We start from the raw sequence: 1,046,447 nt of genomic DNA, 5'->3' as shown, positions 1-1,046,447 counted from the left end.
AACTATGTAGTTTTTCACTTCTAATGTATGACGGAAATGTTTTTTTACTATATGTTTATTTTATGTTATTTTTGTAGAGAAATTTAGAAGAAAGGGACATTGAAGATTTTGTACTGAGCTTAGCATGTAAATTTAGCCGGACACGACAAATCCTGTCGATACTGCTACGTTCAGTGGTGGCGGGGTGGTCGGCTGTACGTAAGAAGAAGAAGCATGTAAATTTGCATGATAATGGATATTTCCATCATACTGTTTTTTAATTATTTTATATATTTATACTAGGATTTTTTAAACATTTTTTCTTTAATCTAGAGCATAAATTATAAGACCCTGATTTATTTCACAAAAAAAAAAAAAAAAATCAAAGAAGGGTTGATGTTCTTAATTTCCCGAAGGAAAGATTATTAAGCATTAAATTATAGCAGATATAAAAAATGAAATCAAGTTTTAAAATATCAGAGAACAATAAAAAAAAATAACCTATGATTCTCCAGTTTATCTATCTCTGATTTTAGCAGTACTTCATTTTCTTATTCCTCAAACAAACCACAAATTTTATACCGAATTCTTTTTCCTTAGTTTTCAAAAAGAAAGGAGCGATAATGCAATAAAATATTTGATGAAATGATAAAAAGTATTTGCATTTCAGCGCAGCAGTAAAATACATTATTAAAATTTATGCAAAAAATATTTTTAAAAAAATGGCAAATATTCTGGAAAAAATTGTCTGACAATTAAATTGGCATCATTAAAAAAAAAAAAAAAACTTTTTTTTTTTTAATTTCTTGATTACGTAATAGTCAGTTTTACCAATAATATTTTTAGCAGTTATTGTTGGAAAATGTCCAAATTTCGCTTAACTTTTAATTAAATAAAATTAAAATTTCTTAATTTAAATTGACTACCTATGAAAAAATTAAAACAGCAGCTTTAAAATTTTAATTTTTACTTTCTCGTATACGTAGTGTAGAGAAAGTACAGTAAGCGTCAAAAAATTCGAACCCGAAATTTAGATGAATTTGCAAAATTTCAGACCTCCTTCAATTTGAAAAACACTTTTTAGGAAAATGTTCATCCGTCTGTCTGTGACAAATATAACTCAAAAACACTTTCAGCTAGACAGTTGCAATTTGGAATACGGCCTTTTCACCAAATTTGTAGATATCTATCAACTTTTGAGCAAAATCAGTTCTGAGGAAATCTGTCTGTCCGACTGTTCGATTGTAAGTTAACCCGATAACTACGTAACAAAGAAAGTTGGATGAATAAAATTTGGAACATAAATTTAACATCTATAGTGTCGACATCTTGCAAAGTTTGAGCCAAATCGACGACGAGTTGACTGTGTATCGATCTGTACTTTCAGAAAGATGCAAACGCAATGACTTAAAGATATAAAATTTGGCATATAATTTTGTGGCTATAATTGCAGTAAAATTTTGGTTTCAATCGGAAGGGAAAAACTCGTCTAAAAAACAAATTCGATTTTCTGATATTATTAACGGCATGCCCGGGATTAATCGCCAAATAGCTCGCCAAGGATCACATGACAGATATAATTAAAATGTTAATTCATGCCAAAAGTTATTATTAACATAATTATTGTAACTAGCGTTCTCAGGAACAACACCTTTATTAGAAAGTATGCGAGAAAGTTTTAGAAAGACCTCTCCGCCTGATTCCAACATCAGGTTATTCTACTTGAAACAATGGAAATACTTCCAAAGGAAGAGATAAGTTATTTACATTAAGATAAATTAAAGCATAATTTAAAACAAAATCTGATAAAGGAAAATACTTAAAAGTTAAATAAATGAAGTGCTTAAATTGTCCTGTCTGCAACATTCAAACATTTCTGGACGTATTACGGATGCTTGTCGATAATCCTACACTCATGGCGAATTTAGGTACAGCAAACTAATATCTGAATCACTAGATAACCGAACAATCTTTGAAATTCAGAACAATTAAATGGAACTAAATAACAAAAATGATGCTCATGTAATTGAATTTATTTTTCTTAAAATTTTCAATAATCTATAGCAATTCTGGCATCATCACAAGATAACATACCAAATTTCATTTATTTAAGTAGTTGCGTTTTCATTATTTCATGCGTCAACAAATGGCAACTGGACAAATTTGCTTTAAAATTTGATAAGAATACACACATTAGAGATAAAATTTTTATTCAAAATTTGTTTATCTAGTTCTTTACATTTTGTAATTTTAGTATTCGTTTGTACTCGGGTAGCTGGTAGATACTTCCTCTGAATGGATGCCATTCAACATTTGAGAGAAATCTTCAAATTTGGATAAAAATCCATACACTAAATTTCATCTATCTAGGTCATTTTGAGTTATCGCCTTCACGGACAGACAGACAGACAGACAGACATAATTCCAGAAATGTGACTCAAACTCTAGAAAATCTGAAATGTACAAGTTTATCAATACCTCTGTTTTCCCACTAGTGTTGGTGTGGAAGTTCGGAGAGGGTGTGCCAGCTCAGGTGTCGTCCTCGTCATCTGACCGCGGTTCAAAATTACTGGGTCCGTCCCTATAAATAAATACTATCCTTGAATATTTCGAAATGTGTCGCAGTAGATTGCGCATCCTTCTGTGCTCATTTTTGTGTTTGTGTGTGTGTGTTTGCTTTTGTTCCTTTTTGAGAATCTACCTTGCTTTGTGCTTTCTATGAATCTGCCTTGTATTTTATAAATTGGTTGGAATTTCTAAGTTTTCTAATTTCTCATGTCAGAAAAAAAGTAATGAATCATCAAAAAATTTAAACTCCAGATTTTGACGAATCTCCACGTTTCCTTCCTTGAGTCCGAAATGTACAGTTTTTGATTCATATCTGTCTGTCTGTGAACACGATAATTAAAAAAAAAAAAAAAAATTAGCTAAACGGAAAAAATTTGTTATATGATCTTTATACCAAATTCGTATAATTTTATCAAATGCATTCATTTGAAATATGTCTATCTGGCTGTCTTACATGTACACGTGAAGACAATAACCACAAAATATACAGAGAAAGACGAATATAATTTTGAACACAGATTTAATATCTAAAGTGTAGATACTTATTAAATTTTAAATCAAATCCCTCAAAAGATTGAGCGTCCAGTTGGTTAGTACTTTCGCATGCATGTAAATACGACAACTCAAAAACGCAATGAAGATAAAAAATATGAAATTTTATATGAGGTCTTGTTACTAAAAGTGCTGTTATAAATCCAGTTTCGGTTTCAAACGGTCTGAAAAAAGATGCGAGCCCAAAATTTATATTCGTTTTTCTTCATTATAATACAACGCATTAAACGCTCATTTGTGGGGCTCTGCAAATAAAAATCTGAACCTTCATGACTTTCAAGGTCCACAATTATGTGGAGCATACGGGAAAGTTTCGAGGAGACCGCTTCAAGTTTTTAACCCCCCCACCTTTTTTTTTTTTTTTTTTTTCTTCATAGCAGTGATAATATTTTCCCTTCGATTTTCTTATGTATATCTCTGCTGCTAATAAAAACGATTGCGAGCTGGGCATTCTGCTGATCACATCATTTTGCCTAGTGACACCGAAATTGGCACAGATATACTTTGCAAGGTGGAATGCGCATTTCAGAGTCATTTTTTGAAAAAGTAGTTTTATATAATTATAAATCTTAGCGTTTCCTTATAATAACTCCCAAAAATATAAAATGTGAAAAATTTCAAACCATTTTCCAATTTTAAAAATTGTCTTTTTTCAATGTTCTTATTTAGATTTTATGCAGTCGTTTTCTAAAATTTGACAATTTGTAAAACAGTTTTGAATTATTATTTTCAACGACACATCTTATTTTTGCAATGAAATTTAAACCGTTTTCACAGTTACAATTACTACTTAAACACGTGATTTTCTTTCATTGTTGAAAATTAAAAAAGAATTAAATTAATTATTTATGAAATTAATATGAAGAATCAGAAAATGAAGTTACAATATCCCGAGAGACAGCTTTCAAATTGAGCATAGATTAATTGCACTGTTAATTTGTTATGACACTACGTCTTATGAGAGTTGATTATAATCTATACTTATATAAAGCTCAATGTATGTGTGTGTGTGTGTGTGTGTGTGTGTGTGTGTGTGTGTGTGTGTGTGTGTTGGCGGTCTACAGGCCAGACCGTTCGACCTACAGCTACCAAATTTGGCACATGCATACCTTGGAGATCGGGAATGTGCACCTGGGGTCCCTTTTTTGAATTTTTAATTATAATTTTAATTATTAATTAAAAACTAACTTTCCTGCCAAAAAAAATCTTTTCATTTCCCCACCGCCAAATGAGTAAGGCTTTAGTTTTTTTTTCTTCTTTCTCACGCTAAAGATGATAGGCTTAAGAAATTTTCGGCAGATTATTTCAAAGGATTCTGTTTATTTTCTTAATGTTTGATGCATTTAAAATGAAACATTGTTAATGAATCGATCTTTCAGATTCATTCTGAAGTACTTTTGAATAAAAATAAAATAGAATAAAGGAAATTAAAAATTTCTAATCTGCATAGCGTTACCCCAACTGGAGTAGAAAATTCACGCATGCGCATTGTGTTCTGATTATTGACAACTATTTTCAACGGACACGGACTTGGTTTTGAAAGCTTAATATGTTCTCGACAGATTATTTCAAACGATTCTGTTTATTTTTTTAGTGTTTGATGCATTTAAAACTAAACATTGTTAATTAATCGATCTGTTCATGATGAATCTGAGAAAATTTTATTGAAAATTTCTTGAGATATTATATAAATTAAGAAAAATATTCTTTATTGCCCATAAGGTTTAAATACTCAGCGACTCTGTTTTTCAATACTCATATTTAAAAAAATGCTTCGTTTCAGTAAAAAAATATTATTATATTAATTGCAGTTTAATCATTTCCACTTTAATTTAAAGCATAAATTCTACGGGAGCTAACAGAAAATGAGAGAGATACATATTACGCTATGGCAGAAGGCCTTTATAATATTATGAGTAAATTATATGACTATTAAAATTATATGACTATTAAAATTATATATGACTATTAAAATTATATGACTATTAAAATATTTTAATGAAGAAGCAATTAAATTGGGAGTTTCATAAAATATTTAATTATTAAAATTTTAACGCTCATTAAGATTGGCGAACCGGCTGGTCGCCAAAGGCGGCTAGTACCCAATAAAGAGAGCAGGAATAAAGCGATTAAAACAATGCAGCTTTAATGGATTGCAATTTAATGATTAAAAATACTTATTTGATTGAATACGAACATCTAGTTATGCATATTAATTTGATTGAAACTAAACACAATTAATATTCATCGAGAACATTTGTCGTCAAAAATCTCTAGTATAAAATTGCTCACATTGTATTTTAATTCATAGTATATAGATGAGAATATAATATACATGTTTGACCTTTTACTCTTGGCTGAAAAGATTAAAAATTTGACAAATAATCACAATTTTGTTGTGAAAATCATACACTAAAGACTGTCACAATTTCTTTGTATTTGTGAGTTATCACGTTCATATTACTACAAGTTTGTGTAGTTGCTTCCCAGCACGGTTAGTTCTATCACCGGAAAAACCAATTTACAGTCATCTGTATTGGATGCTGCTCGGGAGATGAACCATTATCCCAGAGCTTGCAACAAGCTTGGCGACTTTGACAAAATAGATAATGTTGGAAACTTCTGGCTAGAAAAATCGTTAAACTGACGAGAATTTTAACGATTCATCCAATAGGAACTGAGATACGCCTGATTGGCCCAGATTGGTTCCCGGCCCGCCTCCCGGGAACTATAAAAGGACAGCAGTCTCAAGCTGCAGTGAATTGAATCGTAGTCGGATTCGTTGACAAGTAATGAGTCGTCGAGAGGATAACGAAGCAACGGCAAAATAGTCCAGCGTTGTGTGGAGATCAAGCAAGTGCTGAGCTGCTGTGAACCTAGTCCTGCTGTCTATTGTAGAAGCAGCGTCGTGCCGTGTGTGGAGTAGCCAGTCGTGTGGTAGTGAGTCGGCAGTTGGATACAGCTAAAGCAAGGAATCAATAGAGAATTTCAGCGTCTGGAGAGACCGTAGAGCGAAGTTCCGAGGATCCCCTCTCCTGCTGAATTTTGTCTGGCCGCTTTGTGTGCTGTGGTTGATTACTACTTGTATGCTACTATTTGCTGTAGTGTGTTCGTCTCGGCTGTGTATTTGTCGTTTTGTATTAGTGTCTTGGTGTCAAATAAACGTCGTTGTTTCCCATCATACACCCACTACAGGCGAACCCGTTAACTTATTCGCAAATTTTAAGTTATCATGTGAGGACATTATTATTTGTAAGTCATTATTTGTCTTAATTAATTTAAGTCATTAACGAGAGCTCCAAAACTTTTTTGCCAGCCAAGAAAAAATTGAAAATGAAAATTGCCATTTATGTTTTATTTATTTAGTTTTTTATTTATTTATTTCGAAGATGTGCGATTTTGAGTTTTTTTTTTAAACAATTTTTTTGGAAAAAATTGTTATTTTCTAAAAATTTCTCGAAACTCAGTGAATTATCTCAGAGATACAAAAATGTTTCTTTAGATTGACAATTGTTTGTTCTCTTGAATGATAAGTGAATTTTTTTTTCTCTACAATCATTAGAAACATATCCACCAACATTCTTACCGATATATTACATACATATAACGTAACATTAACAAATTATTTAAGAAAAAATATTTCCAAACTCGAATTTATTAAAACAAATCTTTTCAATCATTATTTAACAGACCTTTATTATTAACTGGATATATAAGTGAAATATCATAAAATAATAAAAATAAATTAATTAATTAATTAAATAAAATAAAAAGCAGATAAATAAATAAATAAAAATGAATAACACGACTTTGTTGATCAAACAAATAACTAGTTAGACATCTGCAATTTTTTTCATTAAATAACAAGTACTGTTTGTTTTTTTTTAAAGTCATCATTGCTCAGTTTGATAATAAAAGCCATATACATTTTTGTAATGAAGAGGGACTTCAGTGTTTTTGTATTCATGCTGAAATAAGATTCCATTTTTTTTCTAACCATGCTAAATTTTTTTTTCACTGCCAGCTTTGTTCAGTGTAGTTTTGGAAAGAAGGCATTTCCGGCGTTTTTGGCAGTTTTCCGAAGTTTTTCACAATACCCACAATTTTTCACTTAACTCCACAGTTTTTACTTCATTTCCGTAAAAACTATGGAAATACAGATGTTGTTGGAGAGTATATAGAAATGACACCACGGACGAATATAAGCGAAAAATCGCCTAAACAATAAAAAATATTAAATAAAAACTTTTCTGTATTGAATCACCATTACGATTACCCCTGTGCCACATTTCATTGTTTAAGTACGATAAATTTGTCTGGACATCGCAGACATGTACAGATAGACACTTCCCTTAATAGGTATAGACAAAAGCAAATTCTTCAGTTTAATTTAGTTATATTAACGTCCCGTTTTAAAGAAACGCTAGGGCTGTTTTGAGACAAACATCGTAATTTTGAACCGCGGTGAGATGACGAGAACGACACCTGAGCGGGCATCCTCTCACCAAACTTCCACACTACACCACCGGAAAGGAAAATTCTTCAGAAAGTCAGACTAATTCTCTAGGCATCAGAATCATTTTACAAATGTAAACTGCGCATACCATCTGACATCAAACTGCACGTTATTTTTCCTCCGACATGAACAGTTGGATTGCAAAATTAAACTGGCACGCCACATTTATGTGAGTAGAAACATGCGTATATTACGAATTCTGTAAATTTAACATATCTTGGCCTATTGGAAAAGTTTCTGACAACGACGTAGTGACATTTCCACTCCTCTTCATAAAATTCGAGCCTACCAGAGTGTATTAAAATCTAGCTGCAATCGACGACCAGTCAATTGCTACTATACTCCTTAATTGAGTAAGTACGGCAAAGGATCATCGGTGTTTCGGCGGAGATGAAACTAAACTTAATCGAATCGATTTGCGACATAGTGTTTTGAATTATTCCCATACTCAATGTGTGACGTAGTTCGAACTAGTCTCTATTGAGGACTAGATTGTTTTTATTTTTATCAACTGTAAATGTAAGCAAATAACAATTGAAAATACAACAGTTGAAACAATCTGTTTCTGACGATTCTGAATTTCTGTTGTCTTAATTCAAGTTAGGGTGGGGCAATTCAATTATATAGGGAAGCGCACCTTACCGTCATGTTAGCATTTTGTATACTTATTGAAAGTATTTATTGCATCTTTCCCAAAAATAGCACCCCCTCCCCTAACATTCCCAAATTTTTGTCACTGTTCAACAACAACATTCTGCCCGTCCACATACATGCATGTCTGGTTTAGTTTAGTTATATTAAAGTCCCGTTGTAAAGCAACACTAGGGCTATTTTAGGACGGACCTCGTCATTTTGAACCGCGGTCAGATGACGAGGACGACACCTGAGCTGGCGCACCCCTCTCCACACCAGCGGGAGGGCGTTTGGCATGACGGATTTAACGTGCAACAGACCCTTTTACACGACGGTTCTTCGGTGGAATAGGGTCTCGAACCTGAAACCCTACGGCTCACAAGCGGAGACCTTACCACCAGGCCACCGCGGCCCATACATGTCTGGAAACACCTCCTTCTTAAACGCCGTTCAACACTTTTTCAAATGATTCATTTGTCCATTAAATTCATCTTATTCCATTGTTTTGATAATATTTTACAACATGGCTGAGATTCATGATTAAGTAAAAAAAGATAAGCAATCCGAATAACGCTTAACGTTCGTTCTTCAAAAGAAATCACATAATCCATTTTATAGGTGTTGCCAAATCTTACAGATAAATAACGCACCTTTTGGAATGCTCATAAAAGGAATTAGCAATAAAATTAAAAAAAAAAAAAGCTCTTGATAAAAACTCAAAAGTTACTTTAAAATGAAAGCACAAAATTCTACAAATATTTTTCAGTTTTTCGAATACGTAGTGTAGAGAATGTACAGTAATCGTCGAAAAAATTTGAACTCCAGATTTTGACGAATCTCCACGTTGCAGATCTACCTGAATTGGAAAATGTCGTCTGCCTATTTGTCTGTGAATGTGATAACACAAAAACGCTTTGAGATACGGCTGAGCCAAATTCAATAAGGGGCAGTCGGCCTGTACTTTTAAAAACATGTAAACCGATGACTTGAATTTGGTATGGGATTTTGTGACTACAAGTGCAGCTCTGCGTCAAATTTTTGTTTCAATCGGTCGAGAAAAATGGGATTAAACAAAAATTCGAATTTTAGATACTATTAACACATGCCAGGGATTAATTGCCATTTAGTTCACCAAAGATGAGAAGCCAGATTTAGTACAAAAGCTGATTCCAGTAAAAAGCTAATATTTTCTAACTATTGTGTGCAAATGCCATGTAAAGCATTCTGTGGGATAACACTTATATTAGAGGGTAAGCGAGAAAGCGTAGGGTGACCACTACCACTTCTTTGAAAATGCAAAAGAGATAACATTCAGATATCTGTAATGAAATATTTTTAATGTTTTGAAAATGAAACAAGCATCGAATAGAATTCAATAATAGAAGATGAATAGGGTAATGAAAACTGTATTTTCGGATTATTTATGTGTAAAAATACAATTCATGAAATGGATGCTTGATATTGTGATGACTACAATTTAAAGTAAATCAAGTTAACAACATTATGTAAAATATTAGTAGAAAACTTTATTAATAATCTAAAAAAATTCTTGCACTCCAGTCAATAGAGAATATTTATGCATCATGAGATTTATGAATTCCATGAAGTGACATCTGAAATAAAATGTTATCTCCTCTCTCAAGTCTTCATTAGCAAATGCAAATATTATTCAAAGCACAGTTTTAATTTTCATCCCATAATTTGAATTACCTATACAAAATGACAAACAGGTTAATGTTTTGTCTCTATGGCACTTCAAACATTTAAATCTTTTTCACCCAAAATTACCACAAATCCTACACAAATTTATTTTACATTATTTCTGCTTACGATAATTGTTCATAAATATACCATACATTTTTCCTTTCTCATACACGTAATATAGAGAAAATATTGTAATCACCAACAAATTTCAAATTCGAGATTTTGACGAATCGCCACATTTCAGACCTCTCCGAGTTCGAAAAACACATTTTTGGGAAATGTTCGCCTGTGACAAAGATACCTCAAAAGTACTCTGAGCTAGACGGACGAAATTTTTCACATATGCTCTTTATATCAAATTCGTAGATTTCCATCAAATTTCGAGTAAAATCAGTTCAGAGCAAGTCTGTCTGTACAGATGTTCGAATATCAGTTAACACGATATTTACAAAACGAGGGAGATAGACAGGTAATATTCGGTACAAAGATTCTATAATGCAAGCACTATCAAATTTTGATCCAAATCAAACAAGGGATTGATCATCTGTTGGTCTGAACTTTCACAAACATCTAGATGTGATAATTCAAAGATGTAATGACTTAAATATATCATATTTGGTATGTGATTACAAAATCAAAACAAAAATTTGATTTCCGGATACTATTAACCACATGCTAGGAATTAATCGTCAAGGATTATAAGACAGAATTCAACAAAAATGTTAAATTCACGTCAAAAGTTATTATTTTGTAATTACTGTACAACAATGCTATACAAGGCGTTCTCTGGAATAATACCTTTATTGGAGACTATGCAAGAAATTTTTGGAAAAAGAAATGCTGCAGATTAAATACATGGAATCATATTAAAGATTATTAGACTAAAGGATGTCTGGATACACCTAAAGATTTCCCCACAGAATCCACTTGATTTGCTGATGTAATAAGTTGGGCATTTTGCAATAATTGTTTCTAATCTTTTTTTAAAGTTTATAAAAAAAAGTCTACCTGTATCATGGTTGATCCAGAAATGTCTGCCAGTCGTTTCCAAATTTATGCCAATTTGAAATTGAAAGAATTTTAACTTGATTTCTCAAATTTCAAACAGATGATGGATATGATTTAGATGATATTATTGGTAATTAATGGTGATCTGTTTGACATTATACAGGGTTTTTCTAGGTGCAGTTGACAAGTAAAAATGCAAATGATTGTGGGTATTTATAGTAAACTATAATAACAATTTACAGGGGATCAAAAGCTGATGAAACATTGTTCATATGATTTTGAGATGATGCAATTTTGCTTGTTTTTAATTTAAACCAAGCACAGCAATATGAAAATTCTTGCGAAAGCATTTAATTTTTGATTACAAAGAATTTATTTTAATAAGCATTTAAAGAGCAGTGAATGCCTTCTTCATATCGCTTGCCGTATTTAACATCATTACATTGAAAGGACCTGCCAGATATGATACAGTAGGTAATGATTTTAGAGCACTGAAAAAAGATTCGATGCAGCTCTTGTTATTTTAAGTATTAGAGAATACCATCAGCAGACAAAAATAATCATAAATATAATAAAATATTCCAACCTTTAATTAACATAGTAGCATGAAAAAGTTTTAAACTTGGTTAATCTATCTTTAATTAATTTTTTTAAGTCACTCTTGATCGAATAGTGATGATTATGCATGCATAAAAAATGTATTAAATATCATCATAGCACACAAATATAAATTCATTAAGTAAAATAATGGAAAGATTTATTTTAAAATACAATTAAGAATATATGTTAAAAATTTATTATATTTAGTGAAATAAAATTGTATGGTTATAAAATTGGTATGATTGAAAGATTTTAGTTATTTTTTAAATTTTAAACTGAGATAAAAACAGATATTGTTCAATAATGTACTCTAAATACTTTAAGAAAAAATATTAAATATTCAAATTATTCTTAATCAGTTAAAAATCTAATTAAATTTTTCAAAAATCCTTAGTCAGTACCAATTATTCAAGAAATAACTATGTGCTAAACTTGATACTTCTAGATTTAATGATCTGTCTTTTGCAACACTTTAGGGCCGCGGTGGCCTGCCGATAAAGTCTCAGCTTCGAGATCCGAGTCCACGGATGTGTAATCGGGTCTGGTGCACGTTAAATCCGCTGGGGTCAAATGTCCTCCTGTTGGTATAGTATGGAAGTTTCGAGGGGGTGCCAACACAGGTGTCGTCCTCGTCATCTGAACGCGGTTCAAAGTTACAAATTATTACCCCAAATAGCCCTAGTGTCGCTTTAAAACAGGACGTTAATATAACTAAACTAAACTTTGCAATATTTTAAGATTTTTTTCAATATACATAGTAGAATTTAAAAATAGCATAGTCAACATAATGAATATCATGTTAAAAGAATAAAGACAAGAGAAGATTTGCAAATAAAAAGGCATAGAAATTACATTTTGAATATAAAAAGTATTTATTACATCTTTAATATTTAAAACTCCACAATGAGAAACAAAATACAAACAATCAGGTTAACACATATGGAATTTTTCTGGACTAACATAGAATTATTTTTTTTTGTTTTATTTTATTGTTGCCTACAATTTTAACAAAAAAAAAATTCTTAATACAATATCTCTATATATGTTCATAATACACCTCTTTGGAATTTGCTTACAACAAAGCTTTAACACAACCACAATGATACATTTAAAATGAGCATACAGAAATAGAGCGTTAAACAACCATACTAGATGAGGATGACTAAAGAGAGCAATACCAGAACAAAGATAAATTGCTAACATTGGAAAAATCTACATAATATCACAGATAAATCATTAGATGTGACAGTGCTCGACAAACTTTATCACCAATAGGTTCTGAAGAATTGTTGCATTTGCAATCAGGAATCTTGCAGTTATACCCATGCTGTTAATATTCAATGAGGCACATGAGCAAATTTATATGACATAGTGGAAATAAAATATTTTTTGATTGCTTTAAATTCAAAAAGAAGTCTAATAATCTATGTAATTATTTAATTGGTGCTGGACGGGCCATTTCTTTTTCAATCAGAAGTTCATGAATATAGATATCTTTATCAGGAGTACTAGTATCTATTAAGATGAGTTCCACTTTCACGGATGAGTCTGATTCATCGATCAAATCTTTGTTTTGGACAATTGCAACAAACATCTTCTCTGTCACCATATTTTTAAACTGAATGCAATGCTCTGCTCTCCAATCCATTTCCTTTGGCAACACACCTAAAGAGAAAGTAAACAAGTGAATGATACAGTAAATGCATTTGCATTTGTCACAAATATAATGAAAGTTTTGAAAGACAGTTTAAAAAAAATCAGAAGATAACAATGAAAGAAAAAATTATTATTATTTTCTATTTTTTATTAACCCTTTCCCCCTCTGACAAGCATAAAGAGTTTTAAAAAAAAAATTTTTTTTTAAAAATCAAAAGATAGCAATGAAAGGGAAATAATTATTATTTTATATTTTTCAATTAATTCTAACATTGTACAGCATACCAATTACTTTATACAGTTTGACAGTGCAGGTATTACAGTATTTTTTTAAAATTTTTATAGTCTATGTATTTTCTGTGGGTGGTTCATGGTCACATTTTCTACTGTGTTACTGGCACCAGACAACCCATAATGAGGTAGAAAATATGACCTTGAACCACAGAAAATACACAGACTATAATAGATGGTTCGCATATTGCAGCAGATCTCTCTCTCTCCCTCTCTCACACACACACACATTTTGCTTTAGTATAATTTCAAAAAAATTTACTCTTAAAATTAATAATTAAAAAAATCTTTCTTCTGACTTTATACATCTGTACATTTTAAAAATATATTACACAGTTTTTCTGCTTTTCATTTGTAGGTATTTAATTATTTTATATTCTAAATATAAATACAAAAGAATTTTAAAAAATCAAGCTAAAAAAAAGACAAGCAAATCATCTATTAAAGAATAAAATTTAATGAGCAGTAAATTTTGAAATTTTATAAGTGAATAATACCTGAAAGAGTTGCTTTTATAGCCTGGCATGGAAGATTTCTGAATTGGTTCCATAACTTCTGTAAATTTTGCAGAGTCACTGTGTTGATATCTCCAAAATCAACATAATAAACAGCGGCCTTTTGATAAAACAAAAAATATTTTTTTTAAATATAAAAATATATATAATACTCAGTATTCAAGATATATTAACTTCAAATGGGATTTTACTGACCAAATAAGGTTCAGAAGGGGAGACCGACAATAACTGAACTCTATACCAAGAATTATCTTGAGAATGTAGAGCAGCATAATACCCATTTTCCTTAAGTAATGTTGGATGCATATCGATTAAGTTTTCCTGGAAAAGAAGAGAAATTTCAAATAAATACATTATTTTAATATTTCCTTAAAGGATAGTTTAAATGGCAAAATAATATATCACAAACATTATAAAAAAAGTTTTTATACTTGAATTTAACTGCTTTAAATCTTATTATAGATTTTTATATCAATCTGCAATATTTTCATTTAAAACAGTATCACAGATAAGTGATGCTATCGAGCTTGTGTATATTTAAAAAAAAATTTCTCATTTAACAAGGCAGCTCAAATATGATTTGGACAAATACACACACATATATATTCAAACATAATAATGTCAAATATTACTTGCATGCATCTGTTTTCAAATTATTTTTATCCTGAATCAACATAGTTTTTACAACATTATGTTATCATCCTAATGTTTGTTTTAATAATGCTTTTGGTTGGCAGTGCATCATTACAAAATAATCTGGATAATGGCATCAATGTCCACAGTTTGAATATCTCTCCATTCTTTCTGAAAAATGACACAACTCAAACTCACAGATCAATTAAAGACAGCAATTGTACCTCATACAATTGCTGTAATGAATTTCAAAAGATGGAACATTTTCTTCAATGCAGAATTTGACCATAAAGCATATAACATGCTCTGCAGTTCCTTCTATTTACTTACCACTTTTGCACCTCTCAGATAGAACCGAATATATTTTAACCCAAGCTGAAAGGGGGGGGGGCGTGCCTTCACATTTTCTAAATTATTTGGCAGCTGCACAGTACAGCAAGCTTAGACATAAAGTCAGAAAAGAATTGACTATAGATAATACTTGAAAATTTGACAGTTCAAATTTGACTGCAGATAATACTTTACTATCTGGTTACATGATTTGATTATTTTTGTACACACTATCATTAATTTGTAGGTGATTCCACAATATACAGTTTTTTTTTTTATTTGGTATGAAATTATTTTATTATTTAGCTCAAACAAGTTTCTTTAGAATATTAATACACCAGAAGAAATTCCATCAAACAAAACTTGCAAGGATTATCGGGGGGGGGGGGGCATCACTATTTATCATCACAAAATCTATTCAATGTCATAACTTATTTGCCGTAACATACAAACAAAAATCTATGGAACTGCTGAAATGATTTGTTATCAACAGATTCTCAAAAATAACTTTCAGATGAATAATCATTTAATGAAAATAGAATACAATAGGGGAAGTGTTCATCAGCTATCAGGATTACATGGTGAAATATTTATCCATATTCTGCAGTAGTTAAGTTTATCAATACAAAGGAAATGGATTTACTGACCAAGATATTTTTTGCAATTGCCATGCTTCAATTACTAAAAGTTGAACTATATTTAGCATTACTTCTACTTCTTCAATGTGACTACGTTCTTCCTTCAGATGTTAAAAAAAACAAAGTCAAAGTTTCTCTTATTTAAAGTCATGATGCAGCTAATCTACATTTTCACATGCAAATTCAACAGCAGAATATTGAGAAAAATTAGCAGATTGTCACAAGTATCTAAAGTTACATGAAAAGAAGATAAGAATGAAATGAAAACATTTTAAATTTTTTTCTCTTCTTAATCTATTTAAATCTAATTCATACATAAGAAAAATGGAATGTTCAATGCAATTGAGTTCCATTAAATTGTAATAAGGAAACAATGAGAAATCTGTTATACAAATTAAAAGCAACAGGAAAATTAGTATAAAAATTTTAGTATCATTCCATTTTCATTATAGATTTTGATATTTTTCTAATGTTACTGAATAATACTAGTTTCAATTGGCATTTTCATATTTTAAACAATTTAAGAGGTTTCAGAATTGTTGAATTATTTTTTTTTATATATGCTGATTTACCTCCAAATAAACATTTTTTTTTTTTTTTTACTCATGGTATATTAAATTGATACATATTTAAAGAAAAGTATGTTATTAAAAAATTAAATTGAAATCAAATGATATTCCAGAAGGTGTGCGTGTGGGGGGTATTATGCAAGACAAATATTATAATAATCTCTACATATTCTCGAATACATTAAGGACTTATTTTGATCTGCAATATAATATTTTTATAAGAATTTTATAGTTTAATAAGAGATGTTTAATTTTTTAGCATACCAAAATTACAATTCTACCAGCCAATATATATTATATGAAAAAAAATTATATTACCTCTATGGAATAAAACTGATTCATTTGTCTCATCAGCTCAGTCATTTGGGGTGCAGATTTTAATGGTTGAACCTAGCCATAATATAGATCTGACATCAGAAAACAATAATAATAAAAAAATTCAGTACATAAAGAGAAATTAGGTTGTTCTAGGTCAAATGGTCTGGCTTGTAGTGAGCCAACAAACACTCATTCATCTTTATTATTATGAGATAATTCCTTATATTTTATATGTACTATCAAACTTAAATATATAATTCCCTGATTCAATATATGAATCAAATTATATAACATACAAACAAGAAGATAATTTTTTATTCCTTTTGAGACAAAATTAATTTTACTAAAATATTTAGAGAAAATTATGAATGAAATGTTACAAGGGCAAAACAGACTAAATTAAATTTGCAACAAAATGAAATATAATCTATCCAAATAATAATAATAATAAAAATTACCACAAAATTTTGAGGTGTAGCAGCCATAGTTACATACACATCAAATATCTCTCCTTTATTTGGAACCACTGGTGGATTAAGAGGAGCAGGAGATTCATCGTCGTAAGCATCGGGGCTTTTTATATTTTCAGGAGTCATTAACCAATCAATACCACTAAATAAAACATTAAGATATTCATTAAAATAATAATAATAATTCTTCATAAAAATCCTCAAAGCTATATTATATTTTAGATTCTTATAAATTGGTAACCGTAAAAAGTTTGGAAATACTCTACCATATAAATGGGCAAGAGGAATCCTTTTTTCAAATTAAAATTGTGGTGTATAAATTTTCAATTTCGATTCAGTTAGGTAATTTTACATTTTATATCAAGTTTAAATAAATTTATTTCAAAAAGAAACGTAAGCAAAACATTCATCAGTTATCAGCATCAGCATGTGAGAAATGTTCCTTAAACAGCTGCCAAAATGTAATTTATCTTCTATGATGTTTAAAAAAAATGTTAAATTAAAATTATTAACACATTCTGCTAACAATATAAGGAGTTCTAAACCTTCTCCTGCCGTTCAATTAATATTATAGAGATTGAAAAATGTATTCAAGCTTGCTGAGCTTACAAGAATGGTCCTCAATTTGTTTAATATTAAAGAGCAATTGTTAGGGAAAAAGGGATGGGGCAATATTTCTCCACAGCAGCAGGTTTTATTGTTCTAAGTTGGGATGAAACTAGCATGACTTATTTGTTTTTATTCTAAGATTTAAGTTGTAGGATTTAGATAAAAATACAATAAATGAAACTTTCAACATTAAATTAAATATAAAGGAATTTAATAGTGAAGCAATAATGAGTGTCAGCAATTAAAAATTACACTAATATGTTAAAAAAGTTCCAGGAATGATTGAATTATGAAAAAATGAATATAGATACAAAATGTTTTTGTACTTCCTTTAAAGTAACTGCTCTGTGAAATTATTAATGTTTGCTATCGCTCATTCAGAGGTATAAATATTCTTCCACCAGTCAGCTCCTTTTTGTCATTTTTTTTCTAATGTCTTTGTTGGTACATTTCTTAAGAATTTGAAAATTGCTTCTTTCAGCAAATTCTCCATTTGAGGGGGGAATAAGCTGATATGAAATAAAATATCAGGAGAATAAGCTGATATGAAATAAAATATCAGGAGAATAAGCTGATATGAAATAAGATATTTTGACAGATAATTTTATACTAGGAGAGAAGTGCGAGCCAGCATTTAATGTAATGGAGTACTTACGACTTCATCTTTCATGTGACATTAAGTTTTGAATACTAGCATTAAAAGTCTAACAGTAAAAGTGTACTGTATGCTCTGTGGCAGCAGGGGCTAGGGTTCAGGATACAATATTTTTTTTTTTTTTATTCCAAATCATCAGTGGCTTTCCAACTGCAAAATGGTGCTTGGGTACCTTTTTTCACCCCCCCCCCCCCGCAATTTTCCTTTAAAAAATCACAAAAGCACACAAATGCTTTATTTCCTTGGTAACTTCTAAGATTGATATTTGAGCTATTTATATCCTCTTGTCCTCCTGGTAGCTCTGTACATATGTAAACTGAATAAAACTTACTCTGAATAGTTGAGTACATTCACTCTGCAGAAAAGAAATACAATGTTAATTAATCATTTCAATTGAACCTACTCATTAGATGGAGTGGATACACTTGTTTTTCTGATGGAATTGATTAGACTTTCTTCAACAGGTGTTGCTACTCTTGGTACAAAATCAGACATGCTCGAACCTTTAGATAAATGAGAACCTACATTGTGATGAAGATTCAATTGTGTGGGAACTTTGGCAGCAGCCACAGGTTCTGTAACAGATGCATCCCTAAAATAAAGAAATTACAATATTTGGATATAGTAGCTTAAACAGCAAATTTAAAATGAATCCAAATTCAGAAATATTAAATTTTTGTAATTAGTTACTTTTTCAGACCTGTTATATCATAAATCCCACATATTCACATAAAATATAAATATAGCAATATAAGTAAAATGCTGAAAAATATAAATTTTAAACTATTTAAGCATATACACTGTCTAAAAACTGCTCCTTAGAAATACATATAATACTTAATTTTTGCTATACATTATGTATGTTAATTTTAGGATAAAATTATTGATTTCCACAAAATAAAAAGAATTCACATATGAAACAGTTTTTAATTATAAAAACTAGATTAATATTTTTTTTAATATCAAACTTTCTTTTAAGAATATCCTCTTTCCTCCTTTTCTCTTCTTCCAAGATATACACAATATTGTTGTGTTTTTCAATCACAGGTTCAATATGCACTTAGTTTTCATAATTTAAAAGGGGTTTTGATTTTTCTTTTACACATACAAACAAACAAAAATATAACAATCAGATAATCTAATTAAAATACTATATAATGATTGTTGTTATTAAAATGAACTGTTATTCAATCAAGCATTTTCTACAATCACAACAGAATGGTAAATTAATAATTTAGCAACATTTAAATAACACAATTCAAATGCCAGTTAAAATACAAAATAAATATTTAATTTTTCAATAAGTACTTACAATCTGCTGGCAAGAGTTTCATTGATGGATATGATAAAGGAATCCTCTTTATTATAAATTCGTTTGTGCAAACTAACTTTAGGAAGAGATTTACTGTCTCCTTCAATGATTACCTAAAATAAATATTATTAATTTTTAACATTATAGATAAACAGTTAAAATTCAACTCTAAGCATTTTATAGTAAATATATTTTACCCTTTAAAAGTTTGAAAGCACATAAAAAAATGTTGCGATGGCATATTAATAATCAAAGATGCAAAATAATTCACAATTTCATAAAATAAAAAATAAAAGTTCAACTATATCATTTAAAGACAAAAGTTTGTTCAAAGTCTTATTTTATATTTTTGTCACTGATTTTAACTATTTTATACCAATCACGTAATTTTTCAGACTTTTTCAAAACTGCATTGAACATGACAATTCATTAAAATAATTATGTGGCATTAATTTTTTTTTCAGTTTAAAAACATTATTTTTATTAGACCTTTCAATTCAAAATAATAATAAATTTTGGGAAACATTCAATTTAGTTTTACCAATTTTAAATAATAAGAAAATCCAAACAAACCAATTATGTAACTATGACTATATTCAATTTCACCACTTTTTGTGACATGTTCAATGTAGTTTTGTGACATCTAGATTTGTCATCAAGGGTCGCCTGCCTTTCCCCATATAACATTTTTAAATTTCCACATGAATCAAGAAATGCTTCTTTTCTGTATATTCTTTGTGCAGAACATCTCAACTTATTTTCCTAGCAACCATTCTAAAGATTTCACTTCTTTCAGAGATATTGCAAAATAAAACTTTGACAATGCTCTTAAGCACAGTGGCAGGACTTTCACCAAATTTCGTCATAAATTTGAAAGATTTGTTACTTTTGAGTATAGATAAATTACCAGAATACCCTTTTCATTAATGTGAAGGTACAATTTAAAATAACTTTTAATTATAATTAAACTATTATTTATTAAAATATGTAATAATTCATAAAAATTGACTGATGTGACTAAATTAATCATATTAATACTAGCCATCTATGATGTCATACGACGATAATAATTATACCATCTACAATGATCATATTAAAGACATTTTATGATATTTGTCATGTCTGCCAATTTTGGTGAAATAAATCTTATCAATACAAAAGTACTATTTTAAAGTATGATTGTATAGTAATGATAGAGTATTCTAATTGATTAGCTATATCAACAAGGTAATGAAATTAATTACAGATCAAAAATTGGTGAAATGTGCATACTATGGAAGTTGGGATTTTGTGCAAGAATTATTTTGTAATATCTCTTCAAAATGGAAGCAGATGGCATGGTTGGCCTTTATGATATACTTGCCCTTGGGTCATTTAGCTTATAGAAGGGGAAAAAAAATTAATGAAATCAGTAGATTCAATATTTTATTAATGTTGTGACTCAGAAACTCTGTCAAGATTTTTCCTCACAGAGAATGCAAAGTGGAGTAAGGTGTTTGCGATTTTCCTAAAAATGTACAGTGATGAGAGTAGTAGGCTGTTTATGATGTATCTAAGTATCATTGTTTCTTATGGAATAAAAATTGCAAGATTCCAGCAGTGTTTATTTTAAATAAACAGATTTTAAATGAACAGTTGATTGTTGAAGGTGGCTAATCTTATTTTATTTTGTTGAAGGTGACTAATATTATTTTATTAAGAAATCGAGACATAAGACTTTATAAGTTGAAGTTTGAATGTAGTGGGACTTGGCTGTTTTATAAATGAGGACCATAATAAAAATTCTATTTATAAAAATATTCAAATTATTAAAGTGAGACTTAAAAAACAACAAAAAGTTTTTATTCCAAAAATGGCAGTAATGATTTCTGATTTCTTTTTATTATTTAACAATTTTAATATATTTTTTATTTAAAAATTTAATAATCTTAAAAATAATTATATAAATAACTAAGAAAGTAATTTTAATTATTTGACAATACACAGAATAATAAAAACAATTGCACAATAAATAATTTCCTGTAAAAAACAGATACTATGGAAACGAGATATGAGTATATTTAATAAACAGGAGAAATCAGAAATGAAAAAAACTATTTACAATTTTTAATTATAGTTACAAATTAAAAATTAAAATACATTTTATAGATATTTTAATAATATTCTCACAGAAAACTGAAGATATCAGAGAAAAAACATTCAAATTACCAATGAGCTCTCATTAAAGCTATTCGAAACATCAAAGTTCTACTTTATAAAAGGGCAATCTACAAGATGTATACCTATTCTGGCTGATATTTGGAACAAAACAAAATTTTCAGTAAACCTCATTTTAATATATTTGTTATTATTTCTATCATGCAGATGAAAAGTAATTAAGTAACCAAACATATAATATTAATACTTTTTCAAAAGAAGTATCTCAAATTATAAAAGCAAATATCTCAGATAAATAGCAGTATGTTAACATTTGCTATTAAATATTAGTTTAGTAATGAGTAGATACAAATTTTGAATTGTTGTCTGACTGTTAAAATAATCCATAAAAAATTTTGCATAACTAGATTATATATGATAAACACACAAGTAGTGGTTGTAATAAATATGCGTAATACAAAAAAGGCCCATCCAATTTGGAATCTTACCAATCATATATTGAACTAACCAATAAAGATTATAACATTTAAATTGTTAATTCATGGCTGAAAAGAATCATAGTAGTTCTTGCCAATGAATGTAATGCATCGCATATTATAAACGATTTCAAATAACAATATACTACATGTTTTACATGTTTAATCCTTTTGATACATTATCTGCACTAGATTCATTGTAACAGAAGGAATCAATCAAAATAAACTTTAATAACCTATTTTCCCATCTAAGATTATAATTTGTAATATTAAAATGATAGGTTTTCCAATTATATGAAAAGTGACAAGAAATCAAAAAGGAAAGGAAAGAATTCAAACATCTAAATCTTATTATACATACTCTCACAATAAGCTCTTCATTGAAAGGAGCAAGTTCTATGAGCTTCACACTAGCAGCCACAGTCCATTTATTGTTCGGCGATGGCAAAGCATTGTGCAACTCACAATTAATAGCCTAAATAAAATATAAGGATAAATAAATGATAAATATTAATCAAATGTGTTTACAATACTTGGAACAACATTGATAACAGCAATATTTAAAATAGCAAGATTATTTTTTTAATAAATACGATGCTTATTATGACTCGCATTAAAATTATTAGGATAAGCTGATCCTTATACAATGATATTAACAGTCCTTTATTCCATGAATCAAAAGCATTACGCAGAGTTGGAGCATAGTAAGTTACAAATACAATTTACACATAAGGCTGTCCATTCTAATCATGGACCAAAAGCCAATTCCAAAAAGTGCAGACAGAAAAATATTCTCAATGATGAAACAAATTAATTTTACAATGTTTGAATCAATAACTATATTACCATAAAAAATTACAAAATCTATATACTATAATCTTTCAATCTTAGATGTGAAATTCAGTAAAACTTCCTTGACGTTTCAAGCAAAAGAGATTCTACTGACCAAGTTATAAGACTTTGAATATAACTATTCTAGACTATTTCAAAGGCTGTCTTGAGAAAGATAAGGTAATCCAATTGCAGTACTTCATGCTACACTGATTAGAATAAAATGATAAAATTTGAAGCTCCATAGCTTTGATAGTTTTTAATCCCAAAAATGCAGATTTTTCTCTTTTTATTTATATATATAAATTACAAAATATTAAGTATGACAATTTTAACTGCATAAAAATTAGATATATTTATTTCAGAAGACATTTATTAATTTAAACAATAAAATATAATTTTTTACATTATTCAGTGTAATTTTCCAATTATTAAATATACGCTAGTCTCTAATGGTATAGAAAATATCTTTAGGTCTACCTTGAAGTAAATACTCTACCTTATATCTATCTAAACAAGCTTTTGCTTTAAGGAAATTCAGAAACAAAAATTATCAAAGTAGCAAATTTAATGTTTTACAAAAGCATATCCATATAACCAAATCCGCTTACAGACTTTTTACAGATCTCTAAAATCAATTGATCTATTAATTGGAAAGAAGGTGCAATTAGTGTAGTTAATTTTGACAGAATATTAAATACAGATTATATGTCCTGAACTGATAAGACATTGCTGTAATCAATTTCAGAACAAGATTATATAATTTAAAAGGAACACAGAGTTCAAGGAATATAAAATCATCACTATAATAAGCAAGACTTGCAAATTATTCCAGGTAAATTAATAGAGAACAAGTTAGTGTAAATGGATTTTGCACTGCATTGCAATACTTTAAATTAAAAGAATAACGATTTAAACATATACACACTTATTCTAGACGCCATTATGTCAAAGTCGAATTTGATCTTTCCACGTTTAATGGCTTAATTTAATTTTAATATTATTATATTTTAAATATCTCAAATATTTTTTAAATAATTTAAATATCTATATACAAAACTAATATAGATCATAGTGTTCATCAATTATACGAAATACTTTAGATGTATTATTAAAAACATTACAATGTATTTAAATTATTTATAATCTAGATCAAGCATATTGCAAATTATTATACTATTGTAGCACTGAAAACATGATCACAAATGAAAGCTTATTAAAGATACTGATGTTCATATATTTTATTCTTTAATTCGAAATTTGCATATATGCTGTAGCAAATTTAAAGCTGTATAGAGAAATGAAAGCAATTAGTTATTAATGTTTGTTCTATTCCACATTGAAAATAATTCAATGCGTTCAAGAAAAATTACTTCCATATAAATTATTATTAAGAACACTGCAATTAACAATAGACAATACTTTATAGGTCGGTAACACCTTGGTTACTTTATAAGTAACCAAAGTGTTACGGACCTATTACTGAAAGAAAAGAAACAGGAAGAAAATTATTGCCAGTAATACCTTCATTTCTTTATAAGTAATTAAAATATTAATGGCAATAATTTTCTTTCAGTAATATCTTAATTTATAATCAAAGGAATAAATGAATACCTGTGGTCCAAGTGATGCCAAAAATTCACTATAGGGTTCTAATTCACATACTTCAGATTTTTTAACAAGACTTGGATGACCATAATCAATGAATATTACTTCAACCTAACATATAAAATCACATTAATGTATCATATGATTTATTTATTCTAATTGAAAATATACAGTACTTATTGAACAAATAATGTAAAGAAAATAAATGGTGAAAAATTTCAAAACATGGTTCTACCAGTTTAGTCGGTTTAAATGTGTATTTCACCATTGGAAGAAAAATACTATTTGATAAAAATCCTGTAAAAATATTTTAGTGAGAATTTTAATTTTGTTAAATAAATGCAGATGTGATCTTCCCCTCTCATTTAAAATAACTATCTTTTGCATTCAGTTACTAATATAACTTGAATTTTGTAACACATAATTCCATAATTAATAAACAAATAAAATTCGATATTTTCAATGAAATTTTTTTTTTCACACAATCAATTAGTGAAAAAACATATAAACAAAAACTTTTGCCCAAATTCACTGACAGTATATAAAATTTACATAGGGACCAAGATAGCCTGGTTGATAGGGCATTGGATTCACATCTCTTGGGTTGTGAGTTCGAACTCTGCCTGCCAAAGACTCCTAGTGTATGTGGTGGCTGGTGAACGTATAAATCTGTCATGGCCACAAAGTCCTCCAGGTTGAGACAATACTACTGGGGGTACTGCTTCAGAGGTGACCGTTTTCTGATTCAGGTCTAAATTACGATCTGTGGACGAGTGAATGAAATGCATGAATGAAGCCCGCCCCGTAAAAAGGGTTGTGACGCATGAGTAGCTAAGTTGCACTCTTGGCTCTAGATAGTATTACTGAAACAAAAGGCGCTCTCTTGGCTTAAAATGGCTGACTTCATCAGCAGGCTATAAGTGCCATTAGAAATAACCACAAGAACAACAATTTACATAAATAGATCATTTACAGAAATTGATTTGAATTAGAATCATAGGGATATTAAAAATGAATATTTTAATTTAAATACATAAAAAATATTTACAATAAACTTATTTCACAATTACTTTTTGAATATGAATTAATAAAATAATTAAATAATGGAAAAAGAAATATATACCATCTGTGGATCTGTAACAATGCTAGTACTATTGGAAACTTGTGCCCTATACCATTTTCCATCTACAGGATATTTAGCAGCATACATTTTTCCAGGCTCCAATCTAATATCTCCCTGACATGATTGCTGTAGATTAAAATATAAAAATATATTCAAATAGCTACAAAGATGAATGTATTCAAAAAAGTATGCAGAGTTTAATGCTAACATATAAATCCAATTAAGATTCAGTGATATTAATAAACCAGAAATTAAAATGGAAATTCAGAGAAATAATTAAAACAGTAACTGCTAGAATAGGAAAATATAGTTTCTTTTCTGTACTGGTTTAAAAAAGAGAAAGGAATCACACATGATTAAAATAGTAAAATGTATAATGTGCAAAAAAAAAAAAAAAAAAAAAAAAAAAAAAAGCACAAATAGTAGATATTGGAAGAAATATTGTAAATAACTAATTTTTTTCATCAATTTTAATGTGAATGATTCATTAAATTTCCTCAAACGTTTCGAACAAACAATCAAGGAAAGTATATGTCTGCCTGTTGGCACTTTACAGGCCAGACCATTTGCCCTAGAGACACCAAGCTTGGCCTACTTAAATTTTGGAGTGAAATTATGCATCTTCGAACAATTTTTTAATTAATTCAGCAAGAAAAAAAAATTGATACAAATTTAGCAAGATTTCAACATTTACAGAGATAACTTCCAAAAAACTGTACAAAAATAACTTTCTCATAATTTTAAAAAAATGTACTTTTAATGTTCCCAAATTTTCCATGCAGTTATTCCTGAATATTGATAAATTTTTTTAAATGCATTGTTTTTAACAATACATTTCAAAGTTGCTATGAAATTCAATCTGTGTTCAATGTTTCATCAAAAATTCAATTATACAAGTTTCATCCATCACTGATAGCTATTCTGTTTATCAATATTACAGTTTACATGAGGAAAAATGAAGTTACAGTTTCATGAAAAACCAACAAGGATTAAAAGATAGGTTAACCACTTTGCCATGTTTTTAATGATACTATAAGGATGAGAACAATGGGATTTTGCTACATAAGAAAAGTTCATTTATACAATAAATAGATTAGGTGCAAAGCTTTTAAAATAATGACCATCAAGTTATGCATAAAATGTTTAACTGATGTCAAACAAAACCTATAATTCTTGTGAACCAGTTGGTCTTCAAAGGCTGCTAGTGTTATTTAAATAATGAAATTATGGATATTCAGAGAAATGCAGAATTCCTTCTTAGTACACATTTATACAAACCTTGAAAATGAATTTCTATTTTTACTCGACAGATTAATTTCTACATTCAGGAATAAAATAATTTGTATACTTCAGTATTTGGTTTTTCAAAGTTCAGCAACAAGCAAATGCAATTTTTTTTTATGAAAGCAATGACCATCAGTTGCATCTAAAACTTCTAAAGGAAGCTTTCTTGGAATCTTGGTGAAACTTAAATTCATATGAAAGGACTTTAAAAATATCCACTGTTCTTTAAAGATAACCCCCTTGTGTTTATATATCAAAGCAGAAAAACTATTTCTAAGCATTAGGATCACAGAACACCATTCCATAGAATATCATTTCCAGTTGAAAAAAACTTTAAAATGATGGAAAGGATTTTATTTTATGCTATTTGAGTCAATAAATATATTTCTAAAGAAAACAATTGGAAACTTTTTACATATTCTCTGTCCCTGTTGATCCTTAGTAAAAAATCCTTGACACCTTAACATTAAAAATACAAGTAGTATTGACAATCACAATTTTATATCATTTCAATAGCTGATATGAGGAAAATAGCCAATCAATATGCAGTGCTTGGCTCAAGACAGCTACCAAATGGCTTAAAATGATGAAATTCAAACTTTTGTAATTCAGCAATTCTTAGTTCATATAAAAGTTTTTTGGGTTTTTTTTCTGTTTAAAATATTAAGTGCCAAAAATATTTTATTAAAAATAACAGACAGACCCTGGAAACTATTTAAAATTTAATCTCTATTAAAAAAATTTTTTTTTTTTTTTTCAGCATTGCATTTAGCACTCAAACAATACAAAATCTATTTCTTTACATCTTTTAAAATATTTTTCCCATTAAAAGTACATGAAAGAAATATTTTTAATAATGATCAAGAATTACAATAAGAGTGAACTACCTGTATGGCAAATATTATGAAATTATTATTTGCAACAAGTACAATTTTATATTTAACATGGCAGGCAAAAAATATATTTTCAATCTTTACTGTTTATTTTCCCTTAAAAAATTAGACACTGACTAGTATAAAAAGAGACTTTTAAAAGAAAGTGTATAACTATATACCATAGCTAAACAATCAAACAAAATAAAAATCAAAGAGTGATTGCATAAAAATTTACTTCAAATTTTTTGGAATGTTTTTGAAGTTCAATTTCGAGCCAACTATTTTCTGGATGTAAGAACCTAAGATAAATTTCTCCAGTTTTGGTAACATGAGTTAAATATCCTCTGGATGATACACCGGGCTAGTAATGAATAAAAATTAAAGAATAGATGTTAGACAAAAATTCCAATTCCTAAAGCATACATGAAAAATATTTCTCAGTATATATTAAATTAATAATAATTAATTAATAATCAGTATATATTAATCAATATTAAAAAAAGAATGTTTATTAATCTTGCAGACCAAAAATATAACATTGAACTATAACAAAATGTGTAAAATTCACCAAAGAATCAAGAAATCTAACAACTGGATAGATTATAGCAGAATTTCATTACACATGGAAAAGTATGCAAACCAATAATTTAGTATTAATTGTATGGTAGAAATTTTATTCTTTTCACACAATTCAAAAGTTAAAGTGTACATTACAAATTCATTTTAATTCTAGTCAGATATCTTGATATTATTTAATTCTAAGTTCTATATTACAGATCATTAATATTTGAAATAAATGATAAAAATAAGACAAAACAATCAGTTTATGTACTGATAAAATAAAAAACTAAAAACTTTTCCTAATTACATATTTTAATTAATTTTTTGTGCTATTTTACAATTGGAATGTAGCTTTTGAAGCACATAATATAATACTGCTTTAAGACATAATAGGCCTACTTAATGCATTATGAAAAAATATACTGGTCTTTTCCAAATTGTTATACAATATTTACTAATGCATTATAGTACAAAGTATCACTGTTTTATAAAAGCTGTTGAATAATATTTATTAAGATCTTGATTTTTTTTTTATAAGTAAGAATTCCATATAATTAAAATATGAAATCCTACCTTTGGAAATTTACATTCAAGAGAATGTATCAGCAATTTTTTTACAAAATCATTAATGCAGATATCATTTTCATTATCACTGGTATCGTACAATAAAACTGAGTACACAATATGATGAACTCCAGGATCATCCGGCAAGAATTCTTCGATTGATGAACATGATCTGTAATGAATTAATTTTTTAATATACATTTTACAGTAGTAAGTAATTAGAAAAAAGTTAAATGATTTCAAAATTAAATACCATACAAGTTAAATTTTTTTTAAAAAATTCCAATGCTCATAACAATGTTTTCAGTATATTTTTTCACGGAGTGGGATGTCATAATGAAGGGGGGGGAAAGGAAATAATGGCAAAGTTTAATTTTTAAAAACAAATAATTGGATTACCCTCCTTCAAAAACAGCAGAATAATATTTAAAACATGGGTGTATCCTTAGAAATGTACAAATTTAATTATAAATAACTAAGCAATTATGCAGCGAATTTGATGAATTTTACTAAAATATTACCTTTTGACCACAGCAATAAATGTTTTGTATAACAAAGATTCTAAATGTTCTGGTTGCATATATGGCTCAAAATCATCAAGGCCTTCCAAGGAAAAGTAAACTGCCTAAAAAAAATCATGCTGAATTATTAAAATGCAAAAGAGAAAAATTCCAAATATTATTCAAATCTAGAAATTCCATATGATGAACGACAATAAAAACTCACCATTATATACTTATAAAGTAGTATTAGCATGAAATGATGTATTTCTTTTAACAGATACTCTCAACAAAAATACGTTGTTGTTTTTTTAATTCATTCATAGTACGCATATTATATATCCAAAATTTTCCATTAAGTGATGCAGTGACTTTTTACTAAGCCATCTTTTATCATAAATAATATTATCTATGAAGTAGTAAAACTGATTTCATATAGACATGTAAAATATCTTTTTGATTAAAGAGAAGATGAGGTTTTTTTTTTTAACAATAATTTTTATTCCTCATACTCTTAAGGGGGGGGTTCAATAATTATCCATAATCAAGATTTCTTTCCAAGAGAAATGACAAAACATTGCCTTAAACCAAACAAAAACAGTTACTGAAAAAATGTACTAAGAACTTATATAAATTCAGAAGGTATTGTCCCTTAAATTTTAACATAAACAACAACCGAAGGTATTTATTTTGTTTATATGCAGAATGAAGAACACGAGAACCAAGAATCAACACAGCTTAGAAATCATAGTAAAGCCTGATTTTAAGTGATTATAAAACAGTTATCTGCAAAATAATTATCTAAGAATGCAGATAATTTGAAATTATTACATAGATATTTATAAATTAGGATATAAATGCTATTCTTTTAAGAAGTGCAAAGTTTTTAACTTCAGAAACTATACATGTCTACTATGAAGAGCTCTGATTAATATTTCAGTTAAGATTTTAGCTGAATCCAGTTCATGACCATTGTGGAACAAGGGCATAAAGTTACAAGCTATATACCATAAATATAAGTTATAAATAATTTTTAAAAAATTAATGATAAAAGTTTTTATAACTTCAAATGGAGATATTGTTATTCTGAAATAAAGCACTTAAGAAATCACTGACACAGTATTTTAAAGGAACTTACAAGCTCATTGGAAACAAGTGGCAAAACTAAGACAATAAAAAATGAACAATACACAGACTTTAATACACAGTGAGTCTTTCAAGAGCAAATGCAAGTTTCTGTTCTCAAAATTTAAGTTTTTGATCACCAAAATAAAGGACAAGTGCTTGTACACTATATTCCAAACTATCAGAACTTTCCTATCACCACCTCATATGTTCAAGATATGGAGAACAAAAGGAGCTTTCTCTAGTAAGATTCATCTATATACTAAGATCTTTACAGTAGCTTAACTTTGAAACATGTTTTTAAAAAGTTATATAAATGGATTAATAAAGACATGTAAAATATCTATTGGGATAATTTATTTTAAATTATGATTCATGAATTAGTACTATAAAAATCAGTAATATTTTAATAAATCAAGAATTAACACATAAATATTTTCCTTTCAAAATAATCATATGCATCTTATTTTCCTTGAAGGAGTAATGGAATACCCATATACATTTTGCTTTTGTACATAAGAATACTGATTTAACTTGAAAACAATAAATTAGAAGAATTAAATAACCTGTATAGTAAACACACAAAAATCCAAAGCAAATAAAAAAAATCATGAAAATTTATTACTTAATTTTTGATTGATGAGTCAAATATCAGTAGAAAGGAAGTAAAAAAAAGTAATAATAATCTAAGTTTCATGGGAATAAGTTCAATATAATAAGAGAAGGAGAGAAAGAAAAACATACTTGGTAAGGTACCATCAAGAAATCTTCATGCAATTCTTGTAAATCAGATTTAGGGATTTCACCAAATGTCCCTTCATCAACAAAGTAGCACTCAACCTTAAAAGGAATAAAACAAAAGAACATTTACAGTTTTTCAAACAAAACAAATTTAAAAAATTTGAATGTCTAGTTCAAAACACTACAGCATGACAATATTCAAATAATAATAATAATAATAAAATCAATCAATAAACAAATTTAAAATTAAAATAATTAGATATGATATATTTACCTTTATCTAGTTTAAAAATTTACATTGATTTAATAATCACATGCACACAAAAAAAAATGTATTTAATGTCATCATAATGTGTGTGAGTATACAGTAACTAACACTATTCAAAGAATTATTGTACAGTATATTTAAAAATATTATCAAACACTTAAAATTAGAACACAAATTACACAGAAATCACTTGTATCAATGAACAATTCTTTTAGTTTTTTATATTGAAAATGATTTTTGTATAATGATATGCTTTAAAATTATTGATGAAAAATTTTTCAATGATATAATAAAAAATTTGAACAATTTTTCCTTATTATATATATAACCCAAGAATAGAAAATTTGGTTCTAAATCCAACATCTACTCTATAGAGCCTTTGAACCATTTTTTCATCATGTATGCCACAATTAATAGATAGCATGTCAACTTATAATGAGCAGAGGCGGTCTTCACCAAAATGTTATTGCATACTTTCTAATAAAGATATCATTCCCCTCACTCCACATAAAATTTCAAATATTCAGCAAGGGCTCCGAATAACAGTTAAAAAATATTGATTTTTGATGTTAATTTAGCATTTTTACTGAATCTATAGTGTAGTCCTTGCTGATGCTTTTGGTACATGGTTAATAGCATTCAAAAATGGAATTTGTGTTTTAGACATGTTTTTTTTTTCTTTCCAAATGATTAAAATTAAAATTTGACAGAGAGCTACAGTTTTAGTCACAAAATCACATATTATATTTGCTATACTTGTCATTGCTATCAATCTCTTTCTACGTAATTATTTTGTATTCAAATAGTTGAACAGACAGACTTCCTCTGAATGAATTTGGTTGAAAATTTGATAGAAATCTACAAAATTGGCATAACGAACATAATTCAATTTCATCCATCTAGCTCGCATCATTTTGAATTATCTTTGTCATGAACACAACTCTGTGTTTTCTAAACTCTTGGAAAAGGTTAAAGGTAAAAACTCATCACAAACTCAAATTCAAATTTTTTGACAATTATATTACTTTCTATAAACTTCGAAAAACTGAAAGTAAAAATTCTTATATTAAAAAAAATACATTTAATGTCAAATTTTTTTATTTAATAGCAAATCTAGATAACTTACAATATCATTATCAAAGACTCTGTTGACAAGAACTCTGTGCATCACTAACTCATCATTAATGCATTCTCCCACAGCTGCATACAAATGTCTTTCATAGACAACTTGAACTGGCAATGTTTGAGAATCATAGAATGCAGACATTGCTTTCGACATATTATAGAAGTCAGCCTAGAAATTTAAATATTTTTTTAGCAAAATAATTGAAAGATTTAAATCAACACTTTACGAATACAAATTCCAAAATAATATATTCTGGTATTTCATTTACATAGATTTTCAAAACTGTTGATTTTAAGAAGAAAAACTTTCCCATAAAATATCTCATAAACAATTAGAGAATTTATATTTCAATTACTCACATAAATGAATAATCAAAATAACAAAATGTTGTAACATAAGCAGGAAATAATGAAATAAAAAGAAATGTTTTTAACAAAAAATGAATTGATAAGATAAAAACCTTAAATATTATGGCTGCATTTGTGCGCAGGCGGAATACTAAATATCAAACTAGTAGAAAATAACAAATTAACAAGCAGTTAATATATAACTTTTAAGTTTGTGCTGAATTTTCATTGATATCAAAATCAAGGTGATGGTCAAAAAGAATTAATTTCAACTAAGCCCTTAGAATAAATAATAATATAGTTATTTTAAAATAAGATTATAGCAATTAAACCTTAAGCCACTAAATTGGTCCGATTATCCTATTATTAATTTATCTGTCTCATATTCTATTTAAAAACAAATAATTTATATATACATATCTTCTAAATAATCTGAAAATAAACTATTCTTAAGATATCAAAAATTTGATTCATCATAAAAGTTGTAGATTTTATTCACTGTAGAAGTTAATTTTTTCAACATTTATTTATTTATTACTTAAGCCTAAAATTATAAGATCAAAAGAATCAGGTGCTTCAAAGTTACAGGCATTTCTGAATAAATAAGGGAACAAAAACTGAAATAAAGTATTGCGTAGAGAATGTTGATTAATGGAAAAATACATAAATAACACATCCATTAACATGTTTTTCATATTACAAATAAAAATTTAGTTTCCAAAAAATAGCATCCCCCCTACCCAAAAATGTTCAAATAAATATTGAATAACTTTTAAGCATTTACATTGAAACATAACACAAAAATTAATATTCAACTTGCTTTTTATAAAAGTAAATCCTGTAATTTACAATCTACAAAATATGATTATTACAGGATTATTAATATTTTATACAATTAAATCAAAGCTTTCACCATTACTATTCCAAATCTTCCAATATTAAATCAAGCATTGTAAATAAATAAATAAAGCAAACAACTAAGAGAATTCAAAGTAAAATTTAAATATACTTACACATACAGAAATGACAATTTAAAACATCATTTAAACTCTAGTTTTAAAATATTTCCTTGATAAAATTGTTAAAAAACTTTTAAATCCTATACTTACATCATGATCAATTAAACGAGCAGCCAAAGCACTTGAAGTGTTTGTAATATACACTGCCCACTCATTTCCATCTGGAATAGTTAATTCAGGAACTTGGGGTTGATAAAAGTCTTCAAAATCATCTTTTGATGAAAAATCACCATTATCAAGGTCTAATAGTTCAGCATTGACTTTGCTCTAAATAATAAAATCATAATAATTTTATAAATAAAATTCCCTACAGTAATTTTAAACAAAGTATCACATTATCATCTATATGATTAAACAAACAAATAAAATTCATTCTTAATTATTGAATTAAGTATAGTAAAATCTATAAATATAGTAGAGTCTCTTCAACAAACTTTCTTTTCGGGAATTTTACCATTTAACCCCATTTTCTGCAGAATCTTGATTGTTAATAACATTTACTTTCCATAAAATGAAATTTTTACTTAACCATCAAAGAAATGCATTCCTTGTACTTAAGCAAAAACATGCATTGGACTTAAGCCTGAAAAACGTTTTTTTAAAAGAAACATAAAAGAATTTGCATTTATGATATAGAAAATATCAGTTGTATGAAAGCGCAATATATAATAAAAAGTAAAACAATTCTTTTCACATAAAGAGTACATTTTATACCCCCACATCATTTAAAAACATAAAGTTTAAGAATTATTGAATTTTAAAATTGAAAAATACAAGACATAAATTGAAATTATTATTTATTGATAAAAATGCAAATCTGTATAACTAAATTTGAAATAATTGCAGACTTTTTTTAAAATAATCCATTACTGAAATATGAGTTGGTGGATTGAACTTTGCAGGTCCAGATATCTGTTTTATGGAATAAAAAAATAAGGAAAATTCCCCCAAAGCAATGGTTAGCTCCTTTGAAAAAAGCAATTGTGAGACTGAGGCTTTTCAACAGAAAATTTAATTTTCTGTGTAATATTTTTAAAGCATTCTGATCTCGGAGAGTCAATAGCGTCTTCCTAAGTTTAAAAAAATAAAACTTTTTTAAACCAAACATATAGAACTTACTTTAATTCTAAATTTACAGAACTGCGTACTTTTCTCTATGTTCACGAAGGCACATTACAATTATTAAATATCATACAAAGCAAGCTATATCACAATGTTATGAAAAGCAATAACAACACTATAGTGAGAATCACAGATGGTTAAAAAAAAATTCGTAAAGAACCAATAAAGAAAGGAGGGGGGGGGGGGGGGAGACATACATCATATTTTTCTTTGCAAGAGTGTAAATATTCTCACATTGCATCTGAAATTCTTGCATCAATATATGCGTTCATATCAATAAGTTTTTTAGTCTTTGTTCCTTTTTCATTTTAATAATTTAATTTATAAATTTCTATTTACTAACTGTTGTAAAGATTTAAATGGAAAAATGAAACTATTAAATAGAGATTCAAGTTCATATTTCTTCTTTGGCAACTGAGCAGAAAAGAAAATATAAAGAAACTTACAGATGCTTCAGAAGGTGTAGTGCTTCCAGATGAATTCTTATTTACTTTTACAATAAAATTTGTTCCATCGGGCACTTTACCAAATTTTCTGAAAATAAAATTAGTAAAAATCTGTCAAAAGAAAAATACATGATTTATTCAGGTAATTTATGAAAATGTTTAAGGATGGGGATTACTTTTTAAACCAACTCTTTTTGAATCCTTTCTTACAACTATTGATTATGAGACAATAGGTTTCTTTCATCTATATTGTGATACATCCAATCTTTTATAGGTTTAACTATGAATAAATTTTGTTTGTAGAAAGGAAGGAAATTGATTTTTCTTTTTTCTAATGTAAACTATAAATTATTTTTAGCTACATATGATTTTCCTTGCTAAAATTGAAAAATAAAAAAATACAGGCACACACAAACATACACAGCACAGGTTTCATTAATAAACACCACCAAGCTCTTAGAATTAAAATCAACCCACTTTCCTTGGTGTAAAAGTATGAAAAGAGGTTTTTTTTTTAATAATTAAAATGAAAGAAGAATATATATATCTCATTTTTTTATAAACAAAATTAATCTTAAATGCAGTTAATCTCTTTTTTTCAAAATATACTAGAAATCATTTTGCAAACTGACTGCAGAGAAATCATTTTGCTGACTGCAGAGAAAATTCTATCGAGCACCAACATATATCCAGACATAAACATAATTATCTTCATAATTAGTAGAGATGAGATAGAGTAAAAATGATGATGAAAGAAAGTATCATACAAATTAACAATACTTACACAGCTACTTCTTCCATAATTACAACAGAGCTCTGCCTTAATATATCCATCCAGCCATTAGGTAAAGACTCATTAAATTTGTTTTCATATTCACGCACAATGCCATTAATGAACATTCCAGTTGGCTTAGAATACACAATCTATGTAAAAAAAAAAAAAAAAAAAAAATTCAAAGACTAATCACACATTTTAAAGAATTAATAAATATATTAATATTAGAGTAATATGTAAAGCATAGATAGAAGAAGTTCTTGTTGAATTTTTATTGCTTTTTATTCTTTTTAATTTCATGGATATAGTCCAATTTTTATCTTTTGTGAAGATTTCTTTGTTCAACTCATGTTGAGCACAATGCTTCAAACTGAATAGAAAGAAGGAAAGAAAGAGTATACAAAGATATTTTGAACTTGTATAGATTTGAAAGGAATTGGCCAAAACAGCATATTCTATCAAAAAAAATTATAGCATGCACAACTCTTAAGTTAAACCTACAGTGAAGAAAGAATTTAAGCAATTAGAAAATTATTTTTAGAACATAGACTAATTAGAAACTGTTTTTTATATACATATATAACTTTGAAAAAAATGTCAATTTATTTTTTTGTAATGTAGCCTGTAAAAGGTTCTGTCACAAAATAAGACTTCATTTTAAAAATGTTTCTGAGTTTATTAAAATCTAAATTGCATCGACCACAGCCATTAACATAGAATCTTAATTTCTTGTAAGAACAAATTTAATTTTTCACTAATGTTATTTCACAATTAATGCATTTATATCAAGCCTATATAATTTTTTTTGTTAGAAATTCTTTCTTACAAAGGAAAACAATCTTTTACAAGTTTTACCAGAATTGTTACCTCAAACTACAAACTTAACCAATGAAACACAAGAAAAATAAAGAGTTTTTAAAGTATTAGTTCTTTATAAGTCATTTCTTATATTAAATTATACAGAAATAAACTATCTGTTATTTATCTGATAATAAATATATCTGCAAACAGTAATTGAGTTCATATAAATGTACTACCTTTAAGCTATACAAATGCTATTTTAGGAAGAACTTCCATTTTTTTTTTTTTTTTTTTTTTTTAACTGAGGTTTAATGCTGAGGACAATACCCGAGATGGAAAATTCTTTCCAGTTTGCACACCATGCCAACAAAGAGATGCTTCTCTTAATGAATTTAAGATGCATCAAACAGTAAATACTCTACATTTTTATCAAAATTAGGTCTCAAACTCAAGGCATTCCAGTCCCACGGCTGAATTCTTTCCATCAATTCATCAAATCTTACACAAGTATAGCAATAACTGACCTATCATTTTTTAGATATATGTCAGACAACACAGCATATATCAAATCAAACAAATCAATAAAAAGTGAGAGGCATGGTTATCACAGAAGCAAGAACTTAATTAGGATTTCAAGGTTACAAGATATGTTGCAAAGAGATATTAATGAGCTGTACAAAACATAATGCAGAGAAATTAAATTATGCTTTGTTTTTTTTAAAAATTTCTTAGGAATGTTTTTAGCTTTAAAAGTAAATTTAAGGAGACAAAACAATAAGAATAATTTCTTATGGTGCAGACATCACAAGATTTTGAGGTAAGACCAGAATAATATTTCAAATATTCTGTTCATTTGAGGAAAAAAATAAAACTTTGACCAGTGACCCAGAAAAAAATCTCAAAAGAATACCCTCAATGACTGAGGAAAAGATCCTTTGATAAGATGTATTTTCTCAACTGATTAACATAATATTAATAACATAAATGGAATAATTGCCATAATTGATGAGTATTACTAAGATTAAATTATCATGCCAATCCACCTAAATCATAAAAAAAATGATACCATAATATTAAAAACTGTACTTGAGTAATAATGATAGAGCATTCCATGTGGTTAGCTATACTTCAAAGTGTGGCACACAACTAATCACCATCAGAATACTTCAAAGTGGTGGAATTAACCTTGAGGGCAAAAATTGGCAATGCTCCAGTAGTTTGGGGATTTCGCTCCATAAATAAAAATGCTTTACACCACTCAATTACACTTACTTTAATGCTTTACGCTTACTCATTCTGATTGGATCTTCTAATGAAGGATTCTTCAATATTTTAATTTACCCAAATTCTCATTTTTTATAATTTTGATTTATAATTTACACATCTCAACTTAAACTCTTTTTCACAAATTATCCAACTAAAAAAAAAAACATGTTCACACAGATTTTTATGAGGCAAGTAAATAAACAAACTGAATGTGCAAACTGTTGTCAGATGATGTTCAATAAAGTCACCCTGATTTTGCATCCACTTAAGCATTTGATACATGTTAATGTAATTTTTAAAATTAGCAGTTACATCCCTTCCTTGCTCTATTCACATATCCACAAGAATTACATTGTGATTCCTGTGAACAGACGAACTGAAAAGTATGATATTAAAGGACTTGAGTTAATTGAATACATATTCAATTTATACATATTGATATTCAATTGAATACATATACTTTATTGAATATATATTTTTATCACTATCATATAATTATTGTTAAATCAATCAAAGAAAAAAGCATTTTATAAAATTACTTCAACTAGTATCATCTAATGTATTATATTATTGTTAGCAGAAATAAATTATGATTATATATAGAAAATGATAAAGTTACTGTATATAAATGAAAATTAATGCATGATTGAAAGTAATTTGTCTATTCAAAATGTTACATATATGCAGGATAATGTACATGAGACTGCTTCACAAAATCAAATAAAAGTGTGAGTATAGAATCCTTTAATGCATCATTTAATTTCTAATTATCTACAGCTTAGATTAATAAAAATTTAAAGAACAGTTTGTATATGTGAGTGTTCAGAAAATCTATTACACTTAGAGCCATGAAATTTAGCACAAAAGTAATCACAATGATACTCAATGCATTTTGAAGTCTTAATTTAATGTAGAAAATTTTTATTAAATATTTTGAGCTGTTTTGGGTGATTTTTTCAAAAGTATTTGTCAATAGAATTGTTTCTAATGATAGGAAGGGAAAAGGAGGGTCATTGTGCAATGGAAGAGGAAAAATAATTGTCATTCTAAAGAAATTGTTCACAGAATTTAGTGAAATGAAATTTTTTAAAGAAAATAGTTACTATCTGCAACAAATTTTTTAAACGGAAACAAAAATTCCTATATTTAAATTATTTGATGATTTCAAATTATTTGATGTCAATGTTCAAACATTTCTCGCTAATTTAAAATTATTTCTTTTATTAATTTTTAATTAATTGATCAAATAAGTTCACAGAATTTCTTCACTGATCTATGAAAGAAAAAAAAAAGTGAAATCATGAAATAAGTTTTACTTCTTTGCTGATCTGACATGGAGCCAAAATTAACACACAGAGTTCCTTACAATATTATTTATATGGTCCCGGCAGTCAAGTTGTTAAGAAATCAGGAATAATAAAAATTATTTTTATATAATATAAATTCTATGAGTATTGTTTATAAAATTGTCTTCTTTTCTATTTTTTAGTATGTGTTAATTTTTATTTATTTGTTTTTATTTTTAATAATTCAATGGTAAATATATTTATAAAGAAAAATAAACCTGCAAAACCAATATTATATATATATATATATATATATGTGTGTGTGTGTGTGTGTGTGTGTGTGTGTGTGTAGTCTGCATAGTATTTAAATTAAAATTTTGATTTAAAAAATTTATTTAAAGCTAATTAAGATGAAATGCAAACTAATTATTTTTAATTATTTATTATTAGTGTCCTTAACTTTTGTTATAAGCAGAATTAGCATTTTATCAGTACCATTCACATTTTTAGACTGCTTTTGGTACACTAAGGAAAATATAAATAAATATTTCTATTGAAATGCTTCTCATAAACCCCTTATTTAGCTCTAGCATTTACAATAACTGATAAATTCATGAATGATATAAAAGTAACTAATGAGAAAGATTTCAATTGGGCCATCTTTATAAGGAGTTAAACATAACTTTCAACTGTGCAGTGAAATAGTATCAAAACAATTAAAAAAAAAAGAATTAAATGTCAAATGAATTGATAAATGATTGTTTTGAAAGGTATTCAAAAAGAAGAAGAATTATTTCTTTGTTGCAAGATTCTCAGCATTTACACAGATGATCAAATTTAGGATTTTTATGTTGCTGTTACTTTTGCATGTGTCATAGACAAGCTCGCTGACAAAGCCAGTGATTTAAGACTAGTTTGTGCAGCAGTTTCTGAGTGTAAAGGCCCCTGAGAATCCGAGGGCAGAAGTCAGACTCCTAGCTTATATGAAGATAACATTCACACACTTGCTCGCACAACCGCTTTTTACAGAGGGGCTCTTTCACACACCTCACAGATAGAACACAGGGTAAAGAGCAACCATGTCCGAACCAGGACTCAAACTCGTGATGCCCGAGATCATGGTGAAGACGCGCTACCCCTAGGCCAGGACGCTGGCTAGGATTTTTATAAATCCATGTAAAGATAATTGTCCTAAGATGTCATAGCACATATTCTTTATTAATAAATTTGAATAATATGTTTTTAAAATTCTCTTTATATTCTTAAAAATCTGTTATTTTTTCTTGACATTTTTGTATAATGGAGCAGCACTAAATGGATGCAAAATTTGAATCTATATGAAAATAATTGCAAGATGTAATGCATGATACTATTTAAGATCCTTTGAACATAAAGAATTAATGATGAAAAAGCTGATATTGTTTCGACTCTGTGATTCCGGTATGGAATTCCAAGAAAAGAAATATTAATTATTTTAAAGAATAAACCATTTTAATGCAATAATAGCTTATATCTTTAAATACCACATGCTAACAGCAAAGTGACAAAGTGCAAAATGTTGCTCTAAGAAAAGTTCCCCAAATACCTGGTAATGTTGTGTCTACAAGAGGTGGATATTTTTACATCATACCTATTTTTGTACCAGGATTCAATACCATTGAATTGTCAATTATTTTAATTAATTTCAAAATTTGTTCGATCACCTTTATATTCGAAACTTTGTTTATTTTCTCCTCCAATTGAATCAAACATTCTTGATCAAGAATGAATTAATCATTCTTCAAGCTTTTCATTTATGATGTATTAATATCAGTAATGATGCATCTACAATTTAACTAAATGCTTCTCCTTCTAAATTAAGATTTAGTATTTCTTAATACATATTTCAAATATTGCCATCATCAATAAAGGCAATATGCACTTAGGCAATATTACTTTAACTGCAAAAAATTATGAACAGATATGAAAAGTTAAAATAGCAAGAACATAGATGAGTTAGAAAACTAATATAAATTATAATAATACTAAAAAGATTTCATTTTGTTATCAAATAACTTGAAACAGAGTGAACCTACAGAATTTATAATACAGACAGATTCAATTATATTATGCTCTGATAAAGGTTAAAAAAAAGTATTTTGATTCACTTTAAAATAGAACCAATTATTTTCAAATTTTGTTAGTGTTCATTCCACATTCATATCCAAATTTAAAATTATCATTTATCAACAATTAATAAATGTGTGAAGCAACCTTTAGGATCTGTTTTTTAAAAATACTTTCGAAAGTATAATGGTTACTTAGTATAAGGACAAGCATAAAGTATAATGTCTATTTTAATTGCCTTTATGATTTTATATTGTAATAGAAGAGTAAGAAATAAATAATCATAGTTATTGGTAATTTATCTTGTGAGTAACTGTTAAACAATTTATTAAGCGCATTATCAAATTATTTTACCTTCTAAACAACACAAAAATTTATTAGTGATCATTTTTCTCATTTATATATTTAGTAAGGTCAGAGCAATTTCCTTTTAGTGAAGAAAAAAACTGCATATAAAAACTTATTATATATAATATCAAATACAATATGATTATAATATAGTATAAGTGCTTTATCACCTGTTTGAATGTTTAATGTCTTTTTTCCCCCCACACTGAAAGAAATATTTGCAGGCAAAGATCCCAAATTATGGATCATGAGTCATTTTTTATTGGATCATAACAAAATTTTATGTCTGCATCACTTCTCAATATTTGCAAAATGTGAAATAGGCTTACAATCAAGTCAGATAGCAGCACACAATAAAAGAAAGTGTGAAATATGCAAATAAGCATAATATAATAAAATTCATGATGAATTACAAAACATGAAGGAACAAAACAAGTAGCTTTTCAGTGTGTAATTGATGCATATAAGAAACTTTTTATACATAATACAGCTATCATTTTATTTATTGCTCCAATCTACAACTTCGCTTAAGGTTGCATTTCCATGCAATATCTCAAATTTTGATTACATCCTCAAAATGCCTTTTTTCAATGAATGCTCAATTCAGTTGAAGAACATATTCAAGTCAAAAAGTCCAATATTATTTGTAAACAAACATATATTTAATAAATGTTTTTTTTTGTTTGTTCATAAAACACCATTTGGAAAGAATGTATGCTGTGTTCATAGCTGAAAAAATTAAATGTGCTAAGAGTGAAGTGGATTGTTATGAATTCACTTTTTAAAAAGTGTGCTGTAATGCTTAAAAGTTTGAGAACCTTAGTTTTAGAGAATCCGTTATATAATTTTTGATATTGGGAATGAGGCACACAAATTTTCCATTTTAAGTCATAAATTCTAAATTTCAGAGAAATATAATACTTAAGGTGTTTCGATTATAACATAAAAATTATAAATTTATGTATTTATTGCAATTACAACTACAACTCATTCTACTTTAAGTAGAAATTGCAAACAAAATTCATATTTAATTCAATTTAAAATAGCTTCAAATGTTTTTTAATGAAGATTATTTGGTGTGTATATATTGGATTTCAGAACTATACAATGCTCTTTGCCATTCTTTAATACGAGAATTGTAAAGAATACATAATATGAAAATTATATGCATTATCATATTCCCCTGATTATACATATAATTTTGGGTGGAATTTTGAACTCAATTTAACAATTAAAAGCAAAGAATATAAATAACTGAACAAATAAAGTCAAAGTGAAATGAAAAGCCATAAGAAGCTTGTTAGAAAGAAAAGGAGTTAATTAACTTCCCCCAATTCATTTAATGTTCAGCAGTTTATTTTTAAATGCAGAAGAATTTTTAAGCAAAACAAATATTATTTTTAAATATCACACTCAATGTGATTCAATGAACTGAGCTCATGCAAGAAAATAAAATAAATTGACAGTACCTCTTCAATTCGACTAAGAAGGATTTGAATTTCTCCTGCATTACTAATTGGTGTTTCAGGTAGAGAGGCCAAAGAGTCTAAAAGGCAATGAAAAATCAGAATTAAATATTAAGGCATGTATTTCATACAATATTTTACTCAAAATCTTAAAATTCATGTTTGATTTTTTTTTTTTTTTTGCACTAATTCACAGCAAAATGCCAAAGATAAAAACAATTGATAATGCTAATATGGAGTGTACTGTTTCTTCTCTAATTTTGAATTTTTAGAGAATAAAAACATTTTTTTTTTTTTAACTCTGTTCAAGTGGAAACATCTTGCATAGAGAAAAATATCTTGCTTATTTAATATGTATTCAAAATGCAGGATATTATGAAGGAATCAAAGTATTTGTTAACATAAGGGAAAAAATTACTAAAAACTCAAACAAGTAAGGGTAGAAAAGTAGTAGCATAACAAATAAGTGTGATAATCGTACAAAAAGAAAAAACAAATCAGAGCATAAATTCAACAACATTTCTTCAAAATTCATTTATTTAAATTTTAAATGTAAAGATTGAACACAAGTATTTGTATTTCAGTAAAGATCAGCCAAAAATTTGTAATGAAATTTTATTAAAAGAACATTGAATATATATCTGACAAAACAATATATATATACATAAAAATTGAGCAATTGAAAAAGACAGATAACAACAGATGAAAAATATTATCATTAAAATCTGCAAAGTCACAATTAAAATTATTTATAAATTCATGCTAAAGCATAACAAAAATATAAGTTGGTTGTTCATAAGCTTATAAATTACACTTTTAGTCATAGTAATATTCTAGATACATAAGGCATAAATTGCATAGACAGGTTTCCTGTGAAAATAAATCAAATTGAAGATATTTTTTTTAACAGTGTGGATTCAAAAGTTAAATATAGACAAAAGCCCTTTAGCAGTCTTAACTTTTTCTTAGAGGCACGACATGTAGCAAAAGTCATTGATACAATTTAAAATTAAATATAAAATCAATTAATACACACAGAAAAATGTAATTAAAAATTCTCTTCATGGCATACATTTTTTTTACCTTGCAAATAAAAATATTAGCAATGAATTTTCATATGAATGACAATGCACCTTAAAAACAGCATAAAATTTCAAGACAAACAGCTAACAATCAAGATACTTTATCACAATCAATTATAAAATATTTATCGTTTAAATGAATATATTTTAATACATGTACTTTTTACATAGCCTGGATCACATCCAAATAGTAACTCAAGTCAATTCATACATCAATTAGCATTGATTATAGAATAGATTTGATTCCAATCAAAACTGTCATTAATTTGAAATTCTGAAAAATCTCATATGTAGGTAAAACTTATATACAGGTAGTCACGCTTATTGCGGTATTAATAATTTGTGAAACAGTCATCTATGGAGAAATTTTAGATTTTATTTCTTTATTTGCAAAAGAATAATTTTATAACCATGAAAAGAATTTTAATGCAGACTTACTCTTCTGTAATATTTTATTGATTTCATATTCTATTTTAAATTGTGACAAGACCTCTTGATATACCCTATATATAATAAAAGAGAATGCTTAAATCTTTCAAGATTCCTAAATAGTGATATACATCAAAATGTTTTTAGTATACTTAAACAAATACATAAAGAAATGTTTCCTTTTCTCTCATTTCAGATTAAAGATACAAGAAAAGGAAGGGGAGAGAAAAAAAAAAAAACAATAGCAAAAGTAAGATTCGTTTTAGAGAATAAATATTCAATGTAACAGTATCTTCTTATTTTTTGCCATTATCATGATTGCCATAATCAAAATATTGTACAAATGGAATGAAATCTAAATGTCACTTTATAAAAGTGCGATACTTCTTTACAATGTTAATAAATTTCCAATATTCTTCAAACTAACCGAAGAATATACATTACAATATGTTATCTGAAATTCACCATGAATCAAAGACATTAAATGCTACAAGAAACATCAACAGTATGCTTCAAGGCACAATTAAGCAAGAAATAATTGGATATAGTTTGTGAGATTTTGAGTCTACAATTTTAGTCTAATTTAGAGATATATTCATTGAGAAAATTGCTAAGAATGGTTGGAATTATATAACCATATCTTAAAGTGTCTATCAATAACAACAGAATGAAAAAAGCATATTCCAGATTTGCTGACATATAAAATTATTTTCTTCAGTAAATCATTATTAAAAAGGCGTTAAAATAAATCATTCCAAGTTTGATCTTGAATAATCATAAAAGAATAGATCTTGAATAATAATTAATATTAGCTAAAAGAAATTGAAAAGACATTTCAAATTTACTAAAAAGTAAGGTTTATCTGTCTTTCATAAAATATCACCAATTAGTTTAAACTGTTAAAAACTAAAGAGCTAGTTGCACAAGGCATTTACAGTCAAAAAACTGGATTCCACAAACAATGCTAAATTACTGAAACAACCTGTAGTTCTGCATAGAAAAGACCTATTTAAAATCTCACACTTTTCACTTTTTTCAAAGATACGGAACAATCAAATTATTAACAGTTTAGCTATCTTAAATACTTCTGGTCAACAAAAAAAAAAAAAAAAAAAAAAAAAAAAAAAAACTAATTGCAATAAAATAGAAACAAAATATATAATAAATTTTATTTCAAGTCATACACTTAAAAAGTTTTTAAAAACAAGGACTAGAAAGCTTATAGAAATAGGTTTGTACATAGAAGTGATGAATTAAGCATATTTTGATTATTATAACAAATAAAACTTCAAGACTAAATTGAAGATTTTCAGTTGCTATTCAGCAGAAAGAGTCAAATCAATGCAAATAGCAACTTTCTTTAACATTTTTAAGTAGTTCAGATCGAAAATGAATAATTGTTTTGTTTCACTAATTTTTTTAAACCTTCAGAGAATTATATACAAGTTTTAACAATCAGCATTTTATTTGTACTCGAAGTGTATTATCTTTCAATACTGTGACCTTTCGTTCATTACCTGTATTACTCTTAATATCTTCAACAGCAGCTTTAGCAGCAATCTCTTCAGCTTCTTCTTCTGTTCTTGCTACCTCAGGATATGACTGATATGTTTTTTTATCAAGTTCCAAGTTTGAAACAAAACCTTTTTTCTTCTGGCCACAAAAAATTGTTTTATATTTAAAATTATAACCATTTGCCTTTGCATAGATTTCCACATATTCTTTATTAGTTCCTGAAGTAGAAAAAAATATTTTCAGAAAAAGAATAAATTGAAAGAAAAATCACTTATACATTAAGTTAAGTAGGTGTCAACATAGATAATATTTCAATACACACACACCCATCTCCATATATTCAAATTTAAAATAAACATCAAATAAAACTTCTTTCATATTTGTGTTTACTGGCTAAACTCTTTTTTTCTGTCATTTACTCCCAAGAAAAACTTTAAATGATAAAAACTAATATTAAAGAATCAAGAAGACATATATATACAACAATAAAAAAAAAAAAGCTAATCCGTTTTGAATATTGTAATTAACTGTCAGCCATTTTTAAACGTGTGATTGAATGCCTCTTGAGAACACACATATTAGGTTAACATTTGTATTAATTAATATTTTTAAAACAATCTATTAATTAATATCTTTGCGATAAAAATAAGTAAAACCACTGAAATTTTAAATGGAATTCTTTTACAGGTAAATTTGAAATATAAGTGGCATCAAATAAATAAATAAAACGAGGTCCTAAGTTTTTGAGAGCATTTTCTGAAAATATAGATTTAAATTCATGAAATTTGAGATTCTTGCTTTTTTTTACATTATAATAAAATATTATATAAAGATCAATGATTCATTTTTGAACAAAATAGCCAGGAATATAAAAATAAAATAAATAAATTTTAAGATAAGTTATAAATATAATACTGAATTTTAATGACAGACTTGCTCTAGTCTAACACATGTACATGCAGGAACACACTAACACATGTCTATGCAGGAAATCATGTTACCTAACTTCAGAAAAAACATGGGAAATCATATAAAAATTTAAGGATTCTGAAGTTTGTTACATGCCAGTAAGCACTGTTCATTCAATTTAAAAGATCTAAAAAGTATTCAACTTAAATAATATGTAAGTAACCCCATTTATAAACTATGATCTTTCCAACTCTTAAATACTTCGATGGAAATACAATTGCTCAACAAAGGTATCTCAATTTGACCAAATATTATAATCATTAGAGTGAGTCCAGTACTGATAGAAAATAGAACAGAACCTCACATATTGATCAAGGATTTCATCTAAATATTATATATCATTCAATCATCTCAATACTATATAATACATTCATAATTGATAAAAGACATTGCCCTTTAAAGAGAATCCAACTCATGCTCTTTAATTCTGTAACTTGCACTACTCTGTACAAATTATGTTTGATTGTTACTAACCGTTTCCTAGAGACTCACAATCCCTTTCTGAAAAAATCTGGATTCAATAAAAATTACAAGCTATCACTTTTTTTTTTCCAACTGACATTTGCTCTCATTTTATTCCTTACTCTCTTTTGTAAAAGCCTTGAACATGGGGATATCCTTGGACCATGAGAGCAAAATTTCTTTAAATTCTTGCAAAATGGTCGGCATAGAGCTTCGGTTTCTTTACACAAAAAGCAGGAAAAAATTCCCACAAGGATTAAATAATTTGGATCAATTTTCAGACATGTACTGATTCTAAAACACCTGGCCCACTTAACAGAATTCCTGTTGAGAGCAGCTCTTTTTAATAGATAATTTCTATCAACAGGTCGTAATTCATCTAAATAAACAAGATAAATCATTTCTATGATGAGTTTATTCATTCTATTTTTGTTTAAAAACTGATGATTAAACTTTACCTTCTTAGAAAACCAATAATAATAATAAAAAAAAAAAAACTCTCCATGAAGAAAACCTATTTTCATGTTTAAGTCAATCTTATAAGCAATGATTTACAGAACTTGAGACAATTTTCAAATATGAATCAATTCTAAAGTAATTAAATCACACAGCTACACAACTTTGTTTTATCCTATTATGAATACTGTTGACTTTCACAAAAAGAAGAGGAGGGGAGTAAAAGCCTCACACTGTTCCCAAATTTTGAAAAAACCTGCACATAGAAAAATCTAACTAAAATGAAATTCTAAGTTTAATAGTAATGATTAATGTAAATAAAATAAAATGTATTTAATTTTTTGGGATAATTTTTTATCAATTAAATTACAAATAAAAAAGAAAGATGTGTATAAAATAACAATGAAACATTAAATTTTTCTTATCTTACTTTAATCATATTCTTTGAATATTCATAAGAATATTTTATCCTAAGAAATAATAATTCATATTTTTTTCAAAACATATTTATAATTTGCACTCTATCATTACAAATTTTTTAAAAAAATAAAATTTGCATGAACTTTTTGGACCAAAAGTGTTGCTTGTAAATAAAGTTTTCATGAATGAAATCCTACAAAACATAGAAAGGGGGAAAAAACATTAATGCATATGTAACTCAGTGAAAACCTTCTTAATTAGATTAAACAAAACTTGCTCTTCTTTTTCTTTCTTTTTTTTAAAAGAATAAATACAGGTACTTTAGACTCAGCCACAAGGCTTTTCTGCACCTCTGCTAATATATGAAGTTATAAAAAAGATATTGTATTTATCAGTTGAGAAAAAAATTGTATTAATTACAAATTTTACAAATTTATATGAATTCTAAAATTAGAATGAATTAATTACATATATATATATAACCACATACTGGCATTCTCTAATTGTTGCTTGAATCTGTCTAGTCTCCCAAAATTATTTCTGGAAAGTAAAGGACGTGGAGTGTTTTGTATTCTGTTCCCATTGTACTGATTATATGATTCATCATCAATTGCTGATGGTCTAGGAGAAATCCATCCTTTAGGAGAAGCACGGGGACTTGGTGAATACCTATCAGGTGGAGTTCTGGGAGGAGAATATTTACGGGTAGCTGCAGCTTCCATTCTTCTTTGATTCAACCTTATGAAACGAGGAGCAATCTCATTTTTCCTAACAGGCCTATCTAGTCTTGAAAAAGCAGAGTTAGCTTTAGGAGATGGAAGAAGAGGACTTTTAGAAGTGGGCACAGAGTTTTTGGAATGATTCTCATATGAAACCTGCAAAGTGGGAGGAAAAAAAAAAAAAAAATCTTGAAATCAATTTTTGAAGTACTTAATAAATTAAAATATTTTAAACCATTCATTTTATACAATGAGATGTATTAAATGAAGAACATTTTAACTAAGCATTAAAAACATTACATCTTTCAGTAAATTATATCATTCATCAGGAAGAAGCAATCAACAGTTCTTCATTTACAGACATAGATATGATTTCAGAAAAATATAAGCTTCTCATTGACATTTTTTAAAACAATATACCTGCATATATATAATATACTAATTACATATAATAGAATATTGGACTTGAAATAAAATTTAAAAAAATCCATCAGATTTACAAATTATTTAAATAACTAAGATTCAATCTTTAGAATGTAAATAGTTCAATGACTCCTATACTTCCAGAACACTTAGTTATATTGGAAAACTCTCAGATTATTTTAATTGGTAAAAGAAAAAAAAAGTTTCAACCAAAATAATGCAGAATTTTTCCATTGTTAACTTTTACATTAAAAAGTAAATATAAATATTCATTGGGAAAATGTATCTTCAAGATTTTCATAATATACAAACTAAATAAACATTGCATAAAAATTCTACAATTATTTAAAAAGTAACATTCAAGAGCAGTCCAAAACGTAAATTCAATGACTATAATTATTCTACTAAATCAAAATAGAAATAATTTCCAGAATATTTTGTCATACTTTAATTACTCTTATTACAAAAAAAAAAAAGATTTTTAATTTAGTGTATAAATATGATTGATTTTTTTTTAAATTAAAAAAAAATAACTGCTTGTTATAAAATTTAAAGATCAATTTATTCAAAACATTTTCCCTCAGAAACAACAACATTAGTACAGCTTCTGGACAACAGATGAATTCTGTTGAGAAAAAGTCAGGTTATTTAAACACATCCAGTTATGAAACCAATTTTTGATATCAGCATATGATGTGAACCTGTCTCTAGAAAGGGTATTTTACATGGAGTACAGAAAATAATACTATAAAAAGGTAACATCTGGTGAATACAATGTAGGAAGGAAGAGTGCTACACATTCCAGCAGAAATATTCTTAAATTTTTTCCCTGGTTATGGGCAAGTATCATCATGCTGAAAAATAACTTCGTCATGTATTTCATGTTCTAGATATTTCTCTTTCAATACTTCGTAGCTTGTTCGAATTAATCAACTTTTGATTGTATTATTCATCACAAACAGCTTCATCAAGTAATGGTTCCAAATCTATATTTTGGATTACTTTTCTTTTGAGGGTTTATAGTGCTCTTTTCTATGTGTATTGAAATCAGCATTTTTTAAATGATGAAATGTTGTATTCGATGGGACATGTTCTCCATAGATGTCCAACAGCAACCAAAGTATTTCTGCTGTATATATAGCATAATTTTAGTAGTTTGCTTGGCTGAACTGAAATCAAGCAAGTTTTTGAATGACTTTATTTTACCATTGGAGGCATAATTTTTACACAAGAACAAAGGTGCAATACATATGTTCACATCAGAAGACAAGAGTAAAGATAACAAAATTATTAACCAAAGCCCTTTGTTGGCTTTATTAATGGCTATTAATAAAGGACATGGAGGTAAGGCCTCGACTTTAGAACCGGAGAATTTTAAGTTCAAGACTCAAACCACTGTGTAAGCAGGTCTGGTGCACGTTAAAAACGTCTTCCCATTGGTGTAGAGGTTTCGACAGGGGGGTGCAGCTCAGGTGCAGTCCTCGTCATTTGACTGCCGTTCAAAATGACGAGGTCTGTCCCAAAATAGTACTAGCATTGCTTTAAAACGGGATGTTAATATAACTAAACTAAATCCCTTCATTGGCTTTATCATAAGATTCTGATTGGGATTTCTTTAACATGTGTCAACTTAGGCAAGAAAATCTTAGGTACCTTTGAAAAAGATGCATAGGTGTAAATTATTTTTATCCTTTCGCTCACAACTTAAGAAACAACAGTCAGAAATTTTTGTATGTGTTAGAAATAATTAAATAAATAAATTGGGATTTGGATCAGTAAATAACTGGACATTTTAGAAGGAAGATAACATAAGTTAATTTAAGATAAAAATTGGAAAACTAATTAGGATTTAAATTAAAAGACCATTATATACACACATCATTATACGCATATATGTATGTTAGTATATATATATATATATATATATATGAAATATTAACAAAAGATCCCAGATAATTTTTTAAAGAATTTGTCTAATCATTCAAATACTACTTTTCTGGTTCATTTCCAAACAAGCAGCACTTCTGATGCTATATGTGTGTGTGTGTGTGTGTGTGTAAAAAAAAAAAAGAAAAAGAAAAAAGAGGATACTTAGACACTTAATAGTAAAACTTTATTCATCTTTACTGAGTATAGCTAAATTTTGATAGCTAAAAATATTAGCTTTCAAAATCTGACAAGTTTGTTTTTATTTTTTTCCATGTCAGGACAAAGTTTTAAAACTTTGACAATCCATACCAGTACGACAACAGTAACCTGCATATACAGTGATTCAAATTTACCAAATATTATCCATATGATTGTAATAAAAATTGCCATATGAATAGCGATAATTAATGACAGTAAAACTGCCAATTATATGGCATAATAATTGTTAAGATAAAAAATAATTCTTTAAAAAAATTTCATAAAAAATATTTTAAAAACATACTTTATCTTGTTTGTAAGCTTTCCCAGATGGCTGTAAAGGTACACTGCTCGAACTCCCATAAGAACTTCTACCACCTCTGGGGCGATATCTTGAAGAAAACCCACCTCTTCCCTTTGAAAAATAAGTTTTACGTGATCCTTTCTAAAAATATAAGTTTCAAAATAAAAATCAGATCAATAATTAATAAATTCAATATTTTGCAGATTTATACACAATATTCAATGCTGTAAGAAAATAAAGAAGTATTAAGCAAAGCCTACAGAACAAAAAAATATCTAATGTCTTACTAATGAGATCTACCACAAGAATCACAAAATTTTTCAATTTTCCTAAATAATTCACACTATCAGAACTTTTCCTGCAACTACTTTTTATATTTTCAGTTTTCTTTTCATTTGAAACCCTAGCATTCATGCCATTTAATATAACTTTGTTTATCATAATAGAGAAGCAATCAATAAAATTCAAATTACTATTTTTAATCAATATTTTCCAGAACATTTAACTGTTATTAACTGATTGAATAAATCCTCCTGTGCGAGAATTTAAACTAGAATACAGAGCTAAACAAACAGAAATCAGCATTAGATATATTTGAAATGTAACTTAAACAACAATATGTTGGATATAAAAAAGACAATTTAAATAATGTATCTATTAAAAAAAATAGGCTTACTTTATTTGACAACAAATTACATTGGAATATGGTAAGTGTACTTCATCCAAATTTGGTATGAATGATCTAATTTATGAGCAAAAATAATTTCTTAATTCTTTCTCTTTTCTAATAACTCTTTTAAATTATTATAAAGAAAAAATAAAATGGAAATTTTAATGCCATGTTATGTTTTAATACTAAAGTTTCTGACATTAGTAAGTCGTCAGGTTAAAATTCTGCAATTAAAAAATTCATTTGAAAACTTAACATGATATAAATTTAATATAATTTCTTTTTTTTAACATGCTTTCTATTCCAATATTAGATATTAACAAGAAATTAAAATCAAACAGGAAATCCAATCTTCTTTTAAATTTAATTTCATGCTGCCAAAGGTTTTTCTCAAGTCTGTACTGGACCAAATTCAGAAAAAACAAAATGTGAAATGAAAAGAGAATCAGTATTATCAATTAGTCATCTACTAGTTAATTTCTGGTAAGCACACACACATAATAAGACTAGATTTCTAGTATCTGAATTTATTAAAACAAAAATACTATGCATATATTAAAAAAAAAAAAATTAAAACCAAGCATCCTTTATAATAGAACATATTTTATATGTATCAGATACTCACCACTGAAGGCTTTGCTTGCTTTTGTCTGGACACTAGACTAGCAATATGAGCTGTGGCTGCATCAGCAACACCTTCTGCCATAAACAGACCCTCCCTATTCCTGCATATTAAAAAAAAAGATACATATATTATAAATATTCCATGAAATAGCACGTTGGTACACATCAAGAAAAAGTATTTAATATGACTTCAAAGAAATTCACTCTCACTATACACATGAATCTTCTACAGAGAAGTTTATGAAAAATCACACATTTTTTTCTTTGTATACGTCATAATATTAGCCAATGTAAATATAAAAAAATTATTTTATTTAATAAATGTTTCAAAATGTATTTTATGTAATAAAATTATTTGATTATTCTAAATATACTTCAACATTGTTAAGCTGAAATTTAATAGGAAATTGAAATAATAAAAAAAACAGAAAATTTGTTTGTCATGTACTTTATGCAATAATTTTTTTAAAATTAAAATGAATGAAATTTTCATCACTTGGAAGAATACAAAAATGAAAATTTAATTGTTAAATTGAATGTTTATGATCAAAAACTAATAAAAATTCATAATCATACAACATTAAAAAGCTATGGAACAATCAATATTTACCAAAAAAGAGAAGACAATAATTTGGTAAGCTATTATTTAAATTTCATGTATATTAAAGAAAAATATAAACGTAAAAATCCCTAACACTTAGTCTAAAACATTTTACACTAAAAATGGAAAAAATTAATTTTTTAAATAACATTTCAATACACAGTTATTTTCTACTCAAACAAATAAATAAAACAAAAACAAAATTTTTGTTTTAATAAAGTATGTTTTACAACAAAGCTTCTCAAAACCTTCCTACTCACAATTGTTTTTCAAAAATAAATAAATAAATAGGGGCAATATTTTATTTCTAAAGAGCTATCACAAATACAAAACTGCTTAACAGGAAAAAATAAAGCATTAATTAGTGATGAATAAAAAAAAAAAGAACAATCCAATTATAAATGGTAATTTAAGAATTTTGTTAAAATTCTTGTAATTCAAATGTGTTTTTTTTTTAATTTGTTCACAAGTATTAAATAATTAAAAAGATGGAAAAATTTTTGCATTCTAAAAATATTTCATGAGATTACACTTAGGGTATGGACTTGCAGCTGAAGAAGCTTCATCTTGTATATAGAAAAGAAGAAAATATTTAACTCACAAGGTCTTTGATAAATTATTTTTCATCATTTATCATTTTCTTGATAAAATGCTATTTTAGTTATTATAAATAAACACCATACCCATTCTTAGCATTTTAAGCAACATTTTAAAAACCACATAAACATTCACCTTTTCAGACTGATTACATCAGGAATATCTTGAATAAATGCTTCAAGAGAATTATAACCTAGTTCTCTAAAAGGAATTGGAGTGCCTAAAAGATCTTTGTAGTCCCCTGAAATTAAAAATCAGTTTACTTTAAAACAACATAAATTGAAAAAAAAAAAAATCTATAGGAATATGACAATTTAAAAAAAAAATACTAACTCTGAAGATTAATTTTAACAAATTATTTTAATATGTTATAACAAAAATGCAGTTATCAATATTTAAATAATATCTGCATAAATTCAGTGCTGTCAACTCGTATGATGTTGCAGTTTACAAAATTGCACTTATCCAATATTCATAACCCTACCATAAACTCTGCTATGGTTAAGGTGACCATTTTTTTTTAACCTGAAACCAGGACAACAGGAATTTTGACCAGCCACGCCCAAATTTTATAAATTTTTATCAAAAATTCACCCAACGGCCAATCTGTATACCTAAGTAAATAAAAAACTTTTAGATATCAAAAAATGTTGCGTTTATTTAAACACAAGAAACGTGAAAACTAAAATATGATTTTACAATATAAAAATAAAACATAATAAACATAACATAACATGATAAGTCATACCTAATATAATAAAACATAAGGAGTTATTTAATTTAGTTTGTTTTTTTATATTTTTCTGAGGGATGAATTGCTTTTAACAAATTTTTGTTTTACTGTATATTTTCATAGAATTCCATACAGGTTGCATTTAAATTATTTTTGACAATCAACAAGGATTTCAAATTTTCCACTTTCAATTGGGTTTTCTCGCTAGTCCAGATGTTGTTTAATAAAGAAAAATCCCGTTCGGTCGGTGCATTAGTTCCTGGCATACAGAGGCAATACTCTACCAATTTGCCAATATTATTGGACACATCATTTTCTTTAAAGGCTTTAAAAATTTCAATCCACCTATCTCGTAGCGGTCCTGCTCATGCGACACCTGATGATATCACATGGAATTATCAGGGTTGCCAGTTCTAATTTTATTATTTTTATTTTATTACTTTTTTTGTTTTAATGTTTTGTAATCTAAAACCAGTACTTTTCGTGTACTGGTTTTGTTTAATGACTAACCAGGACTTATGCCCTGAAAACCAGTACTGTACTGGTAAAATCAGTACGAATGGTCACCTTAGCTATGGTGCTCTATCAACATTTTGCTCAATCTTTCTGAATACAAAATTTATATTAGTGTTCAGTTTCTGTTTATTATCATGAAATAGAGAAAGAAAATGTCACATGATTATTTAACAATGCTGATTTATCAAATGCATTAATTATGAAAATCTGAAATGAAGGGAAATTTTTCAGCTTAAATTATATAGCATTCTTTAAAGCTTGAAGTTTTCTGTAACTCACTAATGTGCATATCAATTGATTGAAAGTAACTTTAAAAACAACTTATGCAACAGAAACAAAATATATTATAAATTTAACAAAATCCATGTTTTATGTGAATTATTCTAATAATTTAATATTTATAATACAAATATGTACTAATAATAAAGATGAATAAGTGTGAGTGTGTACACATTGATGATCTAGAAGCCAAATCCATTTGACCTAGAGCTACTAAATTTTACATATGCATACTTGGTAATCTGCCCCTAGAAATTTTTTTATTATTATTAATTAAATATTAAACACAAATTAAGACATTTTTCTGCAATAACATACAAAAATAACTTTTAAATGGTTTCCGAGCTTAAAAAATCGTCTTTCCAATAAAAGCGATTTAATAATCATGAGAATTTTTGCAATTTTTAATTTTTTTTGTCTGATTTCTAACGCTAGATTGCGTAAGAGAATGCTTAATACTTAGATCCCCTAATACTTAATTGCACTATTTTTTTTTTATATTGTTGAAAGCTAAAGAACGACTTTGCTTAATATCTATGTGGTTCACAAGACAAATAAAGTAAAATTATACTATCACAAAATTTAGAAGATAGATGAATCATATATTTATATTTTTAATAGAACTGTGATGCTATGTGACTGTCTCCATTAGAAATATTCATGCAAACAGTAAACAGAACTTAACTTAAACAATTAAAAAACCAGTTAATTAAATAATAAATGGATTTAATATCAGATAATCTAACAGAATCCTGAGCATAAAGTTGAACAAAATGAATCATCTAAAATCAAATATAACCAATATTCTTGGTAAACCAGATGGCCACCCAAGGCATTAGATTAACCAATATTTATTTTATAAATTGAAATAGGTTTAGATTGAATGAATTAATCATAAATTTAAATAGATTAATTGGATATAACATATTTAGTACAGTTATGATGTCACAGGATTAGTCTCCATTAGATAAGTTCATGTAATCAGTGAGCAAAGTAAAACCAATATAATATTCCTGTGTGAAAAAGCTAGTCGTCAAAGGCATTTAGTAAAGTATGATATTAAAAGAGCTATGCAATGTTTAATGGCCAATGAAATAAAGTATTAAATTTCCAATATAAGAGCTAGAATTATAATATCAAAGAAGTAAAAAAAATTAAGCAGTTATTTTGAACAATAAAAGAATTACATTTAAGAATAACTAAAACTACAAGATGCCTAAAAAATTCTGAATTTGAAATAGCATACATAATCTTTACATTCATTACAAAAGTATTGACTCATTATAGCTTTTTCAAAACCAGGACAATATATATATATATATATATATTTTATAAAGAAATTGTTTCAGGCACTAAAAGATGGACCTATTATATTTGATATTAAAACTAAGAATGGTACATTTCAGAAAAGGAATTAAAAAAATTTCTGAATTCATTTTGTGATTATAAATTGTCACAATATATGTATCTTAGTATATAAAGGAGGCAGAAAGCATATTTTCAATATAAGAATATTAAAATTAAATAAAAATCTGGCTTTTTAAATAAGAAGCATCAGTATGTTATTCTCATGAAATTTACTGACAGCATTTTTATTTAGATATAAATATATGAATAGAAAATTTAATAATAATATCTAAAAAACCAAATTCTTACTTTCTAAACGGTAAAGAGGAACACCTCCTTTACAGCTCTGAGTAACAGATCTCAGATTTAATAGAACACTTTCTTTTAATTCTTGTCTGTCCATTGTTTGGATACTAAGAAAAAAAATAACTTCAAAACACACATAATGTTTGAATACATTTCTATAAATTTTGTAAATAGCTAAATTTGCTATTAATAAATTTTTTAAAATCTTGTTTAATAAAATTAGTTGTTACGGGGTTACAATACAATAGTAAGTTGGTGATTTTAAATTTATTAAAATAAATAGGTTAATATACAGTATAATGTCATATATATATATAGCATAATATAAAATTCCACTTTTACAAAAATTTACTTAAAAGTACCTAAAATTGTTTCGTTAATAATTGTATCATATTAAGTATGAATACATACTGTAGATCAATCTGTATAATTTTACATAAAAAATAATTTTCTATCTAAAATCATGTTTACCACTTAATTTCAGTTAAGGAAAATTCTATTGAATATATAATAAAGTAATAAGCAACATGATAAATATTAAGTGATAAAAAAATAAAGCTAAATTATGAAAATAATTTATTAAAATTTGTGTCACTCTAAATTAAAAACAATCACTAATTTTTTTTTATTTTCTATATAAAAATGCCACAGATATAGAAGAAAAAACATCCAACAATTAAATATCAACATATTACAATCAGTGGAAATGGTTGTAAAAGAAAAAAAATTATGCGGCGGATTCAAGATGTAGCAGCACTAATAAAGACTTCAAAATCAGCACATGTTTGACATGTCCAACATTATAAATCATTGAATGAAAAGAATATCAAAGTACAATATTTATTCATTTTAATTTTCACAAATATTTATCCCATTCCTCCCTTATATTTGTCGCATACCTCTCTCATATGAGGAATGTGTGGAACAAAAATGTTATAATTTTTAACTATGCAAATAAAAGCTATGGTTTGTATTTTGCTGTTCTTGTACTTTTTAAAAATAAATTACAGAACATACTGTTAGATTTTTATAAATTGCACTCTTTAATTACAGAACATACTGTTAGATTTTTATAAATTGCACTCTTTAATTCACTAAACTAGTGAATTAATAAAAATTTGTCCCATTCCTCCCAACTCTCCCCTATTTTAGAAATGGCAAGATTTCTCTAAAAGAATGATTATTTCCAATAAACTATTTAAAATATCATTAAAGATAAATGTGTTACACAGCATAATCAAAAAGAAAATTAATTTCCGGCATAAATGTTCACAATCACGAATCAGAGATTTTATACATTATAAAATTTTTGAAAAACAAATGTCTTACTTTTTTAAAATAAAATAAAATTTTTACTTAACATAAAAATAAAAACTTTTACTAGTCAAAAAACATTATTCATATTTAATCCTTCAACTAATTAAATCAGTCCAATTAAAATCATTTAAACATTCCGTTACAGTCAGTGGGTGAATACGTCAAGGTTGCACGTGGAATTGGATTTTTTTCTTTTATATGCACGCAATAACTAGATATAACAATCAATTCCATGAAGCAGCAATGATAACCAATTACAAAATATTAATCATTGAACTTACTTGTTAAACTTATCAGGTACTGATTACAGACCTGTAATAACAGGTGACAAGTGCAAATGAATACGAAACTAAACTCGTATCATTTAAATGCAAAAATTAATGAAAGCGTATTTCATGCATTTGTGCTAGTATTAATACCAAGCGTTGAAAGAAAGTCACATAAAATCGATGTTTTTCGAAATCGCAATGATTTAACTAAATCTTTAGGTTCGGAAAAACAAAATACCAAAGCACATTGAAAAATAAAAAAGGTGCCATTTGCATTTCATTTCAGTTCTTAGTAATGTGTCAATACATGACTGTTGCCTTTTGTTGCCCTAGAGCTGTGTGATTTTTCATATGTGATTTTTTTTTCCGCCCTCCTTCGAAGAGAACCAAGAAAATCCGACTGAATTTGCAACATATCAGTTGGACAGTACTTTGTCCATAGATTTTATCACGACTTTGTTGAGGAGGCATAGAAAAGCATTAAAACTCACCGAATTTACAATGCTTTGAATAAGAACTATCTTGTCGTTAATAGACTAAATATAGCGCGTGTGATATGTATGAATAAAGAAATATTAACCTATCAAATACTTGGAAAATAGAACAATTAATATGCAACTACGTTAAGATATTTTATAGCTCAAGTAGTAGTGGAGATGCATAATCCACGATTTTTTTTAATAACAAACATTTTTGCAATTATTATTTTTAAATATTTGTTAAAAAATAACTGTTGTTTCAAACACAAATTTAATTTTAAAATTTTTATTAATTTTTATCAATAATTAACATTTAATTTTTTAGTTTCAGTAAAAGGGCAATGATTTAATTTATTTAAGTTGAGTTGAGTTAAGTTTAATTTATTTGAGTTAATTTATTGAGTTTTATTTAAAACACTTCACTTAATTTATTTATTTAAGTAAAGCAGCTCTAAAAAATGAAATAAGAAAGTCGTTTCCTTAAATTTTTTGTCTTAGTTCTATATTTCTTCAATAGATGGCACCAGTAGAATGAATGTCTACAGAAGGTCACATGATAGGCAAACAAAAGTCAAGTCATTGATACTGGACAGCCTTTCCCCAAATACTTATAATTTCAAGAAATCATTGATATCGACTATAACAATGATTTCACATTTGTAAAGAACCGAGATAATCGCGTGATGGTTATGCATCAGCTTCGATATCAGTGGAACATACCATTGACACTATTACAATTGAAGATCTGCCGGTAATGCGTTTGTGATATCTGCCATCTGTGTTCAAACGATCAGTGTCGATTGGAAATTGGAGAATAGGCTGCAAATTCGTTGCCGTCATGAATGGATATTCTATTTATGCTTCAAAAGATTAATTTTTAAAAAGTAACAGCCATTCCAAGTGAAATTTATAGGCAATTCATTAATTTGGCAAAACAATGTATATTGCTCCGAGATTGACATCGTTTTAAAGATTATATATTATCACGAATTGATAATATTGCTTCCTAGCACAGTAAGTGTTCTTGTAAGGAAGACAGTTTTACAGATACTCTGAAAGATGCTGAATGGATGTCGAGTCAGTATCCCCTGGATTTTGCAACAAATTTGGAAACTCCAAACGAATTTTAGTAAAAAAGTCGAAGATTCCCGAAATAGCAAAAAATTTTACGATAGCTCCATTACAACACAAGATAGGAAAATCTTTCTAGAGCCTTCTTTGTCTGTCATGGAAAATTTAAATAATAATAATAAAAAAAAAATGGAAACTGAACAGAAATCCATCAATCTGGAACTGGCTGCCGAAGTTGCATTTTGCAAACATAGATATCTGTTGCTACTCATAATGTATTAATCTTCAAAAATGATCAATTATTTATTAAAAAATTAGTCAGGTGTGGTTTTTAAAAATGGTTTGGGTTAATCTGTAATTTTTTGAGAAGCTACGAGTTTTAAAAATCTTTAGTGCAACAAATTCCCAATTTATCTAAATAAGAATAATTTGGCAGACTGTTCTATGATTTTGTTTTGGGATTCCATTGAGTACTAATATTAAATATGTTTTTGATTTCTCATGCACCAAACTAAAATTACTTTTAACATTTTATTTCATATGAAGTATTCGAAGTATTTTAATAAATATTTGTATACTATAATTGAAAGAAACTTTGCACACATATATCGAAATATAAGAAAGCTTGTTCAGAACAACGCTTAGTATGTTAGTTAATGGTTAAAAAAATTTAAAAAAAAAAAGAAAAAAAAAACAAGAAAATAATATCGATCAAAACAACACGGATTAACAGTAAAAAATACGAAAAAAGGATAAACAATGTAATAATATCGTTCGAAACAACGCTAGTACATATGTTGGTTAATAGTAAAAAAGAAAAAAAAATGAAAAACGAAAAAATAATATAATTCAAAACAGCGCTAAATATATCAGCTAATGGTCAAAAAGAATTAAAAAGTGGAAAACAAGATAATAATATCGTTCAGAACAACGTTAAGTGTGGTGGTTAATAGTAAGAAAATCAAAGGATTTAAAAAGAAATGAACATTTTATTTGGAATTTAACTGATGCCAGCAGAATTTTATATCGTAATTCGTTTAATGAAACTATAGATGTGGAATTTATTTATTTATGCGAAATATTTAAAAGATTTTAGAAATTGTCTGATTTTAGAATGTTTTAGAAATGTTAGATTATCTTCTGCTGTTCAACGAGCTGTAGAGAAGAAACTACATGAAATACTAAAGTCAAATAATAAAAAAAACATCCATTATATTTTATTTTGAATAAAACTTACCTTATTAATTCTATTTCCCAACGGATGAAGAATTTGCTTTAAAACTGTCATGCAAAATGCAATTCCCTGTTTCTTAAGAAATTATACCAACACTTTGCCAAGGTTATTTCTACGTCTTCAAACGGAATAAAGAGTTTTGGATAGCAGCAAACCTTAAATGTTTCACATACAGTAGGCAGAAAACTTTCCCATGTTTGAGCGCCTTGATTGTGGTTTACAAAATTGATGAACAATCTCAAACGATACATTCAGGAGCGTTCAGTTAAAGCTTGAATGGGAAATAAAAAGACATTTGGAGTGAACGATTCACAGCTCCCGAAGGAAACAGGTGTCTTATCTTGCAAAGCAATCCATTACCACTAATGACTATACTGCTATTCATCAAAATAAATGACCGCGGTGGCCTGATGGTAAGGTCTTGACTTGTGAGCCGTAGGGTTTCAGGTTCGAGGCCCGATTCCACCGAAGAACCATCGTGTAATGGGGCCTGTTGCACGGTAAATCCGTCAGGGCCAAACGTCCCCCCGCTGGTGTGGTGCGTTGTGGTGAGGTGTGCTTTAGCTCAGGTGTCATTCTCGTCATCTGATCGCGGTTTAAAATTATGAGGTCCGTCCCAAAATAGCCCTAGTGTTGCTTTACAACGGCACGTTAACATAACTAAACAAAGCAAACTAAACTCAGTGAAAAAAAATCGAATCCTTCACTTTAATCATTGAAGCAAAATTTGCATCCTTAATATTGACTGGGTTTCCTTTTCAAGACTGGAAAAGAGAAATTTTGTCATCTAAAATGCATTCTGAATATAACTTTTACATCTTTAGTATGTGGGTCAGCTGAGCACATTCATTTTAACAGGAAAATACATTGCCATCAAAATGCCTCAAAATTGATAAGCGACCTGGAGTACATTGGCAGCTTATTGGTACACAGACACCCCCCCCCCCCCGATGCTGGAAAAATAATCAGCTGCCGTTTTGCCCAGCATTTTATCCACACAGTTACTGCTTTCATTACCTACGGATGGTCTCGGTACGATATCCGATTGCTGACAATGCAATTTCATGTCACTAATCACTTCAAATATATTTTACTAAGCTAATATATTTTACTAAGCTAATATATTTTACTAAGCTAATATATTTTACTAACTACTACTCAAGCTAATACTTAGCTTGATTAAAATCGAATGTAGAAAAAAAAAAAAAAAAAAAAGGTCCGGATGAAAATAATTTACCACAATGTATGCTTGTGAGTATGTAAAACATCTTTTCACTTCAGAAGAGGAAGACGTGAAGTTCTTTAAATGTTTGCAATGAAACCTTGCTTAGTTTGTTCCGTAATCTTATTCATGACTCGAAATACTCATTAAATGAAACAGTTTTTTTTTTTTTTCCCACAGGATCTGTTTAAATATTTAAAATAAGATAATACGTTCAATTCCGAAAATCATATTCAAACAAATTTATAATATAGCAATTTATTATAAAACGTCTTTTTTTTACCAGAAAGATGTGTAAAGTTATTTGGTTTCGCCGACGCTTCAAAATTTGGCTAAAATGAGACACAGTATTATCGTTAAATAAATTTGTAGCATGAATGCTGTAAATTTATTTAACGTTTTTACGTTTTGCGTACTCGCGAGCATACATCGCGGTGAATTATTTTCACCCATAACATTTTTTTCTTAACTTACAATGCAGCAAGTTCCCATGATTTCAGTTTAGGGATGTCGCTTCTCAGCATGCTCTTTATTACACAGGAAATGCAGCTGCATAAGCTCTCTGGGATTTAGCTCCTGTCTATGCTTGCATGTTATTAAAATACTTCTTCCATATATCGCAGTGTGAAATCATGATGTTTACCAATGTATCTCGCATTTGTTTTGACGTTTCAATTATCTATATATTCTGCAGCTTCTATGTACTTTAAAAAAAGTATCATCAAATGAGCGTTAGAAACAGACTGATATCTGTGATAAAGGCAGTATTTTGTTAAGATATCTCCTCGTCATTAACGGAGTCAGTCTAACATGTTTTTATTAGCTCGCTTTCTGCTCTGTTTCTGTCTATTCGGTACAAGTCATGCCATCGATTTTAAACTAACTTCCTGATGAGCTAGAGATTTGAAGCTTAAAACTTAGTTTGGAACTGGATGACAACGCAATATTAACGCGCTTTCTTGTCTGTCTATTCAGTATAAATTTTACAATAGATTAAAAACTTTTATTACCGACAAATGACACCATGTCAAGTCGTTAATTCACTGGGAAATTAGTTTAAAATTGATTGTAATTTCACACATACAAGACCCCAAAGCATAAGTAATTAGTTAAATAAAAAAAAAATTAATGTATTTAACCTTCTCATTTTTAAGGTGATTTTAATTCTTTCAAAGATAAGAAAAATTCTCTTCCTCCCCCTCCCTCGAAAACCGCAATGACTGCCCGCGTTCTTAAGGGGTTGATATACAAATTAGGCGAGTTCTCTGCTTAGCTCAAAACTATCCTATTAACACACTCACGGGGTCTTTTTGACCTCATCCTTTCTCTCTCTTTTGGTTCAGAAATTCTAGGAATTTATAAATGTTCACACCTGTTATTTCCTATACCTTCAGGGGGAGCTAGAAGATTAGGGCAGCAGAAATCAGTAAAACAATGCATGTCATTTTTTACTATACGGTTGGGGTCAAATTGACCCATGCGTGTGATAGCATTTCAGATTCCTTTAATGTTATAGCTATGCAAGCAAATGAAGGTAAACAGCAGAAGTACAGAAATAGTCCCGCAAATGCTCTTATTGATAGTAAAGATGATGATAGTTCAAATTCACCAATACTGATGAAATTTTATAAAGTGTTCTTAATACAGAATTGTAATAAAACGCAGATTCTGAATACTCTGGAAAATATAATGACAAATCTTTTCCTAGTAAAAAAAAAAAGAAAAAAAAAAAGCAAATACTTTTATAAAATGCATTCCCTTATAATATGAATAAATTGTCTCAAAATTCATGTTAAAATTCATATTATTCTAAATGAGAAATGATAAAAGCGTTTTTTAGTATGTATTAATATAAAGACAAAAACTATGAATTTTCAAAGTTGCACGTTTAAGCTTCTTTTTCCTAAAAATTGCAAATTTAAACTCTACGTAACATATAGATTTTTCTTATTCTTTTAATATTTTTATACCGGGAAAGAAACCCTACTCACTTTAAAAATAATAAGTTTTATTTGTAAGAAAGGGAGAAAAGAAATGAATGCAGAGAAGGTATGGAAAAAAGGGCGATAAGTTCAGTTTTGGTTTTTCTCATTAAAAATCGCTTTTATGTCTTAAATAGAATACATTTGCAAGAAAAAATATTCATATACTCTGAGTATATTTTATTTTTATCCAAATAGCCAAAAAGATCAGGAGTATATGCTTAACAATTTGTGGTTAAAATGATCCTGCGGTGAAAATGATGAGAACCCTATATATAAAAATCAGTATGCAGATGTATCATCTATAGTGTAAGGCACTGTAATGTCCTGATCTAGACTGATCAAATAACAAAGCAGAATTTCCAGACAATTCTTTATTTTACAGCCCTCTATATATAAAGAAAAACTTTTTCTAATCTTGGTTAAATAAATAGTTATTTACACCTGTAGTAGGAGATACAACAGTCAAAGTCGAAGGATTTCTTGAAACTCAGTTGGTTTACGGACTCCGAACTCGTGGGCGTAGTCCAACAGTCTTCTGCAATTCGTTTCTTCTCTTTTCTTAAAAAAAAATCTCCGCACTTTATTTCGGCGACAATCTCCGCCTCTTAATTTATATTGGTCATTTGAGCTCTCTTGCGGCCAATCGGGGTTCAGCAAAATGCTCTGTCAGCGGCGCCAGTGGGTCGTGGGAAGGTCCTTTCAGAATGAGAAACATCTAGCATCCAGATTTTGGACACCCCTTTCTCTTTGAAGGTACTATCAATATCTGTTGGACGAGGAATTCCACATGTGGTCGTTCACTGTAGTCACTAATGAACAGAAGCGAGACCATCCAGGTGAAAAGATCCACCATCTGGCTATCTCGAGGAGTTTAGTAAGTAACAGCGACGACACAACTGGCTGTAAATGTCTTATCAGTACTGGGAAACGGGGAATGTTATAGCACCTATGGAATCATCAAGTCTGATGGTCTGTCGGCCTGTACCTTCAGAAACTTATAAACGTGACAACTCAAAAACGCAGTGACTTAAATGCATGAAATTTGGAATGGGATTTCGTATTTACAAGTGTATTTTGCGTTAAATCTTCGTTTTTTAATCTGTTGGAAAAAACACGTCTAAACCATAAATTAGATATTATGGAACTATTAACAGCATGCTAGGGATAAATAGCCATAAAATTCGCCAAGAATTACACGACAGATTCAATAAAATTGTTAAATTCACGCCGAAGGTTAATATTTTCGAATTATAAAATCTTGAAATATTTTCACACGCTCGATTTTCACTGCTTTCTTACTCGGTTCACAGTGCTATTTGATCATGGTTCTTATAAAAACCAGAATCATCTTTATCATTAGTAGATGACAGATAGAAATATATATTTTCTTTCAGCCCTGGGTCCTGACCAGCATCTAACCTTTAATCCGTGCCTGCGTAGAACAATAGTGACTTAAGAATTTACCCAAAATAATTTGTCATTAACCATTTTATAAAAACATGATCAATACCTTTTTTTTATTTAACTCTTTGTGCTTGAAAAGATGATTGTATACATAACTCATTTTAGGGCTTCCAGATCTTAAAAGTAAGTTTTTTTTTCCAACCGAAAAATTAGTCTGCCGCTTCCTTTAACTCAGCATTTTGTTTTTTTAAAAATCGGGTTAAGTACATCAAAATGAGGCATGATATTATTGGTGAACCAGATGTGTTTCTCCAAGACATGGTATTCTAATGGTAAGGAACTAGCTTCGTACGTTTCCAAATTCTAACCCGATTCGACAACAGACTCTCCGTGTTTGAGGTCCTGGTGCGTGTTAAATCTAACGTGGGAGACAAACATCTTCCTGCTAATGTGGTATAGCAATTATGGAGATGTGGTAATGGATGTTCCAAGTGTGAAACGATCTATGAAGAAAATGAAATAGAAAGCCAGGTTGATTATGGATTACATCTTGTGCTCTATAGAACAAAAGAAGCTGTCGTCAGACGAAATAAAGATTTTTCTGCTTGCTAATGTCAAACTTCCTCATATAGCTAATGAATCAAAATAAATCTGAATTTACAAAGTTGTGTTTAAAACATATTTCTTACATCCTAAATAAAGAAGATTATTTCAAAGAAGCACTGAAATACAATAATAATAAAAGTAAAAGATCAATCTCTAAAAAGTAAAAGTCTATTTGCAGGCTAAAGCTTGGGACTCAATGAACATTGAAAAAAAAATCGATCGTTTCATAAAATTTTATGGTGAAATGTAAAAAAAAAATGAAGCAACTTTAACAGCCACATACTAAATGACAATGAATCTACAGACATGCTTCAAAAACTAAACACGCATGCAAAAGCAACGCCCGATTGTATAGATAGAAAAAAATGCAAACCAATTTCTCAAGCTTTGTGAACGAGGAAATCATTTCCTACAAACATCCGGAGAATAAAAATAAATATAGTGCCAATGATAAGAGTACTCTGAGGAGAAAGACGTAACAGATATGATAATCGACCAAGCTGAACCAAAGCTCTTTTTTTTTTACTTCAATATTTAGAACAACATCCGGATCTTTATTTACATATCATTTGTTGATCAAACTGTAGCTTAGTCATGCAACTACTGAACCGAGTCCCTCTCTCTCTCTCTCACGCGTACACACACACACTTCTTAAAACTAATTAACGAATCAAAAATCTGCGTAAAAAGTTTGATAGCTAATATAAGTATATGTTAAAGTTTTAATACGCGGCGGTGCGTGTGTCCTTATTTTTATAATTTGACAAATAGTTTTAGAAGACCTTAAAGAAGACATGACGAAGCGAGTTTTCTGTTATTGCAGTTTTGCTATCAACTCGCTTGCTTAAACGAGGTTTTGCTATAATTTGTTTTTTTTTAATGTCTCTCTCTCTCTATCTAACTAATAATAAAGATTAATGTATGCTGGTACTGAAAAGGCCAGATTGTTTGACCTAGAGATAACAAACTTGGCACATATATATTTTAAGATTGTGCAAATATGCCCCTCGGAGGGATTAAAAAAAATTAATAATTAATATTTTTTTAAATTATGACGTATTTCTACTACGTAATTTCCGAAAATATAACAACACATTTTTAAAAAAATCTTAAAACACATTTTTAAAAACCACATTTAAAAAATATAGCATAACATTTTTATTTTTAATGAATTAATCTTAATGTCTCTCTCTCTATCTAACTAATAATAAAGATTAATGTATACTGGTACTGAAAAGACCAGATTGTTTGACCTAGAGATAAGAAACTTGGCACATATATATATTTTAGAGTGTGGAAATATGCCCCTCGGAGGGATTAAAAAAATTAATTAATTAAAAAAATTTTAAATTATGACGTATTTCTACTACGTAATTTCCGAAAATATATCAACACAGTTTTTAAAAAAAATACATTTTTAAAAACCACATTTAAAAAATAGAGCTTAACATTTTTATTTTTAATTAATTTTCAAAAAAAACAAAAAACACATTAACTTATTTTTAAACAATAGATTTCATTGTTGAATTGAAACTCAAATGGTTTTCATTATTTCTATTATTATTTCATCTTAGCTTTTTCCCATTTTTGTTATTTATGGTATAAAAATTTGGCTTATTTCTCAATGTTGAAAAAAAATTTCAATATAAAGTATGATTTTAATAAATTTTTCAAAATTATATTGTAATTAAAGATTTGACTTAAAATGCAGTCAAAGGTGAAAAATTTTAGAGTGCCCCCATTTTTCAACATTGCTGCTCTTTTCTGTGATATAATTGAATGTGTAATGATAGAAGAGGTTAAAATGCACAGTACAACGAACAGAATGATAAAATGTTTTTAAAAAGTAAGAGTTATAAGTTTATCAAAAATTTGAAAATATTTGGCTGATGAAGCCATTAAAACTAAACTAAGTTGCACATTTATTGAAATTTTTAGCCACCATTAATCCAGGTGAACCAACTATTCGCTAAAAGCGGCTAGTAATTAATTTTTTTTTTTTTTTTTTGCGCCGTCTTTCAAACTTTTGTTCTTTAAAACTTGACGTTGATATCATTATACAGTGATTAGTTGACACTTTGATGTTGCAAACAAGCAAAGTTCGAGCTCCTCATTTCTATCATTTAAATAAGATAATTATCGCAATATCAATTATGACAGTTTTAAGTACATGTCAAGCAACCGAATGTCAAGTACTGAAAGAGTATTTCGGTTAGAAGGTTAAGCAAATCAAGTGTAGAAGATTAGGATTTTTTTATTTTTTATATTAGTTCAAAACGTTTTTATATTATCCTTGTCAAAGACAGACAAACATTTTTAGAAGTTAGTTTTCCGAGCTCATGAAGGTCTAAAACGTGGAGATTTCTCAAAATCTCGAGATCGAAGTTTTTGACGATTGCGATACTTCCTCTATACTTCATATACGAGAAGTAAAAAAAAATTAAATTAGATATTGCTTATGTCTACCAAAATACTTACGTCACCCGCTCATTTATTTCTTTGAAGTGAGAACACAAATTTTAACCATGAAAAGTCTATAAACAACTTTCTAGGACACGGGCATTTTATTTATATATATATCTTTCTAATTAGACGTTTAATTACAAAATAATTACATTTGCCAAATTCATTTCAATAAATTGCTTTGTAAATTTGCTATGCAATAACATGTTTTCTTCATTAAGTCATAGGAAAAATCTTTCAAATATTATTAAAGGAAAATTTAATTAAAAAATATAGACGGTTAATATATATTGTTACAAAATTTTTTTCTTCTACAACAATAAATACCGCCAATAAATCGTAATAGCGCAGCACATTTAATTGCTAATAGTTCAGCAGCTTTCTTGCTGTCTAATCCTCCAAGACCTCTACGTGTCGGCGACTCCGACTCTCACCACACACCTCCTCTTTTTCCGATCCACACGACTTCTTCGTAGCTTCTGAGTGTCCGTCTTTTATAGTTCCGGGAGGAGGGGCTAGAATCTTCTGACCAATCAGGTCGCATCTGGCTGTACCTCGGGTCTTACTAGATGGATCGTGAAAGTTCTCGAACTTTCCGGTATTATCCATTTAGTCGCCAAACTCGCCAAATTTATCGCCAAGTCGCCAAATGCTCGCCAAGTCTGTCGCCAAGCTCGAAGTTCATTGATCTCAGCACGTACAGGACCGATCGTACAACGGTCTTTCTTACGATGACTCTATTCGTGCCGGGTAGCAATATTATAGGTTTGTAACAATATGTAAGTGACACTGGGCTATATAATACTATAAAAATGTCGAATTCATTTAATTTATGTGATTTAGCTATGAGATGTATCAAAACAAAATTATGTTATGTTATTACCATATACAATTGGTTAGAAAAATACTGATTACAAATGTTATCAAATGAATTATATTTCTATCCAATTCATCACAAAGAGTGATCAATCAATCAGAATTTGACAATTAATAAAACATAAATCACACTAAATTTAAAAAATATAGGGTGATGCAGAATTCAACATACAAACTGATAGAGCTACAGAAAATAATATAAATCAAGAAACTAAGACTGGAAACACCAACCCAATCAGCTATCGCCAATTAGCTAATAGAGTCCTATGATTTCAGTTAATAGTTTAAATTTTAGGCTGTATATGCACAGTAATATACAAATGCTTAAATAGTGAACATGCAAAACCATTTATCCGAGCCCTTTGCAACAGAGAGAAGCTTGAGTCAAGGGGATTCCGTTGCTTGTCTGCTTTTTAACATTGCCTTGGAGAAATGTATCCGAGATAGTGAATTAGACCGAAAGGGCACGTGGAATAGATCCATTCAACTGCCGGCCTGTGCTGTTGATATAGATATTATTGGAAGGTCAGTGAGAGAAACCTTTCAAGCTTTGGAAACTTCTGCCACAAATATGGGCCTTACCATTAATGAATATAAAATCAAATTTATGGAATTCCTGCCCTCAATTATAAATCATAGTGTTACACTGCGTATTAACGGTCATACCTTCGAAAAAGTCGATCATTTCAAATACCTTGGCACATTGATTATTGATAACAATAAACACAGAGCAGAAATCGACAAAATGATAAAAATGGCTAATAAATGTTTTTTTGGAGTGAAAAAAACAAGTGAAATCCAACTTAATTAGTCGAAAAACTAAACTAATAATTTATGACTCTTATTACGCCTGGTCTGCTCTATGTAAGTGAAACTTGGGCACTCAGCGTTCTCTGAACATGTTTGGGAGAAAGATCAGAACTATGTTTGGCCCAGTACTAGAGATAGGATGTTGGCAAACTAAATTCAATTTTGAACTATACAAACTCCATAGGCAACCACAGATAGCACAGATTATCCGGAGCAACAGGTTAAGATGGCTCGACCATATCTGGAGAAGCCTGAAAACAGCGCCCTCAAAATATCCACTTTTAAAATTCCTATGGATCCCAGGTCAAAGGAAGACCTGAGTGTTCCGTGTTCAGAGGATAAAAAACTGGAAGGGAATTGCAGGGGATAGAAAACACTGGAAAGTGTGCGTGGTTGAGGTAGCCAAGGTCTGCAAGGGGCTGTTGTGCTCAAAAAGAAGAAGAGGAAAATAGTGAACAGGCCAAATGCATGGCAAGATCAATTGCCACCACAATTATCAACTATTTTCCAGAAGGGTTCATCAATCCATGTACAGCTGTTATGAAGCATCCATAACAGGGAATGGCAAAATTTTGAGCAGTTGTAAAATCAGATATGAGCATGTTCTGCCCATGCATAAAACCAGCCATTTACGGCCATCATAGGGCAGCTTCACTCCAACTTCTTGATAATACTGCAAGCCAGCCTCCCATCACTCGATTTCACTAAGCACCCATTGACAGGATATCCAATCTTCTGCCTCACAGGTTTTCACACTGACGACAGATTTTGGACAGCCATCACTCCATTAGCATGGCATGAAGTGATCGTGAATGGCTGATTTAAAGCATTGCCAAATAAAGAGTATTATCTATTAATGACTTGTGATTTCTGTATCTTTCTTTCCTCTAGCTCAAAGGAATTATAAGATTCTGTCTGCCTCTTTTTACATTCTATTTCTCTTAATAGATTGTAGAATGAATTCTATATCACCCTGGACAATTATCAAAATATAAGACAATGTTTTGTGGTGCATAAAATAAACAATTTTTTTTTATTTGCACAAAGGGAAGGGAGGAGATAAAAGTTGATTTTAAAGGTAATAAAATAAAAAAAATAAAGTTTTAATGAAAATGCATAAGACAAATCTGCTCTTTTTCTGAGAAAATCTCTAGTAAAATATATATTTGAGATTTCACAAAGTTTATTCATTTATTTTTGTTTCTCACATATGATAGATATGTAGTATTTAAAAGCAAGAATCAAGCACAATATAATCATCTAAAAACTGAAAAAAAAATCTACAGCCATTTCATAAGCTCAGTTATCACTATTGCATGTAACAATATCACAGTTTAACATTCATTTGACATATAATACAGATTTAATATATACCAGCACCATAAGATAAAAGTGTATAAAATACACAATCCATTGAAATAAACTTTTGTTACTATTGCTCTCGAATATATGTGGACATTTGGTATAGAAGAAATGTCAATCAATATATTAAAAAGAATTAGCAAATAAAGTTACAAATCAATAAATAAATACTAATTAATAAATACACAAGTTAACAATACAGAAACACATAAAACATTAATCTAGAAACTAAAAAAACCAAGAGGAAAAAATATTCTAAAAAACTAAAGATACTGAGAAACAATGTTAGATTATTACTTTTGATTAAATGCTCAATTAAATATTAGGAAATACTATATTCAAGGCACTTTCAAAAAGCATAATTTTCAATATTAAAATAATAATAATAATAATAATAATATATATTAAAGCATGCCTTAATAAGGATACTAAAAAGCAGAAATTATTTTTTGCTAAAAATATGGAGGCCAAGATGAAAATCGTAAAAATAAATAAATAAATAAATAAAAATGTGATGTTGTTAAAGATACTCCACGTTAATCGGAATTTCATATATATTAATAAAGTATTTAAGCTTTTAAGTGATATCTAGGATTTTTTTTCTTGTTGATATATATTATTATTTCATTGCCTCACACTTTTGCATTTTCTTTTAACATCCATATTTTTGATAATTTTTTCTACTTTATATTTTTTTTAATGTATTAAACTTCCCAATTATAAATACTATGAAATCAGAAAATCAATTTTTGTTAACATTCATTTTCAGATAGCATTACTCGCATGGAATCAAGATTTAATTAAATTTGATTAATTAGCTGATAATTAAGTAATGGAAACATTAAAAAGCTTTATTCTGAAAAGAATACACAAAACTTCATAATTCTAGAACATAAAGAAGAGACAGATACCAATTTCAAAATTTCATAACTACAAACTTTCAATTAAATAAAAGCATAGCACATATTTTAGTTTTTTTTTATATATATATGAAAGATAATGTTTTAAGTTACTTTTGAATATAATTTCTGCACTATAAGGATACTATCAATAGTTTATATGTAACTTTTTCTCTTCTTTCTAAAAGAAAGAATGGCATCTATAAAGATAACCACTGTTGCACAAGTGTCGATTTTTTGAGCAGTTTTCTGATAAATGAATTCCTCATATCAATACAGAATTTCAGTTTGCAGCATGGAAAACTATGTAAATATCATAAATATACAAGAACATTCCAACAACAACAAAAAAGTCAGCTTTTTGGCTCACTCCTTATAGAATATTGTAACTGTAAATGTTCTCAGTTATTGTAATACTTTCATAAAACAAGCCTTACAAGCTGAAATAAGAGAAAATGTATGTATCTGCAGTCCAAAGGTTTATCTTTTGCATGACAAAACTCAACTGCATGTGCACAGTGGCAGATTTAGTCACTTTGTGTCCTATTTAGTGCATATCATGACATCACTCTTTTAACAAATAATCAATTTAGCTTCACATGTCAACACATTTTTGTTAAACATGAGGTTTATGATTTATTTTAGTAACTTTGTGAAAATATTTGTTTTTATTTATTTTCTTATCATATATATCATGGAAAAAAATGTCTAAAGAAATGGAACACTTAAAAAATTAACCATTGCTATTAATTGATGATTTCTTTACTAACAAATATAAAAATATTATTATGACAGATTATAAAGAAATAATAAATTTTACACAATATAATATTAAAATTATCATTTTATAGGACACGTCAAGTGGAATGTATTATGGTGCAATAATGTATAGCTAAAAATAAAATAATATATAGCTAAAGTGGAATTAATTATAGCTAAATGAATAATTAACATATTTTAAATTGAATTACTAACATTTTTTTAAATATACAATTAATAGTATTTTAATTTATTTAGTAGAGATTTTAACAATTCAATATAAATACATATTCTAGTATTAATATTTTATAATTTCTAAAGTTTTTAAATTTTTTTTTTTTTTTACAAATTTATATATTTGACAACTTAAATAATATTTTTTTGACCAACCTATCTATGTCCCCTCGTTCCAGCACAGCAGCTACCAATTGAAAAAGCTGCTGTAAGTGAAATATGAAGAGCAATAGGAAATTGAATCAGTCCTCTGACAGTTCTGATATGACAATGTGTGACAACCCTTTATCTCCATTGTAAATGATTTTTCTACAATAAACATCCTAGTGAAGACACAGTAAATATTGTGCAACAGAGATTATATTCTCTATTGAGAGTAGAATAAAGGAAGAAGAAGAATGTAAAAAAAAACCCGAAAAAAAGACAAAAGTTGATGAATTATATAGAAAAGTATTACAAATATGTTTTTTGATATAATTTTTTCTTAAGAGTTATGCGTATTTCATAACATTTTTTGAACATTACATACATGCATTACATTAACTTAAATGTTAGAAAGAGTAACTCAAATTAAATTTTCTAGATAATGCTTTTTAAATACTGCCCTTAGAAAATTTCTAGATAATGCTGACTAACAATTCTCAGTATCAATGCTTAAAAGCTTAATGCATATATACTATCTAACTTCTTACCAAAACTAGACAAAACATTGAGACAAAACGAAACAATCAACTTATTTACCAATGAAGAGTTGTAATTTAAAAACATGCATAAGGCATATATTCTTTGGTAAGACAAGGGATATATATGCATATTATTGAACTTCTTTATAAATAAATTATGATAAAATGAAATATTTCTTTCCTCAAAGCATAAAAAATATATATGACATAAGCTTGAATTAAATTATTAAGTCAGAATTAAGTTGATTGCAAGAATTTAACCAAAAACTTCCTTAAAGGATTTTGAAAGAAAGAGCTGCCACTTCTTAAATTGAATTAACAAATGATTTGCTTTATGATAAATCTCATGCCATAACAAAGATTTCATGATTTCAATTGAAGATAATAAATTTATTTTAATAACAAGATTTGTTTAACCTATTGATAAGCAAGTTGAAAAAAAATGACTAGTCTTTAAGTTAGACAAATGAAAAACAAGCATATACATTCTCATAAATGGTAAGACAAATACCATTTTAACTCATTCAAACAACATATCATAATATTGAATTCCTCATAAAAAGCTCCTTTATGAGGAATAAATACTATCCACAATAAATTATTTTTATTATTTAATAAATAAAAATTGTGTCAACACTTTGTGAATTATAAAAATGTAAAACCTTTTAAAATGTCATTAAGTTATCACATATGATTTTAAATCATATCATAATTTAGAAAAAGGAAAAATGTTAAAAGAAGCCATATAACAAAATACCGAGATAAAGTACATTTAAGAACAAGCTCAAATAATTATTTGATGCATTACAACACAAAAATGTAAATTCATTTCTTGATATGTTAAGTATAGTTTAAGTCTTTTTAAGTGTCTGTTTTGATCTCAACTTCAGAAGCAAGCAATGCTTTCTTTTTACGTTTTTCCTTTTTATACTTTATCATCTGCTGAATTTGCCACCATGGCAAATGAACTTTAACTGGTTTCGTTGTAGACGATCCACTGTTTTTTTGAGCATTTTCAATTTTTTTTCTTTTTCTTCTCCTGTTTCTTTTAGCACTTTTAGAACTAACAAGGCTTGAAGTTTCTGTCTTCGAACTCTCTTCAATATCTATTTTCTTTTCAAGTAAGTTCTTATCCAAAAGTTGCTGTTTCTGTAATACTGATGTTATCTTCTCTGAAGTAGATAGTTTTTGAAATTCAGATTTTGTATTTATAGAATGTTTAGTTTCCCTAATTTTTTCACTCTGAATGCCTTCACACATTTCTATACGTAAATTCTCTCTATCATTAAGTTGCTCCACTTGAACAGGTTTCTTTATTCTTTCTGGACAGTAAGAACTATTTTTCAATAAGCTCTGCTTGTATAAAGGTAATTCTATCAAATCAGAATCAGAATCTGAAACATATTTTGTTTTTGGAACAACAATATTTTTGTCACTTAGCACAGCATCACTGGTTTCAGTATCGACATAGGAAGAACATTTTGATAAAATGTCAGAGGTGACACTTGATAATGTCAGAGTGGAAGCAGATAATTCTTTCTGCAAAACAGATTTTGAAATATAAATATATATTTACATATACATATATTAATGGCATGAAGAAATTCTGGGAATTGAGATAATAATTAAGCCTTCAATTTCTTTAAAGGGAATTTAATAGATAGTCTACATATTATTTAAACTTAAAATTATGTCTATATCAAGTCAACACATGCATTTAAAGCATTTATTCTTATGTAATGCCACATAAGCCACAATAATTCTCGTAACAGGAATCTGGTATCTTTACATTTTACAATCAAAAAGAGAATATTAGTATTTTGTAAACTCTAAAGAACTCTAAGATCTTATCTGATGGATATTTTAATCATTAAACAAGATGTGATAAAAGTATTTCTGAATATTAAAATATTATAAATAATGTTCATTCTGTTAAAGATCTTGAGCTATTTTTTGTTATGTATTGAAATGAGCAATACTTTGGAATTTTCTTCAATATAAATTATATAAAATTTATGTTTACACATGAAGAAGGGAGGGATAAAAAACAGATTAGATTAATCAAGCCTGTAAGCATTCATAATAATAAAAACTGAATGAAAGAAAATACGAATTGAGAGCAATTTAGTATCTTAATATCAAATAATAATATTTAACAAAGATTATTTTTGAACAGATGTAATGTATGAACATGGAACATAAGAGTTCCCTAAAATTAAACAACTGAAATATTGCTTCTATTAAAAATTAGATTCCACTCAAATAAATATAATTGTTTGATATTATAAAAGCTTTGATTTTTAAGAACAGAATCAATTTTCATTAAAAAGGTTTGATATTAAGCTTACAAATTATTCTTAGCTTGATAGCAAGAGAAGCTATTGTTTATAAATGCTTAAAGGAAGCAAATGAAATCTGAGAAAAATTACATTTCATTAGGAAACTTTGCCACAGATAAAAGAAAACTGATGAAGAAGAGTAAGGAAGGAATTAATATTTCTAACTTCTTATGGCATTATGCAGGCAATAACACATAAAAGTGAGTAACCCATCTGCAACAGCGGGATAAGAAATTAATACCAGCAAATGTTTTAAGAAAAGATTCAAAATAATGTTATCTCTAACAATAAAACCTCTCTAGGGATTCACCAAATTCAATGACATTTTTTTTTTTTTGACAGGGAAATTTGGGCCTATAGACACAGTGCTAAAACAACCTTTAGGAACAGCCTATCAAAACCCTTCAGGTGTTTGCTGATTAAACTTCAATGAAATCCTTTTTTTTTTTCTTTCTTTGATCTTGAGTCTCTTATTAAGAGACAGGAATGGAAATAAAAGAAAGAAAACAGTAAAAAAACATCGGAAATCTAATAGGAATTAATTCTCCGAAAGTGTAGAGAGAATTGAATTTCATCCTTTATCAGAGTGGGAGAACCAAGCGGTTTGTTATTAAACACAAAGATGGAACATTTTATAAAAGTTTTCTTCCAGCTATGAAATAGAACTTAGAATTCTACAAAATGTTGTGTATGTATTAATAGAAAGCTGATTATTATAATGCAATTTGCACTGAACAAAACTGAAAGTTAAATGTTTACTTTATGCTTGGTAAAGGAAAACAACCTTTAACATGAGTATTGAAAAATAAAATGGCAATAATAATACATTGCATATGGTAGTAAGTATGAATGGAATTAAGCCAGATAAAAATAGGAATATTCATATACTTTTTTCTTGTTGTTGATTTAGTGGAAACATTTAGCATTTTTTTAAATGAATGAATAAATGAATATTTTATCAGTGCAAATTACAGAACTTGCCATTACAATTTAAGCCATTATTACAATCCATTTTATTTTAGTAATCAATTCAAATTAAAAAATAATAAACAATTTAAAAAAATGTATGAAAGTTATGAAAAAAGAAAAAAATACTTTGGGGAGGAAAAAAAAAAAAAAAAAAAAGCAGGAAGGAAAATAAACTTTTGGTGAAGATAAGTGGCAAAAATGGCCTTTCTATTGTTCAAAATGTCTTTTCCTTCTTGCTTAAAAAATAAATTAATATTCAGAGATCTTCAACATAATTCACCCTGCAATTAAAACTATAAAATAAAAAAAAAGTCAAAATTACTTTAAAGCTTAAGAAAAATAATAAGGAATTTATTATTTGATTAAACAAATTTTTAAATACTGAATGTTAAAATAAACATAAATTAAGATAAAAGTAGAGGGCTTACCTCATTATCTCTCTGTACAGTTTCTTGCATATTAGTTCCTACAAATAAAAATATTCAAATAAAAAATAGAGAAAATAATAAGTGCATACAAAAGTCAAGAAATAACAAAGAACTATAAATGGCAGGGTAAAGAAACTTCTCATTTCTATTTTATTTACAGACTTTAAAAATGAAAATTTAATTGAAATTCATGACCAAAATTTGTTACAAATCCACTAATTTCATAATTAAACTTCAAAAATTAAGTTTAAAGGATATTTCAAAACACTTAAAAGCAAAATTACAAATTAAGTGAAATTTTTGCAACACATACAGTTTATGAATAGTATTTCTTTATGACTGAAAAAAGAAATTTGAGAAAATTGGAATTGATAACAATAATCCTCTCAGTTATTCTCAGTTTCAAATTTTGTCCTAAGATCTCTACATAAAGAATAAGTCTATTTTAGAAAAAGTGACTTAAAAAAAAAAGAAAGAATTTGTTAAATACAGGTACTTCAGATAAGATTCTCTTTAAAACTTTTCCTTTCTATAAATAAATTTTTAATAAGATTATATATATATATATAATGATATTTATTTCACATTAGTCTTCTGAATTTAAATTTCAAAATTTTATCTTTTCAATATTAGTTTAAGTTCTGTAAAATATTATTTAATTTTTTTAAAGTATCATGTTCCACTCGTAACTCAGCAAAGGTAAAAAAATTAACAACACTCCTTGTTACAAAATCAAGAAATATTGATCCCTCTTTTATTTAACATTTCCAAACATTTTTAAACACTTTTTATGCAAAAGACGTGCATTTTAGATTGTGGAAAGTAATCAATCTATTGATATTTCATTTCATATATATCCCATGTAATGCCCTGCAAATGTTTTTGTGAAATATTATCAAATTTTTAGCCTTATTTCAAATTATATATGGCAATCAATCAAATCAATTATATATCAATCAAAAACCAATCTTTCTGGAAAGAATTAGAATATTACGAATAAAACAAAACAAGTAGTGAAACATTAAAATAAAATTAAGTAATTTTTTTTACCCATATATAAATGTTTTTGGATTACATATGATTATCTTCCAAATATTATCTAATATTAGCCCAAATAATTACAATTATTGTAGTTGTTTTTGTTTCCAAAAAAAAAAAAAAAAAAATCCTTTTTTTTATGTTTACGACTTTTTTATTTAAAATGCATTCCAAATTATTTCAATAATACTGTAAGTTGAAACTGATATTAGATAAGTGGCAACTAAAAACTATGGGTGCTTAAGAAATGTAATTCATTTACAATTCTGTCAACATTAAATTTGATTTACAAATTGACACACTTTGAAATTTGAATTTATCATGATTTGCTTTTATCTGGATATATCTTCATTTCATTTTTGATTTTGAAATTAACTGTTTCAAAAAATAAAAAAGAAATCAATTTAAAAGATTACTTTTATCAAAATATTTTAATTGGCCCATGATAGTCATTATTTGAATCTAAGTATATCAAAAAATGAATGTTTATAATGTTCAGAAGTTTCATTCAGAAATTACTTTTTCAGATAATTTTAAAATTCCAAATTATTAACATAAAATAAAAAAATTATTATTTCAAGCATTTTTTTAGTTTGTTGATATGACTGGATTATTATAATAAATAATATGGGCTAATCAGCTGATTAGAGAAGACAACTAATATAAAAGTTACGAGCAAATCTTTATGAAGATAGAAACACACGCATAATATTACTAGATATCAGTAATAGTGGCCAGAAAAGAAATTCTTACCTGACTCTTCTGTATAGGCAGCAAGGAAGTCGATTAACTTATGTTGCAAATTTGTTTTAGTATCTTTGGTATCATATTCAATACCTAAGAGATATAAACAATGGTAAAGGGCTTTCTTGGGGAGCCTTAAAAAAAAAAAAATGTAAAGAAATATTACATGAATCTCTTCTCTTCTTTCAAACATGATATGAATATATAGAAATTCATTTTTAATTATAATAAACAATTATTATAACCAACATAATTGTCAATACATCAAAATGTTAATAAACTCATAAAATTTTGTCTTTCTCTGATCATTTTCTTTTCTTTATTTATTTTTTGAATAGTATTCTATAGGTAGAAGAGGTCATCTTTGAATAGGTTTTGGACTTTGGCAAGATGACAATTTTAGGCATCAGGATTAAAATAAATGATGCCAGACAATAAAGATAACCAACATGGCAGCAACCTACTTTCCAAACAGTATAAAATGAAGATGAATGGCTAACAGCAAATTCCCTATGTTTGAAATACATGACAAGGTAGATGTTCCAAATGAATTGTTATCAACTTTGCGATTTTTCCTAAGCCTGATTTAAGACTATTCCCCCCCCCCAAGAATCACAATCCTTTAAAAACTCCCAGAATGAAAATTATTCTCTTCTAAGAAATTAAAAATTAACATTAATATTCATTCTTGGTAATTATGCAAGTTTAGATTATAATCTAAATCTTGATTATATTATTTATAATGTTTCAATGTGCATCAACAATGCACATTCAGAGAGTTCCCAAAAATTTTACTACATTATCACTCCAATTTGATAATGGCACAGATCGAGAGGAAAAGCTACATCCACTATTCAAAATAAAGTTTATATTAAAATATGCAGGACATTAACATAATGTATGTAACCATAGGCTTACTCTGATGGCTTATGTTTCTTGGTGAAAATACTCTTTTTACTTTCATCACTGTCTCTTAGCTCAACTAAATCAGACATTTCCCTCTACTGGCACTTGTAAGTTACTTTCCTCCAGTTTTTCACCATTTGTTTCAATTTTTTTCTCCAGTTTTTCTCCATTCATTATTAAGGGCCAACTTTTACAATTCAAAGGGACCATGTGTCCATCTTCCCAGGTATAATAGACATATCCAATCTGTTTGGTTGTTTAAAAGAATCATTCAATATATACATATGCATAAGTGTGAAGCACAATTCAGGCTGATTTATGACTTCAGAATCTTATTTTACTATCATACACTGTCTTATTATCATTTAATTAATCCCTAATAGTTACTTTCAAAGTTATTAGAGAAAAGCACACATTTCTAAATAAAAAATGTTTTAAATGTTGTAAGGAATTATATACATTTTTTTTATTTGTTTGAGGCAATAAATATACCCATGAAAAATTGCAAAAACTAAATTTTTATACAGTTCTCCAATCTTATTAATCAAATTTAATAAAATATTCCTGATTTTAAATGAAAAAGAGTTCATTTTAGTCTAAAATTAGTCTAGTTATAAAATTTTGAATATTGTGTCTTTATACCATTTTAATAATCATTTTCAGAAAATTTGGAAGATACTCCACTAAACATACAGTACTTAGATGAGATGACCATTGATTGATTTAAATTAATGTTCAAAATTTCATAACTAGATCATATAGGGATCTCATGTGGATTTTTTTTTTTGAAATGTTAGTATACTAGAATATTTTACTAAATATAATGATAGGAAAGGAGATTGACTAAAAATCTAGATCTTCTAATTATTTTAGTGGTATATTTATTGACTATAATTCACTTCAATTAAATTATCTTTTTCAATTGGAACAATATCCCTATATCTAACATTTAGAAATATTGGCATTTGTCAATATTAGATTGGAGATCCTATATAGTCATTTGAATATTGTTGGATGATTTTAAGTTCCCTGACTATTCAATTCATGTATTATGTTCTTGTAGCTTTCTATATTTTCAATAAGTTTCAAACTACATGCTATAATTTTCTTGTGCTTTAAATATATGTGCTATATTAAAATGTTTCCTTTTTCAAATGTTTATATAACCCACATCTAAAAAATACTTAAAATACAACAATTATTTCATAACAGATTTCAGTTTTAAATAGGACAAGAAAAAGAAAGTTCCAATGTACTTACAATGAAAGTAAATTTACTTTTTCTTCCCATTCTTTAGAATCTGAAGAAAATGGGAAACCATAAAATGATGAAACTTTTTTTCTTAAAGTAGCCTGTAAGGAAAATAAATAAAGGAATGGTAAAAAAATCATACATATAACATCACTATATGCCTAAATATAATAAATACATAATACATATGTATATATCTATAAAAGTTGAAGATATTTTTTTTGTTTTTTGTTTTTTTGAAAAAGGACAATATTGTTAGATCTTTGGTCCATTGTTAGCATTTGAGATCATTGCTTTGTCAGGGAAACCACTGAGGGTGCCGTTAGCAAAAAAAGTAATAGAAGTCATTAAATGTATTTTGCTACTCTGCAAATGAGCAGATTACAAATTAAAAAAAAAAAACTTGGCAGGAATATTTTCAAGATATTTAATAACAATAAAAACAAACAAACACCATACAAATCTTCTAGTTTCCCCTTATTATCCCTTTTAAATTGTCATAATCATCTATCATTTCTTTACATCCTAGAAACTTATGGATTCTCCTAAGCCTAACTAAAATTCTTAAGAAAAGAAAGGAAAAAGAAGTAAATACAAGAGCTTATCAATAATCATTTTTATTAAAAAAATATGCATATATTTATACATAACAATAAAAAAAATGCATATCTTTTTTGAAGAAACTGGTGGTAATGATACAGGATATAAAAAAACAAAGAATATAAAAAAAAATTCATACCATTTTTGATGGTCCATAAAGAATGAAGTGCATCCACACTAAAGGACTTAAGCTTGCAATTTGAATTTGATTCTGGACTACAAAATAGTAAAAAAATCATAGAAGCAAACAAAGTAAAAGACAATCAAAGTAACATTTCAATAACAAAAGAAATGAAGAACAAATGTATAGACAAGAGACATTTATGACTGGAAATAGAAAAAGTAAAGAGCACATTAGTAATATTATTTGTCATTTCTATCATCATACAGTGAAACTTTTAAAAGGAAAAATAATTTTTTTTTCAGGATTGTGGCTATTTTTATTATAAATTCCAATTTAAAATATTTAGAATATAGAAGAGGATTTTTTTCCACTATCCTTCTTTACAGCATCATAAATATATGGCATTCATATTTATGGATATCTTTAACAGAAAATGAAGAACAAAGAGCAAGATTAATAGAGAGTCAATATGGAAGTTTTTAAAATAATCTCCCCCCCCAGCACAACAGCCCCCCAGCAAAAACAATGTCAAGAAAAATAGAAAATGAAAGAAATATTTAACATGCAAAAATTAAATTAATTATAAGAATTTAACAGTTATTTTGACATGGATCATGTACTTTTGAGCTGTGATCATGAGACAAAAGTAATATTTGAGCAAGCATCCCTTCTTTAAACTTCTAAATTAGCAAAAGGAGATCTAAACATGAATTTTCAAATACTTGATCCTAATGTACAAGGAGTTTTAGGGGGAAATTGAGTCTTGAATCCAAGATCTATCAACTTGAAGTTGATATTTTAGCATCAAACCACTATGGCCATAATGCAATATTACTCTTTTTTTCTATACCTTTCAAGGGAGCAGAGGAATAACAATGAAACTTGAGGGAAATCATTTTCAAATGCAAAAATGTGATTGAGAAAAAAATATAAAGTTTTCACAAATGCACATAATTAATATAATAATTTTTTTGTTTTTTTTCGTAGTACCAATGCAAATAAATATTCAATGTAAATAAATTATTGATAGTATTCTGCCTTCATTATTTTGTAAATTCACTGTCCAGCAGTAGGGGAATTTAAATACTGTATAATATACTGTTCGTTTCAGTATCCTGAGACAGCCAATTTTTGCCGAAAATATCTCACTAAGGGGTGAGACAGGAAATTCTTCATCATTCTTAGACATTGATTCTCGCCCTATTAGATACTTTTTCATTCAATGAGTATTGTGTCATTTCTGTCTATTTTATTTTAATTTAGTCTGCAAGTAATCCAAGTTTATTTTATTGTTAAAAGTAAACATCTATTCCTTTCATCTTCCCTCTCACCCTTATTTTGATGAATTAAACCCATTCACATGCACAAAAGCACAGAGGGTTTTAGAATCCATTAGCAAACAATATTCTTTAAATTTGCCATCTTTCATAATGCTGCTATGGCATTATCTAAGAAGCAATAAATGCTATTTCTCAGAATGAAACATTTAAATGTGAATAATTATTATGTTTTTAATATTAACAAAATTTTATTTCAATTGCAAAACTCAATTATTACTTCCTACAAAAATATGCCATTTAAAATGGATTTCTGAATGCATCTTTTTTTTTTTTTAAATTTCTTTCAAGTTTATAAAGATTTCTGAAATTTTTACTCCCTCTTCAGTTGACATTACAGTTACTAGAAGTATTTCTGGTTGGTAAAATGCCACTATACATTTTTAAAAATTTTTATTTCAATTGCTTAGCACCATGTTAGTAATAGGAAAAAATAAATTTCCTAAACATATATCTGAAGATTTTAATATATTATTTATATAGGAAATTTGAGGGATTAAATGAGGAGAAATGTTTAGATGAGGAAATAAAAGTAGAGCAGTACCGCATTATAAAATATATGCAAAATTATAAAAGTATACTAAAACCTTTATAAAAAATTTGATTAAATTCAAGCATGCAAAGTTAATACATTCTGGCAAGAAGCCAAAAGATAAACATGATCCAAAATATAAAGCAAGGTATTATATGCATCATTACTTTCTTTAGCTTTTCTTCTTGCTCTTTGCTCAATTCTTTTAGAATTAAAAACAACAGGATTTTTCTTAGAACTTGTTTTTACATCCTTTGAGATTTCAACAGAATTGTAGGAAATTTTTGATGATTTATCTTGATCAGATTTACAAGACATTGTACAGTTAATTTTCTTTTCAGATTGGACTGGGTCATTGGATACTAATTTAATATTAGACTTGGAAGGTAAATTGCAGGAAAGATGTAATGCTCTTTCTTTCATTACTGTATTTTCACTAGCAGGAATACTACTGCATTGTAAAGCAGAAGTACTTGGTAAATTCTTATTACTTTTTTCAAGAATTTTATTTTGGTTCTGGCATGATAAAGGAACCTCAGGTGCAGAATTATCTTTACAGCTGATGACTGGTTTAGCAGCTTCGAGGGGCTGAAATAAATAATCAAAGAAAAGTGAGAATTGCTGTTAATATAATATAAACTATGAGAGAAAATAAACATAGAAAATTTGCAAGGAAACTACACTAATCATAGACAATAATAATTTCTAAACCATTAGATATGCATTCACTTCCAGGATCCTTTAAATTAAATAATGTATACAATTTTATGTTATGATGTTAATAAATGTCATAAAGTCTAAAATTTTATATAGTTTCTCAGTTTAATTAATCATATCTTGTAAATTATTCTTAATGCATATATCTTAAATAAAAATAGTTGAAATCTTCAACAACCAAAATTGACTGAGGAATGAAGATTAAAATTTCATCATTATAAATGAATCAATGGCTGCCTTAAGGAAATGTCTTGAGGATCATCCTCAAGGCAGCATCTGAAAAAGTCCAAAATAGAATTCAAAACTTTATAACCCAGATAATTTTATATACATTAGTGTAAATTTTTTTTTGTTAAAAATGTTAACATGTTTTTTTTTTTTTAATGTTATAACTTTAACTAACAGGACCAGGAAACAATATAAAAATTAGACTTACTTTTTATTTAGTTTATTCAATTCAAACAACATAAAAAGTAATTCTTAATAGTATTTTGAGCATTTTTTTCAATAAAATTTATTTACCTACTTAAAAAAAAATTAGAAATTAATTATTAGGCTACAAATACAGTGGATGCCTGGTATATTTTTAATAAGCAAAATAGGCTGAACTATTGTTTATCTAATTATTTATTTTTATTACAAAATATAGAAATCCTTTTTAAAAAAATCTTAGAAATTAGAGTAACTGACATATCAGCAAAATGCTCTTTATTTAAAAATAATATTTTTTTTATAAAAATGTTTTTCATAAAAGAATTAAACAAAGTGAAATGGCTTTTATTGGGAAAATGTTCATTTAAAGTTACAACACATCAAATTCATAATTCAGAAGGCTATGAGAAATCCTTTCATTTAAAATTTTATTAAGTCATTTAAAAAAAAAAATTGCATCTGGAATAACATTCACGCACACACACATATATACAGGGTGACTGATAAAGTCCTCATAAGTCTTTTCAATTCAAAATGGCATCTTGTATACCCAATAAAATAACCTGTATCTAAAATAAAATGAATTTATTGAGACAAGTTATATCCAAAGCAGGTATAAAATATGGAAGTCACAAAAAATAACTAAAAAAGATATAGGTTGCACTATAACCAGAAACAGGTACTCTAACCCACCTTGAAGGCACACAGAAATATAGCTATACTATAATAATATATATAATAATGTAATATAACATATAAATACTATACTATAATAAAAACAAAGGGCAAAATTTCATTATCTGTAAAATTGGCAGTGATATTTGTGATTAAAATTATGAACTTTCCATACCAAGGGGTCATTGGCAAGGGGATAATCTAAAATTGAAAAATGTACTATCATATAATTTGTTTAAGTTCAGAGACCACAAAGTAAAATTTAATCAACAAAAAAAAGTAAACACAAATAATAAAAGAAACTGAAAAATGCACTTGACAGAGGGAAGGGTAGAGGAATCTGAGTATGCATTTTTCAATTTCAGACAAACCATTTTCCAAGTCAACAAAAGTTCATAAACGTAAATATATACACCAATTTTACAGAAAACTTTATGAAACTTTTTATCTGTACGTGTCTGGGTGTTTTTTATTATGGTACAGAATACATTTCTCTGCTAGAGGTGCTTGGCTCAATAAATTCAGTGTAGTCACTTTACTATACATACATACATATTACTTCTCAGGCTATCTGAGATATCGTATTGAGTTTAAAAGCTTTAAAAGTACTTTAAATATTATCCTGTATATATAAAGAATACATTATATGAATTTGAAAAAAAAAATTCTAAAGAATGAAAAATAAAATTAATGGACGTAAAAGCAATTTTGATTACTCATTTAGTTAAATAATTTTAATTATTCAATTAATCAAACAATCCCTCAATTTGGACAGGAATTCAGTATGAGAAAATTATTATTAAATATGTAAATAATATCAATTGCAGTTAATTGAATACTAAATCCTTTAAAAAGTGAGTAAATAAATGAATTTTTTTAATATATAAGAAGGCATCAAATCAAGCATTATAAGGTCAATTTTTTTTTCTTTCATGCTTTATTAATAACTATAGTATATCCTACATATTTCGATTAAATATAGAATACAAATTTAAATAAAGACTCATTTTAACAATCTCACTACATTATAAATTATTAATTTTTATTTCTATTAAATAAAATAAAATGACCACCCTCCCCCCAAAAAAATTAACCCTTTAATTCATGTGGTTGTAACATGCATTAAATACAACACTTTTTGTTGCTAAGAAAAGCATTTAAAAAAAAAAACTTCCTGAATCAAAGGATTAAATGGAGACAAAAAGAGAATAACATTTCAACCTTTCTGAATTATTCTAATTTATCATCAACTTCAAATACAAAAATATAATAAATTTCACCTCTGTTTTCATTATTTCTTCTTTTGATGCATGCATCTCCTTATTTTTAGAAAGAACCTCAGTAACATAATTCTTTTTTCCTGCTTTCTTTTGAGCTGGTGAATGTTTTAGGATACTATTTAAATCAGATAAGTCCACTTTATCCTGGGGAAGTTTGAAAAAAGAAGGAGATTCAGCCTTTTGTTCAGAAGAATTCTGAAGCATGGTTGAATTATCAACACCAGGTTTAGAAAGTTCATTTGATGGGGTCACAGTTTTCAAAGGTTTGGGTTTCAGTGGATTACCAAAGAGATGAGCTGTTCTTTCATCAACTACTCCTATAGCAATAAATTGATCATTCACATCCCTAAGAATTCAAATGAAATATAAGTAAAACAAAGACTACATGAATTACTATAAACAATTTGGATAAGAAGTTTTTTCTTTTTTGTACTATAATTTTCTAGTCTATTATTTCATTCAAAGAATTTCATTTTTAATAAAGATATACAGTGTTACATTTAGAAAAAGTATATAAAACTTAAAATTAATGTCAATTAATTGAATCTTAAATTTTAAATTAAGGTTAGTTTAATACTGAAGTTCTACATAAAAAATTACTAGTAATTTATAAGTTCTAGAACTATGTATTTTAAGAGTATTTATTTATGTTTTAAATTTATATTATTATCTATGCAATCAAATTATACAGTCTATATCGTATTGTCAAAAGTATAATTCTTTTAAATATATTTATAACTTAATCATTTAATAAATCAATTATTAAATTTATAAAATTGTAGAAGTCAATATTATATAATGTCAGAAATATAAATTTCAAATATATTCTTAAGGAACTGTTGAGTCTAAAGGGATACATTTTTACCAGTACTTTATGAAGAATTTCAAATCTATCATAAAAGGGTAAAAAAAATTTCTTATCTTACCAGACAATTATCAACAACTTTTTGATCACCAAAAAAGATAAGAGCTATATCAAATGGAAATGACTCCTTTGTAAGAAGCAAACATAACTTGGATATAACTTCTATTTAGACTAATTTCTTTCATGTTTATAGAACTAAAATTTACTAGTTGATTTTTTTACACACAATTTTAATATTTACAGAAACTTATTATCAATTAATTGATTAATTAAAAAAAATTTTGATTCCATATGCATGGCACATTTTAATAATAAAATGGAGAATAAAAAATTGGTTTCAATACTCCACAGCATTTATATTAATGAGTGATAAATTAAAATTAATGAGTGATAAATTAACATTAAAAAATAGAAAATAATTTAAAAAAATCCTTTTTAATGCACTAATAAACCTTTTAATTAATTTGCCTTAATAAGATATAAAATTATACTTTACAGTCAATTATACCAATAAAGTTTGATTTTCAAACAGTATTAGTACCTTTAAGCTATGAAATCATAAGCATTTTTTAATGTATAATATCAAAGACTAACAATATAAAAGAATTAATGACATCAGAGACTCTAATCACATTAAGAAATCTCTAGCAAAATTACAGAAAGTAAAAGCAATAAAAAATGCCTTTTAGAAAATATCATTACTTTAAAATTAAATTTCAATAAAGTAAACATTTTGAATCAAATGCATGATACAAAAATATATTTAAATAGAAGAAGCTTTATATCTACAGATTGTTGAATTATGCACACAGTGACTATTGTTAAAATTATTGCATAATTTAGGACCAGATATTGTATGATATCTTCACAAGGATGTTTGATATTCTGAATGCATGATAATATCATGAAGACAGCATAAAACGTTGTTGAACATTTTATGCTAATAGGGATAAATATTTTATTATATCTAGTTCGCTGAATGCTATGAAAGAAAAATGTTTTGAATAATATTCATATGTCCTTGATTGTCCAATTCATAATTTTTATTTCTCATGAAAAAAAATTAATTTAAAATCATAATATGTGGTTACTTGTTTATACTATAGATTGCTTACAATGTCACCCAAAACTTTACTGTACAAAGAAATTTAAATTTAAATTAGTGCTTTTTTAAATTATTGATTATACTTTAGTAACAAAATTACAAAAACAAATGTAATATTAAGATATAAAGCACATCATTAACAAAAGATACATTTTTTTTAATACATGTGGATTTAAAATGTCTTTAAATCTATATGTATTAAAATATTATTAATAATCCAAATGAATTAATGTTTGTGTGGATTTAATTAAATACTATTAATTAAATCCACCTGCATTAATGTTTGTGGATATAAAATGTCTTTAAGAAACTTTTAATGCATTTAAAATAGTACAAGACATTAATATTAATGTTTTGCATAGATTTATTTTAATGCTGAAGGTCTTCAGAGTTTAAACAAACCTACACAATAAAAAAAACATTTATATATATATAATTACAACAATTTTGTTTTTCTATTAAAAATATGCTATTTTTAAAGGAAGTTACATTTTCCTTAATCATTAAAAAAAAAAATAACGTATAAATTAAAAAAAAATCATTTACAACTTTTCTCTAAGCTGACAGCAAAACAGATAATCCAAAATAAATGGCAAGTTTAAACACTATAGAAAGTTTATACTGTTAAACAAGGTTCCTCCCCCCCTTCTGATTAAAGCAGTGGAATTAAGAAAACAGTTTCACTCTTTCACTGCTATGCAGTGATAGTTTTCATATGAAATCTCTGCATTCTCCTTCCCTTCTTCAATGAAGCACTGGCCGCCTCAGCAGTCATACTACACCAAAGAAATTTCTTATCAATAAACAGGTTCTGTAATTATTTTTAAGCACACTTTCACTTTACTGTTTTTATCATTTGTAATTTTGTCATTTTGAAATACATTTTTTTGGGTTCAAACCAGATTTTTATTTTGAATTTCCAAAAGAAAAAAGGCCAATAAAAGTAAAACCACTTTTTCATTCCTTTTTTTAAAGCAGATAAATTGTTCTTTAAAAATAATTTTCTACTTTCATGATATATTTCCTTATCACATTAGGCCTTTTCTTGCATTCTGTTCCTATTGGTATAATTTTGAAAATACAAAATTGTAAATACTCTATAATATTAGAAATTCCTTTAACATCAACCCATTATAAAAGTTAAAATGCTGATTGACATTTTGGAAACTAAAGACAATGCCAAGTTATTTTTCTAATCACAGATTATAAACATGAAGCTTTAAATTACAACAATACATTAAACAAAGTGATTTCTAACCTTGAGCCCAATTGTGCACAGAAATAAGAGATAAAAATCATGCCGAGGTTGCAGTTTATGAATGCTTTCACAGTATTAAATTGCTGCCATAGAATTTTTAGAAAAGTTTAGAATCCTATATTGGATTAAATGAAAATAAATCTTCATACTAATATACAGATTCTAAAAAAATTGCACAAAATAATACCCCTTGCTAGCACATGAAAATAAAAATTAAGACATGATAAGAAAAATTATGATATGAAAATATCCTTACTTCTTAATATTTATAACATCAGGTATACTCTGTACAAACTCATACAATGTACTATAACCCAGATTCTCAAATGGAATATTTGATCCAATGAATTTCCTATAATCTTCTACAAAAAAAAGTATTTACATTTATGAAACTAAATCTTAAATAAATTAAAATGAAATTCATTATAAGATTAATGTACAGATGAGTGAAGGAGAGACTGGAGAACATGATATCTAAACAGGAATAGCAAAGATAAAGTATTTATCACAATTTGAATAGAGGTGTTAATTTATAAATTTATTATAACCATCAGTTCTTGAACTTTAGTTTTTACAACCACAAGTTTTCTCAAATTCAAAAACTGCTACATACAAACAAGCTTATAAATAATATCAATATACTTAATTTTGAGTTAAAACAATAATAACTTTATTAATATTCAAAAATATGGATTGCTATTGCTTCTATTAAAGTGAATGATATGACAAGCAAATAATGTCAATATGCTTTGTAAAATCAGCAAGATTTTAGCAATAATTTTCATTAATATTAACATTTACATAGTGTTCAAGATGAAACCTCAAGCCTCTTCAGGAAATGGGGATTTTGATGAAGGAAAAAGAAAACTCTCAACTCCTGTTAGAGTCAAAGAAAACAGGACTTCTAACTTTTTTTTTTATTTCCATAAAATAAATTATTCTTATCATAAACAATATATGTGATAATATAATGGGATAAGGATATTCAAGTATCTGCAGTGTGTGATTAAAGTTCTCACAGATTTTATGTCAAGATAATGACTTAAGTTTTAGTTATTAGTTACTTTATCATCCTAAATAAAAAGATAAAGTGTCTATTCGCACAGCACATAATCAATGTTTAATAAAAATGGTATACTTCAAATTTGAAAATATTTTTTGTTGCAATATACATATAGGTTAGCCAAAGCTGCACTCAAATTGTTGTATAGATTGTATGATTGTTATAAGTTGTCACAAAATGCTACGTCCATGTGGAATCTGACATATTTTCATATACACATTATCTTTTAAAAAACTTTAAAAAGAAAAGAAATTTGAAATAGGACATTTTACTTTTTCTGTATATAAACAAGAATGCATAGTAAAAACATAGAGCATCCAGTGGATTTCACTAACTGTAAGGTCATCATATATCATCAACTCATAAAGCAGTTATTGTAATCTAATTGTTATTAATATTTACCATTTCAAACAAATAATGACCATAATGATAATAACAATAAATAATAAACAAAAAATAATTTATTTTATAGAAAGGCATTGTTATCATCACTATTTCATAATAATCAGATCTTTTTATAACATATTAGTATGAAAATCTGCCTTTACATTTAAATTATATTTTCATTTAAATTTGCACTAAATTTTCATTAAGATTCAACAGTTCTAAGTAATGGGGTTAATCAAAAGCATAAAACCAATAAATGTATGCAAGAATTATAAAAACTATATTAATGATATGTTATTCATCAACTTACTCTGGAGTCGATTCAGAGGAACACCATCTTTACAACTCTGAACAACACTTCGAAGGTTCACAAGGACAGATTGCTTTAATTGTTGTTGAGCAATCGTAAGGTGCATAAGCTGAAAATGAGGTTTGAAAATAATATGAAATTACAAAACAACTGCCATACAAAATGGAGACTCAGTTATGACAATAGAGGAGGCAATTAATACAGCCATTTCTGGTGCCAATAACTTAAATTGTGCAATATCATTATAAAGTATAACATACAAAAAAATGCTATATTTGTTTATTTAGTGAAACAGTAATATATATCATCGCTGAGTGTAATGAACTAAAAATAAATTACAAAAGTTAAATTTACAGTTAAATTTAAAAAAAAAATAGTAAAAGATTGAGCTATCTGTTTTAGTAGCTCTTGCATAGTTAAACATGAATAAATATTAGACTTTTCAGTTTATTCTTGTTTTATTATTCTTTTGATAATAAAATTTTGCATTATTTTATTCATGTTGTACTTTATTTCCTTTCTTACTGCTTATTTAAATAATAATATTTACCTGTCATTTCAATATAAGATTTTTTAAAAAATCCATCTATTAGAGTTTCAGTTATTAACAATCAATTAATTAATATTTTAATGATTAAATGTATTAATATTTAAGTTAAAATGAGCTAATTTCTAGAATAGAGACTTCAAAATAAAACTGATACTTTAAAAAATGCAATATTTTCTTATGCTCTGAATTATATTTACATATAAAAGAGAACATATTACATTATTTACCTTAGACTCTTGGTCATGTTTTCGAACGAGAGTACTCGGTGGGAAACTATTAAAATCTTTCATAGGAGATTTTAAGTTTTGGTGGGAATTTTTCTTCATAGAACCACCCCATTTTCGTGTTACAACAGCTACCTTTGCCGAACCAGACTAAAATTCAAAAATGAATTAAAAAAAAAAAAAACTCTTAAAATTTCTATAGTAACTTATCATTAGGTGACTAATTTTAGTAACATATCAGCATTTGATTTTGAAAACTAAGAACACTTTTATTCCTTATGGGAAACCAATGCAAGATAATAAGTCCTCCTATCAATTTAAATATAAATTTGAAGAATGTAATCATAATCTTTTCTATAAAAAACTCAAGAAATAATCGATGTGATTTAAAAAATGTTAACATAAAACTTATTTAGTATTTAAAAAACAAAATTAAAATAAAAACAATCAGAAATAAACATTAATTCACTTGAAGATATAAAAATTAACCAGAAAAAGTAAGCAGCTTACATCGGAACAAGAAATTGTGATAAAAATAAAAATATTTACATACTTTTGATTTTTTAGAAGGTTTTTGTTTAGAAATAAGTTTAGCAATATGTGCAGTTGATGTATCAGCTACTCCTTCCACAATGAGGGAACCATCTACATTTCTATTTTGAGTAAGTAAAAAAAAAAAAAGCTGATTTGTTGGAATATGCAAATATTTTCAACTCCTACATAAATACAAAAGGAGCAAGTAAATAAAATAAAACATTCTAATATAAATGGGATGCAAAATTTTATAACAAACTAAATATATTTATAAAATACTTTTAAAAATCTGGAAGAAATTGAATACCATAATTAATTTATACTTTATACAGTTTTTATATATACAAATCACATGCTCTTGTAGTTTCATGTCTGAAGATATGAAATTTAGTGACTCAAAACAAGAGTATTTAGTTTCAGATTATTTAACTGATTCTACATTAGACATTTAATAAAACATATTCACTTCTAGATATAATTCTATATGCCGGAAGTACACAATCATATATAAATATTTTAAAATTTTACAGAACAGCAAAAAAAAAAAAAAAAAAAATCCAAAGTATTACATTAGTTTTATTTTTGAGACAGTTATTATTATTATTTTATTTTTATTTTTTTACTTAACAAGAATGATATTTTAACAAACTGAAAATGCAATTATTGTAAAAATATTAAAACCAACAAAATTGGATTCAAATAGTTTACATCTGAATAGAACCTGAAGTCCCAAAGTCCTTTTGGAAGACTTTTTAATTCAACTAATTAACTGCGCAACAGTTATTTAGCAAGAATTTTTAACTTTGAACTATAGGCAGATGGCAAATGAGCTGCCATTCCATATCTTATCTTTCATACTATATCAGAAGAAGAAAGTTTGAATTAAACAGATTTAATAAGTAGCATATTTGCATATATGGCAGAATGTCTGCTAGAGTTCATCTTAAAGTTTAAAACCATCAAGTTCTGAAGTTCAGATGAAACAGCCAAGCTAATGCACCTGCAAGGAAGGAAGAGAAAAATCCAAAATGGAAATTAAATTAAAAAAAATTTAAATAAAAAAAATTAGAAATTCTTTTACCCCATTTTCCCTAAATTTAAATACACCTATTTCGGATTTAATCTACTTAAAATATAGTGTTGTTAAAAAAAAGTTTAAAAAAATTATTTTTCACAAATCAGGTGTAAATAAAAGTCCCCCCCCCTAAAAAAATTTTATATGAAAAAAAAATGAGAAAAATTGGAAGAAAACAGAAGAATATCTAATTTTTATTAATATGTATATCTAACAAAAGCAATATAAAAATATTCATTCCTTCAACTAATAAATTTGAGAGTGTCCCACACAGAAATTTGATTTTTGGTACAATAATTTTTTTAATTTTTTGAAATTAGATATTTTAAAGAAATTACTTTTTGAGGCAAACAACATCAGGAATATCACAGAGAAAATTTTCCAAAGTATTATATCCCAGATCTTTAAATGGAATTGGTGTCCCTAGAAGTTGTTTGTAGTCATCTAAAAATAAAATGACAAATTAAAATGTTAGGGAAAAATTTGAATAATTAGAAAACAAAAAATTATAATTAATATTAATTAATTAAACTTAATACTTTATATGATATTAAAAATTCAGTTTCAGGTATATGAAATTAAAATGATCAGAAAAATTGGAAATGGCAACAAAAAATTCAATATACTGAAACATTTATAATTAAATTGTACTTGAGTATTAATTGTATACCATTGGTGTACTTTTGGCTTAACTACATTCAGTGTTAAGTGTAACTGTAGTCAGTACAACAGTGTGTAGTTATCAATAGAGTAACATCACATTTTTGGCAATTAATCCCCAGCCTGCAGTTAATACACAAACACTGTTAAATTTATTACAATGCATGTAATTAATGAAAAAAAGGCATATACTTTAATTTAAATGATACAGATGAAACAAATCAATTTACCATATAAATATTACACATACAAATGTAATCAATCTATTTTATCCATGCCTCTTAAAGCATAATTACTTTTCCAGCATAAAAGTTTTTTTTTCTTCTAATCAACTTAGTGAGCCTCTTAAAATAAAGCTAAAACCATGATTTATTATCACTGGTATTCCAAATTACAAGTATTTCTATTTTGAAGCTATAAAGTGAACAGTTACTAATTTTATTTATGATTTAGGATCCTGAAGTTCAGTTTGTGCATAGAATTCCTTTGTATTTGTGTATTAACAACATGCCATTGGCAAATTTTTTACTTAACCGTATGTCAGTGATAGACATAGTTAATAAACTAACTGATATCTTTGACAAAATTTTGGGATTTTTTTAGTGATTAATTATTATCATGAATTAATACACAAGTAACCATTCCTTAAATAATTATGGACTGAAACCATTTAAAATGGCATCTAAAAATATTACTCCAATTGTTTATTTATTTCATCAATTAAAAAAATGTATTTATATTTTTATAATGGCCACAATTTACCTTAAAGAATATCTACACTGTTATGTCAGGGCCATATTTATATATGCATATGTCTGTATGAAAATTCAATGTCTTTTTTTCCTATTTTTTATTTTCTAATGAGTGAATGATTTTCTAATGCAAATGCTACCCTCTCCTAATATAATAAATGAGCAAATTTAAATGAGTGAGGAAACATATAAAAACTTATTTTCTACCTGAAAAGATCAAACAGTAAGATCTCAAATCTTTCATTATTAGAAAATAGAAGAATAAAATAATGGAAGATTTAGAAATAAATATAACATTTAATATTATAAAATTTTAAAAATACCTTTTTGAAAACATTTAAGCTAGAGAATAGATGAACATTTATACAAAGAAAGAAACAAACACACAATTAATTAAAAATGATGTTAAAAAATAACTTACTCTGCAGTTGATTTAAAGGTACACCTCCTTTTGAGCTTTGAGTGACGCATCGAAGATTTATACAGATAGATTTTTTTAAATCTTCTTTATCCATTTTAAATTTTGAAAAATCAACTGCATAAAATATAACAGAAATATTATTCAGATGTTATACAAAAATGAATATTTTTCAGTTAAAAAATGAAGACAGAAAAAATACCAAACTTCAAATTTTACAAGAGAATGAAAAACAAGTTTAGGGTAATTTCAGCACAGTTTGGTTTTTCCAACTCAGTAATTCTAAACAGGTAATAAAATGGTAATAATAGTGATAAATATGGCACTTACAACATTCTGCTCTAAATTTTGATAAAATTTATTTTTAAAGTAATTTTTTTAATTTAAAATATATAACATACCGATATTTTGCATAAATAATTACTTAGAAGAGTTACTGATATGAAAGGGTATTTTGAGAGAAATCTCGTAATTTTGAAATATGGCATCTGAATTGCACTATTTATTTCCCCAAATTTTGAAATTAACAAGAAGAAATTTGATCCTTCATGTAAGATTTACTGCTTATCTGACATATAAGCACAGCATATTTTCAATAAAATTAGGTTTCAAAATTCAAATTCTTTGATGCAAAATTCAAAATATTATTACTAACTTACAATGGCAATTAGGAAAGTATTGACAAGTGGAACAAAATAAAGACAAGAAAAGCATTTGAGATAAGATCTAGTTCACAAAACTTTTGACAAAAAAATGATATTTGACAATTTTTAGATCTGATTAATGTTAAATCTAATACTGAATTAAATGATTCAGTAATTGATAAATTCAATCTGATTGCTGTGTCATGTTTTCAAGTCTAACCAAAATTTAAATTCACTCGCACGATATATTACATTTTAGCACCATATAAAATACAAGGCAGGGATTAACTAGTTTCAGATTACTACTCATATTACTTTATTGTCAATTTTTCAATTAACTATATCTCTTGTGGCTATGTGAATAGTAATGAAATATATGTGATAGTTATTAAAGAAATTGTGACATTTAACTTAGAGATTTTTTTCTAATTAAAACACACTTAATTTTTTAGTTAATGGTTATCATAATACACATATATAAAATGTAAAAATATAAACATAATTTTTTTATCTTATGTAAAATATTATCTAAACCAGAAATCTTTATTTAGAATAAAATATTAATTATAAAAGTCAATTAAAAACCAATAAAATTGTTCAATGAGCAAAATCAAATAAAATGTTTTTGATATTCATTATTTAAATGGGCTAAAAATATATAAAAACTTTCAAATATCAATGATTTTTTAATGAATACCTAATATTAAAAACTTTTTTTCCTAATTAATCAAATCAAATACTGCCTTATAAGTTAAAAACGTTACCAAATGTGTTGATAATGATTCAGTCTGTTATGTTAATAACAGAAAAAGAGAGAATTCTGACATTTCTTTTTATTTAAGCATTTTACATTAAATTAAATATTTTTTATATATTAAAATCATTTGGCAAAAAATAAGGACAGATTATAGAAATTTTTTTGTACAAAATCATTTTAAAATTCTGAAATTTATTTCTTACTCTCATAATTTGGAAAACATGCGAAAGGAACTTAAAAAAGAAAGAAACTAAAAAGAAAGGCAAGACGAAATCGAACACGAGAACAGCGAGTAACCTATACCGAATTTATTGAATAACTGCGCAAGTCTTTCCAAGCCCTCACGGAAATATTCCTCTGTTAATGTTAAATCTTAGAATCAACAAATGTAAGAAATAACATTTAAATGAAAAATTCACACTGATAATATAAAAATAAGCACAGAAAAAGATAAAAACAAGCCGATACTTCTCAGAAAATACTGTTTACTCTTAAAAACAGAGTGACGAATCGTTCAATCCTCAGAGACTCGCAAATCAGGATTCTTAAGCTGAACGATTTATCCAGACTCCAGGTAAATATTAACCCAATATTAAACCACAATAATTAATTAAGCTAGTTATATGTAAATAAATATAATATACTGTCAGAATTAGTGTTCAGATTTCTATCTGTTATAAAAATAATACAGTTCACAGTGGAATATTGAGGTGAGGTTTGACAATATATTTTATTACTCGCTTTCACGATAAAGTTAAAAAAAAATTAAACTATTATTTCTACTTAAATTGATGAGAAATATTAATTCTAATAAAAAAATTGATCATTATATGTGATAACAATCAGAGATGAATTTAATTGATTATTAATTAACATTCATAATTTTTTGATAAAAATTTATAAATGGAAATTATTTTTAATATTAGTATAAGTAATTCATAATTCAATTAAATTAAAGCTTTCAACAGTAGAAATTATTTTGGATAAAAGATTCCAAATGAGATTCCAATTTCGGATAGTAGAACGGGCATGCACACCGAATGTGAAAAATGAACCAGTTCATTTATGATTTTGCGCAGCTAGCCAATGAATACTTTGCTGTTCAGAGCAGAAAACGGGGAAATACCTTAATGCTGAAGTTTTATTGCCAGTTTTAGAAAACTTATTTAATTTTACTTTAATATCAAAACGTGACGTATTAATCACGACGTGCATGGATTTTGGAAAAGATACAAAGATGACAAAGACAGATATTTTATATACTATAATAATATTTTAAAATCGCAATGACCAGTGATAAATACTACTGACATAGTAGTGTCCCCCCCCCAAAAAAAATTAATGGTGACATCGTCGATTACAACTCTTCAATCAAAAATTTAACCGACAAAAAAATACCAGCTCAAGCAAAAAAAAACAAACAAAAATCTCAAAGACAAAAATCTATCAATGTTTAAGGGAGCTTTCCTTTCAATTTGTCCTTGTTAATTCACTTTCAAGGAAAGACACCAAATTGCAATAACAGAAATTTCTCACCTGAAGTGAAGATAATAGATGCTCTCCCGAACATCAACGTTAAGACAGCTTTGCTTTCGAAATCTTTGACGAGGTCGTAGACTTAAAACTTGAGTTGTTAGAAGATATTAATGATATGTTATCAACAGTTGCTTTTCAACAAACCTTCTCGCAGTTTCGGTTCAAATCTTCATTTTTATTACGAACTTTAGTCTGTCTTCAAAGAGCAAGGTAAGTTTTTTATTATTATTATTATTTTTATTTTTTTTATTAACACTTCCATCAAGAGGCATTATTTAAAATTGACTGTTTTTGTTTGTTTGAAAACGACGACAAATATTCGACCAGCAGTTATGGACATCGATTCTTCATCTAAAATTTCTTATCGCCATTATATATACCCTATTGCCCAAATTCGAAATGTCATTTCATTTGGGGATAGAATTTTAATTTTTTTAGCAGGCATCTGTGGGTAATCTATCAATTATTTTCCAAAAGAACTTAGAAATAACATCTTGTTGAGGATCAAAAACACCAAAAGCAATGATTATTTGCAATTAACCCGTGAAAAGAAACCTATTATCATTACTCAAAATCCCAATGCCGCTATATCGATGCCATTCTTGGGATTACTGTCTCCTATCAGTTAAGAATTGAACATATTACAACTTAATTTTTATTCCGCGACATCTCTCTTGAAGTACTCCAAGAAAATTGACTCCCTCCCCCCAAAAATGTAGTCAAAATACTCGAAGTGCCACGCGTTTTACGGACCTTTCTGAAAACATTTTAATTGCAATCTTTGCACAAGAATCCCCGATTTCATCAAAATAGGCTTAATTCGACAGAAAATATTCCTCTTCATCGAAAATACTAAAACTGTTATTCATTCTCCTATCCAACCAAGCAATACAAAAGTTCCACTCCCACTTCTGCTAAATGTAGAGAAAGCCATATATAATGTAAATACGATAAAATGCATCAATTGCAAAAGCAGCCACAAAGCAACTGACTCCGAATGTCCAAAATGGAAAGAAGAGAAAAATTAATCAGATATTAATGCGTCAATAACTTTCCTATTAACAAAAGATACTGTCCAACATCTCTAAGACGTTGCTCAATAATATGAATGTCGGTCAATATCATGAAGATATCTTAGCATTGTTCCGGACATTTTGTGCTAATAGGATTAACCTTTATAGAGGCAAGAAGATTGCACGCGGAAAAGTGAAGTGCATCTTTTTACGCCAGTATCATTGCAACAAATCCAGTAAGTGAAAACGATTTATTCTGATGAATTTATCTCCAAAGATGAAATTTATGTCACACTCGTTCACCAAATGGAAGGTATAGAAAATCTAATAATTTCGGCTCTAATCAAACAAAAACAAGTTTCTCAGACATCAACTGAAGTTCTAATGTATTAGTTCAAATTTCCGCTTTCTAACCTAACAAAGGAAACTGGCGACAGTAAAATCGAATCTAAAAGGCAGAGAAAAATTAAAACAAAAATTGTGATAAATCTACCAAATTCCTCAGTTGTCAAGCACGCTTCTTTCGAAGAACTGAAGAAACCGAGTGATGCTTTCCAAAAAAACATCCTCCTTACAATTCAAGAAAGCTTTCCTAAACCATCGGATAAAGTTCTTTTTTTCAAGTAAGATCATTTTTCGTCAAGACAATCAGATGGCAGAGGATGTCTCCTCATCGCTGTCGATAGAAAACTTTCAGTCAACATATACCATCACATTTACCTTATGCAAATATTAACTCAAACCATGCAAGTCACTTCTAAACATCAGTGACTATCAATCAGTTTCTAGACCCTCCATGATAGACGGTGATTTCAACACCGAACACCCAACTACTAGCGCCTCTCTCTTTCACGGATTTTAGAAAACAACCTCCACTTATTAAACAGTTGCATTCCTACTCTCCACAAAGCCACTTCATCATCCTTATTAAATCTTAGTATCACCAGTTCAGATATTAACAGCTCATCACTTTTGAGCTTCAATTTGATTCTTTTGAGAGCGATCAACTTCAAATTCTATATATATATATATATATATATATATATATATATATAAATTCGAAAAATGATATTTATACTTTTAAGGGGAAAAAATCAATTTGACGAAAGTTCAACGTTTTCTTAAACAGCACCAACTTTCAGCAACTGATCTATCCTCTTACAATTTTTTTTTGAAAATGTTTGGAAATCATCCGTTTGCTTTTAAACTTCAAATTGCAACCCCCCCTTTTTTTTTCAAATTTCCTTTGGAGGAATAATTATTGTAATATACTTTTAAGTGAAAAAAGAAAATACCTAATATTAACCAGAACAAAATTTTCTCGTTATTGGATTCGATAAAAAAATAAATAATAATAAAAACTTTCCATCCAACTACGAAATCACATTTTAACATTGGAATAAGACTTGTGATGGCATAGGTTTTTCAGAAAGAATATATAAAAGCTTCTAAGCCATCTATATTAGAAATTCCTTTCCCGTTTATAACGCCAACATTATTAGTACTTCCTTTGTCTCCCTCCCCCGTCAATAAGTTAACCATCTCACAGATCACTGTACAGTACAAATTACTGATGAGGTTGATCAATCATTCCATATGATCTCTCTAATAATGGATTCAGCGAATACAATTTACCTTCTATTTTTGTAGAACTTCCAAATAGCTGTTCACAAAACTCCTAATACTCTCCCCGGAGCAGGTGAAATTATTGCAAAATTCGTTAAAAATCTCGTTGATAAGTATAGGCACAACTTATTAAAGGTATATTATGAAATTTGGAACACAGGAAACATTGATATTGAATGACAAATGACAAAATTACTTTTATTCCGAAACCTGGGTAGGACAATAATAAAGTTCAAACATATCACTGAGTTTTCTTTCTTCCTATTTTATGCAAAATTTTCGAAAGGTTATTTCTACAAAGAATTATTAGTTCCAATACGTTTGGAAAATTTCATCTTAATCCTGCGGGCTCCTGCATCACAAGAACTGCAACCATCTTCTGTGCAACTTGCATCATAAAACCGTTAAAACAAAACAAAACAAAAATGACGATATTTTGCTATTCTCATCAAACTAGATATATTATCAGCACATGATTTCAGTTTTAAGGGATGGATAAATCTACAAATTTCTCCAATTACATACTAGAGATGCACAATCCACGATTTTTGGAATAACAAATAATTTTGCTATTGTTATTTTTAAATATGTGTTCCAAATATCTGTTATTTCAATCATATTATTAATTATAAATTATTACTTAGTATTAAATATAAAATTTATTAATTATAATTAATATTTACTAATTTTAGTAACGTGTGATTTAATTAATTTATCTATTACTGCTTACTTCTTAAATTTGATTTTTTTTCAAAACTATTTATTTAATTTCTTTATTGGAGTAAACCATTTTCTGAAAAATTTGAATTAAATATATGTCATTTCTTTAAAATGTTTACTTTAGTTCTATATTCTAGTATTAGATGGCGCCAGCAGTAAACGGAATATATGCAAAGTCAAGTCACAAGCAATTAAAAATGATTTGTATGGAATAGGGCATCATCAAATGCGAATATCGGAAAGTCATGGTTACTCTCATGAAGTGGAGCGGCGACTTCACACTTTCCAGTGAAGTCACCGCTCCGATAAATTTAAGTGATATGCAATTCAATGATACGATAATTCCAATAACCGGTCCGTTCACTTTTCAATCCATTCACAGATTTCTCCTTTTCTGTTTTGTTCGAGAGCTTCCATTGGACAGATCGTATCGATTGTTACTTTCCAGTGAAGTCACCGCTCCGGTACATTTCAGTGATATCGTATCGTTTGTTACTTTCTATCATGATCCAAAACCTGTAATCGAAATATCACCAGTAAGATCGTATCAAGGATTTGAATCACATCTCTCTTTGAAAAGTATTTATCACTGGTATTTGTGATTTTATGATATCGGTTACGTAATAATCGCTCGTAAAATATTCGTCATCTTTAAATTCAATGATACGATAATTCCAAGAATAACCGGTCCGTTCACTTTCCTATCCATTCAGAGATTTCTCCTTTTTTGTGTTGTTCGAGAGCTTCCATTGGACAGATCGTATCGATTGTTACTTTCCAGTGAAGTCACCGCTCCGGTACATTTCAGTGATATCGTATCGTTTGTTACTTTCTATCGTGATCCAAAACCTGTAATCGAAATATCACCATTAAGATCGCATCAAAAATTTGAATCACACCCCTCTTTGAAAAGTATGGATCATTGGTATTTGTGACTTTATGATATTGGTTACGTAATAACCGCTCGTAAAATATTCGTCATCCTTATTACATACCAAAGGTACAGCGGCAAAAAAACTGTCTTAGCGTTAGAAAGCTTTTCATTTTTTAGAGAAACTCTAATTCGGATACAAAGCAATCATTTCGTGGTATTCCACAACGCAGCGTACTAAGTGGTTTATTCTTTTCAGTTGATATGAAAGATAATTTTTGAAGTTTTTATTCCCAAACTGAGTGCATCATCGACGCCGATGACATTCTACTGTTTTGCAGTGGTTGAAGTCTCATCTGCTCTAAAGGAATTCCGATTTTCTCTTGACAAAGTAATCCACTATTGAAAACTACAAATCCACTCGAAAAATATGAAGCCATTAATTTCTCTAACATTAAATTATCTTCTAGGAACACCTTAAAATTAATGGCACTGAAATTCAGTTGCTACAAAGCTAGGTATATATTTTTTCTTGCAGTTTGACTTTAAAGCAGTATTTTCTTTATTTGACAAAATTAGTTCTGAAAAGACAGAATGCACTCAAATTCATTGCAGCCAACAATTGGGGTTGTCGATCATTTTATCTAATTATAATAAATTCAACAATTAGAATACAAGTTGAAATCTGGATGCTATGTCTTTATAACTGCAAATAACAGTGATTTTTCGATTTTGGAAACACTGTATCATACTGTTCTCCACTTCGCTACTCGACTATATACATAAATGGATGCCAGTTCCCATTCTCCTAAAAAGTGGCAGGTGAAATATCCTTGTATTTACTGTTCATTTCAGTATCTTGAGATGACCACTTTTCGATGATTCTATCCCACTAAGGGGTGAGATGCGTAAAGATGTGCATATTTCCAGAATTACCTTATTGTTAAGAATAACCATCTCCTCTAATCTTTCATCTCACCCCTATTTTGTCGAATTAAGCCCATTAATAACGCATGCGTGAAAGCTTACAAAATATCCCCGAAGAATGCAAAAATTAAATTTTTGGACTGGCCTTTTCATCCCAAAACTAGAACAACTGCGGAACTTCAAAATGTTTTTTACTTTGATTTACTTCTTTAATCCAAAAGCATTTAGGATGCTGTTATCAAAAAATCAAATTAAGAGTACATGCTTTAGAACTCATCTTAAAGTTAATATATTGTAAACAATCGAAATGGCTAAACAATGGTTTTATTTCGTTTGGCAAAATAACCAATAAGGTGGTAAATCAATAAGATGGTGCCATTTTACCGATAATTTTTGGTCGGATGTCGACGACGTGAAAATTCGTAAATTTTCATACATCTGATTTAAATGTCATTCATTTAGCTTATAATTTCCACTTATTTTACTATAATATAACCGATGAGATGGCTGAGTCGCATCGCATTTGGCTGAATATATAGCATTTTATCGACAATTATTGGTCTTCGGACGAAGAAATCCATGAGCTGGATGTCAACGACGTTAAGTCAGCGGATTTTCAGACATCAGATTCAAATGTCTTTCATCCAGCTTATAATTTCCACTTATTTTACTAATATAACCGATGAGATGGCTGAGTCGCATCGCATTTGGCTGAAGATATAGCATTTTATCGACAATTATTGGTCTTCGGACTAAGAAATGCATGAGCTGGATGTCAACGACGTTAAGTCAGCGGATTTTCAGACATCAGATTCAAATGTCTTTCATCCAGCTTATAATTTCCACTTATTTTACTAATATAACCGATGAGATGGCTGAGTCGCATCGCATTTGGCTGAAGATATAGCATTTTATCGACAATTATTGGTCTTCGGACTAAGAAATGCATGAGCTGGATGTCAACGACGTTAAGTCAGCGGATTTTCAGACATCAGATTCAAATGTCTTTCATCCAGCTTATAATTTCCACTATATCCAGCAGAATAATCAACAAACTTTCAAGTGAACAAACATTTTTTGTTAACTGTTCTTTGTCTTTCGGCTAAGATAATATCATGGTTTAAGAAAAAAAAAAATTGGTTTGCATATATTATTTCGATCACTTGTCAGTGGAATTATTAGGGAAATTGAAGTTTTAATATTTTAATATTATGCACGAATAGGGAGATTTAGAATTCGAAAAAGAATCTTCATTTAATTAATTCAGTTGCTACTGTCTTTGTAATTAATTTGTAAGTTCATTTCATTTATATGAGAATCCTCTAATTAAAATGTGGTTGAAGGTCAAAATAAATTTAATAAAACCTTCTTTTCTCTGGATGCTTTTATGCAATATAAGTGCTTAGAAGAATTGCCTAGATGTAGCCAAATCACATGAATTCTCTATAAATTAGCGGAGTAAGTAAATATTAAGCATATATTAGTAAGTAAATATTAGGTATGTAAATTATGTTTATTTAGCAATAAAATGTCTTTTTTTTTGCAATCTAATTTATTAAACTACATTTATTTCACTAATGAAATATTACCGATTGCAATCGACGACAAAAAAATAAATATGTGGTATTGTAGCGTTTTCGCTACATTAAAAGAGCTTATTAAATATGCATTAAATTTGGTAAATAAGTTATTACCTAAATTTTTCAGATTCTACCATCAGAACATATTTTTTTCTTTCAATTATTCAATTACTTTTCACAGAAAAAACTATATAATTTGAAGTAAATTTTTAATAATCTTCGGATAAATGTATCTTGATTAAACGATAATTAAAATGGTTATTCTTAAAATACTTATTAGCAGCATTAACCCCTCAACATGCAAATTTACTTAACTTCCTAATTAGATGACACTTCCTATTTGTGACAATTATTATTATTTTAATTCCTAGAATAATATAAGGGTATTGGAGATATTGATTTTTGCATTTTAAATTACTTAATACTTTCACTTAATTGCATATTTAAAATTTAGTAATTCGATGCTCGAGTCAGACTAACCATATGCAACCGAGGGAAACACTCTCATTTTTGGAGAAAGGAAAATTAGCTAAAAATAGCTTCGTGGTGAAAAAAGTGCGATAAAACACGTGTCAAAAAGTCAAGATACAGGAGTTCAAATTCAAGATTTGTTTTTGAATAAAATGCATTGGTTTTTTACACACACACACACACACACACACACACACACACACACACACACACACACACACACACACACACACACTCACACACACAACATGGAGAATTTCATATTTGTATATTTTTCGTACTTTTATAATCATTACATAAAAAGAAATAAGCTTGCACATATATTTATAAAATATTTTCTCCAGTCTTAAGAAGCAATAGCGTTATCGCATCTCTTCCATATTTTATATTGTTCGTGTCCAAATTATAGTAAATTTTCGTTCGTTCACGAGAGCTTATTCGCCTTGGACTCTCGAAACATATCTGAATTCCTGCTCTTTATTGCAGCCCTTATTTTTTTAAAAAATATTTTGGGTAGGTGACTGCGCTATATATATATATATATATATATATATATATATATATAAACAATTTTTAGCGAAAACATCGAATTATTTTTTATTAATTATTCTGGATTTCTGAAAAGTTTCTTTTATAAGACCTTTTGAATATAGTTTCATTTAATATAGCCTCCATGATGAGAACATGCATTTATTCATTTAGTATGATATGCCGTTATGGCGCAATCAATACAAAATTGAACAAGTTCAAGAATATTTTGACACTGATTGTGCTAAAAGACACACGAGTTTGGAGTATACCGAATAAGTGCAACAAAGTAGCTCCGGTCATAGAAGTGGGAATGAAGAAAAGAAAGAATCCATGGGAATTTATTTGATCAAGTTCTAACTTGAAAGAGAGGAGTACTAAAATTCTTCCCGGTATCGCTGTCGAACATAAAAGTCCTCATATCCCCTTCTTTCTGAATTGGTAGGGGTTTATAAGAATAAATGTATAATTGATTTTGTTCATGTTTTTTTCTTGCGTCGATAGTATCTTATACATTGCGTCGATAGTATTCCTTTCATATAATTATGCGTACAATATTGTAGAAGCAGTGTTCACTTTCAAGAATATTAACTAACCAAGAAAACTTTTTATGAATTTTTTTGGTTTAGTTATTTCAGTTTATAAAGTATTATTTATATGTTATCATTATCCAATATTAGGCATTTATAAATTATTGAAGTCCTGCTCAATTAATTCATTTTTGCTGCAACTGAAATATTTTATGAATATTAAAAAAAAATCTATAAGATTAAGAACTGTGTTAAATTCGAACCAAATTCAAAGTAATTAAAAATGTATTCCTCGTTGAACTTCGATTTCATATTTCCATCATCACACTACAATAAATTTAGTAATTTTGTTTTGCAACCTGTGTTTCTTTCTGTATTCTACCATTCAGAATAAAATATAACCATATTTTTTTCTAGAATTAGAGCTTAGTGTAATTAAATCTCAAAAGTCTAAAAAAAAATAGGCCCAAACATTTACGATCTTTTAAAGATCAATTAAAAAAAAAACGCAGAACACTTATTTTTCAAATAATTTTGCAAATTTTTAACATGAATCAAAAGAGAAAAGATCAGTGTCTGAAAAAAAAACGCTAAATAATACTTAGTTTTTTTAAATTAAATGTAAAATTAATTATTATGAATTATTCTGGATCCAAATTAAAGTCGTTGTGATTGTCCCCCCTCGTCGGATTTGTCTTGCCCCCTGTTGGCGAATTTCTGCCGTCGTCCGCCTGCATATCAGAGATCTTTAAGGTGGCATATTATTGTAATTTTTATTGCATTTTATTGTCAAATGAAAACAAAGGGGGAGGGCGGTGAGAGGGTTCTTCCCTCTACATTCTCGCATTACATATATATTCCCTATACAGTCTTGCATGAAATTGTAGATTTTAGGTAAGGCCAAGATTGCCGTGCTGCAAGCAAAAGTTACGAATATTGATCTTAGGCATGAATATTCGTAGCGTTTTTACTGAATATGTATCGTGTAATTCTTGGCGATTTTTTTGAAAATTAAACCTTGGCATGCTGATAATAGTACCCGAAAATCAAATTTGTATTTCAAATGCGTCTTTCGACTGCAATCAGAATTTGAACCAATTGCAGTCACAAGCCAAGTTTCAATTACTTAAACCACTGCGTTTTGAAGTTATCGTGGTTTCATGCTTGTGAAAGTATAGACTTGCAGACGGTCAACCTTTGACGGATTTGATTTAAAATTCGATCGAAAATTCATACTTTAGATATTAAATCTGTATCCGAATTTTATCCATTTAGTTATTTATTATTTGGACAATCTGACCTCTGATGTTATAAGGACTAAATTTCATCTCTCTATCTCAAGACATTTTTGAGTTATAGGATTACAGACAGATAGACAGACATTATGCAATATATATATATATATATATATATATGTAACTTAGGGAGGCTCGAAACGTGGAGATGCGTTAAAATCTCGAGATTAATTTTTTTTGACGATTAAAATACTTTATGTTGGATGCAAGACAAAGTAAAAAGTAATATGATCTCTAAAACAGGAAATGTTTAGGAAAGGAACTGAAAAAAAAGTTTTTTGACAGTAAAATATAATTTACTATAAAAAAATAAACAAGATCCCTTTATAAATATTTTAATTTTTTAAATGCTAATGAGAGGAACGAACCGATGGTTGCACTTTAAGAAATTTCTTACAATTAAATGACAATTAGGATATATTAATGAAGTTATTAATTAAAATTACCATACACTATTCTTTTAAAATCTACGGTGCATTGAATAAACCTCATCATCAAGAAACAGATAAAAATTCCATTAGAAAATCTCATATTTTTAAATATGCTAATAAAAGTTGAACAAAGGCATATAAAAAAGTAAAACTGGCCAGTGCAATCGCCAGGGGCGGCGACAGAGATTTGCCGATGGGGGGGGGGGAGGGCAAGACAAATCCAATTGGGGAGCAAGCACAATTTATCTAATTTGGCTTCAAAATAACTCATTACAATTAATTTTTACATTTAATTGAAGGAAATTAAGTATTATTTAGCTTCTTTTTTTATTGAGATACTGGCCCTTTCTTTCATTGTTAAAAATTTACAAAGATACTTGAAAAAATATGTTCGCAGATTCTGTTATTGACCATCAAAAGATTGTCAATATTTGAGTCTATTTTTTTAATGAGACTCTTGAGATTTACTCACCCTAAGATCTAATTTTGGAAATAAATATAATTATATTCCATTCTAGATTGTGGTATATAGATGAAAACTCAGATTGCGCTAGAATGACGTGTTATGTTAAATGGACAAATTTATATTCTTACCATGGAAGTTATATAAGATGAATATAGAAACTAAATTCAAAAAGTTTTATAGAAGAAAGTTTTTAGAAATCCAAAGTAATAAATTTAAAAGAATAGTCGATATTTTTGCCAAAAATTGATTTTTTTAGCGTAGTCCCCCTACCTAAAATAATTTTTATAAGAATTACAACAATGAGCAGGAATTCAGATGTATATCGAGTCAGAAGCGAATAGGCGAGTGTGCACAGCAAAAATTTACTATAGTTCGGACACGAAAAATATAGAATATTGAAAAGATACAAATATGTTGTTTCTTAAGAAGGTCGGAGAATATAATTAATTTGTAAATTAATGACAAACTTACAATTTTATGTAAGATATAAGAAATGGATTACTTTAATATTAGGTTCCCCATGTATTTATTTTCAATGTATATTTAAGTTTAAAAACCAAGGGCAGTGGTGATCCACAACTTTATCGCATACTTTCTAATAAGCATGTAATGCCAGAGAATGCCTTACATGGCATTCGCCTACAATAGTTACGAAATGTTAACCTTTGGCGTGAATTTAGAATTTTAATGAATCTATTATCCTTGGCGAGTTATTTTGCGATTAATCTCTAGAATGCGTCAATAGTATTCAAAAATCGAATTTGTGTTTTAGACACGTCTTTCTCAACCGACTGAAACAAAACTGCACTTGTTGTCACAATATTGCATAGCAAATATGCTATATTTAAGTCATTTGGATTCTCAAGCTTGTATGTTTCTGAAAGTACAGACCGATAGACAATCAATCCGTGGTTCAATTTGGCCCAAAATTTTATAGGAATTTAAACTATAGATGTTAAATTTGTGTGTCGAATTTTCCGATCTAGCTCTCTTCGTTTTGTAATTATCGTGTGACTTATATTTGAACACTGAGTCCGGACTGACGGACTTCCTCTGAACAGATTTTACTCAACATCTGATAGAAATCTGCAAATTTGGTGTACAGACTGTATACCGAATTTCAACTCAAAGTGTTTTTCGGTTATCTTTGTCACAAACAGATAGATGGATTTTTTTCTAAAAAGAAATGTGTTTTTCCAACTCAGGGAGCTCTAAAACGTAAAGATTAGTCAAAATCTCGAGTTCAAAATTTTTGACGATTACTATACTTTCTCTATACTACGTATGCGAGAAAATAAAAATCAGTGCACTTTATTAAAAAAACAATTATATCTTAAATATGATATAAGCTCCCAATTTGTCCCAAATAAAATGTGCCATCTAATTAGAAAGTTAAGTAAATTCGTATGTGAAAGGGTTAATGTGTAATATATGAATATTCTATGAATAACTATTTTAATCATCCTTTTAACGAGATGTCCTAATCCAAAGTCTATTAAAAATTTAGAAGCGCCTGACGTTATATAAATTTTGCATTATATAAATTATATAAAAAAAAATTTAAAAATGCCTTTTTCGATAACATAGTTATAATACTGAATGCAGAATCTGAAGAATTTAAGTAGTAATTTATTTAATAAATTTAGTGCACGCTTGGATAAGCTCTTTTAGTGTAGCTGAAAAGCTACCATACAACATATATTTATTTTTTTGGCATCAATTCAAGTCGGTAATACTTGTAAAGTATAATAATTCCAGCCTGTAAATTAGTTTGAAAAAACTAGATATTTAATGTTAAACAAATTTAATTCATGATTATACAATTTAATTAGTCCAGAAACTTATAATGAATACATATAATTTGGCTACAACAAAGTAACTCTTCTTAACAATCATATTATAGAAGAATGTCCAGAGAACGGAGCGTTTTATTAAATTTAGTTTGACCATTAACTAGATTTTATTCAGAGAATTCTCAGTGAAGTAAATAAAATATATTTATCAATCGTTATCGAGGATGTAACAATTAGACGAAAAAAATGACAATTAATTTTAGAATTACTATGCATTGAATTCTGACATAGGGAAAAGAACTCTATCGCCCTATTCATGTACAATATAAAAGTATATTTCTCTAATAACTCTACTTACTAATAACTCTATTTCTGTAATACTTTAATTGAAATATGAATGAAAATAATGACGTCTTATTCACTTCTCAGCTTATTAAATTATTCTGCTAAATACGGTACAAATTATAAACTGAATGAACGGCATTTAAATCAGATATCTGGAAATCTTTGGACTAACACCGTCGGCATCCATAGAATTAAGTTCTTACTCGACCGATCAAAAATTTTTCACAAAATGCGATATCTTATTCACCTATCACCTTATCGGTTACATTGCAAAACATAGTACAAATTATAAATTGAATTAACGATATTTGAATCAGATGTATGAAAATCTGCGGACTTCCGTCGCATTTAGTTCACAGACGGCCTTCTAGAAATTGTCGGCAGAATGCGATATCTTATTCACCTTGTCGAATATACTCCAAATGAATACACAATACAAGCTTGATAAAAGATATTTCAATCAAAAGCATAAAAATTTGCCGATATAAATTCTTTGGCATATAACACATTGCGTTCATAGTTGTCCGATCAAAAATTGGCCACAAAATGCGGCATTTTTTGACTTGCCATCCTATCGTTTATTTTCCCAAGTATAGTCAAACCGCTTTAAACGTTACTTAAAAATTTGACTGTTTACAACATATTGACTTTAAAGTAATTTTTAAATTATATTCGAGAATGTGCAGCTCTCCACAACCATCCTCAAGTGGTGAAGATTTTTGACGACGAAACTCTCAATCCCTCACCGACGGGGGGGGGGGCAATTGGCCTCCTTGGCCGCCTGCTAACGCCGCCTCTGGCAATCGCAGCGTTAAAATGAGTTGATGAAGGGTTTTCAAGCTTATTTCTTCCTGATGTAGCAATTATATTAACTCTATTACCTTCTCTTTTGATACAAGAGATGGCGTTACCTTATTAACATCAAGGTATATTTCCCATGATCCTTCTTGGGGATCAATCATTATTAGATGTGATTCGACTGAGTATCATGTATTTTTCGTGTTTGCTTTATCGTGTAAAACGTGGAATTTAGAGAAATTTAAAAAACCCTTCGACGCGCAGTGGTATGATAGTGTAACCACCACTTTCTAAAAATTATCTCCAAACGCGTGATGGTTATTGATCGAAACCAAAGGCTCTAAAATAATATTCTAACTTTGACCATTGCCTGTAGATGTCAGCACACTTGTTAATATCCCTCTTACGTACAAAAAAAAGTGCGTCACTTTTTCACAATACTTTCAATTTATTTTTTTTCAGCAAGCAAAAACGAATAAATTCAAAATGCTCAGAAAATTGCTGTATGAAAGCTGTTTACAACATATACATTTTTTTCAAATCAATTCATGAAAGAAATGATCTTCATACTTGACATCTTTTGAGGTGGTTTCAGAGACATATCGCAGCACACCTACCCATTCTCTACCATTTGAAACGCGTTAGTGAAACATCTGTTTTCCTTCCCCTGATTATCTTAGTCAAGTGGCTGATAATTTATTGGGTTTTTTCCATGTGTTTTGTGGGGGAGGAATTTATTTACATTTGAGTAAGGTTTATATGATTCGGATAGTTGAAATTTTTTTCTTTTCAGTTGCTGTCTTCTTATCTTAGTAAGCAGCCATATTCTGGAGATGTTAAATATATTTTCTAATACAGTATAATTTTCTTAATTTTTAAATGGTTAATTTAAATATCATGTTTCTTCATAACTTGAATATAGTGTTAACTATATTTAAAGTCTAAATACCACGTAAAGAACCTGCAACTGCTAGCTTTATTTGATGCTTACTTGTTATTAAAATTGTTTATTTTTCTTTTATATATATATTTTTTCATATTGTAAGATTGTATAAGTAGCTTTTATTGATAACATTGTATGTTTTAGTATTACCAAAAGTAACTAATGAATAATTATGTTACAAAATGAATTAAAAAGTATTAATTATTCATAAGAGGAATATATCGTAGGTGCGCGGTGGTACTCCAGTGACCCCCCCCCCCCTCGATGGTGCAGTCCACTATAAATTTTTAAAAATATATTTTCTCTTCCCTTAGATCCTAAACATGTAAATTAATTGCATAATTTTTATAAAATCAGAAAATTTGTTTGTGCGCTTCAAAGGGTTAACACAATAACTTTTGCATACTTTCTAGAAAACTACCCGTTTTCTTAAGCTTCAAACTATAGCTTGCAGAGCATCTTAAATTCTTCAAACTAAAATAATGCTCCAAGCAATTTAGAATTCCATCGGCTTGTTTATTCTTTCAACATAACAGCGTATCTTACAAACACTGCCAGATTCCAGAAGGTTTACAATTGATCATCAGCTATTATACAAAAAATAAACGAAATAATATTAACAAAATATGTTTATGAAAGAAAAAATCGTTTGCTTTTACGTTTTAATAATATTTTAACAAAATAAAAATAGCAGCAGTTATAAAATGACTGAAAAGGAATCGTCTGCTAAATATCTATTAACAGATTTAGATTATGATATTTACCGAACAATAACTGTTCCTGAAACTCATCCGTTATTTTCATCTACCTCATAACGAAGTCATCAAGAGTTTCGCACCTCTACACTAAGAAATTTTGAAATGGGACTATTTATATGTAGAATCTTCTATCGTCAATCATAAATTTAATTTCAGCAGTGATCAATTTTTTGCAATCAGGGTCGGATTATCAAACAGGCAAAGTAGACGTAGGGTTTCCACAACATTAGAAATTTAACAAGAATGTTTTTTTAAATTTTTTTTGCAGTGCTTTGAGAGGTATTTAATTTTATACTTTCAATGCTGCTTTAATGTTAATTTCAAACATTTTGGAAGAATATGGACATATAATAAATATTCACAGCAAACCAGCTGGTTGCTTGACAAGACTAATTCTATGTATTTTGCAGACATATTTTTCATTAAAAAAATAATATTAACATATAATTTTAAAATTTAGAGTTTAACATTTTTTTTAACGGTAACACACTTAAATTGGAGTATAAATCAACGAACAAACCATTTTATGTGGATATGGAAAAATTCAGCTCACGCTTATGAATAGTTATTACTGTTATTTTAAGTTTTCTGTTTTGCCTTTGAAGCGATGCATGTAGGAACACATTCACAAATATCAAAATGTCAATAGCTTTTTATATGACATTCAAATACTACTGAGAATAAATTTTTTAAAAATTAAATATTATTTTTAACAACGTTATAATGTAATAAAATGCATAAAAAATTTTGAAAACGACAAAAAATATAAAATTAAAGGAAAAAAAAATGTTTTCTAGTGCCATGATATTTTATTAATAATTGTTATTTATGATTCCGATAAGAATTTGCCCTTTTAGTAAGCTAGAATTTTTCTTCGTCGATTCATAAGAATGTTCCTTAGAAAATAGAAAAAAATCAATTCAAAAATCGAATTTTATTTGTGAACCAGCCACCTTTGGCGACCAGCTGGTTTGCTGGGAGTATTATATGTGTGTGCTATTTCCAATTTAATCCCTTTTGCATAATTTAATGTTCAATTTTCACTCCAAACATAACTTTTATGCATCAAATTATTGTAAGAATGAATGTCTTATTTTTTTAATAATCTGACATATGCTCTGTCATTTTTATGAATCTTTCTAATGGAAACAAATCCCATAACATCCTAGTGGTATTAAAATGTACTTGTCTAATCTATTTATCTTTTAACATTCGCAGCATTGTAACTTCACTTTTTTATTTACTGCTAATGACGACCAGCTGGTTTGCCGGAGATATTAGATATATTTAATTTCAATTGAAGTTTTCGCAATGAATTTTTTGTTCTAAAACAGTTATATTTTTGGGTTTTTACATAAAAAAAATTTTAAAAAATACCTACGGAATCCAAATATACCGGTTAAATAGATTACGTTTTATTAAAAAATTAGAAAAAAAAAAGAGTTTTTTTTTTGGGTGGGGGGGTGTTAAAAAGAAAAATATTTCTTCTGATGAGGTCTTGCATTAGGTTAGAATGAGTTACTTAACATTAAATAAGAATCATATTTAAATCTCTCGATTACGTCGGGAATAGAAAAAAAATTATTATTTGTCTTTTTGAAATTACTGACAAATTCCATGTTTACTTTAAATCTCTTCATTCCTCATATCTAATCTGGATTAACATTTATTATTTAGTGCTGCTCTGGTTATTCATTCCGACATCCAGCACTTTTATTAAAAATTATAATCTACTTGTAATCCTAATAATTTGTAATCTCAGTTATTTCCTATTTCAAAGACGTTTCTTTAAAATGATGCATGTATTTTCCTCTGTGTTATCAATAACACAAAAAGAATTTTATTAATAACAAAAAAAAAAAAAATCCCTAATTTGAAGGAAAGAATACTTACAATATCTATATATATAAACAATAGCCCCCACCTTCTTTTTTAAGAATTACAAGGGGTGTTCAAATGAAAAGGTACGAAACGACACTGTGGGTATAAATGAAGACTTCATTCAAAGTATACACCACAGACCTCAGCACAACGATCCTATTGATTAACGAGCCGGAGGATTCCTTGTTCCCAGAATTCCTGTGGCTGTGACGACCCAGTCCTTCACAGGGTCCTTGAATTCGCTGTGCAAGGTCCGCTACTTGTTGAATTCCTCAAGCACAGAAGAACTATTAATTCCGATGTGTACTGCGAGACACTCCGAAGACTACGCAGGTCCATCAAGAACAAAAGACTGCGGTTGCTCACGGAGGATGTGGTTTTGCTCCATGATAACGTGCTTCCACACGTCTCCAGGGTCACACACGCGGAACTGACCAAGTTCAAGTGGGAGCAGCTCTACCATCCGTCCTACAGTCCGGAGATGTCTCCCTGCGATTTTCATGTGTTTGGTCCTCTGAAAAAAAAAAAAAACATCTGAAAGGGAAGCGCTTCAATTCGGACGGCGAACTCAAGGACGCTGTGTAGGACTGGGTCTCGTCACGGCCACATGAATTCTGGGAACAAGAAATCCTTCGGCTCGTTAATCAATGGGATTGTTGTGTACAGGTCTATGGTGTATACTTTGAATAAAATCTTCATTAATACCCACAGTGTCCTTTCGTATCTTTTCATTTGAACAGTCCTTGTATTTCTCTTTACCTTAGAGGCCAAATTTACATTTTACTTGGCTCATCAATAGTGGCATAACTGTTTTTTATGAGTGCAAGGGAAAATTTCAAATTCCTTTTACGACTTATTTATTCCTTACATTTTAAAGTTATTCGAAATCGAAATTGTGTTCTTTCAACAATTCTCTGATATTAACACAGAGACTATGTGCAACATTTTAATATAAGTATTTATAGAGTTAAACCATGGACATGATAGCAATTTGACTACAATGGCTATGATGTCCAGTTATTGTTTTTAATCTAGTTATTAACAATCAATAGAATTTGATTACAACAAAACATTGTCAAAGATTTGTAATAAAACATTAAGTATTCGATAAAATTCTGTTGAATTTGGATAATATTTAATGTATCAGTTTGTGTAACAAGACTGAACTGGTACACGATGCGTATCATGTGAACATGAATCAATTTCACTGAAGATGGATGCTAAAGCATGTGAAAAACCATCTTTCTCAAGGATTAATGTCTTAATATGTCAAAGAGCAGATGTTTATTAATACAAAATCAAAGGGAAGAAAAATCGAAAAAGATGCTTGTTTTATTTCAAAACGTAGGGTACAAAATAGGTTAATAAAATAGACGTCTTTGGGTATTCATATCTAGGATGGAATGCAAATGATTCGATTCAAGCTACCACTGAGATTGGATTCAAGGGCTCCAAGTTCTCTGAAGTAAAAACAGCTTTTGGGGAGATGGAATTAGGTACGGCGAAGTGGGAGGCCAGGGAAAGAAGCGCCGCTTTCTGTCCCGATCGGATGCATTCCTCTTGCTGTAGACCTTTCAAGATGCTCCCAATCATACCAGCGGCAAAACTACAAGAGAAAAATACGATATATTCCAATGTTGTGACGCTCATTAAAAATAGTGAAGACTGATTAATTTGTTTCTCTCATGAATACATAGATTACATTGTAACGCAGCGAATGCGTTCAGTACAATAGGAAATCGCGTTATATGCGATATACATCATCGTAGGAATTTGTGCAAGTTCAAATTCGTCTCTAATTTTGAACTGCAAGTATAGATAAATGAATGTTTTGGTGACCCATTGGTTCGTCTGGATTAATTGTTATTAAAAATTTCTTTTAAATATTTTGTGAAATTATGCATTAATAGCATTCTATGAAAAATATTTTAACTCCAAATTTTCATAGATGTATGATATATCTTATTTTAGAAGCTTTACACGGTTTTGTTTATTGTAGTAAGCATTTACCTAAATTTCTGCCTACATTTCTTTGCATCCATTTGTATCGCTGGAAAGATCAATAGTTTTTAAAAGGGGGCCGCATTTAAAAAATTCCATCCTTTCTTTGTTTTGAAATTAAACTTTAATTGTAAGCACAATAAAATAACAAAAAAACTATTAAAAACGTACTTTATGTCGAAACCTATTCAGTATGGGAAAATAAGTCACTTTTCGTATCGTGACCATCAATAATGATAAAAAAACTTGCGTCAGTCGTCTCCACAAAACATTCTCGCATACTCTCTAATAAACTTATCATGCCAGAGAATGCCTTACATGGCATTGGTGTACAATAGTTAGGAAATATTAACTTCTGTCATGAATTGAACATTTTTATCAAATCTATGGTGTCATCCTTGGCGAGTTATCTGGCGATTGATCCCTGACATATGGTTAATAATATACGAAGTGGAATTTGTGTTTTAAACATGTTTTGACCGGTTTGACACGTTTAGACTACCGGTTAAATCAAAAATTCGACACAAAACTGCACTTGTTGTCACAAAATCCCATGCAATGTTTGATCTATTTAAGCTATTGCATTTTTGAACTATCGTGTTTACATGTTTCTGAAAGAGACCGACAGACAGTAAACTCATAGTTGGTTTTGGCTCAAAATTTGAAAGTGCTTGCACAATAGATGTTAAATATGAGTACCGAATTTTTTCTATCTTGCTCTCGCTAATTTTTAATCGATTTTTTTAGCCGAACAGACGGATTTACTCTTAACAGACTTTACTTAAAATTTTATAAAAATCTGCAAAGTTGGTGTAAAGACCATGTACCAAATTTCAACCGTTCTATCTCAAAACATTTATAAGTTATTTTCGTCATAAATAGATGGGCATTTTCTAAAAATGTGTTTTTCGAATTCGGGATGGTCAAAACCGCGGAGATTCGTCAAAATCCTGGGTTCGAATTTTTTTTTGACGATTACTATTTTATCTATACTATCTATATGAGAAAGTAAAAAAGCCAAGATGAAATATTAGAAGCAACAATGAAAATGATTTGCGTTTCACTTCAACAATAAAATATACTTTTGCCAAATATGTTGAATTTTTTTAAAATTAATTAAAAATAATCTGACAAAAAATTGATAATGAAAACAAAAGCAGCGTAGACGCATTTTTTTAAATTACGCTTGTCTATTGGTCTGTGACAAATACAACCCAAAAACGCTTTGAGCTAGACGGAGGATATTTGGTATACGTTCTTTGCACTCAATTTGTACAAACTTTGAGTGAAATTCATTTACAGGAACAGGCCAGCTGTCTGAATATAAGTTAATATGATAATTACAAAACGGAAGAAGAAAAATGGATAACATTTGGTACACATATTTTATATCTGAAGTGTAGATACCTATAAAATTTGCAATCGAGGAGACTTTTTGCCGGTCTGTGATTTCACAAGCATAAAAACATAACACAAAAACGCTCCGACTTAAATAAATCAAATTTTTTATATAATTTTGTTGTAGTTGTGTTGTTGTTTCTTATAGCACTTGCCATGGACAAGCCCGCTGTTACGAAGACAGCGATTTTAAACCGGTGGGGAAGCGTCTCTTGTTTTTATAGTAGAGCCAATTAGGGCCTAGAGTACGACTTTGCTACTCACGCATCACTCATTCGCTTGCACAACCCCTTTTTACAGGAGGGCACATTCACACATCTCACAGATAGAACAACGGAAGAACAACCATGTCCAAACAGGGATTCGAACCCAGGACGCCCAGATCACGGGAAAGACGCGCTCCCCCTATGCCAGGACACCGGCTATAATTTTGTGGCTACAGTTGTAGTGCTGTGCTAAATTTTTGGTTTTAATTGTCTTTTGTGTTAAATTGAAAAAAAAAAAACGCATTTAAAATACAAATTTGATTTCTGGTTCTATTAACCGCATGAAAGGAATTAATAACCAAAAAGATCGCCAAGGATCATACAAAGGTTAGGCGAAAATGCTAATCATGTTAAAGATCGACGTTTTTTAAAATATTTTTTGCCAATGCGCAAAACATTCACGCCTTATCCTAATTCCAAAATTTTATGCAGGGTGAGGATAAGACCTTTATTAGAGAGTATTCGAGAAAGTTTGAGGGAGTCGGCCTTCTCTGATTTATCTAGTTATCTCACAATTTTATGTTCATAAATTCAACTTACTAAAAATAATATAAAATTTACATCAAAGAAGTTGAAATTTTAAAAATAAATTCAAGCAAAAGAATTAAAATAACTTACCAATCACCTGCTCCTGATACGCTTACTATTTTTTCTGGTTTGGGTGTAGGATAATATATAGCTCTAGGTTTGCCCTAAAAAACGACCAAGTAAATTTTGTTAGAATATATATACTTTATATATACTTTTACTTAATATATACTTTACAGTAACATTTTTAGACAGTTTCGTAGAATTTAAACTTTCAAATAATTCCGCTCATCAGCGAAATATTAAGCTACATTTATATAAGAATATCATTTGCATAGTGTGGTAACAATGTTTGTACCAATGTATTACACAACTAAATGATCTTAAAGGACATCCATAAAAATAATTTTTAATTATTTTTCCCACTGATTTTGGTTTTATAATTCTGATTCATGGTAGTTGCGAAATTTGAGGAACATGTGTTTTATACAGTTCTGAACATTAAAGAAATGATTAAAATATTTCAGCGATAACAGTTTTATTGCTTTCCTCTGTTTCATGGAACTTTATTTTTAAGTAACTCCCTTTGGTTACTAACTGTTACTAGAGGAATGAATAATTGCTAAAAACTCCAAAAAATTGTTACTTGTTAAATTTGAAATTTTCACAAACATGTAATTCCAACTATTTAAAAGATTTTATACCATTCTATTATGCGTTTACGTAATTTTCTGCCGCCTCATTGAATATTTGTACTTTAATTTCAAACGGTAGTAATTAACTTTCAATTAATACAATAATTTTCATGCTGAAATTAAATCTAAGATGTGCATAATAAAAGGATAAAGGAAAGGATAGGATGAAGAATCAATCAACACTAAAGATTTGCATATATAATACAAAACATAATTCATAATTTATGCTCGTATCTCAAAAAAAAAAACTGCTAAAAGATAATCTGATCCAGCTAAAAATTCAGCGTACGGCAGTAACAGTAATTTTCTAGCTATGAGAACCATAACATATTTTTGACATAAATTAATAACAAGATGAGCAGATTTTTTTTATAATTGCTGACATGAGAAATTAAACTTGAACTATAAGTGCTATAAGCTTTTCAGAGTTATAAGTTTATACTAAATAACTAAGTATTAAAAAATGAAAGAATGAATAAATAAATAAAATCTAGTTTAAAAGGAAACCTACATAATATGAAAAAATAATTCGTATCTTCATATCTCCATCATCAACAACGGTAGAAAAATTCAGGGTGAAATATTTGTAACGAAAATGATTTGAGTTTATGATTGTAAAATAACTTAATAATAAATACATTGTTGTAAATTAAATTTTTAAAAATTAATTTAAAATAGAAAGAAAATTGTACTGTTATTAAACTGGTGTCATTGAAAAGATAATGCATTGAATTTTTAAGATGGAGTAAAATTTCTTTTTATTCTGTAATAATTTTGAAAGTTATGTTAAGAGACTTAAGTCACTTAGTTCTTAGTTAAAATTCTAATTAAAATTTCAGAAAAGAAAATCGCTAAAAGGTGCAAATTTTCATTCTCCAAAGTATGTATGTATCGAATTTGGAGCTCCAAATTTAACGTTCTCTCCTGTAGAGTGTCAACAGACAAGCACAAGCACACACATTCATTTTTATTATTAATAAAAAATAAAGGTAAAAATGAGGCCTAAAAAATAGATAGAAAGGTATAAAGACACGCGGTTATCGTTATGTTTTTATAGTTTAACAGGATAAAACAATATCACAAAACTTCAGTTCTAGAAATGTTATTTGAGTTATCAACGATTCAACATTCTCTATACAAGTGGTAAACACTTAGAACCGAATGTTGATGCCTTCATAAAAATTGAAACAATATAGTTTAAATATTTGTAGTCGTTTTTTAAAACGCTTTACATTTCTATAGAGAATATTAGATCTACTCAGTTTTCAAAATTTTGCAACAGCAATTTGTTAATTTCGTTTGATTTTTCAGTTTAATATGAATATCCTATGGCTGCTACATATTACCTTTGGAATAGATTCCTGTCCAATCGGGAAAAGGGATTCTGAGCAAAGCTTCGTAATTAGAAGAGCACCATAGGGTCCAAGAGTTACCACCAATGTGTGCAGAGAATGATCAAGAAGTGGAATGCCCAGTGTCAGACACTCATTTAAAATGCCTTCCAAATCGTCTCCGAGAACTAGAAAACAAATGTTCAGTTATAATAATATCTGATATTTAAAACAAATATCCATTAAAGGTAAAAATAAGCTGCTATATTATTTATATCTCTTTTAAATGCTATACAAATATTCAATTTTAATATAAAACTAGAAATTTAATATTGAGTAAAAAAAGGGAATAATTAAAAGATCTGACGAATATTAAATGAATGCCGTATAAATGATTTTCCCCGGAGGCGGTGACGACAAAAGCTATTGGAAGTTTGTCGATGCATCGATTAAGAGCGTAGTTCCGATACCTTTCTAGAAACTTCTATGCGCTATCACAAAAATTATTAAAATGAAAGAAAAAAAACCCGAGAGACAAAGTTGAGAGTAGTCGACTTATTTGCTCCTTGTGCACTGCTGTTTACTGCAAGAGGTGTTATGTGTGCGCCTCGTCTGTATTTTGTTACCATGAATTCATGCATTTGTGTAGAATAAAGAATCTTCACCCTTTTTATTGAGCCCGCCAGATATTTTTATGGTACAACCAGATTTTTGGAATTTTGCTGTAATAATATACACTATATCGACCCTAATTGTTCCCCATTAGTTAATTTCTAACTGTTTAGAGACTGTTTAAGACACTGGTATAAACTTTTAATTGAATTTACGTTGCTGACTCAGTAATTTATTGTAGAAAAATTATAAAATCTAAATTTTTATAAGTCGCCATTCATATTAGTTGTATTTAAGACAAATATGCTTGACACAACATCATTTTAAATTAAAAAAGCTCACCTCATCTACGATTAAAACTGACCGACTTATGAAGCTCTGAAAATTCTAAAACGGCGTACTATTAGATTCGCGAAGTTCTGGTTATAGCGAATCCACTGTATTTCGTTAAGCATAATCACTACCATTCCCCAGTTAGCATGGTAGGCTTTTAGAGCTTCCAAGATTATAAACCAAAGAAAGGTAATGAAATCAAGCTTTATTAATAGAGATAACATTCACTCACAGAAAATAAATATAGCAAATATCTAGTATACAGAAAATTTAAAGCTTTTTTTTGCTCAAATGACTTAATGGGATGGATTAATTTGATTTTTTTGTAAGTAAACAAACAATAAATGTAATAATAAAACAACTTCTAAAGCAATTTTTTTTATGTACTAAAAAGTAGATATATTTTATTTTAATCATTTTATAATTTTTGGTATTCAAATAATGATTCATTTTTATAAATATAAAATTTTGAATTCATTTTTTTTTCTCGAATTCGCTACCAGATGGCATTACTCATAAAGAATGAAAATTTATTTCAAGCCTTCGATTAACTAATAGTTTATTTTTGAAAATATTAGATTAATGTAATTTTTATCTATAGGACACATAATTGTAAAAAACTTCAAGAACTCTAGCACATCAAGTAAGGAATAAATATTCGATCATAAAATTCTATCTGTACAAAGATGGAAAAAAAAGTTAAACAGAAATATATATATATAATAATTAGCAAGAGAAATGCGTAGCTAATTTTCCTTTCATTCCTATCGTACTACAGAAAAAATTACAAATATTTTCTCAAGTTTGCATTATATTTGAAAGAAAGAATGCGACATAAATTTTCACCGAATCACCTGTTCGGTAGAAAATGTACGTTACTTATACAGCACGTGTATTCCGCTGAGATAGTCTCTTCTAGAAAGACTTTCGAAAATCTGTCATCACTCGCATAGAAAATAGGGTTCTTTATAATATTTTATTTTGAAAAATTTTATCTACATTTTTCCTGGATGTGAAATCTGTCTGATCCGCATATATCAGAGAAAGAACGCACGTATGTTTTATTCAGCACTAAAACAGATAAAAAAAAGCATAGAATTCTGATTGTGTTTTGATTTTTGTACAAATTACATGTAAGCAAACTATGTGATAGTGTATCTAACTCAATGTTCCACTAATATATCCGAAATACCAGGCAGGACCGCCCATCGATGATAATTAGGTAATTACGTTTTTTTTCTGGGTTCTCGTGATACTTCATCAAGCTGTAAGAATAGAAAAGACATAATCAAAAGAACATGTAAGAATGCGACGTTCATCAAGCTGTAAGAACAGAAAGAATCGTATTCTTATCAGCAAAGTTTCAATTTTAGTAACATTTACGTCTCATTTCGAAGCAACCCGAGGAGTATTTTGGAATGGAGCTCGTTATTTTGGTTAGATGACGAGGACGGCAAACCAGTCGCCAGCCCCCCTCCCTCTTTATGGAACAGTTACACAGCACCGGAAAAATAGTTAGCTCGAAGAGATTTAACATGCACTAGATCCTTTTACATTTCTGTTCTTCGGTAAAATCGGGTTTCGAATCTGAAACTTTCCGGTTTTGAGGCCACGGTGGAAGTTTAATATTCAATTAATTTAACCAGACCCCAGCGGCCTTTTCACCTACAAAATAAGTTCTAAATGTGGAATGTGTCACTTCCTAATATCATGAATTATATATTTAAAACTTCCATCACAGCAGATATGCGTTATCCATCAATCCAAAATTCCATCGGCACTAAACACAATTCTATTAACTACATTACTAAACATCAATGTTTTGACTTCCCGATGAAATAGCTCATTTTTTCCTTCCTCTCACAACTATTTCTAAATTCACAAAAACGCCGATTTTGCTGCTGCATTTTATATCATGATAGCTATAAAATTCTCTGAATAACAACAGAAAGATATTGTTAAGAATTTGAAATGCTGCTTCCCAATGCTATACATCTCTTACGAGGAAGATAATTTTACAGATAGTTTTAATGGATGTCGAATCAATAACTCTCGGTCTTGGAGATAAACACGTCATCATTTGATCCTCATTAGATCATTTCGCGATTCGGAGATGAATACGACAACAAAGTCGAAGATTCCAAAAACAGCAAAAATTTTGGCGATAGATCCATTAGAACATAAGTTACAGAATTTCTTTGCCCTGTCATGGTAACTTTAAAAAGTCAGGAGAGAGAACTGCAATCAATCTTTAATCAGTCAATGCTGATAGTCAGTACTGAGTCGGCAGTCGAGTTAGGTGGTTAAGGGTAGCAGCCGATTCAATAGATTTGAATAGTTGAGCGAAGTCTCTCTCTCCTGCAAGTTCTGTCTGAGCACTTTGAGTTATTACTGTTATTTGTTACCGATTTGATGATTGTAAATGATTATTTATTGCAAGTATTGTTTTGTGTGTGCTATAAATGTGTTTTGTTGTTTGTATGTTCATGCTTTCATGTAGAATATAGCATCATTTTTTAAAATTTTGTTAGATTGTTCATCAAACACTCACTGTACCGGACCTTGATTTTTAGATTAAATTTCAGTAATAATATGCAATATCTTTCTTTAGAAATATTTTTAAATTGATTTGTTTTAACTAAAATTAATTCAAATTTTTAGGATATGGAATTGAAATCAATAAATCTGCTTTTTTTTAATAATTTAATATCTGGTTTTTTTAAAATAATTTCATAGCAGGAGGCTTTTAATAATAATTTGTTTAAAACAGGAGGTGAAGTATGAAACTTACCTTCAGAGAGCTGGAAATCTGTACCAAACACGGCATTATGCATCACTCTAAGCTCATTAATATTTGGCGACGCATACGCCAAAGCTGATCGCCACTTGGCTGATGCTTGGAAAGGTCGCATGGCTCGACTGAGATCCGTCGGTTCGAACCAAACTGAAATATCCACAACAAATATTTTATAAATAAAAATAAAGTTAAAAAATGATGAAATGATGCACTTGAAATGATCTAGTGGAGTTTAATTAAATACTGTAGCGAGCTTATACATTTAAGAAAAACAGGTGAAAAAAACAGTTGCAAGTCTACTAATGTAACGCCTTTCAAATGACAGTCTTTGGTTAATGGTTACAATATTTTGTTAAAAGAATCAAGAATATCAAATTATTGATAATAAACTTAAATTAACTTATAATCACCATTCCTGGCGAACAAATCGACCGGCAAAAGCGTTTACTGAAAAAAAGATTTATATTATTTTGCTATTTCGCCATAGCACATACCTTATTACATTCTGACAGAACGCTTTTTTATATCACTGATTTTCAATAATTACTATTACTAATAAAGGACAATGTGTGCATACATTTTGTCGCTGTACAGCACAAACCATTTGATTAAAAGCTATTAAATTTTGGCGCATATATACGTTGTAGGGTGAGAAGAGGCCCGTAGGACAGGGCTGGTTTTTTTGTAATTTTACTTAGGATTTTGACTAATTGAAGTTAGGTGAAATATTTGTGTTTTTCTCAATAACTTTCAAAAATATTATTGTATACAAATAATATTTCCATCATTTTGAAATTAAGAATATTGTCCTTTTAAACGATAGCAGTTTATTTAGCAACCGGATAATTTTTTTCCGAATTTTGGCAATTTTTAAAGATTTTCTTATGGATTATTTTCAAAACTACTTTTTCATTATTTCAAAGAAATTTAAACAGTTTTTGATCTATCAAACTTAGATTCTGATTTTCTTCCACTGTGGAAAGCTAAAAAGGAAAGATGTTTAAAACTTTAAAATGCTGATTTTTTAAAAACTTTCAATTTCCAAGAAAATAGAAAGTAAATTTGAATGTGAAGTTGTGGTACTGCAGAAGGCAGCATGCAATTAGAATACCAGGACAGTTTGGTTTATAAAGGCACTGTCATATCATAGAATTTGATTCCATTAGAAAGTTTAATTCCACAATAAACAGAGCAAGTGTAAATCAATTGGAAAAGCAAGGCTTTAATGTGTATCACATTTTAATGCTGAAAAATGCTTTTTTTTGTGGAAAGCATGAACTTCAGGTAATACATAAAAGATTTAATTGAATTTAAACACTATCAATATTCCATTTGAACCCGCAGGTCATCAAAGGCGGCTTGTAGAAAAAGTAAAGTCATCTGTATTGTTTTAAAAAGAATAATATTCTTAAACATGATTGTTATAATAAATCCTACGAAATACGATAAAGCTCTGTTGTTTCAAGAAATAACATTGTTCAAAACCCAGCATTGCGTTTCTTTCAATAAATAAAAAAATATAGAGAGAGAAATCTCAAAGCAAAAATACATTCTGTTGAAGTACAATTTAACGTTCTCTACATCCGAGCCTAAAAACTCAATAGAAATAATAAAATCGAATTTTAATTGTGTAATTACTTTGTTCACATAGCTTTGATTTGTGATTGGAATACTCATTTTTTCGCATTGGAACATCACTTATCTTTCTCTAACCATAAAAGGTTTCGATAACTTTGGAGAATAACAACAGTAAAGTAAGAATTCATTCTTTATCTCAAGATAGATTCCCTGAAAATTCATCAATTGTCATCCAAACAGGAAATATGGATGAAAACGGGAAACTCGCAGCTGCAACAGATGAAGAATTTCCAACAGCTTACAGCACAATAACTATAGAGGAACTTATGGAAAGAGAAATAATCAAATTTGCAGAATCATTCAAGAAAAATCCTCACTTAAAAAATCGGACACTTACACTGAAATGTAACGGGAACACTTCCACACGAAAATCAACGGAAAAAGAAAATTGATAAAGTGGATGGAAAGTCGCATTAAAATCAAATTTTTACACTCATATCGAAATATCCAAAAATATTTTTAAAATATAGATTAGTAAGATATTTAGAAGACATATTGGAATAAAGTTAAAGTTACAAAAATTTGAATTAAAAGTTATTAGAATTACATAAAAATAAGAATTTTCGCTTTTGAGCAGTGTTCTTTAGAGCAAAAACCACAAAGTTCTTGCTAGAGTTGAACAAAAGTCAGAAAAAAAGGAAAATAATAGATATAAAAGACTAATCTCCAGTTTACGTTTATTTAGTTATCAATTTAAGTCTGCGACTAAAAGATATTTTGTTTTCACTTACTGTTACAACACAAAATTAATATTAAAATTTCGTAAATGTTATATAAAAGAAATAGAAATATAAAATTATGATGTAAATATTTTTAAATGATGTAAGCAGTCTTAAGGCCCGCTAAATCTATTGGGGCAAAACGGCCAACCACTGATGCGGCGTGGAAGTGTGGAGAAAAGGCCGCCAAATTCAAGATTACGAAGCCCTTCTCTAAACAGCCCTAGTTTTGCTTTAAAACAGGACATTGATATAATTAAACCAATCCATAAAACAAAATATGAATTCAAGAAATATTTTTTCATTTTTTAAAATCAAATTACGTTGAGTAAAATTATGACTACTTGGTACTTATTGATATTTACGATCCCGGTTATAAATCGCCAAAAAAATTAAAAAAACACCTACTGAAGTCCTCCGCGATACATCGCCAATAAATGCAAGCATATTGTAAGATATTCTAATAAATAAGTTGTACTGGTTCTCCTCCAAAACGTTCTTGCATACGTTCTGATAAATAGACTTCTGTATTATTAACCGCATGGCGTTGGCGAACACTTATTACAAAAGAGCCAAATAGCGAGTAATCTTTGGCGGCTTATGTACAACTATTAGAAAACCGAACGTGCATTTTAAGCTTTTTTCCCCGGCTAATTGAAATCAACATTTTGCACAGAACTACAAAATTTTATGTCAAAAAAAAAAACACATATTAAATTTTATGTATTTTTTTAAGTTATTGATTTTTTGAGTTACCATATTTGTGAAATTACAGACCGACAGATGGTGAATCCTTTGACGGAGGTAATTCAAAATTTGATAAAAAATCTACATTTAACATCCTAAAACTGTGTATTAAATTGCACTTGCCTAATTTGTTACGTTTTTGATTAATCGTATTTATATGCGTGTAAAAAAAAAAAAAAAGATTGGCAAACGATAACACATTTTAGGATTTGGTTCGAAATTTGATACATATTTATTGTATAGATATATGTGTACCAGCTTTTATTTACCGAGATCTTTATATTTTATAACATTATTTGTTCGTTTGATATAAAACTAATAGATTTGGATCAAATTAAATCAGAAAGGTGAGAATGTATATTTTGGAGCTATTTTTCAGAAATTTTAAATATAATTTTTATTAATTAAAAATCAAGTGAGATTTCGGATTTTTTCCGCTATAACTTACGAAAATGTTTTATTGCATAAATTATAATTAATTTCACATTATTTTCAAATTCAAAAAAATGTCATTACCCTAATACAAATTTAATTGCCATGCAAATTTTGCTGCAATTAGGGGAATTTTTAGAATTATCTTCTCCGATGACAAATTCTATTAATGCAAAGAAATTTAGGTTGTTTTTATTTTTCAGCAATTGAATTCGCATAATTTGTTCCATTTTCGGAAGATTTATTATCCGCGCACTTTATAGAAAGATTAGAAAATGAAATATTAGGGCCGCGAAAGACATCGGGCAATTAAAATAATAGATAATTCGGACGGGTATGTTTTTAATAGTATGATGCTCTGTGACTCATTTCTTTTAGGAATGCTTTTATATACAAAAAACTGTTCAAAAGTAAGGTATTTAAAAACACGATTTTAATTCTTAGCACAGTTTTAATGATAAGAAGAATTTTGTTGAGGAAATCAAGAATATCAAGTTACGCATTAGAGATTTAATTGAAATTGAACACATTCAATATTCCGAATGAATCATCTGGTCGCCAAAGGCGGCTCGTATAAAAACAAAGTAATCTTTTTTATTCCCCTTTTCAAACAGTGATGAGGAGACAGAAATGAATATTAAACTCTTCTAGAATTCACGCTAGTATCAAAGACACAAATTAAAGATAGAGGACGTAATGCTGGTAATATATGAAATAAATCTATAATTAAGAGGTCAACAAATGCACTTTTATTCTGCTGAATCATCTTTGTTTCTCCACCCATACAATGACTAAGAGAAAAAAATATATATATCGTTCTCAATCAAGCGGGCCGTTATCGCGCCATTAAAAGTTCTTTATTCCACCCAGTCGTTTGCAGGGGAATACCATTTACAGGTGGTCATCGAGGCGTGACAAAGGAATTGTAAACAAGTTAAAAAATATTCTGCCTTAATGAATTGACACCATTTTATTCTAAACAACTTGATTTAGTGGTTAAAAAACCAATGTCCTTTTGAAAATTCGGCATTCAAGGTGAATGAATTTTTCATGTACGCAAATCACTTTGTGTATATTTTTGTTCACTAATCGTTCGATATGGAAATGACATAATTCCGTGGAAAAATATCTGTAGGTCATTCCTAATACGCTGTTGATTACATTCTATTCTACGTTCCCCCCCTCCCAAAATGCCTTATGCACACTTTCTCTTCCAGTAAAGAACAATGGGTCAGATCTATGAGTCTTGGTGCCAACCGAAGACAAATACGTGAATGCCATTAAAGGGCCTGACTTCCGGTGGTAAGGTGACTTCGCAGAATGGATTGTCTCCAACGTTTTGCAAATCAGCCGGTTACAGAGGAAACAGTTTTCGCAACTTAATTCTCAGCTTGGACTTTGACGCAACTTATTATCAGGTTGTGGACCCACCCTGGAAACTTTTCATTACCACATCGCACAGAAAGAAGCACTGGCGGTTCCGAACTGCGCTCCGTGGTCATCTGAATTCTGTTGCCATTTTGGGAAGAAGATGTTGCGAAGTTGACCAGTTGGTGACTTGGACTACTACCACCATTGAAGAATATTAGACATCAATAATTTTTGCATAATTTGCAGGAGAGTTTTTAGAAATAGCAGAAGACACATTATCTCGAAGACTTAAAGCCATCTAAGCATAAGTGTATAGTTATAACAATTCTTATAATTTTTTAAAAAAAACTTTGACATCCATATTTTACAGTATGAGTTGCGCAAAAATAGGGGCGCGTATTTGTTTTGTGCTCGCTTTTATACTGATCACCATTGCTTTTTCAACTCCTTATTGGCTTCAATCTGACGGATTGTTACCATACCAGAGATTCCATAAAGTTGGATTATGGGAGATCTGTTATACGACTTACCAAGAATCATCTTACCTTCGTTACAATAATAACTTCCGTAATTGTCGATGGATATTTGACAGAGATTACTACTATTTGATTGACCTCTTTGAAACAGGTAAGATTATTATTATTTTTTCTATCTAAAAATTATTCGTAGAATTAAAAAAAAAATCTAATAATCTATCTATTCCAGTTTTACGTTAAAAAGCAATTTTAAGAATAAATTTAAATAATGTCAGAAAATGCAGCAACAACTTCAAATTAATAAAATATAGCACTTTGAAATCTGTTAAAATCGATTGGAACATATGTTTTTATAGCTTCTGGAAATGTTTCAAAATTCTAAAAATGAAATTAATTTGAATCTTATATTTTTTATTAAAATGATGTAATTATATTAAATTTGTTAAAAAATTTTGGTGGTGCTCAGCTGCTATTCAATTAGATGCTGTTAAAAATAAATACAATTTAATAAAAAATATGAAATTTCAAAAAAAATAAAGAGTATTTAAAATGATCTATTTTCGATGATAAAAAAAGTATCAGCCATTATAATAAAAATACCAACTGCACGGTAATAGAATAATTTTGATGACTTCTTAAATATCTTTGTATTTTCAATTAAAATAATGTAATTAAATTAAATTTGTTAAAATTTGTTCATGATGCTTTGCTGTTATTCAATATGACGCTATTAAATATAAAGACAATATAATAAAAAGTATGCAATTTCAAAGTAAATAAAGAGTATATAAAATAATCCATTTTCGATGATAAATAAAAGTATGTTGTGATGATAAATAAAATTATATATCGTTATAATGAAAGTACACTGTACGTGAATAGAATAATTTTAATAAGATCGAAATATAAAATAAATATTAAAATAGACAAAATCAGTTAGCTTAGCTATCATGCGCTATCATGAATTTTGATTGGTCTTCGATTTAGCTATGATGTTTATAACAGTTTTATGAGCATACATATGATAATTTAAACAAAAAGAATTTTTAAAAACATACATTTTTTAATAAGTCAAGGATTAGAATTATTTTTATATAAATAATTCTAATTATTTACTATATATTATTTACAATAAATTATTAAATATAATATTATTATTAAATATAAAATATATATTAAATAATTACAATAATTATTTAATATATATTATTAAATAATTATTTACAATAAATTATTATTATCTACTATAATTTTTTTTACTATAAATATAAAATTATTTAATATAAATATATTTTTTAATATAAATTATTATTGCTAATATTATTTTCTACTACTTCCTTTTTTATTAAAAATTATTTTCTATTTTTTGCTTTATAACAGATTTATTATGCATTATTATAGATATTATGGAACCTTTAAATAATTTTATTCTTTTGAAATCAAAATTTAACTAAACAAATCACTTAATTGGTTATTAAGTTCCAAATGTATTGAAATAGATATTTTAAATCAAAACACGCAAAAGAATGGCCGAAATAAGCTATATATAGCCAATTGAGTAGTGCAATTTTCAGTGCGCTTTTCCTCTTTCGAACTTCCAAAACCAGATATTTTTTATATAAGAAATAAATATTGCAAAAAATTGAAATAAAAAATTTCTTTGAGTCACTTTGAAGAATACGGTTTCAATATCTCGCGTATAAAAAAATAAAATCCTCTATATATAATTTCAAATAAGATGTATATTGAAAAAAGTAAAAGCAAACATTTTTAACGATTTCTAAATACCCAAATACAAAGCTAATCAACAGTAAAAATTTGGATCATTAATCTGCAAGTCAATTTGGAAACTTGAATAAAAAATAATCCTTCGAATAATGTTTTGAAATTTAAGTGATACTTCATTTTAATTTTAATATGTTTGAGGACAAAGCTGTTTTGTATAAAATGAAAGTCCAAAATTAAATTACCTCTAAAATACAATATAAAAAATCCAGGCCTCAAGGCACGCAGAAGTTTCTCATCCTATAGGCAGTGCTTACTTTACCTATTCCATAGTACAACATTTTATACATTTGTATTCTATACAAATATACAAAATTAAGTCTCTATCAGACGAGAGTTTTTAAAGACAGAGATTTTAAGTCTCTATGAGAAGACAAGTGGAAAGTCGATTACAAAATGTCACCTTTATAATGAAACAAATCAAGTTAAACAAAAGTACAATAAATTATCACTAGTATTTTTAACAAGACAGGTAGAGAGCGTTAAAGGAGAAAAAGGCATTATATATTGTGTAGGCATACTTTTAATGACTTTGCCTCGGTGAAAACAATAGGTTGCAGCTCAGACTTTGAATCCATTTTGTAATATTTATAACATTTAATATATTATCGTTTTAAATTTGTAAAGTTTGCGCAATAAACACGATTTTTGGTATTTCAAAGTTTTTTTTCAATGAATCTCTCTTAATCCAGCCGTTGTCTAGTCTGATATCTACCAGATTGATGATAGTCTACTGTCTATAAGTGGCATCATAAACTGATATCTGTGATTGAAAGGGCGACGTCGAATTGGTTTGAGCTACCAATCAGTATAAAATAGCATCCTTTTTTTAAATCCATTTTCTATTTGAGAGATATATTCGAATACAAATAAATAATTTACTTAAAAGGACTGCTGTCAACTAAAATATAACTATTGCTTTTCAGCATATAGTAGATTAAAATTCCTTAACCCTTTAAAGGGCCATTTTTTTCTAGTCATATAATGTTAAAATATTTTTAGGCTTGAAATTAGAATAAGAAAAGGGATTCATTTAGCTTATTAGATAAATTTAATTCGATTAATTAATTAATTTGGTGAATTAATAATTAAATAACAAATCAAGACACATCATTTTGTGTAAGATAAAGAACTGAAGCCTCTAAGTTTCTTTCTAAAAAAATTTGTCAGAACTGATGCCAACCTACATAAATTCATACAAAGATTGATAAATTTGGTGGGAAGCATACTTCCTACGACCTTAGAAAGGTTAATAAACACAATCGTGTAATAGCGGATCTTCAATTTCATCTATAAGTCCATCTGACAAATATTCCGAGTCGTGGTTTTGCATAATATTTTAAAGTTCTTCATTTGTTGTTCACGCATTTTTGCAAAAGCTAGAAAACAACTACTTCGAATAAAATAATATTTCCAAATAATACTTTTAACAAATCAGGAAAAAATTGGAAATTATTTGGTAAAATGAGCGGAAATAATGCCATATGAACTTGCGATAATGCTCGTATAAGCGATTATAATTTGCACCATAAGATTTTAATATCATTGTAAGATATTTGACACCATTTTAAAAATGTTTACCATAAATGCGTCTGTCTGTTTACCCCAAATCCGTGAACACGATAACTGCAAAAGGCCAACTGCTAGATAAATAAAATTTGCTACACAGTTTTAATGTCTAAATCGGTGATGTGTATCAAATTTTGAATCTAGTTTTCCAAAGGGTTCACCACGCACCTGACAGCCTATACATAGACATTCCATTAAGCGCTATAATTCAAAAGCGTTATGTCTGAAATGAATGAAATTTGGTACATGATCTTGTTATAAAAATTGTACTTTTGTGTCAAATTTTGACTTCAATGGATTTAAAGATATCTGAAATGTCTTAGGTTCTATTACGAAATGTTAAGTTTTATAAGGTTAAGTTTAAATTTTTATTAACTATATAGGTTTTAACTAATATATTTTTTAAGGTTTATTTTAACTACATTATGGTGCACAGTATAAGGTTAATATCTATTAACCTTATAAAGTCAGTATAAGGTTAAGTATTAAATATTAGTTTTTTTAGAACGATATTATGGAGTGCAACGCTCTTATGCGAACTGAAAGGCTAAAAATTGGAGCTCTTGTGGCGTTCATGGCTTTGCTGAAGTTCCTCAATTTTTGTGCGGGAAGGATGGGTAAGAGGGAGTGGGAGATAGCTCCTTTATTAAGGAGTATGCTAGAAAGTTTCGCTGATTTTCATTATCGTTTATCAGGTGTTTGGTTCGGTGTTTAAGAGGTTGCATTATCTATTGAACATTTGATTTAGGGACATTACAAACATGCATCTAAAAATTGGAACCTGAATTGACTAGAGACCAAAATAAATCTTAATATACGTGCCCTATTTGTCCCAGAAATAAAATTTCAACGTGAAAATAATACGGCGAAGATGACTTACAAAAATTTATACTTTCTTAAAAACACAAAAATATTTGTTATGAAAGCATGGTGGCAGTACAGCCAACACCTCCTATGCTTTATATACTCCTATACTTACTAACACCACCTGTACTTTAGAAGGTGTTGCTGCAACAGACTAACTACTATTGTTTGCCAACGGATTCTAAAACCCTCCGCGTTTTTGTGCATGCGTTAGGATGTGTTTAATTCGACAAATTAGTGGCGAGAGGAAAGATGAAGAAAGGGATGTTTACATCTATCTATACTTATAATAAAGCTCAATGTGTGTGTGTGTGTGTGTGTGTGTGTGTGTGTGTGTGTGTGTGTGTGTGTGTGTTGGCGCTCTACAGGCCAGACTGTTTGACATACAGCTACCAAATTTGGTACATGTATACCTTGGAGGTTGGGAATGTGCACCTGGGGTTTCTTTTTTCGAATTTTTAATTAGAATTTTAATTATTAATTAAAAACTAACTTTCCCGCCAAAAAAATCTTCCATTTTCCCCACCGCCAACTTTTCCGCCAAAAAAATCTTCCATTATCCCCAGCGAAAACGAGAAAGGCTTCAGTTTTTTTTTCTCCCAACAGTAATGAGGCTAGGGTTAAAATTTTTCGGCGGATTATTTCAATCGGTTCTGTTTATTTTCTTAATGTTTGATGCATTTAAAATTAAACATTGTTAATCAATCAATCTTTCAGATTCATTCTGAAGTACTTTTGAATTAAAATAAAACAGAATAAAGGAAATTAAAAATTTCTAATCCGCATAGCGTTACCCCAACTGGCGTAGAAAAAAAATCACGTATTTGCGTTACGTAACCGGCGAAGAAAATTCACGCATGCGCACTGTGTTCTGATTGTTGGCATGGCAACCATTATCAGCGGACGATTTAAATTACTTTTAGGTTAGTTGTATGCTTTTGTAAGTAAATTGTATTTATGTTAGTTATATATTTTTTGTATATGCTTATAGTTTTAAGTACATCGTTTTTTAAGTAGTTTTTTTTAACCTGTTTTCAATGATTTAAATTATTTTTAGGTTAGTTGCATGCTTTTGTAATTAAATTGTATTTATGTTAGTTATATATATTTTTTATATATGCTTATAGTTTTAAGTACATCGTTTTTTAAGTAGCTTTTTTAAACCTGTTTTCGACCGATTATTTTAAACGATTCATTTTATTTTCTTAGTGTTTGATGCATTTAAAATAAAACATTGTTAATAAATCGGTCCGTTCATGATGAAACTGAGAAAATTTTGTTGACAAATTCTTGAGATATTACATAAATTAAGAAAGATATTCTTTAGTGCCCATAAAGTTTAAACGCTCAGTGACTCTATTATCAGTAATCATATTATTAAAAAAAAATGCTTTGTTTCAGTAAAAAAATATTATTATATTAATTGCAGATTAATCATTTACACTTTAATTTAAAGCATAAATTCTACGAGGGGTAACACAAAATGAAAGAGATATATATCACGTTATGACTAAAGGCCTTTATAATATTATGAGTGAATTATATGACTATCAAAATTTGAAGTTTTAAAATATTTTGCTGAAGAATCTATTAAAGTTGGAATTGCATAAAATATTTAATTATTAAAATTTTAACGAACATTAAGATTGGCGAACCGGCTGGTCGCCAAAGGCGGCTAGTACTAATAATAAAGCTCAATGTGTGTATGTGTGTGTGTGTGTGTGTGTTGGCGCTCTACAGGTCAGGTCATTTGACATACAGCTATCAAATTTGGTACATGTATACCTTAGAGGTCGGGAATGTGCACCTGGGGTCCCTTTTTCTGAAATTTTAATTATTAGTTAAAAACTAACTTTCCCGCCAAAAAAATCTTCCATTTTCTCCACCGCCAACTTTTCCGCCAAAAAAATCTTGCATTTTCCCCACCGCCAACTTTTAGTTATTTTTTTCTCCCAACAGAATTGAGGCTAGGGTTAACATTTTTCGGCGGATTATTTCAAACGATTCTGTTTATTTTCTTAATGTTTTATGCATTTAAAATTAATCATTGTTAATTAATCCATGTTTCACATTCATTCTGAAGTACTTTTGAATTAAAATAACACAGAATAAAGGAAATTAAAAATGTATAATCTGCATAGCGTTACCCCAACCGGCGTAGAAAAATTCACGCACTTGCGTTAACGTAACTGGCGAAGAAAATTCACGCATGCGCATTGTTTTCTGACTGTTGACATGGCAACCAAATGATGATTTAAATTATTTTTAGGTTAGTTGCATGCTTTTTTAAGTAAATTGTATTTGTGTTAGTTATATATTTTTTGTATATGCTTAAAGTTTTAAGTACATCGTTTTTTAAGTAGTTTTTTTTAACCTATTTTCAATGATTTAAATTATTTTTAGGTTAATTGGATGCTTTTGTAATTAAATTAAATTGAATTTATGTTAGTTATATACTTTTTTGTATATGCTTATAGTTTTAAGTACATCGTTTTTTAAGTATTTTTTGAAACCTGTTTTCGACCGATTATTTTAAACGATTCATTTTATTTTTTTAGTGTTTGATGCATTTAAAATTAAACATTGTTAATGAATCGATCTGTTCATGATGAATCTGAGAAATTTTTGTTGACAAATTCTTGAGATATTATATAAATTAAGAAAGATATTCTTTAGTGCCCATAAAGTCTAAACGCTCAGTGACTCTATTATCAGTAATCATAGTATTAAAAAAATGCTTTGTTTCAGTAAAAAATATTATTATATTAATTGCAGATTAATCATTTACACTTTAATTTAAAGCATAATTTCTATGAGGGGTAACAGAAAATTAGAGAGATACATATCAGGCTATGACTGAAGGCCCTTATAATATTATGAGTGAATTATATGACTATCAAAATTTGAAGTTTTAAAATATTTTGCCGAAGAATCTATTAAAGTTGGAATTGCGTAAAATATTTAATGGTACGACCGGAGTTTAACCTCCTGCTTGGAGCAATTTTTAAAAATCGCCAACAACGACCTTGCGAAATGTTCAATAGCAAAGGAGCAGATGTTCAATTATAGTGCATAATAAAGATTGCCAGCTTTGGAGCGTTATCGCAACTTGGCGAAGAAGGAGGTTAAACTCCGGTTCAACCTATTTAATTATTAAAATTTAAACGAACATTAAGATTGGCGATTTGGCTGGTCGCCAAAGGCGGCTAGTTTAATAATAAAGTAAATACCGGAAATGCGTATATTCTTTCGCGTCGCACCCCTTAGTGGGATAGAATCGTCTAAAAGTGGTCGTCTCAGGAGGCTGAAACGAAGAGAATTATAAAGCAACGGTGGTTCAAAAGAAAGGTTTACAATATTTTCGCCACTAGGTTTCAACTTTTAACAGAAGATAAACTGAAAAATTCCATATTTATAGGCCTTTTACGTCTCTATACATAGCAAGCAAAAAAAAGTAGAAAATATCAATATACAAAGTTTTTATTTTATGAAATTTCATTATTCTATTTCAGTGTGATCAGAATGTTTTAAATGTACCGTATAAAGACGAGAAAAATACTTTTAATAGCATTAGGGCCATCCTGCGGTCGCATGTTTAATCGATTGTTTTTAGTACTATTCTATAAATACATGCATGATATTTAATTTATGACTATCCAGAATTAAAATTTTCTTCAACCTTGTCAAGGCGAGATTGATTTCATGATAACTGGACGCGTCTTACACGATGTTGTATAGCCTTGAATGACAACACGCAAAAATGTGAACTTTGCGGTGCTTTCGTGACGAGTACATTCACGCCTTGCTCGATATCGTGATGCCAATTAAAGATGGTTGTGCATATGCATCCGTGTGTCCTTGAAATAACCGAACAAAATAAAGTTATTTCTTTGAATTGAACACTGTGAGCTCAATATTTCTAGAAATCTACGCAAATGTTATAATTTCTGTCTAGCCTGGTTATGTTCTATAACATTGCAAACTTATATATATATAAAAGAGGGGGTGGGGCGAAGAAGAGATGGAATTAAAAGCGATTCAAATGTTTAGTCCAAAATATTGTAGCATTATAATATGTTAGGATTTTTTTTTAGTTTGTTTTTTACATTATTTTGAAAATTTACTTACTTTTATAGTCGCTATAGCGCAAAGTTAAAGAAATATATTAAATATCAATACAAAATGCGTGAGTATAAATGTAGCAACTAAAACAGTGAGAAATATTGTGATAAAATACACTTTTGAAAAATTAAAAGTTGGGTAGAAATTCTACAGAAATCAATGAAATTATTATTATTTTTTAATTTTCAAGATGTATAAATACTATTTTATGCAGTAATATTTCCCTAAAGTTATTGATGAAACATTGTAAAAATCGATTAATTTCGATTGAAGATATAATTAAAATTTCAAACTAAAAATTAATATAACAAAAAAACGTTTTTTAGAAAAGTGATTATTAACCAAGAAGTTACAACGCGCTCAACATATTCGACAGTTTTATGTCCAAATATTATGTGCAAATGTATATTTTGCACATGATGCAAGTCAAAAGATAAAATATACAAAGAAAATGTCAACCTATAAATATTATCATGTGAAAAAAATAAATCTATCAGTCTGAGAGGAAAAATTTAATTAAAAAAGTTATAAGTATTAAAGATTTATAGAATGAGCTGTCGAAAGTCAAGATAGATTACTTAAATAAAGAGATTTTTTTAGAAGGTAAATTTAAAAGAAATATTTCTTTAATTCTTTTATTTAAAAAAAAAATAAAAGAAATTTTAGCAATTCACAATAGAATGTGTTATATAGGAGAGAATATCTGATAAAAATTTAAAATCAATATAAAGAAAATGGAATTACATTACCTTTTAGAAAATTCAACTTAGTCGAAAAAGACGGTATCATAGATGGAAAATGCCTAATAATATTTTTTAATCTGTTTGAATATTCAGAATAAAAAAATAATCTAATTTTAAAAATATTCTACTATTTAAAACCGTTCATATATAATTATTTTCTGAAAAAAATCTTGAAAATTAAGTTAGAAATTAATATTTTGTTATCATTTCTAATACCTGAACAAATTTAATTCTTCTCTTTCATACTATGCACTTTAACGTAATTACAAAAGTTTCCTTTGAACTAAAAGAAAAAACAAAAATAATTTCCGAAATTTATATAATATTAAAAATTGATTTTTGACATAACTAAGCTGTTTTAACATTTGGGACTTAATTTATTAATTTTTTTTAATACTTTTAACATTTTTATTTAAACTATTTCTCTCAGATTTATAGCTCTTTATTAAAATGTGGAATATATGTATTGATATTTTAAACTCTACTTTAAACTAAATTAATTTCTTAATTTTTTGCTTAATTCGGGCCATATTGACTTCATTCTAAAAGTGTTATCTTATTTCCTGATCCTATTCCACGTTTTCTATTTAATTAATTCAAGAAACGCTTTACAAAATGCTTAAGTCGGCAATTCACACGCTCCCCGTGAAGGGATAGAAAAATGTCGAGTAAGCACATTCTTTTTAAAAGATCCCTGTGTTTCCCTTACTTGTGATTGACATGTGTGAGAAATCCCTATCAGAATCTTAATAATAATATATTAGCACTGTGAAATAATATTTTCTCTATCAAGACGAGGGATAGTTTTTTTTCTCCCCTAATAAGACGAGAGATAATTTATTTCTCGCTTCTTATCCACTTCTGCTTTTGTGCCACACTGTGGCGGACGTGCGTTGTCCGCGCCTTCTTGTAAATGAATTATGCTTCCACGGGATGGATTAAAACGAACTCAAATACGCTAAGTGTCTTCACTGTCTTCGAAATTGCCTTCTGCTTTGAAAAAAATTAAATGTTTACATATATATATTTAAATTTCCTCTCCCTTTTCTTCGTTTATACGATCCTTATGATAGTGGTATTTATATAGCGAAAAGTTTTGAATGGCCAATCTAATAAATTAAAGCTAAAAAAATATTGTTATACATTTTTTCCACATTTTGATATTTTTAAAGACAATTCGGCTAGTTAAAATCCATGTTTTTAAAATTGCATTTATTGTCATTCAAATTATCGTTTCAAAATAAAATATTTTTATTTACTTTACCTTTTTAATACCTTTATAATAATACTTTTATTTTACTTTTTTAACTTTAACTTTTTAACTCTTTTTTTTTTTTTTTGTATTTTATAAAATGCTTTCAAAAGCACATACAGTGTTAAAAATAAAACATATATTTCGCTTCTAGCGTAGTAATTCTATAAAATAACTACATTCCATACAATTTCAATAATAGATTTAATAATACATAATTTATTGAAAATATTATTTTTCTGCAATCTTGAAAAAGATTGCAGAAAATAATAAAAAAAATGACAAATGACCACTGGCGATAGTAGATGACGACATCCCAGTCCCATAAATAAAAGCAATTTCTATTTACTTTAAAAGAAGAACTGTACAAGCCGAGAATTTTCTATGTACTTTCGGTTGATTTGTGTGTGTTTTATTTTCAACTACCTACGCAGCAGTGAATTATGTTCTGAAGAATCATAAAAAACGAACAAAATATTTTGATTCTCAGAGGCATTTTTACCTATTTTACCCTTATTTCTTCTTGATTTAAATAATATTTTCGGAAAGGGAAGGCCATAAATAACTTAAGGAAGGCAGGCTAATTAGCTGCACGGTTTCGTTTGAAAGTGTGAAATAACATCCATCCAATTGTAGCTGAATATTATTTATTGTGATGAAACGAATTTATTAATATAAATGATAGAAAATTCAAACTTTTGTAATATCCGAAATTTCGTTTGTTTTTGACCATGACAACTTCAGCAGGTTGGTAAAATTATCGAAGTCTAATCGTCTTTGGTGACCAGCTGGTTTGTCAATATTATTGTGGGATTAAAATATCAATAGAATCTTTTATATATGTAGCTTAGTTTTAATGGTCTGCTCAAGAAAGTGTTTTTAAATTTCAGATATCGATAGACATACAACTTGTATTTCTTTAGAGGCTTCAAAATTGTTCTTATCATCATATTATTTACTTCACACTTCTTTTTTTATCTGTCATCTCATCTAAAATTTGAGCATTAACCTAGGAATAGTAATGCTTATACTTCAGCTAATCCCATAAATTGCTTAATAAATCAAATTTTTAATTATTGTATCTGTAAAAAAAATCCGTGCAATACAATAAGAAAGTAAAATTTTAAGATTAAAAAAATATTTTTATACATATATAATATACTAATTATATTACAGAAAAGAACAGTAGGGCTCAGAAATGCACAATTGTAGAGAATTTTTATCACTGCTTGCTTTTGGAGTTAAAACCTTATTTATAATTACCACAAAAATCAATTAAAATCATACTTGAAAAAAACCCCACCCAATATGAAAAAAAAAAGAAAAGAAAAGAAAAACTCAAAGTATAATATTTGTAAGAACAATTAAAAGTATTTGAATTTTCTTACAATGAAAAGTATTGTTAAAAAATAAATAATAAATATTTTTTTAAATTTATCAAAATTTAAAAAAAATTGTTCTGAAATTAGATTTATATCACATAAGAGACAATATTTTGAAATTTCAGTTAGTGTAAAAAATTTGCTGTAATATTTTTCGAAATAATCAAGGGGGGAAAAAAACTGAACGAATTTCTCTTCATTTATAATTAATCTAAAAAAAATAGCTCAGAGGTTCAGAATTTGTCTTTCGGAACCATGTTTGCGTCAAATTCCGCAGACATATGTCCGACAATCAGCCCTGCAGAGCACCAATGCACTAATAGCCACACACATGTGTTTGTTAATTTTTAGCAGAAATGGAGAACTGTAATAGTATAGAAAATACATAACTAAAAGAAGATGAAAAACATCGATAATAATTGGAAACCGTTTAAGTGTGAAGATTGTTTTTTTATTCTTACTTTGTTTCATATCTACTAACAATAAAGATGAATGCATGTATGTGTGTGTTTGTGTTAGAGCGCAGTAGGCTAGACTGTTTGACTGACAACTATCAAATAGGGCTTTAATAGCTTGGAGAGTGGGAATATGCACCTCATAACGATTTTTCTAAATACCAATTAGAAAATTAATTAAAAATTAAGCTGAATTTTGATGTTTTTCGCAGTAATTAACAAAAATATTACTGCACAAAAATGATTTTTATGTTTTTTTAAAATTTAAAAATATCTTTGTGCTGATACTAATTTAATAGTTGCACGAAGTTTAACTTAATTTTGACAATTTTTAAAACATTTTCTGCCTAATTTCCACTAATTGTTGCCCTGAAATTCAAACCGTTTTCATTGTTTCATCAAATATCTAATCGCATGATTTTCCTTCATTAGTGAAAGCTAAAAACAGAAGGATTCGTGTAATTAAAAAGACGAATAAAAAAAAATAAATGAAATCGCAATGTCGCGAAGTTTAGACGATAGCTGAATCATATCTGTGTTTTTAAATATTACGCCATCTAATTATATTTAATTAGAAAAATTCTAGAATTTAAGTAAGACAATTAAAGGACAGACAATAACACGGCTTTAATGTCGGACAGTGTAACGGAATCATGTAAATGAAGTTATATCTAAACAATTTATTTGAAATCAAATAAAACCAATAGTTCAGGAAAATCAGCTGATTGCCTGCGTAGTAGTAGTTAAAAAACAAACATTTCTTTCCTCCTATTTTTATTTTTATGAAACACGCTGTATCTACAAAATTATCTTTTGGAAATTCAAAACTGATATTTCGAACTAAAAATTTCAAAAACAAAAAATTGATCTAAACCTTGCTATTATAAAGAACAAAAAACAGTGAAAAAAAGTAGGCAGAAGTACGGTTTTAAACTCTTTATTACTTGAATAAAGATCGTAATACAAGTCTATGTCCACTGTTCAGACATTTATGTAGAACAAATTAGAGGAGCCGTTATTTGGGTGATAAGCATCTGCAGACAGTTGCCGTTACACGCAGGTTGAGCACAGTTTTCTTTTTATTTCAACCTTTGACTTTGAAGGAGGAGCGATTTTGATGAACGTTGAACCCATTGTTCATTGTGTAGAAGTATTTTAATGTCTACTTGCAATATTCAGTACTTTCACTTTTGATAATAACGGTTTGAATAGTCTTTTTTTTTTTTTTTTTTTTTTTTTTTTGCTGAACTTTTATTCGGAATGAACGATTAAACGTAGTTATGCAATCAACATATTATCGTTTAATGGATTTCGTTCTCGCAAATGGCATCAGAGGCGATTTCGACATTTTACGACTCAAGACACTGCATGTTATACGAGGCTTTATAGGAACTTTTAATAACTCATCAACTGAATTTCACATTTCAACTTATTTATTTTTGACTTAACATATTAATAATTTATTTTGATACAAATATAATTTAGTATGATATAAATGATTAATATAATTTCATTTTAATATTTTGTGAAAATATGTTTTTTTACAAATTTTTCAAAAATGATAAAAGCAGTAAAATTTTTGAAAAAATCAACTATAATTATTAACTATAATTTCCTAACTAAAATAAAGCTATTCATTTATTATGGCAGATTATAATTAATTAATAAACTTCAACCAAATGTAACATTAAAAATGCTATTTTATAGAGCCTATAAAATGGAACATAACACAAACAGTTAGATAATTAATATATCAGTAAATAATATATAAATAATTAATATTATTATATTTTATTCTAAAACAAAATGCAAATACATATTGTAGTCCCAACATTTTATAAATTCATGGAATTGGAACTTTTTTATTAATTTATTTATTAGGCAACTAATTCAGTCTTTATATACATGAAACAAACCAAATTAAATAAAATTGTACAATAATATCAAATATTAAAATAACAAAAAAGAAAATTATTAAAAGTAACATATTAAAACCTTTAAATAATGTCTAAATGAGAACAAGTACGTAAATTAGAGTTTCATAAATTTTAAAACTTAGTGATAATAAAAAAAAATTGATTTCATCTCTTGCTACAATGCTTGAAGATGCTTGATACAATAGAGGGGGAAAAAAAAGGCACCTAACAATTAATAAATTGCTCTGGCATCTTTAACAGCAATTTTTTCATTTCAAATATCTGCACATATTTTTTAATGTAATTGAACAGGATATTTAGAAAAATTTAAGAGGAACAAATGAAATGAAAACAATGTAAATATAATAAACTATACATTATTTTAAAAAAAAAAAGTTTATCAAATAGTTAAATTCAATTTCTTGGGTTTTAATTCTGTTTTTGCTTGCAATTTTAGTCAAAAATAAGCATTTGTTTTAAATATTACGAAATAATTAAAACAAAATTAAAAATGCTTTCAGTTAATTTACAAACCCAACAGTTAATTTCCAGAAACAAAAAATCAGTGGAATAAAGCGAATTTATATACTTACGCTATAAAAAAAAGTAAATTTTTAAAATAATTACTTAATGAATGAAAATGTTTTGAAGGTTGAAAAAACTCCTTTTAGAAATTCTTTTTTGGGAAATCATTGATGAAAGACAGAGCGGGACAAATGAAATAAATCATGAATTAAATTGGACTTTTTTTAAAACCTTAAATGCTCAAAAAATATTATCTCAAAAACATAAAAAAAAAACTTTTACTTAATATGATATAAACACACACACAGACAAAAAAAAAAAAAAAAAAACTCTTGTATTGATAGTTAATTTCAAAACATTAATTAATATTTTAGCTAAATATTAATTTTGGGATTTTCAAATAAAAAATTACTTTATCACAATAAATAAAATATTGCTTACGTTTTCAGAATCATTAAAAACATAAAAGTTTTACTGTCGAGATATAAAACAAGCATATGAAAAAAATATCGGAGGAAAGGTATTAGACAAACATATACCTAACAGAGTAATGCGAGTTTTAGATTTTTTTTTTTCTTTTTCAAACAGTTAAATGTGGGAGAATACACCGAATCAGAATAGTTCGAAAAGTTGTTTTAAGTGAAATTAAAATTCTTATTCTTAATATTATTTCTAAAATAATAAATAAGTTTTAACCTTTATAAAATTTAACAATTATTTACCTCTATTAAATTTAGATACAAAAATTTCATTTATAAAAATTTACTGTGACATAATTTGTTACAATTATTAAATTTTCTTTAAATGAAAAAAAACACACGCCCATTTGATGGTTTTTATAAATTAATATACGTCAAGATTATTTTATAAATCAATTAATTTTAACAAGAAATTCGAAATTAAAAATTAAGTCAAAAAATGTAGTTTACTAAAATTTCTTATAAATCTCATTAAATAATTCCTTATAAATGCTATTAATTATTTGCTGAAATGCTTTTATTTCTCATCAATAATTAATTGACCTTTACAGTAATTTTTTAATCTGTGCATATTGAAAATGAAAATTATTACTCAAAATTTCAGACTTCAAATAGTTTCAAGTTTATCAGACTTCAAATATTTATTTATATTTTTATTTAACTTCTATTTTTTATATATTATTTTCATTTTTTATGAAATATTTAATTTTCAATGTTATGACAGGGTATATATTTTCATGGATATTTGGACTTAGTTTCAGTAATACTTTGAAATCATTTATCGTATAGATAGAGAAAAATTTATTTGAAATTTGATTATGAATAATAATAAAAAAAAAACCATCTTGAAAGGAAATCAGAATTTCTTACACAGATTGATTGTACCGGAAGTTATGTCCTTGATAAAGGTTTCAATAAATTAAAAAAGATTCGAAGCCATTCATTGGTTCTTTGTTTTCTAAGAATGAACATGATAAAATTACACATTATAACTGCCAATTGTTATTAATATTGAAGGACAATTTCTCATAATTCAATGAAATCGGAAATTTCAACAACAAATCTATTAAAATTCGATAATGTTTCTAACATTGATTATTAATAATGAATTAAAATATAAGATAAATAATTACAAAAAAGTATAATTAGTGGGAGAAAAACTTAAGTTTCTACGCTGATTCGATAAAACTGAATTTATATTTAATAATAATATTTCATCAACCTGGAGGACGTACTTAAAATTGCATTCGTACAAATAATTTTAATTTTAAAATACTCTACTAACAAAACGTTGCGGGTTTTTTTTTTTTTTTTTTTTTTTGATAAGCGTCCTGATGTGCAGCCAATAATAAGAATGAAGGACTAAAAATAGATAAATATTATTATTTTCGCATTCAGTTTGTTCAGCTGGTGCTTGCAAACGATTTTCGCACTATATTTTTTTGAAAGTAGTAAACATTTGATATTAAATTGTAGAAATTTCTAGAAATCAAACTTCTATGTTTAAAATGAAATTGCTTTTTCCTTCTATAGAATTGCTCTTTATCTAATGTCTCCATATTATTAATGTTCTCTTTTTTTATTTGAATGTTACGTGGGAATTCATTTACTTTTTCAGAATTATTATGTCTAATTTCTTTCATTTTTATTGCAGCACTAATAATAATGTCAGGTAATAATAGTTACACCTCATTACAATAAATAAAATAGTTATTTTTCTTAATTCACTTTTACTAAAATTACAAAAACATTAAAATTAAATCAAATTTTTTACAATAGTTGGATAAATGTTTTAATTGAGAGCTAAGTAGATTTACATAACATTCAAACTGCTCGATTAAGGCTCAACAGGATTGTATAAATACAATAAAACTTTATTTACACAGTATTTAAAATCTGTCGAATATAAACAAAATTTTAAAAGCAGACAAATGAAAAGATAAGAAATCAAAACAAAAGAAAAAGTTATTACTAGACTAAATTAAATAATTTTTTAAATTTATTTTTTATTTTATAATTTTGATTTAGGCATACAAGCTTTTTGAGCTATGTGATATGTGTCATTTCAGTTGTTTTATTTTAATATGATCTTAATATCTACTGTTACTCGAATTCTCTGATATGTGATGCCAATAGGATAAAATCAAATTATAATTAAATTAAGATTTAATTAATTTAGATCTGAAAATAATAGTGTAATCATCATATCAAGAATATACAAATATGTAATATTCCAATCCTATAGCACTTCAAGAAGTGAATGCAATGTCGATAAAATAATTCCTTCTTCATAAACATAAAGCAAGTGAGGTTAAATACCAAATGTTTAATAAGTGTTAAATTATCTTTTATTTTCAAAGATAACCAATTTAATGAAAGGGAAATATTTCGAAATACTTATTAATTTCTCATCCATCGGCAACGTGCTATTTCGAGAATTACATTATCATACTTATCTTCCTAGAAGTAGCTTACATTAATTTAAAATTACATCTGCGAATAAATGCAAATATACTGTAATGTTTAATATGGATGTGTTTAATTTTTTTACGTAGCTGTTTTTTGAAGAATTGCTGATTTTAAAGTGCGATTTCTATTGATATGGCACTTGTCTGAAACGGATTTATTATGTAAATTAATGTGAAGCATGTTCTCAACTGCATCTCTACTAATAGGAAAGAAAAATGTGTGTGTATGTGTCTGTGTCTTTCTATGTTATTTAAACCAGACTGCTTGATTTAAAACTATCAGATTTGGCATAAATATACTTTTTAAAGTAAAAATATGTCCCTGGTAACAATTTTTTTGAAATTTTAATTAGAAATAAATTTATTTAAAAATTGGTCGATTCAGCATTTTCCACGATAACTTTCGAAAATATTATTGCAATATATATACTATTTTAACATTTAAAAAATGATTTTTTAATAATATCAACTTAGTTTAATTATGGTGAAATTTTTTTCAAAACTTTGTCTTTTAAAAAATACTTTTTGACAACTTATCGGCGATATACTTCATTGTTGCATTCAAATTCAAATCGTTTCTATTGCTTCATCAAATATTTAATTACGTGATTTTCTTCCATCGTTTAAAGCTCAGAAAGAACGATCCTGTTTAATATTCCTGCAATTTACATGAGGAATAAATAAATAAAAAATGGAATTACACTATGTGCAATTTTATTAAACTCGACTTTATTAGAATTGTTCATCTGCATGACGAACAGAACAAATGTCTGACTATTAAAATAAATGTCTGTCTCTATTTGATGCTTAAAAATATTTTCATGGAACAATCCTGAACATCATGTTATGCATATGAGTTTTAATTTAAATAAAACTCAACGAATATTTACGATAATGCAATTGGTGTCAAAAAGCAGTTAGTAATGTCATAAATTTTGATATCATTCCATAAAATTATTCGAATGAAAGAAGTTACTTGTTAAACTTCTCTTTTTATTTTAATGCCACATCCCTTTGAAGGCATTTCAAATATAGAGGTAAGAAGCTTTCCGTTTAGTATAATTACTTATTAAAGCTGTAGAGTCGTGTTATGTCTTACTTACGATCCCGGACAACTTACATATGATTATGTTAATTCCCCTTAATTGTGATTATAATTTTAGTAATAAATTTTTATACACGTTTGAAAAGGAATACATAATTTCTTAAACATTTTAAAGGCCCTTAACATCTGTTAACGAAATATTACTTGTTTACTTTTTTCAATGCGAAAGTGTTTATAATTTAGCTGAAGTCAGTTTATATTCAAAAGAAGTAAATTGTAAAGGTTTTTTTTTTTTTTTTTTTTGTCGCAGTGAAATTCTGATATGAAAATACGTATAAGCTTCAGTTAGTTCAACGATCTTCCGTTGTTTGTATTTGATGTTGCTATAGCTAAAAGTAACAGCAGAAGTTTTTTTTTTATATAATTTATAAATATTTCATATAATTTATCTTCCCTAAAAATTATTTTCAGTTTTTCGCATTCAAAAGTATTAGTCCAAATTCCAAAAGATAAATCATTCAAAATACTGTTTTTCTAGTTTTTTTATTATTATTTGATTAACAGAGGGTTTTAGGAATGAAAATAAACGAGATTGTTCCAGCTTACTTACATCCAGTGTAGTGTGGTAGTTTTTTTCACGTCTTCTATTAATATTCCAAATAAGAGAGGCTGGGAAATTTATTTTCATTATGAGTACTTTTTATCTTGATATGTATGTTTTGGTTACATCAATCATGACTATACTTTTTACTATTCATGATTCAATTTCCAGGAACGTGGTTTAATTTGTTTTATAGCCAAGATTTTTGAAAAATGACTCTTTTTTTAAACACATATGATACTTCTATTGAATGATTTTGAAATTTATACAATCTCTAGATGTTTGTCATTTTCGAGAGAATCGAAAAGCATTGCAATTTCTTTTCCCATAAATCAAAAAGATTTAAAATCTCTACTCTACTTTTCATGCAGAAACCAGCGGGAGTGGTCCCGCCAAAACTTTTTAGTATACTTTCTGAAACACTTGTGCCAGAGAACGCCTTACATGGCATTGACATACAATAGCTATGAAATATTAATTTTTTAGTGTGAATTTAGCATTTTCACTGAATCTATGTGTAATCCTTGGCGAGTTACTTGGCGATTAATTTCTGGTATGCATTAATAGTATCCGAAAATCGAATTTGTGTTTTAAAAACATTTTTATCAACCGATTGAAACAAAAATTTGACGCAAAACTGCATTTGTAATCTCAAAATCGCATACCAAATTTGATTTATTTAAATTACAGCGTTTTTGAATGATCGCGTTTACAAGTATCTCAAAGTACAAACCAACAGTCAGACAACCCGTAGTTGGATTTGGTTAAAAATTTGACGGATGTCTACACTATAGATGTTATCTGTGTACCGAATTTTATCTATCTAGCTCTCTTCGTTTTGTAATTGTCGTATTAACTTATATTCGAACAGAAGGAAAGACGTACTTCCTCAGAGCAGATTTTACTCCAAATTTGATAGAAATCTGCAAATTAGATGCAAAGACCGTATACCAAATTTCAACAGTCTAGCTCAAAGTCTTTTTGAGTACCCTTTGTCACAGATAGACAGACGGACGGACATTTTCCAAGAATGCGTTTTTCGAACCCAGGGAGGTCTAAAATGTGGAAATTCTTCAAAATGTCGTGTTCGAATTTTTTGACGGTTATTATATTTTCTTTATACAACTTATATGAGAATGTAAAAAAAAAAAGGGCCATTATCTAATAGCCATCTTTTTCTTATAAGCCCGTATTCCGAGTTAAGGAAGTCTATTGTCTTTGAAAGCTTTTGATTTTCTCTCATTTTGCTGAAATCGTTTTAATTTATAAAAAGAATTTTTACATTTTCGTTTAAAATGCAACGATTTGATTTCTTAATTATGCGCCCTACACCAGAATGTACCCAGGCAACTGCAGCAAGAGTATATGCCCTGAGTTCCACACTCTGGTTACACCATAAGGTATCGTACATAACATAGTATTGATAAGGAATCGTGAACACTGTCCCAAAAATAAGTTCATATGCAAGATCGATACTGGCGCAGACAATATTTCCTCAGTAAGGGAGAAATTCTTAAACATTGTTAGCTATGATTGTTCATAATCAGTGGTGGAATTAGACATTTTGTGGCCACAGATAATGTGCATTGAGGCCCTTCATTTAATAACTAATTAATTTAATTTCACATGTCAGTACATTTTTAGCATGTTAGGTGGTTTTGTAAAAATATTTTCAACATGCTCAAATAATATGTTAATGATTTATTTTAATTTTAGCAAAAATATTTTAATTTAGCAAAAGTAATATATTTTTACAAATTTTTGTAAAGATATATTATTATTTTAATATGCATATCATGGAAAGATTACTAAAGTAATAAAATTCTTGAGAAAGCACCATAATTATTAGTTAATGATTTCTTTTCTTACAAATAGAATATTTTAATTATGATAGATTATAAGGACATAATAATGTTCATACAAATATAACATTAAACATTACATTTTTACTTGACTTATCTAGTGGAATATAACATAATCACTCGATGTAAGCAAAAATTGCAGTCCTAAAATTTTATAATTCATGGAATCAGCATTTTTTTCAATAATTCATTAATTTGGCTTCTAGGCTAATCATATTTTTTAATCTACCTGCCTGAAACCCTCTTCAACTCACCGGCTCTAAGTTGTCCAGCCCGAGATTGAAGTTTGTTGCCACTCTTACTGAATTTTATTACATCTATTAATTTGTCAGTCAAACAGAAATGAGTAAGCGCTTTATTTGTAGCACAGAACTTCACAATGAAAGGAAATGCCATTCATTGAAAGTACATTCTTACGTTCGGATATGCAGTATATAAGAAAAAGCATTGTAAACGTCAAGAAATAGCTAGGTAGTCAAACGTAGCTAGATATTGATGAATTTCCACGTTTTAGATTTCCACGAGACAGGAAATGCCCTTTTTTGAAGTCTATCTGCACATGAACATGATAATTCAACCAGTGGGAGTGGTTCATAAAAATTTCTCGCATATTCTAATACACTTGTCACGCCAGAGAGCGAGCGCCTTACATGGCATTGTCATATAATTGTTACGAAATATTAACCTTTGGCGTGAATTTAATCTTTTTGATGAATCGTTCTTGGCGAGTTATTTGGCGATTAATCCCTGGCGTGCAGTTAATAGTATCCGAAAAATCAAATTTTTTTATTAAACACGTTTTCAGTAATTGATTGAAATGTAAATTTGACACAAAAAAAACAAAAAAAACACTGCATTTACAGTTACCAAAATCGCATACCAAATTAGATATACTTAAGTCATTGCGACTTTGAATTGTCGCGTTTACTTGTTTCTCAAAGTACAGACCGACAGACAGTCAACTCGCAGTTAAATTTGGTTCACAATTTGATAGGCGCTTACATTATATATGTTAACTTTTGTACCGAATTTTTTCTATCTAACTCTTTTTATTTTGTAATTATCGTGTTAACTTATATTTAAACAACCGGACAGACTGACTTCCTCTGAGCAAATTTTACTCAAAATTTGATAGACAAATTTGGTGTAAAGACCGTATGCCAAATTTCAACCTTCTAGGTCAAAACGTTTTGAGTTATCTTTGTCACATACATACATAATGCCAAAAATGTGTTTTTCGAACTCACAGAAGTTTAAACGTGGAGATTTGTCAAAATCTCGAGTTCGAATTGAATTTTGTGACGATTATAATACTTTCTCTATGTTGTTGTGTTGTGACTTATGGCACTTTAGAAGCCTGCTGTCAGTTTATCTGTCAGAGTTAAACTTTCTACGTATAAGAGAAAGTAAATAGTTATGTAAAAAGTTAAAAGTATAAATAAAAAGTTATGCCAATTTAGTTGGCTTGCAAATTTTCCTGAATTTTTGTAATTTTTTTTAAAATACCCTTTGGTCTAATTTTCAAAAAAAAAAAAAAAAAAAAAAAAAAAAATTATGTGAGAAAAAAAGTTAATTTGTAAAATTTAAAATATACGTTTTTTTATTGCACACGTTAGACTTTATTGCAACAAATAAATTTTTTTATACATGATAAATATGTAGAGAGACCGTACAGTTTTTGATGATACTTTTAAATATTCTTTAATTTATTCTTGTATTTTCCTGATAATTTATTTTTCTCAAATCTTTCCGCAGAAAAATTTCTCTTAAAACGACTGTAAAAAAGTTGATACATCGATATATCAACTGCAAATATTTATTCAAATACTATATATTGTTATTTTTCCTTCGTGTAAAGTTTTCCTAACAAATCCCGCTTTTCTTCAATCATGTCTAACGAATACCAATGAAAATCAAACAAACCAAACGATACTATGAATTCCGCAAACGATTATTGGTTCTCTCGAGAAAAATACTCTTTATTCCTTTTATTTATCCAAATACTTTTTCTTGGAGCTTTCTATCGGAATGCCATCAGTCAGCGATTAAAGGATGGAGGTTAAGAAAACATTTCCGCTCCTGGAAATTAAGAAACAATAAAGGAAACACGGGGTGCACGTGGCCTTGGCCCACTGACCTTCTTCGAGGAATGGCGAGTCGCCGGAAATGAAATTCCAATTGTTGCTGCATCGGAAACGAGCAAACGATTTGTTGTAACGATATTTGAATGAGTTCGTTTATGACTTATACTGTCATGTAATAAAGTCTTTGAAAATTGTGGATAAGTAGTTCATTACGTATGGGTTACAGATTATGAAATGAGTTGATGAAACTACTGGGTTTGGAATAAATTTGAATTGTAGGGCTCTTATGAGAATTTTATGAGCCCAAAAATGGTGTTTTACTTTATGGAATTGTTAAAGAAAAATATAGAAGGAAGGAAAGATTTTATGATTGCAAAGAAAATGATAAAGGAAAAAGGAAACCAAATATTTTATTTTAAAAAATTCTAATGCCAGTTATATTTAGCTATAATCGAAATTCGCAAACGAACTGATTGTTAAGAGAAATTTAAACGAATTAATTTGTTAACAGGAAATTTAGTTGGAAATAAAAATTCTATGATTACAAAAAAAAAAAAAATAGAAGACAAATAAATATTCTGTAAAAAAAATTCCAATGATAGATATGTTAAGTTATATTTGAAATTCGTAAACGAACAAATTTACTCTGTGAATAAAAAATAACTGCTAAATAAAAGATTTATACAAATATTTGAATTGGATCAAAACATTCAATCCATTTTTAATCGAGAAAAAATATATTATTAAATTAAAATTATTGCTAACATTTATTTTTGAAATAAAACAAACGATATTTCAATGAAGATTCATAAGAAAGATTTCAGTATTAAAAAAAAATGTACGAATAAGCTTAGGAGTATGTCTGCTATTGTGTTTTTTATTTTTAAAATGAAATATTTTCGAAATCTAATAGCCGATTCCGTTCAGTGGTAACCGCACTCGTGGAAAACACTGCGTTGTTTCTTTTCGGAATAAAAAACAGATGCAAATCATTTTTGAGAAGCGTGTAAGTGAAAAAGTAAAATAGCTTCTTTTTTTCTCAGAAACTATTAGTTTTTTTTTGTTTTTGTTTTTTCAACTTCGATAACACTAGAGCAAATCTCCAACTCAAGATTACGCTATTTATTAGAATATTTTTTTTTCAATAGTATAAATTAACATGGAAAAAAGAATTAAATTAAGTCGAATGTTAAATATGTCTCTCGGTGTAGTACGGAAACTTTGATAGCTTTTAAAATGACAGCTGAGTTTCCTCGAAACTGTCTCCAATAGTTTTCACATTAAAAACAAACAAACACTGGAATCTTAATGAACAAGAAAAGATTAATTAATCAAATTATAAGGGTAAGGAGTTGTATAATAGCTGTTACTTTTTTCTAATTGGACTGTGTATATCTTAGAGCAGTCAAACCTTAAAAAAAAACATGTCAAAATAAACGGGAATCTCGCATAACTTTCAGTTTTACGTTAATTATTATCATTTCCTACTCGACCACATTTTGTTTAGTGGTTATGTTGAGAGAAAATTTGCAGAGAAAGAATAAGAATGACAGAGGAGAAACGATAAATAATTTTATTACATTTTTTTTTTTTTTTTTTGAAATAAGAGCATTTAAAATTAAAAAGTGTGCTACTTATAAAACAAAAAATAACCATCCGGAAATATGAGTCAAATTATTTTTAATCGAACTTCATTTTTAATATCATCAAATCCATTCGCATCAGTTGGAATTTTATAAATGGAAGTGAATTTCAATTGCTTTTCTGATATGACAATGATTGTAATATTTATTTAATAGTTACAATGCACTGTGTCTTATAGTTCTATTGTTATAAATGTATTGGTACAGGGGATTTGCGTACGGGTCATAAACGTCCTATAAATCATCATTAGCTCATAAACAATAGAGAGTTAGGAAGTGATTTTTCTAGAAACTGTCAAAAGTTATAATTGTCGGCAAGAATACGTGGCGAGCATATGAGGAAAGAAAATATGTTCATATTTAAGTTTGAATGCTTAAACATACTGAAAATGTGCTGAAAATTTTGCCTTTATTAAAGATAAAACGGAAAGCTCATAAATGAATATTCTGGAAATTATAATACATAAATTAATAAAATTAACTATTGCAAACCAAAATATAATAAAGTTTTAATTTTTTAACACTTGTTAAATGTATTTAGAAAATGTATGCCACAGTAATCATTCTAATCCTTCATTCACAATCAAAGTACTTCGTATTCCAAAATATGATTCTAAAATGAAATTTATTATTTACTCATAAATACACGCATAAAAAAAAAGCTTCAACATCAATAAACTGAAAAAGGTAAACGCATCTTAACATGATGAAAATTTTGAATAAAATTATAATCTGAATTTTGTTGCTACTGTAACAGAATGATTCTAATAGTTATTACAAAAATTCGTTAATTAGATAATTGGAAAGCGCATATTTCAGCTACTTAATAATCAAATTGGAAAATTTAATGGTTAAAATATTAATTATGAATTAATTATTTAGTATTGAAATTATTGTATTCGTCCTCCTAGGTATTAACTGGTTCGCCGGAAGTATTTAATTTCAGATATAATAATTTAGTTATATCTTAAATTATATCTTAATACATAATTTAGATATAACTTCATGCTCATGATTCTACCAAATTGTTTGACGTTAAAGATGTATTAATTAGATATGTTCTCTTCATTGTGTGCGTTGACCTTTTTAATGGAGACTAATCCCATAACACTATTAAAAACGTAATTGTCGGGTTCATCTAACTTTAGTGGTATTGTAACTGCACTTTTCTATTCGTTTTCAAAACTACACAGATACCAAACAGAATCCACCATACAGATTTTAACAAACAGAAAATCCTGTAAATAAATATTTCAGAAAACAGTGACAACGGTTTGAATTTCAAAGAAAAAATGTAATCTATTGTTGGACTAACTAGGGAAATCTCAGTTTAAAAAAATGTGAAAATGCAGCAAAAATTCGTATAATTATTAGATCGATATCATTAAAAAAAAAAAAAAAAATGAAATGGGGTACAATTTATTTTCGTGTAATAATTTTTTGGAAGTTATTGCGGTAAAAGTCAACATTTGCTTACTTTTTAACTAATTAACATTTCAAATTATTTATTGAGGGCACATATTCTCCTTCAAGTTATATAGTATGTGCCGAGTTTAGTAGAGGTAGTTGACTATCATCAGTGCGCGCACACACACACAACTCATATATTGATATTTTGCTTTAAAAAAAAATCTAATCTGTAAATCATTCCTAGTAGAAATTAAACAAATAAATTAAAAAATTTGTCAAAAATTGATGAAGCCCTTTCTTATTTGTTTCGATATATATATATTATTCACATGAAAAGAAATGTTACTTCTCCGTGATGTTTGATGTTCCTGACATATTTTATTTTTCTTTAACAACAATTTATTTTATAAAACACTATGTGGATATTACCCAAATCGATCCATTTTATAAGAATTGCGCCAACTTCACAATTGTAGATAACGTTTAAAATGTTAATTTTTTTTTATAATTTGTTCTTATCCCTCTCAGAGTCGACTGTCAAAAGATCACCATTGATTGATAATTTCATGGTTTGTCAATGTCATATTTAAATTAGAAAGGAAAGGTATTAAGCTTTATATACCAAAACAACAAGCAGAAATTGCCAACTCCTAGTTTAAACATTAATTCAAATTAAAACAACCTTAAAATAATTCGGTATAAAGAGGAAATGAGAATTAAAAAAAATTCTATGGTAGAACTCTGAAATAAAAATAAGCAATCGTATCTATAAAACGAAACTAACAGCTGCCGCGACTAAAACAAACTTTTACTGAGTTTCTTCCATCCATCACCAGATGACACTACATGTTGCATTGTTTTCAACATCCTGCCTTGATGTGGAAGGCCTCTGGGATATTTGCTGAGCTTGAGGTTGCGCGAAGTGCTTCTGCGCAGTAGTAGTCATAGTGATGGCATATTTTGTTTACGTTGTGATTCGAAGTAACCGTGACACCACGCCCTGGGCAGCATGAATTGACCGCGATCTATGATTATCGATTTTAAGAGTATTAATAATGCTTTTTACAAATAATTTAACAGCATATCAACTTATTATAAATTGTAAGTGATTCTTTTCAAAAAAAATGGCTAGATTTAAGTCTAGTTCAGTTAGAATTGCTGCAAATGGGTTCGCCGCCTTTTGTTTTGCAGCTATTTTCATAGCATTTGTTACTCCTTACTGGTTAAATTCGGATAGAAGGCATTATGGAGCTGTATTTGTAAGATTAGGTCTATGGGAAACTTGTTTTCGAAGTTTTCATGATCCTAGTGATTTAGCGTTACGAAAATATTACGCTGGATGCCGTTGGATCCTTACAGATGAATATCAAAAACTCAGAGGATTCATTGAACAACGTATGTATTGCTCAGTATATCTATTAGAAAAATTAAAAGTCTATAAAGTGCTTCCATATTCCTATTCTAATAGACTGCCGATTATGCAAACTTACTTCAAAAAAATTCCTAATTAATATGCACAATTATTAATGTATGTTTCATGTGTAAAAAAATGGTAGGTGGTGTGAAACAATATAGTTTTAAAGTAATTTATTAGGGTTGGTTTCTAAATTTTTATATGAATATCTTGGGATTTGTACAATAATTTTGCATAACTTTGGTGGGTTGTTATTCTTATTTTATTTCTAATAATACATCATCATTTTCAATTTAATTATCTTAAAATATCTAGTAAAGTAGTATAATACTTTTTATGGTATCAATATTGGTTATTGATTAATTCTTCAGATGTAATAAATAGCTACATGTTAAAAAATATAACAATTTTTTTAAGCAAGTTCATTTTAAAAACTTAAATGCTCCAATTTGTCAAAGATAATTAGTTTATTGTTTGAGTGGAACATTATATAACCAGGGTTAATACTATGATTGACTATTTCACATGCTTATCAATAACCAAAATTCATAGTAAATGTGTCAAATACAACTAATTTCTTTATCATAATATCCATGGAAGAAAATTCCCATTTACCAAAATCATATAAAACTGAAAATTGTAATTAAGTTGAATTTTCTGTTTAATTGGAAGAATGAATGTCCTCTGTGTATCAATGGTAAAAAATTTTTTTAAATTTTATCAGTTTTTGAAAATATTACCTTTGTCCCGCCTGATTAAAAGTTTACAGTTACTTACAAATAATATAAAAATAAGTGCAAATAATATTATATATAACTTAAATTTAAGTAAAAGTAACATCTAAGATGTTCACTTTGAAAGTATCGGTGTACTATCATTTCAGATAGTTAATTACTTCCAGGGGCTCTGCATAAGTGTGCATCATACATTTCCTTATATTTAAATGTTGTTTGTTTAATTTTTTATGTATATACTAAACAAATATGTATTTAATGTCTTTTTTTAGTCTTATTATTTTTTTCTCCTTGTTCTTAGCATTTTTTATAACCGTCCAAGTATTCTTTACATTTGGATTCACAGCCTTGCTGGTCAGTTGCATTTTGATCCTTGCTGCACATTTATGTATAAGTCCAGAAAAAGATGTCATGTTTGTGAGGATAATTGCCGTTCTTACATTGGTTGCAGGTAAATGTCACAATTTTCATCTTTTTCATGACATTAAAAATAGTTATCAAACAATAATTCAATAAATTCTTGCAAAAGATGTGCAAAATTTCCATTATATTTATAAAGGGAATCCATTTTTATATAAAACTGAATAATTTTTTTTTTTTGCTTTTAGCTAAGACTTGTATTTTTAAATGTCATTATGTATCCTACCCTATTTGCTTGCATGTTTTTATCCTCTGTGGCCATTTATCATTGATTGTATTTATTGTGCAATGTATTATTGATTTTCAAAATACCTCTGCATATTGTGTTTATTGAAAGTCATTTTTTATATGATTTTTTTAAAATGTCACATTTTGAGATTGGACTCTAAAACAATTTCTTCTAGTCCCAAACAGATTCTTGAATTTTTAAAATTCACAATTAAAAATTTGTAGAAATAAAAAAAATTTTTTTTTTTTGTCCATCTTAAAAATCTGTTATTTTAAAATTTTTAAAAAAATTAAATAAATATTTTCTGCATTTTAGTTTTATATGTGTAATATTTTGTAGTAAATTTTTAACTAGCTTTCCAATGGCAAAAGGTTGCCCCGAAACAAAAAAAAGAGAGTTACTAAAGCATTGTCATCCAGTTCTGAGCGATGTTTAAAGCTTAAAATCTCTTGCTCATTGAGGAAATTGGTTTAAAGTTGATTGCAAAATTTGTACTGCACAAACTAACAAACTAACAGACGGATAAGCAAGAGGGTTTATAAAAACATGTTGAAAATTAATAAAAAAATACAAACACTACTAGTCATGACGCCAACTGTCGGAAATTAAAATTTTGATTAGTTTAAAATTGATTGAAAAATTTATTCCAAATAGACAGCTGGTGTCATCCAGTTTTGAACTGTGTTTAAAGTTTTTCTAGCTCACTGGGAAATAAGTTTAAAACCAACTGTAAAATTTATACTAAACAGATTGACAAGAAAAAGAATTAATAAAAATATGTTAAAATACATTTATTTTTTACTTTCATCATAAAATAAAATTTTGATTCTTCTACACTCATTGATATTTTTAATGTTATATGATTCATAAAAAAGAAAGAAAATAAATTTAAAAGAAAGGAAAAGATTGTGGAAAGAAATACAGGACTCTGTTAGAAGGTGTGACAATACTCTGTTAGAAAGTGTAAAGAAATATTCCTAGAGAGATAGAAATATTCCAATTTTATGACTTGTTAATAATTTTTTAGTGTAAAAATTAATAAGGAAAGTGAACTGCATGCAAGTCCTAGAAATTTTTAAGCAAAATTAATTTACTTATAAACTATTTATAAAAATAGAACAATTCATTGTGAAGCCCAGTTTCACATTTTCCATTTGCAATAGATTGTTTTATAGGTGAAATTTACATGAATGCACAAGTAAATATCATTTATGATATGTCAGTTTTGCCATGTTGTCTTTAATATATTTTTCAAAATCCCTTTAACTGTGTGAGGAGCAGAATTGTATCATTTTAAAGACTTGTATTTAAAACTATATTTTCTTAAATGGATAAAGGACTCTTAAAATTTTAAAGATATGATTTAATTCAAAAAGTTGTGTTCCTTAAAAGCTAACTTCCCAAACCTGAAAGCTATAAGACAAAAATTATTGGGTAGTTGCTCGATGACTTATTAGATTTTTGATTTTTAATTTTGTAGTAAACATGTAGATACATTTTGTAGTAAATTCTGGCTATTAATTAAAAATAATAATTATCAGATATCTGTCTAAAAGGAATTAAAACGAATTATGTATAATTTCTAAAATAAATGATAAGATCATCCTGTTTTGCCATTTTAAATTATTCTGCAAGTTGTCTTCTAAATTATTATCCCAATATTATAAAGCAAACATGCAGAGTATATAACATCATAAATTCACTACTCTGACCCAGCACATGGGGGAAAAAACTGAGTGATCAGATCGGCCCAACAGCAGTACTGGTGGGAATTATGTTTGAGTCTTAAGGGCCATCACCAGCCACAGTACAAACTTTTCCATAGGAAGTAGCCAGCCACCACAATTTCTGTACCCACTAGGTTGGCGAGAACCATCCACCATACCAGAAACTTCTTATCCTCATATCTAAGGTATCCCCCCCCCCCCGGTAGGAGGCATAGTTTATAACATTATGGCTATCATTATAATTCTCTCTCATGGGAAAGTAAAAATGAAAGTGATAAAACCTAAGCTTAGAAGAGTATTTATTTGGTTGTGCAATGCCACATTTATGAATCTCAAATTGAGAAGAAATTAAACGTCTGATTTCTATTGCATGTTAAATATAATTTTTTGATTAAAAGGCTTTGAAAATTTCTGATCCATTCATGTTCAGAATTTTAGAATTGAATTATATTTTTTTAAAAAGAATTTATCATATACTAACACATAGAGAAAAGAAAATATGTTGTTATGTGCAGATCTAATTATGCAGCTCAGTTATTTTATTATTTGGACTTCAGATTCCCTAGTATGAGTTACACTTAGCATGTACAGGTTATTATGTAGAATTGAACTAATTCCATTTTGTAGCACAACAGACTAAACAAAGCAATAATTAATTTTAAAAATAAAATATTAGAAATAATTTTGATTTGTTCTGTAAGCTAATTATATTTCAGAATAGGCATCAGAATTGTTCTTTTTCTATTTTCCATCTTCAGTTCTAATCAAATGGTTTGTATTTATGCCAAAATCTTCTTAAATATCAATAGATGAAGTATTTTTAAGATTTCAGAAATATGATTAAATGCATAGAGGTTCAGATAATCACTTTAAAAGCTGATTTGCTGATCTGAAAATTATATTATCAAAATAATTGGGTATCGGAAAGTTATTTATTAGTCGAATGATTTTGATAAATTATATAAGTTAAAATGCTATTTTATAATTTTTAAAAATATTCTGTAATTTAATGTCATAGTTCATTGAAATTATTCATTTTCTTTCTATAGCCGTATGCTGCACTTTGGCTATCATAGTATTTGGTGTGCATGGCGATGGTAGAGATTGGATGCCAGATCCAGACCATAATTATTTATCCTGGTCCTTTGCTCTAGGAGTTGTTGGTTCTTTTTTTACTTTCATTAGTTCTATTTTGTTTTTCATTGAAGCCAGTAAGGCTAAAAAAAGAGAAGATGCCTTAAATCACCATGTTGCTTATCACATGGAACAAACTCATACTAAAGTCTAAAACATACAGTTTTTGAAATGAAAATATCATTCTAGCAAATTGTTTATATTGTTAGTACAAAACTTTGTTCTGCACAAGTTTTGTAAATAGAAATCTTATGAAGAGTGGTTGCTATTGTTAAGTATTGAGTAGATATCATTAAGATGATATTTTTATATTTTATGCATATAATTTATAAAAAAAGTATTTTTTGAGAGTTTTAACATTCCAACTATCCCGTCCATATTCCAGATGTCTTATTTGCATTTCATTTGTAAATGTATATTTCTCTTTTGCCTTTTGAAATAATTGTATGAAGATGCATTTTCTCCTGTATATTTCTTGTTAAAAAACTACAGAATAAATTGTAACATTCCATTTATTATCTTTTTGTTACATTTTTGTTTAGTAGAATCTCATTGTTTAATCTATCAAATATATAATTTTTCTGGTATTTGTATATTAACTCTACATGACATGGGTGAACTTTTAACTTAAATGCATGTCCCTGCCAAACAGGCGACAAACTAGCATAACATCTTTTTAGATTTTTTAGCAATTAATTGCTGGCATGTGACATGGGTGAACTTTTAACTTAAATGCATGTCCCTGCCAAACAGGCGACAAACTAGCATAACATCTTTTTAGATTTTTTAGCAATTAATTGCTGGCATGTGGTTAATGCACAGATACCAATTTTTTTATATATATATATAATAAAAAAAAATCCTGTTTCTTAAAGTAAGGATATGGATAATAGCATTCCCTCAGGAATCTCATTTATTTAGTATTTTATATATGATCTGTTTTATGATTCATTACTTTATTATTTTGAAATGTTTTGTTTTTAGTTAAGTCATATTTGTGTAATGTATATTTTTTCTATTCAGAATTATTTAAAATGTGATTGTAAATCAGCTAAGATTTATATTTATATTTGATTGTGAATTTTGCTACTGTTTGGGTGACATATGTTTTTCTATTGGTGTTAGTTGTTTTGAATTATAATAATATGTTTTTCATTTTTAATCATGGGGACTCTCTGATTTTTGTAATTTTTACACTGTAAAATAAATCACTATTTTTGAAACCAGTGTTTTTTGTCATTCCTAAGCTTTATTTATTATTTTAGCTTCAAAGCAATGATAATTTATCTGTAAACTCTGCTTTAAAATATCTCTAATAGCATAGCTTAGAGTATTTAATATCATGGACATTGTAGATTATTAAACATGATTTGATTACATTTGATTGCAGAATATAAGATTTTGTCAAAACTTCACAAGAGGGCATAAAACAAACAAACAAAAAACTTTAAAGGGGAGGGGAAAAAAAAAAAACTTAAAATAACACATTACATTACTGAGCTGTTATAAATACAAACTTTTAATTATTTTCTTTTTGATTATTTAGATTAATTTAATGAAATACTAAGTTTCCATTATATCCTAAATATTAAATTCACTATGCATTTTGGTTAACCATAAGTATTTTAAAGTGTTAATTGTACTAAAGTTATTAGAAATAAAGCAAATTCTCAAAATACTAATTAATTTTCATACTATACTAAGAAAAATAATTTTTAAATTAAGACAAATGCAGTATTTATTCTGGAAAATTTTCATCAATTTAAAATAGAATAGAAAAAATAATATAATCATTATTAGTTATCAATAACAATACTAAATATAATCATTATTAGTTTTCAATAACAATAACATTTTATACAGTTACATGCATGAAGATCATTATTATTTTCTAAGTTTGTAAAAAAGACTAGAACAATCTGATAGCTTATTCACAAAATTATAAAACTATTAATTAATCATAAATATAATTATTATATGTATTTTTTTATTTTAATCATTCATTGTGTGCACATTTACATAAATTTTTTATTTAACTTAATAATTTATTTTTAAATTCCTTATGAGTTTTCCATTGTTTAAATTAAAAATAGATAAAAAGTTAAAATAAAAAGTGCATGCATAAAATTACTTTTCTACTATGATATATTTATGGGAATGGACATTAAATAAGAATTTCATGAAGTAACTTTTGCTGCAGGAATGACATTCTAGTTAAAAAGCACCTGCATCTGATGCTTAATTTTATTGAAGAATGAAATAAAAATAACATTAACTGTACTGTTCTTATAATTTCAAATTATAATTTTCAGAAATTAAAAAAAAAACAAAAAATCTGTCCTATTATTGTGCATCTACGTGATAGTATTTAAAAGCTAACCACTGCACACAGCTGGTGTCTTAATTGTGCGTGCTTTCTTAATCTACTGAAAGCAAAAGAACTATTTTAATTTATAGCTATAAATTTTCATAATGGAAAATTCTGGATTAAATTTCTGTTATTTATATAAACTCTTATAGTGATATTTTATATTAATTATATCTTTAAGACAGGAATATATATGATACAAAATATAAAGAGAATATCTATTTTGTTTCATATACAATGCTGCGTACTTTTTGCAAATCACAGTATAATATCAAAGGGAAATTTAGAATAATTATTCGATTACTTGGGTAAATAGTAATTGAATTCTAATCAAATTCGAAATCTAAAGAATGACTCCAATCATACATAAAATTGCTCGCTTTACTCCACTGCAATATGAACATATTAGTAACTTTTCATTAAATAAAGTTTTAATCTTAACCCTGGAAGTAAATTAAAATAAATAGCCCTGGATATAAATTTAAAAAAAAAAAAAACCGCCTTCGAACTAGTTTCATTTTGAGTAATAAACGGCTGTTTAAATTTTACATAAAGAACATTGAAATCAGCAGCATGAGAAAGAAAAGATAAATAATATGTTATGGGCGCAATGAAAAATATATTTGCATTTTTAAATAGGGTGTGCATGTATAACATAATCAGAAGAAAAAAAAAAAAATGATGAACATCTTATTTTTATGGTATGAAGAACAAAGCAGGCTGAACTGCCACTAAGTAAATTAGTCCAAAAAGAAAATAGAAACATTTTTATAAGCAATAATTTTAATGTTTACCAAGAGAAAATAGTTATTAACATTTTATCACCAAATTCCTATGAACAAGCTTAAAACTGGCATAGTAGCAAGTATAACGCGATATTCATTCCAGGTAATTGTTTCATAAAGCAAAATTTTAGTCTTTTTAGCAATTTTATTTACAAAATAATTATTCTTTTTTAGGATTGGAAAAAAATTCCCTTTATGGACAAATAAATAGTATATATAAAAAAAAAAAAACAGCCAGAAGAAATAACATTTTGAACAATAATGTAGCAAGTAAACTGCGACCGCAATATATTAAATGTAAATAGAAACTAGAAACATAAACAAAAGAAAATTTTGCTAGCTACGCTATTGGTGATGTACTAATACTTTTCACTGAATTAAATTAAAATTAATTTTTAATAATTAGGGGATGAATTTAATAGATGATTCATAAATCGAATTTAACATGAACTTGAAATTTGCATATGATTCATGCAAATCTACACCTTTTAGTATACCTGCTTTAACGTTTGCTGTAATAGGCTGCATAAGTTTGATAGTTGCGTTATCCAGTCCACGCTGGCTAGAATCAGAACCTGAATCAAAGTCTAATTTCGTCCGTCTTGGGTTATGGAGTGTATGTTTCAGAGATTATCAACATCCATCTTTAAAATTCGATGGTGTATTCAATGGATGTTATTCTTTACATGGCCAGAAATCCAAAAGTATTCGTAACTGGTTGCATCCAGGTATTGAATAATATATTTATTTCTGAATACCTTATTTTATCGGTCCAAAGTAATGCATTCTAATATAAAGCTTAATTTTTTTTTCAATGAAATGAATGCTTTTGAAAGAAGTATTCAAATGAATGCTTTTGAAAGAAGTATTCATTTTTGTTTAGCTAACATATTTATGATAGTATTAGGTAATATCTTGTAATGCAGTTTTGCTCCCCTCCCCCACTGGCTATTTACATAGTAAAGAAATGATAAGTAGATCAATCATTTGTATAAATAGAGGATTTTGAATTGAATGCATGTAGATGAGAGGACGTAGCAATCAACATTGTTTTGTATTTTCAAGCTGTTATTTGATTTCTTTTTCAAATATTTTATTGTAAATTTTTTAAAAGACAATTTTTGTTAAAATAGTGTTTTCTAGGAAAAAAAATCTACACATACAGGATATATGTATTTATAATATTTTTTTTTTTAGTTTTTTTAATACCACTTATATTTTATAAATGTATATTCTCCCCACCCCTCAGCATTGTAAAATGTATACATATACAATTTTTGATGTTAAGAATATGTTATTTTTAAATCAGATAAATTATTTAGATAAACTTTTGAAAATGCTATTAAAAATACTATATTATAAAGCTTTATTTTAATTTCAAATAATAAATAGTTTAGCTAATTTCAAAATTGACATTTAATCTAGTTTAGTTGTTTTTGAAAGGACACTTTCAATCAAAAATAAGAACTATATTTTATGAATGAAGAAAATGAATTTTTTCTTCTAAGTTTAGACACTGTATATTGGTGCTTTAACAATTCATTGGGGGTGGATAAAATATTGGTATATATATGAATTCATTAGGAATTTAAAACTGAGACGTGAGCATTGCCAATCATAGACATTTCCAAAAGTTACCCAGAAGCATTGTACATTTCCTTGAAGAAAATGTCAGTTTGACAAATCAGTCGATGTAAGTATGACCAATGTTAAAGATAACAATTGGCCACAACAAATCCTGCTTTGTTCAATGGTGGCAGGGTAGGGTAGTCGGCTGTACACAACAAGAACAAGCATTGTACATTTTGCAGTAATTCAATTCATATTATTTATTATAAAATCAAGCATACTTTTTAAAATTAAGAGTCTGAATGTGTTTTAACCATATATCAAGGTTTACATTAAGCTAACCATACATCAAAGTTATAAAGTTTTGCTTACATTCACAAAATTGTAAATTTTATCTAATTTGTCAAAAATTATATATTTGTGTAAATCATAATTATTGTCATATTGTTGTCGTATAATATTTTATTATGGAAAACTGTCTCATAATTGATTATCATCAATGAACAATTGATAGAATTGGAGAAAATTCTAATATTATTCCATAGACTAAAGAGTGCTTCTTCTTGTGAATATTATAGCTAAAAACAATAATAATAATAATAAATAAACAAATCCAAGATTGGTTTTTAATAGGTTACTGGCCAAAGGTGATATATTCAATTCATATTATTTATTATGAAGTCAAGCATACTTTTTAAAATTAGAATCTGGAAGGAATTTAATTATTTATTGTACTATATTAAATAAAACATATCATATTAGATTATTAAAATAAACTAAATTGTCATTAAGAGAAACAAAACATCATTAGGACAATTTAAATTAAATTAGTTAAGTATATTATCTATTGAATATGGAATATTAAGAAATATAGATTGCAAATTTATAATGAATTTATCACATATAAAGACCATAAAAATTTATAAATTAAAATGAGCATATTCATATCTGTTATATTATTAATGTTTATTGTAATAAAAATGAATATGTGTGTTGGTATTCTGAAAATTAGACCATTTGACCTAGAGCTTCCATATTTGGCCCAGATATACTTTGGTAGGTGAGGATGTGCATCACAGAGTATTTTTTGAAATTTTAATTATTTAAAAAATAAGTTGATTTTAGGCATTTTCTCACAATAACTTTCAAAAATATTAATGTGCAAAAATAAATTATATGTCATTTAAAAATGTAGCAAATTTTTCCTGAATTTTTAGCAGTTTCTTAAATCTATTATTTTTTTTTGTTGCCTAATTTTCAGTAATATATTACATTGTTCTTCTGAAATTCAAAGTGTTTTAATTGTTTTATCAAATATTTATTAGAGTGATTTTAATTTATTGTCGAAAGTTAAAGAAGAAAGATTCTGTTTATATCTTTTAAAAAATTTATAGTGGACTGCACCACAAGGGTATTGATCCATTTACAAGATGAATGAAAGAGAGAGGTTGCAGTGATGCAAAATTTAGAAGATGGAGGAATTGGATATTTATATTTTTAATAGTACTATGATGCCATAGGGCAGATCTCCATTAGAAAAGTTCATGTATGCAATACACAGAACGTATGAAAGATAAAATAATATGGCTTTAATCTCTAATAATTTGACAGAATCATGAACATGAAGTTATATCTAAATCATTTATCTGAAATCAAATATAATCAATATATCTAGTAAACCAGTTGGTTGTCAGAAGCAAATGGTATATAAATATAAAAAAGTATTAAATGAAGTACAGAGTGTATACATATACATTATTATAATAATTTATATATTATATCATTTAAATATATAAAATTGGATTACTGGGATAATACTTTTATCATGCTATAAAATTAATGCCTTTTTGTATTAAGGAAAAAAATTATTTAAAGTAAAAAAAAAATGTATATGCTTATTATATTAATTCCAATATTCAAAACATTATTGAATTTTAAAAATAATGTAATGAAATTTTTTTTGTAATGTGACAGTTAAAATTAATCCTCTATATAATCAGTTAGCCAATATGATTTTGCAAATTTTTATTTTGAAAATTCATTCAGTCTTAAAAATTCTATGGATAAATAAAGGTTTAGATGACTTTTTCTTCTTCTTTTTTTTATGCATCTTAGTTATTCTTTTTGGCATGCATTTTTGTCAGGTCATAGGCATTCAAAATCTTAGCTTTATTTCTGATAGGACACCAAATTACTCTAGCCCAAAGCATTCAAAATTATTAAGATGGTACTGATCAAATCCAAATAACACTGTTTAAGTGTATGGGGAAAAGAAAAAGAAACTAGAAAAATCACAGCTTTTGATTATTCTCTGTAATCAAAGTTGAACAAGGACCACTACTATTTTTAAAAAATGCTATTTTACTCTACTGATTGCAACATTTAGCTATATCAACTAGGTAGCTGAGTACAGATTTAGGTTATTCAATGCGATGTTTGAAGTAACTCATGCATGTAATATCCTTCATGGAATTACATTTTTATAGGATTTAAAAAGACTTTTAGTAGTATTTACATAAGATTATAAAAAGGCAGGAAGAAAAAAAAAGTTTTATTTTGAAATTTGGTTAAACCTTAATTTTTTGTTGGTTAAACCCTTATGAATTCAGCCCTAATATATAAACATCCATTGCTATGAAGTTAAATACATATGATAAAATAATCCCAACAAATAAATACACTCTAATTTGCATTTTATTTTTAGTTTAATTTAGTTATATAAAAGTATCATTTTAAAGCAATACAAGGTCTATTTTGGAATGACTCTCATAATTTTGAATCATACTCAGATGAAGAGGATGAATTCTGACTTGCATACCCTTCTCGAATACCCCTCCCTTCTGCATCACAACATTAGAAGGATATTTGGTTCCAAATGGATTTAATGTTCACTAGACCCATTTACACAGTGGTTTATCCATGCAGTTGAGTTTCAAACTTTGAACCCCCGTTTCTAAAGCTGAGATATTACCATTAGACAAATTTGCATTATGTGAATGTTCGGTAACAAAGAGTATTCATAAGAATATTGTTCATGCATAAAATAAATTTTTTCTTTTCCTTACTAAAATTTTATCAAATTTAATATTTATCTCTCAAAATATTAAGTAAGATTCAGCTAAGATTTTTGTCTATTTTCAGGATGGTTTGTTTTTGTGCAGTGTCTAACAACAAGTTCTACATTGCTATGTACACTTTGTGTTGGAATTTTGGTTTTCATGCATTTTCAAACAGAAATTGAGATAAAAATATTTATATCAACATTCGTTTTTGTTTTTGAAGCCCTATCTGGCAAGTATATTTTCACTTTTTATATTTTAAATAATAAAATGTATTACATTTTTATAATTTTAATGCTTGATTATTTTTTTGACTCCCATGTTTTATCACCACGTAAATGAGATATATTACTAAGGCAGTTGCATTACATATAAAAGGAGTTTTGTCATCTTAATGTTATCTGAAAATTACCAAGTAAACCAGGGGAAAATAAAATAAACAAGTATCACTTTTTTTTCTTCCAATTTACACCTTTAATAAAACGACACTAAGGCTGAAATAAGTACCCACCAAGAATTCATTATTTATATAACATTTAATTATGTTATGATTTATTGGTAATTGAAAGATTATATATATTTTTTGTGTCTTGTATGTAAGATAATATAATATTGATTGGAAGATTTAAAAAAGTATTTCTGCTCATCTTTGCTACACCAGAGTTTTGTATCATTCTTACTTTTCAGAGAAGGAATAATTTTACATACATATTTCAAATATATTTGCTCAATTTTATAAAATTAGAAATTATAATTTTTTTGGAACTTTTTCTCTCTTACTTGTTTTAACCATATGTTTCCAAAATTATATAATATGTAAATTTGATAAAATTTGAATATTATATAATTTTGAATTTATAATATTATTTTCATTTATCCTTAATTTCCTATATCTGAAATTGCAGAATTAACTTTTAAGAACATCAACTAATGGATTTCAATAATTTAAGATTATAAAATGCTTTATTAGACTCAAAACTGTAACTTCAATAACTATTTTAAAATTAATTTTTATATTTATAATTTTTAATTGCAGTAATGACTGATTTAGGATTTATATTTAGATAAAAAGGATGAAATAGAATCTTCAGCTGTCATTTTATATTTTCATAAATATTTAGTTAAAAAATTTAAAATCAACCCCCCCCCCTCCTCACCATTTTGAAAACTTGATTATTTATTAATTTACTATGCGAGTAAATAAATTATTGTAATTATGCATTTATTTTATAATTTTTTTTATTCTGTGAATCATGTATATTTTTAAACTTAATGGTTAAAAAATTTTAATTTATTTTTATAAATAGTATAATAACAGAAAAATTATTCACAACTAAAACTATTCATAATAAGGTTATGTGGGAAGTATTTTATGAAACCAATAAAAGAATCATTAAAGTTAAAGAATTTTCTTATGAAACTGGAAATGAAGAATTGTTAATTAAATCTTCCTTTAGAATTCTTTTAAACAAACTTCTTTCTATATTTACAATGGTGTCCATAATTGTGGACACTTTTGAAAATCATTATGTTTTCTAACTTTGTATGCTTATAGAAAATGTGACATTTCACAAAATGCAAAGTCATATATCATTTTAAAGAGAATTAAATGCTGATTTCAATACAAAAAGCAAAATTCAAACATTTGCAATAAAAAAAAGTTATTCTGACTTTAAACTGAATAACAAACAAAATGACGAAGTGGATTGTTATTTCTAACTTTCCTGTCAAATCACTGTTCTTGTTCTGGGAACCAGTGAAATGTTATTAACTGTTAGCAGAAGTTAACATCATGTTTAATGTTGGAATAAAGTCATTATTGTGCTTTTTCTGTAAAAGTATGACTTTTTTACGTAATTAAATTGCAAGTTAGAAGTTTTGTTAAACTTTTTAATGTACAGTTGGAATTTTTGTAACTATTTCTAATATTTAATCAATGACATCAAATAAAAGAACATATTGGGCTCCTAGAAAGAGAATTAAGATTATTGTGATACATGAATGTGGTCTTTCCTATGCTGAAATTGCAAGACAGGTGGGTAATTCAGTGACTACATCTGGGATTGGAAAATTTTATTTACAATATCAGGAGACAAATTCAATAAAAAAAACAAAGCAGGAAATGGTTGAAAAAGGTGCACCACATCTATTGATGACATAAAAATAAAAAGACTATGTCTCCAAGATAGAATAATATCATCAGCAGTCATCAGAAGTCAATTGAATGATGCTGGCTTTTATATCAACCAGAAGAAAATTATTAGATGTTGGACTAAGAGGTAGAATTGAATGAAAAAAATTCTTATCTCAATTTAAACAGTGTATAAAAAGATTACAATGTGCAAAGGAATGCAGGAAAGGAAAGATTACAGTGTGAAAGGAAAGGAAAAAATTTAAATTCATTTTTATAGTATAATAACAGAAAAATTATTCATAACTAAAACTATTTATAATAAGCTTATGATGTAAGTATTTTATGAAACCAGTAAAAGAATCACAAGTTATTCGGAGTGATGAAACAAACATATTGTTATTCGGTAGTGATGGTGAAAATAGATAAGACGTAGAATAGGTGAAGAACTATATCCTGACTGCATTCAGGCAACTATGAAGAATTCAGTTAGTGTTATGGTCTCCTTCATGTTATTGATTGGGTATTAAATGCAAAAAAATCCATAGGCACTATTCTAGAGTCAAAATTTATACCTCCCATCAGTGATCTATTTCCCAACAATGCATCATTTATTTTTCAGCAGGATTGCAGGATTCAGCTCCTTGCTACACAGCAAAAATATTAAATGAGTGCTTTAATACTAAGAGCATCAAATTGTTATCATGGCCAGGAAAAAGTCCTCAATTCAAAATTATTGAGAATTTATGGCACCATTTGAAAACTCTTGTACATATGAAGTGTTCTTCAAATGAAAGATAATTAATTGAGGCTATAATTGTTTCCTGGCATCCTATAATAATAAAAGAACAGCTTAAAACTCTAGTCAACTCAATGAAACATCAAATGGAAATTGTAATAAAAAAATAAAGGCAACTCTACTAAGTACAGATAACTCATTGCAGTCATCTGCATCTAATGTATGTTGATAATTATTATCATTCAACTTTTTTTTGTTTTGCAAATATTTGAATTTTGCTTTTTGTATTGGAATCAGCATTAAATTCTCTTTAAAATGATATATAAAAATTTGCCTTTTGTGAAACGTTACATTTTCTATAAGCATGCAAAGTTAGAAAACATAAAAATTTCTGAAAGTGTCCACAATTTTGGCCACCACTGTATACATAAGACTTGAATGCAGCAACAAGATTTTTTTAAAAATAAGTGATATGCTATAAAATTAATACTAAATGTTGTTTGATTGGAACAGAAAAATACTGCAGTAATATATGGATGATGAAGTATAAAAATGCTTATAGATTGAATTGATTGATTTCAATAAAAAATTAATGCAGATCTGAAATAATTTTATTAATATGTTAGCTTTATTTTCTTAAAGCCAAAAATACCTTGCAAAGATCAGATACAGACATTAGATAGTGATAAATAAATGCCTAAGTAGTTATAAACAATGAGAAAATATTAAATTGCATTATAAAATAGAATTTCTGATCTGTACATACTTTTGTTGAAAAGAATCAGATTATTTTAAAATTTATTTGATAATGCAAACAAAATTGTTTTAAAATTTTTTAAAATTGATTTGAAATAAATTAATTTAACTATGACTAATAACTAATAAATTAATAGTTATATCTGCTATGATTTCTTTAATAAGAGATACTGTTAGTATTGAAGGAGGAATTGCCTGGAAGCTGTTATGAAAATCGAAGGCCTGATTTTTATGAAAAGTAATGGTTAAAATACACAATGATGTGTGGCAAATCTACTAACACTGTTTCTCTCTGACTGTAGAGTTTCACAAATATGTGGAAAAACAGCTTATGATTACTTATGTGACATATAATACTCGTAATTTTTAAAAATATTTTAATCATAATGGGTAACAAATATTTATTTCCAAAACTAGTCATTTCTCTAAAAATAAGTGTTACTTTTTTTTAAATAATACAAAATAGCAAGGGAGAAAAAAATTACTTTGATCAGTGTTACATAATTATGTTGAAACTTTATGATAACCTCATCAGTTTGTGTGCAACATGTAGGCGACACTAAACTAAACATTTAAAAATATCTACCATTTTAATCGAAGGATTTCTAGCTTTTAAGGCAGGGGGGGGGGAGTCTTTATTATAATGTATGTTGTGATGTCTTCTATAAATGTTAGTATTTAAATTTTTCTTAATTTTTTAAAAATTTGTTTTAATGTATTTAGTACTTACTATTATGGAAAATAATGATATTTATATTTAATCCTTTGTTAGACTTAAGATTATGGTCTGATTACATTGTTAAACTCGCAAAATGGTTGTTAGTCATTAATATGATATCTAAATGACTGCCATCTTGGATTAAATTGAAATTTTGAGGATTAATATATTTGATGAATAATTGTTTGGAGTGCATATCTATTAACATTGCGACTAATTATAGGTTAAAGTTAATTTCAGAACTGTAGAAGAAAAAAATATTTTTTAAGCCTGTTAGATCATTGCTACTGAAAGGAAATAAATACTACAGTCAGTGTTAAAAGTACTATGTGCATGCTTTTTAGCTGAATTCTCATTTAAAAATGCTTTTAAAATTGATATTTTAATTTTTTTTAATTATTTTTTTACACAGCCCTGTCAGCATTTCTTGCAGTCAGCGTTTTTGGAGCAATGTGTTTTGAGCGATCATGGATACAGTATCCTAAATACAACTCACTTTCGCTAGGATATGTATTTGCTGTTATCGGAGCTCTTTCATTGGGTGTTGGTGCTTGCCTTCTTCTAGCCCAGACATTTCGAATGAGGAGATTTCTGTATCGCAACAGTACAGTGATGTATCACATCCCTGTTCCTAACCCATAAATGAAGTTATTTCTATATCGTAAAAGTCGGTTAGAAATATGATAGTTATAAGAAATGAAATGAGTTACAAAAAACATGATTTGTATATCTCTCTAGTGAGTGATGTTTTGCATTCCTATTTCTAACTCATGAATGAGAAGATTTCTATATCGCAAGAATGGGTTAGGAATGTGTTGGTTGTTGGAAATGAAATGGGTTATAAGGAATGTGGTACATCTCTATAGTGAGTGATGTATCACATTTCTGTTTCTAACCCATAAATATAACCTGCTATGCATCTGAGTCACCATTTTCTACTCTTCAAACATTCCATTTGAAAATTGTAATAAACAGAGCATTTATTAGAATTTATATATTAACATGATTGATTTATGATTATGATTGATTATTTTATCAGCCGAATTATTTATTTGTAATTACAATTTATTTTTTAATTTTCTTAAAACTATAATCTAGATTTATTAATTTCTCATTTTATTAGATAATGGTTATTATAAAAGCTATGTAATAACAAATATTTTCAGATCGATTTTTAGAAGTTTAAAAAATCAATAACAATATTTTTAAACATTCTAAGCACAAAAATGAATCTTTACTCCCATAGTTAAATATTTATGCATCTTATTACTTTCTTCAGTGTAAAGGATTAAAGCACAAATATATGAATTTCTTACCATAAGCAGTCTTTTAATGCCCCTTGTCCATAAATCAATGTAATGAAATGTAAATCAATTTTGAAGAAATCTTTGATAATAAACCTTTTATTTTGTTACTGAAATTGTTTGAAATCTTACAGGAAAAAAAAAAGTATAATTAGAAAGATGATTGAAAAAAAAATTGATTTTTTGAAATTTAAGTTGATAAAAATCATTTTTGAACTGTAATACTTTCTGGAATTATAATAAAGAAGCATCAAAATTTCAAACTTTTTTAATTAATTGAAACACTAATTAAAATTTCTTAAAAAATTGCTACTGGTTGCACATGTTTACCTTTCAAATTGTATTTGTGTCAAGTTTGGTAGCTTTAGATCAAACAGTCTAGCTTGTAGAGTGGCAATACACTCATACATTCATCTTTATTATTAGAAGAGATTTTTGGGAATAATTCTAAATAGAAGCCACAAATAGCTTTTGTTAATAGCCATTTTTAATACTTATCATTATTATATTTATTTGTTGTAAGGTTTTTTTGAGTAGAATATTTGGTTATGTCTTTAATTTAGGATATAGAAAGTTCTGGAAAATTAAAACTACATAGTCTTTTGTAAAAATTTTATTACATTCATATCTTATTATTTAAATAAGATATGAATGTAATAAAATTTTTACAAAAGACTATGTGGTTTTAATAAACAAGCAGCAGTAGTAGTAATTTACTAATAGTACTATATAGTTTAAAAAAATAATATGCATTTAGCATATTATTTTTTTACTGTGGTGTAACATTACTTCGCTTTTCCTTCTGTAAGATGCACAATGAATTTCAATTGCAAATTTAAGCATTTTGAACCCAGGCAATAAAATAATATTTATCCTTTGTTTTTTATTAGTCCCTTTTTTATAATTAGCCAGTGTAACTTTACATTTGAACTTATTTTTAAACTAATCAGCATGTTACTGATTTATTTTGATTTTATATTATAGTAACAGTGTGAAAATATATGTTTTTATTTATTTATTTATTTAATATGTATATCATGGAATTAATGTACATATATGTATATTATTTTAATGTGTATATCATTTTATTCCTTTAGTCATTTTTGACTAATGTAATACAATTTTTGAATGCTTGTAATTATTAGGTTATGATTTTCTTATTTGAAAATTAAAAATTAATTATAATGACTGATTATAAGAGAATAATAAACAAATATTATTATTTTACAGGATCTAACTAATTATGGAATATAACATAATCAGTCAAAAGAATAATTAATGTTACAATAGATTATTAATAAGCAAATTAATTAATTTTTAATAATTTATCAAAAATTCAATGGAGATGTACATATAATATTATATGATTCGTATATATAACATATGTAGTATGTATATTCATAAATAGTACATAAATATCTTAATATTATACAATTCATAGAAATTTATTTATTTGAAAACTATGTTAAAAACATCTTTTTAATTGCCTTCTTATAAGTCTAAGTAGCTATTTAGCTCATCTAATATGAAATACATTACTATATAGATTCCAAAATTAAATCAACAGGATATTTGTGATATATGCTATACAGGATGAATTGCCTGCATTCAAGTAGGTGAGATAGCATTAATTGCATTTGTTTAAATGATGATTAGCTTACTTCATATAGAAATTTATTTTTTATACATTTGTAGATAAAGCATATTAAAGTCTGAATTTGAAAAAGCTACAAAGTAGAAAATGGATACTCAGAAGCATTTTAAATAAACTGCTTTTATGTGTGAAATATTTGCAAAAAATGCTTGTGTGTTAAAATCAGGTATCAATTTATGATATTTATTATATACAATATATATTTTTTTGCAAGATTTTGAATAAAGTTGTGATATTGTTAAAATTTATATATTAAAATATTTACAATATTAAATAAGTACTCATCTTTTTAGGGTAGAGATCATTATGTTAGCAGCTTATACAGATAGATTTGGTTGTTATGTAAATACTTTTTTATATACATTTTAATGAATTAATGAAAAAAAAAATCAGATATTATTGAAAGGCAGGTTCTATTTTGTATATTGTTAGTTTTATTGTTTTATTTTTATGTATAACTTCTAAAAGTTCATTTCATTAAAACAAACAAGCACTGTTTTTGTTGTCACTAAAATTTTACATCTGTTTTCTTCACATTGTATTTACAAATGTTGAATAAAGAAATGCTATATGCTGATATTTTTTCTTGCAGATATAAATAAATAAATGTTTCAAGTGTTCCATGAATTTTTTCATTTGATGGTATAGCATACAATACATTAAATTATTGTAAAAATAATGGAAATACATTATTGTAGAAATGCCATAAGAAAACTTAGTTTATTTTTTTCAAATATTATACGTTTCCATATATAAGTGGAGAATTTTTGGAACTTTTTTTAAAGCTAAATTACAGGGATTTTGCAAAATATGTGTGTACATTTTTGTATGGGGAGGGGTGAAGCAAAAGGGGGAAAAAAACTTTTTATTTATATAATTATTTTTGGACATTAAATGTAATGAGTTATTTTATTTTCGAAATTCTTTTTTATTTGTCGGATGGTGGATGTATGGAGAAATGCTGAGTAATCATGCTGCTGTTAAAATTTTCTGCAAACGTGATCACTTGTAGTTTGAAACTTGCTGTAAAAGGATTTCTTTTCCTGCTTATTTTTCCAAAGAAAACTAGACAGAATGGTCTTCCCAAAACTTCCTTGTTCCTTCCTTACTATTCTGTAATAAATATGTTATCCCCTCCCTTTGGATAAAATTGTGGTCCTTGAGTAAGACCACGATTGCATTGCATGGGACTGCCAAACAATACTTGTGAAATATTTGTCTTTTGTGTGAATCTAGCACTTTTATTAAATCTATTATGTGATCTTTGGAGAATAATTTCTAGCATGTGGTTAATACACAAATATCCGAAAATCGAATTTGTATTGCGGATGCTTTTTTTCTGATATATTAAAACCAAATTTGACATAGAACTTTAATTGTAGTTACATGATCAAATACAAAATTTCATTTATTTAAGACTCTAGGTTTACATGCAGGGGGAAGTACAAACCAATAGACGATTAACTCTTTAAGAGGTTTGGTTCAAAATTTGATTTAAATTATTTTAGATATTAAATTTGTGTACGAAATTTTATCTATCTAGCTCTGTATGTTTTTAATAGTTATTGTTTTCACTTTTACTCGGATTGCCAGATCTATAGCCTTCCTCTAATAGAAAAATTCAAAATTTGATAGAAATCTATAAATGTGCTGTAAAGTTTACTAAATTTCATTCGTCTAGTTCAAAATTTTTTTTTTGAGTTAGCGTATTCACAGACAGATAGAATTCCAGAATGTATTAGTTTCTAATGGAATTACCTCAGTTAAAGCCATTATCATTGGTGCACTGCGCTTTATGTCTTCATCTAATTTAAATCCTAATTAATTTCCAAATTTTTATCTTAATTTTACCCATATTAACGTCATTCTAAAATGGTCTCTTTATTTCTTGATTCAATTGAACCTCTTTTTTTATTTAATTATTCCTAAGCGAACTCTGTAAAACAACTGAAATCGGCAAGTTCCCACGCTTCGGGTGGGGGAATAAAAATCTGCCATGCTAAACAAATTCTTTTAATTGATACCTAGATTTCCATTTCCTAAGACTACACGTGTCAAAGAATTCCCTATCAAAATTTCACTATAAAATCACTCGGGAAAAGATTTCTGTCTCTTTTCGCTTTTTTTTTTCCTTGTATCGTAATGTGGACTGACGTATCTCGTCGCTTCGCTTCTTTCTTGTACATAAATAATGCTCCCCGAATGGAATAAATAGAGTTTAAAAATTCAAAAGTGTTCTCTTCACGGTCAAGCAACTGCTTATATATATATGGGTTTTGAATTTAGGATACATTTTTGAGACAAAAAGCACTCTTAGTTTATATAGAAAAGTACTTATATTTGGAAATATGAGATATTTTTTATATTACAGGAAGTCTATGTAAAAGAAAGTTCTACGTTATAAGGATTTTAATCAATACACATCTCGTCCCTTTAGTTGCAATCACGGCATGTTATTGGTCTATCAGTTATCTGTTAAACTCCCCTATTCTTGTCCGATATTCCATTTAATCGATTATTACTTTCCAATAGCACGAGAGCTTAGACTTAATTTGCCTATGCTAAATTTCTGTTACATTAAACGGATCGGAGAACAATCTAAGACTAGATGCACAATTTTAGATAAAATTACAGTCAGGAATCGAAGATAAATATCTTCAATTGTTAGAAATTTGATATTCAAAATATTTTTTAAATCTTATATTGTTGAAGGAATATATAGTTACCGGGAAGCGATAACAATCAGTTATCTGGTACCATATAGGAATATTATGTCTAGTAGTATTTATCGGTAGTATTTTAATATAATTATTAGTATATATCACTATAGTAATTCTTAGAATGGTAAGTTTTGTCTTTCTTCCTTTTTTTACTTTCTCTCATACGTAGTATAGAGAAAGTATAGTATGCGTCCAAAAATTCGAGCGTGAGATTTTGACGAATCCCCGCGTTTTAGTCGCCTTTGAGTTCGATAAACACATTTTTGGAAAATGTCTGTCTGTGACAAAGATAACTCAAAAACGTCTTGAGATTGATGGATGAAATTTGGTACATGGTATTTACGCTGAATTTGTAAATTTCTATCAAATTTTGACCAAACTCCATTCAAAGGAAGTCTGTCCATCTGTTCAAATATAAATTAGGTATGATTACAAAAGAAAGAGAGCTAGATAGACAAGATTCGGTTCATAGCTTTAACAACTATAGTGTTGGTACCTGTCAAATTTTGAGCTAGACACAACAAGGGGTTGACTATCTATTGGTCTGTCATTCAGAAACAGGTAAACGCGATAATAGAACAACGCAATGACTTGAATATATCAAATTAAGCATGAGATTTTGTGACTACAAGTGCAGTTTTGTGTTTGAATCGATTGAGAAGAACGCGCGAGATTAAACAACGAACATTTTACCAAGGATCACATGGCAGATTCTGCAAAAATGTTAAATTCACGCCAAGAATTATTATTTCGTAATTATGTACACCATTGCCAAGCAAGGCGTCTTTTGGCATGACAAGTTTATTAGAGAGTATGCGAGAAAGTTGTAAGAAGACCATTCCCATCTTTTTTAAAAACTTCTACATGGATACTTTTATTACTTTCTCCTTTACGAAATTATTCAAAGAGAAAGTATTGAAAAATCATCACCAAAAGAAATTGAACTTGCAAATTTTATGGATCTATATGTTTTAAACTTTCTATTCAAATAGATGTAAGGGAAAAAAAAAAAAGCATCTTACTTGCCATGCAAAAACTCGATAAGGAGTCGCGGTACACTTCTAGGAACCGCTAGCATTTGGCGATTTTCCGCCAAATTTTTCTCGCCAAGCCCCGCGGACGCTGTAATCTTCAGAATTTTATTTCTCAATATTATGACTATTTTGGCGACTTTATCTTTAAAGTTTGGAGCCAAATTTGGCGGTACCCGTCCCTAGGATTTAGCCATGAGTCGCTTGAAATTATAGCAAAAGCAGCAGGAGTGGTCTCGCTCAAACTTTTCAGCATACTTTTACGAAAGTATTCTCCCTTTGCATAAAATTGGAAGTTCTTTTAATGAGGCCGTGATTGCCACTAGTGCTCAGGTTTTTATTTTCAGAACCCACTGCATGAGAATTGTGTGGTTTGTTGTATTGTAAAGAAAACCGATATCTACATTAATTGCATAGCAATGACGAATAATAATTGCGAAATATCGACGTTTGACCTTTTTTTTTTGGTAATTAATCACTGACATAAGTTAACTCATACGTAAAGAAAAAGAACTCCCTGAGACTGAAAGAACCCTTCTTGAAATTCTGTCTATTTCTGAATATCATAAATCAACTATCGGGAGTGTTTTCTAATAAAAATATTATTTCTCTTTCACCACATAAAATTATGGACCTTGTGCAAGGGCACGAATGTCACGAGTACACGGATTTTTATTTTGAGAGAGACGGACATCAAATTTTTGTTCTTCGTTGTGTTATTTGTGTATCTTTTGCTTAGCATTGGCGAACTATAATTAGGAAATATCGATCTTTGGCGTGAATTTAATATTTCTACTAAACCTAAAGAACGATCTCTGGTGATTTATTTTTGCTATTAATCTCTAGAATGTGGTTAATACACAAGTACTAGAAAGTAGGGCTGTACCGATTTTTGATTTATCAAAAAAAAAAAAAAAAATGGATTTTTCGATACCAGTTTTTGAAAAATATCGATTTAACGGTATCATGATCATGTTTCACTATCAGTCGCAATACAATAAATCGATATTCATAATTAATTTCCGATTTCGGTTAATGTTTATTTTTGTTGCTGCTCATTCTTTTTCAACTTCGTCAATAATTTTTGTTAATATCTTATAAATATTATCATATTCTAATATATAAAAATACTTGCTTTAAGCATATCATTTTGGAGTAAACTATTTTCTCTTCCTTAACTTTATGTATCTTTTATTTTAATATATATTTACCATTCAAGTAAATTTTTTTTAAGCTTGATTCATTCTAATCATGCGAAATATCTACCAGAAATAATGGTAAAGCAGTTCTGTAATAATTTTTAATACCTTTATGAATTAAGCTTAAATATCGTATATTCGTAGATAATCGTATATAATGTTTGAACTCCAAATATATCCATTCAGAAACAGATGCTAAAAATTATTTAATTTAAAACAAAAACGTATAGAATTTATCCAGTTAAGAAATTACGGGCCAGTTAAGACATTAAGACATTATTATTTCGTTAAAAATACATTTAAATTTGAAATTCAGAGCAAATATGTTTAATTTTAAAATTGTCAACGTTTCCCAAACATTTTTTTTTTGTTTAAATTCTTCTTAAAAAGTTTTTATGTCTAAATTTCGTAATACATTTCAAAAATTTATTTACGTATATATAAATTTTATAATATATATAATTTATTATATTTATTTATAATATATATAATTTATTATATTTATTTATAATATATATATATATATATATATATATATATATATATATAAATTTATAATATATAATAATATCATTATAAATAATATATATAATAATAATATATATAAAAATTTATTTACTTTATATATATTAACCCCCGGGAGGAGCACCTCGAAATGAAGATGAGATGCTTCCGGCACGGTGGTTGAATCTCGCCACGCTGGAGGGTACACTAATAAGTGGGGGATCTGACTCCTCCCATCGATGATGGGACTTCCTTCCTTCGGGGAGAGTTGTATCGTGGCCGGTTACGGCCCTTAGAACTCAACCACAGTTCCCGCCAATTTTGCTGTTGCGGCGGTCCGGTCATTCAGTTTTTATGGTTTAAATCCGTGTGCCTTCGTGGCGGGACGGAGAGTTAGATGGCTGACTTACGTATATATATTGCAAAGCAAAAACCTAATTTTTTTCTTATAAATTCGATTTAAACAAAAGTCCTGTTTTTTTTAAAAAAATTTTGATCTAAGGATTTTCTATAATTCCAATTTTAATTTACTATTATAATTAAAAAAAATTTGAAAATATGAAGAGTCATTGTTCCACGAGGGAAAACAAAGCTTTGCACAAAATTAGTCTAGCAAATTCTAAGTTCCAGATATAAATAAATAGAATAGCAGCAGCAGGTGAAAAAAATTGAAAAATTATAAACTTTGATAAAATATTTTTATGAATTTTCGTTCATATAATGTTACAAAAGAGGATTTTAAATACATATATAAGAATTTCAATTGGAAAAAATATTAATTACAAAGTATAATAATAATAAAAAAAACATTTTTTATGTCAAATTTTGCGTTTCATATTTCTGTATACAAAAATCCTTAAAAAGTTGCAAAAAGTGCGTTTTTATGAAAATTTTATGTCCTTACGGCACCGCAAGATGTACTCTAATATTTTTTATAATTTTTATTTATCTTATCTATACCAAAAGGCAACCTTTTTCGCGCTTTTACAAATTAAAAATCAAAAGCTGATTATTTCGTAAAAAAACTCTAAAATGTAGCAAAATCTTCAATTTTATTCAACATTCTTGTGGCACCTCAAGACCTACTCCAATATTTTTAATATTTACAATTTATTTTATCTACACCAAAAATCCATTTTCCCGCGCTATTACAAATTAAAAATCAAAAATTGATTTTTTCTACCCTAATGCACAGTAGGTGTCAAAATGTTTGCTCTCCCCTTTATGGATCGAAAGATTTCGTATACTTTCTGTAGAACGGGATATGAGACTTTTAAAAACTCATATCCCTATATTTTTCACGTTAAAACTCATGAATTCGAAAAGCCATACAGTTACTCGATGGATTGTAGAATAATATATACATATTATTTTTCAAGGAATATTATATATATGTATACGGAGAAAAAAATCTTATGTATGAGAGAAATCTAATGTATTTTCTTCAGATTCTGCTCTCCTCTTCCAGCATGGATTGAAAGGTTTCTAATATTTGTGTCCTTTAACCCTTTCCAGGGCCGTGAAAAGCATGCTTCCCACCAAATTTATCAATCTTTGTATGAAATTATGTAGGTTGGCATAAGTTCTGACACACTTTTTTAGAAAGACAGAAACTTATATGCTTCAGTTCTTTATCTCACACAAAATGATGTGTCTTGGTTTGTCACTTAATAATTAATTAACCAACTTAATTAATTAATTAAATTAAATTTATCTTATAAGCTAAATGAATCCCATTTCTTATTCTAATTTCAAGTCTACAAATATTTTAACATAATATGACTAGAAAAAAAATGGCCCTTTAAAGGGTTAAAAGCTCATACAACTACATTTCTTCTCGATAAAGCTCTCGAATTGGAAAAACTAAGAGGAAAATTTGATTTTTCAAAAATAAGAAGTAATATCTGTTGTATTGAGATGAAATTCATGATAAAATCTATTTTTAGATGTGCAATTACCATTAAGTTGAGTTGCCTTTCGAATTGTCAAAAGACTCTTTATATTACTACATTTAGGAGAGACTAGGATTAGTTGGAACAGGGGCAAGTTATAATACGAACTCTGCGAAGAGGTTTTTTTTTTTTTTTTACTTTCTTGTATACCGTAGTAAGTCAGCCATCTGACTCTCCGACCCGCCACGAAGGCACACGGATAAATAATACTGAATGACCGGACCGCTGCAACAGCAACACTGGCGGGAACTGTGGTTGAGTCCTAAGGGCCATCACCGGTCACGGTACAACCCTCCCCGAAGAAAGTACGTCCCGTCATCGGAGGAGTCAGATTCACCACCTATTAGTGTACCCTCCAGGGTGGCGAGATCCAACCACCATGCCGGAAGCATCTCATCCTTATTTCGAGGTGCTCCCTCCGGGGGTTTGTATACCGTAGTAAAGAGAAAGTATTGTAATCGTCAAAAAATTCGGACACGAGATTTTGACAAATCCCTAAGTTTAAAAAACTCATGTTTGAAAAAATGCCCGCCTGCCTGTGACAAAGATAACTCAAACACGCTTTGAGCTAAATGGATGAAATTTGGTATAAGCCCGTTATAGCAAATTTCTGCGATATGCATGATCTACGTAAGAAATCCGATTCTTTTTAGAGTAGACTATGATTTTTTATAAATTTTTATTTGATACAGTCAGTAATACTTTCTGAACATTGGTGTTTATTATTATTATCTTATTTTCAGATTCCTTTAAAAAACATATCTATTACACTTTTATCAAAGCTAAGTAGATTTATTAAATTTTTATAAGAACATTTTAACTCTGAGCACATGTATATACTACTAATATTTCAAAAAAGAATAAAAAAACAAAACAAAACACGGAAGTTAAAATCAACGCAAAAGATAAAAGCAAGAAATGAAATATATCATCCTGAAAGTCTTTTTCAGATGATTATCATATAGCCACTTTATAAAGATATAGATAAAATTGAATTTTTGTTTACTTATTAATAGGAGCATTTTCGATTCAAAGTAAAAACCCGCAAAAGGAACTAATTTGAAGGAATTATGTATATCTTCTAACTATTTTCAATAGTTTAATATAATACTTTTCTAAAAATAATATATTAAGATGTTTATACTAACAAAAACAGTACCCATGTAAGACCACAAAGGAATATCTCACATAGAATGGGACAATTGATTAACTAAGTTACTTAATATGCAGTTAATTATCTATTAATTTTTTCACATTATAGCTATTTATTTATTTAGTCTTCTAAATGAAACATTTATTCATCGTAAAAATCGAGCAAAATAAAAACTTTTTTTTCGTATAAATTTTTTACGAAATTTTCAAGACACAGGAAGTTTTATGAAATAGCACTTTCAATTTTAAATGAGTTTTTTGTAAACTATATAAAAGAAAAATACCATGATGAAAATAATGATTTTTCATGATATGATTCATTAATTAACTAAGTTAATCGATGCGCTTAATCAATTTGTCGTTTGGAAGGAATTGATACCTTTTGATAATTTATATGTGAAAGATCTAAATCGGAGAATGTCGACTCATATCAAATAGATGGATTTAGAACAGAATATTTAATTGTATTCTTACATTTCAAATCATCGCTCACGTATGTCGATAAACACCAATAAATTCTGGAAAGTAAAATGAAAAGTCGAGAAGACACAGGCAGAGAGCCGAACATAGCAATTTAATACGTTGACTGCTGTATCACTCGTATTCAGATGACAGCGAATGTTCTCATTCTATGCAAAATTTGCTGCGTGTAGAACACTCCTATGTTTAGTTTTTATCTCCGTGTTTTAACATATTGTTTACCGTGTGAATCTCATGTGATACACACTTATTATTTAATTAAATATTATTTTTTCTCCACAACAATTCAGAGATAGCAAAAAGAAATAAGCATGTTTATTTATATTTCCTTATTTAACACTTTCTCACCGTGTGAATCGCATGTGATTCACACTTGTTATCTAATTAGATGTTCTAATCTAATGTTATCTAATTAGATGTTCCACCACAATTAAGTAAGCATATTTAGTTTATATCACCTGGTTTTAACACATTTTTCACCGTGTGAATCGTCGGTGATTCACATCTATTGACTAATTAGATATTCTCTTCACTACAATTACGAGATAACGAAAAATTAATATATATATATGATTTTCGTAAATATATAAATATATAATCTTATATATATAAATGTTCTTATATAAATGATTGTATATCGTTAACGTTTTTTTCTTGCTTATTATGGATATTTTTTTTTCTCATTTAGAATGTTTAAATTCCCGCAACTGTTTAAATTTTCTCTTATTTTGAAATATATTATATTTTTTAATAATAAAATTTGAATTCAAGCAGTTTGTTAGCTTTAATTTTGATTAGTTTTGTCTTAACACACACAGAACAAAACATTTTTATTCAACATTCACCATTAATGCATGCTGAATGTCATTTGTCTGTGTAAGTGAGAAATAATGATATGTAACTAACATTTCAGACACAAACGAAATGGCAATGAGAATGCCGACATTCACCAGGGAATATCGATATTTTCCAGACACCAGCTCTTAACAATATCATAATACTCCACAGATGTATTAAAAAAATAGTTACTTGAGTTAAGAAAATATTTCAATATTTTTTTTGTTGGACATGTTTCAAATATATCCAATAATAAAACAGTAAATAAACTAACTTAACTATGTAGTGATTTGTAGATCTAACCATATTATTTTTCTTCAAAATGAAAGAAACGATGTTACTTTTCTTCAAGAGAAAGAAACGCCCTATTTTAACTAACAATAATTCACTACTCAAAAAATTCCGGAGGAAAAAAATAAATTATAATAATATATCGCCGTCTAGGAATTTAAACGTGTACTTACCAGGAATCCGATTTTCTGAGCACAGATGAAAAATACGGTCCAAACTTTTTAGGGGGATGTTGCCATCAATTACAACCAAAGGTGCTGCAGACATGATGGATCGGTGAGCTTCTACCTGTCGCGCAAAATAAACTGCATATTTATTTGTTCTCACTTTGATGGATCCTCCCTTTCCGGGAGGAAGGGTTAGAGAAAGATGATGCATGCACTAATCGAGTTACTATAATTTTTCAGGGTTGGCCCACATCTGGTATCTTTTTTTTTTTGAAGCATATTTTTTTAGTCTTTCTAATATTCTAGGTAAGATAGGAACAGCACGCTACTATTTTTTCTGTTAGTTTTATTTTAAAAAAATCTTTGGATATTTATACAATTTATGTAATTTTTCTTCCTTCAGAGGTGTATTTGAGTGAATATATTATTATGAATCTGTAATATCGTTTCTTTGCGAGTTAGATAATGTTGATGAGAGATTACAGATAGTCTTCATGAAAGTTGAATTGATGATTCAAAGACCCCCAATCTTGGTGAAAAACTTAGCGATCATTTTGCGACTAATTTGGTAACAAAATTGTTTTGGGAGATGCAAGAATTCCGGTCCTATTAAGAGCCGAGAAAGGTGGATTCTTCTGGAAAGTTACATGTAACGTCATTCCTAGTCGGGAGATTATATAAATTGAGGTAATCACATGAGGTACTGTTTCTTTCTTTGAAACCTTGATCACAAAGTGAGTTCTTTAGTTGCTTTATGTCTTTTATTGTTTTCTTTAATTTATATGCTGCCTGTAACTGTCTGTTTATATCTTCTAACTCTATGTGAATACCTTGGTTGTTTTGTTTTCTGTGCTCTGTCATTTTTCATTACTAAGCATGCAGGACTACTTTCATCGTTCACCTATCGGAAGATTTTCACAACACTATATTCTAATGTGTATATAGTCTTTTTTTATATGATATTGGTCTCATCACTCTAATTAGAAATAAGAATATATTGATAATTCCATCGCTTTCGGGCGATTTTATCTCGCAGAGGGATGATACGCAGTGAGTAAAATGGGCGCTTTTCCAGAGTTTTTTTTGTTAGATATTGACCTTTTGTATTTTCTTTCAGTATTTTCCCATGTTCCTTTCATTTTATTTTAATTTGAAATTCGGGTTTTTATGGTTTATATGGTTAACTCGATAGTGCGAACAATTTGTTATAGTTTCTTCAAGACAATGGCTAAACTTGAAAAGCATGAAATATCTAAAATGAGCTCCGTCATGTTTATTTAAGTTCGATTTAAAAAAAAAATATTTAAAAATATCGAACCACTAAGGATGCTCACATTGAAATTTACTAAAGTGATTTTATTGAAACACTATAAACTTTACATTTATATTGAAACAATCATATGCAAAATGTTAATTTACTTATGTTTAATTTACAATAATTTTTGTTTATTAAGAATGATTTTATGACCCCTCCTCCCAGTATTTTGTCCGTATTTTTTTTCAAAAGGTAAAAAAATCTTTTTCCAAATAGGTCTGTTAGTCGTTTCTGTGAAGGGTTCGAATTGTTCGATACGATTCTGTATCGAGAAAATGCATTAATATTTACCAACCAAGCAATCGATAAAAAGCTTGTGCTATTCTTCTGAAATATCAGAAAATGCAGTACAAATACATTTTATCTGCAGAGTTATCCAAAGCGAATATCAGTTCTATGCCATACTGCGCAATATGATTCACAACAAAAACAAAAAAAGAGAAAAGAAAACAAGATTCTGTCTTTGAGGAGCGAGAGCTATTGGGTTACCTGAAGTTGATATTTTTAGCCACAAAACCCTCTCCAGAATCACCCAGCAAAAATCAATATATATGGTTTGAAGAAATACCTTGCAATTTTCTGAATCTATGTATAGTTAAGAACGCCGAGATCCCTCAGATGAAATGAAATCATATAAAGATTCCTTTTGTGAGATCTAATGCGTGTCTTTTTTTTATTTATTTCGAAAATGTGAGATGAACATGATCCAAAGAGAACTGATAGTTTTGGCCCAAGGAGTACAGATTAGATTTTCGTCTCCGGTATTACCTGCCTTAAATTCATCGATATCAAGTGTCTTTTCACTAGTGAGAAAATTTGGGAAAGGGATGTTGGGTCAAGTGTCATGTTTAAGTTCTGATTATAATTTCAAAATTATAAGATTTGTCTTCGTGAAACTTCAAAAATGAACGTTAATTTAACAGATGAACTAAGGTATGAATTGATTCATTTCATTACACTAGAAATTTAGCACAGATAAAATTCGGATAATTGGATCCGAACAAGGATTTTTTAATCCCAAGTCAGAATTAGGGATTGCAATATCGGACCAAAAGTTCAATACCAGTATTCGGTAATTTTTAGATCTTAATACCGGTTTTAATAGCGGTATTAGAAATTTTAGAAAAAGAAAGAAAACACAGGTGTTTCTTTGTTTTATTTGCCAGTTTTATTAGAGAGTGTAAATATCACAAAAAATAATTTGTAACTTATAAATTATAAAAGTATATAAATAATCACAAAAAGTAAAGGAACAACTTATTTATTTAAATCACAAAAATTGTAAATATCACTATTCAGTCTGTGGTACTAATACAAATTTTTGAAATGTGATCTTAAAAAACATAATGCATCAATTGTGCTGTCATTAAGCCTGAAAAGTAATTTTGTGCAAAAATTACTAGCTGTCGAAAACGCTCTTTCGGCATCTACGATAGTTAGTGGTACTTTTAGCAATGCGCGATATACTTTTTCCAAGTATTTACCTCTAAATCCCTCATCTTCAAGTAAATCGATTTCTCGTCGGATGGTTTTGGATATAGCTGATTTCGGTATTGTATTTTGGTTCGTTGGATATTTTTTATTTATCGCTAATTCTAATTTTTGTTTAAGAGACAATTCCTTCTCACTATCGACATTAGTGTCATCATAATCTTCGATAACTGAACCGAATTATTTTGAATGTGGATAGGTTTGTTTGTAAAAAATGTTAAGAAAATTTACTATAAACTTAATCAGGTTTGAATTGGTTATTTTCTTTTCTTCTTTTTCATTTTCATTTTAAAAATCATTATAATTATGTAAATACCATAAGACATTTTCTATTTCGGTATGCCTTTCTTCTGTGCGATTTTTCAATGTAATATATAATTCTTCAGATAATGATGTGTGCTATTCTTTCAGTGACTGCAACATGAAATTTATTGTTGCATTAGCTGTTAATAAATTAGAATCTCTCCGACATAATGCCTCAATAGTCAGTTTTATTGGAAGTAGAGCTGATATAGTTCTGGATATTAAGTCGAATTCACTATCTGAAAAAATAATTTACAGGTTTAAGTCGATTATTGCTTTTTGGATTGGATTTCTCAGTTTCAAAAATCGTTCCATCATTAGGAATAAACTGTTCCAACGTGTTTTAGAATCTAATATTAACATATATTCTGTTTTATTTTCAGTTAGTATATATTTTAGTAATATATCATTTTTTATAGGGAACGTTTAAATATCTTAACAATTTTTCGAACTTTATATATTATAGGAAGCAATTAGTGATGGGTTAATGTTTCATCCTCATTAGCAATATCTTCTTCAACAATTACATTGTCATTACCTTCATTGTCAATATCACTCTCAATCCTACTCTCTTCAAAGTTGGAATCCAAAGTTTCTATATCCACAGTATTTGGATTCTTCTGTTCTTTATTTTTTTTGGTATAATACATCTATTACTCCTAATTGAATTCCATCACAATTGCTGATTTGCACCAATCAACTTTCCAACTTTTTTTGTAACTGTTGCTTCATCAGTCGCTATAGATACAATATCTTTCAGGAATAATCCATGTTTCGCTAATTTAGATTTAAGCAATTAATTAAGCCATTCATTAGCTAATTAATTTCGCCTGTTAGGGAGACATAAAAACAAAAACGCATATTATTTTGCTATATCCGCGATTCCTGAACATATAGTGGAGACAATTTAAAAAATTTCTAGTAAATACCGAACAAAACGGTATTTAAATTTGTGAATACCAGTATTACAAAATTATACAAATGGCTCAAAATACCGGTATTTGGTTTCCCGGTATTGCAATCCCTAGTCACAATGGAATATTGAACTTAGTCTTTTCTTATTACAGAGACTACAGGATAGTGAATATTAAATATGTTTAGAGAATCTCTTCTTTGTGAAAGAAATATTCGAATTTATTCTTGTGTACAATTAGTCAGAATATTGTTTTTTTTCTAAAATTGGCATCACATTGATCTGGTTTGATATAAAATAGCGCCAAGCTATAGCTAATATTTAAAGAATAATTTTTTTAAGTGAATGGCGTAAAAAAAATGATAGAAACAATTATATCAATACAGAAAAAAATTAACGAGAAAAAATTCAGAAAATATTTCTCTATAAAAATAAAAACAATTTCCTAGCTTTCTACTTCGCATACTATATGCAATTTATACAAAAAGAAAGCAGAATAGTTGTTAAAACATTCAATCTGGATATTTTGATTAATATTCACAGTTTAAATATATTCACAGTTTAAATATATTCGTGCATTCGATTAATATTCACAGTCATTTAAGTCCAAAAATTCATTTTTTCTTTCTCGCATACGAAGTTCACAGAAAGAAAGTATTGCAGTAGTTAGAAAAAAAAAAAAAATCAAACTCGAGGTTTTGGCGAACCTACACATTTCAAACTTCTCGGGGTAAAAAAAAAAGCAAACACATTATTAAATTATATTTGTTTATGAACATGATAATTTAAAAAAGCTTTAAACAAAAAGGATGATATATTGCGAATGAAAAATTAAGGCCAGAATTTGGAGTAGAATTGCAATTTTAATGATTTTATTCACCTACACCATGGTGCTTTTTGAGTTTTCCCTTTTACATGTATGTACAAACTGACTGTACATGTACAACATGTACTTACATCATTGTACAAACTAATAGATGATATCACTCTCCCCCGTCCACTTCGATTTCCTTCAAAATTCTATAATAATTTGCGCTGTCGATATTAAAACTGTGCATTAAATTTTAATTATGTTTTTGAGTTATTACACTTATATGCATATGAAAATTTTGATCAACAAATAATCAACTAATTGATGAATTTGTATTCAAAATTTGATACAAATCTACATCTTATTCTCGTAGTCCTTTTTACGTTTTGAAGTCATCGTGTTCATATTTACTTGGACAGTGATTCAGATAGGTTTATTGTGTATAGATTTCATTCAATATTTGATAGAAATCGATAAAGTTAGAGCAAAAGTCATGTACCAAATTTCATCCGTCAATCTGAAAGCGTCTTTGAGTTAGCATGACAGACAGACATTTATAATTCCAAAACTGTGACTTTTAGACTCAAATAAGTTTTGAAACGTAAAAATTAGGCAAAATCTCGAAGTGGAATATTTTAACAAATGCAATATTTCCGCTTTGTATTTACTTCAAGTATGAGAAAGTAAAAAGAAAAAAAAGCATTGTATGAGTCATATTTGTGTATAGAAAAATATAATATTAAATATTGGAACAATTGAATGTAGTTACTCTATTATAACAGTATCAGTTTTGTGTTTATAGAATACAGTTTGGAGATTGATCTTAGAAATAATTTTAAACGTTACTCAAATATCGAGGGCGACACCATCAACATGTTCATAAAAATTCTTTACCACAACAATTTAAAGGCATTGGATCATTGCGTCAAATTCAATTCAGGCGATTTCTAAATAGTAACAAATTTAATAGAGCGTGACTTCAGTGAAGTCAGATTTAGAAATCTTGGCCCTACTTTTCTAAAACTGAAGAGAAAGAATGAGAGCATCATTCCCTATATTTGTCTGAATGTTTTACAGTTGGATTTATAAAATACCTTTCTAAAACTAAAAAAAGTTCTGGATTCGTTCTCTCAATTCAGTTTTTAATGAAAATATCAATTCTTCCAACTTCTGAACATTTTCTTCCATTTTTTTTTGTTCAAGTACATATTGGAAAAATGTATGATTTATATGTTGAATAACAAAAGTCCTGAAAGACAAAAATAATAAAATGGAATTCAAAATTGAGGAAAAATACATGTTCAATTAAATAAAAGAGTCTTTGAACCATTCATTTCTGAAGTATTATTGAATTGTGAGAAATAAAAGGAAGCTAGACTCGTATATTAAATTACATATGCAAGTTTTGGGCTCAAAAACTAAACACAGATAAAAATTCTTTAATGTTCTTTTATGAAACAGTTTTAATGTTTTTCCAGTCTAATATGTGACAAAGCAGGAAACAAATATGGAACAACAAAAAAAAACAAACAAAAAAAACCGTGATTTTACTTTCAGTTGTCCTGATGATTTTCTTCTGAGTTTTCACCCAAACTCTGTGTCAAGATGTTAAAAATTTTCTTTTATTTATCATAGAAAATGTATAATAGATATTTCAGAATCACTGATAAAAATTATGTTTAAGATTAACATAAAAATATTAAATACAAGTAAAAATTGTTTCTTTACATTATGAAATAATCTTTCCCAGTGCATTCCATCATTAGAAGAACCTTAGCTGGAAAGCACCTTTTACAGAGTAAACATTCCCATTAGGGTATAGAAAAAAATGTACATAATATAAGCATTAAATGCTTGATTTTTCCGTCTTATTTGTACACATTGAGATAAGAGTTTCAAACTTGCAACTGGCAATGAATATTTGCACAATCCAGAAATCTTCCAGTAATCTATCAATTTTAAACCATAGAGAGTTGTCTCTCCAAAATTTTCTCGCATTCTCTCTAGTTAACTTGTCATATCAGAGAACGTCTTGCATAATGTATAATAGTCACGAAATATTAATTTTTGGAGTGAAATTAGCAGTTTTACTGAATTTATCTTTTCATCCTTGGCGAGTTATTTGGCGAACAATCTCTGGCATGTTGATAATAGTATTCGAAAAACGAATTTGTGTTTTTAACGCTTTTTTTTTCTAACCGATTGAAACAAAAATTTGGCACAAAACTGCACTTATAATCACAAAATCCCATATAAATTTGACAATTTTAAGTCAATGCGTTTTTGGATTATCGCTTTTACATGCTTCTGAAAGCAAAGACTGACAAATGGTCAAACCATTGTTGGATTTGTCTCAAAATTTGACAAAAGAGGGGAGTTTCACAAAAGAGGTCCACACTAAAGATATTAATTCTGTGTACTGAATCATATCTATCTAGTTCTCTTCATTTTGTAGTTATCATATAAACGTATATTCGAACAGCCGGATAGACAGACTTCCTCTGAACATATTTTACTCAAAATTTGTTAGAAATCTGAAAATCTTGTGTAAAGACATTTTTTTTTTTTTTTTTTTTTAATAATTGAAGACCAACAGCTGCATTTAATAAGTATCTAGCGGAAGCAAGGAAAAAGGCTGAAACTGAGTAGCCATTGATATGCTTAGAAGCGTTAGGAATTCTATTGACCGGCTTTACCAGTAGTGTCTGCATAATAAGGGCCAAATACTCTCAATAGTTGATAAGATCCTAGCAGTAGCGGTTCTAATTGCATTTGGTTTAGCATATTATAGCCATGTTAATGAGTCAAGGACTTATAATAAAGGGTAGTGTGACCTTATCTGCTGGTCAGAGCGACTTTGGGATTTCTGTAGTGATATTTTATTTTAATATTTTGCTTTTCATTTTGCCGTGCATGAAGAGAAAGTATTTGTAATCGTCAAATAATTCGACACTGAGATTTTAACAAATTTCCAAAGATAAAAAAAAATTATATCCGTCTGTGTCTCAAAATATCTCAAAAATGCAACGATATAAAAAAAACTGCAAAGATAAATTACACGATATCTCAAAAATGCATCGAGAGAATTATATGAATAAAATTTGGAATACATATTTATCATCAGATATGTAGTATATTAAATTTTAGTTTAAGTCTGATAAAGAAGTGACAATTGTTTGGTCTATATATTTATATGTATATGACCACAATAACTCAAAAATGCAACCTTTTAAATAAGTAAAATTTAGCATATAGCATTGTGGCCAAAATTGTAGACGTTAGTCAAATTTTACATCAAACTGGTGGGAAATAGTTCTTCAAAAATTTTACTCAGTTTCTTTTATTATGTTATGAAATATAAAAAGCGCATACTGCATTCCTACATGCATAATTAGAGGGCACTCACTTTTATGAACTGGGTCTAAATAAAATAACTATCAGATCTCAAAGATGTAGGGCCAAAGAATCCAGGTGCTCTGTCCAAAACATTCATTGTCGTCTTTCTCTCTACAGTACAGCAAATTTGAGCCCAAATCAAATGATATCTTAAAATAGGAATTAAGAGAAGAAATAAAGCTGCAACGGTTTGGCAGATGGTATATGTCCAAAAACGGAAGAGTAACTTTCGATTTTATTCCTAATCCAGAAATAAAAATAAGAAGATACCATCCACTGATAATTCAAATTATATCAGGACATGGGAGATTTCCTGCATATTTCCAAAGATTTGGAAGAAAGCAGGAAAATAAATGCATTTGTGGAAGAATCGGTACTGTTTACCACTATTTAAAGGAATGTATTGAAATCTCGAAGTTAAGAAAAAAATCTGAAAATAGTAAATAATGACTTAAGTACAGTACTGATGGTACCAGGGAGTCTTAAAACTCTGAAGGACATGATGTCAAAAATTGTCAGTTTTTTACCAACTATTTGAGAGTTTGAAAGTATTCAGTTTTCTATTGTTGTGTAAAGAGAATTTGAAGAGATATTTTGAATTTCGCGGAGATTTTCTCTTAGTGATGGCCATTTCATTGTTTTATAGGTAGAAGAAAGAAGGATAGTAATTGACCACTTTGTGGCCAATTACCTCGAAGAGAATGTCAGTTTGACAAATCGGTCAATGCAAGGATGGACAATGCTGAGGATAGCAGTTGGCCACAACAAATCCTGTCGATACTGCTACGTTCAGTGGTGGCGGGGTGGTCAGCTATACGCTAGAAGAAGAAGAAGTACAGCGAATTTGCTATATATATAGGAGATGCAGATAATTATAAAGGAGAACAGAAAAGGTGGTATTAGAATGCCTAAGCATACGAAGAAGTCATGGGGATTTGCGTTCGTTTCCCATTCCCTTCACTTTATAATATTTATTACTTGTATTAACTGTTTCCTTAACTATATCACGTTTAATGCATTAGATAACTAATGTGATAAATTCCTATATTCGTATTGATCAGTTTAAATTATGAATCTTTGATGTATCGTTTGGTTTTTATTCAGTAGTTTTTAAAATTGTATAAATATTTATAGGGCATTTTAAGAAGCGGTACAGAAAACAGAAATAAAATTTTTTTTATCGAATATTTATGCAAATATTGTGTGTTGTGTTTTTTTGGAAATATATATAGTTCTAAAGCAAGGAAGTGGTCTCAAAGAAACCTTTTCATAAACTATTTAATAAAAACGTTACTAATTTATCTGAATAAAAATTGTGGATATTGAAAAAGGACGTAAACTTCTCTATTGCTCATATTTTTAGTTCTCAGTACTCCAAGTGCTTTTTATGCTTCGTAATAGAGCGAAAAAAGTTAAGCATGTATTTTAAACGATCATTTCTCACAAAGTAAAATAAAAAATTTTGAAAAGAAATTACAATTTTAATTGTACGATTACATAAAAGCATCATTTATATAAGTTATTGTATTTTTGAGCAATCCCATTTACATGAGCCTGAATGTACAAACTAAGAGATGGGTCAACACGTTGGCGGATTTAGTTCAAAATTTTTTTACGATTTATATTATCCCATCGGAAGCCATTCAGACGTGGAGATAAAAAAATTCCAGTACGGTGTTTGGTTTTCGCCATCCAGGTGGGTACAGAAATAGTGTGCAATGGCTACCACCTACTGATGACGAGACGTGGCTTCTATGGGAAGGGTTGTACCGTGGCCGGTGATGGAACTAAGAACTCAATTTTAGTTCCTGCCAATACTGTTGTGGCGGTCCGGATTTTTCCGTGTACTTTAGGGCGGGTCGGTTTGGTTTGGTTTGATTATATTAACGTCCCGTTTGAAGCAACACTAGGGCTTTTTTGGGACGGACCTCGTCATTTTGAACCGCGGTCAGATGACGATCAGGGCGGGTCGGAGTAATCAATTTGTGTTTAGCAGTTTATATTTTCGATGATAAAAGTGTACACACCATTAAACCATAGTTGCACTTATTGCACCAGTGGTTTAATAAATTAAGTATAGTTAGTATATTGTTTAAATATCATTTTTGGGTCTCTTAATGCTCTGATCAAATTGGGTGAGACGAAAATAGCTGTTGCCTTTCGAAAATTTTTCCATTGTTACTATAATCTTGAGAGTTTTATTATTTTTAAAACAGTGCAATCTTGAATGCATACTTTGAAACAACAATATCTGAAATTTTCTTTCGATAGTAGATCGGACAGGTCACTAGAGGTTCAAAAACAGGCGAGGTTTCTTTACGACCACCCTACATTTCGTATATATCACATACAACAAAATAAAAATAAAAACTCATACACTGCAGCATTGAAAAACCATAAAAATAAAGAGCACAATATTCACAGCCTGTCACATACGCATTCTGAACAAAACTCGTCATTGTTTAGCCGATTTAACATCATATTTCCTCGCCCACCATTACCAAAAATGCGGGACAAAACCAATAGCAGTAAAATATTCACTCAAATGCACTCAAGAAGAGAAAGAAAGACAATAAAAAAAAGTAGAAGAAAGAAGATACTACCAACCTGTTCCGGAACGAGTGAGTCATGGATGTCCATATCTCCGATCACAAAGAGGCACTCTCCACAATGGTCCAGGAGGACGATGCAGGTGGCCGTTCTAGCATCTGCCACTATCTTTATGCCGCTCGTATCCTGCGCGAAAGAAAAGACAAAAGCATTCTTATCGTTTGCGTTGGATGCAGCGGAACTTTCAAAGATTGATGGTACCCCCGGAACGCAGTTACACTATATCTTTTTTCTGTGTGCTAGACAGAATAAATGCCAGACTGTCTTCCGCTAGGATTCTTCGGTTTAAGATTTACTTCGGAGGTTAGGACTCCAGGTCAGTGGCGTAGCTTTTATAGGGATTGGATGCTTTATATTTAACCTTTAGACTACTTTTTATTTTGGAAGCCCTTTTGAATGTGAGCCTTTTTCAATAAAATTTCGTTAAGCTCTGTTGAGGTTAGTTATACTTGATCCTAAGCAATGAATCCTTGATTTTATTATATTATATGAAGGGGAGGGGAGTTTAGAGGGCGGACATATGTATATGTAACATTATTTGTTGTGAAGCATGATGCAGTTTGAAGACAGTGAAGATACTTTTAATTTTTGTGACGTCGTTTTATTTCATTTTTGAAGAAGCAAGCATATGTACAAGCGAGGAGCACACAGAGCGACACAGAGAGGAATGAGGAAAAAGCTCTTGGACATTTTATCCCTGGTCTTATATAACCTATGATTTTGATAGGGAAAATATTTCTTTACAGTGCTAATGTATTATGAGATTTCAATAGGGATTTTCGTTACAGACGCGGAGAAGGTAGGGGAAACACAGGGGGATTTAAAAAAAGAATTTGCCTGATCAGCGGTATTTTATCTCTTCACGCGCAGTGTGGGAAAGTTAGATTTTAGCTGATTCAACAAAGCTTTTCTTGAATTAATTAAGTAGAGAAAGTGGAATTGGATCACGAAATAAGAGAATATTTTAGAATGAAGTTACTATGGGCTAAATTAAGATAAAATCTTGGATATTAATTAAATTGAAATTAAGAGTTTAAAATATCATTACATATATATATATATATCCCATTGGATCATTAGGTGCTATAAGTATTCTAGATAAGAGAAAAACAACAACAAATACCTTATATTTTTTCAGGATTGTTATAAGGAATACCTATAAATTAATATCATGTGTAGTAATGTGCAGAGCATAGCTTGCTAAGCCGAATTTTGCATATGGTACATAAGTTTTGATCCCTTTTTCCATAGATTCTTTTGAGCTCGGAACCAATGGGACAATATTCAATGAGTTTTAGAATTTGTAAAATATTATTGGGGTTTATATTCTATTTCGTGCAACGCATGCAATAGGTTGGTAGTATAAGGACAAGTTACATAAAATAATTTTTATGTACAATATAAATGCCATTAAAATGAATGATTATACTTAATGTAGAATATATTTTACAATAGGATTAATTATACTCGGATACAATTCAAATTGACAGAACAATTTAGTCTTTAAATTACTAATAAAAAAAACTGATTTTAAAATGGTTTTAAATTTTATTTCTTGACTAAATAATGTGAGAAAATACGTCATAAATTCTATTATATGAATTATGGCTGATTCAACTAGTTGCAAATCGGCAACATTAGATTTTACATAGAAAAAAAAAAACTAAGAACCGTGATAAAGATTGATTTAAATAATACTTCTTCTCAAGCAAGAATTTTCAATTCAACGTTGAAGAACATTATCTGCATTTGTCCTTATTGGTAACAGCAGCCATTAGATCTGCAATCTTATTCTTCTAATACTTTGAAAGGCAAAACTGTATATGTTACTCAGTGGAGCACCCAATATTTTAAGGTCAATTAGTACGACTTATTACATAATTCAAAAAATGATCATTATAAGTTAATGTGACGCATTTAGTCCCATTGAAAAATGAATCCAATTTTTTATCCATGCAGTTTTACATTGTATTCATTACTATTATTCTATAATTTGTAAGGAAAGTATTCAATTTGTACGGAAATTACAGTCTAAATGAAAAGCAAATGAACGTATACCACTTTTTCACCATTAACACGTCCGCTGCTATGATTTACGCTTATGATTCGAACTATCTATCTAATTAGATTATATCATTTTTTTATCTCTTAATTATAGTAGAGAAGTAATTATCTGATTAGAGAGAAGGTGTGAACTAATAACATATCAGGTGTGAATCACATGCAAGTCAAAAGGCAATTAATGTATTAAGTATAAAAAAGATAACAAATGCGCTATCGATGTTATAAATGCAAAAACGATTAATCATATCCCAATTCTTGGCGACATTTCCAGTTAACAAGACCACCTATTTTAATGAGAAACATGCTATTGATCAAAATTAGCCCAAGTATAAATCAACTGAAGTGTACCTCATACATAACTACAAACAACTAATTGCATATTAAAGAAATTATATCCCAATTTACCTGTAATTGGACATGGAATTATAATTCTTTTATAGTCGTTTTCAATATACAAATAATACTGAATGTCTTTGTCAAATTGCTTTTAAATATAAGGATAATCAATATAATTGTATAGATTATAGATAGCTATATCTTCCTTGTAAACAAATATTACTTCTTTAATCTGCGATTCAGCTATTTGTAGCTATCTTCGAAGAATAAATTTGAATTTCCATTGTTAAATGTTGAACGAATTATAAAATAAATTCCATTCCTTTGTTGACCAGTTGATTCGCTGAGATTAATGTTCCTAAATATTTTTATTAAATACTTTGAGTAACTAGTTTTTAATGGCATTTTTAGGAAAATATTTTCAAATCTTAAAATATTTTCCTGGAAATAAAAAATTTCTACTAATATATAAACTACTCATAAAATGAACGCACTTTAAAAAAATTTCACTTTTATTTAGTACTAAAATAAAACCTTAACTATGACAAAATTTCCAAAGTTGATTTTAAAACATACCTTTTACTGAAGTCTAATCAACTTGGAAAAATAACTTAGTAATGGAAAAAAAATATCAGAATGAAATGCTTGTAGTAACAACAAAAACGATTTCAAATGCACTTCAAACACTGAAATATATTGAAGTTATTTTAAGATGATGTCAAAATTATGTTTGTGTTGCAACATTTTTGGAAATTATCTCGAAAACCGTCAAAATTTTTCTTAGTTTATGAGCAATTAAAATGTTAAAAAATTGTCCCGAGTTGTCATTTACTAAGTATATATGAGCCAACTTTGGTTGTCAAACAGTCTGGTCTATAGAGAACCAACAGGTTCTTTTATGTATACTTATTATTAGTAGAGAATATAATAGCAAAACTTGTTCATTGTAAATGACACCTAGAACCAGATACGATTAACCGTTTTTGCTGTTTATAGCATTGATAACACATATATAGTTTTTTCATGCTTTAACCCTTTACACTCGGATGGTGCCTCTCACCATTCAAGACGGTACATCATTTTGACATTTTATTTATTAAAAAAATATTTTTTGATTTTTAAAAATATACCTATAGAATAGTAAAAAGACGTAGATTAATTTTTCGGGGGGATTCAATTTAAAACAAATCATATATATATTTATTTTTGAAGCAATAAACAAGCCCTTGTATTAAATGATTAATTATGCATCGAATTCATTTTCCGACTGCAAAGAGTTAATAGTAAAAATAGCTTTATATGTTTATTTTTCATAACATTGTAATTTCCCCCAAAATTCCCAATAAACTGAATATTTCCCCTACAAATTGCAAAGTAAAATCGATAAATCTAATATAAAATTGCATCAGTAAGAAATTGAATTCATTTTTCACTGCGATTAAATATACCATATTCACTTATGATAAAACAAAATTCAATTCACCGCTTGATTATCAGAACTTGGCAACAGAATAAATTGCATATGTAGTGAAAAATTAAAAAAAAAGAAAAGTAATTTGGAAACTTTATATACAATCAAAATGTTTGGTTAGGCTGGTTTGATGGAGTTTATTGGAGCGAAAACCATTTATAATTAAACTCAAACATATGTTGAATATTAGATTTATTTTAAAAGTTTAAAAATTAGGTTATTTTCCAGGACTTGTCAAACTGTAAACTACTAAAAATGAGTGGCAAGTTAAAATTCAAACTTTGAAAATAAATTTAAAAAGTCAGATCAAATAGTAAAAGCCAATCATTTTTTAAGAACGTAATAAGACGGGGAACTTTATAAAGAATATATTTTCTAAAGTAATTATTATTAAGAGAATGAAAGCAGCTGACGCGCTGATAATGAAACTGTGGGCATCCTATTGAAAATGAGGATACGATATTGGCTTAGTTTAATTTAGTTATATTAACGTCCCATTGTAAAGTAACGCTAGGGCTATTTTGGGACGGACCTCGTCATTTTGAACCGCGGTCAGATAACGAGGACGACACCTGAGCTGGTACCCCCTCTCTCCACAACACACCACACCACACCACACCAGCGGGAGGACGTTTGGCATGACGGATTTAACGTGCAACAGACCCCCTGACACGACGGTTCTTCGGTGGAATCGGGTCTCGAATCTGAAACCCTACGGCTCAGAAGCCGAGACCTTACCACCAGGCCACCGCGGCCTACGATATTGGCATACTCTATAATGGGTACGGGTTCCCTCAAAAGCAAATGTTCATATGTGAGCCGTGTGTGGCTTAATTCTTAATCTGGTAAGAGCTGTGTTGAGTTTTCTACTAGGCAAACTACATCAATAATCATTTAGATGTTTAATGGCTTAAAGTTTATTTGCCTTTTTTTAAATTCTCCACTGTTTTTGCCATTTTAATTGAAGGCTGGATTTAACATAGTTTTTCTCGTATAAGTAGTATAGAGAAAACATTAGTTTGTCAAAAGTGAGATTTTGATAAATATTTACGTTTTAGACCTCTAAGAGTTCGAAAAACACATTTTTGGAAAATGTTCATCTGTATCAAAGATAATTCAAAAACGCTATGAGCTTGACTCATGAAATTTTGTATATGGTCTTTACACCAATTTTGTAGATTTCTATTAAATTTTGACCTAAATCCATTCAGAGGAAGTTAGTCTGTCCGGCTGCTCGAATATAAGTTGACACAATAACTACAAAACGAAGATAGCTTGATTTATAAAATTTGGGAAGCAGATTTAACATATATAGTATAGACAGCTATCAAATCTTGATCTAAACGTCAGAAAGGGTTGACTTCCTATTATTCTGTACCCTCAGAAGCATGTAAACCTGACATTTCAAAAACTCAATGACTTAAATATATGAAATCTAGTATGCGATTTTTTTACCTCTGTGTCAAATTTTTGTTCCAATCGGTTGGGTAAAATGTGTTTAAAATACAAATTCGATTTTCGGATACTATTAACTACTATATAATCACGAAATAACTCGCCAAGGATCCCATAAGAGAATTAATAAAAATGCTACATTCACGCCAAAGGTTGACGTTTCGTAACCATTGAACGCCAATGCCATGCAATGCGTCCTCTGTGATAACACTTTTATTAGAGAATATACGAGAAAGTTTTTTGGAGACCATCCCTACTGGTTATATCATTAATGGAACAGGTAAGATTAAAATATTGGTAGCAGATTTCGCTAGATTGTCCATCAGTTCAGTTCCCGATGTACTGACATGAGTGGGGATCTAGCTGTAGATAATGAAATCCACACAAGTAAAACGTCATACAATTCAAGAACGTTTAAAGTAGTGGAGATTGCATTCCTGAGGACAAAACCCGTGCCGTTAGGGTCCGTAGCCGCTTAAAATAACCACTAGACAAAAGTGATCACCCTTATACGGAGGCTGTTAACTGGCTTATGAAGCTAACACCACAAATTCAGTGGACAACTGAAACGATTGAGTTACGTGAATGATTCTAAGACACTTAATGTGTCTGAATTAATGATATAGTTATCAAAAGGACTCTTCAAGAGATAATGCATAAAGGATGGCATGAGTTTTGCGCTTGAAGGGTGAAGTTGAGGTGATTGGGTAGAATTAATAAGAACACAAGAAAATGAAGGACCTAAAGAAATGCCGTTTGAACCATTTGTGAAAATAGGAATGACATTTTTATATGCTACTCGATGTTGAGCAAAAAATTGCTGGTGGACCGCAGGCGTCGAATTAGACTTGTCATGTTATAAATAGGTTAAAGTATTCTATTCCATGTGATTTTCATGGGAAAGTATGATATTTTAGATACAATGAGAGCATAGTCTAAGTTCAAACTGCTGAGAATGTTTGATAAATTGAATTTCCTTGTAATTAATCAGCGAGAGTGGTCTCCAGAAAACTTTCTCTCATATTTTCTAATGCAGATGTTACTCCAGTGAATGACTTGCATGGCATTGGCGTACAATAATTACGCAATATTGACCTTTGGCGTGAATTTAGCATTTTGCTGAATCTATCGTGTGATCCTTGGCGAGTATTTTTGGCGATTAATACCTATCTGGTTTAAAAGTATCCAAAAATCGAATTTGTATTCTAAAAAAACACAAAAACTGATATAAAAATAATTCAAAAATAATATTTTTTACAGTATCATGAGAAAAGAACGAAGAATACATTTTAAGAAACAGCCAATGAGCCGAAGGCAATACTGTGCTTTTTTTTTATTAATGACAAATTTAATAAGTCTACAATGCAAAATTTTAAATGATGATGACGTTTACAAACATTTTCTAACAATTTTAGTTCTTGGCCCATTAAAAAAAAAACGATTTAGAATTTCTTTTCCTATATAAAATTCTGTGTTTTAAGATAATAAAATTTTATTTTCGATATTTTTTAACTTTATTTTTTGTATGATGTTTTACTTGTGTAAACAAAAATCTGAATTTTCATACTTATTTTATATGGCTTTCCATAAGAACTTCTTGTGTAATTTAAATTTTTATTCAAATACGATAAAAAACTATGATGGCCCTCTCTTAAGCGAATCGTCGTACCAATTGTTAAGCTATTAGCTTAAGATGTGTAATAAACGCGAATGCTCATAGCGTAATAGAAAGAGATTGGAAGTCATTCATTTTAAGTGTTGTTTAAATTATACTTCTTGAATATATGCTGCAAATATATTTTATGATTATTAAATGTGTTTAACTTAAATAGATCATCTATTTCCTGAAGAGAACATGCTACCATGATCAACATTTACACTAGGATGGGATTTTATTCTATTCAACGTTAAAGAGTAGTTCTTCCCTTTTTCAAGACGAAAGCGAACAATAAAATTTTAAATGAAAAGCTGAAATATTTATTCTGAAATTAAAATGGAATGTAGTTTGAAATTTTATTGAATATCTGTCTCTTATGAATATTTCATCGGAGAAACTGGTTATATTTAATTTCGATTAAATCGTTTTGATATAAATTAATATATCTGATTCTGCTAAACTGTTAGACATTAAAATCGTGTATGTTCTGTCAGGTGCATTTAAGAACTTTTTTTAAAAATAAAGATTAATCCCATGGCATCACAGCACTGTTGAAAACGTGCGTGGTGGGTGAAAAAGTACACTTGGGAGCGAGTGTTTTGAAATTTTAATTAATTTAATTAAAAATTAAGCTGAATTTTGCCCTTTTTTCTTGATGAATTTCTAAAATATTATTGTTTTTGCAAAATTTCATATATACAATGAACTGAATAGATATAGGATAATTAAAGTAACATGGCTTTAATGCCCGACAGTTTGGCAAAATCCCGGACATGAAACAATATATATAAAATGCTAACATTCACGGCACAGAAGTCTCTCTTATTACTTATTCTGGAATGGCAACAGTCAAATGTAAGCATATCGATATACGAAAGTTTCAGACTATTTTATTCAGTGTTTTTTCAGACGCACTTAATTCAACATTTCGCAAATTAAATACAGTTATTAACGTATAACAATTGTATTAAATACAATTAATATTAACAATTGCAATTATTATTAACTATTGCAATTATATTAAATACAATTGTAAACGCTGCTCGCAATGTGAAATGCTTCACTGAACTTGAAGATGTAAAAGAAATAAAAAAAGATGCGTTAAACAGAAAGTTTAAGCCTAGTTTTGTCCTCGGTTAAATACAACCATTTAATCGAGGACAAAACTAGGCTTAACCATCACTTGATGAATACTCGCTATGACTTATTTACGAAAACAGATTACAATTTCTTCCAAAATTATTAATTTCACAAAAAGATATTTGAAACTCAAAAACCTCTTTAATGATATCGATTTTATTTCTGTACAGTTTTTCCTTCACTTTTAACAAATTCATAAGATTTAATTTACAAGGCTACGATACTTTTAATTTTATGAAATTCAAATTAATCCATCAAAATATTCAATCACTGCTTTTGCCAATGTTGAAATTAAGATAAAAAAAATTTGTTTTTTTGGACATTAGGCCGGGTTTACACTCGGCTAGTTATAAGGCGGCCAGTAGGCAGCGCATGTGTAGAAATTGACTGATTTATGTTTGCCACAATTTTATAAGATAGATTCAGACATTCCGTGCTTGGCTATAAACTGCTGTTTAAGCATCCCTGAATTTTTCTTTTCACAGAAACGATCTATATTAGTTTCTTAAAATGATGGATATTTACACAAAGAAACATGGGAAAATTTAAAAAAAAGTCAATATACTTAAAATTAGAAAATTATAGAAAAAAAGGCAAATAAAATGAAAAAATACACGCACACACAACTTCGTATTAGAAAGAACAAAGAGCGAGAAATGTCGGAATTAATCTGTGATAAGTGATCAATTTTTTCACGCCAAAAAAAACCCTGCCAAATTCTACTAGCGCATGCGCTGTAAGAAAATAAATAAATAAATAATACAATATAGTGGCCTATTGTCATCGCGTCGGGACAATTACTTGCCATCGACCGAACAGCATTTTTCAGTCTTTCTACGCATGCGCTGTCTGCCGCCCGCCTTATAACTGGCCGAGTGTAAACCCGGCATTAATTCTGAAATAAGATTTCTACTTCCACTTTTAATTCATAGTATGTGTTCTTTAAATTTGTGTCCACAATAATTGTTTCAGATTGATTGAGTTAAATTCATATTTTTAAATCGTATCAAATAAACGAAATTTAAAAAAATGCATTACATATTAATTGTTTAATACCATAAAAAGTTAATATTCTCGGCGAGCAAACTGATCGCCAAAGGTGGTTAGTATATATCTAAACGATTTCACTGAAATTAAATACAACCATTAATATTACTAAACCGTTGATCGCCAAAGGCGACCTGTAAGAAATATATGTGATCTACTCATAACAATAAAAGCGAATCTGACATATGAAATATATTCCATGTCTCTTTTGTTATGTATAATTTCCAAAAATGATAGTAATTTGGCGTTGTACATCAGAATAACAGTCAAATACGTAGAAGAAGAGACACATTCACCTCTAGAAAATATCTTCAGCTCTCATTTAAAAAAATATGAAAGAAAGCAGCGAAGGAATGATTGGTAAGAAGTGAGAAATCGAATTGGCGAAGAAAATGGATGTTCGCTCAGGTCAAACAAAAAATCCGGCTGTCAGAGATGCCGGACAGGAAGACGAGGGGGGCAGGTGGATTGGGCAAAGACATGATTGGATTCTGTCGAACAAGACAAAGGGGAGGAAATGAATAGAGAGGTTGTGGAGGAGCAACAGTGATGGATTTGGGATCAATATGATGCAATAGTTGAATAAGTCGGAATGTATATTTGGAACAAATAGAAGGCAATTTATGATTTTGTAGACAAAAATAGATATCGAGACATTGCCATTATTGTGAATAAAGTAAGCAATTTGTATATTGAGAAAGTAGTAATTGTCAAAAAATTAGAACTCGAGATTTTGACGAATCTCCATGTTTTAGACCCCCCCCCCCCCTCAGGTTCAAAAAACACATTTTTTAGAATGTCCGTCTATCTGTCTGTCTATGATAACGATAAATCAAAAATAGTTTGAGCAAGAAAAATGAAATTTTATATAGGATCTTTACACCTTTTACTATTTATTTTATAATTTGTAGATATCTATTTAATTTAGAGCAAAATCTATTCAGAGGAAGTCTGTCTGTCCGGTTGCTCAAATATAAGTTAAGACGATATTTAAAAACGAATAGATGGATGAAATTCAATACGCAGATTTAACATCTATATTGCAGCCATCTGCCAAATTTTGCGCCAAATCTAACTAAGGCTTGACAGTCCGTCGGCCTGTAATTTCAGAAACATATTAACGTGATAATTTAAGAGAGCAGTGACTTTATATATATATATATATATATATATATATATATATATATATATATATATATATATATATATATATATATATATATATATATATATATATATATATAATTAGGTAGATATATATAATATTTTGTGACTTAAATGTAGTTTTGCATCGAATTTTTGTTTCAATCGTTTGAGAAAAATGTGTCTAAAGCACAGATTCCATTTTCTGATACTATTAACGCATGCCAGGGATTTATCGCCAAGTAACTCGCCAAGGGTCTCACGATACATTCAATAAAAATGCTAAATTCAAGCCAAAAAATATTTCGTAACCAATTAACGCCCGTGAAATGTAAGGTGTTCTCTGGCATAAATTTATTAACCAATATGCGAGGAAGTTTTTGAGATACCACACCTGCTGGTATTTAAATATTGTAATCGTCATTTTTTTTTAATAATCTCAGTACAGACCTCTCTGAATCTGAAAATGCCATATTTGAGTTTGGTACAGTTCTAGGGACGGGTACCATTTGGCGATTTTCCGCCAAATTTTTCTCGCCAAGCCCCACGGACGCTGTAATCTTCAGAATTTTATTTCTCAATATTACGAATATTTTCAAGAGACACTGGCGACTTTATCTTTAAAGTTTGGCGCCAAATTTGGCGGCACCCGTCCTTAGGATTTAGCCTTGAGTTTTATTTGTGGATTTTATATGATTATTAAGAACTGCAATGGTAGAGAAGAAGAAAAATTTGGTATATAATTTTTCACAGGTTTGTTTTTTTGGATGTCTGAGCATAGATGAACACAATACTTACAAAATGTAAAAAGGTAAATGGAAACAATGTGGCACGCACATTTAGCCTCTAAAATGTAGATTCGTATGAAGGTTGAAACAGTCAAACTGTTTCAAACTTCGGATGAGATATGTCAGCGAAATGTTTGTCTGATTATGCATCGATTCACAAGAGAACACAATCATTAGAAAATGCAATGAACTTACTGATTGAATTTGACACAAAGTCATTGCATAAAAATTTCCTGTCTGCATTTTGTATAAAATCGTCTAAAGACAAACTTCCCATCCGTCTTAGCCTTGTTTGTAATTTGAAAGCGATAACTGAAGAAATTTGATGTATAAACTTATCATTAATATTGAAGATCTGTAACAAATTTTAAACTCAGTTGTAAACAGTGAAGCGATCAGAAATGAATTATAAGATAGACTCTTTAACATTAAACACAGCCGGCGTCCTGGCATAGGAGTAGCGCGTCTTCCCCGCGTGATCTGGGCGTCCCGGGTTCGAGTCCCGGTTCGGGCATGGTTGTTCTATCAGTCAAGTATGCGAATGTGCCCCTCCCCTGTAAAAAGGGGTTGTGCAAGCGAATATGACGCATGAAGTAGCTAAGTCGTACTCTTAGCCCTAGTTGGCGCTACTGAAAAAACGACGCTCACTCAGCTTAAATCGCTGATAGATAACTGTCAGCGGGCTTGTAAAGTGCCATAAATAACAACAACATTGAACATAAAATGCACCACATAGTGTCAGTGCCTTGGAGAATCAAGACGATAATATTCCTGTTGATGAATATATAAAGAAAATAGTAACTTAAAGGAACGATACATAGAAGAAAGCTGAGGGTTTAATATATTACTGTGTTCTAAGTCAGAAATTTAATAAATTATGTTTTTATATACCTCCAATAGATCTGAGAAAAGAAATATGGAGTACATTTATTTGCAACTCTTGAAGAAAAAATTTCTAGAAGTAGCACATGTCCGTAGCAGTGGAAGATGCAGCCAGAGCGCATGTTTGACCAAACTAATTAATGTACGAACTTTAAAAAAATCAGCGGGAGTGGTCTGCCCAAAACTTTCTTGCATACGTTCTAATAAATTTGCCAGAGAACGCGTTACATGGCACTGGCTACGATAGCTACGGATATTAATCTTTTGGCGGGAATTCAGATTTTTTACTGGTCTATGGTGCCATCCTTGGCGAGTCTTTTGGCGATTAAACCCTGGCATGTGGTTAATAGTATCCGAAAAGCGAATTTGTGTTTTAGACGCGTTTTCCTCAACTGACTGAATAAAAAATTTAATACAAAACTGTACTTATAGTCAAAAAAATACCATACAAAATTTGATATATTTAAATCGGCCTTTTTTTAATTATTAACTTTTTTTAGCTTCTGAAAGTACAGACCGACAGATGGTCAACCCTTTGTTGGATCGGATTCCAAATTTGACAATATAGATGTTAATTCTGTATACTGAATTTTATCCATCTATTCGAACAGCTGAATAGACAGTCGTCCTCAGAGCAGATTTTGCACTACATTTTGACAGATATCTACAAATTCGGTGTAAACATATACCAAATTTCATTCGCCTAGCTCAAAGTGGTTTTGAATTAGCATGATCACAGATAGATACATAGGCAGATGGGCGGGCAGACAGACGGACATTTTACAAAAATATGTTTTTCGAAATCGATGTCTAAAACGTGAAAATTCGTCAAAATCTGGAGTTTGAATTTTTTAACGATTACTATATTTTCTCTGAACTTCTTGCATTAACAATACATAATATTTATATGAAAGATGAATGTGTGTCTGCTGAGCCATTTGATCTAGAGCTACTGAATTTGGCACACACTTTGAAGGTTTGGAATGTGTACATCGAAGTGAGTTTTCTAAAATTATAATTACAATTTAAATAATTAAAAATTCAGCTAAATTTTTCTGTTTTCTATGATAACAACGAATAGTACAAATATGTACAAGATGATTTTTACATCCTCTTAAGATTCAAAAAATTATCTTTTTCAGTACCAATTCCAATATACCACATTTTTTAACATAGAAATTGTATTTCTATTTTTAACTAGAGGGCTTCGTTCCCTACTCCCTTTCGCATGCCAACCCTGATTTCGTCCTCGAATCATGCATGTACTCAGGTTTGTGGGGTTTTCTGAGTTATTGATTCTCTCCTTCCAGACAACAAAAGCAAATGGAAACAATTTAAAAAATGTCACGAACAAAAAAAAAAGCTCCATTGCAAATAAAAAATATTTAGCATTAGTTAAAATTCAGAAGAAATATCATCATAATTTTGACTTTTTTTGGCAGAAATAAAAAAATATATATCATAAAATTAAGGAATTTTTAATAAATAAATTAAAACTGTCTTTAAACCGTTAAAAGATACTAATGTAATATTTCATATTGCTTAATTTTTACTGACTAAGAAAATCTTAAAAAATATCTTTAATGCTGTTTACTTTAGCCTGGGTTTTAATTCTCTGGATTTCTCTGCGGACAATGCTGCATACAATTAGCCATGTGAAAATACTGCACTTTGATCATTAATAATCAAGACCAATTTTGTCAAAACTCTGACCTTGCTATTTATTGAGGATCATAATAAAAGCTAGTCCCACTAGAAATTGTAATTGTTTCAATATCAATGGCCTATTTACATTATTTTTTTGAATGAGTAGTAATTCATGATATATGAACAATTGCACCTTTGTTATGACCTGTCAACACCTCAAAATGCAAATAAATAAATAAATAAATAAATAAATAAAAAAAACGCTCAATGTTTTTGATTATAAATCTAGGACCCTCGCTGGATGCCCTGTTATTATTTAAAATAAACAATGCAGAGTTAATACGTGTATTGCTTAGATATTCAGACGATTACTAACCGAGAGACGAAAACTTTTCATTATTCGAAAAAGGTCAACAAATCGGAAAGCTGTTTATTAGTATTGCCATAAACGATGTGTCTAAAGGTAGAACTAACAAATAATATTTTTAAAAAACTCATTTGTAGTTAATTGAAGTTTTTTTTTTCCTTTTTCGACATCATTTCAGTGTCCAAAGCAATACAAATACTTATTACGACGTAATAATAATTTTCTTTAAATACTACGAATAATATTGGCAAAACAAACCTCAAATGTCATGGGTTCGTAAACTCGATATCTACCAGCCACAAAGCGAACAAAATGTAATGTTTAAATAAAATTTTATATTATAATATATATAAGATATAGATAGATAAATTAACTTACCATGTGATTCATTTTACTTAAAAGGGCTTGAGCATGTTCCTGGGCACCCACACTGGATACAAAAAAGGGATTCAGTTGCAGTCTAGCCAGACAGTCTGCCACATTGCGACCAACGCCACCCGCTGTACTCTCCACTTTTCCAGCCAAAGTGCGACCATCCATCTGAAACAGGAGACTGATGTTTGTATTCATAACATTACAGCTGGTTGTGGAAATGTGAGAGCACCGTTAAAGTGCACAAGAATATAAGCGGAGCAAGATTTCTTCCCAACGACAAGCTTTTATTGACCGATCCTGAATGGTAACATACGAGATGACTTTAGAATTTTTGTTTTAAAATATTTTAGTTACAGTAGATTTGAATATAATATAACTGAGATTTTCCACAGTAAAGTAAAAATAAAAGAAATAAATATTCACTTCATTTTAGTTGGTTTTATTTGTTGATTAAACTGCTACCGAAATCGTCCGGAATGGCGAAAGAATGAAATGAGATTACGCCATCGCAAAAAACAAAAATGCAGTTCGCAATAGATTACGCAGATATTTATATTTGTAATTGCTCTATGATGTCATAGGACTCGAACCCATAAGGAATGTTGACATATGTATTAAATAAAACAGGGCGTAAGTCTATTTAATATAACGTCTTTTTCTCTATCATAATTCGATGTTTAACGTTGTTGTTTCGATTCGATATTTTTAAAGGAATCATAAATATCAACTCCTGTAAAAGATATTTAATTGAAATTAAACACAATCAACATTCCTAGCAAATCAGTTGGTCGCCAAAGGCGGTTGATACCGGATTAACGATTTATCATCTGCTAATCCAGTAGCTCATTGGTTAAGATATCAGCTATCTTATTGAGTCTATTCAGATTTTTATTTTTTCTGGTGGTTATAGAATTTTTGCAAGGTCGAGTTACCTTCATTACAATCACGGGACATACTTTCTGTGGCCGTGGGGTCGAGCTGTTGCAATGATGGTCATTCAATAAGTTACCTCAAATGCTACGGCAGGGCAGAGTTAATTAATTTATTATTTACGAATCTATTGTATATCCCAAAATATTTATTTTGGAGTTATTCTCTTGTAGCATAAAAGATTCCAATTATAAATAAATTTAAAATATTTAATCTTTAATTTTCATATACTTAAAAATTTAGCAAATGAATGGAAAATTAGTAATTTTAATGAAGAAAATTTCAAAAAGAGAATAAAAATTTTTTTATAGAGTATTCGCATCAGGCAACACAATAGATCCCCTAAACAGAGAAATTCCTCAACTAATAAGAAAATTCTTTGTTCTTCCAAAATTTCCACCTCAATGGAAGATTACTAATTCCATCAATAATAATTCCTCTCGCCGAAATGATCCAGCTAATTTGGAGATTCCCATTTTCCCTGAAATGGGTCAGAAACTGGGTTAATGCCACCATCATAAAAAATGATGGAATATTCGCAGGAAACTGAGTTTTCGGAACTTCCGTCGATGTTTAAGAAAATCCTCATTTGGAATTACTTTTGGCAAGGTTCCAAAAGTGGAAATTTGACTTGCTACGAATTTGCAAAGAGGATGATGAGAAAATACTTGATTTTGTTTCATTTGCAAAGGACCCCCCCCCACCACCTCTTTTACTTGATATGATAATTATATTTCTTTATATTTGCATTGGTGATCAGTGTTATTTATGTAGATAATCACAGTAATGAAAGATTTCGTTCTGAAGTTTTACGACATAAAGCTTTTGTCATGAAGTGGGTTCCTTTCATTTACTGTAATTACACAACTTTTGAATTGACATTTAACAACTCTTGTCATTGTTTACGGTCCATTTTATTTCCCCTTTCAAATAATAGTTTGTATTGATAATGGTGGCAAATTGATGGATTTTTGGAATTCCGGACCTTTAAAGTGAGTGCACCTATAATCATTACTGCAACTTATGTGTGATCACTATATATATAATTTACCTCATAATCATTAACACGTTCATGTACAATGCATTTGAATGAAAACAGACTTCAGAAATATAAGGTAACGTAAATAAATAACTCGATTATATATCTTCAGGGAGTTGAAATAATGGCGCAGAGCAGAACAGAATAGACAATAAAAAACAAGTAAAAACTACTTTCGCCTTTCTCGTGTACTTAAATAAACTAACACGATCTATTTTCTATTTATGATGACCTATATTTTATCCCCCTGTACATACCCAGCATATATTATGGGGGACAGTGTAAGGAGGGAGGTAAACACTCTCTTCAAAAGTAATGCGCATGCGCAAATGTCACATCTCCGACTTTAGAATACAGTGGCACAGCACGGAGCGTTTTATGTATTCTCATATAATGGAGAAAACTGGTTATGTACTTTGGAAGCCTTTCCCCTCTTCCCTTCCAGATTGAATTTAAATTTGACCCAGATTTGCAATTTTGACTATAAGACCACATATCAAATTTTATTTATCTAAATAGTTTCGTTTTTGAGTTATCGCATTTAATATGCACAATCGAATAGATAGATCAATAAATGCGGAAAAATGAGATTCTGCTTTTGGAAGCATAATTCGTATGGTAAAAAAATAATTTAAAAAATCTATAGTATGTAAAAAATTTACATTTTATAAAACATTCAAAGCAAAGTTTTGCTTTAATTATTCAAAGAAAATTATTTTCTTGAACCAAATTTTAATTTTGGAGTTTTGGACCTGTAGAATTTTTTTGAGTTTAGAAGCTCAGAAATAATAAATAAAATAACTAAAAAATAGCTTTTTAGTACACTTTTTTAGTGTACTAAAACTAGAACTGTTGTTGTTTCTTATGGCACTTGCCATGGACAGCGACTTCAAGCCAGTGGAGATGCATCTCTTGTTTTTTTTAGTAGTGCCAACTAGGACCAAGAGTACCTGCCATGGACAAGCCTGCTGTTACGAAGACAGCGATTTTAAGCCGGTGGGGATGCGTCTCTTGTTTTTATAGTAGCGCCAATTAGGGCCAAGAGTACGACTTCGCTACTCACGCATCACTCATTAGCTTGCACAACCCCTTTTTACAGGAGGGCGCATTCACATATCTCACAGATAGAAGAACGGAAGAACAACCATGCCCAAATGGGGACTCGAACCCAGGGCGCCCAGATCACGGGGAAGACGCGCTACCCCTATGCCAGGACGCCGGCAAAACTAGAACTATTTTTATTTATTCATTTATTTTACTTTTTAGTCTTTTACAAATATTACGACATCTTTTAAATTAATGATTTTTTAAAACTAATAATTACCCTTATGAAATCTTTTAAACTAAATTTTTTAAACTAATGATTACCCTTATGGAATCATCAAAATTAAACTAAATTAAGTTTTAAAAACATTAAAATAGACTATTGTCATCAATAACACAAATGCATAAAATTTGAAAATTCGAGCATACCAGGAAATGAGTGAAAAACTGTTTATAAAATTTCTTCTTTATCTATACCGAAAGAAATTAAACTAGATCAAGGCAAGTCAAAATTTCTTTTTCAAATTTAAATGAAATATTTTTACTTCTTTTAGCTTTTAGAAATTGGATGCCGTTTCGTAAAAATAACATATTTATTCGAGAAAATATAAAGACTTTTTTCAAAAGACTCAAAATTTTTTTGCAGATATTTTTTGTTTATAATGTCAAGTGCTTTCAACTAAAATATATGAAGTACAGAAATGATAACATGCCTGGGAAGCATAATACTAAAATGTGGAGAAAATATCTTGAAAATTTATTGAAATACGAGTATTTGTAGTAAATATTTTTTGAAGAATTTATTATAATTTTACTTTCAAAATTTGACACCAGACATATAAGACAGTTTTTATGAAAATCTCGGATGAATACAGCTAAAAATTTGAAAGATATCAGCAATGAAGGGGCTCAATTTCAGTTTCTTTGAAATAGGAATTAATTGATGAGATAAATTAAAAAAAAAACGAGCTAGTAATGTTCACGAATCTAAATTACAAAGAGTTTTCGGAACTGTCCACGTTTTGTTTCAAAATAGGACTTTTATCCAAAATAAAAATCCATTTATATATTTAAAATAATTTTTAAAACCATAAAACCAGTACCCCAGCCTCAAACATTGGTCCGATTTCCTCAATATTTATTTCATAACTAGACTCAGAACTCCTAATGTTGTCAATGGTCATCTGTTCCGGATTCTTGTTCTCTACATAAATCTCATTTTGTTTCAATATATTAAGGTGGTCACAAAATCCTTCTTTGTTTTCAAAAAGTTATTGCAAAATAAAACTTTTATAATTTGGCATTTGATTGGTTCATTGTATTATAAGAACGTTTATAAAGTTTTTAATAAATCCACTTACGTCAGTGAATTTCAGTGTGAGCACCCTCGGTAGCTCGAAGAATGTCAAAATGATGTTACAAGTATTGTCCAATGCTTAGGCTATCATATCAGTCACAACATCTGTGATCCTAATTTTGAATATATCATTATTGTCAATTGGCGTCACAACTACTTTATCCTTTATGTAACCACCAAAATTGCGCTGAACAGAAATAGCAGATTTGAATTCATGGACCGAAGAAATACATTGAACTTTTTCCTTCGTTGATTCCATTTTGATAACAGTCGAATGTAAAATCACTATTTCTGAATTAAATGCGTTATCCGTTGCGCGACAAAAATATGAAGAACATCGCTATTCTTAGTAAATGTTTTGCACTATTATATTAAATTTTTTAAATAATTGTTTTTAATCCGTCAATCGATGTACCCTACACATTCCTTACAAAAAGGCATGACAGAGCTTCGGCTCCTATCCAGTCTCACACAGCTGTCCTATTTCATCAATTTGTATTTCAAATGAAAGGTATTGATCCTTAAACAGCCACCAGAGGCCGTCTGTATCCTTTTAATTTACATCTCCCAATGAAATATCAAAACCATTACTTCATGGTATGCTCTCTAAGGGAAAACTCATGATAAAGTCTACTATTTTCATTCATTGTTCTTATTTCAAAAATCTGTATCTCATATGAAACCTTTATTTCATAATCTTTAGATATATTACCAATGGTTGCCGGTTTCTTTCTATCTCAAACTTGAAACAACCCATTCGCAACTTAAATAACCTGGTCAATACGTCAAATTTATTTACCGATTAAACCTTTCTCTCTTGACCTATTCCACTCACAACTTCAATGAATTCGTCAGTTTTATTCCTCCATTAATTTCGGTACTTTGTGAGCATAGATAATTAGCAAAATGTTCTATGGTCACTGCACATAATACTTTCATTTGGTATGATATGTTGTAGTTCATCAAAGCTGGTTGGTATTACTGTTATTATTGTGTTATTACTGATAATACTGTTAATATAACAGGCAAACAACTGTAGCTGAGAACGGCTACTTTTTACAATTAAAAAAAACTTATAAGTTGCTTTTTTGCCATTTTTCTCAGCAAAAAATATAATTTTCTCTTCATCATTTTTTTAATATTAAATAAAAAAAAAACTCCAATAATTTTATTTGCAATTTACAACTTAGCTCATAAAGAATTAGAAAAATAATGAGCACAATTAATTTTTGTACCTTTGACATTACGGAAAATCAGGAACATATAAGAACAAATATCCGTATTTTTAATGATGCCATCATTAAAAGTAATTCCCGATAAATTATCGATTAAAATTAATTACAACAAGGATTATATATAAATATGTTAACATGTTTTAGCAGTTACTTGGCGGAATAGAAGAAAATTTTGAAATCTTAACTTTGATTTATTTTATCTCATGAGTCATATTATGTGCAAGGAAAAGCGACGAGATACGTCAGTCTATATCGCGATACAAGAGCAGGTTTTACAATGAGATTTTGATAGGGATTTCTTTGACACATGTCGATTTAGGCAAGGGAATCTTAGGTATCTTTAAAAGAATGTTGTAAACATTAAGGAATTTTATCCCTTCACTCGGAGAATGAGAAAATGCTGAGTTCAGCCATTTTACAGAGCGTGTGTTGAATTAAATAAATAAAAAAACTGGGATTTGGAAATAAGAGATCATTTTAGAACGAAGTTAATATGAGCTAAATTAAGAGAAAAATTTATAAATTAAATAGGTTTTAAATCAGATTTTAAAATATCATTACATATAAGTGTGAGAGGACTTTAAAAAAAACATTTTAAAAACTTTAGATAAAACAATACCACATCGAACGAAAAAAAAAAAATCGAACTTTACGACGTTTCAAATTCAATTACAGATAAAGTGCCTCCAAGTTCCCATGTTCATCAACTCCTTTCTTGTTTTTTTTGAAACTTTTAATAGCTATCTTTACAGACAATGTCTGAGACCGCAGACAAGACAAGTTAATAACTGTTTAACCATTCTTGTAACCTCCCATAAATCACAATGATGAACAACACCAAGAGACCACTGCTTTTTTTTTTAAATTGAAGGAAGAAGACAGTTTAATGAATCTCTTCAGAATACAAAGGCCTCCCAGGAATATATTAACGCCTCCACGCCGCGTTCGAAAGAAAAATGAAATTATGAAATTGATAGAGTTTAACAACGCGAATAATTTACAGACAAGAATAATGGATTGTTTGGCTGGTATACACATGGATGTTTTTAAGGTTCAGTTGAAATTATTTCGAGGAGTTTTAACTTTCAAAGAGCTCATTGCATATGCATGATTTTGGAAGTAGAGGCGTGGAATAATCGATGCTAAGAATCTACTTTTGAGGAAAAGAGTGGCAACGTGTGTAAATATTTTGTTCAGATTTGCTGCATAGGAATAAAACATAAAAATAAGATCGCTTTCTTCTCGATGGATGGCCCTGAGGGGAGGGACACATGGTACTTATTCATTAACGGTGAAGAAACCGAAACTCGCCAAATCTAGCACCAGAATCAAATTGGCATTGCAACCCTGTGAGCTAGTTTCTAAACCCTATGAGCGAAAAATGAATGTATTCAATAGAAAATAAAGATTTCAGTGCATTCAGTACAATTAATTTTAGTGCGCATATTACAAATTTTGAAAGATTTCATCTTGACTAGAAAACAAATATATTCAGAGAGGAATCTTATTTGACACGACTAAATTAACAATAATGTGTAAAAATTTCATAATATTATAGAAACAATGAAAGAATATTAATCCTTATCCTAAGAAAGAGATTGTTATAGAATCATCACTCACTTCTAAGATGGGGGCCGCGGTGGCCTGGTGGTAAGGTCTCGGCTTCGGAACTGGAGAGCTTCAGGTTCGTGACCCGATTCCACCGAAAAACCGTCGTGTAAGGGGATCTGTTGCACATTAAATCCGTCATGACCAAACGTCCTCCCGTTGGTGTGGCGTGGTGTGGAGAGGGGGGTGCCAGTTCAGGTGTTGTCCTCGTCATCTGACCATGGTTCAAAATTATGAGGTTCGTCCCAAAATAGCCCTAGTGTTGCTTCAAACGGGACGTTAATATAACCAAACCAAACCCCTTCTAAAATGCCATCACTTCAAAAAAATAGAGAATGCTACTTGCATACTTTAGTGAAGTACTGAATATTTCTTTTTACTTTAATTATATTAACGTACCGTTTGGATAATTTCGGAATGGACGACATCGAAGGTGGCACCTCCTTCAGACTTCTATATTATACCAATGGGAAAGCATTTGGCTCACAATGCAGATTCAGTTTATAACAGGTACACCCGCATGATAAATCTTCAATGGAATCGGGTGTCGAATCTAGATCTTTACAGCTTCAAATCTTTAATATTCAGTCATCACAGTCAGCTGGTTATTCAAGGAAACCAGCGGGAGTATCTCTAAAACGTTCTCACATACTCTCTAATAAACTTGTCACATCAGAGAACGCCTTACATGGCATTGGCTTACAATAGTTACGAAATATTAATTTTTGGCGAGAATTTAACATTTTTACTGAATCTATCGTGTGATACTTGGCGTGTTATTTGGTGATTAATCCATGGCATGTATTAATAGAATCCCAAAATCGAATTTGTGCTTTAGATACGTTTTTCTCAACCGACTGAGACAAAAATCTGATACAAAATTGCATTTATAGTCATAAAATCTGATGCCAAATTTAAGTCATTTCATTTTCGAATTATCGCGTTTCCATGTTTCTGAATGTACAGACAATCAAACCGTAATTAGATTTGGTGCAAAATTTGGCAGGCGCCTACACTATAAATGTTAAATCTGTGTACCGAATGTTATCTATCTTTGTTTTATGGTTATCGTGTTAATTTATATTCGATCAATCAGACAGATGGACTTCCTCAGAATAGATTTTACTCAAAATTTGATAGAAATATGCAAATGTGGTGTTAAGACCGTACACCAAATTTCAACTATCTAGTTCAAAGCGTTTTATGAGGTATCTTTGTCAGACAGACGGACATTCTCCAAAAATGTGTTGTTGTTTTTTAATTTATAGAGCTCTAACACGTGGAGATGCATCGAAATCTCGAGTTTAAATTTTTTGAAATTGATTATACTTTATACTACGCATACAAAAAAGTAAAAACTCTAGACTTTCAGTAATACAATGTATACTTCTTGTGAACTGTTTTTTTTTTTCATTCTCAGAGAAATTCATTTCTGTTGCTCTCATAGCCCAATTCTTCAAGTTAAATTAATTCATTATCTCTGCCTATTTTTGACAGATCCATCTGGCAGTGATCTAAAGATCTCGAACTTCAATAATTATAGAGTCTAACTCGAAATTTCAATAATGATACATTGAAAAATGTATAATGGCACAGGAAATTATTTGAATGAACCTTTTCTTCAATGTATCGTGTTGTTAAATGTATCACTATTATGAACTCGGGTATTTATGATCTCATTATTAAATGTTGATGTTAGCTTCTTAAACTCTATTCCCTAATGAGAAATAAACTTGTTTACTAAAATTGCGCTTCCATCGTCTGAACTATAGCAAAATATTTATTTTAATCAACTGCCGGAAAACTAGCGAGTTCGCAAATTGTACAGACTAAGTCTATGGTAAAGGATACCGACGTGCTCTGATTGGTTTAAGCCTTGGCATCTTTTTGGCAATGTTTTGCCAAAAAGATGACAAACCGAAATATATTTTTATAAAAAAAAAAAAAAAAAATTGTGAATTTATCCCCCCCCCCCCCTCCATTTTTTACGGTTTGCATGTAATATTAGTCCGGAACACATATACAGCAGAAAAGATAAAATCCTGGAACCTAAATTCAGAAAATATAAAAATTACAATTTATTAAAAATATTTTTTGTGTGTGTTTCTTCTTAATGTTATTTTGATATAACTAAAATAATTAGCTACAGAATCACATATTCCATTAAATCTTACATATTTATACGTTTTGGGCATTAAGTAATCATCTCCCTATATGTAGTTGATGGGAAAGTAACAAACGTTCAGCAACAAGTTTCAATGGCTGCATAAATTATCTAATAAAGGCACGAAAACCATAGAAAAATAAGAATTATTTAATTGCTGCATCATATGTTGAGTAATTACTTTCATTTAGTTTTTATACTTCTGTGCATAAACAACATTAGTTATTTGTATTACTAGTATTATTAGTAATATTTATTATTATTATTAATAATTAGTATTAGTAGTATTACTAGTAACATTTAGAGAAAACAATTATATTAATAAAAATTAGATCGTGTTGATATTCACTCGTATCTTCCATAAAACTAATGAAAGGTACAAGGTTTGAGCCAAATAATCGAAAACTACATTATTATGAGTGCAAAATATTGCCAAAAAGATGCCAAGGCTTAAACCGATCAGAGCACGTCGGTATCCTTTACCATAGACTTAGTCTGTACAATTTGTAAACTCGCAATATAAGCTGGAGAAAAGGAAACTCTTTGTATTACAGTCATAGTTAAGCTGATGTTTAAATAGAAATACTAATAATGCAGTAAATAATGCTATGTAGTAAAAATAAAAATTATATAGCCACACAGACTGTTGAGTCACGATCAAACTCCGTGAGAGGTAAGTTTCTCTGTTCTTGACTGGCAACAGAAATAAGAGAGAGTTGAAAATATGGCGAAAGAGAAAACAGTTTAATTGTTTTGTTTGTTTTACAGTTTAACAGTTAATTGTTTTTTTTTTGTTTTTGTTTTTTTTCTCCCAACAGTAATGAGGCTAGGGTTAATATTTTTCGGCGGATTATTTCAAACGATTCTGTTTATTTTCTTAATGTTTTATGCATTTAAAATTAAACATTATTAATTAATCCATGTTTCAGATTCATTCTGAAGTACTTTTGAATTAAAATAAAACAGAATAAAGGAAATTAAAAATTTCTAATCTGCATAGCGTTACCCCAACTGACGTAGAAAAACTCACGCATTTGCGTTACCGTAACTGGCGTTGAAAATTCACGCATGCGCATTGCGTTCTGATTGTTGACATGACAACCATTATCAACGGATGATTTAAATTATTTTGAGGTTAGTTGCATGTTTTTGTAATTAAATTGTATTTATGTTAGTTATATATTTTTTGTATACACTTATAGTTTTAAGTACATGGTTTTTTTAGTTTTTTTTAACCTGTTTTCAACCGATTATTTTAAACGATTCGTTTTATTTTCTTAGTGTTTGATGCATTTAAAATTAAACATTGTTAATTAATCGTTCTGGTCATAATGAATCTGAGAATATTTTGTTGACAAATTCTTGAAATATTACATAAATTAGGAAAGATATTCTCTAGTGCCCATAAAGTTTAAACGCTCAGTGACTGTTTTCAGTAATCATATTACAAAAAAAAAAATACTTTGTTTCAGTAAAAAATATTATTATATTAATTGCAGATTAATCCTTTCCACTTTAATTTAAAGCATAAATTCTAAATTAAATTAAAGCATAAATTCTTTTCTGCTAACAGAAAATTAGAGAGATACATATTACGTTATGACTTTATAATATTATGAATGAATTATATGACAATCAAAATTTGAAGTTTTAAAATATTTCGATGAAGAAGCTATTAAAGTAGGAATTGCATAAAATATTTAATTATTAAAATTTTTACGAACATTAAGATTGGCGAACCGGCTGGTCGCCAAAGACGGCTAGTATTTTATATATTTTTTAAAAAAAGATGAACCGTTTATTGAAAAATCCATTATTTTTAATTATTTAAAGGTTTAAAAATTCAATGCATATTCAAAAAATGTCTAAATGCTAGCAAAAGAGCAGCCATGTGTATTAAAATATGTAATGGAACATCAAAGTAAAATGCGCAAGCAAGAAAGAACCTAAAAGTTTATTCTTTAAAGTAATGGAAGTTAAAAGTCAAAGCATACATGTATTCATATGAAAATAAAGAATTCAGGGTAACACATTGAATCTTTGCATACATTAACGCATAAGAACCAAAATCTTGCCTTGCTCAGAAATATTCTATCCAAAGTGTGTTTGTTCTTTAGCTATTCCTCTTAGAAATAATGAAGTTCAGGCACCTCAAAATAAAATTAAGAAACTAAAAATTCTTCTAACAAAAAAATAAAAATTAAGTAGCTTTAAAGGGCTTTTAAGGACCACTAGAACTCCAGATTATAAAGTGAAATAAAAATTCTAAAAATAAAATAAGCTTTCTGAAGAGAGGGTTTAAGAATAAAATTGCCACAATTTTCTGAGTTATAATTCTAAGAATAAAAACGAATATTTGGTATAAGCAGCTCCTTTCATATCCTTTTCTAAAGGTGCTTTTTGAAAAAAAATCATTTGAAATACTTATTCCTTGAAGAGTTTAAATTGCATTTATTGAATTAAAAAAAATCAGCAAATAAAGATTTTTATTATAGAATTGGTTTTATACATTTCTAAGCAAATTGAAAAATGAATTAAGAAGGAAAAAAAAAGTTGAACGGCCGTTGATGTCAAATAATAAATGACTGACGCAGCAAAATTTATTTATAACTTAGGACACACACGCTTTTTCAAAGGCATCATCCAATATTCAAAGGAAAAAAATGCAACATTTCTGAAGGAAATATCCTTCTTTGAAAACGAGCAAAAATTATCATAAGTCTTTTGAAAGTATTGCAAAATTGCTGAGTTGTGACTTGTTATTAATTCAAAACTAAACTCAGATGTATGAAAAGAAAATAACATTCCAAGCATCTACGAAAATATACTAAGTAACATTTGTGATTTTAAATATAAGATTTTCAAAAGTGACTTGAAAATATATAGTAGACTTTACTAATTCGAATTATAATAAAAATTTAACTTGTCTAAAAATTCGAATAAAAACATAAAAAAAATCGGGTATAGTAAGAGAATACGACATTTTTCAAATTTAAAATCACAGAACTACAGTACCCTACTTTTCTTTAAGGGGACAGTGGACTTTGGAATAAGAAATAAAAAAAAATGGATAAAAAAAAGGATTTTTTTTTATTCGCTAAAATATAAATTTATTTTTAATTATTTAAGATATTTTTTCACTAAAATATAAATTTATATTAAACTAAAATAGCATTATAAAATTATTTTTTTTTTAATAAAATGAATGTTTGAAGAACCTAGAGTAAAATAAGAGCATTTTAATGACATTCCCCAAAAAGATATTCTAATTCGATTTTAAACTTCTTTGAAATATTCCAGGCGTCTTAATTTTTGAAAAGAGTAAATAAAACAAGTAAAAAACATTTCGGTTAAATATTAAAAGAATACAAGATATGCATTTTAAGTTTCGAGTTTTTTTTTATATAGTCAAAAGTCAATTTTAGTTCAGAAAAATATAAAATTTTTATAAAAAATCGATGCATAAAATTATTTTTAAAATTTATAAATTCGGCATAAAATTATTTCTAAAAGTTTAACATTTTATTAGAATTATAAAATCATGCACAGTTTTGTTCCAAATAAATTTATGTATCCTAATAAGGAAAGAGTAATAGAAATAATAAAAAATTAAATGACCTCCAATATTACGAAATTTTTAAAAATTATAAATCATTTTATTAAAAAAATATTATATTGTGTTTTAAAGATATTAAACTATTTATATTTTAATACATATACGTAAAAACTTTCATAACCGTACGAGAATTACTCACAATAGTGCCGAATGGAGTCTACTGTTCCCTTAAAATATAATCACATTTATTTAATTTTCCACATGATATCTAAATACAGCAATAATTTAAATGCAATACTTTCAGATTTTTCAATATTTAGTGGAAAAACAATGAAAGAAATCCTATCTCTTTTCGGAGAAAGAAAATTTCCTAATAGTACCAATTTCTATCGCTGCGCATGCGCGATAACAAAAAACTTTGGCTACACTCTGCATTTTTTACAAAAAATTACTGTTAAAAGAACAGCACCAGTTTCTGCTTTTGCACGATTGCAGTAACAAAGCACAATTATTGTTCGTTTAAAGAAAGTACTTTACTGACAACAGCACCAATTTCTGCTTTTGCACGATTGCAGTAACAAAGCACAATTGTTGTTCGTTTAAAGAAAGTACTTTACTGACAACAGCACCAATTTCTGCTTTTGCACGATTGCAGTAACAAAGCACAATTGTTGTTCGTTTAAAGAAAGTACTTTACTGACAACAGCACCAATTTCTGTTTTGCACGATTGCAGTAACAAAGCACAATTGTTGTTCGTTTAAAGAAAGTACTTTACTGACAACAGCACCAATTTCTGCTTTTGCACGATTGCAGTAACAAAGCACAATTGTTGTTCGTTTAAAGAAAGTACTTTACTGACAACAGCACCAATTTCTGTTTTGCACGATTGCAGTAACAAAGCACAATTGTTGTTCGTTTAAAGAAAGTACTTTACTGATAACAGCACCTACTAAATTTCCAAAGACGGTCAAGTAGAGCTTTAATCAATTTTCTGCTTCAAAATTTTTATTCGGAATCCAAAAATTCGTATATAAATGGAAAAAAAAAAGATGGATAGCTATTAAAATGTAAAAATTAATCAAAAATATTGTTCACTTAAATTTTTTCATAAAATAACACGAAAGTAAATATTCCTGTAAGGATATTTATTTTAACCTTAAAGATTCGTAATAATTTTGTTTAAATGCAATTCAGCCTACCAACTTTTATTAAAAAATTTTAAACAAGAAATTTTATATAACTCCATGAAATTTCTAACAAAAGATAAATAATCTAAATTAGTCAATTAAAATATGTAATAATTATTTTTAAATAAATTTCCTTAATTTTGAGCATAATTTGTGCTGTTTTGCGGACTTTTTAATTAATTTGGGACAATTCACGAGCAAATTGTTAGAGAAATTAAACTTAAATTCAATATTATTATTACTTAATCGATATATAACGAAGCTTAGAAAGTTTTAATAATGTTGCAAAATATGAAGATATATTATAGATTAATAAACGAACAATTTCTTTTGAAAAACATTTCTGTCGAATTTTTTGCTATGAACGCTTACATCACAAAAATATAAAAACGTTTACATTTCCCCAATATCTTTGAACAAAATTATATAATCAATAACAGTTTTATGATTCCATACTGATATTTCAATATTTTTCCTGTCATCTATGAAGATATCTAATGGACAATTCTTGTTTTTTGAAACATGCCATTCAACAATTATTGGCACCAGATGACGAAGTTCTCATATTTTCATTTAATACAAGAGCTTATTTTTTTCAGTATAAAGCAAAAACAAGTGTATTTTTAGATCTCGCTGATTTAAATCACCAAGCAAGTTCTTTAGTGTTTCCAAACGTGTAGTTTTTGCAATTTTCCTTTACTTGTAAGATGAAATACGAAAAGAGAAATTATTGTAAATGTCAAGAAATTCGAAATTCAGATTTTGACGAATCACCACAATTCAGACTTTTGAAAAATTCATTTTTATTTTCTCTTATACGAAGTATAGACGAAGCAAAGCAATCATCAAAATATTTGAACTCAAGATTTTGACGAATCTTCATGTTCCGAAAAATATATATTTTTTGACATTATGTTTGTTTATGAACAAAATTAACTCGAAAATGCTGTGAGTTAGACGGCTGTTATTTGGTACATAGAATCATGGCCTAATTTCTAATTTTTATAAAAATTTGAACGAAATGTATTTACAGTAAGTTTATTTGTCTGGGTCTTCGATACATATGCAAAGAGCTAGATAGATGAAATTTAACACACAGGTCTAAGATCTAAAATCTAGACATTTATGAAATTTTGAGACAAATGAGTCGAATGTTTGACTGTTCTAAGGCCTGTACTTTACTATTCATGTAAACCCAATAACTGATAAACGTAACAATTTAAATCAATGAAATTCGGTATTTCAACTTTGTGGTTACAACTATAGTTTTGTGTGAAAGTGGTTTCTATCGAAAAGGAGCAAAAAACATTGAAAATATATATTCTCGCGATAGATTTAATAAAAATGCTAGATTCACGCCACAGATATATATATCGTAACAATTGTTCACTAATGCCACGGAAGGATGAAGTATAGGCGTCTTTACAACTCGCGGCCTTACCACAATTTTATGCGGAGGAAAGGGGCTAAGACCTTTATTGGAAAGTATGCGAGAAAGTTTCGTGGAGACTATTTTCACTCATTAGAATTATATTTGCCTGTGAGCACGATAATTCAAAAACGTTTTGAACTGGGTGGATGAAATTTGGTAAGTTATCTTCACACCAAATTTGCAGATTTCCATCGAAATTTGAATGAATCTGAATGCAAGCGCACAAGAAAACTACAGGTCATAAATAGCTAAATAAAGAAAAATATCAGCACAGTTTTAGCATCTAAAGTGAAAATACTTTCCAAATTCAAGGCCAAATCTGTTCGAGTACCGACCGTTAGCCGGTTCATACATTCGCATACGATGACTCAAAATACTGTTTCCTGCTGTCTCTTCTCGTTTTAGCAATCGACTCACTATCTCTCATAACTAGTCCTACACAACGGGCCGCTGCTTCCACAGTAGAGGCACACAACTATTCAGCAATAGCTGCACACAACGCTGGCAATCCGCCGTTGCTGCGCTATCCTCTCGAAGACTCGTTACTTGTCGGCGACAATCCACGACGGCGACTCTCACGACACACACAGCTTGAGAGTGCCGGCCTTTTATAGTTCCCGGAAGGCGGGGCTTCTAGACCAATCAGGTGTATCTCGGTTCCTAACGGACGGATCGACAAAATTCTCGAAGTTTCGAGCATTATCCATTTTGTTGCCAAAGTCACCAAATTCTTCACAAAGTCGCCAAATGCTCGCCAAGTTTGAAGCCAAGTACTGGGATTACTGGCTTGGTACCCGACGGCACCCAACACAGATGACTGCAAAACGGTCTCTCCTATGATGATACTATCCGTGCTGGGAAGCAAAACCACACGTTTGTAACAATACGTAGCAATTAGACAAATGAGATTTGATGCCCGCTCTTAATACTAAAATTCTATATAGAATTTGCAGGTATCGAATTTTGGTTTCCATCGGTAGATAAAAAGACACCCAAAATGCATTTCAGTTTTCTTCATTATACCGAAAAGCACAAAGTTCACATACTTGAGACTCCAAAAATAGAAATATGAGCATTCGTTGCGTTCATTGTCTTAATAATTGTTCACAATTTTATGCGAAAGAAAGAAGAGATAAAATTATTATTGAGTTTACCAAAAAGTTTCAGAAGGGAGGGGGTTTCAGCTGGTTTTGTCTATTCAATGCAGATAGAAGTAGTGTGAAGATTTTTTGAAATTAAATAATGCTCCCCCACCCACCTATTTTTTCTTATATTAGGAAGCTAAGTGCAAAAACTATTTCGGTGTTCGTTTCGTCTAGTTCTAATTATCCGATTTTTTGATATGATTACAACTGGAGCTCGATGCATAGATAGATAAGATTACATGCATTTAGATACATTATTTTGTGATCCTGGATCAAAATTTATTTAGCGAATTCAATTTTTTAAATGCACATCGGCAGTCAACAATGACTAACACAATTTGAACAAAAATTATATGATCAATCAAAGAGTGATTGAGGTGGCCTGAAAAGTATTAAAAGTACAAAATTAATAACTGATGGCTGATGAGATACGAAATAAAAGTATACTATCAGTCACTGAATCAGTTGTTATTAATCCAAATCGTTGATGTATGAAAAGAAAATAATTGTTCTAACTATCCAGATAAATAAACTAAAATCACATTTGTCCGAATAGGAAGTTAATGTCACCAGTCATTGACTCTATGCTTAAAACAATATCTCTCCTTTTCTCCCTCTTAGCACAGTAAAGAAGACTATATATTTTTTCTTTTCGCAGATTGAATCCAAACTTTAATATAGACAAGACAATACGTCAAATTTCATTTGTTTAATTCCTTGCGTTTTCATGATGTATGTTTGTGAATATGTGAAAGGGATTGTGCTGGATTGAATTGAGCGAGGTTAGAACCTGGGACCTTGTGGTTCGCAGCCCAGTAACATGACCACAATACAAAAGCAATTGTTCGGGTAGCGTAGCTGTTAACTGGCTTATAAGCTTTCACCACAGACTCTTCCTCCAATGAGTCGGAGATGAGCCGAACGATATGGCTGTTGAACGATATGACTGTATTTAGCTGTTGATTTTAATGTGCCTGTACCCATTTGAGTAGCGTCAAGCGTTATGGCGAGCGTGTGTGGGTGAGTGATTGCTGTTGCGTCAAGTGAATCTGACGACTTTGGGTTGCTGTGGGTAGATGGCGCCACAAAATAAATCCACAAACGGTCAATACTGTTGGATTGGATTCAAAATTTAATGTAAATATGTAATTCCAATGATAAATCTATGTGATAAATGTCTTCTATATAGTTATTTGTATTTTTGAGCTACCATGCTTACACGGACATCAATGGGCAAACAGATTTCGAAAAACGTTTGATAGAAATACACACATTTTTGTGTAAAGCTTACATAATAAATCTCATGTTTGTTGCTTACTTAAGTTTCTGAGTTATCTTCGCAGATTACAAAGAGAAATAAGCATGATTTCATGTAGATGAAGCTATCTCCCGAAAGTTTTTTCATACAATGCCTGAAAAAGGCGCCATCTCCTTTCCCCCGTATAAAGGTTGTGGATTTTTGGTAAGGCAGGGAATGCCTCGAGTGCTCCGAAGACAGCACATGGGAGTTTTGAGTTTCGTAGTACGGTGAAGAAAACTGAGTATGTAATTCATACATCTTTTTTTTTGTATCCTGATTGTAACTAAAAATTTGACAAAGAGTAAACGAGTTAGTAATAAGAACACTAACAAAATTTATTATTTTTTAAAAAAATGATGAGTTTTTGAGTTATTACACTTAAGCGCATGGCAATGCACTGACTATGCTTTACAATATTCTACGAGACAGATCTTTGGATCTAAGGCTACAAAATGTGGCATGTAGCTACTTGTTGAGTAGAAATTGTTCGCTAAAAAAAGAGTTTTCAAAATTTTTTTTAGAGTTTTTATTAAAAATGAATGGATATTTGAAAGATTTTTTTATTAATAACTTCAAAGAATATTTTGGCCCAAAAGCAATTCTTATACCCTTTTAAAATTGAAAGAAAAAAAAATTGTTTTTTAGTTATATCAACTTTATTTCCGCACAAATTTTCTCTCTTATTTCAATAAATAATTAAATATACATAATAAAAATATTTTTAGTTGATCTAATTACTGAATTTATACAGAAGTGCGATGCTATTAATTACATTTTTATAATGCGTCATCGTTAATTATCGTTGCCATATAATCAAGAGAAATTTTTAAATGTAAAATAAAGGAAGAAAAACAAATCCTAAAGCATTATCATTCAGAGATATTTCGGATTACTCGTTCCAGTTTCTTTTAAACTTTTGTTGTAAGTTCTAAAGCCCTCATTACAAATTTGTCGCAACATAATCAAAAAAGGTTTTGCACCAGAAAACTACATCTTATCAAATCGAAGGAAATCACAAGCGAAAACAGAAAAAAAGTAATCTACACCATGAGAAAAAGAATAATAATAAAAAACTCCAGGTCTTACACTAAGACTTTTATAATAATTCTGAAACTCAGTTCTTTCGTAACAACCTCTTGTATTGGCAGGCATTCTCTAAAATACGGAGGGACACGAGTTTCATTTCTACGCAGCAACAGGTAATAGGATTACAGGTTGAGGGATAAGCAGTGCAGACTCTTTGTCGTGGGAAGCATCGATGCATGCTTGTACAACAATGCCCAGGTTGCATAATCCTTTATGGAGTATTGAATTGCAGCATATCGGCAAAGAAAGAAGTACATTTCGGTCTACCACGGAGGAGGACGCCTACTTCTATTTTCTTAGCTACGAGACAGAAGTGGGTTGACTTTTATATAGACTGTCTGGGAAATGAAAGGAATGGACGACTCGGAACGTGACTGCAGTATCTCAGTTAAATTTTGAATTATTATTATATTTCTAATAATAATAAAGATAAATGCGTGTCTCTGTGTGTGTCTGTTGGTATTCAAAGGCTCAAGATTTAGAGTTATTATGTGTAGAGAGAATTTAGAGTGTGATTTTGTTTGACTCAGACAGAAATTTGAATTTGATTCATTATATATTAAACAATAATTTGAAGTTAATCAGTGACAATTTTCAAATATTTTATTCGATAATAATGATTTTTACATCTTGCAAAAATTTCGATAAATATCGACTTTGATTTCAGTATAGTTTTACTATAATCTTTACCAATAATAACGATGAATGTCTGTCTTTGCGTGTGTTGTCACTCTGCAAGTCTGATCTCTTGACTTAGAATTTCCAATATTGACACATACATACTTTGGAGAATGAAGACATACAACATGGTTTTTGGGGGTAATAAAAATTTTGGCTTTTTCCCGTGATAACTTCTGAGATATTGCAACACAAAAATGTTTTTGTATTATTTAAAATTTAAAAAATTATCTTTTCAATTATATATTTTTTTATTGCATAATTTTTTTATATTTTATATATATTTTTGAACATAAATGCATTTTAAAACATTTATTCATTGTTGAAGTGAAACTCAAATCATTTCTATATTCGCTGCAAATATTTCGTTTCAGATATTCGTTTTTTTCCTATTCTTGATGGTCAAGAAAAGAACATTCGGCTTTTTTTTTCATGTTGAGTAGGTTTTGGTATAAAGCGTGTTTTTAATAAAATTTTTGAATTTTGTGTAATAATTAAGAATTAATTCAGAATCAAGCTATGAATAATTTTTAAAGTACGCCTATTTTTAAAGTATTGCTGCTATTTCCTGTGATACAATTGGATATATAAAGATTTAAACAGAAAATTAGGGAAATGCATAACACAATGAATAAAAATGTATAAAGTTCTAAAATAGTTCATGTTACCTGTCTATCAAAATTTAAAGTTTGAAAATATTTTGCTGAAGAATATATTAAGACATAATTACACTAAATATTTAATTCACAATCAATAGCAAACCTTAAACCCGACGAAACGAAATTTTTTAAAATTGATTAATTATAATAAATTTTTGAAAGTTTAATTATGACGTAATTTGACATTTATTATCGTAAGGGAATACGAATCGTCAAGATGATCATGAAAATTACTTAATAATATGTACAGAAATTGCCTAATTTGCGCATGTAAGTAATCGGGTATATGCTTTTCCCTCAAATAATATTTTTCGGTACAATTTGATTCCCATGGCGACCGTGATAAACTGACAAAAAATGTAGAAAAATAGTCAAAAGTAGACAAACTAAGAGCAACCATACACACTTTCACTTTGAGTTTCACTTTGGATTCTAGTTTAGCGTTATTCTTGGCGTCGTTTTAATAGCGTTCGCCGTGGAAATAAAGATGTACCTTTTTATCATATCCTAATATGATAGTGCGGTTTTAGTGCTTCATAATAATGAGGAAAAAAACTGAGTATCGATAACTGAGTTCCTTGGTAAAAGTTTACAATTGGGTGCCCCTTGATTTTTTGGCAATTTTTTTGACGCCAAGGGGATTTTCGGTCGGTAACCCATCAGTAACGTCGATGTAAACAAAACATTATGGAAACCAGAAGTAGTGCTTCATTGCTGAAATTTGTCGCCAATCGAAGGGGCACCCAAATCTTCACTAGAAGCATTTCCTTTATTTGAATCCAAAATTTGTTACTGACCTATAATGTTGGTGGAAATCAATATATCAAATTTCATTTTCAATCGATCACTTTCCCATATTTACAAATCGACAGATGTTAAATCTTACGCTGGTTTAGATTCAGAATTTGCTATAGATGTACACTTCAAATGTTAAATATATAAGTCAACTTTCACCATCTAATTAATGCGTTTTATGTTGCTACGATCACACGAATATTGATAGACGAACATAGAAATTTTTCACAAGCTACTATTCTACAATATTTGAAGAAATTTGCAGACATAACGAAAAGATCAGGGGTGAACCGGAGTTTAACCCCCTTCTTCGCCAAGTTGCGATAACGCTCCAAAGCTGGCGACCTTCAGACTGGCAAACCTATTATCTTTCGCCTTTATTATGCGCTATGATTGGACATCTGCTCCCTCGCTTTTGAATATTTCGCAAAACACGGCGCAAGACCGTTGTTGGCGAATTTTGAAAATTGCGCAAGTAGGGGGTTAAACTCCGGTCGTACCAAGATCAGATGATAAATTTTTATATTTGTAGCTCGTGGAGTTTTCCAGTTATCGAGTTTACAAATAAACACTGAGAAAAACAAGGTAGGATTAAAAATTAGTATCAAGTTTCTAACAAAGAATAAAATTCCGTCAACCATCTATAAACTCGCCAAAATTCACCAATATGGATGATTACAAAAATGGTAACAAATGGCTTTACGGTTTGTAATAAAAAATATCTAGATTACTATATATATATATTCGGGGTACTTATCAGTTTTAACGGCGACCAAAAAGCCCCAAGAATTAATCTCGCCTATTTGGCGATTTCAATCATCAAACTATACAGCATGGTATATAATTTGTTACTTGATTATATTTTTATAATTTGGCGAAATTTTTTCTTGGCGCTTTTTGGTCGTCGCTAACATCGAATTGTACCATATTCCGTGAAAAATAATTGCCGAAGAAATTCAAATCTAGCGAATGGATATTATTCTTAAACCAAGCAGACAGAGAGATATAATTTCAAAAACGAGTTTCGAGATTCAAATTATTCTGAAATGTGGAGATTCATCAAAATATGGAAGTCGAATATTTTGACGATTGCAGTATTCCCTCTTTCATTTAGAAGAAAGTAAAAAAAGGTTTTTTCACAAAATGTTCTAAATTTTTAAGTTTAAAGTAAATAATTCCAAACTTAACAATAAATGATATAAATTTTTATGATTTGCCCATCACTAAACATTGCAATTCGTTAATTAATATAACTTGAGGAGTTAAAATTTTTAATCGCTCTTCAGCAAACTGGCATTTTGTGGTAACAGTAAACAAACTCTTCTAAGATGTAAATTAATGCTTGGTTTACACTTAGCCATTATAAGACAGCCAGTAGGCAGCGCATGCGTAGTAAGAGACTGATTTATGTTTGCCATAATTTCATAAGATAGGTTTAGGCATTCCATATTTGGCTATAAATTGCCGTTTTGGCGTCACTGAATTTTTCTTTTTCTCTATGCATCGTATTAAAATGGTGGATATTTACACAAAGAAACATGGTAAAATAAAAGAATAAGGTCAACATACCTAAATTTGGAAAACTATAGAAAAGAAATGGCAAATAAAATGGAAAAAAAAAAACATCGCATCAGAAAGAACAAAGATAAAAAAAAATGTTCGGAATTAATCTATGATAAGTAATCCATTTTTTCGCGCCAAAAAAACCTCACCAAATTCTACAAACGCATGCGCAGTAAGGAAAAAAAAAATATATATATATACAATACAGAGGCAAGTTGTCCTGTCGGGACAATTACTTGCGATCGACGGAACAGCTTTTTTGAGCCTTTCTACGCATGCGCTGCCTACTGGCCGTTTTATAACTGGCCGAGTGTAAACCCGGCATAAGTCTGAAATATATCCGGTTCACATACAACAGTGTTGCCAAGCAATTACATTTAAATTTTAACGAGTACATTCAATTCATCTAACGTTGTATTGGGTTAGTTGAATTTTTAATTTCCGCTTTTGGATTACAGGTCAAATTTTAAATGGGATCACAGACTGGAAATGAAATGCAAAGAGAGAGAGAGAGAGAGAGAGAGAGAGAGAGAGAGAGAGAGAGAGAGAAAATGAGACATGATATTTTTATTAGGGAAGAATACGAGAAGAATTTCCATTTCCTCTAGTATATTGTTTAGTAGTATAATAAGGAAAACTGAATATTAATTTTATACGAGTTCTTTTCAATGGGCTGGACCTAAATTTAAAAAAAAAAAATCTTCAATTTTAGTCACAAAATTACATACCAAATTTCATTTATCTAAATCATTGCATTTTCGAATAATCGCATTCACATACATATGAATAACTAGATGGACAAATTTCTCCCAAAATGTGATGCAGATCTACAATTTCGATGACAAAATTATACTTCAAATTTCATTACTTAGCTTTTTATGTTTTCGTGCTATCGTATTCATATGCACACAGACAAGACGACAAATACTCAACAGATTTCGATTAAAATGTGAACGAAATCCACAGATTTGGTATTAGGACTACATACAAATTTTATCTCACTAGGTAAGTACGTTTATCCGTGACAATCAGACATAATTCCAATACTGTATTTTTAAATGTCGGAGAAGTATAAAAAGAGAAGGTTCATATAGAACTATCACAATATTTTCTCATTGAATTTTTGAACGATTACAATATTTTCTCACTGAATTTTTGAACGATTACAATATTTTTCTCATTGAATTTTTGAACGATTACAATATTTTCCTCATTGAATTTTTGAACGATTACAATATTTTTCTCATTGAATTTTTAACGATTGCAATATTTTCTCTTTGAAATTTTGAACGATTATACTATTTTTTCATTGAATTTTTGAACGATTACAATATTTTTTCATTGAATTTTTGAATAATTATAATATTTTCTCATTGAAGTTTTAAACGATTCTAATATTTCTTCATTGAATATTTGAACGATTACAACATTTTATCATTGTGATCGTTCAAAAATTCATCTTATTTCTTTCTTATAAGAGAAAAATTAATAAAAAGATACTGAGAATAACAAGCATTATAAAAATAAAATATAGATAAAATTAATGTTAAATATTTACATTCATGCCATTAAATCTGAAAGCAGAAGTTTATTTACAATAGATTAAGCAAAAAAATCCATTTAATGTTTTATTCAGCGTTTTAAATGCTTAGTGTTGCAGAAGGTAAATAAAAAATATGCCGAACTGTTGGGGCAAACAGAATAATTTATTCTAAATGTTAAAAAAAGAGAAGTCATTTGGTCGTTGAGACGTGTCTCATTATAATTAAGCTCTTTCAACAATAAACAGTTGGCGAGAAAATTAAATCGCCATTTCAGCAAATATAAACAGCACGAGGAGCATCTCGTTTATGAAGGAAATTGAGTTCTCCATTTTATTAACGCGATAATTCTAGGATTCAGCATTTGCTTTTGGTAGTTATTTTCCTAATTTCTCTCAGATGATGTAGAAGGAACTAAAATAAAAAGTAAAAGAAGTAAACGAAAAAGAGCACTTAGCGTAAACACATTTTAAAGGCTTCATATACCTTCACGGGATTGCAAAAGCTCTGAGCCGTTAAAGAAAGTAAAAGACTAGGGCCCAAAAAGAAACGTTTGATTGACATAGAAGCAATCTGGGACTTTTCGCTCCATTAAGTTTTAACAAACCATTGACATGTTACTTAAACCAGGCGAATTCGTATTTAGATGTCTAATTGCGTTTTCGCTTTTCTGAAAATGCTCTGTAGAAAAAAAGATTCCAGGCTTGTTGTAAACAGTGATAAAGGAAGAGAGAGACGTATAAATAGGAATACAAGGGTTATTTTTACTTTTTCGTAAGAGAAGAATACAAAGAAACAGTTTTATAATCAGCTAAAATTCGACTTAGAAATTTTTATTAATCTTCGTCTTTTACATATTTTTTTGTCTCCATTTCTAAAAAAAAAACAAAAAAAAATGTTTTTAGAAATTTCTGTAAAGATAATAATATCAAAATGGAGAAAGTTAAATTAAAATAAATGTCGAAAACTCAAATCTGTCATCGCAAATTTCAAATTATCACGTGAGAACATTATTTTTTTAAAGTCACGTGGTAACAATTCGACAGATAAACATGATGTTCTCACATGATTCATATTTCGCAATCACCAACATTTAGAAAAGAAATGGCTTCCTCGAGGCCAGTATTTTTTTTCTTGAAAAAAAAACAAACAAACAAACTTTCGATACCTAGTTTTGCTGTTTCGCGTTCATTCCCATTTTCTTCTCTGTGCTTCTTTGGACGATAACTTTTTAGGAACCAACTCTTTGTTGGCCAGACAAGAGAATCGGATACATGGTGGAAATTTGCATCAAGTTGTAACTTTTTGTCAACGATAAGTCTCGAAATGTGACAACCTTCTTTATCATTTCTTAATAACCCTGAAAGCGAAAAATTGATGTCTCAAATGCAATAAATTGCCAGTTTTTTGCCCGTTTATTTTGTGGCTTTAAAATCTCAAACCAAAACAAAATCATGTTCTCATATGAGAATGAAATTTTGTATGCTTTCTTATCGACAAAATGATCGATTTTTATAAATATTCAGGGCGAAATTTTTTAAAAGAAAGTTTGCCCTGTCTATCCGTTCGTATACATACCAGTATGATAGCTCAAAATTGCATCTGTTTAGATGAATAACAATTAGCTTATGGATATTCCTTTAGAATTTATATATATTTCAACCAGTTTGCTGTCACTTTGTCTATTTTGAGTATGTGTAGTACAATCAAAATGACAAAGTGGTAAATAAATGAAATTAAACTTACGGTTTTCTAAGCAGAATTGTGAATTTTTATAACGATTTGGATAGATTCTTTAAAAAATTTGATACTTTGTACTCTATAACAAAAAGAATGCGCTAGATTAGTATATTTTAGTATTTGATATTAACATGGATATTGTAAGTCAGTGTCTAGATTCGGACATTATGAGTAGAATCTCTATTTATCTGCAATTTTGCAGATTTCAACTATAACTAAAGTACAGAGAAAGCGAGAAATAATGAAATTAAATTTGTTATACAATCTTGACAATAAATTTACAGATCTGTGTGAAATTTCGAAGCCAATTGCTAAGTGAAAAAGCATCCAAACACTTTTGTAGAATAGATATTTTCTCTATTCTGTTTTTTTTTTTTTTTTGAATTTCAATTAATTAAACATTGAGCGAAGTGTTGGCGCTTTCCTACGTTATTTCTGAAAGTATAACGCAAGAAAGCATATAAGCAAGTCTGTGTTCTCCTGATTATAGAATAAAAAAGTTTTACACTATCTTAAAATTAAACTCCTATCTAATTTAAAATTTCAATTTACAAATTTTTTAAATTGAAAGAAATATTAAGATTAACTTTGAAAATTTACAATGTTGGAAGCATATTTAAAAAAAAGTTAAGTTAGTAGTTAACGTTTCTTGAACTGTTTATGCATTTTGGAGCAATTTAGATTAATTCTGCATTAGCAAAATGCTTTAACACTTAATAGATGTATTAAAATTAGTTTCTCAGACATTTTTAATATTGATTTTAGGGACCTTAATTTCTTATAAATCTTTTTAACTTTCCAACTAAATTAATTATTTTTATCATGTGGGAACATGATGTTGTTTTGGTTAGGGGGTTTTCAAGCTCGAAATCACTTAGGCAATGCATACTGAAGCTCGAAATCGCGTAGGCTCGAAATTGAAAAGCGTAAATGGCAATTTTCCTCATCATCTTTTAATCGCATTTATTTTTTACCTGCTTTTACCAGTATTGTAATATTATTATGTATGCTTCTTTGAAAGCAGATGAAGAGAGAGAGAGAGAGATAGATAAATAGAGAAGTCTCGTGATAGTTTCAAACCGATTTAAATTAGTTATATGACTTAAATTAATTAAGATAAATAATGACTTAAAAATAATAATGTTTGTTATGACTCAATGCAAACTCCCCTTTCGTTTTAAATATATTTATTTTCACAACACGACACAGAGATAATGAGGCTATTTACAGTACAGAAAGTTATTCTGCATAGAATACGTACATAATATTGATGAAAACTTATATAAATACTATTAAAAAGCGCAAGTTAACGTAATCACATCAAAAACCAATTTTTATTTTTATTTTTTCCGTAACCTAAACTAAAAAGAATTTGCCAGATTCCAAGTTGGAATAAGCTAAGAGTAGAATTAAAGAAACAGGAAATACAAAACTTAATGGTGAATGGCAACAATGTTATCACATGGTAACTTGAAATTTGGGATCGTAGATTTCATTTTAATTTTTTAAATAATTTTTTCAAGTTTCTAAAAATAGTTTGCAGTGAAGGAAGTTCGTACTTACATTGAGTTTATTCATTTTTGTTCTTTAATTTCAGAATATGCAACTAACATATTACTTACACCCATTAAAAGCCTAAGAACCCTGGGAAAAGGAATCGGAATAAATTAATGTTAATTCCTCGCCAAAAGGAAGCCGAATAAATTATTGCTAATGCGCCTCCCTAATTGAGCGAACCACTCACGATTATTTCCTCCTCAGCCAAAACCCCATTCTTCAATCGGCTTGAACGTTACCCTTTAGCGATAAAAAGAGAAAACACGCCAAATGAGCACTGGCAGGTGATTTACTCCGCCTAAATAAAGGAAATAAACAATCTTTCCTTTCCATTTTTCTGCTGCAGCGTCCAATGACGGCAGAAGGTGGAAAGTCAAAGCACAAATAATCTCCTCAGAGTAGGTGCGCGTTTTAGTGCTTAAAATGAATACTGTAACATAAAATAAACAGGAAAGAATCATTTGGAGGCGAGGAAATTATGGATATTTTTTATTATATTTTTATTTCCTACAGTCTGATTTCCTTCCTTTTTTTTCATCTCTTTCTCTGTTATTGCTTCACGTTGTTTTTTTAAGATTATTTTGGAAAAGCAAAATTTCATTTATTTTTATGGCTTTAAATGCTAAAGTACGACAGACTGAAAAGATGATTGACTACCACGTGAGGATGTGATGAGTTTGCTGTGTTTTTGTAAATCATGTCAAAGATTACGTAGCATTTAAGGCGAAATAACATTTTTTTTATCGTCTTACTTTTTTTTTTCCCCTCTAAGAGATATTTGGATGCTGTTCAAGTTTTATACGATGTTAAAAGTCATGTGCTTTATTTTGATGTCAAGTGTTTTGCATCAAATAAAATTTTGCATTCTGGTTTTGTTTAGCTTTTTTTATGAAGCAAAAAAATATTTACTAGGCTTAAAATAAAAAAAAGAATTTAAGTTTATTTTATTTGCACATTAGAATCTCAGTTTTGTTCAATGCTTCGATATTGGAAATATTTTCAGCTGTTGGTTCAGTTTCTCAGAAACTGGAAATATTTTCAGCTGTTGGTTCAGTTTCTCAGAAACTGGAAATATTTTCAGCATTAATTTAATTTTTAAACTGATTTCTAGATTGAATACAACGAATCACAAAGATATATTTATTCTGGAGTCACATCTTGAAAGATTTAGAAGGTATTCTTTGATGTTTAATTAGAAATTACGTCACTATAAGCGATGACAATTGTATATACGAAAATGAGGGTGAAATTATTCTGTAGAAAATATTGTAAATATTTTTTGAAATTCATATTAAAATCACAATAGCATCTCTATGCTTCGAAATTTAGCTAAATGATGATTAGAATAGAATCTCAGAAAATCAAAATATGAAATAACACAGGAAATTTAAAATACATATATATTAACGTTAAAGCATTAAATCTGTTTATTTTACTAAATATGATCGTTATTTCATTAAATAATTATACCATGAAATAACTGATAAATGATGATCCGTTATTTTATTAACAAGATATACTATAAAAGAAATAAATCATGATTAATTAATAAGTAGATGATAAATAATTCATCATTTTCATAGAAATTCTACGAAATAACCGAATTATACTCTTTAAAGATAAGATATACATTCTTTGAATAATTATATAGAAAATTATTAACATACATTGAAAATTCATAGTTAAAATATATACAAAAAAGCAGATTCTTTTTTACTAATCTGAATCGTTATTATTTGTATTATTATCGAATTATTTTACTATCAAATTATTTGTAATTACATGAATTTTGAAAAAAATTATTAATTCAATATATACAAAGTGAATTATAATTAATTGAATATACATTGAAAGAAATGTAATTAGGAATGAATTATTTAGATTTTCCCCAGTCAATGCTGATAAAACCAACCGATGGGAATGCAAACGATATTAGGTTTTCAATGGATAATTATCATTTTCTGTTTTTATGTGTGTGTTTTTTTCAATCTGTAATGTAGCTGGTTTTGTGTTTTTTAGCGTTTCATATATTTTAGTAACCAATAATAGAAGGAAATCCACAGAAGAACTGATGCATGTTGGGTGAGTTGAATGCAGCATTATCTTTCTCACCAACAATACAATATCAGAATTGCCCCAAGATGGCGCTTCACATCGCGATAGCAATGTAAAGGTGCATCATTCTGCTGAAATGTATCACATCCCCCTCAAACATATGTTGAATGCGTGATCTAATGCATTGCTGTTATCAAGATTGTATAACATCTCTATCGCCGTATTCTCAAACACGAATGTTTCGATTCATCAACAGGCAGACAATTCATCCATACATTTAATGCATTATTAATTCATATTGCATTCCATTCTCAAACGAGAATTATGAATTGTCAATAGGAATTTTACAATGATTGATTGAACCATTTTTTTTGTAAAAAAGTATTGCTTCAATTGTTTAAACGTATTGTATTAATTAAAATGCTTATACTTTTATAATTTAAAAGAGTATATTTCTATTTATGATTTTAAGCTTTGATATATACATATAAGTAATTGCGTTAATTTGTTAATTTAATAGTTATATGAAATGTGTGTACATTTTTGGGGAGCTTTGGTATCGCATATTAGAAATGTATGTACTGAGAATTAACGAGTATAACAAATTGCATTTTTGAGCATCAGAGTTTGAGCAGTTTAAACCGTGTAACTCTTTAAGAAAGAGCATTAATCATGATGCATCATTTCCAAAATATGTTAATTAATGTCCTCCATCCATTTTAAGTGCTGTTTTAGCTCATTTTGGTAAAAGGCCATATATTTAAGAAACGAAATAATTAAAGCAGGCACAACATAAATAAGGAAGATACGACAAACTTTCTTCAAAGATGCTAGCTATTGTTCAATCTCGCAAAAGGATGAAAGTTCTCAAAAATCTCAACAAAGCCGCAGTTAACGATATTTAAGTTCTGAAAGATTAGTTAAGAAATCTAGAGTAGCTTAATTTTTTTTATAATTTATAAATGAATGAAAATAGAAAGACGCATTTACACAGAAAGCAAATGGAACAAGCAATTTTTATCACGAAATCAGAAATTATAAGTTGCATGATTTACAATTCTAAGCCACCAAATATTTCTGGAATTCGTGGAGTTTTGCGTTACATTAAGTGAGATTACAAATTGAATAAGGATTTGTAAATTAATAATGTGCCATTATCTATTCAAAAACACAGCTATCGACTATGACATACGTGCATTACTACTTCTAATATATATATATATATATATATATATATATATATATATATATATATATATATATGATATTTTAAACTCTTCATTTAATCCAAATTAATTTCCAAAGTTTTATCTTAATTTAACCCATAGTAATTTCATTCTCTTATTTCCTGATCCGATTCCACCATTTCTACTTGATTAATTCAAGAGAAGCTTTATAAAATTGCTGAATCGTCTAAACGTCGACACATTCACACGCTCCGCGTGAAGGGCTAGAAAAATGTCGAATAAGCACATTCTTTTTTAAAAGATCCCTGTGTTTCCCTTACTTGTGATTGACATGCGTCAGAAATCCCTATCAGAATAATATATTAGAACTATGAAAAATATCTTCCCTATCAATATCTCATGTTACATAAGACGAGGGATAATTTGTTTTTCACTCTTCCTGACTTCCGCTTTTGTGCCGCACTGTGGCGGACGTGCCTTGTCCGCGCATTCTTGCAAACAAATTATACCTGTCTCCCGGGAGAGAATAAATCGAATTTTAAAAATACAAAGTCTCTTCACTATCTTCGAACCTGCGTTCTGCTTCATTTAAAATAATGCTTACATATTATTTATATATATATAAAATGAAAACACATACATTTTTTTTAAGTAGTCGAAGAGAGAGGCACTTTTGTAATTTTAAACTTCGCTTTATTCTATCCAGGAAGGCATAATTTATGTACAAGCAAGAAGCGACGAGGTACGTCAATCTACAGCACAAGAGCAAAAGAGTAAAGAGAGACACAAATATTTTTCAAGACGATTGTACACCATGAGATTCTGATAGGGATTTTTTACGTGTTAGGTAAGGGGAAATAGGTATATTTTAAAAGAATTTGTTTAGACTGACTTATTTTTATCCCTTGGAGTATGGGAACTTGTCGATTTAAGTAATTTTAGAGCCCGTGTAGCATTTATTAAATAAGAAAAGGTGGAATTGGATCAGGAAATAAGAGAACATTTTAGAATGAAGTTCATATGGGTTGAATTAAGATAAACATTTGGAAATTAATTAGCGTTTAATTTAGATTTAGAGATATCATCACACACAATATCTAATTAAAACATTACCAGTGAGAAATAGAAAAATCAGTTTAATAGTAAGAATACAAAATTAAGAGCAATTAAAACAGTACGATCCGAACTAAACCAGAACAAATACAATCCCATTAACCCACATTCCCAGAAATTTCCATAATACATCAAAACCCACCATTTCAAAACCCTCCATTACAGCTTTCATATATGGGCGAAAGTCATAAAACTTTTCTCAAATTTCAGCCAAAACGAATGTTTTAAATATGACTTCTGTCTAATAACGCAGGAAGTACACAACGCCTTGAAGTGTTGACTTTAGTTTCCACAGCGAAGGATAAGAAACCATTGTTGACAGAGGAAAAGAGACGTTATTGATCTTGGCGGGATTAACGGAATTTTCGGCTACTCCCTTTAAGCATGTCTCCCTGCTTAACGTGCTGGCGGGCCATCCATCATAAAAATTGTTTTTACACTGTTCAAAACGAGTATTTGCTATGTGGAACAACACCGTTTTAAACTGTAGCTATATATAATCCAGAATTGGCAATCCCGTATCTGAGTAATGGCTGATATTAGATAATTAATATCCCTACAGCGATGACAGATACTTAGAAGATGAGTGATGGCTAAGGTAGGATATTAATTGCCAAAATAGACAGGCATTATCGTATTCTATATGTGCACTATTGTATTTTATGCATCCTTATAAAAGGGGTTAATGCATAGAAGATAATGACTTTTGACGAGACATCTATAGTAGTGTTCTCTTTAGACTCTAATGTACTTATATATAAGAAGGCGGGTTTTATTTTTCACTTTGTTGAATTTTAAGAATGAGCAATCCTAAATTTCTTTCCGCGGATTGATCGCATCTAAAATTTAACATCGATCTAAAGTAATAAAATGATAAGGTATCTAACATAATAAGACAAATTTCATTTATCTAACATGATGTGCTTTTGAGTTACTGGTTGACATACAGTGGAATACAAAGAATTAACAGATAATCAACCAGTCGGCGAAGTCAGTTAGAGCTTTATACAAATTTACAATTATGCTGATAAAATTATTATAATAATTTACAATTATGCTGATAAAATTATTATTCAAATTCAAATTTTCTACTTTTTTTATTTTCTTGAATTATCGAATTATTTTGTTCATAAGCATATGAACAGACAGGCTTCCCTTTGACGAATGTCGTACAAAATTTTAAAGAGATCTATAATTTTTTTGTATAACTGTCACATACTGAACTTCGTTCGTCAAAAAGTTATGAGAAACATTTTGTGTAACCACATTCACAAATAGATATAATTTGAACAAAAACGTTTTTTGAACTCTGAGTGATCAGAAACGCGAAAATTCATCAAAATTTCGTGGTTGTGAGTTTCAAAGATTGTAATGCTTGCATACTTCATATGCAAGACAATGAAAATAATATCAAAAACTGCATTAAAAACAAACTTGATATTATAGATAACTTTCAAAAGAAAAATATAAAATTATTTTCAAATGATTACTAATGTAATCTTTTAACCCGCATGCTCACAGGTTAGAGTCTCTGCTTCAGGATCAAGAGTGCCGGATTCTAAAGTAGATCCTTACTGATTGTCGATCTGATACATGTCAAACCAACGGTCTTAGATCAACATCTCGAGAGCTGAGTGCAAGGCGTATAAATAATTCGTTATTATATATCGAATCAGAGTTACAAGATTTTTCAAAAGCTCATGTAGCTCCAAAAATAGAACATTAACTTAACAAATTTCTGTCTTCTTGATATGTCCCCTTAGGATAGCCACGTTGGAATTATTTCTGTCTTTCCAAACCATCCGGAAGAGATAATGATATCTCGTAGGCTGGAACTGGCATCACTGGTTACAATACAATCCCTATCGTAAGAAGTACGTTCCATCATTGTAGAAGAGGTAACTTGATTTCTTTATATTACTATACCCACTATATAATCGGGCGTAACCACTTTAGAGTGATGGACATGGAACTAACTAGCACGAACAAATTATAAACACAATATCCAAAATTCAAAAACACACTGCAATTAAAATATGAAAATATAAAAAATAAAATGTCATCAGTAAAAATGATCAAATGCAGTATCGTTCCTCTATATATTCTCGTTTATATTCAGATAATATTGTAGAATGTATTATTGCAAGATATAATTTTTAATTTAGCTAATTATAAAATATAAAAGAGTATTTTTAGAATTATTGCAATTATTGACAGAATTTTGTCTCGACTGAGGGAGTTTATCAAACTGACAAGTGAATTAAGCAATAACATTTAATTCAATTTCAAATAATTTTTGTTATTGATGAAAAATTTCATTTTCTTATATTTTTCATTAAAGATTTTACAATGGTTTTAATAATAATTCTGTTAAAATTGATTATTCTGCAACATAAACTATATCTTCTTCTACTGTTTTGAAATCCCAATACGTCAATTTAATCTTAAATTTTTATAGCAATCATATTTGAGGAATGCATTTGAACGGGTTTATCAAATCTTCCCTGTTTGCTTTTGTCAGTGTTCTATTTGTAAAATACAATATAATCTGGTCTTCATTTTTCAAACCTAGTGGTCTACCTACTACAGAATTTCTAATATTGATGACATTAAAATTTGAATCTCAGTTAAAATTTGGTTTCAAGTGTATGCGAATGATTTCGAGCTTTTTTTTTATATCCAGCTTATTTTAAGTCAATAATATTGCTACTGTTACTTTTCTTTTTACAATAGTTTTTTTCTGGATGCGTATTTCAATGTGCATTGATGGATTTATATAAGAGTATGGAATTGAGTAAATTATCTTTTCTGAAATAAATAATATTGTTTTGATTGCTAATAAAATATTTTCGTCAACTTTTCGAAACTTTATTATTTTATTGTTAAAATAAAATTCAAATCGTCTTTATTATTGTTACATTCTGGCTTAGTTTACTGTTGTTGATGATGAAATATGAATATACAGCTTAAATTTTCTTGCTGTGTAAATTCCTGCTTAAAATACGCCTTTAATAAAAGTTGAAATTTTGTTGTCTTTATAAATGAAACTTAATTAAACAAATGAGCAACAATAACATATTTTTAAAGTTACACCATTATTTAAGAGATATTAGTCTATCTTTTACAGAATAAATGACGCGAGTTCGCAAATTGTACAGACTAAGTCTATGGCAAAGGATACTGACGTGCTCTGATTGGTTTAAGCTTTGGCATTTTTTTTGGCAATGTTTTGCACTCATAATAGTGTAGTTTTCGATTATTTGGCTCAAACCTTGTACCTTTCATTATTTTTATGTAAGATACGTGTGAATATCAACACGATCTAATTTTTATTAATATAATTGTTTTCTCTAAATATTACTAGTAATACGACTAACACTAATTAATAATGATATAATAAATATTACTAATAATACTAGTAATAAAATTAACTAATATTGTTTATGCACAGAATTATAAAAACTAAATGGAAGTAATTACTCAACATATGATGCAGCAATTAAATAATTCTTATTTTTCTATGGTTTTCGTGCCTTTATTCGATAATTTATGCAGTCATTGAAACTTGTTGATGAATGTTGGTTACTTTCCCATCAACTATATATGGGGAGATGATTACTTAATGCCCAACACGTATAATTATGTAAGCTTTAACGGAATATGTGATTTCGTAGTTAATTTTTTTAGTTATATAAAAATAATATTAAGAAGAAACACACACAAAAAATATTTTTAATAAATTGTAATTTTTATATTTCCTGAATTTAGGTTTCAAGATTTGATCTTTTCTGCTGTATACGTGTTCCAGATTAATATTACATGTGAACCGTAAAAAATAGGGAGGGGGGGGGGATAAATTCACAAATTTTATTTATTTTTATAAAAATATATTTCGGTATGTCATCTTTTAGGCAAAACATTGCCAAGAAGATGCCAAGGCTTAAACCAATGAGAGCACGTCGGTATCCTTTGCCATAGACTTAGTCTGCACAATTTGCGAACTCGCATAAATGACCATCATAACATTTAACAATTCCTAAAATAAAAATGATTAAATTTAATAGTTACTAGAATTAAACTATATAACAAAAACGCTCATGTGAAAGCAAAACCAGACCAAATTTGTTGATCATCATTAGCAAGAGCTCGCACGTCTTGGTTTGAATACTTATTTGCCTGGACTGAAAAATGTGAAACAAGCTATTTGTTTAAAAAAAGATAATACGAAAAAAATCAGTGTCATTTGAGCAATTTTGATTAGTACCTCGGAGATCGAGCTTCGCTAGGTAGTTTTTTTTTTGTTTGTTTGCAAAATCGTTTTTTTAAAGAACATATTTATATACGAATCACAGATAACATATGAATATTTTCAATCTTACATCATCACAACTATCAGCGTCATCTCACAAACTTTTGAGGTACCAGATATTTATCATGCTATGGCGGCAATGCAAGTACCAGAAAAATTTACAAGATGGTACTTTATGACATTGTTAGCTCGAAAACAGATAGAAAAAGGCTGTAGGAGTTAATTATAAAAAATGTTTGTGCGTGTGTGTTTGTGTGTAAAATCACATTTTTTCAGAAAAAACACCTACATAGATAAGCTTAAAAAGCAAAATCTTATCTAATTATACAATTTGATTCAAACCGTTTGAGTCGTTTCCGAGATACACGAAATATTTTTTTATATACAAGAATTGTCTGTTAAAAGCTATAAGATAAATCGAAATCGTTTAAAGTGAAAAGTAAGGCCAAATGAAAATGTTAAAGAATCTTTCATAGAAGATCCAGTCGGAAGGAATGAAATACATTCATTCCGAATGGTGTACAGTTAGGTTAGAGAAACAATTTCCGAACTAGAGGAGCACGTCAATTTTCGTCGTCAAATAATTCCGCACGGTAAATTTCTCAGAATATTTCAACACTATCTCTGAAATGTTATTTAAAAGATACCATAAATTTGAAAAGATTCCATAATCAAATGTTATGGTATCTTTTTATGATGACCAATTTTGATGCATTAATCAAAATTGGTGTTAGTCTTATTAATACTCAAAACCTTTGGCGATTATTTTTTATTTCGATTCATTTTGATGAAATATATCGTATCAAAAACAAAGGGAAAAGAAAATTCAATTTTAATTTTTAAGTGTTTCATATTTTTGCTTTCTCTCTCCGTCTCTCTCTCTCTATATATATATGTTAACAAAAAATTTTAATTTAGGAATTGCTGATTAAATTTATTAATTGATATAAAATTATTAATAGTTCATGCACTTTGAAATAATTTAAATATACTTTTAGGAATGAATGGTGATATAATTTCTTATTACTAACAGAAATGTATAATTGTATTTCAGATTACGTGGTGATCCTAAAAAAAAATCACAACTTGATTTTTGGGGGTTGATGAGTGGAACGAGCAGGTAGTGTAATACCCTAAATTATTCACACAGATATTTTTCAGCAATTCCTGCAATAAATAAAGGGAAAGCTTTCTTTCACACACTTCAAAATATACCGCATTTTTGAATTGACTCTATGCAACTCTAAATTTATTCAAATTATTTTTAATAAAAAATAAATTATAAATCATAAAAGAAGCCCATTACTTCACAGTCGAAAGAAGTTTATTTCAAATAAATGCCTTAGTATTTGTTCGGATTTATTAAAAAAAAATAAGCAGGACACATTTCCGCAGAGCGCGCAAGATAAACCCATTTTTCCATATACTAGATATCAAAAATCCTATCTCATCTTTTCTCGAATTCATATCAATGATGGAGACTATTTATCCTCTCCGCGTGTTGAATAAGGTGCTTACTGGTTGGTATACGCAACGCAGAAAATTGGCTGATTTTATTTTTGCTTCCATTTCCTGCATCTTTCCACATTGGAATGTTATTGATTTTTTTTATTTTAATCTTTGAAATGATTTGGTTTTTCCGCTCCATTACTATCCTTCCAAAGCATAAACAGTTTTTACCATTTTGGTTTTTCATTTTTCAATCAAATAGTTTTAGTTCCGTACAGATGAATTTCAATTTCCCATGTAAAGGTATACTTTAGGTACATTTTGGGTTAATATGAAATGGGTTAAATATAGTTGATACTATGCAATAAGCAAATTTAAAAATGTTGCAAATATCCGTATAACTTTCCCCATCGACATATGCAAATAATTAGATGTATAGCATTGTTAAAAAAGAAACAGCAGATTTAAATTAGAATGAATAACAATAATAGAGTTAGAATCTGTAATATTGCTTCCCCGCAAATAAGATAAATTTACAGATAGCTCTAACGGATGCCAAACAAATAGGGGATCAATAATCTATGGCTTTGCCATCTTTTTACAACAACAACAAAAAAAAAAAAAAAAAAAAAAAAGGAACCAGAAAATTTGAGAATTTTGGCGTTAGGTCAATTAAGGCCGGAGTTCCGACATTTGTTCTAGAACATTCGATGCCTTTCACAGAGCCAATAAAAATCCAAGCGATGGAAATGTGAGTAATTGGTAAACGAATCGAGAAAAGTGACCAGTTGAATGAAGTCTTTTTTTGGAATATTGATCTTCTGCGAGTTCTTTCTAAGTGTGTTATGCAGTTACAGTTAAGGATTTGTTGCTTGTGTACTGCTGTTTTCTGCATGTTTAGTTTGTTTTTGTTATTCGTGTTTCAAGATTTTTTGTAAAATAAAGGGTTGTTATCTCTTATTGAGCCAATTGATTTTTTCACCGTCAAATCTAATGACGGTTTTCAATTTTTTTTTCTGTAACAAACATATACGATACATCACTGGCCAGAGGAAAGTTAAATTGTTTTAGTACTCAGATAATTCCAGTTACAAACGGTGCTATGATTTGATCACGAGAAAATGGCAACACCTCCGGAAAAATCGCTTTGGGTGTTTCAGTATGCAAAGATTGAATCCATTGTTACATAGCAGCCTGTATTTCATTGTAAGTTCAACAAACACAGACATCTTTATAAACAGATTTGCATTTGATGCATTAAATTCGTAGAAGATAGCTGTATATGCAAAGGAAAAAGTATTAATCGGCCCGTACATAATATAAAAATTCTAAGTGCACCCGAGTTGCTTTAGAACATAATCATAAGGAAAAGACCAATAGAGAAAGCAGAGAGCTTAGAATTTCGCAAGCATTGATATAGCTTATGAAATTCAAACTTATGCCTGAGACTTATCATGATCCGCTTGACCAATTTTGCTACATATCAAACAGTTCAATAATTAGAAATCAATTACTTAATGTGTACCAAGAAATGAATTGCCGATTCGACATTTGCATCATAATAGCCGGAACTCATGTTAAATGCATATAATAAAATTTTGAACCGTTCTTTATCCGGTATTGTATCGTATGCATCTCTATTTATTGTCGTTAATTAGAAATAAATATTTTAAATCTGTTTCTTCATTTTGAATAATCCTATACTTCACTCGTATGTCAGATTCAGTTTTCCTTTTCCTCTTTATTTCATCTCTTTTGATGAGTTTTATTAATATCTTTATCTCCTTATGCTTCATCTCTTCATAATAATTTAATATAGAGTATTTGACTGAATTAATGATAATTCCCCATCTTAAATATGGACAGTAGAAGAGAGGAGGTCCACAAATGCTCTAGCTAGAAGAGAGAGAGATGCACACCTATTGTTCCCGTTTAGTCTGAGAGAAATAATAAGAATGTAATTTAATGCACAGAATCCTTCCGAAAACATCATAGAATGTATAGAATTTTTCATCATAGAATGTATCTGTAACATTCCCTTAATTATCCTACATTTAATGAAATGCCTAATCAAATTTAGCGCGATTTGCATAATTTACAGCATATAAGCAGCAATTTAAGCTTCACATAAATAGGTTTCATTTATCAGTTGAAAAATTTATACCCTTAATTATATAAACTAAATTATACTATACTTAATTATATATACTAAGCAAAAAATGGAAAAAAATTAATATCTAATATTTTATTTTTTTATAATTTTTAAACAGACTTCTAAAAATTTTCATTTGCTTTTTCTAATCAATAAAATTCTAACCTACTTTCCAAAACGAATGCATATTCAAACCGTTTATCTTACACATAGCATATAAGAATATATATATATATATATATATTATACAGGGTGTCTCAAAAACTTTGATCGCGGCTTTTATTCCTTAAATATTGATCACAGACATATACTGTAAATTACAAAGTTGCGTACAAAAAGAGTAAAATGTTATGAAATCGATTAAAATTTTCAGGGGATTAAACTTTTAAAAATACAAAATTTTAATTTTTATACGGACCCCGTACAAAACAATTCCCAATGAGTAAAATGTGCCCCATCATCTAATCAGATCATGTACACAATTTCAGAATTTTATTATGAAAACTCTCAAAGATATGTTAAAACAAAGTTGGTGAAGGGTCAATCACAAATTAAAATGCAGATGTTTAGAGCTTCAGTGCAGATGACGCGACGCAGGAATGCATCATAAGAGAATTAAATATGCTTCATATCTTTGGTTTTAAATAGAAATTTTAAAATCTATGCTTCCTGAAAAATACTTTAAAAGTACTTAATACTTTTACAGAATATAACTTAAAAATAAAAATAGCACAGTCAATGAATTTGTAAAATATTATGTAATCTTTCCTTTAAGTTATTATTTCTACAAATTTTTAATACCTTTGAACCAATAAACAGAAAAATTATTATTTATTTATTCAATCATTACTTTCTTCCTTAATTTGTGTACAACCCCTAAAACACAAACATCCCACATGATTTTTCTTTTTTGCGAACTTATATCCAAGCATCGAAAAGTGGTTTAAGTCAGCCTTTATGTAGTTTCAGATCTTTGAGACTTTTTGTAATTAACTGCAGAAATTTTGTACATGACCTTCTTATTGGAGAATGGGACACATTTTACTCACTGGAAATTTTTCTGTACGGGGTCCGTATAAAAATTTAAATTTTGTATTTTTTGAAGATTAATCCCTTGAAAATTTTAATCGATTTCATAACATTTTACACCTTTTTTTTACGCAACTATGTAATTTACAGTATATGTCTATGATCAATATTTAAGGAATAAAAGCTGCGGTCAAGGTTTTTGAGATACCTTGTATATATTGGATGGTAAGAATGTAAATCTCAGAAATTTGTTTTTTGAAATAATGATTAGAATAATATTAATTAAAAATTAAGCGAACTTTTGAAGTTTTCTAATCAGAATTTTCGAAACTATTGCAGGAGAATAATAAATTGAACATCATAACAAATTTTTTTAAAAAAATTCAATGATATAAATTCAATCGCTAATATTTTTTTAAATAATTACATTTTTTTCCAAATTCTGACAATTTTTAGAAATATTTTTGACTAATTTTCAAAATTAGATAGCATTGTCGGTATTTTCCATTGTTTACAAATCATTTCCATTGTTTCATCAAATATTTAATCGCTTGTCTTTTTTGCCATTATTTAAAGCTAAAGAAGAAAGATCAAATTTGTAATCCATGCAGTTAATATGATAAATAAGAAAGGAAGTTACAGTCCCGAGAAGGACAACGTGCAATTAGATTACTGAATAGTCCCTTCTTAATCATCTATGATGTCATAGGACATCATTGACTCCATTAGGAATTCGCACAATAAACATATCAATCAAATTTAAAACTATTAAAATAGAATGGTAACCAAAAGAAAATTTTGTTCGCGGTGAACCAGTTAGTCACCGAAGGAGGCTAGTAGAAATAATAAAAGAAATCAAGCCAAATCTTCAATCATTAATTATCATTTTCCGTGACTTAATGAAGTGAAGCGTCTACATCATCCACAAACTTTTTTCATCAAAACACTCATTATCTGAAGGCATCTTCCACGAGTGAAATTGCTTCGTTGTATCAATATGATCGATGCGTGACGTCATCGAATCGGAAGATTATTATCTAGTTTTAAAAAAATGAAGTATACGGCGACTAATCCTGCAAACAACTGCGCCTTCTCTGTTAGTTTTTATTAAGAACTTCCTAAGCTCCTTTCTCAGCTTTCGCTTTTTTAGCTCCGGCAAGTACGGCATCAACTTTAATGACGAATTATTTTTAACTGCAGCTCATTGATCAAGTTGCGAATCAACGTTGTCACTTGTAATCCATTCGACAAGGCAAAGTAATCCGGCACCCATAGATAACTCTTCAAAGACAATTTTTATTTAGTGAAGTTTTCCTCTTAAGATTCTTATTTTTACATAGCCTGTCAAAGATTGCTTTGTTTAGAAATGATTTTTTTTCTTTTTTGCGTGAATAAGGGCGAAAAAATTAAGAACACTCTTTTCCCCATAGTTGCTTTAATTACACAAATAAACTATAGTGTTTAAAAAAATTCTTTTTATAAAATAAACTCTTTTTACTTTCTTGTATAGGTAGTGCAGAGAAAATATAGAAATCGTCAAAAAATTTAGACTCGAGATTTTGACGAATCTCCATGTTTTGGACCTTCATAAGTTCGAAATATATTATATATATATATATTATATATATATATATATATTGTTACGAACCTGTGATGCTGCTTCCCAGCATACTTGGTTCCATAGGAGGTCCCAGAGCTTGGCGACAAACTTGGCGACGAATTTGACGACTTTGGTGCCAAAATAGATTATACCCGAAACATCGAGAATTTTCCCGATCCGTCCAGTAGGAACCGAGCCTCGAACATTCCTGATTGGTTGAGAGGCTCCTAGCCCCACCTCCTGAGACCTATAAACGGAGCTGCAGCTGCCGGGGAGTGGTCGTGAACCAGTGGAGCGCGAGAATAGTCGGAAGCGACGGTGAAGAACTGGTCTTCCAGGGATAAGCGACGGAATCAAGCTAATTCTGAACTAAGCTGTGCGCTACTGTCTGCAGTAGAGAGTCTTGTTGTATGCTGTACGTCTCGGCTGAAGATAATCGTCTTCTGTGCTGTATATAGTTGTCGTCTTTGTGCTGTCCTGTGTGTCTTCGTGTAAATAAACGTCGTTGTTTTATTTTCTACTGCCGCCTGCTGATTGAGCGTTCTCCACACCATATAACTCCCACTATCCAAACGAACCCCGGGAAATTTCGTAACTATATATATATATTTGGAAAATGTTGATCTACCTGTCTGACAAAAATAACTAAAAATTGATTTAAACCTAAATGGATGAAATTTGGTATACTGTATTTATACCAAATTTTGAGTAAAATCTGTTCAGAGAGAGTCTGGCTGTCCGTAAGTTCAAAAATAAGTTTACATGATAACTACAAATGAATGAAGCTAGATGACTAAAATTAGATATACAGAATTAATAACTATCAAATCGAACTACCTAAACACATATAAAATTTTGAGCCAAATCCAACAATGGATTGATCGTTTGTCGGTCTTTACTTTTAGATACATATAAATCCCATAATTCAAAAATACAATGGCGTAAATATATCAACTATGGTTTTATTGCTTATCAACTATGGTTTACAAATGTAGTTTTTTTGTCGAATTTTTATTTCAATCCTTTGGGAAAAAAAGCATCTAAGACATGAATTTGATTTTTGGATACTATTAACCGCACGCCAGGGATTCATCGCCAAATAACTTGCCAAGGATGACGCGATAGATTCAGTAAAAATGCAAAATTAACGTCAATGGTTAATATTTAGTAAATATTGAATAGCAATGCCATGAAAGGCATTATCATTATCATGAAAGGAATTATTAACGCTATTATTAGAGTTTTCTGGAGATCATTCCCACTGGTTATAGAAACGCATTTAACTGAATTCAAGCTGAAAATTCATAAGATGTTTCTATATTTATTAATATTTTTTAGAAATGGTAGTGCCGGCGTTCTGGCATAGGGGTAGCGCGTCTTCCCTGTGATCTAAGCGTCCTAGTTTCGAGTCCCGGTTCGGGCATGGTTGTTCTTCATCTGTTCTATCTGTGAGATGTGTGAATGTGCCCCCCCCCCCGAACCTGTAAATAGGGACTGTGCAAGCGAATGTGACGCGTGAGTAGCTAAGACATACTCTTGACCCTAGTTAGCGTTACTAAAAAACAAGAGACGCAACCTCGGTTTAAAATCACTGATTTCGTCAGCGAGCTTGTCCATGGCAAGTGCCATTAGAAACAACAACAGCAGAAAAGGTAGTGTATTAGATAATTTTATGTAAGAGCCAACATGAAAATTATTCATGCATAGGAAACAATATGACCGAAGATGATCCATGTAGAATTTCATGGAGGAAGGAATGTAAAAATTAACAGCATACATGACATCTCTTGAAAAGTTGGCAGATAGAAGTGTGCTAATAGTGAAATAAAAGAAAATCTTACAAATTTAAAATCTAAAATTCTAATGTTATAAGTAGAAGCTGTTTCACTGTTTGTTTTCATCTTCCACTGCTAGTTGAATCGTTTCGAATCGTGATTGTCTTAATTCTCAAAGCAAAGACAATATGCGAAGACTAACCAATAATATCATTAAGTATTGATGAGATTTCAAAAGAGATTTTTTCCAAAGAGATACCAAGAAGAGATACCAAAGAGATACCCATCTGATCAACAACTTGAATAACTCATAACCTCAAGTTTATGCCAAGAAATATTCATCTCTGAGATTAAACTCAATACGCATACTGCCATTCCTGTTCGAGTATTATAGCTACATTGGCAGAAGTTCTAATACAAATTCATAAAATATTCAATCAGATTTCTGTAATAAATTTTTCAAAAACTTTGTTGAACATTACCAATAAAGAACTTATAAAAATAACTTTTTTTATATGCTCTTTTTTTGTAAAATTAAATGTTTACAAATTTCTAATGTGTTCTTTTAAAGTTTTAAGATTTAATGCATTCAGCTTCCAAATTCATAATGTTTTTAATATTATATATAATTCAGCTTTCAGATCTCTTAAGCATTTATATTATTTTTAAGGTTCAAAATTTTAATATTTTTAATTGTCAATTTGGGCATATTAAATTACTAATACGTTTATTTAATATTTTTGTGTTTTATTGCTTATCATTTATTTTTTGTACAATTGCTGTAGCTTTGATTTTCTTTTAAAATAAATAAATTGTTAAGAATATATGGATGTATGTGGCACTTTAACGAAAAAGCATAGAAGTAGGTTACCATTTTAGAAGTTTACGATTTCGAGATGATGCAAGCAATTACTTGAATACTACTTTTGAGTACGATGAATAGTTTAAGATAGAATAACTGTCTATTGGTCAGATTTATTGGCATCGAAAAGCATTCGAAGATACGACCAATGTTGAGTCCAAATTTAAACAATTTGCAAGCAAACAATTGCTTATCAGTTTTTTAAAAATTAAAGATTTAGAATAATAAAAAATATAATCATTGCTTTTGAGCATTTTTAAAGTGTGTTTTAGTAGCATGTAAAGCTTTGTCGGTTGCTAAAATTTTAGGCAAAAGATGGAACATGGAAAATACCCGTTATAAAATCTAAATTTTGTCACACCAATTGTCATCATAAACTTAATGATTCCAGCATGGCAGTCATAAATAATTCTATCTTATGAAAATCTATAGTAAAGGCCAAAGCATTCGGATATTGAATCAAAAGTTTGAACGACAGACAGGAACTGAGTCAAGATCAGGTAAGAGCTGTATGGTCAAATGATGTAAATGACTAGGAAATGGTTCGATTAATAGACCACTTATATCGATCTCCTACCATTTATAGGTTACTCTCAGAGGTGAACGAAAACATCTGAAGGTACAGGATATCGAAATCAACTGACTAATTCGACGAGGAACAAGCATTGGCATTCAGATTTGCCAATTCTTACAGAGAAGGAAGGAAAATGGCCCATTTTCAATCGAATAATTGGTTGCGATGAGAAGTGGACCTACTATGGGCAGTCTTCTCAACAATCCAGCTAATATTCGCCGAGCAAATGGAGTAAAAGATCGTTAGATGCATAGTGATCTACCAGTCATCCTTATAATCTATTTTGATGGTACATAATGGAAAAATTTGGATAGCCAATCAATGTCAAAATTTATTCAGGTCATATTTATGAAATTTTGAAAGAAGGAAATATAACGTAAGAACACTTGTAAATGTTAAGAACATTCTTTGTGTTCAAACATCACAAAACTGATTAGACAATACATCATAAAAGCTATGAAGGCAAAGATTCAAGAATTGGGTTGGAAAATTTGGAATCACTCTTCATATTATCTTAATTTTGCTTTCACTAACTTTAATCTATTTCTGTCTCTACCAATTCACTTTATCAAGAGTAAAGTGGACACTTCTGAAAAAACTAAAATTGAGGTAAAAATCGGTTTACTCTACTCATAAATCTCCAAATTTTCTTGAAGGGGTCTTACAAAAGACTGAAACAGAGATGGTTGAATGTTATAGATATCGATGAAAAATATATATGAGAAGATATTTATTGATTTTTTTCCTTCATTATTTTTTCCAAACAACAATAAATTTCTAACAAAAGCTTTATTCCTTACCTTATATTATGTACATACCTTTTATATCAATATTACAAAAAAATATAGAATTTGCAATATATGTGAATATATTGCAAATCATTTCTCGACCGTATTTATTCTCATAAAAAGTCAAATAAATTCACCTAAGTGCAAACATATGAGTTTCTGATATGTATTTCCCAAAAGTGCATCCTTTACTCTTTATTTTTATTTTGACCAGCTATCTTGCAACGTCTGCATTTTTTTTTTTTTTTTTATGTATGATACTCTGTGTTGTTCCTGAAAGACATAGGCCTTATTCCCATGATTTTCTGCCAAAAGTTTCTGCTCACTTTTTTTCTGTAAGCCTCTTGAAAGCTATTCGCTTTAACGTTTACTATTTATTGTTCTTCTTCAGCTTGAGGAATTCTTTACGCTGAAATATTTTATACAATGACTGACATTGCAGAAATTTTCTTAAAAACGGTTCAAGCGTGGGGAATAAAAATTTTTAATATTTTTCTTTCGATCTGAGCTAGCTGCTTTAAGGATATTGTAATAATCACTATCTTTTGTGATATAAAAGTTATATATTTCATAAAATAATGCAAGCCTTTTTTTTAAATAGTCAAAAACAAAAATTAATTTTTCATTTATGATATTTATGGTTTTTGCAGCATCTATTTGTTCAGTATTGATGAATACAAGGGGCGTTCAAATGAAAAGGTACGTCGTAACAACGTAACCGTTAACATGTTTGCATAACATAACATAAAATATGGGAGGACGTAGCGGGATATCTAGGGATGCGATTGGTTTTGGTTTGGTTTGGTTATATTAACGTCCCATTTCAAGCAACACTAGGGCTATTTTGGGACGGACCTCGTAATTTTGAACTACGATCAGATGACGAGGACGACACCTGAGCTGGTACCCCCCTCTCCACATCACACCACACCAGCGGGAGGACGTTTGGTCATGACGGATTTAACGTGCAACAGATCCCTTTACACGACGGTTCTTCGGTGGAATCGGGTCACGAACCTGAAACCCTCCGGTTCCGAAGCCGTGACCTTACCACCAGAGCACCGCGGCTCCAGGGATGCGATTGGAGTCATCGGAGAAGATCGGAGCATGTGCGGGCGTCCGCAGGCGCAGGAGAGAGCAGAGGCTCTTATAAAGATCCCCGTCCAATTGAGGTGGCAGGTCTGCTACTTGTTGAATTCCTCGAGCACAGAAGAACCCTTAACTCCAATGTGTACTGTGAGACATTCCGAGGACTACGCAGGTCCATCAAGAACAAATGATCGCTGCTACTCACGAAGGGCGTGGTTCTGCTTCATGACAACGCGCGACCACACGACTTCAGGGTTACACATGCGGAACTGGCCAAGTTCAAGTGGAAGCAGCTCAACCATCTGACCTACAGCCCGGACATGTCGCCCTGCGATTTTCGTGTATTTGGTCCCCTGAAAAAACATTTGAAAGGGAAGCACTTCAATTCGGAGGGCGAATTCAAGGATGTTGAATGACTGGGTCTCGTCATGGCTAGGGTTTATACAAAAACCGGTTTTCGAATTCCATATTTCCAAAAAACCAGTTTTAACCGTTTTTCAAATTTTTATAAAAAAAATAGAATAGGGAAAAATATTTTCTCTAATTTATATAAAATAACAAAAAAGCGAAATGATTATCAACACACACACACACACACACACACACAAACACACACACACACACACACACACACACACACACACACACACACACACACACACACACACACACACACACACACACACACACACACACACACACGCAAATTAAGGATTACATATATGTATTACTTACACAAAATAACGAAAACTGAAACAAAAATTTTGAATCATATTTATATTGTTTTCACTAATTTTAATTTCTCTCAAGAAAATGGAATTTTAAAAACGTAATATATCGACAGAGCGGTGACTATGTCTTGCTCTTATTTTGGACACAATATTGCCTGAAATTGAAAATACTAGTTCACTAGCTACTGAGCGTGGTTTCATGGCATCAAATAACAAATCTTTTTTTGTTTTTTTATTTGTTGCCTCAAATAATGAAAATTCAGCTTTCAGTGCCTTTGGATTTGTAAGTTTTTCTTCAGGGTCTTCAAGAAACTTATGAATAGATTTTTCCATGGCTCCTTTTTAAAAAGCATTACTCTGATGTTTCGAGTTTCTTCGAGTTGCTCTTCATCAGAATCGGTTTCCACATAAGAATTTGGAAATGTTCTAGACAATATATTTCCAGATAATTTAATAATTTCGGTTTCTGAAGCTAAAGAAAGTACACTAGATTTCTTCGCTGAACTAGAACTGTTTTGTGGATTTTGCAAATACAGCAAAAGAGTTGCTAATTCTACTTGTCTTTTTCGAATTCGCTCTTCTAAAGCATATAATAATTTCAAACTTATTTCAGTGTTCAAATATTTTAGTTCATTTAACAGAAATTCAAATATACCTTCACTTGCTAATAAATTCGGATCTCCTCGCCCTAAGCTCTCAGCTACTAGACAAATCGCTCCCAACCGACATTTTTATTTTTGAAGAATTGGAATATCCAGGCATTCCGGAAAACCGGTTTTCTTACTTTAAAAACCGGTTTTCGAATGTGACAAATTTACTTAAAAAACCGGTTTTTTAAAACCGGGTTTGAGAAACCGTCAAACCCTAGTCATGGCCATAGGAATTCTGGGAACAAGAAATCATTTGGCTCGTTAACCAATGGGATCGTTGTGCTCAGGCCTGTGGTGTATACTTTGAATAAAGTCTTCATTTATACCCACAGTGTCGTTTCGTACCTTTCATATGAACACCCCTTGAAACAACCATGAAATAAAAAGAGCCATGAAGTGATTGCTTACATGTGCGTAACCAACTCAACTTTATCAACATATTTATACATCTTTCATTTATTTAATTCCTGTAAACCACTGAAGGCTAGATGAAACGTTATAGATTTATTTGGATGTTGTGGATATTTAAATGTGTTTAGGGATTCGCGTCCAAGTAAAATAAGAAAATTATTTATGTTTTTTTCAAGTTAGCATAGCTAGAATTCAAGGACAAAAATGCAGAAATACCTTTAAAATAATGAGGCCTTCACATTATGATTGTTAGAAGAATAATTTTTAAAATTATTATGTTGTAAAAAAGAAAAAATAAATCCTCGTTTATTGCTGATAACTGCATATAAAGGAAAAATAAGTCGCGTTATGAAAATATACCAAAGCTGACTTCAGTTTACACTTGAAAATATCAAATACACAAGGGAAAGAAAGGAAAAAGAAGTATTAGAAAGAAGCCAATTTGAAGTTTTACGACTTAAAATTTTTTTTCTAATACATTTCCATATTCTTAAAACATTTTTAGCTATTCCAGCATAGAAAAACGAAGTTCATAAATTATCAAAAATAATTAAGTTACACTAGCATGAAACAGCCATATTTTCATTAAATTGAAAAAGTGAAATGACTTCAGTCTAAATGAACCATTTTAGGCAGATAGCCAAACCTGCAGCTGAATTTTTGCACAGTAATTAAATTTTGTAGAATTAATTACTAAATTGAACGAAAACTTTAATTCAGACGGAAGATAATGAAAAAATTTTTTTATGAAAAGAAAAAAGAAACGCATCATGCAAAAGCTAAGAATATGAATTCGAAACAAAAATCATTAGTTAGAAACATGAGCCTCTTCAATTACCATTATTTTAAGTATCCAACAATGCGAAAAACTAATATTAATTCGATAAGGAAGTACTTCATTTTTGAAGGGATTTTTCTTGTTTCGAGTGCCTAATCATTAATTTTTCCCTTTTCCAGATGTTTCCAAGTGTGAAATTGTGAATTTTTTTCGTATCTCGAAGAACATCTAATTACTAGCTCTAGAATACAATTAGCTTTTCGATTTATTTTAACAATCTTTTTGTTTCTTTTACAAAACACATCTACGAAGCTTTCTGTTTTTGCGCCAGAGGATTAGGAGTATAACAAGAATATCAAATGAATTTTTTTCGTTTTTGAGAGAATTGAAGATTATTTGTTCCGGCATTTATTAACAGTTTTTTATATACTTCTGCAGTCTTAATACCAAAACAACATTTATGTTTACAGCGCAGAAATAAGGGAATATATAATAAAACTTTGTTTAATTGAATGATATTAAATTGAAATATGAACCGCAGTTTCTTTTTTTCCCTTTTTCTGATAAACGTTTATTAAAAATTAATTTAATTTAATTAAAGCTACTTTTGTTTAATGACAAGACAAATAAAATGTCATACTAAAGTTAAGTAAAATATTTATTTTGTGAATTCGAATTAATAGTGTTCAGAATTTGGGACTAGAAGGATTTTTTTTTTTACCTTTACCGTTGGCATACCATGCCATTTTCTTAGGCAGCAGCTTTCCAAAATATTGCCTCTTTGCTCAAAAAAAGTCTCTTAGATTTTTATAGCATCTCAAATTAAAATATACCTATCAATGATACTAGATTTATGAATTTTTTTTTCTGATTTCCAAAATTAAAATGCGCAAGGTTGTTTCCCCTCAACTTTCTAGAAGATAATCAATCCTTCGGTAATACATATAATATATATCTCTTATTCTAAATTAAATTCTAATTAATCTCCTGATTTTTATTTTAATTTAGCCTATATTAACTTATTTCTTAAATGTTCTCTTATTTCCTGATTCGATTCTCGCTTTTTATTTAGTTATTTTTAACACGCACTTTAGAAAACTGATGACTTCAGCATTTTCTCATGCTTCGAGTGAAGGGACAAAAATCCTAATGCTTACAATATTCTTTTAAAGATACCCAAGACTCCTTTCACAAATGTAGTTTCACATGTCAAAGAAATCCTTATCAAAATTTCATAATAAAATAACTGAAGGGAAAAATTTCGGTTCCTTTCGTTGTTGTATAGTACTGTGGATTGACGCATTTTTTTTACCACTTTTTGTTTGTACAAATTATGCTCCCCGGAATGAAAGAAATCGAAGCAAAAATTTAAAAGTTTCTTCTTTTTCGGCTATGCATCTGCAACATTATGTTATGCACACATACGTACACTTTCGCACACACACACACACATGCAGACGGACATACTCACACACACATACACATGCACCGCAAATAGAAGCCGAATGTTTTAAACTGTAATTCCTTAAATATTATTTTATGTAAAGAGAATTATATGGAATAAAACAAGTGTGACAGTTTTACTCCCTAAGAAATTTTTTTCGCATACTCCTTAATAAAGTTTTTGCCTTCAAAATAAAAAATTGCGAAAGAACAATGCCAGAAACAACACATGTGCTTAGACTTTTATTTTTAGAATCTAAAACATGAGTGTTTTGATTTTGAGCGAGTGCTTCGTAATAATGAAGAAAACTGAATGTGCAATTTGGACAATATTTTTGTCGACGGATAGATATCAAAATTTCCTACAAATTTGTAAAGAAAAACGCATACCAACTTTCATTTATCTAAGTCAATGTATTTCTGAGTCATATCATTTATACACATGCAAATGGAGAGCCCAACAGAAAGTCAATCCTATATCGGACTGCGTTCAGAATTTTATACTTATCTCTTGTTTAGCCCCCTCTAGTACCTCAAAAATGGAGATGGTAATAGGTTGCTACCACCTTGGTAGGCATAGAAATAGTGCAGGGTCGGCTACTCTCTATCGATGGCGGGACCTGCCTAATAAGGGTGGGGGTGTACCTTGGCCGGTGACAGTCCTTAAGATTCAACCGCAGTTTCTTCCAATTCTGTCATGGCGTTTTGGACATTCAGATTTATCCGAATGTCTTAAGACGGGGGGAGGGAGTAGACTTTAATGGTTATATATCTCTCGTCTAATGTATAGACTGGTACATACGACAGATGCTAAAACTGTGTCCCAAATTTTATCCATTTAGCTCTTAACGCTATTTAGTTATCGCGTTCATTTATTTTGAAATAGGCATATTTTCTGTGAATAGATTTTGTTCAATATTTTATAGACATCTACAGGCAGACGTAAATCCAAAAATATAATATAGGACGGAGGGAAGAATGTAGAGAAATTAGTTTTTTAATGATGATTACAATACTTTTGCTTTGTATACTTCATATACCAGAAAATAAAAATAAATAAATAAAATATTGCTACACAAATTATGAAATCAACTCGCTCCTGGCGAGTGCATTATTTGAATTATGATTAATAAAAACAAACAAGTACTTATTATATTTAAATAAATGAAGAAAGGTTGTGGATATGTAATTGGAAATAATCAAAATGATACATTAAGACAAGAGCTCAAGTTTTGTCTCTGGCTTTCAACTATAAAGCGCGTTTCAATTTTAGTATCTTTGCTGAATGGAAATTGTTAAACACGCCTTCCGAATCTCTCCTGCGGTGTCATAAGCCGATTAGCTGTCGAATTTGACATAAAGACCATATATTGATTCGTCCGTCCAGCAAAAATGGCATTCCTGAATTTTCGCCTTCATTTGTATGCTGTATATAAACAGATAGTCAACTTCTGAACGGTTATGGCACAAAATTTGATATTGAGTTACAGTTCGACTGATAAAATCATTTACGATATTTTATCCACCGTTATTCTGTCCTCGAATTTCTTTTTTATTGTTGAGTTCAAATACGCACAGTTTCAAATTGCATACATCCCTTTCACAATGGATGTGTTATAGCTCACCAGATTTTACCTTAGAATACGATACAGTTCTACAATTTTGATGTCAAGATAATTCAGCAAATCTTATTTATGTTTCATATTATTGCGTTCGCAGATGAACAATACTTCAGTTCTATTTCGAATTCAGAAAGGTCCAAAACCTGGAGATTGCTGAAATTCTCGAAATCGAATTTTTAATCGATATTTTATCTGAATACTTCGTATATGGTAAAGCAAATGAATAACTGGTACTTTTTCGTTAGCCGTGGGCAAGCGAAAAATCGCCAAATAATGTAGAATTTAGCCAAATATCTCACGCCAAATTCGTGTTTGGTTCACAATTGGAGACATTTGCGCCCGGCTAACGGAAAAGTACCGAATAAATAAATAAACCAAATAAAACTAAAGAAATAATTATTCACTAGAAACGCAGAGTAAAAATAAGTATTTTCTAATTGCAAAAAAAAAAAAAATCTAAATTGATTTGAGCACATTTCAGATTATATTGAATCCAAAACGAATTCATATATATAAATACTTTAAAAATAAAGATGCATACCACATCAAAGAAAATCCCTAATATTTTAAATGAGCTGTATTTCGCGACCAGCCGATTTGTCGGGAATGTTTGTTGTGCTTACTTTCAGTTAAATCTTCCGTGCAAAATTAAATGTTCCCGATTTCCTCAAGAAAATATTTTTCAGCGTCAAGTCGTGACAAATACAAAAACCGTATTATTTTACTAACCTTACACTTATTTCTTCATCAAGTTTATGAACCGTCTTAATAGAGCTTTTGTCATCATAGAACTAAGAAAAATGTTGTTGTTCTGATAAGTTACCTTCTAAATTTATTGGTACCGAAACTTCACTTTCTTATTCCTTATGTGAACTACACAAGTATACAGCAGAATTCTACGTCTATTTCTACATCTATCTACAGCTTTTAACAATGGCAGAGAATCCCGCGATTAAATGCTGAACGGACCAATAAAAATGATTTTAATTTCATTTCAACAGTGAAATCTATTTTTAAAAATTATAGATAAAACTTATTTTATAATTTGCTGTAGTTCAGCAAAATCTGTATGACATTAAGAATGATATTAAAAAGGCAATTTTGAAAAATTTTAAAATAGAGTAATAATTAGTTTTGGGCAATAATATATATTTTCAAGACATCAAGGCTAATCTCTAAAATCTTGATTGGTTTTTAATTAATCAAACTTTTACTTAACAGGAAAAAAAATCGCCTTTAAATGTACATTTCATCTTTTCAAAGTATTTTATTTGGAAATTCTCAGTGAAATGGTCTCTTCTGTTGAGCATGACGTATTTTTCTTTATTGCTAGTCGCCTTTGGTGAGTTTCTGGTTCACTGGGAATTTTGGCTTTGTATATTTCAATAAAATATCTTATGCATAATTTAATATTCATGAATTTCTACTACAGTAAAATATTTTCAATCACCAAATTGTAATCATAATTAAAGTCGTGATAGTTTAATAATCTAATACCTGTGCTACCCTTGTGGTTCCGATCCATCTTAATAGAGTCACGTTCCATGACATCATGTCATTTAAAAATGCAGTTGTCTGCTTCATTTATTTTCTTATATTTGCGATAATGTAACTTCAATTTTTTATTCATTATATAAACTACTCAAATTTACAGAATTTTCCACAGCTTTTAATAAAGAAAGAAAATCATATGATTAAATATTTTAAGAAACCATGAAAACGGTTCTCATTTCTGAGCAAGAATACATTTTATTGTTGAAAATCAGGCAAAAATATTTAAATTTTTTTTTTAATTCATACAAAATCATCACTAGTATTAAACTGATATCATTATAAAGACAAAAAAATTTCTTGAATATTAAGATTGTGTAAAAATAATTTTTGAGCTGCAATACTTTCAGAAGTCGTTGCTAAAATACCCAAAAATCTCGTCAAATTTGTAATTGATTAAAAGTTATAAAAAAAGATATATATATTCGAGCTGCACACGCTGAAGAATATGTATGCTATATTTGGATCAAAAAATGAGTTTGTGACATTTTACGAAATAACTTCCATAAATAAAGCCAGCATAAAAATTAATTTTATATCAACTTGAAATTCCAAACATTATACTTTTAAGGATATTAATGTAATAATCTTTCCATATTTCCCTAAATTTTGGCAATTTTTTAAATGTATTTTTTGCTTCATTCTCAACAATTGATTAAATTTTACAGAGAAATTCAAAACGGTTTGAATTTATGTGTAAAATGATACTTTGTTTCATTCGTATCAAATATACTTTGTTTCATCAAATATTTAACTGTATGAATTTTTCCATTGTGGTTTGAAGTGCACTAACATTCAAACATTTCCCTTTATTATTAGTAAAGATCTATAGAAATTTAGGAAATGCACCAATAAATAACTTTTTATCGCGATTTAACGACGTAAAAATGAATAAATAAATAACAAATTTAATAAAGGTGACAGTTAATCTAACCTGGCAGAGTGAAATAACTATCATGAAAAATCCATTACCTGAAAACAACTGTATGATACATTTAAGCAAATTAAGAGATACAACAACCCCCAAATCTATCTCGCCGCCCAAAGAACAAAAACCCGATCGAAAGCAGAAGCTACACTAAAATTCCCCAGAAACCAAAATTTTCGCTCCCATTACAAAACACAGCAGGAAATTAAACTGTAAAATGAACCGGAATTCATTCATTATGTTTAAAAGGCATGTTTCCTCATAATTAGATCACTCATTAACTAAATGAAGGGGCCCTTGGAAGAGTTTTCAATGTAATTAACTTCGTAATTATGGCGGGTTTCTTTTGTCGTTCGCCTCCGCATCCTATTATCGCAGGCGATTGAAGTTCCGAGACAAGCAAAAATCTATGTAATGAAGCGTGCGAAGCTCTTTTAAACAATGGAGCCGAGCTCTCTCTCTCTCTAAAAAAGAGCTTTTAGAGATCAGACAGGGGAGACCGCTGTGCAGTGATTAATGTCATGTAGGTAAATGACTTAATGCTGCACAAAAATGATTCAGTTGGAGTATTGTTGGATGGGATGATAACGTTAAACGATAATTGAAGGATTTTTTTAAAGCTATAGGTTACTGTATTGTTGAATGTCCAAAATGATAAAAACCAAAATAAGTTAATTAGTTTGGAATTTCAAACTACATAATAATTTTTATAAACTTATTATTAAAAAAATCTTAGTAGTGTTAAGAAATCTTGTTAGTGTTAAGGAGGCGAGAATGACTGAACTGGGGCCCTAAGTTAAAAAGAAAGAAATAATAAAGAACTGTACATACTGTATAATAAAGAACGAACATACTGTATAATAAAGAACGCCTTCATGGCATTGGCGTACAAAAGTTACGAAATATTTACGTGAATACAGCATTTTTACCGCATCCATCGTGTCACCCTTGGCGAGTTAGTAGGCAATTAATCCCTGGGATGCGGTTAATGGCATCGAAAATCCAATCTGTGTTTTAGACGTGTTTTTCCAAACCGATTGAAACAAAAATTGGACACAAAATGATACTTGTAGTTATAAAATCACATACCAAATTTCATAAACTTAGCTCACTGCTCTTCGAACGATCGCGTTTACATGTTTTTGAAGGTACAAATGGTCAAATGGTTAATCCTTTGATGGATTTGACTCAAAATTTGAAAGGTTTCTAGACTATAGATATTTTTTTTCTAGACTATAGATATTTTTTCTGTGTGTGGGATTTTATTCATCTAACTCTTTTCGTTTTGTAGTTTTCGTGTTAAATTATATTCCAACATAGACAGACCTCTTCTCAGTGAATTTTGCTCAAACTTGGATAAAAGCCTACAAATTTGGTAAAAATACCGTATACCAAATTTCATTCATCTAGATCAAGACGCTTTTGAGTTATTTTTGTGGCAGATAAATAGATGGATATTTTATAAAAATGTGTTTCCGAAATCAGAGAGGTCTAAAAACGCGGAGATTTCTCAAAATTTCGAATTCGAATTTTTTGACGGTTACTATGCTTTCTCTACACTACGAATGTGAGAAGGTAAAAAAAAAGAGAAAGTATTATAATCGTGATTTCGTGCAAAGGTTCGGAATTGTGTCGTTCTCTGAGCATGATAATTCAAAACCCGATTAAGCTAAACTGCTGAAATTTGGTATGTGATCGTCATATCAAATTCGTAGATTTCTAATCAAATTTTGAAAGAAATCTATGCTGTTCTTAGAGTACAAATGAACACGCTAATTACATAATGTAGAAAATTAGATGAATAAAATTAAGTACACAAATTTAGAAACTGTAGAATTATTTCAAATTTCGATCAAAATACATCATTGTCGATCTGTACCTTTTCATACTCGTAAATGCGATACCTCTAAAAATGATTTAATTAAATAAAATTTGGTACACAGTTTTATAACTTTAAGGGTTAACTGTTCATTATCGGATTCGAAAACTCTTTGCGCTTTTGCGCATGTGTCAGAATACGTTTATTTAGTCAAAATAGGGAAAAGAAGGAAAAAAAAAAAAGATTTTTTTTTTTTTTTTTTTGTCGTGTCACTATTTTTCAAGTCAAATTTTTGCGCAGTAGCTTCTGAGAGTAAAGACCCCTGAGCACCCGAGGGCAGACGCCCGACTTCTAGCTCAAATGAAGATAGCACACACACTCGCTTGCACAACCCCTTTTTACAGGTTCATTGACGCCCCTCACAGAGAGAACATAAGGAAGAGAACAACCGTGCCCGAACCGGGACTCGAACCCAGGACGCCCAGATCACGGGGAAGACGCCCTACTCCTATGCCAGGAAACCGGCGAAGAGATGTTTATATTTAGGAATAAAGCAAACTCAGATTATCATGGAATCAAAGGTGTAATAACCGCTCATCTTTTTGCTTACCATCTCTTATCGAAGTACAATCCTCGAAAAGTGATAGTTTCACGATCTTAAAATGAACACCAGATCTTTATCAGATTTCGAATTAAATTGAAATCGACAGTTCGTATGAATATATTCTCATGCACGTAAACGCAATAATTCAAAAACACAAAGATTTTGATAAAGGAAATTTTCTATTTAATCTTGTTGCTACAACTGCAATTGTGTATCGAACTTTGGATTTATTCGATCGAAAAAAAAAATGAATACTCGTTTTTCTTTATGACAATGCGAAGTACAAAACACTTTTGAGTGAAATTCTAAAATTAAGAATTTGAGCATACGTGGCGTTCGTGACTTTGCCCAAGGTCAAAATTTTATGAAGATGAGATGGCACCTTTTTATGGGAGAATTCGACAAAGTTTCCCGGAGAACACTCCCACTGATTTTCAGAAATAAGTGAAACCTGTGTATAGCGACAAAATTACCTATAACGATAATTTTCTTTGGTTGAGATGGAATTCGTATTTATTCAATATTGTTCGACCTTACTTACGGCTAGAATCACTTCAACCTATCCATAACGATAATTTTAATTCTTTGGAAAGTTGGAAGCATTATACTCCCACAGAGAAGAAACATAATAATCAGGGTCTGAAATAAATTAGTGGGGGAATCAGTGAGTTAGCTATATTAACGTCCCGTTTTAAAGCAATACTAGGGCTATTTTGGGACGGATCTCGTAATTTTGAACCTCGGTCAGATGACGAGGACGACACCTGAGCTGGCACCCCCTCTCCACATCACACCACACCACACCAAAGGGAGGATGTTTGGCCCTGACGGATTTATCGTGCAACAGTGGAGTCTCGAACCTGAAAACTTACAGCTCACAAGCCGATACCTTATCACCAGGCCACCACGGCCTTGGGGGAACAGAGGAAGAGGCCAGAAAACAAAGTCTGCTACAGCGAAGATATCTGGGAAAGGGAGTGGAATCAGTAATTAGAATCTTCTCAGATGCCTCTGTTGGTCACTATTGAATACTTGATTCGGATTGAATACTTGTTTCTTGAAGTTTATTTATGGTGTATTACAGTCTTGAATTTACGATGACGAGGCATAAAAATTCACAACAGAAGGAATTAAATTCGGGAATTTATCAAGGGCCAAATCAAGCTGTTACTGTTAAAACGAATGAGATTGCTTGATCGATGAAAGTAACTTTTTTGAAGAAAAAGAATGACACGATAAAAGAAAGTTGACAGGAAATGAAAATGATTTAAAGGTGTCACAGATGACGATGTTGCGAAGAGATAAGATAGAGATTGCCGCGGAGATAACTATCTCCATTAGATAAAAGAGCGAAACTTGCCCATTAATGGATCAACGGCTTCTGGAAAAACAAGACCGATTGAAAAAGCAAGATCACTTCATTGCCAAGAAATAAAGATTTCAATTTTGCAGTGAATGGCTTTTCTATCCCATATATATCTATTTTATTGTTTGTAGAAAGTTGAATTAAAATGTCCACATCGAAATTTTCAAAAAAGTTTAAATAATAATAACAAATTCATAAAATACAATTTTATATCAAAGAATATGTGAAAGATGAATCAATAAGCTAAATATAATTACTTGGTACAATAATAAATAAACACATAGATACTACTATTCGTTGCAATATTCCGAGATTACTACTTTTCGACGATTCTACCCCGCTAAGTGGTGAAACGCAGAAACATGAGCAATTTCCCGTTTCTCGTTAGATATTTTTTTGCTCAGTTTTTTTCTATGTGCATGTGAGTGTCGTGTCGTTTCTAACCGTGCCATTTTATTTTAGCTCAAAATTGTGTATTGATTGCTTATATGGTTAATTTAAGTGGCACAATAGCTTTCAAGTGTGGCACGAACAATAATTTTTATAATATCAGTAAATGGGATCGAGATTATCTAAATTTGTTAATCTCGAATTGTTATAAAAATTCAATAACAAATAAAAAAGAAGTGTTTTAACATTAAGTTTATTACTCTTTTGAAAAAATAAATAAAAATAAACAACCAAATATCAATTTATTCATCATTATTTTATATTTAGCACCTCACAGTAAATAAAAATTGCTCTAAAGTATTTTATTGTGAATTAGTATTTTTTTCCAACAATATTACACTAGTTATCCGTAGTTTTTGCGTCTTTTAACTCCTCGAATAATCCGAGTTTCACCTTACTGTTAAATGAACACATCTCCTCCTTTCATACCTTCTCTTACCCCTATTTTGATGAAATAAACTCATCCTGAGGCATGCGTAAACATACGGAGGGTTTTCGAATCCGAAACCAGTAGTAAACATTTGATGTACAAACCTTAAATTGTCTACCATGACAAACCTTCTATCACAATATTTTTCTGGGTTGTTACAATTTCGTTATTAATAGAGTTTATTGCAAATAAGTTTAGCTCAATTTTTAAATTCTTTAATTCAGGTTAATTTTGATTAATTATACTTTCCCATTTTGAAGTAATGGCAGCCATTTTTGGTCAGAGTCGTAAATTTGAATTAAGAATAGGTGACGAGGTTCATACCTGAAAGGTAACCCTCTCTCCAAACATCCGCTCTAGACATTAGAAGGACAATTTATTGTATTTTAGAAATGTTTCATGTTCCCATCTTCAGACACGATGAACGCGGAAGATTAAAAGAAATTACAATAAATTATTTTGATTTTTTGGTTGATTTTATTTTCTTTATTTGTTTAGCAACGGCGTTTTTCTTGTTATTAATACTGTTTAAATTTATTATTTTTAGTTTTTGAATGAGAACACATAATAATAAAAGGCATTGAAATTTGATATCTCCATAATTTTGCTACTGCAACTGAAAATGGGAAAAGTGAAATGTAATTTTTCACATTACTCTTTAGGCATATCTCAAAATATTCCAATCCAAAGCCTAATTCTATTTCCTTGAATGGTATGATCGCAATGGAACTCGCATATACGCAAAGACTTTTTTTCATAAATATTCCGCAATTGTAAATGAATAGCCATATTTGGCGATTGGTGTTACTATTTTTAACTTTTATGCTTTTTAAATTACTGTATCAAGAACCAAGCAATATGTCAAGATAAATCAACCACGATATGTGACGTCATTATCATTTAGTTTGGTTATATTAACGTAACGTTTTAAGGCAACACTAGGGCTATTTCGGGACGGACCTCGTAAGTTTGAACCGTAGTCAGATGACGAAGACGATACTTGAGCTAGGATCCTCCTGTCCAAACTTCCACACTACATCAGCGGGAGGACGTTTGACTCCGTCGGATTTAACCAGACCAGCTTATACGACGTTTCTTCAGGTGGAATCAGGTCTCGAACTTGAAACCTCCAGTTCCGAAGCCCAGACCTTACCACAAGGCCACCGCGGCCCCGACTTTATTATCATATTAGATTTACAAAGGTTCATGCTAAGAAATGCCTATATAATAGATGACAGAAAGTATGAATTAAACTAATAATGATAATAGTTGATTTAAAAAAACCAAAATATCAAGAAGTATATCTGCAAAATCATATATATTTTATTTAGTCTTCAGGTATGTCTTTATATATATATAACAGTCAGAACAATTTATGCAAGTTTTTCAGAACGTTCCAATCCATAACAAATTGCATTACCACAAACGTCAACAACTTTTCCCCTTAAGACCGCAGATTTAAAAGTTTAAGTCTTTTGCTTCAACTTCTATTTCCTTAAAAAAAAATTCTACATTTTTTCGATAAAACCCTAACCAGGTTTTTATTAAACCTCCACTTTCCAGCGACGTTATGTATGTGGCTGAAGGAACATCACCCCCCCCCTTCAAAAAAATCCCCATTCCCTTCAACCCCACCATACGTCTCCCACGAACGAAGCAGCCATTTCCGAGAAGAGTTGAGTTGCATCTTAATCTGATACAGGTGGACGTAAAATAACGTCGTAAAAGCCAGATCCCCCAGTTAATCCGCTTACACTTCCATTTGGGTTATGCAGGAAGCCGGGGCTGAAAGATCGTTACGCCACTGATTGAAATTCATGGTCAACAGAGGAGGTTAGAGTCGCCCCATCGAATTCTGCCGCATTTGTAGAATTGCTGGCCCCGGAGATAATGCGATGTCCCTCCCCTCCATTCAAAACTTTAAGTTCCAGCCACAAATTATTTTGAAAGTGTAAGCCATATGATCTCAATATTCATTTAAATTTATTGGTACAAAAGCGATGGATAGCAATATGCTTGTTTAAAGACTCCTTGATGGAGTTATGAAGGCATAATGGATGTTTTTGCAATTAAATTATTCAAATTTGTTACATAAACGGTGGATTAAAAAGTTATGAGTGGGGGATGGCTTAACACACAAAAAACTTTTAAAAACAATGAACTTTAATCGGTTATTAGATTATTATACATACTTATGAGTATTTGATTAATGCGCGTCTTTTATTCGAAAAAAAAGATAAATAATTCATACTTTTTTCTAGAAAATTTTCATTAAATGTAATATATATTTTTCTTACACGTTATTTTACAAGTCATTTTGTATATTAGAGAACAAAATGTTCAAACAAAGAAATAGATTTTCCTTCATAAACAAAAAAAATCTATATGTATTTTAGGAAGCTACAACAGATTTAATAACACAATTATTTCTGTCTCTCCTAGTATTGTATTAAAGGTGAATATAAGAATTTGTGTATGTATGTGTTTGCGCTCTATAGGCAAGCAGTTTAACCTAGAGTAGCTAAACTTGCTACTTATGTACTTTAGAAAATGAAAATGTACGCTTAGAAGTGATATTACATATTGTCTATTCCTACCTGTCCTAAAGCACACGGATAAAATCTTAAAGGCCTGACTACAGTGACAATGTTGGTGAGAAATAATGCTGATTCATTAAGGGCCATCACCAACTACAGTGCAACCCTTCCTGTATGAAGCACGTCCCATCATCGATAGGGGGTAGTCGACCCCATACCATTTCTGTACCCACTCATATAGATAGAACCGGAAGCTTCACATCCTCAAATCTGAGGTGACCTCGGTGGAATATCTTGAAGTGATATAAAAAAATTAGTATTAATATAATTCATAAAAAATTAATCGAAATTTTGAATTTGCTTCACAACAGATTGCGTAAATATTGAAGCAATTATTTTTACACAAGCTTAAATAAAAAAAAATATATTTCAATTATAAATTTTTTTGCCATATTATATATATATATTATGCTTTTAATAAATTTAAAAAAAGCATATTTTACGCATATTTCATTGACGATGTGAAGCTCAAATCATTTTCATTATTAATGGCAATATTTCACTCAGTTATTTTGATTATTGATGAAAATATGAAAATTTGGTTTATTCTTCCAGGTTGAATAGATTTCAGAATAAGGCAGGCTTTCAATAAAATTTTTGCTGTGCTTGAATTTCTTTTATACAAAATACGTCTATTTTTATACGATGCTGCTCTTTTCTTTGATGATTGGATTTATAAAAATATAGACAGAAAATTAAGGAAATGCATAACACTATAAAGAGAACAGTGAAAGCAAAAATAGTATAAGTCTTATATCTATAAAAAAATTGGAGTTTAAAAACATTTTCATGAGGAAGTAATCGAAACAAAGTTCCACAAAATATTATAAATTTTTTTTAGAAACCTTTAATACTACAATTTTTTAAACAATCGTTATTCATCAATCCTGCGGAGAAACAATTGGTCTTCAGAGATGGCTATAAATAATAATTTAATAACCGAGAATTAACAGAATGACTTGACAAATTTTCAGAATACCATTTGATAAAAATTTTTTTAAACGGAACAAATTCATAGATTTACATAGAATTAATTTGAAATAAATTACCCAATCCCTTAATGTTATTTTCTAGCACGAATTAAACAATTGTTCTCACTTATTTAAGCAACAAATTATATTTCATAAAAAATAAATAACATTGGATTTTAATTATTCAAAATAAAACCGTTTTTTTTTTTCTCCAGAATATTGCTTTTAAGTAAAACATTTAGGCACAGAAAGTTTCAGAAAAAATGTCGTTAAAATCATTATGTTTAGTTATAGTTAAAAATGTTATTTTTTGGCGTAAATTCCCATCCAAGAATCGAAGCACTGAATTGTTTTACCAACACATCAGAGTTTTCAGAAGATACTAGTTAACTATAACTGTCACTGTTGGTCAGAGCAAGATGGATGACGTCTACTTCACAAAAATGCGGCTAGAGGCAGATGATCAATACTCGTCTCTTTATGTTTGGAATTCTTTTTTTTTTCTATTATGGGAAAAGTATGTAGTGAAACTTGTGATATGCTGAAGATAGTAATTAAACTAAGCAATTAAGAACACATTTAAATTAACTACGAAGAAATGGAAATCAGTAACTATAATTGAAAATGCTCTATGCATGTTTTTAATACTAAAATTTAAAACTATTTTAAATTTGATTAAAAATAACTTCTTTCGACTTTTTCGTATACTTAAACAGTACATTACATTTTGCGTTTAGTTTCGTATTTTAATCAAAAAGGTTGAGAATACATTTTGTTTTTTCTTCCTTTGACAAACCAGTTGCACAGTATAATCTTTGATAAAGATTTATAACCAGTATATATAATCGTCCACTGCCGTCTGTAACGCTGAGGATAGTAAAAAAATATCCTCTCCTTTTTGCTTGTGTCATTATCGGATAGAAATTACAACTTTGTTTTGCCGTCTTGCAACTGAGACAGATTTCTTAATGATTTATGTTGGTTGGTTTAGCACTGTGCGAATACAATTAAGGAAGAATTAAATTTATTTTTAGGATCTTAAGCTTTACATTTTTATTTACATTTTTGATGCTGGATGATAGCAAAGATTAAAAAACGATTTTAAATGTGATTTTTTTTATTTGGGTGTTTGTGACCTTTATAGATAGAGAAGATTCCATTGCAAGGAAAAAAAACTTTTAAATGCTATTATATATTTACATCTAATGAATAATTATAAATAAAAATGCTTTTTATTTCTTAAAGAACTCTACAAATATGCATGAATTTTTCTTCTACAACATTCTTTAGTTAAAATGTAACAATCACATCTGAGGTTTTGTTAATAGGATAATAGACAGTTTAGATGGGCGTATTTTTTAGTATTTTAACATTTTTCAGCGTTTTCGAATTTTGTGAAATTAAAATCTTCTTGTAAATTACTTTTAAATGTCTAATGTCGTACTTTTTATAATATAGAATTAATAATGATTTCAAAGAAATAAATTGCATTTTCAATTCAAAACTATTAAATATTATGTATACTTCTGGCTCGCGTGATACACATATAAAATACATTAAATTCACTCCAATTTGATTTTGACATTCACAATTTATCTTTTAAAAATAAAACGGAAGCGACGTCAAAACATAGAATAAAATAATGCGCAAGATATCAAGAATGCGAAATTATGTTTGTCATGCGATTATGACAATACATGAACTCACTTCCTTCGCCTAAAAGATTTTAGAATTCGCTTATTTCGATTACAAATAACATCTAGTTTGTTTCGATTTTGCAAAATTTGCAATTCAAAGTTCAAGAACTATGTTCCCTATCATTTAATAAATGGAATTCAAAATAATGTCACTTGAATTTATATTCTGTATTAAATGAATAAAAATAATGTAAACTAAATAAGAATACAATGGCAGACAGGACTTTGCAAATGTTGACTTCGACGTATCATAACCGTGTCTTAACCCGTGCTTAAAACTTCGTTATTCCTTGTCAGGAACGAAGGTGAAAAATGCTATGATTACCTACATTTTACTTTTATATATAAAGTATCCTCTCTAATTACGGCCCAATAGATTAAATTTCTCAACAGCTAGAATAGGCATAAAGAGGAAAAATTAAAAGTGATCTCCAAAAATTTTTTGTTTTAATTAATAAAGTGTTATTTCAATTCCCTACTTAAAATCGTAGACTTGGTGTAAAATCGAGAATGCCTTGCATGGAACTGGTGAGAAATAGACAAGAAATATTGATATCCGGCGTGAATAAAATTTTTTTATAGAAGAATATATCATGTGATCTTTAGTAATTAATCTCTAGCAAGAGGCTAATAAACAAGTACCCAAAAATAGAATTTGTATTTTGGACTCCCTTTTTTCAGATCAGTTGAAATCAAAATTTGACATACATCTAAAATTGCAATCACAACATTATATACGTTCTTCGATTTATTGTGTTTATATGCGTGCAAAAATACTGACCGACAGACGATCAACCTTTTGTACGACTTGGTTCAAAATTTAGATTTTATTTGATAGATCTGTGCACCAAATTTTATTTATCAATTTATTATTATTTATCTAGCCTCATTTTTATTCGGAGAGTAGACAGAAGATTTCCTCTGAATTGTTTACATTCAAAATTTATTAGAAATATACAAACGTAGTGTAATATAATAAACCAAATTTCATGCGTCTATCTCAAAGTGCCGCGTTCCCAGACAGACAGACATAATTCTAAAAATGTAAGATTAAGAGAGGTCTGAAACGCAGAGAACCCTCAAAATCTCGAGTTCAAATTTTTGATGATTATAATACTATCTCTTCATATGCAGGAAAAAAAATTGTCTCTATATGACGTAAAAAACGCTATGCTGTAATGCTTGAGTTAATAAATGGACTGCTGAAAGGAATACGGTTTCTAGATATTTATACAGAGCCACCAACCTTGTAATGTTATTTGTTAAAACATCTTTCATACATTAAACATTTAAAAAAAATATTTACTTTTCTGCAACCAAAATTAATCGTGTTATGAAGCTTTGACTAGTAATATTTTAGACAAATTTAGACGATTGCAATGACCCTCTAGAGGGAAATCCGCCAATGCATCTGCTCGAGGCGGCCACCTTTTGATTTAAAATAATGAAACTCCAAGATTTATAGCTTTAAATGCAGAAATTGGTACTTCGTTTGTTTAAAATAAAATATTTTATTAAATATAATAATAGCATCGAAAAATTGTTTAAAAATTAAGGTTTCGCAAATTTTTCAGCACAACAAATGTTGACTGAAACAAAATAAAATGTAAATCTTTATACCAATTAGAGCAATTTTTTAGCTAGGAGTATACGCCCGTCTCTAACCGTTTCAAAATTATTTACAGGCTACGATTAGAAGGGATTATTCTGCTTATGATTGACAACTGTAAAACAAACATTTTAAAATTTCATTTGTCACCATATTTTCCTACACTTATGCAGGAAAGAATGGTCTCCATGATGCAAAACTCAGCATTAACTTTATCTGACTTTTCTTAACTAGAAAATGCAAAACGATAAATAAGAAAAAAAAATTCTCCAAATTTCCAAGTATTCATTTTCTCTCTTTTTAATTATTTCTCAGAAGAGTATTCAAGATTTTCATTTTATCAGCAATATTTAAGAAGAAAGAGTGCGAAATGAAAGAAAGGTTAATGATCTTTTCCCAGAAGATCGATTAATAGAAAGGTAAGAGTTATATATATATAAACAACGCAATTTTCTTTTATTTTTCACTTTTCTTCAAATTACCGTCAGATAAATTATCTTTCTTCTACAGCAAAGATCCGCCCCAACCGGAAGGGTAAGCCCATTTATATTTAAAAAGAAGAGGAGCTAAACAAGTTAAAAATGATAACAATTCCTTCCCATTGCTTCTATTTACCAAACGACTTCAGGAAAACACCCCCTTCCCTCAAAGTATAGGATAGATCTCATTCAATTACTTCCATCGCCAAACGGAAAAAAATTACAAGGAAACGCCTTGCACCTGTTCCATTCCTCAGAGAACATAAAATCAACCCTTCCGCAGCAGACGATACTGCTGTGCTTCCCAAATCGTCTGCCCGTTACCGCCCCCCCCTTTTCTTTCTCGCAAATGCAGTTTTAAAGCGATGCCCTCCCGAATTTCGCCAGCTGGCTACCGTCATCCATCCTGCTACAGAACCTCTTCTTTCACACTCTACATAAAAGTGGAAATATTCGTTTTGGTTTTCATATCTCCCCTGTCGCAGTGGAGTTTGTTTTCTTTATGGATATTTCTGTGCATATAAAGTTGTCATATTCTGACATACTTTTTTTTCCACCCATCATTCCGAATGGGGAATGAATGTGGCGGGAATAGATGCAATGTTGGCTTTCAGGTTATTCTTGAAGTGTCAGGTTAAATAGATGGGAAAAATTTAGAAACATGAATGCATTTGGCGTCATTTTGGCGCAGTTTTGAGGTGTGGCCATTTTATTAAAGTAATAGCCGCATTTGCTGACTAGCTGGTTCATCGATAATATTGATTTTATTTAAATATCATATTCATGATTCCCGTCTAGCATCTGATTAGGACATAATTAAAGTCGTGTTATTTTTACAGCCATACAATTCATATGTACATGAGCTTTCCAAATGGCGTCAATTTTAATGGCATTGTAATGCGGTTAAATATTTAAGTATTTGGATGATCTTTTCATATCACTGTCTTCTTTTTTGATTTCACTTACTGATTTCTTATGTAAACTGTGCGGATTACAGGCCATTTTTTTTCTTACTCTTTCTTTCCACTTTTTTTTCAGGTTTTAACAATGATTGAAAATCTTGGGATTAAATATTTCACAAAACAACGAAAATGGTTTGAATTAAATTTCAACAATAAAATGTATTGCCTGGAAAAATTTTAAAAAATAAAAAAATAGTTTAAAAAATTGTCGAAATTTAAATTAAAAAAATCACCCGGCTGTTAACTTAGTTCTATTACAAAGACAATTTTTTTTAAAAAAATTTAAAAATGGTGCGAAAATAAATTTGTGTGCAATGTCATTTTCGAATTCAGCCTATATTTCACTTAATTTTCGATTAATTAAAATTTTAGTTAAAATTTCAAACATTTCCTAAAATGTTTCAGAGTATATACGTGCCAAATTTGGTGGCTCTGGATCAAAAGGACTATTCTGTAGAGGGTCAACACCCACACAGAAAGAGAAACATTCTCTTATATTATAGTAGATACAGAGATGCATGTTTGCCATGGATATTTTGATGGATATTGCTGATATTGAAATATTACTACTTCATAATATTTATAGGTAGACATACTATCTCTAAATTTCGTAATACGACGTATATGATGAAAAAAACCAGCTTTAAACACTCAATAGTTAGAACTATTTTATAGAAGTAGGAACTCACTAACAAAAAGTTATCAATATTTTTAAAAAAAATTAAGGATTCGTCGAAATATTACATCTTTTAGGGAGTATGTTCGGGTTATATTAATGCAGAGAAATTACTATTTAACTTCCTAAAAAATCTTATCTGTCTACAATTTTTCTCTATTTTTAATACATTCTTAAAAATTATTCTTGGTATATTTTACAGAATACTTCTTTTTTTTGTTAATTATGAGATATTAACTCAAGTAATTTTATTCTAATAACAGATTTTAAGATTAATATAACGACAGTTGAGTCAGCCATAAAACATTAACACACACACACACAAATCGAATCGCTTTTAAAATTTTCCGAAATTGTTTAGTACTTTCTTATAAAACTATTTTTAATCCTTTATATGTTTCATGAAACAAATAAAAAAATATATAATGAAACATATACACATTTTTTTTAAAAGTACAGATAATAAAATACAATTGGTAATCGTTTACCACTTTCTGAAGCCTTAAAAATCATACGCACGATTAGATCAATCCATTTTTAGATATCCGTGATAAATTATTTCAACTTGACTTCATTATGACTAGAGCTGCTATTTCCCTAATAATATCATACTTCACATGAATTTTACTCTATTTTTACTTTTATTTCACAATGCGATTTTAACAATCAAAGTCATTATGAGTTAATTAATGCTATTAATAATACTATGACTACATCTAAATCTGAAAAGTAGATTTATGAAAGTTTCGACTATATATTTTGGCGAAAAAAACCTAAAAAAACGTAATATGTTTTTGTTTTTATCCCAAATTATAATGAATTATTTTGATCTTTTTATTAATTAATTAAGCTATTTACTGAATCAAATTCATTTTATTCAATAACCAAAATAAGCTATTTTTAAAATGAGTATCAATCCCAAACATATTTCAATATACTGCCCTTCAAAAAGCTAAAGTATGCCTGGACGCCACGGAAACTTCGACTGCAGATAGTGAAGGTTTCTTTTCCGAGAAACGATTGAATAGAAAATTAAATAATAAAATATGCAGAGCAAATTTGAAAAAGTTTAGTAAATAAGATAAAATAGGTGATAGATTAAAAGACATAATTCCTCCGAAGAATTTTAATTGTTCGTTAATATTCATTTATCACAGATTTCGAATTTTAGAGAGGTTGAATTTATTAACTATAAAGGGATGAATGTTTAGAGTAGTGATTCCCAACCATTTTGGCTGAGTGGATCACTTGTGAAAAAAATATTTTCTTGTTTATCAACTAAATATACAAGCAAAAAAACAAACAAACATGTAATCTATATTGATCCTCTAGGGGGCATTTAACACGTCATAATTTACAGATAGTACGCCAATCAATAAAAATTATACTACTGAAAATTAATATCTGGGAAACCAAGTTTTGCTTGGCAGTTTTTTGTTTGTTTGTAAAATCGTATTTTTTTGGAGAAAATGTTTAGATATGAATCACATACTGATTACATATGAATATTTTTCAATCTTACTTCATGTCATATCCAATAGCGCCACCTCACAAAATTTTGTGGTACCAGTAAGTTATCATCCTACGACAACAATGCAAGTACCACAAATATTTACGAGATGGGGAAATATGACATTGTCAGCATGAGAGCAGATAGAAAAAGACTCTAATAGTTAGTTACAAATATTGTTTTCTTTTTTGTGAGTGTGTAAAATCGCGTTTTTTCAGGAAAGTCACTTATATAGATAAACATAAAAAGCAAAATCTTATCTAAATATAAAATTGGATCCAAATCGTTAGAGCCGTTCCCTAGATACACGAAATAAATTTATATATATATAGAAGAATTGCTGGTTCAAAGTTATTAGATTGAATTATTCTGAAGTGTACCTAGAGGCAATCTTATTAAAAAAATCTTTAAGATTTTACTGACAGATCGAAACGCATCAATTCATGGTTATTCTAAATAAACACAAGAACCATTAAAAACATTTTGACACATAAAGGGGAAAAAAAGTCACTAAAAATCATCCAGCATACCTGATAACAATAAACCTTCGGCAATATCATCACGTTAAGTGTACTTGAAAGATAGTCCAATCGAAATATCCCATAGTACCCATCTATTGCGTACCACAGATGGGCCATTAAGAACTCACATCGCAAATCAAAAGTCCCAGCATGAAAAAGCGAGCCAATCAAAAACAGTGGGCAGATCTCTTTCTTCCTTCAGTCGGCTCGTTTGCTAATCGAATTTACCCCCTCATATAAACCTATTTACCCGAGTTTTCACGTCCACCTCAGGCAAGATCACCACCAATTTAGACGTTCCACTGATCGAAACGAGTCACGATTTCTCCAATCAGCAACTGTCGGCTACTTAAGCCGATTAAGACCAGAGGGCGTCAAACTTCGGGAGTAACCCTATCCCTTCACATGCGACAAGATTGTGGAGTCTTTTAAGAGCCTTTCTAGTAAATGAGATTTCCTCCTGATCTGGAAGGCGATGAGCGGAAATTAATTTTATTTTTATGCAGTCTGTGAGATAAGTTTTTCGGGGTAATTGAATGAAAATGTATGCACCGGGTAATTTTTAGGCCGCAAGATAAACAAGGAAGATTTTATCAGAAGAAATTTGGTGGGTTGTAGACGCGGTATAAAAAGATCGTTCCCAGGCAACAGGTAATTGGGCGTCAGAAATAAAATCAAACACTTGTGTAGCTTGTTCAATAAAGCATTTTGTGGGTTCACTGACTTTTGTAAGTCAAGAAAACTCAAGCTTATTGTACGCAGGAGCCGCTACGGTCACTGATAATTCAATTTGAAAACACAGAGCAAAATATTTGGTGCAATATTATAATGGCTATTTAGTTAGACAGCCATTAGAATGTTATAGTAAGGTAGTGGTAAGTATTTATTGGGTTCAGTAACTTTTATAGGTCCCAAACTAACTGATATGAAAAAAATATACATATTTCTTCAAATGGTTCACGTCTGATATTAATAATATGCTTACGTATTATTATTACACATTCTGTGGGTTTAGTAGAATTTTGTTGAAAACTCTGTATTTTCAAAAGATAAAGAAAGAAACGGAAAAAATATTTAAAAAAAATATTTTTTCCCAAATATATTCGCCATTTATACAAAAAAGCATGCAGGTATTACTGAAAGCAAATAAAATTGTTTTTGAAAATTACAAATCGTTTTGCTTTTTCTACAAAACAGAGTGACTTTGGAAGAGGTGTAATAGAGCATCGTCTTGCCAACCATACAAATAGGAGGAAGATTGAGAAAGTGAGACATTATTAACACATATCATACATTAATGTGAGCTATATATAATGCTTATGATAGTGTATCGTGGAAATCTTAACGGAGGTGATATGTCAATGTGTGAGCAGGAATTCTCAATTTGGTCGAAAAGCTATTCTTCTGGAGCCATACTTGCTATCTGAAGGCCTGCGTGGTGAAACAACGTATCTTTTTTTTTCTGCATTACGTCCTCCAAGAAACGTTATGAAGTGTGCCGGCCACAGTGCAACAAACCATGGGGATCATGCATGACTCTGCATACTTTCCCCTGGAGATACGTAATTATTTCGATGTTATATACCTAAGGAGATGGATTAGATACGTGGGACTTACTACTTGATTTCCACATTGGAAATTTTAATCCATGTTATTTTCTTTTATGGGGCCACCTTAACTCACTTGTTTATGCGACAACGCGGACAAGTGGATCTAATAACGTGGATTGTCATCACTATAGTAGATATCAAATGAATACTTGATATCCTTGAAAGTGTTTGCAAATGCAGTTTAGGGAAAGTGTTTTTCCGTCCTTATAGACTGTGGCTACATCAGCGATCATCACTTCCAACAATACTTGTAATTAATAATAAATAGTTGTAGTTATTATTGTATTCTTTGCCGTTCCAAAAAAGCTGTCGAACCTAAGCATGCGACTTTCAACTTCTCAATGTGGGTTGTGAATGTTCCATTTCAATTTTTGTTTCTCTTGATGACTACTAAGAGTTCTTTAGGTTTGTCTGTCCAATTACAGAGTATGTTGTATAATTGAGTCTATTTAAATTGTTAGTTTAACGAGAGCCTTATCCTCTGAAAGGTATAACTTCATCACTTCCTAAAAATAATGTCATGTTTATTAAGCTAATTTTTTGTCTTAAGCCTAATTTAAAACCTCAATGTACAAATGCACAATGTACAATGTTAATCTCAATGTACAAAATATCGATACTATTTCTTTGAGATATTACAAAAAGCTTTTCCCAATATGCTTCATTATAGAAAACGATACTGTTACGGAAAATCCAGAATCCATCCGTAGGTTGTCATGCGAAAATTTCAACAGTTTCAATAACGAACGAAGACACTTTATTATGAATGAAAACATGAATAAACAGTAGCCGAACACAGCCGAAGCATACACAAGAGAAGTACTGAAGTATTTGGCAATGTACAAATAGAAAATCGACATTAAACAATTGCAACAGTATAAAGCATTAAGAGAAAGTTTGCTGGAGATTTTGCTTAACTATTTGCTAGAGCTCTAAGCCGTCGACTACTCAATACTGACTGACCCCTGTCTGTGAATTTCGCTTTTTTATCGCTCTCGTGGCAAAGTATAAATGTTCTGGAAGGTTATCTTATTTCTGTTCCTAATCGATACAGAGTCAAAATTTAAGCACTTTCCTAAGCATTCGTTTTCGTCTCTAAATTCTTAGTTAAATCGCCAACTGGCTGCCAAAAGCGAAAGTCATTATCCTAGCCTCCATTCAGTAACCATAACTATATACATAAAATTGTCTTTTGCACTAGAAAGCTTATTGCGCAAGGCAGCAATATTGCAAATTCATAACAATATATCATTTTCTATTACCAAATTTAATAAGAAATTGCGAACCCTCGCCAAACTGGACGCTAACGCTTCGTATTTGGCGCGATTAAATATTACAATATGTTAATAAGTTTATGAACGAAGCGATATACTTTGTGATCAAATATCAATTTAAAATTTAATCCAATAAAATATTGAAACAAAACCATATTTCCTTAAACAATTCTGTTTCAATAATATTTATATCGAATAAATGCCATTTTCTTTCAGTATTTGCAACAAAGCGCCATAAAACTGATACCACAATAAATCAGTTTTTATGGGGTTATCAAGTTTTGAGATTCGACGTCTCGAATGTGAAACCATACTGAGTCTAAGTAATTTCACGATGCACACTTTCAAAGAAAATTGCAACGAATGGAGTATGAAACCTGAGAGATATGATAGTCATAAAATTTCATTTATTGTTTTAAATATACTGACTTTGTCTGGGCAATGGACATTCATTTTTAAGCTCATTACGAACACAAAATATTATTTTAATATTTTTAAAACTGATTAATTAAAAAAAGTTATTAATCTTAGATTTAATTAAATCTTAATCGATTAATTTTGTAAAATTTTGAGCTCATACCTTTGGCGCCACCGGTAGCAAATTTGAGAAAAAAAAAATATTGCTACAACACGCCAAAATATTTATAATTCTAAAATAAAGCTATTAAACTAAAAGTAGGTCAAAATAAAACAATCATACCTTTTAGAACACTAATAAAAGTGCGCTTTTAAAAACTTTTCCCTTTATATTATAATTAGATTAGTTGGTGGTGACGTTTAGTGATGTCAATTGCGCCAAACGAATTGTTTTTGAAGATAGTAAAAAGTCCATTCATACCGATGTCCTGTGGAATAAATAGTTTTTACGTAGGGATCGGAGAGGATGTTGATTCGAAATCCATTTCTAACAAAATTTAGTGTCCATTTTGACAGATTTTGTGCAGTAAGTCCGTGTCTCAAAGGCTTCTATTGGTGGAACAAAAGTGTATTGTCGTCGTCATAAGTCTATGGTTAGAAATTGTGTATTCAAATATATATCCAGTGGAACTTAAAAGCAAGTTCTTATCTAATTAAACTAAAACTTAAGTAAATTCATTCTATAAGCTCTTTGGGTTGAAAATATTTTTACCACTATAATGAGCTTAAATTCAATAGCAAAGTAATTGACTTTAAAAGACATTAAGTAGTGCAACCATAAGACTCTACTCACGAATATCCTTATGGTTTAGAATTATCTGAATGACTGAACCATAAAGATTGGAATGGGAATTAAAGTGAATGCATTATACCCCATTATGATGGGGCTCAAGCTGTACATCCCTCACACAGGGACGGCCATCTTTGGATTGGTGTACATCAGATTCTTAGCAATACTTTCGTTTCTAGAGCTCACGTGGTTTTTATCCCGTTTGGTATAGATACAAAATAGACTTTATTAAAAAATGAAAGAAAAAACATGACCGTAATGTAGTGATAAAAGAGAAATTTCGACGATGTCTAGAATATAACAATAATAAAGGAATGAACATACTAAAGAAAGAATGAATGAAAATTATTGCATTGTGATCAATAATAAAAAGAAAATTTTTAGAGTTTAGAATACAAAAAGCTAAATGAAGAAATATGGTAATCTATATACTTATAATAAAGCTCAATGTGTGTGTGTGTGTTGGCGCTCTACAGGCCAAGTCATTTGACTTAGAGCTATCAATTTTGGTACATGTATACATTAGAGGTCGGGAATGTGCACCTGGGGTCCCTTTTTTTGAAATTTTAATTAGATTTTTAATTATTAATTAAAAACTAACTTTCCCGCCAAAAAAATCTTCCGTTTTCCCCACCGCCAAATGATTCTTTATTTTTGCTCCCAACAGTAATAAGGCTAGGGTTAACATTTTACGGCGGATTATTTCAAACGATTCTGTTTATTTTCTTAATGTTTTATGCATTTAAAATTAAACATTGTTAATTAATCCATGTTTCAGATTCATTCTAAAGTACTTTTGAATTAAAATAACACAGAATAAAGGAAATTAAAAATGTATAATCTGCATAGCGTTACCCCAACTGGCGTAGAAAAATTCACGCATGCGCACTGTGTTCTGATTGTTGGCATGGCAACCATTATCAATGGACGATTTAAATTACTTTTAGGTTAGTTGAATGCTTTTGTAAGTAAATTGTATTTATGTTAGTTATATATTTTTTGTATATGCTTATAATTTTAAGTACATCGTTTTTTAAGTAGTTTCTTTTAACCTGTTTTCAATGATTTAAATTATTTTTAGGTTAGTTGCATGCTTTTGTAATTAAATTGTATTTATGTTAGTTATATATTTTTTTTATATATGCTTATAGTTTTAAGTACATCGTTTTTTAAGTAGTTTTTTTAAACCTGTTTTCGACCGATTATTTTAAACGATTCATTTTATTTTCTTAGTGTTTGATGCATTTAAAATGAAACATTGTTAATGAATCGATCTGTTCATGATGAATCTGAGAAAATTTTGTTGACAAATTCTTGAGATATTACATAAATTAAGAAAGATATTCTTTAGTGCCCATAAAGTTTAAACGCTCAGGGACTCTATTATCAGTAATCATATTATTAAAAAAAATGCTTTGCTTCAGTAAAAAAATATTATTATATTAATTGCAGATTCATCCTTTACACTTTAATTTAAAGCCTATATTCTACGAGGGGTAACAGAAAATTAGAGAGATACATATCACGTTATGACTGAAGGCCTTTATAATATTATGAGTGAATTATATGACTATCAAAATTTGAAGTTTTAAAATATTTTGCTGAAGAATCTATTAAAGTTGGAATTGCATAAAATATTTAATTATTAAAATTTTAACGAACATTAAGATTGGCGAACCGGCTGGTCGCCAAAGGCGGCTAGTATATAATATGAACAAAAACGTTGAGCGTACAAAAATCAGTTTAACAAAATAAAAATTAAACACTTTGTGTTATGTAACATATTCAACGATTTGAAAAAGGGGTGCACTATGAATAAATGATTTAAGGATGAATTAAAAATAAAATGTGTAGAATATTTAAAATATTGCACGAAGAAAACTAGTATAATTACTCTAATGGGATTATTTTCTCATATCTAATCTGAACTTAATTATTAATAAATGGGAGTGCCGAGTCCTATATAATGATCATATTCCTCGGGGAAACAAGAATCAACCATAATACTGGAAGCATCTATACATCCACTATATAGAGTGAGTAATCGATAAAGTGCTTTTAAGCCCTTTTAAATTCAAAATGACGTTTCATTTAGCCAGGGAAGTAACATGTACGTATAGCAAAATGACTATGCTAAATTTATCGAGACAGTGACAGGGTTACAGAGATTCCTAGTGGCGAATAAGGTAATTACAAAATTAAATCACAAATTAAGGAAATCAGTAAAAAATTATAGTTAAAAAAACGTATGTTATACCAAAATAAAAACAAAGGAAAATATTTTACGGAGTTATCAGTAAAACTGGTTGAGATATTTGCGATTAAAATTATGATCTTTTCAGGACTCTCTCAATAACCTCATATTCCTCTTCCCCTCCCAAGTGCATTTTTCAGACTTTTATTTCATCATTATATTTTTGTATATTTCTTCTTTGTTTAAATTTCCCTTCGCCATTTCTGAACTCGTAAAAACTGTATGATCAAACCGCAGAATACATTTTCCAGTTTTAGGCTTTAAATGCTTACCAGTTTCTGGCGAAGAATAGCCATTGACAGTTCTTGGAACATTTTGAGGTCATAAAAGGTGCATTTTACCGTAGAAATAACAAAGAACAGTCCGACACGGGGAACCGCATGTATAGCCCAACGTTGTGTATGAACAACCTTTGCATTTTGATTACTATACTGTATGCTGTGGTTTTAGTGCTAATTTCATTGTTGACCCTTCCGTTTTTTTAGAACACTCTTCAAGGGCTCAAAAGATGTTTACTTCACGGTGGTCCATTACAGAAAAGTTCAACGGTAGAAAGTTATTCCTTCCTTATTCCTCCTTACCCAAATTGGTGACCTCGGACAATGAACCTTGAACCTTCTTATAGCTGCTGTGGCGCCATCTATCCGAACTTAAATTGGTCAGACTCGCTTGACACAGCAACCACACGCTTGCCATAACGCTTGGCGCTACTCAACTGGGTACAGGCCCATTAGACAACAGCTCAATACATCACCACTCAACAGTCATATCGTTCGTCTCACCTCCGACTCACTGGAGTGAGAGTCTGTGGTAAATAGCTTATAATCCAGTTAACAGCTATGCTGCACGAGCAATTGCTTTTATATCATAGTCATGTTACTGGGCTGCGAACCACAAGGTCCCAGGTTCTATCCTCGCACATCCCAATCCGCGACACATACAAGAACTTGGGGCTATTATCTTGATGCAAATAGTGCAACATTCCATATAGCCCGAAATGTGAAGGAATTGTTTTGTAGGAACCTTGGAGATGCTTGTGTAAATTCGAAATATTTTTTACCTTTTTTACCTTATATACTCCTTCTCTAAATTTTAATTTATATGACTTCTGATTATGGAGTTTCCTGAAACATATTGTCTATGGAGAAACTGCCTGAACTGAAAGCAAGAATAGCACGCCATGTTACTTCAATTCCTGAAGAAAAGCTTTATGCTGTTGTTGAACACGTTATAATACGCTTTGAGCACATGAGAGACATGAATGAAATGGATATTGAACAAATGATGAGATTAAATAATGTTTTGTGTTTCTTGTTCTTTATGTGCAACTTTTCCACCTGATGGTTGAAATTCAGATTCTTAATTTTATTGCAGATTTCTTTTACCCATGGTCTAAATAATCTACAATCAAGTTTCTACAAAATATATCAACCGGAACAGTCTGTATATAAGTTTGAGGAGGCACACTTATATTATAAATTTTTTAGAGCCAAGTAATTTTAAACTTAAAAAATATTTTGAAAAATTTATTAAAATTATAGAGAAAATTTACGGAAATATCATTTATATTACAGTAATAAATTTTTAAAGCCATGTGAGAATGAATTTTATGCAATGATATTCTCAAAAGTTATTGAAGAAAATTTTGAATATTTATAATTAAAAATCTGATTAAAATTTTAAAATGCATTTTATTAATGAGCTTCTCTTACAAAGTGATAAGCCAAAGTGCAAAATTTATGGCTGTAGGTACAGCGGTCTGCTCTTTAGAGAGTATTTTGGAAAATCTAACCATCATATTTATTTTATTACTTAGACTTAATATAACACTTTGTAGTTCATAACTCCAGGGCATCTCCAAATAAAATTTATTTTGGGCTATAGATATGATAAAATATGTTTTTGTAGTAGAAAAACAGAATTGATTTCCAATTAATTATTGAAATGAGGGATCGTAAATATATTTAACTGAGATCCTTCAGGAAAAATTAAAATAATTTGCTCGAAATTTTTTTATTATAAAGCTATGTAATTATTTTGAATTGAAATTAAGTATTTAAATAAACTGAATTTTGAAGATTATTTTGCATCTGATAAGACGTTAGACGGAAAAGTAATTTCATTAAGCAGAAAATTAAAACTTAACCTAATGTAATTTTAACCACTTTCTATGTTGAGAAATAAACAACAACAAAAAAAAAAAAAAAAAAAATACGAACTACAGCTTTAAATTTTCAACACAGAAAAATAAAGTTAAAATATGAGTAAGATCATAAATGGAGACTCGAATTTGAAGGAAAACAAAATATTTACTGCACTTGCAGTCCTTATAAAGTTCAAAAAATTAAATTGAATTTAAATTAAATAATCCAATTGCAAATATTATAGTTAAAATAAGAATATTTTATAAATAACATGAACTTATTTTTCTTCGTGAATAGAAATTTAATGACAAACGCTTAAGATTCGATGTTGCCATTAAAACTTTCACGATGTAAATGGGCAACGATTAGAACAATTACCCCTTTTAAATCTGATTGTGATTAAACTAAATAATTAATATTTTCTAGATTATTATTGCAACTCAATCGAATGCTAAGCATTCATTTATTTTATTTATCATATTACAAAACTTTTGCTCCGATATCGGAAGAAATATTTCATAGATGATAAACATATATATACCAGATATATATAAAAAGTTTAATCCAATTCTCAAACTATCATAAAACGTTTGTATAATAATGAAAATTGTAATTCAGAATCAGCTATAATTACTTTCAAAATAAATAAACACACTAAAAATCAATGCGATTCTACGAATGGTATTACTTCTACTTTGGTCGATAATGATATGAAAACATTCTGTAATCGTCCCACTTAAGATAATTAAATGCACCCATAACAAATTAGTTTATGTACTCTAATTTTTTATCGCAATTCAAAGTCAGCAACCTCTTTTTTTAAAAAGAATTTTCAACTACGAATAATTAATTTCCTATAAGGCATCAGCTATAATTAAATAAATGAAAGTTTCACCGGTTTATACTAAAGCACAATTATTAAATTACATTATTTTTTTAATGAAAATTTCGAACAGAATACCAAGTTGTGACAATAAATTTAGTTTAGGGGCGCCACCATTTCCTTCAATCTAATTTACATTTTTCGAGAAAGATTAAATCTCCTCTAATTAAATGAAAATCTGCTGTTTCCCGAGGAAAAGAAATAAAATAACGGTAACTGTGACGCCTCGATACACTCTAGGAATTTGAATATAATCAGTACAAAAAGCCTGGACTCTAGATTTTGCATGATGATGAGTTCCTCTACATCTTCTCCTCTGCTTCATGATTACGAATACAGTGTGTCCTTAAAGATCATTTACAAACTTCATAGGACAGTTGGTAACACAAAGAGAAGGTATGTGTGCTAAAGAGGTTCTTTACGTGTAAATTAAGTAAAAGAAAAGAATACAAGAAATAAAATATACAAAGATTTATATCAAGGACACAAATTTAAAGTGGCAAAACAATTTTAGTAGCATGAATTACAAGGATTCGCATTAAATTATAAGGAGTATGCGATATAACAGAAAGAATGGCAAGTAAGATACAAAATCAACAATCAGATTATTGAGTTTATTGTTGATAAAAGTAAATTCGTTGAAAAAGTAAAAATCAAAGAAGCTATTGTCTAAAGTGGTACACGCTTTTCATATTGTTATTCATGTAATATAATTGTCATGCTCTGGTAAATTTAGATTTTATTAATTATCTGTTGTATATTTTATCTTTCGCATCCTCTTTATCTATTTATTGAAAAAAAAACGTTTTTAATAGTATTTTCAGCTTTATACGTCTTTCTGAGCTTATGTCTCGTGCGAAAATGACTTTCTGCATTCCTAACTCATATTTAAAACTTTTTAAACAATTTCTCGGGATACCCTGTAATCATACATCAAATGCGTGATTTACAACAGTTGAGATAATGCAAATGTATATGACAAAACTTTCCTCAAAAATTTCATACATAAAGCACTTTTTTTTTAAACTATTCATAAACATAATTATAAATTCTTACTTAATCTAGTTGAAATGAAAATTTCGGCTTCAAAATTTCAGGTAGATTTCGAAATATTTTTTCAAAATAAATTAACAGAAACATTAATGAATATAAATAATAATAATAATAAACTTAATTAGTAATAGAATAATTGCAAAACTTGATATTGTTTCCATTGTCAGTCAGTGTGAAAGGTAAAAGAGATTATGTCCCGGAAAATAAGCATATGATAAGCTTAAACATACGTTCTCGAAAAGAATGATTTTACTAATAGAAATATATGCGCATGAATAAAGAATGGCAAAGGTTTCTTTTATATAATGTTGAATTATTGAAGAGGTTTCACTAACATCTTCAGATTTACTCAAAAAGTAATCAAAATTATAGCATTAAATTAAGAAAAATATGCTTAAAAATGTTTGATATTATAGAAGTCAAATGCAGCAAATGAAAATAACCTTTTTCCTCTAAAACCTTTCTTTTCGAAGAGGTCCTTTCATTTTCGTACCAGAAACTTCAATGATGTTGTTACGAATGTGTAATATTTCTTCCCCGTGCAATCAATAGTGTTTTCCAGATAGCTCTAACGGGTGCCGAGTCAATGACTTTAGAAATACTGACAAAAATGAAGAACCCAGATCATTCAAGAATCTTGAAGATATCACAAGATATAATTTTTGTATTTTCGAAAACTTTAATTTTAGTTTACAAAGTTGACAACTTTTTAGTCATGTCGCAAAGGCCAGGTGTCATTGATCTGAAACTATTCAGCATCAATTAACCCTTTCTAGGGCCGTGGGAAGTATGCGTCCCACCAAATTTATCAATCTTTGTATGAATTTATGTAGATTGGCATAAGTTCTGACAAATTTTTTTAGAAAGACAGAAAAAAGATGCTCCAGTTCTTTATTTCCCACAAAATGATGTGTCTTGATTTGTTACTTAATTATTAATTAAACAAATTAATTAATGAATCAAATTAAATTTATCTAATAAGCTAAATGAATCCCTTTTTTTATTCTAATTTTAAGCCTAAAAATATTTTAACATAATATGATTAGAAAAAAAATGGCTCTTTAAAGGTTTAAAGTAATTGTGAAACACTTTTCCTTAGTGTGAGATTAATTGAGTAAGGAACCAATATTACAGATTATCGACATCATATTGGGCCTATTTTAGACATATCTAGATGTTCCAAGGTTACCTTGGCCAATTAGAGATATCACATTTAAAATGAAGAGTCCTTGATTCATAGATTTGATTTATGGGAAAAGAGTCTCCTCGACAGATGACGCTTTCATTCTGAAAAGTCAAATAGACCTGTCGTTTTAAAATCCATTTTTTTTTGTTCAAAAAATTAAGTTAATCGCGATGAAAACAGTAAAATGTTATTTATTTTTTTTTTATTTTGTTCCTTTTTAGTTAACGAAATCTTCGCAAATCAAAAGATATCGATAAAAGCTTGATTTTTTTTTTATATTTTCTACCAGACACAATAATACAACGTATACCAAACAGAGCATTGCCATTTTAAACCTTGACTATCCAACAGACTTCCACGGTAACTAAAAACACAATCCTTTCATTCCCATTTCCCAGAGACAGCATCTAAGAACTACGAACCCTGACATAACTCATCCCCTGTTGTGACACATTTTAGAATCAGGGAATGTGTTCTCTTCTTGACTTTCTATCTGCCTCCATCAGACATGAAAGATGAGCCTAGCTGCCTCCCCTTTCTTGGAGGTCATCAATTTGAGATCGGTTGACAAATGTGACACACAATGGGTTTGCCTTTCAATGCTTCAGATAGATGAAGGCGGTGATTTCTTTCTGTCACACACTTTTTTATCCCGAGCGCGAATGGGAAGGGAGGTTTTTCATTACGATTTGTCAGTTTTATTTGAAGTCTGTTTGTTGAAATTTCTGGAATGTTTGGGTGGACAGTGCTTCGATTGCTTTATGACCTATTCTTTAAATTCGTACATTATTCCCAGGGATATATAAGCAGAAAATATCGCTACGGAATTTCGTATAATAATAAATATTCTTATAATTTATAAATATTGTTAAAGAATTATTATGTAATCAGAACTGGAGCATCTTAATTCACAGAAATTTCATGAGTAAGTAAAGCGCTATCTGGAAATCAATAGAAGTGATATGCATTTTAGAAGACGGTAAAAAAAAGTGCAAAATATTTATAAAAATAAGGGGGGAGTGGTCATTTCGAAACTACGTATCTTATCTAATAAATTTATTTGTGTATTATTCCCCATATATTAGGGTTTCCCACAAGTTTCTTTCCTATTTCTAATATGAAATGAATACACAATATTTACTGTTTAAGATATTATTTATTATATTATATTATATTATATTATATTATATAAGAACCCTTTTGCTCTATCACCTTCTTCCATCTCTCAAGAAGCCTCATTATGCCTTCTTCCCAAAATTGTTGCGTTTTGCACAAGAAATAATCCTCGAGGTGCGGTTTTATTTCGCTAATGAATTTAAAGCACTTATCACGAAAATAATTTTTTAAGGACAGAAAGTAGTGATAATCAGATGGAGCGAGATCTGGAGAGCATGCAGGATGTGGTAAAACATCCCAATCAAACTGTATGAGTCTTTCTCTTAAGATTAACGCAATATGTGGTCTCGCGTTGTCATGATGAAAAACAACACCTCTTCGTTTCATTAATTCCTGCAGTTTTTTGTTATGGCAGCTTTCAGTTGATCCGGTTGATGTATTTCGTAGAATTTATTGTTTCACTTGAGCAAAGAGCTCGTAGAAAATTACGCCTTTCCAATACCACCAATAGACAAAAGAACTTTTTTCGGGTATAGTCGCGGTTTTGCGACAATTGAAGGCCTATTGTCCTTCCACCAAATGCGTTTTCTATGCATATTTTCATATGAAATCCAAGTTTCGTCTCCATGCTGTAAATGTCTGCTTTTACTACCCATGTTTAGTGCCGTGGATAGACTGTTAGACAGTGCCGTGGTTAGACTGTGGCACAAACACAACGTACTGTAAAAGAGCTCTGGTACGACAGAAACAGGTGACATAGACGGCTAATTGATAATCCTGCATGTTTGCACAAGCAGAGCCAAATGAGACCATTCATAGAGCGAAGTGAAATAAACTTTTGGGACACCCTAATACAATATTCATCTATTTACATAATATAACCTTTTTTTTCAGTTCTTCTTATAAAAGTCTGATTACCTGAATGAAAGTTAGGGAAAATGGCAGAAAATCTCCCAAGGTCAAGGTAAGTGCGGAAAATTAGTTTTCCCCCCATTTGCTGTGACTCAATAAATAGCGATTAGTATTTCATAATATAGTAAAAAATAACACCGAGTATGATTTTTAATAGATTGATTAGGTTGAAATTTTAATGCATATTTACAATTTTAGGGTCAAAATGGCCCACCAAATTTCATTTACATAAGTCAGTGCATTTTTCAGTTATTCCTTTCACATTACCAATAAATAATCAGACAGATAATACATCTCTTCGGAGGATTTGATTTAAAGTCTAATACATATATGTATTTCTGATGATAGAAATATATACCGAATTTTCTCCCTCTAACTCACTGCGATTTTGAATTATGTTGACATGCATATGGGTACACCGATAGACAAACTTCCTTCCAACAGATATTGACTAAAATTTAATAAAAACCAACAACTCATTAGTAGGACTGTATGCAAAAAATTTCCCTCCAGTTTAATGCGTTTTTGTCATTGTATTCATGGACAGACAGACAGATATAATAGCAAAAAATGTGTTTTTTACATTTTAAGAGCACAAAATTGTAGAAATTCGTAAAAATAGTTTAAAGTTTTTGAGAATTGAAATACATTTTTTTTTTCTTTGTAAGCTTCGTATACGAATAAGTAAAAATTACCTGTTGTTATATAACATGATATACCCTTAAAGATTAACCTATGAGCTTTAAAAAGAAATATGCTGTTGTCCATTGCAATTATTTACTCTTAGCAATACATTAAATTACATAGCATTTTAAGCAACATCTTACTTAACTAATGTACTCTTAGAAGGCAAGCAATTTCCTCACTCTGCAATCACTCTATATCCCTTTGAAGACATACATAGAAAGTTACTTAAATAAATTAATCACAGCACCCGCTAAGGTGAATTAGTTTGACTATCCATTTTTGGCCCTTTACAAGGAGTTTCAGATAATTTTAGAAAGCTGGGAGACATCTAAAATTAGCAACAAATATCCGAGAATTAAATTGCATAAGAGACTTTCAGGGAAATGAAATTCAGAGGAATTTCAAATACTCGGTCCTATACTATAGGCGAACTTATAAATATGAATGAATTAATTATTAATGTGAATAAATATTATTAATATGACTAAATATGAATAAATTATTTAGCAAAACTGATTCAGAATGTCCATTCAAATAGTGAATTAATAGGGTATTTTTAAATAATTAAAAAGGGATATGTACTTTTAATTGGAAAAGGGTTATGTGTGTAGTAAATGTTTGTATTCTAAATTGTTTGATACAATAAATGTATTATTGATGAATTCTAATTTTTTTTTATATAGTTCACCGGTTCCATCGCCATATCAAATAAAAGATTTCTGACATACATATAATAAAAACTGATAGACTTATGGAACTTTGAATACCAATATTTTAAACTACAATCATGTCCATAAAATAACGATAGTTCAAAGTCACGCGGAAATCGAACTCTAAAATACATATATCACCCGTAAAATGACTACACACATCTTCAAAAATCATATGCAAATTACAGGAAGCCAACAGATGACACCGATAGTACGTCACAATGACGAAAGTGTAAGAGAGTGATGTATAAAGAATACAGGCAAAGAAGTAAAATTGTTCGCAAGCGCTTTATAAGCATTTTAGAATATTTATGACACAATACACAATACTTATGACACATATTTATGACACAATACTTATGACACAAAGGACGCATTTGTATTATTTTTTACGTGGTATAATCATTTGCCGTCTGGAATGTGGGCGTAGCCAGCTGGAAGTATCAGAGGAACGTAGAATCGGCCAGTGTCATCTCCAGGCTTTGGTAAAGATTCCAAGATGATGGTAATGTGAGTAGACATTACCATCATCTTGCACAGGTCGCCCCCCCCCAGAGTTAAGCGGCGGTTCCACGACCGGAGAAATCTTCAGACGGACACGTGTTCCCCTTTCGATTCCTCTTGCGGTTTTCTGGGGTGCTTTGATGTTTGTCCAGTTTACCGACAAATTGTCGGTAAACTAGACAGGCATCCAAAAATTTGGTGTGGAAGATGGCAGTTCAGGTATCGCTCTCATCTTCTTTCCATGATTCAAAATAACGAATTCAGTCCCCAAAAGCCTTTGTGTAGATTTAAAAGGGGACATTCGCATATTTAAACTAAATTAATCTCGCCTTTTCCAAATTATTTATAAAATACGACATGTTTTGAGTTAAGTTTCGAAACCTAGCGAACAGAATCGTTTGTGCATTTTGTTTGTCATTTTGAATGTTTGGATCAAAAATTTGATAAAGATATACAATTTTGGTGTAAAGACCATATAATACTATTAGCCCATCTAATTTGTTGTGTTTTTTGAATCATCGTGTTCATAAAAATACACATATCCGTAAATAGCTGTTTTGAATTCATAGATGTCTAAAATGAGATTTCGAAGTTAACATTTTCGATGATTTATAACTCTTCCGCTTTGTTTTCTTCATGTACGAGAAAGTAAAAATAATTTAAACAGAAATTACTCACTTGTTGGAGGTTACTTTATTCATTAGAAAAACAAATTTCAAATGCTGATCAGCACTTAAAGTAATGATCGTAACAATTTAATCATAACAAAGAATAAAAAAAAGTCAAAGAGATAAATTCGTCATAATTATGCTGTAAATTCTATCGCCTGTACCTATTTAACTTCACAATGTATTGGCATCGCAGTTTAAATAGAACTATACAGATTTTTAAAGTCGATTTGATAGGCACTGTGAATATCACTGGGTTATCATAAGCGAACTTTATATTGGTTCTTTTTACATTTTTAAAGATATTAAAATTCATTAGAAGCAAATATTTCAACACCTTAATGATTATAGACTAGTATACTACTATTGCGGAAAATATTTGTTAGGTGGGTGTATATCAGAAAGTCCTATAGGCTCAATGGTGGAAAAGGATGTTTTTTATTACACGAAGACACGAAACATAAGAAACAAAACATCTACAAAGCGTTCACAAAGCAACGCTTATAGAAATTTACAACGTACAAGCACAAATTGTCGTTAAATAATTGCAAAAGCTCAAAGTGCGCAGTGAGAATTGGCTGGAGATCAACACTTCAAATAGAATGTTCACTTGACTTTTCTTCTCTAAACTCATATGAGCGCCTTCGTTGTTATAGTTAGCATGGCATGGCATCGAATGTTCAAGAATAAACGGAGGAGAGAAAGTCCTAGTACAACTATCATCAAGATTATACTATTCTTCTTCAATGTCACCAAATTCCACGCCAAGTTCAGGAGATTATTAACCTGGCTACATTCAGTAGCCATTGAAATATCTGTACAATTCTTTTTCTAAACATGAAACTAAAAGAACAGAGAAGCAATATAGCTAATACGTAATACTATCCATCATTGAGTCATGTGTGATGGAAAAGCAAAATGTTTAAACCTAGAGCTGGCAAATTTGGCATCTAATTTTTTTGTGCAATCGATGCTTTCTAAGAAGATTAATTGTTAATTTAAAATTAATAATAGATTTAATTTTCTCCTCAATAATTTGGGAACATACTATCACAAATTATATATATATTCACAAATATTATATTTACATCTTTAATATAGAAAAAAAAGTTTCATTGATATCAATTTTACCTCCATAGAGCATTTTTTAAAATTTTAAAAATATTTTTAAGTATGGTTTTTAAAGCAATATTTGTTTACTCTTTTAGTATAAATAGGTGCATACACAAGAATGCTGCAGCGATATTAAATTCAATTTTTTTCCACTGCTTCACCGCTGTTATATAAATATTAATGAAATTGTAGTTAATAATTATATTATTTATATAATGTAATTAAAATTTAATTTATATTATAATAAAAATTTAATTATTATAAATATTAAATTTTAATTAATATGATATAATTACGTTTAAAAAATAAAATAAAAATAGAATAACAACTCAAGTAAGAACATTACTATGCTATGGTGTTTTATCCTAGAAGTTCTATTCTTCTTTGATTAAAAAGTATATATATTTAAAACTAAAATTACATATCTTGAAGAATAAGAAATTTTTTTGGTTTTGAATAGAAACTTACTGCAAATTACAGAATTGAAAAAAAAATCCAAAAATAATTTTATACCATTAAATTCCATTATGGTAGTCTGAGTCCACTAAAATAAAATATTTGAAATAAATTATTATTGGGTTAGAATTGGATTTTTGCTGGAATTAATAAAATTCCCAAGATTAAAAATAATACTTCAAACAGAATTTAATATGAAAATATCAAATAAAATTAATCGAACTGTTTAAAGCAAAATAATCTTTATCATTTTTTTGACGTACTCCACTCTTTCAAATCCAAACTCCCAAGATTATTTCTCGAGAAAAAAAAAGCAATAACATGAAAGAGTTTAATTGCTTCGATGTTTGCTTCATAATGACATAAAAAGAAAAAGATCGTCTGCAATTATTTTATCTCTTCGAAGAATTTGAACTTGCTCAGAACAAAGAATAATCGTCTGTCTCAATGGTCGAAAATAATAATGACATGACAACCTCTCATAAATTTATGTTTCAAACGGATATATTTCAATCCACAGAATTAAAGGAAATAAAACTTTTATAATTTATGGAAGAGACTGAAGGTCAAAAATGCTTCCAATAGAATGTACATTGTTTTTAGAACACAATTCATCATCGTTTTGAGTCAGATCGGCGTGAAAAATATATTTACTGAATTCTTTGATTTTGAAAAGCACGAACCGAGTTTGTTTTTTGAATGGATATTTTGAGAACAATCGTTCGACTGTTTAAAGATCAAAGGAAACAGTTTTTCTCTAAGAAGTTATTTGTTATTTCAAGCGTTATTATTATTCTTGGAAGAACTACTAAGCCAGCTTGGTGAAGAATATTCTTTCCCAATTTTAAATGTTTGAGAGTTATGCAGATGTTGGCCGATGATATGAAAAATGATTTATGTCAGTTTGAATGGCCCAAGATTTTTTTGAAGTCTCATAACAATCATCGTTGGTTCAAAAGTTGGCAGTGTTGTTTAAAAATATCTTTTAAGAGTTTGAATATATAAACATAACATTAAAACTGCACTTCATCATTTACTCGCTTAAAATTATTAAATTTAATGCCAAATGTTAAATAGTTAACCAATAGTTGTTGTTGTTTTGTTTCTTGTGAATAATTTATTTTATTAATATTAAATAAGTGTGTTGGTACTTTGCAGGACACACCTTTGATTTAAAATTCCGATTATGAAAAGATATTATTTAGAAAAGGGAAATAAGCATCTCGATGTGATTCTTTGAAATTTTTTTACAATTAATTGAAAATTGAACGAAATTTTAGCATTTTTTTGAAACGCCTAAAAATATTATTGCCCATAAATTCATTTTTTCATTTGTTTAAAATTGAAAAAAATTATTATTTTAATGTTATAAATATAATAATTAAATTTTAAAAATACTTTTAGTATATAACATCAACAATAATTTTACTTATTGCAGTGAAATTAATTTCTTCCACTGTTTCACTTAATATTTAGGCGCTTGATTTTTTTCCATTTTTCGGAAATCAAGAAAAAAAAATTTATGTACTATTTTTACAGTTCATAACTGAAATCAAGAAGTGAAAGTTTAAGATTTTTTAAAAGTCAAGTAATATCTCTACATTTTACTGCGATAATATTATAGCAAAACACTGACTTTTACAATATCTTAAAATTTTAAAAGTTGTCATTCTACTGATGATGTAATTTACATTTATATTTTCCTTGAATTTCGACATTAAAAAAAATCTTTTGCAGAATTTTAAAGAATACATTTTATTGTTGTAATGAATTAAATGTTATATTTATTATTTCCGCAGTTTGCACGATAAACCATAAATTGAAAATACATAACCGCAAAAGACAACAAGAAATTTGTAATAGATTACTTTGATTTAACTTTTAAAAATGACGCTTTGATATCATGGGACACGACTTCACTAGGAAAGCTCGTGCATACAGTAAACAGTGTAGATGTCAAGTTGCTAAGTTTGTTAGAGGTTGATACTTAAAATTATTGTGTTGAGTGAATTATTAGCATCAAATTATCTATAAACCATTTATGGTGTACGTACACACTAGAAGATTTTTTTTAAAAATTTTAACTTAAAAATCCAATTTTTTCGCAGTAGGTCATTAATATATGTTTAAACTCATTTCAGAGTGAAAAAACCATATTACACTAATTATTAATTAATTAAATAATATTTAATGAGCTAATTTGTTTTTAATAATTATTTTTTGAAACATGATATCTGAAATTCTAATTTGTACAGATACACAATTCTATTTTGAAAATATACCTAATATTAGTCTTCATGCTGTCTGCCTCCATCAAGTTATAAAAATATATAATCTTTTTTAACAATTTTTTTCATCTACAATGAATAGAAAAAGCGAGATTTTTTCTGAAATTTTAACTTATAAATAGCTATTAAAAATTTATTTCTATAAATATAATTTTGATTAAGACACAAAACATCCATTGTTTCATACAGATTATTTTGATATATAAATATTTGTATTTGGTTCATTTCTTGTTGAGTTATGATTGTTTGAATGAAGCAACATAGTGGAAAAGTATCATTCTTCATAAAACGAGTTTTAAAAAAAACCGAAACTAGAGTTTTTTGTGAAAGTATCTCAAGAAAAATAATTATAACTCGATAAATATTCCGAATATTGACTACATCTTGGTATCGTTTGAAAGCTAAAGGATCAGAGAACATTTTGAAGCAATAAAAAAAATATTCGATATTTTGAACGATTTTCGAAGTTTCAAGTGTGTACGTACACCTTAATTGGATTATTCAACTACTATTCCTGTCGAACCAACCGGTTATCAAAGGTAGTGAGTTTATAACCCTCCCCCCTCTCACCTACTCACACAAAGAATTTAAAAAATTGCTTCGAGCAAGAAATTCTCTTATATTATATATTATACTAGAATGAAATCTTTAATCTCTGAATAGAACACAGTAGAGACATTTTTACTTTTTCAAAGTATAAATGTCAGTATACAAAGAAAAAGTGTTGTACACGTCTTGAAATTCGTATTCGAGATTTTGACGAATCTACACGTTTCAAATCTCCGAGTCCGAAATATACATTTATGTCCGTCTGTGAAAAGGATAATTCAAAAAGTATTTGAACTAGACTGGTGAAATTTAGCACATAAATCTTACATTAGATTCGTAGATTTCTAACAAATTTTGAAAGAAATCCATTGAGAAAAAGTCTGTCTGTCCGGCTATCCAAGTACACGTGAATTCAATAACCACAAGATCTAGAGAAATAAAATTGGACACACTAGTTTAGCTTTAAAAATGTAGGAACTCATCAAATTTTGAATTAAATCAGTCTAAGGTTTGATTGTCTGTCGGACTATACTTTCAAATGCTTGTAAATGCAATACGTTTCAAACTTAACGATTTAAATAAATGAAATTTGGCACCCGATTTTGTGATTACAATCTTAATTTTACATCCATTTTGGTTTCAATCGGGCTGAAAAGATATGTCCAAAATACAATTCTATATCTGATACTTGTATATTAACAGAATGCCAGGGATTAATCGTCGCAGATTATAAGATAGATTCAGTAAAAATACCAGATGTATGCCACAGATAAATATTTCGCAACTATAGTTCGTCAGTGTAAAACAAGACACTCGCGGACTTATCCAAGGTCCCCAATTTTACGCCAGGGGCACAGGATAACACCTTTATTAGGGAGTATGCGCAAAAGTTTTGGGAGATAAGAGAATATAGATGGCACTCCGGTATCGAAGAACGAAGACCCCATCAAACAGAGCTTAAGGAGTTAAGACACGATTTATTTACTAAAGGAAATAAATGGTCTGGTGGCAGTCTGGTTTGGGTCTATTTGTTCCTTTTTTAAAAATAAAGTACAGACACTTTGGGAATTTGCTGTCAGGATGTATCAGGCAGTTACATGTAGATTTTTTAAAATTTATTAATCGGATTTAGAATGTTAGTTGTAAATATATGTAAATATTTGAGATTATAAATTGTTTTGAATTTATTGAGATGTATTTAGACAAGAATAAGCGTAACTAGGATAACAGTACATTGCGATCAACAGTTTTAGGCATATTCGATTTATTTTAGAGAGTTTGACAATTAATGAGAGAACCCAGTCCAAACGAGTGACCCGATTACGAATCTTTTTATTCATGTATGATCTTTGACCTGTTCATTGATTATATGTCACTTCCTAACAATGACAAGTTCCCTGACGTCATAGTGGTATCAAAACCGTAACGTGCTGGAAAATCCCTCATCTAAATGGGCTCAAGTTTTCGTTATCTTATACTTCATGTATTCTGTACTAGTCATAAATAGAACTGGACGATGCGCGTTAATGGAATATTTTCTCATTATACAAATATTAGCAAAGAAAGTCACATTATTAAAAAACAAACACGAAACACATTTTCCTATATTTATACAAAATTACACGCATTTTAGGTACTAACTAGCCGCCTTTGGCGACCAGCCGGTTCACCAATCTTAATGTTCGTTAAAATTTTAATAATTAAATATTTTATGCAATTCCTACTTTAATAGCTTCTTCATCAAAATATTTTAAAACTTCAAATTTTGATAGTCATATAATTCACTCATAATATTATAAACGCCTTCAGTCATAACGTAATATGCATCTCTCTCATTTTCTGTTGGCTCCCGTAGAATTTATACTTTAAAGTGGAAAGGATTAATCTGCAATTAATATAATAATATTTTTTACTGAAACAAAGTATTTTTTTATAATATGATTATTGAAAACAGGCACTGAGCGTTTAAACTTTATGGGCACTAAAGAATATCTTTCTTAATTTATGTAATATTTCAAAAATTTGTCAACAAAATTTTCTCAAATTCATCATTACCAGATGACATAAAAGGTAATTTGTGATCCACCAATTCTAGAAAATAATGAATGTTTAAATTTCAAATAATTTTATTTATGCATAATTTGATATTTATGATGCTCTAAATAATTTTTAAGTTTCAAATTGTAACAGACATTAAAAACATTTGATTTCAATAGAATTACACATGCTTTGTTTATTTATGCATATGAACCCTGTTAATTGAGACGAGGCTCATGACATAATGTTGCCATTAAAAACTAAAATGTTTCGATCATTTGTCTTCCAACTGTGTCTGGCTGTTTCGGGTAACGTAATTTCATTTCAGAAAATTTTGTAAAAAATATTTTTTAAAAATTGCAAAACAACTTAATTGGTATTATTGAAAAGATAATCTTTTTTTGAATTTTAAGATGATAAAAATCAACTTCTAAATTATATTTTGGATAGCTACATCGAAAAAAAAGTCGAAATGATCCTTAATTTTTAATTAATTAATAATTTAATTAAAATTAAAAAAATCTTAAGATATATATTTTTATGCTTCAAGTATATCTATAGCAATTTGGAAGCCCTAAGTCTAACCTTCTGTTCTATATACATAGTGACACTTCAATGACACACATATTTTCTTATTTATTAGAGGGGATTAACTACATAAACGATTATCCCATATTTTCAGGGCTATTAAAATAAAACAAAATAAAACGGAAATCTTGTTGTTCATAGGGGATAAAAAATAACACTTGAAAGTTGAAATTCAACACTAAGTGCTGAATGTGAACCCCTCCAGAAATATGAAAGATACCAACCAGATAAAACAACTCTTTTCACAGTTTTTTCTGCATTCCTAGTGAGAATCTTTGAAAGTTTCTGATATGTGTAAATGGCGATAATTGGCGTCACAAATGACCGTTAGACTGAATGCTGCGAGTTTCACATACATGATTCATTTCTCGTTGCTCTGAATTTGTAACATTGCTTTCCTGAGTATTTAGTTTCTTCGTAAAGGAGAGAACTTTACAGATATTTTAATGGATGTCAAGTCAATGATCTCCCCATTTGGCAGCAAATTTGGCGACTGCTTGGCATAGTATAATTTTGTTGAATTTAAATTTTTTAACTGAATTTTTATTTTCAGTGAACAGCAAGGTTGCATTTTTTAAAAAATGGCTATGTAAAGTAGAGATATTCATTTATCTAAGTAAAGGTTTCATAACAGAAATAAAGAAATTTACTCAAATTAAGGAATATTTCTAACTGAGGAAAATATTCAAAATACAGGACTGCAGAAAGTAGCACTGTGAAAAACAACGAACAAAAGAAGGAAATAGAGGGAAAGAATATATATGATCTAAATTCAAGTCGTTCCAATAATTTATATAACATTTAATCACTTTTTAAAGTCAAATTCTATGAGATATCTGTTGCAACAGAATTTAGTATTAACAAAATCCTATAAACAAAACTGCCTTAATTATAAAAATGCCGGAACAACAGATCCTTTTGATCCGTAAAATTGATATGGAGCTAAAACATTTGTTTTTGTGACAAAATAAGGTTCACAGTTATAAGAAAAGAATTTCAATAAAACTAATATTTACAAAAATAAAAAAAATATTTATATTATTATTTGCATTTTTTTCAAAAAATTGTTAAATTGAGAGGTTTAAATGAAATTTTCTGCACGACAATATCGAAAAAATATCACATGCTGAGCAAAATTTATGTTTGCTGATGCATTAATAACCATGATAGGAGAGCACAAAAGTCAAATTATACGTCAGGCGCCACTTACTCTTGGTTCACCACTGAATCTGGATCGTTTGTTCATTCTGTTCTTGCGCAATATTTTAAAGCTGTTGCCAAATAGATTCTAACATTTTTCTGTTTCTCTCTCAAATGTATTTTCAACGCAAGAAAACTGATTAAATTACTTACTTTATCTTTTACATAAAGCGTAATTTATGAACAGGAAAATGTTTGAGAGGTTGTTCTATATTTATGTAAAAAATCAAATAAATAAAAAACTGAATGAGATATCTCAACCATTTATTCGGAGAAATGTCTTCTGTAAAAGCCAACGAACATTTTTTGTATTCCGAATAGCATTTTGAAGTTCATTTGTATGATAGGGCAGAAACATCTCTGGTAAAATGCGTTCCATTCTTCTGAAGGCACTTTTAACGTAATGCAGTTGAAACTGCGCATTTTACTCGGAAAACTCAATTTTATGAGAGAAAACAATTTGCTACGAGCGCTTCGGTTTCAGCTGAAATAAACAAGATATGAAAGTGCTTTGTAAAGAGAGACACTGTTTCAATGAGTCAGTGCATCAGATAAAGTTACGTTTGGGATCCAGCTAGTGGAAGCAATACTGCAGGAAATAAAAAAATGTTGAAAGAAAATGTTATATATCCCTTTTGAATGGTACTTTAGTTTTTGAAACTGAGGAATTTCCTTCTTCCTTTCTTTTTTTATTTTCTCATATACAAAGTATACAAGAAGCAAATCTGCTTTGGTAATCATTGAATAATTCGAATACGAGATTTAGACACTCGAGATTTGTTTTAGATATCTCTGAATAAATAGAAACACTCTTTTTAGAATTAATTATATCTGTAATTACAATAACTCAAAAATACTTTGAATTATATAAATGAAACTTGGTGTATGACCTGGAGAACAAATTTACAAATTTCTATCAAATTTTTATGATATCGATTCCCTAGCTTCCTCTTGTAATATCTTGCTCTAGACTGATCAAATAACGAAGCAGAATTTCCAGACAATTCTTTATTTTACAGCCCTATATATACAAAGGAACAACTTGTTCTAATCTTGATTAAATAAATAGTTATGTACACCTGTAGTAGGAGACACAACAGTCGAAATCGAAGGGCTTTCTTGAAACTCAGTTGGTTCTCGGACTCCGAACTCGTGCCGTAGTTCAACAATCTGCCTGCAATTCGTTTCTTCTTTTCCTAAAATAAATCTCCGCACTTTATTTCGGCGACAATCTCCGCCTCTTAATTTACATTGGTCATTTGAGCTCTCTTTCGGCCAATCGTGGTTCAGCAATAAGCGCTCTCAGTGGCGCCAGTCGGTCGTGGGAAGGTCCTTTTTGTGATGCACCTTTCATAACTGACTATTCTGGAACACAGAGTTATCGTAGTTCTTTCACAATAAGAAACCTTTAGCATCCAGATGTTTGGACACCCCTTTTTCTTTGAAGGTACTCTCAATATCTCTTGGACGAGGAATTCCTACATGTGGTCTTTCACTGTAGTTGCTATTGAACAGATGCAGACCACCCAGGTGAAAAGATCCACCATCTGGCTATCTCGAGGAATTTAGTAAGTAACAGCGACGACACAGCTGGCTGTAAATGTTTTATCAGTATTCGGAAACGGGGAATGTTACACTCTGCCAGGCTCATCTAATACAAATGAATACAATAACTATAAAATGTGAAGAGCTCGAAGTATAGTATGTAGATCTGACCTCTAAAGCATATATCTGAAACAAATTTTGACAGGTGATTGACCATCTGTCTGTCTGTCTTTTTGCATGCATGTAAACGAGATAATTCAAAAATGCATCGACTTAGATAAATAAAATTTAATGCGTTATCTTGATATTAAAATTGTAATTGTATGTCAAATTTTGGTTTCAACCGGTTGACAAAAGACATCTAAAATAAATTCTCATTTTTCTTTATTATGCCTTTTTAATTCTTTATAAGTATCAACTGTCCAGGTGTGAGACTAAAAATAAAATTCTGGTGTCTTCATGACATTCACCACCTTGGCCAAGGTCCAAAAATTTTAAACGGAGGAAGTGAAAATACTTTATAAGATAATAGGCGAAAAACTTCGGGGAGATCTATACCATTGGTTATTAAAACTGAAACAGATTACAATCAGTAAAATGGATTATAACATAGATACTTTATATTTTATTCGATAGATAATAAAGTTATTTATCAAATATTTACAAAAGCTTTTACATCTAAGTACATGTTGTACATAAGGATGTTTTCAAAGCAGTGACGGTAAAATAGAATAAAATGTCATCAGTGCTGAAATGGTAGTAGTTATTCCTATTGTTGGGACATTCTGTAGTGAATAATTAATTCTTCGACGAATTTTAATCTGCTTTGTAACTTCGGAAAATTTTGATCTAAAAAAACGTACACATACCTGCCAACGCTACAGAAGAGATTAAAACAAAATTGACAAAGAAGTAATGCCGTGCCATGGATTACTTTAAACAGACTTAGTGAACAGTAATCCACTTTTTTGTCGGCAGGGGATATGCAGAACTGGCATATCTAATCAAATAAACATTATGTATCTGATAGAATGCAAGCCAAATCATGCAATTTTTTTGATAGTGCAGTGATTTTCATCATGGGCATATGATCACAGCAAGCATAGGAAAAAAAAATATTCGTGGTGTACATTCCGTCTACATATTCTGTTGGGAATGCGAGTTCCATTTTTTTTTTTACCCCGTAGAATAAATCCGCTAAACCTAGTCTTCATTTGCATTTTAGCACTACATATTTAAACTACAGTGACTATCTTAGGTATGGGTATGAAAACAGAACAGTGAATTTAAAAAAGAAAGCAAGTTGCCGTAATAAATAAGCAGGTTCTTCCTTTCCCAACAGTTATAAAAATGGTGTGGGATTAAGTTGCCTCCATACCGACGTCGAGTCTTCGGTATGAAGCCCATTGAACCCATACGCCCACCACCTTCTTCATGTGGGCTGTACCAAAATTGCGGTCACATCAGCGCTCGATTATTCCGATCTTCATATTGCCCCTGATGCTCAAGAACGGCGGGATGTCTTGTTTGGCACTTTGCGCTTATACTATAGCGAATGTCGTTCTCAGTTTTTGTTATCAATCGATTAAGATTATCAAAATTTTTAAGTCATTTCAGGACATAAAAATTTTGGTAGTATAAATTACTTATTAACCGTAACAAATTGGGTGATATGAACTATATTTTTTATCACAAGGGAAAAGAATAAAATACAGGGTTAGCAAAAAATAAGTTATTGTTAGGCAAAAGTATTGTGATATTTATATATAGTCGTAATAAATAGAAACCAGAGAATTGAATATTCTCCAATAAATATCAATACATACTAAATAGATACATGAAAATTCAGATATTTGGCTATGCACAAGGTTAGCAAGAAATAAGTTATCCACTTCAGAGGGCTCTAAAATGCATTCTATTGATCCAAATGAGATAAAATTTGAACTACAGATTATCCATATGATGCGCTTTACATTTATTAATTAAAAAATTAGTGCACAAATTCACCAATAGATGGTGCTATAACACAAATGGCATTAATGACGGTTATTATATATACGTAACTGTGAAAGACATATCTGCCAAATGCTGTTTTTTTCTGGTGAATATCAGTACTCTTATATTGTACAAAATACTTGCTGAATATCATTATTTCTCACTTATACCGGCAAATATCGACATTCGTCATGCACTAATGGTGAATATTGAATAAAATTACCTTTGTTATATTACGATAAGACTAATTCTTTACTCATGATTAAAGTTCATAATAATATGCATCGAAATAGAAGTAAGCTTAAATAAATCCTAAATATGAAAATAAACTGTAGAATTTAAAACAAACAGTATATTCTAACTGATAAAGGAAATAATACAGTTAACAAAGTTTATACAAAAAATATAATGTTATATAATCTTATTTACAGCAAATACTTAAGCTATTTTGTTTGTCTTTTTGACTGTATCTTCTCTGCTTTTCCTTTTACCTCTCGACGGAACATATTTGTGCTTGCCGATGTACACGGCGATTGTCCGAATGTACAAGTACAGGGTTAGCAAGAAATAAGTTATTCACTTCAGTGGGCTCTAAAATGCGTTCTATTCATCCAAATGAGATAAAATTTGAACTACAGATTATTCATTATTATTGCTGCGCTTTACATTTATTAAATAAAAAAGATAGACACTTACAGTTAGGTGGCGTTGTAATACACATAAAACCATTTAACAGGGTTTATAATTGTTAAATAAAGTAAAATTAAAATTGCTCAATATTTCCTCCTTCATTTTCAACAATATGCTCTAATCGGAGAACCATATTTTCTATGGATGACCGGAGTGAGTCTGCCGGAATATTAAGAATATGGCACCGAATGTTGTCCTTCAGATCTGGCAGAGATGATGGCCTTTGACGGTAGATATTCTCCTTCAAATAACCCCACAACCAAAAGTTGCAAAAGGTATAGTCCGGCGAGCGAGGTGGCCATGCTATTGGGAAATGACGACTGATGACTCGTGCTTCTATGAAATGCTGCATTTACAATCGCTTTACACTACGATCAATATGAAGTGGTGCACCATCCTGCATGAAAAGGATGTCTTGAAGGCATCCACGCTGTAAAAGAGTTGAGACTACAAATTCCTCAGCATATCATGTCAGCATATCAGCATACCATTTCTTGTGACGGAACAGGCTTGGATTCCATTTGAAGTTATCTCTTCAAAGAAATACGGTAAAATTATAAGAGTAGTTTCAAAATCACACCATACTGTCACTTTTTCAGGATGCAAGGGTTGTTCCTGGATAATGTGAGATATTTCCTCTGCACAAATTTGCCAGCTGTGGATGTTTACTTGGCCATTCAGGCAAAAGTCATCACTCCACAGAATGTTCCATGGCCAACTTGTGTCAACCACCATTCAACCAAAGAACTGAAGTGCAAAAGTTTTACGGACCTCTAAGTCCCCGACCTGCAACAGGTGCATAGACTTGATTTTGTATGGATAAAAATGCAAAATCTGCCGTACGATTTTTCGCACAGTTGAATAAGGCATATTCAGAACACGGGAAACAATTGGCAAGCTCAAGCTATTATGCGGCGACTGACTGCTGGCTTGAACGAACGTGGTCGCAACATTTTCGACGCTAGAAGGCGGGATTTTTTTTCGTCCTCTACCTGGTAGAATGCCAAGTTGCCCAATTTTTTCAAATTTCTGTATCATCTTGCGTAGGGCACCTGGAGAAATTGGACCTCTTCGAATTTGGTTCATACTACAAAATTCTTTTACAGCTGCAACGGAGTTTTGTTGATTCTGGTAGAGCAATTTCACCAGTAGTGTTTTTTCTTGCAACGTAGGCATGACGAACAGAGAAGAAACTAATGTTCGTGCAGAATCCGTCTTCTTTTTATCCAAAGAAAAATGGTAATAGATATGCGCTGTAACGCAAATTATGTTTCACATTTTCAATATATGCAAATAAATATCATTTGTGTTACAACGCCGTCTATTGGTGAAATTTTGTACTAAATATTTTTAATTCATAAATGTAAAGCGCATCATTTGAATAATCTGTAGCTGAAATTTTATCTTATTTGGACCAATAGAACATATTTTAGAGGCCTCTGAAGTGGGTAACTTATTTCTTGCTAAGCTTGTGCATAGCTAAATTTGTGAATTTTCATATATGTATGTTTAGTATGTATTGGCATTTATTGTAGAATATTCAGTTCCCTAATTTCTATTTATTATGACTACATATAAGTATCATAAAACTTCTACCTAACAGTGAGACTGTATCCGATTAAAATATTGCTATAAAGAAATCAAAAAATGAAACTTGAGTATTTGAATCACATTTGAAAATATAAAACTTGACCAAATACTATATTTATCCTCTTTTCTTTTTTCAACACGTTTTCTCGGAAAATTCCACATCAAAAACCAAAACTTTTAAACTCCTATATATTGTCGTTTGACCTGAAAGTCGTTCAAAACTTTATTAACATGCTCTAAAAACTAACGTTTTAAATATGCCATCTATCTAATGATGCAGGTAACATACAATGCACTTATTAAGTTTGGCGATTAATTAAAAGTAAAAAAATATTCCATTAGCTATTTTATTGCATAATTTTAATTCTAAAAATGCGTTGTTTTTAAATAACAGCAGAAATTGAAAATAAAAAATCAGCAAACTTATATTGAAATGATAACTGATAATTAAACACCATTTACAATAATAACTAAAAGCCCGAAATCCATTAAAATCGGTAAAAATGGAATAGAATCCTGAAACATAAAGCAAATTGTAAAAGGTACGTACCCCTTCCCCTTCCCCGACAAATTACTTGATGAAATTCCACATTTTTGATCCAAAAAATTGCTTGGTTTCTGTACAATGTACCAGAATAAAAGCGACAGGGAAATGAAAATAAAGAGAAATGGGAACAGTCTAGGAGAGAAACGAGCCGTGAAAGGTCTCTTTATCAAAAATATATCGAAGAAAGGAATCTGTTCTGCCTTACGGCTACGAGAGGGCTTGATGAAATAAAGAATTGGTCACTGAACTGGAAATTACTTCTGTGTGATTTGATGTCGCACATTTTTCATCAACATTTAACGAGCAATGTCTTTCATCGGGAGCAAATGTCATGTCGCATTAGTTCTTTCATTTGACTAAATCGACTGAGACGTACTTTCAGAAAGGAAATGGAATCAGTAAGAAAAAATCAAGAAAGAATTACAAGTTCATATATTGAGAAAGTAGCCGCCTTTGGCTATAAGTCTGTTGTGGAAAACATTGGTTATATTATATTTCAATCATATCAATTATACGTTACTTGGAATTAATGATCCTTAAATTTTTTTAAAAATCATATAATTATAGACAAAGCTGTGTTATTTTAATAACCTTACACCTGTTCTGCTTTCTGCTTACTTGAACTTTACGAATAGAATTTAGTCCCAATGGCCCTTAATATTATTAAAAATGTAACTGTCTGGATAATCTATTAGGTAGATTCCTATAGTTTAGTTATATTAACGTCCCGTTTTAAAGCAATACTAGGACTATTTTGGGACAGACCTCGTAATTTTGAACCGCGGTAAGATAATGAGGGCGACGAGTGAACTGGCGCCCCTCCCCCTCTCCAAACTTCCTCACTACATCAGCTGTAGGACATTTGGCCCTGACTGATATGACGTGCACCAGACCCGCTTACACGACGGCTCTTCGGTGGGATCGAGTCTCGGACCTGAAGCCCTTCGGTTCCGAAGCCGAAACCTTACCAACAGGCCACTGCAGCCCCAGATTCTTGACTACCTATTGCAATGGTTCTTCGGGGAAATTTTTTCAGTTCTTCTTTGACCATGGTCTCTAGAACTCAAAATCATACTTGGTTCAAAAGTATATATATATGAGTATAACGCTTTGCCCATGTCATCTTGCAAACAGGATAGTTAGAGTAATTTTGTTTGAATTTTAACTGGCTTGAAATATATTGTAGGAATACAAAAATCACGAAAGAGTTCATAAATGCCCATCTAGTTCAAAGGGAGTGGAAATGGTAGGAGGGATTGAAATGCTCATTTCGATATAACATTCTTAAAATTGAAAATAGATAAATAAATTCAATTAGCCAAATTAGCGTCCCATTAAAGTGAACAACTTTTGTATTTGAAATATTTTGATAACTGCATTATCTGCATCTGCTGAAAAGTGATTTTCAAGCCTTAATTTCGATTGTTTCTAACATTATGTTGCCAGATTGTAACTTAGGTGTAAAGGAATCATCTTTTGCCTTCCAGCTTGCCGAGAGAAATTTTTAAATTTTTGTTCTTTTTAATATTTACGTTATCTTTCTCTGTAATATAATCCCGATTTCTTCTTATTCAGGTAAACTGCGCAAATAATCAAACAGAATATTCTTACTAAGTTTCTTATTTCTATCCTTTCTTTCTTACTTAGAGAATCACGCAGTTAAATATGATTATATATATTAAAAATAAGAAAGCAATGACATTGGTTTGAATTTCAGGACAACACTGAAACGAATTGCTGTAAATTATATTTTATATAAACAATTCTGTTACATATTTGAAGATTCCTCCACTCCTGTACATAATCACCTTCTACAATTAAACATTTATTGTATCTAATCACGAGCTTCAGAGTTTCCATATTATACTTTTCAGCCATAATTAATTATATGATTAATTTGACTACAAAATTCTAATATGTGTTATTAGTTAATTATGTAACTATTATTTAAATACTTATTTAATAATGTGATAATTGTTGCTAAGAGCCTCTTTCTATATTATTCATTCCGAAGAAATTGTGAAAAATATTTCATTTTAAAAATGGCACAGTTTTTACGTACTGTTATTTAATTCGAATTATTAATTTTCATGCTTGTAACTATGGGAGTTTGAAACTTAATTTACACTCATTTCTAGATTTGCTATAACTTCGTACATTTAAGAATTCTAGAAGATAAGCGAATATATTTACAGAATTTAACTATCAATTAATCTCTTCTTCGTTTAATCCATATTAACATTTTATTCTATACTAAGGGCTGCACTTGGTAATAAATTTAAAAAAATCAGTCTTAGGATTTCTAAATATTTATAACATATTGAAGATTAAGAAATAGAAAATAATCAAAATTAAAGAAATTAAATGTTTTCCACAGTAATAAAAGTGTGTTTGTTTTTGTACTTTGATAGAATATCTGTACTTTTAATTTTCAGTAAAATAAACAAAGTAGGAATGAAACCAAAAGCTGTAATGTTTTATCTGTTGAAAATATACCATAATACAGGATAGATATAAAGCAACTCTTCTGGTATATAGAAATAAAACTAATGAACGGAATGAAACCAAATTTCATTTGTGGAAGTCATGAGAAGATAAATCACACACACACACACACACACACACACACACACACACACACACACACACACACACACACACACACACACACACACACACACACACACACACACACACACACACACACACACAATAAGTCACAGATGAAATATTTGTACACAGGGAAGAATATTACATTAAAAGTGTTCCAAAGCCCCAGAAGATATTGATGCTGACTAATATGAAATTATTTTTTATTAAATTCATGCATAAAAATATGCTCACGCATTAATAAATTCTCCTTCATTTCCATTATGTGCATTTTTGTCATTCAAACATGATTATCATTCTTTTTTTAAGCCTTCATTGTAGTTATCAGTTCGTTTTCTTTTCTTACACTGCCAAAATTTCACCTATTGCCGATTTATGTTATTATTATTTTTTTTTTTGGAATTTACCTTACAAATATCTTTTATATAAAAAAAATGAAATTTTGTATCATTCTGTTAATTAGTTTCAAATGCAGACAACTCTAAACAATTTATTTTATGACCATCCTGTGTATCTACGAAGATAAAATAAAAATAACTCAACCCTTTCTAAGGCCGTGGGAAGTATGTTTCCCACCAAATTTATCAATCTTTGTATGAAATTATGTAGGTTGGCATAAGTTCTGACAAATTTTTTTAGTAAGTGAGAAACTTAGATGCTTTAGTTCTTTATCTCAGACAAAATGATGTGTCTTGATTTGTTACTTAATTATTAATTAACCGAATTAATTAATTAATCAATTAAATTTTTCTAATAAGCTAAATGAATCCCTTTTATTACTCTAATTTCATGCCTAAAAATATTTTAACATAATATGACTAAAAAAATGGCCCTTTAAAGAGTTAATATAATTTAAACTAAATGAAAAAAAGAATAAAAATATGTCCGAAAAATATTTAGCAAGCGGAAATTTGAAAATAATAAATTCGTTTGAAAAGATTTTCAATAAAAATGAAGCGAAAATATTAGAAAGAAACATTCTCACAAATGTAGCAACAATAAAAAATTTTTTTTTAAAAAAACAACATTAAACTGGAAATGAATTTACTTTTTTGAAATTGAAGCAATATTTTATTTTCTCAAACAAAGGAAAATAAAAGATTATAAAACAAATATTTTTTGTTATTTATATATCTGCCATAAATTTATATGAAAGCGAAAAATATCTTTTTTTTGGGACGAAATGAATAAAAGATATAATTTACGACAAAACAATAAAATAATAAGAAAAACCAAATTACTCTCTTGAAAAAGCTAATTTTATATCTCTTAGGCTACAAAAAACAAAATAGATATTAGACTTCATTTAATGAGTTACTTGTCTAATTGTATGTGATATTCTATGTTTTGAGAAGTTCGAATAACCATCATAAAATGTATTTCGCCATTAAAAAGATTTCCTTTCCTTTTTGAATAATACATCATTAAGAAGTTTACTGAAAAAAGAAAATCGTAATTTGAAGGAATCAAAGCATTCTAATTGCTCAGATTCGAATATATATCCAAAGAGTGTCTTTAAATCTTTTAATTTAAAAAAATCGAATTAGTTTCACGAGAATAAGTCAAAAATAAATGAACAAAACAAATTTTTCCAGATACTTAAAAAAGTTGTTAATTAATATTCAGAAAATCCGCCCCACGAATTAATTTAAAATGGTAATTCGAAAAGAACTGAAATTAAATCTCAGAATTTTAACGGCTAAAACCAAAAAATTTTTCATTGAGATTTTGATTTTTATCTGTAACACACGAAAAATGAGCTAGTTTGCGTGAAATAATTTAAACGAAAAATTATTAGTAAAGTATTAAAACAATTCCATTAATTAAAGAATTTTATTATTAAAATAAATTAGTATTAAGCACTGAGAATATTAATTAGATTCTTTTTCGATCTTTATAGGATCTTAAAAGATTATTGTACAATGCGACATTTGATAGTGGAATAACTAATATCTGTAAAAAAAGCATTGAAGACAAACTTTAAAAGACAATTTTATAAACATCTTAAAAAGAAGATTTTTTTAATTTTAAATACTTTTAGTCTTAAATTTATAAAACATTATTATTAATAGTACTTACTATGAGGTATAAAAAATAGAAAGACTTTTTTTACAAGCATAAAATACAAATTTTCTGATACCATATAAAAGTAATACCGAAATAAACGATTGAAATAATGTTCACACACACACACACACACACACACACACGCACGCACGCACGCACGCACGCACGCACGCACGCACGCACGCACACACACACACACACACACACACACAAAACACACAAGCAAAACAATTTACTATCGTGATTAATCCAAGGAAAAAAAAATGTAACAGCAACTGATAATTTAAAAAAAAATGATTTTTTTCTTTTACATTAAATTTAGTAAAGAAGGAAAAAATCTTATTTATGCAAATATTCAAGGGAATAATAATAAAAAAATAACAACGGTTGATCATTTTAAAAAGCTAAATCAAATTTAAAATCACTTGTATAAATTATGAAATTGTTCCGACAGCATTTAAATTAGGCATCTGACTCTTTATATCCAAAGAAGTCTAACAGGGACAAAAGACGAGAATTAATATTCATCTAATGAATAATCACTGAGCATTTTATTTGGTGGAGCAGCCAAGCGTCCGGAGCTAATCTGAAATCAAGACTTTAATTAAGAAATTACTTATTCTGAGCGCACGGATTGCGACGGCGGAAAAATCATATCGAGTTGTACACAATAGGGGGGGGGCTCCTTAATAAATGTCTTCCCCTTATGACGAGAAGTCGTTTCGCCTAATTTGAAGCAGTCGTTATTTAAATTTATGACGCAATCAGCGGTTATTGGGTCTGGATGGATATTTCCCGTTTGCTTCTTAGAGGACGTGAGGGATCCGTAGTTTAATTTAGAGAAGTTTGTTGGAACAAAGAGCAAATATTAGAAGGCTTAATGTTGTTTGATGTTATTGGTTGAGTGAGATATGTGTTACTAATTAAGACTGGATCGAATTGCAAGGTTCATCAAGTCTTTTATTGCATTTTGTTATTTAGGTAATTTTGATAGAAAATGGTGCATTGAGCCAAGGCCATAAGTCCAAGTGTAATGCCGCGTCAAATGAGACCATTTTATGATCATATGTCTATCTATTCTCAAGTTAACAATGGCAATTTTACTTTGGATTACATTTTTGAAAGTGTAGGAGAATCAAAATGAGAATTATATATTCAATTTTTTTTGTGTGCTTCCATAATATGGCATGTTTTTGTGATTTGCTTTGTCGTATAATGTCCAACATGGGATATCCATTTAAACCGTACATCTTTCATTGAATCTGTTAAGTTCAAAATTCGACATAGGCCTACAATTTAGGAAGAATGACAAAATACTTAATTTCGATCAATTGGTTTGTTATACTTTTCAGGTATTGTTGTAGAGACTTGCCAAAAAGAGGATGCCGTATTAATGATAGTCGTGCAATTTTTTTTTAAAATTTGGTAAGTTAAAAAAAATTCTTTTGCTAATTTCCAACAATCGTTATATGTCATATATCAACATCACTTTTTAAACATCAATTTCATCTTCAATCAACAACAACAATTATTGTACATCGTTAATCAATTACATCATTGCTGTGAAATTCATTTTGTTTCCCTAATTGCATCAACTATTTTTTGATTGATTATCTTCCGATGTTGAAAGTTAAAGAAAAGGGATTTTGTTTAATATTTGTGTAATTTACGAGACGTATAAAAAAGCAAAGTTACAATACTGTAAATTTTCTAAGATAGATGAATTTTTCATTTAAATTTTTAACGGCTCTATGATATCATAGGACTCCATTAGAAAGCTTCATGCACAATGTTAAGTAAAACAATTAAAATGACATGTCTTCAATGTCTCAAAATTTCACGTTATCTTAGTAGGAAGTTATATCTAAAAGGTTTAAATATGATAATAAAAGTATAAAATAATTGCAAAAATCTAAATAACTCAATTCTGAACTTGATTAAATTTTAAAGTTGATTAAAATAATAAACAGTCATATATATTGTTAATATATAAATATTCATTGCATATATTTTTATATGCAGGGTGTTTATAATTGAAGTGCAAGTGTTTGAAGGACTGTAAAAGAAACACTACTTGCAGTATGTTGAAGAAATTTGGTATTTGTTATAGTTACAACATGGGGAAATGAATTACACACACACACACACACACACACACACACACACACACACACACACACACACACACATTCAACTTTTTATCATAGGTGGAGGTTTTTAATGACAATATTTTATACATTGTAGTTATAACATTTTTCTTTGTTAAAATATGAAATGCGTAATGTATTATAATATTTGTTCAATACGGGATCCTTCAAGTCCTTTCAAATGCCGTAGGCTCAAGACAGCGGGATCCACATTAGCACCTAATGTTTCCTGATGAATTTCTAGGACATGTCTAGTAACGCTGCTTATTAGAGCAACAACTGAATTAGGTTTACTCTTGTAGACGCGATCTTTTAAATATCCTCACAGCCAGAAATCGCAAGGATTCAAATCAGGTGAAAGAGGTAGCCACGCATTTTGGAAACATCTGCTAACTATACGATCCTCACTAAAAGTTCGGTGAAGCAGTTGTGTAACACAATGAGCAATGTGAGGTGGTGCTCCATCTTGCATGAATATTGTTGAATCGAGACGGTTTATGTCTTGCAAAGCAGGGATCACATTAGTTTCTAAAATTTGAGTGTAACTAGTGCATGTTACGGTGCAGCAAACTAGCCCTGTTGGTGTAAGATTTTCGAAAAAAAAAAAAATAAAGTCAGCAGTCATACTGCACTAAAGGTTGACACCAAACGTAACAAACGTTGAATGCAAGGGTTTCCCAAAAATAGTACGCGGATTGGATGAGCCCCATATCCTACAGTTATGGGTGTTGACTTGTTCTGATAAAGTAAAAGGCGCTTCATCAATCCTCAAAATCCTTCGAATTCATGATTCGTCTGCATCAATTCTGGCAAGAATGAAGTTGGCAAAATCAATTTTTTGTTGTGGATCTCCTAGTTGCAAGTGCTGCAAAATTTTAATTTTATAAGGAGAGCGTGTTAAAATGTAGCGCAAGACTTTGCGTAAGGTCGTACATGGTTTTGATAAAGCCCTTGCTGCACTTCCAACGCTTACAGGCCGCTGATCCACTAACCATGAATGAATTGCTTTCCTAATCTCTTCTACAACTTCCTTATTCACAGATCTTCTTCCTCTAGTTCCAGGGAGCACTCCGAGTTCTGCTGTAGCTTCAGATTTATTAATCATTGTCTTTAAACCATTCACAGATATCGGTCCTTTTTTCAAATCTTTAAGACGGCGATATTCTTTCAAAACAGCACTATAATTGCTTTGGTAATACCATTTTGCTAACAGAGCACGTTCTGCCTTTGACAAGTCATGGCTATAGCTTAAAGATACATGACTTATCATCATAACGATTTTAAAATTGAAGTGGTATTCCTTTTGACATAGCAAAGAGCAAAAACAATGTTTTAATAATCTACAGCGCCATCTTTTGAAAAAAAAAATGAACTAAAATTTTTTATTGTATAATTCGTTTTCCCAAGTGGTAAATATAGTATATACCAAATTTCTTTAACATACTCCAAGTAGTTTTTCTTTTACAGTTCTTCAAACACTTACACTTTAATTATAACCACCCTGTACATTATCATGCTAGTAAAGGAATAAAACAAAATATCATCTGTATAAGCAATTTATCTGGAATTTCTAAATTAATAAGTCTGAATCTAAGCTCAAAATTCACAGTCTTTAAGGTTCTGTTTAAACTCCCGATCATTTCTTGGACATTATTTCGGATTAAACTTCAATAGTAAGTTAAGAACACATAGAACGAGGTCAGATATTAGTCTTCCATTGGAAAATCTTTTACGAAGGAATAACCTAATCGGTAAGCTGAAACAGAACAGAGTATTCCTAGAAAATCGCATTTATTTCATGACAAGATAAGATGGGACACGAGAAGTGCATCAGTTCTGCTGGAATACGGAAGGAATATTCATCGATCGGACAGTTATTAGAAAAGCCCATACTCTGTCACGTTGTGCTGAATGCAGCTTTCAAAGTTATCTCAAGATGCTTTAACAAACAAGGCTCACTTCGCACTAGCAACCAAGATACAATTTTTCTCAGCTACAATGGTGCTCGTGAAATACATTTGAAAGCAAGAATACTATTTCCCCATTTACTCTTGATTAAAAATATGATTTTGAAATATCAAAATGAAATTAGAAATAAATTAATCTTCATTCGAATGCAATAACATGCTTTACTCATTGACAAAACTTAGCAGCATTTTTGATGCATATATTTCTTGATTAAATTATGTAATGAATTTTTTGCATGCAAGAATATTATTATGTTTATTTTAGCCTTTTATCAAAAAATAAAGTTATTAGAAAAATAAGATTTCACAATGCCTATATTAGATTCGTAATGAATTTCTCCATAATAAATTCGTAATCCACAATCTTTTGTAATAAATTCGTACAAGGAATGTTCTTTCCCCTATACCAGGGGTGGTGAACCTTTATGGATGAACGTGCCATTTTTTTCTAAAGAAATGTTTAATGAAGTATAGACGTGCCGTCAAAAAATTTTGACTTGTGATTATTGTGATAATAATAAAACTAAATACTAACAACTCAAAACTCTTGATTTACTAAAAAAAAAACATTTTGCTCTGTATAGTATTAAATGTCTTAATTATACGTGTAATTCAAATTAAAGTAACATTACTGTTGTTGCAGATTATACGACAATTTATATTAGGATTGTAAGATGTTGCTTTTAGCAGAATGCAATGCTGAATTGGAGTCATCTGCCAAACGGTTTCTAAGCGAGTCTTTAATGTTATTCATCTCTGAAGGTAATGACATAGCATAGGGACAGGCATATGATAGGGACATAGATAGGGAGATGAAAATATGGTTAAAATACCATGAGCCAGCTTCTTCAAACAGTTAAATGCGTCTGGAATCGAGTTATATGCTTCCATAATTTCTTTACTGGCATTTTTACTTATATTGCTTGTCAATCTTTCTGTTTCCATCAATTCCAACTTTTTCCTTGTTTCAATAAATTTTTGAATCCATAATGGAAATCAATCTGTTGCATTTAAAAATCTTCCGTTTACTACCAATCGAATTGGGAAACGTTCAGTTTATAAAATGAAGTCACATGCAAACCGTCTTAATCGGCGACCTGCCCAAAATATTGTGTCGCATGCCATTGGTTCGCCATCCCTGCCCTATAAGCATACGCATGGAAGGATGTGTTTTACTCGTTGATGGTTTATAGAACTTATAATGTCTAAATTTCTTGGCAAAATATCCAATGAATTTTTGAATGCAGGAATACTATTTACATATATTTCTGTTTTGACCTTTAATTAAAAATTTATTTTGTAGAAATATCAATCTGCAAAGCCAAAATCAGCCAGATAATAAATTCTAATTTATTAATTTAATATTTTGTATATAAAAGCGTGTTTAACTCATTAATGGTTAACAGAAATTTCCATACATACATTTTTTTCTCATATACGAAGTACAGATAAAGCATTGTAATCGTCAAAAAATTCGAACTCGAGATTTTGATTTCACGTTTCGGGCATTCCTGAGTTCTAGAAACATTTTTGTCATTATAACTGTCTATATATGAATGCGGAAAATCAAAAACGCTCCGAGTTAAGATGGATGAAATCTGGCATCTGAACTTCAGACAAAAATGCGTATATTTTTATCAAATTTTAAACGAAATCTATTGAAAGGAAATCTGCTTGTCTGTTCAAATATAAGGCAATTGGATAACTTCAAAATATAAAGATGTAGATAAATAAAATTCAGAGCATAAATTTAGCCTCCAAAATGAAGATCCATATCAAATTTGGAATTAAATCCGCCAAAAATTTTTTTCGTTCTGTCTATTTATTCTTCCACATACATAAAAATGCAGTGAATTAAATCAATAAATTTCGGATCTCATCTTGCGACAATTGCAATTCTGTGTTAATTTTTGATTACATTTAGTCGAAAAAAAGGCTTCCAAAATACATTATCTCATAGAATATTCAGTTAAAAATATTAGATTTGCTTCAAATATCTACATTTCATAACTATTGTTCGCTAGTGCCCTGCATGCATTCACGGCCTTAGTTTAGTTTAGTTATATTAACGACCCGTTGTAAAGCAACACCAAGACTATTTTAGGACGGACCTCGTAATTTTGAACCCCTGTCAGATGACGAGGACGTCACCTGAGCTGGCACCCCCTCTTCCACGCCACGCCACATCAGCGGGAGGATGTTTGGCATGACGGATTTAACGTGAAACAGACTCCCTTACACGACGGTTCTTCGGTAGAATCGGGTCTCGAACCTGAAACCTTACAGCTCACAAGCCGAGCCTTTACCACCAGGCCACCGCGGCCTGCATCCACGGCCTTATACAAGGGGAAAAGATGACAACTCTATAGAAGAGATGCGAGAAAGGTCTGGAGAGACCACTACCACTAGTTTGATATGGATACGTAATTATTTGCAAGTAATAGAGACACAATAAGGAAAAGATATCTTCAGCTCAGTTCTAAACACGCAAGTTATACTTTTAGCGTTATATTCAGCGGACATCAGAAAGATGAACTGCTGCTATCTTCAAGCTTGTTCCATCTTATCCTTATCTTACCCGGCCATAATATGTACACAGCGTGAGGAAGAAATCTTATTTTCAAATCCATGTCGTTTGTAGAGATAATATATTCATTTTTTTTTAAATAAATATTAGATGCGGTGATTTAGCTCATATCGCCATGTTTATAGAAATACGAAAAATATTTAAATCATATTGTTTAACTAGTTGGAAGGAGAGATGAAAACAGATATTCCATATTATAAATTAAATAGCTGCGCGGAGACCAGTCAGTTTCGACTTTATTACTGGCTACATAAAATATCAACAGTATCGGTTGTATGTAGTTTAGTCTTAATGTCCTCCTCAGCAAAGAATATTCAAATTCCAAATTTTCATAGTCATATAATTCGTATTAATTTAGAGCTTTATACTTTATATTCAATATGCTATAAGACTCTCTAATTTTCTATCATTTCTGCTTCCTATTTCATCAAAATATGAGATAAAATTTGAAAAGGAAAACGATTTAATTTCAATTAATAAAATAACACGTTTGCTAAATTGAAATATTTAGTAAAAAAAATTTAGACAGGAAGAAGAAACATTCATCATGAATGTTTTCTGTGTACTACAGAATACACTTCATGATTTGCGAAATATACAAGAGTATTGTTACGAATCTGTGATGCGGCTTCCCAGCATAGTTGGTCCCATCATAAGAAAGAATGTTTTACAGTCATCTGCATTGGACGGAGTACGGGTGTCGCGTTGGAGGTCCCGGAACTTGGCGACCATTTGGCGACTTTGGCGCCAAAATAGATTATACCCGAAACATCGAGAATTTTCCCGTTCCGTCCAGTGGGAACCGAGATACGCCTCGAGCATTCCTGATTGGTTGAGAGGCTTCTAGCCCCGCCCACTGAGACCGATAAAAGGAGGCAGCCTGAGCTGCCAGAGTAGTCGAGAACCAGTGGAGTCGAAGAGTAGTCGGAAGCGAAAGAGTAGTCGTCGTCGTGAACCAGTGAAGTGCGAGAATAGTCGGAAGCGACAGAGAAGAGAGTAGTCGGAATCGACGGTGAAGAAATGGTCTTCCAGGGATAAGCGGAGCAGAGACGGAGTCAAGCTCGTGCTGAACTAAGCTGTGCGCTACTGTCTGTAGTAGAGAGTCTTGTTGTATGTTGCTGTGTATCCTGTTGTTGCTGCACGTCTCGGCTGAAGATAATCGTCTAAGCTGTATATAGTTGTCGTCTTTGTGTTGTCCTTTGTGCCTTCGTGTAAATAAACGTCGTTGTTTTATTTTCTACTGCCGCCTGCTGATTGAGCGTTCTCCACACCATATAACTTCCACTATCCAAACGAACCCCCGGAAATTTCGTAACAGTATTAATTTAAATTTCTCTAATAAAACAAAAGGGGCAATAACGGAAAAGTGCTTGAAAATGTTCAAACTATAAAAAATTGTTAACATTTCTTAAATAAAAAGTTATCTGCAGTTGCAGCAGTATTGAGTAGTGTTATTAAAATATGTTTTAAATAGAAATCTTAATAGAAAACATGAAATAATAGAATGGGAAATTTAATAGAAACGTGGAAAAATTAGCCAATCTTCATAACTTGATTATTAACAATGGAAGAATAAAACTAGTATGAAACATTAGTAGTGATAATGAAAATTATATAATTTTCATTTACAACAATAAAAATACTATTGTAAAATATATTTAAAATAATGTTCAAAATTTAATTAAATATAAATAAAAAAATTATGTAATATAATTTGGCATCATAGAAAAATAATTTTTTTTGAATTTTCAGATATTGTAAAATTTATTTTTGTTCTTTAATATTTTTGGAAGTTATCACAGAAAAACGCCAAAATTCTAGCTTAATTTTTAATTATAATTCTATTGAAAATTTCAAAAATAAAAAAAAATCGTTTGGTGATGTATATTCTTACCCTTTAAAATATATTTGTACCAGATTTGGTAATTCTAGACTTAAAGGTGTGTTGTAGAAAACAATCACAAACATTCTCCTTTATTATTAGTAGTTATAATTCGTTTTATTAATGACATCTTAATAACTGAACAAATCACTATTTTATTATTCATATACTTTACATCTTAATCATTCATATTGTTACGAAATTTCCGGGGGTTCGTTTGGATAGTGGAAGTTATATTGTATGGTGAACGCTCAATCAGCAGGCGGCAGTAGAAAATAAAACAACGGCGTTTATTTACACGAAGAAACACAGGACAGCACAAGGACGACAACTATATACAGAACAGAAGACGATTATCTTCAGCCGAGACGTGCAGCATTCAACAGCAGCATACAACAAGACTCTCTACTGCAGACAGTAGCGCACAGCTTAGTTCAGCCCTAGCTTGACTCCGCCGCTGCTCCGCTTATTCCTGGAAGATCAGTTCCTCATCGTCGCTTCCGACTACTCTCTTCTCTGTCGCTTCCAACTATTCTCGCACTCCACTGGTTCACGACGACCGGGCAGCTGCGGCTGCTTCCTTTTATAGGTATCAGTGGGCGGGGCTAGAAGCTTCTCAACCAATCAGGAACGTTCAAGGCGTAACTCGGTTCCTACTGGACGGATCGGGAAAATTCTCAAAGTTTCGGGTATAATCTATTTTGGCGCCAAAATCGCCAAATTCGTCGCCAAGTCGCCAAATGGTCGCCAAGTTTATTGCCAAGCTCTGGGACCTCCTATGGAACCAACTATGCTGGGAAGCCGCATCACAGATTCGTAACAATATACTCCTAATTAACATATTCTAAATGTATTTAACATACTCTATAGCAATGAAGATACAAAATTAAATGTATTGTTGATACGAAATTAAATGTTTTCATGAAGGTACAAAAATGGTGTAAACTTAATGAAGATATTAAACTAGATATTTTCATTGGCATAGCTGCATTTATTTATATATCCATAAGGCATTCGATGCTTTTTCTTTGCGGATTTTTTTATACAATATTTTTTGTTTGTTTATTGCATTTCTTATTTTTTATTTTCAATGCACTTAAAAAAATGTGTCTCCAAGAGGTAGAGAGGAGGAAATAGATTATTTTATTTGCATGAAAGTGCATCATTTCCTGGAAAATCTATTTGATGGATATTGCGAAGATTAAAATGACGAAACCAATTCCATGCTCTTTAGAATGGAAGAATGAAATGGAAAAAGGAAACCATCTCGGAGATTAAAATAGAAAAACAACAACAATCCGAAGTAGAATGACAAAGCAGATGCTCGAAATAGAATACAAAAATGAAACCAATCAATTTCTCGCACGGGATATGGCAACTAATAAACATCTTATTCTCCAAGTCGATAGGTAAATAGTCTCCATCGTTGATATGAATTCGAAAAAAGATGAGATAGAATTTATGATAGCAAGGCATTTGGAGAAATGGGTTCATTTTATGCGCTCTACTGAAATATACTCCGGTTAGTCTTTTTTTTAAATAAATCTAAATAGATGTACAAAATGCAGTCTTTTTATTTAAAATAGTTTTTTTGCAATTTAGCAATTAGAGCGCGCACGCGCACTCACACGCGCGCGCGCACACACACACACACACACACACACACACACACACACACACACACACACACACACACACACACACACACCTTTATTATTAGTAGAGATGAAATTAAATTAAAACGAAACACTAAAATAACAATCACTCACTGCAACATTAAACAATTCATCATAATTTTTTTTATTAATTTGACAGTAGTTGAATAACAGGCTTCCTATTTTTTTCTACCAATTTCCCTTTTTTTCTCGCTGTAAATTTTTTGTTTCACATTCAGGTTTCGCCTCATTTCGTTTAAAAAAACTACTTTTTAACACATTCAAATTGATTTTTAAATAATTTAATTCTAAGACTTTAGATTTATTTTTTTTCTATTTATTTCATTAAAATGGTAAATAGACAAATAGCTATTAAAATACAGACAAAATTTCTGTTTCGAAAAGTTTATTTTATCTTCAAGAATAGATTATCTTTTATGATTTTACCAAACTTTTGAAGCTCATTAAAAATCACTTTACAAACGATATATTATGCTTCAGGTACTGAACTGTTTCTGCTATTGACAATCTATCCATTTTAAAGATAAAACCAGCATACTTTGCTACTTTCTTATGAAACTACTTTAATGTTACATTCGACAAAATTCTTATGTGCTATTCTTTTAACATATTCCATTAACACATATAAGGTCTACACTATGAAGCCATTCAGTAGTATCACGGAAAATTCTTCTAAATGTTTAGTACAATTCCTGCTAACTATAAAGATTTTAAATGTTTTATTCCAAAATAATCATAAAGAAAGATGAAAAATAATGAAAGCTCCATTTTCCCGTTGAATATTTTTCTACTGAAAGAAATACAACGTACAACGGAAAATTTACTAAATATTAATTAACGCATAATGGAATTTATAAAAATAATTTAAGTAAACTAAGTCGAAATAACAATTTTTTTTATAAACAATTATGGAATGAAGCTTGAAAAATGCCACAACAGGTTGGGAACATAAAGAAATTTTGTGTGATGAAGTAAATAAATATTTATATAAAAATTTTAAAATAATGAAAATATAAGTTACCTTTTAATATTTCCAAGTAATAATGGAGGAAATATTACGTACTAGTCATCTTTTGCGATTCGTTGGTTAGCCAGAATTAATGAGTGTTAAAAAATTTAACGAAATATTTTGTCTTAATATCGTAAATTGGTTTGGTTTTAATGTCATCTTTCGCACATTATTTTTAAACTTCAAATTTTGATGTCTGTATAATTCACACTATCTTAGAAGCTTTACACCAATCTGTTTATTGTGCTATGCATTTTCCTAACAATCAGTTTATATTTTTATTTGTCCATTTATATCATAAGAAATGGCAACAGTGGATTCATTTGAAAGTACGGATTCATTTGAAAAAAAATCGCCAATGTTTGTTTCTGAAGTTAATTCTTAGATGGAAATATAGTAGAATTAAAAAAAATATATATTTTTTATACTAAAAAATACTGCATTAAAGTTTCGTATACATATGTGCGAAAAAATTATAAGAATCTTCAAACTTTGATCTCAACAATAAAACTAGAAGGTGTTATCCCAGAAAACGCCTTGCCTAGTATTGGTGTACAATAGTTACGAAATACTAACCTTTGGCTTGAATTTAGCATTTTTATCATCTATCGTGGAATGCTTGGCGAGTTATTTGGCGATTTATCCACAGCATGCTACTACAGTTATCCAAAAATAGAATTTGTATTTTAAACACGTTTTTCCAAACTGATTGAGAAAAGAATTTGCCACAGAACTTCAATCACAAAACCCCTTACCAAATTTGATATATTTAAATCATCGCGTTTTTGAGTAATCATGTTTACATATTTCTGAAATTACAGACCGGCAGATGGTCAACACCTTGGTGAATTTAGTTCAAAATTTGAATAAGTGTCTACAATATAGATGATAAAACTGTTTTATCTTTGTCGCAGAGAAACAAACGTACGGACATTTTGAAAAAATGTGTTTTTAGAGCCCAGGAAAGTCTAACAAGTAGAGATTTGTCAAAATATCGAATTCGGATATTTTGACGAATTCTCTATATTACGAAAAAATAAAAGCCAAAATGAAATATTAGAAGAAACAATAAAAAGGATTTGCATGTCACCCACGGAATACAATATTGTAAAATATGTTATTATACATTAATATTTTGTAAAATATTAAAAAAAAACACCTTAATTGCAAATACAGACAATTATACAGCAATTGGTATAATTGAAAATATAATTTTTTGAATTTTATGTTGATGTAAAAATCATTTTCGGATTGTAATATTTTCGAAAGTTATCGCGATAAAAAGGAAAAAATTTCTTTAATTTTTAGTTAATTAAATTTCCAAAAAATAATATATATATGTAATGATATTTTAACTCTAATTTCAATTTAATTCATTTTCAAGATTTTATCTTCATTTAGCCCATAGTAACTTCATTCTAAAATATTCTCTTATTTCGTGATCCAATTCCACTGTCTCCACTTAATTAATTCAAGAGAAGCTTTGTTAAATTGTTGAATCAGCGAAAATCTAACTTTCCCACACTGCGCGTGAAGTGGCAAAATACCGCTGATGAGGCAAATTCTTTTTTAAAATCTCCCTGTGTTTCCCCTGCCTTCTCCGCGCGTGTAACGAAAATCCCTATCGAAATCTCGTAATATATTAGTACTATGAAGAAATGTTTTCCCTACCAAAATCATAGGTTATATAAGACCAGGGATAAAATGTCCAAGAGCTTTTTCCTCATTCCTTTTCTGTGTCGTTCTGTGTGCTCATCGCTTGAACATATGCCTGCTTCTTCAAAATGAAATAAAACGACGTCACGAAATTAAAAGTATCTTCACTGTCTTCAAACTGCATCATGCTTAACATAAAATAATGTTACATATTATATATACATATATATATTGTTCCGAAATTTCTGGGGTTCGTTTGGATAGTGGGAGTTATATGGTGTGGAGAACACTCAATCAGCAGGTGGCAGTAGAAAATGAAACAACGACGTTTATTTACACGAAGATACACAGGACAACACAAAGACGACGAATATATACAGCACACAATTATCTTCAGCCGAGACGTGCAGACATACAACAGTCTACACAGCAGCTCTACTCCGTCGCTGCTCCGCTAGTCCCTGGAAGACGAGTTCTTCACCGTCGCTTCCGACTACTCTTCGACTCCACTGGTCCACGACTCAATTCACCGTCCTCCCCGGCAGCTGCGGGTGCTTCCTTTTATAGGTCTCAGGAGGCGGGGCTAGAAGCCTCTCAACCAATCAGGAACGTTCGAGGCGTATCTCCGTTCCTACTGGACGGATCGAGAAAATTCTCGATGTTTCGGGCATAATCTATTTTGGCGCCAAAGTCGCCAAATTCGTTACCAAGTCGCCAAATGGTCGCCAAGCTCTGGGACCTCCTATGGAACCAACTATGCTGGGAAGCAGCATCACAGGTTCGTAACAATATATATATATATATATATATCGCTGCGAGGAGCTCATTTCAAATCCTCTTTCCTTTCCAAAATATGTATTTGATAAATTTTGTCTATTTAACTCAAATGCTTAAATCTGTTTAGCGCTAATGTACTCTCATATATTCATTTTTATTTCTAGAAGATATTACTATGCCAATTCTCAGGCTGAAAATTTTTATGAAGATACTTTTTTTTAATTTCAAAAATATTACAGAATGACAGTCGGTTAAGGATTATCCAACTCAAAGGAAATAAAATATAGTGGTATCGAGTCGGAATTTTTATTTTCTCTATCACTTCCTCAAATACTGAAGGAAAAAAGATTATTCAAATAAGATGGATCATTAAGTCATCATAAACTTTTATTATAAAATCTTTTTAGTATTTGCCCACCATAAGAAGTTAAGATTCGATCTTGAAATAAAACGCCGTAATATATGTTTAAAAGAAATACTAGAAAAAACAATACTCGAAAAAACAATATCGCAATATATGAACAAGCCGCCTTGATCAAGAGTGGAAGAGAACTCTATTGATTCAAGATTTGTCTAGACATAAAGAACATACCTGTACTTAAACAAAAAATAAATCTACCTTCTCCGAACTACATTTCTTTCTAATTTTAACAGCCCAATAAATTTTTTTTTGTGTGTATTCTCTTCTTCAATATTTCGGACAACGTAGAATTCGATAACTTAACTAAAAACAGACCATCTTATTAAGCGTTTGATTTCTTTGTCGAATAAGTTATTTAACAAACAGAAAAAGTTCAATTTTCATGAAGCATGTCTACCACGTTTTAGTTTTCTTCATGATCTATTTCGGAAACTATCGAAATGTTCTCAGAAACCCGGATGGACTGCTGGAAAGATGCCCGTTTCCAGAAATGCTCAAAGATAGAAAGAATATAATCGAAGAAGGATTTACCAAGCATTCCCAGAAAGAATTATTTAGGCAAGTATATTAAGGATTTCTTGGGAACGTTTATAAGGAAAAGGTCAATATTTTTCTTATATTTTTGGAAACCTCCTTAGAAATTTCTGAATCAATAAAAGACTTATTTATATAATTATTAGATATCTAAGCTTTTAACTGGAATATAAGAAGTGATGTGATAAAAAAAGTGCACATACAAGCTTTAATTTAATCAAAGTTTTGCTGCACATGATGTGGCCATATTGTGTTTCAAATGGATTTATGATGCTTAGATGACAGCATTCATCCGACATGCTTGGGAGTCGAAACATCGATATAGAATTGATTAGAATTGTAACGCTAAACAAAGAGGTTGTCTGCTGGCATTGCTTTGTACACTTGTAACCAATTAACATTGGTTTTATCTATGTCTCTTTTTTGTTTGCATTTAAAATAGAAAAAGTTACAAATAACAATAAAATGGCATCAAAATAATTCATTTAAAAAGAAATCTAATGCATAACCCATGACATCAAAATTATATATGCTGTCTTTACAGTTTTAGAGATTATTAAGAAGAGTAAATTTTTTAAAACAGAAAAAGAACATGTTTTTAAAAATAGGGAAAATGTAAGAAAGTCTTTTACAAATTTCAAAGAGAGATCAGAAATAACATAAAGGAACAAGTTATTTTCACAATATAACATGAGGCCGCAAACATAAAGAGTGACGGCATCAGGAAACTAACTCTTTATCTCTGAATCAAGTGAAAGAAAAAAAGTTTAAGAACAACGTTTAAGAAAAGCTTAGTGGAACACAAATTCTCAAAATTCTCACAAATAAATTCACACCGGCATTACGTACCGCTTATAATATGACAGATACAGTGTCAAGTAGAATGTCTCATGAACAATAAACTTTTGTATTGCTTAAAGAAAGATTGTCTTTTGCAATACGCAACTGTTGCAAATGATTTCATGTAGCTAGCTGTATGTAGTTGAGATTCATAATTGATATCATAACTGCCAATATATGCAACTGATTGTATTGCAAATGATTGTATATTTATCGCAACTTGATTGTAACTAGATCGTATTGTAAATGATTGTATGTTTTCGCAACTTGATTATATAGCAATTGACTGTATATTGATTGTAACTAGATCGTATTGCAACTGATTGCATATTGATTGTATTGTAGTTGAATATATTGTAACTGATTATATGCAATTGATCATATTTCAACTGATATCATAATTGCAATTGTATATAACTGATATTAATGCAACTATGTTGCTGTTTTATTGCACATTTGAATTCTGTTAAATCTATATTCTACATATTCAGTTTATTTTTTTATCGAATTTATTGAAAAAGAATCCTATATTACAGCCCACACTGGAACTGTAAATTTTTGGAACATCCTATATTTCTACGAAACTGGAAGTTTTAGTTGGTGTCCGATTGTACTTGAGCAGTCAAATAACAATTGAAGAAAGTTTTAAATCTTGTACAGTTTAGAAATTCGAACGAAAGGAGATGAAACGAAAAAGATTTTGGTTTATGATAACGTAGAAACATATATTATTGTAATCATATTAGGAATATAATAACAAGTATGAAAATAAATATTTTCTTAAGATAAACTCGAATTTTATGTATATTATATATATATATATATATATATATATATATATATATATATATATATATATATATATATATTACTGAAAATGAAAATCGAGTCATTTTATAAAAACACAGCCTGGTATACTCCCATAAACCTTTCAAATAATTATGCCATTTATCATATAAAACTTGGCATATGTAAACATAGATTAATCATAATTACTCTGGATACGTTTTTGGGTCTAAAGCAACATCGACACAGGAAATATTTACAATATACTTTTAAGTAATCATAACAATACCTTCCCTCACTATCTTACCTTGCCCCGGTCCACTCATTTTCTTACAATCAATACAATCTTAAATTATAAAACTTTTATATTTTTTATTACTATTTGAATACATAATCAATTTCGGTATACAATCAATTGAATATTGAATATATTCTAAGTATTTCAATTATCACTTTTACTTTATGTCATGGGACGTACATACAGAGAAAATATTATAATCACTAAACAATTCATATCGAGACTTTGACGAATCTTTACATTTTAAACCTCCTTAAGTCGGATGAAAAAAAAAGCAGGCACATTTTTTGGCAATTTTCTTTGTATGTGATCAAAAAAACTTAAAAACAGAATAGGCTATATAGTTTAAAAATGGTCATTATATTAAAACTGTAGACCTGTTTCAACTTTTGAATAACATTCATCGAGAAGACATTTGTCAATCTGCGCATGCCTATAAGAACACCATAAGGCAGAGATGTGACCAACCAGACGAATCATATTTAGAATATGATTTTATGAGCAGAATTGTAGACCATGTATCAAAGTTTGGAGTGATTCTGTTTATTGACTGTTGCTATATTCTATTCTGCTTATAGACTATTGGTATTTCCATGCCTATTCCTGCTACTTTCTGGAATATGCAATGCAGAGAAAGTGTTGAAATCGTCAAAAAATTCGAACTGAGCTTTTGAAGAGTCTTCAAGTTTAAGATCTCCCTGTGTTCGAAAAAAACTTTTTAGAAAATTTCAAATTTTCTGTCATGGAAAAAGATAATTTAAAAATGAGAGCCAGGCAATTAAAGTTTGGTACACTATCTTTACACCAAATAATCGAATTACTATAAAATTTCCAGTAAAATCTGTACAAAAGTAGTCCTTCTGTTCGGCTGTAGATTCCATTATTGCGATAATTACAAAACGAAGGGAGCTAGATAAATGAAATTCGGTATACAGATTTAACATATATAGTGTAGACACCTATCAAATAATGAGTCAAATCCAACTGCGGGTTGAATATCTGTTGGTCAAAAACATGCACACGCGATACTTCAAAAACACAAACACTGAAATATATCGAATTTCGCATGGGAGTTTGTAACAATAAGTGCAGTTTTGTGTCGAATTTCAATTTCAATCGAATGAAAAAAAAAACGTGTCTAAAACATAAATTCTACTTTTGGATGCTATGAACGTATGCCAAGGATTAATCGCCAAATAACACGCCAAAGATGACTAAATAGACTCAGATGAAAAATTAAATTCACGCCAAAAATATTTGTTGTATGCCAAAAATATTGTTGTATGTCAATACCATGCAAGGCATGCTCTGGCATGACAAGTTTATTAGTGAGTATACGATACAGGTTTTGGAAGTCCACCCCCGCTGGTATTATATGAGGAAAAGAATTAAGGAAAGAAAAGGCTAAACAAATGAAATTTCGCATGTAGTCATGACACCAAAACTACAGATCGCTACCATATTTGATCAAAATAGGAAAGCAGGAAGAAATCCAAAAGACATACTCATTACTACATATCTATATTGTTACGAATCTGTGATGCGGCTTCCCAGCATAGTTGGTTCCATAGGAGGTCCCAGAGCTTGGCGACAAACGTGGCGACCATTTGGCAACTTGGAGAGGAATGTGGCGACTTTGGCGCCAAAACAGATTATACCCGAAACATCGAGAATTTTTCCGAGCCGTCCAGTAGGAACGGAGATACGCCTCGAACGTTCCTGATTGGCTTCTAGCCCCGCCTCCTAAGACCTATAAAAGAAGCTGCAGCTGCCGGGGAGTGGGGGTGAATTGAGGAGTAGTCGGAAGCGACAGAGCAGAGCAGAGTAGTTGCGAACCAGTGAGGTCGAAGAGTAGTCGGAAGCGAAAGAGTAGTCGTCGTGGTGAACCAGATCGGAGTCGTAGCCGTGGACCAGTGGAGTCGTCATAGTCGGAACCGACGGTAAAGAACTGGCCTTCCAGAGATAAGCGGAGCAGCGACGGAGTAAGGCTAGTGCCGAACAAAGCTGTGTGCTACTGTCTACAGTAGAATCTGTTGTATGCTGCATGTCTCGGCTGAAGACAATCGTCTTCTGTGCTGTATATAGTTGTCGTCTTTGTGCTGTACTGTGTGTCTTCGTGTAAATAAACGTCGTTGTTTTATTTTCTACTGCCGCCTGCTGATTTAGCGTTCTCCACACCATATAACTCCCACTATCCAAACGAACCGGGAAATTTCGTAACAATATATTCCCTCTATCTCATAGTTAAATGGAAAGAACTCCATCCATGAATGCATATGAGAAAGTTGAGGGAAGAACACTCCCCACCACTTCTTAACTTTGTGATAGATTTAATGGTTCATATTAAAATAGCATTAAGGATTTCCGTAAAAATACTGTCATAAAAACATGATTAAACTATAATTTCGAGTCTAAGACAGAACCAATTCAATTTAGCTACATTTCAATTGAAAAAAAAAGTCAATTTAAAAAATAATGTCCATTATTTAAGCCCATTTCAACTTATGAACAATCTTCTAGAAAGGATTAAGAAACGAGATTTTATGAATACCTTCATTTCATTTAGTCTGCAGATCATACTTCTCAAGAGAAATCAATAGGATTTCATGTTGCTAGTTGGAAGGCGGAAGAAGATTTTTGTTATCTAGGGATACGAAGGAAGCAAACTTCATTCCCGTCCATCCTTTCGACCTTTCATTTCATAAAGGCTAGAGCTATAAAGCTGCAATAGAGAGGAAAAACAATGCGCAACAATATAGGACTATATAGGACAACAATTCGGAATATAGGACTGAAAATCATTTTAGCAATTGCACTTTAGCTCTATAAAAAATCGCGGCATTTCAGCGTGGTGTTTTTCTTTGTGATAATGCAATAATTTATTTCTTTTAAACTATCTTTTGATTTTCATTTTTAATAGAGTTATAGGAGATAGAAAATTTCACCTCTCCCATGCTATTTGTATTCTCTTAAATCTAGAAAAGCTACCTAAGGATTTGACCGAGACGTTCGCTGTTCCAGTAGCATTACTTATCAGTTCAAATCCAATAGAAATTACAAAGTTACTTTAATAAATGTGTACACGAAAGAATATAGGAAAACATTTTTTTATTTTATTTACGTATAATTGTTTTTAGTTATCTTTACAAATAATAAAAGGGAATGTATGTCTCTTGACTCTCCACAAGACAGAATGTTTGATTTAGAGCTACCGAATTTGACACAGATAAACTTTGGAAGGTGAAATATTGAACAAGAAGTGATTTTTTTTAAAAAAAATTTAATAAATTAAATATTTAGAAAGACATTTTTCTTTTTTTTCGTGGGAACTTTCCAAGGTTTATTTGTACACCATTCTAATATTTTTTTTAAAATTGGCTTTCTAATTATACTAATTTAAAAGTCGTAAGAATTGTTTTTTATATTTTGGCATTTTTTTTTTTTTTAAATTTCAGTAACTTTTTTAATAAATTTCATTGTTACTTTGAATTTGAAATCATTTTCATTGTTTCATGAAATATTTAATTGTTTGATTTTTCTTAATTCATATAATAAAAAAATCATAAATAAAAATGAAGGATTTCTAAATCTTTATAAATAAATAAATTTATGAGGACTAAAAAATTAAACATTCTGTATCGCGAAAGATAGAAGATAAATGAATTACACACATATGTTTTTTTTAATAACACTGCATATATAATTTCCATTCACTGTGTTTTCCATAACACTGTGAATATTTGTAAGGCAGAATAAATAAATTAATTAAATAAAATAGGTTTGATATCGGTAGAAATTTGAAACTCAAAAACTTTTTTAAGGTGGTCAAGAAAACAAAATTATGCATACATGATTTAGCTAAGTGAATATAGCACACACACGCACACGCAAAAAATAAAGGGAGAAAAACGCGAGAGAAATAATAAGTTTAATGATTTATATCTATTACAATTGATAAAACTGATTTTAATCAGTTATATACAATCAGTTTGAATAGTATATATATATATATATATATATATATATATATATATATGAGAATTTGCAAAAAATAATAATAATAGCCGCCTTTGGCAGCCTATCGGTTTCACCAAATTGATGATTGTTAAAAACTTCACATAAATTTTTATATAATATGATCTTAATTGGTTTTTCAACAAAGTATTTTTAGATTTCAAATTTTGACTGACATGTAAATCATACTAGCTATGAAGCCCTGCATTGTTTTTTCCAATGTGTTAAATAAACGATAAAGTATTATCGCTAATTTTTTGTCATCTTATATAAAATTTGACTTTTAATTCAGAACAAAACTTCAAGAACTTCTGAAGTTCAATGGTCGCAGGTACAAAACACAATATCAACTTAAAAAGTTTTTTTTCTTTAAACAAGTTTCTTAAAGAATGCCTTAAGCGAAAAAAACCTACCCGATATAGAGAAATAAATCGTATCTACTTATCTTGCTTAGCAACAATAAAAAAATATCCAGAAAGGAACATTAGTTACAAAAACAAAATTTTTGATTGCAGTTAGATTTTTCTTCACAACGGTAAAATATATTGTTATAAAAACTTTAAAAAGTTTCAAAAATTTAATAAAGATAGATAAAAGAAGTAATACAGCAACAAAACAATTATACTTAAAAGATATTTTTTTTACTTTTCAGATAATTTAAAATTTATTTTCCGAAATAATAATGATGGTAAATAAATACCAAAATTTCGATTAATTTCTAATGAATATAAATTTTCCCGTCCCCTAAAAAAATCGGAAAAAAAAATTCTTTGAAACGCACATTTCCACTTTTTCCAAGGATATCTGCACAAAGTTTGGTTTCTAAAGATCTCTTCTGTGGAGCGTTAGTATGCACGCAATAAAGATTTCTGTATGGGAAATAAACCAGGGAGAGTGGTCTCTCCCAAAATTTCTCGCATACTCTCTAATAAACTTGCCATGCCAAGGAATGCCTAGCATGGCATTGGCGTACAATAGTTACAAAATATCAATTTTTGGTGTGAAATTAGCATATTTAGTGGATCTATCCTGTCATCCTGGGCGAGTTTCTTGGCGATTAAGCCCTGGTAAGCGGTTAATAGAATCTTAAAATCGAATCTATATTTTAGATGCTTTTTTTCCCAATCGATCGAAACAAAAATTGGTTGAAAAGACTACAAATTTAATTATAAAATCCCATACCAGATTTAATACATATTGCGTTTTTGAGTTTCCCATTTATATGTTTTTGAAATTAAAGACCGACGGACGGTCACCCCCCCCCCCTCCAGTTGGATTTGGCTCAACACTTGATAGGTGTCTGCACTGTAGATGTTTAATCTATGTGCCAAATTTTATCTATCTAACTCTCTTCATGCTGTAGTTATCGTGTTTATACGAATATATATATATATATATATATATATATATATATATATATATATATATATATATATATATATATAGAATATACGAATATATATATATAGCATATACGAATATATATATATGTGTGTGTGTGTGTGTGTGTGCGTGCGTGCGCGTGTGCGTGTGTATACAAATAGCCAGGCAGTCACACTTTCGTTGGGCAATTTTGCTCAAACTTTGACAGCAATCTACAAATTTAGTGTAAAGAGCATGAACCAAATTTCATCCGTCTAGCGCAAAGTGTTTTTGATTTATATTCGTCGCAAACAGACAGACAAACATTTTTCGAATTCAGAGATGTCTAAAACATGGAAATTTGTCAAAATTTCGAGTTCGAATTTTTTGACTATTACTACACTTTATCTCTACTACGTATACGAGAAAGTAAAAAAAGAAAAGAAAATATTATTTTAGAGTTTTCCCGAAATCTCTTCTCTGGTTTAGATTAAACATATGTTACTTAATATTTAAGAGCATGTCTTTAATCTGCTTTATATATAACAAAATGATGATGATGTCGTGTCCGCATTACACGGAAAGGGGGTGCAGTAGCTTCTGGGGGTAAAGACCCCTGAGCACCCGAGGGCAGAAGTCTGACTTCTAGCTCATATGAAGATGAAACTCACACATTCGCTGGTACAACCCCTTTTTACAGGGGGGCACATTCATACACCTCACAGATAGATAAAGAACAACCATACCCGAACCGGGAGGCCCAGATCTCGGGGAAGATGCGCCATCCCTATGCAAGGACACAGGCATATAACAAAATAATTTGTTTTAATATAAAACAAAGTGTACGAAGAGTACTATGCACTGCTCGAAAGCTATGAAATCAATTATTTTGTAAATGCTTTGCTCAACATGAAAAAAAAAAAAATATTGCTAAACATAGTTGCTGTTGGAAGGAAAAAAAAATTGAATTCCGAGAAGGAAAAAGTTAATATTTTATCACATTAAACATCCCAATGCATACATTAAAATTTTCTTGAAAGAATGTAAAACTAGTACATCCCCAGGAAAATTTTACAGTTATTTCTAAAAGAACTATTCAAAGAACAACAAAAATGCAATGTAATAAGGAAAGAGGCTTTCAAACTCATTCAAAGACTGTTTCATGAATGAACTTTCTTTTACCGGAAGGAAAAGAAAAGAGCAAAGGAAACTTTTGATCTTGATTTAAGAAAGATAAAGTCATAAAAAACAAGTTTTATGAAGCCCAGAAGAGATCAAAAGGACAAAGATGATAAAAAATAAAGTAATGTTTAAGATTTTAAAAAAGTACTACATTCTTTGCGTTTTGTTGAAGTTAATACAACAGATTTTAAAAAATAGCAGAAAGTGAAAGTTTCTTAAGATGAAAATCGGTATTCGATGATTCCAGTATGGAACAAAAAGGAACAAGGTAAACAAAAGGCATTAAAAGAAATAAAGTATTCCTTTTATTCCTTTGAAAAACAAAGAATATTGATTTAAAAAAATTATTTATTGAAAAGGTTAGCTGCAATTTCTTTCTTACCAAATCTGGATGGTTTTTTAATGGATTATTAGATTACAGTTTTTTCAGAAACTAGACAAAGACTATGTTAGGACCATCAACAGGATTTCAAATTGCGATCAGACGAAGAGAACGATACCTGAACTACCTTATTCATTTTTCATACCAGGCCAGCAGAACAAATAATTTTGAAAATTTTATTTTAGCATGACAATGTTTATAGACTGATCTACTATCTATAAACTGCGTCATGTGGCATGCGAAATACAAAAATAGTTCAAAACATTCTATAGAGCAGATTATAAAATTCGGAATGATGAATCTAAGCACACAGTTACTTCACATTTTAATTTTAATCAGAATTTTAACATTTCTCCTCAATAATTTGGAAGCCCATTACCCAAGCGCAACAAAAACACACTTTAAAATAAAAAAAAGTAAAACTTTCTGTGATATCAATTTTAATTCCGTACATACATATTTTTAATTTTGATAAATTACCACATTATTTTTCAATTTGTGTAAGAACAATAATTTTCATCGTTTTAATTATTTGATTTATAATCGTGCCTGTGGCAAAGATATTAAATTCATCTTTTATGGCATTAGACTGCCATATAAATAAGATTCCGTTTTTGAATTGAAATAAAAATAGAAGAATCAAGCTTAGAAAATGAACATACAATGATTTTTTCAGACAAGAAATTCGAATCTCTAATATATATATATATATATTTAAATTTTTATCTATTGGATTATTATTTATCTGATAGATTACTATTGCTTTGAGAATACAAAAATGTCATTGTACCGTGCAAATTTTCACTATCTCATATAGCATCAAAAGAACAGCCAAATTTTTAAATATTTACACCACACTAACATGAGAAACGTTTTGATTAATTTTAATATTCTATTTGGAGAAAGAAGGTTTCAATAGTTGTCAGGAGTTTGAAGAAAATAGCATTGTAAATAATAATTTCTAGACTTTGAAGTCCAGGTAATTTTTAGAAGGTCAGATGACACATGTTATATGTATGAGATCAATCTAATTTAGAAAGTTATTGAAGAAGAATTAGAATCTAATATTTCAAAGAAGAAAATAGATATAACACAATGTTCGACAAATGGAGTTTGATATTATTGTCGATTACATCCGCAATCAAGTTAATCAAGTGACATCGCCGTCAGATAAATTGGTTTCCATACGATTACATTTTCTATTATTTTATAAAAAATAATACATTATTCAAAAAATATTATGATATTATATCAGCCAACATTGCCGCCTGGATTAATAGTTATTATTTTATGCAGTTTGATCGTAATGATTCCCATAGGAAATAATTTCGAACTTTAAATTTTGATAAACAAACTCCTAAAAATAATTCTTACGTCGTTCTGTTCATTGTGCTACGCATTTTCCTTATTTTCTGTCACGACTTTTAAGCATTCAATTACATCATATGAAAGAGCAGAGTTTAAAAATTTACACATTTTAAAATTCTTTAAATATTGCAGATTCTGCAGCAAAAAATAAATAGAAATTCACTCAGAATGGATAAAAAAGCCGAAAGTTTATATCTCAAATATCAACGATGAAAAAAAAAAATCCGGTATAAATTTTTAATTGCAACAATGGAAACGAATTGAATTGCACTTCAACAATGAAATGTTGTTTTAAATTATGAATAAAATATTTCTTAAATATTAATTAAAAATAAAAAAACATGGAAAAAATTGCTGTAATTTAAAGGATAATTCTTTGAATCTTAATGTTTCATAGCGATAATTTTGTGCAGTAATGTTATTGGAATATCAGGTAGAAAACAACAAAGTTTGGTTAACTTTTAATTTAAAATTCTAATTAAAATTTTCAAAAATTGCACCGAAGTGAACATTTTTATCTTCCAAAGATATATATGTGCCAAGTGTGTCATTTATAGGTCACACGGCTTGGATTGTACTGGACAACACACATGCATACACACATTCATTCATTTTTATTATTTGCAGAGATAAGTAATATTTTTGTTGCTTATATGGCAGCACTGAAAAAATTGCCCTTTGTTTTCAAAGTTATAGTCACTACTTAAAACGAAGAATGTCCCAAAATTAACGCAAGATTTGAATTTGCTACCATTCGGGCAGCAAAGTGTTGACAACTCTATTAAAAAACCCCATTTGACAGCTGAAAGTTTAGGGTTAGTAGAAATGGAACGTTACTCGATAGAATAACGTGTTGAAACGATATTTGAATAAAATTTAATAAAAACAGTTTTTTTTCCTTTAAATTGTTATATTTTCATTGAATGATAAAGTACACAGGATAGCGTTATATATGGAATAATACATAGAGAAAATGGCATTCATGGCTTTGCTAGCATACACTCTTTTGCCGAAATTTTCCATGACTATTTTACATAAATGGTGCTGAATTTCCTCCTTCAATGTACGCGTGCTTGTGGGTATGTTGGTACAGACCTTCGAATTCAAATAATCCTATAAAAAGAATTCCGATGGTGCTAAATCAAACGATCTAAGGGGCCGACTCTCAGATTTTTGAGCTGTGGCCATCAATCATTATTTTTAAAATATTGTTCAACAGTTAAAACACGTTGTTCTCTCGTGAAATTTTCCTTTTTTACTAACCATAAATAGTTTTTTTAATAGGGCTGCCAACACCTTACTGCAAGATTGGTGGTAAATTCAAATCTTGCGTTAATTTTGGGACATCCTTTACTTTTATAATGGAATCTATCATTATCATCTTACTCATTTTATTAAAAGAAAATGATTCAGTTTATCTCATACAAAAATTTACAAGATTTCATTTTAAAAGAAAAAAAATATTTAAAAAAATGCTTAGACCTAATGAATAAATAGTAAAATGCAAAGAAATCAAGGCAGAACTTAGTGAAATATGAAAAATTAGAAAGAGAAATTCCTTAAATTCAATGTAATAAAAAAAAGTTTATACGAAAATAGTTGTTGATAAGTTTCCCTTCCAAACCTTATTTTTAGAACATAACGTTCTGAAAAATAATTGAATTTTGACAGAGCAATTTCAAACTCTTTTACGAACACTGACTTTTTCTTGTTAAACGTCAATCATCCTTTGTAACTTTTGCGCCTTTCTGATACGATTTTCCACTTCAGATAACCAAATACCTTTTTTTTTCTCAACACCAAAGTTTTCTATAAATAGGATGTTTCCTTCTTAATATTTCTCTTATGTCTTTGAACATCTGTCAGAGAAAGTTATTAAAAAAATTTTTTATTGCTCTTTTGCGAAAATATAAAAAACATAGAAGGCACCAAGTGAGGATTAGCAATAATTTAAAGTTATGTTATGCTTCTTTTTTTGATAACTTCAGAGTAATTTAATGATAATTTACAGAATTTAATCCAACCAACTAATTTAAAAACACATGGCGTGCATTACTGAAATATTTAGCTATTGTATCTATCCAATCAACTGGTTGGATAGATACAATGGTAACACACACACACACACACCGGTTTAGTGATTATAAACTACTTATTTTCTCAAAGAAAAATCTTGTCAAAAAATTTCCTCTGAATTGAAAGTCATTGTAAACCATGATTAAATGAAGTTACTTTAATATTTGCCCTGGAAAGTCCATTTTTGGCATATGCTAACCAAATTTCATATACAGTTAATCTATCTATAATGTTTACACATTACTATTTTAGCAGCTTCAGTATCCTTTTTTTAGTTTTAGTTTATTGCTAGAAAGTCTGTACTATATTTTGGATCTAAGCTGCACACTAATATTCTAGTGATTTTTAATGTGTCATTATTGTATCTCAACACATTTTCAAATTCAATTCGTTTTGCCTATCCATTTAACTGCCGTTACATTGTTGACTATGTGGGCACGTGCAACTCGATTCAGTTGTCACTTCGCGTCGGAACTGAAGTGCCAGTTTGATTCATGAGAATAACTCCGTTTGAATTTACAGTTCGATAACAAATAAACTAGTTTATTGAATTATAAAGTTATGAAGAGAATATTAGCAAACTCTGAAGTTTGGCAGAGACTATGCGATACATTTGAACTTTACAATAGCTATGAATATCTAACTCGAATAATACTAAAGCAGAAGGCGCACACGCGTGTGTATTGGTTCTCTACACGACACATCATTTGATCTAGAACTACCAAATTTACGTATACATTGAACCTACGTACACATTGAAGGATGGAAAAGGTTACAATGCCCTCGTTCTACTCGTAATCTTCCATATAAGAAAGCAAATCCATTAAATTAGGAAACAATAAGGACATTAAAAAATATAAAATCTCTGCTTTCATGTTTTCAGAAAATAATTATATTATGAGATTTGCATTTTTTTATTTCATAACTGAGTCCAATTAGTTGCGCCTATTTATTGCTCCATCAAACGTTTGTCATTAGAGAATTAGAAACAAATATATACCAGTTTTTTTTTTCGTGGATGGTTTCAAGAATTAATGAAATATGTCATCTTTATATTAAAAATAATGCTTAAAGACACACCCACCCAACGCCAAATGCTATGCCAATTTCGCCAACTATTCTGATTTTCAAATATATCATCAAAGGTTCTTTCCTCAGTACTCTGAGAAAAATCTCAGAAACAATACTTCATAGTACATTTCTTATGGGAGAAACCTTGACAGAATTCCATAACCGTAATCACTGAACCGATTTTGACATTTTTTTTATTTCGCCCATGATCTCTTGCTAAATAATCAATGGCTACTTGTATTCTCCCCAAAATTCCGAAAAATATCGAAGGAAAACAAAGATATCTATGCTAAAAAAGATTGATGGAGCTCCCAGTCTCAACAACTGGAACGATTTCACCACTTTGCAAGCGTAAACAATTAGTCAGGTGCTCGATGCTAATAGTGCAATTGCAATTAAAAACAGTACCTTCGTATGTTGTGATAAGGTTAGATATAGCTCATAAAATATAGATAAATCGATTCATTTAATACCATTAACATAGGAATCGCCATAGAAGGTTAATTTTCTCCAAAAATTGCAATCATTCGATGGTGTTACTTAATTTTTAAGCTAATGTTTTCTTTGATTTTTGTAAATTCTATTTTGATTATAGACGCCATAACATGTACACAAATATATTTCATTTTTTTCTTCTATTTATTGATTGGCATGATCATATGAAGAAAAGAAACATTTAAAAGAATTTATATCTTTTCCTAGTGATTGTGAATCGGAATGTAAAAAAATATTGATAGATATATGAATAATAGAGTCTTCCCAAGCATTACAGCATATTCTCTAATAAAGGCATTATCCTCTCTTGGATCATCCCTTGCGGATCTTTTGGAAGGTCGTTAAGTGCCACGAGTGCAAATTCATTTTGGAGGAAATTTTATGGTCCAGTTGAAACCAAAATTTAATATAAAGTTACAATGTTTAGTAACGGGATACTATATTAAATTTTATCCCGTTAAATAATGTCATTTTTGAATTATCATTTTAACAAGCATGTGAAACTACAAATCGACAAGGCATCACCTCTCAACAGATTTGGTTCAAAATTTGACATAAATTTACAATTTACAATTTTTTTTGTGCAAAATCTACATACCAAGTTTTATTTATCGATCTGAAACCGTTTTTAGATTTCATACTCATACAGACATAGCGACAGATATGTTTTTCGGACTTGGTGAGACCTAAAACGTTGAAAATTCATCGACTTCTAGTTTCGTAAATATGATTCGATTTGTGCCTATTTTCTTATAGTAAAAAAGATGACACAAAAGGTCGAAAATTCATAAAGTCACAGCTAATTCTATACAGTTTAGTGTTATTATTTTCACGGGCAGACCGATAGACAATTTTTCCAATGAAGGATTCATTTAAAAATTTGCTATAAATATACAAACTCAAACTGATGATCGTAATCATTTTTCATCCATATAGCTCTTAATTTTTTTTAGGTATCTCATTAATATATATGTAACATTTTTGGGTTGAAGCAGAATGCAGGTTTGAAGATATAGACGAGACGTTGTATTTTGAATTTCGTTTTAATATCCAATTCGTGGAAGCAATTATTTATAAGCAGACACAGCGTGCGGTACAAAAGCAGAAGTAAGAAAGAAGTAAAAAGGGCCGAAACAAATGATCACTAGTCTTATAAAACATCGGATTTCTGGCCAAGCGCCAATTCAATACACGTGGTGACCTTTGACACCTTTTCAAGTGCACCAAAGATATCACTTTCATTTGATACGTAGCACTGATGGCGCATTATTTTTACAATTATTTAAACCAAATTATTTAGCGCATTATTTAAACCGAAAGTGGAATTAGATCACGAAATAAGAGAATATTTTAGAATGAAGTTACGATGGGCTAAATCAAGATAAAGTTTTGGAAATTAATTTGGATTAAATTAAGAGTTTAAAATATCATTACATATTATATATATATACAACAACAGACAAATGCAGAGACATAATTTCAAAAATGGGATTTTAGACTTAGAGAACCCTGAAACATTAAAATTCATCGGGATCTCAAGTTGAATTATTTGATTATTATTTATTTTCCCTATTTTGTGAAATTCATAATGATGGAATAATATTTATGCACAAAATATTTCATGCATATTGGGAAAATATATAAAAAACAGCGATTGATTTTTTTAGAATTTTTCCACATAATCTCATTTAGGCGACATTAAGAGGGATTAAAGATGTTAGGTAAATGAAAATGTCGGAAAATAAAGAACTCATTTTATGTAAAATGCTTTACACCATGAATTATTGTAAAACATTTCTTGATACAATGAGTTTCACGATAGAAAGAATAATTACATATAATAATTAAGCAGGCTGATTTCATAAAAAAAGTAAAATAGCACACAAATTAATTCATGCAGCAAAATTATTGTGTTCGCTTTAAGTTCTTCGTATATGAAATAAACTAAGAGAAAGTATAGTAATCATAAAAAAATTGAACTCGGCAGTTATGACAACATGTTTCAGATCCCTTTAAATCCGACAAATATATTTTTGGCATTATGTCTTCTTAGATGTGGATACTTATCACAAAAATCCCAAAGATATAATTTTATCAGATTATAAAATTTAGGCAGATTGGTAAGAGGTCTTTCGAATTTTTTTTTTCAGAATCCTTTAGATTCAATAAAAACGCTGGATTCCCGCCAAAGATCGACTTTTAATTAGCTCTTGTTATGCAAAAATAAATTAAAAAAACCCAAATAAATAAATAAATAAAAATATATATTTCTATTAAATTCTGAGCAAAATCTATCTAGGGGAAATATGGCAGCCCGAATACAAATGAACTCAATAGCAATAAAACGAAGAGAGCTAGGTGTATAAAATATTGTATACAAATATATAACATCTAAAGTATTGATATGTATTAAATTACCAACAAGGGATTGACAATTTATTGTTCTGTAGCATGAAAACGCAATGACTCAAAAACACTATGAATTAAATATATGAAATTCGTTATGTCATCTAATGATTTCAATTGTAATTTTGAGTGGAATTTCGGTTTCTAGCAGTGAAAAAAAAACCCATTCGAAATACATATCTGATTTTCTGTATTTGAATACTCAAATGCAGAAAATCTTTTTATCGGACAGGCCAGTGATGAATCGCCAAAGTTCGTACTTTAGATTCAATAAAATTAATAGATGCGAGTCAAGCATCGATCTTTAATAATTATTTTTCCAATACCATGCAGTTAATAATACACAAATACCAGTTTTCTTTACTGTACAATGAAGCTCACTATTCTTATATTTAAAAATACAAATCGGAGTGCCATGGCATTAGCGATTTGGCCCGAGGTCTACAATTTTACATGGGAAGAGAGACCTTTATTACAGATTATGTGATAAATTTTCAGCGAAACCACTCCCGCTAGTTTCCTCTATGAGTTTTAATAAATTCAGAACCGACGTCGATTTAGACTGAATTTCGGGTAACTAGATGCAGCCATGCTTAAAAACAAAGGAGAAGATATTCTCTTCTCCAGTTTTAGCCGAAATGAAAGTAGAAATTTAAAGATGGAACATTTTTTCTCTACTTTTCTTCACTGCATTTATTTTAAGTCGGCAAAAAAATATAATTTTTTTCCCTTCTTCATCTTCTTCAGAAATTTTACTTTCTGTGAGCGCACGAGAGAAAGACAGAAGCGGATATGAAGGGATAAAGATCCTGACTCAGCACTCTAGGACGGAAATATGTTTCCTTTTACAAGGCATTTTAAACTTTTTCGAAAAGAAAAATCCAGCATGCTTTGAATCATAAAAAAGCTAGCGTAATCGGTTTATTCAATTTAATCCAACAACCTATTTTTTTTTTTTTTTTTTTTGCAGACGGTCTTTTCTATTAGAATGAATTTCATACGAGAAGAAACTTTTATTTCTTATTTTTCCCCCTTTTTAAATATATCCCCAAATTTTAAATTTGAATATAGGGAGGAAACATCCATGTTACAAAATGGAAATAAATTTATTCAAATTTTACAAATAAACAGACTGATACAGTATTTGTTATGGAAACAAGGCATACGAAAAAATGGTATAAATATTTTAATAGTTAATTATTTTAATCAGAAAGACATCGAGATTAATTACATTTTTTATGTGCGAATTTCCACAAGAGTAAACTCTTTAAAATGAACCGAAGAATAATTTGACTTTTAAACTCCGTTTCTTGCTGAATCTGTATTGAATTATCCATTCATCAAGTCTTTATCTCTCTTCCTTTTAGAAAATTACACGATTCAAATTAATAGCACAAGATTAAAAATCTACCCAAGCTGAATCCAAAGGGAAATAGATGACCAACTATGAAACAATTCATTAGACAAGGAGGCAATAAAAGAAATCACAAATTTCCAAAATCGAAGAACGGCAAAGATACATTCAAGCTAATTTCTTCCGGAATACCAACAGTAGAACCATAGCCAATCAAAAGAACTTTTACCTACTTAACTAACAAAAATTCATCAACCCCACTGATTACTCTTTATTAAACTTAACTACTAAATCAAATCCATACTTATGTTAAATGAGCATCTTGTAGTCCCTTAGTCAACAGTATTTAAAGTATCAGGATGATAAATTTCAGATAAGTTGTAATGTCATTAAGATTTTCAATTTATTTTCCAACACGTTCATATAATTTATTCAAAACCAAATAGCTTAATAAAAGGAATAGCTCATAAATAGCTATAAATAAAAATAAATAATGAATAAAAGGAATAAATTAAGATAAATACAAGCCAAAAAGAAATATTTTTAAAAAATGAAAATGCTTGGTTTCAAGACAATAAATTAAATTCTATTTGTCTAACTTCACATGCTTTACCATTATATATGTTCTAATACATATAAACATGATAAAAACAGTTATGTTTATATGCATTAGAACGTTTAAATCAATCTGGGCGTCCCGGGTTCGAGTCCCAGTCGGGCATGTTTGTTCTACCTCTGTGTCCTGTCTTTGTGTTGTGTGAATGTGCCCCCTCCCCTGTATAAAGGGGTTGTGCAAGCGAATGTGACGCATGAAATAGCTAAGTCGTACTCTTGGATCTAGTTGGCGCTACTGAAAAACAAGAGACGCTCATTCGGCTTAAATCGCTGACAGATAACTGTCAGCGGGCTTGTAAAGTGCCGTAAGTCACAACACAACAAGCTACTGTAATCGTCCAAAAATTCGATTTCAAGTTTTCGATAAATCTCTACGTTTTTGACCTCTAGATTTGAACTGTAATCTTTATGCTAGTATTTAGGAAACAACAGAGTATAAATCAATAAACAGTTAACTTTTTGACGATATTTTTCGAGATCTGAAGCATATCTGCAGTGTAGATGTCTACCACACATTCTATTCTCTCTTCCACTCAAACATTCAGACAGACAGACTTCCTGTGAATGATGTTTGTTCAAAATTTGGTAGAAATTAGAAAATCTAGTGTAAATATCACATTCTAGATTTCATCCTCGAAGCTCAAAGTGGGCACAAAGGCTTGGGCAGTGTAGATTGTTCACAGAAAAGATTCATCAAAATGTCGCATTTGAGTTGTTTGATGATTACAATACTTTCTCTTTGTATATCGCATAAAAGAAAGTAAAAAATAAAAAAAAATGAGAAGGACAAATCAAATCCACAATTAATGTTAATTGAATATCGGGAAGTTCTTTAGCCGAGAGTTTCTCATCGACCAGCAGAGTTCAGATAAGTAGTCATTTCATTAAGATTTTGAGTTCAGCTTCCAGCAGCCAATAGGCACTGTTCACATTAATTATTTAAAACGGCACAGCTTAATTATGTACAGAATCACTTTCACACAGAAATCCTCTTTGTCAATAAATCTACCTCGATGAGTCTTAAAAGCTCCATAGCCAGTGTTAGTATGCGTTTCTTTGATTTCTTTTGGTTTTGACATTTTGAAAAAAGCGGTTTGTCTATCTGTCTATTGAGGTTCCCGACAGCTATTTTGCAATGAATTTAACCTTTTTGTCATGCTTTTAATTTTTGTTATGTTCTCGTATATGTATTAAGTATGCAAGTGTAAAGTATTGTAATCGTCGAAAAAAATTAAACTCGAGATTTTGACGAATCTATACATTTCAGACTTTTCGGAATCCCTCCTCGTCCCCTCCCCCCCCCCAAAAAAAAATACAGAACAAAATTAAAATACATTTTTGGAATTATGTCTGCTTGTCTGTCTGTGAACAAGATCACTCAGAAATGCTTTGATTTATACAGATGAAATTAGGAATACGGTCTTTACACGAAATTTGCAGATCTCTATCAAATGAAATCCATCCAGAGGGTGTCTGTTCTGTCCAATTTTCCAAATATAAGTTCACATGACAACTACAAAACAAAAAAGAGTTGATGGATAAAATTTGGTATATATAACGTTTCCAAACACAAGAGTTTTGTTCTTCATAGCATAGAGAAGGAACCTATGTATGTTTTTGACATTTTAAAATTAAGATATATATCAAATTTGGTGCCAAAACAGTCAATAAGTTGAACATCTGTCAGTTTGTACTTTTGCATGCATATAACAATAACATATTTTGCATATAAACACTATAATTTATAAGCGTAACAACCCAGGTAAATGAAATTTGTTAAGCGATTTTGTGATAATAAATATAGATCCTTTCTCAAGTTTTGAACTATACCTGTCAAAGAATTGGCTGTATGTCGGTAAGCACTTTCACAAGGATGTACCTGCGATAGCTTAAAAACGCAACGAGTTAAATATATGAAATCTGGAATGCTATTCTCTGACTTTAATTGTATTTCTGTATCATGTACTGGTTTATACATAAAATACACATTTGGTTTTCAGATACTTGTGTAGTTACCCCATTCCAGTGATTAACTTCTAAAAAATTACCATACATCTTAAGCTATTAAGAGTCTTCCGTAACTATTGTTTACCAAAGGCATGAGATTATTAACGCTACAAAACACTTATTAGAAAATATGCGAGAAAGTTTCGTGGAGACTCTCCCGTTGATTCGAATTTACGATTAATACTCTTTCTTTGTACCAATTTCCAATAGGTTGTAAGCCCCTTCATTTCAAACAAAACCATATGCGTTTTATTTAAAAAAGTTGAATCTTGTATTGTTACATTTATTCGTTTTAAATAATTAATCTTATTTTATTTATTACTTATTACGTTTATAATTACATTTGTTATTTTTATTTATTATATTAGTAGAGAGTGCAATTGTTGAAAAATTCATCATTCAGATGTCAATGAATTTCTTCAAATCTTCCTGGGATCTAAAAATCACTTTCCTTCTTATGCCTAATATCTGTATGAAATAATAGATAACGTTTGATTCGTAAACGGAAAAGTAAAAATTTTATATCTTGAAAATGTAGAAGCATTACTAAATTATTTTGATCATCCATTTGAAAATAAAACATAAGTACTCTCTATGGCTCTAATACTTTAGATAAATATTAGTTTTAATAAACTATTAACCAAATTCAATCTATATGATCGATGCAGCTAGCTTTAAAATTATTCTCACGTAGGAATTCCGATTAAAACGTGTAATCGATATAATCCAGGTGATTAATATCCTCATGAGAAACGTTTAAAATTAATGCATGTTCAGAATTAGAAGTTGGCAACTGCACTGACTTCCAGATATTAAAACCCATTCTAAACTTGGTAATGTATAATGCATCAATGCATTTTAAGCGAACGCCCAACATTCCCAGACAGAAGTGCACTTTAGTAACTTAATAATTTGTTGCAGAAGTTACCAAGCAATATAGACTGGGCAGATATTTGGAATTGCAGATTTGCCATTTGAGAGGATTTTCAATTTGAGAGCACGTTTTAGTTAAATAATTAATTAGCTACAAATGACCTGGAAGATGGAAATGGAAACTCCAGTGTAGTGATTTTAAAGTAATTGAAAGTACTTTGTTATTTATCTTTTCCCAATATTACACAGGTGTGGGTGTTTCTGTAGATTTAAAACTATATAAAATATTAACCGCTTAACTGTTTTGCCCGAATGCCATACTTGAATCGATTTATCGAATTTTAATAGTTGTAAGCAAAAAATAAACCATAACGATTATAAATCAATATTAAAGTTACTTCGAATACAAAGATAAATCAAGTATTCAACGGATTTCCATTTGAATCAAAATAAGAAAATATTCCCCAAATAGAAGGTGTCATCTTATTAGATAGTAAAGAAAATGAAACAGCTAAGTGGTTTATTCAGGAAAAAAAAAGATTTTAATAAATCATCATGGACAAATTAAATGCATTTTTAATATGACTGTGCTTAGCGAATGGCAAATTAGCTGTAAATTATGGGATAAACAAAATGCGAATTTGGTTGGTAAGAAGTAGATATACCGAAGAAAGGGGTTTTAAAATTTTTTAAAATAGATTTCCTATTTATTAAAAATTAAACAAAATGAGAAAATTTTCCCTCAATAACATCGAAGCATATTATCGCATAAAGATATTTTTAAAACCAATTTAAAAATCAAATTTTTATATTTTCAGTAATTCAACTTTATTCTGTTCAATTTAAAAAGAAATTAGTTCAAATAGAATTTTGTAACTATATTTGACCTTCAGATAACCTTGTGCAACAAAATATAAAGATTGTGAACAACCGATGTGACCAATCAGCCTTCAAGCGTCTAAGTTTATAAATTAAAAAAAAAAATACACGAATACTAAGTAGTATAGCCTCCATATAATATATAAACGATTCATAAAATTTCGGTTAAACAGTTTGAGCGCAATGCAGAATTCTTTGTCAAAAACGGATCTAAGACATATATTAATCCAAAAACATAAAAATTGAAATTTGCTATCGCAAATTTGAACTTATCATGTGAGAACAATATTATTTTTTAAGTCATGTGGTATCAATCCGACAGAAAAACATCACATTCTCACATGACTCTTATTTTGCAGCTGCCAACCTACAGAAAACAAATGGTTTTTGACCATCTCTTTTCTAAATGTTGATACATTTTTGATAAAATTAATGATAAAATTTTCTTTTGTGAAAAACCAGTTTAAAGCAGTTTTAAACAATCACGTGACTATCAGATTACACATGATCAATATTTACGATGACAGAAAACGATGGTTTTTTTCTCCATCTCAAAATCGTCCGAACTCCAAAACTTTTTTTGCTAGCTAGAAAAAATGAAAATTGAAAATTAAATATACATAACTTTCAATACCTCACATTGCTGTTTCGCGTTCATTCCCATTTTCTTCTTTGTTTTTCTTCGGGCGATAACTTCTTACGATCCTGTCCTTTATTGGCCAGACAGGAGAATTGGGTACATGGTGCACATTCGCACCAAGTTTTTTTTGGGCTATAAGTCATCAAAAGTGACCATCTTCTTTATCATTTTTAATAACCCTAAAAGCGAAAAACTGATGCCTCAACAGCGATAAATCACCCATTTTCTGCCCTTCCATTTTGAGGCTTCAAAAGCCCCAAACCAAAACAACATCAAGTTCTCACAAGATAATAAAAATATACGATGAATAAGAAAGCTATAATTACTCAACGTTACTGAATAGCGAATTTTACGAATCTTGTTAGAAATCTATTTGTGAAAAAGAAAAATAAATAAAAATGCACAGCCTTCATATTTGAGATCCTTTCCTTTAAAGCAGAAAACCCCGAAAGGGAATTATTGCAGCAGTTAATTAAGATACTGCTAGGAATGCGTAATGTTTCTGAATGAGTGTTAGAAATGAAAAGTTTGTTGGATCTAATAGCTGTCACCAGAAATCCTCTCTTGCTAATTAAAGTACTCAGGAGAGGATACATTAGCAGAAGTTGCTATTATTAGAATGCTTAGAGATTTTGAAGTATTATACGAATTTGGAGTTATGCAAATTATGAAGAAGAATAAGATTTTAATGTTATAACATTTGTAGACTAATATGCTGTCTGTAAATTACGACATACTCTGTGAAAAAAAATGGTTTAAAACTCTCCACAAGACAAATACTTCGACTACAAGATTTGGCACATAGATAATTCTTGGGTGGTAAGAGCTCACTAAGAAAAATTTTTTGTTTTAATTAGATTTTTAATTAATAAAAAATTAAATGTTCATCCCCAGTCATTTTGAGCCTGTTATGTAACAAAAATTAGTGCTACAATTTCTTAATTTAAAAAAAAAGTTTTCAGTGATATCAATTTTATTTTTGTACCAGAATTTCTCCAATTTTGAAAAATACTTAGAAATATTTTAAAACATATCTTACAACAACGTTTTATTTCTTAGCATATTCGCAATAGTATATGTAATTTTTTGCATATCTGCTATCGCTGCTATGTAATTAAGAGCGATAATTAATGATTTTAAAAATAGAAATAATAATTTTTAATAATAAAAATAAAATAATAATAATAATAATAATAAGTTTTAATAATAAAAATAAAATAATAATAATAAGTTTTAATAATAAAAATAAAATAATAATAATAAGTTTTAATAATAAAAATAATAATAATAAGTTTTAATAATAAAAATAAAATAATAATAATAATAAATTTTAATAATAAAAATAAATATAGAACTAATTAAACCGAAAATATTAAAATTTTACACTGTTTCAAAATAAAGATTCGAATATTTCAATATTTTCACCATTTACTGAATTGAATAAATTAATTTCCTTTTTAAATATTGAGAAGATGGAAATAAAAAAATAACAAAGAAACACATAACTGTATACACACACACAAATCCTGGCAAAGAATATTGAGATCATATAAGGAAAATTAATTTAATACATAATTTACAGATAGCAGCTGAAATGCTCGTGTCTTAAAATTTTTTTTACCCGTATGATTCTTTTTATGCTTTACAAAAAATTGATTGCTGAGAAAAAAACTGAATACTAATCTTATCAACAGATCTTGGACTCAGTTACACAAGAGCTACACAACTGCTTTTAGTCATAGCAAATGTGTATAGATTCAATATTTGCTTCCCTTCTAGGCACTACTGAATATTTCATTGTTATAGAGATAAGTTAGTTACTGAAACACTTCTAAGATAAATATATGATAAATGCATATTGATTACAAATTAAAATATCAGTAAAGATATTAATGTACTTAAATATTTCTTTACTTACCACACTTTAAATGAGGTTGCCATGATTATATAATCTTATGTTCAGAGTTGAATATACTTTTATAGCAAAATTTAATCAAAGTAGATAGAAATTTATTACTTAAAATTTATGTTGCTCTTGTTTGGAAATGAAGAGATTGACATACAATCTTCAATCCAGTTAGTGTCATTTATTAATGTTATAAAATTGCCTCATAAGTCCTTGTAAAAGTTAATACTCTCAATTTCGTACTGTCTTTGAAATTTTAATAAATCTATTTTCTGCCTTAAAAAATAATACTTAATCTATTTTTTTTTTCAAAAGTAATAATGAATAATTTCCGGTCGTTACTCACTATCTATTTAATCAACAATATTAATTTGTGGCACTTTGCTATAGGGTGAATTATAAAAACAATGAATAAAACATTAGTGGTCCTCCCCCCTCCCTCATAAAGTTCTCCTACTCTATATCATATAAAAATGAGGATTATGGGTAAGGGTGAGGGTAAAAAAATTAGTTAATATAGATCTGGTTTATGGGTAAAAAATTACAAAATATAGATCTCTGGCGTGACAATAAGTATTTTGGACGCCTTTTTTTTGACCAATTGAAACCAAAATCTAACATAGATCTATAGTTGTAGTCAAAAGATCACATACTGAATTTCATCGATTCAAATCATAGCGTTTATGCGATATTGCGTTTAAAAGCAAGCGAAATAACAGAAGGATACACGGTAAGCTCATTTGGAGATTTGGTTCAAAATTTAATAAAGCCGTTTTAGATATCAAACTTGTATAGTAAATTTTTTTCCATCTGCTTTTCATGCTTTGTAGCTATTGAGTTTATTTGTGCAGGAACAGACATACAGACGTCTACAGAACTGATTTTGATCAACGACTAACAGAACTCTGCAAATATAGACGCAAATCCATTTACCACATTTTGACTGTCTAGCCCACAGATAGACAAAATTCCAAAAATGTGTTTTCTGACTCTGTAGGCTCTGAACTCCACTTTTTATTATTTGTCTTGCAAATAACACAGATATTAAACAAAAATCTTAATCTTTAGTTTTCAACAATGGAAAAAATCAAGAAATTAAGTATTGGATGAAACGATGAAAACAGCCTAAATCTCAAGGCAACAATGTAATCTGTTGTTGAAAATTAGTATAAAATTATATACTTATTTTTTTAAAAAGCTATCAAAATTCAGGAAATTTTGAGTTAATATTAAATTGGTATCATTGAAAAGACAATTTTTTCAATTTCAAACAGATTTCAAACTTTTTGTGGCCCTGTAATATTTTTGAAAGTTATGGCAAAAAGCATTTTACTTAAATTTTAATTAAATAAAGCTTTATGAAATCACTCCGAGGTGCATATTCCTAGTATCTATAGTATATATCTGCAAAGTGTAGAAACTTTACGTCAAACAGTTTGGCCTATAGAACACGAACACGCACATTCTCTTTTATTATTGACTAATTGATTTTATCGACTAGCTGGTTCTTCACACATATTAATTACATTTAATATATTATATATATTTAATTATATTTATTTATGTATAGCATTATGTATCCATAATTCCATCAAAGAGTCAGACAATAAAGTCATGTTATTTTAACTATCGTACATAAATTCTACTCACTGTGTATATGAACTTTCCTAATCGGGACTAGTCCCATGACATCATAGTGCTTTTAAAAACGTAAATATGCGGTTCATATTTGTCTGTAATTTTCGCGGTATTATAATTTCCCTTTTTTCATTCGTCTTGTAAACTGACGAATATCAAACAGAATCTTTCCTTTTTAGCTTATAACAAAGAAAGAAAATTACGCTATAAAATATTTAAAAAAATGAAAATAATTTGAATATCAGGGCAATAATGTAAACTATTATTGCAAATTAGGAAAAATATTTTTTTAAAAGGTAGCCAAAACTCAGCAAAAATTTACACGAATATTAAATTGATATCATTAAAAATACAATTTTGTAAATTTAGAAATAGTGCCAAATTTATTTTTGTGAAATAGGATTTTTGGAATTATGGTGCAAAAACGTCAAAATTCAGCTTAGTTTTTAATTAATTAAAATTTAAAAAAATCTTATGAAGTGAAAATATTTACTTTCCAGTGTATAAAAATATTATGTATTGTAATATCATCGAGAAATGACAATTGTTTAAAATCTTATAAATTCGTTACACCAAGAACAAACGGGTGAAAAATTTGCTTCAAGCTGGAAAATCGCTTATAAAATTATATCTTTGCAGCTATGAAAAAAGTTAAAAAGCATGTAAAATAAAGTATCATCATAAAAAATCACGAAATGCCTTTCAGTAACATGAAACATGCATATTGAGATGAATTATTTAAGACCTTAATCATCGTATCCATGAATCATACAAGTATCGAATAATCGCTTCTCAAAATTCATGAGTTAAAATCAAATGATTTAAAGGCATTTAAAGGCATATACAAATTAAACATAATCCACAAATACCTCAAGTATTCAATGGTTCTTAATTGAATCATTAAGGCAGCAAATTTCCGAAACGTAAGTCGGCTTCTAATTATTATTATGAAAAAAGCAAAACAGTTAAGAGGTTAAGAGTTCCGAAATATATTGGCAGTTGTGTAGCATTATTAAACCTGACGTTGAAAATTTCTTTCCAAATACAAGTGAAAGTTCAAAACAGATATATTAAGAAAAGGATTTTCAGTGCAAGTCCACCAGGACACAAATTTTTAGCAGACATGGCGGCACCTAGAAAGGAAACAAAAGCAAAATCAAAATATCTTTCCAACGGAAGCCGCCCGCCTCCTAAAACAAAGAGAAAACAGCAACTCCGGCGCTTAAGAAGAAAAAGCAATTCTATTTTTACACCCATCCATGTGTCCGAATCAATCGAACCGGTGTTCGATCGACCATGGCAGTATTTCGATTCTGGACACACAGCAGAAGCTAGCAGTTCGGCGAATGAAAACAAAACAAAAAGCAATTGTCCATTCAATTCCCACACCCAACTTCCATCGAGGCAGTTGATACAGGAGGAAATGTATATTCTTCAATTTTTGGAGAATATACTTCACAGATTGCGTTGCCCTTTTTTTTTTTTTTTGCAGAGTCAGAGGTGGAAAGCCCCCAGGGATCGACTGGCTCAGTCTAGTGTCAGGGGAAAAAAATTCTAAATCCTCATCAGTGAAGGGCAGTAAGTGAGAAAAAGGATTTTTCTAGGAGACGTGACAGAATTTGACATAAAAGAAATGATGTTAAGGAATTGATTTTTGATTGGAGGAGATAGTGAGGGACTTTTTTTTCTGTCATTCTGCCAAAGGCACATTAGATTGCGTAAGAGGAATGATTGTTTGTTATAAGATAATAGGGAACCCAAGGACTTCTCGGAGGGCCAATTAATGGTCTGAAACAAAAAGGTTGAATTTGCTTTTTTGTTGTAAAACGTAGGAAAGAAAAAAATTCATCTCGGCAAGTTGGAAGGTAAAGGTAGATTCCTTTACATCTAATTTACTATATGGCAAACATAAATTGTTGATGTTAGAAACAGTTCAAATTAGGGCTTGCAAATCACTTTTCAGCCCCTGACTTCCAAAATATTGCAGTAATCGAAAAACTTCGAGTACAAAACTGTTAGTCTTAATGAAGCGCTGATTTGGTTTATTGGATTTATTTTTCTATCTTCAATATTAAAAAAGTTACAACGAAATGAAAGTTTCAACCCCCACCATTTCCACCTTCTTTGAGTTAGACGGGCGATTTACGAACTCTCCCGATATGTTTACTTTTCTAACAATATATTCAGTTAAAATGGAAACAAAATTATTCTAGGTATCCTATTCCTAGTAAAAAAATTGTAGCTTTTTATTAGATGGTAATTTATATTCAAATTTCCATAATACATTCAATTTTAGTTGCAATTGAGTGGACCTATCTTTTTATTTAAAATATTAGTATTTCAAGAATATTTTACTACAGATGATTCATAGGACCCAAGATTTGCATAAAAATAAATTCTTAATTCAGCAGACCATCTATTGACAAACTGTTCAAAATAGTTTTTTTTTTAAATTTCAGTTACATCATTTTTTTTCCTAGATGTATAGTAAGTGTTTACAAATCATTTCTTTGTTTAAAGTGTATATCACGATTAAGTATAAGTAAAGTGTATATCACGATTATGTATAAGTAAAGTGTATATCACGATTAAGTATAAGTAAAGTGTATATCACGATTAAGTATAAGTAAAGTGTATATCACGATTAAGTATAAGTAAAGTGTATATCATACATACATACATGCATGCACGCGCACACACATACACACACACAATGAGAGAGTGAGATAGGATCTATTTGGCTTACAAATGTATTGAATTAATAATACAGACGTTTTAAAAGTTCAAATCTTTTTATTTCACTTATCATTTAGGAAAATATCATATTTATGTTCATTTAATTTCTTAGAGACACTTGCTGAAAATTACACTTTTCTAGGTTTACAGTAATTTATTCTTTTAATTTGAGGTTTTAACAACGTGACGGCAACACGTTAAAAAAAATTAATTTTCCCCATGCATGCGTACATGCGTAACGTGCAAGATAATTTTTTTTTTTTAATATTTAGAATGAAATAAATTGCTAATAAATATGCTGAAAATATTTTTTTGTCAATTAATTAAAATTAGAAAATTTATATGTAAAAAAATTGGTATCATTCAAAAGATAATATTTTGAAATTTAACATCATGTAAGAATCCTTTTTGTGCGATAATATTTTAGATTCTTTTGGTGGTAGACTGCCGAAATATCGTCTAAATTATTTTCAATTAATTAAATTTTCAAAATTAAATCATTTTGTGCTATACATTTCGATCCTCCAAAGTATATTTTTGTCAAATTTGGTGACTCTAGGACAAACGATATAGCCAGCAGAGTACAAACACACACAAATACATGTTCATTTTTATAATTAGTAAAGATTATTTGATTTCTTTAAAAAATCGTATTTCAAATAAAAACAAATAAGTTTTTTTCCCTTGATGTCTTGCATAAAAGACTTGTAAAAATAAATAAACACATTGGCAGTTGTGACACCTTTTTCTTTCTCTTCGTGTTAGTGTTCAATAGGCAAAATATTGCATTTCAGTGAACTTATTTCAGATAAAGTTTCTGCGAATGTTGAAAAGTGAACAATACTAACCACAGAAAACCGTTGCGAAAGTGAACTGAAAATTTATATATGATGGAAGGTAAATGGAATATTTATTACTTCTTTGACAATAATGTCAACTAAAATGCGTAATAATTGACATAGGATAATTTGCAATATGCTCCAGATTCTCAAGCTTAGACAAGATTTTGACTATGGTATAGAAATAGTAAATATCTCCCGAGGAGTAATACGCCCCAGTTCACAATATTTAATGGTGAAAAGTGAAATAATGTCCTTTTATTCTAATATGATTATAATTGCAGACTATCCTACTATATGAAAACTGCATGAAATAAAAATTCGTTCTGCACAAAGAATAAAAGTCATTGGAAATTCCATCTACCAAATTTGACATATTTATGGGAAATAGAACTTCATTATAAAAAAAATTATTTCAAGATTTTAAATTAATTTTTAATTTATCGAAATTTTACGAACTGCATTTGGTGACCAGTTTATTCGCGAGGGAGATTATTGACTTTTTATGATATCAAACGACTAATATAGAATGTAGTTTTTTTTTTTTTTTTAATTTTACCTCTCTTCTTGACATGATTGAAAAACATGAATTTAACTTAAACATTTTTCTTCAAATTATTGCTGTGTAAATTGAAAAGTCCATATACAATGAAATAATTACGAAAATGATTATCATAATTCAAAATCCAAATTTTTTTATCTTAATTTCAACACCACCAATTAAATGTTTTGAGAGATAAATTTAGATTTCATTATAATATTTTTGCAACAAATTAAATAAAATTATCAGATTATGTATCATATTAATTTTTTTTAATTTTTAATTTTATTTTTAAGAATTTAAGAGGAAATGCAATTTATTTTAACAAAAAGTAATTTATGAGTTTTGCGATAATGAAAAAAATGATTGTATGAGATACTAATTTTGGAAGAAATGAAAATGGTGGTTTAATGAAGATTTTTATGATCCGTGCAGAAGAAAGCAACATGAAGTATGTAATCAGGAACATTTCTTTTAATAATCACATTCACACTAAACAAACACAAACACAAAGATAAGACATTCACGCGCGCTGATTAAAAGAACTGCGTCATCTCATTATCATTACAACCGAAATGCATTATGGGATCCGTACCTAATCAGGCATCGCCATCTATCATCCAAAAGATAAGAGTAATGCAACTGCTACAACATTCATTTCCAAAGGCGAGTTGTGATTATCCGTCTTCTGGTGTTTCAACCTATTTTCGCACTCTATTAAACTTTCCGTTTGTACGTATTTTTATCACTTTGATTACACTGACATCTTCATTTCTCGGACAAAATGGGGTTTTTGGTTACATAAAGAACTCTCTACCAAGTATTTCTAGTAACAATTTGCAGTTTTATTAATTAGTTAGATGAAATTTTGGATTAACTGCAGCTGTAAAAACCTTCGACGAAACAATCCGAAACGATTGTACTGCGATTTTATTATTTCTGATTGATGCCGATGGCAATACATAATAAGACCATGTTAGCTTTATATTATATATATTTATTCCGCGATTACTTCTCTAAATTCAAAAGCAAAAAGTTTCTCAAAATTATTTTTAAACACAGTTCTATGTAATGACTTTTCTTTACTCAATCGTTTGCAACAAAATAGTAATATTGATGTCTAATATCTCTCTTGCGATTAAACAAAATAAGTATTAGATTCTTCATTTATTTCTAACTGATGCTTTAACAGATTCTTAAAAAATGATGCCTTTTTTAATCACGATGATGTTCTAACCTTACATTCTTGCTGCCAGTTGTGTGATATAAATTTGTTACGCATAGAAGGCAGCGGCTGATGCAAGTAATGTGAGAAAACATATATAACTACTCTGGCTACCCCTATCTAATTAAGGTATTCGGATTAAATCTAATTGACCGGACCGCCGCGACAATAACTCTGACGGGAACTATGAGTTCTAAAAGCCCTCACCAGCTACGGTACAACCCTTCCTGTGGGAAGAACGTCCGTCATCGATAGGAAGTAGCCGATCCCCGCCAAGTTTGCGAGAACAAACCACCATTCTCATCCTCATTTCTGAGGTGCGCCCTCCCGGTGGGGAAGGCAACATATACAAATCAAGTCTAAACATTATCACACTACGATATTTCGGACTAAATGTAAAAGAAGTTTAAATTGAATAAAGGAAAAAAAAATTATTTCACTCAACATGCAACGACTGATGCAACTTAATCAGACAAGAGCAAGATATATGAACGAAGCCTTAAATAGTGTAACACTTCGATGTTTCAGACTTAAGATTCCAATTTCCTTTCTATTTTTCTTTTTATAAAAATCTTACAATGCCATTAAATTTACTATACATCTGCGTTCCTATGATACTTGCTTTGAGCATAGTAATTGTTATTTAGTTTGAATTCTAATTAGTCTGTATCATCTAAAACATTTCACTGTACGTTTATCTTAAAACCTGAAGGTTCCAGAACTGAACTTTTACTCCAACCTATCTTCTATAAGCGAAAAGAGCGCATCAATCTACAAGACAATAATTTATCCCAAAATGCAGCGGGCGCCTATCCATCCTCAAAGGCAGCCATGCCACATCAATTACACTGAAAGTAAAGATTCCACGTCGCAGGGTGATTTCTAGAGGTTTCCAACACAAGAAACATTAATTGATAGGCGCTAACGTTTCCTGTTCCGAAGATTAACGACTCAACTGGAACGAAACTTGCGAGGATCTGTTCTTTCTCCCTCTGCAACTACTCCCATGAAAGCCAACCTTTTACTTTACCTGCTCCTAAAACAGATATTCCCTTAACAAAAGCAAATCAAACTAAAATTAATGTACAAACCTGCAATTTCCATTATTCATTATTCGCTGATTTGCATTTGTGCGGCAGGAAAGAGATGAATACGAGAAATAGCGACGTTTGAAACGTGCTAGGATTTAAAGAAGATAAATGGTGGAAGATCGATCCTGAAAGCTAAGAAAGCGCTAATGTTACATTAAAATCAATCTGAGGCGGAAATGCAATATTCAGGAGAATTTGGAGTCAAAGAAATCCGATAAAGAAATTCGGTTAAAGTTAAGAGAAAAAAAAAAGATTATCGAATGATAGGAATATCGATATAAACAGAAATCGATAATTTCTTTAAAAGTTGTCCTTCTGATGAATTAAATTCGTCGAGTCATTATTTTGTCTTTAAAGATTTTAAAGAAAATACGAATGTACCTAAAGAAAGATAATGGAAATTTAAGCACAGCCTTCAATTTAAAAAGTGCATACTTTTCAAAGAAACTTTCGGATCGAAATGAAAAATAAAATATTATCAGAAATGTCTAGCTGATAATTATACAAAATCCAGCTCTAAAAGAAAAGTCAAAACACTGATTTTGGAACATTTGAAAATAAGTTTATGATAAGCAGTACTCAATATAGGCCCAATACATTTCACTTATAGACTTGCTGTGGCGCTTGAGAAAGTTTCCAACATTAAAATCATGCCTTATTATTAATAACAGTAATTGGGTGACTGAAAACCTCCAATTGCCCTGGCTTGATATCTTGAATTTGTAACCAGGTTCATGCAATTAGTTCCCTTATTAAGACATGAATCTTGTGCATTCCTTCCATTGAAATTAAGATTTTCTAGTTTTGTATGGCCTATTATTTGTCAGCGAATTGCAATTGAAACGAGTATAAGATGAAAATCCGTTTAACCAAAATCATCTTCTGTAACCCATTCCAGGTATAACATCTAAAGTATAGTCTTGGTTTTCTGACCATGATTAAAGATGATGAAGTGAAAAACGGTTTTTCATTAAAGTAAATTAATATGTAAAGGAATTGCACAGAATTTTAATACTCATTTTTCATTTCAAGCTTTTAGGAGGCAATAATTTTTACCTGGAATTAAGAGATGCTAATAATCAATATTTGCTACCAAGATTCACAAATATAACGCTCCAAAATAAAGTTTTAGAACTCCTTGTGTATTCTACAGAAAAAAAAGGATATTTAACTACAACACAGCATAGGAGAGCATGGAGTTAAACATTATAAAGTGATGACAGAATGTATAATAATGTTTTTCAAATGACAATGAGTTTCCTTGCCTTTATTCAATCACTTTTTACTTTCCTGTATATGAAGTATACAAAGAAAAAGTATTTAAACGTAGCTTTCAATTTAAAATGTGTATACTTCTCAAAGAAATTTTCAGTTCAAATTGAAATATTATCAGAAGTGTTTAGGTGATAATGATACAAAACCCAGCTCTGAAAGAAAGGTCAAAACATTGATTTTAGAGAATTTAAAAACAAGTTATGATATGTAATTCGGCTCAACATATTTCGCTTATAAGCTCTTTGCGATGTTTGTGAAATTTACCAACAAAGAAGTTTCCACTTCTCGTTACTACTAACAGTATTGTGCTGACTGTAAATCTCCGACTGCCTTGACTAAATATCCTATACCACGGAGGGGGGGGGGATACCTCGTAATTGCGGATGAAAAGCATTCGGCACGGTGGTTGGTTCGCCATTTTGATTGGTACAGAAAAAGGTAGTATCTGGTTCCTCCCATCGATGACAGGACGTACTTCCTTAGGGAAGGGCTATACTGTGACCGGCGATGACCCTTAAATCTCAACCACAGTTCCCGCCAGTGTTGCTGTTGCGGCGGTCCGGTCATTCAGATTTTTCCGTGTCCCTTCCGGCGGGTCGGAGTAGTTTGTTGAAGGTTGACTAGATATCCTCAATTTGTACCCAGCCCCATGTAATTAGGGCCATAATTATGACATGACTAGTATTCATCCCTACCCACTGTTTTAACTGATAACCCATTGTTCGTCACCGAATTGCAATTGAAACACGTCAAGATAGAAAATCATTTAACCAAAATATTCTTCTTTGGCTTATTCCAGGCATTATCCTCTTAAGTATAATCTTGGTTATCTGGCCACAATTGAAGATTATGAAGTCAAAAACAGTACTGAATCAAAGTAAATTAAAACGCAAAGGATTTTTATAGAATTTGATTAATTTGTCATTTCACGCTTTTAGGAGGCAATAAATATCATTCGGATTCTTATTTCTGACATGGATTTAGAATTGTTAATTTCGCTTCAGAAAGGCTGAAATATCACACGCGCCGATAAAATTTTATAACTACTTGCGTATGCTTCAAAAAAAAAGTACTTTACACTGCAACACTGCTTAAGATAGCATGCAGTTAAATATTATTGAGTGATGACATAGATAATAAGGTTTTTCAAATAAAAATGACTTTTCATGCATTTCTTCAATCACTTTTTACTTTCATTTATACGGAGTTGCAAAGAGAAAATATTGAGATGATCAAGATACTCCAACACGAGATTTTGACAAAACTCCATTTCAGACTTCCTGGATATGAAAAATATTGTTTGTCATTACGCCTCTCTGTGAACCGGATTCTTATAAAACGCTTAGAATTTTACGGTTGAAATTCGGTATTTACTCTTTTTCTGTGGATTTCTGTCAGATTTTGAACGAAATCCATTCTGAGGACGTCTCTCTGTCCGGTTATCTGAATACAAATTAATACTATAACTAAAAAACGAAGGCATATAGATGATTAAAATTTGTTACGCAAATTTAACATCTAAAGTGTAAATATGTTGGTCTGTACTTTCACAAGCATGTATAATGATAACTCGAAAATGGAATGATTCAAATATACGAAATTTGATAAGGGAATTTTTTTACTACAATTGCAGTTCTGTGTAAAATTTTGATTTCAATCAGCCGGAGAAAAAGGCGTCCAAAATACTTATTCGGTTTTCTAGTGCTTATATATTATCCTCACTACAGAAATCGATGGCCAAAAACTATATTATCTGAGATCGTATTTTAATTGGCTCTTCGCCAATTGCATGGGGTTAATAATACATAAGTATTATTATTATTATTATTATTAGACAGCATGAGGGAAAATTTCGAGGAGATACTCTGACTGGTTTCCTTTCTCCTCACTGTCAAAAGGTAGGAATATAAAAGGTTAATTCTGATTAACAGAAGCAGTTATGGATGATGGTGAATTAACTGAATTTAATACTTAGACCCGTTAACGATAAAAAAAAAATTGAGAAAAGAATTTGTAAATCAGATTTCATTTTCGCTTTATTTTGTTTAATCTATATTATTAATTGAAGCATATTTTAATCGGTTGTATATTACAAATTACATTTTTGTTTTGGGTTTTACTTTTACAAAATTTGAAATATTTAGATTTTGATAAATCTGAATTTATATAAAGCTATTTTGGTGGCAATAGCTCTTAATTGACGGAGTTTTTGAAGATATTACTGGCGGATTAACTGATTAGCAAGATAAAATCACAGTAAAACATCTGAGACCGATAAATTAATTCGAATACAGTCATTCTTGCCAAAATACTAACTATAACTGATTTTGCATTTCAAGATAAAATAAATACGCATGATGAAAATCCCCTGCCATTTTGCAAATTCTGAACAATATTTGAATTCCGAGTGAAGAGCTGAAAACGTATTATTTATAACTTTTCACTGCATAAAGGGAAACTAGTTATAGCAGATAATTAAAACAAAGGATAATAAATAGGTTGTGTTACCAAAATGATTGAATATTCAAATGTTCGCAAAATCATGAATAACATATCATTGAGTTATTATTAAAATTCTGTACGTTGAGCAGATTGTCGATCTAACTAAACCAGACAGTGCTAACATTTTATGATGATATAAATAAGAATTTACAGTCTTTATTCAAGCTAGAAATAGTAATACTTTTATCTTGAATATAATGCTTTGCCATAAATTCCTAAATTTATGTTTTAAATTCAGGATACATGTTCCATATTTTATATGCTTTGAATCAATGTGTAACTAGATTTACGCATTTTATATGCAATTGATTAAACATATAAAATGAAATTCTTAGATTTAGTAATCTAAACAAAAGAGAAAGGGAAATTTAAAGAAGATTAAAAGTGATTTTTCGAAAGATTGATCTAAATGTTTAGATTTAAGATTTTAAAAAATGTATAGGAAATATGTTTCTATGAGGTTTACTAATGCTGTCATGTAACCTTTTAAAACCAACACAATTTTAATTTTGGGGCAAATAAAATAGGTTAATCTATTCTTAAATTTGAAATTCTTACACTTCGAAATGGATTAATATCAAGACTTAAAATATATGCTACAGTAATTTCTACTAAGAATGAAGATGGATATGTGTGTGTGTTAAAGTATACGTACACACTTGAAGATTTTTTTTTTAATTCTAAATTTAAATATCCAATTTTTTCACAGGAAGTTATTAATATATGTGTAAACTCATTTCAGTGAGAATAAACCATATTACACTAATTATTAATTAATTAAATAATATTTAATTAGCTAATTAGCCTATTTTTGAAACATGATATCTTAAATTATAATTTGTACAGACACACCATTCTAGTTGGAAATGATGCCTAATATTAGTCTTCATGTTTTCTGCCCCAAACAAGTTATAAAAATAGATTGTTTAAAAAAAACTATCTCATAATACAAAAAGCGACATTTTTTCTGTAATTTTAACTTTTAAACAGCTATTAAAAATTTATTTCTATAAATATAACTTTGATTGAGGCACAAAACATCTGCTATTTCATACAGATTATTTTGATATATAAATAACTGTATTTGGTTCATTTCTTGTTGAGTTATGATTGTTTGAATGAAGCGATGGATTCTTCATAAAATGAGTTTTAAAAACACCGTAACTAGAGTCTTTAATGAAAGCACCTCAAGAAAAATAATTATAACTGGAGAAATATTTCGAATATTGACAACATCTTGGTATCGTTTGAAAGCTAAAGGATCAGAGAACATTATTAAGCAATAAAAAAAATATTCGATATTTTGAATGATTTTCGAAGTTTTAAGTGTGTACATACACCTTAAAGCTCTACAGGCCAGACCATTTGATCTACAGCTACCGAACTTCACAAATATATACTTTGGAATGTAAGAAACTGCATCTCGGAGCGAGTTTTTCTGAAATTTTAATTTATTAAAAATTAATTTGAATTTTGGTGTTCTTTTGCAATAACTTCTGAAAATATTATTGCCCAAAAATAAATTTCACACATTCCAAAATTTAAAAAAATAAATTCTTTTTAAGGGTACCAATTTTATAGTCGTGTAAAGTGTTGCTGAATTTTTCAAAATATTTTTTTTCTTCTAATTTCCAACGGCAAGTTACATTGTTTCCCTGAGATTCAAACAGATTGTTTCATCAACCATCTAATTACGCGATTTTTTTTTTCATTATTGAAAGTTCAATCAGAAGGATTTTATTTATAATCTACGTAGTTTAGGAACGAATAAAAAAAATGAAGTCACAATACCACGAAATTTAGAGGATAAATGAGCCGGATATTTACTTTTTTAACAGCGCTACTATGTTTTGGGACTGCATCCATTAAAAAGACTCATGTACACAATGCACAGAGTAAGTAAGACAAAATAACACTGCTTTAATGTCAAAAGATTTTAAAGAATCATGGCCATGAAGTTACATTTAAACGATTTATTTGAAAACAAATATAACCAATATTTCTAGGGAAACATCTGGGCGCCTGAGACGACTAGTATCCTTAATGTTAGTAAATTATAGTGTAGGAAAATGTGTGCCTAAGTGGGCCATGCAGACCAAATCGATTGACCAAATTTAGCATTGGTTTGTTTCAAATTTGTATTTAGCATAAATTTGTTTGAAATTTGTATTTAGCATTAATTTGTTTGAAATTTGTATTTAGCATTAGTTCGTTTGAAATTTGTATTTAGCATTAATTTGTTTGAAATTTGTATTTAGTATTAATTTGTTTGAAATTTGTATTTAGTATTAATTTGTTTGAAATTTGTATTTAACATTTTCTTATTTGTATTTTTATTTTTGGTAATTTGTATTGGTTTATTTACTTAGCATTCGTGCATTGGAAATTTTAATTAATTAAAACCTATACGAAATTTTGAAGTTTTTTCTAACTTCAGAAAAAGTTATCGCAAAGAACATTTTTTCTTCTTTTCGACGATATCAATTTATTTGTAGTGCAGTGTTTTCCTTGATTATACAATTCTTTAAAAATATTCGTTTTATCATTTTCAACAATTATTGAAAAGAAATTCAACCAATTTTAACGTTTAATTGAATACTTAATCCCTTGATTCACTTCAATTGTTGAAAGATAAAAATAATTATATAATAACAAAAAATATAATATATATAAAATAGTTTTTATTACTTAAAAAGTCAATAATCTAGGCGAACAAGCTGAGCTCCAAGGGAAGCGAGTAATTAAAAAAATAATAATCACAATTTTATGCTCAAACATATTTCGTTGAGAGTATCAAGAAATCAATTACATATGACAGTCGTAACTGAAATTTAATACAAAAATTATGCTCGGTGGATCAGCTGTTTCACAAATGCTTCTAATAATTTCATATCTATTGCTTTATTAATTCTGTTACCATATAATATTTCGTTAAACAGTCTTATTTCTAAATAATTTCATTTGACATTCGTTAATTTTTGGTTTTAAGAAAAATAAACTAACTTTAAAGTAATCCAGAGTGATGCTAAACGAATTTTTTTAAAGTTATATTTCAAAACTGAATTTCTTCCAGTTACGAGTCACCAACGTGAAAATATTGTCAAATTAAAAGTTATGCAATTAAGATAAATGCAATTGTAGACTAAACAACATTTAATTACTAGAATAAAAATTGAATAGTTAATTATTTTTTTCCTTTGTTTATTGCAGTCTTATGTAAAATTTCAAAGCCTTACTGCGGCAGCTTTATTTCACCGCCTTTCAAAAAACAATTTTCATGTTAAATTATCAATTTTAAAAACTCTTTGCATTTCGTTAGCTGTAAATTTTAGCTGCTAATAGATAAAATCTTTAGAAATCAATTGCGACATTAGATAACTTTAAGGCGATTATGCGCAAGAAGATTTCCAACGAGAATGTCAAAGTAATGCAATTATGAACGTCGAATAAAATTCCACATTTCTACAAAAGGACTAAGAGTGACTTATTGAACGAGCTTTCGAAATTCCATTTTGCTTCGAACACTATTTTTACCAAGCAGACCCATTATTAGAACATATTAAGTATTAGTATGTTCGATTAAAATATAAAAGATAATAATAAATTTATGAACAGATGCACTAGGTACAAATAATGTTATCAGTGTAATAATATAAAGGATGGCCTGATAATGAGCGTCCAAACGCGCCGTTTCTTACTTCATGAATAATTAATAGAATACTAAGCATCCAACATCTGCCTCATGACATCCCATTGACTTCTGTTGCGGTAAAACAAAACAACATCAGTCTATTCAATAAAAACATCCACTATCCGCCTGTCCACACTTACTGCACCCCCCTCCTTCTGTAACTAACGAAACGTAAGCCTTAGACAAATGGACCTTTCCTCCCTAGAAATCATTCTACCAGACATGGGAAGCAGGTGGCAAGCGATCTTGCGTGAAATAAAGAGTTTCTTCTCCGTCAAGATACCGCAATTTCTCTTTATTCCTTACATATTTCCCTGTCCCATATGCATTATAGCCTTGTATATCTATACAGGACAATGACGGGGGGAAAAAACTAAGTATTGTAGATACAAAGGACATCGATCCATAGACGGTTTGATAGACGACTATGTTCACTAAGATGGTTGGCCACGCCTGGGGCGTATGTAGCATTGCAGGTGATAAATAGGCCACATGGAGAAGGCTTTTAACGGGAGAGGATACAGGAGAAAGGCATTTTGGGTATTTTAGATTCAGGTGGTAATGGGTAGATTTGTAAGGTTTATCTTGTTTGAAATGGGAAAAGAGTGAAGTTAAAAGAAAAGGACATTTTTTTTTTCAGTGGAATCCAAGACTATTTCTCTCTAAAATTTTACAAAACAAAGATCACATGTATTTTGGAATATGATTTTTTTCCATGTATTACAAAATTAAAAAGGCATACAGTAGATTTTTTGAAAGAATACCTCCTTATTACTTCAATGTCTTCCTTTTTATTTATTTTCAAAATTAATTCATACAATAAGTCAGTTCAATAACAATTAAATAAATATTTATTACATTTATGATTTGAAGGAAAAAAGTTTTTAAAACATATCTTTATTAATGTATTAGAGTTTCTAAAATTGATTGTAATACTAAAATTTTATTTAGAAAATTATTTTTAATAATGTTCTTTAATAATATTTTTTTTATTAATTTCTCATAATTATTTACATAAATTTATATAACTGCCACTAATAAATTTTAAAAAAAATGTGCAGTGCACAGTTAAAACTTCCACAAATTATTATGGTAGACATTTTAAATTGTCTTTAGAGATTTTAGAAATAATGCGACTATAATGAGGTTCACTTATAGTGGCATTAATTTTATTTGCACTTGTCATTTTAAATAGCAATAGAATCCTAGCGCATTGTACTTAAAATAGAATTTGCATCATAAAAAAAATAAAATATTTGAATACAATTCGATACATCTATAATTTTGTAGATCAATTGATTCAAATTTCTGAGGTTAAACCTATCTACGGTGTTAAAAAATAACATCTGATTTCTATATTTTTGTTTTTGTCAACAAACTTCTTTCTAAGAAAATTTTAAAAAATGACATATATGATCGCAAATTTCAAGTTATCATGCGAGAACATAATTATTTTTTAATTCATTGGTTGTCTTAATTAATTTAAATCATTAACCAGTTTAAACCGGTTTGAAACAATCACGAGACTTCTCTATCGGTCTCTATCCCTCTCCCTATATATAATTATAATTTTTTTAAACTTTCATTTTCAATTTTTCTAGCTGGCAAACAAAATTTTGGAGCTCGACCGATTTTGAGATGAAATAACAGCTACTATGTCATAGTTCTACGTCAACCTTTTAAAAACGCATCTGCTGTCAAAGAATAAAGCAATACTAATAATTAATTTAAAAACGCAATAATAAAGCAATACTAATAAAAGCAGGTCAACCTTTTAAAAACCCATCTGCTTTCAAAGAAGCATACATAAAAATAATGCAATACTGGTAAAAACAGGCAAAAAAAATATATGCGATTAAAAGGTGATGATGAAATTCATTGCCTACGCGATTTCGAGCTTCAATATTCATTGCCTACGAAATTTTGAGCTTCAAAGCCTCCTAACCAAAACAATATCATGTTCTCACATGATAATAATAAATGTAACACTATTAATAAAGTTACACTAAGTATAGAAAAGGTAAGCGAAACAACATGTGAAAGCAAGATAAACAAAAAAGGAATATAAAATAGTTTTCTATTCTTAATATAAATAGTATATTATATAACTATTACAGCAATATAAAATAAAGGCAGACTGGCAATGATTTTGTTGAAAATTGTGTTTTATTTTAAACTTAAGTGTTTGAATCGGTTACTTCATATATGAAAATATTTAATGTTGCAGAAAAAAATAATGATAATATCTAATAATATCAGAATGATATGATTGAATGATAATGATTATATCTAATAAACTACTAATAATATCAGAAGAGAAATGGATTTATCATGCAGTACAAGAAACAAAACGAATACTTGGATATAATACAGACAAATTTAATAAGATAAGACAGGCATTAATAATAACAGATATCTCCAAATATAATAATATATATATATAGGTAGACATAGATTGCAAGACCAGAGATTTATTTTCGAACATTCTCTGAAAAATTGATGCACTACGGGTGTTACGTAGAAGTAAAGATAGAAGATCTCGGTTCAAGAGCGTATGATTATGATCAAGAGCTTATGAGCTCAATATTTTCTTCGTCTAACTATGGGTCAAAATTTACGAGATCTATTCCGAAAACACAGCCGTTATGTTGTTTTAAAATGAGCATTAATATAGCCATACTTATTATTGTCAATATTGTGTCCTGAGAAAATATTTTAAAACTTTAATCTGCTTAAAAGGCTTTAAAAAATGCTACATAGTAATCCATAATTTTATTCTAATTACAGCGCTGGCTAGAATAATCACTCCAAGTATTTAAGTAAATGCTTATATCTAAATGTTTCGAAATTTTGAAAATAATTATTTTCGCATTTTTCAGCTTCTTTTATTATTATTTTATTATTTTTTATCTTTTAAAATCTTTATTAATCTATCTTTAAGGTAATCAAATAAAATTAGAGGACACATACAGCCGAGAAAGAAATGCAAATGATATTGTTAACAAGGATTAGTTGCCAGGGATTTTCTAAAATTGCTTTTAAACATAGTGCGGTGATTGTAGCGAGTACAGGTTTTATTTGTTCAACAGAAAGAAAAATTAAAATCAAATTTATCTGAAACATCGAAAACAAATTGGCAATGAATGTTTTAAAGATGCCATTTTTTAAAGACAAAAAAAGAATTTTTACATGTTAACACATTGTACTTATAAGAATTAATTGGATTTATTTTGCTTAATTTCTGTGTTTCGCAAACGTACTTGAATTTGTTGTTTATTTCTATAACACGGATCATGATTTGTAAAATCAAAGAAAAGTATTTTACATGTAATAATAAAAATAAGCTTGATGCTTATTTATTTTAAATAGGTACAAAGGAAAAAGCATTAGAATATCAATTTATTTTAAAATTTATTAATACAATTATCTCTACTAATAATAAAGAAGAATTTCCGTGTTTTTTGCTGCTCTATAGGACAGATTACTTGGTCTATTACTATCATATTTGGTACAAATATATTTTGGAAATTTGAAATAAACTGCTCGAAGTCTTTTTTTATTTTGAAATTTCAATAAGAATTCGAATTAATTAAATCAAGTGAGGACTTGAGATTCGTTCGCGAAAATGTCAAAAATATTATTCAAAATGATATTCATATCATTTTGAAGCACAGACAATTGACTTTTTAATGATACTGCTTATATATAACAATATATTGTTGGATTGTAATTCAAACAGTTTACTTGTTTTATCCAACAATTAATTCACAGTTGAAAGCTAAAGATAAATGATTCTCTTTATTATCTTTGCAATTTACATAAAGAATAAGAAAGTAAAGTTTCAATACGGTGAACAACAGCATGTATTCAAAAGACAGATTATTCAAATAATTACGTTTTTATTGGCACTTTAAAGTTGTTAGGAATCAATGTAGCTTATCTGTGGAATAAGTCTTAGGAAGATAATTTTACAGATACAGGAATAGATGACGAATAAATGATCTCCACACTTGACGATCATTTGACCATTTGACAACGGATTTGGTAACTTTGACGACAAAATTGAAGGACTCAGAATATTTGAGCATTTGTTCTAGAGCATCCTGTGCCTTATTTTTTAATCTATGAAAAGCCGAGATTCAGTCATTTTTTTAGAGGTGAAATGAATCGGGTGTTGTTAGTTGAGGTCACTCATATCATTGTGCTGTTGTAGTAGTTTAACAGAAATTAGCTGCTTGCGTATTGTCGATTTCTGCAATGCTATTTGTATATATTACGGTAAATTTGATTAATCTGATGATTATTCCTAATCACCACTAAACAAATTGGTGATTATGAATAATCACCAGTGATTTGATTAATCTGATGATCATTCCTAATCATCACTAAACTAATTGGTGATTATGAATAATCATCACTAGTGATTTGATTAATCTAATGATCATTCTTAATCACCACTAAACTAATTGATGATTATGAATAATCCTCACCAGTGATTTGATTAATCTGATGATCATTCCTAATCACCATTAAACTAATTGGTGATTACGAATAATCACTAGTGATTTGATTAAATCTGATGATCATTCCTAATCACCACTAAACTACTTGGTGATAATGAATAATCATCACTAGTGTTTGTTAATAATCACCACTGGCGATTATGAATTATCACCGATAATTATACATAAACGCTACTTTCTTGCATTTGCCGTAACATATAAATTTCGACTGTATTTTGTTACCAGTGTATCGCGCTTTCGTGTAGAATAAAGCAACGTTATTGCTAACCAAGCCTATCGGAATTTTTCGATCTTGCATTCCACTGACGGATTTTTCGATATTTTTCGTATAATATCAGGTATTTGATATTTTAAAACTTTGAAAGATGTACACAGATAATTTATAAGAAAACCATTTAACCTCTAACTTCTATGCGGTTTCAACAGCTGGTTTTCTGTTGTTTTTATTATCTTTAACTATCTTCTAAATTTTATTCGTTGAATTAATTTCATATCAAAATATAAGTTTTTTAAACCGAAATTGCGCAATGATTAACATGTCTGCGTTGCATCGTTGCGTGGTAAATAAGTGTAAGCACATACCGACGACTTGTGGACATGGAAATTCAAACTGCGGAATAACTCAGTTGAGGTTTTTCCTTGTCAGTGATGACTTTAACAAATCAGTTAATAGAAAATATGAAATTAAAAACGAGAAATAGTAATAAAACCACTTGCTTAATAAATGCTAAAATTAGATATCCATGAATAAAATCTTAATAATCTGAAATTGAATGATATTATAGAAACTGATAATTGATATTTCAGAAATGAGCTTAGTTGGATTGTTCGAAATATAATCCTAATAATTTGAAAAATAATTTAGATCTTAAAAATTAATCTAATCGAATAGTCGTGAATTCCAATAAACCAAAAGAGTAATTGACGTTGTAAAAATTAGATAGTTTCAAATAAAGTAATGAATATTTTGAGTAATAAAATATTGTAAAATACGTATGAACTTGCTGATTTCAATAGTTTTTTTAATTATATTGAATTTAGTTTGCAATATAACTAAAATTTCAAAACAAAAATAGTTTAGTAATAAAACAGCAACTAAAGTTAATGTTTTCTGCTTCATGTGGGTGCCGTTTAGCCCTTTCTAAGGCTATACGAGGTAGGCTTCCAACCAAATTTATCAATCTTTGTATGAAATTATCTAAGTTGGCATAAGTTCTAAAAATTTTTTTCTATAAGAGAGATTCCGAAATGGTTCATTTCCTTATCTAACATAAAATGATACGCTGTAATTTGTTACATAGTCATTAATCAGCAAAATTAATTAATCAATCAAATTAAATTTATCTAATGTGCTAAATGAATAATTTTTCTTAAGGCCAACTCAATCCTAAAAATATTTTTATACATTATAGCTAGAAAAAAAAATGCTTTTTTAAAGGGCTAAGATGTTAAAATAATACTCTGCAATGTGAAAATGATTTATAACCATGCACTATATCCCCTACGAGGAGTCTTAATATTAGAGGAGTTAATTACGTGGAGTCTTAATATTACTTTATTACGTGGCGTCTTAATATTACTTTATTAAGTGGAGTCTTAATATTACTTTATAATATTCGTAGTGAAGTTTTTAAATACGCGATGTGTTCCTGTATATTAACCCCTATTTACAAATCTTTGTTTTCACAAGCTTTAAGTACCACGAATAGCCTTTGTGCGGCATAAAAAAGTAATGCTAATCTAATATTTTAAATCAATGATTTTTTATACGAGCAATTAAAACATAATAAAATCAACGAAGAAAGCATTTTTTGTTCAGTTAGTGATTTGTTTAAATGAGTAATTGAAAAATTTAATAAGAAATTTTAATGTAAGTTATGTAATTAAAATAGCAATCCAATAAAAACATAGCACTGCTGGTAAAAAGAAAATTAATGATATATTAATTAAAAAATTAATGCAAAAAGGGCCACTCTATTTTTTAAAAAAAAAACTGCTTGAGAACAGTAAATTTCTCAAACTAATTTTTTTAGTTACTATAAAAATAGAATTGTTAGGAAAAAGTAAATTATTTCTAATATGATTTTTATTAAAAAAGTAAATATTATAAATAAAATTTTCGCATAAAAAAAAGACGAATAACAACAAAAACGAATAGATATTGCGAATAGAATGTCCCCGTCTCCCCCTCTATCTTATTAGAATATTTAAAATAACTAACATAAAAAAAATGTTTCCTGAGATTAAGCTTGGCATTTTATTTTGAAATAACTTTTAATTTAAAAAAAGGAGCATTGATTAAAATGGGAATAAAGAAATGTTAATGAAAAATAAGTGAAAAATTCCTCTTAATCGGCAAGCAAAATAAAATAATAAAAAAAGCGATAATTAAAAAAAAAAGATTGCTCGGTTTCTGCCTTCAAACAATTTTTAAAAATTGCTAAAATTTTGAAATAAAAACAAATATTACGACAACAAGAAAATTTCTAAAGTTTCGATACGAGATAATTAACGCTATTTGGAATTAAAAATGTAAAAGCGAAAGAATAAATAGATTGATGAGATAAATAAAGAATGCATACACAATAAAAAAAATTGAATGCTTCACAAGTTTCGAAACATAAGATATTTATTTCTTTGACTGTTATTTTTATTTTGTATTTTTTTTAGAGAGATTTATTTATTTTTTTGTATAACGAGTGCCATAAGAAAGCGAATGAAAATTTCTGAAAACAATAGTTAATCTCGTGTGAAATTAGTAATTGAAAATGTGGATCTATATGTGTTTTGGTACTCTGAGGCCCAAACAGTTTTATCAAAAATTACTAAATTTGGTGCATGCATACTTTATGCGTGGAAATTTGAATATTGGGGTTATTCTATTTGAAATTTATTTAATTAAATATTAAACGAGATTTTGGAGTTTTTCCACAATAATTTTCGATAATATTATGGCATAAAATATCTTTGCATCATTTAAAAACTTTAAAAAGTTGCCTTTCAAGTTAATTAAGTTCAAACAATTTTTAAGATATAGTTTTTGTTTCATTTTAAATATTACAATTCATTATTATAATGGAATTGAAATCTTTTTCATTTTTTCCCCATCAAAAATTTAATTTTGTGAACTTCTGCCATTGTTTCAATCAAAGGAAAAAAGATTCTATTTGCTGTCTGCGTAGTTTCCAGCAGGAAAAAGCAAGTGAAGTTGGAGTAGTGAGAAAAGCAACATGCAATTAGGAAATATATTACGATATATTTACGTTTATAATAATTAAATGATGTCGTAGAATTTGATTGTATTAAGAAGGTTGACGAACACAATAAGCAACAGAGGTATAAGATTATTAAAATTATATGCTATATATACATCAAAATTTGACACTCAAATGTACTTTATTTGAGGAACAATGAACAAATTACGTATAAGAGATTTAACTAAAATTAAATGTCCTTATATTTCGGGCGAATTAGAAATATTTGATTGAGACTGATTGTTAATAATAAAATTAGCAAAAAGGAAAATGACAAAAAATTAGATTTAAAAAGTAACATTTCTTCCCATAGTGCCCATACAACATATTTTAACATGAAAAAATAATAACTGCAATTTAATTGCATACAGTTAGCAAAAAAAAAAAAAAATCCAAATTTGTTCAATTAATGCGCGATGAGGACAGACGGACTGAATTCAAGTCCAACGAACTCATTAACGGATGTTGATATAGTATGTAACAAAACACAGCCTGAGTGCACACAAGAGAGCACTTGCAGTAAACAACAGCATTCAAACAGAAAATCACTATTAAAAAGATTAAATAGCCAAAACTTGCTGCAGATTTCGCTCAGCTAGAGCGTGAGCTGAATTCGACTCACGGTTACTCACTATTGACTCCTCTCGCCATCACGACTCCATTTCAATAGCTATCGTAACGGGCATCGAATGTTATAGAACAAACACTGTAACTCGAGTCTTCATGGAGCTCTTTCCAAATTTCTCGAATATTGTGGGTCCTTCAGCTTTGCCGTCAAATTAGTAGATAAAAGACTGCCAAGGCCGGGGGTCACAGATCCAGCATCCTTTAAAATTATCTCTAAAACTCTTTCTTACTAAGAAACTACTGCAGATGGAAGAAATCTAAGAAATTCACAGCAATACTTGAATACTGATTTGTATTGATGTAAAGTGTAATTTTGTAAATGTATATTTATTTCACAATAATATGTCTCGAAACTCAATGCGCATACATCTAGAGGCCTTAGATATGATCGATATGACCATATTCACATTGAGACATCGATTTATATATTATATATATACACTAAAAAAACACAAGAGGGAATGTCATGTGCAAACGATAAATTGAAACACAAAAACTGCGAGAGCTAAATGAAACAAATTGCATATAGAGCTTTTTCCGAAGTGAAAAAATAAGTGCTGTAAAAAAATCAGAATCAATATAAGAAAAACAATTGGCAGGCACCATGTATTATTTTATTAGATATGAAATGTTATTCAGGTATAAAAGAGAGTGTTTAACTAAAATTCTGGATATTTTTTAGCATACTTTTGTTTCATGTTTATCAATATTGAATTTCGTTATCTATTTTTCATTTATTTTCTGACATAATAAAATGTTGAAATTTGAACTTTTGAGTGTCACCGGCAATAATATGCTATTAATGTACAATATACTAACAGCCATATTATCAGCTAATCAATGAAATTAATAAAAGTTTGATTTTATATATGTAACTTGTACTGAATTGATGAAAGAATGTGTTTCAAAATTCACTAATTATTATATTAATAAATTATAAAATAAAAGGAGAAAAATAATTAAAACAAAACTACATGTTTTTTTGATATACTTATAATTATATGTACGTCTATTGTTTACGACAAAAAAACAACAACTTGTGCTCATAATTTTTATTTAAACTGTAACTCATTCTGTTGCTGTTAATTTTAAATACCACATCTGTGCCAATAGAAGGTAACTTTGTACATCTCTAGTGAAACTGTACGCACATACATGTACTATGCTACTGTAATATACAGGAAAAGTATTGGAATGTTCTTTTCTATAATTCAGCTTAAATACAAATTAAAATGCATTTTTAACACTTGAGTATATAGCAAAACAATAAAAAAATATTACCTACAAAACCAATGTAGGCTGCCATAAATTAAACTTTTTCATTTTTTTAAACACAACTAATTTCTTTTATTTAGTGCAGCGGCTTTTGTATAATCCTTGTAATTCCTTTTACCAAAGACTTAGTAAACAATAATTTGCAAAGGCATTAAGTTAATAAAATAAATTTACTTAAGATCACTATAAGACAAGAATTAAATATAATATATTATTACTAAAATGAGTTGTATGAAAGAAATTTCCAACAAGCCCCACAGCATTTAAGGATATAAACGTAAAAAAAAAAATCGACTATTACTCTACTGGAAACCACCAAATTAGAGAAATAATTAAAATGCAGTGCAGGATTACGTGCTTATGTTTTGCTGAAAATACATAAAAGCAAATATAGCATGTTGTTTGGTATTTAGAGCGCCAAAAGGGGCTATAAATTAGCCACATTATTATTATTCATAAGCTTCCACCTCTAATTTTCGTGAAGGCTAGAAATTATACTCCGGATATTAGCTTCCAAATAAATTAAAAACAAGAGCTGTTTTCGTTTTTCTGCTGTTTGCTGCATTTCTATTTATCAATATTTATCTTTTATTCAATAATTTATAAGCACCAAATTATGGCATTTTGTGTAAAATAATGGCATCATATTACGTTTTATCTATACTTATATAAAGCTCAATGTGTGTGTGTGTTGGCGCTCTACAGGCCAGACCGTTTGATCTACAGCTACCAAATTTGGTACATGTATACCTTGGAGGTCGGGAATGTGCACCTGGGGTCCCTTTTTTTGAATTTTTAATTAGAATTTTCATTATTAATTAAAAAATTTTTAGTTGCATGCTTTTGTAATTAAATTGTATTTATGTTAGTTATATATTTTTTGTATATGCATATAGTTTTAAGTACACCGTTTTTTAAGTAGTTTTTTTTTAAATCTGTTTTCAGCCGATTATTTTAAACGATTCGTTTTATTTTCTTAATGTTTGATGCATTTAATTATGATTAATGATTAATAATTGATGATTAATAAATCGATCTGCTTATGATGAATCTGAGAAAATTTTGTTGACAAATTCTTGAGATATTACATAAATTAAGAAAGATATTCTTTAGCGCCCATAAAGTTTAAACGCTCAGAGACTCTGTTTTCAGTAATCATATTACAAAAAAAAAATACTTTGTTTCAGTAAAACATAATATTATATTAATTGCAGATTCATCCTTTCCACTTTAATTTAAAGCATAAATTCTATGGGAGCTAATAGAAAATTAGAGAGATACATATCACGTTATGAGTGAAGACCTTTATAATATTATGAATGAATGATATGACTATCAAAATTTGAAGTTCTAAAATATTTTGATGAAGAAGCTATTAAAGTAGGGATTGCATAAAATATTTAATTATTAAAATTTTAACGAACATTAAGATTGGCTTAACCGGCTGATCGCCAAAGGCGGCTGGTGAAAGATAAAAGTACAAAAATCGTCAAAACCTTTGAATCCGAGATTTTGACGGTTCAAAATGGTAGACCTCCTTGAATCAGGTTAACCCACGTTTAGAATTATATCTATCTTTGAATACGATAACTCAAAGATGTTTTGAGCAAGAAGGGATAAAAACTGGTAAGCGATTTTTACACCAAATATATTAGTTTCTTCAAATTTGAAAAGAAATTCATTCACAGGCAGTCCGTCTATGTGACTGTCCTAGTTTATGTGAAAACAATTAAGCTCAAAATATAAAGAGCTATACGGATAAAAATTGATACAGATTGCATAGACCTTTGATTTCAAATAACCCCATAAAAAGAAATCCAATACTGCTAAATAGCACGGTCTAGGTTGCTAGGTCACAAAATTCGAACTATGGTAGCCAGAATCATTATTTTTGAAATATTATTCAGCAATGAACACATGTTGTTCGATCGTGTAACTTTCCATTTTTGCTAACCCTAACTTTCAGCAGCCAAATGGTTTTAAATAGAATTGCCAACATTTTACTGCACGAATGGAGACAAATTCAAATCATGCGTTATTTTGGAGCATCCTTTAAATGTAATAGCTCATAAATACAATGACTTAAGGGGATAAACAACAGTTAAATCTTACATATATTTTTTATTTTTTGAAAAAAAAAAATCTATTTGGTTTCTTAGTGTTTTCTGAACAATTTAAAATAAATCGTGTTAAAAGAATTCCCATAATTATGAAAGATATGAGGGAAAATGTGGCAGATGTTCAACATAAACATTGGAGCTGGAAGAGAACTAAGCAGGGAGAGAGAAGGGGGCCAAAAAAGCACCGTTGAAAAAAGAGAGCCAGGAGAAGAGCAAAGTTGCTCTCCGAGATAAAAAAAAATTTCCAGAAAGAAGGGCCCAACATATGATTTTAATTGTTTGGTAAGTTAATAACTTAAATATTTTAAACCAAAAATTGTTTTGATTATAGAATAATCTTTAAAAAAAACGTACTTTACTGGAATAATGTTTTTTTTTTTTTTTTTTTTTTTTTTGCACTCTCAAATATATCTCCTATTTCCTTTCATTTACTACAAATTTTCTTAATTTATATACGAGATTTTTTTACAAAATATATACTACGTCATTGTAATTAAATTATACACTGATAAAACAGTTAGGATTTAAAATATTTTTATTTATAATAAAAAAGAACTTTAATGCTCCTTATCTTTTTTTTTTGGTATTGCGCAAAAAATATTTCAAATACTAATATATATTTTCATATAGAATTTTTACTTTATTATGCCGTGTTCTACAAATTGAATCTCGATTTATCGTACATTTGTCTTGAATAAAATATTTTGGGGATTTGAAAAGTTAAAATTTTAACTCATCTTAATACTTTTTTAAGATGGTATTAGAAATAGAAAATAAACTTAAATATAAATAATTTCTGGTTCGGTTTCTTAAACTGACAATTTAGATTATCTAGATATCCAAAATTTTGTTTTAGACAAGTATTTTATCAGTAAACCTGCACGCAAAGTGACTAATTCACTTTTTCTCTAAAAAGTTTACCCATATTCATTACTCTTTCAAATAAATAGATAACAATATTAAGAGTTGAATATATGTGTACAATAAGATAAAAGAAAGATATTTTTCTAGGAGAAAATGCGAGTTTCTAATGGGTATTTGTTTAACGATATAAAACATCAAATTAGACAGTTTTCATAGGTAACATAAACATACTGTACTATACATAGGCGAAATAAAATTTAAATATTTTCATTATTTTTTTAACTTACTCTGTTTTCCTTAACATTGTGAATTTTGATAAATTTTCATTAAATAAGCAGTGTTTTTTCAAAACCTAAAGACAATAAGTGTATTTTTTCTTCTAATAGTGATTCTTTCAAGTCTCTTTTCGTTATTTGGTACTATAAAAAATTTAATGTAGCATTTTTTTTAAAAATTCATCACCCAATCTAGTGGGATACTTTAAATCTATGAAATTCGGTATGATGTCTTACGATTACAGCTGTAGTTTTGAGAAATTTTGGTGTTAATCGGCCTGCAAAATGGCTACCAAAATATATATTCCCTCAACAGAATCAGTAAATATGCTAGATTCATGACAAAGATATATATTATTTAACTGTTTTTAATCCATGCTAAGAAAGGTATTCGCTATCTTACGCAAAGGCCACTATTTTGTGTGGAGGAAGGCCGATAAGCCTTTTATTGGAGCATGCGAGAAAGTTGCAAGGAGACTACTCCCACTGATTTTAAATTAACTTCTGATAAGCATCATCTGATATATGTCCGAAGAAATAATAAGAAATCATCTGATAAATATCAGATGATATCTTAAGCATCATCTGATATATATCAGATGATTTCTTAAGCATCATCTGATATATATCAGATGATTTCTTAAGCATCATCTGATATATATCAGATGATTTCTTAAGCATCATCTGATATATATCAGATGATTTCTTAAGCATCATCTGATATATATCAGATGATTTCTTAAGCATCATCTGATATATATCAGATGATTTCTTAAGCATCATCTGATATATATCAGATGATTTCTTAAGCATCATCTGATATATATCAGATGATTTCTTAAGCATCATCTGATATATGTCGGATTACTGAGAACCTACTACTCTTAAAAATAATTGGTTAATCACATTATGCATTAATCTTCTAAACTGCCTAAATTTTAAAACGTATAACATACCACGTACAATTTACAATCCATCCAAAAATACCGCAATATAAATATTACATAATACTTTCTTATCGCAGTAAACGCACAAATGTAATATTAAGGACAGCTATAAAATTATATTGAAGCGAATAATCTGCTATTGTATGGCAAAACTTTACACACACTCAAAATAAAAACTACTATTACATAAAATTTGGATTCTGAAATATTTTATGGCGCGGATAAGTGCTTCCAAAACTTAATTAGGTCATAGATATAACACATATAATCAGTAATTTAACTTAACGACTCTATTTAACGAGGCAGTAAAGGTCAAAATGTGCCCGGAAGAGCATATAATATACGAGCGCTTCACACAATTTGCATATGCTGTGAATTGTGCACTTCATCCGAGCTGTGATTACGGTTATGATTAATGGACATCGGACGAGTTCCGAAATTTCCATCTCGTGCGTCAGAGCATTTACAGGCAGAAAAATCGGCAACTAGGCGCAGAGATTTTCGATAATTTCTCTTCAAATGTCGATATCAACTGTTTAATGTTTGAGAATTGTTTAATTGTTTTTTAAAGAAACTGTTTTAAAAGGAAAAGGCGTTTAAGAGAGAATTTGAAGCTTTGTGGAAGGAACAATTTAAGATGCCATGAGCGAATTGTGACATTTAAAATTGTTACAAAAATTATTTAAGACATTGATTATTAATAGATTTTTGTCTTTATTTAATGATATGAAAAAAGTTGATGGCTAAAATAATTAAAATACCTAAACCTAATAGTAGTTAGTAATTCTAATTATTAAATTAAAATAGGATAAATGATGCAAGCAGATCATCGTTTTGTAAAACTAAATTTGCCTTGCAAATCGCTACCATTTAACCTGATGATATTGAGTAAGGTAGCAAAAAATCAAATTGAAGAATTAAAGTACATAAAACCATGGCGATTCTGTGACTTAAGGTCAGATGGTATACACTTAGATGCTAGATGACAAGCGAAGTTATATTAGGACATCGTAAAAAGTGAACTTGTTTCGTAATTCATTTCGCTTATTAGTAAGACATTATTTAGAGTTTATAAATGGCGTCTAAAATCTTTTTCATAAATTTGAATTAAATTAAACTTCCGATTGTCCGCGAAATTGAATATAGTGTAAATCTCGAATTATCTCCTAAGTGGTTGAAAAGGCCTACAAAATTATAAAAAAAAAAGGCAAATCAACATGAAATTGCTTTTGAACTTCTTTTTTAGAGAATCTATTCCACGTCAATTATGTCATCATAGACAGCTAATTTCTGCATTAACAAGCTCGTTAATTCACTTTTTTTTATTAAAAGTGCAAAAAAGATCATATATATATATATATATATATATATATATATATATATATATATATATATATATATATATATATATATATATATACTTTGGGATAGGCCTAATAATTTTGAACTCCGATCAAAGGACAAGGATGAAAACTTGGTTAGTTCTCTCCTCCGAGGTAGAATTGGGTCTCAAACCTAGAGTCTTCCAATACAGAAGCTGAAATCTGACTAATAGATCATTGCAACGTATATTTGTGATTGAAAAGCTTCACAAAGGAAAAGATCGAGGGTAATTTCGAGTTTTGTAAGCTATATTCAATTTATAGGGGATTTTCCGAGATTTGTAGGACTCTAGTTCCCTCCATTTTTCTTGAAAGAATGTAAGCTAAGAAACACACTACTTTCATAAAAATGCCTCCTTTGATTGAGTCTATTCCAACCATGTCGAGTGAAAAATCAGAAAAAAAAACCAGTCAAATCCCTCTCCAGCACTTTGTCCGTCAGTATCACTTCTTGTCGTCGCTGCAATTCTCCGCTTTGATCTCTTGTCAAACTATGTTAGCATCCTTAGCTTTTTTTTTCTCTTTTATTTTGCAGTAAATCTAGCTTATATTTCGATTTCCATTTGCTAACTTTTTTTGAGACCTTGAAAGGACACAGTTGAGATCGTTTCTCAATTTTTATTAACAAAAGAAGGAGTTTTCTGCATTCTGATTTAGATGTGTACAACATATATTTGTTTTTAACATAATCGCCTTTGGCGACCAGTTTGTTTGATTGGAATACTGGTTTTTTTACTGTTAAATTATTAATTATGAATTAAGGTTATGAAATTTCATCTTATTTATTTAATGAAATTGAAAAATGAAATTTTTGAGAAAAAGAATCTACTTTTGTTTCTTTATCCGCTTTAATAACAGGGCAATTAATTGTTCGTGGTTTTGAATTGTTTCGCTCATGTCAGTACACGAGCGAATTTAAAGGGAAAGAAACTGTAAAATACATAAGCTTTCAAATAAAAAAATGGCAATATTGGTCTATGATTAAAAGATATGATATTTAAGAAAAGGAGACTTGTTCCTAAATATCATGCTGATACATATTAAAAATGTAAATCATGCTTCTATATTTTTGTCAATTATTTTAACCATATAAATAATGTCCACCTCTCCCTCTACTATTAGTTCAGTTTCGCCAGCAAGCGGAGAGAAATATTGTTGTGAAGGGACATCGCAGATTATCACATGTTTCGTAAATTCATTTCCTTAATTGTAATAATATGTTAAACCATTTGATCCTTTACATTACACTTTTTCAATTCATCGATGATTGATTCTATCAACTAATTTGTTTTTTGCCTAATAGTATCAACGCGATTCTTTAGATATCGAAAAATAAGTAAATAACATTATGTAAATTTCCTTAATTGCAATACATTTTAAACTGTTTTGATTCTTTGTATTGAAGTTTTACAATTTATTGATGATTGATTCTAACAACTGATGTGTTGATTGTCCCATTGTATTAACATGATTCATTAGATATCAAAAAATAATCAACATTTAAGAGTACAGAAACGTTGCTGTTGTTCCAGCAAGAATCTTATTTCTATTTTAACGAGTGCCCAGTAAGTAAGTGCAGATTATCTACATAATTCATAGATTACCTACAGAATTTCAGAAATGAAACAATTTTCTGCACTTTAACGAACCATTTGGTTAATGTGCAGGTAGACTGATTTCTGCACTTTAGAGGTAACATTATATATATATATATATGTAAGGATATTTTAAACTCTTAATTTAATCCAAATTAATTTCCAAGATTTTATCTTAATTTAGCCCATTGTAACTTCATTCTAAAATATTCTCTTATTTCATGATCCAATTCCACTTTCTGTTTAATTAATTACTCTGTAAAAAATAATACGCCATCAGTATTACGTCTCAAATGAAAGTAATCCCTTAGGTTGCCCTTGAAAAGGTGTCAAAGGTTACCACGTGTATTGAATTGGCGCCTGGCCATAAATCCTATGTTATATAAGACTAGTGATCATTTGTTCGTCCCTTTTTGACTTCTGTGTTTGTGCTGCGCTGCGTCTTCTTGTTAATAATTATGCTTCCCCGAAATGGATATTAAAACGAAATTAAAAATACCAAGTCTTTTCACTGCTTCGAACCTGCATTTTACTTAAATCAAAAATATGTTACACACACACACACACACACACACACACACACACACACACACACACACACACACACACACACACACACACATATATAAAGCCTAAATTAGGCATGCAACCTAAGTCGCTATAACCGCGAAGTCTAATGCTAATTATAAGATGCCCATAATTGTATACTATAACTTCCTAAGTTCTAAAAGAAATTTTTATGTTTACACAAATATAATATGCATCGTATTACTTTTAACAGTGCAAAGGGTTAAAAGGGTGATTCAAGATAGGAATCAACTTTCACACTTACTACTATACAAAACACAGCCTATTTATAAATTTAACTGAATTCACGTGCCATATAAAAATTTAGAAGACGTAAGTGGCAATTCCAAAAGCTCTTCGTTATCCAGTACTTCCCAACAACAGGGAAACAGCATTAAACAGAATGACACAGTAACAAGCAAAATGGCAACCGAAACATAAAAACCTAGAAAAAAAAAAAGAACAAACTTTTATTTTAAGCCATTCTACGAGCACAATTATTTCGCAGCTGAAACTAAAATTCTAAAGGAAAAAAATAAACAAATAAACAAATAAATACAACCACGTGTTTAAAAAAAGGGGGGAGGGCTCTAAAAGAAACACGAACGAACAAGGCTGAGCACTAAGTACCACCACGAAAAGAACAAGGCTTAAGTAGCTGCTGTCACGTCACGAGATAAAGTCGAGGAAAAATGTCTCTGTTGACAGAGAACTTCGGGGCGAAAAAGTAATTTTTAAAGCTCCCACCACTGCAAAGAGATAAATTCGCTCGAGCGCGGAAGCACTTCTCAACATTCTTAAGACGATCGTACAACTTTTCTTTTCAAAAACAGCTCCACCACTTCCTAGGCAGTGTTAATAGGTCCCAGTTTAAAAACAACAGCTATAACAATTCAAAGACAATTCTAAGTGGCGAGTCTGGGCTCCGCTCGTGCTAAATGAGAATACTTGAAGAGTGTACTTTGGGTATGGAGTATACGCAGTTTGGGAAGAAAAGTATCAGTTAATTTTATGGGTTCCGTGCTCTTGAAAAGTGGATGGGTGAAGGCGCTTCCTTTTAATAATGATGTATTTATCGTTGGATGATTTTAACCATGCGAAAACATTGGGAAGTTATTTTGAGAACAGAAAGTCTGGCACACTTTCTAACAAATTCTTTAAAGAATTAATTAAATAAGTTATAAAGAGTTTTCAATTTCTATAAGATAGCGATCATGATGAAGTGCTTTCATGGATGAAAATTAATCGCGCAAATAAAACTGTCTTCATTTATGAAATTCATGGTTTTGTGGATAATTAAATGATAGTGAAAACAACATTCATTGGAAATTAATTAACCTTATTAGTAGTGAAAAGTGAGATAATAAGTTTATTAATTGCAATAATATTTTCACATGTAATCTACGGTTGAGGGAGATTACAGAAGAATAGATATCAACACAAAAAAAAAAAAAATCCATGATAGGCATGATATAATTGGCCGAGTATTCTATTTGAAACTGAAATCGCTCATAAATCTTATAAAAAAATGGGAAAATATTTGGGGAAATAAGATTAGTGCAATTTTCGCACTAATTTTTACTTGTTACACATTCAAGATTTCCATAATTCCTTCTTAATGTTTTCGAATGCTGAGAAAAGGCTTCTCATATTCCAACAAATATGATATGGTAACAAATGTATTTACAAGGTGTCTAGAAAATGACTTATAAAATGAAATAATGAGCAAAACAAACAATTATTATTGTCATTAATAATTGAAGGGAAGACTTTGTTTATTATGCATTTTTATATCAGAGCCAAATATCACTGGTATATTATTTATGAGATATCTTTGAACAATGTACCCGTAACAGCTGACTCCTAGCAAGACTATACCATCAAATCGTTTTAGATTTCCTGACTGAATATTTTTATAATTATATCATTGCATTGGCTTATCTACACGGTACTTCCAGCGGTCAGGAGATGACCACTGTATTCATCAGATCTTAAACAGTGTGATTTATCTCTGTGCAGGCATTTGAAGGATGTGGTACATCAATAAGTCGCGGGACAATATTAGCAATTCGTAGCAAGACTGTCTACAATCTAATCGTTTTAATTTTCTGAATGGGTACTTTTATAATTGCGTTATAGCATTGGTTTATCTACACGTTATTTCCAGTAGTCAGAGGATGGTCAAAGTATTCATCAAACCTTAAACATTGCGATTTCTCTCAGTGGAGACATTTGAAGGAGCATCGATAAGCTGTGAGACAATGGGAGCAACTTATGATGATGTCGTGTCCGCACTTATGATTGATGCCGTGTCCGCATTACCACGGAAAGGGGTTGCAGTAGCTTCTGAGGATAAAGACCCCTGAGCACCAGAGGGCAGAAGTCTGATTTCTTGCTCATGAAACTCGCACACATTTGCTTGCATAACCCCTTTCTACAGGGGGGAACATTCACACACCTCACAGATAGAACACAGATGAAGAACAACCCTGCCCGAACCCGGGACGCCCAGATCACGGGGAAGACACGCGACCCCTATGCCAGTACGCCGGCTCGGAGCAACTTATCAGTTATGGATATAAAGCCATTTCATAACAGAGCATAATACTATTAATTTTATATTTTGTCTCAAACTTGCAATTGGAAGTTTGCCACGTATATTGATGCCAATGGAAGTTTTTTTAATGTTATTGCATGATATCTAAAAATTCCCGAATGAGTTTTTAAAAACCATATCACTACATGTTGGTGACATCTGTGACGAGATAACGAAGGGCAAAGGATTGTTTTGAACATTTTCTATCCGTAGAATCTCAAGGGGAGATCCACCGTCTCCAAGAGAGAAGAGTTTTCACGTGGTGCTGTTGGGTACAGCAGTCGACCTAGTACAAAACTATCACTGCATTGGCGACTGTGTAGTAGATTGCACATTTTCCCGATAACATCTGTTCTTATCTAAAAAAGTATAATGACATCATTATGCTCTTTTATTTCCATTAGATAATGAAACTATGCTTATTTTTTATTTTAAAATCTATCAGCTCTTATCAAATTCTTGTAAATACTAATAAACTTCTTGCAAAACTAAAATACATTTGAAATTATTCTCAGCTTGTAAATGCTAAAACATTTGTAAAAATTTTGAAACAGAAAAGTGAAATAAATACGAGCAAATCAAATAGAAACAGATTATAAAAAAATACACTAATGGGCGATATACATCAAGCTTAATAAATATTTGCAGGTGTTTATACTTTTCCTGTTTATAGAACTGCAAAAGCTTCACAATATGAATCTTGATCAAGTTAGGCAATTTCAGTAAAAAAGAGTTAGATTTCTAATTAATCACCTGCGCTTCGATTTATGATAAGATAGCTTAGCTCTGAAAAATGTTGCAATATTAATTTGAGATATTCTTTGCATAAAAGAAAATGTGAGAAAAAAACCCATTAACTTTTTAATGTTTCGGTATTATACAAATTTTACGCATGCTTAAATATGAAGCGCATACTTTTAATTGCTTGACGAGTATAGCTAGAATCTACGCAGTTGATCATTAAAAGCTAATGAGTCTGCCTCGTCACTGAAGTGGAGGAGTCATGAAATCGATGCCAATTGCAGAATGCTAATTGCAAGCAGAAATTCTACGTCGTTAAAAGTGAACGAGAAAATATGCTATTTTTAGACTGTTCAACTATTTCGGTGGCAAACTTCGAAAATGGCCCTTCAATATGAAAAGAAGTGTAAATGATAATGGAAAATAATATCGAGAATAAAGTTTAATAGGTGAAATCCTAGAAAATATGTTTGAATTTCTTATTCTTAAAGTCACATTTATATATATAAAATTGCATATGCATCAAATTGAGCCAACTTCAGATTGCTGCACAGAACTTTTTTTAAGGCTTGTGATCATGTTCGAGATAGACTGAAGTGGAGGAATGTTTGAATTTTTTTTATTTGCATAATACTAACGGAAAAAAGCAGCAATTAAATAAAAATTGGAAAAAATGTGGCTAAAAAAGGCGTAAAGTTTTTTGGTTAAAAGGATGTATATAGATCAATAACCTTCTACTTTAAAACTTTATAAAATGATTTACTCAATATCTTGGAGCTTTATATATTAAATACAATATATTGTATATTAGTTTAATAAATATTTTTCTTAGCCCCAGAATTGAAAAAAAGCTCTCTTTTTATCTAATCTTTAAATATAAAGACTCGCCTGATAAATAACATGACATTTTCAATTTTTTCGCAATGTAAGGAATTTAAAAAAAAAAAAACTATAGAATATTTCTAAATGGAAAGATTGTTTATGCAGAATACATTGAGAAATTATTATACCAACTTTAAACAGAAAATTTGAATTAGAATTTTGTTTGCGTTGATTTTTATATTAACACACTGCTAAAATTTAGAATTTAAGAAAAACGCATTTAAAGGTTTAAAACAGCACCAGCAAACGTGTATTCTGTAAATATACCCAGAGGGAGTGATCTCTCTAAAGCTTTCTCGCATGCCCCTTAATAAAGGTGTTATCCCAGAGATTGAGTTGCATGGCAGGGGCATTCAATGGTTACGAAATATTAATCTTTGGTGTGAATTTAAAATTTTATTCTATCATCCTTGGTCAGATTTTTTGGCGATTAACCCCGATTTTTTGGCGATTTGGCATGCGTTAATAGTATCCGAAAATCGATTTGTGTTTGAGGCACGTTTTTCTCAAACGATTGAAACGAAAATTTGACGCAAAACTGCACTTGAAGTCACAAAAACTCTTAAGAAATTTGATATATTTAAGCCACTGCGTTTTTGAATGATCGTCTTTACATGTTTCTGAAAGTACAGACCGACAGACAGTCAACCTTTAGTTGGATATGGTTCAAAATTTGACAGGTGTCTGCACTATAGATGTTAAATCTGTATATCGAATCTTATCTATATAACTAACACTCTCTGTTTTGCAGTTATCGTGTTAACTTATATACGAACAGTCAGACAGACCATTTTCCTCAGAAGATAGTTTACTCAAAACTTGACAGAAATCTACAAATTTGATGCAAAGACTGTATGCCAAATTTTAAAAGTATAACTCAAAAAGTTTTTGAGTTATGTTTGTCACAGACAGACATACGGACTTTTTTCAAAAATGTGTTTTTCGAATTCAGGAAGGTTTAAAACGTTGAGATTCGTCAGAATCTCGAATTCAAATTTTTGTACAATTATTATACTGCCATGTCCTGATCAAGACTGATCAAATAACGAAGCAGAATTTCCAGACAATTCTTTATTTTACAGCCCTATCTATATAAAGAACAACTTGTTCTAATCTTGGTTAAATAGTTATTTACACATGTAGTAGGAGATACAACAGTCAAAGTCGAAGTTTTTTCTTGAAACTCAGCTCTCCATCACGTCAATACGACCGCTCCAGGGGTAGTTTCTCAGACTCCGAACTCATGGGCGTAGTCCAACCGTCTATTGCAATTCGTTTCTTCTCTCCACCAGAAAAGAAAAAAAAATTTCCTCGCATTATTTCGGTGACAGTCTCCGCCTCTTAATTTACATTGGCCATTTGAGCTCTCTTTCGGAAAATCGGGGTTCAGCCATATGCTCTCTCAGCGGCACCAGTGGGTCGTGGGAAGGTCTTTTCACAAAGAGAAACATCTAGCATCCAGATGTTTGGACACCCCTTTCTCTCTGAAGGTACTATCAATACCTCTTGGACGAGGAATTCCACATGTGGTCTTTCACTGTAGTCGCTAATGAACAGATGCGAGACCACCCAGGTGAAAAGATCCACCATTTGGCTATCTCGAGGGGTTTAGTAAGTAACAGCGACGACACAGCTGGCTGTAAATGTCTTATCAGTACTGGGAAACGGGAAATGTTACAATACTTTCTCAATACTAAGTATACTATAAAGTAAAAACCATTGTAACTTCCCAAAGAATAAACTTAGAAACGCAATTCAAATGGTTTTATGAAGAATATACTGAGTAAAATATTGTTTATATTTTTGCAGAAAAAAAAATCGACTTTTTAAAGTAATGACCTACCTAGAAATATTTAAATCTTAAGATTTAAAGATTGCTTCCTGCACATTTTATAGAATCTATTATGATTCAAACAAAATAGAATATTGAAATTGATTTCCTAAACCGATTATTGCATATTCCTCATTATTATGAATTTATCTGCAGTCATGCTGAAAAATTCCACGTGGGCTGTCTGAATATCTCAAATCAGGGACTTCTAAATAGTTGGGCATTCAAATTAAACGGCGAAACTACGCCCCATGAATAAATTACTCACAATAACGCATTCAAAACTCATCATCCAGTCGAAATCTAATTTTAGACGAAGCACATGTCTCGTCGCAAACCATAGATTAGTATTTTGCGCCGGATACGAAACAGATGGGGGTCATATTTCGAGTGTCTTCTCACATCCAGCGTAAATGACAAAGGGAGGAATCGATAGAAATTGCGTGACGTGATATCTTCGAAATGCTAACTCGGCGCTATTCTCTTGCCTAAATCCCTTTCGATAAAAGGTCACTCTGACCTGCCCCTCGCTTCTCCCACCCAACAAGTGGCTATTTCGATCTCAGGTAATCTATATTATGTTGGGTAACAGTCTTAAAATAATCGTGTGACATTGAAGGACGGAATTAAAATGACCGTTTTGCGCACGTAAGGGGCATAAAACTGCCTGCTATTTTGGAAGGGCAAACGGAAAAATTTCGGAAGTGCGGGAAATGATGGTATAAGTGATCTTTGAGCACAATTTATGAGGGAATAAAAGTTATATATTATGCAATTGGATGTATTTTTTTGGTGTTCAGAACATTTATTAGAATATTTATTATAGAAAATTAATCGATGTCTTTATTATTTTATTTTATACGAAGTATAGAGTAAGTATTATAATCGTCAAAAATTCAAACACGAGATTTTGACGATTTTCCACATTTTACACTTCGCTGCGTTCCAAAAACATTTTTGGAATTAAGTCTGTCAATCTGTAAGTCAGTCACTCAATCTGTGAACACAATAGCTCAAAAACACAGTATATTGATGAAATTAGGTGTGTGAACTTGTGATCAAATTTGTAAATTTATATCAAATTTTGAATGAAATCTTTGAAAGGAAATCTGTCAATCTGGCTGTTCGGTTACAAGTGAAGTTATTTTCGAAATACAAATAACTAAGCAGCTAAAATTTGTAAATAGATTTAGCATCTAAAATATAGACATTTATAAAATTTTGAATCAAATCCGTTAAAGGGTTGATCCTCTGTCATTTTGTACTTTCGCATGGTTTCGACGCTGCATGGTTTCTGCTAGTATCGAATATTTATTAGACATTTTTAATCGACGAGTATTTCGGAAATTTCGAATGTGTTTAAATACCAGATAGGACTTTATAAACATAGATAGGACTTTATTTAAACACGAGGAAAGTACCTATTATGTTCATAACAAATTCGGGGTTGAATCCAAAGACAGAAAATACATAGTAACGAGGCCGTTATAAGGTCTACACTGAATGCAATATAATGATTTCAGACTCCAGTTGATGGCGTTTAATAAATAAAAATGATAATATGCTGACTAGCATTAATATAATGAAGCGAAATATTTTTTTAAAGGTAATGGTTGTTGTTGTTTCTAATGGCTCTTGTCTAGACAAGCCCACTGACTTTAAGAAGTCATTTGTGGTTTAAGTCAAGGGTACGTCTCTTTTTATTCAGTAGCGCCATCTAGGACCAAAAGAACGACTTAGACGACTATACACACGTCAGAACCCTTTTTACGGGGCGGACTTCATTCATGCATTTCATTCACAGATCGTAATTTAGACCTGAATCAGAGAACGATCACCCCTGATCCAGTACCCCCAGTGGTATTACTCTCGACATGAAGGACCTTTGTGACCACGATAGATTTATACGCGCGTCAGTCACCAAGCACGCGGAAAGTCTTCGGCCAGCGGGGTTCTAACTCGCAACCCAAGGGACGCGAATCCAACGCCCTATCAACCAGGCTATCCCGGTCCAAAAGGTAAGGGTATATTAATACTTCAGTCCCCTTCAAGTAGTTAAATATAAAAATAACGGAAATGGTTCCTGTAGAACTTTCTCTCTCTAATAAACTTGTCATACCAGAGAAAGCCTTATATGGCACTGGCGTACAGTAATTAAGAAATATTAACTTTCAGGCTGAATGTAGCACTTTTAATGAATTTATCGTGTTATACTTGGCAAATAATTTGGCGATTATGCGGCCAATAGTATCTGGAAAACGGATTTGTGTTTTAAACACATTTTCTCAACCGATTGAAATAAAAATCTAACACTAAACTGTATTTGTAGTCACAAAATCCCATACCAAATTTGATATATTGAATTATCGTGTGAGCACATTTTTTAAAGTACAGTCCGACAGACAGTCAACCCGTCGTTGGTTTTGTCTCAACTTTGACAGGCGTCTACACTATAGATGTTAAATCTGTGTGCCGAATATTATCTATATAACTCTATTACTTTGTAGTTTCGTGTTAAAGTGTATTCGAACAACCGTACTTCAATAACTTCCTCAGAAAAGATTTTACAGACAGAAAATTTGATAGAATTCTGCGAATTTGTAGTACCGATCGTACATCGAGTTTCATCCCTCTAGTTCAAAGCGGTTTTGAGTTATTTTTATCACAGTAAGACAGACAGACAAAAGGGTGTTTTCCAAAAAATGTATTTTTTTTTTATTTCAAAAAGGTCTAAAACGTGTAGATGATTCAAAAGCTAGAGTTTTTGATGAGTACTATACTTTCTTTATACTACGTATACGAGAAAGTAAAAAGTCGATTTTGAAACTGCACTTGTAGTCACAAAATCCCATATCAAATTTGATACATTTAAACCACTGCGTTTTTGAATTATCGCTTTTGCATGTTTCTGAAAGTACAGACCGACAGACAATAAAATCCGAAGTTAGATTCTGCTCAAAATTTGACAGTTGTCTATACTATAGATGTTAAATCGATGCATTTTATTTATATAGCTCTCTTCGTTTTGTAATTACCATGATAACTTATATTCGTATTCTTATTATTCAGTACATTTCTGTAAGTAAAAGAAACATGGCCAATTAACCCTTAACTGGGGAGGTCAAATTTTAGGTCTTAACTGGGGAGGTGCGGTCTACGAGACCGCATTTCATTTACACTCAAATTAAATTTTCTAATGAATGTATTAGTATGAAAAACTGCCAATATATTTTGTACAGATTTTTCTTGATATATAGATATATTTTAGAAATTTTTCAAAATATATTATCATTGAAAAAAGTAAATGCGTTGGAACGTACGTTTTTTTCTCAAATTACATGTTACAATAAATAATATTCTTGAAAAAACATATTGCTTTTTACTTTTTAAATCATATTTATTTTTACAGTATATGAAGGTATATAGAAGACAATATAATGTAAAACTCAACAATTATATGAAAAATAAAAAAAATGACAATGGGTAAAATTGGCCCTTTTTTATCGCCTTGTATGACTTTCATAGCACGGTTTTCTAGAGCATTTGAAACATAGAGGTTAAGAACTAGTAGAAAAATCCACCTATAAATTCTGTATATATATCTCTTGGTATATCAATATATTTTATACATTTTTCAAAATACATTATCACTAGAAAAATTAATTATGTTTGAACATGTATATCAGAATCAGTTGAATGTGAACTTTCATCGAAAAAAACTTCTGTACAGTTATTCTTATCACTAAAATCACTTTCTGCTTCATTTAAAAGTGCCTGGAGAACTGCTTCATAAAAGGATTAGTAAATTGGATGATATTTCGGGACCCAAGTTCTAGCGCCATCTGCTAAGCCTTGTTCATCACTCGGACACTAACAGGGAGGTGAGGTCTTAGAGACCGCGCTTAAAGAAATAACTGAATTATTTAAAAAAGCATCCGCTGAAATCGGTCGAAAAAGAGCACGTGTATTGAAGGTCACAGAACAGGAAGCTACAGGGTCAATCAATTCAATTGAGCTAAAAATAGAATAGGGGTGACCGAAAATCCATCGCTAGCGGTCTCACAGACCGCACGTCCCCAGTTAAGGATTAAGTCTTCAAGTCTCTAAAAATTGCTATTTATTAAATCTCAGTTAGCTCAATTCAAACTGAAAATAAATAACAATCAATAGCAACTATTAACAAGCGTTCATTCCTCTTTGAGAATGTACCAAAAAAATTTAAAAGACGTCCAAACATTAGAAATTTGCGTATTAACTTGTATGTATCCTCAGCACTGCAATGTGATAACGCAAACGATAAAATAAAGAAAATGATTCCAAGAATTTGGCCGCTTATCAATATAAACAAAGAGAATCAAAGTATCATATTCGATGAAGAGAAATTCGGTCCCAAAAAATTAAAGTCAGGATTAAAATATAAGCAATAAAATTCACAAAACTGTCAAATTTCAACAAAATAAGCTTAAAATCTTTTATTAGCTATCTTGTTGGCCCTTAGACTGGTCTCAGTCACTCATTGTATTTCTAAGATTACAAAATGGCCAAATGAATACACGATTATTGAAAACAATTGCGCCGATTAAGAATTAACATAGCTTTTACTATCTAGTAGGAGTGGGTCTTCCCAAAACTGTCTCACATACTCTTTAATACACTTGTCATACCAGAGAAAGCATTGCTTGGCACTGGCGTACACTAGTTACGAAATATCTTTTGCGTGAATTTTTACTGAATCTATCGTATCCTCCTTGGCGAGTTATTTGGCGATGAATCCTCGGCATGCGGTTAATGATATTCAAAAACAGAATTTGTGTTTCAAACGCGTTTTTCTAAACCAATTGCACCAAACATTTGACACAAAATGCACTTGTAGTCACAAAATCTGATACCTAATTTGATACATCTAAGTTATTGTGTTTTTGAATTATCGTGTCAGCACATTTCTGAAAGTACAGACTGCTAGACAACTCTTTGTTGCGTTTACCTTAAACTTTGAGAAATGTCTACACTATAGATGTTAAATCTGTTTACTGAATATTACCTATCTATCTCTATTTGTTTTGTAGTTATTCGTGTTAAATTATATTCGAACTACCGAATAGGCAGACTTACTCTGAACAGAGTTTCCTCAAAATTTGATAGAAATTTGCAAATTTGGTGTAGAAATCATTTATCGAATTTCATTCGTCTAGCTCAAAGCGTTTTCGAGTTATCTTTGTCAAAGATAGATATACAGAAAGATATTTTCCAAATATGTGTTTTTGCTAACCAAGGAAGATCTATAACGTAACGAATTTTTGTTGATTACTATACTTTCTTTATATCCTGTATACGAGAAAGTAAAAATTCTATTTTGAAAAAAAAAAAAAAAAAAACATATTTCTGAAAAATCTAAAGGAGAAAATTTGTAAAAGAATAGAAAAAAAATCTGTAGAAAAATCACAATAGATATATTTAAAAAAAAGAGAGAATTCTTAAAAAGTTCAAACTGCATTTTAAACTACATTAAAAGTGCAATTTACTTTGAATTTTTTTTATTATGCCTTGCACTTTTATAATGTATAATGACACTACGATCAGATTTTTTATTTAAAAAATATTTTCTGCGCTTTAATGCACGAAATAAGTAACATATTTTTTATCATTAGTAATTCAGTTCCGAAAATCAAAAAGGGGCATTTCATCGATAAAACCATTTCAAGAGATTGGTATTTCTCAAATACATTTTCATTATGTATATCAAAAGATCAACAAAAGATATCTTGCAACGAGAGGGTAAAGTAATTAAATCAAAACTATATAAAAGACTCAAATAAGTTACTTTTTAAATGTATTTCTATCCTAAATTTGCTAATCGATTGAAATATCCCCCCATAAAATTTGTTCCCGAAGTTCATTTATTTGTTTAATATCGTAGCAGATTTATTTTCCCAGCACATTTTACTTTTTACCATATTGACTATTTTGAAACCTGGTTCTTTTCCCATCATACTTTTGAAAAGAGGGGAACTATGAAAGTTTCTTATAAAACTAATATTCTTCGGAAAGAGGGGTGGTGGGAAGGGGAGGGGGCAAAATAAACAAATAAGGTATCGAAAATTCTTTGAAGTCGCGCCTTCGCTCCAAATTCCAGAAACGAAATTCATTGATTCGGTTTCGGAAAAAACTTTTTTCTACCTTTTTCAGATTTTTTCCGTTCGTCGAAGATGTGTCATTCTCTTCTTTGTATTCGCCTCGTGGTCTGGCACTTCGCCAGACGAGGAGGACCCCTTTTGCTCCAAAGGGAGGGGGGAAAATAATTCCCTTCTTTTATTTAGTACAAGAAGCTTTTGCTCCACCATCTCTTAGGGATACAGTAAAAAAAAAAAATCTGCGTGTCACAGCACTGTTTTCCTTTTTCCTTTCTTCACTATTTTCCTGAATATTTTCCTTCCAGTTTTCTTCCATTTGCTTCTTCTTCTTCTTCATACAGAATATATTTGTTTCTGGTAGAAATAAGTCCTCTTCACAGAATCCTGAAGAGGGATGTTTTCCACAGCAAACATGTTTTGTTGATAACAATATAACGAAACAAGAATGCCATTTAGAGCTCTCTGACTGGCGATATAAGTCGCGGTGACCGGTTCTTTGTAGCTCACTCTATTGTGAAACATCAGATGTTACTTTTTCCCTTCCGCCGTGAGTAATAGTTCTCGCCCAGGGAGTATGTACTGTAATGTTCTATTTTGTCTAAATTTAGAAATGGCATGGTTTATTCCTGTTCTTTATAAAGTAAGCAGTTTTGTTTGAAATATGGGCTCTTGCACAATCGGTTTCTTTGCTTTTTCTCGCCATCCTTTGGGAAAGCAGAGATTTAGGAAGAAATATGGTATCAATGCTTGCTATATTTCACAGCAAAGAAATTCTTAAATTCAAAATTTTTTCAAATATGAAATTTATTCACAATGATTTCCTAATTGTTCAAGAAAATATTTAAGAAAAAGAAAAGCGCATTTTTGTAAGACTTGAAACAGGATCAATTCGTGAACGAAACACGAATACGTGGTGCCACTGACAAGGTGATCGTTAACCGAAGATGGCATCAACATGTTGTCATTACGTCACCACTAAATTTCCTATCAAATGAGAAAAGCCACAAATTTGACACCCATTTCTTGCAAAGGGGCACAATATTTGAGGGACTGATTTCTATCTATCATTAAAAAGAGAAATACTAAAGGAACGCAAAATTTTGCTAAAATGGGCTTGTTTTAGTTTTTAAGAGAAGTTTAAAAAGAAACTATTAAAATTAAACTAGAATATATTTTAATGTTTTTCCCAATAACTTTGATAAACCAAATTTATTTCGATACGCAAGCAATACCCTGACATAGCCAGAGGCCAGTATCATTTCATAAAATAACTAAACTTATTATATAGTAAAGAATTTTGTGCTATAAATTTATTTGTACATTTTCAATGAATTACTTTGCAAAGTGTTTCGGAAAAAGAGAAGAACAATTTTAGGAAGCTTCCTATAGGAAGACTACCTATTGAAAACATTCTCATGACAAGATATCGGGAAAATTCTTTTAATTCTTCACCGATCATGGTACTTAGAATCCAAAACCACATCCAGTTCAAAAGTTATACATATGCGTATAACGCTTTGACCATGTTATTTTGTAAATAGAGTAATTTTGTTTAGATTTCAACTAGATTGGAATATACTGTTAGAAATGTAAAAATCTCGGACGAGATAATAAATGGCCCATCTAGCTCAAAGAGGGTGGAAATGGTGGTGGTGGGGTAAAATTTTCATTTAGCTACAATTTTCTTAATATTGAAGAAAAAAATTAAATTAGCTAAATCAGTACCTCATTAAGACGAACAATTTTTCTTTGTTTTATTTAAAGTATTTCGATAACTGCAATATTTCAGAAGGGATGAAAAGTAATTTTCACGCCCTAATTTTGACTGTTTCTATCATCAACAATTTATGTTTGTCAGATAGTAACTCAGATGCAAAGGAATCTACCTTTGTCTTCCAGTTTGAAGACATAATTTTTTTTTAACATGCTGGCTTGAAAATATTATATTCCATAAGGAATTTAAAATGTATTTTTTCTAAATATGAATTTCTTAACGCCATCTTAATTTTCAGACTTTATTAATATATTTCCAACATTGATAAATTTTTAGAATCGTAAAATTGTAGTGTTCATAAAATGATTTAACTTAAAATTACTACAAACAAACATCTTTTACAAATATCAATCATCATATGATTGCATCACTTACAGTGGGTGCATTTTTAAAAAGGAAGACTTTCTAAATCGAAATATATCCATTATCTTGAGGGGAAAATAGACAAAAAGGAAGGCAAAATATTATTGTTCGCTTTAATAATGGTATTGGGACAGGAGTTTTACTAAAATAAGATTACTTGAGTTCTCAAATAGAATTTATAACTCTTATTAATCTGGAACTTGTGAACTCTAACAACCAGCTCCTCGCCTATCAAATTAATAATACTAATTTAGTGGTGCCAAACAACTTCGATAAATTATATATTATGACAATAAAAGGTCGTGTTTGTTTAAATTATTATTTCAATATAAATGCATCTGCTTTAGAAGCAAAATTTATAGAATGCCGAAATCAAACAACAAATAAAATCGGATAAGTTTTACCAATTGATTGGGGCCGCAGGCTTTGTCAACATTATATTTTGCGAAATTTGTTGGGAATGACAGACAAGCCACCATTGATGTCATATCTAGGCATTTCAAAATCATATGTCATACCAAGGGGTACCATATCAAAGGCATATCATCGTAAAACTGACTGGTAACTAATTCTTTGATTTTAGCAATTATTTTAAATGTATAAATGTAAGAATCAAGCTAAGGTAATAGTTGAGAAAAAATCCACAATATGTTAATATTTCACCACAACGATAGAAACTGAAAGGAATTCATCAAAAGGAATCAATCTGCGTGGTTTAAAATCAACTCTTTACCACAAATTGCATGTCTTCTTACATTCCATGCCAAAATTCAGGCCGTTTGAATTCCAAAGTCAGATTTAATTTCTACTAAGTACACAGAGGACTGGATTTTGGTAAAATTGGGTTCGGAGCATGATGTAGCAGCTAATGTGATCATAAATTGAGATTAAAATAATATTCCTCTAATTTATTTAGTTGATCATTAGATGAATATTTTATATCATGTAATACGATTTCCAATTATCATGAAGATGTGTATTCTATAGTCAAAATTTTATAAAGAATTTAATAAAGATTAGAACATCTAATTCGAAGCATTGTAGCATGAAAGTGTTTCAGATTTGATTCTTTGTTTCTTTGTGTTTGGGTTTGTTTGCTCTAAATTATACAGCAGTGATAATGTACACAGGAAATGTATTTGATGTATGTCGCAACGCGAGTGAGTATAAAACCAGCAATTAAACAATGAAAAATATTAGTGAGATATGTTCTTTAAAGTATTTTAAAAGTAAAAGGAAAAAAAAAATGTGTTAAAAAATTGTGCCACTGTAAAATTTGAAATAAAATTTAAATAATAAACTAGTAGTTTTTGTGCTTTAATATACTCCATCGAAAAACTTAAGGTGGTGATTAAATTTCAATTAAAAATATAAAATTTTGAAAAAAATAGCATATACTACCTGAGAAGTGATTTTATAGCTATAAGTTCAATGGCGTGCAATGTAAAGTGGTTTGAACGATTTTGATATTCTCGCATAAAGAGAGAAAGCAGTGCAGAGCAAAAGAACAACCGTTTCCAAGTCCTGGGCCATAAAAATTTTACCATCACGTTCAAACAAACGATTCATCCGAATTTTATCTTTTCACATACATCACAACGGCATAAAAGTACAAAATACGTGTGAAAATCCATATACGCCTGAACGCATACGATTATTTGAAATTTTCTCACGTTCCGTGAGAATGAATTTCCGTCTGCGACAGAACAGTCTCGTTTAAAAAAAAAGAAGTGAAAGCATCAAGGAACGAAATCAAAGACAATTAAAAAAGTAGTTCTTTTAATATAGTTGCATAGTAATATGGTTAATGGTTTATCTATTGTTTTATGTATCTACATTTACATCTCTTATCTAGTCGTAGAGTTACAATTGGATATAACAGAGTCATCTCACGTGATAGCAATGTTTAACATGGACATAGTTATATGATTAGATGACGCATTAATAAAACATGTATATATATGTACATCATTTAAATATGCATCCCTATGATCAACGGTAGCGAATGCATATTTCGTAGTGATAAATTTTGCATAGCTTAAAAATTACTACTTTTCTTAGTAAATTTTGAATATTTTAATAATTTGATAATAAAAATAGAATTAATAAATATTTTATTTTTACATTTTAATTAAATTCAATTAAAATTTTAAGTAATTTATTTTATTTGAGAATGAAAAATAAAATTTCTCAATGATTTTTGATGCTTTTTCCATACTTTAGTTCATCAGTATTTAAACAATTGTAGTGAAAATTTTAAAAAATCATAAAATACAATGTTAAAATAGATACTTTATATAGCTATAAAGATTAGATTAATCCTTAGTAATAATATAAAGTATTAAAAATTAAGTATATATTTTAAAAAAAATAAAAATTCTAAAATGAAAATTTTTGTAGGTTTATTTTGACAAAAATTAAAAAAAAATTATATGTTCATATGACTATCAAACGGTGATGACGGTGCATACGGACGAAGTGATAAACATATCATGTAAAAGATTTCGCATAAAATTTGACACAAATGCACACTTTTGAGATAAAAACTTTGCACCAAATTCCATTCCTAAAACTACTTCATTTTTTGAATTATTATGTTTATATTTTAGAAAAATTACCGTGGTTGTAAGGTGCCAGAGTACCAATAAGCTCGATAAGGAATAACGGCATTTCATTTCAACAGAAAACAAGAAACACTGGTATCTAAACACAGCCGAAACGTACACAAAGAATAGCATTTGTAGAATTCAAAATGACTCAATTCAAATGACAAATGGCAGACAGCGAATCGCTAATGAAGCAATAGCACAATAGATCTAAGCATTAAAGAACTGGAAAACTCGCTCAGCAATCAACACTCCGAAGAAAGAATTCCTGAACATGTTTATGCATCCTCCTACTTAAACATCGCGACAGAATACTGAAATTTCTAAAAAAATATCAAGATATCGCCAAATATCTTGAATTTTCTGGATTTTTATTAACTAACTTATAAAATTCTTGCATTTTACCAATGCGTCGCCAAACGTTCACCATGTTTGTCGCCAAGTTTGACCAAGTTGACCATTGACCTTATATCTATTCAGCATCCTTTAAGCATATCTGCAAATTTCTTTTTCTCATTATGAGCTAATTGTATAGGGAATCAGTGGTACAATATGAATGATTTTAATATAAATAGATAAAGATAGTAAAAAAATCAAACAAAATAATAATTAATATACATTTTTTTCACAAACTTAGTTAATGATAGTTTTGATATAAAATGCATTACGAAAAAAAAAATTGCTATTTTGTCAAGAATAGAGATTTTCTCTCTAAACTTATATATATTAATTAAATAGTAAATATAATGGGCTTATAGTCACATAGTAACTCATATTGCATATAATATCTTATTTTGAATCGCATACAGTTTTCTGAGTTACAAGAATACACTTTTTTTTTCTTCCTATAAGATGTGAATTACGTTTCAAAAATTATTTGGCGAGAAATATTTGGCGTAAATCATATGAGGATATACTGTCTTTATTGTAACATCAAGCACTTAAAACAAATAAATACAAATCCATAAAGATTATGATTTCGATTATCCTGAACTAAACTCAAAATTCTCTAAAATCTATAAAATAAGCGGTCTAATCTATTTTTCAGCCTTTTCTTTATAAATGATTACACTCATTGGATTTGAAATAAATTATCGATACTGACAAAAATTTTAGTATTAATATTCCATCTACACTAAATCCAATTTATTCTGAAATGTCTGTGCAATAATCTCAAAGCAACGAAGAAATTCGCACTTGAGGTGAAAGGACCAGCGTTTAAAAAGAAAAGCTGTTCTCGTCCCCTGCCACTCACGCGGGCAGTTACTTCACGAACAAAAGTGCTGCCAACTCAGCCTTGCTGAAGATTAATGACAAAAGAGTCACGCCATTTTTCGTTTAACACCTTTATTGAATTATTCACAGTGAATTTGCTGTTGAGGTGAAAATGGAACGACCACGTGTTACCAATTTATTTCTGGATGTTATCCAAAATTATATCAATTTCGACAATTGATAGTGTTTTTACCGAAATTTGACATTTTAAGAATATTTTTACGAATAGTTCTATTGTATGAAATGGAACTTATCGAACAAATCGAAAACATTTTAGTGTGCAAAATTTTTATTACTTAATTTAACTCTGTATTAAGGCGTATTTGTCGATTTTGTGTCGCACAGCATCTTTGCACCCAGTTTTTTATATAAACATAGACTTGTGCCTACTTTACAGATTTGAATAAGAGAGGGAGAAATAAATTATTATGCAGGAAACTATGTTTGAAAGGCAGAAATATTAAGTAAAAAGTTTCTCTTTTCAAAATTTTCTTAGATATTAATTTCAATGATTTTTGAAGATATTAATTTCTTTTCTTTGATAATTTGGCTTGTAGATATCAGACCTTTAAATTGTTTTACAGATCATATTTATGTACAGAAAGACGTTATTTTTGTAACAGAATATTGCGTTTGAAATGCAAAGAAGATATAGGAATGGTTTACAGATATAAATTTTTTCTCCTAAATTGCTTTATAGGTCATATTTTCTTTGTTTTCCCTTCGCATTTTGGACAAGGTCCAAAATTTGGCCATTTGATATAATTGTATATCATATGTGGTTTATAAATTGAATTTATTATTCAGTTTAATTACATCTTTTATATTTATGCATTTTGTATTACATATATATAACATACATATGTATTACATTTATTATATATAGGGTGTTCATTAATTATTGTCGGGGTTTCCGTACTTCCTAACTTTCGAATAAAAAATATTACGCAAAAACCGATTACGTATTCGTAAATTACAACTCAAAGAATTTTATTAATGATATTAAAGTGTAAAGCTTGCACAATTTGCACTTTGTAGGCATTCTGCGGAAGGCGATTATGTATTCGTAAATTCGCTGAACAAATTTTGACTTTTGATAATCGTGCGGGTTCTCCGAGCCCCATATTCTACAGTTATGTTTATTCGCTTTTTCTGACACATGAAAAGTGGATTCGTCACTGAAGAACCATTTCCGAAGGTAATTTTCATCATCCTCAGTTCGAGTCAAAATTTGTTCAGCGAATTTACGAATACATAATCGCCTTCAGCTGAATGCCTACAAAGTACAAATTGTGCAAGCTTTACACTTTAATATCATTAATAAAAATTCTTTGAGTTGTAATTTACGAATACGCAATCGGTTTTTGTGTAATATTTTTTATTCTAAAGTTATGAGGTATGGAAACCCCGACAATAATTAATGAACACCCTGTATTACATATATATATATAATTAATTTCGTTTCACTCTTGGTGGAGGTTGAGTATATCAACTAAAAAAATTTCTTTTCCTTCCAGCTAACTCGTATCAAGGTTTGAACCCTTTGGATAAGCTGAGTCAGAGTGATAAATATAAGAAGTACTGTATTAACCTATTTATATATATAAAGATGTCATTTTTGTATAAATCATTGGGTTTGAAATGCAAAGGGGGATGGGGGTCACATGGATCTTTTCATCAATAAATTAAGTGAAAAGAAAAAGATATACCAGATTAAACCTACGACTCAGCCTTAATGGAATACAAATTTACAATAGCCAAACAATAAATGACAATATTTCAAGGGCATACCAATTCAAGAATCAAATCTGTGGAATTTTTAAATTAAAAATTTCAAAGATTGATTATTATTATGATTGTGTCCTACTTGTAATATTGTTATTAATATAACAGGTTGATGTACTATTGTAAATATTTATTCCTTTAAATCTATGATGTGCATTTTATGCAACTGAATGTTCTTTTTAGTTAATTCAATAATAAAGAACCTCCTGTAGCAATCCTCTTTGTGTTTGTGTTTGTATGTTCCAATATAAAAAAAATGATTTACCTGGTTACCTTTAAAGTTATTTATGAGTCACTTTATAAAATACCATTGGGAAGCAGCTCCCTCAAAAGGATGAGAACTTCCAGTATAACAGTTTGTTCCTTCTTTTGTGGATACATAAATGTTGCATGGTTGAGTTACTCTCATTTGTAAAACGGAATATATTCTCTTATGGGAAATCCAGAGGTATCAGGGTAGTGATGACCAACAGGACTACCTTAGTTCCTACTTCTGTGCTACAGTGACATTACCAGAACGCCAATTGCCAGGGTGGTATATAGTTGAGCGGCGCATGTTAGTATATTAGTTCTATTCGAAAACGAAACCCCCCACGACAAATGTGCGAACTGTAATTAACTACAAGACTTTAAATTGCCAGCAGTCTCCTAATCGACTTTCATTCCAAAATCCAAATTAGGCCCGCTCTTTGACATTTAAGTAGCAATAAATTTAGTTCCAGGCTGTCTTTTCCTTAATCCGGAGAAGTAATTATGTTGAAAAGCGAACAATGAAATTCCTCGAATGCAAGATGATTCGAATGGCAAGATGATGGATGGTAGATTCCGGGAAGAATGTTCGATAACTTATTTCGCTATCTTAACAGGCCGATGTCAGAATGATTGACCGCCCTTAATGAAACGGGACGTTTAAAGCGGCAGACACACTTATGCATAATTGTTCCGGAGCAACCCCCGAAACAAACCAAACACTTAAACATGTAATGAATTTTCCCCTGGTCCGACCTCGGTGTAACAGAAATCAATAAGTGGTCGAACTCGAGGCTGGGGGAGGAATACTAATGTCAGTGATTAAATGCCAAACCGTCTAGGGGTTCGAATGTTATAAAAGGGATTAATGAAGGTTCGATCGGCGGAAGATGAAAGGAGTAAAGTTTTCTTAAACGACGAGTTTCGTTTGATCTTTGGAACAGTGTGACAGAAAACGAAAAGGTAAACAAAAGATTGTGTGCGTTAAGTAAATTTCTTTAAGTTGTATGTTTCCATAAAGAGTTATAAATGTGCTGATTTCATATTGCACGCTTTAATTTTAAGATATGACAATTTCAGCATTCACATTCATATTTTGAGTATTATTAAAAACTACTGAATGTTTCATTGCAGCTCTAAATTGAATAGCTTATCAAAAAATAAAAATAAATAATATTTCAAAATATATATTCAAATTATTTATATCTCCAGATTCTTTAATTAGAATAAATTTACCTAGTGGGAGTTGAAAAACGCATTTATAAACAAATAGTACTGATTATGGTGCTGATTAGATAGTGAAACTAGAGTTGGTTATCTCTCTGAAGGTTTCTCGCATTCTCTCCAATAAAGGTCTTATTCCACTCCTGCCACATCAAACTCTGAATCTTAGATAAGGCAGCAAAAGCCTTGCATGGCACTAGCAAACAACAGGTAAGACATATGGATCTTTGGTGTGAATTCAACATTTTTACTGAATCTATCTTGCAAATATGTATTTTGGATGCTTTTGTTTCATACGACTGAAACCAAAATTTGACAACGAACTACAGTTGCAGTCACAAGATCACAAACCGAATTTCAATGATTTAAATTATTGCGTTTAAAAGTTATTGCTTTTAGACAGATGTGAAAGCACAGTTGGACAGACTGTCTACCCTTGGATAGGTATGGTTTAAAATTTAATAAGAATCAATACTTTAGATGGTAAATTTGTGCATCAAATTTTATCTACCCACATTTTTATATTTTGTAGTAATCAAGTTCACAGACATCCAGACAGACTTTCTGTTATTAGATTTCGTTCAAAATTTGATAAAATACACAAATCTGGTTGCGAGTCTATGTATTAGATTTGATCCAACAAGCTCAAAATGTTTTTGGGCTATCGGATTCATACATAGATATACACACTTAACTACAAATATGTGTTTTTCGGACTCGTGGAGATCTGAAACTTGGAGATTCATACTACATACATAAAATTTCTAAAACTATCAAATCGCTAAAAATGTCTATACGTTAATTACTCATGAAAACAAAAATACTCTAAAAAAATATTTCGCTAAAATATACATATGAAAAAAAAAAATCCTTGCAGAAAAACACCAAGAAGACAACCCATACATAAAGTAAGAAAGTCTTTGATTGCCTAGCTACTATTCTTTTCGTGCTTTAAAATTTTAACATATAATTACATATCGTTTCCCAGTCTATGTAGTCTCATAGTTTGAAAAAGAGATTTACAGCGATTCTTAATGGACGCCGAATAGACGCCAACACAATGATCGCTGAAATTGGCGATGATGGTTCTATGATGGTTCTGTAAAATGAAAGAATTTTGGGGGTAGGAAGCGAAATCTGGAGATTCTTCTGGAAAATTCCAAACTCTATCGAAAAAACTATGTAAAAGATAGAAGTGGTTCAGTTTATTCACTTTTTGGCTTATTGATCGCGGATTGTGTTCGCCAAGCTTCACTCTTAACCTTATTATGTTGTTTGTTTATGTGTGTTATGAATCTCTATTAGTGCTGATCTTTGCATACACCTGGGATCTATTTTTATTGGGCCCGTCCTTCATATTAACTAGTAGAATAAACTGTTATTTGCCATTATTCAACGTGTTGGCGTTTTTTTTTTTTTTTTACCATACACACATTGGACGATTTCCATAACTGTAATTACAAGTGTGGGGCCGGCGCCCTGGCATAGCGGTAGCGCGTCTTCCCCGGTGATCTGGGCGTCCTGGGTTCGAGTCCCGCTTCGGGCATGGTTGTTCTTCATCTGTTCTATCTGTGAGATGTGTGAATGTGCCCCCCAGTAAAAAGGGGCTGTGCAAGCAAATGTGATGCATGTGTAGCTAAGATATACTCTTGGCCCTAGTTGGCGCTACAAAAAAAAACAAGAGACGCACCCTCGGCTTAAAATACTGATTTGGTCAGCGAGCTTGTTCATGGCAAGTGCCATCAGAAACAACAACAACAAAAGTGCAGGAAAATTATTTACTTATATATTATATATTGGCAGCTGTCTAGCCTTTATCAGTTTGCCAAAATTCAAAATTTAAATAACCATCTAAATAGCGTTTGTGTAGCTTCAATGAAGAATCTTAATCTAAATCATGCAGTGGTTTGAAGATAAGTTTTATGCTTTGAAACAGGAAGGTTTAAAATCCGCATCTATAAATTTTTCTCTGCGTATGTGGTTATAGTACGTGTTAAATTTGATGATGAGGACCAAATGTCTTCACTGTTTCCCATAATTTTGTAAATTAAAAACATATATGTTCTATTTAAAAATTCATTCCGACGTAAATATTAAACAGAAAAGATTTGCAACTGTACCAAAAGTGGATATTTCTTTGTTTTAATATATTAACGTTTAAATATTTCGGTTAATAATTTTTCAAAAACTACAATATAGTATAATAGAAAATTCTGTAATATAATTCTAATACAAAATTCTTAGTTTAAAAAATCGCTCGAACCCAAATTTAAAAAAAATTAACAATCGTTTTTGTTTCATGAAAAATGATATAAAACATGAAATAGCAGTTTGAAGAGTCGTAACTTTACATTTGAGTCACGTAAACACAAAGAGGAGGGAAAAAAAATGACTTTTGCAAAACACAATGTTCGTAAAAATAAATCCATTTCCACAAATGAAAAATCAAAAAAATTTCTAGTCTGATACAATGACGTGATTATAATAAAATATTAGATAAAAGCACGTTAAATAAAAGAAATAGAAATTAAAAGAAGAGAAAACGGATGGAAAAATAAAACACTAATAATGGCTTAAACTGTGAGTATTTCGTTCTTCGATCTGTAAAGCAATAAACAAGAGAGCAAAGATTCTTTCTTTCAAAAAAGTGAACAAGAATGGAAAAAAAAAAAAAACACTTCCACAATGAGCTGACTTCAAATTTTACCACTTTTCTCATCAAACACCAGACGATTCAAAAATACATTCGAAATGCTGCAAGTCAGCTTTCCAACCGAGTCACGTATACGTGAAGACAGAAGGCGGGAAAAAAGTAAAAAAAGGAATTCATCGGTCGTTCGAAGTGGGTTATAGTACCCGTCGTGTTCTGGTGGCTTTCTGAGACAAGGAACACGATCCTGCACGTATTACGGTTATAAGGCGAAGAAAAGAAATCGCAGTTTTAGAATCGACGAATATAAAGAAGAGAATGCCGCTGGTTTTCAAAAGAAAGTGCGATATTTTTTGATCTCTCGTTCGAATGATGGCCGGTTTAAACTGAATATTCCCAGGCAAAAGGAAAAGCAGAACTCTTTTGTTGAGAAATACCACAGAATTTTCTCACCACAAATATTGTTTCCGATATGTTAGTATATTTTGTATCATTGGATTTTAAAAAAAGAACATTATTATTTTTATTTTGTAAAATAGGGTATTTTTTCAAAAATAATTATCTTTTTTTACTTTACAGAATATGAAGTACACAAAGAAAGAATTTTGTAAGTGTCCAGAACTTCAGATTTTGACAAATCTCCATATTTCTGACGCCAAGTTTCCTTGAAGTTCAAAAAATACACTTTTGGAATTTTATTTATCTGCCTGTTACCCTGTGTAAACAAAATACTTAAGAATACTGTGAGCTACGAATGGAATTTGGTATGTATTCTTTACACCAAGATATTTACAAAATTTTGAGCAAAATTCATTTTTAGTAAGTCTGTCAATATGCCTGTATGACAAAATGATAACTACAAAACATAAGAGCCAAATCGATAAACTAGTTTTATTACATATTTAGCAACTAATTAACTTGTTACAATATCTGAAGTGTAATTCCCCGCCAAAATTTAAAGCAAATCTGTAAACAACTTGGCAGCTCTCGATTTTTTTCCCATTCGCTTACGATATGATCATTCGAACATAATTCAAAAAACGCAACTATCTAAATAAATGAGTTTTCAGTGATTTTCAGTTCAGTGATTCAGTGAGTTCAGTGATTTTTACTGAAACTTTAGATCTGAGTCAAATTTTCGATTCAATCTGTGGATTCTTCTGCAATCTGTCAAAATTGAAGTTCGGTTTTCTTCACTATATTGTCACGTTTATAGGCTTAAGAAGAGAACACTTTTGAACAATATCACTTTATTTAAAGTCGACCAAAGACCTCGGTTACTACAAATGAAGCTCTTATATATACATGTAGAATGTTCTAGAACATTCCTAGAACTAACTAAAGAGGAAATGACGTACAAGGATTAAGGAAATTATAATAATTTGAATATTCCAGAAACTTCTGGAAGAACTGAAAGGAAAATAAATTAATAAATAACAAATTTTTTTTCCCGAGGATCGAACCAGCAATCTCTTTGCCCGCAGTCCGATGTCTTATCAACGAGCCACGGAGACATGTGGCTAGCTTCGTTGCATTGCTTCCTCCTCAAGAAAACAGCGTCTCGATGTTATATACGAAGGTCCTTAGAGCGTGATCTTGTCATGGGTCCGGTATAGGGCGGGGTCGTCTTGTGAAAATCCACTTCGTCTAGATCAGGATTCCGTATGTCCTGTCCCACGGTCGTGGAATCTGAAAATATATCCTCTTGGGCTTCTGGAGCGTAGTAGGGCTTCATCCTCAGCACATGAACAATGTCCTTTGACTTACGTCTCCTAGAATTTGGAGCAAAGTCCTGGACCTCGTAAGTGACCTCCGAAAGTTGACGCAGGACTTCATACGGAAAGAAATAATACTTGAGAAGCTTTTCGGAGCGGCCCACCTTCCTTATAGGAATAAAGATCCACACTAAGTCACCAGGCCGATACAGCACTGCGCGATGTTTTGAATTATAATGACGTCGGTCTTTCTCTTGGGCATCAAAGGTGCGGATTCGAGCCAACTGACGCGATTCTTCTGCGCGGGTTACTAGCCCCGTGACATAGTCTTGTCCTGTATCCTCGATTGGGTGATGGAACATAGTATCGAGTGTAGTTTCGGCTTCCCGCCCAAATGTCAGGAAGAATGGAGTATACCCAGTGGTGCTCTGTTTAGCCGTATTATAAGCAAAAGTGACGAACGGCAGAATTAGGTCCCATGTTTTATGTTCGATATCGACGTACATCGACAGCATATCCGCTAACGTCTTGTTGAAGCGTTCCGTGAGTCCATTCGTCTGTGGGTGATAGGCGGTAGTCATCCTATGCACGACGTCGCATTGATTGTTAATTTCGGCTACGAGCTTTGACTGGAAAACTTGACCTCGGTCCGTGATAATGGTTCTAGGGGCTCCGTGAGTTAGAAGAATCTCTTCCACGAAGAACTTTGCTACTTCTGGTGCTTCTGCAGTGGGAATGGCTTTTGTGACGGCGTATCGTGTAAGATAATCCGTACACACGATTATCCACCTATTTCCTTCTTGCGACTTCGGAAATCGACCAAGCAGGTCCATCCCTACACGCTCGAACGGGACTTCGGTTGGAGGTAGGGGAACCAAGTATCCGGGTGGCTTCAGAGGAACCGTCTTTCGTCTTTGGCACTCCCTGCAATGCCTTACGTAATGGCAGACGCTTCGAAAAAGTCGGGGCCAGAAGAACCTCCTCCGAAGACGATCGTACGTCCTTGAAAATCCAAGATGTCCAGCTGTAGGCTCGTCGTGAAAATGACGAAGGATTTCTAACCGTATTTTCTTAGGAATGACTGGAAGCCACTGTTTTCCGGATGGGTCAAAATTTTTCTTGCAGAGTATGTCATTCACTATAGAGAACCCCGAACTTGATAAATCTGGCGACTCCTCGCAAGCCTTGATATGCTGGGCCAGTGATGGATCGCGACGTTGTTCCGACACCAAATCAATCATTGCCGCCAGGGTCTCTGTTTTCAGCACGTTGTCGTCAGGCACAGAATTTCGGGACAGACTATCAGCGTCGGCATGCTTCTTTCCACTTTTGTGAACAATACAGACGTCATATTCCTGAAGCCTCAAAGCCCATCTTGCTAATCTACCAGAAGGATCTTGTAAATTAGCTAACCAGCATAGCGAGTGATGATCCGTAATTATTTTAAAGGACTTCCCAAAGAGATATGGACGGAATTTTGCTATCGCCCATATAACTGCAAGGCATTCGCGTTCAGTGGTCGAATAGTTTCGCTCTGCTTTGGATAGGGTCCTTGAAGCATATGCAATGACTCTTTCCTTTCCGTCTTGCTGCTGGACTAACACAGCTCCAATACCGTACCCACTGGCGTCGGTATGCAGTTCGGTGGGAGCGTCTTCGTCGAAAAGTGCCAACACAGGTTGCGAAGTCAATGCTGATTTAAGGTCTCTGAACGAGTCTTTTTGAGCTTTATTCCAGCAGAATTTAGCGTCCCCTTTTAAGAGCTCTTGAAGAGGCTTAGCCCGAAAACAGAAGTTTTGGATGAACCGTCTGTAATAAGAGCACAGTCCCATGAAACTTCTTACATCGTGCACAGTCTTCGGTGTAGGAAAGTTGGTGACAGCGGACACTTTATCGGGATCAGGTTTCACGCCTTTTCCGGAAACAAGATGTCCAAGTATTTTGATCTCCTTGGCTCCAAAATGGCACTTTTTCGGATTTAAGGTAAGTCCGGCTTCCTGTATGCAAGAAAGTACGCAATGCAGCCGATGCAAATGTTCAGAAAAGGTCTTCGAAAATACAATTATATCGTCCAAGTAGCAGAGGCACATCTTCCACTTTAAGTGACGTAATAAATTGTCCATAGTTCTTTCAAACGTTGCGGGTGCGTTACACAATCCGAACGGCATTACCTTGAGGGGATTCGGATCCGCAGTGATCGGCGTGGTTGATATTTTCTTGTGCTCTTCAAAATATGGCTATAAAATGAAAAATGATGGATAATTTCTGTTGAATGTGATGATCAAGTGTAGCTGAAACCCTGGAGTAACAGGTTTTTGAATTTTATTCCAAAATTTTCTTGACTCCAAATTATTTTTGACTTTCTGAAGTGTAGTTGTGGCAGAAACGCCCACTTGTTTGGGTAGCCATTTTGTTGTTTGTTTACCATTTTAGAAACTGCTATCGATATCTGCGTTCAGTGCATGAACTATTTGCAGGACTCGGATACTGTTCTTCTGTATCGAAAGATTTCTTTATTGTGCAGACTCTTATTTTGTGATTTTTTTTACCCATTTTAAATTCCAATTTATGGAAAGTGTCCATAAATGTGTTGATTATTAGTTGACAACAAAATTGTTTGGAAAATATCAGTTCTCTTTAGTGCATCTAATTAGAAGAAATTCTTGTTACACTTTTGATAGTTTTTTGGTGCAAAAAAAAAATATTGATATTATTTGGACAGTTTTTTTACATTCTTTTCTAATAATTCAAATTTAAAATTGGGAAAGCTTTCCAAACATTTCGTTAAAAGCTTGCTTAAGCTTTACTCTCTGTTGCACTAGAAATTTAGACTTTGTCGGGAAAAAAATGGAATCAGACATAAACAAGACGGATAGGGAACACTTTGCTGATGATAGCGATATTCTAACTGATGATGAGAATTTATTTTACTCGCCAAAAGGAGCGGGAATGATAATCCCCGATACACCAACTCCAATTAAAGGATTTAAAGGATTGACATATAAAGACTTTAAAAAATCATCGGATTCTGATTCAAATGAGATAATTGAACCGTCAATGCAGACGGACAGCAAAATGCAAATGGCCACAAAACGGAAAAAGAAAAATGTAAAAATGAAAACAGGGGAAAATCTCCCTAAAGATAAAAGACCATGCATTCCTCGTAAAGGCAAAGAGAAAGAAAGAAATGATGGTATTGCAAATGCTAAAAAAGCAAAGAATGTAGATGCAAGTGAAAACGAAATACCAGAGGAAAATAAGCAACCCTTTGGACCACTGGGAATTTTGGAAACATTTGAAAATATTATCAGCAAATATAGGATTGAAGGTAACGCGGCTGAAGAATTGAGAGACTTATTTTTGAAAGTTTTGTCAAATTCTTCAGCAACCAAAATGAATTCAACAGATGATAATCATGGACCAACATTCGCAAATGTGGTGAAAAATCTTAACAGTGATGGTATAGCGGGAAAAAAAATTCCATTAAAACCAGGTTTAACGTTTATTAGAAGGATCCAAGCCTCTAAAAAGCTGTTGGGGGAAGAAAGGAATCAAATTCAACAAAAAATAATTAACGCGAATGAAAACGATAATAAAACAACACCATTGCTAAGACCTAAAGCAAACCTGCCTACACTGGTGGTTAGACCAATTACAGAGGAAATTGACACATCGATTAAAATGAGAAAGGCGTTAGAAGCGAATATCAGCCCAAAGGGGATGGAAATTAAAATTATGGGTTTGAAGCCAGCAATGGGAAATGGAGTTCTGATTCAAGTTGAAACACCGGAAATGGTAACAAGGTTAAAAGATGCTATCAACAGTCATACAAATTTGCAAAATGTATGCAAGTCTACTACTCCACAGATAAGAATGCCTCAAATCATTATATATGATGTGGAAAAGAGTGAGAGACCCAGGGAGGAGGAGGAATTGGATTTTCTCAATCAAATCAAGCTAAGTAATGACATAGTAGGGAATATGCGGGTTCTATTTAGGAAAAAAGGAAGAGGCAGCTCGTCTCACTGGGTTATAAGTTTGGACCCCAAAGCGTTCCGAATAATTAAAGATAAAGCAAGATTACAGTGTGGTTTTGGATCGTATAGATTTAGAGAATTTGTGGAACCCCTTAGATGTTTCAAATGTCTCAAATTTGGGCATGCTCGATCTAAATGTATGCAAAAAGAAGATAGCTGCTCCAAGTGCTTGGAAATGCATAACTATAAAAATTGCACAAAGCAAAATCCAGAATGCAGAAACTGTAAAGAATATCGCAAAAGAACAAAAATTATGATTCGAACGGATCATATTGCAACATCGGAGCATTGCCCTGTATTTATCAGGGAGAGAGATCAGTTGATTAAACAGACGAACTATGTATAATAAGCCTTTCAATGATTACTCTTGGCGTGTTATTCAACATAATATAGGTCGGGGTAAATATGCAACAAAGGAACTCCCAAATTTGTTTGGGGACAATATTCCAGATGTTTACTTGTTACAAGAACCATATACAATGAAAGGAAAAATAATAGGACTTCCCCTAGGATGGAGAATAATTTCTCACCCTTACGGGAAGGCGATTATAGCAGTAAGAAACCAAGATATTTCTGTTTTGACAAGATTTACTAGCGAAAACATAGTAGCAGCCAATTTATCAGTGGGAAATAGTGAAATTACTATGGTATCGGCATACTTCCCACCGACTCACAATAAAGAAGAAATCTGCAGAGAACTTGGAAATCTGTTTGAACAGTTGGGGACATCATCCATACTTATTGGAGGAGATTTCAATCTTCATAGTCGACTGTGGGGAAATGAAATTCCCGATCATAGACCACAAGATGAAGCCGGCTCGTTTATAGAATTCATTTTTAAGAAGAACCTTGTTATTTGGAATGATCCAAACTCATTGCCAACGTTCCAATCTGCACGTGGAAGAAGCTGGATTGATGTCACCTTATCAACTAAAGACCTGCATGACAAAGTGATGGGCTGGAAGGTAATCCAAAGTACTTTGAGTGACCATGGCTTTTTGGATTTTCAAATTAATATGGGTGACAAAGTTGTTTCAGCAGAAAGATTTAAATTAAGCAAGTGGAAAATTCGAAAAATTAGTTTTCAAGTGGCTGAAAAATATGCTGATATAAGAGAAACAATGCAAAGGATAAAGACTAAAAAAGATTTAGAAGTATGGGTAGAAGAATTTACAGAATTCATTCAAGGAATTAGCCAAAGATCGAACAGTAAAGAGACAAATCATCTCAGGGTCCCCTGGTGGGACACTGAACTGGAGAAACAAAGAAAACTGACAAGAGCCTTGCGGCATAGATACCAACGATGTAAAAACACTGAAGAGAGAATGAAGAGAAGACAAATTTATAAAAAGAATGAATCAATATACAGAGGGATGTTAAGAAAGAAAAGTATTGAATGCTTTGAAAAGTTATGTAGCGAAATAACGAGAATGAACCCTTTTGAGCTACCTTATAAATTAGCGGCAGATAAAATGAAAAGGAAAACAGTTTTGCACGGTGTCAAAAAACAGGATGCTACAAAAACCAATAATACAAAAGAAACTATAGAAACTATTGTGAGATGCCTTTTCAAAGAGGAACAATCCCAACAAGAAAGTAAAAAGCAGAAGAAAATGAGGAAAAGTATTGAGTTATATAAAACAAAAGAAAAAGATAAAATATTTACAATAAATGAAATAAGAACAACGATTAATAAAATGGCCAAAAAGAAAACACCTGGATTAGACAACATCCCAATGGAGATGCTTGCTGAAATTAACAGAAAGAATCCATTCATACTTTTAGAGTTATACAACAAGTGCCTAGAATTAGGTGCGTTCCCTAATCAGTGGAAGCTAGCAAAACTGATTTTAATTCCTAAAACTAATAGAGACTTAGAGGATCCTAAATCCTATAGACCAATTTGTTTGCTAACCACAGCAAGTAAAATCTTGGATAAACTGATAACTCAAAGAGTACAGCACTTATTAACGGCACAAAATAGACTGCATCATGATCAACATGGTTTTAGATATAACCACTCTTGTGAAATAGCACAAAATGCACTATGGAGTAAAATAAAAGGTGCGATGAATCAAAAACTAAAAACAACAGTTATATCTTTGGATGTAGCTGGAGCATTTGATTCCGTATGGAGGAAAAGCATTTTATATGCCCTTATAAAAATGAATTGCCCGAGCAATCTTTTTGAATTGATTAAAGATTACTTAAATGAAAGGAAATGTATTTACCAAGATGGAGAGAATAATTGGGAATTTATAATGGATAGAGGAGTGCCACAGGGCTCGTGCAGCGGACCGTTATTCTGGAACTTGGTTATGAATTCTGCATTTAAAATCAATCTTCCAGTGAACTGCTTTATGCAGGCGTATGCCGATGATGTGCTACTAATAATCTCGGGAAGAACAAAAGATGAACTGGAAATTAAAGGAAAACAAATAATTCATAGGCTAGTAAAATGGGGCAAAATTCATAAACTTGAGTTTAATGAAAGGAAAACAATTCAAATGCCTATTACATTTGGAGAACGTTTAAAATTAACAGATCCGCCTAACATAAAAATAGGCAATAACAACATAAATGTGTCAAATCAAATTAAGTACTTGGGAGTTACATGGGACAGTAAATTAACATTTACGTCACATTTTAATAAGGTCAAGAAAAAAGTGTATGTATTAACATATAAACTAGTGACAGTTGCGGATAAATTTTATGGAAAAAGGAAATACCATCTAAGAAGAATCTACACTGGGGCGATTGAGCCATTTGTTCTTTTCGGGCACGGAGCATGGGGACATCGGCTAAATCTAAAGAAAATCAGAGAAACATTAAATTCAATCCAACGGCGCCCTCTCATCATTATGTCTGGGGCTTATAGAACCATTTCTACAGAAGCCCTTCAAGTGATAACGGGAATTTTGCCAATGGACCTCAGAGCAACGGAAATTTTCACTAAATTTCAAATAAGAACTTCTAGTAATAAAGTTAAAATAGGAAACAAATGCTTCAGCAAAAATGATTATGAGATGTATTTTGACAAATTCGAACAACATCCTGCAGAATGGTTTATTCACGGTTTTCAAGTTAAAATCCCAGATATGGATGGAATAGAAATTTTTACAGATGGTTCAAAAGATGAAAATAAAGTAGGAGCTGCAATAGTAGTATACTACTATGGGAAAGAGATCGATAAAAGTCTTGTGAAATTATCGAACCATGCCACAAGTTTCCAGGCAGAAGTGCAAGCTTTAAAGATGGCCATTGAATATTGTGAAAGGGTGGAGGACGGACAGAAGTGCTCAATTTTTTCAGATTCTCTCTCAGTCCTACAAGCCATACAATCTTCTCACAATTGTAATAAGGAAATATGGACGATAAAAGAAAAGATAAAAAGTGTAAAAACTAACAAGTGGATAGAGTTGAATTGGGTTAAGGCCCATATTGGGATCTATGGTAATGAAAAGGCGGATCAATATGCAAAGTTGGCGGCACAGAAAGAGGGTGTTGATATGGTTGTCCCCAAATCAAATGGTGTCTTAAAATGGGAAATAAGAGAAGAAATAAAGCTGCAATGGTTTGACAGATGGTATATGTCCAAGAACGGAAGAGTAACTTTCGATTTTATTCCTAATCCAGAAATAAAAATAAGAAGATACCATCCACTGATAATTCAAATTATATCAGGACATGGGAGATTTCCTGCATATTTCCAAAGATTTGGAAGAATGCAGGACAATAAATGCATTTGTGGAGGAATCGGTACTGTTTACCACTATTTAAAGGAATGTATTGAAATTTCGGAGTTAAGAAAAAATCTGAAAATTATAAATAATGACTTAAGTACAGTACTGATGGTACCAGGTAATCTTAAAACTCTGAAGGACATGATGTCAAAAATTGTCAGTTTTTTACCAACTATTTGAGAGTTTGTAGATAAGGCAGAAGGACAATAATTGACCACTTTGTGGCCAATTACCTAGAGGAGAATGTCAGTTTGACAAATCGGTCAATGAAAGGATGGACAATACTCAAGATAGCAGTCGGCCACAACAAATCCTGTCGATACTGCTACGTTCAGTGGTGGCGGGGTGGTCGGCTGTACGCAAGAAGAAGAAGGCATTACCTTGAATTAATACAGCCCTTCACTAGTGATGAAGGCCGTTTTCTCCCTATCTGCCTCGTCCACTTCGATTTGCCAATACCCCGAGTGCAGGTCCATCGATGAGAAGTATTGAGCTCCTTTCAAGCAATCCAAAATGTCGTCGATTCTGGGTAAGGGATAGACGTCTTTTTTAGTAACTCTGTTCAGACGACGATAGTCCACGCAGAAACGCCAGCTGCCATCTTTCTTACGAACTATCACCACTGGAGACGAACATGGACTCTCCGATGGTTGAATAATATCTCGCATCAGCATCTTATCGACTTCGTCGTTGATTATGCGTCGCTCCACTGGCGATACCCGATAAGGTCGTTGGCTGATCGCAGGGTGGTTTCCGGTGTTTATCCTGTGTTTTACGTTGATCTTGCGGTTTTGGCGCTGTGGTCCACCATGGAATGAATCTTGAAAATTTCGCAGCAGATTTTGCATCTGCTTCCGCTGCTCAGCACTCAGGGTCGCGGCCATCATTTGGGAACAGTCGATTGGGTCAGTGTACGTCGAGACTTCCACATCGGCAAATGGAGGCACTTCGGTCAGAGTATTTAGGCCGTCGGTGCTGAAAGAATTAGCGTAACCAACACACATGCCTCTTGGGATGTAGCGTGCTTGTGTTTGCCCGTTGGCCACCCAGAGCATACCCTTGTTTTGGAAAAAAGAGGCTATAGTGGAGGGAATGGCAATTCCTTGATTGATGCTTAGACTTTTATTCCCTTCCACAACTAAATCAGTGGCTTCATGTACGTCCGGTGATTGCACTATAATACGTTTGAAGGAACAACCAGGTATGATAAAGTCCGAAACGGCATACAAGTTGAAAGTCTGAGGCGCCGTCTGTTCTTGAAAAACGTCATCAAATGCGAGTTCAGCTCGGCCACAGTCCAAGACAGCTTGTGATGCTTTTAAGAAGTCAAAACCCAAAATGATGTCATGGCTGCAATTCGGCATAACAATGAACTGGTAGGGCTGTGTTCGGTCATTTATGGTAAGTTGAAAGACACAAGTTCCTAACGGCTTTGCATAATTGCCATCGGCGACCTTCAGAATAATGTTTTCCGAGTCGCTGAACATGACTTTCCGCCGTTTCCGCCGGTATGCTTCGGAGACGACAGAAAAAGATGCACCAGAGTCTACCAGCGCTTTGCCGGGATGGTCGTCAAGAAGAACGTCGATGCGATTCTCGCGCAATTTAGCGGCAAATGGAGGATTCTGAGAAATCGCGGCCTCACCTCCAACACAGGTCGCGGAACTTAGTTTTCCTCATTTCGGCGGTTCGGCGACTGGCTATATCTTCTGTAGGGAGACGGCGATCTATAACGGCGGGTAGGCGATCGTCCTCGACTCGGACTTGGTGAAGGATTTCTGCCCGTTTCTCGATTGATGTCAGCGGTACGATTGTATGTCCGGTAAGATGTAGCGTCACGTCTGTCGTTCTTGAATTGGTCAACAAATGAAGATCTTCTATCTCTGCAATAGCGTACTACGTGACCTGGGCGGCCGCAATGGAAACAGACTGGCCGATTGTCGGTGGTACGCCATACGTCGGTTTTCCTCGGCATCTGGTTCTGTTGAGGCCATGAAGTCTGGGCAGGCCTACTATATATTGGTTGCATGCGGCGTTTAGGTGCTTGAGCGACTCTTCCCAAGTTTTCACGAGATATAGGAGCCAACGATTGCTCGATTTCCTCTCGTACGATGCTTTCGATGGATTGTAGTTCGGAATATTGGCTTTCGACTTGTGGTGCAGTCATTCTTTGTATTTCTTCCCGAACAATTTTGCGTATCAGCGATGTTAACGGTTGCTCCTCGTCCACGGAAGCTATGGGAATAACATTGGGTAAACGAGAAAACTTCTGACGTCTAATTCTTTTTTGTTGCATTTCCTCGATGTACTGGCAACATTTAATGAAATCGACTGTCGTTTTTACCTCTTTAGGTAACAGTGCCTGGTACACATCTTCTGCGACTCCTTTCATTAGGTGGGACACTTTTTCTTCGTCGGACATGTTTGGATCTATTTGGTTGCAAAGTCCTAGTACGTCTTGAATATAGGATTGTGTAGCTTCACCAGTATTTTGCGCTCGGCCTTTCAGACGATCTTTTGCTCGCCTTATATACAGTTGGGTGTCACCAAAGGTTTTTGTCAGTTCTTCTTGAAATTCGGCCCACGAGTTCAGTTTATCTTCGTTATTATCAAACCAAGTCCGGGCGGTCCCATCCAGGAAAAAATATACATTAGCTAAGCAAAGTGTGTCATCCCATTGATTAAATTTCGATACTCTAAGGTATTCTTTCATCCATTTGGTCGGATCTTGTCCAGGATCCCCTGTAAAAATTGTTGGCTTTTTAGGCTCCCTTATTAGGGCAGGAGAAATCAGAATAGGTTGAGGTTTTTCTTCTCCTTCCGGCATTTCCGTGCGATTGGGTAGTTTTCGTGGGGCAACAACGAAAGGTCCAAATTCCGGAGGAAGATTTAAGAGTCTGCGGCTTCGCCGTATTTCTTCCGCTTCCAGACTGAGAAGTTACCCGGCGCCTCCACCAAACTTGTCACGTTTATAGGCTTAAAAAGAGAACACTTTTGAACAATATCACTTTATTTAAAGTAAACCAAAGACCTCGATTACTACAAATGAAGCTCTTATATATACATGTAGAATGTTCTAGAACATTCCTAGAACTAACTAAAGAGGAAATGACGTAAAAGGATTAAGGAAATTATAATAATTTGAATATTCCAGAAACTTCTGGAAGAACTGAAAGGAAAATAAATTAATAAATAACAATTTTTTTTTTCCCGAGGATCGAACCAGCAATCTCTTTGCCCGCAGTCCGATGTCTTATCAACGAGCCACGGAGACATGTGGCTAGCTTCGTTGCAATATTACGAAGCACAAAATACTCATACTAGGAACACTGAAAATAAAAATCTGAGCACTTATATTATCTATAGCTTTATAAAATGGCAGCAGTTTTTAAGCAGGTAAGAGGAGAATATCATCTTTATTAAGCAGTATACCAGAATATAAAGAGTGACCAGCTGATTTGAAAAGCATTATTTTCGTAAATTACATGATGAAAAAAATCATAATTCAGACAATGCAACGACTGATGCAATCAACCCAGATGAAGAAAAAAACAGACAAATCAAATCTAAAGCAATATTATGTTACCAGGTTTCGGATAAAACGCTCCACATTTCAGAGTTTATTTCATAAAGGCCCAACTATCGACCAAACTTGCCAGCAAATTTGAACATCTTATTAAAAATTTCGCAAGATTATCAAAATTGAAAATTTAGCTTTTCAAAGAAAGAACTTTTGTTTGATTCATAACATTGGTAAAACTATTTGATGAAACAACTAAATAAATTTGAATTTCATTACAATAAAATAAATTGTGACAAATTATGTAAAAATTAATTTTGAAAACTTTATATAAATATTAGCCTCCAGGCGCTCTCAAGGGACCTAAATAAAGAGTGAAGTAAAATCTTGATAATCTCCATTTTCTTAAATATGCAAAAAGTTTACCAGTATCAACGGTTAAAAAATTGTAAGACATTTGAAATCAACAAAGCTTTTACATCCTGTATATTTCAAAAGAAATTATTATAAGAAAATAAACTTTGCTTCTGAAATACTTTATTTCCATATATTTATGTGTTTTAAAGATTTGAAATAATAGAATGCATCCTATTTTAAATATAATGTTAGGTTATTTCGAATTGTTTTGATTTTTTTTTAATCACAGTGATATTTCAAGACTTTTTAAAAGATGCGAATTATATTTTCAATCATTAATTCAATTTTGTGACATTAACAATTATTATTCGCAGACAAATTAAAACAAATAAAGCTGAGCGGGATTGAAATGTTATATAAATATCTCCGGATAAGTCGGAGTTCTATGAACTCGTTTCTTTGCCCTTCAGTACCAAGAGACAAAGTTTTTATATCAAAACTCACTGTTATAATACGTGTTTTCTCACTTCTTATTGAGTACTAAGCCCTCCATTTATCTCAATATCTCTCCAATTATCTCTATTTATATCGCGGTCCGGTGAATCATAGAAGCAGTTGTCGGTAACGTGTCAAGTTAAATAGAAGGCTCTGTACTGGTAGTTTATATACTGCACTGCACATTTCAAGAATCTTCACTGTGGTACACTTAAAGAAACATTAAGCCTACCCCAAGAACAATTTACAAATACTGGGACGTAAGGCGCGGTTATAATCAGGAACAGCGGCAACAATTGAGGTCCGTTTCACAATGAACAACGAGCAGAACGCTGCTCTTTTGCTGCCACTACTTGTATTTTGCATACCACACATAGGAGGATCGTAGCAGACGCCAGCTTCCAATGCCTTAGCAATGCTACCAATGCAACGCCTTGCTTTCCTCATTTAATTACGATAAAGGAAAAACTAGGACGGATAGTACGCAAGCTGTATAGTCACGAACCGGGTACTGAGGAGTGTACTGTATTTCTCTATGTATATAAGAAATGCTTGTGAATGAATAACGGTACTTTCAGAAGTCTGAAACATCTTTAACATCTATCACTATGTGAATAACTATGGCTTTTGATGGAATTGCGGTGTATAAATGGTTAATTTGGCGAGATAGTGTTAAATTCCTTCTCTTCTCCTAAATATATGTACCGGATTTCATCCCAAGGTATTTCTTTTTACGCAGATATTTGAAGTTTCATGTTTTGAAGTTTTGAAACATAGAAGTAGTTGCCGGTAGCGTGTCGAATTTAAACAGAAGGCTCTGTACTGGTAGTTTATATACTGCACTGCACGTTTCAAGAATCTTCACTGTGGTACACTTAAAGAAACATTAAGCCTACCCCAAGAACAATTTACAAATACTGGGACGTAAGGCGCGGTTATAATCAGGAACAGCGGCAACAATTGAGGTCCGTTTCACAATGAACAACGAGCAGAACGCTGCTCTTTTGCTGCCACTACTTGTATTTTGCATACCACACATAGGAGGATCGTAGCAGACGCCAGCTTCCAATGCCTTAGCAATGCTACCAATGCAACGCCTTGCTTTCCTCATTTAATTACGATAAAGGAAAAGCTAGGATGGATAGTACGCAAGCTGTATAGTCACGAACCGGGTACTGGGAAGTGTACTGTATTTCTCCATGTATATAAGAGATGCTTGTGAATAAAGAAGGATACTTTCAGAAATCTGAAACATCTTTCGTTGCTATCACTATGCGAAGACCTATAGCTCTTGGCGGAATTGTGGTGTATAAATGGTTAGGTTGGAGAGATAGTGTTGAATTCCCTCTCTTCTCATAAATATATTTACCGGATATCGTCCCAAGGTATTTTTTTTTACGCAGATATTTGAAGTTCCATGCTTTGAGGTTTTGAAACATAGAAATAATTGCCGGTAACGTGTCGAATTAAAATAGAAGGCTCTGTACTGGTAGTTTATATACCGAATTGTAAGAATTCATTAGAGAAAAAGTAAGTTAAAGGATATAAACTGTTCACATTTTAACATGAATTATGTACACTTCTTAATATACTAAAAAAACATTGAGAATCATACTTCAAGAACAATTTCAAATCTTGTTCGTACTTTATAGTTATAATCAAGAACAGCGGTAACAACAAAGGTCAGTTACACACTGACGAAACAATGGACAACGAGCAGATCAACTTGCATTTTGCAATCCATACGTAGGAATATCGTAGCAGACGCTCGCTTTAATACCTTGACAATGTTGAAAATGCAGAGTTTAGCCTTCCTGAATTAATTACGATAAAGAAAACTAAGCCGGATAGTCACGAACGCGGATACTCGGGAGTGCATTGTAAAAGGGATGTTATTGGACATGGTTTTTTAAATCAGTATAGAAACAGAAAGTATAATTATTATGTTGAGATAAAAGAGAAAAATACATTTTATACCCAACCGGAATAATCACCCAAAAACGTTTTTTGCGTACTCTTTAATAAAGCGGTCGTCTTCATAAAATTGCAAAACTCGAAAAATGCCGTGAATTCCATGAGTATTCAGTTTTATTTTCTCGCATTTCAACATTTTATGCTTCATAGTATATTGACATAAAAAAAATTATGAATTTGGACATCTTTCTACCGCGGATTGAAACAAAAACTAGCATATGACAAAGGATCATGCACCGAATTTCCTTTATTTAAACTTTTAAGTTTTTGAGTTCTCATGTTTATTTATACGAAAAAGCAAGACCAACAAGCGGTCAAATCCTTGACAAATTTGACTTATATATGGTAACAAAATTGACATACATAATAAAATAAAAAAATTTATTTATATATAATTAAATAAAAAAATTATTTGCATATGATAAAATAACAAAATTATTTGCATATAATAAAATAATTTGCATATAATAAAATAATAAAATTGATTTATATGGATTATTAAAATTATTTCATTTGGGAATATTAAATATTTTCACGCTATTTTATATTAACATCTTTTTACATTAATATTATAGCACCATTTTACATTCACGTTATTTTATATTAAATTTTACGTTTATACTATTACGTTTTTATTATTTTAGTTTATAATAATACGTTTATTTGTGAAGGTACAGGCCAAAAGACTATCAAATCTTTGACGGGTCTGACTTATATAAATATTAACAAAATTAGCATACATAATCAAATGAAATGATTTATATATAATAAAATATTAATAAAACTGACTTATACATAATTAAAATTTCTTTTGCGAATAATAAATACCTTAATTTATAATCAAATTTTTAAAAAATGTTTGGTATATTTCAAAAGAAAGTTCTATTTTTCAATTCCTACTATTAGTTCACACTCTCCCTATATATATATATATATCTATATATCTTGTTCAAATTTTCAGTCATTAATAAAAAACTTTTTATTCATCCACTCAAGTACAAATACATTTTTTTAAACTTGTAGTGGATGACACTTGATGTAAATACAGTTTTTTTCAAATATTAATTAATTAATTAAAATTGTCCAGTAATTTCTATTTGGTCGCCAAACTCTCTAAATCCGTTGCCAAATGGTCGCCAAATTTGTCGCCAAGCTCCGAGATTATTGAGGCGATACTCGATCATAAATAATATAAGATATATTTAAATAATAAAAAGTAACTAAAATATTTTTGTTGTTGTGTTGTTGATCTAAGTAGGAATTGACTTTAATTCTTTTTATATATTACTTGTTAAAAATGAAAACACTTTTTAAAGGACAATAAGCACGAAATGATCCCTAAAACTCTGAGAAATATGCAGTTTATTGATAATTGCATATATCTAGTCGTCTGAGAAGTATAAACATTTCTCTATTCATTAACAACGTTCTTTATATAGCATTTCTCTAGCGCATCAGCACATTGACTTCAAGTAAGAAAACAGCTCGGTGTTGATTGCAAAACAAGACACATATTACGAGTTATCTCGTAAAAACTTTATGTTACATAAATGTCTTTTGGGATCGGAAGTCTGAAATCTGTCTTGGCGGTCAACGTATGACAGTGGCAAACTATATAATACATACAAAAACGATACTATTAAAATTTTAATAAAAGTATCTTTTTTAAATAAAATAATATTTCATAAAACTTAATTTAAAATAATTAAAATATATTTATTTGTAATATTAATGGCAACATCCTTCCGTAATATAACGCAAAATAGATTGGAGCGTTTAAAATTATGGGTAGCTTGACAACCAATGATTGATTACTACTGGTATTTAAAAAAATTATGATTAAATATTTACCTAAATGGCAATGAATTTTCGACATTAAGACTAAATAAATCCTGGATAAATAATAGAAATAAAGCATTCTAAAATAATTTAGTGGAACGAGGGGTATAAAAAAAACGATAGTTAAATATTTGTTTAAATGATAGTTTCGACAATAAGTAAATAATTCCTGGATAAATAACAGAAATAAAGCATATTAAAATAAATTAGATAAACGACTAATATAAAAAAAACTGTTATTAAACATTTTCCTAAATGGCAGTGATTTTCGACAAGTAAATAAATCGAAGATAAATAATAGAGATAAAGCATTTTAAAATAAATTAGATGAAAGAGCATAAACGTTCTCCTAGGAAAGCGCGGACCATTAAATCATGAACACATTTAACGGTCTTAAAAGCCGTAAATCTCCATATCGTGGGATAGGGACATGAAAAACATGACAGAGCAAAGGAAACTGCAGTTCAGTCCATTTCCCGGATGCTTCAGAAACCGTGAAGATATTGGAAAAGAATTATAGCCATGAATTGCAGACATTCGATTGTTTGAAAACACGCACAAACATGATACACAGTAAGTGTCGGATTCATAATTTTACGGCGGTTACCGACATTTATTCCACTTTAAAGTCTTGAATTATTGGTTTCCTTGACGTCAATGCCAGATGCGTGACATTTTTTAGTAAAAAAATATTCATAAGGTCACAAGTAGAATTGGGAAAGAATTCTATCAGTTTAGGAAAAGTTGGGTGATAAAAATAATAGAATAAAATTTTTATTTGATATAAGTTTCAAATCTAGTTTGGATTATCCAAGAATTTTATATGTTTTCAGTAAGTGGTGCACTTAAAGTATCATATATCGCAGATTTTTAAGCTTCCACGGTACGTGATTTTTTGCTACTTTTATCAAAATTCAGGGATAGTATCTATGTACGAAAAAGCTGAGCCCTAGATTTATCCATGGATTTATTACCATGACTTCATAAAACTGTAAAAAATTTATGCACCAATAAAATCATTCATATAAAAAAATTATTATTTTTGCATTCTAACTTGTTTACACTTGCATGTATTCAAATGGTAAATAAGAGTACACTTAAAATTACTAATAGGAAAATTCGATTATATTATCAATACTTTTTGACTGAGTTTCAAGATAAGAATTTTGTTATGCTACGAGAACTCCATAAAAGACAACATCGATGTTAAAAGCACTCTATATCTAATAGTTCCAGAAACAATTTTTGTCACTATTTTCTCTCATTTTAATAGATTCTCTTGTTATCTCTTGCATGTGCGTTTACTCTCACCGAGGAGCACCTCAGATATGAGGATGAAAATTTTTCGGCATGGTGGTTGGCTCACCACCCGCATGGGTGCAGAAATGGGGGAGATCGACTACCTCTTACAGATGACGGGATGTGCTTCTTATGGGTAGGATTGTACCGTGGCCGGTGATGGTTCTTAGGACTCAATCTCAGTTCCCGCCAATGCTGTCGCGGCGTCACGGTCATTCAGATGTATTCGTGTTCCTCAGGGTGGGGCGGAGTTATCAATTTGTGATTATGCTCCTTTCAAATACTTTTCCAGAAAACTGCACCTTATTGTTACGTTGGACGCAAGATATGTCTATCTCTAAAAGCTTATGCAAATTGAGCACATTCTTATTAGTACTGTGGCTTACATGCTTAATTTCAATATATTCGTTATTACCACTCTAGGCTGTTAATCGGGCACATTTTTCGCGATGTATTAATTGCTGTAAAGAAGGGGGACGCTATCTATTCAGATAGGTATGAATCACAGATAATTCACCTAGCGACCAGCGGTTATATTTCTTGCAGAATGAGGGACTGAGACAATTCCAGTTCGCACTGTTAGCAAACAACTGTTTGATAAATGCCTGAAAGGTCTGAATGATATTTTTATGATGAGTCAATTTTGTACTCCATTCCTAAGTGGCATCTTTTTTTTCTATATTGCTGTAAATAAGTATATATTTTATTGTCTTGGATAGAATGCTCCCTTTTTCCTAAGACTGTTTTTCTCCACCTTTTTTTTATTTCTTCGTATACGAACATAAATACATTTGGTATTGCAATAGTAAAAAACTTGAGAGTTTGACGTATCTTCGTGTTTCATACCTCTTTGAATTTGTAAAATACATTTTTTGGAATTATATATGTCTATCTGTACAAATTGTACTTCAAAAGCACCTTGATCTAGGCGTATGAAAATTGGAAAGTAATCGTTGACACCAAAATTTCTAGATTTCTATCAAAATTTTGACGTAAAACGTTGAAACAAAGTTTTTCATCCATATGCATGTGAAATATATATATGAATAAAAACACTTATAGCATAGCATTCATAAGCATCATTATCTATATTATAATGTGACGTCATGCATTTTTTTCTCCCTTTACGATTCGAAATGTAAAGGTGAGGCACATCTTCTGTAGGATTTATAACCATAGACAGATTCCATTAAGGTAAACCTTCGTCGAATGCAAATTTGTAAAACGTGATTTTGCATATATCTCTTATATTAATATTTCAATTTAAATTGTCTAGCTTTAAAACATTCTCACATGCAGTACTCTGCAGAATGTAAATATTGAATGCGCTCTGGCACCATCTATGGTTAGAAGTTTTCCACAGTTTTGAAAGATTTCTATCGACTGGCTGGAGAAATTGTACAAATTCTCAAATGTAAATAGCAGAAAAGATTTCTAAGATATGGATGAATCAAAAGACGAATTAATACAGAAAGAATAAGATCGAAAAATGATAAATGTAGAATCTAATGACGTCGTTACAGTATCCTACAATAAAAACAGCTTCAGTGAAAAAGATAATAAAGCGTCTAGAACTTAGAAGTAGTTAAAGGAATAGTTAAAAATAGCACAGGTACTGTCTGGCTTTACAATGAAATGAAAACACAATGAAGAAAGAAGAATACACTTTATGAAAGTCAATGAGAATGCTATAGCTTCTTATTGTAAAACTTATAAAGAATAACGTCGGCCATTGCCCTAGGCAAAAACTCACCAGCTCCCACAAAATATAATTCTATAATGACTTACTTATTAAGGTGTACGTACACACTAGAAGATTTTTTTTTTAATTTTAACTTTAAAAGTCCAGTTTTTTCACAGTAGGTCATTAATATATGTTAAAACTCATTTCAGGGAGAAAAAACCATATTACACTAATTATTAATTAATTAAATAATATTTAATGAGCTAATTAGCCTATTTTTTGAAACATGATATCTTAAATTCTAATCTGTACAGACACACAATTCTAGTTGGAAATGATGCCTAATATTATTCTTCATGTTGTATGCCTCAATCAAGTTATAAAAATATATAGGGTTTTTTTTCCCATCAATGATGAATAGAAAAAGCGAGATTGTTTCTGTAATTTTAACTTTTAAATAGCTATTTATTTCTGTAAATATAACTTTGATTGACGCACAAAACATCCGCTATTTCATACAGATTATTTTGATATATAAATAATTGTATTTGGTTCATTTCTTGTACAGTTATGATTGTTTGAATGAAGCAACAGAGGGAAAATAACATTCTTCATAAAAGGAGTTTTAAAAAATTCGTAACAAGAGTTTTTAATGACAGCACCTCAAGAAAAATAATTATAACTCGAGAAATATTTCGAATATTGACATCTTGGTATCGTTTGAAAGCTAAAGGATCAGAGAACATTATTAAGCAATAAAAAAAATATTCGGTATTTTGAACGATTTTCGAAGTTTCAAGTATGTACATACATCTTAAGCAATAATAAAAATCCTTTCAATTAATATTTTTTCGGTTTCCTCTTTAATATCGCAATAATAGTTAGTATTGTCTTAATCATACATTGTAATGTTGCAAGTATGATTGAAATGCATTTGGATGAAGATACCCTCATATTTAGGTTAATTAAAAGCTTTTATTTTTTCAGTACATAGCACACGGACACATCACATCACAAGAATACTTATAAGAAATACATAAAATACATTTTCACATGTACAACTACTGGAGGAAGGAATTCTTTCTTAACGTCAACGCCACACCAGGACGTTAGCAGTTGAAGTCAAACGGACTGTTACAACATACTTTTTTACTTTATCATATATGATGTTCTTTTGGTTTGCTAAGCAGTTGTTCTCGTAAATTAATCGGTTTTGCTTCATCGTATGCAAAGTATTATACAAATAGAAAGTCTTGCAATCCCCCAAAATATTTATCCTCGAGATTTTGATGAATGCCCATCCTTCGGAACCCTCGAATACTATATTTTTGGAATTATGTCAGTCTGTCTGTGATCACAAAAACTTCAAAGCACCTTGAGTTAGAACAATGAAATGTGTTGTTTAATCTTAGCTCCATATTTGAAGATTTATTTTAAATTATGCATGAAATATCGGTGATTTTTATTGAAATATGGGTAGACAAGTTTGTCTGTCCGTATGCTTCCGGGCATGCCAACTCAAAAACACAAAGAGAATAATGGATGAAGTTTGCCTTATAGAAACTTAGTAGTACTTATAACTATAGATATATATTAAATTTTATAGCAATTCATCAAACGGGGGGCGGTATATTTGTTTGTATGTATATTTACATGTATGTAAACACTAACTTAAAAACTCAACGACTTAGATTCAGTTAGTTGAATTGAAGCTAACATTTTTGTCAAATCTTGATTCAATTGATGGAAAGGAAGACATCAAAAATGCATATTCAGTGTTCTTCATTATGACGCTCAAAACACGCCTTATTGCGTCACTACACGTAGAAGTTCAAAGGAGGGTCACTGATATTTCCAGACTGCCATGACTTTTAACTGTTTACCTTCAAGTTAGCTGTACATTCTGTGGTTGTAGAAGAAGATAGGAGAACAGAAAAGAAAGCACTGATTACTTAAGTATATAGCAAAGTTGAAGGGAAAACTACTCCCGCTGGTTTAATCTGACAATTTCTTTCAAAGAATGTCAATTTTGTGGGATGCAAATTTACCGTGGTTGCAATGTATAAATGGCTTAACCCTTAATCTCGGTAAGAATTTAATGTATTTACTAATAAAAATTTTGGAAGCTTTCTCAAGCAGATGTATGCAAATATTGTTTTGTAATACATAACACACAAAATAACTCAACAAACTTCAGAAGAATTTGCCTATCACTGTCTTAATAAACAGTACTTTTCTCTAAGGTTATAGACGATTTTTATATTCAACGAGCGAGAATAATCCCCCCAAAAGTTTTTGCCTTATTCTGTAATAAACTTGTCATGATAGGGAATGCCCTGCGTGGCAAGGCGTACAATAGTTAATATATATTAACTTTTGGCGTGAATTTAGCATTTTTACTGAATGTCATTCTTGGCGAGTTATTTGGCGGTTAATCACTGACATGCGTTAATAGCAGCCAAAAATTGAACTTGTGTTTTAGATAAGTTTTTCTCAACCAACTGAAACAAATAATTTGACACAAAACTGCACCAGAAGCCACAAAATCCCTAACAATTTGATATAGTTAAATCACTGCGTTTTTGAATTATTGCGCTTGCATGTTTCTGAAAGTACACATCGAAAGACAGTCATCACGTAGTTACATATGGCTCAAAATTTGACAGGTGTCTACATTATAGATGTTAATTCTGTGCACCAAATTTTATAAATCTGGCTTTCTTTATATTATAATTATTATGTTAACTTATATTCGAATAGCCGAACCAAGTTCAGAGGAATCTGAACAGATTTTACTCAAGATTTGAAAGAAAAATTTGGTGTTAAGACCACATACCAAATTTCATCCGTTTAGCTCAAAGCATATTTGAGCTATCTTTGCCACAGACCCACATTTTCTAAAAATTTGTTTTTCGAATTTAATGGGGGAGATGCCAAAATCTCGAGTTCGAATTTTTTGACGATTACTATAATTTTTCTATAGGAGAAAATAAAAAGACTATAACGCATAGTTACACCAATAAATCCTTCATTTATAGTGGTACATAGTTTACATCTGAGCGACTCTAATAACCTCCATGTCTAAATTTTAGAGAAGTAATGTCTCTTTGCTCAATTCTCTTCAACAAATCTAATTCCCAGGGACATGAGTGGATTTCTCAAAAGCAATGCTTATTATTACGTTCATAAACCATTGTCTCCAGAGGACATTTATATATGTTTGTGGATGCTCCCGGAACGTACCGCCATTCGCAGTTAAATCTCGGCTAAAGCATCCGTCCTCAGAGATGCCGTTATTAAGATTACTGCTCAGTGATGCTGATATAAATGGAATCCGTACGAGTTTAATACTACTCAAGCCGTTATTATTCGAACAAAGCATCCTGCAAAGCACCCAATACCCCAGATGATAGCATTACTGAGGTGATAAGTTTGGTCAGATTCATAGATGCGGATGAGTAATACCGTACAATACGTTTATATCTTTAACAGGATGTCTTCTTGCATCCATGGTAGTTTCCTGAGGAAACGTGGGCTGAGATTCGAAGGATCGAAATATGAAGCAGAATGATATACCTTTCCTGTTATACGACAGTCGTAATCGTATTGATTTGTTTATGTAAAACAAGCAAAACGGGAGATAATTAAGATGCTATTTTCGTCATCAGACAAAGGATAAAAGTTGTGAGATTCAAAATTACTCGATAAAATTCGATTGATTACTAATCTATTCTTTTATCAATGTCATTTGAGAGCTGTCCTTCTTTCATTATGTGCTTTTATTTCATTTTTCTTTTTAAATAGAATTTTTTTATAATTACAAAATTTGAATTTTGTACATTTGATATATGAGAAAATAAAAACATTGAAAAGTAAAAAAAAAAAAAAAAAAAAGTTGAACCTCTGTTCCAAAACCCTCGTAGAATTACAAGATTACCATGATAACCCTTTAAAGGGCCATTTTTTTCTAGTCATATTATGTTAAAATATTTTTAGGCTTGAAATTAGAATAAAGAAAGGGATTCATTTAACTTTTTAGATAAATTTAATTTGATTAATTAATTAATTTGGTTAATTAATAATTAAGTACAAATCAAGGCACATCATTTTGTGTAAGATAAAGAACTGAAGCCTCTAAGTTTCTGTCTTTGTAAAAAAAATTTGTCAGAACTTATGCCAACCTACATAATTTCATACAAAGATTGATAAATTTGGTGGGAAGCATACTTCCCACGGCCCTAGAAAGGGTTAAATAGCAATAATTGTCTTATCGTTTGCGATTTTATAATACTGTTTCCAATTTAAGTTTATAAAAAGTTTAAAATTACATAACATTATTTCCAAATAACAGAAAACGTGAGATACTTTCTTTAAATTCGAGATAAAAATACACAAATAAATCTTGAAATTTAAGAATTTAAAAAAAATGAATTCACAATTTTTTTTAATTATATTTTATACTATGAAAGCTAATTCCACTGTTCAACAAATTATTGAGTAATACAATTCTTAACGGATGGTATATCACCATTTGCATAGTAAATCTTTAAAAATTTCTAATAATTAAACTATATTCGCGAAAAGCTAGTTTGTTGAATTTTAAAGTGATTTGGAGAAAGGTTTTAGGAAATAAAAAGCTATTAAAGTTAAATTTTATTATTATACTCCAATAGTAGTAAAGGAAAATGAAGTTAAGGAATTTTTAATAGGTCAAAAGTATAATCACAAGCTTGAAATGACATTTCTCAGAGAGAATCTGTTAACTAAAGAAACAACTACATGTAAAATTTGGTAGCTGAATATTCAGCTATCTGCTCTGTAAAGTGTTTCAAACGATTTTTTCAACCCCTCATGCGCTTCACAGATTGCAGGCCAATCTAAAAATATCATTTTTAATATCCATTTTAAATTTATTTGATTACATTACTTTCTTTGAACATATATTATATAGGAGAAAGGAAAAAAATAACCATATTTAAAGAATCCGCAACAATTCTGCATGATTTATGACGTGAATTCACAACGATATAAAATCTTCACATTATTGATTTTAGAATAATACGAAACATTTCATAGCTTTTAAAAATACCCGATAGAAAGTTCAAAACCGATTATAATCCTAATCGACATACAACTTAACTAAAAAATATCGAATAATTTAAAAAAAAAAATCTTTTTAAAAATGATGATTGATTATGTTTTCGGTTTAGTTTTAGAAGTTGCGTAATGTACTAGGGCGGATATTTTTAAACCTAATATTCTGAAGATATTAACTTCTCCAATATATTTATAATAGTTGAGCCAAGAATTTCGATAGTAAAAGTTAACAAAAAAAATTTCATATAAAATAGGAAGGATTCTTTTCTAAAAAATCAATAATACAGTCAAATAGATCTAAAATTAAACTTTTTTTAGAGAATGAATTATGGGAATTTTGGGCTTCGTTCTGAGCCTAGATGAGATAATGGATTTATATACAGAATCTCGGTCAGATGACAAAAATGACAACTGAGACGTAATTCAAATTTTCAACGTCTTTAACTCAGGTAAGGTCTTTAAAAAGTACTTCTTATCCAGTTTTATCTTCTAAAAATTTATGGCAATACGATTGAAGCTCCGAGTCAATTGTTTATTACAGTTTATGAACTGAATATATTATTAAACTATGGCCTCGAAAAAAAAAAAGATATTTTTTACTTGCAATTACCTGTCCTTTCTTGTTTTACTAGTATAATGAAGAATATTATATTTTGTTTTGAAGTTCAGAAATAGAGTTATTTGAAAAGCATTAAATTTATATTTATTACTTGTTTACAAATATTTTAAAGAACTGAAGTCCAGTGTTCACGATTGACAGTGAGCTGTTTCTTAGTTGTAAATCATATTTAAAAAAAAAAAAAAACACATGTGAAGTTTTAAAATGTTTTTCCAATGATTTATTCAAAAAAAAATAAAAGACAAAAATCATCTTAATCCATTTAATAAAACAGACATTTAAATATTAAATTACAATAATTCAAACAGCATTAAACTTATATACAAAGAAATATTTTTATACTTTCAACTCAGTTTCAACTCAGAAATACGGCCTGTCTTAAATTGTTATTCCTTAAGGAGATAAAGCAAAACCTTCAGCTATTATTTTAAAAAAACATTTTTTTTTTTTTTTTTACAAAATTAAGGCTAACTAAAGCATAATAATGATGCCTTTAAACGTCGTTTTAAGTCAGTATAAAAGCGAGTGTATCTACGCTTCCAATGCCATAAGTGAAAATTCAATACTACGTTATTTCTGTAAAAACGCATTTGACCTATTGTCAGGTGATCGTATTAAATGCATGATCATTTGACAACAGTGGTGAGATTTTGAGAATAATATTCTGATTTCCACATTTATTTTCATCACCTCATGAAAATCATCTTGGTTTGAAACTACAGAATTTAAAAAAATGATTATAGGAGATGGATTGCTGCATCTTAGCCATATTATGAGGAAAATATCTGGGCACATTTTATATCCCTCCTATTTTTAATGCTTACACACTATACCGATGCAAGGACGTTCAATTCATGACACCATATAAAGCAATAACATTACAGTTAGATGAGATTTTGGATGTCATCTTACGGAGATAATATTGAAGACGAGACACCGCTTTCATTTATTTTTGAGTTATCAGAAAATGAAATTTGCTGAAAACTTTCGATCGCTCATGGAGAAACCTATTCTCATATTTCCTCATTAAAAATTGAATCTATTCTTCATATATATGAATATATAACAGGATAATGAGGTAATAACATCTAAAAAGTAAGTAGAAGTCTTCAAGATCAGGCGCATTAGTGAAATGAAATTATAATATCTAGGGGTGCAATAGTTGTTCCAATCCCAAAATGAAAGGGGAAAAAAAAACTTGCTAAGAGGCTAACATCCAACATACATGTTTAAATGGAGGGCATTAAGAGAATGAGAATAAATGGTTTTTCCGAACTTCAAGGTTGAAACTGTCATCAAGCCATTATACTTCAATCATGTTGACTCTCAGTAAATAGTGGGATAAAGCGGAGTAGTTGTGTCTCCATATCAGCATATCCATTGCCAATAACTGTTAGGCTATCCAAAGAGTAAAAAAACCACATCAAAGAGTAGATAAGGTAAGTGTGAAGGCTTTATGTCCTTTCTCAGAGAAATAATAGTAAGTAGGCTGCTAGGAGAAGAGAGGTTCACCTTATGTGATTAGAGCAAAGCTTCTGGAAATAACAAGGATTCGTACTTATTAGAGTGACAGAAAACAACAAATCAGACGATAAGTAGAAAAGTACTTGAGACTTATTCGTTTACTTATTCCTGTGTATTTCGTTATTATAAAGTAAGAAGAGAAAGCTTAAGTATTGTAATGTCCTGATCTAGACTGATCAAATAACGAAGCAGAATTTCCAGGCAATTCTTTATTTTAGAGCCCTATATATACAAAGAAGAACTTGTTCTAATCTTGGTTAAATAAATAGCTATTTACACCTGTAGTAGAAGATACAACAGTCAAAATTGAAGGTTTTTATTGGAACTCAGGTCTCCATCATGTCAACACGACAACTCCAGGGGTAGTTTCTCAGACTCCGAACTCGTGGGCGTAGTCCAACCGTCCTCTGCAATTCGTTTCTTCTTTCCTCTCTAAAAAAAATCTCCGCGCTTTATTTCCGCAACAATCTCCGCCTCTTAATTTACATTGGTCATTTGAGCTCTCCTTCGGCCAATCGGGGGTTCAGCCGTATGCTCTCTCAGCGGCGCCAGTCGGTCGTGGGAAGGTCCTTTCACAAAGAGAAACATCTAGCATCCAGATGTTTGGACACCCCTTTCTCTTTGAAGGTACTATCAATATCTCTGGGACGAGGAATTTCATATGTGGTCTTCCATTGTAGTCGCTAATGAACAGAAGCGAGACCACCCAGGTGAAAAGATCCACCATCTGACTATCCCGAGGAGTTTAGTAAGTAACAGCGACGACACAATGAATCAGTACAACACAATGTCTTATCAGTACTGGGAAACGGGGAATGTTACAGTATCAAAGAAATTAATCCATATATACTTAATTTTGAAAAATTTAAAAATACATGTAAATTTCTACTCGCGAAAAGATCAACAAGAAATTTTCAGCATTACAACAAGCGTAATTTCAATAAATCCATCAGAAATTTCTAGAATCTTTTAGATTTAACTGAATTAACGTAATACATTTTTTAAAACATTCATTTTAAGGGATATTGATGAAGTGTTCTATTAGAGTACCACCCAAATAATATATTGTAAAATAAACAAAGCAAATCGATCCCACAAGCTCAGAGAAAGAAACAAGAGTTCAGAACAAAAGGAGAGTCGGATTGCATTAATTGCTTCATCTTTTTCTGGCACAAAGGAAACACTTCAGAGAAAATGAAACGTTTCGGGGCACACGTAATTATACAGACAGATAAAGAAAAAATTGCATTGGATAAAAGTTTATTTTTTACTAGTTAGAGCTTGTATTGTTTAAAGAAATAATTAGTCGGGCTCGTTCCGTGGCGTCGAAATAATGAGCACTACGAGCATAGTTAAGTGATGGTGTGGTTTTTCTTACTCCCAGACCTCTACTTCGTTTCCAATCAATAATCTTGTTTTAAATACTTCATTCGCATTCTGGGAAGAAATTAATTAGATCTCGGGTACACTTTTCAACGTGGCTTTGGGACGGAAAGGAAATTCACACATCCAATTGTTTTGGTATATTTTTTTTGTCTCTGTGTTCACATTTTGAAAAGATTGGAGGAAGTATAGAGATAGAAATGTTGTTATAAAATAACTCACATGATAGGTTTTGAGTTGAATTTTTAAACCTCTGCAAAATTCCTGACATTTCAAGAGCTCACACTTTGTTATAGTAAATTGAGCCGGTTTTCAAATTTTATAACAAATTTGATTTGTTGCAAAATTATGAACACAACAATAATAGCATGGCGAGAAACTGCATTTTGTTTTTAAATTTTTCTATTTTATATTTATCTGAAATTGAATAAATGGAATCTGCCTTATAAAAATTGATAGTGACTACTATTAACTCATTGGACGGAAAGAGTCTGATAATTTATGCAATTCAACTACGCTTTCTCAGTGGATTGGAGAAAGAGTGAAACCAGTAGGAATGGTCTCCGCAAAACGTTTTCGCATACTCTCTAACTGAACGAGCTATGTCAGTGAACGCCTTCCATGGCACTGGTGTAACATAACATTAAACGGAAAATTCAGTTTGATTTAAACGAAAATGTTAAATAAATTCTTACTCAAGAAACCATTATTTAGGTAAAATTGTTTGCAATATTGTTATTACAAATATGCTTGTTATAAATATAAAATATTATAAAAAGATGATAATTTTAGTATAAAATTAAAAATTAATTACAATTTTAGTATTAATTTTATAAAAATAGTTAGAAAATACTATTTTTCCAAAATAGTATTTTCTAGGAATGTCTGACTTATCATCCAGGAGAAATTTAAACAGTTTCTTAGCTACAATTTGTCTAACTTCATTTTTCTCAAACTTTAATTTTCATAAAAATTATCCACCGTTAACAGGATATCTCAAAACCCAATTGAGCTATTTACATACAAATTTCAGCGCGTGTTTTAAATACTGCGAGCAATGAAATGAACCAAAAGTTTTATTGTTGGTGAAATAATTTTTCATTTATTGGTGTTTTTAGAAAAATTAAGTTGTAAATTTATGAAAAAAATGTATATATACGTATATTTTTACCCATAATTTCTTTGCATCTCAAAATGTTTTATATTTTGGTTCAGTTCATTCATCATTATATTCTATAACTTGTGTACAAAGAAAAATAAGATTGCTGCATTACAATTTTGTGTAGAGTGTTAACCGTTTTGGTTAAATTTCATTAAGATTTACTACAAATTTTTCTATTTCTCAAAATATATTACATTTCTAAATAACTTTTTTTTTGTATTTATAGTGTTTATAATTGACAATACATCTAGAAACCATAAATAGTTTTTAAAAAATCCAATTTTTTAAAAATATTCCTTCGAACATAGTCGGTTACCTTAAATTTATGTTCCTAATTTTTAAAATTGTTATGCAACAAAATCCGTTCTCCTTTCTATTATTATTATTATTATTATTGATTCATTATCAGGAATATTGTGTAGGATATTTATGTAAAAAGAAGAATTCAAAGACCTGATGGATTTATTTACAAGCTTGATAAATTTTGTAATCACGTTGTTAGAAAAAGGTTATCGAGTTTTCAGAAGTTTTTTTATGTTTGCGCAAAAACAAAAAAACAATCATGCGATAAAATCCGAAGTGAAAATTCTCGTCTATTGCGCGAAAACATCATACATTGTTTACAATTATTTGCATTTAAAATATTTTATTCTTTGTTGCAGTTTGTGCCTGAATTTTAAAAATAGTGTAGTGAATCAACATATTGTGAAAAATGGAGTAGTACTTCAAGCTAGTATATTACCATTTATCGATAAATATGTTCATTTATATGTCAAACATGTAAATTCAACAACTGAACATGTTTACATTACTGAGGGGCCGAATTCATGCTTTATAATGAAAAACACAGCAGAAAATTCCGAGTGTCGATAAATCATTTACTGGATAACAAAATTAAAATAAAAATCATTTTTACAAAGTATGAGCAAATGTTTGACCGATGTAGTCTTTTGCTTCGAGTAATCTCATATTTTCTCATTTTTACGAATCACAGATTAAGTTTTTAAACAAACTGGGACCATGCAACGGAAAAGCAATTTACTTTCTCCGATTATGGGAAACAGAAATTCTGAAAACAGTTTAATGGCGATCCAGATATGAAATTAATAATAAACCTCCGATAACGGAACAATCAATTAAAAGATGGATATAACAGTTTCGATTACATGTTTTTGCATCAAGGAGGAGTGTGAAGGGTTTTCTTATTGAAACGAAATCCCAGATCGATGGATCACATTCATTGCCTCATCATTCTGCAAATATCATACGATTCGACCTTCCTTTCTAGGCATGCCTGAAGAACTGAGTTTATATCACTAAGTTCGCACCATATAAGAATTAAGATATCGAATTCTCACAAAAACAGTCATAGTTACTCAGCTTACACTTAATTAAGGCCGATAGAAAATCGAGCACAGACTTAATATTCTCCTGGTATGTAATGTGTTAATGTTGAATGAATTAATCTAAAATTACTTCAATTACTAATTAAAATTTAGCGATTTTTTTTCATTCTCTTTTATTTGAATTATTTATTATTAATTTTTATCAAGTGAATTATTTTTAGATATCCTGTATGTTTTAGGTCTAGTTTTATGTAATTTGTTACTTCATGGTCAATTACTTAAAACACCCCCTATATCTTAATGACGTAAAGCGTTAAAATATAATCAAAGTCATCTATACTTAATGAATTATGAAGAAATTTTTAAAAGAGTTTTAATTTGTCTAATTGTGTAACCCAAAAGTCATATCTAAAATGCATGGCAATTTTCAATAGCTTTCTCTGAGATGAAAGAATGCTTACATTGAATTTCAAAAAATTATCAACCCGATTGTTTTAAGAGTTAAACACATTGTTTGTGGCATTTCCACCCAATTATTATGGTAACAGCTCTGAAAGTGTTGATATGATTAGATTGATAGAAAATCATTCTCTTTGTTAGTTTCAAGTTATTGAAACTTTTTCCTTTCCTTGTTAATATACATAAACTCTAGAATTTCATAAAAATAAATGAAATTTAGGATTTACTTAACACAAAATGTATGAATCATTTTGTTTTGATATTCTAATTCCTTAAATTTTGAATATACTACACACTTCAAGAGCTTGATTTCTTTAGAAATTGAACTAATTCATCCCTAAGTATTTAATCAATTGACCCAGTTTAAGTTCACACGATACAAGTCATATGAACAACATAGGGAACAACATAAGACAGCCTTATACGTGACATAAGCAATTATGCTTGTCGCGCGACTATAAAATCACATCGATTAACTCTATTGGTTATACAGATAACTTAGAGTATTGAATTTGTTTTAAATAGCTTTCGGAATGAGAATGAACACACATTCAATATTTTCCCCATATATGTAAACTAATAATACAGCTAATAATATTTAATATATTGCTTCACTTATACCTCCAATTTCACATCTTTTAAATATTGCTTTTTTATTGTAAGACATCAAAGAATTAAATTAAACTAAAAATTCTATTGTTTTATTCTTTTTCATGTTTTAAAAGGTAGAGATACCTATGGAGATAGAGTGACTTATGGTCAAAGTTTCAGAATCTGAAGTTTCCACATTCGAACCTTTAAAAAAGTTTGCAATACATGTTAATTTGTTTCAAGTTAATCCATCGCCTTCTGCTGAGGCGACGAGGAAGTGCGAAAAAAAGATGCTGAATGTAATATCGTCCTCGTAATTTGATTAAGGTTCAAAACGACTAAATCCATCCCATAATATCCTGTATGTTGCTTCAGAAAAAGACACCAAAGCAATTAAACTAAACTAAAAATACTATTCTTTCTTTTCTTACTTTATTCTCGGAAAGATTTAAATAGAATTTTAGAATGCTGCAAATGCAATAGTTTAACCTACCTAATCTATTTCTGACAATGATAGACAACTGTCTAGAATTTGTAATAAAATAAAAAGTTACTCACTTTTTGAGGAAATGTAATTTCGAGACTTCAGAAAGTCTTATTGAGTTTCAAATTATGTTCGATTCAAAGTTAAAACTTCAGGACAAAATTTCATATTTTCCCCCTAGGAAGAATTTTCCAACTTTCCCCTTTCTTGAAGTTTTATTCAGAAATTTAGATTAGTGTCGACACAAAGGAGAAAAAACCCCCTTTAGCGTCAATTTTGAAGAAAAAAAAAGTTTCATTTTCAGGAGGTACTGCCTCAAGAATTTTAGAACAAGAAAATGTCAATTTTAAGGAGGTCATTTTTTTCTAATTTTCAATTCTGACTGAACTAAAAAATTTCATTAAAAAAACTCGATGACTTAAGCCCCCTTTTATTTTGTCGCATATGAAATACAATACAATGCAAAAAAAAACTACAAAAGATTATAATCTTTAAAAAAGTCGATATCATAGTATTGACGCATTGAACTCGTTAAATTTGAAAATATATTTTTGGAATTAAGTCTGTATATACAACAGTTGGAAAACAAAATGAGCTAAACGAATGAATTAGATATATATTGTTTACACCAAAATTATGAATATGTTTCAAATTACGAACGAAATCCGACCATTTGTGTGCATGAGAACAAAATAACTAATAAACGGAAATAGAGATAACACAGGTTTATATGATAAGAATAATACTTGCCATCTTATGTACTTCCCCGTGGCTATCACGGTCAATAGATCTGAATCCTTACGACTACTGGCTCTAACATTTTCTCAAAGGACATGTTTATCAAGAACGTGCAACTAATGAAGCGGATTTTAAAACCAGCATCGTTCAAAATGCCTCATTTATTCCTTCTGAAATGTTGCTTACGGCCATTGATAATGCGATGGTACACCTTCAACATATTGTTGACTGACAAAGTATGCATATAGTGTTCACAAGTGTGTAAATAAAATATTCTGTTATTCTTTTATTTTGGAACTGTTATCTTTCTTTTTACTTCATTGATGGGCAAAGTGTTGGCAAAATTTCAAACTACTTTTTTTTCAACGGAAACATCGGCTCCATGATCAATAGCAAAGCAACAGCGAGTCTCGGAGTACGGTCAGTTTAATTTTTACCACCCTATATATCCTAATGACAAGAAATTATCTTACCAAACTCTATGTGGTAACAAATTTATAATAAAACGTGGTAACACATTTATAATAAATGTGGTAACACTTATAATAAATTACTACTTAAATTTTTGTATGCTATTTTTTAAAGGACAGTGGGTAAATTTTTGTATGCTATTTTTTAAAGGACAGTGGGTAAAGTAGGTAAGGGAGTTTAACAAGAAATATTTTTTATGATTATGTGAGTAGATAAGAAACAAAAAAAGTTTAATATCTCATAATTACTTAACTTCTAATGTAGATTCATAACAGATAAAATCCTCTGAAACGTCGAAACCAAATAAGCAGTTTCAAAATTAGCTTTGCAAGAGTCAATTTATGTGTGAAGATAGTCATGTGAGAAAAGTAATACAACCTGCAATGTTGCTTCCCAACGTGCTGATCGGGTGCCGCGTCAGTAATCTCAGAGCTAGACGATCATTTGATGACTTACTGACGAATTTGGTAACAAAATAGATATTACTGGAAATTTCCAGAGTTTTAGCAATTGAGCCAATAGTAACTGAGATAAGCCTGATTGGTCCAGAACCAGAACTATAAAAGGCCTATAAAAAGAGACAGTGGAGAATTGCAGACGTTTGGAGTGATCGTAGAGTGAAGCTATGCAGATTACCTCCTTCTGCTGAATTCTGTCAGGCCGCTTTGTGTGCTGGGTTGTTTTTATAACCGATTACTACTTGTGGACTACTATTTATTAAAATGGGCTACTGTGTGTTTCCTGTGTTCGTCTGGGCTGTGTATTTGTCCTCTTCGTGTTAATAAAAGTTGTCGTCTGTCACTAAAGGACTGCTTATTTCGTCGAACAACAAATAGGCAAGACCCCGGAGTATCCGTAACAATATAATTTCAGGCTGTTTTACGCTGGCGTTAAATTATTTCTAGCCTCACAAGATACTCAATGAATAACAAATTGATCTGATGCGACATATTTTACATAAAAAAGAAATGGCTCTATCATTAAAATAAATTATCCAGAGAAATATTAATCCTATAACGAAATCCAGAATGGAATAATTTATGTTGCATAATTACTCACTTACATAGAAAATGAAATGAAAACTAATTTCTAAATTTGAAAAGTGAATTCATATAAAAACTTCTATTAGTAAACAATTCTACTCGTCAAAAATAAAAATAAAAAATAGTTACTAATAACAGATCCAACAGTAGTAAAATTCGGAGTACTTTGCCTTTAGGAATTGTTCTTTCTCTTTTCTAGGAAACATAAGACATTTCAAATTAAAAGAGAAAATGAAATCATCCCAAATTTTTGAAAGCTAGAAAACTTATTCGTGTTTTATTCACAGACAAGACGATGAGAGGATCGATGAATTATTTACGAATGGGATGTTTGTGCTAATCAGAGTCAAATGGAACGAAAAACTTCGTAAACATATAATATCTCATTTTTATTAATTGATAATGAAATGCTGGAAAAAAATGGGAAAAGCCCACTTTTCTAAAGTGAAATATCCAAATGTTTTTAAATTTTTAAAATCAATTGGGGTTTTTTTTATGAATGTTTAACATTTTTTCCATTTTTTTTGGTTAACATATTTGCATCGTATGTGTTTTAGTGTTTTAAAACTTCTATTGTTTTTAATTTAAATTGATTTTACATTTTTAATTTAATTCAACAAAAGTCTGGCGCAGTTTAGCCAAGAATGACTCTTGCGCCAATAAAACACACACAAACCAACCAACCAACCAATCTAAAGTGAAATTATCTGCATTTTTGCTCTCTCGTGCACTCAGAAAAAGTACTATAATCATCAAAGAAACAGATTTCAAACTTTTAAAGAACTTCTAAACTGTATACATTCCTTATTAAAAAAAATAATAAGAAGAATTCTGTGTATAAAAATGGATAAAAGTATTTGTATGCATAAACTGACACGGCAACGTTAAAGCACAATAAGAAAAATAAATAAGGTTATACTTATTTTCATTTAATTTTAGAACTAGAAGAGCAACATTAATAATTTGGATCTCCAACGTAAATATAGAGATAAATTGATTTTCGCTGTAGGATAAATTCAATTTGACGATGCTGAGGATGCATTTAAGAATAATAAATAAAAGAATTTAAAATAAAGAAATTCGACCTTTTATTATGAAATATCATGGCGTGATTTATCTCTCATTATTGCAACAGTCGTTTGTATTTTATGTGAAATTATTCTTACATCTCAATATTTACAAGATCTCATATTATAGTGTTATATTATTTTAGCAAAAATCAACGGGAATGGTCTCCGCTAAACTTTCCGGCAAGTTCTCTAACTAATGTACTTGGTGATCAATAATCCTATGCCACTGGCGAACAATAATTACGGAAGAGCCTATTAGAGCGCGACCTTTGACAATTTCTCGCTGAGATGTTGTTAATAAACAAGCACTAAATAAGTGAATGTGTATTTTGCATTCCTTTTTTCCGACCAATTGTATCCAAAATTAGACACAGAACTGCAATTGTTGTCACAAAATCAAGACCATTTTTAAACATTTAAGTCATTTATGGCGTTTACAAACTTGCGAAATATAGACATACAGATGATCAAACACTTGGTGGATATGGTTCCAAATTTAATACTATTTAAATTTTAAATGCTAAATCTATGAACCAAATTTTATCCATCTAGTCCTCCTCGTTTTGCATTATCGTGTAAATTTATATTTGGTCAGACGGCCCGGCAATTTTTTAAATTCATTTCATTTAGAATTTGATAGAAATTCAGTAAATTTGAAGTAAAGCCCGTATACCAAATTTTATCCATCTCGCTCAAAGCGCTTTAGTTAATGTGTTCACAGACAGACAGACATATTCCAAAAAATGTATATTTTGAATTCAGGGTTATCTGAACATGGAGATTCATCCAAATCTGAAGTTCGAATATAAGAAAGGGAAAAAGGAGAAGGGGGAAAAAAATCAAAATTTTGATTCATTTCTAAAATTTTCTTTAATTGAAAAGTCGTTTTGAGTTGCCCATTCATATCTTCAAAATTATGCGCATGTCAACTAACATTATATTATCAAGTTCAATATTTTACCTTATAGAGTGAAATGTTTAGATCAAACCATTAACAGGATCTGATAATACAGTGCTATAATATTTTCGCTAGATATTGAGAAAAAGTGTAAAAGTATCATTTGTATTTTTAAAAATTAAAATTCTAATTAACATTCAAATATGCCTTTGAGACACACAATTATACTCTTATTTTTCTCCGATTTTGTAGCACTGTCCAACGACCAATCCTGAAAGACGTTGCTTTTTGAAAGCAATTACTTTCATATCACACAATTTTCAAAAGAAATTGCCTTTTTAGGAATGTTATCAGATTAATAAGCACGGTACAACTCACGATCTCGCATACAGCACTGAGTTCCGGATTATCTATTCCATCCATCGAGAATTGCAATATGAGGAAATATTTACGAACCAACAGTCAAATGTGGCTACAATTTAGCGTTTTTATATGTTCTATTCGTTTATAGTAAACTAAAAATGTTGTTTTATATTTATGATATTTAAGGTACTGAGCCTCATGGTCTCCAAGGTTTTGTGGTTGAATTTGATTCAAAAGTATTTAGTCTATTATATTCATCTATATATTTGAAATAATTACAAAAAAAAAAAGACATTCAATAACCTTAACAACAGACCCACCTTCGCCAATTTTTATTTTATATGAAGATTCATAATAATTAGATATACTCTCAATGTACTTCTTTTTCCTCAACAACAATTAGGTAACAGTTCTAGATAAATCTAAAACTACTACTTTACTGTGCATTCTCTATAAAAAAAATCTTGATAAAAAGATAAGATTCCTAACGTCCAGAGAGTTTCTACCGAACTCTTCATTTAAAGTTTTATTGCTCTTCATTTACATGAAATTACGGACCTTAGGTAAGGCCTTGTATAACATTAACGAAACAATAACTATGAAATATAGATTTTCGGAATGAATCTGGCATTCTTACTGATTCTATCTTGCAAATATGTATTTTGAGAGCCTTTCTCCCAACAGAATAAAACCAATATTTCACATGAAATTACTGTAGGAGTCACATGATAGCATACCGAATTTCATAGATTTACGTCATTCCGTTTATGAGTTATTGCGGCGCATGTAAGCAAACGCACAGACCTACAGACGACGGACCGTTTGACAGATTTGATAAGAATTTATATTTTAGATATTAAACCTATGCATCACATTAAATCTACTTAGTGTTTTGGAGTTATTGAGTTTTGTAATTGGACATCCAGATAGACTTCCTGTGAATGAATTTCGTATAAAATTTGAAAAAAGAATCAACAAATTTGATCTAAAGTTTATATACCAAATTCCATCCATCTAGCTCAAAACGATTTTGAATTATAATGTTCATAGACTGACAGATATAATTCCAAAAGTTTGCTTTTCAAACTCAGGAAAGTTTGAATCATGGGTATTCGTCGAAATCTCGAATTCGAATTCTTTGACGATCATAATAATTCCTCTACATATCTGAAAAAGGAAAAATAAATTTATTTAATTTCATACGCCATCGTCTGTTTTTCGCCGAATTTCACAAACAACATTAGAACATTCGCCAAGAAACGAATTTCTTTAATTCTTGACAATAATCTTCAAAACTAGGTGAAGGTCACGATTTATTCAGAGTTTGATCAAATAAACCTTTGCTCAATGGTGATCGCGACAGAAAACCAGTGAAAACATTAGCATATATTACACTTTAAAAAAAAAAAAAAAAAGAAAATAAATTTTTTTTTCGAGAAGAAATTAGAATAATGAACTGGGTTGATTCCTTGAACTTCAGATACTTTCACAGATACAAGAGTTCTTTGAGTCCAGGAAAAATCCCCCAATTATGCACAGCTGTTGTTTAACAAAGAAAAATGACTTTCTTCACCCGTACCATTTCTAAAGCAAATTTTAATCATAAAAGTTGGAGTTAACGGTGGTCCTTGAAAATTATTCAATAAATGAACCGTGACATTTTGGATTGTAAAATTATTTTCTTTCTCTCTCTCTCTTTTTGCAGGTTATTTTTTTCTTCTTTAAAATAGAAACATTAATTTTAAAATGCAAGTGGATTATTACAGTGTCAAAAAAGGAAGATTTAAAATATTAGATAAATTACTAGTTATAGCTTCTGTCTATAAGGTTTTAGGAAATGTGACATTATACTTCCTCTATATACATTATCTGAAGCTCCCCTTTGATAAAAATTCCAAAGAAAAAATGGTTACCATACAGCTTGACATAATCTAAAAATGCATTAGTATTTTTATACAAAAAACGATATATGCTTTTCTACCAGACAAACCAGTACTCAGAAAATATTTGAAAACTATATTTGCAGTAGTTACACGAATATTTCCCCGTTCTTATTTGGCATTCAATATTACATAACATCGATATCGATCCTTCTATGTCTGTTTCGATATCTATATCAAAATAAAATGCTATGTTTTATGCAAATAATAAATTTTGAAATAAATTTTTATTCTCCGCTTCTAAAAATAAAAAAATTCCTTCAGTGGCTGTTATTAAATTTTTAAAATTCAACTATTTAAATTTGCATGCTTGCAACCTGGATCTAACAAAGTATTATTTCGGGGTTGAAATCAGATTAAATAAAAGATTCGATATGATCGCGGTTATTTACAATCGTCATAGTCTAGTTACTTCATATCAGCTCAACGCTCAAGTATGGAGAGAAAGTGATGTCTCAAGTGTTAAATTTTTTTTTAGTTTTTTTCTTTTTTCATATTTATTAAAAAAGCTTCCATTTATGCAAAAAAATTTAATTTGATCAAGCACAACCCTCATGCTCTCAAAATTCAATATGCATCATGTTATTTTCTTCCATCCAACTGCCGTGCACGGAGGTTAAGAAATTTGAGTTCAAGTACTTCGCTCACAATCGCGCATATCAGCAAAGAAAGTGCTGTCATCACTACTTTATCATGAATGAAATTATCGATCAAAATTAGATTTTAATCTAAAATCTAAATATTATTTAAAAATTCCTACCGATATTCGAATTTATGTTTATATTCGTAAATATTGTTACTACTCTGTAATGTTGCTTATCAGCACGGTTAGTTCAATCATTGGAAAGATCGTTTTACCATCAGCTCTGCTGGATGCTGATCGGATGCCGAATCTGTGATCTCAGGGGTTGGCGACAAAATAGATAATACTGGAAACTTCCAGAATATTAGCGATTGAGCCAATAAAACCGAGATATGCCTAATTGTTCCAGAACATTCTCTGCTCGTCTCTGGGAACTATAAAAGGCCGTCAGTCTCAAGCCGAAATCAGTCGTGAAATGAGTCGTAATCGCGGAAAGAGACGTCGGCAGAATAGTTAGATCAGTCCGGAGAAGCGCAAGCGTTGTGTGGAGCTCAAGTGATTGCTGAATTGAGCTGCGCACCGAGTCTTGGTGTTTATTGAAGAAGCAGCATCAAGTTGTGTGAGGAGTAACCAGTCGTGAAATAACGAGTCGGCAGTTGGATACCACTACAGCGAGGAAATAATGGAGAATTGCAGGGGTCTGGAGAGATCGTAGATGTGGCTACGAAGATTCCTTCCCCCTGTTGAATTCTGTCTGGCCATTTTTTGTACTGTGGTTTTTATCACTGCCCATTACTACTTCTGGGCTACTGTTTGTTGTAGTGTGCTGCTGTGTATTGAGCGTGTACGTCTCGGCTGTATATTTGTTGTTTGTGTCTTCGTGTTAAAAAAAAAAGTCGTTGTCTTTTGGAACAAAGGCCTATTGATTGTGTTTCTTCTTCGACCAACAAATCACAAACAATTCCCGGAATTTTCGTAACAATATAATATATGTGCATACTTCTATTGATACACGTATACACAGAGCATACAGCTTGATTTAAAACTTAGAAATTTTTCAACATATTTTTTGGTGGATGGGGGACTTTTTTTTGATAAAATTATAATAAATAAAAAATTTGGCGGGGTTTTTATCATTTTTTGAGATAGCTTTCATAATAATTAAATGGAAAAACAGCTGAAAATTTTTAAAAAACGGAACAAAAATTACTTTGTTTAAAAATTAGCATTTTAATGAATAAAATTTAATTTTCAAACCATTTCTTTCCCCAATTTTGGAAATTTTGTAAAAACATACATATTTATGCATAATTTTCAACACTGGTTTTCCTTGTTGAAAGGAAATTCGAACCCTTTTCGTTATAGCACCAGCATTCTAATTCCTTTATTACGATTAACATTAAAGGTCTATATAACCTCAAAAGAACTTAAGGTTGAAGGCGAAGGCAAGTACCAAGTCCTTTGAGCACAGACTTTTAACTTATTGTGAATACTACGTCTTACTTGTTACTGTATTTCTTACCCTGTGTAATACGTACGATTTGCGGCATTGATATTCCCATAAACATGAATTTTTAATTTTACACGTTTCCTTTAATTAATTCGCTGGTAAGCGTCGTCGCTAAGTAGCAATCACAACTTCCACTTCTGACCTTAAATTCTGCTTTTAAAATTAATGCTTTATGTTTATATGGCCTACTCTTAAAATTTGCAAATGACAATTTACGGAATCCTGTATATGTATAATATGATTAATTTTTTTTTTTTTTTTTTGCTATTAGCTTAGATGTAATATAAACTTATAGAAATTATAGAAAGTACAATTGACTTTAGTAGACATATTTAAAAACTAATGATTGAAAATTATGATGTTTTTTTCGTGTATAAATAGTTGCATATATGTACATCAAAATATTTTTTAAAATCTTTTTGAACAAATATATCTCATTTTAAAGAAGTTAAAATATAATGATTTTCAAAAATTTTATTATTTCATGCTAAATAATTTATCATTTTGTCTTATTTATTTTATTTATTACGAAAAGAAACAAAACAAAAATGGATTTAGTGCATAACTTGTTTTATAATTTCATATAAATTTTCTTAGTATTTTTACACGCACAGATTCAATTTTATATGAATTTTTTTTTTTAATTTTTGAACCAAATAGGATTTTTAAAGGCGACTAAAATGTGCCAAGAAAAAATTTCGCCGAATTATGAAAGTATATTGAAGTGCTATATGTTATACAGCTTACTCTATAGTTGAATCACATGCTATATAGTTTGCTTTGTAATCGAATCATATGCTATACAATTCGCTATATACTTTGACGATTGAAATCGCCAAATTGGCGAAATTCTTTCTTGGCGCTTTTAGGTTGCCATTACAGCCAATAAGTACCTCTATTATTTGCGAATATGCCATATAATAATTTGATGATTGGTAGACTTTCCGGTAAGTTATTAAAAGCAAAACAACTGCTGTTTGCATATAAATAATAGTCATAAAAAACTATTACAAACAACGAGGCGAATCAACAAACAGAGCACTCATTAAATCGCATATAAATGAAGATATTAAAGAAAAGGTTAAATATGGATTCTTTTTATAGATAAAACTAGACTGTTACTTTATTTGTCATTGCTTTAAACGAAATCATGGGTTTTTCTTACCAGTTATTTGTCTTATTATATTTTATAAAAGAGATTTTTCTATCTTTTTCTTACTTTTTTCTAGGATGGAAAAAAATGAGAATTCTCTCACATTTACCACACGATTTTTTTCCTCTTTAATATGCTTATGAAAAAAACACTATTTTTTAAAGTTTCAGAAGATAGATTAGATATTGACTGAAAAAAAATGAAACATCTGGTGCATTCTTGTTTCAGTTTTTTAGTCTCAAAATCAATGTATAAAAAAATAACTGGGAACTCAAGGTGTTATTACTTTTAAATAAAGTTAACACATCTGATAAAAAAAAATGACTAAGCTTTTTTCCGAGATAAAAACACTGACTTTTTTGAAAAAAGTTTTTCGTTCGATTTTTTTTTCTGAATAAAATATAATTTTTATAAGTGAATTTTATTGAAACACTACTCACTTTGATCAAACCAAGTTAGGATATTACTAAAATTCATAATAATTGCAAAGCACATGTAGATAAATTTTAATTGCATTATAACTTTCAATATAAAATATTAAATTAAAATTCATTCTTTTCAAATAATAAATTCTCATGATTTTTCCAAGGAGAAAAGGCAAAAGAACAATCGATTTTCCAACAAAAAGTATTATCCATAAATTATACAGTGTATTAGAAGTTGAAAAGAGAAATAAATTGTTCCTAAATATGGAAATGATTAACAAACGAACAAAACAGAGTTATGTTTAAAACACAGAATTCAAACAGAACAAATTATCTACAAGAATTCATTTTTAGAGGAAAAACTTAAGCACGAATGTCTTTGTTTCTTCCGAATCATACATATTTATTGGCCCTGAACTATTTTCGTATTGTTTGAACACTCTGTTCTGATATTCAGCCATTGTTCTCTAAGAAAAATCCGATTCTGTTCTTTAATGTCACAGTGTTTCCATATCTTTTGATCTCGTAAGAGATAAAGGAGACCCAGCTGACATTTTAAAGTTTTTTTTTCTCCATTTCAAGTCGGGAAAAGTATGTGGAGTACAGCTTTCAGTAAGTTCCTCTTTTTATATTTATATATATAAATTTTGTCTGGTATTTTAAAGCTACTGTTTCAATGTGGTCAGCATTTATGCTACTGTGCAAGGCAGGAAAAAAAATTGACATACAGTTTTTAAGAGAAAAATTATAAAATGTTAAAGTTTAAAGAATTAAAACTAAGCTATGGTTTAAGCTAACGATTGCATACGATTATGATTATGATTAAGCTACCGATTTCAAATGAGCCTTTGTTTTTTAGTTTTATAAATAAATCAGTGCAGAAGACTTTTGTCTTCATAGTTTACTGCCAAATGGTGTATGTCCTTTATAATGTGCAGTGAAAAACGATATTTATCTTCTTAAATGAATCTGAAATTGCTTGCTCACTTAATATTTATAATTGTATTTTTTTTTATTTTGAAATTTTAATATTGCCAGAAAATAATTTCTGAAATCATAATCCTTTATGTTATATTAAAGCCCACACACACAAAAAAAATCTATTTAATGGCGTTAACTTGATTCTTACTTTATTTCATTCTATGATTTTTTTTAAGATAATTCAGTTGAGGTTTGATATTGAGATATTGTTCATAAATTAAGTGCTTACAAAATGAACTTCACGCATAGTGCCCAAACCTGTAACATACAAACGCAATAATCAGAAATATATGTATTATTTTTTCCACCGTGTAAGACAATTTCTATGTTAAAATATTTTGGAACGTGGTATTTTGGATGTTCTATAACATTTAAAATTCCATATGCTCGGGATAAAGAAAAATATCTCATTGCGTTATCAAATATACCCAAAAATTTAATTGAAATCTAAAATTTGGGTTTTAGAAGAAAATCATGCATGCCAAATAAATGTCTACCTAGTTTGCTGCCCTTTTAAGTTTTTGTGTTCATATTGCAATGATTTACCGACACAATTATAGAAAAAATTCATAAAAGATGTAAGTTTACTTTATTAATCAGATTTTTTTAAATTTCGTCAAATATTAGACCAAATGAAATTATGAAGTCGTAATGATGCATTTTGCCATAAATATGGTGTAATATAACTAAATGGTAGACTTATATCTTGAAACTTCGGAACCAGAATGCAAATGCCAACTTGTGCATTAGAGACAAGAATCATCACACTAAAAATTAATGCAAAATAATTTTAAGAAAATTGTTGCTCTCTGACGAACGATATATCCAATTTCAATGAACAATGATCAAATCTTCAGAAGATGCAAGATTTTATATGCATTAATTGTATATGGACATTTTAATCGATGCTTTCTTTTTATCTCTTCAAAGCTAAATTACAAATTCGATAAAGTTTTAAATTGTTTTTTTAAAATAAATTCAATAACAACAGTTATTAAAACAAAATGTACAAATGTACACAAATATTACTATTATTATTTTTTTTCCACCATTTCTTACTTTTTGATCTTTTATATAGAATTCATTATTGTAAATATTATGGAATTTGGTAATGAATTTCTTTTTTAAAATTCAATACTTGGTGGCATCGATAGTATGGCATCAAAATTTAATTATATTAATCCATTAAATAATACTTAATCTCAGGTAATATTAAAATACACTCATGTCCATAAATTAAAGATAATTCAGAATCTAAAACACATATATAACCACAAAATGACTACACACATCTTCAAAAATCATATGCAAATTGCAGGAACCACCAGATGACACCAGTAGTACGTCACAATGACAAGAGAGCAAGAGAGTGATGTATAAGGAATACAGGCAAAGATGTAAAATTGTTTGCAAGCGCTTTATAAGCCTTTCAGTGCAATAACCGCATTGTTATGACACAAAGGACGCATTTAGATGATTTTTTTTACGTGGTAGAATTATCAGCCGTCTGGAATGTGGGCGTACCCAGCTGGAAGTATCCGAGGAACTCGGAATCGCCCAGAGTGTCATCTCTAGTCTTTGGCAACGATTCCAAAATGATGGTAATGTGAGTAGACGTTACAGCACAGAGTTACAATGTCGAATGGGGACCGGTATTTGGCAGTTACTGCCAAAAGATCAGACGGTGCATAGCATAAAACCAGTCTTGTCAGCTCTCTTCAGTCACTGGTACGACAATTTCAAGGCAGACCGTGTACAGACGCTTAGTGCAGATTGGACTATATGCTCGTAGGCCTGTCAGATGTGTTCCACTCACTACAACTCACTGTCGCCTGCGTTAGCCTGGAGTAGAGAGCATGCATTGCGGACACCGCAAGTGTGTTATTGTGTATTGTTTTCCGACGAGTCCAGGTTTAGCTTGTAATCTGATTCTCGCTGGACTTTCATATGGAGAGCGCCCATTATCACCAAGAGAACATCACTGAACGCATGATTACGGTGGTGCAAGATTGCTCGCTAGGGAAGGAATTATTCTGGGTTCCAGATCTGACCTGCATGTTCAAATTGGGACGATGACAAGCCAAAACTATCGAGACGTTATTCTGGAATAACATGTATATTTGTTTCGGAGCGCCATGAGCGCAGAATTCGTGTATATGGATGACAACGCCCGTCATCACTGTGCAAGCATTGTAAATGAATATCTTCAATCGGAGGATATAACCCATATGGACGGCCAGCATTCTCACCGGACTTGAACCCAATAGAGCATGTGTGGGACATGTTTGGCCGACGAGTTGCAGTCCGTCAACCACCTCCTACATGTCCACCGAAACTTTGGAAAGTATTGCTTGATGAGTGGAGTAATATTCCTAAAGATCAGATCGATAATTTGATACTCAGCATGTCTAGGTATTGTACGGACAATATTGCATCGTCTGGAATACACACTATGTATTAATTACCGTACCAACCATGTAATATTGGTTTTTGTAAATAGATTTTTTGTAATTGGCTCCAGGGACAAAAAAATATCGCAATTTTTATTAATGATATCAAACATATGGCATCTTTTTTGCTCTTTACCTTTTGTTTAATAAATAGGCTTTACAAATATGTCACATTTGTTTTGCTTCTGACTTTTTCTTTTTCCTGAACTTGCATTATCCTTAATTTATGGACATGAGTGTAGTCATTATCATCACTAACATATAAGTGAAAACATTTTAAAATCCTAATACATTAGAATCCTAATACATTAAATTACCGATTATAAATTTCCATCTTTAGAAACATGATGCCCAATTAATCAAATAAAATAGTATGGAAAAATAGGAAAAGTTAGTGCTTCGTTAACTATAGCTTTTGCTTCCTTTCATTGTTCTGTACTTCGCATGTTTCCAGATATTTGCTTTAATAAACTATGGAAAGCAGACAGTATGTTACTGTCCAAATCATCACATACTTTAAAAAAAAATTCGCTTCATAAGATTTACTCAATTCACGAAATAAAGTGTAGTTTTTGAAAAAATAAACATTTCAGATATTAATTTATCTAATTTATAAACATGACTCAATTTATAAATATAATTATTTAATTTATAAACACAATTTAATTTATTTTTATTTATGCGGTTATATTCATTTTTAAAATAAAAGAAAGAACTTACAATTTTATAGCACAATAGCTATTCATTTTATTAGAGGAAAATGCATAGATAAGAAAAACAAACCCTGACCAAGCCAAAAGCCAAACAGTAGTACAAAATGAAGTCACCACAGAGCAACCCAACCTAGCAGAAAGACATAAGCAACACTTGTCGATACCGAAAAACTGAAGCCGACATAAAATTCCAAAGTCCTCTAAGAGAAAGAGCCAAATAATCAACATAAAAGCAACTCGCTTTCCTTGAAATGCTTAGTTCTGAAAATATAACGTCAATAGAAAGAATGCCCAAACAATGCAATAATAATTGTTATACAATAAATGTTGTAAAAATTACGTTAAAATGTTGTAAAAATTACGTTAAAATGTTGTAAAAATTACGTTAAAATGTTGTAAAAATTACGTTAAAATGTTGTAAAAATTACGTTAAAATGTTGTAAAAATTAACGTTAAAATGTTGTAAATGTTGTAAAAATTACGTTAAAATGTTGTAAATGTTGTAAAAATTACGTTAAAATGTTGTAAATGTTGTAAAAATTACGAAAAAATGTGTATTAATAATTGCTTTTAGAGATCCGAAATTTTCACGTTTTCTGAAATCATACTTTAATAGTTTTTGCTGAACTAAAAAAAATTCTTTACAGTTAAAAAGTACTTGTAATTCATAAATTATAAACTTCTATTTTTATTAGGTTAGAAAAAAGATAAAGGAAACAATTACTGTGCATAATATTTTCTATGTATGTTATTGTGCTTGGTTTTTATGGCAGAGAAAATCCTTCAACAAAACTTATACTGCACAATTCACATTCATTTAAAAATTATGTAGCAAAATTTAGTCACAAAAAAGCACACAGCCATTAAAAATGTTTTCATCTAAGCGCTCTTAATGACCAGCTGGTTATCTCTAATTTTAGTTCAATCATTTAAATATAACTTGACATCTATGATACTATGAAAACGCCAGGTATTAAAAATGTATTACTTTAATTGTCTTGTATGTACTTCGTTCATTATGTGTACTAAACTTTCTAATGGAAAACAATTCATAAAGGCGCTATTAAACATGTGGATATGTGAATATGTGGTTCATGTATCTAATAAATTTCATGGTATTATAATTTCACTTTCCAATATGCCATCTATATAGATATTAAACAGAATTCTTCTTTAGTTTTAAATAAAATAAAAAAGCCACGTGATCAGATAGTTGATGAAACAATGAAAATGGCTTGAATTTCAGTTCAATAATTTAACCTCTTATTAGAAATTAGTAACAAGAAAAAAATATTTTTAAAAAAATTGCCAACATTCAGCAAAAATTTACAAGGCTAGTAAAAAGACAATTTTAAATTTTGAAATTATGTAAATTGCATCTTTTGTGTTAATACATATATTCAAAATGGCAGAAAACGTCAAAATACGGCTTAATTTTTAATTAACTAAAATTCTTCCAAAAATGGAGTTGCACATTCCCACCCTCCAAGGTATACATGTGCTAAATTTAGTAGTTGTAGGTCAAATAGTCTATTCTGTAGACTATTTGACTATAGACGTTTAAGACACGCACATATTTATCTTTATTATTAGTAGAAATTAATATTAGCACTTTCTTGATAATATTAAATTGAATATTAAACTATAACATTTTACTCTTTAACTGTAATTTTATTATAATATTTTAATAGGACTATTATGCTTCATAAATAAAATACAATGGGCCCTAAACAATCAATTCCCGTTTCGTGTTATTTTTTATCGCTTTTACTTAATTAGATGTATTTTATGTTGCGAAAACGGAATTTTGTAAGCAATTCTGCACTCAGTTATTGGCATTTAAAATGGTAAGAACTCATCAAGCCTTCGTATTCGTGTTCTATGAAATCTTATTGAACAACAGATTTATAACGCTGGATGAACTACTTTAAGATCAGTTATTGCAACGCTGGTATTCTGAAATCATATCCAATTAATAATTCTCAATAATAATATTCTATTTTAATGTATTTAAAACTGAATTTTCAGCTGAGAATTGAAATTAAGTTTTGATCTTATGTCAGTGGTGCCATGTGGTGGCAAAGCTGAAAATAAATGGATGTCAAAATTGCATCACATTTGAAGCAGAGAATTATATATTAATAATAACATTCTATTTTTCAAAACACAACTAGAAATAAATTTTTAAGAAAATTTTTGGCAACTTTATTTCGATAATCCTTAGAGAAGTTTGTTTGAAAAAAGTTTTTTGTTCGCCACTGTCTTAATCTTATAAAAAGAAATAATGGCGTATTTATGTCCAACCGCCAGAAGTGTTCTGCCCTTGAATTCCTCACATATTTCATTATTCGTCATATAGAGAAGAGGATCGAATATGGATTTTGTAAAAGTACCTGTAACTGTTCCTCTACTTGGTCGTACTTTCCCTACGCTCTTGCGAAATTCTAGTTCATTAAGCTTATGAGCTTTCGCATTCACTTGCATACCTTGATAGGTATTAAAAATCAATCACTTTGATTGGATCAATATATAGATATTCGTTAAATGCTGATAATCAATCATATATCAAACTTCATTTGTATATGCTGTTTCATTTTCACATTATTATGTTAGTATGCACCAAAACGAACTTCTCCTTCAAAGATAGGTTGTTGATAGATATCTAAATATAATTTGGCTTAACATTCCTTACACTAAATTTCTTCTTCATAAATCATTAGGAAGATTCTTTTAGGAAGACTATTTATTGCAATGGTTCTCATGACAAGATTGCCGGAAAATTTCTTCAGTTCTTCAACGATCCTGGTCCCTAGAGCCCCACCCTTCGTTCAAAAGTTCATATAAGTATAAGTTTATCTATACTTATAATAAAGCTCAATGTGTGTGTGTGTGTGTGTGTGTGTGTTGGCGCTCTACAGGCCAGACCATTCAACTTACAGCTACCAAATTTGGTACATGTATACCTTAGAGGTCGGTAATGTGCACCTGGGGTCCCTTTTTTTGAAATTTTAATTAGAATTTTAATTATTAATTAAAAAGTAACTTTCCCGCCAAAAAAAATCTTCCATTTTCACCACCGCCAACTTTTCCGCCAAAATTATCTTCCATTTTCCCCACCGCCAAATGAGTAAGGCTTCAGTATTTTTTTTCTCCCAACAATAATGAGGCTAGGGTTAAAATTTTTCGGCGGATGATTTCAAACGATTCTGTTTATTTTCTTAATGTTTTATGCATTTAAAACTAAACATTGTTAATTAATCCATGTTTCAGATTCATTCTGAAGTACTTTTGAATTAAAATAAAACAGATTAAAGGAAATTAAAACTTTCTAATCTACATAGCGTTACTCCAACTGGCGTAGAAAAATTCACGCATTTGCGTTAGCATAACTGGCGAAGAAAATTCACGCATGCGTATTGTATTCTGATTGTTGTCATGACAAAAATTCTCAACGGATGATTTAAATTATTTTTCGGTTAGTTGCATGCTTTTGTAATTAAATTGTATTTATGTTAATTATATATTTTTTGTATATGCTTATAGTTTTAGGTACATCGTTTTTTAAGTAGTTTTTTTAAACCCGTTTTAGACCGATTATTTTAAACGATTCATTTTATTTTCTTAGTGTTTGATGCATTTAAAATTAAACATTGTTAATGAATCGATCTGTTCATGATGAATCTGAGAAAATTTTGTTGACAAATTCTTGAGAGATTACATAAATTAAGAAAGATATTCTTTAGTGCCCATAAAGTTTAAACGCTCAGTGACTCTGTTTTCAGTAATCATATTACAAAAAAAAAATACTTTGTTTCAGTAAAACATAATATTATATTAATTGCAGATTCATCCTTTCCACTTTAATTTAAAGCTTAAATTCTATGGGAGCTAATAGAAAATTAGAGAGATACATATCACGTTATGACTGAAGGCCTTTATAATATTATGAGTGAATTATATGACTATCAAAATTTGAAGTTTTAAAATATTTTGCTGAAGAATCTATTAAAGTTGGAATTGCATAAAATATTTAATTATTAAAATTTTAACGAACATTAAGATTGGCGAACCGGCTGGTCGCCAAAGGCGGCTAGTAAGTATATAAAGTTTATATATAAAGTATAACGCTTTTTTATCTTGCGAACAGGGTACCTAGCGTAATTTTGTTTGGATTTTAACTGGCTTAGAATATTTTGTTAAAAGTGAAAATCTCGAATGATTTCATAAATGACTTATCTAGCACAAAGAGTGTGGAAATGGTGGGGATTGAAAATTTCATTTCGCTATAACTTTCTTAATATTAAAGATAGAAAGGAAGTCCAATTAGCCAGATTAACGCCTCATTAAGACGAAAAATCTTTGCATTTGAAGTTTTTCGAGAACGGCAATATCTTAGAATTTAGGGGCTGAAAAACGATTTTCAAGCCCTAATATTAACTGTTTCTAACATTAACCATTTATGATGCCAGATCATAACCTAGATGCACAGAAAACTATCTTTGCCTTCAACCTTGCAGAGAGGAATTTTTGCATTTTTGAGTTGCGTTATTCGCAAAAACACACCAACAGAAAAACATAATTTTAAAATAGTTTTTATTTCAATTCAGAGGGATTTGCGCAATATAGATTCATTAAAATTTCAAGATCAATTTTTTGACGATTAAAATACTCTGTAGTTTCGAATATCAGAAAGTTAAAAAAATTCATTATTGTGTGAACTGTCATATATCATCATATATCATTTTTTCTCTAGAGAGTGAACTCGTATATTCGAGGAAACAATTCAACTCAGTTCAAAAATGCGTGGCTAACAGTCCCATACTTTGTATACGGAAAATTTAATATTTTCAAGTTTTTGATTTTAACAAATCATGACAAAATGTCCTTAAAAATATTTCGTCGGCCTGTATAGATTTCAGTATGTGTTTAAGGGTGCAATAGATGATTTAAGCATATTTTACAAATTTTGTTTATAGGAATTACATTAATTGTTAACCTTTTCACCGTCCTCTCCTGTCAGCGAAAATTTTGTTTTTCCTCTGTTTTTCACCGCATTAGAAAAAACAAAAATAAAAACTCAAAGTACGTGTTTTAATTAAAAATTTTAAAATGTAGAAGAACAACTGAAGCGCTTTACGGCCGCCTAGCAGAAGTTTCATTGGAACGCGCGAGACGCGTTACGGACGAAGAAGTTAATACTATAAAATCTGACAGATGTTAACATTGTCAGTATTTCAGATCTCATTTAGGAGCGAAATCCAAACTTTTAGTATTTTACTTATAATATATAAATAGCTCACATACGAAAATAAAACAGGTGCTTTCTTTAGAAATATATCTCATTTGCGAAACCTCGTCAAAGATAACTTCAACCAATCATAACAAACTTCAAAGAAAAGAATCGAATCGGTAATAAGAGGCGGTGGCAATAAACTATTCCTGGGCTCAGCAATCGATCTCATACCTTCGTATGAGGGGACATTGTTCCATACATGTGGGTTCGTCGCTCTATTAAAAGCAACACAAGAAAAACTGAGATAGGAAAAAAAAAAACCCAATTACGTCTTTTCGCGTATATGTAAGGAACTAATGTATTAATGCCAAAGGTCTTGGATTCTGGGAATGGAATTTTTTCCTCTCGGTATTTCGTGTTTATCTTCAATACTTGGGAGTTATTTATCTTTCTTGGAAAACTGAATTTGGTCTGGTGCATTTTTACAGATCAAATGTCACATGCTATAGGCTGTAAGGTTATAATTTTAAAAATATACCAATTTTTTTAAATATTAAAAACAATACTTCAATCGTTCATTCGCCATGTTTATTTTAATACAACGACTGTTAGTGAGTTAAAAAATATCTTCAAAAGTTAGTTAATTAAATCCAGCTTAAATTAGCCAAATATTGTTAATTAATAAAAATTGAATTTTTTGTTTAGAATAAGAATGGCCGTGTTATCTTTAGGTACATTACATATAAAAAAAAACCCCAATTCTTTAAAATATTAATAAACCTTTTATTTAATTTGTCTCCTTCAAAAATTGACCTAGTAACTTGTGTAGAAACCTTAATGCATATTATTGTCATTAGTAATAAATTCAAATAAAAATATATATTAATATTTTTAGAGAGTTATTATTAATAATTTCATTAATCTAATTAAATTTCGATACCATGCATGTGGCGCTACCTCGTAGTGAATTTGAGAACATTTATTTTAGTAATATTTTTTATAGAGGTATAATAAAAGACTAAAGAAGACTTAAATAAAAGATTGAAAGGAATAAAGTAATTAAAATAACAGTTTTGTTTTTTCAGTACTCTAATAGAAATTTTTCTAAAAGTACATTTTTAAAAATATCCATTTTAATTTTCTCAAAATATCTTATATTCAAATAAAAAAAAAAAAAACGTTACGTCTAGTTTGAGTTTTTGACTGGCTTTTTTGAATCATTCAATTAAGAATTAAAAAAAAAAACAGAATGCTTGCCGCTATTTAATGTGAAAGAATTACTATTTTATACAGTTCAGATTCATTCAAACTCTCTTTATTATGTATAAGGGATGGGGGTAGGGTTATCCAAAAGTTTGGCTTTCATTTTTTCGCTGTAATCACTGCATTCGTGATTTCACTCATACGAGTCAACTTTGTCGCTCATTGGCAAATACTAAAATCCCCTTTCAGTTCGCTGAGTATTACCTCGGCTACATGTTGAAAGTTTAAAATGTTTTTAAAAAGTTCAATATCCCACCACATGCGAGTTAAGTTCTGCAATCCATTTTTCTAATGCTAGAAACACTAAACCTTTCGAAATTCAACAATAAAATTTGTGAAACATAAGGGCAAGATGCGATTAGATGTTTAAGTACGTGAGGGGGAAATTTCAATGAAGGACTCGAAAATGTTCGCAACGAAGATAAAAGAGAGCAGCAGTCACTGATCGATGATGATTTGCTAACAAAAGTTGATGAAAGGATTAAGAAGCATCGGAAATTCACAATTAAGGCTTAGTCAATGCATTCCTTTCAAATTTTCCGTTCACTTCATCATCACAAATGGCATCTTTCTCTGGCAGGGGCATACAAAAGCTCGCGCCCCGTTAAGATAAATGTTTCAACAGCTATGGCAACAATGCTGATAACTTAAGCATTGTACTTCATTATGAAATGAAAATGCTAATTAAATAATCATTTCCTCTTTTAATTGTTTAACGGAACATAATTTCGGGATGTCCCTCGTATATTCTGCTTTCTAAGATTAAAAATACTACAGCCTTCAATAAAATAGGTCATTTATAGAGTAATTTTTGTTTTTGAATAGACGCAACACTACAATTTTTTCTGTATTATTTCCAAAGAATAACTATAAAATATAATAAATACTTGAAACTTGATTACCCATTACTTAAATATGTTGAATCTGCTGATCAACATATCCTTAACTCATAACTTTTTCCTGATACACGGAATAACCAAAAAAATAAATACAGACGTTAAAATAAATCTAAAACGTTTTATAGTTTATCTTACAATTATTCACTGTCTGTTAGCAATCAAAGTACTTACATAATATAAATATGTAAAATATATTTTATTGGCTGTTTTTGAAGACACGCTGGTCCGCCAAGAATATTGATTGTGTTTAACTGAAATTAAATCTCTTATGCTTAACTATACGTTAATGGTTCTCTCAATAAAGGAAAATTTTGTCTGATGAAGTCGAGTTCTGTGACATTGCAGTGGATTTAAATACGTAAGTATCTACTCATACTTTCTAATTTCTCAAATATATTCTCTGCTTAAATAATTAACAAAATTGTTAGTCCTGACATTTCTGCATTGAAAGAACACCACGATGAAAACATGAAAACGGTTTGAAATTCGATGCAACGATAAAATTTCTTGTGAAAATCATGCAAAAAAATATTTGAAAATGTCACATTTCAGGATAAAATTTCACGGCAATAATCATTAATATCATTAAAATGACAAATTTTTAAACTTTAAAACTAAATAAAAATCCAATTTCTACTGTAATATTTTCGAAAGTTTCAGTGGAAAAAGTAAAAATTTCAATTAATTTACAATCATTTAAATTTCTAATATTTTTTTTAAAAGCCGCTTTGAGTTGCACATTTCTAGCTACTAAAGTATCTCTGAGCCAAATTTGATTTCTAATGGTCAACTATTTACGTACTTACACGTAAAGAAACAATTCCTTTTTATAAATATAGATGCATTCATATGAATATTTAAAAATAATTTACAGAAATGAAAATATATATGAATTTTTAACACTTCTCACTCTTATGTGTCTCAATCTTTATATGAACGTATATATAAACGAACGTAAACCTCTCGTTGCTACAATACTAATATTTTCGTGACAAATATGTTTTGCAGTTTGAGAGAGGTGTGAATTTAGTATAATGAACAACTGTCATGAAATGATAGCTGAGGAAACAGGAGGGTGCTCCAGTAACGTACACAGAATTACTTATTAAACATCATTAGTGTTATGCAGTCACAACTAGGGCATGTTTGTCTAGTTGTTCCTTAATTGCTTGAGTCCACAAATTGTTATTCAAGCCACGCTTGTGGAACAAGCATGCCATTTTTAGAAGTCATAAGGAAAATGTGAACAATTAAGTTCAAATAAGTGCAAAATTGTGTGGTAATTGACTCAATAATCACAAAAGGATGAATATAACTTATTATAAGAATGAAAAATCTGTTTCAGTTTTTAAAGTTGATTTTGATTTAAAAATGTAGTAAACAAACCTAAATTAGTTGAATAATACTAATGTTTTGAAATTATGTTGCTCTTTTTAGGAAGGATATCGTAATTCTGATGCGTGGTCGAGTGACAAATCATTACCCTCTTTTCTTTCTAAACGGCCATAATATAAAAGAAAGAGGATCGACTTTTGGCGGATTTAACGTGCGCAAAACTATGTGTATAATAGTCTGCTTAACTTAATCGAAACAGACAAATCAGATATTTAGATGGTTATTATCGATTTTCAAATATTTTAAAAAGATAGGATAAAGCAGAAAAGAAATAGTAATGTTAATTAGTATTTTACTGTTAATAGGCAGGTATAAATATCTACTGCTATAACAATAAAAATAGTGAAGGGCAATTAAATATTACTTTTTTTTTAGATTCAATGTTGAATCTAAAAAATGTTGATTGGTAAGGCAAAAATTAAATATTATATATTGAAGTTTAATCACTATAAAAAATAATTTCGGAATATATTTTCTCTAATTTTAAAGACAGATATTGAATGTAGGGATAAAATTATTAAAGATACATCATCAACAACAAATTTTGATGTACAACATAATCATTATAAAGCCAAAAACATTCACTTTTTTAGCATATGAATAGCAACAAACAGCATATCAGCAATTAATTAAATGATAAGCTATAACAACTTATTTAAGAATTTCACATATTGCGTATAGCTTCATATGACAGCTCAAGAAGAAATATCTTTTCACTGTTATGTTTCGCTGTAACAATAACTTCGATAGCGAAATTAACTCTTAGTCATATTCTTGGTACAATATATATGAATTACATTTTTTTAATTAATAAATAGAAATGTAGGAATAAAATTATTGAATTCTAAATGATAAATTACTAGAAAATTTGAAAGTTTCAAAAGTTCAAACCTTTTTTCCCGTTTTAATGTATAATACAATATATTTTAACATAATAGAGTATGTTGAAATACATGAACGTAATAAATTGAGTATATTGCGTAAGGAATCTGTAAAAAACTAGCATTCTTAAAAATCTTATTCATCGGTGTCGATTTTGTATTAATTAAGTAAAAGAATGTAGTAACAGAAATAATAAAAAGATAATCATGTATAATACGCTATCACCATATGCTAATTCACTTTAGATCAATGAAATTGAGCAGCAAAAGCCGCGGTCAGTGCTATGGAAGGTGACTACCTGGGAATATCGCATTCCATTTAAGTTTTTTTAATGAAAAAAGAAGTATTAAAAGATAACATTTTAATTTAAATTAAATTAATTGAAGAGAACATTTTAATTTAAATTAATTAAATGAATATGCTAGGTCAGAAATCGATAAAAAAAAAGCTCTCTCCGCTGGTGCTTTATTTATTTCCGTAGACTTTATAATAGGAGATGAAAGGAGAAGTAGAAATTAAATATATGACTAAAAATATACACGGATTTTTTTTTTCTAGATTCTAATTTAAAAATATTCCTAAAATGTGAAAAAAAATTTAATAAATATTTTTTACCAACAGCAAGAATTATTAATGCTTATATATACACCATTAAAGTTACGAGCGTACAAACTGGATTTATATTCAATGCTCCCGTAAAGAGCTAATATTCATTCAAATATTTCTAGATTACGGGCCAATTTACATGTAACCGATTCAGTATAAAGATACATATAGACATAATTGAACAAGTCATGTGACAACTAATTGCATGTTGTTGTTCGTTGTTGTATGACGTCACATCCTTCTTCAAAACTACAAAATGTCACTGGATTCCAAAATTATGTTGGTATTGAATGCATTTGTATCGATATCATGTGAACATAAATGTACTCCAGTGAAGAATGAATAAATGAATTATATCCACATTATCATGATGAGAATGAAATATATCTACGTAATGAGAATGAATTTTATTTACATTATTATGATGAGAATGGATTATGTCAACATTATCATGATGTTGTTGTGTAATTGCAGCAAAGTAATATCGAGCAGTTAACAGAAAAATAATTCTTAAATTTCCTTTTTTATCGATACATGAATTACTGTAATGAAAATTTATAACAAATGGAATATTTTTAAAACTTGGAAAACAAATCTACATTTTTGCATTAAATGAAATAACATTGTAAAATGGAATGAAAAATAATTCTTCCGTTTGCAATGTTCGATTTTTCTAAAAAAAAGTCGCAAATTTTCACCGGAATAGATAAAATAAATTAAAGGAGATTCGAAACTGTAATCTGAAACATCGCATCATATTAATAATTCAGGCTTGCTTTGCTTATTGTATCAATCATATACACGAATAAATAGCATCGAAGTCCCAAATATTTTTGTGGAAAGATATTATAATTAAATTAAAGGAAATTCCAAACTTTAGTTCAAAATATCTCATGATAATAATAAATCAGATTAGATTCGTATGGATTTATATTAATTACATATTCTAATTATAAAAAAGTAAAAAAAGATAAAAGATAAATTTAAATATTTTTAAAAAGCATTAAAATTTTTTTAAACGTTTAAACATGAATGAAATTAATATCAATGGAAAGATGTTTTTTTTCTTTTTGAATTTTAAATTGCTTAAGAATGAATTTTGTACAATAATATGTTCCTAATATATTACCAAAAATGTTACAATTCCGATTAAATTTTAATTAAAAATTTTAAAAGCTGTTTTACAGAGAGTACCTACTATCGTGGATGAAACATGTACAATAATTGGCTAGCACTTAATCCACCGCTTTGCCCTGTAAAGCATAAAGAACGTGTATTCGCATCTCGTATGTCGTGTATTTCAAACATGCAATATGCTGAACATCATCAATAAACATAATCCAGATAAAAAGAAGATAATTACTAAAGTCACTATACTTTCAAAAAACGTTATTAGTGAAAAAATATAATTGAAGAAACTAGTTTTGTTTCTTTCAAAATATTATTTACTAAAATAAATAAAGTGTATCATACTCCTTATTCATTTGTATTTAACATAGAATAAATACATTTACTTAAGTGCATACTAATTTTTCAGTTAAATTATTTTTTATGAGTGATTTCAAAGATGGATAATAGCGTTATAAAATATTGTATGCATAATTATCGTAAGCATTCAATAATAATAGAGAAGTCAATTAATGAATTCAGATCCAGATCTGAACTTCATCGCAAGTCAGAACTAAGCTCCTAAACGAAAGGGTGAGGACATGCGCACCGAATCTACAACCCATTCAAGCAGTGAATGGTTACCAGGGTCACCTTCATACTCGCAATTTTTGGCGAAGAGACTCATTCATAAAAAAAATTCCCACCCATATCTCCCATCAGCCGAAACTATCAGTTGGTTAACAGGGAATGCGCAGCCAACCGAAACTTAAACTACGTCCATTCCATTTTATAACCATTTAGCAAACTGGCATTTAAAAACTCCACCTCAAGAGAGACAGTCATTGATGGCTTGATCCACCCCACTGTTAGAATCGAGCAAGGTGGTCGTGATAGTTCGCTTTATATTCACCTAATAATCCGTTTTCTTCATCGGGACGGAGAAAAAAAACAAACGTCATTGGCGGCACAGCGGATGGACTTGGCGAGTTTTCCCGCTCCACTTGGCAACCCGGGGGTGGCAAAGAGTGAGGAAGCACTGCTGCTGGAGAAGATGCAAGGGAATTGTTCCTCAGGTGAACGATGACACGTTCTTCGCCGCGATCCGCACTGGAATAATTCCAAGGTTTCGGGCAAGGGGGTGAGTGTTAAAAACTCATTTATTTTTGATTACCTGTTTGTTGCATTTCTTCTTTATGAATGTCGATGAGTGTCTTACATTTTTTTTTTTGAGTAAGAAAAAATTTTTGGCATTGAGATTCAGTAGATAGCCGACTTATTCCCTGGCAAATTCTGTGCCTTGTTGTTTTCCAATTTTTGTTTTTATAAAACGTCAGTGAAATGCAAAGTACTTTTAAAATGTCTGCTGCGCCGTCAGATGTTGACTTTGGCAGGGGTTCATGGAAATTCAAGGGAGTGTGACGGCTCTCCTGGATAATCGTAAACACCGGTTCCCGGTATGCATTTGGAATGGTTCTTTCCAATCAGCACCGTCCGCCAGCACTTAATTAAAAATAGTTCATTCATCTTGATAAATATACAGATTAAAATTTACACTCTTTTTCAATCATTTTGAAATATTTTACGATCACAATATTTTAAGCGTTACGACATTATTTTATAAATAATATATTAGAACATTTTATGCGGTACAGCAAAGGTAGCTCTTGGGTGATGAAACCCGACTTTATTTTGTTTATAAAAATCTTCGAATCTCACTGAAGAAATTCATATATCCCTCATGGAAAAGAAAAGCAAATAAGATTTAGAAAAATATAAAAGATATTATTTTTTCCAAAAGAAAGTCACAGATGAAAGACATTATACTCATATACCTTTCAGTTTAAACTGATTATTTTGAATATTTTAAATATGTTACAAATAATCTGCATACAGAAAACATCTTCAGGCAAGTTATAAAATGAAGAGCCTTAAAATAATCTAATCCCTGACAAATAACAATGTCGATCTGAGTCTATTTCTAAAAAAAGAATTCATTTAAAATTTTAAGATGAGGATATTTTACGAAAAATAAGCAATCAAGTCAATTAATGCTTCTTATCATTTTGAAAATGTAATTAAAATCGCTTTATTCAAATTGGTATATTTTATTTTAGAATGCTTCTCTTGTATTTTATTTTAATTAGAATTGATGTAGAATAAAAATTATATTAATTTTTTTAACATAGCTATATAAAAACATATTACATTACATTACCTTTTACAGATTTGTTTTAAAATAAATTCTTCAGGGGACAAAGATTTCCTCAATTTTGCACCTTCATCACAACTTATCTTATAAAATATCAACGACAAATCCTCATTATTTACAAGCGCAAAGTACGGCAACCTGATTTAAAGATGACATGCGTGGTAGTGTTCACAAAGCGCAATATTAGCCCTAACTGTCAGCCATTTGTTTAAGACGGAAGATACATTTATTTACATCTTTATAAATTAACTTCAGAATTTATATAATCGGAAACGCGTAACTGTATGTATCATCATTCGGGAAAAGGCACAGGAATTATCAATACCCTAGAGAATACAGTTAAAATTATGCTTTCCATTTCTGAACTAAAATAGTTCGTTTTTCTTGAGAATAGCAATTGTAGATATTAATATTAGAAGTTAAATTTTCCATTGAAGCATTATTCTTAAAATTTTCAACAAATTAACAAACAGGAACTTGCATATTTCGAATATTATAATGAACTCAAAAGCAATGAAGCGAAAACGATAAGAATCTTTTTTTAATATTCATCCAACGCATAAAGAAATAAACAATAGTAAAGAAAAGTAATTAGTAAAACTGGAAGCCATCCAATTAAGCAAAGAATATAAAATAAATAAAAGGAAGACTTAGTAAGACTCATATGAGTTACTTTCAAACGAAAACATTTTAGTATTTCTAGAAATATATCTTATAATTAAAATATTTTTTAAAATCGAGCCTCTGCATAAAACTGCACTTAATGTCTAAAAATAAAATAAAGTTGCAAATTAAATTGCGCTAAACTATTCATAAAATTACCTACTGAATGAAGTTGCACTTTTTATGTGAATTATCGCTATATTTTGGGAATAGATTCATAACAATATAATCACTAGTAAAATAAACAAAACATAGCATACGAAATGAGAATTTGTAATTAAAAAACAAAAACAAAGGCGAGTCGCAAGTGACAAACGATTTTGTTTGGTAATTACCTTTTTTATATAAAAAAAATACAGCTGTAGATTCATAATTTGTTGCATTAAAATAAAAACCGCAATCATTTTCGTTTTTCCTATATAAATAGAATTTAAAGCTTGCTCTTTAATTTATTTCTTAGAATCTAAGGAAAAACTGGTTTACTGCAGCTCGAACTTGATTAAAATGAATTTTAAATCTATTGTACAAAGAGGTTAAAGTAAATCTCCACAAACAAATACTAAATAAACTTCAATACATAAATAATGCACTAAAATACTATGGTATTCTTTATATATTATTTATTATGGTATTCTTTACTTACGACTTTGGCTGGGAACAAGAGTTTTTCGATAGAAATAAGTTTGAACTGTAGGCTTCTGTACATTTGCATCTAATCAACATTCTTTTTACTTTCGAATAAAAAAGAAATCAATATTTATAATCGTAAATTATCATTTCATTATTGATTTAGTTTATATACACATGCATAAATATGTATTTATTTAAAATATTTTTAATATAGATTAACTCATTTTAAAATAAATCAATCCAAAGTATAAAATATTGCCGCAAACCACCAGCGGTAAAATCTAAAGAATAAGGGCAAAAATATATGAATTATGCCCAATATAAATGCGATACTAGTATATTTACATGGGTTTTATTCCTTTTCGTTCAATTAGATTATTAGATTTAAATTATAACATTGCAGAATTCACGGGTATTTCTTCCACAATATTCACAAAAATTACATTTTGCATTTGAAATAAAATCAGTATATAAACATAAAGAGAAAGCTAGCTAACATTTGTATTAAATCAAATATATATAGACACTTAAATAAATCATTTTCATAAAGCTCTCAGATTGTTTAAAATCCATTACTTCTTCAAATACGCTTGCTTTTTCATAAGAAAAGAATCCACAAACAAACAAGCCTTCGAAATGTACTTTTTTTCCGAATAAAGTGCGAATCAAAGTAGAAAAACAACTTTTAAATGTAAAATGTCACTTCGTCAAAAATATAAAAAGTTTTTTAGAAATATGACATCAATTAGAGTCACATAAAAAGAATAAACTAAGCATGTTTTATTTTTAGATTCTAAAAACTGCTTTCCATTGAATAATTCATACCCGATTAAATATAATCGTCGTAAAAGGCAATTGATCCAATCTTGCGAATCCAGAGATTGAATTTTATAAAACTACGAAGTTGAAACAAATGGATATCGTTTATTATGCGATTTAGCTTGAGTGTTTCGATAAAAATATAAAACTGATTTGTTTTTAAAATATTCTAAAATCTTCAGAAATCAGATTTGGAACATTTTAAGCTGTTTTCAATTTCAAAGTATTTTTTCGAATAGGATTTAAAAAGCAAAATAAAACGGCGTTTTCAAAATATTTGAAATTGCTCCTTATTTGTAAGTTAACTGAATTTTCAAATAATAGCAACTGAATACTAAAAGAAATGAAGACACATTTGTTCATGAATATCGTCTTTTATTTGGATAAAAAATGAGAATTAATAAAATTTATAGAAAGATAAAAATTTAGAAAGAACTAATTTCAGTCAGCAAACGTAAAAACTAACAGCACGTTTTGGAAATTCTTCAAGAAAGAATTTTGTTTTATAATTAAAATATTTTTAGCAAAATGACAAATGAATTTCAGATTTAAAATTATTAAAAGTAACTCTTGGCCATAAAAGTAATTTGAAACTCTGCGATAAGGTTTTTTTTTTTTTTTTTTGGTTAAAATATTTAAAAGTGACAAATGAATTTCTTGTTTAAAAGTAAAAGTATTTTTTCCTATAAAAAATAAATAAACATTGTAACCAAACATATACAAACAATGTTTCATTTATAGGAAAAATAATGAAAAAAAAAAAACTAATTTATATGTGAAAAAAAAATTAATTGCAATTTCTGGAAAGGCTCAATAAAGAATATTTTTCTAGAGTTAAAATACTTTTAATAAAGGCATGAATGAATTTCTGTTTTAAAATTATTAAAGATAGTTCTTGAATATTGCCTCTTTTAAACTAGAAAAGAGGTTAAAATTTTTAAAGCAAATTTAGTGTTATTTGTTGTTAAAGAAATAAGAACTTTGCAAGGAATCATAATATTTCTCATATTAATCATCTATTATAAATTATTCAAATAGTAAAGAGCTGTTAATTTCAGAAAATAACATCTTCTATAAAGCTTCTGATTCAATGATGTATATAATACATTTTAAAGCAATTCTACATTTATTATCTATCAGGGCAGTCAATAGGTGAATAGATATATTGTACTAAGGCCAGATCACTCAACAGATACACTTCTATCATGCAGATATTCTGATTAATTTTCAATGATTTATATTCTAATATACGCAATGTAGTATTCTACATGAAGAACAACATGTATGTATTTAAGAGTATTATGAAGATAGTAATTTGAATGAAAACTTGTAGAATTTCATGACTATATCATTATTTGTATTTTGTATTTAAGGAGAGATGGTATTTTCAAACATCAATTATCTCAATTCTGACATCAATTTCAGTTAATCAATTTTCTGAATGTGAATATGATTAGTAAACCAATGAAATGCAACAACTTAACAGTTTAACTTCACAACAATATTATCTAATATCTTCGGAAACACTGATACATGTATTTAACATTTCTCATATCTTTAAATTAAAATTATTTTGCGAAAAAAAATTTCAATCTATTGGAGGAAAGTTTAAAAAATTTTAATCCTCTTATTTTAGCTTGCCGAGTTGATTAAATAAACAAAAATAATAATCAAAGAAAACATTAAAATTCATTCAGAATTTTGTTAAATTAATTATCGAATAAATACGCAATGCTTTAGAAATATTAAAAATATTTTCTCGTTTTTCGCCAATATATATTTCGCCAAGAGAATTACGATTTTATCTTCAAAACAATTATAGGTAATTACTAGTCATAATTTATCACAAAATCATTTATGAAAAGTATTTTCCTGTAATTAAATTGTTCATCTAAAATTTCTACATTTTGCCTTCGATTTTAAATTTTTAAAAAAATAGTGTATAAGTGGAACTTTATAAAGATCACATAATTTTATGATACAACTTTATCTTATTTTTTTGTATCAAATCCTTTAAATTTCACTTAATAATCTACAATATCCAAATTCATTTTTAACAAAAAATCGATGAAAAATTGAACATACGGGTGATATATTTTTCTGAAAATAGAATGATAGAAATGAATTAAATCCACGTATAATTATTTCTTGAAATGATTCTTTTTTTTATGATTTAAATTAATATTTTTCCTATCCACAACCGATATAGTTATAAATCAATTAAAAACATCGTATATAATTTTAGATCTTCATACATTATATCTAGAAAAACATGAATGAAATGTTACCAAAACATGTTTGTAGCTTGTTAAATTACTTTTCAATTTTTTTTTCTTAATATATCTTAGAATTATTATTATCAAGAAACACATGAATGAAATGTTAAGAAAACTTGTAGCTTGTTAAATTACTTTTCATTTTTTTCTTAATATATCTTACAATTATTATTATCAAGAAACACATAAATGAAGTGCTGCCAAAACGATTTTACAGTTTCTTTAGTTAGTTTTCAGGGTTTGTTAGTATATCTTGTAATTATTATATCAAAAAATGCATAAATGAAATATTAAAACACATTTTTATCTTAATAAATTATTTTCACTCTCTCAAAATATCCACGTGAATTACCGAACCAATAAAAATATATTTTTCATAAAATTAGACACATTTACTGTGTTTCTACTAACAGAGCTTTCTATTAATTTCTAGTTTTTAAATAACAGATTTCAATAACGACATTTTTATATAAATCACAATGGCATTTTATGCTAAATTTTAAAAATAACAAAAAAGGGTTTACCATGAATAAATACAGAAGCAAGAAGAATTAGAATTATTAATTAATAAGCTTAAATCATTTGATATCAATTTTCATTTTGATATTTAGTTTAATGTAATTTGATGAAAAAAGTAAATGCTAGTTATTATAATCTGTATTATACTGATTGCATTTTGTTTTACTAATTAACTGTTGAAATGTCTTGTTGCCATAAAGCATTGCCATGCAGCTAATTCCCATGTTCTGTTTTGATTCCATTATTCCATTTTTAATCAATCATTAAATAAGTATTAGATTTGTGCCATGAAACTCTTGGATTAATGAGAGTGCTTGAAAAATTTCAATAGGGATTATATCCCTCCACCTAAAATAACAAATTCTAATTTTTAAACATTTCTTTTAAATTAATTACAGTTACATAGTCCATATCAAATTGCAATTTTACCAAAAATGCAAAGAAAAACTTTATTCTCTATAAAATGGTGATTTTCATATTTTTTAATATCTAAAAAGATGGTACTTTAAGCATTTTTTTTCGAAAATATCAGTTTATTTGAAAATATGTTTGCCTTTTTAATATCACATTCTTTTGCATTATTGTAAGTTCTGAATGAAATAGACCAAATCTTTCATTAACTTTTTTTCTGGCTCTAATTCTATTTGAACTGAAATAATTCAGAATTCCCATCTGTGAAATAGAATGTTTCTGTATATGCAAATAGAAAAAGCAAGATTCGAAAATGAAATATTGTCTATGAATAAATTTCGTTCAATATATTTAGTCGTAAAATTTATTGGTTTTTAATCATGATATTTTCAATTATTATCAATTAAAATGTTCGTTGTCATTTTTATTGCGTCGCCAAAAATGATATTTGTTATCTTACTAAGATCTTGACATATAGTATAAGAAGACCTAAAATTGATAGCATGCGATATGCATCAAATAAATATCAGTTAATGCTTTTCTATTGAATTAAACTGTAGCTTCAAAAGAGCATATAATATAATAATGAAATCAGTTATAATTTCATATTTATACAATGAATAGCTTATGACATTCTCTCACAAACATTAATGCATATTTTCTTTTACAATATCTCATTTCTTATTTATCGTATTTTACTACATCCATTTCGTTTAAAATAAATAATCAAAATTATATTATAATTAATACACTGATATAGATTACAATTATAACAGAAAAAATTCTTCTCTACTGTAATGGAATAAGATTGCGAAACTGATCTTTTAATATTTAAAAAAAAATTACCATATTTTTAAGTTTTAATTTAAGATGCATTTAAAGAGAAAATTTTGAAAAATGTAATAATTAAATTTGAAAATAGAAAGCTAGATAGGATATTTTTACTCTCCCACTTTCATTAGATTCGACCAGCGACGTTGGTTATATTGTTGGGAATTAAATATATTATAAGTATAGTAAAAGTTAAGAATTAGTATTCACACAACTATAAATCAGGACAAGCTGCGGCATATCAAAACGTTTCTCAAATCTAGGATGATATTTTATCTAATCGGGGACTGGTGACTTTATTATGGCTAAACCTTCATCAGATAAAACAAATTCGGAAATTTTAACATAGAAAAATGAAACCAGATACGATTTTATTAAGTTGATTCCACCACAATTTCACCAGAAGAATTTGAAGTACTTTGTGATAGTAAACAGATATTAACTTTAAAAAAAAAAAATACGGTTTGTGTTAAATGAAATGCTTGTCTGTGCATAATTCTCAATTTATATATTATTAGAAATATATTATTGTACATTTTTACTTGCTAGTAAATATTATGTGGTGAGAGAGCGAATTTAACAATTCTAGCTCTATTTCTACTTATAAAAAAAAGAAAATGTGCGTGCCTTGATGCTCTGTAGGCCAAACCGTTTGATCTAGAGGTATAAAACTTAGCAAGGATATACAATGGAAAGTAGCAATATGCACTTTGGAACGACTTTTTAAAGCTATTTTAATTACTTTTCAATTAACGAAACGAGATTGTTTCCCTTAATAATTTCTGTAAATATTATGACATAAAAATAGTTTTTAGCCGTTTTAAAACAAAAAAATATTGCTTATATAATAACAGCAATTTAACTCCAGTGCAATTTCCCTGAATTTTTTTCTATTTAAAAAAATACAAACTTTTTCAATAAAGTGCAAATTATTTTCACAGTTTCGTCAAATATTAAATCGCGCGATCATTTCTTCCATTGTTGAAAGCTAATGAAATAAAATTCCATTTATTATGTGCACAGTTTGCATAGGGAATGAAAAAAAAATGAAATTAGAGAATGGTGAAAGATATGTGCAGTTAAAAATATATTATCTGGCAATTATTCTTTTAATAGAATGGGATTTAACACCATTGAGAAATTTCATGCACAAAATGAGCAAAACAGGTTTAAGATTTTAATAATAACATGGTTTTAGTCTATTACAATTAGAAACAAAATTATTTTCTTGTGAGAATCATGAACAAATTGTAAATAAAATGTTTAAATTAAGCGAAACATTATCAATATATTCCAAGAAACAGTTGGTCACCAAAGACAGCAAGTTATTAAATCAGATTCATTTTTATTTTCATTGCAGCATACGATAAATGAAAATAAGGAATAGTTTTGTTTAGTTACTTTAATATATTAACGCCCCGTTTGAAAGCCACACGAAAATTATTTTGGGACGAACCTTGTAATTTTGAAATCCGGTCAGATAACGAGGGCGACATATAATCTAAAAATGAAAGAAAAATTTTGCATGCTTCTCGCGAAACTATAATTTATTTTTCACTCCATTCTAAGGTGCTATTAATATGCACGTTACGTTATTTACGAAGGAAGTAAACATCTCAGTTTAAAATTTTATTTTTATCTCTGACATCATTCGTTTTTAATTTTATTTATTTTAAATTAAGCGTTACTAAAGAACTAACACGTTACAAGCTACGCAGGCTTGCCGATCATTCGGTGGACTCTATAACAAAATTTCATATTAATGTTCATTCATTCTTGCTGCATATGCCAAATTGCAGTACCAGTTTAATTTTCAGCCATGTATCTTTTAAAACTTCTGTTGTGTATCTTATAAATTGGAATACGTCCCATATCATCTTATAGTTTAAAGCAGAGATTATTAGACTTTAAATAGCATGCAGAGAGTATTAAAAGCCTTTAATTCAGCTCATGCAACTCAAAACTGACTGATTAAGAAAAATCGTTCAATCTCAATTTTTAATTCATTTTTACATATATTCTGTTAAAAGAAGCCTATTAAAATATTACATCATTTTTCCCATTCAAGATTACTATGAATTTGAGCTTTATAGGCGGAGTATTAGAAATTAATGTACATTACCAAATATAGATGAGGATCTGTATATTAAAATCCTTCGAATTATGTCACAGTTAAATAATTTGAGTTAATTTACTATCCACCGGTTAATTTACTATCTACCGAAAGTAATCTGTGTTACAAGCAGAAGTACTTTAATTTTGACATCTGAAACTCTTCAAAGATTTAAACACTTATCATTTCATTAATTTTTTAATTAATATGTTTAATTTGTCTTGCAGTTTTTCCAAGTCTTCAACAGGAATGTTTTATTTTCTAAAAAATTTAAGTTAAAAACACAACATTGCAATAAATTAATGAAATAATAAAAATCTATAGTTTCATTAGTTGATTAATTTATATTTCATTTTTATCATAAATTTTTCTACAGAAGCACTGTTTTTAAAGAAAAATTTAACAATTTATCGTTTTATCATGTGTCGCCTATATTTATCGTTTATAAGTACATTTCATTTTTTTTCTGTTAAGTTTTTGATTTGTTTCTTTCTTGTGAAGGTTCATTTTGGTAAGAAAAGCAGAGAATTTGGGGAGAAAAATAAATCTAAATTTTCAAAGAAATTATAAAAATATGATCAAGTGTTACAATGTATTTAAGAAAATGAACGTAATGTGCTATTAAATAAATATTAGTTTGCTAAATTTTATTTTATTTCGAATTAGCCGCCTTTGACAAGCGTTTGATTCACCAGGAGTAATAATTTAAAAATTTTGATTAAATATTTTTGTAACTTGTTCTTAATACTTTCCTCAGTAAAACAATTTCGTATTTTGATATAATTTATATTATATTAAATGTCGTTATCTATTTAGTTTATTGTGCTGTATTTTCCCTAGTCTTATGTCTATATCTTTATACATCCCTTATATTGAAGGAAAGTGTAACTATGTTTATAACTGGATGCACTTTAAAAAATGTTTTCACCATGACATGATTCTGAAGTGAAATCTTAATTGTAAGTTCAATAAAATACCAAAAGAAATAATTCAAACATTATATCTTGATCGCTAAGAATGAAAGAAACGTTAAGATGAACTATTTATAACAGCAATGAAAATAATTTAAATTTCATTTTAACAGTGGAATATATTATTGTAAAAATGCTTGTAATAATTTTAAAATTAATTTTGAAACAAAAAAAAACTTATACGATAAAAATTAATGCCAATGAAAAGATAAGATGATGTAAAAATCATTTTTATGCTGTACTACTTACTAGAAGTTAACTTAGACAAACGTCAAAATTTCGTTTAATTAATTAAAATTATAAGTAAAATTAAAAAATAGTTCAGAAGTACAAATTACGGCCGCCAAAGAATACAAATGCCAAGTTTGGCAATAATTGTACCAATAGTAGTAGTACTTCGACTTTATTCTTGTTCGTTTTGTAATTATTTGTGGGTATTACTTAGATTTTGAAATAACAAATTGTATTTTGTGAACAATCGAGTTCTGTAACCAAAAATGGTTAAAAATACGACAATCTACATGTAAATTATGGGAAATAACTCCTCCGCTAAATCAACTCTTCCATCATTATCATAACTCTCTATTAAAGTTTGTTCTTCTGTTTTTCTTTTACTTCCTCTCTAATAAGGACTATAAATATTTGAAAGAAAAAGTTGATCAAAAATTTGATCATCCTTCGATTCGATCAAGCAAAATAAAATATACTGAATTAAAGAAATGGCTTTAAGGCTCAAAATATGAGTTAATGATACAATATAAACTTTTTATGTGATTAACGGTTTTTAATTACTATGCTATACTAAAAAAACAAATGGCATGATGGAATCCTTGCCAAACTGTTGGCGACTAAATAGACTAAGATTCTTGAGCTGGGTGGAGTTGCTTTGACGTGGACTGCCGTTTATGTGACAACTGGCTTAAGCTTGTACACTTGGATACATTATTTCATAGCAAAATGACTTATTTGTCAATTTCTGGAATCGAAAATGATTATTTTCCATTCTGAACATCAGATGAATTTATTTTTTAAAGAAAGAGCTAAAAACATCAGATGTAAATCGGGCAGAAAAAAAAAAGATGCTGTCAGATCAGGTGTTTAATTTACAGAAATAATTTCTCATATATATATAAAACTAAACTAAATTTTGTATTAACGTTTAACCAATATTTAACAAATAACATTTTAATTCACAACAGTTAATTAAAATGCTTATACATATTTTTCTCCCAATCCAAACGTATTTTAAATATACTCCCACACCAAAACATGCTCAATATGTTGAGTCTCGGCTCACGTGAGCAGGTTATTTTTCCCTACTCACACAGAACTACTTACTCTAGTCGAAAGAGAATCACTATTGGAAACGCTATATTATACTGTTTTAGAATCAAACACTTTTTAATATACTTAAAAATAAACAAAAAATTTTATTAATATTTAATTAGTATTTAACGAATAAAATTTTAATTCGCAACAATTTATTAAAATTTTTATCTTTATTTTTTTACACATGCTTAACACATTTTAAACATGCTTCCACATCAAAGCATGCTCATGCTCGGCTTACTTGATCAAGCTATTTTTACTCTAGTCAAAAAGAAATTACTATATGAAGCAGTACATTATTTTGTTTTAAAATCAAACTCTTTAACTTCAGATTCAAACTGACATTGTCAATTTATTACCCATGCATGTAAAGCAAACATCATAATTCACATGAGAGACAGTTAACCAAAATGTTTGTATATCTTTCATGAACTCGAACACATTTATATACTTTTCCACTTTAAAGCACAAAGCACAATATTTTGTGTTTCGACTCACGTGAGTAATCCTTTCAAGTTATTTTAGTTGAATTAGAAATCACTGTTGGAAGCAATTCATTCTATCGCTTTAGTGTCAAGTTCTTCTTAAACTCGAAATAAAGCCTCATGGTTAAAAAAAAATCTATTTGATTTCTAAAACGAGTTTCGTTTCTTTAATGTATCCTGTCGAGTTTACCTTACCCCATGTCCATTCGAAACGACCCTTTGGCTACAACCAAAGCACGAATACAACATTTTATGTCGAACAACCAATACATTTTTTTTTTTTGCAGCCGACACGCACTGCTTATTTGCACTTCTTTTTTCTTTTACTGATTTTTCTTCTATATCTTCTTTCCTACCGAAACTATTCTGCGTCTAAACATGAAACAGAAAAAGTTGGAAAAGGTCCACACGCTATCTTTCGAATACTGCACTTTCGTTTTTTTTATTGGTTTTTTAGTTTTCTAACACAGTTCGTGTTTAAAACGCTGTAAATATCTATCCCAATTCGACTTTACATCAATAGCGCAATGAAAATAAAAACCAGATATTTGCTGGTAGTGATTTATATGCAAATTCAACAAGTTCCTGCCGTCGATAAAAATACGCTAAAAGGTTTTGCTAATACTTGGCAAAGAAAGTTTTGCGCCTTGGCAAACATCCTACATCAGCTGTTATTTTACCTTTGAACATTGTATTTACTCACGGCTTCGTAAGACGCAGAAAAAGAATTAGATTATTCAAGTCACGTGAATTTGTTAAAATGTATCAACAAGCGCTTTTAAACGATTCCATTATGGTAATTTTTTTAGGGAAAATCAAAGGAAAGTTTTAGTAATAATAATAATTATTATTAAAAATAGATTTATATTCATAATTAGCGAATAATTATTAACAAATATATTCTGTTCAGTTTTGTAACAATGTTTTATCGATGAGATAAAATATGGAAACTGAAACTTAACACATCAATTGAAAAACAAATTCAATCAATTGAAAACCCGTTGTTTGAGCATTTTTTTACAATAGTCATAGATGCAAAGTTTATTGAACATGCCAAATAAAAATCAAAGCTCAAAAATTCAAACCACCTTTGTTTTAAAAATTTACTACAGCACAACGGAAAATGGAACTCAAGTAAAATCAAAATTCTTCCTTAAGAGCTTTTTAGAAAAAGTCATTTTTAAGAAGAGATGAAGACAGAAAAATTCTTTTAAATAGAAAGAAAATATAATAAATATTTATAAAAAACAACAAGTTAAAATACTGTACATCCTATAGTTCTATACTACGACGTTAAACTGTTGTCACAGTTATATTTAAATAAACAAAACTATAAAGTGTATATTAAAAACAATTAAAAAAACAGGAGGAGGAATTTAAACAATTATTAATTTTACTATGATAGTTTTAATTGCAATAAATAATTACTCAAATAAAATGTTGAAAGTTTTGCTATATCACTACATGAATAATCTTGAATAGTATCTTAACGTATTTAAAAGTAATGCAGTTAATTAATGTTCACGTGATATACATCAAATGCATCGTATCTGTTTAACTGAAATGCATTTATCTTCTATTGTAATATTATGATACAATTCAGCATAAGCAAATGTACAATACTTAATAACATTTGGTATGTGAATCGTCTACATTGATATATTGGAACAGAACTTTCTTCTAAATCGCAACATTTGGTATTTTATGCAAAGAAAATTTTACATTTAAAAACCCAATTTTCATGCATTCTATAATTCTAACCAAGTCGAGTAGCAATACGTATTACGTCACTCAATAATGTGGCTTTTTTCAACATCTACTACATACAGCTATTTTGATTGGCTTTCGATCTTAGTAACTCTTACGTACTTTCGTGTGAATATATCAGAAATAATTTTATAGATTTGATGAACTTTTGCGCGTGTATCGTAAAATTTACAAAAAGGTCTATTGTTGTAAATACTTGGTATCCTGTTTAGATGATTTATTCTGTTAAAACGCGATTGAATTTATTCAATTTTTCTTAAATATTTTAAATATTCATCCTCATGAAGAAAGATTTAAAATCATAAGTTTTCAACTAAATTCATCAGACATAAGATTGGTAAAAACAATTTTATATAAAAAAGTAATAGTTTAACATATTACTGTAAACGCACTTTCTACGCCTTCATACTGTTATCGTACCAAAGCATGTTATTCCATCCTTAAGTTTCATTTAAAAGGAAACATTTTTTTTTAATTAAAATTAGGTTGAAAAAAGGTTATTGTTATTTTAAACAGAATTAGCTGAAATATTGTTATGATATTGAATAAAAAATATTAATAGATACGAAAATCAGATTTAGATTGCTACTTAACACATCAATTCCATATACAGATTTAATAATCTGCAAAGTAAAATAATAAAACCTTTTTTTTTCCCTCAACCGCAACAAATTTATTTTTAACTCTCCTTATTACATACCCATATGCTATTGGAAATTCTTGTAGAAAATTAATTCTTTAAAATATTTTTAGACAAAAAAATTTGTTTTTAAAGTGTAAGTAAAGAAAACTAAATTATTATTAAAAGCTTTAAATAATATCTTCAGTTTTAAACTCATCATTTTCATTTAGACTCCTTAAGGTGTACGTACACACTTGAAGATTTTTTTTTAAATTTTAACTTCAAAAATCTAGTTTTTTCATAGTAGATCATAAATATATGTTTAAACTCATTTAAGTGAGAAAAAAACCATATTACACTAATTATTAATTAATTAAATAATATTTAATGAGCTAATTAGCCTATTTTTTGAAACATGATATCTTAAATTCTAATTTGAACAGACACACAATTCTAGTTGGAAATGAGGCCGAATATTAGTCTTCATGTTGTCTGCCTCAAACAAGTTATAAAAATATATAGTTTATTTTTAACAATTTTTCCATCAACGATGAATAGAAAAAGAGAGATTTTTTCTGTCATTTTAACATTTAAACAGCTATTAAAAATTTATTTCTATAAATATAACTTTGATTGAGGCACAAAACATCCGCTATTTCATACAGATTATTTTGATATGTATATAATTGTATTTGGTTCATTTCTTGTTGAGTTATGATTGTTTGAATGAAGCAACATAGCAGAAAAATATAATTCTGCATAAAATGAGTTTTAAAAACACCGTAACTAGAGTTTTTAATGAAAGCACCTCAAGAAAAATAATTATAACTCGAGAAATATTTCGAATATCGACAACATCTTGGTATCGTTTGAAAGCTAAAGGATCAGAGAACATTATTAATCAATAAAAAAAATATTCGATAATTTGAACGATATTCGAAGTTTCAAGTGTGTACATACACCTTAAGTGTATTCCAGAAATAAGATATCAATAGTTATTAAAATGAGGCAATAATATTCAAATTCCGTTAATGAAAAAAAATTAAATAAATTCATAACAAGTGCGCCAGCACTTTTCGGCTTTTCGAAGAAATAAAATATTAAAAACTACTAACTAACTAATGAATACTACTACTAACTAGTGAAAATTAATGCAAGCAAATGATATTTATACTTTTAAATATTTCTGGGATTTATTTTAATAATAATATAATATGCAATTAGTTTATTATTAACAATTTAATATGTAATTAGTTTATTAATTAGTTTAATATTAACGTTGCAATGCACGATTTTCTCCTAACTGCAAATATGCATATTTATACTAATCTATATTAAAAATATGAAGAAAAAGATAAAAAAAATTAACATCAATCTTTAGCTAAAAATATTTAAAAAGCTGGACAAAAATAACTTTTTATTTAAAGTTTAAAATTCACCAAGTGTTATACACCAAATTATTTAACAAAAATTTTAAAACATAAAAATTCAAAAATGAATTACTTTAATAATTTAAAATACCGTAAAATATGCAATATTTTTCTGTTTGGATTAGCAAAAATGTAGAATCATTCTATTTCGCACATAATACGTGACATTTACTGAAAGTGGCTAGATAATTTGACGTAAAAACTAGTTAAAAATTTATTTAAGGTAATTTTTCGTACAGATTAAACTGTTACATTTAATAAAAAAAATTTTAGAAAGTTCCATTTCATTTAAAAAAATGCTTTCAAGGTTAAAAGGAAAAAAAAAACCTTCCAGACCAAAAGATTAATGTTGAGGAGAAATAAGCAGCTTATAAGAGATTATGAATTTGCAACAGGGAAGAAGGATTAAACATTTTTGAATACTAAATTAATGACCTTTTAAATGCTTGAGAAGATGTTTTAATTTTACCTGGAGAAAAAGGCCCTCGCTTAATCCAGAAAGCACAGTAAAAAAAAAAATGTAATTAAAGAAACTTCTGATGTCCCAAATTCAAACAGAAACTTCTCTAAACTTATGTCCACCATTTAAAAGAAATAAATGTAACATAAAAATTACTTGAGCTAAGTAACGCAAATATAGCAAAATCGATTTAAGACTTTTCAAAATTATCAGAACTCACAATTTTAAAACAAACTTATAAAACAATAGTAATGGTTTTAAAACCAGTTACTTTAAAATTATTGTATATTTAAAATAAATGTACAGTAACTAATATATATTTTGTTGTATGTATAGTAAAAAAATTATACAAAAACTAATATATATTATTGTATATATATTAAAATAAATGTACAATAACTAATATGTAATTTTATATGTACGTTAAAATAAATGTACAATAACAAATATATATTTTTATATGTACGTTAAAATAAATGTACAATAACTAATATATATTTTTGTATGTACATTAAAATAAGTGTACAATAACAAATATATGTTTTTATATGTACGTTAAAATAAATGTACAATAACAAATATATATTTTTATATGTACGTTAAAATAAATGTACAATAACTAACATATATTTTTATATGTACGTTAAAATAAATGTACAATAACTAATATATATTTTTGTATGTACATTAAAATAAGTATACAATAACAAATGCGTATTTTTGTATGTATATAAAAATGGAAGTTATATTATAAACAACCTGCATTTTTTTAGAAACAGTTCAATTTACATTGTTTGATCTGTAAATACATTGGCTATTTATATATGATAAGTTGATTTTCAAATATATATATATATATATATATATATATATATATATATATATATATCCAATTTTTCTGAAAAATTTTAGAACACTTTCTCATACACCCACTTTCTTTCCCCTTCTCTCTATCTTCCTAGTTGATTCGCTGCACTGTTTTCATTATGGCTTTAATAAAAAATAAAAAAAAATCATCAAAAAAAACTGTACTATATCTTTAAAATTATGAAAAATAAAAATCCTTAAAGAACTTCATGACTGCTTCTTCAAAGAATTTTATATGCACGTACGCTAGCACACACATGTGCGTTTAATGTAAAATTATCAGAATGTATCATAAAAAACAAGTATTTTTTTAAACACTTGACTTCCAAAAGGTTAGGATTTGCATCGATCATTAACCCCTTCTATTTAAGTAACGAAATCAAACACATTGAACTCCAGTAAATGAAGAGCATTACCGTGTAAAAGAAATCATCCTGAACTTAATGACATTCGTTCTATTTGCATAAATTTCTGAAAACCACTAGAGTAAAGTTCAAGAGAACCATTGGAAGTAAATTAGATCTGAAACTAAGTTACTAAGTAAACACCGAGTTTTCAGCAAATGATTCTAATGCAGTTAGAGACGGTATATTTATCTTAGATTTTAACTGAAACCTTGGGACCATTTTTTGTAAATTTCAAAATTAAGGCCTGGTTCATAAAAACTATAAGCTGTCTCATTTATGCTTATTTAAAATTGCTTATTCCAAAACTTAAATATTTTCATTTCTGGGAGCAATATTTATTTAGAAGATCTTTTTTACTTTTAGAGGATTTTGATTGAAGATCAGTGAATTATGTGTTGAGTTTTGCATCTCATGAGGAATTTGATCATTTTCTTTAAAATCATATATTGTGGGGTGTTTTTTGGCTTCATTTTTTATATATATAAATATTATTGGTCTTGTAAATTTAAAATTTTTTTTAAACTTTTCATATTTGAAAAATTTATATTGCAGGGGTAAATTTTTGAAAATGAGTAAAAACTTTTCGAATACAAATAATTTTAAAATATTCGCTTTATAATATATAGCATATATAGAATTTTATCATTTTATATAAAAAAGATTTAACAGTTTTAATTCAAATTGAATCCATTTTCTGCAACGTAATAGATCAATTTCAGTTTTTAATTCTTAATTCAAAATCACGGATCGGTAAAATTGTATATTCCCCATTATCCCTTTACACCTTAAAATTTAATTCTATATCGATAAAATTATGAACATTAGCAAAAAATAAAGGGATTCTAAGTAATAATTAAAATTAATTTATGATAAACAGAACACTGAATTGTTGAATTTAGAATCGAATCCAGTTTCTTCAACATATCATTTTTTTTCCAACTAAAATCACTCATTTCTTAAATCTTGCGTTTCCCTCGTCCTTTCATGCTTTAAAAAAGTGGTTATAGATACAAAATAATAAAAAATTATCAAAATATATATATATGGATTATAAATAATGATAAAAAATCAGTATATATTGCTTGAAAAGTAAAGAATATTAATTGTTTGAATTTCAAATAAAAATTCATATTCTTCAACGCCATAAATCAATCTCTATTTTGCATTTTTAATTTTCAATCACTGATAGCAAAAATATATTTCACATATCTTTTAACATCTTAAAAATTGCTGTTGCAGTGATAAAATTAGTAAAATATATATGAATAATTTTTAAAAAATTTGTTTTAGTTTATATAAAATATATAGAATTATTAGATTTCATAAAGAGAATTTGACTGTCTCGAATTTAACCCATTGTTTTCAACGCCATATAGACCAGTCATTCTTTAATCTTTAGCTGAAAACCACTTTAAAATTTTATATTCCCCAAATTCCCAACTCTGTATTCCTCTATCTCTTTATATCTAACGAATGGATGCTATAAAAGTAAAAAATGTAGAAATCAGAATAAATACATAGTTTATAAATACTAATAATATAAAATTCCTTAATATTAGTATAAAATTATATGCATTTTAAACTTATAGTTTGTTTAATAAAATCTTGTATGAAATATAATCCACTTCCTTTTCATCGCGAAATTCAATTTGAAGTGAGATTATTAAAAATAAGAAGTTAATAAAATCCCAGATTTTTATGAAATAAATGATGAAATTTCCTGAGGAATAATTAAATAAAACAATATTTTACCATTACTTACCTTATTTGATGCGCATATGTCAAATGCATGCAAACAATAGTTTAAACTGATGTAAAATTAATGTTTGCTAGCACACGATGTAGCTTGTGAAAAGTGAAATAAAATGAAATGAGAAATTTCACAAAACAAAAATTGCGAAAATTATATATCTATTATTTGAGGATAGAGAATAAATAGGAGAAGGCTTTCATTACAATTTTAATAATAAAAAGTAGGTAACATTTTTTTTCTTCTTTCAAGTCTTTCTTTATATTCTTAAATCTAGCTGAAGGATTATAGATAAAATTATATAAATTTATCAAAGCGTACATATTTATTCTATTGCTTATAAACTATTCAGCAAAATAGGGATTTTGAATATCTATCATATACGATGAACTCAGTGCAATGCACAGAATATAACTCTTTTCCTCTGGACAGAAAATTTGAAAGCTTACTGCAATTTATGAGTGTTACAAAATTTTATTCATTTTTCCTCCATTTCACTAAAAGCTCAGATTTTTCAATAACTATATATAACTCGAGGATATCAGTACGATTATAAATAGATATTTTCTTTCACTATTTATATAGTTACATGTATATATTACTATTTTAGCAAAGTTATATAATAATAAAAGTATATTGTTCTTAATAACTAGATACATATATAACATTTTATTCAAATATAACAAAAATATATTTGTGTGTATAATATCTTGGGGATTATTTTGCCTATAAAAATATATGTATATCTAGATTTTGAATGCATTTCGAATTTTTTTAAATTAAATAATAAAATATCCACAATTCAATAAATTTAATGAATTCTTATAGCATAATATGTTATGCACGGAAATTTTTTAATTTTTTTTAATAAAAAATATAATGTTATCCAGTTTTAACAGAATATCCCCTATTAATTATATTTGCGCTGAAAATAAATTAAATTATACATTTATAAATCATTCCGTGAAAATAGATATTTATACCGTATTTAAATGTTCATAACGAATTTAAAAAGTAAACTTTTGAAAGCTTTGCCACAAAAATTCTACTTTATTTTTTGATTAGTGTTGATGTATATATTTTCTGCTCTGTGTTGTGTTGTAATAAAAGTGTGTGTCTAACATGGCGTGGTTCTTTTGGAAGGTTTAAATCAAGATAATTAATGAGATGAATATGTTGTGTGAGGAGTAAACAATATAGTCCATCGATATGATGTAAGGAATAAACAATTTTACCATATCAATAATTCCCTTATTAACATTTTAAATTTTAACTCACTTCCATAAATAATTGATATCCCAATTTGTAATATTTGCATAATTGGTGACAAACTTGGGTGTCAATTTTAAAGCAATTACAGACAAAGGTAATAAGAAAGATAATACATGAGGTCATAAGATCTTTTCTAATTGTGGGCTATAAAAATAGTTCTATGACAATTTTTGTAATAAAAAATGTTATAAATTTAGCAATTGAAGAAATATTTTAGAACAATATAGTGTCTTAGATATTGTCGAATTGTATGTTTCAATTTTTTCATCTCTCAAAAACTTTGAATGCATTTCCTTTATCACTCTGAATGGTTGACAGAATAGGTTTTCTACTATATCGCCAATTTCTCCCGTATTTTTGGCTTTCTAGTCAATCGTTCGTCGAATGTAAAAAATAGGAGTTAAAAATAAACAAGCGATTCACGCTTCACCTTTTCATCACACTATAAATTCTATCGAATTCTGGCTTATAATAATCACATGACTTTTCCGAGTGAGTGCGGAGCATGTTTATAAGATCAGAGAAAATGGACAATTAGAAATGAAGATTTTTACGACTGATTACTCATTTACAGTCGATATTGCAACTTGTTTAATGTCGAGTGTTTGTTGCACTTTATTATAGTATTTCTTCGTTATATTAATATTCTACTGGGCAATTTCTGTGTATAAGCTTGAAATAATTTATTAATAATATAATATATTAGTAAAGATTATAGAGATAATATTTTGCTAATTATGTTCTCGAGAATTTCGATTCATTCTATACATATTTTAGAAAAATTCTTACGCCATTGCTAAGATAAAAACAGTGATGAAAATTCAAATTATGTTCAAACATGTAATTTTCTCCTAATTACATACGAATCATATCCAATATCATTTAACTATAAATAATGATAAACTTTCACAGAAATATCAGCTTAAACTGTCAATGACCGAAGAATTATATCATAAAATAAAACAAACGTTGCAGTAGAATTTCAGGGATACAACCCCTGTCCCAACCCACTTCCACAACAAGCTAAGTTGTGCAAAGTGATCCGGCCGACTGCAAGCGATAACAATCTCACCCATGCGACGATTGCAGATTCAGCAGTATTCTTCAATGATCATTTGTAACACGATCCCGTCGGCTACAAAAGACTGCCCCCTCTCCATGAATCAGCCGTATCACTGGAAGCGCCATGATTAAATGCTTGATTCCATATCAAGCACTGCGAGATGAATGGCGAAATACGAAAATGATAAGCAGTTGGATATCAATGCAATGATAAATTGGAGAAAATCCAAATGATTTATAAGATGAGCGGACAGCTCATTGGAGAAACTGGGTTAAATAGTCGATATGCGAGGTTGTTTAGCTGCTCATTGCCTTTTATTCATATAAAATATATATTTTAGTAGGATTTTTAGTAATTTAATTTTATATTTTAGAAATGACGCACTCTCACTTTAAAAGACAATTTTAATAGTTTCAAATACTTTGACCAGACTGATGTAAATTTGATCTAATTAAATAAAAAACTATTGCACCACCCACCATTCATATAAAATACACAATAATACTTTTTTTCATGCTAAATTATATTTAGAATTTTTTTTTTTCTATTGCAATATATGTCTTATAATATTCAATTTATAATACTCAAATACCAAGTAAAAAAATAATGCATAGTAGAATATATTAGAATTTCGGAAATGTATCATTCTCAAATTTATAAAAATGTAAGAATTTTAAATATTTTGCTCAGACTAATGAAAATTTAAAATTAATATTTGAAAAATATTATACTACTAATTTTGTACGCTAATTTCATATTTAGAATCCTTCTACGGAATTACTTTACCTCTGCCAGGTAGAATTCAATTTATAATTCTAATGCAAACGTTCAAATTCTTCAAAAATGAAATTTTTAAAAATAAAATAATAGAATTCAAAATACATAACATCCTAAATTTTAAATGATATAAATTTAAGAATTTTATTCTTAAATTTATATCATTTAAGTAAGTAATGCAAAATAATAAATATTAATAAAAATTCAAAAAATAATAAATATTTTTGTGAATTGTTTATATTTGTAATATTCATAATTTGTCTAGTAAAACGGTTGTGACATTAAAATAAACACAATAAACATTCATACACAAAATAAGCTTTTTGAAGTGAAAATCTAAAAGTTTTCTTAATCTTCAGATATAAATTGTTATCCTTTGTGATAAATAAAAGAAAATAAATCTTCATTCTAAATATCTTAGAATCGCAATATAGAAAACTAAAGATATTATTATTCACAAAAAATTCATATTAATATGACCCTAAAAATTTTTGTAATATATAAACTGAGACAAAGAGATATAATATAGAAGCCGTTATAAAACATCGTTCTTGTAATTTCGTATATTTTTAACTGCTATCATTTTATAAGCCCAAACGTAATTTGACAACTATAATTTCAGCAAATGTAATGCAGCTTTGTTGAAATTGAAATTATATCTACCATAAATAGAAAAATAAACTTACCATCATTAGGATAAATAAAAAATTTTCAAAAGCAATCACTTACCTAGAAAGATAAGAGAATTATTCTTTTAAAAAATCTAATAATAAAATGTTCATAACATATAAAAACTTCCAAATCATCATATTCATTCAATTTATTACGTCATTATTTCATCCTCTTTATTTCAGATAAAAATTCGTTTTCAATTTAAGTAGCTTTGTTTCTATTTAGCTCAAAGATATAAAATAATTTCAATTTCTTAGTTAATTCAAACTAATTTTACTGTGCCTTGTGCACTTGCTGCTTCAAATGTTAAGAAAAATTCTGTTATTAATTGAAAATATTATTATTTATTATTTTATATTTTCTAGGATTGTATAATTCCAACTCTTAAAAGAAACAACATTTTTTTTAGTATTATTTCTTTAACTTAAGATCGTTTTTTCTTATTCATTTAAAATCGTTTTCTATTTGTATAAGTCTCTTTCATATTAATTAGTATTATTAAAAGATTTCTCAATTAAATCGCATTGAGATTTTTGAATTTTAATTATTTAGTTAATATTACCTTAATTTATTAGATTTCTGTTCTTTGATGTTATTTAATAAATATTAGAAGTGAAAACCAGTGTATTGGAAAATTTATATATTTAAAATAAAAATATATAGATTGAAATTTTTAAAAGTGCTACAAATTTTAACAATCTATGCTTTCTAGCAGTTTATGTCTGTTCACTGGAATTTGAAAAGAATTATATGAATTTTTGATACGAATTTAGAACGTGTGCATGCGTACTTTGGTCATAAGATTATACCATTAACTGACTTCTAAAAATTGTTTTTGAGATTTTAAAAATATTTAATCACTATTATTAGAAGAACATATAATATATTCTAAAAGTATTGTCATTGAATATCATTGTATGTATTAAAGATTAAAAGACGAGGTTTATTTATCTATTTATGAATTAAATAAATCAGAATATTATAGGATTTAATTCTCTTGACCTTTATCCAGTTTGCTATTAAAATTTGTTAAAGCTTCTCTGAGGTTCTTAAGATTCTATATTGTGCTTTATTTTCTTATTATTACTTGGCATAATGCAATACTGTTACTTTTATATAAAAAATATTATGTTTATAATTAGTATCATTCATTTTTTAGATTCTTTGTTGTTTTGATTATTTAATATCACCTTTAGGAATTTAATTTTTGACTTTTAAAATAAATATCAATTTAGAATACATAAAATAAATTCTTTTAACAATTAAAAATATCTTTGAGAAACATATAGACTGTTTAATTCTAAACTATTATAAAATCCAAGATTCATCCTAATTATATATATTTAAAAAAATGTTATGTAATTCAAAATAAAATAATTCTATAACAAATAAATAAAAGTAGATATGCAATGCAAAAACACATTATACATATTTGCAAGATAAAAATAAATGAAACACCTTTGTTACAGAAAAACAGAATTATAGAATGCAGATATATCCAATTTAAAAACTTAATGCATGAAAAAATAATCATAACATGAGCTTCCAAATATTTGCTAACAAAGAACATGGTTACAAAATACAAAGTCATGTATCTACTAAACAAAAAAAAAAAAAAAAAAAAAAGTACCAGAAGAGATTTTTCAAATTTATTCTTATCATCCATAGCAACAACCCGCTGAAAAACTTGTTATGTTTAGATCCAAAATGTGCGAAATGGCGTACTAAGTTAAAACATTCTAAAAGATAATAAACTAGTAGGTACTGTTGCAAACACGGAATAAGCACTGTCACGAAATTTAACTCTCCTAGGAAAACGAATAACATGACATATATAACTCGATGAAAAAGTAATGATCTCCAATATTATTTTAAGAAAACGCTCTATCAGCACGAAACGTAGTTTTATGTTTTTTGGAAAGGAGAAAATAAAATATTAAGCCTTTAAATAAAATGCTTTATGTAACATCATAGCTTATGTCACTAGTGATATTTAAAATGTAATAACATACATTAGAAGAAATTATTTAAATTATACTGTTATAGCGGAAAATATCCAGCATATAATTTTGCCAGTACGGTAAATGCGTTACAATATTATAGTTGAAAAGTATCTGCTGCATTGTTTTTTATTAGAAATCATACGTGGCTTTAAAATGGATATATATTTACTTTTAGACATAATATCATCAAAATGATTAAGATTAATGTAATAATATACAGAAATCAATAATCAAATCATAGGGAATAATAACGTTAAATTGATTCTATATAAAAGAATTTTATTCTATGTAAAATATACAGAATAATAAGAAAATAACAAAAACAACCAATCATTTAAAAAGTGGCGTTGGAATCTCTAAACGAGACAGTTTACAAAACGCCAAATATGATTTCTGTAATACTAATTTTTAATAATAATAAATGAAAATGTGTGTAAAAGGGGGGGAGGGGTATGCAGATGCATATGTATAAATATACATATGCATTTAGTGTTGTATTCTCAAGATTCTCTAATTTCGCTCAAATTTACCTTGGAGAAAAAAAATGTGCAATGGTTTAAACGAGTTAATTTGCAAAACAAATGTTTTCTGTAATGCTAAATTTTACTAATAATAAATGAGAATATGTATGTGTGGGGGGGAGGGAATAAGCGGACACATAGTATAAATATGCATGTGCATTTGATGTTTTACAAGGCTCCAAAATTTTGCCCAAATATACTTGGAGAGAAGAAATGCGCAGTGGTTAAAATGAGATAATTTACAAGTATGTTTTGCTACTATTTTAATGCTTACTGTTGTAATGCTACTTTTTACTAAAAATAAATGAGAATATGTGCGTCTGGAGGGAGGGGGTTACGCGGATATGCATATGCATTTGAGGTTCTAAAAGACATAATTAGATTTTCAGCCCCCAAATTTGACACAAATATACCTTGGAGGGAGGGAATGCGCATTGGCTTATTTCAATTAAACAGGTTCATGTGCCCTATGAACAAAACATAGGCGAGACAATTAAAATAAGGCGACTTTAATGTCTGATAATTTGGCAGAATAATGTACTTGAAGTCATATCTAAACGATTTAATTAAAATTAACTGTAACCAATATCCCCGGTGAAGCCAAAGGCTATTAGTTATTAATAAAAGAGCTTTTAAAACATTTTTACATTAAATACAATAAAAATGTATTGTTATTGTTTCATTTGAGCATGCATACAAATATTATTTTCTATAAATATTTGAACAATTTTCTCATTTCTCCTTATAATCACAGTAGTAAAAGAATAGTACATAAAAAAGTAACGACTCGAACATTAGCACACAGTTCATTTCATGAACAAATAATGACGTAAACTTTTGACAAACAATGTCAAATACAAATGAATCCCAATTATAAGAATACATATGAAGTTAATTAAACTGCCGTGAAATATGCGGTCCATTAACTAAATCGAGATCATTAACACATATTTCCACAAACATTTTATTTATGTGAGCCCATTTCACTCATTGTCGAAGACCAGCAAATGGTAAAATGCTAATAATAAATTCACAAAAAGTGGTGCGATCAACGTTAACATCTGACGACAGAGGACCCCGACGAACGTATTAAAACATAAAAAATAAATGAAATCCTACCTTTTCCTATGATTAATTAATAAACGTTTACTGAGAATTCAATTATTACCATTCTTTTTCTAGGCCATTAACTTCATTTTTAAGTGATCGCTCACAGAAAATGGCGGTAATTAGCTTTTTCGAAATCAAAGTATAAAATTTTTATTCGTATTAAGAATATTTTTAAAGAGAAGGGGAAACTCTGACCCATTTTTCTTTCCAACCGAATGATGGGTACTTAAGAATTTAATCCCCTTCTCTCTCTCTCTTACTTTCGAACATTCGAAAAAGAGGAAGGGATGGGAGGGGTCATATTTTGGGTCATTTGTGGTAATGGAACGATTTCACACTATCTTTCCGATCATTAAGCAAAAAGACGAAAATAAGAAAAGAAGAAAAAAAAAAAAAAAACGTATGTGAAGAAATTACTTTTCTGATCCCCTTTTTTTGGGGGGGAAGAAGTAAGATTGTCAGCCGAGTCCTTGATTGCCATGATTTAGGCAAAAAGTCGGTCGTTATATTTGATTAAATCAGGACTCATTCGCTTTTTCGTTTCTAAAAGTAATTCCAAATATGCTGAAGAATAAACAATAGATTCATACTGTTATATATGAATCTATTGGCTTATATAGACTTTAAGACATTTGTTGAAAGTAATTTATGACCATAAAAATATGAAATAAACTACCCGCAGCCCAAATATTAGTTTCTAGCTGGTCGGAACTGTAAAGGAAGAAAAGACAAATCAAAACAGTTGCATGCATTACAAATAACTGTAGCTCCTATATAAGCAACAGGAAGAAAAAGCATTCAAAAGAAAGTTACAAAATTTTGATTGCGTATTTAATAAATGCTTTAAGTGACTTCAATTAATTACTTGGATAGTCTTCATGCAGAAGTCCAGAGGGTTCCCAAATCGAGGAATGGCCCCCTGGATAAATCACAAATCAATTTTTGGCGAAAAGATCATACATGTGATGTCTGTACTCACAATCTGCAAAAATGTGTGGCAATCTTAAAACCTTTATCAAGTTGCATGGCAGCTATACAATTAAAAAAAAAACGCAATAAGCAAACCAGCGACTCGTGTCAACTCGCAACCTGCCCATATAATTACAAATTAATTTTCGTTATGAACATTCAATTCAATTTGGATACTATTAATTTCAAAGTGATTCGTTTCATTTATGTAGACATTTATTAGATTTAGCTATTAATATCTTTGCTTGAGAAAAATTCCTGTAAAATGAGTAGCATTCCTGTAAATTATTCTATTTAAAAAAAATTATAATTGTGCCGAGAATGAAAAGGATCGTTATAGTTTTGTTTTCTTATTGTTGGGGCGTAATGTTTAAAAGTTTAGGAACAATTGTGGAGGTTCATTTCACTAGTAAATTAAGAAAAGGAGGCGTTAAGACAATATCTATAACATAATCCTATAAAATGAAGATATTAGAAGTAATCTGAATGAACACATGGTTATCGAACTTGCTTCATGGTCACATAAAATAAATTACCGATAAATATTACCTGATTTGGCCTATGTTATTTATAGGTGAAGAGTCATGTAAGACTTATATTTATACTAGAGAATTTCAGTTAAAGAGGCGAATAAATAAAATCCACAAGGCTTAAAATTTTAGTTATTAAAAAATGTTGTCTGGTGAAACCGAAAGAAAGTTTTAGGATTGCAGTGAACTCTCTGAGCGAAGGAGATTTGTAGGGGAAAAAGTTGTGTTCAGTCTTTTTATGTTTTAGGGAACTTTAAAGTCTTAAGAATATAAAATTTTAAATATTACATTTTTAACTTTTATAATGCACTATATAATTTTACTTATATTATTTTTTGATATTTCTGTATTTTATTATGCTATTCAGGATTTTTACATTTTTATTGTTGCTTTCATATATTTTGTATAATTTAGTACTGGTGCATCGTTTTATTTGAATTTGTTTTGTACTTCTGTTTTTTGTACTCGATTTCCCAATGTTCAGTTCGGTGCCTTACGTTCTCCGACTGTTAATGTTGACTCGTAAATTAATATTAATACAAATTAGTAAATTAAAAAAATCTGTCATAGTAGTTAAAAACTGTTAACCAGATTTTGAATAAAACGGTATTAAAATGAACAGACAACTTGTGATTTACTACTATGTGAGATGATTCAAAATCACATTTCTATTTTTGTCATTTTTAATTACCTATGAATAATTTAATATCTGATTAATACAATTATTTAATTACTATAATTTTTATTAGAAGAAAGAAAGCTTTTGGAAGGAAATTTTAAACCAAAGATTAATGTAATAAATGAATAATGTTTAATATCCCATGAAATATATACCATACTTTTTTTTTTGTTTTGGCCTTACTTTATAAATAGTTAGCATTATTTAACAATGTAAAAATGTGTTCGCAAAAAAACTGCAATACAAAAATAAAAATATTTTACAGATTATAAAGTTAATTTTTTAATGCAGGAGGCACAAATCAATGTACATTGCGCAGTACAAATGCAAACACTTTTAAAATTACAAAGCTAAATGTATTCTTAATTCTAACAAAACACTATTCTTCATTTTGTTACGGAGAATCATTAATTTATATAACAAGATATTTTGAGGAAAGTCACAGAAAAAATTTCACCGAAACTTACACCCCTTATACACAGATCTTATCTTAGATACATTAATGGATTAATTTCGACCTCTTTCTTTTACAATAAAAAAAGTTGCAGAATAAAATAATAATAATAAAACGAAAACAATCATACTGGGAAACATCGAAACATTATGGCGACTTTGCCAGCACCACTAATTACCGAAAAACACAAGATCCTTGCCCTGCCAACCAAATGGGACGATGGCAATTTCATCTTTTTATTGGATCTCCTCAGAATCCAGCGGGACGAAAAAGTGCTGAAATGATTAATGAGGCGTAAAGCCCATTCGGAAGAAATCATTGCCCAGGCGACAAATATACGTTTTTCTTGGCGAAAAAAAATAAGGCCTCTGTAAATCCTACCCAAAAGATGTTGGGCCTGGACGCCAAGGATTCTCGCTTTGTAACGACGACAGGGAAAGGTCGCTGCATCAATGGCAGCCCTGATAAGAGACCCGGGGACTGTATCAAAAGCGCTTCCTCTACATCTGGAATGGGTAACGAGGGAATAGTTGTGCAAATATTTACTTTGTCGATTTGCAAGTCGTGGGAGATTGTGCAAGGCGAAAAAAAAATTAAGTAGGAAACTCTCTTTGAGAAATTGGGGAATGGTTTGTTTCCAGTTGAATTATCCGCCCTTTCGGATCTAACGATCTTCAGGAGTATTGTTTATTTTTTGGGAGAGGAAGAAAAAAAACAAGGAAAAAAAAGAGATACAGAGAACTTCCCATCAAATAACAGTTCTGTTTTAACAACGTTCCGCGCATTTCGATCTTTGCAAATGTGGTTTTAATTCGATGCATTACTCCCGTATTTTGCGGAAAGAAAGATATATTTCTACTGTATTTTCAGAATAATCAAGTTACTTCCTATATACAGGAAGGAAAATACTTGCATCGGGGAACTTTATTTTGCTTAACACAGTAAGCACTGACAACTCAATAATATATGGTTGCAGGTGATAAGTCAATATATCAAATTAAATAATGTCAAATATGACCCTCATATATCTTAAGCAATAATATATATCTTAAAAAAGTATCTCAACACAACTTAAGGTATCTGACTAGTTTGAAAACATAAATTTAAATGAAAATTCACATTTTTATTTATTTATTTATTTTTGCAATTAAAAAAAAAAAAAAAAAAAAAAAAAAAAAAAAGGTTAAGTTTCTGTTTCTAGTGATATCATTATTTTGTCTCTATATCAATTAGAAAAAGTTATAATAAACTATTTTCATGCAAGTTATGGTCATTTATAAGGCATTTAAAAATTTTAAATGCATTTTCTGAAGAATGAGTTTTTTATAATTCTATTGTACAGGTATCGTCATATCTAAAAAAAAATTCAAGATAGATCTTGAGTGCTATAGTGCTCGCTATATTATGTAGAATGCAATAAGCGATAATTTGATGTTGAATGCTCTAGAAGTAGATTTATGATTGTTTAATATAAATTTTGTTGAAAAAAATCGAAAATTTGGTAGATAATTTCATATATTGCACAGGAACATTTTATTTTTGAATGTAATTCTTAGATAATAGTCAGTTAAACCTTGAGATATGTTAAATATGTAATATTTACAAAGAAAAACTGTAACACGTTTTTTTTTCTCTAAAACAATCCTAGTTTTTGTAAATAAATCCTAAGATTCACATTAAAATATGCACTTTTTTCAAAAGTTGTATATATATTTAAATACTTTCACTTTTATTCATCCTTTTATCCTTATATTAATAAAAAAACATCATATAAATATTCTTTTTAAAGAAAATTCTTTCCGAACCTAGTTGGATACCTTAAATAATTAACATATATGCACAGAACTAAGTTTTAAATAACAATAATCGGTTTTCTATCCAATAAAATTCAATCTTTAAAACGGAAGTTGTTTGATCCTTTAATCGTTTCCTCCGTACACCATGCATAAATCTAATAATCGCTGTTGTATAATAAATATGACTGAGATCGCAAATATAAAAATTATTTTTGCATTCAAAATTTACAAAAATCTGATAAATCAAAATTGCCCATTCTTTTGAGATAACGATGTATCTAAATTCCTATTTCTCCTTGTCATTCTGATGTTAAGCAGTTTCGCCAAAGCTGTATCTAAGACTTTATCATCAATTTTAATTCAGAATACTAATGCCAATCTTCGCTTTCTTATTATAGGTTTGATTCGCTTTCTTATTATAGGTTAGAATATTCATGCCTTTTCCTATATGAAGGAATATTTGTTGAAATATTCTTTGTGTCACTAACGGTAGGGACATTTTGCAATATTCTTTTTTCTCACTCTCTTCTTAACAAAATCTCTGATCAGGATATTATACTTTCATCGCAGATTTTTTGATAATTCAGAGGAAACATTTTTATTTTAGGATCCTCCTTCACTTACGAAATAATGCAACATTTCAAATATGTCATTTGTTTATGTTTGAATATTTATGTTTACAATGATTCCTTTTATGTGTCATAAATCGGATATCATTTCTTTCTGCAAAATTGTTGTAACTTATGTATTACATTTATTAGAACAATAGAACGGTGGGAAACATAGTTTGCAGAGTTTGTCGTACATCATTAACAAAGAGTGAAGCCTCTTTGCGAAACTTTTATCACTAACAGATTGAGATAGTTAATTCGGAAATAAACTTACAGAATCCCTCAACTTCCTCTTTGCCATAAATCATTAACATGACAGAGCTGTCACGATCAAACACAGAGTTTACAGACTCGATTCCGGAGAAATAAAATATAACATATAAATCTTACTGAGCATAAAAATAAAACTTCGAAAGCCAAAACAACTTTTCGCAATAAATGCGAAAAAAATTATGTATGAAATAACACGTTTTTCGAAACATTTTTTTAAAAATCTGCAATTAGAATTTGAAATACTAGATAATGTTATTAATGTAATTACACTACTTTAAAAAGTTTTATTGGAAACGAAAATATTTCTGGGTTTCACCAATAATTGAATTGACGAGAATTTTACCTTTTCGTTAATAAATTAATTCAATAAATTTAGACCTAAATACTGAATGAAAAAGTAATACTATTAACTTTTGTTCGTCGGTTCCAGACATGTTTCAAATTTGAATGGGTTTAGAAGAGGAGTTTCCAAAGTTTTAAAAATAATGAGCCATTTCTCTGAAGCCAAATCTACTGCGACCCATTTCGTTCTTGAAGCATTGATTTTTTTTTATCTCTCTTTTCGAACGAACGGCTTATGTTTTTGTCGAGAAAGATTTTATGGGTTCCAAAAAAACTTTTGTTAAGAAAAAATAATCCTTATAATTATATATAATAAATGTTTGCATAAATGTTACCGCTTCGAAAATAATACTACGCAAACTGAAATGAGCATTATTCATAAAGAAAAAAAAAAATTCCTCATTTGAGAAAATCTTGTAAAGAGTTCGGTTTTTGAGTATATTCCTTGTAGATAGACTATTATAGTTGTTTTCATGGCTTGATTTCCGGGAAAATTTCTGTAGTTGTTTTCTGAAGATGGTTTCTAGAACCTAAAACCATTCTCACTTCGTATTGTTTGCGTACTTGAGAGTGTTTGCGTTTGTTGTCGTGCTCGGCATGATGAAGATTTTAAACTCACAATACAGAATTCAAAGACTTCCTTGTTTGCATTGTGTGTGTGTGTGTGTGTGTGTGTGTGTGTGTGTGTGTGTGTGTGTGTGTGTGTGTGTGTGCGCGCGCGCGTGCGCGTGCGTTCCCATTTCAAATTATAGCAAAAACTACGTATATATTCAAGATCTTGTTGCATCCGTCAAAAATTAATCCAACAGTTCCTCGCGACGCGCACTTTGGGAATCTCAGTATGAAAATAAAAGTACTTGTTCTGGTCTACGCTCGATTTTCTTGAGTTGAAACTTTCGAATAATACTATTCTTTTTTTCGCCAATTTGGTTGTTTTAGCATTTCAAAATTGTACTACTTTAATTAATGAATATGTTGACTGAACAAGTAATAAGAAGTTGAATTTTTTCATAAGTTGAAATTGAAAAAAATAATTTAATGAAATTCAACAATGATTCAAAGCTTAGACATCCCCACTTCCTTATTAAAAAAAAAAAAAAAAAAAGCGCTTCCTGATCAACACGACAAACAACCACCAGAGCACGATCAGAGACTAAGTGAATCATTTCGCTAACTTTAATCTATCATCAACAAATAAACAAGCAGATATGCAAAGGAGGTATTAGATTAACAAAAGAAAGCCATTTCCCCAACACCCAGAAGAATGGAAAACTAATTAGTTAGAAGAGAATGCGGTAAAAAAATAAGTCCCCAGGAACTACTTGTTGATTTCTCAACGGCAGAACTCTTTTGTTGCAAACGAAGCTGTTTGTAAAAGATAATAAGCTGACAGTGTGTTATTAAAACTCTTCTGTCCATTATGTCTCGGGAAAAAGGCAGGAGAATGAGGGGAAGGGGGATTTCTATCACAACACCTTCCCCAAGCACACACAGATTAAAGAGAAAATGAAGAATAAAGAAAGGCACACAACTCATTTCAAAAAGCTATTGTTCGACTTAATCTCCAGGGGATAGTTACTGGGGCTGGGTTCCTTTGGAATAAGTCTTTTCAATTTAGAAACTTCAATTAATAATATTTCACATCCTGAATTCTGTAAGATTTTGTGGGGAATTCGACCTGTAAATTTGGAATTTCCTCCAGTGGTAATATGATTGCGACACTTGAAAATGCCTAATCGTTTGTTTAATGAAATTTAACGCATGAATTATTTAGGCGACTAAAATTTGATTGAAAAGGAACAAGAAATTAAATATTAATTAAGTGCTGTTATAAAAACATTCGCAATGTTGGATCCTTCTTAAATATTCATTCCAGTAGATATGCATTTTTCATATCCTGGATTTTTAAAAAAAGTGGCTTTATGAATACCTGAAAAGGTAGCTGAAGTACATTTTAAGTGCTGTTACAGACGTTGCATTTTTTAAATTCATTAATCAACTTGAATCATGCAACTTTCAGGTATTAATCAACTTGAATCATGAAATTTTCAGGTATTAATTCATTTGAATAATGCAACTTTTATGCATTAATCAATTAGAATCATGAAATACTCGTGCATTAAACATTTTGATTCGTGAAACTTTACATAAATAATCAGTAAAATTTATGAAAAATTATTTAAAGTGTGCATACAATTATTCCTCTATATAATGGTCCTAATTCCATGACATTCATCTTTGATTCCATCACATTAATTACTGCATATCAGAAGGAAAATTTACAATGAAATAAATTCATTAACAAAAATCACAAATAATGGCATACAGCTATAAGTTGTTTCGTCTCATGCCATAACGTCACAAGATTTTAATGCTATAACGCCACAACAACTGAAAAATATGCAATAGATTCCAAAAATTATGGATGTCGCACTTAATATTATTTACGTAAACAGGATATACTCCTTTTAAACTGGAGATCACTTGAAACTGAAAATTACTTTAAAATAATAATCCTCCAGCAATAAGTGATTTATTTTTGCTGTGTCTTCGCTCATTTTTCCCAGACGTCATCATCACCAGGCCGTAACTGCTTTAAACTGTTAAAATATCTATAAATTCATGAGTAGTACAAAACCACTTAACGTAACGAATAGCTTAAATAACGAAAGGGCACGTTTCCAAAGGCTCATCCACCTGGAGAATACCGAAAGTCAGTGTTTAATGCGTCTAATGAAAACGAATCAGCTCACATTTGTTAAATTCAGTGACAGATCCTCCGAAGGGAGTTTTATATTAGCGCGAGGATATCGCCTCGTTTAAAAATGTTGGAACACAATGTGTGTAACACATCAGACGGTTTTAAAACTCGGCTATCAGTTAATGCAGTAGGGAAACACTGCCATATGCCGTAGAAGCTTTTTTTTTAAAACTTTCTCGTGCATGAAATATATAAAGATAAAGTGCTGTAATAGATTCTATAAAAAAAATCGAATTTGACATTTTGCCATATCTACGTTTCAGCTCTTTTAGAGTCCGAAAAACACATTTTTTTGGAATTATGTCTAATGGTGTGTCCGTCACTGAACACTATAACTTGAAACCGCTTTAAACTAGATGGATTAAATTTGGCATGTCTTAATACCACATTTGCAGATTTCTAACAAATTGTGAATGAAATCTCTGTATATTTTAGTCTGTTCGGCTGTCCAAAAGTAAGTGAATATGATAATTTCAAGACGCAAAGAGCAGGTTGGGTAATATTTCATAGACAGTTTCAGCTTTTAAAGTATAGAGACGCCTCACATTTTGAAACAAATTCTTTAAGTTCCGTCTGTCGGTATAAAGTGCGTTATCTATAAATTTTGGAATCTATTGCACATTTTGCAGGTGATGTGACATTATCGAATGAGACAATACAAAATGTATTGCATGCCAAATGACCTTTGTTTGTGATTATTGCCTTTTGACCGTCTGTATATCCACATATATGTAAATGGAGTCACTCAAAAACTTTGATAAAATGAAATTTTATATGTATAGTTTGTCATTAAAATTGCAACATTGTACCAAATTTTGATTTTAATCAGTAGGCAAAAATGCATACTTCATTGGGTTTTTTTTTACTATACTATGAAGACACTCATGTGCAGAATCAGAAAATAAAAATCTAAGCACTTGTAGTGTTCATGGCCTTGCGCAAAGTCTGCAGTTTTTATAAGGAGATAAAATTTTCATTGGAAAGCATGTGAGAAATGTTTGAAGAGATCACTGCTGTAAATTTAATCCTCAAATAAAATAATGTAATTTTTTTTATTTATTCTTGAAACATATGTATACTATTTTAATGAGGCTTGTTAACACTGCTAGATATTTATTAAGTTGGGTAACCAATGCTTATAAAAATTCTACCTGCAAAACAACCGAGTCGTATAAAATATAACATATTTCATGATCAAGTTTTGGCGTCTTGAATACTACTTATGCCATCCTAATTATACAAAACCCAGTACTCATTTGAAGAGATAGGAATGACTCTTACGGTTTAACCACAGTTCTCGCCTACGTTATCGTGATTTTTCCTGCCATTCTCTTTTATTCCATATGTCTTCGGGTGGTTGGAGTAACCACGTTTGTCCACCCTTCTTCTGTTCTTAGATATGGGGAATGAAAAGTTGCCTTTAGTTAAGCATGTTTTCCGGTAGATAAAGTAAAAGTGTGGGGCTAAGCTGCCTCCATACCGACTCAACCCCTTCGTGGGCTATGGGCTGCACCTAATGGGAGCTATTTTTGCATTTACTTTAGTCGAACAAACAGCGCAACTAGTATAGAAATAGCGATGTTATGTTTGATAATTTCTATATAGAGTCAAAAAAAAGATTAACGTTCTTTGGTGCAATGAATTAAAATCGACCATTACTGTTCAATATCACTCTTGAGATTACATAAAGGACAGTGTTTTGCAACGTCAGTTGAAGATATTAATACAATCAAAATTAGGATCACGTATGCTGTGTCTAGAGTGACAACCGAAATACTGAACAATAGAGAGAATTAAAATGCCTCTTGATATTCTTCGTGTTACCAAGAGTGCTTACATCGAAATTACGTTGCACAAGATTCTTATGGAAATAGAGCATTGTCCATCTTATGTTTAGAGCAGTGCTTTCCAAATGCTGACTTCTCGCTATTTTTTTTTTTTTTTGTTGTTGTTGTTGTTGTTGTTTCATTATGTTGATGTTACGACTATATTTAATTTAGAAACGAATAAGAAGATATTACGACTTCCTGGTTTGATCACAATAATATAAACTTCAAGCATGAATTCTCATCTGCCAATTTTCTTATTAGAATTTTCTTTCCGGTTCAAGCCTCCGGATACGTTTTGGTTCTACTATATGTGCAAAGCCATAAGGGATTTAAGATTAATTTCATCTGATGATAAAAATATATTGTTATTAGATAACATTACAAACATTCCTCAGTTTAACCGTTAACAGAACATTTTGATCAAACAAAAACTAAAAACCGAGATAAATATCAATAAAAGCCACAACTGAAAAAAATACCAACGTGATGATGTGAATTCGAAATAGAGAAGTAATAACCTATTTTCAGTAAGACTGCAAAACCATTCTTTTCCTCATAAAAATATCAAAGAAAAAGAGCTCTTCATCGTCGACAATAACCATGTAACATTTTCGAAACGTCCATGGAACAATGCTTCCATCAATATCTGTCTTTAAACAACTCACTCTATTGTTCTTTTCAAAAACTGTAACAGATGTGAAATGAAAGATATGCCCAAATGCGATGTTATAACATCTCTACGCCAGACGAGTATCATCTCTATTTTTATTAGCTCTTAAAACAGAACGATAGAAAGGAAAGCAAGACTTTATCAATAGAATGCGACTCAAATGGTTTAATATATGATCAGAACAGAAAATAAGAAATACGGTTGAGGAGAAGAGTTTACTATCGAAAATACTTGGGAGCTATAAAATTTATAACTGTAAGGTTTGACTGAGTAAGCTCTTTCTTGGCTCAATACCAGAAGAAGAAAAATAATCAATTTTTAAACAAAATTCTCTTCTTTTGTTCGAGAAATAAAGAAAATAAATATGACGGCTTAAATTTTCAGATGATATCATATCTGGAGGATTTTATACTTTTCTGAAAACATAAAAGCTTTCTCTCGTACTTTTCATTCCTTCAGCCGCAGAGAGAACGAAAAGAAAGTAAAAATCAGCTCTCTACGTCCTCTTTATTGAAGTACTTAATGCAATTTTCTTCTCTAATGGTCCTCTCTCCAAATGGCATTCAGCTTCAATTACGTCGCAAGAACTAAATGTCCGAAGAATTGTCCAAGATTTCAGGTTGTATTAAAGTGCCCTAATTGTAAGCTCTGGGCTGCTTTATGTATAATTGCTCTCTCGGTGCACACACTTCACTTCAATTATCTGCGATTGAATAGTCACGGTTATAAAAGCAGGAAATTTAGAAATAACGCTTAAAATTTTCAAATGGGTTGTTACTGATTATTGCTCTTAATTATAAAAGAATTTAAAAAATAATGCAATATTGTAGAAACTTTTTATGCATTTCATGGACTTAAATAATAGGAATTTCTTTTTTTTTTATGTCTAGTTAAGAGCCAAAGTACGATTTATGAAATGATAAATATATATATATTTAGAGAAAATCTAAATGAATACTTTTATAAATGTTGCTATTTTTCAACATTAATTTAGCTTTAATGAGATGCAACTCAAATATACTCAAAATCTAATCGTATTGTCGAATGGAATAATATTGATAATTGGTTCTAATCATACCCGCCTTTGGCGACCAGCTTGCACGCCATGATTGTTTTTTTAGATTATTAAATGATTGATATAGAATGTATTTTTTTTAAATTTCAGTTTCTTTGATGCGACTTAAAAACAGGACTAGAACTGAATCATTCTGCAACAAATTATTGTGAGGATAAATTAAAAGTATGTATTATAAAATATAAGATCCTGTTTTGAATTTAATGATAAAAAAGTTATTTTTTAACTTTAATTTTAACATTAGCAAAAGAGCATACACGACTGAATATTTTGATGAATGGGTTTCAGTTTCATAACATTTAAAAAGCACCTGAAGTGAGCATTACTCTTAAAAAGCGTTTTTTCTCAAACCAGCAAACCAAACCTAACATTAAACGCATCGTAACACTGTAAATTAAACTTGAAGAATGTATTAAAAGTAAAGAAAAGAAAAGAACTGTATAGAAATGAAATCGAGTTCATTAAAGTGAAATTTTTTTTGAGTTTTAAGATAATGCAAAAGACTTTTTGGAAAATTAATAGTTTTGGAAGTTGTCTTTTTAAATAGGTATGTGTAAGCGATTAGGCATAGTGATGGTTAAGCCTACTTTCACTCTGGATTATTAAACTTTTCTATAAAAGTTTATTTCTTAATTTCTTTTACATCTTCTGAATGAAGAAAATGTTTGAGGCGGCAAACAGCATTTTTAATATAAAAATTTTATTTAATTAGCGGTCTTGAATTAAGTGCAACTGTAGTAAAGCTAAATAAAGCAGTTTGCTGAAACTTTCGCACATCTATATGTTTACATTTCATTGCTGCCATTCCGTAATAAGTAATAAGAGCGATTTATGGGCCACGTACGTTAGAGTTTTATATTATATACCATTTAATTCAATGTAACTAATTGCACAATTGTTTTAATTTATTTCATTTTAATCAGCCGCGGTATATAGGGTGTTCATTAATTATTGTCGGGGTTTCCGTACCTCATAACTTTCGAATAAAAAATATTACGCAAAAACCGATTACATATTCGTAAATTACAACTCAAAGAATTTTATTAATGATATTAAAATGTAAAACTTGCACAATTTGCACTTTGTAGGCATTCAGTTGAAGGCGGTTATGGAGAACGTTCCATATCGTCGTATGTGCTCGGTCTTCCCACTCCCTTTCGGTGTAGAACGCTACCAGTTTCCTGAAATTGTGTTAACCAGCGTCTGATAGAATTATCCGAAGGAGGATCTTTCTTGTACGTGGTCCTGAAGCGACGTTGAGTAGTTATGACTGATTTAGTTTCGAAAAACCACAATACACACATTGCTTTTTCTTGCACTGTCGCCATTTTTATTTATGACGTCATAATTACCCAGACTGCAAATGCGCTAAGATCACATTGTTGCCACGTAAAATTCTTTGAGTTGTAATTTACGAATACGTAATCGGTTTTTGTGTAATATTTTTTATTTGAAAGTTATGAGGTACGGAAACTCCGACAATAATTAATGAACACCCTATATATCTATGTATTGCTACTCAAAAGTATATCATAATGAATACATTTTCCAAATGGAATATAATAATATCGATATTGCTAATTTTTTAATCAAAAATGTATGAAATAAAAAAAAATCTTCAGCAAATTAACCATTATATTTTTGAAGAAAATTTTTTTTTATTTCTGTGTAGTAATATCTCAATTATAAGGACAATCTTCCAAGAAGGTAGAGCGACATACAAAGAACAGTACGGCGTACAAAAACATGCACGTAACAGAAATGCAAAGGCGTGATAAGAACTTTCAAAATATGTAAGCCTTCCTGATTCATTACTATAACTGAGAGCTTCGGATGAATTTAATTTCGGAAGAAAAGATAAATGAATGCATTACTTTTACTTTACAAATATTGATTGAACACATACGAAAATCTAATAAAAATTTAAGGTATGCGGCTATGTTCGGGATTAATTTTTTGAAAATTGTTATATTTTTGAATATTTACCCAAAAAAGATTGTAAAAACCTATAAAACCAGAATATTTCATTAAATGCCAATTTTTTAAAAAAAATTAGAAAAGAAGGGCATTTTTTTTAAACTTTTTTGAAAAGAGGTATAAAGTAAAAATCATCTTGTATAGAGGTTTATCAAATGGTTTGTTTAAAAGTTTGCAGATGGCTTAAGGAATATTTTATCTAGTTTCTAAACTAAAAAGTAAGCTGTACTTTTATTCATTCTTTAAATATTGGCATTCGACTGATAAATAATACGAAAATTTCAATTTTTTTCACATTGTGAAGCACTAAACAACCATAAAATATTTCTAAAAGAATAGATTACTTATTCTTTAGTTCAGAAACTACAGAACATATTCAGAAGTCATTATACTGAATTTGAACACAAAAATATGCATTAGATTTTAATTTATGAAGTTTTTCGTAAGAAAATTCAATCATACTCTATATTTGATAAAATAACATCTAAAGATGTAAAATAGCATTAAAGCGTATGCGAATACAAATATAAAAGTGGTTGTAACTTCCCAAAAAATAAACTTGGAAACAAAATTCTAACGATTTTATAAAAAAACCTGTTCAAACTTTAAAAATAATAAATAAATAAATTCAGAGTTACGCAAAAAATCGACTTTTCAACATAGTTACCTACGTTAAATTAACAATGCAAAATATTAACTGTAAATAATATTTTTTAAAGGATAAACAACGCCATATAATACAAAGTACATAACTATTTTCAATCTTTCAAATCTCGTAAATTTTATTTATTTTCCTTTATTTAATAAAGTCATTTAAGCTAAAAATAAATATATAAAAAAATTCTTAACATTTTTTAACATAAAAAAGTCTTGATGGCTCTAAAGTGTTATAAATATGAGCTAATTTCATGTTTAATGCCCAATTTGAAATTAAATTCCTTATAAAAATTGATCTAAAAAGTAATTAGTTTTTCCTTGTTTTTAAGAAGTCACATATATTTTAACTATTTAAATGAAAACAAATTAAAAAGAATGGAAACTAAAACAATAACGATTAATTTGCAATGGTATGTTTTAAGTACTGGTACATGGATTTCGTTCGCCCTTAAAGCGAAAAAGTAACACCAACTCACTCGATTAACTCACACCAAACAATTTCCTTTATTTTTCCGCTCAATATATTTCAAGGCATTTTCTCCCGTTTTCTAGTACAGTGGAGCATATATTGCTTTACTAAACTTTTACCTGCATTTGTTTAGTCTGCAATCTCTCTTATAATTTGCGTCAGCAAACCTTTACACTCAATTTTTTTCGAATTTGTATTCAGAACATTGACTTTGCTAACACAAATAAACAACTTTAATTAATTAAAATGCTCGCCAACGGAATAAATTATTGCATAGACACTGCGTGAAATCCAATCCTTTTAAGCTCGCTCCGTTGGAAATCATTCTGCGTCAAACAGATCCAGCCTAGTGTAATTTCTCTACCACCCAACCACGTAATAAAGGATCCATCCTCCCAGTGGCAGTGGCTGGAGAATTACTCGGACAGCTCTAATTCCTCCCGCTTTGGCGAGACTGGGAACAAAAACCGGAATAATTGAACAACTAGGGAAGCGAGCAGCGGAATAGACGAAAGGAACTAAGCCAAGCGAGTGACATTTCAACTCGCTCGACCATTTGCATAATGGCTACGACGTTGCGCTTTGCTCATGGACCACCTGGACCGTCGCCAAATGGATGGAAGCTGCAGCAAATATCGCCAGTCAATTGCGAAGTCTCTGGTGGCAAACAATTGTGCATTTAAAAGTCGTTAAGAAATTTCGGATAGGGGAGACACTTTTCGAATATCTAATTAAAGTTCGCCAAAGGGGCTGGCGTGGCAAATGCTATTCCATTTTAATTAAAAACCGAAATTGAAGGAACATGGTAATCCCGGAGAAAAGCCCTGCCGTGGGCAATAGCTGGAATTTAATAACAAATTTATTTTTATGTTGGGGGGGGGGGGCGCTTGTCAGATAACTCCGGTGGTAAATAAATTTTTCGCCTAGTTGACGCTAATGGAACAAGTGTCAACAACGGTTCTGTCTTTATGCAGATATTGGTTGTTATCGTTTAGCGAAAGGATGCTGGGATGAATTTTGCACAGACCTCGGAACAAGGAATGTATTTAACGATCGAAGTGGAAGGTAAGGTGAAGAATTCATTGAAGATTTTACGGTTTCGCGCCGAAGGAATCGAAGGACAACAAATTATGTTGACTGCTTTTATTCGAAGGGGAAATTGTTTCTTTCCTTCCGGCCAGTAACTTTCGTGTAACAAATTGCAGTAATTAAATTTCCATGCGTAAGCAATATTTACCTTTTTTTTTTCACTTCTAAATTTTGTAATCCCAAAATTTTTGTAGATACATATAATAACAAATGAATTTTAATTTTCGATACTTTATGAATACTTATGAATCTTATAACTTTAAACGAGCAATTCTATTATATATTATATATATATATATATATATATAAATTTATTTCGCATATGTCGTAAACGGCTCTAACCATTTGGAGTATATATTATATTTAGATAAGGTTTTGCTTTTTAAGTTTATCTATGCGTCTTTCCTAAAAAATCGCGATTTTGAGCGCGCGCGCACACACACACACACACACACACACAAGTATAACTATTAGAATAAAAATATTCAACTTCCGCTTCGAAGTGTGAGCAGTGCAGTTTAGTGGCCAGAACAGCATGAATGATGCTTTTTGTTATACTTTATTTATACATTCACATTTAATATTTTTGCTTTTTAAATTTATCTAAGTAAGTGTCTTTCTTGAAAAAACGCGATTTTACACACACAAGATCCCAAGCAAAATATATATATATATTATAACTAACTGTTAGAGTTTTCTGTCTGCTCTCATGCTGACAATGTCATATGTCGTCACCGATTTCACCATAGTAAAAACTGAGAGTAAATTCAAAAATATATGTAATGATAGATGAACTGTAAAATGAATGCTGTAATATAGCAGAATGTTTCGAATAACATGTTAAACTAAGTGCATTTACGATATTTTTAAAATTTAAATTGAAAGTTCATATGTAGGTAAGATTGTAAAATATCCATATGAAATCAGTACGTGATTCGTATTCAAATATTATCTCCGAAAAAATTAATTAGTTAATTAAATACTTACAAATACTGATATAAATGTTCAAGAGTTTACATTAATTTATCATAAAATCAGATAATAAGGATGCAAAAATAAGTTAGCATGACACATCTTGAAATTTTAAATCCTTTCCAATATACTGATGTTCCATTCAGCGATTAGAAATCAGGTCCTAATACATTGGTATAGTTAAAATCCGAACCCAGGACTTAATTTCTACAATTATTAGTATAGACATTCTGTCAGAGAGACTCCAAAAATGTTTAAAATAATGTTAATAATAACTTTAAAGTTCAAATATAAAACTATTAAAAATTACCACAGCATTTATAATCAAAAATCATCTTTTGCTATTAATGGAATTCCTTGTGCCAAGTTTACAATATCATTAAATTATACCTTGACAGTTTAATGTTTATCATTATTTATAAAAATCAGATCAAAAATTGCAGGTGTCTATAACATGAAGTAGGTTATATGGATTTTATTTTAAGGAAATTTGTAAATGTTAAATTTCTTTTCTATGGCAAAATTCTTACATGCTTCAAAAAATTGTCATAAAAAGATAACGATTCATAGTTGTGACTTTCATTGACTTAAATTTATTTTATAATAATTCAAATAAATATGAATATTTTTCAAAATTTTGGTGCAATATACACGTGTTTAGTTATTTATAAAAATCTATAGAACAATAGAGGTAAAAAAATAATAACAAAAGAAGAGTTGCAGGGTGTCATTTTTTTTTTCATGTTTCATTTTATAAACACTTGTTGTTTTGAAATGATTCATATGACTATCTTGAAACAGTGCAAAAAGAGAAAAATGAACAGCAAAATACGCGCTGAATTCAATTACAAAACAAGTACTTATATAAAAAGAATTAAAGGAAATTCGAACTTTATCCTAAAACACCGAAATATTATAATGCTTATGATATCTGATTTTATTTTATCTTTAAAAACTTATTCTTAATTAAAGCAAAAATATCGTGCAGATAAAAACATATTTATTATAATCTCGGAATAAATCTAGTAACTAAATTAATAAGAAAAGGATTATTATAAAATTTACTTATATATTTTTAAAAATTCATTAACATTTACAAATATTGTGAAATGAATTTAGTATTACTGAAAAACTATACATATTTTTTTAAATTTTAAAGCAATATAAAAATGATTTTTTGCACGATTATATTGCTAAGAAATTTCGGAGAAAAAAATAGAAACATTTCGATTAATTTTTAATTAGAAATCTTATTAAATTTCTTAAATTTTTCTTAGAGAACATTTACAACACATTTCATAATTAAGTGCTAAAACTAGTACTTCTTTGCTCAGTGATTTTCCCCTATGCAGCGCTTTGAACAATTTTTGTATCATAAATATCTCGTCATACAATTTATAGAATTTTATCCAGTTTATAAAATTATATTATGATAATTGAATGAAGAAAATATGTCTGCATCCTGGTACGAACACAATTTTCTTTCCTTTTAAGAACTAGTAATATCCACTCGAATAACGAAATTATAAATTATTCATCTAATGAAACAGCTATTTCGTAGTACAGGACTATACTTACTACCAAATGTGAATTTTTACGAGCACTGGAGGGCGGTTCAAGGCAGAATATTAAAACAATGTCCAATCACATATTGCGAAAGCACCCACTCAAGAGGTACTTTCATTGCTATCCTTTCGGATTCACCTTACACCGGAACCTTTTATTTCTCCTTTTAGTAACAGCAATTTCTAGCCTTTCCTTTTATTAGTATTACTTCTTTGAAGTTTTTTTCCAAGGGTTAGCTTCAGAGGAAACAGCGTCTCCGGATCTTTTCTACGTCACTGGGACACTTGAGAGGTAGCTAAAGGCGAATTCAATTTGAAGATATCTCTGGGTTAGAAAAGGAATTCCTCTACCAGTTTAGAATCAAGTAAGCCACTTATCGACCGACTTGGAAACAAAGCTTTAACCGAGATTGGAAAGATGGTCCCCCTTATTACTGGAAAAGGAAAGTTACAAAAACTTTGTCTTTTTTTATACCTCAGGTGAAACCAATTCTCTGAAACATAAATGGGCGAATATTTTGCTCGAAGCGACGTTTCGAAAATTCAAACTCGTTCGAGAAATAAAAAGGAAGAAAAATCATGTATGCAGTATATATTCAAAGCGAACTCAATGGAGGTTTATTATTTTTTATATCTCGTTCCAATTCACCGTCGTTTTCTATTTTCATAAAGTAAGTGGAGATAAGCTAATATTTTAAGTCACGCTTTGATGAAAAGAGTGTTTTTCGTTCTACGAACATACACGACGAAGCATTAAAATTAATTTACTTCCGAGTTGGTACCGACAGTTTTATGAAAATTTTAGTAGCGGCAACAAATTCATTGCCCAGAGAGGCGAGTCAGAAATTCATAATATCTTAATGGAACTTATTATGAAATGTTTTATTAAAAAAGGGTGATATTATGCTACAGGTTTCACATGTTGGCGTGTTATATTTTTGCTACTATTTATAAAAATGCTTAATATACTTTATTATAAAATTTATAAAATGATTAGCTATAAATACTGATTATTATATATCCATGAAATATTTTATTCTTTAAGTTTATTCCGTAATTCTTATTTTTAATTATTTCTGTAATTACTCATATGTAAGGTAGAATTGAGTAATGCGCGGACATCTTATTTAATGTTCTTTTTTACTTATAAATATTGAAGAACAATTTCAATTCCACAATAAATTAATAAAATTTACAACATAGATAAGGATTAGATAAGAGAGCAAAGTAGAACTGGCGGTTGATTAGCTGGCTGTTATTTACTTTTTTCTTTTATTAGAGAAGGCGGAATGGGGTGCTTGCGTCTACAAACAATTTTAGCCCTCAGTCATTATACGCAGTCATTGGTTAGACTTAAGATTATGATCCCGTCGCCAAACTCACAAAATGTTCGCCAATTGTCAGCATGAAACAAAATTTACACTCAAGAGGCATTCAGTTTCTATTTTGTAGAAAAACAACTGAAATCTTATGAATTGCCACGTTTGGCGAGTTATCGTATTTTGAAAAAAATTGCTGTTCAGATATCGTACAGTATGCATCGAATGCAAGTTTAATAAAACGCTCATGAAATAGGCTTAATGTATATGGTGAAAATTGGCGGCGTTTAATTGTATCTTATATTCTTTTGATTTTCCATAAAGATCCAGAATTTTTTTTGTGCTATGACCACCTTGGTGGCAAAGAAAAAATTCCTATTCAATTTATAAAACTCTTAAAACTTTCTTATCCTAAAGTCTTAATAAAGATCAATAAAGTTTTATGATTTAAAAATATTTTACTAAAAAATCACAGTTTACATTACATTTGCATAATACATTTTGCATATTTTTTTTAAATTCCAGCATTTATTACTGAAAAGAATTTTTAATTTATTATAAGAGTACTACTTTAATAATTCACAAGAAATAATCTAAAGCCTTGACAAACATGATCCAACACACAACTGACTAACTAAACAAAACAAAGATTTATTATACATTTATCACAAGTAATATACATATATTTTAATTTCGTGTTTATTTTTGATAAAGAGAATTACACCACAAAAACAATTCTCATGTGGCAAATGCGGACTGAAAAAACATTTGTCATTATTTTTATTACATATAGTAGTAAATTAATTTTCTTTAGAGAACTTGGACATATTTTACAACGAAAATAAATGTCATTTCTTTGCAAATAAATTTTCTGATAAAATTTAATATCTATTGAAAGAATTAGTTGTTTTAATTATAAAAAGGCAGAAAAATATTTATTTTCTAAAGCAAATAAAACATGCATTTTGATGCTATAATCTTCAAGTTCACAATCACAAATTGATGCGCTATAAAAAAAGAATTCTGCATAAAATCACTCTAAAATTAATATGACATGTAAAAATAGATTCAACACTTACAGATAACTTATTTTCATTTTAAAATACTTGCATTAACTTGTTTTAACTAATGTCTTGTAATTTGAAAATCTAAAAATTGCATGATATTTTTTTTAGGAAGAGCTCCTAAATTATACTTCTGCGTTGAAATAAATGATGAATAATTACAGTAATATACGATATCATACGATTTCAATGAAAATAATTTTTTTCTCTATCGTATCGAAATAAAAAGCATTTATTTGAGAAAAGGCAAGGAAAGTATATCTTTTTACCTTAAGGGCACTTGCTAACATTAAAATGTCAAAAACTCATAAATTAATGTTTTTAATTTCTCATTTTAATTAGAAATAAAACATTCATTAGAAACAAAACATTACAAAAAGGCTGAGCGCCTTTCTGAAATACAAAATTACAAGGAAAAGAAATCCTTTTATTTAAAAAATTATTTTAAATGAAATTCCTTTACGATATTAGCATTCCAAGATTTAGGTTCATTCAATTATCTATATAGAATAGGCGATCGAATTTCAAAATCCATTCAACTAATGCATTACAATGCTTCAATAAATCTAAGGTAAATAAGCTTTTAATTTGGAAGATGGCTTCGCGCAGACAAAAACCAAAAGGAGAGCCTTTTATGAATAATAAACAATTTGTTGCCTTCCTTGATTAATTAGTAGGAGGCGGAGGATGTCGGGGTTCACTCGATGGAAAGTTCAAGGCTAAAAAACAGACATAATGGTAATTTAATTAATGACTATTACTACGTGATGACTAGAAGGACGACATTTTCGTCTTGGAATAGATTTAATGGAAATCATTGGTAAAAAGAAAGCTGTCAATATATGAAACTAAAAAATTGGATGAGAGTACTTCAGGAATTTTTACATGTCTACTTTAATTTTCCACTCATGAATCCTCGTTCTTTAGAAAGATTCGTTCTTGGATCATTAAAGGTAACTAAGAAAATAAATTTATAAAAATTAGCATTTCAAAAAGGTCTCTGCAAGCCGAAAGTGCATTTTATTAGGGTTTAAATTTCTAAATGTATTATCGATTTTATAGAATTTTCTGAATATTTTTTAAAGTTAAAGTTTAATCCCTAATGGAATGTCTGAATAATAGCCCGGAAAAGTATTTCTGGGTGGTTCATTATATTTTTTAATACTATAAAATAATCATAACTATTTTTTTTTCGATGAAAGTAGTCGGTCCTTATCATAGTTAATTTACTCTTTATTATAGTTAATTTTTCACTTATCATAGTTGCTTTATTTAACAAATATTAGCATTATAATTATAATCTATTATTATAACTATGGCTATCACTAGAAAATACTTGTCAGTCTATAGGATTCGTAGTGGTCACTTCTGGAAGGCAGGCAGAATCCCCCGACTCAAAATTCTGAATATCATCCGTTTTTTAACACCGGAAAAACATTTTGAAATCACTATTTCTTATTCCGACTGAGATATCGCCTTTGCAGTTTGAAAGATATATGTCCCTTGGCCGTATATCTTGAATGTCTTTCTTGGCCGTTGTTCACCGATTCAAAAGTATGAAAAATGGTAGACAAAAAAAAGTGACCTGCTCCATGTCATCGTAAATTGACTACTTTCATGCAACAGGATGAATAAATTTAATAGATTCGTAAAAGGCATAAATTTACTTATATGATTTAATAAATTTATAAGATGTACATTAAACATAAAGAGTGATTATCTATGCTTGCAAAGTGGCGTAATTAAATGGCGAAATCGATATAGTAGTTGAGTTTGGGAGTTGTATCAAGGTTTTATTTTACGATATCTCCTGAAAATGGAGAACGGAGAAGAGCAGACGACCATTGACCATATCTAAACGTCATGTGTTATCAAATGAAATAAAAATTTACGAAATTAGGATTAAGAATGGGGAAGTCTATCGGTGTTTTTTCTTATCCTACAAAGACTTTTTAATGAAGTAATGTTTTTTTAAAAGGTTTGGGAGATATATGAAAATTCATGGCGTATATAGGAAGCCATAACCTTTTATATGAAATACATATTGGAAAAATCGGATCAATAGATGTAGATGGGAAAGTTTTAGGTAGATTCCTATAGAAAGTCTACCTATTGCAATGGTTCTCATGACAAGACTTCCGGAAAATTTCTTCAGTTCTTCCCGATTATGCTCCCTAAAACCCAAAACCACCCTTCGTTCAAAAGTTTATACTTTATATTATATAGTTACAAATCTGCAGTGCTCCTTCCCAGCACGGTCAGTTCAATCACTAAAAAGACCGTCTTAAGCTCAGCTCTGTTGGATGCTGATTGAATGCCGAATAGGTGATCTCAGGGCCTGGCGACAAACTTAGCGACCAATTGGCGACGAATTTGGCAACACTGGCGACAAAATAGATAAAACTGAAATCTTCCAGAATTTTGGTGATAGAACCAACAGGAACAAAGATATGCCTGATTGTTCTAAAACCTTCTCTGCCCGGCTCCGGGAGTTATAAAAGGCCGGCAGTCTAAACTGCAGACAGTCGTGGAAAGAATTGTCGAGAGGCTTTACAGTCGCATAGCGAATCAAACTCAAATCAGCTGGATCAACCCAGCAAAGTGCAGGTGTTGATTGGAGCTCAAGCGATTGCTGAATTGGGCTATGTGCCGAGTCCTGGTGTTTATTGTAGAAGGAAGATCGAGTCGTACAAGGAGTAGCCAGTCGTGTAGTAGTGAGTCGGCAGTTGTATACAGCTAAAGCGAGGAGATAGTGCAGATTTGCAGGCGTTTGGACAGACCGTAGAGTGTGGCTACGCAGATTCCCTTCTCTTGCTGAATTCTGTCTGGCCACTTTGTGTGCTGTGGTTGTTATTACTACCGATTGCTACTTGTGGGCTACTGTTTGTTGTAGTGTGCTGCTGTGGATTGCATGTGTTCAGCTGTGTATTCGTGTCCGTGTATTCTTGTCTTCGTGTTAATAAAAGTCATCATTTGTGACTGAGGCTTGTTGATTGTGTTTTTTCATCGACTAACAAATCGTGGAAAGAACTCCGAATTCATAACATTACATACGATAACTCTTTGTCCATATTACTTAATGAATAGGATAACTAGAGTAATTTTGTTAGAATTTTAACTGGTTTGGAATATGTTGTTTGAAATGTTAAAAATCTCCAACGAGTTCGTAAATGGCCCGTCTTGCTCAAAAGGGGTGTAAATAGAAAGGGGGTGAAGATTTCATTTCGATATAACTTTCTAAATGTAGAAGATGGAAAAATAAATCCAATTAGCCAAATTAAGACGAACAACTTCTGTATCTAAACTTTTTCGATAAATGTAATATCTTAGAAATTAGGGACCGAAAAGTGATTTCCATACCCTAATAATGACTGTTTCTAGCATCAACAATTGATGTTACCAGATAGTAACTTAGATGTAAAGGAATCCACCTTTACCTTTCATCTTGCCAAGAGAATTTTTTTTTCCCCTGCTTCGATACACGAATTTTAATATAAAGATTTTAAATATCAATGATCACTATTGCGCATAATGAGAACTATAATTGAAATAAAAATGTTTTAAATATCATATAATTTTATATATAGAGAAATTTCCACGTTAACATTTTAACTACTGATCCGGCCGTACCGACCATACGAATTCTATTCTGTAAGGGCGGTTTCTCTTTCAAACAAAGGGTACGGGATATAAAATGATTTATCATCAAGATGTCCTCAATTTACCTGCTTCTACTATAGCTCGAAACAGAAACTGCCAAACCAATACAGAATTTGCATGACCGGCTGGGCCGGGTCAGTTACCAAAGGGTTAAAGGAAAATGTTCTACGTAAAATCAGCCCTACTTTTCAACCCTACTTTCTTCCAAACTGTCAACTTCGCTTTCCAGTGCCAGCGCAAAATCCGTTTCGCAATATAAGTCAATAAAAGTTCATCGAAGGAGTTCGCAGAAATTTCCGATTTAAACCATTTATAAAACTTCTAGTAATTTTCAATTTCTTTGACGCTTATTACACACATTTACCTTCGAAGGAAATAAATTAAGCTTTATCGGTACGCTTTGCGATTGCACAATTTTACACGATGAATTGAAACATTATGTATTTCATTGATCTTTCCGCTTTCATTGGCAAAGTATTACATTCTCTTTATTACAAAATGATGCATTGTATGGACTGGATACAATCTTAAAATTTGGAGGGTTGGTTTATGGAAGGTTATAGCATATATATTGATTTTATCGAAGCTCATGACTCAGAATGTTTCCTTCGCATAACTTATTTACATTTGAAGGCCAGAATAAGGGTTATTTTCGATTTCTTCCTAAAACTTTCTCACAACCTGGGCTAAAATGCAAATTTATTAGAAATAGTTCGTGTAAAAAAATTTGTGTAATAAATTTTATTGTTTCTATTTTGATGTTTTAGTTTAAATATTGGCAACCAGTGGTCGATTGAATAAAAGTATGGCACGAATCGGGTGAAGATTATGGGTTCCATCATCTAGATGTGTTCTTAACCGGTATTATTCAAAAATTATAAAATGATGTGCGCTTTGACAAAGAATTGCTGGCTTCCGTTACAAGACTTTATTTTTTTTTATTATTATACAGTACACTCCCGATTATCCGCGGAATTGGGTTGCGCGGCCGCCGCGGATAACAAAAATCGCGGATAATCCGAAAAAAGCTAAAAACGGGTATAGCAAAAGAGAAAACAGTCATTCCAATACATTTACGTTTTATGTACAATAAAACGTAAAATAAACAGCTGGAGATGTTTAACTAACGCTTAATATTTTAGTATATCACTCAAAACTAACCTAAATTGCATTTTGTTAATGAAAACAGAAAAGTGCTTTGTACTTACGAGTGACGTCAAGGATACACAGAAAAATGAATACATATGTACTGTTTTAATACTGTAATGTATTATGTAATTACAAAAGCATAACTGTAACACTGCACCTTTTTGAAAAAATCAGTCAAAAAAAAAAAAACTTTGTGCGGCAGGCGCGGATAATCGGGAGTCTACTGTATTTAAAGGTTCCCTGTCATGCTAGAATTTGAGGCAATCAGCTTACTGACCATGCTGCGAAGTCGATTTAAATACTACTTTCGTTTGTTATATTTTATGAAATATCAAACAACAAATAAGACTAGAGTTCAATTTCCAGCCAAATATGACGAAATCGCACCAAGCTTCCCAAAAATTCGCCAAAAAACCATCATGTATAGCTATGAGAAATTATAACCAATTACTTTTAAGAGTGCAATAAAAGTTCATGAAATATTCATTAACTTTTATTGCAAAAAAGATCAAAATGATATGAATGAAATTCTTAAAATATCAAACGATAGATAAAATTAGAGTTTGTTCTCAAGCTAAACATGATGAAATCGCGCCAATCATCCAAAAATTCTCCAAAAGTAAACCATTTTGAATAACTATAAGAATTTGTAATAGAAGGCTTTTGGGAATACAATAAAATTTGTCATGATTATTACACTTTAAAGAGATCGTTCAAAATTGTTCAACTTCAGTGAATGAGTATTCTGAAGCAAGACCTAAACAATGTATAATGAAAAAGAGAGAAATGCTTTCGTTTTTAATTATATTTTGTTTTTCGCTTTATTTCGAATCTATACAATCGCTGATAAACCCATACGTTCCTCAGAAGTAAAATATGTACGTGCTTATATTTTTAATTACTCTTAAGTATTTGAAATTTTTTTCACAAATACTGAAACTTAAGAAAGATTGTAATGAGCAATTTGAGACAATTATTTGTTCCCGATATAAATTGTTAAACACTTGTTTTTGAGCTTTTTTTCATTATCTTCCAAATTACAGATAAGGTAATCGTACATTCTAATTCTGCAGGATAATATTGCAAAAAGTTATTAAAATTTCAGAAATAAATTGTACAGAAATTAAATTCATGTCACTTAAACGCTAGTTTTTTAATAGATGTTTTCATAAAAATAATTTTGTTGAGGTCATATTTTCAGAAGATATAACTGAGAAACGTCAAAATCTTAAGTAATCTTTAATTGGTGGAAATTATAATATGACAGGGAATTTCAACGACAGTAAATTTTTAATCGAATAAAATAAACTTCACAATTCTATCAAACCAATAAAAAAATGTCCAAAAATATATAAAAAAAATAAAGCAGAATTTGCAAAAAAATTAGAGTAATTCAAAGCAAAGGTACATGAACATCTATTATTTTCTTCTTTGATGAAGTAATAAATCGATTTGAATTTAATAATTACGAATTATATTTAAAATAAATTTTGAAGAATTTGTTCGAAAAAAAGTAAAATGCTAAATTTATTTATTTGCTATTTAATTGAATACGAAGAATGACTAAATTCCGAGACTTGAAAATAGCGCAGTAAAGTTAGAAATGCACCTCGGTAAGTTATGTGTAAATTTCCGGTAGCTATATTTCACCATTTAGTATGAAATTTCACTGACTTACAGACACATACTTGTATAATCTGATTTATATTATAAATTTAAATATAATCAAGCTATTACAGTTTCAAATTCGCCAATCCAAGAGAAAGTGCAATGCTTTGAATGTAATTACATTTGCGGATAACTAATGTCAATTAAATAATTTTAGTTATTATAGAAAATGCCTTATTTCTTTCAAAGAAAAAAATTCAAAATTTGTCGCAAACACGAGATAATATATTTTTTAAAAATATATAATTCGAATAATATTCACAAACTAAATGGAAACGAACTTCTCAAATACTACATAAAAACTTAATTGCAACTAACCAAAACCAAATTCATTGAATTATCAATTGAAATGAAAGTTAATCCTGAATTTCACTTCCTTGGATTATAAAATTTATTTAAAAATAATTAATTTGAGTCGTATTTAACTTTCGTTACTGATGTAAAAATTAAATTCGTTCTAATAATAACTGTCGCATTTGATGAAATATCTTTATCAAGAATGAAAAAAAAAATGGTATCTAACATTATTCGAAAACGATTTATCACTCTTTAGACATCTAATCTATCAAAATCAAACGAGAAAAAAAGAAACTAAATAAGGAGGATTTATCAATCAATTTGCTACAAAGCATAAAAGAAAATTAAACCTAAAACCACATGTATTACTAATTCACATAAAAAGTTGTATTTTAGTTTTATGAAGCAATCCTTTTTGCTTTTTTGATATATTAATGACTATTTTTGTAATTAAAATGTTAATTTTATAAAGAAAAATATTTATAATTTTCATTCGTTTCTTAAGTTTATTACATTACTTTTATGCATTGTAATAAATAATGAATTACTTTAAATTATTATTTTGGTGCAAGAAATTTATTTTAAGACCCAAACAAATCAACTTTGCCACAGACCCGTTTATATTGTCAATCATAAATACAGAATTTATCTAGAATTCCTCTCTTTGGAATTAGGCTACTACCGCATGATTTCATGTGATAATGCTCCAATCCCATTTAACCATTTGGAAATGTCAAGATTTTATCTCTGAGACTAGACCATTACAGCCTGATTTCATCTGATTATGTTCCAATTCCATTTGGTCTGCCCATTGAACTTGTCTAGAATTTGAATATTACCATATAAAATAATGTGGTACTTCTACAATCCTCTTTGATCTACAAGTTCGAAGATATTCTAAGAGTTTTAATATATAGGGCTACAGAAAAAAATCCTGAGTCTGGTTGAAAGTTAATTTGCTGGGCCTTGAAACAAATTTCGTACAAGAAAACAATCACAGGCTATGTTAGCACTACATAATGTATGTAACAGAGCATTTAATAGAAAATAGTCTGCAAATGTAATACATAAATTATTTAATTTCCTAACAATAAATTAGTTAAATATCTGCAAACTTTATCAGATTGATGTTTTGTAATTCTGGTCAATAATTGAAAGTATCAGTGAAACATGCAAGATGGTGTGTCGTCTCATGTTTTACTTGGTACTCGATTGTAATTCTAAATTATAGTATTCGTTACCAATAGTCTGCATAAAGACTCAGAATAGAGTGCAAATCAAACTTCAATGCACTAAAGGGAGATCAAAATATTAAATACAAATTCTTAGTTCTGAATAACAATAAAATTATCGAAAAACTATGCACAATTATTCTGTACAAACTTTAAAGAACATATTAAACTTATTGATAAAAAGAATTTTTTTTTATCCGTTCGGAAGTTTAACGCAATCCCACTTTCAATTCTAAGCCTTTTTCTTTCCCCAATTTCGGGAAAGAAATACTATAAAATCGAAGAGAGAAAAAAATACAATTAGACGGATATATATATCCGAGATAGAAACTACTAATCGGCAGTCCAAAAGTAATTTTCTGCTTTCCTGTAAATAAAAAAAAATAAAAGGACATAAAAAAAAGCCTTCAAGGGGTTCCGCTTTGATATCGACGTCGCAATTAAGGTTTCATTCTGGCCCTTTACGCCAATGGTATATTAGAAATCGAAAAATCGAATCCAGCAAGAGTTCGCCAAATCGTTTCCTGTTACAGATGGCTGGATAATCGGAAGGAAATGGCAAGTACAAAAGGAAGTTTCAAGTGCATTTTTGAAGTTTTATTCAGTGCAGCCCTTTTGGGTTCTATGTGCGGTCAAGGGCGGTCCCATAAATCTCACGCAATTAAAGAATAATCAGTAGAAGGGCGTAATTCGAAAAATATTGGTGATTTTTCTGGGCATAATTATTTCCCTCAAACAGAAGTTGCAGCCTGGCAGATGAATTGGACAAGTTCCAGGGCGCTGGGTGGCACTTAGGTGATTAGGGAAAGGGAACTAACTCATTTGAATTTGTTGTGTTTATCGTAGTTTTGTCAGGCGAGATGAGAAAAGTAAATATAAAGAGAAAATTGTTTCATTTTTTTTTCTTCCTTTAAAGATTTTTTGTTTTAAATCATCAATTATTTGTATATGTGTGTTTGAATTTATTATTTATGCAATACGAAGGAAATTAGTTTTCAATTTGTATTATTTGTTTGTACGACTGAATATTAAAATAAAAAAGATTTGTTACCATGGGAACAAAATGTGACTAAAATAATTTTGGTAGAAACTTGAATTGATGTATCGAAACGAAGGACGCGTATCTTTGCATAATAATTAGCCGCTCTGGCGACCGGCTCTTCCATCGGGAATATTGGATGTATTTAATTTAAATCGCATCTATTCTGCATAATGTGATGTTCATAATTCTCTTCATAAAGAAGAGGATTGGCTAATGAAATCCCTTCCCAAAGCATTAAACTGCCATTAAAAAGTTAAGTGTCTGGTTAATCTATTTCAAATTGCATGTTGCCTTTTGATGTAATGTAATTTCACTTTCTGCTTCCTTGTGTAAACTGTTTAGGTTAGTAGTAATATATTTCTTCCTTAAATTTCAACAACGGAAAAAGTTTTAAATATCTGATAAAAAGTGAAAACAATCTGAATGTACAATCCCAATGAATCACGGCTTAAAAAGTATCAAAATTCAGAGGCAAATTTCATAGCAACTAAATTGGTATAGTAAAAAAGGTAATTTTTAAATTTTTGAACATGTAAAATAATGCAAAAATCAATTTTGTACCAGAATATTAACGGAAGTTATGGTGATAAGACGTCTAAATTTCATTTAATTTTCTAATTAAAATTTTTAAAACATCACTTCGAGATGTGCATTTTTCTTTTCTACAGTATTTTGTGCCAAATTTGAGAGCTCGGGGTCTACTGGCCTGGCCTTCAGAACGCCGACAAACGCAAAAGCAGTTTCTTTTAAAAATATAGAAAATGATGCAGTCAATAATTTTTTCGTTTGACAGTCAGAAAACACAATGAACAAACCGACAGACATTGAGCTTTTTGCCAGATTCTATTTAAAACTCGATATGTATTTATATATTAAATGCTGAATTCTCATCTGAAATATATGATGTAAACAGTTTTTGGATTTTTGAATAATTGTATGGAAAAAATGTTATTCTTTTCGAGTTTCACTTCTTAGGAAAACTAAACGTTGTTTCGCTGAAATTTCTCACGTGATTCTTAGAATTTACATCGTGTGTATGATTTATAAAACACAAATACATAAACGTAATCACAGTCAAAAGGTTAATAAAGTTGTTATCCCTTCTAACACTTACATAAAAAAAATTTTTTATCTTCGTTCAAATCGTTAACGCCATGAGTGTTTTGCATTTTATTTTTTTCCCATAGTCCTGCAAATAAGTATTATGTTTTTTAGTTAAGAAAAGAAAACTAAGTATATATTTTCAACACTTTTTTGACGATCGAATAAAATCAAATTTTCGTACTATGATAATAACATATCAAATTCTACTTCTTTAATATCGTTGTATTTTTTGATTCATATCATTTATATACATGCAAATGAACCGGCATTAATAAGCTCATTAAACCACTCTTTTAATAACAAAATTAAATTACTAAGTTTTATTTATCTAAATTACAGCTTTTTTTTTGTGTATCGTATTTATATACAGACGGATGTAAACAACCAACAGACAGTCAACTTTTTAGCAGATTTAGTTCAAAATTCGATCCGGAGCTGCATATTGAATTCTAAAACTATGTACCAAATTTGATAAAGCCAGATTTTTCCGTTTTATAGTTATCGCATTTTCTTGCATACAGATTGACAGAAAAGTTTTTTTATGAACGGATTTCGTTCAAAATTTGATAGAACTATATAAATTTGGATTAAAGGCCATATACCAAATTTCATCTCTAAAGCTCAAAGTACTTTTAAGTTATTGCATGCAAGGACAGATATTTTTCTTATACTTTTAAGTTTGGAACGTGGAGATTTTTCAAAGTTTCAAATTCGATTTTTAAAAAAAAAATTATAATACCTTCTTTTCTTATATGAGAAAATAAGAATAAGAGATAAAAAACATGCATTTTCTCTTAGGGAAATCTGAAATTGTTTGATATTGCTCATGTTGAATAACGCTAATTAATGCGCGAAATAACTATACAAAAACTGATTATCCTTAACAATGTACCAATATGATCATATTAATATTATATTTTTACGAAAAAATAAAATAATTCATCGTATTATATAGGCGTAAAATCGGGTCAAATGAATGAAATTTCCATTACTTTCATCATTCCAGCTATAGCTTTCAACATAAAATCCCTATTCCGAACACCACTGCAAATCCTATGCGTTATAAATTCAAAAATTCTCTTTCAGTGTTCCATAATGCAAGGAATTGTTTCACTCTGGAGTTTGACAGGAGAAATGATGAATGAGAACTTGGAAACTGAACGTATTACAATGAGGTGGTTTAAAAGTTCTCTACAATATTGATGCATTACCCCCAAATTCTTCCAGCAGCGGAAGGGAAACATTTTAAAACTTTGAACAAAGAAATAGAAGACAATCATGCGTGAATATAAACTGAAGATCAATTTCATAACTTACGTTAAAGTGAGATAAGGGTCTATAAACTTTAGTTTAGTTTAGTTATAATAACATCTCGTCTTAAAGTAACACCAGGATTATTTTGTTAAGAATCTCGTAATTTGAAGCACGATCAGATTACGACGTCGCCTCCTGAGCTGGTACCTTCACTTCAAACTGTACCATAATAGCGGATGAACATTTTCTCCCGATTTATTTAGCGTGCACCAGACCTACTTACACGGTGGAATCGAGTCTAGAACCTGGAATCCCTTTACTGCCAATCCACCACGGCCAATGGTCTTTGAAAAATTACTTCACTTTATTTAATGCTTATCATAATGAGCAAACGTTTCTTACTTAAATGTTATTTTCTTAATATTGCTTGAAACCACCGACTCTCGATGTTTTGGTATTTGTTATCGTTTTAAACCAACTACCTTCAATAATTAATGATAGTCTATTTTCTTTGTAATAACTTGTGGTAACTTTACACTCCAATGAATGGTTAAATCACTATTATATTAAAAATCTTCCATTAAGGGAATCACAGAAGATCGCTTTAAACTAGGACTGTCATTTATTTCTTTACATTGTGATATATCGAAATCCCTATTTTCCATATCATATTGAAATTGTACCTTATAATGAAATATTGTAACATAAATATCACTATTTCTGCTCCATATTTTGGGGAAATAATCATTCTTACTGCATTGTTAGAATGTCTTATTGCAGAGGCTTGTCGCGTGCATACCAAAATGTATCTAAAATCCTTCAAGTGTTTAATTATTACAACTAAGCTTGAAGGCAGTTTCATGTTAGTATAATAGTTTGGTTACATTTACTTTTATTTCTTTCGCCACAGAATATCCCCGATCTTGGAATCTCTAGAATTCTCTGTCGGTTGAAAGGATATAACATTCGAAACAATACAAGAAGATCACAAGAATACCTCATTATGATCCTAGTCAAATATTGAGACGCTTATACGGTAGCTTTTTAGTTGAAACAAGTTCCGAATTTTGAATGCTGAACCTAAACTACGGCTACTGTCAAATGTATAATAATAATAATGTATAAATTAACTATGTTCCGATCTATAAAAACTTAATAAGTACTTAAAGGTAAAATAAAAAAAATGCTATATAAAATCTTGCTTCGAGCAGAGGCTCCCAACTTTTAAACATTACGCCTCACTTTTTAGAAATGAATTTATAGCGACACATTTCAGCCTCGAGGTATTAATTTTTTTTTCCAAAAAAGAACAGTACACGTTTCTGATTGAAAGAGATTTTTACTGGTCGGAAAGTAACTTTTGTGGGGACAAAAAAACATTTATCATGAAATATAATTTACAAAAAAAATCTAATATGCAACTCGATAAATTTTAAACCTACAACATATTTTTTACAAATTGTGAAATGATACTCATCTATTAAAAATCTTGTTGCGACCCACCAGAAATTGGCGCCATCCACAGTTCACCACTCTTGTATCAGAGCATTTAAGTTTTCTACATCTGATCCAACTAGAAGAACTTAAAATATCAGTTTAACACTTTATTTCACTAGTTACTTTTCCTAATGGATGAAACATTTTAACTCCCAACAAGTTATTTATTCCTCAAAACTAACTCTCACTGCAACATTTCTCTTTGCATTCAGTCAGTGAATAAAACAACCTTACTTTATTTTGCATCACTTAATTACTCCAACGTCAAACTGAAAAGGGGAATTTATTGAGAACTTTGTTTGAACTGTAAACCAAAAGGTGCACATCTTTTAACTCTCATCTATATTTAAAATTCTAAACTATTAATTTCATCTGAATCCTTCATTAACCTTACAGCATTTCTCACGATCCTTCCTCAGTCTTTAATTCTATTTAACCAACATTCCCCAAGCAACAGAACAAACAACACCGAGGTATTTCATCCCCAATCAGTTTGTTTACATCCTTTTTTCCTCCACTAAAAGAAAACTGCCGCCACTCTATCGCTTGATTCAATCTTTGTTCCCATTGTTCATTCAGTGAATGCTACCAGTGTACCACATTCAGTATTTAATCAGCCTGGCTATTTCAGTTAATTATTCCCCTTCGCTCACAGAAAGAAAAGGAGGAAGAAAAGCAGTGGAAAAGAAACCTTAACTTGCTCAGTCCTAACCAGAACTCAAATAGAAAGGAGATAAATCACTGTAACCTTAGGTACTAACTAGTAATAACGTCGAGTAAGAAGGAATAGGAGAAGGGGGGGGGGTTATGCTGTTGCAATAAGGAATGGGGGGGGGCTCTGCTGTTGCAATAAGGAATGGGGGGGGGGCTCTGCTGTTGCTGCAACGATACGAGTCGGACAAAAGCATAGCGAGGAAAAGTGTGCGTGATTCCTTTCCATCTAGCAGAGCGTAATGACACTGTGAACGAGAAAATAAAGCGCCACTAAAAGGAGTCCTGTGCTATTTCCAGGTAAGAACAGCGTGACGCCGGCGTCGTGTCGGTAACTTATGTCTGAGCCGAATGGATTAGAGGGGCTTAGGGTGCACGAGCGCACCTGGTGGCCCTCAGACGCAAATATAGGGAGGATATTGTCATATTCTTTACTCCTTTGTGAAGGAAAGGAATGCTATATGGAGGCAATAGCTCGGAAATGATTCAGGTTTGGAAAAGAGCGTGTAGGAGGAAATACATTGTTATTCTTTTGGAATAGACAGGCACGTGTGGGTTGTTGGAAGAGGACTTAATTTATGTTCACGTGATACATATAAAGTATGGCTTCCAAAATAAACTTGAAATAGTAACTTATTTTTATTTGTTATAGCAATTTATTTGCATTTATTACCATAACTTAAGAGGGTTTTCCTTTAGCATATAGTGACATGGGTAGAATGTTTGAAAAGGTCTTCATTTATGCTCAAATGAAACACATAAAGTGCGTTTTCCAAACTTAAATTTGGAATCCATATCGCATCTTACATTGCTATTGTAACGTTAAGAACTGTTTTTTCGTCCAAAATAACTATTTTTTATTATATGTTTTCTTTGACAATATAATTCTTTAGAATTTTAATCTGTTTATTTTATTAGTTCTTCAATTTTACATCTTTTCTTTAATACAATGTATCCATTAATTATTTGCCTGGTTAAGATTCGTCATAAATATTGCAGAATAGGAGATAAAGAAAAAATAGTTTACTGAATTTTTTAAAACCTCAAAATATTTATTAATTCATTTTACATCGAAATTTTCTCTAGAGATAAAAGCCAAAATAAAACCACTTGGCTTGTCCCACCAGTACATCACTCTTATAAGAGTAGTCGTCCAGCGGGCTAAGTGGTCCGAGTTCTTTATGATTCATAATGAAATAGATTCAATTTATTTCTTTATTAATTTTATTATATTCCTGTGACGATAATGAAAACTTCAGTTTAAAATATTTTCTGAGCTTTGATGAAGCATGGGAGGGGGGGGTGCGTAGTTACGTAATATGTCGTCTGAATAGATCCTAAATTAGGATGTCCACACCGGATACTCCTCGTATGTAGCCAGAAAAGTACATGCGATAAATTAAATAATCAATCAATTATGATTGATTATTTAATGGATAAGAAATAACTGTAAGTCAAGGATAATGGGATGGGTAAGAAATAACTGTAAGTGAAGGATAATGGGATGGGTAAGAAATAACTGTAAGTTAAGTTTTAATAAATGTTTAAGGGGGAGGGGCCGAAATGAAGCTAAAGCTATATGCAATTGAACTGCATTTTATTTTATTGAGCATGTTACGTATTGTTTAGAACATTTATATATTTAAAATATAAATTATTTTAAATTTATAAAATACGTATACGTATATTTATGTTTTAAAAAATAATAACAAAATTTATAATATAATACGTAATTTATTTTAGTACATCTATAACCAATTTATTATTTGTAATTGAGTAATAAAATGGTGTTAATTTACATTAATTAGACGCTGCTGGAATTAACGTAATTAGAAAAAAATACCGATAAATATGTATGAATAGTAAAAGAAACTTGAAAGAAAAGAATGCTCAAAATAAATGTAGACAGAAAATAAGTTTTTCTACTAAATTTTCGTTGCCGTCATTTCAAAAAACTGTTCCCAAGCATATCTTGTTAGTCCATAATTTAAAAAAGTAAAAACATTTCATTAATAATCCTAATATTAATTTTTTTTCAACGTTTCTAAGAAGGCCCCATTTTGCACCCTATTTATTTTCTAAATCAGCCTTTACAGACATCATGGAGTTTCGTTTATATTTTCGCAAAAATATTCAAAGAAAAAAATTCTAATAAAAATAACTTAACCTTTTTTTATCAATAAATTTAGAAGTCAAATGATTTTTTTTCTCGTTGGTAATGTATGTAATGATTTAAAAAAGTACCGATTTATCACACAATGTTTTAACATTAAAAGGTTAAATCCATTTTCATGCCTTATTCATCATTAATATCAAACAACACAAAGCAACAAAGATACATCAGATTCTAAAAATAATACTTTCAATAGCCAGTTAGGTTCCCAGATCGCTAAGTTTGCTAGCGTGAGCGCAAAATTAACAATAATGACAAACTTCCACAACTTTTAATGGATTTACACTAAAAACATATCTAAATTCGAGTTTTAGTTTGTCATGTCAAGGAAAGGTCAATATTTATCATTGAATTATTGACCAGTTTTAAAAGATAGATAAGGTTGTATATGCAAATTTTGCTCATCAAGTAAGGAAAATAAACACTCTGGCGTGACTGGTGGTGTTTTTTTTTTTTTAAACAAAAACAAGAGGGAACAAGATACATAATTACATTTTTGCTTAAACCTTCCACTATACTATTTTTTCTATATTTTAACTAATTCTAAAGGTAATTATTTATAATAAATGTATGCAAGTTTAGATTTAAATGCACGAAACTGAAATTTTTTTGCTGGTACAATTGTCAAACATAACAAAATAACATAAGTTTTTAAGAAAACATTTCTATCACAATGTTTTAACTACATTTTGGCGTTGCATGGGGACAGCGGCGACCTGGTGGTCCTCCAAATTCTTGTCTTCAGGACAGAGAGTCAAATAAAGGTCTGTCTACCGTGTTTTCAGTTGTGTAGAAGTTGTGCGCCATTGCTTTAACTTTATTTAATTAATTGCACACAAACACGTTTTCAACCACTTTGACAGCTGACATTTATTTATTTCCTTGCTAAGTAGGGACAAAAGACAATTGTATTTCTAAGGTGACATTAAATATTAGAGAGCAAATGAATCAGTTATTACTGATACTTGTTTAAACTTGAAATGGAATAACAGAAAGTACTTTAAAATCATTCCGTTAAATAAAAGAAGCAAGAAATAAAAATTGAAACAATTACTATGATAAACTCGGTTTACTATGTTGTATTGGTATTATATGTGTGAAAATTATACTATTCATACCTTTTCAGAATAAAGATTCGTTATGGGGTTTTTTTTAAGTAAATTCTTCTGATCGTATTTATTATTTTCAATTTTAAATTGGCTCACTATTCTCGTAGACCTGTTTTGTTTAGTATTTAAACTATATCGGTAAATCTTCAATTAGCTTAAATTTAATGCCGTGTTTTATAAAGATTGATTTAAATAAGCTTTAACATTCTAAAATAATATAAGCATCAATAAACTTTATAATGCAGAAACCTTCCCACAAATAGCGTTACTTCATGAATATGTCCAAAAGTGACCAAACGGAATTTCCACTATCCCTTATACTCAGAGTTACCCGCCAAATTTATCTTTCTGTCATCAGTAGATTGTCATCCCAAGTTTTGTGATTTAACTGCGATTAAAAGTATAAAAAAACACCCTCACACAAGGTAGAACTTTTCTGAAATCGGACTTCAAACTTGTGGTCTGACAACCGAGACTGTCACTTTTGCTGCAGGGATTATTTTTCACAGTTTCGTCATAGCAGGAAGATGCTTGATGTCTTTGAATGTAGTGTGCAGTGGTAGTGAGCACATGGTTTAGTGGCAGCTGCGCTCATCATTAAACAGTACTATTTGCACTCAAGTGTTAGAGAGATTGTGAAGCTATAGGTTGTCTTACACTGAATGTCTTCATGATAGTATAGTTAGTTAGTTTAGCCCCGTTTAAAGCAACACTATGGTTATTTTGGCACGGATCTTATAATTCTGAATCGCGGCCAGACGACGGGGAAGACACTTAAGCTGGTACACACCCTTCTCCAAATTTCCACATCACACTAGCTGGGGGATGTTTGGCCCTGACGGATTTAAAGTGCACAAGACCCGCTTATACGACGGTTCTTCGATGGAATCGAGTTTTGAACTTGAAACCTTACCACCAGGGCCCCTCTCATATTAGTCTAGAGTTAAGCTACTGGGTCAGATATCATATTCGTGATCTGATTAAAGCTATCAGATGCACCCCCAAATAGTTTTCGAGTAGCTTCAAAAGAAGAGTAACCTAACTAAAACATATAGATAAAAAAAAGCTCAGATAAAAATAAACGAGTTGAGATAATTTAACTAACTATGCGTTACAATCATAGCCACTTGTTAAGATAAAAACGCACTCGAGAAGTTTATTTCCGGCGAATGCAAAGTTAAGCAGCTTTACATACTGAGCAGGAAAACAAATTAGACGTGGAGAGAATATGAAATCTTTGAACTCGGGCTCATTATAGCGAATGCATCTTTTGTTTCTTTTAATGCTTAAAAAAGGGAAAATAATGTATAACAAAAATAAAACGAAATGATACTAAACCTAAAAAAGAACGTGTATAAAATGACGTTGAAAGAATGAAATTGCCATTAAACTAACAGAGGGAAAAGAATAATAAAACCCATTCGGTTACGAAAATACAGGAATAAAATATATAAATAACCATTTCAATCTAGAGAGTGAAAGTAAAATTGAATTCATAATAAGGGTTATCAAATATGAATAAAATTCTTTTGGATAATTTAACGTAAAAATAGTGTTTCTTACTGCAAGAGTTACTTAATAAAATTTACCCTTACGACATTTGATTTTGAAATATATTTAGAAATGATATATTCATTCAAGTTCCTGTATAATCTTCATAGTTTAAATTTTGTTCAGACACAATGGTAACAAAATAGTATTTATATTTAAACACATAATATTTAATTTATTTAACATTTCTTTTCCCTCATTTGACGTCAGGTGTTTCACAAATATTAATTTAGGAGCTGTAATTAGTAAGCTAATTATATTTAGTTAATTTCGCATGAGCGCTTTTATAAACAGTTGATGCACATTTTGTAAAGAAAAAAAAATAGAGAGATTTATTTATTTTTTATGACATTTTTTTAAAGAGACGAATGATTAAAACAGAGTTTCGCTATATCGCAGAAATTAAAATATTTTTCATATATAGAACAATAAGACATTCTTTTAGCTTTTATAATTTCTAACTAACATTAAAAAGTATATAGTTACTTTTATATAGCGATTTCATTTTCAGTTGCAAGATTAAAGTAGATTAAAAAATAATTACAAAAAAGTAAATATTATCAACATAAAATATTTTGTAAAAAATTGTTATAATTATCTAATTGAATCTGTGCCTAAATGCTATTTATTTTACATTTCGAATATTGTTTTTCACATCGGGGATTTTTTTCTTCTATTTGTTTTTAGTTGACTAAATTATTACATAGCCAGCGGGAGTTCTCTCTACAAATGTTTTTGTATATTTTTCCAATATGGTGAAATTTATATTTAATTTCGTTAAATGTTTAAGAGGATCTAATATGTATTTTACATTTCTTTCCTGTAATTGTTTTAGTCCAAAAATTAACATTGAATTTGAATGTAAAAGTAATATATTAAAATTCAAGCATCTAACTTTTTGCACTTTTGAGCTATGATATTCACATTTACACGAATAGAAACAATCTTAGATAGTTAGTCTTATAAAGAATTTGATTCATGCAATATTAGCATTATTACCATACATTTCAGCATTTCTTTTTCTAGGCAAACTATATTTGTACAGGAGGTATAAAAAATTTCAAGAGGCCTTTTCCTTATCCTTTTTATGGCCATTTTAAAATATGCCTAAAAAAAAGCATATGCATACTATTAAATTTAATTTCCTATTGGAGATTCCTATTGCCTTCACAAATTGCAATGACAACCACTTTCAGTCGTATCATTATAAAGAGGCAGTGATGCATACTGTCTCATATCACAAGTATAAACTTTTATAGAATTTTTCAATCAGTTTTTGATATTTTTATGATAATACCAGGGAATTCCCTATCATCACTCTATCAATGACTGTAAGTAGTTGGAATTTTACGACTTTGTTTCCAAAAATCATAGCCTTTTTCCTTATCAGTTAAAACATGAACATTTTTTTTTTCCACATCCGGCTACTCAAGAAAGTAAATGTACAGAATTTAGCTGTGATCCAGTTCATAACTTTTACACAAGATCACACAGTAAATGCCCTTTTAGTTTGAATATATTATTGCGGCAAACGTCTAATGGGTTAACGGTGGAAAGTCGTATAAACTCGATAAATTATAGTAATACCTTATTCTAGAAGAAAAAAAATAGAGGTAGCAAAACAGCAAAAAAAAAAAAAAAAAAAATACAGCACAGCAAAACAGACCTATAACGTACGTGCAAAAAGCAAATCGTCATTACATAGCAGAAAATACACAGTAGCGCTCAGAGTTCAATTAAAAAAACTCTCTCCGCGATCAACAACCCAAAGACAGGATTGAATTCCTCGCGCAATCATTTCATCTTTTATATACGCACAAAGTGGAATGGAATTTTCTAGAAGGAATTATGGATCTCAGCTTTTAACAGAAAAAAAAATCACCACAATTCTTGCATTTTCCGGAACTTTTGTTTTTCCATCATGATCGAAGAATAATTGACATGGTATCTATTCAGCATTAACAATATCTTAATTTTCTCTGTTTAGCGAGGAGACTAACATTGCAGGAAACCAACATTACAGATTCATAATACATAACTACATACATACTACGAAACATCATTGTAGAAATATCCTTAGATATTAGCAAAGGAAATAGATGAAGGAAAAGGAGGGCAAACAAGGAAATAAAACTACTCATAAAATTTTTGTGAAATAACTAATCATTGCTAATTCCTTTCAGGGTCGCTTCCAGCCCATAAAACTCTCAAGTCTAAGAATTCATTTATCATTGCATCATGATCGCAATATTCAAGCTTTGCGTTTATTATCCAAGTCCACGAATGAGAAAAGAGCATAGAAGTATGCGAATAAGATTATTCGTTACAACAAATGTTTGATAATATATCCTCACCACAAATTCATTTCACGGACATTTCAATACAAAAAAAATTGCCATATGCTTCATAGATTATAACGCATTGTTGCTGCATATAACTATAAATTGAAACATCCAAAGAGGGGAAAAAAATGTGGGTACAAATGTTCATATCAGAGAGGTCATAACATGCAACTACGAATTCTTTTCACAAAATCGGCTTTGCGTCAGACTTTCTTTACATTTCAAAGCTATAGATCGCAAAGCATCTACTTTTTACAATTAAACTATAAGTTAAAACATCAAAAGAGAAAAAAAACTAAATGAACTCATTTATAATACGAATGTCATAACATAATACCTTCTATATATGAACTCATTTCACACAATTGTCGACTCCATTATATTACTTTTTGCAATGACTCTAGATCGTAAAGCCTTTAAGGTAACCGCATTAAAAAGGAAGCGAGGACAGAAAAAATATGAGAGTAAAATTCATCGCCATTTCTTGAGCGAAAAGACGAATCGATCGATTGGATACAGATCCATCAAGGTAGGGGTGGCCTGTAAGGGTGGAGCGAGGGGTCTTCTAAGTGATTGCCGCAACATGGAGCCTTCACGTTGACTTGGGGGAGTTGTAAGTGGAGAACGTGATGAGGCGGAAACCTCTCGAGATGTCCTGGACGGTCTTTGGGGAGGGGTTTGGGGTGCCCAATTGGGACTTTAAAAGGTCACCCGGTCCATAAATAACAAAGGGACGTTTTCTGTCTCCCGAAATCGTTTTCCATGTGGTCCATCAAGTTTAGTGTGGTTTAAGCGTTTCAGTCGATTACGGATGATTAGGTTGGTGGGACAATTTTCGGTGGCCTTCAGGAACACTGGGGAATTTAAAGAAAATATTTGGAGAAAAGGGGGTGTTTAAAATTTCGATTTTTGAATGACATCTAATGCGTTTTCAGATTACTAATTTATCAATAAGTTTTATTATGCCCAAAATTAGATCATAAAAGAATTTAGTTTAATTCAAAGTTTAGAGATGGCAGGGTTAAACATTACTTCTATCAAAGATTTACCATGTGTGTAAAATTGATGTATATTTTATTTATGAAAAAAAAAAATACATTCTCTCGCTTGTGGGTGTTGTTTGAGAGCATTTTAAAAGTAGGAAGTCCATCTGTTTTTCATAACTTCGAAAATGCGGCAAATAAATTCACATTGTTCGAATAAAGAAGTTCACACTCTTGCGTGTGAATTACCGCCTTACACAAATTTCCAAACATGTCTTTAGTTATGCTTTAAATTACATGGAATTTAGTGTTATTTTCGCAGAAACAAAGTGTTTGAGTCATGCATTTAACTTGTAAAATATGAAGAGTGAAAAAAAAACGAATAATTTTATGCAGTCGACTAAAAATAAGAATATCTTAGAATTAGCCTTATAAAAAAAAATTAGATCCAGATTTTTATCAAGGGATGGTGCTGAAATCTGTTTCTTTAATAAAAATTAGATAAAAACTTTAGCATTTGTATTTGCAAGTTCCCGTATAATACCTCCGATTAAATCTACATGTATGATAACACTAATGTAATGAGAATAGTATACTATGTATATTACACTACTACATATAGTGTACAAAATATATATAAATATTCATAGTAGTACATATAGTAGTATACTATATGGCGTGGAATAATAATTATTTTGTCATTTGCATTAAATTGAAAGTTTTATACTATATGCTAAAGTTGAATGCACTATTACTCCAAATCAAATAAACAGAAATATAAGATTATAATAAACCTTTATTATAATCGTAGTAAAGCTTTCAGAAACCCTTTAAAAGATGCTGAAATGATTAAAGTACTGCAGGCAGGGAAACTTTCTCAGTATAAAAGTTTTATTTTCCGTGGTTTAGTTTAGTTAAAGCGCCGTTTAGAATCTACGTGAGTTGAATTTTAAGGCAGTTCTTGTCACCAGGGGAAGGATGTTTGATCCTTGAAAGTAATAATGTATAGCAGATCTGAGAACATGACGAATCGGACCTCAAGGTATTCAACTTCAGTTTCCGAGACCAAAATTTGCCATTAAGTAAATGTGATAAATTTTTCTCTTTCTTTTACGAATTAAAAGCATTTATTTCTAAGAAAGAAAAAAAAAACCCTTAAAGATTAAACGAAAAAATTCCTTTTCAAATTTTTCATTCATTTATTACAGCAATTAATTGCCTATAGAATGGCATTATTTTTAAGCCTAATTTAATTATTCGAATTTCTTTGTATTTATTTATTTATTTTTCATCTGTTTATTATTATTATTAGATTTTTGGCTTTCATATACGAAATGAATGCAATATCGATATGTGCTACTAAGAATAGCAAAGCAGAAACAAAAATAATGAGTGCAGGTGTTCTTGGTGTTTTAAAAAATCATTTAAAAATCGAGAAAAAAAACTGCATATTGTTTTATACAGTCTATATTATATATTGGCTATTATTATTACTAATATACATGATTTTTTTTCCGTCATGAAAAAACTTTCCCAAATAATATGAATATCTTAATTTATTGTTCTTTTTCATTTCATTTGGTCACTTTTAGCATTGTACCAAAGATATTTAAATGTCTAATGCAAAAAATATTCAACAAGAAATAAACTAAAAAATTCACACAAAAACTTATATGTAAAAAGAAATAATAAATAAAGGCGACTTAATATCGGATTGAACCTTTATGCCAAGCGTAATAACTTAAATTTGCAACATTCTTTATCTCATTAGAATTCGAATAGTTACAACTATCAAATAATGTAATGAATTGCATTACTGTTTAACAACAAGAGCACAATAATTCGTTTCCCTTTTATTCTGACTTAGTTTCATTTTTAATGGTTACTGACTTAACATTTCTTGAAAAAAAACCATATATTATCAAATTTACTAGGACTAACTTTGAACTTCATTAGTATACACAACCGAATTCAATTTTTTTATAAAAGCAATATAAACGCGTTAAAACATCAATAGGCCTGTTCTGCTCCCAAATGCATTTCATTTCTAGCTAAACGTAATGTTGATTTCCAAAATGAGGAAAACCCCGGATCAACAACCAGAGGATGTCCCAGCCATAACATTCCTTTCTCTGGGATGGCTGACTCGTCGATGTTCGAAGGGAGAGGGTGGCATGGCTTCGAGGCAGACGGCCATCGATCTTTATCGAAAACCTCCGAGACGCCCCGATAACGACCTAATGAAGTCGTTTACGAGTGGCCTGCCGATCAAATGGAAATTCCTTAGACATCACAACTTCAACCACAATTTTCACCGAGAATCTTATCAGAAAGGTATTTAACGATTTCTTCGGTCCGGCATTCTTGGGATTCTATTTCCTCTCAACTCGGTTGGGTCTTAAAAGTTGAATAATCAGCCGAAGATCAAAACCATTTGTTTTATGATTGATCAGCCTTTCTTCAGATGGATCAAATTATCCTTCGGTCCTTTAGTAGAGACCGGATTGTAGGCATTTGCCTAGGGATTTCTCTATTTTCGAGTGTCCAGAGTTCTTGAGGTAATTTGAATGCAATTTAGTTTTGTAATTTTCACTTAATTATAAAGGCTGTGTAATCAAATTTATTCAAATTAAAATCAAGCATTGTTTTAATTAATTTTGGAACACTATTCTAATAATATTATTGATTGATTACTTTTGCAAACTTTATGTTGTGTTTTTTTTTTTTTTTTTTTTATAATTCTAAAAAATGTGGTGCCTTATAATATAAAAATATCCTACCTATTAGTAAATACTATTTAGATTGTTAGTAAAAATTTTGAGTGATCTGTAAATTAAGCGTTTTTCTGCTTCAATTCATTAAAATTTGTTACTTAAAACTACTTATATAACGAAATAAAATCGATAAAAAATATTTGGTTAATTATTTTTTAGGAAGGTAATTGTCTCCAAAGCAAGTAGAAATGTTTATCTAGAATTTAAACTAAGCATTTTTAAACTCATCCCAACTTTAATGAAATCAACACTTCTTGACGCATGCGTAAAAGCACAGAGGATTTCTGTATCGTCAAATAAATCGTAGTTGTCTAGAAATATACTCCTCAATATTTGAATTTTATGATTAATTTCCATTTTTGTAAGAGAAAAAAAAAAGGATGTACAAATACAGAAATAAAGAACAAAATGAGCTTCAGTACCAGCTCAAGTACCATCATGTTTGTCATGCGACTATATTGTAAAATAATTTCATTTGAAAAACAAGAGTAAATTTAGTTTTGTTGTACTGAGATCTATTTTTGAAACAATATAAGAGATATTTTGAAATGGGATCATAATTTTGAATTAGCATCTTCGTCAAACAATGAAAATTAAATTTGAGCTGGCAATCCCTTTTTAAATTTCTGCACCCACTCATATTTACACATATGGCGGACCTTTAGTAGAAACGGGTTTCGAATATGAAATCCTCCGACTCCGAAGCCAAGCACTAAGCCATCGTGGCTCTTGCAGAATATTTAACCAAACAAATAAATGAACTATGATAGATTGTTATTTTTTACATATAAGTTTGCTGTATTATTCCAAAAAAAAAGATTTTGTTGATTTTGACAAAATTTTGGAAAAAAAAAAATCCTTTTTAAGAAACATTGTTAGAAAAAAGGTTCATTTTATTTGATATATTAAAATCTAAAACTATTTTTATGCTATAAATGCACGAAATTTCTCAATATGCACAAGAAATGCACGAAAATGTCGCCGGTAGCAATTTCGAAATTTTGCTTACGTCTTCTGGATTTTATTCTTTAACACTTCCTTTACAGTTTAAATAAAAGAAAATATTATATTCCCCTTATATTTAAATGCTAGTAATGGAGATAGTTACAGTCATAGTTAAGTTGTTTTTTTAAGACTCAAAATTTTTATTTTCAACCAGAAGTGAATGAAAAACTGTCCTTTCTTGATATGTTACGCTTTTAATATTTTTCAAAAAGGTGATTTAGGTTGCCATCTTTAAACTCTGTGATCTATATTTATTTGTTCACTTACCATAAATTAATAAAACATCGAAGCAATCATGTTCAACAAAGATGAAGAAAAAGAAGTTATTTATCTCAAACAACATATCTAGAAGGTGAAACAAAAGAATATTTCGTTGAATTTTTACGACGAAATCTATTCTAAAACAAAGGGAAATAAAAACAAAATTCACTTTATGAGAATACCATTAAAAAAAATAGGAGGATCGTAACTTTTCCATTCGAAGCAAAATCATCGATCTTTAGTTGCTAGACGAAGAAAATAAACAACAACGGTAAAAAGCGAGCTTGCAAGTGATTTATTGCATCCATTATTTGATCATTCCCAATCCCATATTTCTCCTAAATGCACTGCGTAGCTATTAGTTTTCGTTTTGTTCCACAAATAACAAAGTAAGAACTTAGAAAGAACCTTGCGATGCAGTTAATACCAGTTCATACTCACTTGATTGAATATTCGCGGGTATCAAAACAACCAAGAAAACATTTTTCTGTTTTTTGAAATATCTTAAAAAAATCACTACCTAGATATTTTAATACTCTTATATTAATATTCATTTTTACGATTTGTACCACATTTATACTTATAAAAGGAGCTGTGTGTCTGTCTTTCTGTTGTGTCCAAATAATTATTTGCACCCACACATGAAATTTAGTACACAGGTAATCATAATGAGGATTCAATGCATCTCGAAGCTCAAATTTTAAAATTTACAGTAGAATTTTTTTTTATTTAATGCTATGCATGATTTTTTCCATGTATTTACTAATAGCATAAAAAATCTATATAATGTTAAAGAGAGCAAAAAAAAAAAAAATGTTCTAAAGAAATTTATCATGCACTTTCTCGCACAATTTATCAAATTTTAAGAACTTTTTTAAAATTAGTCTTTTTTTAAAGTTTCAAAAATTAAATTTGAATAATTGCATCCAACATTTTAATTCCGTTGTCTTTTTTAAAAAGTTTCGAGGTGATTGTTTGAATATTTCTCTTTAAAAAAGCAAATGATGAACAAAATATATTTACCGATTCATTTTTAATTCATTGTTTTTCAGATAAGTAAGCAAAAGTTTAGCTCTGAGATGTTTTATTGTTTCGGTGATACCGCAAGGAGCCAAATTTGAAATGTAAAAAGTCGTTAAAATGATTTCCACATCATTTAACCCTTTCTAGGGCCTTGGGAAGTATGCTTCTCACCAAATTTATCAATCTTTGTATGAAATTATGTAGGTTGGCATAAGTTTGACAAATTTTTTTAGTAAGTCAGAAACTTAGATGCTTCAGTTCTTTATCTCAGACAAAATGATGTGTTATTACTTAATTATTAATTAATCAAATTAAATGTATCTAATAAGCTAAATGAATCCCTTTTCTTATGCTAATTTAAAGCCTAAAAATATTTTAACTAATATGACTAGAAAAAAATGGTCCTTAAAAGGGTTAAATTATGAGGACATCGTTTGAATAAAACTTTTTAATTTAGTTGGCTCTCGCACTTTTGTTCAGTGCATTTTAATTTTCACTTTTTAGTTCTGAATTTTATCATCTGTTGATCATCAGGTGCAAACGATAAAATGAAAATCCAATATCAATATTATTTCTTCTATTTCGTTTTCAAAGCTATTTATCAGATAGATTATTGTGGTTTTGATTTTATTGACATTCATCAGGCTACTGTGAATATTACGCGGATTCTATGAATCTATAATATCTTTTTTTTGCTTCACAGTTGGCACTCAATAAAATTCATGTCAATAATAATTATATATAATTATAGGCAATATAAGTCCAGTCAATTTAATATATTTCCCAAGCAATCTCCAAAATTAAAAAGCTGGTAGATTTTTCCCATCATAAAATGATACAATAGGGCGCTCTTAATATTTAATTTCAACGCACACTGAAAAGAACAAATGAATGGATCTACATTTTTGGACTAGATCCTGTTGACCAAAAATTTAATATCAATCAACAATTATAGTATTGAGATTGCATACAAAATTTCATTTGTGTTGCTTATTGTGTATCTAAGTTATTGCTTTTACATATAAAAAAACTGGGTGACAGACACTCAGCTGTGTGATAGCTTTGCACAAGTTATCAAGCCTGACAATAAAACTAAAATTCCAATTTCAGGAGTAAAGCTCGTTACATTTTTAAACTATATTTGCATGCTGGCAAACAGACATTCGACAAAAAAAAATCTCTAATAGATAAATCTTGTCGAAAATTTAATAAACAACAATTTTCTTAGGCCATATATTCTAAATTTTTTGCTTTTATCTGAGAGATAATCCAAAATGATGGGCCAATAGACAAATTCTGTCAATAATGAAAAGATGTTCGATATATCTTACCACAATTATTGCGGACTTAGAATCTTCATCAAACAACATATTATAAAAAAAATGTGAGCATTTCTCTTTTGCTTTCACAAAAGTATCGTATCGGTAATACTAAATCAAGAATATTTTTGTTTATATAATTTTAAACATTTTTGTTGATATCGATAACATTAAAAATCTTATATAAGTATGTACAATTATGTCTTGCAATGACATTCATAATATTAAAATCTTTTAAGTAGTACGGTGTTAAATTATAAATAAAAATAAAAAATTTAAATCTAAAATATTTCAAAAAATAATCTCATTCTCTTAACTTACTTTTTAGAAATTTATTTTTAGTTACAGATTTATTCAATAAATAATAAACAAACATTTATTATTTACTCTAGACGGAATAGTAATGCAAGTATGAAAAATCTAAAAATAACAACTGTCATACAATAATTGGAAATATATTATGTCAATAAAATCATTTTTATTCAACTGAAATTTTAAAAATAATAATAATAAGCTTTTCAGTTATACCGTTTCGTTTTCATTCAATTTTTTTCTCTAATTTTAATAAATTTTCTGTTTTAGTTTCTAGATTCATACAAATGCATATTACAACTGCATAATACATATATTTGAGTGGATTTTTGTTATATAATTACGAGGATATTTTAAAAAAATAAAGACATAAATCGAATCTACAATATATTATAAGATCATGCTAAGACTGGGAATTCTAATTTCCTTTAAATTTCACTTACATATTAATGGTCTGAAAAAAAAGAAATTTTATTTTACACCATAAAAGGAATCACCAAAAAAATAGAACGAAATCCTTAAATCGAAAGCAAAAAGAAAGGTTTGACAGCAAACAAATAACAAAGCAGAAATATTTCCCAACGTTCTCCAAGAAATATACTTTGTTCCGTAATTTTTAATAAGTTTTAATTTAAAAATGCACAAAACAGATTATTCCTTCTCAACAAGAGACTACAATCCAGTTTTCTTTTTAGATAAATTGATATTGATGTGTTAATCACCTACAAAGCAGTATAATTATATCCGAAACTGTCTTTATCCATCAAATTAAAATCCGTACGCTCATTACAAAAGGTGTGAAGGTTGTTTATTTGGAACACTAATTTGCAGGAAAGAAGTGATGCGGCGATAATTTTAAACCAATCTATCACTCCAGCAGGCAATCATTTTGACACTGAACATCCATTCTCCGGAAAGATTATCACTGTGTAGGCGGCAGTCTCGGTGGAGAATGTTACACAGTTAAGGCTGGAATACAAATTTTAGAATGAGCCTTAATTGCTTTTATTAAAATTTCGCCAGAATATTGTTTCAAGGACACGAAAAGGAATGAAAAGGAAAGAGGATACTCTTATGTCCCAAATATGATACAAGTTTTATCGAAAAGCAAGAGGAATCATCCATTTCCATTATGAAAACATTTCAAGAATGTCTTATAAATTTATAAAAATAATAATACAATTTCATTATGCAAGATTTTTGTTTACATTTAATTATCAAATCGTCAAATGATAACCTTATTAAAACAATATAAATTTACGGAATCAACTCATTTTCAATCAAATGCATCATGACAATTTAATTTTAAAACTTACTGCGCATCTCTCTATGCTATATGTAGCGTCACATACAGCATAGAATATGGAGAAGTCGACACATTCGTTTTAGTAGCCATTATGATTATTCTATTGGATAATCTCTACTTATAATGAAGATGAATGTGTGTATTGGCGCTCTATAGCTGAATAAAGCTGAAAAATCTGGCACAAATATTTTGGAGGGTAAAGTTGTACAATTCGAAGTATTTTTTTTAATTAAAAATTAACCGAAATTAACATTTTTGTTACCATGACTTTCAAAAATATAATAGCACCAAAATAATTTTTACATCATTTGAAATTCAAAATAATTTTTAAATTATACTGTTTATTCTATTATTTTAAGTTATATAATATGCAATTTTTTTCAAAATTTGAATATTTTTGGAAAATAATATTTATTAATTTTATTTCCAGTAATAATTAACATCGTTCAGAAATTCAAACTATTTTCATTTTTCATCAAATATTGAATCACGTGATTCTTTTTTCCATTTTTGAAAGTTAAAGAAGAATGGTCTTAATTATTTGTGCAGTTTACAAGACGAATAAAAAAAAAATAAAGTTATAATATTACGAAAGTTAGAAGATTGGTGAAATGGGCCCTTACGTTTTTAATAAAACTGACGTCATGGGATTAATATATATTAAAAAGATTCATGTGTGTGCTGAATAAACGAAGCGTATGTCAATAATTAAAATAACACGGATGATAATTTGACAGAATTTCAAATGTGAAGTTATATCTGAAAGATTTAACTGAAATTAAATATATCCGATATTCGAAACGCGACCCATTTTCCAATAACTTTTCTTAAGGTCTCTTTTTTTTTCTAATCATAGAAATTTTTTGATGTCAAAATATTTAGGCATGTTCAATATACCTTCAAAATAAAGGTGAAGTGCGCTGGAGTGTTTGTTGAATCTCCCGGCAAGTGCACTGCAGGGAATGTGTTAACGCCACGTAATGACGTCAAATAGATTCCGTTAAAGGAATTAGAGGCCATATTATATATATATATATATATATTAAATCAGGTTTAATTTATTAAAAATTTTATATCAGCTGTTTATATCTGGCAACAGGAAGTGGTTTGAATGCACAAACAATTTAAATCGCTGTTTTTTTATACATATTTCTTGATACACATGTCTATATTTGAGCCATGATTAGACTGGTATTCATCCAGGTTTATGTATTGGGACAGTTAAGTTAGTTATTATAGTTGGGACAGTTAATTTAATTTCATAGCAAATCTTAAGTCTCTTTTCAGAGGTTTAAGAAAACGATTAGGAAACAGACCTCTTCATTTTAAGCCATGATTTAGTAAAAAAGACATCGAATGAATCGATCTTAGTCTTCAAACTCCTCACTGATTAACACTAAATTCACAAAAGATGCAAGTATTCCAAATGAAATAAGAACTAAGAAAGTAAAAAATGTAATGATAAGCCAATGATATTTACAATTGAACAGACAAGCATTTAAAAAATATTATGCCATTATTTTCCATTTACTCTAAAAATGCATTAGTTCAGAAAAATTTATACATCTATTATTATCTTAGATAAAAGAATAAGGGAAACGCTCAAATAGTATAATGAACTTTTATTTAATAATGAAATAAAAGTGCATTACTAATTAATTAATAATATTTTGATTAAATATATTAGATTATTATATTACATTAACCCTTTAAAGGGTCATTTCTTTCTAGTCATATTATGTTAAAATATTTTTAGGCTTGAAATTAGAATAAGGAAAGGGATTCATTTGATTTATTAGATAAATTTAATTTGATTAATTTCGCTAATAATTAAGTAACAAATCACGACACGTCATTTTGTGTAAGATAAAGAACTAAATCATCTAAATTTCTGTCTGTCTAAAAAAAATTGGCAGAACTTATGCCAACCTACATAATTTCATACAAATATTGATAAATTTGGTGGGAAGCATACTTCCCACGGCCCTGGAAAGGGTTAATATATTATATATTATTATTTAAGCAATATCAATATAAAACAAATATATCATTTTGATTAAATATTATATATAATATTTATAATAATATTAATAAATATACTACAATAATTAATATTATTAATTTATTCTAAATTAATAATATTAAAACAGTCTTTTGAATAAACGTTCATTTATTCTCAGTAAACAAATATAGTATATATACTTTTATTTCATGCATTAAAATAAGATGTCATTACCTATGACAATTTTTTCCCCCACACAGGACAAAAATGCATTAAAATATTACATAATAAAAAATTAAATTTTAGATAAAATGCATATTTATAAATCCAGCAAAACTCTATTCTTTATTGGAAATTTCAATTTCACACTTAATAATAAAGAAGTTTTTAATTTTTCTATTATTTTTTTTTTTGTTATTGTTGTTGAATCGAAATAAAAAGGGATTAAAAGCACGCAACAGGCGAGATTTTTTCCCAAAATGAAACTAGAAATTCGTAAATAAAATTCTCCTAAACTCTTCAAAATATAAAAATTTATTCCTCCGAGATAGGAAATTAATTTAAAAGGTTGTCCTGGCATTCTTTTTGAGAAACACTCGTAGCAATCACTACCTCTTCTAACGTAATTAGGAATGAATAGTAAACAACTCCGTCCAGAATTGCTCTTGCAATCTAATTTATAACGAGGAAAAGGCGTTGCTCTTTCCAAATAAATGGAAATTGTATTTTCGCCTCGCTCTCAGCTCGTCTCAATTTATATCAAAGTCATGCATTCATTCCGAGAGAAAAATGGCCTGAAAATAAATCCCCCGTGTTAATGCAGCATTCTTTAAGTATGCTACATACATTTGCATAAACTATGTATGGATATTTCTTCGCTGGTAAAGCAGCCCTTCCTTTACTGAAAAAAGCGTATTAAGAAGATTCTATAACTGTCGATGAAAATAGATTCTCTTTTTATTAAAATAAGTTCTATTTTAAATAAGTTTCTATACCATATGTTTTTTTTATTGTTTTTAGAGCAATTGTTTCAGCAAATATTTAAAAATAGCTCCGGCTACAATATATGCATGTTTCATTTTAAAATATGACGATTTTTTATGTGAAGAAGCATACTTTAAATACAAGCAGTGTACCATTTAAACATATTGAGAAAATGAGTTATTATTTTAACCTAGTTATTTTTCGCAAATATCTGATGTCGAAGTGCAAATTACAAGCCGTTTACACAATCAAACTAAATCCAACATTTTGAGAAAAAAAACCCGAAGCGTTGCAGAAGAAAAAAATCAAATGCTGCATTCTCTAAAGCTAATAATTATGTTTGCTACGGAAATATCACCGGATGTGGGGTAGAAATAGACTAATAAGCTAAATATCGGATACTGATGCTATACTCCACAAGAAAAATACGAAAAACAGGCAGTAAAAACACAAAAGAGGTATCTATCTCAAAAATCATAACTTTGTTGTAGAAACTTAATGTACAGACAGCAAACCGTAATTCAACAAAGTATAGAGTTTTCAAGAAGGATCTCGGGTCTCGGCTCCTAGCAGATATATTGCCATAGTATTTATTTTTTTTTTTTTTGTTATTTTCATTTTTGTCAGTAAAATCGTCAATTCTTTACCAAAGTCGAAGAGATACTAACCATACATTCATTCAGCATTCATTAAAATATCCTCAAAACTTTTTCTAACGATAATATTTATGCTCATGAAAGTGATGCTACAGATTCGTATTACATTGTAAGCATATTTTTGTACATTTTATGAGAAATTCATTTTGATTGCCAGGAAAAGGATTACTTTAATGAATTTATTGCATTTAAGACTGTAATGAAGCAAGTGATTTAATTTTGGTTCTCATTTTCTAATTAAAACAGATTTTTACAGAAAAATACAGTGCAAGATAAATATTTACCACAAAACATCGAAATAAACAAAATGTTTTCAATCTTTTACTACTTCGTATTCGTATTTAAATGAAACTCCATCGAAACAATAAACACGAGAAACAAAAACTCGAATTAAAAAGCAAAGAAAAGAATCATCCTCTAAAAAGACATACACAAACACTCACGCACACACATAAAAACCTTCTAAAAATAAATACTTCCGCCAGTCAAAGAACAAAATCGCTAAAACCGACAAAGATAAATGCGAAGTTTCAGCAATAAAACACTTTCATTCGAAATCAGACGAAGACCTAATCCACCCCCTTCTTTAAATATTCCGTGCTGCGACAAAAGCAAATATCAGTCACATCTAGTGCACCGGCAAACGTTAAAAAACGGAGACGCCGGCACAAACGGCGGCGATGGGAAAATTCTAAAAAGGTATTCATTACATTGATCAGACCCATCGCTCATCGTAAGGGACGTGTGACCTTTGGGCACCACTTTCCTCGGTTGCCATGGGTAACGTTGAGACGCCAGTGAAAGAGTTTGACTCTTCTCCTTTTTCTAACAGCTTTATCATTATTTTTTTAACCTTATTAGATGGCGAGTCTAGCTGGGAGAAGAAGGTAGAACAAGATGAGTTCTACACCGACCAGCGCGAAATTGCCTCTGGGCCCGCGAGAGATGGAATGTTGAGATACGTTTCTCACAAGTAAACGCTTCAGTGTCCATCTGGGAATTATGGTTTGCGTCACTGGTCAATGGCTAGGTGGTGGCCTGAGGGGTACAGGGAGCTGAGTAAAATATAACTGCCATTGGAGCATTAGAGATGGCAGATTATGCCGTTCCCCGAGGAATAGCAATGTCTAAACTCTTCCAGATAAACACATTTGTATTCATCCGAAGCGGCTCTTATCTGCAGGGAATTCAAAGCATTGGAATTTCGTAGCGAGTCATCAAAACAATGAGTAAAATAATAGTTTTCTGAGAAAATTATATCTAGTCTTTTGCAAAAGACTCTTGAGATTTGTCTGCAGTGTTGATTCTATTGTGCAGGCAATGATTATATATTTGCATATATAATAATAATTGAATCACGAACTCGATTCCAGAGAGATATCGTTTGATCATTCGTTGCAGGGATAGCTTTTAAATCCAAATATCTTTCCTCATTGGATAGCATCAATGAAGTCATTGGCAATTCAAGATGGCAGTAAAGGAAAAGATTGGTGATGCATTTTTACGTCAATAAAATATTTCTAATGTAATCTTCTTATGTTTAAAACTATTTAAACTTTTCAAAAAAATTTATTATTCAATCATTGTTAATTAGCCATAAAATGAAACTATTTTAACATAGTACTGATGCTCTTCCTGCAAAACTTATATATGGTTTTCAGAGGTGAGGCGGTTCACTCAATAGATACAAAGTGATTAACTTGAGTTGCTGATGACAATCAACTCAAAGACTATCAATGACTGCTATTCTCTGAATATACAGCAATGAAATCAAGTGTTACTTATTAAAAAATGGTATTATTGAAGAGACCAATAGAAAGTGTTAGAATTCTTGAATTTATTTAACAGTTTTGAAGTAATATTTTATTGGATCTAATTTGAAACTTAGTAGTGTATTATTTCTTAATATTCAGCAAAATATATATTTCAAATCAAATTATAATTAATCTTGGAGCATGGGAGAAAAAGTTTCGCTTTTAAATGCATTATTCTCTTTACCTTATATTGTGGCAATTTAATAAGCAAAATAAGGTGCGCTGCTTGCTTAGGAGATTAGATAATGTTCCAGTTTCTCGTAGATTTTAAACTGAAATTTGATATGAATGAATTATTTCGATCAGAAATAAATAATTTATATTTAAATTCCAAATAAAGTAAATTTTAGAAAATATTCAGAAATGTAAACACTACAGAAAAAATGAAGCCTTGTTCAATAAAATACAATAGTGAAAGTTCACTAAAAACATTTCTTATATTACTAGTTTACAGGGTATCAGAAAGACATTCTTAGAAAATCTCTCTCCCCCCCCATTAAAATTATCCCCCGTTATTTAAATTTCACTTTCTTATTGTTCATGTAAATTACATGGATATAAAAAAATGCTTCCTTCTTAGCTTTTAATAATTGAAGAAAATCACGGAATAAAATATGATGGACTAATGAAAACGGCTTTGAATTTCAGTCAATAATAAAATCTTCAGCTGAAAATCATATTTAAAAAAATATTTTAAAGAAAATTGCTAATATTCTGAAAAAACTGGCACAACAATTAAATTGTTATCACTAAATGTAATTTTAAAATTGCAGAAAAAAATTAATTTTGGGCATATTTTTGGGAAGTTATTGCGACTAAACTTCAAAACCACTTAATTTTTAATTTAAATTCAATACGAGTTGCATATTTCCACACTTTAAAGCATATCGGTGCCAAATTTGATAGCTCTAGGTCAGATGATATGCTTATATGTTACAGCGCTAGCAATATTAATTCATTATTAGTAATAACCAATTGAGCGCATTCGCCATATGAGAGAGAAAACAGAATCGAAGAAACTTGAAATTTTTAACTTCGATTTATTTCCCAAAGGGAGGCATACAAAGCGATTAGCGATGCATCAGTCTAAAACGAAAAACAGAAGAGATTAACGTTTTTCCCTTCAGTGGTTTTACTATGATAGGGATTTCTTTCACGCATGTAGATTTGGGAAAGGGAAATTTAAATATCTCTAACAGAATGTTGCAAGTATTAGGTATTTTTATCCCTTCTCTCAGAGCGTGATAACCTGCTGAATTCAGCAGTTTTACAAACCGCGTGTAGAATTAATCAAATAAGAAAGTAAGAATTGGGTCAAGAAATAAGAGATAATTTTAGAATGAAGTTAATATGAGCAAAGTTAAAAACCAGAAAATCAAATTAAGATATATGATTACATATAAATATATATGGATGAATGAAAATTCTACGGACCAATTTTATTTCTTTAAAAAAAAACCCACAAGAAATTTCATTTCAAAACATGATAAAGCATAACAATAACACTATTCAGTTTAAAATAAAACTGGAAAATCGGCTCTGGCAATTCTAGAATCGAATCCGAAGTTTAAAGGGCAAATGCTGAACTAATTTCACCCGATAGAATTCCATTTCCAAAACATTTAGTTCTATAATTCACCAACAGTTCGTGATCCTATCATTCTGATGCCATTTGGCTAAAGTGAAACGATTATTTATTCTACAACACGAACCAAGTCGTAGAATTTTAACTTTAGCAGCCTATTCTATAATTATTACGTTCGCTAGCTGGCTGCTCGCGATCCTGTCTTTCCGAATTTCATGCGATTCTATCAAAGCGAAACGATTATCGATTGCCATTCGATAAAATTAACTGGAGTTTCAGCAAAATAGTGATTCTTGAAATGGCAGCAGCGTCGATCCGTTCGTCCCAAGGCCATCTGCCAGCAGATTCGAGATTATTTAATGTCCCAAGAAAGCAGGAGGAGGGAGAGATTCAATCGAAATTCGATAGGAGGCCTTCGTTTTCGAGCAGACATCATTTTTGATGGATATCGTCTTTTTAGTAGCAGAGCAAATCGCAGGTACATGTTTCGCATCGTATATCGATGTAACCAGTGGTTAAAACACACCGAGAAAGAGAAAAGTGCTTCCAATATTTTATTTCAAAGTCTCATGTTATGTGCATACCAATTTATGGATATGTAATAAAGCTTAAGGATGTTCAGATATAAAGTAAAACTAGTATCAGAATATTATTAAAATGAAAACCATTTCGGCGCTACTTTAATAATTACCTTTACGCAAGAGTTAATAGATGAATTTTTCTGTTTAATTCCTTGTATATGAAGTGAACAAAAAGAAAATTTTGTAATTGACAAAAAAAATTCGAGCTCGAGGTTTTGACGAATCTCTGGAATTATGTCTATTTGCAAACATAAATCAAACTGCTTTCAGCTAGATAGGAGAAATTTGGTATGTGGTCCTTATAACAAATTCGAGGATTCCTATAAAATTTTGAACGAAATTCGTTCACAGAAAGTCTGTGTATCTGAATATTTATAAACAAGGTAAAACGATTACTTAAACTGTAGAACTTAATGGGTGAAATTTGGTATAGAAGTTTGGTATCTAAAGTGTATATTCCTTTCAAATCTTGAACGTCTATAGTAGACTGTCTATTGATCTCCCCTTTAGTATTCAAGCAAAACTAAACGAATATTTAAAAAAAAATTTCACACGCAATTCCAGCAAATAAATTTGTAGATTTTTACCGAATCTTAAATCAGGGCCGTCATTGGGTCGACCATGTATGAGTCTGTACATTCACAAACCCTGCAAACGTAATAGTTCAAAATTGCAACGACTTAAATAAATATTTAGTTTAGTTACATGAACGTCCCGTTGTAAAGCAACACTAGGGCTGTTTTGTGACGGACCTCGTCATTTTGAACCGCGGTCAGATGACGAGGACGACACCTGAGCTGGAACCCCCCTGTCCACATCACACTACACCAGCGGAAGGACGTTTGGCCCTGACGGATTTAACATGCAACAGACCCCCTCACACGACGGTTCTTCGGTGGAATCGGTCTCGAACCTGAAACCCTACGGCTCACGAGCCCAGACCTTACCACCAGGCCACCGTGGCCCCGTAAATAAATGAAATTTCGTATTGAGACTAAAATTGCAGTAACATTAATGGGCTAGATTCTGGATATAAAAATTCGAGGACTCTTAGCATTCACTGCCCTCTCTAAAGTCTACAATTTTAAGATGGGAGAAGGGGGGGGTGAGTAGCATTTTATTAGAGAGTATACGTGAAAGTTTCGGGAAGATCATTCCAGTTGCTTAACTGTAACTTATTTGTAAAGTTAACTAACTTATAAACAGGAATTATGACTGCTATATAGTGTTGGCGCCCCTTTAACTTTCTATCTTGAAATTTTTTTTCACACACAAATTCTTAAAGTTAATAAATTAATTTTTGATTTAATCTCCTTTGGAGATCAATTTCATCCATTAGTAATAATGGCTTAGTTTCATTTCATTCGATTTCTTATGTATAATCTGATATTCATAATTCTACCTTCAATTGTAATAAACATTCAAGCGATGCTATTTTAGTAATATTGAATTATTCTGCTCATTGTACACATAAGTGTCCTTGATTATGGCATGGCGTGTGATGTGACTGTACACACCATCTAATATTTATTGTAACTAGTCAGCTTCACTTTGTTTTTCTTATTCCTCGGATAAATTATGAAGTTGATTTGAGAAATAAAATGGTACAGTGCATTTCATATCCAGTAGCACGTTAAACAGATTATATCATATTGATGAAATGAATTGAAAAACAACAACCACAATCATTTGGTTTACCAGATATATTTCACAAGACATTTTATAGATGGCTTATTTACAAATTGTGCTAAAAACTTCATAAAATAGTCGTTAAAATTTATTATAATTTTATCAAAGAATATGAAACAAGAAATAGAATCTTTAATGCCAGGAGCTTTAAACAAAAACATAAATAATTAAATATTTGTAAAAACAATGAAAATTATTTAAATTTCATTTCAATGCTAAGAAGTAAGATTTCAGCAATACTATATAGCAGAAATGTATTTCAGAATTTTTTTTTTGTCAGAATTCAGGAAAATATTGCACAAGTACTTTGATATCATAAAGGAAATAACTTTTTAATCTTAAAATAATGTAAAATACATCTTTATACTGTACGAATCTCAGAATTCATTGTGGAAAAAGGGAAAATGGAGCTTGATTTTTAATAATCTAAAATCTCTTAAAAAATAGTTTGGATATATCTAAATTCCTACCATCCAAAGTGCATTTCTTCCAAATTTGGTAACTCCGTCCCAAGTATTCTTTCCTGTAGAGTACCAAAAAACATACAATTCCATTTATTATTTGTTGCGATTCATCGATGTGCAATAAGCTTCATGGAGTGCCTGAACTCAATGGTACTTAATCTCTGAATATTGCGGTTGTTTGGGGAAAATAGGCATCCAACTGAAGAATTTAATAAATATAAAAATGATTTCAAGATTTAAAATAAGAAAAAAAAGACGAGCAAATTAATTCTAACATTCGAGATTATATAAAAAAAAATTTATAGAGATAATATATATAATATAACAAAAAATTGTAAGCATTAACTAAAAATTCTTAAAAGTTTAAAAAATTAACTTTTCAAATTTTAATTGCTCTATGCATCTTTCAGACTATTGCGATAAAATCTAATTAATGAAAATAAAATCAATATTTTTTTAAATATAAGTGTTTAAAAATATTATGCAAAAACTCTTACTCTTTTCATTTTACCTTATCATTTCTAATCTAAAAATACTGGTTGGCTGCCAAAAAACAACTGAAAGTTGAAACCTTTTCTTCAAAACTAACTATGCATTTCAATAAAATACGGCTGATAATTCTCAATAATAATTGTCTTTGTCTTAAAATAATAAATATTCACAGGAGAAGCTAAATCAACTGGAAACAAGATTAAGGGAAATAGAATTTTAAAAGAACAACAGACATAATCACTTACGTTCAAATTAATTGATAGTTGTAAGTAGTGCACATTTTATTGAAATATTTTTTTCTGTATGCACTGCGTTTTTGTTAAGGTATACAAATAAAAACAAAATGTTTTAAATGAAATCACTTTTTTACAATGGAAGTGTAAATTCTCTATACATTTTAAACCAAATTTATCATTCTTTTTCAATTTAGTAAGTGCACGAACATAAACAAATGATATAAAAGAGTTTTACCTGCTTATATCATTTTAACCGTAATGCAGAAACAAAAGTCTTTAGACTGAAACAGATTCTTTTATGTTAAAATAATTACTTAAAATATGTTGTACAGAAACCAGACCTGCGAATAAAGAAAAAGACATGAAGAACTTAAGTAATCTATCCATTTAATGCATTATGCTTTTTCAAAAACCTCCCCAATAAATTATATGGATGATCAAATTCGTGATTTCTTTTAAAACTAAAAGTTTTATGAAAATTCAGCCTATGAAATAACAACTTTAAATGCAAAAAAGATTTTAAAAAACATTAAAAGGGACGAGGAAACTCGGCATATTGTTGTTAAAATTTTGTTTTTTTACTGAGTTCATTTTTGCAAAAACATTTTAGAAACCAACTTAATTTTTTTATTTGATATATAAAAATATTCAGGATTTCGCTGTAATATACGATAGTTTGAGGAAAATCTGTATTTTTATCTTTCGTGGATTATAATTAATAAAACAATACAATAATTCTGTCTATAAATTCTATACTTGTAAAAATTTGCTTTTTCACTATGCGAGCGCGCTCATGTGTGTGTGTGTGTGTGTGTGTGTGTTATACAGACCATTTGACCTTGCCGCATATATATACTTTGAATGGAGAGAATAAATACCCGAGAGCGATTTTTCTTTAATATTTTAATTAGTTAAAAATCAAGCAAAAATTTGACATTTTTCTTTGATAACTCCGTAAAATATTATAGGGCTGAAATTATTTTTACATGACTTAAAATTTCAAATGCGACGGTTAAAAAATGCTTTAATGATAATAGTTTAAATGTTTTGTTAATTCTTAGATTTTGGCAAATTTCTGAAAAACGTTTGATACGTTAGATTTCCTTGTTGAACAGAAATTAAAACTATTATCTATTGTTTCATCAAATATTTCACCACCATTTTCTCCCACTGTTGAAAGTTAAGGTAAAAGAAATGTTTAAAATCGCTGTAGTTTAATCTCTATCTGTATTAAGAAATAAAGATAAATGCGTGTGTTGGTATTCTATAGTTCAGACCGTTTAGTCTAAAGCTTCTAAACTTGGTGCATGCATACTGTGGGTAGTAGAAATACGCACGTCAAAGGGCAGGTTTATTTTCAGAAAATTTTATATGATTAAAAATTAATTTTGGTGTTTTTTTACAAGAACTTCCGGAAATATCGTGGCACAAAATTCATAGAAGTTTTTATCGCAGCACCAAAATTTGCTTTTATAGATTATAAAACAAATGTAAGAAAAAAAATAGTTATAAATTCTTTCAATTAAGAAATATTTATCTTTTGTTAGGTAGAATTTAGAAGCCATGACATTTATACTTTATCAAGTCTTATTTCTTGTGTCTTTCATTCAGAAGTTCGTTCTGAAAAAGCAAATGCATTATTGTTCCGTAGATAGACTTTATTTCCTTTTGTTTTTACATACATTCTGCAAAAAAAAGTCTTAGGCGACGAACTTATCATATAATGAATGGAAGAAAGATTAATTTAATCAGGTTAACCAAAATTTCATCTTGTCACAACAAAAGGAAATATTTTATACTATCACAATGAATGTAGAACATTTAATATTAGCGCAATAAATGTAGAGCATTTTAATTTGGCAAAGTTTAAAATTAATTGTCAATAGCTCCCATTTATTTAAGATGGGACACTAAAATTATTTTGTGATTTTTTTCGAGACCGTATGGTAGTGAAGGAACAGTTTATGGCTGTGGTACTTTTACCAACTTTCTTTTACCATGGACAATACACATGAAGTAATTCCTAAAATTGACGATAATAGGTTACACGCGATCCCTGATGACGGATCTCGGAGCCATTAAATTTCATATAAAATAGCAATCGGCGAAATAATACCAGTGACTAAATTGGAGTGATGTTTCTTTGTATTTGCCAATTATTTTAAATATTGCAGCGTAAAGAAATCTCACTAGCAATTCAGTGGCTTAGTTGGTAAAGTATAGGAATCGGCCGCAATAGATTAATTTAAGAACTGACATTCCAATAATTATTTATATTTTATTCATGTTTTAGACAACTCTAGCTCTTTCTTTAAAATCCTGTACAAGTATTCAAAAGTATTATTTTAATTTAGAAATTCTTTCAAACGCTCTGAGCAAACTTTTAATTCTCTAATGTTATGAATAATTAATAAGCTTTATTCATCACGGTTAATTTGGAAATGAATAAAATTATTTCATTAATAAATTGTCCTCCATTCTTCTTTACAACTTCGCGATAGTATATCGATAAAGATGAATCATTTTTGTAAAATAAAAATGAAGGAAATATAAATAGTTACCATTAAAAGAATGCGAAATAAAAAAAGAAATTGAAGTTCCGATACTTATTATTGCTAAATCAGTATCAACACCCTTTATTGATTGTTCATTTCAACTTTTTCTACATTCAATTGACAATAGTGTTCATGTAAACGCAAATAACAAATTTAGAAATTAATACATGATGCAGAAGAGACCCTTTACATTTTTTGACTAACGCTGTTTTCACAAAACATTATAAAAAACAATTCTACTCCTTAAAGGTTTTCAGAATTCATGATTACGATTACGGTTAAGCGATGTATTGAAGTTGAAATAGTATAATTAATTATTGCAATTACGGTTGAACAACGAATTGAAGTTGATCTAACATGATATAATTATTACAATTACAACTGAGCAATGTGTTGAAATTGATCTAATATTACATAATTATTACAATTACAACTGAGCAATGTGTTGAAATTGATCTAATATTACATAATTATTACAATTACAACTGAGCAATGTGTTGAAATTGATCTAATATTACATAATTATTACAATTACAACTGAGCAATGTGTTGAAATTGATCTAATATTACATAATTATTACAATTACAACTGAGCAATGTGTTGAAATTGATCTAATATTACATAATTATTACAATTACAACTGAGCAATGTGTTGAAATTGATCTAATATTACATAATTATTACAATTACAACTGAGCAATGTGTTGAAATTGATCTAATATTACATAATTATTACAATTACAACTGAGCAATGTGTTGAAATTGATCTAATATTACATAATTATTACAATTACAACTGAGCAATGTGTTGAAATTGATCTAATATTACATAATTATTACAATTACAACTGAGCAATGTGTTGAAATTGATCTAATATTACATAATTATTACAATTACAACTGAGCAATGTGTTGAAATTGATCTAATATTACATAATTATTACAATTACAACTGAGCAATGTGTTGAAATTGATCTAATATTACATAATTATTACAATTACAACTGAGCAATGTGTTGAAATTGATCTAATATTACATAATTATTACAATTACAACTGAGCGATGTGTTGAAATTGATCTAATATTACATAATTATTACAATTACAACTGAGCGATGTGTTGAAATTGATCTAATATTACATAATTATTACAATTACAACTGAGCGATGTGTTGAAATTGATCTAATATTACATAATTATTACAATTACAACTGAGCGATGTGTTGAAATTGATCTAATATTACATAATTATTACAATTACAACTGAGCGATGTGTTGAAATTGATCTAATATTACATAATTATTACAATTACAACTGAGCGATGTGTTGAAATTGATCTAATATTACATAATTATTACAATTACAACTGAGCGATGTGTTGAAATTGATCTAATATTACATAATTATTACAATTACAACTGAGCGATGTGTTGAAATTGATCTAATATTACATAATTATTACAATTACAACTGAGCGATGTGTTGAAGTTGCTCTAATATCACATAATTATTACAATTACAATTGAGCGATGTGTAGAAGTTGCTCTAATATCACATAATTATTACAATTACAACTGAGCGATGTGTAGAAGTTGCTCTAATATCACATAATTATTACAATTACAACTGAGCGATGTGTAGAAGTTGCTCTAATATCACATAATTATTACAATTACAACTGAGCGATGTGTTGAAGTTGCTCTAATATCACATAATTATTACAATTACAACTGAGCGATGTGTTGAAGTTGCTCTAATATCACATAATTATTACAATTACAACTGAGCGATGTGTTGAAGTTGCTCTAATATCACATAATTATTACAATTACAACTGAGCGATGTGTTGAAGTTGCTCTAATATCACATAATTATTACAATTACAACTGAGCGATGTGTTGAAGTTGCTCTAATATTACATAATTATTACAATTACAACTGAGCGATGTGTTGAAGTTGCTCTAATATTACATAATTATTACAATTACAACTGAGCGATGTGTTGAAGTTGCTCTAATATTACATAATTATTACAATTACAACTGAGCGATGTGTTGAAGTTGCTCTAATATTACATAATTATTATAATTACAACTGAGCGATGTGTTGAAGTTGCTCTAATATTAACATAATTACAGATTACCACTGAACAATGTATTGAAATTGCTCTAATATTACATAATTACAGATTACAACTGAGCAATGTATTGAAGTTGATCTTATATTTTATTATAAGATACATGCATTGAAATGTAGTTTTAACAACGAAATTAAAATTCATTAAATTATATTTGGTCCTCAATTGACTGCGTCCAATTAGAAATGAGCTTCAACTAATTTGCCAACTCATTCCCAAAAAACATTTACAAAAAGGAGATATATAAAAAAAATAAGTCGACAAAACACACGCCTGATTAGAGAACGAAGACATCAGTCGGGGGCTTATAACAATTTCGTCTTTTAACGGCATCCCATTCCGAGTCCACGTGAAAAGATACCCTGATCCGACCCGAAATAAAGGGACAAGAAAAAACAGTTTTAAAAAGATGAGAGGGCATTAGGCAGTAAGTCCGGAAATGAGTTAGAACCAAAAGTCGTTCAGAAACACATTCAGCAACTTTACATTCTGGAGATTTTTGTGTTATGTTCCCTCGTAAACGATGCACAATCTTATCCGGTAAAAAAGGGGGGAGGTCCGGCAGCGAAGCGTTGATGGAGATTTTACGTGCTCGTTCGCGTTAATGAGATATTTCGGACTCTCTCGAGCATTTTTATGTCGGGAGGTCTGAACGTGCTTTTTTTTCAAGGACGCGCATTCTGTCCTAGACATTTCTCCCGATTTTTTCCCCCCTTATCTCCGTCTGCGAAAAAATGTAATTGTTCTCGTATAATAGCGCCTTATATTGTGTAATATTGCAAAATTTGTAAAAAAAAATTACTTAATATTATTTTAGAATATTGAAGTAGTACAAAATAGTACTGAATAATATAATGAAAGTCATAAATTAAAATATTGCTCGATACATATAATATTTTTCAAAGTGATTAATGTATAAATATTTTATTATTTAAACTCAATATTTTGTTATGTAATAGGAAAAACTGTTTCCAATATTAAAACTAACTACCTATTAAAGTATAGTTTAGTTATAACAATCAAAAAATTATAATTGTAATAACAAATAAATAAAACATTTCATAAAAATAATCATTACTAGTTAATAATTCTATGCTATATATAAAATATCTTAGGTTATATAGAATAAAATAATTTGCTAATTAAACTTTATTTAAATAACAAAAATGCTTTATTTAGTAGGTTAGTAAAAGTTTTGTTTAAAGTTTATTATTTAGTTGGAAATTATAAATCAATTTTGAAAGCTTCCTACTTCCTATTTTGAAGCAACATAATGGATAATTTAGGAGGGACCCCGCATTTTTCAACTGAAGTCAGATGAAAATTGTAAAAAAGGAACAAAATTTTCTACTTTCAAACATAATCTCTTGATTATTCTTTAATCAACATTTGTTACTTTTCAGTATCATTTCTTCTGATAGGTATTTGTATTTCAGCTTGAAAATCAAATCCAAGTTAGGTAATCGGTAAGCTACTCATCAGGATAGCATGAAAAGGGACTACTAAATAGTCTGTCCTGTAGAGTACCAACGCACACGCACACACATTGATCTTTATTAGTAATAATGATTACTTCTCTGCTTCATTAAAAATTGTTTTCATAGCATTTATTATATGCTGTCTTTTTAATATTCTTGATTTTATAATATTAAACATTCTATCCTAGATATTCTTTTTTTATGTTTCTAAATGTAAAGCAATAACTACATTATCAACATGTAATTTTTAGTAAAAGTTTGCAGAAAGTACTTTCAATAGCCATTACTATCCTACTTTTTACCTATCATTTTTTTCTATCATTTTTTCTATCATTTCTATCATTTTTTACCTATCATTTTTTTATAGTAAATATTAATTAAAAAACGTAGAGTGAAAACTCCTAAGCATTATCTATTGATTCCAAAAGTTAAAGCCGTTTCTACAAAACAATATGCAAATTATTCAAAATTACATTTTTCTAAAATTTAATTAACGCACAATAGGAGAATTTGTTGTGAAACGAAGCGCGAATCCATTAAATAGATGGTTGATACCTTACATAATTATATTCAAATATGAGTTAATAAATTAACTTTTCATAAAAGTAATTTATTTTTTTATAACAGTCATTTTCACTTAAGAGTTGTTTTTTTTGTCATAATTGCCAAGATTATTTATGTGCTATATTTTTCAACTTACAGATTTTTCTTTTTTTTTTAAAGAAATTAATTAAAATAATGATTAATTAATTAAATTTAAAATTACATTTTCCTAGGGTTTTCTCTATATTCTTATATTTTAATTTTCATCCAATATCGATTTATAAAACTTTTATTAAAACAATTTTGTAAATTCGTGCATTATAGTGTTAATATAAGCGCTTTTCTTGGACCCATGAAGAAAGCTCAAAATTCAAATAGGTTTTTAGTTAAAATTTTAGGAAAACTTTAACCGTTTACTTTGCATTACTTAATTTAAAATGTCACTCGATCAAACAAACAACCCCATTAACGTTTAAATTTTTGATCTCCAGATTAATTAATTATTCTAATTATTATTCTTACTAATGGAACATTTACTGTTTTTTTTAATTCACTTGTTGTAAAGGATTACTAAGGGATTTAAGCTATTGATTACTGTGTTTTAAATCGATTGCTACTTTGAAGCATTATAGAAAAAACATCACAAATTCTATAATGCAATACACAAATCATACTAATTATATGCCTCGAACACAAATTAATATTTAAAGTATTTCAGTCATATACAATATAAAACTTTGAAATTATCATCACCTTATAATAATAGGACACTATTGCTGAACTGACACTTATCAGTATATCTGCAATTTTTTTTTTTTTTTTTTTTGTGGGAAAAAATTGTTTCGTATATTCTTTTAACATATTTTGAGGCTAGTGACCTATGCGGTCTCATTTAGTTTATACGTAGATGGAATGAATGTTGCATTTATAAATTTCCAATATTCTCATTTTCTTCTATTTCACTATCATCAGAAATTTCGAACTGCCCCACTCGTCCTTTCACTGGAACTACGTCACTATCAGAATCATTTACATAAACATTTTCACAACAATCGCTGTTGCTTTATATATTCAAGTCAGTGTTCTAAGAATCAAAATCAAGTTCGTCGTCATTATTTTTAATTTATGGAACATCGTCTTGCCATTTCAAAATATTTTTAAAGTATTTTAAGAAGCGGAAATAAGTAATTACACTTAAGCGTGATAGGTAAAATATTATTTGGAAATCCGTATATCACCGAAACGTGTCAATTTAGTATAACATAAGATCAGTACGGTTCGGTGCTATGGTAGCTGACAGTAGCCATAAAAAGGCTTTAACGATAAGAACGGGGTTTTTAAGGAGAACAAGGACTTTCAGATCGCAACTTTCTATAACAATAAAAGGTTTAAATAAATTTAATAAATTTAAATTATTAATAGAATAAATTAATTTAATTATAGGGAAAAGCTTTGGTAGCTAAGAATAGATATTCAAGAACAAAATTAATTAAAATTCACAAAATAAGTCTGGCAATGTTTCAAAATTATTTCGGCAAAATTTATTTTCTTTCATTTCACTAAATTTCTACAAAAATAATTTTCATTGTTTAATAATTATATAATACCCAAGCACATTGTGCCAGTATATTTATTTTATGGGTATTTATGCACACTTTAATGATAAGAGTAAATATTAAAAAGGAAAACATGGGAGAGTGGAAAATTTCCATGTTCTGATATTTCCGACTAGAGGTTTGAATCTCTTCTAGGTCATTTCATCTAAAAGTAATTTTTAAATGGATTAGGTTGGCCTTAACTTTTGCCTTAGACAGTAATTATCCAAACAAAAAAAAGATGTCAACCTTTAGTCTGAAAAACAATTAAAAACAATTAACTCATAAATTGTAAAATCCAGAAAAAAATAAAGATTAACAATCCCATCTCTTAAAGCCGTCATAAAATCTGTAAATAGAGAGATAAAATATTTGCGAGAAGTTTATATTTTACCAGAATTTTAAAAACATGAGCAGCGATTTCGTTTGGAAATTAAAAGCGTTTCTTTTCTTTAATCTTTAACATTGTTTCATTTCGTCAAAAAAAAAAAAAAAGTCTCAAAACGAGAACTAGATTAATTTGACAAAATCCACCAGGGAATTTTGAATGGGGGAAAAAAGATGCATTTTCTCATTTTGTAATGACTCCGGGGGATGTTTTTTTCTGCTAAAAATGTACGAAAGCAGAAAAAATACATTTACAGATTCAAGCTCGCTTAGTTTCAATTTCGTTTTCGTCATATTTATTTATTTACGTTTCGAATTAAATTCAACACAAACCACTTTATTCAGTGTTGAAAATCACTTTCACGGTTTCTTCGCAATTGAAAATTAAAAATGATTTATAAATAATAAGATTATTTATAAATTTTTAAAAGACATTTGACAGCTATTTTGACGGATATGATCATCACATTAATAATAAGAATTCAAATGGATTATTTGGATAAAACTGGAATATTAGGAAGAATGCAAAAAATATTTCTTATTTTCGTTACAGAACTCTGGAATGAGCATTCTGACCATATTCAGAATGAATAGCATTATATATTTTTTGTTATTTTAATTATAATTTATTATTAATTATTAAATTATTTATTTTAATTAATTTTATAAACTGGGTAAAAATGAAAAAGCATGAAAGTGAAAAGCAATGAGAAATAAACATATAGAGGCGCTTTATATGGAATTAATCGGTAAAGCCCTACGACTTTTTAATTCGAAATTCATAATTCTGATAAAAAAAATCAATATGTCTAACTTTGTCGCTATAGGGCAAATAGTAAACTTTCAGAAAAATAGTATTTTTTATTTTTATTTTTTTTATTTATTACGTATTTTTACTCTAGAATATAAATGTTCATAGACATAAACTGACTTTATAAAGTTGTCACAAAAAAAAGCCTAAATGTGATACTTAAGCTTAAATAACAAAAGAATTTATTTTCATTATGTATTATTAAAGATTTTCTCTATGCATAAAAAAATTTAGAATTGCTGTCAACATTTAATTAATGTATGCATCGTCTTCCACTTATTTAATCATATGAGGATTTTTATGCGTTCGTTTTGCCTATGATGTATTTTATCTTATTTTTCCTTCGTTAAACTGTATATCTGGAAAGTATATTTGTATCACTAAGAAAGTAATTAAAAATCAGCAAATAGATAAATTGTCAGACTTTTTTTTATTCAATAAATAAAGCATCACGGCTTTCTTCTTTCTTTTTTCCTTTGGAAAGTAAATTAGTCGGTCGCTGAATACAACTCGGCAATTGATATTGTTAATCTCGTTTCAATATGGCTTCACCGCAGAAAAAGGCATCGACACAGCTACCGAATTTAAACTCGTAAACTATATAATCACAGGTACTGTATAAACTTCAGAATGCAATATAAATTTAACTACAAGTCTAACAGTTTATGAATGGCCTGACAGATTTGTGATCACGTACGAGTTTCTCATTGCTAAAAAAGAGCCTCGCTTGCAATATCTTACAAACCCGATGTCTTATGATAAATTTTAGCACACACATTCAAATATTCCATACATTGTCAAAAAAGTCCTCCATATTTTTTTATTAAATACAAAAAGCAAAATTCCATACATCTGTTTGTTTTCCTTTAATAATTTCTTAATGTATAAAAATACTTTTCAGGCAAGTAGTATTTTATTGGTTGTTTTCTTTCCAAGCATTTTTATCTGAAAATCAAACTAATGCAAATGTTTATTATAATAGATGAGAAATTTGTCATGATTTCATATTAATTTACGATAAAACATAAAAATTAAAGAAGATTCGAACCTTTTAAATAAAACATTGAAGCATGAATGTTTTTAACTTCTAAGCTGTTTTTATTTTATTTTTAAATTTTAATCGTTATATAACATTATATAACACGGGTAGCTTGCAAACGAAAAAAAATGAATTTACACTTCATATAAAGCACATGATTATAAATCCAGTAAATAAAACTAATTAAATAATAATTAGTTTTTTTAATTAAAGAAGACCATAATAATGATATTGGAAAGGCTTATTTTATAAATTTTAAAATGATACATAAATAGTTTTTACGCAATAATATTCTCTGTAAATATTGAAAAAAGATTAAAATTTCAATTAGTTTTTATCTAAAAATATAATTTAAATTGTGAAATTCCCTGTATCAATAAAGTTTTCATCAACAAAGCAACTACTTATTAAATTGGAGAACTCTAGATTCACCCCCCTTCCCTGTAGAAAGTTCTGCAAGGTTATGTATATCATATTTTGCAGATAATACACCTAGGTATAAACATTACTCTGTTGGGGAAAAAAACAAATGTACTAATTTCGAATTGAAATGTATATCATGATTCAGTATATGACCTAGTGGTGCTTCGAATCGGATGATCATAAATTCGAATCTCGACTCCAGCGAGCATTCCATGTATGCGAGTTTGATACATGTTTAATCAACTATCGTTTATATAATATATTTACGTTATTGTAAGGGTAACTCTGAAAAATGGGATATTGAATATGATGTTCTCTGATTTATTGGTATGAAATACTACAGAGAGATTATCGACATGTAATTAAATATGCGTGTATTTGGTTCCCTTAAATCAGTCACACATAGTAAAGTATCCACAAAATACCTTAGCGTGCGTGAAAGTGTGACAAGTTAAATATAATTACTTATTTTAGGAAACAAGGTTAGAATTATGGATCAAAATCTTTTTCTTTGTATTTTTCAAAACGGCTTGTTAATCAAACATGTAAACTCTTTATTTTATCCAAATTGAAAATTATGAGATTCGTTTGAATTAAATCAACCTTTCATAATTTTTACTCGAAAAACAAAACAAAATCTCAAAGAATAATTATTCCGCAAAAACTGTAAATATCAAGCGTCAAGATACGGAGAGGGAAAAAAAAAAGAAGCAAAGAAAATATTGAAAAGAAAAGAAAACAATCCTTTACTAATTACCTTTACGTAATTTTCTTCTTTAAAAAAAGGACTTTAAAAAATTTTAAGACGGTTCCTCACACAATTTGCATCTAAAAAAAATATCTATTTTATCAAGGTTAATTACTGGATTCGTTTGTATTGAATCAAATCTTTGCAATTACTGGCAAACCAAAGCAAAATTTAGAAGAAAAACATTTATACAAATAGAATAAATATTCCTCAAAAACTGTAAATATCAAGGGTCAAGATACGGAGAGGAGGAAAAAAAAACTTTTTTCAAAACAAAAAACAGTCTTTTACTAATTACCTTTACGTAATTTTCTCCTTTACAAAAAGGACTTTAAAAATTTTTAAGGCGTTCCCTCACACAATTTGCATCCGAAAACTTCTCGAGCAACATAAGTCATGAAAACAACAGAGAGCTTAAAAACTAATACTCCTTTTGCTGAAACGGAAATTAAAAACATTGCTCCCACCCGATATTGAAACGAAAGGGGGAAAAAATTCCTCTAATGGGAAGTAAATGCTCCGCTTTTTTTCCTTTCGCGTTTGCTCATTCTTTTTCTGCTTCAGATAATGGATCTTCCATTCTTATTGAAAACAATGTTCCATTAAGAACAGCCCTTTTTTTTCCCCCTTTCTTTTACCGAATCTACTCTCACTAAACAAATTTCATTTACTTTCTCTTTCATTCTGGTATTCAGTTATGTTCAATATTATCAATTGGCTTAATATACGATTCATTGTGTGTGTTTTTTCTCTCGGATTACATAAGTCTAAATTTCTAGTTTTGCCGATGAATTATTAGTGTATCCAATTTAAGTTTGGTAAAGCCTTTAGATATTATTATAATCTCCTACAGCTTCTTAATATTTTATTATTGAAATAAATATGGACAAGATGGTGTTATCTGTCTAGTATCCTTTCGGTTTGTATATTGCTTAAAGCTCAATCACTTAATCTGTTTTGTTTTGACATTGATTTTGAAATTAGTTAATGTATGAAAATAAAGCGGTTAACGTCAAAGAAAATGTAATCCTTTTTCAGATACTGTTTTCAATTCACTTTGGTTTTTTTGCTCGATTACATGATTTACTATACCATGATTGTAATTTGGTTTATTTTTCTAATCAGATAGCCCCTTTTTTGCTACCTCTTCATTGTAGTAGAGATATTATCTAATTATATGATAGGTCAGAATTAGATACCAAGTGCGATAGATGAGTCATGCTGCGGCTGACGTGTTAAAAGAAGAGAACTGATAGAAAATATATTTTAGTAATTGCCACTGAATATATTTATAAAATTATCTAAAATTTATCAGTAATAACTTTTCAAAGAAAAGTTTAGGAGAAATTGTATGATCTAGAGCTATTAAATTTTGCACATATATTTTTTCGGTAGGAAAAGAATATGAATATCAGAGTGATATTTTTAACTTAATTAGAATATTAATTGATTATAAATTAAGTGAAATTTTGACGTTTTACATCATAAACTCCAAAGGTATTAAAAAAATAATTACACCATCTTAGAAGTTCAAAAAAATTATCAATACTATCAATTAAATTTTCATGAAATGTTTCCCTGAATTTTGGAAATTAAGTACAATCTTAGCATAGCTTTTAAAAGTCGATTAAATTGCTGAACTAAAATTCAACTCTTTTCATTATCTGGACAAATATTTAATTACGAGATTTTCTTCCATTGTAGAAAGTTGTAGGATTCTGTTAAATATCTGTGTTGCATATATTACCACGAGTTCAATTGTCCGACCAGGGATAGGGTGCAGATAAAATACTGAGATCAGAAGATTCCAATGTGATGACTGATTTCCGCTACTTTGATGAGTACAGAAATTGTGAGGAATTCGATCCCTTCTTTTGATGACAAGACGTGCCTCCTACGGGAGAGATTGTACCATGACCGGTGATGGACTTTAGGAATCATAGTTTTCGCGTATTCTGTTGAGGCTTTCAAATCATTCAACATTTCTGTGTGCATAAGAACAGGATGGAGAAGTAACTAAAAGTTACATTATCGACGATAGTTGAGTCAGTCAAACTGTTAATAGCAATATGGAGGTCTTCATTAGAGAGGTTCACACGATGAACAGAAGTTTGTAAGACTTAAGACTGTATTGAGCAATTTGATAATTAAAAATATTTTACTTAAATAATCTTAAATTTATGTTTAAGATATTTAATTGAAATTAAATGCAATCAGTATCACTGGCAGATCAATTGGCCGCCAAAGACAGCTGATTAGAAATACATTCACAAACATACTGAAATCAATTTTAAAGAATCTGCTCTATAAGAATATTATTGTAAAACACGCAAAATGCTAGATTGATATTATCAAAATAAAAACTCCAACCTTTTCATCTATTTTATTGTATACTTTTTAGCAACGATTTCGATATCACAGATTGTAGGAACAAACTCAACAAAAATCGAAGGGAGAGAGAGAGAGACCTGTAAAAATTCTTTTGGGAAATACAATGAGGTTTTCTTTATGGAGCACAACGAAAAAGGGGAGATCGTTTTCTCTCTCAACGACAACATTTTCTGGAGTCTCATCAAGTAACAATGGGAAGCCATTCTGGCGAGAAAATTTAACGAATGGGAGCAAGATGCCGATGAAAACGTTAATGTCGTGAGAACAAAAGCGAAATCGAAATGCGGGAAAACCTTTAAATAATACAGAGAAAAGGAAAAATAGGGAGGGTTCAGGTTTGCAGTTACGCTTAGAATGGAGATAAAGAACAGTGGCAGCGAAGTGATGAGGTTTCGAATTGCAGAAGGTTTGTGAGGGAAAATATTGACAAAAAATAAATGCTGTTTCGGAAGTTACCTTAAATCTTAGACCAAAACATCATTTTGAAGATTTCAAACAAATGTTCCAGCATTATGTGAAACCAATAAAAGAATGAAATGTTCTTGCAGAAAAAAATTCTTTATATCCCTTGTTGCACTGGATGGAAGTTAAAAAAGATATTAAGTGTATATACTTCTGCTCATTTAAGGCATCACTGCAAGAATTTTATTGTGATATAAAACAATTAGGATGTAATATATAGCCGAACTTCTAGTCCATATATCGAATTTGAATATTTCTTTGAAAATTCGATTTATAGAAATCTTGATGAGCAGAAGTGCAAATTAAAATTTTTCATCATTTTGATATTACATCATTGACAATACATTTTCTGGAACGTCAACACAGTTTTTGTTCTTTTCAAGCTGAACAAAGCTGGCTTGAAAATTATTGCTTAGTCAGTCATTTCCTATCTTCTAAAGTACTGTCAAGGGTTTTTATAAATAAACCGTTATTTTTAAAATCACTGATACCGCACTTGTTGGAATTTTCTATTTCATATCCCATTTTCATTTTTCAATGAGTTCTTCTACGTCTTTCATTAATTTGAACTGCTTTTTTCTTCTTAAAGCTTTCCTCTTAATAGCATAAAGGGCCATAAAAAAAATGTAAAAGTTAATTTAATGAAAAGTAAAAATCTCGCTATTATTTAGGTAAAACATTTGTAAAACGAAAGCTAAGAATAACATAAATCATTGGAAAGTATTTAATGCAATTTTGTATTTGAGTTGCAGTCTTCCATGGAAATCTATTGTAATAAAAATCGGCATAGCAATATGTGTTGTTCAGTCATATCTTTGAATGCTTTATTTTTTATATATAATTAGCTTTCACCAATAAATATATCACAATCATAAAAAATAACCGAATAACTAGCCTTCTAACTGGAATATCGATCATCATGAAGTTCATCAAGCTTCGTATGATTTTTAAGAAATTTTAATCCTTATAATACATGATATTTTTTTCTATAAAACCCATCTAAAGAAATAATTTTCTATTTTCTCGTACACAATACAAAAGAAGAGAAACTACTATAATTTATCAAAATTCAAACTTTGATAAATTTCCACATTACAGGCCTTCCCACATCCAAAAACCATATATTTAGAACTACATTTGTCTATCTGTCTGTCTGTAAGCACGATAACCCAAAAATAAGAGAAACGAATGAAATTTGGCATGTGATCTTTAAGGAATATTTTTAGATTTTTATCAAATTTTGAATAAAATCATATTACAAGAAGTCTGTATGTCCGGCTCTCCGAATACAAATCAATACAATAATTATTTAATGATTAAGATAAAAATATGGTACACAGATTTAAAAACTAAAATATACTGTAAAATTTTGAATCAAATCCGTTAAGGAGTTGACTAACAATCGTATTTTTTTCTTTTGCATGAAAATAAACATTAAATTTCAAAACCAAAACAGTTTGATAAGATAAAATTTGATTTAACGATTTAGCCTCTAAAGTTTAGATCTTCATTAAATTTTGAACCACATCCGTTGACTGTCTGTCGGTCTGTATACTCCAAAACATGTAAAAGCGGCATCTTAAAAATGCAATGAATTAACCGAATGTAATTTGTTGCATGATCTTTTGACTTAAATGTAATTATGTGTCCAATTTTAATTTCATTCTATTTAACTGCTTGATTCAAACCATTCAGTTAAAAAAGGGCGTTCAAAATATACAGGGTGTTCATTACTTATTGTCAGAGTTTCCGTTCCTCATAACTTTCGAATTAAAAATATTACGCAAAAACCGATTACGTATTCGTAAATTACAACTCAAAGAATTTTATTAATGATATTAAAGTGTAAAGCTTGCACAATTTGCACTTTGTAGGCATTCAGTTGAAAGCGATTATGTATTCGTAAATTACAACTCAAAGAATTATGAATACGTAAAGTACAACTCAAAGAATTATATATTCGTAAAGTACAACTCAAAGAATTATATATTCGTAAAGTACAACTCAAAGAATTATATATTCGTAAAGTACAACTCAAAGAATCGCCTTCAGCTGAATACCTACAAAGTGCAAATTGTGCAAGCTTTACATTTTAATATCATTAATAAAATTCTTTGAGTTGTAATTTACGAATACGTAATCGGTTTTTGCGTAATATTTTTAATTCGAAAGTTATGAGGTACGGAAACCCCGACAATAATTAATGAACACCCTGTATATCCGACTTTCTAGAATGTGTATTCAATGCATCACAGCAATTAATCGCGAAGGATCACAAGCTATCAGGCTCTTTCTATAATATGTATCATTAACCATGTTCTAATACCATGTGATTGATAATGCTTAAGTGCATTTATTACAGAGTATGCGAGAAAGTTTTGAAGAAACTAGTTACATTTGTTTTATCAGTAGTCATATACTCAACTATGCCATTCAGTCCAGCAATATGACTTTTACGACAGTGAAAAAATTTCTTGGTTCTCTGGATCCATATAGTTTTTTGAGATATTCCGGATACAGAGTTGATCATTAAATTTTACTCAACCAAACAGTACTATCCATCAAATTGTATCAGATCCCCCCCCCCTCAAACTATCTAATATAATTCATGCAATTTATGCCAAGGACAGTCGAAACTATATTAAAGATAAAAGTTGGCGTCGTGTAGCCAAAGATTGTCTAACAGGAAAGTCATTACAATATTTTACCCAAGAAGATAAATAAAAAAAAGTGAACTCTCTGAGAAAATAAGGGAGCAAATAAAAATCCAGTACGTAAACAACCTATAAACTTTCCTAGCAACTGTGTAACTGAACTGATGATTTATCAGTATGACATTGAAACTATTTTTAGTTTGAGAAATATTTAAAGCAGTGACAATCAATTCGCTATAATGACCAGGGCAAAAAAAATGACGCCGTAATAACCTCAATCACACCCCACCTAGAACTTTCATTTAATGATGGCGAAAGTAAAAAGAGAAAAAAAATTAAAAACCTTCATTATAAGACATTTAAGACAGAAATATATCTTTTAAATTGTCGCTTTGCATGTTCAAAACCATTAAGCCGAGCGGATAATGGATATTGAATTCGTAGTCAGTACCCTCACATATCAATTAAGAAGCTGATGGAAATTGTGAATCTAATTTGCACTATTCAGTGTTGTTTGCATAAAACAGAGCAAATGTTGTATGTCAGTCATTCGACACTCGTCGGAACAATTGTCGGATAAGCATTTCGTGACTACTGTCCCAAATGATGCTTGCATGAGTTGATTTCTAAAGCTGAATGGAATATTATCCAGGTATTTGCAATTGCTATATTATTAATAATAAAAGAAGAACTTGGGCCTTCATTTTACTTTCCTTTTTCTGGCAAAATTTAACCCGGATACTTATTGATATAAAATTATATTTTTACTTTCATATCCAGAATAAACCATGAGAAAGAATTTTAAATAATCATATCTTCTTTTAAATTATGGATTACGGCTGTAAAATGCCTTGCAAAAATCTACATTTTAGATGCTTAACCTGTATACCACATTTTATCCATTTAGGTCTTTGCATTGTGTGGTTATTGCATTCATTTGAAATCAAACAGTCAACAGGCATTCTTCTAATAATTTGACAGAAATATGCAAATTATTTGCCAAGACCTTATATCTAATTTCATTCCTCTATTTGGAAGCATTTTTGACTTATCACAATAAAGGTAGAGGTAATTCCAAAACTGTGTTTTCGAGGTACTAAACGGGGAGATTCGTCGAAACCTCGTGTTCAAATTTTCTGATGATTCCAATACGTTCTCTTTGCATACTTCGTACATAAGAAAGTAAAAAGCAAACTAATTAAGAGATTAAATGAATAACAATTCAGGGTTTTTTTCACTCCCTGTTGATTTTTGGATAGAAGGTTAAGAGAGAGCATCTACAGACCAGCTAGTTTGGAAAGGATGCAACATAAGAAAATAGTCATAATGCTATGATACAAATCATGAGAAAGCTATGTGAGTGCGAAGAATTCATCTCAAACCTTCTTTATATTAGTGTTCATAAAAGTGAACAACTCTAGAGTGTTTTCCCAATAATTTTTTATATGCTAACATTAAATGGGATGTTTTTAAGTGAGCATTAGTAATCGCAGTAGCCTGGTGATTTCCTAGACTTCGAAACCGATGAATTCTAACTTTGAAAGCCTATTTCTTCGGAAAACCACCATAAAAGCGAGTCCTGTGCAGCTTAAAATTCGTATTAAAACCACATGATCTCTCGGTAGTGTAGAGCGAAAATTTAGAAAGAAGTGTTCGTTCAAGTACCGTCCTCGCCATCTGACAATGTTCAAAATTACGAAATACGTCTCGAAATAGCCCTCATTATCCTTCCAAATGGCACATTAATATAATTAAACTCAAATAATGTCATATTTAGTTTCATAGTTGATGAAGGGAACTATATGTATTTTGAAATTAATCTTTCAATTGAGTCTAGAATTTGACTCTGATCTAATATTGATTAAGACAAGAGATTGTGTGAGAGATTTTGTCCAATTTTTATACAGTTGAACGATTTTATAATTAAAATTATATGCCAAATTTTATTTATTTACCTCATTACGTCATATGTTCTCGTGGATACAGACAAAGATTACTTGTAAAAAGATTCATTCAAAATTTGAAGTAAATATTCAACCTTCATGCGAAGACAGTATACTAACATTCATTCGTTCATCTGTCTGTTCACCAAATAAAATTTTATTTTATTTAGAGACTGATGAAGGGAATAATTGCAAAAACAATTTTTGCACACATAGGGTGATATAAAGCTCAAAAAGTGATATAAAGCTCAAAATCTCAAAGATGCATTTTTGTATACTTCTAGACGTATAAAAATGTTATATTCATCTGTATAATCTATCCGAATACATCCTTTCTTCATACAATACTCTATAATGTAATTTGTAAAAAATGATTATGATATTGCGCAGAATCTATCTCAGTGCTTCTGTTTTCATTTACTGTTTATTACTATAATGGTATATAACATTGAATAGGCTAAGAGTCAAATGAAACCTCCAAAACAATCTACTCGCAAAAATAGCATTCATTATTCTTTTAAAGTAAGTCATCTTTTTCGGTAAAGATGACATTCGGTAGAGACTTATTTTAAGAGGAATGACATTTCCACCGAGGAAGCAGAAAGGCAATATTAGAGAAGATTCTTAACATTTCTTTCCTCGCGTTACTTCTGTTACTTAAAATGAGAACGAAGATTCTTACACTTTTGTAAACTTCAGCTTTTTAATTAAAGCGTAATTACGATTTAACCTCTGACAGAAGACAGAGGCGGGGGGGGATGAAAAGAATGAAGATAAAAGAGCCAAAAACTCATTAATTGCAATTCCTTATCTCTTTTTTTTTTAAGTCACCAGAAGAAAAGGGAAGTTCGTCGAATCAAACATCATTTATGATAACTCACGAACGGACGGAAACACCGAGGAATTCTGCGTTAATTATATGACAAAATTCTTTTCAAAAACTTGGATCTAACATATTTTATTTGTCATTATTCCTAGGATTTACAATATTTCAAATGGAAAATTTTAACTATGCAAAAATTAATTAAAACTTTTAGATAGGAGCGAATGCAGTTTTCAGTACAGAAAAAAAATGCATTTATCAAGTTCTAATATCAGGAACTGTAATTTTATGAGAAGCAGATTGGGAACTGAAAAATAAATCCTCATTTATCAAATATATTTATTTAAAATGAAAAACGAATCATTGAACTGAAAAATAAATTCTCGTTTATCAAACATTTATTTAAAGTGTAAAAAAATGCTATGAGTTTGTGAAAATGTTAGTTTAAAATATTTTCGAAAAATATTAGGCATCTATAAAATATATGTATGATTATTTACAATAATAGTAACCTCTTTTATAAGAAGATTTTGTATGAATTTAATAATAAAGATAATTTTAAAAGCGATACTTTTACTAGTTTCAGAAAGTGAAGAATGTCTTTATTATGATTATATTTAAGCTTTAGTCTTGAATTTATGATTCCTTATTATAAATATTATGGATTCTTCAAATCAATTTTTTAAATTCAATATCAAATGGCACAACTAACATGGTATCAAAATTTAAATTACATCAATCAACTGACTGATAAGTAAATTTTAAAAAAATTAAGATATTGCATTGATATTGAGAATATATAAATAGAGAAGTCTTCAAAATTAAAGCATATAATGGAGTATAAAATTGATTACAAAATTTCATATTTACTAACAAGAAACAAAGACTGTTAAATAAAGTATAAAAAGATTTAAAATTGTGTAAGCATATATTCTTTCATTTCTCAATTTTTTTAAATGACAAATTTACTTACTGTGACATCCTTTTGTTATTGATACTAGAGCCATTTTAGCATATTCAAAGAATTTTTAGCGATTAAAATATTTTGCTACTTAAAAAATTTGATATCTTAAACTAGATAATTCAATAAAAAGGTAGAAAAGTTTGGGAAGGAGTTACAAATTATGTATTCTTCAGAACTGCTCTTGATCCTTGGATTTAATAGAAATGGAAAGGAAATATTTCTTTGACCAAGTGAACTAAATTCTAGGCTGAACCATACAGAAGTTTAATGACAGCACAAAAAAAAAAACTTTCACAAAGTAATCATATCAATATCATAATTTACTTTATCTAATAGTGAAGTTATGGATGAACTGTTTCTAAAAAATACATAAATGTTTCAGATTTCAAAATACATAAATGTACATACTTTTTAGAAACAATCTGTACAATCTGAAACATTTAGGTATTTTTAGAAACAATCTGTACAATCTGAAACATTTAGGTATTTTTAGAAACAATCTGTACAATCTGAAACATTTAGGTATTTTTAGAAACAATCTGTACAATCTGAAACATTTAGGTATTTTTAGAAACAATCTGTACAATCTGAAACATTTACGTACTTTTTAGAAACAATCTGCACAAATGTTTGATTGTACAGATTGTTTCTAAAAAATACGTAAACTAAAGTAGAATTTTCTGCAAATATAATTTATTTAAGACAAAAAAAGGGAAACATCAAAGTCTAATATCCTTTTACAGAATCTTTATCATATATACTTTATCATGTATATAAACTCGTACTTAAAAATTTCGTTTGCAAGTAAATTTATTGAAATCTTGCATATATTTCATATCCTAAAGCATTTTAATTATTCAATCTAGAGTAAAATTAATCTTGCAATATTAATTGAATATTCTAAAAGGAAATTTAACAAAAATAAAGTCAGAAGAAAAAAAAAATAAAACTCATGACAATACTTCTGATAATTTAATATACTATTTTTCATGAAATAAAGATGCATAAGATTACCCAATTATTGTTCAAATCGGGCTAAAAATTAAGTTACAGTTTTTCTTCACTTTTAAATAGCTAATGCAGAGTCATTTAAGCGATGAAAACGAAATGCTTTTAAAATAATTATAAATACGATTTCAGTAATTTTTAATACTATAATCACATAAGAATCGTTCGAAATAATGTCTTCTAAACACTTGAATTAAAGCTTAAAGATATTACGACTTAATTCAAGAGAATACTTATTATAATTTGGATATTTCCCTCTTATTCACAATAAAAAAAGAGCTAACTAAAATTAGTTTTATATCCAATTAGTAATCTTTTGCCGTCTTTTTATCGGACCCCGTAAAATTAGAACAGCTCTCAAATTGAATTATTGTGTAGAAAACTAAAACTTAAAATAGGCGCAAGAAAGGATAAATTTCATTAAGGTCCATAAACCATTTCTCTTCGTTAGTCTCATGAAATAAATATTAATCCCAATATTAAAGTCATAAAAGAGTTCCAGAATAAATTTAATAATGCTAGTTATTAATATTCAAGAACAGTTTAAAAATGTTCCTCTTATCTTTCTTTTAATGATTTAAACATTTAACTTATCATAACCTGTTTGACAATTCTTAACTTAGCCTTTCTAAATTAATAAAAGGAATTCGACTATTTTAAAATTCGTGTAAAATATCTGGAAAGAATTAAGTTTTATGGTATGTTTTATCATCCATTTGCATATCATAAATAAATTATAATTAATTATTCCATATTTATGTTTAAAAATTAAATAACCTTTCTACTAAAAATTTCGACAGAGACCATTCAAATTCAATGATGAGTTTCAATGAAATTATAATGAAATAAATTATAAGTTCATTAAAAATTAAGCAATCGGTTAGAGCTTTTCAACCATTCCTTCCAAAATTATTACCTCATAATTTTACAATATCTTAAAACTAAAAACATTACTGTTTTAATAATACCAGTTTCACTCCATATAATTTTTTTCCATCAATTTTGACAAATTTTTTTATTTAAGGTATCCGACTAGATTAAAAACATGAATTTTGATGAAAACTCGCATTTTTATTCATATATTTTTCATTCTATTTATTTATTTATTTATTTTGCAGCTTCAAAACAAAAAGATGCATTTCTGTTTCCAGTGATATTTTTTATGTTGTCTCTATGCCTGTTAGAAGCCAAGTTCAGCAAACTATTGACATGTAAATGATGCTTATTTATAAGCATTTAAAAACTTTAAATGCATTTTTTGAAGAACAAGCTTTTTCCATAATTTTGCACAACGAGTACCGCCATATTTTAAAAATTAATCAAGATATCTTAATGAAATTCATAATTAGTGCTCGTTATGTTATGCAGAATGTAATGAACTATAGATTTGATGTCGAATGTTCTAGAATTGGATTTAGGATTGTTTAATGTAAATATTAAACAATCCTAATAGATAGTTTCGTTTCATAGATAATTTCGTATATTAAACACAAAAAATTTATTTTTAAATATAATTCTGAGATAACAGTTACACTCTAAGATATGTTACACATGAAATGTTACAAGGAAAAATGAAAAAATGAAAAAAAAAATTCACTAGAACAATCCTAGTTTTTGTAAATAAATGCTAAAATTTACATCAAATTTTTCTTCTGAAGATACATATATATTTAAAAAATTTTACTTTTATTTATCATTTCATCTTTATATTAATAAAATAATCTATATTAATTACATATAATCTTTAAAACATAACATTTATATGTTATGTTATAAATAATGTTATAAATGTTAATGTTATGTTATTAATATTAATATATATTAATAATTATATTATGTTATTATATTATAAATAAGGTTATGTTATAAATGTTATATGTTATTTATAACATAACATTTATATACATTTATATTTTAACATATAACATTTCATCTTTAATAACGTATAAGCATCAAAATATTTTTTTTTGTTTTTTTTTTAATCTTCCCCGAATTTAGTCGGGTACCCTAATTTGATACATTACCAGAAATAATGTTTTTTTATTGCTATAATGAAACTAAAGCTAATTTTGTTATTCCAGTAAACCTTTCAATTGTGGGCTTCTGCCAATGTCGAAATTAAAAATTATCTCCAAAATAGGATTTTTATTTCCACTTTTATTTCCTACTAAATACACTTTTTAATTCGCGTGTGCAGTGATTTGAAGTAAAACGGTTTGAAATTTCTATTTTTTAGTCATTAAATAGTAAAGCAAAATTTTAAATAGATGCATGCAATATTAAATTTATCAGCCAGAAAAGCAAATACTCCAGTTGAATAAGCAGATCGCCAAAGGCGGCTATTTATATTATAGATTTAATTATTAATAAATTAGCATTGTTATTATTAAATAGTGTTATTAAAATAATGATGATTCATTTATGGTATTTTGTGGCATTACTTCCACAAACTTTAAATCAAATTGCACATATCGCACACCTAGATCTAAAGGGAGCTAACTCAAAAATCTTAATTTTTGAGTTATGCACACCATCAAATTTCTTATTTCAATACCTACCGACTAATAAAAGAGATTTAAAAATAATCTTCACTATTCGACGCTAGATAGCGACAAATGCCCCTTTTGTTGAACTAGCCAGCCTCGCTCTCTCTCCACCGCAACAGGACATCTCTAGTTGCAATCAGTATTACAAGCGGAGCGCACTTGCCTGTCGTAAACAAATTGTAGTTATTTTGAGTTGTACCCGTGTTGTCGAAATTTGAAGCAGTATTTTTTTGAGTTCTCGCCATTTTGATGGTTTGTACTGAGTAAATTAATGCAACATTCTAAGTTGAACCAGTATTGCTGGCAGGGTGAGTAAAGTTTTTATTTTTATTTAGAATTCTTGCCGCATTGTTGAAACATTTTTGAATTTATAGTTGAGTCTGTTTTGTTGAGTCATTTTTGAAACTCTTATATTTCTTTAAAAAACAAGTTAAATTTACCTTTTTGGCTATTGGCGATTGGAGTCTTTTCATCTGAATATAATTTTATTTTCATTCTAGCAATTACATAGTTTGTTCCTTTTTTACTGATTAATTTTTGAGTTAGATCTCTTTAGATGAGCTCCACCAAGTCTAATTTTACAACATCGCTAATGAGATCGAAAACGTTAAATTGATGGCTTTTTAAATTTATTTGACGCACAGGATCCTACAATTTAATGAAATAAACATTTTCTATTTCAGACAAACACTGAAACGTGGATGGTTTTTAATAAATATAGTATTAGAAAGGGAAAAAAGGCAATATCACTCCTATCATATTTACTCAACATGCAACTCTGCAAGATGACTTGAAGATGTCATCAAGTAGTGATGAAGTCTCATCTATAGAAACTCATGCCGATTTATCCGTGGTTGATAACTCTATTCCGAGCACGTTTAAACAACAAAAGACTGGTGAATCAAACTACTTTATTTCACCAATCCGAAGCGATGAAAGTGATATTGAAGACTCCGATGAAGATCCTAATTTCCGATTGGTTCACAAAAGTAAGACCCCATCCAATATCGTACCTTCTATTGCATCGTTGATGTCGTCCAGCACTAGCAGTAGCAGCTCGAATTCATCGAAATCTAATAGTTCGTTGGACACTGAAGATGATAGTGAGCAAGTAGACCCTCAAAATGTTACGGTTGCTGGAACTAATTCCCAAAAGCCCGAGGAGAGAGAAGAAAGAAGTAGAAAGAGAATACGTAAACCAGCGAAGTGGAAATCGAAAGCTGCAAAAGTGCTAAGAGATTCTCGCAAAGCCTACCAGTCTTTCTCGAAATCGAAGAAACAAGTGCCACAGAGAAAAGTTGGACCGCCCTGTGGAGAAAAATGTCGACTAAAATGCAAAGATAAGATCGATGAAATGGGACAACAGCTATTTGATAGTTTTGGGGACTCGGCAATCTTGAAAGACAGAGATAATTTGTAGTACGAGACTAGCAACAAATAAAACCTAAATATCAATACTCAAGCACACAAGATTTTAGAGCACTTAACACCGCCTTTTATTTTGAAGTTAATGGATCCAAAATTAGAGTATGCAAGCCCTTTTTCAAATCCACTCTTGACTTGAGCTATAAAGCGATAAAAACAGCACTTTCTAAGAAAACGGAATCAGGAGTTATTCAAGCCGATTTGAGAGGCAAACACGTACAATTATTGACTCACAAATTAAACAGAGCGTTATAGATTTTATAAATTCTATTCCAAGGATTGAATCTCGCTACTTGAGAGCTCAAACAACAAGAGAATTTATTTCAAGTGACAAATAATTGGCCGATATCTGCAGAGATTATAAAAAAATATCTACTTAAAGTTACAAATCAAGATTATCTTAATATATTATTGCCATGCCCATAGTACACAACGATACTCAAAACTTTATTCAAATAAGTACAAAAACAGTTTTATAGTTATGGTTGGTTGAACTCAGAATTCTGAGTGTTTTTGAGTTTTAACAGAGTCCTGAGTATCGTTCTGTAATAATGACATTATTAAAATCTAATACTAAGAATTAACAGAGAAAGATCATACTTAAATATAAATCAAATGTGATTTTTTATGTGCATTTAAAATTGTTTTTTATAGAACGTCAGGTTCCTATATTTTTTATGTTGCGTTAAAATTTATAAGAAACTTTTATTTCTTAGTATTACTTTTATAATTAAATGGGACATACGAGACTGTCATTAACTAATTTTTATAGTATTATTAATAACAAATATTGATTGATTTCAGTATTTCTAGTGTTTTCTTGCTAATTTATCTTCCAATATACCCCTACTACTGGTCCACAGACTGCTCTATGAATTGGACTAATTATAAATAATACAAAATGCTATTACATTTTAAATTTATGTTGCCTTTTCAAAAGAAAGCCAACTAAAAACTAAATTCACCAACAAGGGCTCAACTAAAAATAATGAAACAAATATACATACATTATAAAGCAATAGAGAAATAACTATAAAAATCTAATTTTCAGCCCCAAAACATGATTAAAACACAAGGTTCCTACAATATCTTTCTTCTAGCTGCATATATAAAGCATAAATCAATACAGAAAACTCCTGCAGTGCACAGGGACACAGTAATCAGTTTTTCGTCTTTTCTGAAAAAAGTGCTTTTTTGAGTTAATACCTGTTTAGATCTAGGTGTGCGATATAATCATGCTAAGCATATAAATCAGATTTTTAACAACACTTAACATACAGTGTTCAGTTTCCCAGACCGGAACATACATGAAATATACAATGCATTCGCTTATTAACTAAACCGATCACTGAAATAAATTGAGATTTTCTGATTGAACAAATCTTAACTTAACCCAAATATAATTGTTTGGAACAGATACCAACCATTTCGTGTAGTCAAGGAAAATAAATATTAGGTTCCGAAACAGAATAAGCAACACCATCGAATAGTGGTGAAATTAATTATTCATAGCTCACAGGCAAACTCGCGCACTAACTCTGCGGGAAGGGAGGCGTGCGCAATCAATACTCGTTACAAAATAGTGTTAGCTGACGCTATGTACGAACGCCTCGAGACGCTGACTTCGCTCTGGATGAAATTTACATAATAGCGCCTTCTGCTCGAAAGCTCCTTATGTAATAAAGCAGAAAATAATTCTATAACGCGCAGAATTATTTACTGCCATGCCTAAAATTAATACAATTGATTAAGATGTTAAATGAATTGATTTCACTCGAAGTTGCTATTATTTCTCAATGCTCATTAACTTGTTATATTATTGACGCGGAAAAGACATCGACGTGTAAAGTGGTTTTCAGTAAATGATTATGTAATATTGAGTTGTTTTGCTTTCATCCTATTTTATGTTACTTCGCCGCATAAGTAGTATATAGAAAATATATTTATCATTAAAAAAAATCAAAACTCGAGATTTTGACGAATTTCCATGTCTTAGACCACCCCAGTTCAGAAAGCCCATTTCTAGAAATTATCCACCTCTCTGCCTCTCTGTTTGTGAAAAAGAAATCAAAACCTCTTTGAGCTAGATAGTTGAAATTTGGTATATGGTCTTTAAATCAAATTTGCATATTTCTATCAAATTTTGTGTAAACTCTGTTCTGAAAAAGTCTGGCTACTAGCTGGCTGTAGGAATAAACATTAACACGATAACAATCCGAAAAGAGCTTGACATGTACAATTCAGTACACAGATTTAACATCTTAATGTAGACATCTACTAGATTTTGAGCCAAATCCAATAAAGAATTTATTATTTGTTGGTCTGTACTTTCAAAAACATGTAAACGCGATGACTTAAATATATCAAATTTGTTAAGGTTTTTTTTTTTTTTTTTTTTTTTTTTTGTGACTACAAGTAGAATTTTGTGTCGAATCTTTGTTTCAACCGATTGAGAAAAACATGTCAAAAGCAACCATTCGATTTTCGGATACTATTAACGGCATGCCAAGTACTAATCGCCAAAATACTCGCCAAGGATCATACGATAAATTCAGTAAAATTGAAAATTCGCGCCAAAAGTTAATGCTTTGTAACTACTGCACATCAATGTCATGTAAGGAATTCTCTGGCATGACAAGTTTATTAGAGAATACGCGGGAAAGTTTTTAGAGATCACTTCCATAGACATATTTTCTTATATGCGAAGTATGGAAAATGTATTGTAATCGTCACAAAAAAAATCGAACTCCAAATTTTGACGAATCTTAACGTTGCAGGCCTGCCCGATTTCGAAAAAACGCATTTTTGGAAATTTTCCGTCTGACTGCGACAAAGATAAATCAAAAACACTTTGAAACAGACGGATGAATAGAAGTATCATATATGATCTTAAAACACATTTATAGATTTCGATCAAATTTTGAATAAAATCTGTTCTAAGGAAGTCTGTATGTCTGGCAATTCGAATATACATTAACAAGACAATACAAGTCTATGAGAGCTGGGCGAATAAATTAGGTACCCATATTTAACATCTGTAGTGTAAACAATTATTAAATTTTGAGCCAAAGCTAGCAAGGAAATAACCATCTGTTAGTCTGTTCTTTCAGAAACATTTGAACGCAATAACCAAAAAACGCAAGGACTTAAATATATCAAATTCGGTATAGAATATATATTCGGTATATAAATGTAATTCTGTGTCAAATTTGTCTTTTAATCGATTGGAAAAAATGCGCCTGAAACTTAAACTGCATTTTTGAATACTATTAACCGCATGCCAGGGTTTTATTCGCCAAAAAATTCGCCAAGGGTCGCACAACCGATTCCGTAAAAATGCTAAATTTTTATCAAAGTTTAATATTTTGTAACTATGCTACGCCAATACCATACAAGACGTTCTCTGGAAAAACACATTTTTTTAAGGAGCATGCGAAAAAGTTTCGAAAAGACCACACCCGCTGGTTCCCGTATCGGAAACGCGAACATTCGGGTTTTCATAAATTCGATTTTTTAATTTTAGTCTCGCAAAATAATGAACAATCCACAGATTACAGAAAAGTACAATGTGTATTCATTTGAAAAGACAAAAACTCATAAATTAATTTTTAAAAGTGAAGTTAACAGCAATCCGTATAATAAAAAGGTATAGTGTTTTGATCTTTTTCTCAAAATATATCTTATTTTTCACATTTTGGTAAGCATAAAACAAATGTGTTTCTTGCAATTATATTCAATCTTATTACATTATAAATCAGTTATTTATTTTTATTTATTTGAGTAATAATATAATTTTTAGCAACTATGATATAAAAAAATGAATTTTTTTTAAATTTTCAATTTGTAAGATATTCAATATTTTTATCCGTTTTTTTTTTTTATTGTTACTCCTTTAAACTGAAAATAGTCTGATTGTATTTATACTCACATATTACGGTATCATTCTTTATGTACGTGCGTGCGTGCGTGCGTGCGTATGTCTGCGTGGGCATCCTACAGGCCAAACCGTTTGACCAATTGCTACCAAACTTCATACATATATGATTTGGAGACTGAGAATGTGCACCTCGGGACAATTTTTTTTAAATTTTAATTAATCCTTTAAAGGGCCATTTTTTTCTAATCATATGTTAAAATATTTTTAGGCTTGAAATTAGAATAAGAAAAGGGATTCATTTAGCTTATTAGATAAATTTAATTTGATTCATTAATTAATTTGGTTAATTAATAATTAAGTAGTAAATCAAGACATCATTTTGTGTGAGATAAAGAACTAAAGCATCTAAGTTTCTGACTTACTAAAAAAATGTGTCAGAACTTATGCCAACCTACATAATTTCATACAAAGATTGACAAATTTGGTGGGAAGCATACATCTCACGGCCCTAGAAAGGGTTAATAAAAAATTAAGCTGAATTCCGGTGTTTCACAACAATAGCTTCCAAATATATTCTTGCAAAAAAATGCATTTTACATCCTTCCAAAATCTTAAAAAGTTGACTTTTTTCATAATATCAATTTAGTTATCGTACAATTCTCTTACAAGTACAAGAAAGTAAAAGGATGGGGATAGGGAACTTCATGAATGATGCCTTCTGAAATAATACTAGAAGACAGAACGCAACGGGATAGATCATTGAAATTTCAGTCAATTAGGATATACATAACTAACATAAGGTATTGGCATACTATACTATCAGGGACGGGTTCGCCTAACAATAAATGAATAAGCGGGAGTCGAGCGTGACCTAATTTTAATCTATTAGGAATATTCCTCTATTTCGAAGACTTGGTTTTAGCTTCCAATAACTTTGCCTTAGCTTAAATAACGTGTAGAAAATTCCCATTGCTTACGATTCGCTTATTAGCTAAGATTAACATCGTCTTCAATATGTTAATTTTCACTTAGCATCTTGAAACCTCTTGCTAAATTTCACATGTATAATTAAACACAACACTCTTTTAATGCTTCAGAAGGCTGTGAAAGATTCATTTAAATAAGCGTTAATAAGTTTTCTTAAGTTCTGAATGCATTTCCATTAAAATTTATAACTGAATGGAAATCTTAAGTTTCTACAACAATAATTTCCACCCGGCCAACATTTTCCACCATTAATTTCTTCCCTGTAATGACAGGCTACCAGAAACCCTCTCTAAAATAATGATGCTTCTAAACTGTATATTTAACAGTAACATCTTCATGATTGACATTCTAATTATCTAATGATCGAAAACAAGATGATTTACTGACAAGAGAATCTACAGTCCGTCAAGAAAACGTCCGTTTAAGTCAAAACGTGTTCACCACCTGTTTACCGAAATGTATTTCCCCGAACCGATCAAAATTCATTAGCTCTAAAAGTGGCAGATGGACTTCTAGTGGCGGTTCGAATGGCCTTGAACATTTTGATGGATTTCGAAAGTATACATCGAATAGATTCGAAAGCGAAAGTTTGAGAGAGAAAGATGAGTGTTATTACTCATCACATTCCTAATAGAAATTAGCATTTTAATAACATCTCGTTGAGACGATACTTAGCATCCACTCTCGTTACCTAAATGTGCATTTTTCTAACATCTTCACTGCTTTGGCCTTTTCACTTTGTGTAGAGAAAGTATAGTTATCGTCAAAAAAAAATTGGAACTCAAATTTTGACGTATTTCCACGTTTTAGACATCTCTGAATTCGAAAAACACATTTTTGGATAATGTCCGTCTGTCTGACAAAAAATAACTCTAAAATGCTTTGCGCTAGACAGATAAAATTTGGTATACGGTCTTTACACCAAATTTGTATATTTCTATCAAATTTTCAGCAAATTCCATTTGGAGGAAGTTTGTCTATCCGGCTGTTCAATTATAAGTTAACACGATAATTAAAAAAATGAAGAAAATTAGATAAAATTCCAAATTTATATTATAAATATTAATTAAGTAATATATATATATATATATATATATATATATATATATATATATATATATATATAGTAAACATATCAAATCTTTAACCAAATCCAAAAAAGGATTGATTGTCTGTCGGTCTATACAGTCAGAAACAAACAATATAACTCAAGAACGTAGTGATTTAAATATATCAAATCTATTATGGAATTTTGTGGCTACAATGTAATTTTGTGTAAAATTTTTGTTTCAATATATTGGAAAAAACGCGTATAAAATACTAATTCGATTTTCGGATACTATTAACCACTTGTCAGCGATTAGTCGCCAAGAATGCGACAATACATTAAATAAAAGTACTAAATTCATGTCAGGGGTTGATATTTCTTAATTATTGAACGATAATGCCAAAAAAGACTTATTGGGATATAACCTTTTTTCTAGAACATTTCTTTGAGAAGATCACTTACGCTGATTTAAATATACTATTTTAGAATCAGTAGCGATAATAATAAGTTTCATGTTTAATATCGAACCGAGAGTTTTGATATCAAAGGATAAATTTCGATATTAAAAAGTCATAAGCATCGCGTACAATTCAAAAAAATCCTTACTAAATATAATATGCATATGTTACTGTAAAAGACCTGGCAAATGTCCATATACTTTAGTGAATATCAACACTTTCATAGTCAAATGTTGCTTGCCCAAAATATTTTCTAAATATCCCTCCCCTTAATATCGGAAGATTAGTATCAACATTCGACATGCACTAATGGTGGATGAAATGTATTCCATACAGAATTAATATACAGCTGCAACTTTTTAAATCATTTTTCAATATTAAAACATATTATGATATGTATTAAAACAAGAGAAAGCTTAAGTTAAAAATACATGTAAATAAACTGTTGAATCTAAAACGAGTAGCATCGAATTCACATAGAGAAAAATAATTTCAAAGCATTTTTTCTTACTCCGGCAGACGGTGTTCAAATCATGTCGATTTATTAAAATCACGTTTGAATATTTTAACAGTTACAATATTTTCTCTTTGCATGCTAAGAAAAAAAAGTCTGTATTCTTATGCACTTTTAAAAGAGGATTAAGGCGTTAATGTAATTTCATAAAACTTAATATTTATTGTAAAAATCAAATTACTTGTGAACCCCCTTTTACTGTCGGTAAAATATAAACCTGTCAAGGGTTAAATTTATAGCATATGGATCGGATCTCTTTATTTAGGTATCACATAATGGACTAAAAAGTGGGTGACCGTTCAAGTGTCACCCTCATCATTTGGCCATTGCTCAAAATGAAATCTGTCCCTCCCCCCCCCCCTTCTAGTATTTACATAATCATTTTACTGGACAATGTAAAGCTATAAATTCCTCATATTTTTTTAAGCAGTTTATAAATATAACAACTTAATCTTAACAGCAGATTATAATACTGGTACATGCAACTAAAGATGGGCTCTTTCTTCTTTCACATGTTGACTACAACACTCCAAATTTAATAATCCCGAACCATTTTGAACTTGACAATTAATGGATTAATACAACTGCACACTAATTAAATGCAAATATAAAATCTAACAAGAGAGAAAAAGATATTTAAAATAAATCATCTGAGCACGAAATTCTATTATCGTGATAATGCATTGTAGAATTTATAAGGAAATTAAAACCGATCATTCTCTTTAAATTTAATATACATTATTAGCTAATATATAATGCAATAATAATCAGATTTAAAACCGCAAAATAAAGATGCACATTTAATAAAATGCATTTTTAAGTAATTAGATTCTTTAACTCAATTCGGTGATTTAAATTAGCATATAATCCTGTATAATAAGAGCATTTATTGAATTGAAGTGAAAAAATGACAAATTAAATAATCCAGATGATATAGAATTATTTATTACATAAAAAGAGCAATCACACTACTTATAACTCATTATAAAAGATTTAATGTGAATTCATTTTAAATTATTTTTAAAAACGGCCAAGATAGAAATATGAATCAAGATGATTTTTTTTAAGTTATAATCTTATTGCAATGAGAATGCAGAATTTTAATATTAATCTACTCGTCAAAAAATTTCAAAACTGCAGAAAATCTACTGAAGGAAAAATGTAGAATGAATTTTCAGCTTTTGAATATTTTCCTTTTCTATTATCGTGCCGAAATTCATATCGAATTCTGATGTTCAAGAAATGCCTTAACTGAAAAACGCGAAGAGAAAGGAGTGGATGAAAAATCGTTTTAAACAGAAAGCATTTAGGCAGTAAAATTAGAAGGGGAGAATCAACAGCATGAACGAGTCCAGCTATTGAGAGCAGCTATATTATAGTTAACCTTCTAAATTTTCCGACGGTTTTGAGATTATTATTGTAAATTGTACAAAGGTTCTAAAGGTATTAAAGGTATGTGTGTGTAGGTTTCTAAGGTTCAGGAAGAGACTGGAAGATAATGTAATATAATTCTATTATTCGATTCATTTTTGCATAATATGTATTGTAAAAATATATATGAAACAAACATGTATCGATTAAAAGACAAGTGTTTAGAAGATTGGAAACATTGTGGATTTTTTTAAGTGGTTTCAAATCAAAAATCTTCTAGTTCAGAAGTTTATCAAGTGATTTAATCAAAATTTTGCAAATAATTTGAGAAATATATATTTCATGAATTAAGAAATAAGCTGTTTCTTAGCTATATACGATTTGCAAAATTATTTAAAAGTTTAATATATAAGTATGCACTGTAATTATCAATTTCAACAATCATAATTGCAACTATTGATTTAGTCACCACCAAATCTGTTACTTTATAAATTAGCAATAAAATAATACAATATTAACTGAAACAATGAAAAACTGAACGTTATTTTTTGACATTTCAGTAGCGTGTCTTTCTTATTGTTGTTGTTACACATAAAATATTCGCAACGGATGAAAAGCAACGGTTTTCCTGGCATTTATCCCTATAAAAGTACTCTATATTTAAAGTCCATACAGAAATGGTGCCTATACTCATGTGACACATTAAGTGAGTCATGCCGTTTTAATTTTCAAAAGCACTGCTCATGTTGCTATTGCTACTTATGATATAAATGTTTTCTTATTTGCATGTTTACATGCTTTATAGCAAAAAAACACAAAATGCTCTATGCTGGTATAAAATGCATAAAATATGTGGATGTGTTTATCACGTGACTATGATATCCTGTATTGCCCCGCCTCTTTCTTTTTCCTGTTCATTCAGATCAAATTAACCCTTTCTAGGGCCGTGGGAAGTATGCTTCCAACCAAATTTATCAATCTTTGTATGAATTTATGTAGGTTGACATAAGTTCTGACAAATTTTTTTAGAAAGACAGAAACTTGGATGCTTCATTTCTTTATCTCACACAAAATGATGCGTCTTGATTTGTTACTTCATTATTAATTAACCAAATTAATTAATCAAATTAAATTTATCTAATAAGTTAAATGAATCCCTTTCCCTATTCTAATTTCAAGCCTAAAAATATTTTAACATTATATGACTAGAAAAAAATGGCCTTTTAAAGGGCTAAGAAGTGGGACGATAACAACCAAACAATTCTAGAAATTTTCATATAAGAACATGTTTTTTCATACTTTAACTAGTGAACTTACTCGGATATTAAATTTAAATTGATCGTAAAAGTTTTGACATAAAATGTCATGACAAAAGCAAATGCATATAAACAACTTGTTCCGGTACATTCAACATGTCAAAAAATAAAATTGGATAAAGTTGTTTGAAGTTGTTTCTTTCAGATAGAAGATAGTTAAAACATTTGACATAAATGTCGCTTCACTCTGCGATTTGAATTCGAGTCGTGGATAGAATTTATTGAAGTAATAATATAATAAATCAGAGGAAGTTGCCTCCTCGAAACTATTTGCATATTCCTTATTAATATGAATTTTTCAAATATGGAACTCCTCTTACTCATATTATCCACTCACCCAGATTCAAAATTCTAATCCTTTAACAAGGACTAGAATCTGAAAATAAAAACCTAAGCACTCTGGGCTATCAAAGTCCCTCACACGCGCGTTTTGCGCTTCATAGTATAATGCAGAAACCGAGTATGCATTTTAGAGATGTTAAGTCGGAATGCGGATATTAGAATTTTTCACAAAACTATAATATTAACATCAAGATCACGGCCCAAATTTAATTTATCAGCATCATTATGTTTTGGGGTTCCCGCATTTACATGTATGCAACTGTAAAGACCGAAAAAAAATCAATCCATTCGGATTTGATTGAAAAATTTACCGATCTACAATTTGAATGCTAAATCTGTATACCAAATTTCATTCTTGTAGCTCTTTACATTTTGCAGTTATGTTCTTTTGCTCTCGAACAGTCAGAAAGGCTGTTCCTACAAAGGCATCCCATGTATGAAATTTGTTCATAATTTGGCAGAAATTTACAAATTAAATGTAAAACTCGCATACAAGATTTCACTCATCTAGCTCAAAAGGTTTTTGAGTTATCTTTTTCACAGAAAAGCAGATATAATTCTAAAGATGGTCTTTTCGGATTCAGGAAAGACTAAAACGAAGAAATTTCTCAAAATTTCTGGATTGAATATTTTGATCATTACAATATTTTCTCTGTATATTTCGAATATGAAGTAAAAATTCCAATGGATAAAGAATATTTTTAATCACATTTCAGCGTTGACCATTTTCTGCATAATTTTATTGGGACAAAAGGTCAATCCAACTAATAAGAAATATTTAATATTATTTTCATTTTATGCAATATATTTGAGCTACCAAAAACTTCTTAGCTTTGATTATTTCTTAAATTAAATCAAATCAAATTTCTGTTCTTTCGATATAATGGAATTGTAACTAACTTTTAAAATTATATACAACTCCAAATTTTTAATAAAAGTAAATATATTTTAACCCTTTAAAGGGCCATTTTTCTCTAGTCATATTATGTTAAAATATTTTTAGGTTTGAAATTAGAATAAGAAAAGGGATTCATTTAGCTTATTAGATCAATTTAATTTGGTTAATTAATAATTAAGTAACAAATCAAGATACATCATTTTGTCAGAGATAAAGAACTGAAGCATCTAAGTTTCTGACTTACTAAAAAAATTTGTCAGAACTGATGCTACATAATTTCATACAAAGATTGATAAATTTGGTGGGAAGCATACTTCCCACGGCCCTAGCAAGAGTTAATGGAATCAAAAATATGATTTATGATGCAATATTCTACACTTTCTTTATACTTTATTTTTTTAATGGATCGCTTACAAATGTTCAGGCTTTTATTTACTATATATTAATAGAATTTATGAAAAACATTCAGGGCGCTGCTCCAAATTAGTTTTGTATCTATTACGTACATAAAACGCAAGATAAAATCCATTTCGATGTTGAATAATTTTGATAAAGAATATACATGTGACATTTTAGGAACATGCTTATGGAAAATTATGATCCTATCTTACTTGCATGATATTTTAAATTTTGGAGTACAAAAGCTTGTTAAATACTCGTATTTAATTCATATGACTATATTTCTTATAAAAATTCAATCTATCTAGCTTCTTTCGTAAAAAGCTGAAAAATTTTAACCCTAAGAATACGCAATACTTTTAAACGCTTTTAATTAACTTCTCTTGTTTCACGTTTGTAAAAATATGCTATAAAAGATTTCCTAAAAGTTTCTAGAGTTTTGAAACTACGTACAGTTGCCTTTTCTTGATGATAATACGTTGTTTTAAAATTTTCGGAACTTAGTGAATCATTATTGAACTTGGTGAATCATTAATAAATTAAATTTTAATTTTGTTCTAGTGACCTCATATGGTATCAAATCTGAAAAAAAAGGAATTTCGAAATTTCTTAATATTTATTATAATGAAATAAAATAAGAAATAAAAGTAATAAGAAGTATAAAATAAATATAATATAAATATAATAAAGTAAATATAATATAAATATAATAAAATAATATAATATAAATATAATAAAATAAATATAATATATAAAAAAATATAAATATATAAAAAAAGTATAAAATAAGAAATAAAAGTAATAAGAAGTATAAAATAAATATAATATAAATATAATAAAGTAAATATAATATAAATATAATAAAGTAAATATAATATAAATATAATAAAATATAATATAAATATAATAAAATAATATAATATAAATATAATAAAATAATATAATATAAATATAATAAAATAAATATAATATAAATATAATAAAATAATATAATATAAATATAATAAAATAAATATAATATAAATATAATAAAATAAATATAATATAAATATAATAAAATAAATATAATATAAATATAATAAAATAAATATAATATATAAAAAAATATAAATATATAAAAAAATATAAATATATAAAAAAAGTATAAAATAAGAAATAAAAGTAAGAAGAAACAAGCTACATTTAAGCGTGATAATAAAAAATGTATAACTGTTTTCTATTAATTATAATATTTTGGAATTATCAATTTTCGGGGCTTTTACTTGCAATTTTAATAGAATCAATTCAATCTCACATCATATGCGTCCGAAATTAAATCTATTGCGCAATAATGTAATACATCATACTAACTGCATTAATATATCATTCTGCCTAGATTAATAATTCACAACAAAGTTATTGATTTGGATTTCCTATTCAAATCCATGTTCGATAACATCTACAGGAACATTCAACTCGTAACTGTAACTTCATGTGAATGAAACCCATTAAACAATTAGATTAAAGCAATTCATTTGAGAAACTATGCTTTATCACACCTTAAATATAGACTCCAGAATATTTTTTCTAATATTGTTTTGAAAACCAGAAAAATAATTTTCGTAGTTGAATGTGAGAAGATTCTAACTATCAAACAGTATGAACCACCCAAAGTATAAAGTTGGCAACTAACTGTATGTGATTTTTATATGTCCCCTCCCTTCAACAACGAGAAAACGCAATCCCCCATGAGAATGCTGTCAGATGCGTCTTTAGAATATCAAGGTCAGATTTCAATGTCATTCAAGAACTGAAAAGAGCTGTCAGTTTTTTCAGAGACACTTTTACACGCCTTCCGGCCCTCGGAGCTTGGCAGGTCTTAAAATCGTCTTTCGTTGCAGTTTGAGGTTTACAGTAGGAAGAAGCTTAAATGTCAGAATTCATATCAAATATGTAAGCAGAATAATTCACTATTTTAAGAAATTAAGAAATAGATAATAATTTAAATAATATTTTATAAAATATCATAAGGGACAAATATTTCGGTGGAATAAGGTTCTGGATAAAAGTAACAGGAATTTTTTGTAAGCTGCTATGCGCTACAAATCTGTTTAGCATTGCTAAATTATTATATATACGTTTTGTCAAACTGTCTTAATTTTATGTTTCTATAATGACTTAGTGTGAACATGAACTATTTGAACAAACTGCGCAACTAATTTAATAATTTATCAATTTAGATGCAAAAGATTTAAGAATAAACTGCATTTTCGACATGTCATTTTTTCATTTGCATTTCATTGTACTCCTTGAATTGAATCGATATATATTTCGACTTTTTAAGTTCCGTTAATTGATAAAACTTGAAAATGTTGCGCATTTTCTTCTAAAATCAAACATAAGGTGTTCAGGGTGAATTTTAAACCTTATGAAAAGTTAAAACTTTTTAACAGTAACAGCAAAAGCCAGTCGAAGTGGGAACAATCTCTTCAAAAAATGACAAAGAATTTTGATATCAGATGTTAATCATCAGTGACTGGTAAGGAATTTTAATCTGTAATTTTTTTATAAAGGAACTTAACAATATTTAATTGCGTTAATGGCATGATTTATACGCATTTAGCAAATATTCTCTATATAACGGCTTCGGATAAACACAAAATTTTTATCTGCAGATATAGCAAAGAAACTTTTAACCTAACAGTCACTCAAGTTATCAAACGCGTTCATTTCATTTATTTTTTTATTTTATAATAGTTTGGATTATGCATAGTATATGTATACATAGTATATTTTACTAAAAGCACAAAATCCTCCATCAAAAGCCAAGTCAAATGGCTAAATAATGGTGTAAGAAAAAACACGAAGACGATTTTATATACTATTTTATAAATGATCAATATATAATATTAAATAAAACAAATGACGTATTTGTAAATATACATGTATTTTAATTTTCGTATTAATATTCTTCTGTTTCTTTATACTTTGCATTACGTGCATCTTTCATTTCCTTGTAATAAATGCAATTAACCGATGCTTAATTGCTGATGTCTCAAGAATTTATTTATTTATTTTAGTATTCTATAATTAAACGAATTTATTATCAAAAAGTCATTTTGCAAGATATATTTAAAAATGAAGTAAAAATTTATAAAGATATCATTTCTCTCTCTCTGCACTTTTCAAATGATGGCTCTTCACGGAATTCTGTATAACTTATTCTTTAAAATTATTACATTTTAATCCAAAGAAAAAATTTTGAAACCAATCTTATTCATAAAATAAAGAGAAGGGAAAATTTCTGAATACCTTTATTCTTTTTGCAATATATAATCTCCCGCTTTGCTGTCTTTTCCATATCACTTTACAGTCAGGATTGAATTCATTTTTCAATTTAGAATTGGAAAAAATCAGAATCAATTCAGAACTTATAAATTACGTTGTCACAATCCTTCTGCAATAAAATAAGTTTTTCCCTATTTGATTCCTTTTCAGAGAATAAATAAAAATAACAAAACATTTATTGATTGAGAAATCAGAGACCATCGTTCAACTACTTTATTTCAGTCGTCCCATTTCAATTATTCTTCAGCGGTGTATAGATGTTAGAGGTGCAAGTAAGCTTGTCAAATATTAAAGCGTTCGGTTTGTTTGTTATTCAGTTGAACTAAATATTCATTCTAAATATTCTTTCTGTATTTTTTGTCTTCCCATTAATGTACGGTCGCGTCAGGGTCATCATTTTTCCAGCAACATATAAATTCTTGTCAGAAAACAACTTTTACAGATATAAACCGACTTATCACTAAATATACCATAACCGGTCAAATGACCGATTATGAACTGTCGCATCGACAACATGCATATAATCTAATCGCTTTTGCACATTTGATTTCATGACTTTTTCTAAGAATTATATACAGTTTATATTCTTTTATTTTTTATTTGTATTTTATTTATTTTGAGTAGTATTTATCGTATATTGTTATCTACCACAACCCGGTCATTTGACCGGGAGAACAATGTATTGCTTTATAAGATTATCGGATCAGAAATTATGATGAAATGCGTATTCAACGTACTGTATTCAGTTAGTTCCACAATGATTTAGCTAGCATAAATGCCTGGATTTTGTACAAGCAAACGACAGACGAAGATATCTCCAGACAAGATTTTTTATTCCAGTTAGCAGTAGAACTTGCCGCAGATTTTCGAGAAGCCCGTGAACAACCAAAAGAACAAATACAAAACGATCGATCTATTATAGATTCTTAACGTAAGACATGTCAAATAGGATATTGTAACGAAAATAAAACCATCAAAATTTGTTTTAAATGTGAAAAATATGTTTGCGAAAAATGTACAACGGAAACACTTTGTGCATGTAAAAAATATGATAAACAATGAATTAAAAATTCTTATTCTTTGTGTTTGTAATACATAAAAATTGACAATATACAATTTTGTTTAATGATAATGAAGTGAACTTGTTTATTTCCTTTTTAACATTCATATTTCATACATTCAATCAGGAAACAAAGTCCGATCCTTTGATCGGCTATGGTAGAAATAGATATATTTTGTTGATATGTTTAGTGTTAATGCAGAGATAATGCTTTTGTATCAGAATAAACATATCATCGTAAAGAGCATGCACATAAATCAAGTAATTAAAAATAATTGAAAAATAAATTATTAAGTGCATTAAAAATTTACTAAACATTTACGAATTTTTCGAGTTTAAAGGAGTCAGAAAGTTACCTTTGTAAAGTAGAATTTCACTTCATTTCCAATTAAAATTTATTTAAAATTTTTAAACGCCTTATCAGTGTGAATACGCATTACTTCAAATGTAACTACTCACTAAATTTGGAATTCTAGGTTCAACGGTCTGTCCTGCAAGGTAATTTGAACAATTTTTATTTGTCGCTATCTACAAGTAGTATCCAATTTATAAATATCAAGTTAAACGGTACTGGAACTGCTACAAACATGAGATATATTTAAAAAGAAAATTTCTCATCAAAAGTCCATAAAACCCAGAGGCAATAATAATAAAAAACTACACCTGAAATCTATAATGCCAATCTTCATTCTCAAATCAACCAGCAATTTCAAGGGAAATTGATTTTAAATTTAAAACGCGAGTCGTAAAATTTTGTTGTGGTATAGATAGCAAAATGATTGCCTTTCCAAAAACAAACCGGCTCTATTTATTCCTAAAATATCGAGATTTCAACGCAATGCTTTAGTTTTAACTTAGCTTAACAGCTTAAGCTTTAACTATAAGCTTTATGAAGTAATAATAAGTTTAAGTACGCTAAAACTTTAACTACAAGAATTTTTAAACAAACTCTTAGTACAATTGAATAGATAATTTTATGAGATTTAAAATAATAATTTAAGAGTTAAAGACGAGAAAATACATTTTTTTTCGGAAATTATTATTAGATTAATTTATTTTATTAAATACGAAAAGACAAGATTTATATGAAAAATATTATAATTGCCATTCCATAAACATAAAAAAAAAACTCATTTTTGTTGTGAGGAAATTTTTCACAAAATTTTGATAAAGGGGGGCTTTTTATGATGCGTGTAGTTACGTTGCTGCTATTATAAACTTATTAAAAATTTATTGTCTTTTGCATTTCGTTCATTATTTCTATAAGATGAATATAACACAGAGCTACGGAGCAAAACTGATTATTTCTAGAAGAGTTCTTTGGTAAGAAAAAAAAAAGAATTTAAGCATGTGATATTTTATTAACCTGTGCAGTATAATTGTAACAATACATTTCTATTACTCATTTTGGATTTTAGAGTTTAGTTATATTAATGCCCCGTTTTAAAACAAAAATAGGGCTATTTTGGGCGGACCTCGCAATTTTGAACCGTGGTCAGATGACGAGAACGGCAACTGAGCTGGCACACCGTCTCCTAGCTTTCACCAATGGGAAGATGTTTGGCCCCGACGTATTTAACATGCACCAGATCCGTTTACAAGACAGTTCTTCGATAGAATCGGGTCTCAAACACTCCGTCTCTGAAGCCAAGACCTTACCACCAGGCCACCGCGGCCCTACTCATTTTGGATGACATTATTAAATTTACTTATTTTTATCCTGACTGCAGGGGAAAAAATCAACGAATATCCAAAAACACAATATCTTCATGATATTGTTCAGAATTCAGAATATCACACACCATCACGGAGGAAACAATATCTTGTGCTAATAGGAGCAGCAATAATTTTAATTTCTGCTGCTTGAATACCTTGTTTAGTTTGCTTTTCATATTTAGTATGGATGCAAATGACGTATAATTAATTTTCAAAACAAGAGTTCACTCGCATACAAGAAAGTATTCTTGAATGGGATGAATAACTTTGATATGGATTTAGAAAACATTTGTGGATTTTGGCGTTAAATAATTACGAGTGCTAAAAATCTCACACTCAAAAGATACCCAACGCAACCATTTCTTCCATAAATGTTTACTACTACTAACTACTTCATTCCAGTTTCTGGAGGGCAAACTAAAAAGCACGTAAAACAGCAATAAATATTTTATTGTGATTATTAAAGCAACAAACTTTTCTTGAACTTAAACTGTTCGTTATAATGATACATTCTATTCTCGTAGTGGTTGTGTGTATGGGGGGGGGGGGTATTGTAAGAATTTACAAAACAATTTCAACGAAACGCCTTTCAAAACGGTGCAGAAAAGGACTCAGTCAACCCGATATTTTTTAGTAAAAGAATGCTACAAAATTATATTTGTTCATTTAAATATACATCACCTATAAGGATATTAAAACCTATAAGGATTCTACTATATAACAACTTTGGATATGAAATTCTACACATGTTTACAATTGTAGGAAATTTTTAAGTAACCAAAATCTTAGATATAACTTTCCACAATTCAACTTCAATGGCTGTCTGAAGATTATATATATATATATATATATATATATAATTTTAGTAATATTAAAATCTTGTTTGAAAGCAAAACTAAATCTATATTGGGATGAACCACGGAATTTTGATACCGGGTCAAATGATAAGGACGACACTTGAGTTTGCAATATTGAGACAATTTCTCCAGTCTCCGTAACCCTACAACCCCAGGGTTGGGGTAATAGAATTTAAATATTAAAGATCAATTTGCGTAAAAGTTTTATAAAATACCATTGTTAATTAATCGATATATATATATACTTTAAAATTACGTTTTATCAAGTTAGATTATAAGAAAAAAGAGAAAAAAATCTTAAATACTTTTAAAATTGATAAATTTAGAAGATTTTACAGTTACGGAGAAAGGAGGGAATTTATAGGAAATTCGAACCTCTAGTTTGGTTAATGAAGAATGATAATGATAAGGCTGATTTATCTGCCATTTTATTTTTTAAATTTGCTCTTAGAGATAATGCGTAGAGATAGAAAATGTGTATATAAAAAATGCATTTAATATCATCGCACCGGCTAGTATGTATAAATTCAATAACTAACAAAGAATTGTGTTGTCTTAAAAAATAATTAAAATTATTCCGAAAAATTTATTAAAAGAAAAGAAAAATATACAGAAATTAAATGGATAACATTGAAAAATAATATTCATGAATTTTAAAATTGTTTGATAATTATTTTTAAGTGTTAATATTCTAATCAGTTACTAAAGAAAAATAAAATTCTCGATTTATTTTTATTAGAAAATTAATAAAAAAAAATTTGAAAAAATTTTAATATTGTGTTTTTACTACTCAAGAAATAGTTACTTGCCAAATTTAATGCCTCTAGATCTGGAAGGCTATACCGTAGAGAAATTTTCAATTACCATATCGCATCATATAATTTATTAACAGTATGTATACATATGCCTATAAACATTATTGTATTAAAAAATTTCAGAAACATTAATCATACTTTGTAATATGATTAATACTTCATGAATATAAACATGCCTTCATGAATATAAACATAAATGTACAATATAAAATTCACTAACAATTTAACATCACACATTTTTTGTAACCATTGTTTACATGCTTTGCATAGTTACTGAGTTTCTGTTTCCGAAGGAATTTTATTAAGGTCACAGAGATCATTACTTCCAACAGGTTGATGCACATACGATTCTCATGGCGCCAACACCAGACCATTCCAAGAAGATTCGAATCAGCCCTCCCATCCAATAACCCTCCACCTTATCATCCCGAATCTTTACCGGATCCTTTTATGTATGCGGCACCTGCACCGTAAAAGCTATTTTCTCACTTATTGTGTCAAGTTCGTGTGATTTCTCAACGGTCAGGAAACTTTTGTGACAGTTTTTCGGGATGGAGATAAATGAGGTCGGCCTACCAAAGGGGTGTTGCCGCGGTCGAGAAAAGAAACATCAACCACCTCCAAAAATATGATCAAGAGTGACAAATGGCCAACCCGCCTTTCCGTTTTTACTCCGATATTGATCCAAGCTTTTCATCAGACACATCTAATTATCTGTGTGAGATGGATCGGAAGAGGCCGAGCTACATTGTGTTAAAAAGGGATGTTTCTACCCGAGATTTATATTGTGATTAAAAGAATAGAATGGCGATTTAGATATTAAAAAAAGTGTCGATGAAAGCTGGAAGGATGGAAGTTTGGTGATAGGATGGAAGCTTGCATGGTGTGTTATTATGCCCTGAAGTATCCTGAATATGAACTTCATCTATTCAAGTGTAATAGATACACTGTAGTATAATTTATTTTTAAAACATCAGAAAAGGATGTTCTTTTAATCATTCGCTTATTTAACACGGTTGACTGCCGCGTGACTCACCTGTGATTCAAACCTACTATCTAATTATTACGAACATCTAATTAGATAACATCTTCTCTAATATAGTTAACCGTACAGTGCATCGTGTAGCCATTTGGCTATATGTTTTTATTTCCCTTTATAAGCCCTCATGTGATTGTTCCAAAGAGCAAAACAAGTGTTTAGAAATCCTTTTTTAAATGCCTTTTGATAAATAGTTTTAGTAAAATACCGATATATAGCAATAATGGTAATAGAATTGGATTTAAATTCGAAGCTTGAAAAAACACCAAGATAGCTGATGTTAGGAATAGTTCTATCATTAAAAATACAATATCTTTTGCATTGTAAAAAATACATTATTGAAAGCGGACTTAATTTTTATCGCAGAATTCTTAAAATGTGATTTGAGTCACTGGAATATTGCTGAATTCATAATGTAGCCACTAGCAGCTTTATTTTTATTTCACGGAAAAAATGATCAAAAAGTTTTATTAATCTTTTTGTATTGTATGCGACTATTCAAAACATGTATTTTTTTTTTTTTTTTGTAAATAAAAAGTCTTGCAATTAGAGTTGAAAGATAGTAAAGAAGGGGGCCATCTAATTAGACGATCTGATTATAAAGCCGGAGTCTTGGCAGTAAACGTGTTAAAACGAATGCAGTAACTTCACGATTAAAGTTTAAATAGAATGGTGTGGCAAACGCAGGCAATCTACAAAATAACCGTTTAAGAAAAAAAAACTATTTACGACAGCAGATCTAATGACACACAAAATTATGACTTGATAAATAGTACATTTTTGTAATTATAATTTTTAACTTTCCTGCAAACAAATATCGGGAATTTTTTAAAAAAACATTTAAGTACGTTGAAACATTTCTTTCTTTCTCAACCGATCTATTTAAACAAAATTTTGAGGTTAATAAACAGCGGTGAATCAAAAGTTAACTGTATTATTTAGTTTAGTTGAATTTTTTCGTTGGTTCTAAGACGCTTAGAAATACATATTCATTCATACTCTATTCATTTGAGCAAAACTGTACTCAAATAAGGTAAATCATTACTGAGGAATATGAATTCATGGAAGAAAGTTATACATTCCATTCTCTTGCTGTGTTCTTAACCAACATTATACAAAAATTAGTAGATATTTGTACGAATTAACAATGAATATCTTATGCGATAGAACTTATTGTAACCAGTTTTTCTGATTTTTTTTTTCTCCAATCACCAAATAGGGCCAGTTTCTCCTGAATCTTTCAGAAAGCAACCTATTCTGAAACTTAGTTTAGGGCACCCATTCACCACGCCAAAGGTGCAAAATGCCAAATCGCCAATCAAGATGGCTGACCAATTAAACAATACTGTAAAACAGTTATTGTCATATATCTCAATTGTTTTATAATATTCTTTATCTTGTCAGTCATCTTGAGTTTTGAATTTCGCAACTTGGCACTTAGAAAAGAGAAAAAGCACCCTAAACTAGATTTAAACCAATAAATTATCCTTTGCATTAGACTGAAGTTACATTTCTATTTCATATGATACCTAGCTGTTCAAAGATCGCTTTGACCAAAAGAACACGCCACGTTTCCTTTTAAAATTAGTCAATTGCTTGAATTTCGAATCTTGTGATGGCATCAAAGTGACAATATATTATAAAATCCGACACCAAACATTATAGACTTTGTTTGAAAAATTATATATTTGACATATAATCACAAAAACAAAAGAAATCGTGGAAAATATAAAATTGACAATACCCATAACAAGATATAAATATTAAACCAGCAACGCGTAGATGAAATACCAGAGAATTATCTGAAACTAATCATTCCTCATAGAATGCTATAGATAAAGATAAGCTCTAGAGTCGAGCAAAGTGACATGCTAGAAGACATAGCAATCCCTCATGGCTAGATATATATCAAGAGGATTAGAACCACTACATTAATCATTCATAATGTCGTCTTCTGTAGTTCTTTGCATACTTTTATCTTAAGTTGTTATTAACCGTAGACACTGCTAATATTTTTAGTTTAATCGGGTCAAGCAAATCGAATTTAAGCGGTTATTTTTTTTTTAATATTTTTGCAAAAGCATCGAAAGTAGATAAATTTAGCAAGGAATACAACCACACAATAATTGAACAAAAAATATACCTCATCGATAACCCATGATTTATCTGATCCTACTTTCAAGTTTTGTTATATTCAACAATCAACTAATATTATTGATAGGACGCTTATAAATATAGAACAATGTTTGTAAATGAAAGATAACTTTATCATATTAAATTTCAGTTTAGTTCAAAGATCGATGTATTTAATAACCTTTCACTTCTAAATGCATCAAAATTACTCCAAAGTAGTCCATTACAGATACATTACAAACTAAAAAAAATTTCTCATTTTTGTTTTATAGATGGTCAAAGTGCAAACGAATTGTAAAATTTGACAGGGAAAATATAAAGTATGCCCAAAACGGAGACTACAGTTATATACAAAGAATTTTAACAACAATATCATACTTACAGTTCATGTGAAACAGCAAAAAATGGTTGCTGTTGACATTGAAACACTAAATCCAGTGCGTAGGAGTAGCGTGCATGGCTTCAACTTAGAAGCTGCTGACAGATCCACATATTTGAACACTCACTGTGCACAAACTGTGCTGTAGCCAAGGTTTCTATAAATTATATGATGAACAGCTTATCGGCAGCTTGCCTTTGCTTATAGACAATTAAATGGCAGCGATTCTGCCTGAAGAATACTTCCACAACCAAAATTGTAGCATTATTGGTCACACAGTACATGTCCCCAACGCGTGACTTGCTGTTTACGCCTTAAGCAGGGTTCACACGAGGCCAACTATCGCGCGCCATAGAAGGTCACGCCTATCTCAGGAACATCACATGACCCCCAATGGCCCAATAGAATAAATAGTTGTCTCATTGGGACAACTGCTTGCCATTATCCCATTGCGTTCATGTGATCTTCCTGAATTGCCCTTACTTTCTATTGCGCCCAGTAGTTAGCCTCGTGTGAACGCTGCTTAATAACGCTGCCACCACTCGAATATGGTCTACCACGCGAGACATTGCTTTCCCTCCACGATAAATTGTATAAAAATTGCTCACCTTTTGAGCGAAAAAAATGATCATTGATCGTTGTAATGATCTGGAAGAATCCATCAAGTACCAAAATTCGAAAAAAAATTATCTTTAAATGAAAGTACTGATGTGAAAACGTTAATTACGCATGTGCAATTAGGAATTCCACGAGGCCATCTATCGGCTAATGCATTAACTCATTGGAATTTGTTACAGCACCACTACAGCTAATATCTCCTTTTCATTTAAGCACACATTATAATATTATTTATTTGGAAAAATATTTCTGAAATAAACAATCACAAAAACGAAAGAGATCACGTGAGATATGAAGTAACAATATACATAACAACTAAAGATAAAAAAAATTACTCAAACAAAGTACAGATTAAATACCAACGAATTATATAAAACTAAGCAATCATTCTTTATAGAATGTTTCAGTCAGGAATAAAAGTAAAGGTAAAGGATAAGTTCATGATTCTAAAACTAAGCAAGGATTCTTTATAGAACGCTATAACCATGAATAAAGTTAAAATAATGTTCATGCATCTAATAAAGCGGCATGCTAGAAAATACATTCATTATCTTCTTACCAAATGAAAATAACTCCGGACTTTTATGTATCTCAAAACGGAGTAAACATGTGGAATTTATTGATTGCACCCAAATTTATTACCTAAATGTATCCCTTTACGTCAACGTTTGTCTTAAGAAAGCATGATTTAATATGCTTCTGAGGAGGGTTCTCAACAACACATATTAAATACTGTCTTTCTGTCTATCTATGTGGAATATTAATGCATGCTCATATATAGTACTGATTCAAATCTAATTCTCATATTTAAAGTATTTTTATTCAAGAGGAATATTAAAATTTAAAATGTTGAAAGCATTTTTTTTTTGTAAGAATGGGATATATAGCAGAGGAAAGTATTAAAATAAACAGGCGTAAAATACCCTTCAGAATCTGAAATATTTCGCACCTTATAGGCGTTAAAAAATCGCCTCACATATAAATTTGCGAATAAAGTTTTACCTCATAAGGCCATCCACACATAAACAAAGGTTGATATTGACCATATAAACTCACAACGCAGAAATTGCAATAAATGCACAAAATATCAATCACTCTCTCGTTAAGACTAACACGTCATCAAAAGATGCATATAAACATGTCTTTGAGAAATTGAATATCGAATGAGGTATTCGCCTTAAATTTCTCCCTAAAAGAGTGACCTATTTCAAAGTTTGTAATTGGGGGATTTCGAGGGAATATTTCAAGGAAAATTCTAATCACGCAAGGGGAATGATTGAAATTTGTTTTCGGTGATATGTAAAAACGAGTAACAAACTTGATATTGATACTTATCAAAATTGTTTATATTCCGTTCTAGGTTATTGAAGCTTTTTTCAGCAAAAACAACTAATTTTCATTATAAAATAATTCATATAATTTTACATGAGCTAATATTCAAAAAAGAAAAGGCCTTATTCATTAATTTCTGATTAATATTTAAATTGTTCATTGCTTTTTCTTAGACGTGTACATTTCAAAAGCAACTTAATAAAGGTACTTGTTTATTTTTGCGGAAACTGGTTCTCTTGGCAATTTTCAGATTACGCAATGTTTGCCAAGATAAAGTATTTTCATTACTCCTCAAAAATCGACTAACTGCATTATACAAAATATGTCAAGATGCTCATGCCTTGGTTTACTTGGCGCTTTTCAGAATACATCAAAATTGTCAAATTCACTATCCATTAGATTCCAATATTTCGCCAAAATGGTTGACGACGGTTTGCATTTTTCGGCAAATTATATCGGAGGCCGTGAAAATAATTAAGTATCTTAATAAATAGATAAATTTGCGAATAAGTAGAACGACACAGACTGCAAACTTAAAGAAATAAATACCATGATCCAGCGATAGAATTTCAGTTTTGTGGTCGAAAGAAAAAGATGTTTAATATAAATAATTAGGATGACGGAGGCTAAGAAAATTGAGATTATCATTTTGGTGAGAGCATAATGATACCATTTGGTTATTTCATGATACACTTGACGAGAACGTGATTAAATTTAACAACTTTCCGGATACAATACTGATACTGATACAGAAATAGTAGATTCCGGAATTCGCAAACGGTTCGTTGTGGATTTCATCTGAAACCACTATAAATTCTAAAAGAGATTGTTTGATGTGGTTTTGCCACGTATGAGATCGCCCAGCAATTTTGCCCTCGAAGAAGACTGCTAAATAGACCTTTCTTTAAATAGGTTTGAAAAGAACGAGTGGGAGATGAGTCACGATATGTTTTGCGGTTTCACGAGATTGAGCCATAGTTCTCACTTCCAAGACATCCTTGGAGATTCGCTACATTTCTCATCGAGTAAATAAATGTATAGCTCATTTCTCTGTCTTTCGGTCTCTTAGTTTATTATTCATGCCATGCGTACTTTCTTTTCATCTTTAGGATATGTTACGTTGTAAAATAAATTTAGGATATATTACACATACAGGAGAAAATGCACTTAACATTGCAAGAAATGAATACCATTTTACTAAAATAATAAATTGAGGGATTCGATAAAGAAACGATAAGATTGGGGATAAATTCTAATAAAATTCTCAAACCGTATATTGGTTGCAAAAAAAAAATCTCAAACTTATATTCCTATTTAATAGTATTCAAAACCAAAATTAGCTATTTGAAAATAGAGCCCAAATTCATACTGAATTCTTCATTTTTATGATGATAGTATAATGTTTTATCTGAAGAAATATGGTAATGTGCTTACCAATATGAGATCACCACAAATTAACCAATGTCCCGTTGACTGTTGCATATTTTAAAGACAATCTAACATTTTCTTTTTAATTATTTTTCTATCCTCCACAACATTTCCTAAACGTATATCTTAAAGTATAAAGTGGGAAACGGTAAACCTTCGAAAATCCATTTCACCTCACGAATTCTCCATATGTAACGAAACAGAATGTCGCGTATTGTGCTTCGTAATATAAAGGAAGAAAATTGATTATGCACTTGGGATGCCTCTTTCCCATCTAATAGATTCAAAATGTATCTCAGATCAGTAATTTTTCTAAGAGATCACATAACAAAGTTTATTTATTTAAGTCGTCTCGTCTTTGAATTATTGCGTTAAAGTGCATGCGAATACACAGATCAACAAATGGTTCCACCACCCTATCACAGATTTGGTCTAAATTAAGCATCTATTTCGATTTAATGTAGATCTATAATTTGATGACAAATATGTATACCAAGTATCGTTCCGATAGCTCTTTGCTCTAGATAATATTTGTGCTTTTCTTTATTATTTTTTCCTCTAATTTAAAATTAATCTCCACCCATCCAATCCGCAAAATAATCGCTTGGTTCTAAAACCGGGGATACAGAGGGCTTAATAATATCTAATATAGCTCTTTGCGTTTTGTAATTATCTTGTTCACTTACTCTCGGACATAGACAAAATGTCTTTGCATGGATTTCGTTAGAAATCTACACATTTTTTGTAAAGAACCATATAATGATTTTGATGCTGGCGTCCTGGCATAGGGGTAGCGCATCTTCCCCGTGATCTCGGCAACCCGGGTTCGAATCCCGGTTCGGGCAGGATTCTTCTTCATCTGTGTTCTATCTATGAGGCGTGTGAATGTGCCCCCCTTTAAAGAGGGGTCGTGCAAGCGAATGTGTGAGTTTCATCTTCATACGAGCTAGAAGTCAGATTTCTGCCCTCGGGTGCTCAGGGGTCTTTACCCTCAGAAGCTACTGCACCCCCTTTCCGTGGTAACGCGGACACGACATCATCAATGATTTTGATCGCTCTGGTTCAAATTTTTTGGATTATCGTGTTGTGAAAATGTGCTCGACGCACGCAAAGTGATCTAAATTAAAATTAGTAGAGTTACTAATTTTTATGCAGAGTAAAAATTAGTAACTGACTAATTTTTACGCAGAGTAAAAATTAGTCAGTAACTCGAAGTTCGAATTTTTTGGTGATTACAATACTTTATATTTTTATAAGTACAGGAGCAAATAAAAACAGGTTACAATTTTCTGAGAAATAATCGATATTAGAGACAATCCAGTTATTTCGCTGCTTAAAAATTATATTTAAAAAGATACATTGCATTATTTTTATACTTGTAATTATAATTAAACAAAATTTATTCTGTTGCCAAGCTCGTATATTTTTAGCGTTTATTATGTCAATAAAAACTTAAGTTACGTTAATTGAATCGCAATTAAACAGATTGCAGTTTCCGATAAAAGCCAAAATAACTGTCAAAGTAAGAAAACAAAAGTTTTATCGCTGTTGAAATTTTTAAGGAAAAAAGTTTTTTTTTTTTTTACTTCAAGGTTTAAAACGCAACTACATAGCGCATCCATTTTGTAAATATGTTCTTTTCCTCAAAAAATAAAAGATTTTAATATTAATAACTTTTAATTCATTTCACTGCATATAGTTCAACCGGAAAATATTCATGTTTTTACCGTGTCTGAAAAGTTATTTTTATACATCATTAAAAATGATAATATATTCATATACTTTTAGATTCGAAATTTTCTCGAAGAAAATATTACAGACTCCTTTTCAAATATACGTCTGGTATTTCCAAACCCAGAAAAATACAAAACAGTTTGTAAAAGCTAATTATGTATGCATGGAGTGACACATCTCCATTTATAGAATTACAAGCATATCTATGAATAAAAATCTACAGAATTTCCCCCGGTGTATTGCGATATTTGGCGTAAAAATGCTTTTGCTTACATGCCACGTAGCTAATTGCTTATAACAAATGTAAACGAAAATTCTCCCAAAAAAAAAATCAAAATTATATAATATATTTAAAATCAGATTTTTTAATGTCCTTTAGTAATAAATTTTGAAATTAATTCAACCACATACATTTTATGATAGATTAAAATTTAAAAATACAGAGTATTAAACTTATCTATTAAAGCTAGTTTTATTATCTTCCCTTTTCTTTTTCTCCGATTTCTAATTTAATTATTAGTTCATTAAAAATTGAAAAGGCGATGGCTTTTGCATGCAAATATATATATTCAATACTGAATGTCTTTGACTATCGACTAGTTCTGTTTACTTTCAATTAAGTCTCTTCTACATTGCTTTATGTTCATAACTTCTTCAAGGGAAACGCTATAAACATTAAATTGTGGCATACATTAAGGTGCTAGTTAAAGTGTAGTTGTCCGTTACATCTAACATTCGAGGTATAGTAACTTCACTTTCTTATTCATAATATAAATCCCACATTTATCAAACAGAACCTTTCTTCCTTAATTTTCAACATTGTAAGAAAAAAGCGCGATTAAATATTTGATAAAACTATAAAACCTGTTTGAATTTCAGCTCAGCAATAAAAATGTATTGTTGAAAAAAAATTTAAAAAAATAATTTTTTGCAAAATTTAACAAAATTTAGTAAAAATATTCTAAACAATTAAACTGTTATTACTATAAAGACAATTTTTAAAATTTTAAAAGGATTTCAAAATCAATTTTATGCGATCATATTTTCTAGTTAACGCAGAAAATACAAAAATTTCGTTTAATTGTCATTAAAATTATACACAACATTTAAAACAGTAGGCATATTCTCGAGGGGAGTTGCTTGCTTATTTACCTAAAACAGCATATTTTTGCATTTATCTTAATATCTACTAAAGAAAATGGAGTAGTTATTTTTGGAGTTCAGAACTAGATTTATATCTATAAACTTGTAAATAAGACCATAAGCTAAATTTCTTTTATTTATACCGCCATGTTTTCGCATGCATACGGACAGAGAGATAAGCAGTATATCCTTTGAGAGATATAATTCAAAATCGGTCACAGATCTAAAAATCATATCTGTTTTTTATCTGAGAATCAAATAAGAATCAAAATATTCTCATGTAATAATAAACTCAAAATATTCACAGTTTTGGATTATCATGTGCATGAACTTACAACCGTACAGATAGACATAGTTTCTGAAAAGTATTTTTCAGAATCAGAAAGGTCTAAAAAGTGAAAATTCATCAAAATATATATGTGGAAATTGCTGAATACTATAATAATTTCTTTCTCTATATCTCATGTACAAAAAAATTGCAACATCCCAAAACAAGCTTAACTGCGTGATTGCTTTTAATGTGGTTTCCATGGCTATCGTCAAGTCAAGAGTTATTTTTTGAAGATATATATAATTTAAATGCTCAAATGTCCACTATAAGCAACAGTATGAAAATAGATTAAACGAATATATATAGATACGTGCAATATGTATGCCAGTGAATTAAAATATTGGTTTGATGCTATAATTATTGTTACCTGTAAGACTCTAGGTTTTTGCGGTTTGAATCTGCGCCAAAAGAACGTCAAAAATATATTTGGATCTGAAAAATGACAGTGTCTGCGCGTCAGACGTGGTTCAGCAACTATTCATTGCCGTATTTCTTCTTTTTTTTTCCGTAAAACCTGATTTTGGTTCTACGAAGACATAAAATAAGGTATTATTTTTATAATATTTCTTTTAAGAGATATAGAACTCTGACGACTAAAAGTGCAGAATTTCCAAAAAGGTTCGAATCCGAACTTTCAAACAAACTTTTTGTCCTCAGAACTCAATTTTCAAATGTAAAAAATAAAAGATGAAAAACTAGTGAGAGAACATCGCCTTGATAAATAAAAGTTTCACATTTTTCTAGCTTCAGACGATTTTTTTTTTTTTTTTTTTTTTTCGCTTTTGACTTTGAAAAAAAAAATGGGGAAAAAAGGCGAAATATGGGAAAATTTTCCAAGCGTGATGAAAAAAATAGCAACAAAACTGAACAGCTCTCTTTTTTCAATTCATTAATGTCTTCTTTAGCGTAACAACAAAAAGTCGCGAAGAAATATGAGCTCTGCTGCAATCTCGGCTAAGCAGGGGAGAGTTATTTGATGCCATTTTCGAGCTCTAAACTTTAACACTTTTTACTCTTTACGAACACATTCGGGTGGAAAATTTAATTTCGGACTGCAGTAACATTACTGTGGATTGAATATGCAGCAATTTAATTAAATATAGCTTCAGGTTTCTTTGATAAGATTAAGCAATATAATGTTTGAAATTGCGTTCTTCTTCGTGGAGGGATTTTTTTTTTTTTTACTTGAAAAAATTACATTTAAAGTGATTGTTTGAGCTACCGCAGATATGCTACTAAACCCTTGCGGGTTTGATGTACGACAGAAACTCGGGAGAGTTTAAACTTTAAAAGTTTTTTCTACGAGAAAAATAATTCCGCTTTTGGCAAATGAACAATTTTTGTATTGGGGAACCATTTCCAAAATACGCATTTTAAACGACAAATGTTGTTGCAAAATATTGCCAAAAAAGAAATTGTTAAAGTTAACTATTATATTATAATCTCCTCTATATTTTTTCCGAGATTGATTTATATATGTAGTAGAAACTCAATGAATCAGGCTTACACCAACCAAGACATATATTAATTGAAGTTGCACAGAAAATCAAATTTTTGCTGGTTTTCTTTTTTATGAAATTTCTAATTTTATAATAAAGGGTTTAAAAGCTGGCATTGGTGCTAATTGGTACGATTCAAAGTTTATAAAAGGCTGTTGTTGGAAGATAGAGTTTTATAACTTAAGAAATAATTTAGAAAGCAAAATAAGAATACAGTTCCATTCTTAAGTGTTTTTATACTGATATGCACAAATTCTATAAAATTTCATGAAAAAATGTATAGTAAATGTTAGAAAAGTTTTGCAAAAGATTTTTTTGCGAAGACTTGTAAATAATCAATGTTTTGTTCAATTCAGTTCAGTTATATTAACGTTCCGTTGTAAGCAACACTAAGGCTATTTTGGGACGGACCTCGTCATTTTGAACCGCGATCAGACGACGAGAACGACACCTAAGCTGGCACCCCCCCCCCCCTCTCCACGCCACACCACACCAGCGGGAGGACATTTGGTATGACAGATTTAACGTGCAACAGACCCCCTTACACGATGGTTCTTCGGTGGAATCGGGTCTCGAACTTGAAACCCTAAGGCTCACAAGCCGAGGTCACCGCGGCCCGTAAATAATCAATGATGAAACTCATAAGAAACTGGAAAAATTAGTAAAATTTTTTGAATAGTCTTATCAAAATGATTTATGACTCAAAAAGTGTATGTAAAGGCTCAATATCTGACTTTTTAAAAAAAATTCTTAAAATATTAAAATGTGTTAGTGAAATGTGTAAAATGTTAACATTTATTAATTCAAATAAGCAATTTTGGATACTTTGCTGAAAATAAAGAAATTATAATTTAAAAAGTAGTCTTTGTTAACCAAGTTTTCAATTAACTGTTAAGATTCCGTCCGAAAGAGCTTGGATAATGTAAGTTCTACAATAGTGTTTTATGAAATAGTTTGAACTTGATTCAATTTTTAATTGCAAATCATTCAAACATCTTTTTTTAAATTCTGATTTTTGAATGCTGTTTATAACTTAAATTGATTTACTGAATATTTTACTTAAATTATTTTATTAATTTCCCTGAGATTTCTTTCTCAATTTTTTGCGAATATCTTTAACAATTATTAAACTAATAAGTTCGTAAAAGCTTACAATGTAATTTAAGATACATTGTAAACTTTCAAAAGAAAATCTTAAAAATTTCAAGAACACTTCATTCTTAATGGTTCTTCGATATATATTTCCAAAAGGTTAGAAAAAAATAGACTTTAACACAAGAAGGATTTAATTATATATAGTTTTATAATTTATCAGTTTATTACTCAAATTAATTTTATCGTAATATTTATACAATTAAATGCGGCAATCAATAAAATAAAATCTTTTCTTGTACACTTAAGTTTGTGAGAGATATATCTTCTTAGAAATTCTCACGATCATTCGGAATAAAATTAGTTATCAATAATAAAATTATTTTTCAAAATATCAAATTCTTCGGAATATGATTACCATGAAAATGAAATAAAACAAAAATAAAATCGTGTGGTTTATCAGCCGTTTCAAAAGCAAAGCACTTGTATTTAAGAAAAAAATCAAAATCCTGATACCTATTTGAAACAATGCGCAGCGGGACGTTTTTATGAAAAATGTGACTTACCTACCACAGAAAAAAGGCCATCTAACAAAAGGATATAAAAATGTAAACAAAAATAATAATAGCAGTAGTCTTGTTTCATGACAGGTACCTTCTCTCCTAATTATCTTTCATTTTATTTTACAAGCTTTAAATAAAGAAAAATATTTTTTGGTTCTTTGTAGTGTGGAACGTGAATGACTATATTCCCCCATTTTATTAATTAATCGTTTTTCGAGAAATTTCATTTTTATGCAAATAAATCACTTTCCCTTTGTACTGTACAAACTGAATTACACATTTATGTTTTATTTATAATCTTGTTATTCGATTAAGATAATAATTAACAAACTCAAATTATCAATAACCCAATGTAATAATATCGAGTCTTAAATCTAAAGTGACACGAAGTTGATGATTGAGGCTTTAAAAAATTATCAGAATTCCTTCGTATATTTTGTTAGTACACCTGGGAAGACAAAAACTAAAATTAGAAAGACGGAGATTTCTGATTTTAAGCGGTATTAAAGCAGTTTTCAATTTTATTTATCTTTGAATTAATAATAAATTTAACAATGATCACTTCAATGATATGTCTGATCTATATATCAATCAAAATTTACGGAGTCATTCAATTTCAGATAGATGCCATTACTTAACACCATATTTGATAGATTTATCAAATTTGTTTATTAAAGATGAAGGAAGATGACATTTCTATAATAGTAATAATATATTAGAAAATATATACTACATGCTTGTAACACACGGAAAGAAATAATGCGAAAAATGGGAGTAAATTACTTTAAAATGTATTTTTGTATATCTAAAATACACTGCAAAGATATAATACGAAATTTGAAAGTAAAAAATAATTCTTCTAGGACAATAATAATCCTTATAAAAATATTTCTGTATATCTAGAACACATTTCAACGTTGAAACCTCAATAAGAATAAATAAGATATTTCTTCGACAGTAATGGCATAATAGAAAATTATTTTTGAATACTTGTGAGCTATTTCAAAGATCTAATGCAAAGTATAAAAATAAACTCACAAGCAATAATAGATATTTTACTTAGGTTCTAATAAGAATAAAATACATTATTCTATCTCGCAAAATATTACATCTTTGCTCAATATTATAACTAAAAATAAATTAAATTGATGCTGCGCTGAGATGAGAGATCTTTTTTCTTTCCTTGAATTAGCGCCATTATTCTTTTTTAAGATAGAATATGCTTTTAGAAAGATCAAAGCGCTGAAAGAATAACATAAAACGGAAAATGTAACTTTAAATCAATAACTCAAATAATGTCTTTTAATGTTACCAGAGCATAGGAATTTAAATGCTGAAAATTTAAAACTAACGAAATTACATTCAATAAAAAAAATTTCTAAATTAAATAATAAGTGCATTTTCCTTTTAGGCTTTGCATTTCTATGCAAATAAAGTTTTACTCTGCTATGCAAAATCAAATGAAATTTGAATGATTTATAAATTAATGCACTCATTTTATACTAGCCGCCTTTGGCGACCAGCCGGTTCGCCAATCTTAATGTTCGTTAAAATTTTAATAATTAAATATTTTATGCAATTCCAACTTTAATAGATTCTTCAGCAAAATATTTTAAAACTTCAAATTTTGATAGTCATATAATTCACTCATAATATTATAAAGGCCTTCAGTCATAACGTGATATGTATCTCTATTTTTCTGTTACCCCTCGTAGAATTTATGCTTTAAATTAAAGTGTAAAGGATTAATCTGCAATTAATATAATAATATTTTTTTACTGAAACAAAGCATTTTTTTTAATAATATGATTACTGATAATAGAGTCACTGAGCGTTTAAACTTTATGGGCACTAAAGAATATTTTTCTTAATTTATGTAATATCTCAAGAATTTGACAACAAAATTTTTTCAGATTCATCATGAATGGATCGATTTATTAACAATGTTTCATTTTAAATGCATCAAACACTAAGAAAATAAAATGAATCGTTTAAAATAATCGGTCGAAAACAGGTCTAAAAAAAACTACTTAAAAAACGATGTACTTAAAACTATAAGCATATACAAAAAATATATAACTAACATAAATACAATTTACTTACAAAAGCATACAACTAACCTAAAAGTAATTTAAATCGTCCGTTGATAATGGTTGCCATGCCAACAATCAGAACACAGTGCGCATGCGTGAATTTTCTTCGCCTTTTACGGTAACGCAACTGCGTGAATTTTTCTACGCCAGTTGGGGTAACGCTATGCAGATTAGACATTTTTAATTTCCTTTATTCTGTGTTATTTTAATTCAAAAGTACTTCAGAATGAATCTGAAACATGGATTAATTAACAATGTTTAATTTTAAATGCATAAAACATTAAGAAAATAAACAGAATCGTTTGAAATAATCCGCCGAAAAATCTTAACCCTAGCCTCATTACTGTTGGGAGAAAAAAAGAACTAAAGCCTAAATCATTTGGCGTTGGGGAAAATGGAAGATTATTTTGGCGGAAAAGTTGGCGGTGGGGAAAATGGAAGATTTTTTTGGCGGGAAAGTTAGTTTTTAATTAATAATTAAAATTCTAATTAAAATTTCAAAAAAAGGGACCCCAGGTGCACATTCCCGACCTCTAAGGTATACATGTACCAAATTTGGTAGCTTTATGTCAAATGACCTGGCCTGTAGAGCGCCAACACACACACACATTGAGCTTTATTATAAGTATAGATATTTGAATGATTTATACATTATTGCACATATTTCATATATTTACATGATTTATAAATTATTGCTCTTATTTTATACATCTGAATGATTTATAAATTATTGCACTCATTTAATATATCTGAATGTTTCATAAATTATTGCACTCATTTAATATATCTGAATAATTCATAAATTATTGCACTCATTTAATATATCTGAATAATTCACAAATTATTGCACTCATTTAATATATCTGAATAATTCCACAAATTATTGCACTCATTTAATATATCTGAATAATTCATAAATTATTGCACTCATTTAATATATCTGAATAATTCATAAATTATTGTGCTCATTTAATATATCTGAATAATTCATAAATTATTGCACTCATTTAATATATCTGAATAATTCATAAATTATTGTGCTCATTTAATATATCTGAATAATTCATAAATTATTGCACTCATTTAATATATCTGAATAATTCATAAATTATTGCACTCATTTAATATATCTGAATAATTCACAAATTATTGCACTCATTTAATATATCTGAATAATTCCACAAATTATTGCACTCATTTAATATATCTGAATAATTCACAAATTATTGCACTCATTTAATATATCTGAATAATTCATAAATTATTGTGCTCATTTAATATATCTGAATAATTCATAAATTATTGCACTCATTTAATATATCTGAATAATTCATAAATTATTGTGCTCATTTAATATATCTGAATAATTCATAAATTATTGCACTCATTTAATATATCTGAATAATCCCTAAATTATTGCACTCATTTAATATATCTGAATAATCCCTAAATTATTGCACTCATTTAATATATCTGAATAATTCATAAATTATTGCACTCATTTTATACATCTGAATGAATCATAAATTATTGCACTCATTTAATATATCTGAATGTTTCATAAATTTTTGTGCTCATTTAATATATCTGAATAATTCATAAATTATTGCACTCATTTAATATATCTGAATAATTCACAAATTATTGCACTCATTTAATATATCTGAATAATTCCACAAATTATTGCACTCATTTAATATATCTGAATAATTCCACAAATTATTGCACTCATTTAATATATCTGAATAATTCATAAATTATTGCTCTCATTTAATATATCTGAATAATTCATAAATTATTGCTCTCAATAAATATATTTATTGTGCAGCAAGATTGCACGATCTGTAACTGAAAAGTGAACATTCTCCTCATAAAGGAAATAGATATTCTTCCATCTCCAAATCCTTCAACATACGGGCATTCATTTCTTCATCTCAGCAATGCTCAACCACAGCAGCAGCCTTTCCACAATCCCCGCCAATCATTTTCAACATCTTTTCGAGTCAGCAACATCCTTCTAACACCCCCTTTCCGCGGTGCATCGGGTAACATACATTCCGCATATACACGGGCGTAAAGTGCGTAAATGTCAACCGATCCGGGCAAGTGAGTAAAGGAGGGGGCTAAAGGAAAAAAAGCCTAAAGGAAGTAAAGAGAGAGTTTTCCAGCCGGGTAACCCAAATCGCAAGGGCAAGAAAAGGAATCCTATACTTTCCGGTCGGCCGCCCTAATGAACGGGCGGAGATTCCTGCCCCGTGTGCGCCCTGCAGGGGCAAAGGAATGAAGGGGGGGGGGATACCGTTTTCAATTATCTTCGGATAGCGGAGGGAGGAGATGCTCCTTCTCTCTCCCTCGCTCTCTCTCTCTCTCTTTCGTGAAGAATTGAGGAAAGCATTTTTTTTAAAGGAAAGTTCATAAAAATAAAAGAAATTATTTCGGGGGGTGGGGGTGGATTGGATTGGATTTTTGTGGAATGATTCGTTTTATTTAATTTAGGAACCGATTTGATGTTGATTAAAAAAGATGTGACGCGGATATGAATGAATGTTAATTAACAATTAAGTGCGTCTGTGATTCGTTGAAAGTTGAGCAACCAATTATCCCGTAATTTGGTTCTATTTTTTAGGCCTGAATACAAGAAAGCATTTGAGTTTCAAATTTAGATTATCAATGTGCATTTTAATTTCTTCACATGTTGTTTATGAGGATCTTTTCATTTGCAATACATTTCTTTTACACAAACAATAATAAATAAATGTTCTGCTATACTTCATTAATACTTAATATTTTCAATTTTGATTTTTGAAATTTTCTGTTTAAAATCCTTAAAAAATAATGTAATTTACTGAAGCAATTTTATTATCGTTAGATTTTACTTAAATTCTAATTAAATTAGATTTTTGCGAGTCTGTTGTAGAAATTCTGCTGAACTAAAGTAAATTATAAACATTATAACTATTCTGTAATAAATATTCAATACAATAGTGAAACATTAACGGAAACTTATCTCTTGCTATTTTTATTGTCATTTATTCATTAGTGAATTAAATATCTGTATAATGCTGAAAGTAGCCAAATCGAAGGAAAATAAGCACAAGTTAATTAATGTATTCTTGTTGCTTTAAAATCTCACCTCTGTGAACACAAAAAAAATACCAATACCAATATATCGTCAATATATAAAATATATGGCATATTTTGAAATGCATAATTTTTTTTCTGTTATAGAAATGACAATTTAAAATTGCAAGAACATATTAGTTTGTGTGTGTGTTTATTTAACAGTAAACCGATGACATTGACTAAAGCCAATACTAAATGTTTTTTCTCTCCTGTTAATCAAGAAAAGTATTATTTACAGGTTTAGAAAGGAAAGTGACATATCTTTCGGAGACTTATTAGACTACTTCCAATTTAAAAATTTTTATTCCTCCTCAAAAGAATTTATTTGCTTCAAAAAAGCATTATAAAAAGGAAAAATATAAAAAATGCATGCAGAAATTTCACACACAAATCAAAAAGAACTTCTGTATTTCCATTTAGTGCCCCACTATATATCGATCTAGGTATATCTGTTCTGGTACCATTATGCTTTGAAAAAAATATATATTTAGATTATTATTTTATATTCATTTTTCAAAAATTTAAAAAAAAAACTTCTAATCTATGGCAGTAGTTTAGAATTTCTTGTATTATGTATTTTCAGTTACATATAAAATAGAAGCTTTAGTAATCTGCGATGCAAAATGGAATCAGCAGAATCCAGTGCATTCAGACTATATCATATTGCAGGAATTAATTTTAAATCAATGCAGCAAAACGGTTGCAATTCAAAATTTATTCTTTACAATCGGTACGTATTCAATAATTATTGTTAAATGGTTTCTTTGTTTTTAAGGAACTTCTCATTATACACAAACTCTTCATTGGTGACTCTCATTGGTAGTAGTCATTGGTAAATCTTCATTGGTATCAGCAATCGGATAGATTTAAGACTGTCAAATCTCACTGCCAAATTTGCGAAATGTTTGGCGAACTGATACCATCGTGGATAACGAAAAAACGAAATATTGGTTAAGAAATATTCAATTTTCGTATTATAGTATTCCAATTGAAATTTTAGTGTTGCCACGTTTATCGAGTTATCACTTAAGAAACATTATTTCGTAGCATAGAGCATATCGATCATTTATTGCAACTAATAATGAGTTAACTGATAGTAAACTTACAGTAATAAACAACTACTAATCAGAAGATTATTCTGAGAACCAAAATATGAATAAAAAATATATAACTTTTTCCTTTTATTTCATTTCCAGTTTGTTGTCTCGTAAATTGTAAGTTTAACAAAAAAAAAATGAAAAAAACATGCATTACAGAAATACAATCCATGATTAGATAGTTGAATGTTTACTCACTTCTTTAATTATATGAGGCGATCATGGTGGCCTGAGAGAGAATCTTTGCTTCAGAGCCAAAGTCATGGTTTTAGAATCTAATTTTACAAAACATGCAATTTGAAGCATATATAAACCAATGAGAGTCAAATAACCCCCACCTCTAAATTCCATAACCCCCTTCAGTACTTCAGATATGGAATTTTGGAAAGAATGTTTTGTCCTTGTTTTCTAAATATGGATTAAAATAAAATTCAAATGTGATAAGTATTGTAACACCAAAACGAGAAAATGCTGAAAAATAGCTAAACATTATTCGATTAGTCTGCATATACTTCAAAACTAGCAAATGTTTTAAACCTATAGAGAAATCTACAAAGTGCATTTCAACACATCATAAAATATTTTTGCGATCCCATTACTGATTCCTGAACAATAATTCACCTGAGCACAAAGGTAGTATTACAGGTATAGGAAGGGCTGCTGAATAGATGTCGAATCAAAGATCTCTGTTCTGGCGACAAACTTGACGATCATTAGAAGATTTGACGACAATCGTGTCAACTTTACCGACAAAAATGAATTATACCCAATATTCGAGACTCTTGGTGATACCTCAATAAGGACTCATTTGTTCTAGAGCATTCGATGTTTTGTGAAGAAAGCTATAAAAAGTGGATGTATACAGACGAGAACAGTAGTAATTGAGTGAATGATTGAGCAATTGAATGAGTTGATGAGTAGTAACTATGTGAAGTCTCTGATGTATTGATTTCCAGCGAATTCTTTTTGGGCGCTTTGTGTTCTTGCCTTTGTTAAATTGTGACTTGCTGCTTGTGTGCTGCTGTTTATTGCAAGTGATCTTCTTGGGTACACTTCAGCTGTGCTCCTTGCTTTCGTAAAGAATATACTATTACTTAGCCTGTTTGGCTTTTCATCATACACCCACTTGACAACTTTGTCTGTAAGAATATTGTTCATTAAATACTGTAGCGTGAAAAACATTGTAGAAACCACTTTGGGGAATTTTATTTTTTTTTATTGGCAATTACTGTCTGCGTCCATCAAGATTAATATACGTAGAAATCGTTTACCACTATTAGTCCTCAGTTATGGTGCCCATTTCAAAATAGCTTTCCTGTATCTCTAACGTAAATATCACTTTAATCAACAGTATAAAATTCTACATTCTATCTGAAAATCACGATCAGTTAAGAATGAAAATTCAGATACATCACAAATTTCAGTAGCAATCAATTTATTCTCTTCCATAATCCACTAAAGAAGCTTTTAGATTGTAAAAGAAGAATCTAACGAGCGATTTTCAAATCGATAATTCTTCCTGGAAGTACTTCTAATTTTCAGTGTAATTGGAGCAAATTTAAACAGAATTCGAAAAGCAATTTTTATAAGAATGAAAAGGATCAGTTCATGTTTCGCTCCATTGCCAACAGTATTGTTTTAACTCACAAATAGGAAAAATATTGCTTCTCGCAAACAAGAAAAATAATTTAAACCAAAAAAAAAAAAAAAATACAAATAACAACCGACGAAAAAAGTTTCATCTTTATTACTTTGGATCGTCCTTTTCTTTAAAGCGAAAACTTCTTCAAAAGAAAACAAAGCAAACATACTTTAGAAAAAAAATTGAAAAAAATTCTTGAAACTTTATCCTCTGAGTTTTACCCTTTATTGCTGAATTTCAAAGGGCATAATTTTTTCCAACGGATAAAAGCGTCTTTCTTTTTTTCTTTTTTCTTCGTCAGTCCGTCCGTCCGAATCAAGAAACAGGATTACGTTTTTGCACGCAGTTTTTGTTCTGAGAGTTCCATTGATTATGGATGCGAAGAAAAGAACACAAAAAGAATAAACAGGGATGAAAACACCATCCGTTCTTTTTCCTTTTTCCGCATCCCCGGTCTTCACGGAACACAGAAGGGGCGGGTGCCAAGAAAAGTCATTTATTCACAACGTTTTCCTTTCAATTTTTTTCCCCCATCAAACTTGACTTTAGTGTCTTTTTTAATCCATTAGAATGTTTATATCAATCGCGGGCAACCTTAAGGGTTGTAAGGCGAAACCCATTAAGCACACTTTTGCATTTTTTTCCCTTGAAACCAACCAGACTTTGATCGAAGTAGCTTTATAACCCTGAAATAGCTTTGATGTCCTTTTAAAGAAACAGTTAAAACCTTCAATTGGATATTTATAGAACGCGACTTTTTTAGGGTTATTTAATCATGTAAAAATCTGTTCGGATTTTTACACAGCAAATGTTTTGCACTTTTTGTCGTCATAACTGAAATAAATATTATGAAATTTTCTTTGAATGCCATATTTTCTAAGAACTTCAAAAAAGTCAAAACATATAAAAATGTTTTTATACAGAAACTGCAGTTACTCTAATTACTGAAAAGGTAGCTTTTTAAAGTTTTTCATTCCATTTTTTAACCTAATGTTTTTTGCATTTATTTATTTTTTTCTTCAAATTTAATTGAGAAAATATAGTGGATTTTTGTGTATATGTGTGTGGATTTATATTTTCTATTTTTTTTTTAAATTTGATACAAAGTCAAAACGTATAAAAATGTTTTTACGCGAGCTTTATAACTATTTTAATAACAGAGAAAATTATTTTCTTCTGATATTTTTATTCCGCTGAAATATTACAGCATAAAGAGATGCTTGTTTTTATTTTTAGGGTTGAATTTGAAGTATTTTATTTTACTTTATAATACTTTTTGTATTATTAATTAATTACAATATCTTTTTAGTAAATTGAGTTTTTTAAAGCATTTTTAGTAGAAAATAATATGATTTGTAACAGAAAATATGTCGAAATATTTAAAAATCTATTTCGACCCTTATTTTTATCGTTTTACTATAAATATCCATTGTATAAAAATTGAAATAAACAGATTTTTTTCAAATTACACAAAGAAAAATCATAATTACTAATAAATCTAAATCTATCCTGATTATATTTTGAAATACTTTCTGTTTTATTTACAATTTTAAATATTTTATGAATGTACCAAGTGATCTACTAACAAATGAGGGAAATTATACTTTTCATTAATCATGTGTTCAATATTTTTTTTTCAAATTAATTCCATTTATTTTATAAATTGCAGAATTTTTAAAACCAAATACCAATTCATATAATTAATGAAATAATCATAACTGCAAACTTTGTTTTTAGATTTGGGATAATATCATTTATGGGGTATTATAGACTACGGGCCACTGTATTGTATACGAGTCTTTAAACTGCTACTATGAACTAAGCGATCTCAATATTTTTGTGCTTTTCTCATCAATTCAGACTTGCAAAACAGATTATCATCAATACAATTTAAATTTCAACCTCTTGATTATTATAGAACGACTTGTCTTTAGAGTGACAGAATTTTTAACTTAAGTTTTATTTTTATATGAAGGTATGAATAATTTTACGTTTACTTCCTTTCTTTCGTATTCTAATTTTTTTTTCCAATTTTACTTTAAAATGATTATTGTTTTTATTTTCATTTTTAATATCTTTTGATCTGAAAATTGTATACTTCGCTTTTTTATTGAAAATCCCGTTTCCTCCCATGTAGTTAAGTGCTATTAGTTTTTTTTTATTTATTTAATAACTTTTTAAATTTTAGATTAATCTTTTGTTTTTATGTAACCGCTGGTATCGAAAGCTGTTTAAATAATTTATTTTTATTTGTCTTTCCTAGTCATCTTAACAAACCAATCTGTAAATTTTAAAATGTCTATGATTCTTAGTAAAGAAAATGTTTTCATAAAGAAAATTATTCAATAATCACATTATAGACACTAGAGGGGGCTGAAGAGGAGGTATGAGATCGATGTTTTACATACTATTGCCAGAAACATTTATTATCTCAGCTATGATGATAAACAAAAAAAAGATATTTCTTCATCTTTTTGAGCAAATAATTCTATTTAAAATTACAAACAGTTCCTCAGATCAAAGTGAATTTAATTCTAAATAAACATATTTAAATATTATTTGTTTATACGGATGACAAAACATAGGAATGCGTCACTGAATTTATCTTTGCAGATATCATCGAAATGAAACAATGATATTTAAAATAAATAAACATTACTAGAGAGCATATTTGAAATCAGCACCTGGCTTTCGATTAAAGTATTTCTCAAAATATCGCAGGATAAAACTGTAGCAAAACGGAAATTCTAAATAAATCGAGGAAAGCAAAATGTTTACGAATCGCGAAATATTAAAAATGAAAAAAAAATCATCTGGGAAAGCTGAAAGTTAAAAGTAGATTCCTTATCAAGAAAATTAATTTATTTATATTCCTTCCATACCTTAGGGAAAAACAATGAAATACTGCACACTGAAGCGATCATAAAAATGATTTCGTTGATATCCCATAGTTTAAAATTTAATGCTAAATGAATATTTAACAAGATCTGTATATTCACATTTAAATAAATAAATAAACAATTATAATCAAATATATTCAAAAGAATTAAAGCATGTGCAGACAGTGAAATTTTCTAAAATTAATCATCTTTACATAATGTTTATGCCACTAAATATTTATGATTCTTCATTTTTATTTAAGTATTTTTCTTCGAGCTATTAAACTCTGATTTCTCGCGCATTTAAAAAAATTCATAGGATGAAAAGGAAGTAAACGTAGACGTTTATTTACTTATTTATTTGAATGTGAAAAAACAGATCATGTTAATAAATAATCAAAGTTAAGAACTGAAAAGTCCTTGACTAAAAAAAACTACCGAAATTTCAATTGTAAACATGGGAAATTTTCTTGCAAAATTTATGATCTGATAGAAATTTAAGGTCATATAAAACGAATGATTTATTTTAATTATAAAACAGTAGAGAAATATTTGTTTCTTAAAGTGTTTTATTTTTAATGACAAACAATAATTTTTAAAGGATCGTTAGTGTTATGATTCTATAGTTTTCTAGTTCATAACCACAAATTGGTAAATTCAGAAATAATAATTCTGAGTAATACCATTCCAAAATCAACTCTATATACGACCATAAGTTTAATAATTATAGAAAACTTATTTTCATTTATATATGCTCATAATAAAAATTTCAAAAACATAATGACTTTTTTTAACTTGAAAATCAAAACTATACTTGGTTTTCTTTTATTTTAAATTATTACTTTAGAATGTATAAATATTTAAGACTTAAAGATATGTATTTAAGGATACTGAACATTTATAAGAAAAGAAATGATTTTTTTTCTGTATATGCTTTTAAAATAAAACATTTTAAGATTAATTATTTCTAACTAAATGTCCTTATATAGTCGTACTTAACAGCAAAAAATTAGCATTTGTGAGAAGTTTCAAAATATCTACATCATTTAAAGACATTTAATGAAAGAATAATGATGATGAAAGATAATTTTAAAACATTAACGAAAAAAAAATTCTAGAAACTAAATTTCCAGGAGCAGTATCAAGAAAATATTTAAAACATCTTGCAGAAAGAAATAACTGTCAGAATTTTCTGTGTAATAAATTTTGTGAAGAGCAAAGACATGCTTTTTTTATTCTTAATCGAAGATAAAATTTCTAAAAGGAAATAAAAACTCAAATTATAATGATGGTAAAAGTAAAATGAAACTTGAGATATCTGTAACTAGAGGGCAAAGTAAAAAGAAAATATTCTTTATTGCATTATAAAAAAGATGAATTGAAGTTGATGTGATAAAAATATTTCACATTATGAAATATATGAAATAGATTAAAAATTGCTTCATTCAAAGAAGTTGGGTTAAGAAAAATAATTTTAAATGTGCATAAAATTGAACTATAGGTAAGTGAAAATCTACTTTGTAGGTTAAGGTAAAAAAAAAAAAAAAAAGACGACTTTATTAATCACAGCTTTAATAGTCGGAAGAGAAAATGTATTAAATGATATGAAGGCACAAAAAAATAATTAAAAGCGTTGGTGAAAATTTTTGAAATAAATTTTAAAATATTTTGCACTTCTGAAATAAATATTTTAACAATTAAATTATCATAAAAAATTAATTTTAAATATTAAAATGATGAAAAAGCAATTTTTAGAAAATATCCTAGAATGGTATAATTTTCCTCCCTCGATAACATAGTAAAAAGTACAAACGAAATTACAAAAGTGATTGATAGCTCGTGGATAGTGGATTCACCCCCTTTACTCGGTTCATTGTGAAATTAATTTTTATCAGAGGTACAACAGAGACTCGCAAACCGTACATATTGTAAATATGTAAGCACAATAAATAAGAAGGTTCTTACTTCTCTATGGGAGGCAAAAATGCTGTTGGGTTGATTTACCTCTATTATAATAACGGAACTTTGGATATTTTGTTCATATGGAAAGATTCGAGCCATTCTTATGAGTTCCAATTTTATCTTTGATCTCAACTAAAGCGACGATGGTCATTCAGGTAACTTAAGTAAAGCAGAGAGAATGTCTTCATGTAAATGAGAATTTCGTCATTCCGGTCGTTGAGTACTCGGGCGTTTTCAGAATGAGGGAGAAGAATTCACGAAAAAAACCATATCACCATACGCAGATTACAAGGTCTTTGATGAGAAGTAAACAATAGGCTGCTACTCAGATTTTGTAATATTTATTATATCCTTTATATACCAGCTGCTTCACCTAGAATATTAGTTTTGTTTTGTCTCAGTTAAAATTATTATGCATAATTTGACGTTCATGATTCTCTCATCTTAAAATTTTTAGCATTTAATCATAATGGACATAAAAAATATATTATTTCATTTGCCTTACATCTGTTCCGCTTATTCTGAAGATGAAACTTTTTAATTAAGTCGAATTTCATGACATGATAATAAATACCCTTAAAAAATGTATTCTACTTCATATTCTGTTCTGTCTTTTGCGGTAATACTATTTCACTTTCTGATTCCTCATATAAAATGCACAAATATTTAGGAAAAACTTTATTTCTTAGCTTTCAACAACGAAAGGAAAGCACGTGTTAAAGCATTTGATAAAAATAACTGTTTAAAATATCGTTACAACAATGAAATATATTTATAATTAATTCAGAAAATATTTAAAATAAAAACTAAGGAATATTTTGAATATTATTTAAATTAGTATCAATCATTAAAAAGTTTTGTAAATTTTAAATTGGTGCAAATGTTGTGTGTTATAATTTTTAAGAGGTATTTCGGGAAAAACGTCGAAATTTCATTAATTTTATTTATTACAAAAATTTTTAAAAAATCTTTGAAATGAGCATTTTAACTTTCAAAATAAATCTGTGTCAAATTTGATAGCACTACGTCAAACGACTTGTACTGTAAATCACTAGTATGCACACACATTCTCTTTTATTATTAGTAGTGATAGTATAATTATCTAAATTGTAATTTTGTATATCTTGCACAATAAGCATAAGTTTCCTATTAAAATGAGTTTCTTCTAAATGAAGTTCTACTGATTTGAGCTTCTCGTAATCTGCAATGCTCGTAATTTAAACTATTATTTACTGGATTACTGCATCCAGCAACATTGTGATGAATTTTAAATAAACGTTCGAAAGAAAGAAAGTTGCTAAGAATTACAAATTTGTAACTGATTTGAAAGAACTTATTTTACTCAAATGGAAATGTCTTTATTAGGGTTTATAGAAAAACCGATTTTTTGAAAAATCGGTTTTTAAATTCAATATTTCCAAAAAACCGATTTTAGCCGTTTTTCGAATTTTTGTCAAAAAAATTGAATAGGGGGAAATTTTAATTTAATTTATATAAAATAAGAAAAAACGAAATCAATATCAAAGTCAAAGTCAAAACATATTTTTAAAAATTAAGAATTACATATATGTATTACTTACACAAAATAACGAACACTCAAACAAAAATTTCAAATAGTATTTATATTATTTTAACTCATTTTAATTTCTCCTAAGAAAATAGGATTTTAAAAAACATGAAATATCCACTGAACAATGACTAAGTTTTGTTCTTATTTTGGACACAATATTGCCTGAAATTGAAAATACTCGTTCACTAGCAACTGAACTTGGTTTTATAGATACTGAGTATCATAACGTCTTCGTCCCAAAACTTTATGAAGTTCTAAAAGTTTAGAATATTCAGTTTAGTATATGTTTCCACTTTTCACTTTACAATATTAAGCGAACTTGGCGTGACTCGTAACGGATATATGTATATTCGTGACTCGTTGCACATATGTATATAACATAAAATAAATCGATAAGGCACGTCTTTTCCACGGGCGCAGGCGCAGCTGCATAGTGCACAATGCACAAACACTGGCCAAGGCAACTTGCAACGTAGAAAAAATGCGCTTGCTGCCCGTTGCATAGAATGAATAGCAAATCAAATAAGTTCAAAATTAATTTTTACGTAATAATATGAATTCTTTAAACCGGTTTTCTTAATTTAAAAACCAGTTTTCGAATGTGACAAATTTACTTTAAAAACCGGTTTTTAAAACCTGGTTTGAAAAACCGTCAAACCCTAATCTTTATAACAAAATTAACTTTACTTAAAAATAATATCTAATGACAATTACTCTTTATTCGTTAATTTCCATGTCAGCTTCAGGTCTTTAATTATTATTTTCAGTTAAAAATTGAAAATTTCAAGAACAAAAATTGGAAATACAACACACATTATAAATTAAAGTTGTTTTAAAGGTAAATAATTGTTTGGTAGAAAACATGACAAGAATTTAAGCATTAAATTACACCTCTTAAGGTGTACTTATGGTGACAGACGTTCTAAACTGCAAATTAAAGAGTCAATCTATCCATCCCTATTTCCATACAGTATGCTGAAAGCTCAGCCTTGTTCTAAAAGTTCAATGCACTTTTAAGCGTCCAATCGTGCTCAGGTCACGCAACGGAAAAGTGCTCATTATATTATTCATGACTTGTTAAAATGCTTGTCGCTACATAGATCAAATGGCAGACGTCGACGTAATAATAATAGGTAAGGAATTAAGAAATATTGATATCCAAGATGCAACAGTATATTTTTGCCCATTATCATAGAAATTACTTTGTTAAAGACCAATTACAGAGCTCTTTGGCAAGAAAACTACAAATTCAAATTCCGTAATTGCTTAGACTTGAATGGAAACATTAAATAATATTTCTTTCGGGCAATAAATTTTTGAAGATTAAAGAAAATGTACTCTGCATTAAAAATTTATTCTAAAAAGCAATTCATAAAGTTTTAATGAATAATTATCTCGCTGATTAATATTTTTACTATGTCAAGGGATTTAATTTCTTTAAAAAGAAATCGAATAAATGATAAAACTTTTTTTTAAATTTCCTCAAAGTTCCAGTTTAAAATGCCTTATTCTAGGCTTAAATTTATTAATTAGAAATCCGTGAATTTCTAAATTTTCTTTTATATTTGCTTTAAATTAACAAATAATTGTTAATTTAAATGCTTGAAATTCATAAAAGTAACTATTTCTTTGAAGATTAATTTTAGAAAATAAACAAAAATAATGTATCAACAAAAGTACAATAGAGAAATATATCTTATCAGAAAATAAAATGTATGTATTTTCAGCAGTAAACAATAAATCTTAGAAGAAATAAAAAAGTGCGCTTTTCTATTGATAAAATGCATTAAATAATTCGTGATTATATAAATATAATTTTATTTTAATTTTTTTCAGAATACCTGTACTTTATGCAAAATTTTACTAATAAATTTTTAATAAATTTCAGGTATTTTTTAAATGAAGGTCATAAATTTATGAAAGATTTTTAAAAAGTACAATTAGATTTTGAGAGTCATATTATATTTCAAAATTTAATCAAACTTTCATTAGAGCACTTTGATCATTTTACACATAATTTGTTTAACAAATTTCATTGCCTGAATACTAAAAAATAATTTTGAAAAGAAGTTTAAAAATAATTTTGAAATGAAAGAAGAATTTTATTTTTCTTAATATTTTATTCAATCGAAATATATAACCATTTATAGCTTAATTTTTTGTTTAGGTATAAGATTTACTACAAATATATCAATTAACTAAATAATAAAATCCGCCTTATAAAATATTGTTACAAATTTGTAATATTATTTCACTCTTGTTATTCTAGTCTCTTCTCTTTTATTCTCTTAGTAAGGAAGAGACAGTATTCGCCTTGAATGATAGGTAGATGCCAAAATAATTCCCGACATTGACGACCGTCTGACAGCAAAAATGCGAGTTCTCGAAAATACTGGAATTTTGGCAACATCTGCATCAAAATCTGATATCCGAGTTTCTTTTAGAAAATTTCATGCTTGATCACAAAATTTAAATAAATGCAACGAATTGAAAAAAAGTCAGAAAAATGAATTCTCTCATTTATCGAGGAATGACTTTTTGAGTTGAGGTTATTATTGTATTCTGTCCATTTATATTGTAAATTTTTCCAAGCGCTATCTTTGAATACACCTCGGTTGGTTGGATTGTACTTTTATGGCACAAGAGCCAGAGTTAGCTATGCTGCGCCAAGATACTTGGTATGAATATATTAATACACGATTAATTGAAATAAAATCATGTTTCCTCCAGGTTAAGAGATTGATAAAAAAACATTTTGTTAAAAGAAGCACATTTATAAATAGGAATAATGATTACACCTCGGAGGCATAATGCTACTTGTGTTTCATGTTTTCTAATTCAATCAAGAGTTGCTTTTTGTATTGAACTTATTAGACATCTCAAAGGAATTGTCATAACAGCATTTGGTGAGTTTCGCCAAAAGAGAAATAGACACTGTTTAAATAGGCGTGTCAAATCAGATTGTCATGGTAGAGATAAAAATTTTAAGCTTATTCATACAAAATGCTGAGTTAGGTTTCTGTATTCTCTATATCATTCGATAATTTTTTTTTCAGTATCGTAAATGGTTTAACCTTTTCTTTACACAAAACATGAAACTACAAGCCATGTCAGTTTACGGTGGTTGGATTAAATGTGGTCCCGAAGGCTTTTCGAAGACATGCAGGGAAAAAAATGTGTAGGAGGTGATGCTAAGATCAAAAGAGGGAAAAAGACGTTTCGCCTCACCTACTTTTAATTAGAAACATTTTCGCTAATTAGTTAGATGTTTTTTTTAGTCTCTGTAGTATTCTAAAATAACCATGAGTGTGTAATTAGTGATGATGCTTGTGGCGAATTTAATACCGTTCCTCCGATATTTAATTTCAGTAAAATCAATTTAAGGTAAAGGTTGAAAAGTTTAGATTGTAATTAATAAAGATTTGCGTCATGTAAGGCTAATATTTTAAGTCGTGTCATCAAAAAATATATTTATTATTAATAATGTTATTTCATCTATTGTGTTTGCAAAATTCAGAAAAGTGCATGTCTGTATCGTAAGTATTGCATTCCCGCCAAATTCATGTTTGTAAATCGCCAAATTTGATTTTATAAATTTTTTTCCTGTGTAGATTCACAAAACTACATTACTAATCATAAAAATGATGGAATACAAAAACGTAAATTATATCATTCTGAATTTATAAAAAAGAAGGTATTATTAACGGAATAAAAGTAAATACTTAACAAAACAAACAAACTTTTATGATTCTAAATAAAAGATAAAATAATAAATTACTTCTAGAAACAAAAGAAACTTAAATAAAAAAAGAACTTCAATAATATGTATTAAAAAATAAGTTATCCTTATTTTTAGCAGGAGTAGACATTATTTATCCATACTAATATAAATAAAATTTCGGTACTTTTAACAAGATGAGAATTTTCTATTTAATAAATAAACAAATTACTGAGAGTTTTTTTTAAAGTTCTGAAGCTAATTTAATGGAAAAGAAGATCAAGGACGATTTTCAAAAACAAGATTAGAGATATTCAGATTTTAATATAATAATTATATAATAATATTTGTACTTAAACAAAGCAATGCTTTGTTACATAGATCTTTTCGGCTATCAAAAATAGATATTAATCAATTATATGATCAATGAAAATTTGTCTTTCGTGACACTTAATTATTGCCACTCATTTTTTTAATAACATTTTGTCAATAATTTATTTTACCCTGAAAATAAACAGTTGGCTTACAGAAAATACTTCCTCTGCTGCAAAAATATGTCAAAATTTAAGGATCTCATATGATTCTTAATTTTTATTATGACCTTAGTTCCGATAGAAAATCCATGAAAGTAAATAAACAATTTTTAATTTTTTGGCCTTTAATCGATAAATAATTAATCGAATCTGCTTATAGCAGATGACTTTGAGATATTTTCAACTACCTTGAAAACAAACTATTGAAAATCTGTCAGGCATTCTTTTACTGATTGAAATTAATTACTATTTATTTCTTTATAAAAGAATTCCTTGGATTCATGTTATACTTTTATCAATATTGCACTTTATTTTCTAAAGCTTAGATATCTTTTATCTTTCGACTAAATAAAGGGCGGAAAAAAATGACAATTTGTAAACTGAATTTTTAATACAATGGTCATCTGCAATATAATCGTCCGAAACCGTCTGTAATGCTGGAAGGAGTTAAAAAATATTTGTTACGCATGTACCTTTGGAGGATAGACGGCCGATTATTTACAGATACAAAGAAGTAGCATTGGTGTTGGTGGAAAATACAAAAGATTAAAAATATAAATAAACAATTATTGATATTTTTCTAGATATATGGAATCTTCTAGCATCAAGGCAAGTAGAATGAGTTACCTTATGTATCTCATGTTGAATAATAAAACTAAGCACAGGCGGCTCGTGCTTATATACCTACCTCAGTAATTCCAACTTTTTTTCAGTAATTAGAAATCTATTTAAGTTTGCGCGCGATATCTCAATCCATCAATAATCTAATAGCATTTCTTTAATAGCTTTCAACGTTCAGGGTAAAAGCATCGAAGTTTCGAAACAATATGAATTTCTGCAGCAACGAAAGTAACGAAGTGCATTCATTTCACACCTAAGTTTATAGAGATTGAAGAAATGGTAGAATAGTGTTTTTATACCTTTTACAAATGGATGACTTTTTTTTTTTTGAGAATTGGACATTTGAATAAAGAATAATTAAATAAAAATAAAGAATAGTTATGAAAAGCAAAGTTAAATGAAAAATAGTATACAATGAATTTTTCTTAAATAAGCATGTAAAGAACATTCCCACGTGCGCGTTTACTTAATTTTACTGTTACATTATATATATATATATATATATATATATATATATATATATATATATATATATATATATATATATATATATATATATATATATATATATATATTTTATTTTTCAGTCGCATTTGATTTACTCGAGAATAAAAAAAATTCAGTTAATATTTCTTAGTTTAATATTTAATTAAAAGTAAGTAGATGTTTATTTACGGCTTCTTTATTAAACGTTACTAACACCTGTCAAAAATTTAAATTATAAATTAGTGAAATTTAATTAGAAAAGGTAACATTTAAATTATGCAAATATGTGTGCAATGCACAATATAGGATGAGTTAAAATAACTCCATCGCTACAATGCATAAACTGCCGTATCTCGTCAAAGTTTAAACGGTTTGCATATCTATATACTTAAAATAATAAATCTTCCACCCCAAACACTGGTACGGTTACAATAATTTTTATTTCATATGAAAGGTCATGACTCCTAGTATGTCATCATTGATGGCCTGTCTCCTAACAGTCCATTTATAGGAGAAACACCCCAAAAGCACTACTTCACTATACATTCCTTGAGAATAAAACCACGCCATGAAAGATGGAAATCAAAGTATAAAAGTATTACACATATTTTAGATAAATTTTATAATGTCTAACCAAATTACGAGAAATATAAAATAATATACCGTAAAGTATAAATACATCTACATATTAAAATAATTAGCAAAATCAATAAACTATTGACCTGACCCAACCCAACCCAACCCCACTACCGATTTCGCCACTTAATACTTCATGCTCCTTAGATATATAATGAATGGTCACTGCTCTCTCATTATCCTCATTCTAGAGACAAATCTCAAAAATATTGTTTCACTGCACATTCTCTACGAAAAGTCTTACGATAGAATCTCCTGTTATAATAATTTTTTTTTCATATGGAAGATCATATTTCCTAGATATATCATCAGTGATTGCCGGTTTTCTCAACCATTCGATTTTAGAGAAATATCACATTTAAAAATTGGCAACTTTGAGCTACAAGAATGATTTAAAATAGTTCTTTCATCTGGTATAATAAAATATACCTCACCAAGTCGATTCATAACTAAATTAATACTATTTATATGATAAATGAACAATTAAAAGATTTTAGTTCTTCGTCAAAATTGTTAGTTTTATAACTAACCATTTTAACGATGTTATAACTTATATGTTATGTTATAAACTTATATGTTATGTTATAACTATACTTATAGATATAGATAATAATAGTTATAGTTGGAGATAGAAAACTCGTTTAGAAATAGAAAGAAAGAAAAGGAAGAAATCGTATATCAATTGTATATTATCCAATGCATTTGTTAGTAAATGTATTCAAATAGCAAACGTGTATAAGTACTTTTTATCAGAAGAAAATAATTAATGGCAAATAATGACCGTATTTAATATCTTTTTGCACTAAAAATTCAGCTTTTACTTATAATTAGAAACATATATATATATACTATATATGAAAACTAAAATAATCTTCAAAGAAAACGCCTTGTTTTACCTACATGAATCCCTTTTCCTGTCTTTTAATAAAGCAACGTCTGGACGATCAAATAGCTAAGATTAAGCCAGTCCAAAAACCATCGATTTTTCTATAAAGATAAGTCGCCGAGCTTTGCTTAATCCCAGAGCTTGAGAGCTAAGCAAAAAAGATAACATCGTGGCTAATTCCCTTTCGAATTGCTTCACACTTTTTTGCAATAAATCAGAACCTTAGCGACATCTTTGAGGTGAATGCCCTTAGAAAGTGCTGATGATAATTTAGTCTAGCAAGGAAAAAAATTCTCCCGTGAAATTGAAATTCAATGCACATCGGGTTTAAATCGGACCTTTGAAATGTCTACACAATATTGTATTTTCCAAATTTATTCGGTCTCTTCTTGTGGTTTAGAAAGGATATCGGTTAAAAAAAAGGAGTGAATAAAATCTGATATAGAATCAATCTCTAGAAATATTTCGTTCACGTTCCGAGACTGGCAAAATGAGATAGAAACACTAAAATAGTTGCCAGGAATATGTTTTAGAGCTCTCACAGAAGAACTTTGAATTACTGAATCGTTGAATGTGACATCTGAAACTTGTCAAAAATTTTATAATTTAGGAAAAGTAATAACTTCCTCAAATGAAGGAATTGTTTTCATAGAAAAAGTGAAATATCCGAAAGAAGTTTAAAATTGTGTATAAAATTGTAATTTCCTAATATAAACTTTTATAATTGATTTTTGAGAAAGGAAAGAAAATGAAATTCTTTTTTTTTTATTTTAGTATGTTGATTTCTAAAAATTTTATTTGCTCATTTTTATTATGTTTCTTGTATTTATTATTACGCTATATAGCATAAATATCTAATAAATATATAAAGTTTATTTATTTATTATATGTTTATTAACATATTGTTTATAATTTTATGTTTACGTATTATTTGTATTTATTACTTTTCACACAAAATGGGCAATGTAAGTAATTTATTTCTTGCTTCTGCTTGGTGGTGTTTCATGCATTTTATTAGTGCTTATTTCCTACCCAAAATGAAAGTAGTTAATATTTTTCATAATTTTCCCAACCTATCTTTCTAATCCAACCTATTTGTGCCAAGCTTTATACTTTTGAGTAAACTAAAAAGGTGTGGAAATTTTTTTAAAAAACTTACTAATTTTTTTAAAAATTGAGGGGGGGGGATTATAAACTGAGTAAAGAAATTGAATAAAGGATGATCCTCAATAAAATAAATTTTAATTCGAATATTAAGACTATCTAATATTTAAATATATTTTTATTTAATGTTAATGGTATTTATAGGAAGATATAAATACATTGATAAATACTGTCTTTTGAACAGAATAAAATGACCACGAAAAATGGCAACTTTTAAAAAACTAAATGAAAGATATATTATAAAAACAGTGAAAGTTTTTATTGGAAAATAAGTATCTAATCCCTTAAAATTATTTTTTTTGAAAATTAAGAAATCATAATTTTAGATCAAAATTCCGGAAACATGGCTGATAATGCTTTAAGTTTGATCCATCTGTCTTTATAATTTAAAAATTTACTTTTAATTATAGCAAAGATACAAAAAAAAATATATTTAAATGTTACCTCAAAACATGGGAATATAAATTCAAACTAAAACAACAACAAAAAAATGTCGTAAAATATGCTTCAAAATATTTTTAAAAATCCGAAAAACTGTAAACTTTTTTTTTTGTATTTTAAACATTTTACATTTAAAGTGTTATACAATTGTTTTTACAACAACTTTTATATGTTCCAAAACTGTTGGGAAAAAAATTATATTAAATTTTAATCAAAATTTAACTTTTAATTTTAAAGCTCTTATCTTAATAAACACCTGCTAACAAAAAAGTAACAACATGACATTTCATTAGAATCGTCAAAAGCCCGACATGAAGATTGTTTTGACTTATATGTCGTAATTTATATACACTAGGCCAGTTTGAAACTGTTATCATGCTAAACAGACTTTCTATAAAACTCCAAGAAATATATATTGAAAAACTACTACGACGTTTTTCCACCTTTTATAATCAAAACTAATCATCAGATATTTTTTAACTATCAGAAAAGAGTCATGTTCATTCGCTTTTTGATTATCTTGATATATCATAATTCGATGATGTTTGTGTCAAAATTTTACATTTGCGTTATTACTTCAGTACCTCTGTTTTTAATAATAATAAATGTCTTTCTTTTCCAGCTTTGACTCGCTTTAAAAAGAAAATTAAGCATGCGGTATGAAGCGGACTACGACACTTATGCGGATCCCCAGACAATGCTCGAACACCGCGCAACTGGACTTTGTGGAGGTAATATTCAATCTCTTTACTTCAAATTTTATTTAATAATTCCATAAAACACGTAGAAAAATATAATGGTTATCAAAATGAAAGTTTTGTTTAATTTCAGTAGGAGAATTTACTGAAAAAAATTATTCCAATTAAATGATTTGTAAAAAAAATATGTGATTCCTTTAAGAGATAAGCAATAGCGAATTTCTAATTAGACAGGCAAGGCAATTGTCTGAGTGGCTATGCTGAGAAGGTGCTTGACGATAAAAAAAAAAATCTCCAACTGTCAAATAAAATATAAATTCCATAATAATAAAATATTATGACGACTTTATTAAGAATTTAAATATCGAATACATACATTTATAGAGCAAACATCTTGTATGCAAACGTGCAATTTGGACTCATAATAGATAAATAAAAAATACACAGGAGAAATCTAATAAAATAAACTATCAAAAATTATTAATATGATAAAAAAATATGTTGAAAAAAATATAAAAGTAAAAGAAACTCCTTTTTAATAAAAGAAAATTGTATTGAAAAAGGTACCTTCTAATTTGTACTATTTAGGGCCTCGAAATACCTAAATCCATCATTGGTAAAGACAAAATAGAAGAATTTCAATTCTAACGAAATCACTATCCAAAAGAAAGAATTATATGCATAACTTAATGAGAACATTCTGAATAATCTTCATAAAATACAGAATTAAAAAACATTGATTGTTTGAAAGTTTTTTATCATGCTTAAAATATGAAAATGAGAGTAAAAGTACATATCATTACAAATAGTGCAAACGTGGATAAATAGCCTTCCAAAGTAATTCAAATGCCTTGGTTGCTTAGTGATAATATATGGGCTTTCAGGCTTGGATGGTTCCAATTTCGAAATGGATTTCATTAAATATGATATGTGAATTAAATATCCTTTTGCTGGCATAGTACTGAGATTCAGAGACACAGCTGCCGCTCAGGCATCGTCCTCGTTACCTGACTGTACAGTTAATTTTGCCTCAAAATAGCTCTTGTATTGTTTCAAAGTGGTGCATAATTATATGTATACTAAATAGATATAATTCAATATTTTTTAATGCCACTTTCATTACTATTTTATATTTATTCTTTTCATAGTTATTAAAGACTTTTTTAATTAACTTGTTTAAACTTTTTTTATCACTATTTTTTAACTGCGCAACTTTTTTATTAATTTCAAAAATTATTTCGATATTGAAAGTTTTTACAAATTCCTGGCTGAGAATCCATAACAAATCAAAATTACTATTACGCATTAAAGTTATTTGTAAGAATACTATTCGTAAGCAATGCTTATACTATTTTTTTTTCCTTCTTAAAACCGTCCATTCATTTCTTTTCATAATTAACAGATTCATTCAGGCGAATAATATTGTTAAATCTTTAAAAATATCCAAAATACTATATAATATAGCTTTTACTTCTTTTTAAAAAATTCATTTTATTTATTCATTCTTCTAGATGAGTGGTGCTTAACCTTTTACTTTCCTCCTTGATTAATCTCGAGTGCCCTTTACTATCCCCATCTTCAGCCACCATCCCTCAGTGCAAAAAAGCTTTTATTTATATTAATAATGTTAAGAGTTCAAATTAGCTTAAAAATCAAACATTTTGTGTTATTTATTAATATATATAGAATTTATTTTTGATTTACATTTTATTTCATTTTTATAATAGTAAGCTCAATACCAAAATAAATGAAAAGAGTAAAAAAAATTAGCATTAGTTTATGATGAAAACAAACAAATACTCATCTTCATTGTCAAGTGGAATGCAATTTCAATGCAATCCTTGATCTTGTTTCTCATGAGCTGAGTATTACCAAATCAAATTTAATTGAAGACTAGAGAAATTTTACATCTAGAGTTGCGTTCAGCATATTGCGATATGTGTTGAGAATTACGACAGGAAAGCTCTTTTCACAAGTTTGTTTCATTTTCTTAAAGGTATTAAATATTGGTACAAATCTGTCATATTGTTTCCCAGCATAGTTAGTCAACCAGTAAAGAAGAGACAAATTTTCTTAATAATCCTTGCTTACGTATAAACGTAGCGAAAATTTAGCAATTAAAAATGGCTCTAGAAAATACAAGAAATATGGTGATATCACTGTTAGAAGTCGAATGCGGGGTCTCTAAAGAAAAATCGACACTCTGTCGCAAAGGTACAAGCGAGGATTCTTTCTTTGGAATGTTGGTTGCAGAGTGATATCTTTAGTGGCCACTATTGTGTTGTGCTGCTATCTAAATAGGGATTTACCGCCTACTAACGTGTTATTGGCTTCTAAAAGTGCTAGTTTTGTGAACGCTTTGGCAGTGTTTGGCTATTTGTGCTACCCGATATCAATCTTTTCGGACTTCTTGCACCGTATACACTTTACCAGACGAGATTTTCATAAAAACATACTGTTGCTTTAACGCTGTGACCTTTTGTTGCTACCTGGAAACTCATTACAAATATTTTAATCACATTATTAAAAAACAATCTTTTGTTTGCGTGTTTGTTTTTTGTTTTGTTTTTTTAGAAAAGGGTCATTTTTTGTCTTCTTGAAAGAACAATGAGTTGAATAGGTTTAAAAGTGACTTTTTAAAAAAGATTAAAGCAAAATATTTTAAAGCAACTTTTACAAATTTTTAGAATTTGTAAGTCTCGAATTACGTCTGGAATTCAAATCCAGACGTAAAAAGATAGCTTAATTTATCTTACTAAACTAAAATGTTGACTCCTTCTTATTAAAAAAAATTAAGTTGATTTAGTTATTCATAAACCGAACAATAAATAAAAGAACTAGCTTTAAATATTTATCAATCTAATGAAAAATTCATTTCTACTTGCTTAATAATTTTCAAAATAATAGGAAAAGTACCTGTAATACCTTTTTCCCTAAGAAACTTTTTAACGGAATCGCAAATACCAGAAAATCATGAATATTTCATTCATTTAATGATTCCATTGATTTATCAAAGTATTTTATTTATAGAGCGTACGTAGTTCGATCGATAATGATAAACAGCGCATTAAAACATAACGATAAACAGCTCATTATATAAAAATCAATTTGATATAGTAATGCAATAAGAGGAACAAACAACAATTTAATGAATAGCGGATTCTCTATTTGAAACTGTATAATTGTTGTGCAAAACTGAATCAACTCTGTTGGTCAACAGATTACTTATTATACAATATCCAACTCTGGAACTGTGTGTTTTAGAATTTTTCTAAAAACTTCTTGCAAATGCATACTTTGTGTTTGCATCTCGAAATGTGCACTTAGAAGTTGGCTCCGCAGTGTGTAATTCTTCTAAATTCCCAAGTTATTTTACAAAACAAAGGAAACAATCATCAGTAAATTCAGAAAAAAAGAACTTCTTATCAAAGTGAAATTAAACAGTTAGTGAAATACTTCAGAATATACAAAAAAATCATTAATGGAGAAAAAAGTATTGTTCTTTAATTGGTTTAACGCTACTTCGGAGTATACAATTAATCTCTATGTTATTAAACAAAAGTACAATAATCATGTCCTATTTCAAGCATTTTTTAAATCAAGAAAATATTTAAAAACTCTGATGTTAAAATTGCATGACTGCAATTTAACAGAATAATAATTTGAGCTTTATTTAATTTAGAAATTTTTCCTCGTAAATCATCACTATCGTTTTGATAGTATAAAATTACCTTTAAACGATCGAAAAGTTTTTACCTATAATACAGTATATTATTGGTAAAAGGATTAACATTAATGAAAATAAACACATATGCGTTTATTTATTTAAAAATTAAATTTTAAAGAGCCCACAGACTTTTTTTTTTTTGCACTACTTTTTTGATCTTCGTGATCTTGGGACTATAGCATTTTGGTACGTTTTTATTTGTTGAACTTTCATCACTTCAGTAATATAAAATTTTTTAGAAAGTTCGCTATATTAAGTGATCAGACAAGATCAAAGATTCTAGATAAAGCATATGAATAGCAGCGATGTGGATGAAGTTTATGAAGAAAATCAAGTATTGCGAAGCGATATTTTTATCAAATTAATAAATAGGGTGTCCACTCTGATCATGATCTAACATTCAAATTAAAAATATAATAAAAATGTTGTAAAGAATTGTTTTCTAGTTTATTTAAGATAATAAAACCACAGCAGAAAAAAAATTACTGAGTTTAAATTTGTATATAGTTTTCTGTTTACGATAGTCAGAACCATTGGCGAAACAATTTAGTAAAATATTCTTGATGTACAAATATTTTAAATTAAAATGTCCACTCTTCTGTGACTACAAGTGGTTGAATTTTGGAGCTTTGAACATAATAATTTTAAATGATTTTAGATCCTTTCAATTACCATTTTGAAGAATACTCCCCCTTCATTCCCAATCAACCACAAAATCTATTCAATTTAATCAATGATAAATCTAAAATAAAGAAATTTAGAACACATATAAAACTTGAATTTTGTATGATTCTACTTTCTATCACTGTATTTTTATGCACATCTCGATCCAGCAAAATACTTATTATATTAATTGTAGTTGCTTTCGGTTTTGTATTGAAGTTCAAATTTTCGATGCAAAGACAAAAAATTTAGGCAGTCACATAGCACACTGAACAGAACGCTGTTTGCTTATTGAAAAAGTAACGAATAAAAATAACAGCCAAGCCGCCTCAAATAGAATAGCCCTTTCAGATTATTAATAAACTCTGTAACTGTTATATATTGCAAATAAAATTCTACAGAATAAAAATATACTTACTTTAATATAAAGATATCAAAATGTTAATGCAAAAGTTAAACAGTAAAGTTGAAAGAAGTGCTCGATTGTCATAAGAAAAGAAACCATATAGGAAAATGCAAAGTTTGCATGGATCCATTTCATACCTGTTTCTAGTATTCCCGAACAAAATATAAGGGGGTCATTATGTTAAAAATGTGGAAGAGAAAGGGTATTTTCTCCTGAAATCTGCCTCTTGAATCGGTGAAGTGCCGGCACAGGATACGATAGAAATGGATTTAAAACGACTAAAAGTGGACTCTTTTATGTCTCAAAAACTTACGGAGCATTCCACTGCTCCTATTTTTTAAATAAATATACCATCAAATATTCATAGCATGTTTTATTCCAAAAAATAACACAATAAATACGCGACGCGTAAAAAGAGCATGGGTTAAGGTTTCTTGCCGAGCAACGCCGCGGCGTTTTAGGCCTGTAAAACATTGCAAAATATCTCACCGCACGGAAATAAGAACGAGGAAGAAAAGGAAGGATAGTATATGCATTTGCTTCGAATAGTTAATAAAAACTGAGTGCTCGGTAAGGAAGAGAGAAAAATGCTATTTATGCCGTTAAAAAAATCAAAGACTTCAGAAAAAAAGGTTAAAGAACGACCTCCGCCAGAGGAGACGTCTTTTTCCCCGCCCTATTTCTTATCAGCTGGGGCGCAACGACTTTTATGAGCTTTGCCCTTATCTGCGTTCCGGGGCGGTGACGAAATTACTCCTCCATTCCATTTTAACGGTCTAAAAGGGTAGCTGTAAAATATGTTAACGGCCACGCAAGCCACGATAAAAGTGTTAAGCCTTAGCGCTCTATATAATTTTTTTAAACAGGCAGAATGGCAACACCCAGTCGTTAAACAAACCTACTTATTAAAAAAAATAGTCTTTTTTTTATTATTATTATTCTGTGTAATGCGTTTGCGTCAAGTGACAACACAGTTACCTCCTAATGAGTTTTTACCTTAAATACACAGTGATGTTTTTTTTAAATTACTTCTAAATATTGCTTCGTGTTAAAGAAAAAGAATCAATCACCGCTCTCAAAATGCACCGTGTTTAAAGCACTTTATGTCCTGTAAAGTGTTCGCTTTTTACGGTATCCGTAGGTTCGAAGGGGATTTTTCCAAAAAAAAATGTAATGTTTATTTAATTTTTTTTATTAGTATAAGGATAAAAAGTTAAATAGAAGTGAACTTATTCAAATATATAAGTAGCTTTTGAAGAAAAAGTTTATTTTGACATAAATTTTAGCATTTATTTACAAAAACTGGGATTGTAATAGAGAAAAAAATTGCTACACTCTTATTTTTTAACGTTAAATGTGCAACATATCTTAGAATATAATTAACTATTATCTAAGAATAATATTCAAAAATAAAATTTTTGTATGTAATATATGAAATTATCTATGAAGTTTTGGAATTGTTTTCGATAATATTTACTTAAATAATCATAAGTCCAGTTCTAGAGCATTTAACGTCGAATTCATAGTTAATTACATTTTTCATAATATAACAAACACTAGTTATAAATTTCATTATAATATCTTGATTATTTTTTGTGATATGACTATATTCGTGCTATAGAATTATGAAAAAACTCGTTCTTCAGAAAATGCATTCAAAATTTTTAAATTCTTATAAATAAGCATCACCTACTTGTCAATGCTATAACCTGGCTTCTAATTGACATAGAGGCAAAATAAAGGTATCACTAGAAACAGAAACTTACCTATTTTTTTGAAATTACAAAAAAAAAATGCGAGTTTTCATCTAAATTCATGTTTTTTAACCTAGTTACATACCTTATCCCTTATAGGAAGATTATCAATTACAATTGTTTTCATGGCATGGCTTTGACAAAATTTCTGAAGAACTTCACTTACCATGCTTTCTAAACCCAAAACTAACGTCAAATACTGCGCGCGGGTGTTATACGGAATTGGAGATGGGTATCCAAAAGAATCGAAACGCTTAAAATCTTATGATATATCGAATCGTTATTAAGTCGGAGAACTAGATAAGGAAAAATTCTAAAACCACAGATAATCAAAAATTTTACCTAATGATGTCAAATGCTAATTACTTTAAAGTAGCAGTTAAATTGATTTCGGGTCTAGAAAAAAAAAATTCTGCAATCTGCTTTTCGTAGCTTTTAAAGACTTAGCCAATAACTTCACTCTTCTTTATATTGATTTATTTGAAAATGCGAATTATTTAAATAAGTCATTGCTTTGATCATTATTCAGAAAATTACAATTAAATGTCTTTTTAAAAATATCTGTAACGGAATGACGATTAAATGTCTCGTTGTTGCAAAAATGATTCAAAGGTTCTGACGTTATCAAACTTGCCGGACACTGAAATCATTCATTCAAGGGACATTCATATCATATCCAAACAAAGTTGAAGTATGAATTTGGTGATTGATAACAAATAAATTTACAAACGAAATATCGAACGATCAATTGAAAACAAGATCTGCCATTTTTCAACCTGCAGTGCTGTTAATAGATAATTGTTATTTAAAATTGCCATTTATCCTCATATTAAGTTCTTTTTTTTATAAATTGATTTTTAAATATATTTTGCTATAGCGTGGTTTTTGCTATAGCGTGGATCCTAGCACAGCCCACCTCTTGGCGTCTTTTTGAATTTTCGCCAAACGAGTGACAATAACGTCGCCAATGTAGCAACCTAGACGGATTTTTTATATTTTTATTTTAATTTATTTTATTTTATTTTTTATTTTTTTTATTTATTTATTATTTTATTTTTTATTATTTATTTTTTGTTTTATTATTATTTATTTTATTTATTTATTATATTTATTTTTTATTATATTATTATTTCTGGCCTTCAAGTATCGTTTTTTAATTGAAAAATAATAATAATAGCAAATATTCAATTAGTAGTCAACTTGGCGAGATTTCAAATAAGTCGCCAAGAGGTGGATCCATCTAGGATTTTACTCTTTTCTTAACCAATACATACTAACTATTCTTAGGAAATTATCTTTACAAAAAAAGTTAAATAAGCACGCAATGCACATCACATGTCTGTACTTATTTTAGAAATCAGTCAATTTCTTTGCAACCAATCTGATAGTTTGAGACCATCTAAAGAACAAACTTTGAATTTTAATGAATAAATATCTAAAAAAATAGAAATACTTTTTTTCCAAATTAAATAAACTTCCAGTGAATACTAACCAGAAGAAAAACTACTCAGTGGAAAAAAAAAAAGATTACTTAGTAAAAAAAATTCCTGATACGAAATCTTAAAGCTGTTGTTTGGAAATCAATACTTATGTCTGGTTTCGATCAGACAGAGAAATTACAAAGTGCAATTTAAAATAAAATGATTTCTTTGTTACTTCCATATAAATATTTTTTTAATGCAAGTAAATATATTTTTGAGTGAATTTACTTTTAATTTCCAAACCATGCACACAATAAATTGACAAAATTACAGTGAATCTAAAATATAAGTAATACAAGTAAAATTTAATTCATTTCCCGTTTTATAAAGGATTTCTATTCCATCAGCAATCCAAATTTGAAACAGTTAAAGAGAATCATATACTTCCTATTGGAAAATTGGTTTAAACGGATGCACGTGTTTGAGTCGATTATCTACTGCTGAAAAAAATTGCGAAATAAAAATTTTAATAAAGTTTTCCGATTCTATTCTTCATATTTAACAAAATATTCGACTACACCTGATCGAGGTATAAAACTTAGTATTTCATCATCTTAAGCCAATCTTCGACCGCCACCAGCAATAGCTGCTCTATGATTAGTTAATCTTCCTCGAAGCGACTTTTGAAATAGTTCATGAACACTTAAATATTGATATTTAGAGTCTCATAACTCGGACACTTTTAAATGCAGATGAATGGTTGTTATTTCAAATGCTAATAGAACAAGAATATTTTACTAATTATGGCTGGAAAAACCGAGAATTATATAACAATTTAACTTTTGTAATTTTACAGCTTTTTGTGGGAGTATGAACTGATTGCTCCACTTAAAGGCTCAGAGCTTCAAGAAACGCTACGCATTTTAACAAGAATAAGAGTAAATTTATTTTATACAAAAAAGAACAAAACAAGAAAAATTAATAGAACAAGTAGATGTACTTCTTTCGAGTGGGAAAGAAATATTAAATTCTTGCTGCCCATATTAGATGGTGGACAGTGATACAGCAGTTTTTCTTCAACAGGCAAATAACATAAAATACAGTTCTTTACATTATTTAAAACATTTTCTAAGTGGAAGTTTAGGCCGATCTTTATCGATTGAGGAATTAAATAATGAATCACAATTAGGGTAGATACTTTTAGTGGAAGTTCAATTAATAAAATACTATCTTCTTAAAAAATAAACATAATAAATGTTCCAGACCAGAATTTGAATCAAACACATGTTGTCAGGTCACAAATATTAGGATTTCAAATATTGCCGAATTTCTTTTAACCAATCATTAAAGATTATAATGTTAAAGAGAAAATGTAAAAATCCGAGTGCAGAGAAAAGGAGTGAAGTCTTTACGTAAATAAAGGTATAATTACAGCTACTTCATTTCTAAAATAACAATTAACTTCCAAACGTACAACCTAATAAAACAAAAAAACTAGATTGAGTGGAATTCTAAAATTACCTTTATTTTTTTATTATTCCACCAATTTCATTGAAAATGCTTTTCCACTTTCTGGTATTCGAAATGCACAAAACGAAAGTATTGTAATGGTCAAAAAAAATTCGAACTCGACATTTTGACGAATCATCACACCTCCAACTATTTAAAGTACAAAGAGAACTTTTTTAGAATTATGTCTGTCTATCTGCCTGCGAACACGATAGCTTAAAACTGCCTTGAGGTGGGGAAAAAATAGATTGTTGTCTTTGTGCCAAATTTTTAGACTTCCATCAAACTATGAACGAAATCCTATCAATGAAAATTGTTCAAGTGCAAGCAAGTGAACTGCAAAACAGAAAGAACTATCTAGAGAAAATTAGTTATACATTTTCAGCATTTAAATTTTAGTATGAAATTTTGAACTAAATCTGCCAGGGTTTGGCCACCTATCATTCACATGCATGTAATATGATAAAACGCAGCAATTTGATGAAATTGGAATGCGGTATGCAGCTACAATTACAGTTCTGAATCAAATTTTACTTTCATTCTGTTGAAAAAAGCATCCAAGTTGCATACTTCATTTTTATCACAAGATCAAAACGCTCATATGCGAGATTCTGAAAATAACATTCTGAGCACCCACTCATAGCTTCATAACTTTCCTCAAGGTAGGTAACTGATATATTTATGTAAAGGAAAGGATGGTAATAACCTTATTTAAGAAGTATGTAGCCCTGCATTCGATTATTTGCATGTTTTAATGGATCTACTTCCGACACACATGCCTCTACCTAGAGGCTCTAGGCAGCTGCCTAGTCTGGAATCCGCCACCACCGAATCAAAGTTGCATACGTCGATTCGTCAAAATCTCGAATTGAAATTTCTTAAAGATTACAATACTTTGTCTTTGCATACGCCATTTATGAGAAAATGAAAAAGTAAACAAAGTATCATATACATTATCATAATGAAATACAAACATTGAATTGGTTCTGCATTTTGCAAAATTATAACGAAACTCTAAGCAGCTACATCCCATGCCCAGAAAAAAGAAACAAAAAAAAAGATTAATAATTGTATTATGAAGATGAAGAAAATGTAATAACCCTAAAATAAATAATGCCTCGAAAAAAATTAGATTTTCATGGTAATACGAGCATGGCAAGCGAAATATTAATTTCTAATCTTTCAAAGAAGAAAAAATGTGACAGGAAATAGACACTGTTTCCGATGTACATATCCATTACTTACAAGACATAAATGGCAGTTTAATGATGTTTGAAACTTAATGACATATCCGTTGGTTCTTTTCTTTTCTTTCTTCCCTTTTTGCAAGAAATGTTTGTCTGAATAATTTATAAGCGCTATGAACAAAGAAAAATTATAGTATCTGTTAAAATGTCAAATTATAATTTCTTATTAAAAAATTCTAACATATTATGAATAGTTATTTTCATGTTAAATAAATTTTTAATCAAAGTTTCATTTATTCTTTTGAATATTTAAAAATTTTCATTCAAAAATTGCTTAAATAGTCGAATTTTATATTCCACGGCATTCAATATATTACAAACAAACGCCAATAGAAAAAAAATATTATAAAAACTTTGACATAAAATGTTGTTTAAAAAATAAAGTAAAATTTATGAAGAGTATACCAAAATATTACTATGCAAAAGACATCAATGTGAACGTAGTCTTATCTTTTGCACTGAATTCTTCATCTCTTCATAAAAGAGAAATGGGGCAGACAGATAGTGTATGCTCTCTGCGAATGCGTTTCCAATATATATCATATAATGAAAGGAGTTCTTTTGTGTTAAAAAACGTTTCGTTAAAACATATATTTTATATACACTCAGAAACTTCTAGGAATTTTTTCTTGTAAAGCAAATCCTAAATCTCTTTGAACTCTATACAATGCATAATGTTCATCTCTCATCTTAATCCACGCGTTTGATTTATCAGCTCCATTTCTAAAAACTGAAATATATAACTTTTCGAATTTCTTTTTCTCACTAGCACCATAATTCAAATTTTATTGCATGGGCATGAATCATCGCAATTTGGATGCAAGTATAATACAAGTTTCAGATTATTATTTATTTCTCGGTTTGGCCTTTGCATAACCTGGGCACAATGTTCAAATATTTGATTGTATTGCAATGCTTATATAATAATATCGAGATGGCTTAACAATAATTGTTTGGCTTTATGCAGACGATGACAGAATTTTAATCTCCTTATTTTTAAAATAAATGTTACAAAAGAATTAAAATTTATTTAGTAAACACGTTTATCTAACTTACTCGCTTAATATTAGAAAATATTAAATTTTGTGATCGATTTTTTTTATTCGACTTCTGTTGGGCTAAAACTTTCAAATTGTGTACATTCACTTTGTTTTTGGTGACAATGTACTATTTTTACAGTTCCATAATTATCGATAAAATCAATTAAATTTTAATTCCATATTATTGGTGTGTCCTGGCATTGAATTTCAGAAAAAAATTATTTCAAGAATTTATAAATGATAAAAAAATTAAAGACTTTAGAGTACAAAATAATTGAATAAAAAATCTAAATGTTAGTATACTAATAAGAAGTGTACATTAAAACCTTTTTTTAATTAATATATTTTATTGTGAAAATATATTAATTTTCCCAGGGCCCTATTCCAAAGTGTTTTAAACCATGATGCATACTATCCCCATCATTATATTTAAAAAAAATTTTTTTTTTCATATATTAGCGATTTGGAAGATTTGAAAGAGAAATTCCACATCCAGAGTCAACCTCGTCATATGACCATGGTACAAAATTACGAGACATTGCGTAACTTTAAAATATAACATAAATCAAAATAAAAGCCTTTGATTCAAATTTTCTTCATTATATTCTTCTAATGTCGAAGTTGTATGACATTCTTAAATCATTAATTATATAATGCTGCACTTTACATATTTTTTTTTTCAGTTCAATGTATAGTTTGAAATTGAAAATAATTTGTTTTTTTTCCTGTAATATTGAAATTCTGGCTAATTAATTTTTCATTCCTAATTTATTTACAACATTTTTGAAAAGAAATTTTAGATTGAAATTAATAGGCTAATAGATGTATTTGGAACAGATATAATAAGTCCTAAATATTCTAATAGAGGATTTGAGCACTGCTTCGAATAAGATGAGTCACTCAGAGATATAAGATTTGAAAATTAATTATTTTTAATAAAATTATTAATTAATGAAAAGATTACAGCTTTAAGATTTAAATTATTATCATAAAAAGGATTTTTCAAAAAAATTCTTTTATAATGTATTTACTTTCTAGTTTAACAATACAAAAATGAACGCTTTTCAGTATTTTTGGGCTAATTAGATCCATAGAGACAATACGCAGCTTTATTTACTACCAAAGTCTACACAGCGCCACTTATAAACAAAACACGCCACTTCATAACAGAAAGCCACTCAATTGACAGCATGTCAGCGTCATTTCTCTTCATGGAGTGGATGAAAGTATGTTCAATAAATCATCCACCTCAATATGTTCTAAGCTAGGCTTACACGGCTGAATTATTTTATTTCATTTTTGGTTGGGGAAAAAAGAATTAAGAATGAGAATTCATTTGGTCGTCGCAATTTTCTTCCTAAATCTGCCACTAGCCTTGGTAAAATTAAAAGAGCTCTAATGAAATTACAATTTGGTCATAGGAGCAACATTTAAAATAAAAATGAATCATAATTAAAGGAAAAAGAGCATAAGTCTAAGATCCATACATGTTTTTTCTCGAAATTTGATATTATTAAAATCCCAAAATTTAAGGTGTTTTTTCATAAGGATCAAATTACAAAAACACAGGGGAAAATAACCATAACACTATATAACACAGTGAATATAGTAGACCAACCATGAGGTAGCATATATTTGAAAATAACTGACATACAATGAATTTTTAATAAGAGATATTAAATAAATCTGATAAACATAACAAATAATAATAAAGTCCAAGGTGCTATTTCAGTAAGTAAAGCCTGAAAAATGAAGTCTGAATTTAGCAAATGATACTGTGTAAGTAAGATGCATAAAAATTCATTTTATTATAATTTTCAGAATATTTTTATCGATAATAAATTAAAGTCATATCTTTTTTAAAGAAATAGTAACTATTAGCCGCTTACCAATTATTTAAATATTAACTGCGCAAGATAAATAAAAAAAAAATGCTTGCATCTTTTTAATTACCATAATACTCTTTTTAGGCTCGATTTAAGAATTGTGGAATTGCGAGAATTCAATTTATTTTGGTGATTTCTAGACAAATATGTTAATACCAAAATCTAACAGATAGCAGACTCCTATTTTTGATCAGTTGTCAAGATGTTGGCATGGTTGGCGAGAAACGCATTCTATTCTTATATATTATGGAAATGTTTTTAGCATTTGCTTAAAAACTCGTGCTTAAAACTCAACATAAAAACTCGTTGCTCAGCTTATCAGTATAATTCTAAAACGTATTATTTCATTTCATATAATTTTGCAATCTAAGGACCTATTCAAAGGAAATAATATTGAAATCGTGCATTCGTCGTTCCGCTTTCTTTCTTATGATTATTATGTATAATTAGAAAGAAAGCATCATTATGTTGATATTGTTACAAGAATTTTTCTTCTACAACAAATACCGCTAATCAATTGTAATAGCGCAGCACATTTAATTGCTATAGTTCAGCAGTTTGTTTGTTGTCTCATCCTCTAATTTCTTTTATTTGTCGGCGACTCCGACTCCTCTCACACACACACAACTTTTAAAGATCCACACAACTTCTTCTGACGATACACACGACTTCTTCGTAGCTGATGGTTGGGTTGACGGGGCGCCTAGCCCCGGCAGGGGCTTATCCCCGGTAAGGAGAGACTTCACAGTGCTTTGCTGTCTATACTTTGCCGTGGCCGTCTTCGACGAAATTTGGAGATGACGAGTGTCAGGACTCATTGTGATTGTCCGATATTAGGGTGAGCGACTTCTTCGTAGCTTCTGAGTGTCCGTCTTTTATAGTTTCGGGAGGCGGGGATAGAATCTTCTGACCAATCAGGGCGTATCTGAGTGTATCTCTGTTATTACTGGATGGATCATGAAACTTCTCGAACTTTCTGGTATTATCCATTTAGTCGCCAAACTCGCCAAATTCAACGCCAAGTCGCCAAATGGTCACCAAGCTCAGCACGCCGTGCCGGATAGCAAAATTACAGATTTGTAACAATATTCTTTTTCAGTTCAAATTGAAATCTATTGGAAAACTAATTTTTCAAAAATAAATTAAATGTTCAGAGCCAATTATCCTATCTAAATTCCGCTCAAAATATTAAACATCTCTTTTTCTTTCAAATTACAGAGTGTTTATTTTGGTACTTTAACACATCAAAACAAAATGGTATCGATTTAAAAATGGTAGCGTATAAAAAAGATTTCATTACAATGACAAACTATAACCTGAATGAATAAATCATCAAATTAAAAACAATATTAATGCTTTATTAAGTGATAGAATAACAAACATCGTATAATTTTAAAACGATTCAAAGTGAACATCCTCATTTCTATTTCCCTTAAAATTATAGAATTATTTGATTCAATTAAAGTCTGAAGGAATATAGCTCTAAGTAAATATTTGTTAAGTTTTAAATTTTGCATTTTATTGTTTAAAGTTTCTGTTTAACAATTCAATAAATCTGAATTCTAAGCCGACAATTCAAAATTTCCACATTTATTAAAATTTGACTCCATGTTTATCTTAAATTTTAGATTAAGATAAATACATATACATTGAGAGCTGTATTACTTTGTCTTTTACTATTTGAGCTCAAAATAATTGCTTTCGCAAATATATATCATTTTGTCCAAATAAAAAATATATATAAGAATATCATATCAGATTGGAATTTGCAAATATTAACTTTGATGTACTAGTATGGCTATGATTTGTATTAATCGCGCTTAAATTATTATTATCTATTCTTCATGAGAAAATAAAGAGAAAATTACATTTCAATCTACATTCTTTCATAAACAGGGTGTCTTCTCTACTCATGACTAAATAAATCTAATTTCTAATCCTTCAAAAACAGATATACTTCAAGTAAAAATGAGATATAGATGAGATAATGAATTATATTTTATGCTGTTTGAATTTATAAATAGATTGCTAAAAGTACGATGCCCGAATCTTCATACACATTTTTCCGGCCCAAATAGCCAAATTTAATAAAATGCTGTTACAAAACTGAAATATTGTTTCCTTGCGCCGTTAGTTTCATAGTATGGGAGAAAAATTGCAGATATTTTAATGCATTCTGAACAGATTCCAAATCAGTGATCTCCAACGATGGCGACAAATATAAGTTCGAAAAAAACTACAAGAATTATGATGTATCTCTATGAGAATCTATACAAGAATTATGATGATATCTTAGGAGCCTAGATTCAGATCAGTCTAGAAAATTCTATACATTCGAAATTCTAAAATTTCAAAGAATTAAAACATAAAAGTCGAAAGAGAATTGAATAAATACGTAAATCCATGTTTGAAAAATTATTAGCAGTTTAGTAAAGATTAGAAGTAATATTTGATGCTAATTTCCATTATTAATACGCTTCCCAGGGTTTGGTTTGATTGTTTTACATTATCTAAGTTTAATATTTTTGGGCATTAATATTTTTTTTAAATCGAAAGAAACATTTGTATAGCAATGATGTAAATAAATCAGTAAGAAAGAAAAATCACGACGATGTTAGTAGCAAATGAAGAAAATACAAAATAAAAAAATTAAAATCAATAATTAGGTGTATAATGCATTCCTATTTTTATGATGAAAATTTTCTTAAATTTATACTGTATAATCTTTAAATATAATACACTCTTTCGAACGGATAGGTTAAATACATTGAATTAATTACTTATTTTCATTATTAATTATCAATTATTTTTAAAAAATAAAATATGTATTCGAATCCCAAGATTCAGCTAACAAAATGTTTTCAAAGAGAATTTTTATTTCAAAGAAATCTATTTTGAGAATCAAAGAGAAAACTAGGCATATTTTTTTTTAATTAAAGTGCCACATTTTTTAGAATTCATCCCTTTTAATTATTACTTAAGAAATATGCTAAAAAAAGACTTCATATGATATATTACTACTTCAAATCTTCAAAAACTATAGGTATTCGTAGCTTCAACAATCAATATTACATATATTAGATGCTTTATATTTATCAAAATCTCAATTTCGTGTGTCATTTTCATCCATTACGTATTAAGGCCATTAAACAACAAGGCCAAGGCCAAGGTTGTATTTCTTCAAAACATAACATTAACTAACAAGGCCATTAATGTAATGATGTCGAGTTCGAAAACTGTTTGACTTAAGCGATTCGTACGGCCATTAGTTGATGATTATATAATAGTATCATTTCTTTCTCTTTATTTTGCTACATACATTCAAACAGAAATTTGTTTGAAAAAATAATTCAAAGATATTTCAAATTGTTAATTCAAAGTGTAATATTGGTTTATTTCAGCATTTAAAAAAAGTATCTTAATTATACAGCAGGGATGGTGTTTATACATACATATTTAATATCGTTCCAACGCCTCTGCTTATAATCCAATAATTACAACAGTGAAAATATTGTCGTAAATTATTTTTGAAAACATTAAAAGTAGAGAGAAATATGTACGAAAATAAAAATTGAGATAACTGAGAGTCTAATCTTTTAAATTTTAAAATTGCGTGCAAAAATTTTTTGTTAAATATGTTTCGAAGTTACTGAGGAAAACGCCAAAATTTCATTTAATTTTTAATTTAAGGTTTAGAAATTTTCTTCTCCAACACCTATTACCCAAGGAATAATTTCATGCCAAATTTGACAGATTTTATCTTAATATCTTTCCTATAAAAGAGTTTTTAATAAATTATTGTGTTATTCAATAGACGCTTTAGAGATAGAATGCTTGCTTATAAACATTATCATGTTAAAATCATTGCTTAAATAACAGAATGAAACTAGTTCTTAAATATTTTTAAAAGGTCGGTAAATGTCGAACAACTAAATAATGAAACCGAAAAATATATTGCATCAGAAAATAAATAGAAAGTATTTATCATATCTCTACAAATTTAGTCTGACTTGCCAGTTTAAGAATTCTAATATTTTAAAATATTATGCAATTAACCCATTCCCCCAAAAAATTTATTAGATGCTTATTGCACTATGCAAGCCGTATTTGTCGGTTAAAATTGCAATTCAGCCAAGAAATTCCATCTTACTTTGATTAACAACCAAAACAATGTTACGCTGGTAGTTAAAGGCGTCTAAATTGTTTCAATAAATAATTATATGAATTTTTCACCAAAATAACTCCATAGTGGCGTCAGTTTTTATCTATTTATATTTATATATCTATTTATAATACTGACTATATATCCAATCATCATATAATGCAAAAGAAATGTTGTCCTTTTAAAAACATAATTAAACGTAAACTGAATTCTGAATTGTAGTTAAATTACTTAGAAATGTGTAATAAACAACATAGGAAAAACTAAATGAGAACAACAAAAAATAAAGCAAAGCTTTTAGCATGCAAATTTTTACATAAAAGTGTAATTTATATGCATGGGGTTTCTGAGCCCAAAAATTCATTTAAATTCCAATTTCTTTTTATGTGTTAGCGTAAAATCTGTTGAATGAAAGATTTTTCCAGTTTTTGTGCAACGATACTGCGTAACTTGCAAATATATATAGAAAATAATTTATCCCATACTTCATGTTTTCATTTTTATTAACTATACATTTAAACTTAAAATTTAAACAGTTTTATTTAAATACTTTTAAAAAACGATTTTCAGATAAGTGGAATTTTTTTTTTTCATTACTCAACTTACTTCTATATATTCAACAACATATATAGAAAAATTTCGACAAGCATGTTCATATTTTTAAAAAAAATTCTTGATTTTTTACATGACATTCTTTTTTTTAAAAAAATGCTTAAAAATGATTCATTTCTTGATTGGTATTGAAAGTTTTTGATACATGATTAAAAAGATATCAGTTTCTGTCATTGATATAAAAAAATATGTAATTCTTTGCAACTGTATATTCAGTAAATTTCATATGATAGGCAATGCAATTAAACTGAGATTATTTTCTTCACTGGAACAGATTTTTATGATTGTTTTGTTTTTATTCTTTTTCGAAAGAAAAATGACTTGACATTTCATCCATGTTTTTTTTCTCTTTTAACCTTATATATGGCACAATTTTTGCGCCAATAATCAACACCAAACAAATTCCATTTTGGTGTTATAAACTACCTAAAAAAAAGTTCTGTAATTAAATCGTCACTTGATTCCAGTTTAGAATACTATTAAATTTAAAACAACCACATGTATGGTTGCAAGTGGTCTGCCTTAAAGTGTATAATGTGATCATTTATTTTTTCATCCAAAATGGAACAACTACCAATTTTTACTTTCTCGTATACGAAGTAGAAAGAAAGTATTGTAATCATCCAAGAATTGTAACTTCTTGGATGATTACAATACTTTCCTCAATCCGAAAAACATATTTTTTGAATAGGTCTATCTGCCAATGAACAAATAATACAAAACCACTTTAAATTATATTCACGAATAACACGAAATTTGCACGTTTCTATCAAATTTTAAACGAAATCGATTCATAGGAAATCTGTGTACTTGGTTGTCCGAATATAAGTTAGCGCCATAACTACAAAACAAAGAAAGCCATATGGATAAAATTTGATGCACTCATTTAAAACATACAGTACATATACAGTATAAATATCTATCCAATTTGAAACCATAGCCGTCAAAATGTTAATCCTCTGACAAGAGAAATTCAGCAAGAATCTATAACAGTTTTGTAATATCGATTAATACTGTAAAAATGAATGTTATATTCCCTGATTAAAAACACAGTAAAGATAAAAAACGTTGCATTTCATACTAATGAAGATTTTATTTACAAACAGATACTAGAAGAACATTAAGATTGTCAAAAAAGTATCATCTCAACTACACTCATTAGACTCCATTTAAAATTTTTTCTGTTGACAATCTGCATTTCATTGAAAAAGCGATGTAAATATCTTATTTATTCATTTAAGCGCAAAGCCTCCATTGAAAAGTGTTTCATATGGTGATTTCAATTTAAAAGGCAATAGATTAACGGTAATTTAGAATGCAGAGCAATAATTTCATAATTTCATGAATTCAAATAAGTTGAAGATTAACGGAATGAAATTCAATTAACTTTAAAATATTCAAAGGAGCCTAAATTTAGATAGTGTCTTCAATTTAAGTAAAATAATGAAGTTTAGATTAATCCCAAACGATCCCTATTTTCCGCGACTCACATTATTAGCCGCTTATTTCGAGTCACAGGCAGCTGACATACACAGGGCAGTCTTTTAGAATTAATTTCTATCTTTTGAATCATTAATTTCTGCCTTTTTGAATCCCTGAATGGCCTAACATATAATAACAAAGAGATAGCACCAGAAATATTCATTAGCTCATTTCCTTTGAGATCACAAGCAGCTGATGAAAACACAATAAACTACGTAATAAGAATTTAAAACCTCTTAATGCTTCGGTTGTTTTCAAATAATGTGAGATAAGCAATAGACAAAAATAAAGGCATATTCTTCCTCAGAGATTGAAATTTATTTAACGAAAGAATGCAAATGAAAATATATTTAAAGACATGATTTCGCTAAGATTTTAAATCGTTTGCAGAAACGGCTTCAAAAGCGTTTTCAGATTAGCCATTTATAATTTTTTTAATGATTCGATATGTAATTTTTGTATTAGCATTGTTTTTATGAAAAAAAGAAATGTTAGTAGTATTGTTGTTTCATGGTAAAGCATGACTACTTCAGTAAATTTCTAAATCGAATGGATTACTTTATTCATTTTTATTCAGGATGGTCAATAAAGTCTTTTTAAGCCTTATAAGTTCAAAACGGTGTCTCATATAACTAGGAGAGTAAAATGTATTACAACAAAGTGACTATGCTGAATTTATTCAGACAAATTACAATGGTTCTAGTGGTGAAAAAAAAGGAGCTTCCATTTAAATTGTATGTGTCTGTATCTATTTTTATTCATTAGAAGTAGATATTTTAAATTTGTTCCTTCTTTTTGAATAATCCTGTATATATATTTCAGATAGGGTTGAAAAATAGACAGAAAGGATATGTAATGGGGCAGCCAATAAAAATTACAAAAAAGAAATAAATAAACAATGTATAATTACATTAATTAAACAAATAAAATTATTTATCGCATTTATCTAAAGTATTATGTGGACAAAAAAATCAATTATTCTAACATTTTCAATGAGAAAGTATCGCTTGGTAGCAGAAATTTGATTTCAAAATCACATTTAAGAAACCAGTTTCGAAGCATGATCTCCAATAGATTAAATTCAGTGGGGCCAAATGTTCTCCAGTCTCAAAAAAGGGAATGTCGACTTCATCATCAGACCATGGTTTATACTGACCATCCATTAGATAACCATAGAGCCATCATACAAAATGGAAGGTTAAAAATGGGACGTTAATCTAATTAATTTTAAATGAAAAATACTTTATATTGAAGAAATTTGTTGAATATGTTGATATATGTTATGATAATGCATTTTTAAACCCTTATCGTGGCAAGATTGCTTTTTTGAAGAAAAGCAAAAAAAAATGTATACAGGTAGCTTATTTTATATATATTTTTTTATATTTTTTTATATTTTATATTTTATATATATTTTATATTTTTATATTTTATATATTTTTATATTTTATATATATTTTATATTTTTATATTTTTTATATTTTATATATATTTTATATTTTTATATTTTTTATATTTTATATATATTTTTATTTTATAGTGGTAGTATATTTTTATAAAGTTGTATGTATGGTATTCTATACAAAATGAATATAAGGGTTTAATCAAAATTTTGAATATGAAAAAAATATTATAAACTCTTCCCATAATTGTAACTTTAACCCTCATTGTAACTTTACTAATACAAAATGCCTAACAACATTTTTATGATATCTTCATGATATTGGCCGGTATTTAGAATATCGAAAAACATCGTGGAGAATCGTGTGTTAATAAGGAAGTGATAAATAAATCACTACTACTGAAATGGATCAATCGAGTAAAAATAAATTACCAAAAGGTGGTTTAATATCATACATTGTACAAAAAAAAAAAATTTGCACCCTTGTGTATACAAGAAAAGATACTACTTTTTCCCGATGAAATTGCGAAATGAATGTTGAATTCTCCTGATGAAATAAATCAAATAAAAAGAGATAACAATGAAAGATCTAAAACTGACAGAATCTATCAAAGTGAAAATAACAGTTCCTATACTAACAAATATTGGGAAAATTACAGTGTAGCTATTTCTATTCCATATATCATAAAAAAAACTATTTTTCATTAACCTTATATATCCAAAAATAGATACAAAGTCATTCCCGATAAAATGTGGACAAGAACTGTCTCACCATTAAAATAAATCAACTAGGGTGAGATAAATTAACTGCTAAAGACCTAAAACGAGGAAAATTCATCACCAAATGAAAATAACTACACCCAATAGAAAAAAAAATTCCAACGATAATTCTTCTATAAAAAAAGACTGGCAAAATTAAATAAAGAGAAAAAAAATTAAGAGTTAATAAAAGTCTAATACTCGGTCATCACAGGCGAATATCTTTCCACCTGGCGGGCCAGCCTATTCTCATTGTCATTAAGATTAAAGCACGCCAACTATCGAATGAGAATTAGCGAATAACAGCGATAATCGAACGTTCGAGCGCCCCACCCAGTGGGTTTTCAGACCCTCATCACGAAGAGTGAAATTAAAGCTTTCTCGTAAGTTTAATCACAGCTCGCTGGACGGAAATAACCCTCGAATCCTCCCAAGTGTAATATTATACAGGACATTTATCATAGGTTATGCCCGAGAACCTTTTCTGGCGAACACACAACGCCCCTAGGAACGCACTTGGCCGCCCCGGTTGTGATGTATGCAGATTATTTAAACGCCCCATTCCCCAGTAAATATCGCAGTCGGCGGCAGCAGTTAAATTCTGTTCCAAAGGGAAATTACCCATTCACGGTGTTTTCGTTTTTTTTAGCATTGACACATAGGGTGGATAAATCAGACATTCGCTTTATAGCATGGAACATGTATTCGAGCAAGAATAATAGTAGAAAGGTTGATCGTAAAATAGAAATGGGGTTCTGCTTAAGTTATAACAGCATATTCTGAGCCAAGTAGGAAATGTATTTTCGAAGAAGTATGGCAAGTAGAGAATTGATATAATGCTATCTGAAGTATATTGTCTTTTTAAAAAAAAAAATTCAAAACGTAAATATCTACTGAATGTATAAGAAGTTTATAAAGCAAAATATTTAATTTGTCGAACGATATATTCTTATGATTGAAACATTGAAATTTCAATTGTAATCATAACGTAGTCAGATTTAGAAATTCTGTACAGTAGACTCCCGATTATCCGCGCCTGCCGCACTTTTTTTTTTTTTTTTTCCGACTGATTTCTTCAAAAAGGTGCAGTTTTACAGTTATGCTTTTGTAATTACATAATACATTACAGTATTAAAACAGTACATATGTATTAATTTTTCTGTGTATCCTTGACGCCTCTTGTAAGTACAAAGCACTTTTCTTTTTTCACTAACCAAAATGCATTTTAGGTTAGTTTTGAGTGATATACTAAAATATTAAGCGTTAGTTAAACATTTCCTGCTGTTTATTTTACGTTTTATTGTACACAAAACGATTTTTCAAAGCTGGAATGACTGTTTTCTCTTTTGCTATACCCGTTTTCAGCTTTTTTTGGATTATCCGCGAATTTTGTTATCCGCGGCGGCCGCGCCAACCAATTTCGCGGATAATCGGGAGTGTACTGTACTATATTTTTATTACATAAATATTAAAATGTCCGTTTGTTAACTCACAGGGAAGAAAAGAAATAAAATAACTAAAAACATCATAAAGAAAACTTAAAGCAAACATTTATGAAAACTTAATATTCATCAATACAGTTGAAAATCTTCGCAATAACCCAGTAAAATGCTAGAAAATAATAGCATCGAATTTTAATAAGAGATAGTGAATTACAATCCTCAAATATAGCACCTCTACTTGCATGGCTGTGATGATATTGCAAGCTGTTATAGTGGTGCTTTTGTGAATCATTGTGTGATGTGAATTGTGAATGTGTGGTACATCAGGGTCAGAAAGCTCAAAGGGTTACAATTACATCGGGGTTTTACAAATTTTCCTCAGACACTGAACATGATTCAGCAATCTTATAGATATAAACCATAGAATTTCATGCCATATTAGGAAACAGCCGTTCGAAAACCATCTTCATTGTGTCCTCCAACATCTATGGCATTTTTTGATGAGAATGTATTACACAAAGTTAAATCGTCAGCAAAGACTTTTAATATGAAATTCAGAGAAAATTTAATCAAAAAGACTGAAGTATGGAACTTAAGAAATAATTTTCATAATGAATATATACTATCGGTGAATATTTATTTCACAAAAAACAATGAATTTTCATTTAAACACCAACTTATTAGTAAGAGATTTAGATCTTATTTATTTTTCCCAAAAGTGAAAATGTATATGGAATATTGCTAATTTAATAGTTACAGTAGATACATTGCAGGTCATTTAATATTATGTGTTCCCTTAACATTAAATCTACAAAGACCGGTCTAGTGATTGTGTTAAATATCATACATGTTTATGTCTCCCTGACACTCAATACATATTATAATGCAAGCAGCAGAAAAAAAAGCGGGGAGGGTATTTACAAGAAGAAAGTTGACAACTTCGAACTCTATTTATCAGCATATTCTTTCTTCGCTGGAAACAGTTGGCATTCTTATGAAAATTCAACAAATCTCATTTCTCTACATTCTTATTATCCTATATTGTCTCTATGCAAATAACCATTAGTATGAAACAAGTTATTATCTCCTCGTCGTCACCTTAGTTGGCAAGTTTTTCTATGTTATCGCGAACCAGGAATTAACTTTAGAATGTGGAATCGTTTTTACATCTGTCGAGGATGATGTTTCTCCTGAAGAAGAACTGCGTCACCTTCCGTGTTTCGTACTTCATGGTAGTTTCTTAACACAGGCAGACATTCTTCCTACTATCGACTTCAGGATGAATCCAGTAAAACTTGCTGGATTTTTTTTCAGACTCTGGTTGATGGAACACCTTTTATTTCAGCAATCGTTGAAAATGAAGTCAATTTTAGACCTATGAAGAAATGAGTTGGCTTCGACTTGATTGTCCATTCCGCAGTCGTATGCAATTGGGCGGCTATTAAGAGCGGTTTTGATTTCGATTAATACTGTAAATACGCTTTCTTTTTCCAGGAAAGATCTAACAACAGAATTACAAAAATACATTTACCTATCTTTCGTTTATATCATTATATTCTTCTTCCTGTATTACAATGATTTCTAATGTCAGTTTCAATGTATCCGAGCGTTTAGCGGTAAATAAAATTATTTCCATACCATATTTTCATTGAGACAACAGCGTAGCTTCTAATGTCACTATTCAGAGACAGATAGCATTTAATTTTGGATAAATAATGATTTAAGTGTGCAGAAAAGTCTTAGAAATTAACGTAACTATAAATGAAACCGCTCTCAATACATTCATACATTCATTGAATTCATATATGCTTTCGTTATTTTGCACGATAGTGTGAAACGGTGAAATAATGATCTACGGTATTTTATCTGTTTATTGCTAAAAGGAAAGCGTATGTTATGAATATTGAAAGATGCTATCGTCTGAAGTGTTATATAGCTTCATATTGACTAAGAAAAAGATCTATGAGAAATCAAGGGACTTTATATCATACCGTAAATTAATATTTTAATTGGATATGCAGGGTATACATTAAAAGTTCTACTACCCACCCACCCAATTAATTTAAGAATAATGATTATTGCCATTCTCGTTTAACGTACTTTATGTTTAAGATAGTAAAGGGGCCGTGTACTGCATCGTAAGATTGGTTACAGCACCACCTAGCGACAAAAAGAGAATTAGCGTTCTTATCTCAAAATTGTAGATCGTCTTCTATTTAGTACAAAAACTTGAGCGCAATAATGCTAATAAAACATAACAAAACACACATTTGTTTGGTCACGATTTCCAATAATTAGTTATCAGAAGATACTTTTATTTTCATTGTTCGAAATGCTTTACGCCATCGGGTGGACTTTTATTGTTCGAAAGAAAATTTTTTATCCTACTGTTGCGAGTTATTACGTCACAGATTTGTAAAATCGCGATCAAACAAATGCACACACGTTTTGTTCATATCATTATTGATCACAAACTGTCTTATTTACAATTTTGTTGCTTTTTTCTCATACCTCGTATTGTTTTCGAAGTAAAGAGGCTAACTCCATCATTTGCCGCTAGATCGCACTGCAATGAATCTCGATTTACTACACTTAGATGCCAAGCTAGTGACAATAGTTGTCGTCGTTCTCAAGTCAATGTGGTGTAGAAAAACTTATTGGACCCCCTTGTATATTATATGATATAATAGTGGGACGCTTTGTATTTGCTTGATTCCATAAATAAGAGTAAATATGAAACTATACGAACATAATGAATGTAGATATTTATATATGATAAAAAGAGAACTGTCTTTAAGGAGGAGGATGTAATTTAAAAATAACTAGAAAAACAATTTCTAAGATAATATCAATCGTAATTTTTATATATATTTAATGGGTTTCTAATGATTTGCATAACTTACAGCCTTTTTGGTTTTGTGTTTATAAAAAAATTTTATTAGGGTTCAAATCGATTTGAATTTGAAGAAATATATTTGCCGCTGTTGTGAATATTTATGTTATACTTATGTGATAGTTACGGTATAAAATTCTTTCAAATACAATTGCATGGAATAGACACAAAGATAGAATTTCATGGAATAAAGAAAACCATCATTTGAGACATGCTTCTTGGAATGAATCTCAAATGATGTTTATAATATTAATAACAAAGGGCTCGTTATTGTATTACTTCTTAACGAAATCTAATAACAATTATATGCAGAATTTAATCTGAAACGAGAATGTTTATTTATCTTGATATTTTTAATAAAAATCTGCAATATATATTTATAACACTTCCTTTTTTAAAACATAAACAGAAAATATTAAATTTATTTTTTAAAAAAGAATTATACATAAAAAAAATGACTGATTCGAGTAAGAATAATCACAGACAAAAAAATAACCTCACCTCACCTCACCTCACCTATCTTCGCCTCGGTATAAAAAAAAGAAAAATTGAATGTAAAACAAAAACTGACAGCGTCACTAGAAATAATTAATGGAAAGTGTCCAAAAAATTACTAAAACAGGACCAAAAAATGCTTTGTTTTCAAAAAAAAAAAGAATGGTGACAAAAATCAGGAAACTAAGGGTGAAAAGCTTTCAGCCAAACTAAAACAACACTTCGAAATTCAGTTTCAAAAAAAGTGCAGCAAAATGTTTGTATGAAGACAAGGTATGACAGGCCATCGTCTCTCAAAATGCTAGAGTAATACTATAATAAAGAAACAATATTTTATCTGGGATCGGAGACATCGCTATTTGACAGGCGAGGTTTTGGAATTGGATCAGACAAGATATCGTTGTTATTTAAACATATATAAGCATAATTATTTTATGTATTTGTAACTGAAATTTCAAATATTCAAATGTGTCTTTCATCTAAATGCGCATTCCAATTACTGGACGATACAATACCTTTTTGTTATGCATTAAAGTATAATTTACAACAATTTAATGAATTCGATCACCTTTACTGAATTTTAGAAGGAAAAATACAATCCTTTAAAATGAAGCCAAACATTCAGTCACATATATCAAGATATTTGAACATTTTTGTATCATTTTGGAGCATTGTAATCCCAGCGTATATTGGAGCATTGAATCATTGCGTATAAGATCTACAAATTCACTTTTTTATATAGACAAGCAAATTTAAGGAATAAAAATTTAATTTTTCACAACTATATTAAAGATAATTAATTATTAGTTAAACTAATATTCATTTTTGAAGTAATACAAAAGATATTTTGGAAAAGAATGTGTGATTTTTTTTGACAGAGGTCAAATTGTAAGTGTCACTTTAGAGCAGACACATCCAAACTTTCTCAACACTTCTTGTCAAATATGCATCAGGCCAGGGTATAATACAAATTTTTAGCAAAAAAAAAATAAATAAATAAACAGCTAAATATCGACCCATCACGCACCTAATTTATACATATCATACAATTCCCTACTGCAAAGTCAAAAATGCAATCACCTTCTTAATTCACAATCATCTTTTAAAAAACATTAATTAGAGAATCCTAACAGGGACAAATATAAATTTCATCTTTTAAATTCCACAAAAAATTTGAAAATTACTAACAAAAGATTTCGAATAGAATTAATGTTTTTTCGGAAAAAAATACAATTCATTTGGAGTGTGAAAGCGTGGCAGCGTTCCCTGAAATAAAAGGAAAAGCCAAGAAATATAAGCTAAATATTATAAAATTTCTGGGTATTATCATTGTGAAAGAAAAATAAATTATCAAATGTCAATTTAATATACATTATCAGCTTTTATTCATTTTTATGCTGATTTTCAGGCATATATTATTATAAAATAATTTCAAACTATCAATTCATTATCAGAAATGTCTAAATGATCATTTTCATCAAATATAGGATAATTATTTTTAATATCTGAATCTATAATTAGAATATCTAAATAAAAAATTGGAATTTTAATTTTAAATCGTTTACTTATAATACAACACTTTTCTCGATAAATTAATTTGAAACACATAAGGGAATTAAATCATTAAACTCTCTTTCCTCATTTTTTAGTAAATTATGGAAAAATTAATCGTTACTTTAATTACAGTCACAGTTTTTTCATTAGTTAAATAATTTATTAATTGAAAATAAACATTTTTATTAAAAATATATTTAAATAATTTTTCTGTTTTTTGAAAATATAATTGCAATATATCGCTTTGATTTTTCTTATTTAATAATATTTTTCCGAGAAAAATTATTTTCTATTTCATTTTATTGACAAATATTAACTTTCTTTTCAAATCATGCATTCAAATACCATCTATTCTTTCTTCAAAAACGTCGAAATAAAAGTAAATAAAAGGAAAAGAAATATCCTGAGGTATTTATTCAATTAATGTTAATTTTTAAAGTAATGACATTTCCCACTTAAAGTGAAATCCATATAGAGCCCATTACCGTAGAATAAATTAATTTTCTTTAAGAAACGTAATTATGAGTTTTCTATACACAATTAGGAATTCACAGAAACTAATTTATTTCAAGATATCAATACAAATTTTTAATTGGTTAAGAATAAAATAATTTTTGAATTAACTAATTGAGCGATTTGTTCAAATATTGAATTGTCATTTTATACAATCACACGACTTGAATTCTATGGAAAAGAGTATATTTCATTTCTAAAGTTTGGGGATTAAACATGAAAACATAATTTATCATTGATAAATTGTGAAAACAAATTTAATTATGTTCTTTGAAGTTTCAATTATTAGAATAATTTCTAAGAGTCACAGAAAATTAGCAGAAGCGATTTGAAAGGAAGTTTAATCCAATCAAATATCTTTAATTGTCGGGAATTTTTAGTTAAATTAATTGTCAAAGTTCATAGAATGATAATTTGGATTTCAAAATATTCAGGCGATCGATAAAGCAACATCTTGTATATAAAAACTGATAGATTTTAGTATGTCAGACCCCATGCGGGTCATTATTTAGATTTAGATATAATAAATCAAACAAAGAGGTAAGAAAAAAGTTAGTGAATTCATTTACTTCATATGATAATTTCATATCAAGTATTTAATTTTTAAAAGGTTTGAAGTTTCTTCAAAAAACCATCATTGTACGTAACTTCATTGATTTAATTTTTTTAAATTAATAAATTAAAATTAAGAAGTTTTTTTCGTTGATTGGAGCTTATGATTTTTTTTTTCAGAAAACCGTTGAATGCACAGTCTTAAGATGGTTTCACTAATTGATTCGATAGATTTTATAAATAATGATATATATTTATAATCTTCACAATATGGAAAGGCATAAGATAAAAACATGTATTCTTTTATATGCATTATAAGGATATATATGCTTTTATAATGTAACATTATATAGGTTACTTTGTGAAAACATACTGTAACATTGAAAAAATAATTTTTTAATTACTTTTTCTTAAAACGAAATAAAATTCTTAAAATATATGTTATTATACAGAATAAAATCCAATCACCAATCTTACTGTATATTATATAATTTTAAAGTGAAAAAAATGTTTTTCCTAAAAAGAAATTCCATATAACAAAAATTATAAATATTAAGAAACAAAATTTTAAAAACGGTTTAACTTATTTGCATTTATTATAAGAATAACAAATTAAGAACCATTAAGAAAGAAAATCAAATAAAATATTCAAAATAAAGAATCCGACTAATCCAAAACGCATAAGCGGATAGTTTACTAACAAGCGGGGAGAAACCGCAAAACAATTCAAACAAATACGGCAAAAGCTTTCAAACACGCCGCATCTTTCTGATGCCAACTGTTTCAATGAAATATAAAATATAATATACATGGAATGATTGAGAATTTAGAATGTGCGATATCTGCAATCAGAACAAAATTCAGAATATATATATAAAGTGCTTAAAATATAGGTAATAATAAAATTTAGAGAGTAAAAATTCGAAATAATGAGGTAAAATAGCAAATATAATATAATATTTTATAAGCATTCCTTTTTCGGAGAAAATATTTAGAAACGAATCACTAGCAATCATATAATGAATATTTTTCAATCTTATCTACATATGAACTGGTCATTTAAATAAAAAAAAATCATGCATGCTCTTAGTTTAACATGTTATTCGAAACAATTTGCTATATTACAGTTTATCTATCATTATTTTCTTGAACTTACCCTCATTTTTACCCTGGTGAAATCGGGGCCGAGATGGCGCTATATGACATCGTCAGCATGAGAGGTTACAAATAAATGGTGTGTGTGCGTGTTGGTGAGTCAAATCGTAGTTTTTCAGTTTCTATATCGATAAACTTAAAAAACAAAAATATTAAGTATAAATACATAAGTAAAAAAATAAAGCAAAAAGCGCGACTCGAACCCAGGACCGCAACAACACGCGTCCTTCATGTTGTTCTACATTGCACTGCCCACACTTCGAAGCGGAAGTTGAATATGCTTATTTTAATAATTAGTTATAAAAAAAAAGGTTAAAAAAATTTTTTTTTGAGTAAAATCGCATTTTTTTTCAGGAAAGACACCTATATAAATAAACTTAAAAAGCAAAACCTTATATAAATATAAAATTTGATCCAAATCGTTTGAGCCGTTTTAGAAATACATTATATTATATATATATATATATATATATATATATATATATACAAGAATTGCTCGTTTAAAGTTACAAGATATTAGAATATATAAAATTTTATAAGGCATAAAATATTATAGAAGTATTAGATAAATAATAAAAATATAATTAAATATAAAATGCATCGTACAATAAAAGAAAATAGTAAGTAGTATCAAGGTATAACTAAGATTTTTTTGTCAGTGAATCAAAACGAAATTTTAATCCAAAAAATAAAAATAATAAAGAATTAAAAGGACTATTAAAATTAAATTACTCCCCTCAAGAAATCTTAAAACCATCTTCAATGTATTCAATATATTATTAATGGGAATTTCCAAACCTATACATGCTATCTCCCATAATAACAACAACAACCTGACCACAATAACAACAACAATAAACTGTCGCTCGCCTCTCAATATTCATACTGAAAAATCAAGAAACAACAAACCGCGAAGCTCTGATCAAACGATGTGCATCTTTCTATTTTGGTCGGATGGCTGAAGCAACAATGCAGAAGCTGAAATTTAGGATCTTGTTTTCATTACAGGTTAAAAGAAGAAGACGAGATGTCCCTCTTGTCTTCGAGAATCGTGGTGGATAACTAAACTGCAAGTATTTTTGTCTCGAAGAGACTCGGGAAAAAAAGCCTGCATTCCCTCAGAGGAGTCTCCCAAACGGCCTCCATGTTCCTCCACAGAGCTATGAGGTAAGGCATCCAAAAAGAAGTCACTCATTTTATGCATTTGTGAAATCCGTTTGATGAATCAGAAGTTGACGTTTAATAGCATGATAGTGCTTATAAACTGGTTATTATTCGTAAACTGTGACAGAATATTATAATGATTTTTTAAATCTCGATTGAAAAGCAATGGCAAGTTCTTTTTTTTTTTTTTTTTTTTTTTAATGAAGCGAACAACTTTCATATGCAGTCCGTTAATAGCATAATATAATTAAAATATGTAAATGTAAAACATGATATATTAATTAGACGGCGAAAATCACGAGATGCAGCAGAAAAATAGACTGATTTTGAAGCCATAAAAATCGTGGGATAAATAATGAGTTAAAATCTTAATCGAAGAAAAGGTTTTACAGCTCAGAAAGTTAGACTTCAAGCTACAAAATTTGACAGGTAGTTATTTTTCCGGCAGCAAATGATCAAAGAAAAGATTTTTCAAAATTTCAAAGACATTTTTTTTAACTAGGAAATATTTGGAATTTAAATTTTTTTCTATTAAAATTCAATCGATGTCTTTTTTCTCAATAACTTTGAAGTATATTATGACATGAAAAAATATTTTATACTAATTTAAAACTTAAAAACGCAAGCTTTTCAATTATATTTTTATTTTCGAATTTCCTTTTCGTTATTCTAATAAGGTATTTTTTTAAATTTTCAATTTATTTTATGCGTTATTTTTCATTATTTGAGTGACTGGATTTATATTCATATACATTATAACGATATTAAATACCTATTTGTGTACATGTTATCGCAGGTACGCACAAAATGTGTATCATAAAATGTGTTTTTTGAATAACTGTATATAATTTAAGAATTTTTTTTAATTAAAATTATTACTTTTTGGGGAAATTTTTTTTTCAATTAAAATTTGCTAAATGGATGCATTATGAATTTCATTATTATTCCAGAAACACAAAACATATAATAACATTTTTGTCATAAAAATAAAAGTTCCTTTTTACCAATATATATTTTGAGCAATATATATTTTAAAAATATTTTGAGTGCATTTTTAATGGTAGAATTATTCTTACAACAGTTAGCTTGATATTTTTCTAAGTCCCAGTTTAAATCTAATTCTAGTACCGCTGCATATTGGTTTTTTCTACAAATTTTTATCAAAAAGCATTTAAAAAAGGATTTCCAAACACTCATAGTTGCCCTTTAGAAAAGTCATGTGAAGCTTACAAATGGAAATAAAAAATTTTAGTTAAAGTCTACACGATACACTATGCGGTTAATAGTAATTTAAAAAATAAAGATAGATGAATCAAGTCTAAAATATTATCATACTTTATCATATCTTTACATACTTTATCAAATACTTATCATATCATACTTTATCATATTAAAGTATTATCATACTTTTCTAATTAGAGGTTCGGATCTCCTTTGTTTATTCCTTTATTTTTAATATAAAAATGTTTTTTCTTTATTTATTAACTTATCCACAAATGCATTCCTTTTCCATTAAATGTCATGTGCTGACAGTTAAATTGAGGAAGGCTTAGGTGTGTGCACGCTGTTTAAAATTAAGAATAAATTTCAAAAAATAAAGACATCGAATCAAATATAACATTACCCTGATACAAAGTATTTGATTAGAAGTTCCGATTTCTTTTAAGCTTTTATATTTAATACGCTACAATGTTTTAGATTATAGGCAAATTTTTCATTAAAAAAATTATTTATTTATTATTATGGAACATTTAGGTTTAAAAATCTATTCCATTAATATCCAAAGAATACTTTTTCAAACCATAAGATATGCTATTAAAATAATCCCATTAAATATGTGGTATTCAAAAATATCTGGCATACTTCCAGAAGATGTATTTTAATAACCTGTGGTCAAAGGTAGTTTCTCCAAGATGTTTTGCAAATACCAAATAGATAACAATAAGAATCCTCAAATTATATCCAAAAAATAATAATTTTCCATTTAATTGTAAAGCTATTAAATTTTTAAAAAATTATATATTTATAGTTGCTAACCTGATTGCGATGCTTAATTTTCTCTTATTTTAGTAATTCGTAAAGAATTTATTTTAAGGTCCAGTCATCATAATCTTCACACAAATGAATATAATAAATCTATGCAAAGAAAGAAATGGCGATGTTCGCCTTAAAAATATCTTTGCAAATACGGTCATTTCTCATGAGCACAGTTTTATATATTAGAGAAAAAAATTGGGTATTATATTGGAAGAGTGCCATTTCTTGTAGACGGATTTGATCCGAAATGTAATAAGATTTACCATTTTGGTATGCGGACTTTACTAATATTTTTTTTCTTTCTTATTTACCTATACGCACAAAAAAACATAATTATTTATGTTTTTAAAAGAAATCATGCAACCTAAAAATTCACTAAAATATATGGTTCTGTAGACAGTTAAAAGATATTAGGATTTTTTTTATAGATATTGATGTTGAGGAAAATGTTTTATATTTGATACATTATACAGATATGGCTAATAGGATAAATTATGAGGTAAAACACCATGCTTGGATAAAAGAGAAAACTGTATTTTATAGAGCTTCTTAATGAAAAAAAATATATCGATTTTGTGCGTCTTAGAAAAACGAATAAGAAAGTGAGATTTTTGTAACGAAATTTAATTTTTAATAAGGAATGCCGCGCCACCTAATAGTCAGCGACTCCGAAGACTTGTGAGATATAAAGTCTATCAGGTTTTAGAGAACAAGCGTTTTGATCCAGCCTTCCAGAAGAACTCCTTCCATCTTTGAAATTGTTTGCAAAAGGGATTGTAAACACGATTTTGTCTACTTGTGAAGATATAAATGCTTTCGATTGGATTTCTATACAGAAAATAAACTAATAAATAATCCAAATGATTCCTTCGTCATTTAGAAAATCATTTAATAAGCAAGCTCGATACAGTTTGTAATTATCTCTCAAAAAAAGGAATTCACCTCAAATTGATGAAGTGTATGAGATTGCAAAAGATAGGTCGAATCTCATTCTATATCTCCGAATTTTCAGATTCATTTCTAATTATATGGATGTCTGTGCTTCTAATAAAAGAGATACCAGTCCAGAAAGTCATTTTATTTATTCAACCTGACGTTCGTGAAGTTCTAGTACTCTTATGCAGAATTATCTTAGATCAGAAAATTCCCTTCAAATAATAATATGACTATGTTTAAAAAGAACTACAAAGATACTGAAATAAAAAAAATAAAAAAATTTCTTCTCCGAAACAATTAGTATTATCTTTTCTTACAGATGAATTAAATATTTCTCTTTCAGATTATATTCCTTTCGCTCCATTCTCTGCAGGTAATATGACAACGTTGTTAGTGAAACATATCTGGATATGCAAGCTTGCAGACATATAGTATTTTGATTTCAGGCAGTTTTAGCTACTCTAGTGTAGGTAGCATATTACAGTGTTTAGCATTGCTTTTTCCTAGATATCGGCAACCACGTCCATTCTCCAAAGAAGAAAAAAATATCTAGAGCCTGGGAATATTGTATTTGGCCCTCTTCTAAGAAGTCAATACTCCTCAAGCTATCAAAGAAGGCAATATATCTCGAATAATTTCTTCTCGCGCATTTTATTGAACAAACTAATTTCCTTGATATTAATAACCCATGATTCTAATTCTAACATTTAAAAATTTTTCAATTTGGAATTTTTTTTCCGTCTTTAATTTCCTCAAAAGAGAACTTTAATTAGATCGTTATTTTCATGCAAGACAAAAAAAATCTCTACATCTATTTTTTTTCTTCCAAATGTATTCTTGCATATGTTGGATGAACATTAAGTAAAATATAACAAAAAAAAGGAAGGAAGATTTGATTTTAAGAATTAAAGATATGAATTCTTCATTGCCAGTATCCATGCCTCCCAATTATATAGAGAACATTTTTTTTTACGCTTGCTTTTTTTTGCATCTGTGCGCTTACATTGATGCTAATATTCCCTTGTAATCCTTAATAGCGTCTAATTAGAGCAAAAAACGTTTAATTGTGAAAAGATGTCATAAAAATGAAGGATCATTCTCTAAACATATGCTAACCTTCCAACAACGTACTTGCTTTCAGGCATATATTTTCTAAAATATTATTAATATTATTATATGTGCACAGTTTTACATATTATGTTATAAATGTTACGGTTAATACAATCACTCTGTTATTATTAATAATAACCAGCAAAAGTTATTGATATCATTATCTATTATTACTGATATTAATATTATAATCGATAGTGTTATTTTAATCGATTCATGACATTAATCAGTTAACATTAATCTTCATTATTAATAATAACCAATTAATCATACTGGCTGTATCATATATGAGGTTATCAATAATAAAGTGTGTCATTATTAATTATTGTTGTAGTATTACTTCGATTAAAGGATATCAGGATCTAAAAATTAAAGAATAAAAAATTATTTATGATTTAGCATTTCCAAATTCTCCACATTTTTATCTTCTAAAAACTCATTATTTTAATCTCTATGATAATTAGAAGTACCAAAAATCTGAATTTAATTAACTGAACCGTAGCAAAAAATGCCATTAGTTGCAGGTACACAGTGTGAGTTTTTAAAAGGGCGAAATGGCTTGAGCAAAACTCACATTTACAAAAATAGTTTGCCTGCTGCTGTTGGGAAATAAATTTTACTTTAGAATTACTGAACTTCCACTTCATTCATTCTAGAATTACTAAAGAAATTTCAGCATAAAAATATCTAAAATTAATATTGAGAATGCAAATAATATGAAATATCATGTTACAAAGAACATATTGGTTTAAAAACTTCTTTCTTTAGGTATGATGCCACATCATTATTTAACGATTGCAGAGTTAAAAAAATATAAATTTTAAGAAAACTTAAGGCAATAAAAAATGCAATTAAACGTTTCTATAATGGAAATAAAATTAATAATTATTCTGATTCCCAGTATTAAAATTCATAATTATTCTAACTAACAAGTTTAAAATTATAATTATTCTGATTAAAAATAAAAAAAGTTAAGGGGGGAAAAAGACACTTAAGAATTGAAAATGATGATAGTGGAAAAAATCGTTTAAATTATAAGTCATAATACTCCAATGAATAAATGATTTTCCATTACTATGCTCTTTTCACCAAATGTAATTTTTTCATTCCTAATGTACCTTTCCTCGGAAAATTTCTGCTCATATATACTTAATTTTTCGTAACATATTCATGAAGTCTTCTAATGTATAATGAAACGAATCTTTTCCAAAAAACTAAATATTATGTTTTTTTAGAAATTTTGTGTGGAAAAAAAATGGAAATTCACTACGACTCATACAACACTTTACAAAAGAAACTAATAGATTCAAAAGTTATGAAAAGTTCGTTCCGTAATAATGAGAAAGATATAGTTTCATAAAAGATTTCTACAGCCTACCTATAACAAATTTTGAAAAAAATTACATCGCAAATGATCAATTTAATATTGTCAGCATAGGAGGTTCCGACATTCCTTAATAATATATTATTATCAATGTCGCAATGATTCACATATTAATAGTATGTTATTACCATTGTTATTAGGATTCGCATACCAGCGATGGCAATTTATTTATTTACTACCCACGCTGATCTATTCATCCACAAGGTAAAGAGCATATAGTAATGACAATTGCGATTGAAGAGAAAGATCATACATACTTCATGCCAAGTATGAGATGTCATTAGAAGAGCTCATTGCTGGTTCAACGAACGAATTTAATTTAGATTAGAAATAGATCAAAGAGAAAAATCTCTATTTTATGGAATTTTTTTGTAAAAAAAGTCATAGCATTACTTATAACTATAATCTAACTAATATAAAAAGTGTTATTATTTTTTATCCCTAAAAATAAATCAGTTAAAAAATTTTAAAATAACTATATGTTTTCTTTCTTTTTTTAATTATTCTAGGAAATATCAAAATTACTTTTCTTTCGTAATTTATTCAAAAAACGCAATTTTGATCTGAAATCTTTTATTTTTACTCCATTTTGCGAACAATACATTGAAATATTAAAAAGAAATTTAAAATGTCGTAATTGCTTATGATTTATCATTTTTTTGTGTGTGTGTTTGAATCTTTTTAGAACAAGATAAAAATTTTAAACAAATAAATATTTGGCCATATTACTTGAAATTTCAAAATTTTCATTCAATTAGGCGCTTTATTTTATACTTTAAATTTTCAGCATGAAATTAAAGTAAATTTTAATTTATGTACTTAACAGCTATGTAACAGCTTAATGTCCCATTGGTTCGACAGTGTCTTAAATATTTGAATTACTTATCAGAAAAATCACAAGAAAAATTCCTTAAAAAAATTATTTAAAAAAAGTGTTACCAAATATTTTAGACATATTCTATATAGTAAGCTAATAAATTTATTATAAAAACTCACTTTAGTTAGAATTAATAGAATAGTAAGAATTAAATATTTATCACAAAATTACATAAAATTGGGGGAGAATTGATAGCCCCTTTTTTATTTTTAAAATGGTTGTTTTTCAGTTTCTGTAGCATTTTAAATCCGTAGTTCTAAAAAGAATTATAAAATTTAAAACCATCCTAATTTATTTAACTACATTAAGATTTTACTTCATTTTAAATTTACAGCCAATTTAACACACATAATTACAACTACGCCTAAGTATAATATATTGAAAATAAAAACTGCTTTAAAATATTTTGGCAAAGTTTCAGGCTGCTGTTTTAATTACCGGTACAAATGAAATGTTTCCTTTCTATTTATCATGTCAGAATCCCAGTTGGGCAATTGGAGAAACCGTTAGGAAGAATTCTGTAATAACTCTCCTAAAAAATCGTATTTCTCATATTTTTAAATTTTAAAAGAGACTTGGCATCATAATAACTCTATATATTTTTCTTTCACTGTGACAACGCTTGCGCACTGCCCTCATCAAGATGAAAGCAAAGTAAAATATTATAAAAGCAAATGGCTCTAAAGTTGGCCATTCTCCAAAGAAACACAATAATAAACATTACAGAAACTAAGAAGACATGTTTATCTTTTTAGAAGATGAGCTATTTTATGTATATTTTCGTATAAAATTTGAATACGAGACATAAAATATAAATTGGCTACAGAAAAGGGAAAACTTTTTTGAAATTACGATAAAAAAAATCTCTTCTATTATACCAAAGTGCCTAATAAATTTAATAACATTTTATTTGTATTTTTTTAGTGACACTCGAACTTTTAATAAATTTATGCGTCAACTATTTCAGTGATTTTTACAAACATTTTACAATTTTTCATGCTTGATAAACAAGTTAGAAAATTATATATGAGTCTGTTATGTGTTCTGAATGGAATCAAACAGAAAAATGTATTTAAAACGCAAAAGGAAAAAACATAACGGAAAGACAGACTAACTTGAAGATAATAGGAGAAAAGAAATAGAAGTTTAATTAACACACAAAATATACAAAAACAAAAAATCATATTCTAAGTAGAAAGAAAATTTAGTTCATATGACTTTTTGAAGTATTGTGACCAAGATCACTTAGTTCACTTCATTGTGGTGAGTTTTTATGTTCATACGATCAAGAACAGTTTTAACCTAATCTATATCATCTTCCGACAAGAATACATATTTCCTATATCTATGTTTTTAATGGTGAAACCATTAATGAGTATAGATTTTCAAGCCACGAACTAATAAAAAAATTTTCAAACATAATCATATTATCACATTATCATATAAATTGCCAAGCTCTATTGCTATTACGAGGTCTTTTAACCATAGCCGTATTTGCATTGAATGCACATGCATAATGAGTTTAAAAATGTGAATCAGATGGCATCTCTAGTCATAAAATGGAAACTACCAATAAAATATCACATCCCCGTTTGAAATATCCAACTCTATGGCTTCATTAACACATGTTATCAATTAAAATGCCAAACATTTTATAATAATATGGTAATGTTTATAAGATAGTATCTAACTAAATATTGTGAAGTTTGATAAGTAGTAACTTCTTGGATAAATAGTTACTTGTTGTATAAGTAGTACTTTGATAAGTAAGTGCTCACTAACAAAAGAGTGTTCAATGCTTTTATTAGAATTTAAAAAATTTATCAAAAGTAAAAAGTTTGGACATTATCATTCTACGATGTTTCGAACTAAATTTTCGGATCTCTTTTATATTTTCTAAGCAAACTAAATATCGTATGACTAATCTGGGGGATTCTACATAAATATTCAGATAAAACAGTACTACAGTCTAATATAAACAAATCAACAATAACATTGTTCAACTATATATGAAATGGTTAACAATGCAATTAGTGCTCTTTTTCAAATGGAACATAGCTAATATAAATTTATAACTAATATAATGCATTATTAGGCTAACTGATATCCATTTAGCTTAAATCATATATTTTTTTCTTTTTTAAAAAGTTCTTATAGCCAGTTTACTCACTGATCACTATATATGAATACATTAACCCTTTAAAGGACCATTTTTTTCTAGTCATATAATGTTAAAATATTTTAGGCTTGAAATTAGAATAAGAAAAGGGATTCATTTAGCTTATTAGATAAATTTAATTTGATTCATTAATTAATTTGGTTCATTAATAATTAAGTAACAAATCAAGACACATCATTTTGTCTGAGATAAAGAACTAAAGCATCTAAGCTTCTGACTTACTAAAATAATTTGTCAGAACTTATGCCAACCTACATAATTTCATACAAAGATTGATAAATTTGGTGGGAAGCATACTTCCCACGGCCCTAGAAAGGGTTAATAGAGAAATGTTAAATAAATAAAAATACATTTTCTTTTCAGTTCTTTTTCGACCATTAAATATATTTAAATAAAAAAGAAAATGAAGGAAATTTGTTAAGAATATTTTAATTACACTATTTTTATCTTTAGACTAAATAATATAATGCATACTGAAGGCCAGTTGAAATTCATTTAGCTTAAATCCTACTTTTTTTATTCTTTAAAAAAATTCTTATGTCCAGTTTACTTACTAATAATTATATACGAATGCAAAAATAGAGGAATGTAATTTAAATACTTAAAAATACATTTTCAGTCGGGTTCTTTTTTCGGCCATAAAATACATTTAAATAAAAAAAAATGAAGGACATATGTTAACTACAGTTTAAATTCTTTTTATTTTTAGTTCTGTAAAGTATCCCCTGTTTGCATAATCTATTTAAAATACGTTGTTCTTTAAAATCGCTACAATGTCGTCATCTAGACTACAATTCTTTTTTTCTTTACCCTTATATCTGTTTTACCATTATCGGCGACTCTCGCAATATCTATCAAATATTGTTTGCCCATTTCGTTCGCTATCTTAAAAAAAATGGCTCTTGTTTCATTTGACAATAACTTACCAAAGTCACGAAATCCAATACGAGCTTCCATGCTATAAATAGAATAGGCAGACTGATAATGAACTGATATACTCCCATAAAATGCGCTGGCACTCTGGAAAAGGTCAGCAATTCTGAAACAGAGCTTTCGAAACGGAATTTCATGAAAATATTAAATTAGAATATGTTTTATAGATGAATCAAATGATTAATTCTCATTCGATTAGAATAGCGTCGCTTTTAAATTAGAAGAATAACACTTTTGAAGAGCCGAAAACCAAACAGAGGGATTAAAAGTACATATTGAGTTTTCCATGAAAAGCTACTGACAAAGTTAGTGATAAAGTTAATGTTTTGAAATGTTATTTTTACATTTCAGTTCGTGCACAAGGAGAACGTCTGCTAATCCTGCCACGTCGATTCTCTCTCAGTCAGTGACATTTTTATTTTATCTTTAGTGAGTTTCTAATTTCTGTATAAACACCAAGTTGAAAACGATCGGAATGAAAGATAAATATTTCTGAACAGAATTTTTAACAGTATTAATAGGTGACTAAATATATATATAACTATTATATGTTTAGGAAATAAATAATAACCTATTTAGATGATAGCTTATTTGAAATCGTACACATACGTACATTTTTGTAGCATTTATTCGATTTCAAAGCTATGCCACTAGAATCAAATATATCGGAAATTATAAACTTAAATTAAGAAATTATTTCTGTTTTTATTTTTTTTAATAATTTATTAATTGATGTTCACGTTTCCCATTCATAAATGGCAGCAGAATATATTTTACTTCGTTTTAACTCTTTTAGCTCCGTCATTCATTCGATCAAATTGATTTATTAATGTGACTTTGAATTTTGCTCTCAAATTTAATCATGTGACTTTGAATTTTGCTCCCAAATGGATTTATTAATACGACTTTGAATTGAGATGATTAAATAAGCATTAATGTTAATTATAGGAACGTTGAAAATGACACTGAAGTCGTAGTTTCTTTTTTTTTTTTTTTCGCATTGCATGAGTTTTATAGTTTAGATTGTCTGAAAGAGAGGCGGAGCCAATTAGATTTCCTTTATTCTTTAATATTTTCAATCAAAAAGACTATAATGAACAGTATAAACAATCACATAACGATGCAATAATTCTTCGCATAAAACTTTTTAATTTTTCGCCTTTATAAAAAAAATTAAGAAAAAGAATCATTAGAATTATAGAAAATACAGCTAAAAATAGGTTAACAACAAACACAAATACTTGTGAAATCCAGAAATAATTTTATTTATTCTGTATTAAAAATTAATTATACCTTCTGTATTAAAACTATTTTCAATATATTTAATAACATTCTTTATGATACGTTTCTTTATTATAGCAAATAAATTAAGCAGAAATTGAAATAAAACACCGGAGATTTGATATTAACATTCTCAAACTAAATAAAAAGATACTCTTTTAACTATACTTTTATCCAGATTTTACGACATCTCGTAAAGCAAAAATAATTTTGAATGAGTATATGATTTCTAATAATGCACAAATGATTTTATTCCCATTTTCCTATGATAAGAAACATAATGGATTTCAAATAAAAACAACCCTTATGATTTGCAGCTCATGACCAGTTTTTCTATTATTATAAGCATATATCATTGAAAATTTTCGATAGAGTGATAGAATCATTGACTTTCGTACATTTCCACAATACATCGCATTCTGAATTTGCTTAAGTATTGTAGTAAAGATAATCTAGAATTCATTTTGTATACCTTTGCCATATCAGATTGCATTCAAAATTTGATATAGTTCTATAGTACTTGTGACAAGGACATATTGCAGTTATCTAGTTGCTGCATCTTTAAGTCATCACAAACATATGATGAAATATATCGGCAGAGAGTCATCTATTTAATGGATTTTGTCTAAAATAGAATACAGATTTGCATTTCTGGTGATAAAATTTGTTATTAAATTTCAAAATCAGCTCGTTTTACTTTTAATTACCATATTACAGAAAAAAGGCATAATTAAAAAAAATTGAACAAGATAATCTTTATAGTCAGGTATCCAATTTGTAAACTATATTATAAGACATGCATGATACAATGCATATTACGAAAAAAAATTTTAAAATTTTCAATACAGCAGACAAATAGTTCTAGAGCTAACAAATTTAGCATGAGATTACCTCTTGCATAGTTTAAGACAACTAATAAAGAGTTCTTCAAAAATTTAATTAAAAACAAAATTTTGCTACAAGAATACTACTGAAAAAGCATTCACAAGTGCATTTGTTTCACATTAAAAATACAAAAATAAGTTCTTTCAATGTACTAATTTTATTTCCGCACTATCTGTTCTTTTTCCCTAATTTCAATAAATTTTTCAGAATATTTTAAGTATATATAACGGCAATGCTTTTAAATGTTTAATTAATGAATTTATACTCATTTTTTGATGTATAATGTAATGTAACACTTATTCTGAAAAGAAATATCTTAATCTGAAAAGAAATATCTTAAAACTGATAACAACTTTAAAAGGTTCGAATACCTCTGGATATTAAAGTTCATAAAAATGAAGTCAAATTGAATTAAAACTTATCAGGTTTTTTTCTCATTTCCTTATCACTTTCAATTCCTTAACAAGATATTTCTATGAAAAAGATATCTTACCTTTTCTAAATTTTCTCCCAAAACTTCCATTAATTGAATTTTGCAAAATTAATTAAAGTGCAGTAACAAATTCTAAATTCTTTTAAATTGTGTTTAGCTCTTAAATATTTTCCAAAATAGATTTTTAGATCTTATTTTTCGAAAGAATTTTATCAAGTTTCAAAGAAAATTAATTTTCAATTATGCGATATCGTATATTCCCGCAGACGAAATAGAAAAGAAAATACAGAATTCTCCAAAACATAACCAGACGATAGTTGAAGAGCCGCCAGCTGCCTGGATAAAATAAAAAATAAAAACTAATTTTAAAATCTCCGTCGTCATTTAATTAATTTCTGTTTGTTTTTTAAAAGAATAGAGGACAATAGAAATATATTATAAGATTTTTTTCATTTAATTTTTAAATCAATTATTCTTCTAAATAAGAAAATAACTTAATTATTTGAAATAATTCGTTCTATACTTTCAGTGAATGGCAACAAGGAGAGAAAAAAATCACCCAATTCCTAAGTTTACGAAAATTATAATAATCAATATTATAGAATAGCATAAATTTACATTTGTTGTACCCAAATGCTAACATTAACTGTAACTTCTGTCGAATAGTAAACTGTACGCTGTATCATGATTTTTCGAATTTGCCATGAAGATGCGAACGGGAAAAAAACTTTTATTATTAATATTATTAACTAAAAATGTGTATATTTCTTGTAATTTTGATATTTTTACTTTTGCATCTTTGGTATTTACAAAACGTAAAACTTTAAATATACTTTTGTAAAAAGGATACCGTAATTATGAATACATTTTTCTTGGTAATGTAGGAGCATCAATTTAAAAATTGATGATAAATGGCAAAATTGAATACATATAAAATTCAATGACAAATAATTTAGAAAATAAATGATAAAAAAAATTAATTTAAAATGACAATGCCACTACTTCTTTATTTTAATTGTCAATTTTTAAAAAAATCAAAGAAAGAAAATAACAGATTATTTTAATAACAAAGAAAAGTTGACGTTTCTATTTAACTGAGAGTAAAATTAAATTTAAGTCGCAGAATAGCAATTAGATAGATTGGGAGTTGAAATTTACTAAACAAATAGTACATGAGTAATCTCACAAATAAATAGAAGCTCATCTATATTTCATATGTTCTTATTTTTTCATATATTTTTTTTAATTTGCATTTATATAAAGATTTTAGAGAAATCTTTCTGAAACTATCGTATAAATGAAAAATATGTAAAAAAATATGCATTATATTTATTATTCATTGAAAAGAATATAGAAACAAATATGTGGAATCAAAGAATAATTGTTGCGGTTAATATCTTCTCAATCATACTAAATAAAAAATAAGTTGATAGATGTGTTAAAATAGTTTTATGCTTTAAAAGGCTATGAATTAATTATCGTGTTATTGCGTTACAAGTATCATAACAGTAGATAAACTAGATTATAACTCCTCAGAAATCTGAAATTTCAAAATTCCTTTTTAAATACATAATTTCTAAAAAAAAAATTAATTTCTTTTTGCACGAAAATAGATTCCTAAATATATCATTAATATAATTTTAGTAATATTTTTAAACTTATTAATCTCTAAATATCGTATAATATTTTTACTTCATCAGAATTGATCATCCAAAATTGTCAAGTATATAATTATTGTCAATCTGGCAAGTAATGGAATAATGTTTTAAATAATGTTCTTTACAATTATTTAAAGATGTAAGAAATATAAAATTCAATTGACAGATATGATTCATTTTCGCTTCTTTAAAATTTAGAGCATTATTATTAAGAAACGGAAAAAATATTTAATATTGAGTTCAGATTGCATGTTATCATATTAATTTGTTAAGAGCATTAAGAGCAATATTAATTAGAAAAATATTCTTAAACCATATCTTGACATTCGGATTTTAAAGAAAATCTATGGCATAGTTAGACACTGTAATTTTTATATTTTCATATTCATAAAAAAAATTTATCAGAATTTTTATTTTAGTTACTGAAAATTTCATCTCGAACTATTTCTCTTTTTATGATATCCTTCATAATCTTTCTTTCCTGTTTCGGCGTAGAATCGTTTAATTGTTACGTTTCTTAAAACCCTTTGAATTATTTTGAATTCTAAAACCGTAATTACATTGTTTAGTCATTTCACTAGTTTCATTATAATGACAAAATTCTGACTCAGAAACTCTGTTATGAACAAGAAATAACTAGAACATCATTTTATTAATAAATGTGAACTCTTCCTGACGTTGCCAGTTTTATTTGTTAAAAACAGAGTGATTTAATGTTGTTTTTCCTCACACGACTGTTTTTTCTTCTGTTATTCACAATTACCATATTTCTGTTTCAAAAAAGAAGTTAGTAATCACTATCTTTCCACGTTTTTTTTTTTTTTTCTGCTAAACAACATAATCTCTTTCAAGATGCCCTTATGGGCTTCAGTCATATATAATTTATCCTTAATATCTTAGAATTTTAACTTCCACGTCTTAAATATTTTCTTATTTGCTCTATTAAAACATTTGGAATCTCTTACCTGTCAACTTATTTCTTATTTTTGATTTACTATTATATGCCTTGTTTATTTTTGAAATTATAACAACAATATTACAAATGTTGCTTCATTATTCATACCACATAGTTCTATAAATATTTCCATCTCATTTTTATATGCAATAAATATGGAAATTTAGCATCTATGCCATTTTTATTCTCTGAAAAATCCTTAATAAAATGGAGGAAATCCAGTTTTTTTCCCCACCCTTAAAATAAATTTTCCTGGAAATTTATTTCTAAAGTTAATAAAATCTAGCAATCTGATGCTCATTTTTCATTTTTAAAACTTCTATTTTTATTCTAGTTAAATTCTAGTATCGGGTGAAAAGGAATTTTGTTTAAAGTGGACAAAATTAATATTCCAAAACCAGAATTCAAGATTACGAATTTATATTTCTAGATGATCCCACAAACCACGCAATGCGTTAGGATGAAATTCAAACTTTTATGATATAAAGAGTTATATGGTGTTATAAAAACTATTAACGCGTTCTTTCAAATCTGTTTTATTATATACTTAACATAATTTTCATTCTTGTCGTACTTAGTCGTATCTTTAAAAAAACTAAAGCAGATTTAAAGCAAAAACTAAAGCAGATTTAGTCCAAAACATAGTAGTATAATAAATATTTTAGAATTGATTGACTGATTTGACTATCTTTAAATTATTTTTAGTAATTTACTATATATTATAACAAAGATAAGATGGGTATAAAAATTATATTTATCATAAATATAATTGTAACGTACATATGTTTACTATCTGTTATTAGAAAGATAATGTGCATATAAAAAATTCTGTTTAATATCATTGCAACGTCCATATGTTTATTATTTATTATTACAAAAGATAATGAACACAAAAATTATGTTTAATGCCATTACGACGTTTATAAACATAATTACTATTATGAAAGATAATAAACACAAAAATTATGTTTAATACCATTATGACGTTTATAAACATAATTACTTAAATAAGAAATATTGTTGTTAAATATACCTAACAAAAATACTTCGAACGTTTTGCTAAAACTAGGAAATAAAATTGGTTTCAATAAAAAGCTTTTTTTAAAATAAAAATTATTGATGATTACACGCTCCGAAGTTACTGATCAAAAATTTCATAATTTTAATTTAAAATTTTGAAAATCTTTTTCCAATCAAGAATTTCTAACTTGTAGTTTTGATAAATATAGGTCCAAAAAACAAGGACATATTTCAACTTTTTACAGTTTTACAATTTCTGCATCCCGCAAGTCGTATAATACAGTCAGACAATATGGCGGGCTACAATGAAAATATTATTTTCCTTTTGAATGAATATCAATAAATTGCAAGAAAATCTTTTCATTATCAAATCATATCTTGATAATTTTTTACTAAACTTTCCGCGACAAAAATTTCAGTTACATAAGTTTTCACATCAATCAACGTTATAGTTTTATCGTTTTATCACTTTAACCTTTAAAATACTAAAATTATTAACCCCTTAAACACTCGGGATCATTTTTGACCCTATAAGTATTTATAAAGTTTGATTTTGAAAGTTGATCGTAAAATAAAATATTTACTATAAATAATATAATAAAGTTTCAACAATATTATGAAAATTTAAAGTAGCATCAAATTGAAAAATATTTTGTAAGAATAACAGATGTAATGTATTATAACGATGTTCATTTCTCTTGTTCATCACTCTGGCATACGAAATACGATTAATATACGAAATGGGACTTCACTTTTACAAATAAATTCCTGAATTTCTTCCACTTCGACGAACAGGGTCAATTAGAGTAACTGGGGGAAGAATTTTGCAGACTTTGGTTATTTTTTTCGTTTTGAAATGATTATATGAGATGGATATTAGAAAATTTATGTGAGCACATAATCATATTTTGGTAGGCTCATTAAATATATGTTTTTCTCAAGATAATTAAATAATTATTATACTTATTAATAATATGTTTTTCCCAAAATAATGATTAACCAGTCTCAGTTATATCAAAATTCATAATAATCTTGATATGTTGTTCCCAATCATCCCAAATATGTAGGATAAATAGGAATGTGGGAGTATGGCGTTCTTATCAAAGTAATGAACTGATCTGAAGAAAATATATTCTAAATGATAAGAAAATTTTTATTGCCCCTTCCCAAATTATCCCAAATACTACTTTTTTTTTTTTAGGGTTTTTCAAAATATATACTATTTCAAGTAACACTGCATTTAAACTAATATAACTATTCGATTTGAAGTAATTTATAATCATTCTAATTCCAACTTTGTCGAGAAATGTTTAACATTTTGAAACACGGAAGAAAATATCCGACTTAAAAACGCCCTTTAAATTGAGTAAGTACGTCTTGGTATTTCTATTTAGTAAAAGACAGCTCTCACATAAATTATAGCATTCCTATTCAACTTTTTTCTTTGACATTTATGGCACCTAAAAAATTTGTAGAAAAGTATATGTTTTGTCTATTTTAATTCGTGGCTATCCAGCTTTCACATTCGTACCCATTTATTACAATATATTTAAACAAAGTGTTGGTATTGAAAAATAATGTAAAAAATTAAATAAACATAATAAAACAGACAGGGATTTAATAAATTTAAATAAAATAAAATATTAAAATTCTAAAATTTTGCACTTTCCAGAATTTCTATATTTATAAATTTGTATATATTCAATTAGGTAAATAACATTTTTTTAATCCACACTTATTGCCAGCAGCCTTCCTCATAAGTTTGCCACTGCTCGGAATCACACTCGTATTTACTATTGGCATTTCTGAATGAAAAGTTAAATTTAAAATAATATTGACGACAGTCTAATAACTGCGAAATTCTACACTACAATTGTAAGAGAAATGTATGAAAAAGGTGTTCTGGCTTGGTTGACGTACTGGCATTATTAGAGTATTACAGTTCGAGGGGTTGGTGCATTGTCATTATTAAAGAGCGTTAGCAGTCATTTAATAAGAAAGGATAACCGATTACTTAAAGTCATAACACCTAATAGTCATATTACTATTAGGTGTTGGTGCAAAAAACATATGTGTGATATTTTAGAGGCAAACTTAAATATTCCCTTTCCATATATGTATCTATATTCTTTCCTTCTCAAAAGTTGTATTTTATATTTTATCTCGTCCTCTTTCATTTCCAGGTATTACAGGCTGTGGATCTACTCGTGCAACCTGGTTTTGCTCGTGAGTGTCGTCGCATTCGTGTCACTGGCCGCGTGGATCGTGTCCGACTTTCGCATGTCGCTCTTTCCCTCCATCGACCTCCGCCACCCGAGTCTTCTCTACGCCTACCTTGCCCTGGCCCTGCAAGGTGGCATCCTTCAGGCCATCGGATGCATCGGAGCCATCCGCATGAACGAGCGTCTTCTCAACGTCTACTGGACCCTCATGTTGCTCCTGCTCTTCGGTGACGTCGTCCTCGGGGTGGTGTGGCTCTTCCGATTCCACTACCTGTCCGGCCACTTGAAGGAAGAACTCCGAACCCGTCTCGGCGAACAGTACGGCGTCGATCCCGAGTTCCAGATGCTGTGGGACAGGTTGCAGAACGAGCAGGGCTGTTGCGGAGTGGACGGTCCAAAGGACTTCAGCAGCAGCGAGTGGCTGAAAAAGGAGAGGCAGGACTTTCCCCAGCACAGACAGATGGTGCCTCGCAGCTGCTGCAAGCTGAGACCTTCTCTGAGAGAGCCCGAACCCCTCAATTTGACGTGCGTCGAGACAGACCGAAATCCGGCACTCATCCATCTTCCCGGTTGCTACGAAGCGGTCCACAGGTGGCTGCAACACGCCGCCGACATTCTGTGTGTGCTCGGCTTTTGTGTCATCGCATTCCTCAAACTCTGCTTCCTCGGTATACTCCGCTACGAGATACGGGAGATGATACAGAAGATCAAAGTGTTGCGGGACATGACCGAATCTCCCGGACTTATGGACCCCACTGGTCCGGCCAGTCTGCTGCCTGGTCCGGCCATGGCCGCAAAACTGAGACGGCAGCGGAGCAGCACTGAACAACCTCCGAAACAACCCCCCAACGGGAACAACAACGAGGCTGAGCCTTCTTCTTCCCCCACGAAGAAGAACTCCAGCCCCGAGTGACAGTCACTCTTCCGATTGAGTACCTAACAAAGTATATATAACAAGCGACTGGGGTTGGCCTAACTCTCCGGCGGGCCGTCTTTTATCCAGTCACCTAAAAGAGACGGTAGTGAGAGAAGAGTTACACAGTTACAAACCTAACTTCGCATTCATGTAAATATATAAACACGTAAACACATATATACACACGAGCACAACAAAAGGCCTACATTGAGAAAGGTGCAATTTATTGAATACAGCGAGAATGGCAGAATCACTGGACTTTCTACTTTTCAAAACGCTTTTAATTTCTGAAAAAGAAATCCGCAATAACTTTTCCGCTTTTAATAAAAGTCACTGAATTCGTCGAAGCCATTGACATTCCACTAAGGAGCTTTAACCAGGCCTTTCTTTTATTTCCTTTCATTTTCTATAAAAAGCAAATGCGAGCTTCTTGCAATTTTTAATTTATCGATCTGAAAATACCAAATTCGTAACAAACCAGCGGTAATGCAAGGGTCACCTAGACCCATTTATCCGTTCTTCATTGAGTCTATTACGTTCCTAAAGGCCCAAATCTTAACAAGGCTCATGGATTTCTTTCAAAATGTCCATGTTTGTAATACAGCAGAATTTTTTTCTCAGTTCGCTCAAGTGTATTTGCTTGAAAGATTCAATAAATCGCATCGGTAGGCTTTGTGCACTCGGATACACATCTATCTCTACCTATCTATCTATATATAGGAGCTTTATCCAGCGGTGATCCGACGGACGGCTTTCGAGGAGATATTTCTATATATCCACGTTCTCTTTCTCCATTTTCGTCTTAGACACTTTCTACAAAAGCATAGAGTCAGATATTTTCTTTAGAGAGCTTTTCGTACAAAGAGAAAAGATAATGTAGAAGTTCATTCTCATATCACGGACTGATGGGCATTTTTCCCTTCTTTAGGAAATGTTAACTCAAACATGACATGTCACAATAATAAATACAGTAAAACCTCTCTAGGGCGACTACATTTTTTTTTCGTTGGATTCCGGTTTTAAAGAAAGATTCTTCTTTTCTTTATATATGAGGATAAATCTTTTTTTCAATGCTCTTATGCAAAACTTTATTTTATTTCAAATATGTAAGGGCGAGATTTAATCTGACAAGAGTATTGCATATATTCCTTACTATCATCAACAATTCATTAATTTTGAAATATATCATTTTAAAAAAATTTTAAACGTTACTCAAAACTTAGTTAATAAAGCTGAAGATGTTGAATCACACAAAACTAGATTCTGATAACAAAGAAAAAGAAAAGAAAAATTAATCAGAGAAGTTACTGCATTTTTTTTTCTAAGTTAGTCTCATGCCAAAAGTCTTTCAAAAGTAGTTCTTATTCTTAATAACTAATGTGGCAATCTGAACGAATTTTTGTATTAATAAATTACAGATTACAAAGCTTTACAACAGCTTTTACCGTTGTTATCTTTATAAACAACAAACTAGAAATTTTAATTTTCTGCTTTAGGCCATTACATGGTGTTCTCTGCTAAAACTAGTATTTTGTGCCATGATTTCCAAAAAAATCTTTGGTTTTACCAAATGAATAATTTTGGGAAAGCATTTACCACGCAAATATTTAATAAATCATAAATCAAAGGTCAAAATAATAAAATAAAAAATCATAAATAAAGGTCAAAATAATAAAATAAAAAATCATAAATAAAGGTCATAATAATAATAAAAGTCAAATAAAGGTCAAATAAATCAAAAGAATTTATTTGACATATCAAAAATTTCTTACACGATGCCCAATTTACTTTTAAAACTACAAATTAGCTAGTCCCATTTTTATTTTTATCACTTGACTGGAGTTTTTAATAGTCTAAAGTTTTAGATTTATGAAAATTAAAGCAAAAGAAACACTATTCAGACAATTAAAGGAAATTTTGGACATTTTTTTTCAGAAATTTGGTATTTTATGACAGAGAAGGCAGTCCGGGAATTTATTTTATTGATAATAGTTGGCAAATTCTTAAATGTTCTTGCCTGATTATGGAGTTTGGATTTAAACTGAATGGCGTTCAGAAAAGAAAAATAGTTTGACAATTTTAAATCTTTTTAAACAATTAGAACATGTCTTATGAATAAAATTTGGCACAAAACTTGACCCGGATAGTGGATTAATAATTAATATATTCATTCATTGATTATACTTGGCGTCCCAAATGAATGGATTTTGAAAATTAATTTAAAAAAACGAAATGCGGATAGAATTTTATCCCACCAATTTGCAAATTTAGTTAATCATGCCATCTCTAGATGGCATTTCAAAATAAAAAAAATTAAAACCGATATGAAAATGTAAAAAACGGTAATGTAAGAAATGGTATGAAATGTTCAATGCCTATTTGCAACAGTAACATTGAGTAGTTTGGGGCAAAAATTTTCAAATATCATTTCGGTTTAGCTACAATTGTTGCAAATCCTTTGGAGCACTACCTATCGGTGATAATATTAACTTAATTTGCAATTTGATGGAATGAAATTACCTGATTTCCCATTTGAAAGGCTACAAACTATACATTTCTATCGCATTTTCAAAATTTATATGTTCATTTTTAAGACACCCGGTAAATACTGCTTATACCAGATTTCCAAAAACCTTTAATCTACCTTATTGCGCAATCTACCTTAATTTAATCTACCTTATTTCTTTATCGTGTATTTCAATGACACACTCCGCTGTAAGAATGTATCGCCCTTTTCATCCAAACAGGAACTACAAGGTACCTGGACCATTTTGACCCAACAATCAGTTTTATTTCAATAAATAGATATTAACTACATACCTCTAATTTACAGCCTCAAAAAGTCTGAAACATATAATTGATTCACTAATCTACGTTACCTGCATTTTGGAAAACAAAGAGATCCGAAACAAATATTATAATCTCGTGTCAAATTAAACTCCTAAATAAGACTATACCTAACACATAAAAGGTTACTTTGCATATCAAAAGATTAAGTAACATGTTAATTACTATCAGATACCCATCTGAAATACGCACTTTAAAATTAGGCCTCGCTTACATAAGCTCCTACTAAAGGAAATGGTTTCTATAGGGTGGTGTTCGCATAGAGATATTTTACTGTATTTCATTTAGATATAAACAAGAGATCAACATGCGATGGTAAAACGCTTGTTGATTAATAACACGTTTGCACTTGTTTACTGTATAGAGTTTCAATTTATCGAAAGAAAAGTTGTAAAAAATTATAATATTAAGTAAATACTGTACAAAATTTTAAAAAGAATGGAATCTATTCATCTAGTTTGAATAAAATAAATAAAATTTTAGATTCTTGGAGCAAAGTAAATAATAATAGCTAAATTTGTCAAGTGCCTCAATAATGTATTGGCGATCGCAAAATGTGATAGTAAATAGCATTGAAAGCACTATATCACCACATATCAGATATTCCGAATTCTGAAATTGCAACACATTGTATAATTTAAACAATTACATGGTGGTCGTCTGAAGTATGAGTGTCTCTTTCAATTTACATATCGTCCAAATGAGTTTTATCCAAGAGTTTTGATTGTAATTTAAGTTAATTTAAAATCAAACAAATAAATAGAAAAAAAATAAAAACAGCTAGTAAAGTTTAAATGCCCATATCAATAGAAAATTTTTTGCAATTCTTTTTTTTTTTTTTCCTTATTTTTAGCGTATTATGAAAAGTTGATAAAAAATTAGCACAAACTATATTAGGAAATTCGTGATCGTATGTTTGGATGAATGTTATAATTAAATGAAAATTAGACCTAGGTTAGTAAAAAGATGGCATGAAGTTAGATTTATAGTATGCTATAAATAGATAACGGCAGCAGAGGATCCATAAAAACTATATACAATTTCATTTAAGTACTCAGATCCTTTAAAAATTATAAAATAGGTACTCACTTATATTTTTCTTTAAATAATTATTTTGTATTTATGATGAAGTTTGGAATTTGAATCACCTATATGATAGTAAAAAAGACTACAAATCCATTAAAATATGTCACTGTTATATATCACTTATTTCAGTATATCTTAGTACCTACCTTATCAATTATTAACCCTTTGCACTCGGAAGCGTAATTCGATTCATAATTATTCTTCTAATACAAGGGCTCGTTTATTGTTCCTAAAAATAAATATATATAATTGTTTTAAGATGAAATTCCTTGAAAAATTAATCTACATCGTTTTTATCATTCTGCAGGCTATTTTAACAATCAAAATTGAAAAATAAATAAAACGTCAAAATGATGCACCGTCTTGAATGATAATAGAAAGGCACCATCCGAGTACAAAGGGTTAAAATAAAGAAATAAACGAACCAATAAGGAGGAGGGAAAATTTAGACAGAAAAACGATCGGGTTAGGACCTTGGTAAAACAGAAGAAGAATTTCCAAACTTGTACATATTCGGATCCTTACGGAATTCTGTAAGTCATGAATTTAAGAAAAAGATTAGATTCACAAATTTTCATTTCTAGTAATGAAACCAAGAACAGGAAGTGTTAACAAGGAAATAAAAAATAGTTTTTAGACCAAATTTTAGCTTGAAATTCTCTGAGTACAAATCCATATTAATAGATCGAAATATCATAGAATCTAGACTCCTCCTCATAGAAAATAAGCTACCAATCCTAAAAGATGAGCTGACTCAACAATAGCCCAAATTTGGAGGCACACATATCAGATGACATAAAGCAAATATCACTTTATCCTCGAGGTGATGATTAGAAGCATAGCAGAGCCTCGCAACTCCTTCAAAGACGTTCTTTTTATCGCAGATACGATCGAAATGCCCAGGAATTTGTGGGTTTTCAAACAGTGCCACCACTAGGAAAAGACCGAATACCAATAGTTCAGAACTTGACTCCTATTCTTCAATCAACGGTGATATCTGTTGCATCTCATCACTTTTTTAGCGCAATTCTTTTTTTTTAGGAAATTGAATTTGAATTCTTTTTTAAAAACAATTAGCATTCATAGATTTCTCAGATGTCACAAAATACAATGCAGTGGTATAACAAAACAGTTTTTTTGTTTGTTTGTTTCTTATCAATGATTTAAAAGTTTAAAATTTTTTGCATTTATTAAGTACTGTTATAAAGCATAAGAATGTTATGATTATCCAATGGATAACCATAATGTTGTCGAATTACAGAAGGAACTCATTCATTAACGTTTGAAAAATTAAATCTAATTTTAAGAATCAGAAACATACAGCATATGACTGCATTTTCTGAAAAAAGCATTTTTTAAATTATTTAAATGCAAATTTAAAAATTGATTAATAAATTCAATTTGTAAATCAAAGAGTTTCATCTGTAAGATCGAAGTATATAAGAATCTAATATCTCATCATCTTTTCTTTCTCTATTTCATTGAATCCAAGCATAAAAATTCCATTTACACACACATACATACATATTATATATATATCATTTACTTGAGTTATCATATAATACATTTAATCCAGGTAACCACTATGAATATTGTTATTCATTTTTTTATGAAATGTTTTATTTACAAATCGTACTGAACTTTGTTGATTTTCTGCTATCACTCAGCATTCAAGAATACAGTCGACAAAACTATTCTGTTTCTTAGAATAAAAACACCACCACGGCAATTGCTGCACTTCTTCTCAAAAAGAGCAAAAAGGGTGCAGCACCCACAACTGTGGCCACTAAACCGCTTCGTAGCAAAATGTCAAAGTACGAACAAGGGCACAAAAGGTAAAAATGATCCTTGAGATCAAGCAAGCCCTAAAAACTTTTTTCCAAGTATTACATATTCTAGAAAAATACGTTACATACATAAGCTAATTATTATATAGGGCCTATGTAAATAAATATCTAGAAGATTTAAAAAAAATAAAAGGTCTTGCGAGATGAAGAGGTGACATTGCAGAATTGTGTTGCGGCATGCCATGTAGCATTTTTGTGGCCTTCAATGCGATGGACTGTCCATGTTTCTATATCAAAGTGGCATGGTGTATGATTGGTGAATATCAAATATTTCATATATATATATATGTATACAAGAAATGTTGGGGCCATCGCTCTCGCCGTTTCCATTTTCTCAAGAAAGTCTCAATGCCGTCTCTATTTCCAAGAGGTGGTGTGCCGTGGGGAAAAAAAATCCAGCATGAAGACTATTCGTGATATGTTGATTGATGTCAGTCACTGTTGTTAATGTTGTTGTTGTTGAAAGGTGTCAGAATGCAAACAAAATTTTAAAGAAAGGATGTTTTCTTTTTATTTCATAAAATAAAACCGTTGGGTGAAGAGACGAGAGCGATCAAGATCCCGACAGTGACCGAAAGGTGGCCTTTCGATTAGCATTCCAGATTCCCCCCAACATAAAAAAAAAAGAGCTTGAAATGAGAATGGTGCCGCGGAAATATATGAAAAGAGATGTGTAAAACATTTAAAGTAAAATTATTGAAAATAAAATGAATCGCACAATTCGTGCTAAACCTTAATAAAGTTATCTATACCATTATGTTTCTTGTGCTTATTTGTGCAACATGACGCATTGAATCCTTCTTTCTCTTCAAAAGTATCTCAAAAAGAGATTACGAATATAAAAGAAATTTCATAATTTTCATCAAAAACAAATGTGTATCATTTTTTTCTAATAATAAAAAAGGTCTAGACAAAACATTATATCTATCTTAAAATATGCTGCATTCTTTAAAATACCATCATTTTTTTTTTTTGTACAAAATCTAAATTTACTTCAGAAATCAGTGAGAGTGGTCTCTCCCAAACTTTCCCGCATACTCTAATAAATTTATCATACTAGAGAACGCCTTGCATAACATTGGCGTACAATAGTAATGAAATATTAACTTTTGGCGTGAATTTAGCATTTTTACTAAATATATCGTGTTATCCTTGGCGAGTGTTTTGGCGATTCATCCCTGGCATCTTGTTAATAGTATCCGGAAACAGAATTTGTGCTTTAGATACGTTCTTCTTAATCGATTGGAACAAACATTTGACACAAAAGTACACTTGTAGTCACAAACCCCTTACCCAATTTGATATATTTAAGCCTTTCGTTTTACAGTTGTCGCGTTTAAATTTCTCTGAAAGTAAAGAAAGACAGAAGATCAACAATTTGTTAGATTTGGCGCAAAATTCAGTTTACCATCTAGAGGTGTCTACACCATAAGATGCCAAATCTATGTATCGTATTTTATCTATCTAATTCTCTTCGTTTTGTAATTATCGTGTTAACTTATATTCGAACAGCCGAACAGACTTCTTCTAGATGGATTTTATTCAAAATTTGATAGAAATCTGCAAATTTGGTGTAAATATCGTACGCCAAATTTCAAATGTCTAACTCATAGCGTTTTTGACTTATCTTTGTCACAGACAGACAGACGGACATTTACCAAAAATATGTTTTTCGAACTCGGAGTTCTAAAAGTGTGGAGATTCGTCAAAATCTCGAGTTAGAATTTTTTGACGATTACTCTATTTTCTCTATACTACGTATACGAGAAAATAAAAATCACTAATTAGTAAACCTTATTTTTTTAAAAAACATTCGTAAAGTTTTGAAACACAAAGGGCAAATTTCCAAATTTTCTTTCTTATTGTTTCAAATGTTCTTACAATGCTTTGCAGATTGAAACAAAATGGTAATGCTCAAACCCATGTTCTTTTTATAACCAATTCGTAACATAACTGCTTGATAAACATATTGTTCATAATTCATTAGAGAGTTATACCAGTTAAAATACAACGGTTATAATAGTTTAAAGTGCAAAAAACTATTTATTATAAATAAACAGTTACAAAAAGATTTTAAAAAATGAGTAAAATAATATCAATGAATATTTAAAATAAAAGAAATCCAAAACATTTTAAACATTTCAAGTCACATTACACTGATTTAGTATTTAAAATATCAGAAATTTTTTCTAGACTAATGCAATCGTAAACAAACTCTTTTTATAATAAATTTCTAACAAGCATATTTTCTTACGAATAATCTTATAGATTATAAGCATGCTTGTTTCTTAAGCCAAATTTCTAAGAAAATACTAACATTTCTTCCCCTCTCTCTTAACAAAGAAATTTCCATTGCTAAGTGATGTTTGAAATAAATGTGCGGCAATTTATTGCATATTTAAAGCATATTACTTGAAGTAACTTCGACAAAACTATTTATTCGAATGTCCAAATGCATGTGTTATCTGTCTATCATAACTCAAAATGACAAAAACTTAGTGATTATCAACAGTAATGGGCATATTGTTACTACTGCATTTCTAAACTGAATCTTTGCCTTTATTTAATGAATTGACAGGTATAAGATTATAATGTGATAGCCAAAATTGAATTTTGTTTGGCGAATTTTCGACAAAATTGGAAATCTTGAAAATTTGCATAACAATTCTAAAACATTTACTATCACTTTATGAAACAAATAGCCTTTTGGCGAGTTCTTCTATGGCTGGGGCGAGTTAGGCGAGAGATCGCAGAAAAATCTTAAGTCTCACCAATGATTCAGTTTTAAAATTTACTATGGAAGAAATTTATTTTTTGGTAGCATATTGCAAACTAATTAATTGAAATTAAAATAAATAATAAATGAAGTTATAATAAACTAATTGAAAAAGCTAAAATTAGTTTCCAGAACAACAAATCGAGCGAAATTTATGACCATGCAAATTAATTACCATGATAGAATGTATCCAAAACTGCAAATATGCAAGTGAAAAAATCCCAATTTATCTTTAAACAGAATTCAATGTCTATAAAAAAACATCCATATACGCAATCGACTTTGCCTCCTAATTTTGAAATTATGATAGACTAATTTTTTTAAAATAAGATAAGAAGTCTTGTAGGGGGACGAAACTCTTTATAACTTCATTATGAGGTAGATGAAAAAAATACACGAGTTTCAAAAACAGTTATTTAATTAATTTCTTTGTTCTACATTTCGCAAGACAAAACAAACACGAACACGAAAAATATACGACACTTACTTAGAATGCAATCTAATGATGACCCTCAAAAAGGATCATGGGAAATACACCTTGACGTTAATAAGGTAACGCCATCTATTGTATCAAAAGAAAAAAAGGTAGTAGAGTTCATGTAACCGCTACAGTATTTCATTTCATTTCAGTACTAGATGGTACTCGGCACGTTGCTACCGCAGAAGAAATAATTTTGGAAATATCGTTTGAAATTTGAAATAGCTATCGTATTTAATTAGGAATGATAAAAAGAATTATTTTCTTGTCGATAATGAATACATTCATTGAAATTGAATGATATATAATGAAAAAGTATAAATACTATCTAGTCTACTTTTATGACTTTATTATTCAAGAATACTTTAGGATTGACAATATTTTTTGTTTTTCCGTCTTCAGCAAAGACAAATTCAGTGGCTGTCCGACTTGTTAGCATCCAACATCCAACTGGCCATGTCAAAAACAAAAAATTTCTAGGTTCAAAGCAATAAGTTGGCAAAGTTTTATCGCCATTGGATGAACAATACGGCAGAGCATAAAATACGAACAAAAACATTCATATATTACAAAAATTACAATTATTCATTTACAAAAATTCATATTAGATTAGATTAGATTACAGCAATTCCTTATCAAGAATTTAAAAAAAAACATTTACCTATTAAGTATCTTTCGAATGCGTCAATTAAATTTTGAAGAGAAACCAGGTCAAAATTAATATCGAAACATGCATTCAATTCGGCCATAAAAAAGAACTTCAGCTATTCATCTTCTTCCTATTTTTAAGTCAATAATCTCTTCAAAACTCTTCTGATTTATTGGTTTCCAAAGTTGATATACATCTTCTGGTTTTCTATAACAACCTACTTTTTGAGTTTTTTTATGCTTTAAAGGATGATTTAAAACCGCTACAGATTTTACTCTTTCCAATAAAAATGACTGGATCGCCAAAATAAATGCCAAAGCATATTTTTTCTTTCAAAATAAGCACCTAGCGGCAAATACAATGTATTTTATCTTCTCAGTCTGAGATTAATGTTGGGCTCACAAGCATAAATAAATACATGAATGATAACTTCCGCCTTAAGAATTTACCAACCGACTTTATCCAAATTCCTGTCATTTATCACAGAAGTATCGAAGTCATTTTTTTTAATTCTTTGACATGAAATTGAAATGCGGCTGTGTTTTCTTTTAAACTCATTAATCTTTATAACTTTTCTTTTTCTCGTTAAAGATTCGCTGACTGTATTGTTGAAGAAACAAAACGCTTTATGGAACAATTTCTCAAAAGAAAATCAGTTTCCATTAAAGTCTAGTAACAAAAATTGCAAAATGTGTCATCCAATTTTTCAAAGCTTTGCTTTATTTTTTTCCTTAGAGATTAGTAAGATTATTTTCGTGCCTTTTTTTTTTATTACAAAAAAAAATCATCATTAATTATTCTTAGCTTTCTTATTTGTTTTATTAGTGTTTAAAAAATAATGACAAGAAAAGTAAACTCTGTGCTAACAAAGTTTTCATTTTTTATTATTTTTTTCACATTATATTTATACGATAAATTATAAAATATAATGCATCAAATTCTAAATCAAATTTTAGGTCAAAGCATTTTTTTAGCTCAATAAACTACCGAAAAACTTCTAAGCCCTATTCTTGCAAAAAGTTTTATCCAAGAATATTTTAGAAAATGGCTTTCAAACCCTTCTGTAGTTATTTCATTCTTCTAAAAAAATCTTTTCTTTTCGACAATTTTATTTATTTTTTTATTTTTTTTTTATTTTTCAAAAAACGATTATATATATTTTGATATGAGATTCCAGATACAAGGAAATTCGTTTCCTTCAGACTTTTTATTGCAAACAGATTTTTTTTTTTTAATTTCGTTATTGAAACATTTGAAATATGGTTCTGGTTTGATTTTAACCCTTTTCTTATTTATTGCCTTTTGTAAAAGTTGTAATATATTTCTTGTATATGATATGAAATTTCCATCCATGTTTTTTCTATGCAGAGCAAGGTTATTGCAAATTTGATTTTTCAAGAATATATTGCAATTGCAGTCGCAGAAATAAATATTAATTAAATTCTAGAAATATATTTTTATCAAATCATTTTTTTTTTACATTTTCCTTTCAAATATGGAGAATTTAAATTATAATTGATCAATTAAATAAATTATAATTGGTTAATAAAACTTATTTAGAAAGCTTAAATTTTCTTTATTTATCATTTAATATAGCTGCCAAACTTTCAAAAAAGCTTAAGAAAAATTTTAGTAGTACTAAATTTCAAATAAAAGCAAACCACAAACTCCAAGAAAAGATGGCAAATAAAATTTTTAATTTTTACAATACAAATATGCATTTTAAATAGTAAATTGAAATTTAACAATTCAAATTTAGATATAAGATGCAGAAAAATCCACGGAGTAAGAAAATTATTTTAAGCAATATGAAGTAACCTTCCATTTTCATTTTTCATACTTACTTTCATAAAATCTATATAAATTTAATATTTTTATTGGAAGAATTAGAAGCAAAATTTTCATAAAAAGTGTTTTAAATTATTAAAAAAATTCTGATTGAAATGATTTCTGTATGATAATCGCAATCATTACAATGAACTCAATGATGAAATGTTTAGTACCATTTTATGAAATTAATACACTTAAAATATAAAATAAAATACATGGAAAATAAACATAATTCTATCTAATTCTCTTTCAAAAAAAGGGGATAAAATTAATACATTCAGTTCTGTTTGTGGATTTTTTTTAACAGAATATGAATTAAACAAGTAAGTTTCAGCTAATATCTCTACTAATTGCATTCAGTTCATAATTATCTCCTTGTAACTATCTATACAGCAATGTGCATTTTGTATTGATTGATCTATCAATATTTCTCATCTTTTTTTCCGAGCACTTCTGTTTAATATACACGAAAATATAAAAAAATCCAATGATTAGGGATAGTAAAATCATCGAGTACAAAATTCGCTACCTTTTTGCCACTGTTACATCAAAATGTCGTTTGTCACATTTGCTAAAACACTTTATAGGTTGCAAAGCTCATCCAGCTTAGCTACATCTACTATCAGATTTGAAAGTTCTACATAATCTTAAAATATGCTATATATCAATAGGAATTCCGGCTGTTAAATCAAAATGCGGTATGTTTTGCTGTATGCGGTTGGTATGAACTTGATTTAATAATCAGGTTTTTATTTATTTTTCTTTAAATTTCTCTAATAACACTGCTAGGCACAATCTTTGGAAGAAGCATCGTTTAGCATGATATAACGAATTTCAACTCATAAATCAAAATCCCTTTTTGAAATCAAAGATAAACCAGGACAAACCTAGTATTTTGAACTGAAGTCAGATGACACGGAAGATAAATGATACAATTTATAATAAGTAAAGCTTTTATGAAACAATAAGTCATCAAAAAAAATTATGCATTATAAGAAAAGTAGCGATAAGAAAAACTAAAATAAATCAGACCAAATCTTAAATATATAAATATATCTTTATATGTTATTTATTTACATAACAGAAAAACAGATGAACAGAAAAAAAATCTGGTATATAATATCTATTTTAACATAATTCTCTGACTGTTATTTTTATTACGTTAGATTCTAAAAAAAAAATATTGACGAAAACTTTTCACTGATTAGCTTTGGCGGATATTTGACGGTGGCGACGAGGTGTATTATCGGCAAAGCGACTAAAGAGTGGTAGGTTTGAGATCCCATTCCACAAAAGATCCATTTGTATAGGGATCTGCTGTATATTAAATCTGACAGGGTCCGAATATCCATTTGAGGTGCGTTAATTTAGAGAGAGGGTGAGAACTAAAATATAATCTTCGTCAGCAGACCATAGTTCAAGCTTAGAAAATCCATCCCAAATACAGCGTCATTCATATCACATGCAATCTAAGTTACGAATGTGTTCATTGCGACAACAGCGTGACCTACCGACAAGAAATTTGAATGAGCATGCAGAATGCTCAGTATGCGGTATGCTCAGAAAACGGTAATTTGCTCATCGGTGAGTACGAAAATAAGAAATTCAACCATAGTTTCCAATCTGCAACAGCAAATCTTTAATTTCGAAACATACTCATAAAAAAAGTTCAAGGATTCAAAATATTAATTCATTGAAAAATATAAGAAAAACCATAAGACATTATTCCATCAATTATGGTGTCAATGCTCAATAAAATAACCCCTAACAATGGCCTCTCACGATGCCAGTAGTGCCCAGTTTGATCACTCACTATAATATAGAAATCTTTTTTTTTTTTATCTTAAAGAACTTTAAAGAATATTTTCGTTTTCTACGTTTAATTTTAAAAGGATGGTCCTTTAGTTCATATGCAATTTCTAAATAGTTTGTTAACTCTTATCAAATAGTTAAAATACAATGCATTAATTCTGGACAACTTTATTGGGACAACAACTTTTTTCTCACAATCACATGGCAACCGTAAAGGCTCATGCCATCTAAGCACATATTTTCTTTTATTGCTTTATAATGTCATCACTACATTTACCACCTTTTTTTCTTCATACTAAATAACGAATAGCTCTTACAAGTGCAAGAATTTGCATACTAATGTAATACAAGATACTTGCTGATCTCTGAATCTGAGAAAAGTATACGAGTTGGATAAAAAGTTGATATATCGTGAACATGAATTGCTCGTCAAAGCGAGCAATACAAATACAGGAGGCTTTATCGCATCATTTTTTCTTTCCTCTCTATAGATTGCATTTACGTGTAGTGGCCAGAAAGAAGGAAGCGGAGAAAATATTGGAAGGAAGGGAAAAAAAATTGGTTCATTTCTTATACTTGAAACAGAACATAATCAGTAGCCATTTGGTGGAACCTATCATTAACGCGGCTCTCTTCGCTTGGTGAGATACAGGATTACTGTACTTATTACAGATTTTTTGGATAATAATTTGTAGTAAAATGTATGATGACTTAAATACTTGATACTTTTCTTTGATAAAATAAATAACTAATGAAAACGAGAAAAAATGATTTGATAGTTATTTTAGAAACAGTACTTGTAAACACATTTTTGAAGTAAAAGAGTTTTTATAAGAAATGTAACAATACGCAAAATCTTTCTGCAGCTTAATTTTAATTAAAATGAAAAAATATGTTGCATCAAATCTATTTGTAGCGTCTAAAAATGACAGATCAAACAATTTTTAAAAACCTCCGAAGACAAATATTTCCCATAAGTTAATAGTAATTTTTCAAGAAGAATACGAAATTTAATTAAACGTTTGAATGGCATCAAATGTAACAGCTTACAACTTGGAATATGAAGCCAACTATTTTCAACGTCGAATTCCAATTACGATTCATTATTGAAACCAGCCACGCAATCAACTGTAACTTTTTTTATTCTAAACAGTATAAAACAGTTCACGTTGTGTTACATGAGGAAATATATACATACTGAAGTAACCGCCATATCCTTACTGACTTCTGCATCCAAAAAGTTTATATGTGTTGAATAAAAATATCAATAAATCGCAACCAAGAATCGTTCTTCAAAGCGAGCAATACAAGTATAGGAGACTTTATCGGCTCTTTTTCCTTTCCTTCCTATAGATTGCATTCACGTGTAGTGGCTAGAAAGAGGGAAGTGGAAAAAAAGATAGGAAGAAAGAAAACATGGTTCATTTCATATACGTGAAACAGAACAAAATCAGTAATCGTTTGCTGGAATCCTTCATTTAACAACTGTTCTTATAATTCAGATCGTCTGGATAATAACCGACTGTAAAATAATAATTTAAATAATTGATATTTTCTCGATAAAATGAATAACTGATGAAAACAAGAGAAAGAAAATGATTTTTATTAAATTTGATAGCTACTTCAGACAAATTCGATATTTATCTTTAGCTAATATTTGTTTATATATAAAGCGTTATTCGTATAAAAATATTTTCATGTCTGTATAATAAAAAATTAACTTATCAACTATCACAAACTTTCATTTAAACTTTTCTTAAACTTGAAATGTCTAAGTACATAAAAAAATGTCTAAGTACATTTTAGAATTAAAGGAGTTCTTTTAAGAAATGTAACAATATGCAAAATCTTCCTATCGTCTGCAATTTAGTTTTAATTAAAATGGGAAACTATATTGCATCAAATCTGTTTGTAGTGTCTCGAAAAAATGACAGATTGTTCCAAACGATTTTTAAAAATTGCAGAAAACAAATATTTCCCATAAGTTAATAGTAACTTTTAAAGTAGATACGAAATTTAATTAAACGATGAATGGCAATTTAAATATGTGTTTACATCTTGGAATATGAAGACAACTATTTTCAATCTTGATTCCTCTTTAAAACCAAATAATAAATATTTGAATCTATTTTTAAGTAATAAGAAAACTCAAATCAATTTTGAACTTTAAAAACATTTTTAATATTAAGAAGCGAAAAATCTCATTTAAATATTTTTCTTTACTATGTTTTGGCTATTCTAAATTCCATTTAAAACTGGCATTAAAATCTCCTTTATACTTCATAGTACCGAAGATCGAAATTTGGATTGGAAAAAATTACTATTTTGGAATTCTATAGGGAAAAATGCATCTTTTTTCAATTTTGTTTATATAGATTGATTACAAAAATGGCATAAGAAAAATCTCTTTGCAAATAGATAAAAAAAATCAACGAAATCAAATATAGATATACAAAACAATTATGATTTTAAACTTTTCAATATTAATAAAATATAAAAATTTTCTGCAACAAAAGTTTTTTGTCAACGTATTTTGAAAAGATTCCAGAAGCAATATCAATATATGGTTTTCACATGCAGCAAAGATTATTCAAAGCAGTTTTTCATTCCAATTTTATCGATATATAATGTAATAACTACTCGTATATTTATTATCTGAATTCGATTAATAAAAATAAATTTTCACCATTTTTATATTCCAAAATATTTAGGTCAAAAATTATTTAAGTTTAATTAAAATGCAATCACTGATTACATAGACTACCAACATAAAGTATATTTGCATTCAATAAAGGATACTTTTATTTAATTTACATAAAGTATACTTTTATTTAATTTGACTTGTTTCATGTTTAGAAAGATAGAATTTTGTGATGATCTTTCCCCTTATGTACTGGAATTTTGAAATTTTGTTCACAAATCTGCTTAAATGGCAACAAATTATTTTAATTTTTTATATTTAACTATCAAATAATCGATTAACATTATTGAAATTTTGATTTTACGCTAGTGACAACATCTGCAATAAATCTGAAAAAAAAAATATTTTAAGATTCTATAATATTTACAATAAAAAATTGTAAATTAAAAGCGATGAAAAGTAAATCGAAAAAAATTCGTACTTTACTGATGAAAGCTGAAAAATCCTAGAATCAAATTATTTAATCAGTTGTAAGCAAGTGTTCTACCACAATTTCATTTTTTTTTTTTTTTTTTTTTTTGTAAATACCAAGAAGAAAAAGACACGTAGAGTTATATTAAATTATTTAAACTATTTAATTCTTTGAATAGGGCAATCACACATTTCAAAATATAAATGTTAAAAGCAGGTTGTTAACTTTATTACAGTCGTCGTATAAAACCACTTCATTTTATCTCAAAGACAGAGGGGAGGGAATAAATCTGAAAAAAAGCAAATCGAAAGATTTAATTGATCTCATATTTTAAAAAGTCATAAACATTTTTTTAAAGCTAAAATTAAGATACATTCGTTTCAACAACATGCTACAACAATGGACATCTATAACTAAGAAACGCCAGTCCAAGCAATTTTTTTTTTTTTTTTTTTTTTTTTTTTTTTGCACCGCAACCTTTCTCCTTTCTCATTCGGAATCACTAAGTTGAAGTCTGAAATGAATGATGGGGGTTGTCTCTACGTTCTCTTAGTTCATTAGTTAGAACAAGGTTAAAGTTTGAACTACGTTTGAAGTTAGAACTCTGTCAACTGAATGAATATTCGCAGAAAGATTTATTGAAAATGCAATATAAAGGCTGCATTACAATCCACAATACATCAAAATACAATTATACAAAGCAAAACGTGAAATTGGCGAGGAACAATGAATTTTTGACATTTGATGTGAAATTTAATTTTCTTGGAGAAATGGCTTTATATCGCTGCAATGTATAAGCAGTGAAGTGATTTTTTTTTCGTGGAAATAACGAAATTGTTCTACATTTAGATCTGAAAAAAAAAGATATCTCCGTTATCCTGGAGCAACTGCATTAGGTTTTTGTTGTTGTTTTGATATTGGGTACTTAGTTTTGCACACATGTTATATCACCCAATTAGTTCGAGGATGAGAGTGATTAGTTGAACTGAAAAGACAAGGTAAATGGACAGCTGGTGCATAAATAAGTGAATCATCCATTTCCTCGCAGTCTCAATAGAATCTTAATTTGGAAAAACTTGAAGCATGAGGGGAGTGGACGGTGACCAGAAAAAAGATGCCTCTCCTGTTTGATGGTGGTAAGTTAAGGAAGACTTTTGGTATCATTTGTCCGATGATTCTTCCATTTGAGCCGTTATCCCATTCTTTTCAATATAACTGAAAACTAGATTTTTTTTAGAGCCTTTTCAAAGAAATCTTGAAGAAGGATTTTACAGAAACGATCTTAAAAATGTAACCAGCAGGTAACTTTTCAAAATATTTTGGCTTTCAAGCGATATTTAAGCGGCATTAAAAAGCAAACGATTCCATGCATTAAGATCAGCAGCAGCACAGAATTAGCATCACTACTATCTTTTTTTTTTTTTTTTATCGATCATTCAGTCGATCATGGCATCAAAATTAATGCAAAAACATTATTCAGATAAATTTATAAGGGAAAAAAAGGCAAAGGAGACTTACCTTTACATCTTCAAGGGTCTTTACATGTATGTCTAAAATAGACCCTCCAATAACGACCTGCAATGTAACATGTAATAGTTTAAAATATTTTTTATGAAAATAATTGGCAATATTTATTTTCAGATCAAAAATTAATAATTTTTTTTTTATTTTCTTGATAAAAAGTGATATAGTGCCCAAGAAAAATGTTTTCAGCAGTTTTAAATCAGTCACTGTTTTGAAAACAAGAAAGCGATATAAAGTTTCCCGTAATAAAAACATACACATACATAGAATAAAAAAATTTCAACGGGGTTGGAGTTATAGCCATCCACACAATAAGACGTATTGTTATGTCCTCTTTTCTATTTTAAAGTCGTGGAGTTAGGAATAGAATAGTAGGTATATATTCATTAACCGCTTAGCATTTGCTTTTTTGTTTAACATACCAGATGTCCCAAAAATAGCTGATGGATTTTGAAAATCAATTTTTTGAAAAAAGTACGAAATATGGTAAAAATAAAGCTTTTGCAACCTTAAATTTGGGAAATTAGGAAATTTTATTCCACCATTTAAAATTATTATTATTCCACTATAGGAAATTTTATATTTTTTTATCAAAATTGCAAATTTAGTTAAATTGCCACCAAAAGATGACTATCTCCAGCAGATCTATTTAAAACGAAATATTTAGAGATCTCCATTCTTTATCATTTATGCCCCCTACTGCGGCACTTTGTAGTTACAAATGGGAGTTACATAGTACTTTAATTTTTTGCAACTGTTCTAGCAACATTTCCATACCAGTTTCCATTTTTCTTACTTTGCAGCGCTACCTGTCAGTGACAATATTAACTAAACATGCAATTTGATTGGATAATATTCCATAATTTCCTAAGCCTAAGGCCGTAAACGATATATTTCTATCGCATTCCGTCTTTTTCATTATTATTATTATTGTTGTTGTTAATTTTCAAAAACCCATTGGTCCTTTTTGGGACTCCCGGTATACTGAAGGATAATTTTTTAGTGATACAAGATAATATTTACTGAGGTAATCCATTGCAAGTGTGGGTTCGACTCTCTGGCCGTTTATTACGACAAAATCCGCCTTTTCACGTAAATTTTATTTAATTAAATTAAAATAAAATAAGAAAAAAATTATTAATTTTTGCCAAATTGGTGAAATTTTTAGTTGCCATGTTAGAGAATTATCTTTCGATATCAGGTATAGAAAGTTGACATTTAGCAAAGATTTCTATTGTAAAGGAAGAAAAACAATATTGAAATGCAATTTCACAAAGCAAACCGGAGTAATTTAATATAAATACATAAACACTGTAAAAGCTTTTGACTTTTTGTAATATTTTTGTGTTAAATTATTCGTTTAAAATAAAATAAAAAGAACGAAAATCATAGCTGTATCAGGAATTAAAAATAGCTTCAGATATATAATGCTATTTCATTCTTATTAAAATGAGCATATACACTTGCAAACTTATACTTTATGAGCCTGAGTCTTAAAGAAAACTATTCACAACTAATTAGTCGATGCTCTTCAAGTTTGTATTAGACTTCTTTTCGTTATCTATCGGTAGCAGATCGTGAAATAGCTCCCTTAAGCTCCATAAAAACACTCATCTGCCCCCTTAAGGTGGCCATTCGGTTAAGGATTTGAAACAACGGACAAAAATCCGACTCCTAAATCTTTGAACATACTCTCATGGTTAATGTCTTTCTTTAATACCCTGGATGGAGGTGTGTGCACCAGATAAAAGGTATAACATCTCGCAGGTTAATTCAGTAATGACAGGATTTAATATTGCTCTCTAAAATTTAAGCGTAAATCAGGTTTGAACTTGTTTTATCTTAAACCATACTTTTATTTTGGCTTTTTAAACAAATATAAAACTGATTAACAAAATAAAATTCAACAACTTTCTAATAAAGCCTTCACTGTGCAAATTAAATTTTTAGCGGATTTTGCAACATATGTCGATATTTTCGGTTGTAAATATTTTTTCACTGCTTAAAAAACTACTCGATTCAAACATATCTTAAGATTGGCAAGTCTAAAAATTGTGTCAAGATTATGCTATTAACTCTTCCTCTTTTTCAGAAATGATGTTGATAAAGTGTAGCGATTTAAGTAATATGTTAAATGAAGCAAAAATTCATATTCTCTTTCAAAATCTTAATAAGTTTAGTATATATTCAAATAACATTTTTTAACTTTCTGAACTTGGCTTAAACTTCAATTTAGCTTACAATAAATTTAATAGCAATAATTTCAAGACACACACAATTCAATGAGTAAAAAGTGGAATTTCTACAATAATATAATTAGCTTCTGCTTTTAAATGATCACTTTCTATTCCATCATTATAAATCCTTAATTTATAATTTATTGTAATGAGGAATCTTTAATCAGTTATTTTTCAAATTCATTATCACATGATGCAAATAATGTGGAATCAAAATTTGAATAATTTCATTCATTGGCCATAATTAAGTTCTAAAAGTGGTGTATTTTCATCAATAATAAATAAAATTTCTAAACTTCGCACTTCAGAGAAAGACTGATAAATTTAATTCCAATTTTACAAAAATGAAACAATTAACAGTACATAATCCATTTAATAAGAAATGTTTTTAAACTTTTTATTATTGTTATGTATTGCAGAAATTCTTTATTTCATAATTTTCTACAGTTTAAAATGATGAAATCATTTTTTTTCTCAAATTTATCTCCAGATGGCGCTATTACTACAGAATCAAAATTTAGTTAAATTAATCAATAACTGATAAATTAAATTTTGAAAATATAAAAAGAGGAAATTTTTATTAAAAATACATAAATTCACAAAATTTTAAATCTCAAACACTTTAAAAGTAAGGAGCAAAATATCGATTAATAAATTCCATTTTCGCAAGAATGAAAAAAAATTGCAAATTGAATAAAAAGCATGGCAAAAAATAAAAAATAAAAAGCGAAATAAAATTTACACAGCAGTTATATAGATGAAGAATAATCCCAATATATAAATAAAAAGGAACCCATAAAATTCATTTGTATAACTAATTCTATCAAAAATTTTACATAGATTTTTAAAAAATTAACTCACATTATTGCATTATTTTCAAAACAAAACCAGAACAGATATTGTAACACTTACCAGGATTCTTTTTAAATACTATAGTGACAAATTTAAGAGTTTCAGAAGTGATATGAGGGTTGTTTTTGTTTTTTTAAAATATGTAGTGTGATACGCGATGCATAAACCGTTCAAATCCCTCTGCAGGGTAGTCCATTGGATTTAGAGTTACAAACTTGGCACATAATTATTCCTAGGGATTTAAATGCCCAATAAGAAAAGACTTTTACTAAGCCTTTTAATTAATTTAAAATTAATTGAAATTTCAAAGTTTTCCTACAAAACTGCTGAGCATATTATTGTTCAAAAACCATTTTTATGCCATTTTAAAAATTAGCTTTTCAATTATTATCAGATTTATAAATGAACATTTTTCTCCATGTTTAATAAAGATTTAAAATTTTAAAGTTTGTTTTATAAGGGATGTTCAAATGAAAAGGTACGAAATATCGTAACAACGTAACCGTTAACATATTTGCCTATGCCGCTATGGGAGAACGTAGTGAGACATCTAGGGATGCGACTGGAGTCTCCAGCGTAGATTGGAGCATGCGCAGGAGAGAGCAGAGGCTCTTATAAAAAGAGCACCGTCCAATTGACGTGGCAGTACATGTGAAGACAGACTCCTCGAGCACACAAGACTCATTAACTACGACGTTTACTGTGAGACACTCCGAAGACTATGCAGGTCCATCAAGAACAAAAGACCGGGGCTACTCACGGAGGGTGTGGTTCTGCTTTATGATAACGCACGTCCACACGTCTCCAGGGTCACACACGTTGAACTGGTCAAATTCAAATGGTAGCAGCTCGACCATTTGACCTACAACCCGGACATGTCGCCTTGCGATTTTCATGTATTTGGTCCCCCGAAAAAAATATCTGAAATGGAAGTGCTTTAACTCGGACGGCGAACTCAAGGACACTGTGAAGGACTGGGTCTCATCATAGCCATAGGAATTCTCGGAACAAGAAATCTTTCAGCTCGTTAATCGATGGGATCGTTGTGCTCAGGCCTAAGGTATATACTTTGAATAAAGTCTTCATTTATACCCACAGTATCGTTTCGTACCTTTTCATTTGAACACCCCTTGTATAACACCCTCTTTTCGTTGTTTTTTTCCAGTTACTGTATTTATACACATGCGTATTGTGATGATACAGAATATACTTTTTGTGTCCGAGTTAAGTTTGCTTTATAATTAAGAGAAATTTAAAAAACAAACGAATCGCACCACGGTATTTCGGGAATAGTAAAGAATCCCTAAAATTTTTATTTATGATAAATACAAATATTATAATAATATATAAATATAATAATAATATATGCGCACAGAGAAGAAAAAACAGAATCGTATTTAAAAAAAAAAAAGGCTAATCACTGTATCCTGAGGCACACAGAAAATATAATAATAAAAAGCTAGAAAACAAATAAGTAATTACTGCAGATATCTATTCTGATAATTACTGTAGATACTCAACAATTAGAAGATTTAACCGCAATGTTAAGCAATAAAAGAAAATTTGATCTTTCATCTCGAAAATGCAAATCCATATGCCTCAGGGTTCGTTTTTGACTGAGAAATAATTAATTTTTAAATAATTAATAAATAATTTCAGATATAGTACATTCAAATTATTATCTTCATAGTATATTATAAATGACAAAATTTCCCATAGTAAACAGATGAAAAAATCCAACAAAAATATTATTCTCAGTCAATGCCGAGATCATTCTTGTCGAAATTTTTAAGAAATTGCCCAAAGATGAAGAAAGTATATTATTGATTAATCGTATGCATTATTTAATCTTTTTAACTCGGATGGCTTTTCTCGTGTATCAGTCTAAATGATAGATCGTTTTCATATTTCTTGATTTCTATAGTTTAAAAAAAAATACCATCGCAGTTATAAGCAGATTAATTTTCAAGAAACATATAATTATATTTTTCACTTCTCGAAATAATAAATTGAACTTTTGTTTTCATTAAATAATATTGCATCTAATTTTTTCTATGCAAAGGATTATATCTTTTTTTTTTTCTGGAAGTTGCATATCTTAATTTTACATAGCTTTCTAATCTACCTAATATAATGAATTACTTTAATGAATTTTACCTAATATAATGAATTACTTTAATGAATTTTACCTAATATAACGAATTACTTTAATTAAAATGAAATCTTCTGAACGTCTGTGTTGTTGCACTAAAGTTATTAATAATCTTCAAAAGAACGTATTTTTTTAAATCAATTAGCTATATATGTAATGATTTTTTTCCGATAAAATCTCTAGGTTTTACAATACATTTGTCTTCATCTAATCTTAATTCCTAAGCAACACAACAGGACATACAAGTACCACACACATTTTAAAATTATTAAGGATAAAAAATATATTGGAACTCACTAAAACGTTTAATTTGTAGGGGAAAAAAAGCTATAAAGATTTCACATTTTGTCACTTAAATACCACAACCTGTTTCCCACCAAAACCTATCTGTTACTAGGATTTCCATTCTACACATGCATTTTCACCAAGGTTTGTGTGTGTGTGTGTGTAAAGTAACGCACACTTTTTGCAGTATTTATAGATTAAATACTAAATGCATAAAAAAAAGCTTTTAAAATAAATTATAATAATCCATTTTTATATATATAAATTAGTGTTTTTCACAATCTGATTATTATATGCTAATCTCTAGATTAAAAGGAAAAATATTAAGATAATAAATTTATCTTATTTGGAACTTATTACCATCATTCTCATAGGAAATAAACTAAAAGATTTTTTTTTAAGTAAGTGCTTAAATAAAGGGGCAAACTATAAAACTGTATCAAGTTTCAAAATTTTGAGCAATTTTAAATACTCTCTTTCATCACTTTTATAGTCTTCTACTGTTTAATTTCAGTTATTCAAATGTGAAAACTAATGAATTATAAAACATATATAATTCACAATATAAACTTTTATACCCATAGTAATCCCATTCCACAAAAAAAAATAAAACTGCCTTTTTGAATAAAAATTAGTTCTCTAAAACTCTTGCTACATAAAACAAATTTCTACTGAAGAAAAAAAAAACAACTTTATTCATAATAAATTCGCATCAAAAAATACATACCGTTTTAGAATGAACGATGGTATAGCTCTTTAGAACTTTTTTTTTAATTCTAAATCGGCGTTGTAAGAAAAGAACGCTTTCCTGGAAATTTTCCAGAATCATATCCAGATACAAAAGATTTTCCATTCAATTCCATTTTCTTCTATTTAGAGTTTCTTTAAAAATAAAAGACTACAACTACTGATTTATTCATCAAAAATAACTGTAAATTCACCATCTTCAAATGTTAAGAAATATCTTATGGAAATTCATAGCAGTCAAATTTTGCTAATGAAGACGCACAGCTATTACTTTTTAATTTGAAAAAAAAATGAATCAATTTCAAGCAAAATTAAGTCCATGTAATGACTTTCTTACTCCTAGGAATTTTCATTAAAACACTATTTTCATTTCGAGATCAGCTGGTTTGGCGGCAACACTGATTGTATTTAATTTAAATTAAATCGTTTAAATATACGTTTGCTAATTCTCAGACATTAGAGTCATGTTAATTTAATTATCTTATATATATTCTATTTATTATGCATATGAAATTTCCTTATGGAGATTAATCCTATGGCATCATAGCGGTATTAAAAATGCAAATATCAGTTCATCTATCTTTCTAGATCAGTTCATCTAAATTTCGCGGTATTGTAACCTCAATTTTTTTATTCGTCTTCTAAACTACACAGATATCAAACATATCCTTTTTATGTTTTCATCAATGGAAGAATTTCACACGATTAAATGTTTGAATCTTTATCAAATCACATAGCATTAATAAAAAGAAAAAATATCGCAATAGGCAAGCAAGCGACTCATGTCAAATGGTGATAAATGAAGGAATAAAACAAATATCATTTCGGAATATGGATGACATATATAAGGTAAAAAAACGTATTCCCAAAATTCAGGAAATGAATTTTTTTATTAGTAAAATAACTAAAAAATTAAAAATTAGAAACTTAGAAAAAAACATTTTGCACTGCTATTAAATTGGTATTATAAAATTATAATTTTTTAAATACTGAAACGGAATAAAATTCATATTTGTATATATTTGTATTCAATAATATTCTCGGGAGTTACTACAGGGAGTTACTTATATAATTAATTAAAGTTTTAAAACAAATAGTTTCCAGAACAAATTTCCACTTTCCAATGTATATTTGCGCCATATTTAATAGCTACAAGCCAAATTAGTCTGACTTGTAAAACGCCAACACATACACATTCATTTTTATTATTAGAAGGAACACCACTGACTATTCATTCATAAAATGTAACCATAAATTCACCAACTAACAGGTATTAATTTATCCCTTAAGGAAATTGAAATCAAATTTTCAAAATGTATCAGCTAAATTACAAAATTTAAAATAAATGTATCAAATTCAAGAAGAAAATTGGTTCATGTAATGATTTTTGAGCAAGCTTCTATTATTTTCACAGGTACAAAATGAATTTCAACCTTTTGAAATCAATGACATCATAACAAATGAAAACAGCTGGCCTTGAACTAGATATTGCAGATGTCGAAAATCGATGATATCGATCAGGAGTTAATTTAACGAAGAAGTTGACAAGTAGTTTCGTTTATGAATAAAACAGCAGCTTAAAGATCAAGACATATGTTTGAAATTTAATATTTTTTTTCTCTCTATCTTGCCTGGCAGAGACACATTTTTTTTTCACAGTTAAAGATTTTTTTTATAAGAAAACTCCATTGAAAAATATAAATCTAATAATCTTTTGGTGACTGGGTTTTATTTTTATAAATCTCATTTGCTATAGGAACTATTCAAAATTATTGAAAGAACACAGTTGTTGGAAATATTTTTTCATGTTTTTTTACCTTCCATTTAATAAATGGTAGGCATTTCCTTTATTTTAGAGAAGCGAAATAGAATATTTGTTGACATTAAATAACAGATCAATAATGTGAAAAATATTAAATTCAGTAACTGAATACTATTTGCTACTTTTCCTGTCATTTTTACTCGAATTACATCATATACATAGTTATTATTTTATATCTATGATATAAACTGACAAATTAAAGGGGATATTCATAGTGAAATAATACATAGAACATTTTTATAGTACATTCAAAAATATTTGTAAAATATAATCCTGACATACATCTGTTATGAAAAGAGATAGAAAAAAATCGTTTTGTTTTGAAAAAGAAAACACCTGCCTACTGGAAGGAGAAAGTTCTTATCTCTGTGAAATTGCTATTTTAAAATATTTGGCATATTGTTTCACGGATTATTTCTTCTGTAAGAGTTGAATTCGGAATTAATTCTCTGAAAGCAAATTGAGTGTGAAACAAATAGAATACAAATTGAATGCCAATTTTGCATTTGGTTAAATACTTCGAAGTTTCCATAAATTCACAAACAATCAGTAAAATAGCAATACCGCTCGTTCAAAAAGAAAAGCAATCAGTATAAAATATATGATTGTTGTTACATAAAAAGTGTCGAATAAAACGATAAGCAACTGAAATAGACTTGCATCATTTGTATGAAAGATAAATATGTATAGTGTGCCTCAAAATTATATGGACAGACAATTTTTTTGGAATAAGAGTTCAAAAAATGTTGTTATTATCGTGAAAAAATAATAAACAAATGGGTTCAGAAAATAACTATATGACAAAACAAAAATATAGTAGAAGTTTAACAGAATTTTTATTAAAAAATAGAATAAAAATAGACCGTCTCAAAAATATATGGAATCAAATTTTGGATTCATTTTTCTTTCAGTTATCTTGAAAATCTTAACAGGCATCATTCGAACTAGTGTTTGGGGAATCTGTGATTGTAATGAGAATAAACTCAAAATTATTAGTTGTTTTAGTTTCTTAAATTATCGAAAACTGATGATCATGAGAATGCACCTCTACTGCAAATACTCCTCAAAGAATTTCCATCTGATGCAGGTCTGGGCTGATGGCTAGCCAGTATATAACATTCCACCTCACTGGCCAGTGTATAATAGTCACAGCCAGTATATTACAGACCTGACCAGTAGATAACAGTCATTAATCACTGTATATAACATTCATAGCCAGTACATTACAGATTTGATCAACAGATAACTGTCACTAATCATTGTATAAAACATCCACAACCAGTGTATTACAGACTTGACCAATACTGTCACTAAGAATTACATATAACATTCACAGTCAGTATATTACAGACTTGACCAGTAGATAATAGTCACTAATCATTGTATATAAAATTCATAGCCAGTATATTACAGACTTGGCCAGTGGATAACTGTCACTAATCATTGCATATAACAATTACTAATCAATAAGAGCATTCATCAAGCTCTTATTGAGTAGTAAGTGTGATTTAATCCATTGTACTGTAAATTTTTTAGATTTCCCCCTTCCAACATGCTTCCAAATGGAAATAACGAGATGATTTTCAAAGACATTTTGATGGTCCTCAGAGCACCATCATAAAGAGACAATGGCAATACTTGTTATGCCACTGAAATTTAATGTGCCCCACCCCTTCCTTGTTGCTGATTGAAGAACTCAGAAGATTCTTGTCATAAATCACACTAATAATATGCCTAGCCATAAAAGCCACCGAAATTGATGCTTTTTCCATCAGTGTAAAAAACTTTTAACCGTTCAATGCATGAGTGTTTTTATGCCCAAAGAACGCAAGCCTTTCTGTGGTACAATTCCGCGTAACTCAAATTTTAATGTATTTGCTAGACACAATTAGAAATATTCAATAATTTTTTACAGATATTGACATTCGGTCACTTTTGAAAGTAATCATTGCGAATCAAACATCCTTTCAAAGAATGAAAAGTGGTAGCAGAGATGGAGCAAAAAATGTGAGGTAAATAAATTCAAGAAAACGTTTTCAACGCTTTTAAATGAGCTAAAAAATAGAAAATTCAATTTTTTATTATTTTTAGGCTTTAATTTAAAATTCATTAACATAAATTTCATTAAATTAATTGTTTCTTATCTTCTCTACTTGATGGCGCCTTGGGCATTTTGAAAAACAAATCGTAAAATTTCATCCTTACAAGCGTGAAACTAGTAAATTAAATAAAAAGCATAAAAGATCTATTTTATAGCTGGAAGTTTAAGCCAATTTTTTTAATGCAGATTCAAGTTATTTTTTCTCACACATAAATTCTTACTTTGTATATGAATACTTTTCAGTAAGCATGTATTAGGGATTGCAATACCGGACCAAAATTTCAATACCGATATTCGGTATTTTTTAAATCTTAATACCGGGATACCGGTTTTAATACCGGTATTAGAAATTTTGGAAAAAGAAAGAAAACACAGGTGTTTCTTTTTTTTTTATTTGCCAGTTTTGTTAGAGGGTGTAAATATCACAAAAAATAATTTGTAACTTATAAATTATAACAGTATATAATCACAAAAAAGTAAAGAAACATCTTATTTATTTAAATCACAAAAAAGTGTAAATATCACTATTCAGTTTGTGGTACTATTACAAATTTTTGAAATGTGATCTAAAAAAACGTAATGCATGAATTGTACTGTCATTAAGCCTGAAAAGTAATTTTGTGTAAAAATGACCAGCTGTCGAAAACGCTCTTTCGGCATCTACGCTAGTTGGTGGTACTGTTAGCAATGCGCAATATACTTTTTCCAAGTATTTACCTTTAAATCCCTCATCTTCAAATAAATCAATTTCTCTTCGGATGGTTTTGGATATAGCTGATTTCTTTATTATATTTTGGTTCGTTGAAATTTTTTTTATTTATTGCTAATTCTAATTTTGGTTCAAGAGACAATTCCTTTTCACTATCGACAGTAGTGACATCATAATCTTCGATAAGTGAACCGTATTCTTCTGAATGTGTATAGGTTTGTGGGTAAAAACATCTAAGAAAATTTACTATAAACTTAATCAGATTTGAATTGGTTATTTTCTTTTCTTCTTTTTCATTTTCATTTTTAAAATCATTATAATTAAGTAAATACTGTAAGACATTTTCTATTTCGGTATGCCTTTCTTCTGTGCGATTTTTCAATTTATTATAGTTGGAATCCGAAGTTTCTATATCCACAGTATTTGGATTCTTCTTTATATTTTTGGTATAATACATCTATTACTCCTAATTGAATTCCATGTGCAAAGCACAACTGCTGATTTGTACCAATCAACTTTCCAACTTTTTTCATAATTTTTGCTCCATCAGTCGTTATGGATACAATATTTTCTTTCAGGGATAATCCATGTTTCGCTACTTTAGATTTAAGCAATTAATTACGCCATTCATTAGCTAATTAACTTCGCCCGTTAGGGAGACATAAAAACAAAAACGTATACTATATTGCTATGTTCGCGATACCTGAACATATAGTGGAGACAATTTTAAAAATTTCTAGTAAATACCGAAAAACCGGTATTTAAACTTGTGAATACCGGTATTACAAAATTGTACAAATGGCTCAAAATACCGGTATTCGGTATCCCGGTATACCGGTATTGCAATCCCTAGCATGTATGTATGCTTTTATCTTTAAGGTAGTTTTGTAAAAAATATGTTTTAATTTTTTTTTTTTTTTTCATACCGGTCTTCCAGAAGGAGAGGAGAATACGTTCCTTGCCTCTTGTTTCACAGGTGACCTCAGTGTCCTTGAAGAAATCGGTCCAGATCGAGAACTGTTCAGATGATTTAAAGCAACAGCAATTTGTGCACCAACTCGTGCATTGTTCTGCAATAATCCAATATCTGAGAGCTCAATTAAAGAAGCATGTTAATTTTCTATAAATATAAAATGATAGACATTTTTGTAATCACCAGTTAATTCATTAATTTATCCTCAAGCAGCATTAATAATGAAGACACAAAAAGAAAATTGAATTCTTGTGTTGTTTATAATCTATTAAAGCCAGGCGGTATGTTAAAGTGATAATGATAATGATGACTAAGATAAAGTGTTTGACGAAACATAATTAATAATTTGATTATCTTCAATCCTAACTATTCGTTTTCTGAATTATAATAAATTACTGTAAATCAAAATGCGCTAATGAGTCTTCGTTGTACAGAACAAACATGTTACAAAAAATATGCAAAAAAAGAAAATAATTAACATAACAAAATTATTGACCTTTTTCTTTCGTTATATTAGAGAAAATGAAAATAAATCCATCTATAAAAAAAAGATCTGGACAGGGTAGATCCTTTGTAATCTCATTCCCAATCTGATATTTTCACCAATAAAATGGAAAGAATAAATAAAAAAATGAATAGAATGCACTATGTTTCACAGCTTTTGTCAGAGTTCCTTTATTTAATCAATCAACTTTTAACAAACAATAAATAATTATCCAATTCATGTAATAAGCAAATTCCTCAGATAAAAAAAATTGGGTGAATCTGTATACGAAACAATATATATAAATGTTTTTTCAAGTGTGGATAAAGATCCACTAATGGATTGTGAATTGATTTTCGGTGATTCGAAGAAAACATTTAAGTGTATTTCCACAATTTATAAATTGTGAGGTAGGCTTAAAATCTCCATCACATCACATGGAAGTAAAAAAAAAAAATATCGCAATACGTAAACAAGTGACTCGCTCCGAATGGCAATAAATGAAGGAACAAAACAATTGTCATTTCAATCTATGGATGATATATATAAGGAGTAAGCTTTTTGCACAAGCATTTGTTGTGCCGCTTGTTGCTCGAATCGACGTCTTCCTTTAAGGTTACGTTTCCAAGTAATACCATACGCATTGCCCACCTAATTATAAAATCTTTATTCTAATGAACGCTCTCACTTTACAGACGCATTCATTATCATATGCGTGAACTTAGATTTTAATTTCAAAGGGTTTTTCATCCTTCACAAAAGTTCCTTTTTTGGCCAATAAGATCTCTTGCAGAAACAATGCGTGCAATATGTTTCTAAAAAAAATCTTAAAAAATTAGTGCGCCGTGTATGAAATGGATTGTTAAAAATTCAATTTCTAAGAAGTGGGGTGCAATATTTATAAGTTTGAGAACTCCGGTGTAAAAGAAAATATTTTGAAAGTTTAAATATTTACTGAACTGAAAATAAATCTATTTAAATGAAAAAGAAGATCCGATTCCCATAGTTACAACTTAAATATTTGTTGGGAAATTGACAAAGCAAAGAAACTAGTATAAAAAACATATTATATAGGATACAGTGTCAAATACATATTATATACACTGGCGGGAAAAAAAACCAACACCAAGAACGACTTGTGCTAGATAAACAAAATTTGACAGGCATGTTTATACATCTGAAAGATGACATCGATTCAAATTTCCCGCTTCCCGCATAAGTGTGGCGCTAGTAGCGCCACTCAGAATTTATATAACATGTTTGCTTTAAATGCGTGCTGTAAAGTTCGTGAGAGTAATTTATCTTTGAAATCTGACGTATTGAGTTAATGTTAGCCAAGAATGCCTTTAAGAAGACGAAGAAGCCATTATCAACAATTCTCCGAATTTGAACGAGGTCGTGTAATAGGAGTACGAGAAGGTGGATTCTCTTCCCGCGATATTGCAGAAAGACTTGGCCGGAATGTATCCATTGTGAATAATTGTTAGGAGCAGTGTTCAAGTGATGGTACTGACTCAAGAAGACCGAGTTTTGGGCAGCCAAAGGAAACATTACTGAGTGGGAAGACCGCCGTATTCGGCATACATCTGTGGTGTCTGCGGCAGAAGTTTGAGCTGCAATTGGTACCACAGTGATACAACGAATTGTTAGAAATCGGTTACTTCAAGGACAGCTCCGGGACAGCCGTCCTGTAGCGTGCATTCCGTTGTCTCCAAGCCATTGCCGTTTGCGAAGCCAGTGGTGTTAAACCAGAGCTCATTTGAGGACGGAGTGGAGATCTGTTGTGTTTTCTGATGAAAGCATGTTCTGCCTTGGCATCAATGTGTTGTTCAGGAGGAGGCCAGGGGAACACTGCAATCCAACTGTCTGCAGCCTAGACACACTGGACCTACACTTGGAGCCATGGTCTGGGGAGCAATTTCCTATGACAGCAGGAGCACTTTCGTGGTTATCTCAAACACACTGACTGCAAATTTGTACGATCAGTCTAGTAATTCAACCTGCTGAGCTGCCATTCATGAACAGCATTCAAGGGGGAGTTTTCCAACAGGATAACGCTCACCCTCATACCGCTGTTGTAATGCAGAGCATACAGTTGTTGTCTACAGAGTATCCATGTTACCTTGGCCTGCATATCTGTATGGGATAGCATTGGATAGCATTGGACGATAACTCCAGCATCGTCCACAGCGAGTACTGACCGTCCCAGTATTGACAGAACAAGTACAACAAGCATAGAATTCCATACCACAAAGTGACATGCGGCACATGTATGACAGGCAGACCTGTATTGCAGGCTTGCATTCAAAATTCTGGAGGATTCACCTGTTATTAATGTAACAAAATTTCACATTTGAAATGCATTTTCTTGAGCTTAAACTAACTGTGATCTTGAAAATTTAATCATGTTAAGTAGACAAATACATTATCCAAATTTCATTACTCTACAATAATTTGTTCTTAGTGTTGGGATTTTTTTCCGTCAGTGCATATATATATATATATATATATAGCAACATTATTTTACAATTTAAATTTACGATGACTTGAAACTAAAACCAAAAACTTGTTTTCACATTTAGGCACAAAATTTTATTCCTCCAAAGAAATATGCAGTACTTCCGTATCTAACTTTATCCGTACTTCATATTTTTCAATCCAAAAAAAATCAAAAAGCAGAAGGAAAAAATGCATACATTTTTTCCCTCTACAATATTTCTGTCTAAAAAGGGCCAGAGACGCAGTAACAGTCCCCACACATCACACCTAGTATCGAAGAATATTTAAATTATGCTCAGCAAGGCGTGATGTATGCAATTCAACGGGGTCTCGAATTTGAATTTTTGTCATGAAATCAATACTTTTCCTATACACGGACACTCGAAAGTAAAAGAAAACAGAAAACGCCAGATCAAGTAAACATCGGCAAGAATGTTTATATTCAGGCAAAATAGAACCAATGCAGAAAAAAATATTAACGAAATGCTAACAGAAATAGAGAAATAAAATAAGAACAAGGATCTGATTCGCAGTCATCTAATGCCTCTTTCAGCAGAACTTTTAACTTAGCCAGAAAAAAAATGCGTCAACGTATCATCTTTTATCACAACAGAGGAGCTTAAATGCCTATCGCAGACATTGAAAGTGTGCATTTTTTTGTTTACCAAATACTGCAACAATGAAAGACTAAGGTGAATTTTATATGTAGAGAAAACTTTCTGGTTTTCAGGAAAAAGGATACTGGCTTCCAAAGCAGCACCGCCACTCAGTTCTTGGATTCTTTTCAAAACAAAAGGCGTCACGTCTCTCCCTAGGATATTCCTTTCCCTGGAAATAATAAAATTCATATTTAAAAAAAAACGTTGGAAAATTCAAGAAGTCAAATGTTTTCGAATAAATAGTGGCAAAGTGTTGTGTGCGGTTTCGAATATTTATACCAGTGACCAAAGTTACAATTTTGTACAGTGTACAATTTTGGAAACTTTTTTTCGGCTGGCAACTAAGAAACTGCGATTTTTTTATTGAAAAATATTAAATAGAAAATATTTTCAGAGAAATTAAATTACAATCAGTAATTTATTGACCATTTTTGTACAAAACTGTTTTTCGTCTTTTAGATAGCATCAATATTCCAAGCCTCTGAAACTTCCAATTTTTATTTGAAAAAAAAAATGCGATTCTGACATAATCATCATTATTGAAATTTATACCATTTCATTGTTGTTGTTTTTTTCGAAAACCATTATAAAAATAAATAGCAATCTGAAGGATCAAAGTCAGGATTATCTAGTAAAAGAAGCAACATACCCCAACAAATATCAAGTAACATTTACCGAGAGACCAAAGATGTATATGGCTGCCCATTTTCATTGTGGAATACAATATCTCTTCAATTTGTAATGCATAGTAATTTACCTTCGATTGCTTTTCTTATTTCGGTCAGTTTTCACTTTCTCGTATAGAAGTACACAGAATATGTAATAATCGTCAAAAAAAAAATCGAGCTACAGATTTTGACAAATCTCCACATTTTATTCCTGCCTGTGTTCAAAAAACACATTTCTGAACAATATCTATCTGTCTGTGACAAAGATAATTCAAAACCCTTTTGAGAAAGATGGATGAAATTTGGTATGCATGCTTAAAACCAAATTTGTTGATTTCTAACAAATTTTGAGCAAAATCCGTTCAGGGGAAGTTTGTCTGTCCGGCTGCTCGGATGTAAATTAGTACGATAACTACAAAGCAAAGAGGGCTAAATAGATAAAAAAAAATCGATACGTATATTTATTATCAATATATGTAGACAACTGTCAACTGTTGAGCCAATTCCATCGAAGGTTGACTGTCAGTTGGTCTGTAATTTCTAAAACATGTAAATGCATTGGCTCAAATATATCAAATTTGATTTTGTGAACTTTAAGTGTAGTTTTATGTCAAATTTTTATTGTAATCGATTAGAAAGAAGGCATCTGCTATCCAAATTCGATTTTTGGATACTTTTGACCGCCTGCCAAGGATTAATCACCGAAACACTCGCTAAAAATCACACAACAGATTCAGTAAAAATGTTAAGTTCGCGACAAAGTTTAATATTTCGTAACTATCGTAGAAGGTTTTCACTGGATAACATCTTTATGCGAGAAAATTTTGAGGAGACCATTTCCACTGGTTGAATACACATGCGAAATGATCACCAGTACACGAAATAAAACTTCGCCGAAGACCAAAACTTTTTAATCCAGACTGAAAAGAAAATCTTTTGTGGATGATCAGATTTGGATATTGTTTGCATTTCTCGGCTTAACTTGCTTGACGCTCTTTTTCCATTAACATTATCGTGTCTTGACACCCATTTTTCCATCTCAAGTGTTTACGCATTTCAAAAATGGGTTGGCGCAGTATGGTCAAAGAATGACTCTTGTACCGATAAACAATACACAATTCAAATCAATCAAAAATGGATTGTTTTCATTGCATTTCCCAAAAAACTCCTAGATGTCAAATGGGTTTAAAGAATTCTTTTCAATTCATGAGGAACCCATAATTAGACATTTTTTTTCCGTAGCCAAGTTCGTCTTCAACGCTTTTCTTTACTTGCTTTGGATACATAGAGATTCTGTGTGATCTCATGTATTGGATCAAGTTTTATAGAATTTGCATCGATTATTGGTTTTGTGGTTATGTGGTTTGGCCAAACGGTTTTGTGATCATCAATTATTCAACTGGCCAGGCAAAGCTTTTCTCATCTTTGTATGAAAAAACACTTTGCAAAAACTTTTGCACACAGAAAACTTTGCAAACCAATTTTGATATTCCCATTCTTTTTAATACTTCTGGTCCATACTCAACTTATATTTTTTCATGAACTTGCATTATGTTTTTTTCTATATGGAAGTAAAAAAGTAAAACAGCGAAATTTTCTTGACCAGTTTGTTTATTTAATCAAATGAAATGCAAAACTAGACACCGGTTTTTTTTACTGAATGCCTATTAGAATACTAACCATGAAACAACAATACTTATTTGACTTTTCGTTAAAAAAGTAAAGTTCGTTAAGCAACAATAAAGATTTTCTCTGTCCATAAGTGAAATCCACAATTTCTTAGCTGCTAACCCAATAATTCATCATTTTTAAACTTCAGTTTTAAACTTATAAAATGCTTTTTATGTTAAAGGTCAATAATGATGTATGGATTTAAAAATAATTGAAATCATATCAATAAAATTCACGAGGAAACATTTAAAACATGTATAAAAATGTATAATTAAAATGACACGAAATGGATACTTCGAATAGTATTTTACCATATGTTTGCGAAGTGCAGTCAAATTTGTTCTTGTTCGATCAAGCCACAAAACAACATACCATTAAATAGAATATTACAGAATACTTTTTAAGAAGATAAAATAATACATTATGCACATATATTCGAGGAAGGCAGAATTCTTTGGAAGACGACTAAGAGAGGAGCATTATGAAATATTAAACGAATGCCTTTTGACAAATTAGATGTCTGCACTTTCAGATTTATTACAGAGCTGGTATATCTCCACGACTAGTTCTCCGTTTCATGCTTTTCCCCTCTAAACGAATGCACTCGCCTGAGGTCCAAGGTCAACTTCCAACTCATGAGAACCTGAATATATGCAGAGTTGCTTTTTCTCTTCATTCAAAATAATTACAGTGTAAATTTTTCAAAGGTTTATGGAGTTACGATTAATTGTATTACTTTTATTGATAAAATAACCCAAATAATCTGTATGCTATTTAAAAGAATATTATCTCACTTATGCTTGAAAAAACAAACATAATATTTGAACAAATGGACGGCATATAATATTAATGCAATAATGAAAAAGAAAATTTATTTTTTCATTTAATCATTTCTCTAGGGAAAAAAATATCATCCAAGTTCTCAATTATTTGGAAGAACTTTTTTCGAACTTTATCGAAAAAAACTAATAACAATTTTTATTGAGATAGTACAATTCAGATCTTTTTTCATTTGAGTTAAGAAACTTTAGAAATGAAGCTTCTTTAAATAATTTTTTTTTCCCTGAAAAGATATTTTCTGTTTTACAGAATCTTCTTCGTTATAGTCTCTGCATCCGAGTACCATAAAATTTGTCTTTCAAACTTTTCTATACATTTCGAAAAGAATGTTATTGAATACTAGACATTTAAACGTCTCATTGTTCCATCTGAAATGGGAAATAGAAGCTCCGTAATTTTTTTTACTTTGAGCTGTACGATTATTTTTATGCGCACCAGTTAAATTGCTGGTATATATTTTCAACACAAAAAAAAGGCATATGATCGATTTTTACTTTCTCGTATAAAAAAATATAGAGAATGTATTGTAATCGTTAAAAAAATTCAAACTCAAGATTTCGTCTAATCCCCAAGTTTTAGACCACCCGGAAATCAAAAAACACTTTTTTGGCATTATGTCTGTCTGTCAGTAACAAAGATAACTAAAAACTGCTTAGAGCAAAGAGGATGTCATTCGGTATATGGTCTTTACACCATATTCGCAGATTTCTATCTAACTTTGTGCAAAACCTATTCAGAGCAAGTCTGTCAAATTTAACACACAGATTTATATTCAAAAAGGTAGATTTGTATCAAATTTTGAACCAAATTTATCAAAGGCTCGACTGTCTGTCCGTCTGTACGGTCAGACACATGTAAATAACCCACTCGACAAGCAATAAATTAAATAGGGCAAATTTGTATGTGATATGTTTTGTGATTACAATTGCAGTTCTAAGCCAAATGTTGGTTTTAATCTGTTGGGAAAATTGTCTAAAACTTGAATTTGATTTTTGGATATTACTAAAAGCATGCCAGGAATTAATCACCAAAAAACGCGCCAAGGATCACCCGATAGATTCAGTAAAAATGCTAAATTCACGTTAGTATTTCGTGAACGAGGTTAGTATTTCGTAACTAATATACCCCAGTCCCATACAAGACGTTCTCTGCCTTAACCCTTTCTAGGGCCGTGGGAAGTATGCTTCCCACCAAATTTACCAATCTTTGTATGAAATTATGTAGGTTGGCATAAGTTCTGACACATTTTTTTAGTTAGTCAGAAACTTAGATGATTCAGTTCTTTATCTCAGAAAAAATGATGTGTCTTGATTTGTTACTTAATTATTAATTAACCAAATTAATTAATGAATCAAATTAAATTTATCTAATAAGCTAAATGAATCCCTTTTCTTATTCCAATTTCAAGCCTAAAAATATTTTAACATAATATGACTAGAAAAAAATAACCCATTAAAAGGTTAACAAGGCTCACAATTAAGGTTCTAAATTTATCTTTATGTGCTCTCTTAAATTTTACTAAGATATTTAATAAAAAACTGTAGCAGTTGCATTACCTCTATCTTCTTTTTGGAATAATAGATGGCGATGCCTGATTAGCTACGCATCCCATAGTGCATTGCGATTGTGAATAATGAGATAAAATGCTGTTCTGTTAAAGAGGTGCGCGCGTTAATGTCTTGTCTTGTCTTGTCTTTCGTGTTTGTTTGTCTGAAATGTGATCATTCAAGAAATGTTCTCGAAAACATACGCCCTGTTGCTCAAACTGCACAGATCACAATAATCTTCATTCCACCACAAAATTAAACCAAATTTTAACTTTTTCTTAAAAACCTTCAAATTATGTAAATCTCACAAAAAATTTTTTGCATCCATTTAAAATTCAAACAAAAAAATTTAGTGGTAAAATTTTTATTCAGGAACACTTTTTTTTCTTACTAATTTCGATAAACTTTTTGAAATATTTGTAGGTAGACTTTCAACAATGCATTTCATAGTTTTAGTAACTGCGCTTATGTCCATGGTGGTATTAAAAATATTAAAAACATTATTGTTGCGTGGGCGAATCAATCCGAAATATTTTTATGCTACAATGTTTGGGATCAGAGGTTCTAATTTCCTTTAATTCTTTCCGCACATAAACTTAACGAAGATATTTTAATTTATAAGTAATATGAACTCAGATGTAAGATTAGAGTTCCTAAGTATAAAATATCTCAATTCAACAGCCACTGTATAATTCCCTAATTTGTGAACCAAATATAAATCAATTAATCCGGATTCATCATTTCTTGTTTAAAGCCTTTTTAAAGAGCTCAGATTCATAAAATGAAAGAAATATTCTACTTTAAATGACAGTTCCCACGATTCGTATTTCTTTCAAAGAATCATTGTCACATAAATTGAACGAAGCTCGTAGATTCAGCAATCAGAAGCTTAAACAAGAAATGATTGCTGCTCAAAACTTCCTTCTTCAAATTATGAAACATACAGCTGCAGTGATTAAGAACTCTTTGCTTCATTATTCTAAACATATTAAATTGTCCCTTATTAGAAGAAGAATAGATCAATAACATATAAAGATTATGAAAAAAATATCGTCTTATTCTTTGACAGTTTGGTTCTCTCCGTTATTCCATTACAATATTGTCTGTTTGGGGAATGCGTTGTTCTTTTAATTTCATAAAGTCCTCAGAATATATCAGATGTTTAGGAATAACTCACGGTTTTCGTGTTGAGTTATAACGTCTATAAATGACACTTTTAGTCCAAACGGCATAAATTATTCGATTAAAAGCAAACATCGGAGAAAAGTAGTTAAGCAATGTCAAGTATTAAATATTTTCCCAAGTTGAATTATGCTTACATATTATGATATGCGATTAAAAAATATATAAGAATTCATCAAAAGATTTTCGAAGTGGATAATTAAGCACACGTATAAATGTTACAATTCCTAATCTTAAGTATTCAATATGTCTTAATTGCTGAACTTTGTACCGACCAACAGGAATTTTCTCACCTTTCTTTTATTCTATCTGCACAAAATGAAGCGTTTAGTATTTGACTTCGTAGTATATTAAAGAGTACAGAATATTCACGCTGAATTGATTTCGTTTGACTTGATATATTTAAAATTTGATAAAATATTACTTTGGTAAAAAGATAAAATGCAAAAACTAGCCAATTTAATGTAGCGTTGTTGTTGCTTTTTAATTATGACTTTTGCAAATAAGCAAACAAGTGTTTTTTAATTACAACTTTTGTAGATAAGCAAAGAACAACAAGAATTTGATGGATTTGGCCTAAATTTTGATGTAAATGTACAATTTTGTTAATAAAATTGGCATACTGAATCATATCGATCTAGATGGTGGAACTTACAACCACTTCAGAAAGGATAAACAATCTTTTCATTAAAGAATTTTGTCAAAAAATTTTTAGAGCTCTAAAATTTTGTTGCAAAGACAACATACCAAATTATATTTGTCTAATTCACCCATTTTTTTTTTTCATGAGTAGTTAAAAACGAAATGAACTAGACAAATGGAACATAGGAAGACAGGGAGGGGGGTCCCGATTTGAGAAGATCTCAAGTAAGAAAAATCATTACTCTCTTTCATCGAATTTTTCTGAAGATGACAATATTCTATCCCTCCCCTCTTCTGTACTTGTCGTAAATAAAAAAGTAACTTATTTAATTAAGTGATGCCTAATAAGGTTGATTTTATGTTTGCCATAGCTTTAGGCCTTCTGGATAATTTTTCGAAACATATCATACACTTAGCTGATGAACCATCTGGTTTATTTGACAATACTAAAGACCCAGCAGAGACTTCTGAGATTAAAAAAAAATGAATGATTTCATCGTTGACGTCACAATCAAATGACAAACGTAACTGCCCTTGTCATCTAAAATCGGCAACAAGTGATCCTACACTACTTCTTTTCCCCTCGTGCAATGCACACGATGGGGTCAGAGATTAAGTCAGCACGACACCATTTAATGCAGATCACGGAAGTATGAATTCATTCCGTTCTCTCTCATCTATCAAAACATCATCACATTGCAAATCTTTTTCCCTTTGCTGGTATAAGAAAAGATTAATATGAGAATTTTTCCCTCAACTTTCTAGTCTACTTGAATAAAATCACGCGAATTGTGTCCAGCTTCAATATCGAAAGGTTGGTACTATATTATATATGCCATTTCTCCCATGAATTTCTTTTTCATTACCGAATATCGGTCATTTATATTTTGTAATGTGCACTTCTAAAAAATTTTTATTTTTAAAAAATTTAATTTTGAAATTTAAAAATTTTTGTGAAATTTAAGTTACTGAAAAGGAAAACAAGATTTAAACATTTTCAAAAATATAATTTCAAAAAAACTTTACCATTTTAAAATTAATATTCTTATTTTTATTAATTATATTAATTTATTTATCGTAAAATAATTTCCTGAAGTTACTGAAAAGGTAAACAAGATTTAAACATTTTCAAAAATATAATTTAAAAAAAAACTTTAATACCTTTTTAAAATTTAAATTCTTATTTTTTAATTATATTAATTTATTTATCGTAAAAAAATTTCCTGAATTTTGAAAATCTTTTCACAAATATTTTTGCATGATTTTCAGCAATGCACTTTTTTGTTGCCATAAAATTCAAGTCATTTCATTTCCTCATCAAATAGTAAATCACGTGGTGTTTTTTTCCATTGTAGAAATATAAAGAAGAAAGACTCTGTTTCTTCTATCTGGCAAATTTACGAAATGAGTAAGAAAATGAATTTACCTTAGAGCAAAAGACAACGCGCAATTAGAAGATAGATTACCCGAGCAATCACGTTTGTAAATGCACTAGTATGTTATTCGATTTGACTCTTGTTTGTTTTTTAATTACAGCCATCCACTCCGTTACTACAGAACTAAACCGTATAAGCAGAAATTATTGTGACTGGCTGTTATGCCGAGTTTACATTCGGCCAGTTATAAGACGGCAAGTAGGCAGCGCATGCGTAGAAAGGAACTGATTTATATTTGCTGCAATTTCATAAAATAGATTCAGGCATTCCTTGCTTGGCTGTAAATGACCGTTTTGGCGTCCCTGCATTTTTTTTCACTGCTTATCGTATTAAAATGATGGATATTTATACAAAGAAACATGAAGAAATATAAAAAAAAAGAGGTCAACAAACCTAAATCTGGAAAACAATAGAAAAGAAATGGCAAATAAAAAGAAGAAAACACAACTTCGCATCAGAAAGAACAAAGAGCAAAAAATGTAGGAATTAATTTATGATAAATGATCAATTTTTCCACGCCAAAAAAAAAAACCCCGACAAATTCTATAAACGCATGAGCAGTAAGAAAAAATATAGTACAGCGGTTTGCAGTTGTCCCGTAGTTCAATTACTTGCCATCGACCGAACATCATTTTGCAGCCTTTCAACCCATGCACTGCCTACTTGCTGCCTTATCACTGGCCGAGTGTAAACCCAGCATTATGCTCATTAATTATCCAAATTTGCATAAAAATACAACGGTCAAGAAAAGTGCAACGAATCTTCAAACTGTTAGTAAAAAGGCTAGTAATCTTTTCCATTATTTCTTTTAAGTTTCCAGGGTATTGGAATATTGTGTGTAATAATTGTGTTTGTAATTACTACCCGTAATGAGTCTTCCTCTAATTTTTTCAAGTTCGACACATTCTGTTATGTAGGTGCTGGACTGAGCCTATTTCCCCACATATGCATGTGTTATCTTGCATCCTTTCAACCGACTTGACTCTATGGGGAAGTTTCATGTAACAAACAAAACAGCTATAAGACTACTAAAATAATTAGACTTTAACTCACCTTTAACTCAATATGATCCTCTTAAAAATGCATTGTTGGGAGAATCATGAGCATCAGTATAGAGATTTAATTTAAACTCTGCAAAATCATCCAGCAAACTAACTGATCGCCAATGGCGCCTATCTATTACAAAAAATCGTCTTTACTTGGAAGCCTTCAAAAGCAAAAAGTTCCCATCAAGGAAATAATTAGAGAAAAAAATAAATTTTAAACTACCGATGAAGCATTTTGAGGTTTTTAGTCATCATATCACAAATACACACAAACAGCAAAACAAGTTATGACATACATATATTTAGACTAACATTACAACAAAGCAGACAGCAATCGGCGAAAGTTTCATTTACAAAAATTCCTTCATCCTTTATTTTTTTCTTTTTTAAATTATAACGTTTACAAACGCATGAGTAGATGCATCGACAAATCATCAACCCCTTGACGGATTTAGTCTAGAACTTCATACAGGTCTACTATATTGTTACAAACCTATAATGTTGCTTTCCAGCACGAAGTTTCATCGTAAGAAAGCCCATTTCACGGTGAACCCAGTTGGGTGCTGATCGGGTACTGCGTTAGTGATGTCAGAGCTTGGTGACAAACTTGGCGACTTTGGCGACAAAATAGTTATTGCTGGAATTTTCAAGAATTTTAACGATGCAGCCAATAGAAATCGATATACTCCTGATTGGTCTAGAAACTTCTCGGCCCTCCTCCCGGGAACTATAAAAGGAAGGCAGACTCAAGCCGAAATGAATCGTGTCCGTAGTCGGAGTCAAGTAAAGAGTCGCCGAGAGGATAACGAAGCAACAGCTGAATAGTCCGGCGAAGTGCCAGGGCTGTGTGGAGTCCAAGCTATTGCTGAACTGAGCTGTGTGCCGTGTCCACTGTGGAAGCAGCATCGAGTCCTGTGAGGAGTAGGCATTAGTGTAGAAGTGAGTTAACAACTGGATACAGCTAAAGCGAGGAGACAATGGAAAATTACAACCGTTTGGAGAGACTGTAGAGTGAAGCTACGAAAATTCTCTCTCCTGCTGAATTATGTCTGCACGCTTTGTGTGCTGTGACTGTTATTACTACCAATTACGACTTGTGGGCTACTGTTTGTTGAAGTATGATGTCCTGTGTTCGAATCGGCTATATATATTTGTCTTATGTATATTCGTCGTCCTTGTGTTAGTGTCTTCGTATCTAATAAAAGTCGTCGTTTTTTCTACTAAAGGACTGTTTATTTCTACATCGACCATCAAATCTAAAAAGAACCCCCCGACGGAGGAAGTAAAATCCGTAACCATATTGATAAAACCACGCGCTCGCCAGCACCATTTCATGTTGCTTTTCATTTTTTAAGTTATCTTTCCGCGTGCACACTCATTTTATAGGCAGACAAATTTCGCCCAACCATTTATAGTTGCTTCTAGTTCTGATGCAAAGAAACCCTTTTCAGATTTTATTTCGAGGTTTGTTCCGCTTTTTAGTTAACGTGTTCACAAACAGATAAAAAGAACTGCAATAACAATAAATGTAACAAACCATCGGAAAAGGTTTCCCCAAAATTTTCTCTATATTCTTTAATAAAAGTATTATTCTCTTCCGCCCCGCATAAGATTAACAAGCTTAAACAAGGCTGTGAATCCAATAAGTACTGGAAATTTTATTTTTAGAATGCTACACACAGAATTGGGTTCTAAAGAAAACAGATACTTCTGTATTAATTGTGTGGCAATGGTGAATAAAAATTACGAAATATCTATCTCTATTATGAATTTAATCTTCCTATTGAATCCAATGTCTGATTTCTGGTGAATATCGCTGGAATGCGGATAATACATAAGTATCCGAAAACTGAATATGTATTTCGGACATTAATTTCCAAAATTGATTGACAAGATCATATACCAACTGTAGTGACAAGATTAGTTTGTAGTGACAAGATCATATACCAAATTTCATTTATTTAAAATGTTACTTTCTAAATTATAGCATTTGCATGCATTCGAAAGCACAGATAAACAGATCTTCAATCCTTTAACAAATTTCGTTCCAAATTTGATATAAATTTTAGATATAAAACCTGTGCGTTCATTTTATCTATCTAGTTCTTTATGTGGTTTTCTTATTCACTTGTTTTCGGATAGCCTGGCAGACATTTCCTTTGAAATTTCTCGCCAAAATTTGACAGAATTCTACATATTTTGTGTAAAGCTCACATACCAAATTCTATTCATCTATCTCAAAGTGTTTTTGAATTGTCTTGTGAATAGACAGACATAATTTCAAAAATATGTTTTTGGGGCTCGGTTAAAGTCTTAAGCGTGGGGATTTGTCAACATCTCGCGATGACATTTTTTTACAACTACAATTTATATATTTCATATACAATAAAATAAAAACACGTTTTTAAGACTCTTTTTTTTATAACTGTACTATGATATGATATTGTTTTTACTATAATTTAAATCTAATTTTTAGACCGTAATTGATCATTTATATTATAAAGATTACGAAATTTTGAGATAACTTTTTATATCAAATGCACTACAGGCCGTGCCCTTTATATGGAAAATAAATTAAATCAATCGATTTAATTAAGATCTGAAAATGGCATATCATTATCAAAAAACGCACTAGTGTGTAAAATTTCAAAACTCTGCTACATCAAGAAAGAAGTGAAAAATTGATTTCAAAAATTCGTCTCAATAAACATTAAATAAATAAAACTAAATTAATGAAAGTACAAATGGTTTATATAGTCTCAGAGAATCCATGAAATGTCGAAATCCATCCACATTCTGGAACTGAACTTTTTGGCGTTGGCAATACTTCTCATCATTTATTTCCATGGAATGCGAAAATTAAAACTACTCACCTAGCTTCATTCAAAGCTTCTTCAATCACAGATTCTGTTTGAAGGCCTTGTTCGTGATATTCTTCGGGGATTGGGACAGCTATGAGAATCCCACTTTCCAACTGAAGCTGATTTCTCGAATCTACAGAAACGTAAAAATAATGATAATTTCTTGAGATAATCCGTGTAGAAACGATATAAAAATAGAGAACGACCAAAAAAAAATTTTTTTAAGTCCTTTTGAGTTTTTTTTTTAGATTCAGAAAAGTAAGATAAGTAACGTATACCAATAGGAAAGTGACTATGTTGAATTTATTAGGAAAGTTACAGCACCCCTAGTGGCAAAATAAAGAAGTTACGAAAATTACTCAAAACATAAAGATCAGCCAAAAAAGTCAAATTAGAAAAATGTATACTATATCATAATGAAATTACAAACAAAAATTTCATGATCTGTAAAATTAGCGGAGATATTTGCAATTAAAATTATGAGTTTTTAGGGGCATGAAAGTGCTCGTTTAAAAGTGAAAAATGTATTTTCTAGTATTATCATATCATTTTTCCGAGTTAAGCAACGGCGAAGTGAAACTTAAGCAACGAAGAAAGCAAACAAAAATAATAATAATAAATTTTTGAAAAACACACTAGGAAGGGGAGGGATCTAAGAGGTCATTGAGGGTACTTTTTAGGAGGAACCCTTCTTCAAATCACGGAACGTTCATAACTATTATCGTAAATATCTCCGCCAATTTTACAGATAACTCCATGAAACTTTTTCTCTATGTTTTTAATATGGTATCACGTGCATTGTTCCAATCGGACTTCTTGGCCGATCTTCTTCATTTTAAGAGTTATTTTTTGCAATTTCCTTATTTTGCCACTAGGTCCTGTAAACTCTCTCAATAAATTCATCATAGTCACTTTATTATAGATACATGAAACTTCCTGGCAATACGAAACGCCATTTTGAATTTGATGGCTTAAAAAGACTACTGATCACTCTGTATACAATCTCTAAGTATAGACACCTATAAAGGGCTTTTGTCAAATCTTGATGAAATTCAGCAAGTAACTATTCGATGCAAGTGGAAGATCGCAATCAAAATTTCGAAATCCCAAAGTTAATTTTAAAAAATTAAGCAAGTTTTAATTTCTTAGCTATATTTTCTGAAACGTTTTCACAAATATTAATTTCACATAATATTAAAACTCAAAAATTACCTTTCAAACTACCTTTTCATTTTTATACAATTTTGTCTCTTATTTAACTTGACGTACAATTTGTAACAATGATTTTATCAGGATAAATCAAATTAATTTCATTATTCCATGAAAGCTTTTAATTGTGTGCATTTGTCAGTGTTAAAATTAAGATTTTAAAAAATTTGTTTTCTTTGGACCTTGACTCCGAAGTAGGGTTTTCGTTTCCGTTTTGTAATATTATGCGTTTTTTAGTTTGCACATGGCAGTATTTTATAGTAAACTAATTGCATCACATTCAGATTTTACAGTCATAAATGTAGTCTCTCTTTATAGGCGAATTTCTTAAAAAATACGTTTCAGATTAATATTTTAATAGCCAGGATTCCGAAGAACAAACTAGTCCCCAAAGGCGATTAATATTAAATGTGAAGTATAAATAACGTGAGAATATAGAAATATAAATCTAAGATCCAATATTTGTCGAGTAATAACTGAAGATAAGCAATTCTCAATCTTTTACCTTTTGGGGTTTTTTTTTTCTTTCCAAAATTAAATTTTGCTTCATATTCCTTTATTTTTTCGTGTATTTTAATTCAATTATATGTCCTTTCTATTGAAACTGAAATTTTGAATAATAAATGTGAAGACATCTTTCATGTTAGTTACTTTTTTTTTACCAGTACAATATGCCTTTTCTTGTATAGTTTCAATACTTAGTGGCTTGTTTCTCGTACCTTGTGTTTGAAACAGTCTAGTTACACTTTTGATGATCACTATCATAAACTGCAGTATTCAAAGCATTTTTTAACATTTTTTTATAAGTTAACTTAGTTTAATGCAACCTCCATATTTTATATTTCCTTTTTGTTTTACATTCTAGGATTTAAAAAATTTATTTGTAAGTCAAAATAATCGAATTTGAGTTTTTAATATATATTCATAACTTAGATCTTACTGAGTCTGAAAAAGTTTATTTTCATAATAAAATTTGTAGACCAGTCTGTATGCAAGAAAAATAGGAAAAAAAGAAATATATTACTCAAAAGAAATTTTGTTTAAGGTCTTTATACCAAAATTAGAAATTTGTATCAATCCATCATCGAAAAATTTTTGTACGTATGTAAACAAGATCCAAAAACTGAAGGAATTAGATGAATTCAGAATTTAAGTAAAATTTTGAATCTATGTCCAATAATAGATTAAATATATCAGAATTGATCCTATTGTTACGGAAATAATTAATTCTGTTAAAAATTCGGATTTGCCTGTAGAGTGTATATGATGACACAATCAACAGGCCTCAATAACAAATGACGACATTTATTAACACGTGGACACGAATACACAGACGACAAAAACACAGCCGAGATGTACACACGCAATGCCCAGCAGCACACTCAGAACAAACAGCAGTCCACAAGCAGTAATCGGTAGCTAACAACAGCCACAGCACAAAAAGCGGCCAGACAGATCTCAGCAGGAGAGGGAAATCCACGTCGCTTTTCTCTAAGGTCCCTCCAAACGTTTGCTTTCTCCACTGTCTCCTCGCTTTAGCTGTAACCAATTGCCGACTCACTACTACACTACTGCTACTCAACAATACAACTCGATGCTGTTTCAAAACTTGGCTCCAAGACTCGGTGGATGGCTCAGTTCTCAATTCGCTAATCATTTGAACTCCACTCAATGCTTGCACTTCGCTGGACTGATCCAATTAATTCGCCATTGACTAACTAGACGACTGTCTTCGACTTGACTGCCAACTTTTTATAATTTCCAGAGCAGATAGAGAATGTTCTCGAAAAGGCAAGTATAATTTGGCTCCTGTTGATCCTATCGCCCAAAATTCCTAAATATTCTATATCACTCTTTTTCTAGTATCACTTATAAAAGAGTATCACTTATTTTGTATCACTAGTTTTGTCGCCAAATTCGTCAACATGTCACCAAATGGTAACCAAGCCCAGGGTCATTGATCCGGCATCCGATCAGCATTCAATAGAGATGATTATAAAACGGTCTTTTCTACGATGGAACTAACCGTGCTGGGAAGCAATATTACATATTCGTAACAATATGTTGATATATCAATACAAAACGCAATATGTTAGATAGGTGAAAATTTAAAATATGATTTGAAATTGTAGATTTACATCTAAATCTGGTCAGCAGTTTAATCTACATCTGCGAATTCGACTGAATTTTTGTTTGTTTGCCGGCGTGTATACAATCATAATTTTAAAAAAATAAATAAGCCAGATAACAGAAAATTAGCATATGGTTTTGACATCAAAATTATAGATCAAATTACGAACCCAATAGGCCAACGACAAGAGATACAAAATGCAAATTGTCCACCCCCTTTATACAGCAAATTTAAACACAATAACTGAAAAAAAAACTAGAAAGTTCAAGTGGAAATACTCTAGCTCATTCATTGTAAATTTTATGTAAATAGTAAAAGTCAATGAAAAAAAATCATGGCTTGTATTCTAAATCAGAGCATTAGAATAAAAATTGATAAAACTGAATCACAACACAGAATCGAGACTCGTTTCCAAAATAAAACCGAAAGGTTAAAGAACTATCTTCATATTAAATTACATTTTGCCAGGTTCACAAGTTAAACAAAAAAAATCAGATCATTCTTCCAGAACAGTTAATAGTAAAACCAAATACGCTCAATTTCGTGCTAAATCGATCCAGCGGAAGGACAACAACCTTTTTTTTAATTCAAAAAAACCACTGCAAATGTATATTAATGAAAATGGAGAATTTCTTTCGGTCTTCAGCAAATTTCCAGGAACAAAAAAATGTTAGAAAAAAAATAAAAGTTAATCGATATCAATTAAAGGTTCTTTAGTCGTTAATGTTCTTTTGATCGATTTGGGTTTCAGCAAATGTGTTTGCAAAACTTTAACCCATTTCATAAATTTAGTTACTTAAAGAAATTTATCGATTCTTAAGAAAGAAAAAAAATTTTAAAAAAACAGCACTTTCTACTTTTTTTGAAATTATAGAAAATATTGTAATCGTCAAAGGATTCGAACTCGAGATTTTGACAACTCTCCACGTTTCAGTTCTCACTGGATACGAAAACACAACTTTGGAATTAAGTCTGACGTCACTTTTCGTCACTTTAGAGACGAAAAAAATATGCGACCCCAACATGCGAATTTCCAACATATTGCATCGATATCCTATTAGGAATGGAGATTAGAGTTTCCTCTCAAACATTCCATACCCTACCACAATAAATATATAAACGGAGGCGCACATACGTGAAAAGAAGGTGGCCAAATTCTCTCTTTGGAGTGTTGATATCCAATGAGTTGTCTTTGTACGCTTTGCACTGTTAATGTTTGTGTGGTTGATTTCTGCATTTACTGTTATGTACGCTGTTGCTATGCTTTTCTACCTGTGTTTCCGTACTTTTCTTTGTGGTATAAAGCTTCGTTTTTCGTTATCGAGTTTATTTTGCAGTTCACCATCTTAATTGGAAGGATTTTCCTGAACAATTTAAAATACATTTTTACTTTCTTCCATATGATATTTACATCATGTAGTTTTCATCATCTGATTTGATATGCAGTAACTTGAACCTTACTATAAACATTAGTTATGCTATAAATACTTGGAATTTTGCTAATAAATACTAAAGTAAGGTTTTAATGAAGGTTTTATTACAAATAATTAAATAGTGCGTATTCATTATGGATAATTATAAAAATAATATCTTCGGCAAAGTTGGATATATCAGGCTATTAAAAAAATTTTATTCCCATTTTCTTCTCTAGGATTTGAAATGTAATAAATTTTTTCGCTCCGAAACAAAAAGAATCATATTAGAGCCCTGTAAGCACATATTGCCGAACATTGTAACGAAATCTTCCGATATTGGCCTGTATGCAGAACATTAAACAATATCGTGGGAATATCGTACAATATCTTGTGCTAATAAGGAGTTGTAACTTTTTTTTATATATTTAAGAACTTCTATAGCCATCCAGACAATTTAAAATGAAATACATACTAATTTTGATTAATATGCATTAGTTATAAATAGTACCCATATATCCCACATCACCCAAGATATTATTTTCATAATTATGCATAATGAAAATATACTATTTAATTATTTGTAATAAATCCTCATTAAAACCTTACTTCAATAATTAGACTATTGCTTTTTCAATTCCTGTAATTAGCTCACACTCTCCCTAAATATATTTATATATCTAATTTATATATATTTATATATCAAATTTTCTATAATTTTTTTTAAACTTGCAGTGGATGACACTTCATGTTAATACAGTTTTTTTTCAAATATTAATTCATTCATTAAACTTAATTAATTAATAATTATTTAATAAAAAGTAACTAAAATAAAATTTCTTTGTTGACCCGAGTAGGAATTGACTTTAAAAATTTTTTTTCATATTATTTGTTATGGTTTATTCTGTTTTCATTTTATTATATTGTCGTTACAAGTGAAAATTCTTAAACGTCTCTACTTTTTATTTTGTATCTTGAATATATGTATATTTCCAGTACATTTTAATATTTCTAGAACTTTTGGCAGCAAAGACATAGAAATAAAAAATCAGTAGTTTAATCTTCCGAACCAAGTTGAAAAAGAAAATAAGCTCCAGACTTCGAATATTACATAGGAAGTCACAAGGCTCTAATATCTGCAATAAAAATCCAATAACGCGAGTGATTTGCTGTTGGCGATATCTCAAGCGCAGCGTTTAATCGTGATCATACGCCAATCACAGGTAAAAATTCTGAGAAACTGACACATTCATAACGTACCACCAGACGAGATTCTAATGATATAGAAAACGCAATTCTAAGATTGATAAGAGAAACTGAGAAATACAAACAAAGCTTAGAATATTTATTTAATGGTTAAATTTATTAAATTAACTGTAAAATAAAATATTTTTCTCAGGACTATAAATTTAAATGAGTGCATCTTAAATTGAACATTTGTTTTCGGACATGCTAAAGTCGGCTTTGAAGTATCTACTAAACTGAAAAATTTATTAAAACAGCAGTAAAAGTATAATATTAATAAAAATATTATGTTATCTGGACAATGATTGATTAAAATGAATATGTTTAAAAGAATTAGCAAAATTCCCTTTACAATTTTGTCTCTTAGATTATTGAAGTTGATAGATTTTACTCAAAATTTGATTAAGAATCTATATGGTAAATGCTAAACCTGTGAATCAAATTTTATATAAGTAGTTCTTTCAATTTTGTATTTATCGAGTTCACTTGCTACTTGAACAGGCAGACAGACTTCCTGCGGATAGATTTCCTTCAAAATTTGACAAAAATCGACCAATCTGGCCGTCAGTCCGTACATCAAATTTTATCTATTATCAAAAGCGTTTTTGGGCTATCGGTTCACAGACCGACCGACGGAACAGCAGGCAGAACAGATAATTCCAAAATTATGTTTTTAGAACACAGGAACAAGTAAAACGTGGAGATTCGTCAAAATCTTGAGTTCGAATTTTTTTGAAGATACGATGATTTTCCTTGATATGCTTCACATACAAGAAAGTAAAAAGTGCTTTAAGATACAACACCACCACCCCTTTCCTTTCTTGGAAGTAATCATAAAATCTCAATGCATCGGATACTTTCAGTGGCTAGTCACCACAGACTATAATATTGGTGCTATGATCAGTATAAAATAATCCTCATTATTATTTTCCATTCATCAATGACAAGCTCGTTAACCAAGAACCATCATTATTGATCTTCATGCTAACTCCCCCTCCCCATACACACATTAGAGAACCCCCGGGGGCACCTCGAAATGAGGATGAGATGCTTCCGGCATGGTGGTTGGATCTCGCCACCCTGGAGGGTACACTAATAGGTGGGGGATCTGACTCCTCCCATCGATGACGGGACGTACTTCCTTAGGGGAGGGTTGTACCGTGGCCGGTGACGGCCCTTAGGACTCAACCACAGTTCCCGCCAATGTTGCTGTTGTGGCGGTCCGGTCATTCAGTTTTATGGTTTAAATCCGTGTGCCTTCGTGGCGGGTCGGAGAGTTAGATGGTTGACTTACACACATTAGAGGAACTCTTTCTGGAGTTGTAAATATAGTTTTGAAGCGTACTTTAAGAACTTTTAAAATAAATATGCATGATGGCATTCAGTTATCTGTACATATGGTTTATTTTATACAAAAAGCTTATTCTTCACTTCCATATGGTAGCTTTTAGAAATTAGAATACATTTTCTTTTCTTTTTATTCTTATAATATTAAACTAAAAGTTGAAGCATTTATGCAATACATTTTTTTGTAAATTCATAAAGGTGAAAAATGCTCGGAAACATTTTTCTATAATCTCACACTCCAGTGACAGTAAATATATGTTTAAATTAAATTTAATTAAAATTATTTAGACCGATTTAAAATTTAATTAAATCGATTAGAAAATTCCATCTATGCAAATATAAAACAAATCAAGAAAACATATACAAAAATATTTAACATTAGTTAAATTAGAATGTTCAATTAAAAATGAATAATTATTTAGAAATATTTTATTGTTTTACTTTCTGCTTCAATTCAAAAATACTAGTTTTAATAAAACTAAATTAAAACTTCATTATCCTTATTACTGATAAATGTAAAAGCTAATCAGTGAGGTTTTTTTCCGAACTTACTTAGAAGAATCTAAATTTAGTAATGGAAAAAAGAAAATAATTACTAAAACATGAAATACATTTTGCAGAGCAAGAAACTTTTAGAGCTTTCAAACTAGTAAAAGTTTTTAAGAAATGTTTAATTCATTTAAGCTTAAGTTAAAATTAAATTAGTATTATAAGAATCGCCATTTTAATAAGTTTCAGAATTTTTGTGTTTTTGAAAATATGAATGTGACATTTTGAAGGAAGGAAAAGTAATATTCTATGTTTAAAGTTTTCTCAGACTTATTTTAATTTTATTTAATTAATATTACTAAAAGATCCAAAGAAAATAATAACGGATTGAATAAAACATTTTTAGATAATTCTGAAAATTTAGATATTACTATGCAGCATAAGTGAGTATTTTATTTAATTGAGCAAAATATTGAAAATTATTTATTGAATTAATACTTACTGAAAATTTAAATATTACTGATGTAAAGTACTGAAGGACTAGACACTTTGGTGAGATGGCGACAGAAACTAAATTTAGTTGGTGCCGAGTGGCAACGTGGAGAAAGAAGCGTGGAGCGGAATGATGTGGTGTGCGGGAAAAAGGACACCGGAAGGAATAGCTTATTAAAATTTAAAATGTTTCATGTTTAAATGTTAGTCTTTGTAAAGTTGTGTAATGTAGTAATCGTCCCTATGTGTCAAAAAAGAAATAAACCAATTCGGTTTAAAAATCGGCCTGTTTCTTTGGAATAATCCACGTTACCATATTACCGTGAACATAAAATAATTTTCCCTATTTAGAGGCATCTACAACTAAAACCAGAAAATGTAATAAAACCAAATTTGATATGCAAAAAATTGGAAAAATTTTGGAACTGTGGAAAAATTGGGGTGAGGAATCACTACCTCTGAAACAAGTAACAAAAATCAAATCGCAAAAATATATCCCTCAATCGCATTTCAAATTATAAGTTCTTGACAAAATGCTTTAGCCCAAAATATTTGCTTTTCTAAAATTATTTATCAAAATCGTTCTAAAAATGTATAAGCAAAAAATAAATGTATTATTTACGGAATTCATCTCCTTGTGCTTTCGACATAATGGATGTGATTACTGTTTTCATTCCGTTCGTTAATTTTAGCTGTAAATGTCGCAATTGTATTTCCATGCTATCTGCATGCGTTTTATGTTACTGTATGCTACTTTATTTCGATCTTTCCTCTTTATTTCCCTTGATTTTTTCTTGCTGCACATACTTCTGCTTACTTTCATTATTTTCGATAAAAAAAATTTGCATGCATTTCATTTTACTGCATTTATTGACTTTTTTTTTTTTTTTTCTATATTTCCGTTAATTTCCTGCAGCGTTCCTCGGAACGTTTAGATTGAAAACGCTATTGCTGCCGTTCTCGCCACATTCAGCCATTTCGCTAAAATTTGGCGATAAATTATTTTTTGGCGAAAATGACTGTATATCAAAGCTGTTCCTACAGCTGAACAATATGGACAGACTATAGACATTGTTGCTATTGAAACCGAGGCATCATTTCTGTAATCCACACATGCATCGAAATTCAGAGGGGTGTACTCATTTTTGGACCAAATATCAGGAACGTTTGTTCTTTCACTTCTTCTCTGTCTCAAATTTAAATGTCTTTCTCTGTAAGCTGACAGGCGAGATTCATTCTGTCTCTGTAATTCAATTGCAGTGCGATTTAAAGAGAGACGGTTACTTCGCTCAGCAGAACTCTCCTTTGAAGAAAGTGTGGACATTTTTCTCTGATATTCGCTAACCTAACGTTTCTTTCCTTTACATTTTCATTATCGCGCAACAAACGAAGCGTTTTGGCATTTAATGTGCTCCGGCCAAGGTTGAATTTCCTTCTTTTGGGAATAATGAGATTTGAATCGTTGTTTAAAATAAGACATAAACAAAGAAATGTATCGCATATGAATATCACAGCTCTTGCTATTTTGCACATGCGAAGTTTGAGATTTCCGCTCACGCGCGGATAAGTGCAAAGCACAGATACTGCTGCTTTACGCATGCGTAGTAGGGAAAATAATTAAAATCGCAATTATAAAACTCCTTTTTTTAATTCGATATGACTTCAATAGATTAAAACCTTCCCCAATAAATTCCCTACAAAATGGTACAAATATCTTCAAAATTAGTTAAGTATTTCTCAAGTTTTTAGGATTTCAACATACAGACGCTTTCAGGAGACTTCATTTTATACTATGTATAGATAAAGTCGAGGGAATTAACTCAATTCGGGCGGTTCATATACAAAATACATAAATGTTGCTCCGTCAAACTAATGCAACTTTAATTTCCGTCACAAATTGATAGTTAAAAACATTTAAAATTAAATTAAAAAATTAAATTAAAATTAAAATTTAATTAAAAATTTAAGTAAATTTAATTAAAAAATAAAATTTAAATTTAATTAAAAATTTAAGTAAATTTAATTAAAAAATAAAATTTAAATGTAATTAAAAATTTAAGTAAATTTAATTAAAAAATTTAATTAAAATTAAAATTTAATTAAAAATTTCAGTAAATTTAATTAAAAAATTAAATTAAAATTAAAATTTAATTAAAAATGTAGTCAAATTTAATTTATAAATTAAATTACATTAAAATTTAATAAAAATTAAAAACATTTAACATTAGTTAAAACATGCCTAATATCAATATTAGCTTGCACATAAAACATCTGATGGAAAGCAGACATCCAAATTTCAAAGCAAACAGGCTAGTTTTCTTTAATCAAGACGAAAGCACAAACAATACAATAATCAAATATTTCAGAATCTTTCAACAATGACAAAATAAAGTTCCAAAGTAATAAACGATAGTCATTTTTTAAAAAAACCACGAAAAGTTTTATGGACTAAAACAGGAGATTAAAAATTATTTTCTTTCCTTCGACAGTTACAGTAAAAAAAAAAAATGATATGTAATACTTTCGATATTTATGGGGCCATCCAACTCCAATAACATCGACTCTAAGGTTTTTCAACTTCTTTTCGGAGCATGACAAACTATCTAACAGGAAGTCATTAAGTCACCGATATTGCACTTTTTTTTCTCAGTCGCCAACACATAGCTTAATATAGAAACGGTTAATGAAAAAAGAGGCGTATTACTTATTTCTTTCTCGGCCGCAGTTCATGAACTGTATGAAAAAGCCCTGATTTCAAAAAAAAAAAAAAAAGTGAGAGAGAGTTTTGATTTTGCTGTGTCTCGAAAGACGAAAAATATTAAATTTTCAACATAAGCGACTGAAAAGTTTTCTTTTAATTTAAATATGAACAACTGAGATTCACTTCTATCTTTATTAAATGCAAAATAAACTAAACATGAGGGGAAAAGGCAACTGCAACGATAGGTTAACAAGATTTAAATATATATAAACTGGATTCTAAAATAAATATTTGAGTCAAGTGCACTAGAATGTTTTATATCGAGTACGATAGTATTTTTGTTCTGTTATTGCTTTTAATATATAACTTTCAAATATGCTTGTTGGTTTAAGGCATTTCAAAAACATTTCAATCTTTGCAAGCAAGGTGATTTAAAAGCCTTTAAATTTGAAAGGTTGATCAGATATATATATATAGACACTAGTCATTATTACTATCAATTGCAAAGGAAGCAAATGCAAAGGACGAGTACTGTAGTGAGATTTAAAGTAAATCAGCGAATGAAATGAAAGAAAGTGATACAATAGATGAAGTAAACAAGATCATTTCAATACTATAGATTTATAATAGCACATTAGAAGTCGTATACAATGTGATAAACACAATAGCAAGTACAATTGAAAATCAACAACAAATCTTTGGAATATTTAAAATATTCAAAGGACTTAATTATCTAATTGCCATATTATATATTTATATTCTATTAAAATTTAAATTGTACTCGTAAACTGATACATCATTTTTTTAAATTAATTCACTGACAAGAAGACGTCTTTTGCCTTTACTTCCCGTGTTCTATTGTAAAAATACTTTTTTTATCTACACATCGACATTATGTATATGAATTTTTGAAGAAATAGGCTAAAATGATATAGTTAATACACAATCATTTATTTAACATATTTTAGACAAAATTCTTTTGCACCATAAATGGAATATAACCAATTTACGCATAATATAACTTTGGCGATGTAATAGAATGCTCATTTTTATTTATAATTATTATATTTTTCATTCCGAATTCTCTTTATTTAGTCATTCATTATCAACAAATCTGGTCCTTTATTACGTACAAGCTATATTTCAAAGCGTTGTGAATCACCTTTCGACTCATTTTCTTCCAATTGAAAAAATTTTTATAAATTTGAAGCATCCCCCGTGCTTAATATTGAACCACACTTGCCAATCTAAAAATTTGCAATATAATTAATATACTAAATTAATTGTTAATAAGTAACTAATTTTTTCATAATTCAATATAGAAACACATTGTAGTTCTAATCCTTTGTTATTCTAGAAATTGTATTTTTTTTAAATTTATTTATTTGAATATAAACATCTTCTTAATCGATTTGTCAGTAATTCCCTCTTCAGACAATAGACCTATGAAGCCGTATAGTTGGAAATTCGTTATTAATCAAGAGGTGTAGTTGCAACTACTTTGCTCCACTGGTAGAGCCGTACCGGTCTATTTGCAATTCAGTATAGTCGGAATTGCTATTATGAAATGCATTGACGGCAGCTGGGGAGTGCATAAATACCTTCGATAGCACAGATCTGATGTCTTCGGAGCGCCATGTAAATAATACAAAATGCCATAGAAGCAATTAACGATTTAACTACACTGATAGCAAGTAGGTGTGCACAAACACCTCTCATAACGTACTTCCGATGCCATAGGAGTATCAAATAAGTGGCACAAAACGCCAGAGAAGCAATTAGAGGCTGTAAGTATATTTGTAGCAAGTAGGGTGTGCACAAACATATCCTACCATGTAGTGCCGATGCCATACAACTTTCAAACAAATGACATAAAAGGTCGAAGAAGTGATTAGTGACACTAACTATATTGATAGCAAATGGAAAGTGCGCCAAATACCTTCGACAACATAGTGCCATGTCATAGGAGTGTGAAATAAGTGGCACAAAATGCCAAAGAAGCAATTAGCGGACGTAAGTACATTGATAGCAAGTAGGATGTGCACTAATATCTCAGACAACAGTTTTTGAGCCGTAGAAGCGTCGACAAGCAATCCCGAACATGCAGTTAGACTCGAAGAATAATAATAACTAGTATGTCTTGTAAACAAACTGATTTCTCCCCGAACTTTGAAGAAATTTCTGTGTAGAAGTGTTACTGATTCCTTACTCGATATTTCAGCTCGTCGGGAGGTACGTTACACTCTTGAACCTCCAACAAATTGCTTTATGCTGCGGATCGCTTTTCCGGTATTTTGATGCTAATGATTTATTAGACACAAATCTAAAGTTTGCAACGAACCTAAAGAGTGGATCATTTTTGATAATGAAAATATTTTCTGTTTCTATATTTCGTATTCGAGAAAATATATATATGTAATGTTTCGAATCCTGTCGGCTAAATAGTATGTAACATATTTTTGGTTTAAGTAGAATGCAGCAGGTTTAACAAGCAGTGAAGAGACTTGGTATTTTTAATTCCATTTTATTCTCTCTCGAGAGGCAAACATGATTATTTTCAAGAAGGCGCAGCGCGCCACAAAAGCAGAAGTAAGAAAGAGGAAAAGGGCCGAACAAATGATCACTATACTCTGTTTCACCCTAACTTGGCAGTAGTGAATATTCTACGCATGCCGAATCGCAGTCGTTGTCAAGGGAACTGGGTTACTTTAAAATACAAAGTTACAAGAAATGTAGATCGCTAGGCGAAACTTTATCGCCCAAATTTTTCGCCAAATAATAAATATTTATTAACTTTATTAGATTGTCATTTTAAATCAGAATTAATTCTTACCTTATTTTCATTATTTTGTTCAATATTATTGGTACATAACTTTACTGATTTATTAAAATAATTTCATTTTAAGTTTATACTTATTTATACGCGATTGAATGACTATTAAAATCCCACATAATTGAAAGCAATGCATAAGTGAGAGTGGCTAAAGTTTTTATTTCTTGACTGAATATTCAATATCAAGAAGTTGATTTTTCAGAGATTGAAGTTTAGAACTGTTAAACAAAATATAATAATGGTTTTGAGTAATAAGCCTTGCATTAGTAACAATGTATGACATTATTTGCGATGAAACAATATGCAGTGCTTAATAAAAAGTAACGTTAAACTGAGATTTTTTTCAAATGTTTTACGGTTTTCTCAATAAAGTCTAAAAATTAACAAAAGGAAGAAATTTTTAAAAATTTAAATTTTCGAATTAATACAATAAATAACGTATTTATATTAATAATAAATAATTTTGCATATTATATATATATATATATATATATATATATATTCATGAAAATCAAATTTAAAAATCAAACATTATTAATTTAATCCAGAAAATCAAGTATTTACAAATATATAAATACGCTAAATATTCAGAATATCGTAAATTATTGTATTATAAAAATCGTAAAATATTAAAATTCGAAGTAATTGAGAATATCAAGAGAAATAAATTATTTTATGGGGAAAAAAGTTATTCAGAACATTTAAAAAATATATTAATTATAATATACATTATAAATGAGACATCAAAATCATCAGCACTCATTAGTTCTGCCTCACTGTCACTTGAATCACTGTTCATGGAAATTATTAAATTTTGGTTTTCGCATACTTCCTCTACAAGTCCGTCAATTTCCCACATTTCTTTCTCTTTTGTTGTTACATGGTTAATGCATTTTTTCCAATTGTCAATTGTTACTTTTTGTATTGCTTGGATTACGAGCTCCTTTACATCATTAAGCTTAAAAGTTTTATTTTCGCGTGCAGCATGTCCTTTAATTTGACTCCAAATCATCTCGATAGGATTTAACTCGCTGTGGTAAGATGGCAATCTCAAAATTGTATGTCCATATTTTTCTGCAATAGTTTCTACTCGATATATATCATAAAAATGTTTCACTTCAGAAACTTTCTGCAAAAGTTCGATTTTAATCATGTCTTTATCCCATGAAATATGCTTTTGGGATAACCATTCTTGAATAGACTTTTTAGTCCAAGAAGTTGTAGGAATTTTCTCCGTTTTTACAGAATGATAAGAAGCATTGTCCATTACGATTGCGCTGTTTTTCTTCAGTTTAGGAAGAACACTTTCTAGCCATTTTTCAAAATGATCACCATTCATCTCGTCATGATAGTCACCAGTTTTTTTCCCAATAAAAATCTCAGCTACATCAAAAACGAAACCTTCTTCGTTTCCAATATGTGTAATAATGAGTCTTCTTCCTTTTCCTTTTGGTGCCGACAAACCTACTGTTAAATTTGAAGAGGAGGCTTCGTAGCTACTTTTATTTTTAGTATCTTGCTATACTCGACTCTGAGAATGGCCTTCATTTACCCATGTCTCATCAAGATAATAAATGGGCGTGTTTTGTTTCTTATAATGAGCAATTTTTCTCAAATAATTCCTCCGCCACAAAATAATATCTTGTCTCTCTAGGAGTAACGCTTGTGTTTTTCTTTTTTCAAAAGAAAATCCCAAGTCTTTCAATATTCTGTAAAGCGTTGTTCTGCTGATGTTTTTCGAAAAGATATCTCTATCATCGTTCACAACTTTTAACACTTTATCTAATGTTGGGATCTCATTTCTACGAAAAAATGCATGAATTTTTCGTCGAATGCAGGATAAGGTAAAGTCATCATATTTTATAAGTCTTGATTGTTTACCTTCTGAGCCTGGTCGCTTTTTTCCAGGGGTACTTAAAGGACTGGATGCCTTTTTTTCTTTTTTCAAACGGAAAACTGTTCTTTGTGAAACGCCCGTATGATGCGAAACTTTGTCAACGATTTGATTGATAGAGTCTTGAGGGTTTTCTTCTCGGAGTCGAGAATAAACATTTAATATGTTTCTACGTGCTGCACTTTTTATTGGTTTCCCTCGTCTTGAAGGTGTATAGAGAGTAGTCGGTGATAACACTTTTTCAGACATTTTAGAAATGACGACTTGAATAAATATCAACAATCGAAAATGAATGTGATTAACAAGACTAAAAAATATCAGTTAATTAAAAAGCGAGAGCAAAAAAAGTACGTGTGATGATAATAACGGTGAGAACTAAATGGATAGCTGGCGAGGGCGTACAAGAGAAGCGCGCCAAGTATTTGACCTTGGAGACCGGTTCTACAAAGTGGAATTCATTATGTCAATCTTTTGGTTTTATTCGTTCGCTTTATTTACAAAATATTTAACAGATAAGCACTTCTAACTTGAGAATAATTTTAAATACATGCTGATAAAAAAAACGATATCTGTAATTTATGATATAATTTGATAAATTTCAGCGCATTTTAGTTGTTTTAAAGTCAAAATGGATGGGGAACTCTTCCCCAGCGCGGAGCGTCACATTTTCTACCTTTTACAATACTGCCAAGTTGGGGTGAAACAGAGTATAGCCTTATATAAGATAGGATTTCTGGCCACGCGCCAATACACGTTGTGACCTTTGACACCTTTTCAAGGGCACCGAAGATATCACTTTCATTTGTTACGTAGTACTGATGGCGCATTATTTTTACAAAGGGATTAATTAAACCAAAAGTGAAATTGGATCACGAAATAAGAGAATATTTTAGAATGAAGTTACTATGGGCTAAATTAAGATAAAATCTTGGAAATTAATTAAATTGAAATTAGAATTAAAGTATCATTACATATATAAATATCAACATTATAACAATAAGTAATCAAATCAATGAAAATGATTCCTCCGAAACATTCTCGAGCTCTCCCTTATTAAAGCCATTTCACCTCTCCTTTTCACATAAAAATTGTGGGCCATGGGCAAGATCATGAACGCCAATAGTACTCAGCTTTTTATCTTCAGAATCCTGCATTTAAGTATTTTAGCTTAATTTAGCATAGGAAAGAAAGCCGAGAATGTATTTTGGACATTTCTTTTTCGTTCGATTGCAGCCAATATTTGTCACACAACTGCAATTTTAGTAACAAGATCACATATCGAATTTCATTTATTTAAATCATTACAGTTTTAATAGTTAGTATTATTGGATTTGCATGCATGCAGTTATACAGATCAATAAACGATCAAATAGATTTGAATGAAAAATTAGGTATGAACCCACACTTTAGATACTAAAATTGCATACCCAATTTTATCTATCTCGTTCTTTGCGTTCAGTAGAATCATGCTCGCATGCTTTTGGACAGAGAGAGACTTTATGTGAATGATTTCGTACAAAATTAGATAGGAATCTACGAACAAGATACCAAAACTAAATCTACTTTAATGCGTTTTTGAGTTATCGCGATCACAGACAGAAAGGCATAATGCCCAAAAATGGGGTTTTCATATTCCGGGAGGTCTGATATGTGGAGATTCATCAAAATCTCGACGTTAACCCGTTAACTGTTTTTGACGAATATTCTCGTGAAGAAAAAAAATACGACATTTATCGTTCTGACGAGTTTATTCAATGATAATTATTATATTTATAATTAATTATATATGTTTATGACAATTTAGATACGCATTTTCCGAAGACATCGAAAAAGTTAAGAGGTTAAAGTTTTGGACAATTACAGCACTTTCTCTTTACATACTATATACACGAGAAAGCACAATTAATACAAATTAACAAAATCTGCAATTAAGCTATATGTACCATTAAAACTTCTCTACCAGATTATTACAGAAACTCCGCTAAATCTCTCACATCAACTAAAAATCAGTGTCTTCCCAGACAATCCACGAGGAGATAAGACACTTCTGGGAAGCCCCGAAGAATGCCTTGCTAATCATTCCTGGCGATTAAGCGCTACCGCCCCTAATGAACCTTGTTTAAGAATTACTTTCCTTAATAAGCGCCTTCAGAAGATCAAGGTTGGGAGAGTGATTCCAGACGATTTATTTCCCAGAAGAGACTCGGGCGAACACCGTTAAAGAGAAGGTATAAAATTCGAAGCAGGAATCCTCGTGCGTTGCATTGTCTCCTAAGCCATGAGACTAATACTCCAACAGCATTGCGCTGTTTCGTAATAGGACGCCACGTAAGATGGGTCCAATTACTTCACCCAGTTGGCTATTATTCTGCGGATAAGTGGAGTAGGAGAAATGGGGATTTTAAACAGAGAGGTGTGGCAAAGGGGATATATCGAGACATTCAACCCCTCCAGCTCCCATTTACCCTTTTCCAGATATAGGCATTCTTATATAACGCCATGATTGAAACAATTAAATGCGTTTCTATCAAATTAATTTTAAACCAGCGGCAGTGCCCCCCCCCAAAAAAATTTCTGGCATATTCTCCCATGAAAGTGTTATCCTTGAGTTTAGTTTAGTTATATTAACGTCCTGCTTTAAAGTAACACTAGGGCTATTTGGGGACGGATCTTGTAATTTTGAATTGCGGTCAGATGACGAGGACGACACCTGAGCTGACACCCCTCTCCATACAACACCACATCAGCGGGAGGGCGTTTGGCCCGGACGGATTTAACGTGCAACAGACCCGCTTCTTCGGCGAAACCAAGACCTTACCACCAGGCCACAGCGGCCCGTGTTCACCCTGAGAATGCCTTACATGACACTGTTGTACATTTGTTACGAAATATTAACTTTTGGCGTGAATTTAGCATTTTTATTAAATGTACTTTGGCGATTTGCGTCATCCTTGGCGAATGTTTTAGAGATTAATTCCTGGCACACGGTTAACAGTATCCAAGTTTAGTTTAGTTATATTAACGTCCCGTTGTAAAGCAACAATGGGGCTATTTTGGGACGGACCTCGTAATTTGACGAGGACGACAAATTACGATTTGGGACTAAGATGACGAGGACGACACCTGAGCTGGCACCCCCCTCTCCACACCACACCACACCAGCGGGAGGACGTTTGGCCTTGACGGATTTAACGTGCAACAGACCTCCTTACACAACGGTTCTTCGGTGGAATCGGGTCTCGAACCTGAAACCCTACGCCTCACGAGCTGAGACATTACCACCAGGCCACCGCAGCCCTTGTTAACAGTATCCAAAACACCTCCATTACGTAATGCTATTTGTAGAAAAGCAGGGGAGATGTTTTTGCATTATAAAGTTTAGTAATGCTTATATTATTTTAAAGCATTGACAACTTGTATCAAATTAAGCTTTAAAACCAGTGGGAGTGGTCTTCTTGCATACTCTCGTATAAACCTGCCAGAGGGCGCCTAACATGGCATTGACTACAATAATTACGAAATATTTTTTGACATTCCTTTAGAATTTTGTCTGAATCTTTTGTGCCATGTCTGGCGAGTTTTTTGGCGATTAATCCCAAGCATGCGGTTAATAGTATCCAAATACAGAATTTATGTTTTGGACACATTTTTCTAAACCGACTGAAGCCGAAATTTGACACAAGACTGCACTTGTCGTCATAAAATCCTATCGAATTTATATATTTAAATCATTGAGTGTATGAGTTATCGAATTTACATATTTCTGAAAATACAGACCGACTGACGGTCCATTCCTTGTTGAATTTGGTTCAAATTTTGATAGTATCTACACTATAGATGCAAAATCTGTAAACCGAATTTTATCTGCATAGATAGGTGATATCTATCTAGATAAGTATATTTGATTAAATCCAATACCGAATTTTGATATGTTTTTGAACTATCACATTTACATGCTTCTGAAAGTACAAACCGACAGACAAACAACCCGTAGTCAGATTTAGCTCAAAATTTAACAGGTGTCTATACTTTCGATGTTAAATTCGTGTACCGAATTTTATCCATCTAGCTCTCTTCGTTTTGTAATTATAATGTTGACGTATATTCGAACAGCCGGACAGACGAGCTTCTTCTGATCAGATTTTACTCAAACTTTGATAGAAATTTATAAATTTGCTATTAAGGCCGTGTACCGAATTTCATCCATCTAGCTCAAAGCATTTTTGGAGTATCTTTGCCACAGACAGACAGACAAACGGGCATTTTCTAAAAATGTGCTTTTCGAACTCAGAGAGGTATAAAACGTGCTAATTCGCCAAACTCTCCTCGAGTTCGAATTTTTTTGACGATTACTACACTTCATCTATATTACATATTCAGGAAAGTAAAAAACATCGAAATTTTTAGATTTTTGTACTTTAAAAATAGCCTGCAAGATATTTATTCCAAATTTATCTATTAACAGCCTTTGACAACCAACTTGTTCATTCATAATAATGACTGAATTTCACTTCAAATGAATCTCTTCGTATAATTTGATTTTATGGTTCCTTGAAAAAATATATTAAATTTCCAATTTTGATAGAAATTTCAGTCGTGTCATTATTGAAACATTTTACTTATTCTACTCATTGAACACGTGGATGCTTCAAATGGCGTCAAGTCACAAAACTGCTCGCTTTATATAACATCTCACTTGTCAGAGCCAACTTAAATTTTTTATTCCACATGAAATATAGATGATGGCTGATCCCAACATGAGAGTAATGCGATGTATTTTATGTCCTTAGCTGAATGGATAGTTCTTGGTTTGTGGCGTTTATTGGCCAGAAAACCGTTTTTGGCTATACTGTGCCAAATATAATGATTTATTTACGAAAACTATCATAATTCCAATTCATATTTTATATATATATAAAAAGAATTCTAAACGAGATAAATTCAATGAAACATAAAAATGCAAAAATATATGGATGTTTCAGAATTATATTATAAAATTAATTTTTAAAAAAAGTAAAATGCGAGAATAATTTTATAAGTCTGTTTCAGAACATTTAACAGAAACAGAGAAAAGAATCAATAAGTACAAAGTATAAAGTGAATAACTTTTTCACACATTATAAGCATTTTGGTATTTCTTACCCACCAAGTCCTGTAAAGTTAAAACCAATGAATGAAAGAAACGAAATGGATGAAAATTAGAAATAAGTAATAGGATTAAAATGTGATGCACATTAAAATCTTGGCTTAGTTGAAACATGCTGTTAAAGGAGTTTTAAAAAATTAGAAACAATAATTATCAAAATTTACGGATATACTTTCTAATACACTTAACATCTTCAAAAGTTTCATTTGCCAATTCCAGAAAAATTTGATGAAAAGACAAGACGTTTCATTAAAATTTAAATAAATAATACGAAAAAATAAAAATGTTCAATTCCTATCATTAAAAAAATGGAAGAAAAACATATTAAAATATTTACACTTACCAACAAAAATGGTATGAATTTCATTCCAACAAAAAAAATATTATTTAATTTTTGCATAATTATTTCTCTTTATATTTTGCTAAAATTAAGGGAAAAAATTGGGCGAAATTGAAATCCTTGAGAAGATAATTTTCTTGCAATTTAAGGGGGGGGAGGAATTTTCGGTGATAATCTTTTCAAAAGTTATTTTCAAAAACCTTGAAATTTTCCTTTATGCCGAATTCAGTAAAAGTCTAAATAAAATTTCGAAAAAAGTGGTTTCGAGGTACACATCATCAAACTGATAGCTACAGGTTAGACGTCTTATCTGTCAAGCGCTAATATACACACATTCGCTTTTAATATTAGTAGATAAAATTTGATATGCAAGAATTGCTCATGTAAAGTTATAAGATAAATGGCGTCAGAACGATTCATTTTATATTAAAAACGACCGTATAAGAACACATACAAAAGAAACAGCATTGTAAGCAATTAATTAAAAAAGTTTAATTAAAGTATAATTTTTAGGGTTTAGTTTTAATTACTATCCATAAAACTGACTATTAAAGCATGCATACAATACAGCATGTAAATCATGTGAAGTTGTAAATCTCCCGTAAAAGCCAATGAAAACATTCCTTTTGTTTAATCATGCTAAATAAATAGTTAAAAAAGAAATAAGTTATTACAATTTGAATACTTTTAACTTAGAACAATAAAGAATGAAAACATATAAACAATATTTTTAGTTCACAAGTATACCAAAACTTCTTACTTTTACCTTCAAGAACTTTCAAACAAGGCGAATTTATTCCACCCAACCATTTGAAAAGAAGATTAGAGGACCGATATCTAAATTATTTCTAGAACTTTTATCCCCAGAATGGGAGTGCGAGTTGATTTACATTTTTAAAGGCCGTCTTCTGATTTAGAATGAACGGGCGTTATCTTTTACAATTATGGTAATGACATTTATTTGAATTTCACGTCAAGTAAAACTGCAATAAATAAGAAAATGGCGTTAAGTTTGGATGCGCAAAGCACTTATCTTTTGTTGAAAACACCTGAATTGTTTAGTACTCTGATGCATTCTTCGCAACAAAATATTCGTGACTTTGTTATAAGATTAAGGAACATTTCCATATTATTATTTTTTTTTTCAGAAAAGGATAAAAATTTGTGGTTTCTCGCGTTATCTTTTACTTTTTGAATAAAAGTAAATAAATTATTTGCATAACTTTAGTTTGCCAAGAACGAGTCCTGATTAAATATATGGTGATTGGTTTATTTCTTATGAGAAATGCATAAAATACCCGTACAGAACAATGTATGGAATGCTAAGCTTTTGGGAAGAATTAGTAATACACGTTTAATGTTATTTTTCTTTCCACAATACACAAAATGCGCACCTTTTCAATCAAAAGAAGATTTTGCGACAGCATTCCATGCAAAAAAAAAAAATCTTTTTTTGAATTTACGCATACATTAGAAAAATAGAAAGAATCTAATAATAAAAAATAAAAGGATACTTTAATGAATTGATTTGCATAGTTATGTAAAGCAAAGAAATTTGTTAACTGCTTTTAGTTTCTGAGGCTAAAGAATCTGATATTCGTCTTCTTATATAAATTCTTTCTAAAATGACATATTTTTGAAAAAATGTATGACGTGATAATATTTCCAGGAATGGCGTTAGAATCTCCTCCTAACTAAGGGTCATTGTCTTTCCAATAGAGGGGGCACGATTTGGCCGATTCAGAGGGGCGTGCCTATTGTAACAAGGGGGGAAGGGAAATTTACTCTACATAACATAAAAAACTATATTTTACATTAATTGACTCAATAAATATACTACTGAAAAAAATTTAAAAATCTAAAGTTATATTCAATCAACCATTTTTTAAGTTATGTTTAGCAAAAAAAAAATTATCATTAACATTGTAATCAAGAAAAAAATCCCCACTCTTGAATAATCAAAACTGACAGAGTTATGAATCTAACTTTGAATATCATTATTTTAGACTATTTTAGATCATTTTGATGGCTCTAGGACCCATTTTGTATTTTCTGTATCGCTAACACGCACACATTCGCTTTTATTTAGTTCTTCGACCTAGAGATAAGACAAGACACCAAAGGTAATTTAAAAAGATGACAAAACGTATCTAATAATAAAAGAAAAATCCTTTATCTACTTAAAAATCAAATTTTTTAATCTTGGATTTCGCACAAGCGTAATAAGAAATATTAGCAAAAAGAAAAAAAAAGCGTAACTTAAATTGAAACATTTAAACTAAATATTAGTTTAAATTCAAATATCATATATAAATAATACATTTGACATATAATCAAAATGGAATGGTGTGAAAAACTAATAAACAGGATGGCTCAAATGCCTTCGCACCATCTGATACAGTACAAAATTCTGCAGAAATAACTTTCAACTATCCTCATCAATGCCGACATTTTTACCATTTCTTATATATCGATGAAAGCAGATAGCGCCTTTTCGTAACTGTTTTGGAAGCTGCTTTCCGCGAAATCTAATGAATCAGAAACCCTTTTGAAGAAAACTACATAAAGAAATAGAAAATACCATCAAATGAAGAAGACCCATTAATTAGACCCAGCATTATTGGTCCCGTTCTGGCTATTAAGTTCAGCAACAGTATCTAGCTATTGCAAAACTTGTAGAGAGACATTTAAAGGAAATTTCGGCCACTTACTTGTGCGAACGTGCTTTTTCAACTTGAGTTTTAAAAAAATAAGTATAGAAGCAAATTGAATGTAGAACATTTTTACATGAGACGGAACATGTTTACATGTCGAGTTTTAATCTAAATGTTGGCTGTTTAGTGGCAGACAAGCAGTTAAAGATCTCATTTAGGTTTTTCTTCTAGTTTTGATAATATGCTTTTAAGTTTTCTTAACATTATGATAGTCATATTTGCTAATAATAAAGATGTGGTGTGGGGGGGAGGTGCGTGTGCGTGTGTGTGTGTATGCGTGCTGGGTCGTTTGACCTTAGTTACCAATTATGGCACATTGGTAAAATGTGCACTAGGGGGAAATTTTTTGAAATTTTAATTAGAATTTGAATTGTTAAAAATTAGATTAATATATAATATATATAGTAAGTGGACACCAATATATTTTTTTGCATTGCAGGAGGTCTTCACAACCGAAAAGATTAGGGAACACTGTTCTACGACACTGAACATTTAATTTTTTGCTATTATTATTTAAGAGTTATTCGAGGAGTGAAACTCGTGCCTGAATGCATTCTATTAACATGTTTCTACTAAAAACGTTTCATTTTCTTTTCATAAATTCAAAATCTTGTTCTTTATTATCACTGAGACATTTTATGAATTCTAATAAAGCATTTTTAAAATAAAACATTTTTCCTAAAAGATGAAAATTTATTGAAATCTGCTAAAAATGTATCATTCGTTTTAACATATTATTGAAACGGGTACATTTTTTTTCCTGTCATAAATATGAATTTAAAACTAATAACATAAAATATGCATCTGCCTAAATAGTTTCTTTATACACTTTTTGCACTAAAACTTTTTTTTAAAAATGAAGCAAAAACCAGATGAATCCGTTCGACAGACTTTATCAAAAAATATTAAAATTTTACTTATTTTTTATAAAGTGATATTTTTCCATCTGAAATCCATCATGACGAAATCAAATATACCTCAAAGGCAAACAAGATAAAAATAAAAAATACAAACACACACATATAAAAGTAATATTAGTCAGATTGTATCCGAAGTTCGGATTTTTAAAATAAAATTTTTAAAAGCTTTCTCCTTAAGTTATAAATCAGTATTTTTTTTCCCTCTTTCTCCTTTTCAATCTTTTTTAAACTATAAATCAGATAAACGAAAATGTTTCTTTGGAGATATTTTCCAAGCACATACTTTTCACCCTGACTGATTGATATCAAAAAGAAAAAGAGAAAGAAAAAAATAAGAAATGAATGCAGCTTAGTATTCAAAGAATTTTCTTTTTAAATCCATTTAGATTAAAAAAAATGCAGGAAGAAGTATAACCGTGTCATTTGGCATTTATCCAGTTTTGCATTTAAAGTAAAGGATAAAAAAAACTGATTCAATCTTTCACATACAAAATAGGTACAGAAAAAAGTATTGCTAAACAAGTTAAAAGCATTTTTACACTTATTATTATCCCGAGATGTTGCTAAGCAAGAAAGAGGAAAACAGAAACAGAAATCTGAATTCTAACAAAGAATTGTTCAATAAGTTCGTGCAAAACCTAATAAACAGCAGCATTAGATCGTGTCGTACATGTTTTAGTTACCAAAAGCTCTTAACAGTTATCAAACGAAGTTTCAATCAGCTGTAGGTTTTAGGAAGTGTTTGACACTTATTTGAATCAATTAAGTACCGTGATTTCTGAAAGATGGATAGGAAAAAATTTCGTGTTAGGATGAAACATTATTTTCTGAAAAGGAAAATGGCTGTACCTTCCATTAGAAATTTCATAAATAGTTTAACAAGGTTAAAGTAGCCATATGAGCGCTCGTGACTTTGGTTGCTCAAGACATCCGGTAGAAGCTTATTACTCAAGAAATCATTGAAAAAATCCATGTTAAATGATTGACAACAGAATAGAGATTATGCATGAAATGGGAATTTTCGATGACTTTTTACACAATATACATGAATATTTACATGTTCAGTAAGCACTTCGCAAGACGGGTACCGCGATTCTTTCTCTCTAGATCAAAGAGGTGATACCTGAAAAAAAAATTATAGAATCCAAGGGAATTTTTTGCTTTGTTTTACAACAATGGATGAAATTATATTAGAATTATTATTTTTTAATTACCTTGGTTGGCGACCAGCTGATTCGCAATATTATTTGCGATTCTCTATTAAATTGCTTATGCATAACTTCTCATGTTTTCCTCAGTAAATGCATTTTTAATATCAATTTGTAATGAGCTTATAAATCATTATTTTAATACCCTTACACCTATTCTGATAATTGTGGGTATGAACTTCCCTAATGAAGTCAAATTTAATGACGTTACATTCGCAAGAAAATGTAACGACATCTAGAACATTATTTTATTAAATAACATTTATATGAGAATTTATATATCTCGCCTGTTGTCTCATAGTAATTTCACTTTCTACTTTCTCATATAAAATGCGTAGTTGATTCCATAATTAAAATAATAAAGATTATTTCATTCGTTTCATACGAAAACACCTAACAACTTGTTAAAGTATACGACTACGTTCGGGGTGAATTTTTTGAAAAACGTTCAAAAATAGTTATATTTTTGAATATTTGCTTAAAAAAGGATTGAAAAAGTAGCTATGAAATAAAAATATATAAGTAGCAAAAGTCCTTTAAAATTGGGAAAAAGAGGTATAAAACAAAATTCTTCTAGTTCAGAGATTTATCAAATGATTTGTTTAAAATTTTGCAGATATCTTAAGAAATATATTATCTTGTTATCGAACTAAAAAAATAAGCTGTGTTTTTATCCATTCTTTAAATATTGGGGCTCGAACGATAAATGATGCGAAATTTTCAAATTTTTCACTTTGTGAAGTACTAGAACTACTATAAAATATTTCTAAATGAATCGATTACTTATTTTCTAGTGCAGGAATTGCGAAATATATTAAAAAATTAATATATCAAATTTGAATTTTAAAAATGCGGATTAGATTTTAATTTATGAAGTGTTTTTGTAAGAAAATTCTATCAAAGATTAGAATTTGAGAAATTAACATCTAAAAGATGTAAAATAGCATTAAAGCGAATTAAAGTAAATGTAAAAGTCAGTGTAACTTCCTAAAAAAATATTTAGAAACAAAATTATTTTAAAATTTTTATAAATAAATGCGTACAAAAATTAAAAACATTAAATAAAATAACTTCCTAATTCCCCAAAAAATAGACTTTTCAATGTAGTCACCTACCTTAAGTGAACAGAACCATGCTAATAATATATAGTATAATTTGTCTGTATACCTGATATATATAACATGTTAGAAAGCTTTGTTAATACATTAAAAAAGAAAACTAAATGAAATAAAATAAAGAAGTAAAAATCCATAATGTCGTAGAGAAAAAATGTGGGGGGGGGGGGATATGGAATTCATTTTTATTTTTCAGAAAGGAAAGTGAAATGCGCGATTACAGACTTTAAAGACTGTGAAAAGGGCTTGAATTTCATTGCAACAATAATTTTTAAGCATGGGATGATCAATATGTACACATGTATTGCGAAATTGCATTAATTGAAACCATCAATCTAAACATTTTGATTTCATTAAATTTCAAAACATTGAAATGATACTGAACGTTGTTTTCAGAAAGTTTCTTTCGCTATTAAACCATTTAATATTTTTCACCTTCCCATGTCCTTTTTGCTAACTGCAAAGTATTAATAATAATGACTTTTATCAACTTCACAGCTGCGCTAAAGGCGATCTCTCACCGTTAAAATCCTGCACTTCGGAAGAGCAATCGAATTTAGCAACTCTTTTAATGATGGGTTGACACCGGAATGACAAATGTTACAACACCATGAAGAACAGCTGATGGCAGGTTATGAATCATTATTGAGCACTGGGCAATAAAAACTCCCACTTTCAGATGATGAATGGCACCTGAAGTTCTCTAAATTGAGCGATATTCTCTCGAGCGAATCGAACTATGATTGTAGCTGAAATCTATTTTCAAACTGAATTGGTGGTTTCCCTGCGGCTGAAAAACGTAATAGCTATTAAGAAAAATCTTTTTAACGAGATAATGTTTTTATGTTGGAATGCTGTATGGAAATTATATATGGGAGTATGCTTGACGAACAGTCGTTCAAAATGCATGACTGGACAAATCGTTCAGCTTAAAATCGCCAAATTCAATTTGGAAGACAAGTCATTCTAGGATAGTAGATGATCATAAAGAGGGTATATTAAACATTTCAATTCATTTTTAAATAAAAATTCATTTTTCCCCCTCAACAATTTCGGAGCCTATTTTTATTGTATGAGGTAGATGAAAATGATAGACGAGTTTCAGAAACAGTTATTTAATTATTTTCTAAGTTCCACATTTCACAAGACAAACACGAACACGAAAATACATGGCACTCACTAGAATACAAGCTAATAAGCCAAGTGGATCATGGGAATTATACCTTGATGGTAATAAGATAACGCCATCTGTTGTATCAAAAGAGAAGGTAGTAGAGTTAATGTAACCACTACAACACAAAATACCATTTTTACGCCAATATAAAATACAAAAATAAGCTTTTCAGCGAAATCAATTTTATTTTAGTATACTTTTGCTCAATTTTAAGAAAATTTTAAAAAAAAACATTTTGATTTTATTTTGCCTCAATGTCTTATTATTCTGGCCCCTGCATTTACAATCCTATTTGCTACGATGATATTAAACACATATTTATTGTTTAATATGTCATCGCTCTATACAAGGTTACTCAAAAAGAAGGAACAGATTTAAAACAGGTGTTCATGAATCAGTATCCCAATTATACAGAACTGTTAAAAGAAAACAAAACACATTACAACTTTGTTGTTCATCAAAAATAGCAACTGATGATGTTAAATGCAAGAAAGTCAAAAACATTCAATATTTCTGTAGCAATAAGATCGATATCGAAAACGACATGATGGCGATAATCGATTTTTTTTCTGGGATAATTTCAAACAAGCTTTCGTACCATTACTACCAACTGACGTGGACGAACTTAAGACACACATATCTATTTACAATCTTTCAAAGCGTCACATCAGATATGCAATATAAAGTGCGAGATGAATTATCATACTGCCTAAATATCGTTCCTATTTCCAGAGGAGCACACATTGAATATTTATAAATGTGAGGAATTTAAACACTCCAATGAAACATAATGGATGTACACATGATGCATCACTAGACAGAAGAAAGTTCGGAGTTTTGTTTTATGCAATTTAATAATCAAGATAAAAGAGGCGCTGTTGTTTGTCTAAGAAAAAAAATGGCGATGCTTCAGGAAAGGTTGTTTTGTGTTCTGCGCTATGCAGAGCAGAGACGGCGGTAAAAATCTGCCGACATGGGGACAAGACAAATTTCTCTAATTTGACTTCAAAATAACTCTTAATAATCCCTTTTACATTTAATTAAAGAAAATTAAGTATTATTTAGCTTTTTTTTAAATTCAGATTCTGTCTTTTCCTGTGGAAAATCTGCGCACTTAACGCCTTTGACATCCATTGCATTGACTTCTTAGGCGGACGACTAAATATTATCTCCAAAATGTGATATCTTATTCATCTTGTCGGTTATACTGCCAAAAGTAGTGCAAATTATACGCTGAATAAACGATATTTGAATCAGGCGTCTGAAAATCTGCAGACTTAATGTTGTCGCCATCCAACGCATTGAGTTCTCAGTGGACCAACCAAAAAGAGACATCCTATTTACCTTATCGACAAAGTGCGACGTCCTATTTACCTGTCACATCGGTTATATTGTTAAATGCAGTCAAGCCTTTTAAACCTTTTTTTTTTTTTTTGATATTTCGATTGTTTACAGTATATTAACTTTAAGATGGTTTTTATATTATCATATTCGTTAATGACCAGCTCTTCTCAACCGTCCTGAAATGGTGAAAACTTTTGCCGACGAAACTCTCGATCTCACACCGATGGAAAAAAGGAAGGGAAGCAAGTGGTTGCCTAGGGGGGGGGGGCAATTGCACCATCTTGCCCCTCTTCTAACTCTGCCTCTGATAGAGAGAGAATCCATAACTGTAGTGCAGCGTACATTTCGTTGTACCAAGTTCAACGAAATACCGCCTCGTCATAAACAGAATTACAATTGGTACAAGAAATTTATAAAAGGTGATTGCATATACTAAGAAATAAAACAGTGATCATCTTCACAAGTCAGATGAAAATACTTAACATATCCTTACATTCGAACGTAACCATGTGAAATCCGCAAGTAGAGGAAGATATAACTGGCATTTGCTTCGTACTCTTCAAGAACCTTCGAGACAGAATTTGTTACAGAATTGCGCTCAATAATCGAAGGTAATCAACCACTTCCTATGTGACAAGAAATGGATTTTAAAATTAATCTTTGTTGGATACAACAAATCGAGTTGAGTTTGTGTTTTATGGCACAAAAACCATCTTTGGCTAAGCTGCGCCACATTCATGGAATTAAAATATTTGTATCAATTTATAATAAAATAGAAATATGGAATGTCTACGAAATTCAAATGCCTAAAAGTGCAAAAACGTGAGTCATGAAAAAGCGCAACAATGATGGCTAATGTTTATATATCATTATAAAAACTAATTTATTTTCTTTTAAATTTAAAATGTTAACATGCGGAGTTTGGGTAAAAAAACAAATGTAACTTATATTGAATTTATAGAAAAGAATTTGAATTTTCAACATTCATTGATACATCGAAAATATAAATCTGTCTCCATTGGTTTCATTTAAATCAATATTTTAATAAAATTCTTTCTTTTTAAATATGCTTTACAATTTAGAACTTTTCAAACATATAATAGTGAAGAATCAAAAAATCCATTTTCAAACGAATCAAGCCTAAAATATTCCTATATTATGAAATTTCAGACTACATATTCATCCTTCCATTAAATTCTTGAAAATACAAAAAATAAACTTTAAAAAAAAAAGAAATAGATTTTAGTTCAAGTTTTAGTTTATAAGAGACTGAGACAGCCTTTCCTCAACTTTACAAGAAGCATCATCAAACCAGAAGGAGTAGTCTACTCCAAACTTTCTCGCATACATTCAAATAAACTTGCTATGTCAGAGAACGTCTTATATGGCATTGGCGTACAATAGTTAAGAAATATTAACATTTGGCATGAATTAAGAATTTTTATTGAATCTATCGTATCATCCTTGGCGAGTTATTTAGCAATTAATCCCCGTCATGCGTTAATGGTATCCAAAAATCGAATTTGTGCGTTAGACACGTTTTTCTCACAAAACTGCACTAGCAGTCACAAAATCCCATACCAAATTTGATATACTTAAATCATTGTACTCTTGAATTATCGCGTTTATATATATATGACAGTACAAACCGACAGACAGTCAATCTTTTGTTGGATTCGGCTCAAAGATTTAACATGTGTCTACATTATAGATGTTAAATCTGTGCACCAAATCTTATCTATATAGCTCTCTTCGTTTTATAGTTATCGTTTTTAATTATATTCAAACAGCCAGACAAACGGACTTCTGTATAAATTTTACTCAAAATTTGATAGAAATCTGCAATTTGGTGTCAAGACCGTATACCAAATTTCAAATGTATCTAGCTCAAAACCTTTTTGAGTAACCATTGTCACAAACAGACAGACTTTTCCTAAAAATGCGTTTGTCAGACTCAAGAAGGTCTAAAATTTGGAAATTCGTCAAAATCTCGAGTACGATTTTTTTTTTTTTTTTACGATTATTATACTATCTCTATATTACATATACGAGAAAATAAAAATATACATTTTATTAAAATATATTCACATTTCATTGCTGAATGCTTTTTCAATCCACCGACAGCAAAAAGTATCAAATAGAAATCCCACAGCATCTCAGGAAGACATCGCCATTCAGCGAGGAAATGGCAAATGCGAAGTTAAAAATTGGTATTCGCCCTGGCGATCGAAGTCGACACCAAACATCCGAAAAGTCTCAAAAGCTAATTTTCGCCGCTGTCACTGACGATAAATGGGGCTCTTTTCCACGAGCACAGAAAAGTTCTTTATTTTTCCGTCTCCGAACCCGAATAAACAAAAAGAGGCAGACAGAGTAAATGATAAGCTCCGAGATAGATAGCAGCGGAGGAGAATTGTTTAGGGGGAATACGTTTACTTTCTTAGCCGAATGCCGAACGAAGGTTATATTTGCACTTATAGGGGGTGCTTGCTGTAAGTGCGGAGTAATCGTTTTCTTTGGTTGTTTCTTTTATCTTTATTCATTTCATATCAGATTACTGGCATATTGGATGGCGTTCAGTCAACGTGGCATTAAATACTTTTGAACTAAAGAACTGCAGAAAGGAGAGATATAATTCTTTAATTAAAAGAGATTTTCCTACGACTGAAAAATCAGAAGGTTAACACCCTCGCGTTTAAAGGATTTGTAGAAAAAATGCGTATATATTTTTTTAGCTTTATCTTCGTCTATCTGCTTTGCTACATTTCTCAAGACAGATAACTTTCTGCCTATTTCTTTGTGCCATAGTAACATGAGCACGCCATTATTAATCTGATAACTTTAAACGAGCAAGTCTCATGTGTATGTGTGTGTGTATATTATATATATACATTTAGTGTATCTCGGAAATGACTAATGATTTGGATCAAATATTCAAATAATAATTAGAGATTTTTTCTTTCTGCTCTCATGCTGACAGTGTCATATAGCGCCATCTCGTAAATTTTTGTGGTACTAGCATTGTTACTATGGGATGGTAACCTACTGGAACCTCTAAATTGTGAGATGTCGCTATGACATTATCCGACTACGAATACGTTCGGCTCATATCCAACAGCAACAATGCAATTATTGTGCCAACCTATGAGAAATGCATTCATGATTCTTTTTTTATTTAAATGACAAGTTCATATGTAGGTAAGAGTGAAAAATATTCATATGTAATCAGTATGTGATTCGTATCTAAATATTTTCTCTAAAAAAAATATGATTTTAGAAAAAAAAAATTCCGAGCGAAGCTTAGTCTTCCAGAAAATAATTTCTCTTATATGGAGTATAATAACAAAGAGAAAGGGTTGTAGTGATCAAAAAATTCGAGAGGAGATATGGACGAAATCCTCCCGCATATTTTGGGAACTATATTTGCCTGTCTATGAAGTCAAAAAAGCTTTAAGCTAGACAGATGAAATTTTATGTGGTCTTTACAATAAATTCGTAGATATCATATTTTAAAGGAAGTGCATTCCCAGGAAGTTTGTAGTCAATAAAATTGCACCAAGCATTTGGCATCTAAAATATAGACATGCATCTCATTTTGAACCAAATCCAATATTGGCTTCATCGTCCATCAGTCTGTGGTGAAAGCTTATAAACCAGTTAACAGCTACGCGACCAGAGCAATTGCTTTTGTATCATGGGCATGTTACTCGGCTGCGAACCACAAGGTCCCAGGTTCTATCCTCGCTCATATCAATTCGCCACAAGTCTGTATTTTCGCATGCATGTAAAAGCGATGTCTCAAAAACGCAACGACATAGACAAACGAAATTTGATACATTAAGTTTGATTCATTTTGTTGCGATTAAACTTTTAAGTTAGTTAATTTGATTAAGTTTTGAACGATATCAGATAAAGGATCAACCGTTTACTCTCAATCGATCTACTTTCGCATGCATGGAAACGCATTACATGCAAGAACTTGCATAACCGAAATTTAGATGCGAGATTGTTACCAAAATTGTAGTTATTTATCAAAATTTGGTTTCATTCAGTTGAAGAAGGCGTTCAAATATATAAGTGATTTTCTTCTTACGGAGCATAGACCGCTTATGTGCGGGATTCTGAAAATAAAAATCTGAGCACTCAAGCATTCTTGAATTCGCTTAAGAACCAAAGTTTTACGCAGGAGGATGACAAATTTATTACGAAATATGCGAGAAGGTTTCAAGTTGATCCTTTCTACTAAATTTACATTTATGTTTAAGAAAGAAGAAATAATTACAACTCAATATATAATTGTATATCAAGATAGTTGTCGAACAAATACAATACATTAATTACTAAAGTAAAGTAATACGATATACTAATTTTTATAATGTGTTATGAACAGGGGTAAAGTGGACTCAAAATGCGGATCCACTATATCCCTGTTCCATTGTTCCAGTACTGTTTTTCTTTTATTTATTTTTTTTTAAGAAACAAATGAGAAAAAAATTGTAAGATACCTCCTTAACACATCGTAGTCTTCATCTTAGCCTTATCTTTAAAAATATGATTGTATTTCAAATTCATAAAAGTAATACATTGTTGACTAGGGAAGGGAAGAATTAAAAACATTAGCGTTGCAAATATTTAACCCTTTCACTACTGAAGGCCGGGCAAATTCTATCTTGGCAAACCGGGTTCTATTTCAAACGATCGATTCAAAACAGGACGTGGAACACACACAGGACAGGAAACCGATCTGCCACGGACGGTTAGGTAGGAGCAATAGTGAAAGGGTTAAATTTATTATGTTTCGATTCTGAAAATCCATGATAATTTTCTATGCTACTTTGTACTATACTTTTTCTATACTATATGCATGTCATGATTTTACTTTGAAAGTAGCCGTGTTTGGTGACTAGCTGTTTCGCTAGAAATACTGGTTATAACTCATTTCGTTTAAATGCAATTTTATGTCCATGATTCCATCAAACTGATGGTCATTAAAACCCAGTTATTTAATTAGCCATGCTCATTTTCTGTCCATTCTGAATATGAACTTTCCTAGTGGAGACTAGTCCCATGAGACCACATCGGTATTAAAAACGCAATTGTCCGACTCATCTTTCATCTAACATTCGTCGTCACCTTGTAAACTAAAGAGACAACAATGAAAGAAAATCACGCGATTAAATATCAGATGAAACAATGAAAACGGAACGAATTTCAAGTCAACAATTTAATCTATTATTGGAAATTAGACAAAAAAAATGGGTTTTTTAATAGTCAAAAATCCAAAACAATTTGCAAGTCAATCGGTATTATTAGTAAGACATTTTCTTTTAATTCTGAAACGGTGTAAAATTCATATTTGTGCAATAATATCCACGGAAGTTATGGAATATATGTGGAAAAGCCCCAAATTCAGCTTGATTTTTAAATAATTAAAATTGTTTTTAAAAATTTAAAAAAAATCGCTATAAGGTGCACATTTCCACCTTCCAAACTATATAAGTGCCACGTTTGGTAGTTTAAGACAAACGGTATGATCACACATACAGTCACACGCATATTCATCTTTATTATTAGCAGAGATTATTTAATTTTAATATTATTTAAAATTGACATATTTTTAAACAATATTATTCAACATTTTAATAATTTTTGCATTTAGAATTGGAGTTGTTTAGAATTGGAGTTATTAAAATATTTTATCAAAAATAAAACCATAGTTGCAAAATATGCAAAGCTTTGTTGTTGTAATTCTATTAAATCTTGATTTCAGCATATATATAAAATAACTGTAAACAATATACTATTTATTGATTTCCTGCTTATCTTCCATATCAGTCGTTCCATTCTGCTCTTCCTCGCCCTCTTTTTTAACTACCAATCAGAACAGAGCGTTTGGGAGCTGCGTAATTTACGATTACATCATCATTCACGAGTCTACTGTTTAAAAGTTTCTATCAAAATGGTAAGCAGAGAACATAACAGGAACTTTCTTGCACTCATTTGTATAGATTTGCGCATTGTAGATAAAAATCTCTCAGTATAAATTTAAAATTCATCTTACAGCTCACTTAAACATCCTGGACGGCTCTTATTTTAAAATGTCTTAATTATATATACCAATTATGAAAAGTTAACTAAAACTATTAAAAGGATTTCCAAAATGAATGCACTACCCGACACAAATGAATGGGAAACGAAAATTAGTCAACACCAGTAGCAACTCCTTGACTTGCGCAATATAGCAGATTTTGCATTTAGCACTTTTTTTTTAAATCCTGAAGAGAATAGTGCATGGGTTTTGGAACAGTATCTTTTGATATATTTAATTTAAAACTAAATGTATATTTACAATTTTGGTGTCAATACCACATATCAAATTTCATTTTCTAAATCTTTACGTTTTCAAATATGTGTTTTCATTAAACAAATGCAAAAACAGATTATTATTTGACGGATTTGATACAAAACACAAATCTAGTATTTTGATGTCAATAACATAAAATTTTATTTACTAACTCATGATGTTTCTGGGATTGATATTACCATTAAATGGGTGGGTAAAGAGACAGATCATTCAACGGATTGATACAAAATTTGACACAAATCTATCATTTTAATCAGTTATTCATGTCTCTTTATTGTATTTTTATTTATTACTTTCACAAGCACATGAATGAATAAATTGATACGGTGGAGGATTTTGGTATTTTACGGTCCTATGCAATGCAAAATGCGAAGCCTCTCTTTTAACATGCTAGTCGATTCACTTACAGTTTTCAACATATTTTTAACTGAACCTCATGCTAATGGTTCATTTTAGGCTCATTTTTAATTTTAATAATTTTATAAGGATATACATGTAATGATATTTTAAACTCTTAATTTAATCCAAATTAATTTCCAAAACTTTATCTTGATTTAGCCCATCGTAACTTCATTCTAAAATATTCTCTTATTTCTTGATCCAATACCACTTTCGGTTTAATTAATCCCTTTGTAAAAATAATGCGCCATTAGTACTACGTATCAAATGAAAGTGGTCCCTTTCGTGCCCTTGAAAAGGTGTCAAAAGTCACTACGTGTATTGAATTGGCGCTTGGCCAGAAATCCTATCTTATATAAGACTAGTGATCATTTGTGTCTGCCCTTTTTCCCTTCTTTCTTACTTCTGCTTTTGTGTCACGCTGCGCCTGCTTGTTAATAATTATGCTTTCCTGGATGGATATTAAAGGGAGAATAAAACGAAATTAAAAATGCAACGTCTCGTCTATGTCTTCAAACCTGCCTTCTACTACAACCAAAATAATGTTACATATTATTTAACCGACAGGATTCGAAAAATCTTTACATACATATACTCTGTCCTAAAAATATAGATTCCAGTAAGGTATATGTTTAGAAAAATGGGAAGGCAGGTAAACACCAATTACAAATATGTTTATACAAATCATATGCGACTTGCATTTAATGAAATATTTAGAAGAAAAAAAAAACATCTGTATTTCAATTGTACAACAAAATGGAAATATTAGAATAGATTAGAGATTAGATCAAAATGGAAATATTAGATTAGTATTTACAGAATATACGACATTTTAACAAAACGAACTTAATACAATGTTCTTAATAGCTTAAAGACTTCCATTTTGCGGTATGACATTTTTCCATCGATGTATTGCTCGCCATTGCCATATATCTTTCGAGAGATAATGCCCCACATAATTTCCATTAGGCTCATCGTTGGCCACTCAACGACAGTAGCATTTACTTTTTCGTAGCATTGGAGATATGGATGGGAACACTATCAAGCTACAATTCCATTTTTCGTCCCCCTATGTATGTTTATGTAAATAGCATAAGATGGTTTTCTAGTGCTTCGATGATGCACTAGAAGAGTTATGTCGGCCATCTAAAAAAGCCGAATTCACTAAGCCGTTGAAATCAAAAGCATTCGGTCTAATGGCACTAGGCAACTGTCTACCCTTCCTAGTTGGAAATCCACCACTGAATCGACAAATGGTAACCAATCGACAAATCCACAATTCTAATAATAAAACCACATACCCAATTTTATTTATCTATACTGTGGAATTTTTTATTTATCTTCGCATGTGCAAATGAATGAGCAGACAGAAAGGTATTCTATTGAGGAATTTCATCTAAAATTTTATATCAATTTACGATTCTAATGCAAAGACTAAATACCATTTTTTTTCTTATTAAATTTTTATATGGTTTTACTGACAGGCAAATACTTAATGTGTTTTTCGGAATCAAGAATTCTGAAAAGTGAAAGATACATCATAACTTAGATGTTGAATTTCTAGAATTTGCAATATTTCCCTTAGTTTGCAAATGAGAATATAAAAAAGGATTAATCACTTAATCGGATTAATCTCTGATCCTTGACTATTCGCATAAGAGATCATTTAAAACTGATACGGCATAATCAATTGATTTTTAAAATAAAGACTGCTATCAATAGCATAGCGGCCAGAGGACAAAAAGTTGTAAATAACTGTGAAATTTTCAATTAGGCAAACTTGATAATAGGCTGGGATGACTAAGCTGAGAAAGGGACGCAAATAGATCTAGTTAAAAACTTTATTTTCCTAGTTGCCAAATAAATTTGTAAAAGAAATACAAATTCTATGAATGATAAAAATTTTAGAATAATATTGTCACTTAATCACGCATAATTGCTCAGACTCCCATATGCCACAGAAGTGTATGTTTCAATCTCGAGTTTCAAATTTTCAATAGCATTCACTTCATGCGAGGTTCTTAAAATTCAAGCTATCTAGCAATGTTTTCAAAGGTTATCTGTTTAATAATATAGTCAACCTTTGTATTTATGTCCGAACAGAAAGGTAAGAACTCACATTTCGGGTCAATAAAAAAACTCCATATTGTCGTTTTGTTTATCAGCACCAGTTTCTTAGACGGATGCCATCTTGGTCACTGCACCTACATACAACATTAAAGCATAAGCTCTTAATTCTTTAAAAATGTTCCCTTGTCTTTTATTGGTGGCCTTCTCAGTCACTTTACTAAAAATGCTATTTATTAAATTGTTTATCAGTAAAATCTTAACTTTCGTTTCATTGTCCAAAACACAACAACTCTTAATAGGACCGCAGCACATTCAGCCATGTTGCTGGTCATCCAACTTCCAGCAAATTTTTTGCATGCAGATGTTGTTTGATAGATACATATATATGATATAAAGACAAAATTTTGAAAGAAAAACAAATGGCAAATATAAAAAGAAAGCTTCTTTTCTATTTCAATCAACCGATAAAAAATGGCTGAAATTGACCAAGACTTTCATGTATGTAAGTCAGGAAATACTCTATCTAGTCAGGCAATTACATTTAGAAATTGACCGTAATAATGTCAAAGAGCTAACGTCATCAACTTATAGAAATGAGTGAGACATTCGTTACTATAGAAACTAACACCAAGGATTAAAAAATCAAATGACAGTTGCAAGTGTGGGAGAAAATCTTAAGGAATAAAAGGCAAGGAATCTATATTATATGGCACGTAGATAGTTCCTCGAGTCATCAAATGAGCTTACTACATTTTCAGAAATCGTCGAAAAAAGGCTGCTTGATGTAAAACATTTATTTTAATATACACTATTTTGTATCTTTGTGTTTGAGACTTTATCCTGAATTTGAAACATTTTTTTATTATTATTATTACATGTCGTCTTTCCAAACAGTTCTTTTCCTGTTCATTATCTATAAGAAATAAAAATTCAAATGCATTTATTTGAAAAGACTCTAATTTACACGAATCCGACCTTTCATCAGTCCGATTGCATAATTTCGGCATACTACGATAAGTATTGTATAATACTGTTTAACACTGAACTGAACAATATCGCATCATTATATGATATTATATAATTTATGAAACCAGAGGGAATGGTCTCTCAGAAATTTTCTCGCATACTTCCCAATAATGGTGTTACCTCCCCCCCCTTACACAGACTTTTAGTAAGGCCGTGAAAGCCACGAATGCTTAGATTTTTATTTTCAGAATACCGCTGTGACAGTTTTGTGCTTCACAATACACAAAAGAAAACTGAATATAAACGCTTTTTTTTTTGTCGACCGATTGAACCAAAATTTGGCGCAAAACTACAGATTTAATAAAAAAAAATCGTATATACCAAATTTCATTTATCTAGATCATTGCATTTAATGAATTTTGGCAAAACTGCACACGTATTTGATCAAAAATCTGAAGCAGATCTACAATATAGATGCTAAAATTGTGGGATAGATTTTATTCATCTAGTTCTCTACGTTTTGTACTTATCGTGTTCACCTTTGTAGTCGGACACCCAGACAGACAAACTTACTCCGAATAGATTTCATTCAAAATTTGATAGAAATCTACAAATTCAGTGCTAAGTCCATATATTAAATTCCATCTAAGTATTTTGGAGTTATCGTGTTCATATAATTAATCGTGTAGATATAATTATAAAAGCGTACTTTTCTCCCTCGTGGAAGTCTGAAGCGTTGAGGTTCGCCAGAATTTAAAGATCAAACTTTCAGATGTGTACGATACTTTGCATGTACAAATATGGAAAACTGTGCTTATTTCGCATTTCGCTTTGCATAGGTCGTAAGGGAGGAAGTAAAAACATTTCCCACTTATTGTACACTGTACATATATATAACTTTTACAAATTTTACAACTTTATACAATATAATGAGCTACTTTGGCGGGAAGTAACGTAATAATATTATGTCTCAGACGCCACTTACGTTCGTTACCTCACTGATTTCTATTTACACCGTTAACGAGACCGAATGTTAAAAACAGTGAAAATGGAGAAGACATCTAGACAATTTAATTAGACATAATATACTAGATTAAAAAATATAAGAAAGAAAGAAACTATTTGATGTAATTATTCTGAAAAAGAACAAATGGCAACTAGACTTATTTAATCACAAAACAAAATAAAAAAAGAACTAAAGCAGTGTAATGCAAAGATGGAATCCTGAACCAGGTCACTTGAATTTAATTAGAACATTTATTCTCGAAAAGATTAAATCGTCTGCAATACATACAATGGAACAATTCCTTCTTTCTGTTTACCTAATTTGGACAAGAAAAGTATGTTCAGTCTCAGCATTTTAACTGCTTCAACCATTTTAATTTCAACTTTTCTTTCACACAAAAGGTCTTCTTGTAAATTTATTTAAAAGCAAAAAAAAAATCTTTTTGAGATTGTCTAATAAAATTATGTACTGAATAATACTAAGTTTCGTGTAGAAAATTAAACAAATCTACTGTAATATCCACTTTACACACATAATTATAATTTTCAAAACTTTAAATAAATGCACAAAACGAATTACAGAAAATAGATGTAATACAAAACGGTTACATGAGTTTCTTTCAAAAGACACAGAAATAAAACTTTTGAGTTATTTCTTAAATTTGACAATCATTTACGTTCAAACTATGGAATAAAAAAGTAATAATATTTCGTTGCAAAATAAAAGTTACTTTCGATATTTATCAAAATCTTAAATATTATTTAAACTTTCAAGTAATATAACTTCTTAAACCAGAGACCATGATCGCCTCATGAACCTTTCGCACTTCATAATAACCAGTAGGAGTGGTCTTTTCAAAACTTTCTCGCATACCCTCTAATAAACTTGTCAAGCCAGAAAAAGCCTTACATTGGCTTACAATAGTTACGAAATATTAACTTTCGGCGTGAATTTAGCATTTTTTTAAAATCTTTCGTGTTTTTCTTGGCGAATTATTTGGCGATAAATCCCTGGCATGCGTTAACAGTATCCAAAAATCGAATTTGTGCTTTAGACGCGTTTTTCCCAATCTATTGGGCTCAGGTGTCGTCCTTGTCATCTGACCGTGGTTCAAAATTGCGAGGTCGATCCCAAAATAGCCCTAGTGTTGATTCACAACGGGACGTTAATATAACTAAACCAAACTAAATCCAATCTATTGATACAAAAATTGGACACAAAACTGCACTTGTCGTCACAAAATTCCATACTAAATTTGACAGATTTAAGTCATTGCGTTCTTGAATTATCGCATTTACATGTTTCTGAATGTACAGACCAAGAGATAATCAACCTGTATTTGGATTTGGCACAAAATTTGACAGATGTCTACAAAACAGATGTTAAAATTTGTGTACTGAATTTTACCAGTCTTGCTCTCTTCGTTTTGTAATTATTGTTTAAACTTATGCTCAAGCAGCCGAACAGACTTCGTCTGAATAAATTTTATTCAAAATTTGATAGAAATCTGCAAAATTGATGTAAAGGCCACTTACCCAATTTCAATTGTCTAGCTCAAAGCGTTTTTTGAGTTACCTTTGTCACAGATGGACATACGGACATTCCCCAAAAATGTGTTTTTCGAACTCAATGAGGTCTGAAACATGGATATTCGTCAAATTTTCGAGTTCGGATTTTTTTTACTATTACTATAGTTTTTCTGTACTGCATTTACGAGAAAGTAAAAATATATTGCACTCCCTCCATGTAAAAATGTTAGGCCTTGAACATGGTAATAAAAAACACGCACTCCGAGATTTTTTTTTTTTTTTTTTTTTTTTTTCTGAACTTCGCACATGAACGTTTTGTACTTCATAATATAGTGAAGAAACCGAGTATAGATCTTTTTGCTCACCGACTAAAACCAAAATTGGATCGAAACATACCATTTTGATAGAAAAACCACACACCGAATTTCGTTTGTTTAATTCATTGCCTTTTTTAATTGTCGAATTTACATTCATGCAGGAACCCAGTCAGACAGACAGCTGATCATTTAACAGATTTGGTTCAAAATTTGGTAAAGATCTACATTTCAGGTGCTAAAAGAGTATCTCCAATTTCGATCATCTTTATCTTTCCGTTTTTGAATTATCAAGTTCATTTAAATACCAAGGACAGAAAGGCGGTCAACCCCTTAACGGATTTAATTCAAAGTTTAATAAAACTCTGTACTTTAGGTGCTAAATCTATGCACCAAATTTTATGCATCTAGGTGTTTACATTTTTTAGTTTACATGTTCACATAGATTCTAACAGACAGACTTCAGTGAATGGATTCCGTTTAAAAATTGAAAGAAACTACAAATTCGGCGTAGAGTCTAAAAATCAAATTTCATTTGTGCTCAAAGAGCATTATTGAGTTATCTGATCTTAGACGAACGTAATACCTAAAAACGTGTTTTTCGGATTCTAGGAGGTGTGAAACGCGGAGATTCGTCAAAATATCGAGTTTAAATTTTTTGATTACAATATTTTCTTTTCATATACATCAATTAAAATGTGAAGTTGTTAAGAATTCTCTTTGATCATTTATGCTCTAATTAAAAGTTTGGAGTTGTGATTATCAAAGACTACCCCTCTTTTGTAAAATTACAAAATCTTTTTAATCTTCTTTTATATTTATGCCCCATCGTTTTAATTCCAATTTATATCATTTAAAAACAAGTAAAAATAATGGTATCGTTTTTTGAACCGGTTTCTTCTCCTCCTTGATTCATAAAAGTAAACGCATAATTTACCTTGATTTATTGATTAATTTTCAAACGCCATTTTTTTAATTGCATTCAACCGTTAAAAACACTAAACACAATAACCACTGGCAATGAGTTTCGATTAAAGAAATATTGGCCATTCGCAGAGCCAATAACTTACCTATCAAACGAGCGGCTTCTTCGTATGACTCGACATTGCAAGGCGCTTTAAAATTACTTTTAGGCGTAAAGAATGCAGGGAAGTCTTTCGAAGCTCCAAAAGCGGCAACGCAAACGCCGAGTGTTTCCTGTGTGGAAAATAAAATACAAAATATATTTTTTATGCAAAAATGATAAATGATTTCATTAAGTTATTAAAAGATTTCGTTAATGTTTCGGCAAAATTTATTTCATTGTAAAAAATTGCTTTGAAGATTAAGAAGTGAAAATTTATCATAAACAGCGTTTATATAGAATGTTAGTACGTACAGAAAATGTTTTTAAAATGTTAATAATTCCAACGCTAAAAATTAAATTTAATTAATTAAATGATATAATTGTACAGTATAATAAAATTAAGATGATATGTATAATAGATATAAAAAATAAATTTTAAAAACATGGCTAACCTGCCTGACACACAAAATAAATACAGAATTTCAAATACTTGGTAATTAATACTTTTTACTTCCTTGAATAAAAAAAATATACAAAAAATATTGACTTTGATCACGAAATATTCACGAACCTCCAAAATTCTAATCAGAGGGATTAGAATTTGTAGTCAGGCCTTTGACTTGAGGCGAAATCACGTCCGGGTCACCAATGTGGCGAATTGGGATGGGCGAGGATAGAACCTGGCACCTTGTGGTTCGCAGTCCAGTAACATGCCCACGATACAAAAGCAATTGCTCGGGTAGCGTAGCTGTTAACTGGCTTATAAGCTTTCATCACAGACTATTTCCTTCAAGGTTATATATTAACCCGTATATATATTAACTCACAGATGGCAATTTTGGTACAGACGCTTACTGCGAGATATCTCATCTCACAGATGCAATTTTGGTACAGACGCTTACTACGAGATATCTCACAAATGACAATTTTGGTACAGACGCTTACTACGAGATATCTCACAGATGGCAATTTTGGTACAGACGCTTACTACGAGATATCTCACAGACGGCAGCACTGGGTAGGTTAAAGAGGATGCAAATATCAATCACATTTATGAAAATTACAAACTGGAAATATTTGTTGCTGTGATAGGTTTTTCTTTTAGATGTATGTTTTCCTGTTATATGTTTTTGTTCTGTTCTGATCTCTCTGGAATTAATTCTGTCTATAAACACACAAATTCAAAAACACAATGAACTGGTGCGATACTTGATAAATTGTCTTTATAAGAAATTTGTAGATTTCTATGAAAACTTCAGCAGCATTTGCCAAAGATAAGTCTGCTAGTAATTATGCGAATAGGATAACTGAAAAACCCAAGAACTTAATAGATGAAATTTGACATATAGATTGTTCATCAAAATCATAGATATGTAATTAAAACTCAAAAACGCAAAGATTTGGATTAATGAAATCTGTTATACTGTCCTTGTTGTATTGAAAATATGTGTTGAATTTTGGAACTGTTTTAAATTTGGAAGCAATCCAAAATGCAGGATAAATTTTCTTCATTGCGAAACACAAAACTTATTATACTGCATAACACACGGTCATCTACGGGGGTGGAAACACTCACTCTTGCAAGCTGCCGTGACTTTCGAGAATTTACTTCCTCTCTATACACTGCTGTATGTTCAAAATTGCAGTTGTGTGTAGCCCGAAAACAAAGAAGAAGGCGCTGAATATTTAACTATACGAGTTTAGTTTGGTTAGTTTAGTTATATTAACGTCCCGTTGTAAAGCAACACTAGGGCTATTTTTGGGACAGACCTCGTAATTTTGAACCGTGGCCAGAATACGAGGACGACACCTGAGCTTAACTATACGAGAAAATCGTATGAAAACACTGTCGTAGAATTTGTTGTTGTTGTTAAACTCTATCTACTTCACCAATTCTGTTAACAAGTGACTTAATGTTTTTTTTAATTGCAGAAATTTTGTCTTAATCGTTATCAGTAAATTTTATGGAATATATATATATATATATATATATATAATTTATTTAGCCATTTGTTTACAATTTTATTACCTTTAATGCTTTAACTTCATTACAATGGCAACAGTATTAAAGGCGATCGCATTTAAAATTTACTTTAACCCTTTAAAGGGCCATTTTTTTCTAGTCATATTATGTTAAAATATTTTTAAGCTTGAAATTAGAGTAAGAAAAGGGATTCATTTAGCTTATTAGATAAATTTAATTTGATTAATTAATTAATTTGGTTAATTAATAATCAAATTAAATTAATTAATTTGGTTAATTAATAATTAAGTGACAAACCAAGACACATCATTTTGTGTGAGATAAAGAACGGAAGCATCTAATTTTCTGTCTTTCTAAAAAAATTTGCCAGAACGTATGCCAACCTACATAATTTCATACAAAGATTGATAAATTTGGTGGGAAGCATACTTCCCACGGCCTTAGAAAGGGTTAAATTGAAAGATTTTTAGAAACTTTCCTTCGTCAGTTAAATTTTCTTTTCCGTTTTTTGAGCTATTGTTTTAAAGAAATAAAGCAAACAGAAAGGCAGGCAGGATTCCCAAAAACGGTTACTTGTGAACCTCAAGAGTTCCAAAATGGAAAAAATCATAAAAATCTATTGATCGAATTTTTCGACGGTTACGCTCATTTACTTTTTATTTCTTATACGAGAAAATAAATGCTAGAATTTATTTTGCGATATAAAAAAACGTACGTTTCTTTTTGTTTGTTTGTTCATTTTTGAAATTTCATTACCTTACAGGAATGAAATATACATGATACATTTTTAATCCCAGAGCCAGCCATGCATAAAAAATAACAAACATACATCTTCCATCATTATTTCCGGGATAAAATTTCGAAATCAGCCATGCATGTATTGACGACCCACTTAAATATCCAATTACATTCTCAACTCATGTGAAAGTGTTAAAAGCTTATTCACAGAAGCACGTACTCGAACACCTTACACAAATCTTTTTCGCCTCAACCCTGTATAAAGCGTTGGAGTGTAGGGAGAAAAAAATGTTGGTAGTTATTTATCATTTCATAGGAAAAAAATGAAAGAAGGGTGGACTTGACAGTTCTTAGAAAGCACCATCAAAATTCTTTATACTGTCAACAGGATTTTGTGGGAAAGTAGAGAGTGTGTCGAATTCGCCACCCATATTGCATGCTTATGGCCCAATCAATATAAGAGCATATAAAAGTTTCAATAAATATATCTTAAGCCTAATTCTCTAAATATATAAATATTCGCAACTCTTTATCATATGTGTGTGGAATTGAATAATAATAAGACTGTTTGCAAAAAAAAAAAAAAAAAAAAAAAAAAATGTGCTATTTATAAGGGACGGTCAGTAAATATCATGCGAACACCAGAAACTTCTAGATTTTCTAAGAATATTTTCGAACGTCAACATCTGACATGAATCGTTTTCCGTAGCTTTTTTCACTTCAGTAGATGCTGATAAGTCATAAAGGGAAAGATTCATATTGTGTAGGAACGACTGATAACACCCCAATGGAATCGGCAGTGCGTGGACAAGCATTATCACGGAAAAGAGAGGAGCGGGTGGTTTTCATGGGCAGTATAATTTCATGGACTTACTTGCCACAATATGATTACAATTTCTACATAATTCCTCCAGTAACTCCTATTTACATATTGGAAACTCTTTGATACATAATAAGATTAAATATTTAATAAAATCTTTAATTTAATAATATACTGGAAGCTGTTTTGTATAAGAATGCTTAGAGTTAAAACATTGAGATTTTGAACCGTATTATATGCAGCTAAATATCTCACATATTAATCTTACCTTTGTTACGTTTTCTTATTATAATTAATTGTACTTTTAATTATCTTTTATTTATATTATTATCTTATTCTTTACTTCTATTGTATAGTACGCTTTATATTTATTCAACTTTTTCTTTTTTTATTTATCTTACATTTTTATAAGTATTACTTTATATGATTATGCAGGTTATTTCCCATTTTACATTAGCATTTTTTTTCTTGTTCTTTAAACCTTGCTATCACCAGGGCCGCCGCGTGGGTATTAGGCGCCCTTGTTCAAATTGAAATTTGGCGCCCCTTTATGGGGTTCTGTTGTACTCTAATAAAGTGCTGCAAAATATATGTGAAATACTCTTTTATAGTGTTCAAAATTTGACTTTCGAACTGAAAAGCTTTAAAATTATAATATTGAAAGACGTTTGTCTTATTGTTTTTTATTATTTCATAAATTTTAAAAACAAAACAATGATAAAGCATTTTTTAAGTAAAATATAAAAATTAGAAAATATATTCAAATATTGAGTCCCCTAGCTTTAGCTCTCCTACCTACAAACGCTCGTATCAATTCCTTTATATTTAATTTATCAAAAATTTCGCTCTCTATGGATATAATTGACATGTCCGATCATCTCTCCTGCGCCATGGTAGATCACATGTAGTTTTTTATAATTTTAAGTTTTAAAAAACTTTATTTTCCAGTAGCCACCGAAACTGATAGGGTTAAAGAAATCCGTAAGGATACTGCAATATTTGGAAATGTATCGGTAAGATTGTTTTCATAAATATAATTTAAAACATCAATAGGTAACATATCCTCTTTGGTAAAACATCGCAAAGATTTTATTTCTTCGAACAAATTTAATCCATTAATGTCCTTTTCATTAACATTTTTCGTATCCGTTAATTTTTGTTCTAATTCTTCACAGTGTTTTAAAATTTCATTGTCACTCCAGTTTTTTAAATTAGGTATATAGTGTACTTACCTTGTAGTAATTTTAATGTTCTTTTAGTTGACTGAATCTTTCAATAATTGAAGAAATAGCAGTGTCTAATAATATATTGTAAAATTCAACCTTAAATTTTTGTCTTGGATTGCTGATTGGTCTGTCGGTTTGTTCGTCTTGAAATAGTTTCTTTTTAAGCCTGTTTTGACTTTGAGGAAAATCAGTATCCACCACCAAATCATCAGCAACAATACTTGCATTGGCAATTGCAAATTCATACGCTTCATCTGATCTACGATTATTTAGTTCTGATAGTTTTTGTAAACTAAGCAGTCACGATTTGTAAATCACATTTAGAATTTTGCCTTATTTTATTTACACATTTACTAAATTTAAAATGTCGTGCCAGATGTTAATGGAACAATTGAATTTAAACGAGGAAATCTTCTGAATCAAATTTTTTGCTTGAGTTCTTGATTCCATGTCTCTTGTTTGATCTTCTTGAATATTTATTAAAGCTCTCAAAATTCCCTTAAAATCGTTTTTCAACAGTCTTAAAGCTTGAATTCTACTTTCCCATCTGGTGTTGGAAAGTGGCTGTAAAGCTAGATTTCCAACATACTTTTGCAAAATAGACCAACGTTTAACGGGTGAAGAAAAGTAGTTGTAAAGTTCCTGCACTACTCCGAAGAAAGTAATTGTTTCGAAGGAAATTTTAGCTGCATCTTTTACAACTAAATTTATATCCCATGCTCTTGAGTGCTCTCGAATTATTTTCAATCATTTTTTGTTGCAACCCTTTATGCTTTCCTCTCATATTAGCACCATTATCGTAAGATTGGCCTCGTAAATCTGATAAATTTAGTTCTAACGATTTTAAATGTCCATTTATGAGTTCAAACAGACTCTATCCATTAGGTCATCGACAGATTGAAATCCTAAAAAATGTTCTTCAGTTTGGACTTTATTGGTTTCCTCGTTCCTATAAACAAATCGAATTATAACAGTCAACTGTTCGGTATGACTGACATCAGGTGTAGTATCCAGAATTAGTGAGTAATATTTTGACGATTTAATCATTTGTAGTAAATGCTTTTTAATTCCTTCTGAAATAATGCTTATAATTTCATTCTGAATTTAAACCCCTAAGTAATGAGCAATTTTCTTGTTTTGAGATGTTTGAATTTTGTGGAGATATTCGGCGATTATTGGATCAAATTTTGCTATAGTTTCAACCATCTTTAAAAAAATTCTATTATCAATATGATACCACTCTTTCGAAGAACCTCTAAATGCAAGGTATTGCCGGGTTAAATATTGAATTAAATAAATAAGCCGTTGAATAACCGATTGCCAGTAAACTTTTTCTGCATCATAAAGTCTGTTGAGCTGCATCAATGGTACATAAATTACGCAAAGACATTTTGAATTCACTGCATTTTGAACTATGTTTAAGGTGAGATGCACTGCTTTCATGTGTTTTCAAAATGTGGGATAAATGTGCCCAATCATTACTTCCATCCTTAATAAGCTATGAATGCTTCTCACTGAATAGTTTAAATGGGAAGCAAAAAGCTGCGTTTCGGGAATTCGAATATACTAAATAATTTCTAAATACTTTTTCACCATACGGTAATGTTCTATAATAGAACGATTCTGAAAACTTTCTGCCAGAATTATCCCTCGGAAAATGTTTGAGTATCAAGCTTTACTGCTAGGGAAATGAAACTAATAATATATTTAGATTGTTCACTTACCTCTAAATAATAATCCTATTTTTTCGAGCAATTATAAACATAAAACGAATTGAAACCACAATAATTTTCTTACAAAGCAATTCACAGAATGTATGCACTTTGTGAGTAGCGACTACGTATATGATTAAAAATAAGTGTATTCCCTGTTAATTCAAAGGCACACACGGACGGTGACGGCACCACCAACATTCCCAAAAAAAAGCAAACTAAACAACGACGTTGAGCCGCAACAGCTTCATAGCTCATAAAGAATAAATATATGCCAATACAAAACTTTCCCAATTCCTGTTGTTACATGTTACAAATTCTTAGATTTTTAACACGTTCCGTGTAATAGTGTGGAATTGCTCGAATCGGCAATCAAATTTTGTTTTACACAAACGAAAACAACTCGCAGAAACGAAAACAAAAGTAAAATTAAATTAAAATAAAAATAGAATCTCATTTTTTTGCTTAGAAAATATTAAACATGCAAAATTGCAAGCGTATAATTAACAACTTTTATTTAAGTAACATTAAATTAAAAAACTATAAGTACTATAAATTTTGGCGCCCCTCTGGTCCAGGCGCTCTTGTGCGGTGAACAATTTTGCCACCCCCACGCGGCGGCCCTGGCTATCACTTTTAAATCTCATGGATTTTATATTTGTTATATTCTATTACTGTTCGGCGTTTTCTTGAAATAATGTCACCTTCAGATGCTGCTACTCGGTTTTTTTTTTTTTTTTATGGTTCTCAGTTTTTAAATAATTAATCTCGAGCCACAAATCACAAGATTATCGTTTGATTTTTTTTTTATTTTTTTGTCATTCATTTATTTTTCTGTCAAATCATTTTCAGTTTAATTCAGTTTTCTTATAATATTCAATTTATGGTTATTCTTTAACGGCTTTTTGTATACTTTATAACAGCACTTTTACGACTTTATGAATTGTAAGTGTTTCTTAAAGAACTCTCTAAGAATTAGAATAGAATTTTAAAATCAAGCTGCATGGTATTCGCTGATTTTACCACATATACAATAATTTCCAAAATATACTCGTAATAGCGAACTTGTGATTGTTATCGCTACCACTTATCTGTTACTTCAAACTACTGCAACAAAAATAAAATTTGTAGAGGCATTTGCGAGATATGAATTCGTGATCTCCTGTTTATCAAACAGGACAATTGTAGGTTTGTACAACTGTACTACAATTACAATTGCAGATTTTATACTTTATAAATTCTCTCTTATTATATGTAAATTTTGTTTCCTATTTTATCGATACTATTAGAAATCATAAGATATATTAGCCCTAAAACCTCTACTGCATCTGTCTGATTTGTTTTGTCTGTGCGGGCTTTCGCCAGACTGTTTGTAAACAATCAGCATATCCGCTTTGATTGGTCGGATTTCTCTATCTTCAGTTATTTCTCTTCCCCTGCCTCAACATTTTCATTCGCTGTTCTATGCTCGTCGGAAACATGTGATTCATATATGAAAGTTAAGTAAACAATAATATGCAATACCACCGGCACTCAATAGGAGAGTAGATTTTACATCTAATGACTTGAAGACAAAAAAATAACAGCTTTTGTTTGTTTAGCAGAATCAATCTTTTAACCCCTTAATTGTTTTGTCCGTATGCCATACGTGCATCAATTTATCGAATTTTGATAGTTGTAAGCAAAAAATAAATAACGATTCATAACGATTATAAATGAATATTAAAATTATTTCAAATACATAGATAAGTCAAGTATTCAATAGGTTTCCATCTGAATTAAAATAAGAAAATATTCCCTAAGTAGAAGGTATCATCTTATTTGATAGTAAAAAAAAAACAGTTAAGTGGTTAATAAGTTATTTGGATGCTTCATCATTTGACATTTGATGGTTAATATAAGTCAATAAAGTTGTTAGCAATGGAAAGATACAAGTGCCCCTTTCACAGTATTTCGTTTACAAAATTCGATAAATTAAGACAAATTTAAAAATTAGTAAAATGGAAACAAAATGTGTGTATAGGTTTAGCAAGAAATAAATCTTCCATTTCAAAGGCGCTAGAATTCGTTTTAATAATCAAAATGAGATAAAATTTGAACACAGATAATTCAAATAATGCGCTTAGTATTCATTATATAAAGAAAACTTTAGTATCAAAATTCACCAATAGTTGGCGCTATAATACAAATGGTATTAATTTGTATTTATTGAAAATGTGAAACATCATTTGCGGAAATGTGAAACATCATTTGCATCATTCAAGGAACTCAGCAAAAATAACTTAACAATTAGCTTATTAAATAATCAACAACAAGAAGATGAAAAACACACATATTACAAGAATGAAAAAAAAAAAAAAAGATTCGACAACAGAGAGCAAAACTCAACAAAAAAGTAACGTCTCGACATGGAACCAATATTATATCTTTTTTTCTTCTATTCCCTTCCCCCCCCCCACACACACACACTTTCTTTCGAATACAAATTATTAACATAAGTCTCCAGTTCTCTGCTTTTATCAGTATTTAAAAATTACGATTAAATATAATCTGCTTTTATCGATAGATTTTAAGAAAATCGTAAATTGCATTTAAATGTCGTATGTGTCATTTATTGATGAAAACTCAATAAATAATTACTAAAAACAAAACTGTTAAACTATTCTTAAGAATATTGCTCACTTTATACAGATTTAATTCAGTTTGTTATCGTCATACTTAAAAGAAACTGTATTTTGAAATTATTGCCCCGTTCTCTATCTTATGCTTGCATTTATCGCTTCGTGGCGAGTTCTAGATTTAATTAGTTCTATATAAAAGGCTAATGCATAAGGAAAGCTGTGTATTTGACAGATGAAAACCGGATTTGAGGAAAAATCGAAAACCTACCAAAGTAGTTAGGCGTTGTCGAATAACGACCATTATTGTCAGCGGGGCTTAAATCTTTTAGCATTTATAAAATTGCCTTGAAAAGATTCCATTTAGCCGCACGCAACATGCCTTCACATACATACTTCATATTTGACATTTTTTTTTTTTTTTTTTATCTATTAGATTCTTTTATTAGAGGTTTAGTGATTCCATTCTCCCTTGAAATCAGAACTTCAAACCTTTGCGACACCCCAAAGCATTGACTGAAATGAACAGTGAAATACAGCAATTTTTTTTCATACGAAAATGAATCGAATTTATTTAAAAAAATATTTTGTTCTTCTTCCACCCAGTATGTATATATGTCATCCAGCATTAATTCTGAACAGCTGGTACGATTTTGATTAAATTTCGTAATCAAAATCGTTTGATAATCGGAAAGTTTTTCAATGACCGACGAAAACAACAATACTGGTAAATTAATCTTAATACAGTCTCTCAGGATTCGGAGGGGAGGATTCATTTAAATTTTCATAACGCATGCGCAGTGCTTTCTCACACCAGTGGTGCATTTCTCATTAGGCAGTTGCCAAAGGCCAGGTCAATTAAAAATATATTATTTGCCTAGTTACCAAACAAATTTGTAAAATATATATATATAAATTCTATGAATTATAAAATATAAGGAAATACTTTTTCAAGTGCAATTATTAAAGTTCCTATATGTTTCATCGCATTCACTTAATTATTGCAGATTATATAAACACTGAGATTAAATAATAATATTTACAAACTTCAAACTTAAATAATAATATTTGCAAACTTAAAACTTAAATAATAATATTTACAAACTTAAAACTCAAATAATAATATTTACAAACTTAAAACTCAAATAATAATATTTACAAACTTATTCTGCTTAAATAATAATATTTACAAACTTATTCTGCTTAAATAATAATATTTACAAACTTAAAACTTAAATAATAATATTTACAAACTTAAATAATAATATTTACAAACTTAAATAATAATATTTACAAACTTAAATAATAATATTTACAAACTTAAATAATAATATTTACAAACTTAAAACTCAAATAATAATATTTACAAACTTAAATAATAATATTTACAAACTTAAATAATAATATTTACAAACTTAAATAATAATATTTACAAACTTAAAACTCAAATAATAATATTTACAAACTTAAAACTCAAATAATAATATTTACAAACTTATTCAGCTTAAATAATAATATTTACAAACTTAAAACTCAAATAATAATATTTACAAACTTATTCAGCTTAAATAATAATATTTACAAACTTAAAACTCAAATAATAATATTTACAAACTTAAAACTCAAATAATAATATTTACAAACTTATTCTGCTTAAATAATAATATTTACAAACTTACAACTCAAATAATAATATTTACAAACTTACAACTCAAATAATAATATTTACAAACTTAAAACTCAAATAATAATATTTACAAACTTATTCTGCGTAAATAATAATATTTACAAACGCAAATGCCTTGAAATCGAAAATCAAATACATAAACAAATGAATAAAATATATATTTCACCAATTTACAAAAAAAGAAAAAATGTCATAAAATTATTAGATGTTGTTTAATGTAAAATGCGTTGAAATATGAAGCTAAATTAACCAATTAATTAAAAGAGGGATTTCATAATATGTGCTCCCTAGAACCAGAAACTATACTCGCCACTGGCTTCAACAGATGTGATATATTAAGTTGTCCCGCTTTCTGCGTTACGCTTTTATCCAATTTGTCTTCAATAGCACATACTCTCAATTTCAAGAGACTCTCCCTCGTCAATTAACAACATACTTGACTCCAGTTTTGATTTATCGTGCATAATAATCAGCTGGAGTGGTCATCCTACAACCATCTCGCATATTCTCTAATAACTTGTAATGCCAGAGAACGCTTTACATGGCATTGGCGTACAATAGTCACGAAATATTAAATTTTGGCGTGAATTTCGCATTTTTACTGAAACTATCGTGTCAACCTTGACGTGTTTTTTTGGTGTTTAATCCCTGGCATGCCATTAACAGTGTGGTGATGCTTTATAAGCCAGATAACAGCTACGAGACATGAGAAATTTCTTTTGTCTTGTGGTCATGTTACTCGGCTACGAACCATAAGGTTGCGAGTTCGATCCTCGCCTATCGCCAGTAGCAACATTGGTGACCCGATGACGAAAATACGCAAACTTCATACAACTGTTGTGGCGCCCTCTACCAGAAATAAATAAATAAATAAAAATGAAGCTGATAAATAGTCATCCAATAAAAAAAATGCAGCTGATAAATAATCAGCCAATAAATAAATGAAGCTGATAAATAATCAGCCAATAAAAAAATGGATAAGGCGCAACAGCCAATATATCACCACTAATAACAGCAAAAACAGGACAAAAAAATCGTTCGTCTCACCTCCGACGAACTGAAGGGGGAGTAATGTGGTGATGCTTTATAAGCCAGATAACAGCTACGAGACATGAGAAATTTCTTTTGTCTTGTGGTCATGTTACTCGACTACGAACCATAAGGTTGCGAGTTCGATCCTCGCCTATCGCCAGTAGCAACAACAGTATCCAAAAATCAATTCTACGTTTTAGACACATTTTTATCTGTCGAGGGAAATAAAAATTTATAAAATTTGCAAATTTGATAGAAATTTGCATATTTGGTGTAAAGGCCGTACACCATATTTCAACTATCTTTGTCACAGACTGACGGACATTTTCCAAAAATGTCCATGGAGGTCTAAGACGTGGAGATTTGTCAAAATCGCGAGTTCGAATTCTGTGACAATTACTACACTTCCTCTATACTACGTACAATAGAAAGTAAAAAATAAAGAAACAGACAGACAAGCATAATTTATAAATGATTTCCTGTGAACCCAAGAGGTCCAATATGTAAAAATTCATCAAAATACTGGAGACGAAATTTTTTGATGATTCACGATTCACAAAGTTTTTTGCTCGTCTTTCTTTTTTTAATTTTATTACCTTACAAGAATAGAAAATACATTATACATTTTTAATCTGGAATCAGTGCATGAAAAAAGCAAGCATGCATCCACCATCGAAATCCCAGAAACTACATTTTAACAGTTTGTTTATGACTTCATCACTTGAAATCTAATATTTGATATAAGTCAGTAAAATTGTTAATAGTCTAGATAGTATAACGATGTTAAAATGAAAGGTATATTTAATTTTTTTCGTAAAAACTATCAATATTTTAAAAATTTCTCGAAATACAATAATTATGTTAGACTTTCAAAACAAATTTAAATAGAACAATTGTGTGTTTAATCTGAACTAAACAACTTTTTCTTTCACTTGCAATAATAAGAAAAAACATTATAATCAAACCATCCAAAACGCTACAAAATATTAAATTTTTAAAAAATCTACATAAATGTTTTAAAATTCGAGTTTCAAAGTGCGTTAAATCGTCATTTCCGACCGCCTGTGCATCAAATTTCACGTCCGATAGATTCTTGTGAATACCATAAGCATACACAAAAATATTTTCTAAGTATAGGTAAAATTAATTCAAATTCTTTGAATTCAAAAAGTTCTTTTTTTCAATATGCAACATTTTTTTTAAATAGTCATGTTTTACCCATTTCTTATACAGTGAATTAAATCATGCAAAAATTATTCAGAAATATCTCCATTTTCAGACAGAGAATTTCGATCTGTGCATCTTCAATATTTTAAATAAAAATAAATATTAGAAAAATCTGTTCCACTTCCAGATTTGAAGGAAGTTAAATGTTTATCTTGAAAAGAAATATATTTTCTGAAAATTTGTAAGCATTTGTTGATAAAATTATTATTGATGCTGCTTTACTGATTTTAGTCAAATTTTATTTTATAAGCAATTTGAATCGAATGTAACCTGTCCTTCAGACTTCAATTCAATGAAATATATATAAACCTTCTTTCGAGTTCCACTTTTAAAATAGTCAATAGTCCTGGAAAAAAAATTTTCAATTGAAAGTTTGTTTTCATTTAATATTGTTCTGTGTATGCTCTTTTTTTATAAGTTTCTTAAGATCTTAGGATGAAATATAGTTCCGTTTTGATGTTGACTCGAATAAATACAACTAAAAATTTTATTGCAGGGCAATAACAACAACTAATAATTTCTTAAACAAATAACAGTTACAAAGTCGAGAAAAATACTTACAAGAAAGAGAAAACAAGATTAGATTAAAATAAACAGGAAAGAGCTTCGCTCAATATGGATTACATTTTTTTTCTAACGAATAAAGAATATTTATATAAGTCAATAATTTTATTAGCATTATAAAATTAGAATCAAGTATCGTCTGCTTTCATCGGTATTCAATAAATTAAAATTAAATGTCATGCACGCCATCTATTGCCGAAAACTTAAGATAGTCATTATAAACAAAACTATTTTTCTTTGTGGTTTGAATGATTTTTTAAAAATAATGCTTTACACATTTGTCTCGGGTCTAATTCAATTTATTGCCATCATATTAAAAAGAAATTGTATTTAAATTGTATTTTTTGTCATGTTCTTTAATTTATTCGATTTCTCGTAACGAATTTTAGGTAATATTGGTCTCATTTGGAATTGTTCCAAATTCTTTTCTTCTTTGCCTTGTAATTGGAATACTATTGTCAACAAAATTTGTAACCTTTTTCCACTTTAAATTCTCTACAAATGTCATTTGTTGTTCTGGTAGACTAAATCTAAGACGTCAAGTTCTCTACGAATGATTTGCTCAACCATTTTCATAAACAAATGTTTCATATGCTATCCATTGATATCATTATTATCTATTTCCAAATATGTCTCTTAAGATTGACTATTTATTCTTTTTACATGAATGACTTGATCAATTCTTCGAATTGTTTTCGGCTCATTTTTACTTTCTCGTGTACGCAGTAGAGAAAGTATAGTAATCGTCAAAAAATTCGAACTCAAGATTTTGACGAATTTCCACATTTTAGACCACCCTATATTCGAAAAAAATTATAAAAACATTTCTGAAAAATGTCAGTCTGTCTGTGACAAAGATAACTCAAAAACGCTTTCAGCTAGACGGGTGAAATTTGGGATATAGTCTTTATACCGAATTTGTAAATTTCTATCAAATTTTGAGAAAAGTCCATTCAGAGGAAGATTGTCCGACTGTTCGAATATTAGTTAACACGATAACAAAGGATAGATAAAATTCGGATAGAACATATTTAACATCAGTAGTGTCAACACTGAGCTAAATCCAACGTGGAGTTGACCGTCTATCGGTTCGTACTTTCAGAAACATAAAAACGCGATAACTCAAAAATGGAATTAGTTAAATGCATCAAATTTGGTAACTATACATGCAGTTTTGAGGTATATTTTTGTTTCAATCAAGTGGGGAGAAAATTCAACTAAAATACAAATTCGATTTTCGGATACTACTAACCGCACGCTAAGGATTAATTGTCAAATAACTCGGCGACACAATAGATTTAGTAAAAATACTAAATTTATGTCAAAGTTTAATATTTCGTAACCATTGTACACCAATGCTATGCAAAGCGTTCTCAGAATAAGTCCTTTATTGAAGTTTTAGAAAGACTACTCCCACTGATTTGGAAAAAAAATGCACAAATTATCTTTTTATCAAGTTATCTGTTGATTGTTTTTGTTTCTGAGTTTTGCATTTGTATAGATTCTAAAAAGGAACATATTAGAAACGGGGGTAGTGGTAGTAAGAAATCGCAAAACTTCGAGGTCATGGAAGTCGGGAAGCCGCAAGGTGAAATGAAAATTTTGTTGCTTATTGGCAATTGGGGTTGTTGTTAATGCTTATACACATTACTGGAGCAACAAGTAGATCAGAAAATATAAAATTTTTTAATTCGATGTATTGAGGAACACAAGAATCTATAAACGAAAACTTTTTATTCCTTCCACTACGTAATGATGCGTTGTCATCGTGATGTCTCATAAAACTAGCGATCGGGTCACTGTACACCTTCCTCTTCCCGAATGCAAAGCCACTGCATTGGCTTAATCGATTGTGAAAAAATATCACAAATAACAAAAACATAAGCCAATGACCAATTACCACATTACCAATGAAATACCCATGGCCTACAACTTGACTTACCCGATGGGTATCTTTAGTAGGTAGAAATCTGACCAGTGGCGCCATTCCCGTGGCGCATATATTGCTGTACGTTCACTCATTGACCCTTGATCTCTAAGCATTTACAAAACTTTCACATGAGAGGCCAGACCATCCTAGATCTGCCGGAGCAATAACTGATCATAGAGTTACGATGACAGAAAGCATGGCATATACATAGCTGGATCTCTCTTACTACAGATCTTTGGAATAAAACTTAACGAAAGGCAATGACATTGAACATTCACAAAAAGAATCATTGTCATATAATCATGTGCTTCCGTGTTTAATTGCATAAAAACATATAATAAACCAATAAAACCTAATTTGTGCCATCATTTTATAATGCTATCATAGCAGAAGCTAAGCAGAAATCACTGTTCTTTTTTCTTTTCATTCGCGAAATAATCTTCCCACAATTCCCCAAATAACTGAATCAATACTTCTTTCTGTTTTATACTACTAAATAATCATAATCATTATTTGTGTTCAGAATTCATGTCTTAATATCTCAATTGAATAATCAGTCCACAATCATCAATAAGACCGCAGTAACTAAACTTTGTGAATTTGACCTAACAGTGATTTAATGAAATAAATTCTTTTAGACCAATTATATTTTTGTCTCCGTGACTGATATTTTAATTATCGTTTGGCAACATTTTCCATGAAATATTTATAGACATCTAGCTGAAGTCGCATTATGGCTATATGGTCATTTTAAAATATTATATATATTTTTGAACGCAAATTTTCTTCTACTATAATCCTTTATATCCCTAATTAATTTGCCATTTATTCCAATTTTAATTTTATTTTTCCAACATAAGTTTCGGTGCAGAGTAAATCCAGAAAAGAGGAAAAGCTTTTTAATTAATTAAAACAATTTAATTAATATTTAACAGCTTTTTTCCAGTAACAGTTGTTTAGTAAGCATTTACTATCCAAGAAATATCTACTAGACAAATCTGGCGATTCTAATTCCAATGATTTATAACGTAGAACATTTTACATTATTTTTTCATCATTCATGTCGCATCTCCCAATTTATAAACAGCATGCCAGCTTATAAATATTATTAGATTAAAATCCTTTTCATTTTCTGAAGATCGTGACTTTTATAAAAATGGAATTTATATATCTTCTCCAGGGAAAAGAAATTATTGCGTGTGAAGGTAAATGTTTTTGGGAAAAATAAATTGGTTCCGCGACGTTTTCATATTTTTGTTTCTTGCCGCCAGTAAAGGACGAAGCTAGGAAGAAGGATTTTATTGACAAAAAAAAATTAAAATATTCTAATATAAGAGCAAAAGCTTTCAGGAGAAATGCCTTTTTCAACATACATGCCTGAATTCGGACATATTTTAATTAAGATTTTTAATAAATTCATTTATTAAAAATCCACATTTTTAAAATTATAAGAAAATCTTGTACATCCGATTCAAAGATTATACAGCTTAAAATAATAACTCAGCTTTCAATTAAATAGCTTTGAAATTCTTTTTTAAGTCATGTGATCCATTGGGATCACATGATATCACAGCCGGCTAACAAATGTAACTGAGCTTTTGTCTCCTACTGATCTTGGAGCGTTGACCTTTAACCCATTAACCAATCGTGTCACTATGCGATGCATGCATAGATTTGTTACATTTTTGCATTTTTAAAAGACAATCAAGTTATTCATAAATGCAATTCGGTACAAAAATTGTATAACATGCATAAAAATTCAAATATTCAGAGAATTTTTATTTCTATTCAAACAAAAAAAAAATATTCCCAAAATTGAAGGTGTCTTTTGCATGCTTTCTAGAAAACTACCCGTTTTCTTAAGCTTCAAACTATAGCTTGCAGAGCTTTTTCAGTTCTTAAAACTAAAATAATACTCCAAGCAATTTAGAATTCCATCGGCTTGTTTATTCTTTCAACATAACAACGTATCTTACAAGCATTGTCAGATTCCAGAAGGTTTACAATTGATCATCAGCTATTATACAAAAAATAAACGAAATAATATTAACAAAAGAAAAAATCGTTTGCTTTTACTTTTTAATAATATTTTAACAAAATAAAAATAGTAGCAGTTATAAAATGTCTGAAAAGGAATCGTCTGCTAAATGTCTATTAACAGATTTAGATTACGATATTTACCGAACAGTGTCATCTAATTAAATAATAGGGTAAATAAACCAGTAATAAAATGATAAAGAAAGTCTTATCATATTTTGTAACTAGACATTTTTTTTCATTTAACTAGCCGCATTAGACGACCAACTTGTTCCTCCAGATTATTGATTTACTAAATTGTTAAAGAATTAATATGGAATGTATTTTTTTAATATCTTTTTGTTATTAGATACAACTGAAAAATATAAATACAATTGAATCAATTTATAGCATGATGCAAAAGTATATACATAACGAAATAAAAGAGAAAATGAAAATCCTACTACGGAGTCAAAAGTAAGCGATTGAATATTTTAATAAATGTGTTTGACTTCCATTACAATATTTAAAAACATTGTGGCAGTGTATATCAAACTGAAATAAAAATATTATTAAAACTGAAGGGGAAAATTCTACGGAAATAGTTTCGATAGCATTAAAAATATAATTTAATGATTATATAACCTTATGTCCTAAGATAATATAAAAACCATGTTTGTAAGATAACAGTTTTGAATGCACAAATATTAATTACCATATGCAAATCATAGTGAATACCATTTGGCATCAGTTAAGCCTATTTTTATGCTGGATTAAACTTCGATGATTAAAGTTGATTTCTTTTATATTTTCTTTCCTATAACAGATTGAACTCTGGCGAAGCGACAAACCCACTCTAAAACATTTATAACAACATTTTACAGCTCCATTAATTAGTTAAATGAAGTGTTGAATAAGATACATTTAGTATCATTTAATCTATGAAACAGTTTGAGACGTTTGAATGGCGTTTTGTTTATATTTGACTGTTGCCACTCGGCAATAAATAATAAGAGCTATTTCTGTGCCACGTACGTAGCATTTTATATATAGAAATGTTTAAATCCCTTTTTTTTTGTTTTATAATGCTTCAAATATGTTTGTGCAGTGAGGAAAGATTTGTTACTCATTATTTACTTACATGCATTTATGCACAAGATTTCCATATAACAAAACCCTCTTCACGTAACAAGCAATTTGGTTTCTAAAAACTCGTAAAAATCAAGGGTCTCCTCACGTTCAAGAGATATCTTGAAATTTCTGGACAAATATGCGATCAGAGTACAGGCTTGAGAGTGTGTAATCTAGTCACATTTTATTTGGTCTCAAAGCAAAATATTATTCTTTTTGTTTATTCCTTGGCTGTATATTTGCTGAGATTTATTACGAGTTTGAAAAGTATTTTTTCTTCTATTCCTTTTCCCAAAACCTTTAGAAATCACATTTTATATGTACATCTTAATAATTCATATCAAGAATAAAAATTAATTATTTATGCGTAGCTTTTATATTTGGCTTGCAGCGTCCCCTCTTATTTTGCTTGTGCATTGTTTGCATTTGTTTTATTTTGTAGTGTCTTTATTCCGAATTTCGTTGTGTTTTATTTCCATTCATTTTGTATTGAATCTTTTTTTTTTCTGTCTATTGTATTGTGTTTAGTGTTATTATCGTATTGCGGTCGATTATTTTTTCTTCCAATTTTAAATTATGATTCTTTCCCTCTTTTTAAAAAATCTCTTTCCGGAAAACACTTTTAAAAATTCAAGGAGCTTTTGTTTCGGACAATTAGAGATAAAGTAATTTCGTGAGGACATATCTCAAAAAGTTAAAAAATAATAAATGAATAAAATATATCGCATAGTATCATGGTTCTTTTTTTTTTGTCTCTGTAGCCTTTATGTAAATAACTAATTGCTGTATGGCGTTGTTCTAAAAAATATATAGCCTGGCTCTGACGATTTGGCTGATGTGATGTAAGAATCACATGATATCAGCGAAGTCTACTTTGATAAACTAGGAAATGGGTGTGAAACACAACATTTGCAGATCTAGTTGTGTTACATTCCTCCATTTCACAAAATGAAGACATAGCAATAACAAGAAGAGGAAAAAAAATGTGCATAATGCCATATAATTGTATTTATTAAAATCTAATTATTTCTCTAACGATTGCTTTACGCTTTGAACTTTTCTCCCTCTCAATAAATGCATTCGTCTGAGGTTGAAGGCCAATTGCCAATTCGTGAAAGCCACGCTAAATCACTTTAGAAATATAAACTTGCCTTATGTAATTACAGTGATGTTGCTTGAAGATACAGCCTAAAGCCCTGATTCATGTTCATCTTCCCCCCCCTCCCCCGAAAAATACTTCATTGACAAGAAGGATCGATTTTCCTAAACAATGGAATAAGAAGCTTAACCGCGAGTGTCATCTATCTGCACATAGTCTTTAGATACAATGTGATAACAGTTTACTTTTCATGCACATAGAAGCTCATTGAATCTTGAAAATAAATTGTTATGAATATAAGCAAGCAAAAAAAAGTCAAAAACTGAAAATAGGCACGCAAACTAAAAGCCAAATACTCTACCTAGTTTAACATTTACCTACGAATTGTACTATCAATAGCCGTCTAACCCCCCCCCCCCTCCCCGACAACCAATATTTAGAAGATATATCGTAAAATAAAATGTTGACAAAATTTCCAACTTTACCACCTGGAGAAATATCGCCACTTTACTTCCCTATTTAGCAAATACAACAGACAATTAAAATGATCTATATTTATACCGCAAACACAATTTTAAATAATTCTTTCTTTTGCTGTGGTAAGATATAGTTCATCAAAGTTAGTGAACATCGCTAAAATAATATTCCCTCATAAATCAGGATAACTAGCAATCGCAGAGACTCAGTCGACAGACCATCTCGTTTAAGATTGATTAGTCCATGGTTCGAACCACAGCCCCGATGTTTTATCAAAGACTGAAATTCCTTTATTTAAATTGCTTACCTAAGATCTATCTTAATTATTTAAACTGGATTGTCCTCAAACATTCTATATGTATTTAAAAGCTGAATCCCATTAGAGATAGGTAAGTTCTCAATCTCGTATTATTGAGAGTTGTTTTGTTTTAATAAATTTAAATGGTTGTTTAAACTAACGGCGTAGTTCTTTACATCTTCATGCCAATATTATGGACGAACAATTGATCTCCAAAAGGGCTAGTTACTTTATATTATTTTTATGTACATTAAAGCTATTATTAGATTTAATGAAAAATATGAAGAGATATACGAATTAACTGAGCTTTATCCAACCTTGCCTTTTCCCAATTCTAATATCTAAAGCATTCATATCTGAAATTCAGAAATCACTTTGTGTTAACCTTTAATGCTTCTTGGCCACCCAAGAATTCATTAGATGCTCTGCTGGTCGCATTCGTCGGTTAAATTCCTTAAAAGACGTCGCAATTACTTTGATTAGCAACACATAAACTAGAATTTGTGATCTCAATAGAGGTTTGTCTATATTATTTAAATAAGAAAACAATATTGAATAATATGTGTTAAAATATGCATGCAACCTAATCGGGCAAGATTATTAAATGGAAAAGGTTAAAAGAATTACCTAAGCAATTAAAGCAATTACCTAAGAACCCAGCAATTTTAAAGAGACGCGAGCTCTCGATTTTGTTGCGGTTTGATGAAAATTATTTAATTTTGCACTTTCATTATAAAGGCTGTACAATTGTACATATTCAAATTAAAATCAAATATCGTTCATACTAATTTAAAAATTCTAATCAATTACCATCTGCTAGTTTCATATTATGAAATTTTATAATTCTGAAAAATGGTGCTTTATAGTTTAAAAAAGTTTTTGATACTATAACTAAATATTATTTAAATACTGTTAAAAGTTTTTTTTAAAATTAACTTTTAAATTTTAACTAAGCAATTTTTTAAATACACGATATGCTGAAATCAGCTTTTCAGAAAATGATCTGCAATCAAGCGTTTAACTATTTCAGTTTCTGAAAATTTTCTACTTAAAACTACTTACATAAAAATTCAAGTAAAATCGATAAAATAAATATTCAGTTTTGAAAGTTTGAAAGGAAAAGGTGACCCGAGATTTTCATTATCTAAAATCCCCTACAAGGCTTAATTTAAACCTAAACCAGTGTTTAAGCGGTGAGAATGTCTGCTAAAGGTTGATAGTTATAACTCTAAGAGCATTTGAAACAGGATAGTTAGACTAGATTCATGATTCCTTATACTTTAAATAAATTCTAGAGCAGACAGGACACGAGATAATAGATATATTGAGAAATTAATTAACTAATGTCCAAACACAGTCAATCCCAATTTAGAAACGAAGCATTCTAATGTGAATTAAAATTTTCAGTCGGTTACCTCGGTTATAACGAATATTAACATTTATTCATCCATTTATTTTGTTCTAACGACTCCTCTAGGGAAAATAAACGCAGACTTATCACATCCAAAAAGAAATGAAAACGCTGTATATATTAATTATAAACTGAGTAATAAAACTCACATGAATTATCATATATAATTCCCAGAGTGCACAGGAAATCCTGTACAATAAATAAATGATCTATTAAAACAATAAATCCATTCGTCAAATAAAAGGAAACAGGAGATATCTAGTAATAAAATTTATTGCGCCATTCCTAGTTATAAACATCATTTTTATAGCAAAATGTCGGAAAGAGAAAAAAAATATTTACTGGCGCTTATAATTTATCTTTATATTTTTATGCAGGAAAGGACATCCTTCTGAAGAGATTTAGTAGTCATTAAACTGAATTTTGCTATCAAGAATGCCAAATAAAGATATTCAAAAAAATTATTTTGAAAGCTTTCAAGGTTTTATCTATTTACTTATTTTACTTACATTATGCAGATTTCTTTTAACTATCATTTTTACTGCTCGCGTCCAATAAGTATGTCAATAAAAAGAAAGAAATTCCTATTCTAAGTATGGATCTTCTGAATCCTTTTAAAGGACAAACAATTATCTAAAGTAGCGAATTACAAAAATATAATCCCATATTTGGTCAAATATTATCGTGAAATGAACGCATAAACTTATCTAAATATGAATTTAAATTATTAAATTAATTTTTAAAAAAACATAATTAGAGAGTTAGATGAAATATAACATGTGCGCTATATAACAATTCATTAATACAGGGTGATTCAAAATTCCATGTACAACTTTTAGGGAGGTAAAAAACTCAAAAACAAACAGAATCACAAACCGTATTGCAAACTATTTATTTTTAACTAAATAATTAATGACAATTATTATATAAAAAATTAATTTTGTTTAGCAAATAATGTTTACTAGTATAGATATATTTATTACAATTTATTATATATTTTGTGTAAATATTAAGTGCTTGCATGTATTTCGATCATTTTTTTTTTCACTTTAAAAAGGCATTTATTGAGGAAAATTGGTACAATAAGTATCAATTAAAATATTTTCTATCATTTTCTACAACTTTTCTCATTTTCGACCAATAAGTCTTGCAATTGATTGTCTTAGAATTTTTTTGGTACTCCAGCCATGCTTGATCATTGACATCGAAATCACAACTCTTAAAGTCGTTGAAACCGAAACCGACAATTGGGATATGACGGAACAGCATCACCATAAGTTCCTAAAAGTGTCTGATGGGCTTCGGCAACAGATTTCTTCAAATCAAACAACAACAAAAAAAACAATGAATGTTGAAAATTCAATTTAGAGCGTTCCATGATTGGCGTCTTTACACACTGAATAACTCAATAATACAAAATGGTACTTTCAAAATGATAACAATAAAGTAAGAATAAATTGGTAAACCCCAAAACCATTGTCGTTTATATAGATACTTCGCATACTGACCAATAGATGTCGCTGATTAAAATGCATGCAAGCACCAAATATCACAAAAATAACAAGACACTTCTCCGATCTTTAGTTTTATAAAACATTTGTTTGCAAATAAATTTCGATTACATCGGTAAAAAATAAAACCTCTATTCTAGTCCTGTCAAAAGTACTTTAACATGGGAAATAAGAATAGTAGCAGTTTTATTGATTTAATTTGTTGGGGTGACAATCCCAAACAGATCTATATACAGTACACTCCCGATTATCCGCGGGATTGGGTGGCGCGGATAACAAAAATCGCGGATAATCCGAAAAAAGCTAAAAGCGGGTATAGCAAAAGAGAAAACAGTAAGACTAAACTTTGAAAAATCGTTTTATGTACAATGAAACGTAAAATAACCAGCAGGAAATGTTTAACTAACGCTTAATATTTTAGTATATCACTCAAAACTAACCTAAAATGCATTTTGTTAATGAAAACAGGAAAGTGCTTTGTACTTACGAGAGGCGTCAAGGATACACAGAAAAATGAATACATATGTACTGTTTTAATACTGTAATGTATTATGTAATTACAAAAGCATAACTGTAAAACTACACCTTTTTGAAGAAATCAGTCATTTTTGTTTGCTTCTTGCTTTGGAAGCATTTTCTCTTTGCTTAGAAGCAAAATAAAAACTTAGTGCGGCAGGCGCGGATAAACCGCCCGCGGATAATCGGGAGTCTACTGTATTAGCTCTGTTATATCCGACCGAATAAGAGGGAAGGAGATGAAAAGTTGTAACACTAGGTTTTCTTCTTTAAATAAAAGGCTATTAATCTCAGAAGTAAAGTTCGAATAAGAATAAAAAAACTAAAATATCATGGGTATTTAAAAAAAAACCTATAAAATGAACCGGAAATTTTTAAAAATAGTTTAAGTCCGGAGTAAATTTAAGAAAGCATAAATTTGGAAAAATGTCTTTTATTTTATTATTTTTAATTGTAGCACATTTTTTTAGAATTCCACTTTAATACGTATTACACAGAAGAAACCTCATGGGAAAAGCTTCGGATAAATATCATTAAGCTTAATCGTAAAAATACAGCTTCGTCGAAAGATGTGTATAAGTACTTGTCTATCACTTCGAATTCGAGGATTGAAAAAAATTCCTATTCTAAAAGCACTGTTCTAGGATTTTAGATGGTATGGTAAATATTCGGTTATTAATCTGCAGAACAATTTTGTCCCAAGTATCATGCCTGAATGCATTTTTCAATGGCCACACTAAAACAGTTACGCTCGCGATGTAATGTTTTCAGAAACCAATCATCAGAGATAATTTCTTTTTTAATTGACTATTATATTACCATTTTAAATCATACACCGACACTATTAGAACAGGAATTTATATCGGTCTACAAATTCGAATAGATAGAAAGTAAATACAGACATTTTTCGATGACCTTGTTTTTCCAAGATAGAGCTTAGTTTTCGAAAAAATAATTCAGATATCCACTCAAACATTTTGACAGATGTTCTTCTGTGTATCATGTATTAAGATGAAACATTTGAGAAAATTTGCTTACATTTTTTTTTTTAATTTTAATATTTTTTCAAATTTATGATTTTTTTTAGTTTATTCCTATCGTAATCAAATTGTCTTAACATCCAACAGTTCATTTCATAGATCATTTTAATACCTATAAATTTTCAATTTAAACATTTTCTCTCGGATAAATAGCCTTTTATTTAAATGCAAAAAACTAATATTTCAATTTCCCCCTCTTTCCTTTATTCAAAAACAAATGTCGACACCTGCTTTGGATAAACAGCTCTAAAACTTAAAGAAATAAAACTGCTGCTGTATATTTCTTAATATTTTGATACTTTTAATGATAATTCCTCTGGATTTCAAACATCAGAAACAGATTCCTCTGAGAATGTACAAATATTTCCTCGAGCTTAATGGTAGCAGTGATTAAGATTTCCGAGTTATAATAATATGACTAACACACGCAGTGCAGAAATAAATGCGGAATGAATTGCTGTTCATCGCAGATTTCAAGACAATAATTGCTGGTATGAAAATAATAATAAATTTAAAGAAATGCGCTTAGTGACTAGTGTAATGATTATCTTGGTGGAACAAAGGCGAAATCATTAACAGTTAATGAAAGCATAATAGTAGCAGCACGAGATTCTGGCCTCAAGGGGTCCCGAAGCCATTTTTCCAACTCCCCAAGTTCCAAAAAACGATATATTTTTATTGATTTTAATTAAATTTCTATATAAGCAATTTTAAATAGCAAATTTTAGCAAACTGAAATAGAAAAAAATTAAACTGTGGATAGTGTATAAAAAATGCGATATTAAAATTTGAAAGAAATTTTAAACAAAATAATAAAAGAAAATGAAAAACCTGAACACGATCTAAATTCTATTTACTTACAGTATCGGACTTTTTTTTTTTTTAATTAATCGGCTGTTTGAGTATAGACCTCATCAGATGATTACAGTGCATAAACTGGTACTATGTTTCTAATTATTTGTTTTAATGTTTCACATATTTAATGTAAATGAGACCTGTATATGTTGAGGAATTTCCTCGGATTCTGATCTCAAACTAGCAACTTTTCAGTCGAGAAACTCAGAATCTCAAATCTCTAACCTTATGTCGAAGAATTACCTTGCCTTTGACGCAAGGCTATAACGGCTATTATGGTTACTTGAATATAAATCTAAGTGCATCAAAATACCTAATGACCTTTGCAAAATTCTTTACGGGTGCTATTTTAATTTCCTGCAATATTGTTTCTGTGCTTATCTATGTACTTATAATGTGAGGAACATTATATTAGAAAAGATAACTAATATTAGAAAACTGAATACAACTTCTCTAAATAAATTTTCTGACCTACTCCTTTTTATTACGATGAAATCCATGTCATGTACAAAGCATGAATAAATCTCACCAAGAAAGCATAACACAAAAAATCAAGAGTGATCCGATTTATGATGTAAAAAAAAAAATATGAAAGAATTGAATGTTGTTCAGAATGCATAAAATATTTTTCTTGGCATACTATCTATTGTTATAAATAAATATTTTACAATTTCTAAAAGTATATAAGAAAAAAACTTCCCAAAATTTTATTTATTTCAATTTTTTTAATATTATTTATTGATTATTTTTATATACAGTATACTTTAAATACTATAACAATTATTATTCCATTAATACTTTATCAAAAGTATATTCAGATTATTTGTTGCATTTTTCTCATTAGTTATTATGCTTTCAAATGCGTTTGTTCCAAAAAAGAATTCAGTCAAGAAAATTTAGAAGAAATTTTGCGTAAGCATATGCATTCCTTAAACAACAATTTATGTTTTCCATTTGTAACTAACATCTGAAATAAGCTTTCAATGTGATTTAACAAAAATGCTGCTAAACCAGACATTTCCTGATATTATGAAGATTCATTAAATATTACATCTTAATAAGTGAATAATAGAGAGAGATTGTTTCGGGGAAAAGAGGATTTAACTAGCACTTTTCTTCTTTACAATATACCAAAGCATTTATAATATTTAATATATCTAATTAGACCTTTTAATAAGGTTTCTTAATTTCCCAGTCACTTTATCACAGCAGTCTCATTTTTTAAAGAAGAAAAACAAATATTCATATTTTAAAAGTGTTAAAAAGAATTATTTTTTTTATTACTTTCTTCCTCAGTTCTTAAAATACAATAGTCATTTATAAGACCTTAAATTTAATCATTTCAAATAATTTAACTATAACATTTTAAAATCTCTATTTAAATTGTAATAAATACATTTAAATATAAAAAATCGAATTTAACTGAAATAAAATGAAACAATGACTTTCTAATTTAATATATATATATATATATATATATATAGCTAATGCATTTTAATATCTGAATAATTTTTTAAAAAATGTAATTTAATTTTAATACATTAGAATATAAAACAAGCCATTTAATACACTTATAGAAAATAGAATTAATTAATTTAAATAGTTGACTGATAATTAATTAGTGATAACACGAAGAATTTCAGAAATCATATAATTTCAAATTTTGTGTCAGCAAACAAGTTGAAAATTCAAAAATTTGATCACTGTTCTTACAAAAGACTAATAGTCACATAATAAAGTGAATATATATATTTTTTAATTTAATGAAAAACACAGCATTGAATTTTAATTCTTTACTATAAATAATAAAAATTAAATTAAAAATAAATAAAAGTACCAAACAAGCATGCAATGCACATGCAGAACACAAGCAAAACAATACATTATAGTTTTTGCAATATATCTAATTCTAAAATAATTCAAATTATCACAATAAAAGATAACAGTGAAAATGCATAAAGATAAAATTTATATCAGGACCATTCAAAATTTATAAAACAAAAAAAAATTAACTGACATTAATTACTATTAGGAAATAAAATATAAAATGGTGCTTTTAAAGTTATTAAATTTTGTCTGATGTCTTTTTAAAATATTAAACTTAATATCCATTATTAAAATAATTTTAATAGTTTGTAAAGATATACGAGTCCTGTAAGATCCAGAAAGATAAATAGACATATTGTAACTTTATTTCCATTTTATTATAAATAAGATATTAAAAAAATTCAGAAAGATATTTTTAATTAGACTTAAAATTTTTATAAGATACTAAACATTTCGGACTGAATCAAAAACTTGAAAATGTATTTTTATTTTTAATAAATAATTTGAACTAATGTTACAAAGTCTGTTACATGATGTGTTATCAAAAACAAGATGGATCTCATCTCTACACATTAATGAACTGAGAGAGTAATACATGGTCTAGTAATTCTCTCTCACCCAATATTGGGCACTGAAATTCACATCATTTTACTAATTATTTTTGAAAATTGCATTTTCCTCGATTAGCAAATAAAAAATTCCATATTCTTCTCTTTGTGTTGATTCCCTTCAGTTTAAAATATTTTCATAATCTAGAACTACATGATAACTATTTAAAGTGCATCTCATAATGCTTAATCATAGTTAAATAATGTGAACAAAATCCTCAACTCTCATTCCATATTTCAATATGTTACCAACATAAAGAAATTTGATCCACTATAAGCACATTAATCAGCTGGTAAATATATTGGTTGGCATTTGATAGCATTTCTATTAGCTCATTGAGTAAGACTAGTTTCTATTGTAATATTAGGCATCGGTATTTCCATCCGTAAAAAAGAAATGTACAGAAAAAGATTGGTTGAGTATTTGGTAATTCAATACCACTTACATAATCTTGATCAAGATACAATCTCACACTGTGATAGTAATACAAAAATATGGGGAATTCAGTATTACCACTATATTCAAACCATCTGTTTTGAGTTTCAAGATAGTTCTTTATATTGTAAAAATAATGCAGAAGTCTGAGGAATTCAGTAATATCACTTTTCCTTAACAATCAATTCATCTGAATTCTATTAAGATAGACCTTTGTACATGCAGCAATGCAGAGGTATAATTCATTCTAATGGAAATGGTATTCATTTTCATATAATTCTTGGAAACATGTTGATACTTTTATACAACGGAATGCATTCCTGAAATTGGTTTTGAAAACTTCACCTAATCACTTTTTTAATCCTAAAAGCTTTTTCAAAAAATTAAAGCCCAAGTAATCCAAGCAATGGTCCATATGCCACATCAAATATGGTATTTTGGTTCAAAGGAAGATTATAATTATTGATTTACCCATTTCTTGTAACCAGCAGGAAGGTCATAAAGAAATATTTTTGGCATACTCTCTACAGGGGTGTTTGTGGGACCCCAAAAAATCCCCGGAAACTTTTACGGACTTACTACCGACATTTTGCAGTTTCGAGAAGGGGGGGGGGAGAGAAATGAAAAATTACGATTATTAAGTATTGAATGACCTAATTATAAAAGTTCAATGAATTACTTTTTTTGCAAAATTAAGACCTTTGAACCCAGGTCACGTGATCGCACATCTGGTCGAACGAAGTCTCTCCCTTTTTTTTCTGCCGCGCCTACTTGCCGAAAAGAATCCAGAAGAGAATGTCCGAGAACCGGGGGAATGAGTCATAACTCGCAATAAGGAAAGAACAAAAAAGAAGTTTTTCCCCCCTTTTCACGCATTATCACTGCCTTTGGAGAAAGAAAGGAAAAATTTTCACCACACACACTGACCTTGCGCTTTCTGCTTTCAAAGCAAACAAAATTACCCAGATCAAAATAAATAATTCATTATTATTTCTACTTCCTTTTGAACGACGATCCCCGGAATTTCCGGGTATCGAAGTTCAAAATCCCCGGAATTCCGGGGTTTCCCCGGAGCACAAACACCCCTGTCTCTAAAAAAAAGTCTTAATCTCCTTATAAAACTGTGGATCTCGGATGAAACTACAAATGCTTCACAAGCATTGAGGAACAATAGTTATGAAATATTGATCATTGGTGTGAATCTAGCATTTTTACTGAATCCATCGTTCAAAAATGTATTTTGGACATCTGATTGAAACTAAAATTTGATACGGATAAGACTACAATTGCAAGATTACTTGATTTCATTGATTTTAAGTTGCAGTGTTTTTCAACTATTGCATTTATTTGCATGCAAAAATTACAAATAGACAGATGATCAACATTTGGTAAAAACCTACAATCTAAATGCTTAACTTGTATGAAATTTCTATTTGTTTAGCTCTTTATGTTTTGTAGTAATAAAATACACTTGTATTCAGACAGACTTTCTTGCAATAGATTTCATTCAAAATTTGATAGAAATATGCAAATTTGATTTGAAGTCTATCTCAAAGTGTTTTTGAGTTATCCTATTTCACCGATGGATTTAATTCCAAAAATATGTTTTCAGATTCAGATAGATCTGAAATGTGCAGATCCTTCAAAATCTCGATTTTCAAATTTTTGATTATTACATTACTTTCTCTATACTTTATGAATGGAAAAATAAATAAAAATAAAAAACAATGCATTATTGTAGAAAAAAAAACTTAAACCAAAAATATTAAATTCAAAAAATTGTAAAAAATTATAATAAAAATTAAAAATTTCAAAATGTGTTTTTTAATAATAATAATTTAAAGTGAATTACATCTATTAAGAGACTTTTTAAGAATTACATTTGAGAACGTTTTGAAATCTTAAAAATGTATTACAGTTCTAATATGTAATTTTACTGTACCAGTCATTTCTAATGAGCAGAAATGCATTGTTGGTGTCTGCTCTTGGAGAAATAAATGGAATACATTAAAGAAATATAAAATTCTTTATTAGAAATTACAAATTTGTCATAAAATTTAAAAAGGAAATTCTTCCACAAAATAAAAAGATGAATTAAAATATGTAAAATACAAACCAGATATTCCAAAGTCCGACCAATATCCAAAATAGATTTCACACCTGCTGAAACAACAGCAATTGGTGTCCTAGAGAGCTCACAAAGGTCTGCACTCACGTCCATACCTGTAACATATCTCTTTAAGCAAATTTAAAATTTTATACTAAATTTAGTTAAGTCCATTATTATATTCTAATAAAATTGCATTTTTTATAAAAAAGAAGAAATAATTTCCAGTTTGTCTAAATTGGATTTATTATATTTTTATATTTACTATTTATTTAATTGATATTCTGATAATTTTATCCAGATACTACAAAACTCATATTAGACTTTTAAAAAAAGATGCATCTATTGTTATGTACCATTGCAATAAAAAAAAATACAGAAAAAAATCTGATTATGCTATGAATTACAACTTTTACAAAGATACTGAATAAGTAATTTTAGAATTTCTTTGATGTACATTGTTCTAACTTTTATGCTTATAATAAAATTCCCAGTACATTTTCTTTTGACTTTTCTCTCTCTCTCCTTTCCATAATCTAATAGCTTTGATTTGTTATATTATATATACATATATTAAATTTTTTACATATGCATTCCAAATGAGGCAAGAAAATTATATGCCAACATAACTTGTAATACAAAAACATTAAATGGCTTGTAATTATTCCTTATTGTGATACATAACTTTTACTTAAAATTCCATTCAATATTGTGACATTATTTTATCAATAATTTAATCATGCTTCTTCAATCCAAATGCAAACAAAACAGGAAAATATACTTTTTAGAAGGAAGGAAAAATTCAAATTCAATTTTAAAAAGATTTTTTCCCTTATTTATTTAATTTCCACACATAAACTCCTCTACAGTATAATGGACACATTTGATATCTATATACATAAATAAAATTAAATAAATAAACAGGAAAATAACTTTTTAGAAAAAGAGGGGGAATTAGATTCATTTTTAAAAAAAAATTTATCCTTTATTTGTTTAACTGCCACACATAAAATCCTCTGCAGTAAAATAGGAACATTTGATATCAATATAAGTAATATAAAAATGTTTTTCAGATAACTATTGATAAGATTTTTTTTTTCTGTAAACAATATTCAGCCAAGACACATAAATTAACTATATTACTTATATATATTATTAATTTCATTAATTTAAAAATAAACTATTTGGAAATAAATATTAATAAAGCATTCTCCAAGTATTATTCAGGAAGCACTGGATTTGTGCTTTATCAAATATTTAACCTATAAAAAAAATCTAAATTATAAATTTTATTGTTGCCTTCCCTTAGAGTAAGGCATTCTTAAACCCTAGATTTATGCCATGGAGAATTGTGGGGATATGAAAGTAATTTAAATGTTTTGGGCACTAAATTAGTAACATAAAAAACGGAATAAAATGTAAAATTAGAAGTATAACTATCAAATGTTATGAATCTTTTGATGGAAAATAAGTACACAACATTATTAATAAAAATTTATTTGCAAGGAGTTATACTTAGGAGATACTCAAAATTATAAAAACCAATGATGAGGGTACAGGAGGAGGGGAAAATAAGTCTGGAAACCACTTAGTTATCTTAAATAATGATTAATTAATAAAAAATTTAATTGTCTAAAAAAATCATGAAATAAGTATAAAATAAGCTAACAGCATTACCTTTTCCAAAATATTAATAAAAATTAATAATTCAAAGTATATAATTACACATTTGAAATATAATCCAAAGTATTAATTAGTAATAAAAATTAATTAATGCAAGAAAAATACTTCAGAAAAAAAAAGGAAAGAATCAATTTGTTTCTCTCAATAAACTGTGATCTTCACACTAAATCATCTGAATAATCATGAAAAGTTCAGTTTCTTGGTTACCATAATAGATGTTACATTTGATGATGATCATTAATTTAATAGACATAAATTTGAATTTTAAAAAAATTACTTCTTATTTTATCACTTTCACTGATATATAATTACTGCACTTGATTTTGATTAATATTACATTAGCCATTAAAAAATAATCTCGAAATTAAGTGAATATTTGCTTTCTTAGACAAGTAGATGGCAAACAAAGTGACTAAATTTTGAATATTTCATGCTCAGACACTGAAATATGTACATCATTTTCTCCTTTATGACTGTTTATTTCTGTCTTGACAATAAGAAAATTTGACAATACATAGTGACAATAAGAACAATTATTCCATCTATTAGAATTTAAGGAAAATTATCACTAGGTAACACAGGAGGTTACTCCTGCATCAACTGAATATTGCTAATACACAATTTTGTATATTATCAAAATTTAGGTTAAGATAACATTTAAATTATTCATTTAAACTACTTAAGTGTCTTACTATTTTCTTATTATTTGCCTTGTTATTATCTTACAATTATCAAGCAATTTATAAACTTCATACTTAAAAATAATATTCTTTTGTAGTCAAAATTAAAGGAGGAAAACACATGACTGAATCTAAAGCTGCTTTTGTCTAATTAAATTTGCAACTCGTGCATCTTTCAGTAAATACATTTAACAAAACTGTTACATCATTTTAATTGGTACAATACAAATAAAATCTCACCTCTATTGCCTTAGTATTAAGAAAAATGTCTTTTTTTTTTTTTATCTTCTGCAAGCAAATATTTTTGTTGTTAAACAACCATAATATAACAAAATTTTTGACAAAAATCTCATAGTTTAATTCTTAACATTTCTTATTTTGCATAATAATGATACTCTGAAATTGGCATATTAAATTATTTCCAGTTTGGAAATGCTATTAGTGCAAGTAGTTATTTTCCTATAAGTTCCCGACATTCACAATGATCAGTTTTTAAATTAATCGCTGCTAAGAAGACACATCTCTAAGAAGGAAAGATGACAGTAAGGTGAGATGTCAAGCATCAAAAGGAAAGATTAATTCTATTGTTGCTCTTTATTACATATTATGTAACAATAATTCAACAGTGCTTCATCAATCCAAATACAAGCAAAACAGAAAAACATTTCTTCTTCCAGCATATTTTAGAAGAAAAATGAAATTCAATTCTAAAAATATTTTATCCTTTATTTATCTAAATGCCGTATATAAAATCTTCTATGGGAAAATAGGAATATTTGACATTATTATAATTTAAGTAAAATAAAAAAATAATCTTAAGATAACCAGATATATATATCTTGTTTATTAGGTATATACTAGCATTTGAGTTTCACATTCTTGGTCTGAGTGAATAATGCTTCTACAAAGCAAGGTAAAATATTTTATTATTATACTGTATTATTATTAAGTATTTAAATGAAACACATATTTTAAATGCACAACAATTTTACCAATAATAACTGAAATAACAGTAAACAAACACATACAATATGCATTACATTTTATATTGATAAAAACTGTTTTCTCTTTCTTTTTAATTGGAATATTAATTTATTATTTGGAAACTATAATTGGATTGATTCAGTTTTTTCAATTATTTTATAAATAATGGCACAAAAGTTTAAAAAATTTTTTTAATTTAAATTTTTAAAAGTCTTCTTATATATAAACATTACAAGATTCAAAAATATAATAAAACACTAAAAAGTACAGTTCTTTCAATTTCCTTGCTTTGTCTCTGAAATAAATCAAAGGAAAAAGAAATAATAATTTCACAATGATGGCATTTTGATTTCAAAGGCCAATTAATTAGTGATATATGTCTGTGGAAAATTGTTTAGGAATTTGGGAATACATGTTGACTTGTTAGACTAAGGAAAAAAGTGACAACAGAAATAATGAAACAGGCTAACTGTATAGGACTACTAGAAAGTGATGGATTAAGATTTCAATGAAAAAAAAATTCTTACTTGTTTCACCACCTCTATGAACACCACCTATGCCTCCAGTAGCAAATACAGATATTCCTGATCTATAGGCGAGAGCCATTGTTGCAGCAACAGTTGTTCCACCACTTAAACACTGCAAAGTAGGAAGTAAGAAACTATAACTTATCCTTTTTAAATGAGTTACTAAATAATGAGTATATTATGCAAATAAAAAAAAAAGGAAATAAAAGATTCAAAGTGCATGCACAAAATTTTTCATTCATAAAATTAATTTAATGATTATTTATTTCAAAGCAAATCAAAATTTTCCTAGAAAATTTACAAGTATAATATTTTTCTTCACTTTACTATTAATTTTTTTTAAATAAAATTCATGCACAAAATTTTTAAATATATATTTGCTTTTAATGCATCTATAGTAAAGAATGCAATAAGATTCCATGCAATTTAAAATCCCATTCACTGATTTAAAATCTATACTGTTATATTTAAAAATATACTTTTGCTAAATGGAAATAAAATTACATTTAATAAGAACTTGGATATTTCTTTTACGATCAAAGCAAATTTTCTGTGCATAAATGAATTTTAAACTGTTAAAGTAAAATTGTAACTTGCAAAAAATAATTTATTAAGAAGTTGCTCACTAGTCCATAGAAGGATATTAATTATACAGTTATGATAAAAATAAGCATAATAATAAAGTTAAAGTGAAAATTGACAATCAATATAATAATACTCTCTATGTTTATAAACACTAACTGTTTAATCAGTATAAAAGAAATTGCACAGTAAGATTTTTTATGCATCTATTCTATAAATATTCAATGCAATGTTAAAAAAACTCAAAATTTTTGTCATCATAAGCAGCCTCCTTTTGTTAAATAAAGCGATTATTTAAAAATAATAAGTATATACAATATATTAAAATATATACATAGAAGGCAAAATGCATTATGGCATTGGTAGACACTTTTAACTGATTTTTCAAAAGTTTGCAACAATCAAATAGTTTTGAAGAGGTAAGGGACGCGTTAGGATAGAACCTGGGACCTTTTGGTTAGCAGTCCAGTAACGATCCGATTTTACCAAAACAGCTGTTCGGGTAGAAGCACTGTAACTGGCTTATATGCACCACAGTACTCTCCCTTCAGTGAGTCGAAGGGGAGACGAACGATATGGCGTTGAATGGTGATATATTTAGTAGCTGCTGTCTTAATGGGCCTGTACCCTAATTTGAATAGCGCCACGCGTTATGGCAAGCGTTTTGTGGGTGCCGGATGTGCCAAGTGTGTCTGGCGACTTTGGGTTGCTGCGTCACGTGAATCTGATGACTCCGCTGCGCCAAGTGAGTCTGGCGACTTTGCTGCGCCAAGTGAGTCTGGCGACTTTAGTTGCGGGTAGATGGCACCACAACAGCTGTATGAAGGTTGAAGGTTCAGCGTCCGAGGTCACCAATGAAGAGGTGAGCGATGCTCGGAAGGATAGAACCTGGGACCTTTTGGTTAGCAGTCCAGTAACGATCCGATTTTACCAAAACAGCTGTTCGGGTAGAAGCGCTGTTACTGGCTTATATGCAATTCACCACAGTTTTAAAACAACACTCCAAAATTACTAACTCTAGATCTATAAAATTTATTAAATATCTGCTATTAAAAATACAATAAGAATACATACAATATTAAACATACAATTCAGAAATATTCACAGCTGATATTACAAATGTTTCTAGTACCAATTTATTATAAGGCTATTACTTTATATAGGAGTTAAAAGTATTTGTTATAGAAAGAGCCATAAAAAATAAGTCAGTCAATTTCTACAATTACATGACAAATAGAACAAACCTGGCTGATAAGATATGGTAGATCTCGTCTAGAAACTTTCAGAACATTTTTATTCAAAGCTAATGAAGTCATTTCTGTAGGATTCATACCTAGAAAAGTGGTTAAAAAAAGTTTTTACTACAGATTAAAATGTAAAGTATTTCACAGGTTAGTTTGCAAATTATAAATAAAATGATTCCTCATTAAAAAAAAAAGATAGTTGAACTAAGACAGCAGAAAATCTGTGATAGAACAGTAAAAACAAGAAACTATTTTGTATATTAAAGGCAGAAACTCAAATTCTGTTACAAAAGTGATAAAAACAGCTTCAAACTGTAATCAATATTGAATAAACTGAAAACTAAGTTTGAAACATCTAAAGGATCACCAAAAATATAATAAACATGACAACAAAGAGAAATAGCATACAGTTTTCAACACTTAGCAACAAGTTCTGAATACATTATTTACTAGAAAATTGTTTTAATACTTCTCACTTTTATAATATTTTGCCATAAATTGTTTCAATTCATTTTGTTGTGGCTTCTTTTTGTATTCCACAATAATTTACTTGGTACATAAAATAAAAATTACATTACAGGGATTATAAAATTGAAACCTGCAATTGAATCTCTATATGTCGAACTTGAAGATTTTAGAAAAAATATATTGCATGGAAATACTGATACAAAAAAAATCTCAATACATAGAAATACTTATTGTAAATTTCTGATACAATTTTAAATAATAATTCTCTTTCTAATTAATGAAAATTTAATAAGATAAAACGATCAAAGAAATGATGTTTTTCAAAGGTTTACAACTAAGAAATTTCCAGAATTGTCGATACTAAATTTGATGATATTTCCTTATTCTTTGTTTGATCTGTATTTTCGATCCCATTTTTTACATCTTTTAGAAAGTTGACACTTAAGCAAATGGATATGGTGCCAATTACGAGTTATACTTACAACAAGAAATCTAAAGTTAAACTGAATTTAAAATAAAAATCTCCATCCTAATTAGAAAAGATTATTAAGTAAATAATACGACTCACAGCAAATGTTTATTTTTTTTGTAAACGACTTCCAGTCTTTTAAAAATGTCCATTAAAACAAAAATCAATGTTACAATCACATCCCCCCCTTATTTATAAACTTTCTCATGAATAATTCAATGACTGCTTCTAGCATAAATAATAGATACATGTAAAATTATTTGCTCAATATATAGAAACAGTTTTTCTGTTGAAAATCCAAAACTCCTGAAAAATGCTTCATATAGAAAGATTTTCAATATATGGGATTTCCTCTGTATTTACAACAGTTTAAATAGTACTGTAATGATAGCAAATGCTATACGCAAAGAGTGCAACTGTTATGCTTTTGACTGACTCACAGTGCATGAGAATTATGAGAAATGAAAGAAAAAAAAATACTACCTTACAATTTTATTATAATTTAATTTTAAATACAATATCAGAGCTAGGGGGTACAGATAGATCAAGTATTAGCTTTAAGGGGTGCCATAGAGATAAAATATTAATTTGATAATATCACTTTTTTTATATATGACGAATATTTAAATGAAAATATCATTCCTAAAAATAACTGGCTTGAGTTATGTAATTTTAATATTACTGAAAATTACGTGTTTAATGGTATTAATTTTTATAAACAAGTCAAGGGCATTCCAATGGGGACAGCTTTCTCAAGTGCTTTAGCTAATATTTTCCTGCATTACTATGAGAAAAAAATAATTAAATATAATTTAATAAACGGGTGGAGATATATTGATGACCTACTTTTGATTAACTTCGACAATACTAATATTATTACTAATTGCTATCCAAAAGATTTAATTCTAAAAGATACAAATAAAAATCAACTTGAGGCTACCTTTCTGGATTTAAAAATCGAAATTGCTAATGATAAAACAATAGTTGGTATATACGATAAAAGGGATGATTTCAACTTTAAAATAACAAAACTATGTAACTACCATTCCAATCTAAACTCTAAAATTTTCAAAAATCTAATTTTCTCACAAGTTAACAGGATCAAAAGGGTTTGCAATAATAAAAATTCTTATATTGAAGCATCAAATATCCTCCTTAAAAATTTAATTAAAAATGATTTTCCTAGAAATTACTGTAATGTCAATTTTTTAATTAAACAAGGTATGGTTTGGGATTAATCTTTTGGCTTAAATAAAAATAGAACTTTACTTGCATATTGGATCACTCAATAGATGGCGCTGGATGCCTACCTCTGTTTACATAATTTACCGTTAACTTTTAAAAACAGGAAATCACAATCGATTGTTTAAAGTTTCCTTCACTGTTGGATGGTATGTTCTGGCCTTTTCGTTTTTAATTTTAATGCTGTTTTTGTTTTTATTGTTATTGTTTTTATTGTTTTTTTACTTTGTGGTTTTTTTCTAATTTGTTATTTTGTATTTCCTTTCTGTTAAAATGGTATATCTCTTGAGCATAATTTCAGGGGATTTTCGGGTCACGAGGAATCATTATTAGACTTATGTCTGTTTGTCCTCACAGAAAAAATCCCTTTATTTGAATCCCTGCCTGAGGGTGACCCTTGAAAAAGTCTTCAGGCCGGATTCTTTTTTAATATTTTCTTAATAATTTTTTTGGTTTAATTTTTATTTGATTTTTGTTTTTCCTATTAACTTGATTCTAATACTTTTGTATCAATTCATCTGTGTTTTAGAAGTAGCTGCAATTGCGCTCTCTAAATACTATGAAGTTCCTTTTTGGTTTTAGTTTAAATAGGTAATAAATTTTAGTTGCGATTTCGAAACTGTTTTGTTTCGTTTTCATTTTAGTTTCGTTTTCAAACTTTTTCTTACTTTAGATTGGTTACTTTTTAAAGTAAAATGTACTGAGTGGCTGAAACACTATATTATTTTTCAAATGTTAACTTTCTTCCATGATGAATCATTCTAAAGAACAATATTCATAATGTGATCAGACCAGAGGTGTCAAATTTTGGATCTATTATATATAATAGTAATAATATTGACAACATAAATGGGGGGGGGGGAGCAGTATAGATACATTAGGTGTAAACCACCATCAAGATTATGAATCTTAGAAGTATAGTGCATAGAGACGAAGCAGGGATCATGTCTTTTTAACACAAAATATGCCAAAGGAGCAATATTATATATGTAAGCATTTAATTTTTTTTTTTTAAAGCAGAAGGCAGTTTCAAAGATAGTGAAGACATTTTTGATTTTAAAGTTTGCATTTATTGCATCGCGGGAGGCACGGTTTATGTACAAGCAGTGCGGACAAGACACATTCGCTCACAGGCGACAACACAAAAGCAGATTAACATAAAGAGAGAGAGAAATTAATTTTCTCTGGTCTTATATAACATGAGATATTGATAAGGAAAATATTTTTTCACAGTGCTTATATACTATTAAGTTTCTGATAGGGATTTCTCACACATATCGATTCTGATAAGGGAAACACAGGGATCTTTTAAAAGAATATACTTGCTGAACACTTTTTCTATCCCTTCACGTGGAGTGTGTGAAAGTGCAAATGTAAGCATTTTTATAAAACTTCTCTTGAATTAATTAAGTAGAAAAAGTGGAATAGGATCAGAAAATAAGAGAATATTTTAGATTGACTTTGATATGGGCTAAATTAGACTGAAAGTTAAGAACTTAATTAAATTTTAAAATATCGTTATATATATATTACTAAATTGCAATACAATATATATATTATGCATAAATATACATATATATGTGTATTACTAAATTGCAAATGCAATAATATATAATATAAACTTATTGCCTTGACAATCAGCTAATATACCAGGAATATTACTTATATTTAATATCAATTAAATTGTTAAGATATAACTTAATATCCATGACACTTGGAAATTGCCATACAATAAAATAGTTTTACTTTTCTGATACATGCTTTGTTCATTGTGTACATGAACCTGTCAAATATTAATAGTTTCATAACATCATAGTGACATATTTAAAAATGTAAATATGTCAGTTCATCTATTTTCAGAACACAATACTGAAATTTTAATTTTATTAACCTCATAAACTACACAGATAGAATACTTCTTCATTAATTTTCAACAATGGAAGAAAATCATGTGGTCAAATATTTCATGAAACAATTGTAACAGTTTGAATTCACTGCAACAATATAAATCTAAGGAAATGAAGTGCAAAAAAAAATTTTTTTAATTGCCGAAATTCAGGAAATATTTTTACATATAATTATTGGATATCATTAAAAACACAATTTCTTATATTTTAAAATGGTATAAAATTCACTTTTCTGCAATATATTTTGAAATCACGGGAAACCATTCATTGTTAATTAGTTAAAATTCTAATTAACCTATAGAATATTAACACACAAATCTGTCTTTATCATTAGTAAAGGTAATAAATAAAAGACTTAATAACACTTAATATAAAGCACAATAATAAGTTTTTAAGCACAATATAAAAATATATCATTTTTACATTTTTGATGTTAGTTAATGTGTACTTTTTGATATTTTCAAGTTATTATATATATAATTTTAACAAATGTTAATTTACCTATGTAAACTTTGCCATTCAAAATGCCTATTGTAGCAGGTATTGCATTGTTTTGTCTCACAATTTCTTCTACCTTTGTAGCTGTTCTAGATTTTAAAAAAGGTATAAAAAACATAATTTTCAGCATTTATAAATTAAATTATCAATTATATGATTCAAAAACTTTTTTAAATGCTTCTAACATTCTTACTTATTTTTAAAAAGTTATGATGAATATTTTCATTGTGTCTGTAAAGTTTTCTGCAGAGGAAATATAACTCCGCAAAGGAAAATTATAATTTACAAAAACTATCAAAATATTACTAACATCTCCATTTTTAAACAATGGAATTATTATTGTCTTAATGAAACTTGGAACTAACAATGAAATCTTGGATTAATACTGAATAAAATACTTTAGCCAATATCACATTCTTTGAACTTCCATGATACTCAAAATAAGAATGATTAATCTATGAAAGGCTTAACAGACACCAGATCCATATTTGAAATAACATAACTCAAAACGAGGAACCCTCTAACAATTCTAACTGAATTATAAGAACTTTGCTTCAATTATTTAGTTTTCAATTTTCAACTATATGTTTCTTATACAATTAAGTGCAATACTGCTAAGTAACATTACATTATTTAGTTCTCAGATAATCCATAAATTTTGTTTTTAAGATAATCTATAATTATTGTTTTAAAATCATCATTTGAGAATCAGAAATATTACTATAAGATAAAAAAAAAAAAAACATATTAAAATTTAGCAGTTTTATATGTAAAAATAAAACATGCAGAATCAAACAAACAGGTCTGATAGACTGAACGAGGGCCTCAGATAGATCAATTAAAAATGTTTAAAGCCTAATTATCAGATAAATAAATTTGTTACAAATAAAGATTTTAAGAAATACGAAATATTATGATAATGTGTGTTACATTGAATTATTTCAATTTGTAATTAATAAATTAAAATTTTACTTTTTTTAAAATTATAATTGGAATATTAATGTTTCATTATTTTTTGCTTGATAGGTATTGTAAAATAATCATTTTTGTTATATTAGTTAGAAATTTATTCAAATACTTGCAATTGAAAATAATTACTTGATAATTTAAATCATTAAGTAATTACTTTATAATTAAAGAAATTCACTTACATCTACGTAATTACATAAAAATCATTACTTAATAATTATTCAAATTTTTTAAAGAATTTTATTGTTTTATTTTTGATAAATTTTAAAAATTAATTTTAAAAAAACATGCATTTTCACAAAGTGACTAAAATAAGAAAAAAAATAATTAAAACTTGACATGCTGATTAATTTTAAAATGTGTTGAAATGAAAAACGGCATTAAACATTTATTAAAAGAGGAACTTCTTGCTATGCATTGTCTACAGAGCCATAAAATACCTAAAACCACCAATAAAGTGTAGCATCTCTAGTTTAAAAATGAGAAGCTGCCAAATTCTGAATATAGGTTCTTGCCTCCCTTAAGGGTGATAGGACTGGCTAATTGTCCTTTTGCTGATGACAAAATGTAACCTCCTTAAAGAAGGATATATAAAATAAATAAAGCTTTTTTTAAAGTTTTATTTATTTTACTTCTAAAGTTTTATGCAAACTATATAAAGCTCTTTTGCACAGGCCATAAGTAATATATTGCTATTTATAACAATAAAGTTTATAGATTCATAATAGCTTATATCACGGCAGAGTGCTGACTTAATTAGTTTTAATGATTATTATGCATATAAAAGAGAGGAAATAACGTTTTATTACTTACTAATAAAAAAAGAGCATGTATCAAAAAAATATATTTAAGAACAGAACATGATAGAACTACTTAATCAATCAGGATCAATTAAAAGATAACAAGTAAAATTATTTAAATTACTTGACATTTTCTGGAAATGGTAACCCATGAGTTATCACTGTACTTTCTAAAGCCACTATAGGTTTATTAGATGATAAACTTTCAGTAACTTCTTCAGAAATTTTGAAAAAATCTAGGGAAAAAAAAGTACCTTGTTAAGAAACTAATAAACCTGTAGAAATTTTATAATAAATTTTATATAACACATATAGTTTTAAAGCCAATATTATTTTCTTTATAAAGAGAAAAGAAGAGAATTAGAGAAATTATGAACAGTTTACTCATGAAAGAAAAAATAAGCATCAACATTGAATAAAAAAATTCTCCAATGTTTTCTTTTTAAGTTTCGAAAATTGCCTTAAAGTTTCCATATTCATTGAAAAAATAAAAACTAGCAATAACTATTTAATGGAAATTAACTCTTTAACTCTCTATTGATCAATTCATAGAAAATATATAATTATAAAACAGTGTATAAAGATAATGTACAAGTTTTCTGTATAATGACACCCAAAACACTTACTTGGCAGGGATGTGAAAGATCTACTAATAGTTCTTGTGATTCCCAAACACTTATGCATGGTTGCAAATTTCTACAGAAGGAATAAAAAAATTTCAAAGAGATTTTAGTAAACGTTATAAAATAAGAACACATAAAACTCATAACGGTGATTTCAACTTGAGGAAATGATTAACAGGACAAGAATACTAGATTGACATAATTTATTATAAATATAATTAACAAGTTAAATTAATTTTTCTATCTAAATTTTTTTTAATATTTCATTTCAGAACATATGAAAAAGTAATCAAACATGTTAAAATGATACTTTGGTATTAAAAACTTGAGCTCATATATATATCTTCAGCACCAAATGATAGTTAACTAATATAAAATAATTTTTGTTCTAATATTCAGTAATGATGTGTTAAATCATAATTCATCATAATTAAGGCACACATAAAACTTAAAATAGAATGAAAATAAAGATCTCTTTGAAAACTAAGCAACTATGAGCATTTTTTTAATACTTTAGAATAAACTTGATAAATGCATCTTAAAAATCAGTTACAATATTTTTTTTTTTTTTTTTTGCTACTAAGAAATAAAGAAATATTCCTGTTTGAAAAGCTAGACGTTTAATAGTACTTATATTAACTAGAAACAATAATTATATTTTCTTGTAACTATAAAAATAAACCAATTCTTGGATTAGAAAAAATCAAACATAAATCAAAATAAGCACTAATCTTGCTAACTATTGATTTTTACAATATACAATGCTTTAACTAAAGTGCACTTCATTACTAATTTCCCACTGAATTACGGAAAACTTAAATTCTTATATGATCTTGCGCAATACTTGTGTGTTCTGCTACTTGGGACAAAGTCTGAAAATAAATTACAAACCAAAAAATAAATATCGTATCAGTAAAGGAAAAACATTTCAAACCTTTGAATTAACAGTCCACAGGTATAAAAATCTTAAAGTAAAGAGGTAAAGCCAAACGAAAAGTCAGACTAAATATAAGAAATATCAACAATCCAGATAAGAAAAAAAAACTATAAACAAACTGAAGCGAAGTTTGCGTTGACTGCTTGTTGCCAATATGTAATCTGGTTCTGGTATAAATATTTGTTTATTTTATTATTTTGTTGGTAAAATTGTTGATGATTTGTTGATAATTTTCCGAAACTCAATATAAAGCCTGCAATTCGATATAAACTATAGCCCTTAGAATAGCACTTGCACTGTCAAAATGGACCCCATATATTGTTTTAATGAAAATCGAGGGTCAGGAAATGCTATTGGAAAAAATTAAAAGATTGGCTGCTCAATTCTTTCTCAGGCTTTCTCATGCTAATGGCACACATTCACCTATTTATCATCGTAATTCCAATCCTGGCAACAAAATAGCAAAAAAAAGACTAAATTCTAACTGAAAACTACAATATATTAAAACTCTTCAAATCATATTAAAGCTCTACCAAACCCCATCGTCTCCCGCAACAATTTTTGTGAAATTCCTCTCTCAGATATGCTTTATCAAAATAAAGCTCTTTCTAGTTATATGATCAAGGCTCTCTTTCAAGAAATTGTATGCAAACAATTTCAAGATTATTATATAATGGCTACAGACGCATCCAGATCTCATTCTTTCACTTCTATTGCGGGTATCTCTAGTCAGCAATTCTTCGTTTATAGAATTCACTCCATCAATTCAATATTTACGGCGGAAGCTTTAGAACTTTATCAAGCTCTGGATAAACTTTCAGTTACAGGACAAAATCTGCTTTTGTTGATAGATAGCTATTCGGCCCTTCAAGTTTTAAAATGCATTACAATCAAATCTCCAAAAAGTCATTCACAGATTAGCTGGCGAAACTCCAGCCCGGGTGGAATTAAACTATAAATATGTTTGGTATTGTCTCCAGGAATTCACAGATCCACTGGAATGAAAAGGCGGACGTGCTCGCAAAAATGGTCACGGAGTCGCACCCATTGCTGGAGGGAATTGCTACAGAAGATTTAATTTCTTATTATCAGGAAAACTCACTATAAAAAACGAATCACATTTTAAAAATAGAAAATGTCAAGAATCTATTGGCGGTGTTCCCATTATGCTTTCCCTTAATCCATGGTTCAAAAAAAGAAGAGAAAATATCACGTCTTTTAACCCAAATGATTATAACTCCAGCTCTGTTGAATAGATTTGGTCTACAGTTCTTATCCTCAATGACAAGTTTATAATCATGAAAGTAATATTGAGCATATCATCCTGTTTTGTTCCAAATACGCAACTTGCAGTTATTTGGTTATAGCAAGGATCGAACTCGTAACGTTTGGGTTCATAGCCGAGTAATATGACCACTATATAAAAGTGATCATTCATGTCAAGGAGCTGTTATCTGGCTTATAAAGCTTCACCACAAACTCATAGGCCAAATCTTTTTGCAAAACTTAATATTGATCTTCATTCAAAATGTTTATTCAAAAAGCTGTTTCTAATAAGCAGTATCTTCGGATCCTCCTCCGATCTCTGAAGTTTTTAATATCTAATGAATGAACTCTTTTGGCATTAGAGGATAACGGCCTTTGTTGCCAAAAATCATATTCTCATCCCATTTCAATCAATCAACCATGCAAATTTACGCTACAATTGTCCTAGTCCTAAACAGGTTAGATCCAAAAAATTGTTCAGGTTATATATTACATGTGGGCATGAATTCAGATTTAGAATCAAAAGTTAATCTATTCGAAACTGCCCACGAAGAAAATTCCAAATGCATGCGAAGTGGAACTTGTAATATCAATTAGAATCAAATAAACAACTTTCTGGTGGTGTGGCATAGAAAGTTCGACAATAGGCTTGCCAGTTAAAATATCGTCCAGTCATTTCTTCACTTAAAATTTCGTAAACTGTCTCAAAATATTTTATTTGCAGCTTTAAATTTAAAAGCTAATTTTACTAAATCAGTAGATATTAAAGGACAGAAAAAACTTAAGTATTGAATAGGAAAAAGTAGTGCATTGAAAATTAGTACACTCGAATATTTGGAAATTTTTAATTCCTAGATACATATCATACATACCACTAAGAAACATTCGAACTCGCAGTGAACTACTCTAATAAACTAAAGCAATTACATTTTAAAATTTTGAATCCCTTCAACGATGAAAAAATCTCTACAGGTTTCTACTATTTACTAAAATTAATTGATTCTTTGAAAAGAAATTAATAATATATTAGAATATGCATCATCTTACGGCATGGATCCGAATCACGGATAATGAAAGTAGGTTTGCCCCACTTTCTTTCGACAAACATAAAAAGCACCAATTAATTACACAGTTTTCCTAAAGCTAATTTTAGTTTTCAAATACCCTCCCAAGAATAATTGTACAATCCTAATTAATGAATGGAAGCAAGTTTTCCCTTAAAAATTAACTTAAAAAATCTACATAATGAAATACAATTATCGTTGCTTCAACCTCTATACATCAAAATATCCTAATGAAAAACTATATGATTTTCAAATTTTTTTTAGGAAGTCTTTTTTTCCTCCTTATTATTTGTCAGAAAATATTTGGTTTTAGCTGAAGCTGGTCAACTATAGCTGATGCACAATAAAACAAATCTTATTAATTATTTATATATATTTTTACAATATCGTTGTACTTTTTACTTTACTTTCTATACTTTCTATAATTAGTTTAGTTTAGCTCTTGTCATGAACTAAATTTTTTGTCAGATTCTACTCTTCCATTATTCATTTATCTATCGTTTTCTGAAATATTATAATATATACATATCTTTGATTGTATGTGTGTGTGATAATATTTTAAAATCTTATTTAAACCTTAGTTAATTTCCTAATTTTTATCTTCATTTAATTTTATTAACTTCCTTCTAAAATGATCTTTTAATTCTTGATCCAATTCCAGTTTGTATTTAATTAATTCTTCACGTGCCATAGAGAGCTGATGCTTCAGCATTTTCTCATGCTCCGAATGAAGCAATAAAAATACCTAATGCTTACAACATTCTTTTAAAGATACCCAAGGTTCTCTTTCCTTTGTCTACACGTGTCAATGAAATTCCTATCAAAATTTCAAGATCTCTCAGTAAAATCACTGGAGGGAAATATTTCTATTTCTTTTGTCGCGATGTAAACTGATGCGTCGCTTATTCTTTGTATGAAAATTATGCCCCCCATATGATGAAATAAGTAGAAGGTAAGATTTCTTCTATATTTTCGGCCAAATATATATATTTATATTTATATATACATAACTGCTTTCCTACCCGTCGTGGGATTTCTTTCGTTTCTCGACTATCCTTATCCTACTATTCTCCACGCAGTTGGGAGTTTCCCGCAAATTTTCTGTAAAACGAACGGACATCAAGCGTCTAGGAATCATTCTGACCGCGCATCCTTTCCAAGCGACATCAGTCTACATAGCGACACAAGACACCCAGAGTCGCTGCTCAGTTTTCACGTCGCAATTTTTAAGAAATCTTACATTTTCAAGAATTTTACTATGGAAAGGAATAATGAGATAATTAGAAAAATTTTGGAACCTTCATACGGAATTCACATCAATGTAGAATGTCACATCAAATATAGAATACCAGGTTTATGATACTTGGAGATGAAATCACAACAGCTTAAGTATCGAATGCTTTTTGAATATACTAAAGAAAAAAAATTGTTGTTTGATTATATGAAATTGGCGATGAAAGTCAGAAACAGTGCAAGAACTGGAGCTGAAATGAATGAAATATATAAACTAAAACAGTCTTATGATTTTTACACCAAATTTTCAAAAATTAAGTAATAAATAAAAATATGCATCAGAGAATTATAAATAAATGAATCAATGAATAAAAACGAATTAATAAATAAAAAGATGCGGAATTAATTCCTTAAATTGCTTTCATCTCCTTTTTAATTTCTGTGCAGTGTTTTGGGTATGTATGCGAATTTTAGTGCTCAAAATCCTGGGAAGTTTAAAGTCTACGGAAACAGAATGAATAATCCCTTCTTTCAGAGTGATAAGAGGAGGGGGACATTTTCGAAGCTATGTCGGTCCAGTTTTCTTTGTCATTTGCGATTTATGGAGAAGGTTTGTTTAATCTGTTGTTAGCTGCTAAATTTACATTCACCAGTATTTCAAAGTTTTTAAGAAATTTTTTTTTTTTTTTATGTTTGCTCTTTAGCATTCTATAAATGAAATCAGGATAGGCAAATCACACATAAACCATTACCATAAAGGATATTTCAAACCAGATCTTTAATTTTTTCCTCAAAAAACGTATGGCTTATTTATGATATTAATTATAAAAATATTGTTATTTTAAATTAACATCAATAAACATAGTTGCTTTAAATTCATCTTTTTAATGATAAAAATAAAGTTATTTTAAATTTACTTTCACTGATAAATTTTCCCATAATTTTTTTAAAAAAAGACTTTATATGATGCATAAAATTTCATCGAAATATAAATAATTTTAAATGTATAACACGAAACTTAAATGATGACATAAAATGCAATTCGATATTTTTTTTTACATGTCGTCAATAATATTGTTCGCAACATGGTGAAGAAAAAACTGCTTTATTTCCCAATATTTTCTGAATTTTTTTATAAAAGTATCAATTTTGTTTCCATTTTTCAAAGATAATCCATATTTACGAGATTTTTAGTTTAAGTTAATTTACTTTTACTTTTATTTTCACAAAGGAGTTGCATACTTTAAGAAAAATTTCAAATCTGAAATGCCTGCTACTAAAACGCAAAGGATTTTTTGCATTTTTTTTTTAAGTTTGAAAGACTAAGCAAGTATATTCAATTTATGAAATTATTAATTGTTGCGCCGGCATCCTGGCATAGGGGTAGCGCGTCTTCTCCATCATGTGGGCGTCCTGGGTTCGAGTCCCGGTTCGGGCATGGTGGCTCTTCATTTGTACTATCTGTGAGATGTGTGAATGTGCCCCCCTGTAAAAAAGGGTTGTGCAAGCGCTACTAAAACAAGAGACTCTCCCTTGGCTTAAAATCGCTGACTTCGTCAGCGAGCTTGTCCATGGCAAGTGCCATCATAAACAACAACATTAATTGTTGCATTTCGGCAAAAGGAAATCATTTTTTTTTCTCATTTCCTCACTCACATATTCAGAAATATACTTTTAATAATTTTTAATTTTACTGAAATTTTATTTCAAAAAATATAGACAATATTTCTACAAGTTTATATATGGAATATAAAGAATTTAATATAGACTTTCCAGAGAGCACTATACGCTTTGGGTGGGGAGAGAGCTAATATGTTATGCTTTAATTTGCACATTTGTAACTTAAAATAATCCCCAAGAATCTATATTACCGATCTCCAGTTTTTTCATGTTTGTATGAAGCAAATTTCAAGCCCACGAGCAATGGAGGGGGGGGGAGGGGAAAAATCCCTAAGCTCAGAGGAAGGGCTATAGACCAAATTCAAACAATTATATAAATTTCTTATTTATAAAGAGAAAGTATTGGATGTGTGGTAAGTCGCATATCAGTGCTTTGTTCTCAACTGTCCTGATTCTGACAGGAAATTGTCAGATCGAACCTTTTGGATTAATTTTCAAAATTTCATTGAGATTTTATTTATTTATGATTTTTTTCACGATTTATGATTCTTTAGAAGGTAATTAAAGAGGCTATATATTTTTTATGCTTTAAACTAATATCTGTCGGAATTCCTTGAGAATCGATTACTTTTCATGGAAGAGCCGCTGTAGCCTAGCAGTAAGATCTCGAAGTTCAAGACTCGGTTCTACTATAGATCCATCATTTATGAGAGAATGGTGCACGTCAAATCTGACGTCGCTTACAAAATATCCACCTGCTGGTGTGGTGCGGAAAATGTCAGAATGGCAGTTCATTTGTGGTCTCCCCCTCAGAGTTCAAAATTACAAGGTAAGGCCCAAAATAACCCTCGTGTTGCTTCTAAAAGGGACGTTAATATAATTAGATTAAACAAGACATTTCATAGAACTATCAAAGTACTAATCACCGCTTCTTGATGATTTCTTAAATAAGTCCGAAAGAAAAATGATTTTTTTGTTGTTTGTTTTATAGTTCAACAAAGCTAATGGATATTAATGATATTGTCAAATAAATTGTTTCCTTTGTTCATATAATGTTAAAGGTGAACATTGACAAATGTTCCTTAGTCTTTTTCTGGGGATTTTCTTTTCACTCTGACTTTTATATTTCTTATCTTAGAATTCGAAAAAATAATCTTAAACTGAAAGTAGTTTTTGAATTAGTTAAATTTTCATTTAAAGAATGTGAAAAAAATCCATCAATTACATTTAACTGATGGCGCTGTTTACACAATGTGTGAAAGCTATTTGTTTAGTTTTCTTCGCTTGGCATCGCTAATTTGAGGTAATCTCTCCACGTTTCTCGGTTTGGGCTTATACCGCTCCAATTTTTGTGTGTCTGGAAGAAATTCAAATTATAAATAGAAAGGTTTGTAATTTGTTTTGATTATTATACGGTTTTCGGACATATCAAATGATTTACTTTTTTATTAAGTGCATTTTAATCGTATTATAACTGTTGGAGATGACGAACTTTTGCTGGCTCGGCATTAGGCTTAATAATTACAATCGTATTGTTCTGTGTCTCATTTATATAAAGTTCTGAAGTGATACGTGTTAGTGTTCTCGATTTTATTCATTTAACACTCGAAATTCTTATTATAATGTATCTTTTCGAAAATCCGTTGGCTTTGCTTAGGATGTTGCTTTTTATCCGGTGTGGACGATATTAACATCTTAATAGGAATGTGACAATTTTATCTTCTACGATTTTAGTTTTTTTTTTACAAAATAATCATGCTTGAATTGTATATTTATTTGGCTTGAATTGTATATGTATTTATTTAATTGAAATTGTATTTGAACCTAGTTATTTAAATGTGTAGTCAATTTATATATCTTGAATTGATCAATTGCTGATTAAGAAAGGAAATATTTTACTTGTATATTTTATGAAATTAATAGTATTTCCCTAAGGAATCAGTATCAAAGTTTGTGAATTTTTATAATCTGAAATAAGGATAAATACTTTGTCAGTTTTTATTAAGTTGTAAAGAAAGCTGTTTTTAATTTTTTTAATTAATTGGTATATTCTCTCTATATATGTACTGTATAAGTGTCATCTAAGAGTGATGGCCAGTCTGTCTATTGATTGCTTATTATTCGAAGTTAACCCTTTTAAATGTCTTTCATTTGTTGCTAGTGTATCAATGTTATATGTCACAATCAAATCGAAAAGGTCTTCCTAGACTTGCAATGCCTTCCATTTCTCACAGTGTACTGTATGATTTAATGGTACTTGCTTATTAATTGCAAATGATTAGTAAATCAAATTTTTTTTAAAGGAATCTTTTTTTATGTGAAAACATTAGATATATAATTACGCAGTATAATAAAATTTTAACTTGATGTTATAACATTTAATTGATGTTATAACATTTTTTATATATAGTTTTGATTTCTAGTAAATTTTAATAAATAAATTTTGATATGTATTAATTTTTTGTTTTTGCTTTGTTTCCATACAATTTTTTTTTCGTATTTTGAAATGATTATTTTAGTGATTTGTTGTAAGTTGTTAGAAATTAATTCGATGAAGTAATAGTCTGTGAATTTAATTTCCATTAGAATATGTTTAGAAATACGAGAGCTTCAGTTTCTCTCACTGTTATAAATAAAAAAAAATCTCATTAAAGTAGAATTTATTTTTATTCTGCATTGCTTATATTTCATAAGATTTGAATTTTCTAAGTTTCAGCTTAATTATTATCTTAACCTGTTTTTAAATAAATTTTGTTATATGAATAAAATCTTAAAAGTTAACTATATAGATATTGATGAACTTGAAAACATAACTAGTTGTTAGTATCACAATAGAAAAATTTTTAAAAATTTAGAAGTAGCAGGGGAAAATTCCTTTTTATTAAAAAGCTTAAGGAAATGTTTGGATTTTTTTCAGAAATTTAATAACTGCATTTCAATCAAAAGCTATTCTTAATTCTAAATAAATTTTAATATAATTTACTTCTAACATATAATAATGTATGCTATTTAAAATAGTGTAATTTTTTAAAACTTATTATATAATTCATAAATGTTTCTCTGCAGGTTAATAACTGACCATGGAAAAGTTAGCAGAACAGAATGAAAGGGCTTTTCAAAAGCAGCCTACAGTTTTCTTAAACAAAAAACCAGGTTTAGGAGGAAAGCAAAAATTAAAGAAGGGTCGTTACTACAAAAATGTTGGTTTGGGTTTCAAGACCCCCAGAGAAGCAATTGAAGGTAACTACATTGATAAGAAGTGCCCCTGGACCGGAAACGTGAGCATTCGAGGTCGTATTTTGCGAGGAACCATCATCAAGATGAAAATGAATCGTACAATTGTCATCAGGAGGGATTACCTACATTATGTAAGAAAATATAATCGTTTTGAAAAACGACATAAAAATATGTCTGTTCACTTGTCACCTTGCTTCCAGGATTGCTCTATCGGTGATGTTGTCACTGTCGGTGAATGCAGGCCCTTGAGCAAAACTGTTCGTTTCAATGTTTTGAAAAATGCTAAAACCTCTGGCTCTAAAAAGCAGTTTGTAAAATTTTAGCTGCATATTCAATGTAAAATAAAAGTATGAAAAAAAAGCTTTTGTTTTTGAAATAATTTTTTTCTTTGCATCTTTAAATTTTCCCCCCACCCTAATGCATACCTGGGAGAATGTATTTGTTGGATTTAATAATAGCCATATAGGTTTGCATTTAAAGTCAAAATGTCTTATTACCATAAGTTTTCTTTCTTTAAATATGGAATAATTAAAATATATTTTAAAATGGTGAAATATTTACATATATACATAAATTCCAAACATGGATAATATCAAAAAGTGAAGGAAAAAGTATCTAGAAATATAATTTAAGACTTATATTTGGCATTTACAGTTGGTATTCTGATTTGATATCTTTATTTTTGTAAATAAAACATTACAAATATTATTTTATATGAATAAAATCATAAGTATGTTTTAAAGAAAGAAGTAAATTTTAAAAACAGTTTACAGAATTTCAATACCAGCTTTGCATTTTTGATATTTTACCCATCTTAAAGTTATTTTGTAATAGGTAAGCTTTTAAAAATACAGGTTGCAGAATTTTAAAGTAAGAATTATTGCCACTTTGCTTTGACTTGGGATATCTGCATTTTTCTTATTTGAAAATGTTAAGAGTTTTAGGCGACCATCAAAAATGAATATATATGTATAGTTATACATTGTTTCTACTTTGCAGATAAGTTCATGAAAGGAAGTTTTTAACTAATATATATGAAAAAATTTGTCATTTAATGAAAGTTTTTTTTTTAATATATTCTGTTAAGTATTTAAATAGAGCTTAGATTTAAAAAGCAGCAGCATAAAACTTAAGTTTTTTTTATAAGTAGCTAATGTTTTATACTAAAATTTCAATTTTAATTACTACTCTTTGAATAGTATCTTTTGTGCATGTGCAATGGAATTAAAACAGGATGAGTAAGAAATATAGCATTTTCTACCTCGATTTTTTTTTTTCCCCCAATTGCTTTTTTTTTTTTTTTTTTTTTCTCTCCTCAATTTGATCTTCAAGTGTTTTTAAGACTTCAGACAACATACTTCTAAAAAAAAAAAATTAATATTACGATAGAAAATAGGCATTTTTTGAAATTTTTATGACTTTAATTATATTTGTAATTGTCTAGTTCTATTTACTGTTCATTTAGTATCCTAAGGCTACCCTTTTCGATGATACTACCCGCTAAGGAATGAGACGCTATAGGCTGAGCTAACTTCCAGAATTATTCAATATTCTTTGGCCTTGATTTTTACCATTTATACATTTTTTCTTTCTTTCTTCCATGTGTAGTGTCTTGTCATTTTAGATTGTACTGTTTTAACTCAAATTTGTATATTGACTAATATGGCTAATTTAAGTGACCAAAAAGCTTTTATGTGTAGTATTAAGAATATTTTGTACAGTAGCATTAAATGTGACCAGGATTATCTATTATTTTTGTCTGAAAACATTATCAAAAATTTAAATAACAATTTTTAAGAAAGTTTTTTAACATAAAATATTAAAAAAATGAATTTCTTGATTTATTCATCACAATTTGTAGTGTAGGCCCTTCAGTAAGTAAAATTTACTTAGAGTATTTTACTGTGAAATATCTTTTTCTGACAATATTTCAAGTTAACCATAGTATTTAAGTCCACATATAATCTTATTTAATGTGTAATTCTCCTTTCATCTTTCCTCTCACCTCCACTTTTTTTTTTTTTTTTACAAAAGAAATGCATGTGAAAAGTGAGGAGGGCTTTAGATTTCAAGAATAAATAATATGGTTTCATTTATGAATATTTAAACCTAAATTTTTATTTAGGTTTAATATTCTTTAATCTTTTATTTATTTGTGTGTGTGTATTTAAGGCTATTACTTTTATTTAATTACTTCCGTATGAGACTAAAGGGAAGAAAATAATAAATAAGTTTATACATTTACTATAAAAGCATACAATAGGCATTTATTAATTTCAGATTGTAATAAAAATTACTATGTAGATGAGGCATGTTATTGAGATATATTAATAAAAATATATTAATATATCTATATTAAATATATGTATTATATTAAAATTCTATTTGAGAAACAATTTATTTTAGTGAAAATATTTATTAAATTAAAAAAAAACAGCTGATTTACTTTGACGCTCATGCTAAGATGTGATTATGTATAAAGAGAAGATCTGTCTGTGTGTTTGTTTTCTATAATTTTAGTTTAAAATGTGGAAAACTTAAAAATACAAAAATTTATTGATACAGTTACCTTTTTTTCAATTATCTTTTTGTTATGATTTAATAGTTTACATCCATTTCTTTGAAATGGGAAGATGTTCGAGAAGCAGAAATGTAATTTTATATTTCTACTTCATTGAAAGAATATGATTTTCAGCTAGATAACTTTGTTAGTACCATGACTATTCAGAAAGTGAAGGGGATGTATCTCTTATGTGCATTATTAGTATATGTTAAAATGAATATATAAACTTAATATATGCATCCTGATTATATAATTAAACTGTAATTCTGTTAGTTCTCATATACATTCAAATTCTTATTAAAATTAATTTACCAATGAAGTAATTTGCTTACTAATATTAAACTTTTTATTGCCTACATATAAACGCTAAGAACTCTAGGCAACGTTCGGTATTTAGATGTACAAATCATACATTCTTTAATCATGAGTTTAAAGCAAACATTCATCTTCCTTTAAATTTCTAGCACACTTGAGAAATAAAATATTTTCGTGAATTAAAAAGGCGAACAAAAATTGAATGACTTGAAAATGGATAAGGTATTTATAGTGTTTTTATCTTCTGGTTGCAGAATCTGGAGTATAATGTACTCCAGATTCTTAAACTGGTTAACAGTATAGAATGAAAGTTACAGTTCATATTACCTTGCCCAATAAAAAGTCCTGAACTGATCCTATTGTATTTTGAAAGTAATTGTCTCATTTGTACAAAATATGATGGTTGAACAATGTATAATTACTGGACTAACCAACAAATTTTTAAAAATACCACAGCACGCATTTAAAGAAAATTGCCATTGATAATGAACTTGTATGAACAAAGGTATGTATACTTTTCTTAAAATGAACGTTTTGAAGATTATTACTTCTTTCACCATTATAGCGATAGTCGTTTATCCTAATTACATTAATCAGAAAAGAAGAATTTAATTTTGCTTGAAGTAGGGCCCAACTGTTAGATCCTAGACATCAATTTCGTAATTGTTGTAGCGGTCCATATAATCGACAAGCAATTCGAACTCTTAGATTTTTACCAGAATACGAAAAGTCGGTTCAGAACACCTTCTTCCAAAAAATGGCAGATAATATTTTAATGTAATAATTGGTACCTACAATCGTTCGAATTGCTTGCCGATTACAATACTTTTTCTACGTACACTTCGCATACGAAAAAATGACAATGAAATCTGGTATGCGGTCTTGTGGCCAAAATTTTAAATCTGGATGAAAATTTGTATCTAATTAATGATCAACTCTGTTTTCTTGATGGTACTGCAAAGCACAAAACGTGCCATAATGCATCACTACTCGCGTAATTGTGGGAAAGAGCACTCACTCTAGTGAACTGCCGGGACAATTCTACTCCACCCCAAACTCGCTGCACCTTCCGTGGATGCTGAGGATAAAAGAAAGACCGAAAAATACTTTAATTATTCGAGAAATTCGAAGGGGAAACGCCCCTAATGGTTCTTTACATAATTACTTCATATACGAAAGAGGAAGAATATGTTTTATAGTATAGACAATAAAAATTACGTAATCGCAGCATAATAAACTAAATACATGCTTAAACTTATAAGTTTATCTGAAACATTTATGTAATTTCTTACGGAGAAAAATAAATTTATCCAGAGACCCATTGAACGAAATCTTTTCCTTAATAATGTTACAAAAATCTTCCCGGAATCTGTACGGCGAAAGAAGTCCTACACGTTGGATAATGGAAAATGACATTTTATTCCACGAAAAAGCACGAAGTATAGATAGCAAAAACACAGCCAAGATGGACACAAAGAATGATACTTTTAGAAATAAATTTACAAGCAGACAGCAGCAATAGCATTTAGAGTGCAATTAGATAATCCGCTCCAGGATCAACATTAAAAAGACAAATCAATCATCGGAGAACACTTTTTTGGGTTTTGTTTACCCCTCCAATAGGATATGGCATTTTCTAGAAGAATCTCTGTATCTCAAGTCCTGATAGAGATAGAACCAACATTTCCGCATTTTGAAGTATCTTCAATGTTGTCGCTGAATACATCATGAAATCCGGAGGTTATTCAATTGGCATTCATTAAGAATATCTATACATCTCTCTTTTCAGCGATGAGGTTAGTAATATAGGAAAGAGGTGTTGCAGATCGAAAAATTCGGTTGGACCGTTGTTGTCCAATACTTTTATTCAGCAATTTTATCCTATTTTTTTTCCTCCTGAAAATTGCTGAGCAACAGGTAATCACTTATAAATTATATCTATATTCACTATCTGTCACAGCAAACTTTTGTTCAAGGCATCTGTATACTTTTGATATGGCAAAATGACTTGGTGGTCAAGTTTTCGGTATTAGAGGATTTTGAAGTTCGAAACCAATTCCATCAGTGATTTCTCGTGTATGTGAGCCTGGTTTACATTAATCTGACATCGCGAGCCAAACGTCTACTTACTTTGTGGTGTTGAATTCTGGAAATAGGGTTATGGCTCAGTTATCTTCCTCTTCATCTGACCACCTTTCAAAGTAGCACTCATGATGCTAAAACAAGATGTTGATAAAACTATACAACGTATAAAAGTTGAATTGAGTGCATTTTTAGAATTAGCTACCCCCTTTTTTATAATTTTAAATGAAACAATTATGACTAATTACAAAAAAAAAGTCCTTTTGAGTATTGTATAAAATTGTAGAAATTATTTCTTTTAAAATTTAATTATCTAAAGATCCGGTATTTCTTTCAAATTATATATACTTGATATTGAAAAAATTTTAACTCGAGTTTTGTTACATTTAATATAATGTCTCATAATAAATACCATTCTTTAACAGGAAAGACATCTCGTAAGAGGATGCGCTAATGCATTTCCCAACAATGTATTAGGGTTTTCTGCAGGCAGAGTTCATTGCTCTCTGGCACAGCTTCACATAATTGAGGTTTATGATACATTTAATTTATAAAAATGGCAGATTACATCAAGGGAAGGGGTGGGGATTATGACTTCATATTACAAATGTTGAAAACTAACGTCGAGTAAAAATTCTTTATGACTTCAGTAACTTAGAATATGTATATGATAAACTTCCTGACATGCAGACACAGAATTTTGCAAACACTTTCATTGATAAAATAAAAAGCATAAACAATAGAAATTTCGTTTAACGAACCTATCGATTTAAAGAAATTTTCTGCCGAACTCGACTTTAAGCGACATTTATATGCCATTTATTCTAACATGAAAAATAATTTAAATATAATTTATATTAATAAACTTTTCCAGTCTTTTTTCGCTTTCTCCCATGCGAAATCTACAAAGAAGAAAATATCATAATCGCCAGAAGAAAAAAATTCACACTCGAGATTTTGAAGAAAAGTGTAAAGACCAGGGTGGTTATGTAAAAAAATAATATATGTTTCAATCTTCTATTTTCAGAATAGATGTATCTTTTCTCAAATGTCTCTTTACTTTTTGATGCTCCCTCATACATAGATTAAAAAGTAAAAGATGCATAACATTTTGAAATAGAAGCAATGATTGCTTAAATTAAACATAAATTCGATGGACTAGCTACCACTGGTCGAGATACCATTTCAGTCTTAAAAATTTCTTAATTCGTAAACAAAAGCTATGAAAAAATTTCCTTGATTTAAAATTAGTATCTCAAAATGATATTAAACTTTTTTTAAATTATTTTGTTTTAATAACAGTTTTATGGGGACTTAAAAATATCTCATGAATGAAGATGTAGGCTTAAATTTTATTTTCGTTTGAAGAAAAGTGTCATGAACTGAAAATAAATAAAATAAAATCGAAAGAATTAATGTATGAGAATTATAATACTACTTTTATTTCAGGTATACAGAAATTGATATTAATTAAGAAAACTCGCCATAAAATATAATTTTTCGCTAAATATCCCTTTTGCACAACTTGTTGGTTTTTGCAGAAATTGTTTTGGAAACAAAGCCGGTTATTAGGATGATGAAAAAAACAATGCTCTGGTTCGCATTTCTCCTACAGAGTAATTTCGATTTCAATTTTCAAATAAAAAAATAAACTAGCAGGAATCGGGTATAAAAAAATTTATGAAACAGAACTGTTCTCTACTCCTCACATGAAGCATATTATTCCCATTTTGTAATTTTTTTCTATTTCAAAAATGTATTTTTTGTAGTCCTTGAGCTTCTTACCTTCACTTCATATTTGAAATACAAAATAGAATACTAATGAATTATATATGAGTAGCATTAAGAAGAGATTAGATCAAAACAAGTGCATTAAATTAGCATTGTTTAAAATATTAATACTCGCTAGAACAAAATATAGAATTAATATATTTTATACATGAATTAACTAATTTTACTATGAATTACTCTTTTTACAAATAGTTTCTAAATACCAGTTTTTATTTTATTCAATTGAATTAGTTGGCAACACTAAACTGCACAATATGCCTATTTTCATCAGTATTACATTTGCCTTTCAAATACTGTTGAATATTTTAATAAATGGTTAGTAAAATTATCTACTTGTGATATTTGACTTATTGATGGAATTATGATGATTAAAAAAATTCAATACAGAAATTTTAATGAGATAGTCAAGGTTTCAATGAATTAATTTTAAAAATTGTTCATAATAATAATTAAATCTAATTATTTTCATGTGTTCTTTTTTAAACTCATTTAAACATATATGCATAATTTTTCTTGGAAAATTTAAGAATCATCCAGTGTAAGATACAGGTAATTTTATTTTTAAAGTTCTTTTGTTTATTTTGAGAATTAAAATATTGATTAGATATGTTACTTAAAATTAAAATACAAAATTTAAAAAATCTATTTAAAGTAAATTTTTTTAACTCATAAAAGAATTCTAAGACATAAATCATGGAAGTGTTTGAGTGCATATAATTGCAAAATTGCAATGCAAGTAATAAATTGAAAAATGTAAAAGAAATTAGTTCAAAAATCTTTATCCTTATCATTTTTTAGATTCAAAATGATTTATAAGTAAATAAAAACACAAAATGTTAAAAAAAAAAAATTAACTTTATTTTCACTTAAGGTGAATTAAAGCCCAAAGCCATGAATACATTAAAATCTCTCAGTTACATCTTTTATTTTCAATAACAATAAAAGGAAATTTTTTCTTTAAACTTCCAAGGCGCATATTCGTTAAAAGAAACATCAGCTTCATTCAGAGCAGCTTTTTAGCACTTGGCTGAACTGCAGCACTTGCAGTCACCGCAATTGCACTGCTGGTTTCTTTGGCAGCATCTGCAAGTGTCGCACTTGCAGCTGGCAGTGCACTTAGAAGCTGCGCTGCAGCAACGGCACTTTTCGCAGTTGCAGTTAGCTCCGCAGGGTCCACCAGGCATTTTGAATCAGATCTGTTTGAAAAAAAAAATCAAATAAATGTAAGAACAACAATGAAACTGATCATTAAAAAAAATTCTCTGACTGTACTGTTTTTTAATTATGTAATCGTTTGCAGAAAAATTCAGATAAAAATCTATATATCAGTATTTGCCAATTCAAATTGCCTGAGAATTCTTGGATACATTACAAATTTATATAAGAGTATAATTAGAAATAGTAGTGTTTCTTCGATGCTACATATCCCTAACATGCACTCATAAAAGTTTTATTTCTCAGAATCCGACAGATGGCGTTATGTATGACTTGATGATAATTTCATGAGAAAATTTCTCTTAGAAGTTATATTATGCGATTTTCAAGATAAGATTGTTTTCATGCGAGATTATGAAAAGATTGTGTGTATCAGATGCCCTTCACTAATTTACCGGCTTTAAAATCGTGTATCACTACTATTATTGAACCTATAAATCCTAAAGCGCTTACAAATGCATAGTGTAAAATTGAGTATTGCTTGAATATGCTATGCTCAATCAAAGGATCTCATATTGAGATTTATTAACATTAGCAGTTCTAATGTAAGCAATTTAACGACATTTTGCTTCTATATCTTATAGTTTTTGCTTTACATAACTTTGCAATCGTTCTGACATTTATTTATCTGATCATATATAAGTGTTATAAGTTAAGTGTTATATATATAATTATAAGAGTTTCAAATAATGTATGAAAACACAGAAATAAAATAAAGATTTGGAAAATACATATAAAATATTTTAATATCAAATGGTAAAAATTGTTTCTATTATTTCTCATTAAAATATCATGAGTAAAATATTTTAAAATATTAAATGCACAAAATAAGATGATGACATAGACAAAAACCGTAAAAACATATACAAATGGAATTGCAGAAAAAAAAATCCATTATGTAAAGCACCCTCGATTTTATAATTAAGATTAAATCAAATAATTATTATACTATAATTTAACAAAATAAAATATAAATTGTGATTCAATCTAATGAATCGTACATTAATATTCTGATATGATTCAAAAAATTTAATATATAAAAAATAACGGGTTTTCTTAATAGATGGCGCTGGAAGAGTCTTATATATAAATTTATTCTGAATTATTTGGCCCAATAAAAAAAAAAATGGATGAAGTAAACAATGCCGAGAAACATGAGATCAGTAAAAGTTGGTTGTACTGTAATAATTTTTCATTTCTATAAAAATTTGTAGATCATTTTTTTTTTAAATTTTTAATAATAAATTTTGATCAGTAACTTTGAATTTTCGGCGTTCTGTTGTTTTATTAGCCTTTTTACAATTATATGGCTGTTAGTTTCTCCTTTGAAGTTTGGGATAGAATTATGGAATGCATGAAAAGCGAGACTCAGTTTGACGAGACCGGATTTAAAATATATCTGATGCTCCAAATGGATATGCAATAAAATTCACCGTTTTTAAGAAGAAAAAAAATGATTTGAATACAGTTTTTGCTTTTATTTCTTAACAATAAACTTTTTATCAAGTGAAACAGATACTGGCAATGTATGAATATGAATAACTAGCCAATGAAATTATGGTTTTCAAAGTCGATTTTACATATTTTGCAGCCGTAGGCAGTGCATAGTATAGTGTCACTCTTTTAATAAATTTATTAGTTTAATATCACATTTCAAAGCATTTTATTTCATTTCAGTTAATGTTTTTATTTTATTAGCACAGTGAAAACGTTTGGTTTCGTTTATCTACTTCGATTCCAATAACTAAGTAAAAGTAATGAAACATACAAGATTCTGATCAGTTATGCAAAATAAATTGTTAATATTATTCTAATATTTTATAATTCATAGAATTTGTACTTTTAATAAAATTTATATGTCAAGGAAAAAAATAAAATTCAGAAATTGACCTGTTTTCGACCCTCTCTGTTTAATCGGAAATCTGACACTGATGGTTATGGCAAAAATTAAGCTTTTATTCATGGAACGTTAAAATAATATTCTTTAAATTCAGTTTCTGGGACAAGAAAACATGAAATTTATGTTTTTCCAAGAAAGCACATGCAATTTATACTAATAATTTAGCCCATAAAGCTTACTATATAGAGCTTGTTGAAATCGACGTTTCGAATACCATACTGTCCTGATTTTTTTTCTTTGTAGACATCTGACATCCAAATTTATTATCCTTTTAATCTTAAAATAATGATTACGAAATCCTGTTAACACACTTTAACCTCTGATCATGTTGGTGTTGTCTGATGGTATTTTGATTAAGTTCGATACTGTTATTTCATCTCCATCATAAATATTCTTCAGTTCTCTTAGAGGTTTTTTTTAGAATACCTTCAGAATTATCTACTCTTACATCTATTTATAAATTGATATGTTTAGAAAAGACCGTGTTATCTAAATCATTCTTATATTTTATTAAATATTTGGAAAGTAATATTCAGTTTATTTTTCGAGAAGTAACATTTACAAATTCCCAAAGTCAGTTTGTAATATTTATCGGTCATTTATTGAAGATAAAAATGCTTGAAAACTATTTTAATTTCTACGGTTACAAAAGCTTCTGTTTAGAATTTCCGAAGTAGAAATTATATGGTTTGTTTGTACTTAGCAGTTTTTATTAGAGTAATTCAGTCACTCGAAGATTATGCTTATCATAGCTATAAATTAAAGGTGCCAAAATATCTTTCAAACTATATATAATTCTATATATTAAGATTCCTATTTATTATTAGCAATCAAAGTTTTATATATAGAAGACCATTTACTTTAATATATTATAAAAATCACTTATTCAAATCAATGAGTACCGCATTTAATAAACATATTTAATAATACAATAATTCATTTATCTATAAAAATCAATATTATTAATTATGCAATTATAATAACAATAATCATGTTCATAATTATAATCAAATGCATTTTTTAAAATAAGTTTTTATTTAACTACAACGAAATGAATCTGATAACTCGACAAAAAAATGATTCATTTAATGTAAACTAGATACATTTATTATTTTTTAAAAAACATTTCTACTCACGAAGAATATTTTTTTACAAAATTTCAAACGATTTCATGACTTTAAATGAAAAATTGCAACATCTATCAATAAGCGATGAAATAAAAAAGAAATCTAAAAAAATGATCTCAAATTATATCGTCTGCAAGAATGGGAAAAAAAAAAAAAAAAAAGTTTCCGGTAATTCTGTTTAAGTGAGTTTAGGATAAAATAATTGTCATAGTGGAAAACGCGCTTAATCTTAGAAATTGCCAAGGAGCATTTATAAATATTTCTAAATAAAATGATAACCATTTCTTATTACTGAATTACATCCAATACATTACAATTACATCCATATTACCAATGATCCTAATCTTTATAAGCACTATATCTAGGATAATTAAATTTGATATAACGTAGATAATAATATATACAGAGATCTAGTAAGACAATCTCAAGAAATTACAGTATTTTAGTGATGTTTATTTAATTCTAATTAAAAATACAACTCCGTTAATTATTCACAATTTTCATATTAAATGACGACATATTTAATTAAAGGTTCTCATCACTTTTTTCCATAAGGTTTTTTAAATTGTAGGACGGGAATCCAAATCGGAATACGAAAACGCTTGCAGGGCTTTCTAGTTTCGAATCTTAGACTAAATTTTAAGAAAAATGAATTATGAAAATTAAATATTTCATTAAGATTCATAGAATTTTAGTTAAATATCTTATATATGCGTCAGTAACTAACTCTTCGTTTTACTTTTTAATTTATTATAGGGATAAAATTGTTCTGTAGAAATAGAGGCAGTGAAAGTTTTTTTCTCTCGAAAGAGGTGGGCAGGGATGGGGGTAACACGTGTAGAAAAATTAAGACGTACTTCTTCAAAACACGCTTTGAATTATAATACAACTCTTGAAATTTCTCTAAATTTTGTTGGTTCTATTTTCAAATACACATGAAATATTTATTATAATTAATGATAAAGAAGAGAATGATAAGAATTAATGAAGAATAATAATGATAATTAAGAATAAGAGTAAAGATTAAGAATTAATGATAATTAAGATATAAGAGTAAAGATCAGACTGCTGTGATGTGTTCAGCAAAATTTATCATTGGAAAAAAAAAATCAAAAATCACTATTCTTTCAGTAAAATATAATTGAAATATGAAATCAACTGTTGCGCTATATCACTGTTGCAGGAAAAATACAAAATTGGAAAATTCTCTTTATGTTTAAAGTTATTGAAGCTAAAATATCGCGTCTTCGAATATTAAAAAATCTTATACTAAAGAAAAATCCCTGCCATATTTTCAGATTCGTCAAGATATTATTTCAAAGAAATATTGTTAGCTGTTAGTCTATTCATCAAAATATTATATACGATATATATTGTTAGATATTATTCTATTCATAGATATTGTTAGATATTATTCTATTCACCAAGATATTATTCTATTCATAGATATTGTTAGATATTATTCTATTCACCAAGATATTATTCTATTCATAGATATTGTTAGATATTATTCTATTCACCAAGATATTATTCTATTCATAGATATTGTTAGATATTATTCTATTCACCAAGATATTATTCTATTCATAGATATTGTTAGATATTATTCTATTCACAAGATATTATTCTATTCATAGATATTGTTAGATATTATTCTATTCACCAAGATATTATTCTATTCATAGATATTGTTAGATATTATTCTATTCACCAAGATTTTATATCAAATAGATATCGTTAGATATTATTCCACGGAAGAAAAGTAAGCAATATATAATCTTCATTTAAACAAATGTTCAGGGACTTCATGATTATGCATAAAATTCTTTTTAATGAGGAAAAACTTACGGTGTACTTGCAGGATAAATCAAAATTTCAAATCCATTTATTTTGAAAATTTATATTACTTATAAAAACTAATGTACAGCAAGCCCTAAAATATTTGAAAGATTTTTTTTGGGGAGCATTCTTATTTCTATGCTTTATTATTTCAAAATAAATACATGGAAAAATACTTACCAAAAGTAAACAGCAAGAAAAAAAGAGCTTATCGAAAGTTGAGTCTTCGCAGTTATTCAACTGAAATCATATATTGACCAAAACAATGTTTCGGTATTTATTGTCAATTTGCTCAAGATTTCTAGTACCGGGTGCAAAATTGCACTCCTCCTTTCTAGTGTGCCGTGTGCATAAGTATATAATGAAAAATGGAATGCACAGAGTCCGAGTGCAAAAAGTTAAATTTCATTGGTGGGTTATACGGCAAGAGTTACAGAAGTAACCAATAGAAGTAGCGGATTTTAAGATGCATCCTTGCAATTCTTATCAAATATTTCGAGATTAATCCACTTGACTCGGTCATATGATAAAATAAAAAAGATAAGGTCAAATTAATTGCTGAGCATCCATCCTGTCAAAATGTGTGTGTGTGTGTGTGTTTTTCTCTCTCTCTATTCCACAACGGCTGTGAGGCAATACTGTTTATTTTTTAAAGGCTTTTATCTGATGACTTTCCACGAACAAAAACTGTTTATTAAGTATTAGGATTTGTCAAAAATTTGTTTGTTTGTTTTCAATTTTTCGGCCACGAGTATATTTTTTCTTTTACGTCATTTCTTTGAAATACTCATAATAAGGTTTTATGCATGCTAGATTTTTAAAAAAGTGAAACGGCTTTTAAAAAGCGTTTTATTTCCTATGTCAAATCCATTTTTACTTCCCCGTATACGAAGTATACAAAAAAGAAAATATTGTAATTATCAAAAAATTAACTAACTCCAGACTTTGATGAATCTCAATGTATCAGACTTCCCTGAGTTCCCGAAAAGCACATTATTAGAATTATATCTGTTTGAAAACAAATTATTAATAATAATAATGCATTTAAGCTAGAAGGATGAAATTTGGTATACAGTCTACACGAAATTTGTAGATTTCTATCAAATCTTGAACGAATTCCATTCAGAGGAAATCTGCTTGTATCTCTATTCAAATATAATTTTATGCAATAGATACAAAACAAAGAAAAAGCTTGGAAAATAGAATTTCGAGCACAGATTTAACATCTAAACTGTAGACATTATAATATTTAGAACCATATCCATAAGCGACCAGCTGATCTGTACCATTACAAACATGCAAACGGTATGAGTCAATAAACGTAATGATTTAAATATGTGAAATATAGTATGTGATTTTGTGACTACAATTGTAGTATTATGTAAAATTTTTGCTTTTATTTAGTCGGAAAAAATACACATTCAGTTTTCTGGTATTTGTGTATTAACCGCATCTCAGTGGCTATCGCAAAAAAAGACCTCCAAAGGCTGCCATGCAATAGGGTTTTTCGTAACTATTGTTCGTCGAAGGCATATGGTTAATAATGCAAAAGTACATTAATTAATACAAGAAACTTCAAAGGGCACTCCCATTGATTAAAATTATGTCAATCTGTAAAAAATATTATTAAAAAAAAAACAGCGGAATTGATCTCCTTAAACTTTTTTATTTACTCTCTAAGAAATGTACTTGTATATTTATAGCATGCCATCGGCCAATGCCATGACCAATAGCCGGCCGCATGCCATTGGCGAACAATAGTTACGAAAGAGCGTTCGATTTTTTTACATTTATTCTTGGTGATTGACCAGTGGGATAATGTTAATATACAAGTATCAGAAAACTGAATACTCATCTCGGACCAATTGTAATCAAAATTTGACAAATTACAACTGCAGTCACAAAGTCAAAAATTTGCATATTTTTAAATCGTATTTTTAAGAAATCGCATTTATATGTTTGTGAAACTATAGACCGACATGGAATTAATTCCTTGACGAATTTGACTCGAAATGTGACTAATTTATATACTTCAAATGTTAAATCTGTGTTTCATATGTTATCTGTTTAGCTATCCATCTTCGTTTTGTAGTTGGACAGCTTTATAAGGACAGTCAGACTGCATCTGAATGGATTTTGTTCAAAATTTAATAAAATATACGAATTTTTTGTAAAGGCCATATACCAAATTTCATTCGTCTGACTCACAGCATTTTTGATTTATTATGCTTACAACTAGTTAGAGGAAAAAATAGACAGACATGATTCCAAAAGTGTGCTTTTTGAGCGCGATGAAATGATGAAACTTGGATACACATCAAAATATCTAATTCAAATTATTTAACTCTTTCACATTTTTGGTAGTCTGTCTTTCAACTCGATGACTCAAAAGCTGCTTGAGCTGGATGGGTGGTATTTATCAGGCGGTCTTTAATTAAATTTGTAGATTTGTGTTTTATTTTGAGCGAAGGTTATTCACAGGAAGTCGGCTTGTCCAAATGCCTATGAACACACTTTTTGTTAAACGTAAAACCGTGGACGGATACAATTTGGTTTATTTTTAACATCTAAAGTATAGAACCGTATTAAATTTTGGATACAATCCGTCTAAATATTGACCGTTTATTTGTCGGCACGTTTGTATAAAAACTACGATAACTCAAAAATGCAGTGAATTCATTAGATAAAATTTGGTATATGATCTTGCTACTAAAATTGTATTTTAGTATCAAATTTTGGTTTCAATCCCTCCCCCCCCTTCCTCCCCCAAAAAGGGGATTCCAAAATGCATATTTGGCTTTCTTCACTATACTGCAAAGAAATGCTCTTCTACAACATTGAAAATAAAAATCTGAGACCTCGGAGAGCTCACAACCTTGTTCGAGGTCTGCACTTTTTTTGTGGGGGAAAATAATCCTTTTATTAGAAAAGACGCGAAAAAGTTTCAAGGAGATTGCTCCCTCTAGTGTGAATTATAGTGGTCACATGGTCAAAGAAATAGATTTTCCATTCATAAATTTCGTCCAGAAATTTATATAAATCTACAATTTTGCAACAAAAACAGCACACTAAATTTCAATCCGCCTATCTCTTTCACTTCTGATTTTTTGCGCTCACTGTAAAAGCTCCGAAAACGAGCTTTCTTATTAAAGAATATCTGTGGTGAATAGCTTATAATCCAGTTAACAACTACGCTGCCCCTACTTTTCTTTTCTCCTTCAAACTTTTCAACCCTCTGAACTTATAGCGAAAGTAAGGTAGAAAGTAAAGGAGGAAGTTAGCAAATCCTGGAAGGTCACAGAAATTTACAAGCATAAGTGCCCCTCCTATTCTCACTTCTACATGTAGTGATACTGAATGGCACATTTTGTACTCCTTAATATAATGAAAAAAAACTAAGCATGTATTTCGAATGCCATCCTTTTTATCAATTAGTTCCAAAATGCAACACAGATATACAATTTGACCACAATATCGCATAAAATATTTTGTAGTGAATAGCTTATAATCCAGTTAACAACTACGCTGCACGAGCAATTGCTTTTGTATTGTGGTTATGTTACTGGGCTGCAAACCACAAGGTCCCAGGTTCTATCCTCACGCATCACAATTCGCCACATTGGTGACCTCGAACGATGAACCTTCAATCTTCGTACAGCTGTTGTGGCGCCATCTACCCGCAGCAACCCAAAGTCGTCAGACTCACTTGACGCAGCATCAGCAACCAATCACTCACACACGCTCGCTATAACGCTTGGCGCTACTCAAATGGGTACAGGCGCATTTGAATCAACAGCCAATACCTCACCACTCAACACCCATATCGTTCGTCTTACCTCCGACTCACTGGAGGGAGAGTCTGTGGTGAATAGCTTATAACCAGTTAACAGCTACGCTGCACGAGCAATTGCTTTTGTATCATGGTCATGTTACTGGGCTGCAAACCACAAGGTTCCAGGTTCTATCCTCACGCATTCCAATCCGTCCCAGATCTAAACTGGAGAGTCAGCAAAATCCCAGGATGGATCGAACTTTTTGAAAATCCCAGTAATTTCTTCTAAGCTTTTTAAAGAGGAAGTAAAAAAAAAATGATAACAACTTTAATTCAGCAATTATTTTTTTTAAAAATATTAGAATAAAAACCAAAAATCTAAATTATTTTAAATAATACTGTGGTAATATTTTATATAATTATATATTACTACGGTATTGTTGATAAAAATTTACATTATAATGTATTTTGAAGAACACAATATTGGGAATACAATATTAAAATCCAATTTCGAATAAAGGCTGTTTAGCACAAGTTTCATAGCAAAAAGTGAAATATGACCGTCTAATCATCTAAGATATTTGGTTTCAGTGTTGTGATTATAATGTTAAAAACAGAAGATTGACTGATAACAGTGCAGAGAGAATGAGTTCCCATAATCATGTAATTGGTTCAGTGAGATGGAACACCCGCAATTGTCTTGAAGCTGGGCAGCTTCAAGCGGAAGTGGCTCGATGGCTACAAATAACCTATACTACAAGCTCTAAACTTGTAGTATTTGACCAGAACACCTACCAAGGGCGACGATACCTGCATAGGGTCAATTATTGCATTAAGTGCACTGCGTCATGGACAAAAAACGGCTACAGAGCTTTTTCGTAAGCTTGATGCTGTTTCTGGAAAGAACTTCCAAACAAACAGTATGTATGCCTAGCTGAAATGGTCTTTTATGTCCGGTACAGCGTCTCATTTTGAGCATATAACAATTCGACTCCACAGAAATAGTTTTCTGTTGGAGTCGAATACACGAAGAATAATGATGTCTTTTCACTTTTGCGCCGAGATTCCATGCACAGAAGGATTATTGATGAGTTTTCATCTGGAGAAAACCTGAAGTGCGCTATCATTTCTTGAAGAAAGAGAAATCGACCATTTATTTCTCAAATGAATCCTTCATTGGGGCGTCATCATTGTAGCGGATTGGTATGAGTGAGGATAGAACCTGGGACCTTGTCTTTTGCAGTCCAGTAACATGACCATGATACAAACGCAATTGCCCGGGTAGCGTAGTTGTTAGCTGGCTTATAAGCTTTCACAACAGACTCTCCTTCCAGTGAGTAGGAGGTGAGACGAACGATATGGCTGTTGAGTGGTGATGTATTGGCTGTTGATTCGAATGCGCCTGTACCCATTTGAGTAGCGCCAAGAGTTATGGCGAGGGTTTGTGGGTGAGTGGTTGTTTATGCTTTTTGCTGCGTCAAGTGAGTCTGACGCCTTTTTGTGTTGCTGCGTCAAGTGAGTCTGACGACTTTCGCTGTGGGTAGATGGCACCACAACAGCTGTCCGAAGGTTGAAGGTTCATCGTCCGAGATCACCAATGTGACGACTTGAGATGAGCGAGAATAGAACCTGGGACCTTGTGGTTCGCAGGCCAGTAACATGACCATGATACAAAAGCAATTGCTCGTGCAGCTTAGTTGTTAACTGGCTTATAAGTTTTCACCACATCATGTTGGTATGCACGCTGCACGTTTTTGATGCGGTATAGAGGCGAGTCCTTGAAGCCTGAGTGGGATGTTACAGACTTTCCGGGAAGTTGCAACTTCTTTTTTATGAACAATTATGCAAAGCCATAGAGAGATCACATTATTTACCATTTTCCTGCAGAGCATATTCACTTTAATAAATGACCTGAGAAATCTCTGGATTCCAGTTCTATAGAAAATGTTGGGATGATCCGAGAGAAATCATTACAAGACATCACACTCTTCTTGCTGTTAGGAACCACACATTTAGTATAGAAATTATTGCTGTAAGCAACTCTAGACTCTCTCATTAACTGTAGGACAATTCTCTGTGAAGCTTATATGGCAATGCTCGCTAGCCACACTCTATATTTTATAGATCCTTCCCGAGACGAAATACATGCTGATTTGACTGTTTTTGATATTATGATGATTTGACTGTTTTTGACATTATGATGATTTGACTGTTTTTGACCTAAAAACATATTTTTGGAAAATGTTCGTCTGACTGTGACAAAAATAACTCAAAAACGCTTTCAGTTAGATGGATGAGATTTGGTAAACGGTCTTTACTCCAAATTTTCAATCACATTTTGAGTAAAATCTGTTCAGAGGAAATTTGTCTGTCCGGCAGCTTGAATATAAGCTAACACGATAATTTCAAAATGAAGAGAGCTAGACAGATGAGATTCAGTGCACAGATTTAATATCTATAGTTTAGACAGCCCAGTCCAATAAGGGTTTGACCATCTGTCGGTCTGTATTTCCAGAAATATGCAAGCGCGATAATTCAAAAATGAAGAAACGTAAATATATGACATTTAATATGGGATTTTGTGACTACAAGTGCAGTTTTGTGCCAAATTTTTGTTTTAATCAGTTGAAGAAATAATGCCTAAAACACAAATTCGATTTTCGGATTCTAATAACTGCATGCTAGGGATAACTCGCCAACGATGACATGATAGATTCAGTAAAAATAAAAGTTAATATTTCGTAACTATGGCAAGGCAATATCATGAAAAGCGTTCTCTGGCATGACAAGTTTATTAGTGAGTATGCGAGAAAGTTTTTGGGAGACCAACCACTCCATATGCTTTTATCTTAACTAACAATTCATCTCTTTTCCGTACTATTATGTTGCTATAAGCTTTCACCCATTTTTAAGTGCCAAATTTCTTTGCCATTTACAAAATTTTTCTCCAATTAGCACGATTTCTGTATTTGTGACTTAAAGACGACAGTACATATTATCTTTATTTTGCTGATGTAATTATTTAAAAATATGTGAGTGTGCATCAATACACTGAATTATTTGAAACTCGCTACCTTTGACGTTTAACTGGTTCCCCAAGATTTTAGATGGTAAGAAATTTCAGCAGCATATTTTTAAATTTCAAATTTTAATAGTCATGTAACTCAAGCCATTTTTGAAATGTTTCAGAGTTATATATATTCCTGATTTCTTACCTCATATTATTATAAAATATGCTTTCAAACATCTTTAAAAATTAATTTAAATTAGACAAAAATTGTTATCTTAATTAAATTGGTACTATTGGAAAGATACCATTTTTTAAATTTTAAGATGATGCAAAAAAAAAATTATCTGTGTTATATTTTTGTTTGCAGTTTTTCGTTACTTTATGGCAAGAAAGCATCGAAATATCTTTTAATTTTTAATTAAAATTAAATAAAAAAATCCTTTTAATATCTCATTTCCACCTTCCAAAATATAACTCCAAATTTAATAGTTTGTCTTGCAGAATAATAGTAAAACATAATTTTTATTTGTAATAAAGACCGTTTCAGATTTTCGGGACTTTTAAAGTAAAATCGCAGTCAAATGTATATTTTGCAAAATCAGACCCAGAGAAATGATAAATTTACTTAAACAAAAATAATTATGTGCAAGCTAAAAATCAAATTATTTTCAGCACTGAATTCTCTTGCGGTAGAACCTATTGAATCTTTCGCTAAACAAAGGGAAATCAAATAAAGGGAACAAATAATGAACAAAGGGAAATCAGAATAATATATATATATATATATATATATATGTATGTATGTATGTATGTAATGATATTTTAAGCTCTTAATTTAATCCAAATTAATTTCCAAAACTTTATCTTAATTTAGACCATAGTAAGAAATTTTCTTATTTCGTGATCCAATTCCACATTTGGTTTAATTAATTCCTCTGTAAAAATAATGCGCCATCAGTACTATGTATCAAATGAAAGTGATATCTTCTGAGCCCTTGAAAAGGTGTCAAAGGTCATTCCATCGGCACATGGCCAGAAATCCTATATTATATAAAACTAGAGATCATTTGTTCGTCTCTTTTTTGCCTTTACTTCTGCTTTTGTGTCGCAATGCGCCTTCTTGTATATAATCATGCTTGCTACTCGGAAGAAAATAAAACGAAATTAATAGTCCAAAGCGTCTACTATGTCTTCAAACCCGCTCTCTGCTTCAACCAAAATAATGTTACATATTATTTAGCCGACAGGATTCGAAATTCATTACATATATATATATTTCATTGTGATACATTCTAAGTATTTCGAATGATGTATCTGAAAGGCTGGAAAAATCTCAGACTAAAAAAAAAATGATTTTTAGATAGATTCCTTATGGATAAATTACCTATTATAATATGATTTTCATGAAATGACAGAGAAATTTCTGCAGATCTTCACTGATCATGGTCCCTAAAATCCAAAAATCGTTTTCAGAAGTATATACGTGGAACCTCATTAACGGGCATAATTCGTTACCGAATCTTACTCTAATGCGAAACACTTGTTAAACGAAACACTTTTTTCCCTACGAATCCATGTAAAAAAGGACAATGAGTATCGTTCAGAATATATATATATAAATATGTTCAAAAAAATTTATAATAATGTAATTTATTATTAATAACGCACATTTTTTACAAGAAAATTATCTAAAAGCATTGGTCTTTGGTTACTCTTCAAAATTTGGTTTCAGTTATATTAAAGTCCCGTTGAAAAGCAATACTAGAACTATTTTTGGGCGGACGTCGTAATTTTGAACTGCAGTCAGATGACGAGGACGACACCCTCTTCAAACTTCCGCACCACAAAAGCTGGAGGACATTTGGACCTGGCGGATTTAACATGCACCAGACCTGCTTACATGAAGGTTCTTCGGTGGAATAGGGTCTCGAACCTAGAACCTACCGGTCCCGAAGAAGAGACCATATCACCAGACCCTCAGAAGTTGGTGAAAATGAGACACAGCATTATCTTTAAATGAATTTGTAGAGCGAATAGCTACTGTTTTATTAGGATAGTGATTCGCAATGCAGATGCAGTCATTTCCCATGCTTTTAGCATCTCTCTTATTTCACTGAAAGTTATTGCTTTGTTGAGTTTATTAATTCCTTCTCCACCGCAGTTTTTTACTGTGACACAGAATGCAATTCTATAAATTCTTTGATAGATCTGGCTGTTCTTCCACCAACTCATTGATGTCATTGCTATTCAGATAATCCAGAGACAAAATTTCCTCAATTAACGCTTTACAGATATTTGCTCAAATCTCTCAGAGTCGTATACGACAATCCGGTCAAAACTTCTTCCATGTGCATATAAAAATTCTCTTCAAACTGAGCAGAGTATTTTTCAGCATGGATATGTCACACAAATTGTAATAATTCAAGTAGAACCACATTAATTTATTTTCGTTGCCTTTGGCAGTTATGAATGTCTATAATTCATCTCGTTCGAGCTTGAAGTCTTGTTCGTCAATTTCGACAGATGCGCAGTCTATATTACATTATATTGTTCGATTTTAGTAGTATAGCCAGCGTTATATAGGCAAAATTTTCCAGCAAATTCCGTAGATTCTGAAAACCTTTCACGCATTTCTACAATTATTCTATATAATAAAGAAAACACATACGGTCTCAACTCATTTTCATGGGCCCAATTGGTATCCACATCCATTGGCAAAAATGTACCCTCTCGTTTTACGCCTTTGAGGTTCTTCCATCACAGAATTTAATAATAAATAAGTTAAAAAAAAAAAAAAAAGGCTGAAATCTGTTATTGCAAATTTCAAGTTATCATGTGAGGACATTAATTTTTTTAAAGTCACGTGATATCAATTCAACAGATTGATATCAACAATTCACATAATCATGTTTACATGACTCGTATTTCACAATCACCAACATTTAGAAAAGCGATGGTTTTTGACCATCTCAAAATCAATCGAGTTTTATAATTTTTTTTCCCAAGGCCAGAGCCTCCTCCCTATGACAAAACAGTTTAAACCGGTTTGAAACAATCACGTGATTATCAGATTACGCATGCGTCGATATTTAGATTTTTTTTTTTAAATCTCCAAATTTTTCGACCTCCAAAACATTTTTTGCCACCTAGAAAAATTGTAAATGATTTATAACTTTTCATCTCTTCTTGTTGTTTCGCGTTGATTCCATTTTCTTCTCTGTGCTTCGAGCAATAACTTCTTACGACCCTGCCCTTTATTGGACAGACAAAAGAAGCGGGTATACGACATTCGCACCGTCAAATGTGACAAGCTTCTTTATCATTTTCTAATAATCTTAAAAGGGAAAAATTGATGCTTAAAAAGCAATAACTCTAATTTTCTGCCCATGATTTTGTGGCTTCAAAAACTTCAAACCAAAATTACATCATGTTCTCACATGATATTAATAAAAAAAAAAATCTGCACTCATTTTAATCGGTCTATATTGTAGGTGAGAAAAAATATGGCTCAAATTTTTAGTTTAGAATACAAAATATTATTATTCTTCATTGTAAAATTCAACTGACCCTTCCCTACCATGCTATGCCATTTGATCAGAATAAATCAAATTCATATTTTATGTTGTTTCTAATTTTAATTGGCTGTGGTGATTAAAACATTACATCTATAAACAAGTCCCCTTATGTTTGACTAGGAAAATGAGTTATTATACAGAAAATATCTTACATTCATTTTGTAGTGACAACTGTTAATCATATATGTGTTCATATATCAATAAAAAGAAATATGACAAAGTATAGGAAAATATGTTCTTTGAAGAAATATGATTAAAAATTAGAATAAGAGAAATTGGATCACAACAAAAATTAGAAAACATAACACACTTTATTGACATTTGTCAAATATCATAAAATAATAAAAAAAAATAATGAATTTTACAAAATGATTTAATAACAGTTCAATACATGGAAGAACAAGGCAACAATGTTGTCAGGCTTTTGATGAAGATTCTAATACTGACAATCCTTGAGATTCAAGATAATAATGGAGTGCGTTCTGTAGGATTAGTCAATAACAATACCTACAAATAAAAATAATGCAAAAGTTAAAAAAGTATTAAATTGATTTTAAATGATATAGATTCTTTAAAAGATAAATACCATACTTAATGTTAAAAACAAATGTAAATTTATTTTTAACACATGCACTTAAGGGTTTAAAATAGTTAATACTGCAAAAATACAGATTTCAAAAACATTTATTTTTCAATATTTTCAGAATTTTTTTTCTTTAAGTAGGAAACTGAAATAGTGTAAGAATAACTGTTTTATTTATAATTAATTAATGTCAATGTTTTTGTGCCAGGTAAATAATTGCATTTATGCCATTATTAATTTTTATTTTTTCATAAAAATTCATGATTAATTTAATAAGCGAATCTAATTCAACTGAAAATTTGATACCCGACAACAAATTTTGGTTTTATCCCAAATATTAAATGAGAAAGGGAATAAAAATAAGCAGCTTTCATTTTTTAAAAATCTATCTAGTTTTACAAATTATTTTATTAACAGAAATGATTAAGATATTAATTCTTAAAATACATGTTTCAAGCAACAAACAATTCAAACAGAAAATACAAATTTGAAAATAACAGAGAAATTTTAAATGCAACTAGCAGCAGCAACAATTTCCGGCTTATTTGTCTAATTTTTAGTATGCAAGAATTTGAGAAGTAGAATTAAAAACTATACTTTCCTCTTGTGAAACAGTTCTAGAAGCATTTTTAATGATCAAAGACCTTACTTCTTGATGAGTTATGAATTTAGTTGACTTAAAGCTGTTTTTCTTTCATATGCTAATGTTTTACATTAATTATGGTCATATTTATCTAACAGTAGATTAATTATAATACACAACTTTCCATCAACGTTTTAACAAATTTATGATTGGTTATATATAAAAAATCTTATGCTTTAAACGTAATCTGATTTAAATAAAATTCATTTTTATCAATCAAGATTTTTGTTTCCTTTCTAAAAATAATTTTTTGAAAGTATGAAATTACTAAATAGCTAATAATTCACATATTCATAACAGTGTAGAAAATTAACTAACATTACAAATTTAGAAAATAAGAGTAATTATTTTGCTTCCAAATAAATTACATTCAAAGCAATAATGAAAAATATTTTATAATTTATTATATTCAATTTTATGATTATATTAATGTAATGAATGATGTAACTATTCTTTAAAGATAAAGACCAAATAGATGTTGAAATTTGAAATCATTGTCATATTCTTTTAAAATTAGTAAAATAAATAATAAAAGAAGATGTTTCTGCCTTTTTTGAATGGGTCTCTGATGCTGCTATGATAAACACAAATCATCAAAAGTTTTATTAACCTTTGTTCACACCACTACATCATTTTTTTCAGAAAACAATTCCAGGAAGAAGGAAAATTTATCTGTGATGCCTTCAGCAAAATATTTTACATATCAAAAAAAAAAAAAAAAAAAAAACTGAGAGAAATTTGATTTTTTACTTTTTAAAGTTAATACTGATAAAGTGACTGAATTTCAAACACCATATTAAATCAATATCAAAACACTTACTTCCTGAGATAAACATATAAAACCATGTTTCATTTTTATATAGAAATGTTTTTCACAAATTAAAATAAATCCAAGAATAACTCAAAATCCAAGACTCATGCAATGGAACAGAAATCTTGATAGGTATCAAATATTGTATGTTAAAAAAAAAAAAAAAAAATAGCCCCAAACCATAGAAGTTTTAGTAGAAAATTAGAGTTACAGCAGAAAATGTTATACACAAAAAATAACACCTAAACCATTATCAGACAGAAAAGAACTTGTGGTAACATCATGCAAATGAATTACTTGTGACAACAAACATTTTATAAATGTATATAATTTCCAAAGGGGGAAAAAATCTGTATAAAAAGTCCTTTCAATATAAGGCTATTTCAGAATATATATCATTTGAAGCATGATGAATTTATAAAAATGAAGCCCAAACTGATATTCTATTCTTTCAATCTACATGTCATATCATATAAGAATCCAGATGGCAATTTTAACATGGGTAAGTTTCAAATATGCAGTTGATCTTTAATATAATTGTGATCTTCCATTCACGAAGCAGACTCTACCATCATTCAGTTTTGAGATAATTGGTCACGTTTTAAAAAAGTGACCAATTATCTTTAAGCTCTTTGACGTAATCATAACATTTCTGCTAATATATATGTACACCAAATTAAGAGTTTTACGGGAAAAAATTATTAGAATACTTAAAATGTCTAAAGGTCATAAAAAGTAAAAAGTGATGCCAAAAATGCCAAATTCATCAGCAAAAATAATTTTAACAACTAAAATAAATGGAATTTTTAATCTTACCCAAATGAAACAAATTGGATTATAAACTCAAACCTTAAACAAAACGGCATCATTTGTAATTTAATTATAGCTCATTTCCACACAATTAGATCTGATCTAATGAAGTTGCACACTGAGATTCTCCCAAAATAAAGAAAAGAAAAGGCTTTTTTTTTTGTATATCATAAATAATGGCTTTTTTCAGAAGTACTATTTCTATAAAGCTAATGCAAGTATCCTTTACCTGGTAGTAGATATTTAATGCAGACAAGCTGAATTAAATGTTAACAAAACTAATTATGCAGTAACCTACTCAAAATCATATATTCAACTAATTTTAATTTTCTAATCAAAAACAGATACATTGGACTAATTCTAACCTTCTATTTAAAAATAGATAGCCATGAATCTGTAATATTGCTTTGTTTTGCAGTTAGTTTCCTGTAAGGAAGCTAGATTCAAAATATTTTAATAGATCCAGATCAACGATCACTGGACTTGATTACATATCTATTAGGACACAAGATCCAGACTCTTTTAGAAGATTCTATATTCAGACCGAAAACTCACAAAAATACAAGAGAGATAAAGTTAATCAGTCTAGTGAATTCTTTTATTGGAGTGTTGAGCATTGAGTAAGCTCTAGTTATTTGTGTTGAGCTGTTTTCTATTCAACAACCAGCTGTTTGAATGTGTGTTGCTGATTTCTACAAGAGCTTTGGACGTGTTTTTATGAGGAATAAAACATCATTTATTATCAAACTTGGACTAATCCCCATACATCTATTAGACAATTTTCGTAACAATATATTCAATTCTAATCCTCTATTCGAAATTGGATATATTAGAATTAAAAATATGAAATTAAAATTAAATTCATAAGCTTATATGAAAAAAATTTAAACCTTAACAGTATCTTAGTATAGTGCTGGTGCCTGAAAGAAAAAAAAAAAATCACACACTGTGCAATAGAGTGGCACGAAAGCTTGATTACTTCACTCCAAACAGATGTCCTATGATATTATATCCATAGCATAAGCAGGAGCAACAGTTGTTAGCACAGGCAGGGTCAAGGTTAAGAGTACTTTCTCAAGTGTCCACATAACTTACATACCATATGAAGCCTTCAATCCAATTATCCATTTCTGAGAGCACTCACTACCTGGTTACAAACACAGGAGGCGGAGATATCTGAAGAAAATTGCATTATTTGTTTTCTAGCTACGAAAAACAAGCATAATATCTTAAAAGTTCCCCTTACTTAAGCACCTTAATCACCTAAAGCTGCAAATGCAAATACAGCAAAAGTTTAAAAGCTTTATTATTATGCAAGTTAGTACCCAAGAAATATAAAAAAGAATTACCTTTTTGTCATCTCTTTTTACCCAACACATGTAGCTTATAGTACCGATACAAACTAAGACACCCAATCCCATTAATCCAAATATGGATCCAATTGCAGCATTCTTAGGGAGGTATACTTTGTTTTTGAACACATTAGCCAGATCTTCTGTCAGCGAAAAAGACTGAAAAAATATTTATATTTATAGGACATTGTCTCACACTAGAATATGTAGCCATTATTTCTATGGTACAATATTTAATTAAAGGATTTAAATGAATGTAAAATGTCACCTCTTTATTGATGATGCACATATTGTTTTATTCATTTATGTAGCACAAAATTTAAAAAGTTTTAGTCACTTGTAATAAAGATTTAATCACTAAAATTTAGACAATTAATGCAGAGGAGAGAAAAAAAAAAATTGAATTGAGATATTGGCATATGAAAAGAAAATATTTATATATATTTTTTATAAATCAAAAACAATGTAAAGTAACCATTATAATCCTCTCTTAAATTATATTTACATGTTACAAACACATACACACACTTACATATATTTCAATGATTACTGTTTTAAATACGTAATAAACTAGGAATGCATGTTTATACAGAAAATAAACATTACGAGACTGAACTCCTTTTTCTCATAGAACAACAAATAGAATGTCTCAATCTGAACCGCTAGTATATTTAAAATGAAACTCAAGAATAAAAAGTGGCAGTGAGGTTTACCAAAAACTATATTATGATTCTCATTAAAAAAAATAGTTGCTTCTTTATTTAGAGCATTATATATATCTCTCATTATAGACTCAAAAATTAAAAGTTGAACCACTTAGAGATTTTTCTTGTCCATAGGATTTAAAAAGCTTCTTTAATTCATAAAATTAAAAAAAAAGTTTATGAAAAACAAAACAAACAATATTAATTTTGAAAAAAATTAAAGCATGCAAGTGATGAACTACTAGACAAACAAAAAGAATGGAAACATGCTACAAAAATAAGACAGAACAATAAAACATAAAATAAATGAATAAATAGCTATATGATTTAAAAGAATTTTAGAAAGATGACTTACTAAATCGGCCCAAAATACTGGGAACATAACAGTGGGAACATTTTGAAGCTGACTGAAATTATAAAAGGAATACAAATAAATGAAAAACAAGCATACAAAAACACCCCCATTTCTAAACATAATGAGTTTTTTGACATCTTATCAATGGGAATATCCATTTCTCTTTAAATAAAATTTGTCTGTGTGCATTTATTGATACTCAAGACGAACTATTAAATCTATGACTACCAAAATTTAGTACAGATATATTAGATGGCGAGAAATTGCATTTTAAAGATTTGTTTTGAAATTTTATTTAAAATTTGGTCAAAAATTTGGCATTTTTCAAAATAATTCCAAAAAAAAAAAAAAAAGTTTCAAAAATGCAGCTAATAAGATAAAAGAACATGGATAATAAGCTTTAAATCAACATGTCTTAATACAGCCAGATAGAGAAAAAAATACTCTGTTCCATTCTAATTTTGAAATCAAACTCATATTTTACATGAAAAAAGATAAAGTGAAATTAATGCCAAAAACATGCAATTAGAATATAGATGATATGGACAGTTGCTTGACTCCATCACAGATGTTTATGCTTACAATGAAAGTAAAGGTGCAAGGTAACCAAAAATACACGGGTTAACTGTTATCATAATTTAAAACTTTAAATTATTTTATTAAGGGGATCAAATTATGTATAAGAAATTTAATTGAAATTAAGCAAAACTATCATCCCTATCAAACAAGCTAGTCACCAAAGATAGATATTATATAATATATATAACAAAATTATAGTTCTTTCCAGGAATATTTTATAACATACAAATGACTATTCATCCAAATATCTTCCCATTACTTACTTTGTTTCATGAGTAAAATTTACAATTCAGCTCTCCTTTAACCAGTGACATTTAGAAAGGATTTTTACATTATTCTGAATAACATCAGAAATGATAGATGTAATTCATTGAACAATAAACTAAAATTATTTAAAGTAATTATTTTCCCCCGTTTTTCAAAACTTATTAGCCAAAAATCTGTTGAAAACATAATCAATATCTTTTTTAATCTGAAAATTAAAAAACTCTTATTCCACTCTTAGAATAAGAAGCCAGATTAATACTAGTTAGATTAAGTGTCAAACAAATATGTGAGGAAAGGAAAATAAAAATAGGCATTATTTCATGAATCATATTGTCATAATAATATTAAAGAAACTTACGATATTCCATAAATTCTTTGAACATACAAGTTGACTTGAAACCTAACAGCAGCATCAATACTAAATCCAGTATTCTAAATAAAAATGAAATTCTCAGATAAGTATATTGAATATCAAAAGATATCTTTTTAAAACCTTTTATAAAAGATGAAAACTACAACTGTGGTGCTGCAACTTAAGACAGTACTTGATTTATACAAGCAGAAATTAGAAATAAAGATGTTTGTTATAATACTGATTAGTATAGAGAAAAAATATCACAATAGAACAAAATAAATTAGTAACCATTAATTTTACAACATAACAGATATACTGATTTTATCAAAATATAAATAGATTTTAATTGCCCTTTAAAAAATTTTACACTTCAGAAGCTTTAACGTCAAAAATTTATTTCGGACATCAGCATTTAAATCTCTCTCCACTAAAATTGAAAAACAATAAAAATAAATAACTTTTATATTTAAATAACATTTCACACACAAACACAAGTTTGACTATGTTTTTTATGCAGCTTAAACTTCCAATACTTCAATCTCAATTTTTAAAAATCTGCAAAATTTAATTGGCATATTGATTTATGGTACTTTTAATTGTCATTTTCTTCATACATCTCCCTCATTTAGAAAAACCAACATCAAATAAATAATAATTGGAAAACAATTGTTGTGATAAAATAACCCAATTTCAGTTAACTTCTTGGAGATATGAAACATATGCTCAATATTTAACTTAACCCTTTCAAGAACCATGGGAAGTATGCTTCCCATCAAATTTATCAATCTTCGAATGAAGTTATATAGATTGGGATAAGTTCTGATGCATTTTTCAATAAGACAGAAACTCAGATGCTTCAGTTCCTTATCTGACACAAAATACCATGTTTTCATTTGTCACTTAATGCCAATCTCAATTCTAAAAATATTTTAATTTATCACAACTAGAAAAAAATTGCCTTTCAAAGGTTTAAAATATACAGTATCGACTAAGTTGGTAAGTTCCTAACTGTTAGAGAAAGACATTTTCAGTCTGAATATGCTTTAAAAATAGTAGAGAATTGCTGTTTGTGTTTCTGTGTCAATAAATGTAATGCTATCAATAATTTCCATACAATCTTTTAATCTTATTAGGCATATTTAGCACAATACATTAAGTTTGACTTCTTTATGATGTTGAAGAAGTGGTGTTTACTGATTGGTATAAACCAATATAATTCCCTAGATTATATGAAAATAGGAAAGTAAAACAATGAATTAACCAATTCATGTTTTCATCACAGTTTATTACAGTATTTTTTTTTAATCATTGCCCTTCCCTTCCAATGCCTAGTCCCCCCCCCTTCTAATAAAATGATAGTTTTTATACAAACATTACTAAATCTTGAAAATGTACTGTTAATTTTATAAATCTAAATACACTAAACCTCCTATCAATTCCATAAAATAAAAATAATATTTGACATTTTAATTAAATCTTAAGCTATAAATCTAATCTCAAGTATAAGTAATTAAAATATTTAAGGATTTAGTTATAATTTAATTTTCATATAGATTATAACTATACTCTATAAAATTGTCCCATATCTTACTGGTTCAATATCAATATGGAAATCATGCAGAGAGGCATTAGGATGAAGTCCATTAACACCTTTTAAGTACATTGGATCACCAAAATAAAAGTGCGGGAATGATAACACAACAGGAGCATCTATAAAAGGATTAATTAAAATTAAATAAAAAAATGTTTAAAAAGATTTAAAAGAAAAAAGATAAATAAAAAATGACCTGCATGGCTATAGTAAGAAAAAGATATTAATTTTTATTTTACTATCAAGAATTCAAATCAATTTGTAAGTTGCTACATATAATGCTTTAATTGGAGCATGGGCATTTTTATTTTCATTACACTGCCTCCCCTTGGATTAGATCTATAACCAACATGGTATATTTTTATTTTAATTCACTGTTTTAAAACACCTCAGTAAAGATATCAGAAGAGAGAAAACTTTTCTTACTACTCATCAAGAACAATTGTTCCAGATTTGGATTCATTACATTTAATGAATACTAATTTTTAAAATGAGCATTAAAAAATCTGAACATTGTAGGAGCACACTATTCTATTTGAAGAATAATATTTTGTTTATATTGCAGTATAATCAGCTAATGGAAGTAGAATTTAAGCTTAACAGAAAGAGTTTTTTAAAAAATGATGAAAATAATATCCAATATTTTGCAAAGTTAAAAATCTATAATGGCTGAAGGAGTAATGTAAATTCTGGATTTATATAAAAAAAATCATTCAAAAATAAGAATTTAATTATTGAAAGGTATCAAAAATTTAAAAAGAGAAGAATTTATTTTTAAAAACTGTACTGTAATTCAAAGTACAATTTTAAGATATTTGCAACTGAAAGGAAATATGATTCCAATGTCTTTGTAAAAAGTCTTCTAGAAATTATAAAATGTCAATATATAACTATTTCAAATTTTAAATCTCTTGATTATAGACATCAATTAGCAGATGATGAATGAATACATAAAAGTTCAGAATGCAAAATGGCATTAAAGATAATTTAAGGTTAACAATTGTTATTGTAGATATATGACAAGAATTTTATACTAGTTTAATAAAAATCTAAAAATTAATTTAACTTACCATACTGACAACTACTGATATCTTGAGCACCAGAAGGTAGTTTCATTTTTGTATCAAAACAAGCATTTATAGGATTCTGAGTTCCATTGGCTAATGTCATATTTGTAGTCATAAATCTTCTAGATGTAACTCCTAAGTGCTCAACATCTTCAGTATAGTCTAATGTTAAAGACCTAATGATGCACAAAATAAAATCTAATTATAGCCTAAATCTATAAAAACAATAGAACTATTGCATATAATAAAAGAATATGAATTTTAAAACGCACAATCAAGAAAAAAATTACCTGCAGAAAACAGATTGGAAGAAAGTGTATGTATTTTGATATGGTTGAAGAGGTGGTGCAATTTCAGCATCTACAAAATGAATACATTGGGTTATGAAATAAGTATTTATAATTGAAATAAGTACTATTTATCTAAGGATTCCTAGAACTGGGAATTATGATACCAAATCACAAAGAAAAATATAGCATTTCTGTAAGTTTCTTTTAAATTCTTTTGACATATATAATGAAAAATGGTTCAAAGCAATTTTAAGAGGTTTCATTAAAATCTGCTACGTAACTATTTTTAATTATATAATTTAAGTATCAATATTTCATCTTTATAATAATTTTTCACATTTAAAGTTGATAATTTTTTTTTTTTCCTTGCTCAAAGAGAACCCATAAATACGGAAAAACTAGCTCCTCATAGCTCTAAAAATATAACGTATAAAAAATATAACTATTTCTTAATGTAAGAAGAAAAAAAAATCTTAACATTTAAAAGTACAATTTTTTTATTTATATAATTAAAAGAAAACATGAAATAAAAGAAGATTATGCACTATGCTATTCTGATAAAACAAACTGTCTTTTTCATCAAATTGATATAGTTAAGAATAATCACATTTTCATTTTCTGATAAACATTTGAACAATATTTGACTGTACAGAATTTCTTAAACATAATTTTTTAAGAATAAAGTCATTGATTTATCTAGGCAAGATTATCATATGCAATACAATACTTAGAACCTTAATTTTGGCATTTTATTTCCATGAAGGGAAATTTTTAACTACAAAAATAAAATATTCTGCAATAACTGGTCTAATATACATAAATGAATATAACAGCAGTGATATTACAAAATATCTAATAAAAAAACAGTGTCTACATATAAACCAATCATAACTTCCTAAAATCACTTTTAAGATAATGCGATTAATTTATCTTAACTATCACTGAAAATAACTTACTTGATCCATTAAACATATTGCAAGATGCACCATTCCAAAATCCCAATGAACTGAAAGTAAAGGTAACTTATTTTATTAGGGATATTAATAATGCAATATAAATATATAAAGTGTGTAGTGATGGTATTAAAGTAATTGTTTTTTTTTTTTTTTTTGCATAAAAATGAAGACATAAAATTTTTTATAATTATCTCTCGTTAATAACTGAAAAAATTTAAAATTTTTGAAAAAAAAAAAAAAGCAATATGTAATTTCTTTATTTACCTCAATTGGTATCAGTAACTTAGAAGATTAAGTTTATATATTAAATTAGAAAAGATTATAAATATTGATTTGATTGAAATGCTACATTACATACAAATTAAATGATAAAATGTATAACAGAAATTTCAATAAGGCAATTTCTAAGTGAATTGTTAATTTTAAATTTATATATTCACATTACAATGTTACATGCAATTAAATTCAAACTGCTTCATCTCTACACTGATTTTTAAATTAAATTTTTTAAAAATTGATTAACTGATATAGGCATAAACACTGACAAAAGAATACATAAAAATAAAGGTAGAAATAATAATAATAAAGGTGAAAAGGTAGAAAATGTGACACTGCACAATACAAATAAAAACACATTTTCACCATGACTTTCCCGCATATTTCCAAAATATAGCTTCTATGTTTGGATTTGCCATACAATGAAGGAAAAGAGAAAATTTTGGAATATAATCTATTCCAAAAAAGATATAAAAATCTGATCAAGTTAGGCACAAAAATTGACATAAATTAGATATTAAGATCACATAATGACTAACTGATTTAGCTAATTCACACACACAAGAACAGACAGTCATCTGACAGATTTAGTAGAAAATTTGGCACAGATCTTTTAATTTGGTGTTCTGATCATATACATTTCATACTATTTATCTCCTTTTTTAAGAAACTATTGTATACAAATGGCAATTCCATTATTTTTTTAAATTAAATTCAAGAGTGATTTAGAATATGGAAAGAATTAAAATCTAAATGTCAAATTTTCTATTAGACATTTTTTTAATATATTAAGAACAATCAAAGGAATTGCAAAAATGGGTAAAAAAAAAAAAAAAATAGCAGTGAAACATCACACTTTACAAAACATGGTCATGTCCCAATAACCACTTTCTATGAGTCACTGCTGTTCTTATAGACCCAATTTGTACAGCATTCACTATATCTAAATGTAACAAGTCACAAATCATATTCATCTCCGTGTATGGTACATTTCACTTTAATAGATTTAGTTAACTTCAAAAACAACAAATATGCGAACTAAGCTGATCTTTGGAATGATTTAAAAAGCTTTCAATAATATTTTTATATATTCATATTATTGATCCATAAATATTGACAAGGTTCTTGTCTACGTTGCTGCAAATTTGTATTTTATATTCTGAACTGCAATTTATATAAATTTTTAGTCATGAACATTAAACTAACTCCACATTTTCCAAAATTAGCAACATCTGGTGCTGCCAGTTTTGTTCAAGAATCCCCATTTTCTGTATTGTTATTAATTCCCAATTTAGTCTCGAATTTTGTAAAATTAAATGTTTACGAAGCTCAAGATCTAATTCGATTCTAATCCGTTGTTTGAGCTATAATAAATGATACTAGATGTCAGAAAACTTGCAAAGCATTTGTAATTAAACTTATGCTTAGTAGTCACTTATTATTATGTTTTGATAGTAAACTTGCAATGTTTATTAGCAAATTAAATATTTTTTTATAACACTTTCATGAAAAAACTTTAGCAATAGCAACTTACTCTTTTCCATTCCAGCGATCAATTATATTGAGATTGTCCAGCGTATCTTCTCCAGTGAATACATTATATAATCCATCATCAGTATCATTTTTCTAAAAATATTGACGATTTATTAAGCAATTACATTATTAGAAATAAAATTTGCTAAAACATAATCTGTACAAGTGATTTAAAAAAAAATTACAATTACTTTTTCATACTGAAAAGAAAAAAGGAATTTATCAATCTAATAAATATAAAATGCATCAATATTCTTATAAAAGTTTAAATATAATATTGGCAGTACTTGTGTATTAATCGAATGTCACTAGCAAGCATAATCAACAGATCAGCATGACACATTGGATTTTTTATGCTTCACATGTTGACTGATGTACTGAATTATTCACAATGCAATTCATGTGGCTCCGCCAATCATCGGTGATACACATACAACAAATAAATACATATCAGTTAAAAACTGACAGCAGAACTCTATTCATTTCTTACATATTATATAATAAACATAAAAACTGAGGGAGATTTCAGATGCGAGTAGTACCAGTTCTATTTCGATTACTATTACCCATTTCCTTTAACAAAACTTGGTTCCCAAAAATGAATTTTTGAAAATAACATGAACAAAGATACATACAAGGAAAGAAAAAAAAAAAAAAAAGAATATCTTGTATCTGTATATTATATTAAATTAAATTAAGCGATAAATATACAGCCAATTTAGTTCATACAAATATAGCAATATTGTTTGTTTGTTTACATCTGCATATGACAGTAGTGTATATTATATATTTATATATACATAATGATAATGGTATAATTCAAAGATCATACGATATAGAGTTATAAGAACTTATTTGTTAAACATTTTGAGAATGGAAAAGTACAGCTAAGAGCTATTTTACAGTAATTTCAATAACTTTAAAAAATATATATATATATATTGATGGATTTTAAGATATTGTTGAAGTTTAGATTGAATTATTTAGCGTATTTAATTCAACATCTTTAATAATAAGATAGAATTCAAGCTATATTCACACAAAAATAAATCATATGCCACTAACATTACTTAATAATTTGACATATCTAGCAGAGTCAGTTAAAATTGCAATTCCATTTTATAATTTTAAACAATTTTAATTTGAGAAAAATGTTTAGTTCAATTTTAAATAATTCTGTTACATACCCCATATAACCAAGCAAATAAGCCATTTTTAAATGGAATGTCCTTCTTAAGAATTGGAGAAAGCAATATTATTATATCTCTGTATCCATCAAATGCCAACTGTTTAATAGACTTTTTAACAATCAAACGTTCACCTGCTATTCCAAAGGCAAGAGAGGCAGCTAGTCTAATAGGCAGTTCATAATTTTTTAGAAAATTTGCAGCAAGCTAAAAATACAAAAATAAAAATAAAATGAAACTCAATTTAAAAAAAGTATATGTTCATAATAAGATTAAATTACAAACTTTCCAGAACATTAAAAAAATGTCTTGGTATCTAATCATATCTATATTGCAATATAATTTATTTCTTATATTAAACCAACATACATCAAATATATGAAAATAATTCCATAACTAATAGCAAAACAAATTATGCAAAGTTATATTCTGTATTTTGAAAATTCAGTAAATTAAGACATTTCATACATTTAGTGCATATTCATTAAAGCAAATGTAATCACATTAATTTTATTACTAAACTGATGTACCACTGAAAATATTATGTCTGTATACAAAACTAATTACACACAAACACTAAGAATGAATGATTTAAAAAGTCTTTTTATGAAGGCAATAAATGAAAGTTTACAAACACTATAACTAACAAAGCATTTAAAATTAAACAGTCAAAGTAAGTTAAGTATTGAATGCTAGTTTTTTGTTGAAGAGAGCAATATCTTATGGTATTCTGTTTTATCAATAAAGCTAGAATTTAAACTTTAAAAAACATTTCTATTTTTTTAAAGATATTACTTTATAAATCGTTTCTAGCAGCATAGCAATATCAATGCTTTAATTGTTACAAGGAATAAGAAAGTTCAATTTTACAAATTAAAGGGATGAATATTGTTCAACAACGTCAAATTATTAAGGCTCTTGATGAAACAGCTAATTATTTTCAGTGTTTGGGTGCGAAATAAGCAAACTCACTAGCATCTCAAATAAAATTATGCAAAAAATAAATAAAATAAGAAACACCCACCATTTAAATCTATCAAATCATTGTTAATAAAGGTTCATATTGTACATAATAGATTCACATCTAAACTATAATCAGGACTTTACATCAAAATTAATTTTAAAAAAGTCATATAAGAAGTGGAATAAAAAATATGCAAGTGAAATTACAAATTATAGGTGAAGACACTTTCTGCTGTTCTAACACCAATACTGTATTGTTAATTACTACCCATTAAAAGTGTTTCAATGAATATGTTCTTGAACTCAAGTTCCCTAACCCCTTGACATAACAGGTGAATAGAGTAATGTATGCCAATGTAAATATTTAGTAAGTGGTTGCGCTTAAAAAAAAGTGATTTACTTAATAGGTAATTTATTACTAATAAATTGGGAAAAAAAAATTAAGATATAGTTGACATAAACGTTATTCGATAAATTCGGTCCAGAATCAAATCGGTGTGGTAAATCTATGATGATTTAGATATGAAGGAGATGATGAAGTCTCTTAGCATAATGAATATGTCAGGTTTAAAGCTTTAAATAAGTTATGGAAAAGAAAAACAATCTTGGGTATATTAAATAGGGAGAGGGAAGATAAAATCAGAATATAAAACTGCATCAAGTAATAAAGCGACATACCAGTAATGGAGCATTTAATGTAACAATCTGATCATCCTGACTGCCAACTGATTCATTACGGAGGAAGACAAAAGTTCTCACTTCTTTGAAAGACACAGTACCGTTAGGATGAAATACAATATCTTCTTTAACCCATCGAGATCTAAAAAAATAAACATGCTTTGTAATAAAAGAAAAACAATGTTTAGAAATAAAAATTTTAATACATGTTTATTAACTGCATATCAATGATAAACATAGTTAATAGACTAACATGGCATTTTTGATGATTAATTGTTTCTTACAATAATCACTAAAATTTATCTGACAACTTTGGCGATTAAGTGCAGGCATGCAGTTAATACACTAGTATCAAAATTTTAATACTAACAAAAAATTTACAAAATATTATCAAATGAAGACATTCAAATGTTTTCAATATACTTAAGAATAATGCAAATCTAAAGTTCAGGATTTTGAAAATAAAATTTTCAACTTCTTTTGGATACTGAAGAATTTGAATCAAGGAGGAGGGGACATTTTTACATATTCATAATAACTGGAATTGAAGTATAAAAATTTTATTGTGTTTATCTAGACTAAAGTTGAACCATTTAACTAGATATGTATATACAAGGTAATTAATGTCCCTATTTTAAAATGCTGTAAACTAAGAATCACTGATCAGAATGACTTCATATTTGACTAAATACATTTGAAGTAGGGACTGCAATATCAGACCAAAAGTTCAATACCAGTATTCAGTATTTTTTGGAACTTGAGTGCAGTTTTAATACCGGTGTAGAAATTTTAGAAAAAGAAAGAAAACACAGGTGTTTTTTTGTTTTATTTGCCAGTTTTATTAGAGTATAAATATCAAAAAAATAATTTGTAACTTATAAATTATAACAGTATATAAAGAATCACAAAAAAGTAAAGGAACATCTTATTTATTTAAATCACAAAAAAGTGTTAATATTATTATTCAGTCTGTGGTACTATTACAAATTTTTGAAATGTGATCGTAAAAAAAATAATGCATCAATTGTACTGTCATTAAGCCTGGAACGTAATTTTGTGCAAAAATTACCAGCTGTCGAAAACGCTCTTTCGGCATCTACGCTAGCTAGTGATACTGTTAGCAATGCATGATATATTTTTTTCAAGTATTTACCTCTAAACCCCTCATCTTGAAATAAATCGATTTCTTGTCGGATGCTTTTGGATATAGCTGACTTCTGTATTGTATTTTGGTTTGTTGAAATTCTTTTATTTATCGCTAATTCTAATTTTTGTTCAAGAGATTTTTTCCTTTTCATTATCAACATTAGTATAATCATAATCTTCGATGATAACTGCACCAAATTCGTCTGAATGTGGATAGGTTTGTGGGTAAAAAATTTTAAAAAAATTTACTATAAATTTGATCAGATTTGAATTGGTTTTTTTTTTCTTCTTTTTCATTTTTAAAATCATTATAACTAATATAGTAAGATACTTTACTGTAATACCGTAGACCATAAATACCATAAGACATTTTCTATTTTGGTATGCCTTTCTTCTGTGCGATTTTTCAATGTAATATATAATTCTTCAGATAGTGATGTGTGCTGTTCTTTCAGTGATTACAACATGAAATTTATTGTTGCATTAGCTGTTAATAAATTAGAATCTCTTTGCCATAATGCCTCAACAGCCAGTTTTATTGGAAGTAGAGCTGATACAGTTCTGGATATTAAGCCGAATTCACTATCTGAAAAATTAATTTACAGGTTTAAGTCGATTATTGCTTTTTGGATTGAATTTCTCAGTTTCAAAAATTGTTCCATCATTAGGAGTAAATTGTTCCAATGCGTTTTAGAATCTAATATTAACATATATTCCGTTTTTTTTTTCAGTTAGTATATATTTTTGTAATATGGCATTTTTTGTAGGGGAACGTTTAAATATCTTAACAATTTTTCGAATTTTTATAAATTATAAGAAGCAATTCTTGATGGGTTAGTATTTCATCCTCATCAGCAATATCTTCTTCAAAAATTACATTGTCATTATCTTCATTGTCAATATCACTCTCTTCAAATTCGGAATCTTAGTTTCTATATCCACAGTATTTGGATTCTTCTGTTCTTTATTTTTTTGGCATAATACACCTATTATTCCTAATTGAATTCCATGAGCATAGCACAATTGCTGATTTGTACCAATCAACTATCCAACTTTTTTCATAACTGTTGCACCATCAGTCGTTTTGGATACCATATCTTCTTCCAGAAATAATCCATGTTTCGCTAATTTAGATTTAAGCACTTTAACACATTTTTTTGCTGGCATACTTCCCAAGACAGGTGTAAGTCATATTCTAAGTTTTTTTTTCTCCAAATGAAAATTTGTATTTAAATAGCATCTATACCTTACACTTGTCCATTCATTAAATGCAAGACTAAATTTTTCACCATTTACTTTTAATTATATTAGCTCGCATTTCAAAGAATTGCAAACACCGTTACTGTAATTTATAACAATTCTTTTTATAGTGTTACTCGATGTTGGTAGATTTTTAAAACCTCTGGTGGCTAGGGATTTTCTTAATTCAGTAGAAGTGCAAAACACTTGAAATGGCAAACCATCTAATGCTGTCATTTTACTTATAATTTCATCCAAACTATCTTTTTTTTCAAAATAATCTAAAATTCTTGATGGCCTGGGCTTAGAAATTGTGCTTAAATTTGTATCTTCATCGCAATTAGATTCTTTCCTCTTTAAAAAATTTGTATCGTGTTTCATTTTTAAATATGTATGGAGTCCGCTTTAACTTCCTCCATTCACATAAATAACTCTTGAGCATTTTTTACACTATGCCATCATATTCTTTTCATCATATAAATAATGAAACCAAACCAAAATATTAGGAACTGATTTTTTCTGTTCTTTAATGTTATTCTTATTCATTATTATGGGTTATTGTTTATGAGTATATATTTATAATAAATCTGAAGAAAATTTTGAACCCTAAAGTATGATATGCAAATACAATGTGAATGACAAACTGACCAATTTAAAAAATATCGAAATATTACACACTTTCTTCATAACTACAACCTTGTTTTCACAGATGCAAATATCAGACTACAAATCCTGTGCATATGCAATATCGCTCGGAGCTGTAATAGGATAGTTTTGTCCTGCCTCCTTGGATAATTCACATATTTTGTCACTTTTCTTGATTGTACGATACAACTTTGTATTCACAGTCTAATTAATTTCGCCTATTAGGGAGGCATAAAAACAAAAAATGTATACTATTTTGCTATGTTGGTAATCCCTGAACATATAGTGGAGACAATTTTTAAAAAATTTCTAGTGAATACCGAAAAAACGGTATTTAAACTTGTGAATATCGGTATTACAAAACTGTACAAATGGCTCAAAATACTGGTATTCAGTATCGCAACTCCTAATCTGAAGCAACAAAGTTTCATTTGGTCAAAAAAAAAAAAAAAAAAAGCACATGGTATAAATCTTGGGGAAGTTGTAGATGCTTGTTAAAGGATTTTTGTTGTTGCTTAATATTACCAAGATTTTTGTCACTATTTTCAGGCAGCGTTACTTATTGTTACATTATTATTTCCTCCAATAAGCTACAGTTTCCTTTTAGCTGACATTTCTAAGGTAAGCAAGTCAACATTTTTCTGTTAAGGTGATTTTCTTCTTTTCAGAGCTTTCTTCATAATGCCCCTCACAATACTAACTAACAGAGTTTAAATACTATTTTTCCAGCAAACAAAATTCTCTTACTTCACACACGTAATTCAGGTCAAATATCTAGTTAAACTGAACAGCAGTCCTTAATAATAATCATACATATATATTTGCTTTAATTATCATACATATATACTTGCTGACCATATATTTATATTTTATTGTATAAAAATATAAATGAAATAAAGCATTTCAAGTAAACGTTAATTAGCATTAAGTTTATATTATTTACACAATTCAGAATTAAAAACAATTATTTTTAGTACATAAAGAAATAAGCTAGTGTAAAAAGATTCTTACTTAAAAGTATAAGGCCCAACTTCTACAAGATTTGCTTTTTCTCTTCTTCTCAAAAAGTTATCAGCATTTGTAATATTGAAAAAGTAAAGGCGTTGATAGATTGGAAGTGGAATGTCCTGCCATACTTTATATCCAAGAGTTCCATTTTTGAGAGATATTTGCTAAAGATACATTTTTCATAAATATACATCTTTACAAAATATGGAATTTTAAAAAGTTAACATATTATTCTGCATATATATTAAAAAATAAAGTAAAAAAGATTCAGTCAGGAAACAATTTCACTAACATAGATCATAATACAAGAAAAATAGTCAATCTATTTTCCAATTATTTTTTTAAAACTCAAATGCGACTTGAATGAGTTTGAACAACATGAAAGGTTACCTGTTTCAACAAAGTATTAAATATCACAGGAAAGCAGAGAAAAAATATAACTCCCAATACCACAAGCAAGGCACCAATTGATAGGAAGGTAACTGAAAGGTAAAATTAAAGAATGTCTTAGTACTAAATCATTTTTTATGACAATAATAAAGAAAAAAATTTTAAACATTGCTCATAAGTTCTTGACAAGAAATTGTTCATTGACAGAATTTTATATAAGATTATCCCCCTTAATATAATATAAAGAGAATAATAGATTGTCATTTTAAAATTTTTCATTATTAACATAAAAAACATTCCAATTACTGTTTAGAATGATTTAAATTAATGTTAAAATAAGCAAAAATAATATTGGCTAAAAATATTTTAACAGTATTTTTGTTTCATATTAATAAAAAAATTAATTTTAGTGAAATGGATATAAAACAAATTTCAACTTTCATTAAATAATAATATAATTCTTTAGTAAAATTATAGTTAACAGATTAATTACTTACCTGATTTTTTATGAGTAAACATATCTAGCTAATGCAGGACACACACACACATAATAAGCACTACCTAATTTTGAGCAAAGCATTGGTTCTATACTGAAACCAGTTCTGTGTGTCCTTGAAAGTAACAACTTCTGCATTTGAAGTTTCTGTCTTCTTAAAAATATTTCCTCATCCCTGTATAAAAGGGGAAAAAATACATTTTATTCCTTTACATTATTATTAATAACCCATTGAAAAACATGACATCAGCTTTATGAAAGAAAGTCTAAAATTATCTTGAATACCGAAATGAAAGACATGTTTTAAAGATAATAATAATTGGATCGAAATATGTAGCATTTTGATAAGTTTTCGTTAAAACAATTTTTAAATTTTTAGCAACTAAAAACCTTCACATAAAGGATAAATATTTCATAAAATAAATCACATTTGAGGAAAGACTAGATTGAATTATGCCTTAATTTTAAGCTACATAAAATTGTTAAATAAAAATGCATAAAACTTTTACAAAATCATGGTAAATTTCAAACTTTATTAAAAAAACTGGGAAGTATAAAATTAATCCAAATAATAATTTCCTAAATTGCCAATTATAACTACTAATTAAATTTTAAAGAGATACAGATTGATATTTTAACCTTTTTTTTAAATGAAAAGCATCACATTTGTTGAACTTTTAAATTCATTGATTGTTTTAAAAGTCAAAACATACAAATAATTATTTTGTGATAAAAATAAAGTAAGTAATACAAGTTTTTAAGTAATTGAAAAGGTTTTATTTGAGAAACAATTTTTCTTTTTTTTTTATATTTTAATAAAATGAAATGATATAAAGAAAAACAATAATATAGTAGAGTTTCATACATTTGTTTCAAATGTCACACTGAATTTTGGAGAGAATTCTCACTTATTACAAATATTATATACATGTAGCACTTTTCAGGGACTAATTTAAATATATATATCCATTGTTTTATGGACATATATATTACAAAAATAATTTGAACAGATATATAGGAGTTAAACATAGCTTGATAGAATAGCACACAATAAAAAAAAAAAAATCTAAATATACACTTAGTATATAATTGAGGTTCAATCAAATATTTAAAACTGATAAATCCTTACAAATATTATATATCCCACAGCAATCTTTCTAAATTTTAAAAAAATTACTCAGCGTTTTTCAAACTAAAATATTCTTTATTTGAAATCTGTGAAATACTGAACAAATTTTTGCCAATTTATATATTCTTATTTTAGATATGCCATTTAAAATCTGTTCTTTTCATCAAAACAAGTAGTTACTAAATAGTATAAATCTTTTAAGATGCTATTTTCAGTTAATATCACAATATATTTTCTGTAATGATATATTTTATGTTTAAATACTTCAAGAATGTCAGAAAAGAAAGCCCGATTAATACAAAATTATACTTTATGAATAATCAAATTACGAGTAGATCGTTTTGCTAGATATTTTATTCAAATTCGCTTGCCTTATCTATTAGAATAAAGTATACAAATGGATTTTCAGCGCTAAATATGAAATGACTTTCAACAAAAGGGGGAGAAAAAAAATTAATGAAAATAAAATTATAATTTACTGTTAAGTAACAACAGAATGAATTGTCACCGTATATGTAAAATAATTGTAATTATATAAATCATTCATGTTTAGAATTATTTAAAGCTGGACCTTGGCCATCTAATGTCAAAATGAATTCTGAATAAAATTTCATTCATTTCCTTGTTAAATGAGATTAAAACTATTTTGACCAGAGCATAACAAAAGAAAAACGAAATAAAATCCATTCAAGGAAAAACGACAAGAATCCCTGCCAAAACAACCGCCAATTAATCGTTTGACAAAAAAAGATTTTTTTTTTTCTTCTTTTTTTGGAATAGGAAATGCATAGCTCTCATTTTTTTCGCCAGAAATCCGAAGTTTCCGTTTGTTATTTTAACACGTGCACCTGAAATACTACAATGAACACAATATGTTGCGAAAGCTAGTTAAAACTTTATTTATGACAAGTTTTAAATGAACAAAACTACTTACCCTCCTGCTTTCATTAGCACTTCACATCAACAATAAATAGAAAAGCAATAAGACGGATAATACACTCTCTAGTGTTTTCAAATATCGCGAATGAATTTTGCTACCCTTGGCGTTAGCACTCACTCGTCAGACACACTCGCGCAAGCTCCGCCTCGTTGCTATACCAACACTAGGCATAAAGAAATGCGGCAAAGACTCAGTTGCCAATTTTTTCGCGTAGCGATGTATGTCAGGAGGTTACGCTATGCCATCGTTCTCAGCAAACCTGTTGCCTAGGGTTCATTCATTTAGTGAAGGATTCTACTTTCATTTCATAGAACATTTGAAAATAAATTACTTTCTCTGATGGAAACAGGTTGAACTCATATTTTCGAATTGTGAAATTTGATCGTTTAGGGGCATGGGGTGTAAAAGGATGCACATGTCATTCACATTTTAACCTTGCTGTATTGAAAAAGAGGTTATTTTCTTTCTCTCTTGTTATGAAATGCATTAAAAGGTTGAAAAAATATTAATAAATTTCTTGTCAAAAAATTTACGGGTCGAAGCAGGGTGATATAATGCTGTATAAACTGAAAATGTGCATCTGCTTCGAAATATAAAACTCATTATATTTTACTGAATAAGGTTCTGTAGGCAAATATCTGAGAGATGATCTAAAAATATTTTACAATTTCATCTTCATTGAACGTATTAAATACGATCTCTTAATCATGAGCAAATATGAAATAAGATATGTGTGCTCTTAAGGATGCTGTTATATTTTTAATAGAACGATAATTTTTTTATCAATGTAGTTTCTATTTCTTCTAAATAGAAGTATCAAATTAACTTTAACCAGAATTGAGAAGGAAAAAAAGCATAATTTCATCCCTAAGCGAAAATTTTTCAAGTAAATAAATAATTCAAAAATAATAATAATAAAATATTTTTTTAAAAAACGAATATTTTTTTTATCATTATCCTATAAAAATGTTTTAACAATTGATGTATGAATGCATCTTTTAATTTAAAATTTTGTTATTTGATGATTAACAATAAAAGTAGAGAAATTTATATTACCAATGGTCTTTTAGAGATGAAAATTCCGGCTGCGTCTAAAGCGCAAGAAGTCCGAAATTAATTAATGCAAAACCACATTTATAAGAACGATCCTTTTTGTCCACTTTTAGAACTGACCTTTGAAGCTACCTTTTTATCAACTAAGAGTACATTCCTGCTCTTGCGTTTTGCTGGTATTTTGTTTTTGGAAGGGGTGTTTTTCTTTCCCCCGGATTAGTGGACAATTGACTCTCTTCCTATTGGTATTTAATGCTTACGTGGGTGAAAGGGATGAGTGCTCGATGACTTAGTCATCGGTAATATTTGACCTTGTTCGGTTATATCATATATTGATACTGACAAGCGGGCAGTCATCGTCTCTGTCTGCGGTTTGTGTTTATTTGGATGATAATCATCAATCTTTTTATATCGCTCATGTGGTCATCTGCTGTAATCAACAATTGATCTTTTACCATATTTTCGTGATTTGCTTTGCTCCGCTAGTTTTGAAATGTTGATATTTTGGAGCTTGATAAACAACTGAGTAAGAGAATCTAAATGCTTTAATCTGAAAGCTATATCTGCTAAATTAAATAAAGCATGAATTGTGTTCGAGAGTGCATCTTTAATTACCGATTTCAATATAAAAAACACGCTAATGATAATGTAATTTCATACATCTTGAGACGTAAATTAAATACAACGAAATTAAAATTAACAATGAAATAATTTACATATACTGGTAGGTTTAAACTTCAAGAGGAAAAAGCCGCAACGAAGACAAAATATTAGCGTGTTTACTTTACTTTTAAACCTAAATTAATTAGGATTTCATTATTGTTATTATTCGTATTATGGCTTCGAATGGCTCTTTTACTTCTGTTGTGACTGCTTGGGAAATTCATTTTAATTGAGTAAGGTTTTAATAAAATACTTAAATTAAAAATTATAAATTTTCAAGGAAATTTCGAATTGTTCGAAAAGACTTTATCTCGACTTAAGAAAGTTATTAAGCTTTTTCTGAATTGAAAAGATTTGGGATGCATTTTACAAGAAAGATTTTTTTCAAGTCAATAATTTCTTTTTGTTTGAAATTTAGTAGACTTTTAACAACTTCCCTAGTTAAAAAAAAAAAAAAAAACTGCGTTATAAAATGAGAAATAATTTATTTTGCTCATTCACTGCAAGTGTATGATTGCTAAGATTAATAACAATTTTGCTCAACTAGGATGATCAGTTTTGACTTTTTCTTCTTTGGTTTATCTTTTAATAATAAAATAAGGTAAGAAAATATGAATAAAAGCGGACTTTGGTATAAAAGGACATTCTTAATAACTTGATAAGATAAAATCATAAAACTTTTAAATTAAATCTCTCTCTCTCTCTCACACACACAAATGGGACTGTTTTACCCTTCATTTTTCATTATATATAGACGATCCAATATTTTCTATTCTCCGTCCGTGGAGAAGGAGATGGCAACCCCTCGAAGTTCACAGCAGTCCGCAAGCTTGAATAGGCCGCTTTCCAACTTCGGGTGTAATGACGCAATATGAAACTTTTTGTACTTCGTAATATAATAAAAGTGAGTTTGTATTTTGAAATGCCTTCTTTTCTACCGAACCGATTCGAAATGAGATGCAGAATTTTGGTTTTTCACATAATTAATTTTACCACTTTATGTCGTAGCGCTTGGCATATATGCGAATACGTAGATAAGCAAATGGTCACTGATTATATAGATTTAAAACAGGTCTACAATTCTGAAGATAACAAATTCAATTAACATATCTCTTTGCATTATTCTATCATCGTGTTCATCTGTATATGGATAGGCAAACTTGATAGATAAATAGGTTAGATGGTCTAATGTCGTCCAAATCTTAAAAGAAATCTACACATTTTGTGTAAAGATCACATATCAGATTACGGTCCTGCCCTAATTTGTTTTCTAACAATAACATTTTTTAAGTTATTGTATTCACAGATAGAAAAACATAATTCCAACTAAATGGAAGTAGTTTCCCTAAATCTTCCTCGCAGGGGCTGAGCGGAAGCGGTGTATCCTCTCCGGCCTGTACTTCTTTAAATTCTGAGTCCCGTACATAGTATTTTATGCATGGAAATGGAGTAAAAAAAATGATCATGAATTTTGAATTTTTTTTCAACCGATTGATACATAACTTTAACAGCAAGATCACATTCTAAATTTTATTTATTTCCGTCATTACGTTTTTGAGTTAGCTAGTTTAGTTTAATTATATTAACGTCCCGTTGTAAAGCAACACTAGGGCTATTTCGGGACGGACCTCGTAGTTTTGAACCACCGTCAGATGACGAAAATGACACCTGAGCCGTCACCCCCTTCTCCATGCCACACCAGCGGGAGGACGTTTGGCATGAAGGATTTAGCTTGCAACAGGCCCCCTTACACGACGGTTCTTCGGTAGAATCGGGTCTCGAACCTGAAACCCTACGGCTCACAAGCCGATACCTTAACACCAGGCTACCGCGGCTCCAGTACGTTTTTTGAGTAACCGCGTTTACATGCATGCTAAAATATAGGTTAATAGAGGATCAACCCTTCGATAAATTTAGTACAAAATTTAAAACGTATCTTCATTTTTAAATTAAGAAATTGTGAGCCGAATTATATACATTAATATATTCTGAATTATATATGTATAAGTAGATTATTTTAATTATTCATATATATTTAGTCGAATTAAGAATTATTAATATAATTAAATTAAATTAATATAAATGCAGGATATTATGAGACATATTGTGTAATTTTGAATCTTGAACTGATGATGAAAATGGTATTTGCGCTGTCAACGCATTTTAGTGGAAGATATTTAACTTGCGATAGATTTAGTTTATACATGACATGTACAAAGGGCAGATCTTCCATGAAATCAAGTCACAAACTTAGACCCTCCACTCTCGATGTTTAGTTTAGTTTAGTTATATTAACGTCCCGTATTAAAGCAACACTAGGACTATTTTGGGACGGACATCGTAATTTTGAACCGCGGGCAGATGATGAGGACGACATCTGAGCTGACATCCCTCTCCACACCCCAGACTCCAATTCAAGACCATCGAAGCCTTGCACATAGTACGAATAAATTAGCAATAATCAGAACAAATATTATATGGAAAATATTCAGAGGATCAGGATATTTTAAATATAATTAATCTGGAACGAAAATTTACTCAGAGACTAATTTTTAAAAATTAGATTTTAATTGACTTGAAGCTTTAAAAAATTACATGAACTATCTAAATATAACTTGAAAAAGGGATTTTTGGAACATTTTACATCTATTTAGGTTAAACAGGCCGAAATGTGGTAAAAAAAATGATGGGGGGGGATAGAAATTTATATGTATTTTACAATTTTAACATTAATATAAATTTTTTATTATTACTTGTATGTTCATGTGGATACATTACAATTAAAAGTTAGAAAAAAAACACTTTCTACGATATGGAATAAAATAATGTTCTGTTATCCATACATAAATCATAACTTGTGTGAATGCTTTAAATTTTAGAATGCGTCAATCAATATAAAACTTGTCAGCAATTTCACAACAGACTTTTAAAACTTGTCAGCTTGCAAATACATCTTAAAATTTATACAATAGAACAATGGTTTATTCAAAAATCTAGATTCCATAAAATTTAATAGTTCTTTGTTTGCCATCTGCATATCTATTATATGAAAAGCTACTTGCGCATCTACATTGATTATGTGTTAACAATGTACAATGCCTTTAATTTAGTAACCGAAAAGCACGCGAAGATGTCATTACTTTTGTTATAACGTCAAAATGTCAGTGAATTTACAATTTTGAGTTTAAAAAATCAATTGAATAATATTAATGCGGTCGAAACTCATTAACGCTTTGCTAATTCAAAGCAAATTTTCATTAAAAATTGTTATTTTAATCTTGTATAACCAAATTTCTCAAATATTGACTCACAAATATCGTTTAAAATTTCTGAAAAGATAAAATTATTTGCAGTTTTGCATGTTTTCTCAATATTTGTTTAAATGAAACATTATTGAATAAAAAGAATCGATATTTATATATAAAGATTAACGTTTGTTTGCATTCCTTTTGGATAAATTACATTTGTCTAGTCCTGTTGAATATACTCTTCAAATCAAGAAGACCTTGGTCAATTTTCTAAGTTTAAAAATAATTTATAATATAAGTTAAATAAAAAAATTAAGCTAAATTTGGGGGTTTTCAACTATTTTTCTACAGAATTTTTTTTAAATCTTAAAATTTCAAAGAAATGATACCTTTAATAAATAAAATTAATTCCTCATAGCTTTTTACTTTCTCGTATATGTGGTGAGGGGGGTGCTAGCTCTGGTGTCGTCCTCGTCATCTGACCCCGGTTCAAAATTACGAAGTCCGTCCCAAAATAGCCCTAGTGTTGCTTTACAACGGTACGTTGATATAATTAAACTTAACATCTATAGTGTAGGTATCTGTTCAATTTTAAGCCAAATCCAACAACGGGTTAGATTGTCTGTCGGGTTGTATTTTCAGAAATATGTGAACGCGTTAATTCAAAAACGCAATGATTTAAATGTATCACATTTGGCATGGGATTTTGTGGCTACAAGTGCAGTTTTGGGTCAAATCTTTTTTTTTTTGTTTTTTATCAATCCGTTGAGAAAAACGCGACTAAAACAAATATTTGATTTTCGGATGCTATTAATAGCATTCCAGGGATTAATCGCCAAATAACTCGCCAAGGATGAGACGATAGATTCAGCCAAAAAGATAAATTTACGCCAAAATTTAATATTTCGCATATCTATTGTAAACCAGTGCCATATAAGGCGTTCGCTGACATGATAAGTTTATTGAAAAGTATGCGAGAAAGTTTGGAGAGACCACTCTCGCTAGTTTCTCTTATTTTAATGTTTTTAATTCAATTTTATACGCAATCTGTAACGATGTTTTTGTTGCCATTCATGAAATTCAAATTAATTTCATATTCCATCAGGTCATTTATTCGCGTTCTTTTGCAAATGTAAAATTAAGATAAAAAATTTATTTTATTTGAAAATTAATTTCGCAGTAAGATATTCACTTACATCTTTGGTTCTCATACACTTTTCAATTTGCATGAATTATAATTTGCGAAGAATAATTTCGGCGAAATCATATTTTTCAGTCTTATCAAATAAATAGATTAAATTTTAAATAAATACATTTCATACTATTATTCTCAAAGCCAAAGAAGTAAATATTCTGGGCGGACAAAACGGTCGCCAAAACATTCGCCAACTGTTATGCTAAAAAGCGTACCAAGTTTTATATATCTAGCACAGCATTTTATATATATATCTGTGTTTTGTGATTAGGGTGTTCACATGCACTCGAGCAACATTTTTGTGAATGGATTTAGTTGAAAATTTAATAGAAATATATAATTTTGGTATTAAGACCACTAGCTCAAAGTATTTTTGAATTATTGCATTCACAAACAAATAGACAGATATAATTCCAAAAATGTGCTTTTCTGTTTCAAGGAGATCTGAAGCGTGAAAAGTCATCAAAATCTTAAGATCAAACTTTTTGACGATTACAATACACAATATTTCTCTCTGTGTATTTATTCGCACTTTTTTACGAGAAAGCATTGTGGTGAAAAGCTTATAAGCCAGTTAACAACTACGCTGCACGAGCAATTGCTTTTGTATCATGGTCATGTTACTGGGCTGTGAACCACAAGGTCCCTGGTTCTATCCTCGCTCATAGCAATTGCTCGTGCAGCGTAGTTGTTAACTGGCTTATAAGCTATTCACCACAGCAATAACACAATAAAAAAAGGATATTATTCTGATAATATGTGTTGTATCGTTGGCTTTTTAGTAGAATAAAGCCTCGCATCCAAATATTTATCGATTCGAGATCCGATTTCACCAGAATGGGGTCCGTTGCATGCGGATAAAAGCCCTTCTCGCTGGTGTGGTGTTGAAGGTTGAAAAAAGATGCTTCGCCTTTGTTTGTCATCCGAATTATATTTCCACGTTCCTAAATTACGAATTTCATCCCTAAATTGATCTAGAATAGCTACTAAACACAGGATTCTATTTAACGAATAAAGTAAGCAACATTTGGGATTGATTTGAATACAGCAAAAAACTAATGTAACTTAAAGAGTAAGTGTGTGAATGATGATGTACAAAATAAAAGCATTATTCTACAGATTATATTGTTTGATGAAAAAAAAAAAATTCAAACTGCTTTTTTAAAAAAACCTCACCTTTTTCGTAATTGGTTTAATTAGTTTTTTTTTTCTCAAATTTCTAATATGAATTGATATTTCGTTAATGTCATATAACACTTTAATATAAATAAATGCAAATATTTTCCAATTACTTAGAAAATTAGAAATTATATCATTAATATTTTAAATTTTTTTTGCAATCAAATTGATGCAGCAGCCCTACCATTTTTTTGTAATTGATTTAATTATTTTTTCTCACAAATTTCTAATATCAAATAATATTTTAACAATACAATATACTTTAATATTTGCAAATATGCAAATAATTAATTATTTCATTAATATTCTTAATTTTTTGTAATATAATTGATTTAATTGTTTTTTTTTCACAAACTTCTAATATGAACTAATATTTTAACATTTTCATATAACATTTTAATATAAGTACACGCAAATGTTTTCCAACTATTTAGAAATTTAAAAATGACATCATTAATATTCTTAATTTTTTACAATTTTCTTTTATAATTTCACTTAGAACTGTGTTAACTTATGGAAACTCGATTTTTCAATTAAAACTGCCATTTTTCAAAAGATTTGGAATTCAAAGAATGCCGAAGAAATAAAAACAAATAAAATCTTAACTAGAATTTGGGAATGATCTAAAACAACTTCCTGAAAGGAATCCTATTATTCAACTCCATTTCCAATTTTTCTTAAAAAATAAAACCCAGAAAAACGAGAAAAACATTCGAACGGATTCCTCAAATGCTTCGTTAACTCAGCAGTTACAAACCCATTACATTAATTCAGTGAATCAGTAGGTCACGAGGGAATTATGATATCATTCCCATCTGATAATTATGGAGATCGCTTAAAAGAAAAAAGCGCGCTTTAATAACGTCTTAAGCTATATGATCATTTGGATAAAACATATTTGAATATTCAGGGAAAAATTGAATTGGTTATCAATACATTTAAAATATTCAGAAAAACTAAAGAACCAGTCCTTCAGCCCCAACCAGAGGTCCCGATCTTGATAATTTTTATTTCAAACTAGTCATCTTTGATGATCAACTGGCCTACCGGAGATATTAGTTATATTTAATATCAGATACATTGATTAAATAAAACATTTCTATGATATCGTCATATTGCTTGACATTAAAGTTGTGTAATATTAATTATCCTACATATGTTCTGTTCATTACGTAACTGAACAGTTCATTTTGTGCATGGATATTGTTCATTATGTACATGTACATGAAAAAAATTGTTTTATTTTGATTATCATACATATGTTCATTACGTAAATGAATATTTCTAATAGAGATTATTATTGCTGTTAGAAACGCAATTGTCCGCCTCATTTCTCTTCTAACTTTCGCGATATTGCAAATTCAGTTTTTATTTGTCTAGTAAACTATGCAGATATTAAACAGAATCCTCATTTCTTAGTTTTAAAAAATGGAAGAATATTTCACGATTAAATATTTGATAAAGTAATGAAAATAATTTGAATTTCAAGTCAACAATATAATCTAATGTTCAAAATTAAGTAAAGCAATATTTAAAATAATTGCTAAAATTTAGGAAAAATTTAAACAATTATTAAACTAAAATCATTTTTTTGAATTTATAAAAATGTTTAAATATAATATTTTCGAATGGCCTTATAATTTAACTTTCTTTATTTCACTAACTTTTTTTAAAAAATTGCTCTGAGGTGTACGTTTCCACATATATATGGGCCAAATTTGGCAACTATAAGTCGAACAGTCTGGCCCATGAAGAGTCAAATTAGCACAGACACGCGCGCACACTCTCTCTCACCGTGACCTCCATCTCTCGGAGGTCACGCTCTCTCACACACATTTCTATTGTTAGTGGCTAATGGAGATAAACTAATGGCCGCTATACATGTAATGAATAGTTTCTGTTCCCACCCTATTTCAGTGAGCAATCAGAGAGGGAAAACTGTGACAGAGCTCCCCCATCAACAACCACTGTGCCAAATACCAAAGTTCTTATTTTATATGAAGGCTCTTGATTCCTAAATATATCATTAATTTCATAACTGCAACACCTTGAAATTTCAAGAAATTTTGCAAAATATAATTTCAAAAGTATCCTCAGCTTTAACAACTAGGCAGATTCCACAAAACTTCAGACATTTCTGTCTAATCAGAATGTTCTATGCTTATTGTTGAAATTTAGCCTAAAATGATTCTTTGTTTTCATTATGATAACATGGGGTTCATCAAAATTGGTTGGCATGACTAGATTAATAATATTAATATGATTATGTAGCAGATGATCGCCAACGGCGGCCAGTAATAATAATAAACTTCTTTATAATAATTTTTAATAAATAATAACGATGTTCGAATGATCCCCGCCCCGAAAGGATGAGACCCGAGCTACCAACTCACACCACAAAGAATTAGTGATGATGTTCAATAACTGCACTATGAATGCAATTGCTTTTGTTCGTTTACAATTGATACAGAAATTTCATGTCACAGGAAATGTTAAGAAATATCAGAAAGATGGCAATGAATTTCATAAATAAAAGATGAATCCATTAAAGTTTATGTCGATATACAAATACCTTTAAAAATTTAATAGCCAATTTCTATTTTAATATAATTTTGAATTGTATTTGATGCACCTCAGTTTTATGTAAGTGGAATAATTTCCCATTTAAAAATAGAACAGAAATTTTTATTATCTGTTTTCAATGACTTTAAGTGTGGATAAAAGTATTTATTCACCTGAATGACGACACTGTGACGGTGAGCAAAGAAGTCATTTTTATGAGGTGCTATAAATCAGTTTTTTTTTATTTTACTGCTATCAAATTTTAGGAGTTTTTAACATTGTTAGCACTATTTTACGCTAGGCTTCAAGAATGATATTTCACATTCTTGTTGATGCGTACTCAAATAAGTATTTTTTTTTTCTTGTTATGATATCTTCTTACTTTTATTTTTTAGCATTTGAAGAACTCTAAGAGAAAGTGCAGTGATTGTCAAAAAAATTCGACCTTGAGATTTTCATAAGCCTACCCATTTTAGACATCCATGGTGTCCGAAAAACACATTTTTGGAATTTAGTCTGTCTTTCGGTCAGTAAGCATGACATCGAAATAAACGAATGAAATTTGGTTAGCGGCTTTGTATAAAAATCTTGAATTTTTATCAAATCTTGAAAAAAATTCCATCAATAAGAAGACAATCTGTCCGTGGACCATGTTAACTCAAACACGAAATGAATTGAATGGACAACAATTTTCGCGTGTTTTTATTCTTAAGCTAATTATTTATTATAATTACGTCTAACCACTTCACGCCAGCTTCATGCTAACTCCTTCAGTAAGTGCTTTACTAAAGGCATCTCAATTCCCGATCCACGCATTTCAAGATTCTTTTTTCCTATCCCATTCCCCAAGAATCCATTCCAAATGGCGATACGGAACCCGACTGATAAAGATGACATTGCTGAAATATTTGGCGTTGTTCTCTATGTAAATGTTTTATTATCTTTGACTAGCCATTACACCTACGGTTCTACAGAATTTTTCTGCTTTATCTGAGTGAAAGAAAGAGAAAAATATAAATACTTTTTTGGTGAACAACGTTTTAACTTCTTAAGATATTTCATATAATTAATTTAGAGTTTTCGCATAAATAATTTTGCAAAATTGATTAAGAATTAAAAAAAAACTACATGGAAATAATTCAATTTTACATACTCATATTAATAAAGAAAGTATATATTTAATCAATTCACTTAATCTTCCTTACTCCAATATTCGTTAACAAATTTAAAGTATTTATAGAAAGTATAAAACACTTCATAAATAGTATTTGAATATACTATAACAAAGATTACAGCTGATTATATTACAAATCTTCTTTTGACTGCTTTGTGATGTAAATATTGCATGAGAGAAAATGTAAAATAAATGATTCATTATTAGTACTCGATAAATGGCAATGAACCAGTAAATTTATTTATAAAAATATTTTAAAAATTTATTATTTTTTTATATAAAAATAGTTTATAAAAATATTATGATATATTTAATAGTCTAATCGTTTGCAGTTTTAATTTCAACTAAAATAAAAAAATTAGTTGCACCAAACGATTTTTAAATCTTTTGACTTCGTGAAAAATAATTTTGCCAAAAGATTTTTAAACCCCACCAAAAGCTAATTTTAAATCTGTTTTTTATGTTTATGAAAGAATAATACAAAATTAAATTTATCATTCAAAGTGGCAACTTGGTGACAAATAAATGAAATGATTTAAAGTATCTATCAGGATGTTTTCTTTCATCAAAGTGATTCTCAGTAACGCTTAAGCTACTAATCAAATTCTGAATCAACTTACTGTTCGAAGAGACAAATTAGCGATCAAGGACAAGATTTTACTTTACAAATCTATCATTAGATTATTCTTACTCTGTGGTTTTCCCATTCGGGTATCGGTAGCCATCACGGGATTAAAGAAATTGCAAGTGCTTCAAAACCAGACAATTAATGTGAATCGTAAATACTCTAAGATGTTGCATTACGCTCTTACACTTAAACCTGTTTTAGATCATATCAAATATACGTCAGCAAATTTCCCCTAAAACTGCCTCATATTCGTAAGGAAATTCTTTAGGATCTCTCAGCATGCAATACCACTATCTCAAACTTTCCTTCTTTCCCTCTCCCCCTCGAAAAAAACCCGACCAAATGCTACTTTGGAACATTTTCAGAAGACATGTTGTTTCTGAATTGAGTTACAAAATTTAATCACCCTGTTTTAATTTTTCTGAATTATTTTCAAGATACATAAAATGTGCTGAGTTGTGCTCATCCTGATCATTTCCATTAAGTCTGAAATATTTATCAGAAGTCCATTAACATTCCTGAAAATAAAAATAATATCGAAGAGACCTTCTTCTTTCACTGATTTAAAAAAAAAACCTTTTTTATAAACAAATATTAATATTCTTTCGTTACCTTCTTAAATAAAACTTAAATTTAAATACACCGCATTTTAATGTGATGATGCAAGTTCTCATTGAATCAGTAGTACACTGTAACTTTAACGTCATTGACCAAGTTTTCAATTAACAGAAAGTACAAAACTTAAGACAAAATAATCCTTTCTATAAATAGAAACATAATTTTAGATATAAAGATGCCGACTGTGATTGTATCAAAAATTACAACTGTATATAATAAAAAAGCTTAATTAAAAATTCACCATTTAATTAATTGCCACCAAATTTTCTTTAAATTCTCCTCATGCTTTTATAATATTTTTAAGCAAAATTCGAAGAAAGCCGATTCTGAAACTTGGATTTCTCTAAGATACAAAGCAGCTATGAATTTTTCTACTTTATATACAGATTTTTTTTATTTTCTATTAAGAACAATTTTTATCTCTACTAATGCAATGCTGAAGTAGTTGTAACTTTCATCATTTTACTTTTCAATAAAAATCAAATTTTACAACATAACTGAAATTTTCATAGATTTTTAATTAACAAATGCATAAAAATCAGGAATTAAGAAAACAGCTGTCAGATACGATTTGAAATTAAAAATATTCTTTCTGAAGAAACTGTGAAAAGCAGTCTACATATAGGAGATTTCATTAAAATGAAACTCAATCAATATTCCTGACAAACAAACTGGTCATGAATATCTAGTAGTAGTGTATTAAATAGCATGTGTAGTTATTATAATGCCATTAACTGTAATTATTAAAAGGCTGCAATCATGTATTTCCCAATAATACAAATTTGACAAGAGAAGATTATAAAAGAGAATGACTTGTTTTTGCTCTCTTACAAATCCTTGATATTGAAAAGTTTTAACCTTGGTTTCTCGAATCGACCTCGACTGAAGAAGAAAGAACAACTATTGATTCCGCTTGACACACTGAAAAATCAGATTCGAAAAAATAAAAAGCGATAAAATACAAAACTTTTTTTTAAAACTGTCATGATTTGTAAAAAAAAAAAAAAAAAAACTTTAAAAAGTTTGATAGTAATAATAAATATTTAAAATAAGGCTATTGGAACCTTTTCTAACAAATTTCGTTTTGACTGAAAAAAAGAAAACTCTCAATCCTATCTCTACTAATAATAAAAATGAGTATGTGTGTGTGTGCGTGTGTTGGCGCTTTATATGTCAGGTCGTTTGATCTAGAGTTACCAAACTTGGCGCAAACATGCTTGGGAGGATGGGAATATACACTTCTGAGCGATTACTTTAAAAATTTTAATTAGTTAAAAATTAAGCGACATTTTGCAGTTTTTTTTCTCAAAAACTTTCGAAAATATTTAAGCAAAAATATGATTTTTATATCATCTAAAAATTTTAAAATTATCCTTTCAATTATGTCAATTTTTTGCTAAATAATTTTTTCGATTTTAAATCAATTAAACATATTTTGTAACAATATAATTCATTGCTGATGTGTATCTCAAATCGTTTTTATTGTTCCTACTAATATATTATACTGGTTTCTTTATCAGCGTTGATGATGAAAATATGAAGATTCGGCTTATTTTTCCATTTGAGTCAGTTTCAAAATAAAGTATGTTTTTAATTACTTTCTCTAATTTTTTCGGTACTTAAATTAAGGTTTAACTTTAGAACTAAGCAAAGATAAAAAATTTTTTAAGAGCGTTCGTTTTTAAATACTGCTGCTATCTTCTTGATACAAACAAAAAAATTAAATAAATGCATAGCACAATAAACAGAACGGTGTATGACTTCTAAAATAGCATGGTATCAAAATTAAAAGTTTAAAATGTTTTGCTGAGAAAGCCAGTAAGACCAAGTAACAAAAAATATTTCATTGAAATTTTCAATAAACTTTAATCCCGGCGAGTCAGCTGGCCACCAAAGGCGGCTAGTATGTTCATAAATCACCAATTAAATAAAATAAAAAAAGAGCGTAAATAGAAAGAAATTCTGATAAAGATATGTTGGATGGAAATTTAAATGAAATATTTCAAATTAAAATAGTATTTTGAATTACTTTTTCTTGCAAATATGCCTCTTGAAATTATGAGCATGCTTCTATTTTGTTTCGAGATGTGTATTAAACCTTAAAGAACCATTTTTTTCTAGTGGCAATAGAGTAAATGAATTTTAGTACAAGGAAATATTTAAGTTAAGAAATTCATTTCAATTAGCTAAATATAATTATACAACAAAATCCTAAAATCTGAAGTAAACTTCCCTTCGTTTCATTGGACACAAGAAAAAATATAGCAGTATCAAACGATACAAATCTTAAGGTTTTTAATTAGACATGGTTAAATATATTTCCAGGAATATTAAAAAGGTTCAATTTTTAGGAAATATACTACCAACAGCCATGCGCAGATTATGAAGCTTCGATTCTATGTACTTCCTATTATATTAGTATAAAACAAACAAACTGTCACAAATTTGCTACAATTATAAAAGTTAAATGTTATTAGACATTGCATTACAATGTCTTGCATTCCTCAATATCGTACTAAAACAAACTAAGCTATGTCACCAATCAAAATTGAGGCACAGTCCACGACATGCGTTGTTTTTGTATTCAAATGAATTTTGAAATCTTTATTCTAGAGTAAAGAAGAGATATAACATAACAACACACCATCATAAGATAATTTTCTATTAGATGCAGTGGCAGATTTCTTACTCGTAGACAATGTGATAGAGAAGGTTATTAGCAGTTTCATTAAAAATGTTATTAGCATAATATCGAAATAAATTAATTTAGAAGAAAATTATAAGAATTATAACAGATTAAAACTACAATGTATGTTTGAATTCAACTATTACATTTATTATTAAATAAGTTAAAGTACATTTATATATTTATAATACAATACCCCGGTGCGTTGCTGCCACAGAAGAAATAATTTTGGAAATATCGTTTGAAATTTCAAATGGCTATCTTGTTTAATTAGGAATGATAGAAAGAATTATACTTATTCTCTTGTAAACAATGAATACATTCGTTGAAACTGAATGATATATAAATAACATTAATTCTATTTTTTGATTTAAAATATAATATCTGTACTATGCCTACAACCTTCGCACAAGTGTAAGCAATAAGTTGGAAAAGCTTTATCGCAATCGGATGAACAGTACGGCAACGCATAAAATACGAACAAACAAAAATTCATGTTTATATATTAGATTGTAATATTAATTATTCATTTAACTGGTTATATTATATTCCACTAGAAACTAAGCAAAGTACTTGTAAGAGATTATAACCCTGTAAAATAATAATAATATATTTGCATGAAGTTTAATTATTTAACTATAATTTATCAGAAGAATTAAATGCCTTTTTAATAAGGAATCATTAATTAATTATTCAGTAATTTTTCTTTAATATACAGATTTAAAAATAAATAGATATAAACATATGTTTTAACAAAGATATTAAAATAGAAAAAAATTGCTCCAAAGTTAATCATTCACATTTTGATTAATTTAAAAATTACATTGGCCAGTTATTAAAAGAATAGTCCAATCTGCCTAGGATAGCAAAATGTTTAAAAACCGCCATGGCATATACATTTAAGTTTATCTCGTGACTGTGACGTCATATAAATTACCTCCATTTTATATAGCCAACCAACTTTCCTCCGAGTATGTATCAAAAACACTTAATTTTAGATAATCACCAAAAAATAAATTCACATGACCGCTACCTCCACGTGCGGACAATAAAGCAAAGAAGAAAAAAAGATTGACCAAACAGGAAATTTGTCCTTACCTCACGAGGCTCCGATTCTGAAAGGGAAAGTCGCCTCGTCCCGATCTTTCGCAACGAAAGTGACACAGAATTTTCCGAAACCAGTTTCCTCAAAAGATCGTGATCCGATTACTAATTCGCACAGAACATCATCCGATTACTAGTTTATTGAAAGTTCACGAGCCATCAATGTTGTAAAGAACTAACACCTTTTGTTTTTAGCAAGTAACCATGACATTACTGCTCATTTAAAAGCTGCAGAGCAGGTGCTCTTCTCTAAATAAACAAACATTGCTTCGAATTCAATCTTTTTAAGAAAAAAAATAACGGAATTTCTAGGTAAAATATAGTAACTTAGTGGCAAGGAAATGTTTACGGCAAAAATGTTTCAAAGTTCGACACGCAAGCGAATTTTGTACATGCAGATCGGTCGATAAATTCGACTGAGACGATGATAAACAAAACGCAAAAAAGTGCTTAGCTTGCTTATTTCAATCATAACAAAAGCTGTTTTGGAAAACAAAATTCTATAAACTTTTTTTCTTTTCGATTTTTTTTGACAATAAAGAAAAAGAACAGTAAACTCAGTACAGTATAGTACTGTAAGTAAAAGTACAGTACTGTTTCTAGGTCACACTCAGTACAATAAAAACTCATTGGATAAAAAAAAATATGTAGAAAAATAATATTGCAAAATGTATTCATTTAAATTATGCATTTTCTGTATTTACTTCTATTTTCTTACTACCGATTGCAGGAATACATCTGAAATTTGTGAATTCGTTTCACCCAATTCTTCAGAATTAGAAATAAAAAATAACTATAGAAGTCGTTCTAACGTATTCATTTCATTAAATTTTATGAACTAATTGGATTAAAGGAAATTTTTTTACTGAATAAATATTGAACGCTTTCTTTATGAATTTAATTTTTGTAGAAGACTGTCTGCCTGCTTATCCATATATAATGTAAAAACTATTATTCAAAACCGCAAAATATTATATGAATCCAAGTTGGATTCAAATTTATCATCCGAACTGCAAAGGTATATTAAATTTTGAGCTAAATCTATCAATTTGCATGATTTGGTACATGCCAATATGCAGACCATTTACAGATTTGTATATGCGCATGTATATGAAAATTTGAAAGTTCAAGATCGTAATGATTTAGATTGATAAAATTTCTAATGCAATCTTATAATCAAAATTGGAAACCTGCGTGAAATTTTGACTCCAGATAGTGGGAAAGAAGATATTTAAAATGCATCCTCAGTTCTCTTCATTATATTACAAAATATAAAACTTTGCAGTATTTTGTTATTAAGGGTGGAGTAGCTCCTGCCGATTTCCTTGACCTTCGAGGGTTTGTCGCCTCTCACTCTACACAAATTCCACTCCTCGTTATACGTTCAATTAATAGGTTAGGAAAAGAATAGAAAAGAAGGTCTAAATTGTCGTAGCATAGGAAAAAATAGAGATAGTACACTCCCGCTAATTTAAAGCAAATTTAATAGCATACTTTACTTATTAATTAGCATATAATGTAAGTTAACTAACTTTACAGACATCGATGGCGAGCTCGTATTTAGTCCTTTGTGCGCATATATAGATAATACCATGAGAAGATGTAAATTTTCAAAATAAATATATACTGAGAAAAAAATTGATTTCTTTATTTAAATTAATGTAGAAAATATTAAATATTATTTCACAATAGCTTGTATAAGTCCTTTAGGAATGTTTACATTTTATTTCATGCGGGTCCATTAGCAATCTCCACATTACTATTTTGTAATGGCATGTGATCCAGATAGCAGATCCCTCATATTACACCATAGATTCGTTTCAAAGATTGAAAACATGATAATTGGGCGATAGGATTGTAAATTTCGAGCTCTAATTCCATCTAAAATTCAACATATATGTGGGTCAATAGCCTATTAAAATTTGTCCTTTGAGAGAGCGTCCAAATTAACTTATTCTTCTACCTATATCTTTTGTGCTATTTCCGTTCAAGAGAGATCGTTTTCGGGTTTGGTTTCAAGTTTAACTAAATTAGATACTTTTCATGCATATGTAGAAAGTGATATATAATATAAATCAGAAGTATGCATCAGTGGGGCTTTAAAGGCTTTTCATTGTCATTTAATGATGCTGTCAATTTTCAGAACTAGAAATCCACCACGCGTTTGTGCATATGCCAAATAATGCGGGAGAATGTTTCGAGGTCTCGAGAATTTGATATTTTTTGTCCAAAAATCTGAAATAAGTTATTTTATTCAATCGCCAGATAAATTTGGAACATTTTTTTTTTAAAATTTGGAACAAAGAATGCAACGTCACTCACAACGTGGGACGTCTGGCCTCTTCAGTCTAAACTCCAAAAGAATCTTATGAAAAGCGGAACCTTTCTATGTTTAGTCTGAAATGACGTAACACTTGCTGAATAAGGAGGAAATGATCGCTTTATGATGCACACCCTTCATTCATTCTTCTTTTTTATAACTGAGATTAATATTCATCAAGGATATTTTATGTGGGCGTCTTTTTTAATTTTAGTATGCTCATCATTCAGAAATAGACGCGTATTCTGATTACGAAGATCTAAATACGTAAGTTTTTTTCAACAATCTGATCGACTTCAGTGGCGTTTGTTTACGTTAATGCACACATATCTCGTGTTATGATTCAGTATCACATCTTTTTGAAACTCAAATGAGTTAGACACATGATATATGATAAATAAATAAGGATTTATCGTACGCATATTATTTTTTTCAGAAGAAAATTATTTATCTTATAAATGAATAAACTCAAAATAATTCTGTAAAGGATAAGCAGGGGTGTTTGTGCTCCGGGGAAACCCCGGAATTCCGGGGATTTTGAACTTCGATACCCGGAAATTCCGGGGATCGTCGTTCAAAAGGAAGTAGGAATAATAATGAATTATTTATTTTGATCTGGGTAATTTTGTTTGCTTTGAAAGCAGAAAACGCAAGGTCAGTGTGTGTGGTGAAAACTTTTCCTTTCTTTCTCCAAAGGCAGTGATAATGCGTGAAAAGGGGGAAAAAACTTCTTTTTTGTTCTTTCCTTATTGCGAGTTATGACTCATTTCCCCGGTTCTCGGACATTCTCTTCTGGATTCTTTTCGGCAAGTAGGCGCGGCAGAAAAAAAAGGGAGAGACTTCGTTCGACCAGATGTGCGATCACGTGACCTGGGTTCAAAGGTCTTAATTTTGCAAAAAAAGTAATTCATTGAACTTTTATAATTAGGTCATTCAATACTTCATAATTGTAATTTTTCATTTCTCCCCCCCCCCCTTCTCGAAACTCCAAAATGTCGGTAGTAAGTCCGTAAAAGTTTCAGGGGATTTTTTGGGGTCCCACAAACACCCCTGGATAAGCTACGAAATGGGTTGGTTCCTTGATAAGGAATTAATATAAGCGAATGGATTACACCTGAAGTTCTCTATTATTTTAAGTTTTGAGCCACATAAATAAAAAAAAATATGCGTACTATGATGTTACCAAATATTTCAATATATAAAAACTGTGTACAGCATAATGTAAAATTTTATAAGGGGTGCCATTTGAAACATTCATTTAAATCTTTTTTTGTAAAAATTAAATCATCAAAAATAATGTACTGTGCCATCAATCATGCACATGTATTATAGTTTAAGAAACTCTAGGATAGAGTAAATAATTATAGACCTTCACAGTAAATCTTGGATTAAATGAATGAGATTACTTAGTTGCAAACATTGATGACTAAAAATAATGACACTGCTGAAAAATAGGTCAAGACAGATATTTAATTGCAAAGTAGCATAACATAAAGCGAAGTAGGAGTTATTGCTACATTATTGGAATATCAGAATATTTATCATTGCGGAGTATACAATGGTTTTAAACCATCAAAAAGGATAAAAAATGTTCATAATATAGAGAAAGAGAAACATGCATACGAACTAACTACAATAGACACCTTTAAGAAAGGGTGTCAAAATGGGACATTTCCATCCTGGAGTGCTATTGTAATATTACGCACGTCTTTGAACACTCATTACGTCTTTGGGCACGTACTCACATTACGCATTGCTGGATAAAGCTTTGTACAAATTTATCCAGCAATTACTGAGAAGCAATTTTTTTCCACTCCGTAGTCATTGCACGGATGAATGTGTTCTTATTTATTGTGAGATATATTTGGTCATTAATTCATCTCCACGAAACCATCTAAACACTTTAATGGAGAATGTGATGACCATATGAAATGTTGAAATTCTTCTAGCGACATAATCAACAGTAAGTATTTGACGATATAACGTCTTTTCGTTCATGGGGAAAAAAACAATCGCTGACAGCATCCTAAAGAAGGTAAGCATAAAGCGTCAGAACTATAATAATGTATCGCACAGCTATTTATACTCCCAGTTGCTATCACATGCAGGAATATACGGCCATTGATCATAATGTTGGTCCATATCATGAATTGTACGTTGGATATTGATCTCTTTTCTGGATTTTTTCTGAACAATAAGCAGGTCCAATTTCTCGCCAGATCAATTATTGCCTACAATTTGATGACACACTGTATCTGCTCTCATCTGAGAATAGAATAAGCCAAAACATGTTCGGCTGAAATGTGATGCTCACAATGCCATCGCAAACGTGGAATGGAAGGGTAGATTTAGGCTTTTTGTCATCCTAAGGCGTGCACTTTTAAAAAAAGACCCAGCCAATTTAGTTTCACATTTCAGCTTATTTTTATCTTAATCCATGTTAATAATATATATTTTTGGTTAATATTTTTATTAAAGCCATTATTTGAAAAAAATACGTTTTTACTTATTTATTATGACTCACGCCAGTGTGATATCCACGTTTGTAACACTATTACTTAGGAGACAGTATAAATATTGTCCCCTAATATGTGAATATCATGAAATAGAAAGGGATCTTAACAATTATATTTGACAAACTGTTACTTTTATTCTAATATTTTAAGATTGTAGCGAATTGGGGATGAGTGAGGATAGAACCCAGGACCTTGTGGTTCGCAGTCCAATAACATGACCATGATACAAAAGCAATTCTCGGGTAGCGTAGCTGTTAACTGGTTTATAAGCTTTCACCACAGACTCTCCCTCCAGTGACTCGGAGGTGAGACGAACGATATGGCTGTTAAATAGTGATGTATTTATTAGCTATTGAGTCTAATGCGCCTGTACCCATTTGAGAAGCGCCAAGCGTTATGGCGAGCGTGTGTGGCTACTGTTGCGTCAAGTGAGTCTGACGACTTTGAGTTGCTGTGGGTAGATGGCGCCACAACAGCTGTACGAAGGTTGAAAGTTCATTATCCGAGGTCACCAATGTGGTGAATTTGCGATGCGCGAGAATAGAACCTGTGACCTTGTTGTTCGCAGTCCAGTAACATGACCATGATACAAAAGCAATTGCTCGGGTAGCGTAGCTGTTAACTGGTTCATAAGCTTTCACCACAAGATCCATAGAAATTCAAATTCTTGCAAATTTATTTATTTGACAACCAAATGAATAATATGCTTTTACGCTACTTACCTATGGTTCCACCCGGCTCAATGGCCCTAGGTAATTGCCCAGTTGAAAATCTGGCACTGGTCCTGTAGCACCAAGAATCTTATTTGGTATCTGATAAGTTGTAAAGAGCCAGACAGGAATATATTCCTGCCTCCTACTGGCATCATACTTCTAATACAACCTAATTGCTGCACATTCCATTTTTTTAAATGTTCTCTACAACTGTGAATTGACTGTCAGATATGTCTATCTAAGAGTATTTGTTGTTTTTTGTCTATGTTTGGTCACATGTAAGATAATCTAATTAATCTTAAGAAATCATCAAATAATGGAGCTTAGGTAAGGGTGCAAATGCCTTAATGGTATTAGATGATATTAGTTACGATATATATATCTTTGGCGTGGATATAACATTTTTTCTGAATCTATCTTGTGAATATGTATTTTGAATACCTGTTTTGTTAACGAAATGCTACGAAACTAAAATTTGATACTGGAGCTATAGTTGTTGTTATGTTACAAAATAACAACAACTACTGTCGGTATGTTATGTTGTAACATAGATTTCAATGATTTAAATCATTCCGTTTATAAGTTATTGCTTTTACATGCAAGCAGAAGTACAGACCGACAACCGTTTCACAGTTTTGGTTCAAAATTTGATAAGAATATATATTTTAGGTGCTAAACTTGTGCATCAAATTTTATCAAAACAGTTTTTTGCATTTTGGAGTTGTTAAGTTCACTTGTAATCGAAGAGCTAGCTAGATAGATGGAAATAAATGGAATCCGTTCGAAATATGATAGAAATCTTCAAATTTGATCGTTAAGTACACATACCAAATTTCACCTATTTAGCTCAAAATGTTTTTGAGTTATCGCGTTCATAGGCATATAGAAAGATATAATGTCAAAAATGTGTTTTCCGAATTTAAGGAGGTCTGAATTTCGAATTCGAAACTTTGGTCGATTACAGTATTTATATACTTCATATAGAATAAAGAGAAAAAAAATGACTCTACGATGATAATTTGTTTACCCTTCTAGGATACTGATGCAATCCATTGTTTTATCAAACTGAATTTTTATTTACTAGAAAGGCCTGGCAATATCCAAAATCGTTTGCAATGATGAGTTCCTAATCTAGAAAATTAAGCTTGTTTCCTGATTACGCAATAGCCTTTAATTTCATATCTTTGTAATTAAGGAATATGGATTGTATTTAATAAATCTCACTTTTTTGGTATTAATCTTTCATATATACACAAGCATGACTTATTAGTTCTTAAATTTATTGGATTGCGATTAAAAAAATCCAAAACTGCGAATAATAAATTCAGATAAATTGCATAAATAGATGCGATTCATTACTTTTTTTTTTATCTTGGAAACGTATCCTAATCTAAATGAAAGCAAGCTCTGATATGACTGCTTTTCGAAAGCTATTACAATTCAACAGAAAGAAAAACTACGAAAAGTGAAATTTACTTGAAAGAAAGGCATGCGCTATCGAAAGTTGTTTTTCTTTCTGCATTTCTATTTTTTAATTCATTGTAATACCTTGTTCGTCATCTTTTGGCGCCATTCTGACCCGACTGAAATGAAAATCGAGAAATAATACTTTCACCTGATATATTCGTAGTTTATGACCCAATTTTTTTTTTTGGTATCATCTCTTGTTTATACTCTGCTTTGGTCAGTTCTTAGAAGTACTCAGTGTTCTACTTTCACCTTGGAGGGGATAAAAAAAAATTTTGCGTGTGTGCTCTAAATTTCGGAATAAAATTTAAATCAAAGAATGGAAACTTTATTTTTAGCTTTTTTTTTGAGAAAGATTTTTGTTGTGATTAGATAATATCCACTGCGTAAGGGATGTGTGATTGATAAGCACATAGACGCTCTGGTCTTTCGTCTTCCACTTTTAGTTGTTAAGGTAATGGTTAGTAGCATAACATGATCTGCGCTTAAATAAGAAAAGAAACATTTAAAAATAAACTTTGGTTTTAATATACATGTACTGTCAGGTGTCGATACAAATTAATATTTTAGTGAGCGTAATTTTTATGAATATAACCTTGGATACGGAAACTTTATGAAGGGGATTGAGCATCAATAAAAAGTATGAAACTGGCGGAAAATAAAACATTTTGGATTACACTGTTATCCGTTGTCTTTATTTTAAATGCAAAGTTAGAGTTGATACTTTCAAAATTTACTTAATACTAATTAATACTTATTAAATTAATCATTTATATTTACTTAATACTAATTAATTTCGTAGGGGAATAAAACGAAGAATTAGTGAAACTCGTTACTTAAAGCTTCCATGATTGCCAACTGTTCGACATTAAATTTATCCCTAGCTCCGAGTATAATACTCTATAGAGCATAATATATAAAGAATATATACTCAGTATATTACAACATCTTTGATTATATATATATATATATATATATATATATATATATATATATAAATCTGTAATACTCGATTATATATACGCTGTCTTGTCTCTAGTTTATATATTATATTGCTCTGATATTCATAACAGTGATTTTATAGAGAATTCCTGAAGGCGAACTGTTGTTTATCAATGAAAGTGTTTTTTTTTCATTTTTGAACAACTGGATATATAAGGTCACAAGGATTATAAAAATAAATCAACTTTATTAGTTTTTTTAGTTAATCAGTTTCGATAAATGTTTTTTAATCAAACAGTCATATATAGCTTGATTAATTGCTGAGATGGGATCAGTCTTACGGCAGTTTTTCTTTCATACTGTAAAATATTGTCTAAGGTTTGGAAGGGGGGGGGGCTCATAAGCTTTATGATCTTTTCCCTGTATTCGTCCTGTATCTGTCAATAAAGTTAGTATCCATTTCATTAAAACTTCAATTTGTTCGTCGGAAATTTTCTTTGGATGAGCCAATAGAATTGATTTGATGCTCCAATAAAACTTTATTTGATATTTATGAAAAATTAGAGCTTTTTTAAGCTCTTAAATGAGTTCTAGAACTAAAACACGTAATGGGACGAACTAAAAATATATTCAGTTTTGTAACTAAGAAATTTGTAAATTTGACTTAACCATTATGTTAATGAAAATACTATCGATTACTTGTTCTCATTTGCAGTTTTTGATTATCTTTTAATTATTTATTCAGCTCTTAAATATAAACATAATATAACATTTTAATTCCATTAACGAAGAGAGAACATTTTAATTAGAGTTAAGAAGGACCACTGTACGTTTTTATTCTAAAAACGAATATTTCTGAAAATAATCTGGTAATTATTTTATTCAAATTATATCAATCATACTAAATATATACAAATAAGAATATGTTATAATATGTAATATAATAATGTAATATTAGTATAAATTGAGCCAATGAAATTAAAAAAAATTTTTTTTAGTATATGATTTGATTTGTTATTATTTTCTGAGATGGAAAATTCCAAAATGCAGATTTTTAAGGAAAACTACCTTGCCAAAATAAATAAATAAAATTTGATATAGATCCTGTTTTAATTGAAGTTATTTTTAAAACGTGCAAATAAATGTTAAAGTTTTGATTATTTCATGATTCATATTTAAAAAATGAAATATTTCTTTCAAGCTAAACTGTTGTGTAAAATCGCTTTTAAAGATACGGGATGATTATAAGGTTTGTATATATTTTGGTTTCACTTTATTAGCTACATCAATTTATAGACAATTTAATCTAATAACAGTAGGTAGGATAGCCGGTGTTTGTGCTCATTTGTATGGAGTGAGATACAAGAAGTGGGGAACTATTTCATCCGCAAATTAAGAAAAATCAAGTTAAATTAAGCTAATCATCAAAATCTAATGAACATATTCCAATGCAGTGACAATATCAAAGACAAAGAAAGTTGTGGGAGGCTGTCTGTATAGACACAGCCAGTACAAAATAAGCAGGACGCAAACATACATTGATCATCGCTTCTACAAAGAATGTAAGTAGAGAATTGGTTTTTGGAATGTAAGCAGAGAGTTCCATAGTCAATAAAATTCTAAGTTACAATCCGAAAAAGTCTATTTACCATATCTAGATTATTTGGAAGTTGAGTACATCTGCAGCTATATATGTACTGGAGGCTATGGGAGATGCAGCTTTGATGTATCATATGCACCAAAGTTACACTAATTTGAGCATGTTAAATATCAGCTTGAATACTGCCGTATTGAAAAATTTATAAATTGAATTACTGCTTCAGAGTCTCAAATTATACCAGATTTGTTAATATATTTGTCTACTGTCGAGAAGTAGATAATATCATGGATATGCAGCGCTCAGTTTGTGACCTATATTGGATATAGATTGCTATAATATGCGATATATTATTAGATTATATTGAAAATATATAGAGAAATTTATCACATTTTGTATAGTTTTAATGATGCGAATTGCTTGCGTATCTTTGTTTGATTTAAATCCTGGAAACTTATTCTAATTCATTCTTGCAGTTACGATTCCTCATCAATCATTATTGTCACTAAATTTAGAATCATGTAACAAAAATGAAGACAAATTTCTTCAAAATCTTAAGAATTAAGTTAATCAAGAGAAAAGTCAAACTATTACAAAATAAATAACTTAATCAGGTGGAATTTAGAATGAGAATCAGGAAAAAACTGGCGCATCCAAACAGGATGTACTGAATGACTTAAAGTGCAAAGAAAACAACTTAAATGAGAAAATGAGTTGTACAATTTTTTCCAGAACGCAATAAATGCTCCAGATTTTTTTTCTTCAAATCTTGCTGAGAAAATGCAGTAAAGAACAATATTATCTGAAGAATAAAAGGAATTAGATTTATTGTTTATCAGTTGTACTAAGTCGTGAATAAAATATTCAAAATGTTTAAGAGAAAATGGATTATTTTTCATAAAAGCATTGGGCTATTTCAAGATATCCGATATCTTCGAAGAGAGAAAAAAACAACAACAATAAGTTAGATCCAGTTTTTGCCATTATACTTTTTTGTAATTAAGCTTGTAATATCTTATTTTAAAAAGTAAAATGATGTTACATAATAATTTTATATTCAGTAACATAAATGAGATTAATCGAGTTAAAATATATCTTTTAAAATTCTGATAATGAAGAAATATAAATGTAAACTAAGTTCCTATCTTAGCATTTTTGCAGTTTGGAATAGGGTTGCATTTTTAGCTGCATTTATTTGAATGTTTGCTCATAAGTATGACGTTGGAAAAGAAGATTAAAGCTGCATTTTAAGATTCAGTTTTTTATTAAGGGGACATGTAAGGTCAAACAACACACTTTCGCGAACTTTTGACAAAATATTTGAAGAAATGACAAATGCTTTTGCTTTATTCGAAATTATTTATATAAGGAACTTTTCAAATAAATTTCTGTTTATAAAATGTTTATCGATTTTAAAATGATAATGTTTTTAGGCAGACTTTACTTTCTTTTAGGCTGACTTACACTTTCTATCAATTGAATTATGCAAAAATGGCTCAAAACACTCTGTAGTGCTGACAATTGTACCTAGAATTAGCAAATTTAGCATATAGTTACTTCTCATGTAGTACGTGCTCATTAAAACATTTTTTAAAAAAATTTCAATTAGATATGAAATTTTTTTTTCAAATTTCGATATAATTTTTAATTAATTAAAAAATTGAAATCTTAAAGTTTTATTTTCAATAACTTCGGATGATATAATTTCGCATAAACATTTCACATTATCTTAGAATACATAGAAGAATTATATGTTAATGATATAAATTTTATTTCCTTGTAATTTTTTATTTAAAGAAATATCAATAACGCTTGAAGCAATCTATCTTTAAAATTCAATCATAATTGAAATGTTCTGAAATCTTTTTTTAATTTTGGAGTCGGCTTTCACACTATAACCTGCTATTAAAAAATTATCTAATATATAAATGAAAAATATTAAACTGTAAAGATTTTCTTACGTACTTCTATTACAAATTTAATGGAAATATCTTGTATTTTGTATTATTTCATTATAATTTTATGAATATGTTATCAGTATAAAAAATAATGTTGTTGAAATATATATATGTTCGCAGACGATAAAATAAATATTATCTTTTAACATAATATTTTTTGGCATCTTTTCTATGAATTGAATAATGAAAAAATCGTTAAGTGAAGAATGCAATTTCAGTATAAGACAAATGAATCGAATTTTCAATCATAAATTATTACTAAGTTGTAATGTTTCGGAATACAGATGCTGATCTTTTTTTTTATTAATAAAAATGATCAACTACCTTTGTGTTTCACAGATATTTTAAATTTTTTAAAAACGCACTGTTTTGTGTGTAACGCCATTATATTCAGGAACAGAATCAGCAAATTTTATCGTAACTCAAAAGCAGTTGGTATCATATTACAGGTAATTTTTTTCTAATTTTTTTTTTTTTTTTTTTTTTTTTTTTTTTTTTGCATCTTTTCACCACATATTTATTGCTTCAATTCTTAGAAATAATTATCTAATCTCTTAACACTTGCAAATATTTCTCACTCATTCAGTGATTAAATATTTCTTTTTCCAATTGTTCGTAAATTAAATAACGTTTAATGTTCTATTCAATTTTTTTAAGACGTTACAAGACTAGTATTCAAACGGAACTCATTACGCTCAATATCTGCTGACAATATAAATATGAAAAATTGTAACAAAATGTTAAGTTTCTAAGCCACAATTAAAAATAATTATTTACATCACATTAATAATGGAAATTTTCCATTCCGAGGGAAATTAAATTTATTATTTTAAAAAATTAGAAGATAAACATAAAGCATGTAGTATCATAGTTGTACTTGATTAATAACGTTTATTTCTTAACTGCAGCTCGGGATATTAATTATTTCAATTTCAGTTGATTTGCTTGAATGTAATTTTATGTCTATGATTCCGTCAAAATGTCAGCCATTAAAATCATGTTATTTTAATATATTTATATCTGTTCATTGCGTTCATGACATCATAGTTCTATTAAAAATGCAATTGTCTGATTCATCTCTGTTCTAACTTGCAAATTCACATTTTATTTGTCGCATAAACTACACAGATATAAAACAGATTCCATCTTGATTAACTTTCAACGATGGAAGAAATTCCCAAGATTAAATATTTAATGAAACAACAAAAACGGTTTGAATTCCAGATCAACAATGTAATCTATTTTTGAAAATTAGGCAAAAAATATTTAAACAATTCTTAAAAATCATGAAAAATTTTCACAACTAATATCATTGAAAAGATAATTTTTTTTGTATTTTGAAACTGTGCTGAAACAATTTTTGTGCTGTGACATTTTCGGAATTTATCGCGAAAAAATCTCAAAATTCAGCTAAATTTTTTATTAATTAAAATTATAATTACAATTTAAAAATAATTCTGGTCCAATGTGTATTCCCACCCTCCAAAGTTATATTTATACGTATCAAATTTGATATCTGTAAGTTAAATAGTCTAGCCGGTTGAGTGCCAATACACACACACATTGATCTTTATTATTAGTTGAAATAGAAACGAATCAAAATAACGATAAAATATTAAAATAAATCTTAATTTTCAATCGTAAAACCGAACTAAAAGGAAAAAATAACCAATTGCCAATGAACCGATATTATTACAATGCAGTATTATCGAATTTATAAATTAGTTAACATTTCAAGTCTTTTTATTAAAAAAAACGTAAAAACGTTTTCTAAACTGTTTAAAATAAAAATTATATTATTTTCGAATTAATTGAATTTCTATTTTTTTTTAGATATCAATTTATCTAAAGAAAGGATGTACAAGGATAAAATTGAAATACTACGAATATATATATATATATATATATATATATATATATATATATATAATTTTGCAATTCATTTTCAAATACTATTTTTTTTTTGTCTGGGGCTACTGCCAGAGAAAAGGAGATGAAGAGCGAAATAAATGAAAAGTAATCTTTTCCGAGTATTCTCTTTCCCAAGAAATTATTTTCTTTTCCATTTCATGAAATTCTAAATTATGAATGTTTCATTAAATTAAAAAAAAATCTTTCAACTTTTTAAAGTTTATGCTTCGATTGCAAGACAAAATGAAATTCATCTATTCTGGAATATATCTTTAAATTATTTTCATTAAAATGAATAGAACGTATGAAGTTAAAACAATTCTATTACGAAGAATTCTTTTTCTCGTCCTTTCTTCGTTCTCTGGAATTGACTGACCAAATTAAATCCTTTTTTATTGGCCCAATCACTATCCTAGCAACAGCCATTAAAACTTCGGCTCTAGAACAAGAACCCTCATCTCATAAACAATTGTAAGAGAGGGGGAGTGAAATAACTGTTTTAGAAATCCTCTTTTTTTTAAGGCGAGGCGGGCGCCGTGCACCAATCCGAAGTCCAACCTGGTAGCGGGCACTCTTGAAAGCTAGAGTTCGCCGGGATTTACAATATTTCATTTTTTTTCTGGTGTGTGGAAGGCTCTTATGGCTCCTGGGATGAGGATCCATGGCCCTGCGTCTCTGGTGGCTGATCGGGATGATCTGTATCATTAACGGTCATGGTCAGCTGTCCAAGACTAGGCGGGGCTACCTCAGGTGTCGGACAGGTGTGACTCTGGAGGTACATCCGGATGGTGTTATAAACGGAACCAAGGGAAAAGGTGGAAAATTTGGTGAGTTAGAATTTTTTCCATTGGAAAAATGCTACATTCTTTTCAAATACGGGTCGTTAATATAATTAAACTAAACTAAACCCAATTTGTGTACTGGAATTATAGAGATGAAGTTTTTTGTTAAAACTTATCATTCTTTCATTATGGAATTTAGGGGAAAGAAAATTAAAGCTTCTGTAACGAAATTAAAGAAAAAAGTGGGAAATTTGTGGCGTCAAATTTTGTGGGAGGGAGGTGCAGATTTTTTTTTAAAGAAATGCCTTTTTTTTTCTTTCCAATTAGATAATAGAAATTTTTTTTACTTTGCATTTTTTTATTTCGGAAATTAGAAGAACAGAGGAAACAAAATCAATGTTTTTCAGTCATGCCCTTTAAAACTGCATTCAAACATAAAAAAATGTTTAATATTTTACTTAGAAAAATTCAGTTAAATTATTCTGCCGTTAAATAAAGGTTGCTACCTAAAATTTTTGAAATTTTCATTTCAAGATTTGATTGAAGCATTATCCCAAAATGTATATATATGATGTTATGTACTTTGCTAATTTACTAATTGGATCAATAACGATGAATTCATTTGCGATGTATTTTTTTATTTTGGAAATTAGAAAAATCTACTCAAATTTGAAACCACGTTAAATAAAGGTATCTAAATTTATTAAATTTTCATTGAAAAATTTGATGGAAGCATTATACCAAAATGTATATACATGACTTTATGCCTTTTTCTAGTTTGATAGTTAATTGCATTATTAAAGATGCAGTTTTTGCGATGTATTTTTTAATTTTGGAAATTAGAAGAACCTATTCAAACTTTTCCACTCGCAAATTCTTTTGTATGCATAAAATATTCTTGACTATAACATTGTATAATAGATTGTTTTAATATGTTTATTTGGGAAATTTCATTGAATGCTCTATTGGTGAAAAAGAACAATTTTCTAAGTTTTTTTATTTATACAGAAGTATTGAAGAATTATTTCAATTTTTTATATTTGATTTGATTTGGCTTTGAGATCAAAGAATTACTGAATTCTGTATGTATCGAAAAGTATTACAATTATTTTATTACTTAATTACTGCTGAGTTTACATATTGTCATCTTTTCAAACATATGCAAAAAAATCATTAAAAAAAACCCAATTCAGTCAGAGAGTATAATGAAGTTAAAAAAAAACATGAGCATCAAAACTCTAGATTGTTTTATCTATATATAGCACAATTTTTATTTGTTTCTTTTTTGTTAGAAACATTGATACAAAATCAGGATGGTAATCTTTTAGTATTCCATAGAGTTTCCAATTAATAATGACTTTTAAAGATCTGCTACTGTAAATTTTCTTTTCAAATTTTGGAATTCTACGAATTCTATACTCTTTCGTGGCGTTACATTTCTAATTTTGAAGTAAATGCAAAATAACTAAAAAATCATTTGTAAAATGCACTTTTCTCTTCTGCACAAAGCCAGAGAAATAAATTTGTATTCATGCTTAAAATATAATATAAAATTTTCATTTAATCATACTAATTAAATTAATTTCTTGTTACTTTTTATTGCTCTGACATTTTTTTATGCACATATTCCTTTCGATAAAAATATATTTAAACTCATGCACTTTGAGAAAAAAGTTTTGCACTGGATAAAATTTTCATATATTTACTGATGAAAAATTCAAAGTTTAATTCACTTTCCTCACAACTTCGCTTATATTTCAATATTTATGAATAAAATTTTAATTGTACATCACATGATACAAAATAAGAATTTCTTTAATACTAGGACTCGATTGAATTTTAACACATCTTCATACAAAAATAGTTTAAACAATTTTAATGTAAATTCTTTTTATGTAAAATTTTATAATTCACAGAAACTTTCTGTCGACTTAATTATTTTTTAATAAATTATTTTTAGAGGTCACTGAATAATTTATATAATTCAAAAATGGTGGAAAATATGTAAAAAATAAAATAGAAATATTAAAAGATAAACGTAGAAATAGGTCAAAATCTTACCGTTGCCAAGCAACAGAATATCAATGCATTATTCCCTTAATTCAAAATCGTCTGCATCTATTCAATTTAATTTTGTCATAATTCATTTCATTTCAAATAATTCATTTAACTTAATAATGAAAATTGAAGGAAAAGCTTCATGGAAATGAAACTAGTCTAATTAAAAAGGTAAAATTTTAAATTTAAATACCGTATATAATTTTTACTCTAAATAAATATTTCTAGTGGAATAATTCGTTCTAAAGTTACTGCATAAAAACTTCAACATTTCGGCCAATTTCAAATTAATTGAACAACTCAGCTTTTTTGCAATTCTATCGCTAGTGTTAGGCTTTATTTCAGCGTAAAGTTTAAGTATTAGCGTAATATTAATACTAAATGCAGATTTAAACAAACGATATCAATAATTCTACATAAATGAATTGAAAAAATATGAGCACTGTAATTTTTTATGATTACATTCCTTTTTTACTGGTGAGCAGAGTACTGTAAGTATAGATTAGTTTTTAAGTGTAACAACATTTTTAAATTACAGACCATTTTTGGAAATATTTAGGGAATTAAATCATTCTTTCAGAGTTAGAACATAAGAATTTATATATATTGAATCTATTTTATGTAAGATAACTTTAAATAAGAGGATGAATGTGAGATAAATACTATTAATCAAAAAGAAATTATGTTTTTTTTTTTTTTGTAATTCAAGTTTTTCGTAGTTTCCCAATAGTTCTATTTCAAACAAAACTTTTATTAAACTCTTTTTAAACAAAATAATCCGTCATTTTTTAAAAATATATCTAGAATTCAACAATATTTTGGCACATACGATTTTTCAAAAATTTATTTTACACAAAAGATTGAAATAAATTGCTTTTGAGTGCTCTTATAAAATTGAAATTCTAAAACAATTTTAATTCCTTTCCAATTAAATAATCTAAATTATATATTTGATAAAATATTTTAATCGTTTTGCCTTAAAATTCAAATTCAAATCATCATTAATTTTGACAAAAAATGTGAAAAATCTGAAAGTAAAGTTCAGAATTAATCAGTAATTCAGTTATTATTTACATTGAAATTTAGAAATGTTTCCTTTTAATGAAGTAACATTAATTAGCTATTCGTAAATAAATCACAATATTTTTTCGCATTTGAATTCATTCTAAAAGGAAATTAAGTTACAAAAATTGAGAACTGAACTTTGCATTTAGAAGTGCACATAATTATCTTTTATTATTTCGTATAATAATAACTTTTATTATTAAATAAGCGTTATTTTTTTCAGAAAAAAATAGATGCTGTATAACGATTTTCAATCATTGAAAGATATGCAGTTATTTAGAGAGTAATAAAAAGAGTAATTCTCATAAAATATCAAAAGGATTTATTTTAATTAAAATAAGGAATTGTTTTTTTATTTACAAATAGGTTCACTTTAACTAGACTGCAGCTCGTTTTGAAATTACATGAAGAATATTTTACCGTAGTCCTGGTCATTTTAACATATGATTATATGACGTGAAATTTTTCTAAATTTTACTAATAAGGCTGGAGGACAGTTTAAAAATTTAGATTTCATAATTTTCTCTATTATGTATTTATGGACTCAAATAACGTAATATATTTTAAATATCCGAAATCTGGTGAGTGTGTGTGTGTGTGAGAGAGAGAGAGAGAGATGAAAAGAATCCAGTATATAAATAGACTCAATAATAGATAAAGATACCTTATTCTGCTCGAAATCAGGATTCCGCAATAAAAAAAACACTGGAGAAGTGTACAAAAAACAAATAGGAGCACATAAGCGCCAAATAAATGATAAACATCAATTATAGCGCAAGGCATTCTGAGAGAACTCGTTCAACTGCTTGCTTGAATTCAACTGAATTGATTACAACTCTATCTCTCAGTTTTTATACTTTCCGTGAAGGAGTAAAAAGCTTCTAAAAATATCAAATGTTCATTTCTAATCGAGATATCGTCGAAATTCTCGAATATTCTGGGTCCTTCGTTTTTGTCAGTTCCGTCAGTCAGCAAGATATTTTACACGGCATTCATTAGAATTATTTGTAAAACTCTCTTCCTTACCATGAAAATAGCTGCTCACGGAAGAAATATAATCATTTTTTACTTTGTTGAAAATACTTTGTCGTTCGGAAGCCATGCTTTTCTTTAATGGTTTAGAAATTAAGTATGGAACCACCATTAGAGTGGATAGACTGTATACCCAATAGTGACTGGAAACACAGAGGATATAGATGTTTGATTCGGCAAATATTGGGGAAGGATTGCCTCAAGAACAAAATGTTAATGTATTTATATTAATCTTTATAATTACATACAACGACAGATATCAATAAATTGCTTTTTCTACTGGTGTCATTGATTTTGCTACATCATTGGCCAAACACAGTTTTTGGTTTATCAGCTAATATTCCTACCGCGAAAAACATTATGATCCAAATTAATTATTAGTTTAAATTATTTAAAAAGATTTTAATCTAATATTTTTACATTTTTTCTAAATTCATTTTTTTTTAGTTAGTCAACAACTGAGTAGAAGTATCAACGGCTATCAATGTTGGAGGTACAGCGAAGGCAAAATATTATATTTTTATTTCACTATTTTATATTAAATATAATATGAAAAAAGATAATATTTAGTGAGCCATGTACCCTTGCTACCAGTGGCGGATTTAGACATTTATTATGTCCTAGGCAATGTTTATTATGATGTTCCACTGTAAATAGCTAATCAATATAGTTTCACATTTTAATTAATCACCATGATAATAAATAGTTCAATTTAATTTTTTATTTTAATAACTTTGTATAAATGTATGTTTTTATTTATTTTTTAAAATTTATATTATTGAAAAAATTTGCTAAAATAATAAAGAGTTTGAAAAACTAGTCGTAACTATTAGTTAACGATTTTCTTACAAATTATCATGATAGATTATAGAAAATTCAAATAAATATAATTTTAGAAATTATTATTTTGCAGGACTTGATAAATGAAATATAGCATAGCAAATTATATAAAAATTCCAATAAATTATAAGTCATTAATTACATTTTAATCCATTTAATACATATTTTAATTATTCAGTGTAAATTTAGTAGTCCTAAGTCAGTAAATTCAGTAAAATGTTAGCAGTCCTAATATTTTCAATTCATAGAATTTATAATTTCTTATAACTTTATTTACTTGGCAAGTAAGATGATTGATTGACTGTCTGCGGCCATTCTTCACTCCAGTTGCTTAATCTACCTAGTTGAAAATGCGTGCTAATTCTCTGATATAAAACCACTGTAGAACTAATTGCCTTTTTTTTTTCTCCGCAGCAAATCTGCAAATAATCGTCAGCAAAGAAGGACGGAATGTGACTTTTTTTGGGATCCATTCGAAATTTTACCTCTGCATGTCTTCTGATGGAAAACTTTATGGAAGTGTGAGTTGTATTTTAATAATCATTTCAATCGCACTGAAATATATTGAAATTTACTATATCAACCCTGAAAGTTACTTACATGGCCGGCCATTTGGGGGGATTCGATGGATACAATGCACCGGGACCCCACGATTGGGAGGAGGGGGGCACAACAGGATGAACTAAAATAATATCATTAATAATAATAGCGATATGGAAAGAAGAGAGGAACAAATTTATCAGAAACAATCAACGTTTTTGGAAATATACGAAGTTTGCAGATATATTACAGTCTAGACAAGTGTGCAACATTTAATAGTAAAGCAGATTTACGGTCATTTACCTCATCTTCTAGATTAGATTGCATATTTTTGATAATTCATACCATAAAATGCTTAATATTGTTAGATTTCATCATGTCCAGGCCAAGTAAATATCCCTCTGGGTGTCAAAAAAGGAATTTAGCAGAAAAGGAAAAAGAATAAAAGCTAAATTTCAAGAAGTCATAAGTTGATCTGTTTTCTTGTCTGTGAAGTAATTCTGGCAATGATATTGCTTCGACTTCAGGAGTTAAAATTCAAGCTCCAACTGGAGAAGGAAGTTCCGCACAAACTGCACAATCTTGCAACGAAAACGTAGAAACGCACTTCAATACACTTGCTATACTAAGCATAAAAAAATTGCGAAAAATTGTATTTTTTCTGAAGTAATTAATAGCAAAAACAAAATCACGTGATAAAAAAACACGCAATTGTAATATTCTGTTTGTAATTTTTTTAACAAAAAATTTAGAGCCTCAAATTATTTCTTGCATCCATGCCCCTTTATGGAGAAGGCCGGCTCTGGTTACTACATGCTTACTAATAGTTTCAGATACCATGGAAATTTTTTGGAAAAAAGATCAAATGCCTTATAAATGCTAAACAAGGTACTTAAAACAGAGATCACAGAACCTGTTGTTCTGTCATCAAAAGATAAATTTGAATTTCATTTCAAAATGAAATTTAATAATCCATTAAAAATCCCTTTCGTTTTAATATTTAATGATCTTGTTTCGGTAAATGTGATTCATACTTTAAAAACAACACAGTCATCTCAATCGTGATTATTATAAAGTTATGTTAATTTTTCCAGAAACAAAGAGAAAGATTTTGGCTTTCCTCTCTTTGTTTGTTGACCATTGATTTTTTTATTTTTATTTTTGTGAAATGAAACTAATGTGTTTGTTGTGCTCAGAATCAAAGAAAATCTTGCGCAACAGTTAAAAATAGAATTCGGCATGATGACTGTACTGTACACGTGCACACACACTTAACACACGTGCTCTTCAGGCGTGAGTCAAGCACACATGCCACGCGAACACCATGAATCATAAATTGTGTGCAACAAGTAAAGTATTTATATTTTGTTGAATGAAGATTTTTGAAAAAAAGGATAAATTTCGGAAAATTACCTTTTCTTATTAGCGTACTGATTTCTCGTTATTGAGTAAAGTATAGCCTTATGTATGCGCCTTTGTTTTGTTGTTTTGAGTACCATCTGGAAATAATTCTGCTCCTTTGAAACGTCAAGATTTAAACTATATTTACATTTAAAAAAAATTGGTTACTTTTTGCATTTTTAAAAATTTGCAGACCAAATTTATTATTATAAATCTTATTATATACGACAGACATTTTGTCTCAGAGAAATCATGGCTTTTAAAGCTCTTTTAACCAGTTTCCCCAAAGAAAGCAAAAAATAGATGTTATCTTGCTAAATAGTTTAAAATCTAAATTATCATTTTTAATTATTAAATTCAATATTTGAAATTAATGTAAATCTTAAATTATTAATAATCTAATTAATTCTTGTTTTTAATCTTTAACGGTCATTGCCATATAAAATTTATTTAAATGTTGCTGATTCCAGTAACCGGTTAAATTCCTTAAAAAACAATGCAATTACTTTTGTTAATCACCAAAATTACTAGCTGCTGTCTCAATAAGACTATGATGGAACAATACAAAATTACTCTTGCGGGTGCATGAGCAGGAATTTCCCTACCACTTAATGTAGTTATTGCATTTGATAAATGAACTTCATGTCAACTGGAAATTTCAACAGGCAGAGTTTGTGCGGTTTCATTCTTTTTTTTTTTAAATCTTGAAGAAGAATAAATCTGTATTAACATCCTTGTTTTCGTTTTAATTATATTAATAGTTTAAATCAGCATAATCGTTCTCTTAGGCAGTATATGTAATGCACAAAAACATTCTTATAATGATATGTAATTATTAGTTCTGGCTGTATATATTTTAATCCTGCATTTTTTATGCCATAACTGAGGAATACTTTTTATACTACAATGTCAGCTTTTAAACAACCTGGAATTCCTTATCAAAATTCCTTATCACCTATTTCCTAGCGAGGATTCGTTTAGGTTTAAGAATTTGATTTAATTAAGATTTGTTTTTAGATAGTTTGACAAAGGATGAAATATAAGTTTGAAAGCAAAATGAGAAATGAGACTTCAACACTGCGTAGTTGGAAAGTAATATGGATATATTCACACACACACACACACACACACACACACACACACACACACACACACACACACACACACACACACACACACACACACACACACACACACACACACACACACACACACACACACATACACACACACACACACACACACACACACACACACACATGCACGGGATATATTCACTTTTGATTTTAAAAAAAACCCTTATAAATCAAAATTATCATTTAAAGTAGTTCATTTGTGATATTTAAATAACCAGCTGGAGTGATCTTCCTAAAACTTGGCGATTAATCTCTGGCGTGCTGTTAATAGTATCCGAAAATCGAATTTGTGCCTTAGAAACATTTTTCTCAATCGATTGAAAAAAGATTTGATACAAAACTACATTTGTAGTCACAAAATCCTATGCCTAATTTGATATATTTAAGTCTTTGGGATTTTGATTATCGTGTTAACATGACTCTGAAAGTGTAGACCAATAGACAATCAACTAGTTGTTGGTGTTGGTTCAAAATTTGACAAGTGTCTACGTTATAGATGTTAAATCTGAAAACCGAATCTTATCTATATATCTAAATCTATCTACCGAATCTTATCTATCTATCTACCTCATTTCGTTTTGTAGTTATCGTGCTAACTGATATTCGAACAACCGGACAAAACGGACTTCATCTGAACAGAATTTGCTCAAAATGTGTTAGAAATATGAAAATTTGGTATAAAAACTATATCCTAATCCGTCTAGCTCAAAGCGTTTTTGAGTTATCATTGTCACAGTCAGACAGACTTGTCTAAACGTGGAGTTTCTCAAAATTTCGGGTTCAAATTTTTTGACAATTACTATATTTTCTCTGTATTATGTATATGAGAAAATAAAAAGTAGTGTTATTTTTCTATAGAAAAGGATAGAAATATTCGTATATTGGAAGTTTTGATTAGAAGCGGTATTTTAATTTTAAAAAAACAACAACATGATTCTGGTTTGCTTTGCTTTCAATCTCACAGATTGTGCTAAAAAATGTGCTGTAAAACAGCGGTTCTTTTTCGGCTCAGGCAGCTGTTATGTTAAAAATATTTTGTGTCAAACCCACTAATTTATACATTAAATTCAATAATTGGTAAAGCTTACTGAAAAGGATTAAATGTATATTATTTTCAAGGTAAAAAAACTTTATTGTTATTTCTTAATTGTTGTTAATATTGTTCTATGCATTATCAAGTAATTTCAAGAGAAAAGAATGGATTCCCGCAGAAAATTTAGGACTACCGAAAGCTATTAATTCAAAAAATTCAAAAGAATTTTAAGATAAATGAGATAAAATTAATAAATAAGACAAAAAGAAATTTTCTAGAAGTTTAAGTTTTCTCCTCCCAAAATATCAAATTTTGATAGGTTAGAATCTCGACTTCTAATAAAGATATCGTCACAACTCTTGTATTTTTCACTTTCATTTTCGTCTCCAAAGTCGTCACCAAGTTTATTGTCAAGTTCGCGGACATGCATTCAGCTTCCGCGAAGATTATTTGTAAATATTTCTTATCTCCGATTCATATTGACATTGTAGGAAAACAATATTATAGTATTAATAATTCTTTTTGCTAGAACAAAATGAATGTCAGGCAAACATACTTGTATTTTTTATGGAGTCTAAAATAAATGAAAATGAATAAAATTCCTATTAGTTTTGATATTTTTCTCCGGTTGTATTATCATTGAGATGATACAAATCCTGGTTATAACATGCGCGAAAATAAATAAAAAGGAATTATAGAGGATTTTTTAAATTTAAACCGAACTTATGATATTTGTATTACAATTTCTGCACTTAATGCTTTTGTGTATCATTCATATGGGAATTTTGGTTTATGATAAAAAACATTGGGGTTTATGCATTATTTCCATACTATGAAGAAGATTTAGTTATCTCCATCACGATCGTGGCTAGTTAGTTTTGGTGTTTCTGTATGTCAAAAGAAAGGAAATTATTTTGTATATATTTTCAAATTCGGCTGTCGTATCCATTGCTTGGTGTAGGAGCATCATTATTGTCGAGTAACAGGAGTATTATGAAGAAAGGAAGTACTATGGTAGATTCTACACTTATGTGTCACGAAAGAATTTCAGTACCTTATTGTTTCATTCATATTAAACATTATCCTCACGTTCAAGCAGTGCTAGATTTAGATTTGATGGGAACTTATGTTATTTGATATATAGAGACTTTATAAGCGCATATATGGCATTCTCTAGGACAATTTTATGGGCGTCTCCAAGGAAGTAGGGACTTTGAATAATTTATACGCTAAATTCCGTTTTTAAGGATGCTTAGAGGAATCAAACGTTCAAGCTGGTTACATAAATAATTCTCACATGAATTAAGCAAAAATAAAAGATAAAGTTTATTAAATTGATTATTGATTTATTTCTCATTCTTTTGATGGCAAAACTTTTTATTATTCAACTTTTCATCTCGTGAGATTATCCTGATCTTTTTTGATGTGACTATGTCATAATTTCTTCTTTGTGCTCTTAAATGTGTGCTGTAACAAAGGACGAACAAAACCTATTCTCATGATCATTAATTTGTTTTTTTCTGGGTAATCTTTTGATTGGAAAATATAGGGGATAATGAGGGATAGAAATCGGATATTCAAAGCCAAATCTCATGAGTTATACGAAATAGAACAAAATCATCCGTTAATTCATAAAAACAAAGTAGTTTACATATCCATGAAACAAAATATGCCTATTAAACTTTTCTTTTTTAATTTTTGCCAAAGAATAAAACATTATAAAGTAAAAATTAACTTGCACACTGGGATTTGATATTCACAATTTTTGTGTGAAATCTTACTAAAAGGAGAAGTCTTAGTCTTCATGATAGAAACATTTTTTTTGTCTTTTTTCTTTCACTGGTACAAGAGCCCTGAATAGGCCCTGATCTTCCTCAGAATGCCGTTTTATACCATCCTGTACTTGGGTAAGGCTTTCCAGTTTATCACCTTAATAGTTTTCAAGTCTTTTTATAGGTAGTCAACCTGGCTAAGTTTTGATCTCCCTCTTTTTTTGGTTACCAAAAGATTTAGCCAAAAATATCTTTTTAATGACTCGATTGACAATAAGTTTTAATAAGTGTTCTGTACCTTTAATTCTCTGTTTTGATATAATTTAATAATATCTGGCTCTTTAAATAATTTGTAAATTTCTTAGTTGGTTCTTCTTCACCAATAAGTATCATATTTTATGCCATAAAATATGCTTTTTAAAAATTTTCTTTCAAATGTAGCAAGAGTTTCTTCATCTTTCTCAGTCATTGCCTTTATCTTAGTAACATATGTATGAACGGGTCTAATCAAAATTTTGGAAATGTGTCATTAGATGTTTCTGCAGATGAAATTAGAGTTTTAATATTTTTATAGCCTATAAAATATCTGATAGCAGATGTGATTATGTCGCGAACCTCTGGCGCTATGTCGTTCAGTGTGTTCATTTCAGTGCCTAAATATTTGAAGCTGTTTACAGTTTCACACTTGTATTCTCTCGCATCAAAATAAGAATTATTAAAACTGGTACGTGTCACATGTTTGATTTTATTCTGGTTAAAAACAAATATTTTATTTTATTCAGCTTCCAAAGAAAAGAAGACCCTTTAAATGCCTCCATTAGCGTACCAATGCCATCAGCAAATGCAAAAATCAGCGCAGATTTATTAACAATTTTCCATTCTGTGCCAACATTTTAATCTTTTATAATCTTTTGAAGAGTGAGACTGAACAGAAGAAAAAACATTTCATTTCTCTTTTGTGGCTATTTTTTTTCTTGGCTTTTAATCAATTTAAATTTAAAATAGTCTTTCCAACGAGAGGAATCACTCACCTGCTCATTAACCAAATATACGCCTCTATCTTTTCTACACGAAAAGATATCTATTCTTCCACTTGCATACAGTTTCTGTACTCCTCGAGGTGAAACACCGGAACGGTAATTAATCATCAGTAAAGACATGTTTCATCTAATGAGGTGCGTCATCTTGTATCTCTACCTGATCTCTTTGCTTCGCGACAAAGCGAACTATTGTTCTCATTTACATACAATAATAAATACGCCTTTGTTGCTGTTGCCTTTGACCTTCAAACGACCCTATTTTTTATGTGTCAGCAATATTTATTTACGATTATCTTGGATTTGAGATAATTTAACGATGATTTTTAGCAAATATTATACGGAAAAATTAAATTAATTATGAAAATAATACAGTAAGGAGAATTGATTTTCAGAAGAGAATTCTGGTTGTTTTCGTTTTGTGAGCAAGAATATAACGTTTATAAATAACGTTATAAAACTGTTTTATCGTTATTGCCTATAAGTCAAATGTCAATAGAACAGATTGTATCTGAAGAACCTTTTATTTTATCGACATTATCGACATTCCAAATGATATTTTTAGTCCTAAGGTAATTCTAAAAACCTAAAATTCTCGACATTCTTTTTTCCTAAATTCCTTTTTTTCTTCTTCTAAGTCCAAATCTTTTCGGTTTAGTTTTATTTGTACGCTGAATTGCATTCCCCCTTCTATAAAAAAGAATTCTGATGTTCTTTGTAATGTAAATCGTTGAAATTCGAAATTTAAATAAAGGGTATGTCCCTAACTAAAAAATATATTTGAATCAAAATGGTGTGAAGAAAAAAAGAATAAGGTGTTTTCATTATACATCAGCATAAAATATTGTATTGTAAATATTTGTTTTTAACATCTAGTCGAAGATAGGATTATTTTAAATACATAATTACAAATCATTATGATCAGGATAAATAAATTTTTTTTATAAAATCATCTCAAAATTTGCATAATGTGTGAATAAAGATTCAATGTTTACAATTACCGTATTTTAATTTTAAAATATGTGATATAAAATTGAAAAAAATGCTGACAATTGAAAAATATGATATATTAAATAATTGAAAAATATGAAAAAATAAACAATATTTTTAAAATTATAAACGGATGTTTAAAATGTATTACTGCCTAGAAATAAAAAAAGCTAAACAGATGTATAAAATAAAATTTAATATATATGCAAGAAAAAAAATTTTAAGGAAAAATATATTTTAAGGAGAATGCAAAAAAACCTCCCATTATTTACTATTTATCTTTAATAACTAATTGTTGTTTGCACTTTTTAAAGTTAATTTATACGGTTTCTTTATTTTTAAACTCCTACTTATTTTACATTTCCGAAATCAATGAAATGTTTCTTATTTTATAATTCTTTAATTATAATTCATTTCATTTTCATTTAGTTTTTAATTACAGCTTATTTTTAACATGTTAACAATTAGGATTTTAAGATTATATATTTTTATTTTATTAACTTTATGAATATGATTTTTTCTTTATTTATCTATTAGACTCCAGAACACCAAGTACCCACTATTGTACAAATATTATTGAAGTACATGTTTGATTTTATAAATATTCTATGTGAATGTAATGAATAATATAGGATCCTGAATTTATACGATTTTCTTACTCGATAAAGCATTAATATTATCCTACTATTTTATCATTCACTGGATTTTTTTTTACAAATTTATTTATTTAGCAAATTAGAAAGCAAAATTTTTTAATTCCCTTCTCAGCACAGCGGCAGCTTCCTCATTTACCTAGTTGGTAATTCGCCACTATCTGAGAAAATTTCACATTCCTTTCTAATTCTATTGAGAAAAACATTCCTAACCTATTTCTATTTATAACAAAGGAGAATGTGTGGGCGTTTTGACATTGTTTAGAAAAGACGGTTCGATTTAGAGCTATTGAATTCATTACAAAGTGATGCCAAACAGGGTGGAATATGCCTCTCTTGGCAGATTTTTTTTTTTGAAATTTTAATTAATTAAAAATTAAGGAAAATTTAACGTTTTTCTGTAATAACGCGACAATAGTCTAATTGCCTCAAAAATTAACTCATTAAGGTATTTAAATTCATAGCTCGATGAGACAATCTAACTTTTTATGCAATTTTTTTTCAAAATATCTTTTTGCGAAATTTTCATTACTAAATTTCATTGTTGCAATGAAATTTATAAAATTTCCATACTTTCTTCAGCTATTTATTTGAATAATGGAAACAAATTTTTTCCATTGTTCAAAGCTAAAGTAAAGAGATTATGTTTACCTGGCCATTTTGCATAAGAAGTAAAAATGTAGTTACAATACCGCGAAAGTAATGCGAATTTAGAAGACGGATAGCATTATTAACGACACTACGATGTTTTGAAAATTTTATTCCATTAAGAAGGTTTATGTGCACAATAAACAGTACAGATAAGTGGCTATTAAAATAACACAGTTTTGAAGTCTATTCACAATTTGATACTAAACGAATCCTTTTTTGAGAGAATCATATGCATTAAATTATGCATACCAGATTTAATTTAAATAAAATACAACTAACATTCCCATATAATTAAATGATCGTCTTATTGGGCTAGTATTAAATATTTTCGACTAATGTTGCACATTGTAGCACTTCTTATATTTCTACGGATTTTAATGCTTTTACAAACAGTATTTTACTACAAATACAAATAGTATACGTAAGTACATCAAGTATTCCTTGGAGATTTCAGAAATTCTGCAGACCATCAACAAACAAATGGCAGTATAGGATTGTGTTTGTAAACCATAATGACCCGGAATTTTGATATGGCTGTGTGCCAAATGACATAACTATGCTAACAAAAAGAGTTGTTATATTTATGATGACAAGTCGATTTAAGTAATCACAAAGAACCAAGAACAAACCTCCGACTATGACAACAGCTTTAACGCTGACGCTTTATCAAGGTCTTGATCTTATCTTTATCACCTCAAACATAACCTTCCATCGTCCTTCATCAGCACGTGCAGAACTAGTCGATGGCGAGATTTAAACATTTTTAGGCCCTAGGTAGTGCACTTTTTCAGACCCTACGTCTAATTAACTGATAAATTAGGTTTCACGTTTCAGATTATTTTTAATTTAATCCACATGATAATAATTTTTTTCGATTAATTTAAATTTTATTAAGCAAAATACTTTTTTGTTTATTAATTTATTATGACTCAAATAATACAGCATCCTAATTTTTATGTTCAATATTATTTAAGCAATTTTTCAGTATATATAAATTCTTTAATACTTAAGCAAACGTGATGAACAAGCAAGGAAAAATACAAAACAAATTATATTTGATAAAGTATTAGTATTATCTTAATAATTCATAATTTTATTTATTTGCCAACAATACGGTTTTTAATCCATCAGCTTGCGGACCTTTCTTTGTCTAGCTATTCTATATCTCATCATAATAAAATATTTCTGATTTTAAAATATGAATTGATTTAATATAGGTTTTGAAATCAATAGATAATTACCAATGAAACAATGCATATTTTATTTATTTATCTATAGTTGAACATAAAATACTCCTCGTGCACCACAATTATAGAGGCTTACAAAAGGCTTACAGAAGTAACAATTTAACACATAACATAAACAATTTAAAACTTGGACAAAATTTCGAAAGCAATGAAAAATAAAACAAAATAAATGGATGAAAGCAAATAAAATATAAAATATATATATATAAATACAAGACACACATAAAAGAAAGATAAGAAAAACATAATACAACATTCAAGCAAACACATAAACCGCTGCAAACGGAATTTTACATAAAAATGAAAGTCATAATTTGTTTTCAATTCTATGAACAAATTTTCAAAGGAAGAAACATAATATGAACTTAAAAGAAACACGCAAGCACGCACACATATACAAATTAAAAGAACGAAAAAAAACCCCTAAGAGATAAAGAAAACAAAAACAAAATAAATAAATAATGGAAGCAAAAAAATAAATTAACACTAAGTAAAGTAGCTTAATAATAGGTACAGAAATTTTAGACTATAGTATACGAATAACATTATTTATAATTATGGGTATGAGCAAATTCCGCAAATGATAAGAAACAAAACTTTTAATGAAATGATTATTTGATATTTTATTTTTGACCAATCATTAACAAAATACGTTCAAAATCTAAATAAGATAGAAACGTTGACGAATAAATTTTGAAAATCTTTTTGATTTCAAGGTTACAAAATTAAATAATGCCAAAGTAAAATCATGATATGGGGAATTAATATAGAAAATATCGTGCGTTTTAAGAATAAATACAAAAAATGCATTTGAATATTTCTTTCAACGTTTTTAATTAATCTTTTTACGTCATCACTGAACTATGGTATATTACTTTTATTAATTTGAAGTGCCAATCAAATTAACGGGAGTGACGTTTGTACTATGATGTGCTGTCCAAAGAATGTAGCTTACAATTTTTCTTATATATTTTCTTTGTAAAAAATTATTATATAGCGCTGGAGCAGCTTTCTGTTGCTTTTAATTATATGATATTTCTGGAACAGGATTAGTTTCAGAATTTTAAAGAGATTTTAGAAGAACAATTCAATGAATGATGTTTTTTGTGTAAGGCAAAGGCGAAAGCAAATACTTAGAACCTAGGCAACTAGAAATCGCTTTGTCTATTACCCAAAAATCCACTCATTTACGTTATGATAAGTTTTAAGTTTGTTACAAATCCGATGTTATGCGGCTATTTTCGTTCTTCGAGATTATAAATCTAACAACAGATCTAATTAAGTGTTCATTAATACATATTTTTAATTTTTGGAGGATAAATTCTATATGTTTCAAACAATTTGCAAAGCTCTCCTCCCAGAATTCAATAGTGCTTGTCAAGCCTGTGGAACGCCAGCATAAAGATAAGCAAACAAACACATACACATTCATCTTTATTATTAGAAGAGTTTTTCGATGCATAAATAAATTATTTTGGCACGAATTCATCAAAGCATTTATTATTTGTTTTAAATAATAACAAAATAGATATTTATAAAAAAAGAATAATAAATATTTCAAGCCAATTTTTACTTTTTGTTGGCAGTTCTGTTCTTTTTTGGTTTAATATCTCATCAAATTATCTAGGAAGAATATTCATTTGAATTTAATGTAGTTTAATATTAGTAAGATTTTAGTATTTATCTTGAAAGGAAGATTGTATTTTTTTAATAATGAAAATAATTTCTAGAAAATTGCTAAATTTTAAATGATACACATTTCTGCTTACAATCAAATAAATAAAAAATAATGAGATGTTAATTATTGATAAATGTTTCTTTAATTGTTTTTCTGATTAATATTTCAATTATATCTTAATTAGGTTTAATTTTTATTAATAATATTAAAAATTGAATGAAATCATTTTTTTTAAAAAGAGTTTGAAAATAGAATTTTTATTTCATTTCCTTCCATGTTTTCACTTATAATTTAGAATTCATTATTCTAAATACAATGAAGTTTTTTTCATCAATTTTGTTTCACTATAAAATTTGCTATTGAATTATATTACTCTATTTTATCTTTTATAGAATTATATTACTCTATTTTATCTTTTATAGAATTATATTACTCTATTTTATCTTTTATAGAATTATATTACTCTATTTTATCTATTACTGAAATAATATGTTTTATCTCTTCGGGGAAAATTTAATATTGCGAAGCAAATAAGAATTTATAGATACAGAATAGAATTTATAGAAGCAAATATGAATTTATAGAATTTATACATACAGGTGTTGTTATTATTGAGCAGACAAGTCGAAAATCTTCTACCGAATCTAGACTTAAAGTAAAATGCAAATTGGCTGCTTCAAAATCTGAAATTTCGGTTTGTTTGAAATTTGGAATCATGCTCACGGAAAAGGTAAAAATAGAACACCTGTGCCAAATAAACAGTTTATTTTTTAATATTTTGAAGAGATTCGGCAGTAAAAACACCTTTGGAAAATGAATCGACTGATTAACTGTTGCAACTTAGCATTTTGTTTCAAATAATTGTAAAATTCTTTTTTTTGTAGAAAATCTTTTAAAACTAAAATATTTAGTAGAAAGCTTTCGTGAAAAAAGCGACATGAAAACTGAAATAATTTAAGTAAGCCTAATCCTTTATTGCCATTTGCCTTTTAGTATATAAATCCACAGAGATTAAAAATAGATTTCCACAGAAATTTCGTTCAAATTCTTTAGTATTGGGAAGAGAAAATTAACTTGGATCTTTTGATCCGAAACATTATATTAAAATTGTCTTAATTACGAATTTAAACTAGGATATATCTTTTTTCGCATTTCACTTTTTTCTTCTGTTTGCAAAGAATATTAAAGGAAACGTAATCGTCAAAAAATTGGAGCTGGAGATGTTGACTATTCTCCGCTTGTCCGACTTTTACGAGTCCGAAAAGCACATTACTGTCTGCGTTGGTTATGTGTTGCATTATGGTTGTGTGTTTGTGAACAAAATTACTCTGAAGCGCTTTAAGCTTGACGAATGATATTTGTATTGTCTTTACATCAAATTTGTAGATATTGGAAGTAGAAGACCAAATTTAAATTTTGTACGAAATGCAGTTTTTGAATTATTTTATGTTTGTTAGAGTAGATGACAACTACAAAACATAAAAAAACTAGATGGATAGAATTTGACTCACAATTTTATCATCTAAAGTGAACTTTCGAAGTGAATCCATTTATGAGTGGACCTTATATCCGTTCGTACTTTGCAGGCATGTAAATGCGATAGCTTAAAGAAGCAAAGATTCAGATAAATGAAATTTGGTATGTGATTTTTGTAACTAAAATTGTAACTTTATGTCAAATTTTGATTTCAATCAATCGGAAAATAGATTTCCAAAATGCGTATTCGAATTTTTTCACTATACCATGAAACACAAGACAATCATTTTTGGGATTCTGAAAATAAAAATTTGAGTACTCGTGGGATCGACAGCCTTACGTAAGGATCATAAAATTTATGCATCTGAGAAGGACATTATTAGAAAATATGCGAGAATTTTCCGTGGTGACTTCCAGTTAGTTTTAAAAAGAAACCATTGAAGCTATTATTACCTTATGTAAGGTTTTAGCTTTAGGCTCTGAGGTTCCCATGTGCGGCTCTCTTTCCGATTCAACACTCAGCTTATATTGGGTTTAATTTAAATTGTTTATATTAACGTCCCATTTTAAAGCAACACAAGGGCTATTTTGGGATCAAAAAATTTTAAATTTTTAACTTCTTCCTTATAATTTTGAGCCCCGATCAAATGACTAGGACGACACCTGAGCTTTGCCCCCCCCCCTTCAAACTTCCACACCACATCAAGAACATTTGGCCCTACCGGATTTAACGTACACCATATCCGCTTACAAAATGCATACTCGCTAGAAGCTGATCCCGAACACGGGACCTCACCACCAGACCGCCGCGGCCGCTGCTTAGTTAGGAGTTTGTTTATTTTAACTATATTTAGAGAATTATTTTATTAACAAATTTTTCAATTTTATTTTTACATCGTTAATTGAGCTTTGATGAAGAATAAACCTAAGAAAGAATAATTTTTTAATTAATTAATTTAATTAATAAAAGATTTTTAATTCCTGTATCAATTCTGTATTTTCTTAGCTGATAGCTGTTGATTGCAATCGGTGATATCTTTTCGTGTTGTTTTAAATAACGCCAGAGAGAATAACCATATTGCGAAATTATTATAATGATTTAAGCAGTTCTTTTAAGTACTGTCTGCATATAAATGATTAAGGCAAGTGCACACATTGATTCGATAAGACTAAATAATAAACACATTAAAAATGTTCCTTGCCACAAAAATTAAAATAGTTGACCTGTTCTGAGAATTTCAGTCATTGAAGAAGGTGAAGAACGCAAGTTACTCAATCAATCTTGTTTACACTTTCACCTTGTTAAAAGTCAACCTATTTCATTACCGCCTCTAAAAGCTGAAATCCTTTTTAGTTGTCCTTGAAACGGTAAAAAAACACCTTGCTAATGATCATCTCCCGATCGGAAAACACGTTTTTGTATACCTTTTCATATTTATGGCATTGCTTGAACACACGTGGATGACAGTTATGTCCTCTAAAATGTGAAATATCTTCTCATTTCGTGAACCTGTTGTTTTTTCAGTGAAAAGGAGTTAAAAACATGTATCCCGGAACAATAGAATGGCTCCAAGAGGAATAATTTTTTTGAAAAATGAAGGGCAAATTTGCAGTCAGAGCAATGTTTAAATTTTTGTACATTAATTCCAATGCCTATTAAATTTCGTTTGAGAATTATCTATAGTGGCTCCCAAAATTGAGTATACACTATACTCTTTCTTCTTTAATTTTATTCTTTTTGATCTTAACTTTCCTATTTATGGCTAATATTTATAAGAACGACAAAATATACATTAACAAAAGTATTAGGCTAAAAAACAAAACGGAGGAATCCATAATATTTTTATTACAGTAATTTTTATGTCAAAGTTGCAAATTCCAAAGTCACAAAATTGAGTACTACCATTATTTATTTTCAAATGAATAAGTAAAATAGTTTTGTTACTTTCATTGACAATCATTGATTTCCAAGCGAAGACAAACGTTTTGGTTTTCATAATGAGCCCCAGAAATGAAACAAATGTTGAAATTCGGAAACTTGTTATTCGATTGTCTGAAAATCCTAAATCTCTACAAGAAATTGCAAGGGAAATTCAACGCTGTCACGGATGCATTCAAAAAATTATCCAGAAGTATAAAATGTATGGACAAATTGCTAATAAACCTGGAAGAGGAAGAAAAGAAATCCTCAGTGCCACGACTAAGAGAAGAGTTATTCGAGAGGTAGCAAACAATCCTAAGATGAGTGCTACAAAAATTGCTACATTTACTTCAAGAATAATTGGAAAGTGTGTTTCTGCAGAAACAATTCGAAGAGTAATAAGAAAAGCAAATTATAATGGTCGCGTGGCCAGAACAAAACCATTCATTTCCAAAGTAAATAGAGAGAAAAGAATTTCGTTTGCTAAAATCATATTTCAAAACCTCCGGACTTCTGGAATCAAGTAATATTCAGTGACAAAAGTAAGTTCAATGTTTTTGCTAGTGATGGTCGATGTTATGTTTGGAGAAAGCCCAATTCTGAACTTCTTCCTAAAAACATCAATCCTTCTGTCAAACATGGAGGTGGCTCACTTCTTGTATGGGGCTGTATGTCTGCAAAAGGAGTGAAAAATTTAGTTTTCAATGATGGAATCATGGACAAAATTAAATATTTGGATATACTGAAGAAAAATTTAAAACAAAGTGCCCAGAATTTGGATTTAGGGTCAAGTTAAGTTATGGTTGTTGTATAATTGTAAAATGCAATTGCACACTTCTCCTCAATCGCCAGATCTCAATGTGATTGAAAATTTGTGGGCAGAATTAGAAAAAAGCAGTTCAAAAACACGATATTAGGAACATTTAAAAAGAGTATTACAAGAAGAATGGTCGAAAATATCCGGCGAAACAACTCAAACTCTTGTCAATTCAATGCCACGCCGTTTACAAGCTGTTCTAAATGCAAAAGGATATGCAACAAAATATTAATTTATCTTTTTCTCTTTTTGTTGACAGATTTTGCTAGATGTATACTCAATTTTGCGACTTTGGAATTTGTAACTTTGACATAAAATTTACTGTAATAAAATTATTATTGATTCCTCCGTTTTCTTTTTTAGCCTAATACTTTTGTTAATGTATATTTTGTTTGCTTAATGTTGGATTGTTTGCTACCTCTCGAATAACTCTTCTCTTAGTCGTGGCACTGAGGATTTCTTTTCTTCCTCTTCCAGGTTTATTAGAAATTTGTCCATACATTTTATACTTCTGGATAATTTTTTGAACGCATCCGTGACAGCGTTGAATTTCCCTTGCAATTTCTTGTAGAGATTTACGATTTTCAGACAATCGAATAACAAGTTTCCGAATTTCAACATTTGTTTCATTTCTGGGGCTCATTATGATAACCAAAACGTTTGTCTTCGCTTGGAAATCAATGATTGTCAATGAAAGTAACAAAACTATTTTACTTATTCATTTGAAAATAAATAATGGTAGTACTCAATTTTGTGACTTTGGAATTTGCAACTTTGACATAAAAATTACTGTAATAAAAATATTATGGATTCCTCCGTTTTGTTTTTTAGCCTAATACTTTTGTTAATGTATATTTTGTCGTTCTTATAAATATTAGCCATAAATAGGAATGTTAAGATCAAAAAGAATAAAATTAAAGAAGAAAGAGTATAGTGTATACTCAATTTTGGGAACCACTGTATATGCGCAAATTTGTGGCGAGAATTTCTCATTTTTATTCAATCTATCGTGCGATCCTTGACATGTTATTTGACGATTAATCACTTTCATGCGTTAATCGAATTGCTGTTTTAGACATGATTTACTTAATCGATTGAAACAAAAATTTGACACAAAATTGCACTTATAGTCATTAAATCTAATACCAAATTTTTATATGTTTTTGAATTATCACGTTTACATGCTTCTGAAAGTACAGATTGACAGACAGACAACCCGCAGTCAGATTTAGCTCAAAATTTAACAGGTGTCTACACTTTCGATGTTAAATTTGTGTACCGAATTTTATCCATCCAGATCTCTTCGTTTTGTAATTATTGTGTTAACTAATATGCGAAATGTCGGACAGACGGTCATTCTCGGATCAGATTTTACTCAAAATTTGATAGAAATTAGGCAAATGTGATGTAAAGACCGCACTCCAAATTTCATGTTTTGTCCGCATGTTTTTCAAAGCGTATTTGAGTTATCTTTGTCGCAGACAGACAGACAAACGAATATTTTCCAAATATGTTTTTTATCGAACTCAGGAAGGTTTAAAACATAAAGATTCATCAAAATCTCGCGTTCGGAAATTTTTACGATTGCTATACTTTCACTGTACTACATATACGGGGAAGTAAAAAAAAAAAAAGAAAGTACTTTTTGTTCTATTTTCGTAAGAAAAACTAGCTAGAGTGATCTCCACGAAAGATCTCGCATACAGTTTAATAAGAACTTTGTTCTTCTCTCCACAGCTGCACAAAATTGTGAACCTTAAGCAGGATCGGAAACGTCACGAGTGCTCAGAATTTTATTTTCAGAGGCCCGCTCATGAGAATTGTTGGCTTCGTAGTAAAATAACGAACCCCGGAAATTGTGTATTATTAACCAAACAATAGCTATGAAAAGCTTATTAGCCTGCGATAGTTGGTATTTGAATTGCTGGAATACGGTTGTTACAAAAGAATCAGAACGCTGAATGCGTATTTTTGGTACCATTTTCTCAATCGATTGAAATTAAAATCTGACACAGAAGCAAAACTGTAATCACAGAATTACAAACTAAATTCAATATATTTTAGTTACTCTGTTTTAGGGTTATCGCCTTTACATGCGTATAAAACCGATAGAAGTCAACCACTGGACGGATTTGGTATCAAATTTGATTGGTACCTAAACTTCAGATGTTTCATTGCTGTACCACATTATACGTATACAGGCTCTTCAATGATAGCCGATCAGAAAGACTTACTCTGAATGGATTTCGTTCAAAATTTGATAAAAATGATCAAATTTGTGTAATTTTTTTATGTATTTAATATATTATTTGATTATATTTGAATATATTAATATTATTTAAGTATTAAATAACATTAATATAAAATAATTTCCATTTTTATTTACCATCTTTTTATTTAAATAATTATTTTTCTTACTTTTCATGGCATCTTCCAAGTTCATCTAAATTTATCTATATACTTATAATAAAGCTCAAAGTGTGTGTGTGTGTTGGCGCTCTACAGGCCAGGTCATTTGACATGCAGCTACCAAATTTGGTACATTATACCTTAGAGGTCGGGAATGTGCACCTGGGGTCCCCTTTTTTTTGAAATTTTAATTATTTATTACAAATTAACTTTCCCGCCAAAAAAATCTTCCATTTTCCCCACCGCCAACTTTTCCGCCAAAATAATCTTCCATTTTCCCCACCGCCAAATGAGTAAGGCTTTAGTTGTTGTTTTTTTCTCCTAACAGTAATGAGGCTAGGGTTAAGATTTTTCGGCGGATTATTTCAAACGATTCTGTTTATTTTCTTAATGTTTTATGCATTTAAAATGAAACATTGTTAATTACTCCATGTTTCAGATTCATTCTGAAGTACTTTTGAATTAAAATAACACAGAATAAAGGAAATGAAAAATGTCTAATCTGCATAGCGTTACCCCAACTGGCGTAGAAAAATTCACGCATTTGCGTTACCTAACTGGCGAAGAAAATTCACGCATGCGCATTGTTCTGATTGTTGTCATGACAACCACTATCAACGGATGATTTAAATTATTTTTAGGTTAGTTGCATGCTTTTTTAACGAACATTAAGATTGGCGAACCGGCTGGTCGCCAAAGGCGGCTAGTTATAAATAAATTTGGATGGATTACGTAGAATTCTTAAAGAATTTAAAATACCAATTTTTAAGAAATGGATTAAGATATCAAATTCTGTGATATGGCAGATGACTCTATCCAGCTCTGACCTTAAAGAAATCCACAAATTAACGTTCATTGAAATCTTGGAACGGAAAAACCTTGAAATCGAAATGAACTGAGTCATTACTAGTAACAATTGCTCAGCGAACTTTCACCTCTAACAACAGGACAAAGGAAAATAATGGACAGAAGAAAAAAAAGAGAAAATAATTGGAAGAATAATAATTTCGATTATTTCATTTAATCAGATTTAAATTTTATTTTGTTGAATTTAAATCACATGAATGTAATAGGTTAAATTATCTCTGATTTATTTACTTGATTTCGGTAAAATAGATAAAAACAAATATAATGAGCTTATAATTTTGTAACAAGATAAAATCTGTTAAACCGTTGATGTGAAAAGTCATTGTCCAAAATCATCCCTTTAAAACCTTTACTGTGATTTATTTGAGAGAATGTAAAAATAACAAAAATATACAAATTTTTTAAAGATAATTCATTATTTTAAAGATCAGTTATTATGTGTTTGCGTTATGTTGTTTTAGATAAGAAAGGGATCATTTGTAACCAACGGCAGTGGTCTCTCCAAATTTTTCTCGCATACTTTCTAATAAAAGTGTTACCTCCCTCTCTTTAATTAAAAATTATGGACCTTGAATAAGGCTATGAATGTCTTGCGTTGATTAGTTACAAAATATCTTTGACTTGAATCTGAAGTTTATTGAATCTAACTTTCGATCTTAAGCGATTAATCCCTTGTATGCGGTTAATACATCAGAAAACCGTATATGTATTTTGAACGCCATTGCTCTGGCCGACTAGAAACAAAATTTAACATAGGTTTTTGATACTATTTACAAAAGCACATACCAGATTTCATAAATTTAAGTCATTGCATTTTTTTTAAAAAAAATCTTTGATGATTTTTATTCAAAATCTGATGCGGATCTAGATTATAGATGCTGAACTCGTGTATTAAACTTTCATCTTTTTAGATCTTTACGTTTTGTAGCTATCCCGTTTATTAGTATCGGACAGTCGAACTTCATAAAAAGAGGATTCATTTAAATTTTGATAGAAATTTGCAAATTTTGGGTTAATAACATATACTAACTTTCATCCGTCCAGCTCAAAGCAATTTTGAGCTGTTGCATTCACAGAAGACAGTCATAATTCTAGAAATATCTTCCAGATTCAGAGAGGTATGGAGGGTAAATATTCATCAAAATCAAGTCATCAAATCAAATTTTTTGAAAAATATAAAAACATTTGAAAATTATATAAAAGAAAATAATCTTAAAAATAGGAAAAATTCTAGAATAAATTACTCGACAAAGAAATTGTTATCACCAAAAAAAATAAATTTTGGATTTAAAAAAAAATTATAAATATTATTTTTGTACAGTAATATTTTTGTAAGTTATCTCGAAAAAACGCTAAAATTTAGCCTAAGTTTTATTTGATTAAAATTCTGATTAAAAATTTATAACTTCACTTTGAGATGCTCCTACATTCTCACCTTTCATAGTATAATTAAAATAAATTAAGTGGCTTTAGGTCAAACGCTCAAACGTCAATACACATTTGTTTATTATTAGTATAGATTCGATAGTGCGCCATTCGATTAATATATCGCGTTGAACGGTTCCTTAAATGACATACTATAAAATTTATACTTTGAAACCTTTTACGAGTTCTTCCAGAATAAAATAATAACATCATTTATTTCTCTTTCATCTGCTTTTATTAACCATATTTATAATTCATTCAGTCGGATATTTTAATGCAATTATATGAAAAAACGAATATCAACAGCAATGCTACAATCGCGAAATGGGGTTTGAAACTGTGCATCATTAACTAAAAAAGAAATAATCGAGACGGCCATCGCTTTATTGATTTATCGGAAAGTGACGAGACGACACGTCGAAAATGGTCATAAAATAATGTTTTACCTTAAAAAAACCCGAAGCTTGATTATCTCTCCTTATTGAAAGATTACACATATATAATAGATGAATATTTTATTGACAGCTGAGAATCATGTGATGGAAATTCAAGGTTGGTTGAATGACTGCACGGTGAATATTTAACTGCATTTGAATTACAGCTGTCAGTCAAGATACAAACATGAATGTAGACCGTTTTTATTACAGGCACTGCCTTGAAGGAAGTTCTTTTCATATAATGCTTGTTGTTTTGAATGAAAGTGTGTAATATTTTACCTAAAGGCAAGTTTAATTTCTAGAGGAAAGTTGTTTTTGTTTCCTGTTCTCTATTATGAGATTGATAAGTTTTTCTAGAGTATTGTCCTCATTGAATGACCGAACTTTTATGTTTGCTCACAGTCATGCGGCTGGAATTTTGAAACAATTTTTATTTTTAAACCAATAGGAGTCTTTTCCTAGAGATATTCTCGTATAAAATAGAAGCCTTTAGAATTAAGCTTCGCTGTGTAATGAAACAATTCAATATATTTTTGATCCATTCTTCACTGGATCAAAATTTGATATAGGTCTTCAATTTTGGTTTAAAAATACACTTTCCTAAGTTTGGAAAAGAAAGAAACAGATAATCTTCCATTGGCAAATGTAGCCCAAATAAACTCAGATCTATAATTTGTGAAAGAAGATCACGTGTGAAAAATATATTAATCTAATTTGAAGCATTCTTATTATGTTCAGCTTCGAACGAGTCACGAGTCAATGTTTTCACGGATTATGTCAAAACTCTCATAAAGTCTGCTCTTCTATAAATAAAACTACACACTTTATCGATTGAAGCATTTTTGGGTTACGATGTTTAGGTGAGAATTTTTATTTTCATTTCTGCGTACGAGCCTTTTTTGTTAGAACAGAAAATAGACGATGCATTTTGACCGTTTTTTTCGACAGATTAAAATCAAAATTTGACACAGAATTGCAGTTTTAATGAAAAAAAAAAGATGATATACTAAATTTTATTTCAATAATGTCTTCGCATTTTGGATTTGATTACGTTTAATATGCACGAGAAAATACGGATGACATTTCTTTAATTGATTTGATTCAAAATTTAATAAGGATCTACACTTTATATGATAAATTTTTGTACCAAATTTTACCCATCTAGCTCTTTATGTTTTGCAGTTAACGTGTTCACTTGTACACGGACAGCCGGACAGACTTTTGTTAAATAGATTTTGTTCAAACATTAATAGAAATCTACAAATTTGACGTAAATAATGATGATGAATGAAATTTCCTCCGTATAACTCAAAGTGTTTATGAGTCATCATGTTCACAAATGGTCTGACATAAATAGTTTCAAACAGTGGAAGTTGTCTCCCCGAAACTTTCTCGCATATTCCATAATAAATTTTTTGATCCCCATTCCCTTGTAAAGATTGGGAATCTTAGATAAGGCTTCGAATATATTGCATAATGATAGTTACGGAATATAGGAGCGTATCTCGAATCTAGTACTTTTATTGAATCTATCCTATAATTAATATGTATTTTGCATCAAAATTTTACAGGTAATTACAATTGTTATCACACGATATCACGCCGAATTCCACTAATTTAATTCATCGCGTTTGCAGGCAAGCGGGAATAAGGACTGAAAGTCAGACACCCATTTTACAGATTCGGTTTTAAATTTTATGAGAATCCATATTTTAGATGCCAAATTTGTATGCCAAATTTTATTTATTTAATTCTTCATGTTTTATAGTTATTGATTTCTCTAATACTCAAACAGCCGGACAGATTTCTTCAGAGGTTTTCGTTCAAAATTTGATAGAAATCCACAAATTTAGTCGTAAATCCATACACCAAATTTCAACAGTCTAGCTCAAGGTCTTTGAATTATCGTGTTCATAGACAGACGAGGATAATGCCGAAAGTGTGTTTTTCGGATTCTGCGAGGCGGCCTGAAATGTGAAAATTCATATAAATCTCGAATTCGTTTTTTTACGATCACAATACTTTTTACTTTCTCATATACGAAATATAGAGAGTTCGGAAAACACAATTTTGAAAAATGTCCTTCCATCTGTGATAAAGATAATTCAAAAAACGCTTTAAACTAAACGGATGAAATTTGGTGTATGGTCTTCAAATGAAATTTGTAGATTTCTATCAAATTTTGTGTAAAATCCGTTCAAAGGAAGTCTGTCTGTTCGACTGTCCGAATAGAAATTAACACGATAACTACAAAACGAAGAATTATATAGACAAAATTTGGTACATAAGTTTAACATCTTCAGTGTAGACGTCTGTTAAATTTTGAGCCAAATCCAACAAGTCTGCCAGTCTATACTTACAGATATATGTGAACGCGCTAACTCAAAAGCGCAATGACGTAGATATATGAAATTGTATGTGGTTTTGTGGCTACAAATGTTACTTTGAGTAAAATTTTTGTTTCAATCGATTGGAAAAAATCTGCACAAAATTTAAATTCGATTTTTCGATATTATTAACGAGGGTGTAAAGTAAAACTCTCCAAGGATCACACGATATATTCAGTAAAAATGTGACATTCGCTTCAAATGTTAGTGTTTCGTAACTATTGTACACCAGTGTCATGCAAGGCGTTGTCTGGAATAACACCTTTATTAGAGAGTATGCGAGAAAGTTTTAGGGAGACCTCTTCCGATGACTCTGTTTATTTTTGGTATAGGAGAAAGTAAAAAACTAAATGTATTTCAAAAAATGACATCCATTTTGAGTTTTCAAACATTTCACTGGAAATGAACATCCTTCAGAATATAAATTCACTGTCAGAGATTGCGTGTAGCAAGATTACATGTGGGCGGAAAAACAAGGAATGTAGTCACTATCGGAGCTATTACCTACCCATCACCACTTTTCTGAATTCTTGCTGCTAGGTTGAATGAGAAGGAAAATTCCAACGGAAAGCACGAGGGCAGTTGAAAGATAAATACGCAATTTTCTGTGCTGTTACTCATGATCTCACTCACCGAAGGCTTTCTTTTCGATAAGACAGCGACTTAGATAGCCCGTGAAATTGGCTGTCATTATTTGTTGAATCATTCAGTTTTGTTACTGATTTAGTACACTAGCAAATGAAAATTCATTATTTTTTTCTTGACTACAGAAGAGGTAGAATGTTTGACTTCCTCTAATCAAATAAATATATAAAAATATCCATGAACAATGTAATGCGTGATGTACAAAAATACATGAAAGGCTTTATTTTATTTCAATAGAAATATCTGCTTAAAATTTAGACGATTATAAAATGTACTTTATCTGCAGACATCCTGAATACCCGACTATTGCAAATATGTATTTGACGAATTTATATCTATTTGGCACATTCTTTGGGAATGTTAGATTTTATTAGCTAACATGAATCAATGGTTAATCTTTCTTTAAATGGTATAGTGGAGGGCATCTTTTAATCATGTTTATTTGAAGAAAAAAATAGAATTCTTAAAATGGCTCTTTATTTCATTACAGTACAAACATGATTAATTAAGTTAAAGAGAGGACATTTCGGATAAAGATTTTTTTAGTTATGCCATGAGCGTTTATTAATATTTCATATCTTATTATAGTAATTCTGCGATGTTTTGGATGTATGAATGTAAACTGAGTCCAAAACTCTTTTTTTTTTGTAATCGACGTGTTTGACCTTTATAAGAGTTGACCTTTATAAGTTTAACTTACATCTTTAGGATTACCATAGGAGCATCAATATATACTTAGTAATAGTTTATAATACATGAATTACTCATTCAAAAAATTCATTCATTTCGCCAGTTCACAGGAGTTATTCCCGTACAGTGCAGTACGTGCTTCTTGGATTTGAGATTCCAGAGACTCTTCAAATAATTCACGTTAAGTTAAACTGAGCTTTATTGCATATATACCCTGAAAGAAAAGATTTTTAAAAAATTGCTCGTAATATCTTACATTTCATATTTTGATTTCTTATCTAAATGCAAAAAAAATAATAATAATAATAATGAAGAAAAATGTCTTTCTTTTTATTGTTGAGTTTCAAGATATTGGTTAAATTCGTTTCACATCTATTCGGAATAATATAGAGGTGCAGCATAAATGGTTACAGCTCACATATAAAAATTCGCAAATAGACTTTTTAAAAATATTTGCAATATATATATTCCTGAACGTTTGCACATCATCTAAAAAAATAAAAAAAAACTATTATTGTTGATAGTTGGCATTCATTTTGTGTAATTATCGTGTTAAATTATATTCGAACAGCCGGACAAGTGGACTTCCTCTGGATAGATTTTACTCAAAATTTGATATTAATTTGAAAAGTCAGTGCAAAAGCCGTATATCAAATTTCAACCGTCTAATTCCAAGCGTTTTTAAGTTATTTGTGTCAACGACAGCCATTTTCCAAAAATGTGTTTTTCGAACTCAAGGAAATCTACAACGTGGAGATTCGTCAAAATACCTATTTCGAATTTTTTGGCGATTACTATAATTTCTTTATACTACGTTTATGAAAAAGTAAAAAAAAATTGCTCCAATGCTGACAGCAAACATATGACTAGTATGATTTTCTTAAGTAGCCTGACATCTCATAAAGAAAGAAGGTCAATAAGTCAACTTATCATTTTGAATCTTCAATTCATTGGATTATGATTGATGTAATCTATTTAGAACGATTTAACTTCAACTTTTGACACCCTATTATTAACGTTTCGAATTTTGATTTGCATTTTTTTACTTTTTTTACGATGTATAGATGACACATAGTAAATGTCAAACCATTTGGTCTCGAGATTTTGACGAATCTTCACATTTCAGACTACTACCTGAGTTTGAAAGATATATTTTTGAAAAATGTCCATCTGAGTCTGTGACAACGATAACTCAAAAACGCTTTGAGCTAGATGGATGAAATTTGGTAATCGGTTTTTACAGCAAATTTGTAGGTTTCTCTCAGATTTTGTGCAAAATCCGTGTAGGGGAAGTCTGTTTGTCCAGCTATTCAGAATAAAAGTTAACATGATAATTATATAACGAATTAGATAAGATTTGATACATAGATTTAACATCTATAATGTAGACATCTATTGCATTTTGAGCCAAATCCAACAATGTCTGTCGGTCTATTCTTTCAGAAATATGTAAGCGCGATAGTTCAAAAACGGAATGACTTAAATATATGAAATTCGGTATGTGATTTTATGGCTGTAAATGTAGCATTATGTAAAAATTTCGTTTCAATCAATACGGAAAAATTGGTCTAAAACACAAATTCGATTTTAGGCTACTATTTACAGCATTCCAGGGAATAATCATCAAAAAAAAGCCCAAGGATCACATGATAGATTTAATAAAATATTTAAATTTAATTTAATAATAAAAATTAATTAAATTAATTAATTAAATTAATAAAATAAAAAATTAAGTAATAAACTTACGCCAAAAGCTAGTGTTTCGTAATTATTGTGCATGCAGAGCGTTCTCGGGTATAGTACTTCAGAGAGTATACGAGAAAGGTTTGAAAGGAGAACCAAAGGAGACACTCCTTTGGTTTTAAGGTGATGAGAAGCGAAAAGGATAAAACTTATTACTTTAAGTTTTGGTATCATGTTTAATTTTAGCAATTACTTCTGTCACGAAACTATTATATCCATGCTTTGTTTGAAGAGAATTATGTTTAATTCTGCTAACTTCCTGTTTCTGAAAAGTGGACCGTCATATTTTCCAACCCACTGCTTTCCGAAGAACAGTACCTCCTTTCATTGTCTCATATCGCAGTGTGATATAAGTAAGTTTATTATGCTTCAGAGCGTTCTTGAAGGAAGTAGTCCGGTGTCCAAAATGCTCAATTGCCCATGTACAACGGCGTTGGATGATGCGCCCCGCAACTTTCGCTTCGACCCCGGTTACAGCAAGAAAAGTCGGAGTGTTCTGTTTCTGAGCCGGTTTTTGTTTTAGATATTTTTCAATGAATTTCTAAACATTCGATTTGTGTTTGCTCGTACTGTTGAATGATTTAACCAGCAGAAATGTTAGCTAAAAAAATCCCAAAGTTAATGCAAGATTTGAATTTGCCATTATTCGTGCAATAAAGTGTTGGCAACCCTATTAAAAAACCATTTGATAACTGATGATTTATAGAGTTAGTAAAAATAGAGTGTTACACGGTAGAAAAATGTGTTAACGCAGGATTTGAATTAAATAAAAAACACAGGGTTTTTTTCCTCTTTAAATTGTTATTTTTTATTGAATCATGAAGTACATAGGTTTATGTATGGAATAACAAGTAAGGCAAATTGCCTCCATGGCTTTGCTGGCACATACGCACTCTTTTGTCGAAATTTTCTATGACCACTTTGCATAAATGTGGCTGGATTTCGTTGATGCAGCTTTTAATTTCCATCTCCGATGCACGCATACTTGCGGGCTTGTTGGTACAGGCCTTTGGCTTCAAATAACCCCATCAAAAGAAATCCAATGGTGCGTGATCTAGAGGGACAATTTTCAAATTGTCGAACTGTGGCCGCCAGACTTTCATTATTTTTGAAATATTGTTCAAGAAGGGAAACACGTTATTCTATCGTGTAAAGCTCCATTTTTACTAACCCTAAACTGCCAGCTGTCAAATGGCTTTTTAAAAGGGTTGCCAACACGTAATTGACGAATTATTGCTAATTCAAACATTGAGTTAATTTTGGGTCATACTTTAATAGACTTGAATATCTTGTGTTTTTCTTCGTCGTACAGCGAAGTGAACTGGGAAAGCATTTTTGTTCTTATATCAATGATCGATTTTATTTAATATATACCTACAATTTTGATGTCACAAAGTAAAAATTTCTTACGATTTTGAAACAAATTTTTAAATAGTCAGTCATTATTCCAAAGAATTTTCTTTCGACTGTGATGAGTCTAAAATTGAAAGAATCCTTACATTTCTTCACATTTTTTTCAAGATTAAATTACTGCCCTTTTACTTTTTACTGTATTTCATACTCAGCACCTTAAAAATCCAGCTAGTTCATCCAATTTATTAGTTACAATTATTCAGTTTTATCAAAGAAATTTAAAATTCCCATGTTGTTTAAATTAGTTTCTAATTTTGTATTTTATGTTAAAAAATGTGGAACTAAACTTATACGATGAAGTAATTTTCTTTGGAAGTTTTGAATTGTAATATATTATTCAGTTTGAAAAATGATAAATAAGGCTGAAAATTCTAAAGAATGACTTCTATAAACTGTAAAAATATTTAAAATCGTAAATGTTTAGATATTTTTTATGTGAAACAATTAGCTACAAAATCAAAAATAAAATTCAGATGCATCTAATATTAAATAATAAATATAGATCATTTTCAATTGCATCAATTCACACTTTAAATTTTAGCAGAAGGAAAATTAATTTTAATATTTATAGAACCGCAAATGAATGTAGTTATCCACTGTAGCTTCACAAATGTTGATTCTAACTTCTTGATACATCATTAAAAATTCCAAATGCATTTTAATTTTGAATAAATACGAGATAAAAAAAATTATATTGTTTGAAATACAAAAATGTAATTTTTAATGCCGCGTTTATTCAAGATTAAAATGCATTTGGAATTCATTACTAAAATGCACTAATAATCCCTATATTCTTGGTACAATATCAGTGAGAATTAAAAAGGTGATAAATTTGCGAATTTAAAAGATAAAAATTAAACTCTTATCTGCGTGGTAAAAAAAAAAAAAAAAACCCAACTGTTTAAATGCTTTTAAAATTTAATGTTTCACAATCTGTTCCGTTCTGTTTGTGGTATTGTAATTGAGTTTATTGAAAGATTCGTTCGCCGTATAATTTGAATCGGAATTATAAATTTGCAATAGAAAACAGCACTGTATTAAGTTTGATGTCAATGGGAAAAGTACTTTCTTCTTTCTAAAGTTTTAAAAATATTTTATACACAGAATGCATTTAAAAGACAGATATATTGCAGTTTTTTAAAAATCAGCATTTTAATTAAATGAATAATTAAAATTGAAAATTATTTTTTAAAAAAACGGAATTTTTGAATTTTTCGAAAATAGATCTATACCCAGTTTTTTTACTCTTTGCAAAAACGTAACATAAATATCTTGAGTGAATTTAAACGCGATAATAAAAAAGATTGTAAAAATGGGACAAAATATTGTACAATAATTAAGCTAATATAATTTAAAAGATAACTGTTAGATTTTAAAATGATATAAAATTCATTTTTATGCGAGAATTTTTTTCGGAAGTTACTGACGAAAAAGTGACCATAAATTTGGTCTAATTTTTAGATAATTAGAATGAATTAATTAAGAAATGACTCAACGGTCGCACATATCTTCAATATTCAAAAGATATGTGTGCCATATTTTATAATGGTTGGCTCTGAAAATACCCAACGAATAGACAATTTTTTCGTTATTATTAGAGAAGTATTAAAAAATAGTATCATATGCACATAAGAGATTAGTTATATGATGGAAATATTTTAGTTTAAAGGTGGGTTTACACTCAACCAACTATAATACATCCAATAAAACCATGCATGCGCTGAAACTGTACACTCTCGTCGAGACAAGAACTTGCTATTGTCCACTCTTTCAGAGCATGCGCAATATTTGTTTTGCGCATGCATGACGTACTGGAATCTTATAACTGGCCGAGTGTATACACACCTTTACTATATGCGACCTAATATTTAATTTCAGAATAAAAATCTTTTCCTAAATGATATCACAGTAGTTTGGTGAAGAGCACAGAAGTGAAATACAAAAAATATCAAATATTTTTTTTTAATAATGGTTCAATAAAAAGTTAACAGAAAAACAATATTCTGCCACTGACTTATTTTCTCATTAGAATATCACTTATGATGTGTGGTAAAATAATTATATTCGGATGTTATGCAACCAAATTCGCGTGACCAGCATGACTAAGAATTCTGGATTTTGATCTTTCATCCGATTTTAAATTTCTCGCAAATTTCTTGCAGATGTTGGTTTTGCGATTTCCATTTATAACTTCAGAATCTATTCACGATTTCTTAAGCCGTATGGAAGCTCAAATTCTTTTTGTTGAATTTAGTCAGCTTAATTTCCTTTTATCATGCTCGATTTCCATAATTTCTTAAAACTTCTATTTCTCTCTACACAGACGGCAACTGAACAGAAATTTATTTAATATTTTTATTGGATAGAGTGTAAATATGCAAATAAATATGATTAAACATTTATACAGTATTTAGCATCAGTTTATATATCCGTTTTAACAAAAATTTATACGTAATATTTATAGATAATGTATACCAAAATTTATTTATATTATTTATAGATAATGTATACCAAAATTTATTTATAATATTTATATATAATATATTTGTATCTAAATAGAATACCATTTTCAGTACAATGAATATACAATAGAACACCATATTATATAAGGAATGAAATCATATATGAATTCAATACCTTGTAGGAGTCGGCTAAAAAATTGATAGAGATTTTCCACCTTCCAAATTTCATTTCTTTAGCTCACAACGTTTTTAATCTACTATGCTTCAATTCGCATGAAGGAACAGTTCTGAAAATTCGATGGTATATTCATCAAAATTTCTACATTATGATACCAAGCTTGATTTTACAAAATCATTAAGATTTATTACATTTTCAAATCAAGAATTACAATACAAAAGGATAGTTAATCTAATTATTAAAAAAATTATTCGGGAGCGCAAAAGCTTACTTCTCGCTAATATATTTCTGATTGAATTGACTACACTTTTCGCCTTCTAACCGAAGATGGAGTTTTTAGTACGCATGCGTATATGACTCAAGATTAAACTTTTGACGGTTACAGTAACTTTTCTACTTCTATTTAGTATACGAAGAAATAAAAATAGAATTCCTGGATTGAATGGTATTTATTCGGTTTAATAAGGTTTTAATTTTTCGCTTATTAGATTTCTCAGTTATGAAATTTGATTGGAAATTTGTAATGCTTTAATCGTAAGTCAGTAGCTTTCCATCTTTAGGCACATTTTTCGTATGTACCTAATACATAGAGAATAAAGCAAAATTCATTAGTATTACCGAGAAAAATTTGTAAGGAAATCGAAGATAGTAAAATAATTGAAACGTTAACATGGAAAAATAAATACTGGATAAAATTTCATTCATTTAATCACGAAAAAGTGCAGATGGGAGATTTTTCTTCTGAAGAAAATAAAGCATAGTTGCAACATCCCTAATAAATACACGGATGTAAGAGAGCGTCTTTGATTTTTTGACCCTCATTTTAAGAGTCAAAGTGTCTGAAACAAGCTCAGCGATCTCATTAATAACGTTACGGTCGATTTCCTATCTGTGTAACAATTAGTCATCTCACAGGTAGCACAAATAGATGCCATTCTTTTAATAAACCGACAATTCGCTAATATTTGATCATCGGTATGAATATTTAGTACAAAGCTATTTTTAATAGAGATGTAAAAAAATGAAGGCTATAATTTAAACTTTTAATGTAGAAATCTTTAAAAATCAAGTCTTATTAAATCATTTCCATATTAAAATAGGCACAGAATAAAATTGCGTGTGTTTAAAGAATCTTTTTTAAAGCCTTTATATTGCAGGAAATCAACCATTTAAACGAATAATTAAAGAATTTTATTCTGTTGAATTTCGACTCCAAATTTGAACAATATTCATTCACGCTTAACCTCCCTTGCACAATTTCATATTATTTTACAATTGGCTCCTAAAATATTTACTGCTTTTCTTTGACGGATGGAGTGAGTGTAATATAATTATACCGGGCGCTTATTTAAATCCCTTTTACTTCCATTTAATTCAGCATGACGATAACTACAGTCTTGAATGTGGAATATAAGTATAATAATAGGCTATTCGCTATGCGAAGAAACACATTTACAGCACCACTTGGTCACACACTCCTGAATTATCATTCATATCTAACGTCAATCACAAAGTTGTAGAATTTTATCGATTTTATACTAAAGACACCTGAGTAAATTATTTCCAGAAACAAAATATTCAAATACTCGTTTATTTATTCGCTATTTTCGAACCTGTTATTTCACAAAAATGCTAGGGTTAAAAAAATAACTAGATACTTAAGACACATTATTTTAGTGTTAAACGGTATCTCCATCATCCACAATACTGATTTGGGCCTTTGTTTGAATTTCCTTTTGCACAATTTTAGTATATCAGCCGATGCACTATCGCAAATAATATTAATACATTATCGAAAATCTCGAAATGCTGGCGGAAAAGTTCCACACACCGGCTGTTTGAATTATTTACATAGGAAAAAATATATCAAAGTCATTTTTTTGGGGCTAAAAATATTTTTTTTTCTTTTTATCTTTATCATATGATTTCATAGTTTTCAGAAATTCGGACAAACAAATGAGCTTTCTCAAAGCTCGTTCGGTTTTTGATATTAATATGCACAAGCAGCTACTTTCTACAATTTTGTAAGTGACACATCGCCCTTATCTTGCATCATTTCTAAAAAAGTAACGCTAATTTCAAAGTTTTCCGATTGGTGATGCTGTAAGTGGCCTTATTGTATTGCGCATAACGATTTTAGTATACTTACACACCATATTTATGACTAGTGGTCATCGTTCTGAAATGAAGAGCTGTAAATGATTTAAGACCTGTATATAGTAATCGGCTATTCGCAAACCTTGTGGTTCTTTATTAATAATTATATATTTTAAAAATTTTTAATTTGAACTGTGAAATTTATACCAAAACTTTGATTACATATTGCTACGTTTGTTGGAACGCGAGTTTGTCAAACACTGCTGTAAACAGATTTTGTCCCAAACTTGATACAAATATTTATAATTTTTTTTTGATCTAAGGTGTACATATCAAATTTAATTCGTCTATCAAGTTCCATTTTCGAGTTTCAGTATAGGCAAACACACAAAATGATAGAAATAATTTCAAAAATGACTTTAAGAATTAAAGAGTTCTAAAACAGAGATGTGTCGAAATAGCGAGGCCGGAGTTTCGGACAATTACAATATTTTCTCTTTTATTTTTCTCCTCGCTTACAAGAAACTGAAAATTAAAGAATTTTTTTTTCTGTTATTCTCAACGTGATCTTATTCTTACTGTCATCGTTTAATATAAAAATTTGCCAGTCACCTGATTCTGGTATCTCTATTCATATCGTTAAAATATTCGTTTTCGCAACAGAGGTCTGATGGAGAATGTGTTTCAAAACATTCGTCCCGATTAAGAAGTCGATATTCTTCTGTTCTTAACTCTGTGTTTGGAATTGCATCATCTTTAAATAGAAGCATCTTATGTTACATCAGATGCAAACATTAAAAAAATAATCTCAACAGGCTGAGTAAACTAAAGGAGTGAATAGAATCAGGAAATCTGTTTCGATATTTTGCTTGATTTTTTCGTATTTGAGTAAACGCATCTGCCATTACTGGAAATGGATAAATGTTGCCTGTGGGGTTTAAATGGAAGAAACCTGTTAAAAAAAAGTTTGTTGTCGTCATTTCCATTTAGCTCGCGATTATGTATGTGTGTTTTTTTAATAAAATCTACATGCTTGTACTAAAGCTTATAAGCCAGTTAACAGCTACGCTACCCGAGCAGTTTCTTTTGTATCGTGGCCATGTTACTGGACTGCAAACCACAAGGTCCCAGGTTCTATCCTCGCGCATCACAATCCGCCACACTTGCAGCGTCGAATTGACAAGAGAAGACTTTTTATGTGTGCAGTGTTTTGATAAATCTCATCAAAATTTTTTGATAATAAATATTGTAAATTTGGTTTCAAAATAAACAAGACGTCCTTTTAACATATACACACATTTCTTACGTGATGGGAATTAATTTATTTGAGACTTGGAGAGCTTGATGAGCAAGATATTAATATTCGACTAATCTTGTTATTTTGAATGAATTTTAGTAGGCTTTTAATAAAATTTTTGTAATTTTGTTATATATTCAATTCAGATTTAATTCCAAACCCAAGCAATAATAGAAAATTTTAAAGAGTACCCATTTTTAAACAATGGTGCTCTTTTCTATAATTTAATTAGGTGTATAAAAATATAGGCAGAAATTTAGAGAAATGGCACAATAAACTTAATAGTATAAGACTTCTCAAAACATGAGTTATATGGCTATCAAAATTTGAAGTTTAAAAATATTTAGAGGATTTGATTAAAACCAGGTTACGAAAAACATTTAATTAAACTTTTTAGCAACCATTGATACCGGCATATCAACTATTCATCAAAGACAGCTAATTATCAATAAAAGGAGCTTATATATCGTTTATGAAGTTCATTTTCTAAAAAAACTGAAAACTATTTTTGTGTTCTAATTTGTGCGATGTCAATCAACGGTCATTGTGAATTTTATCGAAAATACTGAATTAATCTCGATAACAGAAACAGATAAAGTAGAAGAACTTAGAACAGAAAATTATGGAAGGTAACAAGTCGTATTTCAAGAAAATATCAAGAGTGAGACAGAGCTTTATACACAGCTCAACGAAATCGTCTTTTCATATTAGCTGAGAGCTCCGTTTAGGGTGAATGATCAAGCATATAATATGTCTTACAATTGTTTACAAATCTAAGCGAACTTGCACAATACATTTCAGCTTTAGTTTCAGTTAGTTATATTTACGTCCTATTTTGAAAGCAACGTTAGAGAGTTTTGATTTGAACCTCTTAATTTTGAACTGCTATCAGATGTCGAGGACGTTATCTGAATCAGTGGCCCTTTCTCTAGACTTCTGCGCCACATTGTTGGGAGGACGTTTGACTCTGATTTAACGTGCATCAGATCTGTTTGCAATGGCGGCTGTTTGAAATGGGGTTTCGAACTTGGATTTCCCTTCTTCAGCCTGGTGATTGAGATCTAATTACAATGTATCTACTGTTTTGAAATTATGCTGAACGATGATAACTGATTCATATCATATATATGAGCTCACACAAAACACTTTCTTTTCACTAGACGCCATTTTCAGATGTTCAGCAAAAGCAATTTCGAAAATTGCTTATAAATATTTTTCATAATTTAAAATTTGGCGATCATTTTTCTTTCCAATTATTTATTTCGCTTATTACGAACTTATTATTTATTATTTATGAATCATTTCAAAAATATAGAATTTTGAAAAAGAATGATCGATATTGAATGGCCTTGTGTAACATTAGATACACTTTTATTTGCCTATCCTTCTAAACATATTTCTTACAATTACGCATCTGACTCGTGTATTATTGAATTTTTGACCCTAGAATTTATAATAAAGTCAAAATGGCGGTTAATTTAAAGCGCAAAAATTATCCACATGAACCTAATTACTTATCTTAGGTGACTTTTTAAATTCTTGTATGATTTGAAAAAAAAATGTTCCATGATTTAAAAAAGTTTGCTTTGAAACCGAGTTTCAGAATTTTAATTTTATTCACCTAACTTTTTGAATGGAAAATGATGAAAAAAAATTAGTAAAAAACGGAATTTTAATGAATGCAGTTACAAGGAAATTTAATAAAAATATCTATTTGCTAAATTTTTTAATAAAAACCTTTATGCCAAGATGGTTTCTTTAAAAATTTTGAAGATTTTAAAATAAAAACACCCTTTAGGCTTTTTGTGTCCTCAATACATTCCCATGTGACTCCGCACCCCCGCCCCCCCTCCGAGATTGCGATAGCTACTTTAAGAAACCCTGATCTAGATACCCGTACTTTACGATGTTTTGCAACCCATATCAAAAATTTTCTCCCCAACGCTCTAACAACAGAATTAAAGGAAGTTAATTCTGGAAGGAAATTAAAGATTCTTGCTTTCCTTTCTTAAGCAATGAAGAGGAAATGGCCAGCGAATCCATACTAATCTTCGTCTGAATAGTGTAAGGTCAGAGAAAATTTCTTTTCATTTTCTAGAATGGAAGAAGGAATGAATAAAATGTCTTGGGGTTTCTATTTCATTCAAACAAGAGGTTTCAGTCTTTGACTTAGAAGTATACAATGCTGAAAAATATATGTAATGATATTTTTAAATCTAATAATTTAAATATTAATTCATTTACAAATTTTTATCTTAATTTAACCCATATTAACTTATTTTAACATGTTTCTTATTTCCTGATTCAATTTTACCTTTTCTATTTAATTAAAGCTACACCTGCTATATAAAACTGCTGTCTCAGTATTTTTTCAAGATCCGAGTAAAGTTGATAAAAATCCTTAATGTTGTTACATTCTTTTAAAGTTACCTGAATTTTCCTATCCTAAATCGTCACGTGTCAAAGAAATCCCTATAAAAATCTCATTGTAAAAACCATTGAAGGGAAAATTTCCGCCTATTTCGCTCTCTTTTTCTCTACGGCGTTGACGTACATTACGCTCATTTATTCAGTATTCTTACACTAAAGAGAAAGTCAAAATTTTCTTTAATTTTAATCATTACTGCCAATGTAATACTTTTTCTTTTCTCTTTTATTACTTTCTCGTATACGTAGTATAGAGAAAATATAGTAATCTTCAAAAAATTCGAACTTAGAGATTTAAACGAATCTCCACGTTTTAGTCATCCATAATTTCGAAAAACACATTTGTGGAAAATGACCGTCCGTCTGTCTGTTACAAAGATAACTCAAAACCATTTTGAACTAAAAGGATGAAATTGTGTATGAAGTCTTTACTTCAAATGTGCAGATTTTTGTCAAATTTTCTGCGAAATCCACTCACAGGAAGTTTGTCTGTCTGGATGTCCGAATATAAATTAACACGATCATTGCAAAACGAAGAGAGCTAAATAGTTAAAACATTAATCGGTACATAAACTTAATATTTTAACTCGGTACACAGATATACTGTAATCATTAATCGGTACACAGATTTAACATCTATAGTATAGACGTCTGTCAGTTTGAACCAAATCCAACTGTGGGTTGACTGTCTGTCGGTCTGCACTTTCAGAAACATGTGAACGCGATAACTCAAAAACACAATGACTTTAATATATCAAATTTGGTATGGAATTTTGTGACTTCAATGCTCCAAAAATGCTCGTCTGTCCGTCTGTGACAAAGATAACTAAAAAACGCAGCGAGCTAAACGGATGAAATTTGGTATACGATCTCGATACCAAATTTGCATATTTCTATCAAATTTGAGTAAATCCGTTCAGGAGAAATCTCTCTGTCCGACTGTTCGAATATAACTTAACACGATAATTACAAAACCAAGACAGCTATATAGATAAAATTCCTCGTATGCATCAAATTGTGCATACGAGATTTCATTAAAACTAAACACAACTGATGAACCATCTGCTCGCCAAAGGCAGACAGCAATAAATATGTTACCAATTCTGAGTTTGGAATTGAAACGCAACGGTTCTTCAGGTGCCATTTCAACATTGAAGCCACGATGAGGTCCCGAGGCATTACACCACTCTTCAGATGATTGATTCCCTGTGGATTACTATGCTGGAAGATGTGGTAATCTTCCGAGTTGTATATTCGAGATATTTTTCTTTGAAGAAGATTAAGCCGCAGAAATGACTAATCATCTTTTCATATAATCATCTCCCATAATGTTTTCAGAGACCTACAATCAATAAGAGACTTGTGTGATTCATTAAAATTAGGGCACTGTGCTACACGTGGCAAGCGCTTTCTTGTAGGTTATTTGGGATGTATTTCCTAATAGGGTTATTGCTCGCGTTTTTAATTTTATTTTTGAGATATTTCATAATATCTTATATCATTAAGTCTCTACATGTGCGATTCTATATATTTTATTATTATTATTTTTATTAATTATTATTTTTTATTATAAGGGCTATTTGAAATCAGAGAAAATTTATATGAAGGTATATCTCATATACTAGAATAAATGAATACTTCTATACGAGATGGAACTTGATTATTTTTATTTATAAATTAAATCTTGTTTCTTTTTATTATTTTCTATTTTTTCTTTCATTCTTAGTTTGTGCTTTTTATTGCAATTTTTTTTTTCTCTCCAAAGTTTTTTTTGGGGAGGGGATTTCCTTCTATTCGGCCCTGGTTATATTTTTTACCCCTTTTATTTATTTCACTTTTTTTCTTCCTTTTGCATCCTTTCCAGGTTTAATTACTTTAATTTTTTCATGAAGACGAATCATTGATTCTCCCGTTTCCAGGGTGTTGGTCACAAGAAGTGTTTGGATGGTCATCTGGACGGTGAATACTGGATTCTTGCTCATGTGTCAGTCAAGTGTCTTAAGATTGGATTCTTCATACTATTTGTTCTTAAATTTTAAATTAAAGAAAATGAATATTCTGGATAGGAGATTGTAATAAATACTCACGGGTGTTTACTACAACCTCATATCCAGCGTGGTTTATTTTCATTGCTTATATATATATATATATATATATATATATATATATATATATATATATATATATATATATATATATATAATTTAAATCTTAATTAATTCGTCTTAATTTGGTCCACATTAACTTCATTCCAAAGTGTTCTCTAATTTCCTAGTGCAATTCCCACTTTTTATTTCATTATTTTTAATACGCGTACTAGAAAACTGATGACTTCAGCATTTTCTCACGCTTTCTGTTGTAAATCCCTAATGTTTACAACATTCTTTTAAAGATACCTAAGATTCCCTTTTTTAAGTCGATCTCCGTTAAAAAAATTCCTATCAAACTCTCCTAGTAAAATCACTGAAGGAAAAAAATTTCTGCCTCTTTTGATCTTGTGTCGCGACATAAACTGATGCATCGCGAAACGCTTTTTCTATGTACAAATTATACACCCAAGATGAAATAAATCGAAGTTAAAATTCCAAAAGTTCTATCTTTTCGGCTACGCATTAATAAATATGTATATACATATATATGTGTATGTGTGGGTGTGGTTGTGAATACACTTTAGAGAGTGAAAATATCCGTATACCACATTTCATTTATCTAGTTTCTTGTGTTTTGAATTTACATATTCACATGGACATGAGCACAAATAAAAGGTCTATCCATCGACTATCTTAGTCGAAACCCATACGTATATTTATTATTTTGAAATAAAGATCTTATACGAAAATTCACCCATCTAGCTTATACCGTTTATTAGCTGTAGCGTTTACATAGACAAGAATAAAAATATAAACGGATATTCATTTCGTTTGCAGTATAATATTTCAGCCCAAGATTTACTATAAATTTACAACTCTGCTAATAATAAAGTAGAAGGCTTGTTTGCGTGTGTGTGTTGAGAGTACAGAGAATTTCCTGAAAGTAGATTACATTATAATGATGCGAATTTTGCGAATGAACGTTGCGAATATATAAATATTTACTCTTGAATATAGTTTTTCTTCTTTCTTTATTATAATCAAATGCAGTTCATTTTTATTGTTTCGCTATTTGCTTTGCCCCGTTTGGCGTTTTATTCATTAAATATGAAGGAATTTTTAAAAATGCGGTTTTCTAGAACTTTTGATAGATACATTTAAGAGATAAGAACTTTTTAACTCGTTGTTTTGTTTTTGAACCAACTTTTTTCATATTGCATTTTAGTAGAAATTAAAATGATTGACTAATAACAGTTAAATTTTATTAAAATATATACTATTAATTGTATGTGCAAATCAACTTGTGGCCAACGGCAACCTTAATATATATATATATATCGCGTATTTACTTTTAATCATTTTTTTTTGTATTATTGCTTAATTCGATTAGTGAAAATCAAGTTTAAAACAAAATTGTATTAAATATAATTTTTAATATATAGTTTTATACACATATGAATACTGATTTAAAAGACAGCGAATATTTAAAGTCCTAATTTAAAATTATTTTTGTTATTTAACTATTGATACGCACTGTCCTTACGGAATTTAGTAAGCTGTTGAATTTATAGTCCAGAGCACGCTTCACGCCAGCCGGTCATATATTTTATTACTCCTTCACATGTACTTGAACTTCCAGTTACGCCGTTTAAATATTTGCCTATTTGCGAACAAGAAAGAACAGGTCAAATCAAGATTAACTGCCTGAAAAGAACATATTGCTTTGTTTAACTTAACGACTGAGTAGATATTTTAATTTTCGGTCTACTTGCTTTTTTATTTGAAGAAAATGTGTTTTGATTCCCATACAGTTCGTATATATGTTCACTTTTTTTTATGTCAGTAGCTTTAAATATTTACCTGATATGCTTTTTTCCCCTCTGAGTGTAGAATAAATATTTGTTGGATTCCAACGAATTTTCAGATAATAAATTCTTCTAAGCTTATTATTATTAATAGTTTCTTCTAAGCTTAAGAAAATTTTAATCCATCATCAAACCGTGAGCCCAGAATGAAAATCTCCTCCTTTATTTATTTAAATAATACTTAAAATAATTTAAATAAAAATTATTTTAACGAAATATTTGTAATGCTGTAAAAGATTAACCGATTTAACTGATTTTATTTTTCTCTCTATGAATCTGTTGACTACAAATAATATTTTCAGTTTTACTAATAATAACGAAAACTGAAATCTACAAATAAATAAATAAAATAAAAAAATAAAAAATAAAACCCAGCCGCCTTCGATTTTCACAATACCATTTTAAATATGTCAATCAATTTTGATTAACTACATCTTATATAACAGCAAAACAGAAAAAAAGAATTATTTTAAACTTGCCCCGTTTGGCGACTAGTTCGCTGGGATTAATAGTCGCCCAAAATTTTAATCAAATATTTTGAGTAACTTAGTTGTAATAGCAATAAAACATTTTCTAATATTATTAGACATATAACTCATACTATTTTAGAAACTTTACACCATTCTGTTCACTATATGTAAACTTAAACATTTTTTTTTCGTAATAAATCTTTCACTTATACCCAATTAACTGACAGAGAATCCCAGAGATTCCAAGTTCGGGGATATTCTGTGATAAAAGAAAAATAAAGAAATTTTGTTATGTTTTGAAAGAATTTTTGCCAGTATCTTTATACATCCAATTATATTACAGGAAAGAGCTGCAATGTCTCAAAATGGTCACAATTTAAAAAATTTTCCCCATTATTTTATTCTGAAGTTTAACCTTTTTTTATTGCTCTGAAATAAGCCGAAATTTATAAAATTCTGTTATATTTGTTAACATATTTTAATTTGATTTTTAATTTAACAGATCTTGATTATAAATATTGTAACATATTGAAATAACAAAACAAATTAAATCCGATTAACGGTCATTAGAATTGGCTTTGGTATCTCAAAAAATTAGTTGAAGTAAAATGGTCAAAAATTTTTTCAATAAATTCGAAATGCTTTAATACAAAGTTTGCCAAGACTTTTGACTGGCAAGTCAGTCAACTGTCAAAGAAAAAAAAATTAAACATATATCCTAAGGATAATGTTCTAAAATTTAAATTATACTTCAGTTTAATTGGAATGCGTTCGAGTATATGATTCTTATGAATCAAAATTAAATAACATTAAAAAGAAAAAAAAAAGAATTATTTTAAACTTGCCACATTTGGCGACTAGTTCGCAAATCTTACACAAAACAAAGCAAATCTTTAGGACCTCGGGGTCCACGAAATTCACGCCGTTTCTAAGTAATTCTAAGCCTTTTTTTTTTTTTTTTTTGATATTCCGACTTTATGTGTCCTTTAATTCATTCCATTGTTTAATCCAAATGATATGATTTAAAAAGAATTATTTTGTATTCTATTTAAATTGCCACATTCTCAAAATCTGAGACCTTTATTCGACATCTTATCTAAAACTCATCAGACCATTATTTTCATTTTATGAAAGGACGTTGACCTACACTATTTACCTACTGCTGAATGCTTCAGAATAACCAATTGTTAATTGATATAATGCAAGAATAAAGTTATCAAAGTAGGGTTGTTTTTTTTTCGTGGCAAGTTTCGTTATTGTATTTGACTGCAATCCGTAACGTAAATGTTTAGCATGCAGCAAGGGCGTTCCCAAGTTACTTATGTGAAGTCGTCCTTAAATTAAGTTTAAACTTCTTATAATATAAATACAACCATTCTGTTACACTTTATCTATTTAGTAATATGAATGATACACACTTTTTATAGTACAATTTTAAAGTGGAAGACTTCAATGTCGCCATTTTTTTAAATATCAATTGTTTTAAAGATCTTTTTTTACTATCTGCAACCATTAGAGGACATTCTACTTCCGTTCCCCGTGGTTGCTCATGATCTTTATCAAATTATATTATTTCATTTCCTGGTATTATGTTTATGAAATGGTTTTATTTATTTTGCTGTTGTTGTTGTAGAATTTGTTCTTCCGTATGTCTACATTTGAAATTAGTGCGAGAAATTCTATTTTTTTTACTTTATTTGGAAATAACTGTTCCGTCTACAGTTTTCTCACCGAAAATGCCCAAGATATGGACGAGATGTTATTTGAAAGAAGATCTAACTCTTAAAAAAAAAACCAGCAACTTGAACTCATTGAATGTGGACTAGGAATCGGTTTTTGAAATGAAGAAGGGCAGCTTCTAACACTTTTGTTTCAAAAGCGGTTTTTCTATATATCTAAACTATACTGGAAATCAGGGGACCTTGGTGGTCTGGTGGTGAGGTCCATCATCTGGCACTGGAAACGGAATTAATTCCGATTTCATCGAACAATCATGGCATGAGTAAGCTAAATGTATCATAACACCATTGGAATCGATTCCCATGTTTCTGATGTAGAGTGGAATTGTAGAGAAGGGGATGGCTTAGGGATAGTCCTCGTCACCTGATCAAAATTCAAGCTTACGAGATCTGTACTGAACTGATACCTTTGTGCTTTGTAACTGGATGTCAATATAATTAAAAGAAGTTGAAAATAAGAAAGCTACATATTTTGTTAAGAAAGTTAATCCAATGATTTAAACAGTATTTCAACATATCGCAAAAAGAAAAGAAAGGGTTGAGCTTATTATACTAATAGAAATTATACACGAATACACAGAACATCTGCTTTACTATCTTATTTTAACTATACTGATTACTATTTTAACACTATTCCAATCACTGCTCATGGAATCTCAATTATTGTGAATGGAAGGGAAACAACTGTGCACGTTTGCAGGGACATAATAAAATATTTCTACAACAAAAAATAATGTATGGCCATTCTATGGTTTTAAACTATTGCATGTGAATTATCATTTGGTTAGAATATACAACTACAGCAACAAATAGCGGGATTTGTCTTCCCGAAAATTTTCTCACATATTCTTTAATTAAGCATTCACATCTTCCCTTGCATAAAAATTGAGGACTTTGAGAAAGGCTGCAAACATCACGGGAACTCAGATTTTTATTTTCTGAGTCTCACACAAGAGCTTTTTTTTTTTTTTTTTTTGGCATTCTAGTATTACAGAAAATCGAGTAATCATTTTGAACGTCTTTTTTTTTTTTTTTTTTTTTGCTCTGTTGTTCATAACGACTAAAATCAAAATTTACACTGAATTATAATTTTGGTAACAAGATCACATACTAAATTTCATTAATTTCAAACAACACGTTTTTGAGTCATGGCATTTACCTGCATGTAATGAACAGATCATTTGACGACCTACTTTTTAGCGTATCTGATTCAAAACTTGATGCAGATCTATGATTTAAATGCTAAAAATATGTACCAAATTTCATACATCTAGCTCTTTAAGTTTAATAGTTACACGTATAGATGTTTTTATCGATGAAATTCAAACTAATTTCATTATTTCATCAAATCTTTCAATCAGTACTTTTGCCATTGTTGAAATTAAGATTTAAAAAAAAGGGATGAGTGGCTTTCCAAAAACTTTCCCACATACTCTGTACGCTGTACAACAGTTACGAAATAGTAACCTTTGGCGTGAATTTAGCATTTTCACTGAATCTGTCGTGTAATCCTTGGCGATTAATCTCTGGCATGCGATTAACGGTATCCGAAAATTGAATTTGTGTTTTAGACGCATTTTTCCAAACCGATTGAAACAAAAATGTAACATAAAACTACAGTTGAAGTTATAAAATTTCATACCAGATTTGATATATTTGTCATTGCGTCTCTGAGTTATCACTTTTACATGTTTCTCAAAGTACAGACCGACAGATGGTTAATCTCTAGTTGGATTTCACTCATAATTTGAAAGGTGTCTCGACTGTAGATATTAATTCTGTGTATCGATTCTTTTTTAACTAGCTCTTTTCGTGTTAAATTATATTCGAACAGCCAGATAGACAGAATTCCATTGAGCGGAATTTTCTCAAAAGTTGACAGAAATATACAATTATTGTATAGAAACCATAAACCAAATTTCATCCGTATAGCCCAAAAGCGTTTTTGAGTTATCTTTGTCACGGACTGACAGACGGACATTTTCGAAGAATGTGTTTTTTTGAACTCGGTGAGGTTTGAAACGCGGAGAATCGTCAAAATCTCCAGTTCGAATATTTTGATGATTACTGTACTTTATATTTATACTACATATACAAGAAAGTGAAAACCCCTTTCTTTGTATATTGATTCCGAGTTGAAACATTCACTTTTGCTTTTATTTCTTAGTATATGGACTTTTTTGGAAAATAAATATATAATTAATTTAATGTGAATGTGTACTAGACTGATTCCATTAAATCTGGTTTCAATATTATCAAATATTAAAATGAAATTTCAAATAAATGCATAATGTAACAACCAAGAAAACCAAGATGAAGTTTTTGTTGAAAGTTTAGTAATTATTATATTATAAATAAGTGTTCGAAGTTGGATCAGGGTTTCGAGCTATTCAAATATTCGATTAGAGAGATTCAAGCAAAACTCTGTGAGAAATGCTCCATTATTTCGTAGTAAAGTAATTAGGTAATATAGCGCTTCTGAAAGTGGCAGATTTAAGGGCTTTGCGGCCTCAGACAGTGAACATTACGGAGCCCTGCTTTCAATAAATGAACATTCAATTTCATATTTCAACGGATTTTTAATTTATTCAATATATTTCATCATTGACTTATTTTACTTTAATTATTTTAAAGAATTTGTAAAAATATTTAAATATCTATTTATTTATTTAATATATATATGATGAAAAAAACAAAGTAAAATAGTGAAAAATTTTAAGCCATAACCATAAACTATCAATTATTCATTTCCTTACTTGCAGTAAAAAAACTATGATAGATTATAAGAAAATAATGCACTTTCATAGGGCCTATCTATTAAAATATAATGCAACCAATTAAATGAATAAATAATATACATTGTAAATAAATAATCACTTACACTTTAAATTTTTAATAATAATTTTAATAATTCAATGTGAATACTCATTTTAATCTTAATATTTTATATTTCCTGAAATTGTATTTCTTACAAATTTATGTATTTTACAACTTGGATATGAGAATCTTTAATCGTCATGTCTGCACTTCTCCACCCCTTAGCGGCTTTAGGCAGTTTCCTAGTTTACCTAGCCAGAAATTCATCATTACTTGGAAGATAAAATGACTATGCAACGATTATGTGCACAAGCCATTAGTATATTGTGAATTGGTATCGGCCTAAAGTGATAGGTACATCGTTGCATTTTGTCAGTTCTGCCATCTTATTGCTATTTCTGATACTTAATAATATAATTAATTTTTAGCTAAAATTTATATTTGGAGGAAAACTGTTTATTTGCAACTACCGCAAAACAAAAATTGAATACAACTATTCGCTGAATTAAATTCAAATTTAAAACGACACAAAAATTGGGCACAACTATTCGCCTCATTAAATTTTCCAAATGATAAAATTTTTACGACAACAAAAATATTACATTTTTTTTTTTTGTATTTTGTTTTATTCTTTTTAAAGAGTCAAGGAACCTGCGAATAAATAGCCTTCACATTTCAAATACAAACTCGTGCGCTGCAGATATAATAAATACGACAAAAAGGGAAGTCAGTTGGTTTATCTGAGGAAAATATCTCGCGAAATCCTGAGGCATTTCGATTGCATCATAGGAAACTTGATGATAGGAGCGGTGATATTTAAAAAACAAAAAAGCCTGCGGTCGAAAGTTACATCTACTGCTGATTTTGCATTAACAGCTTATTCAGAAACGATTGTTTCCCTTTCGTTGGCCTTGGTGGACTGTCCGACAGCGGCATTTGAATACAAAGACGAATAAGCCCCAATGAAGACAAAATAAATATACGTCACATGAATTGTTTAGAAAACTCATGAAAAACTTATAACTTCAGGTGGTCATTTTAGCTTGAAGAGGTGGCTTTTTTTATAAGTCCTTTGACCTGGTTTTACCTCTACTTCTAGCAATTTCGAAAGAAATTAAGGAGTGATCTAATTGGATAAGGAAGTTTCGACTGGTTATCTAACTTTCCCCTGCAGCTGGTTTCTTTCCTGATTCCGTCTTGGTGAAATAATATCATCTGCGACGTAAACTGTGAAATAAAATTGCGCAGAGGTGTCTTATTTTACGAAAATAAAGAAATTTATGCAAAGAGCATTTAAAGCTAAAGTAGCGAAACAATTATTCGGAACAATTTCAAATGTCGATTGTGAGTTTGGAATCGTAAAAGTGCTCCCGAATGGTTTTGAATGTGAAATAAATATCTCATATTTTACCTATCAATAATATGCTCATAGTAAAAAATAATTTATTTTGTATAGACTTAAAATTTAATTCTTCTTTTCAATTTTTGATTATCGCCTATAAAACCAATAGGCATTCTGAATAAGTGGGATATTCTGCAGCTTTTGATTTTTTTATCTCTTCTGGAAAAATAGACCCTGCTAAAAAATATTTCGTATTTAAATTAAACGTTCCTTAAAATGTTTTGTTAAAAACATAATGACTCCGGTTTCATTTCTTAAAATTAGGTTCTTCTAGAATTCTTCAAAATTCTTCGTTACAACTTTTACTCTTTAGAATATGTTTTCTTTCTAATTTAGACGAATTAGCCTAAAGGAAAAATAGTAATAAAAGCAGTAACAAAGTAATTTTTTTAAATTCATCCTTTCTTAAAGTTTTTATAATAAACTAATTTATTTTCTTTAATTTTTAACAAGATAATTGTAAGCTGGATAGTATTTGAAAATTAAGTGATGCTACATGAATGATAAAAACAAAAGTATTTAAAACAACTAGAAAAAATATCATTGGACCAAATGATGAATTTTTTTTTTCACGTGCATACTTCTGTATTAAGTTCAAAGAATTTTAATTATAAAGAATAACTAGCATTTTCAGAGCATCTTATTGTACAAAAATCATTCTTAGACCACTTTAAAATTCAAAAGATAAGCTTTCCAGCTAGCCAATTTTATTTTTGCACATTTTAAAAAAAATTTTATAACAATAGTCATAAAAATTACTTACAATTTAATTTATAAATAATTATTAATTAAAAATAGTTATAAAATATATATTTTTATTTTTTTATAATTTCATTTTTATTTTTTCTTTCTTTCATTTTTATTCTTTTCATTTCATTTTTATTTTTTTTATAATTTCATAGGATTAATGTTTAAAGACTTTATCGCATATTCTTCAGTAAAGGTGTTATTCACTTCCTCCACATAAAATTGTGGACCTTGAGTAAGGCTGCGAATACTTTGCAAAGCATTGGTGAACGATAGTTACGAAATATTGAATATTGCGTAAATTTAGAATTATTGCGATAATATTTAGAGTGATTTCTGAGTTTATTGCGATACTATGTATTTTGGATGCACCAAAATTTGGCACAGAACAGCAATCATAGTAGCAAAATAGCTTACTGAATTTCATTGATTTAAATTATTGGGCTTACATGCATCGAAAATACAGATGGATCAGTACTTTGACAGATTGGTTCAAAATTTAGAAATAATCTATATTTTAAATGCTATACTTGTGTACCAAATTTTATCTATCTAGCTTTTTGGCATTTTGTACTAATGAGTTCACTTGCACTCGAACAGTCAGACAGGCACTCATTCAAATTTTTATGGAAATCTTCAAATTTTGTTATAATTCCATAAAACAAATTTCAGCCGTTTAGCTTAAACCATGTTTGAGTTATCATGTTCACAGACAGATAGACAGACAGATCCATAATGCCAAAAATGTTTTTTGAAACATGCAGATTCGACAAAATATCGAGTTTGAAGTTTTTGATGATTACAATACTTCCACTATACTTGGGGTACGAGAAAGTAATAAATTAAAGATATACAAACCAAGACTAAAACATTATTATGCTACGATGTTTCATTAAAAAAAAGTTTCGAATCTCTTTTTATTTTTTAAAATTAATTTTTCTCAACCTTTAGCCACCGTACTGGACTGAAAGTTAGAGAATCTCATCAATTTATTTAGCTCCAGGAGTCTTAGTGTGAAAACTCTAGAGCCTCAAAACCCGGGGGAATATTTCGTGCACGAAAACAGAGCACCCCTAGCTTGAAAACTGTTAAATTGTTTTTTTCCTTATTGAAAAAGAACTATTTTCAGCTTAATTACGCCTTCGAGACGGTTAAAATTATTTAGTGGGTTGCTAAAGGTAATTAAATTGGAATGACCTCGAGTCTGGACGACGTTTACGGAAGTGTTGATCATTTTTATCTTCAGGTCTCCTCATTCTGATCTAGAAGATTTTTGTAATTTTTCACCCTTTACCATCCTTTTCACCTTTTAGATACATTTTAGTTGTTAGTTGCTCAATAAACTACTTGGAGAGTTTCTGAAATATAATGTCCTGGGGTTGTAGAGAACTGGGTTACTATTGACTTGAGTAGCTATTCAATTGCATGTGGTGGATAAACTGTGCAAATCAGCATTTATTGTTGAAACTTGGTGAAGTTGATGAGAATTTCATTTAGAATCAGAACATATGACAATAGACACCTAAAAATTAATAATAATTTATTATTTATTTATATTAATAATAAAGGAGGTTGTGTGTTTCTGTGCACTTTACAAGATCAAACTCTTAGACTTTGAGTCTCTAGATTCAGTATGGGTAAATTTCGACGGAAATCGAGAATTTTGTGGCATTTTTCATGGTCATAAATAATTAATTAAGCCATTAATAATGAATTAATTAATCAGAATTTTAATTAATTTAAAATTAAATGAGATTTTAGATTGTTTTCCCAAATACAATTGCACATAAACTATTTTTAAAGTATTTTAAGTTTTAAAAAAAATGACCCTTAATTAATAACAGTTTCTAATATCGTGCAATTTTTTTCCTGCATTTTCACAATTTTCTAAAAACATTTTCTTGCGTAATTTTTAGAAATGAATTTCACTATCCATTGAAATACAAATCTTTTCATAATCTCATTGTTCAGAAATCAGGAACAAAGTTTCTGCTTCTTCTTTGTGCAGTTTACATGCATAATCAAACACTAAAGACAATGTGCAATCAGAAAATGGATTAACCTGACGGTACTTATAGTTTCATTTAGTTATATTAATATTCCATTTAAAAGCAACGCTAGAACTATTTTGGGACGGAACTTCATAATTTTCAGCTGCGGTCAGATGACGAGGACGACACCTGAGCTGGGACTCACCTCTCTAAATTTCCGAACCAGACCAGTGGGAGGACATTTGTCTCCAATGGATGTAACATGAACGGCAGTTATTTGATGGAATCGGGTATCGAACTTGGAATCTACCGACTCCGAGTCCTTACCACCAGGCCACCGCGGCTCTCTATGGTATTATAATACCCAGAACATTGAATTTCCGATTAGGCAAATTTGACAGCTGACTTGAACTATTGGACTCAAGGGGATTTATGTTAAAAATTAGGTTAAAATTTTACCTAATGAACCCAGTATCCAGTATCTCATTTAATTACAAGGCAATTATAAAATATTGTTAGTCTAGTTGTCATATAAATAAATTAGTAAAAAAATGGAAATTCTACGAGTTATACAATAAAAAGGACTCAAATTTGTGTTTATATTCCTTTACTTACATTATTATTAAATAAATTTAAATATAAAGTTACTTTTTAAACATATATTGGAATATTAATTAGTCATTAATTTGTCTGTTATACTTCACTTGATAGATCTTATGAAATACTAATTTTTAATATTATATTTGTCTGAAATTTATTATCTCATTATTAACATTCATAATAATTAAATTATTATGTTTATAAGTAGGAAAATAATTAACTAATAATTATAGTTTTTTTTTTTGAAAAAATTTAATACCGTATCTTAAAACAAACAATTTTAGGATAAAATAAATAAAAACATTTACATTTTTTTAAAGTTGCTAAAGCAAAAATATCACATAAAATAAATCATTAGCATGTTGGTTAAATTAAAGGTATGTTGAAATATGACTCTAAATTGACTAGTAGTTTATAGAATGGCCTCATAATGTGCATAGCTTAAGACAGCCACTGACCCTGTTAGTTACGCTTTTAATGGGAAGGTGATGCCATGGATCTTGACTCAGTTGGTTATTTTCATGCAAACTATAAACAGGATTTTTTTTGTCCCGTCTACGCCGTATTTGTCATTTTAAAGATGCAAATATTATTTCTTCACAATGTGCAGTAGCGGATTCGAGCTTTTTAAGATCTTATTCTGGTCCCTTTATTAGACGTCTTTTTAGAGGTCCATTTTGTTTCACATTCCAGCATATTTTTAACGTAACAATATATTAATGATTTATTTTAAGAATTTTTTTTATTTCAATAAATTATGCAAATGCTTATGTTTTTATTTACTTACTGTTTTTTATAGCGCGTGGCATCCACATTTATATTGAATGATATTTAAGTTGACGTTCCATCTTTATAACTACATACTGTAATAACTATATGAACACAGTAAAACCTAATCTACTGTATGTATGAGCGCTAACACTTTGGATTTTATAATAAAAATTTGTTTCTTTTACGCATTTATTGTCTTGGCAATTGGGATAATAACGTCTTTTAATTGATCTATCCGAAGGTCAATCAGTTTGATGGTCCTAGGCAGGTGCCTAGTTGAAAATCTGCTGCTGGCTAGTACCCGTCCTGTTATCTTATAATAATTCAATTCTTATAATACTTGAGTATCGGGAAAACCAACTTTTTCACCCTTCACTATATGCGAACAAAATAATGAAGTGTAATATACTAATAGCATCACTTCAAATATCAAATGAACAATAAACGGTTCGTGCTGCCATCTTCATGTCAAAAAATTAACTAATATGAAAAATATTGCAGTAATAGTAAAGTGTACAATAAATACATTTTTGATCAAAAGAGTTTTTTTAAAAATTTAAAAGTGTTTTTAATTATAATGTTTTTTAATAATAAAAATCAATGTGGGAATGTGTCTGTGAATTTTTTCATTTTCGATGTACAGGCCAGACTGACTTGGAGCTAATAAACACGACATGTATATACTTTGGAAGGTGAAAAGTTTAGTTCAGTTTAGTTATATATTATCGTCCCGTTTGAAGCTACACTAGGACTATTTGAAACGCGGTCAGATGACGAGGACGACACCTGAGCTGGCACCCCCCTCTCCACACCACACCACACCAGTGGGAGGACGTTTGGTCAGGACGGATTTAACGTGCAACAGATCCCCTTGCACGACGGTTCTTCGGAGGAATCGGGTCTCGAACCTGGAACCCTCCTGTTCCGAAACCGAGACCTTACCACCAGGCCACCGCGGCCCTTGGAAGGTGAAAAAGTGCATCTCGGGGTGATTTTTAGAATTTTTAATTGGAATTTTAATAAATTGAAAAGTAAGCTGAATTTTCAGGTTTTTACCGAGATAACTACTGAAAATATTATTCCAAAAATGGTTTCTACACTTTTTCAAAATTCAAAAAGTTATCATTTTAATGGTCTTAAAATTTTTAGTTTTAATAATCTTGTAATTTTTTTTACAATTTTTAAAAATACTTTTTTTAAATTTGATTTGCAACAATGGATTACATTATTGACTTCAAATTCAAGCCTTTTTCATTATTTCATAAAATATTTAATAACCAAATTGTCTGCTATCGTTGAAGGCTAAAGGAAGAAAGATTCGATTTAATATCTGCATGTTTACAAGACAAATAAAAAAAGTGAAATTATAATATTGGAAAAATTTAAAGGATAAATAAACCAGATGTTTACATTTTTAATAGCCCTATAATGTTGTGTTATGAACAGTGGCCATTAGAATAATAAACAAAATTTATCCACACCATAAACAAAATTTAAATGAGACATTTGAATTAACACGGCTTTAATATCAGACAGTCTGGCGGAATCATGAAAATATATCTAAACGATTTATCAGAAATTAAATATCACCATGTCTTTGGTGAACTAACTGGTCGCCTGAGGCGCCTAGGTTTAAATATAAAGATAATAAATTAATTTTTAATTACATATATATTATTTTTATTCATTTTATTGTGCAGGAATTAATTGGATTATTATGCTGACTCATAACACTCAAAATTGTACTTTGGTTCAAATGGGGCGCCACATTTCTTTAGCTTACGTCGCTAAAATTTGTTAAGACGGCTTCGTTCCTTGTGAATATAAGAGCTAAGTTGGTTTAATACAAATCTTTGTATTTAGACTGCTATAAAAAATATAATACAATTACTGAGATATATAGTTATTAGATATATAAATACAACAATTGACGGATGTTTTTAAAACGAAAAAACTGCAAGCATTTAAGCTCAGTAATTTATTTTTCAAATATTGAGATGGATTGTAAATAAAAACAGTTCAAAATCATTTTCATGATGTTTTGCATTCTTTTTTCAACATTTTCGGATTATCAACAAATTATCTTGACTATGGTTACTGGATAATCGATAGTTTACTGTTTACTTTTAATATGAAAATATTATTTAAAAAAAAGGAGGAAATTTGTTTATAAAATATTGAAAAAAATCAATACCTTTAATGAGTTTGGCACAAGCAATAGAGATCTATGAAGAAGACATGCAAAAACTACTTGTTCGTTATAATAACTGTTTCGACCAACGAGTAAATTCACTAAAAAAATAGAGAGATAATCAGCTGTAGCATCACATATAAAAGTTTTTTCTTTCTCTCATATAATCAAACCATAGCATGGTTCTAGCCAGATTCGCGGAATTTTTAGAAATGCATTACAATTTTCATCGAATTAATATTAAAAAAGTCATTAAAATAATACTTTGCGAGTCATTCTTTAAATAAATCATAGAGGTCAGCCTTTTTTTTCTCTTTTTTTTTTTTTTTTTTTACTTTTACAAATTTTTACTCATTTTGGCTTAGTCACTTAAGACATAGCTGAAGAATATTTATTGGTGTTAAAAATAAAATAATGTTTTTTTTTTGAAAAATTATTTGCTAAAGATTACTTTAGTTATAAGTATAAGCATTTAATTAATAGGAAGTAAAGAAAAAGAAAATTTCAGGCGAATATAATATTAAAAATTATTATTTTACATGATCAGTCAAGTAAGGTGTAGCATGGCCAGTATATTTAATATTCCAATATATTTTTTTAAAAAAATAATTACCTGCACTTTAATTTATTTAATAATTTAATTAAATCTACTTTCATATGCCTTTTGAGTTTATCTCAATTGTGACAACCCAAGCAAGCAAGCTGAAAGTATTTCTAGCAGTTTTACGTACAATATTGTTTATCTTATCAACTTTCTTAATTTTTGAGTTTGGCGACTTGGCGTTATTGGCAACCATGATGATATGAAATGGGCATATTAAAAGTAGGCTTCAGTGGAATCTCTTGTCAAAGTTTGCTGTATTTTGTGTACCGAATTTTTTACCAAAGTTTAAAAAATATTCTTCTGCAGTTTGAACAAGTACCTACTGTATAATAAAATCTTATTTTATTTTTTCTTTCCAGAAATTGATGATGAAGGAGTGCGTTTTTAAAGTTCTGGAGCTTCCGTACCACTTCACTTCTTACTATAGAAGAATAGGAAGGAGAAAGAACTTGTTCATGGGACTCTCTCGGTCGGGGAAGCCCAGGTGGGGACGACAAAGGAGCAAAAGGACGCAATTCATTTGGTCCAAAAGCAGAAATAAGAGAGAATACCGAATCAAGTGGAAACCTCCGCAGTTAAAGAAGCAAACCAAAAACTTAAAGAAAAATACCAATGGATTATTATAAGACTAGTGAAGAACGGGAACATTATTTATTTGAAACACAATATTTCTATAATTAAATAATATTACAATGAATTAGATGATAATGAAAGTATTGATATTTACTTGGATTGAATCATGCGTTATGAACTGCATTTCTGTCAAAAGGATTTTAAATCACTTCGAACTCTCGTTTTGTTATTTTTTACGACTGTGATGTGAAAATCCTAGCACAAAAACTACATGTGTATTTACTTCCATGTATCATGTAAAATAATGTGCGCTTGTTCAATGATTTTAGTTTTTAGTAGAAAACTATAAATATATTTTTTCATAAAACGTCTCTTGCTTCATTAATACAGTATAAATACAGAAAAATTAAACTTCGCTAGAGAAAATGTTAAAAAAAAAAATGAATTTAAATCAGCATAAGGGCTTGTATTAAAATCATTGCATTTTCATATGTTTCTGGAGATACAAAATTATAACTAGTGCACTGACACAGAAATAAACGTAATGGAAATTTCGCAACATTTTTTTAGCACATGGCAGCTTTTACCTGTATATCAATTTTTAAGAACAATTGTACATAATGACGAACAAAATATGTTGCAATTTGCACATATATAAAATATATCTTTTATTACATAAAAGTGCTTACATTCAATACCAGATATTTAATTTTCCATAATTCAGATGACTGATGTAGGCACGTACTATTCGCTGCAAAAAACCCGCATTTGTTCACATTTCCTATTCGGCAGTTCCCTAGGGCCATTGGACAGAGTGGAGGCCGAAGCTACCGGGTCGATTAAAAGATATTATTGCATAGTTTTCAAATAAATTTGTAAAAAAATGTAAAGATAAGATAATAGAATATTATTAATACCATCTCAAGGGCAATTGAAGAAGTTCCTGTCAATTCAGAAAATGCACTCAAATGTCTCGGATTTTATATACATTAGAAGTCTACATAAATATTACTGTTTACAAACAGAAATGTCTCATAATAATGAGTCATAGTAAATTTCAATTAATAATAAAGATGTGTATGTGTCAAGCCTTTTATAGGGCAGACGATTTAACACATCAAATTTGTATATTTGTACTTTAGAGGATGGGAATGCATATCGCTGAGCGATTTCTTAAAAATTTTAAATTACAGTTGTAATTAATTAAAAACTAAGTTGAGTTTTGCCATTTTCTTGCAATAACTTCTCCATGTTTATCTACATGGAGACACGAATTTATATGCGACGTAAACACAGCCGAGACATTCACAAATCAAACACAGTAGTCCACAAGTAATAATCAGTAGTAAACAACAACCTCAGCAAACAAAGCGGCCAGACAAAACTCAGCAGGATGAGGAATCCTGCTGCTATTCACTGAGGTCTCTCCAAACGCATTATATTATTCACTCTCTCCTTGCTTTATCTGCTCATTAACCACACTACTACATTGGCTACTACATACACGAGTCGATGATGCTTCAATCCTCCTCTAAAAGTCGGCACACGGTACCAATTCTCAATCTCCTAATTGCTGGAACTCCAGTCAACACTTGCGCTTCGTTGGACTCTTCCAACTAATTCGTCGTTGACTCACTATACGACTGACTTCGGTTTGCACAGCCGGCCTTTTATAGCGACAGACCGAAAAGGTTCTCGAAAGAATCGAGCATAACTCGCCAACTGTTGGTCTTATCGCAAAATTCTTGAAGATTCCAGTATAATATTTTTTTTGTCGCTTGGCCCGTGTGTATGTGTGGGAGGGTCATTGATCCGATGAGCATCCAACAGTAAAACGTAATAATAGTCCTAATCGTAAAACGGTCTTGCCTACGGTAGAATTAACTGTGCTGGGAAGCAACATTAGAGATTCGTAACATATATCCATAATACAGGGTGTTTATAAAGTCCCGGACCCATTTTGATGTTTAATAACTCATAAAATAATAAAGATAGATTTAAATTAATAACATAAATGGTTAAATAGACTCAAAAAGTTTCATGCCCCTTGTCAATGAACTTCCACGTGTGCCCCCTTCGTCGCACGGAGAATATCAAGTCGATAGTCAATTTCACGCCAGGTAGCGACAAGCATGTCGGCATCCACAGAGCCATTTGCGCACTTTATGGCGATTAACAATGCCAGAAACATGAAAGGATGCTTCATCGGAGAACATTATGCTCTTCAGAAAATCAGCAGCATCTTCTATCCTCCTTAGCATATCTGTTGCAAAGGCCATCCTCCTAGGTCTATCGTTCGGTTCCAAAACTTGAACAATTTGAACTTTGTATGCATGCAGTCTTAATTTTTTCTTAATAACCCTGTACACCGTCGAAATTGGCATATCCAATTCTGTTGCCGCTGATCTCACAGATATTCTAGGATTGTGTAAAAATGTCTCTCTGACACGCTCAACATCAAAATCACTTGTGCGAGGACGTCTGGAAAGTTTCTTATCTTCGATACTTCCAATTTCTAGAAAATTCTTTTTCCACCGCAAGATGCTGTTTTTGGATGAAGGATCTTTTTGGTAAATTCTTCTGAAATTTCTCTGTGCTTGCACTATCGATTTCATTTCTATGAACCACCATAAAATCTGTGCTTTCTCTTGTGGTGTATGCATTCTCCTTAATATCCGCTCGAATAAAACATCACATACAAAAGTACTACATAGAACAAACACATCAAAAGTAAACATAACATTGAAATAGTTGACAAAAACAAAAGAGAGCAAAATGCAATTAATAAGCAGACAATATTTAGAAAAGTACAGATATTTAGACTGGAAAATCAAATTATCTGAAATTAACCACACGCGCAGACGATATTTACAAAAGTAAAAATATTCAAACCTGAAAAGGAAAATATATGAGTTATTCCATCAATAAATGTCATAAGTGTGTTTATATCTTTATTATTTTATGAGTTATTAAACATCAAAATGGGTCCGGGACTTTATAAACACCCTGTATTTACAGCATCTTTTATGTGCACATTAAACTGCTATATAATTTAATATTAAAATATAATATCTAGATGAATTGAAATTAAAATATTATTGGAAAGCAATATTTTGGAATAGAAGTTCAAATCTCCCCAGTATATTTAGACCTAACATTTGTGACAATAATATCAAAAACTTCTATCTCAACTATGAAAGCGTGAAACTTTATGTAATATGTAAAAACTTACAGCATCCTGAGCCATTAAAAAGTCTTATCATCATTATTTGTACTATGGGTTTATTGTTAGTTCATTAGTAAAAACAAAGTTATTACATTTTTTTTTAAAGATTTTTATTGTACCACATCTATAGGAACTTAATACACAAAAGGTTCATCAAATATACACGAGAGATGCTGTTTAATAATAACACAAAAAGTGCATAAATTAAATCCTGCACAATTCTTTGTAACAATGACATTATTAATCAGATTAGAATTAGAATAGATAAGTGGAAAACATAAGCCAAATACGTTTTGCCATACTGGTTATCCACTACAATTTAGAAACTAATGGAAACAAATATGTTATAAGTAGCTGCTATGTACATTGCAAAGAACAAGCACATAATCACAGACAAGCAATTTTTTTTTTTAAATTTAACAATATAAGCAGGGGGGGGGGGGCTGATATTGTTTTCTTAAAACTATAAAATGAATTTGTACAAACACATGCATGAGTTAAATGTTTAAGTTAAAAAAAATTATTATGTTTAAAAAAAGAATTATTTTTTATTTTATATTACAAGATTATTCACTTATTTTATATTTTAATAAGAACAACAATAAATGTATGTATATAAGAAATTCAAAACAATAGTAAAAACTATTTTCAAAAGCAAAATTAAACTTGTAATCATGATTTGAGTTCTTGGGAATCAAATAAGTTGAATACAACTATTTGTAAAACTATTATATGTGGATTAAAAACATAAAAGCACATATTTTCATGTATAGCTGAACTGATCGATTTACTTAAAAAAATCAGCTTCAAAATTGTCAGTGATGATGTCAAGCACATTTAGAACAACAATGTTACACAAATATTTAGTGAAAATAATTACGAATGATTTTGAATGATGAATGTTTATATATATATATATTACATAAATGCAACTTAATAGATTTGACAACTTTTATTTATGTGCAAAATTTTTCAATGTAATTTTTTATTTCAAAAGTTTATCATAATGCTTAGTTATATTTCATTAACCCCTTCACATACAAAGATTTATCTAACAAGCACATCACATTACTGAATATTTAATATAAAACTGCAATTAAAGTATAAAATAATTAAAAATCACTCAGAAATGTTTCAATATCTCGATGCTCTTTATATTATTATAGGAATTAAAATAACAAATATCCCAGATAGGATGTGTCATCTAATTGGGAAATTAAATAAATATGTATGCCAAGGAGTATTTAAGGATTCTTAAATACTATTTCAAACAATTTTCAAATATTGATTGCACTCACTTCAGAGAGATTCTAAAATGTTTCTTAGTTAAATGTTTTACATTTAATTATAATAATAAAAAATAGAATGCCATTAATAACTGAAAAGTATTTACCAAATATTCTAAAATAAAAATTTATTGACAAAATAAAGAAATTATAGAAAGATCAGTGATATGTATAGTGAAATAATGCACTGGATCCATTTCAGAAAGAAATAACTTGCTGTGTAAATTTTAAAATACTACATTTGACATTCAAAATATGTTCTAAGATTTATAACAGAGGATATAATATCTTAATAAATAATCATAAGCATTGACTATTAGATAATTGATATATTATGTAATATACATTTGAGTTTGTAAAAGTTTTCTTTATAATTTATTTTTATTATTTACATAACATTTCTGAAAATAAATTGCGATTTAGTTTATTCTGTAATTTTTATAGAAAATTTACGAAACATTGAGCAACAAAGATGATTTTAATTTATTCAACAAACATAAGCACACAAAATTGGCAATTTCAATGTCTTTTTTTCATGTTTTTAATCCCATTTTTTGAACTCCATGCCATCAGGAGGTTTTATATCAACTTTCTTCTGTGCAACTTCATTCCAACTTGTGCTCAGAACTGTCCCACCAGATTCCATCTAAAAAAGGAAAAATTAATTTAGTAAAAATAAGATTTTTCTCTTCTGAGAATTAAGGGAGTGAGATAATGTATCATTAAAAATGCTATAAACAAGTAAAAACAAATTAACCAATCTTATATCATTAGCACCAAGTTAAATAGAACACATATTTTTTTACAATTTAATGTTCAAATACCAGATTTTTACTGAAATAAACTTTTTTCTTTTTACTAAGATTTTATATTGTGTTAACTAATCCTTTATTTTTACACAGTACAGAGTTTATTTAAGAAATCACAATGTTTTAAACTACAGAAATAAATATAAAAATTATTAACTGAAAGTTTAAAAAATATTAATCCTTAACTACACAACTTAACTACTACCTATCAGAGCAATTACATTTTCCCCATGAAATCTGAAAGTTTAAAGATAAGTTTCAGTTCTTTTCATTCAGTTCCGATTCTTGCATGAGAAATGAGAGAGAAAACAGCTTGAAACTGTAATATTTTAACATTTATTTCAAACAGTTCTAGAAAAAAAATATAGGTAAAGAATTGTTCATGGGAAGAGAAAAGCGTTTGTGTGTGTGAATGTGAAATCAATGAAACTAGTTTCTAGTGAAATTTCATCAAATAAAAAAACAGGAGGCAATTTTCTAGATAACAACTAAAAACAGAACGTAATAAAAGAAATAGTGAAGGTCCATTTCTGACAAAGGATAAATTATAAAATAATACAATCCATCTCAACATTCAACATGCTTACAAAAAATTAAAACTATTAAATTTAAAAAAATGTTTTAATCACTTCATGAAAAATGAATTTGGGTTTGTATGTATGCACAAATACATATTGAGGCATTCACGAGCTGCACAGTTCTATGTTCTATAATGTTGTGGCACTGAAGCCCTTCATAAAATGTCACCAATTATATGTAATTCTTAAATTTGAGTTCCGCTGAAAATAAAAACTAACTGACATTGCTATTATAGAGTGCTTGAAACAAGCAATATCAAAAAGAGGGACAAAATATATAAGTCTAAAAAACAAAATTTCAGTTCACTTACAAATGATTTATTCATCGCTTTTCTTGTCTCATCTGAACCTTCTCGATATATTTTTTGGAAAAGTTGGTTCAGAGCAGCTTCACCTTCCAATTTTTCATCCTCTTCTTCTCTCTTTAACTGTGCCTCAAGCTTGTCCCAATCTTTCTTTTGTGTTTTTGAAGTTGGGTAAGTCTTTATAATTTTATCTATAAAAATAAATGCAAAAGCAATTAAATACAGCATACTAAAATATTTAAAAGATTATCTTTAACTTAATTGTATTCTTAGATTTTTGTAATTCTAATTAATGACTTTGGCATATTTAAAATATGAGATAGGGGATGCAAATTCCATTTTTCTGTCTCAATTCACACTTCTTAAAAATATGGCTGTCATACAAATGGATTAAGTACAGTATAAGTTAAACTTCTGCAAGGATTAATAGGGATGAAATGGATATTTTATTTTCATGTAATACAAAGCAGAATATAAAAATCATAAACACAATTTCTTATGAGTGCAACAAGCATTTCAAGTACAAGTACTAGAATCAGTAGTTATGTAAATGTATGTGCTGCAACAAAGATAAGCACAATTTTGAATTCAAAAGGAATATTGTAACACAAAATAACAGCTACCACTAATTAAGCAAAATTAGAGCTGATCTGTAAAACTTTCTAATTCAAACTATGCCTTATTTCTAATTTTTAAAAAACTTTAAAATACTTTCGGGTCTAAGTTATTTTAATTGAATGAATTTTTCGTATTTTTCATGATTTAGAACAATATTATATTGTTTGATATAAAAATATCAAGATGTATTCATTATATAAAAGGTATTTAATTGTAATTTTAAGAATTACTATTTAAAGAGACATTATTAAAAGCTTTCAAGTAAGAAAAAAAAATTAATATAACATTTTTTCACACAATTTTATTTTTAAAAAATAAACTAATAAAAAGCCAATGATGACTTCAGTCCATCTGATAGATATATATAAAAAAATTTGTATGATTATGGATAAAATACTGTGAAGCTCAAAAACAAATGTGCCAAAAGATGCTCAAATTAATTCTGATTTAAATTTTGTTTTTAAGCCTTTTCACAATTGTGTATCAGTTTTATGCTGCAATTTCTTTTCTTTTCAAAATTAAAAGAAATTATGGGTAATACCTGGAGAAAAGCCATAATAGTATATAATAAGTAATTTTATAGATAAGACTTAAAAATGAACCAAGAGATTCTGTGTTAATTTGTATACACAAAAACAGTAATTCAAGTGACATCATGCTTAGATTGCAAAATGGTAACTGGTTATAACTAGAATTTTTAATCATATATTTTTAAAAATACAACCTTACACAATCTTTCCCCCAATGTAAGAGTATTCTATTTTAATTAAAATTGTCATTAAAAATAAAGATTGAAAGAATTTTATAAAAATTCTTGACATTTTATAGAAATATCAGGACATGATTCTCTAAAACAGTGCAAGCATGGCTGCAATAAATTAGTGGTTGATCTTTAAATTCAGGCATACGACGGCACTTACTAAGTGAGAGAAAAGTATGAAAAGGATAGCAGCTTGTGGAAAGATAATGATTGTGTTGAATATTACACATTTTTTCCTTTCTACTCCTCATTATTGATATAATTTCAATGCATGCAATGGAGAAGAGAATGTGAAATACAGCGAGATATAACTTTTGATTCATATCTACTCCAAATTTAACAAAAGAGAATTATCTATTACGTTATCTTTAAATAACACAATAAACCTTAAGAATTAGGCAACATAAATTATATGAAAATAAAACTACAAGCCTGAAGAATTCACTCAATCACAGTGATAAGTTTCATACTAAAATAATGACATGAAATAATTTCTATATACCTGCTTTAGGTTCAGGTTCAGAAGGTTTCTCTACCAATTTTTCCCAATGGATAGCCTCAGTTTTCTGTAATTTAATTTCTATCTACAATATAAAATGAGAAATAGACATTTTTTCATTGAAAATCCTTAAGTTTAGTTTTAAAAATATTTTCAATTAAGATCGATTCAAACAGATAATTAGCTATAAAAATTCAAAATGTAAGACTTTCAAAAGTAATCATATTTATATGCTTTGTACCTTAGTTGGGAGAACTTTCCATTTAGTTTTATCAGCCTGAATTCCATGGGCTAAATGCAATGTGAGAGAAAAATCTTTATCATCTTCAAGTTTTGCAAGACAACTTAGCTAATAAATAAGAAAAACAATATTAGAAACATGTATGAGTAAAAAAAAAAAAAAAATTACAAGGTTTTACTGATTTGGAATGAAAGAAATTATTTTCATTTAAAAGAAAAAAATATATACAAGTGGATACTTATGGCCCTCATGTTTTATAGAAAGAAAAAAAATCACTGAGATGGTTACAGTATGTATAATGGAATTTAGCAAACTTAGCGTGATCTGAAAATGGTCAAGTAAATCAGAGACCATAAATATACACACACACACACAAAAAAAGATTAATAGAGATGTTGAATAAAATTATATGAAAATGACAAAGAAAAGGTCGTAATTTGACTCCTCTTATCTACATAAAAATAAATTAATGGGAAAATTATTTTTGTACATTCCAGAATAAAAAGGATTTGATTAAATTGGTTTTCTCATATTTATTATAATTCTTATTACAGGATCTGATGATTAACCAAAAACCAAAAAATCCAAAAATGTAACATAAAACAATGCACAAAGAAAGAAAAAAAAGACATGTAAAAATTATGAATTAAATAGTCAATGTATAGGAAAAAATTATCAAAACTACAATCCAATTAGCGTTTTATACTCATTTCAAGATACTTATAAAAGTAAGAAATCAATAGCAATGAATTTTTCAAAGGTATTATATATTGTACAAGAAATATGAGGGAAAAGCCAGTTTATTGTAAATATTTATCACTAGAATATTTCAATAAACATAATCAATGTAATGCTTTAATGCTCAATGGATTTTTACAGAATATCTGAGACATATTACAGACTTTTTTTTACAAGCCTTTCATTAGCATGACACAGTAGGTATTTCACGCATATGTACAACAAGCAGCTTCATTTTTCATACAAGATTCAGAAGTGAAAGAAATTTTTAAGAACTATGACCTCATTTTATTTTTCTAGATAAATATTTCTCAGCAATTTGGTAGATATTTCTTGAATTTAAATGTTATGTCACAAGTATTCCATTTTTTTTTTTTTTTTTTTTTTTTTGCAAAGAATTTTTATTCTGTAGTTCCTTGCAACTGAATTTGTATTTTTTACAGAGATTTCTGTCCATTTTATTTTCAATATAGATCTTTCTATACAACTGCAGAAAACTTCTATAGAAACATAAGCACATACTTCACAGTATGAATTTCAGACAATTCTATACTTAGTTTACATGTTTCAGATGTGATGGCCAAGTTCATGATATTAAAACTTGATTCAACTTCACACCTATGAAAATAAGTGAGTATGACACATGCACTTTCTGATACTAGTGGGTATTGTCTGCAATTTTTAATTTCCAAATACCAGTTACTCATTGAATCTTTTTGCTGTAGTTGTCATAAACTGCCAGAAGTATACTCATGTATTTCCAAGTACAAGCATCTTACTTCAACGCTAAAAACAGTTTTCATATTTATCATTAATGACAAAAAAATGTTTCCGATAAAAAGATCAACAGCTGATACAGATGGCAACAGCACAAATTATCCAGGGATATCTTCAGCAATGTTTGTGAACATTTAGCATATGTTTCAATACAGTATTGGGAATTTCTTCACTACATTCAATCTCGACTTAGGTACAAATGAAAAAAATTTTTAACACCCCCTCATAAATACAGATTTTGTGGGAAGATGATTTTTTTTTTTGTGATAAACGGCACACTTTTTTTTAATTTAAAAAAATGTAAAAATGAGAAAGGAGGAAAAAGTTGAAAACTGTAGAATCACATCCCTGTTATTAATGTTTACAAAATAAGTATCATATAAAATACAGCCTATGTTTTAAATCAGTGAGTAAAAATATTTTGATGAAATTTCAAAAATCAGCAGAAACTCTTAAATAGTTAAATGGGAAAAAGGATGGATAGAATCAAAAAACACGTAACAGGCATGATGATAAAATATTCATAATAAAAGGCAGAATTATTTGGTAGAATTAATCTCATCATGAAATCTAAAGAGTTATAATTAACAAGTTAAATAAGTGTAATAATAGAAAGACTGCATTAACTATTAGGGAAAATATAATGAATCAAATTCAAGGCTTTCCAGGATAAATTATGAATACATGACGAGTTAACAAATTCAACAAGAACAATTCATTGGCTTTATCTTACAGAAATGAATAACAAATTAATCAAACAATTAACTTTCATGAATATAAAATTTTGCATTGTTACACACATTTTTTAATATAATGATATACTGAAAATAAAATGAAAAACAATACCTTAGCATCCACAATATCAACTCGAACATTTTCAGGCTTAAGCTTTTTGATTAAAACACTGATCGTAACACTGGATTCTGTTTGATACCATTCATATCTAAATGCAAATCAAATACAAAATTACTGTTTATATAAATGTAAAACATCAAATCTAAATAAATATTTAATAAGCAAACTAGCAGCAGAATAGGAATGAAAATAGTTTTGCCACCCCATGAATATAAGAATATCTAGTAGGCACATAATTCAAACTGATTTTTAAAAATATTTGAATTCTGAGTAAAATCAGGAATTTAAATTAAAAAAAAATTTTTTTTGATTGTATCAACACAACAAAAGACTATTAAATTACTCTTTTTATACATTAATATGAACTTCATATTCTTAATCAGTGGCACAGCTATCCAAAGGCATATATTTCATAAGTGCCAGTCATAAGAAGTAACACAGATATATGTTGTTGTTGCTAATCTCCATGGTCTGACGTAGTCAGACCAAATCCAAAAATCCGTTGACAAGAAGAAAGTCAAAAACGAGGAAGGGAGAAGAATAAATTTCTCCCCAATGAAATCCTAGACAGTCCACAATATGTTCAGCAGAGGCCTGATGCTGGCAGCATTTCGGGGAAAGAGGGTAAAACTTTTCACCCTGAGAAAAGAAAAGACATTTAAGGTGGCCACTGGCAAGGCGCGACAGGCAAGTGTTGGTTTTTCTATCACAAGGAAGATTTAAGGACTGCCCCAGCTTATTGGCTCTATACCAATCATGAGTAGGGGGAACCATCCAATTCTTCTTATTTAGGAATTTCGCCTGAGAGAATAGTTCTAAGTGTGTGAGCTCAGCAGAAGAGGAAGTAGCTAGGCTGCTTCCTTTCTTTGCAAGCCTGTCTGCTATTTCGTTACCAAGTAGATCCACATGAGATGGGATCCACTGGAAATGAATATCATGTTGAAGTGAAATCAGCTTCAACTTCTGAAGAATAGACAAACTTGCTTTATCTCCAACATAGGTCCAATTGTTAAGGTGTTCAATTGAGCTGCGGCTATCAGTAAGAATCCAAAGGTTCTTATAATTATTTTCGTGTAAAATTTTCTTAAGTCCCTCATCGATTGCTAAAAGTTCGCTTCTAAAAACGGAACAGAAGTCTGGATTTCGCTGACATAGAGAAAAACTAGACTGAGGAGTTACAATATAGATGCCACTACCTGCAGAATTGTCGATTTTGCTGCCGTCAGTATACAATTTAATGTCACATTTAGGGATTTTATTAATGACTTCCAAGGCCAATTGTCTGAGGTATTCTGACGCATTTTCCTTTTTATTAATGGGAACAGGGAGGTTGAAATGAAAGTGAACCCTGGTAAGTTCTTCAGTAGGATTCATACAGGAGTGAAGAGAATGTGGCTCTACATTTTTAGGAATTATATTCTGAGACAAGACTTGACTAAAGGGACTATTTTTCTTGAGTCTCTGGAGGTTAGTCCAATTTCTTAGGTATTTTGAAGTGTTGTTTTGAATGCCATAACTGGAAAGTTTGTTGAAATATTTGATAAGGTTAGCATGCCTTCTAACATGGAGAGGTTTAAGGTCGGCTTCATAAAGGACAATGTCTGTGGGGCAACTTCGTTTCAGACCAGTTATTATACGAGCTGCACTCAGCTGAACCTGTTCAAGTTTCTTCAAGTTGGAAACGGAGGCACAGCAATAAACTGGGAATCCATATTCAAGTAAAGGTTTGATGATAGCTAGATAGGTAGTTCTAAGGGTAGTCGCGTCAGCTCCCTAATCTCTACCTGCAATATATTTAAGGATGTTTAATCGTTTTCTTGCTTTTGAGACTATGTAATCAATGTGCTTATTACTTGCAAGTTCAGAATCCAAAACAAATCCTAAATACTTTGGGTGTTTTTCATATGCAAGTTCTTGATTTTCAAGCATCAATTTTGGTTTGTAGTTGTATAAGTGTTTATTGGTTGTAAAAAAGGTGGTAATTGATTTGGCAGGATTAAATTTGAGCTTAAGTTCTGCAGCAAACTTGGACAAGGCCTTCAAAGACTCATTGAGTTTGATCTCTAGAAGGTTTATATCGAATCCAGAGCTCCAAAGCGCAATGTCATCAGCAAACATACCAATGCGAGTTCCAAAAGAGAACTTTTTCTGCACCTGCTAAAAACAAAGAGAATAGTGTTGGACTAAGCACTGTACCCTACACAGATATATAACAGTCATTAATGCCACTTTTATCCTCGTCAGTCCTAAGGTATACAAATATTTACCTGTAGTTTTTTTTTCTTCTTTTTTTCATTTTCCTTGTCCCCTAAAGTAAAATTATAACAAAAAATGCATGCATTGCAACATTTATGAATATAACTTGTATTTTTTATTAACAGATTGCACTAAGATTAGGTATTTTTTTCCTATCCATGACTTATGATTAGAGATAAAACAAAAATGATGCCAAACAGAAAACACAGCAAATTAAAGCACACTTTTTTTACCATTTATTATTAAAATAACCTCTTGTATATTTTTTAATAAAATCCTTAGTGTCTGGTTAAAATTACTTAAAAAGTATATCAATTTACTCAGAATAGATTCGGTGAAAATATAAATTTAACTAAGGTACACTTAAGTGTATGTTTACCTCTGGCGTTTACGCGTTCATTTCCTGACTGCTTGTGTTCCATTGTGATTTTTATTTTTTGATTGCTTGTTTTCAAACTATCATTGCTTGTTCTTGAATACATTGTATATCATTTTTATAATGAATAATTCTTATTTTCTGCAGTAGAATATAAATTTAAAAATATTTATTTTTTAACTTTAGTAAGAAAATGAATTTTATAGCTATCTTGTATCAGTAACTGATATTTCTATTCCCCGTCATTTATAGAATGTACGGAATTTTATAAGCTAATAATAAAATTTTGCGTCTAGGGGTTTTAACTTAAAAGGTGGTAACTGAACTTTTAGAATAAAATGATTTTAGTTAAAACAATAGAATTTTTTATACATCTAAGAAATGAAACCTGACAAATTAATGAAAATAGGAGAATGGGATGAATGAGTCACAGACAATAATAAAATGTGCCTTGTCAAATGGAAAGATAACAAATCTGTGACTTTATTATTCACATGTATAGGTAATGAGCCAATTGGAACTTGCATAAGATGATCAAAAAGAATTGAAACAGAAAGTTGATGTAACATATGCTGCTATTGTAAAAACATATGACATGCATATGAAAGGCATTTTACCCTTAGGAGGCATATTACAGTTAATTGGAATATTACCCATGTGCAATAAGAACAAAAAAGCGGCCAGTGCTGGAGTTAACATATTTTGTAGATTTAATAATTGTCAATTACTGGATATATTATAAAATGGTAGAAACGTGACAAGCAGAGCTATCAGAAATGAAGTCAAGAAATGTTATACCCTTATTGCAATTCTGATTGTATATAAGTGGGTCCATGTTGAAATACGAGAGAATTCCTTCCATCAGCAAGAAAGGAAGATTAATAACAAAAAAACATCTTCAGATAAAACAAATTAAAGAAAAAATGGTCATCAATTAATGAAAATGTAACTAAAAAAAACATCGGAGATTTCATCACCACCATCTGGCAAAAATGCTTCTAGAGTAAGACAAGTTTTTCCCTACTCAATTAAAAAGATTTGATAAGTCAAGCTATTTACCACAATACATAAATGATAAATATGCATCAAAATGTGGGTATTGAGGTTGTAAATCTAGGAATAGAATCAAGGGCTTAAAATGCAATACCTACTTATGTATATTAAAAAACAAAGTTTTTAAAAATATTCAAAATAAGATTTAAAAAATTATTTATATAATAAATTTTGTATTTTTTCATTTAATAAGGTTTTAGAATAGAAAAGAGAGAAAAAAAATGCAACTATTAGATAATCAGGAAAATAAAAGAATTTTTTTTGTCAAAGGTACTTTAACTTGCTTAAGACCAGAGGTACACATATATGTATTTTAAAATTGTTTGATCAAGAAATCCTTTTTTCCACGATCTATTGTGACTTATTAAAGACAAAATATCTTAAAATCAAATTTTTTATTCAGTTTTTAAAAAAATCAGGACTGAGGCGGTTACGAGACAAAATATAATGAGTAAAGTATATCCCCATATCCAATTGCATAATTACTAATAATGACTAGGGGTAAATAAATAATACATCCCAAGTGATATTTTTCTCATATGAATAAATTCTTAGAAATAGGCTTTACAAGACAATAAAATTTCTGATATATATTAAAATTTTTGAAATCTTAAGAACATTTTAGATATAAAATTCTACTTAATAATCAAATTTGAGTAATCTATTATTTAATCATTCATCCCTTCAGTGGTTCAATAAACTGAGAATATAGCATGGCTGGGAACTAAACAATGAGGGTTCCGCATTAGGCTGACCACCTAAACGTGACATATGCCTTGCACCCCAGGGCCCTCGGTCAAGAAAGCAGTTATGGGTACTATAGGCCTTTTCCCACATTGTGCTATCGTACCACTGAGTTTAGTTTATTATTTAATCAAAATCAGAGTTGATTTGGCCACTTGGCTGTTATAATTAAAATTCAAGAAGAATCAGAATAATTGGCTTTTTCTTTATAATACAGGTCAGTGAGAAAGTTTTAATGTTATCATCTTAAAGGGTGAAGGTAATGAAGCTTTCTAACTGCAGGAATGAATGTCGGTACATACAGAACCATTTCAAATAAATAGTATTTTCAACAATATTTTTTAAAATTAAAATACAAGAATAGTATAAAAAGATTTATTTCTTTTCATCCTTTTCCACAATAGTAATTTTAGATACAATAAATGAAAAGGTATTTTAAATTCTTTGGATACATATGCACCCATGTATTTCATTATTTAAATTTAAAAGGGAATTGTAAACAATTTTTTTTAGATTTTAAGAACAATTTTTCTTCTAATATTCCCATTTTTCCAATCCAATTGATGCCACTTAGATGAAATTCGACATCCATGCTTAAAATTTAATACTAAACAAAGGTTATAAAAATTATTTTTATGTAAATGAACTAAATAAAAATTATTTTGATTTCATACCATTTGAAAGTACGATAATCTTAATATTATACGAATTGAGTTCAATCTCCTGTTTTTAAATGAAATTATTTATGAAATTTAATTATAAAAAGCTAAATACAGATTCTGAGAATCATACTAATTATTCACGTCAATCTTACAGGAAAATATCTGTTAAATATAAGACTTTTACTATATCAATAATAATTTCTTTTCAGTTTTGTTTTTAAAAAAAATAAAAAATAGATGTTAACGAACATATAAGTTAGTCAAAGAACCTTCTGGAAGCAAAATTCATCTGAAAAAAGAAGTATGTATTTATAGAATAAAATGAAAAGAGCCATTAAAGACAGTTAAAAAAATAATCTCACTTGACGTTAGGATGAGAAATCTCTGCCATTGTTTCAGCGTGGGTAAGATATAAACAAACCTTTCACAAAACAGAAATCTCCAGAAACACGACTATTTTCAAATAACCACAGCTATGAAATCGAATATTGATTTTTACCGTTACAGTTCTAGTTTCTCTTTGCAACTGGAATTCTCGGATTATGACATAAACGAATTATGTGAAGAATATTTAAAGATCAATTAAGAAATTTTACATTCATAACTGGTTGTTTTAAATTTTTATATATTTTCTAAATATACCACTTGTTTCATATAATTACTTTTTTCGTCGAAGAGTAAGGTGTATCTCTAGAGTTACACGTATGAAAATAGATAAGCTGTGTGAAATCGCTTAGCAACCTTTTCCGCGACACAAGCCGCTTCACCAATTTTGCCGTCTGTAGTATTTATTTATTTGTAAATACTCACCTTGGGAATATATTGTATACTTGTCATAGTTAGCTATAGCTATTAAAATTGTTCAAAATATTTAAGGTCTATAAATTTTTTACTCATGATGAATTGATTTATTTATGTAATGCTATCGCAACGTCAAAAATCATCACAAATTTAAGAAAATACTAATAAGAAATAAACTAACCCTGTATTTAAAAAGTAAGTTGTGAATGTAAAAAATTAAGTAAAGTAATAATCTGATACTGTTTTCATTTGTCATAATTTTTAGTTTTAGGACTTATGAAATTTCATTTTATAATAAATTTAATTGATATCAAATCATGCATTTTAATGACATATCTAAAGGATTAGTTATGATATGAAAAGTGATTTTTTAAAAAAATAAACCGATTAAAATGGCTTAAATCAAAGCACTCAATAAATTTCTTTGACGTTCAATAGTTAAAAACATTTTGATAAATAAAAATATATATTTTAAAAGAATAGCTTGCTTTTAATTTCTAAAATAATTAAATACCATAAATGCTTGGATGTAAGTGTAAAACCTTATTAATTTTGGATTAAAGTTCTGTTTAGTTTTATTTATCAAATTATTTTGTCTTATATTTGAAATTATATAGATGTGGAAATTTTTTGATAACTTAAGAATTATCATTGTCATAAAGTTAGAACAAAAGGATTTTTTTTTAGTGTAGCAATTGTTAGAATACATACTGTTTGAGGCAAAATATACTGATCTCATGCTATGAACTTATATATTTAGCTTCTTAAAGTTGTGACCCACTGCTAATGTTGTCTAATTTTGATTGCTGTTGTGTTGAAAAAAATATGCATTGTGTTATTAAAATAAGTAGCCATAAGAAGTAGATCAATATTTATAGATGAGGATTGTTTTATGATATGCTTTATTAAATTAAATAGCTGTAAGAAGTGCATAAATATTTATAAATGAGGATTGTTTTATGAAATGTTTTATTGAATAATATTATTTTTATTAGTCAGAATGTTGCCACAATCACTGAGCCATCTAGTGCTTCCTTTGCTGTTGTCCTTGTTTCAACTCATTCATACTCAAAGTTTACAGAAATCTGTATCGGTAGTTTTAGATTCAAAATGGTTGGATACACCATTACATTTGGAAGCTAGGTAATCATTTTCTTTATGCTGATATTTAAAAAAATTAATTTTTATAAATACTTATTTGTAATTTTTATAAATTTTGCATGAAATGAAAAAATATAGTTATAAAATAATTTTCTGCATAACTCATTAATTCCTTAATTGTTTTATTGATAAAAATAAATTATTACTCTCAAATTATATTGATTTAAAAAAGACTTTACTATTGTCATGCTTATGTAAAGAATCAATTATTAATTACAATAATTATTCACATGCTCATTTATTGTTAATATAAGCAATATTTTTCTTATTTAAGAAGCTTGCCTTGTGATTTTTTTTTTTGGTTTTTTTTTTGCTTGCATTATGATGAATTCTAAAGAAAGATCAAAGCTATGAACAGTACAGAATTTATTTGGCATTATCTGTTTTTGATATTTTTTTAGGGTGTAGGGCTTAATAAAATATGGGTATCTTTTGCTGCTTTTGTTGTATAAAATCCTTAAATTTATGAACTAAATAGTTAGCCGTCCTTCTAACAATATATGACAATTTAAGATTTACATGCATCGTTATAACTTGATTTCTGTAATATATTGTTTAAACTTTTCTCATTGAATTTCATTTCAAAAATAATTCAATCCGTTATTTGAAATAAGCAACTGCTTATAATTGGAACCTTGAATCCATAATTTCACTTTTATCTCTCTATCTCTCTCTCTTTTTTTTTTCATATTTTAATAAAAGAAGAGAAAGAAATGTTCATATTTATATTATGTGAAATTTAGCTTATCACATACTAGTTGCCTTCTTTAAAATTGTAATGATGAAATATCTGGACATTTTTCAATAAAATTTGATCCAAAGGATTGTAATTAATCTTGAATTAATACTCATTTAATTTTTAATGACTACATTTTAATATTTTTGCATATCACCTATACATGTATTATTGCTAACATATAATGGAATTATTTATAATTTGCACTTGTGCATGTGTAATGATAATATTATGTTAGTATTTTGATTCTATGATAATGTAAAGGTCTTTCTCTTTAGGAAAGCAATAGGCTGTAATCCCATCTCTGCGTCAATTTGATCTGTTAGGTTTTCAAATAGCATTCATAATTATTTTTTAAAATTTAAGAAAGATCAATTAATAAAACAAATCTAACTTTTAAAATAATTCTTAATTTTAACTGAACAACTCTTAACTAAGTAATCTTAATAAGAAAAAAAACTGAATTAATTCATACTTTTGTTATTATTATATGCTTTATTTTTTAGTAAATGCATCTATTTTTTATTGTAGTGAGTTTTTAGCTGAAGAAAATCCTGAATTATTTTGGAAATATATTGATGATTGCTCTAAATTAGAGCCTGGATTTTTTAGAAATAGTAAGTCATTATTTATATACTTTTGCATAAATATATTTTTGATATTTTGGAAATAGGATAAATTCTGTGATTATATGATTTTTTCAGCTAAAGAGAAAATTTAATTCAAATATCATTTGTTTTTATCAATTTTTTCACAGGATCCGAGAAATTACAGTATGATGCCATTATTGATATAACTAGTAATTATTTATCTTCTCAAAAAGTTGCTCTACTTAAATTTTCCTTATCTTTACGTGCCTATTCTCCTACAATTGAAATGTTTCATCAAGTAAGTTAATTTTGTGTGAATGTATATATATATATATATAAATATGAAATTTTATTGAATATGATTTGAAAACAAAAAAGAATTGAGATTTATAGGTATTTTTTTTATTGAGAACATTTATTTATTAAATAAAATTATTTGACTCTTACAAATTATAAGAGCTTTTTCAAAATGAGTTATTAAAAATTTTTGTAAAATGTATAAAATCTCATTGTTAATTTAAAAAATCCCATTATCCTTTGCAATCTTTATGCAATTAAATAAAAAAATCTTGCAGTTGTAAATCTATTAGATTAATAAAAGAGTAGAAGTTAACTAATTTGTTGTGATAATTAATAGAAGTTAACTAATTAGAAGTTTAGTCAGTAAGAAACACATTTTAATAGTAAGAAAAGCTATGTCTATTGCAAAAGTGTATCAAATTTATACAGAAAATTATGTTATAAATAATTGATATTACAAAATATTTAAAATTCTATTGTATGTGTCTTGTCAAAGTCACTAAGACCTGTGTGCTTTGAGTTATTTTCCCTATGATATACACTTCACTTGCTTTTCTGAAAATGCAGTACTGTAAGAGGAGCTGAATTTGAGATTCTGCTATAATTTGTTCCATTAATAACTATATTAAAAATCTCTAATTTCGATATGTATTTTTGAATTTTTCAAATCTTTTAATTAACTATTTTTATAATTGCTTATACTGTAAATAAGTGTAATGTTAAAATTTTCTGTTTTTTTTTTTTTTTTTTTTTTTTTTTTTTTACTATTATATATATTTTTTTGTTTCAAATGAATGCCTTCATGCAATTGGGAATTTATTCCTATAATTTATTTTAAGAGATACCTGATTTTATAAAAAACTATGGGAAAATCCTAACGTACATTGCTTTAAAATTTATTTTTGCATTATATGGAGACAGTTAGTCAATGGATTGGGATTGTCTTAATTTTGCATTGCAAACTACAAACATTCAGATATAGTAAAAGTGAATCTGAAATGTATAAAATATTGTTTCATGAGTGCATGATCCCAAATGTCTGTTGGTACTATTAAGTAAAACTCTATATACAATTATGTATTCTAAAGCTTTAGTATGGTCTTACAAATTTATATTAAAATTTGCCTTCTCGTATCTTTCCATTTCATATTAGACAATGTTTCTTTCTATCAAGAGAGATTTCTCTGAACTTTTAAAATAAATTTATCCTACCATGTATGTTTTCAGAATCTTTCTAATTCATTTTTTCTAATTCATTTTCATAATTTTTTTTAAATATAAGTCTTTATTTTCTTTGATAATGGTTCTATAAGAATATATTGACTTTTTAATCAATAGAAAGTCATCAAAGTTGCATTCATTTTATGTTTCATTAAAATAATTATATTTTTAATGATAATATTTTATTTAATTGAATTCTCAAGTGATCCGAATGTAAAGTTTTAATGCTTCTGTGAGCTAAAATTGATCCCGCTAAAAGATGTACTTGATATATAAAACATTATATAGCTTGTGTAGTGCAAAAATTTGGAAGAAGATTGGGTGTTATAATCCGACAGTAGCTAAAAATTATTTCTCACCCAAAGTAAGCTATGTGTTGCATTAAAAAGAAATGGTATTTAGCTGTATTATTTATTTGGAAACCATGTATGCACAGCTTTGTATTTAAAGATGTCCCCTTAGAAAAATTGTTAATCTTAATGATTATTTACTGAAATGTTGATCCACCTTGTGGTGGGTCAAACTCCTTCTTTTAATATTTTAAGGTTACTAATTCATAGGTCCTTAAAGTGTGCATTGTGTATCAATTTTTGATGCATTGTAACAATTATTAATTGATTGAATGTATATAATTCAAGATACCTGTTTTCTGTAAAGCTATATTTAACAATAAATGGTTTCCCCCCCCCCTATAAAAATTCCCTTTAGACATAAAGGACTTCTTCTGGAAAGACATAAAGGACTTCTTCTGGCTTTTTGTTAGGAAAATTTAATGCTCCAATGATAAAATTAGTTATTGTAGATTTGGTTTTTAAAAAAATAGACCACAATGTTTGGAACCCTTCTACTAGCTTATGTTTATTAGTACATTACTTTATTAGCATAAAGTAATGGACTAATAAACAAATTTGGAATGTCAATTACTTTATTAGCAATTTTTTGGCAATAACTTTATTAGCATAAAGTAATTGCCATACTGCATAGATTTATCATAAAGTGGGACTTTTAAAACTTATTTTTCTCAGTTTGAAAATTATTAAATAAAAATTATTTCTAAGATTACTTTATTTTTAAGATAAATTTTTATCTTATAAAATAAATATTTCTTCTCAGAAAAGAGAAAAATCTTATCATTGTTCCCCTATTTTAGCTAATCCAGTAGAAGTCTTTCTAGGTGATTTTCTTTTTAAATATATATTTATATATATAAGCTTAACAGTATTAAGCCCATATAATACTGTTACTTAACATAGCCTATAGTATTGATAAATTTAAATTGTTCTTTTAGATATTTAATCAGCTGTTATAGTAAAAATTAAAAACCATTTAAAAATGTTCCATTTCTTCTTTAAAAAATATATGTAAAATTATTGATCAATTTCTGTTGTAATATATGTACTGTTTTGTGCTAATATGATATGTATTAAAATAATTAAAAATAACTTTTCATATCTCACTAATTCTTACTATAGAGTTTTTGTCTCTATAGATAGCTTATGATCAACATCTTCCTTCTGATTGTAAAGCTGTAGCTGATGTTGGAGGATCATATGCATGTGATACAAAGACTCTCAAATCTTTATTGTCTTCATCGTCCAGGTGATTTTTCTTTGTATCTGTGATGAATACTTAAAAGAAATATAATTTTTTAGGGAAATAAAATAAAGAATTGCATTTTATTAATTTTTTGAGGTTTTGTAATTTTTACTTATTTTTAGATGTATGTATGAGCTGTATCATATACATGTATTATATTAATTTTTATATTTTTCCAAAACATGACATTGCTAAAGATTATGATTACTGATCAAAAAGTGTTTTTCAAAATGAATATAATAAATAGAAAATGTAAAGTATAACTATTTATTTAATTTTATCATGTAATATTTTCAAAGCTTGCAAGATATAATTTGAACTGCTTTTTATCTAGTTCAAGAAGCTAATAATTATTTTTTATGCTTTAATTTTTGTAAATGATGATACAATTATAAAATAGTGATATATTTCAGTGCTTTTGATGTATTTCCAATATGTAAGTATAGTAGCAGTTCAATTTTTATTTAATGTTCTTCTTTTAAACAATTTAATATAATTTTTTTTTATTTAAATGGCCCTTCAATGATTTTCAAATAATATACATGTTTTTTTAATTACATTTTTTATAATCAGTCTTGTAATGAAGCGTTACTATTTTTTTGTGTAGATTTTAGTCTAAAATAATATGATCCTGTTTATTTCTTTAGTTCTTCAGAGCTGTAATGCATTAACATTCATACCAACATCAATTCAGCACAGTTTTTATTATTTCCTTAAATATACCAGTTATTATCATGTGATATGAATAAAGCATTAAAAGTATACTGTCATTGTTGCTGATAAAATAATAAATTAGCCAAGCAAGTAGGGGAATTGACATTCTTAATTTAGAATCTTCAATTTCAAAATAGTTAATTAAAATTTATTTTTCATTTTTTAAAACACTGCATGGATATAGTATTCTAAAAATTGCACAAATTTGAATAAAAATGTTTTTCTGCTTCAAAAACTAATTTTTTGGGTGTGAAAACTAACACAAAAATTATAGAACACTTAAAACATTAGCATTCAAAATAAAATATTAATTACGTAGAATTAATCTATTTTAGAATTTCTGTTCAAAAAATAGAATTAGTTTCATGTTTTATAAACCGTTACTGTTAGAAGCAGACATTTATTAAGATATTATGAATTACAATTAGTGCTAATAGCTTTGCTAACTAATAAAAAAATAATTCTTTAATTCCTTTCTTGATCTGTTGAACGGCATTGTAACTTCTCCTTCCTAGAAATTGAATTGCTTTTCTTGTCTTTATCATTCAGCTCTGAAGTACAAAGTGTTGATTACATGTAAAAAATGCAGTTTATTTGCTTTTTTAAAGCTTATTTCTTAGAGTTGAAAATCAGTAGACCAAAATGATGAGTCATTTGGAAGATTAATAGTTTTTAATTTCTTGATTAATTGAAATACTTTTTTTTTATTAGAAATGCTTCAAATATTTATCAAGTGGATCATATCTATCCAAGTGCTTCTCAATCAGTTGATGTTATCCTTTATGGTGAAATTGGCACATCAGCTTTCCATGGATTATACAAAGTATTACATGAAAAGGCTGATAAAAATGAAGTAACTTATGCTGTGAGGCATTATGTTTATGTAAGTTTATTTGTAGATCATATTTTCTTGTTTATTCTCTTTCCCTTCTTATTGCGCTAATTATGTTTAAATGTTTCCTTTCTTCTTCTTCTTTTGGAAAGTGCAATTATATTAATGAATATTTTTGTATACCTTAATGTATAATTTATCTAAATATTAGTCAATTATACAATAATATATTTGATATCATGTAACTTAATTGCTCATATTATTTTAGTATTCCCATCTTTATATGCTTTTGAAAAGTTTAAAATAATGTACTTGAATAAACTAAAATATGTGCTGAAATATAAATAAAAAATTACAATTTTGTTTTAGTTTATATTTTTATACTTACAATACATTAGAAGAATGCAGCTTTTAAGATTACAACTGAACCGAATTAACAGTTCTGTTGCTTATTGATATCTATCAATCAAGAAGCATGTGTATTTAGAAAGTAAAATTTAATAATCAAGGAAAGTTGAAATCTTCTACAATCATTCCAAATCATTAGAAATGTATTTATTTATTATAAGCAATTCTTTTGAATTAAAACAATAGATTTATTGTAAAGTTGGTTTTTTAAATATATTTCATCATTAATATATTTTAATTGCTTGGTGATTTTTTTTTTTTTTTTGATAGAAAAGACGAAAACAGAAAGTTCGACTTTCTGGCTATGGTGTGGAATTAGCTGTTAAAAGTACTGAATATAAAGCTCAAGATGATACAAAAGTTGTTGGTAATTTCTTCTGAACACTTTGACTAGTTTTATTATTTTCTTTCTTCTGGTAGTTTCATAAATACCATTATCAATCAATTTGCAAATTTTTAAAATCTTGTCAAACTTTGAAAAGTTATACTTAATAATTTTTGCCTTCCAGGAAGTACAATTATTCAAGATGATTGAAAAAATATATTATCCACGTTAAAAAAATTCATTTATTAGAAAAAATATTAATTGATTAGCCAACTACAAGCAATCAAATTATGAACTAGTATATTATTAAGTAGTGTAAACTATAGTAATTAAATTAATAAGCCTAAATTATAGTAATTAATTAAACTATAAATATAAAAAAAGTATATTATGTGAAGGAGGGGAAAAAAGTACTTTGAACTTTCTCTCAACGTTTTTGAAATACAAGCCTGTTCTTCAAATATGTGCATGAATGTTTTCTTGATTTGATTGCTTTTCCAACTTTCTTTCTCTCAATTTTTGACTGCAACATTTTATTCCTAATTATTTTTCCCATTTTTTAAAACTAGATTGCCAGATGATTTCATTAAATTTCAGAGCATTTGAAAAGCAATAAACTTTTCTGTAAATAATTATTGTGAAGCAAAAATATAAATTCAACCAGTTAAAAAAAAAAAAAAAAGTCTTCTCAATTTGCTTCAAACAAATTAAACAGAAACTACTACTGAAATTATGAATAATATACTACTTCTAATGCATATTGATGCTCAGTTGTGTTTTTACGATAAATGGCACCTTGAGAATAGTATGATGATTAGTTGATTTCTGATTAGTTGTTTAAAATATTAATTAGTATTCATAAGGTATTATTATTATTTTCATTTTCTCATCATATTTGATTTTAAAAAGAGATAATCGCACTAATGTTTTTACATGCAGGCAACTATAACAAGTATGTCTTTTTGCTCCCCAGTTCCTACATCATTTTTGTATAATCTACGAATATAAAATGCAATATTTATTTTAATGCTTTCATAATTTTTGAAAATTTTGGTTACATGAATTTTCAATTACTTTGTATTGTCTATTTACTTTTTGAAGTAATTTTCTTATATATGTTTTTTGAAGGAGTTTTTATTACTTTCTGAAAAATATATTTTGATAATATTGTTAAAATAAGTTTTTTATTGTAAATCCAGAAACTGAATAAATTGTCTATATGTTTATTTTTTTAAAACTTCAAGGTTATTTTTTTTGCATAATTATTTTTAAACTATGTTTCAGTTAATATGGAATTGTTTTCTATCAAATTATTATAATTTCTTTTCTTTAAATCAGCCTCATATAATGATATAACTTATTAAAACATCTCAAATAGTTTATTTGCATTAAAGATATTTATAGATGTAATTTTACTTATTATTGCAATCTTGTATTATGCAATTTATCTTTAAACAGATATGCAATTTTTAAAAGTTGTTTCTATTTTTTTTCATTAATGTAATTAATTAGTAAAATAGTTTATTAATTTAAGGATATGTAACATTATTAATGATCTAATATTTCAAATTTAAAATGTCATGAATTTAATATATCCATTTTTATTTCCAATCTAATAAATATGCTTGCGTCTTATTTGATTTTTTAGATGACACAAGTAAGTTCTTTTCTCTATGTATGTTATTTATTTGCTTTAAAAAAATGGATATTCTAATAGATTAAGAAAGGTTTTAAATGATTTTACTTACTTTTATTTTTACAGAGGAAAAAACGCCTGAACATGAAGAAATGGATAAACATGAGGAACTTGAAGGTTTTATCTTTAGTAAGTTAATGTGAGTATTAAAAATCCTGTTGTTAGAATATTATTTTATATTCTAACAATAGTAGAATATTTTATAGCCTTTTTTAAAGATAATATTTAGCTTATATTATTTACTGAAGAACTTCAGTTATCTTAGCATCTGTCAAGTACCAGACTGATATAATTCTGGTTTTCATTTTTTAATGAAGTCATCAGATTTTTCTTAAAATCTTGTCAACTATTAAAGACAATTTTCATGATGCAAAAGCTTTAAAAATCCATGCTGACCTAGCCAATCAGCATGAGTATGAACTTGTAAAATATCATTATAAGGAATCTTTCTTTAATAACATAGGTTAATTAAAAAACAAAACCAGTGAATAATGTATATTTACATATTACATGGTTGTTGTCTTAATCACTTCAATAATAATATACTAATACTAATCTTTTTTATGGAAAAAATAAAAGCCCATTATTAATATATTGGAAAAATATATTATTGGCCAAGGAAAATTTTCTTTTGAAATCATTTTAAATAATCATAGAGAAAATACAAATGAAATTAAATGTTCTAAAAAAGTGCATGTACAAGGATTGATAAAGTTTTATTTTAAAATATAATAGAGATGTGGAAATTTTTGATAATTTCAAATTTTGTACCTTAAAAAAAAGTTCATAAAATGGTCTATTGATTGAACTTCTGATTTTCAATGGTGATTATGATCTTAATTAACTCAGATAAGTCAGGTTCTATTAAATGGTTTTTTTTCTCTATCAGAATTATATATATATATAATATATTCTTTCTTTATTAATTAATATTATTTTGGAAGTTTACTAAAACATTTTTTTCAAGTGATTCGTTCTGAAGTTTTGTGGATCTCAGCATTCCAGTTTTGCACCTTAAACATGTTTTTAAAATTTAAGTTAACAAATTAGCTATCTTATTTACATACTTTCTCCAGTATTATTTTCTGTTCACTTCATATCTAAAATGGTTTCTTGAATTTTACTCTTTTAAACATTGTTTAGCATTTAAATGTGTATATTGGAACATACATATTCTTTTGAAGAAAAGAATGATTTTTCTTAAAAATTGAATTTTAAGAACATTTTTAAAAAACATGTTTATGCATGAATTTTTTTTATCTGCTCTTATTTTAACTATCAGGAAAGTAAACAGATATCGTAGTTCTTAAATATTAGATCTATAATTTAATATTAAATCTAATTTTTAAATTCTGATGATAAGTAATTCTATTAATTCTCTTTCATCATAAATAAATTGAAAATAAAATGCTTATTCCTGTTTTCTTACTAATATCATTTTCTTTCTTTTTTTTAAACTGTTAGTTTAGTTGATATAAATATTATTCTGTATGAAGGAAAAAATAAAAATGAATGTAAAAGCTGCAGCTATTATATATCAATTATGAGCTGTTATTATAACACATCACAACATAGAAGCTATAGTTTATTTTAAAATTTGAAAATAATTATGATTTGTATTTAAAAAGAAAATTGATAGTGCTTTCAGTTTGAAACTGTGCATTTACAATTTTTTTAATTCCTTTCATAGTTCTTCAAATTCAGTATTTTTAGTAAAAATCAAATCAGTCAAATTCAGTAAAAAGTTTTGCAAGGTTCTAAAGAAAAATTTTACTTCAATATCTGATATTGAAATTGTAATTCCTGAGATAAATAACATTTTTATTATTCCATTTATTAAAATAAATGCATAAATAATGTAAAAATTAATTGTAACTAAATAGATTTAAAATTTAATGTGTTATTTTATTATGTCTATATTATGATGTAATCAGTTGCTTTGGTTACATAATATATTTTATATTCTTCCATGCATTTTGTTTATATTTATTATTGCATATTAGGGAATTGCATCCTTCAAAAAAAGAGCAACTTGAACAGTTCAAAAAGCACCTAATAGATAGTTCAAAAGAAATCCCAAATTTGAAAGTGTGGGAATTGCAAGGTAATTTATAAACATTTATTTTATTGTTGATATTTTGCATGGAACATCTCAGTCTGAGTTAGATATGCACTAACCACTTTTATTACACACATATTTTACTTCTGATATGTGTCTGATATTTTTAAAGGCTTGTTTCTTTAATTAGCTATTGTATAATTAATTATATTGATTTATTTCAAATAAATAAATACTAAAGAATTGAATTTGTAACATTCATATCACTTTCCTACTTTTTTTTTGTTGCAATTGCTAGTTCTGTTACATTACTTTTGCTTGGTTATTTAATCCATTAAATTTATGTTTATTTTTGTATTTCTATTGTGTAGAGTCAGAAAATTAAATGGAAATGTATTTTTAAGCATAAATCTTAAACCAAAGTCTTTGTTTGTAACATTTTGTTTTAAGGTTTTTGATATATGTGGAATAATATTTTTAACATCTAAATGATAACTTTTGTAATTAAAAATTTATATCGCAAATATACATTTTAGTAATTCATTATTTTTTGTTTAAATATAATTAAATTACTTCCTTTAAAAATAAAATTGAAACCATTTTTAATATATGTTCTGTTATTCATTATTCAGCAAACATATGGTGCCATTAATGTCAAATTAACACAATTTAATTTCCTTCCTTCTTTTGACATTAGAGATATGCATATATATCTTGTAAATTTCATAAAAGAAAACAAATAATGAGACAATTGTTCTACTTAGATGTTAATGATGAAATTTATAATAATATTACATGATAAATTGCTTTTATTGTTGTCATGATTAAATTTCAAGATGACTCTTAGACATTAGTAATTCTTAGAGCACCTTCTCTTTTTTAAAAAATTAGCATATATTTGTATCAAACCTGAAAGCTAAGGATGTATAAAGGCATATCTTTCTGAATTTTTTCATGTAAATTTTTTGCTAATTTTTATACAATTGTAATTTATAAAAAAATCACTATTTTCTAGAACTAAGTTTACAAGCAGCACAAAAGATTTTAAGTTCTCCTGTAGAAGAAACATTACGTGTTATGAAAGAAATTGCTCAAAATTTTCCTACTCAGGCTCGGTCTTTGGTACATGTTTCTGTCTCCAGTGATTTTAAGAAAGAAATGGAAAGAAACCAACAAGTGAGACATTGATATTATTTTAGTTTTATCTGATAATTTTTCTTTTTTTGATTAAGGGAATTTATTTGTTTAGAGTTGCTTCTTTTTTTTTTTTTTTTTTTCCAATTTGCATTTGCTTCTAATTTGTTTTGTAATATTACTGTATAAATTAACATTAATTGACAAAACTAAGTATTCTCATCTCAGCTTTACTTATACTTATAGAATCTGGTGTAGTACATTGAAAAAAAAAAAAAAAACTTACTGTGGTTTTGAATGTTTGCCTTTCCATAATTGGGCTCAACAGTTGTTATAACAACATAAAGATTTATAGTATTACTGTCAAAACCACATACAAAATTTCAGTTGATTGAGTCATTGCATTTTTGAATTATCGCATTCAGATACTCACAAATATACACTCTGATAGACCATCAATCCTTTAGTTGATTGGGTCTAAAATTTTATAGATTAATGATTCTAATGAAAAATGATTTATTAAATTTTATCTAACCAGCAGCATGTTACTGTGTTCACATGGACATGGATGGATAAAGTATCTAGTAATTTGGTGCAAAGGCTCTAGATCCCAAATCCCATGTATATAATTTAATTTTTAATATCTTCTTCACAGACAGTCATAATTGAAAAATTGTTGTTTTTTCTTTGTTATAAATGTAGCGATAGTATCGTAATTTTCACAAAAATTGAAACAAGAGATTTTCATGAATGACCGTATTTCAAACATTCCTGGGGCATATATCTGCTTGTCTGTTAACACAGTAACTCAAAAACGTTTTGAGCTAGACGAATGAAATTTGGTATATGGACTTATGATCAAATTTGTGGAATTTTGTCAAATTTTGATCAAAATCCATCTACAGAAAATTTGACTGTTCAGTTACAAGTGAACTTAATAATTTCAAAATACAAACAGCTTGGCATTCAGGTTTAACATCTAAAATATAGATTCTTCTCAAATTTTGAAACAAATCTGTTGAATGGTTGTTGGTCTGTATTTTCACATGCATGCAAATGTAATTATTCATAATAAAATGTTTTTTTTTAAAAAAAATGAAATGTGGCATGTTATTTTGTGACTACAATTATAGTCTGAATCAAATTCTGGCTTGATTTTGGTCATCCAAAAGGTATTTAAAGTATATGTACAATAAATTCAGTAAAAAAAGATCTACATTTCATAACTGTTTTTTGAATAATGTCTTGCAAGGCATTTATAGGCATACTGAACATCCATCTTTTATACAGAGGAGAGGGGAGTTTAAAGCTTAAGTAAAAATATATGAAAAAGCTTCAGGGACGCCACTCCAGGTAGTTTTAATTGTAATAAGAATTGAAATTTTCAAAATTCATACAACTTTTTAGGTCAATTTTTTTTTGTGTGTTTGCATTATTTTCGCTTATAAGTAAGAATGTACCCTTATAAAAAGTACAAATTATTATATCAATTTAGATATGTGATGAACATGCTTATACATTTATATTTCATGTATGAAAATCTGTGATTATTTTATTTTAAATGTCAGTTATTTTTCTTTTTATAGATGTTTATGCATCATCATAATTTAGGTCCTTCTGATGTTGCAATATTTGTAAATGGCATGTATTTTGATATGGAATCTACAGACATCTTTTCACTTCTTCAAACACTTAAGCAAGAAACTAGAGTCCTGGAAGCTTTGTATAAAATTAAAATACCTGTAAGTGAAATAATAATTTTCTTTCAGATTTGATTTTTTATAAGCTATGCTGTTAATAGTTACCTTCACTGTATGGGTTGTATTTATTGTGAAATACATCAACAGCTGATTGATTTCCATTTACAGAAGTGATATGTTCCATTTTTTTTAAATCCCTTTACATAAAATATTTTTTAAACAGGAACATTTTACCTTGTTATTGAATTTTATCATCGTTAAATTATATATGACTGACTTTTCAATTTTACATCTTGGAGCTATATATTATTTTTTAAAGGTGGGATTTAGGCATGCTGAATTTTAGAAGAATAAATAAATACTATCATATTTTTTTTTTGAATTTTTCATATATATATATATATATATTTAAGCTGGGATAACTGGATTTTATATGGGATTTTATGATATGAATTTATTTTATTGTGCTGATATTTTTTCTTTAGGAGGCACTTCTCACAAAACTCCTGAAAATAGATTTTGCTCATGATAAAGAGGAATATGCTGTTGATATAAGAGATTCTTCCATTCAAGTAAGTCAAAAAATTTTTCTATTATTATTTTACCATGATGAATTTAAATTTGTATTTTTTATTTTTCCTAAATTTATTCTTGCTGCTGATGTTGTAAAAAAAAGGTTATCGATTTCAATTTTATTTTTCTATTTGCTATTCTAAGGGAGGGAAAATCCCTAATTTGTTTGTTGATTTTATTCTGTCTCTTTGAAGAACGTTCATAAAGAAAATCATGTATATGTAAAGATTGTATTGAAATTTTTGATTATTAACAGATATCAATTTCCATAAAAATATTTGATTAAGTTTCACAAATTATTTTGTTTCTACAAATATATCTTTTTTTTAAAAAAAATTAAGCAAAAATATTATTTTTGATTTCTAAAGTTTCTTACTAATTTATCTAAGAATAATTTGTACCAACATCATGCTATAAATGGAATCTGTGATTTATAGTCATACCTTATGCATGAAGGAAAGAAGTTATTTAGTTATGTCATTAAAAAGTTTAGATAATGAGTAAATAAAGGTGAACATCTTCTAGTGTAGTTTCGACTGCAGTCTTCTACAATTATCATTATATTAGTTTTCAGTTGATGGAATTAAGTTTTTTTTATATTTTATGTGTAAATATTATTAGAGTAGTTTAATATTTAGATGATATCCTTACATGATTAGTGGAATTAATATTGCTTTTATTTTATATAAATATATTTGAAAAGGCTATGAAATAATTAATATAATTTAAAACAGCATGTTTGCTTCTACATTTTTCTTTTAAGTACTACAACTTTCATGAAAAATAGTTTTATAAATCTGTTTGAATCATTCTTTTAAAGTTTATGTAATCAAAAATTTATTATTTGAAGGCTAGTGTCACTAGGTGTTATATTTATTTTTAAACCTTCAAATTTTATAGGCATATTTTGTAATAAATTACTTTTTTTATTTATTAAAAACCATATTAAGTATTCTTTTATTAAACAGCATTTTTATAATAATTTATTATATTCGGTAATGTAATACCAAATATAATGAAATATTATAATAAATGTTGGTAGGCTTCAAATTCCAATATTTATAATTAAAATGTGATTTTTTTTTTTTTTTTTTTTTACATGAAAAGATATTTGAATACATTTTAGTTTTCTTACGTTGATAAAAATTTACCTGTTTGATTTATTCCTGTTCTTACTTCTTTTTAGTCTTTAAACTTTATTTATTTAATGTTCATTTTCTAAAAAATACTGGAATAAACAAAACTTTAATTTCTCATTTTCTTTTCTAGTATATCAATAACATTGAAACTGATCGTCCATATCGAAGCTGGCCTTCAAGTGTTCAAGATCTATTAAGACCAACTTATCCAGGAATGCTTCGTAGCATAAAAAAAAATATTTATCATTTGGTATTAATTTTTATTCTTTTATTTTTTATATTGTAAATTTTATTGAAAACTTGTTTTCTAATGATATTTTAGTCGAATTTTTATATATATTTAAATTTTAAACTGTATGATAATATTTATTTCTAATTTGATTCAATTTGATACATATTTAAATGTTAAATTGTAAGATAATATTTATTTCAAATTTTGAAACATTATATTATTTTGATATGTATTTAAATTTTAATATATAAACAAGGCAAATAATCTTAAAATAAACAAATTATATCTTTCTGTTTAATTTTTTAATTCTGTTTTGTATAAAATGGGAAGAAATGAAACTTTTTGATAAAAAATATTCTAACCTGTTTAATATTTGGCTTATTTAATAGATTGTGATGGTTAATTTAATCTTTAATAAATTGTAGGGAAAAGTAGTATTTTTTTTAAAGATCATAAAATGATATTTGTGTGTATTATTTAAAATAATCATATTTGCTTATTTACTTAAATTATAAAATGCATATAAAGTTAATAATTTTGCTTGGAACTTAATTTAATAAGAACAGATACTACCTCTTAAAGCACAACTTTTATTTAGTATTGTATTGTTAATTTGCAGTCATCTCTTTTCTTTTTTGTTTTTCCCATTGTTCAGTTTTTGGTATAAAGTGTTGAAAATTTTTATTGTTTAATTTTTTTAGGTCCTCATTGCTGATCCTTCAAAAGAAAGCTCAAGAGATCTTTTTAAACTTGCAGAATCTTTTTATGTTCATAAAGCTCCAGTTAGGTAAATATAATTTTTATTTAACAGTTTCTTTATTTGGTATTTTGAAGCTTCATTTAAAAATAATTACATTTCCTAATATTTAAAGGATTCTATTTTATTATTTTGATTAATTAAGCATATTTCTTTGATTTCACTCCATTATTCAGAAAATCATAATTTTTAATTTTTTTTTTTTTTGTAATATAGATTGGAATAATTTTTATTTTATTTTATTTATTTCAAAGTTTGTTTAAGCTAAATTCTTTTTATTTATTTGAAATGTTGTTTTCCTATTCTGCTAATCATCCTCTTGATAATTTATTGCATTAAAAATTTATATGCTTGTTGATTTTGTATTAGTAATGGAATAATTTGGTATGTTTTAACAAAGCACCAGATTCTAAATTTTAACCATTTTTTTTTATCATATGGATCCTTACTTAACATTATTGATTAATAAGCTGAGTATATGATACTATTTTTTTTCATTATAATGAATTTTCTAACTCATATTAATATATATATAAATTTTAAAAAAATCAATTTTATCATTTTTTTTCTTTAATTCTGCTTTTTTCACATCACATAATGGCTTATAAATATGGCTTTCGTTGTTGTTATTTTCTTCTTGAATAGAATAGTTGAGTTTAACTAGGATTATTTCATGAATCTTAGTCTTAAAAAATAATGTTGGTATTTTTTACAACTAAGTATTTAATACATGTTATTATTTTATTGAACTGTACATATATATATTCATGTTTGTACATGAATTAAATATATTGTTCTATATATTAAGATTTAAAAATAAGCAATGAATAGTGCTCAAAATTTATGTTGTCTTGTGAGCAAATTTAATTTTTAAGTTATTTTAAATCACAGTATATTAGAAATACCTATAATTCAAGGTCCTTATATAAATTTGTGATCTACAATTTTTAATCGTAATTACCTGTATGGATTGCATGAAAAATAAAAACCACTGACTTATTGATAGGATTAGTCCCATGAATAAAATATTTTTTTTTCAAAACTACTTATTGATGATGTATTAATTAAAACATGATCATCTTCCTTACTTACACAAGCATTTTGCAAAAGTCCTTACTGCATAATGCAATGAATTATATCTGCAGTTTAGATTCAAATATTTTTGCTTACATGTATATAATAATTTTATTCTTTAGGAACTATTTAAATATAAATTCAATATAAATGCTATAGGAGTACAATTAAAATCTATATGTGGAATATTTAAAGCTGTTTATAATTGTTGTGTTTTTCTTTGCACAAACACAAACAATTTAATACTTTTTTGCATATATATGGAAAGGGGGTGGGTGGGGGTGGCAGGTACTATTTCTACCAAAGCACTTATTTTTTCATTGTATTTTCAATAATGCTTTCACTGTTGTTTTAAGTAATTTTTGCAGATTATTACAAATAAAATTATTCGAAGGTTATCATTATGTATTACCTTTATTTCTGATATAAGTATGTATTTGTGTTTTCATTTTTATGAATTTGAAGTGATTTTGGCAATTATCCAGTAGGCAATTATATGAAATAGTTTAGTATATTTCTTGTCATTGCTCCATATGCTCATTAATGAGCATTTAATGCATCACTGGTTTTATATAATAAACAGATTATTATGCATTTATTAAATTGTATAATATTTTGTTAAAAAATAGTGTTAAATTTATTAATAACTTATGTTAAGTAAATTATATGATCTTTTATAGATAATTTTTATTTTGACTCTATTTCCTTTTTATAGGATAGGATTATTATTTGCTGTGAATCCAGATACATCTTTTGATGGTTTTCACGATGCTGGAGTAGCATTCCTGAATGCTTTCAATTTCATCAGCCAAGATAAATCTCCTTATGATGGACTTTCATTTATTACTGATGTAATTTTTTTTTTATTTCTGTGTGTTTAAGAGATTCTGAATATAATTTTAATTAATGGATTTGGATCAAAAACATTGATTTCTAATTGTTGATAAATGGAAAATCACTGCATTAAATATTATAAAGCTTTAAGAAATGCTATTTAAGGGAGATGGTACTAATTAAATAGTATGAAAATCTGATGGTAAATACTTTCTAGAAGGATCCATATTCAATTAGTGGATATTTTATAGTGCAAACATTTTAAAAAGCTATGGTATGTGTTACATTGAAAGAGTTGCACTTTTTATTATTTGCTATAGCAGAGGTTGGGGAAAAAAGAAAGAAACGAAAACTCAGGAGTTGTAAAAAGTTGTAGTGAACTCACCAGATGGTTGAATTAAAACAGATATAGAAATTAGGAAACTTAGTGTGTACTTTTATATGTTGTTCAATAGCTTACATAGCTGGATTTTGTTATTTAACATGCATAACTTTTCTGTCTACTGTATGGATGAATCTTGTGGTTAAAATATTTAGTGCATGATTAATTATTATTATTAAGAAAGATTGGTAAAATTTAAATGAAATGGCGTTTAGAACAACAAACAAGAAAAAGAAATCTGTTATATAGTGGATGCCTGTTGATATGATTTTAGTCAATGTTATAATTTGCTTTACATTATGAAATGTTTCTGATTCCAAAACAAAGTATTCTAATGTACACTAATAATAATAATAATGATTTAGTGTGATCATTCTTGGCTTAATTTTATCAGTTTTGAAGTAGAGGATTGAGCCATCCTCCATTTTGAATAATTTTGAAATTTCTTATTGCATCTGTAAGAAAAAATCTGGGAATATTTTTTTTTCTAGAGAAAAGGTTCATATTCTTTTGTCTGGACATGAATGATCTTGATTGGATTAAAAGGAAGGCTATACTGTCAGATCTGGCTTGAAAATCTATTAAATAGCCATAAATGATGCATGTAATTGAATCATAAAGCAAAATGGATTTTGAAGAAACTTATTTGTTAAAGATAAATCTTGGCATTATACCCAAAATGAGTTAACACAATGCTATGGAGCAATTGAAAATTTCGCACCTCTTCTATGTAAATTTTGAAAAATCATGAGCTTTTTATGATCAAGACCAAGAACTAAAAATGGAGGATTCCAATGGGATTGAAGATGTTTTTTAAAAAAACTCTCCAATGGAGTTTATAATAAGGCAAATTATTTGATATTTTGAAATAGATATTCGTCATCATTCAACAAATTTAAAAAAAAACGTGTATTAACAGTATAGAAGTAAAATGTTAAGAAATAATTGTGGGTAGACAACAATTAATGAATTTTTTATATGAAATAAACTATAAAGATGAGTATTTTTTTCTTTCTTTCCTTGGATATGATAAAAATATATTACAGTTTACTCAATTTGGTTATTACTCTCAGTCAGCTACTGTCATTTAAATTTGTAAGACTGAAGTGATCACATAAAATAACAGCTACTATATATAAATAATTGAATAAATATACAATTTATTTTTTTGCATGTTCAAAATCAAATTATCTTGAAAATATATGATAAATTGATATTCAGCTAATAAATAATTTGATGACTAGTTTTATCTTTAAATTGATTATTTTTTGTTAACTTATCCCTCACTTTGGTACTAATTAAATTTTTATTTTGAATAAAATCTGTTTATTTATGGAAAGATGTTTGGATTTTAGGAGTATAGATTATATATTTTTATATTTATTTCACATGCATGTTTATGTAAATATATTTCCTGGTTTTATTAAAAATATTTTATTTAGTGCAATATGAAATATGTATTGCTTGGACATACTGCATTTTAATTTCTAAAAATATTTTTAGGTATATGCAAATACAGAAGAAAGAGATGTATCTCCTGAGAGTGTTGTTGCTCACTTCAAATCTATGTACACATCTGAAGATTTAGAATTAGTGTTTGGGCCAGAATCTGATTATGATACAGGAAGAAAGGTGATTTTTTAATTTTGATGTAATATTATAAAAGAGTTATACACATTGTTTCATTCCTTTGGTTTTTATCAATTTTTTTTAAATTGTAGAATGTTAGATAGTTTGGACAGTATTTGGAATTAAAATGAACATTTATATTGCTTTGTATTAATGTTCCTTTTGAGATCTTAATATATTTTATCATGTGTTTAATGTTTATCTTTTGTTTCCTTTTGCTTGAAGACAGCATGGGAATTTATTAATAAAACTGGACTTGGTAAGCCTCCACAAGTTTTGCTCAATGGTGTCATGCTGAAACAGAAACAGGTGAGTGAGTGATGTTATAAAGAATTCATAAATAATTATTTTTAATATATATATATATATATATATAAATTTATGTATTGTACCTGCATAGAGGATTGAACTAAAATACTAATATCTCTAAAATTACTATTCGAAACATTGTTATCAATTGTTTAATAAAATTTTCTATTTGATAATCCAAATGATAATCAAATCTACTACTTTCAATTTTATTTTTTATTTATGTGGAAAATATCAGTTTACTTATATTATATCCTACAAATTGATTGTTATTTAATTTTTAGTTCTTATTCTGTAGAAGTGGGTAACATTTTTATGATATTGTTAATATATAATAATTTTCCATTTACAAAATTCTTAAGTAGTAATGTTTATGAAAGATATTTTTTTAATGCTTAATTTGATATAAAATTAAATTTCATAGAGCCAAAAATAGGAAAGTATAATAATGTTCTTTCAGTTTATTTAAAATGGCAGACTATAATAAATCAGAACAATGCCTTTTTATTACATATTTTTAATTAATTATTTAGTATGCTGGGCTGTTGTTTCTTTACTGTGAGATTCCCTTATGTTAATGAAAAATTTCTGAATTATTATTATTTAAATAACATCTTGCATGTTATTTTCAAGGTTTTTATTGTTACTTTCAGATATATTTATTTAATGTAACTGAATGTCAGTCTGGCACTTACTATTATCTTAAAATTGTAGTATATTATATATATATATATAAAGTATAAATAAATTAATAATATTGATGTATTAATATCACAGCAAGCTGAAAATGGATTGAGTTTGATATTTTTAATTTAACCCATTTTCTCATTGAAAATTATATGATTAAAATGCAGATGGATAATAAAGCAGTGATATGATTAAAAAATGAATATAATAAAAAAAAAATACTTGTATTTAGTAAAGACAATATATTGGATATTAGTTGGTTACTAAATGCAGGAAAAAAAAAAAAAAGAAAAAAAAAAAGATTTCATTAGAATACTTTCAGAGTTTATAATTTTGCTGATTTGAGAATCTGAATTGAAAAAATTTCTCACTAAATTAATTTTTTAATTATTCTGTTTTGTTTTAATATCTATATTATCTTTGATCCTCTTTAATTTGGATAATTATCATTGATTATTTAATTTTTCTGAATTTCAACATTATTATTATGCAATTTACGTAATATAATAAATGTAGCAAATCTTTCAATTCTCAAATCATGATATGAATATGTATAATCCACATTTTCTAAATATGTTTATCTCGAATATTGTCTGTATATGTCATAAATCTAATTCTTTTTTTTTTATCAACAGTTGACTGCAGATATGTTCGAAGAAGCCATATTGACTGAAATAATGAGACAAACACCATTTTTACAGAAAAGTGTCTATAAAGTATGCACATATGATTTTGCTTTAAATTTGACTGTATATCTTAATTTTACTCAAAGTATTTATTGAAGCTCATAAATATATCTGTAAAATTAAACAGTTAAATTTAGTGATCATTCTCTGATTTGCATCAAATTAATTTTTAATATCTTAAAATCACTCCTTTATCTTAAATTTATTAAATATAATTGCTAACGATTGAAAGAAATGCCCTATTCAATTTGCTGTTAATTTTTTTTATTTGACTTTATTACATCTTGTATACTAAGGAAGCTCTAATTTTGATTTAGTTGTTTTTGGTTTTCATTTATAATATATTCCATAGGGAGAACTTACTGATTCCCACAATGTATTGGATTACATAATGGATCAGAAAAATGTTATGCCTCGTCTTAATCAAAGAGTCCTAAGTTCTGATTCTTCTTATTTGGATTTTCTATCAGATAATGGTGATTTAAAAATATTTTATTTTAAACTTGCATTTATTGAATTATTGCATGTTTATTGTTTTATATTTTGATGTGACTTATCAGATAATTATTAATTAATTATAAAATTTATAAATTAAGAAAAAATTACTGATATTTGAATTAGTTTTCTCTTTTGGTTGTAGATTGCTATAATTGAACTTTGTTTATTGTATTTCTTTCAGCTGAAATGAAATCCATTGTGACAAATTTGAAGTATTTTGCTAAACGAGGTAAGACAAACTTAATTTTAACTTTTAATTATTTAAAATTATATTTACCTGTAATTAATTACTTTGTTGTTAGAAATGAGAGTTGTATGCTATAATTTTTTAATTTGTTTTTAATTTATTCATATCATAGATGATGAAGAATTCCGTAGCTTGACTATTTGGGTTGCTACAGATGTTGAAACTTATGAGGGCCGAGCTTTATTAGCCTCTGCATTTGCTCATCTAGTAAGTTTTATATTAATCTCGAAATTTGTTTAAAATATGACAGGCAAACTTTTTTCATGTTTAAATATCTTTACATCATAAAAATATAATAACTTATTCTTAATCCATTAATTTAATGATAATGGAATAATGTTCATTGCACTTATTAAAATGTAATGCTTTTAATAATAAAAATCAAATTTTTGTTACAAAAAATACTAAAAAAAAAAAAAAAAAAAAAAATTATAAATAAGGAATCAATATATAGTGAAGACATCAAATATTGTAACTTTTGATTTCAAGGAATATAAAATATTTTCCTTGGTCATTAATAAATTGCTATATTCTTGCTTTGAAATGAATTTAAAATTGTAAACTATATCAATACATGAATTAAGGATTGTTCAAAGTTGTATAGGAAATTATTTAATGTAAAATTAAGGAATTTTAACATTCTCTCTAGTAGTAAGCATTAATCAAATCCATTTTATATTTTTAATGGAAGTAATAAATGAAATTTTGCTTCAATAATAATAATTTTCATTTTTCTAAATGAATTTTTTTTTTTTTCAATAGAAATCAAGCGCTCATTCTCGCCTAGGAATAATCCATAACCCAATTTCTAATAAAGGAACAGGCATTTTCAGAAAAGCTATTCAAGTTGCCTTAGATACTTTGGATCGACATACTTCTAAATTATTTATAACAAAAATATTGAAGCCAGCCAACGCTAAACAGATAATCAACAATGAAAAGTCGCTTATGGATTTTGCAGTATCAGTAAGTGATATTCTATTTCTTTTACAACATTTTTATTTATTATTTTTATTGCAATTTTTTGTTAAGAAACAGACAAATAAATAATTAAAATTTTAGCTTTCTGTTATATTTTTGAGATTGGAAAGAAAAAAATCAAGGTAGAGAAACTTTGAAGATATTCAGTTAAAAATGTATTTCAATTGGAATAATATTTTCTTACAATTAATAAGTTTAAAATTATTATTGTTTTTTTAGAAATGAAAATATTTTGTCTTTTTGTCTTCTCTTCCTTGACTTTCTTTTTATCTAATTGTTGTTTTCTTACTTCACTCATTTTCTCACCAGAACACAGCATGAAGTTCTCCTTTCACTTCATAAGCTTATAACTGTTTTCTTATTCATTATGTGTTCCTGCTGACTGAAATTATATATATATATCATATTGTAAGAGTAGATAAAGAAAAAATAGTTTAACTATTGAGGAACTTTAAGTTAAAAATAAAGAGATTGTTATCATTATCACAAACAAATGAATAAAACAGTTGTAAAAGCTGGAAAATTCAGAAATTTATAACAATTGAGATAGATGGTGTTTTGAAAAAAACTTATTTAAAATAAACATATTATTTTTTAAAAATTGTTTTCGGCATTCTATTCTTTATGTTCATGAATATTTCATTTAAATACTCTTAGCATTTCCATTTTATTTTATTTTCTGTTTCTCATAAGAATGGAAACTTAATTATATCTTTCATAGAATATGGACACTGATGTATTTATGAAAAAGTTGAATGATTTTGATGATAAATCTCTGAAACATCATAAAGTTTTCAGCAAAAAGATTCTGAAGATTTCTCCCGGCCAAAGAGCTGTTGTCATTAATGGTAGGGTAAGTATCTTGATTCATTCACTGTTTTTAAACTTTAATAATGGGGGGGGGGAGGTGTTTTAATGAATTTATTTTCCTTTTTTTTAATGTTAAACTGATTATTCTATTGATATTTCTAATGTTAAACTGATTATTAATTATCTTATCAGTATTCATTTTTATAAACTATCTGATTACTTCATTTAATTGTATATATAAATGTAAGTGATATATATTTGCTCTCAAATTACATAGTTTCTTAGTTTCAACAATTTTCTCTCTAATTAACTTCACAAGTAATTAAGATTAATTATTTCAACTTATAAATGCATTCTTATGTGTGTTAAAGTGGGAAAACAAGATTGCTAATTAAAGAATGAATGGTTAGAAAGGTTTCTTAAAAGAAATAGAGAGAGATAATCTTTCAAAGAAATTATTTTATTTACTTTCATGTTTTTTAGGTTGTAGGACCTTTTGATGAAAATGAAGAATTCACTCAAGAAGACTTTCATCTTTTAGAAGTGTATTCTAAAAGTTTGTATGCCGATAAATTAGTTTCTGAATTAAAAAGTGGCCTTGAACCATCAGAGATGGATAGGTAGAGCTTAGTATTTTTCATTTGTTTTTTTAAAGATTTGTACTTTCTTTTTTTCTAAAATCTGTTCTCAAAATAAGCTTTGGTGTGTATATATATAACTAGCTTATATACTCAGAAATGCTTGAGTTTTAGTTAAATAATTCATCCAAACAGCTGTGCATAAATTTTTAAAAACATAAATTGACGCTCTCTTAGTAATGTCCTTTTCAGAATAAACAAAGAATTTATAAAATTAGAAAGTAATATATGCAAGAAAAATCCAAGTAATATTTATAATCAGAAAATCATATAGCAAAAGGCTGTATATTAAAAAAGATGAAAATAAAGCTCCATATTAAAAAATATGCATCTCCAGGCTGAAAGTAGAAGGTAAGTTCTTTGTTGAAAACAGTAAAACTAATTCAAAGTATGTCTTGACAAATTTAATGCTTTGAAAATTAATTTTAAGAAAACCTATTTAATTAATCGTAAAGAAACTGATCGCAAGACTTTCCTTATGATTCATCACATTTCTGCTTAAAATATGCAGAAAATCTACTAAATAGTATGGATTTAAATGTATTTGCTATGTAGACTGTTGAAGGTTCTTCTTAAAAATAAATAAAATATCCTTCTGGGAATGAAACTTCAGATCTATATAGTCAGCTCTGGTTGTTTTACCAACTGAGACAGGAGCTATTTTAATGTTCAATATCATCATACAAATTCACCATCTGATTTCAACTTCTATAGAATACAAATTATTTATGTGCTTTTTTTTTTTTTTTTTTTTTTTTTTTTGTACGATTGTTTAATCTTAAAGGCTGATTTTCAGAAGTTCATGAACACTACTCACATAATGGAAAAATAATTTTTAATGAATAAGAAATTAAATATTTAATTCATTATTTCAAAATCTTTCTTAAAACTTTTTTTTTTTTTTTTTTGAAAAACTAGTAAGCAAAATTTAAAGAATTTTTTTTTTCAGTAGTTAGGATTTCTATAGCATCATAGCAATAAAAAAATGATTTTAATCTGTTCAAAAAATATTTCAATAACAAATTATTCAACAAATAACAACAATTTAACAAATTTTTCAATTTTTTTTCAAAGGAAAAAGCTTTGCTTGTACTGTAGATTTCTATATTTCTTTTGATATTTCTGTAAATCTTTGTATTTTGTATGTGGTTTTAATCCTATTCTTGTTTTGCAGTGAAAAGGTGATGAAAGTGGCTTCAGTTTTATTGTCACAACCTCAATTAAAAGTCAGACATGAAATAAAATTCTACAGTGACAAACACAGGTACTTACTTTTTATGTTCATAATTGATGCACTCATTTTTCAATATTTTTTTAGCATTATCAACATATGTATCTTGATTTATGATGAATAAGTGAAAAGAAATGTAGTGATTTCATTATAAAGAGTTTTGCACACACACAAAATAATAATACATTTCATATCTATTTTCATTTATAATTTTCTTGTATAATAATTGAAATAGATTATGTATTAATACATTTTTTTTCTGAATTTAAATTAATATTCATATGTCAACATAAAGATACGCCTGTTCTACATTATTACATATGGGAAAAAAATTTATAAACAGATCATTGTTGATAATAAGATGAACGCTTACAACTTAATAAAATAGATTATTTTGCTTACATTTCATGGTTGAAGATCTCCCCCAAAAGTTTTATAAAGCTGTTATCCAGCCTGTTATGTCAACTATTAGACTGTTAACCAACCACAATAATATTATAATGCTACCAGAGAGAGCTGAGAGCCTCTTACTTATATGGCAGCTCCCAATCTTTATATTTGCTTTCCCTCAACTCCCATACCAATATAATATTTAATAACCATCATAAATTTAAAACTTGAATTTTATTTTATTACCAAAACAATTAAATTTGTAACAATTAATTTACCTTTGTAAAGTATACTTCATTTAAAAGTTTTACATTTCTTGTTGAAAAAAAGAGAGAAAAAAAAGCATAGAAATATAATACTATTTTCATGAATGAATATTTTCTATTAATATTTATTTTAAAATGTCTAATGAAAATATAATTCAATTCTACAATAAACAATGTCTTATCACAAAATTTTTTAATTCTTATCCTGTCCCTAAAATAAATGAATAAGTAAATAAAAATCAGGGCCAATATTTTTTTTTTTTTTTCTTCTTCTAGTATTGCAACATTGATATTTAATCTTTGATTTTCTAACAGATTTTCCTGAAATAAAATAAATACAAAATAATAGCTTAATAAAAATTTTATTAATTTAAAATTTTTTCACTTGATGAAATTTTGGTTTATTTTTTTTTTTTTTGAGTTAAAGTAACTTAATTTGAATCCTGAAAAAAAGAGTTCGAATTTACGATTGTAAAAGATGGGATTAATTTCTGGAATAATATGTTTGTCCTTATCAGTCATTGCAGCTTCATAATCAACATCATTCATTCATTGAAGCTTTTAACTAAGTTATAAATTGTCAAAGGCTTATAGTCTCAAATAAAAGATGAGGAGGTGAAAAAATTTTACAATGTAATCATGCAGCACTTAATCATTTGTCTCTACTAATAATAAAGATGAATGTGTGTTGGTGCTCTGCAGGCCAGATTGTTTGATCTACTGCTATCAAAACTGGAACATGTATGTCTTGGAGAATGAAAATGTGTACATTGGAGCAAATTTTTTTAAAAAAATTTCAGTTGGAGTTTTAATTAATTAAAAATTAAGCTGAATTTTTGGCATTTTCCGTGATAACATCTGAAAATATTACTGCACATAAATGAAATTTGCTTTATTTTAAAACACAACAATTTGTCTTTCTAATGATGTCAATTCAATAAACATAAAAAGTTTTGCTGAATTGTGGCAAAATTGCCCTGAAATTCAAACCATTTACTTTACTTAATCATAAAAAAAAATTTATTGTATGATTTTCTGCTACTTCAAAAGCTAAAGAAAGATTGTTTAAGGTCTGTGTATCTTACAAGACAAATAACAAAGTGAAATCATAATATAGTGATGATAGTGGCAGATAAAGATAGTGAAATTTGGAAGATAAATGAACTTCTTTTAACATTCTTAATAGTGCTCTGATACCTTAGGATTGGTATTCTGTAGAAAACTTCATTTACACAATAACAGAACCTAAGTAAGACAATTAAAGTAGCACAATTTGACAGAATCATAGACATGAAGTTGCATCAAATTGATTTATATTGAAAACAAACATTCATTATTGGTTATTTTCAAACATCTGAAAACAACCAATATTCCTGATGTATTAGATGGTTATCTGAAGCGACTAGTTTAAAATAAAAGTAAAGCATCAATTTAATTGCATATAAATGTTCGTGATTGAAGGAAATATAACATGCAGGTGCACTTTTAATATTTGAAATTTTTGAAGTGATTAAATGTATTTTTCTTTCTTTTTCTTCTATAGATATAATGCATGTATTTACTTTTCTTTTTAGTGCTATTAAAATTCCAGCTGCTGATATAGAGGAACCTGCTCATGAAATAGTTGCCATTCTTGACCCTGTGTCAAAAGGTGCTGGAAAATTAGCTTCTATACTTGGGGTGTTACAACGAGTTATAAATGCTCATTTTACTATATTTTTCAATTGTGTAGATAAGCATTCAGCAATGCCACTGAAAAGGTAAGCACCATGACTTCTTATGCTGTATGAATGACGTGTAAATTAAAACTTTTTGCTTAGAATTTTGTCATATCCCTAATGTTTTTTTAGTATTTAAAATCTTTGTTTTGTTTTAGTAAAATTTGTAAATAGATTTTTTTTTTTTCAGTTTCATTTTGCTAGCCTAAAATATAGACAAGCCTCTGAACTTTGCAAATCTATTTTTTTAATCTAATCTTACTAAATCTATTTTTTAAAATCTATCTTGTCAAATCTATTTTTTTTATCTTACTAAATTTCTGTATGAAATTATTAAAATATTGAATAAAAAATATGCAAGGGGAAGAAGTTATTAATAATATAATTAAAGTATAAAATTTACTGTAATCTTTCTACTAATTTTTTAGAAAACTATGGATTTTTAATTAGCACGAATTTTTTTTTTCATAAATATTGCCATATTTAAAAATAATTTTAAAAATGTTTTCAATGTTTGTTTCCTTTCCTTGCTTTGAAATTGATTGATTTCATTAATTAATGGTTTTGTCCAATTAAGTAGTCAAGGCTATTTACTTAATCAGCTTGATTAAATCCTAATTGAAAATAATCAGTATTTAACTATGATCAACAGGTGTTGCAGTCTGTTAAAAATTTCCTAAAAGGCTAATAAAAATTTAAAAGCTGGCTAAACATGAACCATTTGCTTAGTAAGGTGACGTTTTATAGAGCAATAATGAATTGAAAGCAAATGGAAATGAAATCCAATTAGCTTTGAAACTCTTGTTTATGGAGAAAGCATATTTACAGAAGGTAAGAAAGAAAGAATCAATATACTAGGCTCTTATTGATTTGATATTCTGAATGTTGATATTGATACTCTGCAGAAGGAATTCTTATTTCACAAATCTAACTTAGAATATTTAAATTTTAATGATATTAATGAATGAATAAAAGTGCCAGCTCAGGTATCGCTCTCGTCATCTGACATTGTTCAAAATTATGATGTCGTCCCAAAATAGCCCTAGTGTTGCTTTAAAACTGGACTTTAATATAACTAAACTAAACTGCCATTCTTGATTCTCTCTATATTTCTCTCCCCCCCACCCCCATTTGCTTAACAAAACTTATTCTGTATTTTCAAATTAACTCAAAAAAGAAATTGAAAATATGAACTCAATCTTTTTCTTTCTGTTACAGTTTCTCCCGATTTGTGCTTAGTGAAGAGCCCATATTTGGATCTAATGGAAACTTTGGAATTGCTCCATTTGCAAAGTTTTCCAGTCTACCTACTTCACCACTGTTTACTCTAGGTATGGTTACTCCAGAAAATTGGCTTGTGGAAGTCGTAAAATCGCCATATGATTTAGATAACATTCATTTAGAACAGGTAAGTACTATATAGTTAGAAAATTACATGATTAAAAAATTTTTCATTGTTTGCTTAGAAAATTTTTCCTGAAGAATAATTACTTAAAGTGGAAGGTTGTCCATTGAAGAAACTGCCAGTAATTTATTATTATGAAAATAAAAATTTAAATGATATTCAAATTTCTAAACCAGAATATCAAAATATGATAATGTTTTAGTTGATTCATATCATTGAATTACTTTTAAAAATTGATTTTTAATAAGGGCATTACACCTCCTGCTAGCCATGTTCACCAACCCCCAAGAATCACATTGTGATTCTTCTGGGATGACTATATGATTTCCAGCTCATCCTGCTCACTCCTCATATAGTTATATATTACTGCTATTAATAAATTATAAATACATTCATTACTAAAAGTAAATTCTTTCAAATTGCATGCATTACTAGCATTAATTTTTCATCAATTGCTAAAAATTAAATTGTTTCATTTCACCTTTTTGGAATGTAGTCTTATTTTCTTTCTTGTAACCAATTTTAATTTCATGTCACCTTGATTTTTAAAAAAAGTTGTTGTGTGGTTCTGAATGTTTATTTTATGTTGAAGAATATTCCACTTTTATATTCGTATCATTGTTTTATTTCATATTAATTTTTATTTGCTCAAAATTTAGTTTTTGTTTAAGTAAAAATGAGCCAGTACGTAAACCAGACTTTATGTTACTTAGGTGGAAAGCAATGTCCATGCCGATTTTGAACTGGAACATTTGCTTATTGAAGGTAATTTCTTTCTTTCTTTTGATATAAAAATTTGAATTCTGATAAGTATAAGGATCCATTATAGCTTGTTTGTCATTTAAAGTTATTGATATGTATGCCTTTGTTTGAACAATTACGTAAAAAAAGGGGGGGGGGCAGGATTTGTTTTAAAATTCTTTGTTTTCAACATGTCTCTTTCTTTTGAAAAAAAAAGGGGGGGTTCTGATTTTATTCTTTAGTTTCCAATGCTAAGTTAATGTTTAGTAATACTAGCATATTATGTTACCCTTGCATGCATTCTTTAGATATTCTCAAAATAGCAAGTTTTAAGTTCAGCCAACCAAAAAATACAATTTAATACTCTTCTCATAATATCAAGGTTAAATATTTGTTTTGAAGAATAAAAATCTTTAACTTATATTTCTAAAATAAGGCTTCCCAAAAGCAAATTAATGAAATTTAAAAGGAAAAATAATTTAAATATTCTTACTTTCTGGTATTCTTTTTAATGCATGCACTTCTAAAAAAAAATAGCTATTTTAAAACACACTGGCATTTTTAGAAAATGTGTACTTTGAAAATAGTTATTGTATGACAAGCTCACTCATTTAACTTTATAAACCTTTTCACATAGTGTTCTATTAAAATGCTTTCCTTCAGTAATGAAATCTGGCTATGTTAAAATTATCAAAAAATAAATAAATTAATTTAAAAAAAATGAATAAATAAACAATTTATATTCAATTATTTTGCAGGTCATTGTTATGAACAATCATCAGGAAACCCTCCTAGAGGTTTACAATTCATTCTTGGAACAAATAAAAAGCCAGATCTCGTTGATACCATTGTTATGGCTAATCTGGTTTGTTTTTAATTTTATTATCTGTCCGTTGTCTTTTGTCATCTCATTATATAGGAAACCCAGTTATTTTAAATGTTTTATATTTTATATCTTTATTTATAAATGGTGAGTGGAAAATTCCAGGATATTGAGAAAAGTATTAGCTTTATTTACTATTTGTTTTCTCAATAATTTTGAATCCCTCCTTTTGTTTTAAATTTATATAGCGATTTATGCTGTTGCGAAAAGTTCTTTGATTATTTGCATTTAATGTTAAGTATTCTTTAATTTGTTAATTGACTGGTATATATAAAAATGTGGGAAAATATAGTTTTAAATGTGTGTTATGTTTAAGATAAAAAACACTATTGGTAGCTATTACAATTTTTTTTTTGTTTAAAATATATTTTAATGTAATGTAATGCAGAAATGTAACTTTTTTTTAACTGAGTAATATGTTTTTTTATAAATTGAATCAATCTGTTATGAATGTGTATAATTTTATATTTGTATAACAATATTCAGTGTAATTCAACAGGGTTATTTCCAATTAAAAGCAAATCCTGGAGCTTGGCATTTGAATTTGAGAGAAGGCAGATCATCTGAAATTTATGAAATTACAGGGTTTGATATATTTTATTATTATATTTGTTCTAAGAGCTAAGAAATCTTATTATTTCGGTCATTAATTTTTCATTGAGTTCAAGATAGCGCTGCAAATTAAAATAATTTGATTGTTTTGAAGATTTCAACTTTAAAGTATTCCAAAGATTTACATTTATATTTTGTCACTTATTTTATAAATATTGCCATTTTTTTGCAATTTCATTTATTAATTTTTAATGTTATTTTGATTTTCTAAATGCTTCGTTTAAAATATAGATTTTTCTTGTATTTCTATTTCTTGTATAATATATACTATACTTAAAATGCAATCAATAAGTTTCAAGGTCGTCTAATGAATGCAAATAAAGCCTTTTACGAATTAAAATGATTTTTTTAAATCCTCACTGCTATCAAGAAATAAAAAAATTTTACTATATAAAACCTTAATTAGACCAATACTTACCTATGGTTCAGAGTTCTGGACCTGACCAAAGCTAGAGAAAGTAAAATAGCCATTTTTAAAAGAAAAATTCTGCAAGCCATTCTTGGTGGGATAGAAATCAACAATGTTTAGAGAAGACGATATAACTTTGAGTTATATAAAATCTATAGAGAGCCAGATATTATAATGTTCATAAAAATAAATCGGATGAACTGGCTGGCTCATATATTTAGAATGGATGATGATTCCATAAAAAAAATTCTTTTACATAAACTTCTAACAATTAGGAAAAGGGGTAGACCCAAAATGAGACATATGGAATCAATAGAGACAGACTTCCTGGCTATCCAGGAAAGAAACTGGCACACAGCACAAGTGTCAAAAGTAGAATGCGATGGAACAGAATTCAGAGGAAGGCACTGGTCCAGCCCAGGTTTTGTTAGCCAAATATGATGAAGATACTTAAAATGCTGTTTATTGAATAATTCACTCTTTGCTAACAATCCATTTGGAATTTAATTAACTTATCTGACGTAATCTCAGGACTTATATACTTTCATATGTCATCCAGCATGTACTGTGACATTATATCCTTTTTTACATTTTATAAAATGAAGGACTTCATAAAATTTATGCTATGCATTAGATAACTTAGATCAAGTTAATATTGACTTTGCTTTCTGTTTCACAACGATCAAAGTTTCAAATTTATTTCTCATAAGCCTTGCAACAAATTTATAAGTTCTTCATTTGCTTAGATTTTTTAGTTATTATTAAATGAAGTGTATGAAAAAGAAAGTGCAATGAACTATGTAAAATAAGTTTATAATAGATGGCAAAAAACATATAATAGATTCTTAAAAATAAATTATGCAATATTACTGAGATGAATTATTGAAAATTATCATGCAATCAGTGTATTGAATAAATGTGTATATGTGTATGTATTCATATATTTTATCAAGCATATATTCATTATATAATTTTACATCATACTCTGATTTGCTGTAATGAAAATTAGCTGTCATTGTTTGAAATTAAAATTAAAAAAACTGGAGAAGGGGAAAAATTATACCTTCTTTAAACTTAGTCCTTTAACTTAATTTTATGACTTTATTCCTTAAGTCCTTTCAACTTAATTGGCATAACTTTGAAATTTCTATTATATTGTTATGGAACTTCTGGAGTTCTTTCTGATTTGTTGGTCAATGAAGAAAACAGTCCTCTAATAATGGACAACGACTTTTATTAAACAGAAAGGAATACAAAGATGACTAATATACAGCCGAGACAAACACAGGCAGCACACTATTGTGGACACAAACAGTAGTCCACAACTAATAATCGGTAATAATAATAACCACAGCACACAAAGCAGCCAGACAGAATTCAGCAGGAGGATGGAATCTTCAAAGCCACACTCCACGGTCTCTCCAGAAGCAATTCTCAACTGTCTCCTCGCTTTAGCTGCAACCAATTGCCGACTCACTTCTATATGACTGGCTACTCCACACACGACTCGATGCTGCTTCCACAATAAACACCATGACTTGGCACACAGCTCAATTCAGCAATTGCTTGAGCTCTACTTCACACTTGCACTTCACTGGACTAATCCAAATATTCCAATTGTGTTTCGCTATCCCCTTGATGAGTCTATACATGACTGATTTCGGCTTAAGGCTACTGGTCTTTTATAGGCGGCAGAGAACCTTCTCTGCCGGCCCCGGAGGTGGGCAGAGAGGGTTCTGAAACAATCAGGCATATCTCAGTTCCTATTGGCTCAATCGCTAAAATTTTGTAAGTTTCCAGTATTATCTATTTTATTACCAAATTCGCCGCCAAGTTTGTCGCCAAGCTTGGGGGTCACTAATTCGGCATCGAACAGAGATGATCGTAAAACGGTCTTCCCTGTGATTGAACTAACCGTGCTGGGAAGCAGCATAACAGATTAGTAACAATATGCTGAACCATAATACAGATACTTCCTATGAAATGCTAGTCTTTATATTTCTTAGGAAACATTAACTTGTAGAGTTATTTAGAAATTGCTTAAGAAAGATGCAACAAAAGTAGCTGATTAAAATTTTAAGATATTTTTTTCATTTATTGCTGAATATATTATGACCTTGTTCATAGTTCTACAAGCGTTTTAGTAAACTTGTGCAGAGTTTTAATATTTATGAGACAGATAATAAAATAAAGGGAACAATGTATTCATTAAACAGATTATTAGTTTTACTAGTTGTATTTTTCTTAAAATTCAAGATGTAGTATTATTGTGCTTTTATGCTCTTGTCTTTAAAGTTTGCTATCGTTTACAACATTTTTATTTTTTTTTATTTTTGCTTGCCTTTTCAGTTTTCTTTTGTCATTAATGTAATAAAATCCTTAAATTTACATTCATGAAATTTCATGCTTTTTGCTATTTACATTTTGCTTGGCAATCTAAGCAGAAAAGAATCAAATTAAAATGTTGTTATAATCAATTAAAAATGTTTTGAGTAATCCCTGCATTATTTATGGAGAAGTTGAAAGTAATTTTAATTATTATTATGAACTTGAAAGATAAAGATATCAGCAATAGAATGCAAATATAAATTTTGGACTATGTACCTTGGTATGATTTTTTAATTTATTTTCCACATGGAATAAATCTTTGTTAATATTCTAAATATAATTTTAGTTATTTAGATGTTCCAAGCAGAGAAAGCAACAAATGTTCCAAGCAGAATATTTGTTGCATCCTAGGTAGTTCCAAATCTGTACTGTGAAAAATAACCAAATTAAAAGAATATATTGTACAATATTATAGAATAATATTAGCAATTTATTTACTATTAATTTATTAACTATTTATTTGAAGTAATTACTAAGAATAAAGTAATCAATAATAATAATTATAATAATGTGTATTTCTGAAGTGTTTTTCTTTAACTTGAATATTTTTATCTATGTAAATACTTTCTCCCTATTTATACCATTATTTTTTTGGTCCTTTAAGAATTAAAAAAAAAAAAAAAAGCGTAATACTGCATATATTTTTTTCCTTCACAAAAGATTTAAAATTTTATATATATTTTTATAACCGTATGTGTAGCTCTTTTTAAGAATGGTGGCTGATTGATTGACTTGTCTTATAGAATTATTCTTTTATGTGTTATGTTGGAAAATTATTTTTTAAAAAAAAGTGGAAGCAAAGTTTAACTCAGAAGGCCTCCTTTAAAAAATAAACATGAGAATGTAGTATGCCATTTTTATTTATTGCTTTTTTTTAGGAGTGAGAATACTGATACTCCACCAGGATCCCCAGACGTGGTTGTTCTGATTAGCAATTTTAGGAGTCAAATTATTAAAGTAAAAGTATGTAATCAAGTTAATTTTTTTTAAAAAAAACTGTTTAACTGTAATCAATATATGGATTATTCATTAATTTTTGCTACATGTTTTAAAACAAAAGCATATGTTTATTGTTAAAATCAGGAATTTTGAGTGATGTATACATACGTCCTTGTTATGTAATCAGAAAATTAGTTAGTGTTTATGTTTAGGTAAATCATTGTTTGTATTTTGTTATTTGAAGAAAAAAAATTTGATTTGATATTCATTGAGGATTTATACAGAATATCCACTCTAATCATGATATAATAGATAATTTGTGAATAATTATCTATTATTAGATCTTTTTTCTTTTTTATATCCAACTGGGAGTGCATTTATCTTTAAATTCTTTTTAATATATTAACAATAATTTCTTTATTATTGTTATTTTTTTTCTTTATTTTTAATACAATTAGCATAGTATTTCTTTCTTGCAATAAATGCAAAAAGTTCTTTTTTTCTGCATTACATGAAAGCTATGACTATATCCTTAATCTGTTGTGTTGTTGAAGAAAGTACATCTGGTTGATTGAGAAATATTCTAATTACTTAATATCAACAGATGAAAAAATGTTCTTGAATGGAAAAATTCTCAATTTTTTCCTGACATTTCATGTATATAAATTGATTAACTATGCATGTTCACTTATTTGTTGGTAATTATAACAAACATACAATTATGGTATATACTTCTTTAGGGTATGATAATGGTATTTTAAATGAACCTTATTAACTGCTGTCCATTTCTATTTTATGTATTTATTCATTTCATGAAAATAAATGTTAATCTTTAATATTGCATTGAATGATTAGTTATTAATTGCATGTAGATGAAATTCAATCTTATATGTTTTCCAGATTGTTTGTTTCATCTTGCTCCATATTTTAATTTCATTGGAAGTTTTAATTGAATTTCTCTTTTATGTGCTTAATTACATTTGTTTCAAATTTTTCAGGTATCTAAAAAACCTGGAAAACAATTCGAAGAACTTCTTTATGATGAGAATGATTCAAATGGTGGAATTTGGAATAGTATTACCAGGTAGGTAATTCTAAACTAATATTCTTTCACAAGTTTATTTGATATATTTACATTGATCCATTTGTATTCCTCTTTATAATTCTTTTATAGCAAAAGGTAAAAAATGATTAAAAAAGAGATATTTGGAATGCTGAAGTATTTTTGGCAGAAAATTAATTTTGTAATTTAAATTATTTGAAGACTTATGAAAATAGTTGTTTGAAATTATTAATTTGCCATTCCATCTATTGTTCTATAATTTATAAAAAAAATATTCTGTAATTTATTATAATTTATTTAAAAAATTTGATATGTTGCTATAAATATTTTTACCAAAAACTTGGATTCCAAATGCTAATATTGTATTGTAAGAAATAAAAAGAGAAATCAAGTTATATTTAAAATAAATTTAATGCAGTGATGCTTGGTAATGACTTAACTATGCTCTCAATGATTTTCATTACTGACTTCAGCTAAATTTGGCATTAAATTAATCCTTAAAGAGCACTTAATAATGATTAATTGAAAGAAAAACTTCATAAGTATTAGGGATTCTATTGACTAAATTTTCTTAACTCATCAGTGAAGATTCATGTGTCATATAGTTCAGGAATTTTATAACTTCCTTGCTTGATTATGTTCAATTGAAAAGTTGTGAATTCTATTTTCAGTCTATGCTCTTAACCAACATTATTAAAAAATTAGTTGACTTATGTGTGCTTTTGCAACACTGTTCACTGTGGCTGGTGGATGTTTTTCTTTATATGAAACGTATGTAGACCAGTTACACCTGAAAATCTTTTAGCAAAGCAACCTAAACCACATACTAGAACTAAATTCATGTGGTACTTAAGATCTCCAAACCTGCTTTGATCTGCAAAGGCTCTGCCTTTTTTCCATTATCATCATTCCTAGATTCATATATTTACTGTAACTGCAATGATTCTGCTTACTGTTGGCTTCTGAATATTTTCCTTTATTTGAAATATGTGGGTGAGGTGCTTTTGAAAGTCTTCCAGCAAAGCAATCTATAACCTAAAATTGGACTTCTACTTCAGGTGATACTTGTGACTTTCAGGATTGTTTTGATCTGCAAAAGTTTTTCCATTTTCCTATTGTCATCATTCTTAGACTCATATATTTAGGCATTACAGTACAGTCATTCATTCTTCAGTAGATCAAACAGGAGAAATTACAATACATTTCTCTTTTTATACTTCTTGATTACTGAAATTAGAGCATATCTTTGCCCCCCCTCCCCAATTTTAAGGGTCAATATATCCTGTTTCAAATCTTCTAAAACTCTTTTAGTTTTTATTGACTGCTTTGATTTCACACATGACAGATTTGATTTTGTCCATTAATTTGGATTTATAAATATGATCTTTAGTGAAATGGAACTATCAAATATACTATTGGTTAGTAGATGTCTCTTATGGTTTTAAATATATTTTAATGGAAAATATAAAAGTTCACAGAAATTTAAGGATTTTATTTTTTTATAAATAATTGGACTGCAGTGTCCTACTGGTAAGGTCTTGGTCTCAGGTATGAAATCCTTCAGGTTTGAAACCCGATTCTATTAAAGATTTGTCATGTGTATCAATGTGTGCATACCATATTGGACACAAAGAGTCAGACTTCTCCCCTTTGATGTGGTATGGGAGTTTGGAAAGACGAATGTCTGCTGAGGTATCGTCCTGGTCATCTGAACCAAGATTCAAAGTTATGCACTTTAGTGCACTCTTTTGCTTTGTGAGTTATGATTGATAATTTAGCCTTTTTTTTTTTTTTATTTTGACACTTTAAGTCTTTGTGATGTAATTTGTTTTTCAAATTAATTTTTTGTTTCCATAATTTTTATTCCATGTTCAATTAATTATACATTTAAAAACTATTAAGGTTTTGTATATTTAACAGTTCTAGATATGTACTCTTATTGGGGGAAAAAAACTGAAGTTGATGTTGATTTGAAAGTAGTTGGTAATTAATTTGTACTTGCTTCAAAATCACCTTTCTTTACTGTTGATTGCTACTTTGTATATTAAGAAGTTTATATGAATCTTTATAAAAATGAAATTAAATCTTTTATATGTAATAATATATACTGATTAGTCTGTTATATTGTATGAAGCATTGAACTTAAGTTTAATGCTTTATATTGTATTGTATGGAGCTGCTTGCAAATTTATTTTATTTTATTTATTTTTTATTTATTATTAATATTTCAGAATGTTTACTATAATAGACATTTCAAAACAAAACTTCTGAGCACAAGCAAATTTCTAATTTTATTCAATATGATTGTTTAAGAATTTATATGGATACTAAAATTTAAATGTATTAATGTGTCTGACAAAATAAAACATCATGTTAAATAAAAGCAAACTGAGAATTCCCTTCCCTTTTAGTAGATTGCATTTTCATCCCAATTGTTTGGAATATTAATTTTTGTTTTTCAAATTTCTATTTGCTGCCCTCTATCTAATTTTCATTCTTTTTTTTATAATCTCTAGAAATATGTTCAATATAAGGTATTTTATTTTCTATTCATTCTGCTTTTAGCAAGGTATAAAGTAATGTTATGGTATTTATGTTTATGTTATTATTATTATTATATTTTATTTTTATTATTTTCAAATGAAATAAGTTTTAAAAGTATTGCATATTTAAAGTGTGTTTCCATTATTACATAAGGTGTCTTTAGTATAAAAAAATTAAATAATTATTGAAAAGAGATGTATGATTGAAGATAATGTACGCATTTGCAAAATTGTCTATTTATTCATACTCTATGCATGGCTGTTTTGTTATGAAAGACAAAGATAATTTTTAAAACTTGAAAATTAGTATACTTGTGTAATTTTATTTATCATAATGTATTATTAAACACTTGATAACTTAACTGAACTATGGAATTACATCTTCGAATTAGAAGGAAATATTTTATTTTTAAATGTTTGTATTCATGCTTATGTTGCTGAAAGCCATGAAACTCTTTATTTAATGTACAAATATATCATTTATAGTTTTTTCTGATTGACAAAAAATTGCTGATGTATCAAGATATTGATTTTTATTTTTAATGCTTAACATTTAGCTATGTTTAATTTGCAAATTTCATGGCAGCGTAAGATTCAAGGATTTAATATTTTAGGCTTCCATTTAAAAGAAAGATTCTGATAACATTTCCATTTGATACAAGAACTTTATTTTCAATAAACTTATATATTTTATTGTCCTTCATGCTGTTTTTTAAATTAGACTAACAGCAAAAACGAAAACCATAACATATGTTATGAATCTCTAGAATTTATTTCAGCTTGTGGGAATTCAATAAAAAATGCTTATTAATGTTTTGAGCATGAGAACTAACATTTCCCTCCTTGTAAATGAACATACAATATAACTTGCATTTTTATAAAGTGAAGTCAGGCTTTTATGAAGAAAGCTAGAGTTGTGGAAATAACATCAATTTTTATAGAAAAGCAAGTCATGCCCTATTATCTGAGATCAGCCATAAGGAATAGTGCAATTAATGTTTAAAATTAGAGAATTCACCTGAAAATTGTGTTAGATAGCAAAAAAAGTTTGTTGCAAAATTGTGGAGTAACTCTGATTTAATATACATTTAATACTTTGTGTAGCCCAATAACTTAATTAAAAACCGTGAAATTGTTTCATGCATAGATTGCTTTAAATACTGACTTGAAACAACCAACGAACATTTTTTTCATTACATGCAATTGAACATATTTCGTTTTAAAATGCTTGTCTTATTTATTAAAATTCTCTCAAAACACTGTTTTTTTTTTTTTTTTCCCCTTACTTGTGACATCAGTGAACAAAAAAGCTATAATATGTATACATTATTACCTTTTTTTTGCATATCTTAAATTGTTTTTAAAATAAAATACCTTCTTTTCAAAAACTACTAGGATCACAGTAATCTGTTTCAGGTGACAGTCAGTAGCCACTTTAATATAGATAATCATAATTTTACAACTCTAGATTTCTCAGTTCAGGCACAGTTTTGCTTTATAAAGGTATAAGTACATAGCTCGCATTTAAAATTTATTGAAAAAATTAAAAACATTGTCTGAAGGATTAACCACCTATTGTGCGTTATGAATAACAATAAAAGACAGACATTGATTTGTATCACCCACTTAAATTGAACCCCTATTTTTTGTTGCATTGCATGATGTAGAGTTAGGTATTATGCATGTCTGTTTTGGTGACACAATTGTGTTTTCCTTTTTTCCTTTTCTGTTTTTGCAAGCAGCATGCCTATCATTGGTGGAATAGTCGAGGAATGGAGATCAATATGGCGAGAATTAAAAAGGTATCACTAATGCTTTGCTTTGTAAACATGCTGAATTAACACACTCCCTGTATAACATCATATGAAGGTAATGAAAAATTATTTATAAATGTGCTTTTTTACTTTCTTTTTAGTACCTTCTCTGGCAACAAAAATGAAAAAGAAGGAGGTGATGACAAAATAAATATATTTTCTCTTGCATCTGGTCATCTATATGAAAGGCTTCTTAGGTAAGGATCGTCGTTACTCAATATATGAATTCTGTTTTTAATATTTCCATTTATGAATTGTATATCCAGGTTTTTGTGGCTGTATTAATTTCTTTTATTTTTCATAAAATGAGAGTTTTTATTTCGTATTATAAGGTACTATTAGAAAAAGAAATTAAAGTTACTTGTATGCAAAATATCTTGGAATATATGCACTCTGAGTAACTATCATACAAATTACGTTATTATAAAAATGATATGTAATATACAATTATATAAAATATTTGGTTTTCATTATATAAATGAAAATGTATTAATTTTAATGAATTAATGCATTAATTGTCATCAGAATTAATGTATTTACTCATTTGTTTTGAATTAATTGGAGAACTTCTTGATGGAATTTTTTGTTAATACAGAGTTAAAATAAATATTATTATTATTTTTTTTTTTTCTTCTCAATGAATTTCGAAAAAACAGTTAGATTTTTAATATGGTTACAATTACTAAGGAATATTTTATTATTTTAAATTATAACACATTTTTTCCTTCCTAATTAGTCTAGAAATTAAAGAATTTTATCTGAGTCTCCTTTTCCTTAATAAACATCTTATCTAAAACTAGAAAATTTTTATATAAACCATTTTGAGAACTTTCGTAAGTAGGCAGCATATTTTGTAAAAAGTTGTTATATTGACTTAACTTTTTAAACTTAGATTAATTTATTGAAAGTATTAAGATTTTAAATATTTTTTGGGAGGGGGGGGGGAGTACAGTACAGTGTATTTTAAATATCTTTCATTCGTAAATATGTTTCATTTTTCTTATTTTATTAATATGCATTTATTTTCATAAATAATTAATAATCATTTATGCCTTAAATCTAATATAAAATTCACGAAATTCAAGATTTCAGATGATTAAAAAACAAAATAAAAGAAACATACATTGCAAGTATTATTCTATTTGGTCTTCTCACATAGAATTTTTTTATTGCGGACAAACCATATTGATTGTAATTGCATTTGTTCAATACAATGCAAATATTTATAAAACTTTTTTGGTCATAAACTTTGATTTATTTTTAAGGTATGGTCTACATGTGTTTTGCCATTTTGGTCTAAATATTTGCTGAATTACTTTGAAAACTATTATTTCTTTAATTATTTTTTAATTAATTAGGCATGAAATTAAAAATTATATTTTCCACCTCTAAATCTATTTTAATATGTTTTTTTAAAAAATATTTTTCCCATAAATGCTTTTGAATTAAATTATTTTGAAAAATATTTTATTTTTCAGGATAATGATGTTAAGTGTTTTAAAAAATACCAAAACTCCAGTGAAATTTTGGTTTCTCAAAAATTTCCTTTCTCCAACATTTAAAGTGAGTATTATATTGTGCAAAAGAGTTAGTTTTTAGTACAAAAAGGTTAAATGAAAGTTTTTTTATTTTATTAGAAATTGTTATTGAATATTTGTAATTAATAATATGAATAATTACTAAATTTATTGATATATTTTATTACAGGAAAAAAAATTTATCTGTCATTAATATGGCTCTCTTATGTTTTCTTGAAACTAATTTTTTCCATAGCATTTCCAAAAAAAAAAAAAAAAAAAAAAAAAAAAAAGTTTGTTTTTCTTAAATAAATCTAATGGTTATTAATTATTTATTAATATTACAGTCAGATACAAATTTACAATTAACTACATTTATGAAATTGAGCTTTTTAGTATTGTAAACATATTGATAAGTATTGATGATAAGATTTTGATCATATAAATTTTGAAGATATAAAAAAAATTATTCAAAATTTTAAAAATATTTTTAAAAAAAAAGCAAAAGTTTAAAAAAAAGAAATAAAAACAAGTAATTTATATAACTCATTTAAGTAATTAAGTTAACAAGTAACATTATTCGTTTATTAACAATTATTTCTTTCATTTCTTGTGAGGCATTTGAAAATTCAGTTGCTGTTTTTGGTTTTTTTTTGTTTTGTTTATGCCATTTCTTCCATTTTAAAGGATTTTCTTCCATATATGGCTCAAAAGTATGGTTTTGAATATGAGTTAGTACAATATAAATGGCCCAGATGGTTAAACCAACAAAGTGAAAAACAAAGAATCATTTGGGGGTAAGTTATTTGCTTATGTTATTTTTAAATTCCTTTTTTAAGAATTTTATTATTTCAACTAAATATTATATTTGGTTAGAGTTTCTTTTTAAAATTCATCCTGTTCATTTCTGTAAAAAATTCTTCATTAGAAATTTAATATTTTAAAAAAAATTTTCTTCCTTGCAATATTAATTTATAAATTCCTATTATTATTCCTATTTTTTTGCTTCACTAATGTGTTTTTGAATTTTGTCTTAAAAAAGTAAAATTCTTAAATTTTTTTTAAGTGTGGAATTTTTAAATTTTTTTCCCACACTTAGGTACAAAATTTTGTTCCTTGACGTGCTGTTCCCTCTTGATGTTAAAAAAATTATATTTGTTGATGCAGATCAGGTTTGTATTATTGTTGTTATAAATTATAGAAGTAAAATATTTCACAATTTTAATTTTACAATTCAGCTAAAAATACTTATAATTTGCTTTATTTTTTTCAATTTATAGTCTTTTCATGAATTTATATCTTATATATTATGTCACAGATTATAAAAATACTTATTTTCAAAAATGTGTATTGATATTAATTGTTTATAAATTATTCTCATGCATTCTGAATGTAGGTTGTTAGAACAGACATGAAAGAATTAGTTGATCTTGATTTGATGGGTGCTCCTTATGGGTACACACCCTTCTGTGATAGTCGCAGGGATATGGATGGCTACAGGTACTTCAATTTGCTATTTAAAAGTACTAAAACAGAATCGTTTTAAAGAAATTATGTTTGTTTTAGAAACTTTTTGCTGCATTTGCATAACATTAATGGATAAATAAGATTGAGCACATTTGGCACATTGTTATTGTGCCGAAGTTAATCGTTAAGGAATTTATCTTTTCATATTTTAATTGTCTTTAAAAATTAGTTGTAATTATTTAAAAATACAGTGAATTTTTGAAGATAAATTTCTAACATAGGATATTTATTAAATCAACACTTTTGGTATATTTTATGTTAGTATTAGTTAATGAGTTGAATGTTTGGAAGATTAATGTTAAAGGAAATTAATTCATACATTTTTATATAAATAGTATTCTTTAAAATCAGAAAGATGATCACAAAAATAATAGCTGAAAAGAAGTAACATAAAAAGAATGGTTTCATAAGATAAAATAATGCTATCAAAGAAATAAGAAACATTTTAAATGTTTTTAATTAATTGACCATTACCATTTCTTATTAAATAAAATGATAATAAAGATATTTTCTGAATCTCTTCCCTTTTTCTTATTCTTTTCTATTTATTGAACTCTACTGAGTTAGAAATGTTGTTTTTTTCTTGTTGATAAATTGTCAACTAAGATTTAATTCCTTTATTTTATTATTGAAAAGATATATTTTGTTTAATTTTCTTTGATACATCAGATTTGAATGAGCACCTGCTTTAAATATGAAATTAGGATTTAGATATATTTGACCTTATTGTAATGGATAATTTTAAGCTTTTTTAGATGGTGCACTTGATAAGTCACAGTATACTAAGTAAAATTTAGAAATATACCTAAGAATATACATTATAAATATTTACTAAGTGTATATATGCACATAATAAATATACAGAAAATATATTTTGCTGATTCTCTATATTATTATTTCAATTATGATTATTATTTTCCTTTTAGGTTTTGGAGATCAGGTTATTGGGCCTCACATTTAGGATCAAGAAAATATCATATTAGGTTTGTTCATTTGAGCATTAAAAGATCAAATTATGATCATTATACTTCCTCTGTAAAATTATATATAAAATTGTGTTGAAAAGTACTGCTATGTTTCTTTCTTAGAAAATAATTTTTTAAATTATTTTTTATACATTTCAAATTTTAAATTTTGTATTTCATCCCAATTGAAAATATTTATTTCAATTTCTTCTCATTTATATTTTTTAAAGTATTTTAGGATATACCATAACAGTAATTTTTGAAATGACTCTTTTAGTGCACTCTATGTTGTTGATTTGAAAAAGTTTAGAAGAATAGCTGCTGGTGATCGTCTTCGAGGACAGTATCAAGGATTGAGTCAAGATCCAAACAGTCTTTCCAATTTAGATCAGGTACCTTAAATATGTTGAATTTTTACTGACATTTAATGCTTATAATATATCTTCTGTGGATTATTATTATTTTTTTGTTGTTGCTGTAATTATTCCTGTTTTATTGCCATTTTTCTTCTAGAGATTACATTTGTAAATACATATCTTATAATGAAAAAATGTCTCTTAATTTAATAAATTATTTTTTTCTCTATTTTTAAAGATATTTTCCGAAAAGTCAGAATTCATTAATGAATTACAAAAACTGATTATTGTTGGTACTCCTAAATATTAAGATCTGAACTAGGTATGCTTGTGATAAATTACTTTTCATCTAAAAGTTTTGGTTGAATCCTTATATCTGATTGTCCTATTATTTATATTAAAGATAAATTCATTTAATATTCAGAATTGGATTATAAATCAGAAAAAAAAAACCATTTTTATTTTGAAATTCATGAATTTGACTTAGTTAATAAGAAAGTTAACTGTGTGACTATTTCGTTTTGATCTTATCTGCATGGAAGGCGGTATGTTTAATTGCACTTCAGTGATTCATTGTAAAATATTTTTTTGAAAATATCATTACAAAGTTTTCTTTACTTTTGCATTTTTATATTTTTTTACTTTTAGACTTTAGAAATATTTATTTGGTTCTTTTTTAATGTAAAAGTTTCAGTTATTAATTTGGTCCAATTTATTATTTATATTCTCTACCACCATGCAAATCAAAAACATTTATTGTAATATTGAGTTCATGATCAACTTTAAAATGCACCTCAATTTTGGATGTTTTACATAGTAAGGCTATCCTTTTTGTTTTCTGATATATATAGTGTAGAGAAAGTATAGTAATTATCAAAAAAATTTGAATTCGGGATTTTGAGGACACTTAACCTTTAAGACCTTCTTGAGTTTCATTCTTTCTGAGTTCCATCTTCGAAGAATGTCCGCCTGTTTGTGACAAAGATAGCTGTAAAACGCTTTGAGGTAGATAGATGAAATTCAATATATGTTCATTATACCAAATTTGTAGATTTTTGTCAAATTTTGAGCAAATTCTGTCCAGTGGAGGTTGTTGGTCCGCTCTTCGACTTACCTTAAAGCGATAGCTACAAAACAAAGAGTTCTAGATAGAAAAAAATGTGTTGCACCGAATTAACATCTATAATCTGCATGCTTAACAAGATGTTGATTATCTTTCAGACTGTGCTTTCAAAAACATGATAATTACGAGATAAAGAGATCTGGTTGATAAAATTCGGCACACAGAATTAAAATTTATAGTCTTATCAACTTTTGAACCAAATCCAACAAGTGGTTTGATTGCCTGCCGGTTTGTACTTTTAGAAATATATAAACATGATAACTCAAAAAAGAGATTATTTAAATGCATGAAATTTGGTTTGGGATTTTGTAATTACAAGTCTAGTTTTGCTTCAAATTTTTCTTTCAGTCGGGTGGGAGAAAAGCATCTAGAGCACAAATTTGATTTTCGGATATTATTAATGGCATGCCAGGAATTAACAGCCAAATGACTCGCTAAGAAAGACAGGAATGAAAGTAATAAATTCATGCCAGAAGTTTATATTTCATAACTATTGTTAGCCAGTGCCATGCAAGGCGTTCTCTGGCATGATAAATTTATAAGACAGTATGTTAGAAAGTTTTGGGGGAACACCACTCCTGCTAGTTTAAGAATTATGATGCATAATTCAGATTTGTATTTAAGCAAGTTCTTCCTGCAGTGATTTAAGATTAACAGGAATTTTTAGCAATGAATAGCCTGACTTTTCATTTACTTGCTTATTATGATTGCTTATTGTGTTTTGAGTAAATTGTTAAAAAAAAAAAAAAAAAATCAGTCTCAATTCATATCTTAATCTATATCATTTTATATTTATATTCAGTATGATTTCTTTTTATTTTGAATTATTATAGTTTTTCTAAGCATTTAATATTTTTATTCAATTTTTCTAAGTAACACTATAAATCAAAATTATATATTTTTTCCAAAAATAAAACAATTATTTTTTTTAAAAAAATATTTGTATTTTATGTTTGAAATCATCTTCTATGTATTTTAATTATGTAAAATGGTTTCAGGATTTACCAAATAATATGATTCATCAAGTAAGCATTTTCTCCCTGCCTCAAGAATGGTTGTGGTGTGAAACATGGTGTTCTGATGATTCAAAAAAATATGCAAAAACAATCGATTTAGTAAGTTTGTAAATGCTTTATTGATTTTTTTTATTTGGAAACTTTTGATTGTGGAACATTTGCTTTTAATGTATAGTAGGTGTTGTTAAACTTCATTTAGAGTGAAGCTCATACATTTAAATGACATAATTATAATTTTAAAGACGTATCATCTTTATTTCTGATAATTTAATATATCCTTGTTATCAAAATCCTGTGCCATTATTAAATTAATTACTGCATTTCACATTTCAGTTACAGGTTTGTTTTATTAAATATTGAGAGTTATTCCTTAACTTAGAATAATTACAATTCATTTTAAGTAATTTGGTTGATACTACTGAATTTTTATATTCTATCCCTCTTGCCAAATTCCTGTTCCATCATTTAATTAATTATTATATACAGTTTTATTTTAAGTAGTTTGGTTGGTACTATTGAATTTTTATCCATCTCTCTAATTCTGGGCCATCCTTATTATTCTTTACCAAATTTTACAAATTAGTTTCCAATATAATTTCATTACTGGCTTTTAATTTTGCTCATTTAAAAATTTTATTTGATAAGAATGAATTGCATAAGGAATTCTGTAACTGTAGTATATTTGTATTTATCAATGCCTTTCATTTCGTTTATCAATGCCTTTCAAAATTTGATTATTTTCACTTTTGAAACTTGAGTATTTGCCCATATGAGCTGTGTTGCTTTTTTAAAATATTGAGTCACCAATTCCTAATTTGCTGAATTCTTAAATATAGGTATTACCCATTTTGAAATTTACAAAATCTGTCCAATAATTTGACATTCAGTTTCTATAATTTGATGTTTGTTAGATCTATGTATCATTCTAATTATGTTCATAAACTAGAGCCTTTCTAAATTATCAAAAATATTGATCTAATCATTTATCTTTTCATCAATTAAAAAAGAGATATTTTTAAACTACAATAAAAAGTGTATTGATGTTTTTAGAACAATTGCAATCTTCAAAAATATCTTCACTTATTTATATTAATTGCATGTTTATTCTTTTTTATTACAGTTTACTGAAAGAAAAAAATCTTTCATTAGCTCTATATACTTATATGTTGATTTAATTGTAAAATATCTCTATATTTAGTTGTAGTGTTAAATTTTTGTAAGCTTTTGTTGATTTTAGTTTCATGACTGAAAATTCTGAGAAATGTGTTACAAGTGTTTAATATTGTTTATATTTTTTAAGATAATTTTTGTTCCAGATAATTTAAAGTTGACTAACCTGTTTTTAAAAAAAGTTTTAATTTCATTCTTTCTATAGAAACTAATTATAGCTGATTATTTGTTTCAGTTATTATTATTATTTTACCTTTTCTTCTTTTAAATTAATTATATAATTTTAATTTCAGCATAAACAACAACAATAGTAACAGCAGTAAAATCTTATAAATGAATGTGACTTGCAATTGTTTATATATATATATATATATATATATATATATATATATATATATATATATATATTCTGTAAATCAGTATTACTGTTCCTTTTTGTAAATCAATATTATTATATTTACTATACCTAATCAGTATTATTTATTTTAAATATTTGAATCTGATTTTCTTATAAAAACTTAAAGATTTACTTAAATAAATTTTATCATAACATCAAAAAATATTCAGTTTTTTTTATCATTAACTTTTTTAGCAATAATTAAAAAAAAATATTAACCAACTTTTGTCTTATTTCTGATAGTGTAACAATCCTAAAACAAAAGAATCGAAATTAGCAAGTGCCATGAGAATTATTCCTGAATGGAAAGATTACGATGCTGAGATTAAACAATTGATTAAGGAATATGAAAACAATAAAACGATAGAACAAGCAGAAAAACAGAACAAAGATACAGGTATAGATTTTATATCTTTATATAATGTAACTTTCATTACATCATTATATTCTCTTTTATAAATGCATTGTGTTTTTAAATAGGAAGTTATTTCAAAAAATAAACTTTGTTTTAAAATCATTTGAATAATAATAATGAATTGCTAAAAATATATGATAATGTAACTGAATAATACTTCTGTAATATATATATATATATATATATATATATATATATATATATATATATATATTTGTTCTGTAATTTAAACAGTTCTAAAAATTTAGAGGGTCTGCTGGCTTTATGTTTGAAACTTGCAAATTATACTGCATTAAAGTGAAACAACATTTTACATACTTTGTTCCTATTTAAAGCAAAGAGAACTTATGGAAATATAGCAAATTACGAAGAAAGATTTTAAAATTAGAATATTTGCTTCCATATTTTATTTTTGGCCTGTTCTAATATAAAACAAAATATGAACCATTTTTAATCTGTAAATTTGATTACTGTAGCATTCCTTTGTAAACTTAGTTCACTGGGTTGCTCTTATTTATTTATTTATTTTATATATATAATATATAATATAGGATTCTTATTTTTGTGAGACTGTATAGTTATAGCAATTACATTTTTATTATTCTAAATGGATTTTTTCTGCATTTTTTAAAAATTTATTTAAATGAAAGTTTAATTGTGATTTGATTTTTTGCATGTGAAATTATAGTTTTAAGCTAACTTTTTTTCATTTCCTTTTCAGATGCCCATGATGAGTTATGATAAAAGAGTTGATAAGGCATTTTGTACTTCAGTGATATTAGGAATAAATTTTTTAATTAAACCTAAATTTGTGCGTTTATTTTTTTTCTGTTTTATATATGATTACAGATCAAGATTATTCTTCATTTGGCATATTTATTTCCTTAAGTATAATCATGTCAGTTTTTTAAAACTTTTTTAAGGCTATAAATGGTTATCTATTTGAAAATATATGAATTTTTTTTTCTTTACATGAATTTTTTTCTATAATCTAGTATATTGAATGTAAAAGTCATATCTTGCTTGTTTGAAATATAAAAAATTTTCTTACTGAGTATTTTATGCCATATTATTGCTAATCCATTTTCATCTGCTGTATTGAATTCTCTTGCTTTTCAAGGATCACTTTTTTTTTCCTCTTGTCCAAATTCTAACCATCAACTGCTTTTTTTTTAAAAACTTGCTTTGATTGATTTATATAAATAATTACATTATGATTTATAAACAGTTGTATGAAAAAAATTAATATCAAAACAATATATTTTCATATCTGCTCTCATAGATTGACTACTTAATGTACTGCACAATATGAAAACTTAATCAAAAGGCATGTTTACATTATATTTCTTCTAAGTTGAATGTGACAAGTTATATCCTCTTTGTGTTTTTCCAAATATTCTTTAACCTGTTATTCCCAAGCATAGGTCATATTAGTTTTTTAGAGTATTTGTTGTTTTTGCACATTTCAGAATTTTTTTCTTTCAGAGTATTAAATCAAAATCTTTCTTTTTTAACTTACCCCTTGATGCATTGCTTTGTTTTGCTTATTTTTACATTTTGATCATTTAATAAATTTATAATTACGAAGTTTGAATTAATTGATTGGGTTAAAGGTATAGTGGCATAAGTCATTTCAAAACTTAGGCCCAGGAATCATATATCAAATTATTAACAGATGATGTGAAGTAAGCCAAGGCTTCATTCATTCATTCATCCACCAACAGATGATAGGCAATTCTATTTATAACATAAATTGTTATTTTTTTATGATCTAAGTGATGTGAATCA

The 1,046,447-nt window shown here is 29.1% G+C and overlaps 12 protein-coding genes and 1 long non-coding RNA gene across 24 annotated transcripts; 6 read left to right on the top strand and 7 right to left on the bottom strand.

Moving 5' to 3' along the window:
• Positions 1–12,427: 12,427 nt before the first annotated feature.
• On the bottom strand, positions 12,428–60,217 carry LOC129968926 (tudor domain-containing protein 7A-like). Of its 2 annotated transcripts, none has more exons than XM_056083273.1 (26): positions 59,955–60,217; positions 58,360–58,463; positions 55,311–55,416; positions 53,979–54,078; positions 52,684–52,824; positions 49,601–49,985; positions 46,806–47,021; positions 43,781–43,857; positions 36,514–36,653; positions 35,730–35,817; positions 34,252–34,428; positions 32,796–32,963; positions 31,405–31,500; positions 29,557–29,660; positions 29,045–29,207; positions 28,146–28,271; positions 25,752–25,877; positions 24,635–24,739; positions 22,551–22,664; positions 19,557–19,669; positions 18,648–18,836; positions 16,969–17,122; positions 16,511–16,582; positions 14,218–14,343; positions 14,005–14,122; positions 12,428–13,225 (listed from the first exon to the last, which is right to left on the bottom strand). In XM_056083273.1, the coding sequence occupies exons 2-26, from the start codon at positions 58,451–58,453 to the stop codon at positions 12,993–12,995; spliced, it is 3,531 nt and encodes a 1,176-aa protein (XP_055939248.1). In that variant the 5' UTR covers positions 58,454–58,463; positions 59,955–60,217; the 3' UTR covers positions 12,428–12,992. The 2 variants fall into 2 exon arrangements, with proteins under 2 accessions (XP_055939248.1, XP_055939249.1); XM_056083274.1 differs by lacking the exon at positions 59,955–60,217 and adding an exon at positions 59,686–59,848.
• A 10,431-nt stretch (positions 60,218–70,648) lies between these two features.
• LOC129968677 (uncharacterized) lies at positions 70,649–99,963 on the bottom strand. Its single transcript, XM_056082809.1, has 14 exons — positions 99,944–99,963; positions 98,606–98,719; positions 97,111–97,216; positions 95,717–95,816; positions 95,167–95,313; positions 94,390–94,498; positions 92,886–92,991; positions 89,402–89,747; positions 86,465–86,885; positions 84,444–84,520; positions 83,714–83,805; positions 81,557–81,681; positions 79,766–79,803; positions 70,649–77,568 (listed from the first exon to the last, which is right to left on the bottom strand). Exons 2-14 carry the CDS (start codon positions 98,697–98,699, stop codon positions 76,891–76,893), a joined length of 2,439 nt encoding a protein of 812 aa, XP_055938784.1. The 5' UTR covers positions 98,700–98,719; positions 99,944–99,963; the 3' UTR covers positions 70,649–76,890.
• A 19,866-nt stretch (positions 99,964–119,829) lies between these two features.
• LOC129968698 (uncharacterized) lies at positions 119,830–833,772 on the bottom strand. 2 transcript variants are annotated; one of them, XM_056082857.1, is made up of 19 exons: positions 833,635–833,772; positions 832,704–832,773; positions 832,202–832,313; positions 830,312–830,397; positions 825,725–825,813; positions 823,899–824,010; positions 820,034–820,140; positions 789,159–789,285; positions 745,739–745,859; positions 733,917–734,002; positions 730,145–730,305; positions 718,308–718,364; positions 216,353–216,514; positions 201,975–202,103; positions 191,145–191,259; positions 128,471–128,623; positions 124,750–124,922; positions 122,799–122,872; positions 119,830–120,121 (listed from the first exon to the last, which is right to left on the bottom strand). In XM_056082857.1, the coding sequence occupies exons 2-19, from the start codon at positions 832,759–832,761 to the stop codon at positions 119,935–119,937; spliced, it is 2,109 nt and encodes a 702-aa protein (XP_055938832.1). In that variant the 5' UTR covers positions 832,762–832,773; positions 833,635–833,772; the 3' UTR covers positions 119,830–119,934. The 2 variants fall into 2 exon arrangements, with proteins under 2 accessions (XP_055938832.1, XP_055938833.1); XM_056082858.1 differs by lacking the exons at positions 830,312–830,397; positions 833,635–833,772.
• Positions 133,457–166,888, top strand: LOC129968701 (uncharacterized). Of its 2 annotated transcripts, none has more exons than XM_056082864.1 (3): positions 133,457–134,010; positions 162,514–162,663; positions 165,638–166,888. In XM_056082864.1, the coding sequence occupies exons 1-3, from the start codon at positions 133,755–133,757 to the stop codon at positions 165,874–165,876; spliced, it is 645 nt and encodes a 214-aa protein (XP_055938839.1). In that variant the 5' UTR covers positions 133,457–133,754; the 3' UTR covers positions 165,877–166,888. The 2 variants fall into 2 exon arrangements, with proteins under 2 accessions (XP_055938839.1, XP_055938838.1); XM_056082863.1 differs by lacking the exon at positions 133,457–134,010 and adding an exon at positions 161,009–161,459 and having other exon boundaries at positions 165,638–166,875.
• Positions 169,174–179,589, top strand: LOC129968700 (uncharacterized). The gene is made up of 3 exons (XM_056082862.1): positions 169,174–169,603; positions 173,586–173,735; positions 178,260–179,589. Exons 1-3 carry the CDS (start codon positions 169,321–169,323, stop codon positions 178,487–178,489), a joined length of 663 nt encoding a protein of 220 aa, XP_055938837.1. The 5' UTR covers positions 169,174–169,320; the 3' UTR covers positions 178,490–179,589.
• LOC129968699 (tetraspanin-18-like) lies at positions 479,359–706,888 on the top strand. Of its 3 annotated transcripts, XM_056082859.1 has the most exons (5): positions 479,360–479,712; positions 649,612–649,720; positions 681,370–681,528; positions 691,333–691,383; positions 699,397–706,888. In XM_056082859.1, the coding sequence occupies exons 3-5, from the start codon at positions 681,506–681,508 to the stop codon at positions 700,346–700,348; spliced, it is 1,026 nt and encodes a 341-aa protein (XP_055938834.1). In that variant the 5' UTR covers positions 479,360–479,712; positions 649,612–649,720; positions 681,370–681,505; the 3' UTR covers positions 700,349–706,888. The 3 variants fall into 3 exon arrangements, 2 of the variants coding, with proteins under 2 accessions (XP_055938834.1, XP_055938836.1); XR_008784441.1 differs by lacking the exons at positions 691,333–691,383; positions 699,397–706,888 and adding an exon at positions 684,842–685,170 and having other exon boundaries at positions 479,359–479,712; XM_056082861.1 differs by lacking the exon at positions 691,333–691,383 and having other exon boundaries at positions 479,371–479,712.
• A 6,310-nt stretch (positions 833,773–840,082) lies between the features above and the next one.
• Positions 840,083–842,417, top strand: LOC129968840 (40S ribosomal protein S11-like). Its single transcript, XM_056083120.1, has 2 exons — positions 840,083–840,207; positions 841,887–842,417. Exon 2 carries the CDS (start codon positions 841,901–841,903, stop codon positions 842,378–842,380), a length of 480 nt encoding a protein of 159 aa, XP_055939095.1. The 5' UTR covers positions 840,083–840,207; positions 841,887–841,900; the 3' UTR covers positions 842,381–842,417.
• Positions 842,418–849,644: 7,227 nt separating this feature from the next.
• On the bottom strand, positions 849,645–855,368 carry LOC129969688 (uncharacterized). The gene is made up of 2 exons (XR_008784551.1): positions 855,070–855,368; positions 849,645–850,004 (listed from the first exon to the last, which is right to left on the bottom strand). It is a non-coding gene; the product is annotated as an uncharacterized LOC129969688 (long non-coding RNA).
• Positions 855,369–865,538: 10,170 nt separating this feature from the next.
• Positions 865,539–903,471, bottom strand: LOC129968749 (scavenger receptor class B member 1-like). Of its 4 annotated transcripts, XM_056082962.1 has the most exons (16): positions 887,234–887,448; positions 885,172–885,345; positions 884,675–884,766; positions 884,288–884,448; positions 880,247–880,388; positions 878,606–878,812; positions 877,420–877,511; positions 875,610–875,659; positions 874,654–874,723; positions 874,367–874,539; positions 873,297–873,415; positions 871,709–871,782; positions 870,505–870,556; positions 869,443–869,604; positions 869,193–869,269; positions 865,539–865,753 (listed from the first exon to the last, which is right to left on the bottom strand). In XM_056082962.1, the coding sequence occupies exons 2-15, from the start codon at positions 885,191–885,193 to the stop codon at positions 869,237–869,239; spliced, it is 1,449 nt and encodes a 482-aa protein (XP_055938937.1). In that variant the 5' UTR covers positions 885,194–885,345; positions 887,234–887,448; the 3' UTR covers positions 865,539–865,753; positions 869,193–869,236. The 4 variants fall into 4 exon arrangements, with proteins under 4 accessions (XP_055938937.1, XP_055938936.1, XP_055938935.1 ...); XM_056082961.1 differs by lacking the exons at positions 869,193–869,269; positions 887,234–887,448 and adding an exon at positions 903,344–903,471; XM_056082960.1 differs by lacking the exons at positions 869,193–869,269; positions 887,234–887,448 and adding an exon at positions 888,296–888,440.
• Positions 903,472–917,431: 13,960 nt separating this feature from the next.
• LOC129969437 (fibroblast growth factor 9-like) lies at positions 917,432–977,536 on the top strand. Its single transcript, XM_056084005.1, has 3 exons — positions 917,432–917,600; positions 922,965–923,071; positions 977,026–977,536. Exons 1-3 carry the CDS (start codon positions 917,435–917,437, stop codon positions 977,290–977,292), a joined length of 540 nt encoding a protein of 179 aa, XP_055939980.1. The 5' UTR covers positions 917,432–917,434; the 3' UTR covers positions 977,293–977,536.
• A 4,674-nt stretch (positions 977,537–982,210) lies between these two features.
• Positions 982,211–993,572, bottom strand: LOC129969229 (protein SGT1 homolog). The gene is made up of 6 exons (XM_056083690.1): positions 993,385–993,572; positions 987,923–988,019; positions 985,562–985,669; positions 985,324–985,405; positions 983,450–983,634; positions 982,211–982,397 (listed from the first exon to the last, which is right to left on the bottom strand). The coding sequence occupies exons 1-6, from the start codon at positions 993,411–993,413 to the stop codon at positions 982,293–982,295; spliced, it is 606 nt and encodes a 201-aa protein (XP_055939665.1). The 5' UTR covers positions 993,414–993,572; the 3' UTR covers positions 982,211–982,292.
• On the bottom strand, positions 988,029–993,047 carry LOC129969228 (uncharacterized). Its single transcript, XM_056083689.1, has 2 exons — positions 990,199–993,047; positions 988,029–990,085 (listed from the first exon to the last, which is right to left on the bottom strand). The coding sequence occupies exon 2, from the start codon at positions 989,303–989,305 to the stop codon at positions 988,412–988,414; it is 894 nt and encodes a 297-aa protein (XP_055939664.1). The 5' UTR covers positions 989,306–990,085; positions 990,199–993,047; the 3' UTR covers positions 988,029–988,411.
• Positions 993,573–993,745: 173 nt separating the features above from the next.
• On the top strand, positions 993,746–1,045,467 carry LOC129969226 (UDP-glucose:glycoprotein glucosyltransferase 1-like). 4 transcript variants are annotated; one of them, XM_056083685.1, is made up of 43 exons: positions 993,746–994,018; positions 994,823–994,966; positions 996,252–996,337; positions 996,478–996,608; positions 999,321–999,430; positions 1,000,853–1,001,024; positions 1,001,652–1,001,748; positions 1,003,469–1,003,541; positions 1,005,406–1,005,506; positions 1,006,477–1,006,637; positions 1,008,182–1,008,337; positions 1,008,781–1,008,867; positions 1,010,138–1,010,257; positions 1,010,941–1,011,026; positions 1,012,786–1,012,921; positions 1,014,790–1,014,918; positions 1,015,141–1,015,224; positions 1,016,547–1,016,627; positions 1,016,950–1,017,073; positions 1,017,277–1,017,324; positions 1,017,455–1,017,549; positions 1,018,105–1,018,308; positions 1,019,045–1,019,176; positions 1,019,617–1,019,753; positions 1,020,946–1,021,035; positions 1,023,233–1,023,418; positions 1,024,595–1,024,784; positions 1,025,495–1,025,546; positions 1,026,281–1,026,387; positions 1,026,905–1,026,990; positions 1,030,693–1,030,777; positions 1,031,752–1,031,837; positions 1,036,102–1,036,161; positions 1,036,275–1,036,370; positions 1,037,652–1,037,736; positions 1,038,378–1,038,487; positions 1,038,790–1,038,862; positions 1,039,087–1,039,190; positions 1,040,144–1,040,200; positions 1,040,460–1,040,574; positions 1,042,660–1,042,776; positions 1,044,488–1,044,641; positions 1,045,381–1,045,467. In XM_056083685.1, the coding sequence occupies exons 2-43, from the start codon at positions 994,824–994,826 to the stop codon at positions 1,045,398–1,045,400; spliced, it is 4,566 nt and encodes a 1,521-aa protein (XP_055939660.1). In that variant the 5' UTR covers positions 993,746–994,018; position 994,823; the 3' UTR covers positions 1,045,401–1,045,467. The 4 variants fall into 4 exon arrangements, with proteins under 4 accessions (XP_055939660.1, XP_055939659.1, XP_055939662.1 ...); XM_056083684.1 differs by having other exon boundaries at positions 994,819–994,966; XM_056083686.1 differs by having other exon boundaries at positions 993,778–993,799.
• The last annotated feature ends 980 nt before the right edge of the window (positions 1,045,468–1,046,447 follow it).

Source organism: Argiope bruennichi, chromosome 5 (genome assembly GCF_947563725.1).
Source record: "Argiope bruennichi chromosome 5, qqArgBrue1.1, whole genome shotgun sequence".
Taxonomy (NCBI): domain Eukaryota; kingdom Metazoa; phylum Arthropoda; class Arachnida; order Araneae; family Araneidae; genus Argiope; species Argiope bruennichi.
This window is presented reverse-complemented; position numbering and strand designations above follow the sequence as displayed.

Bases quoted from the DNA above. Each gene is read 5' to 3' on its own strand.
- LOC129969229 (XM_056083690.1), bottom strand. From the start codon at position 993,413: ATGGCAGAGATTTCTCATCCTAACGTCAA. The intron at 985,670-987,922 runs GTATTGTTTTTC...CTTATTTATTAG, and splicing joins TTGATATTGTGGATGCTAAG to CTAAGTTGTCTTGCAAAACT. The intron at 985,406-985,561 runs GTACAAAGCATA...TTTATATTGTAG, and splicing joins GGAAAGTTCTCCCAACTAAG to ATAGAAATTAAATTACAGAA.
- LOC129968677 (XM_056082809.1), bottom strand. From the start codon at position 98,699: ATGGATAAAGAAGATTTAAAAAAATCTATCTGTATAAATCTTCGATGC. The intron at 95,314-95,716 runs GTATGTAAATAT...TTTGAATTTTAG, and splicing joins AACCTTCTAAAAAATCAAAA to TCTGGTTCGGCAAAGGTAGC. The intron at 92,992-94,389 runs GTAAGTTGATGA...TTTTTTTTGTAG, and splicing joins TCCTCTGAATCGACTCCAGA to AAGATTATAGGAAATTCATT.
- LOC129968840 (XM_056083120.1), top strand. From the start codon at position 841,901: ATGGAAAAGTTAGCAGAACAGAATGAAAGGGCTTTTCAAAAGCAGCCT.
- LOC129968699 (XM_056082859.1), top strand. From the start codon at position 681,506: ATGTTCCTCCACAGAGCTATGAG. The intron at 681,529-691,332 runs GTAAGGCATCCA...TTTACATTTCAG, and splicing joins TTCCTCCACAGAGCTATGAG to TTCGTGCACAAGGAGAACGT. The intron at 691,384-699,396 runs GTCAGTGACATT...TTTCATTTCCAG, and splicing joins GCCACGTCGATTCTCTCTCA to GTATTACAGGCTGTGGATCT.
- LOC129968749 (XM_056082961.1), bottom strand. From the start codon at position 885,193: ATGTTTACTCATAAAAAATCAG. The intron at 870,557-871,708 runs GTAAGTTTCTTT...TTATAATTTCAG, and splicing joins CAAAGAATTTATGGAATATC to TCAGCTTCAAAATGTTCCCA. The intron at 869,605-870,504 runs GTAAGTCATCTT...ATATTTTTTCAG, and splicing joins CAGTATTTTGGGCCGATTTA to TCTTTTTCGCTGACAGAAGA.
- LOC129969226 (XM_056083685.1), top strand. From the start codon at position 994,824: ATGTTGCCACAATCACTGAGCCATCTAGTGCTTCCTTTGCTGTTGTCC. The intron at 1,025,547-1,026,280 runs GTAATTTCTTTC...ATTATTTTGCAG, and splicing joins GGAACATTTGCTTATTGAAG to GTCATTGTTATGAACAATCA. The intron at 1,040,201-1,040,459 runs GTTTGTTCATTT...TGACTCTTTTAG, and splicing joins TCAAGAAAATATCATATTAG to TGCACTCTATGTTGTTGATT.
- LOC129968698 (XM_056082857.1), bottom strand. From the start codon at position 832,761: ATGCATAAGTGTTTGGGAATCACAAGAACTATTAGTAGATCTTTCACA. The intron at 832,314-832,703 runs GTAAGTGTTTTG...TTTTTTCCCTAG, and splicing joins ATCTTTCACATCCCTGCCAA to ATTTTTTCAAAATTTCTGAA. The intron at 128,624-191,144 runs GTAAGTACACGT...TGGATATTTCAG, and splicing joins CTCAGAAAATCGGATTCCTG to TTTGGTTCGAACCGACGGAT.
- LOC129968926 (XM_056083273.1), bottom strand. From the start codon at position 58,453: ATGGACAGACAAGAATTAAAAGAAAGTGTTCTATTAAATCTGAGATCT. The intron at 49,986-52,683 runs GTATGTTTTTAA...CCCACTTTGCAG, and splicing joins AAGCTTACAAACAAGATAAA to GTTTCATATGAGAATCATTC. The intron at 13,226-14,004 runs GTATTATTCACT...CTTTCTCTTTAG, and splicing joins TATAAAAGCAACTCTTTCAG to GTGTGTTGCCAAAGGAAATG.
- LOC129968701 (XM_056082863.1), top strand. From the start codon at position 161,189: ATGGCTAGATTTAAGTCTAGTTCAGTTAGAATTGCTGCAAATGGGTTC. The intron at 161,460-162,513 runs GTATGTATTGCT...CCTTGTTCTTAG, and splicing joins CAGAGGATTCATTGAACAAC to CATTTTTTATAACCGTCCAA. The intron at 162,664-165,637 runs GTAAATGTCACA...TTCTTTCTATAG, and splicing joins CGTTCTTACATTGGTTGCAG to CCGTATGCTGCACTTTGGCT.
- LOC129968700 (XM_056082862.1), top strand. From the start codon at position 169,321: ATGAACTTGAAATTTGCATATGATTCATGCAAATCTACACCTTTTAGT. The intron at 169,604-173,585 runs GTATTGAATAAT...GTCTATTTTCAG, and splicing joins TCGTAACTGGTTGCATCCAG to GATGGTTTGTTTTTGTGCAG. The intron at 173,736-178,259 runs GCAAGTATATTT...TTTTTTACACAG, and splicing joins TGTTTTTGAAGCCCTATCTG to CCCTGTCAGCATTTCTTGCA.
- LOC129969437 (XM_056084005.1), top strand. From the start codon at position 917,435: ATGGCCCTGCGTCTCTGGTGGCTGATCGGGATGATCTGTATCATTAAC. The intron at 917,601-922,964 runs GTGAGTTAGAAT...TTTTCTCCGCAG, and splicing joins GGGAAAAGGTGGAAAATTTG to CAAATCTGCAAATAATCGTC. The intron at 923,072-977,025 runs GTGAGTTGTATT...TTTTCTTTCCAG, and splicing joins ATGGAAAACTTTATGGAAGT to AAATTGATGATGAAGGAGTG.
- LOC129969228 (XM_056083689.1), bottom strand. From the start codon at position 989,305: ATGAATCCTACTGAAGAACTTACCAGGGTTCACTTTCATTTCAACCTC.